General features: G+C 43.0%; 1 protein-coding gene and 1 non-coding gene across 2 annotated transcripts in view; one reads left to right on the forward strand and one right to left on the reverse strand.

Annotated features, from left to right (window-relative positions):
• Positions 1-925308: 925308 nt before the first annotated feature.
• Positions 925309-925382, forward strand: Trnat-ugu. The gene has a single exon. It is a non-coding gene; the product is annotated as a tRNA-Thr (tRNA).
• Positions 925383-1141483: 216101 nt separating this feature from the next.
• The window catches only part of LOC124738683 (facilitated trehalose transporter Tret1-2 homolog), a 13847-nt gene continuing 1897 nt past the window's right edge, over positions 1141484-1153433 (reverse strand). The window contains exons 2-4 of the mRNA XM_047248606.1: positions 1149591-1149871; positions 1143548-1144135; positions 1141484-1142059 (exon numbers count right to left, since the gene is read on the reverse strand). Of these exons, the coding sequence (XP_047104562.1) occupies positions 1141484-1142059; positions 1143548-1144135; positions 1149591-1149871 (1445 nt within the window). The remainder of the gene's footprint in view (positions 1142060-1143547; positions 1144136-1149590; positions 1149872-1153433) is intronic.

Consider the following 1153433-nt stretch of genomic DNA (forward strand, 5'->3'; position numbering starts at 1 on the left):
CCCCAATTCATATTCACCTACTATGTTTCCTTCTCTCCCTTTTCCTACTCTCGAATTCCAATCACTCATGACTATTAAATTTTCGTCTCTCTTCACTACCTGAATAATTTCTTTTATCTCATCATACATTTCATCAATTTCTTCGTCATCTGGAGAGCTAGTTGGCATACAAACTTGTACTACTGTATCAGACGTGGGCTTTGTGTCTATCTTGGCCACAATAATGCGTTCACTATGCTGTTTGTAGTAGCTTACCCGTCCTCCTATTTTTTTTTATTCATTATTAAACCTACTCCTGCATTACTCCTATTTCATTTTGTATTTATAACCCTGTAATCACCTGACCAAAAGTCTTGTTCCTCCTGCCACCGAACTTCACTAATGCCCACTATATCTAACTTTAACCTATCCATTTCCCTTTTTAATTTTTCTAATCTACCTGCCCGATTATTTGTTTTATTTACTCAGAGCACGATGCGGTGCAAATTAAGAATATATTAAAAACAGTAGTTACAAATAAATGAATAAATAAAAATTCCCACAAGAAAACACGGACCGATGAACGACCTCTCACATGAAACTATATATAAAAAAAAGATGGATAGAGCGTCTGCCATGTAAGCAGGAGATCCCGGATTTGAGTCCCGGTTGGGGCTCACATTTTCATGTGTCCCCTTTGACGTATGTCAACGCCTGTAAGCAGCTAAGGGTGTTCATAAAAAAAAGTCTAATAAGCAGGAAGACCCGAGTTCAAGTCGCAGCCACGGCACAGATTTTAAATCATTTCTTCAGGTTCCATCTTTATCGTAGAGTGATCTCTGTGTGTCAGTAGCATTGTCGTTATCAGTGTAGCATTCAGTGAAACGTAGGAGAGAGAGTCGTGTGTTGGTCACGCTGCTGAGTGATCTGGAAATAACTAGCAGAACACAGAGGCGCAAAGTTACAGGATGTTGCTTTTTGGAACTATGATTTTATAAAGATTGATTTGAGAAGTGTGAAGATATTCAAGCAATGTTGTTGCTCACACGTAATTTATCGCCAGTCTGAAAAGACAAATATTTAGCACAATTTTTTCTTAATTTTTTCGGATCAGTTACCTTGATACTCGAGATGTGACTAAACAATGTTACCCGCTCACATAGCTTGGACTCGAAGTTGTAGACTCACCACTCCTTCACCATTTCATGAGCTAATTTCATGGCAGAGTCACATTTTTTTTTAATAAGAAGTGGTTTTTATGAAAATGACTGTAATTCTTAAGGAAAGAAGTTCATAACACAGTTTTGAATGCTAGTCCCTTTTCAGTCGTTAAGTAAGTTTAGTTTCTTCCATCGTCTCCTCACGAAAGTTTAACTTTGTGATTCGTGCGCCGCATTGCGCTTTTCGGAACACAGTTACTCAATACATGAAGCATGACGTGCATAGCATAGCTGTTTCTCCTTACATTGCACTTGGCAATGTTTTTCTTTATATGGTATGCTGTAGCGCTGTATTTTAATATTTCGAGCAGTACGGAGTTCCCGTTGTCACAAGATAAGTCATGAATATTTGTTAGGGCCAGTGTATGATCAATCAGAACACAGTAAAATCGTTCACAGCCGAGATTTGCGTTTCAAGATTATTGTCAGATTCGGTTCAGTAAAGCTTAGTTCAGGTCTGATCTACTTTGTCAGACATTCTTATTCTTACAGAGCAGTGTTAGGCTAAGCGCAAATTGAGGCGTGTATAGCACGTGCGACGTGACACGACACTACAGCACTAGGCGCACGTTCCTCACATGTGGCGCGGGTCTTGCTCGTACTGAGACGCGTACACAGACTACGAACGCGCCGATTGGCGACGCTCTGCGCTGTCAGAACCGATGAGCAAGCACCCTGCAATCTTTCTCAAATGATTTTACAGAAACTATTAAGGATAAAAATTTACTTTTTGCCTTACTTGTAGCGTTTTATGTCAGCTTCGTAGTGAACTGCTCATCATCTCGCTAATGGTCATACTTACTTGATATACACAATTTAGTAAGACGATACGCAAAATTCGAAAAGTTTCCAATGCGAAACAGGGGTCGCTATGATTTTGCGTTTGGTGCGTATTTCACCATATGTTGATGCGAATGAAATTTAGGTAACATACTGAATTTTTCTTTAGACTTCGGAGAAGGTCTCTGTCTCCAATCTCGAGAAAATGGATCCTATGTAGCGCGTTCACTCCCGACCTCATGCCCGCGGGAATGAAATATTCACGACATCCCTCATATCTCCTAAACCGCTCGAGACATCGAAACGAGATTTTGGCGAGTGATGGCACACAACGAGGAGAGTATTTCACCAGCTCGTAAACACACTGAACTTTCTTATCTAGGGCGATATATCAGAAGTTGTATTTTTTTTCGCTCCAGTGACTGTAAATTCTTAAAAGCTATCGACAGCTAGTGAAACAATAATTTCCTAGTATGAAAACAAACATGAAATGTCAAAGTGGTTCAAATGGCTCTGAGCACTATGGGACTTAACTTCTGAGGTCATCAGTCCCCTAGAACTTAGAACTACTTAAACCTAACTAACCTAAGGACATCACACACACCCATGCCCGAGGCAGGATTCGAACCTGCGACCGTAGCGGTCGCGCGGTTCCAGACTGTAGCACCTAGAACCGCTCGGCCACCTCGGCCGGCAAACATGAAATGTCTTCATTTATGAGTTTTCTCGTAAGCTATTGAGCTCTCTAGTCGCCAATTACTTGTTTAATGGGACTCATTGTTTCAGAACATCCGTCACAATAGCTGTTGCAAAAATGAGTTTGTGGAGATTGTACTGCGTTTTAGCAAAAGAAATACACAATTGTTAAGGCTTTCGTGGGCACTTGTTGACAAACTGCCTGTTGGCTTCTGTCTCGGGTTCTTCGGCCGACGTTCATCTAATGATTTTTCTGACGTTTCGCCAGCACGAGTGGCTGGCATTGTCAAAGCTTCACCCTCCATTGCCGGTGGTGAACTGGAGCCGAGCTCGCGGCCGCAGACTATATGTACCTGGCGCGCCAACGTCCGAGGGCTTCTCCGCGGTCATTTCTGGTGCGGTTCTCCTCTTGCTACCTGCGACGGTCGTTCGCTGCAGTACGGGAAGCCAGGATCCGTTTACCTTAAGGCTTTCCTCTTTCTTGTTAAAACTGTTCTCTTGTTTTTGTATTTCTACAGCTTCTCTAAACAAGCGCGTGCGATAGTGCTTCTCTACAGGCAGAACTTCCGTGTCGGCGAATTTTATTACGCGGTCGGTCTCATTCAGTGCGTGCTCTGCCACGGGCGATTTCTCCACCTGCCCCAACCTGCAATGTCGCTTATGCTCTTTGATCCTGGTGTTAATGGATCGTCCAGTCATTCCGACATAAACTTTTTCGCATGTGCATGGTATACGGTATATTCCTGTAACTGTCAGCAAGAGAAATGTGGTCGTTAGTCATACATTGTGATGCTTCTTTGAATGAGAAAAGGTTAACAATTCACACAAAAATAGCTCGCCAATTCTGTTGGAATTTTGGTTGAATCCGCATAACCAACAGTATTTTTAACACTGTACGGCTGAAATGGAAACTTACCAAAGGATTTCATTCCTTTTCTACATCTGAACAGTATTAAAATGATGACGCGGCTACCCTTGAGGCGGAACGACAGGCACATGCCAGATACTGCTTACTTAACCTACGTCTCGCCAAACTGACAACATGTGATTCGCGAGTAAAATAGTTGCTATCGAGAAAAGTAACAAATTGATACATAGCATAACACAATAGTCAGTGTATCGACAGCAGCTGAGAATGATGCGTACGATAAGAATATGGAAGCTAGCCAAGTGTGTTTTGTGAGAGGTAGAGTTCACGTCGTTCGAAAAATATTGTCATGAAAGTAGATCTGGGTTTCTCAGCAATACATTTCAACAAATTAAATATATCATATCGACACACTCTTTGAGGATACTCATACATTCGGAATAATACCGACCACTACTTCATTTGTGTAGCCAGTTCTATAATTTATTAATGTTGTTAGTGTGTATGCACTCACTGAAATGCTTTTTCATGTCACGACGAGCCGATTAAAACATTGTTCAAATGGTTCAAATGGCTCTGAGCACTATGGGACTTAACATCTGAGGTCATCAGTCCCCTCGAACTTAGAACTACTTAAACCTATCTAATGTAAGGACATCACACACATCCATCACCGAGGCAGGATTCGAACCTGCGACCGTAGCGGTCGCGCGGTTCCAGACTGAAGCGCCCAGAACCGCTCGGCCACACCGGCCAGCTAAAACATTGATATGAGGGCTTCTCTACTGTTTCTAGCTTGCAGTTGAAATGTGATGTCCACTTGTACATAGTACAATGTATCTTATTACATCCATATAAAATAAAAAAAAGTGTGTGAAGTCTTATGGGACTTAACTGCTAAGGTCTTCAGTCCCTAAATTATCCTAAGGACAAACACACACACCCATGCCCGAGGGAGGACTAGAACCTCCGCCGGGACCATCCATATCCAGGTAATGATAGTGGAACTTACGTACTTCATATCTTGAACGCTTTTTGTCAGGAGCACAACTTTTCGACTTTTTGTTATAGATCGTATAGATACGTGAGGATAACAGGCAGCAAGTACATAACCTTGTTTTACTTTCCTGCTTTGCTTCTAGATCACATGATTGTATAATATTACTTACTTCCTTATTAAATATTCTCACGATGAATCGTCTGTATCGTCTTACTATCTGGAAACATCCCAGTGGCTAATGGCTCACCACTTATTGAACTCTGCATTGTTCTTGACTAAAGAATAAACAAAATAAAAATTGTACAGATAGATGTTACTGAAAATTATTATGTACTAACGAAAAGAGATGGAGTGCTTAAACGGCGAAAAACTAAAAGCTACTCATTCGACAATAAAATCCAGTATACTGAAAGGCTGTGTTCTTCGGAGGGCAATACGTCCACAGCCCACATACGCCGTGACGAAGTGAGCATATGGCAGGATTGCCTTCCCGCTCTCTGCCTCACCCCTCCCCCAGTGCTCGCATGACGCGCGGCTCGAACTGTGCCACGGCTACAACGCACGCGACTTGGCGCAGGCGTATGTCGCGTCCTAGTCGCGTCGTGTCGCAGTTTGCGCGGTCCTATTTGAACCTGTGAAGTTACAAAACATCGCGTTGCGCTGCGCCGCGCCACACGTGCTACAAAAAATGGCTCTGAGCACTATGGGACTCAACATCTGAGGTCATCACTCCCCTAGACTTAGAACTACTTAAACCTAAAGACATCACACACATCCATGCCCGAGGCAGGATTCGAACCTGCGACCGTAACAGCAGCGTGGTTCCAGACTGGAGCGCCTAGAACCGCTCGGCCACCCGGCCGGCCACGTGCTACATACGTCTCAATTTGCGCCTAGCGTTACATCACAGTGTGTGTATCATTTGGTGGTCGCGATCTTACTTAGGTTGCTTGGGTAAAATTACAGGGCATTTTAATAAAAACGTTTTGGAGATTTTTTTCTTTCAAAATTAGATTTTTAATTTTATGTAGAACTGTTATTCTTTTAGTTTTGTGTGTTGGAACTGTAAGACTAACACTGTGACGTCACGCATTTTAAAGCTGTTCACTGCACTCCCAAAAAAAAAAAAAAAAAAAAAAATGTTCAAATGTGTGTGAAATCATATGGGACTCAACTGCTAAGGTCATCAGTCCCTAAACTTACACACTACTTAACCTAAATTATCCTAAGGACAAACACACACACCCATGCCCGAGGGAGGACTCGAACCTCCGCCGGGACCAGCCGCACAGTCCATGACTGCAGCGCCTTAGTCCGCTCGGCTAATCCCGCGCGGCCACTGCACTCCACAATACATTATTTCACAGGATAGTTTGCTTAGTACAGTGTTTTACATTTCCTAAATATTTTTGATAAAAGTGAATTCTATACAGTTATGCAATTTCGAATGGATCTGGCGAATCGTTTAATCAGATAGTGTTTACGTAAACACGCCACTTGCATTGTTCAGGTAAGCAATATAACACAGACACACACGAATGTAAAAGAGTAGGAAAGCAGTTTACATGTACAACACCAACAAACAATGGTAATAAAATAAAACAGTTACACCGGATCCTCAGAGAAGCTCCTCTTGGCCTAATGAGGTTCTCAAACTGCCTTCTGCCGAGAAAATAGGTCATAGACACGTTTCCGGCGTCGCACCATCACAGTGTGGGGAGCGGAAGGCTGTCCTTCCGCACTAACCGCTCCAGTATCCTACTAAAACAACTGCGAAATAGCTGCAGAAAACGAATTAATAATGCATAGCAATATATGACAGTAATGTCACATCATGACAGTAATATACTGTCTATATTGCGGAAGGCTGTGAAACGATACGCAAGGCGAAACTCAAACGAATGTAGGATTCAATGCGATGGTGGACTGATGTTTCTGTCACTGCCGCGGGAGAGCATTTCAGGCATTTCACATCAGAAGAACTTTCATGTGGTATGCAGCATCGTTCGGTTTCACTGTGTCAACAATGATTAATGTACTACGAAGAGTCGTACGAAATGAGTTTTAACATCGAAATAAGGAATTTTCAAACCCATGTACATGTAACATAATTTCTTCTTTTGTATCTGAAGGATATGTCATGAAACTTTCGCTGTAGCTTTTCGTTACACTCTGTGCGTTCGTAAGTAAAACTTCGTTTACCAACTTTCTCCTGCAATCTCAAAGAATCGTGGAACACTCTGAGAAAAGGAAAGATTATGGTTTATCGTCATGTCGATGGTGAAGTTGGACGAAATACGCGCCGACAAACACACTGTACACATTGTCTTCTGCTTGATGTGGGAACTCCTAATATTTAAGAAGCAATTCAAAAGTTTTTACAAAACGTGATAATAAAAGGGGTGGGTATTTTTCTGGATCCTAATAATTAAAGACTGTCCCAGGTACTGAAGCAATCGCGTTGTTTAAATGACACTGTGTATGACGATGATCCCGAGAGAAAAGCCAGCAATTATAACATCTGAATCCACTACCGCCGAAAAATTCTAAGAAAAGACCGCAATCGAGTAACGTTATGTTGAGTATTACTTGGGAGTGCCAGGGTGTGATGTTAACGGATTATGCTCGTAAGCAGCAAACCGTCACAGGAGCATACTGTTTAGGGTTTTATGTTGGTAACGTCACGTAGCGCTCTGTATGAAAATCACTGGCTGTACTGTGTGCAGTCTGTAGCTGGTTGGCATTGTTGGAATATTCACTGTTGTCGTGTTGGGCAGTTGGATGTGAACAGCGCGTAGCGTTGCGCAGTTGGAGGTGAGCCGCCAGCAGTGGTGAATGTGGGGAGAGAGATGGCAGAATTTTGAGAGCGGACGATCTGGACGTGTGTCCATCAGAAAGAGTAAATTTGTAACACTGGATATCATGAACTGATATATATATATATATATATATATATATAATGACTGTATTGAGGTAAATACGTTGTTTGTTCTCTATCAAAATCTTTCATTTGCTAACTATGCCTATCAGTAGTTAATGCCTTCAGTAGTCAGAATCTTTTATTTAGCTGGCAGTATTGGCGCTTGCTGTATTGCAGTAGTTCGAGTAACGAAGATTTTTGTGAGGTAAGTGATTCATGAAAGGTATAGGTTATTGTTAGTCAGGGCCATTCTTTTGTAGGGATTATTGAAAGTCAGATTGCGTTGCGCTAAAAATATTGTGTGTCAGCTTAGTGATGATCAGAATAAGTAAAGAGACAAATGTCTGAGTACGTTCAGTTTTGCTCAGCTGTTTGAAAGTCAAATAACGTAAGGGATTTTCCAGCACATTAATTCATAAATTTTTCCAAGGGGAGGTTTCAGTACTAAAGGAAACTTACAAAGCGTCGCGGAAAGCTGGCCAAGGGAATGTACACACCTCAAAGACAGTTTTGCGTCACCCCGCTTCCCAGAACTCCCGAGGATAGTTATTGACTGCAAATGTTGTATCACAAGCCGGCCGCTGGTGGCCGAGCGGTTCTGGCGCTACAGTCTGGAACCGCGCGACCGCTACGGTCGCAGGTTCGAATCCTGCCTCGGGCATGGATGTGTGTGTTGTCCTTAGTTAGGTTTAAGTAGTTCTAAGTTCTAGGGGACTTATGACCTCAGCAGTTGAGTCCCACAGTGCTCAGAGCCATTTGAACCATTTTTTTGTTGTATCACAGACGAAGTCCCTTTGACTGTTCAGAGATGTCACTAAACCCACCCAAAGATGTAAACAACCATGCATGAACAGCGCCTATTAGATGGAGGGGGTCCGACAGCCGGTCAGTTCCAGTAATTCCGCCAGGAAGGCGGTACACGGATCGTGTTGCCTGTAGTTGAACCATGCCAACGTCCGCATTGTTATTTTATGCCAGGAAGGGGTCTCAACAAGGGAAAGCCGGCCGGAGTGGCCGTGCGGTTCTAGGCGCTACAGTCTGGAACCGAGCGACCGCTACGGTCGCAGGTTCGAATCCTGCCTCGGGCATGGATGTGTGTGATGTCCTTAGGTTAGTTAGGTTTAATTAGTTCTAAGTTCTAGGCGACTGATGACCTCAGAAGTTAAGCCGCATAGTGCTCAGAGCCATTTGAACCATTTTCAACAAGAGAAGTATCCAGGCGTCTCGGAGTGAAACAAAGCGATGTGGTTCGGACATGGAGGAGATACAGAGAGACAGGAACTGTCGATGACATGCCTCGCTCAGGCCGCCCAAGGGCTACTACTGCAGTGGATGACCGCTACCTACGGATTATGGCTCGGAGGAACCCTGACAGCAACGCCACCATGCTGAATAATGCTTTTCGTACAGCCACAGGACGTCGTGTTACGACTCAAACTGTGCGCAATAGGCTGCATGATGCACAACTTCACTCCCGACGTCCATGGCGAGGTCCGTATTTGCAGCCACGACACCACGCAGAGCGGTACAGATGGGCCCAACAACATGCCGAATGCACCGCTCAGGACTGGCATCACGTTCTCTTCACCGATGAGTGTCGCATATGCCTTCAACCAGACAATCGTCGCAGACGTGTGGGAGGCAACGCGGTCAGGCTGAACGCCTTAGACACACTGTCCAGCGAGTGCAGCAAGGTGGAGGTTCACTGCTGTTTTGGGGTGGCATTATGTGGGGCCGACGTACGCCGCTGGTGATGAACGGCGCGTAACGGCTGTGCGATACATGAATGCCGTCCTCCGACCGATAGTGCAACCATATTGACAGCATATTGGCGAAGCATTTGTCTTAATGGACAACAATTCGAGCCCCCAACGTGCACATCTTGTGAATGATTTCCTCCAGGATAACGACATCGCTCGAGTACTGGTTATTAGAGGTACCAGTGTGTACAGCAGTCTGGACCACCACATATGAAGGTCTCGCTTATGGTGGTACAACATGCAATATGTGGTTTTCATGAGCAATAAGAAGGGGGGGAAATGGTTTATGTTGTTGGTCTCTGTTCCAATTTTCTGTACAGGTCCCAAAGCTCTCGGAACCGGGGTGACGCAAAAAGTTCTTTAATGTGTGTATTTTCTCTAGTGACTTTATTTCTCTTTCTACGCATGAAGAAACCAGTGCGTGGCATGCATTCTCGAAATGACGAAGAGAATATTATCGAAGGGAACGTTTCCTGAGCAGTGAGTATAACGAGTTGTGTGATCGCAGCTTGATTTTTTCAAGGTAACCGTTAAGACATTCTGACTACTTCTCGAATGAAAACTGAAATTTGCTGACAGACTTTGTTCTCAAATTTATTACACTTCTGGGTCTCAAAGGGAAGCAGATTCTTCCATTAATACTTCCACGGTTAAAGTTTATTTAGCTTATATTTGAAAAATCAAATTTTAAAACCTGCCTTCCTTTATGATAAATAATACACTTTCACCGCAAAAGAAGGAAAAAGAAAGAAAAAGAATGTTAAGCTGTCCGATTTTGAAAATCGGTGATGTGGGACACATGTGACCCATGAACTTAATTAGATCCATGTTTTAATGTGAACCTAGGATTTTCAGATTTAAACATTTAACTTTAGAATGATTTATTAGAATGGCGATTAGGATAAAATGTATAACAAACCAGAATCAGAATGCGTTTATTCTCCTGACAATGAAATCCGTGAAACATTGAGCACAATTTTCAACATAACATTTGAACATGACTTTGATATACCACACAACAGTGTTTTCTACCTTCTATTAATGTTCCTGGGGCTTATATGATCCACTACATACAAATTATGCACAAACAAGCTGAGTTACTGAGGTCTGTAGTAGTATTTCAAAACAATGTCTGTGATGTATAAGAAGACACAATCAGTTACCTCAGACATTCTTGGAGTGGAGAAGATGGTGATTTGAATTCATTTTCATGAAACATACGCACTATAAACACACGCCGCCTGATTTTGACCACTCTCAGCCTTCTATATATCCACCCCAAGATCGGTAGTATTTTGCTTCAAGTTTCGATAGCATCTCATTACATGCTAACACTAGACATATATGAGATACAGGCGTCTCAACGCTCAAAATTACGTTTTACTTCAGTGTGGCATATGTAATCCATCAACCATGTTAAAAACCGCATGTTTCATATCGGCATATCTAAAAAAGTGGTGGGCATTAATAATACGCAAAATATAGGTATTTTTCGTAGTATTGTTTGCTGCATTTCTTGTATCAATATTCGAAATTTATTAAGGAATGCTACGGATGTCCGCGCTGTGTATAAGTCCTGAGTTGTCACGAGACGGGAGCCACGACATTGCAGAATGACAGGGAAAAAGAGGTGTTTGTATCCGCGGAAGTTGAGGGACAAATCCAGGAACTATTTTACGCACTCCGTCGTGACTTTGACACAGCAGCCATAACTACAGTTCGCGCGCCAGTGAGGGAGCCGTATTTCTAACGCCTCACCAGCCGCAAATGGAACAGGAAAGGAAGCGACACACGTTATTACTCTGCACAGTCCGTTACGCCCTGAAAACTAGGTTGTGAAACGCAGATGCAGATGCAGATGTAGATCAGGCTGCCCGTCCGAAGGCGCGGCTGCGCGCGTATATTGTGAATATTCAATAACGCTGAGCCACTAATTAACACGGCGTCCGGCGCCGGTGCGGTAATGGCTGGATGGGCGTTATCGCGCTATCTGCGCGCCCGGAAGTCATAAGCGGCCATTACCAAATAAATTAAAACTTGTTCCAGGGCCACCCCTTCCTGTTACAGCGGCCGCCTCCCACATCTGTTACGCGATACTGATGAGGGGGTAAGCTGTACGTACGCGATGGTGCCAAGAACTCCCACGATTCTGTCCGATGCAGTAGCCCGAGGATATAACATTTCATTTGACTTTGCGAGATGCTACTTTAATGTTTCGTTTGCAGTTGGATACTTACCTCTCACAAGCAACACGATTAACTAGGTTGTGGATTACTAAGACGATGATCTCAGACCCTGCCGGTTATCTTTCTCCTAAGCTATTGACTTACTTAATTATCGCTACTCAAGAACCTTTTCGATGATTACACCCCCGCAGTGCTCGTGCGGTTCTAGGCGCTCCAGTCCGGAGCCGCGCTGCTGCTACGGTCGCAGGTTCGAATCCTGCCTCGGGCATGGATGTGTGTGATGTCCTTAGGTTAGTTACGTTTAAGTAGTTCTAAGTTCTAGGGGACTGATGACCACAGCAGTTGAGTCCCATAGTGCTCAGAGCCATTTGAACCATTTGAACCATGATTACACCCGCACCAGGCACTTGCGCGAAGCAGGCTTATGGATTCACTTCGATTTTATCAAAGTACCTTAGACATGAAAATGAAATAATTAAAATTTCCAGATATGTTATTGATTTGATTCGAAAACAAATGAAATACAGACAACACATCGCCTGTGAGACGCAGGAATCGTCTTGAAAAGAATGAGGTACAAGTGTTCCTCTGGGCTCAGTTCTTCCTCCACTGATTTGTCTCTTTTTTTTTTTTCACTGATTTTCCGTCTATTTTATCATGTACTTATTGACAACCTCTAGTAGTACGAAAGAAAGAGACCTAACAATATCATTCCTGGCCTCTCAGGCATGAACGACACCCTACGTTTGGTGCTAAGTAATCACTGAACAACAGCATCAAACTGAGCACGAATAAATCATAGATGCTTACAGAAACTACATATAGCTCAAAATGGTACAAGTAATGGAAACTCCATACTATTCGTGATAACCATAAACGCTTGTGTGACAGATGCCTGTGTCGTTCAGCTATCTGATCGTTTCAGTACTCTTCATTTTCTGCTAGATATGTGTCATTAGAGAAGCGATGATGTGACGTTCCAGCTCATGCTCAGGCCAAAGACAGGGATACATCAGACGGCCTGTGACATAAAATTCAAATGTATGAATATAATGGAACATTCGATAGGTTTTAAAATTTTTGTTAAGTGATTTGATAACTCTTTTAATTTTAATCTGTGAATTTACATATGCTTCTATCTCTTGAGAAAGCAACAAGTGTTACTAGCTGGATCACTATATGGGTTTTGAATTTTAACCATCACCGTTCATTAAAGTGTATTTTAATCACTATAGCTGCTGGATGTCACGACGGCTACTTCATTCAGAACGGCCTTCTTTGCTGTTTGTCGTTGACTGTTACCTTTATGATGCATGGGACTATGCAGAGTACAAGAAAGTATGGCGAACTTATTCATTCATTGTCTTCTTCTGGAAGCACGTTTTGTTGTGACCTGGTCGTCAAACAAACGTAGTGCTCCTTCTGCATCGTGAACACTCTGTGTCTTTTCGAGTGTTCCAGCCCACTCGTGTCCTTTCTTTGAAAGAAGCAACACACCCTATATATCAGAAGACTAATTCGAGACGACAACGCCACCCAGTTAGACGAACGAACTATGTGAGACACTATGGCGGCACTTTTGCCTTTTGGTGTTTGTTATGTTAATATCATGTATATGGTTAGTGTAAAGTATACTCTGAAACTCCCTGGCAAATTAAAACTGTGTGCCGGACCGAGACTCAAACTCTTGACCTTTGCCTTTGAGAGAGTACTTGCCCGCGAAAGGCAAAGGTCCCGAGTTCGAATCTCGGTCCGGCACACAGTTTTAATCTGCCAGGAAGTTTCATATCAGCGCACACTCCGCTGCAGAGTGAAAACCTCATTCTGGAACAGCCCCCAGGCTGTGGCTAAGCCATGTCACCGCAATATCCTTTCTTTCAGGAGTGCTAGTTCTGCAAGGTTCGCAGGAGAGCTTCTGTAATGTTTGGAAGGTGGGAGACGAGATACTGGCAGAAGTACAGCTGTGAGCACGCGGCGTGAGTCGTGCTTGGGTAGCTCAGTTGGTAGAGCACTTGCCCGCGAAAGGCAAAGGTCCCGAATTCGAGTCTCGGTCCGGCACACAGTTTTAATCTGGCAGGAAGTTTCATATCAGCGCACACTCCGCTGTAGAGCGAAAATTTCATTCAAGTATACTCTGTCTTGACAAAACTAACAATAATTCTTCCTATGGCTCCTCTGTTTATTTGCTGGCCGTTAATGGCCCTAATTGTTAAATCTCGTATCTGGGCTACTCACACTTGCCTTAGAAGATATTCTCAAGCATTATCTGTCAGAAATTCTCAGTCATAACTGATTTCTCTGCAACAGGTAGACAATCCTTGTTGACTGGTGGTCGTATTAAACAGCCATAGACGCAATATTTCTGTAATCATGAAAACTAGTCCCATCTGTTAGGCTAAATAATAGCCTGTCCCCCACAAACGTTACAATGTAAATGTCACAAGCTCAAACATCTTACAAAAACTCTCACGTAGTGTCTGATAAGCCAATGGCTGCGCCTGTGCAGATAAATTCTCAAATACTTCTGCAGTGCAGCCCTCCCTCTCTGGGATCTGAAGAAGTCTTGTGACATACATACGATACATGGCATTCAACTTTATGGAGTCACTGACATATTTTCCGTATCGTCATGTCTATGGTATCTCTATTCCTCACCCAACTAATTGCTTGTCTTCTTTCTCTTTACTAAGTTTCTTTCTTTGCTCTGTTCTACCATCAACAGTCTTTTTCAGATGCGGACGCAGGGCTCGATTCTGGAAGAGGGTGGATGGCTGGGGGAGGTGGTTACAGTTTGTGATATTTTACTTAGTACTACGACTGTGAATACAGGTCTGTAGACCGTGCTTGTGCGAGAATGTAAATGAGGAGAACGTTATTTCTTTCAGTAGGTTCCGGCTACGTTTGGGTAGTCGATCTTTCTGTTATTCGCTTAACGGAGCGTCTTTCCCTTCCTGTCATTCCTTTCTCAACTTCCTGCTGTTTGGCGGCTGTGCCTGTGGACACACGATCTGTTCCTGGCTTCTTTCTGACATCAGGTACGATCAGCCCGTGAATCTCGCCTTTACCCCGGTGGACAGCAAGTCGGGCCGCAAGCTCTTTCAAGTAGTTAGGCCCTCATACAAGCAACTGAAGAGTATCCAGTGTTAAATGCAGCTTGGAATTTCCTCTAAGCACTATGGGACTTAACATCTGAGGTCATCAGTGCCCTAGACTTAGAACTACTTAAACCTAACTAACCTAAGGACATCACACACATCCATGCCCGAGGCAGGATTCGAACCTGCGACCGTAGCAGCAGCGCGGTTCCGGACTGAAGCGCCTAGAACCACTCGGCCACAGCGGTCGACGAAAGTAACCTGAGTATTTTTCAAATTGATAGATCTTAAAATATAAACGTTTTCACTAAATTATTTTTGGGAGCGACTCTGAAACTCCCATCTTCCCCTGCCCCCCAACACCTCACTCCTCCCGGGTCAGCACTGGGCTGAAGGTGGGTTGCCACCACTACATGCAGACCAATCACAATTTGTATTTGAAATGCTACCGGCGGTTTTTTGAAGTAAGTGCCTACGAGCAGTACAGCTACTTGTGCGAAACTCGTTTTTTTTCACTGTTGCCTACAATTTGACCCACTGCCTTTTTTATGCAGTGGATTGTGTTTTCCACTGTGCTCTCTAAGCTGCCACATCGGTCATCCCAAACACACACACACACACACACACACACACACACACACACACACACACACACACACAACCGCGCTCACGTGGCCACGTGGAGGCGAACCGATTTTCTAGTGGATAGGCAATTTAAAAAAAAATTATCAGCAGCTTTGTGTTACTTTAAAAATTGATATAAACTGAAAACAGGAAGAGAAGAAAAAAGAAAATGAAGATTTGGTGTTTTTTTAAGAGGTTGTTTGCTAAGATAAAATGGTGTTTTCCACCACCATCTGGAACAGGAATGGGCAGTAATTTTTTCTCGGGAGCTGCTTTGTGGAAGCAGAGGTTAGCGGAGGGCCGCACATTTTAAAATGATTGGATGCCTCAGTTAACTTTGCATTTCAGAAAAGATATAAATATTATATAACAATTCTGACTGTCTTGGTGACCCTCGGGGACAGCCGGAGTGGCCGATCGGTTCTAGGCGCTACAGTCTGGAACCGCGCGACCGCTACGGTCGCAGGTTCGAATCCTGCCTCGGGCATGGCTGTGTGTGATGTCCTTAGGTTAGTTAGGTTTAAGTAGTTCTAAGTTCTAGGGGACTGATGACCTCAGAAGTTAAGTCCCATAGTGCTCAGAGCCATTTGAACCATTTTTTGACCCTCGGGATCAACAGTCAGTCACAGTCTATATGCCGAAAACATTGTTTAACATTTTGTAAAATTACTTACTGCCAATATTTATGCCAGTCAGTGGGGCGGGTTTCAGAACGATGCCATCGCACTTCTGTCTTCTGGCTAAAAATTTGTATATCCTAAACATCTAGGCTACTGCACTATTCTATCAAATTGCTATTTCATACATTTGGTGTTGTTTTGATGTGTTATTACATTGTTACATTGCCACATTGTTGAATTATTACATTAATAAACTGTCAGTTTGTTACATTGTCATATTACTATGGATTTCGTATTTTATGTTGCTATGTGCGCGTTCTTTTCCGCACTGTCACGGTTTATCATGCGTCTGAATCTGTATGAATGTCTTTACTGTTGCTGTCTCACCATTTGTGGTGAAATTATCAGTGGCGTAGTTACCACTGAATATGCTTGTACTCTATGTATGGGTGCTGAACAATTAGAGCTTGGCACGCTCAACAGAACACACGGCAGTCATAACGAGGAATTTGTAATATTATTGCGTACATTTTTTTAGAGGCCGTCGTGGTCACCACTGGTTGCCTTTTAAGGCCGTACACTGATATTGAGGTGCATGTGGTTAGCCCATCGCCACTTTCTCGGCTGTTAATGTCGGCTTTCATGAACCGAAGCGGCTACTTCCCCCTCAAGTAGCTACTGAGCTGTCATCACTATTCTGAGTGTACTTCTTGCCAGTCCGTCACAAAGGAGGAATCTTTGACAGCACAGGAACTGAATCGTGGAATCACCGTATAGCAGCCAAACGTGCTGTCCCGCTAGACAATTCTTTATAGGTTGATTCAGGTCTCTAGCGCAATGGAGGCACAGATAATAGGACTTCATCGACGTCAGCGTGTGGCCAGTTGAACATTAATCTTTAAGAACAGTAAGTAGTGGAAGTCGTAAATATCTTACGATGGTCGCAATATTGTCATCAAGGAATAATACATAATGCATAACTCGGTAATGAGAACTTTCTCATTACTCGGCGCAGCTGTGCCAGATATCAGCTCTAAATCATTTCTGCAGTTGTGTAATTTCTGCTAACGAACCTTTCTTGAGATTCAGTGCCCTTCATTTTCATTAAACAGCAGTGGTTATTTATGTAGTTATTCAAAGTATCGCTGAACAGTATTTTACAGTTTCCTTATTTATTTTCCACGTGACAGGTCTAATGGATTATCATTGTGTATTTTACTGCGTGGCTGGACAGCCACGTGTTAGAAGACATCTCTTCCCAGGCGTCACATTTCGACCATGGGAGACATTACCACATTACCACCAGATAGAGCTGTTTCCCTACCACCTCTACACATCCGGAATGCAAATTACGTTGACAAATTTTGGTATCGCTCTGGCGCGAATGTACTTTTGCGCACTTTTCACGGAAAATATTCGAAACGCTAGCGCATAGATATTTGCACTCTTATTTGAACTTGTAGAACGAGAGACTTTTTTCTAACTCACGAAACTGACAATCTGGCAGACATAGATAATAATGGACAAGGCTGCATACATGCAAGGTGTCCATAAGCGATGTTCCAGTTTCAAACCGCTATAGAAAGAGGACCAATGCTGAGAATGAGGTCAAATTTGAACATCATATTATTGATTATATTATAACAACTAAGTCCTCGGTCACAAATATTAAGTCCAAATTGAACAGGTTTCGACGCTACTATGAAGGGTTGCAACAGTTGCAACCCATGTTCACAGTACGAGCAGCCCTTAGCGGTTCGCCATCTCACTTACAACTATTCATGACGTCGCTTTTCTGGCTTAGATCTTTTTTAATATGTGACTTGTAAGTACTACTTCTTTTTCCAGTCAGTACAAACTTCAAATTTATTAATGTATTATATACCTAATATGTTTTAGAACAGTTAGTTTAATTCTGAAGACGACAGTCATAGTAGCGTCGAAACCTGGTCAATTTGGACTTAATATTTGTGACCGAGGGCTTATTTGTTCTAATATAATTGTGACACGGTCGCTGAATCTTAGCAGCTATGTTCAAAGTTTTTTTTCATATTATTGACTTAGGAGGAAACGTCATCGAACTAAAAAAAGTTAATTAAAATTTTACCAATAGATGGAGCTGCTACTGAAGCTCTTTTACAAGAACGGGGACTCTGCGCCAGTAGCGCTGTAGAAGCTCCGGACACTGAAGGACATGGAAAAAGGCGTTGATCCGATGTCTGCTTTGTGACAGAGGGAGGAATGCAGTTGATCCGGCGTCTTCGCGGATTGGGCACAGAATTACAGGATGGGTCGAACGGTGGTGTGCAGACATGCACTGCACAGGGAATTGCCTGAACGTTGGACGTGCCTGCGAGCAGGGTGCATCAGATCGTATGAAACATTCTGCATTGCTATGCATACAAAATCAGCCATGTTCAGGAGTTGCTTTCCGCTAACCTGCCAGCAAGAAAAATGTTCGCTCTGGAATTTCTCGCTTGCACAGAAGTGGCCAAGAAACATTATTTGGACAGACGAAGCCCATTTCCATCTCCGAGGACATGTCAAAACGCTGAATTGCAGAATATGGGCAATGGACAACCTGCACGCACATCAACCGACATCACATAATTCCGCAAAGGTGACTGTGTGGTGCGGGTTGACGGCATTGTTTATTGTAGGGTCGTATTTTTTCGAGAAGATGTGTCCTGCGGGCCCTGTTACCCATACCATCGCTGGTACACACTATGAGAGTATTTTGCGCACCAAAGTCATTCCAACCCTTCAACAGCGTGGATGTATGGGTAGAATCATTATTATCCCAATGGCGCTCCTCCATATATTGCACAGCCAGTGAAGCATCTGCTGTAGTGCCATTTCGGAAATTCTAGAATTGTCAGCCGTCATTTCGCAACAGCCTGGCCGTCCAGATCACCTGATCTTAATCCGTGTGACTTCAGCCTGTGGGTTTATCTGAAAGATGTTGAGTTGAGTGCTCCATTTACGAACATAGCTGAATCCAAAAACACCCATTCTGAACGTGACCCCCTAGGAACATCTATCTGTTGTGGAACATCTTGTTTCTCGATTTCAACTTGTGGGAAAAACGGTGGACTGCATATTCAACATGTCTTGCGCCAATCTCACAACAGTTACAAAACGACGTTGTTTTGCTTTTTATATGGTGTTTGGCCCCAGGACAATTAGAACCCAATGTCATTTTTATTTTTATGCTGTTTTGGGCCTTACCACAATTAAAAGCCGAATTTTCGCACCCGTTGTGGTACGACCTGGGCTTGGTGGATCGGCTTACCTAACTAAGTGTGCCACAACAGTTGACTGTCGAACTTGTGCAGTAGTTCCCTTTCAACAGGACGGATGGCGTAATGTGCATCTAAAACCATAGCTGCCGCATTGCAATTCATCTGCCATTTATAGCTGACCCCTTTCACGTTAAGCATTTACAGCTCCATCTATTGATAAAATTTTCGTAACTTTTTTTTTATTCAATAACGTTTCCCCCTGTGTCAATAATGTCAGCCTGCCTTTAAACAAGTTGGGCCCGCCATCTGACAAATTTTTTACGGGCCGTGGTGCTCCACTCAGTCCTCCTAGACGATACCTACGACTCCCAACGCGCAGCTAAATTTGACTACACAGCTCGGGCAGCGGGCACTGTTTCCCATGCATTACCACGTGAAGGTTGGGCTGTGTGATCATGTGTCCTTTTTGTTTGAGATACAGCTGTGATTACTTCTTTAAATTATAATAAATGAAATATCGAAATGGAAAATTATAAGAAGAGGGAAGAAGGAGATAGGAATGATTAGTGTTGGAGACAGTTGTTCCCTCACCGCCGCCGCTCAGGAAGGTGGTCTCGGTGCGTGCCATCAAGTTCGAGGTTCCTGGGCAGAGCATCGCATTGGTAGTTTATCAGACGAGATAAATCGCGTCGCAGATGTCACGAGCCACCTGTTTAATTTTTGTTAGCGCTTTCATACTGTTGTGTGTCAATTAGCTAGGTTACTTGCGATACAGTTTCTCTATGTTAATGCAATCTAATTACAGATTTAATGTGGAGAATAACTGGCCATGGTATATCCTACTTAGTCTATTGTCACATTTCTATTCTATCTGTGTGTTATTATTTCCACTTTTAGTGTAGTTTTTTGTGTGTTTCTTATTTTTGTCTCGTCATTATATGTATGTTAATTAGCCAGATTACTAGTGTTACAGTTTTTCTATGTTAATGTAGTGTAAATACAGGTTTTACATGGAGCCTGATACAATAACCAGCCACGAACTATCCTACTAAAAGGTTAACAGGTTTCTATTCTGATTTGTGTGTATGTTATTATTTCATCATTTAATATCATGTTTGCATTATGTACATGTTATTCATCGTTTGTCTCATCGTTGTCAGAGGAGTCCTTTGTGCTGGAATATTCATCTGAACTAACCCAATGGTCTCGCTGTCGTTTAACTCGATGCCTCCATGTGGTCTCATTTCTTTACAGATAGTATGCTCCATTTTTGGAGATTCGATCTGTGTATCTCATAAATAGTTCCCATTTGTCTGCATCTCCGAGTGTTTCTTGCAGTGTCTCTGCTGTAATTCCTGGTATGTTTCTGTATAAGTGGCTGTACCGTTTACATTACAGAGACCCATATTCCCCAATTGGCAGTCGCCGCTGTCAGCAAGCGAAACGCGCTACAAGTGCGCTTGATAAGAGCCGTGCCAAGTTGGAAGTTAGCCATCTCAGTCACACTTGCATGTTTGCTTCATTCGTAATCGCTCCCTGATATTGTGGAAAGGTGCAAGGCCTATGATCCTTATCACTTTGGCTCCACTCACGTTTCCAGATGTCTACCCGTCAAGAATTTAGTTACCTTTTCTGCTCTATATTTTATCCTGTAATTTACTTGACCTTATCAATTTTTCCGTCTTTAGCCAGAAGGATGCAGCTCAGTATTTGATACTTGTTTCTGTCGGAAGGATACCCAGTTGCGCAAAACGTACTACTGATCACAGAGGGGGCAATGCTACTCTGATGGCCGTGCTGGGCAGTTTTGTACTGTGTGGTATTTGAACGTGCTAACTGGAGCAAAATTTTTTCGGCCTCATTTGTAGTTAGTTTTATGTGTTAGTTGAAGTTATGTCTGTCACTAACATGTATAGCGTTACTGTCTCTCTTTTGGTGTTTGTGTTGTTTACTATTATCGCTGAGTGTCTTTGTAGTGTTCATTAGTATAAAGCTGCTTTTCGAGCCGTTATTGTTAATTTATTTGTATTGCACCACTGTTGTACTGTATTCAGAGTACCATTGGTTTTGCTCTCTAATGTCGAGCTTGTGTCAGCTTATGCCGCTACCAACAGGTCGTCAGCATAGGCTAACTAGCCGCCAGCGCGCTCGTCCCCACCTATTATGTGTAGGAGTACTTTGAATGTGATATTCCCGACCATGGAGCCACAAATCGAGGCTCGGGGGCATCCGTTTTTAATTCTGTGCCGGTGCCCGCCTAAAAATCTGCTACCCTGCTTTTACAATAGTCCAGAAAACTATTGTATAGGGATGCGGATACCTGGAGTCGCGGCAAAAGTGCAGACCACCAAAGACAGTAGAAGACGCCTGTAATGTCAATTAAAATCACTATTGTATATTTACGTGGGGTGTGCCCAGTAATTTGGAAAATTCGTTTATTGCGCAGTCGATTGATTTACCTGCTCTGGATCCGCAAGGATGTGGACTAACCTCTCAGTATGCCTGTAGGCGGTTGCACAGCAGCCGTTCCTGCACCTTAACTGCCTCTCAGAATGCGTTTTAGAGTATTATATTGACAAACGACATATACGTTGTTGTGGAACAATTGCTTTCTATAGATGATAAATGCTGCGACTTGCAAACATTGCCACAGACTCAAGGAACATTTCTTCTTTCAGCATGGTGTGTCGATTTTATGGCATTATTTCAGTTTCAAATTCAGCATCCTAATTTGGCAGTTGTCAGTTCCCGCGGCCGAATGCCATTTCTATCCATGTTGCCATTTACTCGAGAAGGATAACGGAAGTCATGGACGTCGGTTGTTTGCAAACTTTCTTTCTCGTGCGCTCAAGTTTTAGCTTTTTATGTGATGTATTTTTGGGACGGAAACGAAGTTTGTGAGGCTTCCGGTTCTCTTAATATTGGGAGATCTCGTCAGACGGGTCCCAGCGCCAAAAAGAAGCAGCCAACGAACTGACAACTGGAGCCTTCAGTATCGCGTTCTGACGAAAACATCTGACACTAATTACAATGCAACATTTCAGGGTCACAGTCAGGCATTAGCCTGGAATTAATTTCCGTCAGCTATGTTTCGCCAGTCCTCCTATGGCATGTATGTTACAGCAACACAGCGTAATTCTGCTAGGCCTCTAAACTAGGTCCTACGCAAGAACAGGTCATTATCACTACCCATCCACCTATTCTGACCTACAGTTTTATCGAGGTGCAGTCCCTTGAACAAGCCATTCCCCATGCGGTCGTAAGAATAGCTGCGTTTCTGAACTGGTTAGCAAGGGAAAGTTGCTCTGTCCAATGACTGGCTTAGATTGTTGGATGTCTATCAAAACCTTTATCAGGAGAAAATCAAATCGACTGATCACCAACGATGAAGTCCTCAAAAGAGTAGGAGAGTGGACTACTTTACGGAGCACTAGAGTAAAAAGGAATGTTGAATTTATTGAGACACGGGGATGGGAGAAGCTCCTAAAATTAGTGGTAGAGGGGTACCTCAATGTAAAAAGAAGTTGAATCCTTTTCTCTTCCCATTCGGCTCCTGGAATTCCTATTGCACTCTTAATGTTACCGTCCTTGCTTTTAATTTCACCGGAAGTTGTTTTGACTTTTCTTTATACGGAGTCAGTCCTCCCGACAATAATTTATTTTTAGATTTCTTCACATTTTTATGCAGTCATTACGTCTTAGCTTTCCTGCACTTCCTATTTATTTCTTTCCTAGCGACTTGTATTTCTGTGTTCCTGAGTTTCCCGGAACATTTTTGTACTTCCTACTTTCATCGATCAACTGAAGTATTTCTTTTGTTACCCATGTTTCTTCGGAGTTACCTTCCTTGTACCTACGTTTTTCTTTCCAACTTACGTGATTGCCCTTTTTATTGATGTCTATTCTTTTTGAATTGAACTGCCTGCTGAGCTGTTCATTATCGCAATATCTATAGCCTCAGAGAACTTCAAGTGTCTCTCTTCAGTTTTTCGTATCTCCGTATTCCACGTATTTGTACATTGATACTTCCTGACTAGTCTCTTAAATTTAAGCCTACTGTCCATCATTACTAAATTGTGATCTGAGTCTATATCTGCTCCTGGGTACCTCTTACGATCCAAAATCTGATTTCGGAATCCCTGCCTTTCTATGAAGTAATCTAATTGAAATCTTCCCGTATCACCCGGCCTTTTCCAAGTACACCTCCTCCTCTTGTGATTCCTGAACGGAGTATTCGCTATTACTAGCTGAAGTTCATTACAGAACTCAATTAGTCTTTCGCCGTTTTCACTTCTAGTACCAAGCCCACATTCTCCCGTAACCATTTCTTGTGCTCCTTCCCCTACAACCACATTCTAATCCCCCATGACTCTTAGATTCTCATCTGCCTTTACGTACTGAATTTCCCATTCCGCTTCCGAGGTCGGCGTTTAACCTCAACCGTCGTTGTTGGCGTTGGTTTGCTGTCGATTCTGATATGAACACCAGTATCACTGAACCCTACACAATAACTCATTTTCTGCCCTACCTTCTTATTCACAAAGAATCCTGCTCGCGTTACACCATTTTCTGCTGCTGTTGTTATTACTCTGTACTTATCTGACAAGAAATCCTTTTCTTTCCATTTCGTTTCATTTACCCCCGTTATATCTAGCCTGAGCCTTAGCATTTCCCTTTTCAGATTTTCTAGCTTTTCGAACACGTTCAAACTTCTAACACTCCACCCCTCAACTCGTAGAGCGTTTCTTTTCGTTGGTTATTCAATCTTTTTCCTCACTGTCACCTCCACCTTGGCAGCCCACTCCCAGAGATCCGAGTGGGGGACTAGTCTGGAATTTTTGCCAATGGAGAGATCATTATGGAACTTTTTTCAATTACCGAGCGGGTCAGCGCAGTGGTTAGCACACTGGACACGGATTCTGTAGGACGGTGGTTCAAACTCGCGTCCATCCATCCCAAATCAGATTTTCCGTGATTGCGCTAAATCGCTTAAAGCAAATGCTGGACTGATTCCTTCAAAGAGGCACCGCCGCTTTGCTTCACCGTCCTTTCCTAATCAGAGCTAGCACTCCGTCTCTATTAACCTCGTTATCGACGGGTCGTTAAACACTAATCTCCTCCTTCGCCGAGCGAGGTGGCTCAGTGGTTATCACACTGGACTCGAATTCGGGAAGACGACGGTTCTAATCCGTGTCCGGCCATACTGATTTAGGTTTCCAGTGATTTTCCTAAATCGCTTCAGACAAATGCCGGGATGATACGTTTGAAAGGGAACGGCTGACTTTTTTCCCCATCCTCCCCTAACCTCAAGGAACGGATGACCTCGTTGTTTGGTACCCTCCCCCCACATCAATCACCCAACCAATTCCCCTCCACTATTTTCAATTACAGGGCACATTCCTGAGAATAAACATTATGCGCCTTTAATTCAGTAGTTTTCCACATCTACATCTACATCCATAGTCCACAAGCCACCTGACGGTGTGTGGCGGAGGGTACCCTGAGTACCTCTATCGGTTCTCCCTTCTATTTCAGTCTCGTATTGTTCGTGGAAAGAAGGATTGTCGGTATGCTTCTGTGTGGGCTCTAATCTCTCTGATTTTATCCTCATGGTCTCTTCGCGAGACATACGTAGGAGGGAGCAATATACTGCTTGACTCTTCGGTGAAGGTATGTTCTCGAAACTTTAACAAAAGCCCGTACCGAGCTACTGCGCGTCTCTCCTGCAGAGTCTTCCACTGGAGTTTATCTATCATCTCCGTAACGCTTTCGCGATTACTAAATGATCCTGTAACGAAGCGCGCTGCTCTCCGTTGGATCTTCTCTATCTCTTCTATCAACCCTATCTGGTACGGATCCCACACTGCTGAGCAGTATTCAAGCAGTGGGCGAACAAGCGTACTGTAACCTACTTCCTTTGTTTTCGGATTGCATTTCCTTAGGATTCTTCCAATGAATCTCAGTCTGGCATCTGCTTTACCGACGATCAACTTTATATGATCATTCCATTTTAAATCACTCCTAATGCCTACTCCCAGATTATTTATGGAATTAACTGCTTCCAGTTTCTGACCTACTATTTTGTAGCTAAATGATAAGGGAACTATCTTTCTATGTATTCGCAGCACATTACACTTGTCTACATTGCCATTGCCTGCACCATGCGTCAATTCGCTGCAGATCCTCGTGCATTTCAGTACAATTTTCCATTGTTACAACCTCTCGATACACCACAGCATCATCTGCAAAAAGCATCAGTGAACTTCCGATGTCATCCACAAGGTCATTTACGTATATTGTGAATAGCAACGGTCCTACGACACTCCCCTGCGGCACACCTGAAATCACTCTCACTTCGGAAGACTTCTCTCCATTGAGAATGACATGCTGCGTTCTGCTATCTAGGAACTCTTCAATCCAATCACACAATTGGTCTGATAGTCCATATGCTCTTACTTTGTTCATTAAACGACTGTGGGGAACTGTATCGAACGCCTTGCGGAAGTCAAGAAACACGGCATCTACCTGTGAACCCGTGTCTATGGCCCTCTGAGTCTCGTGGACGAATAGCGCGAGCTGTGTTTCACACGACCGTCTTTTTCGAAACCCATGCTGATTCCTACAGAGTAGATTTCTAGTCTCCAGAAAAGTCATTATACTCGAACATAATACGTGTTTCAAAATTCTACAAATCTGTTCGGCGTCCCTTCTTGAAAACGGGGATGACCTGTGCCCTTTTCCAATCCTTTGGAACGCTACGCTCTTCTAGAGACCTACGGTACACTGCTGCAAGAAGGAGGGCAAGTTCCTTCGCGTACTCTGTGTAAAATCGAACTGGTATCCCATCAGGTCCAGCGGCCTTTCCAGTTTTGAGCGAATTTGTTTCTCTATCCCTCTGTCGTCTATTTGTATATCTACCATTTTGTCATCCGTACGACAATCTAGAGAAGGAACTACAGTGTAGTCTTCCTCTGTGAAACAGCTTTGGAGAAAGACATTTAGTATTTCGGTCTTTAGTCTGTCATCCTCTGTTTCAGTACCATTTTGGTCACAGAGTGTCTGGACATTTTGTTTTGATCCACCTACTGCTTTGACATAAGACCAAAATTTCTTAGGATTTTCTGCCAAGTCAGTACATAGAACTTTACTTTCGAATTCATTGAACGCCTCTCGCATAGCCCTCCTCACACTACATTTCGCTTCGCGTAATTTTTGTTTGTCTGCAAGGCTTTGGCTATGTTTATGTTTGCTGTGAAGTTCCCTTTGCTTCCGCAGCAGTTTTCTAACTCGGTTGTTGTACCACGGTGGCTCTTTTCCATCTCTTACGATCTTGCTTGGCACATGCTCATCTAACGCATATTGTACGATGGTTTTGAACTTTGTCCACTGATCCTCAACACTATCTGTACTTGAGACAAAACTTCTGTGTTGAACCGTCAGGTACTCTGTAATCTGGTTTTTGTCACTTTTGCTAAACAGAAAAATCTTCCTACCTTTTCTAATATTTCTATTTAAGGCTGAAATCATCGATGCCGTAACCGCTTTATGATCGCTGATTCCCTGTTCTGCGTTAACTGTTTCAAATAGTTCGGGTCTGTTTGTCACCAGAAGGTCTAATATGTTATCGCCAGGAGTCGGTTCTCTGTTTAACTGCTCAAGGTAGTTTTCAGATAAAGCACTTAAAACAATTTCACTGGATTCTTTGTCCCTGCCACCCGTTATGAACGTTTGAGCCTCCCAGTCTATATCCGGCAAATTAAAATCTCCACCCAGAACTATAACATGGTGGGGAAATCTACTCGAAATATTTTCCAAATTATCCTTCAGGTGCTCAGCCACAACAGCTGCTGAGCCAGGGGGCCTATAGAGACATCCAATTACCATGTCTGAGCCTGCTTTAACCGTGACCTTCACCCAAATCATTTCACATTTCGGATCTCCGTCAATTTCCTTTGATACTATTGCACTTCTAATCGCTATAAACACGCCTCCCCCTTCACTGTCCAGCCTGTCTCTGCGGTATACATTCCAATCTGAGTTTAGGATTTCATTACTGTTTACGTCTGGTTTCAGCCAACTTTCTGTCCCTGGTACTATATGGGCGTTGTGACCGTTTATTAATGAGAGCAGTTCTGGGACCTTTCTATAGACGTTCCTGCAGTTTACTATTAGCACATTAATATTGTTATTCCCTGTTGCATTTTGCCTACTCCTACCTTGCCGCGTCTCAGGAGGCGTCTTGTCGGGCCTATGGAGGGAATTCTCTAACCTAAAAAACCCCCATGTGCACTCCACACGTACTCCGCTACCCTTGTAGCCGCTTCCGGCGTGTAGTGCACGCCTGACCTATTCAGGGGGACCCTACATTTCTCCACCCGATAGTGGAGGTCGAGAAATTTGCACCCCAGATCTCCGCAGAATTGTCTGAGCCTCTGGTTTAAGCCTTCCACTCGGCTCCAAACCAGAGGACCGCGATCGGTTCTGGGAACGATACTACAAATAGTTAGCTCTGATTCCACCCCGCGAGCGAGGCTTTCCGCCTTCACCAATTCCGCCAACCGCCTGTACGAACTGAGGATGACATCTGAACCCAGACGGCAGGAGTCATTGGTGCCAACATGAGCAACAATTTGCAGTCGGGTGCACCCAGTGCTCTCTAACGCCGCCAGCAGGGCCTCCTCCACATCTCGGATGAGACCCCCCCGACAAGCAGACAGAGTGAACACTGGCCTTCTTCCCTGACCTTTCCGCTATCTCCCTAAGGGGCTCCATCACCCGCCTAACGTTGGAGCTCCCAATAACTAATAAACCCGTCCCCCCGCGTGCCTGCTCGGACCTTGCTGAAGGAGCAGCCACATGTCCACTCACAGGCAGAGCGGGCGATGCCACACGGCCAGCCTCCACATTTACCCTCCGCCTCGTGAGCCGCGAACGCCGCTGAACCCGCCTCTCCTCTTGGGGAGAGGGTGTCCCAACCGCGCCCGGTACCTGCGAAGATGTCTTGACAGCAGGGACAGTGGGTGAAGCATGTAACACCTGGGGTGTACCATGCGACGCACGAGACTCCCCACTGCCGACTCCGAGGCAGCAGCCTGAAGACGGCTGACCGCGGCCATCAACACGCACAGCTGTTCGCGAACAGTGGCCAGCTCCTCCTGCGTCCGTACACAGCAGTCACACATCCTATCCATCCTAAGGAATCAATTTACTGTAGAGAGTTAATCAACTTTTGACTAGACTGCTAATTCACTAAAGGCGGCTGATTGTTGACTAAACTGTGTTGCTAGACACTTCTTGTAGAAAACAATGAAAATAGCACTACCTGTCTCTGGACTGTATTCAAAACAAACACTAGCACTACTGGCACTATGGTTGACTAAAGGGACTCTGTCTGACTGTATTCAAAACAAACACGAAATCTATGGAACACTATTACTAGCACTCGACAATTAAGACTTCCTAAAAGTAAACACACACGAAAGAAGAAGTGACAAGTAAGAAAAATACAGTTAATACTTAAATTAAGGTAGCTCGCTGCACAGCAAACGTGAAGCAGGCGGCAGTTACGACGACACTGACACTACTGGCACTATGGCTAACTAAAGGGACTCTCTCTGACTGTATTCGAAACAAACACGAAATCTATGGAACACTATTACTAGCACTCTACAATTAAAGCTTCCTAAAAGCAAAAACACACGGAAGAAGAAGTGACAAGTAAGAAAAATACAGTTAATACTTAAATTAACGAAGCTCGCTGCACAGTAGACGTGAAGCAGGCGGCAGTTACGACGACACTGACACTACTGGCACTATGGCTTCTGCATCCTCATGCTCTTTGCTGATTCTTCCGCCTTTAAGGGGCAGTTTCCCACCCTAAGGTCAATAGTGTGCCCTGACATGTCCGCTTTTGCGCCCCCTTTCACAAGGCCGTTGGCAGAATGAGGGTGGTTTCTTATGCCAGAAATCTTCGCCCGGCATAGCTGCTAATTTCTTTATTCAAGGTTTATGCAGCGGCGGTGTTCGAACCCTAACCGAGAAATTTTTAATTAGTAGTGAAAGACGCTACCCGTAGACAACGGAAAACAGGCAGACCTATATGGATCAAATTATAAAAAATGTCGACTATAATTCCCACACAGGAATGAAGAAATCAGAAAGACGTGAAGAGTAGAAAGAACAGACATCATATCCATGTAATAATATAGTTCTGGCAACACCGGCCATGACCTTCTTCTTCTGTGCGGATGCACACATATTCCCCGAACTCTTATGGTCATATGAATAAAAATTTTGCAATCAAGACGGATTATAAGTAACATTGTATAATCACTGATTGCTGCTATCCCATCAGACATTATGTCTGTTTTTAAAGTTTCATTTCCTACGATTCTTCTGGTGGCATGCATACGTGTCTAAAGGAGCTTTGCATCTTAATCAGAATAACACAGGCACTGCAATATCGTATTTATTCGCCGATGCCGGGCAAGCGACTTTCGAGGACAACGTCTGACCTGCACGGGAAAATACATAATGAACGTACGAGCACAGGTCGTAGACACATGGCTGACGACATAAGGAACTTTGGCTGTGGCCGTGAGTCTTATACGGATAGCCACATGGTAGCCATCATGGTAGCTCAGCGTGTTTCGTCAGAGCGTTAGCTGTCCTCTATGACAAAAAAAAAGTGAGCGAATGAATCAACGATGAGCTTGAACAAGTGTCATGGGACGTCCGCCCCGAACAAATTTAACGACCGATAATGAACAAAATGATATCTCAAATAAATAAACAAATAGTAATGCGTCATCTCGCTATAAGCTGGAAATCCGGGTTCGTGTCCCGGTGCTGCGCAAATTTTCACTGTCGTCATTGCATTCCACAGACGATGATTGTCCTAATTCGCAATTGCGAACTCATTTAATGTACGAAACACTTCCGCTGCACGTTAATAAGCTATTACAGATCAATAGCAGTTCGGAATTTGAGCTCTTTGCGCAGCTGCAACGACGGGATTTATAGCTTCATCATGAGAAATCATAGGAAAATAATTTCATAAAAAAATAAGAAACAGATCTCTAGGGACGTCGGTTCGAATTCATATAATGAGATAGCACAATCTGTTATCGCGTAACACGTTTCCATTCACCGCAGCTTATTTCAACAGGTTAGTGCGTTATCGCATTCTGAAAACTAATGAGCGGAAGTAAAGCGAGAACTTGATAGTGACTGTGTCGCCTCAAAATTCGATGGCATTTTTGGGCTCCAAGATCACTAGCATTTTCCGCTTTTGTTTCACAGTGTTGCTGTCGACAGTCGTGTCAACACTTATCTGACAACAATCTTCTTCTTTTTCGTGGTCTTATCCCGTATCTTCACGGGGCCAGCACGTTAATCAGGATTTGGCAATGTTAGAGGTTTATATTGTCGTCACCGCTCCACGTGCCTCCCCTCCCCACCCGCGGTACGGAAACTGTGTACCCCAACTGTTTGTGTCGAATGTTACCCATTAGAAAGTGTGGGGAAGTTTTTTATTCGAAATGTTTGCGAATCGTGTAACTGAAGTGGAACGTGGTTCAAATGGCTCTGAGCACTGTGGGACTTTACATCTGAGGTCATCAGTCCCCCAGAACTTAAAACTACTTAAACCTTACTAATCTGAGAACATCACAGACATCCATGCCCGAGGCAGGATTCGAACCTGCGACCGTTGCGGTCGCGCGGTTCCAGAGTGAAGCGCATAGAACCGCTCGGCTACAGAGGCCGGCCTGGAATATGTACCAGCCCATTTTTCACCTAATGGAATGTGGGAAACAGCATGAATATCACATCCAGGCTGGTCGTCCCACGCGGCCTACGAGTTAATCTACCGGGCGGATTCCATCCGAGGACGAAGGGCCTCCTCGAATCCCGGAAGCTGCGTACTAACGCGTGTCTATCCATTCGGATCACGTTTCTGATAAGAACAATTGTTGATGTAAGGTTTTTTGAACTGATCATTATTGAACTTCGGTTGTAGATTGATTGAACGCATACGCGGAGGAAAAACGCCAACTAATCAAAGTAATTTACAAACGCCGATTGTATGGACGATTGCTCTTAAAATAAACATTACGCTACCAGTCACGGGAGTCGTATTTTGGGTAAGTCACCGTCAGGTTTCCCACATTTAAGTTTTCATTAATGTCTCTAAATAATTTGAAAACGATGGAGTGGCTTCATAAAAAAGGACTCGTCTGATTTCCGCCCCCATCCTTGTTTTATTCGAGACTACTTCGTCTCACTGAAACGTCGTCGATGGGACGCTGCACGAGATACTTCTCTTCTAAGAGCTACCTTGGTCGAATTTCTGTCAACGAAATATTTGTTAAATTTGCTTGGATTTATTGGTTTCTTCAAGGATTTTCTGTTTTCTACAATACTCTGTATTAAAGGCAATTTTAACTGACTGATAATGCAATACGACAATTCGTTGTAGCGACCATTACGACTACTGCTACGCTTTCCTAGCCGTAGCGAACGCAACGTGTTTTTGAACTATAGAAGCGAACATGCAACAGAAATAACAGTGGCCACAAATCACCGTGAACGCATTATTTTGAGCGGCGCACGCTAGCGGGGAAAATTAAAAGCGAATTCTAATACACTGTCGCATGTTGGCGATGTGAGCGTGACGAGGAACAGTTTTGGCGGTTCGCGTGTTTTTTGTGCCAACGCTTCCGACTGCGGCGGCTCCGCTCGTGACGTTTCAGGGCAGCCGCCTTGCCTGCGACGTTCCACACGGATTGAGTTGCAATGGCGACCTTATGTTCGCAAATTCTGTGAAGTTATTACAGTTTCCTCTTATCTACTTAATTATTTGCGTTTGCAGTTCCGCTTCGAGGCAACGAATTCTCTCATGTGATCAATGGGTAGGCACATCTTGAGACGAGCGGAACGACGTGAAGTGACAGGGTCGAGTTTTTAGGGAGAGTCGATCAGGAATTTTGAACCATAACAGACTTTCTGAAGATGTTCAACACATGATGGGGATTAAATAATAAGACTTCTGCTACATATTCCCGATACACTGCTGGTCGGAACAGCGACAAACACAATCAGAAATAAAGTATTTGCTTTAGTGTTTTTTTGTCTATTGACTACCGGTTCTAGTACACAGTACGAACTCAGACCATCCGATGATCAAAAAATTACTGTACATAATGAAAATAGTGATGTAAAAAATATTTACAAAAGGGTCATTCGGAAAGGTAAGAACGTTTTGTTTTCACTGGTCACCACGCCCTCCAACCACCACCGTCGACCGACCACTGATCTTGGTATTCATTGGCTTCACTGTGGCGGCAGCTCAGATCCGATACGGTTGATTACTACTGAGCTGTGCGACTTTAGGTGTGACAAAATAGACGATCCCGCCAAGTGTGAGGCACAGTTTATCCGATTTTTAAAGGCACAAAAGGTCCGACTACATCGAAGTTTATAGACAGATAGCTGAGGTTTACAGTAATGTGATGAACGAAGCGTCAGTTCTGAAATGGTGAGGTGGTGTACCATGTTTAATGGCGGACGGAGCAATGTTCACGACAAAGATCGCTCGGGCCGGCCCTCAGTGTTGACTGACGGACTCAAAGCAAGGCTTGGCACAAAAATCCAAGGAAGTAGGCCTCTCACGATTGTGAACTGCAGCGGCGTACTGTCATACGCTTCAACGATTTCCCCGCGCCATGAATAACAAGCGGCGCGGAATGTCGACAGTAGAGTCATACTCCTTCACGATAACGCACGTTCGCATACAGCATGAGTTCAAAAATGATTCAAATGGCTCTGAGCACTATAGGACTTAACTTCTGAGGTCATCAGTCCCCTAGAACTTAAACTACTTAAACCCAACTAACCTAAGGACATCACACACATCCATGCCCGAGGCAGGAGTCGAACCTGCGACCGTAGCGGTCGCGCGGTTCCAGACTGAATTGCCTAGAACCGCTAGGCCACTCCGGCCGGCCTGACGGAATGTTCTACCAATTGTTAAATTCATGGAAGATAGAAATCCTCTCCTTGGTCGCGGAGCCGTTCTAGAACAACTGTGCAGTCGTCCTTATTCTTGGAAAATCTCATCACCACCTTCCCTCTCCCAGACGTTTTTGTTTTCAGTTTACCGAAAAGATGGAAATCGCGTGGTGAAATACATAGACTTCCGATCAGCGCCAGCCACGTGTGTGGGGCCGTGGTCAAATTATTGGCACCATTTCACTACTGCGAGACGCGGTATTGTGTTTTTCCCTTACACCGCCATAAATGGTTCAAATGGCACTGAGCACTATGGGACTAAACATCTGAGGTCATCAGTCCCCTAGAACTTAGAACTACTTAAACGTAACTAACCTAAGGACATCACACAACACCCAGTCATCACGAGGCAGAGAAAATCCCTGACCCCGCCGGGAATCGAACCCGGGAACCCGGGCGTGGGAAGCGAGAACGCTACCGCACGACCACGAGCTGCGGACACACCGCCATATTTTCACGGTATATCTGTGTGCAGTTTGAACGATTTTTCCAATAATCCTATTGTCTCACATTCCGTACCATATTATTCGCACACTGTGACGTACCTGCACGGAAATGAGTGCATAAGATTTCCGGGACATGTACTCTCTTTTCACAATGTGCTACTCTTGTAGCGCAATGCTCTTAATTTGAGAAGATACGTGTAACTTAAAGTCCGCAGCTATTTTAATGTTCGGGCCGTTTTAGTTTCTGCACGTAGATTGATTATGATACTACGTTTACAAGGCCGGCCGGAGTGGCCGAGCGGTTCTAGGCGCTACAGTCTGGAACCGCGCGACCGCTACGGTCGCAGGTTCGAATCCTGCCTCGGGCATGGATGTGTGTGATGTCCTTAGGTTAGTTAGGTTTAAGTAGTTCTAAGTTCTAGGGGACTGATGACCTCAGAAGTTAAGTCCCATAGTGCTCAGAGCCATTTGAACTATTTTTACGTTTACAATACAGGATATTAATAAACTCTACACTTTTTTTATATTGCAGCTTCAAGATATATGTATTGAAATGCATCTCCGAATCAGACAGATCTTCTGCATTATTACAAAGTATACTTTAACCACTTCGTTTTCATTCAACACACAGTTGGTTACTTTCAGTATTGACGACACTTCGTATTTGACGGAAGTGTAGATGAATTATATCCGAAGTAAAAAATAATAAATTCTTGTTATTTAATCGATTTATTCGCAGTTTGTCACGATCACTTCATACATGTACTCTAGTTTCTATAAATAAGGGAAACTTCATGTAAATAGCACGAAGTCAGAAACGAAGTAATCGATGAAATTTGTCATATTGTCTCATTATCCCCTTTGTTATTCTCGCTGTCTAGTATTTAAGCAAAAATTATAAAACTGGTTTGGACGCCGCTCGGATAACGAGTTGATATGGATAATTAATTAATCAAGGGATAATATGCCCATTTCACGGTGTACTATTTGAAGTAATATTAACAGCGCAGCTAGTTGAAAAGGTAGTCAGGAAGTAACATTTCCGAACCCATTATCAGTAAAGAATTCTCGTCTGGAGATGGAACGTGTTTTTCGGTTACGGTCTTCATGACTGTAATTGCACTTCTCATCCCATTTCTCGCATCTGACGCGTCGCTGGAGTCTCAAGTTGCAATATCCTGCCAATGAAGGGTGTTTTATAATGAAGCAACTTTTCCTTTTATCCAGCTCATCAATTTATTGAATGTTTCAGGGCGGATTATTGTTAAGAAACTACTAGGATCCATATCGCTTATACAGTGACGGAAAAAATTGCGCACCAAAAAATAATTAATGTAGAGTAACGAAATTTCGGGAATGCGTTTGTCTAGGTAATATGGTTCAGTGATTAACGTTGCAAGATCACTGGTTAATGTAAGCGCGGAATAAGCCATTGCGAATGTGAAATGCTGCTACAGTAATAACCGGTGAAACCGATAGAATATTGAATGCAAGCATGCGAACGTGCATGGATTGTGTTGTACAGGTGTGGTTGTCATTTTGTGGGATGGAGTTCCATGGCTGTTTCACTTCGTCGGTCAATACGGGGACGGCTAATGCTGTTTATGGATGACGCTGGAGCTGTCGTCCGATGATGTCCCATATGTGGTCGACTGGAGGCAGAGCAGACCAAGGCAACATGTCGACCCTCTGTTGAGCATTTTGGGTTACAACAGCGATATGTGGGCGACCGTTGTCCTCTTGGAAAACACCTCGCGGAAAGCTGTTCACGAATGGCAGCACAACAGGTCGAATCTCCAAACTGACGTACAAATTTGCAGTCAGGATACGTGGAATAACCACGAGAGTGTTCCTGTTGTCATACGAAATCGCACTGGAGACCATATCTTCAGATGTACGTCCAGCGTGTCTAGCAGACAGACAGGTTGGTTGCAGGATATCATCTGGCCCCCTCCTAACCAATATGCTTGGTCTGTCACCAAGACAGAACCAGCTTTCATCAGAAAACACAACAGACCTCCACCCAGACTTCCAGTTAGCTCTCGCTTGACACCACTCAGGTCGCAAATGACGGTGGTTTGGGGTCAGTGGAAAGCACGCCAGAGGGCGTCTGGCTCCGGTCTTTCCTTGAAATAACCGATTTGTAACTAATCGATGTGTCACTGCGGTGTCAACTGCTGCTCAGGTTGGTTCTGCAGTTGCAGTTCGATGCGTCAGAACCATACGCTGAACACGATAGTCTTCCCTCTCGGCAGTACAACGTGGCCGTCCGAAACCCTGTGCAGTGGTTAGCACATTGGACTCGCATTCGGGAGGACAACGGTTCAGACCCGTCTCCAGCCATCCTGATTTAGGTTTTCCGTGATTCCCCTAAATCATTTCAGACAAATACCGGGATGGTTCCTTTGAAAGGACACGGCCGGTTTCCTTCCCCCATCCCTCCCGAATCCGAGCTTGTGCTCCGTCTCTAATGATATCATTGTCGACGGGATGTTGAACTGCCGGCCGAAGTGGCCGTGCGGTTCTAGGCGCTACAGTCTGGAACCGAGCGACCGCTTCGATCGCAGGTTCGATTCCTGCCTCGGGGCCGGCCGGAGTGGCCGAGAGGTTCTAGGCGCTGCAGTCTGGAACCGCGCGACCGCCACGGTCGCAGGTTCGAATCCTGCCTCGGGCATGAATGTGTGTGATGTCTTTAGGTTAGTTAGGTTTAAGTAGTTCTAAGTTCTAGAGGACTGATGACCTCAGCTGTTAAGTCCCATAGTGCTCAGAGCCATTTGAACCTGCCTCGGGCATGGATGTGTGTGATGTCCTTAGGTTAGTGAGGTTTAATTAGTTCTAAGTTCTAGGCGACAGATGACCTGAGAAGTTAAGTCGCATAGTGCTCAGAGCCATTTTTGATGTTGAACTCTAATCTCCTTCTCCTCTTCTTCTTCTTCTTGCAACCGTACGTACTTGTTCACCGCTGCCAGCAATCATGCATAGTGGGTACATTCCTGTAAATTCTTTTTGCAACGTTCTAGAAAAAACATCGAACTTCTCGTATCCGTACTACACGACCTCGTTCAGACTTAGTGAAGTGTTAATAAAGGCATCTTTGTCGCCTGTCGCCTTAAAGGCATTCTTGAATAACATCAGCTCACGAAGTCCAAGGTAACTAAAGGTCACGGCAGTTACAGCGCGTATTAAAAAAAAAAAAAAAAAAAAACAAAAAAAAACAAAAAAAAAAACCTGATTTGCATCCTCATAGAGGCGCTGCTAACGCCGTACTTATGTGACTGGCGAGAAATCTCAGTAGACATCATCTTTCAGATGTAGAAATTCGCCTACCAACTTTCGTTTATGTCGCACAGCTCCCTCATGTTTCTGCGATCTTTTCCGTCAGTGTGTATTAATGTCCTCGACGACCTATTGAGACAGTACCTCCGCCACATTATCGGTCTGTCCTGGGGCCAAAGACCCCCACAAGTGAAAAGACTGTCACGTCCTAGCACGATTTTGAAAATGAACGATTTTGTAATCTGCAACTCTATTTCTACACTATGAGCGACCATGCGGGGGGAGCACACAGTATGGATGGTCGATGCTGACGAATCATCATTTAACATCGATGTTTTTAACATTGATGAATTTACGTCCTGTAAAACTAAAACTCCTGAGAGAAGTTTCGTTTTATGTCTATTGCGTTTTTGACAAAGACCACATTCTGCTTTTGACGACAGTGTTTCAGCAGCTGGTAATGTGGCATACGGCTCAAATACCGAAGCGCTATTTTTTCTAGTTTTGGGTGGATATCACCGAAGATGCGATACTACCCTTATGATGGATCTTGTGTAAGATCTATAAGGCGATCTTTTAGATAACCACTGAACTGTGACGGTAGGTCGGCCTTTGGTCCATTTTGCAAATCACTCTTTTCTTTTGCTACTTTATAATGTTCACTCCACCAAAAAATTTGGTTTTGCTGTTTTCCTGTATTGTATCAACACGTTGCCCATCGTCACTGACCGTCATTGCAATTGCTGCAAGAAAATCATTGATGTTTTTCATTGTCTTCAACATATTCTTGAATCTAGGATCCAGCGAAGTTGACAAGGGTAATACGTTAAGATGTTGTGTTGGTAGTAAGTCCTTTTTTATTTATCTAGCTAATAGTGTAATCTTTAGATGCTCTCCAGTTGATTCTGTTGGTTGCATGCCAGATATTTTAACATTCAGTATACTAGGTGTTTGGTTTACTTTATTGCTTGCAACGTATTTTTTCTGCATAAATGCAACGTGTCTTTTGATTCGACTTCGATCGTCCAACAGACATCAAAGAGGATCTCCTGCACGTGGTCAGTAGGTGATTGGACTATCTGTCGGAGATAGAACTGACTGCTGGCAGCAACAAGCACTAATGAAGTGTCTTTTCCACAACTTGATCTCTGTTACTTTCCCAAAGTAACCCTCTGTGAAATATACAGGTCCGCTGTCGACTGTGTTATCCATCCCAGCCGTGCACGCTCACTACAAGCACATCGCAGTCATTTACCATTCTTCCCAAGTAGATTTGATTTGACGTCACTGTAATAAATACTGTTATAGTATAGCGATGGAAAGAAGGGCGATGATCTGTAGCTACACCGTACCGACGAATAAATATTTGTACTATTTCGGAGAAATAAAAATTCTGTGACTTCCGTCATTTGTGTGGGCATATTGTCCGTAGTTGCTTCATAATTATTGAAGGTATTTGAAGTACGCCTGCACAACTACAAGAAAACGTGCATTTTTATCGCGAAATATATTTCGTTTTATTGATATATATCCATCATCAGTTAGTGTGCATACTCGTGTGCAAGCACACAGTAGTCGCACTACACTGTGTCGCTTTTCATATGCATAAATGTGTAGTTTTGGGAAGCAGTGTGGGATTGTGCAAAGAACAGTAGTAATGACAATTGAGCGAATTCCTCAGAAACGTGAAAGCAGACGGCGTTTCCTGACGTGAGCCAAAATTAGACAATTATACAACCACTGATGACGTTTTACAACAACAAAAGGAAACGCGTTTGGCAACAAAAATACAATTTTTATTATAGTTCCACAGACAGATTTTAAATATCTACGCAACAAAATGTTTGCTAGTTTTTGGATAACTGTGAGTCCCACCTTGCTACTGCATCAAGATTACAAATCAAGATTACATATTATTTATCATTTAAATGTTTTTGTGCGTGTGACAGCGACGTTTTCGAAACAAAGGAGGCTTAATGAGCGGCTGTGGATGCGATAACTCGTGACAATTGGAATAAAAGTGACTTATACCCTGGCCGCAGCTCGGCTCTGCCACGAACGCTACATTTTTAATGAAGCAGCTACTGAAAAACACACACTGCAAATAGCCCCGCCTGAGAATACGCGGCGCTGCCCTAAATTAATTTGACGCTATCTGTGTGAACAAGGAGCTCGGGAGATAAGCTTTCCCAGGAAACAGGCCTTTCAATTACCAGGTGCTGCTAACTCGCGAGACCTTATCGTTCCTAAGAGTAGCGCCAGGCCTTAAACATTTCGTTCGGCAGTTAAATTGCGATAATTCACACAGATCTCTCGCCTTCCGTGTTTCCTCGTCTTTCAGAGGGGAACCCGACAACGGTCCGCCAGCAATTCCTTGTGAGATACCTGTTTTTCTAACATTTTCTACTTTTGATAAGCTCTGCGCAACATTATTAACGTTCACCTGATGTCACTATTCTTAATTTGCTATATTGTTCGCTCCAGAAACATACGTAGAGACTATTAGGAGTCGGCTGCTATTACGAGAGTAGTTTGAAACATTCTGAGAGTGGCAATGAGAATTTATACCGTCAAAGACCTCTTATTTTTCAATCTAAACTCCTTTAACATTAATACAGCTGTGCTCCAGTGCCGGTATTCCAGCTCTGCAATGTTTCTCTGGAAGTGCTGCAAAGCATTCGTCTATAGCTGCAATCCTTTCTTGGTGGGACGAAAAACGCTGTTCAGTAAGGAAGACTTTGAATTATAGGAAGAGACGAGAGTCTGAAGACGCTATATTTGGGGAACGTGGTGCATATTCCAACGCTTCGAAGCATAGGTCCCTCACTTTCGTCATTGCCAAGCACTTTTGTGCGCAGGTGCATTGCCTTAAGGAAAGATGATTTTTTTTGGCAAAACAAGGTATCTTTTCTCAAATTTTTGCACCCAGATCCGTTAGGGGGTTGGAATAATATTCCCCATTTATTGTAAAGTAAATTAACAGAAGTCTTTACGCCTTCCACAATACTCATATCTTGATCGTTTCCACTAATAAGATCATCTTCGCCTTCTTTCTACATGAAGAATCTGTTACTGTCTACTGTTTCGATTTTTTTTATCCCTGCGTGTAGCGCTAAATCCATGTTTGATCCACTGTCTTATAACGACGCAGAATATCAATTTTGTTTTCACAAATACGCCCGAAACACATGTCAAAAATCGTTATGCGAATTTGTTACTGACTCACATTAAAGCGGCACCCATCTTTACACAAAGTTTTTTCATGTGCAGTTCTTCATGAAAAATGTAGCCGACATATTCTTTAGAAATTGCTAATATCTCGGCACCTTTGTATGTCGATCTCCGTGCAGTTTTTCTGTGATTTATGATGCGGCAGCACTTTTTGAACGTCCTTCACATGGATCATCCACGACATTTTCGTGGCCTCGTTTAAATTCAGCAGCTTATTTCTTCACAGGTGAGACTGACTGAGGCAAATCACCCCATACACTTACGAGCTTGGAATGAACTACGGAATATCTACAGTGGATAGGTATTCAGACCCCATTGTTTCCCAGTAGGCTTAGTGTCTTAAATTCTGTTTCTACCCACTTGGTAACACTGTCGAGTCACAGTATTATTATTCATTGGTATTTAAACGACCGCTTGCAGCAGAAACAGCACCTAGCGACAAAGTAGACCTGTACTGGTATCTGAAGCCATGCTGGTTTCGCTACTTCCCACGGCTGCTGAAGGATGTGTGGCACAGAATTCATACAAAGAACGCAACGTTCCAGGAGACACGGCGTATGTTCAGCTGAGTCTAGCGGGCTTTGCGCCATGGACGTATTGATTATGCTCTTACATTCATTTACGGATAGTTTGTTGAAAGGAATGCTGTTTCCACTGAAAGATGCGATGAATCACGGGAAGACATGATGTATTAGTGAAAGTGATCACCAATGATGGATTGAAAACCAAATCGGTCTAGAGTGACTTATACATGAGTCACTGGTCTTCGAAACGTATCATAGTCCAGATCAAAACGTGTTTCGCCTCCTCTTTTCCCCAGCAATGGCTGCAGATTTTTCTAAAAATCAAACATTACTTGCAGGACACATCCACCTACAGCTGTCTCGTGGAGCATACAACGTTGTACTGCACTTCATCTTCTAGCCTTTTCCGTCAGTACATCGTGACCAGCACGTCTTGTAGACACAAGTCGTCTGCGCCGTACGCGGCTGGGTTCGCCGAACTATTGCAATAGACACGAATCTGTTTCCAGAATGAATTTTTCACTCTCCAGCGGAGTGTGCGCTCTATGGAAACTCCTGGAAGTTGAAAACTGAGACTCGAACTCGGGACCCTTTGCTATCGTGGACAAGTGCTCCACCGAATCAGCTACCCAGGCACGCCTCACGACCCGTCCTCATAGCTTCACTTCCGCCATCATCTCATCTCCTACCTTCCAAACTTCACTGAAGTTCTCCTGCCAAACTTGCATGACCAGCACTCCTGGAAAAAATCATTTGCCAGTGAAAGGCAAAGGTACCGCGTTCCAATTCCGCTCCGGCACGCGGTTTTAATCTGCCACCAAGTTTCACGACTCTGTTTGTCCCTCGTTCAACTGTAGCATGTCATCTGCGCCTGCGGGCATGTTTGTATCCAAAATTCACATCCGCTAGGAAGACTTCACAAGACTGCTGCAGTTTCCAGGATGGTTATTGACAGTGATGCCATTAGGTTACTCAAAATTCTCTTTCACAGCATGTTGACAGATATCATACTGTTTCAGAAATAGTGCCTCACCGTACCCAAAAGTCTATGGTGACCCCTTTTTGTCAGACGTATTATTCGCACCTTTCTCCTATGATAGCAGCGAGAGAAATTGGGAATATACAACGAATCTTTCCGTTCCTAGAAGTGGCACTTAAAAATAATATTAACTACGAGACAGTTCCGCATGTTCTGATTTACATGGTCACAAACCGGCTTTTGGCTTTTTAGGTCATCTACAGGTGACAACTGAGTGTAGCAGATACAGGTAAAATGACCTGCAACTAAAACAGACATTACTTATACAGAAGATACGAAAGACACAAAAATGATGACGTGTCGGGCGTAACATAGGAAAGTATTTCATTTTTATCTCACACAGAAATAGTTACGTTAATTACAAAAAAAAAGCCACAGGGATTTTCCTGTGGAGACACATTTAACAACTGATAGAAAATACAATTGAGTTTACAATTTTAATCTAGAACGTGTAACCAAAGGGTGTCCGTGGTGGTTTAGCTTGCAGAGCACTGGACTTTAATCTTGAAGGTCCCGGGTTCCATTCCAAAGAGGGGCGAAGACTTTTCCTAGTTCTCGTCCCTGCATGACTGTCTCAGGTGCACTCGGTGTGCCATAAAATAAGTACAGGCGGTCTTTTCCATGGATAGAAAGCGGTGAACCCGCCAGCCTCCCGCTCGTAGTGCCGCGGCGAGGAAGGGTTGCACTCTTCTCTACTTCGGGCTGCCAGCTCAGTTATGGGCTTGTGCCACAGACTTAACCGACGAGTTTCCTGTAGAATCATCGGTCTGCTTTGGAATGTAAAACTTCAGATTCTATATCATAAGAGTAGTTTCTCTATTTAAATATGATCGGTACAGGTTGAAATGCTGCTAATGTGTGAGTAACATAAAATACTGATCTGTAGTTGCGAAACTAACTTCCTTGCGAGATTATCTTACATTTCGCCAATACATGGGATGATGCATCAGCTCCTGATTTACTATTTCCTGTTGCCGGCCGCTGTGACCGAGCGGTTCTAGGCGCTTCAGTCCGGAACCGCGCTGCTGCTACGGTCGCAGGTTCGAATCCTTTATCGGGCATGGACGTGTGTGATGTCCTTAGGTAGTTAGGTTTAAGTAGTTCTAAGTTCTAGGGGACTGATGACCTTAGCTGTTAAGTCCCGGCCTTTTCCAAGTTTACCTCCTCCTCGTGTGAATCTTGAATAGAGTACTCGCTAGTACTAGCTGAAACTTGTTACAGAACTCAATTAACTTAATTAGTCTTTCTTCTCTCTCATTCCTTGTCCCAAGCCCATATTCTCCTGTAACCTTTTCTTCTACTCCTTCCCCTATAACTGCATTCCATACGCCCATGACTATTAGATTTTCATCCCCCTTTACATAATGTATTACACTTTCAATATCCTCATACGCTTTCTCTATCTCTTCTCTTCAGCTTGCGACGTCGGCATGTACACTTGAACTATCGTTGTCGGTGCTGGTTTGCTGTCGATTCCGATAAGAACAACCCTGTCACTGAATTGTTCACAGAAACACACTCTCTGACCTATCTTCTTCTTCATAACGAATCCTACTCCTGTTATACCATTTTCTGCTGCTGTTGAAATTAACCTTTTCGGATTTTCTAGCCTCTCTACCACGTTCAAGCTTCTGACATTCCACGCCCCACTGGTAGAATGTTATCCTTTCGTTGATTATTCAATCTTTTTCTCATATAACCTCCCCCTTGGCAGTCCCCTCTAGGAGATACGAATGAGGGATATGAGAGATTATTCCGGGATCTTTTGCCAATGGGGAGATCATCATGACGCTTCTTCAGTTACTGGCCACATGTCCCGTGGTTACACGTTACATGTTTTTGATGCAGTGATTTCAATTGCCTTCTGCATACGCATGCCGTTGATCATTGCTGATTCTTCCGCCTTTAGGGGCAGTTTACTAGTCCTAGGACAAGAGAGTGCCTTGATCCTCCATCCGTTCCTCTGCGCTCTTTGACAAGGCCGTTGGCAGGTTGAAGTCTTCGGCCGCCATTGCTGATTAGTAATCAAAATTTAATCAGTGGCGGGATTCGAACCCAGGACCGAAGACGTATTAATTACGAATCAAAGTCGCTACCCCTAGACCACGGGTATGGCCAACAATATACTCCAACTTGTAAAATATTTAAGTCTCTGTATGTTCATCTTTACATAAATGGTTGCAGGATATCGGCTGTTCGGCACAGAATGTCGAATCGAAACATCTTTCAGCCGTCTACATTTCCGAGCTGTTATTTTATTGAGCAATCATTTTCGGTAATATGTTATGCCATCTTCAGGCCCCCTGACAGAAGTATAGCAAGATTTTCGCCTCTGGTCCAGTCAAAATAGGGGCCCGCATTCAATGACTGGTATCCGTAGATTTTTGACACAGCTATCCCTTCGCCTTGAAACACAGCATTACCATTGGAGAACAATGTAGAACACTGTAGAATAGTATGGACGTGGGGACCCAAAACGGTCACATAATCGTTGGCTGTGAGAAACAAGACTCATCCGACCAAATGATATTCTTCCCTCTACAGTCCAGATTTCGTGGCTTTGGAGCCACGTTTCTCAGTCATGGGCATTTCCGACACTGACGAGTGGTTTCGGAGTTGCAGCTCGCCCTACAATTTCCTGCCTCTAGAGCACCCTTCGTGTTGTTTTGGTGCTGGTAGGGTTCGCAAGTGCGACATTCAGTTGCGCAGTCAGTTTTTCAGCCGTCTCCTCTTATTTTTCGTCACAATCCTCTTCAATAACCGTCGGACAAGGTCACTCAAAACACAGTTTGCTCCGAATTGTGACTCAGCAAAGTATGTTTTCCTGCTTTCGCTGTTTGCTGTGTAAATCTTCAATGCAGAGCCTCGTGAAACACTAAACACTTCGGCTACCTTGGTTATGGAAGCACTCACCATACGAGCACCAACAGTTTGTCCACGTTCGAAGTCACCTGCATTATGTGATCAAAAGTATCCGGTCACCTGGCTGAAAATGACTTATAAGTTCGTCGCGCTCTCCATCGGTAATGCTGGAATTCAATATGGTGTTGGCCCTCCCTTAACCTGGATGATGGCTTCCACTCTCGCAGGCATACGTTCAATCAGGTGCTGGAAGGTTTCTTGGGGAATGGCAACCCATTCTTCATGGAGTGCTGCATTGAGGAGAGGTATCGATGTCGGTCGAAGAGTCCTGGCACGAAGGCGGCGTTCCAAAATATCCCAGAGGTGTTCTACAGGATTCAGGTCAGGACTCTGTGCAGGCCAGTCCATTACAGGGATGTTATTGTCTTGTAATCACTCCGCCACAGGCGATGCACGATGAATAGGTGCTCGATCGTGTTGAAACATGCAATCGACATCCCCGAATAGTTCTTCAACAGTGAGAAGCAAGAAGGTGCTTAAAATATCAATGTAGGCCTGTGATGTGATAGTGCCACTCAAAACAAGAAGGGGTGCAATCGCCCTCCATGAAAAGCATGACCACGCCATAACACAATCGCCCCCGAATTTTACTGTTGCCACTACACACGTTGGCAGATGACGTTCACCGGGCATTCGCCATACCCACACCCTGTCATCTAATCGCCACATTGTGTACCGTGATTCGTCACTCCACACAACGTTTATCCACAGTTCAATCGTCCAATGTTTACGGTTCCTACATCAAGCGATGCGTCGTTTTTCATTTACTGGCTTATGAGCAGCCACTCGACCATGAAATCCAAGATTTCTCACCTCCCACCTGTCATAGTAATTTCAGAAGGCTGCTGTTGTAGTTTGGAATTCCTGTGTGATGGTGTGCCGGCCGGAGTGGCCGAGCGGTTAAAGGCGCTACAGTCTGGAACCGCACGACCGCTACGGTCGCAGGTTCGAATCCTGCCTCAGGCATGGATGTGTGTGACGTCCTTAGGTTAGTTAGGTTTAAGTAGTTCTAAGTTCTAGAGGACTTATGACCACAGCAGTTGAGTCCCATAGTGCTCAGAGCCATTTGAACCATTTTTTTGTGTGATAGTGTGGATAGATGTCTGCCTATTACACAAATTACGACCCCCTTCAACTGACGGCGGTCTCTATCAGTCAACAGACGGGGTTAGCCTGTATGCTTTTGTGCTGTACGTGTCCGTTCAAGTTTCCACTTCACTATCACATCGCAACCAGTGGACCTAGGGATGTTTGGGAGTGTGGAAATCTCGCGTACAGACGTATGACGCAAGTGACACCCAATCACGTGTCCACGTTCAAAGTCCATGAGTTCTGCGGAGTGCCCATCCTGCTCTCTCACGATGTCTAATGACTACTGCGGTCGCTGATATGGAGTACCTGGCAATAGGTGCCAGCACAATGCACCTAATATGAAACACGTATGTTTTTGGGGGATCCGGATACTTTTTATCACATAGAGTACCTCCGACTTCGAGAATATACAGTACACTGTTGTGACCGTGACTGAGACTTGCAAGGTATTAACATGGCACAGGTACCGTAAGTCGTGAAATACAGCAGCGCAAACTGCAGGCTTGGTTAGCATCTGCATTTATGTCCTAGCATGAATTTGTGGTGGCGTTTTCATATTTTTATCCAACTCCGGTACGTTTTGTGGTGGCGCAGAATCGCGCCGACGGATTTTATGAACGAGTGAGTCACAACATGGCAGACGTGCCGTTGTGTTCACGTCGGGAGAGCGCGTTAGAGTCAGTGGCAGAGGTGCTCGGTGAGGCGGGCTGCAGGTGCTGGTGGTGTTGGAGCACGCGCGGCGGGCCAGGGCCAGGTGAGCTGTGTCGTCCCGGGGGCAGGCATTCCCACCTGCCCCTTCCCGTCTCCAGGGCCGCCGCCGCCGCTGTGGTCGGCCCGGCGGACACGCCGCTAATTGTGGCCGCCACCTGGCTCTGCTGCGGCCCTGCGGTTGCGCCGCTCCACGGAAATGTCCGCGGATCCCTGCCCGCGCCCCGCTTCAATTAAAAGATGCTATCTGCTCCGTGCGCGGGCAAGCGCGCGCCACCCAACCGGTCCTGCTATGTCCTGTTCTGTCATGTCGTGGCGCACGCCGGTTGCGACCCGCACCTCGACGTCAGTGCAGGGCAGTCCGACCGTTGTTTGGGATGTGGATTTAGGGTTGTGGACAGACTAGTGAAGCTGGCGTGCTGCTGTGTATATGCAGGGTGATTCCCGATGATGTTCCAATCTTTCTGTGATGGCAGACGAGGGTGATGATGGTGTTGTTTGAGTGGTGGGGCACTCAAATGCGCGGTAATCAGCGCTCGTACGAAGTCGCAATTTTTGCTCGTCCAATTTTTTACCCACTCCAATCCAGCCACTGTCACGAATGATGATGATGATGACGAAATGATGAGCACAACACAAACACCCAGTCCCTGGGCAGAGAAAATCCCTAACCCGGCCGGGAATCGAACCCGGAACTCCGTAATCCAGAGGCAGCAACGCTAGCCACCAGACAACGAGCTGCGGACATAGACGACTTGGGTAAATGTGTCAATTTAAGGTGACCGTTATCTGGAGGGAGAATCGTTCTGGTACCCCTGGCAGTCGGTCTCTTCTGCTGCAAGATCTTTGGTTTTCATATTTTGGGAGGTGGTAGTATGGACCAAACAAGAAAAATTATCTAATAAACTTGGACTCTAAAATGCTCGTCTTAGGAGTGGGTTGTACCACTGGTTCTTTACATTGATATCGGATGGTGAAGTGAAGTCTAATCTGGAGCTAAAATTTCCTGTTATTTAATCTTGCTCATATTATTTCAGCACACTCACCATTCTCTTCTGATCCAACTACTTATCTCGAATGAAATTGCTACTGGCACTCAACAGTCCAGCCGGCCGTTAAGGCCGAGCAGTTCTAGACGCTACAGTCTGGAACCGCGCGACCGCTACGGTTGCAGGTTCGAATCCTGCCTCGGGCATGGATGTGTGTGATGTCCTTAGGTTAATTAGGTCTAAGTAGTTCTAAGTTCTAGGGGACTGATGACCTTAGAAGTCCAAATACAACACCCAGATCACGAAATAAATGCGAAGCTTCTCATTAAAAACGTCTAGTATACTGAACTCTTGACTACAAAAAGTGTGCGTTACGAAGTTGTTACATCATGTGGAACACTGCAAAAGCCGGCCGCTGTGACCGAGGTTTCTAGGCGCTTTAGTTCGGAACCGCACTGCTGCTACAGTCGCAGATTCGAATCCTGCCTCGGGCATGGGTGTGTGTGATGTCCTTAGGTTAGTTAAGTTTAAGTAGTTCTAAGTCTAGGGGACTGATGACCTCAGATGTTAAGTCCCATAGTGCGTAGAGCAATTTGAACCATTTGAACACGGCAAAAACATTGATAAGGATAAAGTCCAAAAACGTTCTACTTCAATTAACTTGTCGATTGAATGTAGCTGTATAATAAGTTTCCTCTTGTTCCCATGACATCATAGGCAATGTCACGGCCGCTCTTCCTCTATGGCGTGCACCGTATCTCCAAGACAGGAACCGACTACACGGAATAAACCAGCAGGTACCGCGAATTTCGTAAGATGTTTATCATCGTCCCGGCTTGCAGATATGCTGCCTCCATTCATCTCACGACACATGCGCATAAATGAAACATATATCCAAACAGTAGAGTATCTAATACACTGAGAGGAAAAAAACCGCAAAACCAATAAGGAGTTGTGCGACAAACGGAAGTTGGTAGGCGTGTTTCGACATCTGCAAGTTCCGCGGCAGTCGCGTAAGAGTGGCTGGCGCTAGTAGCCCCACTATGACGATGCACATCAGGTTTGCTTTAAACACGCGTTGTAAGCCTCAGGAGCGTCAGTCACCTTGAGGTTCTGAGTGGTAATTTGATGTCAATCAAGAATGTCTTTAAGATGACAAAGACGACATTATCAGCATGTCACAGAGTTTGAACGAGATCGTGTAATACTGATACGAGAAGTTTGAAGTTCCTTCTGCGACACTGCAGTAAGATTTGGCAGGAATGTAAACATTGTACATGATTGCTGGCAGTGGTGGTCACGAGAATGTACGGTTGAAAGCAGACGGGGTCCCGGCAGGTCACATGGTACTACTGAGAGGAAACACCATCGTGTTCGGCGTATGGATCTGGCGCATAATACTGCATCTGCGTCAGCAATTTGAGCAGCAGCCGGCACCACAGTGGCACAACGATTTGTTAAAAATGGTTCAAATGGCTCTGAGCACTATGGGACTTAACATCTGTGGTCATCAGTCCCCTAGAACTTAGAAATACTTAAACCTAACTAACCTAAGGACAGCACAAACATCCATGCCCGAGGCAGGATTCGAACCTGCGACCGTAGCAGTCGCGAGGTTCCGGACTGCGCGCCTAGAACCGCTAGACCACCGCGGCCGGCACAACGATTTGTTACAAATCGGGTATTTCAAGGAAAGATTCGAGTCAGACGGCCTGTAGCGTGCATTCCGCTGACCCCAAACCACCATCATTTGCGACATCTGGGGTGTCAATGAGAGATAATTAGAAAGCTGGGTGCAAGGCGTGTTGTTTTCTAATGAAAGCTGGTTCTGTCTTGGTGTCAATGATGGCCATGTCTTGGTTACAAGAAAGCCAGTTGATGGCCTGCAACCAAGTTGTCTGTGTGCTAGTAGCACTGGACCTACACCTGGAGTTATGGTCTGGGGTGCGATTTCGTGTGACAGTAGGAGCACTCTCGTGGTTATCCCACGCACCCTGACTGCAAATTTGCTTGGCAGTCTGATGATTCGACCTGTTGTGCTGCCGTTCATGAAAGTTTTCCAGGGCGTGTTTTCCAACAGGACAACACTCTCCACATATCACTAATGTAATACAACACGCTGTTCAGAGTGTCGATATATTGCCTTGGTCTGCTCGATCACGAGATCTGTCTTCAGTCCAACACATACGGGGCATTATCGGAAGGTAACTCCAGCGCCATTCAAGAACAGGCAACTGTCTCTCTGCAACAGGGCATACACGTTTGCATGCTTCCAATCAACTTTCTGGTGCTTACATAGGTTATTAATGTACCAGCATTTTAAATTTGGAATGCCTTATCTCGCGCTTATATTAACCTGTGATATTACAATATCGCTCGCTTAAATGTGTAACCTGGAAAAATATTCTCGTATTCGTGAAATTTGATTAGTCTACATTAATTATTTTTTCCACCAATGTATATTACGAAAATTAACTCCTTGTAGTGGCGATCATCATTCGTCGGTTCGAATAATGCTTGTGTGACACATCACTTCATCGACGTGATGTGTTGCACTACAGGAGCCACGTGCATTTGCACAGTAAAAGAGACGTGTTTCAGAGGTGCAAACATGAACAAGTACCCATAGCTCTTAAGACAGACACTTTGAGAGCACATTACCTGGATATTTTTTCGTGTTGTGGTCCATATCGCTTCCCTCCAAAACATGGAAAGCGAAATGCTTGCAGTAGAAGTGGTCCACTTTCATAGGTATCAGCAGGATTTTCTCCAATGACGCTATACTGGGTCGTTTCGGGACCAGGGTCCCTTACCCATGTTGATGCGTTAACCCTTCTCCAACGTCCTTCAAGTTTAGTGACATTATCATGGAATAACTTTCGACTCAGCTGTTTCCGTACATGAATCCCTTACTTCAAATGTTTACCTTTCCCTGTCATCCCTGAAAATTTGGAACATGATCAAGAAATCTCTCCTAAGTGACTATCCCGGAAGCCGGAAAACGAATCCATTTTTCATTTCTAGGTTGCCTATCTAACGGCTTCCAGGCGCAAAAAAAATTTGATTTTCAGTATTTTCCGTAATTATTGACAGAATTTAATAATTTAAAATTCTGTCATAATCTACTAACATTTATTTTAAAATATAACACAATAAGACAAGTATTGCATTTAGAAACAGGGTGTTTTTCTTGAGAAAGCGTTGTCCAAAGGAAATAATTACTTCGAAACTGAAGTCGTGTATTCCCAAGCGTGGTCATAGCTACCGAGTGCACAGGAATTGTGATGAGCAACTGTATGATCTGGTTGTTTTTGAATTCTGACGGAATAAGCACCGCGGCCGTTCAAAAATTATAAATGTCACAATTATGCCTGTACAGTAACATTCTTGCCAAACTAACGAAACAGATTAGCTGCTTAAATGAACGAATGCATAATGTAGGGAAAGAGTCTACGAGGGAAGAGAAATGTCCCTTTTTCATCTTTTTTAAAGAAGAATTTCAGGAATAAAAAGATAAATGTTTAGATATCGTCGCAGATACGCCAAATTGTGAAAACTACTTGACTGGATTGTGTAGTTCAAGAAGAGGAGCTACTGAGACGACCCATAACCACGACTCTAGTTCGGGGATTCGACTGAGCGAACACATTTCGAAATAAATTGAATGTAACAGCTTTTTGAAGAAATGACGACGGGTCTGTTCTTGACAAAAGAATGTTGTTAACAGATTGGGAAGAGCTGGAGAAAACTGTCTTGAAAAATGGAACTGTTATTATGCAAGTGACATTTGACAGTTATCTGAAACATTTCAAACAAATGCATACGAGACACGTTAACAGTGGAAATAGGAAGACGAGACCTTTCGCAGACTGTATGGTCAACCAATGATTACCTTTGTATACAAACTGAAACGTGGAGTGTTTACAGCCAGCGGCACAGAACCTCGAGCGCTGTCAAAGGTTAGCGTGAGATACTAATCGCCTCAATAAATTAAAATCTTCCAGTGTTTCTTCCCTTGCTTGACAGGAGGAAGTTTGTTTGCCACGCCGGTCGCAGTGACCGAGCGGTTCTAGGCGCTTCAGTATGGAACCGCGCGACCGCTACGGTCGCAGATTCGAATCCTGCCTCGGGCATGGATATGTGTGATGTCCTTAGGTTAGTTAGGTTTAAGTAGTTCTAAGTTCTAGGGGACTGATGACCTCAGATGTTCAGTCCCACAGTGCTCAGAGCCATTTGTTTGCCACGTTTCTTCTGAACTTGTCTTTATGTCTTCTACGTCGGCCGCAGCTCCTAACCAGCTTTCTATAGACAGTGATTTTTAGAATGGGTAATGGCGATATTTCGACGTTACTACAATGATAGTTACCTCATTTATTTCTTTCAGTCTCAAAATCAGGAAATGAGGTTTTATAATAAACACTATCCGAGAGCCAGTCTAACAACAGTATTTGCATTAGCGAGCAATGAGTCAAATAATTAGTTGCTGAGCACCATGATGACTCAAAATAACTGTCTTCACACATAGTGTAACGAAATTGCGGATAAAAGTTTGCGGCGGTAAGTTTAAACGCTGATTTCTTTTTAAGCCAACTTAAGCCCCATACGAAAGGCACACGTATTGCCCCGCACGATGATAGTCATAGACTAGGTGGTGAGCTATCCTGATTCTTTCGCACCTGCTTGCCCAGGGATCTCTTGTGACTGGTCAGTCTCGTCCGCTAGTCATTTACAACATTCAATGAAAGCTCTCATTAAACCTTTTGTGTAAATTTAGAAAGACTGAAAACATAACTTGAAAACTGTCAGTGTGGTTAAGGTCTTCAGAATTGTTAGAACAGTGTACAAACATTTAAACATTGAATACAGATAATAGAAGTTGTGTGTCTTGGAGTCAAGCCTAGCAGGTGAATCAGTGGTCTTTACATACGCCGCAGTGCAACACGGCATACTTCTCACGCTTCTTGACTATGTGCTGCTTGTGAGTTGTGGTGGTCTGCTGTTCTTGCCTGTTCGATAACTTAATACAGCATTGTGAGCCTGGAATGTGACGCACATGCCACAATATTATTAAATATTCTTTCCCCAGAACTCGCTATATCAGAGAACATCAACATTTCGCCACTTGTACGTTATTTTGCTATCTGCCACTCTCATTATTGCTGTTATTGTGATTATTATTATTATTAATGATGGCAAATGCAGTAGTAGCACAAGTACTGCCAGTATTAACTTTATTAGCTCATAGTCAGTATTGTTTACACACATTGTCACACTGGACACTCAAGTCATTTTAATACTATTTGCCATATTAAAACTGTTATTTCTTAGATAATTATGAAGTAAAAAAGGTGCTGTTTTGTGTGAAATCCTAGTCCTATGGAAGAGAGCGACAAATGGACCTAATCAGATCAAGTTAAATAAATGAATAAATAAATAAATAAATAAACATTGACTTGGACGATTTAAGAAGATGTTTAAAATATCCGGCTTTCTGCAAAAAATAGTTTAATCATTTGCTGCAGTGATGTTGTAGAAAGAAAAGAAGGTAAAAGTAAATAAAAATAAAAATAACATTTAAACATTCTTATGTACATATACTATGTACATATCCAGCCATAAGCCTGCAAAAAATGTGGAGGAATATGCTAAGTATTAAACTTTCGGAAAATCCACGGCCAAAATATTTGTGCTTGCAAACACCGCACTGAAGTCATGGGTCGCAAAGTTTACCGTCGGAAAGTACACTAAGACCGCACCGTCTGGTACGCTAATCCCAAGAGAAATGGAGGCCATGGTGATTGAAGAACGATGTACCAGAATCGAGGTGATACTGGCAAAAGTGAAAAGCCAGTCATGGGTCAGTTTTCAGAATGTTGCACAACATTTTGACCATGACAAAGATAACCACGAACTGTTTCCCCGATTGCCGACACCCGTTCTAGCCCGCCAGACTGCGGCATCAGTTGTGTCAGGTCTATCCAGATGATTTCCTTAGCAGCCTAATCACCATGATCGGCTACTGGCTGTATCACCATGGTCCCGAGACAATGGAGCAAAGCAAGCAGGGCAAACTTATGGATTCAACCACCACCTTCAGAAAAGGCGGAGGCCCAACCATCATTGGACAAGGTAACACTGAACGTTTTCTGTGGCTGCTACGGTGTGGTGCTAACAGATTACATTCGGAAGAGGCAATCCGTAACAGGTGTGTGATTCGAAAGGTCGTAACGAGGCTACGACCAGCTGTCAAAACGAAGTGTTGCGGAATTGTGCCGAAGAGGGTGTTTTTGTTCCACGACAACGCCGCACTTTATTCTAAACATGACACTGTCACTTATTCTGCTTTTTAACAATATTTATTAGATCGCTTTTTTGTCTGTTCCGTACAAATTTTGCAATAGATTATAAACTAACTTCCAGATGTGCTAGAGACTTGAAACTTTCAACGCTGCTCAGAATTAGGTGAAAATACAATATTAATTTGCTTTCTTGTCTGGTGTGTGGCGGAGGGTACTTTGTTTACCAATGTCATTTTCCATTGAGCTAGAGACACGAAACTTTCAACATAGTTCAGAACTGGATGACAAATATCAACTCTCTTTCTTGTCTGGTGTGTGGCCGACTATCTTGTTCCACCTGTGAATGTTTCGTGGTGAGAAGGGTTGCTGGTACGTTCCCGTGTGAACTGGACTATCTCTAATTTTTGCCTTCGAAGTCTTCTCGTGAGATAATCGTAGGAGGAAGGAAAGCACTGCTTGACTTAGGTGAAGAGAACTGAAACAATCCTGAAATTTACCACATGTTTCTGTTGTAATCTCATGAAAATGTTTGAAAACGGATTGAAAATTTGACACATACAAGACTAAAAAGCAGATAATAATTACTAAGATAAAACACTTTTTGACATAACACGTTCTTAAAACGGTCTAAGAAGCATGAAATAATTTCTCTTATCTCCATACAGATTCCTAACCCCACACAGATAGTCCTGAAAATCTGTGCTTGCTTTCTAGTAACTATGAAAATATCTGTTGTATGCACCTCACGTTTTAAATTCTACACATATTTTTGTAGCTATTAAAATTTCACAAGCACAAAATTTCAGGACTCTCCGTATGGGGTTAGAAATTTGTATTGGGCTAGGAGAAATTACTTTATTCTTTTTAATTAGTTTTAAAATGTATTGATATTAAAAAGTTTTTATTTAAATAACTTATCAGTTTTGTATCCTCCCTTTCCCGCCCTCTGTATTCTCCTGACAATGCAGCTCGTGACTTCCTCCTCATTTCTCGGCTGAAGCAACCTACACTATATGGCTATCCAAAGTTTCATAAGACGAGCGCACACCTACGTCCCGTCGTGACCACCACTGGATGACCAAGTTACACACTCGCAAAGCACCTGGCCAGCCTCCTTACTCTACACGTTGGTCATTGTGTGCACCACATCAAGAATACGACCGACTTCATCAATAGAGTTACATGTTTGTGTGTTGGAGAAGGAGACATGATGCTTAGTTTTGATGTGGTGTCATTATTCACGTACCTTCCCATCAAATATCTGCTCTCTCAGTAATCTGACGGCACTGTTGTCGATTTATTTAGGTACATTCTGACGTCATCGTATTTTTTTGTCGGATGGAGAATATTTTAAGAGGTGGGCGATGTCGCGGGGGGGAAGCCTGTTATAGCCAACCTGTTTACGGAGTACTTGGAGTATATTGCCCTGGACACGGATCTTGCAAAGCCTAGTTACTTTAATAGTTACGTCAACGGCACGTTCTTTGTCTGGTCCTGTGAACGTGAAAATCTGGGATTCTTGGATCACATCAACAACATCCATGACAATAAGTTCACAATGGAAGCATAGACAAACGATTCCTTGCCTTTTCTTGATGTCCTCGTTCGCCGAAAATAAAATGGGTGTCTCGGCCACAGTGGTTACCGGAAACCCACTCACAATGACCGATATCTGCATGCCACCAGCTGTCACCACCCATCACAGAAAAGTTATGTTCTGAGGACCTTTGTGCATCGAGCGGAAGCCTTTCGGACGCTGAATAGCATCCGAAGGAACTAAGACACTTGCGAAAAGCATTCGAGAAAAACGGCTGCAACAGCCGGCACGAAGAAACTTTTGTTTTCGCCGTTCTGCGGCTGAGTAACAAAAATGGTTCAAATGTCTCTAATCACTATGGGACATAACATCTGAGGTCATCAGTCCCCTAGACTTAGAACTACTTAAACCTGACTAACCTACGGACATCACACACACCCATGCCCGAGGTAGGATTCGAACCTGCGACCGTAGCAGCAGTGCGGTTCCGGACTGAAGCGCCTAGAACCGCTCGGCCACAGCGGCCGGCTGGCTGAGTAACAGTAAAGTTTGGCCGGCTCCTGAAGAGGCATAAAATCGATTCGGTCTTCAGGGCCCCAGAAAAACGTGGACACCTAATGAGGTCTGTGAAAGACGGCGTAGTTCTCAGAACGCCAGGAGTATACGAAACACGTGTGGACACGGACACTTTTACGTCGGACAGACTGCGCGTACTATTGATCGCCGCTTGGTAGAACACGAGATTTGTTTTCGCGTACGGTATCCTGAGAAACCAACGGCAGCAGAACCGGCCCTAAAACGCAGACACCGTATTGCGTTCGCTGAGATTTCTATTATTGCACGGGTTAATGTTTCCTGGGACAACGTCATAAAATAAGCGATCGAAATAAAAATTTCTGACAACACCCTCACTAAGACGATGGCCGAACCCTAAAAAGGAGAAGTACCCAGCGGTACGCTTGACTTTTTGAAACCATCTATACGCTGATGCAGGTTAAGATCCAGGGTATCACATCCTGGTGGGACCTCGCTTACGAGTAAGTGAAAAAAAATTCGGAATTTTGGTGACACTCGATAGCGTTAAAAAAGGGGACGTTATGCACTCTGGTTGTGTGGTGTAATACATAGGATAGCAGAGCTGCGTGCAGGAGGTTGGGGGCTCTAATCTTATCAGGTGCGGTAAGTTTTTTTTTTAATTTCTATATCTTTATCGAAATGACTTTGATCATAATTTTTATTCAATTAGTTGATTCAAATATAACTTTCAATTCCATTTCTTTGTCAGATAATTTTAATCGTAATATCAACTTCTTCATTTCCTCTCATGTTTCTTCCTCTTTCTCTACTTGAAATCTTTGTTCATGTGTTTTTAATGAATTTTATATATTAATTTCGATTTAATTTCTTTTGTTTTATCACCCTGTCTTTTCGTCCACATTATTGCGTTCGTTATATCTATTTCAAATTTTTCTTGAATTTCGTGTTACGTGTAAATCCATTTTTCATTTAAATTTTCATCTGCGTTATTTTGTGCAGTAGATATTTCAGTTATGTTTTAAAAGTTTGTATGACGATTACCGTGCAAAGAAACTGCACATCTGGTAACAAATATGTACTTTTTATACAGTCGCACAAATATAAATAGATTATTTCGTCTTTTGTTTGTTAAATTATAGATCGCAATTTTCAAATAAATGAATGTTATAATAGATAAATATAACTAAATTCAACTTCACAAAAATTCTTATCGGAAAAATTATGATACAAAAAAACGAAACAAATAGAAAAATTCATACGACGATTAAAATGGTGTGAAGAAGGAGTAGAAATAAAAAATCATTTAAATCGATTAATCGAATGAAAATAACGATCAAAGTAATTTCGATAAAGATTTAAAAATTAAATAAAAGTATCTGCACCTGATGAGATTCGAACCCACAACGTCGTACAAGCGAAGGTGTTATCGTATCCATTACACCATCCAACTAAAGTATGCAATTCAACCTTTTAAACGCTATTGGGTGTCACACAAGATCCCGAATCTTTTATTTTGTCAGTTACAAACGTCGGCGCACCAGAATGAGTGGCTGCAGTTTTTGATACCTGGGTTCTTAACCTACATCACCGTATACATAGTTTCAAAAAGTCGAACGCACCGCTGGGGACCTCCCCTTGCAAGCACAGTTTGAAACCTTATCGTTGGTAGGTTGTTGCGCGCTCGGCAAGCGCGCAACGAAACAATTACCATATACCTGGGACGGGAACCAGTGACGGCATCGCAACTATGAAAGGACGGCAGCACCAATCATTCGAAAGTCACCACTTGGCAATGGCCGAGGAGCCACGAAAGCTCGTGAATTTTAAACCACTTGACGTGGCTGGAATCCGGAGAGAATTCCATCACTGTATATAGCTGTGAGGATAGGAACCATATACTTATCGTAGTTCAGAAGATATGAAGTCATAAACAATGAGATGCGCGAATAACTGCTGCATCATGCACGATGTTTAAATTTATTACTTCTGTTCTACTAACTCCAGTCGCAATCAATTTCGCAGGAGCAATATACACACACGCCGCTACGCGTACATACAATATTATATCATGGCACCACTCATTGTTCAAGAGATATGGCGTCAGAAACACCGAGATGCGTGAAAAAATGCCGCGTCATGCATGAAGTTTAAATACATTTATGCTTTCCTACTATGACATTCCTATAGTCGGGTCAAGGAAATTCCTGACACCTAGCACCACGATTGACAGCTTTCAATTGCGAAGCATAGACAGCTGTACGCGAAGACAGCTATAGAGCTATGAAGACGCGTTGACTTAGCATCTTTTACAAAATCGCACTGTAGACACGCGAAGCAGCTGTGTCCAGCATACAGAAGCTGTTCAGGATCTTTGTACGACTCTTTCGTAGCTTCAAAGGTGTCTTCACGAATACATGGCAATGAAAATTTATCGATATTACACTTCTCTTTTTTTGTTTTCGTTCCTAATAGAAAATTGGCAAAATGAATATGTGGTATCATGCATCCACACTACCCCACTGGCGTTCTACAGTGCGATTTTGTAAAAGATGCTAAGTCAACGCGTCTTCATAGCTCTATAGCTGTCTTCGCGTACAGCTGTCTATGCTTCGCAATTGAAAGCTGTCAATCGTGGTGCTAGGTGTCAGGAATTTCCTTGACCCGACTATAGGAATTTGCACGTTTCCGCTAGACACCGGCAGCGGTCGCGTGGCATCTGGCGGACCCAATGGCGCAAGGCCGCTGAGCCATCCCTCCAGCAGCTCTGTACTTTGAGCGCCATCTGCAGCCGGCGGCAGCCATTCAGTCCAACTCGCTCTTGGACCCACTTCGCTACGAGAAGCTGTGTAGGCTGATCATTTCTGTTGCTGTCCAGCTTTTCTACGACGACAATTGCCACATCACTCTGTAGCCCCCCTGTCCTTACCATTGTGTACGAAGTCGAACACAACATAATGGCGACGATCGGTACTACCTACGTGTGGCAGTCTTCTAGTTGGTTTTCCTCTCTTCTGTCGTCTTTTTATTTGGTTTCTTGCTGTTCTTCCTTGGTTTTTCTAAGGTTGCTTATCTTTAGCGCCCCCAGGGTTTGTCTTGCTGGTGCTCTTTATGTCTAGGTCCCACTGTTGCTGCTTTTACACTCTGTACTTATTTGTCTGGTTATTTTGCGCATTCGTTAGTAGAATATGGCTGCAACGTTGCAGTCGCTTACTGCGGCACCTGCAGGTGATCTAATTCATTTTATTCGGTGTCAGAGTCAACAAATGGCGCAACTGCTTGAAGTGATGAATCGCTTCATGACGGCGCAGATGACACCACACAAGACGCTGGACCCAACGGCAGCGTCACCGCCTGCGTGTGTGCCGCAATTTCATGAGTTGGTCGAGGTGAAGGAAGACTGGTCAGAGTAACAGGCACAGTTCAACATGCACACCACAGTGCATCACATGCAAGGCACTGACTGACAAACTACCCCATTTCTTGGCCACGGTGGGAGTTACTATTTGCAAACTGTGCTCCAAATTTTTCCGCACGTCGCGCCCTTATCTAGTACTATACGAGGATCTATCGCAGGCGCTTACGAAGTGTTATGAGGGCAGGATTCAAGCTGCCCGTTATACATTCTTTAGGTTTCGTAAGCTTCACCGACAGACATACCGTCAGCGGCTTACCGAATTGAAAGGCCTTACCAGGCAAATGAGACTGTAGCAAATATTATAGTGATGTAATGCTTCATGATGCCATCACGCACAGTGTAGTTGACTCTCGTATTCGGAAAGAGATTATTACATACCTGGACCCTTCCATGCAACAGTTTCCACAGATTCTTTACTATCAACATTCCTACAAAAGCGCAACAGACAGGTTTGACATAGAGTCTGTTTGTTCTACAGACAGCCGCAACAAACAGGCCGCGCCGCCGGGCCACCAACAGCGGCCTGACCGGCCACAGCCACGGTGCTCACGTAAACACGTGTCACTTCGGGCACAAGGTGTGAAGTCGTGCCCTCGCTGTACTAAGACATGTGCTGGCCGATTTAGTCCGTCACGTGAAGCGACTTGCTTTTTTGGTGGCGAACGGGGACATGCACAGTCTATGTGCTTACACAAACGTAAGGCGCCCTCTTATGTTTCTCCTTCACGCAAATGTAATTCACAAACAGTGTCTTTTCAAAGTCGGTAGTGCAAAACTGTGTAATATCTGTTCAGGAAAGGCTCCCAATTCGTCTGCAGTGCTATGTGAGGCCAACAAACTTTTTGTGTCTCTTACTATTGCTGGATAATCGATCCATTTGCAACTCGACAACGAAGGTTCAGTGACTTTGCTCAATCGAAGCAATTACGAATTGCTTGGCATACCTAAGCTGTGGATATTGCGTCATATTCTGATAGTATATAACGGCCAGGATACTGTAGTCTTACAAGGGGAGGGCACGACGTTTGGAACGCGGATTTACAGCAAACTTCGTACACTCGTAGTACTCCATGAGGACAACAAAATGTGTAAGCAGTAGCGCGTACTTCTCAAGCGTTACTGAGAAAATCACAAGATAATTTCGGTTGTCAAATATATACCTGTGCGTGGCCATTTTTACCATGAAGCTGCGGCAGCTGAGTGATTAGCGTTCATGCACGGTAATCGCTGGATCGAGTCCCGATCGTCAGTTTTTTTTATTTTCAACACAGTCATTTTCTTTATTATTTATATTACAATTGATATAATGGGAAAAATAAGTGTAATCGGATGAACTTTTATTAAAGTTACAATGTTATTTGGCAGTCTACAAATTTTTACTATCACAAATAATATAATATTTATAACTTTATGTTTTCCATGTTTTGACGAAAAATACCATCCTGAAACTTGTAATGTCGAAAGCGACGATTAATTGTACATCTTTCGAAACCCGTGTGTGCCGGTCAAACCTTGCAGGTAACAGGTAGTTTCGGGCTCCTTCCAGGTATAAGGGATTTCTCAAATCACGGACAAGCATACATTTTCAGTATCACTATATGCGTTTGGTCGTTTACTAGTCGATAGTTATGAATATTATATTGGTTGTGATAATAAAAATTTGTGGACAGCCAAATAACATTGTAAATGTAATAAAAGTTCATCCGATTACACGTATTTTTCCCATTATATCAATTGTAATATAAACAGTAAAGAAAATGACTGTATTGAAAATAAAAAAAAGAAACTGACGAACAAGACTCGATCCATCGATTACGGGGCTTGAACGCTAACCACTCGGCTGCCACCGCTTCATGATAAAAATGGTCACGCACAGGTATATATTTGACGACCGAAATTATCTTGCGATTTTTCTCAATAACGCTTGAGAAGTACGCGCTACTGCTTACACATTTTGTTGTCCTCATGGAGTACTACGAGTGTACGAAGTTTGCTGTAAATCCGCGTTCCAAACGTCGTGGCCTCCGCTTGTTAGTTACTTGCAATCTTCCTGCAACTTCCGAAATTTGACGACAGAAGTGACATGCTTTTCCCCCGAGAAAGTGGTAATATTTTTGGCGTAGATCCTTTTGATTTGTTTGGTTTAAGCATTTCTGTTTCTTCCTTTCATCTTTGAGACTGTGCTGCTAAGTCATGTGTAGAGTTTCGGGATTTGTTTTCTATGGGTTTAGGAAAAGCCAGTAACTTTGTTGTCCACGTCACAATGAAGGACAATAAACAGTCACGTTTTGCTAGAGCTAGTCCTGTCCCTCAGGCTCTTCGACAAGAGGTGGCTCAGAAACTTATTGCTTTGCAAGACACTGGGATCGTAGTACCCATTACCGCCAGTCAGTGGGCGTCTCCTCTTTTTATTCTGAAGAAGCTGTCTGGCAGACTCGGGTTGTGCGCCGATTTTAAGAAAACTGCGAATCCTCAAACATTCATTGACCGTCATCCCTTGACGCTCCGTGAATAATTGACGGATAAATTGGGTACCAGTCGTTATTTTTCCAAAATTGAATTGTGTGGCGCTTTCTTTCAAAGCCCTCTGGATGAGTAATCGCAATAGGTCTTTGTCATTAGCACTCATCTGGGCCTCTACAAATTTTTAAGATTGCCATTTGGCAGTGCTTCTGCATCCTCCATATTTTTTCAGCGTTTTCTGAAGCAGCTGACTGATGAAGTTCCTTTCTGCTCGAATTATTTAGATGGCGTTGTCGTCTACGGTCCTACTCCTGCAGAATACATTAGCAATCTTCGCTCTCTGTTCCACAAACTGTCTGCAGCTAATCCCAGATGCAACAGAGACAAATGTGTGTTTTTTTCAGACTGGACTTGAGTACTTAGGACATGCCATTAACAACCAGGGTGTTCACTCATTGCAATTACATTTTGCTTACTATCTGTGACCTTCCATCCCCACGCTATGTGAGGGAATTGCAGTCTGTGCTAGGGAAGCTCACATATTCATTAATAAGCCGCTCAAATCACGTTCGCCTTGCATTGCTGGTGCTGGAAGAATGTTCCTTTTGTTTGGTCGCAAGAATATCAGTCTGCTTTCCAGAAGTTGAAAGATGCTTTGCTTAGTGATCGATGCTTTGTTCTTTTCAATACAGCCAAACCTGTTTTATTGGTTGTGGATGATCTCCCTTACAGCATCGGTGCAGTTTTTTTAGTATAAATTTGGTGCTGTTGACAGGTCGTTTGCCTTTACTTCGAATATGTTGAACAATGCTCAGTGTAATTATTTGCAAATTGAAAAAGTGGGCCGGCCGCGGTGGACGAGCAGTTTTAGGCTCTTCAGTGCGGATACCGCGCGACTGCTACGGTCGCAGTTTCGAATCCTGCCTCGGGCATGGATGTGTGTGATGTCCTTCGGTTAGTTAGGTTTAAGTAGTTCTAAGTTCTAGGGGACTGATGACCTCAGATGTTAAACCACATAGTGCTCAGAGCCATTCTTTTTTTTTTAAAAAAAAGTGGCTCTCGCCGTTTTCTATTGTGTCACTAAATTTCACTATTATGTTTTCGGCAGGGAATTCTACTTGGTGACTTACTATGAACCTCTGCAGTTTTTATTTGCTCTTCTGTGCAGAAGCCCAACGGTGGGCTCTTCTTTCGTCAAATTACCAATAGGAGATTATGTATCAGCCAGCTTCTCTGTCTCGCCTCCCTCTCAATCCAGATTCAACATTCGATGTTGCGCAAGACACAGATGCTCTGCATAGTTTTCCGCTTCATCACCGGAAAATTGCCCAGGCTACAACAGTGGATTCTGATTTGCAGATTCCGTTGCACTATATCCAAACTGGTTGGCCACATTCAGCTAGACAGATTCGTAGCTTGGTGGTTCACCGATATTTTGCAAGGTAGGCACGCCCTTGCGGTTCACCAGGCTGTCACCTTGCTTCGCACCGATAATGACCGGTCACGTGTTATGGTTCCCTGGACTCTTCAGCCTGACGTGCTTCGTTTGCTACATAAAAGTCACTGGGGTGTCGTTCGCACCAAGCAGGTGGCACGACATCACTACAATTGGCATGATCTGGATGTGCAGATTGAATAGTTGACTTCTCAGTGTCAAGCCTGTACTGAACATCAGTCAGCAGATCTTTGAGTAGCTCTAACTTCATGCACCTTGGCAACGTTGGCACTTGGATTTCGCAGGTCCTTACATAGCCTCATTGTCGTTGATATTTTCAGCAAATTTCCTTTTGCGGTTCCTATGCACTCTACTATGGCTCGTTCTACAATCCAGGCCTTGTTGTCGATCTTTTGCCTCGAGGTATTGTCTGAAGTGATTGTGATCACGGATCGCCTCTGATATCAACCAATTCATGAGTGCACCATCCTACCCACAATGCAATGATGAAGCTGAATGCTTTGACAACAGGTGGACAAACGTCGTGTCTTCAACCCTTCGGGATGACGCTCTGTTGCTATTCTTGTCTCGCTATCGCTCCCAGCCTTGCAACGGACTGAAGCCGGCGGAGTTATTACACGGACAACGGCACAGCGCCATTCTTAAGTTGCTGCACCTGCCAAGGTAGGCAGCGCCTCTCCGCCCAGACAGGCAAGCTATCAAGATAACGATTTGGTGCTCTACAGATTATATAGCGGATGAAGGAGCTGGGAACAAGGCACCATTGTACGATATATTGGACGTTCTACACTACTGGCCATTAAAATTGCTACACCACAGAGATGAAGTGCTACAGACGCAAAATTTAACCGACAGGAAGAAGATTCTGTAATATGCGAATGATTAGCTTTTCAGAGCATTCACACAAGGTTGGCGCATGCGGCGACACCTACAACGTGCTGACATCAGGACAGTTTCCCACCGATTTCTCATACACAAGCAGCAGTTGATCGGCGTTGTCTAGTGAAACGTTGTTGTGATGCCTCGTGTAAGGAGGAGAAATGCGTACCATCACGTTCCCGACTTTGATAAAGGTCAGAATGTGGCTTATCACGATTGCGGTTTATCGTCTGGCGACATTGCTGCTCGCGTTGGTCGAGATCCAATGACTGTTAGCAGAATATGGAACCGGTGGGTTCAGGAGGGTAATACGGAACGCCGTGCTGGATCCCAACGGCCTCATATCACTAGCAGTCGAGGTGACAGGCATCTTATCCGCATGGCTGTAATGGATCGGGCAGCCACGTCTCGATGCCTGAGTCAACAAATGGAGACGTTTGCAAGACAACAACCATCTGCACGAACAGTTCGACGACGTTTGCAGCAGCATGGACAATCAGCTCAGAGACCATGGATGCGGTTACCCTTGACGCTGCATCACATACAGGAGCGCCTGCGATTGTGTACTCAACGACGGACCTGGGTGCACGAATGGCAAAAGTCATTTTTTCGGATGAATCCAGGTTCTGTTTACAGCATCATGATGGTCGCATCCGTGTTTTGCGACATCGCGGTGAATGCACATTTGAAGCGTGTATTCGTCATCACCATACTGGCGTATCACCCGGCGCGATGGTATAGGGTGCCATTGGTTAAACGTCTCGGTCACCTCTTGTTCGCATTGACGGCACTTTGAACAGTGAACGTTACATTTCAGATGTGTTACGACTCGTGACTCTACCCTTCACTCGATCCCTGCGAAACCCTACATTTCAGTAGGATAATGGATGACCGCACGTTGCAGGTCCTGTACGGGCCTTTCTGGATATAGAAAACGTTCGACTGCTGCCCTGGCCAGCACATTCTCCGGATGTCTCACCAATTGTAAACGTCTGGTCAATGGTGGCTAACAACTGGCTCGTCACAATACGCTATTTACTATTCTTGATAAACTTTGGTATCGTGTTGAAGCTGCATGGGCAGCTGTGCCTGTACACGCCATCCAAGCTCTGTTTGACTCAATGCCCAGGCGTATCAGGGCCGTTATTACGGCCAGAGGTGGTCGTTCTGGGTACTGATTCCTCAGGATCCATGCACCCAAATTTCGTGAAATTTTAATCACGTGTCAGTTCTAGTATAATATATTTGTCCAATGAATACCCGTATATCATCTATATTTCTTCTTGGTGCAGTAATTTTAATGGCCAGTAGTGTTTCTCCTGCAGGGACCGAGAGGATTGCTGAGACGTCATCAGAATCAAATTCGTCTTTGTGTATCGCGTGATCCCGCCGTAGACATCGTGCTTTCAGATACCGTGCCAGAGTGGACATAGCAGCCCTTGCTGCATCTGGCTCCTGCAGGCCCCACGCCAGTTCGTGATCCGACGCAAGTCGAAACTCTTTCACGGTCGTGGCCGTTTCAACAGCAAATGAAACCCTCTTCGTGGAGAATGTCCCACGTGCATCCTTTGGTCCCTCTGCAGTCGTCAAGATGCACCCGTCTGCGTTTGCTGGTCCACCTCTAGACGTCGGCGTGCGCCCTCTGCCTAGTTCCTCGGCTGGTGTTCCTGGGCAGCCTCAGGCCATGTGCTGGGCTGTGGGTAGGAGTTCACCAGCTGCTTAGTTTCGCTTCCCGCCACCTCACTCCCACCTTCATTCATCTGTTCCCACCGCCATCCCCACCCCCCATCTTCGTTCCCTCATTCCCGCTACACAACGATTGTGATGCGGTTTGGGGGAGGGACCACGGGGGAGCGATATGTCTCTGGACTATGAACGCCTTCTGCCATTGCAATATAGTAAGGCCGGCGGCAGTCGCTCAGCCCGCTTCTGCTTGGAGCCTCAGATGCTTTCTAGTCGAGTCTCCGACCTATCATACCGTGTTTAGTACAGAGAACCTCATCCTAGTTGCTGTTGTATGAGCTGGACTCTAGCTCTTGTTGCATAATTTGTATTGAGTCTTCATATGCTTGGAGAAATACCAGTTAAATAAATCTTTAGTTTGTTGTGTTTTTCTGCTCCTGTCCAGCTTTCGTGCGACAACAGCTGCGACACCACTCTGTAGCCCACCTCCCCTTCCCAATGTGTACAAAGTCGAACACAATAGCATAAGCAGACAGCGCCATGTTTGCCAGCTAACAGACTAATATTTTACTTTCATCACGTAAATCATATTAGCCCAGTCGGCAGAAGAGGTACCAGTGCGGAACTATTTCTAGTTGCAGCATTCTCCTGGAGTTACAGATGATGCAGGAAAAATAATCTACTTGAGAGAGAAAACATGTGTTCACTGAATATCCGTTGTTACGATAAAGTATGTTGTGGATTAATATTTCCATTATACCAGGGTTAGCCTGGAATTTGGAGTAGGAATTAAAATCCACGGAGAAGAAATAAAAACTTTGAGGTTCGCCGATGACATTGTAATTCTGTCAGAGACAGCAAAGGACATGGAAAAGCAGCTGAACGGAATGGAGATGGTCTTGAAAGGAGGATATAAGATGAACATCAACAAAAGCAAAATGAGAATAATGGAATGTAGTCAAATTAAATCGGGTGATGCTGAGGGAATTAGATTAGGAAATGAGAGGCTTAAAGTAGTAAAGGAGTATTGGTATTTGGGGAGCAAAATAACTGATGATGGTCGAACTAGAGAGGATATAAAATGTAGACTGGCAATGGCAAGGAAAGAATTTCTGAAGAAGAGAAATTTGTTAACATCGAGTGTAGATTTAAGTGTCAGGAAGTCGTTTCTGCAAGTATTTGTATGGAGTGTAACGATGTATGGAAGTGAAACTTGGACGATAAATAGTTTAGACAAGAAGAGAATAAAAGCTTTAGAAATGTGGTGCTACAGAAGAATGCCGAAGATTAGATGGGTAGATCATATAACTAATGAGGAGGTATTGAATAGAATTGGAGAGAAGAGAAATTTGTGGCACAACTTGACTAGAAGGAGGGATCGGTTGGTAGGGCATATTCTGAGGCATCAAGGGATCACCAATTTAGTATTGGAGGGCAGCGTGGAGGGTAAAAATCGTAGAGGGCGACCAAGAGATGAGTACACTAAACAGATTCAGAGGGTTGTGGGCTGCAGTAGGTACTGGGAGATGAAGAACCTCGCACGGGATTGCATAGCATGGAGAGCTGCATCAAACCAGTCTCTGGATTGAAGACCACAACAACAACAACAGCCTCGAAGATGAGAGGGTAAGTTGAAAACATCAAACGGAAAATTTTAAAAAGTGCAAATTTACGAACAACTAGAAGAGAAGACATAAAACGTTTGTAATCTGAAACTGCCCTAATACTGACGTCACCGCACATTGGAGAAACGTAACTCAATTTTATGTTCCTGGGCTAGAAACGTGCTCGTACAATGAAGTGAAAACGCACATAATTGTGCTCGTAGTGTGCTGGGTCCGGGGAGAAACAGCGGATGCAATAAAGGCGAGGTAAACGCGTCACATATCCGCCCGGCGCAGCAGCGGCTGCTCGATAGACGCAGATAACACGTAATGAAGTCAGGCGAGCGGCCCGCCGCCCGTGGGCTGTCACTCGCAGCGGGGATCCGCGCCAGAGGCGGCCAGTGTCTCTGCGACCCGTAAAAGACGCACCTTGCGTGCCCCGGGCCGAGATGTATATCGCCGGTTTACATGCGCACCGCTGAAATGAATATAAGAATTTGTGTTTGCGTTCGTGTCACATGCCGGCAGCTTTCCGGCGCCAGGAGTCGCCTCGGATGCCACAGCACGCACACGGCGGCAATCCTACTCTCGTTACTAATCCTGCTGTTGTTTCCAGCAGTTGTTTAAATTGAACGACCATCAGCCTGTCTCTTCAGCTTGCTGCGACTCCTGTCACAAAGTATCATTGCTTCATCTCTACATATAAAAGGAAATGTCCTAACTGACCCGACAGACAGACTGAATCATTAACGTCCAGCCCAAACCGCTAAGGATAGAAACTTGAAATTTGGAGAGTATGTTGATCTTATAATATAGGCTCCGTTTAAGAATGGATTTTTCGATATTCCAGCCGTAAGGGGTTGATATGGGGGACGAAAAGTTTGCTGAAAATATGTCGCTGTTGAGGCAATTTTGAAACTACAACTACGAAAATTGATATTTAGTTTCTCGGTTAGAAATAAAAAAAATACGTGTTTCATTATTTTTGGAAATTCAACCCCTAAAGGGGTGAAAAAGGGGATGACAAGTTTTGTGAAAATATTTCATTATAATAACAGAATCGCTTTTTGATCAGCGATACACTTGGAAAAGTCCAAGCTTCTAGGGTCTTAACTAGTGTAAAAAGTTTAGGAAGTGTATAATTTGTGATCTAAATCAAAGAAAGCTATTTAACAGTTACCATGACAAATCAGATTTGTTGGAATCACGTTGAAAGAGAAACAGATCTCTAATACGTTAATTTTTCAGTAGGCCTAATATATGTTAATAAAGTTTTCATTGTTGTAATTAATACGCAAACTATTCATTACTGATGACAAAATAGATGTCACGTCTAAATGCGATTCCACATACAGGAATATCCGTATCAGTTAAGACCCGGGTGTAAGATTGGGGCTAATAACTATAGAACCACTTATCCAGTTTGTCTCTTTTTTTTTTAAGCTCCCCATATGAAATTAAATTAATCCAGTTGGACCACTTTACAATACAAAGACTGGCAGTTATGAAAAGGGTCACTGACTCTTTTGTAATGTGTAGACTAATACATGAGCAGTGGGCGTAACACCATATTGATTAGATTAAAAAAGAAAGAAAAAAAAAAGCTGTACTGACCATATGGCTGTAGCAGCATAAGTTTGCAAGTGATCAGTTCATCGCGGCTTTGCAACCATGAAAAGAACGCTTGAAGATATTGGTCGTGCCTAGTGGGTACCAGTTGGGACATGTTTAAGCCATCTTCAGCATTAATCATTTACCTTGAAAGCCTTTGTCATGGATTATCGCTGGATTAAGCGCCTGCGCGAAGAACTGGCGCTATCTAAGGCGCATCAAATGAGTCCTAGATGAAAGAAACGGTTTAGGACCATAGCTTCGGAGCATTCCTATCTGTAAATAATTATTTTAATTTTGCGCTGAAAATTCTTACTTACGTTAGTTAGGTTTAAGTAGTTCTGAGTTATAGGGGACTGATGACCTCAGTAGTTACGTCCTATAGTGCTCAGAGCAATTTGAATATCTATGCAATAGGGCAATGTGATCGGAACGACCTCCCACGAGCCAAAAGCACTAAGGTTGTTATGTTACTCTGAAGTTGTAAATTTAGTCTCTTGCCGGCATTTTTAATTTATTCTTCAAATTAGTTTCCTCGATATGGAGTGCAATGGAATCAAATACGTTGAAGCTCTTCAAGCAACGCCTAATAAAACTGAATGTAATGTGATATAAATTTCACGAGATGTAACAGAGATGAATTCATGATATGGTGTTGATAATGTGAGTGTTTCGTTTCAGTGCAGATGATGATAGTTGATGCTCCTGGTAACACAAGGTGGAATGGAGAGTAAGTCTCTGGGGTTGGAGAGTTTAGTTTAGGGAACATGTTGAGTACGTACAGGGTGGTTTTAATTAGACGTTCGTTACTTGGGAGGGTTCCCACGTGAAACGAGTGACCGTACGACAATGAAACTTTGTCGAAACGTTTGTGACAGCATGCGGAAGAGAAATAACGGATAAATAATTGAAAGAAATACATTTTAATTTCCACATGGGCGGGTAAAATTTGTTAATTGTTACCATGTTTACGCTCCAGGTTATAAGCGTTGCTGAGTGTGACGACCGTCTGTATCTACGACAGCCCGCAACCGCCTTAGAGATACGATTTCATGACTATCCGCAGCACTTTTCGAACGATGGACCGTGGAATGTTCAGCTGTCGTCACCTAGCTTATGCCCTGCTCGAAGGTCGCACATTGTGTCCAGCATTCTCAGCCGCCGCGCGGGATTAGCCGAGCGGTCTCAGGTGCTGCAGTCATGGACTGTGCGGCTGGTCCCGGCAGAGATTCGAGTCCTCCCTCGGGCATGGGTGTGTGTGTTTGTCCTTAGGATAATTTAGGTTAATAGTGTGTAAGCTTAGGGACTGATGATCTTAGCAGTTAAGTCCCATAAGATTTCACACACATTTCAACATTTTTGAACATTCTCAGCCATGGCAACAGTAATTTCTTCAGTTAATTTGTGCGCAACTGAAACAGTCGGCCACTCCCAGGAGCAATTCCCAAACCGCCAATTAAAACTCGAATGTCCGAATCGTGTTCTTCAATCCCGGTGCAGAAAGAGGACCTCTCCGCGTTCCTTTAATACGTCGATCTTTGCGAGGGAATAATACCAACACTAGTGACAACGCAAAACCTGCAGCTCACAGTTTAACATCTTTGCTATAAAGTTGTTTGGCCATAGAGTAAATACAGTGAACAGCCAAAGGAACTGGTATAGGCATGCGTAATCAAATACAAAGATATGTAAACAGGCAGAATACGGCGCTGCGGTCGGCAACGCCTATATAAGACGACACGTGTCTGGCGCAGTTGTTAGATCGGTCACTACTGCTACAACGGCAGGTTATCGAGAATTAAGCGAGTTTGAACGTGGTGTTACAGTCGGTGCACGAGCGATGGGACACAGCATCTTCGAGGTAGCGTTGAAGTGGAGACTTTCCTGTACGACCATTTCACGAGTATATCGTGGATATCAGGAATCCGGAAAAACATAAAATCTCCGACAATTCTGCGGCTGGAAAAAGATCCTGCAAGAACTGGACCAACGACAACTGAAGAGAATCGTTCAACACGACAGAAGTACAACCCTTCAGCAAATTGCTGCGTATTTCAAAGCTGTGCCATCAACAAGTGTCAGCGTGCGAACCATTCAACGAATCATCATCGATATGGGCTTTCGGAGCCGAAGGCGTTTCGTGTGCCCTTTATGACTGCACGACACAAAGCTTTACGCTTCGCCTTGTCCTGTCAACACCGACATTGGACTGTTGATGACTGGAAACATGTTGCCTGGTCAGACGAGTCTCGTTTCAAATTGTATCGAGTGGATGGACATGGACGGGTATGGAGACAACTTTATGAATCCACGGACCCTGCATATCAGCAGGGGACTGTTCAAGCTGGTGGAGGCTCTGTTATGGTGCGGGGCGTGTGGAGTTGAAGTGATATGGGACCCCTGAAACACCTAAATACGACTCGCAGAGCTGACAAGTATGTAAGCATTCTTTGTGATCACCTGCATCCATTCATGTCCATTGTGCGTTCCGACGGACTTGGGCAATTACAACAGGACATTGCGACACCCTACAAGTCCAGAATTGCTACGGAGTGGCTCCAGGAACACTCTTCTGAGTTTAAACACTTCCGCTGGCCACCAAACTCCCCAGACATAAACGTTATTGAGCATATCTGGGATGCCTTGCAACGTGCTGTTCAGAAGAGATCTCCACCCCCTCGTACTCTTACGGATTTATCGACAGCCCTGCAGGATTCATGGTGTCAATTCCCTCCAGCTCTACTTCAGACATCAGTCGAGTCCATGCCATGTCGTGCTGCGACGCTTCTTCGTGCTCGCGGGGCACTACGCGATATTAGGCAGGTGAATCAGTTTCTTTGGCTCTTCAGTGTAATTTTCCTTCTACACTGGCTCAAGTAGCGAAAGTTTCATTATAATCAGCCTGTACGTTGCCTGACGAGCATATTGGAGCACCCACAAGACATGGTCCACTGTCAATGCAACTTCGTACCCGTACACCATCTGCAAGCATGTGAACGGTTAGAATTGCAGTTATCTGTGACAAGACCAACGGCCACCTGAGTGCATAAGTCTTGGTCGTGATTAATGTTGTTACCAGGCCACGAAGGGCATATAAAGGGCACGAATGACATCCGGACGTGAGTGATTACTGTGAAGGACACGGAGATGCTGCATACTCTGTGAGGTAGAGTTATCAGCATCTGACAGAGAATGAGACCTCATTGTGGGTCTCCATTTCACTAGTTGGTCGATTAGTGCAGTATCCAGATTTGTAGGGCATTTGGTTGTAACAGTGCCCCAGTGTTAGACTGAATGGAAAGGTGAGGGCAGCCATATTCCTCAAGGTTCGGGTCAGCCAAATTTGACCACCATACAGGAGGATCTCCGTATGTACACTAAGCACTAAGTACCTGCGCACGCCATCCTAGTCAAGCAATGGACACCCTCTAACATGCTGTGTCAATGTGCACCAATGGTCGGAGACCAGCAGTAGTCATACTAGGGAATTATCGTCCCATCCGTAGACTGGCGTGAACCCACAACACAAACGGTCGCATTTGGAGTGGTTGTGTGATCGTAAGCATCGACTGCTGATGAATGGCATCTAATTGTGTTGGTCACTGGATCGCTGTTCTGCTCTATCCAGGCTGAACATCGTCGGCGATTATGGCGGCGACCTGGTGAAACTTCCCGTTTCTCCAATGTTTTGGAGAGGCCAGCCAGCTCTGTGTTGCTCCTGGCATTATGGTATGGGTGGCCTTCTGGTACGACTTCAAGTCACGGGTGGTAGTCATTCAGAGAACTCTGAAGGTACAGCACACAACTTACATCCTCATGTGCTACCTGTCACACGACAGTATCGTAGTGTGATGTTTCAACACGATAGTGCTCGTCCACATATCGCGCGTGTCTCCCTGAACTTTCTGGGCGATGTTGAGGTACTACCGTGGCCAGTAAGATCCAGATATAAGTCCCTGGTAGAACATGTATGGGACCAGATCGGACGTCAATTCCGTTCCATTTGTCAGTACCTAGGATACCAAGATTCTTTTCCAACAATTATGGCCAGCTTACCTCAAGAGAGGTTGTATGACAAGGAATCAGTGCACTCATCCATGTACAATGTCATACTGGTAAATAGGCTCAAACTGCAAAGTTTTTTTTGCAGATTTGACTCGATTTTATAATCACTGCAATAACACCACGTACCCTCCCAATCCGTGAATTTTCGTATCGTTACGTTCTCCCCTTCAAGACGCTTCACTTTTTTTTTCAGGCAGAGTGTCTCAGAAAGAACCAGAGGAAGGGATATAAGTTTTGCGAGGCGGGTGGAGAATAGGATTGGTTGGAGTCTTCATTTGGAACGGAACGAAGGCAGGTAACCGAGAACGCGGCTTCTACAGACGGAACATATTGAAACAAATCTGTACTAATAATACGTTAGGGGAAACTAAGCATCGTGGCAGGGTGAGCTGAAACAAAGATATCTACTACTATGTGCAAGGGAACTTAATGAAAGTAAGCTGTTGCTATTGATTCTACTAATGATTTAATACAAGGGTCGCTGGATGTCTTCCTAATGAATGTTTTCCTAATGAATCGTTTTTCCAATATTTATAATTTCTCTAAATGATTGTTTTGTTTTAGATATTCGTTTGCATATAGACATTCTGGCTCCATTTTTGTATTTCAATGCCTTATTTTTCCATTTTTTAGGCAGGCAATTTTTATTACAGTTTATTTAGTAATATCGTTTCCAAAAATGATTAATTTGTGTTAGAATAGACGCCACATTTTCAGAAAGTATGTAAAGTCATCTGTTTATTGTAATATATTTTTTCCTCTTCTCAAACTCATTCGTGAAATTTAATTTACATTTAGGTTTTAATTCTAAATTCTAGAACACAAGTAAAACAATTTGGCGATAGACCATCACATTACCGTAAACACGTGTTTTTTTCAGAGGACTGATATGTTTCTACTACAAATTTTCCTTTGAATATTGCGTCATGGAATTTAATTTCTCGGTTTCTCACACGCACTATTTTCATATCTTCTGTAATGTTCCTTTTAGGTTTTAATTCTAAATTACAGAACACAAGTAAAAGAATTTGGTGATGGACCATCACATTACCGTAGACCGGTGTTTATTACAGAGGACTGATATATTTCTACTATAAATTTTCCTTTGAATATTGCGTTTTGGAATTTAATTCCTCGGTTTCTCACACACACTATTTTCACATCTTCTGTGAAGTTATCAAACGTTCTTGTCCTTGACAGCAGTCTATGCACACCAGTTGAACTTTCCTTTTTTCCAGAGCCCGAAGTGAGTGGCCAATCCAACGAAGTTTTCCGGTTTTAATTTTGAATGTGGTGTCTGGCTCTCCAAATAAATCGCAGGTTTCTGTGTTTGTTAGTTTTCTGCGTTATTTTGTGGTTTTATATAGAATTCACAAAATATCTTGCAAAATTTTGCTATCAAAGCTTTTCAGTTTTGCTTTTCTGATTTCGTTAATATCTGAGTCTCACAAGAATTTATCAGGAAAGGCAGATAAGGGCAGATAAAAGAGAACCTGAATTCCTCTGACAAAATCTGGAAGGTCGTTCGGGAATATTTTCTGAGAATTTTAGTATAAGGGACACATGGTTTCCGGTGGCTCGTTACAGAGTAATTGAATTTCATTCGATAACTTAGGATCATTTATCTTCGTATGCGTGTTACACTTGAAATATCTGCACAACATACCAAATGCCGACGTTATGCGCTGTGTGTAATGTTTGTAAACAAACTTGTTACATTCGCACTGAAGCTTACATCAAATACTGCGTCGTTCTATTTCGAGTTGGCTTTCCTGCAGTGGCAGTCGTGCTTTAAGAATGATACGTAGTAATATGGGTAGATTTACCCACGAAAAGTTGGCCGTCGTACTCCTGGGTTCACTGATTGTCATGGAACGCCGGTACGACAACGCTATTTTTGGTCCGCTCCTCTACCTTAGAGAGTACTTTGCAGTATATGTGAATAACCTTCCCTTTGACATTCAACAGGGAGAATTGATAGTTCTTGCAGACGATACTAGCGTTATAATGAACCCCATTAGAAAGAAAGCAACAGAAAAGACTGTAAATGATATTTTTCAAAGAATTACTACGTTGTTTTCTGAAAATGGACTCTCCCTAAATTTTGAGGAATGACATTATATGTTCTGTTCTGTACAACAAATAGTCATACCAATAATTGGTGTAACACATGAAAAGGAGTCAGTAAATAGGGTAAAATGCCCTACATTTTTGGAAGAAGCATATTACTGAGCTTTTCGAAAAATTAAGTTCAGCTACTTTTGGCCTTCGTATAATTGCTAATCTTGGAAACAAACGAATCAACCTCCTGACATATTCTGTATATTTCCACTCAATAACGTCTTATGGAATAATTTTCTGAGGAAACATCACTTACAAAGAAAGTGGTGACTACACAAAAGCGAGCAGTATGAATAGTACGTAGTGTTCACCCGGACAACATGAAGATACCTCTTCAATGAGCTACGCTTTTTAACTACGCCGTCACAGTACATGTAGTGGCTAATGAAATTCACCATAAATAATTCACCACACTTTCAGAAAAACGATGATGTCCATACATTTCAACACTAGAGGTACAAATGACCTCTATCACCGATTATTAAAGCTGACGGTGGCTCTGAAATGAGTTCAATACGCAGCAACAGAAATCTTTGATCGTTTGCCCAACGGCACAAAATGTCTGACAGGTAACAAAGCAAATTTTGAGTATGACCTAAATTCATTTCTCCTGGCTAGCTGCTTTCATTCTGTGTACATATTTATATTTAAAAACTGGTAGCCCGTACAAAAAGTTAAATTAAAAAGCCTTATTTTTAAGTGTAATTGCACGAGCAGGACTAAAAAAGAATGTTGTGTTCATTAATGTTAACATCAGTCATGTATATTTGTCCCCTAAACTGACTAGTACTACATCATTTTGATACGCGTATCGTCCTGACGACCTAAGGAACATGTAACTAGCTGACTTACTAGGCTGAGCTGTACCTGCCACGACAGAAACGACGCCACAGCACGTTTGTATCTGAGGGTTGTTGCTATGCTCTTTGTTTGGGTTGTATGTTTTGGCGACTCCATACTGCAGGGTTCGCTGTTGTGAAGGTATTTTTACAGAAACATTTCGGCGCCGAGTAAACTGTCTTTCTACCCATTACGTCCTCGCTTTCACTAAGAATGGTAAGGTCATCAGCGAATCTTATCACTAATATTCTTTCATTTTGAATTTTAATTGCGCTTCTCGACCTTTCTTTTATTTCCATGACTGCTTGTTCGATGTATAGATTGAACAGTAGGAGTCTACATCTTTATCCTATACCCTTTTTCATGTTGTTGTTGTGGTCTTCAGTCCTGAGACTGGTTTGATGCAGCTCTCCATGCTACTCTATCCTGTGCAAGCTTCTTCATCTCCTAGTACCTACTCCAGCCTACATCCTTCTGAATCTGCTTAGTGTATTCATCTCTTGGTCTTCCTCTACGATTTTTACCCTCCATGCTGCCCTCCAATACTAAACTGGTGATCCCTTGATGCCTCAGAACATGTCCTACCAACCGATCCCTTCTTCTGGTCAAGTTGTGCCACAAACTCCTCTTCTCCCCAATTCTATTCAATATCTCCTCATTAGTTATGTGATCTACCCATCTAATCTTCAGCATTCTTCTGTAGCACCACATTTCGAAAGATTCTATTCTCTTCTTGTCTAAACTATTTATCGTCCAAGTTTCACTTCCATACATGGCTACACTCCATACAAATACTTGCAGAAAGGGCTTCTTGACACTTAAATCTATACTCGATGTTAACAAATTTCTCTTCTTCAGAAACGCTTTCCTTGCCATTGCCAGTCTACATTTTATATCCTCTCTATTACGACCATCATCAGTTACTCTGCTCCCCAAATAGCAAAACTCCTTTAGTACTTTAAGTGTCTCATTTCCTAATCTAATTCCCTTAGCATCACCCGACTTAATTCGAGTACATTCCATTATCCTCGTTTTGCTTTTGTTGATGTTCATCTTATACCCTCCTTTCAAGACACTGTCCATTCCGTTCAGCTGCTCTTCCAAGTCCTTTGCTGTCTCTGACAGAATTACAATATCATCGGCGAACCTCAAAGTTTTTATTTCTTCTCCATGGCTTTTAACCCCTACTTCGAATTTTTCTTTTATTTCCTTTACTGCTTGCTCAATATACAGATTGAATAGCATCGGGGAGAGGCTACAAACATGTCTCACTCCCTTCCCAACCACTGCTTCCCTTTCATTCCCCTCGACTCTTATAAACGCCATCTGGTTTCTGTACAAATTGTAAATAGCCTTTCGCTCCCTGTATTTTACCCCTGCAACCTTCAGAATTTGAAAGAGAGTATTCCAGTCAACATTGTCAAAAGCTTTCTCTAAGCCTACAAATGCTAGAAACGTAGGTTTGCCTTTCCTTAATCTTTCTTCTAAGATAAGTCGTAGGGTCTGTATTGTCTCACGTGTTCCAATATTTCTGCGGAATCCAAACTAATCTTCCCCGAGGGCGGCTTCTATCAGTTTTCCATTCGTTTGTAAAGAATTCGCGTTAGTATTTTGCATCCGTGACTTATTAAACTGATAGTTCGGTAATTTTCTAATCTGTCAACACCTTCTTTCTTTGGGATTGGAATTATTATATTCTTCTTGAAATCCGAGGGTATTTCGCCTGTCTCATACATCTTGCTCACCAGATGGTAGAGTTTTGTCAGGACTGGCTCTCCCAAAGCTGTCAGTAGTTCTAATGGAATGTTGTCTACTCCCGGAGCCCTTTCTCATATAGTTCATTAATTGTCACCCTGCATTTCTTCAGCAGACTTCTAACGACTTGTTGCCTCCATAACACGTAGAGTTGCTGCAGTACGCCGGGCAAAAGGTGGTCCGACACGATATTAGGACGTAACCCACGACTTTTATCACCTTATTGTACTTTAGTATTTAGTAAGACGTCTGTGATTTCGAATATAAAGGTTTGGGATACCCTAGAGTTCAGTGTGACACAGCTGTCGTGCAGAGAAGATGGTCTGCGCTTGTCGAAGACGGTACTGCCCCAGAGTGGTCTCGCTGATTGCGCGATACTGAGCCGCCCATCGGCGCCGCCCATCTTTTGCTGCCGCCACCGTGACAGCGACGCCCCGAGCGGCGACGGACAACGCGCGGTTGCTCGCCAGCCGTCTTAATTACGCCGCCCCCGCGGCCAGATTAAGCAAACAGAAATAAGCGGCCGCCGCACGCGAGATGGCAGCCGAGATGGGCCATCCCGCGCCACTCCGCGCCGTGCGTCTTCCGCGCTCCGTTTGCTCCCCGCAGATTTTGGGGAAAAGGCCCGAGCTGACGAGTTTCACGCGCCAGTGCCGGCGCGGCGGTCCGTCTTCCGGGCAGAATTGTGAGCTGTGTGTGTGTGTATGTGCGTGTGTGTGTGTGTGTGTGTGTGTGTGTGTGTGTGTGTGTGTGTGTGTGTGCGCCTGTGTGTGTGTGTGTGTGTGTGTGTGTGTGTGTATGGCGGCAAACAGAGCGGCGCGTGCTCCAATCTCCCGCTGGCTGCTCATCGCTCTGCCCCATCTTCGCGCGATGGACTAGTCCTTTATTTAATTCTCCCCGCATTTGCCACGGTCTCCCGAAATACGTCTCGGCCGTTCCGGGTGGCCGAAAGCAAGCCTCAGCAACAGTTGGACGATGCTGTCCTCGTAGCAGCAGGAAAAAAGGGTGTTATCCTGATCTGAAGCTTCCTGGACGTTTAAAACTGTATTGTGGAACGGGTATGAATCCGGGAGCGTTTGCCTTTCGCGGGCAAGCATCCTGCCGACTGAGCTATGCGAGCACGACTTGGGATCCACTCTCACAGCTCTATCTCCGCTATTACCACTCTTCTACCTTCCCTAACTTCCTAGCTTCAAGGACGTTCTCTTACTTTTTTTATCATTACCTTGTCGCGTTCGACTACGGCGTCGTAATTGTCGTATGGGTTGACAGTGGGGGCCCTTGCTGACGCCACCTCTCCCCACACCCCTCAAAATAGTTCCAATAGCTCTGAGCACTATGGGACTTAACATCTGAGGTCATCAATCCCCCAGAACTTAGAACTACTTAAACCTAACTAACCTAAGGACATCACACACGTCCATGCCCGAGGCAGGATTCGAACCTGCGACCGTAGCGGTCGTGCGGTTCCAGACTGAAGGGCCTAGAACCGCTCGGCCACACAGCTCGGCCACACCCCTCCCCGGGACGGAATTCGTGTATCCTGTTTGCCTCTAGGGTGAAGCAAATGCTCAAGTTTCATACATACTCTATGGAGGCAAAAAATACGACGAACCACTCCGAAGGAATTTCCAAGTCAGCCGGGGTGACCGAGCGGTTCTAGAGGCTACAGTGTGGAGCCGCGCGACCGCTACGGTTCGTATCCTGCCTCGGGCATGGATGTGTGTGACGTCCTTAGGTTAGTTAGGTTTAAATAGTTCTTAGTTCTAAGGGACAGATGACCTTACAAGTTACGTCCCATAGTGCTCAGAGCTATTTGAAAAATTTTTGAATTTCCGAAAGGGTTGGAAACCGATAGATGCGGAGTACACGTGCAGACAAACAAATCATTACAATTTCACAAAGATTGGATGATTTATTCAAGGGAAGAAGCTTCATAAATTGAGCCAGTCAACATCGCGTTGGTCCGTCTCTGGTGCTAGTGCAAGCAGTTAGTCGGCTTAGCATTGACTAGTAGAGTTGTTGGACGTCCTCCTGGGGGGTATCATGCCATAATCTGTCCAATTGGCAAGTAATGCTCCAAACGCTCTCAGTTGGGGAGAGGTTCGGTGATCGTGTTGGCCAAGGTAGTGTTCGGCAAGCACGAAGACAAGCAACAGAAACTCTTACGGTGTGCGGATGGACATTGTCTTGCGGAAATGTGAGCCCAGGATGGCTTGCCATGGAGGACAACAAAACGGAGCGTACAAGTCGACGTACCACGGATGACAGCGAAAGGGGTTCTGCTCTGAAAAGAAATGACACTCTAGACCATCACTCCTGTAGGGCTGACAGTCAGGTTGGTATCCCATCGCTCCCTGGTGAGTCTCCAGACACATCTTCGGCCTAGAATCTCATTGAATGAAGTAGAATTGTCTTCAGTGATGAGTCTTGTTTCGAGCTGAGCCCCGAAGACCAGCGCAGACGTGTCTGGATGCGCCCCAGGCAGAGACAATACCAACCCGGCTGTCACCCGCCATACCGCCCGACAACCAGGGGTGCCATTTCTTTTCATAACAGAATCCATTTCGTTGCCATCCGCGGCTCCCTTATAGGACAGCGGTACGTCGACGATATTCTACGACCCGTTTCGTTGCCCTTACATTTCAAGAAGATAATGCCCGCGCGCACACGGCGACAATTCAACTGCTTGTTTTCGTGAGTGCCAAACCATCGTACGTTGGGCAACAAGGTCGCCGGTTTTTTATCCAGTTGAGAACGTTTGGAGCATTGGGGCAGGAACCGCACCATCTCGGCGTTTGTCAATCTAACATGCCAGGTGGGCAGAATTTGACATGATATCTCTCAGAGGACGTCCAAGGACTCTATCAGTCAGTGCTAAGCAGAATGATTGCTTGTATAAGGGCCAGAGGTGGACCAACGTGACACTGACGAATTTCTTCTCCTTACACGAGGTTTCTCCAGGCAACGCCGGTCAACTGCTGTTTGTGTATGAGAAATCGGTTGGAAACTTTCCTCATGTCAGCACGTTGTAGGTGTCGCTCTGAAAAAGCTAATCATTTGCATATCAGAGCATCTTCTTCCTGTCGGTTAAATTTCGCGTCTGTTGCACGTCATCTTCGCGGTGTAGCAATTTTAATGGCCAGCAGTGTATTTATTTTATTTTTTTTGAGACGGGACGTGGGAACCAGTGCGATTATTACGAAGTAGGATATGGCAAACCGCCTAAAAAGCACATCCACACTGAATGGTACACCGAGCCTCGGTGTACCGTCTAGGACCCGCGCGCCTTAGCATATGTCGAAAGCGATACGTTAAGGCGCTCGGCTATCTTGAAGAAGTTCTCCAGCAGAATGTAGAGTTTTTTTCCGCATAAAATCATGTTCCTTCGTTCCAAAGGAAGGAAGTTAAACGTCCAGCCGACATCGAGGTCGTTAGAGACGGCCTGCGTTCCAATCACGGCCTGGCACACAATTTTAATATGCCAGGTATTTTCATATCAACGCACATTCACCTACAGAGCGAAGTATTAGTACGGAGACATCCCATAGGCTATGGGGAAGTCATTTCTCCGCTATCTGCTTTTTTCCAGGAGGGCTATAGTCTGTCAACTGAAGAACAAGCAGCGCTAGAGAGAGAGGGGCCCTTAACCACAAGAACGCTGACATCTGCCATAGAGGATGACTAAGAATCAGTTTTCTGTCTCACAGTGCTGTGCAGCTGGCGGCGATGCCATTCGTTACATTCATTACTAAGTCTATGTTGCGTGTTAAGTTCAACGCAGTTAGTGGAAAGTAGACACAACCCAGTCTTGAGTATGCACTTCGTCGCCATTGATTTAGAAGATACGCTGCAGAAGGGTCGGTATAACATTGTAAAACAGGGTGAGGGGCTCCTCATGACGTAGCTGGGTAGAGTGGCTACAGAGAGTGGAGACCCTTCAGCCTGCAAGGTAGACTATCCGACTACAGTCCCCAAGGTATGCAGAGAGATCTTCTGTGAAGTTTAAAGTTCGGAATGAAGTAGCGAGCTACAGTCAGACGTAAACTTTTAAAAGGGGGTGAGCGAAGGAGAGGCGCGGAGGATAGCTCAATTGTCAGGGCACTTGCACACGAAAGGCAAAGGTTTCGGGTTCGAGTACTGTTCCAGCATACAGTTTTAATCTGCCAGGATGTTTCAGGTTGAAAGTACACGAACACTTTCAGTTATTTCTGGCTTTCACGTGGTGTTATTGTGGTTATTTGGGCCTCATTGACTATCTACGTATCTGCCAGTGCCATCCTTCTCTTATGTGCGGAAGGTTGGGGCTACGTTGGAATAAGATTATGCTTACAGTGGATTCAAGAATGCCATTGGAAGCATGCTAAATAGGTACAATGGCCGATACATAATAGATACGTTTATTATATAACTTCCATGGTAAACCTAAGTGCCACATCAAAAATCGGAAAATCTTGAGAAAATTTACGTGTCTGATAGATCCATCTCGGAACACTGGAAGGCGCAAATAAAAATTGTAAATCTTACAAAAGTAGATGTTCGCCAAAGATCAGCGCGAAAAACCGGGTTACAGGCCACGTACTTTGTCATTCAACAAGCAAAAATACAACCTTTGCGAAAATGGTGTGTAGCTCCTGACTGGTTTCAAATAAATCACGCCACTTGAATAGGGGAATCCTCAGCGCTGGGACGTGGGCAGAAAAGGTCAAACAAGTGAGAAAGGCATAATGTTGATTTTATTATTAACCGCCATTTACACAATAAAACTGTGGGGAAAGGAGATACCGGATAGAGATTCAATGTAGGAATTTTAAGAAAATGTATTCCATCCACGAAAAGAGCGGCTAATAAAACACTTGTTCGACCTATTCCTGAGTATCGCTCAACAGTCTGGAACGCTTACCAAGTAGAATGAACAGAAGAGATGAAGATTCAACGAAGAGCGGACTGTTTCGTCAGGGGCTCCTTCAGTCGACGCGAGTGCGTTACGGAGACGTTCAAAAAACTGCCTTGGTAGACGTTACAAATGTTCAAATGTGTATGATTTCCTAAGGGACCAAACTGCTGAGATCATCGGTCCCTAGACATACACACTACTTAAACTATCTTAAACTAACTAATGCTACGAACAACACACACACCAATGCCAAAGGGAGGACTCGAACCTCCCGCGGGAGGCGCCGCGCAATCCGTGACATGGAGCCTCAAACCGCGTTGCCACTCTGCGTGGCTCAGACTTTACAAGGGGAGCGTTGGTTATCACTGACAGGGTGACTGATGAAATTCCGAAAACGTCTGTTCGACGGAGAATGACATAGACAAAAAGAAAACAAGAGAAATTTGAGATCAGACCGAAGTTTGTCGATAGTCTTTCTTCCCACGCACCACTCCTGACTGCAGCAGACAAGGGGGAAAATGACACTGGTATTAGAAATAGCCCCAGCTTCCAGAGTATAGAAGTAGATGTAGAATTTAATGAGGTTTCAGTGCGAGTGTGATGGGAGAATACGACTGACGAGAAAGCAGGGTAGATGAAATAGACTTCAGTTATGGTTCAGTTATGGACCGTGGCCACATTGGGTATTGACAAATGTTATCTCTCGGAGAACATACAGCGTAATATGGCAGCTCACTTAACAAAACTTGGCATTTGAAGTGATGGCACATCGATACACCCACAGACATCCTGCGACTGCATGTGTTACGTCTCATTATATGTTATCATGGTGCCATTTTTCATCAGGACAATGCTCGTCCACACACGGTACGTGCCTCTACAACTATCTGCGTCACTTCGAGATACTCCCATGGCCAGAATGATCACTAGATCTGTCCCCGGTAGAGCGTGCGTGGGACCAGATTGGATGCCAGTATCGAGGATATCAAGTTTTGGGCCATTTTAAGTTAGCAGAGGACACAACGACTTGTGTGGCATCTTTCCCTGCGACCGTCCACGATGCAAAATATGTCAGTCTGTCTTTTGCTCGCAGCCGGATAGCATTACCGCAAATACAACAGACGAGGTGACTCCTTATTCTGTCTTATTATATCGTAATGACCTTCCTGTTACACAGCATAGTGTTTCTAATACGTATATACTGAAAAAACAATTTTTTCGTTTGGAACTGCAAACACGATTGTGACAAAACGTCTTGCTTCAGTAGTCGATGTAGACGTCACTTTCTAGTATGTGTTCTGAAGATGGCAATGTAACTAATCGAAAATTGTATATGTAAGTGGGCTGTTTAGGTTTTTATGTTGGTAAAGCCACATAGCGTTCTGTATGAAAATCACTGACTGTGCTGTGTGCAGTCTGTGGCTGGTTTGCATTGTTTGATGTATGAAACGTCCCCTTAGAAAAATTATAAATGACTGTGCTGATGAACCTCTTACGTTATTTGACTTTCAAACAGATGAGCAAAACTGAACGTACTCAGACATTTCTCTCTTTACTTAGTCTGATCATCACTAAACTGACGTACAATATTTTTAGCGCAACGCAATATGACTTTCAATAATCCCTACAAAAGAATGGCCCTGACTAACAATAACCTATACCTTTCATGAATCACTTACCTCACAAAAATCTTCGTTATTCGAACTACTGCAATACAGCGAGCGCCAATACTGCCAGCTAAATAAAAGATTCAAACTACTGAAGGCACTAACTATTGATAGGCATACTTAGCAAATGAAAGATTTTGATAGAGAACAAACAATGTATTTACCTTAATAGTGTTCAAAAGTCATAATACATATATATATCAGTTCATGACATCCAGTCTTACAAATGTATTGTCTCTGATGGACACACGTCCAGATCATCCGCTCTCAAAACTCCGCCATCTCTCTTCTCACATCCACCACTGCTCGCGGCTCACCTCCAACTGCGCAATGCTACGCGCTGTTCACATCCAACTGCCCAACACTACAATAGCAAATATTCCAACAATGCAAACCAGCTACAGACTGCACACTGCACAGTCAGTGCTTTTCATACAGAGCGCTATGTGGCATTACCAACATAAAAACCTAAACAGCCTACTTACAGAAACTAATCGAAAATTGTAAGCCATGTATCCATCCTTGCGACCTTGGCAAAGAAAAAGTTTTGTTAAAGAACGCTACAGCATTATATATGTTTAACGATCGACTCCTACAACGCTGACAATGTCAGGTAATTATAACAAAGTTTAACTCACTTAATTTCGAAAACATTTGTGATCAGGAGTGTAACGTGAACATCGTAACTTAACTTTCGAGTGAACCAAAGTACACCGAGACTCCTGGTCGTGTGTGTATAGTTCTTTGCTCGATAGTGAGCGGTACGGTATTATTTTGAGAAGGCGTCGAGCGTGCGCCTACCCTTTGGCGTCACGGCACGCGCGGCGTGAATGCCGCGAGCCCGCCCCGTGTTTTTCTTCCCGGGGGCTGCGCCCCTGCTGTGGGGCCGGATTAAATGGCCGTTTGGATTAATACGGTGGTTACTGGTGTGAAAATACTTTGCCGCCCGCAGCAGGGGGCGCCGTCGCAACAAAAACACCGGCCAGCCCCCAACCCCTCAGCGGCACTCCCCTCCCCTCCCCAGTGTATACGTCAGGGCAGGCCACGAGCTGCACTGTCAGCGGACCCCTCCTTGCTGGTGCAGCCGATGCCCACTAAGCCGGCGATGACTGCGCGAATTAGCGGGCGCCGAGGGGCTCACAGCACTGGCTATTACAGCCGTCCGCTGTGAAAGGTACTAGACGCCCTGCTATGCTATCAGTCCTTAACGAAGACACAATTCTATAGCCCGATTCAAATTAGTTGGCGACTTACGTTTAAGAAAGAAAGCTGCGACGCTGTCGTTAAGTACTGCCTGCAGGCAGCCACCCCAGCTCTCCGCTGTCTGCGAGGTTATAAAAGTCCTTTAATGTCCCTAGTCCTACAAGCACCACGAAAAACATCTGCAGCCCCTGTGTGGTATAGATCCGTACAGTATCTCGAAGCATGTCAGGATCCTGTTCTTACTTAGGGCCAGAGCTAAGTTGAAATTTTCTGTCCGGGAAGCAGTTTCAAGCTTATCAAATCGTACTGCCATAGCTACTGAACTCATTTTTAGCCTCTTCTCTTTGATTTCCTTAATGCCTTGCGAAGTTTCGTATAACTTTGCAGTTCCTGTATGTAAGATTCGAAAATGGAATTTCTCTTGCAATTTTGACAATATTTAGCTCTTAACAAGTAAGAAGTTTAAAGTTTTTGTCTACTGCAAAAATCCGGAAAAAAATTCACGTGCGGATAGACCTCTGTAAAGGCTATGTCAGTGCCCATTCTTAACGGTAATTAGTGTCGAATGTATGTTTCTTTTCTTGAAATGGGGGAAATTTTCGTGTCCGGAAAAGTTTCGCACTTGAGAACTCGCAAGGTGCAGTGGAAGTGGGAACACGATGATAGCCGACAGTTTCTGGCTCCCGTTGGTGTACTGGTGGCCCCCGCTGTTAAATAGCATTTAATTTAAATACGACCATAGTATCACTGTGTATCAAATTCTTCTCTTTATTCTTCTTTCATCACGTATTAGGCTGTGTAGTCCGCCTCAGCTTCTACATCACTATTTATTTATGTGCTCCTGCAGCGTATATTACTGTTTCGCATGGTTGCAAAATACTAACACGAATTCTATACTGAAGAATGGAAGAACTGGTAGAAGCCGACATGAGGGAAGATCAGTTTGGGGTCCGAAGAAATGCTGGAACCTGCGAAGCAATACTGACCACATGACTCATCTTGGAAGATGGGGTGGAAAGTCAAATCTATGTTGATAGCCTTTGTAGGATTAAAGAAAACTTTTGACAGTGTTTACTGGAACACGCTCTTTGAAATTCTGAAGACAGCAGGCGTACGATACAGGGACTGAAAGGCTATTTACAATTTGTGCAGAAAACAGACAGCAATTGTAAGAGTCGAGAAACATGAAAGGGAAGCAGTGGTGGAGAAGGGAATGAGACATGATTGTATCCTTTCACGGATGTTATTCAGTCTGTACACTGAACAAACAGTAAAGACAACAAAAAAATTTTTTTTTGAAGTAGGGATTAAAGTCCAGGGATAAGAAATAAAAGTTTGAAGTTTATTGATGACACTATAATTCTGTCAGAGAGAGCAGAGAAGGGTAATGGATGTAGGAAATCAGGCAATGCTGTGGTAACTGGATTAGGAAATGAGACACTAGGAGTAGTAAATGAGTTCTTCTGTTTGGACAGTGAAATAACTGATGCTGACTGAAGTGAGGAGCATATAAAATGTAAATTGGCAATGGCAAGAAAAGCCTTTCTAAGAAGAAAAATTTGTTAATCTCGAATATAGATTTAAGCGCTAGGAAGTCTTTTTTAAAGGGATTTGTCTGGAGTGTTGCCTTGTATGGAAGTGAAACGTAGACGATAAACAGTTCAGACAAGAAGAGAATGTAAGCTTTTGAAATGTTGTACTGCGGAAGACTGATGAAGACTAGAGGGATAAACCGCGTAACTAATGACAAGTTACTGAAAAGAACTGGGAAGTTACTGAAAAGAAATTTGGGGCACTTGACTAAAGGATGAGATCCATTGATAGAACACATTTTGAGACATCCCACAGATTTAGAACTGGTCGGAAGAGCGAAGCGTAAAAATTTTAAGAGGGAGATCGAGTGTTGAATATAATAAGCAAGTTCAAAAGGATTTAGGTTGCAGTAGCTACTCGAAGATGAAGAGCTGTGCACAGGATAGAGTAAAACGGAGAGGTGCATGAAACCGTTCTTCGAACTGAAGACTACAACAACAAATTTTTGTACCAAAGAGTTGTTCAATGTTCAAATGTGTCTGAAATCTTATGGGACTTAACTGCTAAAGAGTTACTTTGAAAACACAACCACAGCAACTATGGAAGGAGAGCCTGTTACAATTCTTTCCTAGCAGTGACTGTTGGCAATCAACTTAGTTTCCTAATTACGAGGGTCTTTTACTCTTGAGATATTAAATTAGTCGGTTTTTTCCCTTTTATTTACACTGGACAGGAAAAGAGCTACGCCGCAAATGACGCAGAGAATAAGGCTTCTATACTGAGTCAGTAAAGTCAACATATTGTAAGTAAAATGGTCACATCCATCTTCATACATAGCCCTTTATGAAGTAATACTAAAAGCAGCCAATGTCTCGTGGCACTCGTTTCAGTGCACTGGGGCCCGCCGCTCGCCAACCATACGATGCCGGACGGCCGCATGATTGCGTCGGTGATTATAATGTCTCGTCCATCGGGTCGATAGTACGGCACCCAAGTAGACCACTGCCGTCCAGTTCCCACAAGCTGTTTCAGGCCTATGCATTTCCCGCGCATAAAGCGAAAAGCGCCATCTGATTGGTGGACAGGTATCATGTGCGCTGACACAAAACAGCGCACTCTGAATTTGGCGAGGTGACCCGCGACAGGAGGAAAATTTGTTGTAATGGTTTGGAGGGAAAAGGAGCGACAGCTGTTTTTGTGTCCTCTTGGAGATTTTCCTAATTGCAGTGAAAAGGCGCTAAACTTTCGGCGTGAAAGCGAAGTGGGGCGTCCAAGGGATTCGCTTGTGGACGGCCATAGAGATGGGTCGTGTTTTGCTTCTGGACCGCCAGAGCGAACGTTAGAGTTCTTCACTTCTGGTCAGCCACAGGGAATTACACTACTGGCCATTAAAATTGCTACACCAAGACGAAATGCAGATGATAAACGGGTATTCATTGGACAAATATACTATACTAGAACTGACATGTGATTAATTTCCACGCAATTTGGGTGCATAGATCCTGAGAAATCGGTACCCAGAACAACCACCTCTGGCAGTAATAACGGCCTTGATACGCCTGGGCATTGAGTCAAACAGAGCTTGGATGGCGTGTACAGGTACACTTGCCCATGCAGCTTCAATACGATACCACAGTTCATCAAGAGTAGTGACTGGCGTATTGTGACGAGCCAGTTGCTCGGCCACCATTGACCAGACGTTTTCAATTGGTGAGAGATCTGGTGAATGTGCTGGCCAGGGCAGCAGTAGAACATTTTCTGCATCCAGAAGGTCCGTACAGGACTTGCAACATGCGGTCGTGCATTATCCTGCTGAAAGATAGGGTTTCGCAGGGATCGAATGAAGAGTAGAACCACGGGTCGTAACACATCTGACCGTTCATCGTGACCGAGACGTGTAACCAGTGGCACCCCATACCATCACGCCGGGTGATACGCCAGTATGGCGATGACGAATACACGCTTCCAATGTGCGTTCACCACGATGTCGCCAAACAAGGATGCGACCATCATGATGCTGTAAACAGACTCAGGAGTCATCCGAAAAAATGACGTTTTGCCATTCATGCACCCAGGTTGACGCTGAGTACACCATCGCAGGCGCTCCTGTCTGTGATGCAGCGTCAAGGGTAACCGCAGCCGTGGCCTCCGAGCTGATGGTCCATGCTGCTGCAAACGTCGTCGAACTGTTCGTGCAGATGGTTGTTGTCTTGCAAACGTCCCCATCTGTTGACTCAGGGGTCGTGACGTGGCTGCACGATCCGTTACAGCCATGCGGATAAGATGCCTGTCATCTCGACTGCTATTGATACGAGGCCGTTGGGATCCAGCACGGCGTTCCGTATTACCCTCATGAACGCACCGATTCCATATTCTGCTAACAGTCGTTGGATTTCGACCAACGCGAGCAGCAATGACGCGATACGATAAACCGCAATCGGCATAGGCTACAATCCGACCTTTATCGAAGTCGGAAACGTGATGGTGCGCATTTCTGCTCTTTACATGAGGCAGCACAACAGCGTTTCACCAGGCAACGCCGGTCAACTGCTGTTTTTGTATGAGGAATCGGTTGGAAACTTTCCTCATGTGAGCACGTTGTGGTTGTCACCACCGCCGCCAACCTTGTGTGAATGCTCTGAGAAGCTAATCATTTGGATATCACAGCATCTTCTTCCTGTCGGTTAAATTTGGCGTCTGTAGCACGTCATCTTCTTGGTGTAGCAATTTTAATGGCCAGTAGTGTATTATTGTCACGGTAGTCCTGGTAGAGGCTGTCTTTTACCACCTAACGACAACAGTCGGTACTGTTTGTCGTGTCGTGCTTGCGCTATCCCTGTCAGACCTGCATCCACGGGCGCGGACCGCCACTGAGAGCAGCTGCAACATCATCCCCGTGTTGCGAGCCGTTGGCGCTTGGCTAGTCCTGCAGGTGGTACTGTATTTGCATCACCGGCGCAGTCGGCCCTAATTTGACCCCTCCCACCTTAAGTTGTCGCCTTGTCGCCATACACAGCCACGGCTTGCATGTATGATCTGTATCATGGGCTCTCATTCCCGATGAATATTGTTCGTAATAGTCAGAGGTAACGGGGTAAGGCATACTCTCATTCACAATGTTTTTAGGCTTCCACAAACAGGTAGTTGACCCCAGTCCTGTACGTGAATTCAGCCAACATCTCGTCACCCAAGTTACATTGTTCTTATCTATATTCCATACAATATTTGTGTCTTGCAATACTTTGGGAATTCTCGCAATAAACCGCTGCGTGATACCAAAATCTGTATTATTTAATAATTGAATTTCACCTTTATTATCTGCGCCATTTACCAGGTACGAGTGATCAGCTATTAAATTATCATAACTAGAATTATGTCAAAAGTGCAACTCTTAAGCTGACTAGAAACAGGGCCATATCATAATTTCCTCCATAAACTGTCTGTTGCATGATAGGAACTCCATTGGTTAAACGAGGCATTGAGTGTATTGGTCTAACTAATACGGATTTCTTTAATTAATCTGCTGACATGTCTCTCTCTCTCTCAACTCGGGATCTCGCAATATCATCCAACCGAAAGTGAAGGCATAGAAAATTTAACGATTAAAAAATATTAAGGCTGAAATGACCACGTTGTACTACATGTAGGTCTATGCAGTCTGCCATGAAATGGACAGAAACGAAGTGAACTCAGTTAATAATCGGAGAAGACCCACGGGAGCTCTCAGGGACACGATTTAACCAGAAATACTCCGGGGTGAAACCGAAACAAAACTTGTAGAAGTAGCTATTATTATGAGGAATATGTTCCCATGTCGCGGCTGTTGAAATGCTAGATGATTTACAGGCTAAGAGGTCTCAAACCGATAATGAAGAAAAAATGGACGGACGAGCAACTACCACGAGATTGAAAGACTCGGACGCGCGCGCCTTGATCACCCTGGGGAGATGAAAAGTAGACAACGTTCCCAACAACACCTGAGAGCATCGTAAAAGGCCGGCCCTTGGCTGTAATGGGCCTCCTCTTGGCAGTCCTTGCGAGAGTTGATAATACGCATGACCTATCTCAAAACTCTGTACACAGTTTGTAATGGTATTCTATGTTGTTTACGAGCACGCTGTGCTTTTCCGAATTACGGAAGGAAGAATCGTAGATTATCGTAAAGTCTGTGTAAATAATCTACAAATACTGTGTGTGCATCACGTCAGCGAACTTAGGAGTCTGCGTACGTTCAATTGCTGTACCTACGCGTCCTTTCTTGCTATGATCGGAAGTTTTTCCTGTTTTTCTTTACACCGCTCGTGAAGTTAGTGTGCAAGAAGAATTAGAAACTCTACAAGTGAAATTTGTAACAGCCAAAACATTAGTAATCTTATCTGCATAACAATATGAAGCTTCAAGCTGACACTATTTACGTCTCTTATTGCATTGAAGAGCCAAGAAATCTGGTACACTTGCCTAATATCGTGCAGGGCCCCCGCTAGCATGCAGAGGTGTCGCAACACGACGTGCCATGGACTCGACTAATGTTTGAAGTCGTGCTGGAGGGAATTGACACCATGAATCCTGCAGGGCTGTCCATAAATCCGTAAGAGTACGAGAGGGTGGAGATCTCTTCTGAACAGCACGTTGCAAGACACCACATAATGTTAACATCTGGGGAGTTTGGTGGCCAGCGGATGTGTTTAAACTCAGAAGAGTGTTCCTGGAGCCACTCGGTGCCAATTCTGGAAGTATTGGATGTCGCGTTGTCCTGCTGGAATTGCCCAAGTCTTTCGGAATGCACTATGAACATGAATGGATGCAGGTGATCTAACAGAATGCTTACGTATGTGTGTGTGAAATCTTATGGGACTTAACTGCTAAGGGCATCAGTCCCTAAGCCTACACACTACTTAACCTAAATTATCATAAGGACAAACACACACACACACCCATGCCCGAGGGAGAACTCGAACCTCCGCCGGGACCAGCCGCACCGTCCATGACTGCAGCACCTGAAGCCGCTCTGCTAATCTCGCGCGGCGCTTGCGTATGTGTCGCCTGTCAGAATCTAGGCGTATCAGGGGTCCCATATCACTCCAACTTGTAACATTACGTGATTGCCTTACCATTTTAAATCGTTCACTAACCTTACAGTCGCTCGGCAACAGCTATAGTTAGCAAATAACGTTGCGAGAAGTTAAAAAAAAAAAAACCAACGTCTTGTGACGTGACGTGTTTATTGTGGAAGCGCCGTCATAGATTCTGTGAGCTATTGACTTTGAAAGCCTCTGCGCGAAAGGGGGACGAAACAAGAACATTTTTTACACATTCTTTTGATGTACGAGATATTCTCGATGAACAGTTAACTCACTCTTCTGTCTCTGGTAATCTGTGTCGGACACGCATGTCTTGCCACCGTATTATTATTGTTTAAAAAATATTATTTTAGTGTAATGTGAAAATGCCATACTGCATAGCAGTAGATTCATGTGAGAAGCTATATTGTTCGACGTGTATCTGGAAATGTTAAAAGATGTAAGTTCGTTATATATCGACTGCCATAAATTCAAAGTTAAATGGAACTTGTGTATCGACTAATTATTTAGTATAGAAATTATGTCTCACTACTTCATGACCATACGTATTTAATTTTCTTTTATGTTTCTGCAAATTTTTATGGTTCACAGTCACAAATTGTTTCGTCGAAATCGGACGGAAGTTGCAGACAGCGAAATATTTTCTCCGCACCTTATTCTACTGGTAAATGAATGATAAACTTCGGCCCCTTAGGAAATTCATGTTGAGCTATCCAAAAAGAATTACATTTCAATATTCCACTACAGTAACTAGTTATGTCTATTGGCCTAAAATACAATATATATCATTATGTGGTCCCGGCGGAGGTTAGAGTCCTCCTTCTGGAATGGGTGTGTGTGTTTGTCCTCAGGATACTTTAGGTTAAGTAGTGTGTAAGCTTAGGGAGTAGTTAAGTCCCATAAGATTTCACACACATTTGAACATCATTATGTGCTTTTCTCTGCAAGTATATTTCCACCGCCGATTATAGCTGTATGTTAACGCACAAAAGTAACCATATTGTTATAAACTGCACACGCCCCACAATATTACTGAGCCTCCACCAGCTTGAACAGCCCCCTGATGACATGCAGGATCCATAGATTTAAGAGGTTGTCTCCATACCTGTACACGTCCATCCACTCGATACAATTTGAAACGACACTCTTCCGACCAGGCAACATGCTTCTAGTCATCAACACTCGAATGTCGATGTTGAAGGGCCCAGGCGAGGCGTAAAGCTTTGTGTTGTGCAGTCATCAAGGGGACGCGAGTGGGCCTTCAGCTCCGAAAGCCCATATCGATGATGTTACGTTTAATGATTCACACGCTCACACTTGTTGATGGCCCAGCATTGAAACGTGCAGCAGTTTGCGGAAGGGTTGCACTTCTGTCACGTTGAACGATTATCTTCAGTCGACGTTGGTCCTGTTCTTGCAGGATCTTTTTCCGGCCTCAGTAATGTCGGACATTTGATGTTTTACCGGATTCCTAATATTCAGGGTGCACTCGAGAAATGGTCGTACGGGAAAATTCCCATTGCATCGCTACTTCGAAGATGCTGTGGCCCGTCGCTGGCGCGCCGTCTCTAACATCACGTTCAAACTCACTTAAATCTTGATAACGTGCCATTGCAGCAGCAGTAAAGGTCTAACAGCTTGTTGTCTTATGTAGGCGTTGCTGACCACAGCGGCGTATTCTTCCTGTTTCCATATCTCTGTATTTGAATACGCATGCCTATACTAGTTTCTTTGGCGCTTCAGTGTAGGTGACACAGATATGGTAAAGTGGCAATAAGCTGACGGAACAGGGAAACGTTAGGTCACAAACACCTTGACCGAACACTAACAAAGTTATGTCTGTTAAATACACTGATCAAAATGTTGTCATTGTCCAAGCTGATTTTCAGCACTTTTAATAAAAAGAAAAGGCCATTCCTTTGTATGAACAATTATGTAAAATATGATGGCTGTTGGGTGTGCCTAACGGTACTGAAACTTTTCATGCAACGATCGCAATTCAACGTGCCTACAAAACGAGAACATGCAGTTGATCTGCATCTTTCGGTAGGTGACGGGAACATTGAGTTTTCAGTGGTGAGGCCAAATTACTGGCCTGAGCCGTCTGAGAGCACTATACAGACACATCGCACACACAGTTGGCTATTCTGCTATGACTGCAGAAAGAGTGGTAACGAAATGGAATTAGGACAACACTGTGGCAAGAATACAGGCACGTGTCCTTCCAGGAGGGCTATACCATGAGCTGATCGTAGGATTGATAGACTGGCTCTGACGAACATACGGATCACGCCCGCTGAAATCTTGGCAGAGGCTACACGCAGAGTGCTACAGGTCACGAACAGTCTACTGGAAGCTGACTTGGTATCCCGAGTTGCCAGGCGTCTTTTACCGTTGACACCGTACCACAGACAGAGACATTCATGGTGTAGAACAAGAGTTAACTTGGACGTTGAGTGGCACACAGTGGTGTTCGGTTTCTGTGTATGGTGGTCAGATCGACGCCACCGTATCCGTATACGATCTGGTGAAAGGTCACCTCTCCAACTCCTCGAGTTGTAGTGTGGAAAGCTATCGGATTTTGTTACGGGGCGGGTTTGCCACATACTAAATGTATTCGTAATTGCGAACACGGACAACCATCAGCTGTAGGTTGGAAACACGAGAATGAAAATTTGTGCTGGACCGGGACTCAAACCCGGATTTCCCGCTTTCCGCGAGCGGTCGTCTTGCCAACTGGCTATCCGTGCAGGACTCACGGCCAGGCCCAAATTTCCATGTGTCGTCAACCACGCGTCTAGAACCTGTACTCGTACATTCATTATGAAATCCGGGCTCGAGGCCTCATCCATCACAAATTTTCATTGTCGTCATTCCATTCTACAGCTGATGGTTGTCCATTTTCGCAACTGCGAATACATTTAATGTATTTCATAACGGCTGTAGTGCTGCAGTGGATGCATGCATGTCCGAAGGAACTTTGAATCGTACACGTAATTCAGATTAACACAGGTACTGCAATATCGGTTTTGGTAGACGTTGAAGGGAGGCTGAACACTCGCCATTATGTGACGAGGTAGGTAAAGCCTTTTGTCACACTCTTAATTGGCAGTGTCGAGGTTACCAATTGGCATATTGGAGCAGAATAGTGCAAGACCCCGCACTGCTGTTCAGAAGACAAAACGTCTTGACTGGCCTGCCCGTTTCCCTGACTTGTTGCCCACAGACCATGCCTGGCGTGGTCTTCAGCCAGCAGTCTTCATCAGTTGACACAGCATTTGTCTCAAGCATGGCAAGAAATTTTTCAGGCTGACGTTCAGAATCCATTTGCTTCTACACCATAATGAATGTAGAAATATACATCCGCCGACACCGGGCAAGCGATTTTCAAGTAAAATGTCTCCCCTGTACAGGAATATACATAATGTACGTATGAGTACAGGTTATAGACAAATGGTTGACGACATATGCAGTTCGGGTCTGACCGTGAGTCGTGGTCGGATAGCTAAATGGTACGGCGACCGCTCGTCATGAGCTCGAAATCCGGGTCGTGTCCCGGCCTGGCACAAATTTTCATTGCCGTCATTCTATTACACAGCTGACGGTTATCCATATTGGCAATTGCGAACAAATTTTATGTATTTAACATTTGTCTTCGCCCAAATTATTTGCTGTTCCGAATCTGTCGTGATCTCACTAGATATTTGCTGCTGTATCAGAGCGTAGTGTTCTACCCATTAGACCACCAGGGCTACATCATTTTATATGTAAGGCCGAAAATGATAGAGCTGTTCTCAACCAAAAGTTTGATTTGAATAGCACAGTGCCTTACTAGGTTCGGTCCTACTGGAAGTGGTATGTCAATACCTTTCTTCGATCTCTGAACTGAAAGTGTCTCTTTCTAAAATGTCAGTTGGTCTTATGTTTGCGTTTTTCAGGTCAGCCAAGGTACTGAGTCCTTAAGTGATGTTACAGGGTCTGTTATCCTTTTGTCAATCGCTGTTCTGGTAATCTGTTGAGATGACCGAAGAATTACAGTCGCCTTTTCTTAATGTCAGTTTCCATGTTTGAAAACGTTTTTGCTGTTTTGATTGACTGTAGCCTGCAACCGTCTTGGGTATGTCTTGCTCCAAATAAATTCGTAATGATCTTTCTCTCTCTCTCTCTCTCTCTTTTAATTTCTTCAAGTTGATGTTTTACGTCAAGTGGTGTTTCGCTTACATAGAGCACTCTTGGTTTTATGACTGTATTGTAGTGCTGAATTTTTGTTTGTCTTGACATGGACTTTTTGTTCTATAGTTTTTGGACTGATCCTAATGCTTTTCTGAATTTTCTGGAGGCGATTTTGCTGTGAGATTTTTTTCATCTTTCTCCCATTCTTTAACCTTGTCTAGCACGTCGTTGAAGGGTACAGGAAAGAGGCCATTTCATTGTCTCACGTCTGTATGAATATCAAAGGTTCTGAGATTTCCCCCACCAATTTTACTTTAGATTGTGTGCAATTTAGTGTTTGCTTCATGAGTTCTTGTGTTTTAATGTATAGTGTCATCTCTCCTACAATTTGGAATTGTGAGGGCCTATTTATCGAGTCGTACGCCTTTTTGCAATCTACAAATACCCATTTTTATTACATAATTTGGTTGCTTTGTTTATTCCAATATTAAGTGCACAGCATCTTATGTTCATTCCAGTAGTAATGCGTCGGATTTCCTCTTCCCTCCAACACTTCTATTAGATGATGCTTTTTAAATATATTTTTTTATCACCAAAATTTTACGTGAACACGTCCATGTATGATAAAAGCAATATTACACGGAATTCTGTCTCATTCCTAAATTTGATGCCATTTGGTAAATTGCTTATGCTATGTACGTTCAGAACACAGAAGTCCTTTTACACCTCCATAGGGGCGCACTCAATTCTGAACATTCGCCGTGCATTATAACGTACAGAAATTAATTAGCCAAATATTCGTCGAACCAATAATATAAATGCGAAATTACTCTGAGTGATCATTTAGCAGTCGAGGACGTAATTAAGTTTCGAACGCCCTTCGGCAGACCTGTTGTACATCTGTATCTACACACTAGTACCGACCTTACCGTGAATGGCAAAGGACACCTCTAGTATCAGTGTACTGTTTCCTCTTCTCTGTTCCATCCTCGAATGCTGGTTGGGAATAGTTACTATCGATAAAGTTTCAAAGTTTTATTATCAAAAATTATTGTTGTTACTAGCCTAGTGAAAGTTTTATTATCAAAAATTATTATTTTTGGCGCAACAGACGTACGGAAATGTATAAAGCTCTATATCTGACAGTATTATCGTTATCTATACTATTTCTCTATAAATTACTAGGTTATCTAGAGAAACTTTACTACCGTTATCATAAAATCTGATATGTAGCCGTACAACTTGTATTATGAAAACCCTTATTGAAACATTTTCTGGAACTTCCTACTATCGGACATGTCAGTATTCCGATAGAGCACAAAAAACAGAAACTGATTACTCTTCCTACAAATCATGGAAAACCAATTCTCTTGTATTTGACTACGATTTTTAAAAATATACTCGAACATTTCCTAACAATTATACTGTAATGCTCCTGCACGGAACAAGCTACTTACCACGTCTTGCCGCTGTAACTGTATGAATATTTTGCATCCAGCAACAAGCTAAAAGAATTCAAAACAAGTAATGCGATCCATGCAGAGTGCAATGCATGGTCACAATTACTGATGCAACTACTGCCCATTTATTTCATAGAAACTGAATGATCAGGAGGGGTTTGGTCAACAAGCATTAAGTGGTGTAAAGGAATGAAAGGGACCAAAAATAAGTTTTAATTTACCACATTCTGAAAAATGACGATTCAAACGCTGACAAAATTTACTCAGACCTTTCTTTTTCTTTGACGGTTTGATTGGCAAAAGCTTTAATTATTCCACATGTCTTTAATCAATAATCACGTATCTGGTCACAACAAATATACGGATATTACTCTCAATGTATGCATACACAAATCTAAGAAAATCCCTCCTGTGCGCAAGCAAGCAACAACTACTAGTGGCAAAAAGGCGAATCACCAAAATTCCTCGATTAATACAAGAATTTCCTCTAGCAGGATCAGGCCACACTGCGACCTCTCCTGACGCGCAGCTTCTGTCGCCGCCAGGCTGCGTCCCACTACTGCTATCAACGACTGTTCGCTCGCTACTACTCGCGATAATAATATCTCAGACTCACGCACACGCAACAGCATAATCAATAGCCAACTTTGAAAAAAAAAATTGAACGTCCAACTTTCAAGTTGAGAAACATAATTTATTTGATCTTTTTTTCGTAGTGGCCATTCCGCAAGATGTACGTGGGAGGAAGTAGTATGGTGCCCAGCACTTCTTCGAACGTAGGTTCTCGGAATTTGCGTAATTTACGCAATAGCGTAAACGAACATTGATGAATCTCTTTGCCCTAGTTATGCGCAATGCTTTACATTTACTTACGTACTGGGTGAACTGCCAACCCGTGCACCAGTCATCGACCCTCTGCACGTCATTAACCCTTTCATTGAAGTCTTGTGGCGCTGCAACATTCGTATACACGACAGCGTCGTTCGCAAAGAGTCTCATAGGTCTTACCATATCATGCTGTTGATAATTTATATGCAGGGTGAACCAGAACTCCATCGACAAACCTTCAGAGGAGAAAAAAGTGTCCAGTAAACATGGGATGTAAAACGACTACTTTAAGAGCTATGAGCACTTGTTCATCTTCGCTACTGCGAGGTACATCTTTTCTATTGAACAAGTGCTCGTAGCTCTTAAGGTATGCATTTTAGATTAATGAACATTTTTTTTCTTCTTTTTGTCCATACTATGTCTTGTAATAGAAAAGGTATGTTTCACAGTATCGAAGATGAACAAGTGCTCATGTTTCCTAAGGTATGCATTTTAGTTTTTGCTATATTGGGCCGGCCGAAGTGGCCGTGCGGTTAAAGGCGCTGCAGTCTGGAACCGCAAGCCCGCTACGGTCGCAGGTTCGAATCCTGCCTCGGGCATGGATGTTTGTGATGTCCTTAGGTTAGTTAGGTTTAACTAGTTCTAAGTTCTAGGGGACTAATGACCTCAGCAGTTGAGTCCCATAGTGCTCAGAGCCATTTGAACCATTTTGCTATATTGCCTCCCCTCAAAATACGTAAAGCAAGGAGCGTCTAGTAGAAGAGATGTTTTTCACACTATCGAAGACGAACAATAACCCCTAGTGGTATGCAGTTTTGCTGGCCTGAGTGGCCGAGCGGTTCTCCACCGACAAAGTTAAGTCCCATAGCGCTCAGAGCCATTTAAACCATTTTTGTATGCAGTTTAGAATCTATGTTTACTAGACTTATTTTTCTCGCTTTGGCCCGTACTGCCTCCACTGAAAGTGCTTCGGTGCAGTTGTGGTTCTCTCTGCATGTTGTAAACAATAATGGCCCCGTATCATTCCGTTGGGGTACATTCATCTCTGTCGATTTCATAGCGTTAAGAATAACATTGCGAGTTCTGCCTCTTGGAAACTCCTGAACTGTCACAAACTTGGTCCAGTAAGCTCGTATTCGTTCGCTAACGACTGTGCGGAACTGTATCTACTGTTTTTAAGGTATATTTTATGAATGAAGCAATCTGCATTTCAGGCGAGTGGTACTTTTATCAGCCCTTGGAGACAAGCTAGTTACTGGCTGCACCGTGTTTAGACGTGTCAGGGGAGGCGTTTCGGTCGACTTGCTGGCTGTCCTGCTGTGTAGTGTGGGAACTGGAGCGCTCCCCCATGTTCGGACGGGGCGGATCGTTGGCGGGGCGCGTCAGTCAGAAGTCAAGTCTGGCCCTGTCCCCCGCGGCGGGTGCTAAGCCGGGCAATCCACACGCGCCGCTGCCGGGGGCGGCGAGCGATATTTAAACGCCGCCGAGAATGGGCCGGCGGCCATTAGGCGCGCCTAAGCTGCTACATTATACATGGCCGGCCGGTTAATCCGCTATTTGTGTGCGCGGCTCCGGCGCGGGTCGCACGCGCCGCCAGCTCAGCGGATCCTTCTTTTATGCGCAATGCGGGGCGCTGTGCGCAGGCGCAGAGCGGCGCCGCCCGTAACTCAGTGCGCAGCCGCGATTTATGGCCGCAGAAAAATACGGCCGCCCATCGCGTGACCGCCGTGCTGCGCGGCGCTGGCGGTTATTCAAAAGTACAGCAGCTCGCTGACAGAACAACCTTCCAACTTACACTCTGCGATCAAGTGAATTATGACCACCTGCCTAAAGCTGTGTACGTCACACTTCGGAGTAACATCTTCTTCCTCAGTCCCTGAAAATATCCAGTCGGCAGGTAACCAAAAACGGGAGGGTACCTTACAAGATCCGAAAGTAATGAACTCTTAATACACTACTGGCCATTAAAATTGCTACACCACGAAGATGACGTGCTACAGACGGGAAATTTAACCGACGGGAAGAAGATGCTGTAATATGCAAATGATTTGCTTTTCAGAGCATTCACACAAGGTTGGCGCCGGTGGCGACACCTACAACGTGCTCACATGAGGAAAGTTTCCAACCGATTTCTCATACACAAACAGCCTGAGTCAACAGATGGAGACGTTAGCAAGACAACAACCATCTGCACGAACAGTTCGACGACGTTTGCAGCAGCATGGAGTATCAGCTCGGAGACCATGGCTGCGGTTACCCTTGACGCTGCATCACAGACAGGAGCGCCTGCGATTGTGTACTCAAAGACGAACCTGGGTGCACGAATGGCAAAACGTCAGTTTTTCGGATGGATCCAGGTTCTGTTTACAGCATCATGAGGGGCGTACCCGTGTTTGGCGACGTCGCGGTGAACGCACATTGGGAGCGTGTATTCGTCATCGCCATACTGGGGTATCACCCGGCGTGATGGTATGGGGTGCCATTGGTTACACGTCTCGGTCACCTCTTGTTCGCATTGACGGCACTTTGAACAGTGGACGTTACATTTCAGATGTATCACGACCCGTGGCTCTACCCTTCATTTGATCGTTGCAAAACCCTACATTTCAGCAGGAGAATGCACGACCGCATGTTGCAGGTCCTGTACGGGCCTTTCTTGATACAGAAAATGTTCGATTGCTGCGCTGGCCAGCACATTCTCCAGATCTCTCACCAACTGAAAACGTCTGGTCAATGGTGGCTCGGGCTACCAAACAGTTCATAGACACACCTACGATTTGGGACGAGCATTGCCGTGTTGAAAAATGGCATCACGGTACTATCGCATGAGAAGTAGCACATGAATGCGCAGGATGTCCGTGTCGCATGTTTGTGCTGGAGTCCCCTCAACCACCACCAGTCATGGCCTAAGATGAAACCCGATGGTCCCCCATACCATGGCACCAGGAGTAATACTGCTTGCCTCTCGAAAATATTGGAAGAATGAGACCCCTCACCAGGTCGCTGCCATACTTGCCGACGGTAGTCATCCAGGTTACTACAGAAACGTGATTCGAGCTGAACACAAAGCGATGCCAGTCATGAGCAATCGATTCTTCCCGATCACGGCACTACCCTAAACGCATCCGTTTCAGCCTACGCCTAGGACGGGTAGTTTTCGACCAATGGCGAGGGACGAAACAGAATGTTGCAGGGAGTCCATTGCTTACGCCAATGTGAAAGCATTACGATGTGTCTGATTCACCGTCCTTTGCTGTCACCTGACGTGGTAGACCGGACGACGAGTATGCCTCGCCTCATGTTCCCATGCAGTCCAACATCGGCCCACTGTCATATCCATATGCCTAAAAAAATTTGGATATCCCACGACTACACCAGCTGGCTAAATGGACACCCACTACGAAGCCTCTTTCAAACTCTATCGGGTGCAGAAAACGCTTTCTCAGACGAGTACATGGCATCTCCGTGTCCTTCACCGTGATAACTCGACATGTGATGTTCACGCTCACTTCTTCTGGTGCTTCTCATTTCCTTGTCAGGCAGCGTTGTTTTCATTGAACCACTTCTTTAGAAGGATTATGCTAGAGGCCTTTAATAGTCAATGTGTATCAACCTTAAGAGGCACCAACCCCTCTGTCAATGTGATACGAATTTCTGTTTGAGTTGGAGTGTTGCGTGGCCCGGTGGTTTGCTGTCCCTGGCAGCCCTGAAACGTTCGCAACCCTCCATCCCCCTCTCCCCACCACACCACCATCATCTATCGCGGCTTGGGCAGTTGCTGAAAACGGACCTTTTTCACACAGTATGATGGTCCTACTGCTACGTTATGGTTTCAGTCCTTCAACTTGTGAATCCTAATGAAAAATTTCATTAAAGCTAAAAGGATGGAGCATTGTAATCTGTATGCCGAATTTGTCAGAGAAATGACTGCTTACGTCCAAGCTGCGGGCCGTTTGACCTACGCTCGGTGTTCACATCTGAAGTAACAGGGACCGAGCGAAATGGCGCAGTGGTTAGCACAATGGACTTGCATTTTGAAGGACGACGGTTTAAATCCCCGTCTGGCCATCCAGAAGCATTTTTTCCTTGAGTCCCTTAAATCACTTAATGAAAATGCGATGGAGGTTCGTTTTAAAGGGCACTGCCCATTTCGTTCCCCATCCTTGAAACGCTCAGAAGATGTGCTCCGTCACTAACGAGCCAATTGTAGACGGGACGTTAATCTTTCTTCCTGTCTAATTCTAGGACACCGTCAGCCTGAAAGGCATTATGGAGTTTCACAAATTCACGGCTGAAGGTTACCTCACTATTCGTCGTAGTGAACAGTTCTGGTCAGTTCCGATCAGACACGAGAAGGTCCTTAGGCAGATGACGAATTGAAGAGCTACGTAGGACTGACTCATGGTCGCAGTTTGGTCGATAGTTTGCCGTCTCGATGGATTCTGTCTACGCCTCCGAGAACAAATAGAGACGAACAGCGAAAGTCCAACTTTGGTTACTGCTGAATTCCGGCAGTTTCATGGAATAAATACAGATGTTCACTTATGCACATTCAAGTGCATCTGAATAAGATGTAGGTAAGATACCTTCCCACGCCATCAGGCATTTTTTCGATGTTGAGAAGCTGAGTACATAGTTCTGTGGCCCTCCAGCATTCCATGAGACTAAAGAGGTAATGCCACTGAGCGCAGGAGCAATTGCTCACGAAGTAATGAACATTTACCTTGCCCGAGGAATTGACATCAAGTGCGTGGAGAAAATATTGAGAGAACATTTTAATGTTACACTGCTCTCAGATTCATGTGCCCTGAAAATATGAGAGAAAAAGACATGGTCGACATTTTCTCCTTTGCAACAAGTTCCTTTTTGCCACGCAATTTGATGATAGCTTGAGAGAATTGTTCAAATGTGAAGTTGCTCCCTCTCCTATGCGTTTCCTCACTGAAGAATATTTTGCACAAGGGGGCAAAGTCAACGCTGTATGCAGTGCTCGTACCCATAGTACAAGAAGTGGACAATGACTTGTGCTACGTGCAGTAGCTGGCGGTGGATTCCTTCCACATGAATTTGTATGGAGCACAAAAACAACAGCTACGCCGCAGTGTGCGAGACCTATATGGACAAGGGCAACAAAGCCTAGGATTTAATGTCATAATAGTATCGGATGGGTATCCTAGTGACGTCCGTTACCAAAGCAGCAGAACGATCTCTCCGGAATTTTCTGCACTCGTCCACAAAATTTGTCCTCTCCACAGCAACAGCCGTTACAAAGTCACGAATTTGTAATCCAACGACACCAACAAAAAGAAAAGGAAGTTCACTTAAATGCTAATGACTGAAATGGCAGCAAAGAGTATTGTGGTTACTCACTCAAAAAAAGATCCTGACGTGATGATAGTGAACACTGCTGCACTAGAGACTATTGACTTCGATAGCATTACCATCACAGGTGAAGACGCGGATATTTGGGCATTCCTGACAGCATCAGCCTCTTTTCAAAATTACATTTATTTTCTAGAAGAGTCAGAGATGTAGTAGCCTCACCGCTCTTTACTCCTCAACATCATGTACACTCCTGGAAATTGAAATAAGAACACCGTGAATTCATTGTCCCAGGAAGGGGAAACTTTATTGACACATTCCTGGGGTCAGATACATCACATGATCACACTGACAGAACCACAGGCACATAGACACAAGCAACAGAGCATGTACAATGTCGGCACTAGTACAGTGTATCTCCACCTTTCGCAGCAATGCAGGCTGCTATTCGCCCATGGAGACGATCGTAGAGATGCTGGATGTAGTCCTGTGGAACGGCTTGCCATGCCATTTCCACCTGGCGCCTCAGTTGGACCAGCGTTCGTGCTGGACGTGCAGACCGCGTGAGACGACGCTTCATCCAGTCCCAAACATGCTCAATGGGGGACAGATCCGGAGATCTTGCTGGCCAGGGTAGTTGACTTACACCTTCTAGAGCACGTTGGGTGGCACGGGATTCATGCGGACGTGCATTGTCCTGTTGGAACAGCAAGTTCCCTTGCCGGTCTAGGAATGGTAGAACGATGGGTTCGATGACGGTTTGGATGTACCATGCACTATTCAGTGTCCCCTCGACGATCACCAGTGGTGTACGGCCAGTGTAGGAGATCACTCCCCACACCATGATGCCAGGTGTTGGCCCTGTGTGCCTCGGTCGTATGCAGTCCTGATTGTGGCGCTCACCTGCACGGCGCCAAACACGCATACGACCATCATTGGCACCAAGGCAGAAGCGACTCTCATCGCTGAAGACGACACGTCTCCATTCGTCCCTCCATTCACGCCTGTCGCGACACCACTGGAGGCGGGCTGCACGATGTTGGGGCGTGAGCGGAAGACGGCCTAACGGTGTGCGGGACCGTAGCCCAGCTTCATGGAGACGGTTGCGAATGGTCCTCGGCGATACCCCAGGAGCAACAGTGTCCCTAATTTGCTGGGAAGTGGCGGTGCGGTCCCCTACGGCACTGCGTAGGATCCTACGGTCTTGGCGTGCATCCGTGCGTCACTGCGGTCCGGTCCCAGGTCGACGGGCACGTGCACCTTCCGCCGACCACTGGCGACAACATCGATGTACTGTGGAGACCTCACGCCCCACGTGTTGAGCAATTCGGCGGTACGTCCACCCGGCCTCCCGCATGCCCACTATACGCCCTCGCTCAAAGTCCGTCAACTGCACATATGGTTCACGTCCACGCTGTTGCGGCATGCTACCAGTGTTAAAGACTGCGATGGAGCTCCGTATGCCACGGCAAACTGCCTGACACTGACGGCGGCGGTGCACAAATGCTGCGCAGCTAGCGCCATTCGACGGCCAACACCGCGGTTCCTGGTGTGTCCGCTGTGCCGTGCGTGTGATCATTACTTGTACAGCCCTCTCGCAGTGTCCGGAGCAAGTATGGTGGGTCTGACACACCGGTGTCAATGTGTTCTTTTTTCCATTTCCAGGAGTGTATTTTGTAGCCGAGTCTGGATGCCTGGGCGCCACTGCTCTGTCTCACGGAATTCGCAAAAAGTCTCAGCTGTCTCATCTGCTTTCTACCTAACAAGGGCCCATACTCTGCTTTATTGCCAGCCATCAGATCTTACAATGCGCTGCTCATAGCTGCAGCGACTCCTTGGTGCTAGTCAACCTACCTGGACATGGCCGCCAACTGACAGGCTCCACCCAATGCGTCTGCACAATGAGACTGGGGAACTTGGCTGTCACCAAACGTTTTCATCAGGTTCTGCAGAAAAAAGCTCCCCCCGGCTCTTAGCCACCGTAACTTTTACCACTGTCAATTAACTTGGCACCCTCTTCCTCCGAACACAGGTAAAACCTATGCCTTCACCAGAGCACACAAGCAAGAGTGTTTTCTACTGCCAACCATTTCATCATATGAATGAAGTCAGATTGTATCAAATACAGAAACCAGGTAATGAAGATCACCTTCCCTATGAACATTAAGCAGCATGACACCGTCAAAAGTGAGAATACCTTGCAATCTCTCACTGTCACAGAACTTTCTGTAGATACCTTGCCCCGTCTTTTTCAAACCAGTCTGTAGAGGCTCTTATGCCCTGTGCAAAGGATGTCTTGTGGCTCTCTGACATCATGGAACTTCTTGTTAATGGAGCATTCTGATTGATTATTACTGAATTTACCCACTAAACTGCTGCTTCTGCTGGTTTTGGAGCACTGTCCACCATTTTCTGCAGACGGACCAGTTATGAGACTTTCAATGGCAATACTATTTTGTACAGATCGAAAAAATACAGCAGTTTTATTGCACTGACAGCAGTTATATTGCACCGACAGTTTTTATAGGACTGTTGTGAGCATTGTATAATTTCTGAACTATGATCGGATGTTAACTGTGGGCGCTATAGATCTCTGGAAACCTAAATTCAGCACGTATCACAACGAATGGATCTTTTAAGTTTATCATATGCAAACTTGCAAGAATAATGTATGTTATCCACTGGAAATATAATTCTTAGATTGGAATATTAACACCATCGCATTCCACACGACTAATAGATTGGAAACCACACCACTCTAACGTTACAGTGTGTTTTAAGTGCACAACTGTGTAGCTTAGCAGTGCATGTCTTTATCTTCTCTCTTACCAATACCTTCTTGGTACTTATTCTACACACTAGAACAATATATTAGATTTTATAGCGCAGTCGATTTACATAAAATGCTTCAAACTTTATCTGTCTGGAGCTCCATCATCACATTTCTTCTAAATGTCTATTATATCATCACAGCACTTTCATATCTACTATTCGCTGATAAGGGGTGCTAACCTCCTTGGTATACATTTGGAGCGATTTCGTGCACTTGGATGGGTGCAGTGAGTAAGCTGGCATTGAACTTATGGAATAAAAACTTGTAAAATTGCTGAAATTGATTACACTGTCAACTGTGATGCTTACTACAGTACATAGACAAAGTCTTTTCCATCACATCGGTCCACTGGTACAATGTTGATTATCACATAATGATTGACTGACATCATTTGTTTGAGATGAAGAAAGAGTCTTGTTGGCGAGGCAACACCTACCGGGGATGGCTACCACCAAAACAGTGATCATGTACATGACCGCAATATGAGGAATCAGTCTAAGAGGAACATTGAGCAATCTACTACCCAGTCACTGTGAAAGATAAGTTTAAATGTAGAGGTCATCAGTGATCTTCAGGCACGTGTTTGGAAACAGTCCACAATGCCACAAAACTCTTCCAGTTTCCATATGTTCTGATGTCTTTTATTTAAATCATCCAGTGCGTGTGTTGTGGGAGCAACAGCATAATTTGCAGCTTGTCCAATTTTGTGTGTGTGCCAATGGACTGAAACATATCAATGTCAATTTAGAATCTGACACAGAGCTTCAAGTCGTGGCAGAAAAAACAGAATGTATGGTGGTGCACAAATCTGTTGTCATACATCGCTTGGACATGTTACAGCAGAGAAAACGATGTATCAGGCAACAAAACAGGGAACTCTCTTGCGACTAGTAGTCCGTGAGATATGGTCTTCCTGCAGTACATGTGATGAAACTTTACACCGGCCTGTGCAGGTGACTTCGATCACTGGTCACCTGCTCCAATGGATCAATACCTGTATATTTAATAGGATCATCTCATGCTGTATGCTCGATGCCAGTGCACAGACAATTTATATGTTGGATGAAGTTAGTGAAGCTTTTATAGTCTGTAGTTTTTTCCCCTGTTGGTTGGTACAAAATAACAATGACGGGGAGAATCTTTGAGTGACAGGCGTGAGTGCACCTTGAGGAACACAGATCTCCTTTGACTCCAGAACCTGTATGTGGTTTGGAAATGCATCGCAATGCAGTAGCAAAATCCTTGTCCTTCTCCAATTTCCCGTAACTGTATTGGCTGTCTTTTCTACTACCTCATGTTGCAGCAGGAAGCTTTGTTTGTTGTTGGCCTTGCACATCATACACAGTTGGTGGACATATGACAACATGTTCCCATTTCCACCGACTGGAAAAAAAAGATGGCCCATCTGATTAACTCTACTCATCCTTTATGTCCATGAGATGCAGAAGGTCTTAGATATAGCCCGCTCCGACTTCTGTTCACTTCTGACTTCAACTGGAACGATCACATGGACAAAGCTGGAGGGAGGGCGGGATAGAGGCCGAGGAACAATAACAATATGCAGAGGGTCTGTCTAAAAAAAGGCACTGGCGTTTTGCTGTAGCAGATAGGTTAGGACAAGGTGACTCGTTTCGAGATTTGAGAGTGACACAAATATGATTCACTAGTGGCTGTGATCATTAAAAGACATCTCATAGGATCTAACCCAGGCCTGTGGTAGAATGAAAAGAGTTGATTCAAAACCACAGCAGCATTTCTACCAAAAAACGTAACACTACAGATCTGTAAAGCCACTGTATTGGTCATGGGATACTGTACATTTCTCACCACCTTAGTCTAGTGCTGTATTTTTTTTTAGTGATTCGTTTCATGTCACACCATCTACTGTATGTGATCATTCTCAATCAATCATCATCCGCCCCCGTCTATAACCCTGTGGATATAGCACAGAACCTGTGACATGGCATCAAGATAGAAGGCGTTACATATACTGGAGAAATATATACCGGCACCATGAGGGATTTGCAAATAATGGCTTTATACCACATTTCTTAGCTGAATCACTTTCTAAATTCGGCGATTTTATTATGAGCTTACACTGCTGGCGACATGCACCCACACTTTTGGTCTGTTAATACACATCCTGCGAGCACCGTCTATATTCAGTGTCTTGGTATTTGTCTGGAAGATAACTTCACTCGGAGGCTATACCAAATCTCGATTTATAAAGCTTGTATAGTTTTTAACATAGAAGTTGTTAGCAATATTTGCGTGCACTGGTAGAAATAAGACCGCTTTTTATGCAAGGTGACAGTAACATAGCTGCTGCGATCATGTTCTTTTAATAGCTGGTCACCTGTAAGATGATTACGTCTCTCTCTTCCTAAGAAGCATTGGTACCACTTGCAAGGTAAAAAAAAATGAGACATGTCCATGTATTGCAGATTTTTGCTGAATATTGTTTGGTGTCGCCAGCATTCACTTATTGGCGGACTATTATACTTAGTATGGGATGTGTGATAGATTCACTGTGATCAGCATGGTTATGAAGTATGTGTAATGTTGTCAGTGTTCTGACATATGCAAAGAAAATGGCTTTGTCCTGTTGTTGTAAGGTTGGTATGGGTTTGACGAGGAAAATTGCGATAGTCGTAAGGGGAATGAAAGATTTTGTTACGTGGAAAGTTATGTCGTCATAAGAAGGCTATAGATTTTCATATTTCCAGAGCCACAGTCGTCAGGAAGGGGTATTTCTGATACTTCGCTCAATGTCGAATGTCATCAGGTTGAGGCTGCAAACGTAAAATTGTAAGTACAGTAATAAAATATATGTGGCTAGTTTCCTAGGACGATTCTGCATGGGGTGCGGGACACGTGGCTGCAGTGGCCTGTGGCTAGAACGATTGACATTGACAGCTTACAGCAGGAGCCGTATAAACTAGAGGCCAACTGGGATACAGGAATGTAGGTGACCTAACCAAGTCGCCCTCTTGGAAGCTGAATAGCGAACTAATACTCAGTATGTGTTGGGCAGCCCTCGTGATTGCGTGTGTTCCCCATGCAAGTTTGAGAAGATTCAACATGGACGTGTGTTTGCACTGGATAGTTATTCCATAGCATGTAAATAGTCCAGTTGACTGCTTCTACACATTTCCTATCTTTTTTTGGTTGAGAGAACACCGATCGTTGTATATGTTGTGTGCATCTACATGGTGAAAGAAAGGTGGAAGTGATCTTTGCTGTTTCTCTAGAATTTAGAAACAGCTTAGTTGACTTTGTAAAGTAGAAGGATGGTTTGGAATTTGTTATATCATTGACAGCAGTATTCGTTAAAAGAATAGAAGTGGAACTAACAGCTTCCTCTATTTACCAGTTTTCATGTAAAGGTCTTTACGGGCAAGATAAATTTCTAGTTACTCAGTGATCTGCACCACATACCACCTCGCTGCACTTCGCTAAAGTTTCAGGTGTTTAAATTTCCACTCTTTATCTTCAGAATTATTCTTTGCTATCGGTAGCATACTGCTAAGTGCTTGATATCGACAATTATCGTGTAGATGGTATGACATTCTGGCAAACCATTTGAAAATACGTATGTTCTTGTTATACGAGAGTCTGGAGATGGCTGTAGAAAGCATGACAACAAGCAAGCAAGCTGGTTTGGGCTGGGAACAATACCGCCTTTGTGCCAATGGGACCGGCCCAGACTTAGTACATCAGTCGCAGAGTAACAGCGGTCCACTGAGCGTGCTGTGATCACATGTCAGGGCAGCATGTGCGGGACAGTTGAATCGCGACCGGTGGACGTGGTAGATGACCCACAGAACTTGTGAGAAATTCCAGTGCTGCAAGGACTGTACACAGTGCATGCGCTTATGTTTTTTTTGGGATCTGCCTGTTTCGCAGTATATGTATGAGTGCATGGTGTCTGATAACTATATGCAGGCTGCAGAAGTGATGGTTTTGTATGGTGCAGGATATGAACTGTATTTACTACATCGATATGGTATGTGGTTGTATGGCCGATTTGGAGATTGGTTTCACGCTGAAAAATTCGTGCTTTCCTCTCGACAGTAGCAGATCAGTTAATTGAGGAAATGTCTTTGGCGAGACTTTCGGCATATTATGATATGTAGATCACTTTTGCAGGGTTTAACTGTCAGTGCCATATGACTGCTGTATGTTTTTTTCGACCTGTACAAAACAGTTTTGCTGCTGAAAGTCACGTAATTTTTCTGTATACAGATAATGGAGGATAGTGCTCCCACACAGAAAGACATCCTTTGTTCAAGGCATAGGAACCTCTACAGACTGGTACAAACTAGATGGGGATGGATATCTACAGAAAGTTCTGTGATAGCTGAAAGTCATGTGATGTCTTTTTTGTTTGGGTGCTCGGAGACGAGTCCAAGCAGATCATCCTCCTCTGGTTTGGTCAGACAAGAAGCTATCCCTCACCTGCCATTGTAGCTTTAGAGCATCTCCAGACCAGCAACTGTAGGAAATCGAAAATTCACCGAAAATTTCAGCCATTTTTCTCGTCTGTAGGGCAGTTCTTCGAATTCTATTTGTGTAATCGTTCTGATTTTCCTGTCTGTGCTTAGACACCAGTGTGTGCTTCGAGAAGTGAGGAAAATAACGTCCCTAACTCCAGTAGAAAATATAAACTAAGCCCACTCACCGTTTCAGAAAAGTGATAAAGACCAGAGTAGCTCTAGGCCTGAGAAATTTTTCTCTCTCTGGCAGTTCCTTCAAACAAGCAGCTAAAACTTGAAAAGTGATGAGTGTCTTGTTTAGAGTTACAGAGATATTTATTTAAACTTCCAAATATCATAATTTTGGTGCATAAAATTAGATATTGCTGCTGATATCGGTTTCGGCATCTGTTTCCCACAAAAGCATGTGACCCATGTCAGGGAGGTTTCACGAGTGTGCAGCAATCTTTTTAGAGTCGATGTTCAAGTGTGGCGTGTACATCGCAACACACTGGACGAAGCTACTGCTTATGACAACCCCAACTGTTTAAATTAACAATGTATACAAAATAAAGACTTAGACACCAGTGTGTGCTTCGAGAAGTGAGGTAAATAACGTCCTATCTAGCAGTCCAGAAGAAACTGAGTCCTTTTTCCGCCAATTTCCAGATGGATGAGGGAAGGGGACGTGAGGTGAGGGGAGAGGGGAAGAGATGGAGTTAGGTTAGTGGAGGTAGACCAATTGACCTATTTTTCTGTCAAAATCTCAACATCCCGCCACTATGTCACTGAGATGTCGCCACATTTAAGCCGCCATCTTATATCCGCCATCCTGAATACACTTGGGGACAATGCAGAGTAATGTGACATCAACTTTGCCCTACTACTAAGTAAAACGTGTAATTAGATCGAAAATGGTTTAAATATTCTTGTGCCATCTGCAAAACTCTCTCATTCTCATTGCACAGTGGTACATTTAGTTCCTGTGATATCTTGGAGTTATGTATGTGACAATATTTCACACCTTGCTTAAACACCAGATGTAATAAATCCTGAAGCAGTTCATGTGCAGCAGCAAAGGATGTCCATGCACCAGGGATGGGAATGAGGAAGGGTGTTGGTATTTTGAACGTGAAAGGACATACGTGGTTGCCCCTTTGGCTGCCTCATGGGGGTGCCACGAACCAGGGCTGTGGCCACTGGGGCAGGGAATGTGCATGCACTGGAGTGAACGTCTTGCCTTTGGAAGAGTGACTGAACGTTTAATGAATGATCTGTATTTACAGCACATGCATTTATCAGCTTGAGTTGCAAAGTGTTACTTAGCCCCATCGTGCTGCATCTTCACTATTTGATGAAGCATATTCATTTTCTTCATACATTCGCCAAATATCATTGCTTTCCAAACATAGTGCAGGTGGTTATCGACACTGTCCTCAGCTGCTTGATTATAGCTAATAATTTCTTCCTTCTCCAGCACAGACCTCTCATCCACCGAACATCTACACTCCTGGAAATGGAAAAAAGAACACCTTGACACCGGTGTATCAGACCCACCATACTTGCTCCGGACACTGCGAGAGGGCTGTACAAGCAATGATCACACGCACGGCACAGCGGACACACCAGGAACCGCGGTGTTGGCCGTCGAATGGCGCTATCTGCGCAGCATTTGTGCACCGCCGCCGTCAGTGTCAGCCAGTTTGCCGTGGCATACGGAGCTCCATCGCAGTCTTTAACACTGGTAGCATGCCGCGACAGCGTGGACGTGAACCGTATGTGCAGTTGACGGACTTTGAGCGAGGGCGTATAGTGGGCATGCGGGAGGCCGGGTGGACGTACCGCCGAATTGCTCAACACGTGGGGCGTGAGGTCTCCACAGTACATCGATGTTGTCGCCAGTGGTCGGCGGAAGGTGCACGTGCCCGTCGACCTGGGACCGGACCGCAGCGACGCACGGATGCACGCCAAGATCGTAGGATCCTACGCAGTGCCGTAGGGGACCACACCGCCACTTCCCAGCAAATTAGGGACACTGTTGCTCCTGGGGTATCGCCGAGGACCATTCGCAACCGTCTCCATGAAGCTGGGCTACGGTCCCGCACACCGTTAGGCCGTGTTCCGCTCACGCCCCAACATCGTGCAGCCCGCCTCCAGTGGTGTCGCGACAGGCGTGAATGGAGGGACGAATGGAGACGTGTCGTCTTCAGCGATGAGAGTCGCTTCTGCTTTGGTGCCAATGATGGTCGTATGCGTGTTTGGCGCCGTGCAGGTGAGCGCCACAATCAGGACTGCATACGACCGAGACACACAGGGCCAACACCCGGCATCATGGTGTGGGGAGTGATCTCCTACACTGGCCGTACACCACTGGTGATCGTCGAGGGGACACTGAATAGTGCACGGTACATCCAAACCGTCATCGAACCCATCGTTCTACCATTCCTAGACCGGCAAGGGAACTTGCTGTTCCAACAGGGCAATGCACGTCCGCATGTATCCCGTGCCACCCAACGTGCTCTAGAAGGTGTAAGTCAACTACCCTGGCCAGCAAGATCTCCGGATCTGTCCCCCATTGAGCATGTTTGGGACTGGATGAAGCGTCGTCTCACGCGGTCTGCACGTCCAGCACGAACGCTGGTCCAACTGAGGCGCCAGGTGGAAATGGCATGGCAAGCCGTTCCACAGGACTACATCCAGCATCTCTACGATCGTCTCCATGGGAGAATAGCAGCCTGCATTGCTGCGAAAGGTGGATATACACTGTACTAGTGCCGACATTGTGCATGCTCTGTTGCCTGTGTCTATGTGCCTGTGGTTCTGTCAGTGTGATCATGTGATGTATCTGACCCCAGGAATGTGTCAATAAAGTTTCTCCTTCCTGGGACAATGAATTCACGGTGTTCTTATTTCAATTTCCAGGAGTGTAGTACACATCTGTCCTCCCAGTCCAGCAGGTAGAAACAGACTGAGTCCTCTTGCCACCATTTTTGCTCCAGACCGCCATCTTGGATTATGTCATGGGAGAGGAGGGGTGAGGCCAACAGTGCATTCTGCTGGTGTTGTGAACTAGGTCAGTTTGACTCTGGACCTCATGATGAACACACTAGATGGATGTACTACCTATGACAAAATAAAAAAAAACAAAAAACAAAAAAACGAGCCAGATGCATAATTACCTGTATGTTAGAAGTATTGACCCTGGCAGTTGAGACACTTGTCCCACTGTGACACAAGGCGATGAATGGCTGTCTCATAAAATTCCCGGTCTGTGGTGTGAACCTGTTCTGCACCTACAGCTGGACATCATCATCCACATGAGTGCAGGAAGGATAATACTGACGTTCTTCTTTGACTGAGAAGGCCCCCTTATGATTTACTTCCTGCAGCATGGGACAACAGTGCACGGGACACAGCATTACTTGCACACCTTGACCACCCTTCGCCAAGCGATGAGATCAAAACGACCAGGCAATCACACCTGTGCGGTCATTCTGCTCCACAACAATGCAAAGCCTCATATGGCCAACACAGTAGCGACACATCTGCAGAAATTCAAATAGGAAGTTGTCAGCCACCTGCCATACAGTCCAGATATCTCTCCCTGTGATTACACCATTTTTGGCCCCCTTCAAAAGGCTCTGAGGGGAAAATGATTCACCTCGGATGACAACGTCCAGCTGTATGTGTGGTAATTGTTCACATTGCAGCCCCAGGAATTTTATAAGACAGCCATTCACCGCCTTGTGTCACAGAGGGATAAGTGTCTCAACAGCCACGTTCAATACTTCTCTCAATACTTCTAATATACAAGTACTGGTTTCGTTTCTTTCTGAACACCCCTTATAAATAAACAGTGCATACAAAATAAAGACTTACATCCTTCCTACCCAGTAGCTCAGCACAGACTGAGTCCTTTTCCCACCAGGTTCCAGATGAAGGAGGGGAGGTGTGGGGTCAGGAGAGGGGAGAGGGATGGGTTAGTTAGTTAGTGGAGGTAGCCCAGTTGACGTATTTTCCCACAAGACTTTTAACTTCCTGCCCTGACACCACAGCGACATTGCCACATCTATGGCCACCATCTTGGATCCGCCATCTTGAATAAATCTGGCAACAGTGCAGAGTGGGGTGACCCTGACTGTCCCCTACTACTTACCTTTTCTGAAGCCAAATTAATCTATATCTAATGCCCCTGAATTTTCTTTTCCGTTCTTGTGAACATTACTTTGTCAGCAATATGGATGCATGAGATGTTAAGCTAACTGTGCGATAATTCTCGTATTTGTCAGCCATTGCAGTCTTCGGAATTCTGAGGCTGATATTTTTCTGAAAATGAGATTGTATTGCCAGACCCATACATTCTACAGATGAATGTAAATAGTCGTTTTGTTGCCACTTCCCCCAATGATTTTAGAAATTTCGATGGTATGTTATCTATTCCTTGTACCTTATCCTAGCGTAAGTATTCCAAAGCTCTTTTAAACTTTGATTGTGGCACTGAACCCCCTTTCTCTTCCATATCAACTCCTGTTTCTTTTTCTATCATGTCATCAGACAAATCTTCTCCCTCATAGAGGCTTCAATGTAGTCTTACCACCTATCCGCTCTCTCCTCTGCATTTAACAGTGGAATTCCTGTTGCCCTCTTAATGTTACCACCTTTGCTTGTTTTAATCTTACCGACGAGTGTTATGACATTTCTGTAAGCGAGTCAGTCCTTCCGACAATTTCTTCACATTTTTCATGCAGATATTTCGCCTTAGCTCCCCTGCGCATCCTATTTATTTCATTCCTAAGTGAGTTTCATTTCTGTATTCCAGAATTCCGCCTGTCAGGTGAAGTATTTCTTGTGTTATCCATGGCTTCTCCGCAGTTACTTTCCTAGTACGTATGTTTTCCTTTCCAACTTCGGTGATTGCCCTTTTTAGAGATGTCCACTACTCTTCAAAACCACTGCCTACTGAGCAGTATCTAAAGCCCCAGAGAACTTGAAGCGTAGCTCGTCATTCCTTAGTACCTCCGCATCCAACTACTTTGCGCATTGATTCTGCCTGACTAGACTTCAGCCTAATCTTCATCACTACTAAATTGTGATCTAAATCTATATCTGCTCCTTGCTGCGCTTTATAATCCAGTATCTGATTTCGGAATGTCTACCTGATCACGATGCAATCTAATCAATATATTCCCATATCTCCCGGCCGGCTCTAAGTATACCGCCTCCTCTTGTGGTTGTTAAACAGAGTGTTCGCTATTACAGGCTGAAATTTATTGTAGAACTCAATTAGTATTCCTCCCCTCTCATTCCTACTACCAAATCCATATTCTCCCGTAACCCTTTATTCTACTCCTTGCCCTACGACAACATTACAATCCTCCAAGACTATTAGGTTTTCATCTCCCTTTACATACTGAATTACCCGTTCAATATCCTCATATACTTTCCCAATGTCTTCAACATCGGCTTGCGACGTCGGCATGTATACCTGAACTATTGTTGTCAATGGTTGTCTGCTATCGATTCTGATGAGAACAAGCCTATCACTAAACTGTTCATAGCAACACACTCTCTGCCCTACCTTCCTATTCATATAACTCCCGTTATACCTTTTTCTGCCGCTGTTGATATTACCCTACACTCACCTGACCAAAAATCCTTGTCTTCTTTCCATTTCACTTTACTCACTCCCATTATATCTCGACTGAGCCTTAGCATTTCCTTTTCGGATGTTCTAACTTCCTTACCACTTTCAAACCTCGAACATTCCACGTCCCGACTCGTAGAACGTTATCTTCTCGTTGGTTATTCAGTTCTTTTAATTATTTTCTCATGGTCGCTTCCCCCTTGGCAGTTCCCTCTCGGAGATTCAAATGGGGGACAAGTCCGATATCTGCTGCCATTGTAGAGAACATCATGACACTTTCTTCAATTACAGGCAACATGTTCTGTGGATACACATTATGTGCCTTCAGTGCAAGGGTTTCCATTGGCTTCTGCAGCGTCATGCCGTTGATCATTGCTGATTCTTTCGCCTTTAGGGTTAGTTTCCCACCCAAGAACAAGAGAGTGCCTTGAAACTCTGTCCGCTCCTCCGCCCTCTTTGACAAGGCTCTTGGATGAATGACTGTGACTTCTTATGCTGGAGCTCTTCGCCCGCCATTGCTGTTGTTTTATATTCAAAATTTAAGCGGTGGCGGTGTTCGAACCAGGGACCGATGACGTTTTGATTACTAATCAAGGACGCTAACCCTTTATTTCCTGTCGCCTAAAGGGATGGGTGGCGCAAAGTGGGCAGGGGTCGCAACCCGAGGCCACCCCACGTTCCATTCTCTTCCCACCTCCCCCCCCCCCCCCCTCCCAGGAACCAAGGAAAGCATAGGGAACATGGAGTATAGGTACAAGATACTTCAATGAGTTATCTATTTATTTATGTATTTTTTAATACCACCGAGAATAGCCGGAAACGGACGTCGTGAGGAAAAGGAAGCGGCAAGTCATCAGACAAAATGAATCGACGCATAGTTTTATGGGGAAGAACATTCTAGTGACCAGAGAATGACGGGTCCTAAGAGTGGAAAAGAAAAGCGTGCATCAGGTTCTCATTCCCGTAACACCCTAGTTCTGGTGTGGTTTAAGAAAGACATACAAAGGAAATAGGAGAAAAATTGTCTGTATTTGGGCTTGCGGACAACTGCATAATGGCGTTAATTAAGGAAGTGGCAAAAATCAAGGACACTTTTCTCACAGGCAGCAACCAAGTAGTGAACTGCCTGTCTACAAATCCACTTCACGGAGTTTGTCTTTGTTTGTGGGAAGTATCCCGAGTCTGGAAAGAGAAGCAAGTGAGGAAGTACCTGACGATGAATATTATGGGTAATTATGGCCAACATCTGTCACACCAAGAACCAGACACCAATCGCCGATCCAGGTGATGCTCGTCCTTGTTCAGCACGTCACAGGCAACACACAGTGGAGTGTAAGCAATGTGAATTCCATGAAGGCATGACCAGCATACTTGCATACCATTGACCATAAGATACAATGGCACACTGGACGTCAGTGGCAAGATAAGGTGCACACAAGGATAGCTTGATAGCACGCCAGCCGACGTGGGGATGCTTCCCCCAAACCATATTCGGTGACCTATGTTTCTGAAGAAAGCCATAGGTCACCTCCTTGGATGTCAAGCGTGTTGGTAGTATCGCCGTACACACATAGTTCAGTTCGATGAAAATTGGTGGAAGTAAAAGAAGGGCGACAGGACCTCCGAAAGTTGGATAGGGGCTGAGAGAGAGCGTGGAGCAATAGCCTCCAGCAACAGGGTGGTACGGCACGTCGGACAGCTGCGCCACGGCACCACTTTAGAGCTGACGATTAGAGCTGTCCCTCTGCACCAAGGAAGGGTGAGGATCTCGCACCTTATCGTGAACAGCAAGCCTTGGCAAACATATGAAACCAATGCCGATAGCATGCAGCGGGCCATGGACGGTGGAATAGGAGGTGTCCGTTGCAGAAGATCAAGCGCTCGTATACGATGATCTAGGAAGGCAGTTCGTGGTTGGAACAGTTGGCACTGGCAGTTGAGGGCATTCGTGCACAACAGATTATTTGCAAACTCTACTCCTAAGTCTTGGATAGTAGGTGGTACACGCAATGGAGCAGCGCTGATCTCAGGGAAATCCAAACCTATAACCATGGCGCTCTATTTGCGGCCGTAGCGGCAGCTATCACAAGCTTCGCCGTAGGTGGCAAAGCATACCAGTAATATCCTGACCTCAGCACCACTACGAAGAGCGAAGACGTCATTGTCCGCATAAAATTCCATGTATTGCGAATACATAGAAAGAAGGATCCTTTATTGTATGATTATATGATAGCGGAACAAACACTGGTAGCAGTTACTTCTGTAAAATATCTGGGAGTATGCGTGCGGAACGATTTGAAGTGGAATGATCATATAAAATTAATTGTTGGTAAGACGGGTACCAGGTTCAGATTCATTGCGAGAGTCCTTAGAAAATGTAGACCATCAACAAAGGAGGTGGCTTACAAAACACTCGTTCGACCTATACTTGAGTATTGCTCATCAGTGTGGGATCCGTACCAGATCGGGTTGACGGAGGAGATAGAGAAGATCCAAAGAAGAGCGGCGCGTTTCGTCACAGGGTTATTTGGTAACCGTGATAGCGTTACGGAGATGTTTAATAAACTCAAGTGGCAGACTCTGCAAGAGAGGCGCTCTGCATCGCGGTGTAGCTTGCTCGCCAGGTTTCGAGAGGGTGCGTTTCTGGATGAGGTATCGAATATATTGCTTCCCCCTACTTATACCTCCCGAGGAGATCACGAATGTAAAATTAGAGAGATTAGAGCGCGCACGGAGGCTTTCAGACAGTCGTTCTACCCGCGAACCATACGCGACTGGAACAGGAAAGGGAGGTAATGACAGTGGCACGTAAAGTGCCCTCCGCCACACACCGTTGGGTGGCTTGCGGAGTATAAATGTAGATGTAGATGTAGATGTAGAAACAGTGCAGCTGAGTACATGGGCACTGAGAGACGTCCTAGAAGCCGTTGACAGTGGTCGCAGAACAACTTTCCATGGAGTAAGGATGCAACAGTACAAAAGTAGGCAGCCTTGACGCACCGAACGGCAGATTAAGATGGGAGGAGTGAGATAGCCATTGAGGAGCACACCCGACGTAGCTCCACGACGGAGACGCATTACGACCTCGACGGTAGCATCAGGCTATCCCTTGCTGTGTAGACTCAATGGAACGCCTGTGTAGACCCAATGGAACGCCTGGCCAAAGTAAAGAGCTGCCAAAAGTCCAGGCACAAGACGAGCGTGAGCAAGAGCGTTTTAGCCCCGATAGCGGCAGAGGGCAGTGTGGATATTATTGGCAACTCCCAAAGAGGTTTGGTCAGGGAAATCATGTACTGCGCCGTACAGCCAGGTTAATTTCTTCGTGTCACTGTTGAGCAACGTAAAGCGTTGGTAATCGCATATCCATGATGTATCCCGGGGCTTGGGGATGAGAGGAGGAGACCGCCGAGGAAACCGTCTGGAATCTGCACGAGAGGCGACACTGCTGCCATTAGAGGACGAAATGTTTTATAAAACTCTAGTGGAAGGCCGTCAGATCTAAGCGACATTTTCCTGGAACCCGCCTGGATAGCGTCATAGACAGCTTCCTCCATGACATCAGCAAGAAGATCCGCCATTGCTTCCCACGGAACCGAGCCAAACGAGAGTCTGTAGAAGGCCATAATGTTGCCAGGGTGGTGAGGCTGTGCAGAGTACAGCATAACATAATGAACATGGAGGGCACATCCTATATCTCGTTGGGTATGTAAGCGCTGCCCATCATCAGTCGTAAGAACACTAATCAATGTCCGCCGATGTGGGCTGCCGTTCCGCTATCACATGGAACATAGAGGGACTCTCCTGCACTATCCTGTCGTGTGTGAGTGCCATGACTCTATCTCCTTCAAGGTGATGTCGATAGGGAGATGTGAACTACGCTTTGGCAGGATTCACCATCGTCTGACACTCTAGTGAATTCGGCATCGCAGTACATTCCTGAAGAATGGTGAAGTAGATATGCTGTGTTCGTCGCCGCGACGCCACGACCTCCCTCCCGTAGCCAATCAAGGCCTTGCAGAGGGCAGGCTTTGCATAGAGCACCTACCACGACAGAGCAGACTGATATGCATAACAGCGTCGACGACAGTGTGTCCACGCGGTCACGATGAGCTTCCGGCAGCCGCGTGAAATAAGATGAATCGTGTTCAGTTTCCATGGTCCTTGGCTGTGCCAACTTTTGACGTCAGAGACTGATGACAGAGATATATGTGTCATGGTCAGAGAACGCAATGGGTCAGACTAGCAGCCTGCACCCTACTGACAGTATCGAAGGAAATTGTAAACACGAGAGAGGTGGCTGGAAGAATGGCCATTGAAATGTGTAAACTCCGGACGATCACCATGAACATGCTCCCAAGAATCCACAAGGATGAGGTGCTGAAGAACGGTCGCTAGCGCCGCTGACGGAGAGTGACGTGGTAGTTAACATTTGGTTGTCAGAGTCTCCCATGATCCATGCATCGTGCCAACACAGGAAAAGAAATGTGACTGTCTCGGAGAAGAAAGTGGAAAGTTCGCAGCGGTGACTCGAACCGGATGGCACATAGACGTTGATGATCCTGACGTCACTAAATGTGAGAGCCATACCTCTAGCATCAGGGAGATAGGCAACTGTATCAGGGAGGATACCGTCACTTAGGAGGATCGCCATCCTACTACCAGTAGGCGAAGCATGGTAGGCATGTACTGTAAAACCAAGAAGAGCACAAAAGGTTGCAACGTGCACATACTGAAATAGGGTAACTTAAACGTCCACAGCGTACAACATTTCATGGAGCAAGCCAGTTGGTGGTGTACGCAAATGGTATTGACATCGACTGTGGCTATGTAATAAGTCTCAAAAGCTGCCATCGCCAGGAGGACCGGTGATTCAAACACAGGGGAAACACAGGGAGCTCCCTGTTAGGACGCTGTGGAAGGGCACGTCACTGTGATGGGGAGGGAGCCGACCCTACCAAGGGGTTCCGTCGCTCTGCGCACCTCCAGAACGTTCATCCTCAGCACCGACGTCGTCCGCCCAGGAGACAAATGTCTCACAAGGCCGGTCCAGTGGAACACTGTCAGAGGTGTGCCCACATATAGCGACAGAGACAGAAAGGGAAGAAACCGCATCAGACGCAGGCGGGGGACGTTCGGTGGCCATAGGAGGCTGCTGACTGGAGACGGAGGTGGGGAAAGATGTCGGGTCGTCAGGTACCAGGTCGTCAGCGCATCATGGATAGGAGGATCGTCATTCTTTGCACACATCCGATGGAGGCAGTTATCAGAAGGGGTACGGCGTTGTCTCTTTCGTTTCCTCGGCGACCGTTGCTTCCTAGCATGTTTTTCTTTGTCGGATGACGGTCGGCTATCATTCATCATGTGACCAGACGGCAGAAAAGCGGAGGTCGGTATAACTCCATGATCAACAACCGAGAGGTTGGGACGATCGTCTTGAGTCTTTTGGGGCCATCGTCCTTTGGTACTTCCTCCAGCCACAGTGTAGGAGAGACGAGCAAAACGTCCGTCCCGTTGTCGTGAGGAGGCGACGCCAGTGGCAACTGATTCAGAGTGGGCGCAGCAGGCAGCCCCGGCGCGAACGCTAAGATAGAGGCAACACAGTGGGCGCCGCAGACAGAGTGACGTCTTCGAGCGGGAACGGATATGTCCTTCCTGGCCGCAATCTGTGCAAGTGCGTGCGTGGCCATCAAACCTGACGACAGCTCTGCGCCAGTTCAATTTTTATATGCCGGACACCACTGACGACAAGGTATGTTTCGAAAGTTTTTTACGTTTCAGTAACATGAATGGCGACGTTGGAGTAAGGTTTAAAGGCGGCCACGACAACGACCGATCGCAAATTAAGCGGGAGTTCGAAAACCCGCAACGTTTGGAGGCGAAAACCAACGTGATCAAACACTACAGCGCCCATATGGCCGTCACAGTATCGGAGCTTAACATTATCGTAGCGCAGCTCAACGTCGGCGCACAGCTCTTCATTCGCCAGCTTTATGTACGCAGTAGTATTAAGGATCAAAAAGTTAATTCTGAGAAAATCGTGCGGTGGGAGACGCATTTCGTCCTATAAAAACCGTTCAACTTCATTCGCTCTGTGTGGTTCATGACTAAAAGGAAATATTAATTTAATCGCGGCTTGGCGATAGTAAATCTCCACGATGGTCGTTGAATTCAGATGCGAAGACAAGCCGCTACATGGAAGTAAACAAACGCGCTCTCGCTCGCAAGCAGCATAACAGGTGAGACGCAAACAAGGCTTACTCGCCTCACCAATGCTGAAAGCAAACACATGCATGCATGTCCAAAGGAAATTTGAATCGTTTTCTGAATAACACAGGCACTGCAATATCGTATTTATCCGCCGACTCCGGGCAAGAGACTTTTAAGTAAAATGTCTCCTCTGTACTAGAGTGCGATTACAGGATGTAGACGCACGGTTGACGACATCTGGAAGTTTGGATCTGGCCGCAAGTCGTGCTCGGGTAATAAAATGGTAAAGCAACTGATCGCCACAAGCGGGAAATCCGGGTTTAAGTGCCAGTCTGGGACAAATTTTCAACGTCGTCATTCCATTATACCGATGATGATAGTCCATAATCGCATTTGCGAACACATTTAATGTAGTCCTACGAAGTCTGTTCGGGAAGTAAGTCTTGAACCTCGGTTGCCAAAGACGACGGTGTGGAATATTTTAAGGAAACGTTTACAAATGCATCCAGACAGGCTGCATTCGATACACGCTTGAGCCGTGCTGCGATTCGCGTTGGTGCTGTTGTGGGTTTCCGTCCTCTGTTCGAGGACAGACTGTATCGTTTAGTTGACATGGTTGCAGTTGTTTGTATTCTTCTTGTGTTGACTGGTGCCACTTGGTTCTGCAAGCGTTACCTCTCTGCTAGTAGCAGGAGCGGCGTTATCGATATGTAGTAACTGTGGCCGGCTGGAGTGGCCGTGCGGTTCTAGGCGCTACAGTCTGGAGCCGATCGACCGCTACGGTCGCAGGTTCGAATCCTGCCTCGGGCATGGATGTGTGTGATGTCGCTAGGATAGTTAGGGGACTGATGACCTCAGAAGTTAAGTCGCATAGTGCTCAGAGCCATTTGAACCATTTTTGTAGTAACTGTGGCCCTATCTTTGGGGTGACGTCGTTGTGCTTCCCGGTCGTGTGACAGCAGTTCGGTTGGCGACTCTGAAGGAACCAAGAGGGCAGTGCGGGCAACACGCTGGAACTGCTGGCGGCACGCAGGCACTGCCGGATGGAAGGACTGTGGTCGCTAGGGTACACGACCTAGTCGTCAACCGGATCCAACAAGCTTTAAGTTGAGTGGATTTTAATCCTAGCAGTGAAACCTCCACCATTGTGAGATCTCGCGATTCTCCAGTGACTTGAGATCGTCTTGCTGCTCGCAGTGTCGCCGAGACGAAGAGCAGCGAGTGGAGTGCTTGGGGAAGGCGGATCTAATTAGCTTTTCTCGACTTCTTGTATCTAATTGCTACAGTCTATGTGTCACTGTTTGTTAAGTTCCTGCCTGGTGGCTGCTAACGCCCCGGTGGCCTGCCCTGGGTGTTAGTGTGTGTAACGGCAGTGTACGTTTCCTCGCCTTGCCGCTGCTGTCCGCTAAGGCGTGTAGTTTTGACAGTTTCCTTGATTTGCAGGTCGGTTAGTGTTTCTTCTACTCTGGTAGCATTGGTTCCTTTCTCCTTTCGGACGCTCTAAACACAGCATTCTGAGGACGTAGTGCTGACCGCCGGTTCCGGCTTTGGCGTGGTGTTCCATCGTTGCATTGGTTATTGGACATTAGGTAGCTTCAGCAGATTATCATTAGTCATCCGTTAGACTGCCACTAGTCTGAGTTACCATCTTGTGAAGCGAATGCAACACTTATTTGCCTTTCTCATCGCTCGCGAAAGTGCTTTTGGCCTGACCTACTCAGAGGTCGATTCCTGGAGCACCGTCTGTGACTAGCCCTTGTGTTTTATTATTGTGTTGTTATTTTATTGTTGTATTACCAAGTTACCATCATTTGTCTCACCAGTTTGGTGATCAGTTGCTAGTTGTTTTGAATTGAATTAACCTTGTTATTATATTTACTGTTTTATTGTATGTTTCCAAATTTTTTTAAATATAATTGCCATTCTTGGCGTTACAGCAAATTTAAACGGCTGTGCTACCAAGTTTACTATCATTTTGTCTCACCTGTTTGGTGATCAATTGCCTGTTCTTTAAATTAACTTTTACTATTGCCTTGCTGTTTGACAGTATATTTGTTAAAGTTTTTTAATAATTGCAATTCTTGGCGTTAAAGGCCTCCAGCCGTGACTGTCGCTGCTTGTCTTAAAATTCTAATGTGGCAATTGAATTTTAGCAGTTAACCTTTAAGATCTTGGTGATTTGTAAGTTGTAACAACTTAAACAATTCTTAATTTATTGCCATTAAGGCCTTTAGCCGTGAAACAATTCTTAAATTATTGCCATTATTTTAATTTGTTGTTGATTTTAAATAAATTGTGTGTGATTAAAAGAAAAGCCGACCAATAGTAACTGATTACGGCCCCGTCCACAATCGTAACCGAATCCTGCCTTCCTTGACCACCAGGTCTCAACGCTTTAAAGCTAGGTGACTATGGTGTAATTTATGGCTTTGCAAGTGAAGTGTGGCAGAGGGGAAATAACTTTCTTGATCGTGTAAGTGTGGCAGAGGGGAAATAACTTTCTTAATCGTGTAGTGTTCAGAGATGAGCCAACATTTCTTCTAAGTCGGACAATAAGTACACACAATGTTCGTATCTACGGGTCAGAACGCCTCCATGGACTTGTGCAGTAGAAAGAGATTCCCCAAAATTAAACGTTTTCTGCACAGTGTGCCGAGATCAAGTGTACGGATCATTCTTTTTTCCATGAAGCTAACTAACAGAGGATGCTTACCTGGATGTGTTGCAAAAATGGCTCGTTCCCCAAATGGCAGGTGAACCAGGAAACTTTTATTTGGTAACAAGATGGAGCCCGTCCCCACTGACGTCTCTTTGTACGGGAGTGGTTGAACGACGACGTCCCTGGCTCTTGGATTTGTCCTTATAAGCAATACGATAGAGGTCTTGGACTCTACGTTCACTTGATTTCATGCCATGCGATTTTTTCCTCTCGGGCGTTATAAAAGTTCGTTGCCACGTTCCACCACTACCTAATGATTTGCCAGAGTTGAGAGACAAAATTTGAGAGCCTATTACTCCGGACTTCTTAACCAAAGTGTGGGAAGAATTGAATTTTGGGTTTTATGTGTGCCGTATAAGTGAAGGTGGTACATACCGAACATTTATAAGAAAAACTAAGTTAGTTTAGCTTCAATTAGATGTAGACTTATTGTAAACTGTCTAAATTAAACTGCTAAAATATACAATGGAAACTGGAACATTCTTTTATGGACTTCCTGTATACGACTATTAATACTGTAATAAACCAGTATCGTGAAACGCGATAAAGTATATACTTGTTAGTCCAGCAACAGCCACGATGGAAAAATAATTATAATTTACTGCAATACAGTAAGATAGACGGCGATGTATAGCAAATCTGATGAATAAGTGGCCGTGCAGTCTAGAACCGCAAGGCCGCTACGGTCGCGGGGTCGAATCCTGCCTCGGGCATGGATGTTTGTGATGTCCTTAGGTTAGTTAGGTTTAACTAGTTCTAAGTTCTAGGGGACTAATGACCTCAGCAGTTGAGTCCCATAGTGCTCAGAGCCATTTGAACCATTTTGATGAATAAGTAAATGGACCCTACGGGTAGAAGTGTTTTAGACGACACGGCTCAGCCCACAGTGTTGAACATGGGGCTCTGCAGCAGGTGACTCCTGTGTGTTCCAATGTTGGCCTGATGACATCGGCAATTACAGCTGCAGGGAATTGTCAAGGTTGGACCGTGAACAAATGGAACTCTGTCATCTGGTCGGTTAAATCACGATTCTTGCTACACCAGATCGATGGCTATGTCCGGATATGTTGTCATCCAGTCTGCTCGATACGTGCAGCGTGACACGGAAGTCAGCTTGAGGCGACATATACCTGGGCTTCCATTGGATCTGCGGTAGTTATCGAAAGCACCAGTGGAATAGGTGACAATTACTACCGAATGGTGCAATATGTTCGAAATTCTGACAAAAGTGGGCGTAAGCTATAGGGAGAGGCGGGTCATATACAATATGTACAACAACCAAGAGGGAATAATAAGTGTGGACGACCAAGAACGAAGACAAGGTTGTAGCCTTTCGCCCCTGCTGTACAATCTGTACATCGAGGAAGCAATTATGGAAATAAATGAAAGGTTCAGGAGTGGAATAAAAATTCAAGGTGAAAGGATATCAATGATACGAATCGCTGATGACATTGCGATCCTGAGTGGAAGTGAAGAAGAATTACACTACTGGCCATTAAAATTGCTACACCAAGAAGAAATGCAGATGATAAACGGGCATTCATTGGACAAATATATTATGCTACAACTGACATGTGATTACATTTTCAAGCAATTTGGGTGCATAGATCCTGAGAAATCAGTACCCAGAACAACCACCTCTGGCCATAATAGCAGCCTTGATATGCCTGGGCGTTGAGTCAAACACAGGTTGGATGGCGTGTACATGTACAGCTGCCCATGCAGCTTCAACACGATACCACAGCTCATCAAGGGTAGTGACTGGCGTATTGTGACGAGCAGTTGCTCGGCCACCATTGACCAGACGTTTTCAATTGATGAGAGATCTGGAGAATGTGATGGCCAAGGCAGCAGTCGAACATTTTCTGTATCCAGAAAGGCCCGTACAGGACCTGCAACATGCGGTTGTGCATTATCCTGCTGAAATGTAGGGTTTCGCAGGGATCGATTGAAGGGTAGAGCCATGGGTCGTAACACATCTGAAATGAACGTCCACTGTTCAAAGTGCCGTCAATGCGAACAAGAGGTGATCGAGACGTGTAACCAATGGCACGCCATACCATCACGCTGGGTGATACGCCAGTATGGGGATGACGAATACACGCTTCCAATGTGCGTTAACCGCGATGTCACCAAACACGGATGCGACCATCATGATGCTGAAAACAGAACCTGGATTCATCCGAAAAAATGACGTTTTGCCATTCGTGCACCCAGGTTCGTCGTTGAGTACACCATCGCAGCCGCTCCTGTCTGTGATGCAGCGTCAAGGGTAGCCGCAGCCTTGGTCTTCGAGCTGATAGTCCATGCTGCTACAAACCTCGTCGAACTGTTCGCGCAGATGGTTGTTGTCTTGCAAACGTCCCATCTGTAGACTCAGGGATCGAGACGTGGCTGCACGATCCATTTGCAGCCATGAGGATAAGATGCCTGTCATCTCGACTGCTAGTGATACGAGGCCGTTGGGATCGAGCACGGTGTTCCGTATTACCCTCCTGAACCCACCGATTCCATATTTTGCTAACAGTCATTGGATCTCGACCAACGCGAGCAGCAATGTCGCGATACGATAAACCGCAATCGCGATAGGCTACAATCGGACCTTTATCAAAGTCGGATACGTGATGGTACGAATTTGTCCTGCTTACTCGAGGCATCACAATAACGTTTCACCAGGCAACGCCGGTCAACTACTGTTTGTTTATGAGAAATCGGTTGGAAACTTTCCTCATGTCAGCACGTTGTGGGAGTCGCCACCGGCGCCAGCCTTGTGTGAATGCTCTGAAAAGCTTATCATTTGCATATCACAGCATCTTCTTCCTGACCGTTAAATTTCGCGAATGTAGCACGTCATCTTCGTGGTGTAGCAATTTTAATGGGCAGTAGTGTACATGACCTGCTGAATCCGCAGTTTTATGAGTACATAGTATGAACTGAGAGTAAATCGAAGAAAGACGAAGGTAATGAGAAGTAGTAGAAATGAGAACAGCGAGGAACTTAACACCAGGATTGGTGGTCACGAAGTAGATGAAGTTAAGGAATTCTGCTACCTAGGCAGCAAAATAACCAATGACGGACGGAGCAAGGAGGATGTCAAAGGCAGACTAGCAATGGCAAAAAGGACCTTCCTGGACAAGAGAAGTCTACTAATATCAAATATCTGTCTTGATTTGAGGAAGAAACTTCTGAGAATGTACAGTTATGGACAAAATGAGCGAGACCCCTCGCCTTTTCGTTATGCTGATCCGCACAGCTTTAAAGTCAGCTACACAGCATACAAAGCAAGGCGACAAAGTGCTACCAACATACTATGCACAGGCGTGAAATTGAAAATCTATCCAAATTCTGTCAGACTGTTTTCAACCATGTGTAAGACTATATTAATGCTGATTAGTGTGTTAAACGACACGTAAATATAAGATGTAAATGAAAGAAGAAACGCTAATTAGCATGAACTGTACCAATAAAAATGAATTTTGTACAACACCAAGGGACTGTATACCGCAGGAAGTGCGATACATTTCCGCTTATTGGGTCTACCTGTTTTAGAGGTAAACGAGTTTTAAGGGTTGGGCAGACAGATAATCAAAAGTGAGACTAGTAGGGTTCCATTTTTACAGATTTAGGTGACGAAATCCTAACAACGAAAATAGCTACAACACTTACTGAAGTTGAGGGCCGCATAAATAATTCCCCCTACTCTTTATTCGTAACGTTCTAGTTGCAGTCGATACATCAGTATATTAATCGTAGCTACGCTTTCGATCCAAATCACGTTTACAGGAATGCAAATAAAATCCATTTGCCTATACACATGGTAATCGAGATCCCAGTATTAATACCACCGCGTTTTTGAAGTGCGAACATTCCCATTGCTAGCTAGCTTAAGAAACATTTCGGCTAATGAACGTTTTCTGGCTGTGGCGAGTCTAATGGAGAATTCGAAACACTGTAGAATACGTTTGGCAAGTATGTCGCCGTTTATTTCTTGGGGTGGTGCAGAATTACCCTACTAAATTTACTCGATAATAACAGTATTTTGTTATTTCGATAAGCATCCCGAATGATTGTCACATAAGCTGTGACATGAAGATAGAAAATTCATGTTTTTGAGTCCAGAAGGCTCTATGCAATAGAAACTGCAGATCTTTTTGCCATTTTCATTGCGAAATGGCCGGCTTATTCATGTGTGGTGTAATAATAGAGGGCTGTTTGCCTGGGTTGTCTGCTACGGTAGTGAAAGGTGTTTGCTACTGCACGGGAGGTCTGGTTTGTTTTCGGTTCTCATCTCGGTGGAGGCAGATAGACTACCAGTAAAGCAATTGTAAGAAATTCTCGCACCCCTAATAAGTTTTACTGCTACCTTTATTGTGTACCGGCGCCCTGTGGATGTAAATATGAAAATCTTGTAGAATTTCATACTTGTTACTGCCTACTTTTTCCACTCCTGTCAATAAATGAATTGACATAAGTGTGGCACTGAACGATTTTTAACTGAATTTCGTTATGAATCTTCACGCATTGCTAAATTAGCACACTTTCATGGTATTGGTTCAGATGGCTCTGAGCACTATGGGACTTAACTTCTGGGGTCATCAGTCCCCTAGAACTCAGAACTACTTAAACCTAACTAACATAAGGACATCACACACATCCATGCCCGAGGCAGGATTCGAACCTGCGACCGTAGTGGTCACGCGGTTCCAGGCTGTAGCGCCTAGAACCACTCGGCCACCACTTTCACGGTATGTCAGGAACGGTAAACCAGTATGACTGGTCTGCACGTTGACACAGACCGTTTTGCGGTCGTATGCGCATAATATTTTGCTAATTCGTAACCATCTGGGGTACTTTGTGTTACTAAAACAGTTATGTTATCCCGATAAGCTGAAATTCATTTTTATTAGTACAGTTCATACTAATTAGCGTTTCTTCTTTCATTTATATCTTACATTTACCTGTTGTGTTTAACGCACCAATCAGAATTAATATGTTTGCTAACAGCCTGACAAAGTTCGGATAGTTTTTCAATTTCACGCCTGTGCATAGTATGTTGGTAGCACTTCATCGCCTTGCATGTTATGCTGTGTAACAGACTTTAAAGCTGTGCGGATCAGCATAACGAAAAGGCGAGGGGTCTCGCTCGTTTTGTCCACGACTGTACGTCTGGAGTACAAAATGGTTCAAATGGCTCTGAGCACTATGGGACTTAACTGCTGTGGTCATCAGTCCCCTAGAACTTAGAACTATTTATACCTAACTAACCTAAGGACATCACACACATCCATGTCCGAGGCAGGATTCGAACCTGCGACCGTAGCGGTCGCGCGGTTCCAGACTGTATCGCGTAGCACCGCTCGGCCACTGCAGCCGGCGTCTGAAGTACGGCATTGTATGGTAGTGAAACATGGACTGTGGGAAAACCGGAACAAAAGAGAATCGAAGCATTTGAGATGTGGTTCTACAGACGAATGTTGAAAATTAGTTGTACTGATAAGGTAAGGCATGTGGTGGTTGTGCGCCGAATCGGAGAGGAAAGGAATATATGGAAAACTTTGACAAGGAGAAGGGACAGGATGATAGGACATCTCTTAAGACATGAGGGAATGACTTCCGTAGTTCCAGAGGGAGCTGTAGAGGGCAGAAACTGTAGAGGAATACAGAGATTGGACTACAGCCAGCAAGTAATTGAGGACGTAGGTTGTAAGTGCTACTCGGAGATGAAGAGGTTAGCACAGGAGAGGAACTCGTGGCGGGCCGCATCAAACCAATCAGGAGACTGATAAAGAAAAAAAAAAAAGGTTTCGATCACTTGCACAGCTTCGTCCTTGATGTCTTCGCCTACGATGATGGCATCTTCCAGCGGTATGTTAGTGTTACAAAGTCAGAATCGTGCTAAAGTGGTTTGAGGGGCATGGTAGTGAAGTCGCGTCGATCTCTTGCCCACTAAATTCGCCTGCTCTGAACCCTGCTGAATACAGCTTTCACGCTAAGCAGTGCCAGCTCCGCGCCTACAAACCATTGATGCGTAATTTGAGAGAACCCGGAAGTTAAGAGAACTGCACGACGTGTACGTAGACACCCGGCGCCACATAGCTCTGGAAACCTGCCAAGGCGTAGAGTCCATGTCATTCAGAAGCGCTGCTGTATTCCGCTCCAAATGCGGACCTATATGCTATCAAGCAAGCGATCATAATGCTTTGGCTCATCAGCTATCCTCTATCTGATTATACACATTCCAGCCCATCTGATTTAGAATCTGTTTCTCCGTTAACGCCTGCAGACGTACATAGAAGGTGACCATATCTGCTGAAACCTTCGGTGTCACCTTACGTTTTATTCAGTGTCAAACAATTATTTATTGAACAGGGTGTCGCAGAAATGTCGTGACGAACTTCAAGGGGTTGTAGAGGCTGTCTTAAAGAACAAATCGTTGGTAGGATCCCATGTCTGGAAACGTCATCCAGCGACGCTACATAACGTCTAAGCTATAGGTGACGGCACCTACTGCTAGGCCACCCCTTCGGCAGCAAACGTGACCTTGTACGCTGGCAGACAACGAGCAAAACGTCTCCCAATGTTGTTCATTATTCAGTGATTGCACTGATTGCCACGATCCCCAATGGAGAAGATGAAGCTAGCTGCTGCGTAGACAGACCTTGTCTCCTATTGATGTGATCGCCTGTTGCCTCGATGGATGACGATTTCGGACACAGGTTTCAATTCTCAATTAATTTTTCTCCTGTAACCCTCTCAATTTCCATTCTTTTTGGTAGACAGGAGAAAAATAAAGTGTAGATGGAAACTCGTCTCCGAACCAGTCACCCACCAAGGCAACAGAGGATACATATCGTTCATAGGGGACAAGGCCTGTCTGTGCAGTAGCTAGCTCCATCTTCTCCACTGGCGATCGTGGCATTCAGCCGCGGTCACTCAATAACAAACAATACTGCGGATCATACCGCCTACGGTCCATCAACGTACAAAGTAACTGTTGTTGCTGCAGCGTCGTTGGATGACGTATCCGGACTTGGGTTCGTTTCCTCACTTTATTCCTCAAGATACCCTCTACAAACCGCCGAAGTTTGTCGCAACATTTCTGGGACATCCTATATTTAAGGTAAAATGTAAATTAATATTGAACTCAAACTGCTGAGTTTGTAGCGGTTTGCTTAGAAGAAAACACCACTCAGAGAAGGATGTTACTGAAATAATACTGCATTCTTGTTATGCCACATGTTCTAATAAGTGGAAATCATCAGACGTGACGTAGGGATGCTACTCAGCGGCATCATCCAAGAAGATATATTCCTGGAGAATGGCGCCAAGCAAGGAGACACGAGGTTACACCTGAGTTGGGAAAAGTTGGCGCTGCACGTCGAAGCCATTGGCAAGTGAGGTCAAATACGTGAAGAAATAGTGAGATAATTAACAGTTTTGAGACACAGAATACATACTCAAACAAGTTGAGTTTTAACAAAAGGCAGCGTAGTGCAAACACGTGGTGCAATAGATTGTGGTAAAAAATGGTGTCGTAATTAAGTGGAGGACACGATAAGTCATTAGGAAAAAGGAATGAGCATAGTTCTGGCTTATTCCAGTAAATGAATTGCCTACAAATCTACTTCAAGAAAGGATCAACACGTGAGATCGTAGTTCAGTGTCATATTAAGGTAACAAATAATTGATTTTTATTGCAATATCTGCAGTATTGTTCTTGAGACGAAGAAGACAACTTATGGAGATAATGACTTGGGCATGTCAGGATCGTTCGGATGTAACAGAATCTGTAAATAACTATCGTTGCAGTCAGATTCCCTTCATATACGCAGTCAGCTTCAGAAATATGGACGGACATATAAATTCTGTTGAGCGTAAATATTAACATTTTTCAACAATTGCAATCAGACGTGGGTTACTGTTCAAGAGTTGTTGTTGTTGTTGTTGTGGTCTTCAGTCCCGAGACTGCTTTGATGCAGCTCTCCATGCTACGCTATCCTGTGCAAGCTTCTTCATCTCCCAGTACCCACTGCAACCTACATCTTTCTGAATCTGTTTAGTCTATTCATCTCTTGGTCTCCCTCTACAATTTTTACCCTCCATGCTGCCATCCAGTACTAAACTGGTGATCCCTTGATGCCTCAGAACATGTCCTACCAACCGATCCCTTCCTCTAGACAAGTTGTGCCACAAATTTCTCTTCTCCCCAATTCTATTCAGTACCTTCTCATTAGTTATGTGATCTTCACATCTAATCTTCAGCATTCTTCTGTAGCACAACATTCTGAAAGCTTCTATTCTCTTTTTGTCTAAACTATTTATCGTCCATGTTTCACTTCCCTGAGTGGCTCCACTCCGTACAAATGCTTTCAGAAAAGACTTCCTGACACTTAAATCTATACTCGATGTTAACAAATTTCTCTTCTTCAGAAACGCCTTCCTTGCCATTGCCAGTCTACATTTTATATGCTCTCTACTTCGATCATCATCGGTTATCTTGCTCCCTAAACTACAAAACTCATTTACTACTTTAAGCGTCTCATTTCCTAATCTAATTCCCTCTGCATCACCCGACTTAATTCGACTACTTTCCATTATCCTTGGTTTGCTTTTGTTGATGTTCATCTTATATCCTCGTTTGAAGACACTGTCCATTCCGTTCAGCTGCTCTTCCAGGTCCTTTGCTGTCTCTGACATCTTTACAATGTCATCGGCGAACTTCAATGTTTTAATTTCTTCCCCATGGATTTTAATTCCTACTCCTAATTTTTCTTTCGTTTCCTTCACTGCTTGCTCAATATACAGATTGAGCAACATCGGGGAGAGGCTACAACCCTGTCTCACTCACTTCCCAACCACTGCTTCCCTTTCATGCCCCTCGACTCTTATAACTGTCATCTGGTTTCTCTACAAATTGTAAATTGCCTTTCGCTCCCTGTATCTTACCCCTGCCACCTTCAGAATTTGAGAAAGTGTATCTCAGTCAACATTGTCAAAAGCTTTCTCTAAGTCTACAAATTCTAGAAACGTAGGATTGCCTTTCCTTAATCTGTCTTCTAAGATAAGTCGTAGGGTCAGTATTGCCTCACGTGTTCTAACATTTCTACGGAATCCAAACTGATCTCCCCCGAGTTCGGCTTCTACCAGTTTTTCCATTCGCCTGTAAAGAATTCGTGTTAGTATCTTGCAGCCGTGGCTTATTAAACTGATAGTTCGGTAATTTTCACATCTGTCAACACCTGCTTTCTTTGGGATTGGAATTATTATATTTTTATTGAAGTATGAGGGTATTTCGCCTGTCTCATAGATCTTGCTCACCAGATGGTAGAGTTTTGTCAGGGCTGGCTCTCCCAAGGCTGTCGGTAGTTCTAATGTAATGTTGTCTTCTCCCGGGGCCTTGTTTCGACTCTTCAGTGCTCTGTCAAACTCTTCACGCAGTATCATATCTCTCATTTCATCTTCATGTACATCCTCTTCCATTTCCATAATGTTATCCTCAAGAATATCGCCCTTGTATAGACCCTCTATATACTCCTTCCACCGGTCTGCTTTCTCTTCTTTGCTTAGAACTGGGTTCAAGAGTAAACAGACGTAACATGACAGTTAATTCATCCCTCAGTTTCTCCCAGTGGGTATGCTGCGCTGTTTTCAATACCCTTGATGTCAAAGGAAAATCTGACCATAATAGGACAAGTCCTGTTCTTTGCATCATTAGGGGCAGAACACATTTGTTTATTGGGGACCTCATCTTACGACAAAATGATATCTGCATTCCTTACAACGTCACTTCTGCGAAGCGAGAACGCTAGTTGCAAATTACCAGCACATGTCGCACACCTACGTATTCCCTTCAGAATATGATTTGTGGCAAGACGAAGCGGAGTAAATCGGGAGATGGAGTGAGGCACATAGACATGGGACCAGAAAGAGATTTAGCCCAGGCAGACGAAGTGTCGCTAGCCGGTGCCCCGAGTGTATCAGCGGGCACAGTGCGCAGTTTGCGATAGACATCGCCGATGGTCCAGACGGGGGCGCTGCTTAATTATGTGCTCCCCCTCCCCACTGGAGGCGCCCCCTCCCCCTCCCCTGGACCCGCCGGCCTCCTCCCCTGCGTCTGAGCGATGCCCCCGATACCATTGTGGCGAGCTCGCGTGGCGGCACAAGATAACGCCTACCAGCACGTGCCGCCAAGTGCCACCGGCCCACCGCCCCAGACCGACTCAGCGCTCCCGTCATTGCCTTTCTCACACCCCCACATGTCGGCGTTTCGGTACCAATACAGACTACACGTTGAACGCGCTAACTGAGCCCCACTGAGTAGTGTTCGAAGCCAAGTTCGCTAGTGGGCGAACGCTGACTGACACGTTGGTAAATGTTGACTCTGAAACTTACACTACTGGCCATTAAAATTGCTACATCAAGAAGGAATGCAGATGATAAACGGGTATTCATTGGACAAATATATTATACTAGAACTCATATGTGACTACATTTTCACGCAATTTGAGTGCATAGGTCCTGAGAAATCAGTACCCAGAACAACAACCTCTGGCCGTAATAACGGCCTTGTTACCCCTGGGCATTGAGTCAAACAGCGCTTGGATGGCGTGTACAGGTACAGCTGCCCATGCACTTCAACACGATACCACAGTTCATCAAGAGTAGTGACTGGCATATTGTGACGAGCCACTTGCTCGCCCACCATTGACCAGTTTTCAGTTGGTGAGAGATCTGGAGAATGTGCTGGCCAGGGCAGCAGTCGAACATTTTCTGTATCCAGAAAGGCCCGTACAGGCCCTGCAACATGCGGTCGTGCATTATCCTGCTGAAATGTAGGGTTTCGCAGGGATCGAATGCAGGGTAGAGCCAGGGGTCGTAACACATCTGAAATGTAACGTCCACTGTTCAAAGTACCGTCAGTGCGAACAAGAGATGATCGAGACGTGTAACTAATGGCACCCCACACCATCACGCCGGGTGATGTGCCAGTATGGCGATGACGAATACGCGCTTCCCATGTGCACTCACCGCGATGTCGCCAAACACGGATGCGACCATCATGATGTATACAGACCCTGGATTCATCCGAAAAAATTACGTTTTGCCATTCGTGTACCCAGGGTCGCCGCTGAGTACATCATCGCAGGCGCTCCTATGTGTGGTGCAGCGTCAAGGGTAACCGCAGCCATGATCTCCCAGCTGATAGTCCATGCTGCTGCAAACATCGTCGAACCGTTCGTGCAGATGATTGTCGTCTTGCAAACGTCCCCATCTGTAGACTCAGGGATCGAGACGTGGCTACACGATCTGTTACAGCCATGCGCATAAGATGCCTGTCATCTCGACTGCTAGTGATACGAGGCCGTTGGGATCCAGCACGGCGTTCCCTATTACCATCCTGAACCTACCGATTCCATATTCTGCTAACAGTCATTGGATTTCGACCAACCAGAGCAGAAATGTCGCGATATGATAAACCGCAATCGATAGGCTACAATCCGACCTTTAACAAAGTCGGAAACGTGTTGGTACGCATTTCTCCTCCTTAGACGAGGCATCACAACAACGTTTCACCAGGCAACGCCGGTCAACTGCTGTTTGTGTGAGTAACCGGTTGGAAACTTTCCTCGTGTCAGCGCGTTTTAGGTATCGCCACCGGCGCCAACCTTGTATGAATGCTCTGATAAGCTAATCATTTGCGTATCACAGCATCTTCTTCCTGTCGGTTAAATTTCGCGTCTGTAGTACGTCATCTTCGCGGTGCAGCAATTTTAATGGCCAGTAGTATATTTCCTTCTCGTTCTCGAGATATCGGAAGGTCGCACGAAATCTCGTCGCCGGAAATCAGTACAAAATGGTCTTAATATGGATTAATAGTGCAGTAAACCTCCATGACGTATGTGACATACAGCGTGTGTATGTGTAATTACCTAATGTTGTCCTCCCAATGGAATCCTCACGCCAGCACTTAGGGATTCCCATAAAACGAAGTGTCTTGCCGTGGCTTACTTCACTTAAGTTTAGCACACCAAACCTATCATTCCTATCGGGGTGGTACTAGAATGAATCACAACTTGATACCGTAAATTGTTAATTCTCTACAAACAAGTAGTATGCAAAAAAATTGTATGAATATGAAGTACACAGCGCCCTGCATGTAATTTAGAGATTGGCAGAGCATTCGTTTGACTTTCTTTGGACTGCGCCCTCTGTTGTTAAACGCACACAAAACTGGCTGATAGTGATTAGCGGGAGAAACAAAAGGCTGACACTCTAGAAAATACTCAGTGATAGGCAAATCGGACTCAACAGATTTACTGTGACTGTTTACCTATCTGCCAAACAGGAATGTGCGTACCACCTACTGAAGAACGGACAGCAGCTTTACTGAACCAATGATCTGCTCATTAAGGCTTTAGCCGCTCTGCATGTGGTGTACCCGATGTACCTGCCTGCACAATGGATGCAATATGCAGTCTAGAAACTACTAGTACTGACATTATCTTAATAAAGACAGAACACGAGTCAAGATTTCTATTTGCTGACTAGCCAGGAACAGAAATCCGACTTAAGTATTCTCCCATAACGAAGTAGTTCAGTTTGTATCAGATTCCACAGAGAGCTAAAGAATCTTCATTTGTCGACCGGGGTGGCCGAGCGGTTCTAGGCCCTACAGTCTGGAGCCGCGCGGCCGCTACTGTCGAGGGTTCGAATCCTGCCTCGGGCATGGAAGTGTGTGTTGTCCTTAGGTTGGTTACGTTTAAGTAGTTCTAAGTTCTAGGGGACTGATGACCTCAGCAGTTAAGTCCCATAGTGCTCAGAGCCATTTGAACCATTTTTGAATCTTCATTCGAGTAAAGAGAACAACTCTGCTCGCAGAGAAACGACTTCATATGCTTCGTGTTCCAAACAACACTTCTCTAAATCTGCCAGATTCTCCGCTGTGTTTCTCACCAGCGAAGTCTCTAGGTGTCCAATCGACCCCGACCCTCCCCCCCCCCCCCACCCGTCACCCTCCACCAATTAAGGAAGTCCCTCTACAAGCCGTACCCACTTTCTCCTGGTCATGCTGCGTCTGTGTTGGCATTCAGGCGAAAAATCCCAGCGGCCCTTACGGAAACAGTGCCTCCCACTATAAGGTTCATGAATCTGCCAGCCAATGGCCTGAAGCTGGTACTCCTCTCAAAGATCTTCTGGAAGTTTCCTGAAGTATCCTTAGCACTCAAGCAATCAAACACATGTCTTTGTTTTTCAGAAGGAAGCATGTCGCAGCACTTCCCATGAGAAGATTGCTCGGAGATTACCACTTGAACATCGTTTGTGACCCCACTCATTCCTTCGCACTAAAAGGATGTCTTTTGGACTTGTTCCGTCCTCAACGTTTTCCTCCACGTACGTTATTCTGAAATTCTTTCTTTTCCACCAGGATGCAGCCTCCCGCCCACACTGTCTATACTATGAGGGATCTGTGACCTCCAGGACTGTAAACTGCAGCCGCCTCGCTCTGCTCTCTCTCTCAGGGCAGTAAATGTCGACCCCTGAAGAACATGAAAACTCTCTTCCTGGCCCCTCTACAGCTGATAGTGGCTTCTGAGGAACTCGTGGCCCACGTTACCCTTTCTGTCAGTGCTCTGCTCTAAATTCCCAGACATAAAGTACTACAGAAATTGTTAATACATGTCCGCTTGCTTAGCTGGGTGGTAGCACGCTCGCCTCCCAGGCAAGTGGGCCCAGGTTCGATTCCCGGCCCGGTTGGAGATTTTTCTCCGCTCGGGGCTGGGTGTTGTTTTATTCTCATCATTTCATCCTCATCACCGGCGCGCAAGTCGCCCATTGGGGCATCGACTGAAATAAGACTTGCACTTGGCGGCCGAACTTCCCCGGATGGGCCTCCCGGCCTACGATACCATACCCTCATTCTTTTTGTTAGTACATGATACTAGTCAGTATCAGCCGATGAACATCTACATCTACATGGGTACTCTGCAAATCACATTTAAGTGCCTGGCAGAGGGTTCATCGAACCACTTTCACAATTCTTTTTTACTCCAATCTCGTACATCGCTCGGAAAGAATGAACACCTATATCTTGCCGTACGAGCGCTGATTTCCCTTATTTTATCGTGGTGATCGTTTCCTCCTATATAGGTCAATGTCAACAAATATTTCCGCATTCGGAGGAGAAAGTTGGTGATTGGAATTTGGTGAGAAGATTCTGTCGCAACGAAAAACGTGTTTCTTTCAATGACGTCCATCCCAAACCCGTCCCATTTCAGTGACACTCTCTCCCATATTTCGCGACAATACAAAACGTGCTACCCTTCTTTGAACTCCATCAGTCCTATCTGGTAAGGATCCCACACCGCGCAGTAGAATTCTAAAAAAGGACGGACAAGCAGTCTCCATAGTAGATCTCTTGCATTTTCTAAGTGTCCTGCCAATAAAACGCAGTCTGTGGTTAGTCTTCCTGGTTAGTCTTCCCCAAAAAGTTTTCTATGTGTTCCTTCCAATTTAAGTTGTTCATAATTGTAATTCCTAGGTATTTAGTTGAATTTACGGCCTTTAGATTTGACTGATTTATCGTGTAACCGAAGCTTAACGAATTCCTTTTAGCAATCATGTGGATGACCTCGCAGTTTTCGTTATTTAGGGTCAAGTGCCAATTTTTGCACCATTCAGATATCTTTTCTCAATCGTTTTGCAATTTGTTTTGATCTTCTGATGACTTTATTAGTCGAAAAACGACAGCGTCATCTGCAAAAAACCTAAGACGGCTGTTCAGGTTGTCTCCCAAATCGTTTATATAGAAAAGGAACCTTGAGGAACGCCAGAAATCACTTCTGTTTTACTCGATGACTTTCCGTCAGTTACTACGAACGTATCCAGTCACATAACTGAGACGATATTCCACAAGCACGTCATTTCACTACAAGCCGCTTGTGTGGTACAGTGTCAAAAGCCTTCTGGAAATCCACAAATACGGAATCGATCTGAAATTCCATGTCAGTGGCACTCAACACTTCATGCGAATAAAGAGCTAGTGGTGGTTCACAAGAACGATGTTTTCTAAAACCACGTTGACTGTGTGTCAGTGCCGGCCGGGGCGGTCGAGCGGATCTAGGCGCTACAGTCTGGAACCGCGCGACCGCTACGGTCACAGGTTCGAATCCTGCCTCGGGCATGGATGTGTGTGATGTCCTTAGATTAGTTAGGTTTAAGTAGTTCTAAGTTCCAGGGGACTGATGACCTTAGAAGTTAAGTCCCATAGTGCTCAGAGCCATTTGAACCATTTGATTTGTGTGTCAATAGTCCGTTTCTTAGAGGTAATTCATAACGTTCGAACACAATGTATGTTCTAAAATCCTGCTGCATATCGACGTTAACCATAAGGGCCTGTAATTAAGTGTTTTTTAACTACAGAGCTAATGCATCAGCACACTCTGAAAGGAACCTAATTGGTATACAGTCTGGACCAGAAGACTTGATTTTATTAAGCGATTTAAGTTGCTTCACTACTCCGAGGATATTTACTGCTTCGTTACTCATGCTGACAGCTGTTCTTGATTCGAATTCTGGAATATTTACTTCGTCTTCTTTTGTGAAGGCATTTCGGAAGGCTGCGTTTAGTAACTCTGCTTTGGCAGCACTGTCTTCGTTAGTACCTCCATTGCTATCGCGCAGAGAAGGCATTGATTGTTTCTTACCGCTAACATACTTCACATACGACCAGAATCTCTTTGAATTTTCTGTCAGGTTTCAAGACAAAGTTTCGTTGTGGAAACTGTTATAAGCATCTCGCATTGAAGACCGCGCAAAATTTCTGTAAAAGATCGCCAATCTTGGGTCTGTTTCAATTTGGCATGTTTGTTTTGTTGATTCTGCAACAATGTTCTGGCTCCTTTTGTGTACCAAGGAGGATCAGCTCCGTCGTTTGTTAATTTATTTGGTATAAATCTCTCAATTTGCTGGCGATACTATTTCTTTGAATTCAAGCGACATCTGGTCTACACTTATAGTATTAATTTGGAACGAGTGGAGATTGTTTCTCAGGAAGGCGTCAAGTGAATTTTTATATGCTTTTTTGAATAGGTATATTTTTCGTTTATTTTTGGAGGATTTGGGGTTTACAATATTGAGTCTCGCTACGAAAACTCTGTGTCCACTAATCCCTGTATCCGTTTTGATGCTCGTTGTTAACTCAGGATTATTTGTTGCTAAGAGGTCAAGTGTGTTTTTACAATCATTTACTATCCGCGTTGGTTCATGAAGTAACTGCTCGAAATAATTTTCAGAGAATGCGTTTGGCATAATTTCGGATGATATTTTATGCGTACCTCCAGAATTAAACATGTATTTTCTCCAACATATCGAGGGTAAAATAAAGACACCACCAACTATAATCGTTTGAGTCAGGTACGTGTTTGAAAGCAAACTCAAGTTTTCTTTGAACCTTTCAGCAACTGTATCATCTGAATTGGGAGGTCGGTAAAAGGATCCAATTATTATTTTATTCCGGTTGCAAAAGTGACCTCTGCCCATACTAACTCACAGGAAGTATCTACTTCAATTTCACGACAAGATAAAAAGTTCCCCATGTGGCTTAAGGCGAATGATGGGATGTTTCCTTCCCCATCCTTCGCTAATCCGAGTTTCTGCTCCGTCCTTGTTGTCGACGGGACGTTAGATACTAATCTCCTCCTCCTCAGAATATTAAATGCAAGGCGCAAAGTCTCGCCACCCTACAGTGTATTCTGGGTATTCTGTCAAGCTGTTGCTTCCATTTTAGGCACACTGAACTCAAGCAATTCGACGCTAAGGACTCTGGTCCATAGAGCTCGAATGTTTTCAGACAAAAGAGCCTCACCGAAGAACTGCAACACCTACGAATAGTTTTCCGAAAGAATAGGTATTCAGATCATCAAATTGAATGGGCGATGCAGTCCAAATTAAGAATGCCTGAAAGAGAGATTGAGACTGAGACTGAAGAAGAGAAGCGAAAGCTCACTTGTCTGCCTCATACAGGCCCGATATCCGGAAAGATGGGCAGTCTCCTACGGAAACACGACGTCCAGTATATTTCGTTCTCTTCAGCTAAGATAAAAAGTATTATCTGTAGTGTTAAAGACGATGTAGCTCTCCTAAGTCGGGGTGTTTCTCATATTCCATGCCAGTGTGGCGTGTATTACGTGGGGCAGGCTATCAGAACAGTCGAGGAGAAATGCGACGAGCGGTCTAGGGCGCTGCAGTCATGGACTGTGCGGCTGGTCCCGGCGGGGGTTCGAGTCCTCCTTCGGGTATGGGTGTGTGTGTTTGTCCTTAGGATAATTTAGGTTAAGTAGTGTGTAAGCTTAGGGACTGATGACCTTAGCAGTTAAGTCCCTTAGGATTTCACACACATTCGAAAATTTTTTGAGAGATGCGAGGGACATCAGCGACATACCCGACTCAAACAACCAAGGAAATCATGTGTCACCGAGCACTGCCTCCAATATAATTATGAAATGAAATACTGTGACCAGCATCGAGGTATAAACTCTTAGTTTCTCGGACTGCATAATCAAGCAGTCTACCGAAATAAAGACGTCGAAAAACATGATGAACAGGGACGGTACTTTCAATTTAAATAACGATTGGGGTCCGTCACTCAATTTATAAAAATCTCGCCCGCCATAACGCCCACAAGAGCTGGGAAACACTGGGAAGATTTGCGTTTCACAAATATCAGTGCGAGCTTCGAAAAACATAAGAGCATCAACTGGCATAATGGGCGTTGCGAATCGCACTCGGCTATAAACAGCGGCGTGAGACCAACAACGGTTCACAGTCTGGCTGGAGTCCAGGCAGCGAGTACACGTAATAGAAAAACTCTGAAGAAGACGGCTGGCTCGCACATTATAACCTGGGTAGCCAGTCTCTGTTTGATCAACGAGAAATGGCTGAAAATATCACTATTTCAAAATCAAAGCTAAACGTCCTGTAGCAGTCTAGCTGCACTGAGCAAGATTCCGTTATTTCACCACTGAACTCGGCGGTGTACATCGCCAGCATTCAGTATGTCGCATTATCTGATACTTTGCACCTTGTGAAGATACGAGGTAACAAATATAGAATTACATGAAAAAAGAAAGGTAAATTAGCTTCAAACTACGTCGTGCACACACTTTATTCAACATGTGAACGTGACTAAAGATATATGGAGCTACCTTATGACGTCTACGATATGCGTGCCATCACTGGCGATGATGCGGCGAAGACTAATAGCGAAATTATGCATGACCCGGAACAACGATGCTGCCCATGACCTCCTCAATGGCTGTTTTCAGTTCAGCAGTGGAAAATTTGAAAATTTGTGGTAAGATTTTACGGGACCTACTGAGGTCATAGGTCCCTAAGCTTACACACTACTTAATCTACACTACTAGCCATTAAAATTGCTACACGAAGAAGAAATGCACATGATAAACGGGTATTCATTGGACAAATATATTATACTGGAACTGACTTGTGATTACATTTTCACGGAATTTGGGTGCATAGATGAGAAATCAGTACCCAGAACAACCAACTCTGGCAGTAATAACGGCCTTGATACGCATGGGCATTGAGTCAAACAGAGCATGGATGGCGTGTACAGGTACAGCTGCCCATGCAGCTTCAACACGATGCCACAGTTCATCAAGAGTAGTGACTGGCGTATTGTGACGAGCCAGTTGCTCGGCCACCATTGACCAGACGTTTTCAGTTGGTGAGAGATCTGGAGAGCCACGGGTCGTAACACATCTGAAATGTACCGTCCACTATTCAAAGTGCCGTCAATGCGAACAAGAAGTGACCGAGACGTGTAACTAATGGCACCCGATACCATCACGCCGGGTGATACGCCAATATGGCGATGACAAATACACGCTTCCAACGTGCGTTCACCGCGATGTCGCCAAACACGGATGCGACCATCATGATGCTGTAAACAGAACCTGGATTCATCCGAAAAAATGACGTTTTGCCATTCGTGCACCCAGGTTCGTCGGTGAGTACACCATCGCAGGCGCTCCTGTCTGTGATGCAGCGTCAAGGGTAACCACAGCCATGGTCTCCGAGCTGATAGTCGACGTTGCTGCAGACGTCGTCGAACTGTTCGCGCAGATGGTTGTCGTCTTGACACCGTCCCCATCTGTTGACTCAGAGATCGAGACGTGGCTGCACGCATGCGGATAAGATGCCTGTCATCCCTACTGCTTGTGATGCGAGGCCATTGGGATCCAGCACGGCGTTCCGTATAACCTCCTGAACCCATCGATTCCATACTCTGCTAACAGTCGTTGGATCTCGACCACCGCGAGCAGCAATGTCGCGATACGATAAACCGCAAACGCGATAGGCTACAATCCGAGCTTTATCAAAGTCAGAAACGTGATGGTACGCAATTCTCCTCCTTACACGAGAGATCACAACAACGTTTCACCAGGCAACGCCGGTCAACTGCTGTTTGTGTATAAGAAATCGGTTGGAAACTTTCCAACTTAAACTAACTTACCCTAAGGACAACACACACACCCATGCCCGAGGGAGGACTCGAACCTCCGACGGGGGCAAGTTCAGCAATGGTTTTTCGGATTATTGCTGTACACCTTGTCTCTAACACAGACCAAAAAAAAAAAAAGAGTCACATGTGTTCAGATCCGGAGAATATGGCGGCCGATCGAGGCCCACGCCAGAGCCTCTGAGTATACCAGAGCCAAAATGCGGTCCCCAGAGTGCTCCTCTAGGACATCACTCTTCTACTTCAATGGGGTCGAGCTCCGTCTTGCATGAACCACAACGCGTCGAAATCAGGATCACTTTGGATAATGGGGATGAAACCATCTTCCGAAACCTTCACGTACCGTTCGGTACTCACGGTGCCATCAAGGAATATCGCCCACCGATTATTCCGTGACTGGACATTGCACATCACACAGTCATCCGTTGAGGGTGAAGAGACTTCTCGATCGTGAAATATGGATTCTCATTCCCCCAAATGCCCCAATTTTGCTTATTGACGAACCCATCCAAATGAGAATTGGTTTCGCACCATACTAACTCACATCATGCCTCTCGGCCAACCGTGCAGTTCCAATGTCCTAACGCAAACCGTTCAGAAGTTACGACGATTTTATTTCATATAGTTCAATAATTGTCACCCTGCATACTTGATAGCGGTACTACTGTCGATAGCGGTATGACGTGGTCAGCCATACCCTTAACACATCGCTGTTCCTCAGGAACATTTGGAACAGCAGTAGCACCTGTCCTGGTGTCTCCTTCAATAGTGCCCAAGTACTATAGTTTACCCGCTTTTATGGGAGGTGGAGACGGGAGACTATGAGTACGAATGGAGTAATTGAGCTTAATGCTAATAAGCGATTATCCTAATAATCGATTATTCGGTTAATTTTTGCGTTACGTCTTTATTTTTAGGTCTACAGAGCAGTCCCCTAAATTATTTTTTATGATAAAAACGTTTGTCCTACAACAAATAAAACGATGCAGTCACATTCATGTTTCTCTTCTTGTAACTACCAATAGTCTCTCAGTTTTATGAAACACAGGATTAGGATTTTTTATTTTTATCAAAAATATACCGGTATATCTATATCAGATGCATTAGTAAAGCTAATTAACATAATTGTTTTCTGACTTATTTCCGTAATCAGTTTGTAGACAGCACGTAAACATTCAACAAGCTTTACAACACAAAAATAAAAATTGAAACACTTATTGGTAAGGAAATCGATTTTATACAGTTAACTGACTTGAAAGAAATATCGGTATATCCGTAATCGATTATCTGAATAATTATAATTAATCGATTAATTGCAGCTTGTCACCCATTTCTAATGCGGGGACAGAGCAGTCGTTGTTCAGGTCTTGTGTGGTACGATAGTATGCAGTCGAGTCTCACGAAAAATCTGTGAACATTTTGCAGATTATTATAAAATATGAGTTTGGAAGTTTCAGTGAGTGATTAATCTGTTCATTCGAGGAGACTGCGCAAATACTAATCACACACGGAATAAGTGCATAAATCAGTATCGACAATCTTAGTCACCGGAATCCGTTGGCAGGTTGAACAGTTATCATAGGCTACCGTGAATAGTTGTAGGGTGACAGTTTATTTTGGAAAAACAATACTAGAATGGAAAACTTCAACGAGAAGAAGGAACTAAATTTGACTCTTAGTATGAGCATGGTAGGGTCTAGCTATAGGTGGATATTGCGTTACTGGCTAAGTCAATAAAGGAAGTAAATGGTCTGAATTGTTATTATTTCAAAGCAACACTTAAAATTGAAGATTTTTAACATTCGTTAAGGAAGAGGTATGTTTACACTTTAGTCAAAACTATCAGGTTTCAAAATGGTTCAAATGGCTCTGAGCACTATGGGACTTAACTGCTGTGGTCATCAGTCCCCTAGAACTTAGAACTACTTAAACCTAACTAACCTAAGGACATCACACACATCCATGCCCAAGCGGTCACGCGGTTCCAGACTGTAGCGCCTAGAACCACACGGCCACTCCGGCCGGCACTATCAGGTTTCGCATGAGGCGTGTTCTCTCTGTTAACCATCCCTTACCCATGTCCGATAGTCGCAAACAAAGCAGTTTCAATTAAGAATCAGGTAAATATAGAGGGAGTGAAACTACTAACCCTAACGTAGACAAAACCCGATAACATTTCAAAGTTAATGGGTCAAAAGTCAACCAGCAGCACAGAATTCAAGTTTCAACTAACGTTGAAAGGGTACAGTACCGCCCGACATTGAAAATAGGTACAACATACTTCATTATTTTTGTCAGAACAACACATTTTTTTTAATAAAATAACTCAATTTCAATTAATACAGCGAAGCCGGATACCAGAGTAGGGAAGAATGACAATTTATTTATTTAATTGATCACATGTGCACTCCCACAAAGTAAATCCCTACATCCAGTTTGGTGAGATCTGTGAAATGAATGAATGTATGGTCGTCTGCTAACCGCAGATAGTGAATGTGAATATATGATCATCTTTGAGTCGATCCTTTGGCCACCTTTGGTGGGACCAAAGAGATGAAATTTACCAGAGCTTTGAGCGCCTGAAATGTGGCTGACCAATACGATAGCAAGGTGCATCCCCCACCTCGACAGAGATGGGAGAGGACCTAGAGAACGGCCATGTTTCGGCACTCTGCCGCTGGATCTCGTGCTGTTAAGACTTGTTTTAGTTGTGCTCCGTAATGACGAAAGAGTGGAGACATGGTATGCATGTGGAATATTTAAGAGTAGTTTGAAATATTAATTTCTCTATTTCAGGAACTTTTGTGGGGAGAATTAAATGTCAGGCAGGTAATATTAATGGGATTGTAGGAATCTTCGGAAGTGACCAACGGTCACTATGAAACCACGTGTAGCAATAAGTTGAAATACTTCCGTGTGCTTAAGTTAAGCTGAATTACTAGCGTTTGTACAATAAGTTGAAATATTTAAGAAGTAGTGTGTGTACCATAAGTTGAAATATTTATATTCTTAATATTACTTTGCGTGATATGATTCCGTGTGACGCAAGATTCAAACTCTGAGAGAGAAGCAAGTTGAGTCGGCCGTCTATCCAGCAACGCCACTTGGCTTGCATTGCACAGGAAGACGTGCATATATCTCCAGAGTTCATAGTAGGAAAGTGGAATTATGAAGTGGGGCAGTGTCGTGTGAAGCTGAGATAAATACTAATTGAAGTGGGAAAGCTGAAAGTGATAATGTTGTGACTATTCTCTGTGTAGTATTTCATGTTGTAGTGTGGTGTATGTCATGTAATTTGGGTATGTGTGGTTTGCATGGGAGAGTAGCGAGGTAGTTTCAAAAGATTAGTGGGTTATGCTTGTTCCTTCGGTACCGCTCGGTCTGGAGGAAAGTTTCGTGGTGATGATTGTGAGAGTCGAAGTGTGAGGTATAATAAAAGATCCACCATCCTATCCAGAAAGTGCACAGTAGCGTTAAAATAATTACGAGACCATAATATAAAGATTCACCATTGTAAAGCCATGCCCACTGGGCGGAATTTCTCATGTGTTATTGTTGTAGGTTGTAGAATTTGTGTGTTTAGGTTAGAGAATTTATCGGAATAAATAAGATAGTGAAAAGAAAAAGATTGGTGGATTTTTCCTTCGAATTGTATGTTGTCATAATGTCCCGAATTTATAATGTGTGCGCCATTCATATCCAGTGCGGTGGCCACGTGTTGACAAAAGCCGTTAAGTAAAAGACAAAAAGAAAATGTGGTATTTCCAGTGCGTAGTGTACAGTCAGAGTTCTGTAAATTACTGATAGTCAGATGCGTGTTTCCGTTGCGTATTAATCATATAGGAGGATAACTTGTAACTTAAATTGTGAGTACGAGAGTTCATGTTACTCGATAAATTAAGAATGAATCCACTCGCTTGGCAGACCACTTATCTTGCAGGCCTGACTGCTTGATGCCACAGTATGAGCAAGGCATGTGGGTGCCTCTCATAATTTCGACCCTGCCAGGATTTTTTGTTGCCAGGATAATTTGGCCAGGATATTTTTTGCCAGGGTATTTTTTCAGGATATTTTGCTGTTAGGGTTTGCTGTTAAGATTTATTTTTTTATTTTTTGATGGAATATATTGTGATAGCGCTAAAAAGTAAAATTTTTTCTGTTGCAATTTCTTTCTGGATTGGTGAGGATCTTTTATTTATTTTATGTAATTAATTGCTATATCGTCCAAGGCGGGAAGATCGTTGTATAATTTTTTTTGCCTAATATCCGTAGTAACTAGGTCGCAGTCGAAAAGTGTAGCCACCATGGAGAATAGCGATTCTGGGGTGAACGTAGCAGTGCAGCAGGAAGTAGCTGTTGACCATGGGTTAATGAGCGGGGCTTTTCCCGACTACGCGGGCGAGCCGGGACTAGGTCAGGTATGCAGTTAAAGTGCAGCTACCCTTAGCGAGGCTACGGTTTCTCAGGCGAACGAGGTGAGCGCGTCGAAAGTAGGAAATGACAATGTGATACTACAGTTTTTACAGAGGACGGATAGGGAGACTAAGAAAGGATTGGAAGCAAATAAGGAAAGATTGGAAGCGTTGGATAGAGATAATAAGGAGAGAGATAGGGAGAGAGATAGGGAGAATAAGGAAAGATTGGAAGCAATGGATAGGGAGACTAAGAAAATATTGGAAGCAAATAAGGAAAGATTGGAAGCGATGGATAGAGATAATAAGGAGAGAGATAGGGAGACTAAGGAAAGATTGGAAGCAAATAAGGAAAGATTGGAGGCAATGGATAAGGGAGATAAAGAGGCAATGAGGAAGCTACTCTCAGTTATCGATGAGCGTCTGTCCGCAGTTAATAATCGGTTAGATGAGGGGGAGAAGAATCTGGGTGCGTTGAAGCAAGTATGTGACGCCGTGAAAGAAAAAACCAATAATTTGGAGGTACGAATAATTGCAATAGAGAGGGATATCACAGAACGTAGGGACGTGTCGCCAGATGAGCGAATCAAAGAGGTAGTGGAGGACTTACTTGCAGATAAACAAGGGGCATTAGACAGCGTGGAAGCTCAAGTCACCCAGCAGGAAGTGGCGCTAAATAAGTACAGGGATGAAGTTGCGGAGGTAGTGGTCAGAATGAATACAATTAGTGCAGAGGTAGAAAAGGTCAGTGTAAGAGGCGAGACAGGCTTTGACAGTACGCAGCGAGAGGTTTATGCCGAGCAGGAAGAGATACAATCACTATTACAGTTTAAAGAGGCGCAATTAGAAATAAATTGGAAACATAGGGAAGAGCTAGCACAGTTGCAATTAGCATGCAGTAGCGGAGGTGACACACCACCAGGTAGATTGCAGAGGGAGAGTGAGATAAATTCAAAAAAAGAAAATAGGCAGAAAGAGGAAGACGAACTCAGAGAGTTAGAAGAACGGTTATGTCGGATAAAACAGATGGCAAATCCAACTGGGTATAGCCCAAGGTCGGAAAACATAAATCCGGAAGAAGAATGTAGGAGGCACTTCGTGTCGGTACAAAAGTTCACTTGTTTTCCGGATCCTGATGACTACCAACATCCATGTCTGTGGCTGTCTCAATTTCAAGATTCATTACCTGCATCGTGGGGACCGCTCCTCAAAATGAAGTTTGTGTGCAACCATTTGAGGGACGAGGCTAGAGCGAAAATGAAGGAAGTTATTAATGACTGTAGTAGCTACAAGATATTTTGTGACAAGTTTTTAAATGAATTCTGGTCGAAAAGTAAGCAGGACCAGGTTAAGCAAAGCATATTGATGATGCCAAATTGTAACGAAGGTAGTATAAGAGATCCAGTGGCGTGCTATCAGGAAATGCTGAGACGAAATAGATATTTGGATGTGCCATACGAACCTGGGGAGCTCATTAGGATCTGTATGACGAAGTTGCCAGTGAGATTGCGCAGAGATATAGCGATAGCAGGCAGAGGCTTAGACGATTCTGCGTCATTTCAGCACTTATTACAGGAACTGGGTAATGAGAGGAACATCGTGAACGGAGACACGACTCATAGGTCAGACAGAGTCGAGGATAGGAACGGCAGAAACTATCAGAATGGCAGGAGAGCATGGAATCAGAGGAATGACTGGAATGGAATATGGCGAGGAAATAGGGGGCAGAATTCATGGGAATATCGACCGTCAAACCGGGAGAATAGAAGATGGGACAGTGATGGAAGAAGAAGGGAAAATCAAAATGATGGGCGAAGAGAGGATAGGCAGTCATTGCGTTCACGACAGGACAATCATTGTCACAATTGAGACGATCAAGGGAAAACAATCTCGTGGGCTTCATCACATTTCTAACATCAAATTATGGAAAAGTTAAGGATAGATCTAAAGTAGGCAATTTATGGTAGATAGTCAGTGTATTTATTTGTGGTGTGTAATGTTGTGCAGGGACAAATCGAACATAAGAATTTTCAGGCGCGATGTCAGGAAGTATGACGGAATAGACTGGTCGAATGAGTCATGAACAGGAGTCGACAGAGTGGTGTATGTACGTATTTTTTGTCATATGAATAAGGATCACGCAGAAACGACGTGATGATTAATGAGTGGATAAAGATGGTAGATAGAGAAGCGACGTGATAAATAATAGTGGATAAAGGTGATATTTAAGGAAAGAAGCGACGTGAAGCAGTGTGATTAATAAATAGAGATTCGACGTTATGAAACAGTGGTAAATGAAGGTGAGTAGAATTAATAATGTGGAGATGTCTTAGATGTATGTTACAGAGAGGCCTGTGTATGCTGCAATAGAGATGGATGCCAATGGCGAAGGGAGACCAGGAAATGATGGAGTAATGGACGGACGGAGAGCCGAAATACGAATGAAGAGATGAGGACAACTGCACAATGTGAAAGGGCATATAGGGAGTATGAGATCCAGATGGTGAACGTTGTGGAATACTGACGTAAGATGTAATATAAGTGTAGATCTAATTCTTAGCATAACATTTGCGATTTGGCAAAAATAATATTTGTTGTTGTTGTTGTTGAAGCCTGGTACCAGTATAACTAATCAAAACGGTACCAAGAATGTGTACAGTTATTTTGCAGGTTGAATAATTTGAGTATTTTTGTTCTCAGATGAAATGTCGCAATTCTAAAGTGATATTTAGCAGGAGGAATAGTCGGTAAAGCGAATGCAGAGGTAAGCCGATGGAGAGAGGTGCAAGAGTGAAAGGACGAATTCGGAGACTGGAATGCTATCTCCGAAACAGCTTCATGTGTTATGTGGTTGAGTATAAGGGAGCAAAGGTATGGTATGTTGTGAGTGTGGTGGTGTTATGAGTATAAGGGAGCAAAGTTACGGTATGTTGTCGTGAGTGTGGTGGTGTTAAGGTTAGCTGACTTCTAGACCTATTCTGTTAGTGTATTAATGGATTGAATGAGAAGGAAAATGTGATGTCTGGTGAGTGAGAGTCGTAGAGTAGTGTGGTCAATGCGCACACTCCTGTAAAGGGGATGCTACCGATCTCTAACTAAAACATTATTGTGTATTATTTGATTTGGATGAACCTCGATGGCAGGTCAGGATCTGACATCATGTGGATGGTACATAAGTGTCCTAGAAATGTTGTTATATATAATAATAATATAAAAGGTAAAATATATAAAGAGATACTAATTTCAGTCTGTCACAAGCACAAAGGTGCATTGTATGTTGTAGATTTAGAGTCACCAGTTTCTAAAATGTTTATTGTGATAGGATGTTAGAGTAGTCAACTATTTTATATTGTAATTATGAGTTGTATAGATTGTTTATTATTCCTTTTGTTTTTTTTTTAACACTTCCATGTTTTGTATGAGGGATGACAGGTACAATCAATAGCGCAAGTGTGGGCTGTATATAGAAAAGGGATAAATGTTGATGTATGTGTAGAAAACTAGGGTGTATAGTTTTATGTTTTTTAGAACAAAGATTCTTTTATTACCAATGTATCTAATAGATCATACATGTAATCAATGAGTATTTAAATATATCCTTTTGTCCGTAATGTTGCGAGATGCACGGAAGGGTCATCCAGTTTGGTGAGATCTGTGAAATGAATGAATGTATGGTCGTCTGCTAACCGCAGATAGTGAATGTGAATATATGATCATCTTTGAGTCGATCCTTTGGCCACCTTTGGTGGGACCAAAGAGATGAAATTTACCAGAGCTTTGAGCGCCTGAAATGTGGCTGACCAATACGATAGCAAGGTGCTTCCCCCACCTCGACAGAGATGGGAGAGGACCTAGAGAACGGCCATGTTTCGGCACTCTGCCGCTGGATCTCGTGCTGTTAAGACTTGTTTTAGTTGTGCTCCGTAATGACGAAAGAGTGGAGACATGGTATGCATGTGGAATATTTAAGAGTAGTTTGAAATATTAATTTCTCTATGTCAGGAACTTTTGTGGGGAGAATTAAATGTCAGGCAGGTAATATTAATGGGATTGTAGGAATCTTCGGAAGTGACCAACGGTCACAATGAAACCATGTGTAGCAATAAGTTGAAATACTTCCGTGTGCTTAAGTTAAGCTGAATTACTAGCGTGTGTACAATAAGTTGAAATATTTAAGAAATAGCGTGTGTACCATAAGTTGAAATATTTACGTTCTTAATATTACTTTGCGTGATATGATTCCATGTGACGCTAGATTCAAACTCTGAGAGAGAAGCAAGGTGAGTCAGCCGTCTATCCAGCAACGCCACTTGGCTTGCATTGGACAGGAAGACGTGCATATATCTCCAGAGTTCATAGTAGGAAAGTGGAATTATGAAGTGGGGCAGTGTCGTGTGAAACTGGGATAAATACTAATTGAAGTGGGAAAGCTGAAAGTGATAATGTTGTGACTATTCTCTGTGTAGTATTTCATGTTGTAGTGTGGTGTATGTCATGTAATTTGGGTATGTGTGGTTTGCATGGGAGAGTAGCGAGGTAGTTTCAAAAGATTAGTGGGTTATGCTTGTTCCTTCGGTACCGCTCGGTCTGGAGGAAAGTTTCGTGGTGATGATTGTGAGAGTCGAAGTGTGAGGTATAATAAAAGATCCACCATCCTATCCAGAAAGTGCACAGTAGCGTTAAAATAATTACGAGACCATAATATAGAGATTCACCATTGTAAAGCCATGCCCACTGGGCGGAATTTCTCATGTGTTATTGTTGTAGGTCGTAGAATTTGTGTGTTTAGGTTAGAGAATTTATCGGAATAAATAAGATAGTGAAAAGAAAAAGAATGGTGGATTTTTCCTTCGAATTGTATGTTGTCATAATGTCCCGAATTTATAATGTGTGCGCCATTCATATCCAGTGCGGTGGCCACGTGTTGACAAAAGCTGTTAAATAAAAGACAAAAAGAAAATGTGGTAATGCCAGTGCGTAGTGTACAGTCAGAGTTCTGTAAATTGCTGATAGTCAGATGCGTGTTTCCGTTGCGTATTAATCATATAGGAGGATAACTTGTAACTTAAATTGTGAGTACGAGAGTTCATGTTACTCGATAAATTAAGAATGAATCCACTCGCTTGGCAGACCACTCATCTTGCAGGCCTGACTGCTTGATGCCACAGTATGAGCAAGGCATGTGGGTGCCTCTCAACGTAAGTTACTGGCTTCAATTAGAGTTTGCCTAGTCCGTCTCTTCCAGCACACAAGCTCCAGTTAGCAGATAGCTCCACTATTTGGCACCTGTTCCGACCAATTGATCCAGTCAACGAAGACCATTAAAGGGCAAACAGAGGAAAAACATTCGTGTAGTGGCAAGTTTTATAAAGTGGTTGGGGGAATGTCGTGAAACGCTAACGGCCTTGCGGCAGTGGTAACACCGGTTCCTGTCAGATCATCAAAGTTAAGCGCTGTCGGGCTGGCCTAGCACTTGGATGGGCGACAATCTGGTGTGTCGAGCGCTGTCAGCAAACGGGGTGCACTCAGCCCTTGTGAGGCAAACTGAGGAGCTACTTGATTGGGAAGTAGCGGTTCCGGTCTCCGAAACTGACATACGGCCAGGAGACCACATGCCCCTCCATATCCGCATCCGGTGACGCCTGTGTGCCGAGGATGAAACGGCGGCCGGTCGGTACCGCTGGGTTCGCCAGGGCCCGTGGACGGAGTTTACGTTTTACATTTTACGAGTGTCAAGAAACAACAAACTAAATGTTCCGTTGTTCGCTTATTTCCAAGTCCGTATCGATCTTAGTGCTGAGTTTTCACTCAGACGGCGCTTTGGCGTTAGGCGGTTGGTTCCGTGTGTGATCGCTGGCCGCAGCTTAGCTGGAGGTGTGTAAGGAGGAAAGAGGTGGCTACCTTGGCGTGGAGGCAGTTCGGCTCGGCTGGTGTTGTTTGCGTCTGTACGCCGAGTGGGGCCCGATGGGAAGACCGGTCCGTGATTTTACGGTTAATAGTGTGGACAGCGGCGTGGTGTGCCGTTTAACTTGATTCGCAAGGGGAGCAAAATCTCGCCTGTTGTACGTTGTCGAGCCTGAGTTTGAAATACCTTCTATGTGCGGCGGGATGTCATTTCGTCGTCCTGTCTCTCCGTCGCTGGGATTGCTATCCTAGTTTACGGTCCCATGAATGTATATCGATGGGGTACGCCGCTCTCCGTACTCTACTAGACGCTGGTGATGGAAGTGCGTCGTTCAGCGGCACGTTAGTCTGGGTGCTTTATGTTTGACCTTGAAGTGCACAGTCTTCGAGTGGCACTCCTTAGAGTTTGCCTTACGCAGTTAGATTGGCGTTTATTTTGTCTTGTGGTGCTTCCGCTTTCCGTTAACGAAGGTTAAGCTTGATTCGGCACTCCGTACGACGCTTGGCACCTCAGCAGGCGGGTCGGAGCTACCTTCGCGGCTAAACGGAAGCCTTTGCACTGAGAGGTCTTGTGTTTTGCATATTGTTCATAAATTGTTGTTTTGGTATTAAGTTGGCGGAGGTTTCTTATGGATTTCCAGGCATTTTGTCTGTTGTCCGGCCCGGGCTAGGTCTCGTTATTTTAAAAGTCGGTCCTTGTTTTGGCTTAGTACGATTTTGGTTTACTGCCTGGTGGTTCTGGTAGTACGCCGGGTCGCTGTGGCTGTATTTTGTATGGGGCTGTGTGCTCGGAGCCGTGAAGTACCATTTGTGTGAACTGCTTCACTGGGGAGTACTGATCGGTCCATTCTTGGCCCTCTGCTGTATGAAATGATTTTATTATTATTTTAAAGTAAGATTATCACTTAAATGATTTAATTCTTGTTGCGTTAATTGAAACTTGGGCACTGAGAAATTTAGTAGTGTAATTACGGAAGATTTAATAGTGGCACATGCTCCGTTACATGTTTCGTAATCTGTTAATTACCGAAATACCTTAAGTTCATAGTCATCCGATGTGATTTTCTTAAATTATTGTATTTTTACGTCATGTTATTGTTTTTTTTTTAATTTGCTGATCACTGGTGTACTGTTCCAAGTATTAAAATGTTTCAGGTAGCTATTACTTGGGTGGAACGCGCGGAACCGCAACGGAGAGAGTAGTTGCGTGCCTTACGTATCCGTTGTTGGCGCGGCCTGGTGTCCGTTGTTTGTTTTGGTGCACCTGAGATAAGTATTGTGTTGCTTCCTCCCTTGCGGCCCCGTCGTGTTCTTCTCATAAACATTTCCTTCAAGGCATTTTAGTTAATTTTATGCTAGTATTATTTTAATTTCTTACATTGTTAAAATTGTGCGGGCCTTCATTATGCACACTGTTTGTCATAGCGGAGTTGATGTGCCATTGTTATTTCTTAAACTCCATTGTGTGTGCCCTTCGTGATACATATTGTGTGTCATAATTGAGTATGCCAATTGTAATGTCTCATATTTCATGATGTACGTGTGTAATGGTGCAATAAATGGATGATTGTTATTTCTGTTTTTGGCGCCCTTCATGCCTCCTTTCTTGTCCCTATTGGTACGCTATCCTTGTACTTGTGTTGGTAGCCCACATCACTAAAAGTCCCCACCTGTGGGGTGTGAATGTTGGGGTGGTGAGGGCGTAGTGATGAGGGACTTTTGAAGGGCAAATTTTTGCGTTGTCCTTGAATACCTCGAAAACCGCGGCCTCTGCCGAATTAAAATCCGTTAGATTTCCTGAGAAAGAGGTCCTCTTCACTTTTTCTCTAGAAGTAGTAGTAGTAGTTTCTGTGTAGCAGGAGGTAGAAACACCGCACATTATTAAAAATAGTATTTTAATGATATAAAATTAATAGTTAATGTTAAACGAAGTGAGTTAAGGTGAAATATTAAAATACTGTATCATATATAAGTATAGTAGATCCATATTGAGGTAAATTGTGATTTGAGGATGTGACGGCTAGCTGTGGGAGAGAAGGGAGGAAGCAGGTAGACGATAGAAGTATGAGGGACCACAGATGAGGTCACCTACATCCCTCATTTGGGCGTCTGAGAGACGAAGAGCGAGCAAGTGTGTCCCCACATCCTGTACACGACTACGTTGCAGGAAAGAGCTGTACGCTGTTTCGCAATCACACCCACCGTTCCGCAGCACGCCTGCTAAAGCACTAGTGAAGCAATGCGCAGACTCGCTTGTAGAATGTTCATTTTCCACGAAATACGTTAACACTAAATGGAATAGAGGTATTAGTTACTAATAACACTACATATAGGAACAGAACCTAACTAAATTTCCGCACACCGCCTGCATTGCTAGTAGGGAGATTGACTGTTAGTCATCATGTACGACTGTTGTCGCTTTCTACTGGGAAAATCCAGTTCCCCCACCACGAGAACTCCTCACTCTTCAGTTTACACTCAAAATAATCGACAATACCTTTCCTAGCATTTCCTGTCCAGTTCTTTTATGTGAGCAGACAAAGCAACTTCACTGTGCTTATGTTTAAATAATGGAGCGGCTTTCAGTTCATTTAGTGATTGTTTTCTTCTCGTAATTAACTCAATTTTTATATAAACTATGTTCCTATAAACAATGGCTGGGAAGTGTTCAATGTGGGAGAATTATGTTGTCAGTGACCCAAGCAAAGTTTGTGAGGAATACGTGGATTGGTAAAGGATAGTCATTTGAGGAAAGATGGGGAATCCGATAGCTTCAGGCACAAAAAACGGTTTGTTGTTCATGCATCTTGTAGAAAAGAGTACACCAGACCTAAGTCAATTAAAAGATTTATAAGAGATGCATTGTCAGAGGAACAGACTTGAAACGTTTGCATTCATCTGAAGCGAAATCTGGTTTTAAAACTAGCTGTCTATTTTGTGCGGAAGCTTTGGATGATGAATTTTTTGATAAACAGAAGAAAAAATCCCAAACAAGGCGACGAAAAGTTTGCAGTGTTCTATTCTTCAATTACGATAGTACAATTACAGTTCGTGCGGGAGGTACCATCCGGAGACACATCTGCTCTGCTGGGGATCTAAACGTTGTAGGTGCAATATATCATGAGGACTGCTATACAAAATTCTTTAAAGGCTCTCCACTTAAACCTAGAAAAAGTGGACCCCATGAGGACGAAGGTATCAATGCGTCAATGGATGAGATAATCAGTTACATAGAGGGGAATGACGACTACCAATTCACATTACATGAGCTGTTGAAGCCAGTTCGGGACAATTACCTCATATAAAGACAGTCAAGGACAGACTGAGAGGAAGGCATGGTGACTGCATAATTTTCAACACAATATGCACCAGAAAGACTGTTGCGTGCTATCGTAGTTCAGGCGAAAAAATTGTGGACGATGTATTGTGTTCATCGAAGTTCTAAAGCGAAGCACTGGAACTGGAAATAATTGTAAAAGCACCCACCACTACAATATTTTAGCAGATGTTGAGTCAAAGGCATATGATTGTTCTGTTTTTCCACCTCGTGAAAAACTCTGTAGTGGGACTGAGGAAATCCTCGCACGCTCCCTGTCTTCATGGACTGCATTTCAGCGAAGAAGAGGGCGAAACAGAAAATTGGAAAAAAAAGTGACATCTACATCCCACACCCTTATTGCTGCCACATGCCCCCCCGATCATTCATATGACCGATTCTGAATGCTCCTTCTCCTCATTCACGGGAAGGGTGCATTGCTCTACCTAATGAATCAGCAGCACCTAGAGCTATATTGAACGACGTCTTTTGCCGATGCGCTGGATGTGGGGGACGATGTTGAAGCCAAAAAGCTGGCATTACATACTCCGTGGTTTGCGGAACGTGCCATGGTACGTGTAGGAGTGGTGCACAGTTACTCGATCTGTGATATGACGACGATGATGATGATATAATTGATGATTTTCGAAATGAAATCATTAAAGATTATTTTATAACAACTAATGTATATTTTCTGTCATTTCCAGTTTCAATGGGCATTAAACAATAATCTTATACCATTAAAACTATTTCTAATGATTTGCGATTTTTCCATCCTCTGAAAAGCGGAAACTATTAGTTCTAGAAAAAAAATGTGTAGGACCTTTTTTGTAGGAAATTGTTTGATTTTTTTATTGGGAAACATTTTCGATAGAAGCCTTGGTTTTCGAGTTATTCAAGGAAAAAGAAGTGACCTTTAAACGCCTCTCACCCCACCCCATCGCTCACTCCACAGGTAGGGATTTTCAGTATGTTGTTCATGACACTCTCCCTTACCTCTGCAGAAAAGTTTGGAACTTCGCGATTTTTCCCCTAATTTTCCTTCGTTGACTGGACTAAATCACACGTGCAGAATAATGTAAGTGTTCCATTCCTCTGCCATATTATTTATTTCATTTAGCTTCTCAGTATTGTACCTAAATATTTAAATGATGTGACAGGTTCCATACGTAAACCACTACATCTACATATATACTCCACTGGCCACCAAGCGGTGTGTGGCGGAGGGCACAATTCGCGCCTACGTCATATTTCCCCCCCCCCCCCCCCCCCCCCGTCTGTTCCACTCGCGGATCGCGCGAGGGAAAACGACTGTCTGAACGCCACATTACGAGCTCTTATATCCATTATCTTTGAATGATGATAATTACGCGATTTGAAAGTTGGTGGTAAAAATATCTGTGAAGATCGGATTTCGGAATTTAGTGAGCAGCCCCTTCTGTTTAGAGTGTCGTCTATCTGCAAGTGTGTCCCACTCCAAACTTTCTATGGGATCTGTAACGCTCTCGCGATGGCTAAATGTACCAGTCACGAATCTTGCCGCTCTTCTTTGGACCTTCTCAATCTCTTGAATCAGGCCCAACTGGTAAGGGTCCCATGCAGACGGACAATACTCTAAGACTCGACGAACTAACGTATTGTAAGCTATTTCCTTTGTTGAAGGACTGCATCGCTTCAGGATTCTACCAATAAACCGCAATCTAGAGTTCACCTTACCCGTTACTTGTGTAATCTGATTATTCCATTTGAGATCATTTCGAATAGTCACACCCAGATACTTGACGTATGTTACCGCTTCCAAAGGCTGATTATTTATTTTGTACTCATACATTAATGGGAATTTTCGCCTTATTATACGCAGTAGGTTACACTTACTAATATTGAGAGATAACTGCCAGTCATTACAAAAAGATGTTCAAATGTGTGTGAAATCTTATGGGACTTAACTGCTAAGGTCATCAGTCCGTAAGCTTACACACTACTTAACCTAAATTATCGTAAGAACAAACACACACACCCACGCCCGAGTGAGGACCCGAACCTCTGCCGGGACCAGCCGCACAGTCTACGACTGCAGCGCCCTAGACTGCTCGGCTAATCCCGCGCCGCGCCAGTCATTACACCACGCATTTATTTTCTACAAATCCTCATTGATTTGTTCACAACTTTCGTGTGACACTACTTTCCTATAGACTACAGCATCACCGGCAAACAGTCTAAGGCCGATGTCAATACCACCAACCAGATCGTTTATGTAAATCGTAGAAAGCAGAGGACCTATTACGCTGCCCTGGGGCACACCTGAAGTTACTCTTGTTTGTGTTGAAGTTACCCCGTTCTGGACGACCTACTGCTCCCTGTCTGTTAGAAAACTTTCTATCCAACCGCATATGTCATTGGATTGACCGTAAGCGCGCACTTTTTGTAGCAAGCGAAAGTGCGGAACTGAGTCTAACGCCTTTCGAAAATCGAGAAATATTGCATCAACCTGGGAGCCGGTATCTTGTAGTCGGATACCACAGGATTCTTTCCCTTTGTTACAGACCCTATATAGGATTTATCAGCGTTTAAAGAGCTCTGCGCTTTATTACACTCAATAGAAATTTAGTATAAATATTTCCTTATATCCAATGACAACATGTTGTTCTAGACAAAAAAGTCGTCAGTCAACACTCTGATATATAAATCAACTACCAGGGAAACCCAACGTTGCCCAGGTGTTTATTTACAGCTGTGCTTCCATGCCCGTACCACGCACCGTCTGGCCTTGTGCTTAATGTGTATACGTCATATCCCCTGAACTACCTGTTGTACAATGACACGCTTCTGTAGGTACCTTCAGCGGCTTATGTGGGTACTGCCTGCAAAATATGTTGGTAATGGAATTAGTAGCAACAAAGTAATAAATTTAAACGTCATGCATGATGTGGCAGTTTTTTTACACATCTCACTGTTCATATCTCCTGAAATGCATGTCGTAGAATGATGTAGTTTTGCAGTTACAAGGGTTATTTGGGAGGTAAGGTCCGATCGGTTACGAAATGGAAACCAATGTGAAAATCAAAAATGTTTTATTTATAACGGTTAGCTATACTTTCCAGCTACTTCTCTGCATAGTCATCCTTCTGACTTAGACATTTGCCGTAGCGTTGTACCAACTTTCCATTAGCCTCGTCGTAGAAGGCAGCCGCCTGTGCTTGCCGCCAATTCTCTACGCTGGTCTGCAGCTCGTTGTCTGTGCCAAAAAGAGTTCTTCATAGCCTGGGGTTTATGTGAGCAGAGATGATACACAGGGGGAGTAAATTACGGGCTGTATTATGGGTGATCAAACACCTCCCAATCGAAAACGCCACAGGAGCATCTTCATAACCCCTGCAGAGCGCGGCTGAGAGTTGTAACGAAGAAGGAACTGCATGACCGTTGTATTATGCGGGGCCGGCCAGAGTGGCCGTGCGGTTCTAGGCGCTACAGTCTGGAGCCAAGCGACCGCTACGGTCGCAGGTTCGAATCCTGCCTTGGTCATGGACGTGTGTGATGTCTTTAGGTTAGTTAGGTTTAATTAGTTCTAAGCTCTAGGCGACTGATGACCTCAGAAGTTACGTCGCATAGTGCTCAGAGCCATTTGAACCATTTTTTTTTTGTTATGTGGGCTACATGATATCAAACGAAAACTCGCACCAGACCCTCACAGTTGACGGGAGACCCTATTTTCCAGGCATCTTTACGTGGTCACTGTGCTCTCAGACCTGAAAAAAGTGACGTGACTCGATCGACGGGAATACCAGAGACACTGCCCAACACATATGTGCAAAGCTTCATCGGATGTTCGCTGTGGTTTTCATTTCGCGCTCGATCGGACCTTAATTTTCGAATAGGCCTCGTATATTCAATGCCGTACGTGCATACTGTCTACAAAATGTATCGCGTATACAACTGGTAGTAAAGAAGTAATAAATTACCACGTTATAACGGACGCAGTACTTTTACTGCACGAACAGCGGAAAGTAGTAAGCGAAGTATCCTTTCATCATTGGGATTGTCAGCGAGAAATAATTTCGTAGGGGTTTGAAATTATGTGTAAAGTTTGTTGCGGTAGCCAAGTTCTCTCATTCTCAAATACTGTGTGAATAAAGCGTGGGAATTTATGCGTCGCAGGCTACGCTTTTTTTTTCATCCCCATCCTTGATAGGTAGGTGGTTCTTAGTCCCACAGAGATTGTTGCCTGCCAGTAAAATGTGGGTGATATCGTCCAATGGTTCAGGAGATCTGGTACATATATATACACACACATACACACATTCGTTTATCCATTTTTATAATACGTATGGATTACGTATATTGAGAGCACTAGTGTACCCGCCAGGATAGCCGAGAGCGGTAACGCTCTGCTTCCTGGATTCGAGCCGGCCGGTGTGACAGAGCGGTCCTAGGCGCTAAGGTCTGAAACCGCGCGATCGCTACGGTCGCAGGTTCGAATCCTGCCTCGGGCATGGATGTGGGTGATGTCCTTAGGTTAGTTAGGTTTAAATAGTTCTAAGTTCTAGGGGACTGATGACCTCAGAAGTTAAGTCCCATAGTGCGCAGAGCCATTTGAACCATTTGAACCTGGACTCGAGTAGGCGCGCCGGCCCCGGATCGAATCCGCCCAGCGGATTAACGACGACGGCCGGTGTGCTGACCAGCCTGGATGTGCTTTTTAGGCGGCTTTCCACATCCTACTATGTGAATACCGGGCTGGTCCCCACGTCCCGCCTCATTTACACGACTCGCGGACATTTCAAACACATTCACACTATTTCACGATTTCCACTAGACGCAGACAGCTGTAGTACACTCATTCTGTCCCGGAGGGTATGGGGTGGCGGCAAGAAGGATATCCGGCCACCCCAAAAAAATTAACCATGCCAAATCCGTACTTAACCCTGCTGACCCCGCGCACAATCCGGTATAAAGGCAATAGTAAAAGAAAGAAAGAAGAGAAAGAGCACTAGTGTCATACACTTTCATTTTTATTGAAAATTCACAGTGTAATACAATGTACGGTGTCCTATCAGTCAAAATTTATTGAGACAGTCACATTTATTCTTGTGTGCTTTTTCATTGGACAATACAGGGCAGTGTCGGACACGTTTGGGAAATCTGAAGAGACGGAAGTCACTGAACTCGCATTCTTGCGCACTACATGTTATTTGTGAACTAGGCAGCAACTGCTCAGTGCTAGCTCCGTGCAAACAATGTGGCTTCTTTGCCCTTCTGTTAAACTCCACTTAACGTTAGTTGATACCTCTATTTTCGATTATGGACGAAAGCATATATTTTTTCTCGTAAATATATATCATCATTTTCTGTGGGCCTTTGTCCCACTTCGAAGTGGAGTCGGCCTCGTTACTACGGATTTGGCTATGTTAGTGTCAGAGGGTGGCTGGATGCCCTTCCTGTCGCCACCCCGAACCCCTTAGGACGGAATGAGTGTACCCCACTGTCTGTGTCTAGTGTAAGCCATGAAACAGTGTGAACGTTTTCAAATGTCTGCGAGTCGTATAATTGAGGCGGGACGTGGGGACCAGCCTGGTATTCACCTAGTAGGATGTGGAAAACCGCCTAAAAAACCACATTCAGGTTGGCCAGCATACCGGCCCCACTCGTTGATCCGGCGGCCGGATTCGATCAGGGCCAGCGTACCTACCCGAGTCCAGTAAGCAGCCCATTAGCACCCTCGGTTAACCTGGCGGGTCCTCGTAGATATACACTTTCTTGATTATTGTTGTGACAATGATTGCCAAAGACACTAGTCCGCCTCTGTCTCTTAAATGGCAGCATAAACTAATTCATACAAGTAAATCATTGTTATGTAAAATCCCAAAAATAATAATTAACCATAATGAGATTTTCATTCTGTAGCGGAGTGTGCGCTGATATGAAACTTCCTGGCAGATTAAAACTGTGTGCCGGACCGAGACTCGAAATCGGGACCTTTGCCTTTCGCGGGCAAGTGCTCTACCAACTTTTTTTTTTTTCGTTATTGATCGTTGTGATTGGTCGTTGCGGACGTCGTAAGACATCCGTTGAAGTTCGTTGTTGATCGATTAGCTCAGTTTTTTTACTACAGAGGGCTGCTAACCCTCTGACCGAACACGCTGAGCTACCGTGCCGGCTAATCACGCCCTCTCCTCACAGCTTTACTTCTGCCAGTACCTCGTCTCCTACCTTCCAAACTTAACAGAAGCTCTTCTGCGAACCTTGCAGAACTAGCACTCCTGAAAGAAAGGTTCGCAGGAGAGCTTCTGTTAAGTTTGGAAGGTAGGAGACGAGGTACTGGCAGAAGTAAAGCTGTGAGAACGGGGCGTGAGTCGTGCTTGGGTAGCTCAGTTGGTGGAGCACTTGCCCGCGAAAGGCAAAGGTCCCGAGTTCGAGTCTCGGTCCGGCACACAGTTTTAATCTGCCAGGAAGTTTCAATAATTAACCATGTCTTTATCGCTGGCCATTGTCCTTCGCGGGTCTTCCAAGCGTTCCGCGCTAGTTACAATAGTCATGAGACAAGTAATTCGACAACTAGAGCGTTAACTTCCATCCTGGCTTCGGCTGTCCAGACTGTTATGTGGTTTCACTTATCTTTGCAGGAGGCAGTGCCTCTGACGTACGAAGCTCGCACTGAAGAAGTCGTCAGATTTTTGCTGCCGCCGAGGATACACAGCACGGTTCTTGAACTTTTTCCCTGGAGCTTTCTTCCACACGCGCTGCTGGCAGCGGAGCACTTAAGACAAGGAAGATGCGAAGTGAGAGTGCCCTAATTGAACTAAATGGCTTTTTAGCATGCAACTCAGAGCGCCTGTACCGCCCAATTACTGTGCCTAACTACGGTTTTACGCAGCAGAGTATAAGTGACGAATATGTTTCACATCCTTATTGCTGCAAGAGTGTTGTACAAAGACGAACCTAAGAGGAAATAGCTGAACGAGTGGAGATAAATCACAAAGCTCTCTCCGACTAGTGGTTCCTTTATTTATTACACAACACGCATGTTAATGATGAGCACTTTTATTTATGTTGTATGTGGAGATATTTGATGAGACATAGTTCAGATCCCTGTTTGACTATTCTAACCCAGGTGAAATACTGAAAGGGACCTTTAACAAGACAACGTCCGTTTCATTTTCACGTTCTTATTCTAATGAACCTTAAGTCCAACCCTGGTGAAAAGAAACGAAAAAAACCCTGAAAAAAAAAACCGTAGTGAAATCAGACTTAACTGTGAAATGAATTAATTTCTTAGACTGTTCTGCCACATTAAGTGTTTTTCACTGCATTTTGTTGCGAGAGAATATCGATTATGATGAAGACCGATTATTGTTCGAAACAGACATAGAAAATTTTATACCATATTTGCAGTGTCCTTTTTTTTATTAATGTGAAACACAGGGTTCAGCTATAAAATTCGGTGAACAGCATTGTGAAATAAAGAATACGGAAGTGCAAAGAAAACACATTTACCTAGAAAGTCTTTTTACCCAACAAAATCAAAATTACTACTCTCTTTAACTTGGTTCCTTGTCACACAAACCATCCATAGGTCGTGTTGTTACTATAGCAGTCTGTTAACAAATTTTTGTACGCTTTGATGCATGTAACGTTAAAAATATCCAGCTCAACTTTGAGGTCGAATGTATTTGAGCGTGAAATTAATTCTTGCAGTGCCATAACAGTAATGCGATCTGTAGACGATCACCGTGCCAACCGAAGCCGATTATATAGCGTAGTAATTGTGATCTGTCGATGACATGAGAATTTCTAAAAATGAGAACAGAAATACGGCAGACTTCCCCGCCGCGACACAGTGTCGTCATTTATGAAAAGACAGGATGTGTCGAAAACGACTTTACAACTTTGGGATGATATAAATTATTGAGATGATTTACAGGAACGGCAGATGTGCAGTTTTGTTGCAAACAATCTCAAGTTACACATAAAAGTGTCAAGTGTTATTTTGGTTCGATGTGACTATCATTGGTACTGCGGTAAACATCCCACTGGTAATCAATTTTTTCCTACAATCGTTGTAACAAATTAAGCGTAACTATTGCAACGACAGCGTAGATTAGATTTTTAATGTCGGCTAAATTGTTTGTGAGGAACATACACACGGTGTTTAATGAAACCTCGGAAAAAGAAATCAAGTGGTGTCAAGTCTGCGGAACAAGATTGCCAATGCAAATGGCCCTGCACGATCAATCCATCGGCCTGGGAAGTAATTATCGAGGAAACTAACTTCCGTGTGGAGGTGGTGCACCGTTTTGCAGGTAGTGACAGGTTGCTGCAGAGTTCGTTTCCTGAAACCAAAACACACAACAAGGGCGCTCCGCACCAGTGAAAGTAGCCATTTTAACTCTGCACTACTCTGGCGCTCCTGGTGGCGGATTGGGGTACTGTTCCGCTATGTGAATCAAACTTGCGGTTGTTTGCTAAAAATGACACAAATATTGATTCTGTAAGTCGTCTTAATACATTTCTATATCATTCCAAAGCTGTAAAGTCCTATTTGACTCACGCTGTACTTTTATTTGCTTTCAGCCTAATCTTCCTTGTTCCCAGTACCTGATTGCTAACATTTAGAAAGCTCTGGGAAAAGTCGAGGTCTTTTTTATTTTTTTACAATAAATCAACTCACTGAGGTCAAAAAGTAATTGAGTATTCGTTAAGATGTAATGCAGACCGCTGTGTTCTGCTATGTCGAAGGTTGCTATGGTATTGTAAATTATCGGGTCTCATCCCGTGAGGTGATGGTTTGCAAAGAGGATAAAACTCCCTCAGAAGTGTAAGCGGCTGTAGGGTGTTCGTGTGCAAATATTCAGTTTCTCTCTTACTGTGTGTATCAACTTCTGCTTCTCCGCTATACGAAATCTGCAGCGGGGCCTAACTGTCCACACAGAAACGAGAAACACAAAGACGGTTGACAGCTTATGGTTTTCACTTACCTCGTGATGTTTCCAGTCCACAGGTCGCTAGTGCTATCAGCGGGCAAGCGCAAAGCTGCGACGAGTTGGAACAAAATGGTTCAAATGGCTCTGAGCACTATGGGACTCAACTGCTGAGGTCATTAGTCCCCTAGAACTTAGAACTAGTTAAACCTAACTAACCTAAGGACATCACAAACATCCATGCCCGAGGCAGGATTCGAACCTGCGACCGTAGCGGTCTTGCGGTTCCAGACTGCAGCGCCTTTAACCGCACGGCCACTTCGGCCGGCAGTTGGAACATGAAGGGTACGTGTCTGAGTAACAAGTAATCCACAATCCAATTTAAATCCGCTAAACTATATTCCATTAATCATTACATATAAATCCAAATGCACTTTTAAAATAATTGTAGGTAAGACTGATTATCCACACATGTCCAGTAGTTCACGTGAGTGTTTGCGGTCCCCCCAAAATCCCTCAGATGTGATTGAAAATTCATTATTACCGGAGGCATGTTTCTATTGTATGAGGCCCAAGAAGACCAATTCTCAGTTCTCTCTTAGATGAAGCAATTACTCGGAACATTCTCGACACATCCAAAGGTATTTAGAAAACCTATCTTCATCGGATTCCACCTTTCGAACGCAGTACAGAGAGCTTCTACGTAGCATGGGTTCGAAAGTCCTTGGTAGCTATCCCGAGGTGTAGGCACCAGATTCCTAAGCACAGGTAGCGCATTTCCAAGTAAATTACCGGCCGTTGCTTTGTTGATGCGAAATGGTGCCAGAAAGTGTCCCGCTCTGTTCCATCTGATTCCGGTCAGGCGAATTTGGTGGCCAAAACATTAACGAGAAATGCTGCAGCACGAATCTGGCCTTATGACGTGGTCAGTGATCCTGGTGGAAGATGCCTTCACCGTTTGTGAAGACATCGAGCATGATCGGAGATAATGTTCACGGAGTCCACAGCTGTCACAGTACCTTCTGTTATAGACATGCGAATGTGCCCCATAACCTAATGCAGCCATGACTGGTCTACGTCCGTTACACGGCTCATGCCCCTAGCAGCTATCATGGCATGTCTGGACACAACTTTCCCGGTGTAACAACAAACGTGGTTAAACCACAGATCCATGGTGCAGTCACGACGATCTCGTACCCATTGCAATCGTAAGTGACGATATCGTGGGGTCAATATGGAAAATTGTATGGATGGACTGCTGCAGTGTCCCAAGTTCAACAATGCCCGCTCAACGGTGTGATTCAAAAGACCAACATTGCACCAACATTGTACTCTGCCGTCAAATCTGCCACAGACCGCCACCTATCCATCTTTACAGAGTGAATAAGGTTCCACGTTCTGTGATGAGGTGTGGACCTCCAACATCTTCTCACCTGCTTGTCGTTTCGCCGTCCTTCAACCCCACTTAGCACGGGTATTCACGACAATAGCGTTTGAATGTCCGAAGAAGCCTAGCAGTTCCGAGATGCTCTTTCCCAGGCGGTAGGCCATCACAATGTGCTCTTTGTCAGAGTCACTTACGTCAGTAGCTTTCTCCATTTGTGAACTGTATCGACGCTAGAATGATTTCCTATTCGTGTCTGTTCCGCTTCTATACACGATCCAGCCACATTAATGTAACCTCCGATTGTGTTCGACGGCAACGTGCAATAACCACTCACAGACGGCAGGTGGCAGCACTAGCACTGGAGGGTATATAGCAAGCGTGTTTGGAATTTGGGGGGGGGGGGGGGGGGGGCGCCGGAGACGGAAAAAATTGCGGTCGTTGTCGTAATATGGAATCCGAGCGTTTTACCTGACATCCAAAACGGCATGATTGTCGGCTTTCGGGCTTAAGGTGTAATCATTTCTGAAACGGCTAAGTTTGAGTATTATTTGCGTGCCGCCATGGTTAAAGTATACCGCGAATGCCAAAATGGCGCTATCCAAACCTACCGCCGAGGCAACTGTGGTGTACCACAGGCCACAGATGACGGGAGGGAGGGGAGAGGGAGGGGGGGGGGGGCGCAGGCTACTGAGGTGTGGACAGGCGGGCGAATAGAGTGAAACTGTCGAGCAACTGATCACCTAGATGAATGAACGAGCTAACAAGCGGCTCTCATCAACGACTATTCAGCGAACGAAATGATAATTAAATGGACACTCTCGCTGCAACCAGGCGTTTATATATTTCATTGAGGACATGTTGAAAATGTGTGCCTCGACCGGGACTCGAACCCGGGATCTCCTGCTTACATGGCAGACGCTCTATCCATCTGAGCCACGGAGGGCACAGAGGATAGTGCACCTGCAGGGACTTATCGCTTGCACGCTCCCCGAGAGACCCACATTCCCAACATGTCCACACCACTACATTCGTAGTTCGCCTAATAGATGTTTGCCCATCATACTCATTACTCTGGCAGATTAATCTACCAAGCCCCGTACGAGTTCGGGCATAGCGTGTGCGTTCGCACACGATGGTCAATGACCGGGAAGCCATATTTTAACTATACACGACGGTAGTATCTGTTCCCGAAAGAACAGTTACCGTTAATGACCATGCAGCTTTGCTAGAATGGAATGATAATTAAATGGACACCCTCGCGGCAACCAGGCGTTTATATACTTCACTGGGGACATGTTGAAAATGTGTGTCGCGGACGGGACTCGAACCCGGGATCTCCTGCTTCGAGTCCCGGTCGGGGCACACATTTTCAACATGTCCCCAGTGAAGTATATAAACGCCTGGTTGCAGCGAGGGTGTCCATTTAATTATCATTTCATTCTAGCAAAGCTGCATGGTCATTAACGGTAACTGTTCTTTCGGGACAGATACTACCGTCATATACATTCAGCGAACGTTGCTGCATATGGCCCTCTGCAGAAGGCGCCTGATTAACGTACCCATACTGGCTGCTGTTCATCGGTGACAAAGGTTGGAATTTGCAAGCCAATATCACAACCGGGCGTCCAGTGAGTAGAAACAGGCGCTATTTTAGATACGTTTTATACTCAATAGGGCGGAAGGCCGTTTGCGTGTACGGCATAAGGCGTCTGAATACAAACACCCTCCAAGAATCATCGGAAGGGTCCAGGCCGGAGGATGAAGCGTTATGGTCTGGGGAATGTTGTAGTGGCATTCCCTGGATGATCTCGTCATTCTTGAAGTCACAGTGGATCGAGACATATATGCATCTATTCTTTGGGACTATGTTCACTCCTACATGCAGTTTGTTTTTCCTCGGCACGATGGCCTCTACCAGCAAGACAATGCAACGTCTGTCACACAGCAAGCAGTGTACGTACGTAGTTTGAAGAGCACCAGGATGAATTTACCTTATTACCCTGGCCACCAAACACCCCGAATTTAATCCAATCGAGGACTCTGTGGCCCTCCTCAGTCACGCTGCTCGCTCCAGGCATCTTCAACCGAGAAAGCTAGTGCAGCTTCCTGTGGCTCCGGAGTCAGCATGACTCCTCATCCCTGTCGGTAGCGTCCGGAACCTCATTGACTTTCTTCCTGTACGTTTCGCATCGCAAAAGGGGTTTTCAGGCTTTTGAAAAGTGGTCACATTAATGTGGATGGACAGCTTAGTTTCTCTAACGAGTCACGTGCCCGCAACGCGACTAGGCGGCATCTTATCTCGAGGTGGGCGGAGGTCGCAAGGTGTTAGCTCATTAGTGTATTCCTAATGAAAGCTGCATCTTCGGTTATTGTAGCAAATCGTCGGCCGATACGACATTGATCGACGCTCGCAAAGTGAATACCAGGTTCATTCTAGGACGTTTCCGCTATACGACTGCTGAGTCAGAAGAAGCAAGTCTCCGCGGTCAGCCGCTTGTAGTGCGTCTTCCTATGCAGGTGAACGTTACTGCATCGTTCTGTCTGGCCCAGTCATTGAGGCAGGCGTGAGCCTCATCTGAATTTCCAGACGATGTTCCAGGCATAATTGCATTTGGGAGTCTCTTTCGATGCCTTTTCTGGGATTGGAGCGGGTATCATCCCGATACCCGGGCATAGAGTGCCGCTAAGGAATTCTTTCATTATTTCTGGTAGTCAAAGCGTTTCCTCTACCACCACGAAAAGTTTTCTGGTTACTGTTTCCCCAAATATGATCACGAACATTCGTCTCAGCTGATTTAGGGAAACTATGGAAACTCGAAATCTGAGACTGCTGGATGGGCATTTCAATGGCGGTCTTCCCGCTCACGTATCCAGTTTTCTATTACTGCTTGATCTCTTTCGGTAATTTTTTCTTGCCTTAAATTGAGGACATTTGCAGATGAAACTATTAACCTCTGAATTTTTTTCTACAGTGAGCGAGGAAATTGTTTAATTTGCGATCCAGGGACCAGGAAGCCACAAACTTAATACGACCATAATCCTCATGTGTCCGTACGTACACCCCAGAAAATAAGGAAAGACAGTGGACAGTAGGAGTGTGACAGTGTCTGTCTTCGAAATCTTGGTTGTGGTGACAGATTGAATTGTGGGGTAGCCTGAGGTCTAGATTAGGCTGGTTGGAGCTGGAAAGCTGAATGTGAATACAAAGTGAAAGTTGTGGTAACGGATTGACCTGTACCGTAACGGAAGTCTACTTTCACGTCATATGTAACGCATTTTACGTTATAAATAAATGAAACTGCAAATAAAATTCAGACAAAGCTATTTTACATATTAGGAAATGCTCCGATGAGTATTTTGGTGTATATTACGGACACAAATCGTACATCGAGCATGAAATATGCAAGGGGAAAGGCACTACGTAGCTCTTATCCAGTAAATCGATCCGCTTCTATAGTCTAAATACCACTGTGACAGTATGAAGTACATGGGAGAGGATACTTCCCACAGTATCAGTTATTAGGGCTTCTCCTCGTTCCTTTAAAGTACATGGCGCGGGAAGATTGAGAGCCTGAACACCTCTCTGCGCGCTGTGCTTAGTGTAATCACGATTCTCCCGGGAGAGATGAGTAGGGGGTTGCGTATTATTAGATTCTTCACCTAAAACTGGTTCTTGAAACTTAGTACGCAAGCTTTCGCGGGATAGTCTGTTCGCAAGCATCTGACGGTTCAGATTTTCTACTGTCTCTGTGGCCCCGTCTCATGAGCTGAACAAACCTATGAGCATCTGTGCAGTCCTCCTTTGTATACCTTCACTACCCACTTTTAATACTATTTGCTACGGGCCATAAGTACTTGAGAAATATTCTAGGATAAGTCGCACGAGTCTTTTGTAAGCAGTCCCCTTTGCATACTGACCGCATTTTCCCAGTATCCCACCAGGAATACGATTAGCGTATGTGACCGTTCCATTTCGTAGTTCTACAAATCGCTACTCCCACATTTTTGTTTGTGTTGTCTTTTTCCTGTTGTAGCTTATTTCTACTGTTTTAATTCCACAGTTACACACTTCTAAACATTTAAATCAACCTGCCACATTGTGCACTAATTTTAAATATTACCAACATCTGACTGAATATTTTTGAAGCTATTTTAACACAATACCTCACTATATAAAAGTGCAGCAAATGGTTCAAATGGCTCTGAGCGCTATGGGACAACATCTGAGGTCATCAGTCCCCTAGACTTAGAACTACTTAAACCTAACTAACCTACGGACATCACACACATCCATGCCCGAGCAGGACTGGAACCTGCGACCGTAGCGGTCGCGCGGTTCCAGACTGAAGCGCCTAGAACCACTCGGTCACAGCGGCCGGAAAAAGTGCAGCATCTGCGAAAATTTTGAAGTTGCTATTAACACTGTCAGCCATGTCATTAATATACATTATGAACGGAAAGGATCCCAACACAGTTCTCTGGGACACATCTTTAAGTTACCTATAAATTTCTCGATGACTTTCTATCCAAGAAAACGCGCTGCGTCCTTCCTACTAAAGAATCATTAGTCCAGTCACAAATTTCGCTTGTAAACGCATAGGATCGTTATTTATATAACAACCGTAGGTTTCGTACGAAGCAAAATGCTTTCCGGAAGTCACGAAATACTGCATCTACATCACAGACATCTACATCTACATCCTACTCCGCAAGCCCCTTACGGTGTGTGGCGGAGGGTGCGCTGTGTACTACTATCACTTCCCCCTTTTCCTGTGTCACTCCTGAATGGTTCCCGGGAAGAACGATTGATAGTCAGCCTCCGTGTGAACTCGAACCTCTCTAATTTTACCTTTTCGCTCTTTCCGCTAGATACTGGTAGGAGGATGCAATACATTGGCTGACTCTTCTAGGAACTTATGTTCTCGGAATTTAACAGTAAACCACAACGTGGCGAAGTGTGTGCAACTGGAGTTCGTTAGCATCTCCACGACGCTTTCGCGCTTACTAAATGAACCTGTAATGAAACGCGCTGTATTCTTTGGATCTCTCCGGGATGAATCCTATCTGGTACAGATCCCACACTCACGAGCAATATTCAGGTATTGATCGAACGAGGGTTTTGTAAGCTACTGCCTTTGTGGCTGACATACATTTCCTGAGGATTCTTCCAATGAATCTCAATCTGGCATCTGCCTTACCTGCTATTAGTTTTATGTGGCCGTTCGACTATAAATGCCCTTTAATACTGCTATTATTATTATTATTATTATTATTATTATTATTAGTGTCATCTATTATTATCAGTTACTATTATCATCATCAATCATCAATCATCGTTATTGTTATTATTATATTATTGTTATGGGAGTTTTGTAATATGTATGGTGTGTGTTGTTCCTGAGGTCAGATGTAAGAGATGGCCCCTAAGCCCCTAATCTGATGAGTCTAAATAAGCAGTAAATAAATAAACAAATTGCTCTGTACACATATTCCCCAACATTTCATGAAACTAACTGCTTCTATTGATCGTTCTGCAATAATGTACTCGGTTTAACCCTTTATATGGCAAATGGTGAAAATAAAAACAAAAAAAAAAATTTTCAGTGCTTATATTTATTTATTATGCTTAAAGAAATACAATTCAGTTAGTTTTAGAAATTTTTGACAAAAATTATGAAAAATTATGAAATGTTGCTTACAAGAAACGTTGCCAGCAGTAGACCACATTTATACATATATTGTAGAAAAAAAGTGTTTGCCAATAACCTCAAGCAAAAGGTTTCCTGTGCGTGAATAATTTAATTTATAAACACCTTTATGCATTCCTGCTGTGTAATAGAACTGTTTCATTTTTCCATCTCGTTCTTCTTGCAATGGAATTTTTGGAAACAGTTCCTCTTTGGAACGAAGCACAATATTATATTACATTTTTAACACAGACTGTAGAATATCCAGATGGACAATAACGACAACGACCTTTGGGACCGTATACAGGCCAATGCTCCATATTATCAAATCGGACATCTTGTGTAACAGTCGGAGCTGTTAGCTTCCTCATCTTCTTTTGTGGTGGTGTTATGTCTATTGAGGGCCTTCCTACTGTCCTTTTCCCTGAAAACATCAAACCATTGGCAATATCTGTCCTCAATGACTTCAATGAGGTCTTCTTGTCCACAGATTCTCTTCGAAATGCCAGCCAGGCATTTACAACACTCAGATCTAGCATAAATCCAAATAATCTCATGTACCAAAGCCTAGTTTTCATTGGTACTCTATAGAGCTCTATCAGCATATCAGAAAGATCAACACCTCCCACATGCTTGTTGTACTGATGTACAATACTGGGACAGGGCACATCAATTCTTCTTTTTTCATTGCTGTCCCATCGTTTTACTGTTGAGAGTGGTTGGACACCACAAAATGAGCTTGCAGGTGTCACGCCGTAAGCATATGTGATATACTAATGGCCCATGTTCCAACTATGGGCAATGTTGCTCACAGGCAACATAAAAGTTTTATACTATTTACGTAATTCAAAACAATATTAGATTGAAATATTTCTGCTGTAACCTCACCTCTGGGTATTTCTTGAAGAAAATCTGCTAATATTACTGCCAATTTATTGAAATCCACTCTTTCAGAACCAAAATAAGACACCCCTGTTGCTCACACGAGGAGATCTCTGTGACACCACTGCACAAACTGCCATCTCGTGTGGAAAACCTTGAACTATTACAACAACTGGCATTCGCAGTGTGTAAAGGAATGTTGCCTGGAGGCAACAATGTCACTAAAAGGCACTGGGAAATGTTTGTTGTCCCATAAGGCCAACGTAAATTTGATGTTACTTGAGAGCAACACTGCCAAATAAAGGGTTAATCCTTAGCTTTCAGTAGATCGTGGTAAAAGAGTGAGTTGCGTTTTGCATGACCAGTGCTTTCGGAATCCATGCTGATCGGCATGGAGGACGTAATTCTGTTGGAGATACATTATTATGGTTTGAATTCCAATAATGTTTTAGGATTGTACAACATATGGACGTCAGTAACACTGGACGACACTTCTGTGTATCACATCTACTACCCTTTCTTGCAGCAGCTGTGAGTAAAATAAGCAGGGTTATTTCTGGCCCAGATAACGATTTTATCTTAAGGTCACTCACAAGGACTTCCTGCGTCAGGTTACACTCTTGTGCTAGTTGTACTCAAAGTCGTCCCCTGCTCCTCTTCCACCAGGAAATCATTGGCTATTGATAAAGGTCACCTAGGGGAGACCTCACTCACATTCCCATTCCCCCCCCCCCCCCCCAACCTGAACTAATAAGATTCAAGCACCCTCGTCCCCATTTGAATGGGTGGGTTCATTCCGGGGCTGTGCACCATAGGGAGAGGATCAGTGTGTGGCTGTTTGTTAATAACAACTTAATTTCACTGTAATTACATTAAGTCATACCACTTGAGATATAGGGTGCAAATATGTGTTAAAAACAAATTAAATTTAATATTACGTGATTTTCTTCATTCAAGGCACCAGCAGAGGCCACACCCAGATGGATATGGAAAGTACTATTTCAACGTTCTTCATTATTTGTTTTTCATAAATACGGTTTTCAATACTTTCCATAATTTTACATATTCTTTCAAATTGTTTAAGGGTTTTTTCGCATTTTTCTACAATTTTACTTACTTTAGGCAATTATGTGACTTTTGTCCAACTGCTCTCAACATCATGTCTATGTCGTGTCACATCTTGTCGCAATGTTACATCAACATCATGTTGTCTTGCATTGTGCCACGCCATGTCACGTCACACCACGACGCATCACATCACAATCATGCTGTGCTGCTCTAGCTAATCACAATTAAATCGTCAAATCCTAGACATTGAGTAACATGACTTAATATAATAAAATTAATTTGCAGTTATCAAATAGTACACCCTTATCCTATAACTATGGCGCACAACACGAGAATGAGTTCACTCACTCAAGTCTAGTTATTAAATCAGCAGAAGCAGGAGGGGAGGAGGTGCTCGGATCGCCTGGGTGACTTCGGGTCACTCTCCAGTGATCCTCTGGGAGGTGTGATTTGGGGGATGTGGCCTTGGAAATATGTGGCACAAGTGAATATGTAACCTGCCACCAGGAATCTTATTCAGTGACTTTGAGATATGATCATTATCTGGGCCAGAAAGAACTCTGCTTATCTGATAGAGAACACTTGTCCTATCCATGCACCTTAGGGCAAGTGGCCCATGTACAGGGTCACGATGTAACTCAGTACTAGTCACATGATATAAAATTGGTGAGAAACCCCCAAATCAATGGGCGCACATTAAATGGTGGGATATCCATCCTCCAGAACCAATAGGATTCAAGCTGCCCCTCCCCCTTATCAGCCTTTGTAGCTAGTTCAGTTGCGTAGGCATCTTCATTCGAGAGCTGTGCACCATGCGGAGAGGTTCAGGTTTGTTATAAATAAATTATATCAAGAGCTCAGATGGAAACCCAGTTCTAAAGCAGAGAGGTGGAAGGAGTATATAGAGCGTCTACGCAAGGGCGATGTACTTGAGGACAATATTTTGGAAATGGAAGAGGATGTAGATGAAGATGAAATGGGAGATGTGGTGCTGCGGGAAGAGTTTGACAAAGCACTGAAAGACCTAAGTCGAAAAAAGGCCCTGGGAGTAGACAACATTCCATTAGAACTACTGATAGCCTTGGGAGAGCCAGCTCTGACAAAACTCTAGCATATGTTGAGCAAAATATATGAGACAGGCGAAATACCCTCAGACTTCAAGAAGAATATAATACTCGTAATTCCAATCCCAAAGAAAGCAGGTGTTTTTTTTAACAGATGTGAAGATTATCGAACTATCAGTGTAATCAGCAACAGCTGCAAAATACTAACACGAATTCTTTACAGCGAATGGAGAAACTGGTACAAGCCGACCTCGGGGAAGATCAGTTTGGATTCCGTAGAAATGCTGGAACACGTGAGGCAATACTGACTCTACGATTTATTTTAGAAGAAAGATCAAGGAAAGGCAAACCTACGTTTCTAGCATCTGTAGACATAGAGAAAGCTTTTGACAATGTTGACTGGAATACGCTCTTTCAAATTCTGAAGGTGGCAGGGGTAAAATACAGGGAGCGAAGGGCTATTTACAGTTTGTACGGAAACCAGATGGCAGTTATAAGAGTCGATGGGCATGAAAGGGATGCAGTGGCTGGGAAGGGAGTGAGACTGGGTTGTAGCCTCTCCCCGATGTTATTCAATCTGTATATTCAGCAAGCAGTAAAGGAAACGAAAGAAAAACTAGCAGTAGGAATTAAAATCCATGCAGAAGAAATAAAAACTTTGAGGTTCGCCGATGACATCGTAATTCTGTCGGAGACATCAAAAGGACCGGGAAGAGCAGTTGAACGGAATGGGCAACATCTTGAAAGGAGGATATAAGATGAACATCAACAAAAGCAAAACGAGGATAATGGAATGTAGTCGAATTAAATCGGGTGAAGGAATTAGTTTAGGAAATAAGATATTTAAAGTAGTAAATGAGTTTTTGCTATTTGGGGAGCAAAATAACTGATGATGGTCGAAGTAGAGAGGATATAAAATGTAGACTGGCAGTGGCAAGAAAAGTGTTTCTGAAGAGGAGAAATTTGTTAACAACGAGTATAGATTTAAGTGTCAGGAAGTCGTTTCTGAAAGTATTTGTATGGAGTGTAGCTATGTATGGAAGTGAAACATGGACGATAAACAGTGTAGACAAGAAGAGAATAGAAGCTTTTGAAATGTGGTGCTACAGAAGAATGCTGAAGATTAGATGGGTAGATCACATAACTAATGAGAAGGTTCTGAATAGAATTGGGGAGAAGAGAAATTTGTAGCACAACTTGACTAGAAGAAGGGATCGGTTGGTAGGACATGTTCTGAGGCTTCAATGGATCACCAGTTTAGTACTGGAGGGCAGCATGGTGGGTAAAAATTGTAGAGGGAGACCAAAAGATGAATACACTAAGCAGATTCAGAAGGATGTAGGTTGCAGTAAGTACTGGGAGATGAAGAAGCTTGCACAGGATAGAGTAGCATGGAGAGCTGCATCAAACCAGTCTCTGGACTGAAGACCACAACAACAACAAATTCTATAGTGAAAGAGTCTGGAAATGTTAATAATGATGTAAAAAATTAGCTAATGGTATATATTTAACACGTTTATTATTAACAATTTTTATGATTTTATTTGCAAAGATGTTTGTTGTTGTTGACACTGCCAGACTGGGAACATTTATTTACACTAAAGCTAGTACAGAGCAGGAAAATTTAAATACTACGTTTCTCTTTTTGTTTTCTTGTACACTTGTTACAATATTTACATTTTCTTTCTCACCATTCAGTATACAACATGTACATTTTCTTTTGGATCATTCTGTATTTACATTTTAATAGATGCTTATACATACACACACACACGCACACTGAAGTGACAAAAGTCATGAGAACCTCTTAATACAGTTTCGCACCTCCTCTTGTCCGGCGTAGTGGAGCATATTGATGTGGCCTACGGAAGCGTTACCGGTGCAGGATTTTGTGTACAAACTGACCTCTCTATTATGTCCCACAAATGTTCGATGTGGTTCACTCGGGTTCTCCTGTAGTTCAGAATGAAAATTCCATCGTTGTTTGGGAACATGAAGTCCATGAATGGCTGCATATGGTCTCCAATTAGCCGAATATAACAATTTCCAGTCAATGGTCGGTTCGGCTGGACCAGAGGACCCAGTCCATTACATGTAAACACAGCCAACACCATTATGGAGCCACCACTAGCTTGCAGAATGCCTTGTTGACAACCTGGGTCCATGGCTTTGTGGGATCTTTGCCACACTCGAACCCCTAGCATCAGCTCTTACCGATTGAAATCGGGACTCGTATGAACAGACCACGGTTCTCCAGTCGTCTAGGATCGATCTGATATGGTCACGAGCCTAGGAGAGGCACTGCAGGCGGTCGTGCTGTTAGCAAAAACACTCGCGTCGGTAGTCCGCTGTCGTATCTATTGTCTATTGACGCCAGACTTCGTCACACAGCCCTAACGGATACGTTCGTTGTAAGTCCCACATTGATATCTACGTTTATTTCACACAGTGGTGCTTGTCTGTTAGCAATGACAACTCTACCCAAACACTGTCGCTTTCGGTCGTCAAGTCAGCGCAGTCGGCCATTGCGTTGTCCGTGGTGAGAGGTATGCCGGAAATTTGGTGTTCTGGGAATATTGAATTCTCTAACGATTTCAGAAATGGAATGACCCCTGGATGTAGCTCCAAATACCATTTCACGTTTGAAGTCTTTTAATTCCCGCCCTGCGACCATGATGACATCTGAAACCATTTTACATTAATTATCTGAGTGCACTCCCGTTTTATGTCTTGTATACGCGGTACTACTACCATCAGTATATGAGCATAGCATCCCATGACTTTTGTCAATTCGGTGTAGTGAATACTCTCTCTCTCATACATATACACACACAATTACGACAACCGTTTCATCTGTGTGGATGGAACTGGCATTCTCCCACACTCACAGTATTGATGGAGTGATTAAATGTATGATTGTATATCTGTTTGCAAATAGTTGGCGCGTGTGCCAGTGTGTGCGAAATAATGGGATAAACTGCTTGTCACAGCTGTGTGTGTGTGTTTGTATGAGTATGACTCCATGTCTGATTGCACACTGTGTATCTGTATATATATTGTGTGCACACTGTGTGTGCTCGTAATATTTGTGCATATACTTATCTGTGTGTGTGTGTGTGTGTGTGTGTGTGTGTGTGTGTGTGTGTTTGCGCCACTGCTAGTCCTCATTTCCTATATACCAGGTGTCTCTCCTAATAGTCTTCAGGTGCATTTTCTCTTGTGTTTCAGCAGAGAGCTGAAGTTTATTTCTTGCAACGTGTGGCTGGATTCAGCCCAAACAATTACTAGTCAGATCGTCTTGAAAGGTCTCTGTTCGATTTCTTTCATGTTAATTTCTTAAATCTGTTGTCATTTACGGCATAAATTCTTCTTCTAAATTTACTGTGGTGTTTCTGACTATCTGGGAGGAGACTGAGCAGTGAAACGTGTTACTTTTACACATAAACAAGAACGATCTGTCACACTACTACACTTTAAAACACAGTTTATATGTAATTCATGTCACACAGTCTCATACGGAACCTACATCCGCTTTCTTATATATACTGTATATGATAAGATACTGTCATCCCCCTTCCCTTCTGTGTGAGAGGAGGGATGAGCAAATGTATTTCTAGTTTCATGCTGGATGGTAGCAGACAAGCCTGTCTGCTGGAGAACACTAGGACCAACGTCGGAACAGGTAGCTACGCTTTCTAAAAGCAAAGAGGTTCTATCCTTGGTATGGTCCTGTCCGTCCCTTGTCATGTTGGTATAGGAAGCTGCCTCTCTGGTCACTTTCGTTTTGTATACGGAAGCACCCCTGGTAGGAGCCCAGGTCAGTCTGTCCGCGGCGAGCGTCTGAAGTGGTAAGATGTCCAGCTAAGCGCGTGTCTGCTAAGTCCGTAGGACAATGGATTTCTTAAGTTCAATCTAACTGAAAATTTAATCACATTTCTTTCAGGTTTAGCTCTAAAATATCTAATGTTATCTTAAATTGCAACGCAGTGTATTTTGAGTGTGAAAATGGTTCAAATGGCTCTGAGCACTATGGGACTCAACTGCTGAGGTCTTTAGTCCCCTAGAACGTAGAACTAGTTAAACCTAACTAACCTAAGGACATCACAAACATCCATGCCCGAGGCAGGATTCGAACCTGCGACCGTAGCGGTCTTGCGGTTCCAGACTGCAGCGCCTAGAACCGCACGGCCACTTCGGCCGGCTTGAGTGTGAAGTTCAGAATTTCTGCCAGTAGTTGTTTTTTCACTACTTTGTGAGTAAAGTGGAACCACGTGTTGATCAGTAACTCTAACTAAGGTCATCAGTCTTAAATGCGAATGTGCGTGGGATTATAACGTCTCGTCTTGACAATATTTTTCAATATAGCAACTTTTCTATATGTTCAACCCACGTGGGTTGTACTTTGTGAGACCAGTTCCACGTGCTTATACAATTGTTTGACCCATCAGGTTAATAGTAAGACGATAGTAACCAGTTCGAGGTTTTTCTTTTGTAAATTGCTTTTCGATGTAATTTATTTTAATTATCAAAATTATTGGGGAGTTCCACTCTTTGTGTAAACCAAGTTGACCACGTGAAGCATATGGTGTAAGCATCAAAGTAGCCCTCAGTTATTCTTTCCGGGAAGATTTCACAGAGAGTTAGTATGAATTTAGTATACCAGTGTGTGGTAATTACATGACGGACAGGATTGCGCTACGAACGTAACTTCTTTGGGTGAAAATTGAATCGGTTGGTTGTGGTTAATTTCCTCTTGCATATGTTTCAACGTTCTTCGTGTGTTATTTTATGAATGCAGTGTTGTATACGGTCTCCCAATCTTGGCTCCATATTTGATGTGTTCCGTAAGATTACAATCTCACATTTTCACAATCCTAAATAAGGCACCAGTTTAGTTATGAATCAAGTTTAATATGCTGAAATTTCAATTATCAATGTTAAAATAAATTTCCAAATATAAACTGATTTATTTCTTTTTATTTAAATTTTCTTTTTTATATATATATCACCGGTTGTCGTATGACTATTAAAAGATTATTATTAATGTTAGTCTGATTGGGAATTTGGTAAGCTAGACTGGATACCTGGTGAAACAGTTGCTCAGTAACGCAAGGTTAACTTACGTAGACAGCTCACAGCTTTTAACCCACTTTTATGGTCTTGAACATCAGCACCGCTTTCATAGCAAATTAATGCAACAACATTACACATAACAACATTACAGTCTTTCGTGCTGTGCCTAGTGCCGATGAAAACCTCGGTTTGTTTCCCACTAAAAAGAAAGTGATTTTTAAAGCAAATTTTTACGTGACCATTCGATAGAGTGCTCCCGTGCATTATTCGTTTGATTGATATTCATTAACAAGACTAGTAGAACACAAAGAATAATCGCCACTCGAGCAGCGACTGAACAGAGGTGTATGGCAGTAGCACGCGGTGTGGGCCATTTACTTCTTTCATCAATTAAATTCAATATCTCTTCTGTTACCTGAGGATTTTTACTAGCCTTTATCCTTTTACCTACGTGATCCTCCGCTGCCTTCACTATTTCATCTCTTAAAGCTACCGATTCTTCTGTTATTATATTTCTTTCCCCTGTTCTTGTCAACCTTTCTGTAATGCTCTCTCTGAAACTCTCTACAACCTCTGGTTCTTTCAGTTTATCCATGTCCCATCATCTTAAATTCCTTCTTTTCTGTAGTTCTTCAGTTTTACTCTACAGTTCATAACCAATAAATTGTGGCCAGAGTTCACATCTGCCCCTGAAACTATCTTACAATTTAAAACCTGGTTCCTAAATCTCTGTCTTACCACTATATAATCTATCTGAAACATTCCAGTGCCTCCAGGCCTCTTCCACGTATACAACCTTCTTTCATGATTCTTAGCTATGATTAAGTTATGCTCTGCGCAAAATTCTTCCAGGCTGCTTCCTCTTTCATTCCTTACCCCCAGTCCATATTCACCTAATACTTTTCTTTCTTTTCCTTTTCCTAGTATCGAATTCTAGCCCCCCATGAGTATTAAATCTTCGTCCCCATTATCTGAATAATCTCTTTTGTCACATCATACTTTTCTTCAATCTCTTCATCATCGGCAGAGCTAGTCGTCATATAAACTTGTACTACAGTGGTAGGCCAGGGTTTTGTGTCTGTCTTGGCTACAATAATGCGTTCGCTATGCTGTTTGTAGTAGCTTACCCGCGTTCCTATTTTTTTATTCATTATTAAACCTTCTCTTGCATTACCGTTATTTGATTTTGTAGTTATAATCATGTATTAACCTGACCAGAAGTCTTGTTCCTCCTGTCACCGAACTTCACTAATTCCCACTATATCTAACATTAAGCTATCCATTTCCATTTTTAAATTTTCTAACCTACCCACTCGATAAAGGGATCTCACATTCCACTCTCGGATCCACAGAACCCCAATCTTGTTTCTCCTGATAACGACGTCCTCCTGAGTATTCCCCACCAGGAGATCCGAATGGGGGACTATTATACCTCCTGAATATTTTACCCACGACGACGCCATCATCATTTAAGCATACATTAAAGCTGCATGCCGTCGGGAAAAATTACGGTTTTAGTTTCCCCTTGCTTTCAACCGTTCGCAGTACCAGCACAGCAAGGCCATTTCGGTTGATGTTACAAGGCCAGATCAGTCAATCATCCAGACTGTTGCCCCTGCAACTACTGAAAAGGCTGCTGCTCCTCTCCAGGAACCACGCGTTTGTGTGGCCTCTCAACATATACTCCTCCGTTTTGGTTGTACCTACGGTACGGCTATCCGTATCGCTGAGGCTCGCTAGCCTCCCCACAAACAGCAAGGTCCATGGTTCATGGGGGGGGGGGGGGGGGGGGGAGGGGGGGCGCTGTATCGAATAGTAACGTTGAATTCCACACTATTTATTTTTTTTTTAATTTTTTTTTTTTGTAACTGGGTATGAACCAGACGCTTTCCATCTCGTATGGGCATCGTACAGAAGACATGATGAGCCGTATTTGTTAGGATTGACTCCAACCGTACATTTCAAAAAAGGGAAATGCAAATATCTGCTGAAAGTTTAGAGGAAATGCACCTGACGGCTCTTAGAAGAGAGAACCTACTTCTATGACTAGAGCATTTGAGTGGGTAGGTTCATTCTGGAGCTGTACGCCATAGGGAGAGGATCACAATGCAGCTATTTGTTAATTACAAAGTATTTGTGTTGTAATTACATTAAGTCGTGATACTCGAGCTCGAGTTCTAGAGGGTGATTATTTGTTAACAAACAAAATTTAATATTAAGTGATTTTCGTCATTAGAGGTACCAGCAGACACCAGACCTAGGCAGATATGAAAGTGAAAGGGTACAGTACTGCCCGACATTGAAAATAGGTACAACATACTTCATTATTTTTGTCAGAGCAACACTTTTTTTTTGTAAAATAACACAATTTCAATTAATACAGCGAAGCCGGATACCAGTGTGGGAAAGAATGACAATTTATTTATTTAATTGATCATATGTGCACTCCCACAAAGTAAATCCCTACATCCAGTTTGGTGAGATCTGTGAAATGAATGAATGTATGGTCGTCTGCTAACCGCAGATAGTGAATGTGAATATATGATCATCTTTGAGACGATCCTTTGGCCACCTTTGGTGGGACCAAAGAGATGAAATTTACCTGAGCTTTGAGCGCCTGAAATGTGGCTGACCAATACGGTAGCATGGTCTTCCCCCACCTCGAGATAGGTGCGAGTTGACCTAGAGAACGGCCATGTTTCAACACTCTGCCGCTGGATCTTGTGCTGTTAAGACCTGTTTTAGTTGTGCTCCGTAATGACGAAAGAGTGGAGACATGGTATGCATGTGGAATATTTAAGAGTAGTTTGAAATAATAATTTCTCTATTTCAGGAACTTTTGTGGGGAGAATTAAATGTCAGGCAGGTAATATTAATGGGATTGTAGTAATCTTCGGAAGTGACCAACGGTCACAATGAAACCATGTGTAGCAATAAGTTGAAATACTTCGGTGTGCTTAAGTTAAGCTGAATTACTAGCGTGTGTACAATAAGTTGAAATATTTAAGAAATAGCGTGTGTACCATAAGTTGAAATATTTAAGAAATGGCGTGTGCAGGACTTGAAATTAGAGACGAGTACTTCCACGTGATGAGTACTGTGTGAGTCTCAAACTGTGTATGAGACAAAAGATAAAGAGAAGTACTCGTCCATGGTATCAGTTGAGGACTCGCGTGTGTGATGAATACGTTCTGAATATTACTTTGCGTGATATGATTCCGTGTGACGCTAGATTCAAACTCTGAGAGAGAAGCAAGGTGAGTCGGCCGTCTATCCAGCAACGCCACTTGGCTTGCATTGTACAGGAAGACGTGCATGTATCTCCAGAGTTTATAGTAGGAAAGTAGAATTACGAAGTGGGGCAGTGTCGTGTGAAACTGGGATAAATATTAATTGAAGTGGGAAAGCTGAAAGTGATAATGTTGTGACTATTCTCTGTGTAGTATTTCATATTGTAGTGTGGTGTATGTCATGTAATTTGGGTATGTGTGGTTTGCATGGGAGAGTAGCAAGGTAGTTGCAAAAGATTAGTGGGTTATGCTTGTTCCTTCGGTACCGCTCGGTCTGGAGGATAGTTTCGTGACGATGATTGTGAGAGTCGAAGTGTGAGGTATAATAAAAGATCCACCATCCTATCCAGAAAGTGCACAGTAGCGTTAAAATAATTACGAGACCATAATATAGAGATTCACCATTGTAAAGCCATGCCCACTGGGCGGAATTTCTCATGTGTTATTGTTGTAGGTTATGGAATTTGTGTGTTTAGGTTAGAGAATTTATCGGAATAAATAAGATAGTGAAAAGAAAAAGATTGGTGGACTTTTCCTTCGAATTGTATGTTGTCACAATGTCCCGAATTTATAATGTGTGCGCCAATCATATTCAGTGCGGTGGCTACGTGTTGACAAAAGCCGTTAAATAAAAGACAAAAAGAAAATGTGGTATTGCCAGTGCGTAGTGTACAGTCAGAGTTCTGTAAATTACTGATAGTCAGATGCGTGTTTCCGTTGCGTATTATTCATACAGGAGGATAATTTGTAACTTAGTTGTGAGTACGAGAGTTCATGTTACTCGATAAATAAGAATGAATCCACTCGCTTGGCAGACCATTCATCTTGCAGGCCTGACTGCTTGATGCCACAGTATGAGCAAGGCATGTGGGTGCCTCTCAAAAGTATTCTCATTTTTCAACATTCTTCGTGCTTTTGCATATTTTCCATAATTTTACAACTTTTTGTTGTTATTTTCTACAATTTTACTTATTTTATCCAGTTAATCGAGTTTCTTTGCGATGATGTGGATGTCATATAAACGTGTAGGTGCTTGATCTCTTGGGTCCAGCGGGAGGGGGGGGGGGGGGAGGGAAGAGAAGGATTTGGGGTTCAGCTGGAGGACCTTGATCAATTGCTAGTGATATCCCAAGGGGGAGGTGAATGGAGAGAGGTGACCTTGAATATAACTAGCAAAAGCGTGTAATCTGACACCGGAAGTCCTTATCAATGACCTTGAGGTAATATTGTTATCTGGGCCAGAAAGAATCCTGCTTGTCTACTGGTGTGAACTGTGGTTTTTTTTCAACTATTGGGCACAGCTAGTTGTTCTACCTTCTTCGGCAGATTATAGTTAAAGGGGACCTAACTCAGCCGTAGACTCTTTGTAGAATGAAGGTGGTATTCCGTTGGACACTGGAGCTTTGTTCATTTTTTGGGAATATATCCGTTTTTCGACGCCACTGCCACAAGCTCCACATTTAATTTTAGAAAAAGCTAAGCACTCAGAAGAGAAGGAAGGAACGAAATGAAACTTCAGGGGTTGAGATATTAGTTCAGTGATTAGAAACTCGAGCCAAATTTACAGACAACTTGGCCATGTGAGCTCACTTTTACTATCGCGTTGTAGCCTATATGGCATGGATGCATGCACTGATTCGCCTGTGAAGTGTTTCACAAAGAAGTTGTAACCTTTACTGAGAGAAGCTGACCCATAACTGATGTAGCTTGTCCATCATATCCTGGAGCTGTCGTCTGAGGTAGCATCGCACACGTCCTATCCAGGGCGGGCGTGGGTATCTTGCTGGCCATGGGTGTACCTCAACGTCACGCAGATAGTTGATAGATACACATGTCATGTGTGGACGAGAATTGTCCTACTGAAAAAAAAAATGCATCACGATTCTGTCACAAGGGAGGAAACACATAAGGTCCGTGAAGTATCGTTATTCCCTACTTTCTTTAATTACTTCCAGCCGTGATCTGAAGTCATACCCGACGGCTTTTCCCACTGCGACGTCAGGAGTAACGCCGAAGTGTGTCTCTAAAAGACTGGAAAGCTCTTCCCAGGTCGTTACCACATTCGCCGAAGATGATCATTTGGGTTAGCAGAAACCCGTTTCGTCGCTGAGCACAATACACCATTTATCAGGAGTCTATGTTTCCCAATCACGTCACTTTCCCAAGCGGAATAGCTTAATGTTGATGGCGGCCTATGTATGGGACGATAATTGCCTAGTTCAACTGCTGCTAGCCCCACACCAATGGTGCAGGATGACAGAATGTTGCAGTGACGCTATTACTCGTTCTCAGACGGCAGATGCAGGTATGAAGGCGTTACGATGCAGTTGGAGCTAATATGGGGATCCTTCCTTGTGATGGTCACACGTGATCGACCTGAATCATAACGACGGGTATACTTGCCCTCATATTCCTACACAGTCCAACGCTGGGCCATTGTCACATCCGAATACTGCACAAATGTAGACACTGCATGATCCTAACAGCCTGCCATCTGTCAGAAGCAGATAACGCTGTCTCACTCGAGTGCGTGACATCTCCGTTCCCTTTCCAGTGATCAATCGACATGTGATTCTGTTCACTCCTCTTATACAGGGTGGTCCATTGATCGTGACTGGACCAAACATCTCACTAAATAAGCGTCAAACGAGAAAACTACAAAGAACGAAACTAGTCTAGCTTGAAGGGGGAAACCAGATGGTGCTATGGTTGGCCCGCTAGATGGCGCTGCCATAAGTCAAACGGATATCAACTGCGTTTTTTTAAAATAGGAACCCCCATTTTTATTAAATATTCGTGTAGTACGTAAAGAAATGTGAATGTTTTAGTTGGACCACTTTTTTCACTTTGTGATAGATGGAGCTCTAATAGTCACAAACATACGGCTGACAATTTTAGACGTACAGTTGGTAACAGGTAGGTTTTTTAAATTAAAAGACAGAACGTAGGTACGTTTGAACATTTTATTTCGGTTGCCCCAATGTGATACATGTACCTTTGTGAACATATCATTTCTGAGAACGCATGCTGTTACAGCGTGATTACCTGTGAATACCACATTAATGCAATAGATGCTCAAAATGATGTCCGTCAACCTCAATGCATTTGGCAATACGTGTAACGACGTTCCTCTCAACAGCGAGTAGTTCACCTTCCGTAATGTTCCCACATGCATTGACAATGCGCTGACGCATGTTGTCAGGCGTTTTCGGTGGATCACGATAGCAAATATCCTTCAACTTTCCCCACAGAAAGAAATCCGGGGACGTCAGATCCGGTGAACGTGCGGGCCATGGTATGGTGCTTCGACGACCAATCCACCTGTCATGAAATACGCTATTCAATACTGCTTCAACCGCACGCTAGTTATGTGCCGGACGTCCATCATGTTGGAAGTACATCGCCATTCTGTCATGCAGTGAAACATCTTGTAGTAACATCGGTAGAACATTACGTAGGAAATCAGCATACATTGCACCATTTAGATTACCATCGATAAAATGGGGGCCAATTATCCTTCCTCCCATCATGCCGTACTATACATTAACCCACCAAAGTCGCTGATGTTCCACTTGTCGCAGCCATCCTGGATTTTCCGTTGCCCAGTAGTGCATATTATGCCGGTTTACGTTACCGCTGTTGGTGAATGACCCTTCGTCGCTAAATAGAACGCGTGCAAAAAATCTGTCATTGTCCTGTAATTTCTCTTGTGCCCAGTGGCAGAACTGTACAAGACGTTCAAAGTCGTCACCATGCAATTCCTGGTGCATAGAAATATGGTATGGGTGCAATCGATGTTGATGTAGCATTCTCAACACCGACGTTTTTAAGATTCCCGATTCTCGCGCAATTTGTCTGCTACTGATGTGCGGATTATCCGCGATAGCAGCTAAAAAAACTACTTGGGCATCATCATTTGTTGCAGGTCGTGGTTGACGTTTCACATGTGGCTGAACACTTCCTGTTTCCTTAAATAACGTAACTATCCGGCGAACGGTCCGGACACTTGGATGATGTCGTCCAGGGTACCGAGCAGCATACATAGCACACGCCCGTTCGGCATTTTGATGACAATAGCCATACATCAACACGATTTCGATATTTTCGCAATTGGTAAACGATCCATTTTAACACGGGTAATGTATCACGAAGCAAATACCGTCCGCACTGGCGGAATGTTACGTGATGCCACGTACTTATACGTTTGCGACTATTACAAGGCCATCTATCACAAAGCGAAAAAAGTGGTCCAACTAAGACATTCATATTTCTTTACGTACTACACGAATATGTAATAAAAATGGGGGTTAATATTTAAAAAAAAAAAACGCAGTTGATATTCGTTTGACCTATGGCAGCGCCATCTAACGGGTCAACCATTGCGCCATCTGGTTTCCCCCTTCAAGCTAGATGAATTTCGTTCTTTGTAGTTTTTTCGTTTGATGCTTATTTCGTGAGACATGTGGCCCGCTCACTATCAATGGACCACCCTGTATATGCTACCAGGCCTGGTAGCAGCTCTTAACACTAACAACACCAGTGCCCTCTGGTGGCCGTTCTACCTGTTACAGAGAATTGCAGTTCTAATCATTTACATATCTGTCGATGGTGTCTACGTGTACGAATGACTCTGACATCTGACTTTGTCTTCTGGTTGCTTCATATTTCTTTGCCAGGTATTGTATGTCAATATTCCCTGCTGTGATGCGAGAATTAATCTGTCCAGTATTCCATTTCTGGACTTTCCTTTGTGGAGTGACACCCAAAAACGGAATTCAGCGCAGTGTCCATCAGCCTGTCTCACACGACCAGCTCAGTGGATAGGATGTGTCAAGACCTGTACGGGACTTCCTCACGTCAACGCAGTGCGCGGTTTTCTCAGCACTGCAGCTCGTGGGAAGATAGCCAGATAGTAGTGCAGCGCAGCAGCTAGCCGCCAACAGGACGGGATGTGCTGTGCTGCGGTGCGGTGCGGTGTGGTGGTCCGTCAAGCCACGCCACACGCTGGGCGGCGGACGCGCTGAAATACGGCTCATTGTCTGGACCTTAATGACACCGCAGCGCGCCGCCGCTCTCCTCTCCTCTCTCTCTGGATTTCCGGTAAACGTCCGCTGGGTCGCCGTCTCTCATGACGCCGGCGCCGTGGCTACCTGCTGCCCGCTGCGATGACACACTCATTTTAACAATCTAGAGAGGGTGTCTTGTTCCAATTAGTCGCACAACTTTTAGCTAGAAAGTCTGACAGGTTTCCCTGTGCTTTAATTTTAGGGTTTCATACCTCAATCAGTAAAAAAAGAGACCCTTACAGGATCACTTTAGTCTCCGTCTGTGTGCGCTTCTGTTGAGAATCCTTTTTCTTAGGAACGGGTAGAGGTATCAAGTTGATATTATTGTCAAATACACTACTGGCCATTAAAATTGCTACACCACGACGATGACGTGCTACAGACGCGAAATTTAACCGACGGGAAGAAGATGCTGTGATATGCAAATGATTAGCATTTCTGAGCATTCACACAAGGTTGGCGCTGGTGGCGACACCTACAACGTGCTGACATGAGGAAAGTTTCCAACCGATTTCTCATACACAAACAGCAGTTGACCGGCGTTGCCTGGTGAAACGTTGTTGTGATGCCTTGTGTAAGGAGGAGAAATGTGTACCATCACGTTTCCGACTTTGATAAAGGTAAGATTGTAGACTATCGCGATTGCGGTTTATCGTATCGCGACATTGCTGCTCGCGTTTGTCGAGATCCAATGACTGTTAGCAGAATATGGAATCGGTGGGTTCGGGAGGGTAATACGGAACGCTGTGCTGGATCCCAACGGCCCCGTATCACTAGCAGTCGAGATGACAGGCATCTTATCCGCATGGCTGTAATGGATCGTGCAGCCACGTCTCGATCCCCGAGTCAACAGATGAGGACGTTTGCAAGACAACAACCATCTGGACGAACAGTTCGACGACGTTTGCAGCAGCATGGACTATCAGCTCGGAGACCATGGCTGCGGTTGCCCGTGACGCTGCATCACAGACAGGAGCGCCTGCTATGGTGTACTCAACGGCGAACCTGGGTGCACGAATGGCAAAACGTAATTTTTTCGGATAAATCCAGGTTCTGTTTACAGCATCATGATAGTCGCATCCGTGTCTGGCGACATCGCAGTGAACGCACATTGGAAGCGTGTATTCGTCATCGCCATACTGGCGTATCACCCAACGTGATCGTATGGGGTGCCATTGGTTACACGTCTCTCTCACCTCTTGTTCGCATTGACGGCAGTTTGAACAGTGGACGTTACATTTCGGATGTGTTACGACCCGTGGCTCTACCCTTCATTCGATCCCTGCAAGACGCTACTTTTCAGCAGGATAATGCACGACCGCATGTTGCAGGTCCTGTACGGGCCTTTCTGGATACAGAAAATGTTCGACTGCTGCCCTGGCCAGCACATTCTCCAGATCTCTCACGAATTGAAAACGTGTGGTCAATGGTGGCAGAGCAACTGGCTCGTCACAATTCGCCAGTCACTACTCTATGGTCTCGTGTTGAAGCTGCATGGGCAGCTGTACCTGTACACGCCATCCAAGCTCTGTTTGAGTCAAAGCCCAGGCGTACCAAGGCCTTATTACGGCCAGAGGTGGTTGTTCTGGGTACTGATTTCTCGGGATCTATGCACCCAAATTGCGTGAAAATGTAACCACATGTCCGTTCTAGTATAATATATTTGTCCAGTGAATACCCGTTTATCATCTGCATTTCTTCTTGGTGTAGCATTTTTAGTGGCCAGTAGTGTAGTTCTAAGTTCTAGGGAACTGGTGGCCTCAGATGTTAAGTCACATAGTGCTCAGAGCCATTTGAACCTTCTGTTGAGAAACCTTTTTCTTAGGAACGGGTAGAGGTATGAAAATATAAGTTTACGGTCCGTTGGTGATGTAAAATATTTCAGCTTCTAAAGCAATCTAATCGAAGGATACGGCCATTTACGTCACATAGTTTGATACTCGCAAACTCACTCATCAAAACGTATAGATGAACATCTGTATACATAATGAAGTTTTTACGGCCCCCCTGGAGCCAAGACTCATACACGAACCTGTCCGATTTTTCAACGTCACTTTACAGATATTTGTGACCTTCCGTCACCTAGCTATACTAGAATGTGCTATCTGCTTGATTACGCTTCACTGGTGGAGCGACATTAGGACGATTCCAGTCGTAAGGAGGAAGGAATGAAGAATGTTTACGTTTCGTGGATGACGAGGTCGTTCTGTGTTTATCATCGGTGCGAGAGAGTGGGTTGCCATCTCCCTAGTTCCAGAAACGCTTCCTTGCAGGAAAGAAATTTGTGTCTTTTTTATTTAATTCTAGAAAAGTTTTGCCTTTACTGAAGTTGAACAAGGCACTAGAAATATTCCGGGAGTCACCATAACAACAATATTGGGCATCATCAAAGGTTTTGATAATTCATCAGAAACGTCACGGTTTATAAACCTTAAATTAAATCCGACTCTGTATGTGAAGGATTTCCATCCCAATCTTTGAGAATACGTACTCTTGATTTATAACAACTAGGGCGTTGCGGTTTTATGCCAGCACTGCATGATATTCGGTTAAGCAGTTATTATACATCATATTTTTATATGAGAAATCACCACAGCGATTTGTCGACGAAATAAATTTTTAATGCACGTTTACTTTTCTACATCATTATCTGACGCATAATGCGTTAAATATGACGCAAACTGTGGCTAGCTTCTGCAACAACCATAGAAATATGTTATGCCTCAGAGTTGTAGTTCGTAGTATAACTAATCATTATATTAGTGGAAAAAATGCCATTATTACCTCAGTTATACTTCAGACAACAGGATGTGTGGCATATTTCTGTGGATGTTGGAGGAAGCCTATCATAGTTTGAGTGATATTACTCGCACGATGTTGCAAAGAATGACTTTAAAAGCTAAACGAGCATTCAAAATTCATTCAATAGACAAATTCCTATAATGATTAAGGGAGTAGGAAATCATAAAAGACGGACAAAGAAACAGACAAAAAGAATTCATTTTTATACATTATTAGAATGTTTATCATTATATCAATTTATCTATGAAATGAGTTTTGAATATAAGTTTCGTTTTCGATACCATTCTCTGGACCATTATGTACGTAATACCATTTAGTCTTCAGCAGGATTGTCGCAACATCCATAGAAATATGGTTCACGTTTTATACTTTGGACTGTATCTGAGTAAATAATAACAAGTTCAGTTAATATAATGATTAGTTGCACTACAAGCTACAAGATGTGAGGCATAACATATTCACATTTATGTTGGGAGAAGCCTAGAAAGGTTTGAATGATATTAATCGCCTGATGCTCCAAATAATGCTACAGAAAAACAAACGTGCATTCAAAATTCAGCAAAAATGTTGTAACGATTTTGCAGGAACATCGTGACAGGCTAGTGTTATCATTTTTTGTCAGCTATCTGAACATCTACGTACAGTATGAGCATGATACCAGAACGCAGTAATCATATGCTTAGGAGCAGATGGTGCTATTAGCACACCTGCCAATTATTAGGCGCTTTCTGAAGGCCACTCTTAAGCTAAAACAAAAAAGAGATTCAACACAAAGCTTAAAATTACACGAATTTTAATTTTATTCACAAGGTGCCTCTTGTTTAAGACGTTAGGTCTGCTTGACGCCAGCAAAATGACGTCACAAGCTACTTGCATCAAAGCAGCAGCCTCAGCTGCAGATGGGAACGGTGGCAGCAGTAGCAGTTGCGGAGACTGTCTGGTCACGCTTACGGCAGGAGTAGATAGCAGGCGCTTTGAGAGCCACACATGTGCATATGTTTTCAAGATGGACTGTATAGTTTTTGTCTAGCGTGAAGATGACAATAGTGATGCAGCGAGATAGTTCAATGCAATTTTTATTTCGGAAACCAAATAAAGGAGCGTTATACAGAGGTTTTCTTCGTTATTTATAAAGTGAAAAAGCATCTCGATCAATGGGTGAACCTGGAACGCTAGATAACAAACTATTACAAGATAAGCATAACCACTGAAGCACAGCATTTGGGAATCTACCGCATTAACTGTTACTATTATTACCCATCCGGTTAACAGCGCGCATTGGCACTCCGCTACAGGGATTCAGGTAGGCGCGCAGTTCCCAGATCGAAATCGCCCCCCCCCCCCCCCAGCCTCCGCCCCCCCGCCCCCGGATTAACGACGAGAGGCGGTGTGCCGACCAGCCTAGATGTGGTTTTTAGGATGTTTCTCATATTCCACTAGGTGAATACCTTGCAAGGACCCACATGCCGCCTCCTTAAAATGATTCGCAAACATTTCGGAAACGTTCCCACACTTTGACATGGGATATTACCAGACTCGTGGAGATGGCGTACATAAGCGCCGCCCCGGAGGGGAAAGGGTGGGGGCAGGAAGGACATCTGGTCACCCTCTAGCAGTATTCGAATGAAGTTACATACATCAAGACAAATAAATTAAAAATTACTATAACTATTGGAAACATAAACTAAAGAAATACGTATCTACTTTGTCCATTCAACATCTTTTTATCACAAACGCAGGTCACTGTGGGTGAACCATTCAAAAATTTCGGTGTGAGGTCGTGAATGTCTTTTAAAGCAATCAGGCCAGCTAGGTTCGCTCTTCAGCTGTATGTCTGTCTCACCGAGGGCCCTCTGAGGCTCCCCATTGAGTCAGATCCTTATTGCAGATACTATGGTTTGTGTGAATCCTGCCAATGTTGTGCCGCTGCCTTCGGGAAAGAGGAAATCCTGGTACATTTAAAGTGGGATCAGTTACGAGATTGGATTTCCTGCGAGTTCAGTGTGAAATGATGTCATAGAACGACGATGACAAATCGTGTGTTCACCATCATGCGGTCACAGGACCGGATCGTGAAGTGAGGAGTACTGATGATGCACCACTTTGGACGAGAGTTGCCTTATCATCGTAGGGACCGGGTGTCTCTCACACTGGGTGTCATTTCGGCAGGACGATGGTTCAAATCCGCGTCGGGCAATTCTGATTTAGCTTTTCCGTGATTTTCCTAAATCGCTCCAAGCAAATGCCGGGACTGTTCCTCAGAAAGGGCGCACTCGGTTTCCTTCCCCATCCTTGAAACATTCCGAGCTTTTGCTCAGTCTCTACCGACCACGATATCGACGTGACGTTAAAAACTAATTTTTCTCCTTTTTCATCACTGTGTAGTGGCGGAACACTTTTCGTCTCGTTTTCCGGGCGGCGCGAGTCACTGCAGACGGCTAGGAAAGCCGGCAGCGGACCCATGGGGACGGCGGGGGGCAGAGCGGAAGGCAGAGGAAGGCGACCCCGGCTAAGAGCTAATAAATAACGCGCCGCCGACACATCGAGATGGCCGGCCCAATTTAGGAAGACGAATGAGCCGCTACGCCGCGTCCGGCGTTCCGGCGCCACGCCGAGCCCTGCCGTGCCGTGCTGTGCTGTGCTGTGCTGTGCTGCACTCCCAGCGTGGCACCGCGGCGCCACCCAGCCAGCGCCCCACGAAAACTCAGCTGTGGGGCACTTGGATCTATACTGAGCCCTCGCTCTGACCAGTCCAGATACCGTAGAATCCATGCACGATGGACGTCATCACAGACATGGCAGTTAGTATCGTGGCTTTGTAACGTAACACTTGGTCTTACGAGGCCTTCTAGCGCCCCCCCCTCCCCTCCAATAAGAAATTGAAAACGTGGGCTGCCACAAGGCTGGAAACAAAGGATGAGTCGAGGGTAGCTAATGAATGTGTAATCTCATGACGGATTCTGGAGCTTTTGACGAGGAACAAACCGCTCCTATATGCATAATTTGCATATCAGTTATATTTCGAAGCACCTAAATACTCAACTGCGAATTAAAATATCCAAATAATTTCAGAAACGAAAGAAGCCTTTTAGTAATAATTCTCTATCTACAGAGAAACCGAGATCTGCTGCCATTTTGAGAGGAATTAATAAATTGTTCAAAATGGAGGCGGCCGTTAAAAAGATTCAAGGTTAAAGGGAGCGTCTTCTTCGTCTTCAGGCTCTAACGAATACAGAACATCTCGCCGCCCCAACGGCTGAAGCTGCGCCAGGTTAGGAAACTTCTGGTGCAAAAAGGAAGCGGCCAGGTCTATGGCCCAACTAGCCGCTTGACCACACAACAAATTGGCACTAGAAATACTTTTTTCAGCCGTGGATACCCTAGTGTGAGGTGTTGAACAGCTAACCGAGGCAGTGAGCATCGCCGCTCAACCCATTCTGGAACGTCATCTTGGAAGGTCCACTAGCTGCCGTCTCGCTCGCGACCGTCTGTTGTCCATAGGTACGCTCCGCCGTGTAGCGATAAAGCTTAACGGTTCGTAACTTCGAGCACAGTCTAATAATTTTAATTTAATCGTATGGGTAGGGCCCCCGTCGGGCAGACCGTTCGCCGGGTGCCGGACTTTCAATTCGACGCCACTTCGGCGACCTGCAGTCGATGAGGATGATAGCATGATTATGAGGACAGCACAACACCCAGTCCCTGGGCGGAGAAAATTCCCCGGGAATCGAACCCGGGCCCAGAGGATTGACAATCCGTCACGCTGACCATTCAGCTATCGGGGGCGGACAAGTCTAATAACGATGCTCGGATTCGATTGCTGTTTCAGTCGTTGGCGATCGCGAGCATTTCGCAACACTACGAGAGAGAAGCAGAGCCATCCATGCGGTAAGATTCCCGAATTCTGCAACCTCCTCCATTTTGTTGCCGAAAAATAGTTCTCATGGTTAAGGATACTCACTTCGGCAGTTCAATTTATGTAGCTATAGGTGAATGCTGTCTCTATTTATTCTGTGAATATGTGTAAGTCAGCGGAGGCTGTCCTCGGTTAAGAGTATGTCGTTTTGTGCTAATTTCAGAATATATCTCTTTGTGCTACCTACTAAATATTTTATTTGTGTTGCGATTTCTTCCTCTTTCACCCAGTATCCATTTAAGCCAATGGCTCCCTGCAAGTAAGGTCGTCGTCCATGCCTTCCCACGGTTTGATACAACATAGAACAATAACTTGATTTCCCGATGGTCTACGAATAATCTCTTTTCATTCAGGTCGCCTGGGATACAAAACTGTGGCAGTTAGTTTAGGTGTCGTAGCGCACCTTTATGTTGTCCTTTGTTGCATCGACAGTTTTAGTGCGTATGGGAAGATAACTGGCAGTTCACCTTCCTCTGTGTCATTTCTTAACCTCCGCTTGTCCATCAAATTAAGCCACCCCTATTAATTGCAGGCATGTAGAAAGTGTCTAACACGGTTTTTGCACTTATCTCTGCTTTACAGACGTTCTCCTTCTTACGCACTTGTCTTGTTATAATAACGGAAAAATTAAAAGCATATCACATCAAATCCTGCACCAAAAAAATTCTGTATTAAGACGCCTCACTCGATGAATAGGCAACGGTAGTGTCACAGAGGATACGCCGTTTCCCGCCAGATCGTTCTGGATTCGGTCCCGTTCCTCTCCACAGTCTCGTAAGAGAGAGCATGCGACACTGTTGATGGTGATGCATTCGTCGGATAGGGGACGTTAAGCTCATTAGCTCCCATGGTGCAATTCGAGAGGAATAGACTATTTGTCGGCTTGGGTTTCGCCCTCTCCCTTCTCTCATCGTCATCCCATACATACATGACGCCACAGTACATGCACATACATTACAGTCATCTACACTTAACAGTTACACTTAAAACAACACGCAACGCTCAAACTTGGCGAAGGAAAAGTGTTTGTGTGTCCGAGGGACAGAAAACATCTTTCCAGTTCAGGCGGCTGAACCTGCTCTTCGGGAGTCTCCAAACCATTCATGCCATACGACGCTACTTTTACGCGATGTATATTTTAATTTACGAACAATCTACATATATTCGCGACCGATGAAAATATTAGCAGCCGACAGCAGTACTACAAGGCTCATCCATGAAGCTCGGTGAATGGGTCGATATGTATATGGAAACGGCCGTTAGAAATATGTGCCTGTGCATAAGCGCAGAGACGTTTCGAGAAGCAACAAGTAGGTTCGACACACTAAAGGAGGGAAGGAATACTAGGGTTTAAAGTCCCGTCTGCATCGATGTCATTAGAGACGGAGAACAAACTCGGAATGTTTCAAAGACAGGGATTGAGACCGACATTTCCCATTCGAAGAAGACATCCTGGAATATGCCTGGAGCGATTTAGGGAAATCACTTAACTCCCAAATTTGGATGGCCGTACCTATATTGTAAGCGTCGTCCTAAATGCAAGTCCATTATGCTAATAAATGCTCCACTTCGTTCGGTAAACGTGAAATAAGCTCGGCTAATGCGACCAGTAGAACGTACTGAATGTGAGCGCTCGTATCACAGGATAGGGAGGAACGAACAAACATCTGATTTTTGCCGGAGTTGTGGAAAAAGACGTGCGAGGAAAGTACAGTGTTGATACAATATTACTGAAAAGAAGTAATGAATAGGAAACATATTACTTGTAAAAACGTTGTAGAAAGGAAAAGGTTGTTGAGATGTTGGAGGCGATTGTGAACTAGCGTAATGTTGGAGAACATAGAACAATCGTCACAGATGCCGACAGACAATCGGTGACTGTCTCCGGGATGGAAATGTAAGCACTTGCAGATTCACAGGAACATTGTTCAAGCTATGATTACAAAGATTTGTCAAAACGGAAGATATGTCTCAGAATTACGCCACACAAATTGCCTGTGTTCAGGAGGGCAACACGAATATAAACTGCTGGGATTGTCAATGATTTTTTCTAAGTATCAAAATTGGTATAAGGTCTTCTGCTACCAGTCCGGCCTGGAGAAGGATAAGAAACGATAAGGACTGCAGTCGGCAGTGTATTTTGATGCATGCGCAGTGGTGTGTGTCTTAGACCGGATCCCACAGAAGCACTTGCCGACAGTTTCCCGCGCTTCTATTAATATTACGCAAAGTGTAAAATGAGCAATCTAGATTAGTTTGTGGGTAAATAATTAAAAAAATTGTTTTGTGAGGTCATTAACTGGAATGTTTAGGTTCAGCTTGTATTACTACATCCACTAGGATGACATGGAAGTTCCGTAATACCAGATTAAATCATATCTTTATGTATTCACACACTTTTTTACAAGTAATAAGTTAATATATTCCTAAAGTCAATAACAACAAATATGTTTTTAAACAACAAATATAAGAACGTTTTGTAGCTTTATTGCTCTTTGTTTCTGCAAATTACGAATATGTCATATAGCAACAAACAATTACATGTGCGTTTGTGTTGGTAGTGAGAAACGGATCTATGCTTTTTTTCTTTTACTACCATTCTAGTTAAATGTTTGTTCCTTAATAAAATTAGTTGTGTACGTTATTGCAAGTGTTATTTTCAGTTTGGATTAAGGGCTACCCGGTCACAAGCCTAAAAAATAAACGAACTTATTCAGCTGATAAGAACAGGACTATATTTCTGATTATTGTGTATAATTTGGTGAGACCGAGATGACGACCATTAGGGTGCCCATGACATCTAAAATAACTCTTTTCTCGCCTCATCATACTCTCCATGTTTACAAGAAATAAAACGTCCATTCAATTACTAATAGTTACGCAATTCAAGAATATGAGAACGAAGATTCTACTTCGAGGAACAGAAAAAGATTGTCTATCAGCATGGAAATTGTGAATAGATTGTTAGCATCCCAACCTGTTGTACTGCAGGGTATACATTGATTTATAATAGAATAATAATATGCTGTATAATTGTTATACAACAGTGGATAGAGAAAGACATATACAAAAACTTTTCTCCATAGGACGTAACTGTTATGTTACTCGTAACTTCAACTCTTCTTTTGTTGTCCGTGTCTGCCTCAAACAACGGGGTGCCGTGTTTTCTCCTTGATGCAAACGCTTCTTATTTTTAATTCACCTAACTAGTTTCAGCTACATACCACCAACTTCATGGGGTTTCTTTATTCTAAAACACGAAAAGAACATCGTTGCATTACATTACGAAAAGCATCATTCTGCAGTATGTTGCACCGTTTGGTCCCAGATGTTACAGGGGGAAACAGATTGTGAAGCAATATCTCTTACATCAGAAATTGATAGCGTCCATAAGTTTTTTCCTTCTGTTTCGTTTACTGTTTATTTTGGTGCGCAGCACGTTGTTTCCTGTGATACTGTTTGTTCTGCTAACCGTTTGCTCGAGATGTGCCTTTAAAACCTTTTTTTAAAAAAAGTCACCAGCCAGTCGAAAACACGAACAGAAGTTATGCAGACAAGAGAGAAAGAAAGTTTAGAGTGTATGATGTTGTCAACATCGAAGTCATTATATGAGGGGAATTGACACAAGAAGTGATGGCTGGAGAAGGGAAGATTGGCTAGCGGTTTAAGCCCGGTTCCTCCAGAAAACGAGTGTAGTATATTCACCATTGTCCAACCTATTTCGACTTTTGGTTGGAGTGAAACTAAGTGTAAAGAAGAAAACAGTCGTGGCTGTGATGCTGAAATTACTGTTTATTTTTTCACCTAATTCAAGGCATCTCCAGATTGGCTGATAACTGTGGACAAGCAAGTTATGTTTATCAATGAGAAAATATCCGCAAAAATAAATTGCCCTCACAATGTGCAAGAAACTGAATGCTTATAGCCGTCCGGAGTGGCCGTGCGGTTCTAGGCGCTACAGTCTGGAACCGCGTGACCGCTACGGTCGCAGGTTCGAATCCTGCCTCGGGCATGGACGTGTGTGATGTCCTTAGGTTAGTTAGGTTTAAGTAGTTCTAAGTTCTACGGGACTGATGAGCTCAGAAGTTAAGTCCCATAGTGCTCAGAGTCATTTGATCCATTTTTGAATGCTTATACTGGTCTCTTTTTCCGAGAACATGTACCAGCACCATCAGAAATCCTCGACAATCACGTTCTGATCAAGATTCGATAACAAGAAGTGCCTATCTGAAACATGTGTGTGGGAAGTGGATGTAATTACTACAACAAATTTTAGGAAATCACGAGTAGTTGTAGTTCATTTTAACGACACTAACCGCAACGAAGCAGCCTTCTACCCATGACTTTGCAGCTAACAGTTTAATGCTTACTGCGCTACCTGCCACCGCCTCACCTGCTCCAGGCGGAACTCGTCGAGTCGACGTATTCTTGTCGCGCGTGTTGCCTACCTAGTGCTTCCTCATTTCCGTCGCACTTCCGACCGCCAGAAATGGGTCTCTGTGTACACGACGTGCATCTTGATTATTGTGTTGCGTGCAAGGTATTCGCTACACGCAAAGTGAAGAAATCTTAACGTTGTTAATCATAAATTATCAGATAATTTGCGACGTATTTTCAGAAGATGGAGCCACATAACTTGTAAATGTTCGAAGGACGTCTTGATTATCGCCGAGGGATACTGATAACATTTCCTTATTTAATAACCAATTTCGGCCGCCAGAGCATCGTCAGGTTCATAAAAACATTTACAAAGTCATATTAGGCATTATAAATTCATTGGCGTCACATAATGAGATCCATAAATTCATCACTGTTATCACATGGAAATATAAATTACATAGTCAGTTATGAACTATGCCACATAGTGCACAGATTCATATTATATCAACCGTCAGCGTTAGCGATACGTACTCAGTATGCAGAATGCCTCCGCTAAGGGTGACTGTTGATGTAGCATGAATAAGAGCACTATCTGACACGGTTAATGTTTGAGAATGTAATTTATATTACTTCATGTCGTGACGAATTCATTGATTTCATTATTTGAATCCAATGATTTGTAATGCCTAATATGATGCTGTAAATGTTTTTTGAACCTTATTATGATCTGTGGACCGAAACTAGTTATTAAATGAGGAAAAGTTATTAGCAGCTCTGGCCAATAATAATGAAATTCTTCAATCTTCGCCAAGTGATAACGGAATCAGAACAGTAAACTTAAGAGGTTTATCTGGAGGAGAGTATGAGTGCAATGAGAGTAGATAGTCAAACTTCGGTTCGTTTTAGTGCGGATCTCATTCATATGAATGCTTTTCTAATAACCTTGTATCATAGTGAAACACATTTCTAAAGTTATGTGAGACTTAGTCAAAAAAGAAACCAGAGCTTCGCTATTGTATACTGTGCTGCGATTCAACAAGTGTCCTGACGCTATGTCAAATAACTGACACGGTTTTTCCAGAATGCCAAATTCTTGACGGACTGATTCTTAGTCGTTATAAATGGTTAAGGAGGCATCCATAATTTGTTGTACTTCTTAACAGAATTACATTTTTCTCTCAACAAAACTTTCTGACGTTTCCTAAGATGATCATCATTATTTTCCTGAACTGTCAGCTTTTCCTGAAAAAAAATCGTAATCAAGCTTCCTACACAGTGGAATTGCTTAAATTTCTATCGAACTGTATCTAAAGTTTCACAAAACTTCCTCCTAAGTTGAGCTCTTAGGTAAGTGATTATTTCTCAAAAACAAAAGCGTTGTTAACCGTATAAGCGTGTAAGTTTTCACGGCCAGTGTTTTTAATTTCTTGGTGGTACGTGGATTTTGGCTCCTGATTTTCTTCATACGAATCCCTTGTGGAGACAAGTGCTTTAATCTTTCCACGCTAACCTCTTTGAAGATAAGTACTTGGAACTTTTTCCTGATAGGAGCAGCAAGAACAGTTGAACTAGTATGAATTCTGTGCTGTGGAATGAAGTGTTCTGTCATGAAATTTACCGACAGATTAATTTTATATAACTCCTGACTCTCGCAAGCAATGCTCTTATACACCGAACTATTCAGACACACTCAAATACAAGAAAAGCACTTATAGAATCTGTGAAGACGGATGTGAGTTGTGTAGCTTAGTAGCTACGGGAATTGGTCACGAAAGGCGAGAGCATGAACTTGAGCCTCTGCCCAGACACACTTTTAATCTAATAATTGAACTTTACGTCTGTATTGGCGCAGTGGCACCCACAAGTTGTCAGAGATCGCCAAGTCCAAATAACTCCTTGATCTGCTACTGAATTAGCGCAGTTTTCTTTATTTAGCTCTTAAGACCACAACTTATTCAGCTTCAGATCTTCTTTCAGGTTCAACAATTTTCATAACTTCCCAATAGGCTTACGTCCTTGCATAGTGATGATTAGACATGGACTAAACTTTAGTTTCAGTACATCGTGTAGGGTGACATCATGGCATCTGAAAGGAATCGTAATTTAGTCAGAGACAAATCGGCTATAGAACTCTATACAAATACCGGGTGATCAAAAAATCAGTATAAATTTGAAAACTGAATAAATCGCGGAATAATGTAGATAGAGAGGTACAAATTGACACACATGCTTGGAATGACATGGGGTTTTATTAGAACCAAAAAAATATAAACGTCCAAAAAATGTCCGACAGATGGCGCTTCATCTGATCAGAATAGCATTAATTAGCATAACAAAGAAAGACAAAGCGAAAGATAATGTTCTTTACAGGAAATGCTCAATATGTCCACCATCATTCCTCAGCAATAGCTGTAGTCGAGTAATAATGTTGTGAACAGCATTGTAAAGCATGTCCGGAGTTATGGTGAGGCATTTGCATCGGATGTCGTCTTTCAGCATCCCTAGAGATGTGGGTCGATCACGATACACTTGCGACTTCAGGTAACCCCAAAGCCAATAATCTCACGGACTGAGGTCTGGGGACCTGGGAGGACAAGCATGACGAAAGTAGCGGCTGAGCACACGATCATCACCAAACGACGCGCTCAAGAGTTCTTTTACGCGTCTAGCAATACTTTTTTTTTTGTTCTAATAAAACCCCATATCATTCCAAGCATGTGTGTCAATTTTCACCTCTCTATCTACATTATTCCGGGGTTTATTAAGTTTTCAAATTTGTACTGACTTTTTGATCACCCGGTAGTTTCGAATTAAAAAAGTATCTCATTAGTCAATTCTAGAAGTTAATAATTGTTCTTTTGACTGTTTGCAATAAAGTCATGTGAAAGATATTACGAAAGCAGTAGCAGATAGGCTGAGGATATGTAGTATAACTAGGAAACCAGGAGTGCTCCTGCTTCCTTAACTTCTATTACCCTCCTATTAGATCACCGTACACATTTCTCCCATAAACATACTTAATATGAGATGGAATAACTTTTGGAAGACTGAAATATTTCCGTTGAGGTACAGTGAGAAAGAAACAGCTAGTCAGTGATGTTTTTGAAGGAACTATCTATCTATTCAACTGGAGTGAATTAGGGAACTTTCTGAAATTTAAATTAGATTGGCTAAGGAGATTATAAAATTAAATGTTAGGAAGTCTTTTCTGAAGTTATCGTTCTAGGTCGTTGTCCTAAACAGAAGTGAAACGTGAACGATACGAATTTCAGAATGAAAAGAATAGAAGCATTTAGAATGTGATGCTAAAAAAGAATGTTGAACATTAGATGTCTGTGGCAGATTATAACACTGTGCCGTACTGGGACTCTGACATGGGATCTGTGCCTTTCGCGGTAAAGTGGCCTATCGAATGAACTAACCAGGAACGACTTACGACCAACCCTCACAGCTTGACTTCCCCCAGTACCTCATCTCCTATCTTCCAAACACCACAGACATTTTTCCTAGAAGAAGAAAATATTATTGATATATTGGTTCGCTACGGCCTGGGGATTTTTTCCCGAGCCCTGATCCTACATACACAGTTTTAATCTTCAAGGAGGATTAATACAAGCGCACACTCCACTGCATAGTGAAAATTTCATTCTAGAAACAATCGTCGAGATTTTGGCTAAGATCGCGCGGCTCCTCCCCGTCGGAGGTTCGACTTCTCTCGGGCAGGGGTGTGTGTGTTGTCCTTAGATTAAGTAGTGGGTAAGCCTAGGGACCGATGAATTCAGCAGTTTGGTCCCATAAAACTTACCACAAATTTGTGGCTAAGAAATGTCACCACAGCACCCTTTCTACCAGGAGCGGTAGTGCTGCAACTTCCTTTGCACAACTTTTGCGAATTTTGCGAGATAAGTTTCTGCTGGAAGCAAAGCTGTGAGTGTTGATTGTACAGCCTAGTCGGTAGAGTACTTGCCCGTGACATGCAAAGGTCCCGATTTCGAGTCCCGGTCCGGCACACAGCTTTAATCTGCCATGAAGTTTCATTTCAGCCCACAGTCTGCTACAGACTGAAAATATCATTCTGGATTAGATGGGCAGAACGATAACTAAGGAGGACGTACTGATTCAATCTGGGGAAAAGGCAATTTCCGGCATAAGCTGACTAAAAGGGGGGATCCGTTGATGGGATATATTCTGAAGCATAGAGGTTTGTGTGGGGGGCAAAATTTTATAGGAAGACCAAGGCTTCAAAACTTTAAGCAGGTTTACGTGAGCCCTAGACTCACTTTCGGCACCCCGGTTTACATTTTTCGTGCGTTTCCTAAATGAAATCAAGCGATTACTCAAATGATTTCCTCGGTGAACCCACAACCGATTCCTTTCCATTTCCTGTCGTTTATGACCTTGACATGGATGGCCTGCTAAATTCTAAACTTCCGTTTCACTCAGTTTACTCCCATTCCGTTGTGACTGGTTTATTACTTTGTCTCTATCTATTCGGAAAGACTTGACAGCTCATATATTTTATTGCATTCTGCAGTCCCCATAGTTTCAGCTTGGTGTCAGAACCCGTTTTTAATGGACAGAATACATCAAGCAGAGTTGTTTAGCCGCTCTTTCTCTTTTTTGTGGCTCTAATTGCAGAATATTTGAATTTGTGATTAGTGAGGTCTGAACTTAATTAAGCGCGCAGTAGGACGGTTCGGAGATACCTTAACGATGATGCTCGAGCGATCTGCGACGTTAAGCTGCAACTGCCGCAGCACTCTAAAAAATGAAGAAAATAATTAATGCTTCCGCTGCTCACTTAGAATGCTGCCACAGGAATGGTCAGCTGATAATTTCTGGACTGTTTTTCGCATTGTCTCTCTGACTTGGTTAGTCGTGGCCTGTGGTTACCCAGTTATCTGATCGTGCTCACATTACAAGATAAGCCGGTGAAAACTCGATCTCGATTTAGCAGCGAGGGCAAAATTATCATGTGCTAACCACTTTGTTTTTCTTGCTCTGAATAGCCAGGAGTTTAATCGCGGTATATAAGTTAATACTGCTCGTAAATATTTGGTAAAAACTAACGACTGCGTAATAGCAAATAGACGACAAGTCGTTACTTTCAATGAAAGGAGACGAGCTCTTGCATGCATAGGGTCAGCTGCAACATGGTTAATACACACACAAAAAATTATCGTCACGTTATGTGTAACAGAAGTATAAATTGACTGAATGAGATAGAAAGTAGATGTTTCTGTTTGTTTATTCATCTATTGGTGCATTTGGTGTGACCCGTTAGGGTCTTCGATTTAGAAATGTGTAAGAGATAGCAAGTGCTTGATATCAGGCTAAAGGTCGTTTGGGTTCTCGATACAAAGAAAATGTTACACGAAATTTACTTCCTTGGCAAATGACTGGTTGAAAAAAAAAATCCTTGTATACAGGGTGGTCCATCGATGAAACGTCAACCACGACCGGCAACAAATGATGATGCCCAAGTAGGTGTTTTAGCTGCTGTCACGGATAATCCGTACATCAGTAGCAGACAAATTGCGCGGGAATCTCAAAAACGTCGGTGTTTAGAATGCTACATCGACATCGATTACACCCGTACCATATTTCTATGCACCAGGAATTGCATGGTGACGATTTTGAACGTCACGTACAGTTCTGCCACTGGGCACAAGAGAAATTACTGGGCGATGACAGATTTTTTGCACGCTTTCTATTTAGCGACGAAGCGTCATTCACCAAGAGCGGTAACGTAAACCGGCATAATATGCACTATTGGGCAACGGAAAATCCACAATGGCTGTGACAAGTAGAACATCAGCGACCTTCACCTGTTAGTGTATACTGCGGCATTATGGGAGGAAGGATAATTGGCCCCCATTTTATCGATGGCAATCTAAATGGTGCAATGTATCCTGATTTCCTACGTAATGTTATACCGATGTTACTACAAGGTGTTTCACTGCATGACAGAAGGGCGATGTACTTCCAACATGATGGATATCCGGCACATAGCTCGCGTGCGGTTGAAGCGGTATTGAATAGCATATTTCATGACAGGTGGATTGGTCGTCGAAGCACCATACCATGGCCCACACGTTCACCGGATCTGACGTCCCCGGATTTCTTTCTGCGGGGAAAGTTGAAGGGTATTTGCTATCGTGATCCACCGACAACGCCTGACAACATGCGTCAGCGCATTGTCAATGCGAGTGCAAACATTACGGAAGGTGAACTACTCGCTGCTGAGAGGAATGTCGTTACACGTATTGCCAAATGCATTGAGGTTGACGGACATCATTTTGAGCAATGTGTGGTATTTACAGCTAATCACGCTGTAACAGCATGCGTTCTCAGAAATGATAAGTTCACAAAGGTACATGTATCACATTGGAACAGCCGAAATAAAATGTTCAAACGTACCTACGTTCTGTATTTTAATTTAAAAAACCTACCTGTTACCAACTGTTCGTCTAAAATTGTGAGCCATATGTTTGTGACTAATACAGTGCCATCTATCTCAAAGCGAAAAAAGTGGTCCAACTAAAACATTCATATTTCTTTACGTGCTACACGAATATGTAATAAAAATGGGGGTTCCTATTTTAAAAAAACGCATTTGATATCAGTTTGAGCTATAGCAGCGCGATTTAGCGGCCAACCATAAAACCATCTGGTTTCCCCCTTCAAGCTAGACAAGTTTCGTTCTTTGTAGTTTTTTCGTTTGACGCTTATTTCGTGAGATATTTGGCCCGGTCACGATCAATACATCTCTGCATCATACTGCAATAGCGATCTATGTTTAGTCAACTATTGTATGCGACCTTAAATAGTGCAGTGTTAAATAACACAGGAAGTATTTTACTGAATCGTATATAATATTGTTAAAGTGCCCAACTGACAAAGCAGCACCTAATTATCACGATGTGACATTCAGGTTCGGTTATTTGCTACCTGCGACATAAAACCATGAAGAATGTCCTGTATTTTCTGCAGTGGCTGTATAACTGTGTTACAGAAGGTGGCCAAAGCAAGACTGCTCAATAATATGTTCTTAAATTTGACTCGAAGTAAATTACTCTATCAACGAAATTATTCTTTTGAGAATAATCACACAAAGCTATGCCGGACGCAGTTTCTAACGCTCTCTACATTATTTAATTACGTTATGAAATATGCGTAAGCACATTTCGGGTCATTTTATTTTGTCCATCCTGCATGACGTCACTGTGAACACAAAGCGGTGCGGTATGTACCTTAGACAGTCACTGCTGGGAATTCCGTTTCGCTGTCAACGTGAACCATGATTGTTAAACTGAATATCATACCATAGCAATCCCTCGCTCACAGGCATTATGGTTTAAATATTATTTTGTTACAATGAGAACCAAAATGGTGCTGGAGTTGACAGTGTGCCGCGTGAAGCATCCCATAACCTGGTTTTGGGTTGAATCCACCTTTAAGTAACAAAAACCTCATTGAAAATACGTATCTCTAGATACATCAGAGAAAAGGTACATGTGAAATCTCCAGTATATGAAACTACTACAGAATTGTTCCCAAATTTCGATACATCTAAACTTTTTTGGGCCAAAAAAATTACATAAATATCAATACTTATAGTCAGCAATAACAGTAACAATAATAATAATAGTAGTAGAAATAACAAAACAAGAAAAAAATCTAACAACAGATAATAAAAAATTGTAACATTAATAACTTCAGTGCTTCTGAAACTATGGTAACGTCGAAACACGCAGGGTATAATTCTGATATTACGATAAATAAATATGAAACGCGTACTTACGTCTTTTGAAATATAAATAAAAGGCGATTGACGAACAATTTTTTTGCTAATAACTTTAGGACTTTTCACGTTATTAATCTCTAGAGCGGACCTTAGAATATTGCTCTAATCAAGTTCTTAGGTAGTACACAGATTTACTCTATTATCACTTTCGCTTTATTACTCATCCAAGCATAATTTTATCAATGTGAAGTATTGCGCTGTACGCTGTGGAGTACGTTATTAACTAGGTGATTTCTTAGTTATGTACGAAAGCTGCAAAAGTTTTGTGGAGGATGTAGACAAAATACCACCTCGTTCTTGACGAATATAGAAATGTATTTCATTATCTTAAAACTATTTCAATGATGGTATTAATTACATACTACAACGACAGAAAAATCAGATCACAAGCACGGTACACAATTTTCAAAGTAACCAGTGTTTTGTGATATCGTGGAAACTCAGTAGACTAATGCAAAAGCATTATTATTTACATCCCATTTAAGAACGAAATAAAATATCAGCCGATTACAAAGTACAGACTCAGATGAATTGTACCGCGCTGTAGATAATGCCAAACGTGACTTTCTAATTGCATGTTATTCTTAAAATAAAACTAGATCGCTTTTCATAAGTTTTTAAATATAACTGCAAAATATAGTAGACTTTGATAACTATGGATTAAACTTGCAGTCTGCTGTACACTCAGGAACGCAAATATGTTGACCTTTCTACTATGTAGGTCATTATACGAAGCTTGAGAATGAAACTTTATGGAACGTTGTGACTGTGCGACTACGTCTATGTTCACTCCAATTTATTAGCACACTGTAGCTGAAGATCACGCAGGAGATAGATTATTAACAGGTCTCTGTCAAGGAACCGGATTCTATTTTGGTAGAGTGGGCTAGTATGAATACAAAAACAAAAGAAAAAAATAAAACAGAGGAAGATATTGTTAACACAAACAGCTGTTACGAGCGCGAATCAGGTTTATCTTTCTTCATATTTTACCTTAAGAATGGCCTTGAGACAATGTCTGATGAGTGCCAGCTGTGAAATAAGTATCACCTGCTCCTAAACCCTTAATCACCGTGCTCTGTTATAACGCTCATACCGGACTGAGATACTAAAATAGTTGGTGGAAAACAGTTACACCAGCTAATTATAATGTTGCTCCAAAATCCTTCTGATTCTTCAAAGTGGAGAAATACTACCATTCAAAAATTTGTTTGATAAAAGTTAAACGTTAAGTAGTTACAACTAAAATCATTTATTTCGCCAGTTCCTTTCACACTTATTTCAAGACGCAGCTCAGGGATATGTAGGTAAGGAAACTGGATTGTTATTTTTTGTAGGTTGTAGCTCGAATATCTTCCATAAGAAGCGAGAAAAAGAAAGGTGATTGTGGGAAAAGACTGACAGTTAGTCCTGTAGATAGACTGAGTGACTGAAGTATGGGTGGATAGAAAAAGGAATAGTTATATCTGTGGGTAAAATGGGACATAGATGGATAGGTAACAGGGAAACAATAATGGATGGGTAGCTAGATGGAAAAGAATAACGTAACAGCTTTTCTGCAGAATAGGTCTTAAAATGAAGATAGTAATGTTTTCAACCATAGTCAATGGGTTGGAAAATCGTTTTTGTTCCTGTCTTTCTACACAACCTTTCTTTCCAGAAAAGAGAATCGTTTCAGTTCTATTTCTATCACGTCCTCCGCTGTTCTAATGTTAACTACGTCAATATTAACCTGTTCACGATTATTTCAACTTTTTGTCATTGGTTTGAACTAAGTCGGACGTCTGAACTGTGTAATCGATCTTTTGAATCTCCCTTACTATCGCTGAGAAGTATATTATGTTTGTTGAAAATATTGGTATATTTTCCCCTCCTGCGTTAATTTCCCTTCTGATATATCTTTTTCTTGCCTCGTTACTACTTCTGTGTCCAAGATAGTAATGGTGGCATTAATTGGCCATATGACTTTAAAGTAACTTGTATTTTTTTTACATTTTTCGTTCCAGTTTGACCATCTAGAGACTGCGTAAAAGATTACGATGAATCAGTATCCGTCTGTTATTCATTTGTTTATTCGCTTTCCAATATTCCTAATTTTTTTCCATCTCCTTTTCCTCCGTTGTCACTCCTTGGACTACTGACTGCCTCTTTTTTACCTTTGTAATCATTAATAAAAATTCGCCTGGTTAGTTTACTGTTCACTACTTGACCAAAGAATATAATTCGGATTTCTTCTAATATGACTAAACATTCTTATTCTTCGCTTTTCCCGATATCATTGATTTGTCGATATCTAACATTCCTTTTCTCCGATCTTAAAGCTCCAAGGTTTTCTTAGTCTTCTTTTCCTTCATCTCTAGCTTTCTGCTCCATCTGATATAATTTAGAACATAATTCTGTTTCACAATTACGTGCTATTTTCACTACTGTGTTGTAGTATCTCATCTTTTAGTTGTCTGAGAGAGTATTTTTAAATTAGGAATCTTCAGCGAATATTCAGTTTTGCAACATTTGCTTTATGATTCATTTTCTAATGTATTGAAGTTTATGATTTAAACCAATCAAGATTATTAGTTTTTCCACATTCTTTTGCTAACTTTGTTAGTGCAGTTGTAGTGTTCACCGTCAAGTTGGCCTTATTCTGAATGTAATCGAAATCCAGCATCCTGTAGCACATTTTTCGGGAAATTTTCTTTTTGAAAGACATCGTTAAATAAAATAGACCAGTGTCATCAATAACATTAACAAAGGCCACAAATGTGTATCTATAATTTTGAGGTTTGATCATTTTTATCTCATAGATTGTTTTTTACCTTCGTATTTGCCAATGAGTATCAATTAACAACTTTATTCCCTCTTACTTGTTTCCTGTTTCGAATTTTTCCAGTACGCCATCTTTTCCTCATCTTCCCTGTTCCACTCTGTCGTCCATGTTGTTCCGGAGTGCTTATCTTTTATACATTCCAAGTCTTTTAAATATAGTATTTTGTTCTTAAAACAGTTACTTTCTTTTAATTACGGTTTTTTGATGTGATTTCTTTGTACTTCTTTTCTTTCTGTGATCCACGCTACTGTTGACTTTTTTTTACAGAAACACATTAATACTTGTTTTGTTGCCCTGATCTGATTAATTCAGTAAAGGTGCCCAAAGAAGATTAACCTCTTCTTGGTCATTCCTTCTAACATTTTCTGTATGTTTCGATAGGTCTCCCAACCACTTCTGATTTTCCTAGTTCTGTTGTTTGTACTGCACCCATTAGTTTTCCTCTAATCCTTTTAAGCAACTCTATTTTGTCCACCTTACATTTCACGGCTAAGGATTGACACCGTGAAATTGCCGACCCCCACATACCAATTATAGTTCCGCCTCCTCTCGGGAACTGCTCGACGGTCACTTAACTTAATAAGATGAGTCTCTAAGACAAGTTAATTAAGCACAGTTGAGTGAAATTAAAATGTTTTTTCTTGTATATTTGGTTGAAACTGAATATGAAATTTGCAACGAAATTATTCCTTGAAACTTACTCGTTAATAGAACTGCAACTTATATAAAAACCTAACCTTACTAGTGGAATGCTATACGGTATAATTAATGGCACTTCTTAGAACTATTTCGCCAGAAATGCGAGCATAAATACAGATACCCAACTTGGTTATCGATTCATTTCACGACACCACTTATCGGGAGCGCTGGTGCGCGTTCAGAACCTGGAGACACCAGGACTCATCGTTGAACCCAGAGATGCTGATCACACGTTTTCGCAACGCACAGTGGCTGTAGTTGTTACTCTACCGATCATATGTCATCGAACAGATGGAGACGGAGCAACGCTAGCTTCACAACTTCCATACAGCGTGGTCAGAAACTGTATGAAAAGCTGGTAAGGGCTTTGCACGAAAGGTTGTGCCGAGAAGTAATTTTTAAGAAAATAATTCGATACTTAGAGCAGTTTCCAAGTTGATTATCATTGAAGATAACCAATCAGGCCGTTACGCGCGCAAATTCAAGTGGCCTGCCATATACAGTTAGTTGTTCTTACGGCGGAGATGACAGCGCACGAGACTGCTCAGACTTTGGCTGGGTTTCTATCCTTACTACCACCCCAGTCCAATTTTTGTATCGCTTTCTGGTTCGATGTAAGAAAATCAAACGAAGAAAACGTTTGGCGACAATGTCTCTGGCAGGCCGGTTGAAAGAGTGTGCGCAGCGTCCTGATTGGCTAACTGAAATTCTAATTAACTCGGAAACGGCGCAACGTATCTAATTTTTTTCTCATCAATTATTCCTCACCACAGCTTACCCAGAAGTATCCTTACAAGATATTCAGACTGTTTCTGGCCACCCCGTATAACTGTTCCGGTCTCACACTATGGTGCCGTGTTTTCTTTCTTTCATATTTCTAGAGACGCATTTCTTGTTGCAGATATTATTACATGTGCCATATATTGTCAACATTTTTCTAATTCTCGTACATCATTATTATTAATTTATGAATAGACTTATTAGTTTAACTAAGTGGGATGTTGTAACATTTCTGGCTGTTTGAGATACAATTAGTTTACTATAAATCAAAGAACCCTCATTGCTGCGGTAGCCAGATGATGTCAATAGAAAATATTGATCGGTGTGTGTTAAGAAAATATTGATCGTCGTGTGCAATCAAGGACGGTAACGACTGACGTTTCTGGCGGCCTTACAACTGATTGAATCTTCTCGGCCATAGTTTACCTCACTGGAGCTTTGTAGACGTCTTGTGGCTTAAGGCCGGGACACAGGCTTTACCCCACATACCTATACCGGTTGAAAATCATCGCTTCTGGACACTGTGATCAGGACACAACGGCGGTGGGGAATCTGAATCTCGTCATATTGGCGTGTAACAATTACTCTGGCGCACAGGCAGTGTTGTACGAAAAGTTGGTTGCAAGGGACTACCCCTCCCTATAAACGCAATTGCTTTACTTCGCTGGTTCGGTGTATATAGGTGTTATCTACTCACGAACTATTTAAAAGACACCGGTATCCGGATGTGGATGTCATTCCTCTCTCGTATTGGCCTGTTTTAAACACTTGGTCGTACTTTTTTTAAAATTTATATGACGAACTTATCTTTTTACTTTACGCTCTTGTCTGCACTAATGTTAACTTGGCACTTTTTTAACTAGCACTGGCTACATGGTGTTTGTCTTTCAGTGCTTTTATTTTTCATTATTAACTCATGTTTGTACATTGAACTCCTTTTATTGTTCCACTGTTGGAACTGCAGTGATGTTAATATGGCACTTCCGTAACTGCTGTTAGCTGTATGATCTTTGCTGCTCAAAGCAGAAAATCATTAAATGAAAAAAAACTATCGTTTGCACACAGCATTACTCCTTTATCTAGCTGAAATTGCGCAGGCGGAGCGATCCTATTGCTTTGATTGTCTGCACAGGTGCTGTATGCATGCCAAAACTTATAAGTTCGTTACTTATTATTCCTTAAATAAAACATCAAGTAGGACATTCTGTGAGTATAAAGAGCCACTCACCAATGTAGTCATTTGGAAGTGGTTAGCGAAATAATCTGACAGCAGCATGAAATATAAGAAAATTTATGAACACTTCGAATCGTTTCGCGCATTATCGTGTTGTTACGAACGAACCAACGATGCCATGCTGGTGGGATCCGCGCTGCCATTGAGCATAGTTCGAGTCTTGCCGACAGCCAAAACAGATCAGTACTGCCGGGCTTGGCAGTTAGATTACGTATTTAGTCTGCAGTCTGTAGAAATTTGTTGCGTTTCGAGGGTTTGCGAGCAATGGAGGCAAATCTTTTTTTTAAAGTCTGTTGTTCATTATTGTAGGAAAAGTATATTTATTACATAGTGGATTATTTTGTATACGGATTTGTAGATCACCTGTCAACATGAGTACTGTGCTTTGTAATGACTGTGATTTTGTTGTTTTAACCAATATCAACTTCGTGAATAAAATAAGTGGCACCTGTTTTTATAACTCGATAACGTCACCTAACAGTCTGCCAGAACTTTCTAGTTACGTATGAAGATCTCGGCTGTAAACAGAGTTACGGGACTGTCGATTAAAACCAGATTTACTGCATTTAAAACATGGTAGGTGCTGCGCTTTATTCGTATTAGTTGATAGTTCCATGATAAACCGAGAAATGATAGCTCTATCTCTGATTTTATATTCTTACTAACGACAAGTATGTCAGGATGAGTGCTGGTAAACATTGGTAAATGTCGAAAACATGGCTGCCAGTAGTAGTAACGTGTGTGGTGTTGGTGTCAGAAAAATGCTTTTCAGGGACGATCTGCACAAATCTGAGATTTATGTGGATAAATACGGCTCAGATAAAGATCTTGGATATGTTCTTGAACGCAAATTCACTTCAGATGTTGTTCCTAATCAGATAACTGTGAATAATTATTTAAACAAGTAAACAATATTCAGTACCCTTATTTCCGTGAATTCACGTGACAGTATGATGGCACAAATGTTAAGGGTTATCCTTAAGGCTGTTTACGTGCTGTGGTAGGACGACAATAAAATTAATTTTAAACTGTGCTAAATCATGGATTAATTTTTGAGGTTTTCTACTTCCTTACTAAAAAAATTGGCAATGCTAATGTTAGTACATAAACTGAAACAGTTCAGATCTTTTAAATTTCCATTTTTCAGAGGTTTCACAGAAATATTTGGTTAAACTTCAGCAAGTAAACAGTTGCAAGTCAATATTAACGCATATGAAATACATCTTCTTGTAGAACTATTAAACAGTCAAGCAGTTGCAAAAGGGAAGGGTTATTAAAGCCCTTTTGCCATGGTTTCAACAATTGAAAAACGTCTTCTTCAGAAGGAAATACTGACAACTGGATTATATGTTGTGGTGGAGGTATGTTAAAATACAGCCGAAAGCCTTCAATCACATATAAAATTTCACCTCCGTAATAAATTAAAACATACACAACATGTTATAATTTTAACGTCTGTAGGAAGTTTAGCATGATAAAGTTTTATTCACTGCCGCGCACCGTCCTTTCGCGCACTGCCGGTGCCCTGTCTTGCCACAAGTTTCCTTAGAGCAAGCGTTGCGTACGTGACGCTAGTACACTAGCTGTACCCTGGTGAGGAAATACCGTATGTTTTAATTATTATGGAGGTGCAATTTATATCTGACTTACGCCTTTCGTACCTCTGCCACAATATGTACAAAATGGTTCAAATAGTTCTGAGCACTATGGGACTTAACTTCTGAGGTCATCAGTCCCCCAGAACTTAGAACTACTTAAACCTAACTAACCTAAGGACATCACACACATCCATGCTCGAGGCAGGATTCGAACCTGCGACCGTAGCGATCGCGCGGTTCCAGACTGTAGCGCCTAAAGCCGCTCGGCCACTCCGGCTAGCCACAATATGTAATCCAATTGTTAATATTTCCTTCTGAAGAAGAAATTTTTACAAATGTTGAAACCATGGTAAGGGATTTCAATAAAATTCCGTTTTGCAACTGATTGGCTGTTTACTATTTCTACAAGAAGATCTTATCCAACTGTTGCTGTTGCAGCCATTTACAAAATTTTAAAACTTCAAATATATTCAGTTTGCTACTAAACAATCTCAAATACCCATTGACGAATTTTTAAGAATAACATTTTGGATAAAATTTACGATTTTAGAAATACGTCCTTAGTTTGGACATATTTGAAAACAATGACTTATTTGATAAAGAAATGACTTGAAAGATTTTATTCAAACCTTATTGAGCTGTTTCTCAAAACAGCTTGCCCCTTACAACTGTTTACATTTAAGATCTTTATATGGCAGCAATCGATTTCTGTGAAAAGTAGCTAATCGGGATTCGACACCTAACTGCGATGGGACAACTACTTTGACTGACGACACCAGCTCAATACAGTTTACATAAACCTGCGATCTTTTCCTTCAGGCGCTCTAAGATTGGACTGCAGCCCCCACACGAACTGCAGTTTCAGTACAGACGAGGCGAGTACCCGTGACACTGTGGTAACATTTGTGAGGCGGAAGATATAACCTTCACTTAGTGTAAGACCGCCGTGATGTTTCAAGAACCTGCGACAAAAAGTTCTCTATCTCTCCGATCTGGTATTGTCAAGTATCTGTCGCAAGTCACTGATTCCAGACCGTCCACTGACCGTGTAATAAGCGCGATTGAATTTTTACTCAGCCTACCATCTCGCAACGCTGTGTTTAGAGCCGGCTGCCAATCATTACATCAACGAGGCCCCTTATCTGGGCTCGCGGCCAGCGCCTTAAGGCAGTGCCCAGTGCCCGCGTCCACCCACGCCGCTAATGTATGTATCGGCGGCTGTTCCGGCGGCCCGGGAGCAGCACCGCCGTGTAATTAGAGGAGCGCGGTGGGCGCGTTCCCGAAATCCCGAAAATTCCAGGCCGCCTCGCTCTGTTATTACGGACCCATATTTCTTTTAGCGCCGCCGTCGCTCGCGCTCGCCAGCCAGCTCTGTGCGTGCGATAAGACATCGCGGTCCGGTCTCGCAACGCGACCGGCCGGATGGAACGATTGCGTGGAGTCGCCGGACAATAAAATGGCGCCGCAATTATTTCATCCCTTCCTCCCGGCGCTTTATTATTTGCTTTTTTGGGAACGAAAACAACCAACTGTTCCTATTCTGCGGCTAATTAATACGACGAGTTGCGGAGGAAGCCGTCCGCATGTGGAGAAAGAGAGAGAGAGAGAGAGAGAGAGAGAGAGAGAGAGAGCTGGAAGGGGGAGGGGGCAGTCGGGGAGTCGTTCCGTTTCGTGTGGTACATGGCGCGTGAGACGTCACACTTCCTTCCGAAGCGCCGCTCCCAGATTATTTATGTACTACATTGCTTATCATCTTCCTTCGCAATAGTCACGAGTCTTCAGAACGGTTCTATATCATGATTCATGTCTTTCTATCTTGTGTGTGCTACTGCATCCCTGCATGTCTCCACATACAACGGAGGGACTTCAAAAAGTATGTTACACGTGCTTGTTTCCATCTAAATAACCGGTTGGCGAACGTAAAACTGGAACTAAGTTTCTGAGTCTAACAACCCTACCACAACAAAGGTCAAAATTTAATAATGATTGTAGTGTTTCTCACGTTGCTAAATACTGCATTTTCGGGCAACAACAAAGTTATTATGTGGCAGGTGTCATTAGAGAACAGTTAATTAAGTCATTTCATGTAACAATGAATAAACTAGGCACTCATCTTTTCGTGTTTCCCATGCTGGTCTCTTTGTAAAATCATGGCTCAATCGTCGAAAATCTAGGTGGTGATGATTCTAAGCTCGGATGCAAAGAGGCCTAGGTTTTATTCTGCTATATTCAAAAGCTTTGTAGATGCGCTTCACAAACCATTCTTAAAGATTAAACCTTTCAAAGTTAGCACAATGGTGATGTAAAAAAAATAATCAGCTCTCCGAATTCAAGTTACACTTCTTTTTTATTGCTTTTGTTGCGATGGCACGTAACACACAAAACATCACTTCACAATACAAAACATTCTTAAAAACATCTTCCTCACAGTTAAAGTTCACATTTTATAAGCTGACTACGTTATGCGTCTTTCCAACATGATGTCCAAGACTTGACTTATTCAAGGTCCGACTCTCTAAGAACTTCTAATAATCGGTTACGCGCCCAAAAATCATAGTGACAAAAGAAAGAATACACATAAGAATAAGATCATTGCAACATAAACACATCGATGCATCAAAGTACCTCTACATTAATGAAATCAAATCTGAATGTTGTCTCAGAAATATGTTAACTGCTTTACAGAAAGACAGTAGAATATTGTTGGTATCGAGAGGTTCAGGCGAGCTGCCGTAATGGTTACGTAATCCAAGTACCATTACATGAGGCAGAATTTTTCGTCATAATTGGAACCCAAAATACCTTGGTGTCATCCTGGATCGTACACTATGCTTCAAACAACACCTTCTTAACTTAGCTCAAAAGTTGAGAACTCGAAACAACATCCTCCATAAGCTATGCGGAACTACCTGGGGATCTTCAGCAACCACCCTGCGATCTTCAGCCCTGGGCTTGGTGTGCTCAAGTGCTGAGTATTATGCACCTGTTTGGACGAACAGTCATCATACAAGGCTTGTTGATACCCAGCTGAATACTACAATGCGCATAATATCTGGCGCAAACAGATCTACTCCAGTTTATTGGCTTCCACTGTTAACCGGTACAATGCCTCCTGATCTACGCAGATGTACTACCCTTATGAGATAATTCCACAAGATATCCAGGAATTCTAACCTACCCGTGCATGGCGACCTGCCACTTTTAAATCGCAAGAGACTGAAATCACGCCATCCAACTCTGTGCGATGCTGCTGACATGTTTTCTAAGGATTTCAAACCTCTTGAAGAATGGAAAGGTCGGTGGGGAAGCAGTGACAGATGTGCACCTGCATAATTCCAAGTGGATTCGACCTAGCACGCAAGACCTGGACTACTCTCAACAGAATCCGTACCGGCCATGGCCGATGCAAGGATGCTCTCTTTAAGTGGAAGAAGCTGCCTGATCCAGCCTGTGACTGCGGGGCTCCATACCAGACTGTTCACCACATTGTCAGTGAATGCAGGATTCGAGCCTATCTCGGCGCCAAAGAGGACTTCCTGCTAGCAACTCCAGATGCAGTGCGCTGGATTGAAGGACTGGATATTCAGTTGTAAAGACAAACTTAAGTTTCTTCTGTGTCGCTATGTACATATGTATATGTAATTTAATTTCATGATATGTCTGTATTAGTCATACGCTAAATAATAAAATAAAACTTTCTGTCCCACTCCAAGACAACTGTGCAACAAGAATGGCACATTCTTAGAAGAGAGACCATGTTCGAGGCTTCTTGTAGACACAATTCCGCTACTGTACGGATAACAGGTGCATTACAGTATGGGACGGAAATGGCGCCGCAACTAGAAACGTACTCAGAAGTTGGTGTATGCGGGACAGTACCATTCTTTTGGGCAAAACGCCTAAATTGTACACGGATTCATCTTGAAATTCTGGCAGTATATGGATCAAATCCAAAGTGACAATTTGACCAAGGCCGCACAGACGTGGGTGTCTGAAAGGAAAATCCAAATCTTCCACCATACGATTTCTGTCTTTGTGTCATGCTGAAAGAACATTTGAGGGGTAAGGAGATTTGTGAACGACGGAGACGTTGACGTAGGGGTCCTCGAACGTTTCCGCGACCAAGGAGTGGATTTCCATCGTCAAGGAACTGAACGATCGGTCGAACGTTTCGACCGTTGTTCTATCATAACAAAATGTTAAGTTAATTTTTGAGGTTCCCTCGTATTTATTTACTTGCTGTTTTCTTTCGTTGGTTAATTAGATACTGAAACAAACATGAAGTTCTTTTAATACAATACACAATATCTTAGCATAAAATTTCATATGCATGGTGTTTCCGTAAGAGCGTGCAAAATTTAACAGACATACAGGACGCTGCCCTGAACAATTCGAGGCAGGGAACCTGGAGTAGGAGAAGCCAGCTTAAGGAGATAAGAGGAATAAAAGAACATTACTGTGTACTGGTTTATTTACATTAGTTACAGTTAACTGCAAATACCATCATTGATTCAATGAATGTACCACTTGTACTGTATGTTACATAATGTGCTGAAACTGACGGCCATCAACCTCAATGCAAAATGCATGACAGCGTCGAACACGAGTCTGACGCCCGCTCACAAATATCCCTGGTGTGTTTTGAAACACATCACAGGCTGCTACAATTCTGGCAACTACTTTCATCTCCGTATCCAGTGGGATCTCATACACGAATGACTTTAGCTATCCCCATAGGAAATAATCAAGGGGATTCAGGTCAGATGGAATAGGACCTCCCCTTGAAATACACCGACCATGAAATACAGCACTGAGGTGGCTGCGGACATCCACACTGAAGTGAGGCGGTGCACCGTCGTGTTGTATCCACGTCCTCTCACGAACAACCTAGGGTATGTCCTCCAACAACTCAGGTAGAACTCTTTCCACGAACTCAAGTAAAGATGGCCATTTAGACGGTCAGGTAGAAAACATGGCCGAACGAGATTGTCGCCTACAATGTCGGCCCAGATGTTCACAGCGAAACGTACTTGATGGTGTAACTCTAGTAGAGCGTGGTGGTTTTCCTCATCCCACGTATGGCTATTCCTGGTCTTCGAAATACCATCACGATCAAATGAAGCCTCGTCAGTAAATAGCACGATCTGGAGGAAATCTGGTTGATATCTAAATTGTTGGAGCAACACTGCAGGACACAATGCGACCCTTGGTGCAAAGTCAGTCACAAGCATTGCATGGAGTCGTTGTGGGTGATAATGGGTGTAATTGTTGCTCATTTTGTTCGTGGAGTACTCGCCACACGCTGGTAAGTGCAGCGCCCATTTCACGTGCAGTACGACGAGTACCTGTTGCGGGGTCCGCTGTAACACGTTCCAGCACCTGCTCTTCAAAATCTAGTGTACGAGTTGTCCTCGTGTTGCCACGTCCTTAGTTTCTTCTTTCCAATGAACCAGCCTCCCGCATTCGTCGATCGAGGGAAATATACACTCGTCGTGACGGATGATGCCTGTTATGATATCTTTTCCTGTACAGCTTTTCAGCAGCGAGAGCACTCCAACGTACTTCCTCAAACACAAGTTGCACGTCAGTGAGTTCCGCGAAACTATACCGGTACTGCTCGACGTCTCTGAATAGCACTGAGTAGTGGATGGGTCCGTTGTTGATGCATAGCACGTTCTGTCATGGGACAATGCAAATACGGTACATCAGAGCCACCATATGGACAAGTAAACTAAACAAAACATTCACCATGGTTTCCTAGTAATCAGGCTCGTCCTCCATGTTTCCTAGCAGGAAATAAACAGTACAATACGTATAAACTTGTACACATGTTAGTTGTAAATAAGTTGGGATGTACTTCGATATCTCCTTCAGCTCTCTTCTCCGACCCCAGGTTCCCAGTCTCAAATTGTTCAGTGGAGCATTCTCTACGTCCTGCTAAAATTTTTCACGCTCTTACGGAAAAACCCTGAATACTACTGTATCTGAGAGTTGTGCTGTTTTCGCTGTTCGTCTTAGTCCCTTCACTGCATGTGTTCCAGTTTTTATGCGTTTGGGCGCTGATGACCACGCTGTTTAGCGCCCATAAATCTCAAACACACCCACACCCACAGTTGTGCTGTTTAAGGAGAGTAAAAGAAATGGAAGAAAGTAAAAATCAGGAGAAAGACAAACAGAAAGAGGCAGAGGAAGGTGTTACTGCCCTTTGGCCCTCTGACACACAGAAATATTACCCTCATCCGGAACAACTCAGGATTAACAGGGGCTGTGCTGCCTTTGCACCCAAGCAGTAGAGGTGGGTGTCAAATAGTTCAAATGGCTCTGAGCACTATGGGACTTAACATCTGAGGTCATCAGTCCCTTAGAACTTAGAACTACTTAAACCTAACTAACATAAAGACATCACACACATGCATGCCCAAGGCAGGATTCGAACCTGCGACAGTAGCAGTCTCGCGGTTCCGGACCGCTCGGTCACAACGGCCGGCGGTGGGTGTCGAGGTCTTGGGATATCCTTCCCGGTTTTCCTCAAGATTTACCTGCTCACTGCGTCCGGAATGAGTTGCAGTTCGGTTTTCTGACATGGTGTGCTTTGTTGTCATGATGTTTGGCTTCTTTTAGGCCGTCCCTCAGCTATTTAAGATTGCAGTTCGTAACTGATGTTTTCACTGTCGGTAAGTTCGGCTCATCGTCCTGCACATGCTCGATAGGCAATGTCCATTATCTCACGTGGGATTACTATCATCGTCGTCCCCCCACAGTTTTTATCCTCAGTCGCTCCATGCTGAAAGCTATTTTAAGTTGCCCTGGTCTACTGGCATTTCAGAAGTGGTGGTTGTATTGTCTGACAGCTGATAGACAAACTTGCCGAAAATTGTCGCGACACTTTTTTACTTACTCGAACAAGAATCTCTGGAGATTAATCCTTACTGAGCCACTGTTACACTGGATTTCAATTACATGTTTTAACATATGTACTCCAGTGAGAGATGACGAAATAACATGTCACTGATGCCACTGATAATGACAGGGGAACAAATTGTTGATAGCGAACGAATTCAGAACGAGAGACGGTCAGGCAATGAAATACGGATGATTAACTTTTAAACCTTTTTTTTTTTTTGCAGAAGTCCTGTAGCCTATCACACAAAGGGGACAATGTTAATTCTTTCAGCTGATCAGACACATGTTTTTCAATGGTGTACAGATGACGTGTGGCAAGAAGTGTGATGGTATCGTTTGTGTAAACAAAAGTTGAAAAAATATTTACCTGGAGAACGTGCGGTCACTGATGTTATCGTACCGTAGAATGATGTATAGTCAGTTCTCAGAGAGAGAAGGGAGTACTAATGATTTGTCTCGGTAACGAATAGAAATAACTTATTTGCTTTCGACACAGAGAAGACCGTCTCTTGCATTGGTAATTGATAAATCATTGGCAGAGAAAAAAAGAAATTTTCGCTGTAGCGCTTACAGAGTGAGAGAACAAAAAGATAGGGTTTATTGAGAAAAAAACAATAACCTACAACCTGAAACAGTGACCTGCCTTCTGCGAGACTTCCAGATAATTAAAGACAATAATTCCACCTCTCCTCATCTATTCCCTTTGTGAAATTGTTCGAGTCTTCATTTCACAATACAGTCGATGCACAATGTCTCCAGTAACGGTGCTTAAAAGAACTTAAAACCTGTGTACGTTCGCGATAATGTCACATTAAAATTTCAGCGGTAAACATCTGGATCATGTCGTATCGCCTAAATGATCAGGGTAAACAACGTGAAGAACGCATGACATCAATAGCAAAGAAAGTGAATGGAAGACTCAGTTTCGTTGAGAGAGTTCTGTGCAAGTGCAGTGAATCTCTTAGAGAAAATCATAAGTGAATTCTAGTGCAGCTTTTTTTAATATGTTTCTCCAGTATTCGGGGCTCATACGGAATTCATCTCACATAAGACGCTGAAAGAACTCAGAAACACGAAACTAGGTTTGCAGGGGAATATTATAGTAGATGCTTAAATGTAATACAGACATTTAGGGAACTTAAATTGGAATCTTAGGAGAAAAAGTGATACTATTCTTTCGATGCTCTCTTCAGTACATTTGAAGAACACGCATTCTAGGCAGATTGCGCATCAGTCGAGTTCATACCGTCATATCTTTTAGCCTACTTACTTTGCTTCCGTAGCTGCGTGGTTGCCTGCAAGGTAGCTCAGTGTATTCCATCATGGGACTGGCCACAACCTGTAGCAAAAAAAATGGGCAAAATCCTCGTTGAGGGAATTTGAAAGAAGTCTGCGACATCCGCCCAGAACCACTGACGCAAAAACGACGACTACAGCAAAAGTGGTCAGTGCGACTGATTGCCATGTGGAGGACTCGGTTTCGATTCCCGGTACTGCCAGGGATTTTTAGTCCGTGGATGGACTGACAGTGGATGTACTCAGCCGCGTGCGCCAGCTGAGGAGCTACCAACTGAGGAGCTACTTGATCGTGCAGCAGTGGTTATAGGTCACGAGAACTGACAACGGCCGAGAGAACAGTGTGATGACTCCACGCCCCTTGGTACAGCATCCAATGACGTCACTGGTTGAGGATGACACGGCGGTCGGTCGGTGACGATGGGCCCACCAGGGCATGTGAACGGATTATACGTTTTACGTCTTACATAACGATCGTGAAAACAAGAATTACTAAGGTGCACATGCATTCCTGACGACAACTGCTCTGCTGGCTACTTCAAACTGGCACACCATGAAGACATCTTCCGGTAAACCTTCCGGGATGTAAGGTCGTGGTCCATGAAACTCTTCAGCTCTGAACGAAACGTTAGGAGCTGAAGAGTTTCATAGGCCACGACCTTACATCCCGGAAGGTTTACCAGAAGATATGTCATCCGGTCGTGAAAGCTTTCATACTATGAACACCATGAAGAGGCATGTAGGAAACTGAAATTGCCAAGAAGTGCATTACATGCTTTGATATTGCAAATCATTGGTATTTAATCACAATCGTAGGTCAACGAAATACGTAGGAGTAATACCATCTATGTTATGTACCTAAGGGGACATTAAGCTACAATGTTATTATTCCGAAATTGCTTTTTAATGTTGTTTTTTTTTTCTTAAGAACAGCGTGTTACACCTCGTCTAAGAAGAACACGAGTCAGAAATCGAGAGGATCATTAGACTGCACCTGTCGAGACTGCAGTTTATCGTTCTGCAGTTTTGCTGCTCGTGGAGGTCGGGAACCCACGACTGTCATGCGAATATGGAATAGATGGGTTCAGCAGGGCCGCGCTCAACACGACGCACTACACCAGCGCTACCGTGCGACTAGCGCCCGGGAGCGTAGACATATTGTTAACTCAGACGTCAATTACCTTGAGTCAGGAAACGGGTTTGTTCTCGGCAAGAGACTTATCTACACGGACGTCTGGAACATATCGAACTGTTTGCACAGCGGCCATACTTGCAGCGTTGCTTGACGCGACAGCAGATAGACTCGAGCCGACAGCGGTGCGTCCAACGACTAAACAGGATTCGGGAGCGGCACGTCGTCGTTTTTTCAGATGAGTCCAGGTTATGCGAGTAGCATCGCGATTACGTGAAGACTCCCAAGAAAACCAAGGTTGCTGGACATTGTTATAGGGTCTAGCACCGGGCGTATTTAGGTACACAACACGACCACGTTTGGCTCGCCTAGTAGGCAATTTGGACAGCAGCCAATACTGTCTGACGTGTTAAGGCTGGTGTCTCTGACCTATCTACAAGTTCTTTGTGACGTTGGGACCCATACCTCAGGAGTATGTACTGCAGTGGGATCTATGATAATTGATTGGGATACGGCAAGTAGAATAAAGTAGGACGGAAGGTGGCTGCTAACGAGGTTCACGAGGTGCAGAGATTGGTCTGTTTACCCATAACACACGAATTAGCAGCACACCCACAGCTGGGAAGGAGACCATTCTGTACATGTCCCCATTACACCTTTGGGTTACAATGGATGCAGCGGCAGGAGCATACAGATTAACAACTGGACAGAACTGGATACCTTTAGGATATTTTGAATCTCACGCCAACATAGGGAATGTGGTAAATGGTAGGAATGCTCGGGGAAATTCCGGCTGACCATACAATAGCGTTCAGCTGCCTCAGCAAACGTTCCAGAGCAACAACTGGAACAAGAGAGCAGCTGAAAAACGAACCGCGAGACCGCCCAGTGGGGTTTACTGACGGATGGAAAACAGGTGAAGGCGCTGGGGCCGGCGTATATGGGGTACCGCCTAGGGTAGACGTCAGTCTTTCTAAGGAAACTGGTGGCTATGATATTCCAGGAGGAAATATTCACTACCAGGGTGCGCGCGGAGAAGAATCTGCCTAAATTCTACAAGGATCATAGCGTCTACATTTATTCAGAGAGCCAACCAACTGTGAAATCTCTATTAGGCCCTGCAGAAAGATCACAGATCGTAGCGGAATGCCACAATGCCTTTGTGACACTGAGGGAAAGCAACAGGAGGTCACTCAGGAATTAACGGCAATGAACAGGCTGCTAGGATGGACAGGAATGGTGCGACGTCTCCATTTATTGCGCCAGAACCTGTCCTAATCATCACCAAAGTGATGGTAAAATGAAAACTACGTGGCTGGATCAGGAGGCAGCACCTAGACTATTGAATTATGGTTCGGATACAAAAATATGGCTAATTATGGTTCGGATACAAAAATATGGCTACTGGCCACGGCGACTTTAAGAAATAACTACACGTGATTGTTATGGAGTAAAAAGCGCCATAAGTGTGGACTATATGGTAAGGGTGATGAAACCGCATCGCACCAGTTCTTCCAGTGTAAAGCATTGGAGGTCGAAAGACACAGAATATTCTGGTCATTAAGCCCTGAATAAATCGTGTTGAATAAGGAACTAAAAAAGGGTCTCCTACTACTTTTTAAGGATGTTGGTGGGCTTTACTGGAGTCACAGGGAGCGAAACCGTGCAATAAATTAAGTTTCAGCGCGGGAAATAGTGGGCTAAGACACTTTTATTTTTACCTCACTGCGCAAATCAGATCAAACCAAATCAGATCTTTGCGACGTTATATTTCAACAAGCTAACGCATGATATAGTGTTGGTCGTGCTGTCCTGGTGCGCCTTGAGAGAAAGGGTGTTTGGTGTTGCCCTGGGCTGCGCGTTCTTGTCGTCTCTCAACCATGGAAAACTGATCATGGTTTGCCGAGATACTGCCACGCCATCACTTGTCAGCCAGTACGACTGATGAACTCCGGCACAGAGACGAAGCAGCAAGGGATGATGTACGTCTGTCTGTCATACAAGCTCAGTTGACTCGATACCCAGCCAAGTCGGAACCAGTGTTACTGCTGGAGGTGGTAGCTTTCTATGCTGAAGGTCGCACAGTGTATACACCAGAATGACTTACAAAAGTCAATCGCGCATTCATCCCAGTACACTGAATACGCACAATAACTAGCTTGCGAGATAAAAAAAACAGGTCTGGTACGTTGATCAGCTTGTGTCTGGCTTTTACTGAGTTTCACTGCGTAGGATGATACAAGGCTATTTCTCTGCATTCGTGTCAGGTACACGACAAACAGCCAGTTAAATCCGAAAACGAACAACACGTTGCTCTATCAGAGGCAGACGACGCTCATCGCGTTACATTATGATGGCATAATAGTGTCAGGAGGAGCACTAGCCCATACAAAAAGCTGGCTATTTCAAGGCGAACAGGACATCCTGATGAGTCTCAACCTGAGTAGGATAACACGAGGGAAAGAAAGAGAAAAAAGCCTTCGCTGCAACGAGTATATAAATGTGCTTCATTTTCAGAGAGTTAATCTTCTTTACAAACATGATGAAACGACTTAGCTCCGTCACAAGTCAGGCATGAAAACGGCATCCCTGACATATTGGTGATTGGATACAGTCATTAATTAAGGTGTAATATTAACTCTCCAGTGCTCATCTTGCCCCATTTCTACACTATTGGTCATTAAAATTGCTACACCACGAAGATGATGTGCTACAGACGCGAAATTTAACCGACAGGAAGAAGATGCTGTGATATGCAAATCATTAGCTTTTCAGAGCATTCACACAAGTCTGCCGCCGGTGGCGACACCTGCAACGTGCTGGCATGAGGCAAGTTTCCAACCGATTTCTCATACACAAACAGCAGTTGACCGGCGTTACCTGGTGAAACGTTGTTGTGATGCCTCGTGTCCGGAGGAGAAATGCCTACCATCACGATTCCGACTTTGATAAAGGTCGGATTGTACCCTATCGCGATTGCGGTTTATCGTATCGCAACATTGCTGCTCGCGTTGGTCGAGATCCAATGACTGTTAGCAGAATATGGAATCGGTGGGTTCAGCAGGGTAATAGGGTACGCCGTGCTGCACCCAACGGCCTCGTATCACTAGCATTCGAGATGACAGGCACCTTATCCGCATGGCTGTAACGGATCGTGCAGCCACGCCTCTATCCCTGAGTCAACAGATGGGGACGTTTGCAAGACAACAACCATCTGCATGAACAGTTCAACGACGTTTGCAGCAGCATGGACTATCAGCTCGGAGACCATGGCTGCGGTTACCCTTGACACTGCATCACAGACAGGAGCGCCTGCTATGGTGTACTCAACGACGGACCTGGGTGCACGAATGTCAAACGGTATTTTTTCGGATGAAACCAGGTTCTGTTTTCAGCATCATGATTGCCGCATCCGGTTTGGCGACATGGCGGTGAACGCACGTTGGAAGCGAGTATTCGTCATCGTCATACTGGCGTATCACCCGGCGTGATATTATGGGGTGCCATTGGTTACACGTCTCGGACTCCTCTTGTTCTCATTGACGGCACTTTGAACAGTGGACGTTACATTTCAGATGTGTTACGACCCGTGGCACTACCCTTCATTCGATCCCTGCGAAACCCTACATTTCAGCAGGATAATGCACGACCGCATGTTGCAGGTCCTGTACGGGCCTTTCTGGATACAGAAAATGTTCGACTGCTGCCCTGGCCAGCACATTCTCCAGATCCCTCACCAATTGAAATGGTGGCCGAGCAACTGATCGTCACAATACGCCAGTCACTACTCTTGATGAACTGTGGTAACGCGTTGAAGATGCATGGGCAGCTGTACATGTACACGCCATCCAAGCTCTGTTTGACTCAATGCCCAGGCGTATCATGGCCGTTATTACGGCCAGAGGTGGTTGTTCTGGGTACTGATTTCTCAGGATCTATGCACCCAAATTGCGTGAAAATGTAATCACATATCAGTTCTGGTATAATATATTTGTCCAATGAATAGCCGTTTATCATGTGCATTTCTTCTTGGTGTAGCAATTTTAATGGCCAGTAGTGTACTTAATGTGCCTCTTTAAAATTTCCTCTTTCCTGCAGAGTGTATCACCCTTTAAAATGACAGCAACCTGTTACCTAGTAGTGAGTTCAAAGGACCAAACCGTCTGCGGACGCGACGTTCAGCGGAACGTGCAGCAGCAGCGTCCAGTTGCATGCTTCGTTGTTGGTGTATTATCACAGAGGCTAGCACTACAGACGAAGCTTTCATTGTGATACGCACTAACACGCATTATGTCTTTGTTCAACGAACATGTGCGAACAAAATGTAGTATGTGGAGCTGATTATAATAAAAAAATTCAAACTATAATACATCATTACCAAGTCAGGCATTGAAGAACGGTGGTACACGCATGCAAGTGCACACCTGGATTCAGTAACAAAAATTTTTTTTAAAAAAAGAAGAAAAACATTAAATTAGGTTTCCTGTCACCTAATCGAGAGATATCATAGGGCTTTGCCTATGCACGATCAGTGACATAATTTCTGAGCTACCGTAGTCGAGAATGGCAAAAGAAAGGCACTTTACAATTTGAAAGAGGAGATAGTCGGGTGTTAGCTGCAGCAACCATTAGAGTTTAGTTATTTATCTCCGATAGCAGCTGAAAGTGATTTTGACATGCAATAACGAAGTACGTAATCGACAACTTTGTAGGTCCCATCTCGGCTACGGCATTTCAGTTGAAAGAATTATTCCCCAAGATTTTATTATACAAGCATGATTTCCGCAACAACTGTTACGGACGCTGGCGAAAACGTCACACACGAAAATTTTATTATCCTCATACTGTAACGTGGCTAGCGTTACCTAGCCTTTACCTAGATATATCTATTTTGGGATTTGTATGGTATCCTGTACCTCCTTAAGATCGTATTTGTTTCCAAGTCTTCCAGTCTTCGATTGCAGCGGCATGAGTTACATTATTCAAAATGTACATTCATTCCTGTTACAAGCAATGAAAAGGTATTTGAAGCTTTGACAACTTGGCTTGTGTTGAAATGCGATTCCAGAATACGGGAATGGCCTTTATTGTACCTCTCGCTGGACGGTAGCAGTTGTTCTTCGAGTCTTTCAGGTGAAAACTGGATTTTTCGAAAGATGCTAAAGGTCATAGTCTTCACATTTTACTTATCTGAACCTCACTGTATGATTACTAAATTTTATGGAAAACATATATTTTTCCTTTGCACGTTATGTGTAGCTTTTATTTGTCTCTCTTTCTGACAAAGTTCTCCCAATAATAGACAGCACATCTGTTCATTCCACTATTTTTGTGTTATCCTGTTCATTGATACAGTGAAACTCTCTTTTCTTGTTTAGTTCGTTACAGGCAAATTCGAATTGTCCCTCTGTTGTCTCCTTGCTTTAACAGGTTTATGGGGACATTGTACACGAGATTCGTTGAAATGTGACATTTTATGTTTTCTACTCCATATCGTACTTTGGACTTTCCTGAACATTTTGATGTATAATACATTAAAATCAGACAATTGTGAGATCTTCAAATAATATTTTGAATGTTGACGTGTGACTGTCAAATATCGTGGCTACGTATATACTGTCACAGTTGAGCAGTCATATCTTGGGACCTACACAGTCTAGAAAGCTGTGAATTGCTTTGTTTTGTGCCTACTGCTGCGTCTCAGAAGTTGGCATTACGAATAAACAAATCAGTCCTTTGTTTCTTATATTAGTTTTCGTTGAAACTAGTGTGACTATCGGCTATTTTTATAGTAAGCTGACTTCTATTGCTTTTTATACGTAAATAAAATGACTAAGCGTAAAAGTAACTTAAGGAAACGCAGAAGATGAAAAGAGCTGTATGGAGCACTTTATTTCATCGAATATCAACCGATGGAAAGCCATGTCATGCTTTGTGTCCACCTCCACCAAACACTTGGTGCAAATATTGGCAAGCTGAATTTTCTGGCACCCTGCATAAATTCACACATAAACATTCTCTTCCTTTGGCACTAATGGAGGCAATCAAACCTATTTACAGAGATTTGGTAAATCCTGAGCTCCTAAAGAAGTGTTTACATGGGTAGACCTGGAATGTGAATGAGTCCTTCAGTAATGTTGTGTGGTGCCGTGTGCCTAAAAATGTATTTGTTGGCCTCATGAGTCTAAAGTTAGTAGTGTCTGATGCTGTAATAACTTTCAATGGAGGGAACTATGGAAGACTTAAAGTTCTGGAGAAGTCTGGGGTAAGATTTGGACAGAACACAGCTAAAGGACTGTGGGAACTGGACGAGATTCGTGTACGTGAAGCAAAGTTAGCTGCTCTGCAAATGACAAAAGAAGCAACAAAGAAAAGGAGGAGGCAAGCAATGGGCTATTGTGACACTGAAGGTGGCGCAGACTATGGGTCAGGGCAGTTATAGTGCAAAAAGACGCAGAAATGTAAGTCTGTATATGAATTTGTAATAAAAAATGTTTTAAACCTCAGTATCTCTGAACTACATTTTTTTCAAAAACAACCCGTTTTCTAAAAAAGTGCTAAAATCTCACAGGATGCAAGTGTGAGATTCAACACATTTGGAACTAGCATAATTAAAATATCCTGAGTTGTTTTGTTTTTATGTTCATTTATTTACAAAATTATGCCAAAAAATTGAGTGTTTGAAAAAAAAGATAACATGAGCCACAGTAGAATTTTAGTAATAATTCTAGTTCAGTGTGTCTAGAAAAGTCCATTCAATAATTATGAAAAATTGTAAGCTGGTGTCTCAAAAAGTTTCCAAGATAATGTGTCACAAGTTTCGATAATTTAAAATTGGGGGCATAGGACGTACAATGTCCCTTTAAATGCTCGTCACATTTATGCCTGTGCCCTAACCTCGCTTCTTTACTTATACCTAGTTCACTGTAGGCTGTGAAACGTTTCAGACGTACCATTCCGCCCATATGTATGTGTCGTCGACACAAATTAGGAAACCGCGCTAGGAAGCCGCATCAGTTAACGAGGAAAGAACACCGCAAAAACTGAAACTGTTTGTGTGTCCTACACTGGTACGCAAAGTTAAGGACGAAAGTAGCTTACACATGATGTGCCAGTGCCAAGTTCTGTAGCTAGATGAAAGTTGGAACAGACGCAGAAAGAACCTGGTAAAGTACAATATAGAAGCCCGCCCGGTTTGCCGATCGGTCTAACGCACGGCTTTCCGGAGTGGGAAGGAGCGCCTGGTCCCCGGCACGAATCCGCCCGGCGGACTTGTGTCGAGGTCCTGTGAGCCGGCCAGTCTGTGGATGGTTTTTAGGCGGTTTTCCATCTGCCTCGGCGATTGCGGGCTGGTTCCCCTTATTCCGCCTCAGCTACAATATGTCGGCGATTGCTGCGTAAACAAATTCTCCGCGTACGCGGACACCACCATTACTCTACCACGCAAACATAGGGGCTACACTCGTCTGGTGTGAGGCGTTCCCTGGGGGGGTCCACCGGGGGCCGAACCGCACAATAACCCTGGATTCAGTGTGGGGCGGTGGAGGGGTGAAGTGGACTGCGGTAGTCGTCGTGGGGTTGTGGACCACTGCGGCTGCGGTGGGGACGGAGCCTCTCCATCGTTTCTAGATCCCCGGTTAACATACAATACAATAGTACAGAAGGTAACTGAAAAAAGTACACAATGACACCAACGGAAGTGTTACTGTTAATCTACAACGGTAATTAATTGAAGTTACCGTTTTTTATGATGGTTCCCCTGGCCGTCCCAAAAGGTGGGACGTGGTAGTCCGTAGGGGGTGTCATCACTATGGACGACAGTGCATGTTCTGTAGCGGATCCTTATGCTGGACACAATGTTGGTAAGGAGTTCCTGTGGGCCGCGTGGTCTAGCCGCGCGGTCTCAGGCTTCTTGTCACTGTCAGCGCGGCTCCCCACGTCGGAGGTTCGAGTGGTTGTGTCGTCCTTAGTGTAAGTTAGTTTAAGTTAGATTCAGTAGTGCGTAAGCTTAGGGACCGATGACCTCAGCAGTTTGCTCACGTAAGTCCTTAACACAAATTTCCCCCCCCCCCCAAAAAAAAGTTCCTGTGGCAAGGCGCTCCATTCCTCCGACGTCGGCAACAGCGTGGCTGGCGGCTGCTGGGTGGTGGTTGACCCACGTGGACGTGCCGCAATACGTCTTCCAACGCATCCCACACGTGCACGACGGGATTTAAGTCGGAGGGGCGGGCAGACCAGTGTATTCGTGGAACCTCATCTCATTCTATCAGCTCATTCACCTGCGCTATTCGATACGGTTGCGCATTGTCATGAAAGAAATGAAGTCAGGGGCGAAAGAGTCCCTGAAAAGTCGCAAATGGGGAAAAGGTACAGAGTCACGATATCGTTGACCGGTGAGTTTACCGCGTTGTGCTGAAAGATTTGGAGGTGGCTACGCCCATGCAACATTATGGCTCCCCACTCCGTAACAGCTGGGATTCCCAAACGGTCATTTTTTGCAATGCTGCAACTACCTTCATATGGCGGAAGGTGGGAACATGTAATGCAGCCAGGAACATTGTCGAACATGATCGTTGTGGTAGCTCAGGTGTTATGGTCTCAGGAGCCGGCCGAAGTGGCTGTGCGGTTCTAGGCGCTGCAGTCTGGAACCGCAAGACCGCTACGGTCGCAGGTTGGAATCCTGCCTCGGGCATGAATGTGTGTGATGTCGTTAGGTTAGTTAAGTTTAACTAGTTCTAAGTTCTAGGGGACTAATGACCTCAGAAGTTGAGTCCCATAGTGCTCAGAGTCATTTGAACCATTTGGTCTCAGGAGACGTAGCGTTGCATGGACGTACTAACCTCCAAATCTTCAAACTCAACCGTCAATGTTATTGTGACACTGTACCGCTTCCCTATTTGCGTCTTTCCGGAGCCACATTGAGCCCTGACTTAACTTCTATAGATGGCACTGCACTACCGCGTCGAACTATACCGGTGGAGGGGCTCTTGAAATGAGAGAATATTCGGCGTAAGGTCTGACCTGCACTCTGGTCTCTTCACTTCAATCGCATCGGACACGTTTGGCATGAGTTGGAGAGACGTACTGTAGCAAGCCCACATGCACCAACGACCGTCCAACATTTGTCAACCGCGCTGGTGCAGGAATGGAACGCCCTGCCACAACAACTCCTTACCAAACTTGTGGCCGCACGGGAGCACGTTGGAGAGCTGCACTGCCGTCCGCAATGATCACTCGCCCTATTAAGAACCACGCCCCGCCGTTGGTAAAGCTAGCGTACAATCATGAATCGCGGTGACTTCAGTGTAATTACTGTCATTAAATAAAAGTGTTGCCTTCTGTACTATACCAGCCGGCCGAAGTGGCCGTGCGGTTAAAGGCGCTGCAGTCTGCAACCGCAAGACCGCTACGGTCGCAGGTTCGAATCCTGCCCCGGGCATGGATGTTTGTGATGTCCTTAGGTTAGTTGGGTTTAAGTAGTTCTAAGTTCTAGGGGACTAATGACCTCAGCAGTTGAGTCCCATAGTGCTCAGAGCCATTTTTTTGTACTATACTGTAGCAGTTCTTCCTATATGTAGTCCAAATTCCATCGCGCTATGTTACTTGGGAGTGACATATCATGTGGATGTCAGTTTCGCCTGTAGGTTTCTCGTGAAGCATCTGCCCATTTTCATTATGGTTTTTCTGCAATATTTTCCGTTTGTCCTTCTGATAAGCTAAAATCGCATTTCATTCGCCACGATAACTAACTCTAGAACAGTGACATTTAACTTTTGCATATCATAGTGAGATGTGTGTATTTTTCTACCGCACGGATGGCCAGTTTAAGTTAATTGCTAATATCTTTTTTTTTTCTCACACTCTCGACCACATTGATTCTTATTTCTTTATCCTGCAGTGTCATTCCATTTCATCTGAATGTCCTGAGTTCTTAATGCAGACATCATTCGCCATGATAACGAACTGTTGAGCAGTGCCGCTCGTCTTTTGTCTTCCGTGTAACGTGCACAAGGTCTACCTACTTAGCGAAGTGGCTTAACGTTCGCTGAAACTGTATGACTTCAGTTGTCATTCTCATATTTTTAAATTATATTTCGTTCTTTCTGATAAGTGAGTCCAGCGTCATTCATCTTTTGTTTCTCACAATTTGAATCGAGTATTTATTTGCCACACAGATGGCCAGCTTCGTGAAGATCGTCAATATCTTTTTTCCTCATACAACCGAACACTTTTGATTCCTGTTCCTTTGATGTGGAGTGTCATTCCGTTTGGCCTGCATTTCCTATATTCTAAACGCTCGCGTCATTCGTAGCGATATGCAGCTGCAGGCCACTGCTCATCGTATGTTATTTCTTGTGCGAAGTACAAGTGCCCACTCTACGAAGCGGCGCAACGTTCGTTGAAACTGTGTGTGACGTCGGTAGCCTGTCTGGTATTTTAAAATCTAATTCCATTCGTTTTGATAAATAACTCTAGATCACTGTCATTCATGTTTAGCTGTTGGCAGTGCGAAATGTGTGTTTTTATGCCGTGCAGATGGGCAGTTTTGTGTAATTCGCCAGTCGCTTTCTTTCTCCTCGTGTGTCTTTGGTTGCTGTTTGTTTACTGTACAACGCAGTTCTATTTCATCTGCGTTTCCCGTATTGTAACGGTCTTGTCATTCGCTCTGATAAGCGACTGCAGGTCAGTGCCACTCGTCTTTTGTTTCCCGTGCACAGTGCACGCAGCCGCTCTGCGAAGCGGTGTAACGTTCGTCTAAACTGCGTGTGACAAGGCATGGAACTGCGGCAGGGGAAGCGGGCGTCCGTGACGTGGCGTGGCAAGGCTGGGGGCAGGTGAGGCGTTGCGTGTGTGTGGGTGGGTGGCGTGCGTGCCGGGCGCCGCCCCCGGCACCGCCATTGGCCGACGGGCGCCTTCCTAATCGGCACGCCATCGCGGTAATTGCGACAACGACTGCCGCAAGTGGCAGGAAAAGGGGGCGGGAGCGGTTCAGGAGGGGTGGGGTGCCCGGGAGGGGCAGAGGGCAGGGGGGGGGGAGGGAGGGAGGGAGGCAGTAGCCAGCACCTTGACGAATACGTCCGGCAGCGCCGGCGGCCGCGAACGCCGCACCGCCATCGCGAGCCCTGCCGCGCAGCTCTGCCTGCCGGGGATTCACCGACCAGTCACGACCTGTCAGACGCTCAACAACACTGTTGTTGTGGTCTTTGATACAACTCTTCACCTTAGCCTATCCTGTTCATACTTCTTCATCTCTGCTTAACTATAGCAACCTACATCCACTAGAATCTGCTTACTACTTTCAAGGCTTGGCTCCTCTCTACAATTTTCACCCCACATCCTTTCTTCCGTTACCAAATGGACGACACCTTGATGCCTCGGAATCTGTCCTGTCAACCGGTTCCTTCTTTTAGCCAAGATGCGACACAGATATTGAAATAACCGACCTCGGAATAGAAAAGCAGCTACAATCGCTTAGTAGTGGAATGAAGATACCTATAAGATTCTACGAAAATTTTGCGGAAGAACTTACTCCCCTTACAGCAGTAGTTTCTCGTAGATCGCTGGAGCAACGAACATATCTCTTTTCAAGAAGAGTCGTAATGTGGTGTACTGAGATACCGCACAAGAAGAGTTTGCAACAGTTGGTACCAGAAGTACCGCGGGTGTCCGTAAACCAATCACGCTGCCCGCGAGAATTACGCTCCCTGGAGCGGCAGCGCCACCAGGAAGACAGATGAGCGCTAAAGTAATCATTCACGAGCTGCAAGTTGTCAGTCCGATTCTTGCTAGGGACTTCCTGCAGAACGTTCATCGCTTCTTCAAGTCTTCGATTGAGATAGAAACAGTGGTCGACAGATAGACAGTGGTTAGCCTTCAGTAGAAAGAGAACCGTGAGTAGAATTATCGTGTATGGACGCAGACCGCCTATCTAGAGAAATAAATGAGTGCTTTTAGTATGGAACCGTTCTTCGAATAATAGAGCAACACAAAAGATAAGTCTTCCTCCGATTTTAGTTCAGATAACATTATTTAGTTTGCCTTCATGCAACTGTAGTCAACACAGGACAGATAAGCTAAACCTGCATTCTACAGTTGCTGTAACCAGCGTTACCAAAGTTGCGTAATATATTTTGCTATTCACAATTCTGTGTCATTTTCGTTGTTGTGTGCTGCCCTATAACCCACGCATCCGTCCTGTCAGGGATGTTTAGCAGTCTTTTTGAGTGGCAACGAGATTTTCAACAAAGTGGACGCTCCCAGTCCACAACACGTAGGACAGATTCACATAATTATAGAGCTATATAATTGGCGTCAATCTGTTGCAGAATTATTGAACATCTTTTATGCTCAAGAATATGACTTTTTGGAGAACGAGAATCTCCTGTACAAAAATCAACATGGATTCCACAGACTGAGATCTTCCGAACTTCGGCTCGCTCTGTTCCTCCATGACCCCCATAGCGCTACAGACAACGGCGCTCAGGTTGTTGTCGTGTTCCTTGACCTCAGGAAGGCACCTGACACCGTCCTGCACTGCCGTTGATTGAAAAAATCGAGTGAACCAAGTTTTTGAGAAGAGTTGCGACTGAATTCAATACTTCCTTGCAGATTCAAATCAACACGTCTCTCTTAACGGAATAAAATCGACAGATGTAGACGTAATTTCTGGAATACCCCAAGGAAGTGTGACACGACCATTACTGTTCACAATGTATGTAAATGATCTAGCAGAAAGCGTCGGAAGCTCTTTAAGACTCTTCACAGATGATGCTGTTGTCTACACGGAAAGTAGCAACTCCAGAAGACAGTATCGGTTTGCAGAATGACCTGTAGAGGATCGATCAGTGGTGCAGGCTCTGGCAGTTGACCCTGGCCGTAAAGAAATAAAAACATATTGCGCAGACACAAGAAAAGAAATCCACTACTGCACAACTACTCTGTTGTTGACAAATTGTTGGAAATAGTCTCTACCATAAAATATCTATAAGTAACTATACATAGCGACCTTAAGTGGAGTGACTACATAAAACAAACAGTAGGAAAAGCAGATGCTAGACTGAGGTTCATAGGAAGAATCTTTTTTTTAAATTTTTTTAAAAAAGAAGAAGAAACATAACTCATTCACGAAGGAAGTGGCATTCAAGATGCTTGTTCAACCGATTCTTGAGTGGTGTTCTTCATCTACATGGTATCCTTACCGGGTGGGACTGATTCAAGAGATAGAGAAGATCCAGCGAAGAGGGTCGCGTTTCTTCACGGAATCGTTTAGTCGGCGCGAGAGCATTACACAAATAATCGACAAACTCCAATCGCAGACGTTTCAAGAGAGATATACACCACGAACAGGTTAACTATTGAAATTTCGAGAGAGCATTTTCCGGGGAGAGTAGGAAACATAATACTTCCCCCACATACATCTTGCGAAACGATCACTACGAGAAACTTCGTAAAATTGGAGCCCATACAGAGGCTTGCCGACAAAAATTCTTTCCACGTGACATTAGCGAATGGAACAGGAGGGGGTCATTCGTGTATCAGAAGTACCCTTTGCCACACACAGTTAGGTGGCTTGAGAAGTATGATGTAGATGTAGATTTCTTTTTTCCCCATGTCGATTTAGTATTTCCCTATTAATTATTCGATCTACATACCCTTTAATTCTTCTTCTGTAGCACGACATCTCAAAAGCTAGCTACAGATACAAACAGACGTCTTTGTACAAGAAGTGGTATGTCTGATTTGAAATAACGGCTGTAACTGATTATTAGCTTAGTGTAAACGGATCAGAGTGTAAACATTACTATTACGTTTCACACGTTTACACTATTTCCTTTATTATTTTGCTTTTTTCACTGTACTCTTGTATAACTGACTTGTAAATTTATAGTAAATTTTTTATTCTGTTCTTATGTCTAAAGTCAGTGTTTTACATATTATGTTCTTACATCTTTTAACGCGTTACACATGAAAAAGTACTAGTTATATCTTTGGTTTAGTTGTTCTTCATAACGGATATTTATGGTTGGACAATCTTCGATGTGTTTACATTCCGCTGATGATCAGTTATAACTGTGTTTTTTAGTTGGACGCACTACCTATTCTGCAACGCTATCTCTTTGGTTCTGTTGATGTTTAGCCGCTCAGAGCGTGAAGTAATTATATGAATTGCCATACGACATGTGATTAATGTCGGATATTTTGCAAGATTAATTTGTATCACCTGTATGTAACTGATTGGACTTTGTGCGTTTGTAGTTGTTTCATGCTTTCTTTTCATGTATAGACACAATGATTGTGATGTATGCTTAAACCGATAATTATCGTAAAGTATAATAAAGGACCTGAGTGTTACACATTTTTAAATATACGTAACAGCTGTGGGCAATCGCCTTCGGAAATGTTCACGTTTTCGCTTAGCGTTCACTGAATGCATAAGTCAATATTGTCAGGACTCCCATCATGGAAAATAAGTGCAAGGATTACCAAATTAGAATTTAGAGTGATCTGAACAAACGCCTACACGAAGTTCGCTAGCTTACATCGCAAATAAGCCTGAATGCCCTTTCCTGGCCTATGAATATTGTTCGTGTGTGCACAGTGTTCTCCCAAAATACAGGATGTCAAATATGGAAAGCAAACAACTTGCGGTAGAAGTGAAACGTTTCACAGTATCGAAGATGAACAAGTGCTCATAGGTCCTAGGGGAAGTCTCTTAGAGCCCATGTTTGCTAGACTTTTTGCTGTGAATGATCGTTCCTGTCGGCCCCTTAATATTGACCATTTCTTCTGGTATATTCTGCATAACTGCCGAGGAAGCCTTCCATTTTCCCACAGCCCTAAGAATTTCAAATGTTCGACTTCACTGTCTGATCACCTTGGCACAATAAAATTTCTCTTTTATATGAGTTCTGTGTCAGGAACGTTATCACTGCTTTTTGTTGTAATTAAACGTTCAACTGCTCTGAAAAACCCATGTTCTGACGTTACCGACTATCCTGTTATGCAAATTAGATATAAAATTCTTGCCCAGCTATTGTACCTGCGAAGGACATACTAGATGTATATACTAGAATAATTAGGATAAGATTCCGTCTGGTTACATAATAACAAAAGGGCACGTAAATGGACTGTAAATTTAACAGCTGCGTGTTCAAGAGACTCCAGTATCTCGGAGACTGTAAAGCGCAACGTGAGGCGTCAGAATAGTCTATCTCGTCCATAGGCAACACAGGCCTCCTGGTCTTTATTGCGATGGTGGCAAGACTCTATAGCTTTTCCATTCCTGTCTTCTTTATTTTCTGAAAATCAGTCATCGTTGTTAGGCTAATACCCTTCCTACCTCTCATGTGGGATAAATAAGATATTTTTTATAAAAAAATTGCAAATAACAGCATTATAACATGATAACTAAAAGCGAGCTAAGAGTCAATATATACTTTACATCATGACATCTGTAAAATGTATGTTTTGTTCTATAGTCTAGGTAACAGATCAAGAATTTTAAGGCAATAAATAAATGAAAATAAATAAATAAAATTCAGTATTCATACAAGAGCAGCACTTCAGGTGCTATCCGTCCGTAGAGTGAAAGGGAACACAACGAACAAAATTTCGGAGATTGTTGAGGGATATTTTCGGACAAAGAAAGTATGTAACCTAAAACTCTCAGAACTGCACGAAAATGTGCTTAGGATATAAATAACTCATCGCTGGTCCAGTGGCATGAGCCTTTCGTATGCAAAAGTGTACGTTTTAACGCGAGAGCCATTAGAATGATCATCTGTTGAAGGTCTAAGAGAGGAACTTTGGTACCATGAAGAAATAAAATGTTGTTCTAATAATACCTGAAACGCATATTTCAATCTCTGGACTTATTTCTGTATTTTCCTCTGCTTAGAATAATTACGCTACTTGATCAACAAACTTTTTCTGACGTGGTAGTGTCGTACATCTTTCGAGTCTTCAATGCTATAGTCAAAGCAAAGTGGAACAGAACAACATGATCATCTGACTAAAGTCAGTTTTTCACACTTGGTACTACTTCTGCCTTCAAGTAGTCTAACACCACAATTTGAAAATGCAATTAGCATCGTCTTTGGTGTACGACTGTTTGAATGAAGAACTGATGTTAAATGTGAAAAAGCGCCATTAGTCACATCCGCATACTGTTCTCTTCCACTTTGATTTGACCACTTCATTGAAATCTTACACCCCCAAGACTGAACAACCGTGCAACAGCATCAGGATAATAGACGTCACGACGCTAAAACACTCAAATAAAACTATAAGGTTCCTGAGAGCTTTCTAAATCTGAAACATCTATGATGTACACATGCAGACTGAAGCGACGGATGAAAATTTGTACGAAAGCCGAGATTCGGACACTCGCAAGTCTTCTGCTCACTAGGCAGATGTGCTGACCACCACGCTAGCTTGGCACAGTGGCTTGCTAGGTTAGTCCATGCAGTTGTGCAAAGCTACTGTGTCAAGGTGAGCAGGAGACCCGCTTCAAGTCCCCCGACTTGAAACCAATTTTCATTCCTCGCTTCCGTCTTCGTATATAATAATTAAAATTTGTGTTTTTGATTGATATTTTGTTTTTTCGCAATACCGAAGTTGCTCTCTTAGACCTTCAGTAGGTGATAATCCGAATAGCTCTCCCGGAGACGAGCAGATTTGCATACGAGTGCCTCGAACCACCGTATTTGGATGAGCGATTTATATTTTAAGCACATTTTAGGACGGTTCTGAGCGGCCGAGATCACACACTTCTCTTGTTATCTTTTTGATATGAGGGACCCATGGTTTCCGATGGCTCGTTACACAGAAATAATGTAATTATGGTTCTTTCGGTTTGTAGCCCCAGTTACCTATATTTTTGTGAAAACATGTTCATAACAGTAAAAAAGCCTATAATTTGCTATCATCTTAACGTACAACATAAAATACAGAGTAAGGCAAAAGTGTTGCGATGTGATTGCTACGGGAGTAGTTCAACAAAGAATCGTTATTCTATTCTTCCGCTATATTCGGTGACCCCACATCCGAGTTTCATGTCAGCCAACTTGTCATCAGTAAAGCTATCGGAAAAACGTAAACCTGAGATAGAACCGAAAAATAGTGCACGGAAGGTTGAGGGTTAAAAGTACAGTGGGCATCTCTATAGTCAACAGCAGTTACCGTGAGTGAATCGAACAAGTTTATCTCCAAACAAGACAGAGGGCATACCGCCATCTGCACTGTTTGGCGGGTATATTCAGTGCAGTACAGACCCAAAGCTAAAATGAAGGTAAGAAATCAATTATTCTGTAACGAACCATCGAAAACCACGAGTCTCTTGTACCAAAATACTCAGAAGATATCCCTCAATAACCTCCGAAGTTTAGTCGCTGGAGTTCGGGTGTACCCTGCATACGCACCACAAAATTGACTCGCCATTTCGAACAAAACAGAAACGTACCGGATAGTTATTTACGTTATCTGCCCACTACACTTAGCGGGCAGCGTCCGTAAATCAGAACTATAGAAAATGCACCAAAATGACTGTCATAATTATTTACAAAATGGGATTTGATCTGTTACAGTCAGCTGTTGCAATGGTTCAAATGCCTCTGAGCACTATGGGACTTAACATCTGAGGTCATCAGTCACTTAGAACTACTTAAACGTAACTAACCTAGGGACATCACACATATCCATGCCTGAGGCAGGATACGAACCTGCGACCGTAGCGGTCGCGCAGTTCCAGACTGAAGCGCCTAGAACCGCTCGGCCACACCGGCCGACTGTTGTAATCAAAATATTTGGCAGGGATAAACAAATAAAACAGAATAGTGCCCGTAAAACTACCTTCCATGGTGACGTTGCTGTCTTCCGTAACTGTCTCTGACAGTTCGCCGTATTCCGTTTCTTTCGTCCATGACAATGGCAACCGTTGACACGAATCCATCCCAACTGATATTACATGTATTCATTCCTCTTGTCCGTCTAAGTTTCTATACTCCAGTAGCCACTACACACTTTATGAACGTGCCATACGGCTTTTCTCCAGTCTTATAACGTCTTAGTAGCAAAAGCATTGATCGGTATTTATCTCAGCTTCGAGAGCGAGATGATTGACGTCTGATGACTATGAATCTTATACTTTGCAATATTCCATATCATTTTCAGCAGATTTAGGTTTCGATGCTTTGGCGGCAGGAAAAGGGTAACAAATCCATTTTATGTCCAAATTTAGTTCAGGAGAATAAATAGGAGAGGGTAGGTGTGTAGAATCCTCGTCGAAACAGTAGAGTCTTGTTCCAAAAGGAAACATGCGAGAGGATGTTGTTATGGGTGGCTGGTATCTTTTTTCTACGACACAAATGCACTTGTGAATTAATATTGTTTTTTTTTACATGACCTGGATACTTAACTTCAATAGAGTCCATGTGTTGTGGTATAAGCTCATCTATAATAGTCCTCCTGCAGACAATATCGGTAATCTTGCTATTACAATTTTACTCTCGCTGCAAGTCCCGCTACGATCACTACTATGGTCGCTATGTACTGTCGTAACCTGAGTGAGTCAGTGAGTTAGTGAGAGTCAGTGACTGAGGCCATCCGGTCAGCACGGCGGCCTAAATATATGCTGTCGAAAAGGCGTTGGCGGCGTGTTGGTTGTGGGTGTGTCTCTGGCCTCTCTCGTGATAGGAGCGCTTAATCTAGCGCCTACTATCGATGTTCACGTTACATCTTTGCCGATGGGTCTGCTGGCAACAGCTTACGCCAGCACGAGGTGTTCCTTAATTAATGACTAAAGCTCGACTTCACTTAGATCTGGATCATAATACGTGTAATTACTAGCTAGCTAGGTCTGTATTCCACTTTTAGCGTAATAGAAGAATGTGGTTTGTTGTCCTGCTTGTTGTGTTATGAAGCATTGTCAAAAATGACTATACTTCAATGACTATACTGGAATAAATTCGGTCTGTACATAATTATTAATATGTTTACATCCATTTTCATTTATACCCACGTGCGGAAAGTGAATCTGCCTGCACACACAACAATTAACAATTGACTGGCACTTTAATTTTAAAGTAGTTCTCTTACACTGTCACTTTATCAACATCTATTCACAGTGGGATGTGTACTCCGTGTTTCATTTAAATAAACTTCTGCGTGTTTTATTTTTTCTTACAAATCGAATACAGTAGCCCTTTTTGCAACTATGTTTTCTCGCTTGTACACGATGACTAGTATATTCCGATAACTTTTGAACATAAATGCCACAAAGAGAACCATTTTTCCCAGAGTTTGTTTGCTAGCCTTGAAGTCCAGTCCTTTGTGACAAAACCTGTGAAATTTTTGCAAAGATACTAGTTCCTTTCATTTTTAATAACGTCGCACAACTGATAAAATGGCAGCAAATCGCTTTACTAATCGTGAGTTAGTTTGCTAGCCTTGAAGTACAGTTCTGTGTGACAAAACTTCTAAATCTTTTGCAAAGACGATAATTCCTTGTATTTTTCGTAACATCGTGGAATTGATAAAATGTCAGCAAATCGCTTTCCTAAGTAATCGCTCTTTCTTAAATTTTCAACTTAAATTGTAAGAAGAACCTCGAGTGGTTGTAAACAGGTCTTTTTTCCGTTTCTTATTGCGCCCCTCCCTTTATTGATCGTGGGATTATAGCTGTAAGGTCTTGTTGATCTACAACGTTGAATATCCATCGTCCCTTGTAATTACATATGTGTGTCAAAATTCATCAGGAAGGCTATCATTTTACGCAGTAGTATATGCCAAATTCACTAGAATTCTATGATTTGAAGTTTACTGTAGTTGTTCGTTTGTTCCACATACTGGTCTGTATTCTTGAACTTACGGGAGATTGAAAGCTCCACTGCAGCATCCTGCTTGTATGGTGCTAAAGCGCTAAACTCCCCGTTTTTTAGATTCCGCACTGTACTCGATACCTCCACGGATGTAAAATATGCAGCCGAATTATCGGCACATGAAGCATCACCCAATATATCGAAAAAGAAACCATCAGAACTATTGACGTAGCATAACTTAACTGTTTTGTTACTTTGACGAAAAGTAGAAGAGCGTAATCGTGTTATCATTTCTGACAGATTAACGTCGAATCAGCGGTGCAATCAGACAATTTTTTGTTGGTTTACAGCATGATCCATTCAAAGACTGAACTTTTAGACGAAGAAAACATTTTAATGTTATTATCACAACACGTTTTAGAAATTCGACTGATATGGTGTGCATCGTAAAAATGTAGTGCAGACGTGTAGACACTATTACTGAAAGTCAACCAATTAAATGTTTTATTTTATTGTACTCCCCACAAGATGTGTAAGTTTGTTTTAATGCACGTATCTTCTCTGTTTTATAGTTAACTATGTTGCGAATGGTGTCTGTGACTTAGTATATATTAATTTACTTTTCCGTTTACTGAATGACAGTTCTACTGCTGGAAAAACGTTTTAGACTACGAGATTAATCATAAACAGCCACTTTACGTGGTTTGACTGACGTTATGCCAGGAGTAATTTACAGACCAACAGGTTTTCCCAATTATGAATTTACATCTCCCGAGAAATATGAGAAGCAACCTGGAATATTGGAGGAATCAAACAACAGGAACTTATATTAGAGAAGTATGCGAAAGAAATGACTAGCGATTATAGACCCAGAGAAGAAACTGAAAGGAAGTAATTATTGCTGCACGCACTCTCGCATACGCTGAATAAAAAATAAACGAATTTCAAATCAATGAAAGTAAATTCTTCGTTCTTACTAACCGTAAAAGCTGAAAATTATAAACGTTGAGACAAAGGAAAATAGGAAAACTAAGTCATAAGTGACTACTAAAACGGACTACAAAGTCCAGTACTTGGAGCGAAGGAGAAAAAAAACGAAGTGTTGACACCCAGCGTCCTTCTCAAGGGTCAGTTATTCGAAGTACGGCCATTCCTACTGTCTCGCTTCAGATACCTGTACGAAAAGGAGAAATAATGTCTCTTAAGAGGAAATACTAGTACATCTCTTTGTTGTCGGATACATAGAAGACAATTTCCTAAATATGTCAAGCTGAGAGTAGCTCTGGCAACAGATTCGAGTACTTGGCAGCTTTTTCCAGATGACTAATCGTTCGCATACAAAATTAACTGTAATGAATGCGAAATTTTCTGTGTAAGGCAAACTGACAGAAATGTCAAAATCATATACCGAGAAACAGTGGCACATATTCCTCAACCAGATGCACACGGAAGACCAAAATGTAAACCAGATCAAAAATGGGATCCAGATTCTGCACATAACACCAAAGTACCCAATAACGAACTTCTTAGAAGAAACAGAAATCTACATACACACACATGAATATCGATACAAAATTCTTAACGAAGAAAACAATTTAAAACATTATACTGAAAACTTTATTGAAATCACAGAACACGATGACGAGTAAAACAAATTTATCCAGGAAAAGACAACAGGAGCGAACATCAACAAAAAATTTACTACTACCACACAAAACTTCATGACGCTTCGAATAAGGTAACTATGTAACCATGTAACATTGTTGACTTAGACGTCAATTCAAGCCGTCAAATTTCCAGAAAATGTTAAAAATGTCTTAAGGAATGCTGCTCACTAACGAATTCCTCTGCTGAGACATTACGTATCTAGAGAACAACAATTTCGTCTGCGTTACACCTATGATACGCAGTAATGCAAGATATTACACAGCGACAGCGTTAACAGTGTGTTACGGAATTAAGTAATACAACAGATATAGACAAAACTGTTATTAGTTAAGAATAGACTTAGAAATATGCATAACAACCCCATATGTTTACACATAGCTCGACAATGGCCATGGACCCGAAACAAGTTTATAGCACCAGAAAATAATATCTTAATAAAAAGTATTTGAATATAGTAACGTTTTGGCTTACTAAACACATAATATCCTTATTAGACATCCATAACGCTGCAGGCCCAGAAGAATTTAAAATGTACCGAAATTGTTCAGATATTCTACATTCACAGCCACGCATCTCTTTGAGTGCTAGAGGAAAACATTTTAATCATGCTTCCAAAAAATTACGTAACATCAATTTCAAATAATTAGGAATTACGTGACCAGTTCGAGCAAAACACATCAGTTTCTTCCTTAGAATGACAACCTTAAGCAGTGCAGCGTCTATATCTTGCTCTACGAAATGTTTAATTCTGGGACAGTTCAGTTTTCCATTGACGTACATTAATAATTAGAATTACCAGTTTCTTGCGTACAAGGTGAATTAACTGTCATTCCGTGACTCGTTCTCATAAAGGAAGTCTCTCGTTTACGTGTTGCTAACTGAAGGTCGCAACTTCGTAGTAAATGTGGAGTGCCAGCACAATGCGCATGCCACAATAAGAGTGGGCTTGGTGTTTGTTTTATAGTGTTTAGTAGCAATATTTCATCGCAGCGATGGGAGATAGCATGTAAATACGTGCGCCGGCCACGTCCGGTGGCCATTTTCCCTAAACAATCCTGGATAATTAGAGTTGCGCGGGAAAAGTGGCTAATAGGGTGGACCATGTGGAAGCTCGTGAATTTTAGCAACAACGATGAAACATATTCGGAAGGAATTGATAGTTACATCAAATAGTGCTGACAGTGCTCTACAGTGTAGACAAAAACTGTCACCATCTACATGATACGTTGGTAATTATAATTTCGTGAAAAGTCGGCTCTATAATGAATGTTTCTTTGAAATATTTCCATAAAAGCCTGGTCTTCAGACAAAAAAGGTACTTCATGATCATTAATAAGAGGATATTACTTGTGGGTTTTTGTGCACGAGAGGCAGTTTTAGCAGTATTGATGATTGTGTGAAAGAGTATACGGTACATTATAAGGCGGTCTGAATATACCTCTTGCTGTTCTTCGCAGAATTTCTTCTTACTTTCTGCCACAAACGTGTTCCTTCTATCTGCTACCCACTTCTCAACACAGTATTACTTGTGCCTGTGGTCCTGTATAACATCATGTGTATTGCGAGACTGAGTTAAGTCTTCTCAGATTTTATCAACTTATCTGATATATGCATCGTTCGGACGAAGCTTTTCACATTACCTCAGTATCTGCTTTGTCAATCTGCTTGAGTGCGTGCGTTCTATGTGGCCATAGAACTTCGGACGTCGCGTCTGTATGACATCAGCTGATACACTTACTGCTCCTTCCACCTGCAGTCGTATACCAGGCACCTGGGATGCCTACAATGTTTGATTTTCTCTGTCGCACTTCAGTGGAATGAAACGACAAAGCCATATGGAGTTAGTGGTAGAAAGCACCTGTTTCCCAATATTCATAAAGCTTTCCAACGTAGGAGGTCAATGAGATTTACTGCTTGTGTCATAATGAAGCGTTCAACTTCTTATAATGGCTGCTACGATGTGTAAGGTGTTACCATGAAGAAAGAAGGGCAAGTGAAGATCGTCATTTCTTGGGTAACATTTTGGAAACAGACTCTCAGATCCTAAAACTTAATGATCACCTTTTTCCAAAGGCAGGGTAAACATGATAAATTCCGCTCACAGAAGGGCCATCAGATTGGAGGCTCTGCAGCAGCCAGTGCCCTGTAAGCCTCAACAGTTGTCTGTCTAGATTCTTGTGATCGTAATGTTTGTATGGTGCTCTGCTTACATATAAATGATCTGAAGTTCAGTGAACAGTCTAGTAACAAATTCCCTCTTATTCGCAGTATGTTAAAAGTAATCCCCATAATCCCCAGATTCGAGACTTACGCGGCTCTGTAACCGAATTCATTTGGGCATTCATGTCGAAAAGAACAGACACCATAACTATATAACGTAGGCGCCAGACGGTATATCGATCTTTCAGTGCAGAATCACGATAATGTACGATGTCTTGCTGGATTACAGCAGGGCTGTCAGCAAATGGACAGGGTCACTACTCTGTAGTGAGCGGCATGTGGAGATTTGGGTCGGATAGGTGCCGTGCTGGGATAGCCGAAGCGGATAAGACGACCGCTCCTGTAAAGCGCAAAGTCCATGTTCGAATCGCGGCCTGGCACAAATTTTCATGGGACGAAAATCAGTAGATGTGAGGTACATGTACGGACAAGCAAATGATTATAGTATCAGAAAAAGAGGATGATTTATACAAGAGAAAGAGCTTCATGAACTGGTCCATCTTTAGCGCTTATGCAAGCAGTTATTCGGCTTGGAATTGAGTGACAGAGTTATTGGATGTCCTCCTGAGGGACATTGTGCCAAATTCTGTCCAATAGGAGCGTTCAGTGCGACAGGAATCTGCTGGACTCAAAGTCACCAGTAATTGACTTGGAAAATATGCAAGGAAGCCCAGGATTTGCTCACCAAAATTATTTTTTTAGCAGGAATAATAAGTCGCGAGTGCCCACGTATAGCTGCTATCATTGGCTGAAACGCTAAACCAGGCTTATAATTGGAGAAAATTTCTGCTTTGTGCACCACTCTAAGAAAGGTATGTATGTCGCAGACTCTTTAAAAAGAGGGAGATTTGTGAATTTTTCACTGCACAAACTCGAAATAGCCACAGCAGTTGGCTAACGAGAATGTAATGTCATGAGAACCAATAAGATTCAGAGAAGCAGAGAGTATGCGCACTTAGTTCTAGAGCTCTGGGGGTGGGACAGGGGTGGGGTGGGGGGTGGGGGGAAGACCTCTCTTCTTAGAACTACAGAGAGGTAACGGAATCCATTCTCTGCATTCGAATTTTAGGATGACGGTAATCATTGGCTGCATTAGCTCACAGTGTGACGAAGTGGTTATGAAGTCATTTGTTTTTATTTAGAGTTTTGCTTTTCTGAATTAGTTAGCGTACTTAGCTAGTGAACTTGATACGCACTTGGGTCTTTTCTTTAATCTGCTAACTAAATCAGCAATCGTTAGCTGTTAAGTACATCATTTTTATCATTTCCTCCACAATTCCAGCCAATTACGCCAAGGTATTTTCGTGTATGTTTGAAACACTGTGTACCTAATAATTACTTGTATTACCTGTTCAGTGCCGGAAGTCATTGTCCAATCGTTCTAGCAATTGACATGACTTTATTGTGACCTTTTGTTACATACCATTGTTAGAAGACTCATTATATCTTTGTGAGGTATGGTAACCATATGACTGGACCACCCCTATTCAAATTCAGATGTATCATACAATCAATCATTGCACGACTTTTGTTTAATTATTCACATCATATCACGGGAAGACATCTGTTCACTGAAAAGGACACCGGATTCAGGTCTTAGTAGAATTAAAAGCGTACGCTAAAAAGCTTACCCATAACCTTACACTAAGGAAAGAAGTCTATCGAAGCCTGTTGTAAAAAGAAGAGACGTGTTTATTGGACGTCTGTTAAGGCGTCTGGAGGGAGTAGTTGAGTAGGGAAACAGTAGATCGAGAGAATACTACAATATACAAAGCAGGCAGATTATAGAAGACAGAAAGCCCAATATTCTTTAAAGAATCAGCCTCCCGTGCATAAAACAGCTTCAAAGGTCTGATTAGTTTGCTAATGAGTTATTGTGTTAAACATTTAACGTCAACCATGTAGAGGAGAAACAGTTTAGAAAATATTTTAAACTATGTTTAAAGCTTACTGGAAGTCGCTAAGTGCTATCATTATCAAACACTAGATGAATATAGTCTGGATAATAAGCGCTCCGTTTAAATGAAAGGCGTTTTTCACGCAGTTCAGTGTTTATGACATCATTGTACAATCGTATAATTTTTCAGAGAAATCCAGTGCTGTATGTGGATACTGTATGCGAACAGTGTTGCGAATAGAGGGAGTAGTAAATGTGTAATAAATTTAAACGCCTCGCCTCGCATGAACTGTGGAAATGTGGTGAGTGATGAACTTCTTTCTGTTCATTATTTTGTGGGTGGTGAGGAAGGAGGATGGGTGTCAACGAGAAAGAGTTTCGAAAATTTTTCGAATTGAGTTTAAAGTTTGTTGGTAGTCGTTAAGTGTTTTCATTGTCAAATACTGGATGAGTGCGGTCCGGGTAATTTGGGCGCCGTGAGCTATGTCGCCTCTAGGTATACAGGGTGAACCAGAACTTTGTGGCAGTATGGCCTAAGACAAGGAAGTAATGTCTGCTACATATGGGCTCTAAAATGATGACTTTAACAGCTATGAGCAAATTTTCGTATTTGCTATCGTGAGATACATCTCTTCTACTGAAAGCATTTTGCTTCCACATTTTGAGAGGTAGTAATATGACGATGACGAAAAAAACGTTCAGCAGACATGGGATGTAAAGTGCGTAGCTTAAAAATTGTGAGCATTTGTTCATTTCGCTACTGTGAAACACAACTCCTCGAATGAACAAATTCTGGTAGCTGTAAAGGTATGCATTTTAGAACCCACGTTTACTATACAGTTTCTCTCTGTTTTGATCCATACTTCCACCTCTGAACATTTGCCATTGGAGTTCTGGTTCACACTGCATGCACGCTTTCTAGCTGGAATACTTAGCTTAGTGTATTAGACTTTTAACGTAAGATTATATCTCCTAATGAGTGGATTATGACATCATTTTAAATTTTAAGTTCGGTCAATAATTATATGAAATACTGAAAGTTAAATTTCTGTTGAGCTTGGAAGCCGTTTGACAGGCAGCCTGCAAATGGGATTGTGCACCGAGAACCATGAACCATGTTGGCTGTTTCGTAATATAGACGTTGGATGTAACAGAAACGTAAACCTGGAAAGATTAACTCAAAATAGGGAAAGACGAAGGAAAGCAGATGGCTTAGGAAAGAAAAAGACCTCAACCAAGAGAGATCTTGCACCTCCCCCTTCATCGCTATCTACACTTGTTATCAGCTCGTTGTGCACTGCGCTGTAGTGGGTGTTTATTGCTGTAACGCGCATTGTCAGATATTCTCAACCCATTCACCAACGCAAAGTAAATGTGGTGCGAAAGAAGTTCGTTTACAATAACTGACAGAAGAGGGAAAATTTAAATTTTATGATACGCATGAAAATGTCAAGTTCCATATTCTCCAACTTCAGTTCCTTAAAATATGTGCTAGATTGTACCGTATCTTCCTACCGACTCGTTCCTTGGAGAAAATTATCTCATAGTACTTCGTGTAGCTTAACCAGAACTTTTTAAGCTGTGTCCACTCGTAATTAGAACGCTGAAGGTTCAACTCTGGTGGAGCTTGTGGGCTGTTCGACCAAGTAAATAATGTTTTCCGCAAGTGTTGAAACGACAGGACTGAGACAGTATGAACTGTCAACAGAACATCTATATTTGTGGGTGATGTGAAGCGCCCGAATTTCCAGATGCAGCTAATTATTGAGAACCGTTGTAGGGAGCACTTTTGAATCTACAGCTACGAAGGTAATCCCAAAAGTAAGGTCTCCTGTTTTTTTTATAAGTACGTAGACCCGTTTATTTCTAGAATTGTTTACATCAGTTTACAGCTTGAACATTTAGCTATTTTTTGACATAATCACCATTTCTGTCGAGGCATTTTTGTAGGCGCTGTGGCAGTTTTTGTATGCCAATGTCATACCAGCTCGCCGCCATGCGCTTCAGAAAGTTATGAACCTCTCCTTTCACCTCGTCGTCGGAGCTGAATCGCTTTCCGGTCAAATGTTCTTTTAACTTAGGGAACAAGTGATAGTCACTGGGCGCCAAGTCAGGACTACAGGGTGGGAGGGTGATTATGTTCCACTGAAACGGTTGCAGGAGAGCAAGGGTTTGCCGAGCAATGTGTGGGCGAGCGTTGTCATGGAGAATGTTTACGCCCTTGCTCAACGTTCCTCTTCTCCGGTTCTGAATTGCCCGTTTGAGTTTTTTCAGAGTCTCACAGTACCTGTCAGCGTTAATTGTGGTCCCAGCGATTGTTAAAATTGTGATGTCTGACAATGAAGAAAATTAAATGCTATATGAGAAAGAAAAAGTGTCTACAACAAGTTAATTAAACATTCATATTTTGTACCAAAGTCTGAAAGCCTCTTGCAAGCAGAAATATACCTCTAGTTATTGATCGAACAAAGGCGAGGAAATAAGTTAAGCAATGAAAATTACTAAATTAATGTTTATCACAATCTTTATTTTCTGAATAAATCAACTGCTGCTCGTATTTGTCCTCCGTGACAGAACATATCACACAGAAAGATGCAAAGATATAATTTACTCGATTTGTCATAAAATTAGGTACTGGATACGATTACAGAGTGGTGAGAATCTGTAATGCAGACACGCAATAACGCATTCACATCCTCACGACATTAGTGATACTTTTGCAAAACTGCTCCGGTTCAGCCTCCATCTCTCCAGCTGCGCCAAACTTAACAGGATGTGCTGTGCTGTCCTGAGACAATTCCGCCCTACGCCAGCGAGGCTGTTTAGAGTCTGCCACTTGTCAATTGTGAGGCGAACCGACCCACGTAGGCCCCAGTCCTTTTCTGGAAAAAAAAAAAAAAAGAACAGATGAGCTGTTAGTGGATCAGAGGGAGTCCCAATTGAGCATATTTGGGATAGTATTTCCAGTTATCTTTGAGCATTACAAACAACATAAAAGCCTCTGAAAACGTTGGTAGGAACCGTGGATTGGAACTAAAGTTTTTTATATCCAGAACAATAGATTCCAGACGAAAATATGAAGGGGTAATGCACATTTAAGTGCCTGTTTATAAGCGTACTGGGGTAAAATCGGCGAACTACTCGTATGTACCCGATTCGACGGGGAATCATGTGTCTTCCGGGGTAAGGACTCACTTTCTAGGAAGAGTTGGACACTCGCCTGTGGGAGATCCACAGCGAACCTGAAACTCTCCATCTTTGATGAATTTAATTTTCTTCTTTATGTACAACTTTTTAATGTACCGTCACAGAAATAAATAATGATGCAACCCGGTGCTCGATGCGAGACCCAAACTAACCCATGTGATTTACAAAGCCGCCACTTTACTTTCGTACTTTATCTCTGACAATGAGAGAGAAATGGCTGGAGACTCATATGGGCCGTATGTAAAAAAATCAAGCACTTTTATCTGCCTATGACTGTTACAAGTTACGCATTTGTAATTTTCGCATTAGGAACTTCATTAAAAACTGAAATACACAGTATTAATGTTCTACAATAACACGTATTTAACATTTTGTAGTGAACCAGCTTTCGGCTTTGCAGGCCATCGTCAGACAAATTAAGACTGAACAGACAGTCCACACATCAGCGACTGCTTGTAGATCTACAAAGGCTGTTATTTTCAAATATATGTAACATGTAAAGATCATGCATCTGTACTAAAAACACTAAATTGCAATGCCTCAGTTTGACATGCCACAAAACTACAAATATTATGTAAAGAAGTACTGATATTTCAGACTCTGAAGATATGAGTATAAATGCCTAAACCCAACGTTCGACTGAAGTAAACATAATGAACTACATAAGTTATACCGATGTTAATTGAAATTTCTGCACCGCGCGGGATTAGGCGAGCGGTCTGGGGCGCTGCTGTCATGGACTGTGCGGCTGGTCCCGGCGGAGGGTCGAGTCCTCCCTCGGGCATGGGTGTGTGTGTTTGTCCTTAGGATAATTTAGGTTAAGTAGCGTGTAAGCTTAGGGACTGATGACCTTAGCAGCTAAGTCCCATAAGATTTCACACACAAAAAAAATTCTGAATTACATACAAACTGATACTGAAATTTACGCAAGAATATGTGTACTGATAAACATTATACTACATGGTATTCAAAAATACATGAAAATGAATAACAAAAGAATGTATCAAGTAAGTAGCAGCACAAACTACTCTAGTATACGTATCAAAGTACAGAACATCGTGAATGTAATGAACTTGCAAATATTAGAGCTGAAAGGGGGAGGGAGGAGGGGGCGGAAGTGAGAGGAAAGGAGGGAGACAATTGGAAACAGTTGCAAAATTTGCGAGCGTAGTATCCTAGGGCGAGAACAATGTTTGTAAGGTGCTTCTATTTTAGCAAGAGTGCATTGCACAACTGCATTTGATCATTAAGGGTTAAGTTAGGAATTTATAACTGATGGTTATTTATAACTCGGGTTTCCAGTAATGTTAGTTTTCTGCTTGTATTTATCTATAGAGAAAATCATATTTAATATAAGAATAATTTCTTTTATCAGAGCATGCTCAGCATCTACATCTACAGACAAAGGTGCAATCATTCTTTTCTAGTCTCCAACTCATTTCATGTTGAGTGAATATAGCAGCTATAGCCCTTCCTCATTGACCTACATATACTTAACCACACAAACTGCAGGTAATCTTATAAATTCCACTCTGTTCTAAAGGTGGAATCGTGTGTTTACTGTTTATCAGAATGTGGGCCACAGTATTCGTGATGCAGAAAGTTAGTGGATATTTCCTAGATTTTAGTTTGTTGGCATGTGCCTTTGAAGCCCTGCCCCCATATAACACGCCAACCCATTTGCGTTTCTTATGGTATTGTGCTTTCTGAGGAGAATACTGAAGTTCTGTTATCCTCTGTGTACTCTTTCTGCTATGAGTGTTCTCAGTCAGGGCACGACTATAACTATTGAGGTATGCGATGTCTTTCATTATTTTAATCCATTTTGAAAATCTGATTTGGTTTGTGTTATTAATGGTAGACCGTATGTTTATACGTTACAGGCTGCTGGGAATTAGAGATGTTGCTTTGTCTGTAGAAGCTACTTTCCTGGGTATATTAAATAAATCGTTTTCTTCGCAGCATCCTGTAACACAAGAACATGCAGTCTTCCACATTATGGTTCACTTTCAGTAGATAACTACATTATATTTCTTGTATGTCTTATATTTTTCGTACATCAAATTGAAGCAATCCAATCTTGTGTTTTTTGTTTGGATGCATAATCTTCAAATGTTACTTATCCATGGAAATTACAGTCTTCGAGCAGGTGGAAACTCTTGCTGATGCTCTGTGGACTGTCTATTCAGTTTTAAGTTGTCTGAAGATGTCTTAGAAAGTCAGACGCTGATTCACAAAAAAATATAAAAAAAAATGTTGTTGTGGAATATTAATACTATATTTTTAATGCGTCTGTGTCCCTCCATATACTGACGGAATATGCTATAAATGTTGAACATCAAACATGAAACACGGTATATCTTTCCATCGTTGTCGCAGCTTTGGTTAAATACGTTCAAGAGTTCATTCCGTATTCTGTATTGTCCACTTCTATGCATCCGTCTGCAACAGAAGTAAGCCGTCCTCACCTTTCCCCACCCCCCTCTCCCTCAGCAGTTATCACAAGTCCGAATCTAGACACAAAACAAATTACTGAAATTAGAAATATACGTATGGGACGAATATGGGACATTCGAAGGCGGAGAAAGTGCATCCAACGTGCAGTTCGCTCGGAGTTTGTTAAGAGTGGCGTGCCCAGGTTGCCGTGTTGCGTTGACGTTGGGCGCCGTTTATTACCCGATGGAGATAAGGCGCGAGCGGAGTGGTTTTACGGGGCCTTTGTTCTCGCGTTATAAATAATTAAGTCAGTCACAACTGTGTGTGAGTTGATACAGAGCGACGCGGTGCGGCCCGCTCCTCGTATGAGCGACGCGTTATGGCGGGTATCTGGCTGAGTCACCAGGTAGCTAGCCGCGAAATTACTTAAATACGCGCCACGAAACGCGACTTACGAGCGCAAATGAGCCCCGATAGCATCTGGACACGCGGCTAATACGCGGCATTAGCCGGCCGCTTGATTTAAAGCGGGCGCCGGTGCGTCATGCGCCCAGATGCTAATCTCCCAAATTTGCGCTCAGCCGCACAAAGAAATGGCCGGTTTCGCCGGGACGACGTCTGGGTCGTTGTCACGGGAACGGTCAACGCTGCCAGTTTGTGGCCCGGCGACCAAACGGAGCCGTCTCCCGGAATAGCTCGTCTGGGTCTACAGTGAACCCAGGTCTCAGGAAACTACGCTTATCGCATAAACCTACTATTTCCTGTAATTTCATTGCTCCTTTGCTTCGTTGCTCCGTATGCTGAAGGTTTTCTGTTTCATTACGTCTACCTCTAAAATTTTGCTTGTTCAGCTGGGTAAGCTATTCCCAGAACCAAACATATTTGTTTTGGCCTAGGCCTACATTTCTATACTTTCTTTATCTACCAATGATAAGCCTTACAGGCTTACCAACGCGAGCCGATACCCACTTCCCTGACCATCATAGCAACTATCGTATAAAGTCATCCGTCTCTTACAAGACCCAGTTCATTAGGCTAAGCCTGAACTAATTTCACCCATCCACTCACCTGAAGCATCCACTACTTCTCAACACCTCCGTTGTAGCCATGCACAACTACTATGAGCTGGCTGTCTACGGTCAAGGCTTCCTGTATAACGGTACCCCACCGGAGCGCTGCAGCGTACAAATCAACACCATCAACGACTACACCGACTACAATACTAACGACGCGAACTTAAAGACACCGACAATCGACCTACACAACATTAAATCCACTTTAAAATGAGTCAACACGTAATATTGAGAGCTACCTCAGAAAAACTTTCAACGAGGGCAATAATAATACGAGCCTCACCTCATCAACAACCACCTCTACGTCCGTAATTCGAAACGAAACTCCGTCAATGTTGATTAATTAAAAAAATAATAATTTCATTAGCTCATACTGCCGCATTGCAGAGGATTTCATCTGAAACTCCAGAAACAAGCTGTCAAACTGGGCGCCGTTAGCTGTGAGTCCCATGGCCGAACACAACACGCTGCGTTTCTCAATATTGCGGTGAGTACTGTTTACCGATTCCACGTAGGTTCCTCCAGAGGTAATTTTCGGTCTCTAAAAGAATCATAATACGTGACCGTAAAAATTGTTCTATAATTCTTCAACACGCTGACTGCTGCTGGAATGGGAGTATGTTCTTAATCTTCATTTATAGGTAGAATCGTACAAGACATCAGATGAAGTTGGATTTCCACGGCTGAGCAATTTGTGTTGATTTCCTAGTTGCGTAATATTTGGCATCCTTCCGTAACATTGACATTTGCAAATTATTCCAAGTTGATCACTGTATCTATTTATCATGTTTCCCCCCCCCCCCCCCCCAGGAAAACAACTCTAAACAGTTTTTTAATTTTTAACTCATTATTTGATGTTGATCAGTTTCTTGTGTCATCCTTGAATACAGAATCTTATGTAATCTTGCTATGTAGTAGAAGAACTGTCTCACTACCGCTGCCTTAACTAAATCTTATGAACAGTAACAAATGTTCACTTTTTCACTTTCATCTTTTCTAATTTTTCCTTAATCCAAATTCTGCTCTAAGAAAGCAGTCAGTACCATTCAGCAATTTTCTTATGTAGACCTAGATTTTGATCCGAAGGGTTTCATTGTTCATGAATCTTAGCCTTGGTATCTGTTCATGTTGAATTTTTTTTGTGTTTTAGAACTTACAGTAGATCGTCATTGCCTTTTCGACTTAAAACTTTAACAATCTTGTAGCCATACGTAATATGAATTCGTATTTCTTGGGTTTTTGTTTTCATTACTCTCCCATGCTTTGGACATACGTTGTAGGTTAGCATTAAGCCACCCTACTTTAATCTCATTTTCGTACCTATTATTTCACCTTACATCGTCGAAGACAGTGTCTGGATCCACAGTGTACTTTTGTTTCACGTGCTCTGCTTACCATTACTACGGGTAATGACAGAATTGCTTCTATGAATCCTATCATTTATCTGTACCCAAGCAGGTCTTCATCAAGTATATCTTCAGGTTTTTTTTTTAAATTCTGCTGTCATTTACGATGCTCCAAATATCGTGTAGTGCAACACTGTAATACGGGACCGCACTTTGTAAATCGCGTTTTAGATACAGTTGATTAAGATACGAGGGGTTCTAGACTGGCTGAACTGGTTCAGTTCTTTAATCACAGTACTCGAATGATATAGGGCTACTCATTTCTTTCCTGGAGGTCACTTGAAGAGTATAATTTATGTGCGAGCATGGGGATATCTGCTACGTCGAATTTCAGTGACCACGGAAGAGATACTGCACGCATCAGGTACTTTGAGAGCATTTATCAGACCATGACCTGGAGGTAAAATGTTCGCAGCCATGTTGGTTATCCGCCATATCTAGCCGCTCTTGTAAGTGCACCAGGAAGTATGTAACAAAAAACCGGAACAGGAAAACAAGGTGGCGTCAATTTCATGTCTCCGCATGCATTGGATAAACATCCTTTTCCGCACAGGGTAAATATAAAACAGTTTTTTCCATCCGTTTTGAAATTCACATCAGTATTACTCTTCCACTCAGTAGGAGATATAAACACTTGATTTGATTCTGGTGATCTGTATTAGGGAAACGGTATGCTTAAGGGCACAGATCGGCAATAATTTTCTTAGTTCCTGTAACACTATCTTCTGCAGGTCTCTTCGCTTCGAAGTGTGTTGCAAATTTTAGACCTTGCTGTATCCGCTAAATCTACTGGAGAATTAGTCTTTCCCCTCGAGTTTATGGGTATTTTTTCTTCAGTTATATCTCTTACGAAAGTACAGCCCAGCAGTTCCTCCGTCTCAGTCCTTTACGTTCTTTGACTGCCTGTAATACCGAATTCGTCATTCTGTCCTTCCAGGAGAGATAGGATTCAGGTCCAACACCAATTGAAAAAGGAAATTTCCTTGAGCTGTAGCTGGCTTACGTATAATTTACTGATGTCTCAATAGCTACTATTTAATGCTGGTTGCTTCTCCTTTACACTTGACGCATTTTTCCTTTATGTATTTCAACATGTAGTTTATCAGGAGCGGCTACATCTCACATTTGTCCGGACAGCACTACATCTAAAGTTTAGGCCGTCGTCAACATGTTAGTTATATCCGCTTTGGATTATTGTATTACAGCTCCTTAATGCGGCAAAGAGGTGTTATTAAGAGTATGTATGACTTATTTACGAGTAATAAATGGGTGCGTGGTGCGTTTCAGTAACTCATACGCATGGATCTTAACGTCCGTTCATGGCATTTATGTACCTCTACGGATAAAGCAGATGTAATAGAATAATTAAAACTGGATGTAATTAAGTTTTTCACTCGTTGATGGTAGGCTAAGCCCTGGCACTAATCGGATAATACTATTGCTCTTACGAGGTGTGGCTATAAAATAATGGGGCTAATGCTATAAAACCTTTCATTTCAAAAACATACATACTTAGCTATTGTCACCCTCAATATACTGCCATCCTCTATCCCTACAACGCACCATGCAGATTTTTCATTCATGGAAACAGTGCTGGAAATCTTCCTCTGTGAGCTTCTTGATAACGCATGCTACTTCTCTTGTCACTGCTTCAACGGACTGAAGTCTCGCTCCTTTAATGCAGATTTGACCCTGGGGAATACATACGTCACATGGTGCTCAGTCAAGCGAATAAGGTGGGTAATATAACCTATTAACAGACAATGGGGTATTAGCTGGTGCATTCTTTTGATGCAGATCATATGAATTGTTTTTCCGAAATTCGTAACTGAGCAAGAAGCTCAAGGTAGTAATGCTGATCAATAGTTTGAACTCGAGGAAGCCAGTGAAAATACACGATTCCATGAATATCGATAAAAAAAATCATCACCACTTTGGATCGTGATTTGCTCATTCGAGCTCCTTTCGCTCCTGGTGAAGTTTGACCGTTTCAGTGCATGTAGTGGCGCTTCGTTTCTGGATCATAAGTGAAAAACCAAGGTTCGTCATATGTTATCACTTCTTCTAAGAAATTAGAACTATTTTCAAGTGTCAGTACACGAGTTTCATTTTGTTCGATCGCGAGAATTTTTGGCACCAGTTTCGCACACACTTTTCTCATTTTAAATTCGTTACGTAAAATCTACCCTACGCATTTTTTGTCAATTTCCACAGTTTAGGAAATCGATCGAATACTCAATCCACCGCGAGAACGAATCAGAGTACCTATTTTTTTCGATATTTTGGTCCGTTTTTGATGTTGAAGGGGGTCTCGGGAGTGAGTGATCTTCAACGTCTTCTTGACCATCTTGGAAACTCTTGAACCATTCAAAAACTCACGTACGTGATGAACACTCTTCACCACACACATCTTTTAGTAAAAGATAGGTTTCAGTAGCAGTTTTTCACGACAGTTTGCTCTATTATGACACTTACCATTTTTCTGGCAAAGTAAAATAATAATCCTTACACAAACAGAAACCACGGTCACAGTGACTTGTCTACCGACACCAGGTATTCCACATTTGACTAGGGAGGCTTCACGCTTCACAGCTATTGGGCCTTTATCTTTGGCGCGTGCTTACTTACTCTATAACAGCACAATTTCCGTTACTTTATAGCCACATCTCGTACACAGCTAAGGCGTGTTTATTTGGCAATAAGATGTCGTTTTTAACGGAAGAATGAGTTTGCCTCGGGACGACTGTTAACGTATGAAGCATGATAATAGTTCATTATCGCTTCATATCTCATATGCAATGTTTCGTTTGATAACGTCAGTGATACCATCAGTTGATGTAGTTGTCTCGATGTCACTGCTACAGTCCTGAACAGTGCTCTGTGGGAATTGATGTCAAAATGATAAGCAGCTGCTATACATCAGCATGAAAAAAACTAGATGGTCGTCACTAGAGTTCCACAACAAGATGCATAATTAACAAACCATGCTAAAATAACGAGCTAAAAATAAATTATTGACCGACGTTTCACAGATTGCCAAGATTAAAAAAGGCGGAATAACAAACTGAAAAACAACTAACACTCCATGTAGGAAGACTCAAAGCGTGTCCACTAAGAGTCGACTTCTGCAGTCCAGAAGATTCTTACCCTAATATCTGTTTTCTGATGCTACGATTAGGCTTAATTTTGTATAGAGATGTTGTCTGAGCACCCTCCATGCTACTTCTAGAACAGATATATGCCTGATAACAATATTGAGTCGCAGGGAGCGTAATACGTAATCCAACAAGGCAGTGATCCGATCCGACACTGGAAACCTATCCTGAAATTTTTCACACAAGAAGAATCCACTGAAAGAAATGAACTGTTAAAATTTTAGCTGCTAAGGCTCTCTGCAAGTATGTTTAAAAATGGTAAAGTTACTCATTTCTGCCGCAAGAAGAATCGTTAATAAAATAGTTTTGTGCAGCCCTCCCTGCCTAGCGTGCTTATCGGCTAATAAGTAGACGCAGCCGTGACAAGAGAACATAGCGCCAAGACCAAAGTCCACACACACGAATTTCAAGCGCTTAAACCGTACCAGAAATGTCTCAGAATATGAATTTTTGGAATAACTTGCCTTTCATATCAACAGATAAACTATTGCGGATGCAATTTTTGCACTCGTGACTAGCAGAGGAAAGAAAATCAAGATGTGTTGGATGTTACATTACAGACGACTTTCATCAACCGGAGTTTAATTTGTTGACATTAAATATTTTATAACAATTCCTGTAGCATAGTTCTTATGATAATTTTTCAATAATGTAACAATGAAACACTTCCTTGTCAATCTGCTGTAATCTTCACAAAATTGCGATGTGTATGTAGGAAGACGAAAGCAAACATTTTCCCTATATCTTGCACATCTTGTAAAAGAAAAATTGAGGCATTACGGCAATTCACAGTAATTACTTCTTTTATTCATACAGAAATGGAATGGGGCAAGAAATGATTATGACCATTGTTTTGCATATCGACCTGAGTGTCAGGCACACTTGCTGAAATTCGTAGAATGTGGTGATGCAAACTTACAATGCGTAAATGATGAAGCCTAACAATACTATTCCGCTGATAAATATGACATGAGAAAAAATTAACGGAAGTTATACTATCCGACAACTATCTGGAAATGCTTTACACTGTTAAATCTTTATCGACAGGCTCAATCACACTCTTAGTTTTGGTGGAATCCGAATTATATTAACAGTGTGTCCGTTGTCATTTTAAAGAGAGAGGTGTTGTTATAACAGGGCAAGAGTCCAACAAAAGCAATGAATCGTTTTCTGCAAATGGTAAGAAGATATTTCGGATGTAACATTGACAATTATTCTCTTCTGTTTTTCCGGAATTTGCTACGTAGATTGCACTATTTTTAAAATTTTTGGAACTAATTTGTCTTGATATTCTTGGATACAAGTATAAATCTGAGGAAAACAGTAATCTGCTGATACTTCACACTTGAATTGTCGTATACGAACATGCCATAGCATTCATAGTCTGCGCAAGTGGCTCTGTATCCATTTATTTATTTATTTTCGCTCGCAATGATAAAGTGCGGTTTGCATGCAGTTCTTGCACGAAATCTGACTGGCTATATACGCAGCATTTTAGGGGATAACAAGAGGAAGCTTAGTCTTCACGTCAGCTACGAACTTCCCCATAGCATTACCTGTTAACGACATCTCCTCTACATGTTTGCTTGGGGTAAACTTCATGATTTGCGAGTCATTTTCTGTATAATTTCCTGAATCTGTGTAACCAGGTCGAAGAAGCCTTGAAGTCAGTAATATTCATCTCACTAGCAATTGAGAGCACCCAGTCTCATAGGTCTCCATCGGTAACGGTGCACCGACTCTCACGAGCCCTTCTAAACATTTCGAGTAGTTTTTCTTTCACACTTTTGCGACTTTTATTTTGGCATGTATTTTGTATTTCGTGTTAATCTTTTCTTCTTTTATATAATTCACGTTCAGATTGCAACCACCTGATGCTTATGTCCAGGGATTAGAGTGACATCCAGTCGGTCAGTTGCAGAGCTGGGGTGGACAGTCTTGGACACAAACGCATGATGTGGCTGCTGACAGATGCATCGCTTTGCGAAACCCCGAACGACCTGTGCATAAGGTGGCATGATGCGGCACTGGGTGCGAGACGGCAGATGGTGTGTGCTTTTTGATCAAAATGTTTTTAAAAGTTTAATTATGTGTGATGGGTGTTTAATGGTGGTATTCCTTGCGCTATCATGATAAAAAAATCGACTGATTTAATTACTCCTTTCGATGTATTTTACAAGACCTGCATCTTCCCAAACAGCAAGAGAGATCTAAACCCTGCAAATTGAATTTCTATAAATAAACAATGGTCCCTCTGCTATCTAACTGAAGTTCCTGTCATGAGATCCTTCTTCTCCAGCACAGAGCCGCCAATTTCCAGGTGGTGGTCGGAGGGGTGGGTTAGGGGATGTACCAGATGGGAATGGTTTAATTACTCGATCGGTTTGATTAATTATCCAATCAAACTGATATCAAAAGTGTGCTTGTGTCAGCGAGGAGAGGGATGAGGGGAGGAGGAGGGGAAGGGGGAGGAGGAGGAGGAGAGATGGGTGGGGGATAATCCTCTTAGCAGAACAATAGGCTAAGTACCTGTCAATCAAAAGAGAACAATAGGTTTTCCCCTGAATGTAGGCAACACGCAATGTACGCTGAAACGAACTTTGTCCCTCTACTCGTATGTAGATAATCACGCATAATCGTAAAGACACTGCCATACGAAATTCTCACACTTTGCTGACGTTACGTAACGTGATCTTCTGATCTTCACGGACGATCACAACAGTTGTGTTGATGTCGACTTTAGTCACAGCAGAAGCCGAGGCTTCAGTCCAACCTTACCTAACACAGAGAAGTCCGCCTTTTTTGAAGTCCTTGGACCACCTAAACACTGTTGCATGTGGTAGTGCAATCTTCACCATACACTTGTTGCAGCTTTTCGTAAGGTTCAGTGGCTGTACGGTCTAAACAAACACCGAATTTTAATGCGACGACAGCTGATCTCACGTGACCTCCATTGTTTGGTATGAGAAATGCAAAGAGCGTCTACAAAATGGGGCATTACTACCACCCTATCGATACGAGAGTTCTAACGCCTATGGACATCGTACATAAAAACTCTCTCTTTCCAGATATTCATGGCGCACATAGGAAAATATAATGGAAGATGCAGGAAAAAATCGTCTCATTCTTAGTTGATTAGCCCCCGTTTTATTTACTTACGATCTCAACTCCAAGGAATGATTAGGGAAGAAAGGGTTTTCGTTTTTGGAAGTCTCGTCATGTGCATGTTCAATACTTGCAACGTGGGGGATTAATGTTATTATACTCTTTTATTAGGCCCGTGAGGATGACTTCTGAGGGCAAACGAGGTCCGTACATCTCCTCTCAGTTGTGTATATTTCCTATTTTATATACACTACTGGCCATTAAAATTGCTACACCACGAAGATGACGTGCTACAGACGCCAAATTTAACCGACAGAAAGAAGATACAGTGATATGCAAATAATTAGCTTTTCAGAGCATTCACACAAGGCTGGCGCCGGTGGCGACACCGACAACGTGCTGACATGAGGAAAGTTTCCAACCGATTTCTCATACGCAAACAGCAGTTGACTGGCGTTGCCTGGTGAAACCTTGTTGTGATGCCTCGTGTAAGGAGGAAAAATGCGTACCATCACGTTTCCGACTTTGATAAACGTCGGATTGTAGCCTATCGCGATTGCGGTTTATCTTATCGCGACATTGCTGCTCGCGTTGGTCGAGATCCAATGACTGTTAGCAGAATAAGGAATCAGTGGGTTCAGGAGGGTAATACGGAACGCCGTGCTCGATCCCAACGGCCTCGTATCACTAGCACTCGAGATGACAGGCATCTTATCCGCATGGCTGTAACGGGTCGTGCAGCCACGTCTCGATCCCTCAGTCAACCGATGGGGACGTTTGCAAGACAACAACCATCTGCACAAACAGTTCGACGACTTTTGCAGTAGCATGGACTATCAGCTCGGAGACCATGGCTGCGGTTACCCTTGACGCTACATCACAGACAGGAGCGCCTGCGATGGTATATTCAACGACGAACCTGGGTGCAGGAATGGCAAAACGTCATTTTTTCGGATCAATCCAGGTTCTGTTTACAGTATCATGATGGTCGCATCCGTGTTTGGCAACATCGTGGTGAATGCACATTGGAAGCGTGTATTCGTCATCGTCATACTGGCGTATGACCCGGCGTGATGGTATGGGGTGCCATTGGTTACACGTCTCGCTCACCTCTTGTTCGCATTGACGGCACTTTGAACAGTGGACGTTGAAAAGTCTGGTCAATGGTGGCCGAGCAACTGGCTCGTCACAATACGCCAGTCACTACTCTTGACGAAATGTGGTATCGTGTTGAAGCTGCATGGGCAACTATACCTGCACACGCCATCCAAGCTCTGTTTGACTCAATGCCCAGGCGTATCAAGGCCGTTATTACGGCCACAGGTGGTTGTTCTGGGTACTGATTTCTCAGGATCCGCCAGCCGGTGTGGTCGTGCGGTTCTAGGCACTTCAGTTTGGAACCACGGTCGCAGGTTCGAATCCTGCCTCGGGCATGGATGTGTGTGATGTCCTTAGGTTAGTTAGGTTTAAGTGGTTCTAAGTTCTAGGGGACTGATGACCACAGATGTTAAGTCCCATAGTGCTCAGAGCCATTTGAACCATTTTTTTCTCAGGATCTATGCACCCAACTTGCGTGAAAATGTAATCACGTGTCAGTTCTAGTATGATATATTTGTCCAATAAATACCCGTTTATCAGCTGCATTTCTTCTTGGTGTAGTAATTTTAATGGCCAGTAGGGTATGTAATAATGTTGTTCCATGGAGCGGAGTATTTTATATATGTGCCAAGATGCTACATCGATGACTCGGATGTCCTGTACGCGTCTGACTGTGTTTGTAAGTTAATCTAGTTCTCGATGTATTACGATGGTTCGCTTTTGTGGAAATATAATTTATTTGTAGAGAAGTTTCCGCCATCGTCTGCGATAGAAAATTAATCCCCTCGAGTCAGACAAAAGGAGAACGAAGTGACGAAGAAGTGGTGGGTGTGTGCTGGCAGAACGGATGCGGTGTTAGGGTGGGGAGGACACATCGTCTGCCGTTAGCGAAGCCCAGGAGGCGCCGTGTGGAGGCGCGGTGCGCAGTCTGCGGAGTGAGGCGCGCTGCAGGGAGGCGGCATTAAGGCGGTGCTCCGGCTCCTGGTGTTGGTGCGGGCCCGCCACTGCCTACTGCCGGCTGCCGGCTGGCGGGCCACGCAATTACGGCTGCAAGGCGAGCGCGTTTGTTTCCGCGCCGGTAATTGCTCCATTAGGAGAGGCACGGCGCGAGACGCCGAGGCCAGCCGCAAGCCGGCAGCCGCCAGCGGCTCCCATACGCATGGCGCTGATGCTGCCGCGTATGCACGCCTAGCACTCGCGGTAGCTCAGCTGACGAAACCTCCCTGCGCCAATGACCCCACCTCACACGGGACGTGTTTCTCATCGTATTAGCACGCCAGACGCGGATTCCATCGTCGATGCTTAGAAACGAGTTGTTGCGTCAAACGTAACGTGCTTCTCATCGCAATTTGTGGCCGCTGCGCTCTGCAGCCACCGTCGCCGGCTCATCTTGCTGGCAGATGACACAGTTTGCTTACGAAAATGAACGCGCTTAATATTTCTACGTTACCGCTGGTAAAACCATGGAGCCATGAATGTATGTATGAGTGTATTAAACCGGTGACCTAGGAACGACGGAGAGGCTTCGTCCCTCCGTAGCCCCAGTGATTCACAACCCCACGACAGGCCACAGCAGTCCACCCACCCCACCGCCGCCCCACACCAAACCCAGAGTTATTGTGCATTCGGTCCCCAGTGGACCCCCTCGAACGTCTCATACCAGACAAGTGTAAATGGTTAAAATCGCTCTGAGCACTCCCCTAGAACTTAGAAATACTTAAACCTAACTAACCTATGGACATCAGACACATCCATGCCCGAGGCAGAATTCGAATCTGCGACCGTAGCGGTCGCGCGGTTCCAGACTGAAGCGCCTAGAACCGCTCGACCACACCGGCTGGCAAACGAGTGTAACCCCAAATGTTTGCGTGGTAGAATAATTATTGTGTCTGCGTACGTGGAAACGGTGTTTGCGCAGCAATCGTCGACAAAGTGTAACTGAGGCGGAATAAGGGGAACGAGCCCGCATTCGCCGAGGTAGATCGAAAACCGTCCTTAAAACCATCCACAGTTTGGCCGGCACACCGGATCTCGACATTAATCCACCGGGCGCATTCTTGCCGGAGACAGGCAATGGAGCCATAATAAAGGGAGATGGCGCTTCAGATATACATTGTACGTTCCTTTGAAGCTGGTAATGACATATTTTAATGCTCCAAAACATTAGCACACTACTTGGCACCTTATTTTCCCCAGACTTATACAATGTTTACAAAACTTAATGGAATGCAGACGGGTGAAGTCCTCGAGAGCTGCAGGGTACACTCTGCCATGTTCAAGGCGAAACAGCACCAAGTAAGCGTCGTACAAGCGAATTTAAAACCTCTGTTTTCCGAGAAACTTCATAAAGATAACACGCACACACATTGTAAACACTAGTACTATCGCCAACCAAAGATGACTCATATCAGAAGTTATCGATAGTGAGATAGCATAAATTCTGTCCCCCATGTGCTTTGACAATTGAGACAGCAGGGTTCCATGCAAAATTCAAACAAAAACCGCCAAATTAACTTACTCCTTATTGAATTTCAACAGATTCTTTAACATCACTATCACAAAGCCAGAAGCCGATGCCAGAATCTCGGTGCTATTATACTCTATAGGCTGTTGTAATCGTGTGTACTGATACACCAGTCCCCCACAGTCGTCATAGTCTGACCAGTATACGACAGGCCATAATTATAAGGAATCGGTGTGACACTCACCTTACTCGAAGCAAGATCATCCTTTACGGAACCTAAGAGGACACTGATCTATCTTAGATGGTAGCCGAAAAATAAGCTTCGCACTGTATTTCCGCAAAATACGACTACCAATTATGATCCAAATGCACCCTGCGTAAGGCAAAAGGCCGTAGAATTTGGTGTCACCTCGGTATTATAGTCACTCATCCGTGCACTGTTGGCCGATGGCGCAACGCACGTCTAATCTGTCTTTCACTATAACCATTCTGACGAAAGGTGACTTCGAGATGGACAAACTCTAAAAATTATGCCTTGAAAATGGCAAGATGCGCTCCCGTCGTAATATTTGAATATTAGCAGACTACTGTTTGCGACAGCTTCTTGTTCTTAGTTCCTGTCATATCCACGCAACAATTGTTTTAAACAGAAAATGTTCGTCAATAACACAGTGTCAGCGAGGCATTTTCATACGTTGTTTGGTCTTAAATGCAACTGGATCTAGTAATACTTTGCAAGAGAAGTACGTAATGTAACAAGACAAGGCTGCTTTCGGAACCGAGCACTTTCCTTAATACTTACTGATGAAACTGATGTTCGGTCTGAGTCGTCTTCCCAGAAATACGTATTTTACTACGTTTGGTCATTTCACAACCTTCCATTCTCCCACAGTTCTTCCAGAGAGCTTTTGGAGTAGCACTGGTAAGAAATCTAAAGTCGAATGGCAGAAATAAAACCACTACAGTAAAAGTAAACAGTGCAACCACAAGTCATGTATATAAAAGAAAATATCGCTTGGGCGAATTCAAATGCTGATGGGATGTAATTCTTTTGCACTTTTTGCTGTAACCAGAGTGATTAGTCCCCCCAAAATGAGACAAGGTGGCGTATTTACTTTATGTTATTTACTGGCTTTCAGGACGTGCCCATACAGCGATCTCAGTAGTGGAATTTCAGTTACGGCGATGCAAACGTGAGGACAACACAAGACCCAGTCCCAGAAGGGAGAAAATCTCCGACCCGGCTGGAAATCGAACCCGGGCCTCTTCCGTTAGCAACCGCCGCGTTGACCACTCAGCTACATGGGCGGACTGGCAGCTTCGATCACTTCAAGTATGTGACGTCATGACAACTCTGCTTACTACAGATCCACGATTAAAACGACCATTTCCTCCTTTGCTCGTATGCTAGCCACGTTTATCTGTCTCTAGCGTGCAAAAGCAGAAATTTAAATATCCACCAATATGAAATGGCCAAAAGGAAATCCAACACCAGTCAGAAAGGGCGTCAGCTTTGTAAACTTCCATAAATAATAGTGCGACACACCTTGAAAAGTCTTTCACACAAAATAATTATTATTTCGCCATTACTCTCACTTTTTAGGAAAACGCTAAGGTCATTCTCATTAGAGGACTGCTCCTGTTCAACAGCAGAACTCTTCGAAGATGTGGGATACCTGACCTTAAACCAGAAAATCTCCTACTGCAAGCAGTGCAAACTCTCTTTTATATAAAAAAATACTACAATATTACTACTACATTCTCTGTTATTCGTATCATAAAAAAATATTTATGAAAGTACCCCAAAATCAAGAAATATTCTCAGCCGAACAAGTAAATAAATACTGAAACGTGACCAAGTCAGGCAGAGACGTAGATAACAACCTTTCAGTCCGTTGGTTCAAGTTTCCTGGCATGCTTACAAAGTCCAACAAACTCATTCCTGGGAGAGAGACTCTTATATACAGAGTGCAACGGGTATAGGTGCAGATATTTTTATGTGTTACCTCAAAATGTACACACATCAGTGTGCTTGTTGTTTTTTCTGTGTGTCGAAAACTCTTCCCACAAACGCGTCAGAAACTTGACGACCTGAAGTTTCCTGCATAGTCGAAACTGCACCATTAGGTGAACTACGTCTGTCAGTATAGACTACCCGATTCATGTCCACGTACTTGGAGGTACTCAACAATCTAAAAACATACGACTTGCAATATATTAATTACTAGTCGGCAAGTGACATAAAAACAGATCTAAGGACGTTCAGTGCACTGTCCTCAGGCAGTAATAGAAATATCTGCACTTATAACCATTAGATGGTGAATACATACCATGGTATATTACAGAAAATACTTCTGTTAAATTAATAAGAATGTCCCAGAACCCTTTAAAACACAAGGGGGACAAAGAAATATTTTGGAGGTAGCAGGTCACACTACAGTGAACTAGTGCTATAACTGCCTACATATTTGATGTGTGATATCCAGAAGTCAGTATGTCATTAATCGACCTTTCATTATAGACAATCGTGCCAAGAATGATATGTTTCTAATAAATCTTCAATGTGCCGGTTCCTTGATATGCGAGCTTTGTACCACTCAGGTTACAATATGAAAACAACCAGTTAAAAAATTCATGAATCACCAATATGACGTTTCCTGTCCTTTTATTTTAACAAATTGTATCAAAAAAGATGCGTTTTCGATAGCTCCTCAATGTATTGGTGCTCTGAAAGAGCATATCTTCATGGGCGTACGTTAGAATATAAATTCCACCACGTGTGAGCTTTAACTGCAAACGTCTTGATGTAGAACGCGATCTTGCATCTTAATAGCCACGTTCCTCTCCACGAAGCAAAAAATCTTGCTTGTCTTATTAAGCCTTTCACGCTTCGAAATGTTGTGGAATGTGAAATTCCGAGGTGTGACGTCACGACATTCGACCAGCTGCTAGTCCACAACGTTTTTATGTCCTGCAATAGGATGCCTTGACTGTAGCTCGCCAAGAAGGGTCCAGCACGAGGCACCATCACGTTTCCTCAGCAACAGAAGATGCATCTACAACTTAGATTGCTTGTACTGCAAAACGAAGAAAATAGTCGTCAAAGTGATCTCAATTAGTGGAAAATGGGCTTATGGCGTCAGTGGCCGGAAGTTCCCAGGCGGGAAGCTCGGCCGCTAAGTGAAAGTCTTATCGAGTGCAACGCCCCATTGGGCGACCTGCACGTCAGCAAAGGGGATGAAATGATGATGAGGACAGCACAACACCCAGTCCCTGAGGGGAGAAAATCTCCCACCCCAGCCGGGAATTGAACCCGTACGTGGCATACCAACGCGCTGACCATTTAGCTAATGGGGCGGAAATCTCCATTAGTTATTCCACTTAACTCTACTTTTTCATGGTGAGTATGAGAAACTGGCGGTTTTCAAATGAAGAGTACTGTCTTATCTTTTACGGAGAAATACTATTATGGAAACAAAATCAAAGGTTAACATGAAATGTTTGGTTTACAAATTATCTACGATAAATTTTGTCATATAAGTTGTAAGTAGCCTGTTTGTGTGTTGGCAGAGCTATAGACTCTGTTAATATCGCTGACAGCGCTCTGCACCTTCGGCAAGAGATTATGTGGTGGGACGGACTAGCAGTTAGCGAGTGGATAGGGAAGTGTATGGACACGATATTCTTAGTGGATACTCTTTATTGGTAGGACATGCATTGTAAAGTTAGATGAAATGATGTGTTTATAAGAAAATACCCAAGGAAATGCACGAGGATGTATGTATGGTTCAAATGGCTCTAAGCACTACGGGACTTAACATCTGAGGTCATCAGTCCTCTAGACTTAGAACTACTTAAACCTAACTAACCTAAGGACATCACACAATCCATGCCCGAGGCAGGATTCGAACCTGCGACCATAGCAGCAGCGCAGTTCTCGACTGAAGCGCCTAGAACCGCTCGGCCACAAATGGATGTATGGTTGATAATGTTTGGGCAGTGGAATAATTGACAACTGTATAATTTTTGGAACTGGATGTCACATGAATAAGATAAAATTTTCTCAGTACATTGTTTGCTCTTCAACAAAATCTTTCTTTTGCTAACCATATGCCTCCTAGTAGTTAGAGTCTATAGTGGTTAGAATCTTTTTATTTAGCTGGCTGTTGTTGCTACTTGCTGTAATTGCTGTAGTTTGTGTTATGAGGATTTTCGTGAGGTAAGTGACTTATGAAAAAGACTGGGGTTTCTACTATCGGGATTCGTCATTGAAATGAGTTTAGGCAATTAACAGAATTGGAGGTAGTTTCATATTTCTTTAATTTCATATTTTTTGGATTTGTCTTATTGTTAGAATTTCTTGCAATTCAGGGTCATTCTTTTGTGTTAATTATTGGAAGTCATGTTGTCAATGTATAGCAGTCAGATTGCGATGGACTAGTGTATTGTGGGTAATACATTAATAGGTTAAGTTTGAGTTGTCTTTGTCAGGGAAAATTCTTTAGGACAGTGTTTAGTAAAAAAATAATTAAAGGGGTACTTTCAAAGTGCCTGCTATTCTCTCTGCCAGAAGTTACAATCTGAGCCAACAGGCGTTGGTTATTCCAACTCCCCTCTTATGTAATGTCAGCAGCCACCTCCCTTAAATTTGTGGTTTGTTAGCTTTTTCAAGTATCCCCATAATAAATGGTCACAAGCAGACAAATTAGGCGCTCTTGGTGGCCACGGCATCTGACCGAAACGAGAAATGAGACGAACAGGGAAACTGTTGTCACCAAACTACCGTGGATGCATTCATCGTTTTTATCTGTCATTTCTGTAATTCTGCAGGAAGAACGTGTTCAGCATGTGTACTTGCCGTTCGGAGTTCCCTGTCCCTGTCACACCACACACGTAAAAAAAGGCGTATTATGTCACCAGCAGCTACGGCGTACCAGAAGTGGGGACTGAAGGGGTCATTCGAAACGAACGATAATTCCGTTTTTTAACTGATCCGTTTAACTGAAATTGCGCTTTATCGCTCATGAACAGTATTGCGCTTCGGTCACTTTTAACATTACTTGCAAACGCAAAGCGAAGTCTTTCCGTTGTTAGAAGTTCCTATCTTTGATCTGCTGAAGCACTAGCATTACCTACCAATGGAATCTTAAATCCAAACGTAACCTTTTTCTCACAAACTCATAGCTCATCGGTAGATAGTGTACATATTGCGTGACGATCGTCTCGGTCATTTCTTTGACTATGGTGATACTTACAGATATCTTTTATTCTTTTTAAAAAATCAAGAACTTGGTAGTTACTTCTTAAGAATGTTTTCTGATATTTTAAAAGCTGTAACTCATCGTAAGTTCGTAATGTGACTTTGAGCTGTGGGATTAAAATTTCAACGAAATGTCCTCCGCGTTTCAACGACAGACTCAGCATTTAAGGCAAGGATATCGAACGTGAACACACTATGCTCTATCGTCAACAGTCCGGAAGTGAAAGACGTATGGGCTGTCTTCCTCCCGCCACTTACAGCGGTGTAGTGACCTTTATTTGGAATACACCAAAGAATCAGGCTGATACGTCCCTCTACGTCCAGCAGGTAGATACAGGGTGTAACTGAAAACTATTTACAACGTAGATGAGTGATTTAAGTGAAATAGAGACGAACAAATTGATACAGGACAACTTTAGTCCATCAAGCCGGCAAACAGCCTCAAACTGGCCCTCAAAAGCAACCTACGCTACAGCGCACGCACGCCAAGTAATATTTGGTCTAAAATGGTCCTTGAATATTAAAAACCCCTTCTTCTTGAACTTAAAGAGTGTAAAATTGACGTTTGTGTAGATTTTAACTCAAAACATTGTTTATTTTAACTGCATAATATTAACAATTAAATCGTTTTGTTTCTATGGAATTCGTACTAGGCTGCTAAGGTGCATGTAAGGGCTATGGTTAGATCGCATAGTAAGGTAATTAGTTTTTGCATAACATTCACTAAAGTCATTTTTGTTTCATTATCTTCTCGAGAAAGCATAACTTACAATTTTTAACGAAATGGCCAACTAAGCCGGTGGTGTAAGAGAGCGAATGAACATTGAAAATCTCGCGCTGCGTACACGTGCTGTAGTTTAAGGGGCTGTTGTAGGAAAATTTGAGGCTTGATAGACCGCAGGTGTCGTATATCAAACTGTTCGTCACGACTTGGAAACAATTATCGTTTTCACCCTGGACATTCGCACAGAGTTTGATAGTTCTCAATTATAAACGTACGTAGCTTGTGTGAGAATAGCCTAATGCCTTAGTATATCTGTCTGTATCCAGGTTGGCCCTTGCACATAACAGCTGACACGCAACGACAGGAAGTTGACGGAATGTGTGACAGTTACATTAATACTCAAATTATAGCCGGATCGCCAGGGGTGTAACAAAATCACCCACTTTCATTTGAAAGGAACAATTTCGACTTCGCCTTTAGCTATTTACGAAAACTATGGAAAACCTGTATCTGTGTGGACGGACAGAGTCTTTATGTCAGCTGCTTCCGAATGTGAATCCAATGTCTTAATGACTACTGCATCATGCTCGGTGAAGTTGCTCACTGTTGTCTGTCGTTATGTCCCTCTGCAGTCAATCAGATTTCGCACATCGTCCGCCAGATCCCTCGTCGTAAAGAATGCGTTTGAACGACTCGTGAACACACTGTCTTCACACGACTTTTGTCCTGTGTACCTCCACCAACTTCACACTCGACCACGTGGCGTTTTTTTAAAATTACCCAAAGAATGCGTTGCTCCATTGCATTGTAACATACGCTTTCACATCCACTACGAAAGACTGATCACGTGAAGAAAAGCTGATTCAGCGTCCCGTTTTCTGCGTTACACCTTGGGTCTATTCTTGCATACCGTCTGATGGGCAACCACACGTCTCACAAATGATGTTTTTACTAAAGAATTAAAAAGGAAAGAGGAAAAACCAGAGCTTACAGTCCTGTCGACGACGAGGGCGTTAAAACGGGGCACAACCCCTATCACACCAGGATGGGACGCATAATCAGCCACGTACTCTTTAACGTAAGCATCCTAAAAGTGGTTCAAATGGCTCTGAGCACTATGGGACTTAACTTCTGAGGTCATCAGTCCCCTAGAACTTAGAACTACTTATACCTAACTAACCTAAGGACATCACATTCGTCCATGCCCGAGGCAGGATTGGACCCTGCGACCGTAGCGGTCGCGCGGTTCCAGACTGTAGCGCCTAGAACCGCTCCACCACCCCGGTCGGCCGTAAGCATCCTTGCATTTGTTGAAAGTGTTACAGGTAAACCGTGCAAAAGCTAATGTGGATGGTGTGAATGGGATTTCAAAGTAGCTCGTCGTGAATACAGGTCCAGCTCATTCGATCTGGTGATTGGATTATTTACGTTAAATCAGTGTGTATGTCGCTTGCAATGTGATACATACCCTTCAAGAGAAAGAACTCTGCAAACAGTGGGACCTTCTCTCATTTGTAGAGCATAAAAAGAAGGAAACTATGTTACCATCAGTATTACTACTTAATTAGTGAAAAAAAGTAGGTGACTCATATACAGGCTGAATCACATAAAACTTACACTGCAAATATTACGAAAATGGAAAGTGCTATCGATGTACGGTTTTCAAAGACTGGATTTGTAGTCCGCAGCTCGTGGTCGTGCGGTAGCGTTCTCGCTTCCCGGCGGGGTCAGGGATTTTCTCTGCCTCGTGATGACTGGGTGTTGTGTGATGTCCTTAGGTTAGTTAGGTTTAAGAAGTTCTAGGGGACTGATGACCATAGATGTTAAGTCCCATAGTGCTAAGAGCCATTTGAACCATTTGAACTGGATTTGTAGTCAGGGGCAAGTATATTTTTTGCGCAAATATACACTTTTTAAATGTAATAATGTCTATTGATATTAACCAACTAAAATTATGGTAAATTAGAATTCAAGGGTGTTTGCTGCAGGTTTCTAGTGCGAGTGATTTTCTAAATATCGTATTTTGAAAAGTCCTAACACCGACACTTGCGTAATACTCCTAATATCGCACACTGAAGGGCAACAGAAATGCGTACAATAATTACATCTACATCTACATCTATACTCCGCGAGCCACCTTACGGTGTGTGGCGGAGGGTACTTATTGTACCACTATCTGATCCCCCCTTCCCTGTTCCATTCACGAATTGTGCGTGGGAAGAACGACTGCTTGTAAGTCTCCGTATTTGCTCTAATTTCTCGGATCTTTTCGTTGTGATCATTACGCGAGATATATGTGGGCGGTAGTAATATGTTGCCCATCTCTTCCCGGAATGTGCTCTCTCGTAATTTCGATAATAAATCTCTCCGTATTGCGTAACGCCTTTCTTGAAGTGTCCGCCACTGGAGCTTGTTCAGCATCTCCGTAACGCTCTCGCGCTGACTAAATGTCCCCATGACGAATCGCGCTGCTTTTCGCTGGATCATGTCTATCTCTTCTATTAATCCAACCTGGTAAGGGTCCCATACTGATGAGCAATACTCAAGAATCGGACGAACAAGCGTTTTGTAAGCTACTTCTTTCGTCGATGAGTCACATTTTCTTAGAATTCTTCCTATGAATCTCAACCTGGCGCCTGCTTTTCCCACTATTTGTTTTATGTGATCATTCCACTTCAGATCGCTCCGGATAGTAACTCCTAAGTATTTTACGGTCGTTACCGCTTCCAATGATTTACCACCTATGGCATAATCGTACTGGAATGGATTTCTGCCCCTATGTATGCGCATTATATTACATTTATCTACGTTTAGGGAAAGCTGCCAGCTGTCGCACCATGCATTAATCCTCTGCAGGTCTTCCTGGAGTACGTACGAGTCTTCTGATGTTGCTACTTTCTTGTAGACAACCGTGTCATCTGCAAATAGCCTCACGGAGCTACCGATGTTGTCAACTAAGTCATTTATGTATATGTGGATTTTGACCTGTAACGAGATAGCTGACCATCACAGGTTGTGCCCAAACGACCACCGGCAGCGGCAACACACGCTTTCAGTCTGGTATGGAACGACTGCTGCACACATGCTAGCATTTTAGCGGAGATGTCCGAGCGGCCTATAGTAATACGTCGTTGGGTATTATCGGGTGTAATTGGTATCTCTTTGTAGACAGCGTCTTGCGGCTGTCCCCACAGGAAAAAAGTCTACAGGCGTCAAATCCGGGGAACGGGCCGGACAAGGTACAGGTTCTCTGCGTCCTATTCAAAGATTTGGAAAAATTCATGAAGACATGCTGTGGTACTTCATGCACTACGGACTGGACAGGCATGATGTTGGTACCACAGACTCCTCTTAGTCTGCAGAGGAACGTCTTCTAGCATCCGTGGAAGGTGGTCTGTTAGGAGGCTGCGATACTAGTGCGTGTTCAGTGTCCCGTCTATGAAAAACGGGCCTATGAGCTGATGGTTCACCACGCCATGCACGCTGAAGTAGCACCTGAGGAAGCTGATGGAGACTGTCAACAGACCAATAGAGCATTGTAAATGATGTTAGATGTGGCTTACCCTCTAAACAAGATACATGATACTTCTGGCGTATTCTGTCTTAATGCACACGTACACAAATTAACACGCAGCTCTTCATGGAGGGAGATGTGATGAGGGACAATGCATGCCTGACTCATTCCATTTCCTCGCGCTACTGCGTGGGACCTAATGTGCGGATCGACTACAACAGCAGCAAGCATATTAATTTCCCACTCTTCTGTCTTCACTTGTTTTCTTCTGTTACGTTGTCTAGGTGTTACGCTACCACTTTGATGTAACTGGTTGAAGAGGTTGATAAATAATTGTCCAGATATTTGACGAATATTGAGGTATCTTGCCGCGTACACTGTACAAGAACGAACTGCATTCTTCCTACACTAACCATTCACAACGAGCATGTTCGCTTTTTCTGCTCTGGTAAATGCCATCGTGCACTCATGTCCTATTGCTTCGACTGTCGCACACTAACTGACTAATGAGTCGCAGTGCACTCACGGAACACACAAGCACACTGTAAGCAAAAATAGCAGGCCGATGTGGCCGAGCGGTTATAGGCGCTACAGTCTGGAATCACGCGATCACTACGGTCGCAGGTTCGAATCCTGCCTCGGGCATGGATGTGTGTGATGTCCTTAGGTTTCAGTAGTTCTAAGTCTAGGGGACTCAGAAGTTAAGTCCCATAGTGCTCAGAGCCATTTGAACGATTTTTTTTGTAAGCAAAAATAATATCATACCTAGCAGCTACGCGGGTTGAGTGGCACAAACAAGGGTCTGTATGGCAAATTTTAAAAACACGGTATCTTATAAACTATTCGGACTACAATCCTGAAATAAACACTACTGACATTATAATTTACACTGCTTTTAATCAGCTAATGTCAATAGGCACCGTTCCATTTAAAAATGTGCATGTTTGCACTATAAATACACTTTCTAAGTATTATTACAGTCCGTTTATTGGCTAACAGTATCAGCCCCTGACTATCAATCCAATCAATAAAAAACGGCACGTCAATAACACTTTCCATTTTCGCAATATTACGGTGCAAGTTTTAGGTGACTCACATTGTATTTTGAAAACTGTCTGTTCCACAGGAAAGATTTACCATACGTTCATATGTCATTTACAGGTAAATAATGCCAGTTTCTCCAAATCTGAAAAGACGCACTTGCAATAAAATGCTCAGTACCATGTTTTTGTCGTGTCTGTAACACACCAAAGGTAAATTAGTGAAACATAGTGTCATCAGACGACTTAATTGGTACAAATTAGCAACCCACACAGCTTTGAACGGGTAGCATTGAGTATTTTCGGGCGAACCGTTCCTCGTGAATCAGTCTATTAGCGAAAACCTTGTCTAAATCCCTGAAATAGTTCCTGAGATTAGCCTTCACAAAGACAGGAGACAGGAAAACGTGTTAGGGGACTTCAGTTATAATATGCATATATCTACAAAAGAGACATAAAATTTCACTACAGTACATTCGTTGTAAAAGTCACCTATCAAAACGTTCCCAATTCTGTCATACAACAGGCTGTGACTAGTTCGTAAAAGGCTTACACAAGCCAGCTCTTGAAAAACTATCTAAACGCATCAGGTTGAATTATCACTAAATAGCGAGCAATTAATTCTGGATATTAACGACGTCGTAACAGACATTTCAGAAATGTTGACATTTCTTTCGTTTTCCGACGTGGACAGAGTGTATATGTAAAGAGCCTGTGGCACTACATTTAGCAAAGTGTACGGACTATTACTCTTCGTAAGCACGGTCCAAATTGGCGAACTCCCGGACAGGGCCGAGAGGCAGCAACGCGATGCATTCACGAATGCTGTGTCCCATGATTACTTCCGTGGTAGCTTTATTTTCATCCGGCCTCTTGTGGAATTAGCTGTCATTATACGGCGCAGTTATACGGCTCGGCTGCTCATAATTATGGGATCTCAGAAATTAAATGGCCGGATGTATTTATTTTCAACGGCAATGAATTAGGAATATCCGGGCCTCAAGCTGTGAGACTGTTACCACCCAGCAGCCTATCCTTTTTCATTAACTCCACAGGCAAGCAGCGAAAGAGTCATGTCGGATGTTAAAACGTCATTACCGGACAGAGAACTCCCATATTGTTCATTGCAGGACAAACAGCGCCCTGAAACAGCCCTAGAATCATACTCTCACGTTTTTCAACATCTGTTCATAATGATTTTCGTCCATGAACATAATTCCAATAAATTCCATATGGGAATAAATTCTGAATGTAATTACTGTTAATGAACTCAACAAAAAGTCAAGCTTTCCACATGCACAAATAAATGTTTCCAAGTTTGTATCTGCCCTGTACGCTACCTAATCTCTCTTATCTTGTTCACATGATCCCTAAGCGAGATACGTAACAGTGGAAGGAGACAATGGCGTTGCAGGAACTATTCTTTTCACTCTCTTTTAGAACTTAAAAATGAAAACGAGATTATTCCATGAGGTGATGGAAGCGAGGACAGCAATTCTGGACTATGTGATCACATGATAACAACTATATCGTTTCGTCAAAGAAACATGACACGTTTCAAGAGACGATTCGCAGCAACAGGAAACTTCGCTTATTGCCACATAATCATGTAGGCCTACGTGAAAGAGTAGACGACTTTCATTGTCTCCCTCCAGCTCTCTCTTACAGCCACTACCTCACTTCCTCCTTCCTACTGCTGCTGTCTCTCCTAAATGTCACCATCTCTCGCTTCCTCATTGTCATTTACTCTATCATTATCACTGGCTCTCACCCACTTCCACTACCTCATTCTCTTTATTCCTCTCCCACTACCACTGTCTCCTTCACTCTTTTCCTATCACTGTTAACTATGTTCCACTGTCACTATGTCCCTCTCTTTCTCTCACACTATCATTGTCTATTTCACTCTTCCTATAGCACAACCACAGTCCATTATGGTCCAGTACTTATAACTTTTCCGTCTCTTTCCCACTGCCGCTCCCCCGTTCTGCCTCAGCATAAAACCACCCGAATATATTCGAAGGCCAAAATTTTTGGGAAAATTTTTAAAGGTTGTGAGGAAGGCAGCAAGTGGCGGCTGGTACCACATTTTTCAGTCACAGTCTTTTATACGGGAGCATATTCGCTTTCTTTTCCTTTTTTTCTTTTTATTTTCCACTAGTTCCCTTCTTTTCTTCTTTTCCATGCCATAGAGGAGCTTGTGATTCATATGAAAAGAACTTCATGGGTCAGTAAAATTTTTCTAGTTTACTCATGTGAAACTGAAATAACCTGAAACTTGCTTTCCACCTCAGACTGGATTTTACATGCACAAAAATTTTTTATGTGTTTCAGTACTACAACAGGAGATTCCTAGCACCCCTCTGGTGATAACGGAAAGACTTTACAACGTATTTCTCGGTGATACGTCACTTTATAAACTATGTTTTCGCCTCACACCTCTTTCTACGTGCGTATTTTCCGTGTACGTGTAGAGTAATTTTGAACCACTTTATCTCTGAAACGCACAAAGCCAACAAGAAAATTTTCCAGATTGTTTGAGATCGGAATCTTAGGAATACATAGTACAACTTTCATCCATTTGCTGTGCATAGCCCTCTAGGAATCCACGGCTTGCTTTTGGCACGAAAAAGTTGTAAAAAAATACTTTTATTGGTGTTTTTTAAGGAACCGGCCACGAACTAATGATGCTTCCATAAACCATTTAAATCCATCGTAGACCACATCAAATGCAACACATTTCCTACAACATCTCAATGTTTTACAATTTATTGTTAATCACTAAAATTTTCATCTCTAATATGTTTTGTAATTACAATGCTTTTTGAGGGGTTAGTGGCTACGTGCAGAAATATTAGTGGGGGATTACCGTCAAGGCCTAAAGCAAGTTAACTAGATGGAGATTCCAGCCTCACTCCTTCTGGATAGGTATCTGATTTCTAAACTAATAAGTCTCTGAATCGCTATCAGCATAAAAAACAATAATAAGAGCTGTTTTGAAAATCAATGAAGCAAGAGGGTTCCTCATAGAGAATGCGTTTCGTAAGATAACACAAATATGTTTCTGGAGAATTCGAACTATCCTTGTGACAAGACGCTAGGAAGAGCACTTAAATTACTAAGTAACGTGCGAGGGGAACCGTCTCGGAAATACACCGAAATGACTTAATGAAACCACAGAAAACTGAAATCTAGTCGAAAGGATTGGAATTCGAAATGAGTTATTCAACAATATCAGTTCACTGTACATTAAATCATTTGACATATACCAGTCACAAAAAGTGTTGTGTCCACCTTATTTTATATTGTTGCATTTGTAGCCCTGAGTCTCATAGCAACAGAAACCATAAATTTACTTTAATTTAAAAAGGAAGTTGTCACCGCAGACGCTATCATCACAAATAGCTCATAATACATTAAGGACACTGCATGGGAGTCCTTAAGAAGAAGAAACTCATCACAAAAGTAAAAAAATGGCTACATTATTTCCAAAATTCAAACTATGTCGACGTATAATGCAAAGAAACTTAACAACCTAACTAATTTTCATCTGGAAGGCCAGCGAATAAACTCCTCGAAACGTGTACATACCGTCCTTTATCAAATAAATTAGCCAAAGCTATCGTTAAAGATACCTTTAACAGCAGTAACCCACAGTGAAACTAATAGATAATATAAATCACTATAGTCAAAATTTCGAAAATTTTGATATAGAAAATCACTTCTCACTACTTTCGGCTGGGTTGCCTTGGTCAACCTGGAAGAAATATACAATTGCCATTACGCGAAAATATAGGTTACTTTAAAATAGACAAAACTAACATATAGGCAATAGCTATAAACATCAGGCAAAGCACTCTGTATTTCACGCTACGTAATTTAAGTCTCTTGCAGCCAAAAGTTCTGATAACATTTTTGGAAACAGCGATCTTATCATCTATACAAAATCAGTTAAAAAACAATTTAGATCGCGATGGGTATTTTATTAAAATCGGTTTCGGCCTAGCTTAGGCCATCGTCAGTTGAAGTTGACGATGTGTAGAACAGTCAGTTGACATCAGTCGCTGAAACTATCTTGCAGTCTCTAGAAAAATAAAGAAAGATAAAATGAAAACACTGTATGAGCTGCAAACATACTCCGATAAATGCGCATAACAAGACAAAATACTCAGTGAGCAAAAAGTTCCACGATGACGACTTCTAACGGTGCAACACACACACACACACACACACACACACACACACACACACACACACACACACACAATCAACAGGAGCCTCGTTACACAAAACTTGTGTTGTCTCAAATTTTATTAGATATAGCATCATACAAGTAAGTAGAGACGGAGGAATATAATTATGAAAACAGTGACATGGTATTGCCATCTGCTTGTAATTTACAGCTATGTAATTTGGAACTAAAAGTGAAACACTTCACTCCATTTAGTCTAGAGAACATTTGCATGGAAGGGAATTTATAATTTGATTCTAATAAGTATAAATTCTACTCTGACAGAGTCGATACGTCGATATAGAAAGGCGAGAATCGATACTGTGTATTGCTTACGCGTTTCTTTGGCTGTTAGTTGACAGTACTGGATGCGTTCGAATATGTAACATGAAGAGAATAAAGTTCCACAAGGGATACTACTTGTTACATGGATACACTGAATTACTATGGACAGAGTAAACATCCAGTGTTTCATTCCACAGACGGCAGAAATTTAGCTAGCTATTGGTACGCAATATCTGCAACTGACAGCGCCAAACACCATTCCCAGCTAACCTTAAACACCCTAAGACTTCGACGCTCAATTCGAAGCAGTAATCATCACTGAAGACAATTGTACTCCGGGCAATGAGATTCCAGGCCGAAGACTGGAGACTCACTGGACAGCTGTGGGATACCAACTTGACTGTCGACAGCCATACGGCCAGACAACCGTGAGTGATGGTCTGGGGTGCCGTTTCATTTTATAGGAGGACCACTTTGGTTGTCATCCGCTGCACCACTACAGCACAGCTATACGTCGACGATATTCTACACCGAGTTTTGCTGCCCTTCGTGACAAGCCATCCAGGGCTTAAATTTCGGCAAGCTAATGGCCGTCAGTACACGACGAGAGTTTCTACTGTTTGTCTTCGTGCTTGCCAAACCCTACCTTGACCTGCAAGATAGCCAGATTTCTACCCAATTGAGAACGTTTGGAGTATTTTTGGCAGGGTCCTCCAAATATCTCGAGATTTTGACGATCTAACGCGCCAATTGCACATAATTTGGTACGATATCCCTCAGGAGGACATCCAACTCCACCAATCAATGCCAATGAAACCGCTTGCGTGAGGGCCAGATGATGACCACAGCGTTATTCAGTTGTTCAGTTTGTAAAGCTTTTCTTTTGAATCTTCTTCGTCTTTCTTGGATCTACAGCTCATGATGAACCTTGGCTTCTTCCACAATTTCCTTCGATTTCTCTCGGTCCTTTGCCAATACTCTCCAGTTTCTATAGCCCATCTTCCTAAGATCTTCGATTACTCCATCTTCTCATCTGGCTCTTGGTCGACCACGTCCTCTCTGCCTCTCTGGCTTTCCTTGTAATATTCTTTTTGGTACTTCTGTATCATTCATGCGAGCTACATGTCCCGCCCACCTCAGTCTGGATGATTTCACTATCCTTCTGATGGGTTGGTCTTTGTATATGATATCCAACTGATTTTTATATCTCCTCCTCCATCTTCCTCTTTCACAGATTGAGCCGATAATTCGTCTAATTACCTTTTTTTAAATGCATTCAGTATTTCAATATCTTTAGTTGTTAATGTCCAGGCTGCAGAGATATATGTAAGCACTGGTCGAATAAGTGATTTATACATAGTCAATTTCGTGGTACGAGTCAGGATCCTTGAGGATAGAGGTCTCGTTAGGGCAAAATAGGCTCTATTGGCTAGTATTAATCTCTGCTTAATTTCATAGGAGGGATCATTTAGATGCGTAACTGTCGAGCCCAGGTATTTGAAATGTTCAACTCTCTCAAACGTATAATTGCCCACTGTTATTGCATTTGGCATATTTTCTGTATGTGCTTTTCCAGCTGACATATATTTTCTTTTTTGTTCATTAATAATTAAGCCCATGTTCCTACTAGCCTGTTCAAGAGCTATAAATGTCTCTTCCATCGCTTTTTGGGTTCTTGCTATTATTTGTATGTCATCTGCGTAGGCCAGTATCTGTACTGATCTATAGAAGATCGTTCCCTTATTCAGAAGGTTTGCGTTTCTCATCACCTTTTCCAGGGCAGCATTAAAGAGAAGACATGCCAATGCATCCCCTTGTCGCACTCCGTTTTTAATACTCAATGTATTGGATATCATTCCTCCTATTCTTACTCTACCTTGTGTTTCGCTCATTGTCATTCTCACCAGCCTTACCAACTTTCTCGAGATTCCCAGTTCATCTAGAGCTTGATATAACTGCTCTCTATTTATGCTATCATAAGCTGCTTTGAAATCTATAAAGAGGTGATGCGTTCCAACTCCGTATTCGTTTGTTTTTTTCCAGGATTTGTCTTAAGGTAAATATTTGATCTGTAGTTGACTTCCAAGGAAGGAATCCGCACTGGTACGGCCCCGTCTCCCTCTGTATGATTGGAAGTATTCTGTCGGATAGTATATTAGAGAATATTTTATATCCCAAATTAGGTAGTGTGATCGCTCTGTAATTGCCACACTCCATCTTATCTCCTTTCTTATATATGGGACATATGATACCTCTTTTCATTTTTGGAGCATTAGCTCCTCTTGCCATATTCTGGCGATCATTTTCAGAAGGCTTCGTTCCAGCTCTCTGCCTCCTTGCTTTGCCATCTGTCCCTGCCGCCTTGTTGTTTTTCAATTTCTTCATGGCAGTTTTCACTTGGTTCAAATGGTTCAAATTGCTCTGAGCACTATGGGACTTAACATCTATGGTCATCAGTCCCCTAGAACTTAGAACTACTTAAACCTAACTAACCTAAGGACATCACACAACACCCAGTTTTCACTTCTTCTATATTTGGTGGGGTAGTGTTATTGTCTGGGTCCTCTTCCCCATTCGTGTCAGCCGACCGGTGTGGCCGTGCGGTTCTAGGCGCTTCAGTTTGGAACCGCGTGACCGCTACGGTCGCAGGTTCGAATCCTGCCTCGGGCATGGATGTGTGTGATGTCCTTAGGTTAGTTAGGTTTAAGTAGTTCTAAGTTCTAGGGGACTGATGACCACAGATGTTAAGTCCCATAGTGCTCAGAGCCATTTGAACCATTTGAACCCATTCGTGTCTGTTGGATTCTCTGGTATAGTTATTCTAGGGTTGAGGAGACTATCAAAATACCTGCGCCATCTTTCGCTTATTCCCTTCTCTTCACTTACTATATTCCCTGTCTCATCTTTTATTAAACTTGTTTTACTACCGAAAGGCTTTCGTGCCGCATCCGCCTCTCTATAGAAGTTTCTTATTTCATTTTTGCTTCTCTTGAGCTCCATTTCTTTGACACTTGCTTTCATCCATTCTCTCTTTTTTCTTTGGTGAGTTCTCTTTTCAATCCACCGTTTTTCTTTGTATTCTTCTGCTATCCTCCTTGTACAGTGGATCGCAGTCTCCTTCTATATGCTTTGTTCTTTTCTTCAGTTACTATTTTGAATTCAGTATCAAACCATGATGGTCTTACTTGTCTTGTCCCAATTCCAGGTATCCCTCTTGTCGATGTCTCCACCTCGTTTTTTATCGCTTCCCACTGATCTTCGATATTGTTATATTCTCCAGCGTTTTTCAGAATCCGAGTGATCTTCTCCTGATACTGTTCTCTAACTTCAAGTGATTCCAAAGATGTTATATTATATTTCTGTGCCGTGGGTCGGTATCCTTTCGCTGCGTTAGATATCCTTGTCCTCACCCATACCCATACCAGAAAATGATCTGTATCTATGTTTGGGCCTCTGAGACTCCTCACGTCCAATAGGTCCCATTTGTGTCTCAAATCTATCAACACATGGTCGATCTGGTTTACTGTGTTTCCATCCGGTGAGTTCCATGTTCCCTTATGTATTTCTTTATGTGGGAACAGTTTTGATCCTATAACCATATTTCTAGATGCTGCGAACAGATAAGCCTTGTTCCGTTCTCAATACATGTTGCGTGTTTGCTGTGGGGGCCAATTATCGGTTTATAAATTTGTTCTTTCCCCACCTGAGCTTTAAGGGCCTCTGGCTATTATTTTAATATCATGCCCTGGGCACTCATCATATATTCTTTCCAAAGATTCATAGAATATTTCTTTCTCTTCTTCTTCGGATTCTTCTGCTGATGCATGGGCATTAATTATGGAGTAGTTAAAGAATTTTCCCTTTATTTTGAGTGTTGATAATCTTGGACTAAAGGGTGTAAACCCTATTACCAAATGCTTTAATTGATGGTGTGCAAAAAATCCTGTTCCCAGCTCATGATTTCTTTCGCTACAGCTATAGAATATATTCCCCCCCCCCCCCCCCATGAACCATGGACCTTACCGTTGGTGGGGAGGCTTGCGTGCCTCAACGACACAGATAGCAGTACCGTAGATGCAATCACAACGGAGGGGTATCTGTTGAGAGGCCAGACAAACGTGTGGTTCCTGAAGAGGGGCAGCAGCCTTTTCAATAGTTGCAGGGGCAACAGTCTGGATGATTGACTGATCTGGCCCTGTAACACTAACGAAAACGGCCTTGCTGTTGTGGTACTGCGAACGGCTGAAAGCAAGGGGAAACTACAGCCGTAATTTTTCCCGAGGGCATGCAGCTTTGCTGTATGATTACATGATGATGGCGTCCTCTTGGTTAAAATATTCCGGAGGTAAAATAGTCCCCCATTCGAATCTCCGGGCGGGGAATACTCAGGAGGACGTCGTTATCAGGAGAAAGAAAACTGGCGTTCTACGCATCGGAGCGTGGAGTGTCAGATCTCTTAATCGGGCAGGTAGGTTAGAAAATTTAAAAAGGGAAATGGATAGGTTAAAGTTAGATATAGTGGGAATTAGTGAAGTTCGGTGGCAGGAGGAACAAGACTTTTGGTCAGGTGAATACAGGGTTATAAATACAAAATCAAATAGAGGTAATGCAGGAGTAGGTTTAATAATGAATGAAATAAATAGTAGTGCGGGTAAGCTACTACAAGCAGCATAGTGAACGCATTATTGTGGCCAAGATAGACACGAAGCCCACGCCTACTACAGTAGTACAAGTTTATATGCCAACTAGCTCTGCAGATGATGAAGAAATTGATGAAATGTATGATGAGATAAAAGAAATTATTCAGGTAGTGAGGGGAGACGAAAATTTAATAGTCATGGGTGACTGGAATTCGACAGTAGGAAAAAGAAGAGATGGAACGTAGTAGGTGAATATGGATTGGTTCTAAGAAATGAAAGAGGAAGCCACCTGGTAGACTTTTGCACAGAGCACAACTTAATCATAGCTAACACTTGGTTCAAGAATCATAAAAGAAGGTTGTATACATGGAAGAAGCCTGGAGATACTAGAAGGTTTCAGATAGATTATATAATGGTAAGACAGAGATTTAGGAACCAGGTTTTAAATTGTAAGACATTTCCAGGGGCAGATGTGGACTCTGACCACAATCTATTGCTTATGAACTGTAGATTAAAACTGAAGAAACAGCAAAAAGGTGGGAATTTAAAGAGATGGGACTTGGATAAACTGAAAGAACCAGAGGTTGTACAGAGTTTCAGAGAGATCATAAGGGCACAATTGACAGGAATGGGGGAAAGAAATACAGTAGAAGAAGAGTGGGTAGCTTTGAGGGATGAAGTAGTGAAGGCAGCAGAGGATCAAGTAGGTAAAAAGACGAGGGCTAGTAGAAATCCTTGGGCAACAGAAGAGATATCCCCAAATGCAAGGCAGCAGTTATTGTTTTGCTAGAATTGGTGCTCCGCAGGTATTTTATTTCCCCGGTGTCCACCAAATCTGGTGAACATTCCCGAATCCGCTACCTGGGCAGGCGCCCGATGGGAGACTAGCAACTCCACATGGACTTCTTTTGAATAAATCATCCAGTTTTGTGAAATTTTAATCATTTGTTTGTCTGTACGCGTACGTCACTCTACCGATTTCCACCCCAATCCGGATTTTTCTTTCGTGGTGTATTGGTTTTTACTTTTTTATTTTTTTCTCTTAGAGTGTATTTTACGAAAAAGTGTTGTATTGCTGAAGTTAGGATTATTTATGTTCAGTATACTACAATTGTGTGCAGTGCTTGTTGATGATGTCTAAGAGACAGACACTGTTGAGATTAAATAAGCTTGAAAAATTGTGACAGGTATCTGTGACATGCGTTAAACCTCTATAAAAAAACAGTTACAGTAGAATAAAGAACTCTGTAAATACATTTGTGAATGACACAATTTTCTCCACGCCTGTAAACTACCAGGATTACAGCAACAAATATGAGGATTCTTCAAAGTGGTCGAATCAGTATTACTGATATATTACTGCTGTGTTATCTATTTTTTAATGTTTTATCCTTGAGATAAGAATATCGAATCCCTGTAGAAGAATACGCATATCAACTACTCAAATGTCGGAGTCACGTGCGAAGTAGGACAAAGGTGTTCGGAAACACACGAAAAGGACGTAAAATTACAGCACCACATTCTCGCGTGTGTTTCCTGAGAACCTTGTCTGATTGTGGAATTAAGATGTGTATTTTTTAGGGCTCGTCGCATGCTCCACGCCACACGCCTACATCCCCCTGGGCCGCAGATATCTCGCATTTCGTGTCGCTTAATAGCAAGTTCGCGCTTGAGAAAAGGTTTGCGCTCTATCGTGTTGTCACACCGAGAAGGGGCGGGCGGACGTGTACAGATGCAATCTGCGATGTCCGACCACGCCCCTCTTTTCGTCTGTTTGTGTTTGCGACACTGCTGCTTTGCAAGAGCCGGAGGGAGACAGAGATAAGTGGTAAAAGGAAGGGTGTGTGCGTGTGTGTGTGTGGGGGGGGGGGGGGGGGGAGGAGAACACTCTTGGAGATTGTGCGTACACTGGGAGATTGTGAGCCCAAAGACGTAGAGAGGAACAGTTTTAACTGCTTGCACGTTAATTTTCTGCCTAATGCAAGACTAAATTGTCATCTCCCGATGTTTTGCGTTTGACTCAAGTTTTAATTGGTCTAACAAATACAATGACACCATCGGTGAACTTAGAATTTATGACAGTACAAACGTTGGAGAGTATTGTTAGTTTTGGATAACGGCAGTGAACAACAAACCATCAAGCATATCGATCGTCCAGGCAGCTGTGGCAAAATTCATGCCAGCCACACTGATAGAAGGACGTGATACTGTCCACTGACTCGCAGTTTCCTCATCCGAATGGGTGGTGCACCAACTTTCGAAACCTGTGCAATACCACTTACGGTACAACATATTTTAACTACATATGGTGGTCTGCCCCCCATGAACCATGGACCTTGCCGTTGGTGGGGAGGCTTGCGTTCCTCAGCGATACAGATAGCCGTACCGTAGGTGCAACCACAACGGAGGGGTATCTGTTGAGAGGCCAGACAAACGTGTGGTTCCTGAAGAGGGACAGCAGCCTTTTCAGTAGTTGCAAGGGCAACAGTCTGTATGATTGACTGATCTGGCCTTGTAACAATAACCAAAACGGCCTTGCTGTGCTGGTACTGCGAACGGCTGAAAGCAAGGGGAAACTACAGCCGTAATTTTTCCCGAGGGCATGCAGCTTTGCTGTATGATTACATGATGATGGCGTCCTCTTGGGTAAAATATTCCGGAGGTAAAATAGTCCCCCATTCGGATCTCCGGGCGGGGAGTACTCAAGAGGATGTCGTTATCAGGAGAAAGAAAACTGGCGTTCTACGGATCGGAGCGTGGAATGTCAGATCCCTTAATCGGGCAGGTAGGTTAGAAAATTTAAAAAGGGAAATGGATAGGTTGAAGTTAGATATAGTGGGAATTAGTGAAGTTCGGTGGCAGGAGGAACAAGACTTCTGGTCAGGTGACTACAGGGTTATAAACACAAAATCAAATAGGGGTAATGCAGGAGTAGGTTTAATAATGAATAGGAAAATAGGAATGCGGGTAAGCTACTACAAACAGCATAGTGAACGCATTATTGTGGCCAAGATAGATACGAAGCCCACACCTACTACAGTAGTACAAGTTTATATGCCGACTAGCTCTGCGGATGATGAAGAAATTGAAGAAATGTATGATGAAATAAAAGAAATTATCCAGATTGTGAAGGGAGACAAAAATTTAATAGTCATGGGTGACTGGAATTCGAGTGTAGGAAAAGGGAGAGAAGGAAACATAGTAGGTGAATATGGATTGGGGGACAGAAATGAAAGAGGAAGCCGCCTGGTAGAATTTTGCACAGAGCACAACAATATCATAACTAACACTTGGTTTAAGAATCATGAAAGAAGGTTGTATACCTGGAAGAACCCTGGAGATACTAAAAGGTATCAGATAGATTATATAATGGTAAGACAGAGATTTAGGAACCAGGTTTTAAATTGTAAGACATTTCCAGGGGCAGATGTGGACTCTGACCACAATCTATTGGTTATGACCTGTAGATTAAAACTGAAGAAACTGCAAAAAGGTGGGAATTTAAGGAGATGGGACCGGGATAAACTAAAAGAACCAGAGGTTGTACAGAGATTCAGGGAGAGCATAAGGGAGCAATTGACAGGAATGGGGGAAATAAATACAGTGGAAGAAGAATGGGTAGCTTTGAGGGATTAAGTAGTGAAGGCAGCAGAGGATCAAGTAGGTAAAAAGACGAGGGCTAGTAGAAATCCTTGGGTAACAGAAGAAATATTGAATTTAATTGATGAAAGGAGAAAGTATAAAAATGCAGTAAGTGAAACAGGCAAAAAGGAATACAAACGTCTCAAAAATGAGATCGACAGGAAGTGCAAAATGGCTAAGCAGGGATGGCTAGAGGTCAAATGTAAGGATGTAGAGGCCTATCTCACTAGGGGTAAGATAGATACCGCCTACAGGAAAATTAAAGAGACCTTTGGAGATAAGAGAACGACTTGTATGAATATCAAGAGTTCAGATGGAAACCCAGTTCTAAGCAAAGAAGGGAAAGCAGAAAGGTGGAAGGAGTATATAGAGGGTCTATACAAGGGCGATGTACTTGAGGACAATATTATGGAAATGGAAGAGGATGTAGATGAAGATGAAATGGGAGATACGATACTGCGTGAAGAGTTTGACAGAGCATTGAAAGACCTGAGTCGAAACAAGGCCCCCAGAGTAGACAATATTCCTTTGGAACTACTGACGGCCGTGGGAGAGCCAGTCCTGACAAAACTCTACCATCTGGTGAGCAAGATGTATGAAACAGGCGAAATACCCTCAGACCTCAAGAAGAATATAATAATTCCAATCCCAAAGAAAGCAGGTGTTGAAAGATGTGAAAATTACCGAACTATCAGCTTAATAAGTCACAGCTGCAAAATACTAACACGAATTCTTTACAGACGAATGGAAAAACTAGTAGAAGCCAACCTCGGGGAAGATCAGTTTGGATTCCGTAGAAACACTGGAACACGTGAGGGAATACTGACCTTACGACTTATCTTAGAAGAAAGATTAAGGAAAGGCAAACCTACGTTTCTAGCATTTGTAGACTTAGAGAAAGCTTTTGACAATGTTGACTGGAATACTCTCTTTCAAATTCTAAAGGTGGCAGGGGTAAAATACAGGGAGCGAAAGGCTATTTACAATTTGCACAGAAACCAGATGGCAGTTATAAGAGTCGAGGGACATGAAAGGGAAGCAGTGGTTGGGAAGGGAGTAAGACAGGGTTGTAGCCCCTCCCCGATGTTGTTCAATCTGTATATTGAGCAAGCAGTAAAGGAAACAAAAGAAAAATTCGGAGTAGGTATTAAAATTCATGGAGAAGAAATAAAAACTTTGAGGTTCGCCGATGACATTGTAATTCTGTCAGAGAGAGCAAAGGACTTGGAAGAGCAGTTGAATGGAATGGACAGTGTCTTGAAAGGAGGATATAAGATGAACATCAACAAAAGCAAAACAAGGATAATGGAATGTAGTCTAATTAAGTCGGGTGATGCTGAGGGAATTAGATTAGGAAATGAGGCACTTAAAGTAGTGAAGGAGTTTTGCTATTTGGGGAGCAAAATAACTGATGATGGTCGAAGTAGAGAGGATATAAAATGTAGGCTGGCAATGGCAAGGAAAGCGTTTCTGAAGAAGAGAAATTTGTTAACATCCAGTATTGATTTAAGTGTCAGGAAGTCATTTCTGAAAGTATTCGTATGGAGTGTAGACATGTATGGAAGTGAAACATGGACGATAAATAGTTTGGACAAGAAGAGAATAGAAGCTTTCGAAATGTGGTGCTACAGAAGAATGCTGAAGATTAGATGGGTAGATCACATAACTAATGAGGAAGTATTGAATAGGATTGGGGAGAAGAGAAGTTTGTGGCACAACTTGACCAGAAGAAGGGATCGGTTGGTAGGACATGTTCTGAGGCATCAAGGGATCACCAATTTAGTATTGGAGGGCAGCGTGGAGGGTAAAAATCGTAGAGAGAGACCAAGAGATGAATACACTAAGCAGATTCAGAAGGATGTAGGTTGCAGTAGGTACTGGGAGATGAAAAAGCTTGCACAGGATAGAGTAGCATGGAGAGCTGCATCAAACCAGTCTCAGGACTGAAGACCACAACAACAACAACATGGTGGTCTGCCTGCGTAGCTGAGTGGTCACCGCCGCTGACTGCCATACAGAGGACCCGGGTTCGATATCCGGTACAGCAAGGGACTTTTCCTTGCTCCTAGTATCGGAACAGGGGACATCCAACCTCGTGATGCCACCTGAGGAGATACTTGACCGAGTAGTATCGGCTCCCTCGATACCGCATCCACTGACGACACCACACTGGACTCGTATTCGTGAAGATGACAGTTCAAATCCCTCTCTGGTCATCAGGGTTTAAGTTTCCGTGATTTCCCTAAATCGCCCCGGGCAAATGCCGCGATGTTTCCTTTCAAAAGGTCACGCCTGGTTTCCTTCCCCATCCTCTCATAATCAGGCCTTTTGTTCGCCCCGTCTCTAATGACCGCGCTGTCGAACTATCTTTAAACTCTAGTCTTTCTTCTTTCCTTCCAATGATTGGCGGAGGATGACATTGGTACTAATGAGTCTGTCAGTGTGTGGACGGAGTTACATTTACGTTTCATATGCTTGCTTAAGGACAATCCACTGTTTAGCTGGAGACTTTTCCTCCAAGCTAGATTATAATAGAAACATGTAATAAGCGTCATAAATCTGTTTGAAGTATCGAACCTCGTACCTGAGGCGTTGGGGAGACTGTAAATGACATCTGAGTGGTTCCAACCTTACATAAATGCAGTGAAAACTGAAAAATTAATAAAGTGTCCCACTAGATATATATATAAAAAAAACGTGTAAACACGTAGGGGTCTGGCTGACGATCCACCCTACGGGAGAGATACAAGTCTACTGTTGCAGGTTACGATGAGTGATAAACGATCTCATGTAGCACTTTGTCGTCACCTGCGACTACAGAAGCCAGTGTTAATGTGAGAGAGACCGAGAGATGAAACCAGCAGTGCGAAGTGATACGGATGTGGGTCCCACCGATTACAATGACACCTCTAGAACTACCAGATCGGCTTGACTGGCCGGAGCCTCTGAAGATGGCTGCTGCCTAAACGATCGACCTCGAGATTATCAGCGAAACAGTTATATTAGGCTAGCTAAAAGCACATGGTTGTCAGCCTCCACTCCTGCGAACCCATAACCAGCAGGCTCCTGGACTTATGAAAACTGAGAATAGTCAATCAAACGGAGGGTCTCAACTTCGACACACGAAGGGAGACGAGCACACTTCGGAAGGTTCCGCAATACTTTCGGAAATTATTCCACGCGGGATTGTCCTCCTGTCTCCACATCAGGGCCGGCCGCGGTGGCCGAGCGGTTCTAGGCGCTTCAGTCCGGAACCTCGCGACTGCTACGGTCGCAGGTTCGAATCCTGCCTCGGGCATGGATGTGTGTGATGTCCTTAGGTTAGTTAGTTCAAGTAGTTCTAAGTTCTAGGGAACTGATGACCTCAGATGTTAAGTCCTATAGTGCTCAGAGCCATTCCACATCAGTGGAGGTGAAGAAGAGAGATCCTAGTCTATAAACACTTTATTTTTTTGAAGAGACAGTTCCCTAGGCATCACTCATAGGTGTGTAGAACTTGTGGCAGTCGATTTCCGAACAGCGATGTAGAACTTCGCACTTTCGCATCTCGCCTCTCTGCAGTTTGCTCTGACAGAACTATGTCTCCTGTGGAATTTGAATTTTTTGTTCGGTCTCTCTGTACCACCTACATACTTATTGATGCCTATTCTCAAAGACAGAAGATATGTAACTACTGAAGGTCAGTGCTGGTTTCTTTGGATTTCTCTTTCGCCGAAGATTACGTGAACTAGCCGAGTCCAATATTGATGCCGCTACCACATGGAAGATGGACACCTCCATTTTTGGCGTTGACCTAAACACCATTTAGTGTTGACCGCTCGGAAAGCCTAAATATGCGAGAAACGAGCTACGGACTGTGATCCAGTTTCTGAGATCAGGAGGAGTAGCAAATGGACATCTACCTGAGGAGGGATTCCCTGGGCGTCGCTTCATCAGGTGTTTGACCGGCGCATCAGGCTTGAAGTGCGCTATCCAACACCTTCTGCACCGTGGTGTTGCCGGCAGCTCACCAACAGCACCATTCACAAGCTGCACCAGACGATCTCTGTTAAACAGGTACGGAGAAACGAGACATTTGACGGGTAACACTGGAAGAAATTGGACCAAAATGATTGTCTTGCAAGCTTTAGTTAAATAAGTTGCATCACAACATTATTTCGAACTGTAGAAACTGAAAGCACGGATATTTGTTTTGAATATTCGCTTCCCTGGCTAACTCAGCCGAAGCACTCTTGCGCGATGGTGTGTGACTCGGGGTCGCCAGTTCCACTTCTGGTACTGGAAGAAATTCTTACTACAGTTTGATGGACGAGAAGGCGAGATGTGCTGAAGTTAAGTTTCTGATCAGCGTAGCGCGAATGTCGAAAGTTGAATTTCAGACTTATCCGTTGTGAGGGATTGTGACAATGTTGACAGTACTTCGTCTTGCAGACGGGTAAGTTAAGAACGGTGGTCACCTTCCTGCTATTCGGGACGAGTACATAATGTGGAACTCGGCGCCCGTTGGTGAGCTATTCGAACGGAGAACACATGTTCTGGCACTGTGTTTCACCCTTTCCATTTCCTTTTATCACCGTCATTATCGTTCTCAGCAACAACAGAAAGGCAACATTTCATTTCCAAACACTCATCACATTGCACTTCAGACTTAACAGTTATATTTTCGATAGGAACGAATGAAGAAAGGCGAGTGAACCCCTAGTGGACAACCAAACCAACAAAATCAGGCAGCTATTAGTTCTTTTCTCCTTTTGAATGTCTGCCACATCCTCCGTGCTCACTTGATCTACGAGAGTTATTCATAAAGTAAGGTCCGATTGATCTCCAATTTGAAACCACAGTGAAAATCAAAAACATCTTATTTGCAACAGTTACCTACACCTTCCAGTTACTTCTCTACATAGCAGCCGCTCCGTTTCGGACATTCCCACTACCCTCGTCATAGAAGGCTTTCTGCCAACGTTCTACTCTGGTCTGCAGCGTGTTTTCTGTGGCTGAAAGTTGTCTTTTCTTTATAGCCAGCGGTTCATGTGAGGCGAGATGAAAATCAGAGGGAGCCAAGATCGGGCTGTATGGTGGGTGAGAGTACGCCGCAGGAACGGGTTCATTTCCCCTGCAGTGTGCGTCCGAGAATATTGTCATGAAGGAAATGCTACGTTATGTGGAGTTGCATTAAATCAGCCTAAGTTGCTCGGCAGGCTCCCACACTTGGAGGGAGATAATATATCGAGGCGTCTTTACGTGCACCTGTGCGCTCAAATCTGAAGAGACTGACGTGACGCGATCGATGGGAATATTAGATACGCTGCCCAACACATCTTTGCAAAGCTTCAACGGATTTACACTGTGATTTCCATTACACTACCGATCGGACCTTATTTTCAGAATAACCTTCGCCTAGCACTAAATGTTTACCATTTGTTTGGACTCCTCAGAGAATAGTGGCCAGCAGTAAAATTCGGAATAATAACGACGTAAAATAAATGTTTTATAAGTTGTTAAGAAGTACATTTGAAGAAGATTTTTCCACATGAAATCAAGACAGCACTACAATTGCGCTGATCACAAATTCACTACATAAATTCACACTGAAGAGTATTCCTCTCGCGCATAAATGTGGACAGTGATTACTTTGGTGCGCTGCAAGTGATTTAGAGCTGGCACTAGGCAAAAACCTGGCCCTCCACGTTTGTTTGAATCACGACAGTGTAACTGTATGTTTATTGAAGCAGTGAAGCAAGATGGATAGACGAGAAGAAGTGAAAGAGTGACAGAAAGGAGCTATCGTGTTTGGTCGTATCCATGACATAACAGTGAATAAAGTTACCCGCATTTTGGTGTATCGATGCAGACTGGCCAATGTGTCTACAAAGAATGGTGTAGGACTCGTACCCATGTAACGCGGTATAAATTGAAAGGACTGTAACCGACAGAGACCAGAGACGAGTGCCCGATTTTGCCAATGACAGTCCGTTTCAAACCTGAGAGGAATTGATGCAGGCAGCGAATGCAGATCCATCTCAACCATGCAGCGTGCGAATGTTGCGAATGGAAATGCACGCAGTGAGCATTCGGAGTCGGATACCTCAGAGAAGGCCATTGCTCAGAGAGGCACATATTCTATACTTCAGTGAGGCAAACAGCACAGAAACTGTACAGTAAGTGATTGTGTAAGCAGCTCTGCTATCTTAACAAATTACGAGTGTTCATGCAAAGTGACGAGCAAATTTTGTGCCCTGAAAATTGCCGACAAAAAATATATGTGACCCAGTTTTTAACAGGACAGGAGATGGCAAGTTCACGCAAAAGCGCCCCAAAGAAGGGGAAAGCTTACTCGGAAGTAACAATGTAGAAGAGTGGAAATGGAAAGCAGTCAAAGATAAATTTTTTCAATAATCGTTGTCGATGATATTGTGTCCCTAGACTTGTTCGAAGTGTCAGATCATGGAGAAAATGTTTCAGATATTCATTACTAGGAGGCTCATAGTCTTTGTGCCAAGCAGATCTTCTCTCTGGAGCTCCGTCAGCTAAAGCTATGAACCCATGCCATGAAATTCCCATGCAAACAACTGACTTCCTTGACTTGAAAGATGCTACTAAAACATTGTTGTCCATACAGACGCGTAAGATATCCAAATGTAGTATGATGAAAGTATCTCATATTCAGCCATTTCAAATAGCTTTTAAAAATTCTTACTCTGCAACAGATGAATGGACAAATGTCAATATTTCAAAAGACGATAGACTTCTGCAGATGTATGCCATTCTGTACTTCATTTGAAAGACCAGCCATGTTTATCGCTTGCAAAACTCGAAGACTGGTTGATGATGTTGTCATTTTGAGCACAGACGATTTTACAGAAAATTTTGCAACCTATGATCCTAAGAATGGAGCTGTGGAAAAAACATTGATCAGTACTGAGGGATGTTTCATCAGGTTAATTTTATTATTCACCTATGAAAAAAATTTAAAATAAATGAGAAATGGTTTTGGTGATAACAGTTCTATTAGTTAAAATGTTATTGCTGTATTTATGTACTTGTGTTATGTCAAATAAAATTTCGTGTCTCAATTTAATTGCACTTGGAACAAAAATCTTGTTCACGGTCAATTCCCTGGTGTGCCACTTAGAACGTTCTTATTTTCTTATTTATCTCATTATTTTTTGTAGTAATCAGATGAGTAGCATAAATCTGTGTTTGTAGGACAACTTGGATACAAATAAATTATGTACAAAAAGAGATATATTGTGTTTTCATTGTCTTGACAAATGTGAGATTTGCCACGTTTTCACTCCCGTTACTTGGTAGAATATTGAACACGTGTATCAACCATTAAACACAAGTGTGAAAATCAAACTGATTTGTGCACGAATAAATGTTGTCAGTTACCTATTTCTCTTAATAAACTATAAATATTTAGCTTGTGTGAGGAATGGAATGGTCCGCAATCACGTAGTTTCATGGGCTGAAAATCTATGAGTAACTGCATCAGTTTCAACTTATCTTGTTCGCTGAAAATCATCTATAAAGCAAAAATATTTCAACATAGAACGCACGTGCAATGTATCCCTGCATTCACGTCCAAGCAAAAGCAAGAACACCGCTATCCCACGAAATAACATGACTTCTAGCATGGATCCAAATATATGTGGTTGGAATTGGTAATACCACGAAAATGTGTGAGTTAAAGAAGCCACGAAAAGCAAATGCGGTATATAAACAATATAATTTACCAAAAGATTAGCTATAGAACTTCGCCAGGGTGGCGAAGGTAAACTTCGAGTAAGAAATGCTAATATTCCTCCCGACCTCATCACAGATTCACAAATAATAGCATTACAGATCCCATGAAAAATCTGAAATGAGTCTAAAGGGCTATTTATAAGTCATTTGAGCTTACAGAGGCCGAATGCGGAGACAGATTCTGATCATTGCGTGTCCTGACTCAAATACAATGTGAACAAAGATACGATATTCTGCAAATAAAATCTGCAAACAAAAATACGTTAAAATTGTACGACTTTATCTGACCTTCTGTTTACTCAAATCAGTGTCTACAAAGTGTGATATTACATGTGATGTAACACGACAGAAGAAGAAACCTGTGATTACTGGAGGTATCTTTATTTTTAGATTTATGTTTTCCTTTAACCTTACAATCTAAGACCTCCACAAAACTATTAACCAAGTACTGAAATAGTGTTTTATTTTCTTTCACCTCAGATTTTTGACACAACGCATATATGTCGTACTAAGCCACTCAGCCACTTACATCCACACTGAAACACGATGTGGGAACAAATAGTGACTGGTAACAGTAGACTTGTTTTTCCATTCGTAGAAGAGCTACGTGGGCCGTCAGTTAACATGATTATTCATTGATATCACTAAACGTGTCTTGTTACTGTATTTGAACAGTTACTGATTACGTGTTTTTGTAACTTTTATCGTGCCTATGCTCCACAATATACAGGGTGTATCAAAAAGAATCATCCGACTTAAATCAATCATAACTGCAATGTTATTTGAGATATGCACGTGAAGAACGTACTGTTGGAAATAGCAAACTCTCTAGCTGTACGTGGTTCCCGGTAGGTAGCAGCAGTGTGCGCCAACTTATGTTCTAGTAAAAATGGCGTGGGGACAACAAAAAGCGTTTTGTGTTCTGCGTTTTGTGCAGTGCAGGTCAGTGATAACTGTTCAGCTTGACTTTTGTACTAGGTATGGTGTGGATCCTCCTGCAGCACAGAGCATTAGACAATGGCATGAACAATCCCGAGAAACAGGTTGTTTGTGTAAAGGCAAATGTCGATCCGTCCCCGAGTGTCTGACACAGACATCATAGTTTCACAAGGAGTCCGCAGAAATCCGTTCGCCGTGTACAACTCGACATGCTCCTGATGTCTGTCTGGCGTGTGTTGCGTCGACGTTTGCGCAGGAAACCATAAAAATTCAGCTACTGCAAGCTCTTCGTGAAGGTTACAAACAACAACATGTGGAGTTCTGTAATTTCGTTCTTGGCTGGATGGAGGATGACACTTTTCTTACACGCTAAGTGTTTAGTGACGAGGCAACATTCCATTTAAATGGACACGTGAACCGTCATAATGTGAGAATATGGGGTGCGGAAGAACCATATGAAGTTGTACAACATGAGAGTTTCACGGAAAAAGGTTATACCCCATTTTTCTTTGCCGAGAACACTGTAACAGGAAGCACATATCTCGATATGCTTGAGAATTTTATTTTCCCACAGTGGAAGACTGATTCGTACGACTTCATTTACCAACAGGATGGGGCACCGCCACATTGGCATCTGGAAGTGTGGGAATTTTTAAATCGAAGGATTACTGAAGGCTGGATCGGTCGTACTGGACCAAATGATCCAACATTACATTACTAGCCACCAAGGTCACCGGACCTGACTGAACGTGATTGTTTCTTGTGAGGGTTTATAAAAGACTCTGTTTATGTACCTCCGTTACGAGCAACAATGGAATGAACTGATCCATTGCATAACAGCAGCTGCGGAAGCGGTAACTCAAGACATGGTCACTTCAATATGGGAGCAATTTGAATGCCGCATTGATATATGCTGTGCATCTGAAGGAGGGCATATAGAGCACCTATTAAAAGGTATGAAAAAATTTTTTGAGTTTCCCTTTCATCAAAAAACAAAATTAATTTGTATATGTTTATTAGTTTCAGAAATATAGACGTGCCAAATCGGATGATACTTTTTCATACACCCTGCATATGGATTATGAAAAAGGAGAATGTTGACTTGTTGTTGCGCGACCTTTGTCACAGAATACCGCCTTTCCAAATTTCGAACATGCTTATCTCCGTTATCTCTTAACCTTTCTTCCTTCAACACTATACCTGTGATTTTATTTTCTATGCATGCTTCAGCAAATGGGTAAGTACACTGCAACATGGACGAGCAGTAATTAGAGAACTGAGATTCACTCAAAACCTTGCGCAAAATTTGAGGGTCTAAACCAGTATACTTCTGTCTCAACTGAAGCTAGCTGTGTCCTGCGAATCCAGATGTAACTTTGGAATATCGATAGCTCCTCCCCCCCCCCCTCCCCGCAGAAAGCGTTGCTGCACGCGCTGTACAACGCCAGTGGTGTGTCACTGCAAGCGGAACCAGGACTCACGCCGGCAGCCAACTACCAGCAACCAGCCGCCTACATCAGCGCTACATGCAGCTCTCGTTATAACTACACTACTGGCCATTAAAATTGTTACACCACGAAGATGACGTGCTACACACGCGAAATTTAACCGACAGGAAGAAGATGCTGTGATATGCAAATGATTAGCTTTTCAGAGCATTCACACAAGGTTGGCGCCGGTGGCGACACCTACAACGTGCTGACATGAGGAAAGTTTCCAACTGATTTCTCATACACAAACAGCAGCTGACCGGCGTTGCCTGGTGAAACATTGTTGTGATGCCTCGTGTAAGGAGGAGAAATGCGTACCATCACGTTTCTGACTTTGATAGAGGTCGGATTGTAGCCTATCGCGACTGCGGTTTATCGTATCGCGACATTGCTGCTCGCGTTGGTCGAGATCCAATGACTGTTAGCAGAATATGGAATCGGTGGGTTCAGGAGGGTAATACGGAACGCTGTGCTGGATGCCAACGGCCTCGTATCACTAGCAGTCGAGATGACAGGCATCTTATCCGCATGGCTGTAACAGATCGTGCAGCCACGTCTCGATCCCTGAGTCAACAGATGGGGACATTTTCAAGACAACGACCATCTGCACCAACAGTTCGACGACGTTTGCAGCAGCATGGACTATGAGCTCGGAGACCATGGCTGCGGTTACCCTTGACGCTGCATCATAGACAGGAGCGCCTGCGATGGTGTACTCAACGACGAACATGGGTGCACGAATGGCAAAACGTCATTTTTTCGGATGAATCCAGGTTCTGTTTACAGCATCATAATGGTCGCATCCGTGTTTGGCGACATCGCGGTGAACGCACATTGGAAGAGTCTATTTGTCATCTACCCTTCATTCGATCCCTGCGAAACTCTACATTTCAGCAGGATAATGCACTACCGCATGTTGCAGGTCCTGTACGGGCCTTTCCGTATACAGAAAATCTTCGACTGCTGCCCTGGCCAGCACATTCTCCAGATCTCTCACGAATTGAAAACGTCTGGTCAATGGTGACCGAGCAACTGGCTCGTTACAATACGCCAGTCACTACTCTTGATGAACTGTGGTATCGTGTTGAAGCTACATGAGCAGCTGTACCTGTACACGCCATCCAAGCTCCGTTTGCCTCAATGTCCAGGCGTATCAAAGCCGTTATTACGGTCAGAGGTGTTTGTTCTGGGTACTGATTTCTCAGGATCTATGCGCCCAAATTGCGTGAAAATGTGATCACATATCAGTTCTAGCATAATATATTTGTCCAGTGAATACCCGTTTATCATCTGCATTTCTTCTTGGTGTAGCAATTTTAGTGGCCAGTAGTATACATGCTTTCTGTCCCGTCCGCCTTCAACCACCGATCTTGGCCGTTGCCACCCTATGATTATGGATTTCTCCTTTGGTTCAAAAATGGTTTAAATGGCTCTGAGCACTATGGGACTTAACATCTGTGGTCATCAGTCCCGTAGAACTTAGAACTACTTAAACCTAACTAACCTAAGGACATCACACACATCCATGCCCGAGGCAGGATTCGAACCTGCGACCGTAGCGGTCACGCGGTTCCAGACTGAAGCACCTAGAACCTCACGGCCACACCGGCCGGCGATTTCTCCTTTGGATTGCGATTAACACTTGTTCTGGCTGCAGCCGACGTCTTACTCGCTATGGCGTGTTCGTGATTGAACAGTGTAATTCCGTTCAGTCCCCTCACGGTACTCGTCCAATGCTTTGTTGCTGCGATTTTATTGAGATCAATCTAGTCCGCATGCAGCGATATTACAAATTTAGTCGAACGTAGCACATGCCCATGGTCATTTCAGTTCACAAAATCTAACTACACAGCTTTCAGACTTATCGCACAACTTGTAATGGATTGGAGCACGTATCAGAGAAGAAAACAAGTTTAATGTTAGGTGTTGTAGTTACGCTAAGAAACTGCGTGACTGCTGGTGCAGAAGTAAGTAGTACTGGGAGGTCAGGAATATGCCGACAAAATGTGCGGAGAGCCAGGATAACTTTTTATACGTAGGCTGGCGGTACACTACCCAGAAGGTGAGGCGTGACAAAACTGTCGATCATCCGGAGGTGGAAGTCAATATCTAACCGATCTTGCGCACCTACAAAATACCAGCGTACGCCAGAAACAGAGAGAGAATCAGAGCCCTTCTTTTACATTGTATATGTCCTATCTACGTTCTACACATATGTAAACGAAAGCCTCAAACCACAGTTTTTCTCTGTATGTTCAGGCCAATCTCAGGAACTATTGTAGGAGTTTGATACAGTTTTCGATACTAGACTGAATCACGAGGAAGATTTGTTTATATAATTTACGAATAATTCGTGCAGTCTGGTTGAAACACGGTGAACTGAAGTCCCCCACCAGCGGAAAACGGTGTCATTGGCATCAAAGTGTGAACAGCAGAGCTACCACGAATCGTACCATCGTGCAGCACCGGGCCAGCGAGAGGTGGGAGCGAGGTGACGCGGGCAGCTGGCGTGACCTACCGCTACCCAGAGGCCGGTGCGAGCTGCCTCCGACTTCCTAAATGAGCTGCGTTGCAGGAGGTATCAGATATCAAGCTGATACGATCATAATTCTGCGCAGTGGCCTGTAAACAGAATTATCGCTACGCCAGACAAGTTCTCTGGCTTTAAACCGGATTTTCGTAGGAGCAGGAATTTCGCACAGCGCGAATAGGACAGGGCGTTTTGGATTTGCGGAGACGCAACACTCAAAGATGTTGCGCATTTGTGTTTCTGTTTCCCAGAAATTGAAATCACGATTTCTTTAACTATTCATTTCACACGTGATATGTTGCAAGAGGGTTCAAACCTAGTGTTGTTGCTTTAACCGAAGTGGTAATGAATGTACAATGAACACAAATGCATGCTTTCGTGGCGATATCCATTAATAAAATATTCTCCGGTTTCAAACCGCGTCAAGTGGTACACTGCCCACGAGCTTTCGACACAGATCTTTTCTATCACTGTCAATGTACCTCTACGGGGAGGAGATGTGGCGCAGCTTCAAACACCTTTTAACATCCGACCCGTCACTTATCTGGTTTTGGCGTGTGTTCACCCCAGCTAATTGACTAAGAGATCAACAGAGAGTGAAAAACTGCCGCAATATCGGATAACGCAAAGAAAGTAATAAGGCCCTGTGACTCCTGATTGAACTGCGGTGACGGTGTTGACATTAATTGATTCAGAATTGATCCCTTTTTAATTAAAAAGGGGTGCACATTGATGTTATAATCAGCTATTGAACACCAGATGCAAATGTTGAACATAAAATTAATTAAGAAAGTGATTTGGGATTTCAACTACTTGATTGAAAACAGATGCAGTCGATTAGCACAAATTTATTTTAACTCACGACCTTCAATCATCACATTACATGACTCTCTTAACAGGCAGTGTGAATAAATTGCGTTTACATGGAGTAAACCGCGATAAATCAAAATTAATTCCTATCGACTGACCCAGGCATAATGCAAAGCGCGAGAAGAATTCTACAATACACGGCCCATGAAACCCTCGTGGAAACTTTGCCAGTGTGATCCAACAAATTAATCAGTGGCCTATCTCAAGCCGGAGCGGGCCCAATATCACCAAATTCAGCGTGGCGGGGCGGCGTTGTTGTGCGGACGTCGGCCGGCCTTGTAGTGCTGCAAGGCTGTACTCATCGATTCACTCCTAGCTATCTTGCTCAGTACATAGCTGAACTAAAACTTTCTGTCTCCAAGTTCAATCGTTCTGTTTGCTAAGTCATAAACTGCAGAGATGCTCACTCTCTCTCAGGCAAGCTGAGTAAAGAATGCCACATCCGCACTCTAGGCATGCTGGGAACGGAAGACCTCTACGGAGACTTCTGCCAGTCTGCTCTTTGCCTTGGTTTCCCCTCCAGCAAAATCACTTACACCAATTGCAGCGCAAGTCTCGTTAATTATGTGTCGCTTCCCAGTGCCGACTAATGCTTGCTCTGGAAAGTGAACAAATTCCCACAAAATTTCCCTTCCTCTCAACTTCTGCTATTTAGCTCTCTCCCAGGCCACCCATCAAGGTTAGCATCTGCATAAAATACCAAATTTTCCGAAATTCTGACTCCCAGGAAAGTACTTCAAATTCCTGGGTCCTAAGTTCCCATCGGAGGCCGGCGTATTTCATTCTGTCGCTCCTCACCTGATTTACTTCAGACTCTGCAGACCGTGAATTCAGCAAGTTGCTGTAGTCACGAACACGCATATTTTGGCCTCTGTCGACCTTTCCAATGTAGCTTTGCGCGGCTTTCTCACATTTTTCACTGAAAACGGGACGACGGACATTTATCAACAGGCGTACAAGTTCTCCGTATGCTTCCCGGTACACCAGCATGGGGTCAACCACCCCCTCACTGTCACTCATCTTAAGGCAACTGGAGGCCGCGCCCCGTTACTGCTTTCTCAAGAGTTTGAGCTACCCTAAGCTGCCTATTGTCGCTTCCCTTCACTGCTCCCCAGCCGCGCGCCGCCACCCAGCTGCGGTCAACTCTGAATACTTCCCTGGGATAAACTAGCCTTCAGTAAATGGACGCGTTTCCACAAAGTTTTCATGTTGCATGAATTACTTTAAAACCGTCACCCAACATTAATTATTCCAATACGTCCATACTATACCCTCTACAAGATGCATTGTGCCTTGTCGGTCATTTTTGTTCAGCCCTACTGTTCGCTCAACGTGACTTCGGCGATCTTTAATGACTTCATCTAAGGGGCATAGTTCTTGCCATCTTACAACCTGGGGAGCTGCGCATTAAGAAAGCTAACTTATTGAGCTCGCTAGCCTTGCTACTACGCTGCCGTTATGAGAAGATGGTCGCACGATTTGCCATCATTAGCTATCCCATCGATATTACAGTGACCAGAAGAACATGTCGCTGTGCCACTTTCGCCCTGCTGCGGGAGAGGATACACTTCACCAGAAAACAGCCAGACACAAATGGCCATCAGCTTCTGGCCATTCATCTACTACTGAATTCATCTGCTGGTCTCCCTATCAATTCTTACCCTCTTATCCACCCCCCCCCCCCCCCCACCCACCCACACACACACACACACACACACTCAATTCTCTCTAACAGTAAACTGAAGATTCTTTGACATCCCAGTATGTTCCGCATCAAACGAGCCCTTAATTTAGTCAAGTTGTACTACAAATTTCTTTCCTACCCAACTCTATTGTGTATGTACTTGCGAGCTACACGATCTATCCCTGTAGTATTCGACATTCTTCTGTACCATCATATTTTAAAAGCTTCTATTCTCTTCTTTTCTGAACTGCTATTCGTCCATGTTTCACTTTCGTAAAAGGCTTTTGTCCAGACAAATGCCTTAAGAAAATATTTCCTAACGCTTGAGTTAATATTGAATGTAAACAGGGTCCTGTTGTTCAAACATGGTTTTCATACTGTAGTCACTTTGCATTTCATATTGTCTCCACTTCGATCATAATCAGTTATTTTGCTACCTAAACAGCAAAATCAACTGCTACCTCTAGTGTCTGATTTCCTAATCGAATCCCGTGAGCATTTCCAGATTCAAGCAGACTACATACCATTACCTTGTATTGCTTTAGTTCATGTTCGTGTTATAACGTCTCTTCATTCCGCTGAACTGTTCTTCGAAGGAATTTCCAGTCTGTGACAGGGTTATAATATCATTGGCAAACATTAAAGTTTTTATTTTATAAATAGGCTGTTTAGGTTGTTTTTATGTTGATAACGCCACGTAGCACTCTATATGAAAATCACTGACTGCGCTGTGTGAAGTCTGTGGCTGGTTTGCATTGTTGGAATATTTGCTATTGTGTTGGGCAGTTGGCTGTTAACAGCGCGTAGCGTTGCGCAGTTGGAGGTGAGCTGCCGGCAGTGGTGGATGTGGGGAAGTGAGATGGCGGATCTTTGAGAGCGGATGATCTGGACGTGTGTCCATCAGAAACAGTACATTTGTAAGAATGGATGTCGTGAACTGCTATATATGACTTTTGAACACTATGAAGGTAAATACATTGTTTGTTCTCTATCAAAATCTTTCATTTGCTAACTATGCCTATCAATAATTAGTGCCTTCAGTAGTTTGAATCTTTTATTTAGCTGGCAGTAGTGGCGCTCGCTGTATTGAAGTAGTTTGAGTAACGAAGATTTTTGTGAAACGTATAGGTTAATTTAGTCAGAGCCATTCTTTTGTAGGAATTATTGAAAGTCAGATTGCGTTGCGCTAAAAAGATATTGTGTGTCAGTTTTGCTCAGCTGTTTGAAAATCAAAAAACGTAGAGGTTTTCCAGGACTGTAATTTATAAATTTTTCTAAGGGGATCTTTCAATTTCTTCTCTCTGTATTTTGATCCCTTCTCCAATACTTATTTGGTTTGCTTTTCTCTTTGATCTATGTACAGACAACAGATTGATTAACATTGGAGATACAACCCTGCATGACTCCCTTCTCCGATGCTTCCCTTTCGTTACCTTCGCCACTTATAACTGTAGTCTGATTTCTGTACGCGTTGTAAGAACCCTCTCGCTCCCTATACGCAGGTTTGCCTTCCGTTATACTATGTTATACGTAGTTATGTCAGTATCGCCTTGCGTTTACCTGAATTTCTCCGGAACCCAAACCGATTTCCCCCGAGATCGTGCTGTGCCAGTTTTTCCATTCTTCTATAAATAATTCGTGTCTGTATTTTCCAACCGTGATTTATTAAGCCGATAGTTTGGTAACATTCACACCTATCAGCACCTGCTATCTTTGTAATTGGAATTATCACATTCTTCTTCAAGTCTGAGGGTGTTTCGCCTATGTCATAGGCCTACATCTATTCGTCAAGGCTGGCTCTCCCAAGGATATCAATAGCTCTGAGGGATTGTCGCCTGGCTCGAGAGGCTTGTTTTTCGATTTAGGTCCTTCAGTGCTGTGTGAAATTCTTTTCGGATTGTCATATCTCCCATCTCATGTTCATCTACTTCCTCTTCCTTTTCTACAACATTGGCTTCAAATTCATTTGTTTTGTATAACCCCTCTTTATATTTCTTCTATCTTCGTTGAACTTTCTCATCTTTGGCTTCCAGTGATTTAGCTGGGTAGGAACGGGTGGGGAAGGTGTTCCCACAAAATTTACCCCAGACTAGGTCTGTATAAATTTAATTGCAATTAACAGTCATGAAATTCGTTGGGCGCAAGGAAACGTCGTTTATCCCACGACTAATCTACAGCAACACTAGAGTGACACTAATGAATGAGGTTCTCGAATATGGTACGGTATAGAAACGACTACGCTGAAGGTGAGTTTCCACAAACATTTTATTTTAACTAAAGAATTGCTTAGAGTTGGTTTCCTTCTGAATTCATCGTTGTGTATTTTCATTTCCGTCAGAGCTATTTTCGTAAGTATGAAAAAACGGGAGGGTGTTGCTTTAGCCCAAGGTGACAAGTTTCTTGGGGTTAGGCGACTGCTTGGAGGACGAACGCCGCCGCAGTGGAGGGACGCCTCGACAGGAAACTGGACGGTGTAACCGGACACTGGCGAATGAGGGCGGGCGCCCGCGGGTGGTCGGGTCGCTCCCTGTGTCGCTGGCTGCGGCGCCGGTACAAAGGGCGGCCTAACGAGCGAACGCATTCTTTTTATGTTTTTTTCGCGGGTGGCGCTGCGCGACGCGGCGCGTGCCGGAAGCTGCGGGTCTGGTAGGCTGCAGCGGCCACCGCCCACGGCGCCACGGGCAGATATCCGTTACCCGGCCGCGGTGTCCGTTACCTCTCCTCTTACCGACGCCGGCGCCAGCTTTTTGTGCGGCGCACCACGCCGCGTATAAAGAAAGTATTATGACGGCCGGCGGCGCGGCCGCAGGGCTTATCCGCGCCTCTATCTGACTAATGCTGCCCGCGTGTCCTTCCGGATGAGCGACCGCGGCATCTCGCCGTCTGTCTGGCCCTCTGCCGCAGCGGCGCGCCCGCCGCCTCCGCAGCCAGCGGTCCACGCAGCAGGAGTCGATTGTGTGCAACGTGCGGTCAATATTTCCGGCTGTGCGTAATCTGCATGGGTAGCAGATGGACATGGTTTTCTGATAGATAGACCGGGCGCTAAAACGCAGTGGCGATAATTTCATCTATATTTCGTAAGCTAATGGAAAGAAAAAAGTGCGACCAAATAGAACTGAGTCTGCCTTCCACAGCTTGTAACGCAACAGATGCTGCGCAGTATTGTAGACAATTTCACCGTGTACGCGCTGTATTACATAGTTAATCTGATGGGTTTGTTTTGACTATATTTTTGTTTGGCATAAACTACACAGTCTTTTGTGTCTCGTCAATTGTTACATACAGGGTGGTCCATTGGTCGTGACCTGGCCAAATATCTCACGAAATATGCGTCAAACGAAAAAACTACAAAGGACGAAACTTGTCTAGCTTGAAGGGGGAAACCAGATGGCGCTGTGATTGGCCCGCTAGATGGTACTGCCATAGGTCAAAAGGATATCAATTGCGTTTTTTTTAAATATGAACCCTCGTTCTTATTACATATTTCTGTAGTACGTAAAGAAATATGAATGTTTTAGTTGGACCACTTTTTTCGCTTTGTGACAGATGGCGCTGTAATAGTCACAAACATATGGCTCACAATTTTAGACGAACAGTTTAAATTAAAATACAGAACGTAGGTACGTTTGAACGTTTTATTTCGATTGTTCCAATGTGATACATGTACCTTTGTGAACTTATCATTTCTCAGAACGCATGCTGTTACAGCGTGATTACCTGTGAATACCACATTAATGCAATAGATGCTCAAAATGATGTCCGTCAACCTCAATGCATTTGGCAATACGTGTAACGACGTTCCTCTCAACAGCGAGTAGCTCACCTTCCGTAATGTTCCAACATGCATTGACAATGCGCTGACGCATGTTGTCAGGCGTTTTCGGTGGATCACGGTAGCAAATATCCTTCAACTTTCCCCACAGAAAGAAATCCGGGGACGTCAGATCCGGTGAACGTGCTTCGACGACCAATTCACCTGTCATGAAATATGCTGTTCAATACCATTTCAACCGCACGCGAACTGCCTTGTGATGACTGGGTGTAGTGTGGTGTCCTTAGGTTAGTTAGGTTTAAGTAGTTCTAAGTTCTAGGGGATTGATGACCATAGGTGTTAAGTCCCATAGTGCTCAGAGCCATTTGAACCATTTGAACCGCACGCGAGCTATGTGCCGCACATCCATCATGTTGGAAGTACATCGCCATTCTGTCATGCAGTGAAACATCTTGTAGTAACATCGGTAGAACATTAAGTAGGAAATCAGCATACATTGCACCATTTAGACTGCCATGGATAAAATGGGGGCCAATAATTCTTCCTCCCATAATGCCGCACCATACATTAACACGGCAAGGTTGCTGATGTTCCACTTGTCGCAGCCATCGTGGATTTTCCGTTGCCCGATAATGCATATTATGCCTGTTTACGTCACCGCAGTTGGTGAATGACGCTTCGTCGCTAAATAAACGCATGCAAAAAATCTGTCATTGTCTCGTAATTTCTCTGGTGGCTAGTGGCAGAACCGTAAACGAAGTTCAAAGTCATCTCCATGAAATTCCAGGTGCAATCGACGTGCCGGCCGCGGTGGTCACGCGGTTCTAGGCGCGCTGTCCGGAACCGCGCGACTGCTACGGTCGCAGGTTCGAATCCTGCTTCGGGCATGGATGTGTGTGATGTCCTTAGGTTAGTTAGGTTTAAGTAGTTCTAAGTTCTGGGGGACTGATGACCTCAGAAGTTAAGTCCCATAGTGCTCAGAGCCATTTGAGCAATCGACGTTGATGTAGCATTCTCAACACCGACGTTTTTGAGATTACCGATTCTCGCGCAATTTGTCTGCTACTAATGTGCAGGTTAGCCGCGACAGCAGTTAAAACACCTACTTGGGCATCATCATTTCTTGCAGGTTGTGAATGACGTTTCACGTGTGGCTGAACACTTCCTGTTTCCTTAAATAACGTAACTATCCGGCGAACGGTCCGGACACTTGGATGATGTAGTCCAGGATACCCAGCAGCATACATAGCACACGCCCGTTGGGCATTTTGATCACAATAACCGTACATCAACACGAAATCGACCTTTTCCGTATTTGGCAAACGGTCCATTCTAACACGGGTAATGTATCACGAAGCAAATTCCGTCCGCACTGGCGGAATGTTACGTGATAACACGTACTTACACGTTTGTGGCTATTACACTGCCATCTATCACAAAGCGAAAAAAGTGTTCCAACTAAAACATTCATATTTCTTTACGTACTACACGAATATGTAATAAAAATGGGGGTTCCTATTTAAAAAAAACGCACCTGATATCCGTTTGACCTACCGCCGAATCATCTAGCGGGCCAACCATAGCGCCATCTGGTTTCCCCCTTCAAGCTAGACGAGTTTCGTTCTTCGTAGTTTTTTCGTTTGATGCTTATTTTGTGAGATATTTGGCCCGGTCACTATCAATGGACCACCCTGTATATACAGGGTGTTACAAAAAGGTACGGCCAAACTTTCAGGAAACATTCCTCACACACAACGAAAGAAAATATGTTATGTGTACATGTGTCCGGAAACGCTTACTTTCCATGTTAGAGCTAATTTTATTACTTCGCTTCAAATCACATTAATCATGGAATGGAAACACACAGCAACAGAACGTACCAGCGTGACTTAAAATACTTTGTTACAGGAAATGTTTAAAATGTCCTCCGTTAGCGAGGATACATGCATCCACCCTCCGTCACATGGAATCCCTGATGCGGTGATGCAGCCCTGGAGAATGGCGTATTGTATCACAGCCGTCCTCAATACGAGCACGAAGAGTCTCTACATTTGGTACCGGAGTTGCGTAGACAAGAGCTTTCAAATGCTCCCATAAATGAAAGTCAAGAGGGTTGAGGTCAGGAGAGCGTGGAGGCCATGGAATTGGTTCGCCTCTACCAATCCATCGGTCACCGAATCTGTTGTTGAGAAGCGTACGAACACTTCGACTGAAATGTGCAGGAGCTCCATCGTGCATGAACCACATGTTGTGTCGTACTTGTAAAGGCACATGTTCTAGCAGCACAGGTAGAGTATCCGGTAATCATGATAACGTGCTCCATCGAGCGTAGGTGGAAAAACATGGGGCCCAATCAAGACATCACCAACAATGCCTGCCCAAACGTTCACAGAAAATCTGTGTTGATGACGTGATTGCACAATTGCGTGCGGATTTTCGTCAGCCCACACATGTTGATTGTGAAAATTTACAATCTGATCACGTTGGCATGAAGCCTCATCCGTAAAGAGAACATTTGCACTGAAATGAAGATTGACACATTGTTGGAGGAACCATTCGCAGAAGCGAACCCGTGGAGGCCAATCAGCTTCTGATAGTGCCTGCACACGCTGTACATGGTACGGAGACAACTGGTTCTCCCGTAGCACTCTCCATACAGTGACGTGGTCAACGTTACCTTGTACAGCAGCAACTTCTCTGACGCTGACATTAGGGTTATCGTCAACTTCACGAAGAATTGCCTCGTCCATTGCAGGTGTCCTCGTCGTTCTAGGTCTCCCCCAGTTGCGAGTCATAGGCTGGAATGTTCCGTGCTCCCTAAGACGCCGATCAATTGCTTCGAACGTCTTCCTGTCGGGACACCTTCGTTCTGGAAATCTGTCTCGATACAAACGTACCATGCCACGGCTATTGCCCCGTGCTAATCCATACAACAAACGGTCATCTGCCAACTCCGCATTTGTAAACATTGCACTGACTGCAAAACCACGTTCGTGATGAACACTAACCTGTTGGTGCTACGTACCGATGTGCTTGATGCTAGTACTGTAGAGCAACGAGTCGCATGTCATCACAAGCACCGAAGTCAACATTACCTTCTTTCAATTGGGCCAACTGGCGGTGAATCGAGGAAGTACAGTACATACTGACGAAACTAAAATGAGCTCTAACGTGGAAATTAAGCGTTTCCGGACACATGCCCACATAACATCTTTTCTCTATTTGTGTGTGAGGAATGTTTTCTGAAAGTTTGGCCGTATCTTTTTGTAACACCCTGTATCGCAGAGATCTGGCTAGCGTTGATGGCGGAAGTTCATCGCGTTGCCGGCCACGTTACTCGGGTGGTCGATAGCAGTCCACCTCCACAACGAACCTGGAGCTATACCACATCTCCCATGGCGATTATAATTTTGCTTCGAAATAACTAAAATAATGAACGGAATCTACGTCGTTAAAAATGTATGCAGTCTTGCGTTAGTCAGTCTCGAGTGAAGTTCACAGTCGTGGAATGAGTTGACCCGTTTTCTTAAGTGACCCAGCTTTGTAAACAAAGTTACACTGCGGTGACAAATGTCTTGGGATACATCCTAATATAGTGCTGGACCTCCGTTTACCGAGTGTAGCGCAGAAACTAGACGTAGCATGCACTCAACTAGTCGCTGGAAGTCCCCTGTGGAAATATTTGAGCCATGTTCTCTCTATAGTCGTCTGTAACTGAGAAAGTGTTGCCTGTGCAGGATTTTGTGCACAAACTGACTCACGATTATTTCCCACGAATGTTCGACGTGATTCGTGTCGGGCGACCTGGATGCCCGCATGATTAGCTCGTTTTGTCCGGAATGTTCTTTAAACCATTCATGAAAAATTGTGCCCCGGTGACAATTCCATCGTTGTTTGGGAACATGGAGTCCTTGAAGGGCTACAAATGGTCTCCAAGTAGCCGAGCGTAACCATTTCCAGTCGATGAACGGTTCAGTTTGACTAGAGGATGCATTATAATCCATATAAACAAGCCCACGCCATTACGGAGCCACCCCCAGCTTGTAAAGTAACTTGTTGACATCTTGGATTAATGGCTTCTAGCCCTACCATCAGCTCTTATCAATTAAATCGTGACTCACCTGACCACACGACAGTTTTCCAGCCGTCTAGGGTCCAACTGAAATGGTTATGAGCCCAGGAGAGACGCTGAGGTGATGTGGTGTTAGCAAAGGCACTCGCGTCGGTAGTCTGCTGCCTTAGCCCATTAACGCCATATTTCGCCGCACTGTCCTAACGGATGCATTCTTTCTACGTCTCACACTGATTTGTGCGGTTATATCAGGCAGCGTTGCTTGTCTGTTAACACTGAGAACTCTACGCAAACGCCGCTGCTCTCAGTTGTTAAGTGACGGCCGTCGGCTAGTGCGTTGTTCGTGGTGAGATTTAATGACAGAAATCGGACATAGAGGATCACCGAATATTAAATTTCCTTAGGACTTTCAAAACGGAGTGTCCCTTGCGTCTAGCTGCTGCTACCATTCGCCACGCCCGCCCGCTTGGCCGAGCGGTCTAACGCACGGCTTTCTGGAGCGGGAAGGAGCGCCCGGTCCCCGGCAAGAATGCGCCCTTCGGATTTGTGTCGAGGTCCGGTGAACCGGCTAGTCTGTGGATGGTTTTTAGGTGGTTTTCCATCTGCCTCGGCGAATGCGGGCTGGTTGCCCTTATTCCGCCTCAGTTACACAATGTCGGCGATTGCTGCGCAAACAAGTTCTCCACGTACGCGTACATCACCATTACTCTACCACGCAAACATAGGGGTTACACTCGTCTGGTGTGAGACGCTCCCTGGGGGGTCCACCGGGTGCTGAACTGCACAATAACCCTGGGTTCGGAGTGGGGCGGTGGAGGGGTGATGTGGACTGCGGTAGTCGTCGTGGGGTTGTGGACCACTGCGGCTGCTGCGGGGACGGAGCGTCTCCGTCGTTTCTAGATCCCCGGTTAACATACAATACAACGCAATACAATACCATTTGCCATTCAAAATCTTTCAATTCTCGTAGTGCAGCCATAATCACGTCAGAAACGGTTTCACATAAATCACCTGAGTACAAATGACATTTCCTTGGGGGCCTCGCGTGGATCTTCACGGAGATAACTTGGCCTCCGATGTGTGATGGAGTTCGCAGCGTTTATTGCGTTGCCTCCCATGCATGCTGATTTAATGCGTCCTCACTTGTTGATTGTCTTCATGGTTTTATCCTCAGCACAGTTCGTCATTGCTAACTAGTCAGCTAGCAGGTGTGGCCATCTGGTGGTGATGCTGCGTGGCAGTTTGCGGCCCAGCGTCTGGATTTGGTTGTTGTCTGACCGGCCAGCACGTTCGTAAAAGGTGCGGGCAGTTGTCTTGTAGAGGTCGCGTAGTAGTGGTACTTCCGCGTTGTCGTGAAGATGTGTGCTTGGGAAGTAATGACATTTCCGCCAATGCATTGCCCTTTTATACCTTGTGTACGCGATACTACCGCCATCTATATACGTACATTTCGCTATCCGTTGACTTTCGTCACCTCAGTATAAAGTGCTTTACGAAAAAAAAATCTAATATGATGCATGTATTCTGTACTCAACAAGGTTATTTCAGTTCTGTCTCTTCTGTAATCATAGTCAGCTGGTTAACTGCATACGAAAAAGTTTTTTAATTTCGAGAAGTGCTAAAAGTGAGAAGTATATCTCCGATTTTACACCTAATACTCTTACAACGTGAGTTTCTATCCGCTATTTTTCTCCTGTATAGCCTCTAAACAATGGAGATTTGAGAGGGTTTCAGGAGAAAAATAAACTACTGATGGAAACCAGTTTCCAAAACCGTCATCTATCAACGCAACGTACCAGCGCATTCATAGGACACAAGGTCTGCCTAAGCAGCATGCTGCTTCATCTTCTTCACTGGCGATCGTGGCAATCAGTCGCTATCACTAAATGACAATCATGATTGCGAGACGTTCCACCAGCGGGCCGTCAGCATACAAGTCACATTTGGTCGAAGGGTGGCCTAGCGGCAGGTGCACGCGACTACACATTCGACGCTCTGTAGCGTCGTTGGATGACGTTTCCGAACATAGGTTCCTATCCCCAATCCGTTCCTCAAACACCGTGTAGAACCGTTCGAAGTTTGCCGGTATCACTTCGTAATACCCTGTTTATCTTGAAGTATGTGTGCTTCCAGTTACTTCTTGTTTTCTGTCGTACTGGAACACGTATTTCAACTTGTATCTCTTCACGATACCTGGGAAAGACGACATACTTCCCAAGGGCTAGGATGGACACTCTTAATAACGGTATTTTACATTTTTTACTTGGAGACGATGCCTCGAAACAACGTAAGAACTATACATAGTTTTAAGTGGGTTGAAGGAAGCCTCCAGTTAGCAATGGAGCACGTAAAAGCAATAGAGAACTTAAAACCGGTGGCATGAGCTGTTTTCGAGCTTCTGAGGAGTGTGGGATTCGATATCGGCCGTTTCTAACAACTGAGGTGTAAAACAGTGAATATCAGCCACATAACGGTCAATAATTGCAATACAAGTTTTTGTTTTTTAATGCTTGACAATAAAATATGCAGTAAAATTCGTCATGGTATTAGATTTCTTTTGAAATCTGACCATATCTTCAGACTGAGATGTCTAGTAGTACAATCTGTAATAAATAAATAAATAAATAAAAACTAACTGCCTTACATAAGTGTTATGATTCTGTCAAATATCTCTGTTTCCAATTTGAAGAAACTTTGTCAAACATGTGTGATTAATCTTCTTTTGAAAATGTCAAAATTTCCCATTATAATTTTACGTAGAAGCAAAATGTATGGCGTCTTCCACCGATACACTATACAGGATGAAGAAATATTCGCGCACTCGGACTTCGCAGCGCAGTTCCTCACATACTGGCAATACAAAAATGTCTCTCACAAAATTTCATCCTGCGCATTTTTCGGGCAGTATATGGACGTTAAAAGATTGGCAGTCGGGCAGCACTGTAATCACGTGTACGGTAACTACACGCCGTGCAGTTGGTGCAGTGGATAACCTTTTGGGTTAGCATGCAGGAAGTCGAGTGTTCGATTGTGGGTCGGGGATTATATGTTTTTATTTGGTAAAAGTAGTCTGTGCAGTACCGTTTCTGGCGTCTTAACCGTCACACAGCGATTGCAGTGGGCCTTCAATAATCCTGGGTTCAGTGTGAGGCGGCGGTGGGGTGAGTGGACCGCTGTAGCCTGTTGTGGGGTTGTGTACCACTGAGGGCTACGGCGGGGACGAAGCCTCTCCGTTGCTTCTAGGTCCACGGTTCAATACACACACACAGTGGCTCTTCCACAAAACATTTGCAGTTACATATTACCGACACAGAAATGGAATCACAATTGTTTTCATTGGTCAGCTTTTAAAGAAACCTTTTGCAAGTCGTGGACGCGAACTGTTTCGCACCACTACATCTACTAGATTCCGAACTTGTTTTGTTTGTATCCTCCTCCTGTGGTCCCATTGATTTGCCACGTTCAGGTCCACTACAAACCATCAGGGCCTTATGTGCCGCGCGGGATTAGCCGAGCGGACTTCGGCGCTGCAGTCATGGACTGTGCGGCTGGTCCCGGCGTAGGTTTAAGTCCTCCCTCGGACATGGTTGTGTGTGTTTGTCCTTAGGATAATTTAGGTTAAGTAGTGTGTAAGCTTAGGGACTGATGACCTTAGCAGTTAAGTACCATAAGATTTCACACACATTTGAACATCTGAGGGCCTTATGTCACCAGTAGGGCTTGCAACGTGCTTTGCAAATAATTTCGATGGAACTTTTGGAGGAGAGTATACAAAAAATAGGTTTAGAATCTTGTAGATGGAGTGGTGTGAAACAATTCGCGTCCACTACAAGCAAAAGGCTTCTTCAATAGCTGACTAATGAAAACGATTGTTCTTCCATTTCTGTGTTTGTTCAAAAATGGTTCAAATGGCTCTGAGCACTATGGGACTTAACATCTGTGGTCATCAATCCCCTAGAACTTAGAACTACTTGAACCTAACTAACCTAAGGACATCACACACATCCATGCCCGAGACAGGATTCGAACCTGCGACCGTAGCAGTCGCGCGGTTCCGGACTGAGCGCCTAGAACCGCTAGACCACCGCGGCCGGCTCTGTGTTTGTAGCATATAACTGCAACGTTATGTAGAAGACCCACCGTAATCGCTGTATAATGATTATGACGACAGATACCGTACCACGAAGACTACTTTTAGCAAATAAAAACAAATATGCCTCAATCCAGCATCGAATCCTTGACCTTCTGCATGCCAATCCCAACACTATCCACTGCCCCAACTGCACAGCACTGCTCTATGTGCTCACAGAGGCAGTTACCGTTCACATAATTATGTTGATGCCAGATCGACAATCTCTAAGGTGCATTTACTGCCCGAAATATGCGCAGGATGAAATTCTGTGAGAGAATTTTTGTATTGGCAGTATGTGAGGAATCGCGCTCCAAAGCCCGAATGCGTGAATTTTTCTTCATCCTTTATATTAATATTGGAAAATATTAATTTCAGTTCTAACGCCCAGCATGGAAACCAACGATTCAACGATTCTGCTGAGTGCATGTTTAAACAGCGTCGCTGGTTGCCTGATCAACGGAAGAAGTCAGTAACTGCACTGTACGGCAATTTCTGAAACTGACCGGAGAAAAGGATTCTTCTTTTTCTTCATCTGTTTGTCGTCCTCATTATGTAGGTGTACTTTATCAACGTCGTCCTATCCTGTAGATGGTCGTATACTCAGTTTCCCTTCCGGGCGTCCATGTTTACGAATTTTAACTGGCCTTGTGGCGTCCATCCTTCCCATATGATCGTTCCAATTTCCTTTTTTTTTTTGGTCTTTGTCCATTTATTTATATCTTTTATTCCACACTGATCTGTTGTCGAAACATTTGTTGTCCTGTTCCATATGGTTACTCCCTATATAAGTCTTAGCCCCCTCATTTTCATTGCCCTTATTTTTCTTATCTTTTCGTTTATGCTCTAGTTTCTGCTGCTTATGTCGTCGTAGGAAACAGTATTGTTTTATATACTTACATTTTCCTCTCAGTTGTCGTAATTTTGCTATTCGACAAGTATTTTTCAGGCATCCGGCTATTCTTACTGCCTTTATTTCTTGGTTTTTTCCCTTCCATCGTTAAATCATTATACACTGAAGAGCCAGAGAAACTGATGGACCTGCCTAATATCGTGTAAGCCCCCGCGAGCACACGGAAGTACTGCATGAACACGACTAATGTCCGAAGTAGTGCTGGAGGGAACTAACACCATGAACCCTGCAGGGCTGTCCACAAATCCGTAAGAGTACGAGAGGGTGGAGATCTATTCTGAACAGCACGTTGCAAGGCATCCAAGGTATGCTTAATAATGTTCATGTCTGGGTAGTTTGGTGGCCAGCGGAAGTGTTTAAACTTAGAATAGTGTTCCTGGAGCCGCTCTGTAGCAATTCTGGACGCGTGGAGTATTGCATTGTCCTGCTGCGATTGTCCAAGTCCGTCGGAATGCACAATGCAGGTGATCAGACAAGAAGCTTAGGTACGTGTTACCTGTCAGACTCGTATCTAGAGGTATCAGGGGTCCCATATCACTCCAACTTCACACGCCCCACACCATTACAGAACCTCCATCAAACTGAACAGTCCCCTGCTGACATGCAGAGTCCGTGGATTCATGAGTATGTCTTCACACACGTACATGTCCATCCACTCGATGAAATTTGAAACGTGACTCGTCCGACCAGGCAACATTTTTCCAGTCATCAACAGTCCAATTTCGGTGTTGACGGGCCCAGACCAGACGTAAAGCTTTGTGTTGTGCAGTCATCAAGGGCACACGAGTGGTCTTCGGCCATAAAGCCCGTATCGATGATATTTCGTTGAATGGTTCGCACGCTGAAACTTATTGATAGCCCAGCACTGAAATCTGCAGGAAGGTTTGGACTTCTGTCACACTGAACGATTGTCTTCAGTCATCGTTGGTCCCGTTCATGCAGGACCTTTTTCCGGCCGCAGCGATGTCAGAGATTTGATGTTTTACTCGTTTCCTGACATTCACAGTACACTTGTGAAATGGTCGCACGGGAAAATCCCCACTTCATTGTTACCTCAGAGAAGCTGTGTCCCATCGTTCGTGTGCCAATTATAACACCACGTTCAAACTCACTTAAATATTGATAACCTGCCATTGTAATAGCAGTAACCGATCTAACAACTGCTCCAGACACCTGTTGTTTTATGTAGGCGTTGCTGATCGTAGCGCTGTATTCCGCCTGTTTCCGTATCTCTGTATTTGAATACATATGCCTATAGCAGTTGCTTTGGCGCTTCATTGTAGCTGGTGATAACGATCAAAAAAATGGTTCAAATGGCTCTGAGCACTATGGGACTCAACTTCTCAGGTCATTAGTCCCCTAGAACTTAGAACTAGTTAAACCTAACTAACCTAAGGACACCACACACGTCCATGCCCGAGGCAGCATTCGAACCTGCGACCGTTGATAACGATCCCTAGGTAATTAAAGCTCTACACTAGTTCAGCTGACACCACATTTACGGGTACTTCTAATTTCATCTTACTGTGTTTTTGTTAGTACCAGAAAAGAATTATTAGAAAGGAATTCTCCTTTCTTTCTCAAATGAGGCGAACGTGCAAATACTCACTAAATTAACGACATGCAGTTGAACTGTACCAAGTATCACACGAAATTGTGGTGATGACACACACGCAGTCGGAACATTATAAACTATACTTCAAAGTTGATGAGGTTTTTGTGGCCACTTGTATACGTATTGCATGATGTTTCAGGACCTACGGCCGATTTTCATTTAAGTATCTTCTTGTCGTTTCGCTTTAATTGTGTAAGATTCGCCCTCCACTGCCGGTGGCGAAGTCGCGAAGAGTTAAACAAACGTTAGCCAAAGAGACCGGGTCAGATGCTAACAGCCAGTACATCATGAACTATACCGATCTCAGCACAGGCGCTAACAACCAGTACACCATAAACTATACCTTATATGACCGTTTCATATTCAAAAGCGACCAACATCACCAGGCTGCGACCAATGGGCGGTACTCACGAAAAAAGAAAGAAATTTAGTCATACTTCCTTACAAAAGCGACGCACCACGAAGGAATTAGTCAAATGTGATGGCAATCGGTAGATATCATTTACATGTACAGACAAACAGAGGATTAAAATTTTAGAAAAAATTGATGCTTTACTCAAGAAGAAGAGATTCACATACTGAGCAAATGAATAATGCGTTGGTCGACCTCTGGTCCTCATGTAAGCCGTTATTCGGTTTGGTACTGATTAAGAGATTGGGGCATAGCGTGCCAAATTTTGTCCAATTGGCAAGCTAGATCTGTGAAAATCTGGAGAGTTTTGGAGGGCCCTGACCATAATGCTCCAAACGTTCTCATTTGGGGAGAGATCCGGCGACCTTGCAGGCCAAGCTAGGGTTTAGCAAACACGAAGACAAGCAGTAGAAACTCTCATCGTGTACGGGTGTGCATTATCTTGCTGAAATGTAAGCCCAGGATGGATTGCCATTAAGGTCAACTAAACGGGGCCTAGAATATCGTCGACGTTCGGCTCTGATGTAATGATGAAGTGGTTGACAACCAAAGGGGTGCTTCTGTGAAAAGAAATGGCACCCCAATTCATTACTGCTGGTTGACGGGCCGATGACAAGCGACAATCAGGTTAAGATCCGATCACTGTCCGGAGCGTCTCCAGATACGTCTTGAGCTGGAATCTCGTTGGTTGGAACAGAATTGTCGTCAGCGATGAGTTCTGATTTGAAATGAACCCCGATGACCAGTAAAATCTATCTTGTACTTAGAGTGGGTAATAGCGGCTTACATGCTCCCATACTAATCTCTGTGCCGTGTGAGAGATCGTCAGGTGTGGTATTCGTGTGAGTAAGTGGCTTCTGTTCACTGTATTGGTGGGATGTCTCATTTCACGCCATTGGTCAGAGGCTATTAGCAGCCTGACTGTGGAACTGCCGTCGCATGTGTAGGGAATGCAACACAAACGGTTGCGTTTGGAGTGGAGCCGTGACCGCAAAACATGGACTGCTCATGAACGTCGTCGCACTGCGCTCCGCGATTAATCTCGTTCTGCACTGTCCGGGATGACCCTCGTCGGCAAGGACAAAAGACGCCCAGTTCATCTACCACGGGAGTCGTATGCTATCCGAAAGATGGGAAAATGTAGCGGCCAGCGTTGGGCAATACTATGAATCATATTTTTTTTGTAAGATTTTTACAATAAAGCCCCGAACTTCGAGAAAAAACGGTGGAAGCAAAGTTGTAGACCTAGTAGTATAGGGGCTGAAGTGGGAATAGCCCACGAAGTCCACAGCAAATTTCACATTTTTTCAACCGAAATTGGCTGAGAGAAACAGTGTGTTGCATCACTTATTGAACGCCCCTTGTACATGGGGCTGACAAATGATGAATAATAATAAAAAAATAATAATTTGAAAATGGCTTCAGGTTCATTCGATTGTCTCCACAGCGCTCAAATAATGGGGACGGTACATACTGTTTTCGTTTTACAGCGCGGGCTTGCGTGCCGGCAGCTGACAGTGGCGGAGCGTTCCGTGTGGGCGGCGAGGAGGCCGCCGGAAGCGGTCGCGCTCTTTCCGTAAAATATTTACAAAAGCGCCCCGGGCTAGGCCGGGCTGGTCTCGGCGCTGTCCGCTGGCCGATATCTCGCCATCTGTCGCCGCGGCAGCCGCGGCCGCCGTCGCGCCGCTGTTCCCGTCCCGGCCGGCCGGCCCGCACGCACAGATTGAGCGGCCGCGGTGGCCTATCGCCGGAGCGGCGCGCCGCTATCTGGCGATCGGTCGGCGTCGGCGCCGCCGCCGCGCCGCGTGGCCCGGCGCGCCATCAGATAGCGCTAATTGTGCGCGCTTTGTGTGTTTTACGGCGGTCGTCAGCCCGCGGGGTCCCGATGGTCATCAGCCGCGCGTCTGCACGCTGTTACTCTGATTTGCTCCTCGGTCTGCGCTGTGATTCCCAGCTTCTGAGCTACGCACTGCGAACTGGGCGCGCGGAGTCTGGTGACGCGCCGCCGTCTCCACGGACGAGTAGACAGTTGTATACAACAGATACAACATGATTGGATGCAGGTGGTCTGCAATAATGTTCAAATAGTTCACAATCGTCATTGTGTGTTTGATTATTAGTACAGGTCGCATGGAAGCCGAGACGAATGTCCCCTACTAGCATAATACTACTTCCATCCTCTTACGTCCGTAGCGCAACACATGTTTCGAGTAACTTTTCACCTGGATGACGGTTATACAACATAGTCCAGAGCCGGTTCAAGAACATTTTGCCACAGAAGTGTCTTCTCATTTGGCGCCCCGCCCCCTCGCCCCCTCCAGCCCTATCTCTCATACACTTTCAGCCGTGTCAGTTTCATTACCAACTATGACAAGTACTGTATAGAAATTTTGCACTTGGTAGCCCCTGACGTGCCATCGAAATCGGCTGATACTAATTATAGAAACCTCACAGTTGTGAAGCTTCTGGCTCCCCTCTAAGCTTGGCGCCCCAAGCGCCGAAGTGTGTCACTTTGGCACTGACCTGGTACAACAAGAAACGTGATACATTCGACCAGCCGTCACGTTTCCGTTGTAATGGTTCTTTATTTACCAGACCATTACGGCACTCCAACCCTAGTTCTCGATACCAGTAATATCGTACTAATTTTCTGCGAAGTAACAGACACATTTTTGTGACAATATTCACATTTGGTTTTATTAATGTATAGGTACTCTGATGTATCGATATATTACAGTGATATGGTTCTTGTGTGTATTCATTTCTGTGAGACTGTCATAATCTTTGACTTACTTATAACCGTTTTGGCGCGAATGCGCACAGAGCAGTCTTTGTTTCACTTTGCAGAAATTAAGTTGTTATTTCGCTTTGTAAAAGAACACTTGTGTTTGGTTAAAGTGGAAATTAAATATATGAAGATTGACGCAAAACTGTTTTCTTGATGATGTGACAATAAAGAAGAAGTATATGTGAATTTACAAGAAAATAAAAATGTGTATCGTGAACACCAAGTCAAAAATTACTTCTACCATACCAATGTTCTGATCTGGGATTGTTTGATCATTAAGAATTTCCTGAAAAATGCATTTGTTAGGTCTTCAAATATTGCTAAAATACAGATCTGGACCTTCTAGCAGTCAAAGTGGAATCACCCTAGAATCAACAAGATGAGCCATAATAACTTCGACGAAATCTACGTGGGAATCCATTAAAGATAAGGGCCAAAATTAATGACTTTTTTACAGTGACTTCATTATTACCATTCTGTCGATACCATCCGCAGACAACAACTTTGTTGTTGCCCGATAAAGCGAACATATGCTGCCTGAGCAACATTATGAATCTGATTTCTAACCTACTTTGCAAGTGGTGGTATTGTTAGACCGTCGATCCACGTTCCAGTATCCATGGCCCCGTTCCCATTGCAATGGTAATTCACCATGTCTTTAGTTCAGCATGGGAGTACGTGGAGGTGGTGTGCTGCGAAACCTGTAGACTAACAATGTGTGCTGTACGCTGCGATCCGAAATACTATTGCTTGCACCTGGAGTGTATTCTGTCATGATATCTGACGCAGATCGCCACCTATCTTGCTTTACAGACCGGCAAGCAAGACGTGGACGCCAATACCTTGTCGCCTAGTCATGGCTTCAGCGTCCTTCAAGCACTTTCCATAGATGCTCACGACAGTAGCACATGAACAGCCGACCAGCTTTGTCGTCTCCAAGCTGCTCGTTCGCAGGCGCCAGGCGCCGGCCCATAACGGCCTGCCTTTTGTGAAAGTTGCTTACGTCCGTAGATTTTCCCGTTTGTGTCGCTAGAATGATATTTCATTCGTCTCTTTTCCGCTTAATACATTCACTAGCGAACATGGCAATGCTTCGCAATTGCTAAATATTTCTCCTATGTCCTTTCTCACTTCTGCCTGTCTGTCTACTGCTCCCCATCTCTATCCAACTCCTATTCCCCCTATCTCTCTCTCCATCTCCTCCACCCCCTCTTTCTGTCCACCCCCTGCTTGCCCCCCTCTATGTCCGTTTTCCCCACCCCTCTCCTCTCCCCTCTGTCTTCCTCCTCTCTGACCGCGAGCATTTTTATTGTTATTGCTAACGAAATCTTGATCGGGAATTGAAGCCGCTTAAAATGAATGGGTAAACTGGTTGGGTTCACTGGCGTACGGGATATGAGAGACCTTTCCTGCTGTGAGTATAGTGGCTTCGGTGACAGTATTTCACAAAGTTTTAATCCTCGAACGGTTCGTATTGCGACGTTTCCGACGATTCAAATCCCATGTAGTATTCTAATCATAAGTCGATAAGCCATGAATACTGTTTTTCTGTTTTCTGTTGAAACAGATTGTGAGGAGGAGAACAAAACAGTACACAGTTGAGCATACAATTTTTATTTTATAATTGCATAGAAGGAGAAAGAATATATGTGAGAGAAACAATCTGTCTAACGTTAAAAACGCTGTTATCATAGTTAAAACTGGCTGTGAGAAAGGCACTTTTTTCGGCACAATGCGGCACAGCTCTTTGTTTCCCACAGTCGGTTTTAGCAGTGTTGTTTAAAAAAATACACAGCCGTCTGAATGTTTATTAGGGTAGCTTGTAAAAATTTGAAGTAAGTTCGTCAAGAATTTTAGAGATTCATGCTGACAATTTTTCCTTACTATACATTATATATTTATATATTATATGTATTAAAAATGTCTAATCCATGTCCGTCCAAATGTCTGTCAGAGCCTAATGTAAAATTTTGAAATAAATCGGCAATAAACTTGTCGACGTTTTTGGTAACGACTTGTCTTTGCATAGTAGTATAGATCCTATGTATCTGTTTATGTGCCATACATATTAAAAATTTGTAGTCTGTGTCCATCCACACGTTTATTAGAGTATACGTAGAAATATGATGTAAATCGTTCAAGAATTTTTCAAGAGATTTTTCTGACAACGTTTCCTTTTTATGTAGTTTATATGTGTTTAGATGCCGCACATATTTAGAAAATATGTAGCCTACGTCCGTTAGAACACTTATTAGAGTATTGCGTAAAAGTTTGAAGTAATTCGTCAAGAACTTTCCGAGATTTTTGGCAACAACGGTAAACAACGACTTAATTTTATGTAATAGCACAGAGTATAAATTACAGCGTCACAGGACAACAATCTCACAAAGCCATTAGATGGTATTCGTTCTCGTTATAGATAGTGATCGTAATATTTTGGCTCATCAGTGCAAACGTACTCAAAGGCTTATCTAGGCGCTCCTATAGTTACAGACAAAAGTCATGAAGTCGCAGGTTTGCCGCTGTCAATCTGTAACAAGAACGGTGTGGTATTAACTTGTGCAGAAGTTAAAACAGATACCCGGAAGTACCATATCTCGACGGGCAATCTTGGCAGCAAATTTATATAAACTTGCATTACATTAATTACAAGGAGACAGTAAAAGATTGGGATGGCTACTGCCGTTAAATACAGCATGTTGAAGAAGGGTACAGCAAACACGAGAACCGTATGCTAAGTGCCATGCATGTACACTACCGACCATTAAAATTGCTACACCAGGAAGAAATGCAGATGATAAACGGGTATTCATTGGATAAATATATTATACTAGAACTGATATGTGATTACACTTTCACGCAATTTGGGTTCATAGATCCTGAGGAATCACTGCCCAGAACATCCACCTCTGGCCGTAATAACGGCCTTGATACGCCTGGCCATTTAGTCAAACAGAGCTTGGATGGCGTGTACAGGTACAGCTGCCCATGCAGCTTCAACACGATACCACAGTTCATCAAGAGTAGTGACTGGCGTAATGTGACGAGCCTGTTGCTAGGCCACCATTGACCAGACGTCTTCAATCGGGGAGAGATCTAGAGAATGTGCTGGCCAGGGCAGCAGTCGAACATTTTCTGTATCCAGAAAGGCCCGTACAGGACCTGCAACATACGATCGTGCATTATCCTGCTGAAATGTAGGGTTTCGCAGTTATCGAATGAAGGGTAGAGCCACGGGTCGTAACACATCTGAAATGTAACGTCCACTGTTCAAAGTGCCGTCAATGCGAACAAGAGGTGACCGAGACGTGTAACCAATGGCACCCTATACCATCACACCGGGTGATACGCCAGTATGGCGATGACGAATATACGCTATCAATGTGCGTTCACCACGATGTTGCCAAACACGGATGTGACCATCATGATGCTGTAAACAGAACCTGGATTCATCCGAAAAATGACGTTTTGCCATTCGTGCACCCAGGTTCGTCGTTCAGTACACCATCGCAAGCGCTCCTGTCTGTGATGCAGTGTCAAGGGTAACCGCAGGCAAGGTCTCCGAGCTGACTCCATGCTGCTGCAAACCTCGGCGAACTGTTCGTCCAGATGGTTGTTGTCTTGCAGACGTCCCCATCTGTTGACTCAGGGATCGAGACGTGGCTGCACGATCCGTTACAGCCATGTGGATAAGATGCCTGTCATCTCGACTGCTAATGATACGAGGCCGTTGGGATCCAGTACGGTGTTCCGTATTACCCTCTTGAACCCACCGATTCCATATTCTCATAACAGTCATTGGATCTCGACCAACGCGAGCAGCAATGTCACGATACGATAAACCGCAATCGCGATAGGCTACAATACGACCTTTATCAAAGTCGGAAACATGATGGTACGCATTTCTCCTCCTCAGACGAGGTATCATAACAACGTTTCACCAGGCAACTCCGGTCAACTGCTGTTTGTGTATGAGAAATCTGTTGGAAACTTTTCTCATGTCAGCACGTTGTAGGTGTCGCCACCGACGCCAACCTTGTGTGAGTGCTCTGAAAAGCTAATCATTTCCATATAACAGTATCTTCTTCCTGTCGGTATAATTTCGCGTCTGTAGCACGTCATCTTCGTGGTGTAGCAATTTTAATGGCCAGTAGTATACTTATAAATGCCTCCACTTCTGTCAGGGGACACAACTCCGAGAGATTACCCAAAGACGGGAGTGATTGAAAGTGACGATTTTTTAAATTTTTGTTGAGTTCATATCTTCATAATACACTTTCTAGTCACTTTAACGTGACCACCGCCAAAAGCCTGAATAACGACCTTTCGCAGCGCGGACCGCTGCTAGACGTGCAGCGAGAGGGTCAGAGAGGTTCTGGAATGTAACGATAGGGATGTGGAGCCATGCCGACTTCAGTGCCGTGACCACCTGTGCTGGAGTTCTCGGTTGAGGATACAAGGTGCGAACATCCCGATCGAGGTGGTCCCACACATTCTCGACTGGGTTTGCAACTGCGGGGTTTTTTATCCAGGGGAGTACGGTAAACTCAGCCTGCTGCTCTTCGAACCACTGCGTGCATTGTCTGCTGATAGATGCTATAGTACCGAAGAAAAACAAACCATGTGTGGTTGGACATGGTCCCCAAGGATAGATGCGTAGTTGTGTTAATTCACACTCCCTCGAAAACATTCCCCATACAGCAGCCTCTCCTCCGACCTGAAACCTTCCGATATTAGTTGTAGGGTATTTGGTTTCAAGAGTTTCAAGCCGTACACACCAACGGTCATCTGATCGACGGAGTATAAAATGTGATTCGTCTGAAAGGACCACCAGTCGCCAGTTATATGACGTAGGCAAATGTTAAATCAGGTACCCGGAAGTACAATATCACGACGGGTAATGTTGCATTACATTTATTACAAGGACACTGTAAATAATCGGGATGGCTATTGCCGTTAAATACAGCAAGTTAAAGATTGGTACTGGAACCCCGACTGCCGTATGCAAAGTGTCATACATGTTAATGCCTCCATTTCTGGCAGAAGACACAACTCCGGGAGATCACCCAAAGATGCCTCAGTTGCCTCAGTTGCAGTATTAGTGCACAAATTCCAGCCTTCTTTGATGATGGAAAACAGTCGGCCTGGGTGCGTGAATCAGGCGCCTGGTGCATAAGCCCATAAGCAGCAATGTTCGCCGAACGGTCACTGAGATGACGCTGTTGGCAGTTCCTTACTTTACTTGGGCGTTCAGTTGCTCGGTTGTAGCTCGCCTATTCGCCCGTACACGTCTTGGCGGCCGTCGTTCAATCCTGTCAGTGCAGCCCGTAGCCTCGGCGCCGGTTTACGATAGCGCCATCTTGTTTTTTTTCTTTATTGTTATTTTTAAACCTGTTTACAGGCAGGCCAGCAGCAGCATACTACGCCGCTCTTTGGCCTCAGAGAAACACAAAAGATACAAATGAAGACATTTAGAGAAAAAAATATGGTGGACATATAAACGGAGACAACACTTTTTAAAATACATGGAGCCGTTCACGGGCGTAGAGTCCAAGATAAAATTTGTTCAGACACCTGGACACATACATAGACGAAAATTGTCACACCTGAACGTAGGTGCACAAAACAAATAACACTGAACCACTTAAGCACAAAACGACGGCACACACAGAAACACGAGGCGTTGATCTCCGGCGCGCGGAAGTTCACTAACCGTGTACGAGTCTGGGGACCTGCCAAGAGAGGAGGAGGGGGGTGGGAGAGGGAGAGGGGAGTGCAGATGCCATGGACAGGGGAGATAGGAGGAAGGGAGGAAGGGGGAGGGGAAGCCTGGGGGAAGAGGGGTGGAGGAAGGGGACGGGGGAAAAGGAAAGAGAAGGGAGGGAGGGTGCCTAAAGGAAAGGTCACAGGAAGGGGGAGGGGAGGATCAAAGTTGATAGGAAGGGTAGATGGAGGGGAGGAGGACATCATCAGGGAGGGGGAGCTGGCAGAAGCCACCTTGGGAGAGGGTAAGGAGGGTGGAGAGATGGAGACGAGGTGGGACGTGGGAATACAGGTGCGGCAGTGGGTGGGGGTGGGAGAGGATGGGTGAGACAAGCGGGTGAGGAGGATCGAGTTTGCGGGAGGTGTACAGCATGCGAATCCTTTCAAGGAAAAGGAGGAGGTGGGGGAACGGAATGAGATCGTACAGGATCCGCATGGGGGAGGGGAGACGGATGCGATAGGCGAGGCAGAGAGCATGACGTTCAAGGATTTGAAGGGATTTATAAAAGGTAGGGGGGGGGCGGAGATCCAGGTCGGATGGGCGTAACAAAGTATAGGGCGGATGAGGGATTTATAGGTTTGGAGGATGGTGGAGGGGTCCAGACCCCACGTACGGCCGGAAAGGAGCTTGGAGTCGGGAGTGTGCCTTGGCTTGGATTGTCCGGAGATGGGGGGTCCAGGAGAGGTGACGGTCGAGGGTGACGCCAAGGTACTTGAGGGTGGGGGTGAGGGCGATAGGACGGCCATAGATGGTGAGATAGAAATCAAGGAGTCGGAAGGATGGGGTGGTTTTGCCTACAATGATCGCCTGGGTTTGGGAGGGATTGACCTTGAGCAAACACTGGTTGCACCAAGCGGTGAACCGGTCAACATGGGATTGGAGAAGGTGTTGGCAGAGCTGCAGGGTGGGGGCAAGGACAAGGAAGGTGGTGTCATCGGCAAACTGGAGAAGGTGGACGGGGGTGACGGCGGCGGCATGTCCGCCGTATACAAAAGGTACAGAAAGGGGGAGAGGACGGAGCCTTGGGGCACACTGGCGGATGGAAAAAAGGTGTAGAAATCCGTGTTATGGATGATGACGTAGGAAGGACGGTGGGAGAGAAAGGAGCCGATCAGACGGACTTAGTTAATGGGAAGGGCGAAGGTTTGGAGCTTGAAGAGGAGACCAGAATGCCATACTCGGTCATAAGCACGTTCGAGGTCTAGGGAGAAGAAGATTGCGGAGCGACGGGAATTAAGCTGTTCGGAAAGGAGATGAGTGAGGTGAAGGAGAAGGTTGTCGGAAGCGAAGGACGGCCGAAAGCCACACTGGGTAACGGGAAGGAGGCGGTGCTGGCGGAGATGCTGGTGGATGCGTCGGGTGAGGATAGATTCCAGGACCTTGCTGAAGACCGAGGTAAGGCTGATGGTACGGTAGGAGGAGATGGTGGATGGCGGTTTGCCAGGTTTAAGGAACATCAGGATAAGGGAGGTTTTCCACAGGTTGGGGTAGTAACCGGTGGACAGAACTACATTGTAGAGCCTGGCCAGGGTGGAGAGGAAAGAGGCAGGAGCTTCACGAAGGTGATGGTAGGTGACACGATCGTGACCAGGAGCATTGTTGCGTTTTGTGTGGAGTGTAGCAATGAGATCCTGTGTAGTGATAGGGGCATTGAGTTCCGTGTATGCAATGTTGTCCAAGTACTGGAAACCAGGTGTGAGGGGAGGGACAGAGGTGTCAGTTCAATCGTGGACATCTGGGAAGATGGAGTAATCGAACTGGGGATCATCGGGGATGGAAAATACATCGGAGAAGTAGGAGGCAAAGTGATTGGCCTTACTAAGGGTGTCAGGGAAGGGGTGATCATCATGGAGAAGAGGATAGTAGGGGGAGGGTTTAGTTCCGGTAAGGCGATGGAAGGCTGACCAGAACTTGGACGAGTTGATAGGTAGGGCAGCATTTAAATGGGTGCATGTCTGTCACCAGTCCTGGCGTTTCTTAGCCATGAACAAATTACGAATGTGTCGCTGGAGTTGCCGGTGGCATCATAGTGTGTCCGGGTCATGCGTGTGGAGGAAGGAATGGTAGAGACGGCAGGATTCATGGAGGAGGAGGACGGCCTGTGGGGGTAAGGTAGGACGATGGGGGTGGATGGCGACAGTAGGGACGTGGGCCTCCACAGCCTCAGACAAGGTCTGCTGGAGAAAGGAGGTGGCATGGGTTACATCGTCAGGGTGGTGGTAGGTGAAGGGGTGGCTATCGACCTGGGTGGAGAGGGTATCCCGGTAGGCATTCCAGTTGGCATGGGAATAGTCATGGACGTACTTTGGGGGAGGGTCATTACGAGGGTCAGGGCGGGGGCGACGACCGTCTGAAACGGTGAGGAGGACAGGGAGATGGTCGCTACCAATAGGCTCCAGGACATCCACCATTATGTGGCCAAGGAGGTTGGGGGAGGAGAGGATAACATCGGGAGTGGAGTTGGATTCGGGACAGGTGTGCTGGGGGATGGGGATGAGGTCGCCTTGAAGGGAGGAGAGGAACCGATGCCACCGCCGTAACTGGGCGGCAGAACGACTATGGATGTTGAAGTCGGCAGTGATCACGTAGGAGGAGAAGGTACGGTCAATGTGGGGGATGAAGTAGAAGGGAATAGGGGCGTTAGGGCGGACATAGATGGTGGCGCAGGTGACGGTAAGGCCGGGAAAGAAGAGACTAAGGATCAGGTGTTTGGTGGGGTCGGGAAGGAGAGGTTGGAGCTGAACGGGGATCTGGCAGTGGTGACCAATGGCAACTCCACCATGCGCAGTTGGGAGGGGATTATCTGAGCTGTGAAGGAGGTAGGGAGAAGTGTGGACGGTGTGGTGGGGTTGGAGGAAGGTTTAATTGAGGAGGAAGGCATCCACACAGTGGGTGGCAAGGGTGTGCAGGAAGAGGTTCTTGTTGGCGGGAAGGGAACAGATGTTGTTGAAAAGGATACGGTGCTGTCGCGCCATGACAGGGATTTAGACGAGGGTGTCAAGATGGGAGAAGGTGAAATGGGCGTGGTTGTTGGAGTAGGTGGCGTACATTTTTAGGTGGAAAACGGAACGGGCGGCGAGGGATATCTGTTGGAGGGTGTGGGGGAGCTGAAAAGGATGAACATTCTGAAGGACGATGGTGAGGAATCTGATGATGTCCTCAGCGGTAGGGGGTGGGCGAAGGGAATTGCCGGGAGAGGTGGGGGCGTCCAGAGGGCAGACAGGAACGGTGAGTTCAGGAGTGGTAGAAGGGGGTCGGGCCTTACATTTCTGGGAGTAAGTAGGATGAGGGAGGTTACAGGTATTACAGGAGGGGGGGGGGGGAGACTGGAGATTGGGGCACTGCCGTAAAAAGTGGGCTTGCCTACAGTGCAGGCAGGTGGGGGCCTCGCAGCACTCAGATGTCGGGTGTGCATTATACCGCAAGCACCTTTGGCAGCGGAGGGATTGAGGAGGGGAACGGGAAGGGTCAACTTGGTAGCGTTCGTGAAAGAGAACGGCACCCTCCTTCAGGAGACGGTTGATGGAGGGGGCGTGATCGGAAAAGACCCGCATAGGGTGGGTGGGGGCGGCAGAGTTATGGATGCGGCGAACCACACGCACCTCCAGATGGGGATGCGCCTTGAGCTCCACCAACACCTCCTCCTCCGTGATCGCCAGACTAAGCCGAGTGATCACGGCAGTGAGGGTCGGTGGGCGACGCGGGGGTTGGAGTCGGTGGGAGGGAGGCAGGGAAGGAGCAGGGGTTAGGGAGGCATTAGGGCCAAAGTGGGTGACAGGGATGGGGGAAAGGAGATCTGTGTGGAGGGTAGGGCTGGGGGAGGAGATGAGCACTGAATCACAGCGAGGAGTGAGGAGGGTGATAGGGGCACCAGGAAAATTCTGGCAAAGGAAGAGGGTGAGGTTCCGGGCCTCAAGAAGGGAGGGGACAGGAGAGGATGTAGCGGTAGGAGAAGGGGGAGAAGGAGGAGGAGGAGGGGAGACAGATGGCGAGACTTCCATGTCATCTTGGACAGGTGAATGGGGATGAGGTGGAGCCTTTTTGGATGCAGAAGAGGCAGGGGTGGCGCTAGGGCGTTTGACGGCGGTGGAGGAGGTATGGGGGACGGGAGCAACTGGAAGGTGGCGTGGAGGGGCGGGTCCTGGTGCTGGAGTCGGCGCCGGAGATGGTGAGGGCGATGGCGGTGGTGATGATGAAGACGATGAAGAGGGCGAAGGGGAAAGTTGAGCGTGGGCCGTGGGCCGTGGCCCTCCGGGCCACCACCCAAGCGGGGGCCGTGGAAACGGAAGGAGCAGAGGGGGGGAGTAGAGGGAAGGGATCATAGGAGGCGAGGCAGGGAGGAGCCGGGGATGGAGCAACAAAGAGTGAGGGGAGAGTGAGGAGTGGGGGGATGGATTGAGGGGGAGGATTGGGCACACCACGTGATGGTGGTGGCGGCGGCGGAGGGAGATGTGTATACTATAGCAGTGGTGGTGGGGGTTGACATGGTGACAAGGGGAAAAGCACAGGACAGGACAAAGAAGCAAACGAGGGACGGACAAGGCGACGAGAAAACACAGAGTGAAAGAGACGGAGAAATGATGAAGGAGACTGGGGCCGAAGCCCCACTCTGCTGCTGCTGCAGGCGGGGGAGGCGACCTGACTGGCCGGGCGGTGGGGACGCTGCTGCTGCTGCTGCTGCTGGCTGGGACCGCTGCTGGCTGGGACCGCTGCTGGCTGCTGGACGCTGCTGGCTCCTGGACACTGGCTGCTGGCAGGAACCGCTGCTGGCTGCTGGCAGGATCCGCTGCTGGCCGCTGGCTGGGACCGATGCTGGCTAGGACCGCTGCTGGCTGCTGGCTGCTGGCTGCTGGCTGGACCGCTGCAGGGTGGCTGGAACCTGCAATACACCTAACGCTTCGATTAGACCGAAAGGCCAATCGAAGGGCGGTATCCTTCCGGATTACCGCCGGAGATGCGCGCCATCTTGCCATGTACGGTATACTTAATCACAACAGAACGCGAAAAGCTCACAAGCTCATCACAAACTCAGCTGCTTCGGAAATTCTTCCACCCCTGGCCTCAAATCTAATAATCATGTCCTTTGGGACGTTTCCGCATTACGACAATGGCTGCACTGTTTTTCACATCCCCCTCTCTCCTTGCTCCCTATCGACACACTTTACATACACTCCCCTGATAGTGCTGCCACCTGCCGTGTGTGAGTCGTTATTGTATGTTGACGTCGAACACTGGTGTTGGTAGCAGTAATTTGACTTGACCATGTAACATTACAAAGCCGCCCAAGTTTACTCAAAATATTTTTTAGTTATTTTTGCTGACCAGATTTTAAAGTGACTAAGAGCAAAATTATAGTTCCATTTTTTCGGTCAGGTTTCCAGCATTGCATGAGGGATGTGGCTTCTACCATCCCCGCAACATACATGCATGTTCTACGACTAATTACCGGAGTCCCGCGCACTCCCATCTGAATATCTCTATGAAAACGTGAACAAACAGTACAGTACTTTCCGTGTGCTTTTCGTTTGCTGTGAGTCTTTGTACGGAACGTCATTTTGGCTGTTTGCGTATGCGACGTCTCAGGTATCTAGCTGTGTGGGGCAAGTGACAGTAATGTGCCTGGGATGTGTCAATATCGAGATTGTGATGTGGTGCAGTCGTCTGGCGTATCAGCCCCACATACACATTGCGGCGGGGTTCACTAACACGCAGAGACATTCGGAGCCACGACGATATTCCTGTGAAGACCACAGGGTGTTCGCGTCTAAAGTTGTCCGTAGACTATTCACAAAGGAAGCACATTGTATCAAACGGCTAAAATCGAATAAAAATTATTTCAGAATACTGAGATCGCTTTCTTATTTATTTAATCTAATTAATTCTTGCTGCATACATTCTTCTTCCTCTTTCATATGTTCTGATCTCTCGCAGCTTTTCGGTGTTATAGGGCTAGTTTTTTCTTTTCTTTCTTATTGATCCCTGAAGACCACTTTCTACGTTATGTTCCTAAAATATTCCTGTTACGTGTGCCTGTTGTGATCATGTTTGCTTCTTTGAGGCCATTTTCTGTCTGTGTAATCATCCAGGCTGTCCTTTAAGCTTAATAATTTTACGAAAGATCTGTTTCGTCACTCTATCATCATCCATTCTAATCAAATGTCCTAAGAAAGACATTCTGCTTTTGTGCTTGATGTGTACTATGCTCTCTACTCGTTCGTAGATTTCCGTGTTCTACTCTACATCTACATCCATACTCCACAAGCCACCTGACAATGTGTGGCGGAAGGTACCTTGAGTACCTCTATCGGTTCTCCCTTCTAATCCAGTCTTGTATTGTTCGTGGAAAGAAAGATAGTCAGTATGCCTCTGTGTGGGCTCTAATCTCTCTGATTTTATCCTCATGGTCTCTTCGCAAGATATACGTAGGAGGGATCAATATACTGCTTGACTCCTCGGTGAAACTATGTTCTCGAAACTTCAACAAAATCCCATACCGAGTTACTGAGCGTCTCTCCTGCAGAGTCTTCCTCTGCAGTTATCTATCATCTCCGTAACGCTTTCGCGATTAATAAATGATCCTGTAACGAAGCGCACTGCTCTGCGTTGGATCTTCTCTATCTCTTCTATCAACCCTATCTGGTACGGATCCCACACTGGTGAGCAGGATTCAAGCAGTGGGCGAACAAGTGTACTGTAACCTACTTCCTTTGTTTTCGGACTGCATTTCCTTAGGATTCTCCCAATGAATCTCAGTATGGCATCTGCTTTGTCGACGACTAATTTTATATGTTCATTCCATTTTAAATCACTCCTAATGCCTACTCCCAGGTAATTTATGGAATTAACTGCTTCCAGTTGCTCACCTGCTATGTTGTACCTAAATGATAAAGGATCTTTCTTTCTATGTATTCGCAGCGCATTACACTTGTCTACATTGAGATTCAATTGTCATTCCCTGCACCATGCGTCAATTCGTTGCAGATCCTCCTGCATTTCAGTGCAGTTTTCCATTGTTACAACCTCTCGATATACTACAGCATCATCCGCAAAAAGCCTCAGTGAACTTCCAATGATATCCACAAGGTCATTTATGTATATTGTGAATAGTAACGGTCCTACGTCACTCCCCTGAGGCACACCTGAAATCACTCTTACTTCGGAAGACTTCTTTCCATTGAGAATGACATGCTGCGTTGTGTTATCTAGGAACTCTTCAATCCAATCACACAATTGGTCTGATAGTCCATATGCTCTTACTTTGTTTGTTGAAGTCAAGAAACACGGCATCTGCCTGGGAACCCGTGTCTGTGGCCCTCTGAGTCTCGTGGATGAATAGCGCGAGCTGGGTTTCACACGATCGTCTTTTTCGGAAACCATGCTGATTCCTACAGAGTAGATTTCTAATCTCCAGAAAAGTCATTACACTCGAACATAATACGTGTTCCAAAATTCTACAACTGATCGACGTTAGAGATATAGGTCTATAGTTCTGCACATCTGTTCGACGGCCTTTCTTGAAAACGGGGATGACCTGTGCCCTTTTCCAATCCTTTGGAACGCTACGCTCTTCTAGAGACCTGCGGTACACCGCTGCAAGAAGGGTGGCAAGCTGGGCCGTGACCTGTTGTATCCTTTTTTTCTGTTGCAGCTGGGCTAAAACTGCTTGTAACCAGACTTCTTTCTAGTTTCGTGAATTTGTTTATGCATCTTTCAGACCTAGTTATTATGTTTCTGCAACATACAGAGAAGCAAGTCTCACTAGTGTATTATAGTGTTTCAATCTAATGTTCAAGTAAAATGCCTTTGTCTTGTAAATGTTTCTGGTGTTCTTGAATGCAGTGTTCTTCGTATTTGGTATTATCTCTAAACCGTCTCTCTCACTGATGTTATGCTTAGTCACTCACCTATATATTTGAATAAGATTTGTTGATTTTCTTTTGAGATAAGAGTAATTTCAGTGAACAATTTTGGACGTTTATTATAAATTCTGTCTTTGGCAAACAAAGTAGTAAACTTATTTTTCTTGTTTGCACAATTAGGTTTTTTGTTTGGATTTTAGTATTCTAAGGGGTGGCTGTTATTAAGGCCATGTCATCTGCGAATGCCAGGCAGACCACATAGGTGTTATCTTTTTAGTTTTACAAGTTGATGACATTCGTGTCAGTTTTTCTCCATTCTCTAATCACTTTCTCCGAAGCTTAGTTGAAAAATAGAGGTGACGGTCCATTATTTATCTGCAAGACTCTGCACTTCCACAATCGAAAAGAACCAAAAGACTGTAGAAGCAGATGTCGCTGAATACCGCGTAACGGATAATTGTGAATATCAGGTTCACAAGAGTCACAAATGAGGAATCATTTGCCAAAAAAGTTTACATTCACCTGAAACAATATCTATTGACATACGCAGCCATCCCAACAAAATAGAACTTGAGCATTAGTATGTTCTTCATTTATTCGTCACCAAAGTGTAAATGTGGAGCTCCAATGATATGATGAAAACACCGTGGACTGATGCAGCACCCACAACCCACAAGGGCTACATGTGGATATGCTACGTCATTTGCAGTATCTCCTCACCATAACAAAACTATATCAAACCCCACAGTGATCACATTGTCCACATTTTGTCATGAGATGTTTCATTTCGCTTTATTTTAATCATTTGTCCTTGTTATCCACGTTTGGGCCCTGCTGGACTACGCGAAGTGCAACAAGGTCATTTTCAGAGTTTTGTTTAAGGTGCCGTTTTTTCTTTTTCTTCAGGCCCTCCAGTCGTGATTTATCTACCTAAAGTTTTCCTGTATCTTGTCGGTCCACTTCCATAGGTGAGTGGTCATGATTTCTCACTCTCAGGCGGAGTATCATGCCCAAAAATCCAGATACTGCGAGAAATTTTTCCCTTGTGGGAGCTCTGGATGGCGTGCACTTAGCCTCGTGATGTCAAACGAGTAGCTGCTTGAATACGAAATAGCGGCTCCAAGATCCGAAAAGTAGACAACGCCCTGGGAAGCGGGGTGCTGACCTCATGCGCGTCGGTCATGCGCGTCGGTAACGCATCCGCACGACGCCATATGAAAGAGGATGACACTGTAGCCAACCCATATTTCGAGGTCTTTTAGGCATGATCGTGGAGCTAATTTTTTGTATTAATTTGTGTCATTCCTACTCAATTAAGGTTTTTTAATCGGCTGAGATCGATTCTGTTGCTTCAGTTTTTGCTTTACTGCGAGATTCGCAGAATTCCATTACCTGTCTAGTTAATCTAGCTGGTTCTACTTTTTAATTGCCCGTAGAATTTTAGTCTGCGTTTTTTCATATCTGAATACATGTTGGTACACTTTTCAGTTTATTTATTTGCTCCTTATCTGTAAGTCGCTTCTTCGGCACAATTTCATCAAACAATATTCTTGATGCTTACTGTTACCTCTTTCCTTTTAAAATGAGCATCTCAAGCTGGTAAAGACACCCTGGTTTGATGATTGTGTTTAAGTGTCCCAAGTTGGGTTTTTTTTTTTTTTTTTTTTTTTTTTTTAGAGACGTCTTTTGTAAGCTTGAAAGTTGTTTCTATTTTGTGACAGCGAATTTCGTAACCAGTGTCTTCCAGTCCACATTCCTGAATGGTTTCGCCCAAATGCACTGCCGGAAAAAAATTAGTACACCTGCAAAGACGACGTCGATTTTGATCTGATAACGGCGTATGCCACCTCGGGAATAGCAGATGCACTGATAATGGGTCGTCCGCCAACAGATGGCGTTGTGGCGTAGCTAGCAGAGTGCCGTTTGTGTCTGCCCTTTAACAGTAAATGCTCACAGCCAGACGGCTCAGTGTGGTGAAGCGCGTGGAGCAAGCAGGACGCACACTCGTGCTTCCTACAGCCAACTGTGCGAGTTTGAAAGAGGTCCAGTTCTGGCTTCCCGAGAGGCAGGATGGTCATTTTGAAGAATTGCCTCACAAGTTGGACTAGCTGCGTCAGTTGTGCAACGATGGAGGTATCACCGGTCACCTAAACATGGTCACAACCGTAGACGACGTTCTGGACGTTCTGTCCCTGGCCACTCAGGGATCTGTGGCAATGAACAAGCCGATAGATTGACTAGGATGGGGGCAACAACTCCATTTATTGGCCCGGAACCTGTCTTGACAATCACCAAGGCTATGATCAAATAAGAACTGCGGAACTGGCTTAGGAAACAGCACGTAGGATATTGGACCAAGGTCCATAAACAAAAACATGATAAGGTAATGATGCCCAAGCCATGTTTTAAAAGAACCTCTGTAATGGCTGGTTCAAATGGCTCTGAGCACTATGGGACTTAACTTCTAAGGTCATCAGTCCCCTAGAACTTAGAACTACTTAAACCTAACTAACCTAAGGACATCACACACATCCGTGCCCGAGGCAGGATTCGAACCTGCGACCGTAGCGGTCGCGCGGTTCCAGACTGTAGTGCCTAGAACCGCTCGGCCACCCCGGCCGGCGAAGCTCTGTAATCCTGGGATTGAACAGGAAAGAGATCAAACTCATGACTGGACTGGTGACTGGCCATGGGAACTTCAAAAACACCTACACACAATAGGTATAATGGAAGAGGACCCTAAATGTAGAATCTGTGATGAGGGTGAAGAAACTGCATCACACCTAATCTTAGAATGCATGGCATTGGAGAGCAAAAGATACAGAATCTTCGGGACAACTAGACCTGAAGAAATTGTGTCTAACAAAAAACTGGTAGAGGGACTCCTTGCATTATTTAAGGGCTCTGGTTGACTTTACTAGATATACAGGGAGCAATACCGCACAATAAACCTAGTTTCGGTGCGGGCAGTGGCGGGTCACACCTAAGCTGTTTTAGCTCTCCTGTTAAAATCAATCAATCAATTAATCAATCAACTGCCGGCCGAAGTGGCCGAGCGGTTCTAGGCGCTTCAGTCTGGAACCGCACGACCGCTACGGTCGCAGGTTCGAATCATGCCTCGGGCATGGATGTGTGTGATGCCCTTAAGTTAGTTAGGTTTCAGTAGTTCTAAGTTCTAGGGGACTGATGACCTCAGATGTTAAGTCCCATAGTGCTCAGAGCCATTTGAGCCATTTGAATCAATCAACTGTAGACGACGTTCTGGACGTCCAAGCAGCATAGGCGCGCGCCAGGATCCTCATATTATAAGGGCAGCAGTGGCAGATCGTACAGCTACCACAGCACAGATAAGAGGGCTTGTGTGCCCAGAGATGTGAACACCAACTGTGGTTATTCAGTTGTCAGCAGTAGAAGCAGTGGTAGTAGTAGAATTAGTGGTCTATGGGCACGTGAATCTCTAGCCCTGTCTTCCACTCACGCCGTAGCATCGACGTGCACGGCTCGATCGATGCCGTCAGAGATTCACTTCGAGTCTGGAATGGTACGCCGTGGCCTTTAGCGCTGAAAACAGATTATGCCTCAACGCAAGTCTTTTGTCACTTGCGCTTACGACGTAGACCTGGTGAGCGCTGCCTCATAGAGTGCATTCGTACAACGCACACTGACCCCTCCCCAGGCCTTATGGTGGGGGGGGGGGGGGCGATAAGCTATAACTTCCTTTCACCATTGCTGATTCTGGAGAGGGACGCTAACCAGCGCTCTGTACGTGCAGAATGTTCTTAGACCCGTTCTTTTGCCATTCTTGCAGCAGCAAGGTGATGTGTTGTTTCAACACGATAATGCTAACCCATACACTGCCCGTGAAACTCAACGTCCTCTACAAGGCATGTAGGAACTTCCCCGACGAGATGATTTCCGGACTTGTCAGCAATCGGGCACATATGGTATATGATGGGACGAGAAGTGATTCGTGCGACTCGTCAACCAACAACTCTTGCAGGAGAACGCGAACAGGTCGAGAAGGCGTGACATAACGTATCCAACGACAGTATTCGCCATCTGTGCGAATGACTGGATTCCAGAGTCAGCGTCTGCATTGCAGCCCGTCTAGGCCACATCACATAGCAATGTAGGTCCTTCAACATGGATCAATACCTATTACTGCAGAATTGCCTGTAATAATTTCATGTACACCATATGCACTGTTGCGACAATATATCTTGAGTGAATTGGAAACCTCTAAAAAGGTGTACTATTTTTTCCAGGAGTGAATCTGAATTGAGAAACTCTCTCGATTTTCACTTATTTACACTAAGGGCCATTAAAATTTATACACCACGAAGATAACGTGCTACACACGCGAAATTTAACCGACATGAAGAAGAAGATGCTGTGATATGTAAATGATTAACTTTTCAGAGCATTCACACAAGGTTGGCGCCGGTGCCGACACCACCAACGTGCTGACATGAGGAAAGTTTCTAACCGATTTCTCATACACAAACAGCAGTTGACCGGCGTTGCCTGGTGAAACGTTGTTGTGATGCCTCGCGTAAGGAGAAGAAATGCGTACCATGACGTTTTCGACTTTGCTAAAGGTCGCGATTGCGGTTTATCGTATCGCGACATTGCTGCTCGCGTTGGTCGAGATCCAAGGACTGTTAGCAGAATATGGAATCGGTGAGTTCAGGAGGGTAATACGAAACGTCGTGCTGGATCCCAACGGCCTCGTATCACTAGTAGTCGAGATGACAGGCACCTAATCCGTATGGCTGTAACGGATCGTGCAGCCACGTCTCAATCCCTGATTCAACAGATGGGGACGTTTGCAAGACAACAACCATCTGCACGAGCAGTTCGACGACGTTTGCAGCAGCATGGATTATCAGCTCGGAGACCACGGCTGCGGTTACCCTTGACGCTGCATCACAGACAGGAGCGCCTGCGATGGTCTACTCAACGACGAACCTGGGTGCACGAATGGCAAAGCGTCATTTTTTCGGATGAATCCAGGCTCTGTTTACACCATCATGATGGTCACATCCGTGTTTGGCACCATCGCGGTGAACGCACATTGGAACCGTGTATTCGTCATCGCCATACTGGCGTATCACCCGGCGTGATGGTATGAGGTGCCATTGGTTACACGTCTCGGTCACCTCTTGTTCGCATTGACGGCACTTTGAACAGTGGACGTTACATTTCAGATGTGTTACGACCCGTGGCTCTACCCTTCAATCGATCCCTGCGAAACCCTACATTTCAGCAGGATAATGCACGACCGCATGTTGCAGGTCCTGTACGGGCCCTTTTGGGTACAGAAAATGTTCGACTGCTGCTCTGGCCAGCACATTCTCCAGATCTCTCACCAATTGAAAACGTCTAGTCAATGGTGGCCGAGCAACTGGCTCGTCACAATACGCCAGTCACTACTCTTGATGAACTGTGGTATCGTTGTGAAGCTGCATGGGCAGCTGTACCTGTACACGCCATCCAAGCTCTGTTTGACTAATGCCCAGGCGTATCAAGGCCATTATTACGGCTAGAGGTGGTTGTTCTGGGTACTGATTTCTCAGGATCTGTGCACCCAAATTGCGTGAAAATGTAATCACATGTCAGTTCTAGTATAATATATTTGTCCAATGAATACCCGTTTATCATATGCATTTCTTCTTGGTGTATCAATTTTAATGGCCAGTAGTGTAGTTTTTATAACTTTGGGTGGCATGTTGTTTATAGAAACGTATTTTGCTTTTTCAAATGATTTGTGGAGCCCCAGTCTTTCGACTGGTTTTTCTAAGATTTTCTGTCTTTTACGTTGTTTGAATATCCAGATGTATGATCACCAAGTCGTCTGCATATGGTAAGCAGCCTATCCTAATAAGGGTTCTTCCTAAGTTGATTGACTGATCAGTGTTAAGCCCTGATTTCAGTTTCTGCCTGTTTTGGATTATTTTCTTGGACACAGTTCAAAAGTAATGGGGGAAGTCCATCAAGTTGTCTCACTCCCGGTTTAATTTCAAAAAGTTCCGAAATGTCTCCTCTGAATTTTTCCTTAGATTTAGTACCATTGAATGTTTTACAGAGGGTGCAGTGGTTGTGAGGTCCAGACTTTACTTTCTTTTCCGAATACGGACGACAGGTTTGCGATCTACTGAGTCATAAGCTTTTTCGAAATCTACAAATATACAAACCGCTTTCATATTGTAAATTTTATGATGCCTGAGAATTAATTTCAGACTGAAAATTTGTTCAGGGGAAGATTATTTAATCTATATTCCACTTTCTGAGAAGTACACTAAATGGCGTATTTCCACTGAATAGTGAACGAAATAAAATAAAAGTTGACTTTTAAAGAGATTAATACTTTCGCCCTCTGTTTCTTTGTTAAAAGTGTGCTTCGCGAAAAAATCTTTTTTATCTCCCTTCCACCCACACTCAGTGCTTAGAGTTCTGGCGTGGTGTGGGAGTACAACGATCACCCAGTATGCGGGAAAATTATTGAATACTTCGATTTTAAATACTCTTGAGAGTTTTACCAAATTTAGCAAACGTTCCATCACCTCCTTTCCGTTCAGTTAATACATTTATAATGTAGGCAGCACATCTCTAGTTTTCGACATTACAAACCACGTGCAGTAGGATGTGTACCTCCTTGCTGGGTCATCTCTTCTTCGCCTTCCGATCACATTCTGATGCTGAGGACTTGTACACTTTTCAAGTACAAAATGTCTTTTCCCTTGCTATCGTATACTGCACGTAAGACGACCTATACATTTGTCACTGCAACCACGTGCCGTTGCTTTCTAAAAAATTTTACTCAAGTAATTAACTTTTAATAGGGCTAACTGTTAATTACGTTGTTTTTCCAGGTAACAGCCCTACTGAATCAGCAGCGAGATTCAGCGAAACGTTTACAGATGCGTAATTGCTACACAAATTTTCTCCACGAGGCAGATTCCATCACGATAGGCGGCGGATGTGACGGCTTGGCCGTTCCAAAATTTTCGGGAGCCGCTGCGCTTTTTACACTCTGGAGGCTTTATTATCTGCGACCGCTGTGCTTTCGCTCATTACTACATTAGCGACCGTCATTACCACACGGGCGGAAAAACAAACTCACGGGTGCGTTGCGGGAGGAACACATTTTTTCCTCGTTGGCGGAATTTCGGCTACCTGTGCCATGCATGGTGCAGGTAGGTCATTGCCCACTACGGTACCACCGGAACTTGTTATCGTACAGTAGGAGAAAGATGGGTTACCGGTTTGAGCAGCAGGAGCCGAAACAGGACCTCGTCCGGTCACTCAGACGTGAGCAGTCCGACGCGCACGTGGCGTGTTAGCATGAACCGATAAGTATTTGCAGAAGCGGGAAGGCGGTCGACGCGAGAACTGGACCATGCGATAGAAGCTAAGACAACATACGAATCAGAAAAACAACTGAATACATTCGTAAGTGCTGTGTGCAGTGTTCGGGTTTATTTTGCAGAAGTGTGAATCAGGAAATAAGGAATGCATCACAAAATGAGCTCATCAGACAAGGTACGCTGCACAAAAGAATCGGAACATGGGTCTGGGCGACTGCCATATTCCGTTGAGCAATAATTGAGGACTGAGTGTGTTCCCAAATTCTAACTTTATTTTTTTCAAATTAAGAACACAAGAAAACACCATTATATTCTCATTCAATTATATAACAAGAATTGAAATGTCCGACAGTCATTCATCTAATCAACCTTCTCACTGGACTCTGAGAGCTTCAACAATGTCTATGACCTCCACGAGCATTTATCACCGCCTGACAGCTCCATGGGATGCCCCACGCTGCAGGGGTGTCCCCGTGGTACCTGTTCCAATTCTTCAGTGACAGCATTCAGAGTTATTGGACTCTGTGGTGGAACAGGACGAGCACGAACATCTCTGTCAGCCTCGACCCACAAATGCTCAATGGAATTTACGTCATGTCATGACTCGCCGCTGATCATTCCATTACTTCAGTGCCCAGGCTTCTCTAGAGATCCCTGGTGATGACCGCCACCAGGATCCTGGCATTATCGTGCATGCGTAGAGAAATTCAGGGCCACCATCATATTCAACGGCCACCACATAGTGCAATAGGATCTGGTTGATGTATTGGACAAAATTTGGCGGGAACTGCTCACCATGACATCTCCACACAAGAACACAGCCATTACCTTGCGTCAGAAGAAATCAGGAGTCGTCTGTGAATAACACATTTCCCCAGTACCAAATTTGATACCTGCGTGGGAATAGCGCAACTGAGCTGCGCGATGGCGTCGTGTCAAGTGTTGTATTCGATCAAGACGTCTGGATCGTAAGGTCCTTTCTCTTAACCTTCTCCTTACAGTACTTACAGTCCGTTGGTCTTTTCTGAGATCGTCTTCCAGTGCTCTGGCGGAAATTATACAGTGACGCGAGGCAGAGAGGGGCAGATATTGGTCTTCACGTGAGGTTGTAATACGTTGGTAATCTCGTCCAACTAGCCTTGTATACTGACCTGTCTCCCTGTGGCGTTTCCAGAGCCTAGGGATGAAATGTGGAGAGATACTGGCGTCTGTAGCAATACGACGGAAAGTCTACCCTTCTTGGATCAAACATATTGCACTTGCACTTGCAATTTGCACTGCATGAATATGTGATTGGTTGAATACAATGTACACAAATGACAACTGCTATCTGTATACTTCGGTAGAGAACACTGGGACACCGGTACTCATTTCCTCTAATGCACAACATAGCCGACAGGTGGCGAATGACTTTAGTTGTTGTGTACATTGAAAGCTACTATTTCAGATTATGCAATAAGACAATTGGTACCGCCTGTATCAAAATAGATTTAATATACCAGACGTTGATACAAGTGTTCCCCTTATTCTTTTGAGCAGTGCATTAGTCACCCCATTGGATCTAGCATTAGGCGGTCAGCTGACCCTCCACGGCTAACGTAAGTCATAACAGTGAAGTGGTGCACATGTGCCAGTTAATAAACGGAATCTGAATCGAAGGCTTGTCCAGGAAGTAAGTTACGATCAGCCGCGAAATGGAAACTACATTGAAAATCAGAAATGTTTTATCTGCGACAGTCGGCTCCAACTTCCAGCTACTTCCCTAAATAGTCGCCGCTCCAGCTAGCACGTCTGTCGCACCGTTATACCAACTTTCCAATACCCTCGTTATAAAAGCCAGCCGCCTGTGCTTCTCGCCAATTCTCTACGCTCATCTATAGCGCGTTGTCTGTGCGAAAATATGGTCTTCATAGGCAGCAGTTAATGTGAGCAGAGATGAAACACAGAGGGAGCCAATTACCGGCTGTTGTGCGGGTGATCAAACACTTCCCATCGAAAACGCTGCAGGAGCATTTTCATTGCCCCTGCAGATTGCGACCGAGAATTGTCACGAAGTAGGAACCGTATGACAGTTCTGTAATGTGGGCTGCATAACATCAGGCGAAATCTCTCCCCAGGACCGCATACTTGGCGGCAGACAATATTTTCTACGCATCTTTATGTGCTCACCATGCGCTCAGAACTAAAAAGAGCGAAGTGATTCAACCGACAGGGATACTAGAGGCACTGTCGAACACAAATGTGCAAAACTTTATTAGATTTTCACAGTGGCTTCCATTTCTTGACTGATCGGAACTTACTTTCCGCATATCCCTAGTATTTAAACAGATTGACGTAGAGACGTGACAGAATAACTGAAAGGAACTATCGTATTAGGATGTGCCAACAACCAACCTGTGAATGAAATTGTCCTATCCGTTGGTGCACCAGAGGTGGTTGTCTGTGCAGACAAGCACAAAGATGTCCATACACTCTGTCTTCTCTACTGTGTTATCTACATACACTGTCCCCCATATCTCTTCTCGACCTTAACGCTCTTGTCTGAACACCTGTTCCCATCAGAGCAAAATGCTTTTGGTCCCATTCCATCCTTCAGTCACTTCCTGGAAATTCTTTTCAGTAGCAGGAACCCAACTCTGGCATAATCGCCCACATTATATTACAGAACTGAATAACATCTCTAGCTTCAGAAGACAGTTAATGACGCATCTACTGAAGCAACAATAATGTCTATCATTGTTCCTGTACACACTCGTCACCCCTGTGCACTATTCTTTCCATCCAGATCTTCCTCATTCCCCAGTATTCACAGCTGGCACAATCTCCTTAAATTTCCTTTCCCCAGAACTCTCTATATCAGAAAACATCTATTTTGTGCACCCACAAATTCTTTTTATGTGTACCAATATCATTATCGTCATTATCATCGTTATTACTGTTATCATTGTTGTTATTGTTAATACTATCATGAGTATTAGTGGCAGCAGCAGCAACAGCAGCAGTAGTAGAACCACCGCCAGCATTAACTTTAGTAGTTCACAGTCAGTATTATGTACTCACATTGTTACTAAAGACGCTCAAATCACTTTAATGGTATTTGTCATATTGAAATTGCTATTTCTTACGTAACTGTATGTGTGAAACCCTGGTCCGATGTAAGAGAGGGCCTGATAGTCCTGATCGGATCAAAATAAATAATGTTCGAATACGGCATTGGTCGTGCTGTGCTTGACATAGTCACGTCTATTAAATATCTAGGCTTAACGTGTAGAGCGATATGAAATGGAATGAGTACCTAAGGACGGTAGTAGGGAAGGCGAATGATCGACTTTGGTCCGTTGCGAGAATTTTGGGAAAGTATGGTTCATGTGTAAAGGAAACCACACATGGGACACAAATGTGATCCATTCTTCGATACTGCTCCAGTGTTTGGGATCTCCACCAAGTCGGTTTGAAGTAAGACGTCTAAGCCATTCAGAAGCTTGCTGCTAGATTCGTTACCGGTATATTCGATCAACATGCAAGTGTTACGGAGATGCTTCGTGAAATCAAATCGGAATCCCTGGACGAAAGACGGCTTTCTTTCCGCGAAACACTGTTGAGAAAATTTAGAGAACCTGCATTTGAAGATGACTGCAGAACGATTCTCCTGCGGCAACGTACGTTTTGCATAAGAACTGTGAGGTTAAGAGAAGGAAATTAGGGCTTGTCGAGGCTTGTAGATAGTCGTTTATCCCTTGGTCTGAGTGTACTGATTGGGACAGGAGAGGAAATGACTAGTAGTAATACGAGGTACCCTCCGTCATGCACCATATGGTGGCTTACGGAGTGTGTATGTTGATGTATATGTAGATCTTATTTTCATAGAAAATGTCCGGGAATATTTGAAACAGGTAGTGAAACGTAGCCCACAACATCCCCACACTTTGGTACTTGTACGAGATCTAAACATCAGTGAGTACCTTCAGCTGGGTACACAATACCTGGAGAAACTTCCTCACCGAACTGATAGGCACGGTGTTACATAGTACTAGCGTGATGTGTCGTGGGGGTTATTATTTTGCATCCGGTGTGCTTATTTGGCAATAGGGAAAGCTAGGCTCTGGAAAACTAGCTAACGAAGATATGGACCATTCCGGTCTCTGACATATCTCTGCGGAACATCTTCCTGATTGGGCATGAAGGGGAGGCACTACGCCTTCACCATACGGGGATGCCGTGCGGTTCTAGGCGCTTCAGTCTGGAACCGCGTGACCACTATGGTCGCAGGTTCGAATCCTGCCTCGGGCATGGATGTGTGTGATGTCCTTAGGTTGGTTAGGTTTAAGTAGTTCTAAGTTCTAGGGGACTGATGACCATAGATGTTAAGTCCCATAGTGCTCAGACCCAAACTAAGACATACGGAGACGTTACAATCAGAGTGCCATCAGGTGCAAATCTGGCGTTGAGAATGCAAGAAAGGCAAACAGAAATGTTACCATGCATATGGAATTTTCACCTGATGATCGAAACTGAAACTCATTTTTTTTACATTGTAAATTTGGTCCGCATTAACACATTGGCATGTCTACGAAGAATCGCTGCCATACTACACTACTGGACATTAACATTGCTACACGAAGAAGAAATGCAGATGATAAACGGGTATTCATTGGACAAATATATTATACTAGAACTGACATGTGATTACATTTTCACGCAATTTGGGTGCATAGATCCCGAGAAATCAGTACCCAGAACAACCACCTCTGGCCTTAATAACGGCCTGGATACGCCTGGGCATTGAGTCAAACAGAGCTTGGATAGCGTGTACAGGTACAGCTGCCCATGCAACTTCAACACGATACCACAGTTCATCAAGAGTAATGACTGGCGTATTGTGACGAGCTGGTTGCTCGGCCACCATTAACCAGACGTTTTCAATTGGTGAGAGATCTGGAGAATGTGCTGATCGGGGCAGCATTCGAACATTTTCTGTATCCAAAAAGGCCCCTACAGGACCTGCAACATGCGGTCGTGCATTATACTGCTGAAATGTAGGGTTTCGCAGGGATCGAATGAAGGGTAGAGCTACGGGTCGTAACACATCTGAAATGTAACATCCACTGTTCAAAGTGACGCCAATGCAAACAAGAGGTGAGTGAGACGTGTAGCCAATGGCACCCCATACCATCACGCTGGGTGATACGCCAGTATGGCGATGACGAATACACGCTTCCAATGTACATTCACCGCGATGTCGCCAAACACGGATGCGACCATCATGATGCTGTAAACAGAACCTGGATTCATCCGAAAAAATGACGTTTTGCCATTCGTGCATCCAGGTTCGTCGTTGAGTACACCATCGCAGGCTCTCCTGTCTGCGATGCAGCGTCGAGGGAACCGCAGCCATGGTCTCCGAGCTGATAGTCCATGCTGATGAAAGCGTCGTCGAATTGTTCGTGCAGATGATTGTTGTCTAGCAAACGTCCCTATCTGTTGACTCACGGATTGAGACGTGGCTGCACGATCCGTTACAGCCATGCGGATAAGGTGCCTGTCATCTCGACTGCTAGTGATACGAGGCCATTGGGATCCAGCACAGCGTTCCGTATTACCCTCCTGAACTCACGGATTCCATATTCTCATAACAGTCATTGGATCTCGACCAACGCGAGCAGCATTGTCGCGATACGATAAACCGCAATCACGATAGGCTACAATCCGACCTTTATCAAAGTCGCAAACGTGATGGTACGCATTTCTTCTCCTTACACGAGGCGTCACAACAACGTTTCACCAGGCAACGCCGGTCAACTGCTGTTTGTGTATGAGAAATCGGTTGGAAACCTTTCTCATGTCAGCATGTTGTAGGTGTCGCCACCGGTGCCAACCTTGTGTGAATGCTCTGAAAAGCTAATCATTTGCATAACACAGGATCTTCTTCCTGTCGGTTAAATTTCGCGTCTGTAGCACGTCATCCTCATGGTGTAGCAATTTTAATGGCCAGTAGTGTATAATTCCTCCCACAATGGAACTCCTTGAGTAACTGCGCTTTATTACAGCCCGAATGGAGGGTTTGTTGGTCGTTATTTGCATCTTTAGTGGTAGTGGTTTTATGGGCATTATGCCGTAGTCTGAGGTATGTCTCTGTTTCCTTGCGGTGTCTTCAACTAGCTAAACAAGTTTGATTTCGAAAATTGACTCACTAATTCTTATAACTTCTGGGAATGTCTTTGGCTGAAGAAGTCGATACACTAGGAAAAAACAGCACAGAGACATGCTGTGGGCCACGGACTAGTGTCCATTGTGCCAACGTCATCATGGATATTACTTCCTGAGTTGCCACATTATCCGACCTCTATTATTATCTTGCATTTCCATTTCAAACTGAAATTAGTCACTAGGAAATCAGCTTCCTGTGGTGAGGATCAGAACATGATAATCTTTCGAGGTGTCGCGATGACTGAATCGCAGGACTTCCTTTCTGGAGGAACAGGTTCCAAATCCTTGTCCGACCATCCAAATTTAGGTTTTATAGTACCTGGCGCCTCAGTCAAGACGTGTGTCTGTCCACGGTATTAAGGATTTTCCTTGGTGCTTGATTTGGACACTGCTATCGACTAGTCGATTCGCCTGAACATTCCTACTTCGGGCATCGCCTCTATCGTAGCGCTGCGAGAGCTTCCTTGTTTGTCTTTAGAGCCGTGTGCGACCTTGTGTACGTCGCACCGTTGTTTGTCTCTCAGCGTTTCGTGTTTGTAACCCAGTTTTGACTCGGCGTTGTCTTGCGCGGTGATGTCGTCCATGGCTCCCAGGTACGTTTCACATATAGGTATCATCAGTTTTAGTCCACGCTGCATGTGCAGCCAAGTTCGTTGGAAATTCATGATTGGCTTGTAGATAGGATCAAGGTAACTTCAGAACAGTTTCACATGGCTAGCTTCGATTGTGAATCGTGTGTGTTTTATGTTAAGTTTCTAGACCTGCTTCAGGTTGACAGGCTCCTTTTGCTACACAGACAAAAATTACCTTTCAGTCATCATGATGGTTCTAGTAGTATGGTCATTCTGGCAAAAGCGGAGCTGAATTTTAAGGTGTTTAGCCTTCCACCCTAAACTGACAATAGTTTCCGGAAGACCGTCTTGTCTCCGTTTGGGGGCACACGGAGTATATGGAGGGAACGTTGGTCCACTCACCATTGTCCATCACGTCCATGGATGTGGTGGACAAAATGAGGATCCCCTGTCGTTTGCAGGTGTGTGGGTGCTGAGTACATATAATTTACACAAACAAGAAGGGGCCTCTTTCATATGTAATGAGAGAGGACGCCGCCGCACAAATTGGTGGCGTTGTGTCACGGTCTTAAGATTTACTTATGAACATTGGAAAAGGCTAACTTTAGCACCCGTGATTCCGGAAGTGACAGCCAAAATTCTGAGAAGCAACGCGAGCCGTTGCCTGATGTCCGTAGTGCATATCCGCCGTTAACCTTGCATAGGACTTCGCCACTGTAGCTTCCGCCCCGCCGCCACCTCCAATTCGAAACAAGCGTAGACTGACGCAAGATGGTGAGGAATAAGACGACTCCTCCTCGCTTCTCCTCTCGACTGAAAGGATACCGTTGGAGGAGGTCTCTCCCATCCCCTAGTTCAGGCCGGATGATAACATGTTGGCTGCTGTCCAAGATTCGAAAGCATCCAGCACCTACTGCGACGGGTCTCCCAAGACCGAGAACGCCTCTTCGGCATCACATGAGAAATAAACCTGTTCTGGAACCCGGTGCTATATCGAGGGACTGTCTGTAACGTGTTCCCACCCATCATCTCCCCCCAGATGGGGAAGCATGCAATAGGCCAGTGCTGATCAGAACCAGATCGGCACAAGTGTGCCAGTGGAACACGTCGTGAGTTTAAAGGACATACTATCAGTTTTCGTTTCAGTTGATTTTTCCGCAGAACATCCTCTCCCCCCCCCCCCCCCCCCCTCTCCACGCACGTTGACTCATGTGGCAGTTGCGCTCCCGCAAAGCTGCAACAAACAGCGTTTTCAACCTGAGCGTGCGGCATCGTGAAAGGAAGAAGAAAAAAAAAAAAAAAAAAAAAAACAAGGACGGTGTAAGTAAGAGCTCCATCTCTTTACATTCAGATTCATCTGTTGACTCTGCTATGGACTGTGGTACACGACTTTAAAGATATCTTGCAAGTAATCGATTGAATTGTTTTGGTAATAGCTAGATGCAGGCGTATACCTTTCTTACCTTGAATGTGAACATAGACTTGTCGCACAGCGACAATTTGTTTACGATTCATGTGCAGGCTGTTATTTTTGCAAGAAGTATTGTCTGATCATTTTTCTGTTCTCGGATTTTATTCTTTCCTTAATGTGCTTCCTGGACTATCCACTAGTACTGCGTTGTTTTACAGAGAGGGAATATCACTGACTGATTTCGTAAATCTTGATAACTGCCGAGAGATAGGCTGCACTTTTTGTGACCTTACTTTCAATCATTTTTATGCCCCTTCAGAATCTTTCCGTTTCACAGATTGTAAGGGTTTTTATAAAGATGATATAGTTTATTCATTTCGTAAAACTCAGCAGAAACTTCTGTTAGACTTTAATTATGTTTTTCTTCCTGTGTATCAGCCTCCCAATTTTAATTTCTGTAAGAAACTAGACGATTTGGTGCGCTCTTCGCAAATACGCGATGCATAGATCTGTCCCTAGTCCACTCTTGTCAGGTATACGCATTTCGCAGCTACTACCGGCAGCAGACTTGATTATTTTTATCTATCTGATTCTGATACCTACTTGTAATACTGATAAGTATGCCGTAGCTGAAACCTTAAATCATGTGCCACAACCAGTAAAACTATATCGCCTCCCCTGAAAGTTGGACACATTCTCCCTCAAAAGATCCTTCCCTGGAGATATCATTCGAGAGGTTTGGGCCCGTAGCTTTCGTTCGCCGGACCGTTATCCTTCTGTTATGGAATGGTCGTCAGGGCATGCGAAACCATTGCACCGGAAAGCATTAATGCGTTACGGCACTGAGAGGACGATGGATCTCCGTCAGACGCAGGAATTTTATTATTCCGTCTTGCGACAACTTTATAAAGGTCCCTTACGGATTATGGATGTCCGCCATGTTAAGGCGAGGCTTATTCAATTACGGAAAAAAATGGAAGGATACAGGGTAGATCAAAATCCCATTCATTCCTACAGGATGAATTGACTTTCTTATATTATTTTATCCTGTTAAGGACAGTCGAAAAGACCGTGTATCGTGTCCCTCACTGCCACCGATGGTCACGTACTGACATCCCAACGTGACATTTCCAGAGTGAACTGTAATTACTTTACCGACCTTTATAATGTCAATGCTACTGATAACGTTTCCCTGATGCATTTGCTTCTCTTCTGCATTGCATGGTTACTCCCGCATTAAATGGCGAATTTCTGAGTGACTTTACTCGAGATGATATTTATCGCCTTATTGTTGGTTCACCATCGCAAAAATCGCCGGGAATCGACGATATTCCTAAGGAATTTTATGTACATGTTTGATCCCCTAAAGGTGATACCATTACGTCATTGGTAAATGTGGTGCTACATGGGTGGGTGGTTTGATTCCTGAGAGTTTCAAGGTTGGTAAAATCCTTCTAATTCCGAAGAAAACCGGACGTTCTGGCGTTGATAAATTCCGCTCGATCACACCACTTAATTAAGGTTACAAAACTGTCTCTGCCAGCCGCGGTGGCCAAACGGTTCTAGGCGCTTCAGTCCGGAACCGCGCGACTGCTACGGTCGCAGGGTCGAATCCTGCCTCGGGCATGGATGTGTGTGATGACCTTAGGTTAGTCGGGTTTAAGTAGTTCAAAGTTCTAGGGGACTAATGACCTCAGATGTTAAGTCCCATTGTGCTCAGAGCCATTTGAACCATTTTTGAAAATTGTCGCTCGGGTAGTTAATAGCCGTTTGTCGATACTGATAGAGAAAATACTTACTTTTCACCAAAGCTGTGTGCCAGGGCGCTTGATCCTGACTTTTACAGTCGAATGCCTGCACGTTCTCTCGGTGGCTGCAATGACTTCAGGTTCTGAAGTTTTATTGATTTTAATAATGCATTTGACGGAGGCAGTCGCAGTTCCCTGAAGCACGTGCTCAAGGCAGCTGGTCTCAGTCAAACTGTGTGTCAGGTATTATCCAATCTTTTTACCGGTATTCAGGCATCTATCCTAGTGAATCGACAATTGTTCTCCAGATTATCAAGTGGCTCTGAGCACTATGGCACTTAACTTCTGAGGTCATCAGTCCCCTAGAACTTAGAACTACTTAAACCTAACTAACCTAAGGACATCACAAACATTCATGCCCGAGGCAGGATTTGAACCTGCGCCCTTAGCGGTCGCGCGGTTCCAGACTGTAGCTCCTAGAACCACTCGGCCACCCCGGCCGGCCCCAGATTATCATCCGACGGGGCTCACCGGAGAGGAGCCCACTCTCCATGTCGTTTTCTTCTTGTCCCTGGAACCTCTGCGTCGCCGTACTGCAGATCAATTATGTGACTGGAAGATACTAGGAGAAACCTTCCCGGTACGGGCGTACGCAGATGATGTTATGGTATTGCTACGTCATATCGATGTTATATCCTTCCTCACAGAAATATTTGATTCCTTTTACTCTCTCTCTGGGGCCCAACTTAATGAACGGAAATCTACACTGTTAACGATTACAGGGTTTTCGTCATGTTGTCGTTCCATGGGCAACGGTGATTGCTCGACACAGATAGCCGACGATTACCGTGCATTACTGCACTATGAAAATGGCTGCAGTCAATTGACGGCACGTGATGGATCGAATTCAAGGAGCAATTCCAATTCGTGAACGCGAACGCCGTTCACTTTGCCTCCGTCACAAAATGCCGATCTCAGATTCCTACATTTTCAGTAAAGTGCACGATGTTGCACAAATAACCCCGCTCCCAGTGGTGATAGAGCGCAAATTTTTACAATTATACTGTTGTTTCCTTTGTAAAATTCTTATTTTCCGAATTCGGTATGAAGTGGTAGCGAGATCCCGTCTGCTTGGAGGGTTGTGACTTCCCCATATCAAAGTGAAGCCTTCAATATTGTGCATGTGGCGTAACGTTTTAACGTGTACTCGAACTACTCATTCCATTACTTCTCACTCATTCTCGTATCTTTGACCGGCCAGTCCGAATCCCATGCCGATGTTGCTCAGATCAACTCTAAATTGCGACAGATACGTGAATTTTATATTGTAATACATTTCCTGGGAACTGACATTTTATCAATGACACACCTAACCAGCAGCTCTTCGCTTTCTCATTGGAGAGTGCAATAATGCCTCTGCCCGGTTGAAATGACCGCTCCATGGACATCCTGGATCTGATGGAAGTCGCCTCATCAAGGTGAAATGGCATTCACAATCTGATCCCGACCAACGAGCGCGCCCACCGCATTGGTCTTACTCCGACTGGTCTTTGCGACACATGCCGTCTTCCTGTGGTATATTACCACACAGGCTTGTCTCTTGCGGCCGAGACCACTGGCACTGGATTGGTCGACAACTGGCTTTCCTTACTCTATCAGCTAAAGCTGTTTTCTCGGTTGAACTTCTTCTGCGTCCGGGCTTTTCCCTTTTCCTCGGATCAAGACTATTTCGATCGTATTCTCTTCGGACACTGCATCCAGTATGTAGTCGCGTGTGACAGCGATCCAATCCCCCGTGTTTTTCGCCAATATATCGTGAACGCGTATTGGAAGTGGCAGACGCTTCCACACTATCATGCCTTATTTGCAAATATGTTGCACCTCGTCATTAATCGTCAAGATATTGATAGCTTTGTTAGTTTTTGCCATTGTTCTGGAGCCTTCTCTCACTGTGTTCCTCCTAGAGAGAAACACTGTTTTCGTTTAAGTGGATAAATTATGGAATTTATGTGTCTCCAGTTTTATTTTCATAAAACGTCAGCATATATTCCCCACCTCACATTAAAAGGTCACAAAAAGTGTATCTGCTAAACAAATGATGTACTCGGTGTCTTTCTCTTGCTTGAATGTTTGAATAAGTCGAATATAGACAGATTTTTAAAGAAAAACAAAGGCACTTCGTACAAAATTTTTACCAACAATAAATCAATGTCGATTGAAATACTGGTCTGCTGACCACTTTATTTTAGTCTCGTTAAGACTCCAGTGTCAGAGATGATATTATTAGCCTCTTAACTCGTAACCATCTTAAAGCTTACTCAAAAGCAGCATGTATTATCGATATATTATAGTAGGTCTACAACTTTGCTTCCGCCGTTTTGCAATAGATGGCAGCAGCGACAAATGGTGGTGCGGGTGGTAGGTTGTGTCATACATTATGCTTAGGCATGTGTAGATATAAAGCCATCAGAATATTATTCAACTTGTGATTGCATTGTAAAATTGCTCTAGATTTAACATGTCAATTTATGAGCCCAATCCTCGTCTTTTGAGGGAAGTTTTAATTTTCTGCTTTAACGTGAAGAAATCTGCCACTGAGGCTCATGAAATGCAGAGTAAGACCTATGGTGGGCAGCTATTAAAGAAAGAATTTGCAGAAAATGGTTTCAATGCTTGACGAACGCTCATTTTGGAGTCGAAGACCGGCATGGCGGTGGAACAGAGAATGTTTTCAAAGTTACTGAAACCGACGGAAGCAACCACAGAAGATCGTTATCGAAAGTAGTTAATAAGTTTGAAACCAGCACTAAAAAGACAAACGACCACAATACAGCATTAGAAGTAAGAAAGTGATTTTGCAGCATGACAACATTCTACCCGACGTCGTAAAAACCTTCAAAATATACTTGGAAACTTTGAAAGGGGAAGTACTACCTGCCCCTCCCCCTCACCGTATCGCATTGTCCGGATATTAGTCTCTTCGACTACCACGTTTTTCGATCAATGGCAAATGACTTGGCTGACTAGCACGTCCGGTTATATGGACGAGTGCAAAATTGAATCGATTCATGAGTCTCCTCGAAAGACGTCCAGATCATCCGCCGCCCGATTCTTTTACTGCCCAAAAGATGGGAGAAAGTAGTGGCCAACGATGGCCAATACTTTTTGTAAGTTCGCCACAATAAAGCCTCGAACTACGAGAAAAAACGGCTGAACCAAAGTTGTAGACCTAATAGGATATGTCAAGGAGGATACGAAAGCTCTCCATGGTTTCTCTGGATCACTTAATGCGTATGCAGGAACGGTTCCTTTAACATAGGCATAGCTGAACACCTACGTGATCTTTGTTGAATCAGAGTTTGTGCTCCATCTCTGACGACCTCGTCGTTGACGGATGGCTATACACGGCTACTCCTTCCTTCCTTCTTTCGACACACTGGAATATCTGGAAGGGTGCCGTAGAATACCTGTAAGAAATCAACGTTATTTAAGATGTGAAACTACTCCATATTTTTAAATGAATACCTGACACAATGTAGTTACATTAACTAAAACTAAACCTAAACTCCTCCCGAACACGTCATGAAGGCCCAACGGCACCGACCGGCCGCCGTGTCATCCTCAGCCCATAGGCGTCACAGGATGCGAATATGGAGGGGCATGTGGTCAGCACACCACTCTCACCGCCGTAAGTCAGTTTACGAGACCGGAGCCGCTACTTTTCTATCAACTAGCTCCTCAATTTGCCTCACTAGGGATGAGTGCATCCCGCTTGCCAACAGCGCTCGGCACACCGGATGGTCTCCCATCCAAGTGCTAGGCCATCCCGACAGCGCTTAACTTCGGTGGTCTGACGGGAATCGGTGTTACCACTGCGGCAAGGCCGTTGGTAGTCACATTAACAGGACTACAAATAATATGTGCAGTTCTATGCGGTGATGTATGAATGAAACGAAAACAAAAAAAAAGGTTCAAATGGCTCTGAGCACTATGGGACTTAACTGCTGAGGTCATCAGTCCCCTAGAACTTAGAACTACTTAAACCTAACTAACCTAAGGACATCATACACATCCATGCCCGAGGCAGGATTCGAACCTGCGACCGTAGCAGTCGCGGGGTTCCAGACTGTAGTGCCTAGAACCACTCGGCCACCCCGGCCGGCGAAAACAAAATACTTGGTGTCTAGCGAAGGAGTCGCTGATTTGAGAACTAAATATCTCGAAAACTAAGCTCGATGGACGAGTGCAACAACCGGTACGTTTACTGTGGAAGCTATAAGAATACTATACAGAAGATACGAAATACTTTGAAGACTTGCTAAATGATGGCGCTATAATCGCAACCGTACTGCGTATAAATAGTACGCCGTAGGTCAGAACGATCAGTATGGTACCACCGTTGAAATGTGAGAGGGAGCTAGCGCACGGAAGAAAAAGGTTAAAGTTTTTTTGTGGCAAGTTCCTATGGGACCAAACTACTGAGATCATCCGACCCTAGGCTTACAGACTACTTAATCTAGCTTAAACTAACTTACACTAAGGACAACACACACACACTCATGCCCGAAGGAGGACTCGAACCTCCTCCTATGGGGGGTGCCGCGCGAACCGTGGCAAGGCACCCAAGACCAGGTGGCTACCGCCGGCGGCTGAAGTTATTTATTCCGCTGTTTTTGTACTACTGGGATACCACAGGTTGGAACACAGATCTATGGCAGCAAGACGCAGATTTCAGACCAGATTTAATGTTCCAAAAGGACCCGAAGAGAATCTCTTTCGCAAGCTCTCCGCGAAGTTCCAGCGGGCAGGCTTTGTAAATCGTCTTAAATGGTTAATTATATCATATTATGCAGATAACAAGCTTTTTCCTTCTTGAACATCAGTATTCTTACATAAAAACGGAAATGAATTTAAATAATTTGAAAGCCCCCTAATATGCTCCATTCGAATCACGTGAGTCACTGGCTAGGTCGCTGCTCCTACTGCCATAAAGCTAAATCACATTGAGGTCTTTTTTTGGAATTTACGTTTCGGTAAATGGATTACAAATGGTATGCGGTACTACACAGTACAAACACATTCTTAAACCTCTTGAAAAATTGTTTCTGAATGTTTCAGAGAATGACAAGTTGCGTAAAAACTGGTTGCACTGTACCGGCAAAATGCCACCACGTCGGTGCCGAATTTCCCTTGCTTAATTAAAAATGTCTTGCACTCTGAAGTTAACATTAATTTATCTTCGAGATACGTTTTCCCACTGTTACGAGGAAGCATAGCGTCATTCGATGAAATTAAACTCGTAGTCAAAATTATTGATATACCCGCTTCTTTCAACATCACTGGGAGCTCGGTCGACAGAGGGATGAACTGTCGTGTGCGAAAGGATGATATCCTTAGGTTCCTGTATCGAATGTAGCCTGCAACAATATTTAACTTATTTATAAAACAAAACGACCGTACTTTCATATGAAAATGAAATCACAAGTACAAAACTTTACCGAACCATTTAGAAACAGAACATTATTGTGTTCAAATGGCTCTGAGCACTATGGGACTTAACTTCTGAGGTCATCAGTCCCCCAGAACCTAGAACTACTTAAACCTAACTAACCTGAGGACATCACACACATCCATGCCCGAGGCAGAATTTGAACCTGCGACCGTAGCGGTTGCGCGGTTCCAGACTGTAGCGCCTAGAACCGCTCGGGCGCACTGGCCGGTTTTATTGTGTTTTTCTTGGATTTTACATGCTAATGTGACCACACATTTTTTACTTTATTAGAAACAACGTTGTTGTTTATTTTTACCTTCGTACTGTCCAGCTAGGATCCTTGTTGTTTAAGCTTTTGAAGTTTCATCGTCTTCCGTTAAGATGAAGTTAAGTCTGCTTTAGACACTGATGTTAGTTTATTCTCACAAACAGCACTGTCGTGGCGTTTGTGTTATGTGCATGTTGCATATTCTTTATATCTCTCCACATAAAAAAACCTGACCGTCCTACACCTCGTTGTACTGCGGGAGTATGGTGATACCTTCAATACTAGCACCGCTTTCCAAAAAATGGTAATTGCTTGTAAGCAAGGTAGATGCATTTATCTTCAATTGTCCGTTTCTCAGACTAATGTGAAGCTACATACGTCCCACCATCGAAACAAGATCGAACAAAGCGCCTGCTAGCGCTCTTGTCATATTTCGTATAAAACTTTTGAAAATTTATTACTCTTCCACGATTCGAACTTGCGTTCTTTTCATCCGTACATGCGCTATAAAAGAAAAAAAAGTTCAAATGTGTGTGAAATCTTATGGGACTTAACTGCTAAGGTCATCAATCCCTAAGCTTACACACTACTTAACGTAAATTATCCTAAGGACAAACACACACACCCATGCCCAAGGGAGGACTCGAACGTCCGCCGGGACCAGCCGCACAGACCATGAATGCAGCGCCACAGACCGCTCGGCTAATCCCGCGCGGCCATGCGCTATCCGTTGAGCCACAGTGTCCTTACTGTTTGTCATTTATTTAATGAGTGTCTTGGGTAACGGGAATCAGCAGTAAGATTTGGCAAGAATGATTTTGTTGTGCCTTGTGTCGTATTTCATGGCTAGTACTCGACGATCTAGATATAGGATGCGGACCCAATTGCAAAAGTTCCACAGTTTCTTAGTTCTGTGTGGGTTTAATGATGTTGCAGGGAGCAGGGAAAGGAATGTCCGTCCTTGCACATATCACCGCTCTAAATGAGTGGAGCTTAAACGCATTAATTTTCGTAAGTTTACACTATCAGAGTTCACAAAACTCTTTTCTATTATTACTTAATAGTTTTAAACGTGTTTCCATAGCTAAATTGCTAAATCATTTGCAGAAAAAGAACGTAAAAACCTAAGAACTACGGCTAACACTCCTGAAGCATACGTGTGGCTTCGTCTTACTCCGAGTCCGTGACGTCACCAGAGAGTTAGCCAATAACAGAGCGTTTTAGACCACATGACCAAATCTTGATATTTAATGATTTTTAAACTTTAATTACATAAAAATAAGAACTATTTTGTGAGAATATTGAAAGTAAATGAGATTTGAATCTTACAATCACTCCGAATAACGACAAGCCGAACCATATTTTAAAAATAGGAAAATAGCCTGTTGCAGCAGAGACTGGTTTGGAGCGTTCCAGCACGCCAAAAATACTGAGAGAAAACCTACAAACGTTTTCATTCAAAATCCAAAACCAGCAAGCAGTGTCTGCATGACCCGCGCAACACAGAGGGCTGACTGCGAAATTTCACTGCACGTTTAGGCCACATCCGTACTGCGAGTGATGGAAAGTTCGAAAAGATTGTGACGTGATTGCAAAGACTACTTGCAGATGACGAGTTTAATTGTGTACGACGATACTGCACGAGCTGCACATCGTACACCGCTGTCTGTTAGCAGCTTGTAGAACTATTTCTAAACTTCCGTGTAAAATTCTTACAGGTTTCACAATAAATATACCTTTTGTTGCACTCGTCTTTCGATCTTAGTTTTCGTGCCATTTAGTTTTAGACTCAGGAGCTCCTTAGCTGAACACCCTGTAAATAAAGTAATAGATGAATAATAAAGTAAATAATTCAAGGGAACGTTTAGAGAATTCTGATTTAAAGGAAAGGGCATACAAAATTCAAAAAGTATATACTACAGCTAAGAATATATACAACAAAAAGTGCTTATTAAATAAACTTCAAATAAAGCACTACAAATCAGCATGCCTGTATGCTAGGGCATGTGTGACATTAAATTATTAGCTTGATAAATTAGAAATATTAGAAAGAAAAATTATACAGGACACATTAGGTCCTTCGAATAATGCAGCATTTCGGGAATTAAAAAGTAACGATGAAATTTACCAGAACATAGCAAACATATCGCAAACAATAAGGGATAGGATATTACTATATTTTGGTCATATTTACAGAATGGATGACAATAGAATCACCCAGTGCTTTTTTATATATGTTAGGAAACAGAAATCAACAATCACCTGGAGGCAAGAAGTTAGGATAGACTTGGAAAGGAATAAGCAAAGAAGAAGTATTGGAAAGGGAGGCTGTTACGAGAAAGTTTTAAAAGTGGAAGGATTACTAGCGGGAGAAAAAGAAAACTGGCATGAAGAGGTCTGAAGGCAGAAAAAACCACATAGTGAAACAATGAAGAAATACTGGAAAAAAGGAAAGAACAACAAAATATTAAAAACTGAAACTGGAACGTGGTCTCCAGATGGCCTCGACGCAAGAAGAAGGAGGAGGAGGAGGGAGAGAAGAAGAAGAAACAGAAGTAATGTGTCTGATAGCCCACAATTTATTAGAGTCCATATCTGCTTAAGACAGGCCCCCAAATAGTTCATGTAACATCTTAAAAAGTTTAGTGAGTCGTTTTATATGACCCGTGGAATTTTTGCGCTCTTTTGAAAATAATGTTGCGTAAATTCTTATCTGTTACATCAGATGAGATATGGTGACGATTAAGACTGAACTCATGACATCATTTCAAGACGGCGCTGGGATGGCGTCATCAACATTGTTCCTTCCTTCCACCTTCAGCTATCACCGCTGATTTCAGTACAGAAAACTATGTTCGAAGCGCTTTCGCGGATGATTCAAAATTGTAGGGAAGAAAAATAGTTTACTGCCATGTATTAACAGAAAACTAACGCATTCAATTGAAAGACTTGCGCCAGTCCACTGGGTCTCACGAAATTGTTTTAGTGACCAAAATCCTCTGTGATATTGATCTGTTATAGAATATCCACCTGTCGGCATTCAATTGCGTTATTCTCTTCCAAAAGCATGGTACTTCCTCACTGGAAGGACATTCAGTCTCTCATCCTTGAATGTTGGTCTTCAAACCAGATACCACTAGTTCTACTTGAAGTTGTTATCACGGGATGGAGTTGAACATTTTTCCGTGCTTTCGCAAAGTAAGAAACCTTGTCGCTGCCTTGGATTGGGTCCGAGACATTAAGTACTTAGTCACAGAGGCGCCTTCCTCTCCCACGCTTACTGAATTTTTCCACAGTTTACGTCAATGACTCAAGAGTGAACACACAGTAGTGCTTTTTACAAGGTTAGTATAGATTTCATGAAGAAACTGTTGTCCAGCGTTCACAAGGTGCACTATGCATAGATGATTACATGTTAAGGAAACACTGGTTCTAATAGTACTGTACAAGGCTGAGAAGACCATATTAATTTTTAACTAGCCTACTTATGTGCGTGACTTTGTAGCGGAGGTTGCTAAATGGCGGAGAAACTGGACGCAGTTTATTTTACTAGTGAAGAACAGATCCAGGATCCTTTTAGGCTGACAGGCAAGATAAGAGACTGCATTGCGTACAAATACTTGCGCTGTAATCCTAATCCTGCACCTACTCACAGTGGCACACAGAAATTTAGTTCTGCAACTTTTAATTTACTGATGGACTGAGGACTACCGTTCACGGTGCAGTGAGAATTGGGCGGCCATTTCTCATCACTGAAGACTTAGTGCGAAAAGTGGACATGAAAGTTAAAGATCTCTTCCTCGACTACTGGTTTTTTTAACTTTTTAGAGGTGTTCTCAGAAAAGAGAAATTACTTAATTTTATCTATTTCTGCCAGTGTTTCTTCCGTGACTGTGCTACTTTCGTAAACTACAGAACAACCGTGTTTAATCACATAATCATGTTCATCCATTTTACGCATACTGTGCTTCAAAAACCGCAAACCACATATCGCCCGCTGCAAACAGTAAGTTATTTTTTGATTTGTTTTAGTTTTGTAAACTTATATTCACAATGTGCCCTCTTTGAAATATACCAATGTAATCTTAGTAAGACCACAATTAGCCTACGTCTGTGAAAAATAATTGATGTAGACCGTCGAAGCCCCGGAAGATCGACACCCCAGAGCTCGAAATGTGTCGTGCATTAAAATAAAATCACGATTGTGACTGAAGGCGGCTGTTCTTTATTTTACGAAAAGAGAAATGAGGCAGTGATGAGTGAAAATTATGTTGAAAAACAATGTTCTAGTACGGAGTGTAAAAATAGAATTGTTTTTAAAAATTTGGAGGCGGTTGTCTCACAGAAGGTCAATGTTCACAACAGTACATAAAGCTTCAGCCGTCACTGCACCAAACGCTACAGATATTGGAGAGACTGTATGGGTGTAGTGTGTCTCTTTTTCAAATAATGTGAGGTGTTTAGCGCAGCCGGCCGTAACGGCCGAGCGGTTCTAGGCGCTACAGCTTAGAACCGCGCCACCGCTACGGTCGCAGGTTCGAATCCTGCCTTGTGCATGGACGTGTGTGATGTCCTCAGGTTAGTTACGTTTAAGTAGTTCTAAGTTGTAGGGGACTGATGACCAAATAAATGAAGTCCCATAGTGCTCAGAGCCATTTGAACCATTTGTTGAGTGCACAAGCACCTTGCACCCGCTTTGTCTGGAGTGTTTGTTATGGCCCTCGGGATGGGGGTTGGGAGGGGGGAGGTTCTGTGATGTTCCTGGGCTGTTGTTTGTTCCAGGATTTCGTTCCATTCAGTTTGGTTATAATGAACATGAAGCGTGATGTTTATTTCAACATTCTCAGAGACGAAGTGCAGCCCCTTTCTTGCACATTTTCAGTCATATCTACGTTGTGCACATTCCCGTCTTCCAAGGTGACAACAGGCGTGTGGGCGGAGCAGTACGCATACATTCCTGGTTTGACGACATCACGGGTACCCTACCGCAAGTCGACTGGCCCGTTACATCTTCTGGTCTTAATCGCATAGAAGAAGTCTGAGACTATCTGTACCGGTAGGGGGAACGTGTACATCAAAATACTCGCAATTTTGCAGCTCTTTTAAGTGAAATAATAAGAAACTGCTTGAGCCGTAGTCGAATCTGCTGTTTTGAAGAGCGCGTTGTGTGAAGCAGTCGCCCTCCGTTCCTGGCGGTGGCGCCTCTGTAGCAATCGCAGCTTGGCGCCTCCCTCTGGTGGAAAAGGGAAAAGGTTGCATGTTCACGTGCATTTAAGGGGCGCTATAAGCTCGCCAGGGTGAGTCTGTCAGTCTCGGCGAGTCTAGTAAGTTGGTCAGTCGGAGTGAGGCTAGGTCAGTCTCGCGTCACCAGTTGCTGTTCTGGCTCTCGTTTGCATTTGTGCGGCAGTTAGTGTCTGTCTGTCGTTTGGATCAAACCTTAAAGCCAGAAAATGAGAGTCTTGCCACTTCGCCAGTAACAGAACTCAGCTAGTGGTCGCCCGGTCGGGGCTGAGTTCCTTCATCTGAGTCCGCGCGTTAGGCCGCCAGTCTGCTCGAGTTGCTCGGGCAACGGTCTTTGGCGGTTGAATTGTTCGTTGGTCGGTCTCACACTGGGACACGTGAGTCCAGTGGCCGCGCCGTATGGCGAGGCGTAGTGGCTTCACGGCCGACAGGAGAGCAACAGTGGTCAACCTACGACATCGGTCTGGCCGGTGCGAGCTGCGACGCCAAGAGACGGGAGATCGGCGCGCCTTCCTGCGACCGTTGAAGCGGCTGGAAGTGGACGGTTCTGGAGAGCGTTTTGGGGGTGCTGAGCCAGGTCTTCGCCAGAAATCGCAGTTATTAGAAGCTGAGTGATTGCTGATATGTTGTTTCAGTTACTTGTTAAATTCTACTTGTGTTGTTGGTCAATCTCTCGTCCCCAGCTTGCTCGTTTGTCTCTCGTCCGCATTTGTTGAGCAGTTAGTGTCGGTCTGTCTGTCTATCGGTCTGCCATACGTTAGTAGCTGCCTCTGTCATGTTTGTCGGATTCGGTGTTAACGAATTTATAGAATTAAGGTAAAGGCCGAATTCCTGAAATATGTTTTTATCTTCCCTATCATCTTGCGAGGCGGTATATGTGTAATGTAGAACATGTTGTACACTTTGTGTAAGTCGGAATTTCATGGGTTTTATTAAAATAGTCCACCGTAAGAGGCCCTTTTAAAAACAAATTGCACTTTTGGTGGAAAATAAACTCTTATCGTGAGTGTTTGTACCATTTCCAACCCTCTTACGGGGTGCATAGTTAATGTGTTTGTGTGAGTTGTTAAAATTTTTAGTTTAAAGTAATCTGGTGTGTTGCAGATTTGCATCAGTGTAGTTTATCAGAGGTCGTTGTGAGCGGTCGTGACTACGGCCGTGTTGAAAGGGGGCGGAAGCTTCGCAGCCCGAAGGCTCCTACTGTGTATATATATATATATATATATATATATATATATATATATATATATATATATATATATATAATTGTTATTCTGCCTCTGAACAATTGTAACTTGATATTTAGAGGGTGCTTTCTGATTGTAATTTTAAATCTGTTTTTGAAAAGGCTTTTAGGAATAAAATTTCCATTTGTTAAAGGTAATTTTATTTTCCATCAGTTACTTCCTGGCAACTACTTCCACGCTTACCTAGTGTGATTAAATGTGTTATGATCTTGGTGAATCGCTAGCAAATAAAGTAAATGCTCTAAGAAAAGATTCTGAAAGTAAAAATTCACGGTTCAGTGCTTGAGCTAGATTCAGCAGACATAATGAAACATGTGTACTCTGTTCCTCGCCGAACTGAGAACATTATGAAGGCTAGCGGCCCTGTTACACGGTATTAGTATAATGTCTTCTTTTTGGAAGGGTCTGACTTATAGTCTGTGCGGTGTGCTTATAAATGGTATACACAAGTTCAAAAATGCTTCAAATGGCTCTGAGCACTATGGGACTTAACATCTGAGGTCATCAGTCCCCTAGAACTTAGAACTACTTAAACCTAACTAACCTAAGGACATCACACACATCCATGCCCGAGGCAGGATTCGGACCTGCGACCGTAGCAGTCGCGCGGTTCCGGACTGAGGCGCCTAGAACCGCTCGGCCACCGTGGCCGGCGTATACACAAGTCTCATACACTAAAGTGGTAGGATACCTCCCAGCATAGTGCAACAACTCGACGTGGCGTGGATTCAGCAAGTCGTTGGAAGTCGTTGGAAGTCCCCTGTAGAAATGGTGAGCCGTCCATCATTGCGAAAGTGTTGCTGGTGCAGGATTTTGTGCACGAAAAGACATCTCGGGTTTACCCATGAATGTTCGATGGAAATGATGTCGGATGATCTGGGTGGCCAAATCATTCGAATTGTCCAGAATGTTCTTCAGACCAATCGCTAGCAATTGTGGCCGCTGATGTGGCCATCTTTGTTCGAGAACATGAAGTCCATGAATGGCTGCAAATGGTCTCCAGGCAACCGAAATGATCGGTTCGGTTGGATCTAAGACCAAGTATAAAGTGGTGGTTCAGAAACTTGAAAGAGACAAGCCCTCCCATCAGACGTCGATACTCAAACAGTACCGTTGTCACAAAGTTGGATTCTACATACCAGATGGCACAATCGCTCTTTGTTCTGGTCTGCAGTCATTCTGAAGCACTCCAAACAAATCTCAACACAGGACAAAGGAAGAATGCTTTGAGAACTGCTAAAAGTTTACGACAAATTACGATTCTATACCTCTAATAGCTCCCTGTCCGCAGCGCTTGGTCTGAGTAGTAGCGTTCTCGCTTCCCGAGATCGGGGTCCCGGGCTCTATTCCCGGCGGGGTCAGAGCTTTTCACCTGCCCCGAGATGACAGTGTTGTTGTGTCGCCTTCTTCACCATCATTACAGTCGGAGGAAGGCAACGGCAAACCACCTCCACTAGGACCTTGCCTAGTATAGCGGTGCGGGTGTTCCGCATCGTTCCCCTACGATCTGCCAAGAAGCATGGGACATTTCCAATAGCTTCCAATTATGATTTTTGAAATGATAGCGGGGCAACATTCGAGAAAGAAGCAGTAAATCAAATAAAGGGAAAATATTGATTCAGTTCGTCACTAGTGATGAATTTCTCGGTGTATTTTAAAAATAAATAACAGTTATTACGTTACCATTGCTCCTGTCCAGAAATACGTAGCATTGGTTCCGTGAATAACGTACGAACTCGTTTGGAAATATGTTGTGTACTGTTAATACGTGGGAAATAAATCTTTGGACTGTAATTCCTGGCGTAATCAGTTGCCTACCGAAGTGGCTGCATCCGGATAAAATGAAGTGATAAGTGGAGAAACTTTTAAGTCGTTAAAGTATCCCCATAACAACTTCCCGTTGCAGCTGAAACAGTCCGCTCCGGAAATTAATTTGTTGCTGTTAAAGTTACTTGTGCTCCGCTACAGAAATGTGCGAGCGAGAATGAATCAAGAAAATGTGTTTTCGCGCTGTTAGCAGTAGCTGCCTCATACACACGTCTACGAGTCTTCTAAATGACAGTAACTCAGAGATTGGGGAATGTGCCTAGTATTACCTCTCACTCATTGCGAACACAGCCCTTTATGTTACGAGTATGTTTCAATCTATTATTTCTTCTGCGGTTGTAAATAAATGAATCATTTTCATGTAAGTCTGCAGTTTTTTTATTCTGTTCATTGTTTAATTTTGTGACACGTAAAAAAATCGGTCCTTTAGGAAAGAAAGCGGCTACAACTGAGGAGTAGCGAAAGTGTGCTGCAGTATGAGCTCAAAGAAGTGAGTGACGATGGGAAAGCAAAGTCAATCAGACAACGAGCTAATGGAATCGGGAAAGAGGAGCAGGCCTTGTGGCGGTTTTTCAGTCCGAAGACAGGTACGACACACCTCTCCATGACAGTCTATTCCGTGCAAGTATAGACATTTCTGCATAACTGCCTTTTCCTACATCCACTTGAACCGGTACCAGCTTACTGTATTCAAGCATCATGCATAGGGCTCCCGCTACAATTTTTACCCTCTCTCCCACTTCCTCGCTTCACACACACACACACACACACACACACACACACACACACACACACACACACACACCCATACACCCATATATTTGTTTTTAACACACAGATAAAAGCAACAGCGGTCCTAGCCCACCGTTGCTCTCACCGAAACGGGGTTTATTGTGGGGTTTCACTTCCTGTGATTCTAGCAAAGCCAACCAGTGCCCATTAAGAGTGGTAGGACGCCCTTCACTAGTTCTTTATTAGAGACAATTTCTCCAGGACTTGATGACCCAAATATTCTATGTCTTTTGGTCTCCAGTGTTTCGCATTGGAAGATAAAATGGGGTGCGATTTCATCACCCTCACCACACAACCTACACATAGATGCTTCTTTTTCTTTACCAATCCTGTGTAGGTGTTTCTTCAAGTTCCCATGACCTGTCATTAGTCATACCATTAGTTTGTCTCCTGTCCAAGCCCAGGATTACAGACTGTCTTTTAAAACATGGCATTGCCATCTTCAGTGTGAAATGTTTTTTGTTTTTGGTTCATTGCCCAATTTTCTACATGCTGCCTTTTGATCCAGTTTCTTAATTTTGATTTAACCATCGTCTTAGTAATGATTGGCAATGGCCTTAACACAGTGGCTGCACCTGTTCTCGTCATATCACCGCAGTTAAGCGCTGTCGGGGATGGGCGGCACTTGGATGGGTGACCATCTGGGCTGCCATGCGCTGTTGCCAGTTTTCGCGGTGCACTCAGCCTCATGATGCCAATTGAGGACTACTCGACCGAATAATAGCGGCTCCGGTCAAAAAAAAAACCATCATAACAACCTAGAGAGCGGTGTGCTGACCACACACCCCTCCTCTCCGCATGCTCAGTTGAGGATGACACGGCGGTCGGATGGTCCCGATGGGCCACTTGTGGCCTGATGACGGAGTGCTACTGCTGCTGTGCTGCTTAGTGATGGTTAGGGGAGGTTTCACACCAATAAATGGTATCGTCGCACATGTCCTGGCTAGCCTATCAGCCTGTTCATTGTGTAAGTAGGCTGTTTAGGTTTTTATGTTGATAGCGCCACGTAGCGCTCTGTCTGAAAATCACTGGTTGTGCTGTGTGCAGTCTGTGGCTGGTTAGCATTGTTGTAATATTCGCTATTGTAGTGTTGGGCAGCTAGATGTGAACAGCGCATAGCGTTGCACAGTTGGAGGTGAGCCGCCAGCAGTGGTGGATGTGGGGAGAGAGATGGCGGAATTTTGAGAGCGGGTGATCTGAACGTGTGTCCATCAGAGACAGTAAATTAGTAAGACTGGATGTCATGAACTGATATATACACTCCTGGAAATGGAAAAAAGAACACATTGACACCGGTGTGTCAGACCCACCATACTTGCTCCGGACACTGCGAGAGGGCTGTACAAGCAATGATCACACGCACGGCACAGCGGACACACCAGGAACCGCGGTGTTGGCCGTCGAATGGCGCTAGCTGCGCAGCATTTGTGCACCGCCGCCGTCAGTGTCAGCCAGTTTGCCGTGGCATACGGAGCTCCATCGCAGTCTTTAACACTGGTAGCATGCCGCGACAGCGTGGACGTGAACCGTATGTGCAGTTGACGGACTTTGAGCGAGGGCGTATAGTGGGCATGCGGGAGGCCGGGTGGACGTACCGCCGAATTGCTCAACACGTGGGGCGTGAGGTCTCCACAGTACATCGATGTTGTCGCCAGTGGTCGGCGGAAGGTGCACGTGCCCGTCGACCTGGGACCGGACCGCAGCGACACACGGATGCACGCCAAGACCGTAGGATCCTACGCAGTGCCGTAGGGGACCGCACCGCCACTTCCCAGCAAATTAGGGACACTGTTGCTCCTGGGGTATCGGCGAGGACCATTCGCAACCGTCTCCATGAAGCTGGGCTACGGTCCCGCACACCGTTAGGCCGTCTTCCGCTCACGCCCCAACATCGTGCAGCCCGCCTCCAGTGGTGTCGCGACAGGCGTGAATGGAGGGACGAATGGAGACGTGTCGTCTTCAGCGATGAGAGTCGCTTCTGCCTTGGTGCCAATGATGGTCGTATGCGTGTTTGGCGCCGTGCAGGTGAGCGCCACAATCAGGACTGCATACGACCGAGGCACACAGGGCCAACACCCGGCATCATGGTGTGGGGAGCGATCTCCTACACTGGCCGTACACCACTGGTGATCGTCGAGGGGACACTGAATAGTGCACGGTACATCCAAACCGTCATCGAACCCACCGTTCTACCATTCCTAGACCGGCAAGGGAACTTGCTGTTCCAACAGGACAATGCACGTCCGCATGTATCCCGTGCCACCCAACGTGCTCTAGAAGGTGTAAGTCAACTACCCTGGCCAGCAAGATCTCCGGATCTGTCCCCCATTGAGCATGTTTGGGACTGGATGAAGCGTCGTCTCACGCGGTCTGCACGTCCAGCACGAACGCTGGTCCAACTGAGGCGCCAGGTGGAAATGGCATGGCAAGCCGTTCCACAGGACTACATCCAGCATCTCTACGACCGTCTCCATGGGAGAATAGCAGCCTGCATTGCTGCGAAAGGTGGATATACACTGTACTAGTGCCGACATTGTGCATGCTCTGTTGCCTGTGTCTATGTGCCTGTGGTTCTGTCAGTGTGATCATGTGATGTATCTGACCCCAGGAATGTGTCAATAAAGTTTCCCCTTCCTGGGACAATGAATTCACGGTGTTCTTATTTCAATTTCCAGGAGTGTATATATATTATGACTCTTGAACACTGTCAAGGTAAATACATTGTTTGTTCTTTATCAAAATCTTTCATTTGGTAACTATGCCTATCAGTAGTTAGTGACTTCAGTAGTTAGAATCTTTTATTTAGCTGGCAGTATTGGCGCTCGCTATATTGCAGTAGTTTGAGTAACGAGGATTTTTGTGAGGTAAGTGATTAATGAAAAGTATAGGTTATTGTTAGTCAGAGCCGTTCTTTTGTATGGATTATTAAAAGTCAGAGTGCGTTGTGCTAAAAATATTGTGTTCCAGTTTAGTGTTGATCAGGATACGTAAAGAGAGTAATGTCTGAGTACGTTCAGTTTTGCTCAGCTGTTTGAAAAGCAAATAATGTACGAGGTTTACCAGCGCAGTCATTCATAAATTTTTCTAAGGGGACGTTCCATATGTCGACCCTTAGCCGAGGATACCTCACTGTAATCTTCTGATTTTTTCTTGTAGTTTGTGTAATTGGTGTTGCTTTTGCTTATTGCTAGCGTGTAATTGTAGAGAGAATCTCCTTTGTAGTTCCAGTCTTTCATTGTTGTACAGTAAAACAGTTGTGGCATGCATGTAGATTTACACCAAGTATTTCGCATCTGCGCTTGCGATTAACTAGATATTATTTTCAGTGCTATGTTAATGTGTTTTCTTATTTTTGCTCTTCAAATTTTGCTTTTCTGTGTTATCGTGTGAAATATTGTGACAATTATGGCGTGTGAAAAACGTAATACTAGGCTCCAAAGTAAACTGAGAAATGACAGTGAAGACGAAAGCAGTGTGTTAGCGCCACAGTGTAATGAATTAATTAATGTTCAGCATAGTAATTTGGTAACTGTGCATAGGGAAATGGAGTGGGCGGCAAATAATGGTGTAGACAGTGAAACAATTAGTGAACAGAGAAGCATTATCGATCGATCGGTCGGCAACAGCTCGCCTCAGGAGTCGGGAATGACAGGACACAATCTTGCAAATACTGCAGATTCAGGTTTTGGGTCCTCACCATTTTCTAAAATGAGTCAAGACACATTTTCTGCTTGTCAAAATGTGAATGTTCCCGGTGAAAATGCACTGCCAAAAAGCATAGAGAAACAGATTCCAGACACTAATACATTATTATTGCAATTAATGCAACAAATGAAACAAAATCAGAGACAAACACAGCAAAAGTTAGACACAATGGAACAAAATCTTCGGAAGTTAGACAAAATGGAACAACACCAGAGACAAACACAGCAACAGCTTCAACAGTTAGACTCAATGGAACAAACGCTTAAACAAACACGTGAAGATTTAACTACAGAGTTACTTAAAATCGAATATAAATGTCAAAAATTCTGTAATGACGTAAAAACACAAATTTGTGAGCATTTTCAACCTACTTTTTCGCCTCATGAATATGCATTACAGAATCACGAAGCAGCCATAAAAGAACTGCAAACTATTGTTCATGAAAAAAAAAAACTCAGGAAAACTTAAAGGACACAATAGAAATGATTTCAACACAAATGGACCCTCTGAAATTTGGTTCAGAAAAACACACTGAGGAAATCAGTTCACTATCAGAGAAAGTAGCCGAACTTTCGGATCAGTTCACTAACGTATCTACAAAGGTAGATGATGATCTGGATGACACAAGACCCGTAGCCTTCACTGACACAGAAGAGTATGAACGAATCAGAAAATTCAAACTAAATCAAAATCAAATTAATACACAGTACAAAAGAGAAATCCGGGAAGTACAAGATCAGTTGACACAGCTAATATGAGGTGCATTCAAGTTCTAAGGCCTCCGATTTTTTTCTCCGGACTGGAAAGAGATAGAATCATGCGCATTGTTTTAAAATGAGGCCGCGTTCATTGTCAATACGTCCAAGAGATGGCAGCACCGTACGGCAGATGGAATTTTACCGCCAGCGGCGAGAATGAGAACTGTTTTAAATACTTAAAATGGCGACGTTTTCCTTACTTGAACAGCGTGCAATCATTCGTTTTCTGAATTTGCGTGGTGTGAAACCAATTGAAATTCATTGACAGTTGAAGGAGACATGTGATGCTGGAGTTATGGATGTGTCGAAAGTGTGTTCATGGGTGCGACAGTTTAATGAAGGCAGAACATCATGTAACAACAAACCAAAACAACCTCGGGCTCGCACAAGCCGGTCTGACGACGTGATCGAGAAAGTGGAGAGAATTGTTTTGGGGGATCGCCGAATGACTGTTGAACAGATCGCCTCCAGAGTTGGCATTTCTGTGGGTTCTGTGCACACAATCCTGCATGACGACCTGAAAATGCGAAAAGTGTCATTCAGGTGGGTGCCACGAATGCTGACTGACGACCACATGGCTGCCCGTGTGGCATGTTGCCAAGCAATGTTGACGCGCAACGACAGCATGAATGGGACTTTATTTTCGTCGGTTGTGACAATGGATGAGACGTGGATGCCATTTTTCAATCCAGAAACAAAGCGCCAGTCAGCTCAATGGAAGCACACAGATTCACCGCCACCAAAAAATTTCGGGTAACCGCCAGTGCTGAAAAAATGATGGTGTCCATGTTCTGGGACAGCGAGGGCGTAATCCTTACCCATTGCGTTCCAAAGGGCACTACGGTAACAGGTGCATCCTACGAAAATGTTTTGAAGAACAAATTCCTTCCTGAAACTTACTGGCAGATTAAAACTGTGTGCCCAACCAAGACTCGAACTCGGGCACACAGTTTTAATCTGCCAGTAAGTTTCATATCAGCGCACACTCCGCTGCAGAGTGAAAATCTCATTCTGGAAACATCCCCCAGGCTAAGCCATGTCTCCACAGTATCCTTTCTTTCAGCAGTGCTAGTTCTGCAAGGTTCACAGGAGAGCTTCTGTAAAGTTTGGAAGGTAGGAGACGAGATACTGTCAGAAGTAAAGCTGTGAGTACCGGGTGTGAATCGTGCTTCGGTAGCTCAGATGGTAGAGCACTTGCCTGCGAAAGGCAAAGGTCCCGACTTCGAGTCTCGGTCGGGCACACAGTTTTAATCTGCCAGTAAGTTTCATATCAGCGCACACTCCGCTGCTGAGTGAAAATCTCATTCTGGAAATTCCTTCCTGCACTGCAACAAAAACGTCCAGGAAGGGCTGCGCATGTGCTGTTTCACCAAGACGAAGCACCCGCACATCGAGCTAACGTTACGCAACAGTTTCTTCGTGATAACAACTTCGAAGTGATTCCTCACGCTCCCTACTCACCTGACCTGGCTCCTAGTGACTTTTGGCTTTTTCCAACAATGAAAGACACTCTCCGTGACCGCACATTCACCAGCCGTGCTGCTATTGCCTCAGCGATTTTCCAGTGGTCAAAACAGACTCCTGAAGAAGCCTTCGCCGCTGCCATGGAATCATGGCGTCAGCGTTGTGAAAAATGTGTACGTCTGCAGGGCGATTACGTCGAGAAGTAACGCCAGTTTCATCGATTTCGGGTGAGTAGTTAATTAGAAAAAAAAGCGGAGGCCTTAGAACTTGAATGCACCTCGTACAAGAATTACGTATCTCAGAGGAGACTCGCGCTCCATCACGGGAAGAGGGACTTAGAAATACGGAAAAGTCACAAAATAATAACAAAGGGCATTTTGGAAATTATGAAAGAGATTGGCAAGGCGCACTGAATTTTCAGATGGAACCGCCGAAACGAAGTAACAATGACCGATGTGCGAATCGCCGACATGATGATTTTGACTATAAGCTGTTCATTACTACACGTAAATTCAAAACATTAAAGAATTCTGGCAACGACATTCATCCACAAGCATGACTCCATCAATTCTCTCATTGTTTTCCTCCCAACTGGTAATTGGCGCACAGGTTAGAAATCATGTGTGGCTACTTAGAGAATGAACCAGCTGTAAGAATGCGATCGGTCATTCACGATTGTCACAGTGAAGGAGAATTTTATCATGCCTTCCTCTCAGCATATTGGTCTCAAGCTACTCAAGACCGAGTAAAACATAGCATCATAATGATGAAACATTGCGAACAACGTGAATTTTCCAGTCTTGCAAATATTTCGAAGACATCTTACATAAGAATCAGTATCTTTCAAACCCATACAGCCCCTCAGAACTCATCCGCATTTGCTTAATCAAATTGCCTGAAGATTTACGACATATTATTTTGGCAGGACGTTGTAAAGACGACATTGAAGCTTTTCAGGGACTGTTACAAGAATTGGAAATTGGCACTGACAGTCGCGGAGCGCGAAAACAGGAGCACAACAACTACAGGTCACATCCGTCACAATTCCGCGATGAAAGAAATAATAACTGGTCACGACAAGGCTATTCTTACAACGTAAATCGTGACCAAAACAGACACCACCCGTATGACAACCGTTGGCAGCGTAGTAATAATTACAGGGAAAGATCACCTCTCTCCAGTAATGACTATCACAGAGACAATCAGAGAAACAGACAATATGGGAACCAAAATAATTATTATCAAGGGAGACAGAAAAACTTCAGACGCAACGGTCCACAGTGCAGTTACGATTCCGGGAGAGATTCTCCACCACATGACCGACAAAGAAGAAACTAAGTGAACTACCGACAAAACGACAGACCTGAATTTCATCAGAACTGGCGGGATGCAACAGGGCAGGGCCCTCTCGACAAGGTGAATTTGTAGAAGTTAGATCTCCAAATCCCAATAACGACGCGCGTCAACAACGAGACAATAGGCAATGACTCAAACCGCTGACAGCCACAAAAGTACTTATGAAGCTGACGACGTAGCTGCCGTGGCTAGTAATTACGTAAAAATGGAAGACATTAGGGACATCTTACTCCAGGAACACGGCGTAAAACATAACAACATTGCACATCCTGTAATTCCCATTACAGTAAATGACGTAAAATTTACGGCAGTACTTGACTCTGGCAGTCCCATTTCAGTAATTAGTGAAACAGCCTTTAGCAAATGCAACAAATCGAACGATTGCCACACACTTCCGTTACGTAAGATTAAATTACAAGGTGCAATCGTTGGAAAAAGTGTAGATGTACGCCAACAAACCAACTTAGAATTCTTTTGTCAAAGCCACAGCTTCTCTATGAACTTTCTTATTGTTCCATTATTGTCGACGGAAATTATATTGGGAATAGACTTTTTGAATGAATACAAAGCAATCTTAAACTTTCACGATGCTGAAATAAGTTTAGAGAAAGAAGGTAAGTCAATAGCTTTGAAATTTGAAGATTGGCTCTCAAACCATGACAAGGAAAATAATCGGCTTTACCTCCTGTTAGAAAACAGTTCGGAATTTTCGACGGAATTTGACACTAACAATCACTCTGCAAGTACTGACAGGGATGATATCGACGGCGTATTTGATACTAATGAGTTAATTCAGAATAAAATTCAAACAATTGAGAATTATAATGACACTGATAGGCAGGACCTTTTTGAGATTTTACAAGCACATTCTACAGTTTTTACTCACAAAACAGGAACAATCAAGGGATTTCAATACCAATTTCGTGTTCGTGAGCATACTAAATTTTGTGTTAGACCATACTTAATTCCGGCACATTATAGGAACCGTGTTAGAACAGAAATACAATCTATGCTTGACGAGGGCATTATTGAGCCTGCAGTTAGCTCATACAACAATCCATTACATGTTGTTGAGAAGAAAAATGGATCGACCAGGTTTGTCTTAGATTCGAAACAAATCAATACTATCATCATTCCTGAAACAGACAGACCGCAAACGTTGGAAGAACCTCTTCAAAATTTTAATGGTGTAAAAGTGTTGTCTTCTATTGATCTCAGATCCAGCTTTTATCAGATCAAACTTCATCCAGAATGTAGAATATACACAGCTTTTCTTTGTTTCGGCGTTCGTTATAAATTTCGGAAACTTCCTTTGGTTTGAACATTTCTTCGGCAGCATTCATTCGCGGGCTGAATTCCATATTACCTGATTTCTTAAAACGTCACATTACCTTATATGTGGATCATATTCTAATAGCAGAAGCCTCAAGGAAACAACATAATCGCATCCTCAACAGTTTGTTACGTATCTTTGCAGAATCTGAAATTACAGTTAACTTGGAAAAGTCTGAATTCGGTAGGTCAAATGTGAGGTTTTTGGTACATATTATTTCTTCTGAAGACATTCAGCCGGATCCTGAAAAGTTAGAAGCAATCAGAGCCATTCCAGTTCCATCCACAAAAAAACAAGTCCGCAGTTTTCTAGGTCTCGTAAATTTTTACCGTCGTTTTCTGAATATGCAAATTCTAGTTGCACCAAAACTTTGTTCTCTCACTGAAAAAAATACTATTTCGAACTGGGACGAACAAGCACAGTTGGAATTCAATTCTTTGAAAGAAGCGCTACTTAACACGCCAATACTAGCTCATCCAGATGTGTCACAAGTTTTCTGCCTTAGCACGGATTCTTCTAAAGTCGGTCTTGGTGCCCGTTTATTTCAAGAAGCCATAGAAAATGACACTACTGTTCAGAAAACTATTGCTTTTGCTAGCCGAGTGCTAACAAAATCTGAAAAAAATTATTCCGTTACTGAATTAGAGGCTTTAGTTATCATTTGGGCATTTAACAAATTCCGTTTCTTTCTTTCTGGTAAGCACGTAAAAGTATGCAGTGATCATCGTGCATTACAATTTCTTATGTCTTCAAAATTAAATCATGACAGGTTAAAACGTTGGGCATTGTTTCTGCAAGAATTTCAGTTCACAATAGTCTACATTCCCTGCAAGCAGAACATTGTTGCGGACGCACTGTCACGCGCACCGGCTGGGCTTGAGAAAAGTAACACAGATGGCAATCTCGGGACAAATTTCAGTACTCTTTACATTCAGAAAGTCGCCTTTGAAAACTTCATCACCACATCTTTAAAGGACATTGCCCATGAAAAAGATAAAGATTCGATTTGGAAAGACATCAAAAGTAAATGGCATGAAAAGACACACACACAAATTCGGCATTATTATCTGGTTAGAAACAACATACTGTTCAAACGCTGCACTGTTGATGACAAGCTATGGGTACTTTGCATTCCTAACGATTTTGTTAATAAGCTCATTTGGTACATTCATTTCAGCTACGCACATTTTGGTCCACGAAAATGTTATCATATTCTTCGGACGACTTGTTATTTTAACAATATGGAAAAGAGAATTCGAAGAGTCTTGTCTATTTGTGTACTTTGTCAAAAGGCTAAACCATCTACTGCCTCACATCGTGTTCCGTTGTTTCGTATCATTCCTTCTAAATTAAAACAATTTGCTGCTGTTGATCTCTTGGGACCCCTTGTCAGAACATCTAATGGATTTTCGTACGTTCCAGTCGCTGTTGAACTTACTTCAAAATTTGTTGCTTTCACACCGTTACGTAAAGCCACTGGACGGTCTGTATCCAACGCCTTTGTTAAAAATTTCTTACGTGAAGTCATTTCAGATAACGGACCGCAATTCAGGTCTGCTGTTTGGTCACGCATGCTTCAGAATCATAAAATCAAACCTGTTTTTATTTCATTGTACTCACCACATTGTAACCTGCCTGAATTGATTATGAAAGAAATCAATAAGCTTTGCACACTTTATTGTCACAAAAAGCATCAACATTGGGATAGATATTTATACTTATTTCAAAACGTGCTGAATGAAATGCCTCATGATTCCCCTGCTTTACCACCTATTCTTGTACTGAAGAATGAAGAACCACTGAACAGAATCAGAGAACTTGTACCTTTTACCGAATACACATAAACTTCGACACAAAGACATAATTGATTTGGCTATTAAAAATATAAATTCTGCAGCAGACAAAAGGAGAAAACTACACGGTAAAGCAAATGCAAAAAAATTATATATTGTTCATAAAGTTTTCATTAAAGCTCATTCATTGTCACATAAGAAGAAACACTTGAGTCACAAATTCTTTCTGATTTACAATGGACCTTATAGAATCCGACTTATACCACATGATAGTTGCGTTGAAGTAAAAACTCTGCGTACTAGGAAGAGTAAATGATTGCACCACATTTCACATGTAAAACCGTTTATTGAGAGATAATCTGTTTTTTTAACTTAGTCTTCGCTATAAAATTTTTCACTTCACGTTACTAGTACTCTTTGTCACACTTAGAAACTGTTAACATGCCCACTATGTTTTAAAATTAACTATCCAGTCTAGAACCTAGGGAACATATTTAGACAGTAATTACGAATGCATTGTTATAGTGAACAGACGACACAGTGTTATTGTGTGTGTACATTCTTGCTTGTTAGTTGCACGACTACGTAACGACTATAAGGCTTACATTCTTAGAACATATACCAGTACTGCTAATGAGATTTTAATGCAACATTTTGGTTTACTTGAAAAGACATTCTTTATTTGAAGTACTTTCTGTGAGATTAAAGATGACTTAGTATTTGATTTCTTTGACAGCTGCATGACTATATCACGACGCTACTAATGTGTGACACAATTTACATTGTTGCTTTTGCGGTGTATCTGTTTTATATCTGCACAGTTTTTCTGAATTCTTCTGGAAAGGAAAACATGTTTTAGTAGTAACTTTTGTGGTATAACTACAATGGCCGGCCGAAGTGGCCGAGCGGTTCTAGGCGCTACAGTCTGGAGCCGCGCGACCGCTACGGTCGCAGGTTCGAATCCTGCCTCGGGCATGGATGTGTGTGATGTCCTTAGGTTAGTTAGGTTTAAGTAGTTCTAAGTTCTAGGGGACTGATGACCTCAGAAGTTAAGTCCCATAGTGCTCAGAGCCATTTGAACCATTTTTGAACTACAATGAGACAGCCTTTTCTGTAGTACAACAATACGTTACAGTACAGTACTTACTTCATCACGGCAGTAAACGTAACAACTACGATATCTATACACATAGCAATTCACTTTGTTTATTATGAGGTAAGTACATTGACTTCTACAGAACTTTGCTTACAGACGATGATAATTACGACATTTGGCACATTTTTTACCCTTAAGTAGTGAAAGAGATTGTCTTACAACAAGACGCACAGTTTAGTGCTACAGTACACGTATTTGAGTGATTGGTTTTGTACTTAAAACATGTATGTTTAAAGATTTTTGTATTACAATGATACAAAGGCTTTCCGTGATACATTTCATTCCATTGCTGTAATCTGTAACACCTGAGGGTATAATTACGTTAATCCTCAGGGGGATACACGATTATTCTGTGTACCATGTGTTTGGCAAGCACAAGGAGCCCTAGCTAATATAGCATTTGCTTATACATCTTTACACATCGGTACCATATTTCTCTAACACAGAATTACACAGCTATCTGATTTTTTAACAGAGAAACAAACATTTTTTTTACTATGTCAGTGACACATGTTTACGCAATTACGCAGTTGGATAATTTCACACTTATGAAATTACATTTTGTCTGCACTGTGTGAACTGTTCATATTTTTTCGGAACCATTGTGATACTATGAGAACTTTGAATGTCGTATTTGGTAAGGAACTATGATTTTTGAAGTACGTTTGAGGTAGATGACTTTATTAAAGGTCTTGAAATTATTGAAAGAAGCTGCGACGATTTTGAGACATGATTGATCTGTTATGATGTTATTATTACGATGACGATGTGTATTATGATGTTGAGGTATGTTTATGATCAATAAGATGATGCTACCGTATATGAGGAATGTGATTATGTGTTTATATGTATATGAACAATGAGTAGTGGTTAGGGACTCTGATTTGTGGAAAAGGATGTTGGAAACCAAGAATCGTACTTTAAGAATTATGAAATGTGTGTACATGCGTGAATGTATTACAATACCACTGAAAATTTTTTGGACACTGTTATATTTATAGGATTTTGTTTCTACACATTTGTAACGCAAATTCTCGACCTGTGAAATTTTTTTATGAGACTGTCACTGTAGCGCAAACTGCTGTCGTAAATATTTCGGTAAATAAGCTAAGTGACCTTGACGTAATGCATTGTGGGCACCCAGCTGTGCCACCTGCCTCGAGAAAGAGCCATTAGGTGGAGAAAAAAGAGGCCATTAACCTTACTATTGACATTCCTTTATAGAAAGAATCGCAAATACAACACGCTCAAACTTGAAAACATATGATTACACTGTGGAACTCTTAATTTATGATATTTACTAAAATGCCTAACGAAATGATGAGAAACATTTTACATCTATTTTCTTTCTAGTTGAGAGAGTGCTCATTTTGTTTAATATCTAGTTTCTAGCTGTACTGCAACATTGGTTAAAATAAAATTTCATAGATGTACTAATACAGATATTTTATGCCTACAGATCCAGTAAATAATAATTTTATGATCTACTTCCAAAGAAAATGAGGGAGCACAGAAAGAAATTTCCCTTCACAGGAATTGCATACATAATTTTTGTCAATGACTGGGTAACTTGTTTCGTAGTGAAAGTCAAGGTGATGCATCACTCTAGTGTTAAGATGTGACATAGTTATTAGACATTTCCTATCTTTACTGTAGTATTTTTTCTGCTTGAGCTTTGTCATATTTAGATATTAGTTATTGCATCTGCTGCTGCTGTTTGCCAGGCATAGTGCTACTAAATTTCACTTTGTATTACTCTGTTAAGCCAGTTTCACTACTGATTTATTTTTCTTGTTTCTGCACATTGGCTCATATTAGTTGTAATGTTGCATTTGTTCTGCTAATTTAGATATACTGCTGCTTGCTTTGAAAATTTGCATTTTTTTGTCATTCCTGTTTGTGTTAATTTGTTGTGTGTTGCTCCATTGCCTTGTCCCTTAGTTTAGCATCTGAGCTCAGTAGATTTAAGTTAGCTTAAGAGGAGGTAGGCTATATAAGAGAATGAAATGCATTGACAAGGTATAAAAAAAAGTGAAATAAGAGGAAAAATCCATGGAATGAAGTTTTGGGTTGGACTGCAGTACCAAATGTCACACTGAAAACAAACCCTGACCTATCCTTTTGTGTTATTCCGCTATGTGTTCGTGTACCTTGTGTATTTGTGTTTTTCCTGTCTTTATGTGTTTAGCTGATAAGATTTATGTTGTAGAATTTTTCTAATACTAAGCTACATTCACTATGATGAGGAATACTGTTATCCTCAAATATAATTAGCATTAATAATATGTTATTTACTTTGTAAAGATGTTTAGACATTATTTTCGAAAGCTGTTCCTATCTTTTATGTATTTACTTATGTCATAATTCCTGTAACACTGATGTATATGTTTATTTCTATTCTTTTGTAAAGCCTATGTAAGTAGGCTGTTTAGGTTTTTATATTCGTAACGCCACGTAGCGCTCTGTCTGAAAATCACTGGTTGTGCTGTGTGCAGTCTGTGGCTAGTTAGCATTGTTGTAATATTCGCTATTGTAGTGTTGGGCAGCTGGATGTGAACAGGGCGTAGCGTTGCGCAGTTGGAGGTGAGTCGCCAGCAGTGGTGGATGTGGGGAGAGAGATGGCGGAGTTTTGAGAGCGGATGATCTGGACGTTTGTCCATCAGAGACAGTAAATTTGTAAGACTGGATGTTATGAACTGATATATATATATATATATATATATATATATATATATATATATATATATATATATATATATATATATATATAATGACTTTTGAACACTGTTAAGGTAAATGCATTGTTTGTTCTTTATCAAAATCTTTCATTTGCTAACTATGCCTGTCAGTAGTTAGTGACTTCAGTAGTTAGAATCTTTTATTTAGCTGGCAGTATTGGCGCTCGCTGTATTGCAGTAGTTCGAGTAACGAAGATTTTTGTGAGGTAAGTGATTCATAAAAAGTATAGGTTATTGTTAGTCAGGGCCATTCTTTTGTAGGGATTATTAAAAGTCAGATTGTGTTTCGCTAAAAATATTGTGTGCCAGTTTAGTGTTGATCAGGATAAGTAAAGAGAGTAATGTCTGAGTACGTCCAGTTTTGCTCAGCTGTTTGAAAAGCAAATAATGTAAGAAGTTTATCAGCACAGTCATTCATAAATATTTCTAAGGGGAACTTTCAGTTGCTACAGATTGCTGAATGACCAGTGACGCACTCCAGGTCTAGCCTGTTGCTTTCCCCTAGTCTCACAAGAGATATGAGGCATTCTCCAACGATCTTTGATCTCGTTGTAGGGGCTGATAGAGACTGAAGAGCTGCATGGACACCTGAACAAACTAGATGCTACAATCTTTGTAGCGCCTGTGCAGATTCTCCTCTGCACGCACCCTGACAGCAGATAATTCCGCCTGGAATACTCTGGCCAGCTTTCCTAGAGAGATTGTCCTCTCTGGTCTAGACTTCATCCCATATACCCTGACCCCAGAGCCTCCGTTTGTAGTTGACCCACCAATAAACCAGCTTATTTCTCCTGCGAACTGTCGTGGTTTGTTCTTCCACTGCTCCTTACTATCAACTACTAAAATGGAAGGTTTATTGAAGCAACTGGAAGTTATTCCTGTATTTCCCGCATTCCATAAGTGTGTGTGGAATTCAGGGTATCCTAAAGGTATCCAGGTATTTCCAGTTTTCAACCTCTATGCCCCTCCTCCTCCCTCCATTTTAACTCACAGTTGCAAGGGGGACGCGTACAGCATGGTCTCCAACCCAGCAATGGGCGTGCTGCTAATTCTGCCTGTTATGGCTAAGGAGGCCAGTCTCTGCACTTTCTTAAGCTCCTTAGCAACTACCTTCTATTTTACTTTGTCCCACTGTACCGTAGCCCCGCAAATTACCATTGGTCTTACTACAGTGTTGGATATCCAGTACATACTCTTGGTGTTTAGACCCTAGTTATTTTTCTCCACAGACTTTTCTAATGCTCTTAAGAGTACCTTTAGCATTGGGACATGTCCAAGATACTTTTCCATCCAAGGTTACCCCTAGATACTTCACTACCCCTTCTACAGACACAGTTTCATCTAGAACCTTAAGATTATAGTATGTGTATTGGATATGCTTCTTCATAAATGGTACTGCAACAGGTTGCTTAGGACTGACCCTTAGATCCTGTTTTCTGCGCCAGTTTTACGAAATGCTCAAATCACATTGTGCCATACTTCTAACAGTACTAGCAAATTTGCCAAGTATTACTGCGACTAAGTTGTCTGCATATCCTTGGCAGAAATAGCCTTTAGTATTTAGCTCTCCAATGGGTCCATCCCCACATGGGCAAAACTCCTTCTCTCGGACTCCCTGTGGTGATCTTGATCACCATTTTTTCATTCATCATGGTGCCGTCTGCCTCTCTTCTGCTCATCATGGTCTTCGTACAATGACATGCTCTTCTGCAGCTCTAACCACGGATTCGATGGTCGTATTGCTAAAGGCCCCCTCGATATCCAGCAAGATACAGAGAGCTTTTTTTCTAATAGTCTACTGCCTTTCCCACCTTCCCAGCAAGTTAATGAAGTGCTATTTAACATTATTGGCTGGTTGATATGCATGTTGGTTCACATGTAGACGAACCTTACTTATCCTCATTTCCATAAAGTGTATGTTAACCAGTTTTTCTAATGTCTTCAAAAGAAAGAAGGACAGACTGATCGATATCATATCTTTGGTCTTGGTGTGATAAATTCTTCCTGGTTTCAGAATAAAAACAACCCTTACTGTCCTCCAGGCATTAGGAATGATTCCTCCCGCCAAAGTACCCCTAAACTGCCCACGTAGGACTCTAATTAAACTCACCCCTGCTTGTCACTGTTGAGATGGAAAAATTCCGTCTGGGCTTGGAGACGTGAAATGTTCAAACGTTGCCACCACACACTGTTATTTTTTTTTTATCAAAACACTTTCTTCCATATTTCCAGTTCTCTCTTTGATTAATTGTAAACCAGTGGCTTTCAGGGACTGAATCTTTCTCTACGTTGTCTGCCAGAGCACATCGAGGGAAACCAGTCTCAAGGAGCACATCCAGCGTCTAACTCGCTGTCCTGGTGTATTCACCATCCTCCTTCCTTAGGGAACGTCCTGCAGTAGTTGGTATTCTGGTAAGTATTTTGTGAAGTCTGCCGCAAGCAGCTGTACCTTCCACTTTCTCACAGAATACCTCCCAGGATGGTAGTTCCTCTTGCTTAATTGCAAGGTTGTATTTGGAAAGTGTTTCCAGATATTTTGCCCATTGTCCTTTTCTTTTTGCAAGATTGGACTAGCTCCTTACCTGCCTCCTTTGCGTGTTCAGGTTACTGTTCCATCAAGGTACATTCCTTTTTGTGCAATTCTAGGTGATTTGGCAGTTTTCTAAATACGAGGCCTTAATAGCAAGCGTTACTGCATCTGGCGTGTCCCCGAAATTTATTGGATTCCCTATCGAAGTTCTGCTTCCAGATGAGGGTGAGTAGAGGTCATTCCTATACGAATAACAGCCTGCTTTCCTGGGAATGCTATAGTCTATGGTCTGTTTAGCATCCATTTTAACCTCGAACATTATATACACATGGTCAGATAAGGATGGCTCCAAAGCCACATGCCATTTTTTGACGTATCTGCCCATTACAATGGCCCAAAAGTCAATCACTTCTTTTCTTCTTATGTTCCTGAACGTAGGTTCTCTGCCCCTAATCAGTATCTGCAGGCTGTTCTCCAGTAAATATTCAAGAAGGTACTCACCTCTGCTGTTGGTGTCATACGCTTCCCCACACCAGGATGCGAGCATTGGTATCACAACAAACCAGCAGCTGTTCAGTCTATATTCCTGGAACAAATATTCGCCATTGATATGAATGAAATTCCGTCTTTGACGTAAAAAGATGTTCTGGAGTTCTTCAGATTTCTAGCATAAATCAGCTTACCTCCAGTTCCTCCGAGGCCTGAAATGCCTCTCTATATAGGTAGGATACCTGGATGAGGGTCACATCCACATCTGCCTTGGCAGATGACGACTCAGGGCGGCAGGTTGTCCCTTTACAGTGTTTCAGGTTTATCTGCAGCACTTGCAGTCTCCATCTCCCCGCCATTGTCCCTTCCAGTATCTTTGATTACCCTGATGGTAACCTGCGAGGCCCTAAATACAATCTCAGGTCCTGTATCTGCAATCCCTTCGGGATTTTTCACCAACTTCCACCACAAGTGTTTGGCCACCTGCATTCAGCTGATTATCCTCCAGTCCTCTGTCGAGGCATTCTGGTTCTGTGCCCCTATTTTTTCCAGCACTCTTTGGAAGAGTATCCTTAAAAAGATTTTGTACCCAAATCTTCGCCTTCTTGAGAAGCTCAACTGCTATCTTGACCTGCAGCTTCGCCTCCTCCCAAGGAGATATTTTGGACATCTTCTCCTTACGCTAATCAACTGTTCCCAACCCTCATAGACAAAGATAAGAAAATCTCTTCCAGTTAGACATTCCTTGGACTTGCGTCCCCCCTCCCCCCCCCCCCACCCGCCAGATTTCTCAAAGAGAACCATCAGAAAAAGCTCCATCTGTTGCAAGGAGATGTAGACCAGTAAATATCCCTGCTGGATAACCGCAATCCATCGAGCCCCAGACAAGTATTTAAACTTGACCTGGCCCAACAATTTCCTCATCTTGGACTGGTCTGTTACCCAATTTAGTTGCGGAAACAGCTTCCATCGGTTCCATCCCCGATGTTTGGATGTTTGAGGTCTCATCATGATCCTCAGTTTTTGTTTTTTCTTGTTCTGTGTTCTCCGTTTTGGATAACGGCAATTCTGAGAATTGGGAATATATTCAGTCGACAGCATGGAGCCCCTTGCAAGGTTAATTACCCAGGGAAGTCGGACGATATGCCTAAGGCTCCATAATTACCAATCTTCCCACACCCATCGGCACGGATGGTATCTGACCTTAAGGTGGTATCTGGGGAATTGGGGTAGGACTATGGGGTTGAACATGGGAGTGTTGCGGTGTTGTGGGATACTCTTCATCAGGTCCACCAGATGAGGCCTCTCCTGCCTGGGAGACCACGCCAGTAGCTTTGCTACGACCAGCATAGTCCTCAGCTTCTTGCGAACATCCAAGCCTCTCCACCCTCATGTACAGTGCTTTTACAAAGCGATGTCCCACGGAGAGGGTGCGTGTACGATGTTACTTTGATATCCGATCGTATCTTTTGAGTACTTCACAGTTTTTGTCAGGCAGTGTGGTTCCAAACGCCACTAACAAGTGGCACTGGTTGTTATTTTTATAACATATTGGAGAGAAAGAAGAAAAATAAAAATAAATTGTTTGTCAATTACTAGAACCGACTGTGTCATTAAAAATAGTACGTACGCTTCTCGAAAAGATATTCTTTATTCAGGTGAACGATGTTTCACAGACGATGAAAAGCCTATCATATTGAAATGATAGGGCTTCTGTCCTTCCAGTTACGAGAAAAAGTTTCTATTTAGAGTGGTCTTGGAAGCATCGTTCAGTAGTTTCTACAGGAACTTATTTGACACACTGACTTTCAGAAGAGCTAAAATGAATACGCTGTATTTGGTTTGTGGAAAACACCATTAAAGAATGAGAATGTTCCCTACTTGATCCCTCTCTCATTCGGCAGACAGTGCACGATGCTTAAACCAGAAATTGTTCATACATTCTAGGCGATCGAATTTTGGTGTATCCTTTGGGTTGGTTGTCATGGTTTTGGACCTCAGTCCTGTCGATAACACGTCAGGACATTAAACTTCCGCGAATATCCAGCAAAGTGGCAGAAATTTTGTGATGTATATCTACGTCTTTGTCTGTACTCTACAAGCTGTAGCGAATGGTGCGTGGTACGAACGACTGTCACTAATGCTTCAATGAATTCTGATAGCTGATTCTACTGTCATGGCAAATTTGCGAGATACGTGTAGGGAGAAGAAATGTGTTGCTTGATTCTTCTTGAAATTTATGCCTTTGGTATTGTAACACGAAAGCCCTCCTCGAACAACACTTTCGTAGTGCATGCCACTGGAGTTGGAAGACCAATAGCGTAAATCTTTTGCGATTGCTCGAAAAACCCGCGGGGGAAGGGGGCAAGGTGCCACTCTCCTTTAGATTTTCTCTATATTTAAATAAATAAATCATTGGATCCTTCCAATGAAATTGTGCGGCTACTTCTTTCTAAAAAAAAAAAAAAAAAGAACAATTTGAAATTGCTTCGATCCCATATTCATAGATATTTTACGGCTGTTACTGTTTCTAGTACTCGATTTTTAATCGTGTGATCGAAGTGATCGAAGTGATCGAAAAATAACGCTCTTTTAACCTATTTATGCATTGTAAAATATATTTGTTTATATTGTCTGTCACCTGCTAGTTCCTCCATGAAGCGTCGATCTTGCATTTCACTACAATTTTCTGACGTTGCGATCGTTATCTGTACGACGTTGTACGCGGACAATCTCACGGACCTCTCAACCCTGTCCACCTGGTTATTTACATGTAGTTTTCGTTCTGGTCCTATAAATACACCTATGCGACACGCCTGAAGCCATTTTCACGACAACTTCCTTCAAGAACTACATGCGATGTTCCGTCAGTTAGGAAATCCACTATCCACTCAGAAGAGTGGTCCGCTGTTCCATAAGCTCGTATTTTGTTATGCTTTCTTGAACAAAAAGACTAAACTGAGTTTCACAGGATCACTGTTTCCAAAATACCGTTTGGTTATTATAGAGGAAATTCCCGTTCGACAGAATAGCTTTCATTTGCGAAACATATTCCATAATACTACAACAGTAACGATGCATAAGTTTTATTCCTAGGTAGTGCTAATTTTCTTCCAAACTATGAGCCGGCTGCTGCGACCGAGCGGTTCTAGGCGCTTCAGTCAGGAACCGCGCGACCGCTACGGTCGCAGGTTCGAATTCTGCCTCGGGCATGGATGTGTGTGATGTCCTTAAGTTAGTTGGGTTTAGGTAATCCTAAGTTCTAGGGGGTTGATGACCTCAGATGTTAAGTTCCATAGTGCTCAGTGCCATTTGAACCAGTTGAACCAAACTATGACGCTTATCTGCCATGGACTAAGTTTAAGACAATGCGTCCCGAGGACAAACAAATATAAAATTCATGAAATGTATTCGCAGTTGCGAATATGAACCACTTCCAGCAGTACAATGGAATGACGACAATGAAAATTTGTATCGGACCGGGACTCCAACCTGGATTTTTCGCTTTACGTGAGCGGTCACCTTAAATGCATAGGCTATCCGTACACGACCCACGGCCAGACCCAACTTCCATATGTCGCCGTCCACGTGTCTTCATACCGCAGTCGTTCACATAATGTTATTTCCGTACGGGGGGGGGGGAATGTTATTTGTAAGTCGCAGGTCCGGTATTGGCCGATAAATACGAAATTGTTGTTCCTGTGTTGTGAAGAAGAACGATGTGATCTTCCTTCATACATGCATATCGTACTTCTTCACCACACAGGCACTGCAATTTCGTATTCGTAAATATAAAATTATGTATATGGTAGTACCATCGGGTCATCATTGTTTGAGCATACAGTGGTCCTGTTTCCAGAAGAATTGACTTCTCTCGTACTACATTAAAAAAAAAGAAAAAAAACTTTTAGTAAACTAGAGTGCAGAAAACGAATATAAATTGCAGAAGTTATGAATAAAATATGGGGTTGAGTTCGCAAAAATGTTATCCGTCTAACCACGACATTAACTGGCATCGTCATGTCGTAAGTCATTTGAGTGAACGACTTAATTAGCTAAATTGGTTGAGTTGGCGGTATCTTTTACAGGCACAGTGGATTCTGGAATAAATAAATAAATCACGGAACAAAAAACAGAGTTTCCTAGAGGCTGCTGATATCATCATTGCCGACAGTGACAACTCATTTCACATCGAGGATGATAAAACATTCTTACCACTTTCAGATAGCAGACAAGTTTTATTCCTTCCGTTCTTAACAATTCTCTGCTACTCATTTTTTTTCTTGGAATCAGAGGGGAATCATCAGTTACAAGCTTATGAAATTAGCTTCCGTTTGTTAATGAAAACAACTGGAGAAAGTAAACAGAAACAGAAACGCGGTTTTCTGTCTCTTTCATCTTAAACATTAGTGAGTAGCATTTCATTAAATATGAGTTCTTGATGGTGTTACTCAGAATAGTGTGTATGTGTGTGTGAAATCTTATGGGACTTAACTGATAAGGTCATCAGTCCCTAAGCTTGCACACTACTTAACCTGAACTATCCTAAGGACAAACACACACACCCATGCCTGAGGGAGGACTCGAACCTCCGCCGGGACCAGCCGCACAGTCCATGACTGTAGCGCCCAAGACCGCTCGGCTAATCCCGCGCGGCTCAGAATAGTGACGCGACTAATAACTGTCCTAGAATTTTTCTCTGTAATGATAATCTGAAGGCATTATTCGGAAGATTCAAACTTCGGGAATGTGTGTGTTACGGGGTAAATTATCCTGCTGATACTATCACCGACTCTCATCTGCTCCTCTACTGAAAGTAGTACACAATACTGCAAAACGCGAATTTAGCCTTCCGTTAAGCCCAATTAGGGAACCACACCCTATTGTAACACCACGTACAAACTTCATTGTTGGCAGTGCGCATGATGCCAGGCGAAGTTCTCCTGGAATTTGCCAAACCCTTACTCTTCCGTCGGATTGCCACAGGGTATTGCAGCGTGATCCATTAATCCAAATCAGTCTGCTCCAAGTCATCTACTTTCCAGCTGATCGATCGTTACACCAATTGCCTACGCACAAACATTGTACTAGCTCGACTACTGATAGGACTTTAGAAACCTCGAGTGATTTCCTCAGCTGATTTCATGCGATTTCTTACAACCACTCTCCACTGTGCTCGACGGTCGCTATCAGTCAGTATATGAATCCTGCCAGGTATTGGTATTGCTGTGGTTGTTACTTCGCGTTTCCAGTTCACAACCGCATCACCAACGATCGACTTGGCCAGCTTTAGAAGGCTGGAATGTCCCTGATGGACTTGTTACTCAGGTGACATCCAATGACTAGTCAACGCTCTGACCGACTCGTTCTGCTGTTAATGCTTCTTTATTGACAACACAACACTCCCCGCCTTCTTTTGAACTGGCAGACCCGCCTTTCTTGACATTTAGTGGGAAACTTCGCGTTACACGGGGTGTCCGCATAGCTGTGATCAGATAGTGTATGTTTGCCAGTCGTCCGTCCTGCTGACGCTGCGTAAGTGTTTAAGGAGACCAAACAGCTGCGGTCGTCAGTCTCCTGTACTGAACAGCCTCAGGACTGAAGCAGTGTATCCAGTCCGTCTCGTATAGAGTAAATTCTGTGTAAAAGAGTGAGAAAGTTTACACAATGTTAGCGTAGTGTGCATCTGCGGCGGGAAATGGGAATCAGCATGATATTCACCTTGCGTGGGAAACCACATAAAACGCACATTCAAGTTGGCCAGTAACCAGTCTCTATTCGCTAATCCACCGGGCAGATACGGTCCGGGGCCGGCATACCTGGTCGTGTAACCAGTAGCCGTGTTTCTAGGTTGTAAACACCTTGTTGATGTACATTTCCAGTGTTTCTTATTATTATCATTTCAGCTTTATTATTTTATTTATTATATATAAAGACTTCCCAGTTTTGAAACAATGTCATTCACTAGAAATGGAGTTGTCACTGTCTGGTGAATTGCCTCTATTACAATATTCTAATCGTCCTACAACAATGTTTCATCGAGATGTGGTGCTTCTGGTTATCTCGGGTTTATCTCCATTATCTCCTGGATTTCAGGTGTACTGGTTGGTATTGCTTCAGGGGCCTCTTGGACATTTTATAAAGTATGCCTTGTGTTTGTACCTGTGCATTTCAGATTCATTTGAAAGTTCTGTAACTGTGTACTTCAGATTAATTTGAATTTTTTTCCCGTTATTTTTTCTTCTCTTGGAGATTCATACATTTTCCTTTAAACATTCGCTACCAAACACAGCTCTTTTATTGAACGCAGTAACCCTTCCGACCTTCACTAGTGACACAGAGATAACTCATTCATAGTTTGAATTATAGCATACATGATCCGGAGAAGGACAGTTCAGATTTCCAACCCATTCATTGTATCACTTGAGAGACGAATCTGTCCCCTGCTGAGACTGCATAGTTAGAAGACAGTTTATGATCACTCGCACTGAAGTTGACGCAGAGTCCGATGAAACAAACATCTAATCTACATGACTACTCTGTAATTCACAATTAAGTGCTTAGCAGAGGGATCATCGAACCGCCTTCCTGTTCCTTCTCTACTGTTTCACTCTGGAACGGGGCGTGGGAAAAACGATCTCTTAACTCTTTCTGTGCGATCTGCGATTTCTATTATTTTATCATTACGATCATTTCTTCCTGTATAGGTGGGCGTCAACAGAATATTTTCACAATTGATGGAGAAAGTTGGTGATTGAAATTTCACGAGAAGAACCAGCCGCAACGGTAAACGCCTTTGTTTTAATGACTGCCACCCCATTTCACGTATCATGTCCGTGGCACTCTCTCCCCTATTCGCGATGATACAAAACGAGCTGCCCTCCTTTGAAATTTTTCGATGTCCCGCATGAGTCTCATATGATGGGGATCCCACACCGCTCAGCAATACTCCACAAGAGGGCGGGCAAGCGTGGTGTAAGCAGTGTCTTTAGTAGAGGCGGTTCCTTTGGTCGACGGCGAGTGAGTACTCGACGTGAACGGTTAGGCAGAAACAGAAGTCTAGAGAGCAGCAAGGATCGTCGTAAGGGTGGGCGAAACAGCCCAGGAAGCGATCCGAATGTCACTCTCGTGTCAGTGGACGACGCGCTCTGGGGAACCAACCAGTGGCCGTACTACAGTACTACGATCACGATGCCCGACTACCTCTGTATTATGTCCATATCGATACTAAGGCTGGGTACGGCCCGAATCAGTGTAGGATACTAAAAACGCAACAACTGTTTTGTTTGAACCTCATAAATAAAACAGAAAAATAAACTGTCACTCACTGAAAACGGCATGCTGATTCTATATACTATTGCCAGTACCAACCGTCAAATACACGGTTCAGATAATATAAAGAAATACAAAATGCATGTGCTTCTGTTGCTTTACATTTAAAATGTTTCCAGGTTTTCTTATCTGATTTTAGTGGTCCGCGCAAGTGTTAAAGTGCAGCTGCAAAATGTCGTACGACAAAGCAACAGCGGTTTTCTTGTAGGGTTTGTTGTAGGGAAGTCGGCGACGACGCGTTAACGGAAGCCGGCGGCGGACATTAGCAGGCCCCGTGGAAGAGAATAAAAAGCGGCTTCCACCTGATTCGGCGCTTCGGCAATTACGCCCTCTGCCCGAGTGACTATTAGCTGTTGTTTATTATCAGGAAAACAGCATTAAACAGCCCAACAGCCGCATTTGCATAACTGCGAGGCGCGCGCGGTGCGCGAGCAGCGAGGACACGCCGGCGCCTTCCTTTGTTTCATCGGGCCATTATCACGGGGACAGCACTGCTGTTCATCTGCCGCCACCTCCCTCTCATCGCCGTCCCTACCCCCCCCCCCTCCCCCTTTACCACGAATAACGAGGGCAGGAGCGCTCGCGATGATTGAGTGCCTTGCTGCTTGCAATACATCGCTACAGAACGCCGAGTGGCACCTGTTCTCTAACGATCCCGGCGGCGGGCTTCGGCGTGGTACACAACGGGCAGCACTCCTTTGATATCTGCAAAGACCAGTAACTGGCTGTTTGTCAAGCCAACGGTGACAAGAATGTACAGAAATTTTTCCTTGAGAGTCGATTGCAACGTGCACACTCGCGTTGGGCCACAAACTTGTTAAGAGACTGGCGTGTACTCCCCATTGTGTAATGATGCTGTTGTGTTTTGACGTTCAGTGACTGTAGGCGCATACAACATGACTTCGACAAAATTTCTGGTTGATGTGATGAATGGTAGCTAGCTCTAAACGTACAGACACGGAAGTTAAATCAGATGTGTAGGAAGAACAAACCCACAGTGTTACATTACAACATCAGTAGTGTGCTGTTTGACACATTCACGTTAATTAAACACTTAGGCGTAACGTTGCAAAGCAATATGAAATGGAATGAGAGTGTAAAGACTGTAGTAGAGAGGGCGAACCGTCGACGTCGATTTATTGGGAGAATTTTAGGGAAGTGTGGTTCATCTGTAAAGGAAACCGCACAGAGAACACTGGTGCGATCTATTGCTGAGTACTGGTCGAGTGTTTGGGATCCGCATCAGGTCGAATTAAAGGAAGACATCGAAGCAGTTCAGAGGAGAGTTGCTAGATTTGTTACCGGTACGTTTGACCAACACGCAAGTAATACGGAGACGTTTTGTTAAGTCAAACGCTAATCACTGGAGGAAAGGTGACGTTCTTTACGTAGGGTACTATTGAGAAAATATGGAGAACCAGTATTTGAGGCTGACTGCAGAACGATTCTGCTGCCACCAACCGTACATTTGGCGTAAGGACTACGAAGATATGATTAGAGAGATTAGGGTTCGTACGCAGGCATACAGGTAGTCGTTTTTCCGGCACTATATCTGCAAGTGGAACAGGAAATGAAATGACTAGTCATATTATAGAGAATCCTTCGCCACACACTATGCGGTGGCTTGGGAAATATGTATGTAGATGTGAATTACCTCTAACACGAAAACCGTTGCCGAGAATACTACTCGTCAAATTTGTAACGACTGCGTTTTCACAGCTCGCTCATTAATCTATATACGTAAACGACCCTCTTAATGCTCTGACCAGTGGGTTTCATGTGCATAGTGTTTGAATGCAGTCGAGTGCGAAAGTGCGTTTAAAACATCTGTACACATCTGTGTGTACTATTACTCTTCGACATCTGCAAGACAAATACCAGGCTGTATGTGCATCTTTACCTTTTCGCGTCGTAATAATTCATCCATTTCGGGAGTGCAGTCGTCTAAAATTGCACTGTGTAATTTAAAGTATTTTTAAATGAACCAGGAATAAGGTTCATACTGACATTCATTTAATTCACCGAAACCACAAACTGGAATCATAACATGCAAATATTATCGAAAGCTGACACTTAAGATAATCTGTTCCTCCGTAGTAACCAGCGGCCCACAAAGGGACAAGAGAACATTACACGAGCATTTCTGAGAACAGACGATTCATTGCATTAAGATCAAAAACATATCAAGTTCCCCATACCATAAATTCCTACCCCCCCTCGGTCTTAAAATTAATAAGCTGCCAATGGTGACTCTGCATAAAATAACCAACAAAAACCTCATTTCTTATTACTAAAACATCTATCAACGAATGCTTGTACTATTGTACTACATACATAAGATGCCAATATAACACACTCTGATTTACTCATAGTATCTTTATCTGATGAGTCCCATAGAATTCCATAATCGTATCTCTGAATGAGAACATTTTCAAACATGTCACCCATCCAATTGATCAAGAATCAGTAGTCCTTCACTCGTAATAATTACGCCTTCGTCTTTCCAGCTCCCTCTTTCAACTAGTCAGATCAAAATCATTCATATACAAGAAGTCATATGATGCGAGCTCAGTGCAGCACTCGACTATGGGCCCTCACTCACAATAGCGTTAGCAGAGCTTCAGAAACCATGAAACTGTCCGACACTAGCGCAATGGACAGTGTTCTGAAAACCAAGTGACAACAAGTCACTCATCAACACAACTCAACCGCTGCCCACAACGAAACGTGTCCATGCTAGTGCTAATTCACCTTCATATTACTTTTCTAAATTCGACATCTCGTTTCTGAAACATCAGAACATACGGTGACGCTCAGCAGCTTACGGCCGCACAATGTTACGATCTCACTTAGCGAACTAAACACCTTTCCCCGCTCAGCCGTTACGGCAAACGTGCTTTCTGCTGTTGGCATTCGACGGCTCCTGTCCCAACTGTCCCACAACCTCTCAGCTCCGTCCCTGAGTAAATAGACGCTAGACACTAATTGATTGCAAAACCCTAGTCGATTTACAGAATCTTGACAACTGCACTCCTGAGATTTAACGGTTGACGAGCCTGTATGTCAAGTCAGTGGAGACGAAGACCTAGCGAAGTTTTTCTTTGAGATTCTATTCATTCCTGCACATAAGAATTGGACCAAAAAACGCACTGGTGTAAACAATCCACAGTTGCTGTTGTTGTGTTCTTCAGTCCAGAGACTGGTTCGATGCAGCTCTGCATGCTACTCTATCCTGTGCAGGTTTCTTCGTCTCCCAGTACCTACTGCAACCTACAACTTTCTGAATCTGCTTAGCGTATTCATCTCTTGGTCTTCCTCTACGATTTTTACCCTCCACGCTGCCCTCAAATACTAAATTGGTGGTCCCTTAATGCCTCAGAACATGTCCTACCAACCGGTCCCTTCTTCTAGTCAAATTCTGCCACAAATTTCTCTTCTCTCCAATTCTATTCAGTACCTCCTCATTAGTTATGTGATCTATCCAACTAATCTTCAGCATTCTTCTGTAGCACCACATTTCGAAAGATTCTATTGTCTTCTTGTCTAAACTATTTATCATCCATCTTTCACTTCCATACATGAGTACACTCCATACAAATACTTTCAGAAACGACTTCCTGACACTTAAATCTATACTTGATGTTGACAAATTTCTCTTCTTTAGAAACGCTTTCCTTGTCATTGCCAGTCTACATTTTATACTCTCTCTACTTCGACCATCCTTGATTATTTTGCTCCCCAAATAGCAAAACTCCTTTACTACTTTAAGTGTCTCTTTTCCTAATCTAATTCCCTCAGCATCACCCGATTTAATACGACTACATTCCATTATCCTCGTTTTGATTTTGTTAATGTTCATCTTATATCCTCCTTTCAAGACATTCCGTTCAACTGCTCTTCCAGATCCTTTGCTGTCTCTGACAGAATTACAATGTCATCGGCAAACCTCAAAGTCTTTATTTCTTCTCCATGGATTTTAATTCCTACTCCGAATTTTTCTTTTGTTTCCTTTACTACTTGCTCAATATACAGATTGAATAACATCGAGGATAGGCTACAACCCTGTCCCACTGCCTTCCCAACCACTCCTTCCTTTTCATACACCTCGACTCTTTTAACTGCTATCTGGTTTCAGTACAAATTGTAAATAGTCTTTCGCTCCCTGTACTTGACCCCTTCAGAATTTGAAAGAGAGTATTCCAGTCAACATTGTTAAAAGCCTCCTCTAAGTCTACAATTGATAGAAACATAGGTTTGCATTTCCTTAATCTATCTTCTAAGATAAGTTGTAGGGTCAGTATTGCCTCAAGTGTTTCATCATTTCTACGGAATCCAAACTGATCTTCCCCGAGGTTAGCTTCTACCAGTTTTTCCATTCGTCTATAAAGAATTCGTGTTAGTATTTTGCAGCCGTAATTTTCACATCTGTGAATACCTGCTTTCTTTGGGATTGGGATTATTATGTTCTTCTTGAAGTCTGAGGGAATTCCGCCTGACTCATACATCTTGCTCACCAGATAGTAGAGTTTTGTCAGGGCTGGCTCTCCCAAGGTTATCAGTAGTTATAATGGAATGTTGTGTACTCCCGGGGCCTTGTTTCGACTTAGGTCTTTCAGTGCTCCGTCAAACTCTTCACGCGGTATCATACCTCCCATTTAAGATTCATCTACGTCCTCTCCCATTTCCATAATATTGTCCTCAAGTACATCTCTCTCGTATAGACCGTCTATATACTCCTTCCACCTGTCTGATTTCCCTTCTTTGCTTAGAACTGGGTTTCCACCCGAGCTCTTGATATTCATTCAAGTGGTTCTCTTTTCGGCAAAGGTCTAATTTTCCTGTAGGCAGTATCTATCTAACCCCTAGTGATATATGGCTCTACATCCTTACATTTGTCCTCTAGCCATCTCTGCTTAGCCTTTTTGCACTTCCTGTCGATCTTATTTTTGAGTCATTTGTATTCCTTTTTGCCTGCTTCACTTACTGCACTTTTATATTTTCTCCTTTCATCAATTAAATTCAGTATTTCTTCTGTTATCCAAGGATTTCTACTAGCTCTCGTCTTTTTACCTGCTTCATCCTCTGCTGCCTTTACTGTTTCATCTCTCAAAGCTACCCATTATTCTTCTACTGTATTCCTTCCCTCCGTTCTTGTCAGTCGTTCCCTAATGCTCTCTCTGAAACTCTCTACAGCCTCTGGTTCTTTCAGTTTATCCAGGTCCCATCTCCTCAAATTTCCACCTTTTTGCAGTTTCTTCAGCTTTAATCTACAGGTCATAACCAATAGATTGTGGTCAGAGGCCACATCTGCCCTTGAAAATGTGGCGATATTTTCTTCCAAGAGGATAATGCTCGCTCACACTCTGCATGTGAAACTGAATGTGCTCTTCAAGACTTGCAGCAAATTCCCTGGCCAGCGCGACCTCCGGACTTGTCTCCAGTAGACCATGTGTGGGGTGTGATGAGACGAGAAGTGACTCATGCGACTCGTCAACCAACAACTCTCACAGAGCAATGTGAACAGGTCGAGCAGGCGTGCCATAGCGCATCACAGAACAGCATTCGCAATCTGTACGGTCGAATGGACGCCAGTCAGCGCCTGTATTGCCGCCCGTGGAGACTGCACCACGTACTAATGTGGATGTTCCATCATGATTTGATGCCTGGTATCTGAGAACCGCCTGTGCTTTTGATCTGTAAATGTAATAATTTCATGTACTCCATAATCACTGTTCCACCGATAAATCTTGAGTGAACTGGAGACCTCTAAAAGAGCGTACTATTTTTTTCGGCTGTGAGTGTGAATACTGAACCACAGCAGTCCAAAAAAACTCTCAATATCACATTGAACAATGATGGCCCGGTCTTCACCTTTTTCTGTGGTGGTGAATCTACATCATTTTTCCTCTACTTGCTTTGTTCTTTTGTCTCTGGTTCATAGCGATACACTCAGCAGTCCACGATGTTCTGAACTGGCTTGACACAGATGAAAGATTTCCGCCGCTGTTTCGGTTCGGCGGACTTCTTGAATAGTTGTGAGCAGTCGCGGGATCCCAGCGGGTGACGGCATTCGAGGTGCTGAAAATATCGTGCAAGATGCTGAAAACTGATCCGTGACTGATTTTCTCTTTTTCTACTGTCACCTCTATTGTGGTACTCCAGTCTTCGAGTACCACTTCTCCTGCGATTGCAGGTTCTTCACAGATAGATGGTCTGTCACTTTGTAACATTGGAGGTGCAGGCGTCACGTGACCACAATACCATTTACGTTGTTGCCGTACACCTCCACCTATTCAGCGTGGGCTGCTGCAGCGTTGTCCCTCTTTAACTTCAGGAAACAGGCCGCCGCATTATGCTCCACCCTATCAACGAAGTGCTTCATTTTGTTTTGGCTATTCTAGCGGGACGGCACAAAACACATTCAGTGTCGATGAGTCTCTCTCATGTTCAACAACGACGCCAGGATTTGGCGACCCTCAAATTCTTGCATTATGGCGCTTTACTTTATTCAGCAGATGAAACGTCGATTTGGCCGAAAAGATCAGGCGTTTGGAAAAAGTTTCCTCTGCTTTATCCTTTATAAGTGAAATGTTAAAATTCGTACCTTTTTTATGGTCGCAGGGACACAGTTGCTGCAACAGCTGCAACTAGTAAGGCTTCATACGCAGGCGTCATTTCAGAACACGCCACACCGTTGTTTGAGAAAGTTGAAGTTCCTAGAATGCCCGTCTTGTGAACTTCCTAGGGCTCCGTGTGAACACATCTCGGATACGACATTTTCGTCAGATGTGCGTGACCGACCGGTGCTCTTCCCTTTGCACATGCAATCAACTTCCTAGAATTTTGTATGCTAGTCATAATTCTGCTTGCACGGAGGCGACTTCTTGCTGAATCGTTGGCTGAATGAACGTTGCACTTGAACAGTGGATAGGATTCGTGCAAATTTCAACACACAAAACGATTGCTCTTACGATGTAATCGCCATGTTTCTATCAAAAACTACAGCGCAGCTGTGTTGAAACTTCGAACCTTCCTCTGTCCAGAGATATGTGCAATTGGATTCTATCTTTTATAGTTTGTAATAAACGCCCGTAATCTGTTCTTTGTTTTTTGAGTCACCTGCGTATCCTCATTCACTCTCACAGTCGACTGTATCAGTTGCACAGAAAGCTCTCAGAACACATGTGGGCAAAGCTCTTCTGAGTAGCATCATTGGAGGGAATACGTTAACTACAAAAAAGCAAAATAAATCAGGAAACTTTACAGTCACACTCAGTCCGCTTCGGCATTCTAGCCCGAAACCTATTGTTAGATAAAACTTGAGCGTAACTCATTTCTCAAGACACACGTACACCACCGAGCATAGCATTCAAGGGCAAACCACGAGAGATACTTCAGCCAATCACAGATCATACTTCACCTGTCCGAGGTCTGTCGCTACTACTACTTATGCACCTTTCTACCTCCTACTTTCTGTTTCCGATCCGTTAGTCAACACGCTGATCTGCATAAAATTTCATTTATCATTATGTAATTACTTCTCATGTCAGATTACCTACATTGTTACAAGACGCACCTCTAATGCGCAATACGTCATTCGACTTTATGCCAAAATATTTCCAGACAGTAACTTTCACAAAGCATACTTCTCTGTGTCCGAGTGACGGTAATTCACATGGCCGGCAGCCTGACCTCTTCGGCTGCGGTCACAGTGGTGCTGACATCGGTGGATTCCGCTGTCGACCGGCATCAACCAAAGACGGTCGATGTTTTCAATCACTACGCCACTACGTGCACCGTCACAATGCAGCCGACCTCGTCGCCCGAACACACGGACTTCGAGCAACAATGGGTGAAATTCAAATCAATTTTATGAATGCGAGGTGTCATCATGCATTCATATGACTGATTCGCTTCGATCGGCAATGAACCCACAGCCTTCAGTGCGGATGCACAATGTCATTCGATCTCTGGCGGGAATCTAAAATTAGCGACATGAAGGAGTGTGGGTTGGCCGGGGAGAGTGCCGAAATAGTGCCGTGGATTGGCAGCAAACACTGTGTCCAGATGGCGCAGTGGTCAACGAAACTGCGTAGTAGGTAAGAGGTCCGGAGTTCGAGTCCTTGTCCTGCAGAAATTTCACTCGTCGTTGTAGATTCCGCGTAAAGTCTGAATGCAACTGATATTATCATTTGCTTTCCTTTTCTTTTCTTTCTCCCCCCTCCAGCTTAGATTTACATAATATCAAATCGGTTTGTTTTCTTCAGTCAAATAGGCCGACGTTCCCACACACGAAATATTTAGTGTGAGAAGCGTATGAGTTTAGTCTAAGAAAAAAGTCTGTAGCATCCTGAGGACGAAAAATTTCATAATTGGGATGCAGTTCTGAATACGTAGGTGGTGAAATTGAAGCTTTATTGGAAACCCCGAGTAGACAAAAGCTTTACCGAAATTTTAGACGGAAATTATAATTTCAAAAATACTTTTATCATGAAAAAAATTGGAAATTTGTGGTAGGTCCTATGGGACCAAAGTGCTGAGGACATCGGTCCCTCAGCTTACACACTACTTATTCTAACTTAAACTAACTTACACTAAAGACAACACAAACACCCATGCCCGAGAGAGGACTCGAACTTCCGACGGGGGCAGCCACGCGATCCGTGACAAGGCGCCTGAGACCGCACGGCTACAACGCGCGGCTTTTTCGTGTGAGAAGGGTGGTGTGTCTTATGCTTAAGGTTACGGCAGTGGATCTTTCTTTGGTTTGTGGTAGGCTGGTATTAACCGCCTGCAAGTTCATATTACTGTATACTGGCGTTTTTATGCAAGAAGGTTTATGAATCTCTTACATGAGTGGTTCGCAAATGATGTTACATTTTTCCACTTTTTTTAGATGTTTAGAGTACCTCACTCTAAAATTTATGTTTGTCTTTCATACGTTGGTTGAACGTCAATCATCGAGGGTTAACTTACATATGTCTGTTTTGCTGAATTTATTTGAAGTTGAGCAAAGTGTTTGTAATCTTCCTTTCTAATGTCAGCACGAATCATCTCCTGTATGTAATAGAACGCCGGCCGTTGTGGCCGAGCGGCTCTAGGCGCTTCAGTCCGGAACCGCGCTGCTGCTCCGGTCGCAGGTTTGAATCCTTCCTCGGTCATGGATGTGTGTGATGTCCTTAGGTTAGTTAGTTTTAAGTAGTTCTAAGTCTAGAGGACTGATGACCTCAGATGTTAAGTCCCATAGTGCTCAGAGCCGTTTTTTGTAATAGAACGATTCTCTCTTCATATTATTTATTCATAAAATTTGTCTGGTTAATCCAGTAGTTGACGAAAGAGTGTAAAGTACTCACATTTTCTTTTCTGCGTCTTTTTAATAGCAAACACCGCAATGCAGCACTCGCCTCTTGACCCCAGAGGTTAAAATATGTTCTAACATCTAAGTTTAACAGACTAGACAATAATGTGTCCTAACATAGCCTCCTTGATCCCGCCAAAAACTGACGAAGGCGATCGGACGTTATGTGAGCAAGCTGTTGGCCGCTGTTATCAGGCGACCTCCGCCAACGTCGTATGGCGTCTGTTGCCAGCACCACTGCAACTGCAGCCTTACAACGCAATTTCATCGTCTACAAAGGAACAAGCTGGGAGCTTGCCGGTGGATCAGCCACAAGCTAGAACCTACTAGGTACTCCAGTTAACCAAACCAGCTCATTATGAGGACTCAGCCAATGAGCGCCAAAATATAATGAGCAACTCCTTAACAGCATGTTGGTCCACCTTCACGACGCAATACAGCAGCGATTTGCATACCATGGATTCGATAAGTCCTCGTTAATTTTTCAGAGGTTTGTAACAGCAGATGCCTAAGCGTAGGTCAAGCAGTTCAAACAATTTCGGTCGGCGGTCTGTGAGCGTGTAGCTGACGCCTGGCAGTGTCCCACTTGTGTTCCATCGGCTTCAAATCAGGCAAATTTGGTGACCAACACATGAACGTCAGTTCGCTCTCATGCTCCTCAAACTATTGTAGCATGATTGTGAGCCTGTGACACGGACTGTTATGGTATGGGAAAACGCCGTCGTTTTCAGGGAAAAAATCAAGGATGAATGGATGCAGATGGAACGAACAATATCAATGTAGTCCAACTCTCTTATGGTGCCTTCGATTACTACCACTGTCCCCATGCCTTCGATTACTACCACTGTCCCCATGGAACCTCAGGTTAGTCTTCTCACGCTGTTTCACAAGGCGTGGCCATCCAACACCTTGCCACCTCTCGTGGTTTCACCATCCATCAACCACTTTCCATAGATGCACACAACAACAGCATTCGAACTGCCGGCCTGTTTCGCCTTTTCCAAGGTGCTTGTTTCCAGACACCGGTTCAAATCCTTCTTCTGCTTGTCAATGTTGCTTACGACAGAGGTTTTCTTCATTTGTGGCCCGTATAGTTACTAGAATGATTTATCAAGCTCAGTGTCCAGAGAGGACTAGTTGAATCCCCACAAATCATTATGCCAGGTTGACTTCAGTGTGTTCTGAGGACGACTAAGAATGAGTTGCTCTTACTATAGAGAGTGTTACTGTCTGCGTAGTCTGTAAATGTATGTTAGTCCCTAAAGTTATGTGAGAAGGTCATCTTTGGACGTTTCTGAAGCGAAATTCGAGGTTCTTCATCTAATGAAATAATGAGGTCGTGGGACGAAGTAGCGGATTTCTTTTAGAATTAAAAATTTCTCCTCGATGATTTGATACATGTATGGTTTCTCTAAGTGTTGCCTAGTGTGTGTCTTGAGATTATAAAGGCGGGTGTTCACTGTTACCCTGAAAACCTTATTTTGAAAAGTCTGTAGTTGTTTAAAGTACATATCGGCGGACATCGACCACACTCCCGAAACATACAAGATGGCCGCCAGAGGTGTGATAGCACGTCAAATAATCAGTTTCTCGCTGTCATAATTATAGTCCGTTTCTCATTAAGACCGGGTACAATTGACAAACCATGCCACAACCCTTATTGTCTTGTAAACACACTGGTTATGTGCGATATCTATGTCAGTCTCTTGCCTATAGTAAGACCAAGGTATTTTACTCACTTACACCAAGCAAAGTCCCTGTGAATTGGCAGTTCGGGGGATTGAGCTTGTTGGGAAGCAGAATTGATTGGCTCTTGTTAGGATAGATTTTCAAGTTCCAGACAGTGCACCTTTGGGTGATTATGTCCAGATGTCTATGGAGGTCCTTACAGTGTACCTCAGGTTATGGCAGCGCGTGATATGCATAGTGTCGTCGGAGTACAGGGCGATCTTCCATATGCTTGCGTACCTAGTTGGTGCAGAGAGAACCCTGCGGTACCTCAGCCAGCAATGGTTTCGTGCTAGTGAAGAAAACCTTGCTTCTCTACGACGTTAAGTATTTCCCCTTCTTCAGTTTTTCATTTTTCATGAAGTCAGGAAACTCGTTTCTGTTTTGCCGTATCGTATCGAAAACGTCGATGCTATACTCATAAGTGTGTCGACCAGACATGGAGTAGTGCACCAGTTGTCGAGGTAAACACAATAAACCTTTCCGAATAAATCATGAACAAGCTCCAAAATAATTAGGAAAATTATTTCAACGTGAGGATAATTACTGTCATTTTTTGCGTTCTTACCAGTATAAAACGGTGAAAAACTTCGTAAATGGCCATTAATACGTTATCCGAGTAACGAGAGGTACGATATAGTGAAGGAAGCAGTAACTAATAGCATTGTAGCACCGGTCGATGTGAAACTCGGCATTTCAATTAGGTACAAGCCACATCCGACGAACCCTCTCAGAAAGGGGGTTAAGTGACTGAGGTTGTTTCGCTACACCAGTGGTATCTCCTTCCGAATTACTCTTGGTGGCAGATACTTTTAAGTCGAATTACGTCCTTGGAACTTTTTCTTCAACACTAGTTCGAATTTTGGCACTAGTATACCTCTACACTTGATGAACTTCATCTTTTGCAGAAGTATTTTTCTGATTTTTTCCTTGTGTCAGTCGTCTTATTCAAACTTTTGTCTCTGAAGTAAAACCATGAGAGTTGTCTGTCACAATCACAACTTTCTTTCACTTATTCTACATCGAAGACACTCTGCGACGATTTATTCTGTACTCAACAATCGATCTCTGGAAATCTGACGTCCTTTGACATATTCAGTAGGAGTTTATGAGGGAACAATTTGGCGCTGCATTTATGGCAGCCAGTGAGAAGCGAATACACAACGTGCTTGTCTGGGAACATTTAGTTTGAGTGCTCAAAGAAGGGACTCTGGGTATAAACATGGAGTGGTGTGGTACGGTGATGTTATCGTTGAGAAATATTTAAACAAAACTGAAGTTAGAGTACGCTGTTCATTCTCAGATCTCGCGCCTCTTGCAAGTCTTAGCGTGGTGACATGGAATTTTCAGAAGTTATGTGTGCAGTTAACTGTGATGATAAAATACGTCGTTGTTTGGTGAAATAGGAAACTTTCGAAGCACGGAGCGGAATCTGATGTACGTTGTTCAGCTGAAGTTACGGCATTTGAACTCATCATATTCCTGTTTAGTGAGCTTCTTTCATTGTTATCTGATGGATACAGAATTCTTCTTATTGAAATATTTCACTTTTAGTGATTCACTGGAACACATGTTCCACATACGAATGTTGTGTACATCGTGATGACTATAGATATGATTTAAATGAAATTCCGTATTTTTTTATCCAAAGATTCTAAGGTTTATTCGTAATCCATTGGCACAACTTTTGTGATATCGCATACTGACACCAACCCACGGGCGTCGCGAGGTGAGCAACGGAATTGGAAGTTTCTGTTAGACGCCAATTATGGTTGCACAGGTTCTGGCGGAACCAATGGTGCGTGCCCACTGAGCCACGTCTCCAGCGGCTCTGCACGACGAGAAGCCCCTGTTGCCAGCCCACTTGCGTCTGAAGCCTCTTCGCTACGACGCCATCGTTCTTGCTTACTTTAGGGAGCCTCACCAGAGTTGACACGGTGGTGCACTATGTGATCAAAAGTGTCTGGACTTAAAAGTTCGAGGCACCCTCCGTCGGTAATGCTAGCATTAAATATGGTGTTGGCCCAGCCTTAGCCCTGATGACAGCTTCCACTCTCGCAGGCATACGTTCAATCAAGTGCTAGAAGGTTTCTTGGGGAATGGCAGCCCATTCTTCACTCAGTGTTGCACTGAGGAGAGGTACTGATGTCGGTCGGTGAGGCATGGCACGAAGTCGGCGTTCCAAAACATCCCAAAGCTGTTATATAGGATTCAGGTCAGGACACTGTGCTAGCCAGTCCATTACAGGGATGTTTTTGTTGTGTAACCATTCCTCCACAGACCGTGCATTATGAACAGGTGCTCGATCGTGTTGAAACATGCAATCGCCATCCCCGAAGTGCTCTTCAACAGTGGAGAGCGAGAAGGTACTTAAAACATCAATGTACTCCTGTGCCGTGATAGTGCCACGCAAAACAGCAAGGGGTGCAAGCCCCATCCACGAAAAGCACGACCACCCCGTAACACGAACAGCTCCCAATATTACTGTTGGCACTACACACGCTGACAGATGACTTCACAGGGCATTCGCCTTGCCCACACCCTGCCATCGGATCGCCACATTGTGAACTGTGATTCGTCACTCCACACAATGTTTTTACACTGTTCAGTCGTCCAATGTTTACGCTTCTTACACCAATCGAAGCGTCATTTGGCATTTACGGGCGTGATGTGTGGCTTATGAGCAGCCGCTCGACCATGAAATTCAGGTTTTCTCACCTCTCGCCTGTCATAGTACTTGCAGTGGATCCTGATGCAGTTTGGAATTCCTGTGTGATGGTCTGTATAGATGTCTGCCTATTTCACATTACGATCCTCTCCAACTGTCGGCGGTCTCCGTCAGTCAATAGACGAGGTCGGCCTCTACGCTTTTGTGCTGTACGTGTCCCTTCACGTTTCCACTCCACTATCACATTGGAAACAGTGGACCTAGGGATGTTTAGGAGTGTGGAAATCTCGCGTACAGACGTATGGCACAAGTGACACCCAATCACCTGACCACGTTCGAAGTCCGCGAGTTCCGCGGAGCGCCCATTCTGTTCTCTCACGATGTCTAATGACTACTGAGGTCGCTGATGTGGAGTACCTGGTAATAGATGGCACCAAAATGCACCTGATACGAAAAACGTATGTTTTTGGGGGTGTCCGGATACTTTTGATCACATAGTGTAGCACGTTCTTGGAGTGCAGTCAACACTCTACTTAGGGCCATTACCATTATGTTACACAAAGAAGCTACTCCTGTTGTCGCCTTGTTCTGTTTCTTTAAAAATGGCGCATTTAGCTTTAACGTATGATTTCATGAGCCTAAACTTCGTATAGTGAAAGCATTTTATTCAGGGTGTGTTTCTGAACATGGATTTGCATGTATTCGGAAACTGAAAAGACTGGAGGTCACAATCGTAATTCAAAAGGAATAGCAACAGCACATCACAGCACATCACTTGTGAATTGAATGCTAGAGCAGTGCGTCCCAGCCCTTCTGAGTGCAATCAGAAATGAGCTAGTGAGATAATAGAAATAAAGGTACGAGAAAAATGGTATTCGTCCAACACTTTTATTTTTCAAACAAAGACAGGTAAAGGATATTTAGTTTTTGTAGGCGTTTTATTAAACCACGAACTAGAGAGTCAAGGCCACAATTGATATTGCTTGTTTCTAAGAACCTTTTTTTATAGGTTGATGAAGCAGTCGTAAGTGGATCGCGAATGATAGCTACAACTCCTTCTCAGAAAAGAAAGCTTAGTTTTTAATTTAATCGAATGGCTAGAGCCCTCCGCAGGGCAGGCCGTTGACGCCACTTCGGTGACATGCAGTCGATGAGGATGATAGGATGATGAGGGGAACAGCACACCCAGTCCCTGGCTGGAGAAAATTCCCCGACCCAGCCGGGAATCGAACCAGGTCCCAGAGGACTGACACTCCGTCACGCTGACCTTTCAGCTACCTGGGGCGGACAGAAAGCTTAGTATAGATTTGGGACGGAGACATGCTGCCTCTGCACCATTCCTCCACCTAGCGGCCCTTGCTTAATCCACACCGTGTACCCATGTTTAAAATCAAGCACGGTAAATAGCGTGCACATCGCTCACTGGTCGTAAACCATTTGATTGTTGGCTGCCTTACTTCTGATCTGGTAGAAATTCAAAGACATCAGGCTGATAGTACTTCGTGCCTGACCACTGCCACTAATAATAATAATAACAATAACTATTAGTATTATTATTATTTTTGTTATTATACTGTGTAGGACCTACATTCATTTCACAAGCTGTAACCTCCATCACATTGTGTCGTGCCTTAATTGAAGTATTCTAGAAAAAAAACGTAGTTTTTGGTTACTTATGTCTTACGAAATAGTGATAATAATGACCACCTATGAAAAAGAATTTAGTATCGTGATACAAATACGATATAGCAGTTTTGGTTTTACCCCTTAGAAAATTACATTTTAACCCCCAGGGGTAATTAACGCAAGGTGAGAAGCCACTGTGCCAGAGGGACCCAGAAAGGACGCTCATTGCCGTAGTACGGGAACGAAACGATTGTCTGCAATGTTCTCGACGAATTTCACTCGTAGACTGGGAGCGGATGTCGGCAGGGCAGTGGGGGAAGAAGAGCTACCGTTGTGTGGCAGGCTCTTTTTCATGCACCACACATCACACGCGTACGCTCGCACTCATTTCATCGTGCGTGTTTCTGCCTGCGTGCCATTGTTAGCGCCGGGGTAGTACGTATCTGTATCAAGACAATAGCCTTGTTTAATAGCGGAAGTATGACTTGCAGTACGGAGCAATTAGGTAGTGGTCGGTGCACGCTGGCGGAAGACGGATTCGCGAGAGTCCGCGGCCCTCCTTTCGACAGACATTATCGCTTCCTGCGACGTCTGCACGCCCGCGGCCACGCAGACTGACGGCCGGACCATTTGTTTTGCGGCCCGTCAGCAGGGGAACAATGAGCCCTCGTCTCAAGTACCGAGTCCCGAACCTCGGGACTTTCAACACTGCTTACAATAGCGCGGTAAGACAACGCACTTTTGCAACCGACACGCCCCTTTTAACGAGAGTGCGGGAATGCAAATTCTTTTATGACCTAATTAGTACCGTAATACGCAAGAGAAGGCGAACGATAAATTCCTATTGATTGCTAATTAGCGAGCCAATTAGGGAGCCCGCGGCCTGCGGCGGCGGAAGCGAAGGCAGGTGTATGGCGGCTTCCGGACACGTCGTACCTCTGGAGCGCGGCGTCAACGCACCGATCCAGTTTCTTTGTCCTCCGCGGACACAATAGAATTTCGCCGTTAAACGGTGATATCTATCTCCGCCGCGGTAATTGATCAGAACGTCCAGAAGTATACATTACGGCACACGCGGTACTGGCATCATGCAAATAGCGGCGGGACGAGATGTCAGCGGCCGCGGAGCGTTTACCGGCAGGTGGATCACGCGTCGATAGCTGCCTCGTTACTCGTTAGCCGGTGTCGTCCTGCGTCCGGCTTCCTCCGCCAGTGATAGCCCCTACAGCAGTCGGAAGCCGTGAACGACGTAACGACACACGAACAACCACTGTAAAGACGAGCCTCCAATTCTTTCAAATTACCTACGCTGTACGACTACTGAATTACGGTGACCGGCGCGATGGCACGTAAGTCATTACTTTGCCTCCCATACTTAGCTGAAACAATGCCTGAATTCAGAAAAGGGAGACAGGGATAATGTTGACAATTATAGACCTATTTCTATGCCATCGGTGTTCGCTAAAGTTATCGAGAGGGTTGTATACACAAGGTTACTGGAGCATTTAAATTCACATAATTTGCTGTCAAATGTACAGTTTGGTTTTAGGAATGATTTAACAACTGGAAATGCTATATTCTCTTTTCTCTGTGAGGTTTTGGACGGATTAAATAAAAGGTTGCGAACGCTAGATGTTTTCTTTGATTTAACGAAGGCTTTTGACTGTGTTGACCACAAAATGTTACTGCAGAACATCTACATCTACATCTACATCCATACTCCGCAAGCCACCTGACGGTGTGTGGCGGAGGGTACCTTGAGTACCTCTATCGGTTCTCCCTTCTATTCCAGTCTCGTATTGTTCGTGGAAAGAAGGATTGTCGGTATGTTTCTGTGTGGGCTCTAATCTCTTTGATTTTATCCTCATGGTCTCTTCGCGAGATATACGTAGGAGGGAGCAATATACCGCTTGACTCTTCGGTGAAGCTATGTTTTCGAAACTTCAACAAAAGCCCGTACCGAGCTACTGAGCGTCTCTCCTGCAGAGTCTTCCACTGGAGTTTATCTATCATCTCCGTAACGCTTTCGCGATTACTAAATGATCCTGTAACGAAGCGCACTGCTCTCCGTTGGATCTTCTCTATCTCTTCTATCAACCCTATCTGGCACGGATCCCACACTGGTGAGCAGTATTCAAGCAGTGGGCGAACAAATGTACTGTAACCCACTTCCTTTGTTTTCGGATTGCATTTCCTTAGGATTTTTCCAATGAATCTCAGTCTAGCATCTGCTTTACCAACGATTAACTTTATATGATCATTCCATTTTAAATCACTCCTAATGCGTACTCCAAGATGTTTTATGGAATTAACTGCTTCCAGTTGCTGACCTGCTATTTTGTAGCTAAATGATAAGGGATCTATCTTTCTATGTATTCGCAGCACATTACACTTGTCTACATTGAGATTCAATTGCCATTCCCTGCACCATGCGTCAATTCGCTGCAGATCCTCCTGCATTTCAGTACAATTTTTCCATTGTTACAACCTCTCGATATGCCACAGCATCATCAGCAAAAAGCCTCAGTGAACTTCCGATGTCATCCGCAAGGTCATTTATGTATATAGTGAATATCAACGGTCCTGCGACACTCCCCTGCGGCACACCTGAAATCACTCTTACTTTGGAAGACTTCTATCCATTGAGAATGACATGCTGCGTTCTGTTATCTAGGAACTCTTCAATCCAATCACACAATTGGTCTGATAGTCCATATGCTCTTACTTTGTTCATTAAACGACTGTGGGGAACTGTATCGAACGCCTTGCGGAACTCAAGAAACACGGCATCTACCTGTGAACCCGTGTCTATGGCCCTCTGAGTCTCGTGGACGAATAGCGTGAGCTGGGTTTCACACGACCGTCTTTTTCGAAACCCATGCTGATTCCTAAAGAGTGTTCCAAAATTCTACAACTGATCGACGTTAGAGATATAGGTCTATAGTTCTGCACATCTGTTCGACGTCCCTTCTTGAAAACGGCGATGACCTGTGCCCTTTTCCAATCCTTTGGAACGCTACGCTCTTCTAGAGACGTACGGTACACCGCTGCAAGAAGGGGGGCAAGTTCCTTCGCGTACTCTGTGTAAAATCGAACTGGTATTCCATCAGGTCCAGCGGCCTTACCTCTTTTGAGCGATTTTAATTGTTTCTCTATCCCTCTGTCGCCTATTTCGATACCTACCATTCTGTCATCTGTGCGACAATCTAGAGAAGGAACTACAGTGCAGTCTTCTTCTGTGAAACAGCTTTGGAAAAAGACATTCTGTATTTCGGCCTTTAGTCTGTCATCCTCTGTTTGAGTTCCATTTTGGTCACAGAGTGTCTGGACATTTTGTTTTGATCCACCTACCGCTTTGACATAAGACCATAATTTTTAAGGATTTTCTGCCAAGTCAGTACATAGAACTTTACTTTCGAATTCATAGAACGCCTCTCGCATAGCCCTCCACACACTGCATTTCGCTTCGCTTAATTTTTGTTTGTCTGCAAGGCTTTGGCTATGTTTATGTTTGCTGTGAAGTTCCCTTTGCTTCCGCATCAGTTTTCAAACTCGGTTGTTGTACCACGGTGGCTCTTTTCCATCTCTTACGATCTTGCTTGGCACATACTCATCTAACGCATATTGTACGATGGTTTTGAACTTTGTCCACTGATCCTCAACACTATCTGTACTTGAGACAAAACTTTTGTGTTGAGCCATCAGGTACTCTGAAATCTGCTTTTTGTCACTTTTGCTAAACAGAAAAATCTTCCTACCTTTCTTAATATCTCTATTTACGGCTGAAATCATCGACGCAGTAACCGCTTTATGATCATTATGGAGTAAGGGGAGTAGCTTACAATTGGTTCGCCTCTTACTTTAAGAACAGAAAGCAGAAGGTAATTATCCGCAATATTGAGAGTGGTAGTGATGTTCAGTCCCAATGGGGCACTGTTAAGTGGGGCGTTCCCCAAGGGTCGGTGCTGGGGCCACTGCTGTTTCTTGTTTATATAAGTGATATGCCTTCTAGTATTACAGGTGATTCAAAAATATTTCTGTTTGCTGATGACACCAGCTTGGTAGTGAAGGATCTTGTGTGCAATACTGAAACAGTATCAAATAACGTATGAAATAAGTTCGTGGCTTGTGGAAAATAAGTTGATGCTAAATCACAGTAAGACTCAGTTTTTACAGTTTCTAACTCACAATTCAACAAGAACCGATATTTTGATCGGACAGAATGGGCATATTATAAGCGAGACGGAACAGTTCAAGTTCCTAGGCGTTCGGATAGATAGTAAGCTGTTGTGGAAAGCCCATGTTCAGGATCTTGTTCAGAAACTAAATGTTGCTTTATTTACCATTAGAACAGTATCTGAAATAAGTGACAGTTCAACACGAAAAGCAGTCTACTTCGCATATTTTCATACGCTTATGTGATCTGGTATTATTTTTTGGGGTAATTCTTCTTATTCAAAAAGGGTATTTTTGGCTCAAAAACGGGCAGTTCGAGCTATGTGTGGTGTAAGTTCGAGAACCTCTTGTCGACGCCTATTCAATAGTCTGGGAATTCTGACATTGCCCTCACAGTATATATTTTCTTTAATGTTGTTTGTTGTTAGCAATATTAGCTTTTTCCAAAGAGTTAGCAGCTTTCACTCAGATAATACTAGGCAGAAAGCAAATCTGCATGTGGAATGCACTTCCTTGACTCTTGTGCAGAAAGGAGTGCAGTATTCTGCTGCATCCATTTTCAATAAGCTACCACAAGAACTCAATAATCTTAGCATTAGCCCAAACACTTTTAACTCTAAACTGAAGAATTTGCTCATGGCTCACTTCTTCTATTCTGTCGAGGAGCCCCTGGAAGAGCTGAAAAATTAAGCAAATTCCAGTGTTACATTGTTGATTTTCTTTATTTAAACTTACGAATTGTCGTCTCAATATGTTACTTATATTTCATTTTATCTGTTTCTACTATCGTGTTATAATTTCGTGTATTGACTCGTTCCATGACTATGGAGACGTCTCCTTAATTTGGTCCCACGGAACAACAAATAAATAAATAAATAAAAAATGTCGAGGAGAGGAAACGTACCTTTGTAACCGAGGTCGCTAACACATTATGGTGATGCTTTTGTCGTAGCTTGACACAGACTAGACAAGCCACTTTCGCGAACCGTACAGCATGTGAGAACCACATCGAGCGCTAAGTCTGTGGTCGAAAACGCAACAGACAGTGAACATCAAGCTAGCAAGTACCGAGTGCTCAACTCAGTATAGATTAACAAACCAAGAATCATCTTAAACAGTAACACACAATCAATGTTGTTGTTGTTATTGCTGTCTTTGTGGTTTCTCGCAGTTCTCATTGCTAGTCTTTCCTGTGCAAGTCTCCTCATCACTGCTTAGCTTCCACAACTTACGATCATTCGAAACTGATTACTATATTCGAAACTTGGTCTCCCTCTACAACTTTTACCACTCATATTTCCTTCCATTACCGAATTCACAATTCCTTGACACCTCAGAATGAGTCCCATTAACCTATCACTTCTTTTAGACAGTCTCTTTTGACCTCAATGCCGACGGGACGTTAAACTTTAATCTTTCTTCCACCGTTTAGCCAAGCTGAGTCATAAATTTCTTTTCTCACAAATTCGATTCAGTTCTTGTTATTCTATTTACCCATCTAAACCTCAGCATTCTTCTGCAGAGTGTCCCGGGGTGAATGGTCGATATTCAGGTATATAACAGGAACTGTCATCCGAAGCAAAAATGCCTACTAAACATGAACTTCAAAATATATACCTTAAGAGCAATGATCACTTCTTCATCTTCGATACTGTGAATTCTAACTCTGCTACTGCAAGGTCCATGCTAAACCGCTCACAAAATATGGGAAGCGAAGAACTTGCAGAAGAAAAGATTTGTTTCACAGTATCATTGGTGAAGAAGTGAAGATAGCTCTTCAGGTATGCATTATAGAGCCCGTGTTTACGAGGCATTTTTGCTTCGAATGGCCATTCCTGGCATATCCCTCAATAACGATCATTCCTGCTACGACGCCCCGTAGAGTTCCACATTGCAAAATCTCCCGTTCTCTTCCTGTCTGCTTATTGTCCGCGTTTCGCTTCCGCACAAGGCTACACATTCAGAAGAACGCCGCTAACACTTAAATTGATATTAGAGGTTAACAAATTCCTCATCTTAACTCGGGTAAGTTCACTAATTGAGTATATTCACTTTTCGTTTTCCGTTTGAGTTTGTTTCTGTGGTAAGTTCCTGTGGGACCAAACTGCTAAGGTCATCGGTCCCCAGGCTTACACACTACTTAACCTAACTTAAACTAACTTACGGCAAGGACAACACACACACACACACACACACACACACACACACACACACACACACACACATCCATGCCCGAGAGAGGACTCGAACCACCGAAGGGAGGAGCCGCGTGAACCTTGCAAAGACGCCCAAGACCGCGGGCCTCCGTTTGCGTCTATGGAGATGTTTGTAAATGGTATTTGTAGGAGAGAAATAGTTAGACTACAATGGGCAGCAATTTTATACAGTGTACTATGGGAAAATCATTATGCGGTAATTGTTTTATTATTCTTTCCAATTTGTGTCTCTTATTTACGTTAATAACATTTGGTTATTACAAATAATGTTCTTAATTACATAAAGCTACTATGAGACAGTCAAATTAAAGTAATGCTCTGAAGTGTAGCTTTTGATCTGAAATAACGTAAAGAGAGAGATTATTTATGCTAGCTATAAATATATATTTATTCCTATACAAATCAGTCATTGTAAACCAAGGCTACATTGATGGTAACTCCATTTACAAAAGTGTTCAGCATCCCAACCTGTAGTATTTATACGAAAATAGCACACATATTTCCACGAAAAACTAAGACTTCAAAACAATATTACGTCCAATCTATTAACAATGCTGGGAGAATTAAACTAAGAAATGAGATACCAGAAGCAGCAAACGAGTTACGATATTTCGGCAGAAAAATAACAAAATCTGACAGTAGTGAAGAAGACAGAAAATGCAGGCGCAGTGGTAAGAAAAACTTATCTGAAACAGACAAATATGTTAACATGTAACATAAATTTAAGTATTGGGAAGGTATTTGTCTGATGTACAGATTCATATGGAAGTGAAACATGGACAATATATACTAGATACAAGAGCAGAAAGTGGTGCTTTAGAACAGTGCTGAAGACTAATAGGTTGATCAAGTAGGTATTGAAGAATTATTGAATAAGCTCGAAGAGAAAAGAAATTTATGGCACAGCTGTCGTGGTTGTCAAAGCTTACTAATGTAAGAGATGTCGTGGGATTAACGAAAAGAAAGGAACTTTATTAAGTAGTTATGTCAAGGCAGCGAATAGGCAGAGTCTGGTAGGTATCAGAGAGCGGCTTTCTGGGACAGAACTACACCTGACGTAAGATATCGAATGTACACCTGAGAAAGCAGCTGCACAGTAACTGTTAATGAGAGCTTCATCACCTTTTATGTAGCTGGAAAGCACCGACATGACAACAGAAGCAGTACCAGTCAGAACGCTTTGGGAAATGTTCGATCTTTAGGAAAACCTGCAGAAGAGTCAGGGGAAAACAGTTATTATCCTTATTTGTCTGCCTGTTAAAGAAGAAGAAGCCCTATAGAGCTTGTCTCTAGTAGCAACGAACAATTGTTGATATTTTCTATTTGACAGAATTTAAAGAGGAACAGGCACTGACTCGTACCTTACTGCTAATGCGAATAAAACTACAAACGGTAATAGTTGACATGTCTGTCAGAATATAAAGAGGAACAAGTGAATAAGTGGTGTCTCGGACTCGTCTCCCGTTGTGGGTAGGTATTTGACTGCCTATTGTCGGGACGAATGGCACGGACAGCTCTAATTTCTCACAGAGCGAGGGAGAACACAGAAACCGAGAGATGTTGGAAAGGACCGACATACAGAACGGTAGCGTGTACTCATTCACTGGCAAAGGTGTACAGTCTCTGTCAAACGCCTCTATGGATAAGGTCGAAAAATAAATTGTTGTTAGATTAAATCCTTAAGCGTTTGCACCCTTATCCATTTTCTACAAATCACATCGTTTTTTCTCCGTTCTAGAATCGCTATGCTTAGCGCCCTAGGAGACTTTCTCCCTCTTACTTCATTAGAGGTGACGTAGTAGAGCTCAGCCCACACTATCGTCAACGTACTAACTGCACTGCGCAGGCCATGCCTGCACACAAGGTGGTTATAGGACCAGCGCTGGGACGCGGCACACTTGACTAAAATTAGACTGGTAGACACATCCGAGGGTATCAAGGAATTTTCATGTTAAGAATATAGGAAAACTTGGGGTAGAAATTGTAGGGGAAACGAAGGTTTGACTATTGTCGGCAGGTGTTACTGGTCGTAGAGCGCAGAAGTTACACTTGTACGAAAACACTTTCACCAGGTAGACTTGCATGGAAAGCTGGAACAAACCAAACTCCTGACTGATCAAAATTACAACAAAAACACATTAATGATAACATCAAAGTCACTTTCCTGGGCGTTTGTTATTACTTTTATAGAATATGGACTTAGGCAACATATTTCTAGTGACAAGGGAACCTCCCCATCGCACCCCCCTCAGATTTAGTTATAAGCTGGCACAATGGATAGGCCTTGAAAAACTGAACACAGATCAATCGAGAAAACAGGACGAAGTTGTGTGGAAGTATGAAAAAAATAAGCAAAATATACAAACTGAGTAGACTACGCACATCATATGCAACATCAAGAAGACAGGGAGCTCACGAGCGCCGTGGTCCCGTGGTTAGCGTGAGCAGCTGCGGTGCGAGCGGTCCTTGGTTTAAGTCTTCCCGTGAGTAAAATATTTTAATTTTTTATTTTCAGACAATTATTATCTGTCCGTTCGTTCATTGACGTCTCTGTTAACTGTAATAAGTTTAGTGTCTGTGTTTTGCGACCGCACCGCTAAACCGTGCGATTAGTAGACGAAAGGACGTGCCTATCCAATGGGAACCGAAAAAGTTTGATCGCAAGGTCATAGGTCAACCGATTCCTCCACAGGAAAACACGTCTGATATATTCTATACGACACTGGTGACAGCATATGTTGTCGACCCGCCTAACTTGTACACATGGCGAATGGGTAAAAAGATTCTTCTACCTTGCCCGATTTATGTTTTCTTGTGGATGCGATAATCACTCCCAAAAAAGTGATCGCATCGGACGGACGGACGGACGGACAGATAATAATTGTCTGAAAATAAAAAATTAAACATTTCACTCGAGGGAAGACTTTTTTTCTTTTTTTTTTAAGAAAATGAAACAGAAGAAAAAAAAGTGCCGGAGTAGGAATCGAACCCGACACATCTGGTGTAAGGCTCCGAGCTGTAACCATCTTTTTTTTTAATGTCATACATCTATACAAATACATAAATAAGATTTACATACAAGTTAAATGAAAGTGAAAAGAAAAAGAAAAATTCGTATTCCAAACGGATTTTTTTTATCTTTTTTTTGGGGGGGGGGGGGGAACAGGAAGGCAGGGTAAACAAACAATCTTTATTCGTACAATTGTACTATCTTAGGGATAAGAAAAGGATCGAGACAGCAAAAACAATTTGGAAACCAGAAAATGAACGTAAAGGCCGCCCTTTTTTTGTGTAACATGAATAAAGTAAATGACAATCCTAGTCACGGGCGGGAGTGAAAATGAAGTTATCATCTGCATCACAATCCCTACAGCACGCGGTGTCGCATCATAAATCTGGCAGACAGCCATATAATCTTGACCATTTCTGCCTTTGTGGGCGGCATGTATTTCTCCTGCGTTGACCAGGTAGGGGCCAGTGTTCTTCTCAGTGTGCTATATGCCATATAATTGAACCGCGCAGTATTGTCTCTAGTCGTTCTGCTGCAGTAGTCTTCTCAGTTCTGGGACACCCCAGCTGTCGGGCGGATTGTGAAAAACACTTCCTAAAAAATTGGAAAAGTAAGTCCTGTATTTCGTATGACTCCGTATGAGCTCGTGTTGTTCTTGTAAATACATCCAATAATCCATCACGGACTTAATATCGTACGAATACAAATATTTCGTCGCATGTCCAGCGATCCAATTGACCGCATACGTCTTTTGTTTGGGAATAAAGGTCTTGTCCGGTAGAAAAAGTACATCCGATGTGATTTCTGTGTAGTTAGTGCGCCGAAGGAAGGCCAGTATTCGACGCGTCACCATCCAGACGTCCCCCGCTGCGCCACACACTAAACCATGTTCTTCCGTTGCTAACAGGCCACAGTTTGTGCAAAGAGGAGAATCGACCATATGAATTCTATGTAATCGACTCCTGGTCACAAGTTTACGGTTTATAAGAATGTACCACATCGATCTCGCTGCTGTTGACAGTAATGGAGTATGCACTGCACACCAAATGTGGTTCCACGTTCTCGACGGGTATTTGAATTCCATTACGTTGCGGGCATGGTGATCCATCAAGCACCTATAGATCTCCCGAGTCGTGGGTATTCTCGTCGAAGGTACTTTCAGACGAACATAACTGTAATCAACAAGAAATGAGGCAATGTGTGCAAGAGAAGGCGAAATATTGCCCACCGCAATAGGGGGTTCGTACGAAGGCGGAACAAGTACTTCTATCAGAGCTGACGTTATGGTATGCTTTCGTTGTTGCCAATTTCGTATCATCGCTCGCATGTAAAGCGCCAGAGCTTTGTTTCGCACGTTTGTGAGGTTGAGGCCACCGTTCCGGAATTGTAGCGTTAACGTTTCATATGTGATCTTAAATAACATCCCAGTACTAACATAGTAACCAAAGGCTGCCATGAGGCGGTCTGCAATACCCTTCGGTATTGGTAGGATCTGCGCTAAATGGGGCAGTCGTGACGCTATGTGAACGTTAGTGTATGCCACACGCTGGATCATGTCAAAGGCTCTCAGTCAGTTGTTTCGTATCGCCAGACGAACATTTTGCAGAAGCCGCCGAGAACTCGCCGCCGCTGACCGCCGTAGTGAACGGGTAAATGTGATCCCCAGACATCGCAGCGATTCCACCGTCTGAAACGGTCCCGGTATGTCTTCCAGACCCCGTCCAATGTGCATAATTTTGGATTTCGTCATGTTAATGACACTGCCTGCTCCCGTCCCGTAAGAGTCTAGATGTTCAACAGCCTGACGCACTTCATGACCTGATCTGACAAGAAGGATCAGGTCGTCCGCAAATGCGCGACAAACGAAAGAGTTCTCATTAAGCGCTATCCCAGTAAGTGAGCGCCTCATAACACACATCAGCGGCTCAAGCGATACCGCAAACAGCATCATGGAGAGTGGGCACCCTTGTCGGACGGAGCTGTTAATAGGAACCGAGCTCGCTTCCCGACCGTTTACAATCACCTTCGATGTAGCCCCTCGTATTAGCCTCATAATGATGGAGATGAAAACAGGTGGAATCTCCATTCGGCTCATGACTGACGCCAAGAAGTCATAGTTTATCCTGTCGAACGCATGATCGAAGTCCACAGATATCAACGCTGTTCGCATTTTACACGTTTCCTCAAGGGCGATAACGTCACGGTATTCACTTAACGCCGAGGAGATGTTGCTTCGCACCCCTATGCAAGCCTGATGAGGGGATATTGTCCTGGATATCGCCAGCTTGAGACGAGACGCTAGTAGCCGTGCAAAAATTTTATAATCGGTGTTTAGCATAGTGAGAGGCCGATATTGATTAACACTGCGATTCCCCGCCATCTTCGGGATGGGAAGAAGAAAGCCCGTCACAAAATCCGACGGTAGGCGCATGTTCGGACTCATCGCCTCATTGTACATCGACACCAACTGTGGCATCATCATGTCCACGAATTCTCGATAAAACTCTAGCGTAATCCCATCTGGCCCCGGTGATTTATGGGCCGCTCCTTTTGTGAGTGCCACCTTTATATCGTCTTCTGTGAGTGGCTCCATAAGCGCTGCCTTATCCGTCTCTGTCAGTGTCGCTTGCAGATGTTGCAGTATCTCTTCCCCTACCTGACGGTCCGTCGGTGTACCGGCATAGAGATGGCGGAAATGCTCTAAAAATTCATTTGCAATGTCCTGTTGTGTTGTCAGTTGACGGCCATCTAAACCGTGGAGCACTGTTACCAATGCCCGGCGGTAATGTTTATGTTCCCGCGACACATGGTGCATCGAGGTACGTTCCCCAGTGATGGTGTCAAGACATCTTGCCCGTATTGGGATGCCACCCAGTCGTCGTCGCGTGATCGATAGGATTTGTGCCTTGACACGATGAACTTCCGCATGATGTTCTGCAGACGGCACCTGGAAGGACAGCTCACGAAGCATGGTGTAATAATAATCAAGAGTGTCTCTCGTCTTATCCCGACCATACTGTATTAGAGCTCTTCTTATTGCCGGCTTAGTGCACTCGAGCCACCATTGAAGCACGGAGGTATACGTTGGTAGACGGCGTTGACATGTGGCCCATACCTCCTCGACTCTCTGACGACATTCGGGGTCCGCCAAAAGTGACGAATTGAGCTTCCATGTCCCGCGGCTTCTCCACACACTTTGCCTAGGCAGTGACATGGTACAAATGTAAGCCAGATGATCAGTAAATGCCGCAGGCCATCGTTCCGCGTCGACCACCTTATCCTGTAGGCCAACCGAAACATATATTCGATCGAGTCTGCTCGCCGAGTGACTGGTAAAAAATGTATATCCCTCACGGTTCCTATGAATCATGTCCCAGGTGTCGCTTAACTCCAGATCCCGGCATAGCACATGCAATTCACGACAGGTATTGTAATGTGGTGTCTGGTCTTTTTGGGCTAAAACACAATTGAAGTCACCACCTATAATGAAATAATCGAATCTGCCGGTAAATAAGGGCACAATCTCTTCCGAATAATATCTCGCACGCGCCCGTCTGTTGTCTGTGCCGGAAGGGGCATAAACATTGAGAATGCGAATTCCATGAACAGTTATCGCCAGTCCTCGTGCCGAAGGTAGATAAGTCAGGTCTCGGACCGGAATCCCGTCCCGGACCAATATCGCCGTTCCACTGTCGTTGTTCGAGTGCGGCGAGGTGTAGGAGATGTATCCATGTACTTCCTGGAACTCAGGAATGTAAATTTCCTGCACCATCAGTATATCCACATCCGACGTGTATATCATGTCCCTAAACAACTGCTGTTTCACGGGCGATCTAATGGTATTTACATTCACTGTCCCTATTCTGTATGCCTGGGGTCGAGTAGCTGTCATCTCCACATGATGTTAAAATGACAACGTTTCACCGTGTCGATAGTCCCTTTGCACATCCGCCGATGGTCGCCCGAGGAACGTGTCCCTGCGGCATTAGGTTTCTTGAGATGCGGACGGATGCAAGGCCCCACCAATAGAATGGTCCGCATCGGTGATTTCGTCGTCCTGCTCATACCAGCTGATACTATTGGTGTGCTCCAAAGTTTCCTGTGCGGCATTGATGTGTGACATCCGTTGTTCTTTCGCAGCTGCAGACTCCACCGCCGAAGGGGTAGCAGGCCCCTGAGCGGATGCGTCGTCTGAACGATATGACATCATTTCACTGTCCGAATTCATATGATCTGCGACATCCGAAGCTTGTGGTTCCATGTCAGACAGGTCCATAGTGTTAGACTCATCTGGGCTCCCTAGAAGAGAAGGGAGCGTCTCCGCAGAGTTTAGTCGGCGCTTCTTGCGGCGCTTTGGCGAGCGTTGTTTGCGGGCCCTAACCTCGGCCTCTGGTGTTGGCGAATCTTGCATCTCCTGCGTTCCCGCCGCCGCTACAATGCCCTGGGGCCGTTCCACTTCAGCTTCCATGCCTATTGTGATGCTCTCATCCTCTTTCTGCGTCACCTGTAGTGTCTGAGATTGGAGGTTGGTCAGAGCCATTCCTTCTTCAGTGGCGTCCGAAGGCTCCTCAATCAACTGCGGCGTCGGTTCGATGGTGCGCTCCGACCTCGGCGTCACCTCCCCGCGAAGTGCCGTCACGTAGGACATCGGCAGTGACGTTGGTGTAGTCGGATTCTGGAAGTCTCCGCTGGGGAGTTGCACGAGTCTCCTCTGCATACACGCTGATCGAAGATGTCCTTCACCACCACACCCGGAGCATGTCCGGGGCTGTCCATCATAGATGACAATAGCTCTACAGCCGCCGATGTTTATGTACGATGGCACATGTTTGGTAAGGGCAATTCGCACCTGTCGGACACCATTGAGAACTGGATACGTGCTAAAACTTGCCCAACGTTCGGCCGTATGACTAATAACTCTGCCATATGGCTGGAGTGATTCAGTGACCAATGATTCGGGTACCTCGATAGGCAGCTCGAAGATTCGAATCATACGCACGCCCAGGCCCGAATGAGCGACTAAAACTTCGCCAATATTACCATCGGAGTGTCGGAACTGGAATCCTCGTTTGGCGGCTTCAATGATCCTTTCACATGCTGCGCCGTCAATAATCTTTACGTAAAGAGTGCTGCTCACGATTGATAAATGAATGCCAATAATCTCCGTGTAATTGAGATGCACTTCGTCCCTCAAGAAACGTTCGATTTCGAAAGCCTTCGGTCTTGCATACTCGCTACAGAACGTGAACTGTATCGTGGTTTTTCGGAAATTGTGTGCCATTGCGTTCGATTCAAACAGTAACACACGCGAGTGACGACGGTGTAAACACCGCTTCTTCCGCGAACGTTCGCAGCCGGGACGTAAACAAGTCCGAGCTGCTCCGCGGCGAAAGGCGGACTAAAAATTAAACATTTCACTCGAGGGAAGACTTGAACCAAGGACCTCTCGTACTGCAGCTGCTCACGCTAACCACGGGACCACGGCACTCGCGAGCTCGGTCTCTCCTTGATGTTGCATATCATATGCATAGACTACTCAGTTTGTATATTTTGCTAATTTTTTTCATACTTCCACACAACTTCTTCCTGATTTCTCGATTGATCTGTATTCAGTTTTTCAAGGCCTATCCATTGTGCCAACTTATAACTAAATCTGAGGGGGGTGCGATGGGGAGGTTCCCTTGTGAGGTACTCTCGTTCCTATCGCTGCCAAGACGCTTGCGACCAAAGTTTTGAGCGAAATTCCAGCAGATGTCGAGGCACCTCTCATCCGAATTAGCAGAAAAGTGATTCCCGGTATACGAACATCTCCGTCTCTTCTCTTCCTAGGAGATCTTCAGAATTCGCCCTGCGCAGGTCCTTACGCTTTATTGTCCATTTCGGATTCTTTATCCTATCAGTCGAATTAATTAGCAATAGCTTTCATTACTGTGGCGTAACAACCCGTTTCCGCACTTTAAAATCTACATACTTGCCAAAACATATTCTTTCTAAAAGAATTCCACAACACTATTTATACTTACAGTATCTCTTGGAGTCTACGAACTTTGTATTATGTGGGACCATGAATTTTCTTGGCCTCAGACTCATTTATTGTGTATTTTTCGCCAGTGTTCTGCTGAATAAACAAGTGGTGGGTATGTGTTTGATCCCTACACCCATTATAACAGCTTTCGGTTCTTGTCCCATCAATGGAATAATGTATTGGCTAGTTTCACCATTGGTAAGTAACATCTTTTAACCAACATTATGAATTCCCTGAAAGGAACTGTCTATTGACGCACAGTCAGCACGTATTCAGAAAATATAGGTGTTGCAAAACACGAGCTCTTTATTCGCAAGAAGTAATAAGTGCTACTGACCGGGAATCTCAAATTGATCACATATTTCTAGATTTCCAGAAGGCTTTCGACACCGTTCCCCACAAAAGACTTCTAATCAAATTGCTTGTATATGGGGTTATCATTTCGGTTGCGCTACTGGATCCGCGATATCTTCTCACAAGGGAACCTCCCCATCGCACCTCCCTCAGATTTAGTTATGAGTTGGCACAGTGGATAGGACTTGAAAAACTGAACACAGATCAATCGAGAAAACAGGAAGATGTTGTGTGGAATTGCGAAAAAAATAAGCAAAATATACAAACTGAGTAGTCCATGCGAAGATAGGCAACATCAAGGACAATGGGTGGCACGGAGCGCCGTGGTCCCGTGGTTAGCGAGAGCGGCTACCAAACGAGAGGTCCCAGGTTGAAGTCTTCCCTCGAGTGAAAAGTTTAAATTTTCTGTTTATGTGACAAACTCTTATGTTTTCATCACTTTTTTGGGAGTGATTATCACATCCACAAGAAAACCTAAATCGGGCAAGGAAGAAGAATATTTTTACCCATTCGCTAAGTGTACAAGTTAGGTGGGTCGACAACATATTCCTGTCATGTGACGCACATGCCGTTACCAGTGTCGTATAGAATATATCAGATGTTTTCCTGTGGAGGAATCGGTTGAACTATGACCTTGCGATCAAATGTTTTCGGTTCCCATTGGAGAGGCACGTCCTTTCGTCTACTAATCGCACGGTTTTGCGGTGCGGTCGCAAAACACAGACACTAAACTTCTTACAGTGAACAGAGACGTCAATGAACGAACGGACAGATCATAGCTTTGCGAAAATAAAGTAAGTAAAATGTTCAGTCAAGGCAAGACTTGAACCAAGGACCTTTCGTTCCGCAGCTACTCACGCTGCCCACGGGACCACGGCGCTCCTTATCCTACAATTTCCTTGATGTGGTATATGTTGCGCATGGACTACTCAGTTTGTATATTTTATTAATTTTTTTCATAGTTCCACACAACTTCTTCCTGTTTTCTCGATTGATCTGTGTTCAGTTTTTCAAGGCCTATCCATTGTGCCAACTTATAACTAAATCTGAGGGGGGTGTGATGGGGAGGTTCCCTTGTCAGCAAGGTGACAGTACTTAGTAACCAACAGAAAATCACCCAGTAAAACGGAAGTGATATTCCGCGTTTCACAAAGAAGTGTAGAATAGGTCCTTTGCTGCTTGATGGGTTCCTTTGCTGTTCCTAATCGACATAATCGGTTTAGGAGATAATCTCAGCAGTCCTATTAGGTTGTTTGCGAACGAAGCTGTCATTAACCGTCTAATAATGTCATCAGAACATCAAAATCAATTGCAAAATAACTTAAACACGAATTCTGAGTGGTGCGAAAAGTGGCAGTTATTTCTCAGTTAGAAGAAATGTGAAGTTATCCAGAAAAGTACAAAAAGAAATCGGTTGAATTTCGATTACACGATAACTCACACAAATTTAAAGGCCGTCAATTCGACTAAATACCTAGGAATTACAATCACGGACAACTAAGTTGTAACAGTCACATGGATAATGTTATGGGTAAGGCAAACAAAAGACTACATTTTTATTGGCAGGACACTTAGAAGATGTAACAGGTCTACTAAAGATACTGCGAGAGTATCGCTGTTCTCTGTGTAACCCTTACCATATAACTGACAGAGATTATCGAAAAAGTTCAAATAGGGGCAGCTTGTTTTGCATATTGCGAAATAGGGGAGAGAGGGTCACGGATGTATAAGAGAGCTGGGACGGTAAACATTAAAACAAAGTTACAATGAAATGAACACCCTTAGCTGCTTACAGGCGTTGACATACGTCAAAGGGGACAGATGAAAATGTGTGCCCCGACCGTGACTTGAACCCGGGATCTCCTGCTTACATGGCATACGCTCTGTCCATCTTTATCGATTCCACAGACAGAACGTGAGAAGAGGGGCTAGTGTAATTGGTTAATACAAACCATAAAAAAATGCACGGAAGTATGTTTTTTAACACAAACATACGTTTTTTTTAAATGGAACCCTGTTAGTTTTGTTAGCACAATTGAACTTATAAACAAATACGTAATCAGTGCCGTTTGTTGCATTGTAAAATGTTAATTACTTCCGGAGATATTGTAACCTAAAGTTGACGCTTGAGTACCACTCCTCCGCTGCTCGATCGTGTGTATCGGAGAGCACCGAATTACGTAGGGATCCAAAGGGAACGGTGATGGACCTTAGGTACACAAGAGATTGGAACAGCACATTACGTCCACATACTAACACCTTTTTATTGGTCTTTTTCACTGACGCACATGTACATTACCATAAGGGGTGAGGTACACGTACACACGTGGTTCCGTTTTCAATTACGGAGTGGAATAGAGTGTGTCCCGACATGTCAGGCCAACAGATGTTCAATGTGGTGGCCACCATTTGCTGCACACAATTGCAATCTCTGGCGTAATGAATGTCGTACACGCCGCAGTCATCATCATCAGTTATCTGCTATATTAGCAGGTCCTTTGCCTCTCCATTTTCTGCGATCCATTGCTTCCTTCTTAAGGCTGCTGTATGTTGTACCGTCCATCATGTCATCCAGTATCTGGAATCTCTTCCTTCCTCGCTTCCTTTTCCCTTCTACATAACCTTCTAAAACTGTTTTTATCAGTCCGTCATTTTTTCTTAATATATGCCCAATCCAATTTCTTTTTCTTCTCTTTATTACATCTAGTAACTGCCTTTTCTCTCCCACTCTTCTCAGTACCTCTTCATTTTTTACTCTGTCCATCCAACTTATTCCTTCCATCTTCCGCCATGTCCAGATCTCAAAAGCCTCCAGCCTTTCTCTGTCTTTTTTCCTCATAGTCCATGTTTCAGCGCCATATAGAAGAACACTCCATACAAGACATTTTATAAGTCTCTTTCTGAGTTCTCTGTCCATACCGCTGCAGAAGATTCTCCTTTTCTTATAAAACGCCTCTTTTGCCATTGCTATCCTTGTTTTAATTTCTGTGGTGCACTTCCAGTCGGTGTCTATCCTGCTTCCAAGATACTTAAAATTTTGCACCTGTTCTAGTTTTTCTCCATTCAGCACAATTTTTAGTGCCTTATTTCCTCCTACTGCCAATACTTTTGTTTTATTTGTGTTAATTTTCATTCCATATTTTTTTCCGTTAGTTGCAATGGTGTCCACCAAATCCTGTAATTCTTTTTCCCCTGTGGCTAGAAGGACCATGTCATCAGCAAATCTCAAGCACCCTACTCTTCTTCCTCCAATTTCTACTCCTTTGTCATCTAATGAGCATTGGTCAATCATATTTTCCAAGTACAGGTTGAAAAGAGTAGGTGATAAACAGCATCCTTGTCTTACTCCTTTCCCTAGTCTGATCCAGTTTGTACTTTCTCCTCTCACTTTAACTGAAACTTTTTGATTAAGGTACAATGAGTTTATAAGTCTTCTGGTTTTCCAGTCCACTCTCTTTTCCCTCATAATAGTCGCCAGCTTGTCCCAAACCACATTGTCAAATGCCTTTTCTAAATCGATGAAGCACATATATAGGTCTCTTCCTTTTTCCATAAACCTTTCTCCTAAGATTCGTAGGAGCCCTATTGCATCTCTGGTGCCCGTATTCCGTCTAAAGCCAAACTGCTCCTCGCCGAGATTCTCCTCTATTACTTTTTCAAGTCTTTTATTAATTATTCTTAACATCACTTTGGCTGCATGTGAAATGAGGCTGATTGTCCTGTGCTCGCTGCATTTCTTGGTTCCTTGTTTTTTCGGCAATGGAATCATTACTGTTGTCAAAAAGTCCTCAGGCCATTCACCACTGTCATATATTTTATTACATAACCTCAATATTTCTCTTATTCCATTGTGGTTCAAGCATTTTAGTATTTCTCCCGGTATTGTATCTGTACCTACTGCTTTGCCATTTTTCATTGCAGCAATAGCAGACTTTACTTCTTCCATTATGATGGTCGGTCCTTTCTCTTCATCACTTACACTGTTGTGTGATTCAAGTTCCAGAGTTTCTGGTTTGCTATTTGTGTCATATAGCTCTTTTATATATTCTTCCCATCTCTGGAGAACATCGTCACGATCTTTATACACTACCTCTTCGTCTTTACTCAAAATTTCCATAGTAGCACTTCCTGCTCTGTTTTGTTCCCATGTCATAGTCTTTACTCTGTTGTATAGTAAGTCGTATCTTCCTTTCCTGTCCAGTTCTTCAATTTCATCACATTCCTCTTTTAGCCATTTTTTCCTAGCCTGCTCTGTTTCTCTTCGCAGTTCGTTATTTAACCTTCGGTATATCTTTCTTGCATCTTCAGTGTTCTTGTTTTTCAATTTTCTTCTCTCCTCCATCTTGGAAATCATTTCTTGTGTGACCCATGGTTTTTTTGACCTTTTCCCTTTTACATATCCTATATTTTGCTGTCCTGCTTTAATGATTCCTTCTTTCAGCATATTCCAGTACTCGTTGGCGTTATCAGGTGCTTCTTTGTCTCGTAATGTGTTTAGAAAGTCCCGAGACAGCATTTCTGTAATTTGTTCTTTGTTGGACCTTATCTTCTCTAGATCCCATTTCTTCACCTGCTAATATAGCAGATAACTGATGATGATGACTGCGGCGTGTACGACATTCATTACGCCAGAGATTGCAATTGTGTGCAGCAAATGGTGGCCACCACATTGAACATCTGTTGGCCTGACATGTCGGGACACACTCTATTCCACTCCGTAATTGAAAACGGAACCACGTGTGTACGTGTACCTCACCCCTTATGGTAATGTACATGTGCGTCAGTGAAAAAGACCAATAAAAAGGTGTTAGTATGTGGACGTAATGTGCTGTTCCAATCTCTTGTGTACCTAAGGTCCATCACCGTTCCCTTTGGATCCCTACGTAATTCGGTGCTCTCCGATACACACGATCGAGCAGCGGAGGAGTGGTACTCAAGCGTCAACTTTAGGTTACAATATCTCCGGAAGTAATTAACATTTTACAATGCAACAAACGGCACTGATTACGTATTTGTTTATAAGTTCAATTGTGCTAACAAAACTAACAGGGTTCCATTTAAAAAAAACGTATGTTTGTGTTAAAAAACATACTTCCGTGCATTTTTTTATGGTTTGTATTAACCAATTACACTAGCCCCTCTTCTCACGTTCTGTCTGTGGAATCGATAAAGATGGACAGAGCGTATGCCATGTAAGCAGGAGATCCCGGGTTCAAGTCACGGTCGGGGCACACATTTTCATCTGTCCCCTTTGACGTATGTCAACGCCTGTAAGCAGCTAAGGGTGTTCATTTCATTGTAACTTTGTTTTAATGTTTACCGTCCCAGCTCTCTTATACATCCGTGACCCTCTCTCCCCTATTTCGCAATATGCAAAACAAGCTGCCCCTATTTGAACTTTTTCGATAATCTCTGTCAGTTATATGGTAAGGGTTACACAGAGAACAGCGATACTCTCGCAGTATCTTTAGTAGACCTGTTACATCTTCTAAGTGTCCTGCCAATAAAAATGTAGTCTTTTGTTTGCCTTACCCATAACATTATCCATGTGACTGTTACAACTTAGTTGTCCGTGATTGTAATTCCTAGGTATTTAGTCGAATTGACGGCCTTTAAATTTGTGTGAGTTATCGTGTAATCGAAATTCAACCGATTTCTTTTTGTACTTTTCTGGATAACTTCACATTTCTTCTAACTGAGAAATAACTGCCACTTTTCGCACCACTCAGAATTCGTGTTTAAGTACATCTGGTGTAATGTCGCCGCAGGCTGCCACAATACGTTGTTTCATATCCTCTGGGGTTGTAGGCACATCACGGTACACATTCTCCTTTAACGTACCCTACAGAAAGAAGTCCAGAGGTGTAAGATCAGGAGAACGGGCTGGCCAATTTATGCGTCCTCCACGTCCTATGAAACGCCCGTCCAACATCCTGTCAAGGGTCAGCCTAGTGTTAATTGCTGAATGTGCAGGTGCACCATCATGCTGATACCACATACGTCGACGGGTTTCCAGTGGGACATTTGCGAGCAACGTTGGCAGATCATTCTGTAGAAACACGGTGTATGTTGCAGCTGTTTGGGCCCCTGCAATGAAGTGAGGACCAGTGAGGTGGTCGCCAATGATTCCGCACCATACATTTACAGTCCACGGTCGCTGTCGCTCTACCTGTCTGAGCCAGCGAGGATTGTCCACGGACCAGTAATGCATGTTCCGTAGATTCACTGCCCCGTGGTTTGTGAAACCCGCTTCATCGGTAAACAGGTAGAACTGCAACGCATTCTCTGTTAATGCCCATTGACAGAATTGCACTCGATGATTAAAGTCATCACCATGTAATTGCTGATGTAGCGACACATGAAACGGGTGAAAGCGGTGACGATGCAGTATGCGCATGACACTACTTTGACTCAGTCCACCGGCTCTCGCAATGTCCCGTGTACTCATGTGTGGGTTCATGGCAACAGCAGCTAACACACCAACTGCACCCGCTTCTCCTGTGACGAGCCTGTTACGGACCCGTTTGCGTGCTACGACCGTACCTGTTGCATACAGTTGGCGGTAGATGTTTTGCAATGTGCGACACGTTGGATGCTCTCTGTCCGGGTACCGTTCTGCATACACCCTGCAGGCTTCAGCTGCATTTCGTCGACACTCGCCATAGATGAGTATCATCTCCGCCTTTTCAGAGTTCGAATACACCATGGTCACAGTTCCTACAACACTACACTATCACAGACGTCTGGTAACACGGTGTACTACAGTTGGTCTGCGTGCGGAGACGAATGCAGAATAACAATAGCAGCAAGCGCTACATGCGGACACTGCGACAGCTAGACCTAACCGCAACAGTGCACTACAGCCACACTCGTAAACACGGTCGTCCTCGTAAACATGTCCCTGCAGATGCTGCTCGCCGACCGCGGCCCGTGTTTGTTACAACACGCAACTGAACGTCGGAAGTTTCAAGCGTCAACTTCAGGTTACAGTATCTCCGGATGTAATTAACATTTTACAATGCAACAAACGGCACTGATTACGTATTTGTTTATATGTTCAGATGTGTTTTTCGTTGTGGCGGGATCTTTTCACAAAATTTCAGTCGCCGACCTTCAGCTCTGAATGTGAAACTATACAGGGTGTTACAAAAAGGTACGGCCAAACTTTCAGGAAACATTCCTCACACACCAATAAAGAAAAGATGTTATGTGGACATGTGTCCGGAAACGCTTAATTTCCATGTTAGAGCTCATTTTAGTTTCGTCAGTATGTACTGTACTTCCTCGATTCACCGCCAGTTGGCCCAATTGAAGGAAGGTAATGTTGACTTCGGTGCTTGTGTTGACATGCGACTCATTGCTCTACAATACTAGCATCAAGCACATCAGTACGTAGCATCAACAGGTTAGTGTTCATCACGAAAGTGGTTTTGCAGTCAGTGCAATGTTTACAAATGCAGAGTTGGCAGATGCCCATTTGATGTATGGATTAGCACGGGGCAATAGCCGTGGCGCGGTACGTTTGTATCGAGACAGATTTCCAGCACGAAGGTGTCCCGCAGGAAGACGTTCGAAGCAATTGATCGGCGTCTTAGGGAGCACGGAACATTCCAGCCTATGACTCGCGACTGGGGAAGACCTAGAACGACGAGGACACCTGCAATGGACGAGGCAATTCTTTGTGCACTTGACGATAACCCTAATGTCAGCGTCAGAGAAGTTGCTGCTGTACAAGGTAACGTTGACCACGTCACTGTATGGAGAGTGCTACGGGAGAACCAATTGTTTCCGTACCATGTACAGCGTGTGCAGGCACTATCAGCAGCTGATTGGCCTCCACGGGTACACTTCTGCGAATGGTTCATCCAACAATGTGTCAATCCTCATTTCAGTGCAAATGTTCTCTTTACGGATGAGGCTTCATTCCAACGTGATCAAATCGTAAATTTTCACAGTCAACATGTGTGGGCTGACGAGAATCCGAACGCAGTTGTGCAATCACGTCATCAACACAGACTTTCTGTGAACGTTTGGGCAGGTATTGTTGGTGATGTCTTGATTGGGCCCCATGTTTTTCCACCTACCCTCAATGGAACACGTTATCATGATTTCATACGGGATACTCTACCTGTGCTGCTAGAACACGCGCCTTTACAAGTACGACACAACATGTGGTTCATGCACGATAGAGCTCCTGCACATTTCAGTCGAAGTGTTCGTACGCTTCTCAACAACAGATTCGGTGACCGATGGATTGGTAGAGGCGGACCAATTCCATGGCCTCCACGCTCTCCTGACCTCAACCCTCTTGACTTTCATTTATGGGGGCATCTGAAAGCTCTTGTCTACGAAACCCCGGTACCAAATGTAGAGACTCTTCGTGCTCGTATTGTGGAAGGCTGTGATACAATACGCCATTCTCCAGGGCTGCATCAGCGCATGAGGGATTCTATGCGACGGAGGGTGGATGCATGTATCCTCGCTAATGGACATTTTGAACATGTCCACATAACATATTTTCGTTCTTTGTGTGTGAGGAATGTTTCCTGAAAGTTTGGTCGTACCTTTTTGTAACACCCTGTATTATTGTCGCCAACCTACACAGGGAGAAATAATCATCATATAAAATAAGAGCAATGAGAGCTCCCACAAAAATATTTAAGTGTTTGTTTTGCCCACGCGCTATTAGAGGGTGGAACGGTAGAGAAATAGTCTGAATGTGGTTCGAAGAACCCTCCGCCAGTCACCTAAGTGTGAACTGTAGGCGTAAAAACAGGTACACTTGCTAAGAAGTATCCTTCTGAAAGCATTCCGCCTTGCCTGTATCTCTGCCAAAATCTGTAAAATCCATGTTGCACTAGATTTTAATTTTGTGGCACTCGGTTAGAAGTCAGCTGCATTAATTCTGCAGTAACACTGACCGTGCAGACAAGACAAAAACTAGCTCCCTCTCGCAACCATCGCTGCGCTCGTGATGGCTCGTCTGTGGCGTCTTTGTCTGGGGACGTTGCTGTTTCTTCAGGTATTTTCCACCAATTGTGAAGATGGTTCATCGTGATGATTCAGCCACAGCAAAGCGTTTTGGTCCGAGTGGCCACGCGGGAGCAAGATGCCGCGAATTGAGGCAGCGGCGCGTTCTGTAGCCAGCCGCGGGCGCTGCGCGGGGTGCGGCAGAACGGCAGGAGCGAGCGTCCGCCGATCGACCGCGGCGGTCGCTAGGAGACGCGCGTTTGTTGGGCTGCGTGTGCGTCGGCCGTTAGGCGGCGCCGAGGACCGCCCGCGGCCATCAATCCAGCCGCCCTTCCGGCATCAACAGGCTGCGCGATCGCCTCCAGCCCAAGGACGACGCGCTCCCGGCCTCACTTCTACACTTGCGGACGCCGCTGAAAACTGCCTGTGCCGGTCTCTAGGCCACCTCAGCTATGTATTTTTCGCCTAATTTCGGGTCGACACTGTAGGATACTTTTATGTTCCGAAACCCTTCATCACTCTTACAGAGGGTAACGCACAGAAAAAAGCCATTCTGAAAATACTGTAAAAAAATTCAATAAAGTTTATCCTATTTGTATTTTTACCACCTTCAATTACATACAAAAAGCATTTAAGATAATTGCATACGCCTACTGTTCAATAAAGAGAGTTCAATTTTTTTGTAGAAATACCTCATCCTCATAATTTTGCTGGTCCTTCTCAAAATTGTCATCTCTGGATGCGATCCACTCGTCCCTGCGTTTCTGCTAGTCTGTAAAGACAGGGTGAAAGCCATTTTTTGAAAGGTCTTTCAGAATCACCTTCGCATCCTTCATTACTGCTTCTGTTGATGGAGAATACCACCCTGAATGTCTTCCTCCAACTTAGGCAATAGAAAAAATATCGCACAGCTGTCACTATCATTATTGTAATTCTTATTATTATTATTGCTATTAGCATTAGTACAAATACTGTTAGTATTAGGTTTATTAGCTCCCAGTCAGTATTATTTACTGACTCAATGACAGCAGCGGTGTTGATGTTCTCTTCCGTAGCAGCAGTAACTGAAGCGACAGGTTCATCGTCCGTTTAAACTAATTACCTTCCCTCTTTAAACAATTAAGGCCATCTTCGACCCGGCCGGCCGGAGTTGCCGTGCGGTTTTAGGCGCTACAGTCTGGAACCGAGCGACCACTACGGCCGCGGGTTCGAATACTGCCTCGGGCATGGATGTGTGTTATGTCCTTAGGTTAGTTGGGTTTAATTTGTTCTACGTTTTAGGCGACTGATGACCTCAGAAGTTAAGTCGCATAGTGCTCAGAGCCATTTGAACCCCATCTTCGAGCCGGCCGCTGTGGCCGAGCGGTACTAGGCGCTCAGTCCGGAACCGCGCTGCTGCTACGGTCGCAGATTCGAATCCTGTCTTTGGCATGGATGTGTGTGATGTCCTTAGGTTAGTTGGGTATAAGTAGTTCTGAGTCTAGGGGACTGATGACCTCAGATGTTACGTTCCATAGTGCTTAGAGCCATTTGAACCATTTGAACCATCTTCGAGTTGTACTGTAGGCTGGAACACACTCTCCATAGGGTTTGTGTAATACTGCGTAGGCCTCAGCTAAAGATTTGTTGACGCAAAAGCAGGCTTTCGAAGTCACGTATTCTTCATCGCGCGTCATCTCCGTTGTTGCCGTGGGTGATACTGCTGTCCAGTGCCTCAGCTTTTCCGTCTCTCACATGAGGGAACCAGCAATGAAATTAGTTCGGCGTGTTTGTCACCCATTAAGCTAAATAATATCAAAAGATTTTGTTCCAACACGAAAATAATGACGTAGAAAAATTATGATCATTCAAGTTAAAAAACCTGCAGTAAGATGACGTCCGCTCAGTTGTAGACATTCTTACAGACTGGCCCAAAAGTTATTCAGTACATACTTCAGCATTGCCTGTGGGATTTTAACCACTCCCTGTCGGAGCCATTCTTTCAGTGCTTCAACTGTTTGTGGGTGTTTATCCGGATACATTTTACTCTTCAGGTCACACCAGAAAGAAAAGTCGCCCGTTGCTAACTGCAGTGAACGGGAGATCAAGCGAGACCCACGTTTTGAGAGGTCCCGTGGTTGGGAAGCAGAATCATTAACAATATTCGTGTTTACTATTGCATTATGGTAGACCGCTCCGTCTTATTTAAGAAGTACTTCCTAGTTTATTTCGTTATGAGGAAATTGTGCAGCAAAAAACTTTTATAACGTGTCTGCGTACGAGTTCTGAAGTCATTCTCATAGTGTTGCCTATATCATCTTCGAAAAAGTGCAGCTCTACGGTCTCACACACAAACTTTGGGAGAATGGAGAGTTTGCTGATGCTATTGCCTATGATCCAGTTTGCTCCAAATCCTAAATTTCTGTTTTTTGACGTAACCGGACAAATAGAAATGGACCTCGTCACACACCCAGAAAATGTTTACAATGTCTTCGTCCTCATTTAATAAATTCAACATTTCTTCACAGGATCATCTTCGACTGTTCCTTTAAGATCCTGAAGAATTTAGATTTTGTAAAGGCGATAGTCCTGTAAAATCCGTCTAAATACTCTGTTGGAATTCCAAAATGTAGTGCTATGCTGGCCAGCTCAGCCACGTGAGCTTATATCGACTGCAGCCTTACACACTCAATGTTTTCAGGAGTACATACTGTCTTTGGTTTCCCACGCTTCTTTACCGTCGTTGATGAAATCTCTACAAAGTTCTTAATCCACTTTTCAATCGCATAGGCAGACGACATTGGTCGATTCCGATTAATCTGAAGACGGTTCCGAAAAGCACGACTTGCGCGCACGTAGGAAGTACCGTTTTGGTGAAATACTTTGGCAGCAGCGTATACGCAACACTGAGGTGTCCACCGGTCCACTGCCGTCGAGTGCTAACGAGCCAGGAACATGGCCGACTGCATCCCCACCAATTTCTATCAGCTGAGCACGGTTCCCATGCTTTTCAAAATCACTCTTTACTCTGCCCCTTCTTGCATTTGACATAAAATAAAAGATTTGCATCATCTGTGTGCATACAGCATCGCTCCATAGAGTAAGAATGTCTATGAAGCGATCATTCAGATGTGCTGGGCGGAATTTTTGTCGCCGACATACGTCAACTCATAAAGTGATGTGACGACTATGGTACGACGCAAGGTATTTCCGTAAGCAGATTTTGAATGTCGTTACGTCGCTGCTACGAATACATCCCGTTCAAAAGTACAGTGGAAAGGTAAACGCATTTCATACTCATCTTAATTCTTTGCATTCGTTAACTAGCCTTAAGCTTTTAAGAGTCAAATACAAAGGCGTTCCGGTTGTTTACAATAAGTGTCACAGATAAAATTGTGGTGTCGTCCGAATAGCGAGGTGCCAAAGCAAGCTCGGTACCTCGCAACGCAACCGTAATAAAATAAAATGGTTCAAATGGCTCTGAGCACTATGGGACTTAACTTCTATGGTCATCAGTCGCCTAGAACTTAGAACTACTTAAACCTAAATAACCTAAGGACATCACACACATCCATGCCCGAGGCAGGATTCGAACCTGCGACCGTAGCGGTCGCGAGGTTCCAGACTGTAGCGCCCAGAACCGCTCGGCCACCACGGCCGGCTCGTAATAAAATACATTCACTGCAAGCCGCATGGACGAATGAGCGACACTGGAGTAGCCATGCCCAAAAACGTAAAAACGTTTCGCTACGCCACCGCAACGATCTTCTACGTACGGCCGAGAACAGGACCGCTCAGCCCAGTCTGCGATCGTCGAGTAAATCGACGGCATCGTCTTCTAGTAGACTTCCTATGCGAGCAATGTATTAGGCAGAAACCTGAGTGAAAGTTATTGTTAAATGTACTACGAGCTAGGGACTTGTGTATTTTCTGTATCAAGTGATGCATTAATGTTAAGAGATAGCCGTAAACACTCAAGACGTTCCTGTGGAAATAGAGTGTACAAAGTGAAGTAAAATAATTCTTCTTATCTACGTTGTATTAAAGTGAACTCCTACACTCTACAAATAAAAAAAATATAAAAAAATAGAACAACGACGCACCACGAGGGAATCATACGAAGACCGGCCGTTGTGGCCGAGCGCTTCTAGGCCCTTCAGTCCGGAATCGCGCTGCTGCTACGGTTGCAGGTTCGAATCCTGCCTAGGGCATGGATGTGTGTGATGTCCTTACGTTAGTTAGGTTTAAGTCGTTCTAAGTCTAGTGGCTGATGACCTCAGATGTTAAGTCCCATAGTGCTCAGGGCCATTTGAATTATCCGAACGGGACGAAAATTGGTAGATCTGATGTACATGTTCAGAAAAACAAATGATTACAATTTCAGAAACATGGACGATTTATTCAAGGGAAAGAGCTTAATAAATTGGGCTAGTTAGTAATGCATTGTTCCACCTCTGGCCCTTATGCAAGTAGTTACTCGGCTTGCCGTTGACGGTTAGGTCGTTGGATAACCTCCCGAATGATATCGTGCCAAATTATGTCCAATTGGCGCTTCAGATCGTCAAAATCCCGAGCTTGTTGGAGGACCCTGCTCATAATGGTCCAAACTTCCTCAGTTTGGGAGAGATTCGACGACCTTTCTGGCCGAGACAGGGTTTGGCAAGCACGGAGACAAGTAGTAGCTACTCTCGTCATGTGCTGGTGGGCATTACCTTGCTAAAACGTAATGTTCATGATAGCTTTCCACGAGGGGCTACAAAACTGAGCCTGAAATATTGTCAACGCACCGCTGTGCTCTAACGGTGCCATGGGCGATAACCAAAGGGGTGCTCCACTGAAAAGAAATGCCACCCCAGACCATCGCTCTTCGTTATCAGTCCATAAGGCGGGCGACAGTCAGCTTGGCCACCCACTGCTGTTCAGGGCATCTCCAGACAAGTCTCCTGCCTGAAATTTCGTTGATTGCAGTAGGTTTGTCTTCAGTGATGAGTCCCGCTTGGAACTGAGTCCAGATGATCAGCGAAGACATGTCTGGAAACGCCCTGGATAACAGTGGAATGCCTCCTAACTGTTGTTGCCCGCCATTCGGCTGGACTAAATGGAGTGATGGTCTGGGGTACAACTTCTTCTCATAGCAGGACTCCTTCGGTTGTCATCCTCAGCATCGTTACTGCACAGTGGTACGGCGGCAGTAGTTTTCTCCCCGTTTTGTTGCCATTCACGGCAAGCCGTCGTGGACTTACATTCCACAACATAATGGTCTCCCGCACACGGCGAGAGTTTCTACTGATCATCTTTGTGCCTGCCAAACCCTACCCTATCCAGCAAGATCGCCGGATCTCTTTCCAATTGAAAATGTTTGGAGCATTATGGGCAGGGCCCTCCAAACAGCTCGGAATTTTGACGATCTAACGCGCCAGTTGGACATAATTTGGCAGCATACCCCTCAGGAGGGCATCCAACAACTCTGTCAATGAATGCAAAGCCGAATAACTGTTCGCATAATGGCCAGAGGTGGACCAAGGCGTTATTGACTTGCTCAATGTGTTAAGCTGTGGCCGGCCGGAGTGGCCGAGGGGTTCTAGGCGCCTCAGTCTGGTACCGCGCGATCGCTACTGTCGCACGTTCGAATCCTACACCGGGCATGGATGAGTGTGATGTCCTTATGTTAGTTAGGTTTAAGTAGTTCTAAGTTCTAGGGGACTGATGACCTCAGCTGTTAAGTCCCATAGTGCTCAGAGCCATTTGAACCATTTTGTTAAGCTGTTTCGCTTGAATAAATCATCCTAAATTTTTGAAATTGTAATCATTTGTTTGTCTGTAGATGTACATCAGGTCTACCGATTTCCGGCACATTTGGATGATTCCTTCTTGATGTGTAACGTTTTTTGTCTTAGAATGTATTTCATGTCTTATAGAGCGCACTCGGTCTCCTCCCGGATAAAACTAAAGAATCCACCGTGTAGCGACGAGCGCATTTTCGCCCGGTACAGGACAGATGTGGTCTTCATTTTCAGCTATGGAACATCCTGCCAGATTAAATCTGTGTGCCGGACCAAGAATCGAACTCTTGACCTTTGACTTACGCGGACAAGAGCTCTACCTACTGAGACAGAACAGAAACCACTAAAATATGTACAATTCTATAAGAGTGCGACAGCTCCTTAGCGGCGTTTTTTTTTCAGTGCGGGCGCACTCCTTCGGGAATCAGTAATTTGCCAGTAGGAAATTAATGGACAACGGATGTAGAAACTGCAGCGTGCGATATGTTGGACATTCGAGTCGGTCAGGGACCGCATCTGGATGAAGGAAACGGTTAAGTTATCTGTTCATGAGAAGCGGTAAATCTGGGTTCGAGTCCCGGTACGGCACACATTTTCAACTTCCGCCATCGCATTACGACAATGCCCTGTGCGGCTGGAAGTCACGAATTCCCACCCGTCCCTTCCCATTCTTTCTCCATTCTCCAGTTTTTATAGATAATGACATTGCGTGCCGTAAGACAAATTACTGGTGAAGATACGTCTCTATGTTACAAAGAAGCCACAAGAGGGCCTCCTTAGTCGTGACTGGTCCGGATGATTTACACGACAGCTTTGCCAGTAGAAACCAGGAATTGATGAACAGTTCCATTCAGTCTCCCTTTGCTGTTTCTTAACACATACTGCAGATAATTCATAGCCGCTTGTAGACGTCGCAGCATCACTTTGCTAATTTCGTATATGTATATTATTTCTCAAGTGATTAGTAACCTCCTTCGGAAATTTGCAGACATTCTAACAAAACCTCTGTTTATTATTCATTTTGATCATGAATTTCGCTGTTACAGACCGATATGTACTGTTGTAAATACTGAAATTCTTAATCAGAAAGAAATGAATTCGTACATAGATCATATTATCCTGGTTTAAGTTTCCTGCGATGTCCTGTTTTTGCAGGTTGCCCGAGACTCTTTGTTCAGAGTGAGGTGCGAAAAAGAACAGAAAGATACAGATTTGACAAATGCTCAGTTATTCGGAGATGATCAAATTGTGGTATGAAGGTAGCACGCTGCGTTTTTGTAAGTGAAAAAGATTGCTAAACTAGCTATAGGTGACAAGTATCGCAAGAAGAATTCCCTAAATTAGAAGCATAAAAAATTATTTCCACTTTCGTAAATTCACATTGCATGATTCTGTGGTATGTTACTCATTCTCTGCTCCATACCACTGCGTATTGAGTGAAGTCTTCACTGACATAATCCAGTTCTTTATCCTTTACAGTTGATCTTCATCAGAAACGAAAAAGACTTCAGCCTAAACCTAAGATACCTCACTGGACACCAGTATTCTCAATGCAGATAGCAGTCAAGGTCGACAGATGTCTCAGACTATTCTCTGACATAGAAATTATTTCAGCCTGCTGTGCTAAACAGAAGTTTTCCTGAATACTGGCCAAACGCAAGATAATGCTGCCAACGTCCTCAGTCCTTACGTAGCATATATGCCCCATCCAACTTTTTTTTCAGCTGAGGGAATAAACTAAACTCTCTGTGCTTTACTGTAGAATACACTTTACATCATGTGGATTTGGTGCATCAGTTGTTATTGTTTTCGTGTGTTCCCAGTAGATGACACAACCTACTTGGAAAAAAGCTGTTCATCGCACTGTGAGCATGTCTTCGAAAAATAACCGTAATTCCTGTTTTTCTTTCAGTAATTTTGAACTAGAATGTCTTTAGAATATGCTATAATCTGCTGATATACCCTTCATTATCGAATAAGTGATCTTTTATTTCATCACAACAGTACTCCGATGACTGGACTACATTTGTCAACTACCTCATCAATACCGAGTGATCTGAGTTTAGTATATACTTCAGTTATTCTGTGACGCAGTGTTCACTTTGAACATGTCCTAAATTCTGGTGAATCGCACCATTTTTCAAAGAAAATGTAGTCTTATACACTCCTGGAAATGGAAAAAAGAACACATTGACACCGGTGTGTCAGACCCACCATACTTGCTCCGGACGCTGCGAAAGGGCTGTACAAGCAATAATTACACGCACGGCACAGCGGACACACCAGGAACCGCGGTGTTGGCCGTCGAATGGCGCTAGCTGCGCAGCATTTGTGCACCGCCGCCGTCAGTGTCAGCCAGTTTGCCGTGGCATACGGAGCTCCATCGCAGTCTTTAACACTGGTAGCATGCCGCGACAGCGTGGACGTGAACCGTATGTGCAGTTGACGGACTTTGAGCGAGGTTGTATAGTGGGCATGCGGGAGGCCGGGTGGACGTACCGCCGAATTGCTCAACACGTGGGGCGTGAGGTCTCCACAGTACATCGATGTTGTCGCCAGTGGTCGACGGAAGGTGCACGTGCCCGTCGACCTGGGACCGGACCGCAGCGACGCACGGATGCACGCCAAGACCGTAGGATCCTATGCAGTGCCGTAGGGGACCGCACCGCCACTTCCCAGCAAATTAGGGACACTGTTGCTCCTGGGGTATCGGCGAGGACCATTCGCAACCGTCTCCATGAAGCTGGGCTACGGTCCCGCACACCGTTAGGCCGTCTTCCGCTCACGCCCCAACATCGTGCAGCCCGCCTCCAGTGGTGTCGCGACAGGCGTGAATGGAGGGACGAATGGAGACGTGTCGTCTTCAGCGATGAGAGTCGCTTCTGCCTTGGTGCCAATGATGGTCGTATGCGTGTTTGGCGCCGTGCAGGTGAGCGCCACAATCAGGACTGCATACGACCGAGGCACACAGGGCCAACACCCGGCATCATGGTGTGGGGAGCGATCTCCTACACTGGCCGTACACCACTGGTGATCGTCGAGGGGACACTGAATAGTGCACGGTACATCCAAACCGTCATCGAACCCATCGTTCTACCATTCCTAGACTAGCAAGGGAACTTGCTGTTCCAACAGGACAATGCACGCCCGCATGTATCCCGTGCCACCCTACGTGCTCTAGAAGGTGTAAGTCAACTACCCTGGCCAGCAAGATCTCCGGATCTGTCCCCCATTGGGCATGTTTGGGACTGGATGAAGCGTCGTCTCACGCGGTCTGCACGTCCAGTACGAACGCTGGTCCAACTGAGGCGCCAGGTGGAAATGGCATGGCAAGCCGTTCCACGGGACTACATCCAGCATCTCTACGATCGTCTCCATGGGAGAATAGCAGCCTGCATTGCTGCGAAAGGTGGATATACACTGTACTAGTGCCGAAATTGTGCATGCTGTGTTGCCTGTGTCTATGTGCCTGTGGTTCTGTCAGTGTGATCATGTGATGTATCTGACCCCAGGAATGTGTCAATAAAGTTTCCCCTTCCTGGGACAATGAATTCACGGTGTTCTTATTTCAATTTCCAGGAGTGTAGTTTCATTTTGTCTTACCAAAATACATTGACCACAAATATAAACTTTTAACGCATTCAGTACAAGCTCAGACTGAGGAGGCTAGAAAAGAATAAGTATTAGATAGTGTCTGATTGCTGTATAATGACAAATTACTGTGACGTATCTCATTGCATAAAAACCCAAGGATAAAATTACGAAACGATACGGAATTGAAAGAGCAAGAAATCAGTATTCGGAAGAATACTTCACCTGCAATACTAGTGCGTTCTCACTGGTTTTAGAGTGTTTATCAAGAAAACTGACAGAGTATGTCAACGTGGAATTGAGAGCCTCTCTGCTGTTATCGCAACAGGTATGCATAGCCGATACGAAAGCCTAAAGTCAGTTCCCAGAAAACTCAAATGGGAATCATTGGAAGAAAAGTGACATTGTTCAAAAGAAATTTTATTGAATAAGTTTAATTGAACAGGATTAGAAACATCATAACTATGCAGCATACTTTGAATAGTGTTGTGAAAGTAAGAAGTAGTAGTTTGTGGACAGCTCCCCAGTTTCACACGAGGCTGTACTAGGGCAGTGAGTGGCCTAATAGTATTGATTACCTCATTCGCGACCTACGGTTTCTTATTTCTCCTTGAAGTTTCATGCAACCACGATCGCATTATGCCAATATATTCTACACTTTTCATTTTTTATAACTGACTTGGTGAGGATTCTATATACTCGACCGGTGTTTAAGACTAGATCGCTATAATTTTCGAGAAGTCTCCTGACATACCGCAATGATTCACACGCTTTGCTAGATACAGATTCTGAGAGTGCATTCCACTTTATAACACTTCATAACATTACGCTTCGGTATTTAACTGATATGACAGAGTTCTCACGCTTATCAGTAAATCAGTAATTGAATTACACTTAAAATTTTCTCCTTTTTATCTGCATCACCTTACGTTTATGCAAGTTTAAGCGATTTGTCCTTCGTTACATCGAACGGGATGTTTACACAAGTCGTTCGGAATTCCCCTGCAGTTATTCAGTGACGCTTTTCTGCAAAAGATATGAACAATCACGTATGATTCCTTTCTTGTTCAGATACATCGCTGATGAACTCATCACTAATGTACTTGGACCATATGGAATTACTATAACTACATGCAAGAATTACTTTTCAGCTGTAACTATACAGAAGACAAATTGCTTGCTTCCGAAGTCATGCAGGCCTTTACCATTTAGAAGTGCTGGCATTCTTCGATTCTCTCGGGAGCAGACCGAGTGGCGCCGCAATACTTCTTAAATGTTCAGTTTTCACGACACTGAAACGTTGATTCGACTTCATTGTTCTAACAGGGGTGGGATATATCTTATACCACACTGAACAAATTATGTCAACTACTGCAATATAATTACCTTAAAATGGATTCTAACGTCTCATTTTCAGAAATTTCTTCTGTATGGGGCATTCAAATGGACATGGCTCTGAGCACTACGGGACTTAACATCTATGGTCATCAGTCCCCTAGAACTTAGAACTACTTAAACCTAACTAACCTAAGGACATCACACAACACCCAGCCATCACGAGGCAGAGAAAATCCCTGACCCCGCCGGGAATCGAACCCGGGAACCCGGGCGTGGGAAGCGAGAACGCTACCGCACGACCACGAGATGCGGGCCAAATGGACATGAGACAGTTGAAAAAAACCCAAGTAAACTGTTTATTATTTCAATAGTTATCATCGTAACTGTTAAAACATTTATCTCATTGGGAGAGAAGACGATCAATACTTTCATCGAGAAATGTTTGAGGTTCCCCGCGGAGCCGTAATTGTACACACGCGTGCACCTTTTCGTCCGAAATAAATCGACGGCGACTAACATTTTTCTTGAGGGCTCCAGAAATATGAAAACCCCATGGGATGGGATTGCGATACTATGGAGAATGCGTAAGGGCTTTCCAACTAAAGCTCTGTAGCGTAGTCGGAACAACCTTGCATATGGGCTGACGAAGAGGTGCACGCCTGGGCACAATCATGGTTCCGTGGGCAACCGCTAACATTTGTCGATGAAGGTATTGATCGTCTTGTCTCACAGAGAGATAAATGTATGAAAATTATCTCGATTACTTTAGAAAAATAAGCAGTTTACATGCTTTTTTTTTCATCTTTCTAATTTTCGCTTGACTGCCCTTTATCTGTCTGTTTGGCATAGAGGAAATTACTGAACACCTAATTTTCACTTGGTGGGCAGAGAGGTGTGGAGGAGGTCACCGCGGAATACGCGCGTCCATTTTAGGCCATTTCATTTGATAGAGTTGGACGGTCAAGTTCTCACCTTATGGCCCCTCGGGGTAGCCGAGCGGTCTTGGGCTTCCTGTCACGGTCCGTGCGGCTCCCCACGTCGGAGGTTCGAGTCCTCCCTCGGGAATGGGTGTGTGTGTTGTCCTTAGCGTAAGTTAGTTCAAGTTAGATTGAGTAGTGTGTAAGCTTAGGTACCGATGACCTCAGCAGTTTGGTCCCGTGTGATCTTACCACAAATTTTCAATTTTTTTCTCACCTCATGTATCACTGGAAAGATGATGAGCCAAATCACTTTTTTCTGCATTAAACATTTTATAAAATCTTATCATGATATCATCTGCTGTTATACTGTTGAAAATTTATTACAACCATTCGTAGTCTCATTTGAACTGATCTCTTAGTGTTCTAGCGTACCAAGAATATTTACCGCTGCTAACTCCTGTCGCTAACCTAATTTATTTTCTGTGACCACGAATCACTTATTTAATTTATTATGTTGCATCCCATGAACGTCATCGTGGTGCTCAGACAGTTAGAATTGAGATGGCTCCCTCTCTAAAAAGGATTGTTTTAAATTTATCGCCAGCTATTTTATTTGAACCTATCAGCATACGTTGCGTTCCTCGGGAATGTATTTACTGTAATCCTCTATTAATCCCTCTCTTCCTTTCACCTCCCACTGTCCATCTCCTAATCTCCTATCTCTATCCACGTTCTCCTTCAACTTTCTCTGTTCATCTGCTACTCTTTTCTTCTCTCTCCATCTCCTGTCTCCACCCATCTCCTCCTCATTGCTTCCTCTGTCCATCGCCACCTCTCGCCTCTCTTTGTCCAACTTCTCTCCCCTTTCTGTTCTTTTCCGCATGGCCCTCTCTCTGCCAGTCTCCTCCTCTCCTGTCTGTGTCCATCTCCTCTTTCCCTTTCTGTGTCTGTCCATCTTGTCCCACCCTCTTTTCTGTCCTCGTTATCATTCCTACTCCAATCAGAGGTAAAATGCGTACCAAGTTCGGCTGAAGTCGATCCAGCGGGTTAGGAGCACCTTTTTACCTGTGGCTTTGCACACATACGCAGATGTCGCATGTATTTCACATACATTTAACATATTTCTCACATATTTGTACACACATTTCACCTGTATGTCTAGCGGATTTCGTTTTTTCTCAGCTCAGTGTTTATGACGTTATATTTCCTGAAGTATGTGTCCTACATTCATATAATTTTATAGGTACGTTCGGCAGCATGTGTGGATACTGTCTGCGACTCGTGTTGCGGATAGAGTCAGTAGCAAAGAAGTAATAATCTTGCGTGATGCGGCATTTTTTCACTCATCTGATAGCGTTTGACGTCATAGCAGTTGAACTATGTGTCGTACAGTGTTATAAATTTGCAGGACATTCAGTGGTGTATGAGAAACTGCAAAATATGTCGCGCATACAATTTGCAGTAAAGAAGTAATAGGTTAAAATGTCGTTTTATTGCATGGACAAGGAAAATGTAGCAATGTTTTGCGTGTGTGTGTGTGTGTGTGTGTGTGTGTGTGTGTGTGGTAAGATCTTATGGGACAAACTGCTGAGGTCATTGGTCCTTAAGATCACACACTACTTATCTAACTTAAAGTAACTTACGCTACGGACGACATACACACCCATGCCCGAGGGAGGACTCGAACCTCCGACGGGGAGAGCCGCGCGGACCGTGACAAGGCGCCTCAGACCGCTCGGCTATCCCGCGCGGCAGTAGTAAGCTATCAACGCTTCTCTTTTCATTATTTTGTGGGGACTGTCAGCGAGAAAAAGTTTCATAAAGGTTTGAAATTGTGTGTAAATTTGGTCTCAAGTCGCTAAGTACTCCCTTTCTCAAATACTGGGTGAATGAATTCTAATTATTAGCACGTAGTGTCCTACAGTCCTTTTTCACTCGCATCCCCACCCCTTTGATATGCAGGTGGTTCTTAACCCCACAGGGATTGTTTACGTACCGTAAGTGATATGTGTTCAAGGTTATGTTGATATTGGTCCAGTGTTTCGGGAGGAGGTGTGGAACGTACGTACATACATATGTATATACATCTGCCTTTATAGTATATATACTGAAGGGCAAAAACATTATGACCACTACCCACAACGAGATTAAATGCCGTCTGATGCATCGCGAGATGGTGACGCGACAGGAAGGTATATAAGCAGAGTAGAGACGGAATGGGGGAATCATTCTCTGGGCCGCCAAGCCCCCCACAGCCGGACCACACGTCAGCCTGATCTGCTGAGAGAGCAGTGCCTCCTGCGGTAAAGAGGGAATGCACAGAAACGTCTCTTGACTTGCACAAAGGCCATTCCGACGAGAGAGGCGCCTACTTTCAATATTAGGTCCCAGCAGGAAGAGAAGCTTGCTGCTTAACCTGCATGCACAACTGGCTTTGGAAGCCAGAGATCTTGAGCGAGCGGATGGGGAATGATTCCATCGATGATATGAGAAGTAAACAGGCAACTCTGCTGACATAAGCGATTTTAACAAAGAACAGATTGTTATGACCGGGTTCTGGAAACGATCATCTCGAAAAGGGGGAAGCTCATCAACTATTTGTTTGCTGATATCGTGAACATCTACGGAAAGTGGTTGAAGGACAGTGAAACCACGAGAGACGAGATGTGGGAAGTCCACATATCATCACAGAACGTGGACGTCAGAGGCTTTCCTGATCTGGAAAGCGGGATAGGCGACAATCTGTGGCAGATCTGGTGAAACAGCATAATGCCGCCGCAGGCACAAGTGTTTCTGAGCACACTGTTCGGCGCACTCTGTTGAATGGGACTCCTATGTGTTCCCATGTTGAGCCGGCCGGAGTGGCCGACCGGTTCTAGGCACTTCAGTCTGGAATCGCGAAACCACTACGGTCGCAGGTTCGAATCCTGCCTCGGGCATGGGTGTGTGTGATGTCCTTAGCTTAGTTAGGTAAAAGTAGTTCTAAGTTCTAGGGGAATGATGACCTCAGATGTTAAGTACCATAGTCCTCAGAGCCATTTGAACCATTTGTTCCCATGTTGACGCAACAACAGTTACGGCTATAATGGACAAGGGATCATCGAGATTCGACCGTGTATCAATAGACACGTGTCGTCTGGTCAGATGGATCACGTCTCCTGTTACAGTAGGTCGACGGACGTTCCGGATATTCTGTCACCCAGGCGGACAGCTGTTCGGAACATGCACTTCGCCACGGACGCGGGCCGTTGGGGACAGTACTGTGTTATGGAGGACATTCACCTGGTCTCCCACGGATCCTGAAGTAACAGTCAAAGGCATTGTGAAAGCTCTGGAGTACGATAACATTACAACATTACAGCCGACAAGCTGTATCCCTTCTTGCTTGAAGTCCTCCCTAACGGCAATGGCAACTTCCATCAGGATAATTGTCAGTATGACAAGGCCAGAAGTGTGTTACAGTGATTTCAGGAATGTTATAGTGAACTCATGTTGATGTCTTTGCTGGCGACTTCGCCAAATTAGAACCACTTTTGGACGGTACTGGGTGCCAGCTCCGCGCCCGCAAACAACCAGTCCGTCATTTATGGACATTGCGTGACGGGTGCGTAGACGTCTGGTACCACATGCCTTCAGAAATTTACCAACGACTCGTCGAATGTAAGTCACGCAGAATTCCCGTTGTATTAAGTTCCTAGGGTGAAATATCATGCTATTAAGTTGGTGGTCATAGTGTTTCGACTCGTTAGCGTATAATATTTGGTGGTTAATGCCCATTTTCAGTACTCAATCGTTCAATTGTTGCCATTTTTACGATAGCACTTCTATGTATAAGATTAAGCCGTTGAGCAAAAAGACTAAAATACCACGAAGGTGGCATGAAATAAACGTCGAACTAATATGAAGTGTACTATATGCTTGGCTGCACAAGTGATGGGACTTCCAGCGCAATTGCACAAAATAGGTAGTATTAACGCCGCTTAAATTATACACACATCAAGAAAAGGTTTTCCATCACCCCGGTTTCCAGAACTCCTCAAGACAGACGTTGGCTGTTCACAGATGTCACTAAACCCGCGCAAAACAACCATGCATGAGCAGCGCCTATTAGACGGAGGGGGTCCGACAGCCGATCAGTTCCATTCATTCCACCAGGAAAGAGGTACACGGCTTGTGTTTTCTGTAGTTCAACCATGCCTAGACGGTCAATACCGCGGTTCGATCGCGCCTGCATTGTTACTTTGTGCCAGGAAGGGCTCTCAACAAGGAAAGTGTCCAGGCGTCTCAGAGTGAACCAAAGCGATGTTGTTCGGACATGGAGGAGATACAGAGAGACAGGAATTGTCGATGACATACTTCGCTCAGGCCGCCCAACGGCTACTACTGCAGTGGATGACCGCTACCTACCGTTTATGGCTCGGAGGAACCCTGACAGCAACGCCACCATGTTGATAATGCTTTTCGTGCAGCCACAGGACGTCGTGTTACTACTCAAACTGTGCGCAATAGGCTGTATGATGCGCAACTTCCCTCCCGACGTCCATGGCGAGGTCCATCTTTGCAACCACGACACCATGCAGCGCGGTACAGATGGGCCCAACAAAAAGCCCAATGGACCGCTCAGGACTGGCATCACGTTCTGTTCACCGATGAGTGTCGCTTATGCCTTCAACAAGACAATCGTCGGAGATGTGTTTGGAGGCAACGCGGTCAGGCTGAGCGCCTTAGACTCACTGTCCAGGGAGTGCAGCAAGTTGGAGGTTTCCTGCTATTTTGGGGTGGCATTATGTGGGGCCGACGTACGCCGCTGGTGATCATGGAAGGCACCGTAACGGCTGTACGACACGTGAATGCCATCCTGCGACCGATAGTGCAACCACATCGGCAGGATATTGGCGAGGCATTAGTCTTCGTGGACGACAATTCGCGCCCCCATCGTGCACATCTTGTGAATGACTTCCTTCTGGGTAACAACATCGCTCGACTAGAGTAGCCAGCATGTTCTCCAAATATGAACCCTATCGAACATGACTGGGATGGATTGAAAAGGGCTGTTTATGGTCGACGTCACCAGCCAACCACTCTGAGGCATCTACGCCGAATCGCCGTTGAGGAGTGGGACAACCTGGACCAACAATAGCTTGACGAACTTTGGATAGTATGCCACGACGAATACAGGCATGCATCGGGGTACTGGGTATTAGAGGTACCGCTTTGTACGGCAATCTGGACCACTGCCTCTGAAGGCTCGCTGTATGGTGGTACAACGTACAATGTGTTTCCAGAACACCCGGAACCGAGGTGATGCAAAACTTTTTTTGATGTGTGTATATATAAGGAAGGGTTACGCAGCCGGTTTCTCATTCACCAGTCTTATACAAATGTTATTTGGTTGTGAGAAGAACATGTTAAGCTCCATTATAGAAGGAGGAACGTCTGACCGCAATTGTCGGAATTCGACAGCGGCAGGGCGGTGTCCTATAGGGACTGAGGTTTAATACTACGGTTTACCGCTCCGCGACACAAGTGCTCGCTTTGGAAGAGATCCTGCAATGACCATGCGAATATGGAATCGATGAGTCCAGGACGATCACATTCAGCGCACTGCGCGAACTGATCGGCTCCACGTGATAAGCGCCCGAGAGAACAGACATAAAAGTTCATTTGGCCATGCAAGGTCGGACAGCCACGTCACCTAACTTGATTCAGGAAATCGGGTTGTCTGCATCAAGACAACTCCCCCTGAGGACTTTAGGTTGGTTTCTGGAGCACCACGTATTGTAATAACTTGGTGACATTAGAAACGGCTGGTTCGACTGCCACAGGGTGTTTTGAAATCGACAGAACTGTTGTAGGGTAGGCGAGAAGTGGAGTTGTGGCAGACAACTGCCAGCTGGACTGTGGACAGGCGAGCTGAGTTGGAGGAGCAGCGGTCATCGGGTTTTTTCAAAAGTGGAAAGAGATGTGTGCGGGTCCAAGCGGGCATGGTTGAAGCATGAGCAAGGATAATGAGCCCCGTGACTTGAAGCATTGTCATTAAATATAATTATTGAAAATACGTAAAATTCCTTACAGGCATGCTAGGAAAAATATAAAGACAGGTCTGGAACCGCAGTGATGGGACGAGCTCATTGGAAACAGAACCATGTTTGTGACTTAAAGGGTTAAAAAATTTTAATATTTTATATCGCTGTAATAGATGCGTCTGAAAAGACGGCGCACAGAATCGCGGTTTGGGGGCTTCTTGATGCTCGATTCCTATTTGAGCAAGGATATGGCAATTTGTATAACCGCTACGTTACAGTATATCAAGCATGGTTCGAACGACTAACCGGAGCTGGAACCCAGGCAAATTGTGCGAATCGATTAATCCTTGTTACAAAAGATTTTAATTGGGCTTAAGTTAATTCTCAACTAATGGCACCGTTTGAATGTACATCGTTCTGATTTCAAGTGCAAAAATATGCAAAAACCCCGTTTTTCTGGGAAGATTTTGAAGCGCGCCACTTCTATAGTTTACACTTGTACGAATCACTTTCTTTTTGCACCGAGGTGGATACATGGGTAAAGTAAAATAGAAATATTTTAGCCAATAATCTTTAACCATTGTCGAGATACGATGGTTGGAATTCGATCTAAATGTCGCATTCTTACCTGTACTGAAAGCTCGTAAATGGTTTAAAATGAATAAAGTAAATAAAATGTGAATAATGCATTCTTACGACAAAGTTGAAACTCGCTATCGAAAATCTAGCTTTATTTTGATTTTACGTACAAAAAAATATTTTTTGTAAGTTTTTTACGCTCGCCAGTTGTTTCTTTCAAACATGGGCAAACCGCTATAAGAGCGTAGGCTTCCGCGGCTGGTGTCATAGTGATTAAAATTCTTCTGTGTATTATGTCGCGTCATTGATAAAAACTAACAACAATAATAAACTAAAACCAACATTTCGGCCGAAATGCAACGGCCTTCCTCAGGGCACGGCCGGATTTGCATGGGGATAGGTGCTTTTATTTATGACAGACTATCGATGTCTGACGTGACTGTTATAAAACTTTTAATTGGCTAGTCATGACGTAAGGGAAGATGGAAGGAAATGGTTCAAATGGCTCTGAGCACTATGCCAGTTAACTTCTTAGGCCATCAGTCACCTAGGACTTAGAACTAATTAAACCTAACTAACCTAACGACATCACACACATCCATGCCCGAGGCAGGATTCGAACCTGCGACCGTAGCGGTCACTCGGTTCCAGACTGTAGCGCCTAGAACCGCACGGCCACTCCGGCCGGCATGGAAGGAAAGAGGCTATTCGTGGAATTCCATGTCGTCAACGACTGGTAGCTGTTCGCCAATCAGCTTTCAGCTTCTGGTCGGCAAGTTTTCCTCCTGGTGTGCGCAGAACTGGACTGACAGTTGCTCTACAGCTGTTTGTGCAGATGCGTCCGTGTCCCGTGTAGCTTCTGCCCCGCGATCGCTTGCGGCCCGTTGGACTGGGATGGCCGGCAGCCAGGACGCCGGGAGTTTGTAGCCATCTTCTCTGTTGATCTTCTCAGGCTGCTTAATAATTTCGATCGCCTCCCGTATTTTGCGTTTGTAACAGTGACGTCAGACATCGATAGTCAGTAATAAATAGAAGCACCTATCCCCATGGAAAACCAGTCGTACCCAGAGGAAGGCCGTTGGAATTCGGCAAAATGTCGGTTTTAGTTTATTATAGTTGTTAGTTTTTAGCAATAACGGCGGCATAATACCCAGAACAATTTTAATTACTATGGGCAAACCGGTTTAAATTTTGTGAAAATGTAGGCAAATACATGTGATTAATGGTCCTGTTGTTGCGTGAAAACTTTATCCATTCCCACGAAAATACAAGGAATATGATTCGAAAGTCAATGAAAAGGACATATACTGGCTCAGCCATCGCCCGAATCAGAAAAGTCTATATCGGTTGGCAAGCTATCGCGGTCTAATGTCAGAATTATGGTAGGGTGGAAGCTGGGAATCAGAATAAGAAATCAAAACGTCTTGAAATATTTGCACTTTTTAACGAGTTAACCCTACTTCCCCGCCGGCCGAAGTGGCCGTGCGGTTAAAGGCGCTGTAGTCTGGAACCGCAAGACCACTACGGTCGCAGGTTCGAATCCTGCCTCGGGCATAGATGTTTGTGATGTCCTTAGGTTCGTTAGGTTTAACTAGTTCTAAGTTCTAGGGGACTAATGACCTCAGCAGTTGAGTCCCATAGTGCTCAGAGCCTACTTCCCCAGCGCATGTGTTGGCACACATTCAGCTTGCATATTATAGGCTTAAGTCCGTGATCATGTGCTGAAAATCCAGAAGATTCGCCAGCCTTAGTTTAATATGATATGGCTGAAAAGCATACATGTAATAAGTAAAAAAAAAATTAAAAAAATTCTGGCGGGATAAAATTTTTGGAGGTTGGCTTATTCCTGTGTTGATTTTCTCCCAGAGGCGACCATTTCTCTCCCAACCCACCACTTGTAACAAGTATGATGAAGGGGTGAGAACAAAGAGACACAAATTAATGTGCTTATAGATAGTGGGATGCATCTAAAATAGAAATTGTCCGAGACTGAGGATGCATATTTAACAGGAAGTATCCCAGGGTAGGGATGCATGCAGCCTAAACTTTAATGACATTTTGCCATATTGCATGACATGACAGATGCCATATTGGATGACATGATGGCATGTGTCACGCTTTACGACGTGGCATCATGTGTCATGTTAGTCTACTTCACATAACGCATTGTATTACATGACATGGCTACTAGAACTAACAAGTAAAAAAGCGCGAATTTGTGAAGATGTTTTGATGTAAATGTCTCCGAAGCTGCCAGATAAGACAAAAAGCTGGTTCCTTTCTTTTACGTCTATAACTCATTCCAGGAGATGTTCAATTTTTTCTGCTATGATAGGAGAGTTTTTCATTCTGGTTGTTATTGTTTATAAAACTTTAACAACTAAGCCTTTTAAGCAATTTACACTTGCGATACATCAAATGGAAGTGGATGATGTCAGCAAACGAATGAACGGATCACTTCCCTAAGTAAACTAATATATAAAATTATGTAAACAATTTGGTTGATTACACTTAAGTAGTGCTGTAATTATGGTATTCTCTACAGACACATACATAATTTATCAGCATGAATATCTCATTTAATAATCCAACTATTTCGACCTATAGTTATCTGTGTTTGTAAGTGGTGAAATGTATATTTAAGTGTTTCTTGAAATAATTGAAATGAGGCATAAATACTTTATTAGGGAGTCGTAAACTGACCGCAAAAATTTATAGAACGTTTTACCATACGTTGTTATGTTAAATTATTGTATCAATTCTGAATGGTGGTCAGGGTGAAAGTATCTTCACTGAGTCGAATAGTGGTCATGTGACCGGGCCTATAAATAAGCGTGTACAGCAGAGTGCAGGGTTTCTCGTCTTCGGTGGTTCATCCGATGTTTTTCGTCTGTAATCGGTCGGTAATGTGGTGAGATTCTGTGCGGTTATCTGCCATATGTTTCACTTTGTGAACTGCGTTCATGTAATTATTATGGGATCGCGGATGAAAACGTGAAAATATTTGTGGTCTCTTATTTCAGTTGGGACGTAGAATACTCGAGTTGTTTGAATGAACGAGTAGCCATCATGGCGCGATCTTTGATTTCGTTTTCATTATTCTTGGCAGCTGTGACCTTGTGGGACTTTGGCTGTGCTTAAATTATTTGTAATTGTGATGGACTTGGAAGAAAAGCGACCGGGGCAGTGTTGTGACTACTGCGTTCAAAGTCACTGAGGATCACACAGTTCATAGCAGCGAACGTGAAGTCGTTAGAGAATTTCTCGCATTAAGGCATAAAAAGTGTATAATTATTTAGCTCATGTTGTTTGTAAACGCTCTGTCTAATCAAAGAGCTTATAATCTTTGCACTGCTGGTTCATTCGTTGACCAATAATACATTCATTTTTAAATGAGACCAGCGTTCACAAAATTACACTGCGCATATCTGAAATAAACGTACAAAGCTATTGAAGGCAATGTGGTTTAGCCAGCTTAATTATACTACGGAATTTTATTTAACCATTTCACCCTTAATTCAGTTATTCTGCATTCTGCTAAATTGCCTCGTTACTGGCTACGCGTTAGAGTTGCGTTCCACCGTACTACTGTTCGGTAGTTCTGATACACTACACAAATGACGAGTAAATGGTAGGGTTGCCGGCAGTATTGGTAGCGTTGGTAAGCAAAAATGAATGTGGAAGAGAGAAACTGGGAGCCGACGACTTTTCTTCGTTTTTTGATTCTTTGTTCGCTTGTTTTACACTAATTATTACCGTACATAGTTCAGCGTTAGTCAATTATGTATTTGATATCCTTAAGTACAGTTTACGTGCACAAACATAAAAATATATATGTAATTATCGTTGTTACTCTGCACTCAACAGAACGCTCTTCATCATGATGAAAGGCAAAAGTTTCTTGTTATTACTGATAAATGCAAAAGTTGTTTATGAGTAACAGAAACATGTTTCATGTACGTTCGACATACTGTTAAAGCAATGTTTGAAACATTTCTGTTTTACGTTTTTTTACCTTTTAACTTTTTGTTGAGGCGATTTCTTTGCTAGCGCTATATGATATATCTCTATTATTTTCTTTATTTTTAAAACAAAATCCCTCTATTTAATGTTACAAATTAACAATTTTCGAATAAAACCAATATTTATGTTTAAGTAACAGACAGGACGAAAACTATATAGAACAATAACGTTCTGTAGCTTGCCAGCCCTTTACAAATCCTCACTAAGTTTCTAGACAGTTCACCACTTCCTGTTTTTAGAGGAATCTATCAATACACTGCGTAAGGAAAGTGATCGGTATGAGGTAACACCCGGTAGGTATGCAACAAACCTAATTTACAGGTAAGGCAGGTACGACCTTAAATGACCAAAGTAACAAGGAAACCTGCCGTAGTCTACGCTTACCGATTATAGTCTACGGTAGCTTACGGTAGTTTTAGTGCTATGGTTTGTATGAAAATTATTGTGATAAATATTTCTACTTTAGAGCGACAGTTTGCAGCCACCGCATTTAACGATAGCGAGCCCCACTGAACGTTGTAGGTCATACATTGCCTGCACTGTTGTCACGTTCTACAGCGTCGTGACACTTTTATCTCACAACTGAGACAAGATGTGAGCAGAGTGGAAGAGTCCAACGGGTGAAATCCTAACTTCCTTTGGCGCAGCAGCATTGAGAGGCGTGCCGACAATGGTGCTCCCAACAACACTGGACTCAGAATTGGCGGCAAGTCATCTTTGCTTATCAGCTTGTGGAGGTTCCGAGCGGGACAAACGTCAGATTACATTCGTCATCGTCATACGAGACCAGTGCGCGGCGTGATTGTTCAATATGTCGTGCCACTCTGTACAAAACACGAACACATATGCTTCGGGTAGCCACTAATTTGGATAGCATCCGTTACTTTTCTCATGTGTTAAGGCCAGCGGCTGTGCCCTGTCTTAGAGATGACCGTGACCTACCTCGATACACTCCGTGTTCGACCATTACCCCGACCAGCACGAACTACAGACCCTAGTTACGGGTCTGCCTGCCTCAAAACCTGTGATTATTGTCGTGTTGTCCGACATTTTGTGACTGGCGATGTTCCCATTTTCATTCCAACAGTTTTGAAATGTCTTTTATTTTGTAGCAAGTGAGGTGATATGATGATTAAGGCAATGGGCTCAAGTTCAGTAGGATAGGTGTTCAATTCCATGTATGGCCCCACGGATTTAGGTTTTCTGTGATTTCCTATCTCGCAAATGGGTGGGATGTTTCCTTTGCAAAGGATACAGCTTCTTTCTTTCCCAATTCTACTTCTGACATAACTCGCGCTCGTTCTCCAGTGACCTCGACGTTCTTTTCTGCTCTTTTTTGATGTTAATTTGTGGAGTTAATTATTCGTAATTCGATTCGTAGTCACCGATAATTGACACGTGTTTCTGCTGCTTGTGTATGAGATGCAGTTTGTTTTTGAACTAATATTCATACGTTAAATCAGTTTTACCGAGCGGGGTGCCGCTGTAGTTTGCACACTGGACTCGCATTCTGGAGGGCGACGGTTCAAACCTGTCCCAGCCATCCAGATATAGGTTCTCCGTGATTTCCCTAAATCGCTCCAGGCACATGCCGGGGTGGTTACTTTGAAAGGCCACCGACGATTTCCGTCCCCATCCTTGACACAATCCGAGCTTGTGGTCCGTCTCTGATGACCTCGATATCGACGGGACGTTAAGCTCAGCCTTTTAAAATATTGATACTGATATGAATATAACTGAAAACTATTGTATAAGGGCCGGCCGGTGTGGCCGAGTGGTTCTAGGCGCTTCAGTCTGGAACCGCGCGACCGCTACGGTCGCAGGTTCGCATCCTGCCTCGGGCATGGATGTGTGTGATGTCCTTAGGTTAGTTAGGTTTAAGTAGTTCTAAGTTCTAGGGGACTGATGACCTCAGATGTTAAGGCCCATAGTGCTGAGAGCCATTTGAGCCATATAGTATAAGATGCAATCATTCTTGACCATTACACCATCTCTACATGTGTGGCGTATCACAATTTTTGTGAATAATTCACAAACTAATAAGATAACTAAGTAAATACAAATTGGCCTTATGTTGACATTTCAGTACTAACAAACATGTGTATCACACCCAAAGAAATTTCTAGTGCCTAGGAAAGACCCGCAGTGAGAAAGAACTAAATGCAGTGATTCGATCTAGTACTTAACGGACCCACAGCAAAAATTGTGATATTACGAATCCCAGCCTCCATTCAAACATCAGCAGTAGTTTAATACGTGTTAATAAATAGATTTTAAGTTACAGTCGGGTAGTGAACGCATTCTCTGTAGCAGGTGGATATGACGTCATGAAGTGGGTGCCGGAAGGACTCAGTAAAGTCAGGAAACGAACATGCATGTCCATTTTGGGCGTTGTCAGGCGACCATTTCAACCAAACTGTCCCGTAACTTGTGTAAGACCTGTAAGTGATAGGTTAAATTGGCATAAATTAATCCTCTCCAGACAATGAAATCTGTCTTCGTATTAGTGACTGACAACACTTAACTACTTAGATTTTGATTTCCTATGTAAAACTGCATGTGCAGCTAAATGTGAAGCCACTGTGAAAGTTGAATAACAGTTAGGGCGAGGAACACGGCCTAGGCCATGAAGTTGCAGGAATTCCTTCCCCAGCTCTATTTGCAGACCTACTGCTCGTCTATCTATGTGAAGGAAGGCACAAGGCAGTTGAAATTGGCCAGAGCAATGCGCTGTTAAGCGGGAGAAAGAAAAAAGCTACTACGGCCGAGTTGGTGCCGTGTCCCTTCCATCAGACAATGCTGAGTACATCTCAGGAATGTAAGGAGCAATAGGATTTGCTTTCAACAAGCCATGTCTCCGGAATGAGTGCCGACTAACGGCCAGAGTCAACGAAGAACCGTTTTTGTAGAAGGGAACAGAAGGAAGTTAAGCACTGCCAAGAAACACAGACTGTTAAGATAACATCTTAGAGAGTGAAACGAGAACAGTACGTTGGGAGTTATTTGTAATGTGTAAGATGCTGACACTCTAGCGCATGATATCAAACCGAATGAATGTTTAAAGAAATGTACATATGTCTCCGTTTATATAAGTAACCTGGGAGAGGGAGAAGGGAGAGCGAGTTTGCTTACAGATATCTAACCGTATTGGTCAGAGAACAAAGGAACGCAGAGTCAGGAAGTAAATCGGGCACGTTTTGGAGCTCAAGACTAACAAGTTTTCTTAAATGATAAAGCACTTGAAGCCAGCGTCTTGCAAGGCATTGGTCAGCACAATCAATATCAGAATTCCACCAGTCAAAACGTAACACAGAACTCAAAGTTTTCCATTTATTCTGAGATATAATATTGACGTATGTACTGTTACGCTGTTTGTGGTTACCCAGTCGTACAATGGAAGAAGGTACGAGAAAATTGTTGATGAAACGAGACATAGGGTACAAGGAATAAGTAAATCGATGTGTTACCACCCAGCAGAGATTTAGTCTAATGCACTCGCTGTGGCACGGCCAACCAGTTCACTTGGTCGCTCAGCCGTGGCTCACACCTCGGTATTGGTCGCTGCCTGCCCCCCAAAGAAACCACCGCTAACACAGTGGACGCTGCATCGACTTCACTATCTGTGCCCCATATACAAACTGAGGACCCGAGGGAGTTGCTGAGAACCCGTCGTCGCCTCGCCACGAGCGAATGCCCAGCTGGTAGTCCCAGGCACTGCAACGACAAGGCGGGCATCCCCTGGCAAAAATGGTGATGTCACGTGGGGTCTAAATGTAGGTACTGTCAATGAACCACTATGTGTTGTCCGTGTGATGAATATACCTGTTTTACACTTGATGAACATTGAGACAATTACAAACATAATTACGATTCTAGAGGTGATGTGCACAAAGGACACCTAATTTTGACTTTATTGTAACCTTGTGGACACAAAGAAACATTTCGTCTAGTGAGAGGAGTAGCTTACTGCTTCTCTCGTACAAACAACAATGATGGTTCAGTGTGTTGAGAGAGTGAAAGACAATAAGCCACTCAGTTTCGATTAATCATGTTACACTACTGAAGTAGTAAGAGACACTGTTTTTGTTTATATATATCCGAAAAAAGTGAATTGCTGTGACCATATCAAGGACTTAAACTAGTGAGTACTAGGAACACTGTAACTAACGAATTAATGTGTGTGTGTAACACAGACAACAGGGGCAAACTTTACGCTGAGAACTGTCTTACATTTTAACCAGATCATATTCTCGTTAAACCAATGTTAAAGTGCCACAGTCTCTTATACTCATAACTCTGAAGCTTGAACTCTGAAATTAATTCTGTACCTCGCGTACCAAACCAGTGACCAGGCCGATATCATGTGATGAACTAATTAAACAGCTCACACAGCGGTAATATTTTGTGTGTGTTTTCTTTTAGGTACAGTTTTATGATTGATTGACAGAATGCTGTATGTCTTATATCTACGTAACATATACTGACCAGTAGGTCTTGGTCACGAACGTAGCCCTTGTGTATAATTTAACGTTTGGTAACTTCATTTTCGTTATTTGCGGGTAAGTACACGATTCTGATGGACAGTGACACGGAGTGTGAATTTTGCATGTTAAGTTGAATTTTTCGTTACATATGTCTTGAGTTATATACGTTTTTGTGCCATGTGTGTCATTATGTAACTGTGGAATATTGTGTATGTTTTCCTATATTTTCCATATCTTTATCTACATATTTGTAAAATAGATGAATGAGATAAATTCGAAAATTGTTTTGAGACGGTAGTGAATGTTAATTGATATTTTAAAAGGGAATAAAGAAAATGACTGAAACTAAGACATCAGTGAGAGCATGAGCAAGACAAATATGCAATTTTTTTAAACTCAGGAATGGTGAATGAAGGTTCAGAATAGAAATTGTGATACTAATTTAAAAGAAAAATGAACGAGTCCATAAGCTGGTATCCAAAGTGAATATCATATTGTTTAATTAAAAGAAGTCACATTTATCTCGTCAGGAAAAAGAGTAACTGTGTAATAACTTACTACAAGAATAGGGAATATAATAAGTGTTGATGGGTGCCGGTGGAAAAAACCTTATCCTTCTCCAAACAATCTGTGCCATGAGCACGCAATCCCTATATTCTGTTAGTTAAAATTTCTTTGATGCAGTTACATTACAAAAAAATACTGAGCAAAACAGCATCTGAATAAATTTAAAAAGTAGAGGAAGGCGTAATGCAACGTAATTGTTTTAACCAAACTGTCCTATTTAAAAGCTATAAGAGACAATCAGAAGCCAGTCAGATTAAGTTGTAATAAATGTATCCCCATTGGTCAATGAAATCTGGATTACTAATAGTGATTGCCAATAAATAACTACTTGGATTTTGACTTCTTATGGTAAACTGCATGCATTGTAAAATGAGAGTCGACTGTGAAACCAGGTTCAAAGCCAGTGAGGATGAAGGACGTGGTGTAGGAAACTGAGTTTGTAATTAAAAAGCCACATCTGCGGGATACGACACGCCAAACGGCCAGAGTCCCAGAAAAACTACTTTCGTTGGAGAAAATAAAGCAAGTCAGACTTTGTCGAAACACATGGGCTGTTACGATAACAGCTTAGAGAGTGGAATGGGAACAGCGTGTTAGGACATCGTAGTATGCCCGAGAAGCTGACACGCGACTGTGTGATTCCAAATTGAAAAAAATGTTTAAAGCAACGTGACGACAGCTCCTGTTGGTTTATATAAATAATCTAGGAGTGGCAAAAGAGAGAGAGACACTTCGCGTACAGAGATCTAACTGTATTGGCCAGCACTGGAAGGAAGGCACAGAGAGGGAATACATCATACGCGGGAGCCCCAAGACTAACAAGTTTTTATCTGCTTAACAACTTGAAATACGAGAAACGAAAGGAGGCCAGAGTTTAGTAAGATAACATCTCACTAGTTGGCACTCTCAAGATTCAGTAGCTGTCAACCAAAATTTCGTAAAATCGAGAAACACAGAGTTGAAAGAAATTTGTTTGAGGAGAGAGTCCACCTTGAGAAAAACACAATAATTCGTTTTCTTTTTATTCCCCAGACATGTTTCGCTGAAGTATCAGCTGTACAGAAGATTATATATAAAAACACTGATGTAGCTGAAACGTCAGCGAAACATGTCAGGTGAATAAAAATAAAAATAATAATTGTGTTTTGCTCAAGGCGGACCCTCTCTAAAAACAAATATGTTTGTAAGTAGACACAGGCAGAAGAACTTCAACATCAAGATGATCAACAGAGCTCAAACTTTCCTCACCCGGGGCGAGAGGCTGTCATCCGTCTGAGGTTGAACATAGACGCAGGCAGCGACGAGTTGTTGGTACGGAGTCTGTGACTGATTTAGCAACGGTGAAGGGAACTCCAGGGAAAGGGGAAGTTTACGTAACGTTGCCCAGTAATTCCTATCTTGATTTCGAAAACTTAATTGTAATTAGAAGTTCAATATGCTTTCAACTTCAGCAATCTGTGTTAATTTACGGCAATGGCGATACCACCTCTGCGAACGTTAAAGCTTTGTTCAGATGTGCATTAACTTTGGATTACCATTCCGGATCCTTTATCCAAGTTTGCTAATGAATTAGTTTACTGATTTCAGTTATTATTGAATTCGTTTCTTGTGAGATTTGATTGCTTGAGAATAATAAACTGAGTTGACGAATATCGTTATTTGATTTAGTAATAAGATGCATTCCCTAATCATCGATTTGGAGAGTGATAATTTCTTTGTATCGAATATTGCAGGATCAAATGGTTCAAATGGCTCTGAGCACTATGGGACTTAACTACTGTGGTCATCAGTCCCCTAGAACTTAGAACTACTTAAACCTAACTAACCTAAGGACATCACACACATCCATGCCCGAGGCAGGATTCGAACCTGCGACCGTAGCGGTCACGCGGTTCCAGACTGTAGCCCCTATAACAGCACGGCCACTCCGGCCGGAATTGCAGGGTCAAATTCATTTATTTAACTGAAGTATCCACTTAAAGAACACCACCCACTCATAAGACAAAAGAGAACCAAAAGTACATACTTTTTGTTTTATTTATGATCTTCGGACGTGATCCACTCAGCCAACCTTCAATACATGGAATTTAATCAATTAAAAAAGATACCATCACACACACACACACACACACACACACACACACACACACACACACGCACACAATAATCCAACCGTCACAAAGAATACTGACATGGGTTGTAAACATAGGAATTAAATACTGATATGCTCAGTTGAAAATGATTATACACTGAAACGCCAAAGAAACTGGTAAAGTCATGCGTATTCTAATACAGAGATACGTGAACAGGCAGAAGACGGCACTGCGGTCGGCAACGCCTTTATAAGACAACAAGTGTCTGGCGCAGTTGCTAGATCGTTTATTGCTGCTACAATGGCAGGTTATCAAGATGTAAGGAGTTTGAACGTGGTGTTATAGTCGGTTCAAGAGCAATGGGACACTGCATCTCCAAGGTAGCGACGAAGTGGGGATTTTCCAGTACGACCATTTCACGAGCCTATCGTCAATATCAAGAATCTGGTAGAACATCAAATCTCCGACATCGCTGCGGCCGGGAAAAGATCCTGCATGAACGGGACCAACGACGACTGAAGAGAATCGTTCACCATGAAGAACTGCAACCCTTTCACAAATTGCTGCCGATTTCAATGCGGCCGCAAGGAGTGGCCGTGCGGTTTGAGGCGCCATGTCACGGATTGCGAGGCTCCTCCCACCTGAGGTTCGAGTCCTCTCTAGGTCATGGGTAAGTGTGTTGTTCTTAGCATAAATAGTTTAAGTTAGTTTAAGTAGTGTGTACGTCAAGGGACCGATGACCCCAGCAGTTTGGTCCCTTAGGAATTCAGACACACATTTGGACTTTCAATGTTGGGCCTCCAACAAGTGTCAGCGTGCGAGCCATTCCACAAAACATTATTGATATGGGCTTTCGGAGCCGAGGGCCCAGTCGTGTACGCTTGATGACTGCACGACACAAAGTTTTACGCCTCGCCTGCGCCCGTTAACAGCGAAATTGGACTGTTGATGACTGAAAACATGTTTCCTGGTCGGGCGAGCATCGTTTCAAATTGTATAGAGCGGATGGACTTGTACCGGTATGGAGACATGATAACGTGGTATTGAAATCAGCGAGTGTTATCTACCATCTACCTTCTGCACGACGTACAGCACCAGATAAAAACCTTATGAAACAATAAGTGGCACCTATCGTCTCAGCTAAGGAATCATAATATCCAGCATCACTGCACGAGCGTGATACGCCCTTGGTTCGTACCACACAAAATTTCTGGCCACGTTCCACCCTCATTTAACCAAGAACGGTCTCAACTGCATCAAATTTACAACTGATTGCCTCACCCGTATATGATTGTCGCGCAGAGGAGGCATCAACCACATTGTCTTCGGCTGCCCGCTATGAAACCACGCGACGACAAATTTCCTGCAGTATTTAGTGCTTCTTGGAGAACTGCTCCTTGAGAATGACGACGCTGCTCACAACTTATAACGTGTCACTGTGTGAACAAATGTGTACACTGAAGAGCCAAAGAAACTGGTACGCTTGCCTAATATCGCATAGGGCCCCCGCGAGCACGCAGAATTGCCGGAACACGACGTGGCATGGACTCGACTAAAGCCTGAAGTAGTGCTGAAGGCAACTGACATCATGAATGCTGCAGTCCATAAACTTGTAAAAGTACGAGGGATTGGAGATCTCTTCTGAAATGCACTTTGCAGGGCACCCCAGATGTGCTCAATAGTGTTTATGTCTGGGGAGTTTAGTGGCCAGCAGAAGTGTCTAAACTCTCTGCAGCAATTCTGGACGTGTGGGGTGTCACTTCTGTCACGTTGAACGATTCTCTTCAGTCGTCGTTTGCCCCATTCTTGCAGGATCTTTTTCCGGCCGCAGCGGTGTCGGAGATTTGATGTTTTACCGGATTCCTGATATTCAAGGTTCACTCGTGAAATTATCTTACGGGAAAATCCCGACTTCATCGGAGATGCTGTGTCCCATCGCTCGTGCGCAGACTATAACACCACTTAAATCTTGATAACCTGTCATTGTAGCAGCAGTAACCAATCTAACAACTGCGGCAGCCACTTGTCTTACATAGGCGTTGACGACTGCAGTGCTATATTCTGCCTGTTTACAGATCTCTGTATTTGAATACGCATGCCTGTGGCAGTTTCTCCGGCTCTTCAGTGTATAACGTGGTACACCAAGTAGTTGCTGGTGGTACTGGCCACATGATTCCGTATGGTCAGCAATTCTGATTGCGAGTCTGTTTGAATAATGAGTGTATATGTGTCTAAACCATCAGTATGATTAAGCCCCTCTAGTACAGCAGTGAGCTCTGCCGTAGATACAGATGCTTCCAGAGGGAGTTAGAACTGACATCTATGGCGTGCTTGGTCGTAATAATATGCGCTTCCGACTCCTTTTGAAGTACGTGATTCATCAGTATAGAGAGAGTACGCATGTTTCCATCCACTTAAAAACTCCTGTAACAGTTGCAGGTTCGTATTAGGTTCCATGTATACTGGATCTGTGCGAAAGTCGATATGTGCTGTCGTATTCCTGTAGTCGATCATGAAACAGCGCTGGCGCGTATGTGTTGCAATTTGTTGACAAAGTGGCGAAATATCACAAAAGGCATAAGCTAACGGTGGAAGGTTTTATGAACCAATATGTACTAGTGAAGCAGTTCTCGGACAACACTCGAATACTCGAGATCAAAGGGTCTTGCACAAATTGCGCACTTTTGAGGAGACATTTGGAACCAACGTACTGTCGTCTGAGTCCGTGTTGAGGTTCATTAGTTTCAACAAGAAGAATATTCTTAGGGGTCGTCTTGGGTACACATTCACAGCCATGACGGTAGCATGTTAGTATAACGTAGTATCCAATGTGTTTCAATAAATACAGGGAGTCCCAAAATAATGTATACACTCTTTGAAACAGAATATCTCTTTAATTAAAGGAAACAGAAAACCAGTTTTATGGGTAACAATTTAGAAGACGGTGAAAAACATGACAATGCTTTCTTTTGTTTCAGGACTGTCAGCAAACATGGCGTTATAGTTTGAACAACGGAAATGGGTGCTAAAGTGTTACTGGAAAACAGATAGTTTGAGTGCGGTACGCCGACGTTGGAGAGTTGAATTTAGAGCACCACCACCGACAAGAGTAATAATTACAAGAATAAGAGTTAAGTTTGAAGTCGAAGGAACGGTCCACGATATGAAGAAGGGACATAGCAGACGAAAGATAAGTTCAACAGACAATGAGAATGTTGATGTCCAGGCATACACACGATCCCCGAAGAAATCTGTGAGGAACTGCTCTCGTGAGACTGGGATCTGCAGAAGAAGTGTTCATAGAACGAGGATGATCCTGGTAGGCGAAGCGAATTTTGTGAGTGGTTCGTTAACAGATGTGAAGAAGAACAACGTTTCCAAGATCGAATTCTTTGGTCAGATGAAGCGATGTTTTAACTTAATGGAACAATTAACCGCCATAATTGCGTGTACTGGGCCAGGGAGAATCCGAGCAGAGGCATGTTAATCTACCAGGAGTAACAGTCTGGTGTGGTCTGTCTTCTAGAGGGTTAATCGGGCTGTAATTCTTTGGCAACACTGTCACGGGCGACTCGTAGTTGGAAACGTTGGAAATGATAACTCCTGGTCTTAGCGTTGTGTCTAGAAATAAAGATTATTACTTTCAACAGGATGGGGCGCCACCTCACTTTCATCTGGATGTGAGAGCATTTCTCAGTCGTACATTCCCTGCCAGATGGATGGTACCAAGAGGGAGTGTAGAGTATCCTGCTCTGTCTCCAGATTTAACTCCTCTAGACTTCCTTCTGTGGGGGTACTTTCAAGAACAAAGTTGACGCTGCGAGACCACACACACTGGATGAACTTAGAGAGCAAATTCAGCAAGCCTGTGATGCTATTCCGCTGGAAACAATAAAGTTGGCATGTCGATTAGCCGTAAGTCGTTGTCGACGGTGTACTGCGATGGACGAACACCAGTTTGAACATATACCACATTAACTCTTACCATAAGCACCTAACACCACTAAAATTGCCCTTTCATTAAAGAGATGTTCAGTTTCAAAGAGTGTATACATTATTTTGCGACACCCTGTATATTCAGTATAAGTGGAACTTTACTTAACATACGTGACAGATATTCAACAACTTGATAGTGTTCATCACTTGAGGAAGAGTCCTGTAAGGTCAGTCAATAAATCACTAAAACATGTTGTCTGTAGTTTCAATGGTGGTGTTACTTATTTATAACTTTTTATTTCCACACAGTGAATGAGACTGTGTAAATCATAGTTCTACAATCAGTTAATCTGTCGCAACTCCCGACTTTGAGAGACATAGTTCCTCAAGGAAGGATATTCGTTTGTTGTTGTTGTTGTTGTGGTCTTCAGTCCTGAGACTGGTTTGATGCAGCTCTCCATGCTACTCTATCCTGTGCAAGCTTTTTCATCTCCCAGTACCTACTGCAACCTACATCCTTCTGAATCTGCTTAGTGTATTCATCTCTTGGTCCTCCTTCTACGATTTTTACCCTCCACGCTGCCCTCCAATACTAAATTGGTGATCCCTTGATGCCTCAGAACATGTCCTACCAACCGATCCCTTCTTCTGGTCAAGTTGTGCCACAAACTTCTCTTCTCCCCAATCCTATTCAATACTTCCTCATTAGTTATGTGATCTACCCATCTAATCTTCAGCATTCTTCTGTAGCACCACATTTCGAAAGCTTCTATTCTCTTCTTGTCCAAACTATTTATCGTCCATGTTTCACTTCCATACATGGCTACACTCCATACGAATACTTTCAGAAATGACTTCCTGACACTTAAATCAATACTGGATGTTAACAAATTTCTCTTCTTCAGAAACACTTTCCTTGCCATTGCCAGCCTACATTTTATATCCTCTCTACTTCGACCATCATCAGTTATTTTGCTCCCCAAATAGCAAAACTCGTTTACTACTTTAAGTGCCTCATTTCCTAATCTAATTCCCTCAGCATCACCCGACTTAATGAGACTACATTCCATTATCCTTGTTTTGCTTTTGTTGATGTTCATCTTATATCCTCCTTTCAAGACACTGTCCATTCCATTCAACTGCTCTTCCAAGTCCTTTGCTGTCTCTGACAGAATTACAATGTCATCGGCGAACCTCAAAGTTTTTATTTCTTCTCCATGAATTTTAATACCTACTCCGAATTTTTCTTTTGTTTCCTTTACTGCTTGCTCAATATACAGATTGAACAACATCGGGGAGAGGCTACAACCCTGTCTTACTCCCTTCCCAACCACTGCTTCCCTTTCATGTCCCTCGACTCTTATAACTGCCATCTGGTTTCTGTACAAATTGTAAATAGCCTTTCGCTCCCTGTATTTTACCCCTGCCACCTTTAGAATTTGAAAGAGAGTATTCCAGTCAACATTGTCAAAAGCTTTCTCTAAGTCTACAAATGCTAGAAACGTAGGTTTGCCTTTCCTTAATCTTTCTTCTAAGATAAGTCGTAAGGTCAGTATTGCCTCACGTGTTCCAGTGTTTCTACGGAATCCAAACTGATCTTCCCCGAGGTTGGCTTCTACTAGTTTTTCCATTCGTCTGTAAAGAATTCGTGTTAGTATTTTGCAGCTGTGACTTATTAAGCTGATAGTTCGGTAATTTTCACATCTGTCAACACCTGCTTTCTTTGGGATTGGAATTATTATATTCTTCTTGAAGTCTGAGGGTATTTCGCCTGTTTCATACATCTTGCTCACCAGATGGTAGAGTTTTGTCAGGACTGGCTCTCCCACGGCCGTTTACACAGTTTAATTGACAGTCTGACGAGCAGATCCCTGGACATTGAGTGTCTGGGTACAGAGTCGGTGCGTCAGGCGGAAATATTGCGCTGATCATGTTTGTATCGTTGCGGAATCCAGACTTTTAGAGTGCAGAGTGACTTTTATACGCCGGCCGCTGTGGCCGAGCGGTTCTAGGTGCTTCAGTCCGGAATCGCGCTGCTGCTACGATCGCAGGTTCGAATCCTGCCTCGGGCATGGACGTGTGTGATGTCCTTAGGTTAGTTAGGTTTAAGCAGTTCTAAGTCTAGGGGGCTGTTCATCTCAGATGCTAAGTGCCATAGAGCTTAGGGCCATTTTTTTTTCTTTTATGGTCGCCAGTCAACAAATTTTAGCTTCAGTGTTAAACGTTATACTTTCACGGTAGGAGAAGACTACTCGCACCTGAAATGATTATTCAGACGCCATTTCGACAGTGAGGTCGAGTAGCTTGGTTTCTCAAAGATGAAAGAAGGAAAACAGCACTTGCTTTCATGAAAAAATAATCATTTCATGTCCTGAAATGATTCAGAACATCACGAAAGGTCTTTATATTCTGTCTGGATTTCGAACCCGGTTCCTGCTGCTATACAATGTTTAAATTTTGTATCACTGGAATAGAATTGATAAACTTCTAAAGAGGGACTGGTAACAATAAGTCACCATTCACTTTTTGAAATTTACATTAATTTCTGAAAGATGTGAAGGCTGAACAGCGATCTCTTATTACAACGCCTCTCTCAGAAATGTACGCTATGGTCACGGTGTTCCTGAATGAGCTACGGAATAGTACCCCGAAAATATTTAGTCGCTAATTTGTGAAGTACAAAATTCTCGTGGTTCAGCGGGCTAAAATGATGCACTGGCGCTACACATTTTAAAGAGCAGCAAAACCCATGTTCAGATTATGGAGCTGTCTAAAATGTTCAAGTGGCCCTACACAAATTCTCCCAAGTAAACATAGTTTCTGTCATAATTCGAAATTTATTTCCTTTCTGTTTATCGCTGTTTTGTGGCACTTTTATTTCAATAAAGGCAAAAAAAATATTATAAACATTAAGAATCCGGGCCATTATTTACAACAAAAGCGATATTAAATTTTGGGGGCAGCTTCATCACACCTAAACAGGGAAAAAATTTATGAAAATATACAACCAATAATCCTCCGCTTTTGAGCTATTAATCAAAGTTTGAATCAGGTGAAATTCAAAAACTGAAGTTGTTCAAATGGTTCTGAGCACTATGGGACTTAACATCTATGGTCATCAGTCCCCTAGAACTTAGAACTACTTAAACCGAACTAACCTAAGGACAGCACACAACACCCAGCCATCACGAGGCAGAGAAAATCCCTGACCCCGCCGTGAATCGAACCCGGGAACCCGGGCGTGGGAAGCGAGAACGCTACCGCACGACCATGAGATGCGGGCACTGAAGTTCTAATTGATAGTATAAATTCTTTTGACTAGATAATCGAGTGACGATGATGAAATCCGAAGCATCTGTTCAATGTGACGACCTCCAGTCCCGATGGATGCAATACAACTGCGTGTTCAATTTTCGCTCCCACTCTCAAATATCCCTCTTGACTGTAATATGGTCAGAAAGGAATTAGCACACTACCAAACAGTTTACCTTCAGTTTTCTACTGGGGTGACCTTTATAAAAATTGTGGCAGCTTATATCCAATGAACAGCAGAAAATGTGCGCCATCATATTGAGGAGCCAGCAGATCTACACTGAAGTGACAAAAGTCATGGGATGCCGTGTAAATCTTGTCCAACGTTCTTTTGCCCGGCATAGTATAGCAACTCGATGTGAAATGGACTCACCAAGTCTTTGGAAGAAATATTCAGTCCGACTGCCTCTATAGCTGTCCATAATTGAGAATGTGTTGCCCATTCAGGAATTTGTGCACGAACTGACCACTTGATTACGTTACATAAATATTCGATGGGGCTCATGTCGGGCCTTCTTGGAGGCCAAAGCGTACCACAACCTCGAACGTCCAGAATGTTCTTCAAACCAATTGCGAATAACAGTGGTCCGGTGGCATGGCGGATTGACATCCATAAAAACTCCATCATTGTTAGGAGACATGAAGTTCATCAATGGCAGCAAATGATCTGCAAGTAGCTGAACTCAAACATTCCCAGTCAATAAACGTTTCAGTTGGACCGGAGAAACCAGTGCATTCCATGTAAACTCATCCCACGCGTTTATGGAGCCACCACCAGCTTGCACAGTGCCTTGTTGACAACTTTGATCCAAGGGTTCGTGGGGTCTGCGCCACTCTCGAACCCTACCATCAGCTCTTACCAACTCAGATCGGGAATCAGTTGACTAGGCCACGGTTTCCGAATCGTCTAGGGTCCAACCGATATTGTCACGAACCCAGGAGCGGCGCTGCAGGTGATGTGCTGCTAGCAAACGACTCGGTCGTCCGCTGCCATAGTCCATCAACTCCTAATTTCGCCGCAGATACGTTCGTCGTACGTCCCACATTGATTTCTGCCCAGTCTGTTAGTACTGACAACTCTACGGAAAAGCCGCTGCTCACGCGTCTTAAGTGGAGGCTGTCGGCTCCTGCGTTGTCCCTGGGTAGAGTTAATGCCTGAAATGTGGCATTCCCAGTATATTCTTAACACTGTTGATCTCGGAATATTGAATTCCCTAACGATTTCCGAAATGGAATGTTCCGTGCATCTACTTCCTCGTTCAAAAGTCCGTGAATTCCCTATTGCTGCTATAATCAAGCCGGAAACCTTTTCACATGAATCAGCTGAGTACAAATGACAGCTCGACCAATGCACTGTTGTTTTATACCTTGTTCAAATGGTTCAAATGGCTCTGAGCACTATGGGACTTAACATCTGAGGTCATCAGTCCCCCAGAACTTAGAACTACTTAAACCTAACTAACCTAAGGACATCACACACATCCATGCCCGAAGCAGGACTCGAACCTGCGACCGGAGCGGTCGCGCAGTTCCAGACTGAAGCGCCTAGAACCGCTCGGCCACACCGGCCGGCTTTTATACCTTGTATTTGTCATGTTATTGCCAACTGTATATATGCATATCGCTAATCCATAACTTTTGTCACCTAAGTGCATATTACTAAACTCGTAACCTGGGGACCATACTTTGACCCGTTTGGTAGTTGCTTACCTAACGGCTTCCACGGGGAAGAAAAAAAAATTATTTTCAATATTTCACTTGATTATTGATCGAACTTAAAAATGTAAAATGCTGGCTTTATTTACTCATTAAGAGGCACAATACTATGTTAAAAGTTGAACATAGAAAGACAAGTTCTGAAGTAGGAAGCTGTGTGCTTGTCTCGAGGAAACGTAACTGACGGCGCACAAATGCCCTAACGTAATTTCATCCAGTATTTAAGAGTGAAAGCAGTTAGCTACATCCAACAAATTTTACACGTAACTTCTAACCTTTTAGAAACTCTTTCTTCCTGACTCCTTCCACAAAGTGGCGAAAGGAAAAATGTTTATCGCTTACTGTATTTCCGCTATTCGTGCAGAGAAACAGCATCATCAGACATAACGATTTAATTCAGTACTCATATATTACTTCCTATATGTGTGATACAGTTTTCAGACGACATATATCACTGAATCTACCTGCAAAATTATGTCATTGTACAACTTACAGTTCAGGAGACATGACGTTATAAACATTTATACGCATGAAAAATTAACTTTTGCTTAAAATAACGAGCAGTAAAACTTCAATATCGGGCATGATATACCTCAAAAATTATATCATTGTACAGCACATAATTCAGAAAATATGAAGTCATAAAAATTGAGTTTGTGATAAACTAAGTGTGACTGTCTTCGCCGTAGCTTTAAACAGCATTACATCAGTACTGAAAAGTCTTGTCCCAGTGTTCTTTGTTTGTGGATGACTTCTCTGTGTTTTGCTCTTCTTCAAACCTTGCAGCGCCAACTTGTCAGTTGCAATTAACTCTTCGACGGTTGGATGAATGGGCGCAGAGGAGTCGGTGTAAGTTTTGAACCGAAAAGTCTGTGTGTGTTCTTTTTACCTGTTCTCGTTCCACTTTGGACTTTTCCTGAGTTGAGGTTCTGGGCCTCATAATTGACTGTCAACTTACATGGTTGTCACATATTAAGGACCTGAAAAAATGGCCCCTTAAGTCTCTAAGCATTTTAAAATTCGCATTTTAAAATTAGCCACAATACATGGGGAGCAGGCAGGACTTGTCTGCTCCGGTTTTATACAGGATTCGTGCGGTCTCGGCTAAATTATGGGTGCATGGCGTATGGGTCTGCGAGACCCTCTTATTTAAAGATGCTGGACGAGGTGCACCATGAAGGGATTCGATTGGCCAGTGGGATGTTTAGAAAAGTCCCGTACCACGCTTCTGTGCGGAGGCTGGTGAAGTACCACTTCACATCAGGCGACGGCTACTTTCGGAGCGCCAGGCGTATAAAACACTGGCCGCTACGGTCGCAGGTTCGAATCCTGTCTCGGGCATGGATGTGTGTGATGTCCTTAGGTTAGTTAGGTGTAAGTAGTTCTAATTTCTATGGTACTGATGACCTCAGAAGTTGAGTCCCATAGTGCTCAGAGCCATTTGAACCATTCGGCCTCCAATGGAAAGGCTTTTCCGTAACCGGTAACTTGCAACGAGGCCCTATGGAATTCGCCCAAAGGATTGCCTTTTAGAGTTGTGTGCGGCGGGTCTTAATATTTTACATCGAGGCTGGACCAGATATGCACCTTTACTCCTTCAGGGCCCAGACTTATTTCAGACTTGACCAGTTTTAAAAAAGATAGTACGCCAGATTTTGCATTTCAATCTCTGTTTTTTACCTTTTCAGATAAGCATCACGGTTTCACATTAGTTTGCACTGACGGCTCCAAACAAGAGAATTTCCTTGGCTACTCTGTCGTGTTCCCCGACTATGTCAGCATGATTCGCCTTCGTGATGAGTATACCGTTTTCTCAGCGTAGCTCCACGTGATCCTGAAGGCACTGGAGCAGATGCGTCTTATTCAGGGCAAACTGTTTCTTATCTGCTCCGATTCCTTTAGTGCTTTACAATCGCTACAGAACCTGTACCCAGCTGATACATAACCATTCACACTTACTCCAACGGCAGGGAAAGCACGTGTCATTCTGCTGGGTGCCACGGCATGTGGGGGTACGGGGAAATGAACAGCCGATCGGGCTGCCAAAGAGGCCTGCAGAGGACAGGACGTAGCTCAGTGTACTATTCCCCTGCCGGTCGTTGTTTCTGCACTTCACAGGAAGTTCATGCAATTGTGGGATGAGGAATGGCTGACAGTAACGTACAAGAAGCTGCGGTTGGTGAAGTCAACTATCCGGCCGCGGCGATCCTCCTAGCGGTTGTACAGGCGGGATCAAGTGACCCTTACAGGTCTTCGCATTGGGCACTGCCCTCGTATGTATTCGCGGCCTTTTACTACGTCGCGAGGATCCCCCGTTTTGTGATGCTTGTGGCATGTAACTCTTTATACACCATATTTCAACAGAGTGTGTTTCATACCGTGATGCAGGGTCTGACCGTTCCCGCTCAGTTGTTACCCAAAGTTCGTTTATTAATGTTTGGAGTAAGTTAGTAACTTGGGCGGCCGATCACATTTCCACAGCACTTGCCACGCTGATACAGTAACGGAATTCAGCGAGTGACAGGGACAGCCGAATTTAAATGACCACTTCTGTTAGTAATAAAAATACTCAGCTTTTTTGTTGGGCTTCTTTTTTTATGATGATAGCTCGTTGTGCATTTCCTTTCTGTTGTTTATCTTTCTATAATCGTCTACAAGGTGATTGGGTTGAAGTTTCAATAATAATATTAATTTTTTTAGACTTTCTGCAGAATTACACATCTTTTTTTCAGTCGTTTCACTTCACAATACAAACCAATAAAACATACATAACTGATTCTCCATCATCGCAGTTAAAACTCTTGCAAACAACTGCACAAAAGAAGAAAGATTTGTACAACCAACTGCATAAAAGAACAAAGATTTACCTCTAACAACATGTAGCAAGGAAATTACTATCATACATCGATCTATTTATGCAAAACAATCTTTGGAACATACATTTCATAAACAAAATATAAATAATTTTCTATCATTTTTGAGAAGTCCACTGCCATCGTTGTAATAATCTTAAATATTTGTAAACTTTGACATTTAAATATTTTCACATAGCTATATAGTAGTGGATTTTTGGTTTTTATGTCTTTGGTACCGTACCATTCCTTCTAATACCAATGAAATATCTCTGTCACAACCCTTTATAATGTCTTACATCTAAATTTACCTTCCATACAGAACACTGAACCCTTGGCATATAAAAAATATGCTATAACAAAATCTATTTCTTGCTTTATTTTGCAAGAACGTTTTTTTTTTTCCTTTTGTGCAACTTGGCGGATGCTTCAAGGGTAGTACTGTCGGACAGGAACACCCTCAGAAGTTGTGGTGACATAGATAGAATAGACTCTTGAAAGAAAAGAGTAAAAAAATTGACGAGCACTTTGGGAATAGAACCCAGATAGGAAAGAGTTGGAGTAGAGTGCACCACAAATGAAGAATGGATACATCCAGTTATGGAAGGCACCACTTGCCACTTGGTGTGGCTACCGAAGTCATAATACCCCCCTCCCCCCTACACCACCTGTCTATGTGCAAGTATATCGGTTTCATCACTTATTTTGACCTTTAGTCTCTGATTGTTACAAACATTTTACATTCATTAGTTTTCACCTCAAGTAACAGTTTATACAATAAGCCTTTCAAATTATATTGCTGGATGAGGCAACTAGCTCATTCTTACACGTTTTCTTGAAAACTAATTTATTTAGTAAAAAATAATGGCCATAAACTATGTCATAGAAGCCAAAACACTAAAATTTGCTTTAAAGTGCTGTTCATTAACTATTTGTCACTGTTACATTTAAAATGCTTCTTCAACAGCTACATAAAGTACACTGGTTCAATAGGACAATATGAAAGTTCAAAATATATACAAAATAATATTAAACATAAAAAAGATCTATCACAGTAAATACAAGTGGACTATACTCAGTACAAGAAAGTGCAGTTCTTTTGCGCTTGATGGAGTGCTGCCTTCCACACACATTGGCAAACTAATATTCAAGAAATGTCAAAGCTGCAATGGGCAACAAATAATTCTAGACAGCTAAAGGAGACGCTCTAATGGTAATTTTTCAACTTCAGAGTATTCTTTTTTTTTACACAAATATCATGACAAAAAAACTTGGAAATGACTTCACAAGGTTTTTATACTTTATAGTCAGCAAGAAGTTATTTATATGTTTAGTACCTGTAATTATTTCCTACCAATACTAACTCTTTCTCATACCAATGCTAAGGGATCATACAACTGTTAAACAAAATTCAGGCATTTTCAACAAATCAGATCCAGCTCAAGCTTTCATAAACATCAATCATATAATCCAAGGCTAATGCCCAATGTCATTTTTCCTAACTTCCTTATAGTCATTTCTCAGAATTCTCTAGAACATTCAATCATAAACAAAAGTACAATTCTTTACTAAACACAGCACCATTAAGTCCCTAATATTTCATTTCCCTAATGTCATTAAAAACTTCACATACTCATTATAGTTCACAATACAATAAACCTTCGTTTCTCACAGCACTTCATCTCAACATAAACCTCATTAACAGCACAAAATAAGTAACAACACCTCATAACTTCATCAATAGGCCTCAAACAGAAAAACTGTTCTACACTGTAATTTTTGTATTCTATTGATAACCAAGAAAAATATGTTAATCATTCACTTCACATAGGTCTGAAAAACAACACTCTCCATTATGCCTTTCCCTTACAAAGAATCCATAACAATAACTGAACTGACATAGCTTATAAACTTTGTATATTTTCATTTTCCATCAACATTTTTTATTCACTAAAGCACTAGATATTTTGGTACTGCTAACACTGGCTGACTACAGTAAAATTTTTTCAGTCTGAATCATTTACGTAAAAGAAATTTAAATTTCTTTTCTTTAATGCTTATAAGCTCATTTGAAGTTACTGTCAAGTTATCTTCAATTAATTCCATTATACTGAGACAGTAGAAGACAAATACATAGTATAATGTAATTATAGAAAGATGAATATTTAAGTAAAAGACAGACATTGTAGTATGGAAATTAAAATAGATCAAGCAATATTCACAAGTAAAAACAATAAATCAGATTGTCTGTTTTGACATGACAGAAAATTTTTCACACCTCAAGTAGCAATGACTTCATCTCTATTTATTATTTCACTGCATAAGAAAATCTGCCTACAATGTTTGGTTTCTAGTTTGCTTCAATGTCATTCTTTACTTAGCATAGCTAGTAATTATTTTTTCTTTTTATGTAGTAGCTTAGTTAAATTACTATTCCATATTGTTCTGTACTTTCATGTTTGCAAATCTCAGCTAATATTTTACCTTTACTCTTGTCTTAGATTTCTTCATTAACTGCTTTCTCCACCTACAGATATACAGCAATAATATTTTACATAAATTCCTGAATGTAAGTTACTACCACACATAGTAAAAAGCCTCTACACCATTACTTCCTCAACAAAGTTCTCCCCAATACATCTATATAATTATCATTATTATAATTATCTTCACCATAGAAGCTTAAGACATCATTAATACTCACTTCTCACAAATTATCTGCATCTTACAATTCACCACCAAACATCGTTAATAACAATCAGCTCACAGTACAGAAACATCAGAACAGTAGCATAACATCCATTTTCTCATTATCATGTTACAGATTCCAAATCCAGCATCATGACATTCAACATTCTATATACCACAAAGATAATTATATTAATAACTGAAAAATGCTGGGAACTGATTGAGTCTTCCAGTTAAAGCTTGTTCTATCATTGACAAATAACACTGTAAAAAATTAAGTAATTACTTCCCATGAAAGAACGTAATAAAAATAATAATTTGATTTATTTACAACCTGTAGAAAAGTAACACAGTACAAGCAGAACTGATAAATTACCACATTAAAATTATTTGCACAAAAATGTATGGGAAACTGTAACTACATATTTATTTACATATGGAAGAAAACATTTTGCTTCTACAACATTCTTTTGTGTATGTGTGTGTGTGTGTGTGTGTGTGTGTGTGTGTGTGTGTGTGTGTGTGTGTGTGTGTGACAGAGATACATATACCATTTTTCTTTCTCTTTTTTCTGCAACTATGCTGCTTTCCAGAATGAAAATTGTTGCCATTTACTCTATTATGTTCCCTTCTGTTGTGATTCCTACTATGTCAATTATGATTACTACCTCTCTGAAAATGTGTGTATATTGTGACTGTATTTTCCTGTTTTTCCAACTTTAACCTAAATTAGCCTAAAAATCCTGTCACAAAGTATGCATAAATTGTGTCATCGTTAGTATCCTAGTTAGCTCAATTTAATGCTACACCTTCCACAAACTTCTCAACAAATTGGATTTTCATAACATCTGTCATATTAGACAAAAAATTATATCTGAAACGCTGCAGGAAATCTACAGTAAAAAGTTACCTTCCCCTGAAAAGTTTTTCACTGGGATGTTGCAAAATATGGTACCAAGTTTGTTAACAAGATATCGATTAACTTCATCATTAGACAATTCTTCAACTTTTTTGCACAAAAAAATACTATTTTATAGGGTGTTGGTTTTGTTGCTACATAATTATACATTTTCTGTGTTTGCTGTTCCGCATTTTTATCTGTTCAACTGAACTGCTTTCAACAAGGTCTAGTTTGGTGTCAACACTAGTTTCCAAAGTCGAAATTCGATTATTTACATTTTTATCTGCAATACTTATTTCTTCATGCACTTTTTTGAAAGTAGTTTTGTTTTTCTCTTTATCTTCAGTGATCTCATCTCTGACATTTTTAACTTAAGTTTTAAATTTATGTTCAATTTCATTCATTTCAGACTCAATAGAGTCTACTCAAACGTCTAATCTATTAATTTTTTAATTAATATCATTTGGTTGAGCTGTATTTTAACCAACACAATCAAATAACGCTCCTGTTGAATGACCAGTTTCTGTGAAATTATTCTTATTATCATTGCTCATTTTTATTAACAATGAAACCATGGTACTTACGTCATTATTATCACCTTGTTTGAATTCATTCACTAGTTTTTGCCAGTTCATCACTGATATTTTCCTTTTGTTGTTTCATTACACTACTTAAGTGTCCCATGTCTCTGTTATCTCCTATTGTTCCAAATTCTTCAGTGACTGTAATCGTTAGTAATCATGCAACTAAACACTTCACAAAATAAACAAATAACATATTTCCAATACTTAACTTTGTTGTTGGATGTCGACTTTGTTAATTGTTCAGCTCACTTTTTATTTTTTACATCCCTTTCTTCTTCTTGTTTGCGAATTCCTTTTCTGCTGTTATTGTTGTCCTCTTCTTGTTTGTGAACTACTTTTTCTGCTGTTAATGTTGCTGTATTGTAGCCTTGGCTCATATCTGGCCGATCGTTCACATAAAATTTTCACAATATCATTTAATCTACAACAAGAAAAATAGTCCAACACAGTATTCACAATTCACTTTCAGAACATGTGGGATGACATCACCATATTCTGACTGTCCCCACCCACTTATTGCCATAGTTCGTTTATCAATGCTTGGTGTAAGTTAGTAACTTGGGCGGCCGATTACATTTTCACAGCACTTACCACGCTTAGATACTGGCACACTGCAGCGAGTGACAGGTACAACCGGATTTAAATAACTACTTCTTTTAGTAGTAAAAATACTCAACCTTTTTTGTTGGTGTTCCTTGTTGTGTGCTTATAGCGCGTTGTGCATTTCCTTTCTGTGATCTATCTTTCTTTAATCGTCTAGAGGGTGACTGGATTGATGTTTCAATAATAATATGAATTCTGGTAGACTTTCTGCAGAATTACACGTATATTTTCAGTCATCTCACTTTACAATACAAACCAATAAAACACACGTAACTCGTTCTCTACTACCGCGCTTCAAACTCATACGACCAACTGCACAAAAGAAAAAAGATTTACCTCTAATAATATGTAACAAAGAAATTAGTAACATATATCGATCTATTTATGTAAAACTATTTTTGGAAGGTACATTTCAAAAACAAAACATAATTAATTTTCTATCTTTTTCGAGAAGTCCATAAGCATCGTTGTGATTACATTCAGTATTTATAAACGATGACTTTTAAACATTTTCGCATCGTTATGTAGTAGTGGACTTTTGGTGTTTATGTCCTCGGTACGGTATCGTTCACTTCATATGATTCGAGATCGGTTAGTACATTTATCTCACCATAATCAGTTTTACTACAGAGGGCAGAAGTAAATAGCGGTGGGGTATGCCCTCTATTTTAGCTGATGATAAAATGAGTGTAACAAAGTTTTAAACATTTTGTGACGTGTTTGGACTCTGGTCTAAGCTTTTAGGCTGGAGGTTTTAGTGTGTTGCAGAGCGGCTGTCTCATCCCTTTTTATTCTTGCGGTCAGCCAACCCACGTCCATCTTCTACATTGTTTTAAATTTTTCTACTACTTTCTTCCTGTTTTGTTACTTTTCGTTGTTGTGGTGTTTTATACTCCTGTTTATCGTATTTTCCCGACGGTCGTCTCAGACTGTTTTCGTGTTTGCGCTGAAGACCTCTCTGTAGTTCACCCTTGCCTACATATCCATCCATCCACCAACATTATATGCTAATTGTTGGTTAAAATGTAGTGTCAATTACGCAGTTTATGTTCATACAGTGTATCATAATGAGAGCACTTAGCGATTTCAAAGAACCTTTAAGCTTCATTTCAAGTTTTCCCTAAACTTTTTTCTCGCTTAAATGCTTAAAGAAAATACTTAACACATTAACTCATTTGTAATCATACATTTGAAGCTGTTTTACACATGGAACTTCGATTCTTTTCCTAAATTCCAACACTGAAACTGACAGAGAATAGTTGCTGATTATCTGAGACATGAATCGTGTACGGGTTCTTATCGTTCCAGACAAGAGCATTGAGTCTTTTGGAAACAATGTCGTGGTTGAACAATCATCGTTCGTAATAGAAGGAAACTGTTGGAAGTTTGTCCTTGAAGTACGTCCCTGGATAACCCACCGGCAGAAATAAACTCTGGATCCAAAACCATTTTAGCCCTTTTCTTGCACACGTGTCAATGACAGAGGTGCAGTTGCTGCACCAGACTATGGTTCCACCACTATGACTACATCGCCGTGGTATTGTCTTTGTTGTCTGACAAAGATGGTGAGTATTTTTCACAAGTGTTTGTAGTTTGTCAAATTTTTCGTCAGTCTATGTTTCTGCCATCTGAGAGTCGTAAGAGGAATGTATGTTATTTTTAAATAATACCTTCAACGTATTAGGATCAAAGTATTAGAGGAAACTACACATTTGTGCTTATTATGTCTTTTACATGTCACCGAGCGCGAGTAGAGAAGACCAGGCTCGTAAATTTCCTTCGTGACGGGTCTGATGAGCGGGGAAAACATAGCAGCAGCAGAAGATACCGCTGGACTCGTCTGCGTCACTAATATTTAATTATTGTACATAGTTAAATAAAAATTAAATGTAATGTTGTATACGGAGGAAATGTTCTGAGACTGTAAATAATTTTGTTTGTGTTCATTTGCCAAGCTGTTAGCAAAATTGAAAGTACAGTAGTAACCTGCTAATCAGGTACTTTCGGGACCTTAACGGTTCCGAACTACCGAAAATGACGGATTACCGAGCGTCATCTAGAAACAGCAGTGTACGGAATGTGAGATGCAAGGAAAACAATGAGTGACCGGCCTTTGACTGTTCATCGGACATTCTCTCCTTCCGTTAAAGTGACAAAATGTGTAATACCTCATAAAACGACATTTTAGAGAACAAACTGAATAAAACTTTATTGTATACATCCTGTAAAGTCACTTTAAGATTTTGTGTTAAGTTCGGGACAGTACAGTATTATAGAACTGTGTGTGTCTTATATTACAGTAGATAATTATAGTCTTTTTATATTTTATTCACTCGAAATAACATCTAAAATACCTAATTTTCCTTTGTATTTTTTGTGTCCGATTTTTTCTTCAGAAATCAATACGGGTGGTATATAAATTTGCAGAGTTGTAGGATATGCTGCATTCAGTAAGTCTTATAAATATATCAACAGCGACATCTGTTTGATTCCAGGTAGGTGGAGTGTTGAGTTTGTTGTATCAGCCCCTTCTTCTTCAACGAATTCGTTATCTGTGGCTGAAGTTCTTGTTGTGGCCCTATCATACTTTTTGCTATCAGCTCGTCCGATATTTCATCGTTCATCGACTGTCGAGTATTTATTGTCGATGTGTATCCGGCCCAAAACTTCATCTTGCGGCCAAGTTCTTATTTCATTTTGAACGACATCTAACATGGTAACAACAGTACCATTTTTGATTGGAATAGTGGAGTTTTCGCCAAGTTTCCCAAAGAGAAGCAGGCTTAGCTCGATACCATGCAAAAGCGGTGCCAAACAGCATCCTTAATATTAATTTTCTTTTGAAAATCCACCACTGAAGAGTCTGAACTGGTGAGTTCTTGAGGAAAAGAAGCTCTTTACTAGCATTTGAAATTTTAAATTACTCCATGATCTCCTGGTTGAATCAGTGAAACAACATTTACTGGAATATTAGTGGCGAATACATTCCCTGAGCTCAGTTCAGACACCAGAGTGCGGGCTGTACAGTTATTTAGCGACAGTATAAACATGCTCTGTTTAAGCGCTGTAGATTTGACTAGCAGTTAAGTTATGCTACTCAGCCAAATTGCAAGAAGTGTCTTTGTACTCTTCAGCTATGTCAAACTTCCCACCGAGCGAGGTGGCGCAGTGGTTAGACACTGGACTCGCATTCGGGAGGACGACGGTTCAATCCCGCGTCCGGCCATCCTGGTTTAGGTTTTCCGTGATTTACCTAAATCGCTCCAGGCAAATGCCGGGATGGTTCATTTGAAAGGTCACGGCCGACTTCCTTCCCCATCCTGCCCTAATCCGATGAGACCGATGACGTCGCTGTCTGGTCTCCTTCCCCAAAACCAACCAACCATCAAACTTCCGAATTCCACCACGGGTTTTGAATCGGTGTAAACCACCACAAGAAAATACACATTCAGTTTCCGATAACCCCAAATTATCACGGAACTGTTTATCTTTTTTCATAGTCAAGCCCAGTTACAGGTTTCTCTTCGTGTCTTTTGGCACAGAACCACTAGCACAAAATTTCATCCAACTGATCTAGTTTGCGGTTTTTCGAAGTCTTTCGTGATTCAGTGACTTTTACTACAACTGTCTGTGATGCAAACTTTTGAAGTTAACCTTTGTTTTATCAATATTACATATTTTTAAAGAACCAGTGTTATATGCTTCCATAATCTTATTTCTATTCCCACCTCTCTCAATCCGATTCATGAAGAAAATATTCTGTGATATTGTAAGCGTAGCATGTTTCGCTTTCACTTTGTTTGAGAGGTGCTTGATTGAGAAAACATTTGCACAACGCCGCAATAACCTAGTGTAACTGCGATAAAAAATACCAGTGATCGTAGTTACACTTTATAAAACACCGCATTTTAATTGCTGTAGACAAATGGTGCACGAGCAGAAGCTTCTGACAGGTGACTGAAACAACTGTTGCCACTACACAACCAGAAATGGAGTGCGACCGAATTCCGCTGAACGTGACCGAAATAGTCAGTACTGCCGGATAAGTGAATGGGCCGGACTGTGGGATGCCGGATTAACGGGATTTTTCAGTAATACAGCTGATTACTGTGGAACGTTTCTTGTATGTTTTGCGCTATCAGTTCTGAAGAGTATCACAAAGTTGGTTCAAAAGATTTTTACAATATTATACAAGGGAAAGAAATGTTTGAAAGTTTCTGTCTTGAGAAATAATACTAGAAGATCATTAATGATATTTTGAGAACTGATTTTACATAAACTTATATGACTACTGAAATAACTTTGTGACGATTAAAGTAATATTAACCACAGGTAGGAAGCGAATAGTCCAAGTTATATTTACGAAGATACAGGGAAAGCCTACAATCAAAAACACAGTTATCACAAACCAAAATTCAGTATCAACAAGTCGGCTTCAACACATGATCTACGGAATACTTTTAGAGCGGCGAAGCCAGAGAATCGCTGTACGTTTCCAGCGCTTAAAATAAACCTCAGTAACAAGAAAACAAAATTTTATCCTGCCATTAATTTAATTCAGCGAGAGCCAAAGAAGAACCTGTGATGATGAATGAAGACAATAGGTCACAAATGCAGCTAAGAAGAAAGGCTACGAAAAAATATTTCCAAATAGTGACCACTCCGTACCCATGTTGTGAACACGAAGACGGAGGTTTTCATCAACTGCTACTGAATTTTCGCTCTTTTACTGCTGAATTGTGGGGGAATCTGACGGCAAACTTCTGACGGGTTTTTATTGATGGATGTTGTGTCACAGACCAGTACGCCATCTTCTCAAATTTTACAGTGTGAGCAGTTCTCTGTTTCGAGCCATCATCAACTCCTTGTGACTAGCGTAACTTCGTTTGAGTTTCTATGCACAAAGTTAAATTTATCCTAAAAAGAATGACGCTTGTTGCAAAACTTTTCTCTGTACGTTTGTTCAGGTTTATGTGTGCTGCATCCCTCTGTACCCTCCGGCCGGCATTTCAGCTTGTGTTTACGAAAAACATTCCTAAAGCTCTGGAGCACCCTTTAAAAAGTGTACATGATTTCCTAACACTCAAGGATGATCATGCTCAGGAAGTTCGTCGGGATCAACGAAAAAATTGGAACTCCTATCCGTGGTGCTGTGCACTATTTTCAAACGGATACGTCTACCCAGATAAGTTAAACTAGATAGAATGTCACAGTTTTCTCATTTCTGCAGTTCTGTCTTTGAGTGCTCTGGAGTGTTCACGGTTATAATAGAATACATAGAAAATTGAAAAGCACCTTCGACGTTCGTCACTGGCGCTGAGTGCATGATATCTAAAAAGTAATAGGTGTCTGCGACTAATTAGTCGCTTTCCAAAGAGAAAGGAAACCTAGAGCATGGCTCATTTCATTGATTTTCTCGACATACTGTTAATGACGGGACCCTTTCTCTCACAGACTCCTTGAGATTATTACGTGATTAAATTCCAGATACAGGGATTTGACGAAAATATGGAAACACCACAAACACAACACACTACGGAACCTATTGTGAAGCAGGTAGCTTGTTGGCTTTCAAAACAGCTTCCAGTCGTGTCAGAATGGATAAATAGAGGTCCCATATGGTATTCAAGGTAATCCTGTTCCGTTCTTCCTGCAACACGGTAGAAAGTTCAGGTAATGACGATGGAGGTGGACACCGATCACGCACCCTTCTCTCCATGCAGGTGGCTGAGGTGGCCTGAAGACATGCAACAGTTCATCTTCTCGCTCGGAAAACCAGTTCTGGAGGATGAGTGAACAGGGGTCCTGTCGTTTTGGAACACAGCACCACTACCGGGGAACAAACATGGTAACATCATATGGACCTGATCAGCCAAAATGGTAATAATCCTTCGCAGTAGTGCGACCTTCGAGAGTAACCATGAGGCCCACAGAATACCACGAAATGGCTACCCACATCATTCCCGAACCCCCCGTCATGTTTCAATCTTAAAACGCATACTCGGCCAGAAGTTGGAAGCTGTGTGAGACAAGACTCATTCAATCAGATGACTTCATAGTCTTGGTGTTAAGGCCTCGGCTCCACGTTTTCCTGTTCCGGGATTTTGCAACGTTGATGTGAACTTTGGAATTCAATCTCGGCCTGCAACTCCCTGTGTAAGGAGTTCCCTTCGCGTTGTTTTGGTGCTGACAGACATTTAGTTTTGCATTGACTTTTGCAGCTGTCGTCCTCTTATTTTCCGTCAGAATCTCCTTCACTTGACACACAATTTCGTCGGTGGTGTGACTTGGCTGATGATGTTTTCCCGCTTTCCCTGTTGTCTCTTGAAACACCGCACACTTCGGCTACCTTGGTTACGGAAGCAACCACCATACGAGCACCACCAGTTTGCCTAAGTTCGAATTCAGTAATCTGCGACACAACACTCTGACAACTACACAAAACACAGTTCCGAGCACTACTGACACTTGCAACAAACTTACGATACTGCACAGGTGCCGACTTTGTTTAAATACAACAGCGCAACTTGCAGGTTTAATATTCAAACATGCATTTTTTGTGGCGTTTCCATAGTTTTGTCCAATCTCCGTAAGTGTGCTGCGTAGACGAACATTTAATTACAATAAAGAAAAGGCAGCTGAGAAGTCTGAACTATATATCTTTCAATACCTACTCAAAAATAACACAGCTATTCTACTGCAATCATTAAATTTATTGAATATAAATTTCAGTAACTTTACTTCGACTTTTAAAAGCCTATATAGCTGTTTAGGTCTATATACACTAAAGAGCCAAAGAAACTGCTACACCTGCGTAATATCGTGTAGGGTCCCCGCGAGGACGCAGAAGTGCCCCAACAAGACATGGAATTGACTCGACTAATGACTGAAGTAGTGCTGGAGGGAACTGACACCATGAACCCTGCAGAGTTCTCCGTCAATCCGTAAGAGTACGAGAGGGTGGAAATCTCTTCCGAACAGCACGTTGCAAGGCATCCTAAATACGCTCAATAATCTTCATGTCTGGGTGTTTGGTGACCAACGGAAGTAATTACACTCAGAAGAGTGTTCCTAGAGCCACTCTGTAGCAATTCTGGTCGTGTGGGGTGTCGCATTGTCCTACAGGAATTGCCCAAGTTCGTCGGAACCTGCAATGGACATGAATAATGCAGGTGATCAGACGTGATGTTTAAGTACGTGTCACCTGTCAGAGTCGTATCTAGAGGTATCAGGGGTCCCCTATCACTCTTCTGTCACGTCTAACGATTGTCTTCAGTTGTCGTTGGTCCCATTCTTGCAGGCTCCTTTTCCGCAGCCATGTCGAAGGTTTGATGTTCACGGTACACTCATGAAATGGTCGTACGGGAAAATATCCACTTAATCGCTACCTCAGAGATGCTGTGCCCCATGGCTCGTGCACCGACTGTAACACTACGTTCGAACTCACGTAAATCTTGATAACCTGCCATTGTAGCAGCAGTAACCGATCCAACAACTGCGACAGACACTTGTTGTCTTTCATAGGCGTCGTCGATCGCAGCTCCGTATTCTGCCTATTTACTTATCCCTGCATTTGAATACGCATGCCTATGCCAGCTTCTTTGATCCTTCAGTGTATAGCAAATTTCGTGGTTATTAGATCATGAAGAGCCGTTTGCTAAAAGGTGTGGTGATTAACCAAAACATTATAACTGCTCCAATCACGTGACATGTACATCAACCTTGTTAGGACGGTGCTATGCATTGTGCGAATTTCGGACAGTAATCGGTCGCTGTACAAAGAGTCAGTTCGGTTAGATCTGCGCAGAGAAAGCTGTTGAATCAAGTAACCTAAACAGACGGAACTTAATAACAGCCCAGAGAGTGGTGGCAGACTTCAGGAAAACGGTGGTTCTCGCTGAGATGTTTGGGTGTCACAGTCATTAGTGACTACCGGAAGTGGAGGTACGAATAGGGATGGTCATGACGCAACCAGTCATCAACTAGAAACCCAAGCTTCATAAAAGAAGAAAAAGAAAAGTATTGAACATTGACAGTCACAACGTACCGCTGGCGAAAGTCGACTTAGTGGGAGCCCTTACTGAGCGACACTTCCTGTTATAGTTAACACGAAAACAGAGAAACCAGGAGTACTGGACATATGCTAGGAAGGAAATGAGTCACCTTCTCGCCTTAATCGATTTTGAGCAACGGCGGAAAACCTAATGCGACATGAGTGGATGCGGATCTGAGCAGGTTTCCCAAACTGCTCCATCTCGCTTAAGCAGTTAACAGGATTTGCATTATGTGTATGTAAAAACCTTATGCTGTAAAATGCTCTCGTCTATGGCAACGACAAATATCTTTTGGTTTTTGTTTTCACGTGTGCCAAACTACTTCAAGAGAAATTCAGAGATCTTTGTTATGGAAACACATGTATTGCACAATATTCGTAAGCTATGGTAACATTTCATAACTTCAACCATCGTACATGGTTACAGGTTCGTACTGTAACATGGCAGATTGGGATAGCACATACCGAAATGACCTCTATGATTAATATTAACTTGGTCCTATAGTCATGTATTTTTCATGTACACGTTAAGCAAATGCTGATTTTGTTATTATTACATAATTTTTCATCTACAGTTCATATTGTATGACGAAGATTTATTTGTATTGTATTGTATTGCATGGAACTGTGGACCTAGAACCGACGGAGAGGCTTCGTCCCCGCCGTAGCCCTCAGTGGTTCACAACCCCATAACAGGCTACAGCAGTCCACTCACCCCACCGCCGCCACACACTGAACCCAGGGTTATTGTGCGGTTCGGCCCCCAGTTGAGTATGACTATTTCGTGTGTATGATGGTGCTGATAGATTCTACATCTTAGTGCCGTTTTCACGCTGAGGTGACAAAGTCATGGATTAGCGATATGCACAAATACAGATGGTTGTAATATAGCGTACGCAAGGTATAAAAGGAGACAGCAATGGTGGAGCTGTCATTTGTACTCAGGTGATTCGTGTGGAAAGGTTTCCAACGTGAAAACGGTGACACGACCGGAATTAACAGACTCTGAACGAGTAATGGTAGATGTAGTTAGACGCAGGGGACGTTCCATTTCGAAAATCGTTAGGGAAATCAACATTCCGGTGTCAAGAATGCGCCTAGAATGCCGTTTTTAGGCGTTACCTCTCATGACGGACAACGCAGTGGCCGACGGCCTTCAGTTAATGATCAAGAATAGCTGTTTTTGTGTCGTGTTGTCAGCGCTGACAGACGAGCAGCACTGCGAGAGATACCCGCAGAAATCAATATGGAACATACGATGGACGTATCCGTTAGGGCAGTGCGGCGAAATTTGGCGTTAATGGGTTATGTAAGCAGACGGTCGACGCAACTGGCTTTGCTAAAAACACGACATTGGCTGAAGCGTCTCTCCTGGGCTCGTGACCATATCCTATCGACCACAGACAACTGGAAAACTGTGGTCTGGTCAGATGAGTCACGGTTTCAGTTGGTGAGGGCTGGTAGTAGGGTTCGAGCGTGGCGCAGACCCACGAAGCCATGGACCCAGCTTGTTAACAAGGCACTGTGCAAGCTGGTTGTCGCTCCATGATGGTTCGGGATGAGTTTAGGTGGAATAGACCGGATCCTCTGATCCAATTGAACAGAACTTTGACTGGAGATGTTTATGTTCGGCTCCTGGGACACCATTTGTAGCGATTCAAAGTTGAATTTTTTATGGATGGCAGTGCGTCATGTCACTAGGTCAGAAATGTTTGCGATTGGTTCGAAGAATATTCTGGATAATTCGAGCACATGATTTGACACCTGGATCGCTCGAATGAATCCCGTCGAAAATTTGAGTGACATAATCGAGAGGTTAGTTCGTGCACAAAATCCTGCACCGGCAAACACAATTATGGACGGGTATAGCGGCTGAATGGCTCAGTATTTCTGCAGAGGACTTCCAACGACTGGCTGAGTCTGTACCACGTCGATTTGCTGCATTGCACTGGGAAACTGATGTCCGACACGGTGCTAGGAAGTATCCCATGACTTTTTTCACCTCGGTGTACGTTGCTCATTAAGATTAGAGAGAGATTATGGAGATAGCCCACTTCTTTCGAGCAGCACCAAGGGAGCAGTCGAGATTTAATCTTCTTGTCTGGCAGACGAATTACAACATCAGTGTGACATGACCTCTCTGCCTGTATTACTTCAGAGAGGTCTGAGACTTAACCCAATACGTCTGAAAGATGCCTGATAAACAGGAAACTAACTCCACCACGTCTGCACCAATTGTTGGCCAAAGACTGGTGACCAGTCCACACCACCAGGATTCAAACCGACAGACTTTCTATAAAGCGTCGGCATCCTGTCCGACCTTCCTGAAATTATGTTCCAAGAGCGTTGGAAGCAGTAAAAAGTTATAAAAATAGCAAAGGCCTGATAAAAATGGCAAAGGCCTGGAATAGTTTCTGTTTAAACAGGACTGAGAAAAACATGTTGTTCGGTTGTAAACCGTTGAGCCGTTTCACCTCATTCGCCTTACCGATCAAAAGAATTTTTCTGTCACATACATTAACAAAATAACTCTCGAATAAGAGAAAGCAGAGAACAAATACCATCCAGCGCAGAGAAACCAGTTTCTCCTCCAGTACAGCAGCTGCTGCTCGTGCCCGGATATGAATTCACGAGACGCTAATCGATGCTGTATTCCATTTATACTTCGAACTTGATGGAAAGTTGAAGAGCAAACGACTCATGAAATTACAACGAGTTCATCAGCTTCAGTAGCTTAAAAAGACATTACCTTTCCCTCCAGCGCTAATGTCGTGATAATATAGTTATAAGAAAACCGGTTTGAACTAATCTATATTAAATATTATTGTCTTGCTGCTACCAATTTGGATCAGGTGGCTGAAGTTTTCTTATTCTGCGTGGTGTTCTGTGTGATTGACATGTTGACTAATGGCGCGATTCACCTATTGCATTCCAACAAACTGTTGTCGACAGAAAGGTTTTTTGTTTTTACATACCAGTCTTAATGTGAATCTGTTGTCATGGTTCAGAGCTAAAATACAGGACTGTGCGTGAAAACAGTTGGTCTCTTTCTCCTCTATAACAAGTAGCAGTGTTTTAATCGATAGACAAAGTATTCGAAATTAACATTAGAACACAGCTGCATATACAATATCGCTGCAGAAGAACTTTTTGCTATCGGGGACGAATGTCATTCGACAATGTAGGCAGAATAATGATCTTGGACCTTCCCGCTGTCACTCAAATCATTATCTCTGATTGTCATTAATTATAGATTGAATTTGCTCCTCTTCGTCAAAACAAATAATGCATGGTCATTTAAATTTTGGCGATCTTTAATTTCTATCGAACATTGTATACATTGCAGAAGTTTTCATTTTGTCACTCAGATTGTGTGAATGACTTAATGAAGCCTGAGAATATTATTGTGATATTCATTTCTAAACAGTTTGTGCATTTTCGGATGTACGAAAATCACTGAGGCATGAAACTATCGTATTCAGATACAAAACTCGTTTCCATTCTTATCAACGGTCGTTACCAATTCCTCGTAATGCCCAATTTTTCATAAGAATAGGACTTTAACAGATTATGCAAAAGGTTCAGTAGTATATTGTGCGTCCCAAGTTGGCGCATATGCCTGTCTTTCTCTTTACAGTATCAATCTTTGCAATAGTTGGTTCATAGGCGCATCAATAGAACTTGGTGTAATTTCGTTTCAAGCGACGTAGTATGTCACTGAATTTGAGATCGTCGGAAACTTGCCGCCTAAACTCGTAACAGTCTATTTTGTATAACAGTGACTGTGTTATGATATGTTTCCTCCCTGCAGGCTATGATGGCTAATATGAATGCTCGTGATGAACTATTACATCACCATTACATACATTTTATATGAAAGTGCAAAAAAATAAAAAAAACTTTCATAAAAGTCGACACACACTCATTACCAGAGGTTAAAATTCTCTAAAAGAAAGAGAAGACAAGTCTACGAGCATACAAATGAAAAACAGAAAATCTTTGCCGCATGTAAAATATAAGTAATGTGTTAGGGAGAGGGAGTCCGCAAGTACCAACTCGGTAGTGTGCTGTTCTGATCGGTGTAATAAGATCTTAAATCGTCTGCTATTTAACAACATTCGTCGCTAAGTAGAGTACGTTTCGCCAATGGCGTAACAACAATGATACTACAAAAACTCCAGGATACAGAGAAGGCAGAGGGATGAAGATCCACAGATGGATCAAACCACAAAATTGTTCCAGCATATTGTGTTACCTCAATAGGCAGATTTTTTTCCTATAATTCTGGTCTTTTCAAAAACGTATTCTAAGGAATCTGATGACTCCACGAGAAGACACAACAACATCGAAATGAAACGGTAAGTATCATGAATAAAAGAGGCAAATAAAAGCGTACTTATCGATATTCCACGTAAATACTTTCATATAACCATATTTGACACCTATAAATGGGAGAAAAAGGATAGCATAATTAACATGGGAATTTATAGAAAACGGCTGATGGAAGCGAAACTGCGAATTTAAACGAAGAGTGTTTGATAAATGGTTAACTACCATGGAACACTCTTCCTTTACAAGTTCACACGATTTTAAGTATGAACCTGGTTGTTTGCTATAATCAGTTACTCTTCGGTAAAATTTAGAAGAATGTGCTCTCCATAAATATTTTTAAAGATTATATTAGTTCCATATAGTATTAATGGATGAGAGACTTGCAAATGCATGATTATTTTTCGATAGAATTGTATGGCGAACGTATTACAGTGCCAGAAAGCAATCTAGCAGGCACTTTGTTCTAGTAAATTCTTGATTCTATCTAATATGTGAACGGCCTAAACAGGCCACAATGCAGATGACAGAATCGAAGATAAATTAATATAAAGGTGAGGTCCAAGTAAAAAATATATACTTCTGAAACAACAGATGCTGGATGGAACTATCGGGACTCTATCAGTCTGTGGGGTACATAACACCGGTTAGAGGTACTAAGGGCTGAAGACTTTATTTGAGCGGTAAATATTTATCGTTTGAAAAGAGGATATATTAACATTATTTAGTCGTCCTGTTGAAAAAAGTCACCTGACAGTGAAGCAAAACACTTATAAAACGCCCTTCTTGACTGACGCTGCATCGTCGTATTACCTGTCATTAGCCTGTGTGAATGATCGGAAAAGGCTTAAAAATATTTGGCCAGTAGTCAGCAAGGAAGGTTATAGTGTTCAGTGCTGAATTATTACAGGTTATGCACACCCGCACTCTATAGCAACTACTGCATTATGTTTTCATAGATGGTTCCTTGATTAAAACTAAACATTTACTGTTGTAAGTTGCGACAGGTTTACTATATTAAATGCACGTGACGGAACAGTATGAAACTTTTCTTTGTTCAATAAATCTTAATTCGTCCAACCCATAACGTGTCCCGTCGCCACTAAAGTACAATACGGGTTCAAAAGCGACGGAGTAATGTAGATGATAGATTGAGGGAGCAGACGTATGCAAGAGGGAATATGCATAAACCGCCACAAGAGCTGTGATAACCTGAGAGTTGCCGAGACAGCAATAGAAAGGCTGTTAGTAGAATAAAGTAACTTAATGATAACATCTGCATAAGTTATAGCTATAGTAGCCAGTCGAAAAACTCGGGTCATACCGAGCTGACTGAAGGTCGAGGGACATCCAAGGAACTCTTTATAGCCGGCTGGGGTGGACGAGCAGTTCTAGGCGCTACCGACTGGAACCGCACGACCGCTACGGTCGCAGGTTTGAAGCCTGCCTCGGACATGGGTATGTGTGATGTCCTTAGGTTAGTTAGGCTTAAGTAGTTCTAAGTTCTCGGGGACTGATGACCTCAGCAGTTAAGTCCCATAGTGCTCAGAGCCATTTTTGAACACTTTATAGTTGCAGGCTTCAAAAGCAAGATACCATTTTTATTATTGTTTTATTAACCAGTTATAATTTTGAATGTAATGAAGTCATATGTGAAAGTATTTGACTGATGCCTCTTAAATAAGCTCGTAACGCGAGCAGGACGAATATGTGAGCCGCAGCACCTCAGACGCGAAATGCAACACCTGGAAAGTGTTCTGAGGAGCAATGGGTACTTCACAAGTTATATTAGAACCATAACCGAGCCAAACACTCGGCGAAGTAAGGAAACAGAAAAAGAAATATCGGGTACGGCCTTTCTGCCGTACATTCCATACATTCCCACAGTGACGGACAGAATCGTCCGTCTATTGCGCAAACATGGCGTAAAGACGATTTTCAAACCGACAAGGAAGATCAAAGAGTGTCTTAGCTCGGCAAAGGAGAAAAGGGACCCACTTGCAATGTCGGGAATATACCGTATACCATGCACACGCGGAAACGTTTATGTCGGAATGACTGGACGATCAATCAACACCAGGATCAAAGAGCATAAGCGACATTGCAGGTTGGGGCAGGTGGAGAAATCGGCTGTGGCAGAGCACGCACTGAGTGAGGCCGACCACGTAATAAAATTCGCCGACACGCAAGTTCTGGCTGTAGAGAAGCACTATCACACTCGCTTGTTCAGAGAAGCTGTAGAAATACAAAAACATACGAATATCTTCAACAAAAAAGAGGAAAGCCTTAAGGTAAACGGATCCTGGCTTCTCCCGTACTGCAGTGAACGACCGTCGCAGGCAGCAAGAGGAGAACCGCACCGGAAATGACAGCGGAGAAGCCCTCGGACGTTGGCGCGCCAGGTACATATAGTCTGCGGCCGCGAGCTCGGCTCCAGTTCACCAATGGCAATGGAGGGTGAAGCTTTGACAATGCCAGCCACTCGTGCTGGCGAAACGTCAGTAAAATCATTAGATGAACGTCGGCCGAAGAACCCGAGACGGAAGCCAATTGGCAGTTTGTCAACAAGTGGCCACGAAAGCCTTAACAATTTTGCATTCTGAGCCGCCAATAATTGCGAAAATGTTGCAAGTGTAGAATTTTGTGTAAAAGCTGACTTCTCGATCACGTAACACAAATGATCGATAGGATTCACATAGGGCGATCCGGATGGCCAAATCATTCACTCGTTCTTCAAACCAATCGCGAATAGTTGTGGTCCGGTATCATGAGGCACTGTCATCCTAAAAGTTCCATCGTTGTTTCGCTGCGAATGGTCTCCAAATAGCCGAACATAATCATTTCCAGTCAATGATCGGTCGGTTCAGTTGGAGCACAATTCACACCATTCCGGCGCCACCACAAGCTTCCACAGTGCCTTATTGACCACTGCGGCACAAGATTTCGTGGTGTCTGAGCCACACTCGAGCCCTACCATCAGCTCTTACCAAATGAAATCGGGACTCGTCTGACCAGGCCACTGTCTTCCAGTCGTCTAGGTTCCAAACGATGTGGTCACGAGCCCAGAAGAGGCGCTACATGCGATGTCGTTCCGTTCGCAAGGCCATTCACGTCGACCATCTAGTTCCATACCCCATCAACGCCAAATTTAGCCGCACTGCCCTAACGGATTAGTTTGTCGTACGTCCCACATTGATTTCTGCGCGCATTTCACGTAGTGTTACTTATCTGTAAGCACTGACAACTCTACAGAAACGACTGTGCTCTCGGCGCTTGGGGTTAAGGCCGTCGGCCACTGCGTTTCCGTGGGTAGAGATAATGCCTGAAATATGGTATGCTCGGCTCACTCTTGACAATATGATCTAAGAATACTGAATTCCCTAACGATTACCGAAATGGTGTATTCCTTGCGGCAATCTCCAGCTGTCATTCCCCGTCCAGAGTCTGTTAATTCCTTGTCATGCGGCCATAATCACATCGGTAATGTTTTCAGTGTCTAATCTGAGTGCAAATGACAACTCCACCAATGCACTGCCCTTTTGTACCTTGTGTATGCGATACTATCGCCGTCTGTACGTGTGCGTATCGTTATGCCACGAATTTCGTCACGTTAGCTTATATCTCCCAAACTGCCAGGGTACAGAAAAAAATTAAAACAATTAGGCCAAATTGAGAATCAAGCTATAATGGGAGAAACTGTGCACACGGTACTGAAAAAGAAACGACATATCAAAATTGTTTTAAACAATAATGAAACCGTACGATTTAATGCAGTGACATTATTTATGCCGTGAGTTTGTAGTGTAGCGATTATAGTAAGAAAATATAGGTCATGATTTTTTCGTCCCTATGGTAATTTTTTCCTTTAGTCATTCTAATTGCTAGCAGTTTTTTTTGTAGAAAAAATGTCTTCGACCTTTTTATAACCACCACATATCAGTTTGAGATTTTCAAAGTTTTGTTTTCGTGAAATTACTCCTTACTACACGGTTTATCGATGACAATCATGAAAGATACTGTCACTATCATTCAGGTATCTAATTTATGCCACCGTGGTCTACAGACCATCTTCGCACACTACAATAAGAATTTTCACAACTGGTGTAATTGTGTAAGAGGTAGTGGAAGTTACGTAGCTAAATGTTGTTACTGTTGTTTATGTGTCGTCGTCGCACGGCGTCTGAGTTCTCTTTCCGGATGCCCACTGCCAATATTTCAAATCAGGGAAACGAGTTTAACAGATTCACTACAAAAATAATTGGGTCTTTGAATTTAAGACGAATATGACTTTTCAATTAACGTGAATTCGTTTTCCACTGTATCATTTTTATCAGCAGGATCAGTAAACCTAGAGTAAAGGGTTATGCGAAATTTAGTCAGTTTCTCATTTTGTAAGTCTCCAGCGTTTACTACAAGATTAGTTTTCATAAGTGGATGCACGTATTGTAGCTCGGATTTCCTTGACCTCCGAGATCAGACAGCTGCTTGTTACGAAGTGACGTAACTCATTCTCTTCGAATTTAATTGTTTTTAAAAAGACTGATTTCAACCCATTTTTAAAGAGTAATGATCTTTGACAGTTTCAGTAAACCGGCTGACGAAATTTCGTGACAGGTGCTAAATTACAAGAACAAATAGTCTACGTTCCTTCTTTCTGAAATGATAATTATTTAAAACTGCGGAAGTGAATCTTACGTTCACATTACTAAATGCAGGATTTATTAATGTGCGAACATCCCTCACTTCGCTTCTATATATCTGATGGAACAGAATGGCCATGAGAACATTTGTTTTTCAATTTTTATTTCTGCGACAGTCATTTTATATCAGCTGGTCTGACTCATGTATCGTTATATCCAATTCATTTACACATGTTAAGCTACACTCAGATCCGATGATGGCACCTTTAGTGTGTTGAAACCGGTCATCCAGTAAACAGTGTTTAAGCGTTCTTGGCTTTTGAATTATTTCTAAAATTAGTAACATTTGAAAAAGGAAGCATATAAGAAATCGACCTTCCCTTGCTCATCCGTGCACGTATCGAGAAGAAACTCAGTTATGAGGTACAATAAAAAATATTCTAAGCGAGGTGATCTGCAGAGAATGCGAAGTCTATGAAGAATCAGTTATCCCTATTTCGAAAAGACGTTGAGCTCTAACATGCCTTATTTCGTCTCATTCCTTTGCTGATAACGTGTCTTACAGCTCTGTGTCTATTACGCACAGCCTGTGATTCCCAGTGGAACGTGGTCCCACGGAGCGTGTAGTGGCGAAATACCGTATTAACCTATTCGGGGACTGAAGATGGAAGACGCGGCAGCAAGACAGTTTCGCCGGATTCTCCCGCCCCTCCAACCGCCCGGCGGTGCTCGAACTAAATTTTTGGCAGAGCCGCGCTCCGAGAGCCATTCTTCCATCTTGAGCGCCGCTATCGGCAACCTATATCGTCGGTGGCGCGTGGCAGCAATATGGCGGCGCCGGCGGCAGCGGCGGCGTCCGTGACGTCACAGGCCCCTCCTCTCTATCGATCTGCGGCGAGACGGAGCGCCGCGCGCCCTGGCGCCCAGCGAGGCGTCTGCTATCCCCTCCCCCCCCCCTCCCCCCCCCCCCCAGGCGTCGCCAGCGGGGGGGCTCTCGCCTTTAATCGCGTACTCCGCCGCGGGAACAGCTGTTAACGAGGAGCCCCTGCTTCTCTGACGTCTTTACTTGTGGGAGCGTTATCGCAGGTGCAGCCAAATAACATAGCCATTGCTGTAGTACTATAGCCTATCCAACATAGCATTTAGCTCACAGGAGACACGTCATCGTCTTCAGCATTATCATCATGAGTATCAGGAAGTCTTTCAGCGACCCGAGCAAGATGTTTCCGGACGGTTTGCATCCATCTGTTTCTGTCTTGATACATTTCTTTCCACACCACAGCATCCCGTGTCTCCCCTTGCTTTTCAACATCTACATCTAAATGATTCCTCTCCAATTCACACTTAAGTGTTTGGCAGTGTGTTCATAGGACGACTTTCAAACTATTTCTCTACCGTTGCGTCACTCGCAAAGTACACAGTTTCCTTACGAAATTACACTTGCGTAAGACTGCTATGTTAACTCTCTTAGAAATTGTCAACGAAGAGCGGAGAAAATCTCGAAGAAGGTTTTGGACTCTTCGATGGCTTGCATGGCAAACTGCTGGTAGAAGAACGTTACATAATGCTGTACAACGATCTGGGATACACACTAGTAGAAGTTGTTGTTTAACACAGTTGCATTTTCAACCCATTTTAGGTTTTAAATTCAATATCGTTCAGGTATAGGGTCTAATGCCAGTTTGCGCATGCAAAATATCCATATCCTCGATGCTGCATTGACTACCGTCACCTTGAACGTCTTCATCACATAGATTTCAAGATCGAGATTCGCTTCAAGATATTTTTTCCTGCTTGCTTACCGTAACTGAAAAAGAAATTTAGCGGTTAGATACAAACATGTCCCAGCCTGTGGCCGAGCAGTTCTAGGCGCTTCAGTCTGCAACCGCGCGACCACTACGGTCTCAGGTTTGAATCCTGCCTCGGGCATGGATGTGTTTGATGTCCTTAGATTAGTTAGATTTAAGTAGTTCTAAGTTCTAGAGGACTGATGACCTCAGATGTTGTGCTCAGAGCCATTTGAACCTAATTTTGTCCCAGCCCATAAACCCAGAACTAGACATATGTATTTTACAGAAAGCTTTATAACAGCAAAAGCATCCAGCATGTAACTTACCTTTACGTTCTGGCTTAGACTGGCCGTCACGTTAAGATTTCTGATCACTGGAAAACGTTCCATTCGTTTGCAACAGGGAGTGCAGCAAATACAATACGACACTACCAATTTCAACACTACTGCCAGCTCCCCGTATATGTTATTCAGTGTCTAAAGATTGTCTCTACAAATATCATTCCTTGATGTTGAATCTTCAAATTGTTCCAGAAAGACGCGCTTTTGATAGATTATGCAGTAGCACTGAAACGGTGTACTTTCGTAGCACGCAAGTTATAACACTAAAATCATCAACTACACGAAGCCGTTACCTAACGCTATGTAATTTTCAAGTTTATCGTCAATTTACTGATGCCTTGAAACAACTTCTATCTGTACCACGTACTCTATGAGAAAGAAAACCCACCAAATAGGGAGTTTAAAGACATGAAATATGGAAGCTCATCTTTTCTGCTTGCGACGTAAATCGACGCCGGATTGTTCATTATATACTGAGCGATGTAGTAGAACGTGGAATTTCACGCTGTGACGTCACCAACTCCTCGTCCACGTATGTTTTCAATTTTTTCACGTCCAGCGAGAGGACGACTTCACAATCTAGAACAGAACGTGGGAAAAATTAATACCTAAATGTTTCTGTACGAGCTCTGATTTCTATTATTTTATTACTATGCTCATTTTTCCCTGATGTAGCTGGGAGACAACAACATATGTTGGATTCGAATGAGAAAGCTGGTAATTGCAATTTCGTGTAAAGGTCTACCCGCGACGAAAAACGCTGATGTCTTAGTGACTGTCCTCCCAACTCGTTTATCGTGTCCGTGACACTCTAAATAGAAATTTTTTCGATGTCTTCCGTCAATGAGTGCTGTTGACAAGGGATTTCACATTGATTCCTTATTTACAGATTTCCAGAAGATTTTTGACACTATACCACGCAAGCGGCTTGTAGTGAAATTGCGTGCTTAAGGAATATCGTCTTAGTTATGTGACTGGATTCGTGATGTCCTGTCAGAGAGGTCACAGTTCCTAGTAATTGACGGGAAGTCATTGAGTAAAACATAAATGGTTTCTGGCGTTCCCCAACGTAGTGATGTAGGTTCAAATGGTTCAAATGGCTCTGAGCACTACGGGACTTAACATCTGAGGTCATCAGTCCCCTAGAAGTTAGAACTACTTACACCTAACTAACCTAAGGACATCACACACATCCATGCCCGAGGCAGGATTCGAACCTGCGACCGTAGCTGTTGCGCGGTTCCACACTGAAGCGCCTAGAACCGCTCGGCCACACTGGCCGTCGTGATGTAGGTCCTCTACTGTTCCTTACCTACATAAACGATATAGGAGACAATCTGAGCAACCGAGTTAGATTGTTTGCAGACGGCGCTGCCGTTTATCGTCTAGTAAAGTCATCAGAAGATCAAAACAAACTGCAAAACGATTTAGAAAAGAGACCTGTATGGTGCGAAAATTAGCAGTTGACCCTAATAATGAAAAGTGTGACCTCATCCACATGAGTGCTAAAAGAAATCCGTTAAACTTCTGTTACACGGTAAATCAGTCAAACCTAAAGGACGTAAATTCAACTAAATGCGTGGGAATTACAATTACGAACAACTTATGTTGGAAAGATCACGTAGAAAATGTTGTGGGGGAAGGCAAACCAAAGACTGCGTTTCATTGGCAGAACCCTTAGAAAATTTAACAGTTCTACTAAAGAGACTACCTACACTACGCTTGCCCGCCCTTTTGTGAAGTAATGCTGCGTGGTGTGGGATCCTTACTAGACATAATCAACGGAATACGTCGAGAAAGTTCAAAGAAGAGCAGCGCGTTTTGTACTATCGTGAAATAGGCGAGAGAGTGTCACTGACATGATACAGGATTTGTGGTAGACATCAGGCGTTTTTCGATGCGGCGGAAATCTTCTCACGAAATTTCAATCACCAACTTCCTGCTCAGAATCCGAAAATACTTTGTTGATGCTGAGCTCTATAGAGAGAAACGATCATCATAATAAAATAAGAGAAATCAGGGCCGTACGGAAAGATACTGTGTTCGAGATAAGAATAATACATTATTATTGCGAAGGTGGTTGGATAAACTCTCAGGCAGGCACTTAAGTGCGAGATTCAGAGTATCCATGTAGATGTAGATGAATCCTGTCTGGTAAGGAACACCTATTGAAAAGTAATGTTCCAGAAGAGAACGAGAAAGCTTAGTGCAGGCAGTCTCTTTAGTCGATTCGTTGCACCTTCTGAGTGTGCTGCCAATAAAAGCGATCTTTTGTTCGCCTCTTGAAGCTCTCTCTTGATGTCTTCGTTTCCGATATCGTCTCTCCTTGTGTACTGTAGAGCAGACCTAAGGAGTTCATTTCACAAGCTCCTAGTTGACATCTGATTACGACTCAGCTCTCCAGAGTATAGGACATTATGAGCAGATTGGAAGCTTTGAAAATAGTTTGTATAGCTATTGAGAGAAAATCCTTATCCCAGAGAAATCTTCGTAGTATGTTAAAGGATTTGGATGCTTGGGGCCAGACCCTCATGGTGTACACTTCCATCAGTTATCACAGCACTACCAAGACATGGTAAATTTTTCAGTTTCTTGATCTTCTTCCCCTCCAAAATATTAAATCTTGTGTGTGTTCTACTTTATTCGCATTTTCACTGTCTCGTTTTTGCTCATGATTAGCACTCACGATCTGTCTTTGCACATATTATAAAAAACTGGAAATGTGGAAAATAAAACACATCAAGGAAAAAGAAGAGCAACTGTTGAAAGAAAGATGTCACTAAGACGTAACTCGAAGTAGGAGAGCGACCAGCTAAATGAGTGTTCTGTGAACACTATGTTCCATCGCATTTCACCCTCTTCACTTTTCGCTGCATCTACAGCTTCATGGCAATGACCTGCAAAACTGGTTACAGTTCTCCGAATGTTATTTCGAACAGTGCAAAGCAATGCATCCTATCTATGCTAAATTTTAATTACACCTCATGGGCATATCAACCTTCGCAATATGCACTAATCGTCAGTTGAAAATCACGCTGAGTGGTTAAAAACAACACTCTTGGCCTATCAAAGTTTCGTGCGTGCTTTTCAAGACCCGCAGCATTGGCCCCTGTTTTATTGATGAGAATCTTAACACTCTCAAGTATCTCAACTTCGTAAGATATTATGCTGCTGCAGTTATTGCAAGACATGTCACTGGACACAAATTTGAATAGTCATCATCTTTCAGATGTAGAAAGAAACCCACCAACTTACGTTTATATCGGACAACTCCTTGGTGTTGTGATTTTTCCCGTCACTGTACATTAATAGAAATATATTCTTCAAAATAACTACTCAAAAATCTATAAAAAGTTATAACCTCAATTGGTTCTAAAGAAAGCCGTAAAATGGATGTGGAGCATCTTGATGCAGCTCCCTAACATCGAAAGCCAATTACTTGGACATCTGTATAAAACCCGAGAGATAAATACCCATCAAGATCATTGTTTTCATGCGGGGAACTAGAACTGTAAGTTTGTTATTTAATTAATGCAAAGTCACGTTTCGTTCAACTGTCCATTATCGGCCTTACGGGCCATTCTCAGATGCTGTATGCAAAAGATCATATTACAAATACAGCAAATTTATGTGTGGCGTACTAAAAAACTTAAATATTTTTAAGTACAACAGCGTAAAATTCGTATTTAATAGGTGCTAACAACATGTCATAATACCGTATTTACATATCCGACTTCCGATGCCGGACACGAGAGTTCGGAAAGCGAGGGCATAGGCGTACAAGCTTCAAGTTTAAAACTGACTGGCTACTGAATACAATAATGGCCATCGTTGAAATTATTGGCACATTCCTAGACAATCTACTCGTATTCACTTTCGCATTTACAAACTGTCAATTCTGTCCGATTGGGAAGCTGGCTGAGCGGTGGTTAGTGTACTCAGTCAGAACATTGGAGAACATTTTTTTTTTTGTATCGGTCTTCCGACTGGTTTTATGCAGCCCGCCACAACTTCCTCTCCTGTGGTGACCTCTTGCACCATTTAACATTGTCGAACGCTTTTTCCAGGTCGAAAAATCCTATGAACATGTCTTGATTTTTCTTTAGTCTTGCTTCCATTATTAACTGCAACGTCAGAATTGCCTCTCTCGTGCCTTTACCTTTTCTGAAGCCAAACTGAACATCATCTAGTTCATCCTCAGTTTTCTTTTCCATTCTTCTGTATACTATTCTTGTAAGCAACTTGGATCCATGAGCTGTTAGGATGGTTGTGCGATAATTCTCGCACTTGTCAGCTCTTGCCGTCTTCCGAATTGTGTGGATGATGCTTTTCCGAAAGTCAGATGGTACGTCGCCAGACTCATACATTCTACACACCAACGTGAAAAGTCGATTTGTTGTCACTTCCCCCAATGATTTTAGAAATTCTGATGGAATGTTATCTCTCCCTTCTGCCTTATTTGATCTTAAGTCCTCCAAAGATCTCTTAGATTCTGATTCTAATACTGGCTCCCATATCTCTTCTAAATCGACTCCTGTTTCTTCTTCTATCACGTCAGACAAATCTTACCCCTCGTAGAGGCTTTCAATGTATTCTATCCACCTACCCGCTCTCTCCTCTGCATTTAACAGTGGAATTCCCGTTGCACTCTTAATGGCTCAAATGGCTCTGAGCACTATGGGTCGTAACATCTATGGTCATCAGTCCCCTAGAACTTAGAACTACTTACACCTAACTAACATAAGGACATCACACAACACCCAGTCATCACGAGGCAGAGAAAATCCCTGACCCCGCCGGGAATCGAACCAGGGAACCCGGGCGCGGCACTCTTAATGTTATCACCCTTGCTTTTAATGTCACGAAGGTTGTTTTGACTTTCCTGTATGCTGCGTCTGTCCTTCCGACAATTATTTCTTTTTCGGTATCTTCACATTTTTTCTGCAGCCATTTCCTGTTAGCTTGCCTGCACTTCTTATTTATTTCATTCCTCAGCGACTTGTATTTCTCTATTCCTTGTTTGCCGAAACATTTTTGTACTTCCTCCTTTCATCGATCAATTGAAGTATTTCTTCTGTTACCCATGGTTTCTTCGCAGTTACTTTCTTTGTACATACGTTTCCCTTCCCAGATTCTGTGATGGCTGTTTTTAGAGATGTCCATTCCTTCTCAACTGTACTGCCTACTGAGCTATTCCTTATTGCTGTATCTATGACCTTAGAGAACTCAACCTTATCTCGTCATTCCTTAGTACTTCTGTACTCCACTTCTTTGCGATTTGATTCTTCTCGACTAATTTCTTAAACTTCAGCCCACTCTTCATCACTACTATATTGTGAAGTATGTCTGCTCGTGGGTACGCCTTACAATCCAGTATCTGATTCGAAACCTCTGCCGGACCATGATGTAATGCAACTGAAATCTTCCCGTATCACGCAGCCTTTTCCGAGTATACCTCCTCCTCTTGTAATTATTGAACAGAGTATTCGCTATTACTAGCTGAAACTTCCTACAGAACTCAATTAGTGTTTCACATCTCTCATTCCTTGTCCCTTCCGCTACAACTGCATTCTACTCTCGCATGCCTTTTAGATTTTCATGTCCTTCTATAGACTGTATTGCCCTTTCAATATCCTTATACACTTAATCTATCAACTTGCGACGACGGCATGTATACCTGAACTATCATTGTCGGTGTTGGTTTCTGTCGATTCTGATAAGAACAACCCTATCACTGAACTGTTCACAGTAACACACTCTCTGCCCTACCTTCCTATTCATAACGAATCCTACTCCCGTTAGACCATTTTCTGCTGCTGTTGATATCACCCTATACTCATCTGACCAGGAATCCTTGTCTTCTTTCCACTTCACTTCACTGACCCCTACTATATCTGATTTGATCCTCTGAATTTCCTCTTTCAGATTTTCTAGTTTCCCTAACACTTTAAAGTTTCTGACATTCCAAGCTCCGACTCGTAGAATGTTATCCTTCCGTTGATTATTCAATCTTTTTCTCCTCCCCCTTTGCAGTCCCCTCCCAGAGATCCGAATGGGGGACTATTCCGGGATATTTTGCCAATGGAGAGATCATCATGACACTTCTTCAATTACAGGCCACATGTCCTGAGGATACATGTTACATGTCTAAGTAGTGGTTTCCGTCGACTTCTCCATCCTCATGCCGTTGATCATTGCTGATTCTTCCGCCTTTAGGGACAGTTTCCCACCCCTAGTACAAGAGAGTGCCCTGAACCTCTGTTCGCTCCTCCGTTCTCTTTGACAGGCTGTTGGCAGAGGATGGGTGTGACTTTTTATGCCGGAAGCCTTCGGCCGCCTATGCTGATTATTAACCAAAATTTAAGCAGCGGCGGGATTCGAACCCGGGACCGAAAATCTTTTCATTATGTATCAACGATGCTAACAGATTTTTTAAAATTAAAAAAAAAATTTTTTTTTTAGTGTTTAGACCACTTCCACTTCAGGCGTTGGCCCCTATAACTCATACTACCCTCAAAATCCTAACTACCCTTAAAACAAAAACAAAGCTGGTGCCACCGCCACTTTCACTCTAAAGCTAACTAGGACGGTCGTGCGCCATCATTTCAGGCTCCGACCACGAATATGCCTCTGAACGTTTTATTTAAAAAATAAAAGGATAAAGGAAGGCGTACAGTACTGTATTATATTTTATTTGTTGTTCATTTTGTTCTTACTTTTTATTGGTAATTCTTTTTCTTTTTTTCTCGCGGGTATGCACAGCAGCCAGACGGCACGATGTCCTGGTCGTCTTCTCATTCAGCGAGGGTTAAGCGCCCTATAATTACCGTTGATGTCTCCCATCAGTCCATCATGTACGATATCTCAGTCTATTCTCACACCCGGTTCACCCCAATGGTCTGGAGAGCGCGTAAACGACGACCCCAAGTAATTCGCAAAGAGCGTACCATACGACGCTTTGCGCCGAAAATCTTATAGTTACTCGTTAAATAATGCCAGTAATTTAACAACCCTGCAACGCTCTCATTAAAAAAGTATGACAATGCCATACTCTTAACCCAACCGTGGCGTTATGACGAGTAGCAGGGAAGTAAGTGACGTCGGGATGGATCAGTTCGGCGGGCTTTATGGACTGAGGCGTCCGTCGCAGCAACAAAGCCAACATGCGCCGTGTGAGGAGCCAGCAGTCGGTAGCCGTACCACAAATGAAACGGTGCATGTCGGTGTCGACAGCGGCGCATCTGGGGCAGAGAGGATCCTCGGCAAGGTGTGTCATTTGTAAACGTTGTCAGGTAGGGAATTTTTCAGTCGTTATCACATATCATTCCCCTATACCACGGGTGCAAATATATTTAATGATGTAAGGTCAATCGACCACATAAATCTAGGTGTAGAGACAGAAATGCTAGACTCAAATTTATTGGAAGCACTAAGTAGGAGTAATTTAGGCAGGAAAGAGGTCGTTTACAAACTATTCGTTCGATCAGTTCTTGAGATTGTTTTTTGCGACCATTACCGAGTTGGATTAGCGGAAGAGACTTTTCACGAATTTGTTTGGTCGGTGTGAGAGTGGCAGAGAGATGCACAACAGAATTAAGTAGGAGACTTCACAAGAAAGGCGATATGCATCGCGCAGAATCTCACTAACAAAAGTATGAGAATCGAGGCTCGGAAACGAGTCAAGGAACATGTCGTCGCTACTAAAATACGTTACACATAATGATCAGGGAGCTAACATCTGAGAAATTCTAGCATTAGGAGTCTTTCCACTGACCGTCCGCATATGAGAAATGAAGGGCGGGAAGTGACAGTGGCACGCTATGTATACTCCGCCACACACCTTTGAGGAGTACAGATGGAGACTTAGATGTTGATAAATTTTAGATCTATCTAACTGGTTTCCTATAAAATTTTATAGAAAATTAATGTTACACTGGATCCACTTAACTATTTCTGGTAATCAGATGGTCAGTAACCACTCAGTTTACATCAATATTCTTCTTACGGAAAGACAGTGAACCAGTAATGACATAAGCTAAAATTATGTTATAGCTCTAGTCTTGCATCTTAATGAACTTACACTCGAAATCGTACGGCGATGCAGTCTTGTAAGTGATCATTGAAGTTAAAAATGCCATACACACCAATGCTGAGAGTAATGCTTTCACGTACACTCTCGGACCCCTTTACATTTCTATAGGACGTGTCAAAGACTAGAACCCGCCAGTTAACTACCTAAAACTTCCGATTAATTAAGCAGTAAACTCATGATTTAATACTAAAAATTCTCGGATGCGAGAAAATGTGTATTGTCGCTTCAGATAATATCCCTAGCGACCTACCTCGATGCTGCTTTTGATTGTCCATAAAGCACCCATTTGTGTTCCTTGGATACACACTTTCACCCGCGAACGTTTCTGAGTAAGATGAGACTAATGCTGGGTAACGAAATGTCTCGCTGCGAGTGTTAGTCCATTGCTGCCGCTCACAAATACATACAGTGTCTAATCGTCATGAGGCTGGCGCAAGACATTCTCAATACATTGTCCAAAGTTTTCTCCCACTGGTTGAAACTGAGAAACAGTATGTTCCACAACAGATCGGAGTGTCTCTGGGATCACGTTCAGAATGCGTTGCGCAGTGCGTGCCTTCAGTTCACCTCTCACATAGCCGCAAAGCCCTGCGTCACACTGATTAAGGTTAGGTGATGTGGGCGGACAGGATGTACGGAAATGACGGCTGACAATTCTAGCATTTCCGAAATGCCTCTGCAGCAGCCGCTTCACTGGCTGTGCAATGTGTGGAGGAGAAGCTTCTTGCATAAAAGTGACTGCACCCACACACCCATGCTGTTGAGGGGTTGGAATGACGTTGGTGCACAAAAGACTCTTATAGCGTTTATCAGTGCCGGTACGGTTAACAGGGCCCGCAGGACTCATTGAAAAAATACGGCCCTACGATAAATGATGCCGTGAACCTGCACCACACAGTAACCTTTACAGAATGAAATGGTACATTTTCATGAGCGTGCAGGTTTTCCGTTGGCCATATAAAGTGATTCTGCGTATTGACATGTCCTTGGAGATGGAAATGAGCTTCGCCTCTCCACAGAATTTGCCATGGCCTTTCATTGCCCACTTCCATGCGAGCATGAAATTCCAGAGCGAACATTTGGCAGGTGAGCAGGAGGCAGCTCCTGAACACGGGTGATTTTTTTCGCAGGATTTAATGCACCGTGCTCTCAGGTTTGTCCAACGTTCGGGCAATTACCTGTGCACTGCATGTTTCCACAGCACCACTCGACCCTTCCTGCAATGCTGTGGCCTCAGGTTCGACAGACGCTGGATCAACTGGTTTTCTTCCTGTGCCACATTGCATTTCAAAAGAGCCTGTCTTTTCGAATTTTGTAATCAGTTTCTCCAGATCCTTAGCAGATATCGAACGAATGCCTTTTTTGATTCCCCTTGGGACCAGAACTTCTGCAGGGCTACTGAGGCACAGTCACCATCCTTGTAAACGAGCTTTACCAGCAACGTGCTGTTGGAAGCAAAATGAGGATCAGCCGTGTGCCGCGCATCTGTTGGTGTGCATACACTGACGCTCACAGCGCCATCTATTGGTATTTTTTCTTTTACCTTTTTGTGTTCCATAACGTTTCCTCCTGCGACCATAACATGATGTTCGAATTTGACATCATTCCGATCAGTGGTTCTCTTCCTATAGCATTTTGAAATTGGAACTTTAATTATGGATACCTGTACTTTACGCTGCCATTGGGACACTGATATAACGGATGTCGATGTTAAATAAGCTTCAGAATCACAATAGCATACCTGAGCGTCAGTGGTTGCTACTTCAACAAATATCGGTATCGGTTCTGTATAATGCTTGCATCAGTTCAAAAATGGTTCAAATGGCTCTGAGCACTATGGGACTTAACTGCGGAGGTCATCAGTCCCCTAGAACTTAGAACTACCTAAACCTAACTAACCTAAGGACATCACACACATCCATGCCCGAGGCAGGATTCGAACCTGCGACCGTAGCGGTCGCGTGGCTCCGGACTGAAGCGCCTAGAACAGCTCGGCCACTCCGGCCGGCGCTTGCATCAGTTAATAGCCAAAATCGACACGGGTGAAAATATACGATAAAAGAAATAAAAACGTCCCATGAAACATGAGTCGGCAAACGAGCCGTTTGCGAGGCAGAAGCCAATGTGTGGTTACGAGCCGCCACTGACTTCAATATGATGTACTGTCGTAGTTAGCATAAATGTATTTCAAATATAATTAAATCTCCATCTAACTCTCCGAACAGGCCTCGGAAGGCCCAACGGTACCGACTGACCGCCGTGTCATCCTCATCCGACAGGCATCAATGGATGCGGGTATGGAGGTGCATGTGGTCAGCACACCACTCTCCCGGCCGTTGTCGTAGTGATCGGACCGGCCACTTTCCACTCCTCAATTGGCCTCACAAGAGCTGAGTGCACCCCGCTTGCCAGCAGCGCTCAGCTGACTCGAACGGTGACCCATCCAAGTGCTAGCCATGACCGAGAGCGCGTAACTCTGGTGTTCTGACGCGCATCGAACTTCACGACGTTATGTTTTACGAATGAATTTTCACTCGTACCTGTTAAACGTGGCGTTCGACGGGTCCTGCACGCATTGAAGTACACTGCTGCACTCGTCTTTGCATTCTTTCAAACACCCCCTGATCATCTTTTAAATCTTAGGAATACTGTACATGTCGCTGCTCCAGGTCTTGAACCACATCAACAGAAAAACGATTAAAAAGCGCGTCCGGCCATCCAGATTTAGGTTTTCCGTGATTTCCTTCAATCGTTCAACGCAATTGCCGAAGTGGTTCCTTTGAAAGGGCACGGCCGGTTTCTTTCCGTATCCTTAGCACTATCCGAGCTTGTGCTCCTTCTCTAATGGCCTCGATGTTGACGAGACACTGAGCCCCAATCTTCCTTCCTTCGTATCAACGGGAGTTGTATACTATCCACTTTTGAGATGATCAACCACAGAAAATTCCGAGGACTGAAGTGAGATAACTGGACGCTGAGGTTCAGCCCCTGCTCGTTCTGCCCATTTTGGACCGCACTGGATCGTTCAGATACTGGGTCGTATGAATGAAAGTCTCCGGAGAAGATTCTTATGCCAAAAGAACACTCTCTGAGAAAGATCTCAGTTTTGTACGAATAAAAATTTCAAAGCATGTTCTCTAACGAGGGGGTTCTTTCCCACTACCTTCCTTCGTTCTTAAGAACTCAGTGTGTGTCGTCTGCCGAGCCCGGCACTGAACATAGGCGTAATTTTATGTTTCATTCATCTCGCTCACACAAGCAAACTATTCAGTGTACAAATAAGGAACTGGCATCAATGTATTCTGGAAGAGTTACACTACGTTTCGAGTTTAGTTTTATGCGCGACAGCAAATTATAAAGACGGTTACGGACAGTTTACGAACATGTACAATAATGTTCAGATGAAAACAGAATACCTGGAACTACTAGAGATAGGACTTCCATATTCACAGGACATGTACATCAGTATGTTCTGCAGAAATGGTTAGCATTTCAGCCACCTCGGTCCAGTATGTGTCCTGCTGCCTAGTAGGCAGAGGATCCGCCTTGGGCCCTGATACTCGTGACTTGTTCCATGCATCGACCCGTATAAGGTGCGAATGGTGTTCTGTGGTATAGCCATCCATGATCCATTTTCACCTGGTTCCAAAATTCATCTGTGGTGGTTAACATTTGCTCACAGCGCTGCACTCGTTGTTTCACTATATCCCACACATTTTCCGTTGACGACAAGTCAGGTGATCTGGCAGGCCAGGGCAAAATACTGACACCCTGTGACATCAGAGAGGCACATGCTCGTGCAGCAACATGTGGTCGTGTATTGTCTTGCTGACAAATGGCGTCTGGGGTGTTGTGCACAGAGGGTGTGGTTGCAGGTTGCGGGATGTCAATCACGTAGGTCACACTGGTCACAATGCCCTCGACATTTTCCAACTGTGATTTGTGTCTGTACGCAATAGCACCCCACACCATAAGGACTTGAGTTGGCGCTGTATGTCCTCTGCGAATGCAGTCAGTGTGATGCCACTTCCCCTACCTGTGACAAACCAAAATGCGTCCACCATTTTCAAACAAACATAACCAGGATTCATCCGAAAATAATATCTGATGCCATTACTGTCTCCAGTGACGTCGTTCCACAAACCATTGCCGCCTAGAATGTTTCTACAAATTTGTTAAAGGTAGGTGAAGAAGAGGGCAACTCGCACGTAACCCATAAAATAAAGGGCAACGGACTTCCACCCTTTATAGTGTTAACTGTTCAACTGTTGCGCCAAAGCGAAGAAGACGCAAACCTGTCCTGCAACGTCTTTCAGATGAGGTGTCGATTTTCTCGGGGGGTGGTCTTCGTGGTACGACCTGACTCATCTCGTTGTCTTCTGCGGCCTTCCGTGAACCATTCTGCACACGCCCGTTGCTCTGCGAAAGCACTTTCTTTCATACGAGCAGCAATTTCCCGGATGGAAGCATCACATTCTCTCGTACCAATAATACACCCTCTTTCAAACTCACTGATGAGACTACCACTGTGTGACTTCTTGGATGGACAGGGGCATCGGTACAGCCGATAGGACGGACGACAAAGGTTGGTTCCAGTTTGGGGGTAGGAGGCTCTATCTTACAGTTGTAAGGGTAGACAAAGCAGGGTAAGTAATTTGTATCCACTAGAGGGAGAAAGAGAATTTTCAGAATGCCATTGCCTTTTCAGCGAAGACAAATGGGATGATTTTTATAATAATGAGTAAGAAGATCGTTAAATGTTTGACAATTCAGACAACGGTTTGATTGTGGTGGAGTTTGAAAGAAGGGTTCAGTACAGTGTCTAGGATGGTAAATGAGGGCGCCATTGGTACTGAGGTAGTCAAGATTTTAAGGGAACTCTAACAAGAAGACAAGATTTTTCGCACTGGAATTGTTGTGGAGAGAAAATATTTCGCAGATTTAAAAGCCTCAGGTAGTATTTACTTCAAAATTAACTTCTTGTGGTGTAATACGACAGTCCAGTCCCTTGTTCAAAGCTGTTTGGGTCAGCAGAAGATGAGCAGGTTGAGACCGTGCGGTGTGTGTGGGAGTGAATGGGAGCAACGATCCTTGGTGCTCAGCAGCTATGATAGACATTAATTGCATACAGAAGGACTGAAAGTATTCGAGAAGCCAATTGTGACATAACCTTTAGGGGGTATCAAGTTGGATATCTGAGGATTAGGCAGGTCATTTTTTCATTATGGAACATAGGATTTTTGGTTGGGGTTCCAGGACTGAAATGAAGGAAGGAGATGGGAATGCATTTTCATAGGTGGTAGAGGTTGATTACATGCGGACGGTAACGTAGTGTCAGTGTAGTAGCTTTCTGGCCTCTGGACTGGGGGAGCTGCGTGCACTAAGTCTTTTAGGGGGATTATATTAGTGAGTGGTTTATGGGCCTGTTGCATCGCTACAGAGAATAGATTTTGTTTATCATTCGGTTGAGATAATTTATTTGATGGGCTACGACTTAGTGTTGATCAGTTTGATGCAGATGATAAGCGCTCGCTGAGTGTGATGCTGGTGCAGCTGTCACAGTTGAACATCGCAACCGAAGTGTACCTGTTTCGTATAGTCATCTACATCTCTCCTTTTGCCGGATATAAACACTATGGGGCTGCTACTGTGGTTGGTCCTATAGCTTGCCTTGTCAAATAACATTAAAAAAATACTTGCGACCGCCAAGCTACCATTACAACGAGAAGACTTAACTATAGAGTTGCGCTCTACCAAAACTACGGTTCGGTAGTTTTGGTACACTACGTAAATGGCATAGTAAACGATAGGATTACCGGTATTACTGATAGAATCAGTAGAGAAAGAAATACATATGAATGTGTAAGAGGGAAACGGGGACCCGGCGAATTCTCTAACATCTTTCGTTCATCTGGTTGTTTATTTTTCACATAATTAAAATCGTACATGATTCAGTGCTAGCCTATTTTGTATTTCATGTCCTTGCATAATATAAATTGCGTTTTATAACTAATAAGAAGTAGCTGATCGGAAAACTTACTCTTGATGCGAGTACAGTTTACACGCACAAACATAAAATTATATATACATACAGGGTGTTACAAAAAGGTACGGCCAAACTTTCAGGAAACATTCCTCACACACAAATAAAGAAAAGCTGTTATGTGGACATGTGTCCGGAAACGCTTAATTTCCATGTTAGAGCTCATTTTAGTTTCGTCAGTATGTTCTTCCACCTACGCTCAATGGAGCACGTTATCATGATTTCATACGGGATACTTTACCTGTGCTGCTAGAACATGTGCCTTTACAAGTACGACAGAACATGTGGTTCATGCACGATGGAACTCCTGCACGTTTCAGTCGAAGTGTTGGTACGCTTCTCAACAACAGATTCGGTGACCGATGGATTGGTAGAGGCGGACCAATTCCATGGCCTCCACGCTCTCCTGACCTCAACCCTCTTGACTTTCATTTATGGGGGCATTTGAAAGCTCTTGTCTACGCAACCCCGGTACCAAATGTAGAGACTCTTCGTGCTCGTATTGTGGGCGACTGTGGTACAATACGTAATTCTCCAGGGCTGCATGAGCGTATCAGGGATTACATGCGACGGAGGGTGGATGCATGTATCCTCGCTAACGGAGGACATTTTGAACATTTCCTATAACAAAGTGTTTGAAGTCACGCTGGTACGTTCTGTTTCCGTGTGTTTCAATTCCATGATTAATGTGATTTAAAGAGAAGTAATAAAATAAGCTCTAACATGGAAAGTAAGCGTTTCCGGACACATGTCCACATAACATATTTTCTTTCTTTGTGTGTGAGGAATGTTTCCTGAAAGTTTGGCCGTACCTTTTTGTAACACCTGTAACGTTCCCTGGCCGCACACACACTATTAATAAATTAAAATTTAATTGTACTATATACGCCGCTATGAAGCAATTTGTATATACTGTAATTATTTAACAAAAAATATTATTTAATTTTGTGTGAAGGACATTCGTTATTATTGTAATATTTTCTGTAGTAATATTATCGATGTATTTATGATTGTAATATTTCTATACTCATAATGTAATTACGAAATGTGTCAATATCTGCGATAAGAAAAATGTAAAATACAGCCGCAGATTGCAAAGAGACAATAACGGTTGATAGTGATATAAATAGGAATACATAGTGTGCATTCTTTGTCTTCTTCCTCGAGAGCTGAGAGAGAGAGGAACCTGTGACGTAGCGTTTTATGAATGGGTAGACTTCATCTGTCTGTATCTAGATTTAGCCGCCATTAGAGGAGAAATTACAAACTAATGTAAGTTGAATTATTGTTGTGGTCTAAATACATTATAATTTATCAAAAGTGTGTATTACTAATGTAAATTAGCTTGCCCATGTCATCTATAATATTTCTTTAAAGAATTTTCAGCATTTTTAGCGGTGTTGCTGAGCTGTGCCGCGACCGAACGATTTGCAGCGGCGGCACATTTAAAAAATTGTTCCGCTAAGAAAAATTAACCAAACCCGTAAATCGGGAGCAGATAAAAATTAGCAGTGAATTAAGAAAATGTTTTTCTTTTACAGCGATCCAGAGACTGACGGAATTTATTACTAGTTTCACATTTGTGCACTCATAGGCGGATAGTTAACGTTGAAATTTAACAATTTGTTGGTTCTTTCAAATAACTTAAATGTATAGTGAAGTGTGTTTTATCAATGATAATTAAACGTCGGCTTGGCAATATTTAACCATTTTCTGCTAATAGAGACAGTCTTGTGTTCCATAGCTAACGCCGGGAAAGAATTCAGTAAATATTAAAAAAAAAACCACTGCGTTTAGAAAATGTGTGCCAAGGCCGAATTATGTAAAATATTTAATCCTCAACTAAATATTCTTAATCAGTTAAAATGAATTTATCAGCATGAGAGGGTTGACTAACTTCACGTAATTTTAAATGTACTTTAGTCTGTCTAAATGAATTTTTATTACCACACGTAAATACGAGGTTCTACAACAAAGTTCGTTCCTGCTGACTGAAGCAAAAAAAAAAAAAAAAAAAAAAAAAAAAAAAAAAAAAAAAAAAAAAAATTAAAAAAGGTAACTGTTCTATTTTTTTTATTCATTTAATTTAATTAAATTGGCCCAACAACGTGGGGCTCGTATATGCAGTGGCCACAAAATACCCATGAGATAACTAGGGAATTATTGTAGTCGAACTTTGTTGGAGAACAATTAATAATTTTTTCATGTATTGTATGTATTGCCTAACCAATATTGTGTGGTAATACCTGTATATGATACAATTTAAAGTGCTTGCAGAAAGGTGCTTTACAGATTTTTTGCACTTTGATGTGGTCATTAACAATTAACATTTAGTATTACAATATATGATTAACAAGTTTATATAATTAACAAGGTTATAGTAAATTTAACAAGGTTATATTTTGGTTTAACAAGGAATATAGTAGTAGAATTTAACAACAAGATATGATTTACATGGTTATATTTTAGTTTCTCAATGTATATAGTACTAGAATTAACAATGTTTATAATAATAGAATATGGAAGGGGAGAGGTTAAGGGAGAGATTTGGGGGTGTGACAGTAAGAGATAAAGATTTAAGCATTGGCATTTGGTGAGGTTTGTAGGTGTAAACATTGACATATGGTGATATATAATCGTGGTTAATTACGTTGGAGTGTGTAGTGTTTCTGTGTGTGATTTGTGTGTAATATTTCCTAAATTACGTTTGTGTTCGGTTGTGGAGCAGAGGGGAGGAGAGCATATGAGAAGAGGTTTTTGAAGTTAGTCTGTGAGTAGCATATAATGATGTTACTATTGTTACTTGCTTTGTTGTACAATTATGGCTAATTTCTATTTTCATATTTTTCAGTGGCAGAACAGAATTGAGTAGTTGAAGAGTGTGCCGGCTTGTTTAATTGTGCGAGTGTTGTCGTTTTGTTGTTTGTGTGTGTGTGTGTGTGTGTGTGTGTGTGTGTGTGTTTGTGTGTGTGTGTGAGAGAGAGAGAGTGAGAGAGAGAGAGGGAGAGAGAGAGAGAGATGGAGAGAGAGAGAGAGAGAGAGAGAGAGAGAGAGAGAGAGAGGGAGAGAAGGAGGGAGAGAGGGTATATGTCTGTCTGTGTTTTATTGTCTGACGTCTAGGTGGGGAGGGGTAGTGGTATGGGTTGTCAGCGGTTCCATAGTTGGGGCTAAGTCTGGGAAGTGGTGTGATGTGTTTTGTGCTACCGTACGCGCTGGGCAGATATACTTGTGTTTGGGGAGCCGTTGAGTACAAGGTCTTGTTGTAATTAGGTTTTCCATGTCAGGTCTTTGCGTTAGTATTCGTTGTCCGTAGTTCGCGCGCAGTTTTGTCAGTCGTGTCTGGAGTGGTTCCACGTTAACTATTTCGTATACGTCGTTGCTGGGCGTCCTTGCCGGGAGTCTCGCAAGGTTGCGGAGCAGTCGTCGTTCTGTACTGTAAAGTCTGTCTGCTACCGTGTGCGGAATTCCTCCCAGCGGGGCGCTGGCGTATTCGCGGACAGGTCTGATAAAAGTTTTGTAAGTATGTATGGCAGTTTCCATACTGTAGCCACGGAGGCGTCCTTGTACTTGTCGTATCAGTCTTTGGCGTTTTATAGTCTTGTCGAGAAGGTAGTTCAGGTGAGTCATCCAGTTCATGTGTTTGTCTAGGAATACGCCAAGGTACCTGGCCGTGTTGACAAGTCTGAGTGGCGTGTTCCATAGTGTTAATTGTATGTCGTTGTCGTTTTGCTGTCTCTTTTTGATCAGGTTTCTGTGTCGAAAGAGTACTGTTTGTGTCTTTGCTGGGTTTGGTCTGATTCTCCACTTTTCCATCCAGTCTTCGAGTCGTTTTAGGTATGCGTCCGTCTTTCTCTGTATAGTTGTTGTCCTGAGTGATGTACACCAGTAAGCTGTGTCGTCCGCAGACTATATGTACCTGGCGCGCCAACGTCCGAGGGCTTCTCCGCGGTCATTTCCGGTGCGGTTCTCCTCTTGCTACCTGCGACGGTCGTTCGCTGCAGTACGGGAAGCCAGGATCCGTTTACCTTAAGGCTTTCCTCTTTCTTGTTGAAACTGTTCGCGTGTTTTTGTATTTCTACAGCTTCTCTAAACAAGCTTCTCTACAGCCAGAACTTCCGTGTCGGCGAATTTTATTACGTGGTCGGTCTTATTCAGTGCGTGCTCTGCGACGCCGATTTCTCCACCTGCCCCAACCTGCAATGTCGCTTATGCTCTTTGATCCTGGTGTTAATGGATCGTCCAGTCATTCCGACATAAACTTTTCCGCATGTGCATGGTATACGGTATATTCCCGACATTGCAAGTGGGTCTCTTTTCTCCTTCGCCGATCTAAGACACTCTTTGATCTTCCTTGTCGGTTTGAAAATCGTCTTTACGCCATGTTTGTGCAATATACGGCCGATTCTGTCCGTCACTCTGGGAATGTATGGCAGAAAGGCCGTACCCGACATTTCTTCTTCTGGTTCCTTACTTCGCCGAGTGTTTGGCTCTGTTACACTTCTAATGTAATTTGTGGAGTACCCATTGCTCCTCAGAACAGTTTCCAGGTGTTGCATTTCTCGTTTGAGGTGTTGCGGCTCACATATTCGTCCTGCTCTCGTTACGAGCGTACTAATCATGCCTCTTTTCTGGCTCGGGTGGTGGTTTGACAGTTTGTGCAGGTATCGGTCCGTGTGTGTCGGTTTTCGATACACGCTGTGTCCCAGGTTTTCGCCGTCCCTTGTGACCAGCACATCTAGAAATGGCAGTTTCTTGTCTTTTTCTACTTCCATGGTAAATGTTATGTTGGCATGGAGGCTGTTCAAGTGCCTTAGGAAGTCACCGATCTGTTCTTCACCATGGCTCTACACCACGAAAGTATCATCGACGTACCTGTACCACACCTTAGGTTTGCAAGTCGCCGAGTCCAGTGCCTGTGCTTATTTTGTACTCAAGAGAATGTTCATTATCATAATCAAAGGCAAGATTTTCCTTATTTTAATGATAAATGTGAAAGTTGTTTACGAATAACAAAAACATATTTTACGTAACTTCCACGAAATATTGAAGCTTTGTTTGACATATTTTTGTTTTGCCTTTATTTATTTTGCTTTGTTTTTGAGGAAGTTGCGTTTTATAGCGCTGTATGACATATATGTATTGTTTTCTTTTATTTTACTACAACATCTATTTGTTTCAGGTCCATTTCAAAGTCTGAACTGAACATTGACAATTTTATTTTTTCTATAAGTACTGTTTATTCTTAAGTCGTGAACAGCAGTATAACCATGCAGAACAAAAATGTTGCATAGATTACCAGGCCCTTTATATATCGTCACTCAGTTTGTAGACGATTCAGCACTTCCTGTTTTTGGGGACATCTGATACGACACTGACCTCACACGTAAAGAAAGCGATCGTTATGAGGTAACGCCTGATAGGTGTGCAACACACCCAACGTACAGGTAACGTGGGTACGACATCAACAGACCAAACGTACTACGATAACTACCGTAGTCTACGTTTACTTATGGTCGTCTACGGTAGCGTACGGTAGTTTTACTACTCTACGTAATTGTTTTGACGTGTGTTTGTGTATCTCTGTGTGAATAGTGTACAGTGTCAGGTCAGTGAGTCAGTGGTGTGGGCGTTTGAATTTGCCAGTGCGTGCCCATCCTACTGCAGCGTCGGCCGCCGATGGAGCTCGCTTCCTCGTCCGCTCGACTCGCAAGCGAATATCTGCGCTCGCCGGCAACAGCGACATACAAAAACAAGGATCGCGTCCTGCCCCCCTCCCCTTTTCCTTTTTTTCTGACGATCTGACATAAATCAAAGTACTTATGAATCAAACTGCCGCCAGGCGTCCTCGACGCAATCATATCGACGCGAGAGGATGTCGATAGATTGAAACGCAGATACCGGAAAAAAGCGATCTCGCCCAGCGACGTCGTCCTCGCCTCGGGGCTGCCAGATACCACACACACACACACACACACACACAGGCATACACACTCACACGCACTCACACACACGCTCTTCTCCACACGGACGTTCGATCACGCACACGTGTGCATAGGCGCCAGCTCCGACGCCACCAAAAGTCGTATTTTTTAATTCCGGAATAAATTAGTAGCCGGAGGCCCATTAATTCTTCCAATGTTTGGATAGCTATGAATATTCAGCGTCCCCGTTATTTCTCCTACCAGCCAATTGATGCGGTTATGTATCTTTCGCGTGGAGTGGAGATGTAGCGAGCCAACCCGCGCAGAGGAAGAGGGGATGGGGGGGGTGGTTAAAATAAAAAAAAAAAGTGCGAGATCGTAGCGATGGGGGAGAGTGGTCGACCGGACATCGTGGACATGCAGGGAGGGAAGAAAGAAGCAGAGATGGGGAGAGAAAGAACATGATAGCAGCGAAAAGCGCAATGGAAGCTGCGAGGGAAAAATATACGCGTATCTGCAGGCAGAAGGGTGGCTAGGGATTTGATTGACAGCAATGTATGACCGATATTGCGGCGGGATGAGACGTCAGCTACCACCGAGCTAAATGAATAAGAACCATAAATTGCCAGCGAAAGACGACAAGCCGCAAAGGATGCGGCAACAAACGGAATGAGTAAAGAGGAAGAAAGAAAGAGAGAGAGATATCAGATCGGTGGCAGAAAGAGAGTTCGCAGGGGCGCAGTGGGAAGCGGGGAAGCTGCGGAGGTGGGGATTTAATTACATTTCCTTTCAAACGCTCCTCTCTGTCGCCATTTTCAAGACAAATGAGAGCGCTTCCATTACAATGTACGCCAGCCGCTAAATTTCTGGCTCCGCTATCGGCCGGCCATCGCATAAAGTTATTAAACGTGTAAAACATTAGAGCAGCGCGCCGCGCCGGTGAAAGGAAGCGGGCGTCGTGCCGGCGTTCCGGCCGGCAACAGTCGATCCCATTAGGCGATAAAGGCGCGCCGGCCGATCGGCCGCTTCCCACGCCGTAATCATCATCAGCAACAATTTGCTTACTTCCCTTGCAGATGCTGTAATGTGCAACCACTTATTTGAGAACGAAAATTTCCCGAGAACCATGTTCTCCGAGGGGGACTTCCCTTTGATACAGGATGACCCAAAATAACGTATGTACCCTGTAGAACTGAATCTCTCTTTAATTAAAGCAGGTAGAGATATATTCTGTCCTAGGTAAGGCAGTGAAAACGTCAGCAAAGCTACGCTTTCTTACAGGAGCGGAGATAAAGATGGTCAAGTGGGAGCTAAAATGTTACTGGAAAACAGAGAATTTGGAAGACTACCTTTTTCACGGTCATCAACTACTTGAGTCCCAGACAAGTTTCAAGTGGATGGAAAAGTGCATGACTTGAAGACGGCACGTAGCGCACGAAAGAGACATCCAACAGACAGTAAAAAGTCTTGGTGCATCGATTCAGGAATGCATACAATCCCCGAAAACTCTCTAAGACCAGGTTCTCGAGAAACTGAGATCAGCAAAACCACTGTTCTCGTAATTTTGCGGATTTTGACATGGGCTCCTTACATTCCGATATTTCTCCATGCTCTGAACTAGGATGATCCCGACTGGCAAACGGAATTTTGTGAGTGCTTCATCGACACGTGTGAAGAAGATCGATGTTCCCTAGACGTAACTCATTGGTCTTATGAAGCGACCTTTAAACTTAATGGAACAATAAGTGCCATAACTGGGTATATTGGTCTAACGAACAATAACTACCTTAACTACGTGTCCTGGCCTAGTGAAAACGCACACGTAACAGAAGAAAAGCGTGCTAATCCATCAGGAGTATCAATCTGACGTAGTCTGTCCTCTAGAGGGTTAATTGTGACGTATTTCTTTGAAGGGACTGTGAAATGTGACTCTTACCTTGAAATGTTGTGCATTACAACTCCAGGTCTTAACGACATTTTTGATAATGGAGATTATTTCTTTCAGTTGGATGAAGAACCACCTGATGTGAAGGAATTTCTTAATTACACATACCCTTCAAGATGGATAGGACGAACAGGAACTGCTGTGGAGTGTCCAGCTTAGTCACCGTATTTAACTTCTTTAGACTTCTCTCTTTGGGGTACAGTCAGGAACACAAGTACGCTGCAAAACCACAAACAATCGATTATCTAAGACCGTAAAAGGGATGTTGAAAATTAGGTGGACTGCTAAGGTAAGGAATGAGGAGATTCTGAGCAGAATCGTAGAGCAGGCCGGGGTGGCCGAGCGGTTCTAGGCTCTACAGTCTGGAACCGCGCGACCGCTACGGTCGCAGGTTCGAATCCTACCTCGGGCATGGATGTGTGTGATGTCCTTAGGTTAGTTAGGTTTAAGTGGTTCTAAGTTCTAGGGGACTGATGACCTCAGAAGTTAAGTACCATAGTGCTCAGAGCCATTTGAACCAAGATTCGTAGAGAAAAGGAATATGTGGAAAACACTGATAAGGAGAAGGGGCAGGATGATAGGACCTCTGTTAAGACACTAGGGAATGACTTCCATGGTACTAGTGGGAGTTGTAGAGGGCAAAAACTGTAGAGGAAGACAGAGATTGGAATACATCCAGCAAATATCTTGCAAGTGCTACTCTGAGATGGAGAGGTTAGCTCAGGAGAGGAGCTCGTGGCGGGCCACATTAAACCAGTCAGAAGAGTGATGAAAAAAAAAAAGAAAACCGTCCAGGACTGCGATGCTGTTCCATTATAATGCGATGCTGTTCCATTATAAACAATACAGTTGGTGTTCTGAATCATTGTCGTCGATGTATTGTGGTGAAAGGTGGTCATTTTGAGCATATGCAACCTATAGAAAAACCTCAATGTACACCATCTGTAAAAGCTATCTGGACGACCTGTGTAGTGCGGAATTGACCACTAGATATCACGAGAGCCAGTCCCGCCAGAGTAAAAGGAGGCGTGAAGTGTTGTGTTGCCAGCAGAGAAGCACTGACAGCAGAATGAGAGGGTCAGGACAACTCCGTGACTTCCAACATGGACTAGTTATTGGCTGTCACCTCAGTAACAAATCCAGTAGGGACATTTGAAGCCTTCTGACGTTGCCCGTGTTGACTATTGATAATGTGATTTTGAAGTGGGCACGCGAAGTGATGATCGCAGCTAAATCAATACCACACGTCATGCACTGATCGACAGGGATCATCAACCATTGCGAAGGGTAGCTGTAGAAAAGAGTAGGAAATCAGAGGGAGGAATCTGTCGTGAGTTCCAGAGTGCCACCAGCAGTCTATCTAGCGGAATTATTGTGAATTATTGTACAGAATGGGCTACAACGGTCGAGCATCTCCTCACAAACCACACGTTTCTGCAGTCAGTGCTAATGACGCTTGGGGCGGCACAAAGGGCGGCACCATCGGTAAATGAGTGGAAAATAAGATTTGGAGTGACGAAAAACGTTGTACGCTGTCGAAATCTGATGGAAGGTTTGAGTGTACCGAGCGCCTCGACAACGTTACCTGCCATCGTGTGTAGTACCAAGTATAGAGGATGTGGTGTTCGGGTATGCGGAGCTTTTCGTGGTTATGGTGTGGTCCCCTCATTGCGCTTAAAGAAATTCTACATGCGGAAAGATACGAATACACTGAACGACCTGTGTACTGAGTACAGTAGAGGAACTGTTTGGAGGCGAGGATTGTTCGTATCAGCATGATAGTACACTCTGCTATAATAAAGCAGCATCCGTTAAGCAACTGTCTGTGGGCAACAGTGTTACTGAAAAGGACTGGCACGTCCAAAATCCCGCCGCGAACCCACTGGGACACATTCTGGATGGGTTAGAACGTCGGCATCGCCCCAGACACCAGCGTCCAAAATCACAACCTTTTCTAGTTTCTGCTCTTAAGGAAGAATCGGCTGCTATTCGTCCACAGACATCAGACACCTTACTGAAAGTGTCACCAGCAGAGCTAAAGCCATCATAAAAGCGTTAGCTGGACACACCTCATATTGATGAGGTGGCAGGATAGTTTTCGTCAGCACCACCCTATTTGTAACGGTGAATACTCAAATTCTTAATGATACTGCTCTGACGAGCAGCTCGTTTAATTGTCACTCACACAACTGACCAACGGAATGATTCTTGAGGTTGTTCTAAGTCTGACTTTCGCTAGATCGATGTTTATTGCCATTCTAACTGTTTCAGATGTTTCCCTTATGACTGAGTTTGATGCTTTGATTATGTAGTTACGAAACACCAATCGGTCCAGTTTTAATTTGGGGTCTCGAAACCAAACGGCACCGGCCGGTGCCATGTTCCATGTTTCATGAGACCCCCAAGGTCAGCCGGGTCCAGGGTTCAAAGGGCAGCATGGCGGCGTCACTGTCCCGCTGAGATGGTTGTTCTTTTAGGACACTATCTGGTCAAGCACCCACGCGAGCTAAAGGTTGGCACGAGCATAGCACGTGCAGAAATAATAAGAAACTTGTGACAGATAAAGAAGTGCCTTAGCGACAGGATGGATTTTTCGGTATATAAGGGAGAGAAACAGCAGGTCCGTGCATCATGTGCTCAACTTCTGCAGTTGCCATATCATCGCTGACGGAGGAAACCACAACAGTGAGTATACTTCTTCATAATGGAATATTTGTATAAACTTGCACGTACTGTCATGTGTGGAAACCTTAATAATGCAATTGATGCATTAGATCTTGGCATACCACATAGTACTGAAGACGATATTTTGTTAAATTTTCGTTATGACAAAATGAAATTTATGTTGGATACTTATCGCTTACCTGAAAGTTATATTTTTAAGGAGAGTGGTAATGTTCCCACGGTTAGCGAAATAATTAATGATGCTCTTGAAGCATCTGAAAAAATTACACTTAATACATCAATTCCATGGCCAACAATGTGCTTACTTACTATGTGCAATTTCCCACAAAGCACATTTTGGCAAAGCAGATTCAGAATTACGTAGCGGTTTATTGACATTTCTTTCAAAGAATATATTTGGACAATTTGTGAATTATGCTTGTCTAAATTAACAGAAAAATGGCAAAACAATCAGTACAACGTATTCTTCCAAATAGTAAAGCAAAAGTCCTTATTATAGTTTTGGGGTAATTTCTCCGCCTCACATTAAGCAATATGGACACTGGTGCACGTTTTGTGCAAACCACCATTATTTAGAAGTGTACGTTGTGGTGGTGCCCTCCCAACTGTATATGATTCAGGAGATGAAGATCCTAATTTTGTTGAAAATTTGCTTGCAGATTGGTAATGGACATCATCATCGAGGTGATGCAGATGCTGTACACTCTTCTGGAAGCTCAAGTTCCGACTCCATCCCTGAAAGCACTTACGTACTTGGTGGCGAGATTACACTCCAACATGGCAACACGAAATTGACTTTTAGGGGAATACACAACCTTAATTTTGAGCTATTTGATTCAATTAGAAGTTTCTTCGCAACCACCATCTGCCTTTGGTTTAATGATCTTATTAGAATTTCTGAAATCTCAGAGCGATGGTATTCTAGTGACGTTATTGTCATCAGAGGACCGGATGTTGTTAATGAATTGTGTAGTCGAATTAACATTATCTCACAAAATTACCCAGGAGAAGTTATCATGTACAAACAAGATGGGGACCACTTCCACATTATCCATGACTGTATCTACTCCTCCAGACGATGCCGATGCCGTTTCCGCACTGACTCATTTATTGTCACCAGAATTAAAAAATCCAATCGACGCACCAGAGCAATATCCCAACAAGTGTACAAAAAGTTCATAATTAAGAAATGGAAGTTAGAATTAAGATGAGCGCCTAGAAATACAAGCTGAACGAAGATAGCAAACAGAAGCAAATCTGCTACACAAAACAGCTTTCTACTGGTTAGAGTAAAGTAAGGAACAATATCGAGAACTTTGGAAACATTAAACACAAAAAATTGCCATAAACGCAGTCAAATGACTTGGTGGTGCCGATACTGAGTCAGTGAATATCGTAATGACATAAATTGGATACAAATAAACTCATAAACAAGTGGATAAGTAGATAACTATGGAAAAGTGTTGATGCTAGGTGGCTACACTTGATAGCACGTAATGGGACGTGACCGCCTCCATATTCATAATCGAGGAAAAACTGTCGGTGGTATCGAGGAAGCGAAGTGGTCGATTACTATGGCGACCGGTGCCTCACGCCTCAGAGAAGATTCTAGAGATATCGGGGCTGAATTTTGCATGTGGCAGATTCTTTCTGATTAACGTAAGGACAGCTAATGAAAACTGTCACATGAAACAGACAGCATAATTAAAATAATAAATTCATTTGAAAATAAAGAAACAAACCAAAAAAAGGTGATGAAGTGAACCACAGTTGAGTGTAGTTACTTGATTAAGATAAAAATTGGAGAAACCCAGAATCCGGGAAGGAATTCTGCTAATTAGAATGGAAGATATTGCAACGTAGACGAAACAAAGGAGACGGCAGAAAAAGCAGACACCGGTAAACAAAGTTTTTTCAGTATAAGAGTTCTTCTGGCGACAGATATTGACATAATATTGAAGTAAATGATTTTTAAAACAGTACGTACGGGGCGCAGTATTATTTGGAAGTGAAACGTGTCAGCGGAACAATAGGATAACATAGTTTTGGAAGAATTTGGGAGAGTGTAAAAAAACTAATGAAAGGAAAAATACGCAAAGAAAATATGCTAGAAAGAAATAAATACATAAGAAATCTATAAAAAAATATTTTTCATAAGAATGGAAAAATTACTAAAAAGATGTATTAAGGGATAATAAACTTGGCACTGCCAGAAGGAAATGCAGAGAAGAAACAACTGTGGGAGTAGACAAAGATTACAGTGTACAAAATAGACTGACGAGAAATTCATGTATCGTAGATAAACAGAGATGAAAAGTTTACTAAATAAGCGACGAATGCAGGACTTTTCGATCGAACCATTTCCAGTTACGTTCTAGAAACCAGTAAATCATGTATAATTTTTTTATTTAAAGGAAAAATGACGTTTGAAACAAATCGACAGGTCACAAGATAAATTACACATAAAAATAGTCTTGGGATCTCATCAACATATACGATAGACATATATCAAAAAGCTATAACGGACGAATGTAATGAAGAGCCGCGGATTATATTAACAACGGCTAAATTCAAAATAGATAATTAGAACAATAAAGTGAGAGTATCCCATTTGTTAATGAGTTATATTAAAAACAGCAGACATCACTGTGTAAAGGAAACCCTAGGGCAAACAAACTTGGTGCCGTATTTTGTGGTACGGTTTACCATGATATTTCTTCAAAAATACAATGAAACTCTTGGTTGCCACATATTAGAAACGGTTGAAAAAGCCTTTTCTTGTGTTGTGTTAAAATCTAGGGAATAAACTAGTTGATGAGATATAACGTATCGATTTCTCAAGCTAACAAGTAGCCAGTAAGCCAACCATCGAAATTCCATGTGAAGAAACTGCAGAAACGAAAAATGCCAAAAATTTTCAAACTGGGTTTTATTGTCTGAATGAAGTCCATCTGGATAGAAACATGGTTTACTGCAGATACTGAACTTGTGCACTGACAACAAAGCGCCTCTAAAAACAAGTATAATACACCGCTTTCTGCGAATTTTTGCAGAGAAAACTGGGAAAACACTAATGTTACATCGTTAATGAGGTGATAGAAATAAAGATGTAATATTGGATTTTTCGCAGAAAAATGTGTTGTTCTCATAAAAACAGAGGACTTTAAAGATCACAGTACCTGTTGGTGAAATTTCTGAAATTTCTACAAAAAAGCTTACCACAGTAATGATTCTCACGGAAAAGGTGTTCCAAATGAGCAAAAGATTCAGTCAAAGTAGCATGCATTTAGCGTCAGCGAAGACACGTCACAGGTAACTCAATGTAAGGTAAGCATCAATGGCTTGCGAGCTGATAGGTTTTATTTAAGAAATACTCACATGAATCTAGAACTGCCATGGGAACCTGCCTGCAAATACAAATTACGCATGAACACTTAAAAATATATGATATAAAAAAGATTAATTTACATTTCAGAGGAAAAGATGCAATTCTGGAATGAAATTTTGACATATCCGAGAGGGTTGGTTGGTTAGTTTATTTGGAGGAGGGGACCAAACAGCGAGGCCATCGGTCCCATCCGATTAGGGAAGTATGGGGAAGGAACTCGACCGTGCCCTTTCAAAGGAACCATCCCAGCATTTGCCTGAAGCGATTTAGGAAATTTACGGAAAACCTAAATCAGGATAGCCGGAAGCGGGTTTGAACCGTCGTCCTCATGAATGCGAGTCCGACAAGAAAGAGAGGTGAAACTGAAGAGAATGTTTAAGTCCATGAACTCCTTTTGATGTAATAACCTTTAAAATGTATTTGGTTTGAGGACAATATAGAAACTAAATTTGTATCCTCAGAATATAAATACAAATTACACAATCGAAATCACCAAACAACCACCTGCCTTTAGAATAATTTTACTTTAAATATTTTGTATAAAGCGGTTTTGTGTACTTCTGTAAAATCTATAAAAGTGGACTTGTTCCTTTTCTGTAGTTAGTAGTTCATGAATAAAGCAGATCCAAAAGTATGATTACAAATGAGTTATTGTGTTAAACATTTGACGTTAAGGATGTAAGCAGGAAAAAGTTTGGAAAAAATTTCAAATTGTGCTTAAAGTTTGTTGGAAGTCACTAAGCTTTCTCATTATCAAACCCTGTATGAGTATAGTCTGGGTAATTTGCACTCCGTTTTAAGAAAAGATAGTTTTTCATGCATCTCAATACGTATGACATGATATCTTCGGAAATAAGAGTCGTAAAATGAGAATTTTGCAGGTACATTCAGTGCCATATGTGGATAGTGTGTGAAAAATACATTGCTAATAAAATTAACAGTGAATAAATAATAAATTAAAACGGCATGTTAATGCTGAAGTTTTAATGCAAGAACAGCGGAAGTCCACTGAACGACAAACTTTTTCTTCCTCTCATCACTTTGCGGGGGTATCACCGAGGAAAAGTCCTTAAAGTTTTGACGTTGTGTCTAAGAGTTTTTGAAAGTCCGGAAGTCCTCGCGTCTTCAAATACTGGATGAATACAGTCTGCATATATAGAACGCAATTTTTACACCCGTGTCACCATACATAAAAAGGAAGCAGTATAATGGTTTAAAAATGATAGAGTAGCATAACGAGAAATCAAAATAGAAAATGGAAAACCTTCAAAATATGAAAAACATATGGACTCCACATGTTCTGAAACTAGCAAGTTCGAAAAAACAAAAATGGCATAGTGAAATCTGTTGCTCACTTCTTAATCATAAGGCTCTCCCACGTTGTTGGTGTAATATGAAATACCTTTCCTATGAACCCAAATCCTGAGTATACTATCCTGCGTTTAAGCATTCAGCGTAGGAAAGGAGGCAATGAAGTTAAGTTTATTTTCGCTTTATAATGCGCTGTGCGTGCAGTTCCGGAAGTACTTTAAGTCATCACATCCTGGGTGGGATACTGGTGTGTTGACTGCACTACCTCTCAGAGTACCAGTATCTGCCTTGCACAAAATTACTACTATTATCCCCGAATAACGTGCGGCAGTAGTCAAGGCACTGGACTCGCATTCACCAGGAGAGGGGTTCAAATCTCAACCCAGGCGCTGATGTTTTGATTTCCCATGGATTCTTCGAAAATGACACAGTCGGTTTCTTATACCATTCTTGTCCTATATGAGATGACTCTAATGAACGAGTCGTCGAATGTCGTTAAACCTGAACCTCCGTTCTTCCTTCTTCTTCACTCTTTTGAATTTTAGAACAAAGGGACGGTGTTGTTAGTGCGGTGGCAGTCTGGACATTTTGATGTTTAGGTTTCTTGCAATCTTCCTTATTCACTTGACACGACTGCCACTATTATTCCAACATCAACGTCTTGGCCATCATGTTCAAATGTGTTGGTTTCCTCTCTCAAAATATTTTGATGTAAGTGGGGTTATGATTTCATGTATGCCGCTCAGAGTCCGTAGTGTCTCTTGGAGGGAAGGGAAGTGGTGTGTTTACGCCTCTTCCCTGCTCTCCTCGTCTTCACAAACAGTATACTTACAGGAAATTCTTACACCAAAAACAAAATAATTACATTTCACGAAGAACAGGTGCCAATCGGTGCTAAGAAAGAAATGTATTACCAACTTAGTAATTGATTCATATAGTATCGCAGCCAGTAACGATATTACAGACAAATTACATAATGATTAGATTAATGGAACTGTCGCATTGGCTGTACCGCCATTTAGAAGTTAGACCAAACGATAGCAGTACTGTTGACGACAGAAGGTAGAAGTTTTCATGGCCTTACCGGGCTGAAACTCCGAAAACTGGTATTATCTTAATGGAAATATCTATTTTCTTGTACGCGGTTACTTCGTGTGGTGGTAGCAGCGATAATTTACATTTACCGATAGGGCTTTGTAGTTTAACTGAAGCAACGTAGTCAGCACTAAGTCAGCCAGTGTATGATACAGTTCTTCCCCACGGCAGGTGTGTCGTAAGTGCTGCATATGTAACATGTCTCTGCCTGTCATCGAGATATTACTGGATAACATTTAAATGGGCCAAGAGCTTCGTCAACTACAACTTACGATTGTCGGTAGCAGGACAAACCTACGTGTCCTGCCGGCCGGGGTGGCCGAGCGGCGGATACGGTCCCAGGTTCGAATCCTGCCTCGGGCATGGGTGTGTGTGATGTCCTTAGGTTAGTTACGTTTAAGTAGTTCTAAGTTATAGGGGACTGATGACCTCAGAAGTTAAGTCCCATAGTGCTCAGAGCCATTTGAACCATTAGAACCTAAGTGTCCTAAAATATCGTTCTACAAAATCCTAGCCTCAGAAAACCACCAGAGTACATCTAAGACAGATGAAAATCAGTGTCCAGTGGTAGCAATCGTCAGAGAATGAAAGGCGTTGCCACGAATAGTCACCGAGGTAACGCTGTTGAAGTGATGTTAGCACACAGTGTTTCGAACAATCCGTTTCTATAATCAAGCAACGTAGGCCGACGGTTGCTGCACGAGAGAGACCTCATGAATCATAGATCACTTTGCTTCCATCTAATGATAGGGTCTGGGGGTGACGGATGCCTGCGGAAACCAATACGACGGATTGCATAATTATTATACGTTTTATCCGACGTGGAAATGTACCTTTAATACTGGGATGTGCAGAATATTTTGTGAAAATGTTGAATTGTTTCCTACTCGAACAAGAAAGTTTTTTATGTTAGATTAGTGCAGCTTCATTTTTGAAATGTATTTGAGATTCTATAATACTCTCTTCCACCACAGAGTACATTTAATTAATTCACTCACCGATGTTTTTGGTAGAATAAAATTCCTGAATGGCAAGAAGTAGTGACTACACTATAACTGTAGTTCCCCTTCATCTCTGGAAGACTCAGGAGAAATTGTTTACCAAGTGCAAATGGTTCAAATGGCTGTGAGCACTCTGGGACTTAATATCTGAGGTCATCAGTCCCCTAGAACTTAGATCTACTTAAACCTAACTATCCTAAGGACATCACACACATCCATGCCCGAGGCAGGATTCGAACCTGCGACGTAGTGGTCGCGCGGTTCCAGACTGAAGCGCCTAGACCCGCTCGGCCACAGAGGCTGGCTTACCAAGCGCAATCACATTAATTCTTTAACTCTCGAAAGCTTTGATCTAGTAGCTCAAACGGAAGAAAAACGCTAATTACGCCGATAACTTACCTTCGTGACTGTTTTCAGCTTTCTCATAAACTTCACATATGTTTTCCTCGAAAGCGCACTTCTCCAACGAGTCCTTCAATAGATGATTGTCCTCCAGACTGATGCTAGCCGACGACATGACTCGCTTCAGGTCCTAGTGCACTGGTCTGGATTGTATGTGCACAAATATACCTTTATCTATATTGGTTCAAGCAACTGTATGATTATGTCTGTACGAGTGCGTGCACAGATGCTAAACAAATAAAAATAATATATAATGACCTGGTGAATAACGTTGCAGGGTCTGGGAGGCTATTGACAGAATATGCTGTCATCTATGCAGCGTGTCTCACAAATGTTGCGAGAAAATTCGAGGGATTGTAGAGGGTATCTTCAGGAGCAAATAGAGGATAGGAACCCGTGTACGGAAACATCATCCAGCGCCGCAACAGAGCGTCGAAATTACAGGCCATGGCGCCTGCTACTAGGCCACCGCTTCGGCAACAAACGTGATTCTGTACGCTGTCGGACCGTAGACAGAACGCATAGCAAATGTTGTTTGTTGTCTGAGTGCGACTGTTTGCCGCGATCTCTAGTGGAGAAGACAGAGCTAGCTGCTGTGTAGACAGGCCTTGTCTGCTATGAGTGCGATTTCTGTTGGCTTGGTGGACGACAGTTTCGGAGACGAGGTTCCAATTACAATTTATTTTTCTCCTGTATACCGATAAACACTGGAGAAAAACAAACTGCAAATGTAAAGCGCGTCCGAAACCGTCACGCACCGAGGCAACAGGTCATCACATTCGTAAGGCCCGTCTATGCGGCGGCTAGTTCCATCTTCTCCAATGGCAATCGCGGCAAACAGTCGCTATCACTGAATAACAAACAACATTGCGAGGCTTTCCGCCTACGGTCCGTCGGTGCGTACGGCAGTTATAACTTCCACACTCTGTAGTGTCATGGTATGACGTTACCGTACACGGCATCCTATCATAGATTTGTTCTTTAGACGACCCTCTAAAATCACTCGAAGTCTGTCGCGACCTTTCTGGGTTTCCGTGTAGAAAGTTTGCCACACCAGAAGACTGTAGCGGAATATAGGAAGACCTGCAGAGGGCCAACGATTCGTCCATGGACTGGCTGTAGACCATGAACATATATAAATGTAACGTCTGGTGCAAACTAACCAAATATATCCACTACTGTTCGATTACGCGATTGGCAACAAATAGCTGTAAACAGTACATACCGTAAAATACCCAGGAGTAACACTCCGGAGTGAAAAAAAAGAAAAAAATAGCAGAAACAGAAAATCCCATACTGGAATTCCTTGGGAGGATCTGAAGGAAAAGTAATTCATCCAAAAAAGATGGGGCTTACAAAATACGCTTCTGAAGAATTGTTCACTAGTCTGGGCTCCTTACCAAGTTGGACTGCTAGAAGAGACTGAGAAGTGCCACGTTTCTTCACGGGACAGAGGCGTTGCGTATCACGGAGAGGTTTACTATTGAAATTTCAAGAGCATACGTTCCAGGAAGAGTCGGGCAACACATTACGATGGTTGCCCAGAAAGTAACACACCACATTTTTTTGTCAGACGAAAACATTGTTATGAATGAGAAACGTTACGTATGTATTATCTGACGTCTTCTGGGTGAGCGCGCTAAGTTTCCGTCACTTCCGACAGATAGCGTAGCTGCAAGACAGTTTCAAAATGGCTTCTGTAGCTGATTACGTTACAAGCAATGTGCTGTCATCGAATCTCGCACTGCACAGAAAGAAACTGTGGCGAGTATTTACAAACGCTTGTACAAAATCTATGGAGCGTCGGCTGTCGATAGAAGTACAGTTAGTCGCTGTCCCGCACGAGAGGGTGAGGTCATCAGACGGCGGTTCGGAAGAGCTGCACGATTTGCAGCGATCGGGGAGACCATCCGCGGCTATCACACCTGACAGCCCTGACCTAGTACCCTCGGAATTCAACTTGTTTGGGCCATTAAAGGATGCCATTCATGGAACACATTATGAGGACGATGAGGAGGTGATTCACACAGTGATGCACTGACTCCGCCACCAGGACAAGGACTGGTACCGACAAGTCATACACGCCCTTGTTTCGCGCTGGAGGAAGACCATAAAACGGGATGGAGATTACGTGGAAACATCGAGTGTGTAGATAAAACGCCACTCTTTCGTGTGTGCAATTCTCGTTATGTTCAATAAGGAACTGTCGTAGAAAAAAAAAAAAAAAAATGGTTCAAACGGCTCTGAGCACTATGGGACTTAACTGCTGAGGTCATCAGTCCCCTAGAACGTAGAACTACTTAAACCTAACTAACGTAAGGACATCACACACATCCATGCGCGAGGCAGGATTCGAACCTGCGACCGTAGCGGTCGCGCTGTCGTAGAAAAAAATGCGGTGAATTACTTCCTGGGCAATCCTCATACTCCCTTCCTCATTCGTCTCGTGAAGCGATCCCGACGTAGAAACCATAGAAATATTATTACATACGGAGCTCCACCGACAATAATTACTTCCACGTGCCATTCATGAATGCAACAGGAAAGAGGGGGAGAAGATAGTGTTACAAGAAGTACCCTCCGGCGCACATCGTAAGACGGCTTGCGAGGTACACCCGTCATTACAATTGTACCACTCGGATGGTATTTCCCATTCTGAAGGAGATTCAGAAATGCCATTCCAGTCCTCGAGTTTCAATCTTGACTGTTACAAAAAACAACTATACCCTATCAGTACAACTTTTCTCCACTGAAAGATTGTGGTGAAGACAAGTAAACGAACCTCATCTTCTTCGAGTTCCATTGTCAGATCTGCTAATAATGAACTGTCCTCCACCGGAAGAAGTAAGGTCAACTGGAATTTCCCCTACAGGGTCTGCTGAGTGATTCTGCAAGTACATGTGTGACATAGATTACCTTATCTTTAAATTGCATTGACTTAGTAGCTTTAAGCTTTTACATAGTCATCTTAGTATGTGGCATAAATTTCAACTGAGAAAAATGATTCTTGGTAGTCGGACAGACAGACAGACAGGTAGGCAGGCAGACAGACAACTACGTGTTCCTATAAAAGTTCCGTTTTTACATATTTAGGTACGGAACCGTACAAGAAGTGTATTCCTATCACCTTGCGTTGTTTTGAGTGTTACTGTCGAAAAATGAATCACCACGAATAAGATAACATCCTCTTCACAAATTCACTGTTCTGGTCTTGCCTTGCGACCTTTGAATTAAGCAAAACTATGTTTCAGTCCACCTCTTCCTTTAAATTGACATTCTCAAGGATACGTGAACAGGTTTAGAGCAAAGAACCCTATGCACAGTTGCTGCAGAGGAGAACTAAATACTGCACTGCATAACAACAATTGCGAAATTGCTCTGGAAACAGTTGGTGAGGTTTATACTGCACATTTCAAGACAGGTTTTGGTTGTACGACAGAGAAGACCTAGTCCGATCATGTTCCTTCACGCATTTCCATTAGTTTGAAAACAACTTTTAACTGGGAGTCGCAATTTGCCTATATGTACATTCCTATAGGAATCGTTGTCAAAGGCAAGGTGAGTTGTGAACAAGCATTTGAGCGTCGCAAAAAACCTGGGAATTGCTTCCTTGACATTACTCTAATGGAGACTTTTTCTTATCTCTTACGAAATGTCGCTAGCAAATAGCATGAACGAAAGTGATGTGCCAATATGTGGCGCAGAATTGAGTTATCGTTCTTACTGAGAACTGTGAAACTATGAGTTGCTCCTTTCTAAAAGCATAGACGGGTGTACTGAACAGTATGTCTCCATCTGTCGACAAATCACCATCAAAAATGTCATATGCCGTCCCTTCATAACAGGAGAGAGAGAGAGAGAGAGAGAGAGAGAGAGAGAGAGAGAGAGAGAGAGGTTTGGAATTTAATGCGTGACACTGTGGTGCAGTCTTGTGGTTAGCAGCTTTACGCCACAACCTGTTTCCCCTTGGCGAAAGACAGGTGATGAAGAAATCAAGTCTCAGAAGTCAATTGTCACCGCAGTCGACATTTCCGGATGAGATCAATTTCAGCGTGTTTTAACCGTATGAGAAACTCTGGCTACAATTGTGTACATTAACATTTACTGTGTCCTTACAGCAACAGAAGTGTTTTTCCCTATGGAAACCTGAGGTTCAATCTTTTCATCATGCGTAGTTGCTGCCAATTGTTGGGCATCACGATGAAAGTGTCAGCATGTCACTGCAGCAGTGCGCAGCACTCGCGACCATCAGAATACACGGACGTGGTTGGTTCGCTATATTTTACTGTATAATCGAATATTGTTATTTTTATTTTGGATGTTAATTATTGAATGATCACTTTATTATTTATTACAACAGAGAATACTTCGTAATTAATTTTAGTTCATAAAATGAACCCCAGCGCACGAAATGTGTTTCGAAAACTGGTACGTATTTCTGTACAAATGTTGCATCTAAGATCATCAAAACATCTCCTAAAAGCACTACCACATTAAGAAAAATTTTCCTTCTTCCAGAAAAAATGCAGGTGTGAAAGAGTTAATTGCAGTTCCTTATGACAAGAATGACAACTTTCTGCTTATTCTTCTCATCCAGCCACACTTTTAGCAGGCCTCTTCCAGAAAACACAGATTTATACCTGCCTATTGACTGCCCTACTGGTTAAGACAACGAACTCTTCTTATTCGAAAGAAGTCGAACTCAAGTCTTTTTAGATTAAATTTGCTATAAACGTTTTGGTTGTGTGTAAACACCTCAGTTGAATTCGTGGAATGTTTCCTTTATCCTTTGGGGGACCTATGCCGGAATTTCTCCTCATTTCACTGTCCACCTGCGACAGTTTTATGTGACCATATAAATGTATAAATTTACAGGTTTCAAAAAACGGTGTTCAATCAGTTTCAACAAAATCCGTACTAAACCTTACTGATGTATTGGGATTTATCTACCTGCAGTGTACCATCACTCGCCTTCGGTTGCGTATTTATTTTATTACAAGCTATATGTGTACTCGGGTTCACAGACGTACAGAATACGACATTGATTTCTCTGAAAGTAAGACGTATGTGATGGCTTTCTGGGAGAAAATACGCGTCTGAACTAAAATCGCTGAAGACAGCAAAAGTTCTAATCTTCAAGTTTTAGTTGTTTGGTCTGCCAAACATTCCTACACAGTAATCTAGATGAAAAACTGGCTGGCTTCTTAAGTAAATTTGGCATCATCCATAAAGCGTTGGAAAATAAACTCTGACGAACAATAAAACTAAAATTTCACGAATGTAAGGCCATCCAATTAGAAGTAGAACTAACTAAATTTAAAATATTTAAATACCGCCACGTATAAGCACGAGGAGCTATAAAATGTGACTTTTCATATTTTCATTAGCTAAGAAACTGGCTTATAGTAAAGATATAGGAATACCTAAGAAGAGGTGTGAAGACACTGTATAAAGTCGAAAGAGGCTTAAAGCCTAATGTATTAAGTTAAGAAGAAGAAGAGAGCAGACCAAACAGGTTATTTTATTTCTCCATAGCGGAGATAATTGTCCATAAAGAAGAACATTGGAAATCAAAACTTTTACACATCCTTATCAAGCTCCGGTGCGTAATTCTATTAGCAAATAATAACTGTCAGTTTACTATGAGGTTCCCAAAGCAATGGAGGAATGTGAGTGCTAGAGGTAACGTGATAACGTTGACGCAGTTTTCATGTACCAAAGAAATGGAAGAGAGAGGGTGATTGCAAGAACTGACGTGATAGCCTATCGCAATTTTCATGTAGTGAAACTGATAAGTTGTATGTATGTTTGAAAGATGTAGCTGTTACTTGAAAGCTTATCGGAAGGAGGCATTTGCACCACAGATTACTAGGCACCATATTCACGTAGAAGAAAGACAAAGGCGACACTCCTATTTATTCAGAGGTCAGGGCCTGTCCGTTGCTGCATATCCATAGAGTGCGGGTACTTCCGTTCCACTGTTGGTGAAATCTGCAAGCCAAAATCAACAAGATACTGTTTCCATTTTCTTACACTGCCGCTGTACGTTAGGAAACGGTGCGTAGTGATTTCGACAACATTAGAAATATATCATCCCGTATAGCACTTGCATTTAACAGTATTTGAAATTAATATGAAATGATCGCTACATCTGAAGATCTTCGGAAACTAGCTGAGCAACTAAATATAAAGAGAAAGTAGACATCCAAAAGTTAGTAGTTTAATTTCAGTGGCAAAAATATAATTCCTCGTGGGCTTGCAGGTAATAGATGCATTTAATTAGCATATCATTTACAACCCACATAAGCATGCAAAAGTTAGCAGGTAAGTGAAAAAACCATGGAGTAATGTGAATGAGAAAGGGGGTAAGGGGTGTGGTATGTATTTGGGTACTAGACATTAGTGGAGTACTCTGATTTGTTTTAGATAAAATGTCTTGCTACTAGAGAATGTGACAAAGAAATTCCAAGAGTTCTGTGTCATAACGTATGAACCAGCCCTGTCTCGTTATTTCACTTCACCTGGCTTAGTGTGAGGTACTCTACTAACAATTACAAATGAGAAATCGTATCTGATTATGTAGTGATGAAATATACACCAATGCTACAGCTTCCAGTAACCTTCTCAGTACATCGGAAATGCAGAACCGGAATTAATGTCGTACAAGGAGAGGCCTTGTCACCAAAATTGTTCTCAACGGTTCTAGAAGGTGTTTTTGTATCCTCAAAATTTGGAATAAAGGAGGAAGACCTGTTAATGGCACACACTTGAACCATACTTGTTGCGTTAACGATAGTACAGGAAAACTTCAACATACAGCAGTTTGACTATAGACCTTACAGTCAGTTGTAGTAAGACCAAAGTAACGTATAATCAACACTTCAAAAACACAACAATTCAGCTTAACAATGGAGAAACAGAGCCAGCTGATTTGTCTTCATATATGACAGAAAAAGGAATACACAGGAGACGAAAAATAGTCTTGAGTGCTTTTGTTAAACTAAATCGAATTTTCAAAAACAAATTTGTGATATGTTTGAAACGAAAATGTTAATGAATAAGGAAACAAGAACAGGCATTGCCCGGACGAGGAGCGATTGTTAAAATTAAGTTTTTGAAAGCAGCCACAAGTCGCACTTCGTATTTTTCACTTACGGTTTCGCTCTTTAAATGAGCAAGAGCATCATCAGAATAAACACTGTAAAAGATACAAATTGAGACAATACGGAAAACTTACATTCATGTTACGTAAAGTACATATTCTATTTGCATATGACGATTACGTTTAAAGTTGGCTGACGCCAATAAAGATTAAACTGGCTGTACTACAGTACTTCAACTTAAGTTTAAAGCACATTTAAAGTACAGTATTTTAAACGTAAGTTTAAAGTTGGCTGGCAGCTCTAGAGAATAAACTGGCTGTACTACAAAGCTTGAACTTACATTTACAGTAAGTTTAAGAACGTCTAAAGCAATTAGTTTAAAAGTAAGTTGAAGTACAGTAATACAGCCAATTTAATCTTTAGAGCTGTCTGCCAACTCTAAACGTAAATCGACATATGTATTAGAAATCTATAGAGCTCTCTGCCAACTCTAAACGTAAATCAACATATGTACTAGAAATAGAATATGCACTTTACGTAACGTCAGGGAAAGTTTTCCGTATTATTTCAATTTGTATCTTTTACAGAGTATATTCTAACGATGCTATTGCTCATACGAAGAGCGAAATCGGCAAATAAAAAAATACAGAGTGCAACATCTGGCTGTTTTCAAAAGCTTAGAATAAGGAAACGATTCAACAGCTAACCGCTGCTTACTGAGCGATGGAGAGATGCATGTCGAGAATTAATAGAAGAAATGAGAAAACAATTGAATCAGGAAATAGGGTGGATTAGAATACGTTATTTTAACTGCAAAGATAAGTGAACTGGACGTAGGTGGGAAATGTAGGTAGGCGGATGGAGGCTAGATAGATCAAATAATTTCTCAGCTGTATTCCAGGAATGAGGGAAGACCAAGACGACTGTCTAATGGAAGATGACTGCCTGAAATTAGGAAACAGTGGGGCGTAACTTAGAGGCTTACCACTGAATAGCGTAACGCATGGACAAGTAGCGGTTCCCTTTTCTAATAAGTTTGAATAAAGTTTATGACCTGAGTTAAACTTCGAAGAGTGAAGATGTTTTTAAAGTTAAAAGGCCTAAAATGAAAATCCCCTGACAATTTTATGTTACCAGGACAAAAATGATGCCTGGGACCATAGAATACGCATCTGACTATACGAATAATGTTCCGTCATTCTGGGAGTGACTGCACTACAAAGAAAACTGACTGTTCAAAACATAGAATAAATGAATGTCACAATTTTTACAGCAGTTACTAATAAAAAACTTACACTTCGCTGAGATAAAAATAAAGAATCGCTATGTCACACATATCTTCCCAGTAAAATAAACAATCGTCCGTTGAGCAAAAATATCTGAATATTATTTGCCAAGAACAGTACCGGCAATGCGCCTCGTAATGTTACTGTCTAACTGTTTTGAATCAGTGCTAATAATGACAGCAATAGCCCTACCTTGCCATAAACTGAAGTACGACAGTCCAAAACGTATATAAATCTACGGCTGACTCGACACTATTAGTTTTTAGTCTTCGTTCTTGAGAAATCAACGACTTATTGTATTCGCCGTGTCTCTTTTCCCACGACTACTGTTCCGTGATTTCACCGTATCTTCTGCGTACTCGGTCGGCCGGGAATCAAACTCAGTAGCGGCTCGGAACTTAGCTGATGAGAAGGTGAAACAGATTTTTTTCCGCAAATCTTATTAAAAGCACTTTTCCCCACCTGCTCTGCCTTTCTCCTATCTCTCAGCGACAATTTGAAATTAATATCTTTCCTCTCCTATGTTTGAAATTAGTACTTCACCGGAGAAAAGAAAAATCTATATAAGTTGAGCGTTACAGCTGGATGTCGAAAGGTAATATGAAACATATACGGGATGATTTCTAACGTGCTGTTCATGGCACTCCGTCCTACAGCTCTACAAATATTTTCAACTTCACCAATTATTTCGCACACTCGACCTTATTCGAACACTTAAAAATTGTAAAATTGACATTTGTGTACATTGTACCTAATAAATATGGGATGAATTTTAACAACATACATTAAACGGTTACATCGTTGCATTCGTCACGCCTTCTGACTACAAATTTGCTACGCTTGTAAGGAACAAGTTCAGATCGAACTGTCAGCATTAATAGTTTTAGCGTAAGGCTTACAAAAGTCGTTTATCACTCATTACGCTCACGGGCACGATTATAGTCGTAAAGTTAACGAAGTAGCCGATTTCGCTGGTGGCTAAGAGCCCATTCAATAGGACCAAAAAAGACCGTATATCGGGAATAGTTCGCGTAGACATAAATGTTTGTACATTGGGGCGACACGAACAACATAGTAGCAATTCTGACTGGTGAGTGACGAGTGTGGGCTGGACGCGCGTTTGATGTCACTTTTGTACTTTTTTTTGAATAGTTCGAAAACAGTGGCCTCCATCGAAAACGTATCCCCGTACAAAATTTAACTACATCAAATTTCGTAATCTTTTCTCTAGGAGTGATAGTTGGTGCGATCTGAGCGAAAGAATATGAATATTTCACTCGTGGTTTATGAAGGCCAGTAATAACACTGCGAGTTGCGTAATATGACTTCGATAGCACAGCTAAATCATCTTGTGTATTACAAAGTTACATATTTTCAAGTTGAAGCTTCTGTCACTTTGAAGTTCTGTTTCTCTTTCATATTGAAGTTTTCAACAATAATGCCATTATTCACATGTTTTATTCCGTAGAAGGGTCAGTCAACGAAAAACATGTAAACTAAATTAGCGTTTCCGTTTGAATACATTAAATGCAACTAAAGAGCACTTTGTTCTGATATAATTTTCTGCTTCAAAGTAAGAGATTATTGTTCTTAGGCAAATATACGAAACTGAAATAAAAGAACGAAACTGGGAATGTACGACTATAGTTCTAAAACTCGTTTTCGTATGACATCAAGCAAACAGTCGTTTAAACCAGAAGAATGTCGGTATTAGAGAAGCGCATTCTAGATAAATTTTGTTTAAAACTGTTAGGTCGTAAGCAAGAGAACATTCTATATCATCATGACTACCACCACAAGACATGTATTTCAGAAAATGATAATAAACTTTTAATGTACATAATCCAAATTTCGTTAATATTTAAGTTGTATTACTGAAGTATACAAATTATAAATTTCATGCGTTCCGAGCTTTACTGCTTCTCCATAATTACAATTAATTTAATGAGAAGTTTTTAGTGAACTCCTTATTTCATTATCATGCAACTGCCAATTAGTTTCGCGCAAATTTATTCAAGAAGTCGGGTGACATGTGTCATATACAATGCATGTCAATAGCGCTATACTCAGAGTTGAATGTCAGCAATTTTAACTTGTCACTTCTAGCGTTATATTTCGAAAAGTTATATTTAGCTTCTAGTAAAATTATTTGCAGACTTACTAATAATAAATTATGTTACATGTAGCGCCAAGAGAATCATATCCACAATTTCCTACTGTGACGAAAGCGCTTTGTAATTTATACTTTGTAGACGTTTCGAGAATATGCAGTCAAAAACACATTCTTTAAAGGAAGTCAGGCAACTTCCTCAAGGAACTGTGTTCTTTGTATTCCTTCTCAATGCATGTTCTCTCAAAGCTACTATACTTCACAATATCCTTGAATATATGTAACAATATTTATGAGTAAAAATATTTTATTGAGATACTGCATAACAACAACCGTACAAGCGTATGAGTTTTGTTGCCCTCTCTTTTTTTTCATCGCTATTGTTTTGTTTTGCTACGTGATGTTCTATCCGATGCCATAAGACGAAAAAAAGCAAATAATCATTGATCAATAAAATTCCTTGTTTGTTTGAAGAGATATTTATAGCTGTTTCCGTTTTTGTTACTCGAGAGTCATAGGTTTACGCTAAATGACGTTGCTCCCTATCGGTTAAATGAAATGATGTCAAGTATTCTCTGAGGTAAATAAAGAAGTGTTTATTGATTTCTATATCTGTCTCCATTCTTCGGTTCGTACCCCTCTTTTATATGTGTTCAAGCAGTATCGCCTTGTAGTATCAATGTGTGTGTTGTGTACTTTCAATAAAACCCGCTATAAGAAATAATGGCAACAAGTTTCAATGAGGTACAATAAACGACTATGTATCTGCTAATATGTGAAGTCCTTTCTGTTCCTCGGTCATATCGCTGGAGGAAAAAGAAAGAAATTGTGCCAACGAAAGAAAGGGGGGAAATACTGCATAAAAAACGGGAGATTCCTGAAAAAGAGACTGAAGCTAATATTTGTGTCTCTTACATTCAGTGCAACAAAATCGCAGCATAAGTTAATAGTAATCTTATGTCATATAATAGCAGTACCTTGCCAAAGAGCCTCCAGATTAATCTATGAATATTTGGAAAAGAACAGAATGATTGAAATTACTCTTTGCTATGAGAGGCGATTGTTCATACTCTTGTGTTAATTTTTTTCGTGTCTGTAATGAGAAATTTTGGAAATTTGTGGTAAGGACTTATGAGACCAAACTGCTGATGTCATCGGTCACACTACTTAATCTAAATTCAACTTACGCTGTGTACAACACACACACCCGTGCCTGAGGGAGGACAGGACTAGAACCTCCGACGGGGGAGCCGCACGACCGCGACAAGGCGCGTCAAACCGCGCTGCTTCCCCGTGCAGCACTGTAATGAGAATGTGTTGTAATCTTATTTAGGTACAATACACACGAAAAACACAGTAATATTTTTATTGATGCTCTGTCTTGCAAGTTATCGAACCGACAATCCAAAGAACCGGCTGAGAGCGTTATCCGAGAAAAACTTTAGCTCCAGTTTGAACATTCCTGATTTACTTTCGTAGTTCCTTTGAATCAAATTATATATTGGGCAGGATGTTACACCGGCATGCTTTTCACATTGTTTCGAAATGAGAGTAGCATTCTTATTTGCAATAATTTCACTATCATAACGATCAGTAACGTACAGTAAAAACTTGTAGTTTCGTCTTCCTTAAATACCATCTCTTACATCTTACCAGGAACAATACATACAAAAGATATTACAAAATAATAATAATAATATTAATAATAATAATAATAACTGTAAAGGGCATTGAGAGTGGTACAGATCGGTTTAGCACATTTGAAACCATGTTTATTATTGCCAGAAGTGAAAGAGAAAATGAGGAGAAGACTGACTTGACAGTTTAGCGGCTATTATGAAGGAACAAAATTTAAATGGAGAACTCTGCCGACGACGTGAGAGCAGGAAGACTGACGGAAATATGCTGCAGAGTAATATATGGGAGAGATCGCTATTGTGATAGAAGATGGGCCATTAGCTGAGATTTTCAGTCTGGGAGGTTGAAAGTTTCTTACGTACTTTTAATCTCGTGTTTACAAGTGCCAAGCTGATATCTGAGGACTGTGTGAAACTTATTGTAACATCAAAATACTACGGAAGTATGAGGAGCTCACGCTATACAATGCAAAATCCAGACTAGCCGGTACATAAAACAATCGGCCCGCGAGAAAGCAATCCGTTTTTAAAGAAATTTACACATGCTGTCTGACTACAAAACAAAGTGATTGAAATTATCGTGCTGGCCTGAATGTTGCTAATCTTTATCTTAACTCTAGCAAACAATCACTGTGTTTGAACTATTATTGTAATTACACAGAAAATGGATACAAAAATTAACGCATCTGACTTCCTCATAAAACTACTTGAAAATTCACAAGGTAGCACTTTACTGAAATCTTCTACAAGTATTAAAACTCTAAAATGATATGATATTATTTTCACAAGTACTCTCTGACAGTATCTGCACCTTACAGTGGACATGCACTTTGACGATAATTAAATTTATTGGCCTAGCTGTACGCACGGAACGCTCGTCTGCTCGACAACCTATCACTATTAGGATAACGACGAGACTGTCAAAAATCATATATCACTTGCCGTACTTGCGATGTGCAGTGCAAACGGTATTTTAGCAGTTTTCAGGAAATGCTTCTCAGCACACAACTTGCGTTGTGCAATGCGAGTGTGCAAACAGGATCATGGAAGTAAAAAATTGAAAATGGGGAACAAATCTTAACGACTCATAAATGAGAGCAAAAACTCCAAGTTTGACTGTGTGTCATCAAGGAAAGACAACAATGTATATTTTCATAAAGTTCTCACACGTAGACAAATTGGAAAAATATTTCTTTATAACTTTCTAGTGTGCAATTGCCTTCCTTGACATTTATTTCAAGTATAATACAGAATCATATGTTGCATTACAAAATTCTTGCAGCAAATTTCAACCATACGCAATGTTCTAACAATAAGCAGTTACAAAATTTCAAATATGGCTGAAGCAGCAACTGTTGAAAATCTTCACGGTAAATGATAACAGCCAAACATTTGCAGAATAAAGATTAATTGAAATCCTTGACCACGGTTTTGGTATATCTAAATGTACCTTCATCGGAAACAAAAATACACTAAAACCACATCCTGCACTGGAGATGCATAAAACAATCTTACCAAAGGCGTCGCCAGCAATTAAAATTAAAATATCACCTCCATCTGTTCAGCATAATTTTAACTACTAACGACGCCTTTGGCACGAGTGTTATATGCATCTCCACTGCAGGATGTGGTTTTAGTGTATTTTTGCTTCTGATGAAGGTACATTTAGATATACCGAAACCGTGGTCAAGGATTTCAATGAATCTTTATTCTGAAACTGTTTGGCTGTTATCATTTAACGTGAATATGAAGTTACAAAGTAACAAATATAAAAGCTGGATTACCTTAAACGTTGGCTTTCGTCGTTCTTCCATTCATATAATCTCTTTTTCTCAATATTTTTTTCCTCAGAACACATTATTACAAAATCCCTTTTTAAGTAATCCTTACTCCACTACATGGCGGGTTAGCGTACATCGTTTTCAAACCATATACACTGCCAAACGGTCCGCCACACACTGACACTACTACTCTCAGGCTTATTCAGACCAACACCTTGAACACATTTTTACAAACAATATGAGTATATCGATATTAGAGAGGTTGAACACATTGATCAAATTCGCAACTTCTTTCACATTAATAGTCAAAACTTACTGAAAATCGTCGTGGGAAATAGGACTTTCAAGGTATTTCTCCGGTGTTTTAAAGAAGATTGTTCCAAAGTCGAGTTGCTGATGACAGAAAAAGATCCAGAGATCGTGTCAGTTTTACGTAACGTTCCGCAGAGTATTACACTTGAGAACTAGTATTTCTGCTGTGTTGTTCAGACAGCGTCGTAGAAGTTGGAGATAAATAAGAGGAAGTGCAATAATTGAGACGATAGAGCAAACATAGGGTACGACTGTCTTTACGGTTATCAGCACATAGACATCACAACTGTTCGTAGGCGGGAGTGATGGGGTCGAAAAAGCATGCGTCACAAATGTGTCGTGCACAGCCACCCGCCGCCAGTTCCAGCCTGCGCGAGCTTTCGTACGGAAGTCCTTAGAGAATGATCAGGTATGTGGAGTAGTACTGCGGTCTAGAGAGTCTATGATGAATGGTTTTCGCTGTATTTGACAGTGATAGGTTTTCAAAAATATTCATCCAAATCGAGACTATTTTTTTTTACATCAATGACGTTAGAAAATTGGAAAAAAATACAACTTCCTCATAGGAAAGAAAAGTTTTTGTTATCAAAAGAACTATATGATTTTGCGGCGATGTATTTTTCATATGTATGCACAGCCAACCTTGGGGTGCTTCTTACAATTACGTTTAGGATCAAAGTTTTAGTTTGCCTGTCACAGATGTTCAATAAGCTCTCAACAGGACGCACAACAGACATCCAAACGATAGCCGCGATAATCTCATAGTTTTATGAGCATGTCCGAAGTAACTGGCCTCACTGCTGTTGCTATGAGGAGTTAAAGTTCGGCCGAAATTACTGGAAAGGGAAGCAAATATACGGAGTCTTTCAACCGCAACCACCCCCCCCCCCTCCCCCCGGAAATAAAATAAATAAATCTCACACCATGAGACCAGGCGTTTTGAAGACAAATGGCGTAATGCGAGATCAGTACAACCGTTACAACGGGAGGGGCACTACCATACTCTCGACGAAAATCACGCTACACAATCGTAACTGAATTGCACTTGTTGAAACAGAGAACGCAAAACGTATTTTGTGATCGCTCCCTGTACCCGATGCACACTGGATAACAAACGAACGAGCGAATGGGCTGTCTGCCACAAGAGACACTGCAATCACCAAGCGCATGAACGCAAAACTTGGAACTGGAGGCAAAGTAAAAAGCAAATTTAAAGACGCTCATTTTAAATACTTACCCTAACGTAATTTAATGCTCTGTATGCTAGCACAGTGACAAAACGCGCGTAAGGATCGTATTTTGTACTGTTAAATTTGGATTTCTTACCTGTGAAACTCTTTATTAGCAACGCCGTCACATCTGCTTCTTCCCCAAAGAAGTGTCGAGTATAACACGCTATATGCACTACGGCTTTTACTGTAATGTAGCTGGATAATGAACAAGGGAGCGAAATTAGATAGTTATTAAATTACGAGAAAAATTGTTTCTTTCAAAATAAAATAATCTATGGACGCCAGAGACTTTGTTCAAGCGTCGATAAAAGGTAATAAGATTAGTTTCAGTAAGTAAGTTAACATTCACACCAAGTTCTTCTTTTCATTCATATAGAGGAAATAGTCTTGCGAAACCAGATGAGTTTTTTTGGGAAAGAAAAGCAGTGGAATCAAAATACAGTTTGTTTTTTTCTTCTCCATTTATATGACATCCAGCAATTTTCAAACCCTATGGTACGCATATCAATTACCACTTGCACTTCCAAAGCACTCTACAATGGACGACAGCAGAGAGAGTATGGAGTTCAAGTACCCCTCCCCCCCCCCCCCCCAGCCCTCGTTCCTCCTTCATTCGCGGGGAGATGTGGTTTGTACTACTCTATACATGTACGGATTGCTCTAATTTTTTCCCTCGTGGTCATTATGTGAGCTATCGTTGCCGGAAGTGACATGTTTCTTGACTCTAATTGGAACGTGGTGTCACGGAATTCCGGGAAAATGAACTTCGCTATACAAACCGCGTTTCCTGCAGCGTCTTCCATTGCATTACCTGTGCATTTCCGAGCATGTCCACTGTCCTGTGGCATCGCGCTTTACCCCACCCTAAGCATCGCTTAGCATTGACCAATGAAATGTGTGGCTTGTGAGGAGCCTCCCTTGTACCGCATTCCTTGTATCTCTCCACGCACAGTCACTGTACTAAATGGACGGCTGGAACTCATGAGTAATTTCCTCCGCTCATTCTGTGCGGATTTTTAGAATCACCCTCCGCATCGATAGACGGCCTTTGTTGTTATTCGCTGACATCCGATGGTTAATACGCGCTCGAACTCAACTGAGCTCTCCTTGCCGAACACTTCTGCATTACTGCTTCTCTACCGACAACACAATACCGCTCGCCTCCTTTCATACTGGCTGAGGCTCCGCTCGTGACATCTAGTGGTCAATTCCGCAATACATAGGCGTGTCCGGAACTAATTATTTGATAGCACACTTGATCCTTCTGACTGATTTCAGGGACTGACTGCCCGTATTAAAACTTCTTTTCATGTACTTATAAAAGATTTACTTGTGCTCCGGGTCAGCTGTGAGTCTTTGCACCAAGTGCTCATCATCTTCCAGTGTTCCTTATTATCGTATCAATTTTCTCATGATATCGTTTCCCTGCCTGCAGCTGCATCGTCTGCGAATAGCCTCAGAGGCTGTGTGCCAAGTCAGTTTTGTGCACAGTATATCAAAAACGCGTACGGTGGACGCTTCTTCCTCTATGGATGACTGCAGACGTTTAAGAACGTCAGATTCAGCATCCATTACTTTAGCAGGGGTGGGTGCCTACCTGTTCTGATATTCCTTAAGTACGTATTTTGTTCACTTGGCAGTCGTGCAAAACCGTATTAAAGGCTCTTCGAAAGTCAAGTAACACAGCATTAATAAAGGCTACGGTATTGAAAGACTTCCGGATCTCGTGATCGAACTAGAATAGTTGTGGAATCGGTGCGGTCACTGCAGGGGAAGGTTTCAGTCTGCAAAAAACTCATATATGGTAACATTAATCCTAAAAAAAATACTATTTCCGCCACATCTTATTGTAGTATTAAGTACACGAATGACAAAAATATGATTTTGGGTAGATAGTCAATTAGAAAAATTGCTTTTCCACTCTGTAACACGCATTTAAGAATAACAGCAAAATTTAATAAATAAAATTGCAACCTTTGGAAATCAAAAATAAAGCACTGCAGGGCTGTAGTAAAAACAGAGTGCCTGTATGTCAGCCATTTCCTCTCACTGAATTACGAGTTGGAAAAGCTGGAGATACTAGAAAGAAGAATATTACGGAAAATCAGGGGTCCAACTCAGGTCGAAACTGGCTGGAAACTTCGTAGCAATAATGAAATTTACAGAAAGGTGGACATAATCTCGGAGACCATGAAAAAGAGGGGGGTTATTATTTCTAGGACGCCTGTACAGAATGGTCAAAACCAGACTAACCGAGAGGATATTCGACTTCCTGTAGAAAAAGAAGACAACGACAACATGGTTTAAGGAAGCTCGTAAAGATCTGGAAAGGTTCCACATTCAGGAAGTTCAGATATTAAACAGGGATACATTTCGGATCATTATTCAAAATTTGGAAGGATTTCAAGTCGAAAGAACTAAGAAGACTGGGAGAGACTGGACGGATGAAGAGAAGAAACAGCACAGCGTCCATATGAAGGAGTACTGGAGAAAGAGAAAACTTCAGACAAAGAAGAAATGAAATTGTAGCGTGTTCCTAAGTGGTCAATTCGCAAATTAAAAAAAAAATATCTTAAGAGATAATGAATAGTGTGCAACTAATACCCTTTCCTAAATTAAAACAACTTCATTGATCATTTTCACGGCATGTAACACTAGGGCAGAATGAATTACTTTACAAGTTCTGTAAAATACTTAGTATTTGATTATGGCTGCTTGTTGACCGTTTACAGATAAATACACACAGCACTAAAAAACACTTACTGTCATAACAGAAGTAAATACAGTATATCGATCATTTTGCTCAACTTTTAGGCTCCAAAAATTTTTAAACTACAATTCTTCTGTGGAATGGAAGAAACTGTCCAGAAAAACATTTTTAATTCTTAAATGTTAAGCATTTTATATTATAGGATAAACTATCAAAGATTTTGGTTAGAAATGTGTATATACTTCTTAATAAGCTAAATTAATGTATTGCAAAGAGTCTTATAGATAATTTATTTATTGCAGGGCTATAATTATGGAAAGAGAAATTCCTACGGTAATGTATTACATTCTTCTGTGCAACCTCTAAAAAGTGTGTTTATTTCATCATGTGGATTTTATCATACACTTTTTTCTACGAGACATAGTGACTCGAGGAGAGGAAACCAGTCGAACTGAGTGGTTTAAGAACGGAGTTGTCTACGTTGTCACCTAGAGAGAAAATGGTTGAAATGTGTTGTTTAAGAAATTAAGAGCCGCCTTATTTCCAAATTAATTTTACGCTAGCATACGTACTCAGAAAAAATACAGAAAGCAAAACAAAAGCTAAACGGAAATTAGAATTTCACTCGCACAACGAATATTAATTACTGCTTAACCTCTCTTCTCGAAAATAACAAAACAGTGAACTCGTTGGAAATTAGAATTTCCATTCATGGTGAACCCAACCTGCATCGAGTATTGTAACAGAAATGTGATAAAGAAAAATGCAGTGAAATAATTTTAAGACAATGATTTCTTACCAACAGTCTCAGCACTTGCCCCCACCCACCCCACTTCCCTGTAACCTCGTCTACAGAGTTTCCATTCATTAGAGAAGTCTCTTGCACCAGGAATCATCAGCAGTTCTTCGGAATATAACACGTTTTTTGTATCATCTATCAAATTTAGATCTTGTGGGAGCACGCGTCCCGAAACTAACCTTCTCATTTATATCACAAATGGCAATTTTAGAGTTTTGTCCATCCCCACCCCTGGAAAAATTTGTGCGAGAGCCTGTGACGACTTATCACATGTTTTCTAGTCTTAATTGCCTGAAGATGATTACATCACTATGTTAATGTAGTAGTTGTCTACAGAACGAAATCTCAGAAAGAGGAATCAGCAGGAAATAAAAACTATAAAGTAATTGTGGAACGTTTAGAAACAGGAGGTAAAGAAGTGGAATTTAAACCTGACACTCCTTAATTGATAAAGCTTCTAGTCTTAAAGTAATTTACTGTGATTTCGGCTTATGTTTGATACTACAGCAAGATTTAGTTTTGTGAAGGCTATATCGTAGGAAAACTTAACGTAAAACCAAACCACATAGGCCGTATCTGTTTCGTACCGCTTACATTTCTGAACATGATTCAAGAATTGTTAACACTACACTACTGATTCCACATGCTTTCTGATTACTACTCCAGGAAGTACGAACACTCTGCAATTGTAATTCAAATAAACAGTAGCTTTGATATGAGAAACTAATGTTTTTTCACCAGAAGAATCATACTACGTCAAAAATATACATTTTAGAAATATCTCTCATTAATGAAATAAGGAAATGTTCCATAAGACAAAAAAAAAGGACAAGGAACAAGAACAACCAGTTCTCAGATATGAAACAAATTTCTTTCTCTTTCAGCTAGAAGTACACCAAATACTTTTATTTTTTCATACTTAGTAAAACAAATTGCAGCAAACAATCTATGCTAATATAAAAGTGCTTGCCAGGCCGGGACACGAAGCAATACATCTGCGTTTGCCATAAAATTGCCTGTTCGCGTATCACAAATGGGTTCATAGTCCTTACTACTATTTATTGTCAATATCTTCCAAATTTGTCGCAATTGTTCAACGTAGCGTGTGCACAGATGAAGAGACATAGTACTTAATTTCTCTTTGAAATCCACTATTGTTGATTTACCTGCCATAAATGCATTAGAAATTACAAGCAACACGAGGCATTATGAAACCGTAGAAACCCAACAGCAAAAATATGGATAGGGCTTGCATGTAGCCATAGGACAGGCCTGCCCTGTTAATTTTATTCTGCGAACTGATGCGTGAGTCTGCTGTCCAGTAAGACGCAACCAGAGGGAGAAAGCGCTCCGCAGACCAGAACGTTTTGCGCGGTGCAATGCAGAAATTGTGCAACAGCACAAGGCACTCCAGCAGACCATAATTCCCGGAAACTTTTCCTCAAATTTCGTAGACTTCCCTTTATCGTGCGTTGACGTACACGGGGCCATTATTAGCAGCTGTACGCTACAGACACCAAGGATATTTTAAGCTCTGTGACCGTGTTTGCTAAAGGCATGATTAACGGGTTCCGCCTTAGAGGCTGTAAAACCTCGAACAGTGAAAATCTTGTTGACAAATGAATAACAGTGTGAGGAAAACATCAGCAAGACAAAAGAAAACGCAATAAGATAAATCAAGAAATCCGAAACACTCATCTCACAAGGCTCAGAGCAAGCCCTGTACGGCACCAAAGGCTGTATTATAGTTCGAGGATACTCTCAGAAAAACGAAGTGCATTCTGAAGACGATATAAATAAACGACCATTCGTAATGCCACGATTGTTGTCAAAAGCGAAGCAGAGGGTGCACTGGAGCTTGTGACGTTGGCTGTGACATCTTCCTCAGACTGTGAATATTTTTATCCAAATTATTAAGAACATTGTCATGTTCCAGATATGACGTCTATGAAAATGCTTGAATTAATGCTCCAATAGGTTGTATTTTTCTGTTTAAATGGTGAGACAAAAAAATTTCATCCGGAAATATCTACAAGAAATGAAAGCAAATAATTTTTACTCTATGTAATGTAGAGAATGAAGGCCGATTTGTGTTGTTTTGAACCAACGTGAAACCTTTCTTAAGAGTAATAAATTGGCAGGAAATGTAGTTCCGACATCGGTCTATTAGTGAATTTCTTAGCTCCTGCGTATCTTTGATCTCTAGTGACTTATTTGCCCTGTACTCAAAGTTGTAAATTTATTGACGATTAACTGAACAAACATTATTGTATTGTAATGGTGACCGATACAGGTAGATAGAGAAGCTGAGATGTGGTAAATTATCCTTCCCCTTTCACAAATACCCATCAGTTATACGCTTAGGCGACTAAGGTATCTATTATTTTGTTCTTGTGAATAATTTTTTCATGTGTGTTTTCATATTTTCATTTATTCCTCTTACATTACTCTTTCCTCTTTTCTTTTGTGTATTTCAGTTTACGGGTTTTTCCCTCTGTTTTTTTTTTCTTCATGCTGTGTCTCTCTCCCTCTCTCTTCCTCCTGGTCTCTCTCTCTCTCTCTCTCTCTCACACGCACACACACACACTTGTAATTTCATTCACTGGCTCTTAGGCTTATTTCATTTCTTTCTCCTACAAATGATGCAGATGGCGCAGCTGTTATTGCACTGGCAATGCATTCGAAAGGAGGAAGGCGCAGACGTCCGTCCTGCCTCTGAGGTTTTATTTATTCATGTCTAATCCACACCATATGAACAAGGTGATTTCCTCAGAAATTTTAGCGTTATCCTTGTGCAACTTAGCTGATGCTTCAATGTCATACAATGAAAGCTTTCACGACCGAATCTCTTAATTGCTGATAAATCTTCTGAGTTGCATGGTCATGGCTCAAGACCATATAGTCAGAAGGCTGTAACGGCAAATGGTGCTGTAATGACTTTTAATATAGAGGAGCTAGCTTTCTTTCCTTCTTTTATTTTATTTAGCGTTTATAAACGGCCATAAACTGTACGTCACAGTCACTAGCTTTTACGGTTGTTTTATTTTTAACCTTAATTTTATGCTCATTTCTGTTGTTATTAACAACAGAGGCCACTCACATGCTTAATGCCACTATTTTTAGGGGTAATATACGCTGAGAGCCACTGAAAGTGGTTTGCAGAAAAAAAATTTAAAAATATTGTTCACTGTTAGAAGATGTTTTCAACACTGTATTACATTTTTATGAAGAATTTCTGTTCAAAACATGTTAAAAATATAGCCTTTAAGACCAAAATGAATACAGATATAATACACAGACATGTTTTCTAGAAATGAGTATTCTTCACAGTGCGATCACCGGTAAAGTGAAAGTATCATTGCTGTGGAGAAGCAAGCGCAACTTGTGAGTCACCGTCGTACTACAGGTGCAGTAATAGGAGATGGAGGGGATACTGAATTGTACATAGTGCACGAAAATCATTTTCGCTTAATTAATACCCTTCTGTAAAAGGAAAAATTACACTAAAATGCTGTTGTCGCCGTCACTGGACGACATTTCGCTTCGAAAAAGTTAATTAATTATTGACTCGTGTCGTTCAATACGGGAACAGTTTATTCAACAATATCACAACTGATTTCCTCATCTGTTGTTACAAACATTGTCGACAAAAGCTTAAACTCTTTAAGCAAGCCAACTAAAAAACTGTCGAAGTCAGACTGACGTGATAAAGCAACTGAGAAAACCAAAAACTCTTCCTCGATAGAAAATACAGTTGCTATCAGGCAAAGCCCGGAGACCAACTGGATAAGGTCAAACAGTAAATAAAATCTGTTTGAAGTAATATACTACATTCAATCAAATTAATTTTCTTATATTTTCACTGTGATCTAGTCTTCATGTGATACGGGTTGTTAAACTGATTTTTTATTAGCACTAATTGAAATGAACTGTGAGTGAACGTGGAGCTTTGTTTCGCCTATATTTATGGACTACAGAATCTCTTAAGCGAACTAATGAGCAATGAAAAACAATTTGACAGAAATGGCCAACTAAAACATCTTAAAGAATGACTTTAAAAATGTGTACATGTAGCAAATTTTAGCAAAGCAAAATAAAAAAAAATAAAAAATTACCTGTACCAAATACGAGTACTTCTATTTTAGCGAAATAATAATGCCTTTTGGGTGGTAAGCCACTATTAATGGTAAGCGTTGTTCGAGTAGACCTTCTTCGCTGTCTATGAATAGATGTGGCCAAGGGCATCCGCAGGAATTTCACACTTCTATTTTAGCGAAATAATAATGCCTTTTGGGTGGTAAGCCACTATTAATGGTAAGCGTTGTTCGAGTAGACCTTCTTCGCTGTCTATGAATAGATGTGGCCAAGGGCATCCGCAGAAATTTCACACAGACATGTAATGCCATAAGAATTGAATTTTGTAGGTGACAGAAGAAACTTACAAGAGAATTAATGGTTACCTACTCAGTATATGAATGAAAGCTCCGTACTCATAATTCCAGGGAGGAAGTCTGCAAGTGCTTCCCTTGCACGTTCCACCCCCACCCCCACCTCGCCCCCCTTGTGGGCTCATATAGATGTGGCTCCAACACGTAGCCTGACTTCAGAGTGTATGTGCTCAACAGTCTCAGTGCGACATTTACGGACATTACTCAGTCATCTATATCCTTTCCTTCCGAGATAAAATAAAGTTATTTGTTTATAATTTCACAGTGAACACAGCATGAAATCACATGCTATGACTCTAGCCGCCTTAAGTGAGATCCGATACCTAACACGAAAACATTGTTCTGCATGCCTTCGGCTTGGTGGTCGTCCCTTTTGCTAGGTACAGAAATAGTTTGTAGGTATATATTTTAGATAACATAAGACAGTGTGAAACTGTTATGTCTTTCAAATTTGCCTCCTTGATGCAAGATCTAGTTAGTCTTGTCATCAGTAAGGTGATGCACAGTAGATGTCTCTGAAGGCAGTAAACAATTTCTACGTAAGACAGTTTATGATTAGTGCAATTATTTAATTTAAAGAGATGCAGCAAATGTGTTTAAGTATGGTCATGTTTGTAACAAAATAACACATGAGAACATGCGTTGCGAGTAATTTTGCACAAAAATTAAGTAAATATTGGCCTATGAAGTGAAACGTATGAAATCGCTGGGTAATATCAGAGCTGAAGTAAACGTGATAAAAGACTTATTTTTCGGGTATTATACACCAATAATCGGAATATCAATTCCTCTGATCACAGAAAGGAGCTAATCTTTTTGCATTTAAGAAAAAAAAAACTATTTTCTACTTACAATGACAGTAATAAATTCATTCATTTATTAAATAATTATGTTTTTTAATGGCATGGTTCACGACTACTTGAACGTATTACAGAAGAAGTGGTATACAGGTCATCGTTGTACGGCGTCTAAAATAGAACGGAGGGATATTTTGTGGAACATGGTTTGAAACAAACCACAGCAGCTGTTTGATAAACTAATACTAGTAATAGATCATCATACTACCACCCAGAAAACGGAAGGTTTATAGAGAGCTGGGACTGCAAGAAATGATGGTCATCTGATGAAATGAAAATCATTTGACTACAATTTTGAACTTTATTAGTGCTTTAAATGCTAGGCCCATGGATTCCAATATGTTGTATAAAGAACGACGTTGAGGCTTATATAACATAAAAGAAATTGTACAAATACATTTTTATCTGCCTTGCTTTGTAATAATTGTCTCTACAGACTTATCAAGGTCCGTCACAAGTATAGTACTGAATCATGTGAACAAAATATTTTCGGTACTTACGCCTAATGGCAGGAAACGAAGGTGGAAAAACTATGACATCGAAACTTTTCAGTGATTCTCGATTGGTGAAGTGACGTGTTTGTTACCACATCCTTGACGTGTTTTTTTAAGAACCACACCGATAACATGCGAATTTAAAGTAAGTACAAGTAATTACTCTTCAATACAGCGTAATTTCAGGAAAAGTTTTTTGGTTTATTTATTTCAATATTTCGCCAAAGATATTTGCCCTTGTTAAAGTGGCATAACTATTACTGTGTGCTCGAAATATCAAAGGCGTTGGAACAACCGGATAGATAGTACAAGAAATATAAAAATTTAAGTTACAATCACAGTTTTGAACATATTTTTTCAACTTCATTCGCTGTTGTATGGTGATTCATTTAGATTACTGTACAGGGCTATTCGAAAAGAATAGCAGGTCGCACGTTACCCGAATGACACCATTCCAGCACGCTGGAATGTAAGAGGAAGAACAGGAGATGAACTTCATCTCCAGTGGCCTCCCAGATCTCCAGACCTCACACATTGTGACTTTTATCTGTGGGGTCACGTAAAAGACCACGTTTTTATATCCCCTATGCTCGACACTCTTAAAAGTCTGCGACATCGCATTGTTGAAGCTGTCAATTCGATAACGAGAGACCAGCTGCTTCGTGTTTGAGAGGAATTGAGGCACCGTTTTGATATTTGTCGCGTAACACATGGCGCTCACACTGAATGCATAAAATTTGGAATTTTCCCTTTCAAGGAACACTGGAATGTTTTTCCATCTTTTGTACTTTGGAAGCAGTAAATATTTGAAATCTGTTCCATCTTTTTGTATAGCCTTGTCTCTGCGTTGAGGATATTCGAGAAACAACAATAAACTCTTGTAGCCTATTCGTTGCCTATTTTTTTGTCACCCATTTTCTGCAGTGTCTTCTTGTAACGTTTAGTTTGCTTGTTAATATTTGTTGTTCTAAGTGCAATTACGATTTCTGAAATATAACTTAAAACTCTTTGTATAACTACTGTACCTTGTACCATTACCTCCTTTCTGAGTAATTGTTGTAGTGTTGAATTAATTTAGTTATTTCGTATGAGTCAGTGCAGATTGTTACGTGCGGTCTGTAATACGTGCGTAGGCGTCAGTCGCAACCTACAGCGATGACAATATAACGTAGCAGTTTAAATTCTGAATATATTTTTGGAACGCCATGTATATTTTGAATACGAGTAAATGCGTCTTAAATGTACGTAGCATGACCTAATCTCAATTCGTAGGCAAAAAGTTATTTATTATTAATGGAAATGTTACGCTCTCTTTCAATGAATAACAACGTAACGTAACCTGCAAGTAGCCCAGCTATAAGATAGAGCATGAAATGATTTCTTTTCCCACGCAAATTAATGTAATATTACATAGAAAGAAAGAATGGCACAAACGCCCGCGTATTTTTAAAATAATTGCAAAGAATTTTTTTAACGTTACATCTTTAAGAATTAAGTTAACTTTTAATTCTTTGAAATAACTGAAAATACTTTAAACCAGAGGTGACACCTCACCTAAGCGTAGCTGTGTTGAATCTCTGAATGCGTTTCGTAATCAAAAATATTAACTACATTTAATATTGGAAATTAACTGTATAAATTCATAAAAGCACTTGAAATTATTTACCTTTTCGAGTGAATGTTGCAAACACTGAAATACTTTTTAGTACACGTAATGGCGGAATCAGGGCCACCGAAACAGTCGAAGCCAAATCGACAATCGACAGCAATATTATTATTATCTTTAAATAAATTTCACGTGGAGGGTGAGGTATTTTTGAAAGGAAACGTATGGGACTTTCAGTTAACAGTGCATTGTAACCTTAAAGCTCATACAGACAGCTAATTATACATACATCGATCCACAGGAAAGAGAACAGATAGGGGCTACCAACATGGCTATTGTGTACCGGTCTATATTACATTTGAAGTTCCATGGTTTCATGCGTAGACCATAGGTAACATAGACTGCGCATGATATCATTTTACTGAAACCAACATCTAAGTCACGTGACTCGAGGCACGAAACCGAACATGTCATTACGCAACTTCCTGGCAGATTAAAACTGTGTGCCCGACCGAGACTCGAACTCGGGACCTATGCCTTTCGCGGGCAAGTGCTCTACCAACTGAGCTACCGAAGCACGACTCACGCCCGGTACTCACAGCTTTACTTCTGCCAGTACCTCGTCTCCTACCTTCCAGAAGAAGGCAGAAGTAAAGCTGTGAGTACCGGGCGTGAGTCGTGCTTCGGTAGCTCAGTTGGTAGAGCACTTGCCCGCGAAAGGCATAGGTCCCGAGTTCGAGTCTCGGTCGGGCACACAGTTTTAATCTGCCAGGAAGTTTCATATCAGCGCACACTCCGCTGAAGATGAAAATCTCATTCTGGATGTCATTACGTATTTATAGCACACAATTTATGACATTTTGTTACAGTTCAAATGTTTTGCTTTTTACTAGAAGCAGAAGTAAAGGCCTTCGCATATGCTCAGATTAGACAGTTGTTTTGTATCCTAAAGACTAGTTAAAGGGACAAAAATTTCAGTTGTGTAAGTGAATGACTTTAAAATAATTGTAGAGGTATTTCCATAAGTTGAAAGTTAATATGGATGTTGGTCCTTGGAGGTAAAACTTCGTGAATGACTAAGATTTTGAGACGACACCAGTACAATCAACGTTTTGTAATATATTACGCTTCCTATCTTCATATTGCTTCGGTATCTGAACTGGATTAAGCAAAAGTCAGAAAAATATTTGCTTTCTTGTGTAAAAACTTGACATTATACACATAAACGAATTTCCTTTCTTACAAAAGCTTATTAAATCATTTCACACATATTTTTGTGGAATCATTAGAAAACTAATGCTGCCTTTGAAATTATTTTGCCTTTCACTTCTGTGGAAGCGACGAACTACAAGAATTCACAGCGCAAAAAAAGAGTATTCAATAGAGAACAGTCATTCTGTCGCTCCTTAGAAGAACTGTCAATGCATTTCAACTTGACCATATGTAGAAACGATAAACACTGTTTTATTATCAGGAATTTCGGAGAAACTAGGTTAACAGTAATACTACATGTGTAAGAGTGGTACTGCAGTTCGTTGAATTGTCAGAATCAGTGTTTCATTTCAGCTATAAATGAGATAAACTGTAACTATCATCTCCACTTCAAACAGCGCGTAATGACAGGAACTCGTTTTTCTGCCCTGAGTCACATGATTTCGATGTTGGTTTCAAGCGTTAACACGGCTGAGGTAGGGATATGAGCGGTCTATGTTATGTATGGTCTATGCTTTCATGGAACGTATTGAAATATAGTGTTCTTTATCTCTGCAATTAATGGAAAGTATTTACGATATTTGTCACAGAATATTATCAGACTCGACAAAATTGCTTGTAATAGTACAGGCATTATTTTCCCTTTTTACATTTCCTTCATATCAGTTGAATAAATCGCGTCATACATTATATAGGCTTCCAGGTGATGACACAACCTGCACGAATTGCAGCGCTTTGCAATTTTAGATAATTGCACTGAGTGCTTGGAAAGAAAGAAATAAAGACAGATCAGGCTGATATAACTGACTTCATGCGAGCTGCCTTAGTAAGAGAGGAATACCTCTGGAGATATGATACATTTTTTCTTGTGTTCTGAATAAGTTCCGATCTCTTCAGTGATAATTTACGCTTAAATACGAAGGTAAGAGCTTTGATGGAATACGATAGTTACAGCACTGCAATCTGAAATACTGCTGTAACTCAGCGATGAAATATTGGTTGTTAAATTCACGCTGTGGAAATAGTTCTCATAAAGAAGGTCTATTGAATAAGTGAACATACTAGTTTCATGAAAGCGGTTGCTACGACTGTAAAAAAAGAAAAGAAATTAAATAAATTGGGAACAGTAATGTAGTGCCTCTGCTTACACGAGGACAAATACTGAATTACCTGAGCAATACCAAGATGCAATGTCTCCCTAACAGTTTAATAATGCCTGTCATTTAGTCGTCATGTACTTCTCGTCCATGTATGCAGATACAAAGTTTATCATAACGTTTGCGGTCCATTTTAAGAATCTCACAGAATTCTTGTGGTTTCTTTTTTCTCGTATCGGAGAGTTCACAAATTAAAAAACGATTCAAGCATAAGTATGTGAGAGGCGTTAACGTAGCGTAATTTTGTGCGTAAGTGGAAACGCTGGAGTATACACACAAAAGTATACACACAAAAGTATCTTTTTTTTGCAGAATATTACTAGCTCATTATATGTTAAAAAATATGAACTCGTACATTTATAACCGTTCCTCTTGCTCTTGTTCTTCTTCTTATTGTTATTGCTATTACTGCTGTTGTTTTTGTTGTTGCAGTACACGAAAGGCCGTTGTCATTAGTCACTGAAGCATTTAGATATATTTGAAATTTCAACGAATATCAACGTAAAAGGATTCGGTCCACAAATTAAACGCGCCAGAAATGTTGTCGAATGTTCATCTACATCTACTAGAGCATCTACATCTACATGAGTATCTCTGAGTTCCTGAGTTCACACCTAAGTGCCTGGCAGAAGGTTCAGCCATACATTTTCACACTGTTTCTCTACCCATCCCACTCTCAAACAGCAAGGGGGAAAGCGAACACTTAAATCAAATTTCTCTTATCTTATTAACATGGTCATTTCTCCCTACGTAGGTGGGAGTCAACAATACATTTTCGCACTCGGAAGAGAAAGCTGGTGATCGAAATTCCGTGAAAAGGTCTCGCCACAACGAGAAACTCCTTTGTTTTAATGTCAGCCAACTCAACTCGCGTGTCATCTCCGTGCTGCTCTTTCATGAAGTTTTTCTATTTCCTCCGCCAATCTGGTAAGGGTACCGAACTCCGCAGCAATGCAACAGAAGAGGACGGCTAAGCGTAATGTAGGTACTCCCGTTAGTAAAGACTTGTTGCATCTTCTAAGGGTTCAGCAAATAAAACGCAGACTTTGCTTCGCCTTCAACACAACATTTTCTATGTGATCGTTCTAATTTAAATTTTGCATAGTTACTTAACTGAACTGACAGCCTTTAAATTTGTTTACCTCACCGCGTAACCGAAATCTGACGGTTTCTTTTTACTACTGGCGTGGATCACCTCACATTTTTTTATTGTTTGGAGTCAATTGCCACTTCTCCCACATAAACGAACCTTGTCTAAATCATTTTGGAATTGGTTTTGATCTTCTGATGACTTTACTAGACTGTAAACAACAGTATCCTCTGCAAAAAAACTAAGATTGTTGCACAGATTGTCCTCAAAGTCTTTACGAGCATATATATTAGGAGCATCAGTTACTGCAAACTGTGACGTCTCCGACAGGAAATCACGAATCCAGTAACACAGCTGCGATGATACTCTGTAGTCACGCAGTCTGATAACAAGCAACTTGTGACAAACGCTGTCGAAAGTCTAAAAAAGGGGATGAATGTGAGATCGCCTGTCGGCAACATTATTTGTTTTGTGTGAATAATAAGCTACTTGTGTTTCACAAGAACGATATTTTCTGAATCTCTGTTGATAGTTTTTGAATAAATCGTTTTCGTCAACGTAATTGATTTGTTTCGAATACAGTGTAAAGATACGTTTTCTTCTGTGAAATTACTGCTTCATGCCGCCTGCTTACACAATAAGATACCAACTATAACTTTAGTCTTCAATAAAATTTATTAAATGTAACCGAACCACACATAAATATTATGTACTCAGAAATTCATCTATGGAGTCAATGCAGTTATCAAGCAGAAATTGTTGAAATGTGTTTTCCAAATTACACATATTCATTGTCGGCCAGCACTTTTAATTCACAAGACAAGTAGTCATATTTTTATGGCTGCGTGGTTTACTGCTTTCAGTACAAGAATAAAGTTAAGTTGTAGGCTGGGGTTCATTTTTTTATTCCTAGTGTTGTTTTAGTGAATGTTTTACTTACCTCGAAATAGTAACTGAATTTACTCGTGAGAGATTAAAAACATTCTGAAGCAGTTGCTAAGATGCCTATTTTTTTCCTTTTAAGAAACTGCCCACATGAGGTGTGAGGAAAGATCGATGTACACAGAATTGTAATTGTGAGACATACTAATTGCACGCATTACAAAACAAAATATCGAGGACTTAGCCCACAAGTGGTAAAGACTCTTTCAGCCAGCTGCTCCACACGTTTTGATAATTTATCACCTAATATGGAAGTACTTTAAATGTATTCGCAATGGCGAATAAGGGCAACCATCAGTTGCAGGATGGAATAACGACAATGAAAATTTGTGGTGGACCGAGACTCGAACCCGGATTTCCCTCTTATCGCGAGCTGTCGCCTTACTATTTGGCTATCCGTGCACCACTCGCCGTAAGACCCAAACTTCCATATGCCCTCAGCCATGCGTCTACGACCTGTACTCGTACTGCCATTATGTATATTCCCCTACAGGTCAGACGTTAGACTTGAAAGTCGCTTGCCCGGTATCGGCAGATAAATAGGATATTGCAATGACTGTGTTGCACTGCACTATCGTGATATTTGAGTGTGTGATATTGCATTTTATAGCACAGATTCGTGTTGGAAAGCTATTCTAGGTTATATTTATTAATCAGACTCAGTAAAAATTTACCCAAGCATGGTTACTGATTTTAGGGAATTACTGAAATTTAACACTGTACGTGCTACGTTTTAGCGATATCTGGGCAGCGTAACTGGAATATGAGAATCACACACGCAGGGGCAGTATATTCGTTCAACGTAACTGTTTTAAACAGAACGAAAAGAAAGCAATACCACACAAAAAAGAAGACCATTAGTGACACGAATAACTGCACCATTGACCCAACCCAACGAAGAGGAATTCTTTAGCTAATAAAATAATACTTAGGTAGAGTACATGGTGTATGCGTAGCAGTTTACTTGGTTTCTATTCTATATTTGTGTGCGTAATAAAAGAACGACTTTCGTTTGGTTTCTTGGCGCACTGGACTCGCGTTCGGGTGGACGACGGTTCAAACCCGCTTCCGGCCATCCAGATATTTCCAGGCAAATCCCGGGATGGTTTCCTTGACACGGCACAGCAGATTTCCTTTGCCATCCTTGATACAATCTGAGCTTGTGCACCGGCTCTAATGACCTCGAAGTCGACGGGGCGTTAAACCCAAACTTCCTTCCTTCGTTTCATTTTTCGTATCCGATTTTACCAGCATGGTCACTTGTTTTGGAATACGCTCTCTCTATAGCAAATCTTTACGTTGCACAAAGGACCTCTGTGTAGTACATAACCCTCAGATTCTTTGGATCAGTGCATCCCTTCAACTTAACAAATCAACCGTGCGCTCAGTCTGTCTTTTAGCAAGCTATTACTTACTTCATTTGTTAGCAAATGGGTCTTTTTGATTCAATAATACATTAATGTGTACTTCACATGCTATTATCCGATTACCCTGAAGTAGTACACTATTACATTTATATGCGATATAAATTTTGAAGGGACTTTCATAAAGCAAAACAAGTGAGCAAACGTTTATATGTTGCGTCCGACTTTAGTCAAAGTCAATGGCTGTGTGGTTTCAGTGTTGCACATTTCGTATTTTTTAATTTTATTTAATTAATTTATTTAATGGTAGAGGTGCGGTTCATTCACTACACTTGAAGATATGTATAAACAATTGTGTGATTCAGGAAATAAAAGAAATCAATATTACTGACGATCTAATTAAGACTACAGTTTTAAACATGCGCATAATACTTACCAGAAAGAAGTTGAATCATGTTTTGTAGTGAAACTAAGTTCTGAACTCATCGAAATGATTGTGCCCAGTTTTTGGTCGATATTTAAGCAGCTGTCTTATTGTGTTTACAGAAATTTAGGATTGAGAATGTTAGCTTACGAAAAAATCATTGTATGAACATATAACAACGAGTGTCATTCTGTACTACACGAACAACGTCCAAACAACCGTCCCCTCTCTTGGACACCCTCGTCCTGGTAGATGTTCAACGCCATCACAACCATCAAAACCATTTGGGAGCGGGAAATAGTGGAGGGCTATACGTTTCAGGTGAACCTCTATGCAAAAGCATATTCCACTGTAGTTTGATACGAATTTCTTTGACTCTCTCATGGTTGCTAAACAAAGCCGTGTCAAATGGTGCTTCTCTTATCTCATTCTCGTTCTTCCGTCTTCCGTTAACGCATATCCGCAAGCGTTCCGAATCGTAGCAGTGGAACCTACTGTGATTTATGTAGATCCTGCGTGTTTCTTGCATTAGACGTACGCTATCCTTCCAAAAAGTTTCAAGACTGATTCTACTCGTCGCGTATAAGCGATGTCAGCTCAGTAACTGCTGCGGTAACTTGCACAAACAACTGTAAACAAGAGATGTATATTCGACCTGTCAGTTGCTAACAGTCAGTGGCAAGTAGTGAACAGGCGACCGTGCAGTGTCAACATTGTTGTGCCACAAATCGAAACGAAGTAATATCTCTAAATCAACTGTTCAAGATATTCTCCAGAATATTTTACAGAAGAGAAAAGTGTGTACAGAGTTTGTACCACACACCTCGACTCCTGAACACAGACGCTCATAAACACACACACACACACACACACAGATATATATATATATATATATATATATATAAAGTGGACATGTGTATACTTGCCACCATTTTCTGGTTGAAATGCAAAACGCAGACAATTCTTCCGGCAAAAATTATCACAGGTGACGAGACTTGGTGTTATCAATACGAACGTACCACAAAACGACAAAAAATGGCTCTGAGCACTATGGGACTTAACATCTGAGGTCATCAGCCCCTAGAACTTAGACCTACTTAAACCTAACTAACCTGAGGACATCACACACGTCCACTACCGAGGTAGGACTCGAACCTGCGACCATAGCAGTCACGTGGTTTCGGACTGAAGCGCCTAGAACCGCTCGGCCACAGTGCCGGCTACAAAACGGCAAATTGTACACTGAGGTGACAGTAGTCGTGGAATAGCGATATGAACATATACAGACGGTGGCAGTATCGCATATACAAGGTACCAATATGGCATTGCATTGGCGGAGCTGTCATTAGTTTGTACCCCAGAAAAGATGCCCACGTGATTAATGCTGCACGACGGAAATTAATAGAATTTGAACGCCGAATGGTAGTTCGATCTAGACGCATCGCACATTCCGTTTCGGGAATCAATATTCCTAGATCCGCAGTGTTAAGAATGTGCCGAGAATACCACATTTAAGGCATTACCTCTCACCCCGGACAACGCGGTGGACGATGGCCTTTACTTAACGACCGAGACTAGCTGCGCTTGCGTGGCGTTGTCAGTTCTACCAGACAAGCAAAACTGGGTGAAATGGCAGAAGACATCACTGACATCGATTTGTGCCCATCCACTGCTCCCCCTCCCCCCAAAATGCCACACCAGACACTACAGTAGCGAACAATGGACAAAAGGTTCTAGGTTAATTTAGTTTAAGACAATTTATTTTTAAGCAACATTTCTCTGTATGTATGTATGTGTGTATGTATAAAAGCCCGATGACAAACAGAACATGTTCGAAAAGCGTTGTATCATGTTAGATTGAACATAAAATAAAAAAGTGAGTAGTAGCAAAAATTACAACCTGACATCGCGTGCGTCAGCTCTCGTGGGCTTGTGACCATATCGGTTGAGCCTTAGAGTGGAAAACTGTAGCGTTGTCAGATGAGTCCCGATTTCAGTTAATAATTATCCCACACAGTCGCAGCTGACAAACGCAGACATTGTGGCTGAAAATAATTAAGACTTTTCTGACTGATTCAAATTGACGTAAGAACGTTTTCTGAGTTGTACTCGAGTGTGAGGGCGGCGGGAGGGGGGGGGGGGGGGGACTACGTAGAACACATCAGCATTAAAACCACCTTCGAAACATTTTTCTGTTTTTTATTAATCCAATGTTGGAACCTTTTCGACTGATGTAGTACTAGTTACTGATTTCTGTATTTCGTTTATTGTTTACGCATTTGGTGAGAAATGCTATCCTGTCGGGTCTGCGCACAGTATCGCCACTGACTTTAAACGCGCGCTCCGGATGGGCCAGTAGGGACAGTATAGCTTTTGAAGTAGCTGGAGTAGAATCACGGCGGACACGTCTGCCCGCTCTGCAGTTTGCAGAAGTACTGTAACAGGTCTCTCCATTGAGGGTTTCGTTTGCTATTTTAGGTTCAAATCAAATGGCTCTGAGCACTATGGAACTTCTGAGGTCATCAGTCCCCTAGAACGTAGAACTACTTAAACCTAAGTAACCTAAGGACATCACACACATCCATGCCCGAGGCAGGATTCGACCCTGCGACCGTAGCGGTCGCGCGGATCCAGACTGTAGCGCCTAGAACCGCTCTGCCACCTCGGCCTGCGCTATTTTAGGGTAGCGACGTCAGCTATAATATAAAATGTCGAATCAAACAACATTCAGTTTTCTAAATTTCCGGTTATTGTTTGAGCAACCTGTTTCAACGCTACATTGCGCCATCTTCAGGCTCCCTGACCGACGTGTATAATGAATCCCACCTCTGGTCGAGTCAAAATGCGACTGTTCAAATAACGGCAAATCTGCAAGTGAAGATCGATGGTATCACTGTGTTAAAAATCTATGCCGGCCGGTGTGGCCGAGCGGTTCTAGGCGCTTCAGTCCGGAACCGCGCGACTGCTACGGTCGCAGGTTCGAATCCTGCCTTTGGCATGGATGTGTGTGATGTCCTTAGGTTAGTTAGGTTGAAGTAGTTCTAGGGGACTGATGACCTGAGATGTTGAGCCCCATAGTGCTCAGAGCCATTTGAACCATTTTTTTTTAAATCTATGGATACCAGTCACTGAATGCTGGCTCCTATTTTGACTAGACCAAAGGCGGGAATCTTCCTCCAAGGCGGTCGGTGGTTCTGAAGATGGTGTAATGTAACGCTGAAACTGGAGCCTCAAGCAAATTAACAACTGGGAATCTAGACGGCAGAAAGCTGTTTTATTCGACATTTTACACTGAACAACCGAGGTGACGCAACCATCTGTACAAAGTTGACTCACAGAGGCTCAGCTATAATGCATTGGCCGGATGTGGTAGAGGAGAAAACAGACGGTACTGTTCAGCAGCGCACAGCTGTGTCTGTTAGCGACAGATCGGAATCTTGAAGAAGACACTTGCAGGTGGGGGCCCGGCGCACGTCCGGTGACTGAGACGACGTATTTTTGACGGTTCGAGGGGAGGCGGTGTCCAGCGATCGCGCACCTGCCAGTGGCGGCCTGCCGCTGGCAGGTGGCAAGTGTCAGATTGTGATCGAGCGGCGAACAATGTCGGGCGGCGGGAGGCGGGAGGCGGGTGACGGGAGGCGCTCGGCCGGCTATCTTATCCGCTCCAGTGGACAGTAACGGCGATAGCTGGCCGCTGGGCGCGCGTCGACGGACGCCGCATTTTTATGAGGCCGGCCGCGCTGGGCCGAGTGGCTCCGCCCGCGGCCAACGGCAGACAGCCGGTAGCCGCCGCGGCCACGGAACGGGGGGAACGGTGGGTCGTTCAGAAAACGGCACTGTGCAGTCACGTTGTTAGCGGAAGGTCGACTACAATAGGACACGTCACTTTGTAAAGCTTTCATAAGTTTTCTGCCATTGTAAATACACTACTGGCCATTAAAATTGCTACACCACGAAGATGACGTGCTACACAGACGCCAAATTTAACCGACAGGAAGAAGATGCTGTGATATGCAAATGATTAGTTTTTCAGAGCATTCACGCAAGGTTGGTGCCAATGGCGACACCTACAACGTGCTGACGTGACGAAAGTTTCCAACCGATTTCTCATACACAAACAGCAGTTGACCGGCGTTGCCTGGTGGAACGTCGTTCTGATGCCTCGTGTAAGGAGGAGAAATGCGTACCATCACGCTTCCGACTTCGATAAAGATCGGATTGTAGCCTATCGTGATTGCGGTTTATCGTATCGCGACATTGCTGCTCGCGTTGGTCGAGATCCAATGACTGTTAGCACAATATGGAATCGGTGGGTTCAGGAGGGTAATTCGAAACGCCGTGCTGGATCCCAACGGCATCGTATCACTAGCAGTCGAGATGACAGGCATCTTATCCGCATGGCTGTAACGGATAATGCAGCCACGTCTCGATCCCTGAGTCACCAGATGGGGACGTATGTAAGACAACGAACATCTGCACGAACAGTTCGACGACGTTTGCAGCAGCATGGACTATCAGCTCGGGGTCCGTGGCTGGGGTTACTCTTGACGCTGCATCACAGACAGGAGCGGCTGCGATGGTGTACTCAGTAACGAACCTGGGTGCACGAACGGCAAAACGCCGTTTTTTTCGGATGAATCCAGGTTCTGTTTACAGCATCATGATGGTCTCATCCGTGTTTGGCGACAACGCGGTGAACGCACATTGGAAGCGTGTATTCGTCATCGCCATACTGGCGTATCACCCGGCGTGATGGTATGGGGTGCCATTGGTTATACGTCTCGGTCACCTCTTGTTCGCATTGACGGCACATTGAACAGTGGACGTTACATTTCAGATGTGTTACGGCCCGTGGCTCTAGCCTTCATTCGATCCCTGCGAAACCCCACATTTCAGCAGAATAATGCACGACCGCATTTTGCAGGTCCTGTACGGGACTTTCTGGATACAGAAAATACTCGACTGCTGCCCTGGCCAGCACATTCTTCAAATCTATTACCAATTGAAAACGTCTGGTCAATGGTAACCGAGCAACTGTCTCGTCACAAAACGTCAGTCACTACTCTTGATGAACTGTGGTATCGTGTTGAAGCTGCATGGGTAGCTGTACCTATACGTGGCATCCAAGCTCTGTTTGACTCAATGCCCAGGCGTATCAAGGCCGTTATTACGGCCAGAGGTGGTTGTTATGGTACTGACTTCTCAGAATCTATGCACCCAAATTGCGTAAAAATGTAATCACATGTCAATTCTAGTATAATATAGTTGTCCAATGAATACCCGTTTATCATCTGCATTTCTTCTTGGTGTAGCAATTTTAATGGCCAGTAGTGTATTTCACCTTTAATGTATTGGGATAAAGAAGCATGAGCGAGTTGCGCGACTCTGTGTTTAATGCTTTCTGTGGTGCGCTTGCTCGCTTGTCAGTTGTGCACACGGACTTACTAAAAATAACTAGACCACTCATTGACAATAGTGTAACGCCCCCATACTGAAGACTCTATTTGTTGGGGAACGCTGTGTGCTGCACTTAGTAAATGATATCATATACATGGTTAAACGTTGTAGACACAATGAGTTAACAGGCGGCAATAACATTCGTAGAAACTCTGTATCCCTGTTGTTACAAAAAAGCGTGAAAATGAAGTGGCTAGTTCGAGCTGCATTGGAGATTTCAGTTATTCACGTTCAAGATAGTTGAAGGAGTAATATGATAAAATTGTGGGAAGTGAGGTAGATAAAATTATGCCGCACAAAAATAAACTAAAGACTGAAAAATAATGGCAAAAGACAGACACAAAGCATGTACTAGAAAATATTAAACAGGAACTAAAAGCAAAAAAGCTTTGTGATTGATAAAGTAATCTGTCTCCCCCTTCATAAGTTTCATGCAACTATCTTGAACTGAAAACTTGGTGCATGTTCTCCCATACTTGTAAGAAACGAACGCCACGTTCTTGAACAGATATTTATAACTTCTCGTCTTTTGGTGAAGATCTAATACAGAAAATTGGGGAACTATGTTCATATAAGATAGACGTGATCACTCAATAGGAATTGTTAAGTAAACATACATTTATCTTGTTCTTCTGTTTCGTTTCCTTTGAATCATAGATTCGCTATTCATATTCGTCCCTCCAAGTGGTGGTCTTCAGTTCGGGAACAGTTTCCTCACTTCTCCGCTACGGCGTGGTAGGGGCTTGGTTGTGTTGCGTTACTTCCGTTTTACACGAGCGACTTTCTGTTCAAAATCGGCTGCTCGAAGTGCGTGCTCCTTTCGTGCTTGTGTGTAAATCAGAAACCAACCATGACGCGCATGATCTATAGATGGCACCGAGTATGGAGTTCTAAATTTGCGAGTATGCTGCACGCTGTAAAAGCGCAGAGACTATGGCTGCTTCTGCTAAAATCGGAAGTTATAACCTAGTCTGGTCGAGCTTATTCCTATTATAGAAACGGATTTTGTGCTTTCGTGTCTTCTTAAGCTTTGTTATGTTGTTTTCTTTGTTTTCGTAGCGCTCTAAAAAGTTAAATAAGGACCCGGTATTTTTTCCTACTAGCATTCTTCTACAAGAGAGATGAAATATCTGAGAGGGAAAAGTATTTACATTTTATTCTATGTGTAAATAAGAATGTAAATAGGTGAAGGTGTTTTAATGACAGTTATTTCAACAGTGTAAAAGTGACCATTATTGGGTGAGAGAAATAATTTTCCGTTTTATTTGGTACTTAGCAAGGACAAAGCGGAAAATGGGCATTTACTGTGTTCTACATATTTTCTGATGTGTTTGGATGTGTGTATTTTCTCTGGAAAATAAATGTATATGTTCCGAAATTTTTGAGTGACACTTTTACTATTCTTTCACCACTCAGGAGCGTGAAAAATTTAATCCATGCGCTTGAACAGGAGATTCTAATATTAAATCTGATTTACTCGTTAATAAACTCTACTGTCATTATTTGTTCCTACATTTGGCCCTATATGTAAATTTTTCTGTAAAAAGAATAATTCCTTGTACGCTTACTTTCATCAAACTGTACAACAGAGAGCTCTCAGAACTCCGACAGTTTAGACGCTGACGTGTAAACGAAAATGACCACTCAAAACAGACGAGACTCAGTAGGGAATAAAACGCCAGGGGCGCTGCGGTAGACTCACTTGTCTCGATAGTCATTTGAGACAAGAAAGTCGATCGTGTGAAAGGGGATTTAGGGCATTATTATTAGAGGCATGGTAGTTAGCCGTTGAGTTTTAAAGGAGGAGATTTGATATTTGTGAATCTCTGAGAAGTTATCTAGAATACAGATGGAGAAGATTTTGGGTAACCAATTCACCCGCAAGAAGTACATGTTCGTTTGTCAGAACTGTTAGTGTTAACTTGATCTCTTTGTTTTCATTATGTCGCAAATAATGCAACTGGTTTATGTTGTGTGCTGAGATACCACACAAGACAAGTCTGCGACAGTTGGTCCCAGAAGAACCGTGGACGTGCGTCCGCAGTAGGAACATCGCTACGCGCAAACCAATCACACTGCCCGTGAGAACCATGCCCTCTGGAGCGGCAGTGCCAACAGGACGAGAGACGCTCACTGAAGTAACCGTCCACGAGCAGAAACTGGGAGTTGCAAGTTGTAAGTCAGTCGGTGTCTTTCTAGGGAGTTCCTGCTGAACGTTCATCGTGCCTTCAAGCTGTCTGGCGAGATAGCAACAGTAGCCGATAGATAGACCGTGGTAAGTGTTCAGTAGAAGCAGAGCAGTGAATAGAATTATCCTGTATGGAGTGAGATCACCTGCCTAGAGATTTAACTGACTACTGTTAGTTTGGGACAGTTCCTCGAATAGTACATTAAGACAAAAGATTAGTTTTCTTCCGATTTTCGAAGAGAGAACATTATTTAGTTTGTGTTCATGAAACCGTGTTCAACGCAGGACAGATGGGCTAAACGTTCCACAACTGCCGTAATCATTGTCCCCAAAGTTGAGTAATAAGTTATACTGTTCACTATTCCATGTTACTTTCATTGTGTGTGTACTGCCCTAGAACACACGCATCCGTTCTACCAGAACACCTTTGTTAGTTTTCTTTTTTTTTTTTTTTTTGGCATGGGAGCGAGATTTTCATCAAAGTCCATGCCCCCAGTCCACAACAGTTTAAATATCCGTAATTTTTGTAATTAGTGAATTTCGTGATTGTGAGAGTCATCTTACGTTGTACAGCCTATTTCGATAACAATAAGACTTTAATTTTTCAAGAACGCGTTTCTTTAAAGTAAAATCATCTTCCATCATTCTTAGTTAAAGTTTTAAATACTCTCTCGTGTGCGCATTGCACTTTACGCCACACGCAGCCACCGATTGTTTCTGACAAGCAAAGAAAAATTTAGTAGCGGTTGGATTATTATTCCTTAGCGACTGCATTTTCTGATATCAATTTGCTATCGGGAACGTCAATACAACAGACGCAAAATGGCTTGCTGTGCAAGAGGTAAGTTACTTTACTTTCAAGGCAGAGCTCGCTTCGTATTCTTGTGAGCAAACAGTACGTTGACAGAATGTTCAGGTTTTGTGCTAAATAAGCAGATTAATTTATAGGGAACGGTGAAGGTAACCTTAAACAGTTGTTTTCTTCCGAGTTGGGCAATATTTTATTTTGTGGTTATTTCAAGTGAGACATTGCACTTCATGGTAGGTAACTTTCGTAACGTTCTTCAGTATTGAGTTTCAGTTAAACAGTTTTCACTGAGTACACAATTATTATATTTTAGGATTTAATTAGATTCATTTCCATTATTTCAAAATCAGCATTTCATAAGATTAAAGTTTTGTTTCACGACACTGTTCACAAGCGCAGTTCAAGACCAACCAAGAGTCAGTATTGCACAGCAGTTAAATACGATATCGTAAGAACACGTTACACGAGGAGAAAGTTTTTGAAGAGTAATATTCAGTATTTCATTTAAAGATAAATTACATAAAAAGCTTACAACTTCATTCGAAATTACTCGAGGGCCTTTCAGAAAAAATGCTCAGCAGTTTTTCTCAGATCGTACACCATCTTATCAAAAGTATCCCTATGTAATGAAGAATTGATCTCAAGATGTGACAAGAATATAATAGAAGGCGGAGAGTATTGTGCTGACAGTACAGAAGCAGTGACAGCAGAGTGGGTCGGTCAGGGGAGCTTATTGAATTCGAGCATAGAATAGCCATTGGGTATCAATTGAGTAAGAAATCCATCACGGACATTTCAGCCCTTCTAAAGCTGCTCAAGTCCCCTGGTGGTGATGTGACTGTGAGGTGGAAACGCGAAGGAACGGCCACAGCGGAACCAAGACTAGGTAGACCTCATGTACTGACGGAAAAGGACTGTCGAGCATTGGGAAGATTGTTGTAAAAATCGCATGAAATTAGCCAAAGGAATCACTCGTGAGTTCCAAAGAGCTACCAGCTGTCTAGCTAGCACAATGAGAATACGTAGGGAGCTGAAAAGAATGAGACACAAAGGTCGACCAACTCCTCGTAAGCCACACATTTTTGCAGTCATTGCTGTGACACTTGAGGTGATGCAAAGAGCAATGCCTCTAGGCAATGAGCCGTAACGAGTGATTTGGAATGATGAACTGCTCTATACCCTGTGGCAGTTGGATGGAATGATTTAGGTTTGGCGAATGCCCAGAAACATCACCCACCAACAGTGGAGCACAGAGGAGTAGCTGATACAGTGTGTGGTGATTTTAGTGGTTAGAGATTGGTGCCCTTATTGTGAATAAGAAAACGCTAAATGCAGAACAGCATGAACTCATTTTACAGCGTTGTATATCGCGTCTGTACAAGAATAATTACTGTATCAGTACGACAATGCACCCTGTCGTAATGCAGCATCTTCAAGGCAATGGTTTGTGCACAATAAGAGTCCAGAAATGGACTACCCTGCTCAAGGTCCCAACCTGAATCCAATGGAACACATTTGGGAAGACTTAGAACGTCATCTTCGTTCCACATCCCAACGTCCAACAGCACTACCTTCTATGGTTCCGTCTCTTGAGGAAGAAGACATACAGACATCTCACTGAAAGTGTCCCCAGCAGAATTCAAGTTGTCCTTAAGACAAACGGTGGATACACTCGACATTAATGTCCACTAATAGGTGTCGGGGCACTTTTGCGATAGAATCCAGTGGCAATATCAGCGATCATCTCTTTTAGATGTAACATCATTTACTCGTAACCACGGTTTCAGAGCAGGAATTACGCTCTCGTCAAATTGTCCCACGTAGATAACTCTTAAGTGACCCAAAGGGACGGAAATTTGAAGGCACCAGGTCTTTGTTATACAGGATGTCCAACAGGTAGCGATTCATTTTCATAAATACATGTTTAAAGAGATAATATACATCTTTACAACAAGGGCACATGCTAGACATCAAAAATCGTTAAACTTCACCGTGACCGCCCCGCATGTCAGGATAAAGATACCAACATTTCACTGTAGCTCTGGACAGGTTCTGTAGTTGATCACTGTGCTGCTACTGACCGCCTCCGCAATCCTGTATACACGCGGCGTTGTGTAACCCCACGCGAAGAAGCATACGGCGTAAGGTCAGTTCACCTCAGAGCCTGCGAAAAGGTTAGCACACATTTCTATGATGGGGGCATAATCTTCCGCCTCCAGGTAATGTATTACCCGTATGTGAATAGCGTCTCCTTCAGCGTAAAATGAAGAGTACGCGAGGTAGTGAATCGTGGAATGTTCAGCTCACGGCTAAGCCGACTTACGGAAGCCCGTGGACTCCTTTCAGTGGGCTCCCCAATGCTTCGGACTGCATCGTCAGATGTTGATGGTCGTTCAGGACGTACCTCACTAAGCACACTTCCTCTTCGTCTGAATTGGCTGACAAGAAGCCTCATATCGGTCCTTATTGGTGGCTCTTTTCCATATCTTCGACAATAAGGCTCACGCCCCTTCTCGAATGTTTTACTACCAAGTTTCCAAAAACCAATTGCTATCCTTTCTTCTACAGTGGATATCTTACAGACATGTGAAAGAAAAATTCATTACATTAAATTTTTCATGAAAATAAATTGTTACTTTTGGGACACCGTGTAGAGTGGATGAAGCAATGATGCGCAACTCATTTGGGAGACACGTTCCTGGGTTCCGAGACTTACGTGTGGGCGTGCATTTTGGTGTTCGAGCAAGATTTCTTTCTGATTATTGTCAGACCGAACACGTCGGTAACGGTTCTTAGTTTGTTCAGGGTCTTCACAAACGCATCTGAATTAATGACTGGCCATTTCTGCCACACATCCACGAGAATGACACCATTCCTACCTCAAAAATGTGTCATCATGACTTTGTCAGCGAAGACAGCTGCCTTGAACTTCTTTTTTTTTGGTGGCTGCGGGTGGCGACATTCCAGTGACTGCCGTTTTGTTTCCTGCTCAAAGTGGACGACACGCCTTGGTTTCGTCACCTGACATGATCCGTGACAGAAAATCCTCTCTACTGTCCTCAAATGGCCCCGAAAGTTCAGATGAAATTTGTTTTACTTGAATCCTGTGGTCTATAGTAAGCATTTGTGAAATCCATCTCGATCAAGCCTGTGAATATGCAAGAGTCTCAGTCATTGTACGCGTACGTCCAGCGATTGCTGCAGAGTCAGTATTGTCGAGCTGTGATGTGCCGGTGTGCACGAGAAATGGCATCTGCGCGATTCACCATGTTGGCAGCAGTGGCTGTCACAGGACGTCGTGAACGTGGCCGCTTATGGAGCTCAGTTTCGGCACTTCATAATGCTTTAACTCTCTTTGCCCATCGCTCAACAGTACCGCTCCGAACTGCATCATTTCCATATACGCATAAGTTTATGGGTGTTTTCTACATTTTCTTTTTACGCCACCAACAGTACCTTGCTTTTAACGAGTGTCTTCCGCCATTTTGGTAGTTTGCTACTCCTCCACAATCTATCAGAATAGTTCGAAACTTCGCACGCGTACAGTAGAAACATCAAATTTCTTCTTTTTTTGGCTTTGTCCAGCTTTAGAGTAGGGTCGGCATTGATGTTAACTGATTTGGCATGGTTAATTTAAGGGGTGGGTGGATACCATTCCTGTCCCCACACCGTTACGGTCCCTCCCCCTCAAATTCCCCACCTCTCCCCCCTTCCCCCCACCCAGATGGAATATGTGCACCCTAACATGTGCATGTATGACACTCACGTGGAAGAGAATGAAAATTTTCTAAATGTTTGAGAATCACGTATCTGTGCCGAGACGTGTATACCAGCTACGAATTCACATTGAGGGATATGGGGAAACGTCTCAAAATCGCATGCAGGCTGGCCAGTATACCGATGTCGTCCTTAATCCGGGTTGGCGCACCTCCCCGTGTCGGAAGTGGTGCTTTATCAGACACGGCTGTTCCGGAGGGCCAGAAGAAACGACAAATTTGAAGCGCCTAAATTTACGTTTACCTATATATCTGCATCCTATAACATGCATCCAACGTGTTGGCAAGAACATATACGCAAGAATGGGAAAGAAAAATGAGAATCTGTTAGATGACGTTCACTTTGGCTTTAGGAAAGCTACAGGCAGCAGAGAGGCAGTCCAGATGTTACAATAATGGAAGTAAGCTTGAAGAAAAGTCGAGACATGTTTATACGATTTATTGTCCTGGAAAAAACGTTCAACAATGTAAAATGGTTCAGAATTTTCGGAATTCTGATAGAAATAGGGATCAGTTATAGGAAAAGGCAGATAGTGTAAAATACATACAAGAAACAAGAGGGGGCAATAACAGTGGGACACCAAGAACGAAGCGCTCGTATTAAAGACGGTGTAAGACATGGACGCAATCAATATATGGAAGAAGCAATGACAGAAATAGAAGAAAGGTCCAAGAGTGGGTTTAAAATTTAAGGTGAAAGGATATCAGCGGTAAGATTCAATGATTACATTGTTATCCTGAGTGAAAGTGAAGAAGAATTACAAGATTTGCTGAAAGGAATGAACAGAATATAAATCGAAACTAAATCGAAGAAAGATGAAAGTAACGTGAAACAGCAGAAATGAGAATAACCAGGAAGTTAACACTGTACTTGAGGATCATGAAGTGGTTGAAGTTAAGGAACTCTGCTACCTACGCAGCAAAATAACCCATAACGGACTGAAGAAGAGGGACATAAAAAGCGAACTAGCACTGGGAAAAAGATTATTCCTGACCAAGAGAAACCTACTAGTTTCAAACATAGGCCTTCATTTGAGGAAATAATTCTGAGAATATTCGTTTGGAGCACAGCATTCTATGTTGAAGAAAGATAAACGTTGGAAAAGCAGGAACGGAAGAGAATCGAAGCATTTGAGATGTATTGCTGCAGAAGAATGTTGAAAATTAGATTCTCCGCAAAATCGGTCGGGAAATGAATATATGGAAATCGCCGAAGAGAAGAAGAGAGAGGGTAATAGGTCATACTAGAGGGTAGTGGTTAAAAGCTGTAGAGGTGGACAGGTTGGAATACATCCAGCAAATTGACGACATAGGCTGCAGGAGCTGCTCTGAGGTGAAGAGGTTGGCACAGGAAAGGAATTCGTGGCTGGCCGTATCAAACCAGTAGAAAGGGGCATTATTTATTGAACGACCCTCATAAGGATTATCCAGGAAAATTCTTCATACAACTAATACTACGACACGTTACTTAATAGGATTATTAAACAGTATGTTGTAACAATATACGTTACAAGATTTTAAAATTTTTTCCACTCTTTGTATTTTGGCTGTTTAACTATTTGGAGTATTGAATCGGATACAAAATTGTATTTATGAAGCATCTTCAGTGGCCTGTAATACATATTAGTTTTTATACATAGAATCAATGAACTACGTAGTAGTTCCGAGTACATTAATATGTTACGTTTTCTCATATTGTTCTCTTGCTTTTAGGTTGGAAACAACTTCCGCAACACAAGTTTCTCGAGGTTAAATTATCTTTGGTATTACTTACAATTTCCTGTGTTGCTTGTCCATGTGCGCTGTCCTGGAGATTTGTTTATTCGGTCTCTATTTCTGGAGTATTTTCATCTGTATTTCTCGCTGTGTGTTGAAGGTGTGTGTGTTTACAGTGTGCAATGTTGCTAACTATTACCTAGTGCTTATCTTTCGTCTTTTCTTTGTGTTGTGTATTTGTGGAATATTTGTTCATTTGTTTTATTTCTGTGTGTGTGTGTGTGTGTGTGTGTGTGTGTTTATTGCAAACGAAAACGAGAAATGAACTATTTTTGTAGTGAAGTATCGAAAAAAGAAATCATTTCCAACTATTCGTCGAAACACCATTGAAATTATGAAACAGTCGAACAAACAAATATGTGTAATGAACAAAGGTATAAGTATAGTATTGGTTGTGAATATGATTTTAAATATGAAATAAAAAATAAGTAGAATGACTGGAATATATTTGCAACGCGTCTTTAGAAATTACAGCAGTTCGGTATTAGTAACCTCACATTTTATAACGTTCGAATTATCCTGAATCAAGATCTCTCTGTATGCAGTGGAAACCATGATATGTCCACAAATTGCGCTAAGAAGTCCACGACCGCAGTTAGCTAGAAAAATTTTGTCACAGTGTGTTGACTGGGTGAAATGTTCAACTAGCAGCAGTACTTGGCGTAGAGGTAAAGCGGAGACAGAAAAGATTGTTAGATTACACACATTAGGGTTGAATGTACTGAAAAGGCTCAGTGCGTTTAGCTGGTTCTTCGTTTGCCACAAAATATTGTGCATTTAGGTTGAACACTCGATAACACAACTTCTTGCACGTATTAAGTTACTACTTGCTTTTATTTACTTCACGTGAAGAAATAAATATCCAAAACATGGTTTGAAGCAATTTTGAACTAGTTATTGGAAGATTTCATCTGACTTATAAGATTTCATCTGACATACAAGTCGATTGACATTACATATTTTATGAAATTTAATTATTATATTTCGATACACAAGTGATTACTACTGAAGATTAAGCTCTAAGAAAAATGAACAGCATATTAAACACAGAGCTTAGGTCTTGCGAAAGCTATGAAAGTAGAAAACAATGCGTAGTTCAGAAATTCGATTGTAAATTTGGCATCTGTGTTCCAAATATCTGTTTTAATTTGTATTTGCATTTTACTGAGGGGCTGAAGAAAATTTGTAAACTGGCTGTACTGGAATAAAAGAAAAAAATATATATTTATAGCGTAAGGAAGGACCGACATGTAAGATAACGCAAGATAAATTGTAAACCCAAAATCTATATTGTTATAAAGTTAAGTATAAAAATAAGGATTAATCTAGCATTTTAGTCAGTGGTGAATTTGTGATATGTTTGTCACTGAAACGTGACGACTTTTATTCACTTTGGATCTGTTAGTCTGTTACATATTGTGTGAAAACTCTACACGGCAAAGATGACATAAAAAGACAGATAACTGCAGAGAAAATGCACCTTTCTATCTTGGCGGGTTTTTCGATTGATGTTCGTTTCTTGTGTTTCTCCTGCATCAACAATTCCCTGATGAAAACAATTACACAGTATTTCAGAGGAGCAAATACCGATACCATTCATAGCAAGTTTCACTTCGTCCTCGTCACGCCCTTTTACAAGCAACTGAATGTGGAACTTCCCATTGTATCACAACTGAAAGTCAGCCAGACATTGTATACAGGGTGATACTTACGTGGGGGAATACCCTTTTAAAACAGACACAGGTGAATAAACATTAATTTAAAGTCATGCTAAGATATTCACGCTCTTTTTAATGTGGAATCCACCTCTCACTCATACAAGCTCACATCCACTAGCCCACCACTGTAAGTCGCTCACACCAGTTCACTCGCCAGCCGGAGTGGCCGTGCGGTTCTAGGCGCTACAGTCTGGAGCCGAGCGCCCGCTACGGTCGCAGGTTCGAATCCAGCGTCAGGTGTGGTGTCCTTAGGTTAGTTAGGTTTAATTAGTTCTAAGTTCTAGGCGACTGATGACCTCAGAAGTTAAGTCGCAAAGCGCTCAGAGCCATTTGAACCAGCCAGTTCACTCACACTTGACCTTTCTCACTCGCTCATTCAGTCCAACTCGTTGTTATTATCCCCTTGTGTCTCCCTGTCACGTGTCTCGAAGCCGTAGTCTCCTTGGTTCTGTCCTACTACTACTGCCTCCTCTCACTGTCACTATCTCCCTCTTGTTTCTCTTTCTGCTACCATCTCATTCATTCATTCCCACTATTTCTGTCTCTTTCCATTGTCACTACCTCACTATTCTTCCTTATCATAGGCATAGAATCTGCCTCATTATCATTCGTTCTCACCCACTTCCACTTTTTTCATCTGTTTGTCCTTCTCCCCCTGGCACTGTCACCTTCACTTTTTTCTTAGTACTATTCTGCCACTGTAACTATATTCCATTGCCACTGCATCCCTATCTTTCTCTCATACTATCTTTGACTCTTTCGCTCTTTCTATACCACAACCATCGTGTACAATCTTCCAGTATTTGTTATTTTTCCGTCTCTTTGTCACTGCCACTGTCTCTTTCTCTCCTAACACAAAAAATGAATTATGTGGAATAGTTTATAACGCTGCAGTCAGTTTTACTAACATTTTATTAGCACAATGCATTTAGGCAGCATGCTGCCATCATCAGGTGCGTTATACGGTTGCTTATACGTAAGCTGGTAGGTTATGTACATTAGCTGTGTGTGCCAGTTTGGTTAAGAATCAAAAAATAAACCTGTGTAGAAAGATATATCTGTTACGGTGTGTATATTATGTGAACAGCATGATTAGGAAATATATTAACACGTTTACTTACGTTTCTGTTGGCGATTTCATTTTCTGGCACACAGAATCTAAGATAAACTATTTACAATTGCAAAAACTGTTAACCCCACTGGCACACACAGGTAATGTACATAACCTATCAGTTGATGTACAAGCAACTGTATAATGCACCTGATAATGGCAGCATGTTTCCGAAATGCATTGTGCTAATAAAATATTACTAAAAGTATAAATTATTCCACATAACCGTATAATAAAGTTGCAGACCCCAAACAACATCCATATAACACGGATAAATTTAAATTAAAAAAAAATGAATACGTTAGTATGCCACAATTTTTGGGAATGTTTCTAAACGTGCTCAGGAAGGTACAATGAGGCAAAAGGTACCCCACTTTTCAGTCAGAGGTTTTTAAACAGAAGCGTGTACTTCTTGTTTGTGCTCTGATAGGACTATTTTTCCATTGGTTCTCTTATTTTCCCTGCCATAGGAGGCAATCTCACTAATGTGGAAAGATCTTTATAGGTCAGTCAAAGTTTGATAGTTTATTTAAATGAAACTGAAATAACGTAAAATTAATTTTACAGCTCAGATCGTATTTTAGGAGAAAATAATTTCATGTACTCCAGTACTACAATGAGGGGCTCCCAGAACCCTTTTGATGATAACGGAGACGCTTTACAGCATATTCCACTGTGATACATCACTTTACAGACTACATTTTCGCCCCACGCCAGATTTCATGTGTGTATTTTACGTGTATAGGTAAGGTTTGTATCTTGGAAACGCATAAAGATATCAAGAAAGTTTTCAAGTTTATTCGGGATCGGGATTTTAGGAATATATCGTAAAGATGTCAACGCTCTATTGCGCAAAGCCGTCTTGGAATCCGCGATTCGGTTTTGGTACGAGAAAATGTTGCTAAAACTTTTTTGGGGGTTTTCTTGGCAACCGTCGATGAACTAATGGTGCCTCCACAAGCCCCTTACGGACCATCGTAGACCACATCAAATGCAAAAAGAACTAGCCGATTTGCTCCATTTGCTTAAGCAGGAGGAAATGTGTAATATTCATACTTCGACCCTGTGCTGTAGGTCAGAGACATTAAGACGATTCTTAGGTGTACAAATGGGTCGTAGCCCAAGGGATATCCAAAGCACTTGACCTTAACTTACTGTCACCACAAAATGCGACGTATAAGCCCCGAAAGAATTCTGTTTTTATGCACCGTGTTTTGGAGCATATTAGGTAGCGCATGCTGTCACATGTGTACTGTGGGACGTTACCACCATGTAGGCCATTTTGGAAGCTGCAGTCGAATGTAATTCATAATTTCGAAATGAAAAATGGGTCATGTGACATATCAAATGCAGAGAGAATCAAGCGAGAAAAATTATGGCGCCTTTCATTTGAGTTTTGCTTTCTTCATTCTTGAATTATAGCCGATGTTTTCTACTTGCAAGTGACGTGAAATCTGTGTTTCCACTAGTCCTCCAATCAGGAGAGGATTTCAACCAGCGCTACCCAGACAGACTACCCATCGCCTACACTATCGTGAAACTGGCTCTGTCGCTGGCAAACCAGAGGTGGACGTTTTTTTCAGTAAAAGTCCACAACTCGTACCATCTCGCAGGAAACTGCGACAGCCATACCTCAGTGAGCGGATTGTCGATGCCTGTGCCTGCACCCCGGTGCATGTATGTGTTGGTTACAGTTCTTGTGGAATGGGTGACACGGATAACAACATTGCAACATGCTAGACAAAACATCCCGTAGCTTTTACGTGTTATCTCCACCATATTCCTTGTTCTGTACAAACTGCGACGAATTCTGAGATGGAATAAATATGTGGACAAATAAAAGACGTCATTGTTTTTGCCCTGCACTTCTCTCTCCGTTTCATCTGTCACACAGCCTTCTTTCCATATTAAAATCATGAGTTGTATCGAAGATGATGGTTTCCAAACTGGCCTCCATGTTGGTGTTGTGTGGAATGTAGATGGAGCGAGTTTCGCGCTGGGTGTCGTAGAGACGTCTGGGTCAATTTAAGAAATTAGTTTATGAACATAAAAAAAACACTTCTGGATTTCATAATAGTAACACAATTTCAGCAGAGATTCTTAACCAGTGCTCAAAACAATCCATAAAACAAAATATCCTTCACACAATAAACGAAATTAAAGTCCATCCTTTGCCCTAAGGAACACAACCGGGCAATAACATCAACAACTTACAATGTATGTCCCTATGTATGTGTGTATATTCCACATCATCTCCTAAACCACCAGATCGATTTCAACCAAACTTGGTACAAATCTCAGTCACTGTCTGAGAAGGACAGCTGCGGTAGTAAGAACGTTGTACCTATCAAAGGAATGGGGATGGAAGTGATAAAGCAGTGTAGCCTACGACTCCCGAATACCCTGATTATATTCATCCAATATTTGAGAACGAGGGCTGTTACATACTTGGAACGAGTTTTGCGTATAATTTCGAACCTTTACCTTATTTTCGCTAACAACTACTACAAAATGATGAAAAGAAAAGCTTTACGGCTTACTTCGTTTTCGCTTTTCATGCAGTATGATTGACACGTGAGACATGACGTTTTAAATTGTTATTCCTTTACTGTTAATTGTACTCGTGACATATTTTTCAGACAGTATTCAGAATAGCACTGAATGTACCAGCAAAATTATATCTATGTACTACAAGTAGTTCAGGGCATATGGTGTCAAGTATTGAGATGCGTGTAAAACTAACGCATAAGGCATGACATTTTAATTTACTACTTCTTTACTACAAACTGTTTTCCTTGCACATTTCGTAGAAAGTAGCCACAGATATCACTATCACTGCATGTACTTGCAAAATTATATCATTCTACGACACGTGTCTGAGGAGACACGACGTCATGAAATTGAGCTGTGTGAAATGAAACTGCAGGGTGAAATTGCTCTAAGGTACATATGTGTAGAAATATGTGTGAATTATGTTAAATATACGTGAAATGTATTTGACAAGTACGTACACGGGCAAAGCTATGGGTAGAAATCTGAGTTTAAATCCATGCAATGATTTAAAACCATTGTGGTCGATGTATTAGTTACGATCTGGAAATAAAGACTCTGCATTGAGAAACACCAGCCATCTCTTGGAGATAACGTGAGGAGAGAGAAGATGAGAGCGGGAGGTCGAGACAGGGGGAGGAAGGAGATGGACAGAGGGGGAAGGGCAGACTCACAGAGAAAGTGGGGAGCAGGATATGGACAGAGAGTGGGCAGATAGACAGAGAGAGGACAAAGGAGGTGCTGGGCTAATAAGAGATTAGAATAAATATGTACCTAGGAAATGCCACCTACTCACATAATATCTTAATAAATTCTTATATAGTGACACATACAATTGAATATTCACGAAGAACAAACAACGAGATGAATTCGTAGTAGAAATTGTGTCAGCTACTGAGTACGATCGCATCGTAGCTCTAGCAAAATCGCTTTTGATCTAATAGAGTTCATTGAAGCCCACAGCATCTACGCTACTGGCCATTAAAATTGCTACACCAAGAAGAAATGCAGATGATAAACGGGTATTCTTTGGACAAATATACTAGAACTGACATGTGATTACATTTTTACGCAATTTGGGTGTATAGATCATGAGAAGTCAGTACCCAGAACAACCACCTCTGGCCGTAATAACGTCTGTGATGTGCCTGGGCATTAAGTCAAACAGAGCTTGGATGCCGTGTACAGGTACAGCTGCCCATGCAGCTTCAACACGATACCAAAGTTCATCAAGAGTATTGATTGGCGTATTGTCACGATCCAGTAGCTCGACCACCATTGACCAGACGTTTTCAATTGGTGAGAGATCTGGAGAATGTGCTGGCCAGGGCAGCAGTCGAACATTTTCTGTATCCAGAAAGGCCCGTACAGGACCTGAAACATGCGGTCGTTCAATATCCTGCTGAAATGTTGGGTTTCGCAGGGATAGAATGAAGGGTAGAGCCACTGGTGGTAACACATCTGAAACGTAACGTCCACTGTTCAAAGCGCCGTCAATGCGAACAAGACGTGACCGAGACGTATAACCACGGCATCCCATACCATCACCTCGGGTGATACGCCAGTACGGCGATGACGAATAAACGCTTCCAATGTGCGTTCACCGCGATGTCGCCAAACACGGATCCGACCATAATAATGCTGTAAACAGAACCTGGATTCATCCGAAAAAATGAAGTTTTGCCATTCGTGCACACAGGTTGGTCGTTGAGTACACCATCGCAGGCGCTCCTGTCTGTGATGCAGCGTCAAGGGTAACCGCAGCCATGGTCTCCGAGCTGATAGTCCATGCTGCTGCAAACGTCGTCGAACTGTTCGTGCAGATTGTTGTTGTCTTGCAAACGTCCCCATCTGTTGACTCAGGGATGGAGACGTGGCTGCACGATCCGTTAAAGCCATGCAGATAAGATGCCTGTCATCTCGACTGTTAGTGATACGAGGCCGTTGGGTTCCAGCACGGCGTTCCGTATTACCCTCCTGAACCCTCCGATTCCATATTCTGCTAACAGTCATTGGATCTCGACCAACGCGAGCAGCAATGTCGCGATACGATAAACCGCTATCGCGGTAGGCTACAATCAGACTTTTATCAAAGTCGGAAACGTGATGGTACGCATTTCTCCTCTTGACACGAGGCATCACAACAACGTTTCACGTGGCAACGCCAGTCAACTGCTGTTTGTGTATGAGAAATCGGTTGGAAACTTTCCTCATGTCAGCAGGTTATAGGTGTCGCCACCGGCGCCAACCTTGTGTGAATGCTATGAAAAGCTAATCTTTTGCATATCACAGCATCTTCTTCCTGTCGGTTAAATTTGGCGTTTGTAGCACGTCATCTTCGTGGTGTAGCAATTTTATTGGCCAGTAACGTATTTTAACAAATTTAACTGTTCTCGCTCACAACATATACGCCCGCTTGCCCAGAATGTCATCAATAAACAATGACAACAGGTCACACGACAACCATGGGCTTCCATACAAAATATTATTGTCAGACAACAGACATATTGCACCATTCATACACAACATACATATCAACCACCAAATCACCAGAGTACAACTGTTTGCTGCTAATGCACTCAGGTAGTGCATAAGCCCATCTCCACTGAGATCACTGTTCATCTCGCCGGAAGGAAGACACAAACCACACCTTGTGCCGGCTGTCCGTACGTAGCGCACCGCCTTCTCCAAGTTTCTTCACAGCACTGCCCAGAACTCTCTCGCTTGTGTCCGTGCAGTGGCTAACAGGTCGTACTCCAACACCCTCAGGTCCAGCACGGCGTTTCGGATACCTCGGCCGCCGCGCCCATCCGACCGGACGCGCAGCAGGCTTGTCCACCACTTTCACCGTGTGACAGCGCCAGCCACCACAAGATGTTGCTGGACCCCTCACTGCAGCTGACTCGCTCCTCCGCCGTCCGTGCCTGCGACCAGCTCCGCCACAGTGGTGCTCGTGACAGTCACGTGACCACGCGACTCCTGCGTGACACTCCGTTAAACTGACTCTCGGCAGGCTGGAAAAACAACTGTATGTTAATTGAAGGTGGAGAGGCGAAGAAAGGAAAGGAAAGGAAAGGGATCACAGTTGTCAGCTGCATTCGAACATGCCCGAAAGGACAGACACAACATAGACGTAGCTGGGCAATGAATCCGTCTTCTTCAGTGCGGATGCACAAATACCTCCGACCTCCGGTGGGAATCTCGGAAGAGCGAATATGGAGGAAATGGACAGGGACTGCAGATAGGTTGCGCTCGATGGGAGTGTGGATCGAGCATGAGGCGAGCCGAGATGGTCCCTGCAGTTGCGATAACACTTTGTCCAGGATGGCGCAGTGGTTACTACACCTGCCTCGTAAGCCGGAGATCCCGGCTTCGAATTCCGGTCCGGTACACATTTTCAATCGTCGCCTCCGATTCCGCATAGTGTTCCAATGCAGCCGACAGCAGTGATTCCTCCCCTTTCCTTTCCTTTCTTCCCCTCTCCACCTTCAATTGGCAAATAATGTATAACAGCTGCGGATGTGCGTGGTGTCTGTTCTTTCCGACATGTCCGAATGACGAATGCAGCTGGCAGCAGCTCATACATAGGAAACAACTTTGCCGCTCAACACGGCACACTGGTAGATGTAGCCTCACAAGCTATCGCCCTCTCCGATCTCGTGCTACTTTAGATTTCAGTATATTGACGTGTTTTTGTTTTAGAACGTTAGTTACACATCTATGGACCTTCCTGTAGTTATGTAATTAACATATACAGTAGTTTGAAATGGGAACCATGAATCAACAATTCTGTGGCCGAGCGGTTCTAGGCGCTTCAGTCTGGAACCACGCGACCGCTACGGTTGCAGGTTCGAATCCTGCCTCGGGCATGGATGTATGTGATGTCCTTAGGTTAGTTAGGTTTAAGTAGTTCTAAGTTCAAGGGGACTGATGACATCAGATGTTAAGTCCCATAGTGCTGAGAGCCATTTGAAATAACAATTTTTAATATGCGAACTGTCGTTGTAACTTTGTTGCAGTCTGTATGAAGTATTTTTTCACCTACAAGACACCGTGGTATTGCAAAGCAGTTATTGGTTTACCCTTTGTGAAATAATCAATAAAGCGAATTTATTTTGCATCGGTTTGGGTCTTTCAAGGGCACTATTGCCTACTGATTTTATTGCCTTTGATTGTTGTTTCGTTTGTAGCAAGGAGTGCTCGATCGACATGTCACCGACAGCAACAAGCTGGACCATAAAATCAGTTGGATTGTTTTTGAAACTACTGGAACTGCCTGATGGTTATAATTAAACACAGTTTCGAATGCTGCAGTACGAGTTGTATACACCACCGGACAATGAAACGTCGTAGGTACGTTCATTTATCGGTGTGCTAGCGAGTTTGCTGTTTGTTGCCTCGCGACACATGTTGATTTCTTTTTTGAAGTGACTGTTGGTGTAAAGGGTTAAGAAGACTGAAGTTTTCCATACGAAACCCAGTAGCTGTTGGGAAGAAAGACCGTGCACTGCTGCTAAAGTTGTTTTATCAGGACGGCAGCAACAACCTCGCTGCATTACGGGATTATGAAGCCCCATGCCATTAAATGGGCTTCAGAATATAGATAGATTTAAAGAAACAGGTGAATCAGGTGGTGTAGCAGGTATAGGGAGCTGGACCATTCCCATGACAGTTGTTGAAGTTGCTGTAGCTTTAGCCGACCGCCCAGCATACGCCTCAAATTCTAAAGCCAGCGCTTCAGCTGTGTCACGGGAATTCTCTCTCTCCCACCGTCAAGAGCTCAAAGGATTTTGTGACGCCTTTGATACTGGTACCCGTACAAGCTTCCGAATGTGCACCAAATGAAGCTACGAGATACGCTACACACTGTGACTTTACCCTTCGGTTTTTGGCGCGCGTGGAAATAGATGACATGTGGCCGGGGAATATTTTGTTGACGGGCGAGGCATATTTTACTGTGCACGGTGCCCTGAATGCACACAACTGTCGCATTTGGGGTTCTACTGCACCCCATGTAGTGCAGGAACATTCACTGCACTCAGCTCATGTGACTTGTGATTTCACAACGTCCTTCATTCTCGGTCCGTTTTTCTTTGACGAGATTACACCTTGCGGGCCTGTCAAGTGTAGAGAGACATCTGAACGTTATAAGGACCTTCTTGTGCAATATGTGATTCTAGCTCTGCAAGAACACAATTGTGCCCACGCCACTATTTCATGCAAGATGGGGCGACACCACATGTCGCTTGCAAGATGAAAGATTTGGTTCGAGGAACCTTCGGGAACTACCGCATCATCTCTAGACTATTTAAAGGTCTGTAGCCTTCCAGATCCCCAAACTTAATTCCATGCGACTTCTGGTTGTGGGAATATCATATCGATCAGGGACGTACCTAATCTGTTCTTGATCTTAAGGATAGCATACGACGACGTATCGCTCTGATTATAGCGCGTATCTTGCGAGCAACTGCCTATCATGCTGTGTTATGGATACAGCATGTTGCTGGGACGAGAGGCCACAGTCAGCACATATTATAACTTGTGACCATATCCTAATAAACGTCACAGAACCACCGTTGCTATGTTTTTGATCGTTTCTCCCTTTTTCCCGGCGCCCACATCATATTAACTGCATAAAGTGCCATACTTTCACCAGGTGGCACAAAGTGGAACTATTATTTTTTTCAGCATACTCCACTAGCGCACTGTTTAAGGAACGTACGAATATCTACGACATTTCAGCGTCCTGCGCTATATAAAGCCCGCACTGCAGCACCCGGAGCATAGTCACATTAATTATAATCACCCAGTAGATCTCGCTTAAAACAAAAGTTCTTCACTTTCTTTTGGCTTCCATAAAACTTTCTCAAAAACAGAAAACACTCTCCTGTTTTTGATATGCTTGTGTTGACTATTGCATATGCCAACAGTCGTCAAGCGACCAATACCATTCTCCATGTTTTCGTTGCAGTTGCATGTTCTTCACAAATATCACCTTGAAGATAAGTTCTGTCACGTTTAAAATCAGTCACGTATTTATAATTAGCTGAAAACAAACGATCGGACGATGGTCAGTTTAGGACCAATTTGCGGCAAATCCTCCAAAACAAAGTAGTTCATTCCAGTTGACCCGTTTCAACAGCACGTACACTAACCACTGAATTAAAAATCCGTGAAAAATAAAAAAATAAAAACTATCGAACAGACCGAGTTGACACCTGACTTGCGACATTTCGCAACATGTACCATCACAACCAAAAGCAAATTTTCGTTGATACCAGTGTCCTTTCCATGCCATGCTGAAAATTTTTCACCTTGTCTCGTCCTAACGTTTCAATTACATTTATTTGCGTATGATATCCAGATATCAGAAAAACGGATAGATTACATCGTATATTGATTCTGTGTAAATGCGTAGATAGGTATTCGCAGATAGGTTTAGATTATACTCAACTTAGCCAAATAATGTGGAAATTTACGAGAACGTCCACAGAGCAACAGTAATATAGTCTGACGTGATTTACGGTGTATAATCCAATAGCTTACTGTCCACTGTTTAGCTTGCGTAGACTGTATGTTCGACACAGATTTTTTTTGTTTTTCTTTAGTCGAACTTTTATGTTGTTCATAGGTCACAACATCTAAACTTTACATACAAGTTGAGGTCATACAAGCACAGTTTTTTTCGAATGTACTTCTCACCAAAAAGCGATTCCGGTAGCTGGAGTCCAAGGATTTTCTTAATCATGCCGTTAGCATTCTTGTGGAGATATTGCCTCAAAAACTTTCATCCCCTAACAAATATTTCTTTATATCTAACCGAAAAGTGATTCACCAATTTTCATAGATGTAGCTTTAAAAATTTTCTATTACAATCAAACAATTTTTAAAAATTTCCACCACTTATTTCACCCCAGAGGGGTTGAATTTTCACAAACAGCGAAACGCATATTTTTTAAAAGAATTTCTAACAGAGAAGCCAAATACAAATTTTGATAGGTTTAGCTTCGAAAATGCTTGCATTATAAAATACCTCCACAAAAAACTTGTATCCCCTATTTCACCTCCAAAGGGGTTGAATTTCCAATAGCAGATGTCGACACTTGGGAAAGAAAGGCCAGGGCACAGAAGTTCATGTGACGTGTAAAGTAGTTTGATGACGTCAAATTGGCACCAAATTTCAACACTATTCTGCCCACCGCCACTGGGGACATGTCACACTACTGGAAGGTCTTTATACCACAATTAACAAAATTTCAAACCTTCTTTGAACGTCTCTGTGACGGAGGTCAGAACGGCGAAGTCAGATTTTGAACTCACACAAGTTTCTTATGGCTGGCGGAGAAAAACATTGCAGCCGCTCCTCCACTCAGAATCGACACGAAGATGCCTCAGGGGTGGTATGAAGGAGGTCAATGAAACGACGCCTTTCTTTTTGGGTCACTGATTTCCACACACTTTGAGCTCGAACACGACAGTTGGCAGTGCCATGAGCAACAGGACAAGGATCTTGACAAACCTGGCGCGTGCAGATAGTCTGCCCCTTGATACCACACCGATTCCAGGTCCCTGCTTGCAGGTGCCTAGGAATACCTCACAGGCTGTCTCAACAGAGCCCCTTTTAAAATTCTCAGTAAAGGTGGGCGGGTTCCACAAAGGGTGTTGCCGAACTGGAGGATCTTAGAGCGACCCTTTGCCGTTTTATAGAGGCTTACGGCATGTCACAGCTCCCACTCACTTTCCGCCCTTGAGAGGGCTATCATGTCAGGGAATGAATACCATTTCATAATATTGTATTATACGGTCTGACAAAATTTCCCATGAAAAGCAAGTCCACCGAGCATCTACATTCTGGAAAACCCCTCATCGGTAGGCACAGCGATGGACAATATGAGAATCCTCACTTTTAGGCCGGTGGTTCCCAACAGGGGGGGAGTAATTACCTCTTGGAGGGTAAACCATCATTTTCTGAGGGGTGAAAACAAAAGCCTTCAAGTAGGTTTCGGCCCCAGAATTAGATTAATTTTAAGAGGTATTGTTATCGCTATTAATTAAGTTACCAATAATTACATTTATTTTTCAAATTCTGTGACTAACACGGGGCACAGTTTGGTGAAGGTTGGAACTTGTGCAACGAATATATGAACATCATCTTCCTCACGTAGTCCACCCACTACACAGGTACTTTTTATTTCGTACCATACACCTATGACAGTAAAATTAAGACAAATACGTTGCATATTCTCAAATATCTCACGAAAATGCTTTCTGGTAATTGTAGGTAGTTTCCACAATGGACCAGAAATAGCTTCATTACTCACATCGCAACAGATACGTGAGTGAACTGACAGCACAACACGACAATAACTATATAATGAATACTACATTAATCAGCGTCTACAAGGTATTATTATTATTGTTATTATTATTATTATTATTATTATTTGTGGTAGTGTTCAGACACAAAACACTGGCTGCTTGAAGTTTTCTCATTTCAGCTTGTTCAGAAGTAAGAAGTTCCACAATCAGGCACACATTTTTACTTGGCTGATTTTAAATTGGCAGGGTGTGGGTGAAGCAGGTGCCGCTTGGTAGAGGAATGGCGCAGAGAAAGCATGTTTTGTAACAACTTCCAGAGTGAATAGTGGGCTCTCTTTTCTAAGAAGTAGTTGCAGGTAACATTCACAATGCACTGAAAATTTCTTCGGCATTGTATAAAAAACATTTTTTAGGAAGCAGTACTAGTTACCTCATTGATTCATTAGTTCGCGGTTTAGTAAACCACTAACAACAATGAAATATTAGAAGGACAACTTTTTTCAACCTCCGATCGGTCGCGAAATTAAAATCACAGTGAAAACGTTGTGAAGCTATGTGCAGATGTGACGTACAGTCCTCTAACACGCTCGTCCATTTCGTCACGCCGCACTTTTCAGTTCTGATAGCACAGGGAACACGTAAAGATAACCTGAAAATAGTAGTGTCTCGTGCCAAGTGTAGACAGCCGTCTGAGAGGGCTTTGCCTAATTTCATGCAGCTCACGTAACGAACTGTCTCCTTCATGACAATTCTCGGCCGTTCACTGCAGATGCAACGAAGACCATCCCGCACAGTTTTCGATGGATAGTGCTTGATCACCCATCATACAACCCGCACTCGTTTCCATCTGATTTTCATCCCTTCGGTCACACGAACCGCGGGCTATGAAGACAGCATTTTGGCACAGATGACGGGCTGCAGACCAGTGTAGGGAATGGCTTCTACGACGAGGGTATTGGAAAGTTGTTACCACGTTACGGCAGATGTATAAGTGGGAGCGGTAACTATGTAGAGAAGTACCTGGAAGGTGTCGTTAAATGTTACAGGCAAAACATTTTTGATTTTCGTTGTCTTTTCTATTTCAGGCCCGATCGGAGGTTGGGGAAAAATGCCGGCGTATTTGTCCATCGTCATTTCAAAATAAAAGTGTTTAAATAAAATTCATTTTCATTCTATACTTTAGTTAGGCGATAATGTTGAGGAGAGGGGGGGGGGGGGGGAGTAGTTAATATTTAACTGCACCAAGGGTAAAGGTCTCAGGAAGTTTGGGAACCACTGCTCTAAGCCACGAGTAGCCGTAACGTTTAAGTAGAGCGGTTTCTAATTTGAGCTATTGCGTTCATGAACGCAGAATTAGCACAACTTATCAACTTGACAATGACAGAAGCGAGATGTGGCAGGGGTACCGACAGACATAAAAAAAGGATAAGGACAAAACTTGATCTATGACCTCTCAATCATTTTTCAGAACTCACGGAGATTGGGCAGAACTGGGTTAACAGGGATCGATAATGTCCCTTGTACGCTCTATTGATTGAGGTCAAGTAACGTGAAATGAGGAAGACTGGGATCTAATCTCTCGTCGGCAAAGAGATGAATTAGAGATGGGGAAGAAGCTCGGATATGTGGGAGAGTATCGACAGCCGTACATGAATTAGAGCTACCATCCCCTAGAATGCAAGCCCACTGATTTACTAATCTGTCTTGTAACTCGGTCAAGTGAACTGATGGAAAGCAGAAATACCTTCGAATCTATGAGATAGTTCAGAAACCACTGTGTCATCCACTGGATTGACAGAATTAATGAGATAGCGTTTTGTACATGGCGGTAGTATCGCGTTCACAAGGTATAAAAGGGCAATGTATTGGCAGAGCTGTCATTTGTACTCAGGTGATTCATATGAAAAACATTTCCGGCGTGATTACGAGCGCTCGGCTGGAATTAACAGACTTTGAACGCGGAATGGTGGTTGGAGCTAGAAGCATGGGAAATTCCATTCCGAAAATCGTTGGAAAATTCATTATTCCGAGCTCCACAGCGTCAAGAGTCTGCCGAGAATACCAAATTCCAGGCATTATTTCTTACGACAGATGACGCAGTGCCTGACGGCCTTCACTTCGCCTGAGAGCACCGGCGTTTACATAGAACTGTCAATACTTACAGACAAGCAGCGCTGCGTCAACTAACCGCAGAAGTGTTGTGGGACGCGTAACTAACGTATCCATTACGACAGTGCGGCGAAATTTGGTGGTAATGGGATATAGCAGGAGACCACCAATGCGAGTGCCTTTGCCAAAAGAACGACATCGCCTGCAGCGTCTCTTCTGGGATCGCGACCACATCGGTTGGACCCTAGACGACTGGAAAACCGTTGCCTGGTCAGATGAGTTCCGATTCAAGCTGGTAAGAGCTGACTGTAGGGTTCGAATGTCGCGCGAACTCCACAAGCCCTGGACCTAAATGGTCAACAAGTCACTGTGCAAGCCGCCCTTGTGGCTCCATAATGGTGTGGGATGTATTTAAATGGAATGGGTTCCCTAGGCCAACGGTACTGGTCATTGACTGGCTGGAAATTGTTATATTCTGCTACATGGAGATACTTTGGAGCCATTCCTAACAATGATGTCATGTCATCGGGCCACAATTGTCAGTTAAGAACATTCTGGTTCAAATGGCTCTGAGCACTATGAGACTTAACATCTGAGGTCATCAGTCCCCTAGAACTTAGAACTACTTAAACCTAACTAACCTAAGGACATCACACACATCCGTGCCCGAGGCAGGATTCGAACCTGCGACCAATGCGGTCGCCTGGTTCCAGGCTGAAGCGCCTAGAACCGCTCAGCCACTCCGGCTGGCGAGAACATTCTGGGCAATTCGACCAAATAATTTCGAAACCCCGATTACCCAACATGAATCCCATAACATTTATGTGACGTAATCGCTAGGTCAGTTCTTGCACAACATCCTGCACTGGCAGCAGTTTGTAACGTATATGCGGCCAATATGTAACGTAGCTACGAACAATATTGCCTATGTTCATCTGTGAAAATGGACTCGATAAGCAACCTGAGCTATCAGTAAACGGAATCTAAACTACATAACACCGTGTGCGCGTTGTATGAGCGTCAGTTTCACTGTCCTGTAAGCCCTCAACATGAAAAACTTAAAGATAACATTTGAATACGCTATCTGACTGCGTATCTGAATATGACAAACTACTGGAACAAATGAACCTGTAACAATAAATACCTAAGCTATCTGAATGCGTTTTTGAACAAGAATTTACAAGCGATACAGCATCTGACTTGTGCAGCGGAATTTGCTGAATTAGGTTACATGGGATGTCGTGGTGTGTCACTGTCTCTGATTCGGCCCTAAGTTTTGGACTCATCTCTTTAGATGACTGCCTTTTTCCATGTGGTTTACAGCAATTCGCAGCAGCATGCAGCAACTGCGCCTAAAACTTATTGTTACTAAGAATAAATTTAATAAAAAGGAGTTCTGTTAACTACTAAAAATGAAACTTCCTGGCAGATTAAAACTGTGTGCCCGACCGAGACTCGAACTCGGGACTTTGCCTTTCGCGGGCAAGTGCTCTCCCATCTGAGCTACCGAAGCACGACTCACGCCCGGTCCTCACAGCTTTACTTCTGCACAAGTTTCGCAGGAGAGCTTCTGTAAAGTTTGGAAGGTAGGAAACGAGGTACTGGCACTCTTTAGTTGTCTCGTTGATAACAGTTTATTTGGAGTACTGAGGGTGCGCCATTCAGTATCCCATATATCGGTGGTCAGGCCGATCGGAGATCAGTCTCCGGCAGGCCGATCCCAGGATTGGTTTACCGGTAGCCTGGCCGACTAGGCTGTCAGCAAGTACATTGCCCGGGATCCCGACGCGTCCTGGGGTCCAAACGAAGACCGCTGAACGTCCACTGTTTCCGAGGGGATAAAGAGACTCCTGGATAGTCATTACCATAAAATGGCGAGAGATTGTAGGCTGCTTAAGGAGTCACCACAGATGACGAGACACCCACCAAACGCAGGAGCGGATAGATGGTTACCAACTCTGCTGTGAAAACACTGCAGCCATCCGGCAAGCAACGCAGTTCAGTATGTCCAACGAGAGCGTAAGAGAAGCCAACAAGACCGTCCACCATTGATCCATCGGTGTAGACTATTTCTGAGCCCTGTAACTCGCCGAGAATAGAGAATAATTGCCACCGGAAGGCCTCAGGTGGAACTGAGCCTTTTGGGCCTTGCGATAGGTACAGACGAAGCTGTGGCCGAGGCATGGACTGGCTGTCTGTTATTACAACCCGTGATAGTCGACCATCTCCTGCCATCAACGCCTTGTTACCCGCTGCTGCATTTGACTATGGTGACGTCAGTTTATCTTGGACCGAGGTACTCACCGACCACTCTTGAAGTGATGGTACTCGAAAAGCCCAGTTCTGCGTGCCCTCAGATGTACGAAACATCATCCAGCGATAACCTGACCGTGATCAAATGCTCTAACGTATCCGCCTATTCTGCACTCTGCTGCCGCAGTGATGGCCAATAAAATAAAGTCTAATGGCATGAATGGCTGGAAGATCGCGAAGGTGCCTTTTTGCATGAAGTGTGAGCGTTGTGCGTTGGTTAAGTGTAAGTGTGAAATGTAGGTGCCTCTAATGGGTGTGTGTGCAGTGCGATGTCATGTATGTGTTGGATGACGGTGAGAGAAGGGACAGGGTGAAACTCAGGGTAGGTAAATCGCCTACTCTTCTCGAATAACACCAAGCGTCCCGACGAGCTTAATGTTGGCACTCGACAGACGTACCACCATCAACAACGCCGCATGCTCTCACTCCATGAGACACTGCTGCGAGGTTTGGGATTGAAACCAGGCCACTGGCGCCAGGATCGGTGGTCAGGGACTTGGCGCCATCATACATCCCGTCCACTCCGCCGTGAAGACAAAGAGAAAATTGCCAACAGCTCGCGGCATACCCGGACAATTACCCACAAAAAATCCTGGCCATGCCACACCAGGCGGTGTTTAACTTTAGTGAACTGACGTGAACAAGTGTATCCACTACAGCACAGCCGTTGACAACCTGACACCAGTGTAGGGTCTGAACACAACTAAGTCATGTGCCCGAATAACTATTCCGCTCAATGTGGCAACAGGAGCGCTATTTCTCCAGACAACAGCTATATGCGCACTCACGTGATAACATCTTACTTTATTCATATACGACATCCTGTAAGCAGTACATGCAGGTGAACATACTTCGTCTTCCTAGATAACCAAAAGATGTTCTACACTGTACCACACTGTCGACTACTAATCAGAATAAGACTATACAGAATGTCTTGGGAAATATGCGGTTGGTCCTAAGAGTATTTGACTCACAAGTCCCAGTACATTATTGTGGATGCTGGATTTTCATCAGAAACAGTAGTAACGCCGGTTGTGCCCCCAAGGAAGCGTAGCGGGCTCTCTAATGCTCTCAGTACGTACAAACGATCTGTAAGATAGGATCAGCAGAACTATAAAACTATTAACTGACAATGATGTTGTTTACACCAAAGTATCGTCAGTGGGTGGTCGTCTGGAAATACAAAAAGACTTGGAGAAAAATGAACTGCAACTCTCTTTCAATGTGGTACAAAGCAAGATAATACACATAACAAAAAGCAAGAATCCAATGGTAAACGATTACAAGGTTAGCGCTGAAAATCATAGGCATATTGCATCGTATAAATATTTAGGAGTAATACTAAGATGCGATAGGAAATGTGCCAAACATATGATATCAGTACTGGGGAAGGCAAATGGAAGACTCAGATTAGTGGGGAGGGTTGTGAGTAGGTGCAGTGACTTTGTAAAGTAAACTGCGTGTAAGACGCAAGTTCCTCTAATTGTAGACTACGAGGGACGTTTGAAAGATCCGCGCAAAATTAAAAACTACTTACGTGTTTGGGGTAAACCTTTTTTATTTTTCGACATAGTCTCGTTTTAGACTTATACACTTCATCCAACACTGTTCTAATTTGTTGATCCCTTCCGAATAATAGGAATTGTCCACGTCTGCAAAATAGCTATTAGTTGCTGTAATTACCTTCTTGTTTGAGTAAAATCGTTGTCCCGCCAGCCATTTCTTCAAATTGGGGAATAAATAGTAGTATGAGGGAACCAAATCTGGAGAATAGAGGGGATGCGAAAAAAAGTTGGAATCCTATTTCGCCGGCCGTTGTGGCCGAGCGGTTCTAGGTGCTTCAGTCTGAAATTGCGCTACCGCTACGGTCGCAGGTTCGAATCCTGCCTCGGGCATGGATGTGTGTGAAGTCCTTAGCTTACTTAGGTATAAGTAGTTCTAAGTTCTAGGGGACTGATGACCTCAGATGTTAAGTCCCATAGTCCGCGGAGCCATTTCAACCATTTAATTTGAATCATATATCCATTCATTTTGCGACCACAACTGCTGAGGTGTATGCTGGTGCATTATCATGTTAGAAAAGGACTTTTTTGCGGTCCAATCACCGGCTTTTTTTCTTGCAGCTCTGTTTTCAAACGGTCTAATAACGATGAATAATATGCACTGTATTAGTTTTCGACTTTTCCAGATACTCGATGAGGATTACCCCTTGCGAATCCCAAAAGACAGTCGCCGTAACCTTTCTGGCCCGTAGGAATGGTCTTCGCCTTTTTCAGTGCAAATTCTCCATTGGTAACCCATTGTTTAAATTGTTGTTTGGTCTCAGGAGTGTAGTAATGTATCCATGTTTCATCCACAGTGACGAAACGACGCTTAAAGTCATGCGGATTCTTCCTGAACAGCTGTAAACCATCCTTGCAACGCTTCACATGATTCCGTTTCTGGTCAAGCGTGAGCAATCGCTTGACCCATCTTGCGGATAGCTTTCTCCCTTCCGAATAATAGGAATTGTCCACGTCTGCAAAATAGCTATTAGTTGCTGTAATTACCTTCTTGTTTGAGTAAAATCGTTGTCCCGCCAGCCATTTCTTCAAATTGGGGAATAAATAGTAGTATGAGGGAACCAAATCTGGAGAATAGAGGGGATGCGAAAAAAAGTTGGAATCCTATTTCGCCGGCCGTTGTGGCCGAGCGGTTCTAGGTGCTTCAGTCTGAAATTGCGCTACCGCTACGGTCGCAGGTTCGAATCCTGCCTCGGGCATGGATGTGTGTGAAGTCCTTAGCTTACTTAGGTATAAGTAGTTCTAAGTTCTAGGGGACTGATGACCTCAGATGTTAAGTCCCATAGTCCGCGGAGCCATTTCAACCATTTAATTTGAATCATATATCCATTCATTTTGCGACCACAACTGCTGAGGTGTATGCTGGTGCATTATCATGTTAGAAAAGGACTTTTTTGCGGTCCAATCACCGGCTTTTTTTCTTGCAGCTCTGTTTTCAAACGGTCTAATAACGATGAATAATATGCACTGTATTAGTTTTCGACTTTTCCAGATACTCGATGAGGATTACCCCTTGCGAATCCCAAAAGACAGTCGCCGTAACCTTTCTGGCCCGTAGGAATGGTCTTCGCCTTTTTCAGTGCAAATTCTCCATTGGTAACCCATTGTTTAAATTGTTGTTTGGTCTCAGGAGTGTAGTAATGTATCCATGTTTCATCCACAGTGACGAAACGACGCTTAAAGTCATGCGGATTCTTCCTGAACAGCTGTAAACCATCCTTGCAACGCTTCACATGATTCCGTTTCTGGTCAAGCGTGAGCAATCGCTTGACCCATCTTGCGGATAGCTTTCTCTTGTCCAAATGTTTATGCAAAATTTTATGTACCCATTCATGCACACAGCACCTGCAATCTCACGCACCTTAGCTCTTCTGTCATCCATCTCCATATCATGGATTTTATCAATGATTTCTGGAGTCATAACCTCCACGGGGCATCCAGAACGTTCAGCATAAGTTGTGCCCATGTGGCCACTCCGAAAATTTTGAAACCACTTATAAACTGTTCTAATCGAAGGTGCAGAGTCACCGTAATGTTTATCAAGCTGCTCTTTAGTCTACTGAGGCGATTTGCCTTTCATAAAGTAATGTTTAATCACCTCACGAAATTCTTTTCCGTCCATTTTTTGACAACCACTCAATTTCCTTGATTCACACGAATGCCAAACACAAAGAAATAGACCAATATGGCTGAAACGTGGTGTGCTTTCTTGCCAAAGATGCTACTAACTAAACATGACCTCCATACGCGCCGGTGGTGCCATCTCTCCGACTTTGCACTGACTTTTCAAACGCCCCTCGTATATCGTTCCAGTGTTTGGGATTGTTATCATGTGGTCACGACAACAGAGGTTGAACAAATTCAGAGAAACGCTACTATTACCCTGCTTCGTACGACGATAGATGCACTGTTGGAAGCCATCAAATGCGAGATGCACCGAATTGCCATTACTAGGGCCTGAAAGCGTTAGTTCCATTGAACTACATGAACACTGAGGAGTTGCCATAAAAAAGTAAACGAAGTCGTGTGCGCGAAAGAGATATGTAAAGGCTGTAAGGCATTTCCTCTCGACATACACTGATGTGCCAAAGTCTTTTGACACCTCTTAATATCATATTGAACCTCCCTTTGCCCAGTGTAGTGCACCAAATCGACGTGGTATTGACTCAACCAGTCGTTGGTAGTCTCCTGCAGAAATATTGAGCCGTGCTGCCGATATAGCCGTCCATAATTACTCTTGATTATGTCCCATAAATCTTCGATGGGACTCATGTCGGGCTATCTAGATGACCAGGTCATTCATACGAATTGTTCAGAATGTTATTCAAACTAATCGTGAACAATTGTGGTCCGGTGACATGACATAGTTGCTTAGGAATATAAAGTCTTTTAATAGCTGCAAATGATCTCCAAGTAGACGAATATAGTCATTTGCAGTCAATGGTCAGTACAGCTGGACCAAAGGACCCAGTCCCTTCCATCTAAATCCAGCCCACACCATTATGGAGCCACCATGATCAACATCTACATCTACATCCACATTCCGCAAGCCACCTGACTGTGTGTGGCGGAGGGTACCTTGAGTATCTCTATCGGTACTCCCTTCTAGTCCAGTCTCGTACTGTTCGTGGAAAGAAAGATTGTCGGTTGGCCTGTGTGTGGGCTCTAATATCTCTGATTTTATCTTCATGGTCTCTTCGCGAGACATACGTAGGAGGGAGCAATATACTGCTTGACTCCTCGCCGAAGGTATGTTCTCGAAACTTCAACAAAAGCCCTTTCCGAGCTACTGAGCGTCTCTCTTGCAGAGTCTTCCACTGGAGTTTATCTATCATCTCCGTTACGCTTTTGCGATTACTAAATGATCCTGTAACGAAGCGCGCTGCTCTCCGTTGAATCTTCTCTGTCTCTTCTATCAACCCTGTCTAGTACGGATCCCACACCGGTGAGCGGTATTCAAGCAGTGGACGAACAAGTGTACTATAACCTACTTCCTTTGTTTTCGGACTGCATTTCCTTAGGATTCATCCAATGAATCTCATTCTGGCATCTGCTTTACCGACGATTAATTTTATATGGTCGTTCCATTCTAAGGCACAGTGCCGTACTGACAATTTGGTTCCATGGCAAAGGCACTCGCATCGGTCGTCTGCTGCCATACCCCATTAACGCCTGATTTCGACGCACTGTCGTAATGAATACGTTAGTTATACGAGCCACAACAGTTTTTGCGGTTATTTCACGCAGTGCTGCCTCTCCATCAGCACTGACAATTTATGTAAACACCAGTGATCTCAGTCGTTAAGTGAAAGCCGCTGGTCACTGTGTTATCCGTGGGGAAAGGCAATGCCTAAAATTTGGTATTCTCGACACACTCTTAAGAGTGCGGATATTCGAAATGGAATTTTCTGTGCGTTTAGCTCCATTCATAATCTGTTGATACCCTTCGTGCTGCCATAACCACGTCGGAAACCCTCTCACACGAATCACCTGAGCGCAAGTGACAGCTCATCCAAGGCACCGCCCTTTTATACCTTGTGTACGTGATACTAACGTCATCTAAACGTGTGCATGTCGCAGTCCCATGACTTTGGCACCTCAGTGTATGGCCTGTACGATTGTAACCGGTAGGTACAGCTCACGTGAGTGTGTAGCAGAGATGCACGGGGAACTTAGAGTCCTTGGAACGAAACCGACATAGCACGCCGTTGGGTAAATGCAGAGGACTTGTATTCAAGGTTCAGATGGTTCAAATGGCTCTAAGCACTATGGAACTTAACATCTGAGGTCATCAGTCCCCTAGAACTTAGAACTACTTAAACCTAACTAACCTAAGGACATCACACACATCCATGTCCAAGGCAGGATTCGAACCTGCGACCGTAGCAGTCGAGTGGTTCGGAGCTGAAACGCCTAGAACCGCTGGGCCACACCGGCTGGCGGTGGGGGGCTGTGAAACAGGTGGCACCCAGCCTTAAGAAGCTACTGGAGCGAACTGTAAAGGTGCCAGGTAACGAAAGCAGACGACGGCAGAGAGAGTGGTGTACAAACCCGCACACTTCGATGTTGCGTCCAGCGATGATATTGGCAGAGATTGACAAGATGACCGCACAGTATCGATGGGCCCGCCATGGACTGTGGACGGAGCTTACTTTTAAATGATTGTATACATATAGAAACGCCTGTTCTCTAAGAGAGAATTTACCTACCAATTTTTTCGCCGTGTTTGGTTTTCTGTTCACTATCGTCAAGCCCTAGTTGAACGGATACCGCCTAGTGGGCGAAAGTACTTCGTGTCGTGTGTGACAGTAAATCACACTATACTATTACCCAGCCCGCCCGGTTGGCCGTTCGGTCTAACGCACGGTTTTCCGGGCGGGAAGGAGCGCCTGGTCCCCGGCACGAATCCGCCCGGCGGATTTGTGTCGAGGTACGGTAAACCGGCCAGTGTGTGGATGGTTTTTAGGCAGTTTTCCATCTGCCTCGTCGAATGCGGGCTGGTTCCCCTTATTCCGCCTCAGTTACATTCTGTCGGCGATTGCTGCGCAAACAAGTTCTCCACGTACGCGTACACCACCATTACTCTACCACGCAAACATAGGGGTTACACTCGTCTGGTGTGAGACGTTCCCTGGGGGAGGGGGCGGGGGGGGGGGGGGGGTCCACCGGGGGCTGAACCACACAATAACCCTAGGTTCGGTGTCTGGCGGTGGAGGAGTGACGTGGACTGCGGTAGTCGTCGTGGGGTTGTGGACCACTGCGGCTGCGGCGGGGACGGAGCCTCTCCGACGTTTCTAGGTCCCCGGTTAACATACATTACAATACAATACTACTATACAATAATTTGACCCTACGTGATGTAATATATTATTTTCCTTTGCTTATCGTGTGTAACTAATCTGGTGTCTTCTTCGTCCACCCTTAGTCTCGGCATTTCTGCTGTGGCTGGTGTCGTTCTGTTTCGTTTCAGTGTTCGCAGCAGTGCTTGTCTCCTCTTTCATCCCTGGAAATCACTTCTCGTCATTGCTGACAGTTTTCTGGCAGTCGCCTCGAAAGGATACCTTTTGTTTCATTCACTTGCAGGACAGAAAGGAGAAGACTGCAGATCTCTGAACAGCGGCCACCATGGCTGGTGACGAGGCGAGCGCCCGAGCCGACAATGGGTCACACATTAGAGACCGCGTGCCTCGCGGCCGCAGCTAAAAACAGAGGACGCCGCGATAAGGCGGCGCCAGGAGCCAGCAGTCCTGGACTTCCTCCGCGGCGAATAAATTGAGTGCGAGCGGGGCGGCCGGGTTTGTCCGGGGCCCAGGGAGAGCCCCGGGGTGAACGAGCGCTGAATGAGAGCGTCTGTCAGCGCGCTATCTGCCGGCGGGCCCACAAAGCGCGGCTCGCGCCCGCGGGTCAAAAGGGGACTCCCCGCCTGACGGGACTTCCCCGTGGGCCCGGCCGGCTGCCGCGGCGCGGAGTAGAGCGCGGCACACTTTTCGTTAGGCTCTCTGGACTGTCGCTATCGCCTCTTTGAACTCGAGCATTGTTCTGTCGCGTTAAAGTAGGGTATTCGTGCGGCACACGTCTCCTCTGTCCTGATGCTCGCACATCCTGGTAGGATGTTACGTTCATCACCTTTCGTGTCGGTTCATCGGAGAATGACACAAACGTGCAGCTTTTGCTCTCGTGTGTGACTGGCAGTTTGCATGGTCTTCACAACCGTCACAGTTTCGCCAACTTTATAAATTTCCAGCCATTAACACACGGAACAATGTGTGTAACTGGATCAATTGCACCGAGCGGCGGAAAATATCACACTTGAGGGACGTTACATTGGTTATGAAGGTCGAAAGGTAAAATTTTACGAATTGGTCACCAATTTCCTTATGGACTATGTCTCTTTATTAAAGCTTCTTGCGGTAAAAATTGCACCATTGAAATCATATTTCTAAACAAGACGACGCTAAGATCTCTATTGTGCAAAGTTTAAGGGTCCGCTAAGAAATAAAATACCATTAGATAACGTTATTCTGTAAAAAGTGTCATTCGTCAAGTGTTTTGGATGTCAAGTCAGACATGATATCGAAAAACGTATTGACAGAAACCCCCTGAAGTTTGGAAATGTATGCAATACTGTCCATTCCAAGTTGATGAGTGCACAAGGAAAAGTTTCAAAAAATTCGGTCCTCACATTACTTACGCCTGGTAGCGAGTGCTGGCTTCCAAATGTGAGCATCTAGTACACTCACAAGTCATGTTGTATACAAGTTTTGGTAATTGTTATTTATTTGTTCTTTCATCTTATCATCTAGATAGCCGTCGCTTACGATTTCTGAACTCGCGATAATTTGCCAAGTAACATCTGGCCGGTGGAACACAAGTTGTTAAAGAAAAGCTTTATTATCACCAACATCGCAAGTGACGGCCACAATGGAGTCTAAGAGTAATATTATGACAGTTGAGTTCGTCTTACCTGATTCCAAGGAACCAGTGACATTATCAAAAAGAAGTAAATTGAGTATAGAGCGCAGAAACAAAATTTTCAAAAAGAATAAGAAGCTACTCTAAAGCAGGTCATATAAAAAGGCGAAACTGTGCATTAGGAACAGAAAGTGAAAGAAACTGAAAGCAGAATAAATTTTGATCGCAACAGGTGGCGTGAACATGTACTAAAAACGAGTAACAAAAGGTTTCCAAAGATAATGTTAAATTTCAGACCAAGAGGCGAAGGAACACCGAAAGAGAGGATGAACTGTGATAACAGAATTTTCTACATGCCTAAACCATGAAACGTAGGGGAAACTGCTGTGACGATTTTGTTTCAACTATCAAAGGGAAACTGTCTTAGACGCACCGTGTAAAAAACAGCTCATGTAGAAACTGATAAAGATGTGCATCGTAAAACGGCAAAAAAGTGTTTTATGTTTACGAAAATGGGCTGTGGTTGAAATATAAAATGAGGTGAAGTGAAGGTGAAACGCTCGTCAATATTCAAGACATCTCGATAGAAAATACTCCTATAAATACTCGTGATATTGTTGAGATGATAGGCGTTCAGTACTGTAAGAGCATAGATTATACACTGAATTAAGTTCTGCATGCGAAACCGAGTGGGATGGAAGCTACATTTCTCGACTCCAGAAGAAACACACACAGGGAAGAACATTTCGAAATCATGTTAGGAAATACTTGCAGAGTTATGCAAAAGAGCTCTTGTGTTGTTCTAAGACTGCAAATGAAAATGTCGGTAGACTGTTACCCAACGGAGACAACTACAGAAAAACTGACGGTTGGTAAGGACACCGGAAGAAATTCGAAAACAAATTTTTATTGATTTTGAGAGTAATTTTTTTCAACCGATGATCGTCGCTGTGCCTGCGTATTTGTAAAACAATAAAACAGTGACTGCCTGTAAGCACAGAAACTTAATCATTATATGGTTTTTCATGACCTTTTCCGAATCGTTGTACACAAATACCCGGATGGTTCTCACGTAGAAGTCATGGCTGATGCGTCCCCGCTTCCTAGGACATTACTGAGCCTTCTGAAACGAATTAAGCTTCTATACTTAATATTTTCAGTAGTATTTTTATTCCGATGTTACATTGTTTCTTGGTGCATTACCCCGTATTGTTTACTGTCAATAGGTTGTGTGTGTGTTATGACTGGTTCTATTATACAGGGTGTTCGGCAATTCCCGTTAAAAACTCATAGTACTTCCAGAATAAGATTTTCACTCTGCAGCGGAGTGTGCGCTGATATGAAACTTCCTGGCAGATTAGAACTGTGTGCCCGACCGAGACTCGAACTCGGGACCTTTGCCTTTCGCGGGCAAGTGCTCTACCAACTGAGCTACCGAAGCACGACTCACGCCCGGTACTCACAGCTTTACTTCTGCCAGTATCTCGTCTCCTACCTTCCAAACTTTACAGAAGCTCTTCTGCGAACCTTGCAGAACTAGCACTCCTGAAAGAAAGGATACTGCGGGGACATGGCTTAGCCACAGCCTGGGGGATGTTTCCAGAATGAGATTTTCACTCTGCAGCGGAGTGTGCGCTGATATGAAACTTCCTGGCAGATTAAAACTGTGTGCCCGACCGAGACTCGAACTCGTGACCTTTGTCTTTCGCGGGCAAGTGCTCTACCAAGTTTGGAAGGTAGGAGACGAGATACTGGCAGAAGTAAAGCTGTGAGTACCGGGCGTGAGTCGTGCTTCGGTAGCTCAGATGGTAGAGCACTTGCCCGCGAAAGGCAAAGGTCCCGAGTTCGAGTCTCGGTTGGGCACACAGTTTTAATCTGCCAGGAAGTTTCATAGTACTTGTAGAGGGGAGTGAGCTGATAATACTTTGAACTGCAACACATGTCTGGAAACGTACCGTACGCTTGCTACGGCCATTTAAAGACACGTTGGTAGCTCGAGCACTTTTACTAGTAATTGATTAGGTAGGTGTGACCTAGTACATCACTTTTTCACGATTCCACTCATCAGTAACCAAAGAAATTGCTCGTGTTGACGGGACCTCCTCAACGTTATGCAGTGCGGCCTCTTCCAGTTCAGTTGAGGCGTCCCCTTGGTGCCCCACAGTCGTACCTGTCGACGGTGCGTAATTGTGGTGAAAAGGGTGTGAGATGGAGGTGGACGTCGTGGAGAACGAATTCATAAAGTCGACGAGTATCTCTTCCATTGTTAAAAAATATATCGGCTCAAACACTTGTTTATAGTGTAAAATACTAAGATTGACGCGTTTCTGAAGTCAAGCTTCCATCATCAGAATAATAAAAAGTAAAAGAACCTGTTAAAACTCGCTAAAATGGAACATGCACAGGGCACAATAAAACTGATAATCAAATTAACACATCGTGGCTACTTCCCTTGTTGCAGCAGTGTCTTCCAAGGTGGATCTCCACATAGTCGTCAAAATTTAAAAAACTCTAAAATGGTGTCGCCTATGGTGTTCAACATCTAACCACATGGCTCTCTCCTCTGTCGTCGTAAACCGCCCGTGCGTCTTCGTTGATACCACACAGCACCTAGCCAAACACGACACTGAAACGCGAGTGAGCTCACGCGCAAGGAAGTCACAGAGATAACTTTTTCAAACATATCACTGATTTCTTTTAGTAACTACATTTTTAGCAATTGGTAGGATACCATCATTTCATGAGGTCCTTGGAACATGTATACGTTATTTGTTTGCATAATCATCTCTGGGACTTTCTTGTTTACTTGCGCGTGAGCTCACCCGCGTTTCAGTGTCGTGTTTGGCTACGTGGTGTGTGGTATCAACGAAGACGCACAGGCGGTTTACGACGATAGAGGAGAGAGCCATGTTTTTAAATGTTGAACACCATAGGTGACACCTTTCTAGAGCTTTTTATATTTTGGCGACTATGTGGAGATGCACCTTGGAAGACACGGCTGCAACAAGGGAAGTAGCCACGATCTTTTAGTTTGATTATCAATTTTATTGTGCCTGGTGGATGTTCCATTTTAGCGAGTTTTAACAGGTCCTTTTACTTTTTATTATTCTGATGATGGAAGCTTGACGTCCGAAACGGGTTAATCTTAGTGTTTTACACTATAAACAAGTGGTTGACCCAATATATTTTTTAACATTGACATTCACAACCACGACCTCTCATCCAGTATGGATAAAATCAAAATCTCTTCTATTACTATGAGCTTCGCCATTCAGAAGGGTCACGTCGGTCTATCCTGCGAAAGCGTACTCAGCCCCACGTTGCTCTAACACTCACAGACATGTGAATGAAGCTCGAACCAGGTCAGAGGGGTACGACAGATGGAAAATGACATCAGCCGATCCGACGTAACCACAAATCTACCATGGTTACCCTGCTGCATACCCAACTAGCAAACAAGGTTTGAAACGCCAGCATCACAGGAACGGTACTTTACCGGACACGGGTTCCTGTTCAAAATATTGTGTACTTACTCCCCTCTACAAGTTCTAGAAGTTTGTAACGTGAATCTCCGAGCAACCTGTATTTATCAGTAACTATCCATTAGGAAAAAAAAAAAAACCCACACACACACACACACACACACACACACACACACACACACACACACACACACACACACACTGACAAATATTTTTAGGACAACTGCATCGCTCGTTGATGCAGAAGCGATCTAGATTTTCGTACAAAAAATTATGCTTAATTCAATAAAGTGCAGCTGTTCACATTATGGCTGTTGCGATGGGAAATGTGGAGCAGATTCCTTTCCAAACAGTTCTCCAAACACCCAATTTCTCATATTTTGGGCTATAGTACATCTGTTGCTTTGTAATCTCCAAAAATAGTTCAGAGAATAATGATTTTATTTGTTCACTGAACGTGTTTATTCAATTGGCATTTTTTTTTGACGACGTAAATAAATTGGACACTTGAAATGCATTGAGTCTTCTTGAGATTCATCATGAGCCATTTGATATTCAGTACCGTATAAAGATCACCTCTGCACTTTGACATGCGTCACAGTCTCCAGGTGTACGTATCCATGTTGCTTCTGCATGTTTCTTAATGAAAAGTGTCCATCCCCCATTAGGTCGTCGTCTCTGTCTTTTCTTATCCCGATGTTAAACACTAATCTTCCTTCCTCACTCTTGTTATTCCTTGGAATACATTGAGAAACCAGCATGAAGTGGCCAGACTACATGTCTTCCCAGCTCCCTTTTATTTTCATTCCAGTGATAAGTTTGTCTTCCTCTGCTACAATTTTCCCGACCAATTTGTTTTTTTCCCTGTCTCTCCTACTAATGCGCTACATGCATCTCCTTGTTTCTCGTTGAGGAACCCTAAGCTTTTAATGGTTTATAGCACTGAAAGGCAATGTCCCATAGTTATTACTTAAGCTGATAAACCACACATTAAGAGCTTCATTCTTAGATACGTTAAAATGTTAATTTTGAAAGACCTATTTAGTTTAGTAAAATCAACTGAGGCCGTATAATTATTTTGTTGTCCATCCAAATGTTGTCAGTAGTCTAAGTCAGCAGTTTCAAGTGCAATTAAGTGTCCGTCTACAACAGTGTCATTAGCATTTGACCCCTCCTTCTCTCCCTCAAGCCTGCCTGTGTGGCCGAGCGGTTCTAGGCGCTTCAGTCCGGAAGCGCTCTGCTGTTACGGTCGCAGGTTCGAATCGTGCCTCGGGTATGGATGCGTGTGATGTCCTTAGGTTAGTCAGGTTTAAGTATTTCCAAGTCTAGAGGACTGATGATCTCAGATGTTAAGTCCCATAGAGTTTAGAGCCACTTGAACCATTTTGTCTCGGTCAAGGTCACCTTATCAAGGTCGCCCACTACCCCTCAAGATCACCCGTGCGGCCATCCCCACAATTCTCCAACCTTCTGCCTCCACTTTTGGATCATCTATGACTGTGTCATGAGCAAAGCACATCCCTGTCTTTTTTCTCATACAGCCACAAGAGCTGTAAAGAAGAACCACAGATTGGAAGGTAACGACGTGTGTTGCAGGTGCCAGTGTACAGTGCACATTAAAGAGTCAGGTGTGTGTCATTTGACTCTGAGGCCTGCCTGAGACGGTTCGTGATGTCGGTGAGGTGCTAATGGCTTGCTATTAAGTGTGAAACTTCTTCCAAATATTAGCTGACTTGTTTCATATTACTAAACAGTAAAATAAAATAAAAGTATGAATAATAATAGAAATAACTGATATATGCTGATAAAGAGCATCTGCACTCCCTCCCCTTCTTATCATTTGACATGGCAGTAGTTTTGGCAAAGGCTGAACAACTTTCAACATCCCGCCACTTATAAAGGTCGTAAGCACGTGTGAAATCTCAGGTCCAGTGTATAAAGAGAGGTTAGTGACCAGATGGATCATGTGACTTTTTTCTGACGGGCAGAGGTTGGCAAGGGTCAAGCGTTTTGTGGCGCCGGTTCCTAAATTGGTGCGCCGGACGCGGTGTTGCAGGCCTCTAGAAGAAAGAAAGGCTCTCTCCCTTGACACCTGGCCGAGGCCAGACCACAGTGTTCCTCCTATTTAAATTACACCGAAGGAAAGAAATCGCGGCACCAAGAAGGAGTTGTGCGACATATACGAAAGATCTTAGGCATGCTTCCACATCTGAAATATGACCCTATTCAAATTTTGCGCCAGTCGCATAAGAGTGACGCTAGTAGTGCCACTGTGAGGATGCATATCAGATTTGCTTCAAGTACACTCTGTAACGGTCGTAAACATTAGTTACCTTTGAGACTGACAATGGTGCGTCAAAAATGTCTTTAAGGTGAGAAACACGCCATTATGGAAACATCACTGAGTTTGAACGAGATCATGTAATAGCGCCGGCCCGTTGTTACCGAGCGGTTCTAGGCGCTTCAGTCCGGAACTGCGCTGCTGCTACGGTCGCAGGTTCGAATCCTGCCTCGGGCGCGGATGTATGTGATGTCCTTAGGTTAGTTAGGTTTAAGTAGTTCTAAGTTCTAGGGGACTGATGACCTCAGATGTTAAGTCCCATACTGCTTAGAGCCATTTGACCCGTGAAATAGGGCTAGGAGAAACTGAATGTTCCGTCTACGATATTGCAGAAAGACGCGGCTGGTATGTAGCCTCTGTAGATGACTGCAGGTAGCGATGGTCAGGATAATGTATGCTCGCAAGAAGTCCGGTTCTGGATGGCTACGTGACACTATCGAGAGGGGGGACCATCATGCTCGGCGAGTGTCCCTGGCGCATCGTACTAAATCTGCAGCAGCAATTTGAGCAACAGCTGGCTCCACAGCAGCACAACGAACTGTTACAAATCGGTTACTTCAAGGAGAGTCAGACCCTCTGTAGTGTGCATTCCACTGACTCCAAACCACCATCATTTGTGACTTCAGTTTTGATTATAAGGAGGGCAGTTGAGGGCCTGCAATCAACCTGTCTGCGTTCTAGACACACTGCACCTGCAACTAGAGTATTGGTCTGGAGTGCGATTTCGCTCGATAGCAGGAGTATCCTGTTTGTCCCGCGCATCTTGATTGCATATTTGTACTTCAGTCTGGTGATTCGACCATTTGTGCTGCCATTCACGAACAGTATCCCAGGTGGTGTTTTCCAACAGGGTAACGCTCACCCCATTCCACTGCTACAACCCAGCATGCACTGCAGACGGTTGACACGTTGCTTTGCCCTGCTTGATCATCAGTTCTGGCTCCAATCGAGCACGAACGGGACATCATCGGATGATAACTCTAGCATCATCCATAAACAGCATTAACCGTCCCTGTATTGATCGACCAAGCGCAACAGGCATGGAACTCCGTTCTACAAACTAACATCCGACATGCTAGTCTGTGACATTCTATCCGCTACTTCTCGACAATACGAAACGTGCTGCCCTTCTTTGAACTTTCTCGATGTATTCCGTTAACCCTATCTGGTGAGGATCCCACGCCGCCGTAGCAGTACTCCATAGAGGGCGACCAAGCGTACTGAACGCAGCCTCTTTATTAGATCTGTTGCATCTTCTTGGCGAAACTATTGCCTTACAACATTTGCTATTTGCGGACGTGCGTTATCAGCAAGCAGCAGCACCCCTTGTCGTGCAACATAACACAACGGCGGTTTTCGACAGACATGCTACCCCATATACATTCTTATTTCTCCTATGGATATCTCTCGCTGTTTGTCCTTCGGCTGCCAAAAGAAGACCAACAGCGCACTGTTCCTCTTTGGGCGCATTTGGTAATAACGTCGCCATAGTCCACGTTCCCGCATTTACCACAAGCACGTCGGAAATACACAATGACACACTGATCCCTTGCCTACATGTCAGTGCTTCTCGTACTCACATCAGAGTCGCGGTGCATTGCATGTGAGTTGCATCTCAAGTCACTACTATAGAGAAGAATACGGACAATGTTAGAAAAAGTGCGTTCAAACTACAAAGACTGATCAGTCGAGCTGACACAAATTTAAATGAGATAGGGGAGTAGGTTAGCAAAGTTCCAGAAGAGGTTGGACTTGTGTTAGCAGGAGCGGTAGTAACAGAACCCAGTACGTTGTCCTCGATGGTGAGTGTTCATCGGAGGTGAGGGTATCATCTGGAGTGCCCCAGGAAAGTGTGGTAGGTCCGCTGTTGTTTTCTATCTACATAGATGATCTTTTGGAGAGGGTGGATAGCAATGTGCGGCTGTTTGCTGATGATGCTGTGGTGCAGGGGATGGTGTCGTCGTTGAGTGACTGTAGGAGCATACAAGATGACTTGGACAGGATTTGTGATTGGTGTAAAGAATGGAAGCTATCTCTAAATATAGATAAGTGTAAATTAATGCAGATGTATAGGAAAAAGAATCCCGTAATGTTTGCATACTCCATTAGTAGTGTAGCGCTTGACACAGTCATGACGATTAAATATTTGGACGTAACATTGCAGAGCGATATGAAGTGGGGCAAGCATGTAATGGCAGTTGTGGGGAAGGCGGATGGTCGTCTTCGGTTCATTGCTAGAATTTTGGGAAGATGTGATTCATCTGTAAAGGAGACCGCTTATAAAACACTAATACGACCTATTCTTGAGTACTGCTCGAATGTTTGGGATCCCTATCAGGTCGGATTGACGGAGGACATAGAAGCAATTCAGAGGCGGGCTGCTAGATTTGTTACTGGTAGGTTTGATCATCACGCGAGTGTTACGGAAATGCTTCAAGAACTCGGGTGGGAGTCTCTGGAGGAAAGGAGGTGTTCTTTTCGTGAATCGCTACTGCGGAAATTTAGAGAACCAGCATTTGAGGCTGACTGCAGTACAATTTTATTGCCGCCAACTTATATTTCGCGGAAAGACCACAAAGATAAGAGAGTTTAGGGCTCGTACAGAGGCATATAGGCAGTCATTTTTCCCTCGTTCTGTTTGGGATGCTAGTTGAGATGATGCTAGTTGTGGTACGAGGTACCCTCCGCCACGCGCCGTATAGTCGATTGCGGAGTATGTATGTTGATGTAGATGTAGATGTAGGTGTAACTACATAGCCACTGACAAGTACGTAATATAGATGAATCGCGCTTGAAACCACTGCCCTAAAAAATAAAAAAAGCTCATGAAATGGATCTGCGATTTCATTCCTAGTTAGTACTATTTTTATATGTTCATATGCATTATTACATTCTTATTACAGTTGATTTCCAGAACTGCCAGTTGAGAAATAAAGTCTTGTATACGAAAAAAATGTTGCAGTGTATACCAGTCTACTATTTTAAAACATCCAATATCCACCTAGGGAATACTTGATTCCTTCACACTTAATGTTCGCCACCCTGCGAAGATCTCGACCCATTGTCACATGGCCGACTTTCTCTCTACGCCGCATTCTTTCGAGAGACTGATTGCATCCGTGGCCCATGCTCCCACAACTAACACTTCCCGTAACCTGACCACCAATTAACTTTCTTCGCTCTCCTTAGGGCGATGCTGCGAGGGCTTATGCATGATGAGGTCGTCAGGACCTGGGCTGAGCCATTATGGTGACTCAGATCCATGAGTTGATCACTGGTCCATTACAGTCTGCTCGAAAGCACCTTGGCACATGTGTACTTCCTGACTGTAGGAGAACATCGCACTTGGCGACTACATAACCTGGCGCGTTATTATCACATGGTACAGCATAGAAATTGCACACCTGCATTTATGGTCCGTCAAAAACACGCGACATTACAATCCAACCATTCTGTGGAATTTAAATTTCAGAATTTATTAGTAACTGGGAATCAAATAGTAACTAGGTGGAGAACAAAACTGTAGCGATCTTCTGCTGCTACAGCTCATATACTATAATGAATTAACAAACACAGTTCGGATCACTATTTGCTTTATTAATAATTATTACCGATGGTTCAAATGGCTCTGAGCACTATGGGACTTAACATCTATGGTCATCAGTCCCCTAGAACTTAGAACTACTTAAACCTAACTAACCTAAGGACATCACACAACACCCAGCCATCACGAGGCAGAGAAAATCCCTCACCCGCCGGGAATCGAACCCGGGAACCCGGGCGCGGGAAATTATTACCGGTTTTGACTGCCCAGCAGATGTAAATCAGTAATCATTAATAAAAGAAACTATCCTACAGACGGTGTTCGTTCGTTCATTATAACAATTGAGATCACGCGTCCTGGCAGATGGTGTCAATTATGACAACTCATGTTCTGATGATCGAAAACATTATGATCATTAACTTTTCATAACTGGGATTCACAGTCATGCAAAACTTTTTGAAAGACATCGTGTTTAAGCCAGCGACTGTTAAACTTTTTATTTCCACTATTGCAATTTAGGGCTTAGGTCATTATCAAGTACAGCTGTTTTGGCTTTAAGCCATGTCAACTTTATATGCCGTTGTCATTTGCTGTTATATACATACTTAGCAGCGTTACGAATGTATATAACAGCAAATGACAACGACATATAAATGTGTCGGCCTGTATAAAGTTGAGATGGCTTAAAGCCAAAACACCTGCACTTGATAATGGTCTATGGCCGAAATTGCAATAGTGGAAATAAAAAGTTTAACAGTCACTCGCGTAAACATGATGTCTTGCAAAACATTATGATCACTGCTCACCGCAACGCCGAATGCGGCCTGAAGGGGGGTGGCGGGGGGAGGGGGGATGGGAGGGAGGGCAGGAGTTCTACTGTGGGCAGGTGATGAAGCAAGGAACGTCTACAAGCAGGAGAATCATTTTAGCAACATTACGGGTCACAAAAGAGGAATTTATCTGGCATAAGCGCCTGCGAACCAGCATCCGAAACAGCTGTTCGTGTGCTACTGTTGAAGGGCGGTGAAACCACGAGTAGGCGACAAGACGTTGCATGGAGCTCCGCAGCAGACAAACTGTATGTGATCCCATGTTGACACAGCGACGTTATCATCTGCATCCACATCATTCACACTTAAGTGCCAGGCAGAGCGTTCATCGAACGACCTTCACAATAATTCTCTACTATTCCACTTTCGAACGGCGCGCGGAGAAAAACGAACACCTATATTTTTCCGCGTGAGCTCTGATTTCCCTTATTTTATTAACATGATTGTTTCTCCCTATGTACGTCGGTGTCAGCAAAATACATATCTCAAAAATAGTTTGGTATATCATAGAGTTTATTACAAGGACTCGTTATAGTATACACGCCGAGGTTTGTACAATACCATATTAACAAACTGAACATAATTCCTTCTGAAAACAAGAGAGAGACTTTGGTTAGTTACAAAAAATCGTCAAAAAACAGAGAGACTCTCTCTTAAATGTACATCTTGAAAACAAAAGCACTGAAAATCTTTATCTCACTATAATAATCTTCATCTCTTTAGTAGTGAGTATGTCTTCCGGCACCCGTAAGAGTTCTTCCAATCTGCGAGGCACACTCTGGATATGCCCATCAAGTTTATTTGGGATATGATGTCCTATTACTCAATGGGAGCTTCAGTGAGGTCTTGAAGTTATCCGGATGGATTCGGACACTGTTCAATGGCCACCTTCGACAGGTCCCATGCATGCTCAATTGCACTCATGTCTGGGATGTGTGCTGGCCAATGCATTCGGTTGATGTTGCAGCTTTGAAGATATTGAAACAGTGCTAGAGTACGGTGCGGTCTTGCAGTGTCATCGACTAGGATGAAGTTGTCAATGAATTCCCTCTGTAGCGCCTTACAGTCGTTTGTAGGAACTCTTGTTGGTACTGGGGACCAGTCAAATTGTAGTAGATGGGAGTATAGGGTCCTGCCGTTTCGTCATTATTGCCACCCAGAACATTACACTTCCACCTGCAAACGAATGGACTTCCTGAACGTATCGGCGTTGCTGGTGTCGTCTAGCGCTTCTCCAAGCCCTAAGACGTCTAGCGTCCGGTCGCTAACCAATCTTGGTCTCGTCAGCAAAGATGACATTACTCCATTCTGCAATAGTCTAATTGTGTTGTGCAGGAGCCCAGGTCCTTCTATTGGGTCGGTTCCATTGGTTCAGTGCAAAACTTCTCATTGGTCTTCTAGAATGAAGACGACCCCGGTGCAATCTTCTACCCACTGTTTGCTCTGAGATATGAATTCCTGTTACCCGGGAGAAGTCGTTTCCAATATTTCTGGCAGTTGATGTTGGGCGCCTGCGCGCCGACAGAAGCAGAAAACAATCTTGCATTGGTGTTCTCATACGAGGGCGATCATTGCGAGGTTTATCGTTAACACTTCCCGCCTCTCTGTACTTTATCCACACCTCAGACACACCACTTCGAGTGGCATGTAACTGATCGGCAACATCTTGCTGTGTACGGCCCTCTGAAAGTAAAGCAATATCCTGACTCTATCAGAGTGTTGTATGCCACTCCTTGTCATGTTGCTGCAGGGCTGAACACAAAATGAATGAAGCTTGTAACCTCCCCACAAAATAAATTCCGTAACCTCCCAACAGTAAAAAACAATATAATTATTTATTTCTTTCAGTGTAACCTCCCAACAGAAAACTTCCGTAACCTACCAATAATACAATGTGACTAACCTCTCACTTATAACCTTTCAATAATTGACTGTGAATTTAAACTGGTAAATTTTGGACGTCAGCAGTGCTGCGTCATGGCCCTGAAAGATCATACTGAATAAATTGAAAATTCTTACCTCAATGAAGTCGCCGGATAACGCATATATATCTGCTCTTATAATAAATTTTTGCGGCACAGTCCAGTGCAATGCTGGCCGATAGATTTGTCACGTATAAAAACAACAACTGATTTTTCTTAGCAATAATCAGGATGACCATGGATTGGGGAAATTAGTAAATTCTTTAAATTGAGATGAGTGATTGTCAAAAGTTACTTTTTATAAGAAAGATTATTATTAAGAGATTTTTTTTGAAACATTTACATGGGACTTGATGTAACAGTACTACATATGCGCGAGGCTGCTTTTACCTTATACTACAACGGTCAGGCTCCGCCATCGCTCTGCACGACCGGCCCAACCAGCTCCATACACACGGCTGCTAGTTGCTACTACTACTACTGCTACACAGTTCCTACTGCTGAAAACACTGCTCTCTGGTCTGAGATTCTCTTATAGCTCACATATCGCAGGCAGCGCGTGAGCAATCCATCGAAATTACATCTGCTCGAATGCGCTAACAACAAATTCCTTAATCATGGACCTCTTACAAGCTGTTGTTTGTACCGGATTGCTCGAGGTGTGCCTCGATGTACTCCGTTAACCGTATCTGGTAAGGTAGTACTGCAAAGGAGGAAGGACAAGCGTAGTATAAGCAGTCTCTTTAGGAGATCTGTAGCATCTGCCGATAAAACGCAGTCTTTGGTTCGCCTTCCCCAGAACATTTTTTGTATGTTCTTTCCAATTTAAGTTATTTGTAATTGTTATTCCTAGGTATTTAGTTGAATTTACGGCCGTTAAATTCGATTGATTTATCGTGTAACCGAAGTTTAACGGATTCCTTTTAGCACTCATGAGAATGAATTCACACTTTTCATTATTTATGGTCAGCTGCCAAATTTTGCACTATACAGATATCTTCTATAAATCGTTTTCCAATTTGTTTTGATCTTCTGATGGCTTTTTGTGTATTAGTGTATTTAAACCGGGAACCTAGAAACTGCGAAGAAGCTTGGCCGGCCGTAGCCCTCAGTGGTTCACAAACCCACAACAGGCCACAGCAGCCCATCCACTCCACCGCCGACCCACACCGAACCCAGTGTTATTGTACGGTTCGGACTCCATTGGACCCCCCCCCCCCCCCCCACCCCTGGGAACGTCTTTACCAGACGCGTGTAGCCCCAAACTTTGGCGTGGTAGAGTAATTACGGTGTACGTGTATGTGGAGACAGTGTTTGCACACCAATCTCCAACATAGTACACTGATGCGGAATAAGGGGAACCAGCCCGCATTCGCCGAGGCAGATGGAAAACCGCCTTCAAAAACATCTACAGGCTGGCCGACACAACGAACCACGACACTATAGTCTGACGGGTGGATGCGTGCCGGGGACCGGCACGCCTTCCTACTCGGGAAGCAGTGCGGTAGACCGCGCGGCTAGCCGGGAGGGCTTCTGATGACTTTACCAGGACTAAACGACAGCGTCATCTGTGAACAACCTAAGAAAGGTGCTTCTATAGTCTCCTAAATCCTTTTATAGATAAGGAACAGCACAGGGCCTATAACACTCCCTTGGGGAACGCTGGAAATCACTTATCTTTTACTCGATGCCTTTCAGTCAGTTAATACGAACAGTGACCTCTTCGACAGGAAAACATGATTCCAGTCGCATGCCTGAGATGATATTCCAACAGCACGCAATTTGATTAAAAGCCACTTGTGAGGCACGGTGCAAAACCTTCTGGAAACCTTGTCGATAGTACTCTCCACTTCGTGTGAGTATAGAGCTAGTTGTGTTTCACAAGAACGATGTTTACTAAATCCGTGTTGACTGTGTGTTCAACGACCTTTCTCTTCGAGGTAATTCATGATGTACGAATGCAATACATTTTCCTCGATCCTGCTGCATATCGATGTTAATGATATGGGCCTGTAATTTAATGGATCACTCCCATTGCCTTTCTGGAATATTGGTGTGACCTGTGAAACTTTCCAGTCTTTGGGACGGATCTTACGTCAGGCGAGAGGTTTTGGATGATTCTTAAGTATGGAGCTGTTGCATCACTACACGCTGGAAGGAATATAATATACAGACTGGACCGCAGGACTTCCTTTAATTAAGTGATTTAGGTTTCTTCGCTGCTCCAATGATATCTACTTCTACCTTACTCATGTTTGCCGCTGTTTTTGATTCAAATTCTGGAATATTCACTTCGTCTTCTTTGGCGAAGGAATTTCGGAAGTCTATGTTTAGTAACTCTGCTTTAGCAGCACTGTCATCGATAGTATTTCCTTGCTGTCGCACAGAGAAATCATTGATCGTGTCTTGCCACTAGGATACCTTGCATACGACCATAATCTCTTTGAATTTTCTGCCAGATTTCGAGACAATTAAGACCAGAGTCGGCTTGGGATCCCTGAGGGCGTATGGTGGGTCAACTGAAAGGTGTCGTCTGGTCAATGGTCGTATCTGGATATGCTCCCATCGAGGCGAACGGCTCATGCTCATGTCACGATGAAACGTAGTGGGTCAATATTATGAAGGACATACACCTATGATAGTTGAGCTGTCTGAAAATTAGCTCACGATAATACACTCAACTCGGTAGCGGAAGGACCAAGCGCACATACTCAGAAATAAACTCGTACAAGTTTTCGCAATTTTATTTTACCGCGTAACTCCAACGAAAACGACCAGCTCAGAAAATTGAGCAACAACAATAAAGACCACCAGAAATGAACATCACTATTTCTTTAAAACATGTGTAATTTACACATTCTCTGTAGGTGTAACGTTTTCTACCGACTCACGGAGCCGTGTCCGGCATCCGAAAACTGTTTCCTCCTTAAACAGATAGCAATTATTATACAGAGGGGATCACACTATTCATCGATCTAAAACACGCATAAAAAGCAATCATAACAGATGTCTTAGAATAAGCAATCAATAAGTTTTACCCTACAGAACGTGGAAAACGTTACAAAAAAAATCCCCTCGGTAAAAGACAATGGAACAGTTTGACTAATGTGATTTGAAAACCGAGTTACATTGCTAGAACAGATCTTAAATCACCATCTATAGACATTTAAACCTTGGCTAAGGCTTAAAGAAGCAAGATTTCACCAAAACTTGGCCAAAATACTAAGATAAAAAATATAAAAGATCTTCCAAAAATCTGATTTCAAAAAGCACGTCATGTGCAAAGGATAAATAGCTGCCAAAATCTCTCCGACTCTTTCCTCTCCCCCCCCCCCCCCCCCACCGCAAAAAAACCCTATGTTAACGACGACCAAAGCTAAAGAGTATATTATAAAATACGTTTATTTTTAAAACAATTTAAAATATTCAAAAACATTTAGCAGGAATAAACGTGCGTGATCATCTGCAATTTTAAAAACACTCCACCAATAACCACGAAGATGAGTAATCTGAGTAATCAAACTGCTTAACGGTTGTCAGCCAGAGTTAAGTGCCGAACAGGTCGGTGAACCGCATAACAGCACAGTAAACCACTCGCTGTATGCAACTTGCGCACAAACGCTCAGAAACACAATCACAACAAAAAGTTTTTATTTGAAGGTATTGCTGCAGCGTATATGCAGTGCAGCGCGACTTCAATGCAGGTATATAAGCACCGACATGTAGGCAAGAGATTAGGGTGGCATTCGTGTCGTTCCAACTTGCATGCGGTAAACGCGGAAACGCGAACTATGGCGATGTCATTACAAAATGTGTCCCAATAGAACCAACGCGCTGTTTTTGTTTTCTTGGCTGTTGGAGGATGGTAGACATCCATTGGAGAGTGAAGAATGTGTATGAGTAAGTACGCCTGTCGAAAAGCACCATTATGGAATAGTGTGCCAAATACTCGTGTTGGCTGGAATTCGGCACAAGACGCCGGTTGATCTGGGAGGCCAGTCTCATCCACTGTGAAGGATACTCAATCACCAGCTCTATAGTCCTGATCTCACCCCGTGCGATTATCACGCACTTGGTCCCTTAACAAAGGCCTTGAAGGGTATTGATGCCTGTCAGACGAGGAAGTGCAGCCGTCAGATACTGACTTCCTCACGCAGCAGGGTACGGTGTTTCCCCAAAAACGTATCCTCAACCTGGTGCGGCTATGGGATGATTGCCTCAATGCTCAAGGCGATTTTGCCTGAATGGCATATCGATTCTCGACCGTACGGCAATCCAAAAGAACCTTTTTGATCGCCGTTTGTATTAAACAAAGTTAATTAGTGGATGTAAAGCTCACCGTTTATTGACTTCTGTTCTTCCTTCTTTTCATGCTATGAAAATCCATAAGCAATAGGACGAAATTCAGTCAAATTACCAGATGACACATGCTGTACTTGTTGCAACTGTTGACCTTCAGATAATCCAGACACAACATTCAGCAATGCATAAACAGTTCGTAATCTAGACAGAAAACTGTCTGGCACACCAAGGTTAACACTGTTGCACCAATGCTCGGTTTAGACTCAAGAGATAAATTGAAATTCCACTTTACTTTGAGGTGACGCTGAGAACATACACCTCGTATAAATTATGTCGCCGAGCTTCCGTCCAAGGTAACACTGCGCCCTTCACGAGGCATCAACACGTGTGAACAGTTTCCCCGTTGTCCGACAAGACTCACTAACACTTTCAATTTCTGAAGGTGACAAGACCGTCAGGCGGTCGGTTTACTGCGCTTTAATACCCTCATAGCTCGACTCCGCTGCCTCCTAGCAAGATGCCGACGTAACCGTTGCCTAGAGACATGGCGTCGGTATCTTCGTATATCGATAGCGAACCGGTTCAATAGTAATCGAAGCCAGCATGACAACCGTTTACTAAATGAAAATTATTGCCAGATATCCGTATCCCTTCATGGTTGATATCTTCCGCGACAGCGAAGGCATCTTCCATTAGTATAACTGTCTATATCACTAAGCCAGTAGCGTGGTACAGTGGTTTGAGGAGCATGATAGTGAACTCGTGTTGTTCTCTTCTCCACCAAATTCGCCTGATCTAAACCTGATGGAACATCCGTGACTCTAGTGGTTGCCATCTCAGCGCTCACCAACAACCTGGTCGTAATTTACGGGAACATAGTCCATAAACAGGACTTTTCAAATTCATGCCGTGCAGAACCACTGCAGTAGTGGTTCAAGGGCTGACAAATATCCTATTAAACAGGAGGTCATAATGTTTTGGTTCATCAGTGTATGTTTCTCTTTTCAAATTGAAGTACAAACAGGATGACACATCCATGGTCAAATTTCAGCTTTGGTGTATGTATAGCTTCATACCACTGACTCTCTCTCTCTCTCTCTCTCTCTCTCTCTCTCTCTCTCTCACACACACACGCACACACACACACACACACACACACACACACACACACACACACACACACACACACAAGAGCGAACGTGTGAGTATGAGGAAGGTAAAGCACTCACAGGTTGGCAACATTCATAACTTGCACAGAAACCACATGAACAAATATCAAAACTGTGCTGAGTACGGAACACGTGAAACCATAGTTCTATTTCTGTTGTGAAGTTGTACAATGTGAGGTGAGGTGAGGTGAGAATAATGCAGAGTACGAGAAAGTAGTTTCAAAAAAGGCGAAAAATTGCCAAGAGTAAATGTGTAACCAAGTTCCTTCCGACCATGGCCTCCGCTATTAGCAAAGCAAAGGTAAATGGTTTACAGAATATGTCAACAAGAGGCATAAACGTCATAAGTAAATTGTACGCCAAATTCATACGAAAATACAGTTTTCAATCTACAGGGACACAAAATGTAGAGACATACTATGTATCCATATTTCCAGAATAATCACAGTACATGTTTCATAAACAAAGGTAAGACATTCCTGATATAAAATACTCTTTAACTGCAGCAAGCTTATGGAAAAACCAACTTGATTGATTGGGAGAGTTGCTGCGGAAGATGGCCATGATAAAAAATATATTTAACATTTTCGTTATACGTTCTTGACCCTGAAGCGCTTAATAAGTGGTTTCTGAGATAACGATTTATCATCTTGTTTTCCAGGTAGATCCTTCATTTCGCGAATTTCAAGGTCCTCAGTTTTAATGCGAAGTTTCTCACTAATCTCAATTATGCTGTTCCTTAATGCTTTGTTCTTCATTTGTTTTCTTTCTCGTTCTGGAATAAGTGTTCAGCTGACGTACTCAACAGGTCCAGTAATACATCCTCTCTTTCACACAGGCATCAGCGACTCATCACTGATGTTCTTTCAGTTAGAATTTTAATCAAATTTCCACATTTTTTTTTCTTTTATTTCAGTGCTTCTTTAATTTACAGACTCAACAATAGAGGAAAAAGATAGTATCCCTGTCTTAAGCTCTTTTTAATCAGAACGCTTTTCTACTGCTCGACATTCGTGTTGCTCCTTCTTGTTTCTTGTACATATTGTATATTAATAAGTTTGTTTGTGTGGCCATCAACTGCAGAAAGCACAGAAATATTTTTTGTGAATAAAAATTACATTTTCTTGATGCAATGTATTTTATTTCTTTCAGAACCGTTTCAACTTCTATTTAAGGCGTCTTCAGTGGAATTTAGAATGAAATATTTTTATTTTGATATGTGGTATTTGTAGATTATAAAACAGTTCATATTTTGTTTTTTACACAAAGAAGTGATTATTTACAGTTCTAAGTGTTTTTGGTTGGCATTTGCGTTTCCTTTCATCTGGTCATATGATGGAGGTCGCACTATAACATCATTTACGGATTGTAAGCACGTTTTCAAGTCATGATTGTTTTTCGACATAATTTTGATGTATGTCTGCCCTTATTGCTGTGGAGTACTATTAGGTTTCTGTCGCTAGTTGTACATATTAAACTGTGGTTTAAAGTCGTAACTACTGTGTGTTCACTTTATGTCTCATCCTGTTTGATTTGTTTACGTGCATGTTGCTAACCTAACGAAGTAAATGCTGAAAACTAACATCTATTAATTTCTGTTCTGTTTATCTCTCTCTCTCTCTCTCTCTCTCTCTCCGTGTGTTTGTGTGAGTGTAAGAAATAGAGAAGGGGTGTGTATTTATATGTATTATTATCTGTGGGTGTATGTTTGTGTGTGAGGGCGGGTGAGTGGGTGAGTGTGAGGGTGAGTGGGTGTAGATGTGAATGTGGATGCGGGTGTGTTGGTGGCTATTGAGGAAGAGTTGTAGAAAGCTGAAAATTAATGTAACAGCTGTCAGAGAGTAGTTGGAAGTTTTTGTGTTCAGTTGATTTGAGTTTTGGTTTAAATGTTTTGTGGGGGGTTCATGGACAAGTGAGTGGGAAGGGGTTGGGTGGTATTATTATTACGATAATAATCTATTATTATTACGATAATAATCCTCTATTGGAATGTTACTCTATTCTTCTATCTTTTAGCGTAAACAATGAATTGTTTGTCATGTGTACCTGATCATTCAAAACTGTTCGTTTTCTTTTCTGCTTTGGTTCCCGGTATGTGGTATTTTTCTCTCCCCGTTTGGAGGAATTTTTTGTTGTTGGTTCTAATTGTTTTCATGTCTTCTGCCCTAGAATTTGAATTGTGATTGTGTTCTGCGGATGTGAAGTGGTTTGTCCCGTAGTTCCAGGCTCTCTTGTGTTCTTTGTATCTGATATCAGATGTTCTGCCTGTTTGTTACGTTTCGTAAGTGAATTGTAGTGCGGTCTGCAGCATGTTACCAAGTGAGAGGAAATGCAGATAGATGCCGACCAAAATGCGAAGAACTGTAAGCAGTCAATTATTTACGTAAAAACAAGACGTGAACTGTTTTGTAATCTACAAATAACGCATATCAAAACAACACTGTATAATTCTCGATACTATTGAAGATGCCTCAAAAGAAAAAGGGGAAACGAATCTGAAAGAATAAAGTGCAGGAAGAAAAGGTTTTTCTTTTTCTTTTTACTAAACGAATATTGTATAGTGTCTGCCTTTCCCTTAGAGGTGTACCACTTGGCGAATATATTGCGAACACACATCCTGTGGATACACTTTACGTGTCTTTAATGCAGCGGTTTCTATTGCCTTCTGCATCTGCATGCCGTTGATCACCGCTGATTCTACCGCCTTTAGGGCAGTTTCCCACCCCTAGGACAAGAGAGTGCCCTGAGCCTCTGCCTACTCCTCCGCCCTCTTTGACAAGGCCGTTGGCAGAACGAGGGTGACTTCTTATGTCGGAAGTCTTCGGCCGCCAATACTGATTATTAATCAAGATTTAAGCAGTGGCTGAATTCGGATCCGGGACCGAGGACGTTTTGATTACTTATCAAAGACGCTACCCTTCTTTTCTTAATCCACAAAAACAGTAACAAAATTAGCTAGCTTACAATGAAATGAAATAAGTAAGGTGACAGATAATTGCAGTCATAAATTACAGAATGAGGAATGATATTCAGTCTTTAGCAGTAGCACACATTTAGAATCTTTACTGTCACCTTCAACTGGTAGCAGTTCAGCATGCACATTTTCTTCTTCCGCAGCCTGAGGTTCCTCATCATCATTTCGCAGGCACAAATTAATCATTCAGTAAATCCTTGATGTGTGTTTCTTCCAGGGTAAATTACTGGACAGAAGACAAGTCCCGAACAGTGACATCGCAAAGTCCTTCGCTGCCTTGTTATTTTTTGTCAGTTCCAGGCTTTGAAACGCATCCTTTGGGAGTTAAAGATCTTCCTTTATGACAGACACCAGATGTTTTCCGTCATATTTTTGTATCTGCTGTACTACTGATTTATTTTTCATGTGCGACTTGCAGGTGAGGTTAGGGTCGGGAACATGACCCAGTCCATCCCCTCTCCACGAGGAATCCACGTGTTCCTAACCTATACCCATTTTGTTGAAGACAATTCGGAGTACGTTACCACATTTCTTATTGTGATTCTGATACATAAGTGTTTTCTCGAATTCATTTTCTATATACATCTTGTGTTCAGCATGTTCCTAGACTACAGGTGAAAATCTATTTTTCCAACTACCCTTACGTATTAGAACTATTTGCTCCTATTTTCCTTCCCTTGATTTCATATAGACATGGAAAAAGTAGCGTATATAAAAATTTACGCAGTGATTAATGTTTATCCCTTGGTACTCATGTAACTTGTATTGGCGATTAAAGAATATAAGAAACTGAAGAATCACAATATAATTGAAATTGGCTCATAAATTTTCAACGACGAATTATTTATAGAAGTCAATGTTTACGATGAGGCTGGGGGGCTGTATGTATTTCATAAGTAATGTCACCAAATTTGTACCTGCTCTATGATAACGTATCCATGTACATCAAATGAAGAATTATGCTGTTACATCGACCTGTAAATGAACAATTTAAAGTGATGTTACTCATTTCATCATTTGATTTTCCCTTTTGCATCCTGTTATATGTATTTGTAAATTAGTTTAACTGAGAGGTGTATTATCAGCTTTGTATTTATTATATACTGTATGTACACGCTGAATTTTGTCTCCGTAAGCAGTGTAGATGTTCGGAAGACGAAATGTTCAGATGTGTGTGAATTCCCAAGGGACCAAACTGCTGAGGCCATCGGTCTATAGTCTTACACTCTACTTTAACTTAAACTAACTCACGCTAAGAACAACACATACATCCATGTCCGAAGGAGGACTCCAACCTACGGGGGGATGGGCGTTTGGTAGACATATTACTAAAATAGCGTCCTCTTGTGGTTGGCTTAAGACCATGTAACATTATTATCAGTTTGGACTGGTCTGTGGTTCACAGCATACGAAGAAGCACAATGTACCCATACCATATGTCATTATTTTAATATGAAGACTTTTATGTTTTTTTAAATTTGATAAGATTTCTCCATAGATTCATCAGACCCATTGTGACAATGTAACCATTGCTTATTTATGATACCATGTATATATTCTTTTTATTTGTCTTTGAAAATTATCTCATATCGAAACGAGTTAAGGCAGTTTCGTTCAATAAAAATGTGGCTGAGATAGCTGAAGTTGCAAGTCCTTCCCCTTCGTAGAGACAGCGAATGTATTCTTTCCACATAACTGCTCTGCAGTTAATACGAGGGCTACTGGAAAGGTAAGGTCTGATGGGGCGCAAAATGGAAACCACAGTGAAAACCCGATGATGCTTTGCACAGATATGTCGGGCAGTCCCTGTAGTACGTCCAACGGACGCGTCACGTCGCTCTTTTCAGTTCTGAGCGCGTAATAAGCACGCTTAAATGTTTAGAACAATGGTGTCTCCCGCCAAGTACGAGGGCCCAGTGGGAGATTTCGCCTGATGTCATGCAGCCCACATAACATAACTGCCATGCATTTCCTTCTGCATGACAATTCTCGGTCGACCTCTGAAAGGGCAATGAAGATGTTGCTCCAACGTTTTCGGTGGGAAGTGTTTGATCACCTGAAATAGAGCCCGTAATTGACTCTCTCTGCGTTTCATCTCTGAACAGCTAGCTACGAAGACAACGTTCTGGCACAGACAAGAAGCATGGCGGCTTACTTCTATGACGAGGGTATTGGAAAGTTAGTACAAAGCTAAGACAAATGTCTAAATTTTAGCGGCGACTACATAGAGAACTAGCTGGAAGATGTAGCTAACTGTTGCAAATAAAACATTTTTGATTTTCACAGTGGTTTCCATTTTGCGACCGATCGGACTTTACTTTCCGAGTAGGCCTCGTAGTTTAGCAGCAGCCTTAAAAAAGTGACTCGAGAGCGAATTTGAAGCGCTTTTTAAGCACAATGGATAAACTGCTAGTCACCTCCATGAGGCAAGACGCTAATTCCGCCTCTGTCTTTCATAACGGTCTTGTTTCGGTGAGGAAGAGAGTCCACAAGTTCCTTCAGGAATCCCATATCTGGCTGAAGCTACCCACTGGTTATTAGGTCGTTTAGAGCTAAGAAATTACGGGGATGGTGACTGCTACGTTTCACCTGCTGATCCAAATAGTCCCGGGCATTTTCTGTGGGAATAAAGTTGGGTGATTTAGCGGGCCAATTGATGTGCTAATGTTTGCCCGAGTGTTCGTCAAACCAGGAACGCGTGAATGCAGCTGTGTGTACACGGTTGTGGTTGTTTTGTGTGACGGGACTCTCAACAGCGTCTTTCTCATAAAGATGTAGAAAACATGCCAACACTTGGTCACCGAGAATGTTAAAATGAACATCCTGGTTCACGTTCGCATTAACCTGATTTAAGGGGCCCAAGTCATAGTACAAAAAACACTCGCAAAACACCACAGTACCACCTCTGGCCAAAAATACCCCTCTACACACAGTAGGTTGAGCTCCTAATTTACCCGTCGGTGCGTTCGCCTCATTGCATTGTTCGAAAAGAAGCGAAACCATGATATGTCGGACAAGCGCTACACGACTCTAATTAGCTACCGCCCAGTTTCTGTGTTGTTTGGCCCACTGAAGAAGAGGAGCTTTGTATGTCGCTGTGAGCATGGCACTTTGCAAGACACGCTACTCAAAACGTCCATTACCTGTTCTCGCGGCAAATGGCTGATACTGCTCTGCATTCGCTGACGGTATAAATTCCTCTCAGGTTTGAAACAAACTGTCATTCAGAAGGCGTCACATCCGTCTTCGGATCTGATGCTTAGTATTATTTTACGGTCACTGTTATTAGGCTGCGCTGCATGTTTGCCAGTGGTACACCATTTCTGGTACACACGCTGCACAGTCAATTTTGATACACCAACAAATCGTGCAACTTCAGTCACCATATGGTCAAGGGCACGTCCAAACACAAGAGCTCCTTTGAGCCATTCTGTCACGTCTCCATGTCGAGCCATCCTATCGCACAGATTCCGTATAGTCGAAAGCACCTAAGTACCATTTTACTGCTATGACATGTTCCACACCACCTACGGCGTTCCAAACCGACCAGTATCCCCCTCTACTGTTTTGTCCGGGAGCTTATTTCTTTTTTTTATGTCTTCGTATAATCCAGCCAGATCACGTGAAAACTTTAATTCCTCTGCTTTCCTTGTCGTTGCCTCTTCGTCCTGTACTTTTTCCATCTTATCGACATATTAAGTTTTCCTCTCTTCCGCCCATTGACATTTCTGTCTTTAGAAGCCATGATATTCATCGCCAAAATTTGCTTCGTAGTTCGGTTGAGGTTGCACAAGCTGAGGTATGACGTCATAAGTTGAGTGAGAGGCAGACAGTAGATGGTACATTGCGTACCGGTTTCGAGGAAATTGCATCATTTTAGTAGGAGAATAAGCTGATTGGAACCAGGGCGCTAAATTTCTAACGATCATTTATAAAGTACAATTCAGATTTAATCATATATCATGTCAACTGACCTCTCAAAAGCACATAGCATCCACTCAGTTCAGATCTCATTCTTATTAGAATTTTCATTAACAATAGAATAACGACGTTCTGACTCCCACCATAACTCTGCTCCAGTCAGGTACAGAAGTCCTACTGCCCAAATCGCGTTAGAAGCCGCACGATTAAAATCCGAAATGCGCGCTTATAAATTAATACTAAATAATCGTGACCCTGAGTGCAAGACAGAGAATGTAAGAGTAAATGTGTAACTCTGTTTGTGACTGTAAATGCTCTAATGTACTTAATTTCCAAGACTGTTAATATTTCTAATATTGACTGTGATAAGTCAACAAGAAAAAAAGGAAAATAGCTTTATCTGCTGTGGTGGATTACGAGGACGTGCTGAAATGTGATACCTCATTTTTTTATGTCAAAACTCTTGAAGCTTTTTAAATAAAACAAATGTTATCAACATTCTGTATCACTGAGGCACGCAAGCCTCCCCACCAACGGCAAGGTCCATGGTTCATGGGGGGGGGGGGGGGGGGGGTACTATTTAAAGTAGTGAAGGAGTTTTGCTATTTGGGGAGCAAAATAACTGATGATGGTCGAAGTAGGGAGGATATAAAATGTAGACTGGCAATGGCAAGGAAAGCGTTTCTGAAGAAGAGAAATTTGTTAACATCGAGTGTAGATTCAAGTGTCAGGAAGTCGTTTCTGAAAGTATTTGTATGGAGTGTAGCCATGTATGGAAGTGAAACATGGACGATAAATAGTTTAGACAAGAAGAGAATAGAAGCTTTCGAAATGTGGTGCTACAGAAGAATGCTGAAGATTAGATGGGTAGATCACATAAGTACTGAGGAGGTATTGAACAGAATTGGGGAGAAGAGAAGTTTGTGGCACAACTTGACTAGAAGAAGGGATCGGTTGGTAGGACATGTTCTGAGGCATCAAGGGATCACCAATTTAGTATTGGAGGGCAGCGTGGAGGGTAAAAATCGTAGAGGGAGACCAAGAGATGAGTACACCAAGCAGATTCAGAAGGATGTAGGTTGCAGTAAGTACTGGGAGATGAAGAAGCTTGCACAGGATAGAGTAGCATGGAGAGCTGCATCAAACCAGTCTCAGGACTGAAGACCGCAACAACAACATCAACATTCTACATTTTTCTTCTCCACGCCTACATTTTTTTTTCTCAACATAGTCATCCTGGTGACGAACACACGTCTCCCAGTGAGAGACCAATTTATTGGTACGTCACAGTTGAAACGTGTGTGAATTACTGAGGGACCAAACTGCTTAGGTCATCGGTCCCTAGACTATACACTACTTAAACTAACGTATGCTAAGAACAGCACACACACCCATGTCCGAGGGAGGACTCGAACTTCCGGAGGGAGGGGCCGCGCAGAGCGTGACATGGCGCCTCAAATCGCGTCACAGTAGAATGTTTGTTGACGGAGCCACAAACTGATTTTTGCTTCCACGGGTTCATCAGTATCAAAGTGAAGTCCTCGAAGGTTTTCTTTGAGTTCCAGAAACAGATGAAAACATAAAGGGCTCAAGTGGCAACTGCATGGAGGGTGGCCGATGCCAGTGAGTCCAAGCCATCGGATTCTTGCAGATGTCGCAGCGCTCGTGTGTGATCTGCTGAAGGTTACAGTGCTCCGTGTGTGGATGGACTCTTCGAATTTGAAACTCAATTACAGCACTCTGTTTCTCACGAACCGTCATAGTTAAGTTACACAAGAAATAATTATCTGCACCTGAAGGGCAAATTATCTAAGCAGTTCTTTCTTTAATAACTTTTATTTTCTCAACGAGATGTATTAAATTAAATAATCTAAAATACTGTACAGATATATTCAACTTGAGCTTGAGGACGCCAAAGAAAACCGTGCTGTCACGGATTAAGAACGAGTTACGAATAGGTTTGTATGTCTCTGAGATTGCTGTGCACACCGTTTGTGGTTGTTGAGCCCAGGCAGACGTCACGGCCGGTCAGCCGGGAGTGGTCAGTTAGCGGGGCAGTATGGAGATGGAAGGCAATGTCACCTCGTATTATGTATAATGGCAATTATGCCTTCTGTTCTGAAGTTAATGCTGAAAGTGTGTCCTTCCAGGAAGTGAAATGAAACGTAAGTTACAGAAGATAAAAATACTCTATCAGAAATCCTGCCAATTTAAAATCAGCCAAGTTAAAATGTATACACTATAGTTGTTAGTGTTTGTATATCTCTTGATCGCTGGACTCCTTAGTTCTGAACAGGTACACATTAGAAGACTTCAAGCAGCCTGTGCTTTGTGTCTGAACACTGCTACAAATAATAATAATAATACACTCCTGGAAATTGAAATAAGAACACCGTGAATTCATTGTCCCAGGAAGGGGAAACTTTATTGACACATTCCTGGGGTCAGATACATCACATGAGCACACTGACAGAACCACAGGCACATAGACACAGGCAACAGAGCATGCACAATGTCGGCACTAGTACAGTGTATATCCACCTTTCGCAGCAATGCAGGCTGCTATTCTCCCATGGAGACGATCGTAGAGATGCTGGATGTAGTCCTGTGGAACGGCTTGCCATGCCATTTCCACCTGGCGCCTCAGTTGGACCAGCGTTCGTACTGGACGTGCAGACCGCGTTAGACGACGCTTCATCCAGTCCCAAACATGCTCAATGGGGGACAGATCCGGAGATCTTGCTGGCCAGGGTAGTTAACTTACACCTTCTAGAGCACGCTGGGTGGTACGGGATACATGCGGACGTGCATTGTCCTGTTGGAACAGCAAGTTCCCTTGCCAGTCTAGGAATGGTAGAACTATGGGTTCGATGACGGTTTGGATGTACCGCGCACTATTCAGTGTCCCCTCGACGATTACCAGTGGTGTATGGCCAGTGTAGGAGATCACTCCCCACACCATGATGCCGGGTGTTGGCCCTGTGTGCCTCGGTCGTATGCAGTCCTGATTGTGGCGCTCACCTGCACGGCGCCAAACACGCATACGACCATCATTGGCACCAAGGCAGAAGCGACTCTCATCGCTGAAGACGACACGTCTCCATTCGTCCCTCCATTCACGCCTGTCGCGACACCACTGGAGGCGGGCTGCACGATGTTGGGGCGTGAGCGGAAGACGGCCTAACGGTGTGCGGGACCGTAGCCCAGCTTCATGGAGACGGTTGCGAATGGTCCTCGCCGATACCCCAGGAGCAACAGTGTCCCTAATTTGCTGGGAAGTGGCGGTGCGGTCCCCTACGGGACTGCGTAGGATCCTACGGTCTTGGAGTGCATCCGTGCGTCGCTGCGGTCCGGTCCCAGGTCGACGGGCACGTGCACCTTCCGCCGACCACTGGCGACAACATCGATGTACTGTGGAGACCTCACGCCCCACGTGTTGAGCAATTCGGCGGTACGTCCACCTGGCCTCCCGCATGCCCACTATACGCCCTCGCTCAAAGTCCGTCAACTGCACATACGGTTCACGTCCACGCTGTCGCGGCATGCTACCAGTGTTAAAGACTGCGATGGAGCTCCGTATGCCACGGCAAACTGGCTGACACTGACGGCAGCGGTGCACAAATGCTGCGCAGCTAGCGCCATTCGACGGCCAACACCGCGGTTCCTGGTGTGTCCGCTGTGCCGTGCGTGTGATCATTGCTTGTACAGCCCTCTCGCAGTCTCCGGAGCAAGTATGGTGGGTCTGACACACCGGTGTCAATGTGTTCTTTTTTCCATTTCCAGGAGTGTAGTAATAATAATAATAACACTTTGTAGGTACTGCAGTAATGTAGTATACATCATATAATGTCTGTCGTGTTGTGCTGTCAGTTCGCTCACATATCTATATGAAGATGGTATCTGTTATTTCGGACATGTCTGAAAGAACAGATACCATCTTCATATAATTAAGGCTAACCGGCCATTGACCTTCTTCTTCTGTGCTGGATGCACACGCATTGCCCGAACTCTTTCGGGACTCGGTAAGATTGTCTGTCGCGAGTTATGGGTGCAATGGGCAGGGGCACTACGAATGTACTGTGTGGACCTTAAGTTGGGAATGTTGGTCTCACGGGGAGCGTCCAAGGGATAAATCCCTGCTGTCGCGCTGACCTCTGTGCCCTCGATGGCTCAGATTTTTTTTGTTTTTTTTTCGTGGAACAGGAAGGCAGGGTGAACAAACAATCTTTATTCGTACAGTTGTGCTGTCCTAGGGATAAGAAAAGTATCGAGACAGCAAAAACAATTTGGAAACGATAAAATCAACGTAAAGGCCTCGCTTTTTTTTTGCATGAATAAAGTAAATGACAATCCTAGTCACGGGCGGAAGTGAAATCGAAGTTTGCATCTGCATCACAATCCCTGCAGCACGCGGTGTAGCATCATGAATCTGGCATCCAGCCATATAATCTTCACTAAACCTGCCACTGTGTGCGGCATATATTTCTTCTGCGTCGACCATTCGAAGGACCAGTCATAACTGGCGCCAACAGGTGGAGGCCAGTTGTCTTCTCAGTGTGCAATATGCCAGTATATTCGAACCGTCTCTAGTTGTTCTGCTGCAGGAGTCTTGGGACACCCCAGCTGTCGGGCGGTTTGTGAAAAACACTTCCTAAAAATTGGAAAAGTAATTCCTATATTTCATATGACTCCGTATGAGCTCGTGTTGTTCTTGCAAGTACATCCAATAATCCATCACGGACTTAATATCGTACAAAAACAAATATTTCGTCATATGTCCACCGATCCTGTTGACGGCATACGTCTTTTGCTTGGGGAAAAAGGTCTTGTCCGGTAGAAAAAGTACATCCGATGTGATCTCTGCGTAGTTAGTGCGCCGAAGCAAGGCCAGTATTCGATGCGTCAGCATTGAGACATCCCTCACTGCGCCACACACTAAACCATGTCTTTCCGTTCCTAACAGTCCACAGTTTGTGCATAGAGGAGAATCGACCATATGAATTGTATGTAATCGTCTCCTGGTCACAAGATTACGGTTTATAAGAATATACCACATCGATCTCGCTGCTGTTGACAGTAATGGAGTAAGCAAAAAATAATAATAATAATGATAATAATAATAGTGATGATAATAATAATAGTGATGGTTAGAGCGTCTGCCATGTAAGCAAGGAGATCCCAAGTTCGAATCCCAGACGGGGCACACATTTTCAACTGTCCCCGTCGATGTATATCAATACCTTTCGTCAGCTTAGGGTCTTGATTTAATAATCATTTAGCTCACTTATCTGTTGCCATGTGAGTAATGAAGCCATTTCTCATCCGCTGTGGGGACTACATACGATTAGGAGAAGGCGTTTTCGTGAGATATTTGAGAACATGCCAAATATTTGTCTTAGTTTTACCTTAATAGGTGTATGGTGCAAAGTAAAAAGTATGTGTGTAGTGGATGGACTATGTGAGGCCGGCCGCGGTGGCCGTGCGGTTCTAGGCACTACAGTCTGGAACCACGGGACCGCTACGGTCGCAGGTTCGAATCCTGCCTCGGGCATGGATGTGTGTGATGCCCTTAGGTTAGTTAGGTTTAAGTATTTCGAAGTTCTATGGGACTGATGACCTCAGAAGTGTTCAGAGCCATTTGAACCATTTGACTATGTGAGGAAGACGACGTTCATACAGTCGTTGCACAAGTTGCAACCCTCACCAAACTGCGCTCCATGTGAATGCTACAATTTGAAAAATAAATGTAATTATTGGTAACTTATTTAATAGCGAAAATAATACCTATGTTACAAAAATTATTTTTGTTCCGTGGCCGAAACCCAGTTGAACCTTTTGTTTTTACTCCTCAGAAAATGACGTTTTACCGCTCAGAGGGCAGCTGCCGTTGCCGGCACACCGGACCTCGACACTAATCTGTCGGGCGGATTCGTGTCGGGGTCCGGCACGCCCTCCCGCCCGAAAATCATTGCGTTAGATCGCACGGCTAACCGGACGGGACCGCTGAAACATACTTCGTGCCTAGCACAGCGAGCTTCATCCTCGTTCAAACCCGTATGATGCAGCCCTCCATGCACTTTGTCCTGTACGAGCCTCTTCTTATTCGAGTAACTACTGCAACCTACATCCTTCTAAAATCTGCCTACTGTGTTCACCTCTTGGTCTCCTTCAAGGAGTTTTATCCCTCACGCTTCCCTCCAGTACTAAATTGCTGATCACTTAAAGTCTCAGAATGTGTCCTACAAACGATCCATTCTTCCAGTTAGGTTGAGCCACAAACTTCTTTTTTCCCCAATTCTGTTCAGTACCTCCTCATTAGTAACTTGATCTACCCATTCAATCTTCAGCATTCTTCTGTAGCATCACATTTAAAAAGATTCTATTCCCTCCTTGTCTAAACTGTTTATCGTCCATGTTTCACTTCCATTCATGGCTACACTGCAAACAAATACTTTCAAAAAAGGCCTCCTGCACTTAAATTTGTACTGTATGTTAAATTTCGCCTCTTAAAAAAGCTTTTCTTACCATTGCCAGTCTTCATTTTATATTTTCTCTAATTCGATCATTGGCAGTTATTTTGCTGTCCAAACAGCAAAACCCATCTACTACTTCGAGTGTCTCATCTCCTAGACTAATTCCCTCAGCATCATCTGATTTAATTCGACTACAGTGCATTATCCTCGTTTTTCTTTCTTTTGTTGATTTTCATTTTATATCCTTCTTTCAAGACGCTGACCATGCCGTTCAACTGCTCTTCCAAGTCCTTTGCCGTCTCTGACAGAATTACAAAGTCATCGGCAAACTTCCAGGTTTTTGTTTCTTCTCCCTGAACTTAAATTCCTACTCCAATTTTTTGTTTGGTTCCCTTTACTGCTTGCTCAATAGACAGATTTTGCTCCTCGACTTTTATAACTGTCGTCTGGATTCTGCACAAGTTGTAAATAGCTTTTCGCTCCCTGTATTTTACCCTGCCACCCTTAGAATTTGAAAGAGTGTATTCCAGTCAACACTGCCAAAAGCTTTGTCTGACTCCAAAATACTATAATCGTAGGTTTTCCTTCCTTAACCTATCTTCTATGATAAGTCATAAGGTCAGTATTGCCTCTCGTGCTCCTACATTTCTGTAGAATCCAAACTATCTAATCCTTGATATTGTAGATTTCTTTTTCCGGAAATACAGGTATGCTTGCTTGGATATCTTCATTCATCTGTTAGAGGGGTTCAAAGGACATTAATCTTCGCTTGCCCATTACTTCCAACATGTTCTTACCTTTATGTTCAAAAAACTATTGTATTCGTTTGGGATTATTAGAGTAATTAGGACAACAAGCTGAGGAAAGGTAAGGAAACAGAAAACCTCGCGGTCAGGCCCTGAAGACACTCCATAGCCGACCGACAGCCGTATCATCCTGGGTCATTCACCATCGGATGGTGTATGGAGGCGCAGGGTGTCAGCACACCGCTCTCCCAGCCGCTGTCGACGTTGCGACCTCGGAGTCGCTGCCTTGTCAATCAGGTAGCCCCTCCGCTGGAATCACGAGGCTGAGGGCACCCCCGTCCAGTCCTGCCAAGGAAAAATCCCTGGCAGCACTGAGAGTCGAATCTGGGTGCCCTGTGCAACGGTCTGTCACGTTAACCGTCTGCTACGCAGGCGGACAGGAGCGGTGACGGGGTAAGGAAAAAAAACTGATGAATTGTGAACGTAGACAGTAGATACCGGTGTGCACAAGGCAGCTGATGTAGGCGCAGACTCAGGTGCGCCGTGTGCGTGGCACGAGGTTTGACAAAGATGGAGAGGCCCGGTGCACACCCCGGCTCGCACTGCGGAACCCGGAGTGGTCGGAAGGAAGGCGGCTGTTGACTGCGTCAGATAGCCTGCGCGGCGACAGCGACAATGGCGATTGTTTCGGCGGGCGCACAATGCGGCACGCGTCCCCATCTCCGCCGCCCCACGCGCCGACACTCGGCCACCTTCCGCCCCCGGGAGGTCCCGCCGCCCATCCTGCAGCCGGCTTCCGCCGAGCATCTCTTGGCGCGCCAGCGCGCAGTGGATCACGTGTGACGCGCCGCGGTGGGTTGGGACAGTGCCCAAGTGATACACAGCCCGCCATGTTCAAAGAGCTGCACGGCCTGTGGTGGCACTGCACTTGGAACGATGGGCTTTCAAATTACCGTGCAACCACACTGTACAGATTTCCACAGCTTCGTCAGTACATGCCACCCTGAATTCTCCGATGACCACCATTAATTCCCAGCCTCATACGTGTTCTGCTCCATTCCTCAACTCTGTACCTTCCACTGCCCTACTATAAAGTTGAAGTACTTGTCGTGTTGTGCTCACCTGTCCGGATAGCCGTTCTTGTTACAGCGCTACTGGTGGGCCAGGAAGGTACGCCAGTCAGGCGAGAGACGGTGTACCGGTCAGCCTCGGTCTGATTGTTAGGTTCAAATGGCTCTGAGCACTATGGGACTTAACCTCTGAGGTCATCAGTCCCCTAGAACGTAGAACTACTTAAACCTAACTAACCTAAGGACATCACACACATCCATGCCCGAGGCAGGATCCGAACCTGCGACCGTAGCAGTCGCGCGGTTCCGAAGTGCCTAGAACTGCTCGGCCACCGCAGTCGGCTGATTGTTAGGCAGATTAATGATCCTACCAGATGAATACCTGAATGATATCCGAGTCTCGAGCTGGTCACACAATTCACTAACGTTTAGAAAACTTTCGCTCACTTTCACATGAATGTCGCTACACGCAAGCAGCTGGGGTACACGTATTCCGACCAGCGGGGTAGTGGGGTAGCGACAGGTAGGGAATCCGATCACCACTTAAATTAATCATGCGAATTCCGTTAATAACCATGCCGACTCTGCGCCGCTGCCTGAAAAAGAACAACGTAAAGGAGAAGAAGACGGATCGTATCGTGTTCGCTCGCGTGAATTCGGCGACCTACGAAAATCAGTTGTCTGTAATCTGTCGTGTACTGCTCAAGTATAACTGGTCCACACCTGAACCTCTATTTCTATGTAGTGTTGCACAACGGACGCAGCCATCAAACGGAATATGAGATGCGAACCAATATCAGCAGGGATTAATAATGCCAAGGCTACCACTGGGTTCCCAACCTGAAATAAACGAAGCTGATTCAGTACGACATAATTTTATGATTAGCAATGATAATATCTTCAGCTTCATGAAGCCTATTAGTTTTCATAAGGGACGGTCAAGAAGTTTCCTTTGAAGGCCGCACAGGCAAAATCGCCGAGAACATTCAGGCAATCATCACACTGACACATCACGTTGAAGATATCTGTTTGGTAAAATACGTGCCCTGCTACGTGAAGAAGTCCGTAACTGCCTGCTGCACTTCTTCATCCGACAGGAATTGTCGACCCTCCAAGGCCTTTTTCAATGGAACGAAGGCGTGATAATTGCATGGGGAGAGATCAAGTCTATGGGGCGAGTGCTCGAGTGTTTCCCGCTTCTTGTTGTCCTTAACGGATGAAGCTGGCTGGCTTCCTAGGTCGACCGGCGTCTTGCACCGATTCGCGACCGGCGAGGAACTTGGCGCACTATTTCACAATGGCGGCTTTCGGCAGACATGGTGCCCATACACGGTCTTCATTCTCCGATGAATGTCTACCGGTTTGTCCTTCGGCAGCCTGTTTGTACGCATTCGGTAATTACGTCGCCATAGTTCATGTTTCCGCATTTACCGCACGCACTTTGGAGAGACGCGAATGCCAACTAATATCTTATCTTCATGCCAGTGCTTATATAACCGCATCGGAGTCGCGCTACGTTGCGTATACGCTGCAGCGACGCCCTCAAACGGCAACCGTTTGACCTACACTTATTTTCATTTTCGACTGCTTCTGGTGATACAGTCCATCAAGGTGTGAAACCCTAGTCTGATGTAAGAGAGGGACAGATATAAATAAATTTAAAAAATATGAAGAAGTTAAGAAGTTTCTGAGAATGTACGTTTGCAGCACAACATTGTATGGTAGTGAAACATAGACTGTGGGAAAATCAGATCAGAAGGGAATAGAAGCATTTGGGTTGTGGTGCACAGAAGAATGCTGAAATTTAGGTGGACTGATAAGGTAAGGAACGAGTAAGCGAGTTTACAGGACACCTGTTAAACATCAGGGAACAACTTTCATAGTACTAGAGGAAGCTGTAGAGGGTGAAAACTGCAGGGGAATACAGGAAGACAGAGATTGGAATACGGCCAGCAAATAATTCAGGACGTAGGCTGCAAGTGCTAACCTAAAATGAAAACTTTGGCACAGAGAGGAAGGCAATAAAAAATAAATAAATAAAAGGCACACATACGAAAAATGATACGTGGGAACCACCAGAGTTGGTGACGGGGCGTAGGGGATCAGATCTTAGAAGGAAGTGAAAAAATATCTAACATTTTTGAGAATAAAGTAACGACATGCAATTACCTATCGCCCTAAGAACAGATGAAGTGAATCTGATAAAACAAGAGGAAACATCAGCTAAGGCATAAAATTAAAGCGCAGTTGGTGAAACACCACACCAGTCACGCGAAGCAAATGTGGTAATTATATCGGCCTGTCCCTCGATAAAAAATATAATGGGCTCGTATAAAACAGCATAAAACTTAAATTTATCTGAGAACTAAGTATCGTCGTCTCGTGAGTCAAAAAAAAGTAAAATAAAGGATATATATTGTCATACACGCCATAACAGGAAAAAGAGCAACGACGCATCACGAAGGGATTATCCAAATGGGGCGGATATGGATAGATGTGCTGTACATGTACAGACAAACAGATGGTTATAATTTGAGACCCAAGCGAGGCGGCGCATTCGGGAAGACGATGGTTCAAACCCGCATTCGACCATCCTAATTAACCTATGCAACCACTTTCTTCATGTGACTGGTACGACGTTCCGCGGGCTACGCCTCGATTTTATTCGTGAGCTTGATCTTTACGTTATTGTATTTGTTTCATCAGCTCTTAGAACAATAGGCGAATGAATGAAATCACATTATTCTCAGACACGGTATGTTTCCCACCCTTACACGATCTGACCGCCGCCGTCCCCCAAGCCTAACTGTGATGGCCTCTGTATATAATTTTTAGCAAATGTGTTTTGTTATTCATCATGTAAAAATGTTCAAAATGGTTCAAATGGCTCTGAGCACTATGGGACTTAACGTCTGAGGTCATCAGTCCCCTAGAACTTAGAACTACTTAAACCTAACTAACCTGACGACATCACACAAATCCATGTCAGAGGCAGGATTCGAACCTGCGACCATATCGTTCGCACGGTTCCAGACTGTAGCGCCTAGAACCGCTCAGCCACTCTGACCGGCTGTAAAAATGTTAAGATAGCTATTACATGTCGAATTTTGTATATTTTGATAAATGATAAGTTTTCTGTATGTAGGGCTATGAAGATGATGAGCTGTATAATCGAAATCGGTCACAAATAAGTAAAACCTAATGTATACAGTTGAGTATAGTATAATTATTGCACATAAATATAAAATCTGCTGTGTCATAACTTACAGAAGAGTTTTTATTAAAGCCATTGCAAACAATCCTCAGTTAACTTTGCTGAAGCACTATTTCTGTCTTAATCTACTATTATATACCCTAAAACGTCTAGTCCACGTATTTAACCTTAATTAGCAAAACCAGCTCAAATGCAACAAAATAGTCGATAACACAACATCTTATCAAAGTTGTGAAATATAAAAGTCAAACCCATCCTGCATCCGTCAGCAGTGCACAAACAACTCTTCATCCATTGCCTACGAATGCTGAAGAGCAAGTAACTTTCTTGAGCGGTCTCGTCTCCTAATCAGCTCACGCAGCGAATATTTGTATCAGCCAGTAAAGTAACGATATCTCCCTCCATCTCACTTTTTCTTTTAATGCAATTTATAGTATGAATAGGACAGTTAAACCGTCAAGATGACTTGGCGGGACGCCTACTCTATTTGCCAACTTGCGCGGGATTAGCCGAGCGGTTTTCGGCGCTGCAGTCATGGACAGTGCGGCTGGATCCGGCGGAGGTTCGAGTCCTCCCTCGGGCATGGGTGTGTGTGTTTGCCCTTAGGATAATTTAGGTTAAGTCCCATAAGATTTAACACACATTTGAACATCTTGAACATTTGCCAACTTATCTGGGCTTTGCAGGGTTGGGTTTTGTTAACACAGTTTTTGGCGCACTCTTGGCAGTGTGTTCTTCTTTTTCCTCCCTTTTAGACTCGCAAACCAAGCTGGTCCACTGGTTCCATCCCAAGGCTTCGTCGACAGTGCCTGGCACCAGACGTTCACGTCTGTCCTCTGGGCCACATGCGAAGAGCTTTCCTGGCTCTTCTGATATTCTGACTGCCAGCCCGCTACTTTCCGCTTCTACAACAGCATTCACAAAATATCTGAAAGTAAGCACAGCGCCTGAAATTAAACTTTATCTCTCCTTGGTTACTTGCTCCGTTCATTACACTGTCTGATGTTGATGCACACTCGATGATAGACAAGGCTGTTGTTACGGTGGTCTTCAATCCGAAGACTTGGTTGATGAAGTTCTCCACGCTAGTCCACCTTGTGCAGGCCTCTTCGTCCTTGTATATCTACTACAACTGACACCCATATGAACCTGTTTACTGTATTCAAGTGTTTGTCCCTCTTCATAATTTTTACCTCCCAAACTTTCCTCCGTTAGAAATCTGACGAGTCCCTCATGATGCAGGCAGTGTCTTACCAAGCGATCCATTCTTTTAGTTAGTTTGTGCCCCTAATTTCTGTTTTCCAATCAACTCAGTCCTCCTCATTAGTTATTCGATCTATCCATCCAATCTTCAGCATTCTTCTGGAGCTGAACACTTCAACAGCTACCATTATGAAACTTCCTGGAATATTAAAACTGTGTGCCGGACCGAGACTCGAACTCGGGACCTTTGCCTTTCGCGGGTAAGTTTTAACCTGCCAGGAAGTTTCATATCAGCGGACACTCCGCTGCAGAGTGAAAATCTCATTCTGGAAACATCCCCAAGGCTGTGGCTAGGCCATGTCTCCGCAATATCCTTTCTTTCAGGAGTACTGGAATAAGTAAAGCTGTGAGGACGGGGCGTGAGTCGTGCTTGGGTAACTCCATTGGTAGAGCACTTTCCCGCGAAAGGCAAAGGTCCCGAGTTCGAGTCTCGGTCCGGCACACAATTTTAATCTGCCAGGAAGTTTCATATCAGCGCACACTCCGCTGCAGACTGAAAATCTCTTTCTAGCTTCCATTATCTTCTGGCCTGATCTGCTTAACGCCCAAGTTTCATTTCCGAACAAGGCATTATTCGAAACTTCTGCCTTCAGAAAAGACTTCGTAACATTTTAATTTACGTTGGGTATGAACAAATTACTCTTTTTGGTTCAAGCTCTTCTTGCTATTACAGGTCTGTATTCTCAATCCTCTCTGATTTGTCCATCATCACCGATTTTGCAGGCAAATACTTAAATTCATTCGCTACTCTTAGTATCTCAGTTCCTAATTAATTCCCTCAGTGTCACTTGATGTAACTCAGCTATATCGTATTACAGTGACAGCGGCGAACCTCAATATTTTTAATCATTTTCTAGGTGTTATACGTCTTCTTACTTCCGTGCTTGCCAAGAAAAACTGGAGAGGAATTCCACCACATACGAGACACCGTTTTATACACTGCCAGAAGAAAAATTTCTGCAGCTGGAAAGATAGCTTCGATTTTGATCCGATGACGGATATGCCACTTGATAATGGTTCCAACGTCGTCTGCCAACAGATAGCTTTGTGGCACAGCTACCAGATCGCCATCTGCGTCTATCCTTTAACAGGGAATGCTCGCAGCCAAAAGGCCCAGTATGGTGCAGACGTGTGAAACAAGGAGGCAACCATGCCACGGAAATGTACTCGTGCTTCCTACAGAAAACTGAGCGAATTTGAAAGAGTTCAAATTGAGGCCTTTCGACTGGTGGGATGGCCCTTTCGGAGTTTTGCCACGTAAGTTTGACGTGCTGCGTCAGTTGAGCAACAATGATTGTATCAGCGGTCACGTGAACATTCTCACACCTGTAGACAGAGTTCTGTACGTACACGAAGCTCAGACGCACGCCAGGATCGTCGTATTGTAAGGGCAGCAGTGGCAGACCGTACAGCTACCATAGCACAGGTAAGAGGGCTTTCGAGCCCAGTCACGTCAACAAGGACTGTCGCGAACCGGTTAATAGCAGTGGGACTAGAAGAGCGTTCAGCTCTAGCCCGTCTTCCACTCACGGCAAAGCATCGACGTCCGCGGCTCGACGGGTGCCGTCAGAGGATCACTTGGAAGATGAAACAGCGTGCCATGGTTTTCAGCAATGAAAGCGAATTTTGCCTGCACGCAAGTGAGGGTAGTTTTTGAATACGACGTAGATCTGGTGTGAGCTTTCTCGTAGAGTGCATTCGTCTAAGACACACTGACCTCATCCCAGGTCGTATGATCTGGGATGCGATAAGCTACAAATCTAGTTTCTGGAGGGGACGCTAACCAGTGCTCGGTACGTGCCGAATTTTCTTATACTTGTTATTTTTCCGTTATTTGCAGCGGGAAGATGATGTGTTATTCCAATAGCATAAAGTCTGCCCGCATACTGCCAGTGAAACTCAACGTGCTCTGTAGAACGTGGAGCAACTTCCCTGGCCAAAACAGTGTCTGGACTTGCCTCCATTTGAGAACGTGTGGGGCGAGAACTGACTCGTGCGAATCGTCAGGTAACAACTCTTACGGAACTACGTGAACAGGTCGGGCAGGCGTGGCGTAACGAATCCCAGGGCAGAAGTCGCCATCTGTAAGTCGCCTCTATCATTTAGCTACAATAGCGCAGGTCAGCAACTGGAAGCAGTTAATTCCGTAAATTATCTGGGAGTAAGCATTAGGAGTGATTTAAAATGGAATGATCATGTAAAGTTGATCGTCGGTAACGCAGATGCCAGACAGATTCATTGGAAGAATCCTAAAGAAATGCAATCCGAAAACAAAGGAAGTAGGTTACTGTACACTTGTTCGCCCACTGCTTGAATATTGCTGACCAGTGTGGGATCCGTACCAGATAAGGGTTGATAGAAGAGATAGAGAAGATCCAGCGGAGAGCAGCGCGCTTCGTTACAGGATCATTTGCCATTGACGTTTCTTGGTGTTATACACGCATTTGTTATCGTTTGTTAGTCAAGCACAAAAGGAGAAAATCTGTGCTTAGCAAATGAATCATACGAAATGCGTGTGTAAAACAAAGAAACGTCAACAGCAAAAGAAACAAGTACTTTAAAACGACACAGACAAGCGAAACAACACCACAACATTAAAAACCCATGAGAAGCTGTAGAATGAATGGTATGAAGCTATCATCACACACAAGTAACAACGTCTTATAAGAATGAATGTAAACAGAGAATCCTACTGAAGATAGCACGTAAGATGCTGAAACATGTGTGAGCAAAACTAAAACAGTGTCTTGCATAAGGCGCAATTCCTATTCAGCTTTTTCGCAAAGATTTTATTTCTTCTCCCTGATCATAAATTCCTTTTCTAACTTTTTTTCTTACTTTTATTATTTAGTCATTCGGCACTATACTGTTTGAACTTGGCAGCATCTAGAGCGCGTGTGTAGCACCCTGATTAAAAATGAAACGAAAGTTTCTCTAACATCACTACGTTCATTAATATCGTTATTTATTTGCGTTCAGACCCATAGAATGAACTTCTCTCGCAAAATTTCAGCGTCAACTTCCAGAGAGCAGGGGGGTTACTTGCTGAGCGCAGTCGGGGTCTAAAGAAAGCAAGAACGCTTTGAACACACAAAAGTTTTCTTGTAGATCAACAGTACAGTTCGGGAACTGATATTTAGTTTTCAGCTCCTGCTTCCTTCAAACGCTGATGATTATCAAGAAGATCAAGAGAACTGGTAGTAATACGTTAACAACCACAGCTGTATAAAGATGAAAGATCTGGTGTTATTGAGGAACAGAGCCTCATAGGTTTTAGTTGGGGAAACTACTGCCAGGCGGAGGGCAGTAACTCCTAACAAGATCAGTGTCTCTCCTGATGCGTCGCCATACTAGAAGTTATTCGTAAAAATATCGCGTTTATTTACTTGGAAACCAGTGAATTACGTCGCATTCGCCGCGTGTCTGTGTAATGACAGAGAGGGCAAGTGTAGCAGGAGGGCTCAGACAACTGAGCCAGCCACTCTACTATCAGCAGGTGTTCGTGGCTCGAAGACCTTCGTTTATGCTTAGACGTAATCTCGGCCTCCACGAGTGTTAATGAGCAGGTGTTCCCCATTACATGCACAAAGCGATCCGGGTGATAGCGCAAACACCTCCGGTGCCTGAGATTCACATCTTCCTTTAGAGGAGAGTAGCGCCGTTATTGAGAGGTGTTACCTGTCTATTCGAATTACAATTTTTACACAATAACGTTTGCTCTCGTCCGTTATGTAGAACACATAGTGAATCCACTGAACGACTGAGCGTGATGACTAACTGTAAACACACACTTTGCGTTCTTTGAAAGGTTCCAATGAATGATTTTCCCGTTCTTTCCTTCCCACCTATGTCAATGAAATGATAAATATAAAAATATACGGTCTAGACGAATGCAATGCCTAGTTGTGATGTCAGCTAATCTGTCTTTATTGCGTAATGAGGAAATGAAACGAAAGTGGAAAGAGAAACGGTAATGTAGTTTCACTGGCGAATGATGACAACTTTGTATGACAACTTTGTATCGGAATGTCGCCGGTCTCCATGTCTTCCTATCTGAGGTCCATAATTTCAGGCTACGCACCTACTTACACAACATCCTTCTGCAATATATTTTGCATATTCTTGTGTAAGTCCGCCCCTAAATTTTGTTTTTCCTCTAACACGCCTTTCATCTCCCACCTCACTAATCTTTGGTTCCATAGCGAATATACCAGTAACTGTGCCAGATTTTGGCATGGGTTTTTATCGAATTCTTTCTTTGCCCAATCGTTTTCATAGATCCTCAAACCATATCTTATATACTGATTTCATTTTTAACGTTCCTCGGCAGCATAGCAATTTAACCACTTCTGGACTATTCTCCTTTAAATTTCCTATGAGCTACATTTCTCTCCCAGACAATGCCTTTTTCCACATGCACACTTTCAGCAACTTCTCGTAAAATTTTGTACTCATATTTGATAACTGAAAAGTTCTTTTGCTGAACAAAATTCTTATCACGTTACCTCTGATATGTTTCTTGCTATGGCCATGTGTAGTATTTCAGCCTCATAGCCAGGAAAACTCTGCTATAACATTGTTTCAATTTTTATGTTACCGATAGTGTCATCCATTCATTTGTACAAACGCATTTAGTAGGTTAGTAGTGCAGTACTTTTGCACTTAAGTTTGTTGTGCTGCCCATTAATTCAAATTCATCTGCTGAACCGCTTGTTCTTCTAACACAAGATGCATCTCAAGTGTAAGGCAACACTGAAAGAAGATGAAAGAGTATCTGGTTTTGCATTCATGGAAATCAATGAAGTGAGCGGGACGCCTAATGTAAGAGAGACAATTCTAGCCCGCCAAGAAATTTTACTATGGAAAGCAAGTCGTCTGGAATCTAAGAAAATGTCTAAGAAATAATTTTCCAATTCCACATAAATTTAAGCTACAACTAAGTCATAATGGCTTAAAGACCTGTTGTATGAAGAATCGTAAACATATGTTAAGAATGTCTTGCTTTCAACGAACTAGGGAAATTTTAGTCTTCGGTATTCTGAAATATACGATATCTAATAACTGTTGAAGGATCTGAAACGAAGACAGGAATTTGATGATTTCATTGCTGCCTGTTAATTACTAGCACATTTTATGAAGTCTGATAAAAATCTCTACTAAGCAAGCTAGTATTGTGAACAGGTTAGCGCTTCGAACAGTTCGCGGCGATGAGTGATAAAAAGTCAGAGCTATTTATGCATTTTTATCTGATACGATTATCATTTCTGTCCCATAATATAATGAGCAGTAAGATACAACGCTTTTCTGATTTGGTCATAATTACGTGAAGGTCACCAAATGAACGGAAACGTTACGTTGTTTGAGGTACGACACCTTGACTTTTTTTATTTAAACTGCTTACTTGTGTTTTGTCGGTTTCTGTGTACTTTTCCCAATATTAGCATTAGATAGTTATCAACGATGTCCCATTAATAATCTTTATCTTTGAAAACACAGTATGTCAGCGACTATTTTGACTTGAAGCCACACACATGCATTTTCACAATGCGCTTTTCTTCAGATATTTCGTTGCAGTATATTAAATATTTTATTTTATTTTAAATCTGATCTTCCCATTTTACTGGACTACTTAAGGTTTTTACTGTCGGCAAGTCAGTTATTTAACTTAATTCAAACTTTCCGAATACTTAAACAACAGGAAAAAATAGCAGTATCATTATATTTTTAAACGTTAGGGACTAATTAATGATAAGCCAAAAGGAGCTGTAACATCTGGCGTATGAAGGTCTGATAGTCCTGACTGTTTAAGTTCTGGGGTGTACAAGAAATAGGATGTTGAAAGAGTTGTAGATTAGCAGTATGGTGATGCAAGCTATAAAACACGTAAACAACGGCAATATCAAGGGCAAAGAGATGGATAAGTGTGACAGAAATGAAAATACTGAGCAAGAGAGTTTGTAGTATCGAGATGTATTCGCAAGAAATGGAAAGATCTCGTTGAAGAGTGCTAATACTATGGAAAAATAGTTTTAGTGAAATGGAAACTGGCTTACCGCGAACTGAAAGTTATCTCTCTGTAAAAAACGGCTCTGAGCACTATGGGACTTAACGTCTATGGTCATCAGTCCCCTAGAACTTAGAACTACTTAAAGCTAACTAACCTAAGGACATCACACAACACCCAGCCATCACGAGGCAGAGAAAATCCCTGACCCCGCCGGGAATCGAACCCGGGAACCCGGGCGTGGGAAGCGAGAACGCTACCGCACGACCACGAGCTGCGGACTATCTCTCTGTACAGCCCAGAAAATTGTCAAGCTAGAACAGAAAGAGAGGCTTTCTTTGAGCAGCTACAAGCAGTCATCAATATGATATCTTCAAACGAACTTCTAATGATAATGTGTGATTTTGTGCTTTATTTGAAATAGCGTCATCCCTGAAGTCAAACAACGATCTAACGAAGACTTTCTAAACGATATTGATGGGATTATGCTCAGCGTTCGGTCAGGTAACGGAATCAGATTAAATAATACTTTCTACGACCACAAAGCGTAGTATACAAACACTTTTAAGAGTGCAGAAGGTCATAAATCTACAAAATATTGCATTGTTACAAACAGAAACATCCACTCCCAGTGAATACTAGGTGATAGAAATCTAAACTCTGCCAACTAGGGAAAGGCCGTGGCCTACTCATGGCAAAAATCGGATTGCATGGGGAAGAACAAGATGTGCAAGAAACTATTTTAAAAACAGAAGGTTAATAATGTAGACTCGCTACGGAATGAATCAACAAAAAATTTATGTCAGAAACGATTAACAGAGAAAATGAACGAGAATAACATAAATGCAGATGGTAATGTAGATCAGTGTTGGGAGGCAATAAAAGGAAGTACTGAAACTGCAGATCAAGATGTATTATGTACTTAAGTTGTAAAACACGAAAGGAAAAGAAACAGAATACCATTGTTTCGAAAGGAGGTTGAAGAAATTTACATAAAAAAGATGTGTGCCTATTTGAAGTACAAGAATTCAAAATACAGGAGTCTTTTGAAGGTTACGAAAGAGTTCTTACTGAGAAAAACTCACTAGTGAATTGGTTTACGAAGGAGCACTGGGAAATCTCGATAAAACGGATGAAAGAATTAAATAAAATACTGAAAGTAATATATATAAATAAGGACGCATGGGTTAAACATCTAACAGAATTGTTTAAAGTTCAAAACCATCAGAAAATCGAAAGACCTCAAAGATCAGCTTTCAGGTAAACAATGATGGAACTGTTTCACATGCAAAGGCAGAAAAATCTGCAAGTCTGCTGAAATACAGGAAGTCTCTAGGGAAAGATATTATTCCCAAATGAATTAACAAACTATGGGAGAAATCCATAATTGAACAATTAACCAAGTAGGATAACGATGTTGTAACTCGTAACAATTCCAAATGAATGGAGAACTAGTATCGCTATTCTCTTGCACAGGAAGAAAGACGTGAAAGACTCGTTCAGTTACAGAGCGATAAATCTACTCAGTTCAGTTCTTACACTCATACGAAAAAGGAAATAAAATAAAAAGAAACATTATAACCGTTCAGTCATGCAAAAATGCAGTATTCATTTTTAGATTGGGTGTAGAGAAGTCCACTGAATACAACAAAGAGATCTATCTTTGTTTTATTGACTTATAGACGTGGGAAACTTGCTCTACAATCGGAGTATTTCTTCCAACTTAATAAAAATATTGACAACATTTATTTCAACAGCTATATAACCAGCAAAAATTGGTCCCAGGCTAACAGTCTGTATATCAGTTAATAGTAGTGTTAGATAAGATGATTCTTTGAGACTGGTACATTGTAATATAATAATGGACGAGCGATAAAGAAGGTATTGGGTGCTGGTGGTTACACAATGGCTGACGAAGAACTAACAGTCATATCTTATACTGAAGACGCAGTGCTGCTAGCAGACATTGAATATAATCTGCAGAAACGTTTACATGTATTTACCTCGGCAGCCAAAAACTTATATATCGTGATAACCACTCAGAAAACCAAATGTTTGACAGCATCTCTCAAACCAATTAGACGCAACCTGGAATTAGACGTAAAAATATTCAACGGGTAATGCGACATTTCAGTATCTTGGTATTAAATTATCCAGTAATGGAAATATCTAAAAGATGGCCGAGAAAAAGTGGCAAAAGCAAAGTGACAGTGCGTTTACGTGATAAAATTTGGAAAATAACAAACACCTAGGAAAGGATGCAAAGGCAAGAATATAGAAAAGAATACTGACACCACCCTTTACATACACAGCTAAGACTAGATGTGAAAAATCAAAAGCTAGAGAACTTGTGGAAACCACGGAAATGAAAACACACACACACACACACACACACACACACACACACACACACAAACACAGAGAGAGAGAGAGAGAGAGAGAGAGAGAGAGAGAGTGAGAGGGAGAGAAGTGAAAGCCTATAAAAGAATGGAAATTGCACACAATTAATAATTGGGTGCATAAGAGAAAGCGTGAATGGAAGGAAGATATAGACAGCACTGATGAACAGAAGATTGGGAAAATCATAAAAAATAAATCACCAGGTGGTAAAAGAAATATAGAACATCCAAGGAAAATATGGAATGACAACCTCAAGCTAAACTAAGGCATACTGAAGGAAACAGGATTTAGCCTAGGAGGAAAGGAGGAAGAATAGAAATGTCGATGAAGCAGTGACTAAATTTGCGTCGAAGATATAAAAAGAAGGATATAAACTGCAAAGGGTGCTTTTAGGAGGACATTTTCCGTCATATTTTTAGGCAAGAATTTAGGAAAAAATTTAATGAAGTGAATCGTGTGCTGGGAAACCATCAAGTCTGCTAAAACTGAATACAAGTAAATCTTCAAGAACAACTAACTCTAGACTCACTCATTAAATCTGGCGCTGCAATCCGGAACCGCGGGACTGCTACGGTCGCAGGTTCGAATCCTGCCTCGGGCATGGGTGTGTGTGATGTCCTTAGGTTCGTTAGGTTTAAGTAGTTCTAAGTTCTAGCGGACTTATGACCTAAGATGTTGAGTCCCATAGCGCTCAGAGCCATTTGACCCCCATTTGAGCCACTCATTAAAAGCTGAACTCTATTTTTCATGTCCCTACTGCTTTTGCTATGTTTATCGTTTATCTTGATACAGTTCACCTTCAGATGTTCTTAAAAAAATTAAAATGTATTCGAAGAAACTTTTACCAGTTCCTCCAGGTGAATTTAATTTTTGTTTCGTGATATCTTCGACGAAAAGTAGGCGTAACAGAAGCTAGTAGAAATACCATGTATGTAGTAATTGCTGGAGATGTTGAAAGGTCTCTGTTGGATTCCTTTCATGTTTAATTTCTTAAATCTGTTGCCATTTATGGAATAAATTCCTCTCCTAAATTTACTGTGGCGTTTCTGACTATCTGGAAGGAGACTGAGTAGTGGAACGTGTTACTTTTACACATAAACAAGAACGATCTGTGACACTACTACACTTTAAAACACAGTTTATATGTAATTCATGTCACACAGTCTCATACGGAACCTACACCCGCTTTCTTTTATATACTGTATATGATAAGATACTGTCATCCCCCTTCCCTTCTGTGTGAGAGTATGAATGAGCAAATGTATTTGTAGTTGCATGCTTGAGGGTAGCAGACAAGCCTGTCTGCTAGAGAACAGTAGGACCAACGTCGGAACAGGTAGCTACGCTTCCTAAAAGCAAAGAGGTTTCTATCCTTAGTATGGTTCTGTCCGTCCGTTGTCATGTTGGTATAGGAAGCTGCCCCTCTGGCCACTTCCGTTTGTCTTTGTGAGCCACCCTGAGAAAGCACGCTCGGCAGTAGGCAGTTGCAGTCTGGCGGTGGCGAGCGTCTGAAGTGGTAAGATCTCCGGCTAAGCGCGTGTCTGCTAAGTCCATAGGACAATGGATTTGTTAAGTTCAGCCTAACTGAAAATTTAATCATCTTTATCTCGGGTTTAGCTCTAAAATATCTAAGGTTATCTTAAATTGCAGCGTAGTGTTATTCTCGTGTGAAGTTCAGATTATTTTGGGATAGTTGGTTTGTCATTACTTTGCGAGTAAAGTGGAACCACGTGTTGATCAGTAACTCTAACTAAGTTCATCAATCTTAAATGTGAATGCTTGTGTGATTATAACGTCTCGTCTGGACAATATTTTACAATATAGCAACTTTTCTTTATGCTTTTCTTTATGTTCAACCCACGTGGAGTGTACTTTGCGAGACCAGTACCACGTGCTTATATAACTGTTTGACCCATCAGGTTAATAGTAAGACGTTAGTAACCAGTTCAAGGTTTTGCTTTTGTCAATTGCTTTTCGATCTAATGTATTTTAATTATCAAAATTATTGTGGAGTTGTACGCTTTGTGTAAACCAAATTGACCACGTGGAGCATGTGGTGTAATCATCAAAGTAGCCCTCAGCTATTCTTTTTGCGAAGACTTCACAAAGAGTTAATATGAATTTAGTATACCAGTGTGTGGTAATTACATGACGGACAGGGTTGTGGTATGAACGTAATTTCTTTGGGTATAAAAACTGAATCTGTTGGTTGTGGTTAATTTCTTCTTGCTTATGTTTCAATGTTCTTCGTGAGTTATTTTATGAATGCAGTGTCGTATGCAGTCTCCCAATCTTGGCTCCATATTTTATGTGTTCCGTAAGATTACAATCTCACATTTTTCAATCGTAAATAAGGCACCAGCTCAGTTATAACTCACGTATAATATGCTGAAATTTCAATGAACAATCTTAAAATAAATTTCCAAATATAAACTGATTTCTTTCTTTTTATTTAAATTCTCTTTATATATATATATATATATATTACCGGTTTTGTATGACTATTAAAAGATTATCATTAATGTTAGTCTGCTTGGTAAACCTAGACTAAATATCTGATGAAACAGTTGCCCAGTAATCCACGGTTAACGTCCCCAGACAGATCACGGCTTTTAACCCACTTTCATTGTCAATTAGCACCGATATCAGCATAGTAAAATTCATGTAGCAATATTACAATGTGGCAATATTAACTGACAAAGAGTGTGTAAGGTCCAGTATGTGAAGGTGGTATTGAAAAGTTTTAGCTCCGTTACCACTTATTTTACATATTATGATTAATTTTTTACGTAATAACATCAGCGAGTTGCTATTATGTGTAGTATAGAGTGAGATAGCAAGTGCCACCACATAAAAACGCTAATAGTGCGTCATTGTCTATGTCCTGATGAATGTAAGTTTGCTGTTGCCATCGTTCAGATTATGCCGTTTTATAATTCGGCAGGAACTAACGAATAATTGTCCAACACATAGTTCTGTTATTTTAGAATAACGTAGAAAAAACCAATGGTGGGAGGAAGACTGATTTGTCAACGCTGGTGGCCGTGCGGGGGGAGGGGTGGGGGGAATTGAAAGGAATAACTGTCTTAAACGTAGCTCCAGCTCGAAGTTTATCTGCAGTCATTTTTGTTCAAGAATGGGCTTAAAAGTGCTATTAATATTTTAATTCGAACCTCACATCATTACAGTATGCATCCATACTAAAAAAAGTAGAGACTGAGGACTAAATAGATATAATAGCTGAAAAACTTCCGAGAGACAGTCTCAAAAACTTGGGGAAAGATTTGCATCGCATTTCAAATTAACAGATCTTCAGTATCCAGGAAACAATGCGAAATACAACGAAAATGTCTGGTATGAAGACGCCCTGATTGTCTACATTGTACATATGGCACATTGATATGGATACATGGTGTACAGAAATACGACCGTGGGTGTACAAGTCATCAAACAGCTCATTGACACACAAATAAGCAAACTTCAGATTCGTGTTAACACAAGTTAGACAAAACACCCAACACTAACGAATGATGTGTCACAGAGCACAGATTCCGATAGACCTCCCAACAGGAAGGTCGCAGGTGGGACGCCGTACCCGAACAAGACAATAGGGAACCGAAAACACTCCTGGTGTCCTTGTTCCGGTTACGTTTTTAAAACAGTACAGAGCTGAAGAGTGAGCGTTTCCCAGCCGTCCCTCGTGGGCTCTCGGTGCTCGTACGCGGCCGGCCACCAAACTAGTTGAGGAGCGCGCCGGAGCAGGAGCTTCCGGACTCATCAGAGTGGGGGAGGCAGAGTGTCGCAACGCGAGAGCTCGCTACCGGGAAACAACAGGAGGGCGCGCTGGAGTGTCGGCGGCAGCTGCCGTGCCACTCGTCTGCGGGGCGCGTGCAGAACGAGCCGCGGGTGGCCGCGACCCCGGGACACTGGAGAGGGGCATCAGCCGCGCTGGAGGGCGCTCCAGCTCCAGTCGCCAGATGAGGCCGCCGCGCGCTGATAGACCAGCTGCCGGGCCGCGATTGCGACCCGCAGCTGCGGGTTGCGGCACACCTCTGCTGCTCTCATAGGGTCTCGAATAGCATCGCGCGGTGGCGAAGTACTTTGCAAGTGTCATTAGCAATTTCATCATCACTTTCCGGCTGCCGAACAGAACTGTAGCTGTAGTATACAGAGAAGTTGCAGCATTAGAAAATTGCAGCGAAATGCAGCAAGATCTGCAGCGGATAGGCACTTGGTGCAGGGAGTGACAACTGTCCCTTAACATAGACAAATGTAATGTATTGCGAATACATAGAAAGAAGGATCCTTTATTGTATGATTATATGATAGCGCAACAAACACTGGTAGCAGTTACTTCTGTAAAATATCTGGGAGTGTGCGTGCGGAATTATTTGAAGTGGAATGATCGTATAAAATTAATTGTTGGTAAGGCGGGTACCAGTTTGAGATTCATTGGGAGAGTCCTTAGAAAATGTAGTCCACCAACAAAGCAGGTGGCTTACAAAACACTCGTTCGACATATACCTGAGTATTGCCCATCAGTGTGGGATCCGTACCAGATCGGGTTGACGGAGGAGATAGAGAAGATCCAAAGAAGAGCGGCGCGTTTCGTCACAGGGTTATTTGGTAAGCGTGATAGCGTTACGGAGATGTTTAGCAAACTCAAGTGGCAGACTCTGCAAGAGAGGCGCTCTGCATCGCGGTGTAGCTTGCTCGCCAGGTTTCGAGAGGGTGCGATTTTGGATGAGGTATCGAATATATTTCTTGCCCCTATTTATGCCTCCCGAGGAGCTCACGGATGTAAAATTAGAGAGATTCGAGCGCGCAAGGAGGCTTTCCGGCAGTCGTTCTTTCCGCGAACCATACGCGACTGGAATAGGAAAGGGAGGTAATGACAGTGGCCTCCGCCACACACCGTTGGGTGACTTGCGGAGTATAAATGTAGATGTAGATGTGGAACAAGACTCCCGGAAGAGATATCCAGAACCTCAACGAAGGGCCAGCTGCTGACTTCCAACTACGTGACCAGACGTGGAGGACCCTGAATACACTGAAAACTGCACTGAGGGGTACTAACGGAATCTGATCCTCAGCTAGTGTCATTAACATTTGAATGGTCACGTAATAGAACTGGGAAAAGAACGCTCCCAGAAGACACACCCGAAACCTCACAGCAGAATCTGCTGCGGGGTTGCAGCTACCTTACCATACGTGGAGGACCTAGAATAGTGGAATGAACACATAGAACTCATAGTAGGAAAAGCAGATGCCAGAGTGAGATTCATAAGAAGAACTTTAAGGAAACGTAATTCATTCACGAAGGAGATGGCTTACAAGGCGCCTGTTCGACTGATTTTGAGTACTGTTAATCAATATGGGATTCTTGCCAGACAGGACTGCTGGAAGAGATACAGAATATGCAACTAAGAGCGGCGCATTTCGTCCCTGGCTCGTTTAGTCGGCTCCAGACCGTTACAGAGGCGCTCAACGAACTCCAGTGGTACCGCTGTTAGCCGAAATATTATGCCCGTTGGACACCGACATCTGGCAGTTCACCCGTGAACTATTTCGAAGAGATGTCCAGTGGAAAACCTCACAAAATAGGCATTGTGCATCACAGACAGATTTTCTATTGCAATTTCTCGAGATCACTCTCCGGGAAGAGGCACACATATTACTTCCTCCCACATACATCTCGTGAAATGTGCACGACGAGGAAATTCGAGAAATTGGAGCCAATACAGGCTCACCGACAATCGTTCTTCTCACGCGTTATTCGCGAGTGGAACAGGGAAGGCAGGATCAGTTAGTGGTGCCAGAAGAGCCCTCCGCCACACACCGTTAGATGGCCTGCGGAGTACGAAGTAGATGTAGTTGAATAAGCAGTGTGAACAGGACTTCATGCTGTGCGCGTGCCACCAGTAATTGCGTCATCACTTTCAGCCTGCCGAATAGAACTGTGGCGGAACAAGACTGCCAGGTGGACGAACCCAAAACCTCAAAGCAGAGCTTGCTGCTGACCTTCCACTACCTTACCGAGTGTGAACGACATTGAACACAGAGCAAAATGGAGAGATGTGGAGCCCACAGAACGTGTGGCAGTGGGAATGCATTAGTAAGAAAAGTGACCGGTGAGTGAAGGAAATTTCAAGATGAAAAACACGTACTCCTATGCCCAAGGCTACAAGTTAATCGTCGTAATAGATGACTTAATGACAGTAAATGTCCAAGCAGTCAAGAATGCCAAGTTATGGCTCACAAAATCCACATAAAGTGTACTTATCTGTCTTTATACTCTGTAAACATGTTTTACTGTGATCCTTGTTCTGCATATTGTGCATTAATGACCCTGAAGATAGTAACACTGTCTGAAAAGGCGGAAATACAGAGTCAGATTCTGTTAAGATTCTAAAGCGGAGTGAAGATTGGCAATGTGCTGAAACATAAGAAATGTAAAACAGTTCTCTTCACAGATCGAGACGACGTTGTATTCTAGGATTACAATATCTGTGGCAAGAATTGGTCACCTCATACAAATATGCAAGTAAAATAATTTGTAGGGCGATGAAATTTAATTATCTACCTACATCTACATTCTACATTTATACTCCGCAAGGCACCCAACGGTGTGTGGCGGAGGGCACTTTACGTGCTACTGTCATTACCTCCCTTTTCTGTTCCAGTCGCGTATGGTTTGCGGAAAGAACGGCTGTCTGAAAGCCTCCGTGCGCTCTCGAATCTAATTTTACATTCGTGATCTCCTCGGGAGGTATAAGTAGGGGGAAGCAATATATTCGATACCTCATCCAGAAACGCACCCTCTCGAAACCTGGCGAGCAAGCTACACCGCGACGCAGAGCGCCTCTCTTGCAGAGTCTGCCACTTGAGTTTGCTAAACATCTCCGTAACGCTATCACGCTTACCAAATAACCCTGTGACGAAACGCGCCGCTCTTCTTTGGATCTTCTCTATCTCCTCCGTCAACCCGATCTGGTACGGATCCCACACTGATGAGCAATACTCAAGTATAGGTCGAACGAGTGTTTTGTAAGCCACCTCCTTTGTTTATGGACTACATTTTCTAGGGACTCTCCCAATGAATCTCAACCTGGTACCCGCCTTACCAACAATTAATTTTATATGATCATTCCACTTCAAATCGTTCCGCACGCATACTCCCAGAAATTTTTCAGAAGTAACTGCTACCAGTGTTTGTTGCGCTATCATACAATCATACAATAAAGGATCCTTCTTTCTATGTATTCGCAATACATTACATTTGTCTATGTTAAGGGTTAGTTGCCACTCCCTGCACGAAGTGCCTATCCGCTGCAGATCTTCCTGCATTTCGCTACAATTTTCTAATGCTGCAACTTCTCTGTATACTACAGCATAATCCGCGAAAAGCCGCATGGAACTTCCGACACTATCTACTATGTCATTTATATATATTGTGAAAAGCAATAGTTCCATAACACTCCCCTGTGGCACGCCAGAGGTTACTTTAACGTCTGTAGACGTCTCTCCATTGATAACAACATGCTGTGTTCTGTTTGCTAAAAAGTCTTCAATCCAGCCACACAGCTGGTCTGATATTGCGTAGGCTCTTACTTTGTTTATCAGGCGACAGTGCGGAACTGTATCGAACGCCTTCCGGAAGTCAAGGAAAATAGCATCTACCTGGGAGCCTGTATCTAATATTTTCTGGGTCTCATGAACAAATAAAGCGAGTTGGGTCTCACACGATCGCTGTTTCCGGAATCCGTGTTGATTCCTACAGAGTAGATTCTGGGTTTCCAAAAACGACATGATACTCGAGGAAAAAACATGTTCTAAAATTCTACAACAGATCGACGTCACATATATAGGTCTATAGTTTTGCGCACCTGCTCAACGACCCTTCGTGAAGACTGGGACTACCTGTGCTCTTTTCCAACCATTTGGAAACTTCCGTTCCTCTAGAGACTTGCGGTACACGGCTGTTAGAAGGGGGGCAAGTTCTTTCGCGTACTCTGTGTAGAATCGAATTGGTATCCCGTCAGGTCCAGTGGACTTTCCTGTGTTGAGTGATTTCAGTTGCTTTTCTATTCCTTGGACAGTTATTTCGATGTCAGCCATTTTTTCGTTTGTGCGAGGATTTAGAGAAGGAACTGCAGTGCTGTCTTCCTGTCTGAAACAGCTTTGGAAAAAGGTGTTTGTATTTCAGCTTTACGCGTGTCATCCTCTGTTTCAATATCACATTGGCTTAGTCGTATATCAGACAGACGGTAGACTTCAGTTCATTGCCACAATAATGGGAAAATGCGGTCGCTGTATAAAGACGATTGCTTAAAAATCAACTGTGCATTCGACTTTAGAATGCTGCTGAATTGTGTGGTATCCATACTCAACAGAATTAATAGCGTATACTGAACGGTCGCAAATGGTCACGAGAGTGTTTCATTCAGCAGAGAGTGCCACGGAAATGTTGTAAAGCCAATTTACGTAATGAAAATAGACGCTTTCTTCATTCGCCCACAGGGAAAGCGAAGAGAAAATTAAAAGACGGAACGAAACATTTAAGCGGGCATTCTTCCCATTGTCCATACGCGATCGGAACGGGAAGAAATCCTAAAAAGTGGTGCCATGCTACGCAATTGTCCTCTGGCATGCACATTCAGTGTTTTGCACAGTATGTCTGTAGTTACAGCTGTATATATGTTATGTATTAATAAATAGCTGTCTTGCACTCTAATGATTATTATTATTATTCCCAGTTCACTTGCGTTGCGTTTAAGTGCTTCCTTGCGATCGCAATGTGTCTGCTTGAATAGTGTTTGGTGTCTCGAGTATTCCCTTGCTTTCTGACCTGGTAAACATAATCTGAAGTATCATAAACTAGGGGAAAGGACGTAAGGATGGAGAGCGGTAATGCGTAGGGTATCCTCGCGGCCATTGCATAGTCTACCAGCTTACCTATCAGCCGTCCGCCCCCGGTATCTGAGTAGTCAGCGCGACAGAATATCAATCCTTAGGGCCCAGGTTCGATTCTCGGATGGGTCGGAGATTTTTCTCCGCTCAGGGACTGGGTGTTGTGTTATCCTAATCATCATCATTTCATCCCCATCGACGCGCAAGTCGCCGAAGTGGCGTCAAATAGAAAGACTTGCACCCGGCGAACGGTCTACCCGACGGCAAGCCCTAGTCGCACGACCTATCAGCCACTGTGATGTATCACGAATTAAAAGGATAAAGTAAGATACATTTTAAGAAGACACTGACGATTTCATTCTCTCGAGATGGAGAAGAAATTCGGTAACTTCCACAGAAGAAGTCATAGCCATTAATTACCACAGGAGCTAGGGCGAGCAGGCAGTCACTTCCATACTCGTGACGGTACTGTAGCGAGCGTGAGCCTCCCTGGTCCTAGAGACGTCAGCTGGATGCGGGAGACGGGACATGCTAGTGACCTCAACGGAGTGTCACATGGGCGAGGCTACGAGCAGAAGTAATTGATACTACACCCGCCCGCCCCCCCCCCCCCCGGCAATAACTGTAAATAATTAGGTTGGTAGTCTCACTATGAAGTGTTGACCCAGTGAGAAAAGGGTAATACAATACCTGTGACTCATCAGGTCCTCCTGGTTGCTAATTTCCTGAAGATACAGCATTCGTTCAAGGGGTATCAACGACGGAAAATACACAAAAAGAAATCGAATTAAATGAACAAGTTTTACGTTCCGTTATATTTGCCACAAACAAATATTACAGAAAAGCAACGACAGCACAAAATAGCTGACAACACTTTAAACAAAGGAAATGACTAACAATAAGGACACGAAGACGTAAACTGAGGGTGAAGCTCCTTCATTAAGCTGAAATTCAAAGTTACACGCTATCACAGTAATGCCCAGTAATTCCTGCTTCGCCGGCCGGTGTGGCCGTTCGGTTCTTGGCGCTACAGTCTGGAACCGAGAGACCGCTGCGGTCACAGGTTCGAATCCTGCCTCGGGCATGGATGTGTGTGATGTCCTTTGGTTAGGTAGGTTTAATTAGTTCTAAGTTCTAGACGACTGATGACTTCAGAAGTTAAGTCCCATAGTGCTCAGAACCATTTGAACCAATTCCTGCTTCGTATCTTAATTCAAGTAATTACTAAAGCTTTGATAAGTCTCAGAAACACTTTTTAACTCGTCGGTTATTCTGGAAACTAGTAGCAGTAGAAGAAATCTATGGGTCCTCCAGTCCTTTATCGGAGTTCCTTCCTCCCACTCGTCAACTTACTACGAGTTCCCTTCAGCACCGTATCCTTGAGTTATGCAGACGGCGGCTCTCCGCTTCCCGCCACTCCACGTAGAACTCTCAGCCTCTTGCTTTGTGCAGCATACAGTCAGATACGGTAACGCCTCCACACTCTCCAATCAACCCTTGAGCGGCCAACATGAGCTTAACACCGCTTGACTCCGCTCCGTTCCATCTACCATAGCCCGATACACTGTCTTGGCTTCTTCACTCCTTTGATGGTTTTCTTTCACAATCATCGATAGAGACATGTCCACATTGGTTACTCCGCCTTGATTGCTCCGCCCAGGTGAATTTCCTGGCACGTTACCTTTAAGAGGAAAGTCAAGCTTAGAAGCTACCGACCCACATCCGTTCAATGTTTGCAGGTAGCCTCTGACTTCCCGGAGCCGCTATGGTTGATAACAATGCCAGCTGTCACATAGGCCTCGTGGCAAACATTGTCATAAACGGATTAACTTCTGTTCTTGGAACACTTGTGCACGAGCGCTTAGGCAAACCTGCCTTCTGGCTGCCCAGGAAAGTGCAAAATATGCTTACCGATATCCTTAGCTTAAAACCTCACTAAATGGGTCCTCACAAAGGCTGGAGGAGAGACGCAGTGCAGTTCTCACATGCTGAGTTCGGCATCGACTACTGCATAATTTAATTATGAAAATCGTAATAATTAAGTAAGTAAAGATAGAAAGGTACTTGGTGGGATAAACGAAGCTCCCTGACTCGCCAGTACGTAACGTCCTTCTTTGGAGGCGGTGAAGGATAGTTTCGAACAGCAAAACCGACCACTGGGCCCACTGATCTGGATGGAACGTGTTACAGTTTGTAGTGGCTCTGACGTAATAGTATTTGGAAGTCATAGCTGATAGGTTTGCACATATATCTATGGTCTGGTCCAGCCACTTAATATATTTTAATTCTAACAGATAATATTTTTAAATGTATAAATGATTCATTGTAAAATCGTGTTTTGCACCACTCATGACAATTCATTTCTTTCTGGTTTATTCTGTAGTTATTTAATGCGCGTCTCGAAACACTGAGGTGACAAAAGTCATAGGATAGCGATACGCACATATTCAAATGGTGGTGATACTGCGTACGCAATGCGTAAAAGGGGAGTGCAACGGCGGAGCTGTCATTTGTACTCAGGTGATTCGTGTGGAAAGGATTAGGACATGATTACGGCCGCACGACGGGCTTTAACAGACTTAAAATGCAAAATGGTAGTTGGAGTTAGACGCATGATGCATTCCATTTCGGAAATCGTTGAGAATTCAGTATTTCGAAATCCACAGTCTCAAGAATTACCACATTTCAGGCATTACCTCTCATCACTGAAAACGCAGTGGCCGACGGCCTTCACTTAACGACCGAGGGCAGCGGTATTTACTCTACTGGCCATTAAAATTGCTGCACCACGAAGATGGCGTGCTACAGACGCGAAATTTAACCGACAGGAAGAAGATGTTGTGATATGCAAATGATTAACTTTTCAGAGCATTCACACAAGGTTGGCGCCGGTGGAGACACCTACAGAGTGCTGACATGAGAAAAGTTTCCAACCGATTTCTCATACACAAATAGCAGTTTACCGGCGTTGCCTGGTGAAACGTTGTTGTGATGCCTCGTGTAAGGAGGAAAAATGCGTAGCATTACGTTTCCGGCTTTGATAAAGGTCGGATTGTAGCCTATCGCGATTGCGGTTTATCGTATCGCGACATTGTTGCTCGCGTTGGTCGAGATCCAATGACTGTTAGCAGAATATGGAATCGGTGGGTTCAGGAGCGTTATACGCAACGCCGTGCTGGATCCTTACGGCCTCGTATCACTAGCAGTCGAGATGACAGGCATCTTATCCGCATGGCTGTAACCGATCGTGCAGCCACGTCTCGATCCCTGAGTAATCAGATGGGGACGTTTGCAAGACAACAACCGTCTGCACGAACAGTTCGACGACGTTTGCAGCAGCATGGACTATCAGCTCGGAGACCTTGGCTGCGGTTACCTTTGACGCTGCATCACAGACAGGAGCGCCTGCGATGGTGTACTCAACCTGGGTGCACGAATGGCAAAACGTCATCTTTTCGAATTAATCCAGGTTCTGTTTACAGCATCCTGCTGGTCGCATACGTGTTTGGCGACAACGCGGTGAACTCACATTGGAAACGTGTTTTCGTCATCGCCATACTGGCGTATCACCCAGCGTGATGGTATGGGGTGCCATTGGTTAGACGTCTCGGTCACTTCTTGTTCGCATTGACGGCACTTTGAACAGTGGACGTTACATTTCAGGTGTGTTACGACCCGTGGCTCTACCCTTCATTCGATCCTTGCGAAACCCTATATTTCAGCAGGATAATGCACGACCGCATGTTGCAGCTCCTGTACGGGCCTTTCTGGATACAGAAAATTTTCGACTTCTGCCCTGGCCAGCACATTCTCCCTATCTCTCACCAACTGAAAACGTCTGGTCAATGGTGGCCGAGCAACTGGCTCTTGACAATACGCCAGTCACTATTCTTGATGAACTGTGGTATCGTGTTAAAGATGCATGGGCAGCTATACCGTTACACGCAATCCAAGCTCTGTTTGACTCAATGCTCAGGCGTATCAAGGCCGTTATTACGGCCAGTTGTGGTTGTTCTGGGTACTGATTTCTCAGGATCTATGCACCCAAATTGCGTGAAAATGTAATCACATGTCATTTCTAGTATAATATATTTGTCCAATGAATACCCGTTTATCATCTGCATTTCTTGTTTGTGTAGCAATTTTAATGACCAGTAGTGTACGTAGAGTTCTCAGCGCTGACAGACAAGCAACACTGCATGAACAAACCGCAGAAATGAATGTGGGACCTTCGGAATGTGGGACGATTGGAAAACCATGGCCTGGTCAGATGACTCCCGATTTCAGTTGTTAAGAGCCAATGGCAGTGTGCGAGTGTTTCAGAACTCCACGAAGCCGTGAACCCAAATTTTCAGCATGGCACATTGCAGGCCTGTGGTTGCTTGATAATGGTGTGGGCTGTGTTTACATGATTCCTTGAGTGGGAATGGTTATGTTCGGTTACTTGGAGACCATGTGCAGCCATTCATGATCTCCATGTTTCCAAACAAGAATGGAATTTTTATGGATGAAAATGCGCCATGTCGCCGAGTATCAGTTGTTCGCGATTCGTTTAAAGAGCATTCCGGACTATTCTAGCGAATGATCTGGCCACCCAGATCGCTCGACATGAATACCTTCAAACATTTTTGGGACGTGATCGAAAGGTCAGTTCGTGCACAGAATCGTGCACCGGAAACGCTTTCACAATTATGAACGGTTAAAGAGGCGGCACGGCTCAGTGTTTCCGCAGGCGACGTCCAGCGAGCCCATGCCACCACGTCGAGTTGCTGCACTACGCCGGACAAAAAGAGGTGCGACAAGATACTAGCAGATACCCCATGTCTTTTGTCATCTCAGTGTATTTTCAGTCGATGTTCCCATTATGGGATGTTTACCAATGGTAACATTGGTCAGAATCTAATAAGAATATTTGGGTTGTTCCAACATCGTTTACCACATCATCAACCTCGTTCCACAGCAACCATATAGTTACACCACAGCGTTCCGTGGCACTACTTCTCTCTGTCCTAAATTGTCTCCTTCAAAGGTTACCTATCTACAGTCTTCTAAATAGAAACATATTAGTGAGTTTACACATCCAGAAGGTTGGACAATATCACCAATCTGCGTCTGTGATGATAAAAATTAACCTTTTCGCAGAGATATAGAGGAGACTAACATTCTTAATAAGAATATCAGTGTTGTGGTGTGTCCTATTTTATTGCACTTATATTCTCCCTCTTATACAATACCGGTCTTCAAACGTCAACCCACCACTAAAACCATTACATGCTGTTATATATTATATTAGTGCTCTACGATAGCTATTATTGATTTGATATGGTGTCTACTGAAGCCCATACTACATGCTTTTCCAGTGACCTTTCGTTAATATAAATTCGTAGTCTATATAGTACGAGGGTGAGTCAAATGAAAACTTAAATTCGTAATAAGAAATCGAAATTTCGCCCAGTTATCCTGTAAGTTTGTAAGCGTACTACAAACAGCGTGCAGAATGGCCTGTAGGTGGCAGCATAGTGCAGATGCACACATACCGTCGCAATATCAGTATAAAGATGGCCGCCCCATTAGCGACTTGGACCAGGCAGGAACAGCGCTCTGTTATTCGATTTTTGCGTAGTGAAGATGCGAAACCTATTGAAATTCGTCGACGAATGAAGGTTCAGTACGGTGATGCATGTTTGTCACAGCAGCAGTTCTACGAATGGAGTAGGGAGTTCGAAAATGGTGTGACTTCAGCGGAAGATGCTCTTCATCCAGGTCAGGCACAACGAGTTGTGATTTCACAGAACATTGCACCAGTTGAACCCATAGTGAAGGAAAACCGCAGAGTGACACTGAATGACTTTGAAGCATGTTTACAGATTAGTCATGGGTCAGCACACCACATTGTGCATGATGTGCTCCAGTTTAACGAAGTGTCTGCAAGATGAGTGCCACGGCAGCTGACTCCTGAAATGAGAGAACCACTTGTTGATGCTTGTCAAGAACTTCTTCGGCGCTTTGAACGAGAAGGTGATGGCTTCCTTGCAAGAATCGTTACTGGGGACGAAACCTGGGTTCACTTCCACCAACCGGAAACGAAGAGAGCGAGCAAGAAATGGCGCCATTCCTCATCACCAACACCAAAGAAGTTTCGAACAGAACAGGTTATGCTGACTCTCTTTTGGGAAGAAAGAGTGGCGTTCTGATGAAGAGGTACGCCACGCGGTGCATGAGTGGTTGCGCGGACTACAAAAAGATTTTTTTCTAAAGGAATTTATGCACGTTGTAAGCGCTGGAGGACTCGCATTGAGCGTGGGAAAGATTATGTTGAAAAGTGATACAGCTTTGTACCACTTCTGCGCAATAAATAATACTCAAAAAATATTTAAGATTTTCGTTTGACTCACCCTCGTACAATCTAATTAGATAACACTGTTTTTTTAGTGCTGGTCCGCAATGTTTCGCCGGTGGAAAAAAACCGGGAGATGGGTAAAACTCATTCTCAGAAGTGGAGGTATAGCTCGGTGCATCTCGTCTATCGAGGAACGTGGTGAAGAATTAACTCAAAAAACCTGATATAATACACAATATTTCCTTGCTGTTGATTCTAGAAAACGGCAACACTTTTGCAAGTCGACATCTTATACCTGTAACTCTTTGCGGTACTACTTTTGGCGCTGGACTAAAATGGTATTACATGGTTTGTTCCTCTCAATGAGATCCACCTGCTAACAAAAACATCCCCTCACTAATATAGTTTTTATATTTAACCATTAAATAGCCCACAAGATTGCAGAAACACTTGTTTCATGATCTCTTATACACTCCTGGAAACTGAAATAAGAACACCGTGAATTCATTGTCCCAGGAGGGGGAAACTTTATTGACACATTCCTGGGGTCAGATACATCACATGATCACACTGACAGAACCACAGGCACATAGACACAGGCAACAGAGCATGCACAATGTCGGCACTAGTACAGTGTATATCCACCTTTCGCAGCAATGCAGGCTGCTATTCTCCCATGGAGACGATCGTAGAGATGCTGGATGTAGTCCTGTGGAACGGCTTGCCATGCCATTTCCACCTGGCGCCAGAGTTGCACCAGCGTTCGTGCTGGACGTGCAGACCGCGTGAGACGACGCTTCATCCAGTCCCAAACATGCTCAATGGGGGACAGATCCGGAGATCTTGCTGGCCAGGGTAGTTGACTTACACCTTCTAGAGCACGTTGGGTGGCACGGGATACATGCGGACGTGCATTGTCCTGTTGGAACAGCAAGTTCCCTTGCCGGTCTAGGAATGGTAGAACGATGGGTTCGATGACGGTTTGGATGTACCGTGCACTATTCAGTGTCCCCTCGACGATCACCAGTGGTGTACGGCCAGTGTAGGAGATCGCTCCCCACACCATGATGCCGGGTGTTGGCCCTGTGTGCCTCGGTCGTATGCAGTCCTGATTGTGGCGCTCACCTGCACGGCGCCAAACACGCATACGACCATCATTGGCACCAAGGCAGAAGCGACTCTCTTCGCTGAAGACGACACGTCTCCATTCGTCCCTCCATTCACGCCTGTCGCGACACCACTGGAGGCGGGCTGCACGATGTTGGGGCGTGAGCGGAAGGCGGCCTAACGGTGTGCGGGACCGTAGCCCAGCTTCATGGAGACGGTTGCGAATGGTCCTCGCCGATACCCCAGGAGCAACAGTGTCCCTAATTTGCTGGGAAGTGGCGGTGCGGTCCCCTACGGCACTGCGTAGGATCCTACGGTCTTGGCGTGCATCCGTGCGTCGCTGCGGTCCGGTCCCAGGTCGACGGGCACGTGCACCTTCCGCCGACCACTGGCGACGACATCGATGTACTGTGGAGACCTCACGCCCCACGTGTTGAGCAATTCGGCGGTACGTCCACCCGGCCTCCCGCATGCCCACTATACGCCCTCGCTCGAAGTCCGTCAACTGCACATACGGTTCACGTCCACGCTGTCGCGGCATGCTACCAGTGTTAAAGACTGCGATGGAGCTCCGTATGCCACGGCAAACTGGCTGACACTGACGGCGGCGGTGCACAAATGCTGCGCAGCTAGCGCCATTCGACGGCCAACACCGCGGTTCCTGGTGTGTCCGCTGTGCCGTGCGTGTGATCATTGCTTGTACAGCCCTCTCGCAGTGTCCGGAGCAAGTATGGTGGGTCTGACACACCGGTGTCAATGTGTTCTTTTTTCCATTTCCAGGAGTGTATGTCGTTTCCTTGTACTGTTCGAAAGCCGACGTCCGAGTAAACGTAACACACAGTAATTTCTGTATTCCTTTGTGTTTTCTTTTCGATCTCAATGAGCCCTCTACAGTGAGTTAAATATCACCTCTTAGTCCGCTAAGAAGATTATGAAAATTTGGAAGAATGTATGATGATTTAAAAAATATTATTCAGATCGTTGACAGAAATAAAAGATTATTCGTGACAGCAGTCTGGAACTGGACAGTACGAACAGGAACAAAAGGGAAATAAAGAAGGATATAGACTGGGCGAAAGGAATGAGGATGGTAGACTTTGAATAGATCACAATTTAATCATTGCCAATATTTGCGCGCTACCGAGAGAGACGGAAGGGTTTCAGTTGGATTATATAATTGTAAGGCAAAGAAACCAGGCTTTGAGCTACAAAACATTTACAAGGCAGATGTAGACTCTGACTGTAACTTATTTGGAATAAAGTGCGGACTGAAACTGAAAAAATTGGTTATGAATATAAGAAGGATCTGGAGAAATTGAAAGATACATTGCTTGTTGTGATTTTCAAAGGCATCGCTCGGGAAACAACTATTTGAAAAAGGGAAAAGAAATGATACACAGAGTGTTAATTTTAACTGATGACATTGAAATGTCTCGAAAACTACACATTAGATTTTAAAAAAGTTATGATTCCAGTTTGTTTGTCCATTGATACCACGCCGGCCTCTGTGGCCGAGCGGTTCTAGGCGCTTCAGTCCGGTACCGCGCTGCTGCTACGGTCGCAGGTTCGAATCCTGCCTCTGGCATGGATGTGTATGATGTCCTTAGGTTAGCTAAGTATAAGTAGTTTTAAGTCCAGGGGACTGATGACCTCAGATGTTAAGTCCCATCGTGCTTGGAGCCATTTGAACCATTGATACCACACTCGATCCCCCACCTCGTGTGTAGGTAGCAGGCGCAACTTTGAAACGTTCAGTGGGAATCCCCATTTTTATTGCAGGTTACGGTTCTACGGCAAAGTCTACATACGTTTTGTCCGAAGCATTTTCTTCGTATCGCCGCAGATGGCGCTGTAAACGAAGGAATAAAAATCGTAATGCTCTTGAATATCCAGTGACATGTGGGTCCCGACCTCCATGCTGCGAAGGTAAGAAAGGCCAGTATTTCATAACATTTAATTGGAAACCACATTCACAACATTGTATTCTCCCAACATATCGAACAGGGGGCCACTCGGCGCGCCTCTGTGGCCGTGGCTCAAGGCGAACGCTGCTCTACTTTTCCAATTAGAGAAAGTGCTCAAAAGTAGTACCGCCAGCTTCAATATTCTTAGTGATTTGCTTCTCAAATGACCGTGCACAGGACAGAAACATATCTGTGGAATGTCTGCACAGGCGTTTCTAATGAGGTCGATCAAGTCTTCACGGCCTTTTCGCTCTTTTTGGTACACCTTACCTTTTAAATATCCCCATAGAAAGAAATCCAGTGGCGTCAAATCTTGCGACCTAGCGGGGCAATTAATAGGGCCATCTCTGCCGATCCACCGGACAGTGTGAACGTGGTCTTAATACCTCCTGTGCTTCAGTTGCGTAATGAGTTGGGCATCGTTTATGTTGAGACCATACACGTTGTCGAACGTCAACGGCAGCTCCTGGAGTAGTACCGGTAGTGCCAGTTCCAAAAACGTTCGACATTAGCGTCCATTGAAAGTGCAGACCATAAAATAGGGCCAGTGAATTTGTTCCTCTTGACGCCATACGATACGTTAACCGACCAAGGACGTTGATGGTCAACTTGCCGTAACCAGTGGGGATCTTCCACACTCCATTAATTAACGTTATGCGGGTTACGCTGCCATGCTTTGTGAATGTAGACTCATCGGAATATAGTACTTCAGTAAAGAACGTGGGGGTCCTTTGCATTTGTTGACGTGCCCATTCACGAAGCACTATCCGGGTATGGAAATCGGCATGTGGTATGAATGATACACATGACGAAGTAGTGCTGTGACAATAGTACCTACTGACATACCGGAATCCAGGCGTAGTTGCCGGATTGTGGTGCGCTACCGCTGGTACAGTTATTTCATTAGCTTCTACTGTAGCACGTTTGCTTCGTTTCCTTCTGCGGATCTGTGCACTGGCATCAGACATAAAGGCGTTCACAACCTTGTGAGTAGAACGAACCAGAACGATCTTTCTCTGGGAAACGATCGGCATACAAGGCAACAGCAGCCTCAACGTTTCTCCTATATTCTCCACAAATCAAGATTATTTCAATTTTTTCTTAATATTCATCATCCAGTTTCACGTCTGTCCTCCAAATGATAGGTAGATGTGCACGCAATAAACACTGAGCAAGTGATGTAATGTTTAGAACCGCTATCTGTTCTACGTCTGCACGATACGTGAGCTCCAGTCGCAGTGTACTCTCTGTTATGATACGTCGTAGTTCGCCACTCGGTCACGGTGGCGCATTAACTTCTCCCCTGTTCGATACGTCTGAGGTCGGTTGATTTGAGGGAGTGGACGAAACTCAGAGGTTATTGGTCCCATAGTATTAGGAAAGGATGGGGAAGGAAGTCGGCCTTGCCCTTCTAAATAAACAATCCCGGAATTTGCCTGAAGCGATTTAGGGAAATCTCGGAAAACCTAAAGCAGGATGGCCTCACGCGAGTTTGAGCCGTCGTCCTCCAGAATGCGAGTCCAGTGATAACCACTGCGCCACCTCGCTTGACACGTCGCAGGAGTACAACGTTGCGTATTGGTTTTCCAATTAGATGTTATGAAATACTGGCCTGTAGTACCGTCGCGCACGGACTTGGGGTCCCATCCGCCACTGGCTATTCAAGGGCCATTGAGTAGCATGTCGTAAATTACGATTGTATACCCGTTTCTATTCCTCCGATTACAACGGCATCTGTGGTGAAATGAAGAGATGCTTCAGACAAAACGTATGTGAATTTTGCAGTAGAATCGTAATCTGATATAAAAAACGGGGATTCCCATTGAAGATTTCAAAGTTGGCCCGCCCTACCCATCACGGGGTGAGGTGGCGGGTCGAGTGTGGTATCGTTGGATGTCACCCTCCGAGACAAACAAATTGGAAATATCACTTTTTTTTTTATCCGATGTGCAGATTTCGAAATATTTCAATGTCTTCAGTTAAAATAAAAATCCTGTAAAATTCGCGGCGACAGGAAGGGCATTCGGCTACCCTCTTTCACTAGCACCGCCAAATCCAGTAATTAACATGCCGACTTGTGAAGATGCGTGAGAAAGGCCGTGAAAAAGAAGAAGATGGGGATTCGGATACAGTTAAGATAGGCATAGCAATAAGTGGGAATATTTTACGTTAAATTTTACTTTGTTATTAATATCAGTTGTTACTAGTAACTTTAGCCTTGACTGTGATTGATATCAGTTGTTACTATAAGTGTACTGTTACCTGTCATAATTTATTTTGTTTCAGAGGTTTAAATCTCTATCATAAAGCGGATTTATGTCAGTTAATAAGACATATATGTGTTGCGTGTACGACTTTGAGGTGAACCGTGTCACTGTCCAGCAACAGAAGCAAAAACAAACTTATTTTAGCACAAGAGTGAAATTTTGTTGACTATTTTCGATTTCAAACATGAACGTACTTGTGATTTAAACACGACAGGAAGAAACCTAAGACCATTAGGAATATTTAAATTTACGTTTCTGTTCATTTTTTTAATCAAAGACTTCCACGAATCTTCGAGACATGTACCAAAATGTTTAGTTTTTTTTTTTTTGCACTGTTGGCAACATTTTACAATTCTTTGAACTTAATAACTTCTAATAAGTCATATTTGGTACTTTGCAGAACGTATGATGTGACGTACGCAATGTACCCGTAACAGGAAAAGGAGCCTGTGATAATTGCACGTATTTACATTTATATTTGTATTCATGTTTGCGAACAGACGCTTCCACAAAACTATGAAAATAGTATTTTGTTGTTATATTCCACTGTTAGACAGCCCCACAAGTTAACCCAAAGACACCTGCACAACACATACACGTTTTATTGATTTACATGATGACCACTGATCACAATGAAATTGAAGGCCACCAGGTGGCGTCGCAGGCACGTGGCGGGGAAGGATACTGCGTAAACGCTGCAGAGGTGAATGAGGAATCATTCTAGCTACGATACGGGCTGCAAATCTGGAAAGTCCACTGACTTCGGCGACTTTGACACAGGGCAGACTGTTATAGCCAGATGCCTCGGCGACGGCGGAGTTGTTGGGCTCTTAACGGTGCTGCTGTTTTGTGCACCTATGGAAAGCGGTTGGATGACGCTGATACCACGAGTAGGTGACCAAACCGACAGTCGGGTACCAATACGCCAGTATCCAGACCACTGCCCTTCGAAACACGCACCACGCTAAGTGCACAGTATTTTGATAGTATTATAGTAAGAGGGGAATTCACCTGTGCTTCTGTGGAATCTGCGGTAGTAGTTGAAGGCACCATGACAGCTATGAACTACGCAAACATTTTAGTGGACCACGAGCATCCCTTTATACCTGATGTTTTTCCTGAGGGCATTGACATCTTCCAGCAGGATTACAATCTGTGTCGCAAGCCCAGAATTGTGTTAAAGTGGTTGGAGAAACTTGACAGTGGATTCATGATGATTTCCTGGGCATCAATTTCATCTCATCTGACCCCGTTGACATGCTGTCGGAAGTCGTCAGCTCCGCCGCCAGATACTAAATTATTTTAATCTACGGGAATAATCTGAGCCGTGCGTACACTTCTGATGCCGAATTACTCCATGAACCTACCAAGGACCTGTCGAATCGATGAAACACGAAATCGCAACTGTGTTACGTTTTAGAAGTAAACCAGTACGCTGCTAAGCAGGTGGTTACAGTAATCCATTAAATTTCGGGCGTGCTGCCGCACAATTTCTGTTTCTTCTCCTAACATTTCGGCTGCATACTTTTCGGCTGTCTTCAGAGCGAGCCGACCAAAGGGCGCCATGGCATTCGCTCCTTTCTTTTAACCTCGCGGACCGCGACAGTGTGCACGGGGCTGTGCGCAACACCGAACGAAGATCCCGCTCTTACAGCGAAATAAATCGTCCGTGGCACAGCACTGCATCGAAACCGCTCACCCTATCCGATGTAAAAATTTCGAAATTGTAGCGTCGAGTTTATCTCTCTGGCACTCGGTGGTGAACGAAGGAGCAAAAATTCGTCTGGCGAACGGTTTCAGCTTGGACAAATGATGGAGTCCAACGCGTTTTTTTAATAAACTTGCCAAGCCGTCGCTCAAGTGACGCTCATCAAGATATATCGAGATCATAGCGTAGGCTGAGCGCTTAGCCAAGGACTCAATTTACGCATACTTCTTTCCGCCGCTCGACGTCCCTGGCGCTTGTGTATTTGTGGCGGGAATGTAATGGCCTGGACCGTGTGGTGAAAAGGACGGAGCCAGTGCCATAGCGACTGTCGGTCGGCTCACTTTGAAAGTGAGTGAAAGCTATACTGCCGAAATATTAGAAGAAGAAATAAAATTTATACGAGTGTAAGCTCGAAATGTAATGGCTCCGTCAGTGCTACGCGAAAACATGAAGGTGCTCTGTTGGTTATAATGTTTTGGCTCTTCATTGTGGAGTCAGCTGATGAAGGCGGCTTAAACATCTGAAACGAAAATTTAAATTAAAATAAGTTGTTACTGATAACAGTGACTGTGCAGTTCCAGTTGATAAATTCGGTGTCCCACGGGGCACTGGTCAGTATTCAGTAATGTGAAAAAAACTATCAGCCGAAGCAGAAAAGGCTAGTAAACATGGGCTGCAAAATGCACATCTTAAGAGCTAAGAGCACTTCTTCATCTTCGATACTGTGAAACAAATCTCTTCTACTGCCGGCTGTTTGCTTCCCATGCTTTGGGAGGAGGTAGTACAGATCAAAATAAGAAATGGCAAATATGTGCTCCAAATGCATTACTTGTACGAACACTTGTTTAGCAGAAAAGATGCGTTTCCCAGTACCGTAGAAGAACAAGTACTTCTAGATCTAAAGATATGAGCTTTAGAGCCCATGTTTACTGGATAGTTTTTTCTTATTTTGACCCATAACACCATCATCGAAATTTGGGAAGCAATGAGACTGCAGTAGAAGAGATTTGTTTCACAGTATCGAAGATGAAGAAGTGCTCATAGGTTGAAGATGTGGATTTTACAGCCCACGTTTACTATGCTTTTTTTTGTATCGAATGACTGCTCCTGTCATATATACGTCTACATCTACAAACATATTCCGGAAGTCACCACACTGTACGTGGCCTATCGTACCCTGTATCACTACTAATCATTTCCGTTCCTGTTCCACTCGCAAACAGAGCGAGTGAAAAACGACTGTCTATGTGCCTCCGCATGAGCCCTAACACCTCGTACCTTATCTTCGTGGTATTTACTCGAGATGTATGTTGGTGGCAGTATAATCGTTCTACAATCTGCTTCAAACGCCGGTTCTCTTTTCTTAATAGTGTTCGTCGACAAGAATTTCGCTTTCCTTACAGGGGTTACCATTTGAGTTCCCAAAGTGTCTCCGTGACACTGCATATTGTTCGAACTTACCGGTAACAAATCCAGCAGCGCGCCTCTGAACTTCTTCGATGTCTACCTTTAGTCCAACCTGGTAAGGATCCCAAACACTCGAGCAGTACTCAAGTATAGGTCGCACTGAGTGATCTCCGCACTTTTCCAAAATTCTCTCTGCCACAATCCTCACATGATCATTCTGCTTCATATCACTTTGCAACTTTATGGCCAGATATTTAAACGACGTAACTGTGTCAAGCAGGAACCTGCTAATACTGTATCCGAATATTACAGGTTTGTTTTTGTTACTCATCCGCATTAAGTTACATTCTTCTACATTTGGAGCCAGCTATCATTCATCACACCAATTTCAATTTTTGTCTAAGTCATCTTGTATCCTGCTACAGTCAGTGAAGTTCGACCACTTCCCGTAACGCCGGCCTTTGTGGCCATGCGGTTCTAGGCGCTTCAGTCTGGAACCGCGCGACCGCTACGGTCGCAGGTTTGAATCCTGCCTGGGGCATGGATGTGTGTGATGTCCTTAGGTTAGTTAGGTTTAAGTAGTTCTAAGTTCTAGGGGACTGATAACCTCAGAAGTTAAGTCCCATAGTGCTCAGAGCCATTTGAACGATTTTTTGAACTTCCCGTAACCATAGTATCATCAGGAAACAACCATAGATTGCTGCCCACAATGGTCGTCAGATCATTTATGTATACAGAAAGTAACAGCGGTCCTATCATACCCCCTGAGACACTCATAAGGATACACTCGTCTGTGATGAACACTCGCCCTTGAGGATTATGTACTGAGTTCTATTAAGAAATCTTCGAACCGCTCACATATCTGGGAACTTTGACCATTCTTCCTTGGACACGCTGTACGTAGGTTACTTAAAACATCATGTAGTACCGGTACATAAAAATATTTTCACGAGGAAGTTACGGAAACCCTGTTACATGTTTGATGAAACAGCCTAAGGACCAACACTGTAATGTCAACCTACGGGAGCGGCAGACGCCCGTAAATTGGTCCACATAACAATCCTGGCCCGCGGAGGACCTCCTCGTCGACACGCGATCTCGCAGCGATAAGCAGCCGAACAGGAGAGGGCGCAGCGCGCGCACAAAGGTCTGCCAGTGACAGCGCCTGGGCTGCGTGCCGCGGCCGTCACAACAGTCGGCCCTGGAACGCGAGTCTACCGGACCGAGGTAAATTGATGCTCGTCCCCCTCACACGCGTATTCTGCGCGCCCTCTTTTACGCCAGCGAGGGAGAAAAAGCCGTCGTGATATTCGCGGCGCCCGTGACGTCGGCACAGTAGGACGGCCGCAGGCCGCAGGTGCCTCGCGAAATGCTGACGCCGGCAGGCGGGGTACCTGCGTGGGAGCCGGGGGCGCTACCTGCTACCTGCCCCCTGAGCGATGGCCGCGCCACGACACGCCTCCGCGCGGCTGAATTTGTCACCGGCGGGGTCCGCGCCTGCCCGAGTCCGGCACAATGGCCTGACTTATGAAGTCCCGCACCTCATGAAGCGGCCACGGCCATTCGGGACGTGAATTAAGACATATTTCACGGCATTCACGGCGGGCCGCGCGCTTTAAGGCGGCCTGAATAACATGAGAAATGGCGGGCGCCGGACCCCCGCGGTCGCTCATCCGCGCCGCTCGCTGCTCGCCTCTCCCCAGCTACCGCTTCCACCCTCCGCGAGCTGCCGCGGCCCTCCCCAGAGCTCTAGACACTGCAGGGTGCGCATCTCTGCTACTGCCGTCCTGTAGCTTTAAGCCAGCCTCATACGGGATGTTTTTCTCGTCTGGGAGGACGCCAAACATTGTTTCCAAAGTGGTATACATCGAGATACATTGACGGAAAAATATAGCAACACCAAAAATTAATTAATGTAGTGTAATGAAATTTAGGGAAGACATTTCTCTAGGTAACACACATTTACATGATGAACATTGCAAGACCACAGGTTAATGAAAGCTTATCAAAACTATACATGATTGTCTTAATGGGAATCCCGCGATCGTTCATTAAATAAAAATATGGCATTTTAGTCTTAGATCGCTATTTTTTATTTTCAATGACTGGTTTCGGGCTAGTTGCCCATCTTCAGATCATATATTGCAGTTACAGAGTAACTTGTCAGTACAGAACAATCGGTTAGCTGTCATAACTCAGCGAAAGTCGAACTCAGGAAAGTCGAAAGCATAGAAAACTTAAACTGAATGTTAGTCCCAACATAAACGTACACGTATAAAAACTGAGAAGCTACACCCGAGCACAAACATAAAACTTACGTTCTTATCATTGTGGCCCTTAACGCAAAACGGCAGACTCGTTCTGAAGGGAGCTGCAAATGCCGGTTCTCTTTAATTTTCTCAGTAGTGTTCCAGACGAAGATCGTCGCCTTCCTTTCAGGGATTCCCATTTGAACTCACAAAGCATCTCAGTAACACTTGCGTGTCGATACACTTCACCGATAAAGAATTTAGCCCTGAATTCTTTCAATATCTTCTTGTTACCGACCTGGCGGGCATCTCAAACACTCCAACAGCACTCTGCAACGGGTCACACTAGAGTTCTATACCTGGTGTCCTTTACAGATGAACCACACTTTCCTAAAATTATCCCATTATCGAAGTCTATCATTCGCCTTCCCTACTACTGCCATTATATGCTCGTTCTATTTCTTATCACTTAGCAACGTTACAGCTAAACATTTAATCGACTTGACTGTGTAAAGCTGCATACTAGTAATGTTGTATTTTAACGTTAGGTGGTTGCGTTTCCTACTCGTGTTCATTAACTTACATTTTTCTAGATGTAGAGCAAGATTCTATGGTCGGTGCTCGATCAGATTTATTAATTGACAAGTGTCAGTAGAAAATTAAACTGCAACTAACGTATATGAATTACAAAATTTTACAAAATAAATAGGAATAAAGCTCTAAATCTACAAATTAATACCTAAGTCTTTAATTCATTCAGAGGTCGCCTTTGTTACTTCAAAGAAATCTCTTAGATTGCCAAGGTAAGCTCGTCTGTTACGGCTTATGAAAATGTGTTTGATGGTCTGATGTTGATTGCCACAGTCACGTTGAGTAGATGAACCCTTTCACCATCGACGCAGGCTCTCTTCACAGATGCCATGGCTTCCAGGAATCCCGATAACTGCCTTCCAAGCACGTCGCGATAATTCCATGACTGCTGGCCTTGTACCGGGTCTTATGGATGTCTGATGTTTCTCATGGGCAATGCTATCCCACGTTTCTGATCACTTCCTGTTCATGTTGAAATCCATCGCTTGCAGCGATTCTATCAGTGTGATGGCTGACTGCCTGGATTTCAAACGGTTAATTCTAAGTGTAACCACATCAGGGTAGATTGGGGACTGGGGGCTTTGAATTAACTCTCATTTTCATTAAGAACGGCATTTTATCTTTTCAGTGGCTCAGTATGGCTTAGGAATGGTACCTAGTGAAAAGGAGTAGACCTGATTTAGACTTCTATTCTCCTCATTGCTGTATTTACATAAAAATCGATTTTTCTTCACACGTGAACTATGAAGCCACACTACAGCACAGTTTTCGGCAAAAGAGGAAGCGTATCCAAAGGAATAACACCGTCGTTTTGTAGCTCTTGCGCCGCACGATACACCGCTCGGCTTCTGTATGATGTTATTCCGCGAGCTCAGCTTTGCTGACGTGTTTTCTATGTGTTTCGTCTAGTAAAAGGTTCTATCAACATCTAAACGTTTGGGAAAGCCTTGGTGGTGAAGGCCTTCAGCATTAAACGTGACAGTGAGCTTCGCATCGGCCTTTCTGTAGTCAAGATGAAAGCAAGTAGATCAACTTCAGACTTCGTTGTATTTGGTGTTCCACCTGTTGAAGTACTCAGGGACTGTGCCAAGGTCTGCGGAGAGTATCTTTCCACTTGCTTCAAGAGTTCGCTGTTAAGAGGCCAAAACCGGAGAGAATGCATAAATGAATTTTCTCTGTTCTGATACAAGGGCATCAGGAGCCAGCAGGTACGTCATACGGAATGTGCTCCAGACGCGGATGCAAGGGGAGTGTCGTAGGGACAGAGGGCAGACGGGGATCCAACGAAAACCAAGCGTCTCGAAAATGGCAAGTAATTTCAGAAATCACAAACTACGGGATACCTCCCGATCTCCTGTCCGCGTGGATGGACTTGCAGTCTGATTACCAGCACAAAATATTCTAGGCAGGAAGAGAAGGAGCAATTTCACGTCGTGACCGTACCTGTCACCAACAAGAAAATCGGCACGGTTCCTGGGTTCACGGCTATAAACGTCAGTCGGCCGAAAGATTAATGCAAGACTGAAAGGGAAATATTGTCCGACAAGAAGAAGAAAATGCAACATGGAGACTGACTTCACGAATATGGGCAGAAACAAAGTGAAAGAAATAACATTCCCCTCATTTACATGCCACAGAATGTAGGCACGTGCTCACAATCGTGGTACCAGGCCAAATACGGTAATGGTGGCCGCACACTACCATTTTATATTTTGTAAAATTACATCCGGTGAAAGTTATGTTGTTGTTATTATAGTTCTTAAATAAATTCATGATACACATGTTCCAAAGCCAAACCCTGGCGTGTTTAAAATGTTTACTCTGACACAGGGAGTTAATCAAGAGCAGGACACGCTTTTAAGACCCGAGCTGAAATTATTGTGCACAACAGAATGACTAACGCGAAGAATTTATAGCCCTAGCTGTGGATCCTCAAGTGGAGAATTGCATAGTATTAAACGGAAATGGAACGTGTTAACAGAAACAAGTTTGAAATGAACACATAAATTTATTCAATCAAAAACATACACTAAACGCATCTGGCTACGTAAGAATGTCAACTAGTATTACAAAATGTGAGCAGGGTGAATTATACCAAGTGCACCTACTGGTTTTCAGCGTTATTTGAATGTAAATGAGAACATGCCCTTTAGACATAATTGACACGTAAAATTACTCACGAGGTTTTATTCCAACGAATACAGTAACTATTGGCCTGCCAGACTAAAGCCATGTCGAATCTGAGACAGATAACGGCAATGATCTGAGAAATGCGGACCAAAGGTTTTTCTACGATGCCCGTGCAGCTAATAATGCTCACCGTAAATATTCGGCATGAATATGAACTCTTTGATTTGTCAGCGGCTCTGACCCATAACACATTCTAACACATTCTCTATATCCTAACTGAATAGTACAGCCTGCTCTTTTCTTCCCACAAAACAGGACATGCTTGCCAGTCTCTGAACATGAAACGTAATCAGCCAATGCCATGATTCGTTGATGCACAAATATTCCGCCAAGGAAGCACGTCTTGTTAGCAACTCCAATGACTGAGATTCACCCTTCTGTCACAACAAACTCTAATGCTTCTGCTCCTCCTTCTTGACGTCACAAACATGTTTGTTAATCACATCTACTGACGCGCAGCAACTAGCCTCACCTTAGAGATCCTTTGAAGCTAAAAATCTGCACCAAGGGCCAGGCTCTTATTTTTCTGCAATCCGTGTATCTTTAGGAAAGCGTAAGATTGATACCTGCTGAAGGCACTCTTCAGAAAACAGGAAAGCGCCGGGCTGCCACTGAGAAAGTTCCTTCCCTGGCCTCTACTCAGTCACAGGCAGGGCTGGTGGCGGCTCATAAACGTGTAATAGCTGCTACCTACTGGTGCTCGCCCGGTGAGGCGACTTTCACGAAGACGACACCTGAGGCTGCCCCTCCGTGCGGATGAAAGAAGCCACTTTTTTTCTGAATGTCAGACACTGCTGTGCTTGCTCCGCATCTAGCGTTCTGCCCGTTCCCAAGGACTCTACAAAGTAAAAAGAACACAAGACCCACACTATGCTAAATGTGGCTGATTTGAAGTTAATTATAAGTTTCTAAGCGCAATCACTGCAGTCAGTTTCGCTTTTATAAATATTATTACTGTATTCTGTACCCTCATTATAGCCGACCGGTGTGACCGAGCGGTTCTAGGCACTTCAGTCTGGAACCGCGCGACCGCTACGGTCGCAGGTTCGCATCCCACCTCGGACATGGATCTGTGTGATGTCCTTAGGTTAGTTGGGTTTAAGTAGTTCAAAGTTCTAGGGGACTGATGACCTCAGATGTTAAGTCCCATAGTGCTCAGAGCCATTTGTACCCTCATTATCCTTTAATAAAAACGTTATTATCACATTCGTTGAAAAGGGACATGTCTGATGGCTTGCCGCTTTTCAGTACTCCTAAAATTTTGGGACGAATGTTTTTCATATGCTGTACTTCTCGGAATTGCACTTCTTGTAGATTATATTAAAGCAGTGTTCTAAGTACAGACGTAAACAAAATATTATTATCATGTTAAAATGTATATTATTGTAATTAAAATGTGTATAATCATAATCACCCCCCCCCACCCTCCACCCCCCGGCCCCCCGGGCCCCCAAACCACTGTCAATAGAATGTTTCATCCGCGCCTATCAGAAACTCCCAATCTACAAACAACATTTTGCTTATATATGTAAACGTAGAAATCTCCAAATTCGTAACTTATTTCTGGAGAATATAGAAACATGAAAGATATTTGCCTCGAAAATGGCAAGAAATTCTGGAAAAATTGGTTCACTAAACACAGACTACCTTACGGTTACTTGGGCAAACCCACGTGGATCGGTTTGCGTTATGACTGGCTACAAAAAACATTCCATACAGGAGAAAGTGCACGTTTTCAGATTGACCACAACTGCTGCCAACAACAAATGTGGTACAATGATGAGTCCACACGCAAATGGACAAATGACGCAAGTGGAAATGACCGGAAGATACAGTGTCCTGCCACGTACATGCCCACATAGCGCAGTCTGCAGAGGTATGTCCATATCTATAGTGCCACGTGGAATACTGATAATGGTAAACACACACTTCGGTCTTATACAGTAGAAATCATGAAACTGTTAAAGTTGTGCAAGTTGTTAGATGTTACAATCCTTAAGTGATTGCATGACAAGTAACTCCCAAATTTATGGACAACTGCTTTTCTAATGACATATTTCTCCGAACTGTAATTTTTTGGTTTATGCTAGAGTGATGTACTAAAGACTGATGTATATAAACAAAAAATACTGTTTTACTTAAATTTATCCCTCTTGTTTTAAATTTGTTCATGCCAGAAACTGTATTATAAATTTAAGAAAAAGCAATATTTTTCCAATACTGAATAACCAAGAATTACAAAAAAAAGCATCTGTTTAATATGTGCCATGATATAATTATGCTTATATAAGAGATGTTGTATTTTGTACTGTATTGTTTGTACTATCTTACCAACTGAAATAAATTTGTTGTAGTAATTAAGAGTCTTTAGAATGTGAACAGTCGAATGTTTGGGTGCTAAGTAGTGTGTTTATTTCAGTACTTAACCTCACTGGCATGTAAGTAAATAATCTGTATCATACATGATATCAGCTTACGTATAACTATAAAACACTATGACAGCAGCTCGCTGCCGAAACGCGGTATGCCACTAAATGTTAGTAAGAAGTTATAGAAGCACAAAAAATTATTTCATAAATTTCAGAGAATTGTTGTATTAAAACATATTACACACTTCGCCATTGTTACTGAAATCTTAGACATCTGTGGCTCGTTATAATTAGGAGTGATAGAAAGATATTTGGTGGGGTAAGGGGATGGTGAACGTTAACAGACTGTGACCCCTTCCCCCTACCCCAAATGTGAACCGGCGATCCAGGCCACACGTTCTCCTCTACGTCGTTTGCTACTCCAGTGCTCTCGGGTGATAGTTGTCAACTATATCTGCTTTGCAAATCAGCAAGTTTCTTTACGAAAATGAATGTGCATAACATAGATACGTTATTTGTCTTAGCGATCGTCGAGGAAGAGCTGCGAATATTATGAGAATGATGTGGACACTCGCTAGATTGAACAACGAACTGTTACGCAAATGTAAAAATTTACTTTGTCTTCCTGTTGTCGGTAACTCCGGCCTAAACCATTTTACTTTTTTTTAATACACGGCATAATGTCTTGGTGCGGCACTGTTGTAGGAATTGTTACATCTAACATTACGCAAACAATGCTATTCTTTCACTGCGTCTAACAAAACATACAGTTGCTAAATTCTCGACATAGTAGCCATGTTGTTCTCTCTGTAATCTACACTGTAACGAAATGCGAGGGATCCGTCAGTGACGAAACAAAGCAGTTTTGCAGTTCATTGGTGCTTGCTCCCTGCCACGTCCAAAAAGTCCAGTAACTCCTGAACAGAAAGCGATCTTTCTTGTACATAACGTCGAACATTATCTCTCAAATTAATAAGGAAGTCCCAGAACCTTTTAGGTGTTACGGTCGGAGTGGCCGTGCGGTTCTAGGCGCTACAGTCTGGAACCGAGCGACCACTACGGTCGCAGGTTCGAATCCTGCCTCGGGCATGGACGTGTGTGATGTCCTTAGGTTAGTTAGGTTTAATTAGTTCTAAGTTCTAGGCGACTGATGCGTTCAGAAGTTAAGTCGGATAGTCCTCAGAGCCATTTGAACCATTTAGGTGTTACTTAACTCCTTGTCTTTGATCCTAAGATGTCCTGTGTGCTTTAACTGTCGATATATCAGTGACATTTGCATACAACAAATCGTAACAAAAACGAAGAGTTTTTGATAAATGATTAGTTCGCCGATGGCTTGAAATGGCATACTTCCACAGCATGCGAGTTATAATATCGTAGCACGAAATACGGGGAGCATTTAACCACCAATGTGTCGTGCTACAATTTTGTCGATTTTCCATTCACGCAAGTGACGCGGCTAGGAACTCGAAAAAATTTTATCAGCATCTACGGCCGAGAAACCATTCCCGTCATTTTGTTATAAAATATCATACCGAAAGTGACGTTTTTTCGATAGATTCTTAATTTTACGGTGATCTGAAGCGGCATATAGTCGTAGCGCGTAACTTATATGAACCACCAACCATAGCTAACGACTTTATCCAGTAATGCGTCTACTAAATTTTGCTTGCCTCATAAATACGATCTTGCATATCACTCGACTCATTGCTGTCCACGAAACAAAGGTCTGAGATGTGTCGTTCTGCCTTTCAAGGTTGGGAATGGTACGCAATGTGAAAATTCACGTTTGGACGTTACAAAACACGACCAGTTTGCTGTCCACATCCGCATCCACGTTCCGTTAGACGACGGCTTCAAATGAGGCTGACTTCACTGTTTGTGTACATCAGTTCCTACGTTTACAAGTGTTAACAAATATGGTTTTCGGAAACCGATCTCGTCAACACGATACAGTGAGATCAACAGTATGTAAGTAATATTTGTATTATAGAGAGATTATGATTTCCTTAAGGGTACCAGTAAACTTGTAAGGAGGAAAATGGGGAGACTGACCAAGAAAAGAAACTGACACATTAACCGCGTTAGTTAATTCAGTCTAAAAAATTTTTACATTCAACTATATGCCGAGCGTTGTGGGAAAAATGTGCGAAGATTGTTGGTGGAACATTATTACGCTCTACCATTTTGGAAAGTTGGAATGGCTAAATGGATTCTAATGACTAAAGACATTCCTAATCCTGTACACAGAAATAAAGAATCTTTTATCACCAGATATTGATTATACAAAAAAGCATCTGGCACTAAAACGGTGGACTGCTTCGCGAAGATAGCTATTTGATCAGCTGTATATTGTCCTGCTTTGGACGTGAATGAAGGACAGTGGTGTCAAGGTCTATATCGGTCAAATTCGTTTACAGCGTAATTAAAAAATTTTGTCATGCTAACTATAGTATTGCTGAGGAGAGGGGCGGTGATGGAGGGGTGAGAAGGGAGGGGAAGCATCTTTTATAGGCGACCAAGCAACATGGTCACTTTTAGCTTGTGGCAAACTATCACGTTCTCATTTAACTATGAAATTAGGAACATGCATCCATCCGTGTCCCTTCGATCCTCATAGATGCTCGTGAGATCGACATAATATTTGCTTGGGGCTCCCGAAATTTGTTGTAAAACATACCTGCAAATTCCAGACGAGCAAATCCTCAACGCGCGTCGCGTTTCTTTTGTTGCAATGTCTTCAAGATTTCATACAACCCTAAATTTTAAGTGTTAATTTCTTGTACTTAGGAAATTTTAGACACGCATACCCGAATTATATCAAAGTGGTATAATGAGCTTTCCTGTTTATAACAGTCTGTTACATAGTTCTGATGCTCGTAAAAAATATAATAAAACAGAGACCTAAAAAGTCACTATAAGATACTATTTTGAGCATTCTGTCGTAAGTTTTAAAGAAATTTGAGACTTCTCAGTAACCCACATGGGGACCGTTAGCCCGATCGAATAAGAATGTAGCTTTACTCAAAGCAAGCGCCACTAACTTATGATGAGTGTGCGTTCTCTGAAGTTGTTTTCTGCTGACCAGTTCCTCACGAAAGTGTTAGAAGAACGATTTAGTTTCTCAGGCTGGTTCTATATATCTAATCGATCCATTAAATATCTCATTAGTTTCATCATTTCGGCGAAAACAGCAACTGTTACGAAATGGTCTCGAATGAGAAACAGCCCACAGCTGCACTAAATTTTGAACCATTCTATAGCCTTCTTCAGAAGTCATACACACTAATGAATGAAAAATGTCTTAGCTCAGCGGCTGCGTCAATACCAATAAGTCAAGATCAGATGTAGTGGCTGAGTACATACCGTGCCATATGTAATATTACTTATTTTCGAAACGGGCTTATTTCTGTTGAAGTTATTTTATTGGTTTGACGCAGCTGCTGGGCTAAGACATTTTTCATTTATTAGTGTGTATGACTTCTGAAGAAGGCTATATTATTATAGCAGAAACCATGGTCAAGGTTTAATATAAACATAATTTAGTGGAACTGTGGGCTGTTTTTCATTCGAGACATTAAATATTTCACAGTTTGCAGTTCTATATTTATTGAAATACACTTTATGGGCACTACTTGAAGTATATACTTGTTTTTCTTTCTTTTGATTTACATTAACTTGTCATGTAATTTACTTGGCTTTAAGTTACCGTGATGAGCCAAAGCGTTAAGAACCAATGTCCACCACGGAATTGAATGCCGCCTGGGCGCAATGCGGATATGTGACGAGGTAGGGAAAGTACGAGATATGAGCAGAGCAGAAACGAACGGGGAATCGTTCTAGTGACAATGCGGGCCGCGAAAGGGGACATCGACTGGCATAAGGACTTTGGCAAACGACAACTTGTTATGTCCTGGCGCCTGAGTACTAGCATCTCAGAAGTGGCGAAGCTGGACTCTTATCGTGTGCTACTCTCGTGAGCATCTATGAAAATTCGTTGAAAGACGTTGAAACCACAAGTAGGCATCAAGCTGTTAAACTACCACGTCCCAGCACAGAACGTGAAAGTCGGAGACTTGCCCGTTCTGTAAAGAAGGACAAGTAATGTGTGATAGATGTGACGACAGAGTACAATGCTGGTGCGGTGACTCGGTGCACACTGTTTAGTGCACATCGTTGATGCCGAGGCTCCGCAGCAGTAGATCCGCGTCGACCCAATGATGTCGTCAGTTATGGTTCAAATGGCTCTGAGCACTATGGGACTCAACTGCTGTGGTCATAAGTCCCCTAGGACTTAGAACTACTTAAACCTAACTAACCTAAGGACATCACACACATCCATGCCCGAGGCAGGATTCGAACCTGCGACCGTAGCGGTCGTACGGTTCCAGACTGTAGCGCCTTTAACCGCTCGGCCACTCCGGCCGGCTGTCGTCAGTTATGAATCCATTTGGCCGAAGATAACCGAGATAGGACTGTGCATCAATGGGAACGCATCGCCTGGTCGGATGGTGTATGTTTCGTGTTACATCAGGTCGATGTCCTTGTTCAGAAATACCATCACCCAGGGGACCAGCTGCTCGAAACATGCACCGCGCCGCTGATACAGCCACGTGGTGCAGTATTGTGCTATGGGGGACATTCGTTTTGGCTTCCGTGTGACCTGTGGTAGTAATCGGAGGCGCCGTGTCAGCTGATGACTACGTGAAAATTATTATGGTCCATTTCCGTCCCTTCATGCTTGACGTCTTCCCGAATGCGGAGGTATTGTCCAGCATGATAACTGAACGAGTCACAAGATTAGAATCGTGCTACAGTAGTTTGAGGGCATGACAGTGAACCAATACTGAACGTTTGGCCACCAAATTTGTGAGATCTGTACCCATTGTGGTGCTATTGAACGTCAGCTAAGCATTCACAAACCACTGGTCGTTAATTTACGAGAATTACATGATTATACGAAGACGACTGGTGCCACGTACCTGCCAAGCACTTGTCAAACTCATGTCAAGCAAAAAGGTGGACCGTAACGCTATTAAGCAGGCTCATCAGCGTATTCACGCGTGAGCGCTAACAAGCTGTTTTTTGCACGCCCTTATCGGAACTTCACCACTACCGTTGTAGAGGCCACACAGTCGTTGCCATCATTGAACCTAAAACTTTTTTATGTTTGACGTTCGGTTCGTGTTGCTTAGGTAGCGTCCGGTTAAACGCTGAGTTGCTAAGAAATTTAAACCTGGTCACTTACACATTGGACAGATCACTCCCCACGAGACCATATGAAATGAACAAACAAATCTGCGCAAAGGATAACTAATTAAATAGCTGAATTAAACAGGGTGGCCCAAGTGTGTATGAAATATGGATGTCACAACTCACGGAGTATTTGATAAGGGTTGCCATCAACTTACTAAATGAAAGTAAAGGTCATTATAACAATCCAATTTATTGCTAGGTGAATTAATGTGATTCTAGCCTCTGAATAAACAATATGAATAATTACAAAAGGGGTACAAGAGTAAAAAAAAAATGTACGAAAGACCTTGGCACAGTTGGGTGGATTTGTAATAAGAATGATACAAAGACTATGTCCACAAGAATGGCCAATGATTACTGAATAAGTTGACAGCCTAAAGTAAATATCCAGAAAAGTACACACAAGCACCATTTCTATCATCTAGGTGCATACTAAGTGCAGCTACCTGGCGGAATAGATTAATTCAGAAAACGGGACTTGGGCATGAAACAAATAATTTCACAGTCCCCTTGTTAAGATGTACACAACTGCGGCCCTTGCTTACCACTTTGCTGATTCCCAGATGCATAGGATGGCTGGAGTAGTGGCTGAGGATATTAAATTAAGCCCTAATATCTGTGATCAGTTCTTAAATGGAGACACCTCCTCTGCAGTACTGAAACGTCTCCAGCGTCAACTACGCACTCACAAACTGCTGGCCCTTAATTTACGAGAATTACTTTACTTCTTTAGTACTAAAATGCCCTCTTTCTCACGTCATCCGCCGACATTCCCTTCACTGCTACCATCCGACGCACTGACAGCGTCCTTCCGCGGGGGCGTCTACTTGCGTCACACACTGTGGTCAAGCGAACACCACAGAGATTGACAACAATATAGGTATGTGCCTATCACACAACACTCAGTCATCACGAGGCAGAGAAAATCCCTGACCCCGCCGGGAATCGAACCCGGGAACCCGGGCGCGGGAAGCGAGAACGCTACCGCACGACCACGAGCTGTGGACTATAGTCAGAAAAAAAGCAATATTAATCTAAAAAATTCCTTTTCTTTAAGGTACTTTTGTACTCAAAACAACTACATGCTAAGGGCAAAGAGCCGGCCGGTGTGGACGTGCGGTTCTAGGCGCTTCAGTCTGGAACTGCGTGACCGCTACGGTCGCAGGTTCGAATCCTGCCTCGGGCATGGATGTGTCTGATGTCCTTAGGTTAGTTGGGTTTAAGTAGTTCTAAGTCCTAGGGGACTGATGACCACAGATGTTAAGTCCCATAGTGCTCAGAGCCAATTAAGGGCAAAGAGTTCGAGGGTGGATTCTGACATTCATTTACATATGAGGAGTTTTAGTCATCTATGCATTAAGAAAAATGTGGGATGCATCTTAGGCCTCCGAGTATACGGTCACATTACTATATATTACACTGTGTCAAAAATAATGCAGTGTTTTTGTGTATCTGTGAGTTGGTAACTCGAACAGGTAGTAACATTTGAAAATTTGTACCAGTATGCAACTCGAAGCAGGAATTCTTGCTTTTTGCGAGCAGTTGCCTTAACTACTACGATTTCTGAACACACCTCTAGTCCTGACTCGAACCTATCTCTCACAGATGTTTCCATCTATGATCTCCGTACACTGTAAACTTCCAACAGCCTCGATATAGTTGTTGCGATGCACTGTGGACACCTACCGTTTTCCTCTCACATTACTTCTCGTAACCGCTTCTGCATTGATTGCATCGCCATCATTTTACTGCATTTAGTTTCATTCAGACGTAATAAGTGGATCTTCGCTAGCGACTGATCCTATTTTTGTTTCTGTACCACAGACATTATGGCGCAGTGGTAAAGGGTAATTGGTGGGAGAGGGTGGAAGGGGGTGAAGGGTGAAAGAGTAAGGAGGACAGGGACAAGAAAAGTGTCTCGAATGTTTAGTTTGCGCCACAAAGGCGACAGGACTCCCAAAACAAACGTGGGATGAAGTCCCTGGAGGGTCTGTTCCCCTACTGCGCTTCATGCCTGTGAGAGATAGGCCCACCTGAACTGCGGGTAGCGGACCCCCACCGTGGGCGCGCGCACACAAACACACACACACACACACACACACACACAAACACGCGCGCGCGCGCGCGCGCGCGCGCTCGCGCTACGGCTCCCAGCGTTACGTCTCCGTAGACAGCGATCATTTTCACGGCTCCCGCCTGACCACCTGCTGGCAAGTACACTCCGGGACCAGTCGTGGGTAGACATAATGGCCATTACTTTTCTATTCAGTGTTTTTTACTCTCACTCACGGATGTCTTAGGGGGACCGGAACGCCAGAGCTAAACCGACCTTTTACATCTCAATTCAAGTCCTAAAGCTGACGCAATCGAAATGTACGTTGTTGAACATTTACTGTTTCAAGTTGCTGAGAGGTGTGTTACTGTGACACAAAAAGAGATAACATGGAGAACGAGAAATGAAGGGAATGAAGTCTCGAAGGCAATTATCACTGACGCAGGTATGTTACGTCACACACAGCGTACTAAATCTGTTGTCTCGGGCAGGGACTGGCTTCCGAATGTTTTTCTCGACTCCCCTAACGTGCCATGCTTCAACAGACCTGTGCCATCACCAATAAATCGTAATTTTTATTGAATATCTCATAACTGATTACCTTTGGCTGAGACCACCACAGGCTGGATATTAGGCAACGTAGATATTATGTCCGTGGGGAGCAGAAATACGCGAACGTTGAGTAAGTAATTTTCACCAATGTATGCCCAAATACAGGCTACGACAACACGCGCGCTACGGCAGCTCACCATCATTGTGCATATCGTTCTGCTCCGAAAAGTTACAGACTTATCGAGACTCACCAGTGTGAGTCGGGAAAGACTTACACTTTGACCTGTCCTTTACTAGTACAACAGTTTTGCCAGTCACATTTTACCATTTTCAGGCAAGCAGGGCTCCATCTGTGATGAGGGTATTCCATGATGGGCATCAACCTGTACTGGCATAAGTAGTTTGTCAGCGTGTTTGAGGTGATGGCAGGTACAGATGTTGACACGAGTTGCTCCGTGCATGCCTTTAGCCCTTGCACTTTTACGATATTACGTTCTTTAATAATATCAAATATGAGTAACAAATTAGCCCACAAAGTTGTTATTTTTTTTGACAATTTTTGTTTTATTTACGTTCTTCTTCCTTTTCATGTTAGATATGTTCAGAAACCAAATAAATTGATAATCAACTAAAAAAACAATAAAAATCCTGGCATCGTGATCAAAATTATTTTTCATTGCTGGGAATGCGTAAGCTTCTCCGATAAGATTAGTAAACACAAAACGTTTCTACGAATGGTGTCACGTCTAATTGTAAAATAGCTCTAATTGAACAAAACCGCCGGCCGAAGTGGCCGTGCGGTTCTGGGCGCTGCAGTCTGGAACCGCGAGACCGTTACGGTCGCAGGTTCGAATCCTGCCTCGGGCATGGGTGTGTGTGATGTCCTTAGGTTAGTTAGGTTTAACTAGTTCTAAGTTCTAGGGGACTAATGACCTCAGAAGTTAAGTCCCATAGTGCTCAGATCCTTTTGAACCATCTGAACAAAACCGACGTTACGGCCACAGTAGCAGTCGTGTTCCACTAGGTCTGCTGGTACACCTACAAAACCCAGAGGAATGTCACTAGAAACGTGGTTGAAATGTCGGTTTTAGTCAGCAATAGCTCTTTTACAACATGACGCCGAACGAGAAATACTTTACATTTATTGTCATATGACATCATTTTAACCATTAGCGGTATAGCTACATTTAATGTTTTCAGGTAACTAACAAAAATAAGTATCAGTTGATGATGGACCGTATGGGCTAAAACAAGTTCGGACAAGGAAATTGTGAACAATTTGCCTTTTTCAAAAACAGGTGGATCTCAGGCCTATCACCTTTCCGCAAACATATCTAATTATGAACATCACAAACAAAACGATGCTTATAGTAACTACGAGTATATGCATTAATTTCAACCACAGGAAACTGGAAACGAACGGTGAACAAGATTGGACTGGTTAACAAACGTTGCAAGGTTACAGTATTAACATGCCAAATGTAGTTACGTTGGATTATTTTTCACGTTATTGATCGTGAACCAATGTAAACTGAAAGATACCAGCAACCACCTGCACCGAATGTTTTTCACTAATTGTCCCACACCCTGTTTCAAGCCATTTGAGGCGGTCTGAGATCTTTGTGGCTAACGTATATTCACTCACCCATGCCACTGAGAGCAAAAAACGTTTGAGACAGGAAAATGTACATACATAGTCAAAGTACTTTAGAAATGAACTTTATGAAACTGTAATGGAGCAAATCGCTGTCAGCAGTAAACAGAAATCAGATCTTTGATTATGCTGAATACAATTTGGGCCGAAAATACACTCCTGGAAATTGAAATAAGAACACCGTGAATTCATTGTCCCAGGAAGGGGAAACTTTATTGACACATTCCTGGGGTCAGATACATCACATGATCACACTGACAGAACCACAGGCACATAGACACAGGCAACAGAGCATGCACAATGTCGGCACTAGTACAGTGTATATCCACCTTTCGCAGCAATGCAGGCTGCTATTCTCCCATGGAGACGATCGTAGAGATGCTGGATGTAGTCCTGTGGAACGGCTTGCCATGCCATTTCCACCTGGCGCCTCAGTTGGACCAGCGTTCGTGCTGGACGTGCAGACCGCGTGAGACGACGCTTCATCCAGTCCCAAACATGCTCAATGGGGGACAGATCCGGAGATCTTGCTGGCCAGGGTAGTTGACTTACACCTTCTAGAGCACGTTGGGTGGCACGGGATACATGCGGACGTGCATTGTCCTGTTGGAACAGCAAGTTCCCTTGCCGGTCTAGGAATGGTAGAACTATGGGTTCGATGACGGTTTGGATGTACCGTGCACTATTCAGTGTCCCCTCGACGATCACCAGTGGTGTACGGCCAGTGTAGGAGATCGCTCCCCACACCATGATGCCGGGTGTTGGCCCTGTGTGCCTCGGTCGTATGCAGTCCTGATTGTGGCGCTCACCTGCACGGCGCCAAACACGCATACGACCATCATTGGCACCAAGGCAGAAGCGACTCTCATCGCTGAAGACGACACGTCTCCATTCGTCCCTCCATTCACGCCTGTCGCGACACCACTGGAGGCGGGCTGCACGATGTTGGGGCGTGAGCGGAAGACGGCCTAACGGTGTGCGGGACCGTAGCCCAGCTTCATGGAGACGGTTGCGAATGGTCCTCGCCGATACCCCAGGAGCAACAGTGTCCCTAATTTGCTGGGAAGTGGCGGTGCGGTCCCCTACGGCACTGCGTAGGATCCTACGGTCTTGGCGTGCATCCGTGCGTCGCTGCGGTCCGGTCCCAGGTCGACGGGCACGTGCACCTTCCGCCGACCACTGGCGACAACATCGATGTACTGTGGAGACCTCACGCCCCACGTGTTGAGCAATTCGGCGGTACGTCCACCCGGCCTCCCGCATGCCCACTATACGCCCTCGCTCAAAGTCCGTCAACTGCACATACGGTTCACGTCCACGCTGTCGCGGCATGCTACCAGTGTTAAAGACTGCGATGGAGCTCCGTATGCCACGGCAAACTGGCTGACACTGACGGCGGCGGTGCACAAATGCTGCGCAGCTAGCGCCATTCGACGGCCAACACCGCGGTTCCTGGTGTGTCCGCTGTGCCGTGCGTGTGATCATTGGTTGTACAGCCCTCTCGCAGTGTCCGGAGCAAGTATGGTGGGTCTGACACACCGGTGTCAATGTGTTCTTTTTTCCATTTCCAGGAGTGTATCATTAGAAACACAATAAAGATAAGTTTGCAAAGCTCGTTAATTTGGCGAAATGCGGCACTGGTTTTTATTCGGTTTATTTACTCTTAGCCAACAGTTGTGAAGTTACATCATGCATGCAGTAAATGTATTACTGATTCTCCTTTAACAGTGAGCTCTGTATTACGTACTACAGAGAGGGTTGGTAATAATTTAGTCAGTAATGTGTCTTGGCTTGTAATTTTGTCGTAATCACGAGTGTGTGTCTGCTAAGGTACACCGTCTGTGAGATTCATATCTCCGATTGGAATTAATGATTTAGATTTTCCATGAATTCTTTATACATGATGCACCCTAATTTTGTTCACCATCATTACTCATCTAAGTCAGATTTCCATTTCTAATTAATTCAAATCGACAGAACGTTTGACTTTGACCAGTGATCCTGCCTGGGATCAGTTTCAAGCATCTAACCTAATTGGCAGTACCTAATGTTAAATAGTTACCTGGTTAAAATGTTTCTGTTGTTGTGGGACAGTTTTTCCAAAACTACTCTATAACCTTATTAATAAAACATGCATGGATGTATGTGCATAATTAAATCCAATACCAGTGGTTGTAAATCTAAGTGGTACCGTTTCCTTTAATTCTTTGTGGTGATACGTCATTGTAGAAATCATATTGGGGTTGAAGCTCTTTTTTCCGTATCTGCTTTAACAATACATATGTTATCGGATGGGGTCCGCCTTTAGCAAAACACAATTTTGTTTTTATCCCAAACATGTTTCACTGCAGTTGCAGCATCTCCAGTGGGCCATAATTTTATGGCTGTTAAAGAGTCTTCTTTACTATTTGTATATATCTAAATATTAGTTTTTAAAATCGTGATTACAGATTTTTGAAGAAACACATAAAATTATGAGTTCATACCTTTCTACCATTTGGTGTGGTTTTCTGACGTATTATGTTTCTATAGTGAGTGTTTTCTTCGGCACTTTGTCATCTGAAACCACATATATCTTAAAGTAGACGAATTATTTAAGCAAAAATTACGATTTGAAAATTGTTATGGGTATGCCTGAAATTAATTAATTCTGTGTGGTAGGTTGTGTGTGTGTGTGTGTATTTGTTTTCTTTTTACCCCATCTTCTTCACTCAGAAATGCTATATATTGAGCTATCACTGTCACTGTTTAACAGCCATAAAAACAAAGATGGCGGACAGTGGAACAGTTGAAGGTGTAAAAACAAGATGGCTGACAGTCGAACAGTTGAAGGTGTTCCTGGCAATTTCCCTGAACCTTTCAGAGGTATCTGTGCATTTTATGTGTGTGTGTGTGTGTGTGTGTGTGTGTGTGTGTGTGTGTATGTGTGTGTGTTTGTTGGTGAGGGTGAGGGCTCTATAGGTTGGTGTCATCTAATAATTCTTTGAGGGCGAAGAACAGAGTTCCATTGCTCAGAACTATGTATTCATTTATCACTTGTTGTCCTTCCACTATGGATTTTTGTATTTGATAGTTTTCTTCAGTTATTAGTTTTTGTGGGGGGCTGTTGCTGCATTTGAGAATTGTAAAATCAGTATTTTGATGTCTGTTGGGTTATGTTTCTTGTCCGTAAGCTGCTCAGCAAATGTGCAATGAGAGCTCGTACTTTTTGATGCTCTTCTGTGTTCTGTGTATCTGGTACTAAAGTTTCTGCTTGACTGTCCTATATAAATTGATTTGCAGTCCTAACATGTTAGTTGGTAAATACCAGATGTGTTGAGTTTGTCTGTGCTTGTGTTGGTTGTCCTTACTTTTCTCTGTGTTGAGTTGTCAGTCCTGTAGGCTATTTTTAGCCCTTGTTTTTTTAGTATGTTGCCTATTATATGGGCTGCTTTGCTGTTGTAGGTGACAGTGAACCACTTCTTTGTTGTTGGGGTGCTTCTTGTTCATGTGTGCTCAAATGTGTGTTCTGTGTGTTTTTAAGTTGGTGAAACATTGTGACGTCATCTGTTCTATTTGGGCGTCCTTACCTTGCGAAGGACAGTGTCGACCCGCTAACTGTTTCGTACGAACAGTCCCTTAGTGTCCCTGGTGAAGTAACTGCAACACTTCTTTTTGCAAAGCTTTGGGGATTAACACACATGTCTGTCCATACTCATGTTGAACCTTCAGAAAAGAGTTCCGGGAATTCTTTTAGCGAGCTAGACTGTCTTGCGCATGGAATGCAGACACCAACAACACATTGTCCTGAATGTTAAAGCCAAACAAATCAAAGGAATCAACACCAAGTATGTTCTCACACTCGCGTGATTGTAGCACCATGAAAGTCACTGTTCACGTATGCAAGCAATATATGGCAGGCAATGTACATTTTCTGAGACTGGGAATGTCTTGCCCATTACAAGCCATCAGTTGCCATCACGCCTGTCTAGAACGACAGGCGTGGGTAGCCTAACATTTCATATATGTGACGATTGAGCAATGTCACAGAGGTACCCATGTACAACTAAAATTTCACGTGTTTCCTACAAAGAAGTAAATGAACAAAAACTTCGTTTCACTGACATATCACTGTTGCGTGACAATTCTGCGAATGTCTGTTGCAGACTTTGAATATACTGCATTAATGACATGGGTCTTGTGACTAGATTTTTGCGAGTGGGCCAAAAATTTTTGTTTGTTCCGTTGCAAACATGCGGATTGCACATGTCCTTTCCTACCACAAGCATAACACTGAGCTTGTCAGGAGGGGCAGTCTTGGCGTTTGTGCCGTGAATAACACCGAGAGCAAGACTTAACTCCGTTCACCTGTGTAGTCGCCTATTTAGTGAGCTGCTTACGCGGCGTGAAGCGTTGTTTACTCGGCGTGGCGAATGCAAGCTGCCTTTGAATGGGCCGGTCACAAACAAGGGAATCAACCCGACTAATAGCTAGCTGCTTAGATTTATCGGCTGGCAGGGCACCTGAACCGTACTGATCTAGTATTTGCACTAAGTCCTGAAATGACGGATCGGACTCTTTTAAAATCTGTTCCCTGATTTTGACATCAGGTTCACTGTACACGATCGCATCATGCAACATATCACATTAATATAAAGCATCACAAGCACATCTGAATGCCGGCCGGTGTGGCCGTGCGGTTAAAGGCGCTTCAGTCTGGAACCGCGTGACCGCTACGGTCGCAGGTTCGAATCCTGCCTCGGGCATGGATGTGTGTGATGTCCTTAGGTTAGTTAGGTTTAATTAGTTCTAAGTTCTAGGCGACTGATGACCTCAGAAGTTAAGTCGCATAGTGCTCAGAGCCATTTGAACCAGCCACATCTGAATTTGCATTTCCTCATCATACCCTGCAAATCTGTTACCCACTCACTATAAGTTTGTCCTGACCGTTTCTAGCAGTTAAAGAATTGATACCTAGCAGCTGCCACATTCAATTATTTGTCATAATATTTAGTGAGCGCTGGCCGGGGTGGCCGAGCGGTTCTAGGCGCTACAGTCTGGAACCGAGCGACCGCTACGTTCGCAGGTTCGAATCCTTCCGCGGGCATGGATGTGTGTGATGTCCTTAGGTTAGTTAGGCTTAAGTAGTTCTAAGTTCTAGGGGACTGATGACCTCAGCTGTTAAGTCCCATAGTGCTCAGAGCCATTTGAACCATTTTTGAAGTTAGTGAGCGAATGTACAACCCGTCCATACGAAAGGTCACTCGGAGTGGCGTTCGGAAATAGTTTGTTGATTAGGTGGAATAATGCACTTCCTACTGTGGATAAGAAATAGAGTAGTATCACAGTACCTGATACGTTGTGGGCAAATATGTGGGCTTTGAATTGTCGCATCCACTCGAGCCATTCCTCTTCTTGTTCACGAAACTGACGAAATGGCGGTATTGCTGTAGGTGCTGCTCTAGGCGGTGCTTGTTCTGTTGGGTGCGCGGTGTTGGCCTGTAGCTGCTGCACCGTGTTGAACAAAGTAGACATTTACTGCGTCTGGAACTGAAACATCTACGTTAGCTGTGTTGTATCTAACACTTGCAGCCGTGGCGTCCGAGCAGGGCGTGGGATATGCGGGATGGGCATTTTGGAAGAGACAAATGCAAGAAACAGACAATGCAAAAGCAAAAAAGATTTCTGCAACGCCCACCTGATAATACTGATTAGCGAAAGAGACTGTTAAAGCAAGTAAACCCTCCAGCAAAGAAAAGACAAGAAAGAATTAAGGCGCTAACAAAAAAAATAAAAAAAAATCCCTGGCCGTGATGCGCGAGGTTTGTTTGTGAATCCTCGTTTCTAATGAGGTATCCTGCCCAGACGTGTCTTATAGGGCGCCTAGGAAGCTGCTTTCTCGGACAGCTAGACAATATAAAAGCAAATCACATTAATGGTGTTTATTACGGTAATTGAATTGACAATACTTAACTTGCATATGTACAAGGTGGTTCGCAAGCAATTGGCAACAAGCAAATAGTCAATGTCCATGTAAGTAATGGATATGAATCACAAGTCACGGCTCTTCTAGAGCGGCTCTACTAGTGCGACTCTTCTAGTCTTCTCTCCTAGTGCGGCCGAGGCTAGGCGGCACGTCGCTTTTGGTGTCGTCGTGCAGAGGCCGCTCCTGTCGTGGTGACGTCCTAGTCAGCGCGCTATTGGCTGACGTCGTCTCACAGCCCTCTCTACTGTATCGTTCTTGATCTCCTTGCCGGTGCTTGTCGTTACACCGGAACAAATTCGTAAGAGTACAAGGCGGTGGAGATCTCTTCCGAACAGGATGTTGCAAGGCATCCCAGATATGCTCAATAATATTCATGTGTCGGGAGTTGGTGGCCAGTGGAAGTGTTAAAACTCAGAGAATTCCTGGAGCCACTAGACAGACGTGTGGGGTGTCGCTTTGTCCCGCTGGAATTTACCAAATCTGTCGGAATGCAAAATGCACATGAATGGAAGCAGGTGAACAGACCCGATGCTTACGTCCGTGTCACCTGTCAGAGTCGTATCTAGACGTATCAGGGTTCTCATATCACTCCAACTGCACACGCTCCACACCATTATAGAGCCTCCAACGGCTTAAACAGTCACCTGCTGCGATGCAGTGACAATGGATTCATGAGGTGGTCTCCATACCTGTACACGTCCACCCGCTCGATAAACTCTGAAATGAGACCCGTCCGACCAGGCAACATGTTTCCAGTCATCAGCAATCCATTGTCGGTATTGACTGGCCCAGACGAGGCGTAAAGCTTTCTGCCGTGCAGTCATCAAGGGTACACGAGTGGGCCTGGGGCTCCGAAAGCCCATGTCGATGATGTTTCGTTGAATCGTTCGCACACTCACACTTGTTGATGGTCCAGCACTGAAATCTGCAGCAATTTGAGAAAGGGTTGCACTTATGTGACGGTGAACGATTCTCTTCAGTCGTCGTTGGTCCCGTTCTTGTAGGATCCTTTTCCGGGTGCAGCAATGCCGCGGATTTGTTGTTTTACCGGATTTCTGATATTCACGGTACACTTGTGAAATGGTCGTACGGGAAAATGTCCAGTTCGTCGCTATCTGGAAGATGCTGGTCCCATCGCTCGTGCGCCAATTATAACGCCACGTTGAAACTCACTTAAATCTTGATAACCTGTCATCGTAGCAGCAGTAAACGATCTAACAACTACGCCAGACGCTTGTTGTACATAGGTGTTGCCGACCGCAGCGCTCACGTTCTGCCTCTTTACATATCTCTGTATTTGAATGCGCACGACTATACCAGTTTCTATGGCGCTTCAGTGTATATCCGCATCGGGGTCGCGCTGAGTTGCATATACGCTGCAGAAAAGTCCCCAGACGGAAAGTTTTTGATCTCCCGTTATATTATCTTGTCAAATTTAGTCACGTTTACATGCAGGAAAACGGGGAAAGCTCTACCTCGAACCCACTCGGTTAAAACACTGTTTAAAATCTGTCACAAGTGCTTCATTTCTCCCCCGGGGTCCATGAAGGTTTTGACGTTCGTGGTGTTCATTGACAGTGTTCAGACTCTCCTGTAATGATTACTGCTTTACAGAAGTTTCAGAAAATGTCCTCCGTTTACGTGAAACCGGACTGGCACACGCTCAAAGCAACGTGGTACTTTACGAATAGTGGCTGCAGGTTCAGCGAAACGGGCAACTAGCTCTTCTGGAGTTTTGAAATTTGGCGCTTGTTATTGTGGTTGAGGTCAGCCTTCGAGTGAGATGATAAGTCGAAGTTTTGGTGGAGCTTGGCAGTTGTGTATGCAGTCAGCCTACCACACTTACGACTCCAGCATAAAACGCTATACGAGCAACTGCAATGCTCATTATGTATCAGTTAAACAAATTAGAAATAATTCAATTGATAAAAGGAGACAATTTAAAATGTGGTAAATGAAGCAGGTAAAAGGGAATATAAAAGTCTAAAACATGTGATTGACAGGAAGTCCAAAATGGCTAAGCAGGAATCGCTAGAGAACAAATGTAAGCATTTGGAAGAATATATCACTAGGAGAAAAATAGATTTCGCCTACAGGATAGTTAAAGAGGCCTTTGAAGAAAAGAGCAACTGTATGAAAGACAAGGTCTCAGATGAAAAACCTGTCCTAAGCAAAGAAAGGTAAGCTGAGACGGGGGAGGAGTATATAAAGGGTCCATACAGAGGCGATGTATTTGAAGGCAATATTATAGAAAGGGAAGAGAATGAAGATGACGATGAGATGGGATATATATGATACTGCGAGAAGTATTTCATATAGCTTTAAAAGACCTAAGTCGAAACAAGGCCGTGGTCGTGCGGTTCTAGGCGCTGCAGTCTGGAGCCGAGCGACCACTGCGGTCGCAGGTTCGAATCCTGCCTCGGGTATGGATGTGTGTGATATCCTTAGGTTGGTTAGGTTTAATTAGTTCTAAGTTCTAGGCGACTGATGACCTCAGAAGTTAAGTCGCATAGTGCTCAGAGCCATTTGAACCATTTTTGAAACAAGGCCCCGGGAGTAAACATTCCATTAGATCTGCTGAAAGCCTGGGGAGAGCCAGCCATGACAAAACTCTTGCACGTGGTGGACAAGATGCATCAGAGAGGTGATATAATGTCAGATTTCAAGAAGAATATCATAATTCCAATTCTAAAGAAAGCAGATGCTCACAGGTGTGAAAATTGTCGAACTACCATTTTAATAATTCACGGCCGCAAAATAATAACACGAATTCTTTACAGGAGAACGGAAAAACTGGTAGAAGCCGAACTCGGGAAGATAAGTCTGCATTCCGCAGAAATATTAGGAACACGAGGGACAACGCTGACACTACAACTTATCTTAGAAGATGGGTTATGAAAAGGCAAGCCTACGTGTATAGCACTTATAGATTTAGAGAAAGCTTTTGACATCGTTGATTGGAATACTCTATTCGAAATTTTGAAGGTATCAGTGGTAAAATACACGGTGCGAAACGCTATTTACAACTAGTACAGAGACCAGACGACTGCTGACGACTGCTGTAAGAGTCGAGAGACATGAAAGGGAAGCCTATCCCGTATGTTATTTAATCTGTACATTGAGCAAACAGTGAAGCAAACCAAAGAAATATCTGGAGTACGAATTAAAGTTCAGCGGGGAAGAATTAAAAACTTTGACGTTTTCCGTTGACATTTTATTACTGTCAGAGACAGCAAACGCCTTGGAAGAGCAGTTGAAGAATGGACAGTATCTTGGAAGGAGGGTATAACATGAACATCAATAAAAACAAAAGACGAATAATGGAATGTAGTCGAATGAAATAAGGCGATGATAAGGGAATTAGCTTAGGAAACGGGACTGTATATGACGTACACTATTTGGGCAGCAAAATAACTGACGATGGCCGAAGTAGAGAGTATATAAAATGTAGACTGGCAATGGCAAGAAAGGCTTTTCTGAAGAAGAAAAGTTAGTTAACACTGAATACAGACTACTTTGTTAGGGAGTCTATTCTAAAAGTACACTCCTGGAAATTGAAATAAGAACACCGTGAATTCATTGTCCCAGGAAGGGGAAACTTTATTGACACATTCCTGGGGTCAGATACATCACATGATCACACTGACAGAACCACAGCCACATAGACACAGGCAACAGAGCATGCACAATGTCGGCACTAGTACAGTGTATATCCACCTTTCGCAGCAATGCAGGCTGCTATTCTCCCATGGAGACGATCGTAGAGATGTTGGGTGTAGTCCTGTGGAACGGCTTGCCATGCCATTTCCACCTGGCGCCTCAGTTGGACCAGCGTTCGTGCTGGACGTGCAGACCGCGTGAGACGACGCTTCATCCAGTCCCAAACATGCTCAATGGGGGACAGATCCGGAGATCTTGCTGGCCAGGGTAGTTGATTTACACCTTCTGGAGCACGTTGGGTGGCACGGGATACATGCGAACGTGCACTGTCCTGTTGGAACAGCAAGTTCCCTTGCCGGTCTAGGAATGGTAGAACGATGGGTTCGATGACGGTTTGGATGTACCGTGCACTATTCAGTGTCCCCTCGACGATCACCAGTGGTGTACGGCCAGTGTAGGAGATCGCTCCCCACACCATGATGCCGGGTGTTGGCCCTGTGTGCCTCGGTCGTATGCAGTCCTGATTGTGGCGCTCACCTGCATGGTGCCAAACACGCATACGACCATCATTGGCACCAAGGCAGAAGCGACTCTCATCGCTGAAGACGACACGTCTCCATTCGTCCCTCCATTCACGCCTGTCGCGACACCACTGGAGGCGGGCTGCACGATGTTGGGGCGTGAGCGGAAGACGGCCTAACGGTGTGCGGGACCGTAGCCCAGCTTCATGGAGACGTTTGCGAATGGTCCTCGCCGATACCCCAGGAGCAACAGTGTCCCTAATTTGCTGGGAAGTGGCGGTGCGGTCCCCTACGGCACTGCGTAGGATCCTACGGTCTTGGAGTGCATCCGTGCGTCGCTGCGGTCCGGTCCCAGGTCGACGGGCACGTGCACCTTCCGCCGACCACTGGCGACAACACCGATGTACTGTGGAGACCTCACGCCCCACGTGTTGAGCAATTCGGCGGTACGTCCACCCGGCCTCCCGTATGCCTACTATACGCCCTCGCTCAAAGTCCGTCAACCTGCACATACGGTTCACGTCCACGCTGTCGCGGCATGCTACCAGTGTTAAAGACTGCGATGGAGCTCCGTATGCCACGGCAAACTGGCTGACACTGACGGCGGCGGTGCACAAATGCTGCACAGCTAGCGCCATTCGACGGCCAACACCGCGGTTCCTGGTGTGTCCGCTGTGCCGTGCGTGTGATCATTGGTTGTACAGCCCTCTCGCAGTGTCCGGAGCAAGTATGGTGGGTCTGACACACCGGTGTCAATGTGTTCTTTTTTCCATTTACAGGAGTGTATTTGTACGGAGTATATCAATGTGTGGAAGTGAAACATAAGACGATAAACAGTTTAGACAAGAAGAGGATAGAGGATGTGTAACATGGTAATACAAAAGAACACTGCATATTAGATGGCTGATCATGTAAATAATGAGAAGTTTTTGAATGGAAATAGGGAGAAAAGAAATTTGTGGCACAACTTTACTGAAAGAAGGAATCGGTTCATAGGACACATTCTGAGATATCAAGGGATCGCCAATTTACTATTGGAAAGGAGTTTGGGGTGTAAGAATCGTAGAGGGATATCAAGAGATGAATGCATAACCAGATATAGAAGGATGTAAGTTACAGTAGTTCTTCGGAGATTTAGGGGCTTGCACAGGATAGAGAGTAGAGAGCTGCATCAAATCGGTCTTCGGACTGAAGACCACAACAAAACAATAACACTCTCCAGAGCAGAGCACCTGTATTTCAGCGGCATCACGTTCACAGTGAGACAACAAATCATATAGGTCATTCCTTGTATTTATCGTATGATGATCGCCTAGTCAGGATTAGCTATAGAAAAACCTAGGTTTCAATGGCAAAGTAAGAGTGCACTGGACCTTATCGAGCTATTTTAATGAAATTTCTACTTAAATCAGTGAAAATGACTGCTAAGTAGTAACTATCACGCAAAAATCAGTTCCCTGAATATTAAAATCTAACAGCAGCTTAATTACACCTGAATGTACCGCTCGCACATTGGAGGGTATCTCAAATCTAACAGGAACACTGATTAGGAAGCGCTGCAGACTTTTGTAATCTGTGAAGCTCACAGAAGCAAAGCAGACGAATGCGAAGTTCAAGAATCAACTCAGTTAATCAAGCGACCCATGTTGCACACAAAATCCTGCATATTGTGAGCTGCTCTGATAAGGGACAATACTAACTGCGAAATTAAATACTTACTTAGAACTCAGCGAACGTACGCCAGAAAGTGGAAGTCAGCCCCGAATGAAAATAGCAGAGGTAGGGGCAGAGAAATGGTACCACCATCATCTTCTAGATCAGGAGAGATCCAGATGGCTTCCTCACGCCATCTGCCGAAGAACACTCCGTTCTGAACCTGGCTCTCTACTTCTCAAATAATTGAAGAGGGAGGGGGAGGAGGGGGGGGGGGGGAGGACTTCCAGCTACGGACAGAGTGACCAGCGGAAATTTCGCTTATTTTTTCCGAATACAACGAAACCCTTACAGATTTCCCAGTCTTAGCTCACTGAATACTTTTTAAGACGCAGTGGGTTAGTATTGACTCCTAGTGAAGTTCTGCTCATCGTTCGAATCTTTCGCGCCAAAGCGTGGCGACCGACAAGATTCATATAATTAGACAACAAGAATCTGCAGCGGACATTTTCCCACGGTGGGCTAGCAGTGCCGTGCCAACCTCTTCCGCAGTTGTCGTTCAGGAAGGTGAATTCGTCATGCGTAGCTATCCTCAGGAGAATCAGCATTTACATCCGAAACGGTTGATCGGCACTTGCTGTAAAGGCTTCTGCGCAAAGGAGCGCCCTCAAGACCTCCCTCCCTTCATCAGAGTCTCTGTGACGGACCTCCTGTGGTCAAGTCAGAACCGCAACATAGCGTGTCGACCCACTCTCTCGCCACCAAGATTAACTGGAAGCACAAGTTGTGTCTTACGTAGAAGATTACAGCAACCAGGCATTTTTTACAATGCTATTTATTTAAACAGTGCCGTTACTGGTTTCGAACCGACAGGTTCATCTTCAGACGGCTAGTTCATGTTTTACATTAGATTTCGCCTTTTGTTTCCCCAGCTGACGAAATCTCCTTGAGGTGGTGGTGCCCTACAACCTCAACAAAATGTGACACAACGTCTTTTTAACTGTAATCGTGCCTAACAACGATTTCAAGTGATGTAAACAAATCATTATTATTAAAGGGAAGATGTTTCGGTTACTAAGTATGAAGAATCCGCGCCTTTATGTTCCAGTGCAGGCTGCTTCTCATCTTGAAGCACCGAAAATTGTATACTGCACCTTTTTGTGTATAAATATGCACGTAATGTAAAGCAGCATTCACACACTAAGAAGTTCCATCATATGGAGGTATGCATACAAAAATGGCGATATTACAACCATAACAGTTCCAAAGACTTCCACTTTCAGAGGTATTTCGTTATGTACGTGTATGTAACAGTAGAAATTTACAATTGCTAATGTTACATTACTCACTATTTACACTGAAAGAGAACTGATTAAAATTAAGACGAACAAATGTAGCAGTCAGTCATAAGTGTTAGTGTAATGATATTACGTAAATACAGGGTGTTTATAAATGAATATGGGAGTTTTAACGCTTTATAATATTTATTACATTAAACTTAAAGCTATAAATGATATGTCAAATGAAAGAGCAACTCACAGTTTTGCCAAGAAGTTTATAAATGTTCAATGCGAGCTCCATTTGTCACACGGCACACATCAAGTCTATAGCCAAGTTCTTCCCAAACGTTGGTAAGCGTGTCTTCTGTGATTGTAGCAACAGCTGCTTCAATCCGGTTTCTTAATTCAAGGAGGTCTGCTGGTAGCGGAGGCACGTACACACGATCCTTGATGAAGCCCCAAAGGAAAAAATCGCAGGGCGTTAGGTCGGGTGAACGTGGAGGTCATGCAAAGCAAGCCCTGTCATTGGGCCCCTTGCGGCCTATCCAGAGCTTGGGTACAGTGAAGTTCAACCAGTCGCGTACTTCGTTATGCCAGTGAAAATTTATAAGGTTCTTGGTAAAACTGTTCGAGTTGCTGTTTCATTTGACACATAATTTATAACTGTAAGTCTAATGTAATAAATATTATAAAGCGTTAAAACCCCGATATTCATTTTTAAACGCCCTGTATTATGGTAACATTGGAACAATAGTAAATGATAAAGGCCAGATGTACATAAACGAATATTAAAACTATAGACATATTATGGCATACATTGAAAGCACAGTAAATGGGATGGGATGGATGTGCACATATAAATATTACATCAGTGGACATTTCATTGCCTTTTTTTTTACTTTAAACTGGAACGCAGGTGAATGCAATTTTGAGGAAAGGCTGCATTGGCTAACTCAGTTTGTTCATTGAGGAGGTTTTGTGGTGATTTGCTTTTATGTACATATATTTCAATCTCCTCAAGCAAATTCATAAGGCTACCTTTTTTAGCATGGTGCAATACTTTTACATGGTCTTCAGTGCTCTTTATTCCATGACTGTTAGTGGTTGTATGCCTGGTAAATGTGGATTTTAAAATGTTGTTCAAACATATGGCAACTATATGCTCTTTGATCCGTGTCTCAATGCTTCTTCCAGTTTGTCCTATATAATAAGAGGGACAACTTCGACAGCTGAGATTGTATATGCCATCAGCCAACAATGCTGCACACCAGAAAACCATGCAACTTACAGAAGACACAGTAAAAAGTAGCAGAAAATATATTGCCCTACCTTTCTTAGGGAGCATATCCTACAAAATAAGCAACCTATTTAGAAATACAAACAGTAAAATAAACTTGCACACAAAAATGTAGAAAACAGCTGAAAATATATTGCCCTACCTTTCTTAGGGAGCGTATCCTACAAAATAAGCAACCTATTTAAAAACACAAACATTAAAATAAGCTTCCACACAAACGACAAACTCCAGCAGTTAGCAGTTCACATCTTAAAGAATAACAGCCCCCCCCCCCCCCTCTCTACAAAAAATCTGGCACATACAAACTCTGCTCGAGACCCTTGCCCGTGGCCTCTGGATATAACAGAGGAAGAATGCGGTCCCCAAAGTGCCCCTCCAGGACATCAAACACTCTCCTGCTTCGATGGGGTAGAGCTCCGTCTTTCATGAGCCACATCTTGTCGAAATCTAGGTCACTTTGGATAATGGGAATGAAATCATCTTCCAAAACTTCCACGTACCGCTCGGTAGTTGCCGTGCCATCAAGGAATATCGCACCTATTATTCCGTAACTGGACACTGCACACACTCCAGTTGAGGGTGAAGAGACTTCTCAACTGCGAAATGCGGATTCTCAGTCCCGCAAATGCGCCAATTTTGCTTATAGATCAACCCAATCAAACGAAAGTGGTCTTCGTCGCTAAACCAAACCATATTAATTCCCATTATGCCCCGCGACGAACCGTGCAGTTTTAACTTCCTAACGCAAACGGCTCAGAATTTATAACTTTATTTCACATAGTTCAATAACTGTCACTACCAGTACATTAGCATTCACAAAATTCCTCCTCTCCGGTAGCTCGTCCACGTCACAACGGTAGTGGTAGCCATCACTGTTATTTACCTATGGGAATAAATCAGGAAGGTCACTATAGGTGAACCTTGAAAACCCGTATTCTGGAAATTGTGCATCAGTAGAATTTTAGTGACATAAGAAAGTTTATTTTTATCCCCTCTGAACACTCCAGAATTTTGTGTATGTGATGCAGCACCTGGTTAAGACAAGGACAGCACCATATGAAATGCATAAGACATGCGGTCAACTCACATTAATATGACTACCGCATGTGTTCGGCGTCGACGTGTAATAACCACTCGAAGACGGCAGGTGGCAGCAAAAGCAGTGGAAGGTATAGAAAGCGTGTTGGTAAGACGTAGAAAACGGTATAGTTGTTGCGGTTACGAGAAAACGGATTCATTTATCTGACGTCCAAAAGGACATGATTATTAGCTTTCGGCCCAAGTGTGGAAACGTTTCGAAACGACGAAACTGATCACGTGTCGACGTGGTTGAAGTATACTGTGTATGGTAAGATGGCTTTATCCAAAACCGACGCCGAGGCAAATGTGGTGCACCAAAGTCCATAGACGACAGGGAGAAGTGTACTGGCGAATAAACGTGCAACTGTTGAGCAACTGACCTTCAGCGTAAGGAGGGCTATGCGTGAAGCGTTCAGTGAATTCGAAAGTAAAATTCTATGTACCGACTTGACAGAAAACCCTTGGAAGTTCTGGTCTTACGTTAAATCAGTAAGTGGATCGAAAAAGCATATCCAGATACTCTGGGATGATAATGGCATAGAAACAGAAGATGACACGCGTAAAGCTGAAATACTAAACAACTTTTTCCAAAGCTGTTTCACAGAGGAAGACCGCACTGCAGTTCCTTCTCTAAATCCTCGCACGAACAAAGAAATGACTGACATCGAAATAAGTGTCCAAGGAATAGAAAAGCAACAGAAATCACTCAACAGAGGAAAGTCCACCGGACCTGCCGGGATACCAATTCGATTCTACACGGAGTACGCGAGAGAACTTGCCCCCCTTTTAACAGCCGTGTACCGCAAGTCTCTAGAGGAATGGAAGGTTCCAAATGATTGGAAAAGAGCACAGGTAGTCCTAGTTTTCAAGAAGGGTCGTCGAGCAGATGCGCAAAACTATAGGCCTACATCTCTGATATCGATCTTTGTAGAATTTTAGAACATGTTTTTTGCTCGCGTATCATATCATTTCTGGAAACCCAGAATCTACTCTGTAGGAATCAATATGGATTCCGGAAACAGCGATCGTGTGAGATCCAACTCGCTTTATTTGTTCATGAGACCCTGAAAATAACGGTCGCAGGTTCGAATCCTGACTCGGGCATGGATGTGTGTGATGTCCCTAGGTTACTTAGGTTTAAGTAGTTCTAAGTTCTAGGGGACTGATGACCATAGATGTTAAGTCCCATAGTGCTCAGAGCCATTTGAACAATTTTTGAACCCTGAAAATATTAGATACAGGCTCCCAGGTCGATGCCATTTTCCTTTACTTCCGGAAGGCGTTCGATACAGTTGCGCACTGTCGCCTGATAAGGAAAGTAAGAGCCTACGGAATGTCAGACCAGCTGTGTGGCTGGAGTGAAGAGTTTTTAACAAACAGAACACAGCATGTTGTTCTCAACGGAGAGACGTCTACAGACGTTAAAATAACCTCTGACTTGCCACAGGGGAGTGTTATGGGACCATTGCTTTTCACAATATACACTCCCGGAAATTGAAATATGAACACCGTGAATTCATTGTCCCAGGAAGGGGAAACTTTATTGACACATTCCTGGGGTCAGATACATCACATGATCACACTGACAGAACCACAGCCACATAGACACAGGCAACAGAGCATGCACAATGTCGGCACTAGTACAGTGTATATCCACCTTTCGCAGCAATGCAGGCTGCTATTCTCCCATGGAGACGATCGTAGAGATGCTGGATGTAGTCCTGTGGAACGGCTTGCCATGCCATTTCCACCTGGCGCCTCAGTTGGACCAGCGTTCGTGCTGGACGTGCAGACCGCGTGAGACGACGCTTCATCCAGTCCCAAACATGCTCAATGGGGGACAGATCCGGAGATCTTGCTGGCCAGGGTAGTTGACTTACACCTTCTAGAGCACGTTGGGTGGCACGGGATACATGCGGACGTGCATTGTCCTGTTGGAACAGCAAGTTCCCTTGCCGGTCTAGGAATGGTAGAACGATGGGTTCGATGACGGTTTGGATGTACCGTGCACTATTCAGTGTCCCCTCGACGATCACCAGTGGTGTACGGCTAGTGTAGGAGATCGCTCCCCACACCATGATGCCGGGTGTTGGCCCTGTGTGCCTCGGTCGTATGCAGTCCTGATTGTGGCGCTCACCTGCACGGCGCCAAACACGCATACGACCATCATTGGCACCAAGGCAGAAGAGACTCTCATCGCTGAAGACGACACGTCTCCATTCGTCCCTCCATTCACGCCTGTCGCGACACCACTGGAGGCGGGCTGCACGATGTTGGGGCGTGAGCGGAAGACGGCCTAACGGTGTGCGGGACCGTAGCCCAGCTTCATGGAGACGGTTGCGAATGGTCCTCGCCGATACCCCAGGAGCAACAGTGTCCCTAATTTGCTGGGAAGTGGCGGTGCGGTCCCCTACGGCACTGCGTAGGATCCTACGGTCTTGGCGTACATCCGTGCGTCGCTGCGGTCCAGTCCCAGGTCGACGGGCACGTGCACCTTCCGCCGACCACTGGCGACAACATCGATGTACTGTGGAGACCTCACGCCCCACGTGTTGAGCAATTCGGCGGTACATCCACGCCGCCTCCCGCATGCCCACTATACGCCCTCGCTCAAAGTCCGTCAACTGCACATACGGTTCACGTCCATGCTGTCGCGGCATGCTACCAGTGTTAAAGACTGCGATGGAGCTCCGTATGCCACGGCAAATGGGCTGACACTGACAACGGCGGTGCACTAATGCTGCGCAGCTAGCGCCATTCGACGGCCAACACCGCGGTTCCTGGTGTGTCCGCTGTGCCGTGCGTGTGATCATTGCTTGTACAGCCCTCTCGCAGTGTCCGGAGCAAGTATGGTGGGTCTGACACACCGGTGTCAATGTGTTCTTTTTTCCATTTCCAGGAGTGTATATAAATGACCTAGTAGATAGTGTCGGAAGTTCCATGTGGCATTTTTCGGATGATGCTGTAGTATACAGGGAAGTTGCAGTATTAGAAAATTGCAGTGAAATGCAGGAAGATCTGCAGCGGATAGTCACTTGGTGCAGGGAGTGGAAACTGAGCGTTAACATGGACAAATGTAATGTATTTCGAATACATAGAAAGATGGATCCTCTATTGTATGATTATATGATAGCAGAACAAAGACTGGTAGCAGTTACTTCTGTAAAATATCTGAGAGTATGCGTACGGAACGATTTGAAGTGGAATGATCATATAAAATTAATTGTAGGTAAGGAGTGTGCCAGGTTGGGATTCATTGGGAGACTCCTTAGAAAATGTAGCGCATCAACAAAGGACACAAGTCCATCAACAAAGGGAGACCGAGGGATGAGTACACTAAACAGATTCAGAAGGATGTAGGTTGCAGTAGGTACTGGGAGATGAAGAAGCTTGCACAGGATAGAGTACCTTGGAGAACTGCATCAAACCAGTCTCAGGACTGAAGACCACAACAACAACAACAACAAAGGAGGTTGCTGACAAAACACTCGTTCGACCTATACTTGAGTATTGCTCATCAGTGGGGGATCCGTACCAGGTCGGGTTGACATAGGAGATAGAGAAGATCCAAAGAAGAGCGGCGCGTTTCGTCACAGGGTTATTTTGTAAGCGTGATAGCGTTACGGAAATGTTTAGCAAACTCTGCAAGAGAGGCGCTCTGCATCGCGGTGTAGCTTGCTGTCCAGGTTTCGAGAGGGTGCGTTTCTAGATGAGGTATCGAATATATTGCTTCCCCCTACTTATACCCCCCGAGGAGATTACGAATGTAAAATTAGAGAGATTCGAACGCGTACGGAGGCTTTCCGGCAGTAGATCTTCCCGCGAACCATACGCGACTTGAAGAGGAAAGGGAGATAATGACAAAGGCACGTAAAGTGCCCTCCGCCACAGACCGTTGGGTGGCTTGCGGAGTATAAATGTAGATGTAGATGATCTCCCAGATGAACCAAGGGGCTGCCTACAGTGTCTCCTCGTCTACAGTTCAGCGAAAGTTGCTGCGTATGGGCCTCCGTAGCAAACGCCTGGTTGGTGCACTGAAGCTGTCTGCTGTTCATTGGGGATGAAGGCTGGTAGCTGCATGCCAATATAGGAACTGGACGTCCTCGGAGTGACAAGTGGCCTTGTGAGATGGACGACGTTTTATGGTTCGTCGAACAGGTAGCTACTAGCATGTACAGCAAAAGGTGATTGCTCTGACTTTTGACCTCTGGAAGCAGACATCCTGCAATAATTTTCGGGGCGTTATGGACTGGGGAAAGCTTATGTGGCATTCCCTGGGTGAACTCGTCATTCTGGATGGAAAAATAGATCAATAAAAGTATACATCTATCCTTGGGGACCTTGCCCAGTCCTAAATGCAGTTTGTTAATCCTCAGTACGATGCCAGCTGCCAGCAGGACAATGCAACGTGTCACACAGCTATCAGTGTAGTTCAAAGAGCATCTTAATGAGTTTATCGTATTATCCTGGCCACGAAAGTCTCAGGACTTAAGCCCAATCGAGAAACTTTGGGTTCCCTCAGTTAAGCTCTTTGCACCATGGATCCTCAACCGAGACACCCAGTACACCTTGTTATGGCACTGCAGTCATCATGGCTCCACATCCATGTAAGTACTTTTCAGAACATCGTTAATTCTCTTCTCGCGCATTTCGCAGAGATTCGTGCTGCAAAAGGTGATTTTTCGGGCTTTTAACAGTTGGTCACATAAACGTGACTGGGCAATCAACTGCAAGAGTAGTCCGCTTCCTACGAGTACACTAACTTTCACTGGTTTCAGTTTATGTGGCTAATGAAACTCTGACGTCGTACATTTAGTCCAAAACTTAATATCCACGTGGCTCACTTACAATTTTCTGCGATTTAACAGTGGATGTTCATATAATTGCTTGCTCTGAAGGTTTCCGTGGTTGTTGTCTGAATATAATCTGTAATTCAAGACTAGAAAGCTCGGACAAAACTACAGATGTTCGACGTGTGAGACGATAGATGCTGTTCAAGAAAATTATCTAACTCCATGTGAAGAGCCTTCTGAGGACACAGATATTGTACCAACGTCAGCATTTCCAAGTTTGACAATCGATTTAAACAAGACAAAACCTTCTGATTGGGCCCCTCCCTACTTGACTGGAGAACAGAAATGGAAAGATCTAGACTCTGCAGATTTGATAAATCAGAGATTCGACGTTGAAAGTTACCGTTCTCGCATAAAATTATCGCTAACTGATAACACTTGAGTTAGAAACCTTGAGTTACAGTCGAAGCCACAGTTCAATGAGTAGGAAAGTCTAGTTATCTTCCGGGCAAGATTGAAAGAGCTCATTCAACGGGCTTTTCAGGGCGAGGCCAAATAACACGGCTGATCACGAAACAATTCGCCGTGCTGCTTATGGTATCGTCGTAGGAGCATGCTGTTCAAGATGAATGGAGCTGGGTAATAGTAGGTTTGTGATTATACTGTGCTGTTCAATGAAGGTCTTGCTGTAAAATGCCCTGTAGCGCCTTAGCGAATGCTCCCTATATGTAATCTGCCACTAATTCCTGAACGATGTTAAGTTGCGTAACATAAGAATTACAAAACAAGAAAGGAAGAACTTCTCAGTGATCCAAAAATTCAACATCAGCTGTTTGTTCATTACATTTAATGGATAATGATTACGTTTGTGGTTTGCAAGGAGGACCACTTAATCTACCAAGGAGAAAAATCCTTAAACTGCGCGATTTGCCACGTCTCAGTGAACCTAGACAAGTTGCCAGCGTCAGTAGTAACAGACGTGCCGATATTGTAGTTTTCGATGCAACAGGCGTACCTCAGAACAGAACAAGCAGGCTTTAAGTAAAGACGACAAAGAATACTTACCTCGACCGGCTGGATAATTAGTCTCCGAAAAAAATGAAGCTCTAACAAGATTTACCGCTGAAGGTGACATTTCTAGTGAAGACTTTTACAAACTGCGGCTAAGTCTAGAGGATGCATAATAGGGGAACAGCCGTCTCACATATGTTCTAAAACTGTATTACAGTGTCTCAAACTAAAAGGGAAAGTTTGTGCTCGGAAGCTGAAACACGAGCAGAAATGCCAAAAAATGCAGGACAAAGCTTTTTAAATTTTATGAAGTCTGTTTTCAGGAACATAGGGAAACGCCTTGTTGTCTGGAATGAACCTAGCAAATAGAAGACATGAGTATAATCTTTATCATTTGTCTGTACCCAGAGAGAGCTAACAATTTTTAAGAAAGAAAGGCTGATTTCCCAATTTTTACGAATATCAACACAGACAAGACGAGCATCACACTCTTTCGGATCCGTTCCTGAAGTCATTATTGATGATTTACTGTAACTAAAATATCAGACATCAGTGCTGTCAGAATTTGAACGTTTATGTGTGCCCTTATTTGATGAAATCCACGTAGACAGTGGTGATACATAGAAAGAAATATGGCGATACACATATTTGTCATGTCATTCGTCTTCCTACCACTGGTTTCGAATACTGTTCGCAGAGTTTTTGGAAAGAATGGTGAAGTTTCTCAAACGTTCAAAATCATCATTAAGGGTAAGGAATATCGTACCACGGGAAAGTATGCAGATAAATGAATAGTTTGTTCGGATGATTTATTAAATGACCCTCGCGTTAGTCGTGGATGTGTTTGAGAAGAAAGTAACGCAAAATTTGTACAGAAGACAATTGGCTATCACAGACGAATGTAGAACAGCAGGCAGAAATGCCTCGCGTTATACTTCGCCGGAGGAGAGAGGATAACAGATGTTATACTATCACGTGTACGTTCCTTTCTCGATCACCTTGGTAACTTTCCAGATAATGATGACATAGAATTAGTTTCCGGAGATAAAATTCCGGGGGACCAGTCTACGATAACGTTTCTCACGCTCGCTCCCTGAGCTGATTCACGTCATGCAAAATCATCTCACTCGAAAAATTCCAGCGATTAAGATCTGATTGAGATTCTCTCCGGTTCTTCTCGATAGTAATGGAGGGGATTTCTGAATGAAAGTGTTGCAATTGAGTAATACCATACGTGTCGTCGAAGATTGAGTAAGCTTAGGCGTAGAAATGTAGCCGTACTGCTAGCTAATTCGATATATCTGCGTTTTGAAGACAGCTCGCTCTCACGACAACGCCGTGTGCTAGTTCAGCACAATGCTTGCCTGTTTCAGCATAAGCTACGGTGACTTTCCGGTGTGACGTAAAAATTGCGGCGTAGTTTGTACACGTGCACTGCGGAGCCACCAGGCGTTCGCTATCTAGAATGGCAACTAAGACTTCACGGCATACATTCTTTGCCGGGTGATACAGGATATTTCTTTAAGAACAGGATACATCATGTGGTATCACCATGACGCCTACCCAATTCATGGCCCAGAACTGTGTTGACAAATATTTCCATGTCGTTGTATTGGGCGAAGAGAATCAACTAATTGTATAGATCATTCTTCCGACCTGATGTCACAGGATGTACTCTCTATGGGTATACCAAAAGAATGTGTTCCTAAGGAGATACCGGCTGTACCGGAAAATGTGAAACGCACGGTTAGAGTAGCTTGTGGCAGCGTCTCGTCTCGAAGACCGTAACATGCTGGTTCGTTGCATAGAAAACTAGAAGCACGTTAATGGCCATCATTTTTAACATTAGAGCTTTGGTCGCAAATCTGCCCTGTCACATCCCAATAGGCTGTTTCGACGACGCCATAGAATTTCTCTGGTGGATATACTGGATAGCGAGCTGATGTTTGGATGAAGTGCTTACTTATACTAAACCCTGATCTGGCTTCGTCAAATACGCATACCACTCAGTTAATCATTCATTTTCACTTGAAGATGTAGAGCTTTTTTTGGAAACAACGTTCTTCATGTGTGGTTCGAATATCAGAGAGGGAACCCGTTAACTGTTATTTGTTTTAGACAGCCAAATGTGCTACCTTTTTGAACTGAAAGACTTGTACGAAAATGTCATTAGTTCACCTACACCCACAATACTCCAGTCACGTGTATTATACAAAAACCATTCGCTATATGGTTGAATTCCGAAGTCCCTGTGCTTTATATCAAGTACCAACCAGCTTAGTTTCTCATAAAATCAAAGCATAAATAGAAATTCGTTATATGTGACACTAATGACTCCCATATCCAAAACGTGACCCAAACAAACGTCGTAACATGCCAATTTCGGTATCACATTTTCGACAACTTTCGTGTCGGATTCGGCTGTTTCTGTCCCTATAACACACGTTTACAAAACTTTTACTCTTTCCGTGATTAAAAGCAGAATTAATATAGGAATTTTATTAGGTGATTTATCCCTTGCTCCATTGCTTTACTCGTTGTCTACTTTGTTTAATAATTGTTATTAAATTATTCCATTCTGGCTCTCAAACTGAGAGCGAACTGAGCCGTTCCGTTACTAGCTCCAACTGATGCTCTCACATGGAACATCGATACTCACCCAAGTATTCTCCGCTAACGCAAAATGCTTCGCCACACATGACATCTACTCAGGAGTATTTGTGAGAACCGCTAATTGTTCTCTCTGAACTGCTTAAGTTCTGTATCACGAATCTTTTATAGCCCACATCTAAAAATAATAAACATTATTTGCAAATGCAATATGTCTCCGATGCGCTGTGACGATGTGACGCCCCTTTGGAGTGCCCTGTCTCCATTTAATACGGTTTCTAGCGACAGAAGCTTCACACAAATTTAATATGAAGCCGGTTGATATGCCGTCTGTAATCGGAAAACGTACAGAAATATGATCGCAGGACTGCACAGATCTCTATAATATACACTACTGGCCATTAAAATTGCTACACCACGAAGATGACGTGCTACAGACGCGAAATTTAACCGACAGGAAGAAGATGCTGTGATATGCAAATGATTAGCTTTTCAGAGCATTCACACAAGTTTGGCGATGGTGGTGACACCTACAACGTGCTGACATGAGGAAAGTTTCCAACCGATTTTCTCATACACAAACAGCAGTTGACCGGCGTTGCCTGGTGAAACGTTGTTGTGATGCCTCGTGTAAGGAGGTGAAGTGCGTAGCATCACGTTTCCGACTTTGATAAAGGTCGGATTGTAAATGGTTCAAATGGCTCTGAGCCCTATGGGACTTAACATCTGTGGTCATCAGTCCCCTATAACTTAGAACTGCTTAAACCTAACTAACCTAAGGACATCACACACATCCATGCCCGAGGCAGGATTCGAACCTGGGACCGTAGCGGTCACGCGGGTCCAGACTGAAGCGCCTAGAACTGCACTGCCACACCGGCCGGCGTCGGATTATAGCATATCGCGATTGCGGTTTATCGTATCGTGACATTGCTGCTCGCGTTAGTCGATATCCAGTGGCTGTTAGCAGAATATGGAATCGGTGGGTTCAGGAGGGTAATACGGAACGCCGTGTGGGATCCCAACTGCCTCGTATCACTAGCAGTCGAGATGACAGGCATCTTATCCGCATGGCTGTGACGGATCGTGCAGCCACGTCTCGATCCCTAAGTCAACGGATGGGGACGTTTGCAAGACAACAACCATCTGCACGAACAGTTCGACGACGTTTGCAGCAGCATGAACTATCAGCTCGGAGACCATTTTTGCGGTTACCCTTGACGCTGCATCACAGACAGGAGCACCTGCGATGGTGTACTCAACGACGAACCTGAGTGCACGAATGGCAAAACGTCATTTTTTCGGATGAATCCAGGTTGTGTTTACAACATCATGATGATCGCATCCGTGTTTGGCGACATCGCGGTGAACGCACATTGGAAGCTTGTATTCGTCATCGGCAGACTGGTGTATCACCCGGCATGATGTTACGGGGTGCCATTGGTTACACGTCTCGGTCACCTCTTGTTCGCATTGACGGCACTTTGAACAGTGGACGTTACATTTCAGATGTGTTACGACCCGTGGCTATACTCTTCATTCGATCCCTGCGAAACCCTACATTTCAGCAGGATAATGCATGACCGCATGTTTCAGGTCCTGTGCGGGCCTTTCTGGATACAGAAAATATTCGATTGCTGCACTGGCCAGCACATTCTCCACATCTCTCACCAATTGAAAACGTCTGGTCAATGGTGGCCGAGCAACTGGCTCGTCACAATATGCCAGTCACTACTCTTGATGAATTGTGGTATCATGTTGAAGCTGCACGGGCAGCTGTACCTGTACACACCATCCAAGCTCTGTTTGACTCAATGCCCAGGCGTATCAAGGCCGTTATTACGGCCAGAGATGGTTGTTCTGGGTACTGATTTCTCAGGATCTATGCACCCAAATTGCGTGATAATGTAATCACATGTCAGTTCTCGCATAATATATTTGTCCAATGAATACCCATTTATCATCTGCATTTCTTCTTGGTATAGCATTTTTAATGGCCAGTAGTGTATGTGAAAGTTACATTTTATCTATTTTATCTTTAAATTAACTAAATGTACCAACAGGCGCGACTACGAAATAAATACTGGTCCAAAGAGATTTTTTAAAGTCAATTAGTCAATTGTAAAGGTTCAAATGGCTCAGAGCACAATGGGACTTAACATCTGAGGTCATCAGTCCCCTAGAACTTAGAGCTACTTAAACCTAACTAACCTAAGGACATCACACACATCCATGCCCGAAGCAGGATTCGATCCTGCGACCTAGCGGTCGCGCGGTTCCAGACTGAAGCGTCTAGAACCGCATGGCCACTGCCGCCGGCAGTCAATTGTAATAATAAGGACAGTATCACTTTCTATCAGTCCTCCTCCAAAGTAAAAGTAATGCTTATGAGATTCTACAGTCTGATACAAATGTTCGGGTCGCGATAAATTTAATCTTTGTCATTAAATAAAATAAAATATACTTCTTTTATACAATGATCCTTATTAGTACAGCTTGTGTGAACGTATGTACGGCTTCAGCACTTTCTATTTGTCAGTCTCAATAAAAGCTTCGCTTGATCAGCGACGCTAGTTCTTATCAGAGATTCACAGTTATCTTCCGTTGTGCATAAAATAATAAAAGAGATTAATTACTAGCCTTTCCTATCGCATATATGTCTATAAAATTGATGTTCAGCCTGCGATATGTTTTGAACAAAGTTGCTTATTCTATCAGTATCTAAAATTTCAATGATATTTTCAGAATTAACTACAGATTTTTTCCTGCAAGGAAACCTCTCTGGTTGAAACCTGTTTCTGTGAAATAAAATTTCTCTATTTTCGTTTAAATTACTATTTTTTCTGTCAGTCGTTTCCCTCAGCGGAATTTCGGATTACGAATCTACAAAATACGTACTCTGACAAAAAGGTTTGTTTTACGTTTAGGAGGATCAGTGACATTATTTATTGCTGCCACATTTTGTACAATTATTGCTCTCGAAACGGATAGAGTTTCTTCCCCGAATAATCTAGTGACATTTCCTCTCCTGTCTATAACAAAATCAAACAAAAAGAGTACCAACTGTCCTTGCCACTTTTCATCTAATCTAAAATAAAACACTTAAATCAGTTCAGGGTATGGCTCTGAGCTGATCTCTGTATCTCACAAGGGAACCTCCCCATCGCACCCACCTCAGATTTAGTTATAAGTTAGCACAGTGGACAGGCCTTGAAAAACTGAACACAGATCAATCGAGAAAACAGGAAGAAGTTGTGTGGAACTATGAAAAAAATAAGCAAAATATACAAACTGAGTAGTCCATGCGCAAGATATGCAACATCAAGGATAATGTAGGATCAAGAGCGCCGTGGTCCCGTGGTTAGCGTGAGCAGCTGCGGAACGAGAGGTCCTTGGTTTAAGTCTTCCCTGGAGTGGAAAGTTTCCTTTTGTTATTTTCGCAAAGTTATGATCTGTCCGTTCGTTCATTGACGTCTCTGTTCACTGTAATAAGTTTAGTGTATGTGTTTTGCGATCGCACCGCAAAACCATGCGATTAGTAGACGAAAGGACGTGCCTCTCCAATGGGAACCGAAAACATTTGATCGCAAGGTCATAGGTCAACCGATTCCTCCACAGGAAAACACGTCTGATATATTCTATACGACATTAGTGACGGCATGTGCGTCACATGACAGGAATATGTTGTCGACCCACCTAACTTGTACACTTGGCGAATGGATAAAAAGATTCTTCTACCTTGCCCGATTTAGGTTTTCTTGTGGATGTGATAATCACTCCCAAAAAAGTGATGACGGACAGATAATAATTGTCTGAAAATAAAAAATTAAACTTTTCACTCTAAGGAAGACTTGAACTAAAGACCTTTCGTTCCGCAGCTACTCACGCTAACAACGGGACCACGGCGCTCGTGAGCTCAGATTTTCCTTGTGTTGTCTATCTTCCGCATGGACTACTCAGTTTGTATATTTTGCTTATTTTTTTCATAGTTCCACACAACTTCTTCCTGTTTTCACGATTGATCTGTGTTCACCTTTTCATGGCCTATCCACTGTGCCAACTTATTACTAAATCTGAGGGGGGTGCAATGGGGAGGTTCCCTTGTCAGAGTAGCCTGTTACATGTGAGAGTGGCATGTGGAACCAAATTTCTCTTAAGTGAGAATAATGCAGCTCAGTGTTTCCTACATCTCAAGAGCTTGCATTACCATACTGTCCTAGTACGAGGTTTCTCTAGTTATTATAGTCTCGACCTATTCGATACCATTATAATGCTCACCATTCACCAGTCGAGTAAATGCTGAATCTTTTTGCTATCAGAATTATTTTAATCAATTAAAAACAGTTTATGAGCACACTTGACACGGCAATCGGTTAACGAATGGTAGAGTTACTGTCAATTACAATTTTATCTTTTCCGTAACCTAAATTCAGTGTGACACGTTACACTCATAATGAAAGATAACACCATGATTACCTACATAGAATTATCCTTAAACGAAATTGGACTCCGTTATATCCTCTGCTGAGATCAGGTTTTGAGCTAGGTCGTATTTCCGTCTTGACCTGACGTGAACATAATGCATCCACTGCAGGGAACTCCCATTTCACAGAAACTGAACAACTACCAGAAAATAACTACGGCTGAACCAATGAACAGCGTTACTTCTCCTTTCTTAACAATAAGTCACTGTCCTGATCAGTTTCAGCAAATCATCTTCAGTCAGTCAGCTTTTCGGATTCCCCCTCCCCTTTTTCTCCTTCTCTGAGGCCAGGAATGCGTGTCCTTTGTAGTCTGTTCTCGCACTTCGCACATCTGCCGCAAATTTGCGCACAAACTGCCATGGCTCTACTTTCGCCTCAGCAAACTTCTACAACCTAATGTCACAGGCACATAATAATACACCCATACTAATAATATAAACGCGAGTTACTTTTCCCCAACTAAATTTTGCTCAGAGATACCTTGAACCTTGAGTAAGGACGTAGGCTACTTTAGTAAGTGTGTAGTACAAGAAATTTTCGATCTGAAGAATACTAGGCAACTTCGAGAAAAATATTTACTCTTCAAAAAAGCTGTTTCCTCTTTGACTTTTGAACTTTGTCATATTTGTGGAAATGCCTTTATTCGTTCATATGACCACCTTGAAGAAGTAATTGGCAGAATTCAAGGAGCTGAAAACCTTGTCATCATGGGAGACGTGAATGCCGTTATTGGGGAAGGTAAAGAGGGTGTGGCAGGGAATTTTGGATTAGGATTAAGAAATGAAAGAGGGGATAAACTTGAAGAATTCTGCCAAAGAAATAAACTTTGCATTACAAATACCTTCTTTAATCATCATCCAAGAAGAAGATATACTTGGAAAATGCCTGGTGACATTAACAGATATCAAATTGACTTCATATTAGTGAGGCAAAGATTTAAAAACCAAGTTAAGGACAGCAGATCATATCCAGGCTGTGATGTGGAAAGTGACCACATACTCGTTATGATGACGACTGAAATAAAATTCAATAACGTTAAAAAAAAGAAGTACATGTAAATGGGATTTGACAAACCTGAAAACTGAAAATACACTGAAGCACTATCAACAAGAAATAGACAAGAAAACAAATATAGAGGGCTGCAATGACATCCAAAGCAGCTGGGAAAAAATAAAAACTGGTATTTTAGAAGCACCAGAAGAAATAATGGGAAAAGAAAGGACAGAGAAAAGGAAGGAATGGATCACTAATGACCTACTAAATATGATGGAAGAAAGAAGGAAATTAAAAAATTCTGTGAAGACGGAAGACCAAGAGAAATACAAGAGTCTGAAAAACAGAATCAACAAAGAGGCAAAACAAGCAAGAGAAAAATACCTTGATGATCTCTGTATTTCAGTTGGGACTACATGAGAAAAGGAAATATTGACAAGGCCTATAAATGTGTGAGACATTTCTTTGGAGACAGAAGAAACAAGTGTAGGGCTGTGATGGATGAAAATGGCAATATGTTGGATGACGATGATGAAGTTGCAAGAAGATGGAAACAACATATAGGAAAACTGTACAGCGGACCAGAACTGTCTGAAAACATCATGGAAGAAGAAACAGAAGTAGATGCACACAACATAGGTGAACGTATATTAAAGGAAGTCTTTGAACTAGCGCTGAAAAAACTGAAAAATCTGGAGGAGCAAAACTGAATCAGGAGTTGTAGAATCTTGTTTTCAACATGTACGAGCAGGGTAAAATTCCTACAGACTTCGAGAAAAACATTATGATCCCCATTCCAAAGAAGGCAAATGCTACAAGATGTGAAAATTATAGGACGCTCAGCCTAGTTACTCACGCCTCTAAAATAGTAACCTCTATTATCCTAAAACGCATAGAACAAAAAGTCGAAGCTACGCTCTCCGAAGACCAATTTGGATTCCGGAAAGATAGAGGAACCAGAGAAGCAATATCTGCTCTAAAACTAATAATAAAGAAACGACTAGATAAGAACCTGACAACATACGTAGCTTTCGTAGATGTAGAGAAAGCCTTTGATAATGTTAAATGGGATAAGATGTTTGAGATACTCAAAAAAGTAGGAATAAACTATAAAGATAGAAAAATGATATGGAACCTGTACAAAAACGAGACAGCAGTTATCCGTGGACGGACAGAACAAGAAGAGGTGCAGATACGGAAAGGTGTCCGACAACGTTGAGCACTATCCCCTGTTATCTTTAACCTATACATTGAAGAGGCGCCGAAAAAAGTAAGGGAAAATTCAGAGACAGGCGTAGTAATTCATGACCAACGAATAGATATGATAAGATATGCCGATGATATAGCTGTCCTAGCTGAAAGTGAAGAAGAGCTTGTAGTCCTACTGAATAGAATAGATAAAGTTATGGGGGAAGAATATAATATGAGAATTAATAAAGCAAAAACAAAAGTAATGGCATGCGACAAAAAAGATCAAGTGAAAGTCCAAGTTCATGTAGGCAATGAACTGCTTGAACCACTTGATAAATTTACTTATCTGGGCAGTAATATTACCAGGGATGGAAGGAGCAAGGCAGAAGTGAGAAGTAGAATTGCTCAAGCAAAGGCTGCTTTTAACAAGAAGAAAAACATCTTAACATCTAAGAGCATCAGCCTTGAAATCAGGAAAAGATTTTTGAAATCATATGTGTGGAGTGTGGCATGCTATGGGTGTGAAACATGGACTCTGGGGTCAGAGGAAGACCAGAATCTAAATTCTTTTGAAATGTGCTATAGATGCATGCTCAAAATAAAATGTATCGACAAAGTCACAAACGAAGTGGTTCTGGAAAGAGCAGGTGAGAAGAGAAGCTTCTGGAGTTTCATCGTTAAAAGAAGAGTGCAATTTACAGGCCATCTATTAAGACATAAAGGACTCCTGAACACAATCACAGAGGGATATGTCGAGGGAAAAAGACCAAGAGGAAGACCACGGCTGAGGTACATGGATCAAATCGTGAAAGATGTGGGATGTAACACCTCTAAAGAATTGAAGAGAAATGCTGAAAGACGCACAGAATGGAGACAAGCTGCCATTGTAGCTGTTGCAAACCAATCCTTGGATTGACCACTATGGAGGGAAGATGCTTTAAGTAATACAATTCAATGTAATGAATACAATGATTATATAATCCTGAACGTGTTAAAACACACTTCCATCCATACTTATATAACGCCGGAAAAAATTAGTACGTCCTTTTAGCGGTTTCCATTTCACTCAATATTTATTGCTGCGACAGTGCATATCGAGTACATGAAATGATTACATTTACAGATTAATAGCACGAGCGGTTCTGAAATACTGCGTATCGACTCATGCTGAAACATCCATGTTAGTACGCGATGTAGCCTCCAGGGGCGACAAGGCAGGCACTGACTCTTGCATCCAGGTGATGGTACAACGGCTAATACTGTCCTGGGATACGTTATATCGCGCCTGCTTAGTCGCTGAAGACCATGGCGCGCCATTTCATCTTCCAAGTGATCCTCTGTCGACACAAATCGAGCCCTGCACGTCGCTGATGTGGTGTGAATGGAAGATAAGATGAGGCAGAGGCGTGTGTTGCCTTAGTCCCACTGATAATAACCGGTTCGCGAAAGTTCACGTTGGCACGTCTGAGCTCACAAGCCCTTTTATCCGCGCTATGGCTGCTGTATGATCTGCCACTGCTGCCCTTACAATATGACGATCCGTGCAGAAGTCTGTGCTTGTGGACGTACGAAAAAACCTCGTCAAAAGGTGTGAGAATGTTCACGTGATAACTGATACCAGCATCGTTGCACACATGACACAACACATCCAACTTGTCGGAGGTCCTCAATTTGACCCCTTTCAGACAGGCTCAGCTGCCTGCAGGAAGCACGAGTGCGTCTCCGTTGCACTATTGCCTACTTGCTCCATACATCTGCACCACACGGAGCCTTCTGGCTGTGAGCATTGCTATTAAAATGTAGATACAAACAGCTACGTCATTAGACTATCTGTTGGCGGTCGACGTCGAAACCATTATCAGTACATCTAATCTCCCCTAGGTGGTACATACCGTCATCGGATCAAAATCGACGTCGTCTTTCGATGTGTACCAGTTCTTTTTTCGATCTTGTATCACAAATCAGAAAGCATCTTTGTATGTTACGTTTTCACGGCTAAACCTATTGTGATGAAATTTGGTTTAGCGGTAACTCGAGCCTTGAGGAAGAACATAGACCCCTTTAGAACGTTGTACTTTTGTATATTTGGAGATTATTTTTAAATTATTTATTTATTTATTAACATTACGGAGTGACGCACCACCTCGGTAGCTATAGTGGTTCGTTTTGCTACTGCAAACTAGACAATTTTCAGAATTTTAGCACTTTTCTTGTTTTTTAATATAATGAAATTGTTAATTTAAGGAAGGAAAAAATCGAAAAAGAACACACGATACATGAGGTACGATTGGGAAGAAATTACTATTCTTAAGAATAAATACACAAATGGAAAGATTTAGATAGTAAAAGAGGTCCCTTTCAAGCGGGAGGGCTTAGGCAAACACTTCGACCTGTCTCACCTGGTTCTACTTCTGTTCTACTACAGCTACCACTACGTGTTCGTATGTTGTGATATCAACTCTGTGTGATTTGTGTATGCGGTAAGACCGTACTACATTTGTTACTACAGTTGCTTCCTCCACTTAACTGCGCCGTTAGCGGGAGATGAGGCTCGGTAGGTGACGTCGAGCCTCGCCATCCCGAAAGGCGCTCCTTATGTCTGTTGTGCGCTTGTGTTTGCGTATTTACGTCTTATTATACTGCATATGTACGTTTATGCACAATTTTATCAAGTTCACATGTTTTACAGTTTCCATCTTATACATTTCACAATTTACACAACATGTTTGAAGATAATGATCAAAAGTACTAAATAATTACTTGTTTTGCTTGCACAAACAGAAAAATTCGTTGTTTTATTCCCATTACTAATTTATTTCTAAATTTCATGTTTGTATTACTTGTAGTATTTTTGCAGTCATCTGATCTGCTTCTGTGCCTCATATGTATCTGATGATATTGGAGTGTTCATGTCATCATCTATGTCTATATGCTCATCTGTTTCTATATATGTGTTTGAATCTCTGTTGTCCCATGCGTCATGTTGTGGCGTAGAGTGTGTTTCGGATCGTGATCTTGTATATGGTTGTTACTGCTTATAAGTCTTGAGTTGCGCTCTTGATATTTCATCAGTGATTCGATTAAACATGCTCCAGTTATCTGAGCCTCTTAAAGCTTGCCCTACGTCTTCGATTTCTGACGTCGGCCTTACATGTGTGTGTGCCACATTTTAGTGTTATGTTCTCAGGGATCCATGTTGCCCACATTGGCCAAAGAGGTGCAGGTGTGTAGGGTAGCGCCATGGTCTGTCGGGAAGTGTATCAAGCCGCGACTTGAGTCAGTGTGTCTGAGCCTCAACCGTTTCCAGGTGTTCGGAAAGAAGGAGAAAACGCGACGGCGCTTTTCAGATGTTTCCCATTCCTTTTGTCATGTTTCAACCTTTCAAAGATTTAACTGGCGTTTTTCTGCAATGTGCACCCCTGTTATATACATTATCCTATCTTTCTCTTTTGAGTCAGTATCTGCTGCTCTGTCTAATGCTTATGCCAGTAGAGTATGTTGCAAGTACAACGCATAGGACATCCACAGACGTCGTGCCATATGCTCCTGACATTCTGAGTAATACACCCCTTTGTCCACGCCTCACAATGGTTTTTTTGGATCGTCAGTGACAGTTGATGCGCCCAGGCGCTTGTTGCGAATCACAGTATAAATTCAAAGAGGGCTGTATGGTATATTTATAGTCTCTGCAATGGTAGTGTGTGGTGAGTTGCATTTAGTGTGGCGAGTTTGTGCATTAGTCTTGTCGTTTTTTCCGTTGCAATTCTTGTGAACTCGTTGAATATCAGTCGTTCGCTGATGTGTATCCTAGGGATCTTGTTGTTATTTGCCTCTCTATTCTAACGTTGTTCAGCTCTACAGTGGAACTTCTCTGCTAGGCTCCATTGATCGGTAAATATACTGTCTTGTTTGCCACATTTGTGAGCTTGTTACGGTTGCACCAGTCACTTATTTTTAAATATGACATACATGAGTGCGAGGCAGACGACGCTGGAGCAGAAGTCGGTGACTCAGAGGGTTAATAGGTTACTAGCTGAGAAATCCGGCGTTGGCTGGGTATTTATTTATCTCAGTCTTCTATTAGTCCATCTCATCCTCCTTCTTCTCTCTATCCAACATCCTCTTTCCTCCTCTGTCTCTCTCTCTGTCCATTTGCTCTTCCCACCTCTCTTTCCACTTCTTCCATCCCCCTCTCTCTATCAACTTCCTCCCCTCTCGCGCTACCCATCACCTCTCTCTTTAGCCACTTCTCCTTCATGCTCTCTCTATCCATCCTTCCTGTCCGTGTCCATCATCACCACACCTCCCTTTTTCTGTTCATCTCCACCTCCCCTCTCTCTGTCCACATCCTTCACATCCCACTCCCTGTCCAATTCCTCCTGCTCCTCTCTCTGTCTGTCTCCTCCTTCCCCTCTCTATGTTATTCTGCTCCTCACACTTCGTCCATCTGCTTCTTCCCCTTGTCTATCTCCTCCTTCTCCCTCCAATTCCATTGCCTCCTCCTTGCCTTTGTCAATTTCTTCCTCCCCCTCTGTTCATCTCCTCTTCCCTTCTCCCTGACTATCTCCTCCTTCCCGTTTCCATCTTCATCTTCTCCCCTTTTTCCTGTATCCATCACATACCACAAATTTCCAATTTTACATAAATGCAAATCGTCAAATTACACATAACTCTGTTAACAAATCATAAAAGCATTACAAAAATAAAATATCTAACTAGTCTTTCTCTCAAAACAGTTTATGTGTATTCTGGGATTACTCAAGAATTATAAATTCTCAGCCAAATCATCTATACTAAAGTGCTGGCAAAAACAGAAATAATAATTATTTAAATATTTACCTTATTTGCCTGATGACTTCTGCTTCCATGACCTACATTAATCTAACTCTTGGTGGCCTCACACAGCACACCACAGAAACAGCCTACTCCACCGTCTTTCCCTCACAGAAAGCTACCTACAACTGTGCACCCAGCGCTCTCTTACTCCAACAAAGCAGTACAGTATCCTTAGCTGTGCAGTCGCTCACAGTCAGCGATCCACATTATCGAGCCTATCAGAGACATTCATTGTTTGTAGTATACTAGTATCATTTTAATTTATCAATATTCTTCTCTTATTCTGGTGCCACATACAACCCTCCAGCGGGGCTTAACAAATTTGACACATATTTGGAAGTACCTTGTACAACAAACGTGTGGTAAATTTATCTAACTCTATAACATAATTAAACGTGAACGAATTGATAGTATTCATGTGCACTAGTATAAATCATAATCTAGTTATAATCTGAGTAAAGTGTCTCGTAAACAAGGTTGCTGACAATTAAATCATATAAAGCACAATCAGAATACAACCCTAATCGTCAGGATAATGGTATAGGATTCGGCAGGGGAATGGAAGAGTCATGGTTGAAGCCTAAGAGCATGTTGAAGTGCCTGCATCATAAAGACCATATCTTTTTTGTGCAGGTTCAACAACTAATAGTGACACATGTGGATTGCATTCACTGTACCGAGATATCTGAACTCTGTATTCTTTTCCTTAGTCATGTGCAGAGACACAAGAGGTACATCGCAACAGATTACCAACAATTGTAGTTGGCGACTGCCATAACATCAGTAATGTGATGACCATCGTCATCACTGCTCTTCATATTACAGACTCTTCTGAGATCCAAACAACATACGTAGTCGCTAATGTTGAAGTATGAATACCAGTAGTAAATTGCTCCAATACCATGAACAGAGGTAGGAGACTGGATACTGGAAGATACAAAAAAGTAGCAAAGGTAACGCAGCGGAACATGATCATTTCTACCTATGTCAACTTCGAGTAATTTATCTGTTCTGAAACAGTTCAGTATCCTAATGAAATTACAAACTGGATGAAGCAGCAATGCTTTACATGAGAGTGAATAGGCAAAGCTGTATGTGAACTCAGAAAAAGACCAAATATAGAAGTGTGGCATCAGGCTGCCAGTTAGACATAGAATAACATAACATGACAGAAGCATGACTAGTTCATAGTATTATACTGTGGTTCTCAGTGGCCTTGTAGTTAGAATACATGCAAATCTTAATAACTAAAACAACTGAATCGAAAATGTCAACCAGAGGCGCCACGTTGCTTTACTACTTACATAAATGCTGATCTTAGTAGCTGTAAAATGTTACAGACGTCATATTTGTGTTTCAAAGTGACCAAGTTTTACAAAGAAATAATTCCTAACCTTAATAAATAAAAAGAGACAAAAATGTTCTTTGAGGCGCACAGTGGCCTTTCCACATACATAAATGCTGATCTGAGTAGATATAAAAATGATTGCGGCTCCAAGTGGCCTAGTTTTATCTTAATAACTAAAAGGAGACAGAAAACATGTTTGTGGCTCAAGGTGGCCCAGTTTTACACAGCATTGACATCAAAGCTGAAAAAGTGTCATAAAATATCATTTACCTATAATTTTATATGGCACTCAGAGGCCTATGCATAATTCATAATAAAAATACGTAACTCGAGATGACTACAATAACGAAGTTTATAAGTAGCATTATAAACGTATGGCTCTGTATGGCCTGTGTGAATACCTATTAGACAAATAGAATCAAAGTATAGTACCATGTGAGTAAAGACACAATATTTATAGGTTGTGTAGCACACTAGGGGTTTCATAAAACTATACATTAAATGACCTATATCTCTAACAACGCACATATTTAAAAGGAAGGATATGGGAATGCTTGATAAGTGCAGTGCAATATATCTGCAAAGAAAATGATTAAAAGTCAATCGTCATTAGTCTTTAGTCAAGAACTGCCATGGCCAAAGCAAAGAAATAATACGATTATAATATATATGCAAGCATAAAGAGAGGTGTACTAACACCAATATACCTTAGTGATTAGATAAAAGTAACATATTCCAAGAAATCAAGAGATAAATATACAAAGATGAGGGTGAACGGCAGAGATAGCGGAACCTGTAAGTGTGATTATTAACCTGGAAATGAAAAATAGGCACTCATGCATGCTAACATAAGAAGGCAGTATCATAAGTAAACTTAAAGGAACGGCGAAAAAAAATGTTTTTAGGTGTAAAGCTTCTGTGACAGTCTTCCACAAACACTTTCAATTATGTGGCACAAGGCTAGACAGACTTTCCTAGAAAGGACACAACTTACACAAAATACATATTAACATCATAGAATATCATTAAGGAAAAACATCATCATAGAATATCATTAAGCAAAAAACATCAATATATCAATATAATTCTTATTATTGGAGAGCAGCTCATGGCATGAACACTTATTAAACATCAATATTCCATCATCATTCCAAAAAAATTGGTGCAGCTCAGGGCATGAACACTCATTAAATATTTCTATAATACTCTTATATCTAACACAAAATGCAGAGAAAAAAATCCTTAATTCTAAATCTTTATAGGTAATTTGCCTAATTTACCTACTACACTAAGAAGAAAATGTTTATAAAAGGCGTGCCAGGAAAGAGCGTGAGAAGTGACATCGGTGTTTAGGTTCCCATATAAGTTGCTTATGTCATGCTTTCTATGTACTGCATTTCCTGCACTTTTATGTGCTTCTATTTATGAGCATAATGTCTTGTTTGAATACAGTGGGACTTTGGTACCTTGGTTCTGCAAAATATACAAAATGTATGCGTACATGTTATGGACTTGAGTACAGGGTACATTGATTTCTTAAATCTACATAGGTCCTAGCAAGTAAACTAGTGACATCATTAAGTACAAGAGATATATAGCAAAATGTAGCACAGGACTGGGTATAAATAAAACATGGCAACATTATAAAATACAAAAAGTGACTAACCTAACAAAAAATGTTATGACAAGTCATCAGATAATAGCATAAATTTCGGCATAGTATCATAAAAATAGCACATTACATGGTATCAGTAAAGACAAAATAGCATAAGAAATAAACGAACAAAAGATATATAGAGGCCATATACAAAAAGGACACAAATTCTTACTATATAAAAAGAAGTTTGAAATACAGTTTGCAGCGGTCAGGCCACCCAAGGGATGTGATTCGCTGGAGACATGTCAAAATGAATGGTGTCTCTTTCAATTGTTGTTTTCGCGCATATACGTATGAAAACAGAATATGAAAACAGAAAATGTACTAGGCCCAAGCTTACGGTAAGAGAGACGACCTGCAATATTCTCCCTACCGGGCGTGTTGCCACCTAATGAAATGCTGAATAATCACGGAATCGTGAAAACAAGGTACCAATAGAATCCTTATAAGCATGGGAAATGCATCAAATAAAAGGATCTGTGTTGCGTCATATTATTATGTACACTCATATGTAAATGAGAATTAGCATATATAAATGGTTCAAATGGCTCTGAGCACTATGGGACTTAACATCTATGGTCATCAGTCCCCTAGAACTTAGAACTACTTAAACCTAACTAACCTAAGGACAGCACACAACACCCAGCCATCACGAGGCAGAGAAAATCCCTGACCCCGCCGGTAGCATATATAAAAGCTGGCAATATAAATGAGCACATCTGTAAAAAAAATTGGCAATTAGCATAGTTCCTGGAAAATGGGAAAATAGGTTTATACAAAGCTAAAAGGCGAAAAAATAAATTAATAGCAGTAGTGTAATGCCTTCAGAATGCAAGACGTCAAACTGAAGAAATTACTTATGTCGTCAATATTGGTGCATATCTGTAGCGTAAATAACGTAGCTGACTACACAGAAATTTCGTAGAATAAAGGCCGTAAAATTTTCTTCAAAAATTCTTGCTGCTGAAATAGGCGTGCGTCTAATTTTGTTCATCATCGCAGCCGTATTCTTGGCGCTAAAACTTACCTTATTGATATTTCAGTAATTTCTCACTTTTGCTATACGATGGAAATAGAAATTCAGTACATATCATTCAACTGATGCATAGTGGCAAAAGACGTAAAAAAATAGACAAATTCAGTGTATTACTGTCAAAATCATGTGCAACGTCGTAGTCCGGAAAAGCAAAATCTTATGAAAGCTAATTTACGTGATGGCAGAATCTGCTATGTTTTATTTACATAGCGCAATATACGTGATACAGCTCTGTGTTTGGCTTGGCATAATATATTTAAGATGAATGTAGATGTACTTAGTTTTGGAAAATCATGCTTGGCTGTTTGACACTGGTGGTATTCAGCTCTAGTCATTTTATTGTGGGCTGATTTGCTGCTGATGATTTGGCGACTGATTTCATAAGATGTGTCCACTGCTGTTAAATCGGATGTGCATTGCGAGTAAAGGAAGTAACTGACGTCAGTGGGCTTGAAATATCCGGAGCAGAGTTTTGGTTTTTTCGGGGTAGCACTACGCTGTGGTGTGCAGTTGTGCGGCCCGACGGTATTGTTGACCGACCGCACCGTTACTGATTTCAAGGGCGGCATCGCTCTTACCTGTTGCAGATGTCGTACTTTGTCCGCACGTGGCCTCTACGCTTCCAATAGGCTGTCTTACGCATTGCCCTTGACCTTGACTAATTTGTAACATTTGAGAAATCTTAGCTTTATTAGAGCTGCTTTCAGATTGTATAGGGTAACTGTGCAGGTCGGTATATCTGAATCTGTAGGTTTGTTTGTATCAAATAAACGGTGAATTGAATATAAAATATTCTCTTCCCCTTCCTTAGTCTGTTGCGAAAGTAATTTGGAACTGTTTGTGGCTTTGTCCTGGCGGAGTTTCTTGTTAAATAGAAGTGATTGATCGTAGGTAACAAAATTCTGTTCATATGAAATGACATCTGCATATATGCCGATCTTCTGAATATGCTTCCTACGACGTTGCTTTCGTGGCTTGGGTTTTTCTGTAGGGTGCTGAAAAGATTACCCTGAGCGGTTACACAAATTTTATATGAAATATCAGAAACGTTGCTTGACAATGTAAGGCCAACTGTGCCAGAAGATAATTTTTTTATGAAAGCTGCTGTCAGTTGTAGTTCTCTAACGTAATCACAGTGAATATTCTGTCCGTTAGAATTAGAAGTGTGCTGTTGAAATAGATTCGAACTGCTGTGACCATCATTCTTACAAGCTGTACATCAGATTGGGTTGGCTTATCGTCGATGATAAAATTCTGTTTGCTCAAAATAACATCTGTATACGTGCTGGAATTCTGAATGTGACTTCCACGAAGTTGCTGTGTTTTATTATCTTTATTATCTGTTGTAATGGACATGCTATTCTTGTAGTTGTTAATTTTGGGTTCTGACTGTAGGTTGTCATGATTATACGTAGGTTGCTTTGCAAGAAATAAACGGAATGGTAGCCGTGCGGGTTTAGCCGAGCGGCCTAAGGCGCTGCAGTCATGGACTGTGCGGCTGGTCCCGGCGGAGTTTCGAGTCCTGCCCCGGGCATGGGTGTGTGTGTTTGTCCTCAGGATAATTTAGGTTAAGTAGTGTGTAAGCTTAGGGACTGATGACCTTAGCAGTTAAGTCCCATAAGATTTCACACACATTTGAACATTTGAACAAACGGAATGGTAATATATATTGCCTGGTTTCACAGGAATTTCTAGCAATAGTAGATCGAACAGAAGTGTTGCGAGAAAAATTGTGGTTCTCAGAATGGGCTACTAAGTTGTAAGCTACCGCTTCTGTTTTGCTCTTTTCTGCTGATGGTTAAGCCTGAGAGCCGAACGCATATGTGAAAAATTTTGCACAACGGATTTTACAACGCTAATTTGTCGACCTGACACTTATACGCTCTCCAGACGGGTAAGCTTATCCTTTGCTCTATATGTGACGTTAACTAGTCGCATGCAAATCTGATTAGTTTCTAACCATATCCTCAGTATACGCTACAATGTTCAGATGTGCTGACCTACAAACACTGCCTCCACCAGGTGGTTGCAAACATGAAATACACAAATAAGGACGTAATAAAATGACAAAGGAAAGTACTAGCTATGAAATGATACACTCAGTAGTGTTACATTCTTTACTCTTCTGCAATTCACTCTATTCAAGATTACACAGTACGAGCAACATTATAGTTCTGCCTATTCACATTTGGTAATCGCTCTGTCTGGCACTGTCCTGTGATATATAATCGCGGTCGTTTATTCAAGCGCGGAATACTGACATCAGCTATGGCAATTGCAACTATATTTAGAACTACACTCGCGACTAGCAACGTGAAGCCTCAGCATAGAACGAAAAAGACACGTGATCAGCAATTTACTTTACTTCCCCTGCACGACCACTACAGTGATCTGACGCCTATCGCTGCAAAGGTTCTCGGCTCAGCGAGGTAACATAAATTCTACTTCACCAAAAGCTTCCGTGGGCACCTCCACGGCTGCCGTGGAACACCAGACGATCCTAAGGCTCTCGCTCCAAGTACTCTGTCCCAGCAACGAGGTCGCACACCTCGCCAGGACCAACCTCTCTCCTCGACGCTCCAGGAACAAGTGTTTCTCAGTCGCTACGCTTTTTCGTAGCTCCTGTTCTTTTTCCTTCCCCCTTTTAATGTGTGTGGCCAGTCATGTTGCTGGAAGGCTTTCGTTTCCGAGCGCCGACCAAACTCATTTTTGCAACCGACCGAAGCTTCTAGAAGCTTCCAGACTGTTCCAGAAGCTTCCGCTCCGGCCGTTGGGAAAACCACCTACTCGCCGCCACGCGTTTTGTGAGCGAGCCCTTGTGTCTTCTCCTTGTCCTCGGCCACGTGGCTCCCGCTAAGCCGCGGTCCACCCGCCTAGGGTTTCCAGAGTAGCTTACGGGCGCTGTTGTCTTCAGCTCTCAGGCCTGCCTGCCACGCTTGTGTCTTTCCCGATCTCCTGCCAGCCTCCCGTCTCCGTCCGCTTCACTATCGCCCAACGTGCAGATATTCTGCTACAAATTAAGATCCCTAGCCTGCCGTTAATGGTTTCCTGTCTCGATTTTTATACTTCTGGAGTGGTAGCTGTAATGTCGCTCAAAATGATGCCACCTTACAAAATATGTTATTGGCCTGTGAGGCGTATACGTAGTTTGCTTTTGCGCTGTATTAGCTCCACAATCCAAAGATTCAGTGTAAAGGAAACCGTCTTGTTCTTCAAAAAATTTAGTGTTGTGACGCATTGACAGTGTAATATTTCTGGTATGCGTCACGGAAGGAAACAAACTCTGTTCTGTGTTGAGACTGAATGTGACGTCTGATGTTTGAGTGTTCGCATTATTAATCTGAGGGAAATGAAAGTTATTTGTTGAGGTTTGATTTTGCAGTATGAATCTGGTTTGCCAATCGATCGGTGGGAAATAGCCTTTATCCGCACAAAGGTTGACTGAAGCAGAAGTGTTCGCACACGATGAAATGGAAAGCTGTGGTGTGAACGGAAGGTTTTCATGACAAAAGGCTGAGTTGTGTGTACCATTTTTGGGTTGACAGAGAACTTCTTTACTGTTAGTGTCATCATGCTTAATACGGAGCTTGATAACTTTACTATTAACTGTTTCAGACTGGGAGTTTGAAGCATCGTTTCCGTATTCTTTTCAATTGATACGTCAGGTGTCACCTGTGTTGTGTTTTGTGGTGTGGAGACATCATCTATAACCATGAATGTTTCGTTTGTTGCATTATCCGCACAATAACCGCTAATAAAATCCGACGGATTTCCAAGAACAGACTGAGAATTTAGCACTATTGTTTCCTCTGACTTACTGCTGGCAGTCTGACTAACTGTGCTAAAAGTAGGTAAGTCCCTGATCTCATTCGTTAAACAATCAAGTTTTGAATTGCAGACATCAGCCATATGCAGATTAGCGGCGTTCGCAATACCGGCATCTACTGTCTGATCACTAGTCAAATTAGTGAGTGAAATTATAGTGTCAGGAATTTGTTCATTATTTTTAAAAACGGAACTCATGTTTTCTGTGGTGCTTTGCAACCGTTGCGCCGCAGAGTGGTCACTAGCAATCTCAACATTGTTGTCAATAATAGGAAAATCATCTATTTCTGTATCTCTAATTGTAAGATTACTCGCCGGAACCTTGACACTTGTGCGCGGCATCGTAAATCAAATGCAGAGCACAAATCCAAACACAAAATTTCAACACTCAACTCAATGAAAAAAAAAAAAAAGAAGGTGGAGCGTAAGAATGCCGATGAACTGTGGAAAAACTTTGTACAAGTTAGTAAACTGCGTTGCGCCAAAAAATCTAGATACTATTATCGTTACAGAGTGGTTGAGAGAACAGGGTATATTTATCTGACTATTTTAATATCAAAGAATTAACAATGTGAACGACTAGCAGAGCTGTCGCCAAGTGTAGCTTTCCATAGTAAAAAGAATGAGAAAGATTACGATTACTTTGAATGTAATCTGATCTGTAGATTAGATACAGAACTCGAATTGTCGTGTTGCGTGTTGTAACTGCAAAAGTGGTGTGCTTGCTCTGTGTTGTTGTTTGCAAAACTTCAGACGAACCGATTGGGCAATGCAACTCCCAATACTAATAACGAAATACAGTCACTGCAAAATACATTCAGCCCCTTAGGCACTGAATGATCTGGCCCTGTTCAAAACTGATGACTTTGTTCCCTTTGCACGTAACAAATAAATTAAATAGTCTTACCTCTAAAATACCAACGGAGTAACGCGATATATTCTGGTCTCTCATAAAAAATATGAGTGCTAGCTACAGGCTCAGCAGTGTGCAATGCTGCCCATAATACTTGAAATGTACATGGAAGTCATTTGGCTGATAAACGAGAACATTTAAGAAAATACAACTTCCTTGGAAAATGTATGACCTGGGCTGGAAGGCGGTACTGATAACTCACAGTTTTTTTAGCAAAATTATATTGCAAGTTAGGTTTGACTTTTCAAAAACATATGACAATTGAAGCTACATTACTCAAAGTTGATTCACAAACAATGAGATTTAAACAGCAAGTATTATCTAATTTCCTTAATCCAATACAAATGCAAATCGTCAAATTACACACAGCTCTGTAAACAAATCTTAAAAGCATTACGAAAATGAAATATCTAACTAGTCTTTTTCTCAAAACAGTTTATGTATATTCTGGGGTTACTCAAGAATTATAAATTATCAGCCAACTCATCTGTACTAACGTGCTGGCAAAAACAAAAATCATAATTATTTAAATCTTTACCTTATTTGTCAGAAGACTTCTGCTACCATGTTCAACAATATTGACATACCTACGTTAATCTAACTCTTGGTGACCTCACACAGTACACCACAAAAACTGCCTACTCCATCGTCCTTCCCTCACAGGCAGCTTCCTACAACTGTGCACCAAGCGCTCTCTTAGTCCAACAAAGCAGTACAGTATCCTTGGCTATGCAGTCGCTCACAGTCAGCGATCCACATTATCGAGCCTATCAGAGACATTCATTATTTATAGTACACAAGTATCATTTTAATTTGTTAATATTCTTATCTTATTCTGGTGCCACACACAAGTGTGCCCCAGAATTCTTCTTTCATCCTATAACAACATAATTTTAAAGATGCTTTCAGTATTACACGCCGAGTGATCAAAAGTATATGTTTTTCATGTTAGGTGCATTGTGCTGCCACCTATTGCCTGATACTGCATATCAGCGACCTCAGTAATCATTAGACATCGTGAGAGAGCAAAATGGGGCCTCCGCGGAACTCACGGACTTCGAACGTCGTCAGGTGATTTGCTGTCGCTTGTATTATACGTCTGTACATGAGATGCCCACACTCCTAAACATCCCCAGGTGCACTGTTTCCGATATGATAGTGAAGTGGAAACGTGAACGGACACGTACAGCACAAAAGCGTACAGGCCGACCTCGTCTGTTGACTGACAGAGACCGCCGACATTTAAAGAGGGTCGTAATGTGTAATAGGCAGACATCTATCAAGACCATCACACAGAATTTCCAAAGCGCATCAGGATCCACTGCAAGTACTATGACAGTTAGGCGGGAGGTGATAAAACTTGGATTTCATGGTCGAGCGGCTGCTCATAAGCCACACATCACGACGGTAAAAGCCAAACGACGCCTCGCTTGTTGTAGGGAGCGTAAACATTGTTCGATTGAACAGTGAAATAGCGTTGTGTGGACTGACGAATCACGGCAGACACAATGTGGCGAGACGATGGCAGGGTGTGGAAATTGCGAATGCCCGGTGAACGTCATCTGACAGTATGTGTAGTGCCAACAGTAAAATTCGGAGGCTGTGGTGTTATGGTGTGGTCGTGTTTTTCATGGAGGGGGCTTGCACCCCTTGTTGTTTTGCGTGGCACTGTCACAGCACAGGCCTACATTGATGTTTTAAGCACCTTCTTGCTTCCCACTGTTGAAGAGCAATTCGGGGATGGTGATTGCATCTTTCAACACGATCGATCACCTGTTCATAATGCACGGCCTGTGGGGAGTGGTTACACGACAATAACATCCCTGTAATGGACTGGCCTGCACAGATTCCTGACCTGAATCTTTTAGCACACCCTTGGGACGTTTTGGAACGCCGACTTGTTTCCAGGCCTCACCGACCGACGTCGATACCTCTCCTCAGTGCAGAACTCCGTGAAGAATGGGCTGCCATTCCCCAAGAAACATTCCAGCGCTTGATTGAACGTATGCCTGCGAGAGTGGGATTTGTCATCAAGGCTGATGGTGGGCCAACACCATAGTGAATTGCAGCATTACCGATGGAGGGCGCCACGAACCTGTAATTAATTTTCAGCCAGGTGTCCTGATACTTTTGATCACATAGAGTATGTCGATATTGCCTGCAGACTTTCCGTCCAAATGAGTCATTAATATATAGATAATAAATTAAATTCTCACGTCTGACGTGCAATTTTTTCGAAACCAACATCCGAAATGTAGTAAGCAGCAAACTTTTTCCATTTACGTAGGTTGAAAGCGAAAAGAAATTTTGCAAACGGCTGAGTTTGTTTTGACAGGTTTTTGGAAATCGGTGGATGCTACAGTTCTCCTAGATGAGAGCAGTCCAATACGGTTCTCTGATGCGACGCGAATTCCACTGTGCTGCGAGGAACATTTCGCTAGAGACTGGGCAGTGAGGCGTAGCAGCAGTACCGGAGACAGCGAAGACCAAACTTGCAACACAGTGCTCGATCTAAATAAAACTTAATTTTTGCACTACGAAAGTACGTGTAAGTTAGGGAAGAGGAGGAACACTGTACATTATTGGGAAGGGTATTCAGAAAGCGCATAGCAAATAGCGGTCAGACGAATGTTCTCACATCCTGAAGAAACAGAAGTTTATAACATTTCAGTAACAAAAAATTAACTCACCAATGAGGACAACTTCATGACTCTTTTTAGATTCACACCCAATCAGTTTCTTTATCTTATTTCGCTAACTGAAGTAAAACCGAGAAGTAATTCCTGTAACTCAGTGGTGAAACCAGTTACACTAGTAGAAAATCTCACAGTTACATTAAGGCACGTTCCTCATTAACAAGTAATATTAATGTCAGCTGTCAGGTGATGTAACGCAGTATTTCGGGACTATTGTTCTAGTAGAGTAAATGCTGATTTGCCAGTCTTCTGCTACATATATCAAAAATATTGACCTTATTGCATCGTACCGAATTGTATTACTTCCACACTAATTACACTGCATGTACGTGTAGTTTCTACTGTTTCTTAAAAAGGAATGATACTGAGCATGGAACGAAAATACTGATGCTGTATTTTGAATAAAATACTGGCCATTAAAATTGCTACACCACGAAGATGACGTGCTATAGGCGCGAAATTTAACCGGCAGGAAGAAGATGCTGTGATATGCAAATGATTAGCTTTTCAGAACATTGAAACAAGGCTGGCGCCGGTGGCGGCACCTACAACGTGCTGACATGAGGATAGTTTCCAACCGATTTCTCATACACAAATAGCAGTTGACCGGCGTTGCCTACTGAAACGTTGTTGTGATGCCTCGTGTAAGGAGGAGAAATGTGTACCATCACGTTTCCGACTTTGATAAAGGTCGGATTGTAGCCTATCGCGATTGCGGTTTATCGTATCGCGACCTTACTACTCGCGTTGGTCGAGATCCAATGACTGTAAGCAGAATATGGAATCGGTGGATTCAGGAGGGTAATACGGAACGCCGTGCTAGATCCCAACCGCCTCGTATCGCTAGCAGTCGAGATGACAGGCATCTTATACCCATGACTGTAACGAATCGCGCAGCCACGTCTCGGTCCCTGAGTCAACAGATGGGGGCGTTTGCAAGACAACAACCGTCTGCACGAACAGTTCGACGACGTTTGCAGCAGCATGGACTATCAGCTCGGAGACCATGGCTGCGGTTACCCTTGACGCTGAATCACAGACAGGAGCGCCTGCGATGGTGTATTCAACAACGAACCTGGGTGCACGAATGGCAAAACCTCATTTTTTCGGATGAATCCAGGTTCTGTTTACAGCATCATGCTGGTCGTATCCGTGTTTGGCGACATCGCGTTGAACGCACATTGGAAGCTGTGTTCGTCATCGCCATGCTGGCGTATCACCCGTCGTGATGATATGGGTTGCCATTGGTTACACATCTCGGTCACCTCTTGTTCGCATTGACGGCCCTTTGAACAGTGGAAGTTACATTTCAGATGTGTTAAAATCCGTGGCTCTACCCTTCATTCGATCCCTGCGAAACCCTACATTTCAGCAGGATAATGCACGACCGCATCACGTTCAGGTCCTGTACGGGCCTTTCTGGATACAGAAAATGTTCGACTGCTGCCCTGCCCAGCACATTCTCCAGATCTCTCACCAATTGAAAACGTCTGTTCAATGGTAGCCGGACAACTGGCTCGTTACAATACGCCAGACACTACTCTTGATGAACTGTGGTATCGTGTTGAAGCTGCATGGGCAGCTGTACCTGTACACACCATCCAAGCTCTGTTTGACTCAATGTCCAGGCGTATCAAGGCCGTTATTAGGGCCAGAGGTGGTTGTTCTGGGTACTGATTTCTCAGGATCTATGCACCGAAATTGCGTGAAAATGTAATCACTTATTAGTTCTAGAATAATATATATGTCCAATGAATACCCGTTTATCATCTGCATTTCTTCTTGGTGTAGCAGTTTTAATGGCCAGTAGTGTATATTTCAGCAGAAATAAAGAAAATGTTACTATGTGGCATAAAATGGAAACGATATCCAACCAAGAAAATCAGTGCAACGTGCCTGAAGGCACCTCCAGAAGCACACAAGCGTTTCCCACAGATAGTTCCTCAGCAGCCTGTAATGTCCGCACCCATGTTTGCATCTTGCGAGTGGGTAGCGAGATCTCACACGCGTTTTATGCAGCACGTTGCGGGAAATTCCAGAAACTAGGAAAACTTAGCTTAATGTAGTGCAACACTTTACTACGATACGAATTCACATATATATTGAACCATCAAAGCGGTAACTATGCCAAACTCACCTAGACAAGCACAAGCATGTTTCTGCTAGGTGCAAATACCATACCAGTTGTTGTGACACAAAGCATGTAAGTGATATCTTGTAGAGGGCAATAATGATTCCTCGTGCACTGTTTCCACTAGAACACTGCTACAAACTATTTTTTTTTTCAAACGACCTCTGGTTCTAGATTCATGGTAAAAATAAGAATATTTATATTGTAACCTCCCAACAGATAAAAAATATATAATCATATATAGCATTCACATTTGGTGTAACCTCCAAAAGATAAATTTCGTAACCTACCAACAGTTTATTATTCCGTAATCTCACAATAATAACGTGACTAACCTCTCAATAAAACTTTGGGTCACTTATAACCTTTCAGTAATTGACTGTGAATTTGAACTGGTAAATTTTGGACGTCAGCAGTGCTGCGTCATGGCCCTGAAAATTCATTCTGGATAAATTGAAAATTCTTACCTCAATAAAGTCGCCGGATAACATGTATATATCTGCTCCTATAAGAAATTTATCTGGCACAGCCCAGTGCAATGCTGGCCGATAGATTTGTCATGTATAAAAAGAAACAACTGATTTTTCTTTTACAATAATCGGAATGACCATGGATTGGAGAAATTAGTAAATTCTTTAAATTGAGATGAATGATTGTCAAAAGTTAATTTTTAAGAAAGATTATTAAGGAAGATTATTATTAAAAGAATTTTTTAAAACATTTTACATGGGACTTGATATAACAATAATACATATGCGCGAGGCTGCTTTTACCTTGTACTACATCGCTCAGGCTCCGCCATCGCTCCCCACGACCGGCTCAGCCAACTCGATACACACGACTCCTAGCTACTAATTACTTCTACTGCTACACAGTTCGTACTGCAGCCAACACTGCTCTGGTCTGAGATTCTTTTATAGCTTACATATCGCAGGCAGCGCGTGTGCAATCCATCGAAATTACATCTGCTCGAGTGCGCTAGCAATAAATTCCTTAGTCATGGACCTCTTACAATATCTTAATATTTTATTCATCTTCAGCAACTGCAGTCGTATAAAATGAAATAATAGGAACCAGCTGCATAAAAGGAATTTGATTTCTTTATTGGTTTAGGTAAGAAACGAAGAAGTGATATTCTCACAACATAAGTTCACTTTATGAGGTTCTTTGTGTACTTCCTTTCTGCAAACAGCGCGTCACCTTCGCATCTCGTTTCGGAAATATTCGAGTTGTTATTTAGGAAGCCTCGCCACATTTTTAATGTGTGTGAAGGCCTATAAGACTCCTGCAAATTGCACAGTGCTGAACTGACCATTGTACAGTACACAGCATCTTGAGGAAACTGAGACGTAAAATTCTTGTCACATATTCTAAGAAATCTAGATGCTGCTACAATAGATAAATTTATCACTGCGTGCGCAGATTACTCGCATCTGAGTTCTTGACCCCACTACTATGAAAACTGCCCTGTATGATTTGAAAATGGGAAGTATCGTACTTCCTAATAGGATCCTAAATTAATACCTCGCTACAGTCGTAGTAAAGGAAGTTATCTGTTACCAACCTTTGTGTCTCAGAATAAGTGTCGACGATTGTGATGACCGCTTGAACATTTTAGTGTTGTGGTGTGAAATGAAAGGAAGCGATAGAGTGAAGTCCTACCCTTCTCGAAGTGAATCACCAGGAGCACCAAGCGTAGTGCACCAGTGCGACGAATATCATCGAATATCATCGGCGTGCCACGAGTCCTTCCAGACAAAATTAAGAATTTTCAACATCAGAAACTGTCTGTATACAGTGCTATCAGTCACACTTCTGTAAAAGCAACATTTAGTTTCAATCCTTCGTCCACAGTGTTTCATCGTCCTAACAGCTCACTGATGTTGGTCAGAACGTTACATTTATCTTATTCTCATTCCATAATTTCAAACCAGTGACTTCAAATAATGGAAACTGAAGCTTCCCAGTCTGCAATGTTTTGTCACCAGACAGAACAAAAAAACAAAAAAAAATGGCTCTGAGCACTATGGGACTTAACTTCTGAGGTCATCAGTCCCGTAGAACTTAGAACTACTTAAACCTAACTAACCTAAGGACATCACACACATCCATGCCCGAGGCAGGATTCGAACCTGCGACCGTAGCGGTCGCGCGGTTCCAGACTGTAGCACCTAGAACCGCTCGGCCACCCCGGCCGGCCCAGACGAAACAGAGAGCACCTGTAACATGATGGGTTAGCAGGTTCACCTTGAGAGTGAGAAGTTGCGGCTTACAGCTTTTCCGCTGGATGGGAAACAGTTTTTCATATCTTCTATGGCGGCCGATATCAGTAACAAAGTTTAAATAAGATACCGCTGCCTCTATTTGGAAGATAAGAGCATAGCACTCACCGAACAGGTGCTACAGGTAAGGATACGTAACGAGTATAGCGGGAATTAGAGTGCTATAACAAAATTAGTAACCATAAGAACCTGTAACAATGGAAGTAGCGGTGAAATGATCTCTGTGTAAGCCTGACGTGTCGGTTGAGGAAGCCCAGTCGTCCACTTGACTCATGTTCGCGAATATTTCGTTCAAATCCTTGCCCAGCCATCCTGATTTCAGTTTTTCGTGATATTTTTAAATCACTTAAGACAAAAGCTGATTCTGTTCCTTTAACACGTCAAAGCCGCTTCCTTCACCCATCAGTAGTAACGCTCGAGTCGTAGAACACAGATGATCTTTCAGCAGCAGCAGTACCTATCTTGTATGCATCGTTAAGTTTATCAATATGCTTTCGTGCAATTGACAAGAAGTGCACTGCAACTGTTTATGCATCTATTTTTATTTATATTATTAATTTTGTTCTAAGAGGTTGGCTATTTTGCGACATTTAGTCTCGAGTGAACTGACTTTATAATGTACATTTCAGTGTTGGTTTTTATTTTTCTTGTTTATATGTTATGCATATCGCAATTGTATCAGTGTACATTTTACTCCACCTGCAGCGCGACAGTCAAGTAATTTCATGCCTCGTACTAGTCTTCTTGCACTTTCTCTATTAGCCTCTGGCTGCGTTGGTTACCGTGGTACATTTTGTTTCATGATTTCGTATAGTCTTAGGAGCAAATGTATGTCGCCGTTGTCTGGAAACAGCTAGGAGCTGCCAAGTTGGCCATAGCCGGTCGGCTCCAGGTTACTGTCCTAGGATACAGCGACTCTGGGAAATGGTGGTGAAAGCTGTGTCACCTGTTGTGGCGCTGAATTCTCCCTGGAAGTTCCTACATCACTGTGTCTTCCAGTCTGAAACATTTGACCAGATTGTGCTCACTCGAGGGTAAGTGGCGGACAGCGATGTCTTCTCGTATTTCTCGAGGAAGGACAGTTTGGAAATTGGCCACACATCTGCCCCGTTATGCATTACCAACGGGCCGGAGTTGTTGCTCCGTGTTGATAATATTGCTGAGTCTGCTCGGAACGCTGTTGGACCGATGGCCAGCTTTCCTGCCAAGTCCACATAAGCACAGAGGTGTGGGTATGTTGACCACTGAGAACTGTAGCGTTGCGGGGATAGAGGAGACCCGTGGAAGACTGGCAGAAATGTTGGGAAACAGGGCCAATGTACATTCTGTATGTCTGCCGGAAGGTTTCGTTCGAGATTTGGAGTAGGCTACGCTGGCGGCTACTGAACGCACTAGATGTAACCGGCTGAAAGTCGTAACCCGCGTGTACACGGATGACATTTACCACCTAGGTTCCGAGGCCATCCACGTTTCCTACAGACGGTTAGCTGGATTGGTGAACGTGGGACGTGAGCTGATAACATGGATTACTATATGCAGCACCGTACCAATTGCGATCCTCTGATCTGGAGCCGAGTGAAAGCTCTAAACAAGTCTCAGACTGTTCGGCATCGATCTCGAATGCTGTTGACTGGGAAACTGCTGGGTGGACTCAATAGGTCAGGCGTTCAGCGTCGCATCTTATTCGATACTGATTAGATGTTTGTGTATGTTGTGTTCACTTGAACAATATCCTCCCAAATGATTAGTCAGTTTATCTCGACCGTAACAGATCGATTAGAAATTTGAGATGTAAGATTTCTTAGCTGTGTCGTTGATTCCAAAGCGCATTTCTGTTCTACACAATAACAGATATGCTACCGGAATGTATGCCTCTCTGTTAACCAGATACATTGAACTGTGCTTGTTACATAAGTTGTAAGAGGCCTTTTAGCTACACCTGGCGACAGTGCCACAATAGAACTGGATTCAGCGTAATATGATCACACCTGCTAGACATAGTGACTGTGCTGCGTTAACACCACATGATAAATTGTTCGTAAGTTCTAAAACTACAAATATGGAGCGAAATTCAGAAAATTTTGGAAAAGTATTATACAACTTCTACAACGAAAATGACAGAAATTGAATGCTAAGTTGAAATTATACGGAAAAAGAACGATTTACAGGCATCTGTTACAGAAATCTTGGAAATGAAACCTGTAACAATGAATGTGCAACTTGGGAGTTAAATGAGTACTAAAGACGATTCTGTTTCATCACATATAGTGAGTCAATTACTAGGAGATGAGGAAACTGGAAGGAAATATTGTGAAAAACTGGAAATAGAGCCGGCCGGAGTGGTCGAGCGGTTCTAGGCGCTACAGTCTGGAACCGCGCGACCGCTACGGTCGCAGGTTCGAATCCTGCCTCGGGCTTGGAAATGTGTGATGTCCTTAGGTTAGTTAGGTGTAAGTTCTAGGGGACTGATGACCTCAGAAGTTAACTCCCATAGTGCTCAGAGCCATTTGAACCATTTGGAAATAGAGTAGAGAGATAAGAAAGAGATGAAATTTGAATTTGCTGCCCTAAATGATTAAAAAATGCAAAATCTTGTGAAGAGAGTGGGACAAAATATATTGAAATTCAAATGGGGTTTATAGAAATGTTTGACAATGACATTTCTGAGAGCTGAGATTAGTGTGTAAAGTGAAATAAATTCGTTGATGGGACACAAGCAGAAGTCAGCGGGCGGTAATTAGACCTGGAGGTTTCATTAAAAGGAATAATAAAATTTTATAAAACTGTAAGAGACCAGGTTTCTTTGGGCATATGATCCTTGAACACATCGATAGCTGCCTCATCTCGTTCTTGAGCACACTGATGGCTTAGGAAGAAAGTGAAAGAACTGGAGATGTTACATCAGGGGTGAAAGAACTTGTAGGGAAATGAGACGAAAGTAGAATGCAATAGTGTAGAAATGAGATATAAGTAAAATAACTATCAGTGAGGGAGAACAAGTTTCCTTGGCATAGAGATTAATACACAGGGAAGTTTGCATCCTGTCTTAAGTGACTGTAATGGGGGAGGGGGATTTTCGAATTTTGTCTAGGGTCTTCTTATTTACTATAGAATTCTCAGTCTTTTCTAGAAATGATTGTCTGTGATACTACAAAACCAAGATTTATCAATGCTGACGGGAAACACTGTACATGCAGCAAGCGCTACGTAACTTGAGTTTGTTTGGTTGTCTCGATGTTCAGGGGAAAACATAGCATTTCCTTGGCGCGGCGAAGATTTCGTTCAGGGCGGATACTGATATTTAAAGTCTCCAATCTTTTCAACATATCAAACTGAGGAGACGAGAAAAGTGCCGTTTCAGACCAAGTTTGTTAAGCGTCGATTATACGGGTCAATTGTAGGTTTGTTTCCGAAGATTTCTCACATTCATCTCGTCGAATCCTGGTCCTGGATTATATTTTACCCAAACGACCCAAAACAAAACATATTTTCTTCCACTTTCATTGCGAAAGCAACATAAAAATGAAGATGTACTGAAATTCATGAAATTAATCCATTAGCGTGATCAGATGTGAGGTTTTGTAAACAAAAGAGATGATATAAAGTCGAATAAGAGTGTTTTAATAAAGTTTGTTTCATGCTCAGTTTAAATGGGCATCAGACAGGCGACGTTCGCGTTCCATTGTGTTCTGGTGGGGACTCGGCGCATGACAGACCATTTCAGTAATGTTACTGCCGTCGAAACATTGTCTCACAGATGCTGTGTTGTTTTTTTAAGGATGTACTATCATGCTGATACGAACAGCCATCGTCTCCAAACTGTTCTTCTACTGTTCTTGGTACATAATGCTGTAAAATACCTTTGTATCCTTCAACATTTGGCATTTTCTTAATAGCAGTAAGGAGACCACTCCTTAAACACGAAAACACACTCATACCGTAAAACTACACTACTGGCCATTAAAATCGCTACACCAAGAAGAAATGCAGATGATAAACGGGTATTCATTGGACAAATATATTATACTAGAACTGACATGTGTTTACATTTTCACGCAATTTGGGTGCATAGATCCTGAGAAATCAGTACCCAGAACAACCACCTCTGACTGTAATAACGGCCTTGATACGCCTGGGCATTGACTCAAACAGAGCTTGGATGGCGTGTACAGGTACAGCTGCCCATGCAGCTTCAACACGATACCACAGTTCATCAAGAGTAGTGACTGGCATATTGTGACGAGCCGGTTGCTCGGCCACCATTGACCAGACGTTTTCAATTGGTGAGAGATCTAGAAAATGTGCTGGCCAGGGCACAGTCGATCATTTTCTGTATCCAGAAAGGCCCGTACAGGACCTGCAACATGCGGTCGTGCATTATCCTGCTGAAATGTAGTGTTTCGCGGGGATCGAATGAAGGGTAGAGCCACGGGTCGTAACACATCTGAAATGTAACGTCCACTGTTCAAAGGGCCGTCAAAGCGAACAAGAGGTGACCGAGATGTGTAACCAATGGCACCCCATACCATCACGCCTGGTGATACGCCAGTATGGCGGTGACGAATACACGCTTCCAATGTACCTTCAGTGCGATGTCGCCAAACACGGATGCGACGATCATGATGCTGTAAACAGAACCTGGATTGATCCGAAAAATGACGTTTTGCCATTCGTGCACCCAGGTTCGTCGTTGGCTACACCGTTTCAGGCGCTCCTGTCTGTGATGCAGCGTCAAGGGTAACCACAGCCATCGTCTCCGAGCTGATAGTCCATGCTGCTGCAAATGTCGTCGAGCTATACGTGCAGCTGGTTGTTGTCTTGCAAACGTCCCCATGTGTTGACTCAGGGATCGAGACGTGGCTGGACGATCCTTTACAGCCATGAGGATAAGATGCCTGTGATCTCGACTGCTAGTGACACGAGGCCGTTGGGATCCAGCGCGGCGGTCCGTATTACACTCCTGAACCCACCGATTCCATATTCTGCCAACAGTCATTGGATCTCGACCAACGTGAGCAGTAATGTCGCGATACGACAAACCGCAATCGCGATAGGCTACATTCCGACCTTTATCAAAGTCGGAAACGTGATGGTACGTATTTCTCCTCCTTACACGAGACATCAGAAGAACGTTCCACCAGGCAACGCCGGTCAACTGTTGTTTGTGTATGAGAAATCAGTTGGAAACTTTCCTCATGTCAGCACGTTGTAGGTGTCGTCACCGGTGCCAACCTTGTATGAATGCTCTGAAAAGCTAATCATTTGCATATCACAGCATCTTCTTCCTGTCGGTTAAATTTCGCGTATGTAGCACGTCATCTTCGTGGTGTAGCAATTTTGATGACCAGTAGTGTACATCCTGCGTACTTCTCCGTTGGCACTACACATTATGACAGGTAACGTTTCCCAGGTGTTCACCAAACTCATACACTTTCATTGCATTGCCAGAGGGTAGAGCGTGATTCATTTTTCCACACCACTCGTTTCCCGTCATCCATTGTCCAGCAGCGTCATTCTTTACACCACCTCAAAGTATCGCGTAGCATTGACTACAGAAATGTCTAACTTGCAAGAGCTGGTCGACCACTGTACTCCAGTCGTTTTCTGCTCACTCTGTCAATGTACTAGCTGGATTGCTGGTAGCACATTGGAACTCAGAAGTTACTCCTTCCCCTGATATCATGCGATATTTTACAGCCACCGTCCGCTAACTTGACGGTCCGTATCCGCTCAGTTAATGAGTTTCAGTACATGAGATCTTCTTGGCCTTGGTTTCCACAGTCACAAACAGTCGACTTGGGCAGATTTAGAAAGGTTCCAATGTCTCTGATGGATTAGTCACTCGGGTGCGACTGACGCATCCTGCTGTTACTGCATCTACTGACAAAACAATACTCCCCGCCTCCTTTAATACTGGTAGGCCCACCTCTCATGACGTCAGGTGGTCACTTCTGCATTAGTGGTTTCCGGAGACGGTTGCCCAGACAGTGTATTTAGGAGAAGAAATAACATTGTTTCTACTCTATCTGGTTTAAGTTCATCTTCAAAATGGCTTACAACTCATTGAAAACACAGCGCCGTACGTTTCACTGTAAAGCTATTAGATTCTGAGCCTTAAGTCGATAGCTTCCACTACTTAAGTGTAGGGGGAGAGCCATATCTACATCACTGAAGTGTATCTCTTATTATTTATAGGCTGTCATTCATTGAGTGTGATACTATTGTCCATTAAGCTGACGTACTGTGGAAGCAGTGTGACAGAGGATTATTTGGTACTTTCAGGAGCTTTTGGATCTTCAAAAGATAAGCCATTCTTTTGAACTCTCTAGTGGCTGCAGAAGCAGTAACAACATCAACAGCACGTGCCACTGACACGCGACGACGTCCAGTCACAGCATACTGCACCCAGTAAGCTCGTCGGATTACGGACTTTGAGATATCGCGAGACTGCCGGCGAACACTTGCTTCTGGAGAAGCCGTAAATCAGAAAGCTGACAGTGCTCTGTAGGTGACTACGTTTTGCCCGGACATGAGTACCCTGTCACATGAGCATCTGTTCTTACATCATGTTGCACCACAAGTACTGTAATGTTCAGTTCAGGTATCCACACCCAGCATCGTTCAATAAACTACTAAAATTCTGCTAAAACCTTTTGCCACTCTGCATCTACATTTGTATTATAGATGCTGGCAGCATAATTCTAGGCTATGAACGTACGCTTTCAAACGTTTCGCCATCAGGTAGTTTAATCTTCTTCTTCCTCTACTTCTTCTTCTTCTTCTTCTTGCTTCTCTTATTTCAGATGTCTCTCGTGGTCGGTCCTCCTACTCTTGTTACGCCATTATGGACGTATTTATGCAATTTCAGACTGGCGTCCCATCGTTTTCAGATCGTTCTTTAGAGTCTTCATTCAAGTATGTGGAGAATGTCCAGAGCCTCTTTTTTCTTATATTAAGTACTGCACTTCTCGTGTGGTTAGGCTAACGTGAATAAAAAGGCTCTACGAGCGTATTCTATTCTCTTGAAGCTTTTTCGCTATGTTTGATATCTTAATTGAACCTCAGACGTGATCGTTTGTCGCAACATAGCATCCTTCTTCTTGTAACGAGGAACTTACGTTCGTCTGGTCTGCGTATTGGCCAACATTCTGAACCGTCCGTTAGAGCTGGTTTTACCGTTCGTTTGTACATACGCCCACGGACTTCGATTGACATTTGTGACCTCCATTCCAAGCAGCCATTTTTTGTACGGTTTTCAGTCTTTTTATCTATGGAAGCTGTAGACAATTGATTTACTAGCTACTACGCGGTGTTTCACTCGCATATCGGTAGTTTTATTATGATGAGCGATGATGAGTAAGTAAGCTGGTCATTTTCGATGTTGTTGTGGTCTCCAGTCCTGAGACTGGTTTGATGCAGCTCTCCATGCTACTCTATCCTGTGCTAGCTTCTTCATCTCCCAGTACTTACTGCAACCTACATCCTTCTGAATCTGCTTAGCGTATTCATCTCTTGGTCTCCCTCTACGATTTTTACCCTCCACGCTGCCCTCCAATACTAAATTGGTGATCCCTTGATGCCTCAGAACATGTCCTTACAACCTATCCCTTCATCTAGTCAAGTTGTGCCACAAACTCCTCTTCTCCCCTATTCTATTCAATACCTCCTCATTAGTTATGTGATCTACCCATCTAATCTTCAGCATTATTCTTTAGCACCACATTTCGAAAGCTTCTATTCTCTTCTTCTCTAAACTATTTATCGTCCACGTTTCACTTCCATACATGACTACACTCCATACAAATACTTTCAGAAACGGCTTCCTGACATTTAAATCTATACTTGATGTTAACAAATTTCTCTTCTTCAGAAACGCTTTCCTTGCCATTGCCAGTCTACATTTTATATCTTCTCTACTTCGACCATCATCAGTTATTTTGCTCCCCAAATAGCAAAACTCCTTTACTACTTTAAGTGTCTCATTTCCTAATCTAATTCCCTCAGCATCACCCGACTTAATTCGACTACATTCCATGAACATCGTTTTGCTTTTGTTGATGTTCATCTTATATCCTCCTTTTAAGACACTGTCCATTCAGTTCAACATTTTCGATTTGTCTGTGTATATAGCAATAATGCATGCAGTGCCGGCATGTAGGTATATAATGTATGTATGTGTCTATTATTTTGCTGTACGACGAACCTGAAAGCATGTTTTCTAATTACATTTAAAAATGCCTCGACTCACTATATTCGTGCAGAGCTAGTGTTTTTACTGATTCCTTTGGCTCACCTAGTACTGGCTTTGAGGTTTTGCAACCACAATATCGCACACCAGCCGTTTTTCCCTTCCATGTTAATGGGTTATGGTGCCTAAATTATTGATCCCTCTATGACGACCAGCTTATTATTAACATAGTCACTTTATAGATCATAATCAAATGCGGCCTCACAAATAGCATACACTTTCTACATGTACAGGTACAACTCTCTGTTTGTCGTACAGCCTTTCAGTGACGCCGTCGTTGTGGGCCTTCAAGCTTTTTGGAAGCTGTACGAGATGTGTGACGCCCCGCTCTAAAATGCGATGGGTTTGTGCCTGTTTCAATGTCTCTGCTGCTCTGCTGACGTTCTGAATACAAATTCCGGCTGACATGAAGTTACTCTGAAGTTTGCTGGATTCGAGTAACTTTCGCAGTTTGAGATGTCTTATAACTATGCGCTAAATCAGATTTACAGTTCAAATGGCTCTGAGCACTATGGGACTTAACTGCTAAGGTCATCAGTCCCCTAGAACTTAGAACTACTTAAACCTAACTAACCTAAGGATATCACACACATCCATGCCCGAGGCAGGATTCGAACTTGCGACCGTAGCGGTCGCGCGGTTCCAGACTTTAGCGCCACTCCGGCCGGCTCATATTTACGTTTGCAAGGCTGATAGTAATAATTTTAAATATGGTTCCCGTGCTTATCGTCCGATTTTATTGTTGTATATTCATCAAAAACTCTCCAGCTACTCCAGGTGGTACAGGAATTCAATATCGTAAACCAGGCGCGCAGTAACATTGGATTTGTACTGTCATCGGATAATCTATAGACGCTAAGAGTCGCCGACCATCACGTCAGTGTCGTCTGCATGCCACGACCGTATGCCATATTTATAAAGTTAATAATACTGAAAAAGCTACAGCTTTGTCAAGTAGACTATGGTGTTCCTCAGGGTTCAAGCTATTTCCATACCAAGTATCATCGGTATCGGTTCAGAAACAGAGTTGTGAAAGCGTAATTGTGTAGGTTACTTTCGTAGTTGATGACACCGGTATTTGTGTGGAGGTATGTGTTAAACACGTTGAGAATTCAATGATCATTGTACTGATTACGCTGAATCATATTACGTAGAACATGTTTTTCACAAATATGGTGAAGTTCAAAAGTGAAAGAATAAAATAGCTCTTTAAAAGAGTTAATAGTTTTCCTTAATTTGCGTATCTCGTACTACACACTTTGTAAAGTAGCTCATCTTCTTTATCAGGGTTCAAACTATCGCACACAAAATGTCATGGATAATGGTTCAGTGGTTTCGTTGTGAAAGGTTAACAGACAGTAACTTTCGCATTTATAATGTTAGTATGTACGTATGGCCTGGCAAAGATTTAACACTTTGAGGGTTGCGTAAGCATTGTATTTTAGTTGTTACCCACGGCAGCACTCCCATATCAATAGAATTAATCAAATATGCAAGTGGTTGTATTGACCGGGAGACCTCGGGTGGAATGTTCGGGATCTTGGTGATAGTCTTCTTATTTGATGCCACTTCGGTGACTTACACGTCGATGATGATAAAATTATAACGAGGACAAAGCACACACCAAGACGCGAGCAGAAAGAAAACAATCTTGGAGGGAACTGAACAAGTGAACCCACGATCGTGAAACAGTAATGCTAACCGCATGACCGCTGATTGTTCGTGGGAATATGGACACAAAAAAGTTACGCATTCTGCTCAGAGACTAAAATGTGACGGGTTCGTAACTGATGTTAGTATGGAAGCATTGTTTAAACACGTAGAGGATTGTGTAAACATGGTGTTCATCACCTTGGACCGTATTATGTAGAAAGTATGAAGAAATAAAAGCAATTTCACGACTTTGATAAAGTTTCAAAGTAATAGAGAAAATAGCTTTTTAAAAAAGTAATTATTGTTCCATGTCTGAGGTTATATTCTTCAAACCAATAAATTTGCTATGGTAAACACTATCTAAAGTAGCCTGTGTTCTTCTTCAGCTTTCAGGCTATCTCCAGACCAAATTTTATAAAAATCAGTTCAGCGGTTTAGTCGTGAAAACGTAAATGATAGAATTACTCTCACATTTATAATATTAGTATGGAGAATTTATTTATTTAATTAACAACTCAGAATGACCCAACGACTGATATGTAAGGTGGGTCAAATGATACTAAATTTAATAGCAGGGACATCTTATTGCTATGGTCTTATTGGTATGCAGTTGTTTATGTTATTTTAAATGTTGTAAAGAAAATAATACATAAAAATTTCTGTTGGGTAACAGAGAATTTAATGGTTTACGACTCTTAAAGTGGTTCTATATCATTTGTTTCTGCCTAGTTGAGGAGAATATAACTTATATAATTCATACGTTACAAAAATGTAATGCAATAAGTGTGGTAGAAATAAATTTTCGGAGGGAAGTGTTACGTTACATTTAGATGTGTAATATAGTATAACTAGCTTGATCGTTGATAAGAGCCAATTTATACCTATTTCAGGTGAGAAAGACTCTGTAAAACATTGACCTATTCTCCTCTGAAATAATGTGTGTTTATGTATGTTTGTTGTGACTGCGTTTAATGATGGCAGTTGTGGTATATTATATACTGTGGTATATTATATACTGATTGAACACTTGATTCATGGAATACATGAATTTTAGCTTTACATGAAGAATAAACTTATGGTTGTAAACTCAACAGTAGAAACAGAATGTAATTCATTGCTGCTTGACTACAGTAATCTTTATAAGACTTCATGCATTACATTTTTAGTTTAGTACATGGTTTACGCAGAAAATACACTTGATATATAAAATAAATTGATTGTCGCTTTGCCGGCCGCGGTGGTCTCGCGGTTCTAGGTGCGCAGTCCGGAGCTGGGCGACTGCTACGGTCGCAGGTTCGAATCCTGCCTCGGGCATGGATGTGTGTGATGTCTTTAGGTTAGTTAGGTTTAAGTAGTTCTAAGTTCTAGGGGACTGATGACCACAGCAGTTAAGTCCCATAGTGCTCAGCGCCATTTGAACCATTTTTTTTGACTGTCGCTTTACATAAAGAAGAGATTATACTTCTGCTTCAATATAACAAGACGAATAATACATTAGTGCCTTTCTACAGCGTACTATATACAACATACAATGTGTCTCTGGGGAGAAGGAGCCTTGGAATAAAAGTCTTTCGAGCCTTCTCCTCCCAAGCGGCGTTTGCCTTATTACTCGAGTCTTAGTATGTGGAGTCGCTACTTGTGTTGGCCCCTTTTTTTGTTTTATGATCGTTACTGTCTGTTGTGGTGTGGCTGTATTATGGCACACAGTCTCATGTGTTGTTGGTTTGGGTACCGTAAGTGTTGATACCTTCTGAGACATGTTCACTTAGTGCATTGGTTCCTTCCTCTGTTTCTGAATCTGTGGTCCTGTTTATTTCCTCCCAAGTGGTTTGTTGTGTTCTTTGTGTTTGCATCCGCCTTCTTCCATAAGGCCTTGGCGCTTGTATTCATCGTGCAATGTGTTCGATACATATCGATGATGTTTAAGTGTACCTGTTACTGCCCATGGCCAGGAAATGGATCATTCCCTGACTTGGATCTACACGTTTTAGTTGTAAGAGTGTACTCGACGAACCTTGTCGGATGCCTCCCACTCTCTCTGCCATGTTTGAATCAGCCGTTGTTTCATTTTTGTTTTGTTTATAGTTTTGGTTGCTGTAATCTCGGTGACTTTACCGAGCCTGTCCCTCTTAAGCCGCTGAAGTACAGCTCTACAACGTACTGTTATGTTTGTGGGGAGGGTCCCCATCACAACGCAGAGTGCCTCTAGTCGTGTGGTATTGAAGGCTCCGCTCATTCTCAGGAGTACACTACGTAACATCGCACTGCAATTGTCTTTTTAGTCTGTATGTTCAGTTTGTCAGCCCATGCACTTGGTCTGTGCATAATTCTAGAGCTTTTATCAATTAGCAGTTTGATATATTCGTTTAAAGTCTGTTTTTCGCCAAGACGCAGTCCTAGGCAGCTGGTGGCCACCTTTCTGTGTATGTTAGTTTCGTCTAATTTTAGAATTGGATTCCTCTGTAGTGCTCCTCCGTGCAGTAAATATACATTTTTGTTGAGTGGTGTTTTTAGATTATTTTCTTTGCACCAATTGTTCATTTTCTAAAGCAGTTGCGTGCCTTTTGTCTGTATTGCTGCTCTCGAGGCGGCTGACACCACTACGAGCACGTCATCTGTGTATGCCACCACACCTCGTTCCCTGTCATCACCGTCCAGGATGCTCAGCAAGGGCTCGATTGTGATATTCGGAAATATTGGTCTGCAGATCGACCCACTAGGACATTCCTCTGTTACTCTCTCAACAACCTCGCGTGTGCCAGCCCTCCACTCCGCCACTCTGCCTCTGCCGTCTGTTATAGAGGGAAGCTGTAGATATTATAACCGATCCGAGATACTCCAACTGATTGGTTTATGTTATCAAGGTATTATATAGATGTAACTGCGGTTTAGAAGTCGTGGCTGATCTTGAGAAAATGCGATACATATACACTGTTAGGTCATATGTTCTCTAAATTCTCTGCGTTCTAGTGCTGTGCTCCAAGTATTCAAGTCGTTACCCCATAAGTCCCTGGAGTTGGTTTCTGTAGATGTTCTCTGGCGTGGTACATGGCGAAATTGAATACCAGTGGACTCAAAACAGATCCCTGGAGGACCTCAACTCTTACATGGCGTCCTTCGCTGGCAACTACAGGGTTTGTGACTTTTATCTTAATTTTCACATTTAAGCCCTTGAGAACATACTGTTGACGTAGTATCCTGGATCACACTGCGCGAGACGAGGCTGCTTAGCTTACTTGGCACTCGTTCGAAAGCCTCGTCGAGTTTAGTAAACACAAGCTGAAGGTCATTATTGATACCTTAGTATTTTTCCTTTAGGATTTAAATGGTATAAGTAGTGTCTACTGTGCCTGCCCCACGGGTAATATCAAACTGGTTGGACGTGATTTTTGTTACCTTATTTAATCTGTCTGGAAGCACTCCTTTCCACACCTTTTGTATTTGTGACTACAGACTTATTGCGCTACAGTTTCCAAAATCAGCTGCATCGTATTTGTAGAAAGGGATTACATTCCTTCGCCTTCAATCATCAGACGTTCTCCCTTCTGCTTACTGCTCTCGGACGACTGTAATTTCGCTCTTAGAGTACTGTATAACCAAACCGTAACAAATGATTTACACGAATAACGCAAGTGACAAAATATGTGCGTCTGTTTCTACACCAAATAGCTTTTTATGGAATTGTTCAAAAGATCACAGCCACGGTGGAGATAGTGTTCACTATCACATCTCTTTTTTAAATTAATTCTTTCCCTGTATATTTTTATTATTTACTTACTTCGATATAGCGATTTATGCTGTAGAGACATTTGCAAGAGGGAGGTGAAAAAAATATAGTAAATATCAGACCTGTCTGAATTAAACTCATGGCCAAATGGTGGCAATGATTTACTGTTAATGTATATTAATATGACTGTGGTCTCCAAACAAGGAAAAAATCATGAATATCGCATACTGTCGCACGCACTTTAGCCTTCCAACAAACTGAAGTATAGTGTTAAAAGCTACGACAGTCCTACCAATCAGATTCAAGTGTGTTCGTAAATTAGGTAATTTAGGCTCTTTAGTCCTTGCAGATACGCTCCGCCATCGATTCCTCTACGCTCCTATTGCATTTGTGAATTAATGGCTGGTTATAAGCCTTTGTTTAAGCCCGGATATCTCTCATTTTACTGTTATTGTATCAGAGCAGAAGAATTTCATCGGTGTCGTATCCGATAACCGAGTCGCTCTGGGAAAAAGACTACTGTAACCGCACCGTACCTCAAAGTGATGACTCAATTTAGAACGAGACACAAAATATGTTACTTCTAATATGAAACATATTGTGCATAAACGGTTAGCACATGTCACTTCAAGCCTGCATGCCCAGAATAATTGTGCATCACGAAGAGTAAATTATATTTCATTTTGCACTTTTTCGCTATTTTATTAATATTATGCTGTTTTGAAACGTATAAATGCTGTCTCCAGTTTTCAGTTGTGTTTAATTCCTTATATTTGTGCAAATCAAGCATTTCTTTAGTCGTTAAAGCACGTAGGTAATAGTAATGTAACAAATTTCGGTTCAGTTGTAACATAATCTGAACCCTTCAAGTAATTAGATCATGTCATTCTATTTACACTTATTTGTGCTTAGTTATGATGTTTCCTGTAGCCTCATTGTAACTTATTAAAATATGGTATTCACTCTCTACGTTTTGAACCACATATCTAGTACGTGAGACCTACCCAATCACCAGCTTGCACGATATTTAGCTATTGTCTGACGATGTATTTATAAGACAAACTCCGACAAATAAGGAATGCATGACAACCATAGCATGTATTTTATTTTATAAATGTGCGTCTGTCGTACCTACCAGTGACAGGTTTTACTGAAGAGCTAAAAAGATTAACAGACTGCAATTGTGGTGTGGAGGTCTGACATTGATTTACGCTATTTTAAACGAAGTGAATCTTTAAGAGCAGCTGATTAACACTGATATTTACGCACATCAGGCTAATGCTTGATCATTTAAGCACATACGATTAACAATGAGCATACAAAAGCAACGGATTGATAATAAATGTACGTGTGACTGTAATTGACATCCATACGACTATAATGAGTATTTAAACGCAACGGAAAGAACATATTGTTATTTAATTAAAAATGTACTGGCTGCATTGAAGACACTCCTACTGTCTTCTTTACTGTTCTGTATCCGGTCGCACTTTTAACCACCAAACTGTCCCTTGGAGTAAACGGAAAATTGCCACTTACATGTAATTTTTCTCGCAGCGCAGTTCATACCGGATTATAAATCCTAAAGAGAATCATCTTTTGGTACACCTTATATCCAGTAATCGTGCAATGGACTCACCTGTTGCTGATCACGTGGCTACCAAGATCTCGCGTCGTTTGATTCAAACATTACCTAATTGATTCTCCGGTTGAAATCATGTATTAATCTATACAAAGTAGGTCCATTATAACAAAGAAGAATTGAGGTTGCGGACACAGGCAGTATGTGGTGAACAAGTACAACACAAATCTTCAATATAGCTTAATAGAACACAAGAGGAGGAAAATGCGAGTGCTTTATTCGCACGCTTTCGAATTAGTTTGAACTGAATGCACACGTGTTCATCAGATCCCTCACAGTGTTCGCCCCAGCATAAGGCATTCTGGAATAAGGTAAGTCTCTAACCAAACCTTTCGAATTCTGTTTCAATTTGGATTCTCTATTGAATAAATAGTATTAAGACGAGAAATATATATAATTTACAGCTAAAACTACAAGGCGACCCTTCAGACACTGTCACATGCTTCTCATTCACGCCGCGAGGATCGCGGTTCCCCCCACCCCCACCTAACACAAAAAAAAGGAAAAGGAAAAGAAACTAACTTTTAATCTGACGCAAACAGCCACCGATTCCTGCCATATGAGAGAGCAATGTCATAAGACAACGTGTCTTGGGGCTCACAAGCCACCACGTGGTACGCAAAATCTCAAATCTACTAAGAACTTCGTCTCCGGGAATATACGACTACACCACAAAGTCCCAAATAGTTATGAAACAAGCGGCGGAGGAGCTATCACAACTCACACGCACACAAAATAACATGGCAGCAAACTCCAATCAATGTCTTGGCAAGTTAATTTACGAAATATTACGTGTACGGAAACACATCAAAATATTGCAACTCGAAGATGATGGGCAAGATAAAATTAGAACCATGGAGGGCAACCTGATAAAACTTACTAATTGTCTTAGGGCAACATGACCTTTTAAGAAGCTTCGCTCCTCTAAAGATTTTAATTATAAATTTCATGCATTAATTTACGGAATTATTTCCAATAATTAAGCTGGCGGAAATGAAAAATGATGATACGGCACTATCGGCAGAAAGGATCAGTGTGTGATTGTTCGGCCACGGGATGTAATTCTATGTTGTTGTTGTGGTCTTCAGTCTTGAGACTGGTTTGATGCAGCTCTCCATGCGTACAATAAATCTGCATGCCCTCGGGAAATATTACGGCTGTAGTTTCCCCTTGTTTTCAGCCGTTCGCATTACCAGCACAGCAAGGCCGTTTTGGTAGCGTTAAAAGGCCAGATCAGTCAATCATCCAGACTGTTGTTGCCCCTGCAACTACTGAAAAGGCTGCTGCCCCTCTTCAGGAACCACACGTTTGTCTGGTCCCTCAACAGATACCCCTCTGTTGTGGTTGCACCTACGGCACGGCTATCTGTATCGCTGAGGCACGCAAGCCTCCCCACCAACGGCAAGGTCTGTGGTTCATGGGTGGGGGAGGGGGGGGGGGGGGTAATTCTCACTTGACTAGTGGTCACAGATCGTGCTCACTTCGACAGTCATTTGTCTTACTGAACACTGCTATTATGAGATCTTTGTCCAACAGAAAACGCGCGAGAAATGAATGACTGTTTACGATACACAGAAAAGCTCTCTCTTTGCTCACAAGTGACACGCATCCGTGTAACTAATATATAGAATAGATACGAGCACTGAGAAATTGTGTTAAAATCTAATTTTTCACTGTTACAGGTCATCCTCACAAGCAGGAATCATTCAGAGATCCTGAGACTTTCTCAGTGAGCAATGAACATTATGTAATAAACCAAAGTATCTGGAAGAATAATAAATGCGGAAGAGAAGCGCAATGAGAACTGAAGATTTTACCGAAGGTGCGAATAGCTTTGCTTTTTGTCACTCAAGTCCGAAAGAAAACTGGAACTGATAAGATATCGAAGAAATGTACTACTTAATGAAGTATCACATGTAAAGCTGTGGTTGTCAATGAAAAATCTTACTGCTTATGTCTTATGTAATCTTGTCTGGCTAATTTTCGGCAGACATCACAGTCTGCAACTAATTTTATCAACAATTGACTCCCAGGATGGCGATACTGCGCACAAGAACCTGCTAATCCGCTTTTGCTTCCGTTAATTCTCTCTGCACTGGCGAAGGTTAAAAGAGACATTCCTCAAGTAATACTTCAGTACTAAAATGTTAAGATTACGATAGCTGAGATGAGGTGGAGAAAATGTCACAAGATGATGCAGTATATAAAAAGAAGACAGAGTAATGCAAGATACTCTTAAGTAGACATGAATCCAGCTTCGGAAATCTCCTGGATTTTCGAGCTCTTGGTGTTCGACGTAGATGCCATATTTTATAGGAGCGGAGATAACACATGACGATAGCTCAGAGTCTGTCGCGAGGTGTGCACTTTTGATCACGTGAGGCAGCTCTAGTCCCAGAACACTTTCTTATACGGACGGAAATTGAAAGCCTAACCCAATGAATGTCCTTGACGTTACCAATCTTATAGTCCAGTGTTTCCAAGCCTGTGGGACATGTTAATTTAAATTTCATCTTTATGCGAGGTTATTTTCAATCCAGAAAGGAAAGCAGTCTCTACACATGAAGAGCTGTGTAGGTACGTGATGGCTGTTGTGTGTGCGTAACGTTAATTGGTCTCTCCAGTTCAGATCGCCACAAAATAAACCCTACTGACGAGCAAGTGCCGCTTATTGCAGTCTTCCGGACTCTGTGCCAGGTTGAAACATTAGCATGACGGACAAGTGAGGATCATACCGACTGGTCAAACAGACAACTGACTGTTTTGCGATGACTGCACAACGTGCGGTGACGAGATGAAAACAGGATAACACTGTGGTAAGAGAAATGGCCACGACACCTGTCCGAATGACTACATAACCAGAAGATTGTAGGATTGTTCGACTGGCTTTGACAAATACACAGATGACACGTGAAATCCAGGCAGAATTTACATACAGAATATCACCAGACTCATCACGTACGGACTGTTGAGAGCTGTGTGGACATCTCGAGTTGTCATGCACCATCCATCGCTGGCACCAAATTACAGACAACATTGGCTTGCGTGGTATACAGCCAGAATCAATTGGAACATTTAGGGATGTTTTGGGCTTTTCAATGAAAAGTCAAGCTTCTGTTTGTGTTGGTCATATCGAAGGCAACGTGTCCTGGACTCATGCCGTGGGAAGGTTTTGGATATGAGAATAGGGGTGATTTGTTAATTGTTGAAATAAGGCTGAATAGTTCCAGTATCTCGCAAAGATGGACATTCTTGTTTCATATCCTTCGTGACGAACGTTTCAAATGACATACTCCAGCAGGACAGTGCAAGGCCCCATACAGCTGTTCACACAAAAACACCTTGTGGAAGGTAAGGATTTTTGACTGGCCTGCCCAGTCATTTGATTTTTAGCTTGGGATCATGTCTGGGTTGCGATGGGTCAGACGCATATTTTTACACCAGCCTCCAGCCAACAAACTTCATGAGCTGATACAACATGTGTTTCATGTATGGGGAGAAATTCCTCACAATGCCAATCAAAAGCTTCCATCCCACAACGAATATAGTGATTATTTCTGGGAGCGATAAATAATAAGTATTCTGTTATAAGGGGCAGTGAAAAGAAAAGGGGACAGATGGACATAAGTAAGTAAACTGCCTAAAATTTCAAAAGTAATCGACATAACTACACTCCTGGAAATGGAAAAAAGAACACATTGACACCGGTGGGTCAGACCCACCATACTTGCTCCGGACACTGCGAGAGGGCTGTACAAGCAATGATCACACGCACGGCACAGCGGACACACCAGGAACCGCGGTGTTGGCCGTCGAATGGCGCTAGCTGCGCAGCATTTGTGCACCGCCGCCGTCAGTGTCAGCCAGTTTGCCGTGGCATACGGAGCTCCATCGCAGTCTTTAACACTGGTAGCATGCCGTGACAGCGTGGACGTGAACCGTATATGCAGTTGACGGACTTTGAGCGAGGGCGTATAGTGGGCATGCGGGAGGCCGGGTGGACGTACCGCCGAATTGCTCAACACGTGGGGCGTGAGGTCTCCACAGTACATCGATGTTGTCGCCAGTGGTCGGCGGAAGGTGCACGTGCCCGTCGACCTGGGACCGGACCGCAGCGACGCACGGATGCACGCCAAGACCGTAGGATCCTACGCAGTGCCGTAGGGGACCGCACCGCCACTTCCCAGCAAATTAGGGACACTGTTGCTCCTGGGGTATCGGCGAGGACCATTCGCAACCGTCTCCATGAAGCTGGGCTACGGTCCCGCACACCGTTAGGCCGTCTTCCGCTCACGCCCCAACATCGTGCAGCCCGCCTCCAGTGGTGTCGCGACAGGCGTGAATGGAGGGACGAATGGAGACGTGTCGTCTTCAGCGATGAGAGTCGCTTCTGCCTTGGTGCCAATGATGGTCGTATGCGTGTTTGGCGCCGTGCAGGTGAGCGCCACAATCAGGACTGCATACGACCGAGGCACACAGGGCCAACACCCAGCATCATGGTGTGGGGAGCGATCTCCTACACTGGCCGTACACCACTGGTGATCGTCGAGGGGACACTGAATAGTGCACGGTACATCCAAACCGTCATCGAACCCATCGTTCTACCATTCCTAGACCGGCAAGGGAACTTGCTGTTCCAACAGGACAATGCACGTCCGCATGTATCCCGTGCCACCCAACGTGCTCTAGAAGGTGTAAGTCAACTACCCTGGCCAGCAAGATCTCCGGATCTGTCCCCCATTGAGCATGTTTGGGACTGGATGAAGCGTCGTCTCACGCGGCCTGCACGTCCAGCACGAACGCTGGTCCAACTGAGGCGCCAGGTGGAAATGGCATGGCAAGCCGTTCCACAGGACTACATCCAGCATCTCTACGATCGTCTCCATGGGAGAATAGCAGGCTGCATTGCTGCGAAAGGTGGATATACACTGTACTAGTGCCGACATTGTGCATGCTCTGTTGCCTGTGTCTATGTGCCTGTGGTTCTGTCAGTGTGATCATGTGATGTATCTGAGCCCAGGAATGTGTCAATAAAGTTTCCCCTTCCTGGGACAATGAATTCACGGTGTTCTTATTTCAATTTCCAGGAGTGTATTAATACATCTGACTCACTGTGAGACAAGACGGTCGGTGCCTTAGGTTTGCGGCTGCCGACGGTAAGTTATTTCCAGGCGTGCGCCTCTTTGTCCGAAGCAAAGAAACCGCCACGAATGTGCTTTAGGGCTCGAAAAACATGGAAATCGCATGGGGAAAGATCGAGACTGAATGGAGGATGCGGCAGGGCTTCTCAGCGAACCTTCTGCAACGTAGCCAAAACAACCTTCGCAACACGTGGGCGGGCGTTACCCTGCAACATAATGATGCCGTCCGTCAACATTTCTTGGCGTTTGGACTTGATGTCGCGCTTCAAGTTTTGCAAAGCGTCCACGTACCGCTGTGCGTTGATTGTAGCACCAAGTTCCATATAGTCAGTGAACAGCGCAATCAAAGAAATTGCTCATCATAGCTTTCCTGGAGTGGGCGTGAGTGGCTCTGGATTTTTTCGACAGGGTGAATCCATGTGCCTCCACTACTGGTTCTGATGCATGCTCTCCGGCCCAAAATGATGACACCATGCGATTTACATGTGTTTGGAGCCCTGAGGAAAGACATCCATGGTCGTTGATTTGCCTTAGACGAAGAGGGGCACTCCTAACTACAATCACGATCCAATAAGCAATCGCAAACATTTTTCCATGAAGGTACTGACAATCTTGTCTCTCAGTGGTGTAATTTATTAACAGCTGTGGGGATTACTTTTGAAATAATAAATAATTTTCTTACTTTTTCCAATCTGACACGTTCTTCTTTGGCTGTCCCTTACATATTTAATATATCCATTGTATTTCCGGAAGTTTTTATAGCTGTCTAGGAAGATTTACAATTTAGTGAAGCTCATCGACTTAAGTATTTTATTCTCTCGAGAGTTCCAGTGATACTACTCCTTTAACTTCATTTTCAGAATTTAGCTGGTTTGCTTTGTCAACATTCCACTGAATTTATTGACAATCTCAAAAGTCTCTTCTGGCTCACTGACAGTTTGAGATGCGTTTCTGTCGATTAAAGCTCAAAAAGCTTCTCTCCGCCCTTATAAGTCATATTACCATCTAAAAGAGTGCGTCGTCGTATTTAAAAATTAGGAAATAGATGTTACATTCGCATTCTATCGTACATGTCATAACAAAAAAAAAAAAAAAATGCAAAATTCAGCATCATTGTCCTTCGGTAATACAGGAGAATTTGTTCCTCCTACGTCAGGACTACTGAAAGCTTTTCCAGGCTTTTGACGAAGGCCCATGATTTTTCTCCAACTTTCGTGTCTTATGTCGTTACCGTATCAAACGAAATAAAACATTCGTGTTATTTCATTTATCTGAATGGGTATTTCTTGCACCGAAGCAATATTGCTTAATACAAGGAAATAGGAATGTAGCCGGAATTGTTATTTTGGGCCATCATTGGTTCTTTTTGTTGATTCATAAACAACAGAATGTTTTTATCTCTTTAAAATTCCTGCCGAAATACTAGGTCAATCTCAATTCAATGAGCCAATTCTCGTCATCAAATAAAAGTGCGCCAGACTACAAGACATTCATTAGAGTCTTAAAATATTCTTCTGTCTTTTAACACTCGTTATGACTTTCTGGTGCAGATATACATTTTTTTGATAATTTTACCCTTTGGCTTGATGAGAATCAGTGCCTTATATCGTGTAACAAGGGTGATGACAAACAAGAAAAAAAGAGATATTTTCAAAGGGACTATTGGCTTTTCATTTGTAGCTAGGAACATTTCAAGGATAAAAATGGATATTTCCACTCAAGACGAACAGAAAAGTATAGTGCCATTCTGTCCCATACAAAGCATCGGACAAGTTTGCTGCTGTATGGTGTAGCAGTCAGCGCGGGACAGGGTGGTGCTGTCGCCGCTTGAATACTGGTTATTCTTCGTCTTTTAGTGTCTCTTTTAAAACATATACATTAAATAAATATTGCACTGGACTAACATGAGACTGGCCGGCCGGAGTGGCCGAGCGGTTCTAGGCGCTATAACCTGGAACTGCGCGACCGCTACGGTCACAGGTTCGAATCCTGCCTCGGGCATGGATGTGTGTGATGTCCTCAGGTTAGTTCGGTTTAAGTAGTTCTAAGTTCTAGGGGACTGATGACCTCAGCAGTTAAGTCCCATAGTGCTCAGAGCCATTTAATCTGAGATTGCGGTACCTAATCGCCACGTAAAATTCCGCTTCAAAAATCATTTTGTTTGTAACGTGAAGAAAACCGACGCTTTCTGTGGGCACTTGGCGTTAGATGAAAGATATTAAGAGCAGCATTTGCGGGCTGACTGTAGCCACACATTGCAAAAATGAAATCTCAGCTATCTGCCAAAACATCAGAGAAAATGCGCCTGACAAAAGAAAATGGGGTCAAATGGCTCTGAGTACTATGGGACTTAACAACTGAGGTCGTCAGTCCCCTAGAACTTAGAACTACTTAAACCGAACTAACATAAGAACACCACACACATCCATGCCCAAGGCAGGATTCGAACCTGCGACGGTGACAGTTGCGCGGTTCCGGATTGAAGCGTCTAGAACCGCTCGGCCACCACAGCCGGCGACAACTTTTAGACCAGAAACAGCTGAGAGCCTAATAATTTTTTTACTCGTATTGAGTATTAAGGTAGCACGAAGAACGACCCATCGAAATGGAGATTTTGATGTCCACAAAGGAGCAAATGACACAAATAGCCCACACAACTTTTAAATTATTTCGTCTACTGGCCCCTTACTTTGACCCTAAAACACATATCTCCACAAACCAGCCGGCCGGAGTGGCCGAGCGGTTCTAGGCGCTACAGTCTGGAACCGCGCCACCGCTAAGGTCGCAGGTTCGAATCCTGTCTCGGGCATGGATGTGAGTGATGTCCTTAGATTGGTTAGGTTTAATTAGTTCTAAGTTCTAGGCGACTGGAGACCTCAGAAGTTAAGTCCCATAGTGGTCAGAGCCATTTTTTTCCACAAACCTACGTTTTGGCCACGATAGCGGTGGCCTCATTCTCGGTGTGAACCAGAGAATGACTGCTGGAACCGTGGCCGAAACGTTGGTTTCACCAGTAATAGTTTTATGCAATATGACACTGTACCATACTCAGAAAACTTTTATGTCAGCACTGTAATCGGTTTATATTCTGGCCACAAAACAGTACACACATTCATACTGGTATGCAAAATTTAAGGACGGGTGTAACATCCGCATGATGTGTCGCTACCAATTAACAATAGTTCGATGAAATTTGTACCATGTGTAGAAATAACTCCTAGGGTACAATACAGAGAGTAACTGAAAGGAGCCGGCCGGTGTGGTCGTGCGGTTCTAGGCGCTTCAGTCTGGAACCGCGTGACCGCTACGGTCGCAGGTTCGAATCCTGCCTCGGGCATGGATGTGTGTGATGTCCTTAGGTTAGTTCGGTTTAAGTAGTTCTAAGTTCTAGGGGACTGATGACCATAGATGTTAAGTCCCATAGTGCTCAGAGCCATTTGAACCATTTGAACTGAAAGGAATACCGAGTGAAACGAACAGAAATGACTCTTTTATTTAAAGATGACGGTACACTGAAGTCACCATGATTTATGGCGATCCTCTGGGCATTACAAAAGGCGGGACATGGGATGTATGGCCACTAGGGACGGCAGTGCATCCTCTGCAACGTGGTCCTATGCTGCCCACAAGGTTGGTAAGGCGTAGGACGTTAAGTTCCTTCATCAACACCGTTGAGAAATGCTAGATGGTCTTTCGTGTTTGTGGACGTCCTGTGATATGTTTCACCAGCACATTCCACACAAGCTAGATGGAATTTAAGTTGGGCAGCGGGCAGGCCGGTTCCTTCGCTGAATATACTCTCGTTCCATGATATCCTCCACCTGCCCAACTCGATGCGTTCGCACATTGTCATCTATAAAATTTATGACAGGACCGAATGCACATCTGAAAAGACACGCATGGAGAAGGAGTACATTATCACAATAACATTGACAGATGACTGTACCGCTTTCAAACATTAGGTCAGCAGACTCGTACAAAGTTATGCCTCCTTACTCCATAACATCTCGACCACCAAAAACATCACATCCGTCATCGTTCCTGTGCGCAGTCGAGTAGTGGCGAACATGATTGTTTTGGTGGTTGAGATGCTAAGATGTGGCGAGACATAATGTGGCACAGGTGTACTGACGTCCAAGTAGAATGAGATTTTGACTCTGCAGCGGAGTGTGCACTGATATGAAACTTCCTGGCAGATTAAAACTGTGTGCCGGACCGAAACTCGAACTCTGGACCTTTGCCTTTCGCAGGTAAGTGCTCTACCATGTGAGCTACCCACGCACGACCGACGCCCCGTCCTCACAGCTTTAATACCGCCAGTATCTCGTCTTCTACCTTCCAAACTTCACAGAAGCTCTCCTGCGAACACTTGCCCTCCAAAGGCAAAGGTCCCGAGTTCGAGTCTCGGTCTGGCCCACAGTTTTAATCTGCCGGGAAGTTTCATATGACGTCCAAGTATTTGAAAACGGTACACACGCCAGTCAAAGTGAATGTGGCGCTGTACTCCTCACCAAATAGGTCTTCTCAGGAGAGCATCCGGCCCTGATTTCATTTTTATGGATGACACTGCGCGACCGTATCGAACACCACAGATGGAGGAGTTCTTGGAACTAGAAGATAATTCAGCGAATGGCCAGGCTCGCACGTTCCTCTGACTTAAATACCTTCGATCACGTATGGGATGCATTTGGGAGTCGTAGAGCTGTTGCAGCACGTCCACATGCACCAACGACCATCCAACAGTGGAGGAATGGAGCACCTAGCCACAAGAACTCCTTGACAATCTTGTCACAAGCATTCTTTTTTCCAATTTATTGGCTTCCGTGCCCTGCCCATTCAACCATCTCAACAGTAACGTCAATTATGACAATAGGAAGGTAAGGACAACACAACACATAACCTCCTAATGGAGAAAATTTCCAACCCGGCCGGCAATCGAACCCGGACCCCTTCACTTAACAGTCCGCGCGCTGATCGCGCAGCTAGAGAGGCGGACATGGCCTGTATAGGAACACGTTGGAGAGCATGCACTGCCGTCCGTGGTGATCAAACGTCCTATTAAGAACCATGGTCGCCGTCTGTAATCTACAGGGGACCGTCATAAATCGCATTTATTGTCATTATTGTCTTTGAATAAGAGAGTCAGTTCTGTTAAAAAAAAAAAAATGGTTCAAATGGCTCTGAGCACTATGGCACGTAACATCTGTGGTCATCAGTCCCCTAGAACTTAGAACTACTTAAACCTAACTAACCTAAGGACATCACACACAGCCATGGCCGAGGCAGGATTCGAACCTGCGACCGTAGCGGTCACGCAGTTCCAGACTGAAGCGCCTAGAACCGCACGGCCACACCGGCCGGCAGTTCTGTTCATCACAGTGATTATTTCAGCTACCTTCTGTACTATACCGTAACAGTTCTTTCTATGGCCGGCCGGAGTGGCCGAGCGGTTCTAGGCACTACAGTCTGGCACCGCTCGACCGCTACGGTCGCAGCTTCAAATCCTGCCTCGGGCATGGATGTGTGTGCTGCCCTTAGGTTAGTTAGGTTTAAGTAGTTCTAAGTTCCAGGGGACTGATGACCTCAGAAGTTAAGTCCCATAGTGCTCAGAGCCATTTGAACCACTTCTTTCTATGTGCGGTTCAAGTTACCTCAAGCTCTATTAGTTGGTTGTGATACATCATGCGAAAGTTAGTTTCGTCTGTAAGTTTTGCACACCTTTAGTTAATGTTTTTAAATAACTAGCAGTGTGATGTAACGTTTGATGTTTAATAAACCAGCCTAACGTACTTTTAGAGATAGAAAACAATAACGATATTTTTATATTTCTTACATGAAGAAGCTTATTTCGTATATTTTCATGATAGTTTGCTCAATTAAGTCCCCATATTGAAAGGAGCATTTATATTGCAAGCAGTACAAAAAAAAAAAAACTGTTATTGGGAGGCGAAAGAAAAATATTTAATTTTTACCTTAATTAAAAATAACCACAAAGACGAAAAGTGGGGTACATAAAAGTTTATTTTAGAATAACAGTGCAAAATCCAGTGATATAATGTATAAAGGTGATCACCATGATTAGCGCGGCAGTAAACATAATCACTGGTATTCTAAGCAACAAATCGATCAACAACTATACCACGAAGACTTTCGTAGAAAAAACTAACAAGAAGAGATTGTACGGTGTCGCCTCTATTGCATCTGAAGAAGACGAACATGTAGACTAATAAATATAAGTAAGTGCTGTTCACCAGCTGTACACAGTCGACGAAAAAAAAAATATTACCAATCGTAACGTAGTATGAACACTACATGTATAATAAAATAACCCTACAAGAACTTAATAAAGCATTGCCCCATTGGACAGCGAATGCACTTGCCTTTTTCCAACAAAACAACCAGCTTAGGCGTCACCGTTTGAGGTACATACAATCCTCAAAAAGAAAGGAAAGGTGAGTGTTGAGCTGCGTGTTGGACGATACTCTTTGAAATTAGAAAAGGAAGAATGATTAGGGTTTTATTTTCCATCGACTACGAAGTCCGTAGAGACGCAGTACCAGCTCGATTTGGTAGACGACGGGTAACAAAATTAGCCTTAATAGACTTGGTGAAACCATGTAAAACCAAAAACTTGATTTATAGACGGAAATTTCAGACCTGGTCCTTCTCTATACATGACCATAGTGTGACATCTCGCTTATTTTCAACGCAAGAAGCTACCTGCCAAGCCAATGTTATCACACGTTCGTAGAGTTCTCGCATAAATGAGCGTTACGTAACTCCTGGGTTCCGCCATGGTACTGGATCTGTACGCTGACAGGCCTATCACTAACGGAGCATGAAAGTACAATCGTCTCTCTGTTTAAGAAAGACGCTGAGGTATTTGTTGCTGCACTGCATAAGGTCACGTCTCTTACGTATTCCAGTAACGTGACTGAACGAGGTGGCGCAATGTTTAGTTAGTACACTGGACTCGCATTTCAGGAGGACGACAGTTCAAATCCGCGTCCCGCCAACAAGATTTAGGTTTCTGGGATTATTCTAAGTCCAGGCAAATGCCGCGATGGTTCCTTTTGAAACAGTCCGAGCTTGTGCTCCGTCTCTAATGACCTTCCTGGCGACTGGACGTTGAAGTCTCCTGTTCCGGCTTTCTTTCCAGCAACGAATGCCATAAGAGGTGTTCGTTATATTCACACATGAGATTCGGACGAAAAAAAAGAAGACTTAATACACATAAATCAACTTCACATTTGAATAGCGTTGTTGATCCGCCGTAAATAGCCCAATCAGTGACGAATGTTTGACAGTAAATAACAGCACATCGACGTTCTGCTAGTTCGAATAGCAACGCTGTGAGAAGCTAGCTGGGAACTTGTACATCATTTCGTTTGTTCTCTCGTGTAGTTTTGAGGATAACATCATTTCGGTACATGTCCAAACAACGCGTTGCAGTTTTCCTGCGTCAACTGGATCGATATATCACATTTCAGCACAATGTTGGATATCAATGGTGATCTTTAGTGGACAATGTACGTAAATTTTACGATACTACCTGGTTTAGCTGCGGGTGTCCCTAGGGCAGGAGTCAAAATAAAGTTTATTTTTGCACAACGGTACGGCGTTAACGATAGAGACGTTAACGAGACGGGGAGCACCGGCAGAGGCAGAAGTTAGCGGCCATTGTGAGCGAAGCCGTGTTTACCCGGCATCTTAGACCGGCGTCACTTGGGAGGGGACCAGCGACCACCTGCAGGTATTGTATAGACAGCACAGTGCGCCACAACTCACTGGCAGAGAGGCGGCAGTTGTGTGAGCACAGCAGGGTGGCGGGGGGGGGGGGGGGGGGGGGGGGCAGTGGAGCCGGTAGCGAAGAGACTGTCGTGCCAAATCTGTGGTGTGCCATCTGCAATACTCACTTGACAGTTTGCTTTCTGAGCTCTCGCATTATAACGTTTCTTGACAACGAAAATCTCCTCTAGTAAAACTAAACAGAGGTTCCCTAAACAGAGATATCGCAAAACACAGCTCGCCCTGCGCGCCCTGAAATCCAGAGCGCCGTACACAAAGCAGCCTAGGTTCACGCCGTGTTCCTGACTTCCGAAACGCATTCAGTAGATTTCCACACTGTCATTTAGTGAACAAAATACCTGGATTCAGGACTTTCTAGGAGAGAAGAAGTCAGAACATTATTCTTAACTGAATGAAATCACAGAAGGTAATTTTTGAAGTAACCATAAAGTTCGAATGTGTGTGAATTCCTAAGGGACCAAACTACTGAGGTCATAGGTCCTTAGACTTACATACTACTTAAACCAACTTAAACTAACTTTTGCTAAGAACAACACACACACTCACACCGACATCCGTGTGACATAGCGCCTCAAACCGTGCGGCCACTTCGCGCAGCTGAAGTAACCCAATGGGGTATAACAAAGCAGTTGGTGTTTGTAATACGTATGAAATACCTAGTGGAGTGCATCGTAATTTCTATGAGGCTTTTTCCCGACTATGCTGTTGTGCATAGGGATGGTTGTGAGGCCAGAAGACTAGCGAAATGCGGCAAGTAGTGGACCGACATTCGGTGCAGGGACTGACAGCTGTCTCTGAACGTATTGCGGGTAAATAGACTAATAAGAGACCCACTACTGTTGGATGAAACAGCTGGAAACAAATCACTGGCAAAAGAATACACTGTAAAATATCTATGAGTAACCGTTTGGAGCGACTTAAGGTATAAAGAACATTTAAAACAAATCGTTAAAAAAGCATATGCCAGGCTAAGACCCATTGGAAGACCCTTAAGGGGGGGGGGGAGGGAAGTGTTAAAAAATACACCTACATATATCATTTAAAGGTAAAATTTACTGTCTGAGAGATAACCGAAACAAATTTGGCACATTTTGTCATTATGCTATTGGCTATAATCCGTTTTTTTTTCCTTTTTTGTCAAATAATTTGATCAAGATGTTTCTGGATATTCTAGAACGCATACTAACACACGAGGAACATTTCCTCGAAGGTTACTTTACTTATCACTTTAAAACGGGGTAGGTTATTCTTAATAATAGGATACAAAAATCTGTGTTCCAGTTTTTTAATATAAGTCGTAGAATTCCCACTTTTTTTCAAATTTATGTTTATGATGCATAGCAGTTTTTTAAAAAGTTCAAATAAATTTGACAGCCGTACACTTCGGAAAATTATATACAAATGGAAGTTGTCTTGTGGTATGTACAATGTCTATAAGTAATTTTCACCTTTTTATCTAGAATGGTTCAGCAGAAAATGTTCCTTAGACATTGAAAAATGAAAGTTGTGAGCAATGCAGAAAAAAGACTTTACTGGCATTTATGCCAGAAAAAATACATAATAATACATTTGGTTTTTTTGGTCTTCGTGTAGCTCTATCTTCTAATCTAATTCTTCTGGTATGCCCTTTCGGCAATATCCTTCACTGACGTTTCAGAACTAGCAATACGCATATCGTCAGTCTTCTTCAGTACGTTTCTAGTGGAGCAACCTGAATTAAATCCTAGGGTGAAAAGGTGCTCGTTCTTCCAGTTTTACCATAACTGAACACCAGAAAAGCATCATGTAAGGAAATTTTAGCAACAGTAGGTACGCAAAATGTTGTCTTTTAGAATCTCTTCTAAATGAGGATAATAAAGATTTCGTTCGGGTTTTATGTTCTACAATGTGTGCATTTCTTTAATAAATCGTAATTAATCGCATTGTAAAGAGGCTCACAGTTCATTATACTCTACAGATGTCTTTTCTGATGGCAGGAAATATCAAAATATTACATTGCAGCAAGATGGGTTTCACATCATTTGTATCATGAGTTTAACTCTGAAAACCCGAGACAACACTTCTAATATTCTACAGAACTATCTGGTGGCAAGAAAGAATTTCAGCATTTTTGACCGATTTTACATACATCCCCTTGAGAAAAGAGGGGGAAAGGGGAGGGGAATAGGGTTCACCTTTTGAAAATATTTTAATCTACGCGTGTGTTTTGCATTTGGAAGGTTTGGAAAACGTATTTCTTTTTTAATGATTTTTTTCCATCAGATTCAAAAATCGTTTTAAACTTTTCAGTTAATCTTGATCCAAAAATTTAAGTCATATAAGAAGTGACTTTTCGCAACGAATGTCATGTTCAATATTTTCAGGTTCTGAGCCCTAATTACCACACATCGCTATGTCTTTAAAAAGTACGTTGTTAATAAAAGGGAACAACAACAAACGAAATCTGTCAAACTTATATTTAAAAAAAGAAATTGTAACGGTCATAAAGAACATCTACTCCTCGCCCCTCCCCTTTGGAAGTCCCCGTTACCAATATTACAAATGTCGTGTTGTTGCTAAGAGAGTGCTAAAGCATATTTTCGAGTTCTGGACCCTACTTACTCATCTGTGTCTCTTTAAAAGAAAGTTGTTAATAAAAAGTCAGAAAAAGTAAGGAATTTTCTCAATGTTTTTTTGTGTTGGTGAAACACCCCACCGGTTGGTATAATATGTTATTGAAAATACGTCAGTGCTGCTAGGGTTCAGTAATGTTCGTTATTTCGAGACACTTACAACGTAAGTGACATAGAAAATCCAAAGAGGAGCAGAACATTTATTCACGGGATCCTATATTAAGCGCGAGAGCCTTAATGAGATTCGCAACAAACTCCAGCAGCAGACGCTACAAGAGAGAAAAGGTTACAGCCGAAATTCCGAGATCGTACACCCCTGCGTTCGAAAAACCCTACTACAGATGGCTAGAGAAATGAACACGACGAGAAAATCAGAGAAATTAGACAGATGTTTATCGACACTTGTTTTTCCTACGCACCGTTCACAAATGGAATAGGGAAGAGGGGAAGATAATTGTACCAGTAGTTCCTTTCACCACACATCGTAATGGAGCTTGCAGAGTATAGCTGCAGATAACTGTGAAATCTTCAGCTGTAAATTTGAGATGCTGAGGAGCATATTCAAGAACATAGGTAATATGCACTCTGTAGTTTCTTGTTTCGGAAATGTGATTCTCATATAACCGTGCCAATATCTCTCGCTATGTGTCGCTGATGTATTATACTGGTGTTTTTTCTATGTCTAGTGACGAATGGAGTATCCTACATAAAATAAACGTTGATAAATAATTGATATCGCATATAAATATATTGTTTGAACTGTTCTGTAACGAAAAACAGAATTTACCAAACTAAAAGCCATCGTATGCCGTGAGGCACCTCTAAATTTTCCCTCTTCCCTGTTCTACTCACGAATGGCGCGAGAGAAGAGTGATTGTTGGTAAGCCTCCATCGGAGCTCCATGTCTCTGTTCTTCCCGTACCTGCCACGAGAGGAATATGCGAGTAAGTAATAAGCTGTTGGACTTTTCTTAGAATCCACACTCTGGGAACTTCAGCAAAAAACAATTCTGAGATACAAAACGCGTCTCTTGTGGCTTTTACCTCTGAAGTCTGTTGAGCATTCCGCAGTGCTCTCGCACCGACTAAAAGATCCCGAAACTAAACGCAAACCAAACCTTGGTAAGCATCCCACACTGATGAGCGCTACTCGAGAATGGGGCGAGCAAATGTTTCTAAATCACGTCTTTCGTGGGTGAGGGTCACTTTCATTAAAATTAGTGCAATCCATCTCAGGTTGGCATTTGCTTTTCCTACAATTAATTTTATGTGATTCTTACACTTCAGATCACTCCGGTTGGTTACACTTAGGTGGTTTATGTTTCCAGTGGATTGTTGCGTGTAATCGAAGACTATCCATTTTTTTATGTTCCATTAATTTACGTTCGAGATCATTTATTATTAACCCCTGCACAAATCATTAATGGTCTACTGATCTACAGATCTTCCTGCACTACGCAACAGTTTTCTGTCGTGCCCGATCTCACTTGAATTAACCTCTTCCGTAAATTGTCCTATAGCCTTTAATTTCAGAGATTAGGCCCACTATATAACGGGATTATCGCTGAACTGGTGTTTTATCAAGAGCACAAATGTTTACGTAACCAATACGATTCTCGGTAGGCCCACTTTTATTTAGACCTTTGCTCGATATTAAAGCCATTGTAATCACACATTTTTAAAAACAACTGTCCGTTGATGTATAAGGGCAAGCTTTGGTAGAGTATTGAGGACGCCGGCCGCGGTGGTCTAGCGGTTCTAGGCGCGCAGTCCGGAACCGCGAGACTGCTACGGTCGCAGGTTCGAATCCTGCCTCGGGTATGGATGTGTGTGATGTCCTTAGGTTAGTTAGGTTTAAGTAGTTCTAAGTTCTAGGGGACTGATGACCACAGATGTTAAGTCCCATAGTGCTCAGAGCCATAGAGTATTGAGGGATGTTTGCTGCGTGCTTTGATTCGTAAGAGGAATGTTCACCGAGTGTTAATTATCACTCTAAACCTTCAGAGTGCGACCCTAGGTGGTGTCGGTCTTTCTCCACATACTTACCCTTTGACGCAATACATTTTACGCAATGGTGGATGACTTAGTGGGGTCATGGCCTGTAGAAAACTGCATTTTGGTACTTTAGGAAACTTCTACTTCCAAGGTCACATCACCTTCATTTAGGAAATACGTGCCACGTAATATCCTAGAAAAGAGGAAGAAGTCACTTGTAAGGATAATGATACTGTGGAGGCGAGGCCTGGATGGGGAGGCAGAGACTGGAAGCGGTGCGGCGAATTCAGAAAAAAAACTTTACAGCCCAACTAAAGACGCATCATGAGTTAATGTGTTCTCCTCAGAATGAGCTGTGGCGTTGTCGTGGAAAAGAAACCTCCCTCCGGGCAGCTTCCTGCAGCACTTGTTCAAAAATGGCTCTCAGCACTATGGGACTTAACATCTGAGGTCATCAGACCCCTAGAACTTAGAAGTACTTAAACCTAAGTAACCTAAGGACATCACGCACATCCATGCCAGACACAGGATTCGAACCTGCCACCGTAGCGGTCGCGCGGTTCCAGACTGTAGCGCCTAGAACCGCTCGGCTACTCCGGCCGGCTGCAGCACTTGTCTTGATGTCCTTTCGTAACCTATCAAGAGGTCTCGGTTGTTATATGCTCCCGTGACGGTTATCCCTCTCTAGCAAATAATATGTTAGCATCACACCCTGGCAGTCCCAAAAAGCAACCAGCATCATCACCTTTCGCGATTATGGCTGGGTCATCGCATTTGTCGGTGGTGGTGAGTCGTTACTCCTCCATTACTTGCTGTCCTCCTCCATCTCGTGGTCATAATAATAAGCGTAACATTCGTCCATGGTGGTTAGGTGGCTATGGAAGTAATCTCGACTGGCCTGACAAAGCTGCAACATTCCCACTACTGTCTTTCTTAATGGGTGTGAACAGTCGTGAATTTGGCTGGCGGCGAACTTTATCAACTTCAAAATGGCGTGTAAGATGCCGGGAAGTGTACGGATAGCCGAAGAGGTTAAGGCGACCGCTCGCGATAAGCGGGAAATCCGGCTGGGTTCGAGCCTCGGTCCGGCGCAACTTTTCATATGACACTGTTGGATAGTATACGAGGCGTGGCTATAAAATAACAGGACTAATGCTGTCACAGTCTAAGTGCGCATGAACCAAAGATGAACAACCAATACCTGTGAGGTATAAAGCCTTTTCAGTCGAATGCAGCATCTCTGGTGTCTGCAGACAAATAAGTGTGGCCGTGGCCTTCATTTGTGTAAGAGCTCTTATTTTGTTTTGCCGGAAAAATGGTAAGCGTCATAATAGAGCAACAAAATGTTATGATGTTTCTCCTGAAACTTGTAAAAATTGTTACTAAAACCTTTTACTGAAATAAGTGTATAGAGAAGACTGTGTATCAAGCAAACGAGTATCTGAGTGGCTCTAGAGTTGCCAAAATGGCCGAAAAGACCTTGAAGATAACTCACGCCCAGGACGCCCTTGAATATCAAATACGGATGAAAATATCGAAAAAGTGGTTAATCTGATTTGATCCGACCACCGGTTGAGTATTCCATCGATTGCTGAAAGTAGGAATGTTTCAAAGAACGCATAAGGCTAGTTTTACATAACTAGTTCAACGTGAGAAAAGTGTGGGCGAAACTGGTCTGACAGCTCTCACGATCGAACAAAAAGAAGCTCGTACTGACGCTTTGAAAACCACTGAAATGATCCTGCTTTCTCCGAAAGAGTGATAACATTTGATGAATTTTTGTTTTTAACTTATGATCCAGAAATGAAGTGCCAGTCCATGCATCCGAACGACCCATCTTCATCGAGAGCGAAAAAAGCTCGAATGAGCAAATGAAGATTCAATGTAATGCTCACTGTTTTTTCATTGTTCATGGAATTATGGATCTTTGTTGGTTTCCTAAACGTCAAACTATTAATCAAAGTTATTAGCTTGAGGTTCTTGTTTAATTCCGCGAGAAAATAAGAAAAAAAAACGACATGAACTGTGGAAGAACATGTCATAGGTTCTCCATCATGACAACGCGCCGGCTCAGACCGCATTGTCTGTTAAGCGATTCCCATCTATGTGCGGCATCTCAGTTAGACCACTCATCTTATTCACCTGGCCTAGCATCATGTGGCTTGCACCTATTCCCGAACGTCAAATATGCAAAAAAAGAACAAGATTTGAGTCCGTTGAAATGCTGAAAGGAAAATCTGCACGTCTCATACAATTACTGTCACACGCGCTGAGGTTAGCACCAATATTTCCTTCATTACAAGCCCGAAAGCCCAACGTCGCACATTACTGACGTCGATAAAATCATCACAGTACACAGCTTTCATTCTTCTATGGATGTAGTGCTTTGTGAATACATGGACAGAAAGTACCTTTATTGTATAATTACAAAATTACAGAACATTCACTGGAAGCCGTTACTTCTGCAAGATACCTAAAAGTATGAGAGCGGAGCAATTTGACATTTGATGACCACATAAAATTAGTCACGAGTAACATCGATGCCAGACAGTTCATTGGAAGACTTCTCAGAAAATGCAGCCCATCAGCAAAGGAAGTGGCTTACTCGTTCGACCAGTACTTGAATATTGCTCGTCAGTGTGGGATTCTTACCAGACAGGACTGATGAAAGAAATACAGGATGCGTCACTTAAATCCCGACAAATTTCAATTTGAATTTCCCTCCCTATCATAGTACCGCCGGAGGTCGTGACTGGCGTTCTTGAAAGCCATAGTCACCTAGTAAACAGTCAGGACCTCTAAAGGGCCGAGATGTTACGGACATGCGCGGAGTACAACCGGAGAGCCACGATTATCGAAGGTCGTCGCGCTGGGCGCTCGCCCACTAAAATAGTTCGATGCTTCGGGTACACGAGATCAAGTGTTTACGATATTGTGGCCAAGAATAATGCTTTGGAGAAGACTGGAGTTGACGTTCTAGGTGTTGTGTCCAGTGAGGGTGATATCATGCTGCCACATTTCTTTGAAAAGTGACAAACTGTCACAAAAGAAGTTTATCTGAAAGTTTTGACGAATGTCGACAAACCGTGGATGGTAACTGTGGCCTCGGGGAGACAATATATCTTTCAACATAACGGTGCGCCGGCTCATACGAGCCATTTAGTCCAAAAGTGGCTATCGGATAACGTTGAGATGTTCTGCTCAAAGGAGTTCTGGCTGCCGAATAGCCCGAATTTGAACACCCTGGACTACAATGTATGGAGCGTAGTCAAAAGAGCTACCAATAAGACGAGGCACGCTAATGTCGCATCTCTACGCACCGCTATCGAAGGAGCATTCGCAAATAATAACAGCGTTGTTTTAAATATGCGTGCGAAGGCCTCTGGGCAAGACTGGAGACAGTTGTTGTGACTCAAAGAGGTTACATGGAGCAATGTTAATGTAAAAGGATTTTCATTTTCTTTTGTATTTTGTTTTAACACATTTACTTTAGAAAAAAGTTTCTTTTGTCCAGTTTTAGGCACCGCACCCTGTAGGGAAGCGCCAAAGAAGAGCAGCGCGTTTCGTTACAGGTTCATTCAGTAGGCATGAAAGCGTCACAGAGAAGCCCAGCCCACTCCAGTGGCAAACGCTGCAACAGAGGTGTGGTTTACTGGTGTGGTTTACTGTTAAAGATCCGAGAGCGTGCGTCCCTGGAAAAGTCAACAAACATACTGTTTGCTCCTATGTTTACTATCGAAGGGACTATGAAGATAAAATTAGAGAGATTCGAGCCCATACGGAAGCTGACAGGCAGTCGTTCTGCCCGCGAGCCATTCGCGACTGGAACAGAAAATGGGGGATGTGACAGGGTACACGAAGAACCCTCCGCCACACACCCTAAAATGGCTTGCGAAATATATATATAAATATTGATGTAGATATAGATTTCAATCAGAGGCATGTTTTCTGTGATTAGAAACTCAATTGCAGCACACGGTTCCTCTCGCAACGACGTAGTTACGTTTCACACAGCCATGTTACGCGTTACATTTCTAAGCCCTCTAGCGGCAGTGGGCTGCAACTTGAGTCAGCGAAGTGGGAAATTTGACCGAGTAACATAGATTACGTTTAACACCTCGGCCGATACTAAAAACAGAAGAAAAAATTCGTATGCATTACTTTTCAATACGTTCTCACGTAAGTTCCACATAATTGTCATAATCGAGTAGCTGTACGATTCAGACAAAACACAAATTTGCTACGCTGTTTGGCAGATCACCTCAATTTGAATAAACGCAAGGTAACGCAAGTGATGTAGGATAGAATATCCATAAAATTTTGGTTAGAGGATTACGAGTAAGCAGAGACAAAATTTGGATGAAAATAAGTCAGACGAAGAGAATATTTTTTTATGAACGTGTTATTTTTAACTCATCCTTTGATGTGTACGCTTCAGACTCCCGTACATCTATCACAATTAATAACAATAGCTGTACACAGATTGTATATTGTTAAAGGCTTGTTCGAATAAATTGTACACCCTATTTGTAGCCGTACTGGATTCGAAACATAACTTCACAAACAAAAAAACAAAAAACAAAAAACAACAAGGATGGGTATAGATGCATGAGTATTACTGGATGAGAACCTTATGGAAGAGCAGACTTTATGTCTTTGTTGTTGTTAATGACATAGTAGAGTTGAAATTGGTTCGTATTCATGTGTACATATCATTAGAATATATTTATCAGTATAATCACTGTCAAGTGTGACTAATTCAAGCGACGGCTATGGAGGTTCTAAAATAAATTGCCCTGAATTGTGGATAACTTCCAATAGTTAATAGACGCTAGACAGAGCTCTACTAATTAAGTACATACCTTGCGATGTGTCTGTTTTCCTCTGTTCGACATCCTCCCTGTATCAGAGTGAAGGAAGAGGTTAGAATACCATTAGGAGACAAAAGTAACGGGATAGCGATATATACATCTACAGACGGCGGCAACAAGGGTTACACAAGGTATAAAAAGGCAGTGCATTGACGGAGCTGTAATTTGTACTCAGATGATTCGTGTTAAAAGGTGTTCAATGTGGTTACGGCAGCACGACAGGAATTAGTAGACTTTGAACGCAGAATGGTAGTTGTAGCTAGACACATGGGATATTCCATTTCGGAAATCGTTAGGGAATTCAATATCTCGAGATCCAAAGTGTTAAAACCGTGCCCAGAATACTAAAATTCAGGTGTTTTCTCTCACCGCGGCCAATACAATTGTCGACGGCCTTCACTTATCGACCGAGAACACCGACCTTTGCGTAGAGTTGTCAATGCTAACGGACAAGCAACACTGCTTGAAATAACCGCAGAAATCAATGTGGGACGTGCGACGAGCGTATCCGTTAGAATAGTGGGGCTAAGTTATCAACAAGGCATTGTCAGAGCTAATGGTGGTTTCAAAATGGTGTGGGCTGTGTTTAAATGGAATAGACTAGGTCTTCTGGTCCTAATGAAACGATCGTTGACTTTAAATGGTTAACTTCGCCGTCTTGGAGACCATTTGCGGTCATTCATGGGGATCATGTTCCCAAACAACGACCATTTTTTTGTGGATGACAAAGAGCCATGTCACTGGGCCGCAATTGTTCGCGATTTGTTTGACGAACATTCTGTATAATTCGAGCAAATGATTCGGTCACCCAGATCGCTCGACATGAATTCCGTCGAACATTCATGGGTCATAATCGAGAGCTCATTTCGTCCACAAAATCCTGTTCCGGTAACACTTTTGAAGTTATGGACGACTACAGAGACGGTGTGGTTCAGTATTTCTTCAGGGAATTTCCGACTTGATGAGTCCACGTCACGTCGAACTGCTGCACTACGCCGGGAGTAAGGAGGTCCGATATTATATTAGGAGCTACTGCATGACTTTTATCACCTCAGTGTGGTATAGATGTGTACTAATAGATTAATAATCGAATGATTCAGCCATTGAATGTCTGTTGCGGTCGATCTCATGGAAATTATACTACTGGCCATTAAAATTGCTACACCAAGAAGAAATGCAGATGATAAACGGGTATTCATTAGACAAATATATTATACTAGAACTGACATGTGATTACATTTTCACACAATTTGGGTGCATAGATCCTGAGAAATCAGTATCCAGAACAACTACCTCTGGCCGTAATAACGGCCTTGATACGCCTGGGCATTGAGTCTAACAGAGTTTGGATGGCGTGTACAGGTACAGCTGCCCATGCAACTTCAACACGATAACACAGTTCATCACGAGTAGTGACTGGCGTATTGTGACGAGCCAGTTGCTCGGCCACCATTGAGCAGACGATTTCAATTGGTGGGAGATCTGGAGAATGTGCTGGCCAGGGCAGCAGTCGAGCATTTTATGCATCCAGAAAGGCCCGTACAGGACCTGCAACATGCGGTCGTGCATTATCCTGCTGAAATGTAGGATTTCGCAGGCATCGAATGAAGGGTAGAGCCACGGGTCGTAACACTGTTCAAAGTGCCGTCAATGCTAACAAGAGGTGACCGAGACGTGTAACAAATGGCACCCCATACCATCACGCCGGGTGATACGCCAGTATGGGGTTGACGAATACACGCTTCCAATGTGCGTTCAGTGCGATGTCGCCAAACACCGATGCGACCATCATGATGCTGTAAACAGACCTGGATTCATCCGAAAAAATGACGTTTTGCCATTCGTGCACCCAGATTCGTCGTTGAGTACACCAACGCAGGCGCTACTGTCTGTGATGCAGCGTCAAGGGTAACCGCAGCCATGGTCTTCGAGCTAATAGTCCATGCTGCTGCAAACGTCGTCTAACTGTTCGTGTAGATGGTTGTTGTCTTCCAAACGTCCCCATCTGTTGACTCAGGGATCGAGACGTGGCTGCACGATCCGTTACAGCCATGCGGATAAGATGCCTGTCATCTCGACTGCTAGTGATACGAGGCCGTAGGGATCCAGCACGCGTTCCGTATTACCCTCCTGAACCCACTGCTTCCATATTCTGCTAACAGTCACTGGATCTTGAGCAACGCGAGCAGCAATATTGCGATACGATAAACCGCAATCGCGATAGGATACAACCCGACGTTTATCAAAGTCGGAAACGTGGTGGTACGCATTTCTCCTCCTTACACGAGGCGTCACAACAACGTTTCACCAGGCAACGCCGGTCGACTGCTGTTTGTGTATGAGAAATCGGTTGGAAACTTCCCTCATGTCAGCACGTTGTAGGTTTCGCCACCGGCGCCAACCTTGTGTGGATCCTCTGAAAAGCTAATCATTTGCATATCACTGCATCTTCTTCCTGTCAGTTAAATTTCGCGTCTGTAGCACGTCATCTTCGTGGTGTAGCAATTTTAATGACCAGTAGTGTACAATAGATGCGATGCCCTATTACCAAAGTTATGAAAAAGGGAAACTGGAAGAAATGCGAGACCATGTAACTTCTTACGTCAAGAATTTTCAAACGACTGGTTAATACACTGAATTCATATTCAGGATCAGTCGGACTGAACAGAACTCCCTCCTGTCTTCCTGGTTCTCGTATACCATCTTTTCTCTAAATCGGTCAAGGCTTACTTTGCAAAGGCCAACAGCAATATTATTTCCAACTGCTCCAACTGATGTTCAAATAAATCTTAATGGCCTGCTCTTATTACTTCATTCACTGCGCGATATTTTAAATCTAATCGTGTTGCCTTTCTCTCGTTATAGCTCTTCTGCAAAATTAGAACAACAACATGAACGAAACTTGGATGCGTACGAAGGTATAGAAACAATAATTTCCTCTGCGCTCCAGTCGTGACAGCAATAGAACATAATATAGATAAAGGATTGGGTTGCTACAATGGGTGTATTACAGCTTTTAAAAGATGAGAATAGGAAGGCCAACGTAATTTTCGGTTGTCTTTTGTACTGTAGATCCCATCGGAAATTCATTGTAAGCATGCCATTATAATCCTGGATTCTTCTCCATTTTTATGTCATGGGAATGGAACTGGTGATTTTGGTCATTTATGAATCGACTTCAACTTCCATTTTCGATAAACGTATTAATTTATTTCCAACTTGTTGTTCTTGATCGCATAACATCCAACTCACTCAAACTCTATACTACATCAGTACTCATACAGCACCAGAGTTTAACTGCGTCGGCTATTAGATACAGTCACCTGCCAAAATTGGTCATAGATGTTCATAGCAATACACAGAGGTTTCCGAGACTATACATCGAGTGCTATAACGCAATTTTAATTCTGAAGTAATGTATTTAAAATTTAAAATTTTGTATCTTATTTCTCTGTGTTCAAGTTTGTATGAATGAAAATGAAATAATTCTTCGAAAAATTTTTAATTTTATATCGTCATTAGAAAAAAAGAATCGATTACTGATTCGTGCGAGACACGAACACGCGAATGAACACTATTTATAAAAAAAGGGAATCTACTTACGAAAACGACAAAATAAACTAATCGAAACCACCTCGCAATGACATATGAAGATACCGATACCCAACAAGTCTCTTACCTCTTCCAACATTGCACCCTGCACCACCCACTGTACATTGTCTTGCGAACTGAAAATGGTTCAAATGGCTCTGAGCACTATGGGACTTAATATCTATTGTCATCAGTCTCCTAGAACTTAGAACTACTGAAACCTAACTAAAACTAAGGACATCACACAACACCCAATCATCACGAGGCAGAGTGCGAACTGCAGTTATATAAACAATACGTATTGAAAATTTTTAATTACTTTACTAGTTGTCCGAAATTAACATTTTAACTCTGTTTATTCTTATACAGAGTGTAAACGATAACTGTTTACGACGTGTGGCTGTGCGGTCCTAGGCGCTTCAGTCTGGAACCGAGTGACCGCTACGGTCGCAGGTTCGAATCCTGCCTCGGGCATGGCTGTGTGTGATGTCCTTAGGTTAGTTAGGTTTAAGCCGTTCTAAGTTATAGGGGGCTGTTGACCTCAGATGTTAAGTTCCATACTGCTCAGAGCCATTTTAACCAATTTTGTTTATGACGTACCACATTTGTGTAGGGGAAGGCGAGACGAACAATTTGTTACAGGACACTAGTGGTCCATCAGGCCGAGAAATGGCGTCTAGCTGTCCTACAAAAACCATGTAAGCTCTGTGTCACGAGAAATTTTCAATATTCTCTCGCTCTATTATGCCACCAGATTAGTCAGTATTTCTTTAACATTATTAATTTAAAACTTCCCGTGGGAGTAATGAAAGGAAAATGCAATAACCATAGTAGTTCCGTAGTAAGGAGACCAGACAAATAAAATGATTTATCTGTTAATTTTATGCTGTTAAAATAAGCTATATGTTAAGGTGAAATTTAAACAAAATTCAATTTTACGTTTTGTGAGTGCATGAACAAGGGGTTCTTAGCATTCAAGACGATATGAACAATCACCTGCTATTGGATTTGGTGGGCCAATTGGAGGCTATTTACCGAACTGCTGGTCCACAAGCACACCGTTTCAATTTGCTCTTCTCGACTTCAACTACACCACTGTGGTACGTTGTAAACAGATATCGTTTAATTCATATATAATGATCTTATATGTTGCTATTCAGTACGTTGAACATTCTTTACCAAAACAAATTACATTAAAAAAATATAAATCTTTGTGTACTACCGTTCATTGTTGCCATTCAGTACGGTGACAGTTCTTTATCAAAACGAAATACCTCACCAAAACTATAAATCTCTTTGTACTACTGTTCCCTGTGCAAATGTCCAAAGGTAGACAGTACACTATCTTTTCTACATTGTATACTGGAGGACAATGTGATGCTATGAATAATGCCAGCGCTGTGAAAACCAAGGCACAGAAAGCATCTGTACTGTCACAGGCGACGTTTCTGTAGCGTCCTCGCTGGCCATCGACAGCAGCGGATAGTACAGGCCACACAGACGCAGGGCCCAGAGGAGCGCTCGCGTCGCGTCGAACCTGTTGAGCGAGCCTTGGGCGACAGGCGTTCCGCTCTGCAAACGCTTTTCCGCGACGAGCAGAAAAAAAGGCGGCCAGATAAGCGTGATATACGAGCTTCTATGCGCAGGAATTATAGCGGCCGCACTTTTGTGGTGCCCAGGGACCGGACTGTATGGGAAAGGGGTAGAAGGGGGGAGGTGGGGTAGGGGATGAGCTGCGACCATTGGTCAGTGGCTTTCGCGATAGCACAGCACCGGCCTCGGCTGTGGACTTCTTCGGAAGCCGCGACTATCGATTCCGGCTGAACGCTGTCGAACGTCGTCCGCCGGTATCGAGGTCTCTTCTTTCGATTACCTTTCCTTTTTTGTTTCGTGTACACCGGTGTGTTTTAGCTGGGTACTTAGAGCAGCGTGTCGTATCTTCTCCCCTGCTTCGTTTATCAACGGGGATTAGACGTAACAACATACGTTTAACTGCGACTCGAGAAACGTGATGCAGCGAGGTGACGCGGTAATCGAGACACTGGAAACTGGACGAGCAGAGCTTAAATCCGCCTACAGATATCCAGATTTCGGTTTCCTCCGTTCTCTCCTGAAATCGTTTGATAATTTTTTTGGACAGTTCGCTGCTACCCATACACAACGCAGAAAAGGTATCGTCTTTTACCATCCCTACGAGATATTTCTCACTTGCCGATCCACGTGGCATGCTCGCAAGACGCTGGGTTCGTATTCTAGAAGACGACGTTTCAAATCCCTCTCCGACCATCCTGATTTAGGTTTGTCTGAATCACTTAACGGATATAATGCAATGGTTCCTTTGAAAGAGTATGGTCGAACTGCTTTCCCATCCTTCCTAAATCCTAGCTTCTGCTCCGTCTCTAATGACATAGTCTTCGATAGGACGTTACAACCTGATCTTTCTTGCTTCGTTTCGTAACTCCGAACACCTTTCTCTTGCTGCAAATATAACAGTTATTTATGTTCTACATCTACATCTACTACATTTATACTCTTCAAGCCACCCAATGGTGTGTGGCGGAGTGCACGTTACGTGCCACTGCGATTACCTCCCTTTCCTGTTCCAGTCGCGTATGGTTTGCGGGAAGAACGACTGCCGGAAAGCCTCCGTGCGCGCTCGAATCTCTCTAATTTTACATTCTTGATCTCCTGGGGAGGTACAAGTAGGGGGAAGCAATATATTCGATACCTCATTCAGAAACGCACCCTCTCGAAACCTGGACAGCAAGCTACACCGCGATGCTGAGCGCCTCTCTTGCAGAATCTACCACTTGAGTTTGATAAACATCTCCGTAACGCTATCACGCTCAACAAATAACCCTGTGACGAAACGCGCCGCTCTTCTTTGGATCTTCTCTATCTCTTCTGTCAACCCGACCTGGTACGGATCGCACACTGGTGAGCAATACTCAAGTATAGGTCGAACGAGTGTTTTGCAAGCAGCCTCCTTTGTTGATGGAATACATTTTCTAAGGACTCTCCCAATGAATCTCAACCTGGCACCCGCCTTACCAACAATTAATTTTATATGATCATTCCACTTCAAATAGTTCCGTACGCATACTCCCAGATACTTTACAGAAGTAACTGCTACCAGTGTTTGTTCCGCTATCATATAATCATACAATAAAGGAGCCTTCTTTCTATGTATTCGCAATCATTACATTTGTCTATGTTAAGGGTCAGTTACCACTCCCTGCACCAAGTGCCTATCCGGTGCAGATCTTCCTGCATTTCGCTGCAATTTTCTAATGTTGCAACTTCTCTGTATACTACAGCATCATCCGCGAAAAGCCGCATGGAACTTCCGACACTATCTACTAGGTCATTTATATATACTGTGAAAAGAAATGGTCCCATTACACTCCCCTGTGGCACCCCAGAAACGACAGAAACGCTTCGCCTTCTACATCAAAAGCATCTTCTGGGAATCTGTTTTCATATCTGGAATAATACACTTTTGTTTTTATAGATGATACAGTTTCAAAACAGTTAACACCATAAAATAAAGCGAATAAAATATTGGGGCAACTCGTCCTCCCCGCCGAAATATGAGTTTCCTCTCATCTTGTCACAGGTTAGGAGACGCACTACCGTTTTACTTATGAAAAATCAGCACATATTCTCTTCGAGATCTTTTGTTTTCTAATTTCCATACTTTTCAGCCTTGGTGAAAACGTGAAACACTCCACTACTAATCTACCGATTTCTTCAGATTTATTTTACAACAACTGTTAACGATTGTTTACTTGCCGCCTCTTATCTTGTTTGGGAGTGTAAGTGGCGCCGCGCTACCGTCTGTTCGCTTTATGTCTCTCCGTCTGTACGTGTGTGTTGTGTGTGTGTGTGTGCGTGTGTGTGTGTGTGTGTGTGTGTGTGTGTGTGTGTGTGTGTGTGTGGAGACAGGTGAATAGCGTTTGGAAAGTAAATAGGTTTTATTTTGCAACAAGAAAATAGCTTCTGGGTTAATAAGGCGAATATTTATTTATTAGCTGCGGAAAATGGCCACATCAACCCACTTGTTGCTTGCTTTGAGTCCTCGCTTTTCGTGAAAGATATGATCGACAGAACGTGAGGATAGAAGAATCGTTTCCCCCTATATGTAGGACAATACACGGACGCTTTTCATGAACTTGATGTTTTAACCATGAGCATCTATTTATGAACAAATTTAGTGTACGTGGCCATTCTTCAAGTAAAACAAAAACTGCCTCATTCAGACAAGCCTAAAAACATAACATTCATCCTGTGTGGATCCCAATTAACAGATAAATGAATAACGTGAAACATTATTTCTTTTCTTTTTTCACTTACTTGCATAGTATGTTTATCATAAGGACAATATGAAAAAAAAAAAAAATAAACATGGTGAAGTAAGTTGTCGTTCTGTAACTCTTACAGCCAGTGAAATCTCATAACAATATCAACTTCTTAGTGTTACTCGGAAACTATATTTCTTTTTTAGTCTAGTGTACTGACTGAAAGGTGGGAGATGTATTGGGTGTTCATGTTGCAGTCTTGAGTCCGAAGACCGGTTTGGTGCATCTCTTCAGGCTTATCTATACTGTAGATGCTTCTTTATGTCTGCATAGCTATTGCTACCACTTCCATTTGAATCTGCTTGTTGTATGCGCACCTTACTCTCCCTCTCTCTCTCTCTACGTCCGCAGCTCGTGGTCTGGAGTCGGCGCGGTATCACCTGCCCCGAGCAAATGCAACGAACCATAACGAACAAAATGAGATTAAAAAAAAAGAAAAGAAAAGGCGTGTTCGGTCAGAGATCTGGCTGGCCTGTGTAACAAAGAAACTGAGTGAAGGCATCAATAACGAACTTCAACGGACGTCATCTGACGTCCGTTACGACCAAGTACAACGAACAATTACGAACAAAATGCAAAAAAGAGGCAACGTTGCTATCTCTGTATCACGAGGTCTCGGGATCGATTCCTGGACGGGATTTTCTTTGCCCGGAGTCTGGGTGTTTGTGTTGTCCATATCATTTTATTATCATTCGTGAAAGTGGCTAGACTGGATTGTGTACAGATTGGGAATTTGTACGGGCGATGATGACCGCGCAGTTGAGAGTCCCACATAGCAAATATCATCAGCCCTCTCTCTACAATTTCTACCCACTACACTTCCTTCTAGTATTAAATTAACTATTTCATAGTGTCTCAGCATGTATCCTGTGAACTTATTATTCTTTTTAGTGAAGTTGTGCCATAGTATCTTTTCTCTGCGATTCGATACGTCCATCTAACCTTAGCCTTCCTATATGACATCAGATTTCAAAACATTTCTTTCTCATCAAATTTTCTATTTTACTTACAGTTCTTATAAAATTATATGTTATTTAATAGACCAGACTTTGCTGTACTTCACTCTTAACTTTGCATTACTCACGTCAGTATGAACTCGATGCTTTACAGTCCAGTTATAAAAAAAATCAACGGCGCTTCGTGATTTTGATGCGGAAGACGAATAAATGCAAGACTACAAATATTTATAGTACTTGCAGTTGGTGGCAAGGAACAAGATGGTTTTCATGCTGGTTAATTAAAGTAAGGTGCTTTTTCAAGTGTTGATACTATTTTACGATCTGTGATTTTTACGAGTTGGTTGCTTTCATAGTAACTAATAATATTATGGATTTCTGTACAGGCAGTCGTGGATCGAAATTAAGTGCTTATCGTGGTAGATCCACTACGTTAGTTTCGGCTCATATTGCCGTCTTTCAGCTCTTAATAAGTCTATATCGAGTTGTGTTTTCGTCTCATTCGTCCGGTGTTTTCTGAAAGGAACATAATAGGATTATAGTACCCTAATTTAGGTGCACTATGAAGAAACTGTTCAAACTGTATCTGTAATGTAAATAAATTACATAACCTTGACTACAACACCTAAATGTAGAAATAGCTCTGAAAACGTTCCTCTATATGGTCACTACATCATTTTCGATGCTCCATAAAGTGTTTTATTAATTTATGAGATATCGTATATTGCTTTGGAAAATCAGGCCATAAAACTAACGCCCATCGCAGCCAACTTGAGATAAACTGCGTTGTAGCGGTTTATTGAACTGCCAATGCTCATTTTATTGATCTTCCGATTTAGATAAGACAAAAGAACAGGGACAATTTGTAAGAATCAGATCCCGTTTTTGCTAAGTTGAAAACACATGCCTGTAAATGTTTACAAAACATCCGGAAAACTATCTTTTATACGAACATAATGAACATAGTTTTTGATTACTGTTTGATATAGACGTGGGCGTATCTTCTGGAAACTAGACTTAACCTTTTCCAGTGTAAGATGCGATCGTGAGAGCTAAAAAGTGGTGACGTCATTGTCCTTTCATTGCATCCTTTTTCTCACGGCTGTGGAAAATCAATAGACTAATTCCTTGTTTCTCGTGCAGTGTTTTGTTAAACTGAGCGCCGTTCCATATGAAATGATTGGTACAGTAGTCTCATAATTAGAAGAGTAATTTGGTCGATGCATAATTTTAACTTTCTGTTGTGATGTGGACACATTCGATTTTATTTTCATTCGCCATCTCCAGCGCTTTGTGTTAAGTACCCTCATATTAGATTCTCTTAACGTCTAGCTTTAAATTGTGTGTTCACCTTTATTACCTACTTTATTTGGAAATCACGATCTCTTCAGTCACGCATTTACATGAACTTGTTTTTGCTTATTTCACTAACTAACTCGTCAAATTGTAACACGTGCAATCTTGAACCTTGCTTCTGATCTTATTCATTTGCTCCACCGACAGTCTCCGCCCTTTAGTGAAAGTTGATAACTACTGACTTGCAGGGTCTGGGTGTGGTACTCGGTGACTGCCTGTGGTGTAAGTTAGCTGGTAAGCTGGGAGAAGGTACCCTCATCAGGCCAAATAAGAAGCTGATGACCAAATAATCTGTGACATGAGGAAAGTACGCCGCTGATGATTCTTATGCGTCCCAGTGTGATGTTACTCTACCTAGACGTACCTAGTTCGGAGTCTAGTGTCAGAAAGACATTTCATTGCAAGTAGTCTTGTTGAACGGCAGGGAGAGAAGCCTATATCGTATCATGTCGAACGAATAAAGACACGAAACTTTGTAGTTAGCTTGGTGTTACTCGGGAGGAACAGTCAGTGTGTCGGGAACGGCTTCCGCCGTCACTAACCGGACTCCTCGCCCATTATCAACAACAAAAACACGAAGCAACACGCTTTCAGCGCATTTTGCTGACTGAAACAGTGACAGTTACGAGATAGCAATTACAATTTGAACAGTATTTCCCAGCACATCAGCACAGCCTAACCTACGACGCGCTTTCAAGCTTCTCATGCGGCTTTTCGCGGATGATACTGTAGTATACGGAGAAGTTGCAGCATTAGAAAATTGCAGCGAAATGCAGGAAGATCTGCAGCGGATAGGCACTTGGTGCATGGAGTGGCAACTGACCCTTAACATAGACAAATGTAACGTATTGCGAATACATAGAAATAAGGATTCTTTATTGTATGATTACATGATAGCGGAACAAACACTGGTTGCAGTTACTTCTGTAAAATATCTGGGAGTATGCGTACGGAACGATTTGAAGTGGAATGATCATATAAAATTAATTGTTGATAAGGCGGGTGCCAGGTTAAGGTTCATTGGGAGAGTCCTTAGAAAATGTAGTCCATAAACAAAGGAGGTGGCTTGGAAAACACTCGTTCGACCTGTACTTGAGTATTGCTCATCTGTGTGGGATCCGTACCAGGTCGGGTTGACAAAGGAGATAAAGATCCTAAGAAGAATGGCGCGTTTTGTCACAGGGTTATTTGGTAAGCGTGATAGCGTTACGGAGATGTTTAGCAAACTCTGAAAGAGAGGCGCTCTGCATCGCGGTGTAGCTTGCTGTCCAGGTTTCGAGAGGGTGCGTTTCTGGATGAGATATCGAATATATTGCTTCCCCCCACTTATACCTCCCGAGGAAATCACAAATGTAAAATTAGAGAGATTCGAGGGCGCACGGAGGCTTTCCAGCAGTCTTTTTTCCCGCGAACCATACGCTACTGGAACAGGAAAGGGAGGTAATGACAGTGGCACGTAAAGTGCCCTCCACCACACACCGTTGGTTGGCTTGAGGAGTATAAAAGTAGATGTAGATATAGGTGTTTCTGACCATCCATTAGGTACAAGGTGATAGGGGTGTAAGTGCACGTATTTCTATCGATGACTGACGATAATGAACTGAAGAACATTGCATCATTATTTACTTCATTTGCAGACAGTTAATTATAGTTATTAGGACTAGTACGTTTTTAGGTTGGTTAGTAAATCCACGTACGCCTGGAACAAACAATCCGTTAATGTTTATTTTCCCATGAGCAGCAGGTCAGGTATTGAAGTGTGGACATGTGGAAGCGAAATGGATAGTTCATACTAATAGGCGTAGTCCACTTCGTGAGCCAATTATGACCACGCAGGAAACATCAGGCAGCAAATTAAGTGATATGTTTGCGAAAAGACAGTTAGAGAAAGAAGAAAACAAATAACACCAACGAATAATATATTTTCCCACGAAGAATTTATGATGCTGGCTACTAAAAGGAAATTTTATTTGCATGTGCATTTGCAAAAACGCCATTCCTTTGATTGTTTAATGCAGCTGGGAGCCGTATTTTACTTATTGTCGATAACGGACGCAAGTTCGGAGAAGAGTTTCCTCTTATCTGCTGTTCTGTGCAGATGTACTTTCAGACAGAATCCGCTTCTTACTGGTACTGTGGTAAATTACAATGAGCAACAACGCTTTTTCTTGCCTCAGTTGAGTGGATATCACCGAGTTACTTGAAGTATGAAGTAGCGTGGCGTAGCTTTGGAGTCAAAAGAGAGCTGACACGTCCTGTAAGAAACGAATGACATGTAACTTCTGTTGGGTAGGAAGAAAGGGACGTTTTCGAATCGAAAGTATTTTCAATTACTCCTTTGCAGGAAATCGTTAAGGTAAAGGTTGTAGCTGAAGTGTAAGGGAATTTTGTTCCAATCTGGGAAGTCAGAATGCTATGCCACATCTGATAACAATAGTGACAGTAAGTCGTACATTTACTTAAAATAATATCTCGTGCTGCTATTGTAATTCAAGTTCCCCAAATTACATAAAATTTGTGAGCAATAAACTCAACTGGAATATGTGAAGAGTGTGTTCACTTTGTAGCTAGAGGTATTGGGATGTAACGAAAACTTTTTAGCAAGCTTAAATTATAGCGCTGTTAGGCTCCCAAGTTAAAACGCTCTATCAGAAAAATCAGTTTTACTATGTACTAAATAATAACCACCTTTGAGATCCCTTGAGCTTATCTCTGTTAATTTTGAAAGTAATAGCGGAACCGTAACGATGTTTTGCTATAAACTCACAAGATTTTATCCTAGAATACTCACAGACCTTAGACGTCACGGTGTGCTGGGTTTTCGTTGCGAAGAAAGTAGGTGCGATCCAACAACTTTAGTAACCACCCAGAATATTGGGATTTCCCTTGTTTCATTTTACATAAAGGTTTTTTACCTTGAATTCTAAAGCAGGCTGTAACTGCAGTGACTATTAATCTAGTAGTTAACACAAAAACTTTATTCAGAAAATCTTTCCTTTTTTCAGCTAATTCCCTATGCATTGTGACATAACTACTTACTAGCTTAATTAATTTACATCTACATTAACTGCTTAATGACTGCAGGCTGTTACTCCACCACATTATGTGCTGAGGTATGCCAACTTATCTTTTTATTGGTGTTATTATTCGTGTATGGATCTTGTTGGATCATGCAGTGCTTTTGGATTTGTTTTCGTGACCTTCCATATGGGTCTCATTCTCTCCCTGTGTGGGTTATTTCCGTTTTTTTTTCTTCAGTTCACTTTTTTCTTCTATTTTTTTAACTCTGGCTTTGGCTGTATTACCCAATAACTTACTTTTTGACTGAACAGTTTCTTCTCTACCAATTCCACTATTCCTAAATGGCCTTTCTCATAGTTCTTTGTAACTTGTTATAGTCATCGTGTTTTCTTTCATTTTCAACATATTTCATAGTTTTGTGTGTAAGATTCATTGTTGAGAGTCTCTGAACATTCCGAAACAATTTCAGTCTTCGTTTTTTAATATACGCCGCCAAGTTTGAGAATTGCTCGGTAGCTTGGCTGGATTTCTGTGTTTAATTTTTATAGCTCCGTCTTTCTAGTTGCTTGACTACTGTGATTTCTTCGTCCAATAAGGCGGCACTGCCGTCTATTAAAGTAAAGGAAGAGACCTTAATGTCATCTTTTGTTCGTTCAAGTTCAGTAGGCTTTCAGTGACTTTGGGTTCTTTTTTTTCCAATTCCCCAATGACCTTGTCTTACAGAGGTATCTCGCGGAATGGTCCACTTCGATTAGTTTCATACTTATAGTTTCAATATATCCATTGTGGATGACGAACTGCAACGTCGATTTAAATTGGCGATTTATCCGGTAATACATATGCAACCAGTCTCTTCCTAGTTTTTTGATACGATTTATTCAACCGTAAACATGTTTGTGAGCCAGTGCACGGTCATCATCAGATGGAATTGTTACAAGAACATTACACTGATTCAAGTGTAGCTGGATGCAGTGCTGACATTGATGGCGGAAATAACTTAAATTTAGTAATCGGTGACGAAACGTTTACGAAATCGAAAGTACCTAAAACATAAGAAACTTTCGGTTTCGTAAACGTTTCGTCACCGATTACTAAATTTCCGCCATTTTCGCCAGCGTCAGCATTGCATCTAGCTACATTTGGTCCACAGCATAATGTTCTTGTAACAGCTCCATCTGTTGATGAGCCTGCAGTACCTCGAAAATATGTTTATGGTTGAATAAACTATATCAAAGAAACAAGAAAAGCGAATGCCAGCATATTTATTACCAGTGAATCGCCAGTTTAGTCATACTTTTGGAATTTGAAGTTTATTTGCAGTTTTAAAAAAATCGTCTTTGAAGATTAAAAGATTTCCAAAAACCTTGGTGGTGAATTAAGGCTTTCGTCGTCAAAAAGCTAACTACGTGCGCAGCTTAAGACTTTCATAATTATACAGTTGCTCGTTCGAATCTCGCCGCTTTAATCTTTTTTCCACTTTTATTGAAATTTCATGGCTATTGAAAATAGGAATATTAATTAGCAAATACTGATTTGCAATCTTTAATGAAAAGATCATCTGTTTATCTTTAATGCATTAAAATTTGATACAGTTACGCGACATGCATTATTGTTGTACGAAAACAAAAAGTATATACATTAATTATACTCTACAGTCCATAGAAACAAGGATGTATTTTAGTTTATATTTGACGTTTCACATTTTTCATCAGATTTTAATCTACACTCCTGGAAATGGAAAAAAGAACACATTGACACCGGTGTGTCAGACCCACCATACTTGCTCCGGACACTGCGAGAGGGCTGTACAAGCAATGATCACACGCACGGCACAGCGGATACACCAGGAACCGCGGTGTTGGCCGTCGAATGGCGCTAGCTGCGCAGCATTTGTGCACCGCCGCCGTCAGTGTCAGCCAGTTTGCCGTGGCATACGGAGCTCCATCGCAGTCTTTAACACTGGTAGCATGCCGCGACAGCGTGGACGTGAACCGTATGTGCAGTTGACGGACTTTGAGCGAGGGCGTATAGTGGGCATGCGGGAGGCCGGGTGGACGTACCGCCGAATTGCTCAACACGTGGGGCGTGAGGTCTCCACAGTACATCGATGTTGTCGCCAGTGGTCGGCGGAAGGTGCACGTGCCCGTCGACCTGGGACCGGACCGCAGCGACGCACGGATGCACGCCAAGACCGTAGGATCCTACGCAGTGCCGTAGGGGACCGCACCGCCACTTCCCAGCAAATTAGGGACACTGTTGCTCCTGGGGTATCGGCGAGGACGATTCGCAACCGTCTCCACGAAGCTGGGCTACGGTCCCGCACACCGTTAGGCCGTCTTCCGCTCACGCCCCAACATCGTGCAGCCCGCCTCCAGTGGTGTCGCGACAGGCGTGAATGGAGGGACGAATGGAGACGCGTCGTCTTCAGCGATGAGAGTCGCTTCTGCCTTGGTGCCAATGATGGTCGTATGCGTGTTTGGCGCCGTGCAGGTGAGCGCCACAATCAGGACTGCATACGACCGAGGCACACAGGGCCAACACCCGGCATCATGGTGTGAGGAGCGATCTCCTACACTGGCCGTACACCACTGGTGATCGTCGAGGGGACACTGAATAGTGCACGGTACATCCAAACCGTCATCGAACCCATCGTTCTACCATTCCTAGACCGGCAAGGGAACTTGCTGTTCCAACAGGACAATGCACGTCCGCATGTATCCCGTGCCACCCAACGTGCTCTAGAAGGTGTAAGTCAACTACCCTGGCCAGCAAGATCTCCGGATCTGTCCCCCATTGAGCATGTTTGGGACTGGATGAAGCGTCGTCTCACGCGGTCTCCACGTCCAGCACGAACGCTGGTCCAACTGAGGCGCCAGGTGGAAATGGCATGGCAAGCCGTTCCACAGGACTACATCCAGCATCTCTACGATCGTCTCCATGGGAGAATAGCAGCCTGCATTGCTGCGAAAGGTGGATATACACTGTACTAGTGCCGACATTGTGCATGCTCTGTTGCCTGTGTCTATGTGCCTGTGGTTCTGTCAGTGTGATCATGTGATGTATCTGAGCCCAGGAATGTGTCAATAAAGTTTCCCCTTCCTGGGACAATGAATTCACGGTGTTCTTATTTCAATTTCCAGGAGTGTATTTTGAATACTGGCACTTTCATGCAAATAGTAACTAAAAATAACAAATTCGTTTGAAAAAATAAAATTCTGTATTTCTTAATCAACATTTCTAATCGTTAATAAATTTGGAATTTAAATAAACGTTGAAAATTACTACTAGCAAGAGAACTAGAGACGTTACAAGACTTACACACTACATGCGTTCTCTTTTCTCTGAATGAACTTATTTTCATTTACAGTGGTTGTACAATATTTTACAATAGTTTGACAACAAAATATATTTAATTTTCATTTATAATTATCAACTATATATTAACGTTATACAGGCTACAAACAATAATAAGAAAAACCACGTTTTACCGAGCGAGGTGGCGCAGTGGTTAGCACACTGGACTCGCATTCGGGAGGACGACTGTTCAATCCCGCGTCGGGCCATCCTGATTTAGGTTTTCCGTGATTTCCCTAAAATCTCTCCAAGCAAATGCCGGGATGGTTCCTTCGAAAGGGCACGACCGACTTCCTTCCCTATCCTTCTCTCATCCGATGAGACCGATGACCTCGCTGTCTGGTCTCCTCCCCCAAAACAACCCAACCCAACCCAAAAACAACGTTAATGAATCAGGCCACTGAGTTGTACCGTAACAGTCTTATAAATGTGCTCATTATAAACACAGCAGACATCAAAATAGATAATCTTCTCTAATCTTGTATCCCTATACTTATAAATTATTCAATAAATAATAAAGCAGTAATGACAGAGGCAAATCACCTACTCCCCAGTCAGTTATAATACTCTTGTGACCATCAAAAATACAAACTAAAATTTTATTCTGAAGATGAAGAATCCTGTTACACTATTTTCATCCCTGAATGATGGATTTTCACGTGAATTTGATTCTTTGGTTACCAAGTCTTCATTTCCTCTAACAGAAGAAATTTATTATTTGAAAATTTGTCACCATCGGCTTTACATCTGCTCAGCTAGTCCTAATACAACAACTCACAAATATGATTTCTTTATGCTCATTTATTGCTCAAGTTTTTGAGACCCCAATAATAAATAAGATAAATTGCACACCAAGTACTGCAGCAGTGAATATCGAATGTAACAGGCAAAGGATACCTGTTATTACAATATGATTATTACTGTATGAATAATATCTCCACAGTGAACATATGGATAACAAATGACATACAGTGCTTTGCATAAGTCTTGTGATGACTCTGCCATCTGCTTCTTCTCCTGCTCTAATTTTTTGATTGTCACCATGCACTGAAATCAGTCAGAACCCTTCGACCACAAACAGTACGTAAATCTCTAAATGTTACTGTAATACGGGGAATATTTTCATAAGACCTATAGCTACCATCAGATCTGCCAGGCGCTGATCGGATACCACGAGAACGGAAGTGGCATTGGAAACCAGAATATTCTGGACATGCAGTTATCTTGTATTCTGATGAAGGATTGTGTCGCTGTCGAACTGGTGGTAATGCGGAATCGAACGGTTTGTGTTCAGGAGTTTCAGGTAGAGGTTTCATATAAAATAAAACACTGTTACCAGTCACTGTTGATTTGCCTCCACGACGCTTTAACTTTATGTACATCAACTAACAGCACAAATTGTACGTCTATCTGCACATCTTAAAGCATTAACCAATCGATTACTCCATCCTTTAGTTACTTGTTCCATGCAACAGCCTTGTCTCGGTCAGTGCGGCTCATCCCGTCGGAGGTTCGAGTCCTCCTTCAGCTCAGGCGTGGGTGTGTGTATTGTCCATAACGTAAGTAAGTTTAAGTTAGGCTTAGAGGCCGATGATCTACGTAGTTTGGTCCCATAAGACCTTAACACAAATCCCACCCCCCCCCCCCTCCCAAAAAAAAGAAAGGAAGAAAACCATGAAACCATGTAACACATAGAATCTTAACAACCTTTTACTTTGGAAAGTATGCTCTCATCCAATCACTCCTTCCACTCTCTCTCTCTCTCTCTCTCTCTCTCTCTCTCTCTCTCTTTCTCTTTCTCTGCGTCCAACTCCAGCCTTTCATCGCTATCTCTGAATTCCAACCAAAATTGTTACTTACGTATAATTTTATCACTGTTGGCTAAATAATTATTGTACTTCAGGTTTGCAACACCTAACCTGATTATATAAGCGAGTACGAAATTTAAGCTATATAAACCTGACAGAATCGGATTTGTACACCGCCTGAAATATTTATTCCAACGCATGTATTAAGCTCCTCAAGCAAAGATCTCAGTGACCCTTTAAAGCTTATTCTGGATAATAATGTTGTTATAATGTAAATTCTTTGCACATTGTGATAATGTTTCTCTCTTTTGCTATATCGTCTTTGCACCTATACTTTCCAAACACCATCTTTGTTTACAAAATATGAAAGTTTTCATGTGATGTGTTACGACAGTGAAAGAAGACAGTGACCGCTGGAAGTATTCTATTTTATTTGTTTTATTTTCACTGTTAGATATACACTTAGTTTTTAAGAACCCCCCCCCCCACCCCAATAAAAAAATCATGTTCCGAAATAGTGTTTTATTTTTCCACAAATCGTAACAAAGAACAAACGTATGTCATACTAACAAAAGGAACACCACCTGATGATGGAGGTTAAAACCTTCGAAAGGCATCAAGGACATGAATAAACAGTGACTGGCAACAGCAAACGTGTTTCATTCGATATCAATAACAGTCACGGAAAGCCTAACCTAAAATGTTCGCATTTATAGAGGTTTGCATTTTTGCTTAAGACTTCACGCGTTTCCATTTCATTATGCAACAATGAGTTGCATGTGCTCATATCCTGTAGAAACCACTGCTACACTACGTGATCAAAAGTATCCAGACACCCCCAAAAACATACGTTTTTCATATTAGGTGAATTGAGCTGCCACCTACTGTCAGGTACCCCATATCAGTGACCTCTGGAGTTATTAGACATCGTGAGAGAGCAGAATGGGGCGCTCCGAGGAACTCACAGACTTCTAACGTGATCAGGTGACTGGGCGTCATACGTCTGTACGCGAAATGTCCGCACTCCTAAACATCCCTAGGTCCACTGTTTCCAATGTGATAGTGAGGTGGAACGTGAAGGGACACGTAAAGTGCAAAAGCCTACAGGCCGACCTCGTCTGTTGACTGACAGAGAGCGCCGACAGTTGAAGAGAGTCGAAATGTACACACATCAAAAAAAGTTTTGCATCACCCAGGTTCCCAGAACTCCTGAAGATAGACGTTGACTGTGGATATTGTATCAGTGGCACAGTCCCTTTCACTGTTCAGAGATGTCACTAAACCCGCCCAAAGATGTAAACAACCACGCATGAACAGCGCCTATTTCACGGAGGAGGTCCGAAAGCCGATCAGTTCCACTCATTCCACCACGAATGAGGTACACGGCTCGTGTTTTCTGTAGTTCAACCATTCCTAGACTGGCAATATCGCGGTCGATCGCGTCCGCGTTGTAACTTTGTGCCAGGAAGAGCTCTCAACAAGGGAAGCGTCCAGGCGTCTCCAAGTGAACCAAAGCGATGTTGTTCGGACATGCAGGAGATACAGAGAGACAGGAACTGTCGTTGACATGTCTCGTTCACGCCTCCCAAGGGCTACTACTGCAGTGGATGACCGCTATCTACAGATTATGGCTCGCAGGAACCCTGACAGCAATGCCACCATGTTGAATAATGCATTTCGTACATCCACAAAACGTCGTGATACGATTCAAAACGTGCGCAATAGGCTGCATGATGCGCAACTTCACTCCCGACGTCCATGGCGAGGTCCATCTTTGCAACCATGACACCATGCAGCGCGGTACAGATGGGTCCATCAACATGTGTGTGTATCCAGACCATCACACAGGAATTCCAAACTACATCGGGATCCACTACAAGTAATATGACAGTTAGGTGGGAGGTGAGAAAACTTGGATTTCATGGTCGAGTGACTGCTCATCAGTGACACATAATTCCGGTAAACGCCATACGACGCCTCGCTTGGTGTAGGGAGCGTAACCACTGGACGATTCAACAGTGGAAAAACGTTGTGTGGAGTGACGAATCACGGTACAAAATGTGGCGATCCGATGGCAGCGTGTGGGTATGGGAAATGCCCGGTGAACGTCATCTGCCAGCGTGTGTAGTGCCAACAGTAAAATTCGGAGGCGGTGGTGTTATGTGGGGTAGTGTTTTTCGTGGAGGGGGCTTGCACCCCCTGTTATTTTGGGTGGCACTATCATAGCACAGGCCTACATTGATGTTTTAAGCAGCTTCTTGCTTCCCATTGTTGAAGAGCAATTCGGGGATGGCGATTGCATCTTTCAACACGATCGAGCACCTGTTCATAATGCACGGCTTGTGGCGGAGAGGTTACACGACAATAACATCCCTGTAATGGACTGGCCTGGACAGAGTCCTGATCTGAATCTTATAAAACACCTTTGTGAAGTTTTGGAATGCCGACTTGTTTCCAGGCCTCACCGACCGACATCGATACCTCTCCTCAGTGCAGCACTCCGTGTAGAATGGTCTCTCATTCCCGAAGAAATCTTCCAGCACCTGGTTGAACGTAAGCCAGCGAGAGTGGAAGCTGTCATCAATGCTAAGGGGCCATGAACTTGTAAGTCATTTTCAGCCAGGTGTCCGGATACTGTTGATCACATAGTGTATCATCCACTGCTCCATGTTTTCTTGGTACTCCGTAGCAAGAGCGTAATTGCGATTACTAGAACCATCGAATACAATTTTTAAACTAAATTAATCGTCATTTTCAGCCAACTCTATGGCTCAGGCCTTCAAAATGAGCCTGCTAATTGGCTATAAAGAGCCAGTCACCCGCGTTTTTCTAAGTGCATCAAATTTGAGAATGAACCAGAGCTTTAGATTAGCTTTGTTTACCTCACTTCTTCCGACAAATGTACTTTTCCTATCCATTGGTATTGCAAAAGTCGTCTCACTAACGACGTCATACGTGACAGCGATTTGTACGTGAGTGTGTGCACCACTTGACATGGCAGATCTATCGAATCGTCAGTCATGCAGACAGTATCTTAAACAAACGAGTAAGCAGTTCTTCTAGAATTTATTTGAGATTACTTAAGTACAGTTTTCAAATTTGACAGTATCCTGCAAACGACCACTATTGTGTTAGAGGTAGTACTGGATTCAAACTCAGATATCCACATAAAAATTTACAAATCTGTTACAATTAATATCACTTGAAAATCTTCAAATCTTCACGGACGGCTTTGCGAGATTTGTCATATCCGGAGCTGACATTCAAGTGCTATGTGTATGGAGTATATCGAAGAGGGCCAGCCAATAGTTTCCCTGTAAAACGAGCTTGCCAACGAGTGACAACTCTCCGTGTCCTTGACGAACACTGACGTTAGTTTCAAAGTGCGCGTAAATATTTCTCGAGACTTTATGTCTGTGAGTGGTTTAGTGTTAAGGCTTACTGTCTTTGGGTCTAGTTCCTGCCCTTTTAGGATGTCAAAAAGATACAGTTGGTTAGCCGAGTCATGTGCTTCTTGAAGGCGACAAATCTGCAGATGATTTGCCTTTTTCGAGATACCTTATATTTCAATGCTCTTCTTAAGTCCTTTCAATCTAAAGTAAGCTAAATACACTGGTGTGCAAAACGTAGGTACGAAAGTAACTTTTGTAGATTTGTCACTGACAATAACATATCTCGATGAGATATGCATCTTACATAGACGAAACTACTTCAGTATAGCTCGGAGGGTAACTGAAAGAAATAGCAGAGGGACCAACAGAAATGACACTTTTATTCAAAGACATTAAACACACCTCACGCACGGCGACTTATGATGGTTCCCTGGACATTAATAAAGGAGGAAAATTGTTCTTAATAGGATCTATGATCACCACGGTTGGCTATGCATGCTCTGCAACGTGCTCCCGCGCTGGTTAGAAGCTTACTACGAAGCTCTTTAGACAGGGAGTTCCATTCGTTCACCAAAACGGTTGACAAGTTCTGATGGTCGTTGGTGCATGTGGACGTGCTGCAAAACGTACCCCCACCGCACCCCTATCGTGCTCACTGGGTTTTAAGTAGGGGGGAAAGGGCAGGCAAGACCATACGCTGAATACTCTCTCGTTCCAAGAGCTTCTCCATCTGCGCAGTTCAATGCGGTCGCGCACTGTCATTCATAAGAGTGAAGTCTGGGAAAATTACATCCTTGAAGAGACGCCAAAGGAAGGAGCACAATATCACAATAACATGGACAGCTGAGTGCGCCGAGTTCAAAGATCTGGAGGTCAGCCTGTGCAACATTATGACTCCGCTCCCCATAAAACGTGGACCAACAAAACCGTCATCTTCGACAATGCTCCCGGCTGCATTACGTGTTCTCACAAGTTGGGATCGTCCAGCATTGTGGAACATGGCCAGTTTGGTGGTCCAGTGTTGTGTGGGGAGGGTTAGTGTTGCTTGGCCGTACTGACCTCAGAATCCTTGAACACGATAAATTCACCTGAGACCTTTAGTGTGGCATTATATTCGTTTATATATGAAGATGGTAGCTGTTCTTTTGGACATGTCCGAAAGAACAGATACCATCTTCATCTATACAGGGTGTTACAAAAAGGTACGGCAAAACTTTCAGGAAACATTCCTCACACACAAAGAAAGAAAATATGTTATGTGGACATGTGTCCGGAAAAGCTTACTTTCCATGTTAGAGCTCATTTTATTACTTCTCTTCAAATCACATTAATCACGGAATTGAAACACACAGCAACAGAACGTACCAGCGTGACTTTGAACACTTTGTTACAGGAAATGCTCAAAATGTCCTCCGTTAGCGAGGATACATGCATCCACCCTCCGTCGCATGGAATCCCTGATGCGCTGATGCCGCCCTGGAGAATGGCGTACTGTATCACAGCCGTCCACAATACGAGCACGAAGAGTCTCTACATTTGGTACCGGAGTTGCGTAGACAAGAGCTTTCAAATGCCCCCATAAATGAAAGTCAAGAGGGTTGAGGTCAGGAGAGCGTGGAGGCCACGGAATTGGTCCGCCTCTACCAATCCATCGGTCACCGAATCTGTTGTTGAGGAGCGTACGAACACTTCGGCTGAAATGTGCAGGAGCTACATCGTGCATGAACCACGTGTTGTGTCGTACTTGTAAAGGCACATGTTCTAGCAGCACAGGTAGAGTATCCCGTATGAAATCATGATAACGTGCTCCATTGAGCGTAGGTGGAAGAACATGGGGCCCAATCAAGACATCACCAACAATGCCTGCCCAAACGTTCACAGAAAATCAGTGTTGATGGCGTGATTGCACAATTCCGTGCGGATTCTCGTCAGCCCACACATGTTGATTGTGAAGTACAGTACATACTGACGAAACTAAAATGAGCTCTAACATGGAAATTAAGCGTTTCCGGACACATGTCCACATAACATCTTTTCTTCATTTGTGTGTGAGAAATGTTTCCTGAAAGTTTGGCCGTACCTTTTTGTAACACCCTGTGTATAGTTAAGGCTCACCGGCCATTTCACCATTTTCGTCTGTGCGGGTGCACAAACAGTGCCCGAACTCTTACGGGAATCGGCAATAGAGCCGCGAGTAATGAGTATAATGGGCAGGGGCACTAAGAATAAAGTGCGGGACAATAAGTTGCGAATGTGGATCTCACAGGAGGCGTGCCACAGATAAGTCCCTACAGTCGCACTATCCTCTGTGTCCTCGGTGGCTCAGATGGATGCCGGCACAGTAGCTCAGCGTATCGGTCAGGGAGCTGCTTGGCCTCTGTAATAAGAAACTGAGTGGAAAGATCAGCAAATGAACTTGACCGGATGTATTGTGAAGTCCTCAGCGACCAAACACAACGATCAACAACGAAAAAAATGCAAAACAAAGATGGATAGTGCGTCTGTCATGTAAGCAGGAGATCCCGGGTTCGAGACCCGGTCGGGGCACACATTTTCAACTGTCCCCGTTGACTTATATCAACGCCTATCTGCAGCTAAGGGTATTCATTTGATTGTAATTATTTTCCTTGACTATAATTAGATTAGAAAATGAGACACTTAACGTAGTAAAGGAGTCTTGCTATTCGGGAAGCAAAATAACTGAGGATAGTCGAAGTAGAGAGGATATAAAATGTAGACTGGCAATGGCAAGGAAAACGTTTCTGAAGAAGAGAAATTTGTTAACATTGATTATAGATTTAAGCGTCAGGAAGTCGTTCCTGAAAGTACTTGCATGGAGTGTAGCCATGTATGGAAGTGAAACGTGGTCTATAAATAGTTTAGCCAAAAAGAGAATAGAAGCTTTCGAAATGTGGTGCTACAGAAGAATACTGAAATTTAGGTGGGTAGATCACATAAGTAATGAGGAGGTATTGAATAGAATTAGAGAGGAGTTTGTGGCACAACTTTACTAGAAGAAAGGATCGGTTGGTTAGACATGTTCTGAGGCATCAAGGGATCACCAATTTAATATTGGAGGGCAGCTTCGAGGGTAAAAATCGTAGAGGGAGACCGAGACATGAATACACTAAGCAGAAGGATGTAGGTTGCAGCAGGTACTGGGAGATGAGGACGCTTGGACAGGATAGAGTGGCATGGAGAGCTGCATCAAACCAGTCTCAGGATTGAAGACCACAACAACAACAACATGCGTCATTTCAGGGAAGCATTCGGCCCTGGCTTCATGTTTATGGATACCATTGCGTCACCGCACTAAACAGTGCAGGCTGAGTAGCTCTTGGAACGAAAGGATATTCGGTGAATGCGACTTAAATCCCATGGAGGATGTGAGAAATGCATTTGGGCAGACGTGTTGCAGCACATCACCATGCACCAACGAATATCCAGCAATCGTGAAACGCGCTGGTGGAGGAACGGAACGTCCTAACGCAAGAACTCCTCACCACCCTTGAGGCCAGCATTGCAATACGTTGCCGAGCTTGTATTGCCGCCCGTGGAGACTGCACACTGTAATAAAAACCATCCTCCGCCTTTCGTAATGTCCAGGTGGCAACAATCACGGTGACTTTAGTGTAATTATTGTCTTTGAATAAAAGTGTCATATATATCCGTCCCATTGTGTATTCTTTCAGTTACTTTCTATGCGTGGGCACCATTTCTACATCTACATCTACATCCATACTCCACAAGCCACCTGACGGTGTGTGGCGGAGGGTACCTTGAGTACCTCTATCGGTTCTCATTTCTACTCCAGTCTCGTATTGTTCGTGGAAAGAAAGACTGTCGGTATGCCTCTGTGTGGGCTCTAATCTCTCTGATTTTATCATCATGGTCCCTTCGCTAGATATACGTAGGAGGGAGCAGTATACTGCTTGACTCCTCAGTGAAGGTATGTTCTCGAAACTTCAACAAAAGCCCGTACCGAGCTACTGAGCGTCTCTCTTGCAGAGTCTTCCACTGGAGTTTATCTATCATCTCCGTAACGTAACGTTTTCGCGATTACTAAATGATCCTGTAACGAAGCGGGCTGCTCTCCGTTGGATCGTCTCTATCACTTCTATCAACCCTATCTGGCACGGATCCCACATCCGTGAGCAGTATTTAAGCAGTGGGCGGTCAAGTGTACTGTAACCTACTTCCTTTGTTTTCGGACTGCGTTTCCTCAGGATTTTTCCAATGAATTTCAGTGATACCGACAATTAGTTTTATATGGTCATTCCATTTTAAATCACTCCTAACACCTTCTCCCAGATAGTTTATGGAATTAACTGCTTCCAGTTGCTGACCTGCTATATTGTAGCTAAATGATAAAGGATCTTTCTAACTATGTATTCACAGCACATTACACTTTTTTACATTGGGATTCAATTGCCATTCCCTGCACCATGCGTCAATTCGTCGCAGATCCTCCTGCATTTCAGTACAATTTTCCATTGTTACAACCTCTCGATATACTACAGCATCATCCGCAAAAAACCTCAGTGAACTTCCGATGTTATCCACAAGGTCATTTATATGTATTGTGAATAGCAACGGTCCTACGCTCTAGGAACAGAACGCAACATGTCATTCTCAATGGAGAACTGTCGAGCTCCATGCTGATGGCGACACAAATACATATTAATTCTTTTTTAATTTTTTTCTGTTCAATTGAAGCAATTATAAAATTCTTATTGATGTCTCCGTTTATCATCTGATTAATGCCTAGGTTTTATGAATAAATTTCATGTTTACTAAATCAAACTCTTCGATATCTTAACTAATAAAGTAATTTATCCAACTGAGTGCCCAGGCCCCCTGATGAGCTCAGGAACTTATTTTACGGCGTTTCCACAGCGTGCGGCAGTTGATTTTTTTCAAGTAGCTTATTTCATTCATGAGGGAAACCTATCATTTTATATGATTTGGGCTGGCAGAATTGGCATTAAATCTAATTTGCGTACCCAAAGAGTACCTGTTGAGCTAGAGATTGTGTTCACAGAACACCTGGCTATTGGCTTTGTAATACACTGTAACAATTCTTTCTATCTATAGCCCAAGTTTTATAGAGCTATATTACTTAGCAGTCACACACCAAGCGAAAGCTACTTCCGTCCATACGTTTTGCAAGCCATTGTACATGTAACTACACCACGAAGATGACGTGCTACAGACGCGAAATTTAACCAACAGGAAGAAGATGCTGTGATATGCAAATGATTAGCTTTTCAGAGCATTCACATGAAGGTTGCCGCCAGTGGCGACACCTACAAAGTGGTGACATGAGGAAAGTTTCCAACCAATTTCTCATACACAAACAGCAATTTACCGGCGTTGCCTGGTGAAACGTTGTTGTGATGCCTCGTGTAAGGAGGACAAATGCGTGCCATCACGTTTCCGACTTTGATAAAGGTCGGATTGTAGCCTATAGCGATTGCGGTTTATCGTATCGCGAAATTGTTACTTGCGTTAGTCGATATCCAGAGACTGTTAGCAGAATATGGAATCGGTGGGTTCAGACGGGTAATATGGAACGCTGTGCTGGATCCCTACGGTCTCGTATCACTAGCAGTCGAGATGACAGGCATCTTATCCGCATGGCTGTAACGGAGCGTGCAGCCACGTCTCGATCCCTGAGTCAACAGATGGGGACGTTTGCAAGACAAGAACCATCTGCACGAACAGTTCGACGACGTTTGCAGCAGCATGGACTATCAGCTTGGAGACCATGGCTGCGCTTACCCTTGACGCTGAATCACAGACAGGAGCGCCTGCGATGGTGTACTCAGCGACGAACCTGGGCACACGAATGGCAAAACGTCATTTTTTCGGATGAATCCAGATTCTGCTTACAGCATCATGATGGTCGCATCCGTATTTGGCGACATCGCGGTGAACGCACATTGGAAGCGTGTATTCGTCATCGCCATACTGGCGTATCACCCGACGTGATGGTATGGGTTAAACGTCTCGGTCAGCTCTGACGGCATTTTGAACAGTGGGCATTACATTTCAGATGTGTTACGACCCGTGGCTCTACCCGTCATTGGATACCTGCGAAACCCTACATTTCAGCAGGATAATGCACGACCGCAAGTTGCAGGTCCTGTACGGGCCTTTTCGGATGTAGAAAATGCTCGACTGCTGCCCTGGCCAGCACATTCTCCACATCTATCACCAACTGAAAACGTCTGGTCAATGGTGACCGAACAACTGGCTCGTCACAATACGCCAGTCACTACTCTTGATGAACTGTGGTATCGTGTTGAAACTGCACAGGCAGCTGTACCTGTACACGCCACGCAAGCTCTGTTTGACTCAATGCCCAGGCGTATCAAGGTCGTTATTACGGCCAGAAGTGGTTGTTATGGGTACTGATTTCTCAGGATCTATGGACCCAAATTGCGTGAACATGTAATCACCTGTTAGTTCTAGTATAATACATTCGTCCAAGAATACCCGTTTATCATCTGCATTTCTTCTTGGTGTAGCAATTTTATTGGCCAGTAGTGTAGCAATCACAGTGAAGGAGTAATTGCTATATATATTTCAATTAGCGGTATTTAAAGCATGTTATAGCGCTCTTCTCGCTCGTTATTCGTTCAGGGTAGCTGGAGCATGCGCTCCCGGAGTTAACCGCAGTTAATTACGGGACAGGCTGTGTAGCGCAGCAGTGTAAGAGGTTAACGCAACGCGCATTGCGGCCCGCCGACAAGACGGATTGCGCGGCGCCTGCCGCCGTCCGTCTTGCTGTCAGGTCAAGACGGCGGTGCGCTGCGCACCTCGGCGAGCTGCGGCGCTCATTAGCACGTTAACCGGCTAGGCCGGGGTCGGATTTCCAGCGCGCCGGAAGCGGAAGCGCCTGTCGACAGAGTGGTCGGGCAAGCTACACAGCGACCCCTTCCTCCCCCTTCTGCCGGCCCGCCACTATCCCGCTACATCCCCAAAAGTAGGCGAGTATCATTACACCCGGTTCGGGGAAAAGAACTGCGCTCGCCCCACAGATAGCGATCGCGCGCTCCGAGCCAGTCGAGCGCGCGCGCCTTCTCAGCAGGTGGTCGAGAGGGGCCGGAGACGTCCGATTCGGGCGCAGCTCTAATTTCGGAATGACGTGGAAGCGCGCGCGTCCGCGCTCATTACCAAAACGCGCCGTGCAGGTGCAAACAGAGACGGGCTCGCACACCGGCCGCCCGTGCATATCATTATCATCGAATTAGACCGTTCGTCTTCCCTCGTTCTTACTTCCGCGTACAAGTGAAAATTAAAGCCCTCGCAACGATCAGCGGCCGAAGATAACGAAGATAGATGGCCGAAATTAGCGACGATTATAAGTTAAACGCTACCGAAGTGGTAGTTGGCCTCTTACCTCATTTAAGGACCGGAGAGGTTCCGAATACGCTTACCGAAGGCACAGAAGGGTGGAAGGCTATCTGGGTCTCCCTGCTGTTAAAAAGATCAGCGTCTATCACGCTAAAGCTGTGTACATTTTTTAATACTCGTACCGGCACTCATAAAAAATCGATTCCCAGTGATGACTTAACAAATCCTTTCCTGGCCGCACGTACGTACTCGTCAGGTTTGCTATTGTGAACTCTAGTACAAATTTGTATATTCTCAGTTCGAATATAATGAATTTCCTTGAGACAAAGAAGTTGCTGTCCATGAATCAGCACGGCTGTAGAAAGCATCGCTCCTGCGAAACGCAACTCGCCCTCTTTTCACATGATATCTTGCGAACCTTGGACGAAAGGTATCAGATGGATGCCATATTCCTTGACTTCCGCAAAGTGTTTGACTCGGTGCCCCACTGCAGACTCCTAACTAAGGTACACGCATGTGGGATTGGTTCCCAAACATGTGAGTGGCTCGAAGACTTCTTAAGTTATAGAACCAAGTACGTTGTCCTCGATGGTGAGTGTTCATCGGAGGTGAGGGTATCATGGGGAGTGCCCCAGGGAAGTGTGGTAGGTCCACTGTTGTTTTCCATCTACATAAATGATCTTTTGGATAGGGTGGATAGCAATGTGCGGCTGTTTGGTCATGATGCTGTGGTGTACGGAAAGGTGTCGTCGTTGAGTGACTGTAGGAGGATACAAGATGACTTGGACAGGATTTGTGATTGGTGTTAAGAATGGCAGCTAACTCTAAATATAGATAAATGTAAATTAATGCGGATGAATACGAAAAAGAATCCCGTAATGTTTGAATACTCCATTAGTAATGTAGCGCTTGACACAGTCACGTCGATTAAATATTTGGGCGTAACATTGCAGAGCGATATGAAGTGGGACAAGCATGTAATGCCAGTTGTGGGGAAGGCGGATAGTCATCTTCCGTTCATTGGTAGAATTTTGGAAAGATGTGGTTCATCTGTAAAGGAGAGCGCTTATAAAACACTAATACGACCTATTCTTGAGTACTGCTCGAGCGTTTGGGATCCCTACCAGGCCGGATTGAGGTAGGACATAGAAGCAATTCAGAGGCGGGCTGCTAAATTTGTTACTCGTAGGTTTCATCATCACGCGAGTGTTACAGAAATGCTTCAGGAACTCGGGTGGGAGTCTCTGGAGGAAAGGAGACGTTCTTTTCGTGAATCGCTACTGAGGAAATTTAGAGAACCAGCAATGGAGGCTGACTGCAGTACAATTTTACTGCCGCCAACTTATATTTCGCGGAAAGACCACAAAGATAAGATAAGAGAGATTAGAGCTCGTGCAGAGCCATATAAGCAGTCATGTTTCCTTGGTTCTGTTTGGGAGTGGAACATTGAGAGATGATACTAGTTGTGGTACGAGGCACTCTCCGCCACACACCGTATGGTGGATTGCGGAGTATGTATGTAGATGTAGATGTAGATGTAGAAGGGAGAAGACGAATTCCTTCAGACTGGAGGTGGAAGTCCTGCCGTTCCCTAACCCCCATAAAAGGGGTAGAACCCAGCGCATACTAGACTGATTTCAAGGGAAAGAAAATTTTCCCATAATGTCCACTGTTTTACAGGGTTTCGTGACCGTTGTGCTGTGCAACACTTGTGCAGAAATGGAATGCGCTGGCGTTACACGGAGCCAAAGACACTTCACCAACTGACAACCTGACTGTCTCCTCTAAACCTAAACTGGACCTCGGGCTAAGCCACAGATCAGTTTGTCACTACAAACAGCTTTAATGCTTTCACATTCGTCGGCTTCGTCAGCTCGCAGACAGACTAAATGCTAAAAGCCGCTTAACCCATCAAGAGCCTCAGGTTCCTCAGAAATATTTCTCAGCGCAAGTGTCAGAACTCCGTTCTCCAGCAGCTGGTGGAAATAAATTACTGAAGGTCGTGCCACGAAGTAGCATCTTCCTCAAAGCTTCTGTTGGCGGGAGTGGGAATTTGTTGGTGGAAGTGCCTACTTTCTGCTTCTGTAGCTGATTGGCTGATATCCTTCGGAGAGCTAGCTACGACAAAACTACTCCGCCTTGTACACGAGACAAAGCAAATAACCCCATATTTCAAGACGAATGTGGTAATTAAAATGCTAAAGAGAGCAGGTTCTAACATGTGCGAATATTACCGAACTATCATTTTGACAAATCATAGTTTCAACATACTCACACAAAATATTTACAGAACATTGAAAAAACTTGTAGAAGCCGATCTCGGGGAAGATCAATAGGCCTATGTGTTCCTGAGAAATGTTGGAACACACTATGCAACACTGACCATACGACTTATGTTAGAAGATAGGTTAAAAAAGGCAGATCTACGTTCATAGTTTTAGTATAGTGATGGAAGCTTTCGAGAATGTTGCTTGGAATGCACTCTTTAAAATTTTGAAACTGGGATGGGTAAAATACAGGAAGGGAATGTATTTTTACAACTTTTACGGAAACCAGACGGCAGTGGCAATAGTCGAAGGGCATGAAAGGGAAGCAGTGGCTGAGATGGGTCTGAGAGAGGGTTGTAGCCAAACTCGACATCACTCTGTCTGTACATCGAGCAAGCGGTAAAAGGAACCAAGGAAAAATTTGGAGCTGGAGTTGAGAGAGAAGAAATGAATGACTTTGTAATTCCAGAAAAGGACTTGGAAGTGCTGTTGAATGGAATGAGCAGTGTCTTAAAAGGAGAGTATAAGATGGACATCAACGAAAGCAAAACAAGAATAATGGATTGCAATGGAATTAACTCAGACGATACTGAGACAATTAGATTAGGAAATGATACACTAGAAGTGGCAGAGGTGTTTTGCCACATGAACAGTAAAATTTGCTCTTGATAGTCGAAATATTGAGGCTATAGAATGTAGAATGACTATGGCGAGAAACGCGTTTCTGCAGAGGAGAGATTTGTTAACAGAGTACAAATGTGTTAGAAAGTCTTTTCTGAAAGCATTTGCCTGGAGTGTAGATTTATATGGAACTGAAATGTGGGCGATGAGCTGTTCTGAAAAGAAGAAAACAGAAACTTTCAAAGTGGTGCTGCACTAGAATGCTCAGGATTGGATGGATAGATCGCGTAACTGACCAGAATTGGGGTAAAAGAAATTGGTGGCGTAAATTGACTGAAAAAAGGGGTAGGTTGAAGGCACTCAAGTTGAGAGTCGTCTGTTTTGTGTTGGAGGGAAACGTGTGGGATAAAAATTTCAGAGACGAATACAGTAAGCAGGTTCATAAGGATGTGTGTTGCAGTAGTTATCGGGGGGACGAAGAGGCTCGCACAGAATAGAGCAGCGTGGAGAGGTGCATCAAACCAATCTTCAAACTGAAGACCAAAACAACAAGAGTTGATTGGTTGAAAGGCCCAGATGTTAAAATAATTTCAGGGAGCCAATTGGTGGTTGCGTTGTAACAGTGGAAATTAGCGACAGCAGCACACAAAACTGTTCATATTACTAAACAGAATATTGGGTCGTATGAATAAAAAGAAGACCATTCTGCGGATAAGATTCTCAGAGCAAAAGTACATTCTCTGAGAAAGTTCTGTTTCGTATGAATAAAAAACTGAAGTATATTCTCTGACCAGGGAGTTAATGAACTCACCACCTCTCCTGCTTCTTGAGCAAGCTCTCAGTGTGTGTTACGATACCATGTCAAAGGCAGAACACACGCGTAATCTTACATTTAATTCAACTCACTCAAATAGGTAAACTGTCCATTATATAGTTATGGATCTGGCTTCGTAGTGTTTCAGGAAGAGCTGCACTATGCTTCGATTTTAGTTTTATGTGTGACAACAAATTATTAAGACGCTGTATACAAAGTTTTCGAAAATGTGTTTTCTGATGAAGTTACTGAATTTTCGACATGCGGGAGTTACATTTTCATCAGTGTTTCATTTATTGACTTGGGGTAGTGAGAAGTTTGACGAAAGCGCTGCTGGGGACTCCTAATTAGACTGGTCTGATAGCTTAACAGTGCAGGGGGTCACCCAACCCCACCAATAGCGTTTATGAGTGAGCCTGCTTAGCAATATCTCGGGGAATTTGTCTCGTACGCCGCATTCCTATTGACATGCAGTTGTCACAGAATGGATTAGTAGTCAGGGCCTTGTATTTTTAGCCAATAAGCACACTGTATTAAGACTTAGAAACTGTTTATGTGCAATATATACCTTTTTAAAGGGAGCAATTCCTATTAACAAACTAAAAGTAGGGTAAATTAGAATATCGGTGTTGTCTGTTGCAGGATTTTAGTGATAGTCGTTTACGAGATATCGTATTTTGAATAGTTTTGAAAAGTTCATTCTTGTACGGTGTACGCGGCAAGATATCGCTATACACGTCAACCAACTCGGAAATTATTTATCAACCTCTTCAACCAATTACGTAAAAGTGATAATGTAGCACCTAGACAACGTAACAGAAGGAGACAAGTGACATCGTAGGAGGATCAATTAATGTTCTTGCTACCATTGCAGTTGATCCGTACATAATCTCCTGCGCAATCGCACGAGGAAGTACCACGAGTCAGGCAAGTGTCCTACGCATTCTCCGCCCATATAGGTTCCACCCTATCACATCTATATCCAACAAGAGTTGTGTGGAAACGATTATGAGAATCGTTTTCACTTCTGTTCATGTGCGCTGAGCAGAATCCTCGAGATATATCATGGATCTCGTACACTACTGGCCATTAAAATTGCCACACCACGAAGAAGACGTGCTACAGACACGAAATTTAACCGACAGGAAGAAGATAGAGTGATATGCAAATGATTAGCTTTTCAGAGCATTCACACAAGGCTGGCGCCAGTGGCGACATCTACAGAGTGGTGACATTGCGAGGTGCTGGGGCTAGCAGTGTATTTAACACTAAATTCGAGAATCTACATATGTAAATGATGCTCTAAACCCCCCCTTATACTAACTCCGACTTTTGCTGTTGCACAAGGATTAAAAAAGATACGCGAACTGACTGTAATCAACCCTGCAAGTGGAGTAGAAAAGATTTTGGCACCTGCAATAATTTAATTTGATAAATAAGTTAAATAAACGAAGGTTTCATTAACATAGTGAGGAATGATAGATTTGCTCTACCGATTAACAGAATGAAAGTTCTGTCCGAAATAACAATATGATTTATTAAGACTAAACACAAAATACTAAACCAAAACACATGACACATTTACAATACATCAAATTGGCTCAAATTGGATACTCATACAGACACTGTAAAGATGAAGTTGTCCCTAAACTAGATTGTGAGGTTTAAGACGAAGTGGTATGTGGAGCCAATTCCTTGCTACTCAAATCATAAGAGAGACACACAACTAACCCAACATTAATGGCTGGTACTCAAGACAGAACAAAGTTAGAAAAAGACGAACAGGCGCGCTCTGCTGAGCTCTGATTATCACCTAGGAAAATCCCTATCTGCCGGTGCTGCGGACATACATTACCAAACTGTCTTCTTAACTGCCAGAACACGATCTGGCGTACCGTAGGCGATGGCTGGTTGCTTCGACGTCCTCGACCGAAAGGCGAGAGCCGACTACCCACAAGAGCACCTGTACAGGCTGAACACAGAACATTCCCGCACCCACGATAGTGGCCGTGGTTAAACGTTCCAATCAGCAACTCGAAAACCGGCGGAAAATTCCACCCCATTGCCAGAACACTACCATTCCACCAATGGAGATTCTTGGCGCCAATTTCTGCGCTGATTTTGCTACGTCCCGGAGCTATGCCCTGAGCAAGCCAATCACAGTTACAACTTTGCAGAAAGCGCGGGAATTTTCCCGCCACAACTGCCTGGGTACACAGGTCATTCCCACGCCTCGCTGGTAGCCCGCCAGAAAGTGTTTTCGCTAAGTTTCTGCGAAGTAACAGAACCTCTAGCCCAGCCGCTACTTCAGGCCCCGGTGGGCGTGTCTCTTGACAATGTCTGCGTCTGGAAAGCATTCACTCGACTGCCTCACACACGTCGGCTTAACCCTCTCAAGATCAGTGGAGCCCGCCTGTCACCGGACCACCTGGGTGACGAGAGGCGCTGCGTGGGAAGTCTGCGTGTGAAGGAATAGCAACTTTCCACCCCATGCAATTAGAGAGGAGAATCGTAAGATAGAAATATGAGAGGGGGCTCATGCCACCTCTCATTGCCCCTACGCCATTTTAGATTGTAATTGGTGAGCAGTTGGCTCACTTAGGAGCAAGGTAGTGAGTCAATCGCCCAAGAACAATCTTACAAACTGACTCCACATGCCGCACTCTATAAAAGAATCACTGCAACCGAAAAATGCAGCTCATAGAGGGAGGATTATACATGATGTAGCCAACTTCAACTTCTTAATATGGAACACTAATACTCACATCACACATCCATACCCAGGGAGCCCCTTCCAAACACCGATTCACACAGACATTCACGCTCTAAACATGGCCCGGGCATGTGAGCCAAATATGGAGCAGTTTATTCTTTACAATCAGAGTTGGAGTGCTCCGCAATTAAATGCCCAAGATTTTACAACAATTTGAATCATGAAACTAACCTGAACTCACTCACACATGATACTATTTAAGTTAACAATCTCTTTGTGAGCTTTCAGAATCTAGTTACAACCTCCGATTCATTCTGTCTCCCTGCAGCAAGAATAACCTTTACAAAATGTTCCCTGAACTGATGGTCCATTCACAATGACAGTGGTGGTATCTGCTTCAGTTTATGGGGACTTCAGGCACACTGTTTGCATACACACAACAATAAATACAAAATACAAAAAAAACATGGTGTGGAGAACAATACAGTAATTTGTAATAAGAATTACAGTGTAAAACACAAACACATACAAGGTATAACATACATTACAAAAACAATGCTAGAGAAAGAAATTTAAGAAAAAAAACAAGGTTCATGGGGCATCAAGTTGTGCGTGCACATTGCACAAAGTTCACGACTGTGCTGAGAATGAGGCACTAAATCACATTGTTAAAAATATTCGAAGCACTTCACAAATTCGACAGTACTGACATCTCATAGGGCTAAACGTCGGGTGTTGTTACTACGTTGTTGCAATGGCAATAGGGTGTTCTGGAGCATCTGCAGTACTCTGTTGAGATTGCACTAAGACTTACGCATATGATTACGGCAGTACGGTAGGAAGACACAGTGATAGGCTCTCCTCACGTCGATTAATTGTCTCTGAGGTCTATTTGTTGGGATACATCACTAGTCTAGGTCTCTTCTCTCGCTGGACAGTACTTTACGTTTCCCAATATTGCAGTTCGACGAGGGATGATGGCACATGGAGTGACTCCACAAGTGTGTGAGGTCATCCATACAGGATCGAACTAGGAGCGACGATTGCTAAAACTGCTCTCTAATAGAGAGGAGAAGTTAGAAATGAGACCATACATTTGTTAGTGTGGCACGATACTGCTTTGTGTATGCAGATCGGTCAATGCTAGTGAGTTGTAAAAACCCAAACACGTGAGTATAGAGCGTCCCTTTCTGTCCTGAGGCACATGAGGCGCAGGTTCTGACACGATATGCGATCTTCTTCGTGTACTCACGACAACGTGGTCTGCCGCAGGGAATCCCTCCAAACGGCTGCCGCGCCCGGAGAGCTAGCAGGCTGTCGCGTGTGGGTCGCGTGTCAGGGTCAACGGCCAGCCTCACTTTCGCTTGTGGCCCCGCAAGGATCCCGCCTAATCCCTCAGGTATACGGCCCGGTGACTGTCAGCTTGCAGGACCGGACGCTCGCCCTCCTGCAGGTAGCCGAAGACCTCTTGTTTTAGCGCTGGCTGGCCGCTGCTTTGCCACGATACCCATCATCTGCACAGTTCTGACAAAAACCTTATGCCTAACTTTTTCCCATGACCTTCTATGTTATAATAAATTTACATAATGACACATTGATGGTCTGTCATTTCAGACATTCTTATTTTACTTTTATAGTTACTTATCTGTAGCTACCATTATAACATCTAATCTAGACATGGAAATAATTTATTTTGATATATGTGTAGAGACCGATCTCAGTATTGTACATGGTGTGTGATAACTGATGCTATGTAATGGATGAACAACTAAATGGGCGGGCCCGCACCAATATTACTATTACTTATATAGATCGACAGTAGACATGCTCAAGAATTAACTACTATATGCCAACGATCTACATTCTATGTCTTCGGAATAAATTATGTTATTATGCAGGCTGAAGTTTTACTGAGCTATAAAGAACATGCAACTATTCTACGTTCGCTCGCCGGTCGTCCCTCCATCTCGGGTCTGTGATTTGATGACCTGAAAAATAACATCCCAACAGGCGCGCGCCAAACACTTGTGGTAGAGAACCCCCACAATATTAATCTAGTTATTGTTAAATCCTACAGTTTAACTTATCCTAGTATATCGTACCCTTTTTATTTATTTATTTATTATTTATTTTTTTGTTTACCTTATACAATACTCTTACATAATTCCTGTTACGTTGAGATGTCTCGCTGCTCGCCGCTATTGACGACAGTGATGTGCGCGCCGTACGACATGGCCTCCGAGTTCTCACTACGCCTCACTGAAACTCCAGAGACTGGGTTAGCCCTGGCTATACAAGACAATAAATTTATAGTTGCAACTTCTTTTTCTATGTTATGCAGTATTCGTGATCAAAGCACACCTTTCCAGAGGCAATGTAGTATGACCAAGCCAGGACTGGTTCCTGTTGAGGATTCAGTCGCCCAACACACGCCAGCTACGCAGTATGTCACGAATATCCAAGTATAAGTCCCTGGTTATTCATCTGTGACAGTCACGAGCAGCACGCTAAATCCCAAACCAGCACATTGGCATGGTAGGCTTTATGCCCGCATTTCTCTCGTCTAGGGCACCATTGGAGTCAAACGCTCACAGGTTCACCCCGACTTGCAAGACAACGATGCTGGCGCAGCTCTGCAAAAAACTATACTGCCCATATTCATCCTCGAAATCACGCGATATACCACAATCTTGCAGTGCACTGACGCGTGCCTGCAAGCATTGGTATGAACGTCTCACGAACTGGTTCTGTCCGCTATGGAGCGTATCACGACTTCTCAGAACGCTTCTAAGAGCACGTTCTTGTATGCGCCCGTTTGTGCGACATCTCGTCACTCATCTTTATCCCTTAACATGGACACCAGATAGGAAAGGACAAAAACATTGCTCGTGGAAAGGTAGTGCCTCTTATCGCAACGACAGAGGAGATCCCGAACATAGACAAAAAAGTCAACAGCAGTAAATTCCTGTGCGAGAAAACGCAGCGTGTTAATACTTTAACAATCTTAATCTATTAATGCAACGATTATTGTTTCCCGAAGAAAGGTTCATATCTTTGCCTATTCTACTATGTACACCACTTAAACTACTATTATTCCACGAACTTCTTTGTGTGAGAGAAGTGGTGGAGTCCTATGGACTAGCGTCAATCCCTTCTTAGACTCCCCCTCCTCTGACGTGCATTAGGATTTGGAGGTCTAATTTCAATCTCCTGGTTCTCCTGTTGTCCTTCATTTCGCTCTCTCCAATTACGGTCGCTTTGCCGTTCGTCATTCCTCCTGTCCCAGATTGCTTGTCTAGATTGAACCTGTTCCCTGACGTTCTGGTTTCTGTGTCTCTGGTTTCCATAACCTTGAATAGCGTAACCTTGATTTCCGTAACCCCGGTTTCCTAACTGACCAGTGCGATTATGCGGTCTGTAGTCGTCTTCCCTTGCTGGCCCGTGGTATTTGTTATTTTGCGCCTTCTTCCTGTCCTTTGCGTCTTGTTTATCGAAGACTACTTCGAGTTCGCGCAGTAGACTCTTGAATGCATCTATGTCACATCCACACTTCCCGACAAGTGTCTGTTGATACCTAACTGGCAATTTGGAAAAGCAAAATTTAATGATTTCTCCGTTGCTATATGGACTATCTAAAAACTGATTCTTCTTGAGTAACTCATCAAAAAATTTGGTTGCGCTCCTATGCCCGGACACTTCCAGTTCAGGACAAAATATTATTTCCTCTTTAATCCTATCTTGCGTTTCCTTTGACCAGTAGGTCCGCAGGAATGCACCAACAAATTCCTGATAAGTCCGACACGTCGCTGCCACGCCCAGCATCTTTTCCGCTGCTTGGCCTTCGATGTGTCCACACATGAATTCTAATTTTGCCTGGGTTGGCCATGATGCCGGTAATGAATTTGTAAACTGCATCACCCAGCTCTTCGGATGCATCGACCCTCCATTTTCTTTGAACTTCTGGAATTTTAGTATCGACAGGAAGTGATTGTGATCAAAATCCTGTCTGATCCTCGCACTGGTGTTGTCACTCGTTTCCGATACTTGCACGTCTGCTGAGTGTCCTGTTCTATCTTGCTGATAACTGTGATGTGCTACGTCTGTATCACACTGGAGGTGGCATTCAGCATTCACTCTTCTAAGTGGGCTGCAATTATTGGAGCTATTACTCGCTGTTTCTGCGTGTGCATTGTTCGTTCCGCACGCTGTCACTGGGTTAGAGCACGGCGGGCTTCTCCTCGGAGACACAATCATTGGTATCCGAACGCGCAGTGCTCGTGTGCCCGTTTCGCTCTAGTTTTGCTATCCGACTCTCTACTTCTTTCATTCGTTTCGTGATGTTCGTAACCGCAATATTACCTTGAGTCTTTAAGGCCGCTAGGGATTTGGAGTGGACTTGTGTCGCACGTCGCAAGCGCCCTGCGAGTTGAGAAGTTACTCTTGCGATTTTCATTGCCCCTGTTGCTGCAGTTTTGGCTAGGCCTGCTACTTTTTGTGCTACCATTGACATTTGTTTTGCTTCTCCACATTCTTTCTTTATTTTAATAATTCCCCACGAATTTCCCCTATATGCGAAATTATTGCCTCCGTGTCCTTCTTACGCTGTTCGTCAGCGTCTTCTTTCTCCTTCTTACGTTCTTTCTCAGCTTCTTCCTTCTCCTTCTTACGTTGTTCATCAGCTTCTTCTTTCATTGATCGTAGGAAGCTCAGTATTGGGTTTACGTCATCTTTTTGATCCTCTTCAAACATGGGCGATGTAACTCTGGACACCTGGGCGCTAGAGCTCTGACGTGACCGAGCTGGCCTCTGTCTGCACTCGTTCGTTTGACTATAAACTTCTGCTACCGTCTCGATCTGTGTGCCTGTCTCTGTTCCATCCTCCAATTCACTATCATAATCATGGCCGCGACGTTGCTCTAAGATCGCGTCCAAACCACCGTACTCATCAATGACCCTGTCGTCCTATCCTGCTAAAAATGTGCCCATCTCATCTGCGAACCTATCCCCGTCAGTAACGTGTCTCTTATCCATTATAGTATCCACTTTTGTTTTAGCTTCGCTCACTAATAGTCGTGCCTTACTTCACGTGATCATTCATGAGAAACAAAATTTATCTAAAATACACAATAAAAATAATCTACTCCCTGTATTTTTACACATAGACATAAAATTTCAACAACGCTGTTCCAATGCTGTAATTACAAGCACAATATGATGTGGTACAGAAACCGCACACAAATCCGACAAAGAGCGATGTGGTACGGACACCACATCAACGAAACACAAAAAACAATGAACAAAAAAAATATATACACTGAAAGCAAAAATTGTAATCATGCACCGCTACTTAAAACTAATCACGGAACTATAAGAAAAAGAACTTGGGTGTCAATTATTAAAAAATTAAGCAAAAAATAAATTCTGAGTGTCCCTACTACTAGTAATACTTGCTTATCAGCGATTCACAGGAAAGATCCGAGGCTAAGGGTCGCCATTTTATGCGAGGTGCCGGGGCTAGCAGTGTATTTAACACTAAATTCTAGAATCTACTTATGTAAATGATGCTCTAAACCCCCCCTTATTCTAACTCCGACTTTTGCTGTTGCACAAGGATTAAAAAAGATACGCGAACTGACTGTAATCAACCCTGCAGGTGGAGTAGAAAAGAGTTTGGCACCTGCAATAATTTAATTTGATAAATAAGTTAAATAAACGAAGGTTTCATTAACATAGTGAGGAATGATAGGTTTGCTCTACCGATTAACAGAATGAAAGTTTTGTGCAAAATAACAATATGATTTATTAAAACTAAACACAAAATACTAAACCAAAACACATGACACATTTACAATACATCAAATTGGTTCAAATTGGATACTCATACAGACACTGTAAAGGTGAAGTTGTCCCTAAACTAGATTGTGAGGTTTAAGACGAAGTGGTATGTGGAGCCAATTCCTTGCTACTCAAATCATAAGAGAGACACACAACTAACCCAACATTAATGACTGGTACTCAAGACAGAACAAAGTTAGAAAAAGACGAACAGGCGCGCTCTGCTGAGCTCTGATTATCACCTAGGAAAATCCCTATCTGCCAGTGCTGCGGACATACATTACCAAACTGTCTTCTTAACTGCCAGAACACGATCTGGCGTACCGTAGGCGATGGCTGGTTGCTTCGACGTCCTCGACCGAAAGGCGAGAGCCGACTACCCACAAGAGCACCCGTACAGGCCGAACACAGAACATTCCCGCCCCCACGACAGTGGCCGTGGTTAAACGTTCCAATCAGCAACTCGAAAACCGGCGGAAAATTCCACCCCATTGCCGGAACACTACCATTCCACCAATGGAGATTCTTGGCGCCAATTTCTGCGCTGATTTTGCTACGTCACGGAGCTATGCCCTGAGCAAGCCAATCACAGTTACAATTTTGCAGAAAGCGCGGGAATTTTCCCGCCACAACTGCCTGGGTACACAAGTCATTCCCACGCCTCGCTGGTAGCCCGCCAGAAAGTGTTTTCGCTAAGTTTCTGCGAAGTAACGGAACCTCTAGCCCAGCCGCTACTTCAGGCCCCGGCGGGCGTGTCTCTTGACAATGTCGGCGTCTGGAAAGCATTCACTCGACTGCCTCACACACGTCGGCTTAACCCTCTCAAGATCAGTGGAGCCCGCCTGTCACCGGACCACCTGGGTGACGAGAGACGCTGCGTGGGAAGTCCGCGTGTGAAGGAATAGCAACTTTCCACCACATGCAATTAAAGAGGAGAATCGTAAGATATAAATATGAGAGGGGGCTCATGCCACCTCACAACATGAGGAAAGTTTCCAACCAATTTCTCATACACGAACACCAGTCGACCAGCGTTGCCTGGTGAAATGTTGTTGTGATGCCTCGTGTAAGGAGGAGAAAAGCATACCATCACGTTTCCAACTTTGATAAAGGTCGGATTGTGGCCTATGGCGATTGCGGTTTATCGTATCGCGATATTGCTGCTCGCCTTGGTCGACATCCAATGCCTGTTAGCAGAATATGGAATCGATGGCTTCAGGAGGGTAATGCGGAACGCCGTGCTGGATCCCTACGGCATCGTATCACTAGCAGTCGAGATGACAGGCATCTCATCCGCATGGCTGTAACGGATTGTGCAGCCACATCTCGATCCCTGAGTCAACAGATGGGGACGTTTGCAAGACAACAACCATCTGCATGAACAGTTCGACGACGTTTGCAGCAGCATGGACTATCAGTCGGAGACCATGGTTGCGGTTACCCTTGACACTGCATCACAGACAGGAGCGCCTGCGATGGTGTACTCAATGACGAACGTGGGTGCACGTATGGCAATACGTCATTTCTTCGGATGAATCCAGGTTCTATTTACAGTACCTTGATGGTCGCATCCGTGTTTGGCGACATCGCGGTGAATGCACATTGGAACCGTGTATTCATCATCGCCATATTGGCGTATCACCCGACGCGATGGTATGGCGTGCCATAGGTTACACGTTTCGGTCAACTCTTGTACAGAAAATGTTCGACTGCTGCCCTGGCCAGCACATTCTCCAGATCTCTCACGAATTGGAAACGTCTGGTCAATGGTGGGCGAGCAACTGGCTCATCACAATACGCCAGTCACTACTCTTGATGAACTGTGGTATCGTGTTGAAGCTGCACGGGCAGCTGTACCTCTACACGCAATCCAAGCTCTGTTTGACTCAATGCCCAGGTGTATGAAGGCCGTTATTACGGCCAGAAGTGGTTGTTCTGGGTACTGCTTTCTGAAGATCCATGCACACAAATTGCATGAAAATGTAATCACATGTCAGTTCTAGTATAATATATTGGTCCAATGAATACCCGTTTATCATCTGCATTTCTTCTTGGTGTAGCAATTTTAATGGCCAGTAGTGTATAATGGTGAAGACACATTTACTAATCATGGCAAGGCAAACCACCGAAACATGCACTGTCGATCTGTTGACAATCGCTGAAGACATTGTCAGTTAGAACGTCAGCATCCATGGAGTGTAAGCGTGTGGTGTGGGATAGTGAACCATTAGATCATACACATGTTTCACATAGACGGAATGCTGAACGGGCACAATCATCGCAGCCGTCTAACGGACTATATTCCATGAATTCCAGAGGACGTTCCTCTGTAGGTTAGGTAGAACCTGCGGTACCAACATAATGACTATTCAACCCGTAGTGCACGAAGTACTACAGCATGTTTCACAAATTATTTCCAAATCGCTGTGTTGAATGCAGAAGACCCGCACTCTTCCCGGCCCGATACCCGAATTTGATGCCAGTAGACTATTTCTGTGGAGAGATCTGAAAGACGTTGTCTGAAAGGACTACCAACTACACCCGATGATACACAACGACATATTATTGCGTCCTGCTCGGACATCTCCGCTGAAATACCAGCACGTGTGCAGCAGCAGTTCCGTATCAGACTGGAAGCGAGTATTGCCGCTGCCGGTGGTCAATTTGAACACAACGTGTGACGGTAGGTTGTCTCGTTACTGGTCAGAATTCAGACAACCAGTGTATGCACTTGTGTTGTTCTTTGTTGTTTGCTACCACAGGTATTGTACGAGTGTCTGAATGGGAACTTTTCAGAATACCATATCCCGTAACCTACTTGCCCTAGAATTCTACAACAAACACCACTGACATTCTAATTTACCCTACTTTATGTCTGTTAATGTCAATAGGCATTGGTATGTTAAAAAAAGTGTGTGCTTATACAAAAACTCTGCTTTCTAAGTATTGTTACAGTCTGATGATTGGCTACCAAGACGAGCCCATGACTATCAATAAAATCTGTTAAAATTCCGCATCAATAGCACTTTCTATTTCCGCAATATTTACGGTACAAGCTTTGCATGAATCACCCAGTACACAAAAAATACGAGAAACAGAAGCAGTATGTGCTTCAGGCTATAGTCGAATATCGGCGTAAGTTTCCAGGGCTTGTCAAAGAATACGGTTTCGGAAAAGAAAATTTCATTTTCTCATGATATTTGTTTCACAACCTTTGTAATATAAGTGTTATATTTTGCATTATTAAAGTTAACACAACGAATTTAACAATGAAGTTGAAAGCAGTTGGTTAATCAGGTATTTAAGTGTAATATTGTCACTGTGTCGTTTACCCGCCAGGATAGCCGAGAGCGCTAACGCGCTGCTTCCTGGACTCGGGTAGGCGCTCCAGCACCGGATCGAATCCGCCCGGCGGATTAACGACGACGGCCGATGTGCCGGCCAGCCTGGATGTGGTTTTTAGGCGGTTTTCCACATCCTCCTAGGTGAATACCAGTCTGGTCCCCACGTCCCGCCTCAGTCACACGACTCGCAGACATTTGAAAACACGTTCACACTATTTTACGATTTGCACTAGACGAAGACAGCTGGGGCACACTAATTCCGTCCTGGCATCAGGCATCCGGCCACCCCTTAATATTAACCATGCCACATCCATACTTAACCCTGCCGACCCTACGCACAATGCGGGTTAAGGGCAGTAGCGAAAGAAGATGAAGAAAAGAATTGTCACTTTGTCATCTGGAGAAACTGAGTGGAGCTATAGGCGCTAGAAAATGGAGTGCCAAGCCGAGAAAGCGGAATATTTGAGGTCAATGGAGGGGCGATAGCAGCGGAGGTAGCCAGGAACATTGGCTCCCTGTGTGGGGACAGTGCCATTAGGTGGAGCATGACAAAAAACCGTTTTCTCTTTTTAAGGAGGATCGTTTTGAGATTAGTGACTCTCCAAGTTCAGAAGGACCTTCTGGGTATGATGAACATCGTTTAGACGCATTAATCCACAATGATCCACGTCAGCGTTGTCGAGAACTGGCAAATTAAGTGAACTCTGATCATTCCAGCATCGAGAGACATATGCATCCAATGTGGGAGGTTAAAAAAATCTGATGAGAGGGTACCGCATGCTCCAAGCCAAAATCACAAAAATCGGCTGGTGCCCATCTGCGCCCTCGTCATCGCTTGGCTCCTGGTCAAGACCGATTACTCCTGTCTTGTATCGTTACTCGTGACGAGAAATTGTGTCTTTACGCTAAAATAGGGGAAAGAAAGAAATGACTGAGCCCGAACAAAGCAACAAATCTCCGTACAAAGGCCTGAGCGCTTCCACAAAAGAGAATGGTACGCATCTGGTAGAACAGCGACGGTGCGAGTACTACGAATTGCTTCCCGAGGTGTAACCATCACTGGTGACATTTATTGTCAAGAGTTGGAGATGCACTCCCAGAACAAAGACCAGGAAGACCGTAAAGTGATGCTACTTCACGATAACGCCTGCCTGCATACTGATAGACGAACAAAACATCATACAGGAGTTGGGTTGGGTAGCCGTTCCGCAACCACCTTATTCACCTGATTTTGCGTCCACAGATTATCACCTTTTCCACTCTCTATCGAACAGCCTTCAAGGAGCTTCCTTTCTGGATGAAAATGCTTCGACGAATTCTTCGCCTTAAAAACACGTGATTTCGACAGTCGCCGAACCAAAAAGTTGCCACAGCCTTGGCAGACTATTGTAAATAGTGAAGGAGATTGATAACTGAATTGTTTGTTACGCGTGTCTGTAGCAAGTTATGGGAAAACGCTACGAAGTTATTCGCCAACACAGTATTTCCTGAAATAAAAAGCACATGAGTTTTACGTGGTTTCCGAAATGTAGGTTCTAAATTACACGCAATTTATTTCTTCGTGGAATAGAACAGATTAAGAGGTAGCACAAAAAAATTAAACATAAAAAATAAGAGCCACCGTAGTGTGCAGATATGGGCAGTGCTCCATTATTGTGCGACAGCTATCCAATGTTTGAAATGCTACTTTACAACATGTGAGAATATATGGATACTCGGCGCATTCCTCTTATGAATGCTCCCACTTTAATGACGACGTTAACACGCGGCTGATAGCGACAAATATTTCGTCAATATCTTTCATTTGTTCCTGTAAAAATTAGTCGCTAGTTTTGTAAAGTGAACCATTCGAAAACCCCCTTTGGCATCGTGAGTCGCTGTCATCATTATGTGATGCTATTAAATTACAAATCGGTCTACGAAGCGACAGTTCCGAGCACGTGGTCCGTGTCTTCGGCAGTCCGGGAGAATTCGGCTTGAGGTGTTGCCAATGAGTCGAAGCCACACACAGGCCCGTCGAATCTCACAACAAATGACGACAAGTCATACCGGAGGCACAGTAATTCACTCACGTCTGTTTAGGCATTTCAGCATCTGTCGTGGAAGTTCAGAGCTCTAAGGCTTTTCTTATCGACTTATGTTGTCACGTTCTAGGGGGAGGCACTATCACTCCACTTCTCGTGCCATTTAGTATGCATGCACAAGTTAGTAGCTGCCAGCATTTGGGCCGTGCTCAGAGAGGGGCTTCTAGAGCGAAGTCGAAGTCGAGTTGTTTCCAAAATCGGAGCATCTCCGTTGATGGAAAGAAGAGGATTGTTGATTACTTTCGTGTATTCCTTCACCAAAGATTTCTGTCTCCACACGAAGGTGGGACTATACGGCTAATTGTTGGGAACAAACATAGTGGTGCCGTCTTTGTATACCCAGCTACAATCCGCACAGCAGCGTTGAGCTGCGTGTTCACCTTCATTACATGCTTTCTGGTAGCGCACACTGGTGGGCAATACTTTGCTGAAGAGTACATTAACGCTAGTAGTGTATCCACTGATGGTCCCGAGCCATTGAATGAGATTACTGTGTGAAAATATTTTGTGGAATACATTTGCAAGACGTCTTTTGAAGGATAAGGTCCAATCTAGAATAAGTCCCAAATACTTTAATGTTGCTGATGGGGGAGTTCAGTGTTATTCATGTAAAACTTTAGCTCATATTCTGCCATTTTGTTGTTCAAATGTAAACAGGTGACTTCGGTCCTGGTGGAGTTTAGTAATAGTCTCCCGTTAGTGGAAGAAGTCCACACGTGCACCCTGGATAATGTTAAAGGAGCTAGAACAATAACTGGCGCCAGACATGTTCTCGAGAGAATCTCTTGGTTTCGCGTACATGGATTCAAACCTGTAGGACGATGGCTCTCCTGAAAGATATACAAGAAATATAGGACCTAGCTTGCGAATTTGCCAATCAAATGTTGAAGAATGAAAATGAAAACCCTATTAAGTCCCAAATCTGACATTTCTCAGGAGAATGAGAAAACAACTTACTATTTCTATACATACTTGATTTGCATCCAAAGAACTGAGAGGGTATTTTGATACACGGAACTATGCTGCTCACTGCATCACCGGAAAAAAATAATCAGACAAATTAGAAAATAAATGCTTTGTTAAGAAAGTTCCAAGTGGCAATAAGAAAGTTTTTACAAGCTGATTCTTGCAAAGAAGAAAACAGCAACCAGCCATTGTTAATAATGCTGTTAGTTGTAGAATACTACTTTACCGTTTTCTAACCGACATGTTCATCTTCAGATGGCTGTTGACGTTTATATTACACTTGCTGTTGTTTATATTATTTGTTGCTCTTCTATTTTTTCAACAACTAATGTAAACCTAAAGCAGCCTACATATTCTTCTTTCCAAACAGTAAGGTTACAATGTAACATAACTGGTTTCAAGATTTCCATCCAACAGGAATGGTGAACTTTTTCATGTTCGCGTATGCCTACTGCACTAACTGCAAATATAGCTGAGATCATTTATAAGATTTTGGGTTTGCAGAATATTCTTTATTGTTCCATTCTATGACGTTTCAAAATTTTTGAGGAGAAAATGAGAACTCTGCTGCCCAGACTCAAAAATATGTAAAAAAAAAAATCAGTTTCGCCAAGGAGCCCTGAACATTCACGCTGACTGTGATGTCTGAGATATTTCTTCTTGCATACAGTGGCAATGTTCCGAAACTATCTAGTTACGGTCCGTGAACTTTGCCTATCAAACAGGAAGCACGAGAGTAAGAAGTACGTGAGCAGACTCTTCAGATAAGTTCTAAATTTCTACTCTTGGTTAGCAAGTGTCATCGTCGCTATGGCTACCGTTATACACAGAAATCTCCTTCAACATAGTTCAATTTAAGATAAAGGATACCGAAAATGTAAATATTTATAGAAATCACTGAATGAATGTTTATGCGTTTCACATTTTATCCTAAAAAAAAACGGACGAACTTCAACCTAACTTGGTACAGACATCACTTACAATGTGTAGTGACTGGAGATCAGAATGGGTGACACGTAAAAATGTTGGAGAACGCTTATTTGTGTTGTTCACTGCTCAGTGCATCAACCAGGACGCCAGAAATAGCGCTACAGTGACCTAGTCGTTTTATCAGAGTGTACCGGGGCGAAAGATTATGCCCCAATGACACAGATTCTGTTAACATCTTTGGATTCGCGTGGTGAACAGCAGCAGAGAATCACATTGTTGACAACGATAGCCCTTTTTGTGGAAACGACAGTCAGTTACCACTAAACAATGTTCAAATGTGTGTGAAATCTTATGGGACTTAACTGCTAAGGTCATCAGTCCCTAAGCTTACACACTACTTAACCTAAATTATCCTAAGGACAAACACACGCACCCATGGCCGAGCGAGACTCGAACCTCCTCCGGGACCAGCCGCACAGTCCACGACGACAGCGCCTGAGACCGCTCGGCTAATCCCGCGCGGCTCAGTTACTACACTGAAGCGTCAAAAAACAGGTATAGGCACGCGCATTCAAATACAGAAATATGTAAACAGGCAGAATACGGTGCTGCCGCCGGCATCACCTATATGAGACAACAAGTGTCAGGTGTATATGTCAGATCGGTTACTGCTGCTACATGGCAGGTTATGAAGATTGAAGTGAATTTGAACGTGGTGTTATAGACGGCGAACGACGTTGGTACACATCATCTCCGAGGCAGCGACATCGTCGTGGCCGGAAAAAGATCCTACAAGAACGGGACCAACGAGGATTGTAGAGAATCGTTCAGTGTGACAGAAGTGCAACCCTTCCGCAAATTGCTGCAGATTTCAACGCTGGGCCATGAAAAAGTGTCACCGTGCGAATCACTCAACGAAGCATCATCGGTATGGGCTTTCGGAGCCGAAGGCCCACTCGTGTACCCTTGATGACTGTACGACACAAAACTTTACGCCTCGCCTGCACCCGTCAGCAGCGACGTTGATGATTGGAAAAATGATGTCTGGTCGGACGAGTCTCGTTTCAAATTATATCGAGCGGATGGAAGTGTACGGGTATGACTCGATAGTTCGAAATGGTTCAAATTGCTCTGAGCACTATGGGTCTTAACGTCTGAGGTCATCAGTCCCCTAGAACTTAGAACTACTTAAACCTAACTAACCTAAGGACATCACACACATCCACGCCCGAGGCAGGATTCGAACCTGCGACCGTAGCAGTCGCGCAGTTCCGGACTGTAGCGCCTAGAACAGCTCGGCCACTTCGGTCGGCTATGACTGCATGGACCCTACAAGCCAGCAGGGGACTGTTAAATATGGTGGAGGCTCTGTAAAGGTGTGCGGCGTGTGCAACTGGAGTGATATGGGACCCCTGATACGTCTAGATATGACTCTGACAGGTGACTCGCATCCTCTCTGATCACCTGAATCCATTTATGTCCATTGTGCATCCCGACGGACGTGGGCAGTTCCAGCAGGAACGCACACGCTCGGAATTGCTACAGAGTAGCTCCAGGAACACTCTTCTGAGTTTTAATACTTCCGCTCCCCTCGAAACTCCCCAGACACGAACACTGTTCAGAATATCTGTGTGCCTTGTAACGTGCTGTTCCGAAGAGATCTCGTACCAATTTATGGGTAGCCCTGCAGGATTCATGTCAGCAGATCCCTCAGGCACTATTTCAGACGTTAGTCGAGCCCATGCCACGTCGTGTTGCGGCACTTCTGCAAGCTCACGGGGGCCCTACACGATATAATGCGGGTAAACCAGTTTCTTTGGCTCTTCAGTGTATTTCACTACGCCTCAAACGACACGGAAGTCTATCGGCCAGATTCACCGTAAAAGAATAAAGCGGATCTATCGCAGAGAAAAGAAACAGATTATCGACGATACCGTCGTGGGAGTGTTAAAACGTTGAAATGCGTGGCCCGATTATTGAGCGGACCCATTTCATAAGACGAGAGATATTAAACTCCTCTTTCCTTTAAAAGAGTAGTGCGGTGCTGAGCGGCAGGTTTGCATTCCTCGTGGCCAGTGAGTAATTTGTGGCGGGGCGAGAGGGCGGGCCGCACGAGCCGCTGAGGACGTGCTGGAGTGAGGGACGCACGGCGGTGTGATTAGTTGCTGGACGGCCAGGAACGAAGCAGTGGGGACGGAAAACCTGTGTAACCTGGTACGCTGCTGAACTGGCGGACGGGACCTCGCTACCGGTCACCATGAGGCACGGTCGCTGTGTTGCACACAGACAGCGCAGTGAGGTGATTGATGTCATCTACCGGGAGAGATAACGGAGAAAGGCGCTTCTGTATGCCAGGAGGAGCACTGTCTGCTTCCTTTCGTAGCTGACGTTTGCATACTGGTGGCTGAGTGACTCAATGTAACGTGAAGTGCTGAGTGCAAGAGGTGTACTCTGCGTGCTGGTTAGCAAGCAATATGACGCACAAATGTCTGTGATTATCATGTAACAACTTGTGGGTATTGTTTAATGGCTTGATATGCTTGCGGGCTCTTTGTCTAAAAGCGAGAATCATTATGATTTTGTTAAATTACATGCTGTGAGCGTGATTGATTTGTATTATACGGAAAGTGAACTTGTTTGTATTACATTGTGAGAGCGACTAATATTTTGATGCCATTGGTACAAAGAAAGTCATCTTGATATTTGGCTCTGTACGAGTGATCAGTTTCAGTGTTTTATTATGCAGGAATTTATTGAGCCAGATGCTTAAGTAGTTTTGTAGATCATTCGAGGTAAGTTGTTGTAACAGCTAGTATGTGTAGCAGTGGAAATGGAACGATATTCATTACGTGCAATGTAGATTATCTTAATTAAGTCTGAGAGCTATTTTAGTACCTCGTGGTTAATTACAGAAGTTTTGTTTGTTGTACTTCCTGCCTGTGGCCGAATGCTATGTTGTTTCTCGATTCTGTGTGCTGGGGCGGAGGTTTGATTTTTATTCTATTTGTTGTACTGAGGACAGTGTATTTGTATTCTGTTGTTTGAGCCCTACTTTCGAAACGATACGAGGCTGTACATTAAGTTCTGTTCCGCTGTTATTGTATTATTTTTCTGTTACCTAGAAAAATTTTATGTAAATACGTTCACTGTTAAATTACGCCCGAATCCCACGCCACACAAAACCTACACTACATTGTAAGATGTGGGGAACAATGAGAGAAATGACTGGCAACTGTAGGACGGTAGCATCCTTACCCCGCTCAGTTCCTGCTGTTAATTGTAACAGTAGATGTTGAAATCAGCTAGCAACTTCCATTATCTCGCCGGTTTACAAAGTATGTGAAGTCGATATCATTGCATCTGTGAATAGACAATGAGACTGCTGACCAATGGGGTCAAGCAACTTCAGTTGCATAAGTTGGTAGTGGGTCACGTGATTCTGAATTTCCCGTGGACTTTTGTCAGGATAGGTGTGACGGAATGACACGCCAGGAGAGGAACCGGAATCTCTGTTCTGGGTGCTGCTCAGAGCAACACCAGCCGGGTAAGTTTTTCTGCTGCCCTGAGAGTGACTGCTGTAGTCCAGGGCTGTTGGAATGCTGAGACTAGTTAGAGTAGCCGATGATTTTCCAGTCTTTTGTTTACATAGTGCTTTACGTTATTTACAAAGTTCCGCAGTTTTTAATTCCTAAAGCGTAACCGAAGTCCCTTTATCACTCTGACCACGTGAAGCTAGATGGGTCTTCGTTACGTCTTGCAGTTTCAGGCAGATTCTTACAGTGCTTGATCACCGATATATTTTCTTAAGAATGTTTCCCCAGCATTTCGAGTAATTTTCGTGTGTAATTTGCACAATTAAGCCAAAGTCTCATTGTAACTGCTCGCACATAGTACTAGGCAGTGGTTCATGTAACTCGTCGTATTAAATATATTCCCACAGTGAGTCTACTTAGTTTCAATATCGTCAGTAGTGTTTGTCTAGCATTTTCGATAATTTGTGAGAGTAATTTTCATAATTAACCCAACGTTTCTTTGTGGTTGCTTGCACGTAGTACCAAACAGTATTCCTTGGAGCTTATAGTGTTAAATACACTGCACAATACAATCTAAGTATCACATCTTCGAAAGATCGTAAGTGTCTCTTATGGCGATGCATAAGTTTGAAATTTCGCTGAGAGGTGTCTACGACCTTCCTCTGTTGTGGTGCAAAAGCGTGTCGCCCTGCGACGTCACCATCGGTTTCGGCGATGCTTCAAACAGCGAAGTGCCGACACGTGCGGAAAACAGTCGAAAGTTCAGGTGTGACGTAACATGAGTTAATGCTGTCACGTTGGAACCAAATTTCACCACAAATCTGTCCCACGCCACCTTGGACGTATTCAAAATCGGAAGGTCGTCACAGCGCCGTCTTACCCAAATCCCACCACTTCTTTTGACGCCTCTGCAATGGCGTTCAGAACTGCACCTCTCAACATTGAAGTCACGCGCCTTTCTTATAGGTGGCCGTGGAAAATGTCTGACACCTCCGCTAAGAATCAACATGGAATTTCCACAGGCCTAAAGGACGTCGGTGAAACCAACCCTTTTCTTGGGGCGTTGGTTCCCACACATCTCACAGGCGTATAGGCGTTGAGCAACAGGACGACATTTTTGACAAACTTCGACACTGCTGACACCCAACAGACGATACAGTTTTAAGGACGTCGTGGGCCAGGAGCCCCTTTGACCGCGTTCGCGACCGCAGTTTCTGCGATGGCGTGCAGACTGGAACCGCCACAGTTCATTCAAAACGATACGACAAAATATGAACATCATCTGACACAGTAGAGTGCGCTTATGATTTTCAGTCCTCCTCATTCACTCCCCCCTGCGGCGTGATCACGGAAAGGTGGGACACTGACACACGCGTTACAACTTAGTGTCCCACTTAAGACTAAGGTCTTCCTGTTCGACACCACCCTTAGCAGCACCCACCCAAATTTATTCAGAATTTAAAAAAAATGTGCATTTACAGATAAAACCGCGGAGTAGTTGTAGATACCTGCAGGCACGCAACTGTTATTGGACGGGTGTCATGTTGTTGCCAGCCTACAGCCACAAAGGACTACTTCACAGATTTTTCCCAGTAAAGGCACATTTTTAAAATACTCAGTAAATGTGGCTGGGAGCCGCCAAGGCTGTTGACGAACTGCGGTGTGTTAGAGAGACCTTTTGTCACTGTATTTACGCATGTGTGAATGTCTCTACAGGAGGACGCGGAAAAGGTGGACTGAAAAATTATAAGGACCCTTTTCTGCGTTGGATCACTTGCAAATTTCTTCGAATGATTTTGAACGGTCCCTTCTGGTTCCACCCTGTACACCAAGGTAAAAGTTCTAGTGGCACTGCACTCAATAGGGGTGCGACAATTTCAAGGGGTCTGCCGACCTGCGACTTCCTTTGAGAACGATTGAAGCGTCCGTGAGGTGTCAGTACTGTCTAAAATTGTCGAGAACGGTGTCCTACTGCTCACGGTACTGCGAACTGTCGTTTTCGGGCCCGAAATGTTTGGCACTCAACGCTCCAAGAGAAAGAATGATTTCGTTGACGCTTTTTATGTCACCCCTAAGACCTTTTCGTGTCGATGCTGAGCTGGTAGCGTGACTGAAACGTCTTCCTCGGCCACTCATAAGAAAACCGCGTGGTTTGACGGCTATGCGTCGCGATTCTGACCTCCATCACAGAGGCGTCAAAAGAAGGAGTTGAATTTGAGTAAGAGGAAGTGTGACAGCTTTCGAACCGTGGGACACATCCACGGTGGCGTTGGGAAGAATTTTGACGAAATTTGGTGCCAATGTGACAGCATTAACTCATGTTACGCCACTCAACTTCTGAGCTCGGGCCTTTTTTTCGCTTTTGTTCGATACCTTGCTGTCTGAAGCATCGCCGAGCCCGAGGGTGACGTCAGAGGCCGCCTCACTTTTGCATCATTAAAGAGGAAGGGTGTAGACACCTTTGAGACAAATTTCAAACTTATGCGTCTCAATGGGATACAGTCATAGGGTTCGAAAAAGTGATCCTTTAATTGTATTGTGCAGCGTGGATTCCCACACTGTTTCTTCTTAACTTACACTGATTTGCTACTGATCTAACACTATTCCTGCCAAAGTGAGTGTGTAATTTCTCAAAGAAATTTTTGTCAGCTTCGTAGCAGTAGTGCTGTAATATAATTCCCGACAGTTCGCGAGCGAAACTGATGCTTTTACGGCACGGTTCGACCTGGAACAGCGAACGACTCTTGTGACAGAATGAGCGAAGTGACATAATATGGAGAGTATCGAAATATGCCTCACCAAGTGTTGGTCCTGGCGAAAGAAGAAAAATTAATTGTGTCGATAATTCAGAAAATGTTGCCCAGCGTCTCAGCATTTCTGGAGGTGCTGACATGACAGGAAACCAAGGACAAACGATGTCATGATTTCCCAAATATTATGGCCTCATCTCAAACCTGTTAAGAGCTAGCATCCAGAAGCGCCGCCATTACAGAAACATAAGATAATCCTGCTTCTATACATACTGCTAAATTCAGATAGACAGATGTCATCACAGTTAGTTAGTTAGTTAGTTACGTGTTCCATTGATCAGTAGCACGGAAAAACCGTTACGATGTGGAACGTGTCAAATGCACAAGAAATGCGCACAGGAAACAAGTTCTTTTTGCATTATAGCCTTATACCTAAATATTTCTATTATCTATGCCATTCCCTTAAATGGCACAAAATGCATATATTGTATCTCCAGATTTATTTACTCATATTCAAGAATTCATCTATGGTATAGCAGGAGTTGTCAAGGAGGTACGATTTCAATTTGTTTTTGAAACTATTACTGCTGTCTGTCAGACATTTTATTTCATCTGGTAATCTATCAAAAAGTTATATAGCAGCATATTTTACCCCTTTCTGTGCCAAAGATAGGTTACGTAAAGCATAGTGTAGGTCTTTCTTTTTTCTGGTATTGTAATCATGAATGTCGCTGTTGATGGCTCATGTTGTTGAGAAAAATTTTTATTACTGAGTAAATGTACTGTGAAGCAGTTGTAGCCTTTTAAACAGATGCCTACAAGATGTGCGACTATGAACCCCACACATTATTCTAACTACTTTGAGCAGTGAACACCTTTTGCCTAAGTGTTGAGTTGCCCCAGAATATTATTCCGTATGACATCAGAGAGTGGATGTATGCAAAGTATGTTAGCTTACTAATTTCTACATACTCAAAATTGGCAATTATTCTTATTGCAAAAGTTTCTGAACCTAGTCGCTTTAGGAGATCTAGAATATGAATTTTCCAATTAAGATTCTTATCTGTATGTACACCCAAAAACTTAGTATGCTCTACCCTGACTACTGACTTCTTTTGATGTGTTATGTTTATTGGGGGAATTATACCTTTGCAGCAGAAATTTGGATGTACTGTGTTTTTTTTTCAAAGTTCAGAGCAAGCCCATTCGCAGAAAACGAATTAATAACTTTTCCAAAGATCTTATTTGTATCATTTTCTATCGGACTTTCTTTTACTGGATTAATAATTATGCTTGTATCATCAGCAAGCCGTGTCAGTTCGGCAACTTGTTTCACATAAGAAGGAAGGTCATTCACATATATCAAGAACAGGAGGGGACCCATGATCGAACCTTGTGGAACACCTAATGTAATTTCACCCCAGTTAGATGAAGTGGCAAACTCCTTTGAATCACTTGAAGCATATAAAGAGACTTTTTGCTTGCTGTTCTGTAGATATGACTTAAACCACTCATATGCTGTCCCATTTATAGCATAGAATTGTAATGTCTCTAACGTAATGTCATGGTTCACACAATCAGATGCTTTGGATAAGTCACAGAATATTCCTACTGGTGACATTTTACCTTTTAAAGACTGTATTATTTGGACAGTGAAACTGTATATTGCCGTCTCAGTGGAACAGCATTTCTGAAATCCGAACTGCGATTTACTAAGTATCCCATTACTGTTGAAATGGCTAACCACTCTTGAGTACATTACTTTCTCAAAGATTTTAGAAAATGCTGTAAGCAAGGACACTGGCCGGTAATTATTGACATCTGTGGTTTCCCCCTTTTTGTAGAGAGGCCATGAGGAGAGATTCACGCCCGACTGCCATCCAAGACGGGCAAGGACGCTGCCACTGTCAGACTGTCAGTAGCTACAGTCTGATGTTCTCTGAATGCTCTCGACTTGGCAACTGTCATCTTTCCTGGTGCACCGGGGTTCGAGCCTGGGCCCTCTAGCTGCCCAGCTCTCACCGCCTGAGCAGGGTAAACGTTGTTGCTGTTTTTCGCTCCCTGCGGACAGTCGATGTCGCTCTGTGCCATTGACCAGTGCGTGGAAGTGCCACTGTTATCATCCGTGCGGTGGGTCGCGGTGTGATACCCACCGCTCGGCCAGGTACCAGTCGCGCTGAGCAACGGGCGTAGGCCAGCTGCCTCGGGTCATGCGTTGTCCGTTCGTCGCGTGCCACGGCGCTATTCCCCTGTAACCGTTCCGTACTGGTAGCGCCGCCTTGGCGGTTGACGCCATCGCCTGCATGCAGTGCGCCGTCCTTCGTACGGGCTGCTGCTGACGCCAGCACACTTCACCAGCCGTGGCTGTTTAAATCATGGAGGAAATTGCCGCCTCTCCAACTCTTTCTTCACTGCTGTAGTTGTTATGAAATAAACGACTTATTCAACCAGAATTGTTCCCATTACGGTCGATCACCCTACATCTGTCACCGCAGCGCTACATCCATGCCCAGAATAGTGAACCACCGCCATCCCGCCCAATCTAAGGCAATTTCACCAGCCACCGCAATAATTACTCAAATCAACTGCTACAGCGCGATTTAACTGGCGTTTCTTTTTGAACTCATTGACGTGGGGACAGTCATTTAGGTTGCTAGTCAATCCCATTCTTTCGTTTCTCTTGCCTGCATCCGTTACCCACGTTATACAATAAAATCTGCGATTCCTCCCCAGATAAGTTAGACGATTGGGCACGCAACGATCCTTTCAGTACCCGGTTCTTGTTTCCCACACATACGGGTCACATGCTTGCGTTATTCTAAAAAGTAGGTGGTTCTTTTTATTGAGGCTCGAGAACTGTAAGTCAGTGAATAAGACTAATTTGTGCATTATTAATACGAATAAATATTAGGATGATTTCCACTCTGCGCTTTTATTGAAAGTTTAATTATAATGTTCCATTTTCTTAAACAGTCCCACACATACGGGTCACATGCTTGTGTTATTCTAAAAAGTAGGTGGTTCTTTTTATTGAGGCTCGAGAACTGTAAGTCAGTGAATAAGACTAATTTGTGCATTATTAATACGAATAAATATTAGGATGATTTCCACTCTGCGCTTTTATTGAAAGTTTAATGATCATGTTCCATTTTCTTAAACAGTCCCAATTATTGAGCTGAACACGCCTGGAAGATGGATTACTATTCTTGTAAGTCTGGACTTATAATTAAAATAAATATTCATTATAGTTATTTATTTTAACTGCACGTCCACACATTCAAGAATCATTTCTTATGCATTCATTGAACCATGGACTTTGCCGTTGACGGGGTGGCTTTCGTGCCTCAGTGACACAGATAGCCGTACCGAAGCCTTTGCAGTAGTTACGGAGGTAGCACACTGGGTGATTGAGTGATGTGGTCTTGTAACATCAAGCAAAATGACCTTGCTGTGCTGGTACTGCGCATGGCTGAAAGCAAGGGAAAACTACAGCTCTAATTTTTCCTGAGGAGATGCAGCTCCACCGTTTTGTTAAATGATGATGGCATACTCCTGGGTAAAATATTCCGGAGGAAACATAGTCCCCTATTCGGATTTCCAGGCGGGAACTACTCAGGAGTATGTCGTCACCAGGAAAAAAAATCGATCTACAAATGGGAACTTGGAATGTTAGATTCTTTGATCGGCTGGTAGCTTAGAAAATTTAAAAAAGGGAGATGGATTCATTGTATTTGCATATAGTGGGAATTAGTGAAGTTCGGTGGCAGGAGGAACAGGGCGAATGCTCCGATGAATACACGGTTATAAATAAAAAATCATATGGGGGGATTTCAGAAATAGATTTAATAATGAATAGGAAAATAGGAACGTCGGTAAGCTACTATGAACAACACAGTGATGCATTAGCTTAACCAAGATAGACACTAAGCCTATAACCTCCACAGTAGTACAAGTTTAAAAGCCAACTAACACCGCAGTTGATGAAGAGACTGAAGAAATGTATGGTGAAATAACACAAATTATTCTTACAGTTAAGGGAGATGAAAATGTAATTGTGATGGAGAACTGTAATTTGATAGGTAAAGGAAGAGGAAGAAAAACAGCAGGTGTATAGGGGAAAGGAATGGTGGAGGAAGCCGCCTGGTAGAATTTTGTAGAGATCACAATTTAATCATCGCTAACACTTGGTTTAAGGATCATGAAATGGGGCTGTACACGTGGAAGAGGGCTGAAACACCGGGACGTTTCAGAGTGATTGCATGATGGTAAGACAGAGATTTTGGAACCAAATTTTAAATTCTAAGACATTTGAAGGAGCAGATGTGAACCCTAACCGCAATTTATTGGTTATGAACTATAGATTAAAACCGAAGAAATTGCAAACATTTAGGAAGTTAAGGAGATAGGACCTGGACAATTTGAAAGTTCAGACGTAATATTAGGCAATGATTGACTAGAACAAGGGAAAGGAACACACTAGAAGGCGAATGGGTAGTTATGAGAGACGAAATAGCGAAGGTAGCAGAGAATCAAATAGCCAAAAAGACAAGGCCTTGGATATCACAGGAGACGTTGAATTTAATTGATGAAAGTCGAACATATAAAAATGCAGTTAGTGGAGCACGAGAAAGTAAATACAAATATCTAAAAAATCAGATGGAGAGGAAGTACAAATTGGTTAAGCAGGTACGGCTACAGGACAAGGATTCAGAAGCATATATCACTAGGAGAAAGATTGATACCATACACAGTAAAATTAAAGGGGTGTTTCGAGAAAAGATGAGCAGTTGCCTGAACAGCAACACTTAAGAAGGCAAACTAGCACAAAGCAAATAAGGGGAAGTTGAAAGGTGGAAGGAGTATACAGAGGATCTGAACAAAGGAGATGAACTGAAACGCATTATTATGGGAAGGGAAGACGACGTAGAAGAAGTTGAGATGTGAAAGACGATTCCGGGGGATAGATTTGACAGAGCAATGGAAGACCGAAGTGGAAACAAAGCCCCAGGAGTAGATGACATTCCGTTAGACCTACTGACAGCTTTGGGAGAGCCAGCTATGACATTATTATTTCATCTGGTGCGCAAGATGTATGAGTCAAGCGGAAGTATTCTCAGATCTCAAGAAGACTGTAATAATACCTCTGGTGTGCAAGATGTATGAGTCAAGCGGAAGTACTCTCAGACCTGAAGAAGAATGTAATAATTTCAATTCCAAAGAAAGTAGGAGCAGATAGGTGTGAAAATTACCGAACTTTCAGTTTAATAGGTCATGGATGCAAAATATTAACACGAAATCCTTACAGAAGAATGCAAAAATTGATAGAAGCCGACCAGGGGCAAGATCAGTTTGGCTTCCAGGGAAACGTAGGAGCACGCAAGACCATACTGATTCTATGACTTCTCTTAGAAGGTGTTATACAAACGCAAACCTACGTTTAAAACATATGTGGGCTTAGAGAAAATTTTTGACGATGTTGACCGAAATAAAGTCTTTGAAGTTCTGAAGGTAGCAGGGGTAAATTACAGAGTGTGAAAGGGTTGTATAGAAACCAAACGGCAGTTATAAAAGTCAAGGTGCACGAAAGGGAAGTGTGGTTGATAAGGGACTGGACAAGGTTAACCCTGTCGTCTGTTTTATTCAGTCTATACACTAAGCAAGCAGTAAAGGAAACCAAAGAAAAATTTGGAGTAGGAATTAAAGGTCAGGGAGAAGAAATAAAAACTTCGAGGTTCGTCGATGACACTGTAATTCTGTCAGAGACATCAAAGGAGTTGCAAGTGCAGTTGAAAGGAATGGACAGTGGCTTGAAAGGACGGTAAAAGATGAACATCAAAGAAAGCAAAACAAGGATAATGGAATAAAATTAAATCAGGTGATGCTACGGGAATCAGATGAGGAAATGAGACACGTAAAGTAATAGAAGAGTTTTGCTATTTGGTCAGAAAAATTACTATGATGACCGAAGTAGAGAGGATGTGAAATGTAGGCTGGCAATGGCAAAAGAAACGTTTCTGAAGAAGAGAAATTTGTTGACGTAGAATAAAAAGGGTGAGTCACTAACTATTGCCTCCTAGAATAAATCAGAAAGTATGATAATAGCTGAAAATTTTGTGGGACATATGTTGCATGGGACAACGGAGGCCATAATGTGACGTTGGTTTTATGTTGCTAGGTGGGGTGACGTTAGAGATATGAAGGTCACTTTTTTTAAATGGAATGCTGTAATTTGGTACTTATTTTCTGATAGCGGCTATCGAGACGAATCCAATGAAGTGTCAATGAAGGTCAAAAGTGGCGTGAACGTCCGTTTACAGGTATTCGAAGTGATGACTATTGGTATCAATGCAGTGCTGCAATCTTTTTATTATGGATTGAATGCTATTTGTTATCACTTTGGCACTTATCGAAATAAATACTCTGACAATTCTCTCCCGTATATCGTGTAATAGTATATATTCGTCGAATCGGCGTATTCATCTAACGTGCCATTCACGCATTAACACCAGTCTACGGTTTCGCAATACAATACTAATAGGAACGGTAAGACTACTGTGGTCGCTTCAAGCGAATGTGAGTGTATTTCTTTGAAGAAGAAGCCGATATTCTTCTCATTTACGGATAATGCCAAAGAAATTCAGTGACAGCTAGAGGCTTATACGCTGAAAGTTATCCACAACGTACTCACCCTACACGTCGTACATTTAAATAAGAGTACTATAAATTGAGAACAGCTGGATATTTAACACATCGGAAACATATCCGGCAAAGGAAAGTTACTAGCGAGGAAACGGAAATTGGTACTCTTGTCACTGTGGTTCGAGATCCTTGAGTTAGTTCACGTCAAATCGCAACGGAATCCGGCATGAGCCAGAGTAGTCGCCATAAATATCATCCTTACCATGTTAGCCTCCACCAAGAATTAACTGGTACAGATTGCATACGTCGCAATGAATTCTGCCGATGGGCTCAACTTCAGATTCAGAGGGATGACACATTTATTAATTTGATTTTATTTACTGACTAGGGTACATTCACGAACCATGGAAATGTTAATTTGCATAACATGCATTATTGGGCAACTGAAAATCCATGTTGGCTGCGGAAACTTGCACACCAAAAACTGTGGTCGGTGAATGTATGGCATGGGATTGTGTAGGACAGAATTATAGGCCCCTGTTTCATCGAAGGAAATGGTTCAAATGGCTCTGAGCACTATGGGACTCAACTGCTGTGGTCATAAGTCCCCTAGAACTTAGAACTACTTAAACCTAACTAACCTAAGGACATCACACACATCCATGCCCGAAGCAGGATTCGAACCTGCGACCGTAGCGGTCGTGCGGTTCCAGACTGTAGCGCCTTTAACCGCTCGGCCACTCCGGCCGGCATCGAAGGAAATCTTAATGGTAGGAATGACACCACATTCTTGCAAGTAACATTAAGTCTGTTGTTGGAGGAAATACCTTCAGGAGCAAGGAACAGAATGTGGAATCATCACGGTGGGTATCCGGCACATTTTTCGCGGATGGCTAGAAATAAGTTGCAGAGACAATTCCCAAATCGTTGAATTGGACGCTGAGGGGATGTGTAGAGGCCGGCTCGTTCGCCAGACTTGACATCTCTGGATTTTTTTATTGTGGGGATTCGTAAAAGATATTGTTTATAAAGACGTTCCAACTACAACTGAAGATATGCGAAAGAGAATTGTTAGAGCATGAGCTTTGATAAGTGCCGATGTGATAAGGAATACCACTCAGTCCATGATAAGAAGATTGCAGCACTGTATTGATACCCACGGTGATCACTTCGAACAACTTCGGTACGTCCATGCCACTTTTGTGACCTTCAGTGACCTTCAAAGACCCTACTGTTACACATCCACATCATTGGATCCGTCTCGATAGCCGCTATCAGAAAATAAGTTCCAAACTATAGCGCCCCTTAAAAAAAAAGAAAAAAGAAAGAAAACAAAGTAATGTTCATATCTCTGACGCGACTTCACCTAGCAACAAAAAACCAACGTCATATTACGGCCCCCGTTGTCCCATGCAACTTTTCTACAGCAGACTTTTCGAGTTCCTATCATACTTTCGGAGTTATCCTTGGTGGCAATAGTTAGTGACTCACCCTGTAGATTTAGTTGTTAGGAAGTCGTTTCAGAAGATATTTGCCTGGAGCGTAGCCATGTATGGAAGTGAAGCACGGACAAACAATTTAAACGAGAAAAGAATAGTGGCTTTTGAAGTCTGGTGCTATAAAAGAACGCTGAAGATTAGAGGGACAGATCGTGTAACTAATGAGCAAGTAGAGAAAATAATTCAGAGACAAGAAACTTGTGTCACAACTTGACTAGGATAGGGACCGATTGATACGATATATTCTGAGACACCAGGATATCATCAATTTAGAATTGGAGGGTAGTCTGGGGTGTAAACATCGTAGGGGGAGAATAAGAGTTGATTACAGTAAGCAGATTCAGAAGCATGTAGGTTTCAGTAGTTTTTGGAAGATGAGAGTCTCGCATAAGACAGAGGTGCATGGAGAGTTGCATGAAGTCGATCTTTGGACTAAAGACCACAACAGCAACATTTATTGTAGTTACGTACGTGAACAGCGGTAGAGTGGACTTCTGATTCGGCTACTGCATAAAATAGGTACCCATTCGCACGTGTTCACACCCCTATTGCAACGTGTCACTTCAGTGCAGGCTGATGAATCTGAAGAAGGCAATATGTTAAATAAATACCTGAAATGTGTATGATATACGAATGAGCCGGCAAAACTTCGGGCATAAGGCTAGCAGCTTATACATTAATGTACATTATCATTCGTTCATCATTACAGAATTTGCAGTCCCCTTGGAATAAACACCCACATATAAGCTAGTGCAGACGTTAATTGACGAAATATAGCTTTCTCTCCCTTTTAAGCGCGTCCGCAAGAGCCTGGGGCAGAAAAGTTGCTAAAATAGAAAAACCTGCAAACATGCAGGCATTTCTCTCCTTTTGCTGTTCAGGAGGCGAACTGAGGACAATTAGCACGCAACTGTTTCATGACGCTGGGAAAAATTGCTACTTCTGGCCAGCTTTCGTGGTAGACATGCCGAAAAATGTTTAATATAGTAGACGCGAGTAGTAGATTTGCCCAATAATTTAGGCCTGTAAGTGACCCTTGATATCCTGTAGAAACATATCAGCAGTTATCTACATGCAGTTGTGAATAGTGAGGCACTATATGAAAAAGCTGCAATTTCATCTTGTCAAGGTAGGAAGACTGGCAACGCCCTTTGATTTTTCAGAAATGGAAAACTGTACGTCTCAAAAAAACGCGCAATTGGAATATCTTTCTAATACAGTATCAACGAGTCGCCGTTAGAATGAGGCAACTCATAAACATTCCTTGGTGTAACAATAAGTGGGGATATGAAACTGAATGACAACTTTCGCGGATAACTAAGAAGACAGACTTTGGTTCATTGGTAGGATAACACTAAAATGCAGTTAGTTTACAAACGAGACTGCTATCAAAACACACGTGTGCCTTATTCTAGAATATTGTCCTGATGTGAAGCACCCATACCGAATAGAACTGAAAAGGGATATTGAACGTATATGAAGAAGAATAGCGCGAATGGTGATGGTTTGTGTCACACGTGAGAGCGTTACGTAAATGCTCGAAGTGTGAAATGGGGTACTGGAGATCGACATCAGCTATTCCAACTTACACGATTTGAAGAACTGGTATTATCTGAAGGCTCAAGGAGTATGTTGCAACCACATGCGTATCGTTTCCTCGGCGAACACGAAGAAAAGACGAGACTAATTTCACCGCGTACAGAGGTATTTAAGGTGTCATCCTCCCCACACTCCACACTCGAATGGACTGAGAAGGAATTGTAAGACGTAGTACAAAGGTAAATGCCCTCTGCCATTCACCTTATACTGGTTTGTAGAGTATCGTCGTAGATACAGAAGTAGTCCTCACGTTGTGAGCCGTGGAGCGGCTCGATACATTGTGGCGGCGATCAAAGATACCTGCTACCATCATTGCATATATGTTTCCCCCGGCCGGCAAGAAGGGGCTTGGGGCGTGGCAGCAAGTGAGTATTTATCTCAGGCCGCGCCTGCACCAGGGAGGCTTCCTCCTTTGCGTTTGACGAAACAGGGCTGGGCGACAGCGGGTGGCTTGCAGCGTCACTCCTTGTGTGGGGCGAACTATTGCCTGTGGGATTGGACGGAAGTTTCCCCAAGACCGCTGCCAAGAAAGGGGTTTGTAATATTACAGGTTGGGCTCGTGGAATCGTTAACTCAATCTAGTGAGCAGAAAACTTTGGAACTGTGTTCAGACCCGTACGTTCTTGAAATGCCCCTGGCAGTGACCTATTTGTTCATTTTCTGATGTAAGTCTACTAGCCCAGTAGGGAATTAAACACTGGGGGTGACAAAAGTCATGCAATACCTCCTAATATTTTGTCGGACCACATTTTCCCGGCGCAGAGCAGCAACTTGACAGGGCATGGGCTCAACAACTCGCTGATAGTCCCCTTAATATTCAGCCATGCTACTTCTATAGCTGTCCATAACTGTGAGTGTGTTGACGATGCAGGATTTTGTGCAGGAGCTGACCTATAGATTATGCCTCATAAATGTTCGATGGGATTGATGTCGTGTGGTCTGGATGGTCAAACCATTCATTCGAATTTTCCACAATATTCTTCATGGCGCATTGTCATCCATAAAAATTCCATAGTTATTTGGCTGGAAATGGTCTCCAAGTAGCCGAAAATAACCATTTCCAGGCAATGATAGGTTCAGCTGGTTTACATTGTATGTAAACACAGTCCACACCGTTATGGACCCACTACCAGCTTGCACAGTGCCCTGTTGACAACCTGGGTCCATGGCTCCTTGGGATCTGCGCCACACTCGAATCCTACCTTCAGCTCTTCATAACTGAAATTTGACTAGGCCACGTTTTCCAATCGTCTATTATCCAACTGATATACAGACGTGTTCAAATTATTAGACTAAACGATTATTTTTGACGCTCTTAAGTTTTCTAGTGTAAAAATAAGAGAGGAAAGTGTAATAATTGATTTGTTTTAATGGTTTGATTGATGCCACGAAATTTCCCTTCCAAGCAACTCACAGATCACTGAATTTATCACATTGGGTAACATTTGTCGGGCCGGTCGGTGTGGCTGAGCGGTTCTAGGCCCTTCAGTCTGGAACCGTGCGACCGCTACCGTCGCAGGTTCGCATCCTGCCTCGGACGTGGATGTGTGTGATGTCCTTAGATTAGTTAGGTTTAAGTAGTTCCAATTTCTACGGGACTGATGATTTCAGATGATAAGTCCCACAGTGCTCAGAGCCATTTGAATCATTTGAACATTTGTCATTTTCCTTCCAAATCGTGTTGGTGTTAGTTGTAACAAAGTGCTGCGAATCATTAGCAACGCTCCGCGCTACACAATCACCATGGATCTTCACAATGAATACCACCTTGAAACCCTCAAGGAAGTATTAAAAAAACACGCCACACGACTATACAGGAACTCGAGACACTCGAACAATCCTTTCATCCTTATTCTGCGAAACTACGATCACAACTATAGGTGGAAGCATAAGCGGCCAAAGACACTATTAGCTAGGGCATAACCACCTATGGCAAGCTAACATACACCAACAAGCGGCAAACGTCGGCAAGTCCCTGCATATCAGCAACGTTGACTGGAAATACTAGCTGCTATTAAAGCCGACCAACAGGCTACAGCAGGGAAACCGACGAACTCGCCCACTGACGCACAAACAAATGACCCACATCACCCTACATTGTGCATCTGATATAGACCTATCGCTCACAAAACAATGATAAACCTAACGGTTGCAGGTTGCTGACGCTGACCGAGAGTTCAACACCGTCACCCAGCGGCAGCCGCCGAGTAACAACATCGCGCAACGTCAAGGTATCGATATGCATGATACCTACTACTAACAAAGCCTGCCCTTGCATGATCTATCGCAGGCAGCAAGACATCCGCTACTGCTCTTATCACCCGACCTAACTATCGCAGAGGTTTCTTTCGTTTGGCTCTTGCCTTGGCACTTTTTTTCCTCTGCCCTACAAACCGCAACCCTTCGTTCGACTTTCGACCCAATCTATCTCCAGACGAGCGCGTATTAATGGTTAACTTTAACCAGACGTACGCAAACATCACAGTACCCACATCCTGCGACACCTTACTTTAGTGAAAACTAACCTTTATGCAGAGATGGCAGTAGACCTTTTGAGTTGCCCATCATGCCGGTGTGGGCGTGGAGTGGCTCCATCTCTTTTTAAAATAGTGTTAGTTGTCTGTGTAAATGGTTTGAAACTGTGTTTACAGTAATGTTTTGTGTTTCTCTGGAGTACTTCAGATTGTTATTTAGTCTATCAGTAGTTTCAGCTGTGGTAGGACTTCTTGCTGAAAATCGTTACACACAGCAAGAAATTGCTTACAGAATGAGAATATCACAGAAAACTGTCATCAGAATCAGACTTTCAGTGCAGAAAGGTGGTGAATACAAGCCAAACAGGAAAGGAGAATGTGGACGTAAAAGAAAAATCAGTCCTACACTAATGGGAAGACTTACAAAAATGGCAACGATGAACCGTAAACTTACTTTAACAGACATGAGCCATCAGCTGAAAGGTTTGGGTGTTGAAGTTTCACCTGTGACAGTGAGGAGGAGGCTGTTTGAATGTGGTTTAAAGGCATGCCGACCAAGGAAAAAACAGAAAAATACAACTGCCATGAAAACCAAAAGATTGCAGTAGGCTAAACAACTTAAGGAGTGGACTGGGCTAAGGTATGTGCAATGATATGGTGGATTAAATGGGTCTTATCTCTAAAGTTAGCAGTTTTGGCTTGAAATTGTAATGTTTCTTTGATACTGAAGAAATGCACATTTGAATTTTGGGACTGTTTATGACTCTTATGTTACTATTTCCAGCTTTTCTAACTTGCAATTTTGTACACATGCTTCAGGTATGCTTCAGTGATGAATCTGTATTCACTGTGAGGGAAGAAAACAGCCGATATGTTCGTCGCAGCCCTGGAGAACAGTTCAAAGTTGAGTGTATGCAGCAATATGTGAAGCAGCCAACTTCCGTTATGGTCTGGAGTGTGATGTCCGTGAAAGGTCGTGGCAGATTACACATTATTGAAGGGACAATGAAACAAGAACAGTATGAAGAAATCCTTGAAAAGGAACTTGCCCCTCAAATAAATGAGTGGTTTCCTAATAAAGATGCCTCTTTCATGCATGATGGGACACCTTGCCACAAAACCAAAAGCGTTTCCAAGTTCTTGGAAGAAAAGCAACTGAAAGGGTTACCCTGGCCAGGGAATAGCCCTGATATGAACCCAATTGAAAATGTATGGGCTATTGTGAAGCAGAGGATAAGGAAGTTTATAATAAACACCAAACAAGATCTCATGGAGAAACTAGAGGAAATCTGGTACTATGACAATGATATTAAAATGTCATATGAAAAGTTAATAAAAACTATGCTATGTTGATTAAGAACAAAGGCATGCATACAAAGTATTGAATGTACAAATGTAATCCGTATGAGGATCTAAATGTGTAATAAATATAAAGTTTTGTAAAAAATGTCTTCAGTGTAATAGTTTGAACACGTCTGTAGTCACTATCCAAGAGAGGTGGTGCAGGCGATGTTGTGCTGTTATCAAACGCACTCGTGTTGGTAGCCTGCTGCCACAGCCTATTAACGCCAAATTGTTCCGCGTTATCCTAACGGATACGTTCGTCGCACGTCCCACATTGATTTCTGCGGCTATTTTACGCAGTGCTGCTTGCCTGTTAGCAGTGACAACTCTGCGTGAACGCTGCTGCTGTGCGTTGTCCATGGAGAGAAGTAATGCCGATAGTCTGGAATTCTCGGCACGCTCATGACACTGTGGATGTCGGAATATTGAGTTCCTTGACAATTTCTGAAATGGTATATCCCATGTGTCTAGCTCCAACTACCATTCCGCGTTCAAAATCTGATAATTCCTATCGTGTGGTCATAATTACGTCGGAAACCTATTTGTATCCATCACCTGAGTACAACTGACAGCTCCGCCAATGCACTGTACTTATATACCTTGTGTACGCGATATCAGCACCACCTGTATACGTGCATGTCGCTATCCCAAGGGTTTAGTCAACTCAATGTACGCAAGTGAGGGCTAGCCAGGTTTGTTCCCTCTATTTTGAGTGTTATGTGACCGTATTCCAGGCAGTCAGTTACCGGATTTGGGTTTGGCTCTAGATAATCCTTTCCTATGCCAGTTTTTACAGTACACCGGTACAATTGTAATTGTCTGTTGTGCTCCCGCTGTCGTGCAGCAGCTGCAGTGAGCTGTGTTTACCAGTGTGGTAATTTCGTTTCTGTATTTTATAGTTAGCCGACTATTCCCGTGTTTCGTTGTCTATACTAAGATGGGCCCAGTAAAGATTGAACAAACATTTAAAGTCCTAGTAGTGGGAGGCCATTCTGTTCTCTTGTACGGAAGCGCTTATTCGCAAACTTGTTTGTACTCTTTATTGTCAAATTTTCACTGCTTGTGTAGCAGATGTATTTTTAAATCTATCAGAAGCTTGTTGTGTAAATTTTCTTAACATTCAATTGAAGGAAACATTCTCGAGAGTATTTAAGCTTCATTTCCTCTGTTAAGTTTTACGTAAGATTAAATTGTGAATGTTTAAGGTTCAAAAGAGCCTGTTTCCATTAAGAGAGCTAGATTTTTAAAAGTGAGTCACTTGATTTTTTGAAATTTTAAGTGAAACATTTGAATTGAAATGTACTGTAAATGGATTAATAATTGCAATCGGCACACTTGTTTGGTAATATACTTACTGTTAATGAAAGTTTACTTTAATGCAAGGATTAACATTGTCCAAATTTCCTTAAAAATCTCTGGCAAATAAATGTGTCTGAGATGTAAGAAATTTGATTTGAGTAAACAGCCCATGCCTTTTCAGTCTCTCCTCCCTTCTCGTATCACGTTCCCAAAGTGGAACATAAAAACAGAAAACCGGAATATTATCTGAAATGGTGGTAGGAAGCACTGTAGACCGAGATAAAGCTAAATAAATATTCAGTTACTGGATGACAGTAGCTCAGACAGCCGAACAGAAAAATTCAAAGCTGCACATGACATATAACAATATTGCAGTACTACTAGACAATTAAAATAGAAATAAGAGTGTGAACGAGTGAAATATAGAAAAGAGACAATGTCTACATCTACATCCATACTCCGCAAGCCACCCGACGGTGTGTGGCGGAGGGTACTTTGAGTACCTCTATCGGTTCTCCCGCCTATTCCAGTCTCGTATTGTTCGTGGAAAGAAAAATTGTCGGTATGCCTCCGTGTGGGCTCTAATCTCTCTGATTTTATCCTCATGGTCTCTTCGCGAGAGAAAATGTATATGGAATCTATTTACTTGTTTGATAATCCTTGCATTATTATGTTTCCATATATCATTGTTCATATTTTTACATTACGATACACGTGGCATAAGCGGCTTAACATTTACTACAGAATCCAGCTATCGGAAGTAGTTATGACACAATAGAGGATACGGAAACAGCTATAGCAGAAAAATAATGAAATACGTCGCAAGCCGATACATTTGAATTGTGGACACTGACAGCAAAGGACCTGATATAATATATAAAGTAGGGAATAAAAGGATAATCTGTTAGAGACACAAGTAATTCAGAAAGGGGGAAAGAAAGTGGCGTAACTGAGAAACTAAAAGGCAAAGAAGAAGAACTGGAGAAGATGCGATTATTTTTATTGATTAACAAATCTAGGATAATAAACAAGTTGCACCTTGGGTTTTCATTAATACGAAGGGTCAAGTACGTGACGTGTGATGTGAGCGGAGATGTACAAAATGTTGTAATAGAAGTATTTAAAGTCAAAATGGAAATACTTGCTTATTATTTCTATTTCAAACGTAACCACAAAATGGTTTTAAATCAAAGTATTCAAGCACAAAAAGCAAAACATGTATTTACAAAATACCTATCTTCAAACAAATACCTCTAATAAAAGGGTAAGATATTGACGCCGTCCTTTGCTTTTGGTCCATGTAATTAATAGAATCTCACAAAACACCTCTTTAGAGTTTATTTGATAACTTCTATCAGCACACCACGGCACGTAAGGTTGCAATATGTCTAGTCTTCTTTGCATTCTCATTAATTCTGGCAGACGACACCCATTGTAGGTTGCTTCGGCCTGTTGTAAGCTTCTGATGCCGTGAGCTTATGTATTCATTAAGAACTTGTATTGAAAGCAGCTAATCCGAGTTTCCTTAAAGTTTCATTTAGAGTATCCCTGACTGTGAGAGGATCTTGAGTAGAATTACAGTATGAATTCCATCGTGTTGGATACGGATAAGTAGGGGATTTTCCAGCTGATCCTAAATAGGTTTTACAAGCTTTAGGAGACCTTGAACACAGATTCCAAAATGATTTACATTTTGACGTGGTTGCATCATAAAGATTTTGTATGACTTACTTTGAGATATTGCCTTATCTATATTTTTTAATGCTATTAAATTAAATATCTGTATAATGCGCCTTTCATGATTAGGCAGTTTCAACTCTTCAAAATATTCAGATGTTCGCGGAAATTCTCTTAGGCTTCACACATCATCATCATCATCAACATCATCAACAACAACAACAACAACAACGACAACAACAAGATTAGCATGCATTTTCAGTATTTTGAATATGAGCTGAAACCCTTGCACTTGTTTCTGTATCCCAATCTTTCATATATATTTTAAAAGCTTTGACCATATTTGGTAAATTTTCTGTAATAGTTTTCTCGGTTTTTGTATGCTTTAAATCAAATTCAGAATGAATGTCCACAATCTGTTCAACTACTTTATCGTAACTCTATGTTCCCTTAAACGTCCTGCAAGCCAGAGCTGAAATTTTTCGCTCAAATGTTTCATAATTAATCAAATGAACGAGAACCCAGACAGCTTCTCTGGGATGATGACCGAATCTTAGCAATGGTGCGATCAAAATCAGGCCTTTTCAAAGTTCATTTGGTATTCTGTACATATTCTGTGTATTGTTTTTAATTACTTGTTTTCCGGCACATAATTTTTGGTGAGACAGATAACTATCGTGTACGTCTAGTAAGAACCTTACTGGATTCATTTTCCAAAATAGAAATAGGTGGCATGGTATCACTTAGGAAACTTCTATCGCTGTCAGATGTTTTTCTGAACTTACAATGTAATGTTACGCAAACCTCATTAGTACAACAACAGTATCGAAATTATCTATGGCTGGTAAAAAAGCAGATGTAGACACTGTGTACAAAGGTATAGCTGCCACTGTCTCATTCAATGAACTATCTTGTTGGTGCATGTGAGTAAACTCGTAATAATACAAAAATGCGGTACTGACCTTACTCCTTCCTCCTACACATCCTTCTGAAATGTTGTTGTTGTTGTGGTCTTCAGTCCTGAGACTGGTTTGATGCAGCTCTCCATGCTACTCTATCCTGTGCAAGCTTCTTCATCTCCCAGTACCTACTGGTACCTACATCCTTCTGAATCTGCTTACTGTATTCATCTCTTGGTCTCCCTCTACGATTTTTACCCTCCACGCTGCCCTCCAATACTAAATTGGTGATCCCTCGATGTCTCAGAACATGTCCCACCAACCGATCCCTTCTTCTCGTCAAGTTGTGCCACAAGCTTCTCTTCTCCCCAATTCTATTCAGTACCTCCTCATTAGTTATGTGATCTACCCATCTAATCTTCAGCATTCTTTTGTAGCACCACATTTCGGAAGCTTCTACTCTCTTCTTGCCTAAACTGTTTATCGTCCACGTTTCACTTCCATACATGGCTACACTCCATACAAATACTTTCAGAAACGACTTCCTGACATTTAAATCTATACTCGATGTTAACAAATTTTTCTTCTTCAGAAACGCTTTCCTTGCCATTGCCAGTCTACATTTGATAACCTCTCTACTTCGACCATCGTCACTTATTTTGCTCCCCAAATAGCAAAACTCCTTTACTACTTTAAGTGTATCATTTCCTAATGTAATTCCCTCAGCATCACCCGACTTAATTCCACTACATTCCATTATCCTCGTTTTGCTTTTGTTGATGTTCATCTTATACCCTCCTTTCAAGACACAGATTGAATAACATCGGGGTAGGCTACAACCCTGTCTCACTCCCTACCCAACCACTGTTTCCCTTTCATACCCCTCGACTCTTATAATTGCCATCTGGCTTCTGTACAAATTGTAAATAGCCTTTCGCTCCCTGTGTTTTACCCCTGCCACCTTCAGAATTTGAAAGAGAGTATTCCAGTCAACCTTGTCAAAAGCTTTCTCTAAGCCTACCTGTGCTAGAAACGTAGGTTTCCCCGAGACCGGCTTCTATCAGATCTTCCATTCGTCTGTAAAGAATTCGCGTTAGTATTTTGCAGATGTGACTTATTAAACTGATAGTTCGGCAATTTTCGCATCTGTCAACACCTGCTTTCTTTGGGATTGGAATTATTATATTTTTCTCGAAGTCTGAGGGTATTTCGCCTGTCTCATACATCTTGCTCACCAGATGGTAGAGTTCTGCAAGGACTGGCTCTCCCAAGGGTGTCAGTAGTTCTAATGGAATGTTGTCTACTCCGAGGGCCTTGTTTCGACTTAGGTCTTTCAGTGCTCTGTCAAACTCTTCACGCTGTATCACATCTCCCATTTCATCTTCATCCACATCCTCTTCCATTTCCATAATATTGTTCTCAAGTATGTCGCCCTTGTATAGACCCTCTATATACTACTTCCACCTTTCTGCTTTATCTTCTTTGCTTAGAACTGGGTTTCCATCAAAGCTCTTGAAATTCATGCAAGTGGTTCTCCTTTCTCCAAAGGTCTCTTTAATTTTCCTGCAGGCAGTATCTATCTTACCCCTAGTGAGATAAGGCTCTACATCCTTACATTTGTCCTCTAGCCATCCCTGCTTAGCCATTTTGCACTTCCTGTCGATATCATTTTTGAGACGTTTGTACTCCTTTTTGCCTGCTTCATTTACTGCATTTTTATATTTTCTCCTTTCATCAATTAAATTCAATATTTCTTCTGTTACCCAGTGGTTTCTACTAGCCCTCGTCTTTTTACCTACTTGATCCTCTGCTGCCCTCATTATTTCATCCCTCAAAGCTACCCATTCTTCTTCTACTGTATTTCTTTCCCCCATTCCTGTCCGCTGTTCCCTTATGCTCTCCCTGAAACTCTGTCCAACCTCTGGTTTAGTCAGTTTCTCCAGGTCCCATCTCCTTAAACTCCCACCTTTTTGCAGTTTCTTCGGGTTTTAATCTACAGTTCATAACCAATAGATTGTGGTCTGAGTCCACATCTGCCCCTGGAAATGTTTTACAGTTTAAAACCTAGTTCCTAAATCTCTGTCTTACCATTACATAATCTATCTGATACCTATTAGTGTCTCCAGGGTTCTTCCATGTATACAATCTTCTTTCATGATTCTTGAACCAAGTGTTAGCTATGATTAAGTTATGATCTGCGCAAAATTCTACCAGGTGGCTTCCTCTTTCATTTCTTAGCCCCAATCCATATTCACCTACTATGTTTCCTTCTCTCCCTCTTCCTACTACCGAATTCCAGTCACCCATGACTATTAAATTGTCGTCTCCCTTCACTACCTGAATAATTTCTTTTATCTCATCATACATTTCATCAATTTCTTCGTCATCTGCAGGGCTAGTTGGCATATAAACTTGTACTACTGTAGAAGGCGTGGGCTTCGTGTCTGTCTTGGCCACAATAATGCGTTCACTATGCTGTTTGTAGTAGCTTACCCGTACTCCTATTTTTTTTATTCATTATTATACCTACTCCTGCATTACCCCTATTTGATTTTGTACTTATAACCTTGTATTCACCTGACCAAAAGTCTTGTTCCTCCTGCCACCGAACTTCACTAATTCCCAATATATATAACTTTAACCTATCCATTTCCCGTTTTAAATTTTCTAACCTACCTGCCCCATTAAGGAATCTGACATTCCACGCTCCGATCCGTAGAACGCCAGTTTTCTTTCTCCTGATAACGACGTCCTCTTGAGTAGTCCCCGCCCGGAGATCCGATTGGGGGAGTGTTTTACCCCCGGAATATTTTACCCAAGAGGACACCATCATCATTTAATCATACAGTTAAGCTCCATGCCCTCGGGAAAAATTACGGTTGTAGTTTCCCCTTGCTTTCAGCCGTTCGCAGTACCAGAACAGCAAGGCCATTTTGGTTAGTGTTACAAGGCCAGATTAGTCAATCATCCAGACTGTTGCCCCTGAAACTACTGAAAAGGCTGCTGCCCCTGTTCAGGAACCACACGTTTGTCTGGCCTCTCAACAGATACCCCTCCGTTGTGGTTGCACCTACGGTATGGCTATCTGTATCGCTGAGACACGCAAACCTCCCCACCAACCGCAAGGTCCATGGTTCATGGGGGGAGGGGGGGGGTTCTGAAATAGCTAGGCGTTATCAGATGATAGGGACATGCTTATATTCTCTTGACAGGTATACCTTTGGCGCTTACTGCGCCATCTGTATCCATCGTGAAACTATTTTTTTAACAAATTGCTCATTAAATGAATGAAAACTACAAAGTGTGAAATTAAAAAAAATCAAGCCAGAGGTTTGGTATTTTATAAATAAAAATATGTATAGCTTAAGTATTTAAAATAAAGTAGAAGATATTTTTTTATGTATATCTTAAGTATTTAAAATAAAGTAGAAGATATTTTTTGAAAAGAAGTACTTCAAATGAAAAATATTTTTTATTTTATTTTGAATGTTTTATTTGCATTTCAAATATATGTATTTCACATAATTCACATCTGTGAATGCGTGGTACCGACATACAAGCGCACTCAGAAACCGATGAATTAGACATAATGTACGGCAGCCATGAAACTTGTCTGGCTGCACGTATCCTAGCCGGACGTATGAAACACTGACTTTCCCAAGTAGACAGATGTTCGTTCCCGAGTAGACGGATGTTTAATGTGACACACATACAAGGATTCCTAGCTAGCTAACCGTCTATAGTTCTGCCTACCCTGAAAAGTCAGACTGCATTACGATAGTTGTGGTTCATAAGAATGAATCATTTGTAAAGTCTACTTTTCATAACCTATGGAAGCACGTTCCGAAACTTCTGGAGGGTATTGTGATAAGTGGAAGTATTAAGACATGTGTGGGCAGTACTTTCTGCTCAGACGAGGTGCTCGTCCAAAGTAACATCCAAGTTCATTACCGAATTCTGATGCGAGTTTGGATACCGACGGGATGAATGGATGACAATTGTACGCATAATTGAATACCAATTAATTTCTGGTGGGATACTAAAATTGGTTATGATTCCTCACATTTGATTAAAGAGCGACGTTTCACTCTGACCTGAACATTATTACTTATTTCAGCTTGGCGAGTATTGACATCTTCAGGACTGGCGTTAAAGTAAAACTGGAGTTGTTAGGGCTGACATGATATTTATTTGTGGACGGAACTGATGTAATTGACATATAAGTTGAAAAATAGTGAGTTCTGAACTTATCCTCGCAGCACTCTGGACAGAACGTGCTTCTAGCACAATTATTTCTCATTCCCAAAAAGTACATCCTCCTGTCTGTATCTCAAGTAGCTTACGGACCAATTCAAGGCACTATCCGTAATTTTAAGAGGAGTATGTCGAAGTAATAAGATAGATTAGAAAACTATAGAAAACTGAATGTTGTTCTCACACAGTTATCTGTAGCATGTATCAGGTACTTACTTTACTTAAGTAGCTCAGTATCTGTGCTATAATGATCACGAAAATAGGGTTGATACTCGTATTTATCAAGTATGGCAACGTATATTTCTAGGAGGCATACGTTACTATGTCGTTACATTTCTGTATTCTCTTTCGCCCTTCTTGCACGTGTGTAGTTCATTTGCCATTAATTACAATACGCAGCTATTTTCAAATTGTTTGACGGTGTTTTCGTTGAACAGGAATCGATGATTTAGTCAAGCGCGTACAAAGATTTCGTTCTTTGGGTAGAATATACAACTCCGGATTTCATAGTACACTTAACTTTCACATTTCGTACCCTACTTACATACTACGTATGTCACGATAAATAACTAATCATCCGAATAGTGACTTTGTTTTCTTGACACGAGTGATGTTATTCTGTTTTCTTCAGTTGTACCCGTATCTTCACGGTGCTGGAAAGTTAATTCTGGGATTTGGCAACGTTATTATTAGAGGGGAGCCGCATACCCTCCCCCGCCCCCTCCACCACCAGAACCCCTTCCTCCCCCTCTCTCTCTAACTTACTAACACATGAAATCACAATGATACTGAGCGGCAAAACCAGCTCTGAACGAAATGGAAAGGAAGGAAAGGGAGATTAATATATACCGTCAACATCGAGGTAATTAGAGACGGAGCACTAGTTCAGATTGAGGAATGATGAGAAAAGGAAATCAGCTGAGCTCTTTCAAAGGAACTATCTCTGCATTAGTCTTAAGCGTTTTAGGGAAATCTTGGAGGAACTTAATCTGGATGGCCGGACAGGGATTTGAACTGTCGTTTTCCAGAATACGAGTCGAGTATTCTAACCACTGCACCACCTCGTCGGGAACGACCTGCATAGCCTTCTCAGCAGCTTGAGAACTTGCTTATTGAGAAAGCCTGCGAAACATCAGGTGCCATTTAACTGTTCACTTATCTAAATGGTGATTTCTATTTGATACGTGAACGGAGTAAACAAAAGTCTACTACAGTGTGTAGTATTATGTCTTGCGTGGTGTCTATTATATTAGTCCGCTAATGGGGTTCAAATATCAAGGCGCGTACCACGTTACTGCTTACACTAGCGAAATAAAATTTTGTTGCACTTTATCTATACATTATACGGAAGAAACATAATGCTTTAAAAATGAGTTCATGTTGGTGATTAGAGGGCTCACATTTCATAAGTGCTACTAGTACTTTACAGTCTGAAACTGACTCTGGTTTTAACAACAAAAAAACTGGCCAGGTGAAAGTGGGACTGGTGCATTAAGGGCTCCGTACAAATTCGGTTACGTATGTAGACAGTTCGTCCATTCCTGGAACTGAGAATCTCGATGATTTTTGCCTGCTATCGACATTGAAATTAGCAAGATATTGGTCCCAGAGATTCCATGATTTTCGAGAAAGTTTTAATTTCAATAACATAAATGTCAGTCTACGAATGTTTGTTTCACGTACAACTTGAAACGCCGTATCTACGTGCTGTAATCGCGCCTGGATATCTGATAATGGATGAATTCCGAAACGCCTTACAAGCAATGAAGTTCCTGCCCGATGTGTAACTTTCATCACTGCGACCCAGTCAGCCGGAATGCAGAACTACTGTTTGTTTTAATTTCGTATTTGACGTCGGATAAAATTGATAAAGAAATCTTTTCCTTGTGTGATGCAATTATCAATAAACAATTTTCCAATTTTTTCCTTTACTTATACTGTGTAACCTTGGTTCTTGCCAAATTTCGTGATACTACGTCAAGAGGACGTACACTACAGATTTTGACGAGTGAATTTGCATCAAAACTTGTGATATAAATGGCTATACATTTGGATTGCGTTAACTTAGAAGCTAACGTTTATCACATCACTAAGGGACATTAACGTTAGTATGTGACATAATTTTCAACTTGATATGTCTACACGCTCCTGAAAAAAGGGGGTCGTAACAAACGGACGAACAGACAGTCAGATAAGAAATGACAAAAGAACTTTTTTGGTGTGTTATAATTAAAAATTTACACTTTTTGGAGTTTTCCTTTACTTGTACTGTGAAACCTGGCTTCTCCTAAAATTTCATGGTTGTAGGTCAATGGGAAGTATGTTACAGGTTTTGATGAGTGACTTTGCGAGCATCAAAATACGTAACATAAATAATCGTATCTTTTGCCTGCTTAGAGATTTTAACGTTTTAGGCCGCCAAAGGACCATAGGTTTCAAAACGTGCCATAAATTTCAACTGGATGCGTCAACACGTCCCTAAGAAAAAGGGGTCTTAAACAGGGGGACGAACAGGCAACCATTCTCATAAGAAATGACAAAAAAATTATAGTGTGATATAATTACAAATTTTCAGTTTTCAGATTTTTTCTTTTGGTTGCACTGTGAAACCTTGCATCTTTGCAAATTTCATGATTCTAGTCCAACGGGAAGCACCCTATAGGTTTTTATGAGTGAGTTTGCGAGTGTTAAAATATGTGATATAAATGGCCTTTCCTCTTGATTGCATTGTCTTGAGAAGTTTCAATGCTTTGCAGCGCCAACAGATATACCACAGTATGTGACAAAAATTTCAACATGACACGTCTGCCTGTTCCTCAGAAAAAGGGTTTTAAGAGTCAGACAGATAGACAGACAACATAGTGACGCTATACAGGTTCCATTTTTAGTGATTCAGGTACATAACCCTAAAAACAACAAATTTTAAAATACACTGCTGGGCATTAAAATTGCTACACCACGAAGATGACGCGCTACAGACACGAAATTTAACCGACAGGAGGAAGATGCTGTGATATGCAAATGATTGGCTTTTCAGAGCATTCACACAAGGTTGGCGACGGTGGCGACACCTACAACGTGCTTACATCAGGAAAGTTTCCAACCGATTTCTCATATGACCGGCGTTGCATGGTAAAACGTTGTTGTGATGCCTCGTACAAGGAGGACAAATGCGTACCATCACGTATCCGACTTTGATAAAGGTCGGATTGTTGCCTATCGCGATTGTGGTTTATCGTATCACGACATTGCTGCTCGCGTTGGTCGAGATCCAATGGCTGTTAGCAGAATATGGAATCGGTGGGTTCAGGAGGGTAATACGGAACGCCGTGCTGGATCCCAACGGCCTTGCAGTCGAGATGACAGGCATATTATCCGCGTGGCTGTAACGGATCGTGCAGCAACGCCTCGATCCCTGAGTCAACAGATGGGGACGTTTGCAAGATAACAACCATCTGCACGAACAGCTCGACGGCGTTTGCAGCAGCACGGACTATCAGCTCGGAGACCATGGCTGTGGTTACCCTTGACGCTGCATCACAGACAGGAGCGCCAGCGATGGTGTACTCAACGACGAACCTGGGTGCACGAATGGCAAAACGTTATTTTTCATATGAATCCAGGTTCTGTTTACAGCATCATGATGGGCGCACCCGTGTTTGGCGACATCGCGGTGAACGCACATTGGAAGCGCGTATTCGTCATCGCCATACTGGCGTATCACCTGGCGTGATGGTATGGGGTGCCAATGGTTACATGCCTCGATCAACTCTTGTTCGCATTGACGGCACTTTGAACAGTGGACGTTACATTTCAGATGTGTTACGACCCGTGACTCTACCCTTCACTCGATCCCTGCGAAACCCTACATTTCAGCAGGATAATGCACGACCGCATGCTGCAGGTCCTGTACGGGCTTTTCTGGATACAGAAAATGTTCGACTGCTGCCCTGGCCAGCACATTCTCCAGATCTCTCACGAATTGAAAACGTCTGGTCAATGGTGGCCGAGCAACTGTTTCGTCACAATACGCCAGTCACTACTCTTGATGAACTGTGGTATCGTGTTGAAGCTGCATGGGCAGCTGTACCTGTAAACGCCATCCAAGCTCTGTTTGACTCAATGCCTAGGTGTATCAGGGCCGTTATTACGGCCAGTTGTGGTTGTACTGGGTACTGATTTCTCAGGATCTATGCACCCAAATTGCGTGAAAATGTAATCACAAGTCAGTTCTAGTATAATATATTTGTCCAATGAATATCCGTTTATTATCTGCATTTCTTCTTGATGTAGCAGTTTTAATGGCCATTAGTGTAGTATTAACGTTGCGTTTCAGTAGCACCACCTAATCGACGTTTGCAGAAACTGATACGGTGTCACTCTCAGCGTAGCCGTATGTTGTGCTCAGATGAATGTGTCTGCCGCGGCGAGTCGTGCGTAGCGCGGCGTTGCGAGTCCTAGTAGGGGACGGGCAGTGGCAGGGGAGGGGTGTGGGGACACGTGCCGGCGGCAGCAGAGCCCGGCGCAGCAGCTGCACCAGTGGCGGCGGGCGGTCCCCATGAATACCGGGGGCTCATTACGCCGGCCCTGGGGCTAGGCAGAGCCCGCCACAAGCCGATTACCGCAGCCGCTGCCGCTGCTGTTGACCTTTTCCAGGCGGCTCGCCACTCTTTTTGCCGCTCCCTGGGAAGCTTGGCCGGCCATTCCCAGCCATCAATCACGGTGCGCTTACGTTGGGGTAGGTCCTCAGCCGAACTTCCGGTCTTGCTACTTTTGTTAATTCCACGAATGTCCAGTGATTTCCTCAATGACGCAGATTTTACTGTCGTAAGCGTGAGTGCTTCTGCAATATGCACTGTACAGTCACTTTAATGTTATCACCTGTCGGATGCGTGAATAACGGGGCCGCTGCGAGACGTTCTGGAAGAGAGTAAATGACGTTTTGGAAGGTACCGAGAAGGAGGTGAAGCCAGTTGACGATCCATGGCACAAACTGCCCGATCGAGGTGGTCCAAACGGTTCAAATGGCTCTGAGCACTATGGGACTTAACATCTGAGGTCATCTGTGCCCTAGAACTTAGATCTACTTAAACCTAACTAACCTAAGGACATCACACACACCCATGTCCGAGGCAGGATTCGAACCTGCGAACGTAGCGGTCGCGCGGTTCCAGACTGAAGCGCCTTGAACCGCTCGACCACAACGGCCGGCTCGAGGTGGTCCCAAAAATTCTCGATTCGGTCAAAATCCGAGGAGTTTAGTGACGAGGGGATACAGTAAACTTATCCTAGTGTTTTTCGACCAACACACGTACACTTCGAGCTGCGTGACACGTTGCATTGTCTTGCTGGTAGATGCCATCATGCTGCGGAAAAACAAGCTGTATGTAGGGGTAGACATGGTCCCCAAAGTTAGTTGCATACTTATGCAGATCCACTGGGCCTTCTAAAATGACAAGGAGGTCACCAAGGGAATGCCATCCAAACATTCCCCAAACCACAACACTCGCTCCTTGTTTACTTTCAGACGTTTCACGCTGTAGACTCCAACAGCCATTTGTCCGATGGAGCATTAATGGTCATTCACCCCAAATGTCCACCTGTGGCCACACATTGGAGGTCCAGTTGCGGTACTGGCGTGCAAATGTCGGATTTCGTCGCCGATGAACAGTAGTCAGCAGGGGCGCAGGAACCAGGCTGCTGCTGTGGAGGACCAACGCAGCAACGTTCGCTGAACCGTCGTTGAGGACACACTGGTGAGAGCCCCTTGGTTCATCTGGACGGTCAGCTGCTCAACAGTTGCATATCTGTTCCCCTCTACACATCTCCACAGCTATGGTTGAGGCCTGTCATCTATGGCCCGTAGTGCATCGCGGTTGCCTCGGTGCCGGTTCCGGTTTGCGCCATTTGCCATGCATGTATACTTTAACCATGGCGGCACGCGAACGGTTCACAGCCTCAGCCATTTCGGAACTGCTTCCACCCTTAGCACGGCAGCTTATGATCGTCAGATAAATTGAATGGTTTCCGCATTACGAGAACTACTGTACCGTTTTCCATGTCCCCCGACATACTTTAGATTCCCCCCACTGCTAGTGCTGTGGATGGTTAATGCACGTTGTCGTCGAACATAGACTGTGGTGACATTAATGTGACTGGACTAGATATACTCTTTTTCCTTGCCCTTATTCCGTATACTCGCATGTATGGCTTCACGCCGTAGTAGATGTAGTTTACAGTATGACAATGTGATAATCAGAGACGTGTTATAAGTCTCGAATGCTCTCAGTCCGATCGCCTGTGTTCCTTTGCTTAAGACTAACTGTGGAACATAATATGCTCGTAAAATTTAAGTACTCTGTTTTGACGTCAGTGTGTACGACGCTCCACTATGACTAAAGTAAGATGCGTAGATGTGCAGTACACACTGTCCTTATATATAATTCTTCTTTGCGTACTTCGTGAGGACCACAATGCATTCGTGTCAAAACATACAGAGGTTGGAGAAAAATGTGGAAACGCCGCGAGGAATGCATTCTTGAACATAAAAGCAGATGCTAGCGAAGGATGCATGTTGCGCTGTTTTTATGTGACCGTGAACGGCACTTAAATAAAATGTCCTCAACGAGTCGCAAGTGTCAGCAGGGGGCATCACAGTTTTCTTTATAGTTGTGAGCTATGTGAATTCACACGTGGGCAAACTGTTGGTGCGTCACCGGTTCTCATCCGGTCCAACTGTCTGGGTGGACCAGTGAGAGGAGACCCAAAGCATCGGCTGAATAACAGCCGAGCATAGACTTTGAGGTGTGGTGGTGGAACTTTAAGTTCCGTGCCACCCTCCGACGGTTGAAGTACAAGCACATGGTGGGTCCCCTGTAATAAAGAGAGCCGAAGTGTGTAACTTTTCGAGAGGCACCGTAACGAAGATTAGTACGACGTGCACAGAAAGCGGAAAAACATGATACGCTAAGTTAAAACGCGACAAAAACGTGTGTTGAGTGATCGCGACGTACTGTCTTTGAAGAGGACTGTGGCAAAAAATAGCTGTAAAAATCATTGCGGAACTGAATGTTGCACTAGCGAATTCTCTCAGGAGCAAATGAAGACGCATGGAGCTCCATAAGGAGGGAACTGCAGGACGAGATGCAACCTTAAAACAAACATCAGCGTTACAAACGCCTGTGCCATGACAACGTAGTTCCAAATCCTTAAAATCTGAACTGTGGAGCGATGTAAGCGTGTCATTTCGAATGAGTCCTATTTCACATTGTTTCCAACATCTGGTCGAGTTTACATTCCAAGAGTGAAAAAAGGCGGCATTTGTGTAATTATCTCAATAGCCCTATTGTGATATTTTATTGGCTCCTTGTAACTCTACTCTACCAATTCATATTACTGCCAAATATTATGAGATGATTTTGATTGAACAGGTCCGTCCCATTGTGCAATCTTTGTTCCGTAGTGGTTATGCTGTGTTCCCAGACGGTAGAAAGGTTCACACAGCTCGCATAGTCCAGAACTGCTTTTGAGAACACGAGGATGAATTGTCGCATCCCACCCGGCCACTGGACACCACAGTCACCATATCTCAGTATTCTTGAGCTTTTGTGGTCTGCTTTCGAGAGAAGGATGCGTGATCACTTTGCACTTCCATCATCGTTACCTTGCCACTATTTTGTAGCAAGAGCGGTGTAAGATTCCCATCAAAACCATAAAGGACCCGTATTGATGCATTCTGAGACGAATAGAAGCTGTACGAATGCCAACGGTTTCCCTACACTATAATAGCGTAGTAATGAGTTGTGTTTTGGTCTTCCCATGTTTTTGTACGTGTATTAAAATTTTAAGAGTATCGAAAATTATAAAATACATGATTGTCAGTGAAACAGTAACGTAATTCTTCATAAGATTTTAAATCTAAAACGAGACAAAGCAATAAAATTCATTTATTTTTTCCTAATTGTATGGCGCCCAGTTGGTGTCACGACCTTCTTTCCACATCATTTTTTATCCGTGTACTAGTTACACCTTTCAGATCTTGGGATTCGGAGCTTTGTCACGTGTTTAACCGAATCTGTATTTGTGAGAGGTGTGTCTGTTAGAATAGATAGGAGCTTCTTTTCTTATTTATGAATAACCTCATCCCCTGTCGATACAGTTTTAAATATAATCATTTTCCTATATCTATATCTTTCATTAATTTATTATGGCTTTTGGCTTTATCAAGGTCTTCTTTGGAATTTTCACAGTCTAGCCCGTAACACGCCAAACTTGGTAGCATACCATTCTTTTTCTCATTTTATTTTGAATTACAATATTACAGGGACAAAGAATCCAGTGAAATTTTTTTAACGTGCTTTATCTGAAGACTACCTTGAGCAGTTAAACAGAGAACCGACTCGTGGCGATAACATATTAGACCTTCTGGTGACAAACAGACCCGAACTATTTGAAACAGTTAACGCAGAACAGGGAATCAGCGGTCACAAAGCGGTTACTGCATCGATGATTTCAGCCGTAAATAGAAATATTAAAGAAGGTAGGAAGATTTTTCTGTTTAGCAAAAGTGACAAAAAGCAGATTACAGAGTACCTGCCGGCACAACACAAAAGTTTTGTCTCAAGTACAGATAGTGTTGAGGATCAGTGGACAAAGTTCAAAACCATAGTACAATATGCGTTAGATGAGTATGTGCCAAGCAAGATCGTAAGAGATGGAAAAGAGCCACCGTGGTACAACAACCGAGTTAGAAAACTGCTGCAGAAGCAAAGGGAACTTCACACCAAACATAAACATAGCCAAAGCCTTGCAGACAAACAAAAATTACGCGAAGCGAAATGTAGTGTGAGGAGGGCTATGAGAGAGGCGTTCAATGAATTCCAAAGTAAAGTTCTATGTACAGACTTGGCAGAAAATCCTAAGAAATTTTGGTCTTATGTCAAAGCGGTAGGTGGATCAAAACAAAATGTCCAGACACTCTGTGACCAAAATGGTACTGAAACAGAGGGTGACGGACTAAAGGCCGAAATACTAAATGTCTTTTTGCAAAGGTGTTTCACAGAGGAAGACTGCACTGTAGTTCCTTCTCTAGATTGTCGCACAGATGACAAAATGGTAGATATCGAAATAGACGACAGAAGGATAGAGAAACAATTAAAATCGCTCAAAAGAGGAATGGCCGCTGGACCTGATGGGATAGCAGTTCGACTTTACACAGAGTACGCGAAGGAAGTTGCCCCCCTTCTTGCAGCAGTGTACCGTAGGTCTCTATAAGAGCGCAGCGTTCCAAAGGATTGGAAAAGGGCACAGGTCATCCCCGTTTTCAAGAAGGGACGTCGAACAGATGTGCAGAACTATAGACCTATATCTCTAACGTCGATCAGTTGTAGAATTTTGGAACACGTATTATGTTCGAGTATAATGACTTTTCTGGAGACTAGAAATCTACTCTGTAGGAATCAGCATGGGTTTCGAAGAAGACGGTCGTGTGAAACCCAGCTCGCGCTATTCGTCCACGAGACTCAGAGAGCCATAGACACGGGTTCACAGGCAGATGCCGTGTTTCTTGACTTCCGCAAGGCGTTCGATACAGTTCCCCACAGTCGTTTAATGAACACAGTAAGAACACATGGACTATCAGCCCAATCGTGTGATTGGATTGAAGAGTTCCTAGATAACAGAACGCAGCATGTCATTCTCAATGGAGAGAAATCTTCCGAGGTAAGAGTGATTTCAGGTGTGCCGCAGGGGAGTGTCATAGGACCGTTGCTATTCACAATATACATAAATGACCTTGTGGATGACATCGTAAGTTCACTGAGGCTTTTTGCGGGTGATGCTGTGGTGTTTCGAAAGGTTATAACAATGGAAAATTGTACTGAAATGCAGGAGGATCTGCGGCGAATTGACGCATGGTGCAGGGAATGGCAATTGAATCTCAATGTAAAAAAGTGTAATGTGCTGCGAATACATAGAAAGATAGTTCCCTTATCATTTAGCTACAATATAGTAGGTCAGCAACTGGAAGCAGTTAATTCCATAAATAATCTGGGAGTAGGCATTAGGAGTGATTTAAAATGGAATGATCATATAAAGTTGATCGTCGGTAAAGCAGATGGCAGACTGAGATTCATTGGAAGAATCCTAAGGAAATGCAATCCGAAAACAAAGGAAGTAGGTTACAGTACACTTGTTCGCCCACTGCTTGAATACTGCTCAACAGTGTGGGATCCGTACCAGATAGGGTTGATAGAAGAGATAGAGAAGATCCAACGGAGAGCAGTGCGCTTCGTTACAGGACCATTTAGTAATCGCGAAAGCGTTTCGGAGATGATAGATAAACTCCAGTGGAAGACTCTGCAGGAGAGACGCTCAGTAGCTCGGTACGGGCTTTTGTTAAAGTTTCGAGAACATACCTTCACCGAAGAGTCAAGCAGTATATTGCTCCCTCCTACGTATATCTCGCGAAGAGACCATGAGGACAAAATCAGAGAGATTAGAGCCCACACAGAGGCATACCGACAATCCTTCTTTCCACGAACAATACGAGACTGGAATAGAAGGGAGAACCGATAGAGGTATTCAGGGTACCCTCCGCCACACACCGTCAGGTGGCTTGCGGAGTATGGATGTAGATGTAGATGTAGGTTAAAGCAGGCCTGTAGCCAAGCAGCTCACAGTGTCAAGATGTGTAATTACAGAGGCGGGACTTACTACTTTAGAATGCATGATTCCCTTTTCTCTCTAACCTTGTGACGGCTCGCTTATTTTCCTATGTTCCTGGTGTGTCGAAAAACGCAGAACACAGAAGATTTGCGAGAGGGACTGACTAGGCAGCGGAATGCAGCTACAGAAAAGGCGGTTCTTTGCGGACAGTTCGGTCCGACCTGCGAGCTGCTCTGTGTAACGGAAGGCTGGGGCTGAGGTTGTAACAAGACACGTAGCGCATTGTGCTCGTTTATTTCAAGGGACAGGCCGAAGGCCGAAACTATGACCAGCTCGGCTTTCTAACGGCACGGGAGAGCCGCTTTCGGCTGGTTTTTTTCCATATTTTTTTTTTCAAAAGCGACTGTGCTGAAACTCCTGTTTTCTATGAGTGGGGGTGGTATCCGATTATCAGTTGGAATTGTTTAGAGACGCATTGTCTTGGCAGGATTTTCAGTGACACGGGGTTCCGCGGGACTGGAGATACGGTCTTTGCATTTTTATCATTGTTGCACTAACGCGCGTTAGCGGGAATCTGTAAGAGCCAGCGAATGTGCGTGGAGAGGTTAGGGTTCGGCCTTCAGGCTTCGTGGGCAGAGAATGGATTGTGCTTATCGCTGTATCTTGCCGCAGGCGTTCCGAGATCTTGAAAAATCGGTCTGAGACGAGGTCCGCAGTCAGCTCCTGCACAGACGTTCAGTGTTTAAACCACGACTGCGTCATCTTCTTAGGTGGCAGAGTCAACACCATTTCAGCGGCGCCATTTCAGCACACGGTGAGCATAATTCGCAGCACTGGCACTTGGCACTAAGGGAAACATGAGTCATCCATTAGATTTCTGTGTCATAGACAAGTATCTCTCTCAGATCCACAGTAACTCTGTTGAATAAATGTGGCTTGTCGATAATTTGGCAGATTTCCAGTAATTGAAATTTATTACCATATTTCGTGCAGTTGATCTAAGTTTAATAGAGTTTGGACTGCGCTGCAAGGACCTAATTATTCAGCAGTAGGTTAACTCTGTAAGCCAGTGAGCACACAGTCACTTTGTAATTGAACACTGTTTTCTCATTAAGGATTTGATTTATGTATTGTATGAATACTGACTTCCCACATGAATAAATTAATGTTTAACTGTTCGGTGTTTATATTTAGCACCTATCATTTGACATTAAGTAGATTTTATGACGTATTGCTTATTAGACTGATAGCTTTGGGGGCCTTCAGACAGCGCTACTGCCTACATTCATTACAAGACTTTGATTAAAAAGATGTGGGAGGCTTTAATTTAAATTTACGGACAAGATAGTCAGTTTCACATATATGTGGGTTTTTGCAAGGCTATTGGAGAAACGAGGCAGTGAACGAGGTACGGAATTACGAGACAATGGAGGTCAAACTTATGAAAAACCATAACTAGTATTTATTTTAACAAAGAATGTAAGAGATGTGGATTTATCCCAAAGGACATCAAAGTGAAAATCCAGGGAGAGGCACCCACATGCCTTGCTCATACTGTGGCATCAAGCAGTCAGGCCTGCTAGATGAGTGGTCTGCCAAGCAAGTGGATTTGTTGTTATTTCTCATGTAACATCAATGACTGATTATGAGCTCTAGTACCCTCAATTAAGCTACAAATTATTCTCCTGTTTGAATATTACGCAACGGAAACGGATAACGCACATCTGACTATTAGTGATTGTTCACTACGCTCTGGCAATACCACATTTTCTTTCTTACCCAACGGCTTTGACCAACACGTGGCCATCGCACTGAAAATGAATGGCGCACACATTATAAATTATGGGTGTCATGACTACACACTATTTGAAGAACAAGGCCACCATTCTTTTTCTTTTCACTATCTTTTTTATTCCGATAAATTCTATTATTGTTCAAAGATAACCTAAACACACCATTACATTTTGTACAACAATTACACATGAGAAACTCCGCCCAGTTGGTATGGCTTTACATTGGTGATTCTCTATCTTATGGTCTCATAATTATCTAACGCTACAGTGCACTTTCTGGATAGGATGGTGGATCTTTTGCTGTATCTCACACATCGACATTCACACCCATCATCACGAAAATTTACTCCAGATCGAGAGGTACAAAAAGGAACATGCATAACCAACTGCCTCTGAACCTATCTTGCTACTCTCCCATGCAAACCACATGTACTTAAATTACATGAATACATCACACTGGCAACATACAAAGAATAGTCACAACGTTAGAATCACTTCACTTTCAACTTTCCCACTTCAATTAGTATTCATCCCAGTTTCACACGACACAGCCCCACTTCGTAGCTTTTCTTTCGTACTACGAACTCTGGGAGATATATGCACGTCTTCCTGTGCAACGCAAGCCAAGTGGCGTTGCTGGATAGACGGCTCACTCACCTTGCTTCTCTCTCACAGTATTAGAGTTTGAGTCCAGCGTCACACGGAAACATAACACGCAAAGTAATATTAAGAACATATTCGTCACACACGCGAGTCCTCAACTGATAACATGGACGTGTACTTCTCTTTATCATTTGTCTCATACACAGATTGAGACTGACACAGTACTCACCGCGTGGAAGTACTCGTCTCTAATTTCAAGTCCTGCACACGCCATTTCTTAAATATTTCCATCTTATAGTACACACGCCAGTAATTCTGCTTAATTTTAGCACTCGGAAGTATTTCAACTTAGTACTAGCACTCGCAAGTATTCCAACTTAGTACTAGCGCTCGCAAGTATTTCAACTTATTGCTACACGTGGTTTCACTGTGACCGTTGGTCACTTCCGAAGATTACTACGATCCCCTTAATATTACCTGCCTGTCATTTAATTCTCCCCCCAAAAGTTCTTGAAATAGAGAAATAATTATTCCAAACTACTCTTAAGTATTTCACATGCATACCATTTTCTCCGCTCTTTTGTCTTTACGGAGCACACCTAAGACAAGTCTTACCAACACAAGATCCAGCGCCCAAGTGCTGAAACATGGCCGTTCTTCAGGTCATCTCGCACCTCTGCCGAAGTGGGGGAGCACCTTGCTACCGTATTGGTCAGCCACATTTCAGGCGCTCAAAGCTCAGGTAAATTTTATCTCTTTGGTTCCACCAAAGGACCGTCTCAAAGATGATCACATATTGCACATTCACTATCTGCAGTTAGCAGACGACCATACATTCATTCATTTCGCAGATCTCACCAAATTGCATGTAGGGATTTATTTTGTGGGAGTGCACATGTGATCAATTAAATAAATAAATTGTCATTCTTTCCTACACTGGTATCCGGCGTCGGTGTATTATGTGAAATTGAATTATTATTACAAAAAAAAGTTGTTCTGACAATAATAACGTAGAATATTGTACCTATTTTCAACGTCGGGCGGTACTGTACCCTTTCAAAGGAAAGAAAAACTTAGTAAATAGCTCTAACGAGCAAACTAACAAATTTTACCTCCAGTTACGTATGGCACAAAACAAATAACAGTGTTAACAGAAAATTACATCACTGTCCTAAACAGACACAAAGAAAAGCTATCCAAACTTAAAAACTTCCAGATGACATCAAACCACAGAAGTAACGACTCAGGAAACGAGCATAAATTCTACAGTAAAATAATAAACAACACCGAAATTGAGATCCATGATGAAGAACTTAATCTACTTAATAAAAGCCTGAGATATTGTAGAACAACCACTCTGCACTATAGAAATTAAAGAAACTATAGTAGCAACTAACATGAAACAGATGCCCCTAGGTGGGATAACAATACTAAACAAGCTGTAGCATAAAACGTTAAAAATGTGGTTGAGGAAGAAACCGTAAGAAAAATAGTTAGAAACACCACAACCATCAACGAAAACGTAGCGCTCTTCACATTAAATACTAAACTGAAAGACTGTTACGCAATTGTCCCCAAGAAAGACAAAGGAATATCGGCAGTTATTTTATATGAAAATGAACACTTCCAGAAAAACTTCAAATTTTTCAAGAAAATAATATCATACAGGAAGACAAAGATCCTACCAACAAATATCAAACTGGAGCCCTCTTCAAGATCGTTGCCTTCCTGCTTACTGAAAGAGAAAAGTACCACTGTATATGCATTAATCCAACAGCACCATTCCTAAGAGTTCAATTACAGTATCACAAAGAAGGTGGCCCCGTAAGACCAATCTCAAACTGAACAAGGTCCTACAGGATAACTTTGGTTTGGAAGTAACCTCTCATTAAAGAGTAGCCTCTCATTTTCCAATCTTCTGAAACACACACATACTACTAATAAACACAAAATGACATCTCTAGTATATCAAATTTGTATACTAGGATCCCCATTCATTAAACTATAGCTATTATTAAGCAGAACCTATTAAAATACAAGATGTTCTCCCCAAAAGAAATCATGGAATTAATTAACCTTTTGCAAATGGTCTTGAAATATAATTACTTCTCTTTCAATAGAAAAATCTATAACAAACAAAGAGGATAGCTGTGGTTGCCAGTGTATCAGTAATTATAGCTGCAATATTCATCCACCACCTAGAGCACAAACTCATCACAAAAAAGCTAACATGTATTCAATGAGTTCAGTTCCAAAGAATATACGTAGGTGCTGCATTTATAATCATTGAAGGGGAAGAGAAAGATGTTGACATACACCAAGTATTCAACTAAGGCACAAGAACATTTCACTCATTTGTGATCAGGCAATGAATAATGTCATTAACTTTGCCAGGATTCACAGAGTTCTATAAAATCCCACTGAGTGATGAGAACCTCCAAATTGAAATAAGGATCATAAAACAAACAGCTGCAGCTAATGGGTAGAAAACCACACTAAGAACCACAAAACAAATAGCTGTAGTTAATGGGTGGAAACCAACGCTAATAGACCATTCAGTTAAGAAAATTAAAAAGGAAACGAACAAAATATTCATCAAGAGCCAGGGAAAACCACTAACAACATTTACCTTCTTCCTCAGTAATTTCTCCCAAAAAATAGGCAATATCTGCAAATGGCACAAAATAAGCACTGCCTTGCAAACAAACTAAAAATTTCCCTCAGACTGCCTCATGATCCAAGGAGCAGTCAAGATAAAGTTTCATCCTCAGGCATATACAAAATCATACATAGTAAATTGCCAGTTCAATACATAGGTCAAACAGGCCACGATTTGCACACTAGATTCAAGAAAGGTGTCAGTGCCTCCCTATACAAAACACCAAACGAATCTGAAATAGACTCCCATATAAAAGATATAGAACATCCAGCTGAGAGTGTACAAGGCAATCTTAAGATACTATTCACACTGAAAAAAAGGACACATATGAAGAACTAGAATACTATATCCACAGAAAGAAATTTGTCGGAAATGTACTACCTGGGAATAATGAAACAGGGCCATCCAACTTTTTCAAAAGCTTTGACAAAGTATTTAATGCATTCTTGTAATTATAATTTCAATGTACAGCAATTTATTTAACAACTACCATTCATTTCCTGTTAGACTCAACTTCAAATTTATATGTATGATCTGTTGTAATATTGTCAGTATATAAGTAAACAGGTTTCAGATAGATTATATAATGGTAAGACAGAGATTTAGGAACCAGGTTTTAAATTGTAAGACATTTCCAGGGGCAGATGTGGACTCTGACCACAATCTATTGGTTATGAACTGTAGATTAAAACTGAAGAAACTGCAAAAAGATGGGACTTAAAAGAGATGGGACCTGGAGAAACTGACTAAACCAGAGGTTGGACAGAGTTTCAGGGAGAGCATGAGGGAACAATTGATAGGCATGGGGGAAAGAAATACAGTAGAAGAAGAATGGGTAGCTTTGAGAGATGAAGTACTGAAGGCAGCAGAAGATCAAGTAGGTAAAAAGACGAGGGCTAGTAGAACTCCTTGGGTAACAGAAGAAATATTGAATTTAATTGATGAAAGGGAAAATACAAAAATGCAGTAAATGAAGCAGGCAAAAAGGAATACAAACGTCTCAAAAATGAGATCGGCAGGAAGTGAAAAATGGCTATGCAGGGATGGCTAGAGGACAAATGGAAGGATTCAGAGCCTTATCTCACTAGGGGTAAGATAGATACTGCCTACAGGAAAATTAAAGAGACCTTTGGAGAAAAGAGAACCATTTGTATGAATATCAAGAGCTCAGATGGAAACCCAGTTCTAAGCAAAGAAGATAAAGCAGAAAGGTGGAAGTAGTATATAGAGGGTCTATACAAGGGCGATGTACTTGAGGACAATATTATGGAAATGGAAGAGGATGTAGATGAAGATGAAATGAGAGATATGATACTGCTTGAAGAGTTTGACAGAGCACTGAAAGACCTGAGTCGAAAGAAGGCCCCGGGAGTAGACAACATTCCATTAGTACTACTGACAGCCTTGGGAGAGCCAGTCCTGACAAAATTCTACAATCTGGTGAGCAAGATGTATGAGACAGGCGAAATACCCTCAGACTTCAAGAAGAATATAATAATTCCAATCCCAAAGAAAGCAAGTATTGACAGATGTGAAAATTACCGGACTATCAGTTTAATAAGTCACGGATGCAAAATAATAACGCGAATTCTTTACAGACAAATGAAAAAACTGGTAGAAGACGACCTCGGGGAAGATCAGTTTGATTCCGTAGAAATATTGGAACACGTGAGGCAATACTGACCCTACGACTTATCTTAGAAGTTAGATTAAGTAAAGGCAAACTTACGTTTCTAGCACAGGTAGACTTTGAGGATGCTTTAGACAATGTTGACTGGAATACTCTCTTTCAAATTCTGAAGGTGGCAGGGGTAAAATACAGTGAGCGAAAGGCTATTTACAATTTGTACAGAAACCAGATGGCAGTTATAAGAGTCGAGGGACATGAAAGGGAAGCAGTGATTGGGAAGGGAGTGAGACAGGGTTGTAGCCTCTCCCCGATGTTATTCAATCTGTATATTGAGCAAGCAGTGAAGTAAACAAAAGAAAAATTCGGAGTAGGTAATAAAATCCATGGAGAAGAAATAAAAGCTTTGAGGTTAGCCAATGACATTGTAATTCCGTCAGAGACAGCAAAGGACTTAGCAGAGCAGTTGAACGGAGTGGATAGTGTCTCGAAAGGAGGGTATAAGACGAACATTAACAAAAGCAAAACAAGAATAATGGAATGTAGTCGAATTAAGTTGGGTAAAGCTGAGGGAACTAGATTAGGAAATGAGACACTTAAAGTAGTAAAAGAGTTTTGCTATTTGGGGAGCAGAGTAACTGATGATGGTCGAAGTAGAGAGGATATAAAATGTAGACTGGAAATTGCAAGGAAAGCGCTTCTGAAGAAGAGAAATTTGTTAACATCGAGTATAGATTTAAGTGGCAGGAAGTCCTTTCTGAAAGTATTTGTATGTAGTGTAGCCATATATGGAAGTGAAACATGGACGATAAATAGTTTGAACAAGAAGAGAATAGAAGCTTTCGAAATGTGGTGCTACAGAAGAATACTGAAAGTTAGATGGGTAGATCACGTAACTAAAGAGGAGGTATTGAATAGAATAGGGGAGAAGAGGAGTTTGTGGCACAACTTGACAAGAAGAAGGGACCGGTTGGTAGGGCATGTTCTGAGGCATCAAGGGATCACAAATTTAGCATTGGAGGGCAGCGTGGAGGGTAAAATCGTAAAGGGAGGCCAAGAGATGAATACACTAAACAGATTCAGAAGGATGTATGTTGCACTAGGTACTGGGAAATGAAGAAGCTTGCACAGGATAGAGTAGCATGGAGAGCTGCGTCAAACCAGTCTCAGGACTGAAGACCACAACAACAACAAGTAAACAGTGGCGATGTCCATATTTTGTTGTAGCCCATTCATACTTTTAAAAGAAAAGGAAGAAATCTGTATGTGTGTATAACGATCTAATAAAGTAACAGAATTATTGCAGCTCAGTCTCACTTTTCAAGTAAAAGAAAAACGTATTTATGCATAAAAAGGTTTACCATAATAACTGAATTGTGATGTATAGTAACTAATAAGCAAGCTTGATCTATTGCACCTTTGAGTTGTCTTTGTATCCAACGTAAACGATCATATCTGTAATATATGCAACATCTTTCAACTGTTGAGGTATCAGTCTAAAGTTAGTTAGATAGTTCCATAGAGAATTTTGCGTGATAGATCGTAATGATGTTGAACAAGTCATTTTACATTCACGTCACAAATTAACTTGCACATACGGTATGGTTACATTCTGCACATTTCTAAGGAAAAAGATATGATCAAATGTATCCGTACACCCAAAAACATACGTTTTTCGAATTAGGTGCATTGTGCTGCCACCTACTGCTAGGTACCCCATATCGGCGACATCAGTAGTCATTAGACATCGTGAGACAGCACAATGGGGCGCTGCGCGGAACTCACGCACTTCGAACGTGGTCAGGTGATTGGGTGACACTTGTGTCATACGACTGTACACAAGAGTACCACTCTCCTAAATATCCCTAGGTCCACTGTTTCGGATGTGATAGTGGTGGAAACGTGAAGGGACACGTACAGCACAAAAGCGTACAGGCCGACCTCGTCCGCTGACTGACAGAGACCACCGACAGTTGAAGAGGGTCGTAATGTGTAATAGACACCAACTCTCCAGACCATCACACAGGAATTCCATGCTGCACCAGGATCCAGTGCAAGTGCTATGACAGTAAGGCGGGAGGTGATAAAACTTGGATTTCATGGTCGAGCGGCTGCTCATAAGCCACACATCACGCCGGTAAATGCGAAACGACGCCTCGCTTGACATAAGGAGTGCAAACATTGGACGATTGAACAGTGGACGAACGTTGTGTGGAGTGACGAATCACGGTACAAAATGTGGCGATCCGATGGCCAAAAGATATACATATTCGACGTTGAGTCCAAATAGAACGGATAATAATTTTATAAATACATTTACTGCAGCATGAAGGACCGATAATTACTGAATGTATGTCGCTGGGTATGAATGCAGCATTTCTGTTCACTGTATTTTGGTTAGTAGTATCACGTGACCAGTCGCTTACAATAAGCTGTTTGAGGAGAGGATGCTTCGCCCATGTCAACCATGTTGCAGATTATTTGTTTATATTGCGATATGAAGAATTTTATGGGGACAGGGTACAAAAATCTTTCATTGTTTGTACTTGCTTATTTATTTCAATGTCTTTTACATGTGGTGGGATAGGTAAGCTATTTTAGATAAGACCTCAGTTCTGTTACAGTATCCTTTTTGTTGGGCTGACGTACAGTACCACACATTAATGCACAACAGCTATCGTAATGTCTGGCTACATATTCTTCCGCCAGACGAAATTCATAGCATGCAAGCTCAGTCACGTTTCTCATTAACTTTTCGTATATCCTCTGAACATACGGTTGCCTGTTGATTCTTTGACGGATTAGTCTCTCAATCGCATAACTGAAGAGGATCGTTGCGTGATCAGTCGTGAGACTTAGGCGCCAAAAACAGCAGTGCGTTTGATTCTTCATGAACATTCAGCTACGAAAAACAACTGTTCCTGATGGTTTCCGTACAGTGTGATCGGAATTCAAAAGCAGACCCTTGTCAGCTGGTGTAAGGAAATGCTCAAAAATTTCTGCTGTGGAAATGCAGGACCCGTATACACTGCCGTGACAGGAGCTTACGGAAAACTTACAAATAGCTCTCCTAAATTCAACTCAAAGATTGTATTATACAACAGCTGTTAATGTTTTTGATTAATAGCAGAGATCGCGACAATATACTGAAAAGTTTAAAAGTGCTAACGTGTTATGCGAAATTGAAGAAAACAGAACAATACGATCCCTATTCAAAATAAACAGTCACAGTGATCAATTGATTAGTTATTAATACTGATGTATGTATACTATGAAATCCAAAGTTACGTGGCTCCTCAGAGTGCTTGTACGCCACTACCTTGCATCACAGGCCAAGTACCGACAGTTTCATATCAATCAAAACACGAGGCCCGGCTTAGCTAGCTTTGTAGTTACACTCATCCATACAAAAATTGAAAACTCCTTCGCCATTACTTTATGCCTCTGGAACACTCCCCTTGCAAATGGCTCTGAGCACTATGGGACTTAACTTCTGTGGTCATCAGTCCCCTAGAACTTAGAACTACTTAAACCTAACTAACCTAAGGACATCACACACGTCCATGCCCGAGGCATGATTCGAACCTGCGACCGTAGCAGTCGCGCGGTTCCAGACTGTAGCGCCTAGAACCGCTCGGCCACCCCGCCCGGCACTCCCCTTGCACTCTGGATGTAATTTAATGCCCTATTGCGGTTAAGAAAAAACTAAAGCACTATATTTTGTTTGCCCTATATAATTTATGCAAAAGAAAATAATGTTATTAAGTAGGGCTGACGCTATCAGGCAAATTGTGAACCAAGAGTTCCTTCCCTACCAGAGATCAGTTTAAGTCCACATTGCAGTAGAGACTGGCATACAAGCTAATTGATTACCGTTTTGGGTGTGTCAACATTATGGATACACTTTACAACGAACAGATAGTTGTAACAATTCAAAATCTGGTTGAAACGAATAAAAATTACTAAGACGATTAATTGGGAATAGAACACATTTTCTTCAAGACTTTTTACCTCAAGTTTAGAAAATGTTATGAGAGAAGTGATAAAGCCAGGAGATGTGGGTGTATGAAACTATCCTTGCAAAACAAGTCCAAGATCGTTTTCCTAATATCGACATCGCTGGGAGAATGTACCTGTCGCTTATAGTCACAACTAGCGGTAGAGAAAGCTCATTTTCAGAATGGAAGTTGATCTAAAACAAGCTTTAAACCTCCATGTTAGAAGACAGCCCGAAAGTTTTGGTATCGCTCAATACTGAAAGTCATATTTTGGGGTAACTAAGTTCTGAAGATGTCTGTGCTAAGCAAATTCATTAGCTTGAAGTATAGGTGCAAAACCAAATAATGAACAACATTATTTGAAGCCACCGATTTTGGGAAATGTATTTGAATTAAACATAATTAAAATTTGCTTTTTGTTGTATTTCATTCCCTATATCCCCTTCTAACTAATATGTTTGTTTGTAGGTAAAATATGCCATCATTATAATTGAAATATTGATTTTTGTATTGGCGTGAATCTCAACTTTTTCCTTTTCTTTAAGAAATAATGTTTTTCATAGCGATTTTAATAAATAAATACATAAATGACTTCATTTCTTTTCATTTGTTAACATCATCAATTCATTTAATCTTAAATGAAATAGAAAAATTTCATAGAGTGCCATAAAAACCTTAAATGCCACGTAATATGCTTTTAATTTGAAAACTGAACTAAAATAATTTTTTGCAGGCTATTTTCTTTGATAATGCTCCTACCGAACGTTGGGCCCAGGCCTCTGCAGATGATAAATTTGCCACTCATAGGATGTTTTCTAATTGTGGAGGGGGGGGGGGGGGGAGGGGGCGAGACCTGGTGCTTTTTTAATATTTTGGAAGACGAATGGCTATTTAATAAGCAGCCAAAGAAAGCTACAATGCGACCCTGTTAAAACATACGAAATACTGACTTTTAAATTATTTTCTTGAAAGAAAAACACTTGGCTACGCTGTACTTTTTCCTTTGCCCCTTGCCCCCAGGTATGGGAGCCCTTGTCTTGTAGATAAAATATAAACTTGTTGTTACAGAGCCGTACCCACAGTTCTACTTTCCAAATCTGTATATGGTTGTGCCGAAACATGTGAACATGCAAATGAATTGAAAAAATGGCTCGAATGGCTCTGAGGGCTATGGGAGTTAACATATGAGGTCATCAGTCCCCTAGAACTTAGAACTACTTAAACCTAACTAACCTAAGGACATCACACGCACCCATGCCAGAGGCAGGATTCGAACCTGCTAGCGTAGCGGTCGCGCGTTTCCAGACTAAAGCGCCTAGAACCGCTGGGCCACACCCAAATGAACTGAGTGATCTAGACAGAAAATATTCGTTTCGCTGAGAACTGCATCGAGAAAAGACAAGTGACGGCTCCGCAGCGCGCCTCCATACTGTCGTGGACCTAGCGTAGTCTCCTCCCTTTGTGTTCTGACCCGAGCCGCAGCCACCGAGGCAGATCGGTGGCGACAGATGGCACACGCTATTGACAGACACCGCGGACATAAAGTGTCGAGGCTGTCGCAGAGCTCCGCGGAGGAACGACCTCCAGTATTGCGCCGCGGCAGGCTGTCGGACAATCACAACACGGCGCAACTGGGGAGCGGTGCGCGCGGAGCCGCAGCGCATTTAAGCGGCAATTCCCCTGCGGCCGGCGCCGGGGAGCGTCCGGTGACGTAATCAATCGTGACCAGGAGCCCGCGGCTGTCATCAGTCACGGCAGCAGCGGCAGCCTTATTACGCTAACTGCCGGCTCCCCGCGCCACCAGATAGGCCGACAAAGCGCCGTCCCCTGGGTGGGGGCGCCGATCGCCATCAATCAGTCGGCTGCGATTTATTCTGCTGGTGTCGCCAGTTGGGGGTCGAAACTTGTGGTGGCCGAGGATGGTCATCGTCTTGTCCAGTTATGTGACCTTGTTAGGAATGGAACTAGATGGAATTGGTCGTTATTTTCTTATCATTTTGAATTACATCCTATCACGGTTGTCAGATGTGTACTCATAGTGAGTCCAAAATTGCGTTGTGTCTTGTTGTCATCTGTAAAACTGAGCACCTAGAGCTCATGATTTTTCACTGATCTCTTTATCTGTGTGCTAACATTGTAACCTCCCCACCGTAATTTTAAAAGAAAGAAAATGACAATACTTAATACAAATGGGAGCCAAGTGTAACCTCCCCACAAAATTTAATTGAATGGACAATATTATTTAGGGATGCTAATGGACATGGCTCTATGCGTAACCTGCCCACAATGAAATGTACTGACAATGGCAACAAAAAGGTGAAATACGCAATCTGACTCAAATATAAATCCTTCAAAAAATTTAAAGTCCATTCAGTGATAAGAAAATTTAATTAAACCGAAATATCGGTCTTTGGCCCTGTATAAAACAATCAGAATTAAAGCCTTACCTCAGAATACATGGATGTCACATATCTGCTCTTGTTGTTGCGCACCGCTTGGAGGAACTGCATTGCGAATAATAATATTCTCCTTTTTTGTGATTTTACTAAAAATTTTCTTTTAAAGAAGTGGAGTGAAAAGGGAAGTGCAACGAAATCTTTAGTTCAATAAAAAAATTAAATTTTTGAAAAAAATGCTTTTGAAATAAAAAATTATTATTGGGGAACTTGTTGGAGAATAGTTACAATAAATAAAATTTTTCATTATCTAATAATTATATTAATTAATGGTATACCTTATTCACCATCTTGACCAGTGTTGCCGACCGCCTACATCACACAACCGCATTGGGCTGCTACCACTGACCGACCGCTCTGCATGACGACTACAGACTGAGTACTGCTCTTAACTAGACAGAGCTACAGACTCGCAACGACTGAACTGACAGACTCGCAACGACAGACAGACTGCTACTGCACTGGCCTACAGCTACTAACAGACTCGCAACGACAGACTGACTGCTACTGCACTGGCCTACAGCTACTAACAGACTCGCAACGACAGACTGACTGCTACTGCACTGGCCTACAGCTACTAACAGACTGAGCAACGACTACTGCAGACTGAGAACCGCTCGCAACACTCGCGCGGTCAAGCGCATACTCTCTGGTCACAGATGCTACAATGCCTCGCCATCGCTGCTGCGTTACATACGTGTTTCATAACCCTCCACTGGGGGGGCAAAAATTTGGCAGCGATGGTGAGTCATTTGGACTTGCCAATCGCGGCAAAATTTTTCTTTAATTAACAAAATTCTACAACTTACAGAATATTTAAATGTTGTACACACGCACTAAGTACAAAATATATCAGACAAAGACAAAATGTGAGTACAAAACATAGTAGCAAATCAGAAAAGTATATACAAATTATTTGACAGATAAAGTGCACAGGCACTGAAAAAATTCTTTAGCATATTCAGAACAAATAAACAGACTGGCAAGAATAATTAGATGTAGTACATAAAGTATATGTTGTGCACACGCACTAAGTAGAAAATATATCAGACAAAGACAAAATGTGAATACTAAACATAGTAGCAAATCAGAAAAGTATATACAAATAATTTGACAGATAATAAAGTGCACAGGCACTGAAAAAAAATTCTTTAGCATATTCAGAACAAATAAACAGACTGGCAAGAATAATTAGATGTAGTACATAAAGTATATGTTGTGCACACGCACTAAGTACAAAATATATCAGACAAAGACAAAATGTGAGTACAAAACATAGTAGCAAATCAGAAAAGTATATACAAATTATTTGACAGATAATAAAGTGCACAGGCACTGAAAAAATTCTTTAGCATATTCAGAACAAATAAACAGACTGGCAAAAAATATTATGTTGACAAGTGACATAAGTGTAGTCGCATTGGACTTCAGCGAATCGAAAAATGTATAACCTATGAACATAAATGATGTTACCAAATAATTTTTTTCTTTATGTGACAAGAATCAGGATAGGAAAGGGAAGGATTGCATCATGGTTGTAGCACTTTAGATTGCACACAGCTGCTCTGAAAGTCCATATCTTTCCACAGAAGTACAACACCAAGTGACACAACTTGAAGATTTTTTCCCATCAGAATTTATCAGTGTAGCAAAGACACTGAACTGTCGTAGTAATGTTCCATGTTTTCATTTTGGCAGTACATTAGGTACACCAAACAGTGGGACCATAATAACGTCTTCATTGTTCACGGTGGTGGACAGCATGTCGTGTCAACACCACACTCTTACAAGGCACACCAACGTAGAATTAGTGCAAAACCAAATATAGTGCTCCATGATCACTAGGATAAACAGGACAAATGGACATTGCAGTAATTCAGGGTAGTCAGCTTATGAGGTGAAGGACATCAAGTCACATAATATTGACAATTACAGACTTAATTAGCAGTTTGTGGCATTCATAGCCCAGTTATTGAACATTTCTGTACCAAGTATGTAGTATTACAGAAAAATGTTCATTAATTGTTGTACATAGAATCAGTAGCCTTCTTTTCCTGGTTACAAAGCATTATGAAATAATCGCATTCTTTTCAGTTAGAGTATAATTAAGAATCATTAACCTTCTCCTAATTACAGTTAATTAATCATTTGTCATTAATTAATCATTTGTCTAATTACAGTTAATTAATCATTTGTATAATTACAGTTAATTAATCATTTGTCGTTAATTAATCATTTGTCTAATTACAGTTAATTAATTAATCATTTGTAGCCTTAATTAATTACAAAGCATTATTAAACAGTACCATAGTTAATTAATTATGTGTCATTCCAATCTATTAAGAATCATTAGTCTTTTCCTAATCACAAAGCATTATGAAACAGTCACATTCATTTCCAACAACAAAGTATCAACATTGGAAACAAGAGCTAATCAATGGCATAATTAATAACCATTCGTGGAGTGACATTAATTATTGGCACTCAGTGGCCAGCAAGTATTGAATAAAATCATCATTCAGTATTATTCAGATTATTACGAAGTCATTATTAAAAATCAGTTAATTACAGTCATAGCATTAATAATCATGGGCATTACAAGTACTCATTACAATAAACAGTGTTCCTCATTCAGTAGTATTCAGATCATTACAAAGGCATTATTAAAATCAGTTAATTACAGTCAAATCATTAGTAATCACAAGCATTATGAGTGGTAGCATTACAATAAACAGTGTTCCTCCTTCAGTAGTATTCAGACCATTACAAAGTCATTATTAAAATCAGTTAATTACAGTCAAATCATTAATAATCACAGGCATTGTACGTAGTATCATTACAATAAACAGTGGCCGTTATTAGCTAGTGACAAAGCATTATTTTGAATATAGTCTCATTAAGAGGTCATTACTCAAGTGACATGCTATTCAGAGTTGATCAGTATTATTCAGAATTATCATAAACTAGTGACATTATGTGGGACTGGTAATACATTTTTTTGGTAGCAATGCATTGCGTTGGGATCGATAATTAATTGGTGAGGCATAATACTTTTTGCTTTTGACCTATTGCTGCAAATGAGGATAGGTAACGTCATTCGTCATGAGTCAGCTGTAGCAAGATTATGTAACAAGGCAGTACATGTGATCACATTTATAAATGATAAACACAAATGGGTAAAAAATATAAAAATGCAAGTACTAGAACAGGTATAATAAGTAACAGGTTTAGTAAGTGTCATGAAAAACTTCTCCTGGAAAAAAAACAAAAACGGATTATTGACCTGAAAGAAGAAACGCACACTATGCTGAAAAGTAGTGAACTTCGAATTAACAAGTAGTGAAGTGTGTATAAAATGTATTCCATAGCTGTCCTTTCCAAAACTTTCAGTCATCCTACTATGCAATGTAACACCTGCTGTCAAAGCAAACTGCAACAAATACTTAAATAACTACGTAGCATAAATACATTACTTCAACATTATCCTCATCTGTAAAGAAAAAAAAAAAAACTTCATTATCCATATCATCATAACTTCATTATCATCATCACCTGTAAAGAAAAACTTCATTATTCATAATACCATATCCTTCATCATTATTCATCAGTATTCATTATCATCTGCAAAAAATCACTTCATTACTCATTACATAACTATTCCTTATCTCTAGCATATTTCATCACTAAAACTAAGATGTGTAGTTCAGTCTGACAGCCTGCATCAATCACCTTGTATTCTGAAAGAAAAAATTAGTTAAGACTGCTATTCTGTGATGAGTACAGTATAGTCTTGTTAATGCTTGTTAATCCTGATCCCTTTACTCTTCCTCATAAAGTTATTGCATCTCCTTTCGTTTATTCCGTAGGTGAAATTCCCATTTATGTTAAATTTATTTCTTAGAATCATCATTCCTTTCTGAAATTGATGAACAAAGATTAATGTCTTGCATTTAAATCCTATACCCACTAAATAATGACTGGTTTATGGTGACACAATTAACCATACAGCATAACATGACAGAAAACGTAATATGTTAAAGACGTTGACCGTGTTCAGATGCAAAAAATATACACAGAATAATACAATGCAGCAGCAAAAAAAAAATGTGAAACAGTCACGATGTTGAGATGTCATAAGGCAAAAAAAAAAAAAAAATGTCAAAGTCGACTGGTGTGTGTTATATCTTAACTATTTTATAGTCCATACAAACAAAACTGGAGTACAGTCACATACACAAAAAAAATGGAAAATGTGCACGGTCTGATGTGTAATGACAAGAAAAGCGACCTGCTAACCTTACCTTGCCGGGCACTTGCCAAGAAAAAATACGATAATCATCAGTAATTAGTCACATAAATATAATTGCAAAAATAGTCATAAATGTGTAAATTCATCTGGAAAAATATGCACGGTCTGATGTGTAACGACAAGAAAAGCGACCTGCTAACCTTACCTTGCCGGGCACTTGCCAAGAAAAAATACGATCATCATCAGTAATTAGTCACGTGAAATAATTGCATTAGTAAATGGCATCATAGTGTGTTGAATCATACAGTGGTTTCACTCAATAAACGGTTTAATGTTTGAGATATGGTGATTGCCTTTCGATTTTCTGGTTCTCAAAGTTTCGACGTGTACAACATTGGGGTGAGGGATGCTGCGAATCCGATATGGACCTGCGTATAGAAGTTCAAATTTACTGCACTTACCTTTTAATTTACTGGATAAATAGTGTGTACGTACTAGTATCTTCTGTCCAACGTGAAAGTTGCGGCGTGTACAAACCTGTTTTTGCTGTCTTCTCCGTCGCTCTGCGGCACGTTTGATGTTGTTCAGCGCAATGTCAATTATTTCGTGGTGTCGTAGGCGACGACTTTTGGGAAATTCTATTAATTCTTTAATTTTGTTCGGTGGTTCAACGTTTTTCAGTATAACAGTCGGAGATAGCATAGTGGATTCATTTGGAATGGAATTAATTACATCTTGGAATGAGAGTATGTGTGTATCCCAATCAATATGTCTTTTGTGGCAGTATATTCGGCACAGCTTACCAATTTCCTTCATTAATCTTTCACAAGGGTTCGAAGAAGCGTGGTACTTGGATATATAGATCGGAGAAATGTTTCTAGCTCGTAACATGCGTGTCCATACACTACTACGAAATTGAGATCCATTATCAGAAATTACTTTCATTACATGCCCTACATGAAATAGAAAATGTTTTACAAATGCTTTCGAAACAGTTTTAGCAGTAGCTTTGCGTAACGGAGTGAAAGTAACAAATTTTGAAGTGAGCTCAACAGCGACAAAAATGTAGCAAAAACCTCTGTTAGTTCTCGGAATCGGACCAAAAATGTCTACTGCGGCCATGTGTCTTAATTTCACAGGTATAATGGGATATAAAGGAGGAATATGTGAAGTGGTGTCTGATTTAGCTTTCTGGCAAATTTTACAAGACGCTAGAACTCGTCGTATACGTTTCTCCATGTTGGTAAAATAACAGTTCTGTCTCAGTATAAGAAAACATTTTCGTGCTCCGTAATGTGCGTAGCTTAAATGAGTGTACCAGATTAATTTGTTAACCAGTTCGTCAGGAATGCATAATAACCAATTGTTGCTGTCAGGATGAGAGCGGCGAAACAGAATGTCATTGCGTACAGTGTAATGGTTTCTAATCGTAACATTATTCTTATCTTGCCAAAGGTGTTTAATTTCTTTCCACACATTGTCTTTATTTTGCTCCTTTGCTATGTCCTGTAATGACGATGAAATAAAGTTTTCAAATGCAACTTGCTGAATGTACATGACACTGAAATTTGCTTTGCAGAAGTTGGTTACTACGTCTTGCTGATTGTTGCCGAGAGAACGCGATAGTGCATCTGCTATAACATTTTGTGTGCCGGGAATGTGGGCAATCGTAAAATTAAATTCTTGTAAATAAAGTTTCCATCTGCTTAATCTATCATGCGTGAATTTGGCCGAAAGTAAAAATTGTATTGCTCTGTGGTCTGTGTAAACGGTGGTATGTCTGCCATAAAGAAAGTGCCGAAATCTCGTAAAGGCCCATACAACACATAATGTTTCAAGTTCTGTAACGGAGTAATTTCGTTCAGCAGGTGACAAAATGCGACTTGCAAATGCGATGTTTTTAATTACTGTTGAGCCTTCTTCTTCAATTTCCTGGAAAATGTGTACGCCTAAAGCGGTATTGGAACTGTCAGTGGCAATGGAAAAATTTCTGGTAAGATCTGGGTGCGATAAAAGTGGAGCATTCAACAAAGCATTTTTCAAATAACATTCTCGTGAGCAAAATTCTGCGTGTCAAAAGTAATGTTTACGTTACTGTAATATGCAATCTGTGCTGTATCTGGTTAAAATCTATCGTACGTGTTATTATTTACGGGAGAATGTTGTGGCATATCCACTATATGAACTGTTCTGTTATTTCTTACTGACGTGTTACGCTATGGATGACACCTATTGTCTGTTCCATTCATGATTATTTGTTGTTGCTGATGTTGTTGCTGCTCATAAGATCGACTGTTATTAAATGTACGCTGAAAATCGTGCTCGTTATTTTTACGTCTGTCATGATAGTAATTTCTATACGGCGTATTGCGATGCTAGTTGAAATAGCGTGTTGTCTGTACGTAGTTGTTTCTTTGCTGCCATGCGTTACTATTTGTTGGGGCTGGGACTATACGTGCACGCGGCGAAACATTAAAGTTTGCTTGACCTTGTAGATTGCATTGTTGGTCAGGTATGCTAAGCGGTTGACTTTCATGCTATTGTGGTGAAAAACGTCTATTGTTACCAAAAAATGCGTTTGCTGTTAATTTTACACATACTGATGATTACGATTTTATCCGTTATTAAAAATTCTCGTGATTCTGGAGTGCCTAATGAAAATTGTCACATTTGGTAAAAATTTGTCTTATCGGGTTTTCTTTACTCGTTTCTTAATACTACGTAGAGCAATAGTTAAAGAGCAGTTTTGATAGATATAAAGGATAGTAGAAGAAAAGGCAGCAGTGCAGAAAACTAAAGATGAAACAGCACTACTACAGCTCGGGGCCCTATGCTCGCTACGGCACATATTCATTAAAGCGTAATGAATCCCCTGAGGTCTATTACGCACTGCAAATAAATTTTAGCTTTTGCGTTACAGGCAATAGCGGTATAAATTCAAAAGCAAATAGTTGTATCCAAGTTAATTCTGGTTTCTTCATTACAGGCAATGCTGTTGTAAATACAAAAATAAATTGTCGCATCTGGTTCAAAGCTAGTTTCTGCATTACAGGTAGTAGCGGTGAATGTACAAAGATAAATTGTCGTATACAGTGCAAAGCGTGTATCTGTGTTCTCCCGTTATTAAATTCCTTACATTTTCTTACAAATGCACACTGCTTATTATCAACGTTCTCGTCACTGAATTTGAGAACACGTTCGGGTTTGTGTGTGAATCTATTTGTCTGTGTCGTTTCGTACTTCAAGTTACGTAGCTTTTCAGATTTTAAGTCGCGTGGCTTTTCGGATTTTACGTCTCGTAGTCTCTGTAAATTACTCACATTATACGCGCTGCGTGAGTCTGACACATGTTCATAAAGTGGCATCTGTTGTGGTATGTTATTAACTGACATGTTTTTCATCTCTGTTACTTCTTGTTGTAAATTTGATAACTTCCTACGTAACGTGTTGTTAGATGAATCGATCTCATTAATTGTCTGCTGTAAATTTTGAAATTCAGGCGTTTGGATAAATGAAACCGGTGCAGTATCGTCTGATTTATTGTCATTAGTATTTTCGATAGCATCAATACGACTGACCAATTCATCACATTTTTCAGTCAGTATTTTAACCTGATCATCGGTTTTAGAATCAGACGCATTAATCTGTTTTTGCAACTTGCGCGTAGTTTCGCTCAGTTTTTTAACATCAGCTTTGATGACATCGCAATCCTGTGTTAGATCTAGTTGTTCGAATCTATCTGTCACTGTTTGAATATTTACTGTGTGTGTATCTGTTTTTGCTTTAAGATCAGAAATTTCATCCCGTAATTCCGCGTTCAATTGTTCTATGGTATTAATTTTGTCGGACACTGTAGTAATATTATTGTCTACATACGTCTTCGCTTTCGCGAATATTTTACGTTTGTCCTCTTGTCTTTGTGCAGTGATTGTTTCCATGACTTGTCGTTTTACTTTGTTTTGATCCTGAATAAATCTGCGGAAACGCGTATCACTGTTCTGTATGTGCTGATTAAAGCGCTCGTTAATCTGAGTGTTCTGCTGTTCGAATTTCGCGTCTATCTTTGCGTCCATAGTGCGCGAAAGTTCTATCGTCATTGCTTTAAACTCATCCCGTAATTGTGTAGCTTTCTCAGAGCATTGTTTAGCGACTCCGCTAATTTCGTCTCTGAGTGTTTCTGTTGCGGCTGTTTGCATTTCCCTTAATTCCTGCGCAACAGACTTAATTTCTTCGCTATTTTTTTGTGAACAAGCCTCAATTTCCACGCGCAACTGTTCCTTAGTGTCATGGCACTGCGCGGCAACGGCTCTAATTTGTTCACTAAGCTGTCTCGAATTGTCGTCTAATTTTTCATTTAAGTGTTGTTTGAGATTTTCATTATCTTGTTTGTTCTGTTCCCTAAGTTGTTTAAAATCTTCACTCTGTTGTCTGACTTGTTCATTAAGTTGTTTGAGATTGTTGTTAGTTTTCTCACTTTGCTGTTTGTTCTGTTCTATCAATATTGCCATAAGTTGCTCCAAGGTGACATTACCTACTCTATTCTCACTACTGTTTGATGGTGTATCTACAATTGTCGCGTTTTGTATGACCATTTGGTCATTCTGTAATTTACAAAAAGGTTTATCAGCCGTATGTATACTGTCGGTCACTATTTCGGAATTAAATAGATCCATCGTACTTTGTGTGATCTGTTCAAATTCATTAGACAAATTTGTCTGTTCGTTACTTGGGTTTTCCAAATCGGGTGTGTTAAGCTCTGCAGCGCTCATTACAATAGAGCGTTCTGCGTCATCAATTGTCGTCAAGTTAACAGACGAGACAATTGAGTTCGTTTGTTCATCATTAAGGTGAAAGTCATCATTAGTGGTTGGAATGCACTGATTGTTAGTGAACGCAGGATTGTCATCATTACGTTGCGTATCACAATTACTATCGGTCACGTTGTTTAAGTCGGTAATTTCATTCACAATACTTCGCGATACACTATTCACAGTCTTTCGCGGCATTTTTACAATAGTCAAAATTTTTCACAAAACAAATAAGCACAATGCAAAAGCAACACACAAGTACAACAAAGCAACAAATTGCCGTTGACCTGTAGAGAGAAAGTCACAAGATTAATAAAAGCGTAGCGCCAAATCCTAATTATATCTAAGCAAACAAGAGCAGATATCTGACTGTTGCTCAAAAGACTCTCAACGAAATACGATCCTGGACTGGGTGTCGCCAAGTGTAACCTCCCCACCGTAATTTTAAAAGAAAGAAAATGACAATACTTAATACAAATGGGAGCCAAGTGTAACCTCCCCACAAAATTTAATTGAATGGACAATATTATTTAGGGATGCTAATGGACATGGCTCTATGCGTAACCTGCCCACAATGAAATGTACTGACAATGGCAACAAAAAGGTGAAATACGCAATCTGACTCAAATATAAATCCTTCAAAAAATTTAAAGTCCATTCAGTGATAAGAAAATTTAATTAAACCGAAATATCGGTCTTTGGCCCTGTATAAAACAATCAGAATTAAAGCCTTACCTCAGAATACATGGATGTCACATATCTGCTCTTGTTGTTGCGCACCGCTTGGAGGAACTGCATTGCGAATAATAATATTCTCCTTTTTTGTGATTTTACTAAAAATTTTCTTTTAAAGAAGTGGAGTGAAAAGGGAAGTGCAACGAAATCTTTAGTTCAATAAAAAAATTAAATTTTTGAAAAAAATGCTTTTGAAATAAAAAATTATTATTGGGGAACTTGTTGGAGAATAGTTACAATAAATAAAATTTTTCATTATCTAATAATTATATTAATTAATGGTATACCTTATTCACCATCTTGACCAGTGTTGCCGACCGCCTACATCACACAACCGCATTGGGCTGCTACCACTGACCGACCGCTCTGCATGACGACTACAGACTGAGTACTGCTCTTAACTAGACAGAGCTACAGACTCGCAACGACTGAACTGACAGACTCGCAACGACAGACAGACTGCTACTGCACTGGCCTACAGCTACTAACAGACTCGCAACGACAGACTGACTGCTACTGCACTGGCCTACAGCTACTAACAGACTCGCAACGACAGACTGACTGCTACTGCACTGGCCTACAGCTACTAACAGACTGAGCAACGACTACTGCAGACTGAGAACCGCTCGCAACACTCGCGCGGTCAAGCGCATACTCTCTGGTCACAGATGCTACAATGCCTCGCCATCGCTGCTGCGTTACATACGTGTTTCAACATCACAAAATTTGTGTTGTAGATGTGCTTGTCTCATAATGTAGGAATAGACACTCTAAGATTAACAATAATATTTTTATTTCTTGAATATCAACGCTTAGCATAACGGAGAATAAAAAAAAGTCTGTATTAATACCTAAGACGTCAAATTTAGAAAGAACAAACTATTGCAGTTGAGAAAAGTAATGTTAGTTTAGCTTACTGTGTGCACCAACTGGTCGAGATTAACGCTCACAGTCGGTTGACGATCGTTTCTTCTGGATACAAGCTAAAGAATTACAAAAAAATGTTGGAACGGCTGCAGATGCGAAATAACCAAGCTAAAATATGAGTTTCTGATTTCTTTCTACACTACTGGTCATTAAAATTGCTACACCACGAAGATGATGTGCAGCAGTTGACCGGCGTTGCTTGGTGAAACGTTCTTGTGATGCCTCGTGTAAGGAGGAGAAATGCGTACCATCACGTTTCCGACTTTGATAAAGGTCGGATTGTAGCCTATCGCGATTGTGGTTTATCGTATCGCGACATTGCTGCTCGCGTTGGTCGAGATCCAATGACTGTTAGCAGAATATGCAATCGTTGGGTTCAGGAGGGTAATACGGAACGCCGTACTGCATCCCAACGGCCTCGTATCACTAGCAGTCGAGATGACAGGCATCTTATACGCTTGGTATCGTGCATCCACGTCTCGATCCCTGAGTCAACGTATGGGGACGTTTGTAAGACAAAAACAATCTGCACGAACAGTTCGACGACGTTTGCCGCAGAATGGACTATCAGCTCGGGGACCATGGCTGCGGTTACCCTTAACGGTGCATCACAGACAGGAGCGCCTGCGATGTTGTACTCAACCACGAATCTGGATGCACGAATGTCAAAATGTCATTTTTTCGGATGAATCCAGGTCGTGTTTACAACATCATGATGGTGGCATCCGTGTTTGGCGACATCGTGGTGAACGCACATTGGAAGCTTGTATTCTTCATCGCCATACTGGCGTATCACCCGACGTGATGGTATGGGGTGCCATTGGTTATACGTCTCGGTCACCTCTTGTTCGCATTGACGGCACTTTGAACAGTGAACGTTACATTTCAGATGTGTTACGACCTGTGGCTCTACCCTTCATTCAATCCCTGCGAAACCATACATTTCAGCAGGATAAAGCACGACTGCATATTGTAGGTATTCTCCAGATCTCTCACCAACTGAAAACGGCTGGTCAATGGTGGCCGAGCAACTGGCTCGTCACAATACGCCAGTCACTACTCTTGATGAACTGTGGTATCGTGTAGAAGCTGCATGGGCAGCTGTACCTGTACACGCGTGTGATATCTTATGGGACTTAACTGCTTGGGTCATCAGTCCCTAAGTTTACACACTACTTAACCTAAATTATCCTTAGGACAAACACACACAACGATGCCCAAGGGAGGACTCGAACCGCAGCCGGGACCAGTCACACAATCCATGACTGCAGCGCCTCAGACCGCTCGGCTAATCCTGCGCGGCACCTGTACACGCCATCCAAGCTCTGTTTGACTCAAGGGCGTTATTACGGCCAGAGGTGGTTGTTCTGGGTACAGATTTTTCAGGATCTATGCACCCAAAGTGCGTAAAATGTAATCACATGTCTTCTAGTATAATATATTTGTCCAATGAATACTCGTTTATCATCTGCATTTCTTCTTGGTTTAGCAATTTTAATGGCCAGTAGTGTATCGTTCGGCTGGAGAGACATACGAAGCACTCTATTCTCCAGTCAGTTTTTATCAGCTTTCCCCAACTGCAGGCACTCTTTCATGTAGCTCCTCAATTGAAGACTGGATATTAACTATAGATTACGTGCCAAAATTTAAAAAAAATGAATTAGATCCAAAAAGCCTTTGGTGTCATCGCCAGCAACCTGAAAACTGGGATAAATGTCACGACCATTGGTGGTGGAGCATAGACTGCTCGGAAAATGGGTGAGAGATATTTACAGACCCACTGGTGGCGTTAAAGTGGGTAACTGTCCTTGACTAAATGGCAGGGAGCAAGTATTGCGACTGGACGCCAATTGGGTGATTTATGTGTCCCTAATATATCCCAGTTATCCAACTGGGCAAGGGGGACCTTTATTTTAGTGTGGAATCCGCCTCGATTCCTCTGGCCTTTTGAAACGGAACACAGTGACTCTCCTGTAGACTGTTAGCTCAGTCAGGTACGAGGAGTAACGTAACTCGTCAAGTTGTGAAGCTGACGAAACGTAAACACAAAAAAATTGCAGATTTACGTTCTGCACGGATGAGTAGCATTTATACTTTCGTTTCATTCGTGGAGGTACATTGTACTCACGCAAACCTTCAACTGAAGACGGTTGGCTGAATGACTGGCGTGCATTTTCCTTGTGATCCCATTTGTTTACTGTCACCTGCAGCAAGTGGAAGATTTGCGACCATGGGTACCTGCCCCATATGATAGTACAGATCAAAGTCAACATAACGTTTACAAGACTTGCACGCTACATTTTTTTTTAGCAGGCCTTGAGGAGACGATGTGGAATACCGATTAAAAAATCACGTTTCAGCAGCCCACAGGTTGCACTTTTGCAAGAAACTACAGAGAATTTCAGTCTTTTGAAAATACAGAGTACGTTCCCTGCCACAAAAAAGCGCCAAAATTCATGGAGACGAAATATGGGCGGAGGATGTTCGTAGTCCAAGAAGATGAGGCCACCTCTGCGGTCAGACACGTTGTGTCAGGTGTCACGCAAGGATCTGTTCTTGGGCCAGTCCACTGACCTACCGAGAACGCTTTAATATACTTGGGTGGTTTACGTGGATGAAACTGTCCTCCTTACGAGAAGTCGATGGCCGCTTGTCATGCACCGACGCTTGCACGAAGCGTATTTCTACCTAGAGGATTGGTCAGCGAAGTGGAGGATGGGCTTCAATGCGACTATGCGCCAAGCTGCAGTGTTACCAAACAGACGTCGTCCAGTGATGCCGCAACAGCCACTCTTTAGTGAGCCTATACAATGGATCGATGCGCAAAGCACCTTGATCCTACGCTCAAGGGCCTTGATCCTACGTAAGCTATGTTAAACGGAAAGTGGGGCTACGACTCGGCTACTGTACGCGCTCCTGCATGAAGGATTCACCCTGTCGGTCGACTGTGGCCTCACACTATTGTGTCTGGCACATCTTGGACTACGTCTGTGAGGCACGGAGCACTGCAGATAGTTAACACTTACACACTCTCCAGCTGATGCAAAACGTCGCATTATAGAGTGTATTTCATGTACCTCGATAGTTTCCGGCACAAACCCTGGGCGGCACAGCGCGAGAAATGGAGGTCCTTGCCCGCTTCCAAGATCACGCCCGCAGGACGTACGAGAAGACAAGAGAATCCACCTCTACACTTATCCGCCAACTTGGCCGACGAAATGACGACACAGACTGCTTTCCATGGCCCGTGGCCCTGCGACAGATAGTAAAGTCACCTCACTAGTACCCTGCAGTATATCTGTACGTCACTATCGCACAAGGGCGACACACCAATAGTCTGAAGAAGTAAATGAACAGTAATACTCACCGCTCTTGCAATAAATGCTTTACATACTTCAGCCACAGAACGACAGGATAGTGACAGCAGATACCAAAAGATGGAAGCTACATCCCGACGTACACGAAATATCTACAACAAGGAATGTATCTTCCAGCATACAAAACTAAGACATTATTATATAGCAATTAATGCCTGTTTGGATCAGAAACATTAATTTTGAACAGGAAAATAGACACTGAAAACACTCAGGAGAAGCAAAGCAAAAAGGTAAAAAAAAATTATAAGCCCAAAACTTGTAGACGAACCATACCGGCAAGGAAGCAATCAGGAATTCAAATAATACACAGATGTTGACAGTGACATTAGAAAACCCTGGTTAGGGTTCTAAGGACACATCAAAAGAATGAACCCGGACAGACTCACAAAACATCAGGAGCAAAGACAAAAAGAACTCGATAAAGTATGTTGCCGAAATGAAAACTTATCTGAAATTGAGAGGAATTACTCCAGTAGTTGTACAAAACCTAGTAATCTTAGATCCAAAATTCACAAATGGGAAGTTGAGCAAGAGGAAAAACCAAACAAGAAAAGTGGAACAACATGGCCAGAAGAGAGGAAAGTAGCCCACAGGAAGAGAATGAAAGAAATGTGTGCTCAAAGAAAGGTAAATGCCCAGCTCTAATCACTCAGAAATGGCTCTAAGTACTATGGGACTTAACATCTGAGGTCATCAGTCCTCTGGACTTAGAACTACTTAAACCTAACTAACCTAAGGACATCACACACATACATGCCTGAGGCAGGATTCGAACTTGCGAGCGTAGCAGCAGGGCGGTTCGGGACTGAAGCTCCTAGAACCTCTCGGCCACAACGGCCGGCCTCTAGTCACTGTGCATAGTCCTAATGAGCTTATTCGTAAATAATAACAAAGGTAGGGTGTTATTTAAGAGAGATGTACTCCTGTTCGTATCTTCGTAATGGACAAAGTTAAAAGAAAGGCATTCTTGCACCATTTGCCTCTAGCAGTTAAACAATTGCTTGATTCACATATGTTTTGCTTCTTGATAAAAAGTTTTTTGAAATGGTCCAGACAAATGGGACACCTATAGATGCTAGTCAATCACCTATCCTAACGCTTCTTGATCACGTGATAAGGGAGGAAAAATGACAGCATTATCCAGAAAGAAATTGAAAGAAACAAAGTAGAAAAAATTGTAGATTAAAAATCCCTTTCTGTTGCTAGTAATTCCTTCATTTATTCCGATCCAGACAGTCAAGCGTGGGGGGGGGGGGGGGAATCACACAATCACACCCTCACACCTACGTCAAACAAACGCTTCGGAGCGTAAGGCCAGCAACTACAGCGCCAGCAGGGTAGCACAACACGAAAGTTTTACCAGACAGCCGCATGTTTTCAAAAGTTGTTGTTTTATTTATTCTACCAGTTTCGGGGCCACATTAATGCAAGCCTCAGGGCCCTATGCACCCCAGAATCAGATACATCGATGGATACATAACCGGGACCATCAATATCCGGATTCTGTGAATTTTTTTGGAATGTGCACTTGAAAGACTTAACAATTGACAGTTGTTGTCAAGTCTTCGAAGTACATATTAAAAATTCGCGGAATCCAAGTACTGATGGGTCCGATCACGCATGCACCGATGTATCCGGTTCTCTATGCATGGAGAGCATGCTTGGTGTTTTTTTATTTGGTGACTAATGTTCTCATAATTATTTAGTGAAGATGAAACTTTACGCTTTGAAACCGGTAGTGGAATACATTAATAAATTTTTGGCAACTGACGCGCATTTGTATTCTGCAAATATGTTCCTCAGTTGCTGATGTTCACTTGATCACACATATTGTAAAATAGAAAAAAGGGTCAATAATGAATTCGTTATTCCACCGATATTATTCTCGACACTGTCATGGTATTTATGTAGAACAGCTGCTCTCTGCTGATAGATGTGCAATACTGCTCAACAACTGCCAGGTCTCACGAGAAGAGCCTTTTTTCCTGTCCTTAGTAGACGAGAAGTTTCTGTGGAAATCGTGCCGGCTGAAACCGCCGAGCGTGTGGTCGACTCGGGCTAGCCGCTAGAGCTGTCCAATTAGTTGTTCCCATTGGGCGTCGAGTCCGTGGCACGAGGGAGACGCGCCGCGCCGCGCCGGTAGAAAGAGAGGGAAGAAGAGGGCAAGGCGGTCTCATAACGGCTGGGCGGGGGTGGAGGTGGGGGTATAAAACGGCCGCGTAGGAATTACAGGGGCGGCATTGTTTGGGTGCGGGGGAGGCGGCCGCCAGATTAAGCGCCGTCTATCTTAATACGATCTAAATGAAATTAGGACGAGTGGAGTGCAGCGCGCAGCTTGGTGACGTCACCAGAGCGGCGCGGCCTACACAAATACACTGCGGCCAGGCTGCATTGGGACGGGACGCACCCCCTGGATTCCGGCAGTCGGCAGTCGGTAGTCGGCGCTGCCCGTCTCCTCTCATCTGTACCTCCTCCCCCGTCTCTGTCTCCCCCTACCCTTCCCTAGCCCCTGTCCAGATCTCTTTTCGGCATTTCGACTTTCCTTTGTTCGTCGTGGAGTTTGCTTCCATCTCGAGTCTCCCACGGCGAAATGACTTCAACGCGATGCGCTCCTGGCGTCCAATTTGGAATATTTTCGGTTTCCTCAACTTCTCCGTATTACTAACTACAACAGTTGTTTCATGAAAGGGTTACCGACTTCATTCATTACGACATAATTGGTTTTCTCAAACTTTCTCTCCAGTTTGACGTGTCTGCTGTACCCCGGATTAATCTAAACAATCGCAGAATATTTATTTCTTTACTTTCACTTTCCTATTTTATAACACAATTACCTTAATAATGGACGGTTCACGGCCACTTACTGATCAAATGTTTCCGAAGAGTGAAAACAGGCCTTCCTCGAACTTACACAATAGATTTTTATCCGAATTTTCATACCCAGATGAAGAGTGGGAAATGAAAAAATCAAGTATCAAACTGACAAGCGTGAGGCTTAGAGCGAAAAATATTTAACTGCTTAAAAGTAACAAGGGTAATTAAAAAAAGAAAGAGAGAGACAGGCTTCAAACTTGAAATATTTCACGAACAGCTGCTGCTCTGTCAAAAATTTCATCTCTTCAAGTCCTAGCCATTTTCCGCCCAAAAGGATACATTGGGACAGAAATTGTGAAATTATACTTTCATGCTAAAACAGTAGAGTAAATATTAAATTACAGCATAAACTGAAACTTCCCACCATCATTCAAAGCCATGTTAAACATTTCTCTTATCCGTTTATTCACCTTTAGACGAATGATTTCATTGAACATTTGCTCAATTTCTCAAAACATAAAGGCATGGAAGAATAAGTTCTGGCATCTTTTCTTTCTTCTTTAAGATTAAAATAACTTGTTATAGTTCTTTTCGAGTAAACTTGAACTTAAATATCAGTGATACTTTGCGTTAGAATATTTCACTTTGCAGCAGACTGTACATTGTTCTGATACTTGCTACCCGATTTCAAACGATGCCCGAGATCGGGACTCGCAGCCAGAACCTTGTCAAGGCAAGGATTCCGGCCTCGTGCGCTATTTATTCTGGTAAGAAGTTTTACACTGCAGATTCAAATATTCTTTCTGGAAACAATCCCCTTTGCTACGATAAGCCATTTCTCTGTGATGCCTTTATTTTAAGGAGTGCTTGTCCTGCAATGTAAGCAGGAGAATTTCTGTGAAGTCTGGAAAGTACGAGAGAGATACTGTTAGGAGTACATTGGTGAGTCGTGTGTGGCTAACTCACTCGACGACAGCGTTTTAGCCGGCCGAAGTGGCCGTGCGGTTAAAGGCGCTGCAGTCTGGAACCGCAGGACCGCTACGGTCGCAGGTTCGAATCCTGCCTCGGGCATGGATGTTTGTGATGTCCTTAGGTTAGTTAGGTTTAACTAGTTCTAAGTTCTAGGGGACTAATGACCTCAGCAGTTGAGTCCCATAGTGCTCAGAGCCATTTGACAGCGTTTTCCTCAAAAGACAAGGTTCTGGGTAGTAGTCCCAATACAGCAACACACACTTTTAATCTGTGGGAAGTATCAGTGTTATTGTCGCCAATCACACTAATAATCCCGAAACCTAACAATTCGTCAGTAATATCGGTATTCGACTATCGTAACAAGACAACCAGTTCGCACCCTCATCCCCTCACCTACCAATAAAATGTCACACACCGTAGCGATGACGTTAACTATGGATGAATTTGACACTTGTATCGGCCTTTTGAGCGATTGTTTGCGATTAGTTTATAGGGAACCCACCTCGCGCCTCTACCGCCACCCGGAAGGTACTATGGGTCCTTAAAAAAAGACTATTTATTGGCATTAAGTAAGTTTCGCATTTAATAAGTTCAAATGAAACTACATGATGTGTTTAACTTTATTCTTGCATTTCAACCCTTACTCACTTCCACTCTGTCCTCTCAGGTGCTATGTGACTGTACTTTTACCTTTTTCCAGGTAATATGTCATACGTGGCAACGGTCTTGCCGCAGTGGATTCACCGGTTCCCTTCAGATCACCGAAGTTAAATGCTGTCGGGCGTGGCTGGCACTTGGATTCGTGACCACCCTGGTCGCCATGCGCTGTTGCCATTTTTCGGGGTGAACTCAGCCTCGGCATGCCAATTGAGGAGCTACTCGAGCGAATAATAGCTGCTCCGGTCAAAGAAAACCATCATAACGACTGGGAGAGCGGTGTGCTGATCACACGCCCCTCCCATCCGCATCCTCAACTGAGGAAGACACGGCGGTCGGATGGTCCCCATGGGACACTTGTGGACTGAAGACGGAGTGCTAAAAATGTCATATGTGCTCCACTTTCGGCTCAAATTGTTTTAGGCGTTCCAGAGTTTGCATACCTACCTCATCCTTAGATGCACTATGAGTGAATTACCACCACAGTACCACTCTCGGAATAATAAGTCAATTACGTCCCAAATTTTCCTTAAATTATCCTTCGTGTTTTAAAGTTACAATTATTTTTATGTATCACCCACTTTTTAGCTCCACCTCGTTCCAGGATGTGGTTGTGATGTGTAAACTTCGTAAAATTTTTATCCATATAATATATTATGTCTGCAATGTTAAGTTGACATCGCTCTAGCCATACTAAAATTGCACTGGAGCAAACACATCTAAAATCATTCATCTTTATAGATATACGAGGGTTGAATGAAAAGTAATCCCTCCACCTTCGTTAAATGGGTTGTATGGGAATATTTTAATAAATCAAACGCAGAAATAATCCTTAGAATGTGATCTTTAATTACCAATATCACTTTTACGCATTATCACCAGCCAATTGGATACATTTCTGCCAACGATTAACTAGTTTTCTGAAGCCGTCACGGAAGAAGTCGATACTGTGTTTTCGCAACCACAGTCTCACGGTTCTCTCAACGTCTTCATCAGAAGCATAATGATATCGTCTTACAGTATCGAGAACAGATGGTAGTGAGACGGTGCTAATTCTGGACTGTATGGAGGATGTTGTATACGGTGGTGAGATTCACTCTCTGAATTTCTTCTGTGGTGGTACGTGAATTGTGCACAGATCTTCCGATAGCCAAGCAAAGCAATAATGTGACCCACACGTTCTTGTGAAATGTCGATTGTGCTTGCAATTTCTCTCTGAGCGATACGACGATTGTCCTGAATTAATCTGTCATAATTGTTGCTTGTGAAACTCGGTAGTAACTGTCACAGGATGTCCAGCTCTTTGTTTGTCACACAGATCAGATGGTCTGGCGTCAACATCTTTAAACTTACTCGCATAGTTCTCACATCAACACAATCACCATTAACTGCTTTCATTGTCTAATGAATCTCCTTTGGGGTGACACCTTCTGCTGTCAAGAATTCAATGACTGCACTTTGCTTAGATCGCATTGACCGACCGTCTGGGCAGGGTTCCATAGTTTACACTGTAACAACACAACCATTCAATGCTAAGGCTTCCCGCCAACTGGAACAAGCCAGTACCTGCCACATACCTATGTTGCCAACTGTTGAAGAGTTACGAAGGTGGTTGTTGTTGTTGTTGTGGTCTTCAGTCCTGAGACTGGTTTGATGCAGCTCTCCATGCTACTCTATCCTGTGCAAGCTTCTTCATCTCCCAGTACTTACTGCAACCTACATCCTTCTGAATCTACTTAGTGTATTCATCTCTTGGTCTCCCTCTACGATTTTTACCCTCCACGCTGCCCTCCAATACTAAATTGGTGATCCCCTGATGCCTCAGAACTTGTCCTACCGACCGGTGCCTTCTTCTTGTCAAGCTGTGCCACAAAGTCCTCTTCTCCCAGTTCTATTCAATACCTCCTCGTTAGTTACGTGATCTACCCATCTAACCTTCAGCATTCTTCCGAAGCACCACATTTCGAAAACTTCTATTCTCTTCTTGTCTAAACTATTTATCGTTCATGTTTCACTTCCATACATCGCTACACTCCATACAAATAATTTCAGAGACGACTTCCTGACACTTAAATCTATACTCGATGTTAACAAATTTCTCTTCTTCAGAAACGCTTTCTTTGCCGTTGCCAGTTTACATTTTATATCCTCCGTACTTCGACCATCATCAGTTATTTTCCTCTCTAATTCCCTCAGCATCACCCGACTTAATTCGACTACATTCCATTATCTTCGTTTTGCTTTTGTTGATGTTAATCTTATATCCTCCTTTCAGGACACTGTCCATTCCGTTCAACTGCTCTTCTAAGTAATTTGCTGTCTCTGACAGAATTACAATGTCATCGGCGAACCTCAAAGTTTTCATTTCTTCTCCAAGGATTTTAATACCTACTCCGAATTTTGCTTTTGTTTCCTTTAGTGCTTGCTCAATATACAGATTAAATAACATCGGGGGGAGGCTACAACCCTGTCTCACTCCCTTCCCAACCACTGCTTCCCTTTCGTGCCCCTCGACTCTTATAACTGATGTCTGGTTTCTGTACAAATCGTAAATAGCATTTCGCTCCCTGTATTTTACCCCTGCCACCTTTAGAATTCGAAAGAGAGTATTCCATTCATCATTGTCAAAAGCTTTCTCTAAGTCTACAAATGCTAGAAACGTAGGTTTGCCTTTCCTTAATCTTTCTTCTAAGGTAAGTCGTAGGGTCAGTATTGCCTCACGTGTTCCAACATTTCTACGGAATCCAAACTTATCTTCCCTGTGGTCGGCTTCTACCAGTGCTTGTCAATTGGCATCACAAGGATGACTGTATCCCGAAAAATGGTAACAGTACATGGTGGCCCAGATGGTAACCCATCCAAGTGCCGGCCAATCCCGACAGCGCTTAACTTTGGTGATCTAACGGAACCGGTGTATCCACCGCGACAAGGCCGTTGCCTGTCGAAAGCGACATGAAACGAAAAACGTGTTTTTATCGTGTATGACATATCCCTTTTGTAAAACCTGGAGTCTAAATTTGTCAGTTCCCCGGCTAGCACAAAAATCCTTAATGCAGAATGCAGATGATGTGTCACAAGATGACATGACGACTTGTGAATCTATTTCAGCCAACCCACTACATTTTGACACTGGAGGAATATGTGGTATGAAGGATTGACACCATCCCACGGCGTGTCACAGTTTGCAGTGGAATTGCAAGTTTCCGTCTAACGCCGATAGTGGTCATGTTGGATCTGGCAGAGCCAATGATGCGCGCCCGCTGAGCCACACTACCTGCAGCCCTTGAGCGCTGTCTGCCGCCGCAGTGTGGGGCGGCTGGCGGCAACCGCTCAGCCCACTCGTGATCGGAGCCACTTCACAGCCTGAAGCTAATCAAACGCTGCCTGGTTGCCACTGAGTATTCATCGTTCATACTTGAATACAGAAAGAGTTTTCCTTGTGAACAATGTGATAGAGGGACTCTATTTGTCGAGTTGTAATGCGTCTTTGTACGTTTGGAGATATACAAGTTAAGTAAAGCTTCTGTTTGCTGTGTTACTGGATCACTTATCATTTCCGCTCCTGTTCAGCTTTCCTATGACGGCAGTTGCCACACTACCCTGTAGCCCAACTCTCCTTACAGTTGTGTATGAAGCTGTACGAGCCGCGCGGGGTAGCCGTGCGGTGTAAGGCGTCTTATCAAGGTCCGTGCGGCTCCCGCCGTCGGAGGTTCGAGTCCTGCGTGTTGGTGTCATCCTTAGCGTAAGTTAGTTTAAGTTAAATTAAGTAGTGTGTAAGCTTAGGGACCGATAACCTCAGCAATTTGGTCCCATAAGACCTTACCACAAATTTCCAAATTTTCCGAAGTTGTACGCCGCATGATAGAAGGAAGTTTGACCTGCTTCCGAAATATGCATGTTTCATGGGACATACTACATACTTGAAAGTGTCCTACACAGACGAAACTGTGCAGTAGTACAGAATCCAGAATAAGAGGATGTTCTGCCTAACTGCAAACAGCGCTGCATATTATACTCATTCAGAAAATTTGTGCTAGCTGTGGACTCCGTTGCAACTAAACCCACGACCGCGGTTTGTGGACGATGAGGCACCACCACTTTTTCACATGTCATATGATAGTATTAAACACAAACGTTTGACGGGTGCTGAAATGTTCGTATTATGGCTTTGCCATTCACTTGATCTTAAAATCTAAGATTTCTGCCCATGGGGATATCTAAGGGCTTTTGAATGTTGGGCTCCATTAGGTTCCCGTCCTGTGCAGTGACCGTGGAATATAAAATTATAAAAAAATGTAGCAACCAGTCGCGGAAACATAATTTATTTATCCTGTAGCGAAATCGATTTCGACTGATATCAGTCATCATCGGTGCTAAAACAAATACAAGAGACAGGGCATAAACAACAACTGCTTTAACAAACGAAAAAATTGACAATAAAACACAGCTACATCAATTACAACGTATACAGATGCCTGAAGTTAAAATTGAAAGTCATAACATACCATTTTTCTAACCAATACATGCGATAAGTAGAAGTACTGTCCTTGGCAGATTTCTATCATGAAGTGACACATCACAGGCCAACAGTACAATATGAGGTGGCGCCACGTTGCAATAAGCGCCCTCTATGTAAAATACAAAAGTAATGTAAAATATAAGCAATAAGGAATATATCACATTACAAAAAATTATACAGTGATGGTAACTGATAATACCAATCTAAACAATTACAACAAGTGAAAATGTCTGAAATATATACGTAAAACTACGATCGCCAAAATTGTAAGAAGAGATAAACTAGCTAAAAATATGATTCCATTCACACAAACTTAGGAAATGAAACCTATTTCTCGTAACGATAAACCGAATAGTCGTATCAATGGCCATCTGCCGTTCTACATACGAACTACAAGCTTGTCAAAAGCTTTCTCTAAGTCTACAAATGCTAGAAACGTAGGTTTGCCTTTCCTTAATCTAGCTTCTAAGATTAGTCGTAGGGTCAGTACTGCCTCACGTGTTCCAATATTTCTACGGAATCCAAACTGATCTTCCCCGAGGTCGGCTTCTACCAGTTTTTCCATTCGTCTGTAAAGAATTCGCGTTAGTATTTTGCATCCGTGTCTTATAAAACTGATAGTTCGGTAATTTTCGCACCTGTCAGCACCTGCTTTCTTTGGGATTGGAATTATTATATTCTTCTTGAAGTCTTGTATCGTGTGTGGTCTGATGTCAGTAGTATATGACGCATGAAAACATGAGTTCTCAGTCCACCTTCCAGTAACGCAGGATGGCATTCTCAATGGAGATAAGTCTTCCGAAGTAAGAGTGATTTCAGGTGTGCCACAGGGGAGTGTCGTAGGACCGTTGCTGTTCACAATATTCATAAATGGCATTGTGAATAACATAGGAAGTTCACTGAGGCTCTTTGCGGATGATGCTGTAGTCTATCGAGAGGTTGTAACAATGGAAAACTGTACTGAAATGCAGGAGGATCTGCAACGAATTGACGCATGGTGCAGGGAATGGCAATTGAATCTCAATGTGGACAAGTGTAATGTGCTGCGAATACACAGAAAGAAATACCATTTATCATTTAGCTACAATATAGCAGGTCAGCAACTGGAAACAATTAATTCCATAAATAATCTGGGAGTAGGCATTAGGAGTGATTTAAAATGGAATGACCATATAAAATTAATCGTCGGTAAAGCAGATGCCAGACTGAGATTCATTGGGAGAATCCTAAGGAAATGCAATCCCAAAACAAAGGAAGTAGGTTACAGTACACTTGTTCGCCTACTGCTTGAATACTGCTCACGGGTGTGGGATCCGTACCAGATAGGGTTGATAGAAGTGATAGAGAAGATCCAACGGAGAGCAGCGCGCTTCGTTACAGGATCATTTAGTAATTGCGAAAGCGTTACAGAGATAATAGATAAACTCCAGTGGAAGACTCTGCAAGAGAGACGCTCAGTAGCTCGGTACGGGCTTTTGTTGAAGTTTCAAGAACATACCTTTACCAAGGAGTCAAGCAGTATATTGCTCCCTCCTATGTATGTCTCGCGGAGAGACCACGTGGATAAAATCAGAGAGATTAGAGCCCACACAGAGGCATACGGACAATCTTTATTTCCACGAACAATACGAGACTGGAATAGAAGAGAGAACCGATAGAGGTACTCAAAGTACCCTCCGCCACACACCGTCAGGTGGCTTGCGGAGTATGGCTGTAGATGTAGATGTAGATGTAATCTGTCCTTGACGGTTCGTAGAGTCATTTAGCACTTGCCCAGATTTCAGCTCTTGACATCTTTCTACTCGTCTGAGTCAGTAGAATAATCCTACACTCCTCTCGTTGCGTTATCCTGTGGAAGGACCTGTGACTACTACTCTGTCAAGAATGTTGTCCTGATTCTACCTCGTTAGGTCCTGAAATCATGAATCTACATCCAGTAGTCTGTGCAAGGTCAGTATGGGACTCCTTTGTTCCTCATGCAAATTATTTGATCTTTATCAGAGTGCCGGCCTGTGTGGCCGAGAGGTTCTAGGCGCTTCAGTCTGGAACCGCGCGACCGCTACGGTCGCAGGTTCGAATCCTGCCTCGGGCATGGATGTATGTGATGTCCTTAGGTTAGTTAGGTTTAAGTAGTTCTAAGTTCTAGGGGACTGATGACCTCAGATATTAAGTCCCATAGCCATTTGATCCATTTTTTAGCAGAGTCCGAAATATGTCGATGAGCTGCACGTGCGCGTTCACTGGTTACGCTTTGTTGCGATCTCCTCCTGAATATTGTCAGTAGCTTTAGACGCACCCAATAACCATCAAGACTCACACCATTCTTTGTTAGCAGGAATAGCTTTATTCTGCTCTGAAAATCAACTTACATAAGGATGACACTTTGTGTATTACAATCTGCAGGCGTAGAAATATTGCATCATAGTTCAGTAATAGTGTAACACTTTTCATTGCTGTCAGTGTAGAATTAATGTTAAGTTTTGACCAGTGCTGTCTCATGCAAGGCTACGATTCATTTTTAAGCACCGTGTGTATCTGCAGCTATATCCCGTCTCAGATAACCCCCAGCCATTCCCAGTAGTGGCTAGAATTTTTACACTAAGTTCAGATTTAGGTATTTGGTCACAAAATTTACAGTCTCATAGCACCGATCACGTGTGGATTTAGTATTGAGACACTCAATGTTTATTCGGTATATTCTTCTGTAGGCCTAACAAAGCCAGAGCTCTTGCTCTAATTGTATGGGGGATCGAATCCGATTTACCGAAAAACCAATACGATTCAGTTATACACCCGCCATCTGCCTCGTAATGTCTGAGGAAATCTTAACTTTATTGCGGCTGGTTTTTCTCCCCAAGTCAGCAAACTCCTTTATAGCTGGAAATGTTCATGTCTGCAGATGGTGTTTCTGAAAGAGACTTATACATAATTCAGATGTCCGAAATGAAAGGCTTGACGGAGGTAACGATCTGGTGTGGTTCACTACTTAAGCCATATGATTCTGCGGCACGCATTCCCAATTCCCGCCGATCACGCGAGATCGCTATGCTTCAAAATCCATGGCTTATTCACAAAACACTTATCCATATCATTCCCTTATGGCCTGCCATTTTACTCATTTCACTGCTGCATGAATCTGTAAGACGTAACTAAGACCTTTCTGTTCCTATCGACTAGCTCTTAAACTTCGACAAGAGATGACTAGATAGTAATTTATTAATAAGAAATAAACTGTAGAATATTTTATTTCCTGGTATACCAAACTCTGAACGGCCATGTTGTGACTTTTTGGTTTGTAATGTTTTACTAATTTCTGTAATACAAGGACGTTATAAAACAAACATTATTGACATTCTAAACCTTTATTCTTCATGTCCAGATATTTACTTCTCAATATAGTCACTCCGTCGACGAACACATTTCTCGCAACGTGAGACCAGTTTGCTCATACCGCCACTGTTTACTTGCACCTATTCGTCACTACCAGAGTGAAGCCCTTGATTTAAATTGTGGAAACAGATTAGAATTGGATGGAGCCAAGTCAGACTGTATGGAGGATGATGGGTGACAGTGAACCTAAGGCTTCGGATTGTTGTAGATGTCACGGCACTCGGGTGCGGTGTAGCATTGTCATGCTGAAGAATTGGGTGCTCCATGTGTGGACGAAGTCTTTACACTCAAAACCCGATTACATTACGCTGTTTTTCACGTACAGAAATAGTTAGTTTACACACCGTAATGTTATACACTACAATTCGGAGCCCTCTAGTGACAGAGGGCAACAAATATGCAGACATGAAGAATAAAGATGCAAAATGTTTATATCGTTTGTTTTATTTAAAAATATTTCAGAATATACAGATAAAAATTTTTGAGGCATTACACACGAAATTATATTTTATCTCTCAATCGACGCCTTTTGGTTACTCGTTTCTAGGACTGCAGAGGATGAACATAAAGCCTATCATGGTCTCCGCCATACGAATATTCGAAGAAAGTAGGGATGAGCTGTTGCATCATTTATGTGCCTGATCCATTCTCTTACAGCCGGATGATAGTTAAATTTTCATTACGCCCACCATTTGTAGTAATTTTAAATATTAAAGTCAGCAAATTAGGAATTTCGGTTTTAGGTGCAGGCATGGAGCTTCTCGCCATCCGTTAGAATGAAGTCAATCTTTTTGTGCCTTAAGCACAACTGGTCTTTGATGTGCCGTAAATTCAATTTACTTTCTTACTACGATTAACATTTGCACTTTTTACAAATATTTGATATTTTTATTAGTAAATTAGGTCTCACCTATTGTTTGAACTAACCATGTGGTCATAACCTGAATAAGACCGTTGATTCACAGAACTCGTGTGCAGCTATTTAGGAAAAAAAAACGTGTGATCTATGTGAAATATGTAAGAAATATCGGCGTGTGAAGTAATTTGCTGTAATAATCGGTCATTGACCACAGTCTGCCTTCATAGGTAGCCCTAGCGGGAGAATTAACCGCCAGCATCATAATTTTAGTGAGTATAGATAAATCTTGTGAAATTTTATATTTCATATATCCCAAGAACAATGACTGAGGGTGAGTAAAGCTTGGAATATGTGGATCGATCTTGAGGAATTTCAGTTGACGCATTTGCGAATGACGAGTCTGCTATAGTCCGAGAGCATTTCATTAAACCGGTGAGTAATGTTGATAAGAACGACTGCCTTGTACCAAACTGACGATGCCTCTATAAAAATGCAGTATGTTACACTCTCTTGTTGAAATTCAAACTAGGAATTAATAGTTACGAGTTCGAAGCTATCAGTAATATGTACTACTGTATTCTGCGTCTTTATTACTGTTAATGTTCATGTCTACTATGTTTACTTGTTCCTTTTTCCGTTCAAATTATTTTGTGTTTACTAGAACTGATTTCTCGTACAAATAAATTTGAAACGTCCCCTTAGAAAAATTATACACGACCGTGCTTAAACTGTCACACAATATTTTTAGCGCAACGCAATCTGACTTTCAAAAATCCCTACAAAAGAATGGTCCTGACTAACATTAACCTATACCTTTCACAAATCACTTACCTCACAAAAATCTTCATTACTCGAACTACTGCAATACAGCGAGTGCCACTACTGCCAGCTAAATAAAAGATTCAAACTACGGAAGGCACTAACTACTGATAGGCATAGTTAGCAAATGAAAGATTTTAATAGACAACAAACAATGTATTTACCTTAATAGTGTTGAAAAATCATAACATACATAGCAGTTCATGACATCCAGTCTTACAAATTTCAAAACTCCGCCATCTCTCACCCCACATCCAGCACTGCTCACCTCCAACTGCACAGCGCTACGCGCTGTTAACATCCAACTTCCCAACACTACAATGGCAGACAACAATGCAAACTAGCCACAGACTGCACACAGCACAGCCAGTGATTTACATACAGAGCGCTACGTGGCGTTACCTATATAAAAACCTAAACAGCCTACTTACAAATTTCATTCCAAATAGCGAATCATGTTCAGTCTCGGAGGTTAACGGGAGCTAGATAGCCAAAGGTGACTTTGAACCTGCACATCGAAATCCATTTTTGGTAGATATTTGATTATCTCCTGGTACAGCAACATGGATCCTACCAGTATCCATGTGCATATCGTATCGAAGAGACCAGTGGGTTAGGAAATACGTGCCATCAGCTCAAGGACATTGTTAATGCATACATTTTTTACTTTCATGTGTACGAAAGCTGTAATAAATAATTTTTCCAAAGAGAAAAATTTCTCACATTGCGTCTGATGACCTGGACCACAATTCGCACCATTTTAACTATCCTTACATTGAATTTAAACATTATAATGAGCATAACATAGATAGTACAAAAACTTAATGAGATAAAATATACGTACCGTGTCCGAGTGTGTGGATTGGATGGCTAACTTCCTGAGTTACCGGAGCCCTCCTTTGAGTTATCAGTTGTGCTAATACGAGTCTTAATTGCTAAATAATTAATTATTTCTGGCTGTCGCCTTACTTTATTTATCACGGTGTTCAATCGAGGAAGGCTGCGAGAGAAATGAAAGGATTATATCACATTCTGGCAAGGATCTGCAGGAATGTTAAGTTACGCAATCCAGGCGAACTTGAATTGATAAAAAGGCAACTAAAAGCGAGCAGTTGAATCACCTTCCTTCTAGCATTTGGTCGCCGGCTGGTGTGGCCGTGCGGTTCTAGGGGCTACAGTCTGGAAGGATCTGCAGGACCGCTACGGTCGCAGGTTCGAATTCTGCCTCGAGCATGGGTATGTGTGATGTCCTTAGGTTAGTTAGGTTTAAGTAGTTTAAGTTCTAGGGGACTGATGACCTCAGATGTTAAGTCCCATAGTGCTCAGAGCCATTAACATTTGGTCGATGGTCGTGTATGATTACATCGCAGTCCCAGCGATCGGCTGCTGGAACAGTGCACTGCGCCACAGATGCAGGTGTCGCCAGTAGTATGTTATGAGTGATATTGACCTGAGACTCCATGGGACCTGTGGTAGTAATCGAAGTCCCCTTGAGAACTGTGGAAAACGTGAACAGAATTGCGGACTAACTGCATCCTTTCTTGCTCGACACCTTCCCCTACAGCGATAGCGTCTCCCATCAGGATAACTTTGTTGCGGATCACAAGGCCAGTATCGTGCTACAGTGGTCTGAGAAGCATCATAATGCACTCACGTTGATGCCTAGGTCTCCAAATTCACCTGATGTTAATCCGATGGAACACATGTGAGAATCTGAAACCGATGGAACACATATGAGACGGTATCTTGCGCCATATCTCAAATCACCACCCATATACAGGGTGGTTCATTGATAGTAACAGGGTCAAATATCTCACGAAATAAGCATCAAACGAAAAAACTACAAATTCACCTGATGTTAATCCGATGGAACACATGTGAGAATCTGAAACCGATGGAACACATATGAGACGGTATCTTGCGCCACATCTCAAATCACCACCCATATACAGGGTGGTTCATTGATAGTAACAGAGTCAAATATCTCACGAAATAAGCATCAAACGAAAAAACTACAAAGAACGAAACTCGTCTAGCTTGAAGGGGGAAACCAGATGGCGCTATGGCTGGCTCGCTAGTTGGCGCTCCCATAGGTCAAACGGATATCAACTGCGTTTTTTTAAATAGGAACCCCCACTTTTATTACATATTCGTATAGTACGTAAACAAACATATGGATCACAATTTTAGACGAACAGTTGGTAACAGGTAGGTTCTTTAAATTAAAATACGGAACCTAGGTACGTCTATTTCGGTTGTTCCAATGTAAAACGTATACCTTTGTGAATTTATCATTTCTGAGAAAGCATGCTGTTACAGCGTGATTACCTGTAAACACCACATTAATGCAATAAATGCTCAAAATGATGTCCGTCAGTCAACCTCAGTGCATTTGGCAATACGTGTAATGACATTCCTCTCAACAGCGGGTAGTTCGCCTTCCGTAATGTTCGCACATGCGTTGACAATGCGCTGACGCAGGTTGGCAGGCGTTGTCGGTGGATCACGATAGCAAATATCCTTCAACTTTCCCGACAGAAAGACATCTGGGGACGTCAAATCCGGTGAACGTGCGGGCCATGGTATGGTGCTTCGACGACCAATCCACCTGTCATGAAATATGCTGTTCAATACCGCTTCAACCGAACGCGAGCTATGTGCCGGACCTCCATCATATTGGAAGTGCATCACCATTCTGTTATGCAGTGAAACATCTTGTAGTAACATCGGTGGAACATTACGTAGGAAATCAGCATACATTGCACCATTTAGATTGCCATCGATAAAATGGGGACCAATTATCCTTCCTCCCATAATGCCGCACCATACATTAACCCGGCAAGGTCGCTGATGTTCCACTTGTCGCAGCCATCGTGGAATTTCCGTTGTGCAATAGTGCATATTATGCCGGTTTACGTTACCGCTGTTGGTGGATGACGCTTCGTCGCTAAATAGAATTCGTGCAAAAAAATCTGTTATCGTCCCGTAATTTCTCTTGTGCCCAGTGGCAGAACTGTACACGACGTTCAAAGTCGTCGCCATGCAATTCCTGGTGCACAGAAATATGATACGGTTGCAATCGATGTTGATGTAGCATTCTCAGCACCGACGTTTTTGAGATTCCCGATTCTCGCGCAATTTGTCTGCTACGTTGGGCATTTTGACCACAATAGCCATACATCAGCACGATATCGACCTTTTCCGTAATTGGTAAATGGTCCATTATAACACAGGTAATGTATTACGAACCAAATACCGTCCGCACTGGCGGAATGTTACGTGATACCACGTACTTACATGTTTGTGACTATTACAGCACCATCTAACACAAAGTGAAAAAAGTGGTGCAACTAAAACATTCATATTTCTGTACGTACTACACGAGTATGTAATAAAAAATTGGGGTTCCCATTTAAAAAACGCAGTTGATATCCGTTTGAGCTATGGCAGCGCCATGCAGCGGGCCAACCATAGCGCCATCTGGTTTCCCCCTTCAAGCTAGACAAGTTTCGTTCTTTGTAGTTTTTTCGTTTGACACGTATTTCGTAAGATATTTGGCCCGGTCACGGTCAATGGACCACCCTGTATAACTTGACAATAACGTTATCGGTGTATAGACAAATAGCGCCACATGCCTCTGGAAATTTAACATGGATTTGTCGAAACAAGCCACACGCAATCCTTGCTGTATTGGACAAACACGTTACTAACCTGGTGGCCATAATGTATTGGCTCATCAGTGTAGACATCAATACAACAACACCCAAATCCATTGATGTTACGTACATTAGTGCACATTATTGAGACGTTTTTATCCTGTCCCCGTGCCCACACCAAACGGCAACACAGAAACACTACCAAAAAGACCAAAACAGACTGGGACAGGGTCAGACAAAAAATACATGAGCACATACCGCAAGACATCACCGGCAGTGTTGATTACAGAGCACACATGCTGACAGATATCATTACACACACACAGAACACCTGCATACCCACACAAAGAATGACAAAACACCAAAATATTCCCTGGACTACACAATTAACACGACTCAAACAAGACTCAAAACGTAAACGTAAACTTTACCAACGAGCAATTTCAGATAGAGAAAGACAATTACGACTACACGACTACCGGCTTGCCAAGGATAAATATAAACTTGAGCTGAATAAGACCAGGAAAGACCATTGGAACAGCCATGTAGCAGCACAAACACAACTAAGCATTTGGGGGGAACCATACAAAATCGTGACAGAGAAAATTAAGAGCCCACTGGTTCTGGGAACGCTGCGACAGGAGGATGGTGAGATGACTAAGGGCTGGAGACGCACAGCGGAGTTCCTGCTGAGCAAACTCCTGCCCGACGACATCGCAGACACAGACACACCACAACATGCAGCACTGAGACGCGAAGTAGACACAGCATACACCACACCAAACGTCACCTGTCCATTTGCGCAGAAAGAAGTGGCGACAGCGATCTCAGAACTCAAAAACAAAAAGGCACCTGGACCGGATGGTATCCACTCTGAGGTACTGAAACAAATTGCACCGCAGATCACCCCGTTTCTCACAACGTCGTTAAACGATGCATTAAGGCTGGGCCGTGTGCCTGCAGTGTGGAAGACCTCGAAGGCGGTTATCATCAAAAAGGCTCCAGACAAAGACCCATCAGACCCCAAGTCATACAGACCAATTTGCCTTATCAATACACTCGGTAAAGTACAAGAAAAACTACTTTGCAAAAGACTACAAGCACATCGAACACTACGGGGACTGACACCACACCAATACGGCTTCAGGGAAGGGAAATCTATAGACGACGCAATTAACAGAGCACTCCAAATAGTACACGACACACCCTCCAAATACACACTTGCAATTATGATAGACATCTCAGGTGCCTTCGACAACCTCTGGTGGCCGGCCTTGTTCAAGAGGCTCAGACACCTGCAGGTACCGGAGTCTCTGTATAATAGTTTCATGGACTACTGCAGAGACAGAACGGTCGTTTGGCAAATGGACAACCAGAAAGTGATTAAACGAATTACAAAAGGCTGTCGACAAGGGTCGATCTGCGGCCCCATCTTCTGGGACATAGTTATAGAACCGCTCCTACAGTTACTAGAGGAGCACATCTTGACAGATGGAGCTGTCGCTTATGCTGATGATCTGCTCGTCGTAGTTTCAGCAAATAACCGTGCCCAGCTAGAAGAAAGAGCCAATGGAACACTTAGGACAATAACCCAATGGTGCACAGATAATAAATTAAAGATAGCAGGAAACAAAACAACTTATACATTGCTAAAGGGTATCCTGCGCAGGAACCCAATAGTCAAAATCGGGGACACAAACATAAAAAGACTAGCAGTCACACGCTATCTAGGAGTATACATTGATGAACGATTGAACTTCCACGAACACATGCGAATATGCACAAACAAAGCAGAAAAGATACTACACAAACTGGCTAGGCTAAATTCGGAACAATTCAGACTACCCCTGTCAGTGACACGAACATACCATTGCGCTCTCTTCGAGTCAGTACTATGCTTTGCTGCCAGTACGTGGGCCCACAGGTTAAATCTCTCAACCAACAGAACCGTTGTACGTCGAGGCCAAAGATGTGTTCTACTTCGACTAACAGGGGCATTCAACACAACATCAAATGACGCACTATGTGTCGTCATGGGAATTTTCCCCATAGATATCACCACCAGGTACCGCGCAGCAATGTACTGGCTTAGGATGGGGAGAATAGACCAGGTTCGGCAGATCACTGGTGTACCGATTGAGACAACACACCAACTCAGAGCGTGGCGAGTGGATACCTGGCAGAGCGAGTGGGCCAACAGCGATAAGGGCCGCCGTGTCTACAACTTCTTCCCTGACATCCGGGAAAGACTAAAACTAAAACATATTGATCCCAGCCGCGGTATGGTACATTTCATCACAGGACATGGCCCTTATCCCACGCACCTGTACCGCGTGAGTCTGCAGCAGACTAATAGATGCACATGCGGGGAAGAAGGTTCCCCTGAACATACTGTCTTCTTCTTCTGCGGACAACGCACGAACATAAGACACACAGTACACATAAATCGCCTGAACACACAGAACGAACTACATGCCATAATACGCGACCCAGAAAGGTGGACTGAACTCAACAAACTAACGGACGAAATCTCGAAGATCCAACAAATAGAATACTTGCGCAACAGACCCTACCGAAGGCAAGTCGGTCCAAACAGATGTCACGATGCCCAGGGGGATACAGATATGATTAGCACCACGAGTGATGAAGAAGAAACAGATACAAACCAGGGCACCAACACAGATATTGAAGCGTCCAGCGCGGATGATCCATAGTGTCAACCAAGTCAAATTCAAAGAACAGAGTGGAACAACCGACAAGAGGTGCACAAGTCACACACAATCCTAAAAACAGATTGCACCGTATATATAAATAGTTAACAGCATCTCCATGTCCAATAAGAGCTTAAAGCTAGGTACCTCTTCAAGGGACCTACACCTTCCGTTAAGAGGCAGCGCACAGTCAGTATGGAAGGATCTTAATTGTGGTCCCTCTCTTTTGAGCCCAACCCGACGGATACCTATGGTAGATCGGGGAAAACCACCGCTCAGGCTGTGTTGCTGGCGGGGCCGGAAGGTGCTAACTGCCCCACCACGTATCATTGTAAGTCTCATTGACTCAGTGTGAACTGTTTGTACAACCAACCTACACAGCCTATACCTCAACCTCCACTATACTAAGAACCTCTCATCTGAAGCTTAAAGTTGGGCACCTCTTCAAGGGACCTACGCCCCCCTGGTAAGAGGCGGCGCACGTCCTGGATGGAAGGATCTTAATTGTGGTTCCTCTCTTTTGAGCCCAACCCGACGGATACCTATGGTAGATCGGGGAAAACCACCGTTCAGGTCGTGTTGTCGGCGGGGCCGGGAGGTGCTTGCGCCTGATGTACTCTACTAGGAGCCTTGCAGGCTCAACACAAACCGTTAGCGTCATTACCTTATTACTTTTACCACGAGTACCCTTTCATTAGCAACTTTGAGCCAAGCACAAAATCAGTTACCTCCCTATTGTACATCGTAAATAGTTTAGCAGGCTGGACATGGAGGTCTTAGTCTTAGTTTCTAGCTTTAACGTACCCTAATCTCTTCTAGTTAAGGTAGTTTTTAGGATGGTAGATGTTAAAGGCATGGTGAGCAACGGCCAGCGTCTTGAGGGTATTCCAAGACCCGGGCCGCCGCCCACAACCAGGTGACGGGCCATATTATACCTATAACTTCTCTATTCAGTTCTCTTCCTTCCTTCTTTCTAAATATTTAATTTCGTTTTGTTTATTAATATCTTACTTGATTTTGTATTAGTTATAAGTTTTTCTAATGCTGCACAAAAAAAAAGATAGCAAATGGATCTAAACAGAGCCCGCCTCCACGTGGCGGGACACGGGCAACGGTGTGAGTGGGGACGGGAGCCGTGGTGGTGTTACTTTCAGTCACTGCGGACCCCGGACCCAGTCACAGCGGCTAAGTGGTAATATACGACCCACCATAAGAAATTAGACGGTGGGTCATAAAATATAAGCAGCTAGTGACAAAAAAAAAAAAAAAAAGTGTCCCCGTGCCGCAAATAACCAGCTGGAACGCGGTGACTCTCTAACGATATCATTAGCGTTACTTGCAGTTTTATAAGTAATTACCCGAGACCGAGAGTGCATTTGGTTGGCGCACAGTGAAATACAGTCTGTGGCCGCGGTAGAAGATTGAGCGGGGAAGAGTTCTCACTTGGCTGGCGCATTGTGCGTCGCGGCGCGCGGGAGGCACTCGGCCGCTGGGCTTTTCTTCGCGCCTAATCGGCCGTCCAGCGACGCCTGCGCTGTATGAGCGACGGAGCGTGTGCCGTCAGCGCTAATGGGCGACACGCATTGCAAGGGAGGACGGCATGGGGCGGTATGGGGGCTCAGCAGGCGCAGCGTCCGGTCAGGAAGCGCGGCTTACCGTGTACTGTCAAACCGAGGCGGGACCCCGCCGCTCCTCATGGGCCCCTTCCGTAAAGATGTGGTCGCATTCACACGTCACTTCCAGTCTCTCCGCGGATGTTCTGAGAATAAAGACCGTAAAATGACCATTAGCTTTGCAACGAATGTATAGGCACGTCGATTGTGCCTGAAAACCTACAGGAAAACAATATAGCTAGCTCAACGAAGAGTGTTCATAGGACCCTCCGGAACTTTCAGCTTTATATCAGTTGAAGCCCAGTTTATGATTCGTGGATTATGTTCAGCCAGTATGACTGTGAGATATAAAATGTCAATCATCACCTCGAAAAACGGAAGTTACGTAGTTAATTTTTTGTTTGTTGCAGGTAAATGTGAATAGTCCTAGTGTACACGGAAGTTCCCACGTCCCGCTACACCTACGGGGGTGATTCAAATTAAAACCTTGAAAGTTCCATAAAATTTCGAAAAGTTTTGTGATGGGCTTGGTAGGTGCAAATAGTGCTCCTCGAGGTTCAGAAAGTGACCGACAGGTGGCAGAGTAATGCTACAACGCAGGAAGCGGCAGCAGCGTCCACAACAAGATGGTCGCTCCGCTGTCAACACGCACCGTGATTGAGCAGCGATTTGTGGTTCTTTTTTATGTAGTGAAGATGTCAAAGCAATCGAAATTCAGCGCAGTACGGTGATTCCCGTTCGTCGTTCCAGTAAGTGCACGAATAGTGTAGGAAGTTTAAAAGCGGTGGAACTTCTATGGAGAATGGCCCAAGACCAGGACAAGCTCACTGTGTAGTGACGGACGAGGTCACTGCATTGGCAGAGGAGGCTTGTGAAGGAGAACAGACGCTTTACTCTGAACGAAACAGTCAAAAGTTTGAATATTAGTACTGGTTCAGTGCAGAATATTGTTCACAATGTACTGCACTTCAATAGGGTGCCTGCAAGATGGGTGCCATGTCAATCGACTGCTGAACTGCAAGACCTGGACTACATTCTCCAAATAAAAAACATATACCTTAACCCGGGATCGAATCATCGACGTCCTGCACGCTAAACCAAAACTGTATCCACTGCACCAACTGTACAGCGCGACTTAGTTGTGATGACAAAGGTAGTTACCACACACGTGAATACAGTGTTGCCAAATTGCCAGTCTTTAACGTCCTTTATCTGCCGGATGTACTCACTGGACGAAATTTTGTGACAGACATTTTTCTTTTTTTTATCACTGGCATGTGAGGAGTCGCGCTGCGAAGCCCGAGTGCACGTATTTCGCTTCACCCTGTATGACTTTCCAATCCAGTTGTGAAAAGTCTGAACTCATTGTTAATACTCATTAGTATCACTTTTTTTCTTTTACGTTGCCGTGCCACATTCCAGTGACATGATACATACATTTTTCCTTACAATTACAGCGTTACAGTTACTCAACATACACATGTGTTTATGGAATACTTTTACTTACATTACACAACGTATTCGTTATTGTTAACATGATCATTCTTTTGTATACAATTTTTCATTTTTGTGTAAATCGTTGAAACACATACAAGAAATGTAACGTATGTGTAAAAACTGAATTCCGAAAATGGTCAGAAATTTTGTGGAATGATTTGTATAAAACTAGGGAAAAAATACATTAGAGAAACATTTGCTGCACCTTAGAATTAAGCTCTAAATCATTTACAGCATATGAGGTGCATCAAATATTTCTCTAGTGGGTTTTATTTCTTACTTTTAGACAAATCATTTCACAAAATATATGATCGTTTTTGTTTTCAAAATTTATTTTTATTAGCAAGTTATATTTAGAAAGCATGAAATGTAGTATATTCAAATATCGATCCCTGTTCTATTATTTATAAAAGTATACACATCAAGAAAAAGCAGCGAAGTAACAGTTTATACTGTAATTTATATTTATTTTATTTTCTCAACATGAAAGAAAGAATTCCACAATTTCTACAGCAGCCCACCTTTTTAAGCGCAAAATACTTAAGCCTCAAAGTGATGGAATTTTTGGTACTTCATTTACATAGGTAGCAGCAACTTTTCGCATAATATTTCAGATTTCCTTTGTTCCTAGTTTTCTGCAAAAATGGACCAATTTGACACGATATTTGTCCATTTTTGACTCGTCCTTTGGCTATGAAAATTCGAACAAAAATCCATGAGCAGCTTTCCCAGTGTAACTTTCTTAATTATCCCTATAACTTTGAAACTATTAAATCTTTCTTTGCAAAACTAGAATTCACGCTGGTCATCTTGGTGCCCCATTTGTCCATTCCTCGCTCGTCGTGTGAATAAGAAAATTCGAACAAGAGTCCATTGTGTATTTTATAAGGAGCCTTGTTTTTAATACGATCAGGCATCTGAACAAAAAAAAAATGCTATGCTCAGAAGAGAGGGCTGTAAAATATCGACCGTCGGCGGCTGAACTGTGGTTGAATGAGTAAACGCGACAAAACATCGTGTGAATGTAGAAATAAAAAAAATCTCCAAAAGCAACTACGAGATTTTTTTCAGCAACCAATAAGCATGTTTAGAGTTATTTTTATAACGCAGATACTTGAAATAGCATCATTGCATTGCTTTGTCTGTAAGTTGAAAGCGTACGCAATACACCGGTTGTAACGGGTATAAGTGCAAATATTCTTATACTTCTACAACTGCATGTCCACACGTCAGAGTGTTTTTTTTCTGTGTCGTCAAATAACTTGCTACCTGATGTTTTCTGCATAGTCGTAACTGCACCAGCAAGTGGACTAGCCCTGTTGCTATAGATTAACCGTTTTGCGTCCACCTGTCCAAACATAAACACCCGATCTGCTGCCCAGGGAAAAGAAATCATTAATGGTTTGCTCTTGCCACTTGAAGGCATTACCCAAACTACAAACGTATAGCTGTAATTAACAGTCTACAAACGACTTAAATACCGGCATAATGTTGTTCAGTACACCATCCCCAGTCACCAATAGAAATATCTAGACTTACTTCCGTTAAAAATTGTGTAGCTTTTGGACAGCTCCTGAATGAGTGAGTACCTAATATGTGACGTTTGGTAATGCATACAGGCATACTCATTTCCGTTGTACCTGTATTAAGTAAGACTGTGTGTTCCGTAACTATTTAATTACACATTTGTGGTGAGATTGCATTTTCAGTTGTACACAACGGGATGTACACTCATACAATACAGCATAGCTTAACTCTTGCCAATAGATTTTTTTTTTCGACCTGTAGTACCACTGCACTGGTAATATTTGCACTTAAAATAAACTCTATTATATATAATAAAATTATTCCAACAATAAAACAAATTACAGATACATTATGAGACTGAACATGTCACGTTCTGTAATTCATTTAATGTATTCCGCCACTTAAGCTCTACATGTCTTCAGGGAGCAGTACTTTCCGAAGCATTCACTGGATGGAGTCCGGGTTTTCTGGAACATGTGTTGCAGTAGTAAATAAATTCCCTTCTACCATCTTTTCCTTTCCCTTTACAATACAGGTCTTACTCTTACTCTTTTCATTAGAGTAAATGATGTGTGGCTGCTATCATAATCTCTCCTCGTCATCGAAAGTATAAGGTCTCCCCATCTTTCTTCTGTTTGTGTTCCGTACACATGCAACAGGAGCTTTCAGAAGTGTCACTCTGTAATTCTTGTGGCCCAACTTGGGTTTCTGGTTGGAATTCGCATTCTGAGTTTACAGACTGAAGCTAGGGGCTACTACTACCCCAAAAGCCAGAAAAACATCTTACATCTTGCGCCACCACTTTTTTGGTTTCCTGATGAATCTGTAGGATGTACAATACTCCTACTAGCAGACTCAGAGTGTTCATGTCTATGACTTTCTGTTTTTTCACCTTCACTGTCACTGTTTTGTGAACCATAATTACTGTTGTCATCGCTCAAATCACTCACATCACTGACACCCTCATCCAGTATACGCAATACTGCTTTAGGATTATCACGTAAATTCGCCATTTTTGGTGCTATAGTTCTAGCACAGCCTTCGTCCATCGGACTGAACTAGAAACAGTAGCCAACAGATGTCAGAACACTTCAGTACACAAAATACGGCGGTGAGAAGTTTGTGTTGGGCGATGCCAGACATGCGAGTATAATGCGACATTTACGCGGTCGCGGCTGCCTCGCCGGTAGAACGCTAGCGGTTAACAGTTCGGAGATTTACTTAACTACTCATCATAGTAGCTAATTTTATAACACAGCACAAAGCTTACAACATTAACGAAAAACACTGGATGCGCATGTTGTGTTGCTAATCAAACAGCAGGTCGAAGATTCGTGCTGCCTAAAATTATGCAGTTTCCACGTTCGAGCGAGGGGAGTCACAGTAGCAGTACCGTTCCGCATCAGATAACCAGACTATAGCAAGGTAGACAACTATCTGTAAGTTGGAGGTCACTTGCCCTTCACAAATCACCCGTAGGCGAGGGATGCACAGCTCTGTCACAATAGGAGCGCGATATGCGCGGAGCGTGACCAATCTTTATTGCCGTCTCCGTACGCGGCGCCACCGTCCACGGCGCGTGTGGCCGTCCTAATTCACAACGTCATTATGCTCGTCGCTGGTCGCTGGGCCACCGTACAACAGGGCGGCGGCGTGAAACGCCGTCACGGCGATCGCGAACCGCCTTCTGGCGTCGCTTACGGCACGTTTATTGCCGCCGGCCATATTTCACCGGCACGCGTTCAGCGCCGCCCGCTTCCGAAGACGACACCGAGACGAAAGCAAACCGCCGCGCGAGGCGATCCCAATTATGAACAGTCGCTCGCGACGACTTTCCTTTTGGAACGTGAGGTGTCAGAAGAACGCGATCAGCACTCTCTACAACGGTTTTCTGTACCGTCTCCCAGTGTTGTTTGTAGAGCCTCTCTGTGACACTATCACACAAACTAAAAAAAAACGGTGAAGAATCATGTAGCATTTCCCTCAAACCTGATTTGTTTCATAACGTCTAAAGTTCCAGGCTACTGCAGGAGTCGTATACGAAATGGTCCCATGTTAACCAATATACTCTGAATGTTGAGCTCTGGAACACGTGAAGGTGCACCAACACTGTATGTCATCACATTTGCCACAAATAGTCGTGGTCTTTCCAGCTTTACAGAGCGAGCAGGTTGCCATCCTCCACATTCTATGATCAAGTGTGGATGTCCAACGCATTTGTTGCCTTCTCGAAGTTTCACTGTCCAGAGACCACTCTCCATAAATGCTTACGACAGTAGCATACTGTGAGGGCTTGGTCTGTGACCCTTCTAGTTGCAGGATAGTAAACTGTGGAGTATGGTGATAATGCCGATTGGGACTCTATCTGCTAATGAAACAGTATTAGGAAGACATATATTTCTTTTAGTTAAGCATTAAAATTGAATAGTATTCTCCACAGTAACAATGAGGAAAATTATGAATATAACCTACAGAATAGAACGCGCTGACGTATGTTCTCAGTAGATTCTAGAGTCCATACCCGAGTGGACTGTAGAAGCTCTGCACGTGATGTAGATGGTAGTGTAGAGTTACGCCATATCCTCTCCTCCAAACGCAGGCCCTTGGCGCCGGTATCTGCCTACAGATGCATGTCAAGCCCAGCAGCCTTTCGCTTACCTCCAGGATACAGCAACAGGTTGACGATGCACCAGACAAAGTCAGAGATAGTCGTCTCCAACTTCTCATCAGTGGATGAGATGTTGGCAGCTCACAGTCACCAGGTTCGATAGAACAGGTAAGTAACAATAAATGATAATTAATTGAAACCCTCAGCTGCCGACAGGTGTTGTTGACATACCACGATGGTGATAGCTGAAAATGTGTGCCCCCACCGGCACTCGAGCCCGCGATCTCCTGCTTACATGGCAGACGCTCCATCCATCTGAGCCACCGAGGACACAGATGAATAGTGCGACTGCAGGGACTTATCCCTTGCACGCTTCCCGTGAGACCCACATTCTTTCGAGAACAGTTACTATCCTCATATAGTTAAATGGCTACCCGGCCATTGACCTTCGTCTGTGCGAATGTGCACAGGTTGCCCGAACTCTTACGGGAATCGTCACCTTAGTGTGCGCGAGTAATGAGTGGACGGGCAAATATCTATTAGGAACATTACGTATGTAGATTGTGGACAGTTGGGAATGTAGGTCTTACGGGAAGCGTGCAAGCGATAAGTCCCTGCAGTCGCGCTATTCATCTGTGTCCTCGATGGCTCAGATGGACAGAGCGTCTGCCATGTAAGCAGGAGATCCCGGGTTCAAGTCCCGGTCGGGGCCACCATTTCAGCTGTCCCCCATCGAGGTATATCAACAACACCTTTCGGCAGCTTAGGGTTTCGATTAATTATCAATTATTCTAGGGAAGCTGCACGTTCATCAATGGTATCTGTTCTTTCGAGAACAGTTACTATCTTCATACATAGGTAAGTAACAGTCTCTAAGGCAGAAATCATCAGGTGATTGGTCGGTAACATGTCACGGGCTCAGCATCATAGTTGGGTCACTGAAACTGAGAAACATATGGGCTTGGAAGCATGAGTTTTTATTACTGTCTCTCAGAGTTAAACATGTTCTGTCTGGATGAGGATGACCACATCTGTCCATGTTTCCTCAGCTCCCCATAGGTCTTCGCTGCACAGTGGTGGCTTTCAGGGCTTCAATTTGATGCTTTTCTGACATGTCAGTGGACTAATAGACATTTTTATGGAACATCTTCTCATTCTTGGAGCACTGTGATGTGCTGTTAGAATGACGTTATGATCAGTCCTCATTGAGGTCATGTTGCTGACAAAATGATTCAGATTTCTCGCTCGAGGGGGGTGAAGCAACAGATTCCAGAGTGCGCCATATTATTTGCAGTATCAGCTGTTTGCCTTCTTGTCATTCTGATTGCTACATGGCGCGTCGGCCTGGTGTAACTTGGATTCGTGCTGGCTGGAGAAATGGAGAGCACTCTAAGAAAATTTTGCATTTGCCCCTGATATCTTTCTGCCGCGCATCGATACTAACAGCCCATTAGCAGCGCCTTTTCCTGACACGCTCATACCCAGGTGCCAGGTCGTAAAGAGCTGCCCTTTGTCAGAGCCACTTATATCAGCGGATTTCCCCAGTTGGTGCCAGTATCGTCGCCAGATTGCTTCCTCGTTTGTCCATGCTTCACTTCTACTTGTAGTACGTTATCCACTGAGTCACAAGCCCACAACCTCAGCAAGTGGCATTCAATCTCGCGGAGGCCAGCCGTGATAATATTTTGGCTCATTAGTAGTATATTGCACAGTTACACTTTAGAAATTCTTCCAATCCATGTGTGGCATACAGCAAGCCAGTGCTTAACAGTATTGGTTAAAAACAGTCTTGGTTGCAATTTTAGTGTTTTTATTTTTCAACGACGCGTTTCGCCTTATTTAGGCATCTTCAGGTTATCTCTTCTAGATGGACGCAAGAGGCACCAAGATCTGCATAATGCGTTCCCGTTCACAGGAGCGAGTGACAGTAAGATGGGGGCTCAGGTAGTAAGCATTAACGGGAACGCGTTATGCAGATCTTGGTGCCTCTCGCGCCCATCTAGAAAAGATAACCTGAAGATGCCTAAATAAGGCGAAATGCGTCGTTGAAAAATAAAAAAAAAAAAAAAAATAAAATTGCAACCAAGACTGTTTTTAATCAATATAGATATCGCACTTGTATTTCTGAGGGTCAGCCGATCACACGGCAGCAGATGACTAGCGACTGGCAGGAGAGTCCGCCGTACTCTGACTCATGAAGTACTCGTACAGTGGGATTACCTTGAAGTGCAGGGCAATCGGGAAGGAAAGCAGTTAGGCGTTTTTCGATCTGTAGTTTCAAAATTTGATTAGGTTCCGCGACTTAACACATGGTCATGGATTCGATGGTTCTTCCATGACTGAGCAGACTTCTTCGTTTGCTTACTTTTTTATGCATCTTTCTGACACTATTTGGCTAATTACTGCACCCATTTACGGATAGGTATTTTCGAAAATGACCTTTTGAGACGATGGTCACTCCCGTCCCACTTGTTCCTTGCGAACTTTGCCAAACTAATCTATCTCTGATTTTCAATATTCCAACGTTCATAATTGATAGTGCCTCTCACTTTGTAATTTATTGCCCTCTTTATGCCACACCAGTGTACCTCTGTTTCAAGTGCGTTTCAATGCTCATGATTGGTAGTTCCTCTCACTTTGTAATTTTCTGCTCTCGTTAATGTGTAATTGAATTTTTTATTATACATGTTCTTACGAGCAATGGTTACGATAAACTCAGGTTAAATTGTATAAAAACTAATGTATGACAATAAAAATCGGGTTTTCATTGTAAATCTTTTCTAAAAGATTGTTTATAATGATTCTTTAAATTAAAACATACGAATTAGACTTTTTCCATCTTTGTGCCTTGGCCGGGAAGCGAGCTCGTGCCACCTACATGGCATGCGAACATGCCACATGCCCTACCGAAACAGCGTCCTCACTTTATGGTATTAAAGGCACTTATAAAAATTCAAAGTATATTTTCTCTAGAATTTTCGAGAATTGTATCGGACTGCTATAAATGATTCGTATTTGAGTGGTGAATTTCACGTACAGTAAAAGGAAAAGACTAAAAAATCTGATTTCCGTTTGGTATTTAAGCTGCTAGTTGGCGAGGAACGATCTGTCTCTCGATCGGTCCACCCGGTACAGATCATTACAGCAGCCAAAAGGCTTGTTAACTCAGTTAGCGTCTTGCAAGCCAGTCTCTACGAGTAGTTTCGATCGTTCTATTTTTTCTCCACTTTAAACAGTGGCTAGACTGGATTGTGAAAATATTGGACTGTGTAAAAATTGGGACATTGTACGAGCGCTGATGAACGCGCAGTTGAGCGCCCCACAAACCAAACATCATCATCATCATTCACTTTAAAACTTTGCGTAGGATATCTCCACCCATGCAGCCTTCGCATTCTTTCTTCTTGGGTCGCACTGCTCTAGTATAGCGTAGAGGCTCTTTTTGTTATACATTTTAATTTCTGCTGTACCCCGATCCAGATCTAAGGTGCTCCTTTAGAAAGACCACTCCTGATAGATATCGATGCCTCCAATGCTCAATGTATTATCACTGTCAGTTCTTCTGCTTCGCCATCCACATCAGCAGCCAGCCATGGATTTCCCGGACACTGAAACACCCTTCTCATTTTTTATCAGTTAGCCTTTCTGATGTTGTATTTCCCCTTATGCACAAATTTTCAATGATGTCTCGGATTTTCCTTCCATCGATGGCATTATGTTGATAATGTAATAATGTAACGAGTCAAAGCTATTCCGCTCTCAGCCTTACAGACTTTCACACGGCGCGCCGCTGCCATGTTTGCTACAGTGAGTCTGTTTTTGATGATGCTCTGATACTCCCTTCCTTCGTAGGCCGGCGGATTGCGAAGTGTGTTCAATACTTGTAAGTGTAATGCCATAATGGTTTCTTCTAGCTGCTTTCCACAGCCATCAGTCAAGCAGTTATGCCACAATACTGACTTCGCATTTACATCGAAGGCGTTCGTAAGAGGCTTAATTCGTCTTAGATGACTAATATCCTTTAGCCGTAGTCTTCGATCTCATCAGTAAAAGAAAACACTTGGAAACCAGGTTGGGACTGTTTTTTCCAGTTAACAGATTACACTGTTCATAACCTGTGCTGGAACTTGGGTAAATCTTTATGAGCCGAAATCCAAGCGTCAGAGCATTCGGTGGAAACACTCGAATCGCCAATCCGGTAGAAATTTGTAAGGCAACGGTCAGAGGGGAAAGTGATGTTAACTACCTTTTTGAGTGCCATTGATCAAATTTTCTGTGATTTTCTTGAAGGAGCAACGCTTTACCAAGAGCCTATACTACTAAGACATGATGGAGAACAAAGCCAAGCTTTCGTTGAAGAGGAATGTCTGGGATGGCAGAGGTAAAGACTGCTTCTTGTTCAAGTCAACGGTCGACCTCGTACGGTACACTTGACGCTGGATACAATTGGGAAAGTGGGTACGCAGAATCTACCTAATTTCCTCACAGCCCAGCCCTCGCCCGTTTGGCTTTTTATCACTTTGGTCCGTTGCACCATTTTCGATTAGAACGGAAAGATAAAGAATAAAGTGCAAAACTAACTTCGAGATCAACATATGGAATTCTTCACTCAGGGGAAGACAAGATTCGTGAGAGGATGAGACCAGTGCACGGAAGTTGGCGGGAATTCGCTGGAAAAAGAGACAAATAATTGTTTTAATTTAATTAATCACTCGTACATCTACATCTGTACTGAACAAACAACTTTACAGTGTACAGTGGAGGGTACGCCTTGTACCACTACCATATCCCCTTTCTCTGTTTTCCTCCGGATGAGCCCTGATTTCTCCGATTATCTTGTCTGCGTCATCTCTCGCCAAGTATGGGGAGGAAGTACAACGTTTCTCTACTCTTCATCGAGGGTGCGCTCTAGTAATTGAAAACACTTCACTTATAGCGTCTGCCACTCGAATTCGTGTCTACTAAACAGTCCCATTACGAAACATCGCGCTCTTTCTTCGATATTTTCTATTTCTTCAACTAACATAACCTGATAAGGGTCCCAAACGGACGAGCAACACTCAAAAATAGGTTTTAATTATCTTGTAAGCCACTCCTTTGGTAAATCAATTATGTTTCCTCAATGTAGACTCTAAAACAAGACAGGAAAAAAAGCACCACGAAGGAATTACACGATTGGGACGGAAATCGGTAGATGTGATGAACATGTACAGAGATCTGGTGAGCTCGCTGGCCGAGGTATGATTTGGAAAGCACGAAGAGAAGCAGTAGAAAGTGCTGGTGGGCACTTTCGTGGCAAAATGTAAGCTCAAAATTGCTTGCCACGAAGGGCAACAAAACGGGGCGTAGAATATCATCGAAGCACCACTGTGCTGTAAGGGTCCCAAGGATAACAACTAAAGGGGCCCTGTTTTAAAAACTAACGACACACCGGACCATTACTCTCGATTTTTGGGTCGTATGATGAGTGACAGTCAGGTTGGTATCCCACAGCTGTCCGGGGCGTCTGCAAATACGCCTTCGCTGGTCATTGCGGCTCAGTTCGAAGCAGGACTCGTCAGAGAACGCAGTTCTACTCTAATGAGACTCCAGGCCGAAGACGGGTCTGGAGACTCGCCAGACAGCGGTGGGATACCGAGCTGAGTCGTCCGCCATACGGCCTCGCAGCCAGGAGTGATGACCTGGGGTGCCATTTCTCTTCGTAGCAGGACCCCTTTGGTTGTCTTCGGCGCCAACCCTACAACACAGCGATACGTCGACGATATTCTGTGCCCTGTTTTGTTACCCTTCATGGCAAGCCACGCTGGGCTTATATTTCAGCAAGGTAATGCCCGCCCGCATACAGCGAGAGTTTCTACTGCTTGTTATATCGTGCCTGCCAAACCCTGTTTGGGCTAGCAACGCCGCCGGATCTCGCTCCAACTGAGAACGTTTGGAGCATTATGGGCAAGGCTCTCCGACCAGCTCGTGATTTTGACTATTTAACGCGCCATATGGACAGAATTTTGCACGGAATCCCCCAGGAGGACATCCAACAGCTATATCGATCAATGACAAACCGAACAACTGCTCGCATAAGTTCTATAGGTGGACCCATGCGATACTGGCTTGCTTAAGCTCTTTCTACTGAACAAGTCGTCCAATTTTTCTGGAATTGTAATTTTTTGTGTGTAGATGTGCATAACATCTACCGATTTCCATCCCTTTCGGATAATTTCCTCGTTGTGTGCCTTTTTTTGTCTTAGCGTGTATTTCTAATGATATATCTTTTTCCTTCTATTGGTTTTACGTGGTCATACCACTGGACGTTTATTTTTACATGTCCTTACAATTGTTCATCGACAATAGCGTAAAAGAACGGTAGTGGATCTCAAGTATTTGTGTACGGCACGTTCATTAATTTACGTTCAGTGTCAACTGCGAGTCTCTGCACCAATCAGCAGCATGCTTTTCGCTACAGTCTTCCTACATATAACAGTGCCGTGTATGAAAAACTTTATGGAACTTCCAAGGTTATCCTCTAGATCATTTTATATATGTTGTACACAATAGCGGCCCTATGATACTATCTTTCAGTACTCCCGAAATTACCTTTACATCTGTGGATTTCGTGACGTTAACAATGACGTGTTGATTTCTCTCTGCTAAAAAATCGTGAATGCAGTCACTCCCCCTGCACACATGGTATGTTACCCGTTCGAATACAAATCTAGATGTAATAGTTGATGTAGATTTAGACTGAAAAGAGCTCTTATCAATCAAAATTACAAGCATTGTATACTTGTTTTTGTGTATTTATCCTAAAACGATTAGTGCCATCAGGCCGTCTCTTGGACCTGGCCGGGCGTTCTAAATATTTCACATTATGTTTATTATAGCCCAGAAAGGTTGAAAAGTCCCTGATGCATTTCTTAGCCCTGCCACAACGCTCCTCGCCTCCGTTTAGACTGGGTGGTCTGTTTGTGGTGACATGTAGCGGTCAGTTCCGCATAAGGTGGCGGTGTCCGCATGCTTTTATTCAGACAGTCTATTCTCGCCAACAATTAATCAATCGAGTCATCTTGGTGCCACTTGCCACATTGACTCAACAAGGTTGAAAGAGCTGACAGTTAATGGTGTCTGAGTTTAATAGTAACAATTTTACGGGGAAAAAACTCATACTTTTGGAACTTTTAGGTGCCACCTCACAATTAGGCATATCGACAGCGAAAGAATGTAATATTTTTTTTAAAACTTCAAAGCATAAAATCATTAATCGTAAAAAAATTGTACAGAAGGATTAAAATTTGAACCACAATCTCGTTTACACTGACTTGACACTGACAAGGGAGCGTTACCGGCTGGCCTTCTTTCATTTCATACACAAATCAAAAAAAGTTTTGCATCACCTCCGTTCTGAGAGTTCCGGAACCTGTACAGAAAATTGAAACAGACATCAACATCAACATCATTTCCGCCCTTTTTATTGCTCCTGAAAACCACACACTGCGTGTTATAAAACCATACAGCGAGACTTCTAGAGGTGGTGGTCCAGACTGCTGTAAACACCAGTACCTCTAATACAAAGATGCACGAGCTCTTGCATAGACACATGCTATCCACTTCGTCGTGGCATACTATCCACAAGTTCATCAAGGCACTGTTGGTCCAGATTGACTCACTTCTCAACGGCATTTCGGCGTAGATCCCTCAGAGTAGTTGGTAGGTCACCTCGTCCACAAACAGCCCTTTTCAGTCTCTCCCAGCCATGTTTCATGGGGCTCATGTGTGGAGAACATGCTGGCCACTCTAGTCGAGCGATGTCTTTATCCTGAAGGAAGTCATTCACAAGATACGCACGATAGGGGCGCGAATTGTCGTTCATAAATACGAATTCCTCGCCAATATGCTGCCGATAGGGTTGCACTATCGGTCGGAGGATGGCATTCACGTATCGTACAGCCGTTACGGCGCCTTCCATGTTCACCAGCGGCTTACGTCGGCCCCACATAATGCCACCTCAAAACACTAGCGAACCTCCACCTTGTTGCACTCACTGGTCAGTGTGTCTAAGGCGTTCAGCCTGACCAGGTTGCCTCCAAACACGTCTCCGACGATTGCCTGGTTGAAGACATATCCGACACTCATCGGTGAAGAGAAAGTGATGCCAATCCTGAGCGGTCCATTCGTCATGTTGTTGGGCCCATCTGTATTGCCCTGTATGGTGAAATGGTTGCAAAGATGGACGTCGCCATCGACGTTGGGAGTGATATTGCGCATCATGCAGCCTATTGCGCACAGTTTGAGTCGAACACGACGTCCTGTAGCTGTACAAAAAGTTTTATTCAACATGGTGGCGTTGCTGTCAGGGTTCCTCCGAGCCATAGCCCGTAGGTAGCGGTTATCCAATGCAGTAGTATTCCTTGGGCGGCCTGAGCGAGGCATGTCATCGACAGTTCCTGTCTCTCTGTATCCCCTCCATGTCCGAACAACATCGCTTTGTTTCACTTCGAGACGGCTGGACTCTTACCTTGTTGAGAGCCCTTCCTGGCACAAAGTAACAATGGGGACGCGATCTAACCGCGGTATTGACCGTCTAGGTATGGTTGAACTACAGACAACATGAGGCGTGTACCTCCTTTCTGGTGGAATTACTGTAACTGGTCGGCTGTCGGACCCCATTCGTGTAATAGGTGCTGCTCATGTATGGTTGTTTGAATCTTTGATCGTTTTTAGTGAACAGTCAAAGGGACGGTGACTGTGATACAATATCCACAGTGAAAATCTACATTCAGTAGTTCTGGGAACCGGAGTGACGAAAACTTTTTTTGATGTGTGTATTTTAAGGTTTGAATGACAGCGCCTGTACATCAGTTTCCTAAAGCAGTATGATGAAACTAAAAAAAAATCTCGAAAAAGCAGGGATTGAAATTTGTGGATTTCCGAAAGTTATTAAATACAGAACATTTCGTGCTCCTTTAAACTTAAGTTTTAATGGTGGTAGCTGTGAGTAGAGTAAAAGTAGATGGCCTCGAATCTCATTAGATGCAACTTTTGCTAGCTAATATTTAAAATTCATGTTTATTAACAAATGTAAATGTTACTTAACAAATATCTAATCATAATTTTTAATAAAAACAACTTATTAACATTTTAAATTACTAATAGTATGAAAGTAAATTAAAATTTTACAGACATGTAAAATATTTTACCTTGAAATGAAACGTGGAATACGTCGATAGTGGTGTTCAATGTGTAGGAATGAGAAAGTATTTTATTCTCCCTTTGATGTTTTCGCATTTTTGTACGAAATTTTAATTTACTGTGAATATTCGGATTTTAATCGAATTAGAGATTAAAATACTTAGTTTATATTTTTATACAAAAGATTCGATTCAGTAGTTGTTAGTTGACGTATCCATTTTAAGAAACGTGGAATGTGAGGAAAAGTAAATAAATGTTAGTTCAGTCAGTACTGGAACAGATGACTTTACAATTAGTAGAATTACATTCTGACATGACAGAAGTCATTGGACAACGATATGCGCCGGCCTGTGTGGCCGTGCGGTTCTAGGCGCTTTAGCCTGGAACCGCGCAACCGCTACGGTCCCAGGTTCGAATCCTGCCTCGGTCATGAATGTGTGTGATGTTCTTAGGTTAGTTAGGTTTAAGTAGTTCTAGGTTCTAGGGGACTGATGACGTCAGCTGTTAAGTCCCACACTGCTCAGAGCCCAGCCACAACGATATGCACAAATACCGATGACGGTAGTATTACGTACGAAAGGAATAAAAAGGGGAGTGCATTGGCGGAGATGTAATTTCTACTCAGGTGATTCATGTGAAAATGTTTCCGACGTGGTTATGGTCACGTGACAGCATTTAACAGACTTTGAAAGTGGAGCGGTAGTTGGAGAGAGACGAATGGGTCATTCCATTTCGGAAATCCTTAGAGAAGTCAATATTCCGAGATCCACAGCGTCAAGAGAGCTCCAAGAATACCAACTTTCGGGCATTACCGCTCACCACCGGCAAGGCAGTGGCCGACGGCCTTCACTTAATGACGGAGAGCAGCGGCACTTGTGTAGAATTGTCAGTGCTGACAGACTAGCGACACTGCTTGAAAAACCAGAGAAATCAATGTTGGAATCACCACTAACTTATCCGTTAGGACAGTCTGGAAAAATTTGACGCTAATGGGCGATGGCAGCAGACAACCGACGCGAGTGTCTTTGCTAACAGCACTACGTCGCCTGCAGCACCTCACCTGGGCTCGGGACCGTGTCGATTCGATTCTAGACGACTGGTAACAGCTGATAGTTGGATTCAAGTATGGCACAGACGATACAATAAAGGATCTGTTTGAAAAATTTCAACGGACTGGGAACGTGACGGATGAACGTGCTGGAAAGGTAGGGCGACCGTGTACGGCAACCACAGAGGGCAACGCGCAGCTAGTGCAGCAGGTGATCCAACAGCAGCCTCGGGTTTCCGTTCGCCGTGTTGCAGCTGCGGTCCAAATGACGCCAACGTCCACGTATCGTCTCATGCGCCAGAGTTTACACCTCTATCCAAACAAAATTCAAACGCGGCAACCCCTCAGCGCCGCTACCATTGCTGCACGAGAGACATTCGCTAACGATATAGTGCACAGGATTGATGACGGCGATATGCATGTGGGCAGCATTTGGTTTACTGACGAAGCTTATTTTTACCTGGACGGCTTCGTCAATAAACAGAACTGGCGTATATGGGGAACCGAAAAGCCCCATGTTGCAGTCCCATCGTCCCTGCATCCTCAAAAAGTACTGGTCTGGGCCGCCATTTCTTCCAAAGGAATCATTGGCCCATTTTTCAGATCCGAAACGATTACTGCATCACGCTATCTGGACATTCTTCGTGAATTTGTGGCGGTACAAACTGCCTTAGACGACACTGCGAACACCTCGTGGCTTATGCAAGATGGTGTCTGGCCACATCGCACGGCCGACGTCTTTAATTTCCTGAATGAATATTTCGATGATCGTGTGATTGCTTTGGGCTATCCGAAACATACAGGAGGCGGCGTGGATTGGCCTCCCTATTCACCAGACATGAACCCCTGTGACTTCTTTCTGTGGGGACACTTGAAAGACCAGGTGTACCGCCAGAATCCAGAAACAATTGAACAGCTGAAGCAGTACATCTCATCTGCATGTGAAGCCATTCCACCAGACACGTTGTCAAAGGTTTCGGGTAATTTCATTCAGAGACTACGCCATATTATTGCTACGCATGGTGGATATGTGGAAAATATCGTACTATAGAGTTTCCCAGACCGCAGCGCCATCTGTTGTTGAAAATTGTAACTACTGTAATTTCGAAAGTTTGTCTGCCTGAAAATGTACTGTTGTCCCAAGCATATTGCAAAAAAAACGGTGTATTTCTATTGCTGCTCGTTTAGTTTTTATTGCCGTTTCAAATATACCGGTCATTTTTGAAACACCCTGTATGTACAGGTGGTTTCCGTAATGATGTTACAGACTTTCTAAGATGATGGTGAAGAATAAATGTATCAATTTGAGCTGAGGAACCCTGTGCCGGTAAAGAACGAGTGGGAGGTTGTATGCGAAAACCGTTCTGGTATCTCCTACAGTGGAATACATGTACTGTTGCTGCTGTTGCAAAGAATATGGGGTAGACAATTTCCAGAAGTGGTAGTATGAATTAAAACAAGGAAAAGGTATCCAGTAAACATGGGCTCCAAAATGCATATCTGAAGAGTTGCGAGCACTCGTTTATCTTCGAAATTGTGAAACGCATATTCCGTATTTAACAAGTGCACATAGCTCTAAAGGTATGCATTTTAGAGTCCATGTTTCCTACACATTTTTTCTTGTTTTCGTCCATACCAGCACCCCTGAGAGTTGCCTACCCTACGGTCATAGCAACAGCAGTACCAACACATGTATTCCACTGTGAGAGGTATCAGAACAATTTTCGCTTATAGCTTTCGACTCGTTCGTTTCCGGTGCAGGCACCCTTATCTCAGATTGATAATTTATCAGTCGCCGTCGTCCTAGAAAGGCTGTATCATCGTGACGGAATCACCCTGTGTATACGTACGTTTACAGGCGCCGGTGCCTAGAACTTAGTCGCTATGTAGCTTCGTTGGATGACGTTTCCGGACATGGATTCCTATGTAACACTTGATCCAGTAAGTCCTCTCTACAACCTCTACAAGTGTGTGACAAAAACCGTGAAACCCAGTATATTCACTAATGAAAGTCGTCACGAATAATCCTTGAGGATTTCTGAAGAACAGTGATTTCCATACCCAGAACACTAGAGGAAACAATGACCTGTATTGACTATTGTTAAGCTGTCAGTGTCTCAGAAAGGAGCTGAAAAATCTAGTTTTTTAAAGTTTATCGGCATGAGTAGCACCAAAAAATAATGTGCTTTTTCATATTAACACTAATTATTTACACATATCCTGTAAAGTGACTAGTTCGACATCATTTCAATTAAAGAATAGTTCAGATTATCAATGGAATATCTAACTAAATAACTAACTACCACATGTTTTCTGTAATAACAATACTATAACTGCTCCTTGTTATATTAGTTGGTAGCTATCTTTTAAAGAAAATCTGGCTTGGCGCCAAAATGTACTACGTCAATCAGAAGTCAATACGGAACAAGGACTGACGGAATACAATCAGTTCATTATTTTTCTTCCATGAGGAAACAGCTACTGGTTGTCGTTGCAGCCCCTTCTGTCCCCTGCACACTTTTCTGCGTCTCCACTGCATCTACTTTGGATTTTAGGGTACACAGCTCCCCCGGACTCTGACGTTGTGCCGTCTCATACAATCTTTATATGCAAAAGATTTTCACAAAAATGAATGAGAAAAAGATTTGCTTCCGACTTGCCACCCTTCTCTCATCATTCAGCAAACCCTTCTAATACATCAGTCTAGTTTCATTATGGTAAAAAAAAGCCCGAAATGGTTTGTAGTTTACAGCGGTCGGAAATCTTCGAAATTTCAAAGAAGATTTTTTGTACTTTTTTTTGAGGACTGCATTGTGATACTTTGGGATAGTTACCTTCAAATCCAGTTGTCTTTGTTGTTATTGTTGTTGTTGTTGTAGTCTTCAGTTCGACAACAAGTTTGTTGCAGGTCTCCACACTGCTCTGTCCTGTGCAGACCTCTTCATCTCCAAATAACTGCTTCCACCCACTCTCATTTGAACCTGTTTACTGTACTCGTCTCTTGCTCATCTCGTGCAATTTTTACAGCCCATACTTTCCTGCATACTATCCGTTGATGTCTCAAAATGTTCCCCTAAAACCCGATCTCTTCTTTTAGTCAAGTTATGCCCCAGTTCTCTTCAGTACCCCAACTGTAGTTACATGATCTGTCTTTAGCATCCTTACATAGCACTACATTCCAAAAGCTTCTACTCTCTTCTTGTTCGAACTGCTTATCATAGAAGTTTCACTTTCGTACAAGACTATACTCCACACACATGCTGATTTAGGTTTTCCGTGATTTCCCTAAATCGCTCCAGGCAAATGCTGAGATGGTCCCTTTCAAAGGGCACGGCCAACTTCCTTCCCCATCCTTCCCTAAACCGATTAGACCGATGACTTCACTGTTTGGTCTCTTCCCCCAAAACAACCCAACACAACCCCTCCACACAATTAGCTTCACAAAAAAAATTCCTAACACTTAAATTTTTATTCCATTTTATCAAATTTATCTTTTACAGAAATGCATTTTTTGCCATTACCTGTCTGCATATCATATCCTCTGTATACTTGGCTATCATCAGTTATTTTACTGCCTAAATAGCAGAAGTCATGTACTATTTGTAGTATCTTACTTTCTAATGTAATTCCCTTAGCATCGCCTGATTTAATTCGAACAAATTGTTTTGCTTTCGTTAATGTTGTCGAATTAAATTGGGTGATGCTGCGGGAGTTACATTAGGAAATGAGATGCTTAAAGTAGTAAATGAGTTTTGCTATTTGTGGAGCAAAATAACTGATGATGGTCGAAGTAGAGAGGATATAAAATGTAGAGTGGCAATGGCAAGGAAAACGTTAGTGAAGAAGAGAAATTTGATAACATCGAGTATAGATTTAAGTGTCAGGAAGTCCTTTATGAAAGTATTTGTATGGAGTGTAGCCATGTACGGAAGTGAAACGTGGACGATAAATAGTTTAGGCAAGAAGAGAATAGAAGCGTTCGAAATGTGGAGCTACAGTATAATGCTGAAGATTAGATGGGTAGATCACATAACTAATGAGGAGGTATTGAATAGAATTTAAGAGAAGAGACTTGACTAGCAGAAGGGATCGGTTGGTAGGGCATATTCTGAGGCGTCAAGGGATCACCAATTTAGTATTGGAGGGCAGCGTGGAAGGTAAAGATCGTAGAGGGAGAACAAGAGTTGAATACACTAAACAGATTCAGAAGGATGTACAGGGTGTCCGGAAAAGGGCTCCATGATTTCAAAATTAAATATCTCGAAAACAAAGATCGATAGACGAATGCAGTAAACGGTATGTTTATTGTGAAAGCTGTAAGAAGTTTATACAGCAATTTGAAATAATAGTTACAAAAGCTGTTAACAGATTGGGCTGTACGCTGTAGAGCTCATATTAGCATACATAAGTGAAACAATCGTATGAAAACAATCTTTGCAAACAATCACATCACAATGTTTTCAAAATGTTCACCATTGGCACTACAGAGGTGACGCAAACGAAGAATGAAATTCGCCATCACATTTCGTAGTGTCTCAACCGAAATGGATTCACATGCCACAGAGATCGCTGATTCAAGCTCGTCCAGCGTGGCGGGATACTTCGGGTTGACCATGTCTTCCACTGTGCCCCACAAAAAAAAGTCACATGGAGTCAAATCCGGCGGATATGGAGGCCAATCCATGCCTGCACCAGTAAATTTGGGATATTCCAAAGCATTGACTCGATTCCCGAAGTATTCCTCAAGAAAGCGAAACACTTGTTCGGTCCGATGTGGTCGGGCTCCATCTTGCATAAACCATTCAGTACCTGGTCGATCCTCTAACGCTTGCTGTGTGGCGACAAATTGTTCCAAAATTGCAACGTGACCGTTTCTCGAATGAAAAAAGGGCCAATAATGCCTCTGCTGCATACTGCAGCCCACACAGTAACTTTAGGAGAACACAGGGGTTTCGCTTCACACCAATATGGCTTTTCGGAGCCCCAAAATCGCCAGTTCTGCTTATTCACGTATCCATTCAGGTGTAGTGTGCTTCATCTGTAAACCAGATGCAGCCAACATCAAATCCTTCACTATCAATCATTGTGAGCATCTGATTAGCAAAGGCAACCCTTTGTTGCACATCTCGTACGGGTATGGTCTGGTGCGTTTGAATTTTGAATGGAAACATGTGTAGGCTCTTTCTCAGTATTTTCTGCGTGCTGGAACGCTTCAAACCAGTCTCAGATGCAATTCTACGGACAGATGACATTGGATTTCGCTGAATAATTCCAGAAACTGTGGCGATGTTTCAGGCGTAACTGTGGTTTGCTTGCGGCCAACATGCCCCACTAGATCATCAGTTACGCTGCCTGTTCGTTGAAATTTTGCGAAGAGCGTACGAATGGTTTTCGCATCGGGTCCTTTTGGAAGATTAAATCGTGCTTGAAAACTTCGCCTTGTTGTCGTAGGACTCTCTTCTAACCTGTGGTACTCTAGCACCAGAAAAACGGGTTGTTCAATGGAGTACATGGTTTTACTCTCTTCCTTCGGTACGCTAACCTCCTTTCACGTTTCAATAGTGGAACTGATCGCCCTGGGCTTCGGATCACTATGTATACTAGGCATTACATATGGCGATTACAGCGCCATCTGTTAGCAGCTTTTGTAACTATTATTTCAAACTGCTGTATAAACTTCTTACAGCTTTCACAATAAACATACCGTTTACTGCATTCCTCTATCGATCTTTGTTTTCGAGATATTTAATTTTGAAATCAGAGAGTCCTTTTCTGGACACCCTGTAGGTTACAGTAGGTACTGGGAGATGAACCTTGCACAGGATAGAGTAGCATGGAGAGTTACATTAAACCAGTCCCCGGACTGAAGATCACAACAACAACAATGTTCATCTTATATTCTCCTACGAAGACACTTTCAATTCCGTTAAATTGCTTCTGCAAGTCTTTCGCAATCCCTGACGGAATTACAGCGTCATCGCAAACCTTAAAACTTTTATTTCTTCTGGCTAAACTTTAATTACTTCTCCAAAATTTTATTTGGCTTCATTTACGGCTACCCAATGTAGCTACAGAGGGAATAACGTGGGGTAGAGTAGAGCGTGGTTTCTGTACAAGTTGTACATAATCTTTCGATCACTGTATTTTACTCCCGCCAACTTCAGAATTTAAAAGAGAGTAATCCAGTCAGCACTGCCAGTCCGGGCATCAAACAAATTGGGCACATGCATCGGCAGTCCAGTCACACTGAGGAACGTCGGATGAACACAGACGGAGGTGCCGTCTGTTGCCAGGCGGCGGTGCAGATAAAGCAGACGGGCCGTCCCTGGAGAGCGGCGGCGGAAGCGCCGGCCCGCCGGACGGACGTAAGGTGTGGCTGTGCGGCCCGCGTGCCATTGTGGGCCGGCAGTCTTTGTTGGCGCGCCGCCCACGATAGCGGCGGTTAATTATCCCCAATCTGTAGCGACACTGCCGCCGCCAATGGCGCGCGCTCGCGTGTGAAGTGCTACCGTCTCGCCTGCAACCGCCCCCGCCACCGCCCCCGCCCACCGCGTCACACACCTGCCGCAGGGCAGCGCGTCCCCGGGGCCTGCAATTAGACCACCGTCATGGCGGCGACGCCCCGCCACTGTATCGCCTTGTTCGCGCGTTTACTTACCGCGAAGCCCCACACGGCCAGCTTGAGTCGCTTTACATGATTTCCAGTTGTGTTTGCTTAACCTTTTTAACCAATTATCATTTTATGAGTGGCTTTATTCGTTAAGACTCCACTGCATACGCGAATGCAGTCATCGACAAATGTTCAGGGAAGTGAGGCGACCCTTATTGTTGATGCTGTATATTAATGACGTGTCAGGCAATGTAAAAAGTTGCGGCCATCTATGGTGTTGTTCGTACCTGCGTGAGTCAACCAGGGCTCAGCAGTCGTTAGTGCAAACTGCCTGCCACAATCGTGAACTCAACATACAAAAGACCAAACAACCGATACTATGCTTAGATAGAAACCAACACAACTTTCAACTTTTAAGTTGCTAATTATTCACATTGCTTTGTATTAATGCAGCTGAAATTTCATTACCAACGAAATAAAAATTTAATTACATCCACATAATTAAAAATTACCATCTGACTTTAAAAATTAAAGGAAAAAAACTTGTTTCTAGTTGTGGTATCCGTATAAAATTGTAAACACCGCCACAGTGAGACTACAATGCAGAGATGCTTTGGGAGGAAATGATGGAGTCAGAAAAGTTATACACTAATTTATGTGGTCTCAATCACTAGGATTTAAATTGCGCTTGTATTGTTTCACAGTTACTTTCATAAAAAAGGAAAAAAGCAATATGCTAACAATTTTTCTCTGGATCACCAGTGTGATAATATTCAAATTCATGAAAACTGTATCAGCCCAGAAGCCACCTGAATACTCTCTGGAAGTCTGTAGATTGATAAGCAAATCACTTTTCAAAGTCTAGACGACTCACAAAACATGCATATACTGAATGGCAGCATATATACTGAAGCGCCAAAGAAACAGATATAGACATGCGTTTTCAAATACAGAGATATGTAAACAGGCCTGTGTAAGACAACAAGTTTCTAGCTCAGTTGTTAGGTCGGTTACTGCTTCTACAATGGCAGGTTATCAAGGTCTAAGTGAATTTGGTTGAAATGGTTCAAATGGCTCTGACGCTATGGGACTTAACATCTGAGGTCATCAGTCCCGTAGAACTTAGAACTACTTAAACCTATCTAACCTAAGGATATCACATACATCCATGGCCGAGGCAGGATGCGAACCTGGGACCGTAGCGGTAGCGCGGTTCCAAACTGTGGCGCCTAGAACCGCTCGGTTACACCGACCGGCATAACTGAGTTTGAACGTGGTGTTATAGTCGGCGCACGAGCGATGGGACACAGCATCTCTGGGGTAGCGATGAAGTGAGGATTTTCCCGTACGACCATTTCACGAGTGTACCATGAATATTAGGAATCCGATAATCATCAAATCTCCGACGTCGCTGTGGCCGGGAAAGGATCCTACAAGAACCGGACCAGCGTCGACTGAAGAGAATCGTTCAACGTGACAGAAGGGCAACACTTCTGCCAATTCCTGCAGATTTCAATGCTGAGCCATCAACAAGTGTCAGCGTGTGAACCATTCAACTAAACATCATCGATATGGGCTTTCGGAGCCGAAGGACCACTCGTGTATCCTTGATGATTGCAGGACAGAAAGCTTTACGCCTCACATGGGCCCGTCGACACTGACACTGGACTGTTGATGACTGGAAACATGTTGCCTGGTCGGACGAGTCTCGTTTCAAATTGTATCGAGCGGACGGTGTGTACAGGTATGGAAACAACCTCACGAATCCATTGAACCTGCATGTCAGCACGGGAGTGTTCAAGTAGGTGGAGCCTCTGTAGTAGTGTGTGGCGTGTAAAGTTGGAGTGATATGGGATCCCTAATACGTCAAGATACGACTCTGACAGATGACACGTACGTATGCATCCTGTCTGATCACCTTCATCTATTTATGTGCGTTGTGCATTCTAACGGATTTGGGCAATTCCAGCAGGACAGTACTGTACCCCACACGTCCAGAGTTGCTTCAGAGTGGTTCCAAGAACACTCTTCTGAGTTTAAACATTGCCGCTGGCCACCAAATTTCCCAGAGATGAACATTATTGAGTATATGTGTGATGTCTTGCAACGTGCTGATCAGATTATATCTGTACCCCCTCGTACTCTTACGGATTTATGGACAGCCCTGTAGGATTCATGGTGTCAGGTCCCTTCAGACGTTAGTCGAGTCCATGCCACGTCATGTTGGTGCACTTCTGCGTGTTCGCCAGGCCCTACACGATATTATGCAAGTGTACCAGTTTCTTTGGCTCTTCAGCGTAGATCCCAGTACGATAAAGAAATAATGATAAAATGGAATCATAAGTTGCGTAACAGACTCGCAAATTGTGAGTTATGCAAAGCAAAGACAAACACAAACAGCCGAACGTGACACTCAAAAATCGCTAAACGCGCGCTAAACTGCAGTCGTGCACCAAACAGCAACTCTCCAACGAACAAGACACGAGCAGCCGCCTTGTGCGGACCGAGAAAGCGACACCTCCTCACATTTATCAGAAATACTGTAGGAGGGGAGGAAACTGCAAGATTTGGCACAGTGACAACTGAAAGTCTCCCTCTCTCTTCTGCGTAAGGAACGCCTCCAGTATTCTCTCATCCAATAATTGTTGTACTCACTGTTAACAAACTGGAGTTGACAGAATACTGGCCCTTGCCTTGTGATTTGCGGAAAGATATCAAGGCGCCTAAATGCAGCTCACTTCCCATGCTGTTAACGGGCACGTAGCGGTGGCCCTGCTTTCCTACTTACGTTTCTGTTCCACCTAAGAGCTTTGTTCAAATCTCTCAGGATCTCTTGGGGCTAGCACAGCTCTGAAAGGTGCATTTATAGCACTCTCGCTTAAGAGATAGTCAAAGTTGCTTACTCGCGCGACTGTTGCCTGTGAGAACTTCTGCTGGGAAACCTCTCGGAATTCCGTTGTCAACCCACTGCCGAAGACTTGAAGGTGCCACGCCTCGCCACATTGCATGAACTGAGGAAAACACGAGCTAATACGCCAGAATTCACATTCCATGCTTTTCCATTAAGAAAGTTTATGAGAATAGAACATAGTGATATATATTGTCGTTTAGTGGCACTTGACAAACAGTGTTGTCACAAATAATAACTCTCTGCCAGTCATTAAAAATGGAACACTGGGAATAATAAAAATAACGAAACTTCACTTTTTGTGGGTGTAAAGTATAGTAGGACAGATAAATGATTAAATATGCAACTTGTTTAAATGTACACCGTCAGATGTTTCACGGACGTCTCTGCCTATCGATGGCGGAAAAACCTTGCTGTGAGTATTGTTGAGGTGGGCTTCTCTGCGGCCGAGGGGAAGAGAAGCAGCGTCGGCTAGTGTTGAGTCTCGGCAAGCAGTCTGCCTGGGAACGACGAAGTGAACACACTGTACGCTGGAATGGGTCGGCGAGCAACTTCGCTGTGTAGTGCAATCACGAAGGTGCGATTGCTGAGCGACGATGGCTGTACCGAGTTACAGGCAACGCTTGCAGGCTATCTGTCTGTTTCCCTTCCTCGCTGCTGTATACGAAGCACGGTTCCCTGGTGCGTGCTACGCATGTCACGTTGCGATAAGGATATATGCGAAAGTACCGGGATTATGTGAACGTGCTTCTCAGCTGTGGTCGAAAGAGCGTAACAAGCTACTATGCCAAACAGTGATCGTCTGAGTTAAAGTTATTGTCTGTTAGTAGTGATTCCGTTATTTTAGAGGCTATTTAGTGTGTTTTCCTCCTTACTTCTGTGATAGGGAGTGGTAGTGTAATGGGTACGTAAAAGACTATTTCCCAGTATCTCAGAGATATATTTGGCGGATATTATCGTTCATTAGTATTTGTGTGATGTCACTGGCCAGACACTGTGGTTCATCATTTGTGTGAGCTAGGTCGTGAAGGGCTGTCATTTTCGTTATGGCGTTGTCCTTTCAGTTGTGCCTTTTCCATCATGTTTGTGTCATTAGTTGGCTTCAGTTAATGTTGGCTCCTCGCTTAAGCTTCTGTCTTTGTCAAATTGTGCATGTTAGTGCAATGATCTATTGTATAAATGAGCGGCTTGTTTCGATTGCCACCAAGGTTCCTTCTCTACCCCCTCTCCCCCCCCCCCCCCCCCGTGTTAAAACTAGTGTTAAGCTTTGGTTTGTCTTCTGATTACGTATGCCTGTAGCCGCGTGTGTTTCAACTGATCCAAAGTACTGTGATGTTTTATGAAAGATTAATCTGTAAATCTTTAACTGCATTTAAATATTTACTGCGCTGGCATCGCCGAAATTTTGTAACAGATGTGTTCCAATGCTCAAATGTGTGTGGATTCCTAAGGGGCCAAACTGCTGAGCTCATCGGTCCCTAGACTTACACACTACTTAAACTAACCTAAGCTAAGAACAACACACACACTCATGCCCGAGGGACGACTCGAACCTCCGGCGGGACAGGCCACTCAAACCGCGCGGCGTTACGGATGGATCGATGTATGTGAAAGTCATTGATCAAAGGTTGTCGCCAAGTTTAGTGTGCCAGCTGTGCTTAGGTTATGTCGAAAGTTTAATGTGTGCCAAGCTAAATGACCTATATTTGTTTGCATATAATTTTAGAGAGAGCTGTGTGGAAAATTTGTTTTTGAATAAATTTTTTACTACTTGTAAACGTATTCCGTGATTCTTAAGGAAGAAGTACCACTGTTTGGAAGTTACTGATACTATGTCTTCAAAGATTTGTCGTAACATTCTTTGTTTAGAAATTGGCCATCAGTATTCAGGTCTGTTATCACTTTCGGTAAACGGTTGTGTCGTAAGAGTGTGTACATCACTAACAACACACACAGAAAGTGAACGATTATGCCTCAATAGAGTATATGGGCTGACTACTTTTTTGTTTTTGTTTTTTAGAATTTGTCTTAAATGTAAGAGCCACTTTTTATTTTTCATTTTATTTTATTTATTTATTTTTTGTTTCACTGCCAGTTACACTACTGGCCATTAAAATTGCTACACCACGAAGATGACGTGCTACAGACGCGAAATTTAACCGACAGGAAGAAGATGCTGTGATATGCAAATAATTAGCTTTTCAGAGCATTCACACAAGGCTGGCGCCGGTGGCAACACTTACAACGTGCTGACATGAGGAAAGTTTCCAACCGGTTTCTCATACATAAACAGCAGTTGACCGGCGTTGCCTGGTGAAACGTTGTTGTGATGCCTCGTGTAAGGAGGAGAAAAGCGTACTATCACGTTTCCGACTTTGATAAAGGTCAGATTGTAGCCTATGGCGATTGCGGTTTATCGTATCGTGACATTGCTGCTCGCGTTGGTCGAGATCCAATGAGTGTTAGCAGAATATGGAATCGGTGGGTTCAGGAGGGTAATACGGAACGCCGTGCTGGATCCCAACGGCCTCGTATCACTAGCAGTCGAGATGACAGGTATCTTATCCGCATGGCTGTAACGGATCGTGCAACCACGTCTCGATCCCTGAGTCAACAGATGGGACGTTTGTAAGACAACAACCATGTGCACGAACAGTTCGACGACGTTTGCAGCATCATGGACTATCAGCTCGCAGACCATGGCTGCGGTTACCCTTGACGCTGCATCACAGATAGGAGCGCCTGCGATGGTGTACTCAACGACGAACCTGGGTGCACGAATGACAAAACGTCATTTTTTCGGCTGAATCCAGGTTCTATTTACAGCATTATGATGGTCGCATCCGTGTTTGGCGACATCGCGGTGAACGCACATTGGAAGCGTGTACTCGTCATCGCCATACTGGCGTATCACTCTGCGTGATGGTATGGGGTGCTATTGGTTACACGTCTCGGTCACTTCTTGTTCGCATTGACAGCACTTTGAACAGTGGACGTTACATTTCATATGTGTTACGACCCGTGGCTCTACCCTTCATTCGATCCCTGCGAAACACTACATTTCAGCAGGATAATGCACGACCGCATGTTGCAGGTCTTGTACGGGCCTTTCTGGATACAGAAAATGTTCGACTGCTGCCCTGGCCAACACGTTCTCCAGATCTCTCACCAATTGAAAACGTCTGGTCAATGGTGGCCAAGCAACTTGCTCGTCACAATACGCCAGTCACTACTCTTCATGAGCTGTGGCATTGTGTTGAAGCTACCTGGGCAGCTGTACCTGTACACGCCATCCAAGCTCTGTTTGACTCAATTCCCAGGCGTATCAAGGCCGTTATTACGGCCAGAGTTGGTTGTTCTGGGTACTGACTTCTCAGGATCTATGCAACCAAATTGCGTTAGAAGGTAATCACGTGTCAGTTCTAGTAAAATATATTTGTCCAATGAATACCCATTTATCACCTGCATTTCTTCTTGGTGCAGTAATTTTAATGGCCAGTAGTGTATAAAATCAATGATTTGTTTCTTATTGCCAAATATGACGAAATATCTCCTCAGATTAAACTGTGTTATGATCAGCTACAGTGAAATTCCTCTTACAATGAAGGATTTTGTTAGGATTTTGTTCTTATTAATAAATAATGAATTGACATTATTCCACTAAAACCACTAGCACTCCCCACTCCGAAATGCCATCGCTCCCTTCAAGCACGTACAGGGCGCATAGGTACAATCTCTTGCGGTAGCAGTCTCTACACAAGCTGTAAGGCACGTCGACTTGAGATTGGTTGACATGCTGCTTCAGCCCTATGCAGACTTCACGAATCGTAGTGGCCGGTGAGTGGTGGTAAGTCAGTCGCTCGGCACCCATGACGAGATATCTACAGTGATGAGCACTTTTGGAACACTGATCGCCAAAGCAACAGTTGAATACTGTCTTTATTGAAGTAAGTCCAGACATCATGGTCGACTTGAAAGGCTTGTGTTATTATGCTGAAACGTAATGTTACAGACATCTTAAAGATAAGGCAAAGCCAGTGACGTTAATAGATCAGAAATATAACGACCTCTGCCTTACCATTTCGTCTGGTGTTGGGCTCGTATCACAGCGACGAATGCAATCTGGCAACATTCGTTATCCTGGGATCCTCCACACATGAATACGTCCATCCTAATGTTCTAATCAGAACCGGTACTCATCGGAAAAGAGCATATGGTGCCACAGCAGTGTTGATGTTGGGTGCGCTGCTGCCAGCGCACCTGTCTCTGCTGTCTCCTAAAGGGAAGCCGCAACCACGTTCACCTAGCTGTCAGTCTACTTATCTTGTTCCAGGTAGGGCCATTTCAGGGCTCCGAATACGTGGTGTGCCTGAATGATTCTGTAAGTTCTAGGTAAAATTATGTCCGGCCTTCATGGGACTGAATATGGCCCTTCAGAACCAAATGGTTCAAATGGTTCAAATGGCTCTGAGCACTATGGGACTTAACATCTGAGGTCATGAGTCCCCTATAACTTAGAACTACTTAAATCTAACTAACCCATGGACATCACACACATCGATTTCCGAGGCAGGACTCGAACCTGCGACCGTAGCGGTCGCTCGGTTCCAGACTGAAGTGCCTAGAACCGCTCAGCCACTGCGGCCGGCCCCTTCTGAACCCAAGCACCCAAATTCGCACTGCATTCGTGGCACTCCGACCAATATGAACAGCAGTTTTGTGGAATGATAAAGCACATAGCCCCCATAGACCGTGACCCGCCGCTGTCGAATTCCGGCAGTTGTTGATGGACGTTCCTTCTTACACAAAGCATGACACGATATTCTCGCAAACAACTACCAATCAAATACGATTTCTAAATCAGAAACTCGCTTTATACACATAATGTCGACGTGTAAAAAAAAAATGGCTCTGAGCACTATGGGACTTAACATCTGAGGTCATCAGTCCCCTAGAACTTAGAACTACTTAAACCTAACTAACCTAAGGACATCACACACATCCATGCCCGAGGCAGGATTCGAACCTGCGACCGTAGCAGTCCCGCGGCTCCGGACTGCAGCGCCTAGAACCACACCGGCCTGTCGACGCGTAGTTGTGCTTAAATGCTAACCATTTGCAGTTCCAAGCAAGCTCTACACATCGTGCTCATTTTGCGATTGTTAGAAGTCCTTCATGATTTTAATTACAAGCAGCGTAGTAGTCTCAGACTTTCTATAGATGATACAGTTATCGACAGTGAAGTACCATATGAAAAACAAAAGCGAATGAGTACACTGTCAGAGCAGAATAATATTTTGATATGGTGTAGACATTAGCTGCTTCCCTCAAATATCTTAAATGTCTATAAACGCAAAACTTCGCACTTCAGAAAACTAAAAAAAATTAATAAATAAATAAATGTTTTTGTGTGACTAAACTGTCAGGGAGTTACCACTGGAAACACCTGAATTAATACTGGGTGGTTGTGATTAAAGTGCAGTTACTCATAGAGGTCCATTTTGAGCTGCAATTATTATATAGCAGCGAAACCTGGTACATATTCTGATGCATTAATGCGGAACCGATTTACGATGGAAAACATTAGTTCCAAATTTGGCCACCATGTGCAAAGCTGGTGCTATACAGCATCCCATAGACGTCTCCGGTGCTCACATTGAACAAATTGTGTTAGTGGTGGTTAATAATGAAGTCAACATTCTGATTTTCTCAGCTGTTTGACCTTTTCTCCCCACGTCGCATTCGTAATGGTTTACATATGGAAACATTTGTATACGTCTTTCTTGCATTAACAGAGCCATATTTTCAGCCGTTGGCCAAAATTGTAACAAATTTTCTTCTATCGTAAATCGTTTCTGAATTAACGCAACAGAATATCTGTCAAATTTCGCTGTCATACGATAATTGCAAACCATACTGGCGCTGGAGTAGAATGATCGGTACAAAAAAGCTCTCTTACCAAATGTTCGTAAATTCAACCTCAGAATGGTGCTCAGGGGCCAATATCAGATAGGAACCTACACAGACAAGGGCAACACGAATGGTAAAATATGTGTTTGAATCGTGGCCTAGCATCCAGGAAGTGCTGAAAAATATGAACTGGCAGACGCTTGAAGATAGATGCCATCTATTTCACAAAAGCCTCGTTTCAAAGTTTCATGAACCAATCTTAAATGAGGAATGTAGGAATATACTGTATCCCACTACATACATTAGTACAGTAGTAGCGACCGTAGAATCAAGATTGGGATAATTACAGCCTGCAGTGGCGTTTAATCAGCCATTCTTTCCACACTCCTTATATGATCAGAACTACAATAAACCTAATATGTGGTACAATGAGAAGCAGTCTCTGCCATGCACATGGTAGTGGTTTACATTATGGGTATGGATATTCGGAGTGTAATGGGTGTAAGTGCAGATACTTTTGACTTGTGAAAAAGAATGTTGCCATCAAATTGCCCTTGAGCTCAGTTGTTGGTTGTTGATTTTGGGGGGGGAGGGGACCAAACAGCGAGGTCATCGGCCCCATCGGATTAGGAACGCACTCGGAAGGAAATCGTCCGTGTTCTTTCAAAGGAAACATTGCGGTATTTGCCTGAAGCGATTTAGGGAAATCACGGAAAACCTAAAACAAGATGGCCGGGCGAGGGTTCGAACCGTCGTCCTGCAGAATGCAAGTCCACGGTGCTAACCACTGCACCACCTCGCTCGGTCTGAGCTCAGTGTAGCTTGTTTGTTGTGAAGGTGAAACGCACAAACTCCGTTCTTACTGATACATTGCTTCAGTCTCCATTTTTTGAAACATGAGTTAAAGGTTGCTAAATCCTCTGTTAGTGTTCACTCTCACTGACGAAGCTGTTATGATCGACAAGCCAGAGTGATATCGTCTGCATAGCACAATTTCCTTGTAGATGTTTTTGGAAGTCCAGAAATATAAAGGCTGAACAGGTCAGGTGCGAGAAATGAGCCCTGTGGCAGGCCATTATAGCCTGTGCTTCTAGGCCACTAACAAAATCCGGCAGAAACTATTCAACTACAGAAAGAGAATGTCTTGCTGTGGTCTGGGGCATGGGCAGATTTCGACAATATCTCTATTGAAGGCCATTCACAGTTGTTACAGACCAGCATTTACTTTGTTGGTTGACAGGTCTTAAGGATCCAACGGGGCGACTCGCCATGTGTGCACTACGTCTTCAAGAGTGTGACATTACCATAGTGTAAAAGAGTGGAAGACAACACCAAGATGCTGACTGTCTCTCAAGAAACCCTGTGCAAGACCATCAAGACTTTGATGAAGATTGCGACTGTCTCGCTGCACTCCAGGATCTCTCTGCTGAGCAAAATAAGGACGCCAAGATATCTAAAATTATGCTTACCTTAAATCAGCCAGACGATGTGAAAGGACAATTTAAGGCAGTTAATGGATTACTGTGCAGGAACAACTTTGATCCGTTTCCGTTTGGAAAGAGCTGGCTACTAGAAATTCCTAAACACATGTGCTTGGATGTTATATAGAAATTCGATGACACACCTGCGGCCGAACATTTAGGATTTATTCCGACATACGATAGGATCCGCAAGAGATTTTTATGGCCAGGTTTATTTAGGAGTGCCCGTCACTATGTGTCGCACTGTCGAGAGTGTCAGAGGAGAAAGGTAGTTCCTCAGAAACCACATGGCCGACTCATACCAATTCCACCAGCCGAAACGCCTTTCCATCATGTTGGTATTGAGTTTCTTGGACGATTTCCAACGTCTGCTAGTGAGAATAGCTGGATTATTGTTTGCACTGATTACCTGACACGCTATGCCTTTACAAAAGCCGTGACAACAGCCGAAGCACTCGAGGTAGCCAAATTCGTCGTGGAAGACATTGTATTGAAACACAGTGCCCCAATTACTACCTGTCATGCAACCTGTTGTTTGGCATTTATTTATTTTAAGTAATTTGTAAATCATCCCTTCTCCCCAGACGGTGTCGTATGCTGCCGTAAGGTTGATAAAGGCCAGTCCCGGTCAGGGCAGACATGTTTCAACTGTCCCTGTTGATATTTATCAACACCTGTAAGCAGCGAAAGGTGTATATTTCATTATAAATTCATTCTTCGAGAGCTGCAAGATCACCAATGGTATTTGTACAGATACCAGCTTCATACAAATATTTTTAGTTTCCCATGGAAACCGACATCTGTGAAAGCTATCGGACCTAGTACCTGGTCGTTGCAGCTTCAGTCAGGCCTAAGTCCCGCTTGTTCTATTGGAATGCGTTCAAAAATGCACCCACCAAGTGTGGTGTTGAGAGCGAAAGCAACCTACTTTCTCACGCTGCTCAGCTGGCGCCTCGGCGTCCCGTCCTTTGATGTCCACAAATAAAAGGCAAAATAGTCGTGCTCAGTTATTCTCTGGAGACGGCAGTACTGACATGACAGTGAGGACAGGCGCCAACAAAAGCACAGACCTGGCCGCCGTAACACTTACCGTCAAACCATCCACCACCTCAGGAATATTCGTCCCTCCTGACGAGAGTCGCAGACCGCCTTCTTCTGACAAACAGGAACTAGACAGCACATTAGGAGCACACCTTACCAGAGAGAAACACGCAAATATCTCCCCTCAAAGACAACAAGGCCAAATACTCTCAATGAAATAAAAACGAATTGTTACAGAAAAATGAAACAATGTCGCATAGCATGCTGTGACAATCACGTCACAGATATCTTTCCCTGATACAGTTGGTGTGCAGAAGTAACAAACTTGTCCCACCCGCTAAATTGCTTATTTTCCACTTTTCTTTCTCAACTAACCAACTTGTGTGATTTGCATTGGACACAAGCAAAGCTGTCCTATGTTAACTGAAACCTTATGGATTGGTGTGATCAAACTATTTTAAATTTAAGGTCAGAGCATAGTATAATAATCCTAAAGAGCACAAACTGAAACTGATAAACTGAAATTCGTCCGAATAGGCCTCGGTAGGCCCAACGGGACCGACCGACCCCCGTGTCATCCTTAGCCGATAGAAACTGAACATAACATGTAAACAAATACTCACGGATGGAATCACCTCAGTGTTTGTTACAAAGTTTGAGATTAATAGGTAGAAGGATGAGTAATGTAAAAGCGTAGTTTATGAACCTATAGAACAGTTACAGGATTCCCACAGGCACCTAAGCCAAGTAAAAGCATAGAAGTGAAATTAATATCGACAGCAAGCAGAAAAAGGAATGAAAGAGAAATGGGAGAGAATGTAAACAGAAAGTGAGGTAAAGAGTTGGCATAAAATGGTAGACAAAGATTTTAATGTAATAACTTCACACCCCCCCTCCCTCCCCCCATGAACCATGGACCTTGCCGTTGGTGGGGAGGCTTGCGTGCCTCAGCGATACAGATAGCTGTACCGTAGGTACAACCACAACGGAGGGGTATCTGTTGAGAGGCCAGACAAACGTGTGGTTCCTGAAGAGGGGCAGCAGCCTTTTCAGTAGTTGCTAGGGCAACAGTCTGGATGATTGACTGATATGGCCTTGTAACAATAACCAAAACGGCCTTGCTGTGCTGCTACTGCGAACGGCTGAAAGCAAGGGGAAACTACGGCCGTAATTTTTCCCGAGGGCATGCAGCTTTTACTGTATGATTAAATGATGATGGCGTCCTCTTGGGTAAAATATTCCGGAGGTAAAATAGTCCCCCATTCGGATCTCCGGGCGGGGACTACTCAAGAGGATGTCGTTATCAGGAGAAAGAAAACTGGCGTTCTACGGATCGGAGCGTGGAATGTCAGATCCCTTAATCGGGCAGGTAGGTTAGAAAATTTAAAAAGGGAAATGGATAGGTTAAAGTTAGATATAGTGGGAATTCGTGAAGTTCGGTGGCAGGAGGAACAAGACTTCTGGTGAGGTGACTACAGGGTTATAAACACGAAGTCAAATAGGGGTAATGCAGGAGTAGATTTAATAATGAATAGGAAAATAGGAATGCGGGTAAGCTACTACAAACAGCATAGTGAACGCATTATTGTGGCCAAGATAGACACGAAGCCCATGCCTACTACAGTAGTACAAGTTTATATGCCAACTAGCTCTGCAGATGACGAAGAAATTGAAGAAATGTATGATGAAATAAAAGAAATTATTCAGATAGTGAAGGGAGACGAAAATTTAATAGTCATGGGTGACTGGAATTCGAGTGTAGGAAAAGGGAGAGAAGGAAACGTAGTAGGTGAATATGGATTGGGGCTAAGAAATGAAAGAGGAAGCCACCTGGTAGAATTTTGCACAGAGCACAACTTAATCATAGCTAACACTTGGTTTAAGAATCATGATAGAAGGTTGTATACATGGAAGAACCCTGGAGATACTAAAAGGTATCAGATAGATTATATAATGGTAAGACAGAGATTTAGGAACCAGGTTTTAAATTGTAAGACATTTCCAGGGGCAGATGTGGACTCTGACCACAATCTATTGGTTATGACCTGTAGATTAAAACTGAAGAAACTGCAAAAAGGTGGGAATTTAAGGAGATGAGACCTGGATAAACTGAAAGAACCAGAGGTTGTACAGAGTCTCAGGGAGAGCATAAGGGAAGAATTGACAGGAATGGGGGAAAGAAATACAGTAGAAGAAGAATGGGTAGCTTTGAGGGATGAAGTAGTGAAGGCAGCAGAGGATCAAGTAGGTAAAAAGACGAGGGCTAGTAGAAATCCTTGGGTAACAGAAGAAATATTGAATTTAATTGATGAAAGGAGAAAATATAAAAATGCAGTAAATGAAGCAGGCAAAAAGGAGTACAAACGTCTCAAAAATGAGGTCGACAGGAAGTGCAAAATGGCTAAGCAGCGATGGCTAGAGGACAAATGTAAGGATGTAGAGGCTTAACTCACTAGGGGTAAATTGATACTGCCTACAGGAAAATTAAAGAGACCGTTGGAGATAAGAGAACCACTTGTATGAACATCAAGAGCTCAGATGGAAACCCAGTTCTAAGCAAAGACGCGAAAGCAGAAAGGTGGAAGGAGTATATAGAGGGTCTATACAAGGGCGATGTACTTGAGGACAATATTATGGAAATGGAAGAGGATGTAGATGAAGATGAAATGGGAGATACGATACTGTGTGAAGAGTTTGACAGAGCACTGAAAGACCTGAGTCGAAACAAGGCCCCCGGAGTAGACAACATTCCATTGGAACTACTGACGGCCTTGGGAGAGCCAGTCCTGACAAAACTCTACCATCTGGTGAGCAAGATGTATGAAACAGGCGAAATACCCTCAGACTTCAAGAAGAATATAATAATTCCAATCCCAAAGAAAGCAGGTGTTGACAGATGTGAAAATTACCGAAAAATCGGTTTAATAAGTCACAGCTGCAAAATACTAACTCGAATTCTTTACAGACGAATGGAAAAACTAGTAGAAGCCGACCTTGGGGAAGATCAGTTTGGATTCCGTAGAAATACTGGAACACGGGAGGCAATACTGACCTTACGACTTATCTTAGAAGAAAGATTAAGGAGAGGCAAACCTACGTTTCTAGCATTTGTAGACTTAGAGAAAGCTTTTGACAATGTTGACTGGAATACTCTCTTTCAAATTCTAAAGGTGGCAGGGGTAAAATACAGGGAGCGAAAGGCTATTTACAATTTGTACAGAAACCAGATGGCAGTTATAAGAGTCGAGGGACAAGAAAGGGAAGCAGTGGTTGGGAAGGGAGTAAGACAGGGTTGTAGCCTCTCCCCAATGTTATTCAATCTGTATATTGAGCAAGCAGTAAAGGAAACAAAAGAAAAATTCGGAGTAGGTATTAAAATCCATGGAGAAGAAATAAAAACGGAATGGATGGTGTCTTGAAGGGAGGATATAAGATGAACATCAACAAAAGCAAAACGAGGATAATGGAATGTAGTCGAATTAAGTCGGGTGATGCTGAGGGTATTAGATTAGGAAATGAGACACTTAAAGTAGTAAAGGAGTTTTGCTATTTGGGGAGCAAAATAACTGATGATGGTCGAAGTAGAGAGGATATCAAATGTAGACTGGCAATGGCAAGGAAAGCGTTTCTGAAGAAGAGAAATTTGTTAACATCGAGTATAGATTTAAGTGTCAGGAAGTCATTTCTGAAAGTATTTGTATGGAGTGTAGCCATGTATGGAAGTGAAACATGGACGGTAAATAGTTTGGACAAGAAGAGAATAGAAGCTTTCGAAATGTGGTGCTACAGAAGAAAGCTGAAGATTAGATGGGTAGATCACATAACTAATGAGGAAGTATTGAATAGGATTGGGGAGAGGAGAAGTTTGTGGTACAACTTGACCAGAAGAAGGGATCGGTTGGTAGGACATGTTCGGAGGCATCAAGGGATCACCAATTTAGTATTGGAGGGCAGCGTGGAGGGTAAAAATCGTAGGGGGAGACCAAGAGATGAATACACTAAGCAGATTCAGAAGGATGTAGGTTGCAGTAGGTACTGGGAGATGAAGAAGCTTGCACAGGATAGAGTAGCATGGAGAGCTGCATCAAACCAGTCTCAGGACTGAAGACCACAACAACAACAACAACAAATTCACACCGAAAATGACTGTTAAACACAAATAAAAACAGAAATATGAATGGAAAGCATGCATTTAAAATCTGTAAAAGGTGAAGGGACGGAAGACCTAAAATGTACACTGAGGGAAAATAACCGTAAAATCAGGAAGGATATGTACGGCATGAATGAAAAAGAATGTAAATCAGATTTTCTTCAGATACACACTGTAACGGTCGTGAGCGTTAATTGCTTTGGGACTGAACGCGGTTAGTTCAGTTTAGTCAAGAATGCCTTTTAGGTGACAAAGACGCCGTTATCAACACCACACTTAGTTTGAACGAGGACGCGTAATAGGGCTACGAGAAGCTGGGTGTTCCTTCTGGGATTTTGTAGAAAGACTTGCCAGGAATCTACACTGCGTGATCAAAAGTATCCGGACACCTTACAGAAAATGACTTACAAGTTTGCGGGGCCCTCCATCGGTAATGCTGGAATTCAATGTGGTGTTGGCCCACCCTTAGCCTTGATGACAGCTTCCACTCTCGCAGGCGTACGATCGATCAGGTGCGCGAAGGTTTCTTGGGAAATGGCAGCCCATTCTTCACGGAGTGCTGCACTGAGGAGTGGTATCGATGTCGATCGGTGGGGCCTGGCACGAAGTCGGCGCTCCAAAACACCCCAAAGGTGTTCCATAGGATTCAGGTCAGGAATCTGAGCAGGCCAGTCCATTACAGAGATGTTATTGTCGTGTAACCAGTCCGTCACAGGCCGTGCATTATGAACAGGTGCTCTATCGTGTTAAAAGATGCAATCTCCATCCCCGAATTGCTCTTCAACCGTGGAAAGCAAGAAGGTGCTTAAAACATCAATGTAGGCCTGAGCTGTGACAGTGCCACGCAAGACAACAAGAAGTGTAAGCCTCCTCCATAAAAAACGAGACCACACCATAACACCACCGCCTCCAAATTTTACTGTTGGCACTACACAAAAGCTGGGAGATGACGTTCACCGGGCATTCTCCGTACCCACACCCTGCCATCCGATCGCCACATTGTGTACTGTGATTCGTCACTCCACACAACGTTTTTTCACTGTTCAATCGTACAACGTTTACGCTCCTTACACCATGCGAGGCGTCGTTTGGCATTTACCGGCGTAATGTGTGGCTTATGAGTAGTCGCTCGATCATGAAATCCAAGTTTTCTCACCTGCCGCGTAACTGTCATTGTACTTTAAGTGGATCCTGATGCAGCTTGGAATTCCTGTGTGATGGTCTGGATAGATGTCTGCCTCTGACACATTATGATCCTCTTCAACTGTCGTCAGTTTCTGTCAGTCAACAGACGAGGTCGGCCTATACGCTTTTGTGCTGTACGTGTCCCTTTGAGTTTCCACTTCACTATCACATCGGAAACAGTGTACCCAGGGAGTGCGGTAATCTCGCGTACGGACGTGTGACACAAGTGACACCCAATCACCTGAACACGTTCGAAGTCCATGAGTTCCACGGAGCGCTCAATTCTGCTCTCTCACGATGTCTGTTGATTACTGAGATTTCCGATATAGAGTACCTGGCAGTAGGTGGCAGCACAATGCACCTAATATGAAGAGCGTATGTTTTTGGGAGTGTCCGGATACTTTTGATCATATAGTGTAGCTACTGTACATGATTGCCAGCAGCGGTGGACACGAGATTGAATGGTAGCAGGAAGACATGGATCCGGACGGCCCACGTGGCACTACTGTAAGGGAAGACTACCGTGTTAAGTGCATTGCTCTGGCGCGTCGTACTGGATCTGCAGCAATTTGAGCAGTAATTGGCACCACAGGGACTCAACGAACTGTTGCAAATCGGTTACTTCAAAGACAGCTCCGAGCGAGAATTCCACTGATCCGAAATCACCACTATTTAGTACTTCAATGGTGTCAAGGGAGAGCTGGTTGGAAGGCAGGGTGGAGGTCTGTTGTGCTTACTGATGAATGCTGGTTCTGCCTCGGTACCAGTGATGTTCGTGTGTTGGCTATAAGAAGGCCAACTGAGGGCCTGCAACCAACCTGTCTGCGTGTCAGACACAGTTTACCTACACCTGGACTTAGGGTCTGGGGTGTGATTTTGTATGACAGGGGAGCAATCTCATGGTTACCCCACACACCATGATTGCAAATTTGTACGTCAATTTGGTGATTCACCATTTGTTGCTATACATAAACAGCACTGCTGGGCGTGCTATCCAACAGGATGACGTTCGGCGACGTACCCCTGATGTAATCCAACATGCACTGCAGAGTGTCGACTTGTTGCCTTGGCCTGCTCGATCACCAGATCTGTCTCTAATCGAGCACATACGGGACTTCCTCGGACGACCACTCCAGCGTCATCTGCAACCAGCTTTAACCGACCAAGTGTAACAGACATGGAACTCGACCTCACAAACTGACATTCGGCACCTGTGCAACACAATGCGTTAACGTTTGCGTGTTTGCATTCAACATTTTGGTGGTTACATCGATTATTATTAACGTACCAGCATTTCACATTTGCATTGGCTTATCTGTGATATTGCAACGTTAATCACTTGCGTATGTTACCTAGACGAATGTGTTCCCGAAATTTCATTACTCCACATTCATTATATTTTGGAGTTGCGATATTTTTTTGCTGTCAGTATATATGTGAGAGGCAAACAGGTACTCTAGTGCAAGAGAACATCTGTAGATTTAGTCTCAGACCCGGCAGCAGCTGGCGGTGAAACAGATTGGAGACTGCTGCAGTGCGATACAGCAAAGACCTAGAAAATGACATACTTGAGTAAAACGTTTTGCATCGCCACGGTTCCGAGAGTTCGGAACATGTACAGAAAATTGGAATAGGTATCAACACAAACATCATTCCCACCCTTTTTATTGCTCATGGATATCACACATTGCATGTTGTACCACCATACAGCATGAACTTCAGAGGTGGTGGTCCAAATTGCTGTACACACCGGTACCTCCAATACTCAGTAGCACGTCCTCTTGCGTTGACGCATACCCGTATTCGTCGTGGCATACTATCCTCAAGTTCATCAAGGCACTATTGGTACAGATTGTCCCACTCCTCAACGGCGATTCAGCGTCGATCCCTCAGAGTGGTTGGTGGGACACGTCGTCCATAAACAGTCCTTTTCAATCTATCTCAGGCATTTTCGATACGGTTCATGTCTGGAAAACTTACTGGCTACTCTAGTCGAGCGATGTCGTTATCCTGAAGGAAGCCATTCACAAGATGTGTACAATGGAGGCGCGAATTGTCGTCCATGAAGACGAATGCCTCGCCAATATGCTGCCGATATGGTTGCACTATCCTTCGGAGTATGGCATTCACGTATCGTACAGCCGTTACGGCGACTTCCATGATCACCAGCGGCGTACATCGGCCCCACATAATTCCACCTCAAAACAACAGGGAACATCCATCTTGCTGCACTCGCTGGACAGTGTGTCTAAGGCGTTCAGCCTGACCAGGTTGCCTCCAAACACCTCTCCGACGATTGTCTGGTTGAAGGCATATGCGACACTCATCGGTGAAGAGAACGTGATGCCAATCCAAAGCGGTCATTCGGCATGTTGTTGGGCCCATCTGTACCGCGCTGCATGGCTCCGAGGTTGCAAAGACAGATCCCGCCATGGACGTCGGGAGTGAAGTGGCGCATCATGCAGCCTATTGCGCTCAGTTTGAGTCGTAACACGACGTCCTGTAGCTGCACGAAAAGCATTATTCAGCATGGTGGCGTTACTATACACTGCAGTAGTATTCCTTGGACGGCCTGAGCGAGGCATCTCATCGACAGGTCCTGTCTCTCTGTATCCCGTCCATGTCCGAACAACATCGCTTTGCTTCACTTCGAAACGCCTGGACTCTTACTTTGTTGAGAGCCCTTCCTGGTACAAAGTAACAATGGGGACGCGATCTAACCGCGGTATTGACCGTCTAGGTACGGTTAAACTACAGACAACACGAGCCGTGTACCTCCTTCCTGGTGGAATGACTGAAACTGATCGGCTGTCGGACCCCTTCTGTGTAATAGGTGCTGCTCATGCATGGTTGTTACATCTTTCGGCGGGTTTGGTGACACCTTTGAACATTCAAAGGGACTGTGTCTGTGATACAATATCCACAGTCAAAGTCTATCTTCAGGAGTTCTGGGAACCGGGGTGCTGCAAAATCTTTTGTATGAAGATTTCCTTCGCCGAAGCTAGTTGCGATGAGATTAATATTAGGAGTGACAACTATGGTATTGAAGACAATGTCTTCTGGGTTGTAACATGTAGTAACTGTCTTCTTCAAATTTCTTCTACAGTAGTCAATTTTGCGACTCCTCTGCTGCAATCTTTAAGGTGTTCAGAAACTGAGGACACCTGAAGGGTCTTGGCAAAGATCCCATAAGAGAGACAGAAACGTTGACTACTGCCAATGAAATTTGAAGAGGAACTTGATGTGACTTAACGACTCAGGAGGTTTTACCCTGAAACACTTTAGCGCCTTGCACTCTGGCCTATTTCATACGCTCCATACAACGCGTCCCGCTTGAATCACGTGTTTGTAGAGTACGCATGTCATAGTCTCTACCCTGGACATAATAGTCTGGTTTTCACTTAATATTGCTAAATGAGTGGTGTCTTGGACACACCATGCTGTCTACAAAGGCAAGTGATTCTCACAGGATAGCTGGTATTCTGTAACATTTTCGGGATAAGAAATCTCTGAGGGATTTGGCAGGAAGCAGAGCCCTACCAGCACTGAGAGGGTTGGCAGGAAATGCCCAGTTGAAGTGCCTACGTTCTGCTCTAGAGGTTGAATTGACCGAAACGCTTGTAGCTTAATACAATTTCGTGAAGCGGTTTGGATCTTGCGACATCGAGGCAATCAGCCTACACTCCTCGGGAGACTAGGACGAGATCTGAGGTGTCAAAAGCGTTTCGTTTATGAAGTCGAGAATGAATGATACTCAGTGAACAGTATAGTTGCTTTCTGGTGTATGGCAGAGACGAAGCTACTTCAAGATCGAGCTTTTGCTAGTTGGACAGATATCTGAGAATGTGGAGACCTCGGCTAGCTGGAGGTAACGTTTGATAACAGCGATGCGACTTGGCGAGATACTATAGAAGAAGGAGGACCAAACGGAAAAGAGAAAGGAGAAGAAAGAGATGAACCAGAAGGTGATGAGGACGAGGAGGAGAAAGAAAGGATGTAGAAAGTAGGACAATGATGATGAGGATGATGATGGGCCATAAAGAGAGTAGGATGATGGTGGTGATGAGAAAGAGTAACAGAAAAAATAAGATAAAATTCATCAGCGTCTTGCTATCTAAAATTAAAAATTTGTTTTGGTTCAACGCAGTTACATTAAGTCTGTATACGTACATGATTATGTTTTTCACTGTGCTAAATATGGCGCGTGATCAAAAAGTCAGTATAAATTTGAAAACTTAATAAACCACGGAATAATGTAAATAGAGAGGCAAAAATTTACACACATGCTTGGAATGACATGGGGTTTTATTAGAACGGAAAAAAACAAAGTTCACAAAATGTCTGACAGATGGCGCTGGACAGCAAAACGTCAGTGACTGCGCATAATAATCGAGTATAAAAGGAGCTGTAATGAGAGAGAGAATCCGATGCGCCAGCAGTCGCAGCATGTTGACGTTACCTCAAAAGGCGCTTTTAGTGAAGCTGTATTATCAGAATGGGGAATGTGCTAGTTCAGCGTTACAATCCTATCGCCATAGGAAGGGGATTCGAACGGGTAAAGGTCCGTTGAGAAATATTGCTGTGGCGAGAATGATTTCGAAGTTGGAAGCCACGGGTTGTTTAGACGATAGACCCCGTAGAGGCTGACTGAGCACAAAGCGTAATGCTGCTGAGACAGTTCAGGAAGAAATGGAGACAGTAGCGGGTTCGTCTATGCACGGGGAAGTCAGCGCTCGTGCAGTCGCACGTCGCACCGGCATTCCATACACTACTGTTTGGTTGGCACTGAGGCGTATCCTCCGATGCTGTCCGTACAAAATCCACCGGCATCATGAACTGTTACCTGGCGATTTAGTGAAGCGGAGGGCATTTGCGGAGTGGACGTTTCAACAGATGGCGGAAGAGGACGATTGGTTGAGTAACGTGTTGTAGACCGACGAAACTCATTTCACGCTCCGAGGGTCTGTCAACGCCCACAACTGCAATATTTGGGCTACCGAAAATCCTAGAACTGTAGTAGAAACTCCATTGCACGACGAGAAAGTCACAGTATGGGTTAAATTTACCACATCTACCGTTATGGGACCTTTTTTCTTCGAGGAAATGCGTGATTCTGGTTTTGTAACTGCTACCGTGACGGGTGAGAGGTACGGCGATATGTTACAGAATCGCATCATCCCCAGCCTGGCTGATAAACATCTGCTGGAATGTACGATGTTTATGCAGGATGGCGCTCCACTCCATATTGCTAGACGCGTGAAAGATCTTTTGCGCCCGTCGTTTGGTGATAATCGTGTACTCAGCCGCCACTTTCGTCATGCTTGGCCTCCCAGGTTCCCAGACCTCAGTCCGTGCGATTATTGGCTTTGGGGTTACCTGAAGTCGCAAGTGTATCTTGATAGACCGACATCTCTAGGGATGCTGAAAGACAACATCCGACGCCAATGCCAATGTCTTACTTTGTTATGCTAATTATTGCTATTCTGATCAGATGAAGCGCCATCTGTAAAACATTTCTTAAACTTTTGTATTTTTTTGGTTCTAATAAAATCCCATGTCATTCCAATCATCTGTGTCAATCTGTACCTCTCTATCTACATTATTCCGTGATTTATTCAGTTTTCAAATTTATACTGACTTTTTGATCACTCCGTACTTACCAACGCTGTAGATAATAGTAAGGCGCATGATGGGTTATTTTCAACCAAATAGATTCCAGTGAATGTTCTACTTGTTGCCCTTGAAGCCTAGCGTTTCCCACAAGGACATCCGAAGAGTCAGACGGATAGGACACATATGTAGCACATTAAAGGCTCCCCGCCGCAGGCTGCGGCCGATATTCTCACCGGGGTGGCATTGTGCACTCCGGGTGACGAGAAATAGATTATGTTTATTTAATCGCGTTAGTTATTTATGAAGCATAATCCCGTGACAAGCCGGCGGCCCAGGCGAGGGGCGGCGGCGAACAATGGCCTCCCCAGGGCGGCGTTAAGGCGGGCTAAATGGCTACTTAACCCCCCACGCCCCGCCTCTCCGCGCAAGTTCACCCGGGGGACGTGCGCACACCACCGGGGAATTGCCTGGCCACTGTGCCCTAGCCATGAGGCTGTCTTTGTCAGAACGTCAGCCGTCGAATCTCATGTTTCAGCAATGTTACAGTGACTCTGCAAATACTGTCGAAACGTTTCAAGAAGACATTGTCCACTTCGGGGTAAACTAATTGAGTACATCATTTTATTTTCTCGCAAAATCGCAACATAAGTAGCAGACATTTACTCGTTCTGAAGGAGGTGTGCCGAACGTGATATCGCTACGAGGCGTCTTTCGACGGAAGGTGACACACATTGATGAGCGGAAACATTATGACAGCTGCCCACCGGGAAGTTAAATGCTGCCTTGTAGCTATGCTGGGTAAGGAAAGTACACAATCGGAGCAGACACGAATGGGGAATCATTCAGTAACGATACGAGCCACAATGAGGAAATCCACTGACGTAAGAGACTTTGACGCAGGACAGTTCGTTGTGGTCTGACCCCTGGGTAACAAGCATATCGGAAACGGTGAAGCCTATCGGCTGGTCGTGTTCTACAGGAAAGTGATTGAACAATGGTGAAATCACAAGCAGACGAAGTCCATGAACTATCACGGAACGTGTAGGTCGCAGGCTCTACCGCTCTGTAAAAGCAGGGTAGGTGGCGAACTGTGGCAGATTTGACGACTGAGTAAATGCTTGTGCAGCTACAAATGTTTTGTGGCTCACTGTTCAGCGTGATGAGGTTTACAACGGATCTTTTACGTTGGGATAAATTTATTTTATTTTTTGTTAGATGTTTTCGTTAAATAGCTGAATAAATTGTAATTAGGAATAATTTAATTAAGCAGAGTAGAGAAGATAAAGTGAAAGAGATGTTCACTGGGCGGACATTGTCGTAATGTAACGTCATTGCGTTGTTCGGTTGTTAAAACAAGTCGTTTGTGTTCCGTTCTGCTGTTCGGTCGTGCGCGTATCTGAAAGGAATTAATTCAGGGACTATAATAAACTTTCACATAATAGTTACGATTCGATGTTCCGACAAAAGGGGTTAACGTCAGTGTTAATTTGAATTATGGGCGACAGGATTAGTTTTTACAGATAAGTGAAAACGGACGTAACGAAAGTTGTTCGTATATCATCTTTGAACGTGACTTTTTATTTAATTAACGATTGCGGGCTCATTAAAAGCTATTATCTCATGATTAGGATCAATCCCTCTTTCCTCCTAGATAGTGATCATTCATTAATATTTACGTCATAAGAAAAAGGATTATTAATAAAAGTGATGTTAAATGACAATTACGTCTTACTCCGTTAATGTGGAACCGACGTAATATCTCTGAAATGACATTGATATATAATTTGTGTTAAACAATGAACTGAGATAGGAAGTAAATTGAAATTAGTGAACATTTTATACTGAGACTACAGAAGGTTTTTCTTCTCTAAAATAGCAAAATAGGAACGACTTTAACTCAATAGTCGACATTATGTATTGCGAAGACATTAGCATTTCATACTTATTTTGACGACGCGCTGTTAAACAAAGGAACGTTGAGTTTCTGTACGAGTAATAAAATTAAATCTAAAAACATAATTAATAACGGCGAACTCCGCTTTAACAAAGTGTATTGCGTGTCGTCATCGGGTAATAACTGCTCAAACCTGGAGACTTGTGTGGTGAAATTAGAAGTCGGGCATATAAAACAAACTTAAAAATCCATTCAAGCTACAGTGGAGTCGGCACAACACTACGTGGGCAGTTATAAGTTCCGCCAATTTTTCCTATCGTGAGCCAACAACGTCTTCAGTTACTGTTGCGGTGGGGACACAGTCATCGATACTGCACTGAGGATCAATGAAAACGTGGCTGCTGATTGGTAGAATCATTTTAGTTTTTGCACTAAGTCGACAGTCGCGTACGGATAGGCAGGCCGTCATCAAGGCAAACGGTTGCTCGAAACATGTACCACGACACGAATTCAGGCTGGAAGGACATTCACCGAGAGCTGTGGTAGTAAGCAGAGACACAATGATAGCTGTGAAACACTGAACATCACTGCGGGTCATTTACATCCCCTCCTCTACGGCGATGACAACGCCGAACAGGATAACTGTTTGTGTCACAAGTAGTGAATCGTGTTGCACTGATTTGATGTACTCGGTAGTGACCTTGCGTTGATATTTTGGTCACTAGATTCGCCAGATGTGAGCCTTATGGAACACATCTGGGGCTCTGTCGGGTGCCAGCTCCGTGCCCATAAAGCCACAGGGCCGTAATTTACGAGAATTGCGAAAAGCAGCCGGCCGGGGTGACCGAGTGGTTCTTGGCGCTACAGTCTGGAACCGCGCGACCGCTACGGTCGCAGGTTCGAATTCTGCCTCGGGTACGGATGTGTGTGATGTCCTTAGGTTAGTTAGGTTTAAGTAGTTGTAAGTTCTAGGGGACTGATGACCTCAGAAGTTAAATCCCATAGTGCTCAGAGCCATTTTTTGCGAAAAGCAACCAAGATCTTGTCGAGTACATGCTGCACGGAATCGCTGCTATATTGTGTTACACAAGTGGAGCAAAGTGATCATAATATTTTGGATAGTGAGTGTGCTTCGGCGGACCCAGACCAATTCTCTATACACTAATAAATGTGGAATCGACCTGATAACTGTCGTCAGCGTCTCTTTGAAGTCTGGTGACTTGGATAGTCTAAACTTCCACATCACAAATTTCAGCCTCATAAACTTTTGATTCTGCTCTGATAAAGATCCAAGATAGAAACCAATGAACCGTAAATAATGCAAAAAATGCCTTTGAGCACTATGGGACCCAACTGCTGTGGTTATCAGTCCCCCAGAACTTAGAACTACTTAAACCTAACTAACCTAAGGACATCACACACATCCATGCCCGAGGCAGGATTCGAACCTGCGACCGTAGCAGTCGCACGGTTCCGGACTGCGCGCCTAGAACCGCGAGACCACCACGGCCGGCGTAAATAATGCAGTTCGTTCCTTATCATCTAAACAGGTACCAAATGACGTCCCTGCAACCTCAGACGATGTATAACGGTAAATAAATGAATCAAACTCATCCAAATGTAAAGCACGCTTTTTCTACAGACAAAGGTAAGTGACTTCAGTGAAACCAGTCGACGTCTGTCCCTTCGACTGGAAACTTCTTCGGCTCAGCAGTTTACAAGGCTGTCCCTCAATAACTCAAACCATAGAATTAAATCACAACGGACTCATCTCAGAAAACAAGAACGGGCAACAAAACTACGTGCCGGAAGAAAAGGGCAATTACTTAAATACGATTTCACGCTGATTCTCTGTAATTGCCAATGCCAACCTCAGTCAATTATGATATTCGTCTAAAAACATTGAAAAACCACCAAAAATGGCCACTTCCGCTTTCTGTCGCGCAAGATGAACAGAGTTGATTTTACCTTCGTTAAGAGACCGCGACCAGTACCCCGATTTTGTGGGTCCAGAAGAGCTCATTGGCCGGCCGAAGTGGCCGTGCGGTTAAAGGCGCTGCAGTCTGGAACCGCAAGACCGCTACGGTCGCAAGTTCGAATCCTGCCTCGGGCATGGATGTTTGTGATGTCTTTAGGTTAGTTAAGTTTAACTAGTTCTAAGTTCTAGGGGACTAATGACCTCAGCAGTTGAGTCCAATAGTGCTCAGAGCCATTTGAACCATTTGAACAGCTCCATAAAATTGTTGTAGTGTTGTTCTTTTACCCAATTAGCGCTGCGGTAGCAGACTGACTGCATATTACATCAAATAAACGTTCCATTGGTTCTATCCCCTTTTAAACTAAACGGCGACTACTGTTTTCCGATATAACTCATCATTACAATAGTTTTCACGCTAACATCCAGTAAACTTTCATCTGACCTCATCGTACATTCTTTGATCTTTAAACCATCGATCGGTAAGCTAGCCTGAATGTTTTGAGTGCCCAGAAACTCACTCCTATGATCCAAACTACAAGTATAAGGCACATCCAACCACTCGCGCAAACGTGTTGTTTATCACTCAGAAAGGTTCAAATGGCTCTGAGCACTATGCGACTTAACTTCTGAGGTCATCAGTCGCCTAGAACTTAGAACTAATTAAACCTAACAAACCTAAGGACATCACACATATCCATGCCCGAGGCAGACTGTAGCGCCTAGAACCGCACGGCCACTCCGGCCGGCCACTCAGAAAGTTCCCAGACGAATCTACTGAGAGGACGGGCTATGGAAACAGCTGAAGCGTCTCAGGGAGAACATTCTGCTAAGTCGTAGATAATGTCAAAATCGTAGATAATTCTCATAAAACCACTCAAGTTGCACAAGACCAATTGCTTAAGACCCGCATTTAAAAAGCCGAAAATGACATAAGATGACATTCATCTATCTCCAGGTACGAAATTCTTTTGGCCAAAAATTACTTGGTTGTGAATGTATTAGTTCCGTCCTCTCTTGCTCGGAATGACTATGCGTCTGTTCTGCAAACAAATTTACAGTGAGTGGTAGAGGATACTTCTCGACTACTCAGTGACCCCCTTTACAGTCCAGTTCCCAAATATTCCGTGGGACGAACAAATGTCGTCAAGCCTCGGGAAGTTCTCGAATTTCTCTGATTTTGTCGTCGTGATCATTTCGTGACATTTATGTGTATGGAAGTAACATGTTACCTGACTTTTCTTGGAAAGTAATCTCTCGTAACAGTAAACCTCTCGGTGATCTATATCTAGTTCGACATTTACGTCGATATTCCGCGAAACCGTAACGGCGATGTAGAGCGTCCGCCACTGAGTTTGTCAAGCAGGCACATAACGCTCTCGGGCTTGATAAACTAACCCGTGAGGAAGCGTGTCGCTCTTCTTTGGACCTCTTTTATCTTCTTTATTAATCATATGTGCTAAACCTGTGTTCGAATTCTTTAGTAGTGAATTACATCTCCTTAGAATAAAATGTAGAGTGGAAATGTCAAACATCCTAAGTGCCAAACCTCACCTTTGTCAAGAGCATAAAAAACAGTATATCTCAATTTGTACATAACTTATTTATATGAAAAACCGAGAAGATATTCTGATACCACAGAATTATGCTGCTCGCCTCACAACTCCAAAAAATAATAAGACAAATTAGAAAATAAATAATTTATAGGAACGTTCAATATGCTATACAACTGAAGTAACTGGTTCTAAGTGCCAATAAGAAAGTATTTGTTTCAAGTACATTTGATACTGGGACACTATGTTTTAGTTGTGATAAGACAGGTACAGAGCTGTAGTCAACAAAAACTACTTTTCATATAATTTAAAATTTTACAAGAGAATAACAAATATTAGTTCAAGAAAAAATTGTTTCAGAATTTTCTTCTGTTTCTTAAATAAGTCCTTCCTTGGAATCAAATGTTGCAAAGTTTAAAGTAGAACTTCCTCTGCTTTTGAAGAAAAAATGACAACATTGTCAACAGGTCTTTTTGTCCTGCAACTGGAAAACACAGCTGATCATTTTCCAGATGAAGTATGAGATGACATACATCAGCCATCGTTTTTCATCTTTTAAACACATTACATTTATCTATTCTTCTGTTTCAAAGTAAGAATTTTTAATCAATATTTAAGTTGCAAGAGAATGAGACACTTTCATCGTACTAAATTTGGAGATCTTACATGCTTACACTGACAACAATATGTTACTGAATCACTAATGCCGCGCGGGGTAGCCGTGCGGTCTGTGGCGCCTTGCCACGGTGGGCGCGGCTTCTCTCCTCGGAGGTTCGAGTCCTCCCTCGGGCATGGGTGTGTGTGTGTGTGTGTGTTGTCCTTAGCGTAAGTTAGTTTGAGTTAGATTAAGTAGTGTGCAAGCCTAGGGACCGATGACCTCAGCAGTTTGGTCCCATAGGAACTTACCACAAATTTACAAAATGTTTGAATCACTAATTTTTCTATATATAAGGTACGTTACACAGAGAACCGGTTTCATAAGTTTAATGTAAAAACCTTGACCAGGTTTCGATATCACTAAGCGTATCTTCTTCAACAGGCAATCACATAAATTACACGACATTCAAATTGGAAACTTGCAGGACCAGATAGGTACTCGTATGTTTACACTTTTAACGTCATGTAATTTATGCGAATTCCTGACGAAGAATTTTGACGTCACGTAATTTGTGTGACATCCTTGTGTAGAAGACATCCAGAATGGTATCGAAACCTGATCACGATTTTTATATTAATTTTATGTAACTGATAGGCTGTTTACTTTATATATTGAAAGTTTATTTACGACTGCCGCTATCAGTCATGTTGTGACTGATTATTCACTTGCTGTTCGGTGGCTGTTTATCAGAAACTCTATCTCGTGTCTTTCCCTCTGCATAACATTTCCCAAACAAACGTTGTGTTATCCGTTCATTTCTTCAACATTTGTTATTATTTTGAAACAAATCATCTCATTCCGTTACAAAGATGTCTTACTGATACCAACAAAATCTTATATGCAATTTGCTTACCACACAAACTGTATATAAATTAAATGGAGGAGGCCACGATGCATGGCACTGGGACCTTCAGTGCTTGACACAAAGACACGCACCGTCTAGTAACGAATGTTTGAAACATTTTGTCCATGACCTGGCACTTGGAACAAGTCTAGGGGCAGGTAACAGAGGACCGAGAACTCAACAGCACTGAAAATGCTATTTTGTGAAATAATGGCTGTTAGAAAGTTTGACGCTAGCAATCTTCAAATGTTCTCGAGCTTCCAGCCACGTCCAGTGGTTAAATATCCATGTGCTGCAGACCAAGTACTTCTTGGCCATTGTCAAGTGGAATCCCCGTTACTGAGCTGCTGGTACTCTCTGCTGCGGGGCCCACCAGAAATACGGGCTCCGAAATGAACTTGTGACGTCATAATAGTCGCCTTGTCCGCCACACTTCTCTAACGCTTTGTTCTGGGCAGAGACCACGGCATATCAGTATGTCAGTGAAAAGATATCCACTAAGCGTCTTCATTTTGTCGTGTGCTGTCGAGAGCTTGCACGCATTTAAACGTGCAGTTAAGAATTGCTGAACTCTTCTGAAATAGTTACTCGGTCTCTGCCGGAGACGGCTGCTGGCTCTCCTAAGACTTGCAGTGTCACGTGCTGTGACGTACATACTGCGGTCTGACTTTCTCATGGCCGTCGGACCTACCGACTATGACTTCACTGAGGCTCACGGCATCGCCATATGTGAGCACACGTTGACTCCACTTTCATTGCGCCTGCGTCAAGACGGCTGTTGATAATATACCGGGTGATCAAAAGGTCAGTATCAAGTTGAAAACTGAATAAATCACGGAATAATGTAGATAGAGAGGTACAAATTGGCACACATGCTTGGAATGACATGAGGTTTTATTAGAACCAAAAAAATACAAAAGTTTAAAAAATTTCCGACAGATGGCGCTTCATTTGATCAGAATAGCAATAATTAGCATAACAAAGTAAGACAAAGCAAAGATGATGTTCTTTACGGGGAATGCTCAATATGCCCACCATCATTCCTCAACAATAGCTGTAGTCGAGGAATAATGTTGTGAACAGCACTGTAAAGCATGTCTGGAGTTATGGCGAGGCATTGGCGTCAGATGTTGTCTTTCAGCATCCCTAGAGATGTCGGTCGATCACGATACACTTGCGACTTCAGGTAACCCCAAAGCCAATAATCGCACGGACTGAGGTCTGGGAACCTGGGAGGCCAAGCATGACGAAAGTGGCGGCTGAGCACACGATCATCATCAAACGACGGGCGCAAGAGATCTTTCACGCATCTAGCAATATGGGGTGGAGCGCCATCCTGCATAAACATGGTACGTTCCAGCAGGTGTTTATCAGCCATGCTGGGATGATACGATTCCGCAACATGTCGGCGTACCTCTCACCCGTCACGGTAGCAGTTACCTGCTGTCCAGTGCCATCTGTCGGACATTTTGTGAACTATGTTTTTTTTTTTTTTTTGTTCTAATAAAACCCCATGTCATTCCAAGCATGTGTGTCAATTTTTGCCTCTCTATCTACATTATTCCGTGGTTTTTTAAGATTTCAAATTTATACTGACTTTTTGATCACCCGGTATATAAAATGAAGTGTTCCGAACAAATCCGATATGTGACGAAACAGAACGACGGACCCATCGTACATGTTTTATTGTGCTACTTACATGCAGTTACAATTGTTAGCAAAGTGGTTATCAGCAGGCGTGCACGTACATCGTTTTTCTTTCAATTCTTGCGCTAAGCGGAATAGGCAGGCTGCAAGCTCGTTGATGCACATAATATCTAATAATAAACCGACATTTAAAAATTCAGCTCTAAAACGGACACTATATTTACTATGTCCAGCCGATATTTTTATGGGCCAATCGTCGATTTTTCTTCCATCGGTTCATCGATACTTTTTCCCGATATATCGAGGGCCGATAATGATATTTTTTAAACATCGAAATATCAGATTCTCGATATTTTTAAAAATATCAACAGTCCTAGCTTCAACCTAGCTGTCGCTGCATCCTACGCCGCGCTGAGCTGCAGATCGGCGTCTGTGTTAAAGATCTGTCAGGAATTATTATGTCGATGGTTTCTTTAATTACACTGTGCCAAAAGCAATTAGTATGAGCCACTTTAGAGGCTTCGTCACATTTGATTCTGTGATCGGCTTCCATGGCATGATCAGCATAGCGCGTTTTTCGATGTAGCGTAGGCGATAAAACTTCGGATGCTCATTCCTGTGCTGTCCTACAGTGCGCACTCTTTGCCCAATGCAAAACTGGTGTACTCGGTAGGTACTTTGTAGACCTCAGATATCCAGAGACTTTCCCTATCTTTAACTGGTCTCAGTAATTGCCAGATTTTTGACGAAGACTTGAAAATCGATTAGATTTGGTGTCTTTTCAGTAGGCGTCTTATCTTGTCCGACACGTACCGTTACGATGGAAAAAATCCAGTTTATTTTCCTAATCCTTGTCGTTGGCATTATTGGAAATCTTGCTAGAGATCACTTCATTTTTTCGTGATCGTTGTAGCCGTTATAGCCATTGTTCTTCAGTTAAACACTCATGTAGCCGGCCGGTAACATTACTGTGCCAGAAAAACTGGATACCGAATGTAACATCTTAAAGAGAATCGAAAAAATATAAATTACTAACCTCTACAGTTCTGCATTTAAACTGAGAAATGGGGATGAACAGTTATTTGTCACAAAGAGTTGTTAGACAGAATGATGCGGCGAGCATAACAGCAGACACACAATGCTTCGTGTTCTAGAACAGAAAATATTATTCGAATCCTTTTGCATGTTCAGCCGAGTTGTTGTTTCCACATGTCTGCACGATACTTCGACTACCGACCCAATCGTCATCTTCAGGTGCTGCGAGCTGTGTTACTGTGTGGGCCTCTGCCTGGACTCTAACCAGACCGTGATATATTGTTGGGATCACACCGCTGTTTACATAAGAGTTCGACTCCCGATGATCCATACGCCCTTAGATGCTCCATTGTTTTTGAGAGGACCCGCAGTTTTTTCGTGAAACACACACTCTTTTAACGTTTTCCGGTTGTGATGGATAAGATAGCTAGTGAGAGCCTGATATATTTGGTATCAGATCCCAAGACTTGTCTAAACTGAAACCTCCGTCCTGCTTTATGAATTTTTCCGACAACTTTATTTAGACAGAATACTTAATTACGCTGCCCCCGAAACTTGGCGTTACCACAAAAGTGATATCTCCCTGTTCAGTTCATGAGTATAAGCGAGGTAGTGCTCGATATAAATGGAAATGTCGTGTGGCTAGGGCCTCCCGTTGGGTAGACCGTTCGCCTGGTGCAGGTCTTTCGAGTTGACGCCACTTCGGCGACCTGCGCGTCGATGGGGATGAAATGATGATGATCGATGATAGCCGATTTTCTTGGTTGTTTTAGTCAGGTGTGGTGCCTTTCACCTGTCTTCCAGTGTTGCAGTAGTCTGCCTTGCATAAAACATTTCACATTCGCATGGAACACGATACACATATTTAGGAGACATAGGCTGTGTATTACATTAAAAGGAAGATTCTTTTAATCTTTACTTAGGGTTACGAAATACCTTCGATGCTATGTTTCCGTGGAAGTCTACGGAGCTTTCTAGAGGTTATACCAGCGTAACGCAGATGACCGATTCTTGGCTTTTCATTTTCTTCTTTCCTGTTTCGACTTTCCCTTCAGGGATTGTTGATTTTAACAACACAACTACAGAGCTGAAGCTGAAATAATTTTTCCTGTCAAAATCAGCACCTGAGCATATGGGGTTATTTGCTTTTCCTGGATGATTGTAACAGATATTATCCTGCACAGTTTCAGATCATTTCCTTCCCATGCTGTGGAACATGCCAGTGTGTGAATTAATTACAGCCTTTTTACAAGGAACTGGTGGTGGTAGAATATAAAGTAATCAAATTAACTATGTAACAAAAAGACTATTTGCGGCAGAAGGCTATAAGCCCTACATAGCTGACACTTGTGAGGTCTGCTGTTTCTGTGCCAAATATGACTGAAATCATCCAGGGGTTTTGGGGGGAGGGGGGATTCTGGACATACACACATACATTCTGCTTTATATATAGAACAGAAGAGCATATTCACATGATCCTCCTGAACGAAATATCTGTACTGGCAAAAACATTCTATAAATAACTCATATGCTAACTACGTACAAATATGTATATAAGTCTAGTTACTCATCCATGAGTGCCACAGCACTTCAGTGGAACATATTACTCAACTATAATTGTGCTGGTCCTGGGTCATGTCTGTTATCTATCAGGATGCAGCTAAGAGTGAGGTCCTCTCCCTAGTTTTTTATCAGGGTGGCATTCGTATTGCACACAACTGTTCGATTTCTTATAGGTAGATGCGAAATCCAACGCCACAACCGAGGCCTCTTCCCCTTGGTCCAGAAAAATAATATTTTATCATTTTGAACTCGAGACGTAGGTCTTCCTTTAGTATGAGTCGTTATCTGTGCTTCCTTATTTATTAAAATAGTTGGCTCACTGCAGTAATTACTTACAGTCTTAGAACTAGAGATTTTGCACCATGGTCCTGTTCCACAATTACGCAGTCCTCTCTCTCGAGAGGCATCAGGTGGAGGAATTGCCTGCCCATTCAGTAGCGACGTTTTCGAGGAAAACGCAGCTGGAATGCGCTGCCTCGGTTTCGGCAGAAAGCTGGTCCTATCAAATTGGAGCCATAGATAATATGTATACCCCAACAACATCCCGTGATCTCGTTACCTTACAAGCTCAGATATTTTTGTGTTTCCTCTTTAACTGATGAGCAACAGCATATTAATTGGCAAAGAGAATTGTTGATCTGACCTCTACGACACCACAGTCGTGTTTACGCCAGAAAAACAGGTGGGGGATGCAGTAACAGTGCGCTCTCCAGTATCCTTATAAGTAGAGGCTGTCACATGCTATTTGTCTAGAGCCCAGTGCCCTGCATAACACAACAATTAAACAGTGAACGGCACTTGCGTTTGACAATACACATCGCATGCTATCACTGAGACAACATTTATTCATAGTCTAATGTGTATGGTTCAAATGGCTCTGAGCAATATGGGACTTAACTGCTGAGGTCATCAGTCCCCTAGAACTTAGAACTACTGAAACCTAACTAAGCTAAGGACGGCACACACATCCATGCCCAAGGCAGGATTCGAACCTGCGACCGTAGCGGTCGCGCGGTTCCAAACTGTAGCGCCTAGAACCACTCGGCCACTCCGGCCGGCTAATGTGTATGAAGTCAAGTTTCATCTGAATAAACTAATTGCCGTTTAATTAGTTTTTGTAATAATTCCAACGTAAAATGCCTTTTTTGAATCAATATCATCGTCTTTTACACGTAATGACTTGTTTATTTCTGTACTTTTTAAAGTCAGTCCCCATAGACAGAACAATTTTATCTCCTTGCTAGACATGAGGTTCACTTCTACAGTATATGACTAACGCTGCCAAATTTTCTCAAACTTGGTACTTCCTTGTGTTGTTCACAATTGCTGCTCAAATCATTAAAGGGATATTTCTTGTATTCCGTTTGCTTCTTCTCCTTCTTCGCGGTGGATATTTGAATCTCACCCACCTCAGCGTCGCTTTCCTTTTGTAATTTTCTTACCACTTATTCTAACATTTTTCTCGCTGGTTCCGTCACTCTATCCGGTACCACTTGATTTCTTCTACTCATGGTCCATAAATTGAATGACGTAAACAGCAAATTGTAAGAGCTGCGCGCAAACCCATTTCCGTGTTCACTTCACGTGCTTGCGCTGTGACTGTGCGATGCGTACTGTTATCGCCACAACAGAATTATGTTAATCAGAGATTAAAAAGTCTATGAGAGTAGCAATGATAGTAATATATTAATTAATTTTAACTGTAATTTGAATCGCGGTTTCATGTGTGCCTTAATATAGAATAATTTGTGGGTTAATACAGAATAGTGAAACTGACTTACAACATTCGGTGTCTACCGAAGTGGCCTAGCGGTTCTAGGCGCTACAGTCTGGAACCGCGAGACCGCTACGGTCACAGGTTCGAATCCTGCCTCGGGCATGGATGTGTGTGATGTCCTTAGGTTAGTTAGGTTTAAGCAGTTCTAAGTTCTAGGGGATTGATGACCTCAGAAGTTAAGTACCATAGTGCTCAGAACCATTTGAACCAACATTCGGTGTATAGATTACATGAACTAGGAAGACTATGCTACAATCTGGAAATGTTCGATACTAAAACTAAAGACTAACTGGCGAATACACCTAGTCATTATTGAAGACAAAGCAAAAAATGGCTCTGAGCACTATGGCACTTAACTTCTGAGGTTATCAGTTCCCTAGAACTTAGAACTACTTAAACCTAACTAACCTAAGGCCATCACACACATCCATGCCCGAGGCAGGATTCGAACCTGCGACCGTAGTGGTCACGCGGTTCCAAACTGTAGCGCCTAGAAGAAGACAAGGCATATGAACAAGTCTTTTGCTGTAAATATTTAGGGTGCGACTTCTACTTGAATAACAACAATGCTGCGCAGGATGACATCAATAAAATCGAGTGCATAAGTAGAGCTATAAATAAAACCTTAAAAAATGAGGTGGGAAAAGATACAAAATTATACTCTTAAAAGATAACAGCTGTGTATGTCTTGCTCTAGGGTAGTGAATTTGGACTGAAAAAAAAAAGCTGCCTACAATAGGCGGAAATGAGACATCCAAGATCAGTCGAAGGCTGCCCAAGCAGGAAAATTATAAGAAATTAGGAAATAAGAGTATACGAGAGAAATTAAGTAATAAAGAGGTATGGCCCAACTTTCAGGAAACATTCCTCACACTCATATGGTCATGTGCCCGGAAACGGATTATTTCCACATTAGAGCTCAGTTTCTACAACTCTGCAACACATTAATCAAGGGAAATACACGGGAAAAGAACACAGTATGAGACACTTCCCTACATGAAATTTTCAAAATGTCCTCCGTTAGCAAGAATAGCTACACGCATCGACCAGCCATTGCATTGAATCTGTGATGCGCTGATGTATCTCTGGAGAATTGAGTATTGGCTCAACGCCTTCCACAATACGGAAATGAAGACTGTGTATTTTGTGCCGGGATTCCACGCACAAAATCTTTCAAATTCCCCTGAAAATACAAGTCTAGAGAGTTTAGATCCGGAGACCGTGAAGGCCATGGAATGGGTCCATATTTACGTGTCCGTTTGTCATGGAATCTGTTATTTACAAGCTTACGAACATTAACACTGAAAGGAAGTACATGTTTCATTGCACTTGTAAGGGAAAATTTCGTAGCAGAACAGGTACAGTATTCTCTAAGAAAATATGGGAAATTACTCCGTTGAGCCTGACAGGAAGAACACGAGGTCCTAACGAACAGTCACCAACGACATCGGCCCAGAAGTCGACAGAAAATCTTCTTTGATGACGTGATTGCATAAATTTGTGATGCTTCTAGAAAGCCCATATGTCCTGAATGTGAAAATTGAGAGTCTGATAACGTTGAAACGACGCCTCTTCCGTGAAAACCACATTTCCACTAAAGTGAGGTTTGACATATTGTTGAATGAACTTTTCGCGGAAGTGCCCCCCCCCCCCCCATGCAGGAAACGCAGCTCCTGATAGTGCACGTTCATGGTACGGTCACAGCCGGTACTCATGTAGAGTTCTCAAGACAATAATTTAGTCAGCATTACTTTTGCAACTAATTTTTTTACTGCGACAATAGGGTTGTCGTGAACGCACGAAGAAATTCCTCCTCCACTTCGGTGTCCCCGTTCTTCTAGGACTGCACCAATCGCGAGTTGTAGCCGTGAACGTCCCGTGCTGCCCAAGAGACGGTCACTTGCTCTAAATGTCATTCTGTCGAAGCCTGCCCTTCTGGAGAGCTCTCACGATACAAATTTTGCGCGCCACGCCCTTTACCAACTGCTAATCTACACAGCGAATGGGCATTGCCAACTCCGAATTTTAGAACACTTTCATTCCACTGTACCGGAAACCAAGTCCTTGATGAACAATGAACTGTTGATACTAGATGCTTGCACGTTCCACGATGAACAGTTAATAGTTGACGCTACGTTCTTGATGCTAGTATAGTAGTGAGGTTAGTCAGTTGTCGACACAAGGAATGAAGTGAGTCACATTACCTTCGCTCAACAAACACTGGCGGTGAACCTAAGGATACTTACTCTACACTTTAACCAAACTTAATCAGGAGGATATTTTCAGAATTTCTTATAATAAAGCGTTTCTCTTAGTGATGCTATATTCTGTTTCCGTGTGTTTGCCATGGTTAATGTTATTATAATGAGAAGTTGAAAGCGGGCTTTAACATGGAAATAGAGCGTTTCCGGACCTCGCCCAGGCGAGGCGGAAAGCTTTGTGTCGCGGAGTCATCAAGGGTAAACGAGTGGGCCTTTGGCTCCGAAAGGCCATATCGATGTTGTTTCGTTAAATAGTTCGCACGCTTACACTTGTTGATGGCCCAGCACTGAAATCCGCAGCAATTTGCGGAAGGGTTGCACTTCTCTCACGCTGAACGATTCTCTTGAGTCGTCGTTGGTCCCGTTCTTGCTGAATCTTTTTCCGGCCGCAGCGCATCGGAGATTAGACGTTTTACCGGATTCCTGATATTCACAGTACACACGTGAAAAGTTCGTACCGGAAAATCCCCACTTAATCGCTACCTCGGAGATGCTGTGTCCAGTTCAAACTCACTTAAATCTTGATAACCTGCTATTGTAGTAGCAGTAACCAATCTAACAACTGCACCAGACACTTGTCACCTTATATAGGCTGCCCGTTCACATACCTCTGCATTTGAATACAGATGACTATACCAGTTTCTTTGGCGCTTCAGTATATATGTTAGGTTTGTGCACTCACTGTCTGAGAGCAGAACGACCGAATGCCACATCGTGTCGTGTGTTTGAAATATCAGTTCACACAAAACCAAGTCTGTATATCCTTTTCTTCAAGTCCGATTTAATACTTGCTATCATATTTTTACGTGGAAATCAATACGGTATTTTCGCTGTCAAAGAACGTCTTGAAAGAATGAGGAGCACTATAGCCACCAGGGCCCGATACATCAAAAGTAGAAGGTAAATGCAATTGCGTTAGTATGATAAAGTAGAAGCTGACGAGGTTATTCACGATAAGTCATTTTTATTTGATATATGTTATACTGGAAACCGCATCGTGCCATAGCACTAGCGACGTACCGTTCCAGAGGCAACGTTTTTGTAACATCTACTCATAGATTCTTTTTCCAAACTTTATTCTGCCAGTAAGAAAAAGTGTGTTACATAGTGAAGCCCTTTATTTGTAGTTCACTCACCGCCAGCTAAGGGAAGTCCGATAAGTGGTCGAATGATTCGGAAGAAGCCACTTCTATTTCTAAAAGAGTTAAAGGAACCAGAAGAAAGTTTTTCTGCTAGTTCTATCCGGCTAGATAGGTGGGAGAGAATATATGGGGTGGGCCAGGCTGAAATTTGCGGTGAAAAGTTATCCGCTAAAAGCAGAACTGTCAAACTGATCCAGAACATTAAACTTGTCTTCGAAAATTCTCTTTAGAGAAACATTAGGAAAACGGAAAAAAATAATGAAAGTAACAATGAGACTCTGTCAGAAGAGAACAAAAACATAGAGCTGAAGGTATTGAGAATACAACTGGTACAAGTGGCTGCTGAAATCAACTGAGTAAATTACTGCCAAAGTTAAATGTCTATTGATAATTTATGTGAATATATTATGATAAATTACGTGAGTATATTTTTTTTCTTAATGTCAGTTAGTCTGTGATAGTTGTATGTATCATTACAAATAGTAGTGCCCCTGCATAATAATTGTTATCATACATTAAAAATACTTATATGTCCTGCGTCTTAAAACGTTGTAGAGTGAAACTGGTACAAGTGCAAGAAATATTTGTTTACTATATTTTGAAGATTTCTCGGTACGACACACATGGTGCACATACAGTCAGTTCCACAAGAAGGTGTAAGCTGTTATCTGTATTTAATAAAAGACACTGATTATATGTTTACCTGAAAATACGTACTATTACTAATTGCACACTTACCTAATAGTTAATCCAATTGCCGCCTTTATCGATTGTAGCTTGGCACCTTAGCGCTCTCTCCGGTAAATCATCCACATTTACAACCTTTAAATATCGTTTGACCTACTTCGCAACGAATTAGTTGACTTTCTAAGAATTTTAGCAGCAGCTCCGTATCAAAGCTTTGATCCCTTTGGATGATTTTCAAGCAACATTGCCTCGCGACGCTTCAGATATTTTACACTCATTTTAACTGCAACCGACAAAAACAAAACATTGTACTCTCTCACTGTTTATCTATACATTGTGCAAAAACGCATTGATTGCAGATTCGAGACCACTACCTTAGGCGCGCAGTCCGGAACCGTGCGACTGCTACGGTCGCAGGTTCGAATCCTGCCTCGGGCATGGATGTGTGTGATGTCCTTAGGTTAGTTAGGTTTAAGTAGTTCTAAGTTCTAGGGGACTGATGACCACAGCAGTTGAGTCCCATAGTGCTCAGAGCCATTTGAACCATTTTTTTGAACCACTACCTTAGATGTTGCTGCGGACGTTACATTTAAAATTATTGCGTACACTTTCTTGTGGAACTGACTGTACTACAGTACATCTCGATATAAAGAAGGGTATGTGTGTAATTAAAGCGAAATTAATAGAACAAGGCGATAAACAATCCGTAAACAGCAAATAAAATTAAAATTAATAAAATTGAAAGGTAACAATAAAAATAAAAATAATAAAAAATAAAAATAAAAAATTAATAAAATTAAAATACCATACCAAAACGAGTATATATTGGTGTGATTCCAATATATACTAGAGATTATTCATAGTGACTCTCTATAATACTCTTACTGTCGATCTTTATAGAATCATAATCATTTCCTTCTGTGGTGTCTTTTGAAGAATGATCTTCCTAGACAACACTCGTGACTCCCTGCCATTGAATCGTGCCGTTTATAGTCTTCCCCATCCCTTCTTTGACCACACCCTCCTATTTCTCCACTTCCTCTTGTTAGGCCGATGGTAATTGCTGTCTGAGAATGGGATATATTGTTTTGATCTCATGATAAGGTCGAAAAATAAATGGTTCAAATGGCTCTGAGCACTATGGAACTTAACATCTGAGGTCATCAGTCCCCTAGAACTTAGAACTACTTAAACCTAACTAACCTAAGGACATCACACACATCCATTACCGAGGCAGGATTCGAACCGCGCGACCGAACCTGCGACCGTAGCAGTCGCGCGGTTCCAGACTGAAGCGCTTAGAACCGCTCGACCACAACGGCCTGCGATAAGTGAAGCTATGTAGTTCTTCATCTGCTGAAGATTTTTGCGTTTCTCAAATTTTGTTTCAAATTTTACTTCATCCAAAGACTGCAGAGGAGGAACCGACGGGGGATCAATACTGGAACGTCTAAAATGCGCTTCTATGGACTCAAAATCACGATGTAATGAATACTTGAACTGTATTTTTAGAGGACTATCTTTACTGATTCAGATCCACTTGGTTTATATCCGTGTATTTCGCTTCTTCTGTGTCTTTAGCAACTTTATCCTGTGCTACGTCATTCATGACCTTAACTGAAAGGAAGTTTTGTTTTCATTTCCACCACGGAAAACTTACTCCTGTCCTACTTTACTGCTTCTATTCCATCCGGGAGAACAAATACATGTGTGAAGTGTTTCTTATCCTTTTCAGAGAGACGAAAATCTTTATCGCAATCCGTATGTGTATGGCCTGGTCCATGGACCTTGCGACCTACTGTATCTGGATGCTGATTTTTCCTCAGAATATACAATCGATATTTCAAATAGTGGCCTGTTTAAATATTCATTAAAGTTCTCTTAAAATCGTACACATTAGGCTATTGCCACACATTCAAAAATAAAATATATACCTGAATCTTCATTAAAGATAACAGCAATTCTCCTTCTGTCCGCCATTTCGCTTATACTAGCTGTATTCTAAATGCAGCCTAGGCAATGGCGTAGGGCTTTAATTCTACCATCACGAAGTGCGGTACTTTGAAGGAAATCGCTTTTACTTCTTTTATTCAGCAGAGGTTCACACTTTAAGTTTAATATGCATGTAGGTCATTTTCTTGTGAAATGTCATTTGTACCATTTGCACTCTCAACCCATCAGTTGTTACGTCTCGTTCGATGTATTTCTTGTTGAAAATGCAGACGACAGTGAAGTGCTAGTGTGTTTGAACCAAGACCATTAGTATGAAGTGTTCAACACTGCTATTGCGGATATGGAAAATAACGGAAACAGAGATTCTAGTGATGAAGAGGAGGAGAACAGTGTTGGTGCCGACACAGTGAGTCGTAGTGACGCAACGTCGGCATTAAAATTAGCACTGCACACGGTGGAGTATCACAATGTGACAACGCCAGCTGACGTTCTGCTTCTACGTAGATGGCGGGACTAAGCTCCTAAGAACAAATTCTTCACAAAAACAAAAAAAAAAACTATTTATTCTTTCTTCTGGAAGTAAAATGTGAAAAGTGTAACAGCTGTACAGCAGATTATGTAAGACATGTGTGTCGTTTGAGTTTCTACCAGAACATTGTTTCTAAAACAAATTCTAAGAAATACTTTAACGGATGAAATATCATTGTTCGATCTGATAACACTGTGAACATCATGTTCTGTAACAGTTTGCAAAAGACGTCTCCAAAATTGTTGTTCTTTGCGTAATTCGAGTTCTCCCTAATTAGAACTCTACTCGGTCGAAACTGCCTCTAGCCGGCCGCGGTGGCCGAGCGGTTCTAGGCGCTTCAGTCCGGAACCGCGCGACTGCTACGGTCGTAGGTTCGAATCCTGCCTCGGGCATGGATGTGTGTGATGTCCTTAGGTTAGTTAGGTTTAAGTAGTTCTAAGTCTAGGGAACTGATGACCTCAGATGTTAAGTTCCATAGTGCTCAGAGCCATTTGAACAATTAGAACCAAACAGTCTCTAATGATCGAGGTCTGACTGAATGTCGAAGACAATAGTTTTTAAAACAAGAGAGATATGTATTTCCAATATGCGTGTGGTGTCATATTGACGCAAGTGGTACTAGTACGGCGACTGTAGCCTTCCAGGGTGTCCGCCCTCCATCGCCCTAGATCGGGGACTGCCGCCTCCTCCCGGTAGCGGCTCGCCTGCCAGTCTTCGGGCCCTACTGACGCCCCTGCCCTCCCTCCCTCCCCATTGACAGCGCCAGATAATGCGGGCCCACAGACAGCTTCCGGATAGCAGACCAATCAATTCCGGGTGTCAATTAAACTGCTACATTCCGTTGTGGGGCCGTCAGCCAGGACTGAGCTGTCAGGAGCCACGGGCAGTGTGCTCTGCCGCGCCGTAGTGCACTGCCTGATCCAGACTATGCGACGCCTTAATGGCCTCCCAGTCAGCCAGAGCTCCCATCTCCAGACCTCTATCGGATGTCTCCTGGCGCTGCCTCACTAAGTGGTAACACGGGGCCAGCAGCGCAGGTGTCCACGTGTGCTTTTGATGAGCTCGTAAAATGTGAGGTGAATTTGAGGGACAGGCAAGGAATGGTCGGATGACGCCTTCAGTAAGGTACGAGGGGCGTTCAATAAGTAATACAACAGTTTTCTTCCTCGGCCAATTTCGGCTGAAAAAGTGCATGATTTGTTGTGGGACATCGTAGAATATTAGCGCTTCAGCTATTATAGTTTCATGAAGTTCCGACAGTTGGCGGCGCTACTTGCTGATTTACACTACTGGCCATTAAAATTGCTGCACCAAGAAGAAATGCAAATGATAAACGGGTATTCATTGGACAAATATATTATACTAGAACTGACATGTAATTACATTCTCACGCAATTTGGGTGCATATATTCTAAGAAATCAGTTCCCCGAACAACCAACTCTGGCCGTAATGACGGTCTTGATGCGCCTGGGCATTGAGTTAAACAGAGCTTGGATGGTGTGTACAGGCACAGCTGCCGATGCAGCTTCAACACGACACCACAGTTCATCGAGAGTAGTGACTGGCGTATTGTGACGAGTCTGTTGCTCGGCCACCATTGACCAGACGTTTTCAGTTGATGAGAGATCTGGAGAATGTGCTGGGCAGTGCAGCAGTCGAACATTTCCTGTATCCAGAAAGGCCCGTATAGGACCTGCAAAATGCGGTCGTGCATTATCATGCTGAAATGTACGGTTTCTCAGGGATCGAATGAGTGGTTGAGCCACGGGTCGTAACACATCTGAAATGTAACGTCCACTGTTCAAAGTGCCGTCAATGCGAACAAGAGGTGACGGAGGCGTGTAACCAATGTCACCCCATATCATCACGCCGGGTGATACGCCAGTATGGCGATGACGAATACACGCTTCCGATGGGCGTTCACCGCGATGTCGCCAAACACGGATGCGACCGTCATGATGCTGTAAACAGAACCTGGATACATCCGAAAAAATGACGTTTTGCCATTCGTGCATCCAGTTTCGTCGTTGAATACACCATCGCAGGCGCTCCCGTCTGTGATGTAGCGTCAAGGGTAACCGCAGCCGTGGTCTCCGAGCTGATAGTCCATGCTGTTGCAAACGACGTCGAACTGTTGGTGCAGATGGTTGTTGTCCTGAAAATGTCCCCATCTGTTGGCACGGGGATCGAGACGTGGCTGCACTATCCGTTACAGCCATGCGAATAAGATGCCTGTCATCTCGACTGCTAGTGATACGAGGCCGTTGGGATCCAATACGGCGTTCCGTATTACCCTCCTGAATCCACCGATTTCATATTCTGCTAATACTCATTGGATTTCGACCAACGCGAGCAGCAATGTCGCGATACGATAAACCGCAATCGCTATAGGCTACAATCCGACCTTTATCAAAGTCGGAAACGTGATGGTACTCATTTCTCCTCCTTACAAGAGGCATCACAACAACGTTTCACCAGGCAACGCCGGTCAGCTACTGTTTTTGTATGAGAAATCTGTTGGAAACTTTCTTCATGTCAGCACGTTGTAGGTGTCGCCACCGACGCCAACCTTGTGTGAATCCTCTGAAAAGCTAATCATTTGCATATCACAGCATCTTCTTCCTGTCGGTTAAATTTAACCTCTGTGGCACGTCAATTTCGTGGTGAAGCAATTTTAATGGCCAGTATTGTAAAAACGGCGTCTGTATCGGAGATGCGTTCCAACAAGAGATGTCATTGAGCTTCTTTTGGCGGAAAACCAAAGCACTGCAGATATTCATAAGCGCTTGCAGTGTGTCTACGGAGCGTTGGCAATGTACAAAATGACCGTGAGTCTTTGGTAGAGGCGTCTGTCATCATCGAAACAAGGTCGGGCAAATTCGATCTTCCGTGTGCCGGCCATGCCGTACACAAATGTGACTCTTGTACTGCTGGAACGTGCGGACACTCTCATTCGAAGTGTTCGACGGGTCACAGTCAGACACCTTGCTACACAACTAGACGTCTGTTGGTAATACTGACGCACTTGTCCGCCAGTTCGCCAGTTGGGGTACTCAAAGGTGTGTGTCCGCTGCTGTCCTCACCTTCTGATTTCTATCTCTTTGGTCCAATGAAGAACCCCGCTGGATGTAGTGCGTGGATAATGTGGGAGGTTAATAGGTGCAGCAAGACATTCACTCTGACGTCGACCAGCAGAGTGGTACCACTTGGGCATACAGGCCTTCCGAGTAAGATGGCATAAGGCCGTCGCAATGAACGGATATCATGTTGAAAAACGAGGTTTCCTTACCGAGAGAGTGGGTAATATTATGTTATATTGGAATCCTGAATAAAATCGACCTGCTAGCCCAAAAAAAGTGTTGCATTACATATTGAACGCCCCTCGTATTTCGTACCGAGTTATAAAGATACTCAAATGTACAAAGCAGTTTTTCATTTTATAAGAGATAATAACGCGAGTTTATGAAATTTGCTGTATTACTTAAACATAATCAGGCCTTCCGAGTAAGCTGGCGTAAGGCCGTCGCAATGAACGGATATCATGTTGAAAAACGAGGTTTCCTTACCAAGAGAGTGGGTAATATTATGTTATATTGGAATCCTGAGTGTTTTAAGACTCTGTCGCATGTTCTTAATAACTGCTAAGCTCTTTTTTATATTGCACTAGCCGTTACCCTGGGATGCGCTCGCACATCAGTTATGCTGCAATGATGAGTGATGGTGAGTAAGTATTAATCGACCACAGTATTACTGCCCCTGGTAGTGAGGGTGCTTCGGCTGGCTTTTCCTTAGTTTTTATCGGGATATTCCACGAGAACTTGCTGAACCATTTCACAAGATATGCACAACTGTCATGAAACCATTCGCAATGTGATCTGTTTTCCTCAGTCATCACTATTAATGTAACGTCACCGTGTGTTTCGGATACCGGTCTCACGAGGCCAATTACAGTAACATAATGGTCAGGTGATAAGCTATTGTATGTGCAGTAACGTCAGCTGTCCACGCCTGGTGGCTTGGACAGTCGCCTGTTCAGATAAGCATAGCTACGTTCACTGATGTAAAAAATATTTTCTACGAGGGTCGTCCAATAAGTAATGCCCCACATTATTTTTCTCAGCACATGTTTACTGTCAGAACTTGATGACAATATACATCAACATGCCTTGTGCATGTCCTATTTTTCTACGTAGTCTCCATCACCTTCTATGGCCGTACTCCAACGTGGAAGAGCGTGTATTCCCTGCTGGTAAAAGCTCTTGACCTGTAAGCGCAGCCACGTTTTCACTGTGTAACTGACACTGTCGTCATATTCAAAGTGTGTTCCCTGTAGAGAATCTTAAGGCGGCCCAAAGAGATAGAAGTCTGAGGGTGCCAGATCCGAACTGTAGGGTGGATGAGGCAATGGAGTTCAGCCCATTTTGGCGATGTGTTCCCGGGTTATCAGACTTGTGTGTGGGTCTGCATTATCGTGTTGGAGAAAGATTACTGCTGGGTTCTTGTCCGTTCGAACACGTCGGGAACGGTTCTTGAGTTTATTCATAGTCTTCACGAATGCCTCTGAATTGATGGTCGACCCACTTGACACCACATTCACGAGAATGACGCCTTCACAATCCCAGAAGACTGTCACCATGACTTTTCCGGCAGAGGGGGTTGTCTTGAATTTTTTGTTTTGTGGCGAATGAGGATGATGCCATTCCATGGACTGCCTCTTTGTTTCGCCCACGTAACGATCCCTGACAGATAGGCCTCTCCGTCGGTCTCAAAACGCTCCAGCAATTCAGATGAAATGGTCTTCCTTTGAATCTTGTGGCCCGCAGTGAGCATTCGTGGAACTCATCGTGAGCACCTCTTTCAATATCCGAGAGTCTCGATTATTGCAGACGCACTTTCAGTGCTGACCGACAACTGTAGAGCCAACTATCGAGTTGTGGCGCGCCGGTCGGCACGAATAATGGCATCCGCACGATTCAGCATGTCTGGAGCAACCACGCGCCGGCCGCTGGTGGCCGAGCGGTTCTAGGCGCTTCAGTCTGGAACCGCGTGACCGCTACGGTCGCAGGTTCGAATCCTGCTTCGGCCATGGATGTGTGTGATGTCCTTAGGTTTAAGTAGTTCTAAGTTCTAGGGGACTGATGACCTGAGATGTTAAGTCCCATAGTGCTCAGAGCCAAGCAACCACGCCCCGAGCGAGGCTGATCGTAGAGCTCTGTTTCTGCATTTCCTGAGGCTGTAACTTTATTACCCATCGCCCAATTGTACTCCTATTAACTGCGGCATCGCCATACGCTGCACAGAAAGGTTTATGGATGTTCATCACGGTTTCTTTCTCTGCACATGAGAATTCCATAATAGCACGCTGCTTGTAACGTGAGTCGTGTGTAGACACCATTTTGACGCTGTACTACGGCTCTCCCGTCTGCCAGAGAGGTTCGAAACTCCACCGGCTCACAGAATAAACATCAAATGTGAAGCACCAACAAGGACGTTTGTCCATGTATATTAGTGGCTTTTTAAGAAAATGTGGAGCATTACTTATTGAACGACCCTCGCATTCCATACTTCACTCTCTTTCAGGTCGATATTTTTAACTCTATAAAATAGCGTATGTCCTTCCTCAGGCTTCAAGCTATCTCCGTATCAAATTTCATCGAAATCTGTTCAGCGGTTAAGTCCTGAAGACAAACGTGACTGCCAGAGTTGTTTCCTTACTCAGTGTGCCCAGTTTCGTTAGGACTGCTTGTATGAAATTCTAAACTGGAATGCTATCTCGTGGAGAGTTGTGGCATTACAGTCTTTGAAGTTTCAACAACAGCCGTGTAGGAGTTCAAAGCGTTAGTATTGCTGCAGCAGGCATTCTGGTTGCGAATGTACGTGTCTGACACTCGTCGGAAAATGGCGGTGGAGTAGGGAGGCAGCATCAAGTTTTTTGCAAAATTTTGTGATTGTGGGCGAGAATTCGTCGAATTTAAGTGAAATACCGAGAGGTGGTTTCCAGGTCGCCCTCCGTGGCACCCCAGACCATAGAGTGAAGATCATGCGCCAACTTTCGGCTAGAAAACGGATCACAGTCCTGATCACCCGCCATATTCGTCGGATTTGCCAACAGCCAACTTATGCTTGTTCCCAAAATTGAAGCTGTCAGTGAAAGGACACCATTATACGCATTTAAGCATATCCAAGAAAATTATACTGCATTACTAAATGCTACTCCAAAATAGAACTTCAATGCCTGTTTCGAAACACTTTTAGAACGATTTCGGCTGTGTATTGCTTCAGGGGGAGACTATTTTGAATAAATTCAAGGGTTTTGTGAGTATAATTCAGTATGTGCATCGATAAGTGCCGAAGTGATAAGGAGTACCACTCAATCCACGATAAAAAGCTTGCAGCACTTGAAAGGTCTCTGTTGGATTCCTTTCATGTTTAATTTCTTAAATCTGTTGTCATTTACGGCATAAATTCCTCTTCTAAATTTACTGTGGCGTTTCTGACTATCTGGGAGAAGACTGAGTAGTGGAACGTGTTACTTTTACACGTAAACAAGAACGATCTGACACACTACTACACTTTAAAACACAGTTTATATGTAATTCATGTCACACAGTCTCATACGGAACCTACACCCGCTTTCTGTTATATACTGTATATGATAAGATACTGTCATCCCCCTTCCCTTCTGTGTGAGAGGATGAATGATCAAATGTGTTTGTAGTTGCATGCTTGAGGGTAGCAGACAAGGCTGTCTGCTAGAGAACAGTAGGACCAACGTCGGAACAGGTAGCTACGCTTCCTAAAAGCAAAGGGTTTCTATCCTTAGTATGGTCCTGTCCGTCCGTTGTCATGTTGGTATAGGAAGCTGCCCCTCTGGCCACTTCCGTTGGTCTTTGTGAGCGACCCTCAGGAAGCACGCTGGGCGGTGGGGAGTTGCAGTCTGGCGGTGGCGAGCGTCTGAAGTGGTAAGATCTCCGGCTAAGCGCGTGTCTGCTAAGTCCATAGGACAATGGATTTGTTAAGTTCAGCCTAACTGAAAATTTAATCATCTTTATCTCGGGTTTAGCTCTAAAATATCTAAGGTTATCTTAAATTGCAGCGTAGTGTAATTCTCGTGTGACGTTCAGATTATTTTGGGGTAGTTGGTTTGTCATTACTTTGCGAGTAAAGTGGAACCACGTGTTGATCAGTAACTCTAACTAAGTTCATCAATCTTAAATGTGAATGCTTGTGTGATTATAACGTCTCGTCTGGACAATATTTTACAATATAGCAACTTTTCTTTATGCTTTTCTTTATGTTCAACCCACGTGGAGTGTACTTTGCGAGACCAGTACCACGTGCTTATATAACTGTTTGACCCATCAGGTTAATAGTAAGACGTTAGTAACCAGTTCAAGGTTTTGCTTTTGTCAATTGCTTTTCGATCTAATGTATTTTAATTATCAAAATTATTGTGGAGTTGTACGCTTTGTGTAAACCAAATTGACCACGTGGAGCATGTGGTGTAATCATCAAAGTAGCCCTCAGCTATTCTTTTTGCGAAGACTTCACAAAGAGTTAATATGAATTTAGTATACCAGTGTGTGGTAATTACATGACGGACAGGATTGTGGTATGAACGTAATTTCTTTGGGTATAAAAACTGAATCTGTTGGTTGTGGTTAATTTCTTCTTGCTTATGTTTCAATGTTCTTCGTGAGTTATTTTATGAATGCAGTGTCGTATGCAGTCTCCCAATCTTGGCTCCATATTTTATGTGTTCCGTAAGATTACAATCTCACATTTTTCAATCGTAAATAAGGCACCAGCTCAGTTATAACTCACGTATAATATGCTGAAATTTCAATGAACAATTTTAAAATAAATTTCCAAATATAAACTGATTTCTTTCTTTTTATTTAAATTCTCCTTTTTATATATAGATATATTACCGGTTGTTGTATGACTGTAAAAGATTATAATCAATGTTAGTCTGTTTGGGAATTTGGTAAACTTAGACTAGATACCTGATGAAACAGTTGCTTAGTAATACAAGATTAACCTCCCCAGACAGCTCACAGCTTTTAACCCGGATTTATTGTCAGTCAGTACCGCTTTCATCATAGCAAAAATTAATGTAGCAATATTACACACTGCATTGATACAAATGGTCATGACTTTGAACACCTTCTGTAAATGGACGTTTATGCCACATTTCTGATCTTCAAAGACCTGACCGTTACACACAATTGGATTCGTATTGATAGCCGCCACCAGAAAATAAGTACCAAACTATATTACCCCATTAAAAAAAAAAGTTGAGCTTCATATCTCTGACGCGACTCCACCTAGCAACAAAAAACTAACGTCGTATTATGGCCCTCGTTGTCCCATGTGACATTTGTCCCACAAACGCTTCAGCTACTATCATGCTTTCGGAGCTATTCTGTATAAAGTTTTGTTAAGGCACCCGTGTCGGAAATGTACCATTTGGAAATAAAATAAGTCTGAAGATTGGTTTAATTTCAAATGTATCTCTTCAGGGTACAGTACTTAATGGTAGATAGAGCTGCACAACACAAGTATCGAGAACGTTTTCCTGGCTGACTCAGTCGGTCACATACAATTTCCGTCCGACTGCAACAATGCCTGGGAGTAGCTGGTACGTCTGCAACTAGGAGGGGTGAGTGTGGTGCTCCACGGACTCGCACGAGGGTTTGTGGACCATTTGTAAGGAAGCGTAGATCACAACTACAGCTCGTGCAATGAACAGCAGAATCGGCACATGGGGTGGCTCTTGTAGTGCACACAGACCAGTGCTCAATATCTCCGCTGTGTGCGTACCGTGTAGCGGAAGATTTGAAAATGATCCGATTTCAAATTTAATTTACATTCAAACATGCCTTTCGACATATGAGTACGTTAACAAACCGTTATCCACTAAATTCCATATACAACCCGTAGAAGATTGTAACAGCAATTTTTGACTTGGTAAGAGGCATGTGTGGATTGCGGAGATTACTCTGCAAACAGTAGTGGCTTAAGGTGTGGGATTTGTTCAAAGTGTTTTCATTCGGGGGGAATGCAGTGGGGAAGCCAGTGAGCATTCTAGCAAGACCCTCTCCCGAGAATGCAGAATCTGTAGAAGAAAGAAGTTGATAGAGGAGCTGGAGCATAAGATCTGTGCCATGCAGGTGCAGTTACAATACACAAAAGAGGAACTAGATAGGCTGTGGAGGGTGAAGGGTGCTGGAGAATGGGAACTGGCAGTTGGTAAGAAGGCAGCTTGGAGGAGGAGGTATTCAGACGGTTGTATTTTGCGTCTATGCAATAAATCTGACCAACTGTCGGAGTTGAGTGGAGAGTAGTCTCTTGCAGCTATAGGTGTAAGGAACATGCAGCAGTCCTCTGCAGTTAGGAGGTCTAGGTCAGTCGGAAAGTATAATAGAAAGAAGATTTTGCTGCTAGATAGTTCGCAAGGTAGAGGTGTGGGGCAGCAGTTGCAGGAACTGTTGGGGAGTGACTACCAGGTCACCGGCATTGTGAAGCCTAGTGCAGGGTTGGCTCAGGTGACAAAAGAGGATCAGGTAGTGATGTGGGAGGAGCAGGGAATAGTTTTGATAGACACCTGGAATGTGATGTAGGTGGTGAACTGGTAAAGACAGCTTCTCAAACTGGTGGCACTAATGTGCATTTCGTGCAAATGTTTCAGTGTCATGATCGGCCTCATATTAATGCTGCTGATAAGCGCATTAACATGGGGCTGGAGAAGGCACTAATGGCAAAGGGCATGGGTCACATTTCAGTGGTGTCAGTTGAGTCTGTCAGTAGACAGGGTTTCACTAGGCATGGCCTGCACCTCAGTAGTTTGGGAAAGGGAGGCTGGCAAAGCTTATAGGTGAACGTGTAGTGGGTGGTGGTGGGATCACTCATGGAAAAATTCCTGTAGTAGTTGATGTTAGAACTGCACCTTTTTTAGATTAAAGTCAGCTGATAAGTATACCTGCTTAAAGTAAGTCCCTCTAACTAAGGGATCATCTTCAGAAGACGTCATGTTTCCAAGTAGAGAAAGAATTAGCATATTTCAACAAAGTGTAAGATGTGGCTCTGTGCACTATGGGACTTAACATCTGAGGTCATCAGTCCCCTAGAACTTAGAACTACTTGAACCTAACTAACCTAAGGACATCACACACATCCACGCCCGAGGCAGCATTCGAACCTGCGACCGTAGCGGTCGCGCGGTTCCAGACTGTAGCGCCTAGGACCGCTCGGCCACTCTGGCCGGCAAAGTGAAAGAGGTATTAGAGATAAAGTTAATGAACTGCTTATAGATGTTTTCTCTGAAATTATTGGTATATAGGAGCACCTCTTAAATAATTTGACCATTCAGAGACTTTCTTTCCCAGGGTACAGATTAGCTGGCTGTTTTGCAAGGAGTTCCTTGCAGAATGAGGGAGTGGCCGTGCACGTAATAAAACAGTATTCCAGTTGAGCACTTAGGCGCATCACGGCGCTGCACTGAATAGATATTTCAATTTTGTGCACGAACAGTTGAATTTAGTGAAACTAAACTTCTAATTGTTGTTGTTTATAGGTCCGCTAACTCTGAGTTCAGATCATTTCTGCTCAAGCTAGAGAGGGTTCTTGATTCACTTTGTAGAATGTACCAGAATTAGTTATATGTGGTGACTTCAATATTAATGTTGTATATGACTGTTCAATAAAAAAAGGATGTTGGTAGATCTTCTGGTATCTGATGCGGAATGTGTTTTTTCCAACTAGGGAGCAGGGTAACAGAAGCACAGCCATAGACAATATTTTTTTCAGTCTTCATTACTAGATGGGCATTCGGTTAGTAAAAGGGTGAATGGCCTTTCAGACCATGATGCTCAAATTTTTACACTAAAAGACTTCCGTACTCTAACAAATGCCACATATAACTACAAACTATGTAGGAAAGTTAATCCAACAGCAATAGAGAGTTTTTTAAACGTCGTCAAAGAACGAGACTGGCGGGATGTGTATAGTGCCGATAGCATAGATGACAAATATAATGCTTTCCTTAAAACATTTCTCATGCTCTTTGAGAGTTGCTTTCCATTAGAACGTTCTAACGGGGTACTAGCAGTAAGAGGTAGCCTGGGTGGCTGGCTAGTGGGATAAGGGTATCATGTAGAACAAAGCGGGAATTACATCAAAATGGAAGAAGTAATCACAATCAAGCTACAGTAGCTCATTGAAAACTGTACTGTAAGGTGCTTGAAATGTTGCTGGAAGGCAAAGAGTATGTGCTACGCAAATAGAATAGTTAATTCACAGGACAAAATTAAAACCATATGGTCAGTTGTGAAGGAAGTGTCTGGTCAGCAGCACAAGGTTGACGATATAAAGTCAGTTCATAGTAAATATCTTTCTGTTACTGATACATCAGATATATGTACAGTATTTAAAATCATTTTCTGGGTATTGCTGGTGAATCAAATAAAAATTTTGTCTCTACAGGGAATCATATAACTCTCTTGGCAAATGCTCTTTCTGACATTGATGTCTGAAATACTCCTCAGTGATGCAGATAAGAGGTAGATTGAGTCAATAATGAAATAAATGAAGACTAAGGACTCTCATGGATATTATGGAGTCCCTAGCAGAATCTTAAAGTGCTGCGCTGCACGTGTTAGTCCTGTATTCAGAAATATTTGTAATTTTTCCTTTAGGAATGGTCAGTTTCCTGAACGATTAAAGTACTCAGGAGTAAAGCCGCTTTATAAAAAGGGAGAAAGTGATAATGTATACAATTTTACACCTATTCCTGTGCCATCAGTGTTTGCTAAAATTATTGAAAAGGCACTGTACGTAAGGGTAATTGATCACTTTACATCACATAATTTGCTATCAAATGTACAGTTCGGCTTTAGAAGTCGTTTAACAGCTGAACATGCTATATTCTCTTTTCTCTGTGAGGTACTGGATGAGTTAAACAAAAGGTTTCGTAAGCTAGGCATATTTTTTGATTTAGCTAAGGTGTTTGAATGTGTTGCTCACAAAATATTGCTCGGAAAGGTGGACCATTATGGAATATGGGGAGCAGTCCACAATTGGTTCACTTTTTACTTTAGCAACAGACAGCAAATAGTCATTCTTCAAAGCGTTCAAAATGGCTGTATTGTTGCATCTGAGTGGGGTACAATCAAATGGGGTGTGCCCCAAGGATCAATGTTGGGACCACTCCTGTTCATCATTTATATAAATGATATTCCCTCTAGTATTATGGGTAACTCTAAAATATTTCAGTTTGCTGATGACACTAGAAACATTGTGTGCAACATTGGCTCGGTTTCAAATAGGGCAGTTCATGACATAAGTTCATTACTTACAGAAAATAAACTAATGCTAAATCACAGGAAGACTCAGGTTTTACTCTTTCTAACACACAATTCAATCAAACCCAACGTTTTAATTTCACAGAATGGGCATATGATTAGTGAAACTGAACAGTTCAAATTTCTAGGTGTTCAGATAGTCCACTGTCATGGAAAGTGCACATTCAGGGTCTTGTTCAAAGAGTTAATGCTCCCATTTTTACTACTCGAATGGTATCTGATGTAAGCGATCTTTCGACAAGAAAATTAGTCTATTTTGCTTATTTTCATTCGTTTATCTCGTATGTTATTATATTTTGGGGTAGCTCTTCCCATTCTAAAAGGATATTTTTGGCTCAGAAACGGGCAGTTCGGGTAATAAGTGGTGTAAGTTCCCGAACCTCATGTTGATCCCTGTTCACTAGTCTGGGTATTTTGGCATTGGCCTCTCAATATAAATATATTCTTCACTGTCATTCCTTGTTAACAATATCAGCTTATTCCCGAGAATAAGCAGCTTTCTCTCAGTTAATACTCGGCAGAAATCAGACCTCCACTTGGATCGGAATTCCTTAACTCTTGTGTAGAAAGGTGTGCAGTAAACTGCTGCATCCATTTTCAATAAGCTGCTACAAGAATTCAAAAATCTTAGCAGTAATCCACGCACTTTCAAATCAATACTGAAGAGTTTCCGAATGAGTGACTCCTTCTATTCCGTCGAGGAGTCCCTTGAAAAATTAAGCTGCTTGTTGTTGTATTGTTGACTGCGTTTACTTATAGCTTGACTTTTTTGGGTTCATTAACATTTTATTTTTATCAGTTAATACTTTTACGTTGTAATTTCATGTACTGACCCGTTCTATGACCTTGGAGATTTGCTCTTCAATTTGGTCCTACGGAACTTGACGTGTAAATAAATAAATTTATAAAGCATTTGTTGCCATTGTGACGTTTATTATTGAGGGGCCGCGCAATTCGTGACATTGCGCCTCTAACCGCGCCGCCACTCCGCGCTAGAGAGCTCTAGTAATATGCTACAAAAATTTAACGGTAATGCAAAATACACACACAAGCAGTCATAGCCAAGTTGGCTCTGTTATTATTCATTGACATAACTAATTATAGACAGGACCTGTAATGTGTGTGTGGATGGGTGGGCGGGTGGGTGGGTGGGTCGGTGAGTGGGTGGGTGGACGTGCGGTTGTGTGTGTGCGTGTGTGTTTGAGTGCGTGTATGATATGTGGCATGAGATATTATAGAATAAGAAAAATCATAATGTAGCCTGTGAATCGAAAGAAAATTACTTATTAAATCTAATATACAAAGAAAATAACTTATATCAGTACTATGTTACTAGGAAAGGAATCACTTGAAAAAGAAGTGTTTTGTTTCTAAGTTTATCGTGGCAGAAGGTCTGCCATGAAAATTAGATGGCTATTTCCTGGGAAGAAAAGAGAAATTAAGAGTTTGTCATAAAGCGAAGCAAGTTATGTGGAAATATCACCAATGAAACAAAAGAGATAATTAGCTATGATTTAATACATGTGGAAATTAAACAGAAAGTATGCAAATGTTCCATTATATGACACAGTTAACGTAATTTATAGCGTCATAACAGACCTGGAAAGAATCAAAATAAGGCTCAAATGCTCGTGGATAAATTAATTCTGCAACTAAAAATGCGAGAGCTATTCACTCATTATCACCTATGCATGTCTCATGTGTATGAATCTTGGCGTGTGCACACAACGGAAACTCATCACATTGAAGGAACATTCTAAAAATTATAGTGGTTATAATTTTTGTGTAAGGGTAATTTGATCATGGGGAAGTTGCATCTCAAAATGTAAGTCAAGACTGTGAATACAAAACTTCTGTTTGCTCTAGTCAGATCAATAACTGACAGTAAAACTGCACAAAAAATATTCTTAAAAATGGAGTAAACTGAAGTCAAAAAGACGCTAAGCATTGTAGGAGCTCCACTTTATTTTTTTACTGCAAGAAGAAAAAGGAATGAGACTTCCTTATGTGGACACCTCGCAAATTCGGGGTAAACGAGACAGGTATGAGACACAAAGACCTGTGTATACAAGCTAACAGAATTATTTAACGGTGAGGGATTGTGCTCGAGCCTGAGGGGCAGTTATGGTCTCTAAGTACAGTCAGAGGAGAGCCAGTAAGCGGATGGCTGCCAAATTCAGGTTCTCTCTCCTGCTCTGTCCACAATTGTCACACACCATTTGGAGTGTTTATTGGTTGGTGCTGCCAATGTGGTGAACGGGAATGTGTCTTTACCATGTAAAAACAGGAGAGCTCAACAGAAACATAGTACAAAAATGCGTATTACGATTCATTAGGTCGGTACTGATACTGAACATTTTCTCTCCATTGGTTAGCAGCGTTCATCCCACGTTTGCTGGTGGGATGATAATTTGGATGTGACAGTAATTAAATTGGAGAAAAAGCAACAAACGATCTCACAAATCCAAGGCAGTGCCAATTGGCGGCTCTTTCTGACGTGCAGACAGAAAGACAAATTTCATGCCCAAGTACCGACAAGGGAACCCTGTGGCAGCCAGCGGCACAGTTCCTGCTGCAGTGGTGTAGAGGCAAGGAATGACCACAATAAGATTTCGGGAAACAGGACCTTTCCACGAAAACTGGGCACCTGCCCTGATTTCGAGACACAGTCAAAGCCTTCTGCTGACCCGCCGGTACACTGCCGAGTATTCCAGGTTCCCCCCTTCCAGCGAGATATCGAATAACTGTCTACAATAAATTATCAAGTAATCGTAACCTAACTGAAGCAAAACTTATGATGCGATATGTAACTTCGATACTAGTCAGCAGTCTGCAACAGATTTTCGTTAACATCTGAAGATCCCTACCTCCTACAGAGTAAACAACACGCATCTTCCTTGTAGCAGAGTAAAAATATGCAGCATGAGTACCAACATAGATACGTGACATACATAAAGTTATCTTGCAAATAGGAACATTAATATTACGGTCGCCAGGCAGCTCCCCTAAAAAGAAAAATATTATTAATGCATCACTGTGCTAATTATAATTAACAACGAAATGCATTCACAAAACAGACGCAAAAAAGAAATTAGTAAACGGAACCTGACGTGCTGGGTCACTGGATAGTTCAGACCATACTGAACTGCATCGCTTTGAGGAGAAGGAAAGAAAACTGTCCATAAAGTTGAAAATCAGTCGTCAATTAGTTCACAACATACATTCCATTTCAACATAGGGGAAAACTAAGGAAGTTCAGTAATCAATCCAAAAATGTTAGTCAAAGTTTACACCTTATTACTTTCAAAATGGTTATCATCAATTGACGAAAGTCCATGGAGAAAAAAATTATTGTTATTGTACTCATCTCCAGGTACCAGTTTTTTAAACTATTCTTTGATTCCAAGCAGTTTCTTGTTTTAATATCTTTCTGGTGGCAACACTTCGTTATTCATTAGCTGCTCTGCACATAAACATGGAAATATAATACATCGCATCATGAATATTTTATAATGATCTGAAACAGATTTTTATTCAGGTGCTGTGTTGCGCTATCTTTCATCATTGGCAGTTAGCGGAATACTTTGAACGTGATGTAAACTCTTATTCGTCACCTGTGGAAGCAGAGATGTTGGAAGGAGGAGGAGGAGAAAGTGGGAGGAGAAAATTGAACTGGAAGACGGGATGGAAGATGGAAGGTGCGACAAGTTGCCATCCACCGCGCCTGCATGCGCGACGATTGTTTCGTCCCCGCGGACGCATCCAGCACTGATCCTCAGCTAACGGGGTGGCTGTTCAGGAAGCGACTGCGCCTATGAATCACTGCATGGGAGCTCCACCGCCAGAATTTTTCCTCCGGTATCTCCACTGGACTCCAATTCGAGGTATGATTACTACCATGCTCCGTCTCGTTCTCTCTTTCTCTCTCTGTCTCTGTCTCCATTCTCTGTCTCTCTCTCTCTCTTTCTGTCTCTCCCTTTTCCTCTCCCCGGACTTTATATATCCATTCTGCGGGAATACCATTTTATCTCGTTCATTTTATCAGTACTGATAAAGGCATCACATTTTTGTGAGAGATGTGCGCATTCTTTTTTGCGCGGCCGCGTCCCTTTCTCTCTCCTTTCTCCCCGTCCCTGCCACCGCCCAGTCGCGCTCCCCTTTTGGCAGAGCCGCCTCTGCTGTTGCAGCCACCCTCCGCCACACTGCCAGCCGTTTGTGTGCTGTTCTCTGCCCGCCACGCCTCTGTCTTTCTCCACCCCTCGCGGGTAGGCTGCCCGCACAGCGCCCAGCAGGCCACTGCGCTACGGTCCGTACAGAAAACATCCAGCGCTGCTGGAAACACGCTGTATTACGACGCTTGGGGGTGACTCAACGCGCCCTCGTATGACAAATAAGACCACAACGAAAGAAGGAGAAGAAGATTTTTGATGACACTTACGATCTTACTCTTGAAACCAAGAAAAGTTATTATGTGCGAAATTTCGAATGGTTCAAGATATTGTCTCTCCTCATGGCCGTTACGAGAAAGACTAGGCCCTGTTACGGATGTTTGGGTGAAAAAGAGCTTTCTCCATCATATACGACTGATATATTTATTATACTGATGTATTAATTATAATTATTGACAGTATTTCATTAAGTTCGATGAGATACGAGTCGGGAAAGTTGTTTGCCACACGCACGAGAGATAAAGTTAGAAGAAAACATAAGAAGTAATTTTCCCTCGGCTTACGGAATGCGAGGCAATACTAAATAATATGGACGTTTTGCACTCCTCAATAAGCACACCGTTCTCAGGAGCGTTTTTACAATACACTGTCTCCTACTGTTGTAAGATGAACGTTTCCTGCAGTGTGTCCACAGAATCTGGGTTCATAGGGAATTATAATAAATTCTAATAAATATTCTACGTTCTACAAATATTTAATAAATAAATAAATAAATAAAATAAATAAAATAAATGAATAATTAAAAATTAATAAATAAATAATAATAATGAAATAAGTTCTGATAATTTTAATCATTTTTTTGTCATTGAATGATGGCTCTGCGTAAATAACCTTCGACGCCCTCATGGTTGTTCTACTGCCGCCGGGAAATTTATTAGTATGTTCAAAGAAACAAGCAGCGAGTTGGACAAGCTCCGTTCCGAACGACCAAAGACTTCAGACGAAACGGAAGAGGTTGTCTAGGCCAAGGTTTATGCTAGCCCAAAGAAACCGCTTCGTCGGACCTCTATGGAGATCAGTCATCAACAAAATCGCAGCAGTGGTCAGATTTCATCCGTAAAAGTTACAGATATTCCATCACTTAAATAATGATTACTCCGATAGACGCATTCCGATTTGTGAATGGCTTTCAGATACATTGGATGAAAATATTAGTTTTACTGTATGTTGTTCAGTGATGAAGCTGTTTTATGTCAAAAGTTAAGAGAACGGACGAAACTTTCGGTACTGGTGTCAAGGCAATTCCCTTTGGATGAGTCCATCCAAACAACAGGGCTGCCAAAAGGTGACTGTATGGTGCGGTCTGCGGAAATATCATTTGCTATAGCCTTTCTTCTTTGATGAACATATTTATCTCAACGTGCTGAGAGACAAATTGAAGCCTCAAACTGAGCGTTTGGGTGAGGGACTTCCAGACTGGCTGCAGCAAGATGGTGCCCCTGCCCATTTTCCTGCAGCTGTTAGAGGCTGGCTGAATGACTATGTTCCTCACTGGCTTGGGTGGAGAGGTCATGTGGAGCGGTCCCCTCGCCCGCCAGTCGTTCCTCACTTCGACTTCTTTTTCTGGGATATGCTAAAAGAGAAAGTTTAATCGATGAAGGTTGGAAATTTAAAGTACCTGACAGAATGTATTACCAGTCAGCGTACTAACATCGACGGCGTATTTGTCATATTCCATCGAGTGGAATCTTGCTAAGTGTATCAAATTATGCATTCAAAAGCATCAATATCATCTTGAAAATATTATTTATTAGCATTAAAGTGAGTTAAATCTGCTTAATTATTACTTATTGGAATTTCCTATATACCCAGACTTTATGGAACCCCTGTATATGAAGATTTTGTGCGTCTCCGTGGCTCAGTGAGAGACTACAAATCCAAAGGAGCACCAACAGGTAGGCTTCATAATGAGTATTTTTTTCTGTCATTTGTCATTTCCTTGATGCCTGGAAAAGTTTGTTAATGTGGAAAATGTCGAACTGCATTGGTTCGAACCTCACGTTAAACAGTACGACTCGCTATAACTGGCTGGGTAAGGTGATTCAGAAATCGGAGGAAGGCAAGGGCTTGCAGCGTCCAGTAAGGCCATACCTAGTAAAACACTGCGATGGCAAAACCAACCTTCGGAGTGCAGCTAATCTACCTTTTACGTTACCGTTAAGAGAAAAGACTCGTATGGCATAATTAGTTGCGAGACCCTGAGTGCTTGTTCGGCCGCCTATTGGGATAGCCTTTTCTTCCTACCTCATGGTGCATTTTCACACAATATATTAAAGTTGTGACTGAAATGTCTGTGTTATGTCTGCGTTGTATTTTGATAAGAGAGGGGGAGAGGGTGAAATCCAGGCTCGTCGGTACACAGGACTGATGCGACCCGCCAAAAATTCCTCTCGTGTGCCAACCGCTTCATCTCAGAGCAGCAGTTTAAGCTAGGTCCTCAATTACTTTTTGTTGTATGTATTCCAGTCTCTGTTTTGCGCTACAGTTTTTGCCCTCTGCAGCTCCCTCTAGTACCAGGGAGATTATTCCCTGGTTTCTTAATATAAATCCTTGCAGTCTACCTAAATTTCAACATTCTCCTGTAGCACCATCTGTCAAATGCTTCAAATCTCTTTTTTTCCGGTTTCTCCACAGTCCGTGATTCATTACCATACAATGCTGTGCTCCAAACGTATATTCTCAGAAATCAGTATCGGTAGTGACACGGTGTTTGACGATCAGAAACTTTACGTCACCACTCTGTTCGCCTTCTCAACCACAAACTGGCAGCGAAAATTTCTTTCACGTACAGTGTTTAACCGGCTACTAACGAGTCGAGCAGCACTACACAAGCGTGGGTTAGAAACCTCTGTTAATTTCTTTTCCTCTTCATTTCTCTTCCAAAGACCAATTTTCTGATTTTCTGTTCTTTATTCCTTTTCTCCGCAGAGGATAGCCACGGGGGAGGGTTATGTTATGGTTTTTACGGTATGTTCCTTACAAGAAGGTAAAGACACGCAGTAAAAGCTTTAAGCATTCACATAATCGTGTTCAGAATTTCTCGAGATATTCGTGCGAAATTCGAAGAGTACTTAGGCGTAACAGGACGTTAGTGGGTCGATTTTGTACTATCAACGTGGCACAGATAAATTACTACACGACAGTGTTTATGGTAGGATTGCGATAGACACACACAAAAAATGAGTCAAAGAAGCAAATGCTCAAGTTTAAGATTGAATTCTATATGGGAGCTAATAAGATGAAGTATGATTACTTAAATAATTGCGTAATTTGGCACACACTAATGAGTCGAATCATTATGAACACTGAAGAATGCCAGACAGAATGCTACCTAGTGGCGTTGTGAGCCCTTGACGCGGTAAGAAAAGTACGTAAGCGGACCAGAGACTGATAGCTAATAATTCGAGCTACAATGTGGGCCGCAAATAGGCACCCACACTAACACAAGCGACATTGGGAAAGGGCACTTAATAACAGCCCTTCGCCTGGGAACGACGGTGTCGGAAACGGCGAAGGTGGTTACCTCTTCGTGTTGTATTGTCGTGAGCTTTCTGTGGAAGATGACTGAGGACTGTAAAACCGTTTGTAGGCGACCAGGCGTTGGACGTTGACACCTCATCACTCAAAGCGGAACACGGACGTCAGTTCTGGTGTGGGCGCAAGTGTTTCGTAGTACACCTTGCAGCACATACTCGTATTGTTGAACATGGAGATCTGTGGCGGACGACACACACGTGTTCCCAATATGGTCCAACGACGTTGTCTCAGCGGGTGCAGGAACATCGAAAAAAAAAAAAATTAAAGAAGATTAGGGTTTAACGTTCTGTCGAAATAGAGATCATTAGAGGCGGATCACACGCTCGGAATGTTTCAAGGATGGGAGAGGAAATTGGTCGTGATCTTTCAAAGGACCCATTTGACCATTTGGCTGGGGCGATTTAGGGAAATCAAGGAGAACCTAAACCTGGGGAGCCGGACGCGGATTTGAATCGTCGTCATTTCGAACGCGGGTCTAATGTGCCAATCGGTGGGCCGTCTCGTTCAATAGGATCATCGATATTGGACCTGGCATCAATAGAAGCAAGTCATCTGGTCAGATGAATCACTTTTCTTGTTATACCAGATCGATATTCACGTCGGATACGACGTTGCCCAGCCGGACGTATGCTCGAAACGCGCACAGAGCTAGGGTCAGAGGCCGGTGGGGCAGTATTATGATGTGGGCGACGTTAACCTGGGATTCCACCGCACCTGTAATAGTGACGGAACGTATCATTACACCTATACTCTACCTGAACATTATTGTGCATCAACTGCGTCCCTTCACTCTTTCTAAAGCTCTGCATACAATGTTTTGTGTTGCTTCATGGAACTGCGTAAATTAATAACGAACTGGGATGCAAATTTTCTTGTATGTGCTACAGGATTAAACAGCAAACACAGATTTACTATCATTCTTGATATTTTTGTTATAGTTTGAGCAAGCAAGATTTATGCAGTCATTTAAGCCATGTTTTGGCATTTCAGTTTCCATGAAGTGTTTAAGACAGTAAGTCACCTAGAATGATTCACACTAAGTGCAAATCTTATAAGATGGTCAGAGAGCTAGTATTCTCTGTGTTTCACGTCTTATACTAAGACAGTCTTACAAAAGTCTTTCATAAGAGGTCTTAAACGAACCTCTCTAAGAATGTGTCGATGAGCTTTTGAGAAAATGGAGCTGTCTCATCCGCTGTAGGAAGTACTGAATCAAATCAAGCATCAAAATGCAAATTTTTCTGTGCCTGTTTATTTACTGGGAAACAACAACGAAACGAGATCCTTTTGGTTAGAATACGTTCTGCGAACAGTATATGTGTGCTTGAAACAATCCTACGAATCACAAAGCCATAAACGGTATCAAGAAGTAAGATGTCTTTCCAGATTTGAAATTTTCACTTGACTATCAGTCCTGGCAGCAAATATGTCTGGTAGATATTGATACGATCCATGTTGTGAGTATGTGCATCGCAGAACTAACCGTTTGAGCTCTTGAGATATTGTTTCATTAATCTGGATGTTACTTTGGGATATCTCCTTTTGATCTTGAACATGGCTTATGTTTTAATATTACTCTTAAAATGTAACAATGGTGGTTAATATTGTACGCGAGAAGTGCTATTTATTTCATTTTGACATTTCCATATTCAATACTTACATGATCGGCTACGCATATTCCTAGTTGTTTCACTTGTAACTACCAATTGTAGGTCGCGAAATAATACTGATCTCTGCTGTACCAAAAATTGTATTGGTTTTTGGACTGTTATTCGGAACACTCTCGGTCTGCTTATGAGAAGTATTTTAGAGCTTGCGTAGGTCTTCTTGGGTTGAACTTACGCTGTAGAAATTTTTAGATGTTAGGAAAGTTGAGGCACTAACGCTGTAAACCCAAAATATATCTGGAAGTGCTTACAACACTGCAATCTGCTTTCCCTCTGATAAATTACAAGAAAATTCTCGTTTAAGGTTGCGTAGCCTTTTTTGATAACAATATTAGGTACACAGATGTCGGTGTTGTGGTCTTCAGTCCGAGGACTGGTTTGATGTAGCTCTCAAGATAGACCAATCAGTAGAAGTATCTTCCTCAGTATGCAGCTACTGTAACACGCATTCGCTTGAACCTAGTTCCTGTAGTAACTCTTCGACTTCCATCTACAATTTATGCTCTCCATCCGTCTCTCCAATTCCAAACTAACTATTCCCTGAAACGTCAGGTTGTGCCATATCACCCGGTTCATCCCTTCATTCGCGTCATACCATACATTTCCTTTCTTTCCAGTTAGTTTCAGTAACTCTTTATTATATCCGACCTACCATTAATCTTCAGAATTCTTCTGCAAATCCCATACATCAAAACCGTCTATTCTATTCTTGACATACTCTTTATTGTTTACATTACAATCCCGTAAAAGGCTAACCTCTAAACAAATACTTGCAGAATTGAATTTTTAACATTTAAATTAATAGCAGCTGTTAAAATTTAGGGAACGGTTTTCTTTTTATTGGAAGTCTACATTTTGTTCCTTTCTACGTCATCCATCGACATTTATTTGATTTGCCAAATAGCAAAAGTCATACATTACTTTCATTTTCTCATTTCCTAATTTAATTCCCCCGGCATCAACTGACTTAATGCCACTACAATCCATTGCCCTTGTTTTGTTTTCGTCGTATAAGCCCGTTTCACGACACTGTCCATTCCGCTGGACTGATCTTCCGAGTTCCTTGCTGTCTCTGACTAAATTACCACGTAAAGTTTTTATATCTTCTTCCACATTTCAAATATCTCCTTCTTTTCCTTTATTGCTTACTTCGTGTGTTGGTCAAATAACATCGGAGACAGGTTACAACCATGGCTCAGAGTCTTGTCTCTCCTATTCTACTAGCAGTTCCTTTTCAAGCCCGAGCTCTTTTGTAACTACAGTCTGGTTTTTGTTTAATTTGTTGATAGTTTTTCACTCACTCTTTTTATCTCTGCTACTTTAGAATTTCAGAGAGTGTATTCCAATCAACAATATCAAATGTTTCCTTTAAAACTACAAACGCTATAAATGTAGGGTTACATTTCTTTAACCTGTCTTCTAAAATAAGTCGTAGAGATAGTATTGCACCTACTTTTCTCTGGTAGCCAAATTGATTTTCCACGAGGTCAGCTTCTACTAGTTTTTCTATTCCTATCAGTGTCTTCTGACCACGGCTTATTAAACTGATTGTTTGGTGACATTCACTTGATTGTTTGGTGACATACACTACTGTCAGCACCTAGCTTCTTTGAAATTGCTATTATTACATTATCTTGAAATCTGAGGGTATTTTGCCTATCTCAAATATTTTCATATCAGGTGCAATTCTGTTGTCATGGTTAGTTCTCCCATGGATCTCAATATACTTGTACGAATATCGTTTACTCCGGAAGCCTTGTTTCTATTTCAGGCTGTTAGATGTTTGTCAAATTCTTCTCGCTGTATCGCGTTTTCCATCGTACCTTCGCCGACATCCTCTTCCCTTTCCATAATATTGTTTTTAAGATAGTTTCCATTTGTAGCCCAGTATATATTTATCCCGCCTTTCAACCATCCCTTCTTTGCATATAATGGCTTGCCATCTGAGTTTTTAATACGAATAATGCTGCTCCTCTTTCCTCTGGAGCATGATTCAGCAGCATCTATCAGTCATTTCGTACAACAAAATTACGGTGTCTTAAATGGGTTCGGAAGTGTTGTGTCTCATTCCGTCTAGTTATAGGTGATCGCTCACTAGTGTTTGAGTAGGTGTTCAGTTACATTTGAATTTTCTTCATGGAAGAAGTCGTTTTCTCCTAGATGTGAATATACCGTGGTTTCAATGAATGCTACAGTCTGAGGAAGTGACATACAGGGTGTTACAAAAAGGTACGGCCAAACTTTCAGGAAACATTCCTCACACACAAAGAAAGAAAATATGTTATGTCGACATGTGTCCACAAAAGCTTGCTTTCCATGTTAGAGCTCATTTTATTACTTCTCTTCAAATCACATTAATCATGGAATGGAAACACACAGCAAAAGAACGTACCAGCGTGACTTCAAACACTTTGTTACAGGAAATGTTCAAAATGTCCTCCGTTAGCGAGGATACATGCATCCACCCTCCGTCGCATGGAATCCCTGACGCGCTGATGCAACCCTGGAGAATGGCGTATTGTATCACAGCCGTCCACAATACGGAAGCGTACGAACACTTCGACTGAAATGTGCAGGAGCTCCATCGTGCATGAACCACATGTTGTGTCGTACTTGTAAAGGCACGTGTTCTAGCAGCACAGGTAAAGTATCCCGTATGGAATCATGATAACGTGCTCCATTGAGCGTAGGTGGAAGAACATGGGGCCCAATCAAGACATCACCAATGCCTGCCCAAACGTTCACAGAAAATCTGTGTTGACGCCGTGATTGCACAATTGCGTGCGGATTCTCGTCAGCCCACACATGTTGATTGTGAAAATTTACAATTTGATCACGTTGGAATGAAGCCTCATCCGTAAAGAGAACATTTGCATTGAAATGAGGATTGACATGTTGTTGGATGAACCATTCGCAGAAGTGTACCCGTGGAGGCCAATCAGACGCTGTACATGGCACGGAAACAATTGGTTCTCCCGTAGCACTCTCCATACAGTGACGTGGTCAACGTTACCTTGTACAGCAGCAGCTTCTCTGACGCTGACATTAGGGTTATCGTCAACTGCACGAAGAATTGCCTCGTCCATTGCAGGTGTCCTTGTCGTTCTAGGTCTTCCCCAGTCGCGAGTCATAGGCCGGAATGTTCCGTGATCCCTAAGACGCTGATTAATTGCTTCGAACGTCTTCCTGTCGGGACACCTTCGTTTTGGAAATCTGTCTCGATACAAACGTACCGCGCCACGGCTATTGCCCCGTGCTAATCCATACATCAAATGGGCATCTGCCAACTCCGCATTTGTAAACATTGCACTGACTGCAAAACCACGTTCGTGATGAACACTAACCTGTTGATGCTACGTACCGATGTGCTTAATGCTAGTACTGTAGAGCAATGAGTCGCATGTCAACACAAGTACCGAAGTCAACATTACCTTCCTTCAATTGGGCCAACTGGCGGTGAATCGAGGAAGTACAGTACATACTGACGAAACTAAAATGAGCTCTAACATGGAAATTAAGCGTTTCCGGACACATGTCCACATAACATATTTTCTTTATTTGTGTGTGAGGAATGTTTCCTGAAAGTGTGGCCGTACCTTTTTGTAACACCCTGTATAATACTCGCTGAAGTCTTGGAGCGCTGACGTATCAAGTTAAGTCTTTAGCCGTAACGAACACTCTCCACTTGAATTTGCGGACACATCATCCTACATCAGCACGTCGCAGCGCTGGTCTCGAATGTGGTTAAAGGGGTAGGCATGAGAGGGGGAAAGAAGGGAAAAAAGAGAAAACATTAACGCTGTCCGCTCCTGTATCCTTTTACAGCGACTAGGCTGCGCCGAGATCGTTTTGTTCGAGCAGAAGATAACCAATTTTACTGCAGCATCAAGATAACTCGTCGGGTGCGCTAACATATATTCCGTGGCACGTTTGTTTCGCGACACGAAACGCAGAAAATGCCCTTCCCTACCCCCTACCGTCTTTCTTTTCTTTCTCATTTTTCCCCCCATCCGAGTGTTTCTTTTTTTTTTCTACCCCTTGATTTATATAATTCCGGCGACCGTGCGGGAATTTTGCAGAATAGGTTGCACCGTTGGTGTGCTGTGTGAGTGTGTGTGGGGAGGTGGATGATGGTAGGGCTCTGCGGTGTGGAACGTGGCGGTGAGGTGGGGTGGGGGTGGAGGGAGGAGTCTGAAATGGAGAAGTTCGCTTTTACAGCGGCGCGGGGCCCGAGCGGCTGTCTGCTGGGAATTACAAAGTTAACCGGCGGTTACAAGAGCGCTAGAAAGAGTTTTAGCGGCGGGACGGTCCCCGCCGTATTAGGCGCTGGAATTGGCTGCCATATGCACACGGTGCGGCGCGCGGAAGCGGCGGCTCTGTGGCGGCGGCGTGGGAGGGGGAGGGGGGGGGGAGGAAGGAGGGGGAGAGAAGGGGCCGAGTGGTGGGGGGCGGGTGGATAAAATATAGAGAGGATCTATCTGGAGGGGAGGGGACGCGGGGGTGAGTCCGACGCGACGCCGGCGCAGGGTTGGGGGCGGTCGCCACAGCCGCGGCGCGAATAAAAAGAGCGTGCAAAAGAGAAGCACGGCGCCGCAGAGATAAAATAAATGAATAAGGAAGCGCCAGGGACATACATCAAGTAGGCAAATTTATTACCACCAGATAACGGCGAGCAGCGCGATCGTTCGCCCGCGCCGCGCCGGTTCGTTTTATGTTTTTTAAAAGCCTCCCCCGTACTCCCACCCCGAGCTTGCGGTTCCATCCCTTACGCCCGCTCCCTGAATGCTGCCCAATCCAGCGCGCCCACACACACACACACACACACACACACACACACACACAGACGCCTCTTTCGCGATCCGCTGTTCATGACGGGGGGACGTACGAGAGGACGGAAACTGGTGTCCCAGTCTTCTCCTTTTCTTGCGTCCTCCTTGTTTGTTGATAAACAAGCTTCGTTTGAACTAAGCTCGAGGTCTGGGTTAAGGAATGGTGGCGTCAAGCAGGTTGGGCTTCTTTCCCGTCGTCAGATCTGACGTCATCATTATCCCAGTCGCGTTCTTACGTAGTATAACGCTCAAGTGTTGCGTCCATCAGCAAAGAGGTTAGCAAACCTACTAGCTATAAGAAGAAAGGCTGAAATTGTCCAAAAAGTAGTGAATGGTACAATATGAGTAATGTCAAGTGTCAGTGGCTACTCCAAATAGTCAACATTAGCATAAGCAAATTTTCATTAGTGGGGAAAGAAACACCGCTGGAAGAATTTCAGTAAAACATTTTGCCCACAGAAAATGAAATATTGAAACTCGGTTTCCATGTTACGGCCATCCAAATGAGCACTGTTTGCATAAGAAAATTGTCATTAATGGAGAAAGAAACACCACTGGAAGAATTTCAGCAACACATTTTACCGACAGAAAATGTAATAGCGGAACTCGCTTTTCATGTTGCGGCCGTCAAAATGAGCTCTGCTTGTACAGCCTGCATCTCAGCAGAATTGCTCTTTACAATATCTAAAACTTAGAGAGCGAAAATTGATTGTTTGTAATTTTTAGAGTAGCTGTCTCCGTAGTAGGCGGCATCGCTGACACGCACTTGTGCTGTGGTGCTCGAATCAGAAGTTGCTGGTTCGAATCCGGGTGGTAGAAGAAATTTCCATCTCTAACATTAAGCCGGCAAAGCGAGGAGTTCTTGATATCCAGACTTTACACGAATGTCCCAGTTTAAAGTCTCATGTAAGGACAGCCTGTGTCTCTGTTGACGCGATTCGTCAGTCAGATGGGGGTATTATCGAAGGAGGAGTCCTTGGTGCAATTCGAGTGACTTTGGCTTTTGCGGACATCGAGTTTCACCGTCTCCTTTCTCTTCATCCTTTCAACCTCAACAACGCAAATATAACTCTGTACTGTGCAAGCATTCATCACAGTCGTCCATACCACAGAGACGCACACTTGGCGCTTCATAAGGCGTCAGAAGAAGGCAACAGGAAACCACCTCAGCCAGCACACGATGAGATTGCGCGATTACTATAACTCTCTCCACCGCTCATTTACTGAGTATTGGAGCGATTTAGACTTAATTCACCCAGCCGGCCGGTGTGGCCGTGCGGTTAAAGGCGCTTCAGTCTGGAACCGCGTGACCGCTACGGTCGCAGGTTCGAATCCTGCCTCGGGCATGGATGTGTGTGATGTCCTTAGCTTAGTTAGGTTTAATTAGTTCTAAGTTCTAGGTGACTGATGACCTCAGAAGTTAAGTCGCATAGTGCTCAGAGCCATTTGAACCATTTAATTCACCCAGTATCTCCGGTAACATACATATGATGCTTAATGAATACTTTTTGTCGACTGCTGCAAATAATGAGTGTTAAAAATAGGTTCGTTTAGATCAGACTCTTAATGTAGTCATGTGATACTCAATCAGAAGCGGACAAAACTGAAAGACAGCGAACGTCTTTCGAATAACAAGAACTTCAAGCTTAAATAATTCGTTTAATTCATGCGGTACGTTCAACGAAGCCTTGTAGCCCGGTTCAAGCCTTATCCCCAAGAAAAATTAATAAATACTAAGTAGACAAATATGGAAAATCATGACGTCAATAGGTGCAAATCCGGTGCACAGTGTTATTCCTCAGAAGAAAGGAAAGTAAATGAACAAATTCAGGGAACCACGACGCTAGGGTTTTCACTGGGATACGACGAATTGTAATTAAATGTTTTATTTCACTCTTGATGAAGTTTCACAGGAACAAAATTAAAATATATCTCGTAATTTAAAAGTAATAAGCCGATAAATCATGTATCGATATGGAATTCTGAATGCGACCGACAGTTTGGATGATTTGATTACTAAACAATTTTCTAACAGCTTGCACGTGCTTCTTTCCGCTGAGTGAATTCTTACTCAGCTTTTGTAACACGTAGCCAAAAATTTAATAATGCAGTGCATCCAAGGGTTAGAAAAGTTATACTTGTTCATACTGAGTACAGTCATTGTGACCGACTTTTACTTTTCGAAAAAGTAAGGTCCGACAGCTTCTGGCGACTTTGGTGCTCACGAGAGTACGTCAACATCACGTAGAGAGTTAAGAAAAATAGCTCTGAGCACCATAGGACTTAACATCTGAGGTCTTCAGTCCCCTACAACTTAGAACTACTTAAACCTAACTAACCTAAGGACTCACACACATCAATGTCCGAGGCAGGATTCGAACCTGCTACCGTAGCAGTCACGCGGTTCCGGACTGAAGCGCCCAGAACCGCTCGGCCACAGCGGACGGTGCAGAGAGTTCTTAGAGTTGGGTGCCTCGCGTGGGCGAGCATTGCGCTGCCTAAAAATTACTATACGATACTGCCGCGTAAGGGGTAATGCATAAGGACGCTTGATATCTGTGGTGTGCTAGAGTTCCCTCGATCACTACCAGCCGTGACTTGAAGTCACACCCGAGTGGTGTGACACTGCCAGGAGGGACACTGCAGTGCCTCTGCAGGACACTGGAAGAAAAAACATCTCCACAAAACGCCGCCATACTCGCCAATGATGCTCTTCCAGGATAGGGCAGAACCGCCACCCTCACTGAACACAACACGACGCAATTCATCGTCATCCCATGCTTCTCAGCGCCACTGTACCATTCCAGAAGGCAGCCGTTTATGTTTCGGTGACAAAGGCATCCTGCGCTGGAGACAGTAATAACCTAATCCTGATGTGGATAATCTCTGACCAATCATGCAGGAGGATGCAGAATTTTGGAGGAGTCCATACCTTATTCTCTGACGGCAGATGCATACGTGAAGGGGTCACGGTGAGCTTGGTGCACAACAGAGCGATTCTCCAATTGTGTAGTCAGATGTGGTCTACCAAAAGCTTGACGACGAGTATGTCTGTATTCAAACGCCGCATAGGGTAGCTGCGCGATCTAGGCGTCTTGGCACGGTCCGCGCGGTTCGCCTCGTCGGAGGTTCGAGACCTCCCTCGGGTTATGGGTACCCACCCTTGTCCTTAGCATAGGTTAGTTTAAGTTAGATTAAGTAGTGAGTAAGCCTAGGGACCGATGACCTCAGCAGTTTGTCCCATAGCAACGTACCACAAATTTCCAAAATTTTCTGTGTTCAAGTTCTCACGTAGGCCAGCATCAAGCCACTATCACACCCGGAGGCTCCACATATCTGAACAGTGCACGATTCGACCAGCACTCCAAATGGAGACCCCTAACGAGGCCTTTTCAAAGTCTGTAGGGAGCTGACGAAGCTGTCTCACATGTGCATGCGACATCTCGTTGTCCTTCAAAGTGAGCTCTCAACTTCACGCCCCTGATATACTCTACCAGGTCTTGTAGCAAAATTGAATAAGAAGAACTGTAATCCAGTTTGTTAGCAGTTCTTCCTGTCACAGAGAATTGCAACGCTAATCTTTTATATACACGCTAATGCTCTGTACGTGAACGAAGTTGCATTGACATCCGACCACGCCTTTGCAGTCCTTCACTTTTTTGTCAGGCAGTGAGTAAATGAAAACAAATTACACTACTGGCCATTAAAATTTCTACAACAAGAAGAAATGCAGATAGTAAACGGGGATTCATTGGACAGATATATTATACTAGAACTGACATGTGATTACATTTTCACGCAATTTGGGTGCATAGATCCTGAGAAATGAGTACCCAGAACAACCACCTCTGGCCCTAATAACGGCCTTGATACGCCTGGAAATTGAGTCAAACAGCTTGGATGGCGTGTACAGGTACAGCTGCCCATGCAGTTTCAACACGATACCACAGTTCATGAAGAGTAGTGACTGGCGTATTGTGACGAGCCAGTTGCTCGGCCACCATTGACCAGACATTTTCAATTGGTGATAGATCTGGAGAATGTGCTGGCTAGGGCAGCAGTCGAACATTTTCTGTATTCAGAAAGGCCCGTACAGCACCTGCAACATGCGGTCGTACATTATCCTGCTGAAATGTAGGGTTTCGCACGGATCGAATGAAGGGTAGAGCCACGGGTCGTAACAAATCTGAAATGTAACGTCCACTGTTGAAAGTGCCGTCAATGCGAACAAGAGGTGTAACCAATGGCACCCCATACCATCAACCCGGGAGATACGCCAGTATGGCAATGTCGCGTAAACGCTTCCAATGTGCGTTCACCGCGATGTCGCCAAACACGTATGCGACCATCATGATGCTGTAAACAAAACCTGGATTCATCCGAAAAAATGACGTTTTGCCATTCGTGCACCCAGGTTCGTCGTTGAGTACACCATCGCAGGCTCTCCTGTCTGTGATGTAGCGTCAAGGGTAACCGCAGCCATGGTCTCAGAGATGATAGGACATGCTGCTGCAAACGTAGTCGAACTGTTCATGCAGATGGTTGCTGTCTTGCAAACGTCCCCATCTGTTGACTCAGGGATCGAGTTGTGCCTGCAGGATCCGTTACAGCCATGCGGATAAGGTGCCTGTCATCTCGACTGCTAGTGATACGAGGCCGTTGTGATCCAGCACGGCGTTCCGTATTACCCTCCGCAACCCATCGATTCCATATTCTGCTAACAGTCATTGTATCTCGACCAACGCGAGGAGAAATGTCGCGATACGATAAACCGCAATCGCAATAGGCTACAATCCGATCTTTATCAAAGTCGGAAACGTGATGGTACGCATTTCTCCTCCTTACACGAGGCATCACAACGACGTTTCACCAGGCAACTCCGGTCAACTTCTGTTTGTGCATAAGAAATCGGTTGGAAACTTTCCTCATGTCAGCACGTTGTAGGTGTCGCCACCGACGCCATCCTTGTGTGAATGCTCTGAAAAGAGGGGAGAAGTAAATGGACCGCATCCTTTATAAGAAGCGACCCCAGTGTTTGGCTTCATTTATTTTAGTGGGACCACGGGAAACCTAGGTCTCGATATGCAGACGGGGTTTGAACACAGCCCTCTTGAATGCAAATACTGTACTTAACAACTGCATCACTTCACTCATTACACAAATCTTGGGTGCCGTTTCAGATATACCTCCCACTGTTTGTACGTACACGAAATATAGTGAATCATTCTTCACAAGACAATAAGAGAAAGAAGAAGTGGAAGAAGATGTATCACGATCACAGGTTGTTCGTTTGCTTTACAAACAGAACAACTGCTCACATAGGTGAATACTACGTACAGTGCCAATATTAGACATTTACGCCTGAAAAAAAACCACACAATTCATGTAATGATGACCCAAAAGATTATAACCACTTTCCAGCGGATTACTGAATGTCAGCCGGTGGCCTTGCAGGCACATAACGTGGTAACTAAGGTGTATAAGTAGCGCAGAGATGAGTGGGAAAGCGTTATCGTTACAATAGTGACAAAAGTACTCCGTCTTCAGGCCTCAGCTGAGTATGGGGATGGGAGGGGGTGTGGTCAGCACACCGGTCTCCCGGTCGTTATGATGATTTTCTTTGGCCGCAGCCACTACTATTCGGTCGAGTAGCTCCTCAATTGGCATCAAGAGGCTGAGTGCACCACGAAAAATGCCAACAGCGCATGACGGCCCCGATGGTCACCCATCCAAGTGCCGGCTACGCCTGACAGCGCTTAACTTCGGTGGCCTGACGGGAACCGGTGTCTCCAGTGCAGTAAGGCCGTTGCCCCGGGCTACAGATGGAGATATCCATTGCCATAAGAGATTTTAAAAAAGTGCAAATTGTTGTAGCTCGGCACCTAGGATTCGAGAATCACGGAAGAGGCAAGACTACTTGATTGTTCACGTGCTACTGTTGTGAGCATCTATGGAAAGTTGTTGAAGGATGGTAAAACAATGTGAATAGAAAGCCAAACATTTTCTTGAAAAAATATACACATCAGCCATTCATCAGACCTAGTCAGGTGGAGGCCATTTCGCCTTTCTAATGCTGTGACTAAGGAGTACATTACTGAAATGCCACAATGCAATTGGAACAGTTACAGTGGCCTTCTTGGCAGACACCCATGTAGGTGCCATCAGAAGACATGACAGTGTGACAGACCAGTATATTTGTTAACTATAATGTGTTTGGAAGCAACTGACTCCGCACTGAATCTGATAGATGAGTAGCAGTTGCAGGAATGTCTTGTACACGTTTCACTGAATACCATTGAGCGAGGTGGCGCAGTAGTTAGCACATTGGACTCACATTCGGGAGGACGAGGATTCAAATCCACGTCCAGCCAACTGGCCATTGATTAAGTAGTGGCAGAACAAATTAATGGCAATGTCTGCACTTGTCTCTGAGCTAGAAACCCTAGATGGTGCATTTAATAGAACAGAAAAGAATAATTAGCCAGATGTCTCTTGTCTGTTGCTGGTGGGAAGCCGATGTGTAATAGGTGAAAGGGTTTCAACAATAATAAATGAAATGATTTCAGTTTTAATAAGTATACATATTAAGGGATTTGTTGGTCAGGCATCTCACACACAGATATGTCTATTTTGTGTCGTCTCGTTGCCACTGTAGGCTTGTACCATGGGAAGGACGAAAAGGATGTTGATTGGTGGCTGGTATCCTCTTTCTATAACACAACTGCACACATATATTAACTTGATTGTTCGTTAAATTAAACAGGAAGCTACTTAACTTAAGATTGTCCAGTTGTTGTGGTACAAGCTCTCAATAATAGTCCACGTTAGCCTCACTGCTGATGAAGTACAAGTCCGCTGTGCACACTACTCTGATTGCTAAGCACTGACTGACTCTGATCTAGAGGCTGAGCTAACTGCGACTCCGACTCCCAATGGGCTACGACTGATGATTCGACTCGTTGACTCACTGGAAGACTGACTGGGCTGACCGGGCATTGGCGGCACGTTGGCTACGAGGCTGTTTTTGGCTTCTCTCCTGATAGGTGCGTTGCTTACGCCTACTATCTGTCTTCTTGCAACCTCTTTGCCGCCTGGTGTGCTGGCGACAGCCTTCGCCAGCACACTCTAATTGTAAATAAACCTGCTTTTCTGCTTTGGCAGTCACCATACATGTCAAAGATCCTCCTTTCATACCAACACCAAGCCGCGCGAGGTGGCCGGGAGGTTTGAGGCGCCTTGTCACGTCCTATCCCGCCTGTTCGAGGGGTGTGTGTGTTGTTCTTAGCGTAAGTTGGTTTAAGTAGTGTGTAAGTCTAGGGACCTATGACCTCAGTGGTTTGGTCCCATAGGAATTCACACACATTTGAACATTTTTGAACGAACACCAGCCCCAAGCAATCGCAGAAGCTCTACTCCCTCTCAACTCTCAGGTTAAGTAGGGGAAACACAACCAAACAATTGTATTTTCAACGTCCATAATGCGCCACGCAAGCCACACCAATTCGATATTGGTTACTTGGGCCTGGGCTGGGATACGGTATAAACATTTTGGTGATAGGTGTGTGGCAAGTGTGTATACCACAGCAGGTAGAGGAACGTAAGAGAAAATCTATCAGTTGTATCACCAGGTAGCACTTCAAGAAGAAGTAGCCCATGTGAGTAGCAGCCCGCAAGAAGTGGACGACCACAGCAGCCCAGCAGATTGAATGAGCTGCACTGCACCAAGACAATAGAAAGGGCAAGCAGTGTGCCAGAATTAAGTTTAAGGTCCCTTGCGATTCTGTAAAATGACAGCCTCCAGTAGCGATAAGAATGAAGTAAGTGCTAATGATGGACTAGTATTAGTTTCGAGAACGTTTGAGGGTAACAGAACTGCAGAAGTTCATTGAGAACATGAATGCTGCATTTGACGTCGTTAGAATTGAGGACAAAGATTGTGATTGCGGCGCACAAAATGAAAAGTTATGGAAGATACAAGGGCTAAATTGATAGAGATAATACTAGCAGCTGGTAGAATGTGAGAAGTATTTTAGAAGAAAACTATTCCGATAAATTTACAGCAGATTTTTATGAATGTAGAATGCTCAAACCAGAGAACATTCAGGAAAATCATGGATAAATAGGATAGAAATCAATCAGGGTTGCCGTAATGAGAATGATGAAAAAAATGCAGTTGTAAATGCAGCACAATTCGTTTGCACACTTGGATTAGCATGATCATTGAGGGAATTGCCAATGACAGAATATCATGCATGGTAGAGGCGAAAACATTAGTTTAAGCGACGCAGTTGAAGTAACACTAGAAGAGGAAAATCTATTTATGTCTGTGAAGTAAAAAAAAAAATGAAGGGACTATGACAACATGCTGGTAGGACAACAATAAACAAATGCACAACATAAAATGTTACAACTGTGTCACACTGCGACAAGCATCAAAAGGACGCCAAAATAATATGGGTGCATACACCCATCAGGGCTGAGGAAGCTAGGAAGTTTTAGTATTTCTGTTACCTCCGCATCGAATCAGGGCATACAGGTGTGAAGCGTAACAGGATACTTATTTGTGGAAAACGTCAGAGATGTGGGTGTAACGCAAAGGACTGTCAGATCCCCAGATGTCTTATATATATATTAAACAGGGGCAATACCAGCATACAGAGAAACTCCGGAAGACTCCAGGGAAAAAGATGGAAAATTTAACGGGTGGTACGTGCAGCATTAACCAACATTAAGTGAGCCAAGTTAGTAATATTGACCACGAAGCAGAAAATGACATAATAATAGCTGATTCTACAGAATTTGGTAAAGTATAGAATTTATAAATATAATATTTATAATAACAATATTTTATAGTAATTCCAATCGACAAAGAAAGCAGGTGTTGACAGATGTGAAAATTACCGAACTATCAGTTTAATAAGTCACAGCTGCAAAATACAAACGCGAATTCTTTACAGACGAATGGAAAAACTGGTAGAAGCCAACCTCGGAGAAGATCAGTTTGGATTCCGTAGAATTGTTGGCACACGTGAGGCAATACTGACCCTACGACATATCTTAGAAGAAAGATTAAGGAAAGGCAAACCTACGTTTCTAGCATTTGTAGACTTAGAGAAAGCTTACGACAATATTGACTGGAATACTCTCTTTCAAATTCTAAAGGTGGCAGGGGTAAAATACAGGGAGCGAAAGGCTATTTACTATTTGTACAAAAACCAGATGGCAGTTATAAGAGTCGAGGGGTCTGAAAGGGAAGCAGTGGTTGGGAAGGGAGTGAGACAGGGTTGTAGCCTCTCCCCGTTGCTATTCAATCTGTATATTGAGCAAGCAGTAAAGGAAACGAAAGAAAAGTTCGAAGTAGGTATTAAAATCTATGGAGAAGAAATAAAAACTTTGAGGTTCGCCGATGACATTGTAATTCTGTCAGAGACAGCAAAGGACTTGGAAGAGCAGGTGAACGGAATGGACAGTGTCTTGAAAGGAGGGTATAAGATGAACATCAACAAAAGCAAAACGAGGATAATGGAATGTAGTCAAATTAAGTCGGGTGATGATGAGGGAATTAGATTAGGAAATGGGACACTCGAAGTAGTAAAGCAGTTTTGCTATTTGGGGAGCAAAATAACTAATGATGGTCGAAGTAGAGAGGATATAAAATGTAGACTGGCAATGGCAAGGAATGCGTTTCTGAAGAAGAGAAATTTGTTAACATCGAGTATAGATTTAAGAGCCAGGAAGTCGTTTCTGAAAGTATTTGTATGCAGCGTGGCTATGTATGGAAGTGAAACATGGGCGATAAATAGTTAAGACAAGAAGAGAATAGAAGCTTTCGAAATGTGGTGCTACAAAAGAATGCTGAAGACTAGATGGGTAGATCACATAACTAATGAGGATGTATTGAATAGAATTGGGGAGAAGAGGAGTTGGTGGCACAACATGACTAGAAGAAGGGATCGGTTGGTAGGACATGTTCTGAGGCATCAAGGAATCACCAATTTAGTACTGGAGGGCAGCGTGGCGGGTAAAAATCGTAGAGGAAGACCAAGAGATGAATACACTAAGCAGATTCAGAAGAATGTAGGGTGCTGTAGGTACTGGGAGATGAAGAGGCTTGCACAGGATAGAGTAGCATGGAGAGCTGCATCAAACCAGTCTCAGGACTGAAGACCACAACAACAACAACATAGAATTTCTTAATAGATGTGGGGAACATATTAGTTTATTTAAAGAGGAAGTAAATATATACCCATTAATGAGCATGAGGTGTGAAGATTGAAAGGAGTAACACATGACACAATGAGCATGCTTGTTATGGCGATGTTGATGCGAAGGATAGCTGGGAATGTGTTGGGTGAGCACAAACATAACGTTTTTAGAGAGGAAACACACATTCCTTATAAGTTTTGGTAGGAAGTGATTTTCTCAGAAGATAGCGGAGCAGTCATTGACCATATGAATAGACGTTTAGAAGGGAATGGGTGGGAAACACCGCTGTGATGGTGCCTGAAGATGAGATACTGAAAGAATCAACAGAGCCACGAAAGGTTACTGGACAGATGGATGCACAAAAATCCCGTCAGGAATATAAGGGTGCAGTAAATGAGAAGAAACAATGGGACGAGTCAGATTGATAGAATTTAAAATGGCAGAACATTGTCCATGCGAATAACTAACCGTATCAGTTGTCTCGTAGGACGTTGTGGCTTATTTGAGATACTTTATTAATGAAAATCACAGCAACTGGGATTCATGGGTTCCCTGCACTACATTTGTTTCCAATACGACACCCTACAGCAGCACGGGAGGACATACACCATTTGAATTTATGTTCAGGAGAATGGCAAATCTACCAGGAGTATTGGAAAAGGAGATCGGTACAGTAGGATAAAATTATGATGGTTATGTGTGTCAGTTAAAAAGTAGGATGCAGAAAGCGTATTGAGAGCCGAGAAAAAAACTAAAAGAGGCCAGAGAAGCCAGCGAAGTTTATTATGAAAAGACAGAGTACTCAAGAAGATTTCAGAGAGTTGAAAAAATAATGCGGCCTGATGAAACATTACGTTTTTGTTGTGGTCTTCAGTCCTGAGACTGGTTTGATGCAGCTCTCCATGCTACCCTATCCTGTGCAAGCTTCTTCATCTCCCAGTAACTACTGCAACTTACATCCTTCTGAATCTGCTTAGTGTATTCATCTCTTGGTCTCCCTCTACGATTTTTACCCTCCACGCTGCCCTCCAATGCTAAAATTGTGATCCCTTGATGCCTCAGAACATGTCCTACCAACCGGTATCTTCTTCTCGTCAACTTGTGCCACAGACTCCTCTTGTCCCCAATTCTATTCAAAACCTCCTCATTAGTTATGTGATCTACCCATCTAATCTTCAGCATTCTTCTGTAGCACCACATTTCGAAAGCTTCTATTCTCTTCCTGTCCAAACTATTCATCGTCCACGTTTCACTTCCATACAAGGCTACACTACACACAAGTACTTTGAGAAACGACTTCCTGACGCTTAAATCTATACTCGATGTTAACAAATTTCTCTTCTTCAGAATCGCTTTCCTTGCCATTGCCAGTCTACATTTTATATCTTCTCTACTTCGACCATCATCAGTTATTTTACCCCCCCAAATAGCAAAACCCCTTTACTACTTTAAATGTCTCATTTCCTAATCTAATTCCCTTAGCATCACCCGACTTAATTCGACTACATTCCATTATCCTCGTTCAACTGCTCTTCCAAGTCCTTTGCTGTCTCTGGCTGAATTACAATGTCATCGGCGAACCTCAAAGTTTTTATTTCTTCTCCATGGATTTTAATACCTGCTCCGAATTTTTCTTTTCTTTCCTTTACTGCTTACTCAATATACAGATTGAATAACATTGGGGAGAGGCTACAACCATGTCTCACTCCCTTCCCAATCGCTGCTTCCCTTTCATGCCCATCGACTCTTATAACTGCCATCTGGTTTCTGTACAAATAGTAAATAGCCTTTCGCTCCCTGTATTTTACCCCTGTCACCTTTAGAGTTTGAAGAAGAGTGTTACAGTCAACATTGTCGTAAGCTTTCTCTAAGTCTACAAATGCAAGACACGTAGGTTTGCCTTTCCTTAATCTTTCTTCTAAGATAAGTCGTAAGGTCATAATTGCCTCACGTGTTCCAATATTTCTACGGAATCCAAACTGATCTTCCCCGAGATCGGCTTCTACCAGTTTTTCCATTCGTCTGTAAAGTATTCGTGATAGTATTTTGCAGCTGTGACTTATCAAACTAATAGTTCGGTAATTTTCACATCTGTCAAGACCTTCTTTCTTTGGGATTGGAATTATTATATTCTTCTTGAAGTCTGAGGGTACTTCGCCTGTCTCATACATCTTGCTCACCAGATGGTAGAGTTTTGTCAGGACTGGCTCCCCTAAGGCTGTCAGTAGTTCTAATGGAATGTTGTCTACTCCTGGGGTCTTGTTACGACTCAGGTCTTCACGCAGTATCGTATCTCCCATTTCCTCTTCATCTACATTCTCTTCCATTTCTATAATATTGTCCTCAATTACATCGCTCTTGCATAGACCCTCTATATACTCCTTGCATCTTTGTGCTTTCCCTTTTTTGCTTAGAACTGGGTTTCCATCTGAGCTCTTGATATTCATACAAGTGGTTCTCTTTTCTCCAAACGTCTCTTTAATTTTCCAGTAGGCAGTATCTATCTGACCCCTAGTGAGATAAGCCTCTACATCCTTATATTTGTCCTCTAGCCATCCCTGCTTAGCCATTTTGCACTGCCTGTCGATCTAATTTTTGAGACGTTTGTATTCCTTTTTGCTTGCTTCATTTACTGCATTTCAATTAAATTCAATATTTCTTCTGTTACCCAGTGGTTTCTACTAGCCCTCGTCTTTTTACCTACTATATCCCCTGCTGCCTTCACTACTTCATCCCTCAGAGCTACCCATTCTTCTTCTACTGTACTTCTTTCCCCCACTGCTGTCAATTGTTCCCTTATGCTCTCCCTGAAACTCTGTACAACCTCTGGTTCTTTCAGTTTATCCAGGTCCCATCTCCTTAAATTCCCACCTTTTTGCAGTTTCTGCAATTTTAATCTGCAGTTTATAACCAATAGATTGTGGTCAGAGTCGACATCTGCTCCTGGAAATGTCTTACAATTTAAAACCTGGTTCCTAAATCTCTGTTTTACCATTATATAATCTATCTGATACCTTTTAGTATCTCCGGGATTCTTCCATGTATACAACCTTCTTTTATGATTCTTGAACCATGTGTTAGCTATGATTAAGTTATGCTCTGTGCAAAATTCTGCCAGACGGCTTCCTCTTTCATTTCTTGGCCCCAATCCATATTCACCTACTATGTTTCCTTCTCTCCCTTTTCCTACACTCGAATTCCAGTCACCCATGACTATTAAATTTTCGTCTCCCTTCACTATCTGAAAAATTTCTTTTATCTCATCATACATTTCATCAATTTCTTCATCATCTGCAGAGCTAGTTGGCATATAAACTTGTACTACTGTAGTAGGCGTGGGCTTCGTGTCTATCTTGGCCACAATAAGGCGTTCACTATGCTGTTTGTAGTAGCTTACCCGCACGCCTATTTTTTTATTCATTATTAAACCTACTCCTGCATTACCTCTATTTGATTTTGTATTTATAACCCTGTATTCACCTGACCAAAAGTCTTGTTCCTCCTGCCACCGAACTTCACTAATTCCCACTATATCTGACTTTAACCTATCCATTTCCCTTTTTAAATTTTATAACCTACCTGCTCGATTAAGGGATCTGACATTCCACGCTCCGATCCGTAGAACGCCAGTTTTCTTTCTCCTGATAACAACGTCCTCTTGAGTAGTCCCCGCCAGGAGATCCAAATGGGGGACTATTTTACCTCCGGAATATTTTACCCAAGAGGACGTCATCATCATTTAACCATACAGTAAAGCTGGATGCCCTCGGGAAAAATTACGGCTGTAGTTTCCCCTTGCTTTCAGCCGTTCGCAGTACCAGCACAGCAAGGCCGTTTTGGTTATTGTTACAAGGCCAGATCCGTCAATCATCCAGACTGTTGCCCCTGCAACTACTGAAAAGGCTGCTGCCCCTCTTCAGGAACCACACGTTTGTCTGGCCCCTCAACAGATACCCCTCCGTTGTGGTTTCACCTACGGTACGGACATCTGTATCACTGAGGCACGCAAGCCTCCCCACCAACGGCAAGGTACATTTTTCATGGGGGGGATGAAACATTAAAGCGAAGATAATTAAAGAAGGCTGACTCCTACTTCGGAGGACTGAATGAAATCGCAAGAACGGAACTGACTAATGCTATAATAAAGACAATGGTGAGGCAGAAATTAAAGGTACATGCCTATAGATCGAAGCCATACTATTAACATAGAAGTGCATGGTATAAACTTTCAAGGAAAGTAAGATAGGGATTTCGGTTATAGATTAATTCTCATGGTGCCACGATCAGTGATGACTTGGCTCTTGGTTATTACCTACGCTTGGTATCCCTTCAGCTATCGAGTGTGCGGTGCAGTGGATAAGGTCATGGAGATCAGCATGATAAAGACATCATTTGTTATCAGCACCATCTATAATTTGATAACTTATGAATATAACTTATGAATATCATACAGCAAGGGATGTAAAACTTAATATGGTAACGACAGTAGGTTTGAAGGAAGTTCAACAAAATAAGCATGTATTATAGCATAGCTTCAAGAAACATTGGCATAACACCAGGCTGAAAGTTAGTTCACGGAATAACATCTTGAGGAAGCTCACATCCACCGCCTGGGGAGCAAGTCCTCCCGTCCTGAGAATTTCCGCTGTTGCTTTGTGTGTGTCCACTGCAGAGTAAGCTTCACCTGAGTGTAGTGCATCCATTCACACCAAACAGGTTGATATTGCAATCAATTGGACTGTCCGAATCTTGTCGGAATGTATGAAGCCAACTCCAGTCGATAAAATCTACCCGATTGTTGGAATAGCCTCCCCCCCCCCCCAGCTCCTAAGGGCTGTTGTTGCTGATGTAGAGAGGGTTAAGCAGACTTATGATCCCCCGACATCCACTGCATGATCATCAGGCTATGGTCCGTCGACTGAAGTAGAGAAAGGGCTTCATCGCCAGGACTCAACCACTAGAGGGAACGCTAGAGTCTAAGCGCATCACCAAGTAGAAGAGCAAGCTACCACCTTATATCCCTGTAAAGGAAGAGCTAGCTCCAGGAAACGAATTGTCCTACACTATTTGGAGATCGCTCAATCGTCTTAGGGTGGGCGTTCCTCTTTGCAAGGCCACCATCCGAAAAAGGGGGCATTCTTCCAGCTGATGGAGATACATCTTGCGAGTGCGGAACAACACAAGACCCGGCCTACCTGCTAATTTATCCTCAGCCTGAACAATACGGGGACACTGGACATGATCGAGGGAAACAAGAAGGCCATCAGAGTTGATACGTTCTGGAAATGCTGACCGGACACGGAAATGAATAAATGAAGAGCATATAAATACTAGTAAAACAGAATGTAGTATGTTTATTGATGGGGGTGACACAAATATAAAAAGGTTACAAGAAAAGAAATCCCTAATACACCACGTAACAAGACCTGGAGAACAACAGAAGAAAGGAATTTTCAGTTCTGCAGGAGTAATACATAAAATATAATAAATAAGACATAAAATATACATAGAAGAAGCCTGCAGATACTGTCAGCTTTCAGATAGATTATATAATGTTAAGACAGAGATTTAGGAACCAGGTTGTAAATTGTAAGACATTTCCAGGGGCAGATGTCGACTCTGACCACAATCTATTGGTTATGAACTGTAGATTAAAACTGAAGAAACTGCAAAAAGGTGGGAATTTAAGGAGATGGGACCTGGATAGACTGAAAGAACCAGAGGTTGTACAGAGTTTCAGGGAGAGCATAAGGGAACAATTGACAGGAATGGGGGAAAGAAATACAGTAGAAGAAGAATGGGTAGCTTTGAGAGATGAAGTAGTGAAGGCAGCAGAGGATATAGTAGGTATAAAGACGAAGGCTAATAGAAATCCTTGGGTAACAGAAGAAATATTGAATTTAATTGATGAAAGGAGAAAATATAAAAATGCCGTAAATGAAGCAGACAAAAAGGAATACAAACGTCTCAAAAATGAGATCGACAGGAAGTGCAAAATGACTAAGCAGGGATGGCCAGAGGACAAATGTCAGGATGTAGAGGCTTATCTCACTACGGGAAAATTAAAGAGACCTTTGGAGAAAAGAGAACCACTTGTATGAATATCAAGATCTCAGATGGAAACCCAGTTCTAAGCAAAGAAGGGAGAGCACAAAGATGGAAGGAGTATATAGAGAGTCTACACAAGGGCAATGTACTTGAGGACAATACTATGGAAATGGAAGAGGGTGTAGATGAAGATGAAATGGGAGATACGATACTGCGTGAAGAGTTTGACAGAGCACTGAAAGATCTCAGTCGAAACAAGGCCCCGGGAGTAGAAAACATTCCATTAGAACTACTGACAGCCTTGGGACAGCCAGTCCTGACAAAATTCTACCATCTGGTGAGCAAGATGTATGAGACAGGCGAAATACCCTCAGACTTCAAGAAGAATATAATAATTCCAATCCCAAAGAAAGCAGGTGCTGACAGATGTGAAAATTACCGAACTATCAGTTTGATAAGTCACGGATGCAAAATACTAACGCGAATTCTCTACAGACGAATGGAAAAACTGGTAGAAGCCGACATCGGGGAAGATCAGTTTGGATTCCGTAGAAATATTGGAACACGTGAGGCAATACTGTCCCTACGACTTATCTTAGAAGCTAGATTAAGGAAAGGCAAACCTACGAGTCTAGCATTTGTAGACTTAGAGAAAGCTTTTGACAATGTTGACCGGAATACTCTCTTTCAAATTCTAAAGGTGGCAGGGGTAAAATACAGGGAGCGAAAGGCTATTTACAATTTATACAGAAACCAGATTGCAGTTATGAGAGTCGAGGGGCATGAAAGGGAAGCAGTGGTTGGGAAAAGAGTGAGACAGGGTTGTAGCCTCTCCCCGATGTTATTCAATCTGTATATTGAGCAAGCAGTGAAGGTAACAAAAGAAAAATTCAGAGCAGGTATAAAAATCCATGGAGAAGAAATAAAAACTTTGAGGTTCGCCGATGACATTGTAATTCTGCCAGAGACAGCAAAGGACTTGGAAGAGCAGTTGAACGGAATGGACAGTGTCTTGAAAGGAGGGTATAAGATGAACATCAACAAAAGCAAAACGAGGATAATGAAATGTAGTCGAATTAAGTCGGGTGATGATGAGGGAATTAGTTTAGGAAATGAGACACTTAAAGTACTAAAGGAATTTTGCTATTTGGGGAGCAAAATAACTGATGATGGTCGAAGTAGAGAGGATACAAAATGTAGACTGGCAATGGCAAGGAAAGCGTTTCTGAAGAAGAGAAATTTGTTAACATCGAGTATAGATTTAAGAGCCAGGAAGTCGTTTCTGAAAGTATTTATATGCAGCGTGGCCATGTATGGAAGTGAAACATGGGCGATAAATAGTTAAGACAAGAAGAGAATAGAAGCTTTCGAAATGTGGTGCTACAGAAGAATGCTGAAGATTAGATGGGTAGATCATATAACTAATGAGGAAGTATTGAATAGGATTGGGGAGAAGAGAAGTTTGTGGCACAACTTGACTAGAAGAATTGATCGGTCGGTAGGACATGTTCCGAGGCATCAAGGGATCACCAATTTAGTATTTGAGGGCAGCGAGGAGGGTAGAAATCGTAGAGGGAGACCAAGAGATGAATACACTAAGCAGATTCAGAATGATGTAGGTTGCGGTAGGTACTGGGAGATGAAGAAACTTGCACAGGATAGAGTAGCATGGAGAGCTGCATCAAACCAGTCTCAGGACTGAAGACCACAACTACAAAAACAATAAATAAAATATTATCCAAACATTGTACATGGTATAGGCTGCTTATTACAAGGCCCACATCGATAAGATGGAGTTTAGGTCGGAATAAATGTTGAAATGGATCTAATGCAATTATCACAATTATGGCACATGGGCCGCATATTACCCGAATCAACTGTTTATGTGGCCCTTGTTCTCAACCTATATTATAGTAATGCGCTTCTAGCAACTAATACCAGGATCCAATACTGTCATCTAACTTTTCTCACTCTGTAACAAACAAAAATACTTACAGAGAAAGTAATACACTATAAGCAAAAAAAAAGATGCACCACAAACGAATGCGAACTGGATGGGGATCAGTAGATATGATGTAAATGTACAGATAAACAAATGGTTGACATTTCAGAAAATTGTATTATTTATTCAAGAGAAAGAGCTTCACAGCCGGCCAGAGTGGCTGTGCGGTTCTAGGCGCTACAGTCTGGAACCGCGAGACCGCTACGGTCGCAGGTTCGAATCCTGCCTCGGGCATGGATGTGTGTGATGTCCTTAGGTTAGTTAGGTTTAAGTAGTTCAAAGTTCTAGGGGACTGATGACCTTAGATGTTAAGTCCCATAGTGCTCAAGGCGATTTGAACAATTCTTTTTTCTCTTGAGTAAATCATCCAATTTTTCTGAAATTGTAATAACTTGTTTATATGATCATGTACATTACAACTACCGATTTCTGACCGATTACGATAACTCTTTCGTCGTGCGTCGCTTTTTTTTGGCTTACAGTGTATAAGAAGACTACGTAAATAAAATTTTCTTTATTACCGTCAGTTTGGTTGTGTGCTTTAATCCATTGCTTTGGGGGAGGGAGGGTGGCGGGGGGTACGGGAGATGACATAACCAGGGGACATTTTAGTTTAATTTCAGAGTATAATTACTTAACTGAGATAAATCTGACGGAGGTTCTTGGCAGACATGCATGTTTATGTTACCAGGCGACATAAACCTGAGACAAACCGGAATATTTGTTAACAATAACACGTTTGAGAGTAGTTGACTCTGAGTTATCACTTGAAGGTTTGCAAAGGCTGCATTGTGGGGTTAGCTCTAGTCAGCATCTCACAGAGGCCCTGAGTCAAGACCCAGCACGTGACAAGAATAACACTCCGAATCTTGGCCACACTTGGGGACAGAATGTTCCAGAAAGTTACTGAAGCGGGGCATGTGCAACCAGATCGGAGTGGAGAAAGACACTTGTGAAGAGTATAAATGGTCAGCCAAGGGCATTATCTAATCGGTAATAGAGTAATAGATTATCGATCAGTAGAGTAAGGCAATAGAGCAGCAGATTGGTGGAGTATCGAAGAAGTAATCAGAAGGAGCCAGCAACATCGGTTGACAGCATCCAATACTGATGCAACGGTAGAACACCCACAGTATTACTCTGGCAGCACAACTACAACTAATAGATGAATACCATTTTTAGAAGTGTCACTTGGGTTTCTTTGAATAGTGTTGAAAAGAGAAAGCCTTTATTTGTCTACAAATAGCACTGAAGTGGATTTCATCTGATATTAGCAACAAGTATCTGCATAGTACTGGTCTCCTGTGTACAAGGCCAATGGGTCAATGGCTTAGTAGTAAGGCCAACAGGCCAGTTATTCGGTAGGCGGCACAGCAAGTGGCAACGTGTGACCTTGTCTCTGAGCTTGACACCCTAGCTAGAGCATTTAATAGTAACAGGAATAACAAGCCAGGTGGCTCTTGCTTCTTGCTAGCGGGAAGTTCATGTGTAATAGGTGTAAGGATTCCAACGGCAAATAAATACATCCTTCTTGTTCTCAACACCAATCCTAAGCAACGTTCAACTCCCTCTCGAATGCATTATAAACATTAACTAGGGGAAATTCCAACACAAAGTAGTGTCATCAGCATCCTGGTTGCGCCAGGCCATGCAAAACCCATACTCATAGATTGCATGGAAGCATATTTCGAGATCTTTGTTGATGGCAAGATCCTGGTTCAGGTGCAGATGCCGGAGGAGATCAGTATCAGCACATCAAGTCGTCGAATGATATTGAATGGTGTAATTATAACTTGAAAGGAACGGAGCCCACCACTGAACACAGTGTGCCATTTTGGTGAAAATATGTGTCAACAATTTGAAGAGAGGGAGTGGTGGCTAGGGATCCATGAACAGTGTTGTGATGGGGGCTGTAGACATAGTCACGAAACATTTTTAGGCGAAATATGATTGTTAGGGCTCCTTTTTCTATCCGACAGTAGCTACTCTGTGCTGCTGAAACAGTCTTAGACACAATTGAGAATACCCTCATTTGCAGCTGCTGTAGCTCCAGCCAAATTTTGTCTCTGAATGGTAAGAGAACATTTCTGGCTTTGAAGAATTTCGTTGTCTCTAATGGCAGACGAGCAACAAGCGCCTCGAAATCTTTGGCATCCACAAAGGGCTGCGTGAAGATTGAGCTAAACTTGGAAAAGAAGTCCTATAGGTAGGAATCGGCGCCCAACGACCAGACAGTGGTGGTAGAATCATGGGGTTCTAAGCTAAGATCGTTGAGCAGACCCAAGGACAAGAAAACTGTTGGTTCCAGGAGCGTCGACTATCTAAATCTTGTCTGTGAGGGCTGTCGAATTGCACTGAACTTGAGCCGTGAATTGTACCTTGATTTTAATGATCTCATTGCTGTAACTACGCAGGGAGGGGACCAATGCGATAACGAAGTCGGCAAGTTATTATGGTCGCAGTATACCTCTTGTATATCTGCAGTTCTATGATATGTTGTCGATGAATACCATGAGCGACAGAGATTCCTCGGAGTGGGAAAGCACAAATTGGGTGTAATGTATCTCTGGTAATAGGTCCCCTTGTCGTCCATCCCACATCTGAGGGATCCATACAAGCTCAGTCAATATTCATTCTGAGCACTGCGTGGCGCACTTCAGTCATATGTACGGATTACCCTGGAGAGGTGTACTTAGTGTGGCAGTAGTGGCACTGGTGTCTAGCGACTAATAAAATACTGACTGCAGGAACGGAGCTGCTGAGGGTGGGGTCTAGCGGCTGAGCCTTCGCCTGCATTACTCGAATCCAACCAGAGTGTGGGATGTGACTGGGGCAGCAAACACTTGTGATGGGTCTTGCAGGCTGGCTGACGATCTGAGAGCCTGTTTAAAAGCTATTACAACAAGGAGACGCGTTTCTAAGGGAGGAGCCTTCAATTTAAGGACATCCATGTGTAGTCCTTTTTCAGGAGCAAGCAAGAAAATATTGTGCTGGACCAAAGAAGCTCTTTCGGATGGCTTTCACTGGGGATTACTGCACTGGAAATGGCAGCTGTGAGATAAACCCAGCAGGTGGATGATCGATTTTCAATAAGATTCTCTGTTAAGTTTATGGAAACTGAAAAATTTGCGGTAGGCTACCGGCTCTTCCACCTCGGAGTAAAAGTATTCTGACAAACTGGATTTTAACCTGCCATAGGGCAGAGTGTGGGGCTCCACTTTCAGTATAACGACATTGGCCGAAGCAATATTTCTCAGGAGCGTCCAGTGTTATCATAACATTCCACTTCCAAGTTGCTTTGTTGCCGGAGATGGCAAAATTTCTGGGGCCATTTATGACAGAAACCACAGGCACTGCTGGGTATCACTAATTGTGCTAATTGTGATGCTGTGTTCTAAGAAGTGCTGTTCCTTGCATGCAACGTAGCTCTCCCATAGCTCAACGTTTTTGTTGAATGGCTTGGAGGGTGGAAGCGCTATCTAGAAGCCTTGACCATGGAGTTGATCGATTTAAGATCTCTGGAGGCGACGTGGAGATAGTCTCGTCGCCATGTGCTGTATCCGTCGAAGACAGTGCAGAAAAAGTACACAGGTATGAAACGAATATCAAGTTAATTGTAACACACGTGAAAAACCTTCTACAATGGGTGATGGTTTGGAACACGTCAATTGAAACAAATCACGTTTTGAATAGCAAAAGAACACTAATAATATCTGAAGGCTGAAGCCTGGAAAATCTTAGTCTGTAAGGGAACTGCAGAAGATAAAGTCCCAGGGCTTGTTCAGAACACTCACTCGGAGCGATATCTCGAGCGTAACCCAGGGTCCGGCCTAAATATTACCGAGATGCCAGGATATTGCACCAGGGTACATCCAGTCATATAGTCCGCGGAGGAGAAGAGGGCCTTGGGGCCAGTAACACCTGGTGGCACTTCGGTTGCCACCTGGTAGCCGAGTGAGTGCAGCCATCCCTAGACTGTCATTTGAAGAGCTGTCCATTGTGAGGCTTGCTTTAGTGCTGTATAACCACAGTATGTCACCAGAAGCAGTAAAACACACAATTTGCTGTGATCTGAATTCTGCCTTTCCTTACAATAAAAGATGGGAAAACTGTCTAACTCGCTAAACAACAAACAAGAACTGCCAAGATGGCCACACCATGCTTCTTAAAGTTAGAACGTTACTGAGCTGCTTCCGCCATTGTGAGTATTACGGAAATGGGAAGAGGATGCAAAAACTGCCATGATTCTACTGCCTTCAGGGTACGTCAGAATTTACAGGATGATTAGGAACAATATATGCGACATGTGACTGTACTGATTTATGCATATAACGCTAATGACAAACTTCACATGTTGTTGTGATCTTCAGTCCGAAAACTGGTTCGATGCAGCTCTCCATGCTACTATATCCTGTGCAAGCCTCTTCATTTCTGAATAACTACTGCAACTTACATCCTCCTTATTCTGCTTACTGTATTCACCAGTTGGTCTCCCTCTTATTTTTACCTCCCACACTTCCCACCAATACTAAGTTGGTGATCCCTTGATATATCAGAATGTGTCCTATCAACTGATCCCTTCTTATAGTCCGGTTATGCCACAAAATTCTTTTCTACCCAATTCTGTTCAATAACTCCTCATTAGTTACGTGATCTACCCATCTAATCTTCAGTATTCTTCTGTAGCACCACTTTTCAATAGATTCTACACTTCTGGAAATTGAAATAAGAACACCGTGAATTCATTGTCCCAGGAAGGGGAAACTTTATTGACACATTCCTGGGGTCAGATACATCACATGATCACACTGACAGAACCACAGGCACATAGACACAGGCAACAGAGCATGCACAATGTCGGCACTAGTACAGTGTATATCCACCTTTCGCAGCAATGCAGGCTGCTATTCTCCCATGGAGAAGATCGTAGAGATGCTGGATGTAGTCCTGTGGAACGGCTAGCCATGCCATTTCCACCTGGCGCCTCAGTTGGACCAGCGTTCGTGCTGGACGTGCAGACCGCGTGAGACGACGCTTCATCCAGTCCCAAACATGCTCAATGGGGGACAGATCCGGAGATCTTGCTGGCCAGGGTAGTTGACTTACACCTTCTAGAGCACGTTGGGTGGCACGGGATACATGCGGACGTGCATTGTCCTGTTGGAACAGCAAGTTCCCTTGCCGGTCTAGGAATGGTAGAACGATGGGTTCGATGACGGTTTGGATGTACCGTGCACTATTCAGTGTCCCCTCGATGATCACCAGTGGTGTACGGCCAGTGTAGGAGATCGCTCCCCACACCATGATGCCGGGTGTTGGCCCTGTGTGCCTCGGTCGTATGCAGTCCTGATTGTGGCGCTCACCTGCACGGCGCCAAACACGCATACGACCATCATTGGCACCAAGGCAGAAGCGACTCTCATCGCTGAAGACGACACGTCTCCATTCGTCCCTCCATTCACGCCTGTCGCGACACCACTGGAGGCGGGCTGCACGATGTTGGGGCGTGAGCGGAAGACGGCCTAACGGTGTGCGGGACCGTAGCCCAGCTTCATGGAGACGGTTGCGAATGGTCCTCGCCGATACCCCAGGAGCAACAGTGTCCCTAATTTGCTGGGAAGTGGCGGTGCGGTCCCCTACGGCACTGCGTAGGACCCTACGGTCTTGGCGTGCATCCGTGCGTCGCTGCGGTCCGGTCCCAAGTCGACGGGCACGTGCACCTTCCGCCGGCCACTGGCGACAACATCGATGTACTGTGGAGACCTCACGCCCCACGTGTTGAGCAATTCGGCGGTACGTCCACCCGGCCTCCCGCATGCCCACTATACGCCCTCGCTCAAAGTCCATCAACTGCACATACGGTTCACGTCCACGCTGTCGCGGCATGCTACCAGTGTTAAAGACTGCGATGGAGCTCCGTATGCCACGGCAAACTGGCTGACACTGACGGCGGCGGTGCACAAATGCTGCGCAGCTAGCGCCATTCGACGGCCAACACCGTGGTTCCTGGTGTGTCCGCTGTGCCGTGCGTGTGATCATTGCTTGTACAGCCCTCTCGCAGTGTCCGGAGCAAGTATGGTGGGTCTGACACACCGGTGTCAATGTGTTCTTTTTTCCATTTCCAGGAGTGTATGTTCTTCTTGTGTATTGTCCATGTTTCATTTCCATAGGTTTCTACACTCCATAAAAATTCTTTCAGAAAAGCCTGCCTACACTTAAATGTATATCCGATGTTAATAAATTTCTCTTTTTCAGAAATGCGTTTCTTGCCATTGCCAGTCTAAATTTTATATTCTCTCTACTTCGACCATCATCAGTTATTTTGCTGCCCAAATAGCAAAACTCATCCACTACTTTAAGTTTTTCTTTTTCTAATCTAATTCGTTCAGCTTCACCTGTTTTAATTCGAATACATTCCATTTTCCTTATTTTGCTTTTGTTGATGTTCATCTCGCTTACACCTTTAAAGACACTGTCCGTTAAACTGCTCTTCCAAGTCCTTTGCTGTCTCTCACAGAATTACGGTGTCACAGAGCAAACCTTTCTTCTCCCTAAATTCTGATTCCATCTCCAAATATTTTTTTTTAATTTTACTTCCTTCACTGCTTGCTCAATTACAGATAGAAAAACAAGGTGGATGCGCTACAGCCCTGTCTCACTCCCTTCTCACCCACTGCTTCCCTCTCATGCCCCTCGACTCTTATAACTGCTGCCTAGTATTTTTGCAAGTTCTAAATAGCATTTCGCTACCTTTATTTTATCCCTGATACCTTCAGAATTTCGTTCATCTTTGTCCTAATTATCTCTAAGTCTACAAATGCTAGAAACGTTGGTTTGCCTTTCCTTAACCTATATTCTAAGATGAGTCGTAGCGTCGCTATTGTCTCACATGTGCCGCCATTTCTCCGGAATCGAAACTGATCTTCCCCGATATCGGCTTCTACCAACTTTTCCATTCTTCTGTAAGTAATTCGTGTTAGTATTTTCAACCATGACTTATGAAACTGATAATTCAATAATATTGACGTCTACCAGCGCCAACTTTCTTTGGAATTGCAATGATTATATTCTTCTTCAACTCTGAGGGTATCTGGTCTATCTCATATATCCTGTACACCAGATGGTAGAGTTTTGTCATGGGTGACTCCCCCAAGGCTATCAGTTGGTCTGACGGAATGTCGTCTTCTCCTGGGGCCTTGTTTCGATCTAAGTCTTTCAGTGGAGTGTCAAATTCTTCACGCAGTATCATGTCTCACATCTCATCTTCAGATATGTCCTCTTCCACTTCTGCAATGTTGCTCTCAAGTTCAGCTCCCTCGTAGAGACCCAATATACACTCCTTCTACCTTTCAGCTTTACCTTCTTTGCTAAGGACTTGTTTTCCATCTGCCACTTTGCACTTCCTGTCAGTCTCATTTTTTAGACGTTTGTATTCCCTCTCGTCTGCTTTATTTGATGCATTTTTGTACTTATTCTTTCATCCATTAATTTCAGTATCTTTTGTGTCACTTGAGGATTTCTACTAGGCCTTTTCTGTTTCCCTACTTGACCCTTAGCTGCCTCCACTATTTCATCTCTCAAAGCTGCCATTCATCTTCTGCTGCATTCCTTTCCCCTGTTTCAGCTAATCGTTCCCTAATGGTCCCTCTATAACTCTCTACAGCCTCTGATTCTTTCAAATTATCCGGGTCCCACCTGCTTAATTTCCTACATTTTTCCAATTTATTTAGTTCTACTCTACAGTTCATAACCAATAAGTTTTGGTCAGAGTTCACATCTGCCTCTAAAAATGCGACACGATTTAAAATTTGGATCCGAAATCTCTGTTTTACCATTACATAGTCAACCTGAAATCCTCTGGTATCTTCATGTCCCTCGATGCATACAACATTCTTTCATGAGTCCTAAATCTAGTGTTAACAAGGATTAAATTATGCTCTGTACAAAATTCTACAAGGCGGCTTCCTCTTTTATCCCTTCTCCCAGTTTGTATTCATCTGATGTTTTCCTTCTCATTATTTTCCTGTTATCGAATTTCAGTCCCCCATTACAATTAAATTTTCGTTTCCCTTAACTAAATAATTTCTTTTATCTCATACATTTCTTCAACCTCGTCATCATCTGCGGAGCTAATTGGCACATAAACTTGTACTACCGGTGTGGGTGTGGGCTTTGTGTCTATCTTGTCTACGATGATGCGTTGTTTATGCTGTTCATAGTAGCTTACCAGCTTTCCTATCTTCTTATATATTATCAAATATACTCCTGCGTTACTCCTATTTGATTTTGTATTTAAAACCATATATACACCTGACGAGAAGTCCTCTACTTGCTGCCACCGAACTTCACTAATTACGACCATATATGACATCAACCTATCCATTCACCCTTTTAAATTTTCTAACCTACCCACCCGATTAAGGTATCTAACATTCCACATTCATACCTTTATAAGGCCAGTTACATTTCTTTAGATGACGACGTCCTCCTGAGTAGTTTCCGCCCGGAGTCCGAATGGGGGACTATTTTACCTCCAGAACGTTTTATCCAAAATGTGCCAACATCATTTAATCTTACATCATACAGTGGCGGTCAAAATAATAGAGCCACCTGGCAAAGGTTTGGAATAAAGTGCACATTTATTACTTGACATGTTTGAACTATGATGGAAACCATTACAACCGAGTCACATTGTACTATAGTCAGTTATATCGATAACACAACACAAAATAATCAGTAATAATCGATAATATTCAAAAGAATACCAGACCACAGGGTCAAAAAAATAGAGCCAATTGAAACAAATATATTATACTTGATCTCAGTCTTATGAAACGTACAGGAACAGTCTTTTTTGCATAGGACTGCATTAGTACTTCGTGGGGTAACCCTTATTTTTGAGGATTGCCCTGCACCTCTTACCCATAGAGTCTACTAAACGCCTGCATTCGTCACTACTGATCGCATACCAGGCTCTCTGGATTTCTTCCCACAGTTTTTCTGACGATGTAGCTTTTGAGCGGTCAATTCTCTTGTCTAAGATCTCCCATAAGTTCTCAATGGGTGATGCGTCAGGGGACTGAGGTGGCCACTCTAATACTTCGATATTGTGCTCTTGAACAAACTGCCTTATGATCCTTGCAGTATGCTTTGGATCGTTATCGTGCTGAAATTTCCATTTCAGCGGCATTTCCTCTTCAGCATAAGGCAGCATCACATTTGCCAAGATGTCTTTGTACATTTCTGCGTTCATTATGCCGTTGATACGGTGTATTGGACCAATGCCGTACCACGAAAAACATCCCCATACCATAACACTTCCGCCACCGTATTTCACAGTTTTTAAAGTGTACTTGGGATTAAATTCCTGGTTTGGTGGGCGGCGCACATAGACTTTTCCGTCTGAGGCAAACCTATTAAACTTGGATTCATCGGACCAAAGGATGTTCCTCCACCAAGTATTAGGTTTTTGTTCATTTCTCCGGGCAAAGGCTAACCTTTTCCGAACATTAGCTTGTGAAACATGTGGCTTCTTTCTTGCAATGCGCCCATTCAATTTTGCAGATCTCAGTCGTCTTTGAATCGTTGAGGTTGATGGTTGAACATCATGTTCGTCGCTAAACAAAATGGCTTTCAGTCGTGGTGTTGACAAAAATGGGTCTTTCTTCACTTCCCTAGTGATGAGTCTGTCTACGCGAGGAGTAGTTACACGAGGTCGCCCCCTGTTCTCCACCTGCGGCTTTGTTTGTTTTGACCGTCTCATGGCGTTCTGGACTCGTTTTCGCGAAACGTGCAAGACATTGGCTATTTTATTCATGGACATCCCACTTTTGAACATCCGGAACATTACTATACGCTCATCTTCACTGGTATGCTTTGCTCTGCCCATCTAGACGAATGTAAACAAAACCACACGTCAATTTACATACAAAACAACTGCATAAAAATCAATTTAAAGGCACATGTGTAAAGCGGCTCTATTATTTTGACCCATAAGATTCTTACCTTTATGCCTCTTTTCACACGTCTAGCTCAAACGCTTCCTTTCGGACGACTAAAGATAGCAGCAACGTCTTCCCTGATGTTGTCTACAAGGGACTGACAACACGGCACTCGTGGCGATTTCGCGAACTAATAGATATCCTAGTTCTTAATCTCGTCAGTAGAGGTGGCTCTATTATTTCGACCGCCACTGTAGCTGCATGCCCTCGGGAGAAATTACGGCTCTTGTTTTACCGTGCTTTCAGCCGTTCGCAGTACCAGCGCAGCAAGGCCGTTTTGGTAAATCTTACAAGACCAGATCAGTCATCCAGACTGCTGCCCTTGCAACTACTGAAAAGCCTGCCGCTTCTCTTCCGAAAATGCACGTTTGTCTGGCCTCTCAACAGATACCACGCTGTTGTGGTTGCACCTGCGACACGGCTATCTGTATCGCTGAGGCACGCAAGCCGCTCCACCAACGGCAAGGTTGATGGTTCATGGCTGGGAAACTCCACATACAGTTAGTTCAAACAGACTGAATTACTCTGATGAGTGGTTAATACCTAAGAATTCACGAAACAAACTTACGGTTAAGAGCAGAAAAGCAATCAATAAAGTATTAGTGGTGACGCAGTCACTTCGATAATATATGCAGGTGTAATGCTGGGAATGGAAGGAACGCGTAAATCAAAACGAATGGCAACCCCAGAGAATTCCAGGAAAGCGTAGGAGATTTCGTGTATCTGAGCGCTATGAATGCACGAGTATTACGGAAATGGAGGGAGTAAGACATGACAACTGACTCGATTCTTCTACCTGAAACGTTCACCAGCATAAACAGGATCTTCCATGTTTGCCTTTCTTGCATGTGTACAGCAGTACATCCTCTTCTCACAGTGTACCATCGTGACTTTTTTAAAAGCAGAGTGCAGGAGCTGAATCGGCTAGTTAAGAGAAATGTCTCACTGTCTGTAAACTTCTAGTTCTCAGGTAAGATAAGGTTAGAGAACTGTATATGAACACCAAAAACGCATCTCTTTAGTGAATGGTACTCAACCAATTTTACAGACCAACTTTTAGAATACTGGAAACTTCCCATGTTCAGAATTCCGGTTGGGCATTAAAAGAAACTGCGAAACTTTGTATTAATATGAAAATAAGTAATGAATTTTATGTGGGAATGCACAGAAAATTACCAAACGCGATAGCAAAGAAATGTACTGTGATAAAAGTTGATTTAAAGAACGATGACGTGGCGTCATATTGCGAATTGCAGCTGGTTCGTACCAATAAAATAACAGTGTGAGCCATATCTCTGCATATCTTCCTTCTTAAGATGCATTAAAATTTGCAAACGTTTAATTTCCTGTTGAATTGAGAAATGTGGAAATATATGAGGAAAATAGCGAAAAGGTCGCTGTTAATGTGTACGGTATTCAGCACACTGAAAATGAGTGGAGGAGGCAAGTGGTCCATTATATGTATTGAAAAATCGTAATCGTGGGAAAACTGTAAAACTGCTAATCCTGCTTGTCGAAAACACAGAGATTTCCCATTTCTGATACACAGAAGATCTTTCGAGGTTAACTTGCATTAGCATTACTGGCTATAAACATTCAGCTGAAACATTTGAGTGCTGTTTGTACTATTTTCTTTCTAGAGAGAAGCTAGCTGCGTAGTATCATGGCGAAGTGTAGAAACAGTTAGTAAAATTAGACTTGTATAACAAACAGTCAGAGCTACAGTAGTCCACATACAAAGACATCGCAACCACGCTGCAGCTGAGCGTTAGTAATGAAATTCTTTCACACACTGTATAGTATTATATTCCACGTACACTGGAGTTGCAGTATTGAATATTCAGAGTTTCAGATGTGCCGAGGTGTTGACTGCATAGCGTGATTTATCAACGTGCTGTATCTGTTTGTAGAATGCGTAGCAAGTTACTTGCTGCAAATGCGCAGAAGAGGAAGAAGCGTTTCGAACAACCGAAATCTATCACATATGCAAGGAATATTTTAAGCAATCTGTTATGGAACGCAGATATCATTACCACGGGCCTAATTTTTCTTTACCTGTTGTGTTTCAAACTCTAAAAATGGTTCAAGTGGCTCTGAGCACTAGGGGACTTAATTTCTGAGGTCATCAGTCCCCTAGAACTTAGAACTACTTAAACATAACTAACCTAAGGACACCACACACATCCATGCCCGAGGCAGGATTCGAACCTGCGACCGTAGCAGTCCTGCGGTTCCAGACTGTAGCGCCCAGATCCGCACGGCCACCCCGGCCGGCGTTTCAAACTCTAATCAGTTACGATGTACATATGATGTTCCTTCATCCTTGTGGTGCGCCACGTAGAACAATGTGTCACTATTTAAAATTAAATAAGTTAAAAAAGAAAAGAAAGGATGTATTTCCCCACACAGTGGATGTTCCTGAGACATGTGAATTCGGCGTACATCATTACACTGGAAGTGGAATCACACACTCTGCCCTATGATAGGTTGAAACGGAGTTTGATATAATGCTATACAGCAAGGTGGATTTGGCAGTAGCCTGCCGCAAATTCTTCATTGGCCATCAATTTGACGGACAATCTCCCTGCGAAAGGAAAACTCACTTTCAGGGCTTATCCCACGACTGACATTTCCAGTGTTGTAATCCTCCGTCTACGCAGTCATATGCAGCTTCTTTGGTCCAGGACAAGATTCTCTTATCTCCTGATGAAGGACTGCATATGGATCTCCTTAAACTGAAAAATTCTTTCGTAGAAACATCTCTCCCTGTCATCAGAGCTTTTAAACAGTCTTTCAGATCGTCAGCCACTCTGCAAGACCCATCACAAGTGTTCGCTACTCAACCTACGTGCTGCCCTCCGCTCCCGTCACTCATTCTCACCCCTACTCAGGTAGGATTCACGTAATGCAGGTGAAGACTCAGCGGCCAGACCCCACCCTCAGTGCGTTCCAGTAGCCAGTGTTTTACTGATCACCAGATACCAATGCCACAACTGCCACACTAAGTGCACCTCTCCTGGAAAATCCGAACATATGGCTGAAGTGCGCCACGCAGCGCTCAAAATCAGTAATGAAGGCATCATTCCATGTTTGCGTGTAACTGACGAATCCATTTTGTAGGAAGGACAATTGCTGCAAATTGAAGTATTCAACAGTTTGCCGAGTGGTGAATCAACAGTCAAAGAAATGGAATACCCAAGAGCGTTCCACGAGTGGAGTTTATTTGAATGTAAGACAAGAGGAAATTATTCTGGCATTTACTTTAAAACCAACGTTATACTTCTGGCAGATGTGTTTCAAAATTTCCGTGCTCAAAATGCAGACACAACAATGTAAAGGTTTTCTGTCAAAACCGATTGCGAGAAAGAAGATTCTGTGCTGTGAAAATGTGTGGTTTCGTTTTCTTTCTTGCAGTCGGTTTTAAACTGAAAAATTACACTGAATAGGTAAACTGGTTGGGATGATTGGTATGCAGGGTATGAAGGAGAGCCCCCCCCCCCCTCCCTTTAGCTGCTGGATCTGTGAAGATAGTAGTTTCTGTGACGGTAGTAGTTTCAGTAACATTATTTTGCATAATCTTAATGTGTAGACGGGTAGCATTACAAAATTTCTGGATGATTCTGATTGCATAGTAGTACTCTAAACATAAAGGATAAGCCATAAATACAGATTTCCTAATATGCAAATTTTCTATTAAAACCAACAGCAAACTGTTCTACATGCAATTTCTTTTTTAAACCGTGTACATGGAGAACCAATATGTATGGGACAATGAATGTATCCAGTGGCTTAAATACTCTTCTATCATGGTTAAAACTGAATGTGCCAACGAAACAAAACATTTTCACAACACAGCACAACATTTTATTTTTCGCAGTCAGTTTAACACAAAACAAGTACAAGGTTGTTTAAAAATTGTGTAGCATATGTTCGTCAGAATGTTTATATAATATCATGCAAAATTTGAACTAGTTCGGTCAAGAGCTTTTCAAGATCTTTTTCATTCATATTCTACACTCCTGGAAATTGAAATAAGAACACCGTGAATTCATTGTCCCAGGAAGGGGAAACTTTATTGACACATTCCTGGGGTCAGATACATCACATGATCACACTGACAGAACCACAGGCACATAGACACAGGCAACAGAGCATGCACAATGTCGGCACTAGGACAGTGTACATACACCTTTCGCAGCAATGCAGGCTGCTATTCTCCCATGGAGACGATCGTAGAGATGCTGAATGTAGTCCTGTGGAACGGCTTGCCATGCCATTTCCACCTGGCGCCTCAGTTGGACCAGCGTTCGTGCTGGACGTGCAGACCGCGTGAGACGACGCTTCATCCAGTCCCAAACATCCTCAATGGGGGACAGATCCGGAGATCTTGCTGGCCAGGGTAGTTGACTTACACCTTCTAGAGCACGTTGGGTGGCACGGGATACATGCGGACGTGAATTGTCCTGTTGGAACAGCAAGTTCCCTTGCCGGTCTAGGAATGGTAGAACGATGGGTTCGATGACGGTTTGGATGTACCGTGCATTTTTCAGTGTCCCCTCGACGATCACCAGTGGTGTACGGCCAGTGTAGGAGATCGCTCCCCACACCATGATGCCGGGTGTTGGCCCTGTGTGTCTCGGTCGTATGCAGTCCTGATTGTGGCGCTCACCTGCACGGCGCCAAACACGCATACGACCATCATTGGCACCAAGGCAGAAGCGACTCTCATCGCTGAAGACGACACGTCTCCATTCGTCCCTCCATTCACGCCTGTCGCGACACCACTGGAGGCGGGCTGCACGATGTTGGAGCGTGAGCGGAAGACGGCCTAACGGTGTGCGAGACCGTAGCCCAGCTTCATGGAGACGGTTGCGAATGGTCCTCGCCGATACACCAGGAGCAACAGTGTCCCTAATTTGCTGGGAAGTGGCGGTGCGGTCCCCTACGGCACTGCGTAGGATCCTACGGTCTTGGCGTGCATCCGTGCGTCGCTGCGGTCCGGTCCCAGGTCGACGGGCACGTGCACCTTCCGCCGGCCACTGTCGACAACATCGATGTACTGTGGAGACCTCACGCCCCACGTGTTGAGGAATTCGGCGGTACGTCCACCCGGCCTCCCGCATGCCCACTATACGCCCTCGCTCAAAGTCCGTCAACTGCACATACGGTTCACGTCCACGCTGTCGCGGCATGCTACCAGTGTTAAAGACTGCGATGGAGCTCCGTATGCCACGGCAAACTGGCTGACACTGACGGCGGCGGTGCACAAATGCTGCGCAGCTAGCGCCATTCGACGGCCAACACCGCGGTTCGTGGTGTGTCCGCTGTGCCGTGCGTGTGATCATTGCTTGTACAGCCCTCTCGCAGTGTCCGGAGCAAGTATGGTGGGTCTGACACACCGGTGTCAATGTGTTCTTTTTTCCATTTCCAGGAGTGTATATTATTAATTGAAATTTCAAGTTCCATACCTTCAAAGTGATCAAAGTCCCAACCAGGAGCCGAAATTTGCATCCTGATACAATTCTCAGGGATACCCCAGATGAAAATGTATATCGAAATCCCATACTTAATTAGGAATTGCAAAACGTTCCTAGGTTCTTTGGTATGTTAAATGCCTCGATATTAACAGTCTACACAGCCGGGCCATGATACAACACCCACCACTCTACGATTTAGCATAGATGTCTGCGGATGGGTTTGATGTAATTGGAATACCAGAGGATTCAGACATACTTTACATTTTAAAAGTAGACTTTGACTGTCCGAAAACTATATATGAACTGCACTCTGGTCTGGCAATATATCCAGAGAAAACTGTATCGCCATCTACCTTTAACAAACCAGGAATACAAAGACGCTGATTTACACATTATATTATAAGGGAAATGCTGCGATTCATTACATAAATTTAAAGCAGTTTCAGAACAATAAAGGTATTCTAAGCAAAATTCAGCAGATTTTGTTCTTCTGGCAAGTTCCCTGGTTTAAACCATGAGTCGATAGTAATTCCGAGGAACGTACATATGCAAAAGGGTTCTTTGACAATAATTTCTTCGAACTTATGAATGACAGTGTTTTGGCAAATCTGTGCATGATCTACATAAAAACAAAAAAAACAAAAGAAACAGAAGATGTGAAGCTAGTAACAAGTTGGGAAGGGAGATACAGAGGTGCCGTTTTGATTGCAAAACAGAATTTAAGCGCAGTGCGATATAAATGAAAATTTGCTTGCTGTTGAAGTAAGCAGTCTTGACATTACTTTTGATAAATTTATAGCTGTTAGAAAGGCTGTTTTAGATACTTCCAAGTACGAGTTGCTTGTAAATTTCGAAGATGGGCATATGATGAGTAAATTGGCGTAAAAATGTTAAAATGCGTCACACAGACAAAGATAGCTTAATATATCGTGTAACTGCTTCAAATATTAATGATGTTATTAAAAGTTCCGTGCAAAGGTGGTTCGACACTTCGGTCTATTTATTTTTGTAACATCCCACGTTTCAATAAGAAGAAAGCGGATTTGATTAAAGAGAAATTATCAGCAGAAATTATTACAGAATTTATAGAGCTGTCAAAAAAACTGTCCGCTCTCCAATCTGAGGCACAAAACGCAATACGCAGAGCACAAAAAATGGTTCAAATGGCTCTGAGCACTATGGGACTTAACGTCTATGGTCATTAGTCCCCTAGAACTTAGAACTACTTAAACCTAACTAACCTAAGGACATCACACAACACCCAGCCATCACGAGGCAGAGAAAATCCCTGACCCAGCCGGGAATCGAACCCGGGAACCCGGGCGTAGGAAACGAGAACGCTACCGCACGACCACGAGATGCGGGTAATACGCAGAGCGAAATGTGTGAAGCACACAACACCAAAAGAGCTCAGCATTGATGGTTACTGGAATCGTGTGTTTAATGATACTGAAAAATCGTCTGTGCAATATGTAAATCGATCTAAAAAGCAATGCAAATTAGTACTTCCGCTAAATGTGATAAGCCTGTAATACAATGCAGGCCACTGTAGTTGTAACGTATTGTTATTAGATGAGAGCTAGTAATGTATGTATATGTTAGAGGCACATATAAAACGGGAAACGGAAATTTAATCTGTTTTTTGTAAATGTTTTGTGAACTGAAGTTGTAATCATAAGCTGTAAACATAGGACTCGAAACACTCAAGATGTTATATATAATGTAACCTAAATGGTATAGACATAGAAAAGATGTGAACTGAAACTGTAACCTGTATGTTGTAGATATAGAAAAGATGTGAACTGGGAATGTAAACTATTTTAGTGTGAAACTGAATTTGTAATCTTCATGTGTTCTATCAATATAATGTTTCATTACATAGTGACCTATATATATCAGTATTTTGTCGTGAGATCTGTGCCTGTCATGTCCTGTGTGGATTTTCGTAACAGGCAGAATTGCCGTCTCCTTCTTGGTTTGCTTATATTAGATCACGTGACAGCTTTCAGGATAAGAACCTGACTGTGTGTAGACAAGAAAAATCTACGCATTGGATAATTCAGTTACCATCATTACTAGATGAGAATGATGTCACACCCCTTGCCCATCCATGATACAGGAACCTCTCTGATTAGCATCTTTCCAAAAAATACAATAGAGAAGAGCGAAGGTGACGTGGGTTAGGAGGGAGTTGAAATGTGACTATACCACTAAAGTACTGGGCTATGAGTGGAATATCTAAATGTGTGTGTGTTCTTTGTGTTTGTGTGTGTGTATGTGGACGTTTTTTCCTTTGCGGAATATTTAATTCTCCTTCCTGCATCGCAAGTTAACTCTGAAATTATTTGGGTAGCTCTTGATATTCCTTAACCTATAAAACAATTTACATTTGTGTTCCATATATTTTATGCATGTTTTTAATAAGTAATACGCGTCGTTTAGGTAGTGAACTTGGCACAGACTTTCAGTCATTCGGATACTTTTGGACATGGCCACGATTGGGCTACATACTGATTGGCTGTTTTGTTTTTATGGCTGGTTAAATACTGGGCTGTGATTAGACGTTTTCTTTTCAATGGCTAGTAGAAAACTGGGCTGAACTGGGAGATCTAAATTTGATATGTTGGCTTAGAAGTTCTCTGACTGCCCTATTTTCAACATAAGGCGAGAAGTGTAGGAAACGGGAAGGGCATTATGACTTCGTAGATAGAAGTGAGGGTTGGGAAGGGAGCATGGCCTCTACATCTACAAGTATATCAAGTATATTTTCCAGATTCCCGTACCGTGCGTGGCAGAGGGACCTTATACCACTAATGTTCCACCCGCACATAGAACGGGGGAAAAACTACTGTCTAAACCCTCCGAACGAACCCTAATTTCTCCCATTTTATCTTCATGGTCCTTATGCAAAATGTTCGTCGGCAACAGTAGAATCGTTCTGAAAGAGGCTTCAAATGCCGGTTCCCGAAATTTGTGAAATAGTGCCTTGGGGAAAGAGCATTATCTTCCCTCCTGGGATTCCCATTTGCGTTCAGGAATAATTTCCACAGTACTTGTGTGCTGAGCGAAACATCCAGTAACACGTCTAGCAGCACGCCTCTGAAATCCTTCGATGTCTTCTTTTAATCCAACCTGGTTGGGATCCCATACAGTTGAACAGCACTCAAGAATGGGTCGCACTAGCGCTCTAAACTCTTATTTACGGATGAGCTACACTTTTCCAAAATTCTCCCAATAATACGAAGCTATCACAACCAACCTAATTTGTTCATTCCATTTCGTATCCTTTTGTAACGTTACGCTTAGGTATTTAGTCGAATTCCACGCAACCATTCGAACATTACAGGAATGTTCTTCCTACTCATCTGCATTAACTTATAGTTTTTTTTACATTTAAAATAAGCTGCCACTCATTTAACGAACTAGAAATTTTGTCCAATTCATCTTGTATATTCCCAGAGTCACTCAGCGACGACACTTTACCGTTCACCACATCATTGTCATCAAACAGCTGTAACTTGCTGTTCACCCTGTCAAAATGGTTCGAATGGCTCTGAGCACTATGCGACTTAACTGCTGAGGTCTTCAGTCGCCTAGAAATTAGAACTAATTAAACCTAATTAACCTAAGGACATCAGACACAGCCATGCCCGAGGCAGGATTCGAACCTGCGACCGTAGCGGTCACGCGGTTCCAAACTGAAGCGCCTAGAACCGCACGGCCACACAGGCCGGCTGTTCACCCTGTCCGTCAGGTCATTTATGTATACAGAGAATAAAAGCAGCCCTGTCACACTTCTCTGGGTCACTGCTGAAGATACCCTTGTCTCTGAAGAAGGTACGCCGTCGGGGGTCACGTGATACGTACAAGGATTTAAGAAGTTTTCGAGTCACTCATATATCTGAGAACTTAAACTGTAAGGTCGGACCTCCGTCAAGACTCTACAGTGAGGCACCACGCCAAATGCTTTCTCTAAATACAGGGATATCGAATCTGCTTCCACCTGATACAGTCCGAGGAATGACCGCTATGCATATTTGGCCTAGTATGTGTTTTCCATTCCTACTCAAGTGTACACGAAACGATGTTGGACATCCACAACCCGACACACAATGTGGAGATCAGAGGCGTCGGGCTCTTTGGCAGATTTGACAAGAGAGTAAATTGTTGGTGCGGGCACAAGTGTTTTGGAGTGCTCCGTTTATAGCACATGTCGAACGTGTGCAGCACAAGCAGACGACCCCTGCGTGTCCGCATTTTGACCGAACGACATCTCCAACTACGACTACAATCGTCATGGGACCATCGCAGTTGGACTGCGGGTAAATGGAAACGGATGAATCACGTCTTTCTTTTATTTTCTTGTTTTAGACCAGATCGATGGTCGGATTCGGAAACACCGTTGTCTAGGCGAACAGCAGCTGGAAACAAGCAATGCGCAACGGACGAAGGTTGTTGAGGATAATATTTTATCAGGCGGACATTTATCCGGGTTTCCATTAGATTGTGGCACTAAACAAAGGTACCATGACATCTGTGGGCTGACCACCTGCAACCTTTCTTACTTGATTTTTTTCCCCAGGGCGTTGGCATCTTCCTGGATGATAACCGTTCTTGACACAAAGTCAGAACACGGCTACAGTGTTTCGAGAACAACGATAGTGACCTGACGTTGATGTCTTGGAAACATAATTAGCCAAATCTGGATCCGCTGGTACACAGCTGGGACACTACCGGAACCCTGCTGCATGCCCGCAAACTACCGTCCCGTAATTTGCAGGAATTGCGTAACCCCTGCTCAGGCATCTGGTGCCACAAGTGTCTTGAATGCCACGAAGGACTTGTGGAAATTATGTCACGTAGAAGCAGTGCTTTATTGCGTGCTAAAGAGGTCCCAAAATGATATTAAGTAGGCGGTCATAATATTTTCACTTCTCACTTTATTTCAGTAATTCCGCGGTATTTCCAGACACACACGTGCGTTGTATTGCTGAACAAATACCGTTCTGTCTCTGTTATAAGCTACATAGCTTCCAGTAACTGTAGTATCACCTTGAGGGAAAGAAGATTCTTCCTTTAATGTACCCAAATACTTTGTCGTTCAATTAGTAATGGAGCGAGTTTTTTTCTCAGATCATTTACGTTAAAAAAATGGATTTTGCTGTGGGAAATCACGGAATATTCCCGCTTCAGGCCCCATCGTTTCATGAAGTTCCGGTCGGTAGCCTGACTATACGTAGCCTTCAAAATGGCGTTTGTAATGACGGTGCGTTCCAAGCAGAGAGTTGTCATTGAGTTTCTTTTGGCGGAAAACCAGAGCATCGCAAATATTCATAGGCGACTGCAGAATGTCTACGGAGACCTGGTAGTGAACAAATGCACGACGAGTCGTTGGCCGAGGCGTCCGTTACCATCGCAACAAGGTCGCGCAAACCAGTCCGATCTCCAGCGTGCCAGCCGGCTGCACACAACTGTGACTCCTGCAATGTTGGAACCAGACGACACTCTCATTCAAGGTGATCGAGAGATCGCAATCGAACACCTCGATGCACAGTTGTACTTCTCTGTTGGTAGTGCTGACATATTCGTCCACCAGTTGCAGTTCAAATGGTTCAAATTGCTCTGAGCTCTATGGGACTTAACATCTGAGGTATTCAGTCCTCTAGAACTTAGAATTACTTCAACCTGACCAACCTAAGGACAGCACACACATCCATGCTCGAGGCCGGATTCGAACCTGCGACCGTAGTGGTCCCGCTGTTCCATACTGCAGCGCCTAGAATCGCTCGGCCTCAGCGGCCGGCCCAGTTGCAGTACTCAGAAGTGTGTGCCCAGTGAGTTCCTCGATGTCCAACAGAAGACTGTAAAGAGAAACAAAGGATCATCTGTGCAGAATTGCTTTCGCGTTACGAGGCTGATAGTGACAACTTTTGTCGAACATCGTCGCAGGCGATAAAACATAGGTTCATCATTTCGAACCGGAAGCAAAACGGCAATCCATGGAGAGGATCCACACCACATCTCTTGCGAAGAAAATCTTCAAAGCCGCGCCCTCAGCCGGCAAAGTTATAGCGACGATCTTCTGGGTCTCTAAACAGGTTATTCGGTTTGGTTTCCTCGCCCATGGTGGACCGAGCAACGAACAAGTGCGTTGTACTTCCCTTAGGAAATTGAAGATACAACATCAGCGTGTTCGTCGCTACAAATGCATACCAACTTGTCCTTCTTCATGACAGCACAAGACCTCACAAAAGTCTGTGCACCCAAGAGGAGCTTACAGTACTTCATTGCATTATCCTTCCTCGTCCCGCTACAACCCATACAGTCGGACTCCATCTGTTTAACCCAATGAAGGATGCACTCCACAGGAAGCACTAGGTGGCTAATGGGGAGCTTATTTATCCAGCTCTTATGTCGACCAGTAGAGTGGTAGCATGTGGTGATACAGGCCCTCCTACAAAGCGGGCGTAAGGCCGTCGCTTTGAAGGGAGATTATGTTAAAAATAGAGTTTTGCAGCCGAAAGAGTGGGGAATAATTTGGTGTGTTGAAAACCTGAATAAAACCAATGTGCTTACAGAAAAAAAGGTGTTGCATTACTTATTGAACTCTCCTCACATGTTAATCACCAATCGCCAAGACCTTCTAAATGTGATGAAATAAAAGTGTGACTCTTCGGTAAGAATTCAAAAATGGTTCAAACGGCTCTGAGCACTATAGGACTTAACATATGAGGTCATAAGTCCCCTAGAAATTACAATAACTTAAACCTAACTAACCTAAGGACATCACACACATCGATGCCCGAGGCAGGATTCGAACCTGCGATCATAGCAGTCTCGCGGTTCCGGACTGAAGCGCCAAGAGCCGCTCGGCCACACCGGCCGGCGATAAGAATAACGACTGTAGATTTGTAATTGCACGTGGGAGTACTCAGATCTCTTATTTACACATGTTTGAGTCACACTAAGCAGCTCTCTTTGTGTCACGCAGCTCGCAGTTTCCTACATTTGTACAAAAATCATTCTACAGGATTCTGTAACAAAGAAAATATGTGATATGGAGCGATAAGTGACTTCCGACGATGTGGCGGTTCGAAAGACTTGTATGATGAATCTACATTTTGTAATGAAAATGTTACTTACCAAAATACCTGTGCCCAGTAAGAAATTTGCAGTATGACACTTTGGGATAAGGTCTCACTTTCCAGTAACTGCGAAGTGTTTTCACTGCGTAACGTGCACTGCTTCGTTCTAGACCTACCTGTTGACGAGTAATGACTCCAGCTGTGACAGCATAACCAACGATACAACGATACTGTTACTCAGCAACAGATCCATTATTCGCTTCCAGTAGGCAGCATCAGTCTGGTATAGACCTCGATAGATGTGTTCTATCAAATAATGCTCCATCAGCATCGGTATGTTTCATAGAAACACTATATGAGAAATAGTTAATGTATTTCGCATCATTTCTTCAGGTTACAGGCATTTTTTCCTCAAGTGTTTTTTTTTTTTTTTTTTTTTTTTTTTTCTAAAATGCAGTGTATCCAGTCATAGTCAAAGTGACTGGAACCACAAGACACGATATAGCTTCCATAAATTAGTCAGTTTAAACAGCAAAAGAAAAGTAAATTCGTATGGGATGATTGACGAGGAGTCCCGTAACACTGTTTGCAAGTTCTTTCGGTACGATGTATTTTCGTGCGACTTGCGTGTCGCAACCCTGCCGAGCAAATGCAACATATAGTTCAACGTGTATTCGGAACCATTATTCGTTCCTGGCACATATTCAAATAATTTAGAGGTGAAGGCCAACGTGAAGATAGAGAAATTCCGAGGTCTAACCGAGTTTCAATCCCGAAACCTCACGTTTCCCAGGCTCGTACTTTACCACAATACCACCAAGCACGACAAAACAAACATTGATAACCCTAGGAAAACAGCAAATAATTTCCTTGAATATGCTGGTACCGGACACATACACACGCAAACTATCAGCGCAGGTATCCACCGACGTAAATCAATACGGATCAGACAACTGTACGTTTGATGATAGGACGGCATTTGTTGCTTCTGGAGCAACACAAGACAGATATGATGACCAAGTGTAAAGTTGCAAGACCTATTAAGTTTTGATTAGATGTTTTCACGCTCCTTAGACTATGTTTGAAACAACCTGTTACGGTTTAGAATGTATAAGTAAAGAAAAACTCAGAACATGCAGTTCCAACCGATCGCTCTGTCATCTTTTGTTGTGTGGAGCCATTTTGCTCTGATATGGTGCGTTTCCATGGAAGTAAACTAGCCTCATAAGGCTGAAGTGCACCCCGCTCCAGTCCTCCCACCAACGAAAATTCCTGACTGAAACTGAAAATGAAGTAGAGTCCTCGACGTGGTAGTAAAATTAACAATGAAAACAAACCAAAGATTTTACTCTTTTACTGGAATCTTATTTACGCGGTTGTTGCATATGTAGTACCAAAACATCAAAATACTTGCTTTTCAAATATGTTTAATATATTATCTGTTTACAAATGTTGATGGTGTTGAGACAGCAACCAGCCACAAATTTATTTTCAGTTCATTTACTCAAAAGGTACTATTACCGGTTTAGAATCATTACGATTTATCTTCAGACCGTTTTCATGCTTTCATTAGAACATGTGGTGCGGTTTTTTACAGATTAATTTACGTGTGCAACGATAAGAATGCCGTGGGAATGTATTCACATCTGTTGGACGAAAACTATGAAAACAAACACTCCAAACCGACATTTCACGTAAGTCACATCCAATGCAAATCTTTGACGCAGCCGCCGGCCAGAGTGGCTGTGCGGTTCTAGGCGCTACAGTCTGGAGCCGAGCGGCCACTCCTGTCGCAGGTTCGAATCCTGCCTCGGGCATGGATGTGTGTGAGGTCCTTAGGTTAGTTAGGTTTAATTAGTTCTTAGTTCTAGGCGACTGATGACCTCAGAAGTTAAGTCGCATAGTGCTCAGAGCCATTTTTTAACGCAACCACCTGTGTGGCGTGCTTATAATTATGCATTATTTATATTTTAGGACAGTTAATCTGTAAAAAAAAACGCGCACCACATGTTCTAATAAAACCATGAAAACCGTCTGAAGATGAATCGTAATGATTCGAAACCGGTAACGGTACCTTTTGAACAAAGGAACTGAAAATAAATTTGTGGCTGGTTGCTGTCTCAACACCATCAATATTTGTCTTCAAATAACAGCCACGGTCTCCAATCATGTGAACATATGACAAAATTGCATTATCTCTTTATATATATTAAATGTTGCTTCGTCATTGTCTTAAAAATAGATGCTTTCGTAGGTGGTCAGTATGTTCCACGTACGCAGATCTATTTCATTAAGTGGTCTAACCAAGGAGTCGTTCGATGTCATCACGATGTATTGCGCAAGCAATAAAAGAAAGATATATTTTACTAACTAACTAACAAGCTGAAGTTACGTTATTTCACCTACTGGCCATTTGCCCTTTTGTCTACAGAGAATCTTCAGGTTGTTGGAAGAGAACAGTTTGGTTTTACACTGTCTACTTACATTAATGTGACAACTCGCCAGAAGCCTGAACAGCCACCTTTTGCAGTGCGGAACGTGCAGGATAAGAGTCAGTGAGGTTCTGGAAGGTACCATCAGGGATGTGGAGCCATGCCGGTCCAGTGCTGTGGCCAGCTACTCTAGATTTCACGGCTGAGAATACACAACGCGGAACAGCCAGATCGAGGTGGTTCCACGGATTCTTGATTGGGTTTAAATCCGTGGTGTCTGGTGCCAAGGCAGTATGGTAAATCCGTCTTGGTGTTCGTCTAACGTCGCACGTATACTGCGAGCTGTGTGACACATTGCATTATACTGCTGGTAGATGCCATCGTGCCGAGGAAGAACAAACTCCACGTAGGGTGGATATAGCCCCCAAGCATACTTGTGTTTACCCATTGTGCCACCCAGAATGACATTATCCAGGGAATGCAACGAAAACATTCCCCAGAGCATAGCGCTCCCTCCTGGTTGCAGCGTATTTGGTTTCAGACGCTTCACGCCGTACATGCCAATGGACACCCAGTTGAGGTTATGGCGTGCAAATTCGAGTCTTCGTCGCCAATGAGCAGCAGACAGTATGGGTGCATGAATCAGATGCCTGGGGCGGAGGCTCGTACGTAGCAACGTTCGATGAACGGTCGTTGCCGAGTCGCTGTTGATAGCCACTCGTTGACCAGGGCGATTAGGTGCTTAACGTTTGCACGCCTGTTGCTCGCACACACCACACACTTCCGCAGCCTGTTATCTATGGCAGTTTTGCACCACAGCTGGCTCGGTGCAGGTTCTGGACAGCGCTAGCTTGCCGTGCACTGTGTGCTTTAACTACAGCGGCAAGTGAACCTTTTACGCACTTAACTGTTTCGGAAATGCTTCCACCCTTGTCCAGAAAGCCAACAATCATGACTTTTCAGACGTGAGGGGCAGAATAGTTTTCTAAACGTTTGAGGACACCGCAAATCTTGTACTTGAGCTGTTTTTGAGACCGGTTGCCATTTCGGTTGAAAGCAACTCTCTGTATCTGCAGATGTAACTGGTCGATCTGGAGCGTAATTCACGTTGAAAAGACCAATTCCTTTGCGTTAAAACTAACCAAGAGTTTTAAAATTGGAAATTCGTGGTACGGTCTTATGGGACCAAACTGCTGAGGTCATTGGTCACTAAGCTTACACACTACTTAAACTAACGTAAACTGTAAACTAACATACGCTAAGGACGACACACACACCAATGCCCGAGGCATGATTTGAACCTCCATGGGGGGGGGGGGGGGGGGGAGGTGACCCGAGTGGACCGTTACAAGACGCCCTGGGCCGCGTTGCTACCAAGAGCGGCTCAAGAGTTTTACGTTGTTCTCGTCCATAACATCGTGGTAATAATGTTTCGATCAACATATGTGCGTGCGACGCTTTACTCGATTATGAAAGTAAATGGATCACGATTACGTGGCAACTTGAGTGACGGAAATTTGTCAAGTATCAGGTTCAGCACGTATTCTGGTAGTTTGGGCCAGATATAAATTTATTAAAACTTTAACAGGCCAAAAAGAATTTAACAATAATAAAAATTACTTTTGTTTGTTTGTGATGTATGTTGTTGAGAAATATAAAGGAAGCTGCACGCCACATGTGGGGCTTTGTCATTTCTACCCCCGCTTCTTCCTCTTCTCCCTAGAACAGCATGGCGTGTAAGAGGGAGAAGTGTGCACTCGGACGGGAGATATTGGCGCACGCTCACGAACACCACATGCGAGCAGAGTTCTAGGCCGTACATGATGTAGATAGTTTTGTTAAGTTTTTTGCTAGTTGGAATCACGCTGAGGGCGGCCAATTCGAAAACATGAAGCTGGTTTTTTGTGAGACAGTTAATAATGTGGTATGTTGTTGTTGTTGTTGTGGTTTTGAGTCGAAAGATTGATTTGGAGCAGCTCTCCGTGACACTCCATCCGGTGCAAGGCTTCTTCATCTCCGAGTAACTACTGGACCTACATCCTTCTGAATCTGCTTAGTTTAGTCATCTCTTGGCCTCGTACTACAATTTTTACCCTCTGCACTTCCCTCTAATACTAAATTGGTGAACCTTAATGCCTCAGAATGTGTTCTACCAACCGATCCTTTCTTCTAGTCAGGTTGTGCTACAAATTCCTCTTCTCCCCAATTCTATTCAGTAGGTCCTCATTAGTTACGTGATCTACCCATCTAATCCTCAGCATTCTTCTGTAGCACCACATTTCAAAAACTTCCATTCTCTTCTTATCTAAACTGTATGTCGTCCAAGTTTCGCTTCCACATATGGCTACACTCCATACAAATCCTTTTAGAAAATACATCGTGACATTTAAATCTATATTCGATGTTAGCAAATTTCTCTACTTCAGAGACGCTTTCCTTGCCATCGCCAGTCTACATTTTATATCCTCTGTACTTCGGCAATCATCAGTTATTTTGACCCCCAAATTGCAAAACTCATCTACTGCTTTAAGTGTCTAATTTTCTGATCTAATTGCCTCATAATCACCTAATTTAATTCAGCTACATTTCATTATCCTTGTTATGCACTTGTTGATATTCGTCTTATATCCTTCTTTCAAGACACTGTCCATTCCGTTCAACTGTTCTTCCAAATTCTTTGCTATGTCTGACAGAATTACAATATCATCGGCAAACCTCATAGTTTTTATTTCTTCTCCCTTCTTATGTTTCCTTTACTACTTGCTCAGTATACGGATGGAATAACATTGGGGACAGGCTACAACCCTGTCTCACTCCCTTCCCAACCACTGCTTCCCTTTCATGTCCCTCGACTTTTATAACTGCCATCTGATTTCTGTATAAATTGTAAATAGCTTTTCGCTCCCTGTATTTTACCCCTTCCATGTTCAGAATTTGAAATAGAGTATTCCAGTCAACATTGTCAAAAGCTTTCTCTACGTCAACGAAACTCGTAACCGTAAGTCTGCCGTTCCTTAACCTATCTTCTAAGATAAATCGTAGGATCAGTAACGGCCCGCGTCTTCCAACATTTCTACGGAATCCAAAATGATCTTCCCAGAGGTCGGCTTCTACCAGTTTTTCCAATCGTGTGTAAAGATTTCGTGTTAGTATTTTGCAACCGTGACATTAAACTGATAGTTCGGTAATTTTCAAACCTGTCAACACCTGGTGCCATACCTCCCTTCTCATTTTCCTTTAAGTCCTTTTCAATTTCCATAATAATGCCCGCAAGTACATCGCCCTTGTATAGATCCTCTGTACACCCCCTCCACCTCTCTGCTTTCCCTTTTTTGCTTAGGACTGGTTTTCCATCTAAGCTCTTGATATGCTTACAGCTGATTCTCTTTTCTCCGAAGGTCTCTTTAATTTTCCTGTGGGCGGCATCTACCTTACTCCTAGTGATATATGCTTCTACATCTTTACATTTGTGCTCTAGCCCTTCCCGTTTAGTCATTTTGCACTTCCTGTCGATCTCGTTTTTGAGAATTTTTATTCCTTTTTGTCTGCTTCATTTACTGCATTTTTATATTTTCTCCTTTCATCAATTAATTTCAATATCTGTTCTCTTACCCAAGGATTTCTACCAGCCCTCGTCTCTTTACCTGTTTGATTCTCTGCTGTCTTCACTATTTCATCTCTCAAAGCTACCTAGTCTTCTTCTGCTGTATTTATTTCCCCCGTTCTTGTCAATCGTTACCTAATGCTCTCTCTGAAACTCTCTACAACCTCTGGTTCTTTCAGTTTATCCATGTTCAAATGGTTCAAATGGCTCTGAGCACTATGGGACTTAACTGCTGAGGTCATCAGTCCCCTAGAACTTAGAACTACTTAAACCTAACTAACCTAAGGACGTCACACACATCCATGCCCGAGGCAGGATTCGAACCTGCGACCGTAGCGGTCTCGTGGTTCCAGACTGTAGCGCCTAGAACCGCTCGGCCACCACGGCCAGCAGTTTATCCATGTCCCACCTCCTTAAATTCGCATCTTTTACCAGTTTCTTCAATTTTAATCTACAGTTCATAACCAATAAATTGTAGCCAGAATCCACATCTGTCCCTGGAAATGTCTCACAATTTAAAACCTGGTTCCTAAATCTCTGTCCTGCCATTATATACTCAGTCTGAAACCTTATGGTGTCTCCACGTCTCTTCCATGCATAAAACCTTCTTTCATGATTCTCAAACCAAGTGTCAGCTGCGTTTGAGTTATGCTCTGTGCAAAATTTTCCGATACGGCTTCCTCTTTCATTCCTTACCCCCAGTCCATACTCACCTACTACTTTTTTTTCGGTTCCTTTCCCTACTACCGATTTCCAGCCCCCTATGACTAGTAAATTTTCGTCTCCCTTAACTATTTGAAAATTTCAGTTATCTCATCACATATCTCTGCAATCTCTTCATCACCTGTGGAGCTAGTTGCCGTATAAACATGGACTACTTGTTGTGGGTGTGGGCTTCATCTCTATCTTGGCTACAATAAAGCTTTCACTATGCTGTTCGTAATAGCTTACTTGATAGCTTAGCGGTTATGGAAACTTAAATGTCATGCAATGTGCGACAAACTCAACTTGGCAACACATACTGTGTCGTGATCACGCACCGTCTGTCTGATCGATCACGTGAAACGACTGAGAAATAGGTTTACTCGTCTACCACTGGCTGCCCAGAGCATGCCCTCATAAGGAAGCGCCACCTTTCCTCACATTGGTTAGTTTTGACAACAGAGACTCGACGACACGAAAGGGTGGCTGTAGTCTATGGGCGGTGGCGTACGGTCAACGAGTGTGTGCTTTATTCTGTTTCAGTTGTACGTCATTATTTTGTAGTTGATGATTACGAAAGGAGCACATTCCACAAGGATAGTTCTTGTGACAAATAAAACTATCGCGGCATCCCTAAAAAATTAATTCACTACTCACTGCCAGGCAGTCTACGTGTAGCTATCCCTACTGTAGTTAAGTGATATTTTCTGTCTAAGGAACAAAATTACGCAAGTCGCAACGTAAGTGGAGAGATCTTTATACTTGCAGAGTACATGTTCACCGGCAAAACCCGCGTCAGATGCGTGGCAATTAACAACCAGTCCACATTATCATGTTTTCGGCAGCATTGACAAGTGAAGTTGTTACAATACAGTCGTTTCCACCAACACAGTACTGTACTGCTAAGTTTTCTTGGCATTTATTAGCATTTTGTACGCTCTGTCAGTTTGGTTGGGTTCTCTGCCTGTCAGCCTGAAGATGGCTCTAAGGAGATTCCTGCTCGGCACAGCAGTACAAAGGGATCGTCAGGTCGCTATCAAGCCGCAGACAGCGGCATTGTCCGCCATCACGATATCTATCTGGGGGCGAGATCGCGGCTGCGTCTGACGTGCCGCCTCCCTGAGCAGCCGCGGGGATTGCTCGTGACGTGCGACTCCATAAAACAAAGCGTCAAAACACAGCGAGATCACAGCCGCTCGCTCATCCCGATACTTGGTTTATCTGCTACACGGATCCTATTGAGCAGGCAGCGACGGCGGCGCCTTATCTGCAGCCACCCCCGCGCCGCCGCAGCCACCGCCCCCGCCTACACGACAGGGCGCATGCGCGGCTCCCGTCCCCTGAGCGCCAGCGCGGGATGAAATCGCCGATAAAATACGGCGGCGGCCGTAGGGAAAGGAAAAATAATGGCGGTTGCTCGGTCGGCTGGCGAAGGGGGTGATGCGGCCAGATAACGCCCCTCCCTCGCACGATATCATTAGGGGTGGCGGGGGCGGCACATCCAGCCCCTCTCCGGAGCCCTAAACTGGCGCATTACATTCCGCCGTCATCCGGGGGCGACTTTCGTCAAAACACGCGACCGGGGCAGCGCAGCGCGGGCCGCATTTGCATGTTGATTGTCCGGGGGCCCCAGCTCCCACCTCCAGTCCGGAATGACACAGCACCGCCCTCGCGGACAAACTTTTTTCATGCCTTGTTTGCAGAATTGAAAACTGTGATTAAATCGTCCTCACCGGAAGTCGGAGCTTCTTAGTTACGAGCGCGCAGCTCGGCGTCGCAACGATCGCCGAGAGAAGTCGCTCCCTCCGTTTTACTTCACTCCGATGCAGCAAGTACTGAAATATAAACGGAATGAAAAATACGACTTTGTCTTATGTGAGCTGTGTTACGGCGTGTTCACCATGTTAATGAATGATGAAACATGTTTCTCTGGGTTTGTAGAAACTGCGACACATAAATGTTGAAATTCGACCGAACTGGCAGACTGGTAAGAAATGTTCTAAGATATCAAAGAATAATTTAATTGTTACGCTAAGGACTGGTAGAGAGAGAGAACGTGGTGATAGACATAGTATGAAGTAGATGAACTTTTTAACGAGGATGCTGATCGCAGTAGTTTCGAAGAGATGAAAAAATCATCTCGACATAGTACAATAAGAGAAAGACAACTACATCAACAAAGTCGAAACGCTTCTGAATTAACACTAATCAGTGAAATGTAATTACAATTAAAATGTGTAAGCCGCGTGGGATTAGCCGATCGGTCTAAGGCGCTGCAGTTATGGACTGTGTGGCTAGTCCCGGCGGAGGTTCGAGTCCTCCCTCGGGCATGGGTGTGTGTATTTGTCCTTACGATAATTTAGGTTAAGTAGTGTTAAGCTTAGGGACTGATGACCTTAGCAGTTAAGCCCCATAAGATTTCACACACATCTGAACATTTTTTTTTAATGTGTAATTCAAAACAAGCGCTCGGAAATGAGAGAAGACAGCAGCCACGGATCGAGTGTTGAGTTCTAGTGGGAAGAGATGATCACATTTTTTCACTTTCTTCCTCCCCACACTAATCGCTTGCCTGCATGACGGTCCTTATACAGGGTGTTACAAAAAGGTACTGCCAGACTTTCAGGAAACATTCCTCACACACAAATAAAGAAAAGATTTTATGTGGACAAGTGTCCGGAAACGCTTAATTTCCATGTTAGTGCTCATTTTAGTTTCGTCAGTATGTACTGTACTTCCTCAATTCACCGCCAGTTGACCCAATTGAAGGAAGGTAATGTTGACTTCGGTACTTGTGTTGACATGTGACTCATTGCTCTACAGTACTAGCATCAAGCTCATCAGTACGTAGCATCAACAGGTTAGTGTTCATCACGAACGTGGTTTTGCAGTCAGTGCAATGTTTACAAATGCGGAGTTGGCAGATGCCCATTTGATGTATGGATTAGCACGGGGCAATAGCCGTGGCGCGATACGTTTGTATCGAGACAGATTTCCAGAACGAAGGTGTCCCGACAGGAAGACGTTCGAAGCAATTGATCGGCGTCTTAGGGAGCACGGAACATTCCAGCCTATGACTCGCGACTGGGGAAGACCTAGAACGACGAAGACACCTGCAATGGACGAGGCAATTCTTCGTGCAGTTGATGATAACCCTAATGTCAGCGTCAGAGAAGCTGCTGCTGTACAAGGTAACGTTGACCACGTCACTGTATGGTGAGTGCTACGGGAGAACCAGTTGTTTCCGTACCATGTACAGCGTGTGCAGGCACTATCAGCAGCTGATTGGCCTCCACGGGTACACTTCTGCCAATGGTTCATGCAACAATGTGTCAATCCTCATTTCAGTGCAAATGTTCTCTTTACAGATGAGGCTTCATTCCAACGTGATGAATTTGTAAATTTCCACAATCAACATGTGTGGGCTGACGAGAATCCGCACGCAATTGTGCAATCACCTCATCAACACAGATTTTCTGTGAACGTTTGGGCAGGCATTGTTGGTGATGTCTTGATTGGGCCCCATGTTCTTCCACCTACGCTCAATGGAGCACGTTATCATGATTCCATACGGGATACTTTACCTGTGCTGCTAGAATACGTGCCTTTACAAGTACGACACAACATGTGGTTCATGCACGATGGAGCTCCTGCACAAAAAAATGGTTCAAATGGCTCTGAGCACTATGGGACTTAACATCTATGGTCATCAGTCCCCTAGAACTTAGAACTACTTAAACCTAACGACAGCACACAACACCCATCCATCACGAGGCAGAGAAAATCCCTGACCCCGCGGGGAATCGAACCCGGGAACCCGGGCGTTGGAAGCGAGAACGCTACCGCACGACCACGAGATGCGGGCGCTCCTGCACATTTCAGTCGAAGTGTTCGTACGCTTCCGTATTGTGGACGTCTGTGATACAATACGCCATTCTCCAGGGTTGCATCAGCGCATCAGGGATTCCATGCGACGGAGGGTGGATGCATGTATCCTCGCTAACGGAGGACATTTTGAACATTTCCTGTAACAAAGTGTTTGAAGTAACGCTGGTACGTTCTGTTGCTGTGTGTTTCGATTCCATGATTAATGTGATTTGAAGAGAAGTAATAAAATGAGCTCTAACATGGAAAGTAAGCGTTTGCGGACGCATGTCCACATAACATATTTTCTTTCTTTGTGCGTGAGGAATGTTTCCTGAAAGTTTGGCCGTACCTTTTTGTAACACTCTGTATACACGCATCGGAGTCGCAAGACGTTGTTTACATGATGTAGCATGGCCCTCAGACTGAAACTTTTTGATCGCCCCTTATAACTTGCTTACATTAATGCTTAGTACATCACTTTACTATTACAAGAACCATTACTTACACAATATACACGGTCCAGTCACAGTAATGTGACAACCTCCTATATCCGACGTCCACGTGGTACAACCTCTCAGGCAGGCAGGTGGCAGCACTAGCAGTGGAGGGTGTAGTATAAAGCGTGTCGGGGGACGCGGGAAGCAGTGAAGTTGTTGTCATAATGCGAAAACGGAACGTTTTATCTGAATCACTTTCAAATCGTCTGTAGATATTTATAATTATCTCTTTCGTCGTCAATTAAATATTTAAAATTGTTCTGCACGGAGTTGTAATGTCGTTTCATAGCAGTTTTGCCATACCCGTGGAGTATACGACTGCATAATAGACACTGCGGGTTCTCATCCTCCTCGTCTGTGATTACCATTCATTTTTAAAGGACTGCGACAATAGATCACTAGACCGCCTCTTTCTGCGAAAACAGTCACTGTGATTATGAACTTCCTTTACGTCGCGAACAAAATGCGGAGGGTAAAGTGCGCTTATACTACAGTTTTGCCGAAGTGAAGAAAGTCGTGCAGACCAAAATAAGGCACACCAAGTGTCGTATCACACTGCTAAACGAAATGTCGCGCTATACCGAGAGGAATCGGGCGCACGCAAGAGTACCGAGTAGTACGGAGCCAAGCCTCGCCAAAGACTGCACCCGAGCAGCACATTGTGCACGCGTCACGTTTTGAACGTGACCGACACTCTGCTACGTAGATGAAGATAGAAACGAGGGGATGATTCTACCTTTGTCCTAGTTTCCTATTACAAACTCTATATCCTTGTGATTCGAACGGGTCCTCTATCGTGTTTCTCATTTCTTGGACAACCGCTATTAAAAACTTTTTTATTAAATCATCTATGAAATTCTTGAGGTTTCCGGTCTTAAGCAGTGAGTTTACAATGTGTGTTGCTGTACTCTATTAACGTACAGATTTATTTAATGTGTTCCGCTTGTTAGGCTGACGTAGCTCCCACATTAAGCTTATATTTCGACATGGCACTGTTACACGCGATGGTTGATGAAACCATCTATCAAGCTTTATCCCTGACAAGCAGCAACGTCCTTAATGTGCCCTGCCTCCGTGTCTAGGAAGTGACACTCTGCATAAATTTACTAAAGCAAACAACCACCAAAACAATTATATTTATTTAGGGGAAAAATTGGTATGCACCAGCTTGTATTAGAACTGGGGAACAAGTTAACTGTTTTGAGTGTTATAATAGCGTGAGTTAGTACATAATTGTAAACAATATTTTACGGTTTGATCAGACAAACAAAAGGTTTTCCCACAGACCGAATGATCAATACGTAAGAAATTTCTACAGGAAAGAGGAATGGATATCGAAACATTCCATTGAAGGTGAGTCTGAAAAGATTAGTGAATAGTCTCACAAAATAAAGAAAACAGGAGTTATGTAGAAAATACCTATACTCGCCTCCAAACTAATCACGATTAGCTACAATACAGTTCGGACATTGCTTGTATAGCTGTTGGAAATTCTCTTCGGACGCTTGTTGTGGAAATGTTGAAAGCACGGTGGTCACGAGTGGAAATCCGCATCATTACTGGTCTTACCAGACAGATGTAGAGACCGAGCGACAGTCAGTAGCATTGCGTTCATCATCTTTTCCGACAGCAAGGGCTTGATCCGTCATGAATTTCTACCCGAAGGAGGAGGGAAGAAGATGAACACCATGCCACTGACTGCCTGTTGCCGCCCTGTGCAGCCGCGCGGTCTCGGGCGCCTTGTCACGGTTCGCGTTGCTCCCTCCATCGTAGGTTCAAGTCCTCCCTCGGGCATTGGTATGTGTGTTGTCCTTAGCGTAAGTTATTTTCAGTTAGGTTAAGTAGCCTGCAAGCCTAGGGACCGATGACCTCAACAGTTTGCTCGCATAGGAACTTATCACCATTGACTGCCGGTTGGTCTCTGGATGGTAGCGGTCGCACCAGTTTTCATTTCCTGTAATGACGCCAATATCTAAAAACGCTGACTGTTTCCAACAGCCTTACAACCGGTCTCGCAAACGTGTTGTAGCTAATGGGATGACTCTGAAGGCCAGTAATGGTTGTTTGGTTGTAACTCTTTTTTCCTTTATTTTCTGAGTCCATTCACCGAACTTTTCAGAAGCAAGTGTACAAAACGAAGTATTTAAACTGATTGTAGCTCTCGTTAAGACTGTTGACAGGTGCAATATAAAATGAAATATTTGAAGTAACGATTTATTTGATGAATTTAATGTTCGCACTTGTGAAGCAGTGTTGTATACAATAGGAGCATCTGCTTCAAGAGTAGCGTCAATAACGTTGTCTTGTGGAATGATTACACGTTATTGACAGTCCATTCATTCCTCAACAGAGGCTGTGTGATATCTACAGAACAACAATTGCTGTGACATATCACTCGAGGTACGCAATGGGCGTGTAGCCTAGGCTGGCACTGCTAATCTGGTATCCATACCAAACGTATTTAGTTTGTGGTGATCACATATCACATTCAAAGAAGGATCCATCGATACACAAGCATGTCGGCATTATCTCTTCCACTGCTCCATAAACGTATGTTCGTGTCTTCTGAGAGAATGCGCAGAAACTCTCCACAATGTTTATTTGTGCTTTAAGTTTTGAGGCATCCTTCACGTAGGTCGTTCTGAATTTCGACCACCCTTGTATTCCAGTAGGAATGCTATGGACAGATGGCTCTGAGCACTATGGAACTTAACTTCTGAGGTCATCAGTCCCCTAGAACTTAGAACTACTTAAACCTAAGTAACCTAAGGACATCACACACATCCATGCCCGGGGCAAGATTCGAACCTGCGACCGTAGCGGTCGCGCGGTTCCAGATTGTAGTGCCTAGAACCGCTCGGCCACGACGGCCGGCAATGCTATGGACATTCTGGGCCAAAATTGACTTTTGGTTGCATACATTTAGGGGGAAGGATAATGGCCTTTGACCTAGACCTTGACTTGTAAGCATTACGTAATAATGTTCCTGCTTCTCTCATGTCTCTCCTTCCGTTTCCCTTCCCATTCCATCCCGTCACATTCCTGCTCCCTTCTATATCTCCACGCAATATAAAATCCAATACGACGTAACTAGACCAACTGTGGTTTATGCCCCACCCTCTCGTTGCAGACAGTCACAGTAAAGTATGCAAACCACGTGAAAAATGGTGCCACCTGACATTATATATTTCTATAAAACTGCTTGCATGTACGCATCTCTCGTGTAATATTCAAACGACACCAAGCCAAAGCATGCACTGATCAGCTAGAACATAATGGCCCTCGACCTACTAATCGATGTAAACCCGTTCAGGCGATAGCAGCGTCACCTGGCGAGGATTGGTTGCTGGTCAGACGCACACACGGTGCATGTAGTATCAGTGAGCACGCTGTCCGTGTGTTGAATGGGGCAGGCGCGCGATCTAAGTATGACCGAGGGCAGATTATGAAACTGCACGACTTGTCAGGTGTTCGAGGAGTGCTGTGGAGAGTGTCATCAACACGTAGCGAAACCAAGGTGAAACCACATCGGGCCTTCGTGGTGTTGGGCAGCAACCTGACGCCAGACGTCGTAGGCTGGGCAGAGTATTAAAACAGGACAGGCAGCGAACTGTGGCGCAACTAACATCAGACTTTAATGCTGGGCTGAGTACTAGTGTGTCTGTACACACACTGCACCGAACACTCCTAACGATGAGCCATCGCACCCCATGACGACCCATGCATGTGCCTATGTTAACACCACGACATTGGCAGCTGCGACTGAAATGGGCACATGACCTTCGGCACTGGGGGTTGGCGCAGTGTCAGAGTGTTGCATGGTCTAATGAATCCCAATACCATCTTCATCATGCCGATGGGAGGGCACGAAATCTTTGTCTTCTAGGAGAACAGCTGCTTGACACCTGTATTGTAGCACTGAGACAAGCTGGCGGCGGCTTCATTACGCTCTGGGGACCATTCTCGTCGGCGTGCATGGGTCCAGTGTAGTTCGCGCAAGGCATCATGACGGTCGAGGTGTACCATATTCTGGTTGCAGAACACGTATACCCCTTCGTGGGAATTACGTTTCCCGGAAAGAGTGGGACAAGATAATGCACCACGTCGCGAGACCAGGACTGAGATGGAGTGGTTGGAGGAACACAGTGGCGGGTTACAAACGATGTGCTGGCGTCCCAGCCAGCCAGATCTGAACCCCAATAGAACACATGTGGGATGTGATTGAATGATACGTCAGAACTCATCGAACCCGTCCCCGCGATTTACGGGAATTAGGTGAGTTGTGTGTGTATGTGTGGTGCCAACTCCTTCCAGTGACCTGTCAACACTTCATTGTCTCCATACCATGGCACGTCGTCACCGTTATCGGTGCCTAAGGTGGACATATCGGCTACTAGGTAGGTGGTCATAATGTTCTGGCTGACCGGTGTATCCATTATTTCCGTGATATTTACTTTAGTTTCTGTACTCATTTGTGTCCGTACCAAATATGTTCAGTTAGTGGTAATCGCTTTTAAAGAAGGATCCATCGAAAACAAACACATTAAAATCAATTGTAAAAATTATGCCAATAACAAGGATACGCATTATTTTCCTTATATTTACGTAGAATTGTGTACACATACAGACGTTTGCATGTACTCGTAATAGGTGTAACACTAAAAGTAACTGAAACCCCTCCAATCGGAGCCAAGTATTTTAGCGGCCATTAAAATGAATGTGCAATTACAGAGTAGTCCCATCTCTGTTTTGCTCAGACTATTTGTCAAAAAATTACGGTAGCAGTATTTTCATATCTAAAATATATCAAACTGTTAAAGAAACGTGACTTACGTAAAATTGTTCCAAAAACATTGTCAACTATGTTATCATTACTGAATACAAAAAATTGTTTTCGACTGACTTGCCCGTCGCATCTGTGAATTTCGTTGGAAGTTAGAGAATATTATAATGAGTACAGAACGTACTCAAAATAGGGAGATAAAAATCAAAGTTTCCTTATACAGTCCAATTAACACATTAGCAATATATATTTGAACTTTGGTTTAAGCGCTATTCCACAAAACAAAAACTAGAAATAAATTCAACAGCGGATTTATGCTCCTATTGCCTGTTTTTCATGACAGATGACTTCACAAGTAAACGTTCTAAGTTAGATAGATGTACCATGGAGCAAGACACAACATAGGGTCAAATTAATTATTTATCACATCTAAGATGCTTGCCAAATGTTATAATATTCTTTCAAAGTCCGAAATATACTCAAAACTGAATCTGCAGTACAAAAAAGGCAATGTCTTTGTTGAGTATCGCAATATTGACATCAAGCATCACAATGTTGTTCCACACTTATTCGTGAGACTGGTGTCCAAAACATCTTTGTGAACTCTTTAGTAAGCTATTTCTATGCTTAAGGAAAATAACAGACAGTTGACATTTAAAGTTAGGAGTAAAAGATCGAAATTTAAAATGACCATGCTAAAATATTACTCATACACACAAACAAGCAGACATCGTGAACATAATTACTTAGGCATACTCATGGCGTAACGCCAACTAGTTAAATATTTAAGTGCGACAACAGTACCTAAATACATAAATGAGGTTACATATCATGTGTATTTTTATGACCCAACGTTTTTCACTACCAATTTAGAAATAACGATGGGTCAAGTAGGGGTTAAGTATGACACGAACTGCTACAATTAGAACGATAGATCTCAAATACCATTTACTTGTCGAACTAAGGTTCTCAAAAATGTTTACAATCTATATTCCTTACAATCAACTACTAAACAGAATCAACATGTAATGAAAATATGCGATGTAAAACACCAAATTCACACAACATAGCTAAACGTGATTTTTAGAAAGGCGAAAGACGGTGTTTTTTGTCATCTTAACTGTAGAATAATATCAGGATGGAAGGAAAAAGTTATTTACTACGAAATATCACTCAAATTGTAGAACGAGTGTTTTGTTTGTATATTAGAGTGGTGTCTGTCTGACAGAAGAAGCACCACTCGTGATGACACAGCTGAAGTAAACATTTATAGGAAATACAGAATGGTGAAAGAAAGGGCACAGATGGATGGGAATTCGGGACTTCCAGATGTACAGGGCATTGTGGTAGTGCAATAGTGAAAGTTCGAAACTTGTTCCGGACCGGGACTTGAACCCAGATTTACAGCTTCTCATGAGCGGTCACCTTCAGTCATCTGAACATGGTCCATGACCAACTCAAATTTCCAAATTAGAGTATGTTGCAATGCAGTGTCCTTGGTACATTAACCCACTGTTCACAAACTATTGGCTCCCGCAGGAGTCTGGACGATATCAGTGCATTCGCGCTGAAACAGACGTTATGGAACCATCGTGCTCTTACATTAATGTATATATTTGAGTGGTATATGTTCTCTCAGACATGTCTAAGAGAACACACACCACTCATGATGATGGGGCTAGTGCACACATTTATATGAAATCACAAGTAGTGTCTGTTCTGTAGGACATGTCTGACAAAACAGGTACCACTTAAAAGAGAGTATTTCTGTAAGAGCGGGATGGTTCCGACGTCTGTTTCAGTGCGGAAGCACTAATATCGTCCAAACTCCTATGGGGATCAATAATTTGTGAGTAGGTGGTTAATGGTTCAAATGGCACTAAGCAGTATGGGACTTAACATCTGAGGTCATCAGTCCCCTAGACTTAGAACTACTTAAACCTAGCTAACCTAAGGACACCACACACATCCATGCCCGAGACAGGATTGGAACCTGCGGCCGTAGCAGCAGCGCGGTTCCGGAATGAAGCGCCTAGAACTGCTCGGTCACAGCGGCCGGTCCAGATGGTTAATGAACGAGGGACACTGCTGTGCAGCGTGCGATAAGTTCGAAACTTGAATCGGTCAGGGACGGTGTCTGGATGGTCAAACTGGTTAAAGCTATCGTTTACGAGAGGCAGTAAATCCAGATTTGAGTCCTGGTGTGGCACAAATTCAAATTTTCAGCTTCCGCCTTTGTGTGACTACAACGCCCTATGCAGCTGGAAGTCCCACATTCCCACCCATTCTTTCCCTTTCTCCATCAATTTGTATGGCATATAAATCTACAAAGAAAATGATGGACACAACAACTCAAAAGTAAATTCTTTCATATAATTTTTTATCATTTATTGAGTACAAAAGCATGGTTGGTTGGTTGATTTGGGCGAGGAGACCAAACAGCGAGGTCATCGGTCCCATCGGATTAGGGGAGAATGGGGAAGGAAGTCGGCCGTGCCCTCTGAAAACAATCATCCCGGCATTTGCCTGAAGCAATTCAGGGAAATCACGGTAAATATAAATCAGGATGGCCGAACGCGGGTTTGAACTGCCGTCCGCCCGAATGCGAATCCAGTGTGTTACCCACTGTGCCACCTCGCTCTGTTGCAAAAGCATGCACAGACACGCAGTTTCCTCATCCTAACATCAAGTATAATTACACATCTCTACTAAAATTTCAGGAAAATAAAATTATATTTCTCAAACTATGTAAGATTTTACATACTGCCCAAGCACAATGAAGCCTCAAATTAAATAATTCCATATCTGTCTATATTACGTAATACTCATGAAAATGCACACAGCTTGCATATTGACACTGCTGATAAAAACTTTTGGTTTAAGCGGCACCATTAACAACGAAAGTTTGATTGCTATACCGTACTTTTTAAGTTCTATGAAACTTCAAATTAAAAATTTCCGCTCCCAAACTGTCTGTATTACAGTCAATAAAATTCTTCTTGGTTTGAGGCTGCATTTACATCTGTAAAATTCCGACGTTTCGGCGACTGTTGCAATGCGCCTTCCTCAGGGTGTATTGCTATCTGCGGAATTTTACATATCACAATGCGGCCTCAAACCCAGAAGAATTTTATTGACTGTGACAACTGCCGCGGAAGCCTACGTTTACATGTCTGTATTACGTATTACCATTCACGAAGATCACTTGTCGAGAACATTAAAGTCATTTAAATACATAACAATAAGTTGGAATGCGAAAATGAGCACTGAAGCCTAAAGAACACCAAAATATAGCTATGAAAACAATGAAAACATTCCAAAAAGCAGTTTACCATAGACCTTCGGATGCATTTATCACAGCAGAATGACCAGAATGCCTACCACTATCATAGTCAAAGCGTTGTCGTTTTCTACAGTTACACAATGGAAATTTGTGAGGAAAAACTGTATTCACTCTGTAACATACATTAATATGTTATTGCCTCATTAAAATAAGCATTACAGGGAGAGAGAAACTTGTGTGTGAATCAGAGAGATTATGATACCGAGGAAAATGTGGAAATTTTGTACACAGTTTCTTAATGTGGTCAGGACACATGCGAGACGAAAATGAATGTAACTATCTGATATCATCAGAAGCAAAGCGATCTATACGTCAATGTAAAAAAGCTTTGAAAATAGCAGTTTTAGAGCCCAGATCATAGCTGACACACATGGTTACTTGTTTCAGCAAATTTCCATTATTATCTACTTGAGAACAGAGCCATTTATCAACCAACATACATATGACAGTAGTAGATGTGCTCTATCTCGTGTATTTGTCATCTTTATGTCTTTTTGATACAGTTATGCCTTTATTTTAGTGTACTTACTGTTGCATGGGAGTGTCTTTTCTGTGAGTTTACCTCCATTTTTTCAATGGCCAGACGGCACTGTGCCACAGCTAGGTGCTTTATAACTCAAGTATCCAGTGATCTGAAAATAACAGCATAACTTTGCTGAAAGAAATAACAATGGTATGTATCAACTGTGCTCTGGGCACTTCTATTTTGGAAGTTTTTACAATGAAAATTAATGACACGGCAGTACAGTGGATGGGACAGATATTGAGATATCTGCCCACCATTACCCTGTATACTATTAGGTGAAAAGAATAATGAGAATAATGGTCCACGGGGAATGAAGTTCAGTGGAGAGAATCATGGTCAATGGAGAACGATGCTCAATAGAGAATGATGGTCAGTAAAGGATTATGATCAGTGGAGAATTATGGTCAGTGCAGAACTAAGGTCAATGAGAAATGATGGTCAAAGGAGAATTATGGTTAGTGTAGAGAATTATAGTCAGTGGAGAATTATGATTAGTAGAGGACTATGGTCAATGTAGAATATCGACGTAAATTGATGGCCAGTGGACAATCAGGGTCAATGAAAAATGATAGTCAAAGGAGAATGATGGTCATTGGAGAAAGATGGCCAAAGAAAAATTATGGCCAGCGGTCAGGGGTCAATGATGGTCAGTGATCATTTTGCATCTGACCGCCATCCCTCTGCGTTGCCAAGAAATGGAACGGGCACCGTTTATGAAAATGGAATGAATCACCATTTACAGAAACGGAACAGGACACTGTTTAAAACAAAAGGAAAGAGTCGCTGTTGAGAAAGTGGAATGGCACACTGTTTAAGGGAATGTGTCACTGTCTAAAAAACGGAATGTTTAACTGTTTACAATAAACAGAATGAGTCACCGTTTAAGAAAATGGAACGGTTAAGAATTTAGGAAATAGAAACAGGTCACCTTTTAGAGAAATGGAATTGGTCAGCTTTTAAAGGAATAGAACGGGTCACTGTCTAAGAAAATAGAACAGGTCACTGATTAAAGAAATGAAGTTTGGAACACAAACTGATATAGCATGGAGAAGGGGCAAGCTGATACAATTTCAGGGCAGGTTCATATAGTTTAGGTCTACTCGATACAGCTGTGGGGCAAGTTAATACATTTCGTGGATTATTTGATACGATTAGGAGGGCAAGTTGATACATTTCTGGCGCAAGTTGATGCAGTTTGAGGGGAAAGTCGAGTACTGTGAAGCGTAGTTGTAAAAAAACCAGCTGAAGGAATCACTCATAAGTTCCAAAGTGCTACCTCCAGTCCAGCTAGTACAATGACTGTGAGTAGGGAGCTAAAAAAAATAAAAATAAAAAAAGAAGTACAATCTCGACGAGCTCCTCATGAGCTACACCTTTCTGTAGTCATTGCTATGCGATGCTTGCAGTGATGTAAAGTGCGATGTTTTGTGATAGTGGATGACTAGAAAAATGTGATTTGGAGTGATGAATCATGCTGTACCCAGCTGGTTTGGGTTTGGGAAATGCGTGGGGTACATTACCTGCCAAAATGTGTAGTGCTAACGATGGTGTATGGGAAGGTGGTGTGATGGTATGGGATCTTTTTCACAGTTAACTTGTGGTCCCTTTCTTGCGCTTAAGAAAACAGTAAATACGAAAGGATATGAGTACATTCTATAGCACTGTGTACTGCTTACAGAAGAGGAACAGGTAGACATCGACGATTGTCTCTATCAGCATAACAATGCGCCCTCTCATGATGCTGCATTTATGAGGCAATGGTTTGTGGTCAGTAACATTCCGAAAATAGACTGGTCTGTCCGCAGTCTCAACTTGAACCCAGTGGAACCTCTTTGGAATGTGTCAGAGCGTTGACTTCGCTCCAGGCGCCAGCATCCAACACCACTATCTTTTTATTTGGTGTCGGCTCTTGAGGAAGAATGAGCGACCATTACTCCACAGACACGCAGCCACCTCACTGAAAGAGTCCCCAGCAGAGTTCAAATGGCCATAAGATGAAGAGTGGACACATTCCATATCAATTTCGGTAGAAAAAAAAGATATTAACATTAAAAATATCTGTGCAAGAGGCTGTCTCTAACTTGCCACGTCATAACGTCAGCTGCTGACTCTGACGTAATGCTTATCGCCATCGTATTCTGCAGTCATCACTCAGTTTAGCAGCGAGTGCCCGTTTGGATGGTTAGGTTAATGAGGCGGATGTTCCCCTTCACGTATCTAGAGAGACTGATATCGGGGACTCGTACATCTGGATAGAATTCTACGTCACAGACGCTTTTGTTAAGATATCTAGTACTGCAGTGTCTGAGGTAATGTTGCTTAACCTTTGACTGAATGCTAACATGTGCGATTTTTCTATTCGAAACATCGTTAGTCACAAGTACTGTTCTTTGTTTATGACGTCCTTCCGTCGAATACTTTGACATACTTAGCTCCCGTCATCCTAAAATGATCTATGAGAAAGAGTGTTAATTCTGTAATATGTAAGCCAAAACGTTTGTAAAAAATCACATGTTGATTTTCGAATAAAGAGAGGATTACTGAGGGGGTGTATTGAGCACAGTAAATTTTCAACATAATAAACTGATTGTACGTGTACTTGCGCAAGTTATTCAGTTTAGATAACACGTGGTCTCATGGCAGTACAAAGTGGTCCCAAAAAGAAAGACAACAACAAAGACAGCTTCAGATGGCAATGAAATACCAGTGACATGATGCTATTTTCTCATGTGTGCTGCTCGTAACTTAGACATTCCAGCTTCATTTGTGCTACGGATCCAAATAGAGGGAAGAGCAACCGCTTCATGTCTGCGACAGGTCAGAAGAGAATGACAGCAGCTGGGAAACCAGCATCTCGAAGTGAAACTGAATGATAACTTGTAACTGATGTATTCCCAGAATTCCATCAGTCGAAGGTTTTAAAAGAAGTAGTGCGATCTTTTGAAACTGAACTCCATCTTCAGCTCTGTATCGGCTGGGAGGAAAAGATCTCAGGTGATGTCTTCAGCGCCAACAGCATTCTGATAATAATCTGACACGACACAGCGGCATTAGCGTAATCAGCTGTTAGTTGAGAGGGCTAGGTTATAACACGAGGGCAAATTATATTTCGAACACCATTCACAATCAAGTGAAAAAACTCAGCCTACATTTATTTTTAAAAAAAACTGGATTATAGATCAGTGAACTGACAGACAAGAAACTTCAGACAATCACCTTCGGCCAAAGAATAATTTACTGCTGACTAGTAACAAAATTATTTAAATCTGGGCTGCAGTATTTACAGATATTTTGGAAAATTTTTTCTTAAATAGCCACCTTCGGTCACAGAACTGACTTAAAATTGATTTTTAACAAAATAATATAAATTTAGCTGCTCTCTTTACAAAATTTTGAGAATGCGTGTTTAGGCAGTCGCTTTCGGCAACAAGAATGTCGGATATAGTGGCAGTTACAACTAATTACTACGACACACTAAGAGTGAGGATTACGGTTTACATATAAACAGAGCCCCATTAACATTTGCCCTGTTCCCCCTTTTTTCTGTTTTTTAAACTTAAAGTAAACACTTTATAATTTTATGTGATGGCAAATTAAGGAGCTAATGCAAATATTAAAAAAAAGAAAGGGAAAAAAAATTTTTATACTGAAGTTAAACGGCCACTAACAGTCTCACTGTCATAATATACAGTGAAAAACAAAAATTAGTTTAAAATGTTAACGCCAGAGCAGCTACCAGCTGGAGGGAATTTAATTTTTTTATCACAAGATATGTTGTCCTGAATGGCACCAGCGAGCATGACTCCGCAAGGTGACTCAGACTACACACCAGCTTTACAGCCAAGTCCGGACATATGTGCTTGTTCCCATTAACCAACATGAAAGCTGATGGAAAACTCTGAGGAAGCCGACTGAACTGTTTGGCCTAAATTGACATTCAAAGCTACAAAACACCAAACCCACAAGGTTACTACAATTTATGCTTTGTGTCGCATTAACGTAAACTGATTTTTTCGGCCAGGAGGCAGGCAGGGGCGAATGATATACTCATTTAAATTGCTATGCTTCTCATTATACATCACATAAAATTTCTACGACAAGTTTCGCTTTGAATCTAAACTTGGGTCACACTTCGCCGAGCCCTTAGCGCTGCAACACCACGTTACACAGACACCAAAATGGGTCACCAAGGACACGTAGTCTTGACAACAGGCAGGTGCATTAAACCATCCACATTCCCGGTAAGAAGAGTTGACGTCAAGGTGCGTGAAATCCTGAACGCGGCGCTGCACCGATCAGGGCCACACGGTGCATCCCAATAACCGAGCAGGTTATTCCGTCTACGATGCCGGGCGGCCAACTTCCATTCCGAATCGCTCTTCATTTCGTACCGTCTGGCCGAGATTTCTTAACAGCTTTGCCGGAAGGTGGACCGGGCACCCGATAGCCACTCCTCCTCTGCGCACGCCCTCTAGCGCTCGCGTGTGGCATACAGGCAAAGACACTGATAATAATCTGACATGACACAGCGGCATTAGCGTAATCAGCTGTTAGTTGAGAGGGCTAGGCCATAACACGAGGGCAAATTATATTTCGAACACTATTCACAATCAAGTGAAAAAACTCAGCCAACATTTATTTAAAAAAAATGGATTATAGATCAGTGAACTGACAGAGAAGAAACTTCAGACAATCACCTTCGGCCAAGCTTTCAGGAAAAAGGAAAAAGTATCGATAGAAGCCCGCCCGGTTCCGTTAATAACAGGGACAGCGTATTTTTTTTTTTTTTTAAGTTCATTGAGGGTTCCTCCCGTTCTGTTCGTGAGTGAAAGATAGCTTGTCACCTCTGTGATTAGTCTCATTTTATCCTTAGAGTCTCCAAGAGATCTACCTTCTCTGGTTTCAGCACTTGAGGAAGTATTCCATCACTCCAGAGACATTCAGACTCCTCACTCGAAGTGTGTCCAGCGAAGTTAAAGCCGTCATAAAGGCGAAGCGTGACCACACTCCATATTAATGTTCACCAGTAGATGTACGGATATTTTCGATCAGATACTGTATCTCTCATAAAATTAAATGATGGAAATTGGAAATGGTTACGTGAGTGCACTGACTGTGAAGCAAAGAAAAAGAAGAAGCTGTTTAATAACAGAGTTACTGTGAATAAATCAGTAACGTAAACGGATAATCATGAAACATGGCTCAAACTAACAAAAATTTGCTGAGATGCTGTGTGACCTTAGAAAAGACTCGGGTGTCCTTGAGGCTATCCGTTTTTGAATCTTCAGTTAACACATATCAACAGTATCCGTCTACTAACCTCATACCATGTTACAATAAACATTTATTAAAATAAATAGATTTTCTCAACCAAAGTAATACATTTAACTCACGGTGATTTGTGTTTAAGAAAATCTTGTAAAAATTGCCTTACATCATGAATACTACTTTCGATATGTATTGTCAGTCAACTTCAGAACATATACGTAACAGTATTGAATGTAGATATTATCGAGAGTGCCGATGGTTAGCTCTACTTGGCCACTGATTAAAAGATGTCACTACTTACTTCGTCAGTACGTGTTTCTTTTATCTTTGCAAATGGAGCTGTCTTACGCAATAGATTACATTATTAGCTCTTTTTTTAATGCATACCACCATTATGTTCTGGAATCGGCCGCGTCCTTGTACTGCCATCGTGTCAGTGACTTTTTACTTTTCTTTTGGTTAAGTATGAAACTGAGTGCAGACATATGTCAATATTAAGTTGTTTATTATTCATGACTATTACTTTCTGCCTTGCTACAACTGAAATCGCGGTAGATCCTTCCTGTTTTGATGAACCTGAAATCCAAAGAACGATTTATTATCATTCGCTACTTTCTACATGCGAAATTTTGAAGTACTGTCTTCTCAGTTTCTGAGGCTCAACAAAGATCCCTTTCAATCACATTGGTTCCCCATAATTGAGATCTGCACGCAGTGCAAGAGGAAAACGGCATCTTAACTACATGCGATTAACGAAACGTCTTCAATCTGCAGTGTCTAAGTAGAAACAATCTGGATTTCGTTTGTGTTTCTCTTTGACGCGGTGTTGTATGACTCAGTTAATTTGCGTACAGTTCAAGTTATATTGAAGGATGAATTCATTACGATGATGTTACGAAGTTTCCATGCCGTTTGTATTGTCTTTTGTAGCGTGATTTCTCCTCTGTAAGTGCCATAGCTCTTAACCTAGTTAGGATGAAATGAGAGGCGTAATGTAGATATCAAAAAAGTTGCCCACTTACCTGAGTTATTATGAAAATTGCAATATTATTATCTAAAAATCATAAAAAAGTAAACCCGTTTTTACTAACTATGACGTGCTCCCACTAATATTTACTGATCTGGCATTTCGTGGGGAGCGAATATTTTTCTTAATTTATGGCGATATATTGTAATGACATAAACTCAATCACTTGAAAATGGCCGACCGCGGTGGCCGATCGGTTCTAGGCGCTTCAGTCCGGAACTGCGCTGCTACTACGGTCGCAGGTTCGAATCCTGCCTCGGGCATTGATGTATGTGATGTCCTTAGGTTAGTTAGGTTTAAGTAGTTCTAAGTCTAGGGGACTGATGAACTCAGATGTTAACTCCCATAGAGCTTAGAGTCATTTGAACCATTTGAACTTGAAAATGGCATTAAAGGCCGAAATCTGGATCGTAATTAAGTAAACAACAACACAGTCAAATGGCGGTGTATTCATTCAAAAACTTTTATTTTTATTTATTTCTATTTCTCGTTGATTTTAGACAAACACTTTGCACCAGATACAATTATGTTACGTTATGATGGATATTGGTCTGAATACATTATAAAATATAAGACATAAATGAACGAATAATTATTCGTCGAAGAATGTTGGTATGGCTGTATTACTGCAAAGAAAGTAACATTAAAAAAAATTAAAATTATGGTAGATCTTGTTACTGATCTTTACGTCGCTTCTTGGTAGAACGACATAGTTATAAATGAAAAGCCCAATATTGTTTATGTTGTACAGGATTAACCTATTTTGCTAACCGATTTTCGGCTTATAAGGCTTTCATCAGACATTAACAGTGTATCGTCGTCAAATTGTCACAGTGTAATTATTCTAGGATTATTGTATTTATCACATGCCATTAGTGCATGTGCCATCTTTTCGTCAATGGGGCAGGTATCGTAGTGGGGAGAGGGTATTAATTTCAACATATCTCTCGTTTTACTAGTTTATATACAATACTGGAAAAGGCTTTACTCATTTAGACTGAGGCACGAACACAAAGTGAAGGTCGTCTTTGACAACGCAGTGTTAATGTAATTGAAAAGGTAAAATGTTCAACAGTAAATAAACTTAAAGGTAACCAACCTGGAAAAACATTAACGCTAAGGTGGACAAACAGTGCCTGTATAATAATTTACATTAAAACGGTCCAAATGGAATAAAACTGGTACTTTACAAGAGTTCTTATATCAGAACCAATTACTAACCAAGTGTGGGGCATGTAAAATTACTTGTCCTGACTGTGCTAAGCTTTATATTGGTCAGTCTATCAGAGATACACTATGTGATTAAAAGTATCCGGACACCTGGCTGAAAATGACTTCCAGGTTCGTGGCGCCCTTCAACGGTAATTCTGGAATTCAATACGGTGTTGGCCCACCCTTAGCCTTGATGATAGCTTCCATTCTCGTATGCATACGTTCAATCAGGTGCTGGAAGTTTTCTTGGGGAATGGCAGCCCATGCTTCATTAAGTCGGCGTTCCAAAACATCCCAAAAGTGTTCTACGGGATTCAGGTCAGGAGTCTGTACAGGCCAGTCCATTACACGGACGTTATTGTTGTGTAACCACTCCGCCACAGGCAGCGCATTATGAACGGGTGCTCGACTGTGTTGAAAGATGCAATCGTCATCTCTGAATTTCTCTTCAACAGTGGGAAGCAAGGAGGTGCTTAAGACATAAATGTAGGCTAATGCTGTAATAGTTCCACGCAAAACAACAAGGGGTGCAAGTCCCCTCCATGAAAAACACGACCACACCATAACACCACGGCCTCCGAACTTTACTCTTGGCACTATACACGCTGCTGGCAGATGACGTTCCCCGGGCATTCGCCATACCCACATCCTGCCATCGGATCACCATATTGTGTACCGTGATTCGTCACTCCACACAACGCTTTTCCACTGTTCAATCGTCCGATGCTTACGCTCCTGACACAGAGCGAGGCGTCGTTTGGCATTTACCGGCGTAACGTGTGGCTTATGAGCAGCCGTTGTCATCCAGACAACGACTGATATAGTTCTACGTGGCAAGCCACTTGAGTTTTTGGTGCGATGGAGTGATTGGCTAAGTTAGATGCTAATTAACTCGTCAACGGCGCAGCTTACCGAACGTTTTTCTTCACAACTATTTCTCAGCGCAATCTATACTAAAAACCCATACAAGCTATTCAGACTGTTTGTGACCACACTGTATAGATGGTGTTGGAGGTGTAACTGCAGATATTTTTGTTGGTCATTGAGGAAAGTGTACTGAACAACATTATATCAGGATTTACATGATTTGGAAACTAATAAATGTAGCTATCAGGAGTAGTATGTTTTTAGACTGGTCAGCATCTCCAAGTACATGTGGCAAGAGCAAGCCATTAATGCTTATTTTCCACCGGACAGCAGGTCGGGCGTTGAAGTATGGACACGTGGACGCAGAACGGTTAGTCCATACTGACAGTCGTAGTCCACTCAGTGGTGTAATTACAACTCTGGACAAAAGATCAGGTAGTAAATTAAGTACTGTATCTGCAATATATAGTCAGTGAGACATAAATTACAGCTAGGAGAAGGAATGAATTTTATCAAATGTCTTGATTTATTAATTTTCATGTGACCTGCTCGTAATCAGTTAATAATAACATTTTCTTCCCTCCTGAGTACAGAGATGACGAGCTAAATGTGGGTGGTATCTGTTGCTGAATGGCTCAGTACGATGACTGTTTTGACCTACGTCGCTGGTGTGCAGAGTGGAAATTGGCACTGTCTTCAGATGATTGCACTTCGTCCATAAATACGGCCGCATGCTAATGTGCTGTGAACTAGAACACTTGCGACTTCTGGGAGAGAATAAGGATGAGATTCATTGAGTGGTGGAACTGACTCATTCATTATCTACACTACTGGCCATTAAAATTGCTACACCAAGAAGAAATACAGATGATAAACGGGTATTCATTGGACAAATATATTATACCAGAACTGACATGTGATTACATTTTTACGCAATTTGGGTGCATAAATCCTGAGAAATCAGTACCCTGAACAACAACCTCTTGCCGTAATAACGGCCCTGATACGTCTGGGCATTGAGTCAAACAGAGCTTGGATGCCGTATACAGGTACAGCTGTTCATGCAGCTTCAACACGATACCAAAGTTCATCAAGACTAGTGACTGGCGTATTGTGACGAGCCAGTTGCTCGGCCACCATTGATCAGACGTTTTCAGTTGGTGAGAGATCTGGAGAATGTGCTGGCCAGGGTAGCAGTCGAATATTTTCTGTATCCAGAAAGGCCTGTACAGGACCTGAAACATGCGGTCGTGCATTATCCTGCTGAAATGTAGGGTTTCGCATGGATCGAATTAAGGGTATAGCCATGGGTCGTAACACATCTGAAATGTAACGTCCACTGTTCAAAGTGCCGTCAATGTGAACAAGAGGTGAACGAGACGTGTACCCAATGGCACCCCATACCATCACGCCGCGTGATACGCCAGTATGGCGATGACGAATACACGCTTCCAATGTGCGTTCACCGCGATGTCGCCAAACACGGATGCGACCATCATTATGCTGTAAACAGAACCTGGATTCATCCGAAAAAATTACGCTTTGCCATTCGTGCATCCAGGTTCGTCGTTGAGTACACCATCGCAGGCGCTCCTGTCTGTGATGCAGCGTCCAGGGTAACCGCAGCCATGGTCTCCGAACTGATGGACCATCCTGCTGCAAACGTCGTCGAATTGTTCGTTCCGATGGTTGTTGTCTTGCAAACGTCCCCATCTGTTGACTCAGGGATCGAGACGTGCCTGCAGGATCCGTTACAGCCATGCGGATAAGGTGCCTGTCATCTCGACTGCTAGTGATACGAGGCCGTTGTGATCCAGCACGGCGTTCCGTATTACCCTCCTCAACCCAAGGATTCCATGTTCTGCTAACAGTCATTGTATCTCGACCAACGCGAGGAGCAATGTCGCGATACGATAAACCGCAATCGCGATAGCCTACAATCCGACCTTTATAAAAGTCGGAAACGTGATGGTACGCATTTGTCCTCCTTACTCGAGGCATCACAACAACGTTTCACCAGGCAATGCCGGTCAACTTCTGTTTGTGTATGAGAAATCGGTTGGAGACTTTCCTCATGTCAGCACATTGTAGGTGTCGCCCCCGTGAATGCTGGGCAGCCTGAAAAAACAGGACAGACGACGAACTGCAGCATAATTAAGATCATACTTTAATCCTGGGCTGAGTACAAGTGTCATGTCCATTATGATTATCCGGGCTGTTATGCTGTGGTCGGTTGATGAATTTTTTCTCAGTTCCCAACGTTTCGTCCCCGTCTGCGGGAGACATCTTCAAGGGGGTCTGTAGCTCGATGGAAGGTCCAACACACCCGCTGGCTCGCAATAGCCCAGTAAAAAAAAAATTTAAAAAAATCGTGTAGTCGCATATTTTTGCAAAGTGCCAAAGTGCTAGGAGGGACTGTCCTGAACAACATACTAATAATCCTGATCGATGCGGTGTGAGCTGTAGGGTGGAGGGACATTTAGACGTCGCCGATTTACATTTTTCCCGAATAATTAGAAAACCACGGTTTCTCGTGACGATGTTTCCCAGTGTAAAATTAAACTACATTAACTTTTCTACAAAAAAGGCCCCACCAATTTTTTTTCCCGGACTAATGCTTTCCGCGTTGCAGAGGATGAAAAATCGGAAATGGTATAAAATTACTGTTTACTGTTAAATGAAGTGGGTTAAAAATGAATATAAAAAGTGTGCGCCATGTCTAAGAACAGTGGTTGGTAAACTAGGGCGTGGGTGGGAGCGGGGTAGAGGTGAGGAGATGTTTGGGGTAGAAACTCCAGGGAAGTAGGTCGCCGCACTCTGGTCATGAATTCCCCTCCTTCATAGTTCTGTAAACGGAAGATCGAGCGGGTGGTTCTCCACTCTATCTACCACACTACGTCACAAGAAACCGGACAAAGTGCTTGACAAATTTGTAGCAACCTTTCACAGCGTGCCTCATGAGTCACTGGCGGCTGTTGACAGTGCACAGACATGCCGGGAGGGGTCTTTATTTTCCACAAAGTGCGTTAACACTACGTCGAATACATGTATGAATTACTAATAACTCTAGCGCAAGGTACGCATATGGACATAATCTACGTAAATCTTTTCCCACCTTCTCACTGCTAGAGGGGAAATTGATTCTTAATCATTCTTGTGCGTCAGCTGTACTGTTCTCCGGGTGAGGCAACTTTCTCCAACACAGCACTGCTCGCTCTTCAGTTTATAGACAGGTTGCACTTTCCCAGTATTTTCTGTCCAGTTCTCTTATGTAAATGGACAAAGAAACTTCACTGAGCATTTATATAATGGAATGATAACTAAATGAACGCCCTAGCTGCAAACAGGCGTTGATATACTTCATTGAGGACATGTTGAAAATGTGTGCCCCGACCGGGACTCGAACCCGGGATCTCCTGCTTACATGGCAGCCCTGGGTGGCTCAGATGGATAGATCGTCTGCCATGTAAGCAGGAGATACCGGGTTCGAGTCCCGGTCGGGGCACACATTTTCCACATGTACTCAATGAAGTATATCAACGCCTGTTTGCTGCTAGTGAGTCCATTTATCATTTGATTCTAGTAAAGCTGCTTGGTCATCAACGGTAACTGTTCTTTCGGGAACAGATACTACCGTCATATATATTTATATAATGGAGTTATTTTCATTTTATTAAATTGTGGTTATTAGCACTCGCTAACTGAGGATTTATGCAAAATACATCCCTATAAACAATGGCTGAGAAGTGTTAAATTTTTGTAAGCGTGACGTTGTCAGCGGCCTTTGTATTGTTGGTGGAACAGCGTCTGGGTTTGTAAATGTGACACCTTGCTGCTGTCTATCGTTGATAGAGTACTGTAAATTGGTGTAATTGTGTCGTAGTCACGCGGTAGTGAATTAACGAAAGACCAGAAAGTTGCTACATTTCTGTAGTCATTAATAATGTTACCTGTAGACTGTATAAACCTTTTCCATTGAAGATTTACTGGCACTTGCAGAGTGGACTGCACCGAGTGGTTCCACCTTACCAGATATCCACAGTGTATACATTTAATGAATTCGCAACTGCGAATATGGACAACCAGCAGCTGTAGAATGGAATGACGATAGTGAAAATTTCTGCCGGTCCGGGACTCAAATGGCTCTGAGCACTATGGAACTTAACATCTGAGGTCATCAGTGCCGTAGCACTTAGAACTACTTAAACCGAAATTACCTAGGACATCACACACATCCATGCCCGAGGCAGGATTCGAATCTGCGACCGTAGTGGTCGTGCGGTTCCAGACTGAAGCGCCTACAAGCGCTCGGCCACAGCGGCCGGCACTGAGACTCGAATGCGGATTTCCCGCTTATCGCCAGCGGTCGCCTTACCATTTGGCTATCCGAGCACGACTCACGGCCGAACGAAACTTCCATATGTTGTCAACCATGTGCCTAAAACCTGTATTCGTTCATCCATCATGTATATTCCCATGCAGGTGAGATATATTACCTGAAAGTCACTTCCTCTGTATCGGCGCATAAATGCGGTATTGCAGTGCGTGTGTTATTCTGAATGACGATGCAAATTTCCTTTGGACACACACGGATGTCCATCTTAATTCAGAGCAACAGTCACTGCAATATCGTATCCACAGTATATTTTTCAAGATGGGTGTGAATATGTCTGATGGAATGCGACTGATCATTTTCAGGTCTAGAGCAGTAATCTGCTGTAATCCATCGCTTGGTTTACCTGGAAATATCCGAAGTTGTGTTGCGGAGGGAAACAATTTAAGTCTTTGGATCCCTTCACATGGTGGGATGTATGAGGCTGGAATTATACACTTGATACCCCTTTGAAACGTATTGCAGATATTGACAGTAGAGATAATAAAACTGTCATTGTCGAATAGATATTGTCAGCATGTTACTATTAGTACAGGCTCGTCAGTGTGGTAGACAGTTGACAGCTGCAGGTGTTTAGCTTTTATACATAACAGCTCACTTGACAACTGGAAGTAAATACTCACTTAATGAACTGAAAATAACTCCACAATATAAACACGAGCTCAGTGAAGTTAATTTGTCATTTCACTTAAATGTAGTCAACGAGAAATGCTAGGGAGGTGTAGTCTATTTGTAAACTGAAAAGCGAGCATCTCTCTCGGTGGGAGAAGATGGCTTTCTCGGAAGAACACTGCAGCCACCGTATAGGATGACTAGCAATGAATTCGCCCTCAAGCAATATAGAACTTCCGCAGAGACTTAAGTAGATTTTGTCCATGCGGACTACTTGCGTTAGTGTTATTAGTAACTCAAATCCGCATTCCATATAGTGCCAAGGCAATTTCTCGAAAATAAGCATCTTCAAAGCATACCTGTGTACTGTGTCTCAAGTTATTCATAAGGCAGGCTGTGGAGGGTCGATATAATTTTGTCAAACATCTTATAGTTGCTTCGTGTAAGATAGTGGGACAGATAGAGTGGGGGGCCACCTGTTCGCTCTTCAGTTAGCAGACCTATGAATGTGGGCAATGCATGACCACAATCCGGAGAGCTACCTTCCCTCGCGCTTATGCCTCATACATCCCTCCCCCTCCCCCTCGCCGCCCCCTGTTTCACCCGCGGAACATAATTTATTCCTTATTGTGGCGCTACTCCACTTAGACGTAATACATAAGTTTAATATTTCTTTTTAACTCACTGCATTTAACCGTAAATAGTAATTTTATACCATTCAAACACTATTTCTAATAATCTGCGATTTGTCCGTCTTCTTCAATAAGGAAAGCATTAGTCCTAGAGAAAAAAATGGATAGTTTTTGTAGGGAGTGTAATTTAATCTTATAGAGGAAAACATTTTTGCTAGGAGCAGCGATTTTCGAGTTAAACGAAAAGAACGTAAAAAGTACTGACTTTTAAACGCCCCCCCCCCTCCCCTCCCAACGCTCACACACCATCAGTCAGGATTATTTGTATGCTGCTCGTGACATTGCCTCCTAGCACTGTGCAAAAATTTGCGAGTACACAATTTTCCCCTAATTTTCCTTCATTGACTGGACTAAAGGACGCAACGCCAGAATGAAACTTCCAGGCTGCAGTTTATGCCTCCCAGAACCTCTTCAGCCTTTCCTTCTTCTTCCGTACTCTTCCTCAGTATCCACCTCTATTATCTGTTTAGCTGGTAGCTCTCCGTTCTTTTCCTCTATGCTTTCTTGTTTTTGATCTCGCTTTCTAGTTTTCCTTCCCTTTCACCTTGATTCCCATCTCAGACTGAATTTTCCTGAGGTGAACAACGTTTTCTCTTGTCCTACCTGCTATACCTCATATTCATTTACTCATTCTATCCAAATCGATTCTGATCACATGCCCCGCAAATCTTGCCTGTTTCGGTCTGATTTCTACGGTAATTGTAGTCACGAGCTGGTACAGGACTTTCAGTCCATCTTTCAGCACTTCTTTTTGAGCCCAGTAGTTCATCTACATCTACATCTACATGGATACTCGGCAAATCACATTTAAGTGCCTGGCAGAGGGTTCATCGAACCACCTTCACAATTCTCTATTATTCCAATCTCGTATAGCGCGCGGAAAGAATGAACACCTATCTCTTTCCGTACGAGCTTAATTTATCTTAATATAAGCTTTTTCTGGTACTTAGCACTATGTCGTCACGGTGTTATCACCTCAAACACATATAGTATCGTATTCCTCCCCCTTACTTTGTGGTCTCTCATTTTGCGTTCGCGGATATATCGTTTTTATAATATACAACTCGTACTTCGAGGATCATGCAAAACGCTGACCCCATTTCTTTCACCTTTTATATTGTTCCTTCTTTGCTCCTGTTTCTTTCCGTTAAATATTGTGTTATTTAAATATTTCAATCTCTTGAGTGGTATCTTCTAATGATTTTCAATCCTAATGAAAGTGGCACTTTGTAATAATCTTAACAGACTGAAATTCGAAGAAAGAAGCTCCACATGTCGCAAGAATTTCATTAGGAAACTTAAAGAATCGTCTTTCGGGACATAAACTACCCATAATCTTCAGCCTCCTCCATTGACATCGCGCTGATATAATTAAGCAATTAACAGCTCGCACAAAGGCATACAGCAGACATTCTTCACACGCTCAATCCGTAAAATGAACACTAGGAACGTTAATAGGTACTTAAATAAACAGTATCCTCTACAAGGCACTTCACAGCCATTTGCACAGTATAGATATAGGTTTGCGTTAAAATAGGATGAATAGAAACAATTTTCTACTTAAAAAGAAAAAAAAAGATAATTTTAAAAAGAAACATTGAAATCGAAACACAATGAAGAAGAGGTCTTTTGTCTAACTTTAAACTTGTAGCCATGTGAGTCTTTGTTTATTGGTATTTGGGGCGAATAAGGAAATGTAAAAATATGTTTTGGATCTAGAAGCATACGACACAAAATTTATATGCTTAAAAAGTTATTCAGTACAAAAACCTAAAAATATTGTATGAAAGGTGGTCTTTTTTTCTCTTTTTCTAATAACAATTATTGAAGCCCTAACTAGTATATTGCAACATCAAATTCATGGACTTGTTTCTTTTGTTAATACTTCAGATCACTGACAAGTTTAAAATGATGTATTTGAATTGAGAAGTTGTACATCCACAACTAACGTAGTGTTTCGAACATCTCCTTGATTAAGAAATAACCGCGCATCTGTTGAAATAAACGGGTTTAATCGGACTTGTTTTTCAAAAAGCCTTGAACATATGCTTTGCATTCTAAATAGCAAATTTTACACGGGTAGGACATAAATTACTGCTGGTAACCATGAAGCTAAATTGAAATAATACAAGTCGGACTGGTACGTACAAATAAAGTTTGAAGGAAGAAAATTAAGCACCACATCAAGTGTTTGTCAAAGAGTGAACAAAACGTCAACTGATCAGATCGACAATTTTCAATTTCATAGTATAGTTTTCCTGTTAGATTGGTTTGCTAGCAACCTAATAATAATAAAATAAATAAATAAATAAAAACATTACATTCCCACTTGTCTTTCGACATGGTAGCACAGGACTTTTTTGAGAGTTTAGTTTTTATTCACCTCACTGTTTTTATTCACTCTATTTTACGATACGTATTAGGCTAACGTTTATATTTCGTTCTAAGTTTTCTCTACTGATAAATTGCCAATGTAACTAACAAATAAAAGTATGAAATGACTCTTCGCACAGCAGACGTTCCTACGGCGCTAGTAATGATACTTAAGTTTAATTTGACATTATACCAGAGGGCTGAGAAATGATTGTCTGCAACAGGAATTATACTTCGACTCTCTGGAAGCCGTTGCGAGACAGGGTTAATAATAGCTGTGGAGCAATACGTGATTCTTTCGAGGGAAAACGGTTGCTACCGAAAAAGCGTCAGCATAAGAAATAGGCGTGCACATTATGCCTGTCATTAGTGTTACAAAGAAACAGCATGAGTGAAACAACGCGAAAATCTGCTTGTTATCTACTGTGGGAGGAGCGTCGTCTATTTGACGACGAGACTGGAAAACTACTAGACGTGACGTAGCGCCGGAGGCACACGTATGATGACTATCGTGACGCCAGTCGCTACTTGAAAATCACTTAGCAGCCTCGAGGGGAAAATAATGTAAGAAAAGCTATAGTGATAACCGATATTGTGGTACTTAAAGTGTTATCTGGAGAATGATTGGAGTATTATTATCTCCAAACACTAACAACCCGTGTATGAGCTATCAGATGGAGATTATCTTAGCGCGCGTCTGTGATGTCAAGTCTAAAACAAGTTTCCCGGCAAGGTCATTTTAACATAGAAGAACAATATTCCCAGTTATCGGAAATACTTAATGCCTTATCGATTTAAAGTATGCCACATCCTGCCAACCGTCAAAACAGTTTTTGATTGTAATGAATTTTTATTGTGATGTCAGGATTACTGTTATTCAATTACTGTTTTGCTGTCGAACAGCGTGTCTTCTGCAGTAATTATTTCGTCGTGACGTTGACGTTTCGTTAGCATAAACGACACTAGCAGTCGTAGGTTCAAATGAATGGGGTGAGCTGTTATGATCTTACCAACGACAGAGAGAGTGAATGATATATATATATATATATATATATATATATATATATATATATATATATATATATATATATATGTATAGAGAGAGAGAGAGAGAGAGAGAGAGAGAGAGAAAGAGAGAGAGTGAGAGAGAAGGGATCTTCTGTGATTACGACCTTGAAATATGGAATAATACCATTGTTTAATGTTCCTAAATTTGCCTTTTCTTATTTTTCTGTGCCTTTCTTATCGTCATTTACCGCAGTTTAAGATCGAAGATCTGGGACATAGTATTATTATCTTACTTCTGGAAGTTACATAGTAGTGTCTAGTTTCCAATATTATGTGAAATTTTACGTTTCATTAATTTAACAATTCCAGTGTCGCTGTTTCGAATTAGTGACAATAACTTCTTCACTGCGACATTGCGCCCAATTGAAGTTTACTGTTCCTCTCCAGCCTTTAATCGCAAGCGAGCGTTCATTACACAAGTGGGCTCAGAGCACTATGGGACTTAGAACTTAGAACTACTTAAACCTAACTAACCTAAGGACATCACACAACACCCAGCCGTCACGAGGCAGAGAAAATCCCTTACCCCGCCGGAAATCGAACCCGGGAACCCGGGCGTGGGAAGCGAGAACGCTACCGCACGACCACGAGATGCGGGCATTACACAAGTGTGTTAACTGTTGACTCCAGTGATAAGAGTACCGCTATTGGAGCCAAAAATGAAGAATGTACGTTTTCAATAAGGAGAATAATCCATTTACATGCACACTTTGTTATAAATTGGATAGTTATAAGTGATAAAGAGTAGCACGTTACTAACACTTCTCAGCCAGTGTTCTATCGAAAGATGTGTAGTTTGTGAGAGGCTCTCTTGATTGTCGCATTAGGAAGTTGTTTAATATATGACATAACTAGTGTCATTGAAGAGAGGTGTATCGGTGATGAAGCACTGTATTCGCACTCCTGAGAGCGGGATTCAAATCCCGGTACAGCCATCAGTTTCCGCAGTTTCCCTAAACCACTTAGGCGAATGGCTGGGTGTGGGTTGAATTATTAGAAGTTCGGCTCACAACTTTGTCCAAACTAGATTCTATTCGACCTTACGTTACCCCTAAACTTATTTTAACCCTTCCGGAATGATACTCTAGCCACATTCCAAAAATTCAATGGAAAAACAAGCTAGAAAACTCCTCATTTTTGTTATAGATATTGGGGAGACATTTGACCGATTTTAACATCAGGTATCTAAGTACGCTTTGCTTAAAATAGGGATAAACAGCTCACTGTCTGCGGTGGAGCTCTATACGGAAACACAGACGCTGTGTGTTTACCGTTTGTTGGGATACATCTATAATTGTTGATCGTCTTGACCATGGACTCCATTCCTCGACATCTGCAGCAGAACACGCATAGGGCCTTGCTTTCCGTTAGTGACGTTGAACTGTAGGTGCCAGCACAGGGCTGCTAAAGCAGCAGATCTTGGGAATATGCACATTAAAGAACAAAATATAAAGGATCTGTACTTGTTGTAACATGTTGACTCACATCTACAAAGTCACGATGATGATGTTTGGTTTGTGGGGCGCTCAACTGCACGGTCATCAGCGCCCGTACTGAGTCCCTATTTTTTCACCGTCCAATTTTTTACACAGTCAAATCGAGCCACTGTCGCGAGTGATGATAAGGACGAAATAATGAGGACAACACGAACACCCAGTCCCTGAGCAGAGAAACCGGGACCCCGTGATCCAGAGACCAGGAGCTGCGCACGTCTACAAATTAATGCCAGGGCAGCATCACTAGTGATGAAAGAGCTAGGACGAAAGAGGCATGGATGAAGTGTTGGGAGGTAAGCGGGAAATTTTGCGATAAACAGCAACGTGCCTGAAGTTCAAGATACGAAACAACTTGAGTCGTTTTGTTACACGGCATCCCTATTGCCATTTGTACTAATAAATTTTCGAAAGTATTTCTCGATACTGTATAAGAACCAAGTCACAATCATAATCTAGAACACGCGAAGAACTACAGTACAGCAAAATCGGAGCAACACTCGTGAATTATTCACACACTACGAGCAAAGACATAGCACGGAACGCAGACGGTACAGTATAACAGGACCCAGAACGTCGTCCTGCAAACCTCATAACACAGATTAATAACGTGCAACATCTGAGATCCGCCATTCCAAGGTGTTCTAGTACTGATGAGAAATGCATATGCAGGGAAATCAGTCCACAAATGAGACACGCTGCTGGCTCCTCTGGTTAAATGAGGGCAAATTGGCAGATAACTTGCTACAGTGACGCCATGTCTGGCTTCAAATAGCGCTATTTCAGACGTCTCGTCCTAATTCTCTGGTCATCCCATTCGCACCATCGATGGGACGACAATGTCCCTAGTTACAGGGTGCTTCTGGTGGCGGACCGTGATGTGCTGCTTGCTTCCTGTTTGAAGACTTCAGCTAAGAGACTACACCAGCCTGCCGGCTGTCGTTGACTTCACCGCTCCACGCTGCCGCTACCGACAGATCACAGCCCTGACAGACAGAAGATGCGGACCTAGCGCGCCTTCTTCTGTTGAAGGGCCAAACCGAGGGACTGCAAGCTGCCAGTTTTCACTTGCTAGGTGGGCGTCTGAGTGCCGCCTCCCATGCTGTACCTGTACCGCCTTCCTAGCTGTACGCTGCCTCCACGACAGCCTCTATCCGGAAGATGCTATGGGCTAAGAGCGTGGCCACCTCCGAGAGCGTTGAGGTCTATCAAATCCGCAGAACCCAGTCCGCGGAGCGCTCGCTGGCTCCCACAGACTGCACCCCGTGGCGTTTCACTGTACGCCAGAGCGTCTGATCTGCCGCAAGCAACGAGAGCTACCGGAGTGCTGTGTGTAGCGTCCATCACCCGTTTCCTGCGCCTCGGAGGAGACAATATTCATTATAGCAATTCGTTAATAAAATGTTATTAGAGATACCACTGTTTCACTGACGCCTTCGGGTGTAAGCAGCTCCATATTAATGCACGTGCCACATCGGTCCGGAACTGGGCCAAGGGCAGAAAATTTTGGAGGAAATAATATGAGCGTTAGTTGCGGGAATTCTTATTAGCGAGAGGGAGATTGTAGGTAGATGGATTGAGATCTGCACTCATGCAACTGGCAATGCTGCCTCTGTCATATTTCTTTGGGATAGGCACGGTCGCAGCAGACGAGCAGCTCAATGCATAAATGTTAATTGGGTTGCAGTCAATAAAGCAAGTGCCGGCATGGTTCCTTTGAAAAGCAAGGCCGTATTCTTTCATCATTCTTCCATAATCCAAGCTTGTGCTCCGTCTCTAATTACCTTCGTTAAACAATGATCTCCTCATCCAGTCAACAGAGCTCTTAAATGCACTCTGAAGAAAAAAGCGAGAAAACTGTAATTAAACCAGAAGCAACAGGGGGATTGCAAAAGCTTATTTTTTAAGATATTGCACTCGTGGCTACTACGCGGGTTAGGATTTTGGAGGGTTTCAGTGACATCTGCTGAGAAACTGGCCTTTGAGAATGTGATGAACATGTTTGTCAGTAGTTCAATGGCTTCCTTAATGCCTTCTTATGAGCATTCTTTGTTGACATACTAATCGATATTTAATTTCTACTGAGTTATCCTTTATCAGTGTGTGTTTGTAGTTAATCGTTTAGCGTCTCCGTCCGGAATTTTGGACATGCTACAACCTGCCTTCCTACTCTGAGCTTAATATTTTCCTTTTTGAAAATTTCTCCTTAAAATGATGTATACCTATTTTAAATACCCTGTTTACAATTTTACTCCTAAATATCCTTTTTCAGAATTGCCCAAGCTTGTTGTTGCAGGGATGAAGAAAGATACTGGGCTCATGTGTGTAACATTACTTAAATATGTGACTGGGTGTAAGCATGAAACACTCACCAGCGCTCTGATCTTGGCTCCGACACTTGTAACGTCACTGCCTCACTTGTACAAACTGGATGCCCACTGACCTCTTAACCTGAGGATTGAACATTACAATTTTGTTGCACTGTAGGTCATCGAGTGGTGGGTAATGACGGAAACCAATGAAAACTGCCACCATATAGCGGAAATGGTTAAGCTGTTTATGCTTTATTGGTTAACGGGCATTTCCAGCTATAGAACTGAATTAGTTAGAAATGGTTAATGTCAATAGCTCCAAGATAAATTTTAAAAACTACTGTGGACCAAAAACAAGAAGATGGAGTGAAATGGAATATGTGATGGATTACAGGAAAAAATTGAATTGGCTTTAAGAAAGAGCAAATCTTTTAAAAGAGATAAACAAAAGAACTAAGATAATACACCGGAGAAAATATTCGAAGAGAAATTAAAAAAAATACATTAAAGAAGTTAATCTCATGAAAATACAAGGAAATCTTTATAGAGAATTATTAAAATTTTCTAAAAAACTGTTAAAGAGAAACTGAGAGAGTATAATAGCCCAATATGTCAACGAGAATATTGAAAATCAAAAACAGGATTATTTGTAAAATGGCAGACGAACCAGTTTTATAAGACTCCCAGAAAACCATCAGAAACATATATCAAAAAATTATAAATGGATGAAGGTGTTCTTAAAGAAGATGTAATCTAAGTACATACTAAACATTTAATCAAAATAAGCTCACGTAAGTGATCAGCATAAAAGTTGCAACAATTCAACTGATGCTTCCTCAGGACTTTTGTAAGATGAAATAACAGAATGATAATGGAAAAAATAATACTGTTAACAGCTGCCAAAGGAAGTTGTACGGAATGAGAATTCTTTTTAAAAATAGGAAACAAGTATTACCGAAAATTCTATTAATAAGATTTGAAGGGAACTTGTACGCGCAGGGCCCTTAAAAAAACAGACAAAAATAGTGTGCACAAGTATAGAAACTTATGTTTTAAGGTGTGTTACACGTTGCAAAAAAATGAAAATAACGTAAAATAGGTTGAATATGTGATAAAATAATGTGGGAAAATAAATAACAAAGAATTGGAATGGTTTAAATAATTCCAAAATCAGGAAAGACCTGTAACTTACTTAAAACATCCAATAGTAATGGTAATGTGTGAAAACTGTAGAACTACAAAAGAAAAGAAACGAGGGAAAGATAATTACAGTTATATTACGTATTAGAAGTACAGCTCTTATGCGATAATAAGAAGAAACATAAAGTGTCCACAGTCTGAAGAATGAGCCACTCTATTTTTGGAGGTGATAGGCTCTCGTCTTTCTTGAAGTCGACATTGTATGTTTAAAAAACTTATTTTTTTCCGTAAGTAAGAAAAATTAATCAAGGAAGTAAAGATCGATATAAATGAAATAAATACGAGAAAGAAACTCTCTCAAGGACAAAATGCTAAATTTTCAATGGCACCAAGCTAGCAAAAGTAAGAATACAGAAAGTAACATTTAAAGAAACAGTTATTTGGTAAAGGAGGAGTTTGTGAGAGTGACGTCTTAGATGTGGAGCATGAGTTGCCTGTTTGCTTTTTTTAAAAGAAAAAAAAGGTGACACCACGATGAAAATAGTCTAACTGGCTAGTACGTTTCTTTTACTATGTGTTGTTTTCAAGGAACTGATATCTGAAACGGCATTCACCACGATTACAATAAATTTCATATAAGAGCACTGTCTACCACTCCAGCTAATAGACAGCAATGGATTCAGTGCACATGAGTATTTCTTAGTGTTGATGGACGATTTTCTGGCCTAGGGCCAACATGAACAGCGTCAACAGTGTCAATTTAGTATGAAGATCAAGCAGCTGTCCATGTAAACCTAAGAAAAACAAAAAAATAAACCAAATGAAATAGAACCAAAATATTTGACCTTGATCAAAGACTGTCTCTGAAAGTTTGGTGGTAGGATTATTTCAGCTAGTACACTGACACAATTATTGGAAATAGCCTTCACGGGTTTGCCGCCGGATGACGTTGTTCAAATTCCACAGTATTTTCTCGGAGCAACTGTCCGACATCTTCATGTGGTTGAACCTTGCTGGTGGCGAGGCACGATAGACGGTATCCACAGGTCGAGGCACCTGTGCATAGACCACGGGCGCAAAGAATGTGCAGGAGCGGAAATCACACACGCGCAATGATTTACAGATAGACGACGCCATACTCAAACACCCTCTGCCGAAAATCGCAGCCGGCCAGAGTGGCCGAGCGGTTCTAGGCGCTTCAGTCTGGAACCGCACGATCGCTACGGTCGCAGGTTCGAATCCTGCCTCGGGCATGGGTGTGTGTATCGTCCTTAGGTTAGTTAGCTTTAAGTAGTTCTAAGTTCTAGGGAACTGATGACCTCAGATGTTAAGTCCCATAGTGCTCAGAGCCATTCGAACCATTTTTTTGAAAATTGCAGGGCAGCCTTCCTGCGCGTGCGCTGTACGCTGTTTACTAACAGTGCTGTCAGACGCATAAAATAATTGGCCACCGTAGGAGACAGAGGGCTTCCCATGGTGACACCGTCCTCTAGTTCAAAATATTGGCCACGAAATAAGACGTGTGTTGAAGTAAGCACGTGTTTAAGTAATGCCGCTATGTCTCCTCAAACTTCTTGTGTCCAGCAAGGGCATCTTTTTTTTAAAAAAGAAAAAAGAAAAATAAAGCCACAACATCAATACTTACTAAGAGATCCGACGATTGCAGTCTAAGAGTTTTCAGGGAACCTATGAAATTCGAACATGATAGTCGCACTTGCCTTCAAGAGGTTTCATAGTGATAACGGACAGGCACCCCATTCTTATGGATCTTGGGTAGGCCGTAGAGGAGGCCATAGGAGGAAATCCCTTGGTGGTCTGCGCTGGACTCGAGCTCTTCCTGATGAATTCCAAAGTCTTTCTCTGTATCCTACCTGTCGGATCATATTTTAATGTACTGTATGTAGGATCGCCGAGCAGCTTGTGTATCTTTCTGTTATATTCTGTGTATGAGAAAAGCACAGTAGCATTTTCTTTGTCAGCAGGTAAGATGTCGATGGTTTGGTCACCTCTCAGTTCCCGTACAGCATTCAGCTGAGGCGATGTTAAAGGTTGGATTTCCTAGGTGGAGCTCGTGTCAAAATGCGGCATGTGTCACGCCTAATCTCTTCTGCAGTATCCTTAGGAAGTTTCTAAACAGCCTATTCTATTCCACTAATCACACCTCGGATGGGAATGGTCCCCAGTGGAGGTGCGTTGAATCATATCAGTCAATAAAACTTTTTTCACAAATATGATACAGTACACAAGTGAAAGAGTAAAAAAATTTTTGAAAGAGTAAACAAATTTTTTTCAAAGAGTGGAAGGACGAAATTAGTGTTAAGCGTCCCGGCGACAACGAGGACATTAGAGACAGATCACTAGCTCGGATTAGAGAGGAATGAGGAAGGAAATCGGCCTTGCGCTTTCGAAGGACATGTGCGTTAAGCGACTTAGGGAAACCACGGAAAACCTAAATCAGTATGGCCAGACGCGTGTTTCAACCGTCGTCCTCCCGAATCAGAATGTGAGTCCAGTTTTCTGACCAATGCACTACCGCACTCGGTGGACTTTTTCGAAGGATATGTGTATTTCCCGATTTTGCTTCAGGTTCTCCGAACGAGATAAAACTTTAAATTGGAACATCTTTTTTACTGTGATCCTATTTCGATGCAATAAATCCTGTAAGTTGCTCCAAGCTACGCTCAGAATTACTTGTGAGAACACCACGAAAATTCGTCTAGTAATTTTGCAGATTATTGTGTTCAAACAGAGAGACACGAGGGTTTAACAGTTGTATTATTAGCGTAGATGCTGGTGAAGATATAGATATAGACAGGCAGATATTGCAGTACACTGTAAATGGTTCTGTGCAACGCTTCTTTTCATTCAAGTGTTGCTAACTGTTATAAATCAAAGCAGCGCTTCTCCAACAGTGGTTAATGTGTTACTAAATAACGACTAATCAGTTGTATCAGGAGCATAAAGGACACCCAAAACGAAATGATATTGTCGTAAATCGCCGTTCAGCATCGAAAATATGGAAAAACTATTGAGAGGGCATCTACATCGGCATGTCAAGTGACTCGATGAAAAGCAGAAAATAAACGCACATTTTTTAGCGGGGATTAGCTACATCATTATAAAACGAAATACCAGGACAATCAATCTATGGCGACTGTCAGTTACGCGGGTAGATTTAGCATGAATCCAATTTACTGCCAATCAACGAGCGGATGATAAAGGAAGAGAACAAAAGAGGAGGAGTTTTTTGTTTTGCTGAACACCATTGAGACTCCATAACAAATTTACATAAAGTGCTGCGTAACAGTGTAAACGATAGATGTCCCATCGGAAACTTCCTGCTGCTCAGTACTGACATGAATGTTATTTATTTATTTTTCATATCTCGGATACAAAATTTCTTATCAAGACACAGATTCTTCAAGTCACAATTCATTACTACTACATTATTAATTAATCTAAACATCATGTCAGTCCACAAATACAGTTCGCTGCTGATATTGCTAGTGTTTTTACATTTGCTGGAACGTTGAAGGTTTCTCATGAATGCACGAGAAAACTGGAAAATGATTTTGATCCATATATTTTCTTCCTGTCATCCAGACGTATTTCATATCGTATGTTTCCCACATCTGAGCCGGCCGGAGTGGCCAAGTGGTTCTAGGCGCTGCAGTCTGGAACCACGCGCAGGTTCGAATCCTGCCCCGGGCATGGATGTGTGTGATGTCCTTAGGTTAGTTAGGTTTAAGTAGTTCTACGTTCTAGGGGACTGATGACCTCAGAAGTTAAATCCCATAGTGCTCAGAGCCATTTGAACCATTTTCCCACATCTGAACTTGGTATTAACGCTTTAAATTATGTTTCACTAGTAATTTATAGTATATTTCACTTGAGTGATGTAGCAGTAAATCAAATCTGGATTACTCTATCATTTGCTTTCAGATGACTTCTTTTGCAACCAAATATTGCAGATAACAACTGCATTATCTGGAATAAATTTAAATTTAATTGCTGAAGACCAAAATTGGTCCACTTGTTAGTCACCATCTTCCACGCGATTCGTCTAATTGGCTGACGTATCTTTTTTGAAACACTTCATGTAAGTCAGTATACGCACACTCTGAAGAACAGTCATGAAGCTGAAATCTTTTCTTTAGAAGTAACATTGATGAATTGCACTCCAGTTGCCGAAAGTCATTAGGAGAAGTCATTTAATAAAGCAATTAATATTTGTGATGAAGGCAAGACATTTGTGTTATATAAACCTTTCTTGATGGTACAAGGATCACATGAACCTTAACATGATGACAGTTCTGGAACAATGGTTATGTTATTATACAGCTAGATTTTAAACTGACACCAGATTATATTCCGCAGTAATCTGCGAGTAAAGACAAGAACGCTTTACAATGTAATTTATCAATAATAATCCACATTTGAGCTTGGTCTCTCCAAATCTTAGTGCCACTCGTTCTAAATATTGACGGTCCAGTTTCTGTTGATGGCAAAAAAAATTCATCTCCCCGTAATTTCAACAAAAAGAGCACGGAAATGGCGCACCATAATTTCCGACCACGGATCTCTGTAGTGTCTCAAAGAATGTGGTTACACTGCCGTCCATGGGGTGAGGTTGTTACAATAGAGGGACTGTATCATGTTTCCTGAGAGGAATAGTCTATGTGCGGCCACTGCAGTTCACTCTCCCCTTCTACAGTAACACAACACTGCACCCCCCAAGCACTTACGACGGTAACTACGTATTATTCAGTTAATGTCGCAGATAATCCACCGGTGGCACTAACTTTCGTGTACGAACAACCTGTGTATTAGTCTTCGTGCAAGCCGTATATAAAATGTTTGCAGGGTTGAAGAAGACATGATGCGGTACTCGAGAGAAGATAAAGTGGTGGCGTTCGATCCTTAACCACTGCATTGTCCGGTATTGTCCTAACTGAAGATCAGTCTCTGCGCTATGTGCAGTGAAAATAGATACACTGTTTATTTTGTCGTATTTCAACCAAATCGACATAGGAGAGTAGAATTCTAATACGTTTACACTGATAAGAATACACTTCAGGTGCTGCCATTTTCAGTTTCATCTGTTACTTACTTCTAACATTTGTCAATAACACGGTTTCGTCCAGAAACCGCATTTGAAACCAAAAACAGTGAGTGTTGTTATGTAGATTGTCAATTTTACACTGGGTATATGCCATAATCACAGTAAGGAAGGCGTGACCTTTTTCTCCAGCCAGCAGTCTTTCGACAGATTTAATGATCCTTTATTTCTTGCTGTTTCCTATTAAAATTGTTTACATATTTGCCTGTATGCCGCTACCAATATTGTCAATAATAAGTTTTACGTAACTTACCCATTGTCTGCCGGATAATATACTGAAGATTCAAATCGTAAGGCCACCTGCATAATGGCGTGTTGGTCCATCTTTGGAATGCAATACAGCAGCGATTTTGCTTGACATTGACTACACAGGTCTTTGGTAGGTGCGGCACCAGGTGTGTATGCGCGGATCGGTGGCTTTTGGGAGCAGAGTAGGCGCCCAATAGCGTCCCAGATGTGCTCCATCGCTTTCACATCCGGTTAATTTGGCGGCCAAGACGTCAGTGCGACAAAAGGTTTCTTTCAGAACACGGCTATCACACTAGCTCTCACGGGAGAAAGGGCTACTGAGGCACAAACTAAAACAAGGAGTACGACAAGACTGCTGTATCTCCCCAACTTCGTCCAACATTTACATATGTGAAATAAAGCACACATTAAAAATAGATTTTGAAGAAGGTATACACCTAGACAGGAGAACTCTTTTTAATAAATTATTATGTGCTGACGATGCAGTGATCCTAACCAACAAAAAGAGGACCTTAAAGAAAAGAATTTAGCTACTGAAACAAATTAGTGCGAAATCTGGAGATCTCGACAGAAGAAACGAGACAATGGCCTTCAGGGGGGAGAACAAATTAGAGTCAAAATAGTGATAGATAAGAAGATTTTAGAACAAGTTAACAATTTCAGTTACCTAGGATGAGATGTGACAAAGGGGTGCAGCAAAAGTGTAGAGATTATACTCAATAAATTCGGCCGGTATAAGGAACAACTGGTAGAAACATTAAAAACGAAAGTAGGAATGATACTCAAATTAAATACTACAGCACTGTTGCAGTCTCACCATGCTCCAGAGAAGCAACACCTGGCTGATTGCCGAAAAGCAGAAGATTAGAAATGGTTCAAATGGCTCTGAGCACCATGGGACTTAACATCTATGGTCATCAGTCCCCTAGAACTTAGAACTACTTAAACCTAACTAACCTAAGGACAGCACACAACACCCAGCCATCACGAGGCAGAGAAAATCCCTGACCCCGCCGGGAATCGAACCCGGGAACCCGGGCGTGGGAAGCGAGAACGCTACCGCACGACCACGAGATGCGGGCGAAAAGTGTAAGAGCCGTAGTCAGTCAGAAGAAGCGAAACTCCTGAGAAGGGGAAAAGGTTGCACAATAGAAGACACACTAAAGAATCAAGATATGAGAGAGAAACTTAAATTTTTACTTTAAATGATAAAATTATAGATTACAGAAGGAAACAGAATGAACACCTATAAATTATGGAGTCTGAGAGTGTCCCAATAATGGCTAGAAATTTAAGTGCCAAGGAAGAAGAGGCAGAGAAAGACTCTGGTGAAGATGCGTATCGTAACAGGCAATTTCGCCTAATACCTGAAGTAATGATGGAAAAGACATCAACGTAAGTTCGCTGTCAGGTTCCTCAAACCCCTGTAGCACGATTCTGGCATTGCGACACGGACAGTTATCTTGCTAGAAGATGCCATCGCATTCGTGGAGAACAGCGAATATAGAGGAACGCAGGTGATTCGCAATAATATTCACGTCTCTCCTGCCTCCTCCAATTACTACGAAACGTCCCATGAAAGTCCTGGTGAATGACCACAACTGTACAATATTGTCCCCATCGGCCTGCTACCTTTGCGCGGTATGTGTTCAGAGAAGCTGTTGTGTGGGTGACGGCGTGTCCGTAGACGACCATCGATCTGATGTAACAAGAAACACGAGTCATGTGACGAAACGACACGTTTACATTGATCCATGGTCCAATGTCGGTAGTCACATGCCCACTGTAATCGTAACTGACAATGCTGTTCACCGAACATGGGAGTCGTCTGCTGAACAGCCCCGTGTTAAACACTGTGGGCTGAACGGTCCACTTCGAAACACACTGCACAGGCAACGTACACTGTCGCCAGATCTGCCTTTTAGCATGTAAGCCTCCGACCTCCACATTCTACATCTACATCTAGATCTACATTTATACTCCGCAAGCCACCCAACGGTGTGTGGCGGAGGGCACTTTACGTGCCACTGTCATTACCTCCCTTTCCTGTTCCAGTCGCGTATGGTTCGCGGAAAGAACGACTGTCTGAAAGCCTCCGTGCGCTCTCGAATCTCTCTAATTTTACATTCGTGATCTCCTCGGGAGGTATAAGTAGAGGGAAGCAATATATTCGATACCTCATCCAGAAACGCACCCTCTCGAAACCTGGCGAGCAAGCTACACCGCGATGCAGAGCGCCTCTCTTGCAGAGTCTGCCACTTGAGTTTGCTAAACATCTCCGTACCGCTATCACGGTTACCAAATAACCCTGTGACGAAACGCGCCGCTCTTCTTTGGATCTTCTCTATCTCCTCCGTCAACCCGATCTGGTACGGATCCCACACCGATGAGCAACACTCAAGTATAGGTCGAACGAGTGTTTTGTAAGCCACCTCCTTTGTTGATGGACTACATTTTCTAAGGACTCTCCCAATGAATCTCAACCTGGTACCCGCCTTACCAACAATTAATTTTATATGATCATTCCACTTCAAATCGTTCCGCACGCATACTCCCAGATATTTTACAGAAGTAACTGCTACCAGTGTTTGTTCCGCTATCATATAATCATACAATAAAGGATCCTTCTTTCTATGTATTCGCAATGCATTACATTTGTCTATGTTAAGGGTCAGTTGCCACTCCTTGCACCAAGTGCCTATCCGCTGCAGATCTTCCTGCATTTCGCTACAATTTTCTAATGCTGCAACTTCTCTGTATACTACAGCATCATCCGCGAAAAGCCGCATGGAACTTCCGACACTATCTACTATGTCATTTATATACAGGGTGTTTCAAAAATGACCGGTATATTTGAAACGGCAATAAAAACTAAACGAGCAGCGATAGAAATACACCGTTTGTTGCAATATGCTTGGGACAGCAGTACATTTTCAGGCAGACAAACTTTCTAAATTACAGTAGTTACAATTTTCAACAACAGATGGCGCTGCGGTCTGGGAAACTCTATAGTACGATATTTTCCACATATCCACCATGCGTAGCAATAATATGGCGTAGTCTCTGAATGAAATTACCCGAAACCTTTGACAACGTGTCTGGCGGAATGCCTTCACATGCAGATGAGATGTACTGCTTCAGCTGTTCAATTGTTTCTGGATTCTGGCGGTACACCTGGTCTTTCAAGTGTCCCCACAGAAAGAAGTCACAGGGGTTCATGTCTGGCGAATAGGGAGGCCAATCCACGCCGCCTCCTGCATGTTTCGGATAGCCCAAAGCAATCGCACGATCATCGAAATATTCATTCAGGAAATTAAAGACGTCGGCCGTGCGATGTGGCCGGGCACCATCTTGCATAAACCGCGAGGTGTTCGCAGTGTCGTCTAAGGCAGTTTGTACCGCCACAAATTCACGAAGAATGTCCAGATAGCGTGATGCAGTAATCGTTTCGGATCTGAAAAATGGGCCAATGATTCCTTTGGAAGAAATGGCGGCCCAGACCAGTACTTTTTGATGATGCAGGGACGATGGGACTGCAACATGGGGCTTTTCGGTTCCCCATATGCACCAGTTCTGTTTATTGACGAAGCCGTCCAGGTAAAAATAAGCTTCGTCAGTAAACCAAATGCTGCCCACATGCATATCGCCGTCATCAATCCTGTGCACTATATCGTTAGCGAATGTCTCTCGTGCAGCAATGGTAGCGGCGCTGAGGGGTTGCCGCGTTTGAATTTTGTATGGATAGAGGTGTAAACTCTGGCGCATGAGACGATACGTGGACGTTGGCGTCATTTGGACCGCAGCTGCAACACGGCGAACGGAAACCCGAGGCCGCTGTTGGATCACCTGCTGCACTAGCTGCGCGTTGCCCTCTGTGGTTGCCGTACGCGGTCGCCCTACCTTTCCAGCACGTTCATCCGTCACGTTCCCAGTCCGTTGAAATTTTTCAAACAGACCCTTTATTGTATCGCTTTTCGGTCCTTTGGTTACATTAAACCTCCGTTGAAAACTTCGTCTTGTTGCAACAACACTGTGTTCTAGGCGGTGGAATTCCAACACTAGAAAAATCCTCTGTTCTAAGGAATAAACCATGTTGTCTACAGCACACTTGCACGTTGTGAACAGCACACGCTTACAGCAGAGAGACGACGTACAGAACGGCGCACCCACAGACTGCGTTGTCTTCTATACCTTTCACATCACTTGCAGCGCCATCTGTTGTTGAAAATTGTAACTACTGTAATTTCGAAACTTTGTCCGCCTGAAAATGTACTGTTGTCCCAAGCATATTGCAACAAACGGTGTATTTCTATCGCTGCTCGTTTAGTTTTTATTGCCGTTTCAAAAATACCGGTCATTTTTGAAACACCCTGTATATTGTGAAAAGCAATGGTTCCATAACACTCCCATGTGGCACGCCAGAGTTTACTTTAACGTCTGTAGACGTCTCTCCATTGATAACAACATGCTGTGTTCTGTTTGCTAAAAACTCTTCAATCCAGCCACACAGCTGGTCTGATATTCCGTAGACTCTTTCTTACTTTGTTTATCAGGCGACAGTGCGGAACTGTATCGAACGCCTTCCGGAAGTCAAGAAAAATAGCATCTACCTGGGAGCCTGTATCTAATATTTTCTGGGTCTTATGAACAAATAAAGCGAGTTGGGTCTCACACGATCGCTGTTTCCGGAATCCATGTTGATTCCTACATAGTAGATTCTGGGTTTCCAAAAACGACATGATACTCGAGCAAAAAACATGTTCTAAAATTCTACAACAGATCGACGTCAGAGATATAGGTCTATAGTTTTGCGCATCTGCTCGACGACCCTTCTTGAAGACTGGGACTACCAGTGCTCTTTTCCAATCATTTGGAACCTTCCGTTCCTCTACAGACTTGCGGTACACGGCTGTTAGAAGGGGGGCAAGTTCTTTCGCGTACTCTGTGTAGAATCGAATTGGTATCCCGTCAGGTCCAGTGGACTTTCCTCTGTTGAGAGACTCCAGTTGCTTTTCTATACCTTGGACACTTATTTCGATGTCAGCCATTTTTTCGTTTGTGCGAGGATTTAGAGAGGGAACTGCAGTGCGGTCTTCCTCTGTGAAACAGCTTTGGAAAAAGGTGTTTAGTATTTCAGCTTTACGCGTGTCATCCTCTGTTTCAATGCCATCATCATCCCGGAGTGTCTGGCTATGCTGTTTCGAGCCACTTACTGATTTAAAGTAAGACCAGAACTTCCTAGGATTTTCTGTCAAGTCGGTACATAGAATTTTACTTTCGAATTCACTGAACGCTTCTCGCATAGCCCTCCTTAAGCTAACTTTGACATCGTTTAGCTTCTGTTTGTCTGAGAGGTTTTGGCTGCGTTTAAACTTGGAGTGAAGCTCTCTTTGCTTTCGCAGAAGTTTCCTAACTTTGTTGTTGTACCACGGTGGGTTTTTCCCGTCCCTCACAGTTTTACTCGGCACGTACCTGTCTAAAAGGCATTTCACGATTGCCTTGAACTTTTTCCATAAACACTCAACATTGTCACAGTCGGAACAGAAATTTTCGTTTTGATGTGTTAGGCAGTCTGAAATCTGCCTTCTATTACTCTTGCTAAACAGATAAACCTTCCTCCCTTTTTTTATATTCCTATTAACTTCCATATTCAGGGATGCTGCAACGGCCTTATGATCACTGATTCTGTGATGAGGCGTGGTTATCCAGCGTTATCGCCTACGTGTGGTTTCATCGTCCTTCTACAGCTTTCCATAGGTGCTCAAAGTAGCATGTCAACAGCCGACCAGCTTTGTTGTTTCCGAGACGCTCCTTCTCAGGGGCCATGCTGTAAGAATCTGGCATTTGTCGAAGTTGCAGACATAAGTGGATTTCTCCATTTGTGACTTGTATCACCGCTAGAATGATTTCATATTCGTGTTTGCTTGTAAACTACTCTTATTTGCTGATAAGAGCGAATTTTACTTTATTTCCAGTTTTGCTATTTCACATACATGAACTGAATGCATTTGCGCTGTAGTTCGTAAGGAGTAAGAAGCAAGCAGTAGCTTCTCATGCTGGCTAGCAGAGACGGTTGACCATCCGGCGCTTTCAGAACCAGTGGATTGATGTGCCGATGAAGTAATCGCTCGTGAAATCAGCAAAGAGATACTTAGGGACGTACGTATACACTGGCGCGAAGCGAGTAATTGTTATTCATAAATATTTGCCTTTTGCCACTCAGACATTTGGAGCGGTCTACAAGTCATAAACACTATCTTTCAATAATTTTACAACGTCAGGAAACATTGATGTTAATAAATAAATGAACAACTTTGGTGTATCCGAAGATATACGATCCTATACGAACTACACCGATTGTACGTTCAAGTTCCAGACTGGTCGCCATAGGCAGCAGTCGTTGATAGGACACCTTTCGATCCAGTCATGCGGTAGACCACGACCATTAATAGCTTATAATCAGTGAACAAGTTCATTTTATGGTGTTTCTTAAATAAATGCACCATAATGGCATTCAATGTAAAAATTATTTGCCCTAAAAGGCTCCTTCCAGCTTCATTAGGTAGAACACAGACAGCAGTATTGCACTTTCAAAATCCGACGGCGCTGCTACGGTTCTGCAAAGGGACATAAAATATTTCAAGAGCATCTCGACGTAACAGGTAGGAAGTCAGTTCAAGGACGGACTGGATTAATTATCATAAAACTCGGGTGGGGAAATGTGGAAAGTTATGCCGTACGCTCCTGAAACCACCGTCTACCTACTCACCGGCTAGACGGAGACATTTCTGGAGGTTTAATTCAAGTAGGGGGTTCTTGCATGCTCTGCTTAAATACTTTCCTTGTTGTGCCTCGTGCCCGCCATACTACCAGACACGGTTAAGTTTCCCGGCGGGTGGTAATGTTAATGCTTTGGCACATCAGTATACTCGTAGTTCTCCTCTATTGCTTTTCCAGATGGTAAGTTTATTCTTCCTAAATAAGTTAGAAGGAGTTACAATGATCCATTCCTTATTTTGATAATATTTGCCTCTTCTAGTACCTCTTTTTCTTTCCTTTACCGAACGTTTCTTCATGATTGGTTACTGGTTGACAGCTGTAATACATTCGCTGTCCAATCCAAGAGCACTTCAATCAAAGAGCTGAATATAAAGAATTAAGTATGCGAAATGTGAGTTTATAGATGAGGATGCCGTCTATGTTGATGTGGAACTGCAGATTCCTTACGAGATATAAGCTTCACATGTAAAAAAATCGGCGTGAGTGTTGTGGGATGGTTGTGTTGAAGGTTGTGGCATGAGTACTGTGAAGATAAAGGGGAACAAAGTTTAAAGTGTGGATTACTTAAGAGAATTTCTCGACTGATGTTGACTATAGTGAAGGCCAGTTGGTAGTAGTAAATGCAAATCACCTATGAAAATCTTGATGAGGAATTCGGTATAAGATGAAGTTCCTTAGATAGGCTGTGGATATGTGAAGTAAGTGGAGGTAGTTGGTGGACGTGAGGTAGTGTTCCAGTTTCGTTGTTCGGTATAGGATAAAGTTCCTTAGATAGGCTGTGGATATGTGAAGTAAGTGGAGGTAGTTGGTGGACGTGAGGTAGTGTTCCAGTTTCGTTGAGGACTGGTTACACGGTAGGACTCTGATGCTCTAGTGTGCAGAGTGCTCAGGAATTCCAGAGGTATATCTACGAGGGCGGAAAGAGTCCTCTTTAATTATGTGGACTTATTGTTTCTAAAAGGAGCCGAAATTCATAAATCAATGACGAATTTTAGTTCGCTTAAGAGTTCTATGTGTCTAAACAGTGTTATAACGATGTACTCTACTTGTTCGACCTGTTAGTTATTTCAGGCACATTAGTCTATAACGCCTTTGTGACGTATTGCAGTTTCATCCAAATTAGCTCTTCAAATGGCTCTGAGCACTATGGGACTTAACATCTGAGGTCATCAGTCCCCTAGAACTTAGAACTACTTAAACCTAACTAACCTAAGGACATCACACCCATCCATGCCCGAGGCAGGATTCGAACCTGCGACCGTAGCAGTCGCGCGGTTCCGGACTACAGCGCCTAGAACCGCATGGCCACCGCGGCCGGCCAACTTAGCTTTTTGTGTGTTACTATAGTAGTAAGTAGAATGAACTCCTTGTAGATGGTGGGATGGAAGTTTAGGCGTTTGAACAGGCGAGTGGCTATGTTCTGAAATGCCTGAATTTTAGGTATCAATGGTTGCATCAAGGCACGAAATTGCTAAGGTGGCCATGGAAGGACCTTCAAGAAAACTGAAGTGAAGGCAGGTGATGTCTTCAGTTTACTGGAGTAGGTGGATTGGGTTCAAAAAATGGCTCTGAGCACTATGGGACTCAACTGCTGAGGTCATTAGTCCCCTAAAACTTAGAACGAGTTAAACCTAACTAACCTAAGGACATCACAAACATCCATGCCCGAGGCAGGATTCGAACCTGCGACCGTAGTGGTCTTGCGGTTCCAGACTGCAGCGCCTTTAACCGCACGGCCACATCGGCCGGCAGGTGGATTGGGGAGGAGGTTGACACACGGTAGGAGAATACAAACAATAATTAAACGGTTTCCCGAGACACGCTTGCGGCTAGGTGTGTTAACATCTCGAAAAGATCTGTTGCACAGAAGCAAGGTAGTCGTAAATAATTAAGCGCGTAGGTAGGGGATGAAGTAAGAGAGTGGCAGCTAAGCACAATCTAAATTTATTGATAAGTGTAAAGAAGTAACAATATGAGCTAAAACACCCATATAAATGTACATGATCACACAGTTTCTGCAATTATGAAATGTTATTACATGTTCTTAATTTTTTTGTTTTTGTTTTACCTGTAGCCCATTCGTGTCACGTTTCGGTAACAATCTTCACATCAGCGATAAAGTACAAATAAAAGTACGTGAAGGGTAAATACATTCAAATTACTCTAGATATTAACTTTCCTCGCCCACTGAACGTTACAAACATGGAAAAAGATAAAATGAAAGTTGTCTCTCACAAATTGATAGACAGTATCTTGTCAACTTCCTTGTTTGATAGTTACGTTTCTATATGTTAGTATATCTCAGACGAGGTACTGTGAGACTATTTCTTGAAGAAAAACTGTTCATTTTAATGGCGTGTGTTTGTTTCTCCATATATTTGAAACGTTCAGTCGTTCAGGACAAACAATATGTAGCGCAGATCGAATTTACTGACTCCACATGTACGTTGGTATATTTTCCACCACAGATCTCACGACGGAATTACCGAAACAAGTCATGACTAAATTTTAACGAAAAAAATGCAAATAAACCGTAAGGTAAAGACAGGCATTTAATATATGCTAAGGCCCTAATTACGCTAGATCACCACGAGGCCCAGCCAACCGCCCTACCGGTGACGCTGCTCGTCACTGGGAATCGACTATTACGGTGCTTATTAGATTAGGACAGCCCGTGGCGCCACCATCAGATGGTTGCTGACTGGCTGCCGTGCCCAGCCACCACGTCGGCCGCTACTGGCGGCGGAGAGTCATGGTGGGGCATGGCGCGTACATTTTTCTGTACGTGTATTGTTGTATCTATGTTATGTTCATAAAAAAAATACAAAAAAATTGCACGTACCTCGGACGCACTCAGGCGGGCAGCCAGTCCTGTTACCCCGTGACGTCGTTGTGTTGTATTGTAAGGCGCCACGTGTACCGTTTGTATATGTATACGTTTATGTCGTCGTTGTCGTCTCTTCTTTCCCTCGTCGATATCAGAGCATGAGAAATGTTTATGTTTGTGTTTACCTATTTGTTGCTGACAGCATACAACTACACAGCCACGATACCACGTGATTCCCGAATAGCTAGCTTAATATAGTATAAAGATAGTGGGTTTCGATGCAGCGTTATTTAAGTGTGATTTTATTCTTCACTTAATGGTTCAAATGGCTCTGAGTACTATGGGACTTAACTTCTTAGGTCATCAGTCCCCTAGAACTTGTTGTTCTTGTTGTGGTCTTCAGTCCTGCAGCTCTCCTTGCTACTCTATCCTGTGCAAGCTTCTTCATCTCCCAGTACTTACTACAACCTACGTCCTTCTGAATCTGCTTAGTGTATTCATCTCTTGGTCTCCCTCTACGATTTTTACCCTCCACGCTGCCCTCCAGTGCTAAATTTGTGATCCATTGATGCCTCAGAATATGTCCTACCAACCGGTCCCTTCTTCTTGTCAAGTTGTGCCACAAATTCCTCTTCTCCGCAATTCTATTCAATACCTCCTCAGTAGTTATGTGATCTACCCATCTAATCTTCAGCATTATTCTGTAGCACCACATTTCGAAAGCTTCTATTCTCTTCTTGTCCAAACTATTTATCGTCCATGTTTCACTTCCATACATGGCTACACTCCATACAAATACTTTCAGAAACGACTTCCTGACACTTAAATCTATACTCGATGTTAAATTTCTCTTCTTCAGAAACGCTTTCCTTGCCATTGCCAGTCTACATTTTATATCTTCTCTACTTCTACCATCATCAGTTATTTTGCTCCCCAAATAGCAAAACTCCTTCACTACTTTAAGTGTCTCATATCCTAATCTAATTCCATCAGCATCACCCGACTTAATTCGACTACATTCCATTATCCTCGTTTTGCCCTAGAACTTAGAACTACTTAAACCTAACTAACCTAAGGACATCACACACATCCATGCCCGAGGCAGGATTCGAACCTGCGTCCGTAGTGGTCGCGCAGTTTCACAGTTTCAGACTGTAGCGCCTAGAGCCGCTCAGCCACTCCGGCCGGCTCTTCACTTAATCTTTGTGACTCTAAGAACCAGCTACTCTTAAACAGGCCAAAAACTCGACTTGTAACGAGAGCACTTACGATCAGTCTGTCACAATATTAATAATACGTAAGGCTCTTCACCACTATAAGAAAATATCACTGTTCATGAAATAACAAAATATACGAATAATCTTCTTTATATGTTTCCTTTTATTCAATCAAATGCTTTCAAATGTTTATTTTGTACCTGCAAATCATTCACACCTCGATGTGGAGTGTAAATGTGTGCATGAAAAATAGTACACCGTTTCTACCACGTATAAGTTTTGGGTTGCTAGGCAACTTCGACCAACAGGATTTATATTGGATTTTGAAATTGATCTTTTTATCAAAACTTACGTCATCCACAATGGCCCATCAACAGTGAGATAACCATCAAATATTCTACCCTTTCGCTCTAATTAAGAATTCGCGCAAATTGTATTCTCGCGTGTTTAAAGCAAACCATCGGCGGCGCGAAAGCAGTCTTGATGCCGCGTCACACTCGCGACGCTTACGAGCCTGTCGCGAAATTGACCTGCATACATCTACAATCAATTCCAAGGTCATAATTCGCCCCACGCGATTGTGTGCAATTGAACTTCGTCAAATCAATTATTTCTCGAATCGTAATCACTGATCCCGACACTGACCGTTCATAAACGCACAATTAACACCCTTTTTCTTCTAAGAGTAAAAGAATGACGTCCCATCATCTACATAGTTATTAAAATATTATTCCAAATGACCTCAAAGATTTATCGTCATTATATTATAACGGTAATCAGAAAAAGTATGAATAATAATCGGAAAGTAAAACGTAACAGATCGAAAATCGCACGTAACTAAATGACAGCTTCGCATAGCGTAGGGACTTAATCATGCAAAACTGTATAAAGAAATGCCCGAAATCTCAATTTCTCCATACCAACTGACAGATACAAATAAGATATTCAAGACCTTATAGATCAATCCCGAGCTGTAATGTTATACTGCCACCACCTCTCGGTTTGACCACCACTTGGCCAGTCTGCTGGGCACTAGTGACGAGGAAACATGCAGCACAACAAGCAAACATACATGTTCATCCTCGCACTTTTAATGAAAAAAAGAAGACGAAATGAGAGGAAGATGTATGTATACTACATGCTAGCTGTAAGGGCATTTAAAGGGTTGTATTATACTCTGATGAACTGTCTCTAGACGACAACAAATTTTTAATTACTTACGGATGTCTCAATCGACTTTCTTTGAATTATTGTCGTTAATAAAGGTTGATAATACCGGGATATTCCTGAAACTCAATCTCCTTTCCAGGTGTCGGTGAGCCTACTGCCCTTTGTGATTGTTGGGGATGAAGGTTTTAGTCTGACGAATGAACTACTTGGATCTTATGTAGGTAAATGTTTAAGAGTATAAAAAAAAGGTATATACAACTGCCGACTCAGCAGATCAGGGAGGAATAGTGTGTGCACGTTTGGAATCTTGGCCAATAAATGGAGAATTTCCCGTCGACCAATGATTGTCGTCTTTTCTTTGTGCGAATCCATAACATGTGGTTACACTGTTTTGCATAACTTTATCAGAGAACGTGATGGTTTCAAAACTGAAGCTACCTTGTCAGCGTAAGATTTATATGAATGGAGTGAAGACCATCAACCACCAACAGAAATAAGCAACACAGTACAGAGACAAGTTTTGTGATCATTTTGTCAGTGAAGCAGGAGCTGTACCTTAACAGATGAACAGAATCTAAATAAATGAAGTTAACAGCATTATCGCTGAACCAAGAACATGTAACTACTGTTTATCCAAAATATAGTTTAGAGGATATAATTAGCTTGGTGTTTTAATTTTGTTTCCCTAAAACATTCGGGTGAATTCCAGCAAAAAAATAAATACGCAGCAGCTCTTTCCAAAATTCATAATATTTTGAGTTTCTTTCCTCTTATTATTGAGAAGAAAAAAACGAAGGACATCCTCCCAAGCGTAGGGTGCAAGAATAAGATTATGATTTAAAAATTAGAAGTACAAGTAATGCCTTCTATCTGTATTCATAACGACTACCTTATACTTGCGAGACCTTGAGGATAAATAAAGCATTTACACTGATCAGCAAAACCACCCACTTAATAGCCGGTATGTCCAGCTCTGACACAGATAACACCGGCGACGCGTAGTAGCATGGGAGCAATAAGGCCTCGTTAGATCGCTGAGGGCTGGTTCAAATGGCTTTGAGCACTATGGGACTTAACATCTAAGGTCATCAGTCCCCTAGAACTTAGAACTACTTAAACCTAGCTAACCTAAGGACATCACACACATCCATGCCCGAGGCAGGATTCGAACCTGCGACCGTAGCGGTCGCGTGGTTCCAGACTGAAGCGCCTAGAACCGCTCGGCCACATCGGCCGACATCGCTGAGGGAATTGGCACCATGTATATCCTACATATCCCTCTAAATTACTGTGGCATTTATTTATTTATTCTCCACAATTACTGTCAGTTATTTGAGAAGCTAGCATAGGACATAAAACTCAAATATATGTGGATAATAATAAACGTATGCACTAAATATTTCTTCCTGTTGCTTATAAATATTACTAAAACATGCTAATACTATAGCTAATTCCCGCCACTACAAAATTATCATAAAAGCCGTTAACCAATTACTCAACTACTAATGCTACTGCTATTATCACAGATTCTGCTTTCTCAACGTTCATGTTTCAGGGTCGGTCGAAACTGTAAATGGTTGCCTCGCTACTGGATCCTCCGTCACACTACTCTGGCCAACATCCATTTCCTGCTGAATTCCTCGGACATTGGGCAGTACATGTACGTCCACATCATACTCTGTAAGCTGCTTAATGATTGTCGGTAAGCCTCTGTTTTGGCTCTAATTTCTGAATTTTCTCGTCGTGATCATTACGCGAGATGTACTCCTGTGGAAGTAATATGTTGATCGACTCTTTCCGGAAAGTGTTGTCTCGAAATTTCGATAGTAACCTCTCCATGATGCACAACGCCTTCCTTGTAGCGTCTGCGAATGGAGTTTGTAGAGGACCTTGGTAACGCTCTAGCGCTGACTAAAAGATCCCGTGACGAAACAATCACTATTCCTGGAATCACTTCTACCTTTTTTATCTGCCATACATAGAAAGGATCCCATATTGATGGACAATACGCAAAAATCGCCGAACAAGAGCCTTATAAGCCACTTCCTTCGTGGACGAGTAACATTTCCTTAGGATCCCTCACACGAATCTCAGTCTGGCATTCTCTTCATCTACATCTACATGGATACTCTGCAAATCGCATTTAAGTGCCTGGCAGAGGGTTCATGGAACCACTTTCACAATTTTCTATTATTCCAATCACGTTTAGCGCGCGAAAGAACGAACACCTATATCTTTCCGTACAAACTCTGATTTCCCTTATTTTATCATGGTGATCGTTTCTCCCTATGTAGGCAGGTATCAAAAAAATATTTTCGCATTCGGAGGAGAAAGTTGGTGATTGGAATTTCAGGAGAAGATTCCGTCTCAACTAAAAACGCCTTTCTTTTAATGGTGTCCATCCCAAACCCTGTATCATTACTGTGACACTCTTTCCCAAATTACGCGATAATACAAAACGTGCTGCCTTTCTTTGAACTTTTTCGATATACTCCGTCAGTCCTATCTGGTGAGGATCCCACATCGCGCAGCAGTATTCTTAAAGAGGACGGAACAGTGTAGAGTAGGCAGTCTCTTAGTAGTTGTTCGTAATTGTAATTCCTAGGTATTTAGTTGAATTTCGGGCTTTTAGATTAGACTGATTTTTCGTGTAACCGAAGTGTAACGGATTTCTTTTAGCACTTACGTGGATGACCTCACACTTTTCGTTATTTAGGGTCAACTGCCGATTTTCGCACCATTCAGATATCTTTTCTAAATAGTTTTGCAATTTGTTTTGATCTTTTGATGACTGTATTATTCGATAAACGACAGCGTCATCTCCAGAAAACCTAAGACGGCTGCTCAGATTTTCACACAGATCGTTTATATACATAAGGAACACCAAAGGGTCTATAACGCTACTTCGGGGAACGCCAGAAATCACTTCTGTTGTGTTCGATGACTTTCCGTCAATTACTACGAACTGTGACCTCTCTGACAGGAAATCACAAAATGGCTCTGAGCACTATGAGACTCAACATCAGAGGTCATCAGTCCCCTAGAACTTAGAACTACTTAAACCTAACTAACCTAAGGACATCACACACATCCATGCCCGAGGCAGGATTAGAACCTGCGCCGTAGCGGTCACGCGGTTCCAGACTGAAGCGCCTAGAACCGCTCGGCCACTCTGGCCGGCGGAAATCACAAATCCTGTTACATAACTGAGACGATATTCCATATGCACGCAATTTCACTACTGACTGCTTGCGTGGTACGGTGTCAAAAGCCTTCTGGAAATACAGAAATATATGAATTCCCTTGTCAATAGCACTACCTTTTTCTACTACTTGTTTTTTGTGGTCATTGCACTTAAGGTAGCTATAGATAGTTACTCCTAGATATTTTACAGTAGATACTGTTTCCAGCGGTATTGTAAAGTAGTGGATTTCTTTTCCTATGCATGCGAAATATGTTACATTCAGTGACGTTCAGGGTCAACTGCCAGAGCCTGACCGATTCATCAGTCGTCTGCTGGTCATTCAGACGTTGCTTCTTTGTTATAGACAACCACATCATTTGCGAACAGTCTTAAAGAGCATCCTACGGTTTCTACTAGATCACTTATATACACTGCACACAATAACGGTCCTATCACACTTCATTGGAGTACTCGGGAAATCACCTTTACATCTGTAGATTTTGTTCCCTTAAGACCAAAGTGTTGAGTTCTACCTGCAATGACGTCTTGAATCCAGTCGCAAGTCTGGTCTATACTCGGTGAGCTCATAACCCGTTTTCAGTAAACGGCAGGAAGGGACTGTGTCGGATGCCTTCGTGAAGTCAAGGCACACGGTATTAACTACAAGTTTTCTGTTTGTGGAGGTGCTGTTAATTTTTATACAGAAGTTTTTCGTCCTCAAAAAATGTCGTAATTCTTGAGCATAAGACATGTTATATAATTCTACAACAGACTGAGTCAACGACAGGGGTCTATAATTGTGTGCGTCTCTCATACCGCCCTTCTCGAGAACGGGGATGACGTACTCTTTTTTCCAGTACTTGTTACCCTCCGTTGTTCTGGCGAAACACGATACACTGCTGCCACAAGGTGAACAAGTTCTTCCGCATGGTCTCTGTAGAATCTTATAGGAATCTCATTTGCTCTTGATGTCTTTCCACCACTAAGGGATTACAGTGGTTTTACTGTTCCGCGATCGGTAATCTCAGTATCTGCCGTTTCGATGTTCGTACGATGATTGAAAGAAGGCACCGTGGTACTATCTTCCGCGGTGAGACAATTTCGGAAGACCGAATTTAGCATTTGGCCTTCAGTCTATTCCTTACATTTCAGTGCCAGTATGGTCTCTGAATGAATGAATAGATGTTTTCCAACCCATTACTGATTTTACATAAGACCAAATCGTTTGACACAATTTTACTTTCAAAGTCACTGAAGGCTTCTCTCATTGCTCTCCTTACGCTCATTTTCGCTTCGTTCGACTTTTATTTGTCATCTGTGTTTTGTTTTCTCTTGAATCTGAAATGAAACTCTCTTTGTCTGAGGAGTAGTTTTCTAACAGGACTATTAAACCAAAGTGGGTCTTTGTCTTCTCTTAAAACCTTGCTCGGAATATACTTATCTGAGGCATACTGAACGATGCTTTTCATTTTTGTTCCATTTTTATTCCATATCTCCGTCCTCATCGTTGAATATTTGATGCTTACTGCTCAGATAATCTGCAGTTTCTATCATGTCACTCTTGGTAAGCAAAAATATCTTTCTACCTTTCTTAACTTTCCTTGTAAACCCGTACTCATAGCTGATGTCACAGCCTTATGTCCACTATACCTTCCTCTTCGTTATGTGATTCGGTAACTTCAGGTCTGTTTGTTGCTAGGAGAACTAAGACATTACCTTCACGTGTTGGTTCTCTAACTACCTGCTCAAAGTAATTTTTGGACAAAACATTCAGAATAACGTCACACGAATACCTGTCTTTAGCACCGGTTTTGATAGTGTGACTCCCCGCTCTATATCTGACAAGTTGAAGTCAACCCCAATTACAACAGCACGATCAATAAAACTATTAATGATATTCTGTACGTTCTCTCTGAAGCGCTCCGCCACAAGGGTCTGGCATTCTATAAAAGCATCCTATTACCATTTTAGACCGTAATGTGATGCTTAATTTTATTCATATTAATTCGAATTCCGGATCCATGACATCCTCGCTAGGTATTATCGAGTTCTTTATTTCAATAAAAACGCCGCTGCACTGGGGACAAACCTATCCTTATGATAATTATTCAAATCTCAACATACGGTGTCGTTGCCATTTGCTTATGGTTTCAACCCATTTGCTGTTCCTAAAACTATATGGACATTGTAATGTTTAATAAGCGATGCTATTTCTGGGACCTTTCCTTGGATGCTCCTCCAGTATCATATTAAACTTTCCTACATCCGATCTGCGAGGAACAACGTTCTCTTAGAATATTGTGACTGGTGTAACTTCGATTCTGGTAGACAACCCTTCTCTGATCCCACGGGAGGTGTGGAGGAGGAGGGGGGGCAGGGCTCCCTAGGATTCTCTAACTTAAAAAACGGACAATATGCACTCTACCGTAGTAGCCACTTCCTGTATATATTTTGCGCGCCTGACATATTAAGGGGAACCCTACAATTCTCCACTCGATAATGGCTGTCGGGGAATTCGCATTCGATACCTTCGTCTAAGCCTCTGGTTTAGACCTTCCACTCTGCTCCAAACCAGAGGACCGGAGCCGATCCTAGTTAGATGCAACATATAGGCGTCTTAGCCTGCACCCTCGTGCGATGCTAGCTGTCTTCACTATTGCAGCCATTCCCTGAAAGGAGCCGACGATGTCCTCAGAAACCAAGTGACAGGTGTCATTCGCGCCGACATGTGCCATTACTAGCAGCCAGTTCCACTCAGTGCGCTAGATATCCTCCGGCAGGGCCTCCTCCAATGTCACGGACGAGACTCCGTGATAAACATATCGAGTGCACACTGGCATTCTTTCCTAACCTGCATGCCGTATTTTCTTGAGCAGTGTTTCCACTGTAACAAGCGAGTCAACGAAATACCGTAACTTCTTAGAAACTACACTTCCGTTATCACTTGCATCAACGAGATGTGAAGTCTTGGAAATCATATCATTCAGCGGTCGTTGACCTCAGCTGCCGTCTACCTTTCTACAGAGTATATTGTCTAGTCGGGACGGCAGCATGCTGTTGTGGGACTGAATGTTCGTGAAGTCTTCATTGACCTTCCTGGACAATGGAGCTGCAGTATTGTCCAATATGAACAAAACTGACTGGTTCCTCAGTGGTGCTTTGGGATCCTGCGTCCTTAATGCCTAACAACCATTATCCACTGCGTCTTCTCAGGGCGCACAGTCTCACGACGTGTGCTCTGGAGTGTCCACACTGCTGCAAGTTCAGCTACTGTCCATCTGTCTTTCGATTTTGTGCAGAAACGTAAACAACGTACCATGACCAGTCAGTTCACTCTAGGGGCGAAGAAATCTCATTTTTTATGTTTTCTCTGATGTAAGGCAGAAATTTCTATGATCTCCCGTCTGTGCCTGATATATCCCGTTCTTTTTGGCACAGTTGTGAAAAGTGATCCTTTACCAGCTTTTTCGTATAGCCCTCTATTCTAAGAACCCTTTCTACTTCCGTCTGATTACCTTTCTTTAATGAATAACGGAGGTCCAAGCAGCCTTTCTACTTCCATCTGATTAACTTTCTTTAGTCAATAACGGAGTCTTGGTTTCGCGACTTCCAAATCCAATGGGCATATTCCTAGAATTACCAACACTACATCATTCGGTGTAGAGCAGTAGACGCTCGTTAATTTTAGTAGAAATCTTCGCTTCTGACTAATGAAGCTACTACACAAGCTACAAGTTATGAGCCCAAACACATGCACCAAATCCTACAACTGATGCTAGCTATTATCTGTGACACGCTCTGATTGTTTTCAATGGAAGTCAACATTGTCTGTCCGTGATGGTTATAATTTTGTCCATCAACTTTGCACTTTTTATGTCTGGCTCCTCTATCTGATGTGCAAAACTACAACGTTCGTCTAGGAATACCTCTAGGTTTCTCGTTACTACGCTTCTTCTAGTCGATATAGTATTCACTTTTATTTTATGATCTTTTTAGGTTCTTTTTCAGTAGGAGTAACTAGTTTTGTGTGATGATAGTGACAATTTGACTTTTTGATACCATCTTTCATGGACTGCTGAATTGAATTTTTCTTCTATTATTCTGTTACAATAACACATCATCTGCAAATGGCGTTAAATTACCTCTGTGATGTAACTTCTCTAATCTCTAGCATGGCCTCCAATCTGACACCCTAAAACTGTGGACTACACAAGGATCCCCACAGACAGCCTTTTGATAAGGTCTTCGTCATTTCCTTTTCTGGGCATATTAAAGATACACGCCTCTCACGGCAGTAGTATCTGAAGCACTTGTACATTGACTATGGACACTCAAATGCCCTAAGGCGATCGAAGAAAGACGACTATCATAAAATACCGAAAGCGCCAGTAATTCCAATCATAATCGCTAGGACGGAGGCAAAACGAGTGTCTGTCGCCAGCAGGATCGGCTTATTAATTGCGTCTTCAGTTGAGTTGCCTCTTCTAAATCCGCATTGGCGAGTGGCCATCCCGTGTAGCAATCTATGTTCTTATAATCTACTGCATGATAGTTTCAAAAGACAATATGGTCTGTAGGATTTGGGTATCATTGGATCATTATTCTTCCCTTTACTGATAATCACCACCTGCGCGTTCTTCCACGGTGTAAGGATTCTAATTGCAGGAGACATTCATTGTACAGTTCTCACAAGTAAATATTTAATTGGTCAAATAAAGTGTGTATTACTTCGGCAGGGTTCCCATCCTGTCCTCGATATTTTCTCTATTTCAGTCTTAAAACTATGCGGAGATGTACACAAGCTTGTTGTTCATATAGTCTCCATATAACGCTGTTCGTAACCTGCGGCGATCTTCTGTCTCGTCTTCTTCTTCGGCGTCAGGAACCAGTGTTCCCATTAGCAGGCCAGTTGACTATTCCCAACTTTCTGTTATCATCCCGTCATTTCTTTTGAGCATAGTAATTGCATTTTCTCGCACAATATTTTGTATGATTTTAGACAGGTATCGGTTTCTGAATTGGTCTCCATGCGTCGTTGCCATTTCCATTTTTGTTCTCTTAAATCTTCCTTAAATTGTTGCTTAACATGTCTGTATCCATGCAGCCTTCGGATAACTTTTTCTGGGGCCATGCAGCTTTCTATCTGTCCTTGTTTCACGTCTTAATTTCTGCAGTGCCTCGGTCAAGAGGCAAGATATTCCACTTGGAGGATACTGAGAAAGTGTGCGCTGATTTGAAACTCTCTAGAACATTAAAACTGCCTGCCGGATCGCGTCTCGAACCTGGGACCTTTGCCTTACGCGGGCATGTGCTTCGCTGTCTTAGCTATCAAAGAACGATTCACGACCCGCCAAAATTATTTCGTGTTTATCACAACGTTTTGACAGATGACCGAAGTTTTCGTCCGCCGCTTCACCACTAGACAGCTTTTCACTGAAACCGACTGAAATCCGAGATATATCTTTTGTCGCTTCTTCTTCTAACCTCAGGGCTCACCTTTCTTCGCGTTGGTCTTGTTCCGAAACGCATTATAAAGCTGCTTTCGCTTGTTTTCTTGGTCAGTTCATCTGCAACTTTCTCAGGGCTCACCTTTCTTCGCGTTGGTCTTGTTCCGAAACGCATTATAAAGCTGCTTTCGCTTGTTTTCTTGGTCAGTTCATCTGCAACTTTCTTCATCTATGATGTGTGTGTTAGTGGCTTTTCATCTGTGACCTCTGGGATGTTGTATAGGGGGATGACAGTGTATCAAGCGGATGCAAACTGGTGGTTTAGTTAGTTGTTAGTGAGTATATTTTCCATTGTCGCCTTCCCGTCGGTTTGCGGTTTTGGAACAGCTGTCCCGAAGGAGCAACATGTTCGTGTGACGTTTTGCTTTAAATTTAGGAAACCCATGGTAGAAATCACCAACTACTGAAGTAAGCCTCTGGAGTCAATTATTTAGGTCAGATAGTGACTTACGACTGATATAAGCGTTTAAAAAAGGGCGAACATTCACTGGTGATGGTGACCGATGTGGTAAGCTTTCAACTGACAACACTCCAGAAAATATTGAGAAAGTCAAGGATCCGAGTCTACAATGTAGTAGACAGACTATGGAAAATCTCTGCAATTCGATAGGAGAAAAACTAAATTACTTGTGACCGTCTTCCGTCAAAAGAATTGAACATGAAATAGATTGCGGTGATGTTCGAGCCACGACTGATATCAGGCGTCGGAAGCAACATTATCCTGAAAGTCTTCAGGGAACTTGAGCAACTTCTTCACTATGATACAAAGTTACTTTCACAGGCTCCCACATGTTACGGAAGTCAGGTTTATGAGAACGGCGTTGAGTCATTTCGCCCAAAACAAGTTCGGTGAGTCAAGAGGAACATTAAGTCCACATTGACGGGAATGTTCATAATGAGTTTTTCTTTAAGTGATTCTTCCGTCACTTCTTGGTAGAACAACGTAGGTATAAACAAAGAAGAACAATATTGTGTATGTTCTGCAGGATTAATTTATTCAGGTTAACCGGATTTCGGTTTACAAGGCCATCGTCAGACTTAAACTATCGTCGTCAAACAAGTTACAACATTTGTAAACAAATTCTGCAAATATGTCACTCGTCTAGACTGGGGCACAAACACACAGTAAACGTCATCCTTGACAGTGCAGTGGTAATGCGGACGTCGGCTTCAACTTTGTGACGTCAAGACAACTCCCCTTACTACACCTCCATGGACACGAACCCACAGTAAATGTCATATTTGTCAGTGCAGCAGTAATTCTGCCTGTCAAAAATGACCTTTACTGTTAGTTCGTGTCCATAAAGGTGTACTAAGAGGAGCTGTCTCGGCGTCAGAAACTCGAAGCCGACGTCTGCATGTCAGCTGCCCCAAACTTTACCTGCAGCTGGAAGTGTTTCATCAAAACTGCCAACTTGCGTCATTTACGGTGTACACATTGTTTGCTTATAGCCTAATGCATAAAGGAATCAAGTAAGTGGACCTGTCAGGCGATATTTTCATTTCTATACACGTTTTTTGTTGTTGCGCAGTTTACTTTTACCGTTGAGGCCTTATTTCTGTCATTTGATTTTGTGTTTATGTCAGTTCAACTCGAAAAGCAAAATATGTTTTCTGGAGGAGGACTAAACCGGACATCATTTTCGTCACTTGGTATTAAGGAAAACGCTAAACTACGAAAGGAGCCTTTTCATATCACATACTTCTTTTCTTGGTTATTGGAAGAGATAGTTACATTAAAAAGACCAAATTCGTCGTATTGCTGGTCCAAATATGCATGTGAGAGCAGAGAAACTTCCGAAACTACTTTTCTGAGACAGTGTTCTTCAGTAAGGTACTGTAACATTTACTGTTGAAAATAACAGTTGCCGTTACATGACAGAAAGTAAGAACAAGAATCAGTCGTAAACCTTAGTCTGTTAACTTTCTGGGCCATGTGATACGGCGGAGACGGCTTCAGAGAAATGTACAGCGTAAGTTTGCAGCTCCATCTCCCCTTCCGATACCTGTATGTTCGTTTCTCAGACTAGATGAGTAACATATTTTTCAGTGTTGTTACAGATATTGTCTGACAATGATCCTGTAAGCCGAATACCGATTATCTAAATAAATGAATCCTGTACAACACGCACAATATTGTGTTTTACATCTTTAGTTTTTATTTAGTAAACCTGGCAAGATTATGGCTATCAAGTCCTCTCTTACATCTAACCATGCATACTACATATTTTGCATTACATTCGTGGCGATAAGGATGTTCAAAGTTGCATTTAATATTCGGCATTGTGCAACCGTTAGAGATTACTATAGTGCAGAAAGAAAAGAAAAATACAGTTTACATTCGTTCATGGAGAGTACGACAGTAAAGACTAATTACAGGAAGGTAGTTTAAAACTACGAGCGTCAGCAGCAGTTAGCACGTGAGAAGGCGTAGGAGTGAAGCGTGATAAAACACAGTTGAAGAACATAGGTGAAAAGAGAATGACGCTAGCGACTGAGAAATGTAAAGAGAAACTGCCTGGCCAGAAGGTCGGTGAAGAATGCTACAGCAATACTCTAAGGCGCTTGAAGGAAAACGTGAGGCGAAAACGTACACAAACGTTCGAATAACTGATTATTTCACCATTACAATGCACGACTGCATACGACCTATACTTTTTAGAAATTGTCGGCTAAAAACAGGATGGCAGTCGTTGCCTATCAGCCATACTCACCAGATTTAGCTTCGTGTGACTTGCTCCTCATATCCGAGATCAGAATCAAGTTGGAGAAGCGCAGGTTTGATACAGTGAAGGAGACTGAAGTGGAATCTCGGAGGGTGCCAAACATCCTAAGAAACAAAGACTACTAGGATGCATTTTAAAAGGCGCATAAACATAGGGATCTCTGTATTTGCTCCCAGAGGACTAATTTTAAGGCGATGGTTCAGAAAAGATATAGTTAAGACTTAATAATTTTAATTAATATATTTCGAGAACTTTTGAGTAGCTCTTCGGTGTTGGAGTCACACAGGATTTCACGATCTCATTTCGTGTCTGATATGTACACTTACAAGTAAGGCTAACCAAGAGATGTACTTCGATTTTGATGGGCTTTGAATATGCTGTAGTGTAGAGCAAAATAAGACACGTATTTTTTTTATATGTGCACATATCCCTTGACGGGGTGAAACATCTGCTTGAGAAACCTTCAATTCAGTATTTTTGATTCAACACCTTTAAAACAATAACAGATGTAAACAACTCGAAATAAAAGTTATGTATTTTTTGATGTACGTTTCAACAGCGGTGCACCCAGATATGTCGAAAAAATCTTTTTTTTTTTTCGAAATCCACTCACCCCCACTATTTTACCTTTCAGTTCGACATCTAACTAATAGAAAAACGCATAGCATCGTTAATACCAAATTCAGTTATATATGACGAAGCGGTATTCCAAAGATAAAATGGTCAGAAATATGCTAGAAACATCTCTATATCGATGTACACGCGCCAAATACGACTGTTTCCGCTCCAGTGCCAGTTATCGTGTTGAGTTGTTTAATACGCCTTTCCTAGATAAATATATTGTAAGTTATATTCTATATATATTCTTCTATGTTTATTTTCCTTCAATTTTATGAAATTTATAAAATATGTTTTGTTGAATTTCTGTTTTCGTTTTACAGTTGGTGATTTTTTTGTTGTAATCTTTTGAAATTTAATAATGTCGTACGTATTTAAAATTGTTCGTACATTATTGTTGTAACATTATTGTAAATCTGCACAGTAATCAAAAAGCACAGAGCTGTTTGGGTAAAAAAAAAAAAATGCTGAACACACTCTGATTTTGCAGACCAGGCACATGGGACAATGCATAATATACTTTAAGGACACATTTATTTGGGAAAGACTTAGTAAACAACCCTAAATGACAACTAGCATTGAAGCAGAGACACATCGGAAGAGCATACAGCGATATAGAGGTATTTCTAGCTTACTTCTGACAAATGCATCTTTGGAATACCACTTTGTCATGCATAACTGAATTTCGTATTACCGATGCTATGGGTTTTACTGTCAGTAAACTGTAGAACGGAAAACAAAATAGTAGACTGGAGAAGGGATTTCGAAAAAATAATTTTTTCGACCAATCTGGGTGCACCATTGTAATGTACATTAAAAACTACAGAAATATTATTCCAAGATTTTCTAAAGTTTTGTTACCGTTTTTGTGGTTCATGGTGTGGGTTCCTGTAGTCATGTCCTAGTTCATGAACCACGGGCAACGTATGAGTGGCCAAGTATGTGGTCCCGACAGTTGGGATACCAGTTACTTTGGAATAAGGCTGGGCATCTCGGACGTATTCTGAGTCGTGGTCACCTTTGTGCTCATACGGCAAAGACTACCAAATCCACCGGTTAGTCCCTCAGCCGTTAGGGGTAAAACCCAATGGGACTCGGGGCAAGTAAGGCTAGCAACCTGCTTCCCTGGTACTTTAAATATGATGCTGGCAACAATCAGAGCAAAATGCCTCGGACCTTTGGAGGTGACGGAGTCCCACCTCTAACTGACAAACCAGGGACTCCTAGGATACGACTTGGCAAACAAATGGTAATGAGATGGGGAGCTATTAATATCAATGGGGGCTACTCTTGGAAGAAGGCAGAGCTGGCAGAGGCTGCAAGTAAGATGGGGCTGGACGTTTTAGCTGTTAGTGACATTCGGGTAAGGGATGAGAAAGAAGAAGATGTGGGAGAATACAAGGTCTACTTGTCAGAAGTCAAAGCAGGAATAGCACAATGGGGTGTAGGGCTTTACATCAGGAAAAAAATGGAACCCAGCGTAGTTGCAATAAGGTATGTAAACGAACGACTGATGTGGATGGATTTGACAGTGTCTAGCAAGAAAATTAGGATTGTGTCAGTATATTCGCATTGTGAAGGGACTGATCAAGATAAGATGGATAGTTTTTATGAGGCACTCAGTGATGTAGTTGTTAGAGTAAAGGACAAGGACAGTGTTCTGCTCATGGGTGATTTTAACGCCAGGATTGGAAATCGAACAGAAAGGTATGAAAAGGTTATGGGTAAATTTGGAGAGGATATGGAGGCCAACAGGAACGGGAAACAACTCTTGGATTTCTGTGCCAGTATGGGCTTAGTAATCACAAACTCCTTTTTTAAACATAAGAACATTCACCGGTATACGTGGGAAGCAGGGGAACCAGATCTGTCATTGACTATATAATAACAGATCAGGAATTCAGGAAGGCTGTGAGGGACACACGTGTATTCAGGGGATTCTTTGACGACACTGATCATTATTTAATCTGCAGTGAAATTGGGATTGCGAGGCCGAAAGTGCAGGAGGTCAGGTCCATATGTAGGAGGATAAGAGTGGAGAAACTTCAGGATAAGGAAATCAGGCACAAGTACATAACAGCGATCTCAGAAAGGTACCAGTTAGTTGAATGTAGTCAATTACAGTCATTGGAAAAGGAATGGACAAGGTACAGGGACACAGTACTAGAAGTGGCTAAAGAATGTCTTGGAACAGTAATGTGTAAAAGTAGGAGGAAGCAAACAGCTTGGTGGAATGACACAGTCAAGGCAGCCTGCAAAAGGAAAAAGAAGGCGTATAAAAAATGGCTACATACTAGAACTCAGGTAGACAGAGAAAGTTACGTTGAAGAAAGAAACAAAGCCAAACAGATAATTGCAGCATCCAAGAAGAAATCTTGGGAAGACTTTGGAAACAGGTTGGAGACATTGGGTCAAGCTGCTGGAAAACCATTCTGGAGTGTAATTAGCAGTCTTCGAAAGGGAAGTAAGAAGGAAATGACAAGTATTTTGGACAGGTCAGGAAAACTGCTGGTGAATCCTGTGGATGCCTTGGGCAGATGGAGGGAATATTTTGAAGAGTTGCTGAATGTAGGTGAAACTACGATCAGTAATGTTTCAGATTTCGAGGTAGAACGGGATAGGAATGATGATGGAAATAGGATCACGTTTGAGGAAGTGGAGAAAATGGTCAACAGATTGCAGTGCAATAAAGCAGCTGGGGTGGATGAAATTAAGTCGGAACTCATCAAGTACAGTGGAATGTCAGGTCTTAAATGGCTACACAGGATAATTGAAATGGCCTGGGAGTCGGGACAGGTTCCATCAGACTGGACAAAAGCAGTAATCACACCAATCTTTAAACATGGAAACAGAAAAGATTGTAACAACTACAGAGGTATCTCTTTAATCAGCGTTGTGGGTATTGTTGAAAGGAAAGTGCGAGTATTAGTTGAGGAGCAATTGGATGAAAATCAGTGTGGGTTTAGGCCTCTTAGAGGTTGTCAGGACCAGATCTTTAGCTTACGACAAATAATGGAGAAGTGTTATGAGTGGAACAGGGAATTGTATCTATGCTTTATAGATCTAGAAAAGGCATATGACCGGGTTCCTAGGAGGAAGTTATTGTCTGTTCTACGAGATTATGGAATAGGAGGCAAACTTTTGCAAGCAATTAAAGGTCTTTACATGGACAGTCAGGCAGCAGTTAGAGTTGACGGTAAATTTAGTTCATGGTTCAGAGTGGTTTCAGGGGTAAGACAAGGCTGCAACCTGTCTCCACTGTTGTTCATATTATTTATGGATCATATGTTGAAAACAATAGACTGGCTGGGTGAGATTAAGATATGTGAACACAAAATAAGCAGTCTTGCATATGCGGATGATTTAGTTGTGATGGCAGATTCGATTGAAAGTTTGCAGAGTAATATTTCAGAGCTAGATCAGAAATGTAAGGACTATGGTATGAAGATTAGCATCTCCAAAACGAAAGTAATGTCAGTGGGGAAGAAATATAAACGGATTGAGTGCCAAATAGGAGGAACAAAGTTAGAACAGGTGGACGGTTTCAAGTACTTAGGATGCATATTCTCACAGGATGGCAACATAGTGAAAGAACTGGAAGCGAGGTGTAGCAAGGCTAATGCAGTGAGCGCTCAGCTACGATCTACTCTCTTCTGCAAGAAGGAAGTCAGTACCAAGACTAAGTTATCTGTGCACCGTTCAATCTTTCGACCAACTTTGTTGTATGGGAGCGAAAGCTGGGTGGATTCAGGTTACCTTATCAATAAGGTTGAGGTTACGGATATGAAAGTAGCTAGGATGATTGCAGGTATTAGTAGATGGGAACAATGGCAGGAGGGTGTCCACAATGAGGAAATCAAAGAAAAACTGGGAATGAACTCTATAGATGTAGCAGTCAGGGCGAACAGGCTTAGATGGTGGGGTCATGTTACACGCATGGGAGAAGCAAGGTTACCCAAGAGACTCATGGGTTCAGCAGTAGAGGGTAGGAGGAGTCGGGGCAGACCAAGGAGAAGGTACCTGGATTCGGTTAAGAATGATTTTGAAGTAATAGGTTTAACATCAGAAGAGGCACCAATGTTAGCACTGAATAGGAAATCATTGAGGAATTTTATAAGGGGGGCTATGCTCCAGACTGAACGCTGAAAGGCATAATCAGTCTTAAATGATGATGATGATGATGATGATGATTGTTACCGTTTCAATGGCATACTTTCAGAAATATTAAACTCATATTTTTTCAAGGGAGTGTTTCATCACCTTAACGGCCATATAGGGACGTATAAAAATATATGTTTCTTACTTTGCTGTTGATTAAAAATCATACAAAGGCAATCAAAATAGAAATGCATCCCTTAGGTAGGCTTACTTGCCCGTACTGCGTCGGCAGCCAGAAGCACGGGAGGTGCAGGCGGACCCAGCTGGGTTACAAATCCATCACGCCTCGGAGACGATTGACGGTGCTTCCGCACCGCCGTTGAGGCATTATCGACTTAAGACTGCGAATTGCCGCCGGATTAGAAGATGCGGCCCACTTTGTACTGGCGGGTCGCTCGACGGTGATCCCGGGCTTCCAGCAGCGATTACTTGCAGAAGGCAGCGTGCGCGGCGCAGTAAAACTGCCTGTCGCGTGTCCGCGCGCGCCGCTCCCTGGATTAGGCACCTCTGGGATTAACAGGGGAAGCCATAAATCGTCCTGAAATAATGCAGAAACAGTGAATTATCAGTCGGCGGGAAATTAATAACAACAGATACACTGAACGATATACAGAAAGTCCCACGAGCGCTAAGACCCAGGACGTCAGTTCTAAGGAAATCCGCATTCACATTTACTGCCGACATAGCTCCCCAATAATTTTAAAGTTATCGATTAACGCTTTGTCGGGGAGAAGTTCATTCGACATGAGGCGGGATATGAATGAGAAAAAGAAACAGCCGTGACCTTACTAGGGACCATCAACCATCCGTCAAAAGTAATTTAGGAAAATCGTGATGTGCATAACACAATGGTCGTATGGGATTTGTGACAGCTTCTCTTCGATTACATACCTGTAGTCTTCACCAACATAAGTTGATTATACGTCTTATGCTATTGTTAACATTTTATTTTTCTTATTACAATTACGTATATTACATGGTCAATACACAGCTGGCTAAGAACTTTTACTTTGATCTCTGGGCGCTGAACACAGCGACTCTTTTAAACGGCGCTCGACCCAAAGATATCTCGTTGGATCCGCGTAGCGCAAGAAAACTATGTACCGCGGTTCTCGTCAGCAAAAGGTGAGGAGTTAGTGGTGTAATGCTTTGACTGTGTACAAATGTCTCAGACTTTTCTACCCAGGCTCTTCAAGTGAAGGCTTGTTAGATTATTGATGGTGATTCGTCTGTAGATGTTATCCTCGGTAGCCTCCTTGCTGCTATCTGAGAACGCTAGAGTGTACCGTAGTTAATAGTAGAATCGAACACGGCTGAAAATATAAGGGAAAGTACAGACTTCCCAAGATAACTGCTGATGGGAGCTTACGAGTTGCCGCTCACTTCAGTATGAAATATGTCCCAGTTAGTTCAGGTGTATCCATTGTCGTTGTTGTCATCTTCAGTCCTGAGACTGGTTTGATGCAGCTCTCCATGCTACTCTATCCTGTGCAAGCTTCTTCATCTCCCAGTACCTACTGCAACCTACATCCTTCTGAATCTGCTTAGTGTATTCATCTTTTGCTCTCCAGCTACGATTTTTATCCTCCACGCTGCCATCCAATACTAAACTGGTGATCCCTTGATGCCGCAGAACATGCCTTACCAACCGATTCCGTCTTCTAGTCAAGTTATGCCACAAGCTCCTCTTCTCCCCAGTTCTATTCAATATCTCCTCATTAGTTATGTGATCTACCCTTCTAACCTTCAGCATTCTTCTGTAGCACCACATTTCGAAAGCTTCTATTCTCTTCTTATGCAAACTATTTATCGTCCATGTTTCACTTCCATACATGGCTACACTCCATATAAACACTTTCAGAAACGACTTACTGACGCTTAAATCTATACTCGATGTTTTCTACCCAGAAACGCTTTCCTTGCCATTGCCAGTCTACATTTGATATCCTCTCTACTTCGATCATCGTCAGTTATTTTGCTCCCCAAACAGCAAAACTCATTTACTACTTTAATGTATCCATACACGTTATGAAAACTGATGTACGTATGCCTGTGTATTCCACATTTCCTAAACCACTCGATGGACTTCTACTAAACTTGGTACACATATTATTTACCACCTGGAAAGAATCGCTATATAGTTTGACAAATACCGGCCTTAATCACAATTCGTTGATTGAAGAATGCTGTGATCTGTTGTTCTCTGTCTTGTTTTTTCTTTATTCCTCTCTATGTAGAATTCTTCACTAAGTAGACACACCCCGCTTAAGAACCCTTCCATACGCCCTTACTTTCACATATAATGGCAATGTCACTTATGAATCTTAAAGCTGTCACTCTTCATTATATTTACTGAAGCGTTCAGGACGTTGTTCGTCTTTCCTTCTTGTACTTACACTTTTGGGAATGCTCTTGTTACATGTAAATAATTAGACTTCGTGCAATGAAATCTCTTAAATCGTTGCCACTAATGGAAGTAACAAGAAACAAAAAAGAGAAAAAGGAAAGAACATAATCAAGCTAGCGCAGCTCGTTGGTATACCTTTGGTAATGTGAATGTGGACTTCATTAAATACTGTAAAATAACAACTACTTTATATGTGCTGAGTACAATTGCTCCTATAACCGCAGTTAAATAAATCGGCGCCATGAAAACGCCGTATTTCGATAAACTAGACTGTGCAATACGTAAGTCTAAACTCGACTACGACCAGTCAAGTATGACTACTACTGGCTCATTAACAGTATCAGCAAGCTAACTACCAAAGTCACTAATTTGGTGATGCATACAAGCTTAAAACACTGCAGTCTTACCAGTTATTATTTCCAGCTCAACCAAAAAATGTATTGTGAACTACATTTTAGGAATTATAAACATAGACATAAACATGGATTATATTGCCTGATGTACACTTCTATTATTATTATTGTTATTATTATTATTATTATTATTACTGTTAGACTAAAACTGTCAAACACCCTAACCATAAAATTGTTACAATTTATTTAGTGTTTACATTTTTGGAAATCTTTTAATTCCTCCACTTACTACAGCAAGTGGCCTGGCATTCAGTAAATCCCTTTCCATTTCTGGTATTTTGCTTTGTTGGGATATCGCTTATACACTTCATGGGGTGATTTTAGTTTTCTAGTTGCTTTTTCTGATTTCGAATGGGGCGTTTCCCAATCCCGCCAACCACCTTACAGATTAGGTGAACTCTGCTGAAACCTAGCCTAGTATTGGATAACTTAGGTTGTTTTATTTGGTCTAATTTGTCGTCTTTTTGCACCAGTATACAAGTGGTAATATTTTTATAAATCAGTAGAATGGCATTTATTGAGCTGTCATAGTCATTCAGGTAACCCTTCCGTACTGCATGACTGTATGTGATGGATGACGCTATTGAAGAGGTGTATCGTTAAATAATGTGATGGTTTCGTTTAGTAGGTCACTAGATAGGGGCCGGACGGTGTGGCCGTGCGGTTCTAGGCGCTACAGTCTGGAACCGAGCGACCGCTACGGTCGCATGTTCGGATCCTGCCTCGGGCATGGATGTGAGTGATGTCCTTAGGTTAGTTAAGTTTAATTAGTTCTAAGTTCTAGTGCTCAGAGCCGAGCCACTAGAGAGGGTATTGCCCATTGTGGCCCTGTTCTGCTACTGACGCTATGAGTTTTGTACTTAGTATTAAGCTATCCATTCAACTCGCCGTTGAGGCCATTGAGCTCCGTGGCTGTGGTATATCGTAATTTAAGGAATATAGCAGCAAGCCACCTTTTTATGTACCTGTCCCTTCTCCTTATCAGTGTTTTCCACATAGTCCTTTCCTCTCCGATTATGCGTAGAACCTCCTCATCCCTTACCTTATCAGTCCACCTAATTTTCAACATTCGTCTATAGCGCAACATCTGAAATGCCTCGATTCTCTTCTGTTCCGGTTTTCCCACAGTCCATGTTTCACTACCATACAATGCTGTACTTCAGACGTACATGCTCAGAAATTTCTTCCTCAAATTAAGGCCGGTATTTGATATTAGTAGACTTCTCTTGGCCAGAAATGCCTTTTTTGCCATAGCGAGTCTGCTTTTGATGTCGTCCTTGCTCCGTCCGTCATTGGTTATTTTACTGCCTAGGTAGCAGAATTCCTTAACTTCATTGACTTCGTGACCATCAATCCTGATGTTAAGTATCTCGCTGTTCTCATTTCTACTACTTCTCATTACCTTCGTCTTTCTCCGATTTACTCTCAAACCATACTGTGTACTCATTAGACTGTTCATTCCGTTCAGCAGATCATTTAATTCTTCTTCACTTTCACTCAGGATAGCAATGTCATCAGCGAATCGTATCATTGATATCCTTTCACCTTGTATTTTAATTCCACTCCTGAACCTTTCTTTTCTTTCCATCATTGCTTCCTCGATGTACAAATTGAAGAGTAGGGGCGAAAGGCTACAGCCTTGTCTTACACCCTTCTTAATACGAGCACTTCGTTCTTGATCGTCCACTCTTATTATTCCCTCTTGGTTGTGGTACATATTGTATACGACCCGTCTCTCCCTATAGCTTACCCCTACTTTTTTCAGAATCTCGAACAGCTTGCAGCATTTTATATTGTCGAACGCTTTTTCCAGGTCGACAAATCCTATGAAAGTGTCTTGATTTTTCTTTAGCCTTGCTTCCATTATTAGCCGTAACGTCAGAATTGCCTTTCTCGTCCCTTTACTTTTCCTAAAGCCAAACTGATCGTCACCTAGCGCATTCTCAATTTTCTTTTCCATTCTTCTGTATATTATTATTGTAAGCAGCTTCGATGCATGAGCTGTTAAGCTGATTGTGCGATAATTCTCGCACTTGTCAGCTCTTGCCGTCTTCGGAATTGTGTGGATGATGCTTTTCCGAAAGTCAGATGGTATGTCGCCAGACTCATATATTCTACACACCAACGTGAATACTCGTTTTGTTGCCACTTCCCCCAATGATTTTAGAAATTCTGATGGAATGTTATCTATCCCTTCTGCCTTATTTGACCGTAAGTCCTCCAAAGCTCTTTTAAATTCCGATTATAATACTGGATCCATTATCTCTTCTAAATCGACTCCTGTTTCTTCTTCTATCACATCAGACAAATCTTCACCCTCATAGAGGCTTTCAATGTATTCTTTCCACCTATCTGCCCTCTCCTCTGCATTTAAGAGTGGAATTCCCGTTGCACTCTTAATGTTACCACCGTTGCTTTTGATGTCACCAAAGGTTGTTTTGACTTTCCTGTATGCTGAGTCTGTCCTTCCGACAATCATATCTTTTTCGATGTCTTCACATTTTTCCTGCAGCGATTTCGTCTTAGCTTCCCTGCACTTCCTATTTATTTCATTCCTCAGCGACTTGTATTTCTGTATTCCTGATTTTCCCGGAACATGTTTTTACTTCCTCCTTTCAGCAATCAACTGAAGTGTTTCTTTTGTTACCCATGGTTTCTTCGCAGCTACCTTCTGTGTACCTGTGTTTTCATTCCCAACTTCTGTGATGGCCCTTTTGAGAGATGTCCATTCCTCTTCAACTGTATTGCCTACTGCGCTATTCCTTATTGCTGTATCTATAGCGTTAGAGAACTTCAAACGTATCTCGTCATTCCTTAGTACTTCCGTATCCCACTTCTTTGCGTACTGATTCTTCCTGACTAATGTCTTGAACTTCAGCCTACTCTTCATCACTACTATATTGTGATCTGGGTCTATATCTGCTCCTGGGTACGCCTTACAATCCAGTATCTGATTTCGGAATCTCTGTCTGACCATGATGTAATCTAATTGAAATCTTCCCGTATCTCCCGGCCTTTTCCAAGTATACCTCCTCCTCTTGTGATTCTTGAACAGGGTATTCGCTATTACTAGCTGAAACTTGTTACAGAACTGAATTAGTCTTTCTCCTCTTTCATTCCTTGTCCCAAGCCCATATTCTCCTGTAACCTTTTCTTCTACTCCTTCCGCTACAACTGCATTCCAGTCGCCCATGAATATTAGATTTTCGTCCCCCTTTACATACTGCATTACCCTTTCAATATCCTCATACACTTTCTCTATCTGTTCATCTTCAGCTTGCGACGTCGGCATGTATACCTGAACTATCGTTGTCGGTGTTGGTCTGCTGTCGATTCTGATTAGAACAACCCGGTCACTGAACTTTTCACAGTAACACACCCTCTGCCCTACCTTACTATTCATAACGAATCCTACACCTGTTATACCATTTTCTGCTGCTGTTGATGTTACCCAATACTCATCTGACCAGAAATCCTAGTCTTCCTTCCACTTCACTTCACTGACCCCTACTATATCTAGATTGAGCCTTTGCATTTCCCTTTTCAGATTTTCTAGTTTCCCTACCACGTTCAAGCTTCTGACATTCCACGCCCCGACTCGTAGAACGTTATCCTTTCGTATATTATTCAATCTTTTTCTCATGGTAACCTCCCCCTTGGCAGTCCCCTCCCGGAGATCCGAATGGGGGACTATTCCGGAATCTTTTGCCAATGGAGAGATCATCATGACACTTCTTCAATTACAGGCCACATGTCCTGTGGATACACGTTACGTGTCTTTAATGCAGTGGTTTCCATTGCCTTCTGCATACTCATTTCTTTGATCATTGCTGATTCTTCCGCCTTTAGGGGCAATTTCCCACCCCTAGGACAAGAGAGTGCCCTGAACCTCTATCCGCTCCTCCGCCCTCTTTGACAAGGCCGTTGGCAGAATGAGGCTGACTTCTTATGCCGGAAGTCTTCGGCCGCCAATGCTGATTATTTATCAAAGTTTAGGCAGTGGCGGGGAGCGAACCCGGGACCGAAGACGTTTTTAATTGTGAATCAAAGACGCCATCCCCAGACCACGACTCGGTACTGGATGCTGCAGCTGGCCTGTGCCAAATAGCGGTTTCTTTAGCAACTACACTTCACGAGTTGTTCGTTTACAACTTATTACTCCTTAGATGCACTTACTCTCAGTTCCGTTTGTTGTCTCTCCTAATCTCCGAATTTATAAATGTGGCACAAACACTTTTCCTTTGGTGATGCATGAAAACAGCACAACATTCACCAGGTTGCCGAATGACTTGCTTTCATTTAAACAAACATTTCAGTTGGCATTTTCACTGGGCAGATGGAGCAGTCTAAAAGGCAGTCGATGTACCGATAATTTTCTCAAGATTTAAATACGCATCACGCAAACTGGAGATGAGTAAAATGCCGGGAAACACCCATTGAGACTGGTAATATATATATAAAAATTACTTTATTTGTTAAAATTATTTATGGTCAGAGGTTTTTTTTATTAAAACATATCCGTTTCTATTAATATATCTTTTTCTCTACTTTCAAGGGTACAGCGGGATGTTCGATATTCCGTCCACTGTAGAGCCCAGTTTACACTAGGCAAATAACGGGCGAGATTAGAGTATGTCCCCATTAGGAATATTTGAATTCGTTCCTCAGTCAATGCCTTTCAGACCAAAATGTAGAGTCTTGAGGCATGTCAGATTAACTGTTTATATGACGGATTCCTTTCTGCACTCATGTGAAAGACCTGACACTTCTCATTATTTCGGTTCATATGTTCTTCACAGATAAATGTAACTGATTATACAGATATTATTTTCAATTTATAATCAGTTGCCGACAATACTGTGTCATTATGTACAGTTAGTTTTTACAGATACCTTTAAAAATATTTGGATTCGCCACAGTTTTGGTCTTTAGCAGTGTGTGCCATGATCTGACAATTTATCGCAACCTAAAGTTGTTCGGTACATAGTTTCCTCTTATACATTTAAATACGTTATTCCACAATGAAAATCGAAGCTTGTGGTTTTAAGGGAGTGTGCTCTGAGTAAAACAGTGTTCTGTCACCTTCCATGGACTCAAGCCGATTCGTTTCATATTCAGACGGAGGAGCATGCAAAGGAGTTCAGATCCACAATCGAACACACCACCAAGTAAAGCATATTTATGTAGACATCGAAATATATGTGTACAGATTTCAATAATCTTGTAGTGAGAAGATATAAATTATTTACGTCTATCTTACTAATATATACTTTACAGATACAACACCGTAAATTATGATATAACGATTTTACAATTTTTCTATAGAAATAAGTATAAATTTACTTAACTTTCTCTTTCTGTCGATCCAGTTATCTTACACTGTTAGAAGAAATTGTGGATAAGGTTTTATCAGAATTGCTAAGGAAAGGTTTTTTTGTGTTACGAAACTAAATATTACTTTTTTTCAGATTAAAGAGAGATTCAGTTATCTCATGATTTCTTATTACGCAGTAAGAAATGGAAGGGAATTCCACTATAAGCTTGGCAGCAAAGATCTCCAATAAAAAGTGAGCCAGATCAGACTGAAAGCGGTATCGCAGCATCATATAAAAATGGTTACACAAGATGTGTGGTTGCTTTACTTCACTTGAATTTTAGTTTTTGTAAACAATCTTCACAATTTTTCCTGCTCTACACCTCACTTTTGTGGAGCTTTGGATCTCAAACATCTAATACATTTTACGTAATAAACATTGATCTTTTTTATAGATCAACGCATAAGCGTGCCTGTCATACCTAGCTACCGTTTTTAACCTCTCCTCTGTAACCGCATAGACGCTCATAAATGATTTTTGCGTGTTTTTAGATGTTGAAGACGAAGAATTGATATTACAGCATTACGTCAGCCTCCACCATGTCTTAAATTTTGTTAATCAGCATTCAACACTTGGCAGATATCGTCATGACTTTACAATAGCTCTGGTTTATCTGACCTTGTTGCCTCTATAGATCTGAGGACAAGGTTCTTACGGAAATGTCGTCATTCTCTCCTTGTTGCACAAAATTAGGCAATCAATTCCAAGTTGGAAGATCTTTCAGCGACATTGGAGTTGGGTAGGTGCCATGCTTCACTTGTTTCATATCCATGTGTCAGCGCTGCATTCCTTAAAATCTGTATTACAGGACTGGCTCATTTCTTCTTTGTACTTCAGTATCGTTACTTTCTCTTATTTCACTACCTGTATCGTCTGTCTTCCATTGTTAAGAAGATACAATATATTCTGTAAGCCTTGACATGTAAATAAATAAATAATATTCGACTAGATTTCTCGTAACAATAGCCTCATGTTCATTTAATTGAATTTATTTTCTCTGCAGTGTTTGCTTATCTTCTACTGAAACTGTTTGTTGCTGTTGCGTTGCCTATTTCTTAACTTACACGCTAAATTTTATCCGTGTTATCGTACCATAATCTCTCAAAGCCTCAAAAATGTCCAAATATGTGTGAAATGTTATTGGACTTAATTGCTAAGGTCATCAGTCCCTAAGCTTACACACTACTTAACCTAAATTATCCTCAGGACAAACACACACACCCATGCCCGAGGGAGGACTCGAACCTCCGCCGGGACCAGCCGCACAGTCCACGATTGCAGCGCCTAAGACAGATCGGCTAATCCCGCGCGGCTCTCAAAGCCTCGCGTTTCGGGAGTGATTCTTGGAAGTTCTATTCTGTTGTTTCATTTACTGATGTTCGTCATTACTGGTTTATTTTTCGTGCCAATAAGCGCACTCGTGTACAGTTTAAAACATGAATGTAAATAGCTATTATACAATCTAAATTATAAATGGTGCCTTCCTGACTTTGTCTGATCTCAAAACGTTTATTTATTCGCTTCCTGACCGATTCACTCCTGTCAGAAAATTCTCGAAAGTCAACGAGTCAAAATACGGTGCGAAATATGGAAAAGAAGAGTCACTGACTGTTCTTTTTCTATAGTATAATATTTCATGCTGTGTCAATGTGTCATAGTAATGGAATTTTCACGCGTTCTGAACGAAGAAGGAACTTCGCATAAAGATTCTCGACAATTTTTCACAATACGTTCTTCTCTACAACACCACCTCCAGGAGCTGATGCTGCCAGTTATACAGAAAATCAATACTGTGGTTCCGTTTTTGTGTATTCATTTGGTCTATTACGTTAACATTGTCAGGATTTCCCATCTTAAACGAATATTCTACTTAGTTCTCTAAATTTTGGTGAATGAAGGGCGGGAAACGTTGCAAGAGCGTGTGTCACATTTTCAACTTTGGAAGATAAGCAAAGAATTAACGTATACTCACTTTATATTTAATAAGAGGGAAATTTTCATGAAAAATGCGAGAAAGCCGTTGTCGATGATTTGGACATGCGCTGCCCGCACAGGACGATAGTAACTGCGAAGGGAGCAGCATACGCAGTGGAAGTCATGGGAAAGGGAGTCAAGATACTTCGAAGACAGGGATGGGATGACAAAGGACAACGATCTGGAGGCAGCAAATCTTTATCCAGACGTGGCCCACGGTCGAACAAAATGGAAACAGCGAATCAACTCAGCGGACCCTGCACCAGATGGGGAAACACTAAAGAAAACGATGAAGAAGGCATAGTGTGGACAAGATTTTATGTTTATTTTCGTTTTAATATACTCTAGGCCGTTAAGGGATTTCCTTTATGCTACTGAATCGACCACATTGATCGTTATTTCACGTTTTATCTGTCACTGCACTGTAAAATCATCTCGTCCTTCAAAAAAATTGTTCAAATGGCTCTGAGCACTATGGGACTGAGACATCAGTCCCCTAGAACTTAGAACTACTTAAACCTAACTAACCTAAGGACATCTCACACACCCATGCCCGAGGAAGGATTCGAACCTGCGACCGCAGCGGTCACGTGATTCCAGACTGAAGCGCCTAGAACCGCTCGGCCACACCGGCGGGCATCAGAAATGACCTGTATCTGTATCCTTACATATATATTGTCATGCGTCCAGAGGAAATTTTGTGTGTCGAGTCGTACTGGAGGTGTGAAACGGAATACCAGGAATTTTGGATTCTTAGTTTTTCATTTCTTCAGGTGAGATATGATTCAGGCTGTTAGTATGTATGAACTAACAGAGCATGAACCACTATGCACCAGAAGAGCTGTTGTGTAATATCAAGACTGGTGTCTGGCGCGCAAGTGTGGTGTTCGCATTGTCGCACGATTTTTTCGTCAAACGTTTAGTGTTAACCAGTATGTCCACAAGCAGTTTAATGCGTAAGTGAATTAGATGACTGTGTGTATGTTTTCAACGAAACGGAGCAACGGCACAGACCGCTTTGATCAACTTCACCTTGTGGTGCTCAGTGAGGCGAAGATAGCCACCTCGTGGTCTCCTCGATCGCCTAATCTTTCTCCCTGCGATTTTTACCTGGGGGCAAACTGTAGGATCTGGTGTACTCAGATAATCCTCACACACTGTAAGAGCTACAGCAGAACACTGAAGGCACTGTCCGCAGTCATAGCTGCTACGTCTCTCTCACAGTCTGACAATCAAGCACAGCGCTGCATCGAGTTCAACAGGGGATATTTCCAGCACGTTATATATGATGTTTCGCAAACTGGGTCAATCCCACGTCACTCTTATTGTAAATATTATCCGGCTCATATTTAATTTGCCCATCCTGTACATCAAAGACTTTGTTTTGAGACTTAAAACACTCTCCCCAGTAATTCTACTGATTTCTACTTACTCGTAATTTGCGTACAGTTGGATTAACGTGTCCCAGTAACCTTCATAGAATATACAAAACACTTGAATGTGACATGACATAGCCATCTGACACTTTATACTGAAAATTTGTGTGCGATGTACCATGATTTAAGTGTCACGAGAATAAATGTGTTTGGTGCTGATACGTTATACATTTTCCCGTATTTTCCACCCTCCTAAAATCACTCCTAAACTCACATGGGCCTAGTCACGTTCGTGAGACTCCTGTGTCTCATCTCACCAATTTTCAAAATCGTTCAACTTTAAATTTTTTTGGTAGTGTGCCCGTCGCTCATGCTCAGTTTACAGAATTTTCTATGTAGATCAAACAGCTATTGTCCCTTTCAGAGCCTTACAATTTTCACTCGGAGGATAATTCATGATGATATAAAAATTTTGTTAACTTTAGACATGTCGGTACTTTAATAATGGTGTTGCACGTTCCTTCATAGCATCCAGATTAGGGAATTTAATTTATCTGATGGAATTAAATTATCCTGGAGACGTATGAGTGTCAACTTTATATTCGGTAAGGATAGATCATCTACTCCTGAGGTGCAGGCAGGATTTCCCTTTACGTACAGAACTGGGATACTACTCCAGTAGCGGAGAGCCTCGGCAATACTGAAGATTTAAGAAGGGGAAAGTGGGCTCAAGGCGTGAACTGAGGTTTGTGTTAGGGTGCTGGATTAGAATCGTCCGCCGAGCTCTCTGAGCCACAACGCCATGGTGGTGTTGCGATTAGCGAGTCTGTATGTTTAGCTGGAGACCCAGGTTCAAATCCTGGTCTTGACACAAATTTTAATTCATTACTCCAGCCTTTATCCTTATCCAAGACAAAAAATTTAAATTTCGAAACATCTCACACGAAACCTGGTGAGAGACACGTCCAGTCTTCTCAAGAGCGCTACTACGAGAGGCCTGGTATAGCCGCTTGCCGGCCGGGGTAGCGAGCGGTTCTAGGCGCACTCTTCCATACCGTTTTCTTGCTCCAGCGGTCACACAGATGTTTAGTCTCCGTTCAGTCAAGAGTGAAGTGCTTACTACGGCTGCTGACATCATTCTCTAACTTTTACAAATGTTCACAATTATAGTCGCACAGACTGAGATTTCTCCAAATGTTCCTGGATGCTGTTTTATTTATTTACTTATTTTATTTATTTATTTATTTATTTTTGACCGACGTGGTCTCAGGAGGAAGGAAATTGTTAGGGAGTCATGCGGTTTTTGTTATCTCTTTCCGTGACTTATTCCGTCCGTTGTAGCGAGTCAATCGATTCACTTTACCGGCAATGTGACATTTTAGTAATTACGCTAATGTCTGATACCTTTCTATGAAGTTATTTAGTTTCTCCGTATTTGAGACGCCGCTTTCTCTAATGTGCACTGTACTGTAAAGAGTTTCTAGAAAATCTTTATTACCTTTTTACAATACCACTATTATTTAATTTTCAGTAAAAAATTAATCTCCCTTTTCTTTCATTTCTGTGTTGTATTTCCATATGTGAAAACCTTGACAATAGCGAATGGATAACGTATGTTCGTAACTTTTTTACTGGCGAAACGCAGTTTGTTCTCCCTAAAATTAGACGGGAGGAGAAAGGAGAGTTCTTTAGTTGTTTAGCCAAACGTTATCTTAGGTTCTGTAAGACATTACTGCAGTGCAAATAATCTGGACAAAGCAGGAATACGAATAAAAATAAGTAAAGTATAATTTTGGTCACAACAATTTATTGCAAACAAATATGTTTCGAATAATAATACTGATTTTCATACAAAGTATAAAATAGTTTATATATATATATATACATGTATATTTATTTCTATATTTATTCAATTAACACTGTCGCAATACGTAATTAATTAACCTTATGATTAACGTCATTATATAATATCATTTCAGTGAAAGTGAGCTACAACAGAATGAGATTCCAGTCCTGCATGTTTGCTTTAATGTGTCATGATACTGTACACCGATGCAAGGGGATCGTGTAGCTTATGCGGCAGCAGTGTCACTGTGTAGCCGCATATTACTGCAAAGCTGTACCTCACTACCGGTCAAGCAGCCCAGTTTTCAGATCCACGTTCTTCCTAGAGAAGTCAGAGCATTTCTTTCGGGCAGACACCCTAGCACTAGGTCACTTGGACAACCGTAGTACAGGAAATCAGCAGTGGCCCTGTTGAAGGAATAGTCCCACCCTCCACCTTAAATAATAAGTGGAATAATGTAAATGAATGAGGATGAAGGTGTGTCTTGAGACTGTAGTCCTGTAGCGAAGTGAAATGGAATATTAAACTGTTCAGACAGTGAAGAGAATAGCAGCTTTTGAAACGTGGTGCAGTAAAAGAATGATCAATTAGGTTGAGTTAATACCTAATGAGGATGTATGAAATCGAATGGAAGAAACAAAATATTTATGGCACCAATTGATTAAAAATTGGTAGGACTCATTCTGTAATACGAAAAATATTTGGTAATGGGAGGAAGTGTGGAGGGTGCAATTGTACTGGGCTCCAACGCTTCACTATAGTAAGAAGGTTCAAATGCCAGGAGATGAAGAGGCTGCAAAGGACAGACTAGCGTGGAAAGCTGCATCAAACCAGTCTTCATTGTGAACGCACACAATAAAAACAATAACAAGAACGAAGCATGACCTCCCAGCTGGAGGCGTCATCACTTAGCTTACAGAAAAACGATGTATGTCGCAACATTCTCATAAATCTGTAATGAAATGTGCAAAGAAGACTAATACAGTTTGATCAAGAGCGCATTAGTGGCATTTATCTCGTGGTGATATTATCAGATGGGAGTTTCTCTTGGTTCGCTGATATAAGTTACAGAGTCGGATACAGCTTTAGTCACTGGCTCTGCTGCCGGTTTCACGCTTTTAATTCATCTACAGATTGGTAGTATCCTTTGTTAAGTGAAATTTACTCTGTATGTTAAGAGCATAAAATCTTCCAGAACCTTCGTTCATGCGTAGTTTTACATGGCATACAGCTTATTTGGAAAAGTGCAGTGTAGGAGTCTCTTTTACAATAAACCAGCGCCCCTGCTTGTCTCGAAATGTGTCTCGTCACAGAGGAAAGGCTGAAATAATTTTCCTCCCTGTGAAAGGAATCAGTGTCGATGGCGTCTATCTCTCTACCACTCAAACTCGCAGATGTGGACGAATGTCAGCAGTGCGCTTGTAGCCATCAGTGACAGCTTAACTTATTCTGCGGGGTATGTGTATGCCCCTCTAAGCCGCTTCCGGCTGCGTGACGGTAGACCCGTTTCAGTCAGGTTCTGGTTGCAGGCTGGGGTCCACGACCGGATCGCGGGCGGTGAACCGCTAGATGACATCACCGGAGTCCTCCGAAGTGCAGCAGGTGAAGCAGATGGGCGTTCCCGCGTCCGTCAGCTTCTGCTGGATCTCCTGCGACTGGAGGCCGCGAGTCTCGGGTACGAGCGCCGCGGAGAAGACCGTGTAGATGATGCAGATGCCGCCCAGCAGCGAGTACGCCGGTGTCGTGCCGTACTCCTCAATGAAGCCGTCGAAGAGTCCGGTCATGATGCTGCACGCTATCCAGCTGATACAAACGGCCACGCCCGCCGCCCACTTCTTGGAGACGGAGGGTAGCAACTCGGCGATCAGCAGCCAGGGTAGCGGGCCCAGGCCGACGGCGAAGCCGATGAGGAAGACGTTGATGGTGACCAGTGGCAGCCAGCCCGCTGCTTCGTGCAACCAGAGCCAGCTCTGGTGCACCGCCAGCAGCAGGTGCGACACGGACATGAGCACGCCAGAGGCGATCAGCAGCGGGCGGCGCCCGAAGTTCTCCACGAGGAGGGCAGAAGCGCCGGTGCCCACCAACTGGACGGCGCCCGTGATCACTGTGGATATCTGCGGCGAGATTGAGGTGCCCGCCTCCTGAAGGGAAAAGGAGCTGTATTAATGTCGAGGAACTGATTCTTCTTATTGTGAAATGTTCTACCAGCTCTGCACCCCATCCCTGATCTACCATTCAACGTCGACTGGCCATTATATCACTCTCTGCCATTTGCCTCTTTCAGATGTGATTTGGTGGGTGTAGAGTCAGCATAACAGCCTCCAAAATGTCATCAGCTTGCCAGAAATGGGAGCCGAGACTTCTTACTTAACTGCTGTATGGGCATCATGAAGCTGAGAGCACCCATCACTGGTCGTAAAGTGTAATAAATGGATTGGTTCAAATGGCTCTGAGCACTATGGGACTTAACTTCTGAGGTCATCAGTCCCCTAGAACTTAGAACTACTTAAATCTAACTAACCTAAGGACATCACATACATCCATGTCCGAGGCAGGATTCGAACCTGCGACCGTAGCGGTCGCGGTTCCAGACTGTAGCGCCTAGAACCGCTCGGCCACTCTGGTCGGCTAATAAATGGGTACTTGATAGAAATTTTTACAGTTGAAGAAACAGATTTTCACTATGATAATAATTCAAACTGAAATCAGTGCTGGCTCATAACCATACATTCACAAACTGCTTCTTTTGAGACGCATAATTATTATCATTTAATACTACCCATGTAGAAATGCTGTTAATTCTGATACACCGTATATAATTATTTACAGTGAGCTAAAATATTTAGTGCAAAGCAAATACTCGTTGAGAGTGTCTGTGCACTGTGCCTCCACCTATTTAGAGAACACACTGCGGATGGATCGGTACAACTTTGGGAAACTGCCTAAGGGTGTTCTTGGTGACTCGGAAAGATAAATAGAGAAGATATTCGCCCGCTGGCTCTTTATTTTTCAGGCTAAAAAAGTCTATTGGTCCGTGCACCACAAGCCACTGTTGCTGCAACGACGCTGACTGCAACAATCTACCACCACAGCGTTTCGTCATCACAGCCAGCGCCGTGTGTAGGTACTATCACGTGGTCAGCAGCCAGTGGTATTTCTGAACTCCGTCGCTTCTAGTCACTAACCCACTTGGAACACCATCGCCAGGTGCTGCCATCCAGAATCTGGGAGCTAGAGTTTGCTCCATGGATGACACCGCCTTCACAGCAAGCCACTTCCGTGCTGGCGAGCAACATACAAAGCCAGTTCAGCAAAAGACTAGACTGAATGAGGAGCACTAACTCACCGTTAGCAATGTTGACTTAATCTGGACACGAATCTCCAGTGCCAGCTGAACCAGAAAAGTAAGTCAACTAATTCCGATCTGAGTGGGACTATACCCGTTACAGGTTCCACGCTTCCGGAGTGAAGGTGTTGCACCAGCTGTTCCGATAAGTCTACTCTTGACCCTCCCCCCCACCTCACAACTGGGTCGACGCTGCCCATCACTGTCAATGCCGGTACATAAAGCGGAACAGTTTGAAGGACAGAGTAAATCACCGCAGAAGGAAGCGAATGACGATACTTACCGCGAATATGTCAACCGTATAGAATAGGATTGCGTCGACGCCACTGAGCTGCTGGAAGGCCATGAGCGGGAAGACGATGAAACAGGCGCGCAGCGTGGGCGGCTTCTGCTTGGTCGGAACCTCGGGCTCGGGCCTCGGCTGGTCACGCTGGGCGTGCAGCTGCCTGAGGCGCTCGTCGTCCAACTGCTGCAGCTGTAGGCCGTCCTTCTGCTTGATGGCGGCGCTGTCCAGCAGCACGGAGGCCAGCGCGGGCGGGCTGTGCTCCAGGTGCAGCCACGCCTCGGCTCGCACCGCCTTCTCGTGCCGCTTGCGGTTGTGCAGGTACTCGGGCGACTCGGGCATCAGCATGAAGGCGGCGCAGAAGCCGAGCGGCAGCACGGCCATGGTGACGGTGAGCCAGCGCACCGGCAGCACGATGCCCACGCCGTACACCACCAGCAGGCCGGCGGCCAGCATGAGGTCCAGCAGCGTGCCCAGTGCGCCGCGGATCTCGGCCGCCGCCACCTCCTCGGCGTACAGCGGCGCTATCGTCGTCACGCCAGCCGCGGCCAGCCCACAGATGAAGCGCCCCACCATCAGCAGGATCAGCTGAGGACAACATACAGTTCTCCTTTCACTATCACATAGTCCCCACTCGTGAGAATTGGGCTGAGTGTTGAGGCTCTGTTCCTTTCAGCCAAATATCGCTGGAAGCTGGGACTGTGCCTGAGGGAGTCCCAATTGGGAATGATGGGAGGGGATCCCCAATTCCGGCGTTCTCCTGGTGACCAACTGGAACCTTCCGATGATAGTGGTCAGACTGATAGAGGAGGAGGAGATTAGTGTTTAATCTCCTATCGACAACGAGGTCATTAGGGACAGAGCACAGGTTCGGATTAAGGAAAAATAGGGAAGGCAACTGACCGTGCTCTTTCAAAGGTACTATCCCATCCTTTGGCTTTAAATGATTTAAGGAAATCATGGAAAACCTAAATCTGGATAGCCGGATGCAGGTTTGAACTGTTGTCCTCCCGAATGTCATTCCAGTGTATAACCACTGTGGCACAGCAATCAGTGGTCGTGATCGGATGGACTGTGTCGGAGCATGAGTACTTTCTACATTTGATATCTGGAATGAAATTGACCCAAAGTTTTGAAGACATAAACGCCAGGGCATTTCGCTCGTCTGTGACAAGTGGCATACCTCAAATGCCTCAATTTTTTATAAGTAAAGTTATTTTTAAGTTTTCTACTGCACTGCTAACTTGCTGTTTCAATAAATTATACTTCCGTATCATTCTGAAGGGGTTTCCTAGTACGTCGAAATGTGCTGAGAAACTTTGAATACGGAGCACCTTCCGGTCCATTTAAAATATTGTTCAATGTGTGATACTCAGTCCAAATCGTTGTATTTTTTACAGGTAAGTCTCTCTAATTTATAAAAAAATCGCAGTCCGAAATCTTTGTTCGTTATATAATTTGACAACGTCAGTCACTAATCAAATGTTGTTACAGTACCCAATTTACCACACATATTTACGAACGATCGACAGCAGTAGCAGGTGTATCCATTTGTACATATGTGCGTTAAATGGGCACTGTAACAACATTTGATTAGTGATTAACGTTGTCAGTTTATATAACGAGATTAGATTTTTACTTAGGATTTTAACGAGGACAACTTAGGTCTAAAATATACGACGATTTCTAATGAGTGTCGCAGACGGAATAACATTTTAGATTGAACTGAAGACGGCTCGATAATGAGCCAAAAGCGACAATCAGTAAAGAAAATTTCCAGCTTTGACGTAGGATTTTCATCCACAAATGTTTTGAATAGATATTTGCATTAACAGCAGCAACAATTTAGCACCATTGCTGTTGCATAGAAAGAAATGTGTGGAGACGCAGCAAATATATGGAACGATATATTGATAATTTTTGCTTATGGACCGTTTGACAGCAACTGAATAAAACACAATTTTAGTGCCATATGTGTTTCGCCTTTATTTTCTGCAAGGCATCTTCAGTGGCCTGGAATATGTACGTATTTTTGCTATTTAATTTACATTTTTGTCACTGTACCTATAGGTTATAAACAGTTCTGGTGGTTGGTATTTCCTATTAAGTAGTAATGTTTTTGGTGTTTTTCTTCTTCTTGTGAATGCCAATTTGCGAAAAAAAGAAAAAAGGCCGCAAATTGGCATTCATAAGAAGAAGAACAACACCAAAAATGCAGCAGGAGCGTAATATGTAAGAAATTGTCCACGCAACCTGTAAGCACAGTTCAAAACATTACTACTTCATAAGGAATACCAGCCACCAGAACTGTTTATAACCTATAGGTTGTTGTTGTTGTTGTTGTGGTTTTCAGTCCTGAAACTGGCTTGATGCAGCTCTCCATGTTACCCTATCCTGTGCAAGCTTCTTCATCTCCCAGTACTTACTGCAATCTACGAGGGGCGTTCAGAAAGTAAGCTCCGATCGGTCGCGAAATGGAAACGACTATGAAAATCCGATAAAGCTTTGCACAGATGTGTTGGGTAGTGTCCCTAGTATAACCCCAGTTAGCATCACGTCGCTCTTCTCATTTCTGAGCTCGCAGTGAGTGCGTAAAGATGTCTAGAAAATAGTGTCTGCCGCCAAGTACGAGGGCCTGGTGAGAAATTTCGCCTGAAGCTATGCAGCTAACATTACATAACTGTCGTGCTGTTTCTTCTTCAAGACAATTCTCAGCCGCATTCTGCAGGGGCAATGAAGATGCTCCTGCATCGTTTTCAAATGGAAATGTGAGATTACCCACAATACAGTCCGCAATTGTCTCCCCCTGAGTTTCATCTCTGGTCACATGAACCGCTGTCTTTGAAGACAACATTTTGACACAGACAACGAGGTGTAGGCCAGCGTGGAGAATTGGCGGAAAGCACTGGCGGCTGCCTTCTATGATGAGGCTATTGAAAAGTTGGTACAACGCTATGACAAAAGTCTAAGTCAGAACGGCGACTACGTAGAGAAGTAGCTGAAAGGTGTAGCTAATTGTTACAAGTAAAACATTTCTGATGTTCACTGTGGTTTCAATTTGGCAATCAATCGGAGCTTACTTTCTGAACAGGCCTCGTACATCCTTCTGAATCTGCTTAGTGTATTCATCTCTTGGTCTCCCTCTACGATTTTTACCCTCAACGTTGCCCTCCAATACTAAATTTGTGATCCCTTGATGCCTCAGAACGTCCTACTAACCGGGCCCTTCTTTTTGTGAAGTTGTGCCACAAACTCCTCTTCTCCCCAATTCTATTCAATACTTCGTCATTAGTTATGTGATCTACCCATCTATTCTTCAGCATCTAATCTATAGGTACAGTGACAAAAATGTAAATTAAATAGCAAACATATGTACATGTTCCAGGCGACTGATGATGCCTTGCAGAAAATAAAGGCGAAAAGCGTATGGCACTAAAGTTGCGTTTTATTCAGTTGCTGTCAGACGGTCCATAAGTAAAAATTATCAATATACCGTAATATTACACGCAACTGAGGAAGACAGGACTACAAAATTTGAAGATGTAAATATATGGAATATTAAAATTTCGACCTTAGCGCATAACGTAGGCAACAGCGTATCAAAACTACGTCATTCATGACGGCGACACGCGCAGTACGCCACTCGCAGGTCGCAGTTCGTAGTAATGGACGGCAAATCATCGAGTAAAACTGAAGTGATATCAGGTGTTCCCCAGGTAAGCGTCCTGGGACCTCTGCTGTTCCTGATCTATATAAATATGACCTGGGTGACAATCTGAGCAGTTCTCTTAGGTTGTTTGCAGATGATGCTGTAATTTACCGTCTAGTAAGGTCATCCGAAGACCAGTATCAGTTGCAAAGCGATTTAGAAAAGATTGCTGTATGGTGTGACAGGTGGCAGTTGACGTTAAATAACGAAAAGTGTGAGGTGATCCACATGAGTTCCAAGAGAAATCCGTCGGAATTCGATTACTCGATAAATAGTACAATTCTCAAGGCTGTCAAATCAACTAAGTACCTGGGTGTTAAAATTACGAACAACTTCAGTTGGAGAGACCACATAGATAATATTGTGGGGAAGGCGAGCCAAAGGTTGCGTTTCATTGGCAGGACACTTAGAAGATGCAACAAGTCCACTAAAGAGACAGCTTACACTACACTCGTTCGTCCTCTGTTAGAATATTGCTGCGCGGTGTGGGATCCTTACCAGGTGGGATTGACGGAGGATATCGAGAGGGTGCAAAAAAGGGCAGCTCGTTTTGTATTATCACGTAATGGGGGTGAGAGTGTGGCAGATATGATACGCGAGTTGGGATGGAAGTCACTAAAGCAAAGACGTTTTTCGTCGCGGCGAGATGTACGAGGGCTATCCACAAAGTACATTACGTTTTGGAATTAAAAGTAAATAAAGTATTGGAAATTTTTTTTATTATATACAGATGAGAGCCACACTTAAATACTACTTTTCTACATAGTTGCCATTTAAATTAAGACACTTATCGTAGCGATGGACGAGCTTGGAAATTCCTTCGTCGTAAAATTCGGCCGCCTGCGCCTTCAACCACGTGGTTACCTCTCCTTGAAGCTGTGCGACGTCATCAAAACGCTGCAAAGCCAACCACTTCTTCATTGCTGGGAATAAGTGGAAGTCGCTCGGTGCCAGGTCGGGACTGTACGGCGGATGAGGAAACAACTCCCTCTTAAAAGATTCGAGAACTTCACGAGTCGCATTTGCCGTGTAGGCCCGGGCGTTGTCGTGAATCAGCAAGATCTTTGAGCCCAACTTTCCCCTGCGCTTGTTTTGTATTGCTCTTCTGAGGTTGTGCAGAGTTTGGCAATACCTTTGAGAGTTAATTGTAGTCTCTCTTTCCAGGAAATCCACAAAAATCACACCTTTTCTGTCCCAAAAGACAGTCGCCATCACCTCCCTTACCGACATTGTCTGCATTCATTTCTTGGGTTTTTGGGGGGAATTTGTGTGCCCCCACTGCATTGACTGCAATTTTAGCTCGCAGTTCACATGCTTAACCCATGTTTCGTCACCAGTAACGATGCGATCGAGTAATGAGTCGCCATCTTTCTCGTAAGCGTCCAAAAACGTTAACGCTGCAGCCATTCGCTGATTTTTGTGAATCTCTGTCAAGATTTTTGGTATCCATCTTGCACAAAACTTGCGGTAACCAAGCTTTTCGGTAATGATTTCGTGCAACAAACTTCGTGAAATTTGTGGAAAACTCACAGAGAGTTCCGTTATTGTGAAACTACGGTTTTCACCGACCGCGGCATCGACTATTTCGACAAGTTCGGCAGTCACTATGCTGGGTCTTCCACTTCGCTCTTCGTCGTAAACATTAGTTCGGCCATTTTTAAATTTTATAACCCATTGACGCACTCCACCTTCCGTGATTATGTTGCCCCCGTACACTTCACAAAGCTGTCGATAGATTTCTATCGGTGTACAGTTTTTTGCAGTCAGAAACCTTATTACAGCACGCACTTCACACTTCGCGGCATTTTCAATTAACGCTGACATTTCAAACTGTCGCAGTAACTCAACGGAGTACAGCACGAACCTCTCACTAGCACGGCAGGATGCCGACTGAGCGGCGGAATGCCATGAGACCAAGATGGCCGCGCTAGCCCCGCCCCTAACGGACACAAACGAAAACGTAATGTACTTTGCGGATAGCCCACGTATTTACGAAATTTCAGTCACCAACTTTCTCTTCCGAATGCGAAAATATTTTGTTGAGCCCAACCTTCATAGGTAGGAATGATCATCAAAATAAAATGAGAGAAATCAGAGCACTAACGGAAATGTTTAGGTGTTCGATTTTCCCACGCGCTGTTCGGGAGTGGAATGGTAGAGAGATAGCATGATTGTGGTTCGATGAACCCTCTGCCAAGCACTTAAATGTGAATTGCAGAGTAATCATGTACATGTAGATATAGATGTCACTCCGTAAAAATGTCTGCTCCGAGCGAACGAGCAACGATATTGGCTAGCGGTGAGCTGGTCACACGCGCGGGTACAGCGACTCACCGACTCGTAGAAGACGAGCATGACCCAGCCGGCGAAGAGGAGGAGGCCGAAGGCGAGCAGAGGCAGCTTGCGGCCGTAGCGGTGCGTGATGAAGCCGGCGGGGATGGAGCCGATGAGAGCCCCGACGGGCAGCAGAGCGCCCATCCAGGCGCCCTCCGTCTTGGTGAGCGGCACGCCGGAGTACCACACGCCGTCCACGTCGGCGTACTGCAGCTGCAGCACCGGCAGCACGGGCGACGTCCAGCCCATGGCGCAGCCCACGCACAGCGTGCTCAGGTTGGCTGTGCGGGCGAACACGCGCAAAGGTTAGAGGCGGCACATCGACACATGAAATTTGAGGAAGCCAAAGAAAGACGGTACTAAACAACAGTAGCAGAAATGAGACTAGGGATAAACTCAACATCCAGTAAGTAGATTAGGTACAGATCGTTAAAGGTGGTAACTACAGCCTGCTTCCGGAACACGCACTACACAAGAGTAGCCGAAATGAGACTAGGGATAAACTTAACATCCAGTAGGTAGATTAGGTACAGATCGTTAAAGGTGGTAACTACAGCCTGCTTCCGGAACACGCACTACACAAGAGTAGCAGAAATCAGACTAGGGATAAACTCAACATCCAGTAGACAGGTTAGGTACAGATCGTTAAAAGTGGTAACTACAGCCTGCTTCCGGAACACGCACTACACAAGAGTAGCCGAAATGAGACTAGGGATAAACTCAACATCCAGTAGACAGGTCAGGCACAGATGGTTAAAGGTGGTAACTACAGCCTGCTTCCGGAACACGCACTACACAAGAGTAGTCGAAATGAGACTAAGGATAAACTCAACATCCAGTAGACAGGTCAGGCACAGATGGTTAAAGGTGGTAACTACAGCCTGCTTCCGGAACATGCACTACACGAGAGTAGCAGAAATGAGACTAGGGATAAACTTAACATCCAGTAGGTAGATTAAGCACAGATCGTTAAAGGTGGTAACTACAGCCTGCTTCCGGAACACGCACTACACAAGAGTAGCAGAAATGAGACTAGCGATAAACTCAACATCCAGTAAGTAGATTAGGTACAGATGGTTAAAGGTGGTAACTACAGCCTGCTTCCGGAACATGCACTACACAAGAGTAGCAGAAATCAGACTAGGGCTAAACTTAACATCCAGTAGATAGGTCAGGCACAGATGGTTAAAGGTGGTAACTACAGCCTGCTTCCGGAACACGCACTACACAAGAGTAGCAGAAATGAGACTAGGGATAAACTTAACATCCGGTAGGTAGATTAGGCACAGATGGTTAAAGGTGGTAACTACAGCCTGCTTTTCCGCAGCTCGTGGTCGTGCCTGCTTCTGGAACACGCACTACACAAGAGTAGCAGAAATCAGACTAGGGATGAAGTTAACATCCAGTATGTAGATTAGGAGCAGATCGTTCAAGGAGGTAACTACAGTCCGCTTCTGGAACACGGGAATGCGAACCGTCCTCGGATCGAATTCACATGGCGGATTAACAACAGGTGCCGGTGCCAAGCGATGAAAAAGAAACTTATTACTGTCGTCGATTTGCCATAAAGGAGTTTAAAGTCTAGATGTGCAGATGTGGTTGCAGTAGTACAGTGTGCGATTTGTGCTTTTACCAGTGTGTGTGGGGGGGGGGGGGGGGGGGGAATGCCTTAGGGGTTTAGTATAATTTTATATGTTACCAGCCTGGACCGTGGCGTTACCCATGGTTAAACAGTTATTTATAAATAAATGTTAATGCCGAAACTCACTATTCACGCGTATGCACTCTCAGAAACGCACTATCAGAAAAGCCATCCCTTATTATATCTTTAAAAGTACATCATAGGTAAAGCTTATTTACAAAATTATCTACATACAGGTATATGAGGGAATTCAAAAAGTAAAGGCACATTTGTGAAAAGCTGTACTTATTCTGATGATAGAAAACTGAGACACTCGTTATTTTTCTACGTAACCTCCCTGGACTTCAATGCAGTTTTCCCGATGTTTTACGAGTTTTTTTTTATTTCATCAGAAAATACGTTTATCGGTTGCATCTGTAACCAATTTTGCACCGCAGCAATGACGTCTTTATCACTTTCAAATCTTCTTCCCTGTAGTGCTTCCGTTAAGGGTCCAAACACGTGAAAATCGCTTGGAGCCAGGTCTGGACTGTATGATGGATGTTCCAGCACCTCGAATCTCAACTCCTTTATTGCGTCGGCTGTCCGTTTGGCAGAAAGTGGGCGAGCGTTATCTTGCTGCAGGATGACACCTCTTCATAGTTTTCCACGACGTTTGGATCTGATTGCAGGTTTTAGTTTCGTACGCAACACATCACATCCACCATACAATACAGACCTGGCTCTAAGGCCTCGTTTACACTGGGGCGACGTCTTGCAGCATGGTGGCATGCTACGGAAATGTGGCGTGCGTCGTCTTGTCATTTAGTTCTAAATGTTTTGAAATGCTTAACTACTACATAACACTTTTTTCAAAATTAATAAGCAAACATATTAACAGTATTAATATTAAACTTTCAGTGTTCGGTTCCCCAAATGTAAATTGTATGTAAAGTTTAACTCCGGTGCGTGGGAAATAAACATCCCAGGTTGGGATGCATAAACTAAAACCAGAGGAGTGGATGGTCTGATGCAGAGGGGGGAAATCCCCCCATCCCCCCCTGCAAATTGCACACTGCAGTAGTATGAACCCTTGGCTATCCGACACGTAAGGACTACTCATCCACGGTTTCAAGTATGCCTTTTGTGTGGAACATCCGTGTATAACAGACTCATGGAATGCTTTAAGTTTCTTCATAACGACGAATGTTCGAAACTGCAGTCGCAATAAATAAAATATTCTTCACAACAGTCAGTGGAAATTGGCATTATAAATGAAAAACACTCTATGTGTATGTTCCACACGATTCTGTAGAGCATAGACAATATTGTGTTTTTCATTCATAATCATGTTATTCCACCAAGAAGCGAAGTAAGAATCGTTTAACAAGGAAGTTATCATGTTTAACATCTTATGAAAATCGCATATCAGGCAGACGAAATGGTGCCTCAAACAAAAAAAAGAAATTTTATGTCCTGAGTTTCGCAAATATTTTCATGCAACAGTTATTAGAGATACTAGCAGCAGCCGCAGTCGTGAAAAAAGTTTACTATACTTATACGGCAATGTGTTTCAGTCCTCACATGAGGTCCAATAGAAACTGAGTTGCATAGTATAAGTAGTTCTTGTCGTTTTCTCTTTCTAGTAATGCTTTGTAATTACCATTAACATGACTGCCCCACTAACTGATTTCGATCAACCATGCTACTGGTCAACAAGTGTTTATTCTTCTAACTAGCCTCATTACTTTTTTATTCTGATAATAATATACGCAGAGGAAGAAATGATTGAGAAAATAAATAAGATTTCTTGTCTCCGTTGGGAGTAATCTACAGCAAATGAGTCAAATGAATCTGAAAAGTAACGCAGTAATCTTGCGTTTATCTAATACGAGAAATCGGCAGTAAAGCCTCATTCTCCAGGCCCCGAGAGAAATAGTACTTACGCCCCGGTTTTCTCTTCAATAACCTTAGAGTATGTACAAGAGTTACCTGCTCTAGTACTTATTATTCATAGATCGAAACATCTTGCAAAGGATTCAAATATTAACACACAATGACAATATAAATATACTCCTGTCAAATTTTGCTGGAAAAATGCCATTTCTGTCTGTAATTAAAGATATTTTAAACATGGTCACTATGTGTAAGATGCGTATCGAGGAATGCAAGAATGATGACGCTGCTTCGAAATTTCCGACGCACTTCTTTTCTTTTTCTTG

This window comes from Schistocerca piceifrons, chromosome 1, assembly GCF_021461385.2.
Source record: "Schistocerca piceifrons isolate TAMUIC-IGC-003096 chromosome 1, iqSchPice1.1, whole genome shotgun sequence".
Classification (NCBI taxonomy): Eukaryota; Metazoa; Arthropoda; class Insecta; order Orthoptera; family Acrididae; genus Schistocerca; species Schistocerca piceifrons.